The 918530-nt window shown below is 32.1% G+C and overlaps 10 protein-coding genes and 2 long non-coding RNA genes across 16 annotated transcripts; 8 read left to right on the top strand and 4 right to left on the bottom strand.

The window, feature by feature from the left end:
- Nucleotides 1-517: 517 nt before the first annotated feature.
- Nucleotides 518-381037, bottom strand: LOC139502487 (dnaJ homolog subfamily C member 10-like). 3 transcript variants are annotated; one of them, XM_071291969.1, is made up of 22 exons: nucleotides 380963-381037; nucleotides 38607-38845; nucleotides 36545-36713; nucleotides 35795-35845; nucleotides 35012-35097; nucleotides 32155-32280; nucleotides 29662-29812; nucleotides 26391-26434; nucleotides 25632-25754; nucleotides 21488-21577; nucleotides 16950-17069; nucleotides 15630-15741; nucleotides 14431-14573; nucleotides 11458-11577; nucleotides 10181-10282; nucleotides 9505-9660; nucleotides 8517-8659; nucleotides 7696-7897; nucleotides 7271-7402; nucleotides 6684-6758; nucleotides 1332-5201; nucleotides 518-940 (listed from the first exon to the last, which is right to left on the bottom strand). In XM_071291969.1, the coding sequence occupies exons 2-21, from the start codon at nucleotides 38805-38807 to the stop codon at nucleotides 5178-5180; spliced, it is 2370 nt and encodes a 789-aa protein (XP_071148070.1). In that variant the 5' UTR covers nucleotides 38808-38845; nucleotides 380963-381037; the 3' UTR covers nucleotides 518-940; nucleotides 1332-5177. The 3 variants fall into 3 exon arrangements, with proteins under 3 accessions (XP_071148070.1, XP_071148069.1, XP_071148071.1); XM_071291968.1 differs by lacking the exon at nucleotides 380963-381037 and adding an exon at nucleotides 48107-48187; XM_071291970.1 differs by lacking the exon at nucleotides 380963-381037 and adding an exon at nucleotides 48098-48182.
- Nucleotides 90818-120634, top strand: LOC139503280 (uncharacterized). Its single transcript, XM_071293042.1, has 12 exons — nucleotides 90818-90889; nucleotides 91198-91360; nucleotides 92157-92468; nucleotides 94122-94188; nucleotides 95570-95637; nucleotides 98690-98737; nucleotides 102024-102065; nucleotides 104366-104575; nucleotides 108441-108512; nucleotides 111864-112178; nucleotides 119857-119907; nucleotides 120570-120634. Exons 1-12 carry the CDS (start codon nucleotides 90866-90868, stop codon nucleotides 120632-120634), a joined length of 1437 nt encoding a protein of 478 aa, XP_071149143.1. The 5' UTR covers nucleotides 90818-90865.
- On the top strand, nucleotides 222887-309903 carry LOC139503279 (uncharacterized). Its single transcript, XM_071293041.1, has 8 exons — nucleotides 222887-222895; nucleotides 223746-224933; nucleotides 226186-226231; nucleotides 232922-233182; nucleotides 285136-285399; nucleotides 291897-292160; nucleotides 304331-304582; nucleotides 309713-309903. The coding sequence occupies exons 1-8, from the start codon at nucleotides 222887-222889 to the stop codon at nucleotides 309901-309903; spliced, it is 2475 nt and encodes an 824-aa protein (XP_071149142.1).
- On the bottom strand, nucleotides 333334-845761 carry LOC139502486 (serine/threonine-protein phosphatase 6 regulatory ankyrin repeat subunit B-like). Of its 3 annotated transcripts, none has more exons than XM_071291966.1 (24): nucleotides 845539-845761; nucleotides 843512-844427; nucleotides 842412-842534; nucleotides 841410-841597; nucleotides 840489-840561; nucleotides 839723-839850; nucleotides 838157-838260; nucleotides 836697-836862; nucleotides 835433-835527; nucleotides 833951-834014; nucleotides 832456-832550; nucleotides 831574-831694; nucleotides 830895-830965; nucleotides 829829-829934; nucleotides 829213-829287; nucleotides 826427-826649; nucleotides 825663-825868; nucleotides 824613-824755; nucleotides 824264-824331; nucleotides 823905-823956; nucleotides 822588-822667; nucleotides 821589-821803; nucleotides 817868-817986; nucleotides 333334-333703 (listed from the first exon to the last, which is right to left on the bottom strand). In XM_071291966.1, exons 2-24 carry the CDS (start codon nucleotides 844287-844289, stop codon nucleotides 333532-333534), a joined length of 3465 nt encoding a protein of 1154 aa, XP_071148067.1. In that variant the 5' UTR covers nucleotides 844290-844427; nucleotides 845539-845761; the 3' UTR covers nucleotides 333334-333531. The 3 variants fall into 3 exon arrangements, with proteins under 3 accessions (XP_071148067.1, XP_071148065.1, XP_071148066.1); XM_071291964.1 differs by lacking the exon at nucleotides 333334-333703 and adding an exon at nucleotides 816022-816297; XM_071291965.1 differs by lacking the exon at nucleotides 333334-333703 and adding an exon at nucleotides 816022-816297 and having other exon boundaries at nucleotides 845418-845540.
- LOC139503650 (uncharacterized) lies at nucleotides 390825-397585 on the top strand. The gene is made up of 4 exons (XR_011659155.1): nucleotides 390825-390942; nucleotides 395599-395660; nucleotides 396180-396342; nucleotides 397400-397585. It is a non-coding gene; the product is annotated as an uncharacterized lncRNA (long non-coding RNA).
- LOC139503277 (uncharacterized) lies at nucleotides 478051-500836 on the top strand. The gene is made up of 7 exons (XM_071293038.1): nucleotides 478051-478279; nucleotides 481954-482217; nucleotides 489098-489361; nucleotides 492656-492907; nucleotides 495280-495522; nucleotides 498513-498649; nucleotides 499563-500836. The coding sequence occupies exons 1-7, from the start codon at nucleotides 478051-478053 to the stop codon at nucleotides 500754-500756; spliced, it is 2583 nt and encodes an 860-aa protein (XP_071149139.1). The 3' UTR covers nucleotides 500757-500836.
- LOC139502488 (SMC5-SMC6 complex localization factor protein 1-like) lies at nucleotides 538690-540799 on the bottom strand. Its single transcript, XM_071291971.1, has 3 exons — nucleotides 540590-540799; nucleotides 539835-539953; nucleotides 538690-538970 (listed from the first exon to the last, which is right to left on the bottom strand). Exons 1-3 carry the CDS (start codon nucleotides 540767-540769, stop codon nucleotides 538835-538837), a joined length of 435 nt encoding a protein of 144 aa, XP_071148072.1. The 5' UTR covers nucleotides 540770-540799; the 3' UTR covers nucleotides 538690-538834.
- On the top strand, nucleotides 572239-578151 carry LOC139502489 (uncharacterized). Its single transcript, XR_011658861.1, has 3 exons — nucleotides 572239-572307; nucleotides 577282-577444; nucleotides 577992-578151. It is a non-coding gene; the product is annotated as an uncharacterized lncRNA (long non-coding RNA).
- On the top strand, nucleotides 589451-630461 carry LOC139503275 (uncharacterized). The gene is made up of 9 exons (XM_071293036.1): nucleotides 589451-589709; nucleotides 591417-591680; nucleotides 593267-593518; nucleotides 597121-597330; nucleotides 611508-611644; nucleotides 624840-626012; nucleotides 627353-627377; nucleotides 629120-629138; nucleotides 629558-630461. Exons 1-9 carry the CDS (start codon nucleotides 589451-589453, stop codon nucleotides 630459-630461), a joined length of 3243 nt encoding a protein of 1080 aa, XP_071149137.1.
- LOC139503046 (uncharacterized) lies at nucleotides 733082-736124 on the bottom strand. Its single transcript, XM_071292720.1, has 3 exons — nucleotides 735165-736124; nucleotides 734391-734477; nucleotides 733082-733325 (listed from the first exon to the last, which is right to left on the bottom strand). The coding sequence occupies exons 1-3, from the start codon at nucleotides 735595-735597 to the stop codon at nucleotides 733204-733206; spliced, it is 642 nt and encodes a 213-aa protein (XP_071148821.1). The 5' UTR covers nucleotides 735598-736124; the 3' UTR covers nucleotides 733082-733203.
- A 154-nt stretch (nucleotides 845762-845915) lies between the features above and the next one.
- LOC139502484 (krev interaction trapped protein 1-like) lies at nucleotides 845916-884405 on the top strand. The gene is made up of 17 exons (XM_071291963.1): nucleotides 845916-846027; nucleotides 849069-849661; nucleotides 850921-851013; nucleotides 854039-854177; nucleotides 855724-855967; nucleotides 856412-856503; nucleotides 858829-858981; nucleotides 859665-859818; nucleotides 860271-860378; nucleotides 863627-863728; nucleotides 872932-872998; nucleotides 873359-873513; nucleotides 877370-877536; nucleotides 878681-878816; nucleotides 880177-880269; nucleotides 881478-881540; nucleotides 882641-884405. Exons 2-17 carry the CDS (start codon nucleotides 849406-849408, stop codon nucleotides 882872-882874), a joined length of 2256 nt encoding a protein of 751 aa, XP_071148064.1. The 5' UTR covers nucleotides 845916-846027; nucleotides 849069-849405; the 3' UTR covers nucleotides 882875-884405.
- A 15991-nt stretch (nucleotides 884406-900396) lies between these two features.
- Nucleotides 900397-906849, top strand: LOC139504264 (uncharacterized). Its single transcript, XM_071294331.1, has one exon. The coding sequence runs from the start codon at nucleotides 900397-900399 to the stop codon at nucleotides 906847-906849; it is 6453 nt and encodes a 2150-aa protein (XP_071150432.1).
- The last annotated feature ends 11681 nt before the right edge of the window (nucleotides 906850-918530 follow it).

Below are 918530 nucleotides of genomic sequence, written 5' to 3'. Positions count from 1 at the left end.
AAAATTTTGTCCTGCATTTTTTTTTAGCTGTAATCTCTGTCCTGCCTTTTTATTTTTCACTCTGTTCGGTCCCTGCCTTTTTTTTTTTTTTTTAGTTTATCCTGACTTTTTTTACCTAAATTGTCGTCCTGACTTTTTTTTTTTTTGTAAGTGTCTCATCCTGCCTTTTTTTTTTTTACTCAAAACTCCTGTCCTGCCTATTTTTTTCAAATTTCATCCTAGCCCCCCCCCCCCCCCCCCCCCCCCCCCCCCCATAAAAATCAAAAAGGTAGCTCCCTAAAGATAAATGCACAAGATATCTGAATGTCAGTTCTTATTATTGCGATATCCACTTAGTCGCATTATTCACATAAAATAAAAATTTTGCAAATATTCCTGAATTTACAGTATTATATTCTGTAATCCAAAAGTGACGAGATAACTGAATCAGGCTTTTCTATTCTTACAAATGGTTTTATTAGGTTTTATTTTTAAAATCCTTTTTGTATCAGTAAGAGACATTATCAGTAAAACAGTAAATGATTGATTGGTTTTTAAAACATACATTGACAGATATTTCTCTTTGCATAATGTATACAGAACTTATTACCTTGGATTCCTCTTCAAGGTTACCAATTTTAATATATTGGGGAAAAATTTTGTGTGTTCATGGACATTTGATGATGTCATGGATTTAATGAAGTCTTGCACATAAGCTACAACCTATTTACACTTTACAAAACATTCAAACTTATGGTTTAATTATATTCAAGAAATCCATAAAAATTGGTATCCAATGAATAAAATTGAATCCACTAAATAATAAAATAATAAGTAGCTCTGCATAATGAGATGTACAACATGAAGGAAATGAAGGAAAGAACAGTTTGGATTGCCACTGGAATAAAACATAAAAGCAAAAGAAGAGAGATTCTCAATATGTTCTTCGGTTAAGGATGTACTTAGGTGAGGTTTTGAAATTTGTGTCAAATGTTCGGACTTCTTGGTGTTTTTCCATACAATACAATGTTAAATATTTTGCCCCATAACACCCATTATTTTTTCATACAAGACTTAACAGGACATGAAAGGTCATTTACCAAAATTTTAGACGATTCTTGATTTTCTTTCTTTTGTTTTTAGACCTAAATAATACCAATGCAGATATAAGGTAAAAGTCTGAGTCAGCCTTTTCCGCCATATTTTAAATCTCAAATATCTCGAAAAGGAGGTCCATGACCTATCAATATTTTTAGCTTATCTTTATCCTTAATTGATGCTCTACAAGCTTATAGTATCAATTTTAATTTCTTAATTTTTACCTAACCTCACCTAAGTACATCCTTAAAAACCAATTGTAACAACTTATATAGCCATACTCCTACCACCTTAATGACAGGGTATATTATGATTTGTACAACCTGTTTATCTTCAACAAAAAATATTACATTTTGTATTTAGACAATACCCAACAATCATTCACATAATAAATATTTAACATCATAGAGCATTTTTACTATGTGACAAATTAGAAATAAATATTCTTAAAGCTTTAAAAATATGGCAAGCATAAAATGCACTCAACACAGTAAAATGATTTAACAAATAAAATGTGTAATGCAAAGACTAAATGTCTGTCGAAATATCTGATACTGGCACAAGTTACAACTTTTAAAATGACTATATGACTAGAAAATTCTATATGTACTTCATTACTTCTACCCAATCATGTACAGTCTATGTAGACATATTGGATAGGGGACAGATTTTTATAATGATGGTGAAAAATGCATTGAAACATTCGAAAACTTTAATAAAACTGAACATTTGCTTGGAAACATGCATAGGTTTTCCCTATTTTCTTACTTTTTCCACTTCCATCCAAAAAATCTGCCCCTTATTCAATATGTTTGGAATAACTATGAAGTGGCTTTTTACAACTATACAACCATGTGATTAGATAATACTCTGATTCTAAGGTCTTCAGTTCATTTAAACTCTATTTAAGTATTTGCCATTTTATGAAATATTATTTATCATAATCTTTACAAAAAAAAAAATGAAAACAACATGTTTAAGATCTGAATGAGAATGTCCTTAAAAGTTAAATATGAAGCTGTTTCAGGTGAGCCAGATCAGGTGAAATCTTTACAAAATTATACAACCTTTTAAGTATAAAATAATTCAACAAAATAAATGTATTTAAATGTGCAATTACACTATCTACTTCCACCTGTATTTGAAAAAAAAATAATTTGCAACACAATTATTTTTAAATGATTTTTATTCAATCTGAATGGGAAATAAATCTCAATCAATTTAATCAACCAAATCATTATGACTTTCCAACTCAAGACTCAGTAATCAACAACTCTGGATTTGATGTTGCACAAATACTGTACTCTGAGTTATATGGCCGATGGTCCAAGTACAAACATCAATTGACACATTTGATGGAATATTACATTTAACATTTCTGTAAATGCTTCCAAAAAAAATTTATTGCAAAAAAGTTGCACATTTTTAAACTTATGGACGTGAACATTAATTACCTTTCTTGACTCATAATCAAATACTTCCGTACATTTACATGCATAACAGTTCTAAACAAATACCACAATTCATTGAAATTAATAATTAAGTACAAATAACATACTATGGATTCATTATTTTGTGGGGACAAATTTTCCTAGATTTAGAAAAACTTGCATTTCTTGGATATTTGTTTCGTGGTTTTGCTTTAGTTAGCATACATTTTTATTAATAACATGCAATTTGTTGTACATTAAAATACCTAGTTCTCATGTAACCACGAAAAATTAATATCTAACAAATAATAATGAATCCACAGTATTCAATATACACATGATTGCCTACATGTTAATTGGATTTCAAGTGCACATGAAACAACATTTAAGCTGAGTATAACGTGAGCTATGGACTCTTACCATAGGGACATATATTATATAAAAACACAAAGACGTGATACCCTGCTTCACTGATGAAATGGTTGATTTCAGTGGGACCAATTTTCATGGTGCTTCAGTTTGGATTTGGAAAGTTTAAGCATCAAGCTCTACCAAGGATAGTTATTCTAGAATCCTGTATTGTATATTTCAAGTTAAATAATAATGTGTTGTCTAATGTTGAAGTAAAAAAACTGTAATTATTTCTTCTTTAAAATACATGAAAATTGATATCCCACCTATATTAATGAATCTACATTATATATTCAACCCCACAACCAATCTTGATATTTAATTTCTAAGATGACGATCTACATCATATGATATTAATGCTGAATAAATGTCCTTTTACAATCTATAGACATACAAAACTTTAGGAATCCAAACATAATTTACAGCAATTCTTTTGTAAATTTTATATTACCACAGCAAACATTTAAAAATGTAATTCATTTACAGTTATATATCAATTGCTGATGATGATTTGTCAACATAGCCTTAATTATGATAACTAATCAATATCAATATGGAATGAATACCCTTATACTTAAAATTTAGGGCTAAACCATTAAAACAAATTTGGTAGGGTAGCAAGGGGTTTTATTTTTGGACATGGGTTTTGGGTCATTCAAGTTGTATGTCTTTTAAATGAATAAAAAATTACTCAATGTATATTGGTTGTAGAAGATTTTGAAATTCCTTTACTACCCTCTCATATCCATTTCTAATGGAATGACCCTTACCATAAAAGAGAACAAATTCATATTATATTGTTTAAATACAACCTTAAGGGTTTCGCGGGTATAAATCAATTTTTTTTTAAATATAGGACTTTGCTATTTTTTCCTATAAATAATTTAAGCTCACAATCTGCCTTCTAAAGAAGCATGCATTTTTGTTAAGGTACTTTTTTTCTGTTGAACTAATAGGAGAAAAAGAATTAGTATTGAAATAAAAAAAGAACTTAATTACAGACCGCTTAAATTTTACAATTGTTAAGTATAAGTACAGCTTATTTGAAAAAAATCATAAAAAATATAGGTCAACCTTAACTTACAATGTATACAAAATGTAAACTAGAAAATTGCATAAAAAGTAAAAATATAAGTAGGCAGTGAAATAAAAATATACCATATTTACACTCAAGGTCAATTAGTTCTTTTATCATACAATTTGCATATCTTTGAAGTTTATAAATTTTACAAACTTATGTGTACAAATGAAAATACCAGCACTGTGGTTTTTTCAGAAATTGAATAATATAAGGATTATCAAGATTCCTTCCAAGTAGTTAGTTCTATATGAGCTATTTAAAATAACAGGTACTGAAGCCGTAACCCGTCATATGTAATTCAGTTTAATATAAAATATGTAAATTACCCTGAAATAAACACTCAATCACATAGATCTAGGGAAAATTATATTAGAAATTAGATTAAAGTAAATTAAGAAATTAATGCAAGCATTTATCATACTTAATTTGAAATGACAAATTAAAATCTGAGATTAATTATTGCAATTTATTACATTGGTTGCAATGAATTACATTGATTTCCCAGTTAAATAAAAACCAACAATTTCGAATCATCTGACATCTTACAACAATAGGCATTGTCAAGACGTCGATAACTTTGGATCAAAACAAATTGTGGATGCGTAGAAGATATAGTTCTTTACATTTTCTACATAATTGTTGATTAAAAATTAAAAAAGTTATGTAATAAAAAGAAAAACTAATCAACAAATTCAAATATCAAAAAAATATTTAATTCATGACCAAAAAAAAACTGATAATTAACGTATTCATGAATTAATGTGTTGTTTGGTCACACGTTTAATATTTTTCTTTATTTGAATTCTTCAATTACTAATTCTATTATTCATAGAACATTGCAAACAAAAATATGTATCACATATATAAATCAGGGTAAACAGACAATTTTTTGCTGAATCAGTAAAATAGGAATAAAATATGTCATGCTCTTTCTTCAGCTGGATTTCAAAATCAGATAATCATAAAAAAAAATTAGGCTTGTCTTCCTTTATTCTGTTTTTTTTCTAAATGAAGCAGATCTTAATGGCCAAAGGAGCCTCATGAACTATTTTACAAGAGATACAACAAGATAAAAAAAGTACAATGCTTGGATAAATTAACATAAAGTTGAAATAAGGCACTGAGCATTATTCTTCTTCTTATTTTTCTTGTAACTTCTTTTCTATGTTCAAGCTTCATCACAATTCATCATGCTGCTGTTGCTGAAAAAATAAAAAAAGTCAAGTATTTTAAGGTGGTACCTAACACTACAGGGAGATAACTCTGTAAAATCAGCAGAATGTTTTAATTACTTTGTGTTCATAAGGGAATATTAAGCTTCTCAATGATCAAAGTCTGTGTTTGTCAAACTGCTATGTAACCAGTGTATTTTTTCTGATAAAACGGTTGGTTCAAATTTTTTGAAATTTTTTATATTTTTGTCAAAGGGTCAAAGTAAATACTTTGTCAAAATTTCAAGAAAATTAAACGAGCCAAATTAATTTTAGTTAAAGTGTTAGGTACCACCTTATTACACAAAAGAAGATTGTGGAAAACTTACAAAAATTGAAAAAAACAATAATAAACATATATTTAGGTCATTATATAACCTTCCATGCAAGTGTTAAAAGGAAAATAGGAGGCTTTTATAGCTGACCATATTGTATGGGTTTTTCTCATTGTTGAAGTTCATACAGTTGCCTAAAATTGCTTACATCCACTTCATTTGAACTTTGATGAATAGTTGTCTCATTGGCAATCATAACACATCTCCATAATTTCTATTGAAGCATAATTTGTCGCTGGGCTTCTAAAATGTTGTATATGACTTTTTTGGCTAAAATTACTTTTTGACACCAATGGTCTGGGTGGGAGGAAATCTTTGGTATTACAAAAAAGCATACAGTTAGACCAATCAAAATGTGTGAAATAAGACATATTACAAAATTGCCAATGTCAGTTGTTTGAAAAGTTTGCTTCCAAAATGTTGTATGAAAACTTGAAAATCGTTGTAGAATGGCTTTGGAAAAGAAAATTGTACATTTCTTTATTTCTGTGAAAATAATTTAAGTTCTTGGATAATCCAGAAATGTCAACGTTTTAATTTCACTGCTATTTACAAAAATGTTTGAGTTCACATACGACATTTTGGAAGCATGCATTTTGCCAAAATTTTCAAAGCCTGCTTGCGAGATATTTTTTTCTTGAAAAATTTGTAATTTACAACATTTTAGAAGTCCTGCGATGAATTATTTTGAGCAAAAGACAAAGAATTCTTCAGATAAATCAATTGTGGATTGTCCCCTTAATTTGCATTAAATTTAAAGTGAAAGTTTATAGTCTCCTGGTTTCTTGCTTCTGTTGAGAGTAACTGTTAACATGATAGTTCAATTTTGGGTCCTCACCTCCTTTTGCCTTTCAATGACATCCATTTCATGCAAAACAAATTAAAAAATTCAATTTTAAATTGCAGGATAAAAACAAATTCGTAAAGTGTAGAAAATATAATATTTATTTTTGTTGTTGCTTTAGTGCTAAGAAACATGAGAAAGGCTTGGCGAGCCCTAACTTTCTTTTTGTTTTAAAAGCATGTCAAATAAATGTTTCCAGAGCCCTGCTTTTCTCTGTTTCTGAAGCTAATGAAATAAATTCTGAATTTCACTACACTAGGTTTTATATATCTCCACCTATAATAAACAACTTACCTTTTGTACTTGACTTTTTAAGAAGTTTGTTATATATGTTGCATCTAAATTTTCTAAATCATGTCCATATGTATCCTACAAAAAAAATAAAGTTTAACTGACTTTTGGAAGTCTATAAATTGTTAATTACAAATGCTTTTTACATGCTCATTTTTACTTCTGAGGATTAGCAACTTATTTGGATCCTAAGAACTAAGATCTTTTCAGGGAATAGTTTCAAACCAAAATTTTCCCAAAACAGATAAAGTTTTACTGTTATTAATTGTTGTTTAAGGAGCTAGACCTAGGCTAAGGGAAATAACTCTTGAAATCATCAGTACCTTTGTGGAAACCATTTTCATAATAGATTCTCAACTTCTAGGTTACATGGACTGTTTCCAATCTGTTTTAAGGAAAACTTAAAATACATTGATAAAATTTGAATTTTACAAATGCAAAACTTTATCTAAGAGTTATCTCCTTGAACTAATGTATATTCCCTTAATGCTTAATGCCATTTCAGCAAGCTAGGATAAATCTGTGTCCAATAATATAAGATCAGTTGAAAGCACCAACTCACATCTACAACACAAGAAACTAGAACTTACCTGTGACATGCCTTCTTTACGTGCCCCTTTATAGAATTTAACTGTAGGATAAGCTCTGACACCAGCTTGATTACATAAGGCTTGTTCTTCATCACAGTTTACTGTTCCTGCCTTTACTAGACCATCTAGTTCCTAAAAAAAAACACCAAAAAAATAGAACATTGCTGTCACATCTATGTAAGCAAAGAGGAAAATAGCAGACCCACACACACATGCTATGACTTGAATAAAAAATTGTCTTAAAGGCAATCATATCACATCATTCTAATTCTATCTACAGAATCTGTATTTTAATGAGATTGGCATATGTAATAATTTTTGGCAGGAATCACTTCACGTTCTAAAAACAATGCTCCTTTAAATAAAAACAGAATTACAACTGACAAAGAAATTAGATTAAACTAAAAGATATCTTGCATATTTACCTCTGCAATTTTTACAAATTCTGGTTTAAACACTTGACAATGGCCGCACCATGGAGCATAATAGTCAATCACCCATGGTGTTTTACTATTTATAATATTATTGAAGAAATCTCTGTGTTTTATTTTCTTTACTTTAGATGGTAAAAATTCAAATGCCCAAGCTTGCAACGACTGAGCATCTCTATTCCAACCATTGTATGCACTGTAAAGAGAAAGATATAATGTTAGAAAATTTATCGAGGGGGTTGGAGGGGTCCTGATCCATAAATCCCGGGCTTAAAAACATGAAATCCTGAGGTTCTGAAATTAAAATAATCTAAATACCGACATCCCTAAATTAGAAAAAAGAATTCCCAGATACGTCTGATCCCGACGTCCCGAAAAAGGTCCTGCCCCCTCTTTATACTAATAATTTCACAAAAAACGGAAGAAAAGAAATCTGTTCAGAGTAATTGCCTCTCATATTCACTTTGATTTTAATGTTTTAAAGCTCCTCAGACTTCCCATGCTTGCATCAAGAAGTTGTGTCTAGCAACTGTATTTCTCTATCTTTGTCATTTCCATTTTGTATTAAAATAATATTAAAATTATTTTATTTGTATGAAAAGCTATGGACCAAGTCTGAGAACATATGGTTGTCATTGCATGGCAGTGGGGTAGAATTTACAATTGTTGCAAAAAACAATAGTAGTACATTAATTTTTATCTAAAGTAATATATGAGGAGCATATATTTTATTTCTTATGCAACACTGTGTGTAATGTTCCCTAGCTGTTTGCTATGAATAAAGAATTAAATTAAAAAATATTCTATCAACTTACAAAAAGCTGCCTGTTCCTGAGCCAGAAGAGTATAATCTAACAGTAGGATAGGAATGTACTTTGTTATTCTGACAGAACCATTGATTATTAGGATCAGCACAGTCGACCTGACCAACATATATATTCTTTGTTTCCTTGAACATCTGAAAAGGGAGAACTTGTTATCAGTTATTGTATATTAAATTTTTTAAGCTTGTTATCAGTTATTGTATATTAAATTTTCTAAGCGATACTATTCCAATAATTTGAAAGTATTTTTGAATTCCTTGTATTAGCTCTTCCAGGAAAGGGATATATGAGGGGTGGGACATTTCATTTCTATGTGAAATAGAATTGTATTTTCTTCAATCCCTTTAACCCACAAAAAACAAAAAATAAAATCCTGTGGTGTCAAAAAACTCCCATACATTTTCCCCAGGAATAGCCCAAAATGAATTCAGATGTTTTACTTTGTTACCAAAGTTTTTCAAATTCAATTTTTTTACTAGAAATTTGTTGTTTGTATGGAATTATTCACATAGAAATCAATTTCCAAGAAAGAAAACTCTTACAAAACAAAACAAAAAGTTTGACAAATATTTTTAAATAATTTAGTATTCATAAAAGATGGAATGATAATGTATAATCTAAGCTGGGTAGAAATAGACCTTATTTAAATGCACGCTTACATGGAGCAATCAACTCTACGAAATTATAAGATCAGTGTTGATCTGTTTAAAACAACACAATTTTCAAACAGTAACAGACTTGCTTTTAAATTTTTTTTTAAACCTGAAATAATTTAACAGATGTATTGATATTCATTTGTATAAGATTGGTTCCTATCCGACGCAGATCATAAATAAGATTTCCAAGTTGAGAAAAAAGATTTTTTGTGCCATTTAAAATGTGTGTTTGACCAAGTCCAGAAAATAATGAAATATTGCCTCTAGATGTAAAGCAAACAAAAATAAAAAGTTTCTATCAATTAATATAATCCATATATCACCTTAGCCAATCTCCTCCATTCAGGAGCTAGTTGTTGACAAGGTCCACACCAGTTAGCAAACCAATCTATCAGCCATATCTCATCAGGTTTCTTATTGACAACACGTTCTTCAAACATTGCTTCAGTTACTATAATTACAGGTGGATTTAAAGTATCCTGAAATAAAGCAATTAAAATTCATTACTTCCACATGAAAACATATAACAATATATTTGTCCACAAACTTATATTCAATTTCATTTATACATCACACAGTAATAAAATTAGAAAATACCCATAAAGAAAATACTTATGAAACCCTTTCCTCAATCCTCAGTTTCAAACTTGATATCCATTCTGTCATCAGTTACAACAAATTAAAATTTGAAAAGCTTTGGTTGAACAGTTCATGACTTAAAGCAAAGATATTACTGGATAGAATTTATTTCAAAAAGTTTTAAATGGATGATATCCTATTTTCATTTAATTTTAACTTGAAAGATATCTAACTTGGATAAACTACATTTCAATAAGTGAACAATTTGATAAGAAATGTACAAAAAATATATGAACAGCTAGTTTTGAATACAAAACATAAATTATTCACTTTGAAGATGTTTTTGGTTCATTCTTCTCCATTATAAAATCTTCTTGTTTTTTTTAAGAGTTCTGATTTAAGAAATTTTCTTCCACATACCTGTATAAACTCCAATATATGTTCTGCTGAATGATGTCCACTGTACTGATGAGGCTTTGTGCTATTGTACAGGATTGTAGTGGGGTATGATCTTATGTTATACTAAAATATAAAATACAGATTGTTTATGGTCAGCCATTATCAAAAAGAAAATGTTTTAACAATCTTTACTCATGTTACAGCACAATTGAAAAAAATTTCACTCACAATTTAAAATGATTTTTCATCAAAAATTGTCAGGTTTACTTTAATTGTTCCTTTTCAGAATCTGAATTAGTCTAATTAAAGAAACTTTACAATTTACACAATGTAGATATAATAAATTTTGAGATTAAAATTGGTAAATGGACTGTTAACAATGACTATTAAACATGCTTTTGAAATTAATTTCTGTATTGGTGAAAAATTGATAAATAAAATAAATAAACATGGACTTGTTAATTTTTCAGAATTTCAATACATGTTGAATTTTAGAATTGGCCCACATATCTGAGTTCCCAATGGTAACTAAATATGAAATTTATTCAAAAGAGCACCAAACTTTTATTTAAACTTGAAAGCAAATTCTTATTCATGAAATTGTAAAATTCAAATAAATATTTTTTGAGTTACTTCCCTTTAGCTGTAAATTGCATTAAGTTTGCATGCCTAAATACTATACAACAAATACTGGCCATAAAATAGTAGGTATGGCACATGAAAAGAACCATGTAAAATAATAAACAAGAGTGCCAATTAAGAGTATTAATCTATTAAAAGAATCAGATACAAATCAACAGAGAGCAGAAATCTAGTGAATATGAAGAAAAATGTTAAATAAGTTAAAACAATGATGCATTTTGAACAGATATATCATGTTAAGGAGGGGTATTTGCGAAAAATACCAGTCAAGAGAATGTTAAATTTCACGAGCCGTAAGGCGAGGGAAATTCATTCTCAAGACTGGTATTTTTCACAAATACCCCTCAATAACATGATATATCTGTTTAATTACACCGAATGTTAATGTACTAAAACGCATTGATGATCGTGACGTTACAAGCGTCCAGTCGGATAGAGTATTTTTTGGCAAATACCACGGCAGAGAGGGTAAAAAAGGCATATCCTTTTAGCAAATACCCCGGCGGCGTTAAAAATGAACGATATCCATTTGATAACAGTAAATTGGTGAAAAATACACTGGCTATTAACCAATCAAAACCCAGGATTCTTACATAAGGTGTAATTATATATCCAAATGACATATCTGAGTCCACAATCAATAAATACGAGTTTACCATTTGACAAAGTTGGTTATGTACAGTACAATCAACAGTGCCAAATCCAATATCATCCCCCTCATAATTCCTAGCAGCTTTTCTGAATTCTGGTAATAATCTCATGCAAGGAGGGCACCACTGTAAGATAAAACATTAACATGAGATTACAAAACAAGAGGCTCTCAAGAGCCTGAATCGCTCACCTTAATTCTTTTGGTTAAATCTCTCATCAATGATTATTTTGGCTTTTCAATTTATTTAAATGTTTTTTGGATCGTCCTATTTTCTTTAAAAGCCAAAAAAAATAATCATTTTCTCCTATGTTCTATTTTAGCCATAGGAGCTATGTTTCTTGACATACAAGGAAATAAAATATAAAATTTATACTAGATACTCTGAAACTCATTTAGCCTAAGTTTGGCTGAAATTGATACAGCAGTTTCAAAGGAGAAGATTTTTTATAGTAAGTCAACATGATGAACAAATTGTGAAAAAAGTCTTTAAAGGGCAATAACTCCTTAAGGGGTCAATTGACAATTTTGGTCAAATTGACTTAATTGAAGATCTTACTTTGCTGAACATTATTGCTGTTTACAGTTTATTTCTATCAATAATTATATTCAAGATAATAAACAAAAACAGCAAAATTTCCTTAAAATTATCAATTCAGGGGCAGCAACCCAACAACAGGTTGTCTGATTCATCTGAAAATTTCAGGGCAGATAGATCTTGACCTGATAAACAATATTACCCAACGTCAGATTTGCTCTAAATGCTTTGGTTTTTGAGTTATAAGCCAAAAACTGCATTTGACCCCTATGTTCTATTTTTAGCAATGGCGACCATGTTTGTTGATAGATCATAACTTCGGATATAATTTACAAACTAGATACCCTAAGGAACATTCAGTTAAAGTTTGGAAGTATTTGGCCCAGTAGTTTCAGAGGAGAAGATTTTTGTAAAAGATTACTAAGATTTACGAAAAATGGTTAAAAATTGACTATAAAGGGCAATAACTCCTAAAGGGGTCAACTGACCATTTCCGTCATGTTGACTTATTTGTAAATCTTATTTTGCTGAACATTATTGCTGTTTACAGTTTATCTCTATCTATAATAATATTCAAGATAATAACCAAAAACAGCAAAATTTCTTTAAAATTACCAATTCAGGGGCAGTAACCCAACAACAGGTTGTCTGATTCATCTGAAAATTTCAGGGCAGATAGATCTTGACCTGATAAACAATATTATCCCATGTCAGATTTGCTCTAAATGCTTTGGTTTTTGAGTTATAAGCCAAAAACTGCATTTGACCCCTATGTTCTATTTTTAGCAATGGCGACCATGTTTGTTGATAGATCACAACTTCGGATACAATTTACAAACTAGATACCCTAAGGAACATTCAGTTAAAGTTTGGAAGTATTTGGCCCAGTAGTTTCAGAGGAGAAGATTTTTGTAAAAGATTACTAAGATTTACGAAAAATGGTTAAAAATTGACTATAAAGGGCAATAACTCCTAAAGGGGTCAACTGACCATTTCCGTCATGTTGACTTATTTGTAAATCTTACTTTGCTGAACATTATTCCTGTTTACAGTTTATCTCTATCTATAATAATATTCAAGATAATAACCAAAAACAGCAAAATTTCCTTAAAATTACCAATTCAGGGGCAGCAACCCAACAACAGGTTGTCTGATTCATCTGAAAATTTCAGGGCAGATAGATCTTGACCTGATAAACAATATTACCCCATGTCAGATTTGCTCTAAATGCTTTGGTTTTTGAGTTATAAGCCAAAAACTGCATTTGACCCCTATGTTCTATTTTTAGCAATGGTGACCATGTTTGTTGATAGATCATAACTTCGGATACAATTTACAAACTAGATACCCTAAGGAACATTCAATTAAAGTTTGGAAGTATTTGGCCCAGTAGTTTCAGAGGAGAAGATTTTTGTAAAAGATTACTAAGATTTACGAAAAATGGTTAAAAATTGACTATAAAGGGCAATAACTCCTAAGGGGTTAACTGACCATTTTCGTCATGTTGACTTATTTGTAAATCTTACTTTGCTGAACATTATTGCTGTTTACAGTTTATCTCTATCTATAATAATATTCAAGATAATAACCAAAAACAGCAAAATTTCCTTAAAATTACCAATTCAGGGGCAGCAACCCAACAACGGGTTGTCTGATTCATCTGAAAATTTCAGGGCAGATAGATCTTGACCTGATAAACAATATTACCCCAGTCAGATTTGCTCTAAATGCTTTGGTTTTTGAGTTATAAGCCAAAAACTGCATTTGACCCCTATGTTCTATTTTTAGCAATATCGACCATGTTTGTTGATAGATCAAAACTTCGGATACAATTTATAAATTAGATACCCTAAGGAACATTCAGTTAAAGTTTGAAAGTATTTGGCCCAGTAGTTTCAGAGGAGAAGATTCTTGAAATAGTTTACGACGACAGACGACGGACGACGACGGACGCCAAGTGATGGCATAAGCTCACTTGTCCCTTAGGGACAGGTGAGCTAAAAAAGGTATTAATTCTTACAACTATGATTCTACTGTGACAGGCCTTGGATGGTATAAATAATAAATTGATAACACAAGTACAAAATTTGGTTCGATAACATAATGCATATCATTTTCAAATATTGTTAAAAAATTTCATCAATTCATAATTATATGAACTGGGTTAGTTTTCTAGTTTTCTAGAAAAACTATGAAAACTATGTTACTGCAGCAAAAATACAAATTTCAGGAAACAAGTTAAATATCATTACAATTACGTTTGTATTAATTGGAATTATAATTGCAATAAGTGCATCACTACCACCAATTAGTTCTAGAATTTTTATTTCCGATTTTAGAATTGTAGGGGTTTTAAGACATTCAACTGTCCACCATGACTTTTATCATGAGACAACGTGAATTTGAATCTCTGCATCTTAAGTACATTACACAAATACTTACTGGAGCAAAGAAATCAATGAACCACATAGACTGACTAGATGGTCCTACTCTCTGTGACTGAAAATCATCTAGTGTCAGGGACTCTAATTTAGTAGTCATACTGTCCTTAGCAAAAGCACTCACATCATGGGCTGTGGCTCTTCCTACAATAAGTAATTCAATACTAAATATAGACTAAACTTTTTCTTAGTTCATTCAGAGGCAAGCAAATGTGATGTCGTTATTTTTTTATCTTGGAAAAAAGTTACTTTAAGAAAATAGTCTATGGTAGAAATTCGATTACATCATTTTATTTAAACGGGTAAGTGATGATTCAGAGCTTAGACACAATCCATTTTAGAAGGTTGTATGTTGTCTTCTAAACATCTGTTATTTATGTTATTTGATTGTTATCTTGTTTGGTGTGTACCCCACATCTCCACATCTTCATGAATAAGATGTCATTTAAATCTCAATGAAATCTTTGTTTTCTGCATAATTCAGGGCTCACACTACTTCAGAATCATAGTGATTTCTCTTTTTGAAACTGCGCAGGAGAAGTGGTGAGATTTGAAAGAGAAGTGGTTGTTCACTTGCGGCATTACAATGTTTGGATTTTGGGAAAAGATTGCATATCTAACAGATTATAGCAGTATTTTCTTTTCATTGGATTTCTTTCCTGTAAGTTCACAAATTATTGCATATTTTTTTTTTTAAAGGAAATAATGTGACTGGATGCAATTCACAATGATCAGAACTTGCATTTTAATATAAGATGGATATATCTGTATGCAGATCTTCCTGAAATCACAATAATTAGATGTTTTTGTCCGTTCTCTGATAATTGCAATGATAAATGCACGCAATAATTTCTGAATTAACATATATTAAGAATGCACATATATAAAACAAATCAAGATGCAGAAAAGAGATTGGTTCATCTAATACTATACGCTGCAACGTTTAAAACATAAAGTTCAGCATACCATAATACAGCTCAAAACCACCAGTCTGCTTGTAAACAAAAGAAGGGAACTTCTCAAAACATAAAGTTGAGCATACCATAATACAGCTCAAAACCACCAGTCTGCTTGTAAACAACAAAAGAAGGGAACTTCTCAAAACATAAAGTTCAGCATACCATAATACAGCTCAAAACCACCAGTCTGCTTGTAAACAACAAAAGAAGGAAACTTCTCAAAACATAAAGTTAATCATACCATAATACAGCTCAAAACCACCAGTCTGCTTGTAAACAACAAAAGAAGGGAACTTCATAACATGCAGTTCATTGCATTCTGATCTTAACTTCTTGCAGTCTACTCTTCCAATCTGAAATATTTATCATTCATTGACATATTTTGCAACATTGAGAATTTCAAAATCAATCAGTTCGTTTCTTGTTAAATATTTGTTTTTGTTCATCATGTACCAAAGTTATATAATTAAGTACTGGTTCAGCAGCATGCTCAAATGTCCACTAAGTTTTAAGCTTATACCATTTACATGCTGGACCCTTAATAGATACAGAAATAAGAAAATGTGGTATGATTGCCAATGGACAACTTTATTTTCATGCTGTATAATTTCATAAATAAAATTGATTGTATCAGACAAAATAAAAACTTTAAAAAAATTATTGGAAAAGATGTAAGTAATGGAAAGCCTAAAAGTTCAGTACAACTACATATTTTAATGAACAAAGTCACAATTTTTAAATTCAAATTAAGACAAAAAAACTTTAAGCATACCTATAGATCACCTATAGTATGTCATGGCTAATTCTAACTGTTTTTCATACTTTTTTTTGTGATAGAAAACAAGTTTTATAGTCTGGTAATGAAGGAATGTATCAAAAATGTATCCATTAATAATATTCAAGGGGTACATTTTTTTTAAAGAATAATTTGGCTATGAATGGAACCCTAGTCAAAGATTGCTCACATGTACAATTACAATGAGATGAGAACTATATAGCACATATATATGGAAATACCTGACTTGCTACAAGTTTCAATTTAAAAATAGCATTTTTGATACAGCATGGAATTATATATCATTCATAAAAATTAACATCTTCCTTTTAAGTGAAAGAATTATTTAACTAATTTATTTTTATAAAAGTCGATAACGAAAAATCTCAAAACAAAAATCCAGGTTATGTTTATTTCAGCACTGTGTGAAGGTTGTCATGTTTGCAATGTAGTTAAAAAGAAGCTTTTTTTTTTGGCTTTGTGTTGAAAGCCTCACTACATTTATGAGATGATGAACAGCATTGAAAGCACTGTTTCATTTTTTTTGTGCTTTTGTTGTGCATGAACTGGTTTTGTGTCATGGATGCATGGATACTCCATTTCCTTTGTTTTTCTATTTCGTAGTGATTGGGACCAGAGTGAAGGAAATTATTGACATGCGGCAAGTTCTTTCTAAAAGTTATTCTACAAAAAAAAAAGCTATCAGGAAAATTGGAAGATTATTTCAAGGTAAAAGCATTCCAACACCAATATTTGTATTCTACAGTTGTTTCCCTTAGATGGTACCTTAATACCTTCCAGCATGGCTGGTAGTTTTCTGAATTCTATGTCCTGGCTACCGTCCCCTTCCACAAAATGTATCAACCAGGTATGATGTTGACCTGACTTCAGTCGGTTTATAATTTTCTGTAAAATAGAAAAAGAATTTTCTTTTAGAGAGATTTGTATCAATCTTACACATGTAGGGAAAGAGAAGATATACGTAAGGAATCCAGATGACAAAACTTATATGAAAAACAATGAAATAGCAAATAAATCTAATAGTGTAGATATTCATTGAACAAGGAGTCTGAAAGGACATATAATACATCATCTTTCAAATTTAGTCAATTCTATTTTTCCCTAGTAATATACTCAACTGAGGAAATAAATTGTATTGATTCACAACAAATTTTGACATAATAGCTAAATATGGAATAAAATATTGGTTTCTTTTTTTTTCATAATATGTTCAAATATTTGAATTCAAATTGCAGAATACTATCTATGGATGTTCCTGATATGGCTGGGTCCAAAGGTGCCATTTGGATGCATGAAGCTTTAATGTGTATACCCTTGTCAGTTGAACGGCAAACGATTTAATGGCTTCTAAGTTCAAGACATTGGTCACGTGATAAAAGGTCAGAGTTTACGATTTTTTTGAAAACGTGCATGCCTCGTGGTTTTTGGACTCGTATCGTCTTATTTAAACTCGTACATTAATAAAAACCAAAGTGTTCAATTCTAGATTGAATAAGCTTTCTTATTTTATATAATTATAATAAAAAAGTATTGTTAAAATGTTATAAATTCACGAGTGAAGTGAAACTTTTTTTCTGAAAATTTGCGTAGGTCCACGGAAAATCCGTAATAAATCCTTAAATAGGTTTGGTAACGTGTTGAGGGGTATAAAATATGAAGTAAAACCATTTTTTGCTCCTACTATTTCAATATCAGATCACAAAAACCCCGGATACGCAATTGTGTCAGTTTATTCGTGGCGAAGCGGAGATCAAAGGGAGATAACTCGGTACGCGCATCGTATGATATTGCAAGTTCACAACAGTAAATTTGAGTAAAGTTAATGATTGCAGATCTATTTCGACGAGTTCTTGAATACCTTTCAATATTCTATGGTCCTCTACTGTTGTAACATTAAAATAGCCATGGAAAGGTTGAATATGACATTTTTTTTCAAGTTCTTACAGGTTTTTGAACACTTCCATAGAAGACAATTACCTACATTTTATAACAGACTGACTTTTTCTTGACAAAATACTTGAACTTATTGTATATATATATTCTCAAACACCCTTTTGGTAGATAGAAGGATACAAGATGGGTTTATCAGTCATTTGTCAGAAGAACCTGTGTTACAATAGATGCAGAAGCAGAAGATTACATTTAAACAAAAATATGGAAAAAGGGAAATAGTCTTCAAAATTGTGAGCATTTAATACCATAGATTGAAAATAAAATCAATCTGCAGTGGCCAGAGGTATATGTACAATTTTTTTTTATTATAGCTGCTTTAAGATACAGTTGCAGATCTCAGGGAGTCTGGTGATTGGAACCTCATCTTTTTATGGAAGATTAATGCATTTGAATGGGATCATGCATATAGTTGGAACCACCTTTTTATCCTTGTTATTATGGTTGAGAATACCACCACTTATGTTTTAAATTTTCTGGATTCACCCTGAGATAAGAAACTACATAAGTTGTACAAGTTCTGTTGCTTGTCTTAATCTGACAAGAGAAAAAAATCTGAACATTCAAATCAAATTCAAAGACCCAGAAAGGGATTTAAAACATAATAATTAACACAAAGATAACTGAACAAAAGCAGCATTGCAATCTGCTATCCTGCAGTTATCATAAATCCTATTATATGTAATATTTGAAGTTTTGCTTTAAATTTTTGCTTCTTTCTTATATTTGAATTCAAAAGTCCTGCAACCAACTAACCAACTGTAAGTCCTTTCAATTAAATTATTGATTGGATAATAACCTAAGCTGACCAGTAAATAAAATTTGAAAATGCATTGATGAAATAAAATAGTGGTATGATGTCATTAGATATACTGAATGACTTTAAATTTAATCCAAATTCACATTTACCTGCTCTAAAATGCAGTCAATTGGACTACAAAAACCTGAGACTATACTTCAATGTATAACATAGAGATTGTGGTCACCTCCCATGTTATAGTAGTCTCAGACAAAAACAAAACTGACTTAAAAACAGTATGTTTAGAATTTTATTGAAAAAGGACAACAAAGGGAAATTTATTATTCTGATATATCAGAAATAATCTCATAGTATCAAAGCAGAATGTCAGTTCTTTTAATTGAGATCATAACCAGTTTAATCTTATTATTTTTTTTTTATAAAAAAAACTCATATTATCTGGATTTACAATCATTGACTGAGCTTGTCATCAACTCACTGACTTTAAATGCTTTTAAAAGTTAACCTGTCAATACTAAAATAAAGAAATGTGGTTAAGACAAGATACTTTATTCCAATTAAACACTGTTATAGGGCATATGAAGAGCAAAGTAATGAACATGTATTACAATGATTTATATATATGTATATATAATGGAACAATTATGTTGATATAAATCAGATAAATATGAAGATAACCAACTTCATTCTTAGATTTTTAACCACAGCCAGTGCAGAGCCACACATGTATTTGAAAAGGCATATAACAATTATATCTTCAATTAACAGGCAAATATTCCCAAAGGCCCAATTAAAACAATATCTGTACTCTATATATTGATAGTTTTCTGAGTTCAAACCATTTATTTTAAATTGAAACACTTTTCAATGCCTCTAGGTTTTCTTGAATGAAAAGCCAATAAGATTGTGCTGAACATTTCAATTTTTTTACAACTTGTTATTATATTATTATTAAATTCTTTTCTTAAAAAATTTAACTTATAAAGGGGAAATTGACATTTATGATATAGTTGCCAATGAGATAACAGTCTGGACACTTATCATCAGAGTCCAAGTTTCTTTTAGCAGTGACAGTTAAATTACAAGTCACTTTACATACATCAACAATCAATACATTCCATTGTTTTAAGGCAAATGAGGAAAATAAGAGTAACAATAGCTTTTGCCTTACTACATGCACAAGAGAATATTAGAAATTAAAATATAAATAAGTAAATATCAGAGGCAAAAAAGACAGGACTTAGCCACTGGACTCTTAGTAAAGTATGACTTATCCTTAGGGGAGTTGATGTATACTAGAGAAAATGATGTTGATGATTTGACCCCATCAATATAAGCATTTTAGCATTACATTATTGTCAATTGCTATCTGCTCTATTTGTTCCAACCTGTTATGAGAGTCAAAACGTATACCTAGGGTGGGAATTAAACCCATGTACGTTCTTTTACTTTATTGTTCTTTGTGTACACAAAATGTACATGTACATGAAATATATCAAATGCAAAAAAATGCTGTAATGTATCATTACACTCATTAGTTAAGGACCAAGAAAAGGAAGTCCCTGCGCCTACCTAGACGTATTTCTTGAGTAAGATTTATTATATTACTCTTGAAAGTATAACACGATAAAGGTTATTGGTAAGTATATAGTAACATCAACGTGTAATTCAGGTAAACAAACTGTCAAACATAAACAATCTACCACGTGTTTGTCTGCTGTGCTGGAATTCAAAACGACCCATCAGGCTTATTTACACGAATTGTTGCTCAATCAGACAGTTAAATATGTCCGTTTACCTTATGGGGTCTGTTAAGAATGGATTTGCTGTTATAAATTGTGTATGCATGGAAATATAAGGAAGATAACATTGATTTTTACCGTAACTTTTGAATACACAACATTCCCAAGGTATCCCCACAAAACACATGGCTACTTTGTAACGACGGCTGGTAACGTGTAGCCACTTTCTAACGGCAAATGTAATTGGATGATATTTAAAGATCAATAATAAAATTGCTAATAAATGATTGGATACGAATTTGTGTCAGATTATAAATAGGTGAAAAAATGTAAACATTGAAATCCGCCATCTTGACGTAGGAAACAAACTAATTTTCAGTCTTGGATTAAAGGACATTGCGCACATTGCCAGCGTATCATGCATAAACAGTCATCTGCAAATATATCTTTTAATTTGTGTTTTACACTTACTTTTCTATGTTTTAGTTAATTTAATGTTTTAATTTACTACAGAATGGGACATCATTCTCAAAGATGCCGTAGAAAAAATTATAGGTGGCGCTGTTTGTGGGCGTAAACATTTTACATACGGGTTCTTTTTTTGTCGACAAATTGACCTCTATCTGTCAGATTCAGGCGTTTGCCTTCCAACTGTTGTATTTATATTTTACTTAATTTGTATTGTATTTGTATCAGGAAATGTGTATATGGTCTAATATTTTACTTTATTGATCTGTGAACTGCAAAACCCTTTTTTGTTGGTGTCTATTCTAGATTTATTTTCACCTATCAACAGACAATAAGCCCTTTATTTTGTGACTCAAAGTAACATTTGATAAACAATACCATACCTTTAAAGTTTTTGAATCCAGGTTATCAACATCAGGTAACCATGACAACACTTGGTGAGCTATTTCTTGTGCATTTAAACTGGATATTTTCTGAAATATAAAGTCCTCAAATAAGTTTTATATAAACTCATTTATTTGGCACAAGTCTAATTATCAAACATGATAAATTTTGTAGGATTTTTTCTCTTTGTAGAAGACCTATTGAGGTTTTTGTCTCTTTGACACATTTCAATTCCCAATTCTATGTAAACATTACATGTACAGGCCTCAACAATAACGCTTGTCCGATACCAAAGGGAAAAAAGGTCAGACAAGTAAAAGCTGTGTCAAGCTTGTCCGTAGGGACAAGTACAATTATTCTGCAGAAAATAAATTTCATCCAACTTTGATGAACAAAGTATAATTATAAACAAAAAACAAAAAAACAAATATTAATTTGACATGTTTCTGTATTCCTTTTATTCAAATGCAAAACCTTTTTCTTCAACATGTTTACTTGCAATCGATAATTTTTAACTGGTTCTTTGTCAGGTACTTTTTAAAAGGTAAAAGGTAAACTATTCTCGGAAACCAGTCTTACTGATCCGAATTAATGCTTCTCTTTGTAGATAAGGTAACTTTACAGGACAGTTCTTCACCTCGACAGGTTAAGCTCAAAGTTTAATAGACAGTTTGGCACCGTAGGAGACATATTTAGTAGACATGATTGATAGACAGTTTGGCAAGGCAGGAGAGATTTCGGGACCAAGACAAATCAGTACCTCATTTTCTAACCTTATTCTGTTCTTTATAATAAATACAATACCGGTAATTTTTTCACAACAATATTTTTTTTGTATTTACCAAAATTTCATAAAATTCACAAAATCATATTTGATCATAAGTAGAAAAAAATAATACTATTACTTGCAATATGGTGACCTATAGTTGTTAATTTCTGTGTCATTTGGTCTCTTGTAGAGAGTTGTCTCATTGGCGATCAGACCTTATCTTCTTTTTATTGATTGCATTTGAATAAATTTTTTTCAACTTAAAAAAACAAGAGGCTCTCAAGAGCCTGAATCGCTCACCTTAATATTTTGGTTAAATCTCTCATCAATGATTATTTTGGCTTTTCAATTTATTTAAATGTTCTTTGAATCGTCCTATTTTCTTCAAAAGCAAAAAAAAAATCATTTTCTCCTATGTTCTATTTTAGCCATAGGAGCTATGTTTCTGACATACAAGGAAATGAAATATAAAATTTATACTAGATACTCTGAAACTCATTTAGCCTAAGTTTGGCTGAAATTGATACAGCAGTTTCAAAGGAGAAGATTTTTTAAAGTAAGTCAACATGATGAACAAATTGTGAAAAAAGTCTTTAAAGGGCAATAACTCCTTAAGGGGTCAATTGACAATTTTGGTCAAATTGACTTATTTGTAGATCTTACTTTGCTTAACATTTTTGCTATTAACAGTTTATCTGTATCTATAATAATATTCAAGATAATAACCAAAAACTGCAAAATTTCTTTAAAATCATCAATTCAGGGGCATTATACCTGAAAAACCAGTTACCCAATTCGGCTGAAAATTTCAGGACAGGTAGACCTTGACCTAATAAATACTTTAACTTCTTGTCTTATTTGCTCTAAATGCTGGAGTTTTTGAGATATAAGCCAAAAACTGCATTTTACCCTGTGTTCTATTTTAAGCCATGACGGCCATGTTTTTTGACGAAATAAAAAATAAAGCACAAACTTTATTTTATTCTACCTACTGATCATTCAGTTGAAGTTTGGTTGAATTTGGTTTAGTAGTTTTAGAGGAGAAGATTTTTTAAACTTAGCAAATATGATGAACAAATTGTGAAAAATTGTCATTAAAGGACAATAACCCCTTAAGGGGTCAATTGACAATTTTGGTCATATTAACTTATTTGTAGATCTTACTTTGCTGATCATTTTTGCTGTTTACAGTTTATCTTTATCTATAATAATATTCAAGATAATGACCAAAAACTGCAAAATTTCCTTAAAATTACCAATTAAGTGGCAGCAACCCAACAATGGTTTGTTTGATTCATCTGAAAATTTCAGGGCTGATAGATCTTCCTAATGAAAATTTTTACCCCATGTCAGATTTGCTCTAAATGCCTTCGTTTTTGAGATATAAGCCAAAAACTGCATTTGACCCCTATGTTCTATTTTAAGTAACGGCGGCCATGTTTTTTGACGGATCAAAAATCAAAGCACACACTTTGTGCAGGATAATCTAAGGAACAATCATGCTAAGTTTCATCCAAATCCATTCAGTAGTTTCAGAGGAGAAGATTTTTTAAAGTTAGCAAATGTGATGAACAAATTGTGAAAAATTGTCATTAAAGGACAATAACCCCTTAAGGGGTCAATTGACAATTTTGGTCATATTAACTTATTTGTAGATCTTACTTTGCTGATCATTTTTGCTGTTTACAGTTTATCTTTATCTATAATAATATTCAAGATAATGACCAAAAACTGCAAAATTTCCTTAAAATTACCAATTAAGTGGCAGCAACCCAACAATGGTTTGTTTGATTCATCTGAAAATTTCAGGGCTGATAGATCTTGACCTAATGAACATTTTTACGCCATGTCAGATTTGCTCTAAATGCTTTCGTTTTTGAGATATAAGCCAAAAACTGCATTTGACCCCTATGTTCTATTTTAAGTAACGGCGGCCATGTTTTTTGACTGATCAAAAATCGAAGCACACACTTTGTGCAGGATAATCTAAGGAACAATCATGCTAAGTTTCATTCAAATCCATTCAGTAGTTTCAGAGGAGAAGATGTTTGAAAAATTGTTAACGACGACAGACGACGACGAACGGCAAGTGATGAGAAAAGCTCACATGGCCTTTTAGGCCAGGTGAGCTAAAAAAGGATACAAATCCAATGAGTGTACAGGCCTATCAGATGGTGCCTCATTTTTAGAGTCTGATGAGACTGGCATTGATGAAAACTAGAACCTAAGTTCTGTGACATGACTAGATTCAGTTGTACTTGACTCATATTTTTGAAAAGTATCTCAAAAGAAATACATCAAATTCTGTTCTATTGTTTAAATTCGTTTTGTTCCTTTAATCAACTTAAAATGTAAAAAGGTTATTTCTAATTTAAAAAATTTGGACAAGTAACAATTTTATTCGGACAAGTAAGTTTCGATATCTACTTGTTCTACTTTAATATTTTTGCAAAAATAAAACCTCTTATTTTGAATTTGGATAGGATTATTTATATGAGGCTTTTTTTAAATCGCCAAATTAACTAAGTACAATGTATTTGTGCGGTTTCCTTCAGCAGCCTCAATAATTAATGGATGAACAATTGTTGAATTTACTGTATTCATATGTGTGGATGTGAACAACTACAAGAACACACCTGCGAAATTGCGGGCATTTAGAGCTTGGTTGAAACAGAGACATATAATAAATATTATATATTATATGTCTCTGGTTGAAAGAATGTAAACTGTTGTAGGATGATTTTTTTGTGAAAAATTTTAGGTCTGGAGAATTTCAGAAAAAGTATCAAAGTCATTGGTACATTGTATTGGAGACAGGACAATTATTTTAAGCCCTCTCCCTTTTTTCCAAAGTCTGTTTTTTTTGGTTATTGTTTTGAATTAAATTCCATGATTTTCGTATTACTGTATACTATAAACACACGTATATAATAAATAAAGTGTATTTGCTTTTAACTTATCAATTCCAAGTTTCTTCTCCACGGCGACCACTGTTATATTCTATAAAAAAGTCTTTATATATTATAGGTGCATCATCATAGTATACATGCATAATAACGGTAAAAATAATTGTCCTGTCCCCGAGTGATAGTTAAAAGTTTAAAATCGGAAGTCTTGTCTATGACTTAAAAGTCTGACTGATGAGGGAAACAATGTCTGGATGCCTTTTTTTCTTCGTTTTCTCTCAAAATAATCCATATGGAATAATCATAAGAATGGATGACAAATGGGACTATGCATGGTACCTATAGGAAACAGAGACTTGATGATTTATTTATTGCAAAAGGAAGAGAAGCAACACACAAAATGAGGTCTTCTCCTTTAATAATATAGATAGGACATTGTGATTTTCTGTTTAAATTATATACTCATACCTTTCCTTCATCTTTGGCAACTTCTGAAGTAGGATAATAATACGTGCCATGTTCTATTCCAAGTTTCTCACAGAATTTTTCATCCTTATGACAATCTACTGAAGCAACATTAACCAAATCAGTCTGAAATTAAAAAGTTTCAAATACTGTGGATTCATATATTTTTCTTGGATATCACTTAATGTAGAAACAGAAAAGATATTTTCATAGATATTTGATTCTTGGATTTACCAGTCTGTATGCAGATGTATATACAAGGCTATAGAAAATGTGAACTTCTTTAGACATTTAAATTGATGATCATCCTTTACCCACAAAATCCACAAAATGTATTCCACAAATATTGAATCCACAGTAGTATAAAAGTTAAACAGTATGTTTAATTATGCCAAAAAGATACCATTATTGGAAACTACAAGTTAAGAACTAGTCTGACAGAATATTTTGGCAAATTGCTTGCCTTCAAGTAAGATCTATTTTAAAAGTCTTTCTTTTTTTCGCTTTGAGTAAATTGAATTGCTATATCATTGATAAAATGTCAACTAATCTTATTGATTTTTAAGATATTTTAATTTTAAATAATTCAGATATTTAGATAAAAATTCCTGTGTAAGAAACTCAATTTCTTATGTTCAGAAAATTAAGTGTATAACATGTAAACCATATCATCAGAAGTTCAAAAAATCAATTGTGTAACATACACCTAAGATGAAAAAAACCTTTTAAACTAAAAAAAAAAATAAAACAGTAAAATATTACCAGTATTGCTGATAACTTGGTTGTTGCTGTTGATGACAGACAATCTGCAAAGAAAAGACGAGGCAAATTATATAATGACATATGATGTCAACATTGAAATATACATAATATATAAGTGAGACAAAAGTCACTTGCATTATCGTAATAAGATAACAAATGACATACAAAGTGAGCTTGGATTTCAATTTGTGGGGAAAAACCTTCCCAGATTTTAACCAAATGATAAATAGGTTAATCAGTCGCTGTAGACTTAATATCAAGTGGCAATTATCACAAGTACAGTGTAAGTATTTGTGTCACAATTTTTTTATTTTGACATAATTAAAGTCATATGAAACCTCAAATTAAAACTAGAGGCTCTAAAGAGCCTGTGTCGCTCACCTTGGTCTATGTGCATATTAAACAAAGGACACAAATGGATTCATGACAAAATTGTATTTTAGTGATGGTGATGTGTTTGAAGTTCTTACTTTACTGAACATTCTTGCTTCTTACAATTATATCTATAATGAACTTTGCCCATTAGTAACAGAGAAAAAAAAATTGACTATAAAGGGCAATAACTCCTTAAGGGGTCAATTGACCATTTAGGTCATGTGGACTTATTCATAGATCTTACTTTGATGAACATTATCGCTGTTTACAGTTTATGGCTATCTATAATAGTATTCAAGATAATAACCAAAAACAGCAAAATTTCTTTAAAAATTACCAATTGGAGGGCAGCAACCCAACAACCCGTTGTCCAATTCATTTGAATATTTCAGGGCAGATATATATTGACTTGATTAACAATTTAACTCCTTGTCAGATTTCCTCTAAATGATTTGGTTTCAGAGTTATAAGCAAAAAACTACATTTTACCCCTGTTCTATTTTTAGCCATGGTGGCCATCTTGGTTGGATGGCCAGGTCATCGGACACATTTTTCAAACAAGGTACCTCAAAGATGATTGTGGTTAAGTTTGAATTAATTTGGCCCCGTAGTTTCAGAGGAGAAGATTTTTGTAAAAGATATATAAGATTTACGAAAAATGGTTAAAAATTGACTATAAAGGGCAATAACTCCTAAAGGGGTCAACTGACCATTTCGGTCATGTTGACTTATTTGTAAATCTTACTATGATGAACATTATTGCTGTTTACAGTTTATCTCTATCTATAATAATATTCAAGATAATAACCAAAAACAGCAAAATTTCCTCAAAATGACCAATTCAGGGGCAGCAACCCAACAACGGGTTGACCGATTCATCTGAAAATTTCAGGGCAGATAGATCTTGACCTGATAAACATATTTACCCCATGTCAGATTTCCTCTAAATGCTTTGGTTTTTGAGTTAGAAGCCAAAAACTGCATGTTCTATTTTTAGCTGTGGCGGCCATCTTGGTTGGTTGACCGGGTCACGCCACACATTTTTAAAACTAGATACCCCAAAGATGATTGTGGCCAACTTTGTATTAATTTGGCCCATTAGTTTCAGAGGAGAAGATTTTTGTAAAAGATTACTTAGATTTATGAAAAATGGTTAAAAATTGACTATAAAGGGAAATAACTCCTTAAGGGGTCAACTGACCATTTCGGTCATGTTGACTTATTTGTAAATCTAACTTTGCTGAACATTATTGCTGTTTACAGTTTATCTCTATCTATAATAATATTCAAGATAATAACCAAAAACGGCAAAATTTCCTCAAAATTACCAATTCAGGGTCAGCAACCCAACAACAGGTTGACCGATTCATCTGAAAATTTCAGGGCAGATAGATCTTGACCTGATGAACATTTTTACCCCACATCAGATTTCCTCTAAATGCTTTGGTTTTTGAGTTATAAGCCAAAAACTGCATTTTACCCCTATGTTCTATTTTTAGCCGTGGCGACCATCTTGGTTGGTTGACCGGGTCATGCCACACATTTTTTAAACTAGATACCCCAAAGATGATTGTGGCCAAGTTTGGATTAATTTGGCCCAGTAGTTTCAGAGGAGAAGATTTTTTTAAAAGATTACTTAGATTTATGAAAAATGGTTAAAAATTGACTATAAAGGGCAATAACTCCTAAAGGGGTCAACTGACCATTTCGGTCATGTTGACTTATTTGTAAATCTAACTTTGCCGAACATTATTGCTGTTTACAGTTTATCTCTATCTATAATAATATTCAAGATAATAACCAAAAACAGCAAAATTTCCTCAAAATGACCAATTCAGGGGCAGCAACCCAACAGCAGGTTGACCGATTCATCTGAAAATTTCAGGGCAGATAGATCTTGACCTGATAAACATATTTACCCCATGTCAGATTTCCTCTAAATGCTTTGGTTTTTGAGTTATAAGCCAAAAACTGCATTTTACCCCTATGTTCTATTTTTAGCCGTGGCGGCCATCTTGGTTGGTTGACCGGGTCACGCCACACATTTTTTGAACTAGATACCCCAATGATGATTGTGGCCAAGTTTGGTTCAATTTGGCCCAGTAGTTTCAGAGGAGAAGATTTTTGTAAAAGTTAACGACGACGGACGACGACGGACGACGGACGACGACGACGACGGACGCCGGACGCAAAGTGATGGGAAAAGCTCACTTGGCCCTTCGGGCCAGGTGAGCTAAAAAAATGATGCATATTTTTTTTTAACAAAACTGATAGTAGTCATCATTAAACTTATGTACATATACTTTTTTCTGAAGAAAATTCTTTAATTTGTCCACATTTAGAAAAAGTTAACCTTTTTTTAATTGCTTGCTTCCAGGAAGCAATTCGTCAACATATTTGCCGTATTCAGTGACCTTAGTCTGACCTTCTCGTAAACATCTGGTGATATCAATATGCATGGATCTGTCACTGAAATAAACTTTTATTTGATTTGTACATGGTATACATGTGCTCAATATCCATGCTTTCTTTGTTGATTGTTTACTATCAGATGACATTTCGGAATACTGCAGCTTCAAAACAAGACAATTAATGAGCTGCCATATTTTCACTTCATAACAGACAGAGAGAACAAAAATTACGATTATATGATACATGCATTGAATCAAGAATTGGATAAATATTATTTTTCACCAGTCAATCGTTTCATATGACTTTAAAATCAATTTTCATTATTATTTTGTAAGGACAGGATGGTCACAAAGTTCAAATTGTGTTGTTATGCATGCAAATAATAATGTTACAGTATGGATTATGGCCATGATAAAAAGTGCATTCCTGACCAATCACCCAAAAATTATTTTTCTGAAATAGTCCTAATCAAATGTCATAATACCTCCACTATCTCCACAGAATGATATCAACCATGGTAGCCCATTATCTTCAATCTCTTCCTCTGACCTCAGTGTGTATGCATCAGATTGTATACTTTTCAGGGCAAACTTTACCATCTTTCGTGTTGTTCTATCTCCATGATATTTCTCAGCCTAAAAAAAAATAATGCAATTTCATCTACCCTACTACATCTTATTTAAAAAAAATTGTTTATAAGCTCTGGAAAATAAAGTTCTAATCTTAATTCTGTGAAAAGTACAGTTAAAAATCTTAAATCTATTAACATTAACTATCCTGCATTCTATTGATACCTATAGTTTTGGCACTGCACAAAATCTTGTTTTTCTCTGAATGTGTAAGGATTGTTATTCAATGATTTTTTATTTGATGTTTCTTGCTTTCCGTTTATACATGCCAGTATTCTAAGGTCTGCACTTTGTGTCTGAAATCTTTTTTGGTTTATTTATGTTCAGATCTTACACCATAAGCTTTTTCAACTGGTTTTCATATTTTGTTCTTATTTTGTGTTTATGATCAGTAGCCAGGTTAGAAAGAGGAGGGTTTTGTGCCAAAAACATGTTTAGCCCCACAACATTCTGTAAGCGCCTGTCCAAATTCAGGAGCCTCTAATTCAGTGGTTGTCAATTATTGCTGTGTATCATGATTTTATTCATTTATTGTTATGTTCATAAACTAGGCCATTAGTTTTCTAGTTTGAATAGTTTTACATTTGTCATTGCAGTGCATTTTATAGCTTACTTAGCAGTATGGGTTTTTCTAATTGTTGAAGGCAGTATGGAGACCTTTAGTCATACCTGCCAACTTTCACGATTTAGGCGTGTACTACACGATTTTGACCCTTTGTCACGATTGCACGATCGTGATCGTGAAAAAAGCTATAAAACACAATTTTGTGAAAATTTACACGAAAAATTTCATTGTTCCCGATTTTGAACTGTGTTCAAGGGAGACAATCGTGTTAGCCAATCAAATTCAGTGTTTCTTGTGATCAAATTAATGAGCCAATCAAAAACGTTTTCTCTCAAGATTATTCTAACATGCTAGATTTTGAACTTGTGTTGTAGAATTTTAAAATCTTGAACATGGGTGATTTTTCACCTTCAATGAGGTTCTTACACAGATTAAGAATAAAAGCATGGCTGATTGACAAAATTCAATGATGCAGTACTACCATAAAGATAATAAATAGTAGTTTATTCACTAATTTATTGACATTACACTTGCTTTAACATATGTTATTTATCTATTCAATTACATTACCAAATCATTAAAGTACAATGTTCTATTCTTTATTTTTCACAAGGACCAAACAAACAGGTAAATGGGGGACTGTCCCTAAGACAAGGGTCATTTGACTATAATAAAAAATAAATTAGAATTTTTTTTTAACTTGAAAATGGGAAAATTCATTATATTTGGAAAAACTTTTCTAAATGAGGATTAGGATTCCAATTTTTTTTAGGTCTCAGAACATTTCAAAATTATTGTACATGTGTTGACCATATGATATCAGATAGATCATAAGATGTATACATTTGTAGTTCTTTGGGAAAATTTCTTCAGATAGTATGAATATGTGCTCATTTGTTAAAAAGTGGGTTTTAATGGCCTTACATTGAGGGGTTACCCCTAGCATGTCACCCCTAGGTGTTATTCCCAACTTTATAAAGGTCCTTCTTTGTGCATAATTTTGAATTGGAAAAGCCAACAATCATTTAATATCTTTACACATAAAAATAAATCCTGGTCTTATAGCTACATGTTCATCTTTTCTATTGATATAATAACTAGAATCCTGCAAATATCCTTAAGAAAAAGGCTTGTAAGCTCATCATACAAATATGACACCTTTTCTAGACCACAAAACACCATGCGCAAAATACGTCGCAAAGAACTTAACCTTTGAAATTGTTGTCGTGCACTAAAACCCCCATGGGCACTTTCAAAAGTTGGCAGGTATGCCTTTAGTTGCTTTTAAACTCATTTAGTCTCTAGTGGATTATCATCTTATTGGCAATCATACCACACCATCTTATTGTTATATACATTAGATTCATATAATTATGTGTGTACCAATTTTTATTTTTTGAGGAAAACAGACACTTTCATGGATTCATATGGCAAATAAGTAATTCAGTCTACATTTGAATTTGTGGTTCCCTGTTTCAACGGTAATTGGTATCCAACAAATAATTATGAATCCCCAGTAATTTGAAAACCTATCTCTGTCAAGCATAGTATGAAATCTCAATTGTATCAAGCATAATTACTGTGGATTCATTTATTTTGCGTGGGTATCAATTTTCGTGGATTGCTGTAAACTTGCATATTCATGGATATTTGATTTCGTGGTTTTGCAGATCTCTGTATGTAAAGCCTATTGAAAATATGATATTCATTGAAACATTTGAGTTCGTGGTTCACGAAAATTGGTATCAAACGAATAATAATAAATCCACATTAGAAATCTTACGGTAGGATACATGACCAGTGTAGGATACGATCGTATTCCCTGCATTCTACAAAGATTCCAGTCATCGCCACAATTAACAGCTCCTATACGTATCACACCTGCAAGCTCCTGTGCTACTTCTCTCCACTGAAAGGTAGAAACAAAATTTGTGAATTTTCTTTCAGTAGTTTTAAATTGGATCAAAGTACAAATCCACTTTCCACCATGTACACGCTTACTTACAAGGATGTGACAATCCTTCATTCTAATTTCATTTTGGAAGACCTTCTTTATATAGATTTTCTGTTTTGTCGTATAGATACACACCATACAAATTTTTTAAGACAATTCCTTGCTCAATGTAATATAACATGCAAGAACAGGAAATTAAATACATTAAAGTCAGATCCTTTTAAACTATTTACACAGGGTTGTCATTTATCGAATTTGATTGTGTATACAACTGACCTTCAACATGATGTTTTAAAGTGTTAGGTTTCATAAAATTACACCATGGGTACTACACATTTTCTTATCATAAGTGTAAAAAAAAACACAAAAAAAATGATTTCTGCTTCAGTTTGTCTTAGAAACATGTTTTGCCAGTTGTAATTGGTATCTTATGGAGAGTTGTCTCATTGGCAATCATACCAAATTTTCATATTAATCATTTCCAGTACGAATTGCCTGACAAAAAATATGTTGCTTCAGACAAGTCATCATAGGGTGTACTACCTGTATGAAATTAGGACAATTAGGGAGTATTTTACTTCCAAGGTTCTCATCCTAAACTTTGAATGGTGTAAATATGATGTCTTAAAATTGCAAATTATGATTCAGCAATTATTTTTCAATCATTATGCATATGCAGAATATGGTCAAATATGAGTACAAACTATGCAAACTGTAAAAACAAGGTTAAACCTACAGGGGTGTTTAAAATCAGAATTGTCAAAAAATGTCAAACAAGAGGCTCTCAAGAGCCTGAATCGCTCACCTGAATTTTTTTGGTTTAATCTCTCATCAATGATTATTTTGGCTTTTCAATTTATTTAAATGTTCTTTGAATCGTCCTATTTTCTTCAAAAGCAAAAAAAAATCATTTTCTCCTATGTTCTATTTTAGCCATAGGAGCTATGTTTCTTGAAATACAAGGAAATGAAATATAAAATTTATACTAGATACTCTGAAACTCTGAAACTCATTTAGCCTAAGTTTGGCTGAAATTGATACAGCAGTTTCATAAGAGAAGATTTTTTAAAGTAAGTCAACATGATGAACAAATTGTGAAAAAAGTCTTTAAAGGGCAATAACTCCTAAAGAGGTCAATTGACAATTTTGGTCAAATTGACTTATTTGTAGATCTTACTTTGCTGATCATATTTGCTGTTTACAGTTTATCTTTATCTATAATAATATTCAAGATAATGACCAAAAACTGCAAAATTTCCTTAAAATTACCAATTAAGTGGCAGCAACCCAACAATTGGATGTTTGATTCATCTGAAAATTTGAGGGCTGATAGATATTGACCTAATGAACATTTTTACTCCATGTCAGATTTGCTCTTTATGCTTTCGTTTTTGAGATATAAGCCAAAAACTGCATTTGACCCCTATGTTCTATTTTAAGTAACGGCGGCCATGTTTTTTGACGGATCCAAAATCAAAGCACACACTTTGTGCAGGATAATCTAAGGAACAACCATGCTAAGTTTTAACCAAATCCATTCAGTAGTTTCAGAGGAGAAGAATTTTTAAAGTTAGCAAATATGATGAACAAATTGTGAAAAATTGTCATTAAAGGACAATAACCCCTTAAGGGGTCAATTGACAATTTTGGTCATATTAACTTATTTGTAGATCTTACTTTGCTGATCTTTTTTGCTGTTTACAGTTTATCTTTATCTATAATAATATTCAAGATAATGACCAAAAACTGCAAAATTTCCTTAAAATTACCAATTAAGTGGCAGCCACCCAACAATGGTTTGTTTGATTCATCTGAAAATTTCAGGGCTGATAGATCTTGACCTAATGAACATTTTTACTCCATGTCAGATTTGCTCTAAATGCTTTCGTTTTTGAGATATAAGCCAAAAACTGCATTTGACCCCTATGTTCTATTTTAAGTAACGGCGGCCATGTTTTTTGACGGATCAAAAATCAAAGCACACACTTTGTGCAGGATAATCTAAGGAACAATCATGCTAAGTTTTAACCAAATCCATTCAGTAGTTTCAGAGGAGAAGATTTTTTAAAGTTAGCATATATGATGAACAAATTGTGAAAAATTGTCATTAAAGGACAATAACCCCTTAAGGGGTCAATTGACAATTTTGGTCATATTAACTTATTTGTAGATCTTACTTTGCTGATCTTTTTTGCTGTTTACAGTTTATCTTTATCTATAATAATATTCAAGATAATGACCAAAAACTGCAAAATTTCCTTAAAATTACCATTTAAGTGGCAGCAACCCAACAATGGTTTGTTTGATTCATCTGAAAATTTCAGGGCTGAAAGATCTTGACCTAATGAACATTTTTACCCCATGTCAGATTTGCTCTAAATGCTTTCGTTTTTGAGATATAAGCCAAAAACTGCATTTGACCCCTATGTTCTATTTTAAGTAACGGCGGCCATGTTTTTTGACGGATCAAAAATCGAAGCGCACATTTTGTGCAGGATATACTAAGGAACAATCATGTTAAGTTTCATTCAAATCCATTCAGTAGTTTCAGAGGAGAAGATGTTTGAAAAATTGTTAACGACGACAGACGACGACGACGACGGACGCCAAGTGATGAGAAAAGCTCACATGGCCTTTTAGGCCAGGTGAGCTAAAAAGGGAGATAGCTCTAACTAAATTTACTTACAGCTGGTGCCAAGTCATGACAATGTCCACAATGTGCTGAGTAATAATTGATAAACCAGGTATCTCCTGATTCTTCTACCGATTGTTCTGTAAAATATAAAGTAGGAATTAAGAATCAAATTTCAGAAATTGTTATATATAATATGCCACTAACAAAACAACAATTTACTTCATGAAGGTGTGTATTGCAAGGACAATAAATTTAAAGGTGTTGTTGGTTAAAGAGTTTCATATTATTCTTATTTCAATATTAAAATCAGTTGTTATATATAACCATAGAAGTCAATTCTCCAAATATGTGTATCAAATGTTCTCCTTTAAAAGCGATCTAGATAGCAAGATCATGGAGTCAGGCATTCAGTTACTGTTTTGCACCATACAGGTCTCCGTCACACATATGATAAAATTTTAAAAATTTATTTTACTTTTTTAAATGTTTAATAATCAAATATATGTTGTACGAGTATATTTCATGTAAGTATTAACATGATTAAGTTAAGTTCACAAATACCTAACAGACCTTTAAAGACAAACCTGTTTAATAAACAGCAAATCTGATAATAAACTAAAACAATATCTCTTCAAACATTTAAAAAAAAAATCATTATCGATCAATATTGTGCAACACAAATGTCAACCATGCAAGCAAAATGCTGTGTCCTTTATTTTCTTTGCTGTTTTTGTTTCTATAAATAGAATACAATCACTGCTCTAACATGGTTATTAAATAAACAGTATACAAGTATACTTTCTTGTTTACATGCATTTCTATAAAAGCACTCACCAAAGTCTGACTTGCTTAATGTTATAATCTCCTTATCATCATCATATAAACCTGCAAAAAGATATTAAAATATTACTTTTTTGAAAGAATAAGTAAAACAAACCTGCTAGTAAAATCAAGATTGACAATGATAGAGGATTGTTCAATGTCCAGGCAAATATTACATTCATATTCAGAGTGGTATCAAGTTAATGTAATTACAGATATATGAAAGTAGCTACTTTCTAGTCTCACATGCTGATTTGTGATATAATTTGTAAGCATAAAACAATGCAAAAGTGAGCAGTCTAAAGGCATTATTCTGACCCAAAGAAGACAAGGTTTTGCTCTGCCGAGAAGCAAATATCAATAACTTTTGTTTTGACCAGAAATCAAACTATATATTTTCTGTACTAGAAACAAGCATGCTGCCAAGAGACCTCCTAGGCTGTCAGATAATTTAGGATTAAAAATATTTGGTATGTTTTCTCAAACAATTCCCTTTGGAAGATTTGCATCAGTGTTATTGTTTGCTTTTTTGACAAATTTTGAAGTACTTCTTGTACAGTGGCAAATAATTTAAACAACTGGAATAAAAGACAACATAATGTTTTTTTTCATTAGCTAGGACCAAACTAAAGTAATATATATTCATGTACATTTATAATATTAAAAATATAAATTTACATACAAACTACATACATGTACATGACATATATCATGTATCATGATGTATATCATGTACATCTGATGAAATAAATGAAAATTTACCAAATTCTTCTTGATAAAATTTCCAACTTTCATATCTGTTTCCGCCATGGAAATCGTCTTTTAAGCCTTCTTCTCCATGCATGTCAAACTTTTTACGCATATCTTCATCTTTTAAAACTTCATAAGCTCTGTTTATCTTTAAAAAATTATCATGAGCTTCTGGATCATCCTAAAACATGTCAAGAAAAATAATCAAACTTTGGAATATGATAATTAATAACTACATTATATTGTAATAACTTCATGTGAAAAAGACAGATTTTGAATGGTTAATACAATTAAAGCAGACAGTTTACTCTATCCCATATTACCCTTCCAAAGATGCTTGATCAAGTGTGCACTTTAATAACAATAATATGAATTTGAAATTTCAAAGACAGTTATAACAAAACATTTCATATTCATATAATATATAAAATAACATATATCTGAGAGGGTGATAGAGCAGATTGTTACTCCTGAAGAAAACATTGTCAACCTTGTGTTCGTTTGGTAACAATCAGCTATGTGTTACATGTATTTATGTACACTGTAATCATGGTAATGTCCTATTTCAGAACATATAAATAATTATAAAAATGGAGATATTACTATACAACGATGAGATATCTACGCAATAACACAGAATCAGACTACATCTTTGACACTTAAAATGCTTAATAATCATGATAATAGACAGTGTTCTCCCCAGGCCCTTAAAGGACCACGGGCCCGCGATGTATAATTTTCTACCGCGGTGGTATCGTTCTTGCCGCGATGTATAATTTTTCTCCGTGGTGCTAAAGTTTTTGGTAAAAAAATCGTAAATCGGTAAAGTTTGAGATGACTTGTTTAACTTTCCGTGAGGTTTAAAATTTTACATGAAAATTGACCAGTTCTAACCAGTTTAATCCAGATCTGACAGGTAGATTGTTTACACCACGTGATCGATTTACCTTTTGAGGTTAACCTTGATGATTGGATTTAATCGATGTACATGATTTTTTTGTGTTTTAATTAATTAAGAGATCATAATTTTAATAACAGACTTGTGAGGGACAAGCAGACATTTGTTAATGAACTCTATTACGCCAGTCTTGAGTCAAAATAATTTGCCTGTTGGAAATTAATTGTGAAGTTACTTCCCCTGATTTTGCTTATCACAAATAAATGCTCCTCAAATATAATTTGTCATTGCATTGAAAATAAAAATAAATTACAAATTGAATGCAAAATTATATTAGAATGTTACATTGAGGATAAAAACTTTCTTAGAACATACCAACAAAAATGTTTTGAAAATTATTTTTGAGAATCATACTTTCATTGATGCACAGACATATTATATTAAATTAGTAGATTTTTCCATTATTGATATGTATGTAATATAATCCAAAACAGGACTATAGCTAAGTATGAACTAGTGGATAGATATATTTATATAAGTACTCTTCATGTCTGGAACAAAGTATTAACTATAAAAATAATTTGTTGTTGTATGAAAGAATCAGGTCTAAAACTATGGAAAATAGTTTTTAATCTACTGAAGGTTCTGTATCAAAATTTAATCTTGTTCAAAGTTAATTGTTATGGTGAAATCTAACATGGGGAATGTGTAGTGTAACTACAAGTATCAGGACAAAATGGCTTGATCAAAATATAAGAAGTGACTTTAGTTTAAAGACTAATTGTGCTTTCTTTTATTTATTCTTCAAATATATTAAAGTATACAAACTGTTTATTGATTTACTTTTTCTACCAATAATTTTCTGACCCTAAGTCCATACAACACAGTACCACAGTTAACAAAACAAAGGCAAAAAGGTAATGACAAAAACTAACAAGAAAAAAATAAGCGACGCAACGTGACACAAAATATTGTAAAATTCATTTCGTCACACGTTACCCTGGTGCTATCCAAAAATCCTGGGGAGAACACTGAATAGAAATTAAATGTATCTGACATCATTTTTTCAAATACCATGAATACATGTATATGTATCAGTATGCATCCCCATGTTAACATGGCATGCATTATAATTACAATCTTATGGAAAACACTCTTAAAACATGGTAAACAAACCGGGTTTTTATCTGGATGCATGGTAACAGCTAGCTTTTTAAAAGCTTGTCGTATTTCTTTTGTGGTAGCACTTCTTTGAATTCCTAAGAGTTTATAATAGTCCTCTGCACCAGTCATTGTCAATACACAAATAAATAATATAAACACACTTGTAAATATTTGTTTGATCCTTAACATGTCAGTACATAATAAAATCTGCATGATGGTTGATTAGCCGTTGTTCACTATAGTATCTTGTCCTGAAAAGACAAAAGTTATGTTAAAATGTAAATGTAAATTTAACACTTTTTATTACCAAACTTTTTACATGTTTTTAACAAGACAACAACATTACCAATGCAAGATTTGAAAACAAAATTTTGTTAAAAACCCAAATTTTTGTTTCATGACAATGCATGAATGTCCACTGAAAGTAAGCGAAATTGTGAACTAGATTTCTAGATCCTTGATATAATCTTCATATTTAAGCAACAAATCACTCATACAATTTAGCATGCTTCAGTCCTTCAAAGATGTATACATGTAGCTGGTAATGTATGGACTTACTAATTCTGATGTTATTACCAAAAATAAGGTTGTTTTATTATCTGTCACAAAAGTAAAACCTTGGATCTTGGTGTTTGTTTTGATCTTCGAACATTTAATGTCAAATACTATTTTCATTTTCCAGTTAAATGACAATGTTTTTGTTATTTTCCTTTTTCTATACACTTGTAGATCAATAATGCCTTTCTCATGACAAGTCATGTCAGTGTGCTTTCATCAAAACTTAAAAAGTACGCTTTGGAATTTTTCAGTCATTAAATATTCATTAACTACTCTTAAATAAAAAGACATCTACATATGTACATGTACATGTATACATTGTAGTATATAGTCATTAATTAAAGGTCAACAATTTTAAGTTTCTTGATTGGCTTTCTTTCATGTCTTTACACTTAGACTGATCAACTTCAGGTTTTTGTCATGATCTACAAATTACATTCATTTTACATGTTTTATGCAAATTTCAATTAAACAAACGATTTTTGTTAATCAAATATTTTTAACAAAATACCTCAATATACTATAATTTCGGAAACATTTACTATAACTACATGTATGCATGTACTGAAAAGCAAACATCAGTATGCTATTGGTTTTCTGAAATTTTAGAAGAGGACTAACAACATGAACAATGGACATTGCTCTGACTGCTGTTGTTTGTTTTGTAATGGTTTGTTCGTTATTTATCAGAGAAGTTGTTGGGCTTGAGATTTGATGTGGCAGACTGAACTGTCAAATATTGAAATAATTTACCATGTTTACTTTATTAAATGATACGAGCAAATCAGCCTTAGTACAGATAGATTAGCATGGGCAATACTGATGACTCACCACGTTGATATAAATCAAGGAATTATAGTTATCCTGTACCATTGTTAACTTGTACCACTAAAAATCAAAGAGCTGAAAGCTCTGAAGAAAAATGACGCCACTGTCTCTAATATTGGGATAGTTTTTATGCAAGTCTTGATTTTCACATACCGTAATTAGTTTAACAATGCAACATGTCTCGTAAGCATATAATTGATATTCGTATATATGTGTGTGTGTGAAGTGAAGGTGACAACTGGCTGTTTTTTTTAGACAAATGAATAGGTCAAGACTACCTGAATTGTACAAATAAATACCGTAGAAAGGCTTGTATATTTCTCACTGGTACAGTCTGAATCCGGGTCCGTTCGCGCCCACTCATGTTCGCCCCCTTTCACTTTCACACCCTAAATGTTCGCACCCAATCTTAATTGGTTTTGTGTTTAATAACTCTGTAAGCAAGTGTTTTCTTATATATAATTGTTGTCATTGTCTCAAAATAAAGTGAGACAGCATTTTTATTTGTGTTGAATAAATCTTAATCATGTTTTGGATAGCGTATTGTTAAAAATAATAATAATCCTTTCTAATTAAAGTGGCATTTTGTCAACGTTTTATTTTGTGTTGAATAACTCTTAATCATGTTTTGGTTAGTGTATTGCTATAACTTTGTTTCATTGACTTCTTTCAAAATGAAGTGAGATTCTGACTATGTTTTTTTCTGTGTGTTGAATAGATTTTATCATGTTTTGGTTATAATAGTGGATTGCTATATTTTGGTTCCTATATTTTATTGTTTCGTTGTTTCAGATCAAAGGGACCAAGCTGTTAAAAACAATTATCTTTTGTGTTTTTCCTTTAAAATCTTCAATGTTTTACTCATACCAAGCATTAAATACATTCAGTATTTACACCAAAGCAATTTAAAACAACAATCATGATTTTCCAATTATTCAACTTGAATTTGAATTAAAATTGAGCGCGAATGAGTAGAGTGCGAACGTGCGAGGTGCGAACCTGCAAGGTGCGAAAGTGTATTGGGCGCGAACAGACCTGATACCACAAAATATTAAGTAAATAATCTTTTTGTTACTGTTATCAAAGGTCTAATGAAACTCAGGTAATTTCAAACATTTGTCAAAGAATTCTAGTCAAACAGGCACCTGGTTAAATTGGCACCTGGACAAATCAGCACCTTGTTAAATCGACACCTTTTATAGTCAATTCGTCACCCATGTTAAATATATATTTTAACAGTATTTTAAGCAAAAAGAGTAAAAATAAGTAAGGGGTTGCCAGAATTTTTTTCAGTATTTAAGCAAAAAGAGTTAAATACTAACTTTCACATTTTTGGGTGTTCATTGTACATTTTGTATATATTTATTTTTCTCAACTAAATGACATTTTTGGTGTATTTTTAATGATATATATATGAGTAGTCAAAATAATCATTACGTCTGGCAAGGCTTTTTAAATTTTATTCTGGGACACCTTTCTATGACTGCAAGGCTATGTTAATTTTTTCTGGGACGCCTTCCTAAGAAAGCCTTCCTACGAACTTCGTAGGAAGACGTCACAGAAAAAAAATAAAATAGCCTTGCCAGACGTCATAATTATTTGGACTAATACATGAGATATTGGATATTTTTATGCATTAAAAAATGTATTTAAACCAGTTGAGCATTTTACAGGATTGTTTGTTTAATGCTTTTTAAACTTTACTGAAAAAAACCACCTTAAATTTGCTTATTATTTGGCATGAAAGTTTGATTTATTGAAAGGGACTCATAGTTTTCCATTTTTTTTTTTAATAATTGTCTAATGGTTAAAACAACAGCTTGGGTAAGGGCTTCGTTGTTTACCTTTATACACAACAACATAATTTCACTTTGGTTTCGTTGTTTACCTAAATACACAGCAACATATTCACTATGTACTTGGTAACAGTTATTAATTAATTGAATAGAAAATATTATAACAAATATTATTGGATGCCGATTTGACTAGATGCCAATTTAACCAGGTGCCGACTTGACTTGTACGTTTCAATTCCTCTGCGATCGTTTGCGGTATTTTCTTGAGAAAAACCTATTTTTCATCATCAAAGAGAAGAAGAAACTGCTTGAAAATGATTCTGGAACGCTTCATGATTGTTAAAATAAGTTAAATTCACTCAAAAAACAATTTTAAAACTTGCGATGTTTAAACAGGAAGTTTCAAAAGCACGTGTAAAAAAAGAAATAAACCGGTGAGAGTGGAAATCCGTACATAACAGATGTCACTATAGTACGACTTTGAAAGCAAAACAGTTCCATCCTTTTGTAAAACAGTCTTTAATATACCTATCACATTAATGTTTGAAGGGTCTTAAGCTTATTCAAACCATAAAAGTCGGTATGAAACACCAAAACGGAATGAACAATAACCTATTACGTTTTGTAGTTTACAAATTCTAAACTGGTTCCCGTCAAACTACAACACTTTGTCCGAGTGTAGTGGAATACAAGCAGAAACCAGTTAGTTTGTAAACTGGTTCCTTGCTGATTACTACACAATGACCTCTCATGCATAATTAATGATAACACAAGCAGATTCCAGTTTGTATAGAAAATAGTAAATACGAAACCAAGCGCGGTAGGCAGAGAAATGTAATGAAGTTCAGGTCGCCAGTAATGGAACAATGACTGCGTCATTTTCCAAAAAACCTTGTACAAATGCAAACTCGTACCACTGCTAACTCGTACCAACTTATTTAACTGCAATTAAATGGTGTTTAATAATTGAATATATATACTTTACTTTCACTCAATACCTCTTAAGTCTGTAAAATGTATATAATTTGAAAGTACAATGACCAATTTGTAGCTAATGTTCCTTGTCTATTGGATAGAAAATACCGTGGCAGATATAGATTATTAAAGTATTATCAGTTTTACCTCAAGAAAATATTAATGTTTTTACTTTTTTCTGGATTAAAACTATAGTTTGAAAGATCAGTTTAAAAAATAAAGATTAAAAAAATAATGCTATTGTTGTCTAAGTTTTCATTAAAATCCAGTATAAATTCAAGTAATTCAACTTCATTTTTATTAAGTTTACAAAAAAAAAAAACATAGAACATTCATATCTTTTTTAAATATTTTTTTAATGGTACAAGTTTACAGTGGTACAAGTTCTGAATGGTACGACTTCACAGTGGTCAGGTGGTATGAGTTAACTTTTTTGGTACGAGTTAACATATAACGAGTTTTCGTTGGTACGTGTTTACTTGCTTCCTAAATCAAGAGTTTGAACATGGACAAAACTGAAAGGGAGACGGGCATGCAGTCTGTGGTTTGTCTGACTGAAAGAGAAACATAGAAATTTGAACTTTTCTAAGTACTATATATATTTAAACAAAAATGCAACAGACTGAATAAAAGTCTTTTGATCGTTCTTGCTTAGGCATGTTATGCGTCCCATGCCCTTGTGTCTATTGTAAAAGACCACTACAGTTATGGCACAGGAGTTAGAAATCCTATCAAAAAGGAGATTTACTTTTAGTCGAGTAGCAAGTATCAAGTTGCAAAAAGCGAGTATCAATTTATGAAAGGTGAGTATCGAGTTATAAAAAGTGAGTAGCAAGTATCAAAAAGTAAGTAGCGAGTTATAAAAAGTGAGTAGCGAGTAACAAAATGCGAGTATCGAGTTATAAAAGTGAGTAGCGAGTAACAAAAAGCAAGCATCGAGTTATAAAAAGTGAGTATCTAGTTAAAAAAGTGAGTAGCGAGTAACAAAAAGCGAGTATCGAGTTATAAAAAGTGAGTAGCGAGTTACAAAAAGCGAGTATCGAGTTATAAAAAGTGAGTATCGAGTTATAAAAAGTGAGTATCGAGTAACAAAAAGCAAGTATCTAGTTATAAAAAGTGAGTATCGAGTAACAAAAGCTATCATTTATATTTTTGTAAAGATTATTATTTCAACGAATGATCATCTCATGGTTTGTTTCCCTTTTCATTACTTACTAATTCTGAAGGCTTTCAATTAACTTCTTAAAATATTTCAATACAATTTGATACCTTGCTATTTTATATGAATTCATTGCAAAGGATAGTCGTTTTACTTTATTTATAAATTACTCTAAATCAGGATAAATATCAGTGAGGTCCAGGACAATTCCAGTATAATTCATGATGATTATCCTTTGTAATAAAATTCATCTTTTATGAACATGTAGCTTGCTGTTCGGTGTGAGCCAAGGCTCTGTGTTGAAGGCTGTTTTTTTTTTTACCTACAATGATTTACTTTTATAAATTGTTACTTGGATAATGAGTCTGTCTCATTGCACTCATACCACATTTTCCTATATCTATGTATTTAGAATCATTTTTTTTGTTTGGGGATAGTCTTCCTTGTTTCCTTGTTACATATTAAATTCGAGCATTTCTTAATATGACAAAAAGGAAAATATATGGCCATGGGATATCTGATGAGGATCTCAATTAAGAACTACATGTAGGTCCTTACTACCAGTTAGCATTTTATATAATAAAGTACATAGACTCAGATCTGTGATTCTTTTCAAAGCAGAACCAAATACATTGTACAATAAAAGTTCAAACCATGTACTGGATTCCTAAGCTGCATATAACTCATTTCAAACAAAGATTTATTTCGTCCTTAAGCCATTGTTCCACTACTAAACTATGTATACTTACATTTGTAGTAGTACACTTGGTACACTCAAAAACCTGATAATAAGTTGTTCAAATGAGGCCTTTGAAAATAGTGGAATAATTGGAGTGTCAAAATTATTTTGAAGTACTTGATAAATTGCATGCTTATTATTTGTGCTTTTAATTCTACCCTTTATACCACTGTGCCTCGTAGTCTTATTAAGAAAAAAATCACACACATCACGCATTGAACGTGCATTTAAAAAAAATTCAGAATACAAATATATATATTCAAACTCTTTCAGGTCATTTTTTAGTAATAACAAACAAAAGAACTGTGTCAATTGGACCTGCTTTGATACCATAACTGCCCTTAAATTTTTTACTAGATATCACTTTGTCTGCTATGGAGTTTCCGTATATTGTCAAGCTATCAGAATTCCAATGGGGACTAACTGTGCATCACTTATTGGGGACCTGTTTCTGTATTGTTATGAGTTACAATTAATGAAAAAATTCAGCAACGGAAGGGATTGTGCTTGATTTTCATATGATGGAGACATGATCTTTCAATCAGTCCAGGACCTGACTTATTTTAATATTTCATTTACTGTTATCTGTTTTTGTCCATTTTAATTCCTTGTTATCTGTTATAAGCCAAATCAATTTGCTGTTATGCTGTTATTGGGAACCCCTGCCCCCCCCCCCCCCCCCCCCCCCTCATCAAACCACATCTTATTCTTATACTTAACGAATAATTATCACATTGAACAAAATTGAATTGAATAATTTAAAATAGTAATTATAAGAATAACACTAAATTATCTCGGAGCTGTCTTTAGGATTCATGATCTAAGTAAAGATGACCGGAAAGTGTTGCAAATCCAATATTAATATATGCATTTTTTAACAAAACTAATACAGATATAGTGTATGTTTCCTGAATTATTGCTAAACGTTTTGATAAATATTCCCATAATTAGCTAATTTGTAAATTTATTCATTAAAATACAAAGTGTACTTATGAAAAATCTTTTATTCAAACACCAATATACAAATTAAAATTAAAGCCCCAGTCCTCCCCGGAGTTATGTTGTTTAGTTTTCCAATACAAAACACTAGCATGTCAAGAAGAATACTAATGAGACTTGTATTATTTTTAATTTTTGTTTCTTGTGTACAATTTGGAGTTGAGTATGGTGTTCATTAGCACTGAACTAGTACATGTAGTATATAGATATTTGTTTAGGGGCCAGCTGAAGGACGCCTCCGGGTGTGGGAATGTCTCTCTGCATTGAAGACCTGTTTGTGACCTTCTGCTGTTGTCTGTTCTTTGGTCGGGTTGTTGTCTTATTGACACATTCCCCATTTCCATTCTCAATTTTAATTCATCTCCAAACAAGCGTTATGGTATGGTAATAAAAATATTCTTTTACAATGGAACAAGTAATGAAATTCATCACCTATATCATTACTAGAGCAAAAATTACAGTCATAGGTTTTGAATCCAAAAATTACTATTTAAAGTTCCAATTGAGGATAACATATTATTAACTTTGTCATAAGTTTACAAATTCAAAATTTAATTTGAAAAGTAAAATTCTTTCCTTGTATCTATTTTCAGATCCTTAATTGTAAAGAAAAGGTGTATTTTACAGATAGGTTTTCACTATTATTTTCATTATGTTTTTATACAAATTGGAAATTTCAAGCTTACGTACTATTTTAATAAAGATGTCTCTATTTATAGTTTAATATAGACACATGATCATCTAGGGATAAGGTAGTTGGCTGTGACACAACGAGATGGGCGTAAGCAAACTTAAATACCGATGGAGGTCTTGCACAGTCGTACTCCATTTATAAGAATGATATGTATTTTAGTATATTACTTTAACATTAGTTCTTTCAAAATGGCAAACAAAATATATCAATTTAAATTAATGAATTAAAATGAATATCCTTTGCAATGGACTATGATGCGCTCATATAAAATAGATAAGTACCTTTTGTTACTACTCACTTTTTGTTACTCGCTACTCACTTTTTGTTACTCGCTACTCACTTTTTGTATGTTACTACTCACTTTTTGTTACTCGCTACTCACTTTTTGTTACTCGCTACTCACTTTTTGTAAATCGCTACTCGCTTTTTGTAACTCGATACTCACTTTATATAGCTCGATACTCACTTTTTGTTACTCGATACTTGATACTCGACAAAAAGAAATCCTCATCAATAAGGGGGTAAAAATATAAAAAGTCGACTATCACAGTAGACATGGTAGAGCTTCTCTCGAAGAGAGAGTTTGAAATCCTATCAATAAGGGGGTAAAAATATACCAAAGTCGACTATCTCTTTGAGAGAAGCTCTACTGTGATAGTCGACTTTGGTATATTTTTACCCCCTTATTCAGTCAGAGATATAACTCTATAGGGTTATTACAGAAAATAACTTGCGTGTGTTATTACAGATTTTCTTCCTAAAATTTTCTAAATCTGTAATAACATATGTTTGTTATTTGTAAAATTATTTCATTTATAGTGGGCTCTAGGGAACTCTTGAGACTTTGCCAGAAACTAAATGCATAGCCTTGATAACTAATTTCTTAATTAAATTAATACATTTTTGATTAACCAAGGTAAATCAAATGACATGAGGCTATTAAAAGATAAACTTAGCTGTAATAACAAGGCTTAGTTATTAAAGAAATGTAACTCATTATATAAGACACTTGGGAATTACTGAGAACTTGCGCAGAACCTCATTACATGCTTTGGTCATTATTTCTTACAATAAATTAAAATACATTCTAATTAAGCATGATCTATGTCTGAGCAAATCCTTTGAAGTGATATAGAGAAGCTGTGATAACACCCTTTAGTTATTACAGGCATATTTTTTCTGTGATAACATACATGTACATACATTTGTATATTGTCCCTTTGAAACATGTAACATACATATTTTTTCACAGTTCTTTGATTTTTTAGTCTACAATAACAAATGTATGTTATTTTCCTGTAATAACCCTATAGAGTTATATCCCTGACTGTTATTGATGGGATTTCAAACTCAGTAGGAAAATGTGTTACATTCCTGTCGTTCTCTCTCTTCGAGAGCAGCTCTACTGTGATAGTCGACTTTGGTATATTTTTACCCCCTTATTGATAGGATTTCAAACTCCTGTGCCATAACTGTAGTGGTCTTTTACAATAGACACAAGGGCATGGGAAGCTTAAGTAAGAACGATCAAAAGACTTTCGCTTCTCTCTTCGAGAGAATCCCCTCTCTTCGAGAGAAGCTCTACTGTGATAGTCGATTGATAGGATTTCAAACTCCTGTGGTAATGGTAACATGATAATTCTTGTAATTTGTGCCAAAATTTGCGGCAAAAATAAATGCTCCTTCTTCTTCTTCTTGTTGATGACGTGTAAAGACATATGAGTTGTGCAGGCAAATGATTCTCATTGAAAATACCTTATATACCGTTTTAATTTGGTTTATCACTGTTTATAGTCCACGGCACAAAAAACGTCTGCATGTGGAAGTACCGGATGTTGTCAACGTGTATTTACGCACGCGTACTCTTTGTCTATTTTATTGGGTTATAAATATACTCGTACCTTCTCCATCTCGTACCTTTGTCACTTCGTACTCAACCAATTCGTGTGTTAATGAGAGAATCAATCGAGATGATTGTGTCCTTTTTTCACCAATGAAAGAAACCATGACTTATTTTTTTATCATTTTTATATTTTCAATAGAATTAAAAATAAAAAAATATCGGAAATGATAATGATAATGATAATGATAATAATATAGGGTTATTGTATGAATATTGGGGAATATTGTCCCGAGTAGAATTTAATATTGCACGAGCTTGCTATAGTTTAAACCAATTTTTACTTTCAAATATTGTATTGCTATATTCCAAATAAACCTGCGGATTTATTAATATTAAGGTGTTTTAGTTGTGAACACACCTCTCCAACAGAAATGAGTTTTGATCTAAAATTTTCGTTTTCCTTTAATTTTAACTAGTGAAATTTTGTAGCATAGAAAAATCCATATTCTGAAGTATTATTTCGAATATGTATTTCAGCTACAGAAGAAAAAATAATATTTAGTGTATCAACAATATCTTGGGTGTTATATAAACAGTTTGATTAGCTAACGGTCACTCTATTATTCTAGTAACCCAGAAAAGATCAGAAAAACTCTTCGTACGCAACACGCTTAAGAAATTATTTCTATTTTCTACCACTGGATCAATACGGCTGATGTTGAACTAGTAATAGTCTAACATTAACACATGATGATCAGGTTATTCAATTGTTGTCCCTTAAAGGGGCACTAGCTACGAGATAGAATGAAATTCAAAACAGTGTGGCTGTGGCCATTGATTGACACATTTAATTCATCCATTGACTGGGACAATTTAGGTGAATGTTTGTATGTAACGACCACTGCTCACTATGTACTTTTTAAAGACACTTAAACTATGGGGTCACCAAAGGTTCTCAACACCTTAATAAAGTAATTCGAAAAATTAATCAGAAATAACACGATGTTTTGATTTATATCAATTATATAAATCAAAACATAAAGGTTATTCCTGATTAATTTTTCGAATTATCTTATAATTAAAGGCGTTAAGAAACCTTTGGTGACCCCACAGTTTAAATGTCTATCGTAGGTACGTCGTGAACAGTGGTCGTTACAGACAAACGTTCACGTAAATTGTCCCAATCAATGGATGAATTTAATGTGTCAATCAATGGCCACAGCCACACTGTTTTGAATTTCATTCTATATAGAAAAAACTACTATATTATTTTTTTTCTCTCAATCAGCAATGAAATACAAATAGTGAAATAATAATTCATGTTTAACCAATAAGGTTCGATTGTGTCAAAATAAGCAAAAACAACTTGATTATGAATTAGTCACTTGCAAAGTGGATAACTCGACCTGATTGAATCCGTATTCATGTGAACTTTAATTAAACTCCTTAGTTTGAGATGGATAGCAGGTGAATTGTATGTGTAAAGTTATTTAAAGCAGAGACATAATATATACACATATGTCTCTGTTTAAAGGAAGTTACATCCCAGCTCCTTTGTTCTAACAGGGACCTTTATTCAGTGGGGTTTAAACCTTTTTCGTTAATAACATGAATAAGTGATTTTCAGACTGGTTGTTCAATTTGATTTTACACTTTTTCAAAAGTGGGGCGATTTTTTATAAAGTGGCGATATAGTGTGGACCGATTGGCAAGTGGGGTGAGTTGACATTATTTGATATCTACTCATCGGAGTGATCTGGTAGGGGTGATCCGGCTTAGATCACCCCTACCAGATCACTACAGTTTGAGGTTCTTTGTTATGCATGCTTTCCTTTGTTCTGTAACATTTTGGCGGGAATGTCAAATCCACTATAAAACTTATAATCAATTATACGGAAAAGACTATATATCTATCAAAATTCACGTAAAAAAAATCCAGTGTATATGCTGGGATTCGAACTCAAGAACTTTAGCATATCAAGCCACGACACATAATTAATAGTAATTTGACATACTTAAAGGAAGCAAGATCTTTTTATAAGTGGGACGAGTTGTCAAACCTTTATTCAGTGGGGTTTAAACCTTTATCGTTAATAACATGAATAAGTGATTTTCAGACTGGTTGTTCAATTTGATTTTACACTTTTTCAAAAGTGGGGCGAATTTTTTTTATAAAGTGGCGATATAGTGTGGACCGATTGGCAATTTTAAGTGGGATGAGTTGACATTATTTGATATCTACTCATCGTGTTTGAGGGTCATTAAGGGTATACATCATATAGTAATATATAAAGTATCTCTGATTTATGAAGGTGAGTATTTAATTTACAAAACTAAATTTTAATTCAAAAAATTTGATTTTTATTACATTAAATACCTCACCTTCATAAATTTAGATAACAGAATTTAACGAAGCGCTAAATCCCCATCACTAGGAGGAGGAAAAACAACCTGTTGAACAGCGACTAAAGGCCCTAAAGAATAGAGGTTGTCACAATGAAGAGGCATGGACCGTAAATAATGGTTATAAAAGGCACTATCAGACCTCCAAAAACCAGCTGACATGATTTCCGACATAGAGGAGGAATTAAAAATGTTCCAAGAAGAGGCTAAAGCTCTTACTTCATGTGCTTTAACTTGATGTTTAACTAAAACTTCAGAAGAAGCAGACTTATAAGCCAAAATGACAGTATCATGAGTATTGCAAATCCAGGTAGAAATGGTTTTAGCAGAAATGTCGGAAATTTCTTTTTTTAATAGGAATGAACAACCTAGAAGAACCCGCATATCTTAATTTAGCTGAAGAAGCTAGGGAAACAAGCAAGGCTCTCACTGGACACAAAACCTGATTATTCGCCGTGGGAGGTAACGCAGGAATAGTAATTAAACCAGAACCTTTATCAGGTAACTGGTTCTTTGCTAAAAAAAAAGATAGATCAGTGAGAAGAGTAACTGAAGTCTTATCAGCCACAAAAAGGAGACAAGACTCAGAAATTGACAAGGCACGATTATCACTCCTTCAGCGACCAGTAGTCAAAGCTATCAGAAAACAACATTTATAGGATAACAATTTCAAGGAGGCTGAATGTAAAGGTTTAAAAGGCGGGAACTGAAAAACCTTCAAAACTAAACCTAAGTCCCAAGAAGGAACCAAACGCCTTTGACGAGGTCTATTAAGGCAAAAGATTTTATCAACAAAGACAAAAACTCATTGTCACCAAAATCAAAGCCTCCTGAAAGTGATATTGTTCTGGCTATGGCAGATCTATATCCCTTTATAGTAGAACGATTAACCCTTTTCTTCAAAAAGATGAAGGAAAAAATCCGCAAACTGTTGGACATTAACTGTGATAGGATCAATCTGTTTCGACAGACACCAAGTACAGAAAATTGACCATTTGGAGTCATACACTGCTCCTGTAGATTGTCTGACTGGTCCTGAGATACGCTTGAATGCTCCCTCAGAAAAGCCTCCCTTTCTGAGGGAATTCCTGACAGCAACCAAGCGTGCAGATGGAGATTCTCTAGACCCCGATGAAGTTTTCTTCCTTTGAGTTGATACAGTAGATCCTCTCTTAGAGGAAGACGAAGAGGCTTCGCACAACACAGAAGAAGTAGTTCAGGGAACCAAGACTATCTTGGCCAAGGCGGAGCAATAAGAATGGTCTTGCAAAGATCCCTCTGAATCTTGTGCAAGATCTTTGGAAGAAGACGAAAAGGAGGGAACATGTAACTGAACATCCCCTTCCAAGATAGGGTCATAGCATCTACTGCCCAGGCTTTCTCGTCTGGAATGGGAGAAACGTAAGTCTCCAACTTGTGATTCAGACTGGTGGCAAAAAGATCTATATGGGGACGATCCCAACAAAGAATGATCTCCTGAAACACTGATGGATGAATTTCCCATTCTGTGTTCACTGGAACACGGGAACGGGAGAGAGCATTCCCCAGAAGATTTTGACTGCCTGGAACATGTCTCACTGACAGAATTATATCGAGACTGTGACACAGAAGAAGAATTTCCTTGCTCAGATGATACAGAGAAAAGGAATGGGTCCCCGTGATTCTGAAAATAAGCCACTACTGTGGAGTTGTCCGTGGCAACCAGTAGTGACTGACCCTGAATCACAGCCTGAAACTGACGCAGAGAAAGGAACACAGCTCTCATCTCTAGCAGATTGATGTGTTCCTCCAACTGATCACCTGACCAAAGTCCTGATGCTGTCCTGCCCTCCAGATAAGCTCCCCAACCCATCAGACTCGCATCTGTGAACAAAGTTAGGCTGGGATCTGGAGGATCCAACAAAACTCCCCTCCGTAATGTTTTTCCTGAAGCCACCATTGAAGATGAGGTAACAACCGAGAAAGAATTGGAACAGGGGCCTCCCACAACTGTGAAATTGGGTGCCAAAACTCCGACAGATACCACTGGATTGGACGAATGTGTAGACGTCCTAGTGGAATGACGTCCATGATCGAAACCAAGAAACCCACCAGCTGAAGTAATTGACGAGCTGGGACAGATGAAAACTGAGTCAGAGCATTGACTAACTGACGCACCTTGACTACCTTTTCTTCTGGAGGAAACACTAGACCCAAATCTGTCCGAAAATGTTCTCCCAGGTAATTGAAACTCTGACTGGGAATTATCTCTGATTTTTCCCATGAAATAAAAAAAAAAAACAGTCTCAGGAGTAAAAGGATAGACAAATTGGTGTGTTCCTCCAAAAGAGATCGGCAATGATTCTTGATAAGAGAATCGTCTAGGTAGCAGTGAATGAGTACTGCCTGAGTATGAAGATAAGACACTACCGTCTGAAAAATCCTGGTAAAAACTAGGGGTGCAATAGCCAGGCCAAAAGGCATAGCCTTGAAACTGTAAACTGTGTCTGCCCAAACCAGTCTCAGGAAATGACGAAACTTGTGAGAAATTGGGATGTGAAAATAGGCATCCATCAAATCTAGAGAGGTTGTCCAAGTTCCTAGCTGAATAGTCGACCTGATAGACCTGTTGGTCTCCATTTTGAAATGTGGGACCACTAGATACTGATTGAGAACAGAAAGATCTAGAACTGGTCTCATTTTCCCGTTCTTCTTGGGAACCAAGAATAGCTGGGAATAAAACCCTAAATGAAAAGGAGGATTGACCTCCTCCAAAACACCCTCCTGAATAAGAATGTTCACTTCGTCTTGTAACAACTGATTCTTTGAGAATCCTTTGTCACTGACAGATTGATTGGAACAAGAGAAAGAGGAGGCTGTTCCAGAAACTGAAATTCCAATCCCCTCCGTAAAATCGAAAGTACCCACTTGTCAGAAGTTATCAGAGCCCATTGATCTAGAAAGTGGGACAGCCTGCCCCCCATTGGAAGATGAGGAAGAGAAGAAGTATAATTTTCCTCTTCCAGTGGGGAACGATTAAACGGAGGGGACAACACATCACTTACCTTGCTTCTTTCCCTTAACAACTTTAGCTTTGTTCCCACTAGAATAGTTGGGACGAGAAAAAGCTGGTCTCTTCGTAGGCTGTGAAGAAGAGATAGAAGCCTTGGGTTGGTGAAAAGAGGAAGAAGGATTGTTAACCTGTGTAGTAATTGACAAATCTTTTCCCATCAGTGACCTTCACATCCACCTTGACCACAGGAGGAGCCTTATTCACCTTCTCCTGTAACTGCTCTAAGGACACAGAGAACAACTTGTCCTTAGACAAAGAAGAACTGACAAGTCTCTGCTGAAGCGCTTCAGAGACAGTCGATTTATCAAGAATCTCCTGTCTCTTAGCAAGAGTAAAGTTGGCCACAGTACCAAGAAGAAGGAATTGAGACATTCCAAGACTCTTGTCTACCTGAAGCAGCATAGACCTCAAGTCTGAAAATTCCTCCCCTTTGTCCTTTAAAAGAGACCCAGCTGCTGACAAAAAGTGCTCAGCTGTCTCAAGAACAAAAGTCAAACACCTCAGATTATTCTCTGACTTGACATAAGAAGCTTGAGAAAGTCTGAGGCCATCCACAGGTTTCGAACGAAGTAAACTAGAAAAAGCCCTGTCACAAGTAGGAGCCGACATACCCAAGGAAGATCCATGGACCTCAAAGTCCTTAGATCTACATCTCCATGGGTAAGAGGCTGGTCCGAAACCAGAGAACTTACTACCACAAGTTTTGCTAGTGTTAGCAAGATTCTAGGCCAGAGAAGAGTTTACAAAAGACAAAGCAGTTGTAAAGTGCCCCGACTCTGGGAAAGAATAATACCCCTTAGACTCTGGCTTGACTTTACCTGAGCAAGCCATGAAATCTGAAGGAGTAGAAGAAACCCTAGGTGGAGACGACATGGGCATATCTGACATATCCCTGCGAATCGAGTAGACCAGATTCCTAAGCCAATCTGAGTTGCCTAAAGAAGTCTCCTTAGGAATGAAAGCATCTCCCTCTGTGCTTACTACACTGTCAACATCTGAAATACCAACTTAGTCATCCAAAAAGTTACCTTCCTGACTTCTAGGAGCCAAAGAAACCGAGTCGTCTTCCAACAACTGTCTAGGAGGTCTGGGAGGGTCCTGTGCAGGATCCTGAGACAGACCCCTAGACTCCATCAGATCAAGCCTGTTACCAAACTCCAAGAACTTAGCATTAACAGTAGCTTGAATCTTGTGTATGGAAGTGGTAAGACTACTCATCTCATCCTTAAAGGAGGATGACTCTGAAGAGGGTCTACCACTAAACCCTTGACCAAACCAAACTGATTGCGCCGAATACGGATCAAAGGGCTGGGGATAAGGCGGCAAGTTGAGCATACCCATAGGCATTGGAGGGTAGGCAAAATTCATGGGCCACCTAGTCCTGGAAAAGGGGTCACTCCTGATGCCAGCTGGTAGATTCTCCTGCCTGCTTGTCGTGCAAGACACAGGAGACGTTGGTATCTCTGCAGGCCTAGTAACGGTATGTGATACCCTGCTAGGCCTAGATAGCCTCAACTGACTAGCACCAGGGGTGAACGGCAAAGTCCTGACAGGAACAGGTTCTGAGTCCTGTTCCATACCAACACCTGAAACACCTGGAATAAATTCCAAACTTCTATCCCAAAAGTCATCAGAATGGGTGGCCGAACACCAAGGGGACAACAAATTACTAGTGGAAGTGTGTATTTGGCTGTCACTTACCTCTTGGGTAGCCGAAGCTGAAATTTTATCCATAATATTCAGATAAAATGATAATAAATTTATCTAAAAACTTATAATAAACAAAAAATATAAATTTAAATTTTTATATGTATAAATAAACCACTTGTTTGCAAAAGCGTGCAGCATGCGTTGATGAACCGGAAAAAATGATGAAGGTTTAGGACGCACATGTGTCAGGTGGGAGAGGTTGTCACGGGGTCATGGTTCTTTTTCTGGCTGGTTTCCGGTTGAATAATGCAGCGAGTGGACTGATATCTAAATGTATGAAGGTGAGGTATTTAATATAATAAAAATAGTTATCCCATTCGGACTTGGTGTGTCAGTGTTAGATCAACCTCTGGCCTCCTGCCATCGGTGTGATCTTACACTGACACACTGTGTCCTTGTGGGATAACTATTCATAGGCGGATCCAGGGGGGCCCTGGGGGCCCGGTCCCCCCTTTCGTGGGACAAAATTTGGTTGATTATATAGGGAATCATTGAAGCATGACTGGAGTGCCCCCCCTTTAGGAACAGTTCTGGATCCGCCACTGCTATTTAAAAGAATGTCAACATTGCAAGTGAAACAAAGGTAAATCATTTGATTGACTGATACGATCCACAAATAAACATTCTAGTACAGGTAAAACGATGATAAACATTTATTATATTTTATCTGTAATATGAATTTAAATAGACCTAGAATAATTCAACATCACGTGTTTGCTTAATATATTTATATATATTTATGTTTACATCGCTTATATGTTCATCAAATGACTACTAGTATATAGAAGTCAACTCGATAAATAATTAGATGACGTCTAGACTCCAATACACACGAAACGAAACTACGTATTTTCATGCCTGTGCCTTGTTTATTGTTTTATTTAGACTTTTAATAGTTTGGATAAATGTTTTTCATTAATTGTTATAAATCAAATATGAGAATTTGATTAGAATCGGTGAACATGAATTTGACAGCTAGTGCTGTATAATAATATATTTGTTTTTCGTTTATTGTTTTGTACATAAATTAGGCTGTAAGTTTTATATTTGTCAATTCGGGGCCTTTTATAGGTTACATGTAATTACTCGTATGCATAGGTTTTGCTCATTGTTATTGGTACTTTTATACAGTAGGTGTTTCGGTACTGATATAATTTATACATGTTATAACACCCTTTTGTTATTCAAATCTCCGTTGGTGAGTTGAGAAATAATAAAGCGAAAGTTCTAAACCCTTCATTTACCTTCCGGAAAACTGAATAGATTAGGCAATTATTTTTGGGTCCCTTTTGATAATGCCGGCCAGTTTAGGTAGTTATACATCCGTGGATTTCAATATTTTAAGTTTGAGCGTTCGGATTTTAGGTAAATCCATAAAAGTTCAATGGGCACATCAAACATAAAGTGTTGAATTCATTTTTCATTTAATGTAACATTCACTTGGTTCAACTAGAATGAAATTCAAAACAGTGTGGCTAAATTCATCCATTGACTGGGACAATTTACGTGAACGTTTGTCTGTAACGACCACTGTTCACGACGTACCTACGATAGACATTTAAACTGTGAGGCAACCAAAGGTTTCTTAACGCCTTTAATTATAAAATAATTCGAAAAATTAATCAGGAATAACCTTTATGTTTTGATTTATATAATTGATATAAAATAAAACATCGTGTTATTTCTGATTAATTTTTCGAATTACTTTATTAAGGTGTTGAGAACCTTTGGTGACCCCATAGTTTAAGTGTCTTTAAAAGTACATAGTGAGCAGTGGTCGTTACATACAAACGTTCACCTAAATTGTCCCAGTCAATGGATGAATTTAATGTGTCAATCAATGGCCACAACCACACTGTTTTGAATTTCATTCTATATGTAATTGTTCTGTGTCAACATATATGTGAGTGTAAATAGTGACCGAACCGAACGTATAGAAAACTTAAGTTCTCGCTTAAGTTGTTTTTGCTCATTTAATTTATATATTTATATCTTTATTGCAAAATTACACGCATAAGCTGATAAGGGTCAGGCAATACAAACAAAAAATTATACATTTTTTAAAAATACAATGCAATACAATGAAATACAATACAATATACTTGAACATATTTTAAGAGTGATTTATACTACAAAGGAAAACCATATTACACTTCCTTTTACAGTTAAAGGTACAATATGGGAGTTATAATTAAAACAAAAATAAGTGTGTCAAATGTTATTCATCTTGTATATATTGTATTTAGATATATTGTATTGAAAAAAGCTTGTGAACTGCTATTATATTTATGTCGGAAACATGTTTCTTGAAAACCAAAGGCATTCAGTACATTTCACAAAGCTGAAATAAACTTTCTTTACTTTAAATGCAATATCCACATAAAAGACGACATTTTAAAGATAAAGGTTCACTTTGAAAAGTACAGGTGTATTTAATATTTCTTAAACTTCTGCATGGAAGGTGTTGATTGATTCTATGACCGACTAAAGTAAATAAGTTTTTTTTTAGATTCTTGAAAATTGTATATGATATTAGATGGTAGAATTGAAAAATAACCTAATCGTTAACAGATTGAAATTGAAATTTTAGGAACACTTGGTCATGCACTGAATGAATTTATTTTAGGAAAACTTGTCATGTGTGGTGTATTGAATTTATGGGCAATTCTATTGCTGATTTTTAAACATTATTTTGTTTTTCAGCAAACAAAAAGGGTTGATAAGAGTTATTGAAATAAGATGCTGACACTAAAATATTATGTTTTGCTCTAAGGAATATACAAGAACGCTGCCACTATACCAATAGAAATAGATTTTTTTTTTACTTTACCTAGCCATTAAAGTTCCATGTAAATCAAAGACATTACATAAACCTTTTTAAAAGGTCATCTGGTCGCCCGTTGGAAGGTTTAATGTATACCTCTATCCAAAATCGAAGCTTTCAATGACATTATTTGTGCTGCGCCTTATTCATGTTATTATGAAAATCTAGTTAATTAATCAGTTAATTGTTAAAAAATATCTTTAACCCGAACCGAATTTAAAAAGAATACAAAATGATATAATCTGGGTTTACATTTTGACGGGTACAATAGTATTTAAAAAACAGTTATTTATAAAGGAGTAGGTCCAGTAAGACCCCTTTTTGGCCCCAAAATATAGCAGTTTTACAAATTTTTTTAAATGTAAACCTTTAGTTATTTATTGTACAGTAGAATGCTTCTGCTACATAAATATGGGCTGTTTTTGACAATACTATGTACATATATCAGGTACTAGCACCATTAAGTCATGCTAAATTACTGAAATCTTCGCAATTCTATCATTTTAGTTAAATTTTAGACGCTTTTCGTGTGAAACGAAAGTGGCCGCATTCGTGTTCATCCTTAATATTGAAATGTAAGTTGTATTTTATGATAATACATAACTTATATAAAGGTTGAGGAGGAACACGGATGCGGCCACTTTCATTTTTGACGAAAACCATTTGAAAAGTGACATTTTGCGGCATATTTGGTAGATTTTTCATATTTGAGCTTGAATCGGGTCGTTTTTAATGACAAAATCAGTTAAAATCTTTCACAAAAACTAATTGATTCAAATGAAATAGACACTTAAGTGTTTAAAAAGTGGTCAAAATATTTCGTCAGATGAACCTGAAATTTGAGGCCAAAATCGGTCCTTACCGGACCTACTCCTTTGATAGCAGTTTTTATGAAGAAAATATATATATACTCACAGGGTTAAATATAGTGTTCCAATTCGGATTTGTTTTGTAAATAATGGAAGAAAACAACATTTGAATTCTTATTACAATCTAAGGTACTGTAAGGGGACACTTTAAAAGGATCGATTTGGTTGTTTTCCCCATTTAATGAGAAACTACTTGTCTTTTAACGAAATTCATCCCATAATGAAGCATAATTTATCTAAAATGTATATGGATATACCGAAATGTGAAAGCACTAAAGCATCGACTATCAGTACGCTAAAATTAATAGAAGTCATTATTGAAATTAGTAAACAATCATAGTTTACACATTAATTCATTTCTGTGATTAAAAACAAAATAAAAATTTGTTGACAGATGAATCGTTTATAATATCTCGAACTGAAAGAAATATAGAAAAAAAAATCTGAAAAAAACCAACATTTTGTCATCTTGGTATACATCATTGTACATTGTGATGAAAAAGATAGTATAATGCTGAGTTTACACGTAATTCGAATTAAAGAAGAACGTGATTAGTGATTTTGATTCGCATTCAATTCGAATTTATTAAATGTACGTGTGAACGAGGCATCAATTTGAAAGCAAATTATTTTTTTGATGCAATAAACGAGGGTCAAGATATGGTTTACAGAAAAATGTAAATTATTGTTAGAATAGTAACGAATACAAAAAACTGAGCAAATCATTTAAAGAATAAAAAACTAAGGGATGCACAAATATATGCATGGTTACTTTGAAAAATAAAAGAATCAGCTTAAATATCAATTACAAAAATGAACAATTAACCACGTGAACAGAATTACAATGTATCATCGGTAAACAGATATAGCTATATAGGTATTTTGAAGCATGAAAAGCTATATACCGTACATCCATTTAATTATGCACCGTACAGAAGAATTTATGTGGTCAGCTATACACCGTACACGACGCTTCTTTTCGGAATGAAATATCGAAAAATAAAATATGTATGAAAGATTGCAATGCCAATTATTGAAACAGCTATACTTATTGCGCACACACAGTGGTCTTCTATCAGAAAAAGAGTTGCAATGAATATAGAATCATATCGGATGAGACGAGCGTTAACTTCTTTGACAAGTATTTGCACATGTATGTTTTAAGGAAGCGTTCTTGTTTTGGGGAAATACTGAGACTTCTCTAATCACCAACCTACGACAAAATAATTTCTTAAAACAACAATCATTTTTATATACAAAGTTATTATATGTTTTTGTCATATGTTTTGTTTAATAAATTTAAAATGTACAATTATATTATAAAAACTATTTATTACCTTTAATTTTAAACTTATAATTATTAATCTTTTTTTAAATTATAGTAATTGGTAAAATTTGATAAAATATTTTCATTTTTTATTTAACTTTTATTTTGCTATTTTCTTCTCCGTCAATACTTAAAACAGTAATTAGAACGTCCTAGCTAAGATAATCCTAAGATAGCTTCGTTGTGTATGCTGAGACGTGTCGTAAGTCGATCCTAACTTTATCCTAACTTCTGTCCTAAGAAATTCTTAGGACCGATCTTAGGACAGTTTCGATAAACAGACCCATCATAAGTCATGTCGCGAGGGGTCTTAAGTTTTCGACAAAAGTTATGACAAATCATAACTTGGGACACTTTGAAAACATATCTTACGACTATGATATGCCATAAGACCATCATAAGACATGTCTTAGTCATAAGATACTTTCGAAAAAAGGTGTCTTAAGATGGTCTTTTGATGGTCCTAACTTTAGGATATATTTATAATTATAGTTATTTTATAAACAAATATGGCTTGTAATGGTTCTATTCGATTTTTTTTGGCGGGGTAAAGGGGGAGGGTGCTAGAATGAACACATTGTGATACTTTTTTGTTGTTGTAATCTCTATCCTTCCTTTCTATAAGTCTCACCCTTTTCAGTTCTGCCTTTTTATTAGTTTACTTAATTCACATAAATTGTCATCCGCCATTTTGGTTTGCTTAGTTTCTCATCCTGGGGTGGTGTTCTCGAAAGTATCCTAAGATTCGTCTGAAGTCATAGATAAGACCAATTTTAGGATGGACTTAGGATCGACTTAGGACACTCTTAAGTTGTGTCTCGAAGATATCTCAGACAAATCTTATGTAAACCAAGAGTTCCAAATGGTGAAGTTGAAATCATCCCTTCGTAAATTTTACGGACGCCATCACGAGTTGGTTGACCGTTATGGAATAACCGTTTCACAAATGATATCGGATATGTTCCTTACGTCGTAACTACAATCCCCTTCCCTTTCATGAATGTGACCTACCGAATTAGACTATTTACCGGATTTGATATCACATAAGCAACACGACGGGTGCCGCATGTGGAGCAGGATCTGCTTACCCTTCCGGAGCACCTGAGATCACCCCTAGTTTTTTGGTGGGGTTCGTGTTGTTTATTCTTTAGTTTTCTATGTTGTGTTGTGTGTGCTGTTGTTTGTTTGTCTTTTTCATTTTTAGCCATGGCGTTGTCAGTTTGTTTTAGATTTATGAGTTTGACTGTCCCTTTGGTATCTTTTGTCCCTCTTTTAAGACGTCCTAAACATAGCCTATGTGCGAAATTCTAAATAGTTAAAGAAATTGTTTGATAAATATTTATTAAAGACGAAACTATATGAAACAATTGTTTACGAAATTTTGTAATAACATGTATTTAATAAAATGCATGATTTCAAATGTAATTATAAAATAATATCAAAAAGGATCGTGATTTAAACTGGAAAACAATTTGTTTTGAAATGCGAATAATGAATTCGTATAGTGCCTAACAAGATTGTGTGAGGTAGACAAAATTGACCTTAAAACGATCGTATTGTCTTTTGATGTCCAAAAATAGGCAAATCGTACATATAAGGACTTTATCTAATGACTACATAAATTTGGGGTTTATTATTGTTATAATATTCGAATGAAACTGAAAAATGTATTTTTTTGTTAGGATAAACAACAATTTTACCTGGCGTAGCCGTGCGTAAAATGTTTGTCTGCATTTATCTTAATTCGAAAAAATGGCGTTTTTAATGGAATAGAACGTAAAAACAGTAAACTTTTCCTTTTTTCTTCGCAATAGGCTTTCAAAAATATTTTATATAATGTGAATTCGGAAAATTATGTGAAAATATAAAAAAGTGGCAATTGTTACCTTTTATACCTTAAGTTTCATTGATAAAACGTATTATCATATACTTAGAATAAATAACATATGATTTTTACTGTATGATAATAGCATTAAATTAAAGTAAATTCCATATTTTTCGAATTGGTGCTTAGCGGGCTGATATGAAAAGTTTATCACATGCTTCGAACGTTATCACATGCCTTTCCGTAACGTTATCACATGGCATTCCGGTGATACTCGGCAAATTCCGGAAAATACACCTCAATGCTACGTTTTTAGTGAAACACTGAGGTGAAACATTACCAGGAAGTGTACAAAACAATTATTTGGATACTGGAAAGTATATTATGTAAAATAATTAAAAAAAAATTATTAAGTAAATGCATTTTTTAACAGTTTCAAACATAATTTAGAAAGTTACTTTAAAAAAAAGTTGACTTTCCAAACAGTGTTCATTATGTATGAGTCATGTATATTGTTGATTTTTTTTGTTGTTGTTCGATTCGTCTATATTAAAATGTTTTTCTTCTCTGTTGAGGCATATGATTTCATATCGAATGTACTAAATTTGGGGTCCAACGTCCGTGAACTTTCAGTCTTTGAACTTCTGCTTAATAAATTACCATACTTAAGTATAAAGGATCAATGTACAATGTATGAATCTGTTATTTTTCTCCATTGTTGAAGCATATGATAAAAAGATCATAACATGTCATTTTTCATATCGCATGTATTATCAGCCCTCGGTCAACATCAGCCCTCGAGCCATGCGGCTCTTGGGCTGATATTGAACCTAGGGCTGATAATACATGCGATATGAAAAATGCCATGTAATAATCTGATATTATCATATACTTAGACTAAATAACATATGATTTTTACTGTATGATAATAGCATGAAATTAACGTAAATTTCATATTTTTCGAATTGGTGCTTAGCGGGCTGATAAGAAAAGTTTATCACATGCTTCGAACATTATCACATGCCTTTCCGTAACGTTATCGCATGGCATTCCGGTGATACTCGGCAAATTCCGGAAAATACACCTCAATGCTACGTTTTCAGTGAAAAACATCACAAAGTAGTGTACAAAACAATTATTTGGATAGTGGAAAGTATATTGTGTAAAAAAAAAAAAAAATGCATTTTTAAAAGTTTCAAACATAATTTAGAAAGTAACTTTTATAAAATTTGACTTTTCCAAACAGTGTTCATTATGTAGATTGTTAAATTATTTTTTTTTTGTCGATTCGTCCATATTAAAATGTTTTTCTTCTCTTTTGATGCATATGATAGAAATATTTCATATCCAATGTACTAAATTTGAGGTCCGACGTTCGTGAATGTTAACTCTTTAACTTCTATTCGGGAACCACATGAACGGATCTGTATTCACTATATGAATCGGTTATTTTTCTCCATTGTTGAAGCATATGATAAAAAGATCATAACATGTCATTTTTCATATCGCATGTATTATCAGCCCTCGGTCAATATCAGCCCTCGAGCCATGCGGGTCTTGGGCTGATATTGAACCTAGGGCTGATAATACATGCGATATGAAAAATGCCATGTAATAATCTGATAATATGGACTGGTCCAGTGTCCATATGCAGGTCATTTAATTTACTGTACACATTCACGCACGGTCTGATTTAATCAATATACTCGTACGAAAAGCATGAACAGTTTGAAGGTAATCAAAATTACACCCCAGCTCCTTTGTTCTAACAGGGGTGATCTGAGCCGGATCACCCCTACCAGATCACCCTAGTTTGAGTTTCTTTGTTATGCATGCTTTCCTTTGTTCTGTAACATTTTGGCGGGAATGTCAAATCCACTATAAAACTTATAATTAATTATAAAGAAAAGACTATCTATCAAAATCCACGTAGAAAAATCCAGTGTATACACGGGTATCATTCGGTTTAACGAAAGAAATGGTCGTGAAAGAATATCTAACGGCGGTCAAGTATTGAGAGACGATCGTGAAAGCTCTGGTAACGGATCGTGAAAGACATTTAATGAAAATTCTAGGTCAGAATCTTTGAAAAAATCGCTTAATTTTCAAAACGCGGAACAAATCCGAACAAAAAAATATGTCTGTCAAAATGATTTAACTTCCTTAACATAACTGTGAAATAAGATAGAGAAAATATGCAGTACTTTATGAAAAAACACAAAAGGCGCAATGCATGTCTATGAAATTAATTACAAATAACAAGCTTTTTGTACCTATAATGGTTATATTTCAGTTTATCGTGATATATTTGAAATTTAATCTTTAGTGTATCTGATAGTACAGTAAAATTAAGGTATGATCTTCTCTTAAAAGCATTAATTTGTATATTAAAACCTTGAATTTGTTGAATATCCATCAAACTTGATCGTGAAAGATCAGGCAACGCATTATTTTGATCGTGAAAGATAATGCGTGACCAGACTTATTACTAGTAATCAGAAATCAGTATTTCTTTTACCATTTGATAAACCTGCAACTGGTTGAAGCCTGTAATTATTTTGATAAGGATGAACATTAAAGATATTTTTTTTATTCAACAGTTTACCTCGTTAGTTAAAAAAACAACAACTAAAAACATCTCTGAATAAGTTTGAAAGATTCAGCTCTGAGAATCGGTCAAGTGCAATTCAGGCAGACCGACACTATTTAGCCAATAATATGGATATGCAACGTTTAAACCAAAATGATATCCATCAAACAAAAAGTTACAGCAAAACTGCATCTTTCATGAGTAATTTGAGATTGAACGATAACCAACACTTTGTGCAACAGTACTTTCTTAAGCTCTGTATATACAACGCAGATGTGGATTGATTTAACTATATACAGACTATAGAATACCAGAGCGCAATTGCTGTAATGTCTCGTCTGCTTTACTTATGATATTTAATTTTTGGAATGTCTATAATATCAAGGGTTTTACTAAAAGTGTCAAATGTGCTTAATGCGCTTAATGTATTTTTGTCCATCAGATGAGTTAAGCCTTTTCAATTGATTTTTATAGTTCGTTCTTATGTTGTACTGTTATACCACTGTCTCAGGTTAGGGGGAGGTTGGAATCCCGCTAAAATATGTCTAACCCCGCCAAATTATTTATGTATGTGCCTGTCCAAAGTCAGGAGCCTGTAATTCAGTGGTTGTCGTTTGTTTATGTGTTACATATTCGTTCATTTGTTTTTATATACAAATAAGCCCGTTAGTTTTCTCGTTTGAATTGTTTGACATTGTCATATCGGGGCCGTTTATAGCCGACTATGCGGTATGGGCTTTGCTCATTGTTGAAGGCCGTACGGTGACCTATAGTTGTTAATGTCTGTGTCATTTTGGTCTCTTGTGGATAGTTGTCTCATTGGCAATCATACCACATCTTCTTTTTTTAAAATTATGATTGTCATAAAAAGAGTGCAAGGTCAGATGGACCATGACATACAGATCTCTACAAATATCCCGTAGACCAAATAAATGTGTTCCGATCCTTAGAAACTGACAAATGTAAAAGTTATGCTTGGCCAATTAATTCGAAACATAAGGTCAAAAGTATATGAACCCTGACCGACATAAACATCTTACTATCATTCAATATATCAAATACAATTGACGTCATTATGGTCATATATGAAACATGCAGACAGACCTGTACACCATACACGAAATACCATAGCGCTTTAACATACAGGTATATATCCAAAAGGCTAGACAACATAAAACGAGCATTGCCGACTGATGCATGATAATGAGTTCGATGTTATTTGAAATCTTGCAGAGGTCGAAAATGTCACAATCACAACAACAGACAGTTATCCTAAAGCTTAACGAATCCGCGATACGGAATTGTCCACAAAAATGAATCTTCATTCATGAAATAAGGCAGAATCGGGGTCAGGTGAATCTTGTCTGACGGACATGTAGTTTATAGGATCCAATATACAAAATGTGGGTATCCTATAACTCGTGATAAGTGAGTATTTCACATGACAATAAAAAGCTGCATCCTACAATCATCCAACTATTTTACATTTCATTTTCTGAAAATATTAATACTTCGAAAAGCTTAAAACTATTGAGGATGTTGACCTATATGGCTTTTCTCAATACCAATAGCAAATATTAATTATGATAAAATTGAAGAATAATTTGAACGTCTTCGTAGCATCAGATCTTTCACGATCTTTAAAAATGTGATACGTGATCTTTCACGATCCGAAAAATCAATTTTTGGGTAAATAGTTCTTTATTTACCCAGTTTCAGATTATGTTTATACAAAATAACTATGAGAACCATTTGATTAATTCAAATAGAACGCCCTTAATCGTATTAGAGTAGTTTTTCTAGTCGAATTTGTGAAAAAAATCATGTTTGTTTACATTTTTTATGTCATTGAAATGTCGAGAAGCCATCTGCCTTTTGTTGTTTTGTAATAACTATGTACTTTTAAAACTGGATATTCTCACATACTGATCATGATGTTGAACCATTTTGACAGACAGTTTTATTTTGTCGTAAATTTGTCTGTGTAATTAATTAAATTAGAATATGTATTGACCTTTCATATGTCTTCTCGATTAAATGTCTTTCACGATCCGTTACCAGAACTTTCACGATCGTCTCTCAATACTTGACTGCCGTTAGATATTCTTTCACGATCATTTCTCTCGTTAAACCGAATGACACCCGTGGTATATGCTGGGATTCGAACTCAAGACCTTTAGCATATCAAGCCACGACACATACCACCACACCACCACACCAGGACGAGTGAATACGAATGAATAGTAATTTGACATACTTAAAGGAAGCAAGATCTTTTTATAAGTTGTCAAACTTTATTCAGTGGGGTTTAAACCTTTTTCGTTAATAACATGAATACGTGAGTTTTCAGACTGATTGTTCAATTTGATTTTACACTTTTTCAAAAGTGGGGCAAGTAGGTAAACAAGAGAGGGGCGATTTTTTTATAAAGTGGCGATATAGTGTGGGCCGATTGGCAAGTGGGGCGAGTTGACATTATTTGATATCTACTCATCGTGTTTGAGGGTCATTAAGGGTATACATTATATAGTAATATATAAAGTATATTATAATGGTTGTGTGGCATTCTAAAGTAGATTTTATGAACTGTAAATGGTTTTCCGTCTAATCTAAAACAGCTGGGATGTAAAATAGTTATCCCATTCGGCCATCGGGGTGATCTTACACTGACACACCGCGTCCTTGTGGGATAACTGTTAAAGAACTTAATCCAATCAAATTGCATAAGATTCAATAACAATGTCCAGTCCAAATTATAATAAGTAATAGGGGTAAACTGGGTAGGGAGAAAATGACAGATATTTCAAGTTGATATTTATGCAATAACGAATTAGAATTTGTCGACCAAAAGTTTTGCTACAATTTCAAAAATATATCGTTCTGTATTGGTATTGTTTTCTGACCTTTCATTGGCGTATTTAAAGCTATAAAAAGTTTGAGCTTTAAAAGTTCACACAATTATTGACTTTATACAGAAAATTCGTCCTTATAAAATATTTGATAGTTCACAAATGGTACGTGATTTTAAAGTAAAATTATTTCTTAAAACACGGCAAAAAAAAATCATTCATATTGATAAAGTGGTATCGTCATAAAGTGCGTTGAAATGAACAGTGGTATAGCAAACATCGAATTCCCTCACAAAATGTTAGCACATACTTTGTATAGATGTATGTTTCATTATGATACTTTATTCTGATTGGCTAACTGCACATCACGTGTTATTCCGTAAGCATTCATATCTTTAATTCCTCATAAATGAGATTCAATGAACATACAATTAATGAATATAAGCAAACGTTACAACATAATTACACACAAATTATTAGTATAAGAGCAAAGTATAAGGTAAATACACAAAAGATGATATATAAATAGTCTATAAACGCAGTGACACATCATGTATTGACACATCTAATAACACTGTCTAAGAGATCGACTATATTCTGCTACACACTGGATAACAGCTTGAGAAATTAAACCGATTAATCTATGCTTGAAAAAATTGTCAGTGGTTTTCGACCGAGTAATATTTGAAACAGGATTTCGTCGTCATACATGCTTAATTCACAGTAAAGCTGCGCAGGAAAATTGTCACTTAAAATGTCCGACCAGACTTCGCGCTGTGCATTAGTACTTGGACAATTGCAACACGCGTGTACATAAACATCTTTAAAATTCCTTGTACATATATCACATGTATTACTTGTTGTATTTGGTATTTTAGTTAGTATTTTGGTGATTAAAAAGGAAGTTTTAATCTCATTAAAAGAATTTGAGTGTTTCCAAAATTCCGTAATTGTCACTGACGTATGAATATTCCTGAAACGTGCGAAGCTGTCATCAGAAATAACACGGTTTAACCAATTGTTTAACTGTATATTATCAACTGCGCTATACACGATAGACTTCCAAATTTGTTTTGATGGAAATGTTCCATCTTCAATATAGTCAAGAAGGTAACTCATAAGTCCATACTGTTTTAAAATGTCAATGATATCAGGAATAAATCCGTAGTGTTTTCTTTGAGAGTCTATAAAGAAAGTAAACAATCTGGTGAGAAATATTGTCTTAGAAAGAGAGGAAATGTCTAAGGTACACAGTTTTTGTAGGAATATAAGTTTTCTTTTGTCAATATATCCTGTTATTGGATGAATACCAAGAATACTTTCGCACATATCAGATCGAGTCGACGTTTTCAAGTTGAGAATATGTTTCACTATAAAATGTTGAAACCGGTTTAAAGTAGCTTTATCATAAGATTTCATGTTATTCCACATCTCACACCCGTATAAAACACTGGGTAGTATCACAGTTTTATATAGTTTGAGTAATACACACGGGTTCGTTGCATTTTTCTTTATACTATTCAACGCAAAGTATGCGTTTCTGCCTTTTCTGCATGAACTTTCAGTTCTTTGATTTGATTTAAATCGAGAATTTAGCTCTATACTTAAGTGTAGATAGTTATTTGCTATCAAGATACATTCATTTCCAATAAACCATGGAAAATTGACATTGATCTCTCTTGTGTTCACAGAAAATTGAATGATACACGACTTATTTGCATTGAAACGAAAACGCCATTTCTTTGAATATTGGTTACACACATTAAGCATACGTTGTAAAGATGCTGGAGATGTGGCAATACATGATATGTCATCTGCAAGAGCAGGTGCACAACAATTGATATTGAAAATACCTGTATTTGGATTAAATTTTTCCAGATCACAAATTAAATCATTTATAAATACTAAATACAATAAACCTGAGAGCACAGCTCCTTGTCGTACACCTTCTAATATTAGGAAAAAATCTGATTGACACTGATTGACAATAACTGCACTTTTTGTATTATAATGACAGTCATTAATTATTAACCATAGCTTACCATTTACACCAAGTTTAAACAGTTTGTACATTAAACCTATCCTCCATACCGTATCAAATGCTTTCCTGCTATCCAGGAAGGCTACAAACATTTTACTAAATAATTCAATATTATGAAATATAGTTTCATGTAAATGAAAGGATGCAGTAAGACATCCGAGATATTTCTGAAAACCTTGCTGCTGAGGGTTCGGAAAGACACTTCCATCAAAGACATATAACAACAATCTTGACTTAATGATATGCTCAAACACTTTGAGAATACATGGAAGTAAAGTGATTGCATGGTCGGTAACTGTCCGGTGAAGTCTTAGGTTTATTGTTGCCTTTAAATAATGGAACAAGGAGACCTAGTTTCCATCCATTAGGGATACGACCTTTACTCATAATTAGATTGAATAACGATGTTAAGCATCGGACTAAAGTATTTCCACCATACAGCAGATGTTCATGTTGAATTTTATCATGGCCACTAGCTTTTCTACGCTTCAAGAGTTTAATTATACCATCGACTTCACTTTCTTTGATAATACCACCTGGTAAATACACGTTTTGTTCATAACAAAATTTTAATATTTTATTGTAATCAATTTCAATCTGTTGTCTCGTGTCATTATCATACATTTCGTCACTGTCCGGCTGGTAGAGTTTCGAAAAGTAGTCCATAAATGCATTAGCGATGCTTTCAGGAGTGTTGGATATATTATCATCTTGGATTATTTCAGGATAAATTTTGGACGAGATAGTTTTATTACGTTTAATAAGTTTCCAAAAAAGACGGATATAGCATTCAGCTGCCTTATTAATGTCATCGTTAGTTTATTGTATATATTGTTCATACGCAGCCTGTTGTATATTTCGGAATTCATGTTTTGCTCTCTTGTATAACTTATATGAATCGTGATGCATACCTCTAGGGCGACCATCAAGAACCCAGGCTTTTCGTAATGTTCGTTCCTTTTCGTGGGCAATCTTAACACCAGGGGTGGTGTTCTCGAAAGTATCCTAAGATTCGTCGTAAGTCATAGATAAGACCGATTTTAGGATGGATTAAGGATCGACTTAGGACACTCTTAAGTTGCGTTTCGAAGCTATCTCAGACGTATCTTATGTTAGGACGTCCTAAACATATCCTATGTGCGAAATTTTAAATAGTTAAAGTAATTGTTTGATAAAACATTTATTAGAGACGAAACTAATTAATAAAATTGTTTACAAAATTTTGTGATAACATGTATTTAATTAAATTCATGATTTCAAATGCAATAATAAAATAATATCAAATATGATTTTGATATAAACTGTAAAACAATTTGTTTTGAAATGAGAATATTGAATTCGTAGTGTCATCGTATCGTAAAAGCAAAATTAAAGTTTAAAATCATGCACAATTTCTTTATACGAGTTAATAACCAATGGTGCGTTTCTTTTGACGTTCATCTTCACGTAAAGAAATGAGAAAAAAGCATGCACAAAGTTAGGATGAAAATATGATGATCTTAAGACACCTTATTAGGTGTCCTAAAGTTAGGACTAAACATGTGATATATCCTAAGTTAAGAGAGCTTCGAGAACACGACTTAGGACAAAGACTTGTCATAAGATGGTCTTAGGACACGTCCTAATCCAAGATAGCTTCGAGAACACCACCCCAGATGTCCAAAACGGTTTAGTAAAGATTAAAACCGCACTTCGAGACTGTTTTATCCGATGTAGCATGTAAAATAGTCAGCATATCGTTGTATAAAGTATCAATATCTGCATTATCCGAGTCCATTTCCTTTGACAGAATTTGTAACAGTTCGTGCAAGAATTGTTTATACAGTTCGATTTGATCGTCCGTTATTTTATGCCATGCTGGTAGCTTACTAAATGAATTTAATATTTGATGAGGATTATGTTGCAACACTATTTCGGCTAAAATTGGTAAATGATCGGATGTACTACTAACCGAACCCTCGCTAAGTATTTCATAAGACTTAAGCTGCCTATATATACTATCATTCATAAGAATATAATCAATCATTGATGTCTTATTAATAAATGTATAATCTGGTCCCTTGTGTTTAATCTTTCCACCTGAAAACAGCAATTGATATCTTTTAACAAATTTTATTAGCTCGGCAGATTTGTACCTGTTTGAACATAGTTTATCTCTCTCAATACAACTAGCATTTAAATCTCCTGCGATTATAACATTGCCATAATTACTATAATGAGTATATAATGTATCTAATATATTAAGTTCAGTTCTATAGTTATCTACAGATTCATCAGATGGTAAATATGCACCAAAAATAAATAATGACCCTTTAGATGGGGTTTTGATCAAGTGTTATTCCATAAGCAATTGCATTGCTCAATAAAAAATTTTATTCATGATAACACGTGGTCCCACAATAAAGTGCACTGGTGAATTAAATAAAACTTTTGAGATCAAATACAGAAACTTCAAAACATTTAATGATGAAATGTTTTTACAAGATTTGTCAAATCAACCATTCGATATAATACAGGAAATCAATGATCCAAACGAAGCAATGGACATGTGGTATTACTTACTTGTCAATGTATTAGATAAACATGCACCTGTTGTTACTAGACGTGTAAAAAATAAATATCAACCTGAATGGTATACTAATGAAATTGGTAAATCAAAATTCCAAAGAGATTATTTTCACAAAAAGAAAGACACTGAAAATTATAAAAAATATAGGAATAAAACTAGTGAACAAATCCGTTCTGCAAAAGCAAAATATTTTATGGATGCAATAGATAACGATAAAAACTGTAAAATTCTTTGGAGGCATTTGAAGGATATGAATTCAACAACTAAACAGGAAATTGACATTTTAACACACGAAGGAAAAGTACTTATAAACAAAAATGATATTGCTAACTGCTTAAATGATCATTTTAGCACAGTAGGTGAGAAGCTTATTTCAAATCCTCACCAAAGTTTTAAATCTGAGAAAATTAATAACTATGTCAATTCAAAAATAATTGATGATACTAAATTCTCATTATATACTGTCACAAATGACGAGGTTCTACAAGGTCTAAAAAATCTAGACACAACTAAATCAACTGGAACTGATGGAGTTGGACCAAGAATTTTAAAACTATCAAGGTCGATTGTAGCAAGCCCCCTTGCTCACATAATAAACCTTAGTTTATGTACAGGATTATTTCCTAACATATTAAAATCTGCTAAAGTTGCTCCCATATTTAAAGGAGGGGATAAAACAGACCCAAACAATTATCGACCCATTTCGATTTTACCCACTGTGTCCAAGTTATTTGAAAAGACTGTCTTTAAACAACTATATCTATTCTTAACCACACACAAATTATTAATACAACAGCAGTCTGGATTTAGAGAAAAACATTCTTGCCATACAGCACTCATTAAAATAATTGATAAATGGTTAGAAGAATTGGACAATGGAAATTTTACCGCCATTCTCTTTTTAGATTTTAAGAAGGCTTTTGATACGGTAAATCACAATATACTTTTATCAAAACTCAAATTATACAAATGTGATGACCACTCTGTAAAATGGTTTTCATCGTACCTTTCTCAGAGAATGCAAAAAGTTAAGTTAGGAACCACTGAATCAGAATATCAAACTGTGACTTTTGGAGTTCCTCAAGGTTCTATACTTGGACCTTTATTGTTCCTGATTTATATAAATGACTTACCATTAACCTTAGAATATACAGAATCTGATCTATATGCTGATGATACAACTTTACATTTGTCATCTAAATCTATTGTAAATTTAAATATGTGTTTGAATAAAGACTTAGACAATGTTATTAAATGGTGTAAAGAAAATGATATGACGATAAATAGCAAGAAATCAAAATGTATGCTTGTTGGATCAGACAGAAAACTGGTAAACTGTAATGAATGTTTATGTGTTTTATCACAAGATAACATCGCTTTAGATAATGTTGAAGTTGAAAAACTTCTCGGAATTCATATTGATAAAAACCTATCATGGTCAATTCAAATTGATAAAATATGCGAAACTATTTCAACCAGAATATATTTGTTAAAAAGGTTGAAACGTTATTTACCATTAAAGGGTCTTATTCTTTTTTACAATAGCTATATATTACCCATTATTGACTACTGTTGTACAGTATGGGGTCTCACCACACACATTAATCTGGAGAGGATACATAAGCTCCAAAAACGTGCTGCAAGATTAGTTTTATCTGTTCCTTTTGATTTTCCATCAACAGTAATGTTTAAAAAACTTGCATGGATGACTATATTTACGAGGATACACTATTTTCAAGCTGTGTTAATGTTTAAGTGTATGAATGGTCTAGCACCTGATTATCTATCTATTAAATTTACTGCTTGTGCTGATCTTTATAATTATTGTCTGAGGTCGACAACATCAGGACTTCTCCATGTACCAAGACCTAATTCTGATTTTTTAAAAAGAACATTTAAATATTCTGGTCTTATTACCTGGAATAATTTACCAAATAATATTAAAGAAATAGACAATTTAGATACATTTAAGACCAACTGTTCAAACTATTTTCTAACTGAACAGAATAAAGATGCACGAAACTAATGTATATTTTTTCTTCTTCTACTGAATGCATATATGTGCTTATTCAATATTTAAGCTGCTATATTTAACTGTATTATGTATTTTATTTTGTATGTATTTTTGTCCGTTTTCTATTTGTATTAATAGTTTTTGAAGGCCTCATGGAAGATTAACATGTAATTGTTAAATGTGTTACCTTCGTTAAATAAAGAATTTTATTATTATTTATTTAAACAATAATAAAATTCGTGTTTTCATGATGATTGCTAAAAAAATGTAATTATAAGTATTGAATGCTTCTTTTTGTAACTTCACATATTCAATTTGTATATCTTTAATTTCTTAAATCTATTTTTTTTCTTTCTTTTATTATTAACATTCTAAATTCTTTTTATATTATAATTCTTTAATGTATCAATATGGTTACTACTCGTTGTCATTTTTCTTCAGGTGCAATAATTTAGTAAAAATTATGTACATGATATCAAACATGTTGTTTTAAAAATGAGTTATTAAATCTATTACATGTATTTTAGATAGCTGACTGGAGACCATTTAATTTAATGTGAGACCTCTAAATCTATGTTGGAGTATACAACCTAGAATACTTAAACTTTTTTTTTCATAATTTATTTTTTCATAATTTTTCTGAGTTAACATTTCAAACATTTTAAAATAGTCATACTTTTGATCTGAGTTAACTATTTGATATATCATTCCAGTCAGCTAAGAGGTATTTTTGAAAAATTAATTCTGTTTTGTCTTTATGTTTGTGTATGTGTTGCTTTGTTTGAATGTAATATATTGTACCTTGTTTTGTGGAGAGGGCTTACATAGGCTATGCCTGTTGCCCAATCCAATTCAATTTATTTGAATAAAATATTGTTTAAACTAAAATTAAACTAATTAAACTTCATAGGGTTGTAAAAGCGTTGACCGTGCGCACATTTTTAGTATGAAGCGCTTCCGCGCTTCATACAAAATGTACTTTTGTCAACGCTTTTACACCCCAATGAAGTTACAAAAAAAAGCATTCAATTCTTAAATAACCGATGGTGCGTTTCATTTCATGTTCATCTTCACGTAAAAAATTGAGAAAAAAGCATGCAAAAAGTTAGGATGAAGATATGATGATCTTAAGACACCTAATTAGGTGTCCTAAAGTTAGGACGAAAAATGTGATATACTAGTATCATAAGTTAAGAGAGCTTCGAGAACACGACTTAGGACAAAAACTTGTCATAAGATGGTCTTAGGACACGTACTTATCCTAAGATAGCTTCGAGAACACCACCCCTTATTTTTTTATTTCATCCATAGCTCCCACGCTTCCCCTAAAAGATGCACATGGTAGCTCCCTTAATGCATAATTAATCCCTATCCGTCTTTTCAGCAGCACCATTGGTTGCATCATTTTCCAATTTAAGAAAACGCAGATGTACTGTTTTCCACGTCGTCCATGATAGTCTGTAGTTTTGCATCTGTAAAATTCTAATTTAGTATCTTGCTCATTTACACACGTGATAAATAGTTGAATTTTTCAGTATTTATATGAATTACATCCCAGCTCCTTTGTTCTAACAGGGGTGATTCGGCTAGGGTGATCTGAGCCGGATCACCCCTACCAGATCACCCCAGTTTGAGTTTCTTTGTTATGCATGCTTTCCTTTGTTCTGTAACATTTTGGCGGGAATGTCAAATCCACTATAAAACTTATAATTAATTATACGGAAAAGACTATATATCAAAATTCACATAGAAAAACTCCAGTGTATATGCTGGGATTTGAACTCAAGACTTTTAGCATATCAAGCCACGACGCACACCACTACACTAGGATGACTGGTTACGAATTATCATTAATTTAACATACTCAAAGGAAGCAAGATAATTTAATAACTGGGGCGAGTTGGCAGACCTTTATTCAGTGGGATTTAAACTTTGTTCGTTAATAAATAAGTTGTCCGACTGATAGTTCAATTTGATTTTACACTTTTTCAAAAGTTGGGCGAGTCTAAACAAGAGTGGGTGATTTTTTTTATAAGTGGCGATATAGTGTGGGGCGAGTTGGCATTAATTGATATCTACTCATCGTGTTCGGGGGTCATAAAGGGTATACATCATATAGTAATATATAAAGTATATTATAATGGTTTTGTGGCGTTCTAAACCAGATTTTATGAATTGGAAATGGTTTTTCGTCTAAACAGCTGGGATGTAAAATAGTTATCCCATTCGGACTTGGTGTGTCAGTGTTAGATCACCCTCTGGCCACTGGCCATCGGGGTGATATTACACTGACACACCGCGTCCTTATGCACTGTGTCTAAACCACACCGGCAAAATTTGTTCGGACTCGATGGTATCTAACATCCGGCACAATGACGGAACATTAATAGACAGAAGAAAGCTAGGTTTCTCCTTATTTTCTTATTTTTTTATGATATCGAAGAATATATATATACATATACAACTATTTTCTATTGTGATATGCAATATTTTCTACAACCGTTCTATATTAACGGAGAAATAAGTCAAAATGCATGTCAAAATGACGAATTGAGTGAACCTTGCCTCGAAATTGTTTAATTTCTCGTTAAATTGTTCACATTGTACGGAAAGAAAGGTACGGGAAGATAGATATTGACACGGAGATTGCAAATTTAGTTATTATGAGCATCTCCATAATTGTATCTCTGTGTATGGAACGAAAGAAATGGGTCATGTCAAAATGGAACTGGCCGGTTTCGTCTATGTATACAACCCGGTTTCGTCATAGATTTCAAAATGCATAACCCGGTTTGGTCAAATAAAAAAAATTATAATCGCATTACATTATAATTGATTATTTAACTTCAGCGTTCAAAAGGAGTTTTGTGGGTCGTTGGAAAACAAGTTCGTTCACCGGACAACGGCTTATTATTTATATGAGTCTCAGATTCAAATAAATAATAAGCAAACACTTGAATTCCTACTCTTATAGAACACAAATATTTTAATTTACTTTGCATTCCGAAATTTTTTAACAGCATATTGAGATTAAAGCTCTCTAAATATGCGTTTTCTATATGAGTTATGGGAAAATATGTTGAACATGTTTAAACTTGAAATTAAAGTTTACGGTCTTAAAAATCGAAACACACAATTGATATGTGATTTTCTCGCACAAAAGGATGGACACCTTTATAAGTAATCTAATCATTCTATGTATGTAATCTTTTCTACAATTGTTAAAAATAAATCTTCTTAAGGATAAACGTTGATAATAAGACAACTGTATATGCATGCATAATCGACATAGAAAATGAATGTAGGATTACAACTACCATGCATTAAAATAATTTTTTTATCCCTTATTGTAACTATACTGCTATGTCCAAATTAGTTATAATTGTCTCAGGTCATCGACAAAATTCAATAATAATTATTTTGTTAACATTACTATAAAAAAACGAGTCTGTACTGTCGCCGTTGTGTTATGATGATCGTACACTGACGTTGGTCAATATATTTTGACAATATATACGGACTGACGGATTCAGTTTTATTTCAAAGTGGACGTAATTCGAACAACTTTTACATACCGCCGAGCGTAGCGAGTCGAACAATATTTTGATTATTTTTTGCTTTACAAAATCGTTAAATACAGGAATCAATATAGTTTTGGCAACCAAAGGTGGGGTCGGGGCGTGCAACCTATACGTCATCTAGATTCGCCACTTATCTTATAAAGTGTATACCGAATTAAAATATTGTAAGAAATGAGAAAACAGGGACACCCGGGAAATCGGATTATGTGAGTTGGATTATGTTTATTATAATAAATGCCGAATATCAAGTTCTTTTTTATCGATTTCTATACATTTTTTTCAAATATATATAAAAGTTATATAGCAAAAATGATAAGGCAGACAAATATACAAATAAATCGACTTGGCCGATATCCTAATAAAACTTATTCACCTTTAATAACGAGTTATTTTTTTCAAATTTATGCGTTTTACACGCCCGTCCCAATTTTGACAGGACGTATTATTGTATACACCCGTCTGTCCGTCCGTCCGTCTGTCCTTCCTTCCGTCTGTCCTTCCTTCCGTCCGTCTGTACGTCTATCTATCCGTCTGTCCAGCATAAACATGTCGCACCGTAACTTCAGGACAGCTTATCTTAATAAAAAAAACAACAGATTATTTAAAAATGTCTATCAACATTAAAAGTTCATACAAATTCCAAGCGACAACAACCCGACCATAGAGCAGAAAACAGCCGAAGGCCACAATGGGTCTTCAATGAAGCGAGAAACTTCCGCATCCGGTGGCGTCCTTTAGCTGGCCCCTTAATAAATATGTATACTAGTTCAGTGATAGTGGACTTCATATCAAACTGCGAATACATGTATATTTATTGTATTGAAGGGATAATTTTAACTATCATACAAGTTTTGGCACACATCGCGCATTTACTATACAGGCTCTGTCATCGGATGAGTTAAGGTTTTTTCATCATTTTTTATTATTTGTACTTTTGTTTTACTGTTTGTGTCAGCGATAACACTTTGACTCAGTCCATTCCGGAATCACACGTTTGTAATTCCATGGTTGTCTTTGGTTGCTTTATACCATATGCGTTTTGAACATAAAATCGGCAGGTAGTTTTCTTGCCAAGTTTGAATTGTTTTACATTTATAATTTAGGGCCCTGTTATAGCTTGCTTTCATGCAGTTTGTGTGTTTTTCTCATTGTTTAAGGCATACGCTGACCTAAACTTGATTAATTCAACATAATTTTTGTGTCTAAAAGAAAGTTGTCTCATTGGCAATGTTTATGGGATAAGTGGTTACCGTCACTTCTTCTTAATAAGACCTAGATATAAATGACGGTCATGTTTCGCAAACCAATTTTTATTCACATTGAAAATACAAAACTGCCAGATATTGTTTTCGAAAGTTATCTTGAAGTTTCAATTGAATTTGAACTGTACAAAAAATGAATTTGAACTGTACAAAAAATGAATTTGAACTGTACAAAAAATGAATTTGAACTGTAAAAATAATGTGAAAAACATGCCTATGAAAATAAATGTGCCTACCAGAAACGGGGAGAAAGTTACAAATCTCACTGCTATGTTATGGATGCTTAAGTGTGAAAACTCTCTTTAGTGCGCAAGTAACACAGTATATATAGTACCAGAAAATCTGGCAGGACTGCATGCATGATTAATTTGTGCAGAACAGTATAGACTATAGTCGGTTTGGGACTTTTCGTCAATGATTGAATGCATAAATGTATTAATAATTGATAGTAAATATTGTAAACTAAGTGTATATAATATAGTATAGTAAATTAAAATTATGGCACAATCAAAACACATCCTTTTATTTTTCATCTTTACATACTAATATTATAAACAAAGAAAATATAATAATGTTACAAAATAATTAAATACCAGTGTTTGCTATTCAGTATTTATATTCCATTTAAAATTAGTTTGAAGTTAAGTGAAATTTGGGATACGCCTTTCATTAGGAAAATGTGTATTATCATAATTATAAACTTTGTCAAAAAGTGCCCGTTTAAAATAGATTTTAACACGCCAAGTTTTTACTTTACAATAAGTATATATTTAAATTCTCGAAAGACAATGTTCAGATCCGTGCCAAAGTTTCTTTTCATAAATTGTTTGTTAAAAAAAAGCGGGTGATATATATAGACGAAACCGGGTGATTGTGTAGTAACAACATTGACGAAACGGGTTTATTTTAATTTGACATGACCCTTTTCTTTCGTTCCATACACAGAAATACAATTATTGAGATGCTCATAATAACTAAATTTGCAATCTCCGTGTCAATATCTATCTTCCCGTACCTTTCTTTCCGTACAATGTGAACAATTTAACGAGAAATTAAACAATTTCGAGGCAAGGTTCACTCAATTCGTCATTTTGACATGCATTTTGACTTATTTCTCCGTTAATATAGAACGGTTGTAGAAAATATTGCATATCACAATAGAAAATAGTTGTATATGTATATATATTCTTCGATATCATAAAAAAAAAAAGAAAATAAGGAGAAACCTAGCTTTCTTCTGACTATTAATGTTCCGTCATTGTGCCGGATGTTAGATACCATCGAGTCCGAACAAATTTTGCCGGTGTGGTTTAGACGCAGTGTTATGGCATAACTATTAAAGATGCACGAGATTTGCCTTTGAGCTTTTTTAAGTATTACATCCCAGATCATTTGTTCGAACAGGGTGATCCGGTTCAGATGACCCCTGTTAGAGATATAATTCTACCAGATCACCCCAGTTTGAGTTTATTTGTTATGCATGTTTTCCTTTGTTCTGTAACATTTTGGCAGGAATGTCAAATCCACTATAAAACTTATAATCAATCATACGGAAAAGACTATCTATCAAAATTCCCGTAGAAAAACTCCAGTGTATCAGTGTATATAAAGTGCGAATCCAGCTAGTTCATTTTTACTGTTATATGCGGGTATGTCTATTGTAGAATAAAGGATCATGGGAAAACTGTATTTGTTTACGTTTTGAAAATATCAAGTTAAAGGATTTTAAGTTAAGTTTTAACATATTTTCATTGTGGTATGTCTTTATAATATACAAACATAGCATTAAAGTTCAAATAAGTGTTATAAAAGCATCATAATATAGCATATCGATTATTGAAAGCGATCCATTTTAACTATAGATGCGATGAATTATCACTGTTAGTGCAGTCATTATTAATGTAGAATTTTCAAAGATGCGAGGAATTTTTATTGTAGAATTATGTGATAAATGCACTTGCAACAAATGAACAAAAACTTAGTTGATGACTTTAGGATTAATGATACATGTATTTTCAAATTGAAATACAAACTCCTCATTCCTTCTTCATCAAATATATAGCTTTTCAAACTTGTAAATAAAGCGAGTCTCAAAATGGGCACCTACTTATGAAAAATTCTAGATCCGCGAATGGATACTACCGCAGAGGTAAAACCATGCACATTTGGGTTATTGTACACGAAATGCATGCTACAATTCATTTTTGTTGATTTTAGACCCTTTGGAACTCTATGTGGGCTATTTCAGCAACTAGGCAAAAAATCACCAAACTAGATACACGGTTAGATTCAGCATGTCAACGAATTCCAAATATCTATATTAAAGGACTTTTGTCTAAAAATTTGGACCCCACAAAATTGAAAAAAGGACCAAAAATATAAAAAAAAAAGCATGCATCGGATACATTTGTTATTGAAGGCATGACTGTAACAATAGGATGAATATACAAAAATATCTTATTCTGGGGTCTCATTGGGGGTTCTGATCCCGGATCCCGCTTACTGTTTTGGTAGATTCCCGTATTCCGCTTATTGTTTTATCAGATTCCCGTATCCCGCTTATACTATGCAGTTCTAATTTTTTGTAATTATCCGTGTCCCGCTAGACTTCGTTTCCCGTTTTTCACTACACAATAATTTGACTTTCACCTGTCACGCTTGCAAAAAATCGGCAATCCGGCGTGACGCTTATACCCAAATGCGACCCACTATTTTACTCTATTTTGACTCATATTAAGCCCATTATAAATATATTAAAAAAGTAGCGTAGATTTTTTTTATCCCTTTTTATCCCGTCTCGTTTCGTTTTTGAGCCATATATAGATGTCGTTTGTGACAATGAGACAATTCTCCATCCGAGTCACAATTTATAAAAGTAGACCATTATACGTCAAAATACGGTCTTCAACATGGAGTCTTGGCTCACACCGAACAGCAAGTTATAAAGGGCTCCAGTGTAAAACTTTTTAAACGGTAAAACAAAGGTGCAATCTATATCAAGATGTACGTAATTAGTGGTGAAGTGTCATGGAAATGGATAAAAAAAAATAAGGATAAAGATCCCTATACGCTTTATAAGAAACTCAATGGAATACATTTGAAATAAATGTTATTTCTATTGAATTTATTAGTGGTTTAAAACCAAACTTTCCTCCGTAGGTTAAATTTTATCAAATCTTTCTCTTACTTTATCTATTGTTTGAGCAAGTCGGCTAAATTAAGGCTTTACAGCTAATTTCCTAATGCATGTAAAGCAAAACTTTGGTTGGCTTGCTTGCTTTGTTTGTATAATTGTTTATACAAACTTTCAAAATAAGATTGACATTTTAAACAATATGAATAGGCATAGTTTAACCTGTATGTTTAATATTTGAATTAAATTGGGTGTTATCATAATGATTATCCAATAAAAAAAACGCAAGCAAATCAACTAAAGTCTTGCTCTACATGCTTAAAGAAATGAGCTGTAATAGATAAAAAAATTAAATTATACAGTGAAAATGCACCGCATATACAATACTAATGATTCGCTCCACAGTGAAAATGAAAGAATAGTATCATTATTCGACAGTAAACATGACTAGCATTACGAAATCATCATAGTGGAATTTAGTTAAATATGAAGAAACTGAATGACAAAACATATTCTACGTTATACAACTTTAATAATTGTATTAAAATGAATATTTTTTACTGCAACAACATCTCACCTGTTAGTTATAAAGCACCTGCACGATCTGTTCGTGAAATCTCCTAAATATTCACCTATTTTGGTATATATTTCACAGCTCGATGGCTTTAGGCGCGATAAAACCCCGCTCGCATCTCTTACTTTGTTTTATTAGTATTATGTATTTCTGAACATATACATTTTAACTAATTTTCTTCATTTTCTTCAAAAATTAAAAAAAGTTCGTCTGTTTATTTATCATTCTACATTAGACATTTATGGCATATACAGTAAAAATGATATTTTAGGATTCGCACTTTACATACACTGTGTATATGCTGGGATTCGAATTCAAGACCTTAAGCATATCAAGCCACGACACATACCACTACACCAGGACGACTGGATAAAGTTGTTTGCTATGTCCAATTAAGTTATCTCGTTCGTGAAATTTAAAATTTTCAGTTGTTACACAATTTTTTTTTAAATTCAAGAACAGTGCAATTTTGTTTTTAGCTTGACCCAACAGGAATTAAAGTCATTTTTTTTTCATCACTTGGCACCGGTCGACCGTCGTTCATTATCTTTCAATACAATGTTTTACATAAATTTTACATGTAAAATTACTAGGCTGCATTCAACAAACCTTATCTAAAATCATATGTCTTTTTATGCCGTAGACAGAAAATTCGGAAGGGCCTGATGATTATCTTCAAAATGTTGTGCTCTACTATTTGTCCATTTACTGCAAAATTTTCACATTTCTTCTTAAAGGAGTTATTGCATTGTCCTTAAATGACGAATTTGAAGTTCTTTTTATCAATTTCTATCTATTATTTTCAAACATATGAAAGTAATATAGCAAAAATGATATAGGAAGACAAGATATACAAATAAGTCGACTTGCCCGATATCCTTATAAAACTTATCGACCTTTAATTTAGAGTTTTTTTCATTTCTTTGCGTTTTTACACGCCCGTCACAATTTTGACAGGACGTATTATTGTATACATCCGTCCGTCTGTCTGTCTGTCCTTCCTGTCATCCGTCCGTTCATCCATCTCTCAATCATTCTGTCCGTCCGTCCGTCTATCCTTCTGTCCAGCGTAAACATGTCACACCATAACTAGAGAACAGCTTATCAAATTTTCATGAAACTTAACAAAGATATTTCTTATAATGGTCAAACGATCTGTAAACCTTTGAGTGAAAATCAAATTAAATCTTTTTGAGTTACTGGACTTTGTAAGTAAATCAGGAGACACGGTGATTTATTTAACATGTCGCGCCATATCTCAAAAACGATTGATCATTATTGCATCAAACTTTACACACTTCTTAGTTATATAAATCTTAACTTTTGTATACTTTTTGGAGATGTTTTAAATTTTGTTTAAACGTTATTTAGTTTTTTTGTAAAAAAAAAAGGGGGGGTCACATATTGCGATGCATCTCAAAACCTTTACAAAAAATATCAGGATGTTATAAACTAATTAGATATCAGTGTTTGCTATATTGAGGATTTATATTCCATTTAAAATTAGTTTGAAGATAAGTAAAATAAGGGATACGCCTTTCATTAGGAAAATGTGTATTACTATAATTACCTACATTGTATGCCCAAAGGTGCCCGTTTAAAATAAATTTAAACACGACAAGTGAACTTTACAATAAATATATATTCAAATTCTTTTGAAAGACAATGTTCAGATCCGTGTAAACGTTGCTTTTCATAAATTGTTGGTTTTAAAATATTAAAAAAACGGGTGATATATATAGACAAAACCGGGTGATTGTGTAGTAAACAACATTGACAAAACCGGTGTATTTTAAGAGGGTGGTAAAGGGTTATTTTCGTGAAACGTGATCGCCGTCTTTTATTTCACGTTCAACGTGTTTTTACTTTTTTATTTGACGTTCAGTCGTGCAAGATGAGTGCCTCGTTCAACGTGTTCTGCTTATTTAAATTTTACGTGCATCGTGATTTTCAAAGTCTTATTTTGCGTGCTCGGTATTTTTCAAATAAAATTCAAACACTTGGCAGAGATCGTCAAGAAATACTTTTTTAAAAGCCGTAAACCAATTATATCATAAATGTGGATACTAAATCGGGAATATCAAGTAAAACAAAGAGTTAATATATACAAGAAGACAGTGACTCAGTCACAAAAGGTTCAAATAAAAGTATTTATTTTTCGTGCAACGTTCATTTCAGAAATTATTTCACGTTCAACGTGAAATTATGTCTTATTTCACGTTTTTTTGTGCAAGCACCCCCCTTTACAACCCTCTTCTAATTTGACATGACCCATTTCTTTCGTTCCATACTCAGACGTACAAGTATTGAGATGTTCCTAATGATAAGTTTTGCAATCTCCGTGTCAGTATCTATCTTCCCGTACATTTCTTTCCGTACAATGTGAACAATTTAACGAGAAATTAAACAAGTTCGAGGCAAGGTTAACTGAATTCGTCATTTTGACGTGCATTTTTACTTATTTCTCCGCTAATATAGAACGGTTGTAGAAAATATTGCATTTCACAATAGAAAATAGTTGTATATGTATATGTATTCTTCGATATCACAAAAAAATAAAGAAAATAAGGAGAAACCTATCTTTCTTTTGTCTATTGATGTTCCGTCATTGTGCCGGATGTTAGATACCATGGAGTCCGAACACACAATTTTTGCCGGTGTGGTTTAGACACAGTGAGACTGTACGGAGTCCCTTAAGTGCCAATGATGAAATTAAAAATATTTGTGCTCTCGACTTTAAATCTTTTCCGCACAACTTTTAAACTTGTGCGCACAACTTTAAATCTTGTGCGCACAACTTTAAATCTTGAGCGCACAACTTTTTAAAACTTGTGCGCACATTTTTTTTAACCTGTGCGCACAACTTTTATAATTTTGTGCGCACAACTTTTAAACTTGTGCGCACAACTTTAAATCTTGTGCGCACAACTTTTGTAAACTTGTGCGCATAACTTTTTGAAACTTGTGCAAACAACTTTTTTTTACTTGTTCGCACAACTTTTTTAATCTTGTCCGCACAACTTTAAAACTTTAAAACAAGAATGTAATTAGCGATGAAAACTAACTATGGCATCAATATTTAATTTTTACGTAATATTCGAATTATAAAATAATACATTGTCATGTGATTGGTTTGTTAGATAAAGTTTTTGTATTATTGAAACTTTTATAATGTAATTTAAAAAAAAAATACATATATGGTCCAAATACTCATATGGTCCGGCCCGTTAATAACCAAACGAGTTTTATACTCATATGGTCCGACCATATAAGTATACGCATATGGTCATGACCATACGCGTATAGTCCAAATACTCATATGGTCTGGAACATATACATTGTTTGAACTAACAAATAATTTTAATATTGTAACAAGCATTCTTTTTAATATCTTTAAACATGTTAAAGTAAAAAAATATTTTTTAATTTCTTTATTTATATTATGTTTAATTTAAATTAATTCATTTCTGAGATGTCAAAATACCCCTTTTAAATGAATTGACAAGTTAATGGGAACAAATTATCTCTCCTATCAACAAATCTTCTGATCATGGAAGTATTATATTTCCATTATCTTATCAAGCAATATCAGCCACGATAGCTCCTGTCGAAAGACTATTTAGAATTGCTGTCAAAGTGTTCAGACCAGAGAGATGCAGACTAAATGACAAAACATTAAAATTACTATAGATTATCAAATGCAATGCTTAAACTATGCTTACATGAATATTTTACACATGCATTATATATACATGTATAATACTTGTAAAAAATATTATGATGAAATGTAATGTGTAATTTAATTAATTACTTTTGTAAAGTAATTGTAATTTAATTAATTACATTTCAAAAACTGTGTAATGTGTAATTGGTGTAATTGGTGTAATTGATCTTTTTTGCAATGTAATGTGTAATTTAATTAATTACATTCCAATGTAATTGACCCCAAGTCTGATAGAGAGAGATAAACCGAGGAAGATGTTATATTACCTAAATTTTAAATGTTGAATAAACAGAAAATACGTTTCTCTTTCCAATCTTTTACTCCCCCAAATTTTGTTTGCATCAACTGTGTTAATTTTTAAGACACGGGCATCTAAATGAAGTCTGATTGATCTTCAGCTAATCTCCCTGTTTAAAACAAACTTAAATATGACCCACTTTAAATTCGATCCAAAAATGTGGGGAATAGATATTCAAAAAGTCGTTATAAATTCCATTGAGTCTAAAACTAATCCAAATCAGATTTCTTTTATTCGGATATTTTTAGATACATTTCTTTTTTGGCAGAAATTACCAAAAATTGTTTTAACTATCTTTCTGTGTAAAACACTGATTTAAGATTTATGTTGTAACCAAAATATAAATAAAACCATTTTTTGTTCAAGCTAAGATGAAAAAAAAAAGGAATGAGAAAGCTTTCTTTTTTTCCTATTTGAAACTACGATGTTTGTAAAATGTTCTACTTTGTCGTAATTTCAAGGCAGATGGCGGATTCGGGGGTGGGTTCCAACATGTCGTTCACCCTGGGATTGGACAAATTATCGTGTTTTAGCTTAAAATCGTCAATATTGTTTTTAGTCTCGCTACACTCGGTGATATTTTTTTTTAATTTGATAGAATAACGCCCCTTTCAACATCTAGTTACCGCCCCTAAAGGTAAACATATATTTGAACTGTGCAGTATAGTATATCTGAGTTATAGTTATTGACCAAGCAAGTCGGTATATCGGATTTAATCTGCACAGCTTGTGTGACCCTGATTAACCCGAACGACGTAGGAGTTCGGGTTAAAGGGTCACACGAGCGTGCAGATTAAGTCCAATATACCGATTTGATTGGCCAATAACTGTTTTAACACATGACGCCATCAATTTACGTGAACGTTTTAGCAATATGCAAACGATGTTCCGCAATCCACGGCTCCTAAATATAGTTTCTTGTAGAGTAAAGAAAGGGCGAAATGAACCTTTATGTGGTAAGAGTTTGGTAAGTTTTAAATTATTTATTCTTTTTTATATTTAGGCTTCTCCCTCAATTTTTACATTATTTGCGATTTAATTGTAAATTTTTTCTATCGTTTCTGTTAAAAATTTTTCGTATTTTTTTTTCTTTCTTGCAATCAGTGACGATTAATACTTTGACATATTGTACTTTCAAATCGGTGTTATGGAGTAAAGATTAATTGCGTTTCTTTCCTTAATGATATGCTTAGAGAAAGATGAAACGAGGAAGATTTTAGTACATACATTTAAAATGTTAAATAAACAGAAACAACGATTCGCTATCCCCATCTTTAACCCCCTTCCCCGACCCCAAATTTAAATTCGAAACCCAAATAGTCCCTTTATAGGAATAAATATGCCAAAAATCGTAATGAAATTCATTGAGTCTAAAACTTATTCAAATCAGATTTCATTTATTTGAATATTAATTCTTAAGTACATGATTTCTTTTTTGGCAGAAACTACAAAAAATCGTTATTATCTGTTGACTTTGAAACACGTATTTAAGATTTACACTGTGTACACAAAATAAAATTAAATATTTCATGTCCCAGTTAAGATAATAAAAAAGGAAGGAGAAATTTTTTTTTTCATCAGGGCCCTCGTTTGCCAAGAAGTCTAAGTAGTTCTTTTACAGTAATCACTAGACAGTCAACACTGAGGGTTTGAGGGCAAACTCTGCCCGTGCTGGGGTTTTCGACTCCAATATTATTGATTAGGACTGTCAGTTTTCCTATCAAATGTGTGTGGTTTTCTCCGGGCACTCCGGCTCCCTCTACCAATAAAAACTGGGTGCCACGAAATAGCCGAAATGTGGCGCTTAAAAGTGACGTTAAAACATCAACAATCAATCCATCATTTTTTTCTCATTTTGAAACTACGATGTTTGTACAAAGTGTTTAATTTATCAACTTTTTTGTAACTTCAAGTCAGATGGCGGATTCGTTTTTTTGGGGGGGGGGGGGAGGGGAGGTGTCGAATAGGCTGTTCATCCTTGAATTGGAGAACGAAACGTTTTAGTCTCGCTACAATCGTTGATAATTTTTAGTTCTATAGAATACATGTCACACCCCTTTCAGAATCCAGGAAACGCCCCTAATGGTAAAAATAGATTTGAACTGTGCAGTATATCTGAGGGTGCTATAAACAGTTTCGTACTAAAAACTAGGGGTATTTCCCCAGTGAGATTTACATACTGATGGAATTCCCTGCTATTTATATACCACTAAATGAAAAAGTTGATTGTTTTTTATGTTCAATGTGAAAAACATATATTGAAGTTCAATTAAAATGCCACTTTTGTCAAGATTTAAAAAAAAAAAATGTTTTTGTGACTTCCTACTATATGGGAGGCAACTCCATAAACAGCTGATTTTCACCTGTTGCAAAAAGCACTTTGATTTGTCAGGTAAGATAGCTCCTTTCGGAGCAGGCGAACGTAGGCTGAAACTACATTTTCTTATATCAGCCGGATAAGCTCTTCGAAATGCATATTATAAGAAATCTCAAATATATGCACAGGTTACTGATCCGTGTGTCCAAAGGTGGTCTGTTTTTAAGGTTTTTTAGGGGGAAAATGCCTAATTTCCAGCTGATAACTTGTACCAATTTGCATGTTTAAACAAGAGATGTTGGATTTTTTTTTATTTATTCAGAAAGTTCATAGAATTATCTTTCCATTGATGTATAGATATCTATATAACTATGAATATCTGACTTCTGCATGATGGGTCCACTATTACATGCCCTGTTACAGAATGACGTCACGTAAAAAACTGTTGATTGCACCCTGAGGTAGTTAATGCACACTTTAGCTGTGCATTATTCAGATTATAGCACAGTAAGAACAAAGAAAATTTACCCATGTCATGTGTTAAGGTGTAGTTAATGCACAGCGTTGCTATGTATTATCCAGATTATAGCACAGTAAGAAGAAAGAGATTTTACCCATGCCATGTGATTAAAGTTCGACTTTCAACATCTAAATCGACATAGAAATAAATTATTATGAACCAAATCTACCTGTTTCTAAAATAAATCTTTGTACAACCTTTAACATATTTTCGTTTGCCTCATTACTGATGAGGATAACCTGATAATAATGTTTGTATATTATATCTTGGTAGTGTGGAAATGTTTATGTTCTGATGAGTCTATAATAATGACATTCTAGCAGGTAGTGTTGTTTGTTGCTCTCAAATTGCCCACATATACAGAGGCTGGAAAGATTAATATTTTTCTGGAAATGGTGTTCATTCAAGCCACTGCAGTTCAACCGGAGTCTGGCGTGAAGTATTTGCCAATGGCCTTTTCTACAACCAGTATTATAATATGTAGGGAGTATTTTAGTGTCTCAATTTATATAATTTTGAGGGATTTCATCTAACATCTTGTTGAAGGCTGTTCCATTCACGAATAACAAATGGTAGGAAGGAACACTTGTATCATTTTACACATGATGGCCTAGTTAAATACAATGGTATCATTTTTCTCAGGGATGTCTGAAATTTGGTTTCAGGGTTTATATAAGTCAGCTATAATACAGTTTGATGCTTTTTCAGATTCATAACTCAGCAACTTCCTGTTTAGCGAAATATTTGGCGGAGTATTATCAGTGATCAGTTGTAGCTCGCACTTTCACTTGTTGTTCTTGATTTATATGCTGTTTATAGACACTGTTATTTGAAAAACGAAATATAATATTCGATTCCATTCCATATAAAGATTTCGAATTTAGTAAATAGAAAGTATTCGAACAACTTGTGTAATATATACGGAGTTATTTCTTAAAATGTGTTATAACATATACGTAATAAATAGACAGACACATTTCATTTCACACCGATACCCTGATACCTGATAGTTATGCTGTTTTGAGCTTTTCCTCTTCTTTTTATACCATTACTATATTTAAATGCATGACATACATGCGCGACATATCTCTCTGTCAAACTAACTTTCAGATACAGTCCGGAAAGGTTCGCCTATGTGATTTTTTTTTAATTTTGCAGATGCTGTTTGTTAAGGAAGAACCGATGATTTAACACAGTCATGTTCTTTAGATTTCTGATCCTGGTAAGAGAGAGTATTTTTTATTTCTTATATTTTTATATTTTACCTGCCCCGTTTATAATTTGGTGTACAAGATAAAGGTAATATGTTAATAAGAAACAACGTTTGTAGTACTTTTAATATGTTCCTTTGAAGTCTTATTTACATTTCAGATATAAAAAAAATAAAAGTCTTCCGCTGCTGTGTAGGAAGAAAACTATTCAAAATTAAGAAAGATTTAGTATTAATCATGGCGAATAGGAAATCCAATCGCAAATATTAAAATACTTAACTTATTATTTGCAGAGTATATTTTTGAATCCAATTTGTAGATTCATGTTTGTGTGGCTTTCCCATTGAAATGCCCTAAACCTGCACAGTGGTCAATCCGTGCAAGAAGTCATTGTCCAGACCCTTCAAAGTATTTCTGCCTCAAGAATGATCTTATCAATGGATATTCTGAAAACTGCACAGTATTCGATTTTCTTCAGCCAGGTAAATTCATTTCATATTTTACTTTACTCCACTTTGTTCGTAAAGTGACGGACAATCTTTATTTTAAAAATCTCGGAAAATTGAACACAATTCTTCGGCAAAAAAAAAACATTTATTTTTGAAGATTCAAATTGATTTGTTATTTTAAAAAAAAAATATTTTGGAAATTCATCAAATACTAGTACTTTCCATGAATATTGGCACAAAAAGAGATTCGACTTTGGAAAATTGAAATTTCTCACCCTTTTAAGATTTTCCAAACTCAAATGTTTAGAAATGTAAACCCTAAGTTAAATTCCAAGTTTTTCCCAAGCCGGATTTGATATTTATATTTCACCTGTTACAATCTTGTTAAATTCTATTTTACCTAATGTTTTATTGTGAAGTGTCTGAGATGTCACTTTTACATTATTTTTATATGAGTCTACTTTCGTTTTGATGTCGGGATACATACTTTTAAAGGGTGAGTCAGCATGCTAATGTAATAGAAAAATTTAAAAATCAAAATTTTAACGACAATCGCTTCCAAAAAATGAAATACAGAGCAAAAATAATCATTGTGCCCTTAAGCATTTTGTGTGTTTTAAAAACGACTACATGTAAAAGTTTGTTCTATTTAGATGGGTAATAGTGCGAATTTATTAATTGTAACATAGTCTTTTTATTTGGAGTCGCATATATAAGTCATCTGTAACACAATTAGCATCAACGTAAACCTTGAATTTTCATTATCATGATATTTTCTATCTCCCAAGACATATTCAATTCTCTTTATTTATAATATATTTCAATACAGGTAGGAAACATGTTCTTCGTGGAGGATTAGATGCTGACGTTTGTTCGTCAAATCGCTACCAGCCATGGCCGATAACATTCTACAGCAATGCTAGTACCAACTGTATCTTTCTCAAGTCTAGATGTAATGAGGAAGGTCAAATTGTCTATGATGAAGGAAGTCGAAACATGGATAATACCTGTGTCTGTGACTACACAAGCGGTTACGATTTCCTTGTAAAACCTCGACATCCATGCTTCTGTGTTCCGTCAGAAGAAGATTGTTCATGTTATCTAAAGACGTGCCCTGATTCTTCTGTCAATCTAGCACCAGGTAAATCCAAGTCGGCATTTACATCAGATAGAAAACCCGGGAATAGCAAGACAAGCAGACATTATTAACAGATCAAAACAACTAAGAACATCCGACCCCAAATAAAAAGTATACATAAAAAAAACCACTTCCCTACAACGTATTTTAATCTATTTAACGAAAGAAATCTCTGTATGACTGAAATATTATTACACCAGGGTTTTTGATATCACAACTCTTCAAAACATTTACTTAATTTTATCATTGGTACACGGACATCATTCGTAAATATAAATCAACATTCAGACATCTCATACGTTCAGGTATTTCACATCTGATCTCTTTTGGTAACATTCTATACAAAGCAAACGAATGTCGTCATTCACTTCAAAAGCTAACCAAACCTTTTAATATACTTATTCAAAAGGGATATAGTTACGATACTGTTGTCAGGTCATTAAAGATGGCATATTTTGTAATTAATATTGAGTCACTCATAGGGTCTCTCCATCGGTAATAAACACATTTATTCTAAAACCAATCGTTGGGTGATGTTCTTCTCGTATATTGTATGATGATTTGATACTAAACCCCTGCAGGAGGGATTGTGCTTGATTTTCATATGATGAAGACATACTCTTTCAATCCATCTAATTAAGGTCTGGATCTGGCATGTCAGTAACTGCTAGAGGTCCGTTGTTCTATTATGTATCATTGTCATTTTGCTTATTTTTTTCTGTTACCTATTCTGACATAGGACTTCTTTAAGAATTGGATTTAATGTAAGTATTGCTGTGTGTTTGCTTATTTACATTGGCTAGAGGAATAGGGGGAGGGTTGAGATCTCACAAATTTAAAAAAAAGATGTGTTATGATTGTCAATTGGACAACTCTCCACAAGAGACCAAAATGACACAGAAATTAACAACTATAGGTCACCGTACGACCTTCAACAATGAGCAAAGCCCATACCGCATAGTCAGCTATAAAAGGCCCCGAAATGATAATGTAAAACATTTCAAACGTGAAAACTAACGGCCTAATGTATGTACAAAATATGAACGAAAAACAAATATGGAACATATAAACAAGCGGCAACCACGGAATTACAGGCTTTGAAACACATTTAATTTTATGTATGTTATTTTTTTAGCTATCTATCTTTCAAATAAACAGTCGAGATACAAAATAACATACACAATGCTTCTCTTTTCAAATAGACGATAGAGTCACACAATAAAATACAAACAACACTTCTCTTTTACAAAAAATAGAGTTATTAAATAACGTTCCATTAAATGACAGAGTTGCAAAATAACGTACAAAATATACTTCTTTTTTCCAATTGTCGGTAGAGTCATCCAATAACGTAGAAACAACACTTTACTTTTGCAATAAACGATAGAGTTATTAAATAAAGTACAACAAACACTGCATTTCAAGAAGACAAAATAGATACAAAATAACGTCCAAACAGCAACGTACAAACAACACGAAAGACACAAGAGTTACAAAATAATGAATACATTACACTTATTTTTTCCAAAAGACGATAGAGTCACAAAGTAATTTACAAACATGTTTCTTCATGCAACCGTAAATATGACAAATAATTATGTTAAACACATCTTAAGGTGTACTAATTTTTGATAATTTGTAAGATTCTTGTTTCAGATTACGAATGCAGTGAATCAAGAATAAACACACCGAAGAACCAATGCAGACCAGTTATGAACGGGAGGTAAAATACCTTGAAATTAAAATTATAAAAAGGCATAAATGCAAAAAGCACTTTGGACTACTAGTAACTGAAATTGCTTGATATAAATAGAAAAAAAGTAAAATATCTGAAATACAGAATTCCGAGGACAATTCTAAACGTAAAGTTATGGTAAAATCAAAAGCTCAAACACATCAAACGAATGGATAACAATTGTCATATTCCTAACTTTGTACAGGCGTTTTCTGATGTAGAAAACAGTGGATTAAACCTGGTTTTATAGGTAGTTAAATTTATCACTTGTAAATCAGCCGCATAAAATTCCATTATACTGACAACGTTGTGTGAACAAATCAAACAGACATAATAGGTAAAAATGTAAAAAAAAATAGGGGTACAGCTGTCAAGATTGTGTTACAATCGTAATCACTACAAAGCAAGCAAATATGCCAACAACGACAAACAAAAGGCATATTGATAAAGCACATTAAAAAAAACAAAAGACAAGAATATAAAAGTTTACCATATAGAACAACAGCACAATTACGGAATGTACAAGTACCGAGCCATGTCAAATTGATACTGCCAAAAATAGGTTAAACAGTAAAAGTAATAAATTACAAAGACAAATAAAAGAATACTATTAACACATTATTAAGATGATAAACAAAGACAGTACATATAATCTATGCTTCAAGACCATCGTGTATTATTTGTGAAGTTGATACGGAATATTTATCAACAAGGTCTTGGTATCTTCCGATGATATATTTTAAGAAAAAAGACAAGACATTCTTTGACATATTTTTTGTTCATCAACTGTCTGCTTAGACTCTGATGACATTTTAGCCAAGTCTGAGTAGCAGCTTTAAGCGCTTGAATACCGAATGAGTTGGGAGATGTTTTTTCCATATGCAGTTGTTATATTGCTACTAAGGTGGGGGAAATGGATAATCTTAAAATTAAAATCATCTCGTTTGATATATATTGGAACTGAGATGACCACTTATGTTAAATTCGAGGTATAAGTATTGAAATGAAATAGAGCAAATTTCTTGTTTTAGAGGATATATATTAATGGGGCCAAATCAGAAATGTTTGAATTTTTAATGGAAAGAGCATCATCAATATAACTTAATGTGAAATTAAATGATAAAATGATGGGTTAACTTCTCAAATGTACAGTGATTTCCGTATGCAACGTTACAGCAAATTTATTTTGGTTTTGTTTTTCTGAATACGTATTGCAGTAGATTTTATAATCTCTTATCTGTTTTGTTGGTCTTTTCGGGTAGATTTATGTTCTATTCATTCCATTCAATTTCGTTTTTGTATTTTGATTATTACACAAAAAGCAAACAGTGCGCTTGTACTCATTAATATTTGTTTTCATATATTCCAGTGTCAATAAAGATCATAACCAGACTCGCATACAGTATATACCAAGACAAGACAATATCTCAAATCCAAGTATATATCTCATGTTAAACCTTAAGTTTTTTATGACTTTTCTACACTTTACACAAGTATTCTACATTCCAAACTAAAAGACAAATTGAAAGAATTTGTATTGATTTGTTTCATAAAAAAAGAAAGGCCAACGTAGATAAAAGCATCTTGTCTTAGGGAGGGATAAATCCTACTTTGTAAAAGATCACTCTGATTAAAAAAAAACATTCTCTGAAATTGACATTATCAAGATGCTTGATTTCTTGATTGACAACATATATTTTACGTTCGGAGTACGTGTTTTCAACAGACTGTCGGAATTCCAATGGGAATCGGCCTCATATCTTGACTTACATCTTGCAATTGACAATGAGTGTCGGTTGAACACAAAACTTTACGACAAAAGAAATGATTTCAGCTTTCCAATTGTGAACTTTCCATTTCTAAGTAGCAACATTCCAGCAGCACCTGCATACGGGGTATATATCTCCCAATTAATACGATATTCCCGTGCTTGTATTTCCTTATGGAATAATCGTTTCACAGATGATATCGGATATGTTCCTTAAGTCGTAACAATAATCCCATTCCCTTTCATGAATTTGACATAGCGAATTAGACTATTTACCTTATTTTTTATAACATGAGCAACACGAAGGGTGACACATGTGGAGCAGGATCTCCTTACTCTTCCGGATCACCTGAGATCACCCCTTGTTTTTGGTGGGGTTCGTGTTGCTTATTCTTTATTTTTCTATGTTGTGTCATGTGTACTATTGTTTGTCTGTTTGTCTTTGTCATGTTTAGCCATGGCGTTGTCAGTTTATTTTCAATTTTTTGGTTTGATTGTCCCTCTGGTATCTTTCGTCCCTTTTTTTTATTCATATCCTTTTGGCGTGGCTCGGTTTTTATACATCCCGCCATTGTGTTATTGTGCTATAGTCTGTCTTTGTAATATTGTCTTTCATTTTTGCTTATTTGCTTAATATATTGAGTGCTGATATCCAATTTGGGGTTTCTTTGTTGAGTTAGTTGATTTTTTTAAACGTGACATTTGACAAGGGACTCTACATTTTGAATTGTCGGCATTTATTTTTGTTAGTTCACATCATATTTTTATTAAATTCGAGTTATTTAATTTTGAAATAATGATAAACGTGCTTTAGTCGTGGTTATCGTTACTATTTAAATGGAATAACGAAAGTTGATATCAAGCGATATCCAATTCACAGACAAATTTTTGTATTCTTCAAAACGTAATAAAATTTGATACACATAAGATTTTCAAGCTACAAGTTTGAGTGTGTGTATATTATCGAAGAAATGAAGAAATCCCATATCTTTGTTGTCACTAACAGAGGACATGAAGAACGTTTTGAATTTTGAAAGGCATCAATGACCTTACAATTAGCTAATGGTAATGTCACAATATAGCTTCATTAAGGTGAAAAGGATAATCATATAAACGATTTTTTTGTTGTATCAACTTATTGCATTAGACTCCGTACAGTTTTGTGCGAGAAATACATAACAGAGGGTTTTGATGGGGTTAAATGATTAAAGAATAATGCCCTTAAAAAATGAAGATTAGAGAATAACGGGCAAAACAAATGAAAATTAGAGAAAAAAGGGGTTAATGTTTTGAAGATTAGAGAAAAAAGGGGTTAGTTTTTTAAAGATTAGAGAAAAAAGGGGTGAAAAATAAATGTTTACAGAATAACAGACCCCCCCCCATCCAGACCCTCATAACAAACAGTTCACAATCACAATAGAAGCCCTCTTTCATAGGGAATTAATAGATTGATTTCGATTCATTTTGAATGTAACCGTGGATTCATTTTTATTCGTAGAACACCATTTTTGTGTATTTCCATGAATTTAAATGTTGAACGAAGTACACATTACAATAGGCTAGTATTCAGACTTTAGCAAAACAAAGAATTCAGATATCCACGAAAATAAAAGTTCTTAATCAATGAAATTTGGTTCTATGAAATGAAACCATAGTATGTTACTTTAATTACAGTTCGGCAATATACATGTTGCTCATAACGTTATGTTACGTTTTAACCATTGTCGTGACATGGATTCTTTTTATAGAATAAACGCTGCATTAATCTGTCGATTAAATGGACTCACCGAATAATATTCAATTGTTTCCATATGTGTTTCCATGGTGTGCAAGTTTAAATTGGAAAATTTACTGAATTCTGTTCACTAATGGAATAAATTAAAAAACTTGCTTTTGATTTTTGTAATTTTTATATGTCTTCGTTTGGAATCGAATCCCTAGTTGAAATCTGTTATGCGTGACTGACATCAACACATTGACTTACCGGCCTCCAATGGGTTGCAATGTAAATGTCTAGTTTATATATATATAAATGCACATATGATAAACATTGCAACAACGGGCACACAGTGTTTAGGTTCGAATCCCCGTATTCTCTTTTGTGTCCTATTCTTTATTTTTACCGTTTTTCTTATTTTGTATGTTACTGTGGAGATTTAAGCAACATTAAGGAGTTTTTTAGTTTATTTTTGGATTATTATTGGCGAACTCACACAATTGAAAAGAAAATGATAACATGCAATTTTTCAATATGTGTTTTGTAGATATAGTATGCTTTCATCTGTTTTCCTACTTATCTTTACAAATGTTCATTCGCAAATCCATATGCGAGTAAACCGTTATGTGTCTATAATAAGAATTATTGGTAGCATACTTATTATATGTACTTAGAAATAAGTTCGAATCTGTCTTATTTTTTAAGTTACGGATGATATTCAGATAGGCATCTTATTCAAAAGCAGACGTGTTATGTAATATTTGTATCTCTCTTACTTCTACAAATTCTGAACTTAGCTTTATAAATGCATCGTTGATCATAATATCATGATAATTTAAACTACTCACTAACAATACCTTCTAAATAAGGCTTTAATTTGTATTAGACATCAACACACTAGTTTATTAGAGACTTCGGGCTCATGGTTTCTTTATCAAGAATCAACGCTTATTCATTGTATCTATAATACATAGCCTAATGATTTAAAACTATTATTTTCGCAGTTACATGGAAAAAAATCGGAGGGATATTTGTCTTTGTTGTTTGTATTGGTAAGTATCCCATAATGTTGTTGGTTTCAAAATAACCGTGTAAATTCCATTGCATGGACACAATATGTCAATTCTGTTAAAAAAACAGATAACAATCAATAACAAATTTAATGGGATACTATATAAAACACATGTTTTTATATTCTTTTATCAATAATCCCTCATAGTTTGAGAACATTTCCTTACTGCTTGCCTATGGATCAAATTTAAATTGTAGCAGCAAACTAAGACTATTTTCGATCTATGAGTTTGACTGTACCTCTGGTATCTTTCGCTCCTTTTCAATTTTGATTATGTGAATTTTGTAAAATTGAAACAGCTTATAATACTTTTCTAACTTTAGTTTGTTTTAATAAAAATAAAATGAACTCGTCCAAGTTCTAGTTTGATGATCAATTGAATTACTGTACATTAATTTGTTAAGAAAGAACAATCTAACCTTTTTCAGACAACATGTTTAATGATATTATAATATATTAGGAGACTTCAACAAAGTTAAAATAAGACACAATCAGTATTGTTTTTATTATATATATTGAGTAAATTAATGAGGAAATGTTTTCGACGAGTACATTTATTAAAAAAGGAGAACAGAAACAGATAATCGCACAAAAGTAATTTTACAATGTATTACTTCTGAAATATTTTAAAACTTCACTTTACCTTTCCTGTATTTTTAACAATATTAAGAAAAATTTTCCGTTCTGACATAAAACATGATTTGATTTCATTTTTTGGTATTTTAACACAACTTTTTAGCACCGTATTTCGTGGCGGCCTATTTTTATTGGTGGACGAAGCCGACCTTTAATATGAAAATTGGGTACGGATTTTTTTATTAGTTTTTAAGAAAGTTTCTTGTCATTACGACCAAATATTTTATAAACTAAATTAGGTTGCTAGAATTAAAACAAAACACTGTGTGTGACAATGCCTGCATTTCATATGTATCCTATATTTTTTCATTGGCTTATGTAAGGCATTTGAAAATTTATGCTTCAGCATGCAACAGAGCTATTCATATAATACAGCAAACTCGCCTGATACAGCATTACAAATCAACAATTCATGCACATAACAAAATCATGCTTCTATCTATTACTACAAAAGATATTATTCTGATCAATTTAGTTGTATTGCGATAAAGTGGGTTAAGTGAATCATTGAATAGCGAATATCAAATTTCTTTATTATATCTTATCACACATTTCAAGAATTTTTTTTAGAGCTAAAATATACAATACCTTCACACTAAGTTAACTGTATGCAAGATGGTGACAATTGAGAAATAACAATGTAATATGTTTGCAGTTACGATTATTATCTGTCATTTTTCTGATCCGTTTTTTCTGATTGTTTGGAAAGCGATTGGTTGTTTGTATTCTCTGATAGCTGTCTTTTTTTGTCGGACAATTACTTTTATATTTGACTTAGGCCGTGTTCACATTGACCTAAACTCGGTGTTGTGTAAGGTTAACTCACGCGTAAACTTAACAGAATTAGTCTCATTGATGAAACTCAATGTTTACATGTAGTTTAAATCATGTTTTGTCTACATGCAGTCGATAGTCAGTGAAGGCCTTGTGTAGTTTTACGTGTACACAAAACTAGACATGTAGAACATTAATTTTACCATGTATATTTAAGGCAGAAACGAATTTTTGGATACAAACTTACATTTATAACAAATACTCATAAAGTTCTTTACAGAAATATTTGTCTTATCGTAGCTTTATTAACCCGTTATCAAGACTCAAAACATCATCAGAACACATAATTCCTTTAAAAAGGTCTTCTCGAATCGACTGGACGTACACAGAGATATTTGCCACTAGTCTTTACTAAAAAAACGATTCACTCATAAATGCATTAATTTTTACTAAAAAAAGTGTGAGGTGAACTGTATTGTTTGTCTAGTATATCAGATCCATTAAAATACAATTAGAAATGAATAAAAACATTACCCCCTCCCTTTGCCAAATATTCTTTGGAGAAGAACTACCATTTGAAACAAACAGAAAAGATAGAAATATAGTTATCCTTAACATCTCAATCCTTTTCTTCGTCTGTAAGCGCTCTGCTGAAGCCTTCGTTTTCTAATGCGTAATGCGTCTTCAGTATCTTCAAACTACTGCAATTATCAAAATGGCTTTCAGAAAGGAGCAACCACTTAACTTCAAAGAGGGGGTGGGGGTAGGTGGGGGTTATGTGTTTTTTCTGAGTCAATTTTTTTTAGTCTTTTCTGATGCTGGCAATCACATATTTTTTAATATATAGCACTATAATGAGACGTCCTAATCCTTAAATCCGGGCTTAAAACATGAAATCCCGAGGTCCCGAACTTAAAGAAATTTAAATACCGACATCCGAAATTTGAAAAAAGAATTCCCAGGTCCCGAAAGGACCAATCCCGAAATCCCGAGCTTAAAAACACCCGATCCCGGAGTCCCGATAAAGGCCCTATAATTTTTGGGAAACTCTGGTTTCAGAATATTTTCTTTTACCATCTGTATGATGTATGTTTTATTATTTTTATTTCAAGGAACACCCTCTCTCCTTTTTGAAGCCAGAAGGTCGTCCCTAACTGCTAGGAAGATTGTCCAAAAACTTTGCGTTTGGTTCTACGTAATAAACATTTAAATGACATATAGTTTACAAGTGTGAACAAACCTTATGTACTGGTAATTAAACAAGGTGTATATTTGTGAACAAATTTAATGTAAAACCAGTGTACATTACATTAAACTAATTGTAAACATGTTTATTGTACCTGGCTTTTGGTGTGAACACGGCCTAGGAAGACTTTTCCTGAGGTAAACAAATGGAACTATGTATTATTGTAATTCCTTAATACAATAGATAGGATTTGAAATGTGTAAATATTAACAAATATGACAATTGGTCAACAGAAAAAGGATAACTGTCCACTTTTATCTATTTTATGTTTTCAAATACTTGACACCGACTTAAATAAAATATGCAATGTTTATGAGTGTGATACAGATCTTACAAAATCATTTGTTTTTACATATATTTTGCCGTTCGATGTCAAGACTATAACATCATACATACAATGCAGTCATTTCCATTCCAAATTTTAAGTTCATAAGTTTGTTTATAACCCTTAATGACTTCATGATAGCAATATTGTTTATGGATACGTTAGTAATTTTGTATTTTCATGAGAGTTTAACATATTTTTTCAATCACAAATCCATAAGATGAGTAATTATGTATTAAATATTTTTTTCTAAATGGTAATATAACATATTGTTTTCTTTTACAGGTATGATACTTGTCTTTTTTATACCAAAATACCATTGGAAAGGTTAGAACATTTTGGCTTATTCTCCAATAACCATATTTCGACACTTATTTTATATTCAATTGTAAGATAACATGATGTTTGACCCTGATCATAATATTAATATTTTTGAGCGTCCGAATCAATTTTATAGGTTGACTTTCACTATTAACGCTAAAACCAAAACATGTATAAGCCAATGATACATAAACCTGCACTCGTAAAGAGCTATTTGACAAAAAAAGCCTTAAATTAGCAAACATTCATTTAGGACAAACTTAACATGAGGGAAGTGAATCCTTCGTTGTTTTTTTAATTTCTAAATGTTTTAACGGAGGATTGAAATTATGCCAATAACGAAGAACCGAGTACTGCGTTGTTAATAACAGTTCACCAGCATTTCGAGTTCTCATGTTTAACATTTTTTAGTCAATTTCAAAGTTTCATCAATATAATGCATACTGTCGTCATGCTTTTCTATTTACTAAATACTAAAATCGCTTTTGTATACTGTAAATTCAGAAATTATTGCGTGCATTTATTATTGCGATTTTGTCATTTTAGACTTCAATGGGATTTTAATTTTTACGATTTTGAGACAAATCCTGTTTAATTCATATAAAATATTTCAAAATGCGAGTTTAAATTATTGCGTTCACAACTCTGTCGTATTTATTGCAATACTAAAAACCTCGCAATTATTTCTGAATTTAAGGTATATCAACTATAATTATGGGCAATATTTTATCCAAAATATGTTAAAATACTAAACATAAAATTTATAAAATGTTTGGGTCAATATTAACTCTTCACAAACCTTTTCTTTTAGCTATTCATTTATCTACTATTTTTTTCAACGCATACAAGTAATGTGTAAAACAGGGGCATAGATACCAGTGAAACAAGCAAACTCAAATATCGAAAATAAACTGAAAACGCCATGGCTAAAAATGAAAAAGACAAACAGACAAATAATAATACCCCAGAAATAACATTGAAAGCTAAAGACTGAGCAACACAAACCCCACCCAAAACTTAGGGTGATCTCAGGTGATCCGGAAGGGTTATCAGACCCTAAATGCTCAACATATGGCACCCGCCGTGTTGCTCATGTTATTACAAATCCGGTAAATAGTCTAATTCGGTAGGTCTCATTCATGAAGTGGGAATGGGATTGTAGTTACGACGTAATAAACATATCCGATATCATCTGTGAAATGGTTATTTTATTACGGCCTACCAACTAGTGATGGCGATCGTCAAATTAACAAAGGGATGATTTCAACTTCACCTTTTGGTTTAATAGCTTACTTGTGGGCAGCAACCCTCTATTAAGGAAATCATGATATATGTTTATTCTGCTGTAATATTCTTGCATTTTGGATAAGTGAATTATTAATAAAGGCAACAGTAGTATACCGCTGTTCAAAAGTCATAAATCGATTAAGTCAAAAGCAAACCTTGGATACAAACTAAAACCGAGGGAAACACATCAACTATAAGAGGAATACAATAAAAAAACAGAAACCCTGAGGTGAATAAAAAAAACGACAATGCAACACACAGAGAAACGAACTACAAGATAACAACTGCCATTTTTCTTACTTGGTACAGGACATTTTAAGAACAACATGGCTGGTTAAACCTGGTCTGTGGCAATGCTAGCCAAACTTCACACTTTTATGGCAATGTTAAATATTAAACTAAAATCACACCATTAAATGACAGGAATACAATTGAAATAAATGCAAGAACATTCAGGACAGAAAAAGGCACACATATATAATACAATTGTTAATTTCGACATTCTTACTACAGAATAAAAACGTATAGCACATGCTTATTAGTTATATATTGTCCAGTTGATTTTCTAGATGGTACTAGTAACTGCTTACAATAAAGCAATTTAACCAAGAGTTCTTAGTAGTGTTTTATACCTGACTATGCGGTATGGGCTTTGCTCATTGTCGAAGGCCATATGGTGACCTATAGTTGTTTTCGACTATTTTTGAATACTATGAAAACATTTTTTTTGTTGGTATCAATTTTTCGTAGATTGTGGAAAACTTACACTTTCGTGGATATCTGATTTCATAGTTTTGCCAATCTGTGGAATCAAGCCTATAGACAATTTGTAATTCGTTAAACAATTGCATTCGAAATTTACTTATACCAACGAAACCCACAAAAATTGGTATCCAACAAATGATAATGATTCCACATGTTGAATAATAATACCAACAACGGTAAGATGGATAAATTTTATAAAGAAATATTTCACAATCCAGTCTTTCAGATGTTGATAACATTCTTCCTTCATTTAGAAACAATATGTCAATGTCAGACAGAAAAAACAAGTCCTGTTAGTTTGTTAGAAGAAGACAACAAGGTGACTAATAAAATCAACAACAGTAAGATGGAAACATCAGGATATTTATATAAAGAAACCATTTCACGATCAAGTCTTTCAGATGATGGAAAAAGCAGCATAAACAAGTACGGAATTGATAGCGAATCTTGTGCAGATGTGAAAGGTAATACATTGCAGTGTTTTTGTCCTTTTTTAAATCAGTACGACAGCATATTGATAGTATTAAATGTATTTAATTTCACTGAAAGCATGAATACGTTAAAATGAATGGGATCTTTTTTACAGCGCTTTTTGTGAGGAGGTCTATTAATATAAAAGCCTTATTCCCTTTAATTAAAAGTCTTAAATGGCTTAAACCTATATAACAGTACTGAGACTGATATATACAAATACAATACATAATTGCATCGAAAACAGAAGGATTAGCTGACAATTACATGACTTGATTATTAACTCATTACAGTTTAACACTTGTTCATTATTTTTTTGGGTGAAACTTAAGTATCATCAATACTTTTAGATTATACTTCGACTATCAAAAAGAATATGCAATAGCGAACTAATCTTTACCTTTTAACGGTTTTTACTAGACAATTGTAGATAAAGAGAAATGTAAACAGCAGTACAAATAAGATCAGAAAGAACAAACAAGAAATTAGTACATATTTTAAACAAAATAGTTCCTACTCATAGCTGCTATTGTGTCAATAAAAAAAATATTTGGGTAATTTCGGTATCAAATGAAATCTTTAGAACTTGGGATTACTGCATAATAAACCAATATATGATATTTAAAAAGGAGGGCACATTTTACCTTGTTGTTCATATCATAAACGCCTTTTTTTAAACTCACAGGAACCAGTTCGTTCTAATATGCAATTAAAGTATGTTGGATTTTTCAGCACAAATCAAGATAATATATAGTTTTGATATTAAATGTCTGCTACTTCATTTGAACTTAAGACAAAGTAGCCATTAATGCTTGAAATTGCAGAATATAATATAGAAAGCAATCGGACTACGAATTTTTGGTTTTATTTCATTGTGAAAACTGTAACAGAAAAAAAGAGAAAATTAAGAAGTAAAAATATTCACATAGACACAATCAGCATACATTCAACATATCTGTGATGTAATTATTCTATTTTATGTACGCCATGTAAGAGATATCCTTCAATGACGATATTTTTAGTTCTACTTCACTGATACCAAAATTATCCAAATATTTTACTTATTGTCAAAGCTTATGCTATGAGTAGGAACTATTTTGTTCTTCAACGTTATGGAATTTTGGGTCCTCAATGCTCTTCAACTTTGTACTTGTTTGACTTTATAAATATTTTGATATGGGCGTCACTGATGAGTCTTGTGTAGACGAAACGCGCGTCTGGCGTACTAAATTATAATCCTAGTACCTTTGATAACTATTGCATTTGATATGTACTTTCTTGTATGTTTTTATATATTTATATTATTTGAAAACAACCTATGTATAGTATAAGTTGGTGGCCGCTAAATTAGGATAATTTGACCAGTAAACATTGAGAGTAACACCTGGAGACATGTTGCAAATTTCAGTTTCAGTCGTTTTTTTATGTTATAAGTGATATGTTAGCAAGTAGAAAATATCACAACCTGTTTTTATTTCTGTATTACTGACCATTACATGTAATGCATAGGAAAATAAGAACGAGTGACCAAACCAACAAACTTTATACTTTGATGGAGCCCCTACCTGCAGGCTTCATCATGACTTTTTGTTAAAACCTTAATTCTTGCCTTGTCCGATACAATCGTAAAATAAGCAGATTGTGTTGATTTGTTACTCCAATATAAATGTTGTAGCTCACGACAGATTGTAGTTGTATAATATAAATGACAACAACATTGGTATACAACTACCACCTTGTGGGTATTTTCCGGACCATATGAGTATTTGGACCATACGCGTATGGTATGACCATATGGGTATATACTCATATGGTCGGGGTAATTTATAATCTGTTACAGTTTACTTGTAATACTTCTAAACTCTTCATATGGTATGCCCGTTCATTGAAAAGACACTATCATATTTGAGATCTAGAGCTTCTTAATTAAAACAACATAGACATATCGGAATTGCCCACGACCTCGGTATCACTGTACGCAGCTACAAAAAGGCTAGCTTTTCACTCGCAAACAAAAGGTGTAAATGAAAAGGATCGTGCACATCCAAGACTTGCAAATGCAAAAAATCTACGATAGCATGTGGAAGTAAATGTTTCCCCAATCCTGCATACAAACGAACTATGGCATAAATGTTTTATTTTTTACGTAGTATTTGAATTATAAAAATAATACATTGTCATGTAACCATCATTGTTTTTTAGATAAAGTTTTTGTATTATTGAAACTTTAAGAATGTAATTTAAAAAAAAATCCTATATGGTCCAAATTCTCATATGGTCCGGTCCATTGATAACCAAACTAGTATTATACTCATATGGTCCATTGGGAACTTACTGTCCTGTTCTTATTGACCTGTTCCTTTTTTTCACATGAAGCAGTCTTCCGTATATGGATGATATCCTCTCATAGAATGATTGAAAGATTGAGGATTATATTGAACACATCTATCCCATCAGACTGAAAAAGGATACACCAAATACAGTTTATTTACATCATATGTAAAACAATTGACAATGATCATGATGAGGGAAATTAATAACAATACTTTACAAAGAGAGAGATGATTTCCTAATTTGTGAACTTTCTATTTCTATATACCAAAATTCCTGCCGCGCCTGAATTTTAGTATTTGATCATTTAATCCGGAAGTATTTCCTATCCTTATTTTCTTGATGGAGGTTTGCTGCTCATAAGAAAGCGATTAACCCAAACCAGGAATTACTAGTAGTGATGTTAGAGTAATACTTGCGAACATTTTACGAATAAGCGGGTTGACTATTATAACGATGGATATGTTTCCATTTTCGTAACCACAATCCCGTCCTTTTTCCTCGAAATTAATGTGATTTCAAGAATTAAATTGATCCCTGGAAATGTAATTGCATGAGGAGCACGATCAATTTACCATTTCAAACTACATGAGATAACCCGCGGTATGGTTGCGTTCGTGTTGCTCAGGGTTGAGTTGTCTACGTTGTAGACTGTTGTTTGCATTGTGGATGTTTTCTGTGTTTTTCGTTTTGTACTGGCAATCGTAATTATTTTAGATTGATAATTTTGAAAACTTTGATTGTATCTTCCGGCTCTCTGTTCAACAGGTATCACAGTCATTTGCAGACGTGACAAATAAAGAAATAAAAAATATACTGATAATTTCAATTGATTTCGTTGGCGTCAAACTATTAAACATAAAAAGTATATAAGGAAAGCATAGGATATACATGTGACAGTTAAAGCATAAAACAAAAAAATACAAAAACGAAAAATTAAAGTAATTCTAAAAAGTGTTTTAAAATGAAAGATATTAATACATTTTAGTGCTTACATCTACTCTCTTTCTTAGATTTTGCTCAATTCTTTCACATGTTATATTAATTTGTCCTTGTATAATTAAAGTGTCTGAACACGTCACTCATAGATATCAGTTGGGATAGGTCTACTTTACAAATTAATGAAATGTTCCGGAGGTAAGGGATCGATCTATCTAAAAGGACTGCTGATTTATATTATATGTATTATATGTAATAATAATGATTTAACTTTTCAAAAACAAAAACAAAAGATGACATCATTTATGCAAGATGATCCTTGCTTAATAAGTATTTTTATTCTGTAATCTTTAAAAATGTTCAAGTATGAACTGATTTGATATCATCCCTATTGCTGGAAGTTTTAGTCGATTTGATGTCTAAAATTCAGTTATTGGTTTAAATCAAACAAATATAGAAAGTATAAAGCACATTATTTGCACTAGGAGAGTGCATATAAAAGCATTTAGAAGGATTTAAAGCAGCTTAAAACAAAACAAAAAGTTATCTAACAAAATTTGTTTTAATATAATTTTTGCTTTTATACAGTTTACTTGGATGAAACATCTCAAAGCCATCTTACGACATTGCAACAAATGTTAAAGGATAAAACAATAAACGGTAAGATTCTGCAAATAGTTTAAGGTCATTGTGTATCAAGTTTTGTCATTGTTTAATGTATCAAACTATGCGACATAAAATGTGAAAATCTGGAGTGTATGTCATACTTACTTACTCTCCAATTATTTTTCCTAGTTGAATTTGGAGCATTTTCTTCTTGTTTCCCTAGCTCCTGAAACTGACTTGACTTGCAGTATACAACGAATGAAATTATAAGCTATTAAATATATCATATCACAATATGTATCAACACATTAACTATTGATAAGAGGGAAAACAGATTATCAAACTGTGCATATCCATTCGGAACATGCAAGTTACGATTTTTTTAATTACTTGTAATTAACGATAATATTATATATTTCTCGAATGACGCTTTGAAACATGTAGATACATAAAAGAAATATGGTAAAAACCGATGATATCGATGTTTTTCTTTTATTTTTCTCATTCCATCAATATTTGAATTTAAACTTAAAACTTTTCCTTTTTCATACTTGGATTGTATTATTACTTGTTTTAATTCGAATTAAACTGGAAACAAGTTATATTAAATATTATATAAAGATAAAGTGAAAACCCGAGCATGACACTAATACCATTTTGCTGACGTTGTGACATAACGACTATACTTTTTTAAAACGATCTAAAAATCTTTTTGCCTGACGAAAAATCATTTACCTGTAAGAAACCATTATGTTACCTTTAACTATTCAAATAGCACTCCTCTTTCTTAATATTGAACATCTTAAGGTAGCTTAACTGCTTCTTACAGGTAAATGATAGTTCAATCACAAAAAAAATAAATAGAATAAAATATTAATTCCCCCCAACGTGTAAACAAAAATACAACCTAAAACAAATGACAATTAAAAAAACAAAAACATTTTATTAAAGTCACCTTCCAATACAATAATTTTGTCACTTATCAAAACGGGTTCTTTAGAAGAAAAACAATCACTTTCAAATTGATTTTAACACTACCATTACTTATATCACAGACGTTTTTCTCATGTTCTCATGTTTTTTGGTTGTCTCTTTCAGCACTAATTCAATTGGTTGATTATGCTATTTGTAAGTCTTGTTTTTGTTGCTCTGATGGATTATTTTTTCAAAAGATTTATCCTCGTCCATTATTAATAAACAAAATTGACCTCTGGTGTTGCTCTTATTCTTCCTAATATCATTTTCAACTAAAATTAAACTGAAAAAGCAACACAGTAATGCTTTTAAACGTTGATAGGTCATGCTGCAATGCAAGGACCATGAATAACCTGTACAAAGTGCAAATCTAGAACTTGCTTCATGAACTAGGGGACTACAATAATTTTTTTATAATTTTCAGGTTTTGGCATTGTTAATTTTTTAGCTCGATATTATTGCTTAAATATGAATATAATGCAACACTTCGCATATGAACGACGATGAATATGGGAGCAAAATAAAGGAAGACATTATCGCATGTTATCTATCAAACAATTCAATCGTGTTTATAGATAGCGACACGACCTTGCAGAAAAAAACCACCAAAAAATGTGAGCCAAGAGGGAGGGTGGGGTGGTATGTAACTCAGGATGTACCGTTTGGGTAACAATAACAGCCTCTTGAAAATTCCGATGACAAAACAAAATATAACTGATTGCACGTTGTTATCCCTTCATTTGTTCATATTCATTTTATATTTGAAATAAATCGACTGCCGTGCACTCGATATGATCTTCATATGCTAAAATATATTTGTTACTCAGCAAAACGGTTTCTTGAGACGGAAAAAAATCACTTTCGAATTGATTTTAACACTACCATTACTTATATCACTTAATTGGTTGAGTATGCTCGTTGTATCAATATATTCTTTTTTCTCATTCACCTTTTACAAAATACAACCCGAGAAGAAACAAAAAGCTGATAGGAGAGACCTACATTTTGAAATATAATATATTTTAAAACTTGCCATTATTAGCTGCTATAGCTATATCCTCTTTTATCACTTACATTTAATATATCCAAGTGAACTTGAAATTAAAGGTATTACCGACACAGTTAAATCTGCTTCATATTTAGACCTTTTTCTCGAAATGACTACTGATGGTAGGTTAAGTACCAATGACAAACGCGATGAATTTAATTTTCCTATAGTCAACTAGAGCTAGCTCAAAGTACGTTGATTTTGTTAAACGAGGAATACTGCTTTCTCAAAAGTTGCTAAGAAAGGGCTTTGAATCAATCAAATTTTAAAGTCATCACTCAAGAAATTTTACGGTCGCCATCATGAGCTTATTGGCCATTATGACAAAAGTTTGACAGAAATCATATCTGATATTCTTCCTCAGTCATAATAATCTTCCATCATTACCGCACTGAAGAAAGAAATAACACGACGGGTGCCGTATATGGTGAAGGAAATGCTTACCCTTCCGGAGCACCTGATTTCCCTTCCGGTTTTTAGTGGAGTTCGTGTTGTTTCTTATTTATTATTTATAACTGTTGATGTAAATGTCCTTTGGTTTCGTTAGTCTTTGTTTACTCCTTGGTTTTGATTTTTATTGTCTTTGTAATCCACATATGTTGATATATCACAACTCGTTTGCTATGCCTATGTATTTATTGACGTTTGGATTTCAATGAGCGTAATCTAAATTAACTGGTAAATTATTAAGTCAGGTTCCGTTGCCACAAGTTACTTAAAATCTTTACTAAATTTTTCTATAGATACAAATATTTGGTTTCAGGTTTGGCTGTAACTGTCTCTTTGACACATTCCCCATTTTCACTCTCAATTTTATAGCTTTTTTTGTCTTAAGTTTTTGAAAAAAAAGTGATAATTATTTCATGCCAAAACTTTACCGTATCATAACATGTGCTAAACAAGATAAACATATCTTTAATTGGACATCAGAGCGAACTGGTTCTTCAAAGTTATAGGCAATACAAATGTACAAAACCAGTTACTCTTGATCTGAGCGACAAGGCGGATATGCCGTCTTATCTTAATTTCATATACTTTTTTATTATTCAAAAGAAACCTATATGAAAGATTCTTGTACAGTGATGTCAAGTCCTTAAGCTTACATTTGAAACCAAAGTTACCCAAACATTTTACTTATTTACAAAGTTACAGCGATGCATAGGAACTATTTTGTTAAAACAAATTGTACTTCATTGTTGTATCTACTTTTGGACCAAGCCAAATTAGTGGTTTTATACCACAAAAACAAGCGCATTATGAGGAAGTAATAATTACATGTTTTGGGTGTCAATTCCTGTACAAACGCAGAGTGTTATTTTTTGTTAAATATTTGTTAAAACACTGTACATCAAAATATTTCTTTTTAAAATTGTCTTTTCAAGGAGAGAAGAGATGCCCTTTCAAAATAGTTATGATGCGCAACCAAGATGGGAGTGGAGACGAGGAGATAGTCAACACTCTGAACTCATATGTTGACAAAGTTAACCAGAAACTAGATATACACGGGATAGGAATACAATTTATATGTGCCATTCTTGGAAGTATAGTCCTATACGTAGACATATTGGTTGAAAAAATGGAAACGGATGAAAAATTCAACTTTGTGCTATATTCGTATATGCAAATCATAATTCAGACTGGCGTTATTGATGTTTCCTCAGCTGGGTATGTGGATGTTGCCCTCATATTTCATGAAGGTTTGTTTGTCTTATAATTGTTTTATATTTTATTTCCAGATATTTTCTTTTTATTTACACCCTTAATTTTGCAAGTATAAGGTATTTTCCACTTTTACTGGTGAAAGACATTTCGATTTTTTCTCTATTAATTAGGTATTTTCACGTTTCCACTTTTTCTTGGAAAGACCTACTGATTTTTTTCTGGCAATTAGGTCTTTCCACATTACCTAGAAAACAAACTTTTGATTTTTATTTGATTATTTAATATTTGCCATTTTTCTGCGGAACGACCTTTTGATTTTGGTTCTAATTAGTATTTTTCGTCTACCCATTTTTTGTTTCTTGTCAATATGTTGTTGAAATATTTAATATTTGACTTGACAACAGTTTATTCCAGTTTATTCCATTTTAAAGCTAAACACTTTACCATCTCAAAATTATATCAATTTTTATACAATTGATATAAGTGATATGCTCGGACTTCTCTTCAACTGAATTTTTATGTGTGTATTGTTATACGTTTACTTTTCTTCATTGGCTAGAGGTATATGGGGAGGGTTGAGATCTCATAAACATGTTTAACCCCGCCGCAATTTTTTTCAGGAGCCTCTGGCCTTTTTTTTTCTTGTATGATTTATAATTTTAGTTTCTTGTGTATAGTTTGGAGTTTAGTATGACGTCCATTATCACTGAACAAGTATACATATTTTTTAAGGGGCCAGCTGAAGGACGCCTCCGAATGCGGGAGTTTATCGCTACATTGAAGACCCATTGGTGGCCCTCGGCTGTTGTCTGTTCTATCGTCAGGTTATTGTCGCTTTGACACATTTCCCATTTCTTTTCTCAATTTTATTTGTACTTGGTAAATTTTCAATTTAAGGTCCTGGGTCCACTATAAAAAAAATGTCAAATATATCGTCATGTTCTTAATTTTTACATTTACTTCAATTCACCTCTACTCTGGCTGTATCTAGGCAGTTATACTTGATGTGTCTTGAAAAAAAACACCCAAAATGAATCTCCCTGCGATGAAGCCTGTCTTATCAGAATTAATAAGTTTGTTATTCTATCTATTATATTATCCTCTCTTCTGGTATTGTCGATCACCTTTTGTATTCGATCTATTTTAATTTACGGCAATGAAATGCGAGTCGGGTGCAGTGCATTATAACTTTAATGCTGGTATTGGCACCTGTGTTAGATTGTGATCAATAGTTAAACATGTGTTACACTATTATTCCAACTATTCTATGAAAAACACTTCATCTTGATGTATCAAATGCACTGAACTGTAATACTGGTACATCATGTTGAAGAATAACATGAATAAGAAACAGTACTTCTAAATTACACATGTTGCCAAAACAGCAATTATTATCTTAAATTGCTCCCATATAAAAAAAAGAACCAATACATTCTGAGGTTATCAAGGTGCTGAGGTAAAATACCAGCAAATAATTGTAAAGAAAAAACATGCACAATTATTTTATCCCCGACAAGAGTTAAGTAACCACAGGCTTATATAGTTCAATGTATGCGCGAACATTTCCAAATTGAGGTAATAAAAGTAATAACTCACATTAGCAACACGACGGGATCCACATGTGGAGCATGCTCTCGTTACCCGTACGGAGACCCTGAGAGCACTTCCATTTTTTGGTCTTCAGGTTTCTGTGCTGTGTTTAGTGTACTGTTTTTTTTTTCTTCCGTCTTTTGTTATTGCGTTATTTTTTTTTCGACTTTTGAGTTTGAAGACCCCTTTGGTATTTGACTCCTATCTTTTAAAGAAACTGAATAAAATATAGGACTTTAACCGATAGTTAACAACACTGTTTAACCTCATTAGTGACACACTGTCGTGGTCTTCGAACTTTGTATTCCAGTACGATATCTATTGTTTTGTACAGTCCCATTTGGCATTGCTAAACAAAACGTATACTTCAATGATGTGGACTGACAGAAAAACATTAGAAAATGTTCGGACATACATTCTAAACTTGCTTCTGATTACGACTAAGAAAGACTCCAATTATACAGCAAATGTTATAACACATTAGAAATTAGTCGAACTCTAAGCATTTGATTTTAAGTCAGCCCTCTTCAGAAACACTCAAATTCCATGAATTGCGCGCTGATAACACATAAATACGTATACATGTAATCTTATTCATTTTTTTATATTGTGGCCACCGTTTTTGAACAGCAGTAAATTATCGTTGCCTTAATTTAAAACATCATTGTTTTTTTTAAGATTTAGCAGGCAATGAACCGTAAGAAGTTCAAACAGGCCTTGTTGAAACTGATAAAGCGAATAAATCAGATTTGTTTCATTTCTACTTAAGTAATTAAACAAGCGTATACCAATTATGACGATTATACTAAGTCTTACTTTAATTCAAGCACTTATAACAGTGATATAAATATGTGTTTATTTTTAAATTCTAAACAAATAAGTAGATTCTATTAAATAAAAATTTGAAAAAATCAAAGTAGACTTACCTTATTAAAAGTAAAAATATCTGTCGAGTCTCAATCTACTCAGAATGTTTCATTTTTTGTAATATTTCACTTAAATAGCTTGACTTTTTAACAAATGAGAGTACACACAAGGTTAAAGGGGGATGGGGGCACTTAGAATATTTGGTTTAATACCACTACTGATTCCCCTTTTAGTCTTTGTTAAACTTGAACCTTTCCAAAAATTTTGCAGAATTTATCTTTGTTTCAAATAAAGAAATACTTGGCATGAGTAAAGTATTATCCTTTCAAGTACTGTAGACAAAACTTCATATAACATTTCGTTGCTAAGAAAATAATCATCACGGGAAGTTTAACAATCAAATGATCACCTCTTTTTTTTATGGCCCCGCCACTAAGTGATCGGGGACATATAGTTTTACCCTTGTCCGTCATTCCGAAATTCCGTAATTCCGTCATTCCGTCATTCCGCAACAAACCATTATACGGAGTTTTTTTTCAAAACCGCTTCAGATTATGGGCTGATATTTGGAATGTAAGTTTTATATGATGAGTTACAGATCAAGTTTAAGTTTCGTTCCGCTCTGGTATTTTTTGTCAAAATTACGGGCTTTGGACTTTGAAAAATTGTTGAAAATCATAGTTATACGGACTTTTTTTCTATAAACACTTTCAGATATTGAGATGATTTTTGGCATGTGAGTTATCAAGATGAGTTACATATCAAGTTTAAGTTTTGTTTTGCTCCGCAACTTTTTGACGAAATTACGGGCTTTGGACTTTGATAAATTGTCGGAAATCACAATTATACAGCCTTTTTTTCTAAACGCATTCAGATATTGGGCTGATTTTTGGTTTGTGAGCTATTCATGATGAGTAACAGATTAAGTTTAAGTTTCGTTCCGCTCGGCTAATTTTTACTGTAATGTCGGACTTTGGACTTTGATAAATTTTTGTAAATTACAGTTATACGGACCTTTTTTCTAAATGCTTTCAGATATTGGGCTGATTTTTTGTATGTTAGCTATCCATGATGAGCTATAGATCAAGTTTAAGTTTCGTTCCTCTCCGTCAATATTTTCTAAAAATAATAGGTTTACAATTTTGAAAATTGTTGAAATGACAGTTATACGGACATTTTTCTATACACATATCCATATTTTGAGCTGATTTTTAGCTCACCTGGACCAAAGGGTATTATCTTGAATATTATTATAGATAGAGATAAACTGTAACAGCAATAATGTACAGCAAAGTAAGACCTAAAAATTAGTCAACATGATCAAAATGGTCAATTGACCCCCTAAGGATTTATTGCCCTTTGTAGTCAATTGTTAAAATTTTTCATAAAATTTGGAAATTTTCACTAACATTTTCCACTGAAACTACTGGGCAAAGTTCATTATAGAGAGAGATAATTGTAATCAGCAAGAATTATTAGTAAAGTAAGATCTACAAGCACATCACCATCACCAAAACACAATTTTGGCATAAATCCATCTGTGTCCTTTGTTGAATATTCACATATACCAAGGTGAGCGACACAAGCTCTTTAGAGTCTATAGTTTTTATATATGAGACTACCATCATGTTTGTGTCCACATGTGTCATTGAAATTGCCGATTTTTTAACTTTTGGAGACGGGGCCATTCGTGTCGCTTTGACACATCTAGTTTTAACTGTGTACAAGCTTTAGTACCAACATAACATCAAGCTTCGAAAATATTCTATAGAAACACCAAATAAGAAAAAAAAAATCTTTGAAACACCCAGTATGTTTGTTTATGACTCAGAATTCTTACTGTAATAATATATATGACTAATTTCTACCTGTCAAACTCAAAAGAACATTTTTTCGACACTTTGTCACCGAATGTGACGTACTATGATTTGGTTGTACTACACCTACAGTGACCTCCATGACTAACACAATTGCTACTTCTAAAAACGTTGATGATTTTAACAGGTTGCATGGTATAATGGAAGAAGTATACTGTATTAATCATTGATCAATTGATCAATACTTAGAAAGTGGTCGTAGTCAATATTGTCGATTAGATAGGTTTCAATGTCTTATATTGTATGCATTGCCTCAGCTTTGTATTGCACCCCTTTTTGGAATCGTCGGTTTTTAAATATCCCCAACTTCGTATTTGATTTGGCCTTCTAACTGTTTTGATTCGAATTTCCCGGTTCATTTATGCGCCTCCAATTGGAGAACTCAACTATATATAGAATTTAGAAAAACTGTTGAGTTGTTAAATGTTTGTTAAAATGAATATCGATATAACTAGGAAAATAGGACAGTTTTACTGCCTGAGATCGCATCACATTGGTGTTTCGTGGTTTTTATTCTTGTAAAAGATGTAATCTCACTTCGTACTCTGAAAATTTAAGTACATTAATTTTTTATAAAACATTTTCTTGGGCAGAGGAAAAGAAGAAAAGGCTATCATTGTCGTCTATCTGAAATAAATTGTGTCTTCTTGCATCTGGCGAACAAAATAAAAACAGCTTGATTAGTTAAACGGGTTTCTGATTCCTTCATATGTCCGAAACATTGAACGCTAAAATCATTCTTTCATGATAAATATGCAGTTGTTCCAGAAGACAAAACCTATAACAATATTGTTTTCATGTGCAAACAGTTCACTTGGAATGTCACAGTAAAGAACTTGACCTTACAGCAAAATAATTAATCAAACATATACCTGAACATTATTCACGGGGGAGGAGATTTTAGGAAATCATCAATCCGTCCTTTCTTCGGTGTTAACTTAAACTTTTAAAAGTTTATAATCATCTACCATATTTTTAATAAATACCTTAACCTAAAAAAAAAATCCTGACAAAGAATGACACATAACCAGGTATCGAGATGTTCTTACCATAATTCTTTCTACTGTATGTGATGAGGTTTATTCAACCAGCGGTGTAAATCAGATATGCTTTCTTCAGAACGCGAGTGATAATTTAAAAAAATCCCGCTTAGTTAACGACTTTAATGCACCCATCTAATGTACGGCTATAAAATAAATCATTCGAAAGCTTATTATCTTTACTGTCTTTTTTGCCCGGTCTTCAATAATTCGTACGATGTAATTTTCGTTAAATCAAGGTCAAAGGTCAAACTGAACATTCCTCCAAAAGTTAGAATTACACAAAATGCCACTTTCTGGTTCTTGTATTGTATTTGTTCCCTACAAATGATCTTGTCCTTTTATAACGTAATTACCATGATTTCAAATCAAGTGCAAACTGCTGACTATGCGGTATGGGCTTTGCTCATTGTTGAAGGCCGTACGGTGAACCTTTAGTTGTTAATGTCTGTGTCATTTTGGTCTCGTGTGGACAGTTGTCTCATTGGCAATCATACCACATTTTCATGCATTTCTTTAAAATTACTAAAAATGATAAAATTTCAATCAAATCTAAATGTTTTTTTTCAATTTGAATATTTGTATGTAAAAAATAAAAGTAGATTTATTGTTTATAGACCCAGTGATTTTTTTCATCATTTTCAACTGCAATTTATATGATGTAGGTCCAGATGCAACTTAGAAATGAAGCTTTTGTATATATGCAAAAAAGAAAACCCCACCACCATCTGTTAATTGGGATCATTTTGTGTTTTTTTTTTGCTTGATACTATTTCTAATTTAGGCAGATAATGATCAATCATATTTAAAACAGATAATAAAGGAACTTTAAGGAACAAAAGAGGAATAGTTTATAAAACAGAGTTTTCCGAAGTGGAAAGACATGTTACGAAGATTATTCTCGATCAATTTTCAAATGAAAACTGTCTGTACATTGCGCTTTTCAATATCAAATCCGGCGAATTCCTTTTAATGTTAGCCTATTGTTATATACTAGTATTTTGTTAGTTGTTTTATTAAATATGACTATAAATTAATATTTCAGATTAATTAAGATTGAATACCTTTCACGAACAACTGTAATCATCATACTGGTTTATGTACTGTTAACACAGTTTTGTATAATGTTTTAAGAATATTTGTTTGTCTGTTCTACTTTTTCGCATTAGTCATTCTGTCATCTGTTTTTCTTCGACTAGGGTTTGAGACTGATTCCTTATTATAGTATCTCTACTTTCAATCAAAGAAAAGAAACCATGAATTTCAAAGATAAGCGAGAAAAGACAAGAGAACTTAAAACTCATATATTTTTACAAAAAATAAACATGAATTACCGAAGTCCAAGTGAAAATTCAAAACAGAAAGTCTATTATCAAATGACAAATCCAAAAGCTGATACACATCAAACGATTGGAAAATAGTTGTCATAGACCTCGTTGCTCTCTCTCTCCCTCTCTCTCTCTCTCTCTCTCTCTCTCTCTCTTTCTTTATATGATATAGCAAAAATGTAGGAATCATCTTGTCCCAAAATTATAATGAGCAATTTCGATTTCCACATTTGGAGGTTATACGTGAAGGGATTTGTTGCATAATAGACATATTCAAATAGCGCTAAAATGGAAATCTCTCTCTCTCTCTCTCTCTCTCTCTCTCTCTCTCTCTCTCTCTCTCTCTCTCTCTCTCTCTCTCTCTCTCTCTCTCTCTCTCTCTCTTTCTTTATATGATATAGCAAAAATGTAGGAATCATCTTGTCCCAAAATTATAATGAGCAATTTCGATTTCCACATTTGGAGGTTATACGTGAAGGGATTTGTTGCATAATAGACATATTCAAATAGCGCTAAAAATAGAAATCGCTTTAAATTTACCAGAATATACCTATTTCATTACGTTAACAATAACATGTAAATCTCTGATTTCGTTATTCTCATGCATATGCATATGAGCAGATTAGTCGAGATCATGGAGATTGATCTGAATTTTAGTCACATTATTTTAACCCATGTTTTTAACACTTGTTCATAACATTTTGTACGGTCTATTTTTCATATCAACTTATATCACTTATTATAGTATATGATTTAGCCGTATGTTAGATTGTTGCATTAGAACAACATTTATAGTTAATGTCACTCGTCTACTATAATTATCTACTCAAAAATATTTTAATCTTCAACACTTTGATTTTCCATCGCTTAACATTGCTATTCCGAAGCTCAATTGGAAAATGGACTTCATCGTCTCATTAAACAAAGATTTGCTTATTTATTTTTCTCCAATTTAAAGACACTTTCTGCTTTTATTTATCAATATATCAACTATCTTTACAATGTTTGTAGCTTTGTGTGATCACGGAGCACAAGTTGTTACAGACGCAAAACAATTTCTTGGTAAGTTGAACATTATAGCAGATGACACAATTAACATATGAAGAACATGAACAGTTTGTACAATACAAGTGATATGTGTAGGTGTGTACTATTTGCTGGTTGGTGTGATCATGTTATACATAAAATTGAGCATTTGCATGTGTATGAAAAGTTTAACATGTGTTTATTTTTATAAATATGATATAGCGTATGCGTTTTTAAGAAATAGCGCTAGTTCGAATACCTAACCAATTTGATGAATCAGTGTTTAAACACATTATAAATGATATACGTCCGCAGCAATATTCTTGTTAAAAGTTATCAGGAATACTCAAATCTCAAATTTAAAAGTTGAGGTTATGTAACTTTTTGATTACTGAAAGAGCTAATGTGCAAAAGTGAATAATCTATCTCCAAAATCAATGAAGATATACTTTCATGGAGGTAGTGGGTATTAAGTCATCACCTGATATTGCTGTCATCTTTATATATCTGGATTTTACTTTTGAGGAAAAATCATTTTCAAGCTAAAAACAGGTCTACTCGATTTAGATTGTACAATATATTATAAAAAGACTAAAAAGTAAATCAACATAAATATCGAACTTCAAGAAAAATTCAAAGGGAAACCATGGAAAAGAACTGTCATATTTCTGCTTTGGTATAGACATTTCCTTATGTAGAATATGGTGGATTAAATCTGGTTTTAGAGTTAGCTAAACCTCTCACTTGTATGACAGTCGCTTAAAATTCATGATATTGACAAGAAATATATAGCACATTCTTCGAAAACAAGGAATAATACTCAAAAGACGAAGGAACTTTGGAAAGAGTAAAACTTAAAAAAAAATGGCAGAATTTTATATAAGAAATGCCTTTTTATGCCTCATGAAATACTTTGGGATCATAAAATCAGCGTTTTATTTGTCAATATGTCCTTATATCCGTCTGTGTGTCAGAAACACATGATGTCAGGATGAGTATTTGCTTATTCGTTTCTTGATTCAAACGAAATATATACAGATGGAAATTATATATTTAAGAAGCGCATAATTTTTGGGTCAATAGTTCAATGTTCAAGGTCACTGTAAACTAACAAAAATTCTGGTTTGTAACTTAAGTTTCAATTTTATTTCAAATTGCGCAATTCCATTCACTTTTGCTCGGATTTGCTTCCCCAAAATAAATCTCTCCACCTAACTTGGATATATATGAGCAACACAATGGGCACAATTCGAAATTATGTTCCGTTTTTTGGCTTAATTCGTGAAGCTCTGTATTTGTTTTCTGCGTTGTGTTTTAAACTCTTTTTTTGTCTTTGGTCGGTTTCCTTTTTTGCCTTGGCGTTGCTGGTTTGATTACGACTTATGTTCGAATACGCCTTTTGTTTTATCTGTCTCTCACACTTTGATATACTTGTCTCTCACATAGTTTCTCACATATATATGTTGCTTCGGACGCAATAAATTATTAAACGTGTTGTTTTATATTTTTACTTACAGTATGAGTCTGACTATTTAAGTGAACTAAGTCAGTGTCCACTCGTTTTTTTTTAAATGGCATCATACATGCATCTCTCACACATAAAGTAATTTTCCTTCTATATCAGATTGAAAAATTAGATAAATGTATGTCTATTGTTTTTTTTATTTCATTCATGTGTACATCTTGTTAAGATGACGAAGGAAAATTAATATTGATATCAAAAGATGTCCAAATGCTCTTTGAACTTAGGACGTGTTAATTAACTTATTGTTATTGCTTTTTTCCGGTTAAAAAGTATTTTCACCATTTTAGATTTATATAATTCTTACAGCCTTTTTTACCATCTCGAGATTATAGTTTAATATTGTTTTTTATTCGATTATAAACGTCATCTAAGAGTTATTTACTTCTATACTACCAAAGATGCACTAAAAATTTGTGGAGCAGCCCAATATGTAGAATTCAATATTCTTTAGTTATACGCTCTTAAACACACAAATAGATAATTGAACATTTTTTAAAAAGTCAAAAAAATATTATAATTAGCAAGTGACGTATATTTTTATAATATGTTCACAGTATATAGGATTAAATGCCTTTTTAAATGAACGTAGAATGTATTGGTGTATCAACTAGACCAATTAACTAGAAAACTAATAAAAGTCCATATGACTTTTATGATATGTTTGTGAGTTACTTGGTCCAGTTTTTACACCAATAAATTCCTTTTGAAAGGCGTTTAATCCTTATAATTCTTTAAAAATGGAGATAAGGATTATTTTTTCAACACTCGTAACCTCTATCACACGTAAATTGTATATTTGTGTCATTTAATAGGCCTGGCGCATGAATATATTTGTTAGTTAACTCAAAAATATTTACTCATTTTAATTTGCTATCTGATAAAACATAAACTGCAAAAACTCGTATTATCATTCAAACGAATGTTTTTGTGTTTATTATTTGATTTAACGATTAACTTGCAGTGAAAATAAATTTTGTCCGCGTCGGTGTAATTATCGCCGCCATCTTGTTTCCATTGGTTACGAAAAGAAGTTCGGTCAACGTCGTCTATTGAAATATAAACAACGTCAAGATCACCTACCGGAAGTCCTCTCGATCAATCATATCAACGTATTCACTAATATGCAAATCATACAAGAATTATTTTGTAATAAACATGTTACTATTTGTATGAAGACAACTTAGTGGTGTTTGAAGAACTATATTAAATTGATATAAAGACAGTTTAGATAAAAAAAAACAATTTTGTTAAACATATTTATCGGTAGACCTTTTCAAAAAGCCAGGTGCGTATATCTACACAATAATATTAACGATCCCAATTTTCCTTAACCAGATGTGCATTTCGACAATACATGTGTCTTCAGTGATGCATGTGGCCATTATTTGAAATCCAAAGTTTATATAAAACATGAAGAGCTATAATCCAAAAGGTCCAAAAGGTATAGCCAAATCCGTGAAAGGAATCAGAGCTTTGCACGAGGGAGATAATTCCTTAATTTATAATAATTTCTAACATTTTGTAACAGCAAATTTTAATAACACAAAAAAACCAGTATTTTCATGCCAGTACCGAAGTACTGGCTACTGGGCTTGTGATACCCTCGGAACAGTCCACAAGCAGAAGCATCGACCCAGTGGTAGTAATAACATTAACGGTCCCAAATTCCCTGCCCCAGATGCGCATTTCGACAATACATGTCTCTTCAGTGATGCTGGTGGCCAAACTATTTGAAATCCAAAGCTTATATAAAAGATGAAGAGCTATAATCCAAAAGCTCCAAAAAGTATAGCCAATATGTCGTTCGTTTATGTAGTTTATACATGTTTCTCGTTTCTCGTTTTTATTATATAGAGTAGACCGTTGGTTTTACCGTTTGAATGGTTTTACACTTGTTATTTTGGGGCCCTTTATAGCTTTTTGTTCGGTGTGAGCCAAGGCTCCGTGTTTAAAGCCGTACCTGACCTATAATTTTTTACTTTTATAAATTGTTATTATTGACCGGATTCACTTGGCCAAGATTGATTTGAGACCGGATAGACATGCAAGTAAATCTACTATAATACAGGCACAGCAATACTAAACATTATCGTGTCAAAGATCACGGGTATGTCAAGCACAATTCAAAGTATTCAGCCTCTTAAATTGACTTGTTACTACTAGAAAAAGAGAAACCTTAGGTTTGATTATTGACTAATAAATATATAGACGGGGAATCATTTGCAAATGATTTTGTAGACCTCAAAATTGAAAAACAAGTATCAAGTTAAGTAGGAGTATTTGTAAAAATACCACTTGCGGGAAGGTATACATATCTGAACTGTCAGAAGGGGAACATAAGGAATTTTTTTCACAGTTCTTTAATTATATTTCTATACGTGTTTGACTTATTCACATGTAGTAGGGTGCCCAGTATCGAAAAAGACGTTTAGTTAACGAGTTTAAGTTAACGGAGAACATAGGGCTAAATTTAGATGCAAACTGTTGAAAAATCATTATATTTTCCAATCATGAATGTCGTCGTATGCTGCCGTGGTCACGTTTTTCAAAATTTCGTTGTTTCCTATTGTACCCAAAGATACTGTACAGTACAGGTCATCTTCAACACAAAAAATAAAATTATTCCTCTTAGTTTTTTTTGTTCAAATTGTACTTATCATTTAGCTTAAATATCAAATTATTCATATAAAGAAAGCTAAAAAATATTTATATAATTTAAGTATAAGTATTTCATGATTTTAGTAGGTCTATTTTTATAGCTGAAATTAACAACATTTTCAACGAAAGCAATTTTATTACGTGTTACTATCACTTTTATTCGGATTGAAGCAATAAGACAGGGTTCACATTTGCGCCAAATATCTTTCGTGTAATGTTAATCGATGCAAAGAAAATAGAAATTTAAAACATAAATTTAGTCCAAATTTCTGCCTTGATTCAAACACGCATTACCTCGTGTCGTGAATCGTTTTGTAGTTCACACAACCAGGTCATTAATTAGGACAATTGTCACTCACTTCGTTTCACATTTATGCTTGTTGTATGATTAATTTTTATGTTTTGAATAGTCCAATAAATTTGAAGTTCGTTGTTTTGTTTGATGAAATATTTTTTTTGTTGGTTTTTATAACTTTAATTTATTTATTGAAGTGATAGTTTTGTTATAATTGTAATACACAAATCAAATCCATCGGTCACGTTTCAGACCCGGAATATGGCTGAAGTTTTTTGTTTTATTTGAGGAAATATTTTTTGTTGGAAAACTTTAGTTGTTGTATTGAATTCATAGTTTTGTTATAATTGTAACATACAAATTAAATCCTTTGGTCACGTTTCAGACCCGGAATATGGTTGAAGTTCGTTGTTTATTTGAGGAAAAACACTTTAGTTGTTTTATTGAATTCATAGTTTTGTTAGAATTGTATAATATGGCACACATTCACAGTCCTGTTAAACTATGTCCATCAAGTCCGAAACGTAGTAGGAATGAAATACAATGGGATCAGTGTATTATATGTCAGGGTTCTGCTTCTGAATTGCTCATTAACATGCGAGGAATTAGCAAAAATAGCTTTATTGATACTATGGGTGCACGGAAAGATCATGTATATTTTAGGATATTGCATGATGTTTCAGACCTAGATCATCTTCGTGCTGATAATTACAAAATATTATACCACCGTTCGTGCTATAAATCCTACACTAGCAGACACAACTGCAGTTATTTTAAAGCTGAATCGTCATTAGGTACGCCCGAGCAAACCCCTGCAGCAGTTCAAACATATATGCCAAACATGCAGGTTCAATCTATTTGCCAAGTTTTAAATTGGGATGTTTTTTTTTTGGTGAAAATAAAACATTCAAAAAAGACAGGAAGCTCCGCAAAGTAGAGTCAAATGACAAAAAGGATAATTTAAGAAGATCAGCATTTGAAAAGAATGACCTAAGAATGCTTCAAATGATGGATGACAAAGCATTTTTTGACAATGCAGTCTATCATAAAGGTTGTATTACCAAATATTTGTTAAGTAAAGCTAAGTCTGAAAGCTCAAACATTGCTAGTTCTATACTAGACCACGACACCACTTTTCGGTTGCTAATTTCAGATGTACACGAAGATTTATTTGTTAGTAAAAAGGCATTCCCCATGTCGCAAATATTGCAAATATATATTTCTCATCTTTTTGATCAACTGCCAAAGACATACCCTGTAACCAAACTACAAGATAAACTGGAAAGGTATTACGACAAGGCAATTATTGCGCAACCACAGCGCGGTCAAGGGAAGTCAAACTTTGTATTTAGCAGCAACGTATCAATAGGCAACGTTGTTGCAGCCGCGGGAAAGTTGAAATCAAAGTTAAACACATCTGAAATTGAACAGGAAGTATTGCAAGTGTTCGACAATATCAGCGATGATCAAATATTACATTCTGCGGCTAAAATCCTTAGACGTGACATCGAAAATTTAACCGTTCCTACCGATGACTACCCAACTCCAAACGAGGCGTCCATAGCCGTATCTATGGAGCGGATGCCTTCATCGCTTACAAAATTTGTCTGTCGGCTGATGGACAACAAGTCATTTAAGGACGCGTCTGAACCATATGTTGTTCCGTTTGACAAAATAAGAAAGGTGATGGGTATAACTGAGTGTATTGTGTCGGTTTCCAAGGATACTTTTACTCCGTTCCACCTTGGTCTTGCTGTGCAGTTACACCACGATTTTGGATCGAAACATCTCATAGAGACCTTATATTCTCATGGTTTCTGTGCTTCATACGGAGAGATCAGACGATACCTAACCAGCACTGCCAATCATGAAATAGAAAAAATCACTAACGGTGTTTACGTTCCGGATGGAATAATTCCTATTCCAGATGGCGGAGGTTTGATTCAGGAAGGTGCTGATAATATCGATATTAACACGGAAACCATAGATGGAAAAGACACATTCCATTCAATGGCAAGGGCTGTTTTCAAAATTCGACATTATAACGAAGAACCAAACATAGATCAGTCAAAAATAAAAAGAACCAAAGAAAGGTCAATACAGATCGATGACAGTGCTTTCTCTCTGTCCGCTTGTATTCCGTTTGTTAAACCAAAAACAAGAGAAACGCCTCGTAGAAATAAAAATGTATACGGCAACATAACTGACTGTGCAAGCAAACTATCCAATCAGAAATGCTTTGGGTTCAAATACGGTCGATCTCTAGAAAGAATTTAGACATTCCTGTTTTATTCCCAACAGATCTAGACGTGCCTCAGAAAATACCGTTTTGGACCGGCTATAACAGCTGTTTGTCGAATGTCAAACCCCATTTCTCGATAGTGTCCTATACACCCATTATCGATTCTAAGCCAAATGATATGGCAACGGTATACACTACCATGCGAAAGTGTGTTGATCTGACAGTAGCCATGGGCCAAAAGTATTCAGTTCAAACATTTGACCAACAACTATACTCCATAGCAAAGTAAGTCGCATGGACTATGCCAGAGACATTCCGAAATCACATAATACGCCTAGGTGGTTTCCATACACTATCCTGCTTCATTGCAGCTATTGGAAAGTTATGGGGTGATGGAGGTTTAAAAGATTTGTTAGTTGATTCTTCGATTTATGCTTCTGGAACAGAAGACCAGATGTTGAATGGAAAAGAGTTTAATCAAGCCGTAAGAGCTTTGACTTTGGCATTTGAAGCTTTGTATGTATCATTATTGTCTGCTTTCTTCAAATGGTGCGTCGAAAAAGACGTTATTAAGTCATTTCCTATCACTTTTTGGTCTTCATTGTCGTACATAGCTTCTAACTTCAATTCAAATCCAGAAGTCTTATCATCGGTTAATTCTGCAATGGCTGACATTGAACGTCACATGCTTCCTCTCTTGAAAGACTTTAGACAATGGGGTTGCAATGTATCATCAACATTTAAATTTTGGACATGTTTCTAACGACAGTCGAAATAATGTTGAAAACATTCGATCCGAAAGAGAAGGACAAGGGAGTTTACATTTGTCGTCAGTGTCGGCTATGGTGCCTTTCATTTTTGTCACAAACAGGGTGAACTATTCTAGATGGTTGCCAGTTTATATACAAGATATGTTCAATTTACCTCCAGATGTTTTGCCAGCGTTTACATCGATAGCTTTTTCTATTCGACAGAAGCCAAGTGCCTTCAATGGGATATGGAGTGACATGGCAACAGAAAAGACTGTCATAAAGGACTCCAAAGGATGTGGTGATATTGTTAATATCACAAGACAGAAACCTGCTTTGATAAGGTGGTCCCTTACACGCCACATTCTAGCCGATTTCAGTTCTGAAATGAGAAAAAGATCTGATTTCACTGCTGTTGCGGAGCAACTGTCCCATGAAGAGGCAAAACCAACATCTATGAAAAGAGACGATGATCATCTAAAACTTCTCTTAGATCATTTGCAGCAAAGAATGACAGATCCCTTTGACGTCGCACTGCATCCAAAACCCCTAATCAACATCTCGACAGGAATGCATGCACCAAGAGATATCGAATCATCATTAATCAATGCAGCACAAGAGGGTGCGAAAATGGCAAAATCATTTATTGACGGCGCTCTTGCAGACGACCAACATGGTAATTTTTATGGTCCAATTACTCGTTCAAAGTTAAAGACGTTCGAAGATCTTACCAAAAAGACAAAACTGAAATGTAGGTCAGGTGAAATTATTGAAGGTCACATCAATTCTGAGTTGGTCTTTCGTCGGGCATTAGTGCTTGCAAATAGTCGGGATGACGTCACTGTGGAAAAAGCCTTGTCATTTCCTATCGGGCCAATACCAACATCACTTTTTTATGATGATGGAACTATGAGGAAAACATGCTAAGCCGATCTTGGCCATCAACTTGAAGCTTTAGTTTCAAGTGTGAAGTCTTTGGAACATTCCGATAAATTTTCTACTGTATTAATACGAGACGGTATGGCTTTGATTCAATCTCTGCAAGTGAAAAAATTAAAAACCTTTGGTGATTTGGCACTAGACTTTATGATCCAATCCCAATTGTTTTGTTTGAAAAGTACAGGTTGTCTCGTCGACGTTTTCGATAGATATGATTTAGAACAGTCAATAAAATCAGCGGAACGTGACCGAAGATCAAGTTCTTGTTCGTCATTTAAAGTGTTTCAGGTCATAGACGGTCGTCAAATTCCCGACTGGAAAAAGTTTCTTGGAGTAGGTGAAAACAAGCAGGCCTTAATTAGATTTCTTGGCGAATCGATTGTTCAGCATCACGATAGACCAACCGTTTTAATGACACACGGGGAAGTCATTTATCTAGAGGTGGCACTTCCACTGACCCTATTTCTGTTACTAAAATATGCTCAGAAGGAGGTTTCAGATTTGATGAATTGCTTTGTACACACGAGGAAGCGGATACTCGCATGATTTTACATTCTATTCATGCAGACAAAGTGTTTGGTGTAAAAGGAATCAAGGGAAGGATAATAATGAAGTCACCAGATACAGATGTACTGATTTTATGCGTTCATTACTTCCCCTCCATGCAGCATACACATGAGGTATGGTTTCAAACAGGCACTATAACTTGCACACAAGATTTGCGCCGCTATATACCTGTCCATGAAATATGTAAAAGTCTTGGGTCTATCATGTGTAACATTCTACCAGCTGCACATGCTGTAACAGGATGCGATACAACGGGATCAGTAAGCGCACTGTTTTTAAAGTCTTGAAGGACAACCCAGATGATTTCTCCGATTTGTCAAACCTTTCGAATTGTGACATCGATGAATCTATAGTTGCAGCTCGAAATCTTGTTGTTAGGTTGTATGATATCAAGTCAAAACTCAAAACTGATTATAGTGACCTAAACAAATTGAGGGTAAAATCCTCCCTTGCCAAACTTCCTCCTTGTGAAACTACCTTTAAACAACATGTACTAAGAGCTTCACTACAGACATATATTTGGATGTCTTCCCATATAGCAAAATTACCCCATCATTCTCCTCTGGAGTTCGGATGGGAAAAGAAGAACGGACTTGTTCCTGTCTATTTCAAAGGTCAGATGTCATCCGAATTTCTGCAAGATTTAGTTTGCACTTGTTAGGGGAAATCAGTGTGTTAAAAGGGCTGCATTTGCTTCGAACAAAATCTATCGTGTACAGATTTATGCCCATGTCAGGCAAATGACATTTGTCATAATGTAAATACTCATCTGGTTACAGTTAGAAACATTGATGACGACGAAGATGACGATGTATAAGATTTCAATTATCTGTTGTTACCTTACCAATCATTGGAACATATAGAATAAAAAGTGTAAGCAGTCCGTAATGTTTTAATCTATCTTGTGGAGAAAGACATGTAATAATAAAAAAAAACACCCTGCCATTTGGTCTCTGACCTTGACGTGGTTGGAAGGCTTTCAAACTAACAGGAGACCGTATATCATTGTAGCTAATATAACCTTCGATCATAATTTTCTTTATGTGCTTGTTCTTTCTCTCGTCTTTCTTGTTTGTCTTCTGTCATACTTATGTCACCATGTCTTCAAGATTTTAATGTCCCCATGGTATTTCACGCATTTTGTGTTTGCATCTTTTTGTAATATACATCGATGTTGTACATGACACTGTTCCTTAATAATTTTTTGAAAACTTGTAAACATTATGGTCAATTTCTGCTCATTTAGTCATCTGTATGTGTAGGATGCCGTAGTTTACCTGTTTCTAATAGACGTTTTGTTTTCATAACTTTAACCCCCCTTTTTCTCTGTTTGCAATAAATTTGACTTTTGTAAAGCAAAGCTATACACAGAGCTTTATATTCAACCAAGTTTAACGTTGATCTTACACATATTTCGAAACAAATGATAATATATACTATTTTATACCCAATAACTGAAATTTGATATTTACCTAGAAATTGACGAACACCTTACTATTTAAAGACGTAATAAACACATTTTGTTTTCGACAAATTATTAAAGTTAAGATTTAAAAAACATCTTTAGATGTTACTTGTATCGAATTGAAAAAAAAAATTGAAATTTCGAAATAAAAATAGGTCAAGGTCACTGTTATTTAGCACCTGTTTGAAAATTTCAAATTTGCACCCTATATGCAAAAGTCAATCTAAAGTCATTTTTGGGGATAAAAATATAAAAATAAGTTCTAAATCTAGATACAAAAGATATTTTTCTATAAATAAGTCGTTTTTATTTTGCTTCAAACGCATGTATGTAGGAGAAACAAGCTATCTAAAAGTGACTGTGCATATTTCTTGAATTTTGGCTTTGACCTTTGACCCCAATTAAAAAAAAACGTGACCACGGCAGACAACGACGACAACGCTATTTCGATGAGGATTGTTCTCCTCTTTCCAATGATATAAAATATAGCCGTATGTTATTCTGTGAAGGCAAATCGATAATATTTGTTGATTGGGCACCCTACTAATGCTGATAAGGCTTGCAAATGGATGAACAGATTTATGTTTTATTTCTTAACATGAGGTTTCGTAATAACATGTAATTTACAGTTCAGCTTTATTAATTTGCCATTGTAAAAATAAATCGTATGTACAGTTTAAGTACTGCTTGAATTGAATGTTATGTGTAACAGTAACAACGACTATAAAGCGAAATTTAATGACATAATTGCGTCGAATTTGAAGGGTTAAAAACGGTTATAAAAGGCCCCCTACATAATCTCATATACAGTGCTTACATGAGAGACTTTGCTACTTTATTAATTTGTATATGATTTTATACATACATAACATATTATCTTAATATGTATTTTTTAAACTTTAGTTACATACTTTTGTAGGTCTTAGAAGGTAAGTTATGTTTTACTTCTTTTGATAATCACGATATAGATGTATGTTTTTGTGTTGTTTTCTTATCACTTCAAATGTACCACAAAAAATAATATGAGCTTAATGAAATCATACTTTTTATGCTGATATAAAAGACTGAGGTTTTATTTTGAAAAGTATGTTGACAAAGTAAACAATTGATGGTGTACAGCTTTAATGAATTTAATTATATTTCTCACGTTCAATTACCAGAAGAACAGGTACTTATTTTTTTTTTTAATAACAACCAGAATGAAACTTCATCGCATTTTATTTTATAAATTCAAAACACTCAATGCAATATATTTTGATAATTTTCAACTAATAAACAAAACTTTTTCATGGACGAAAAAGTATAATCTGTATGAAAAACAGTATATTTTTCACCTTTGAAAGAAAACAGTTTCAGGTAGAAAGTTTGGAGAGGAACGTGCAATTCATAAATATTTAACTTTTTCGTTTTTATTAACGATTATAGAGTTTCTGGTTCATCAGGGCTATGTAATACGACCTATATCATTCAACAAATTCAGCTTCAGTAAAGTACGCACTTATCAGTATTTTTAATTTAAATTTAATACAATTGTTTGTAAAAAATATATTGTATTGGAATATCAAATTTGAGTTTTTACCTGTCAAACCCTCTTTTATATTTGTTTTGTTTAGGTGCAGTAACTGTGAAAACATGGCCGTGTACAAGTGCTATGATTGCAATATACGTTTATGTAAAGAATGTTCCAGAAAACATAATGACGAGAACAAGTATCAAAGACACGTCATGCAATATATCAGCGATAGTTTCATTTTAAACTGTAAATTCAGTGTGGAAGACGATTTGCCTGGTGAAAGTTTTATACGTGACATAACATGTTTACCCAATGGGATGGTTATTGTAGCTGTTTACCGACCCTTATCTACAGTATTAGTATGTTCTATCAGTGGGGAGCAAAGACAAATCAAACAACTAAAATCACATCCGCAGAAAATGGATGTAATGGACAAAACTACTGTTGCAGTGTTACTGGAAAACAACAGTATGGCTATAATTGACACTCAACAATTCATTTTTCGATATATACGGCATAATGATACTTGTAGGAATGTGCGGTCATCATTTATATGCATAGAAAAACTATTTTATTTTGCTGATAAAATAGGTATTAAGGTAGTTGATAGCTCAGGAACTGAACAAAGAGGTATCAAACTTAGTTTTACACCTTATGATATGTGTTACGATGTTCATTCACAACGTATATATTGTATTGATTATGACAATAGAAAGCTGACCTGTATTGATAGAGATGGAAATATCATATTTACATTTTCTGATACGAATGTAAAAAATTTACATCGTATTACCATAGATAACGATGGAAATGTGCTTGTGCTGTGTATAAAAAGAGGCGATTCTTTGGATTGTGTAATCAAGGTTAATTCAAATGGCAGATTAAGTGAAGTAGTTATAACAAATATCGCAATGCCAGATATGTTCTCTTGTATAGGTTTCCATCATTTAACTAACTCAGTAGTTATTGGAGTAGATACTGATGTTTACATTTATAAGGGAGATAAAAAAAGTTTGAATATAGGATGAGTACAAATATGTGCTTTTGGCAGTTACGTTTTTTATGAACCATTATGTTGTGTTGTCAATTTTGTGTCCAGGACAATTGGTTCTAGTTAGAATGCAAGTTGCTTAAATTTCAAGTTAGAACATTTTTTTTAACAAGTATCTATAAGCCTTTAATATAGTAATGTTTTACCCTGCATTTTTAAAAAGTAAATTTTTCATTTTTATTTTATTTTAGTCAATCAACTAATCTTGCTTTCTTTCGTGTTATTCTTCTTTCACATCAAAGGATATGTTATATGTAATGTACATATGTGTACATGTATATCATTTTTGATTTTGATGCTTTGCTTGACATTGATTGATTTTAAATGATCTTTTCTGTATTTTGTGTGTGATACTGAATAACAATATTAGTTATAACTGTTTTCCATTAAATCATAAATCATCCAAAATTCAGGATCATTATGTAAGTCATGATACTTTAAATGCTTAATGATTAGTACATACGATGTTGTATAAAAAGGATTGTGTGGTTGGTGTTAATCTCAGAAGATATGTGGTTTATATTAATGAATCATTGAAACTGCACCCCCCAGAAACAAACGATGCACGGATTTGTGGGATCATTGGGTGGATAAATGAATAAATATTAACTGTTTGAAAGATATAGCCAATATAGTCAACACTTTCACTACCCTTACAAGAAATATCATAAGGGTGGTCCAAGATCATTCAGTATTTAGGAGAAGTCAAGGATTATAGATATATAACGAACAAACATGATTGACAAATATAAAGTAGATCAGTAATGTTATATGTCACAAGCTATCCCTAAAAGGGGTGACATTTTTTTTTTTATAAATGAATCAACTACATGACAGCAAATAATTATATGTCAAACTGATTCTTCTAGATTGTGAAATAATTTGTAACAGGAAGAACCCTGAGAGGTTGTTTTTTTTATAAGCGATATATAATTAATCTTTCCAAATGAAAGATGCATGTCAAGGAAATATATCAACTCGTTAATTACTATATCTAAAGAACGGAAAAAGGGATATGTCGTATATATCCATGACACAAAATCTGTTTACGTACGTGATAAAATTAAAGCAATTGAAGATAGGTTGTGTTGCTGTTTTTCATTTAAAAGTCACAGTGAGGCTTTCATCATGGACAGAAAACTCACACTTCACTGCAAGTTTAAATTGATCACACAAAACTATCTTATTTCAGCGTTTAACAGTCTGAATTAAGGTACATAAATTCAATCATTTTATTTTTTTAGTAATTTAAAAAATCAAGGCGAATAATACTTGAAAGTAAAACTTTATACACAAACAGCATATTTGCTCATATAAGTATATATAAGCATCGAAATAGCACAGGCACTGGTGATGACAGATTTGAAATACTAGTTAGGGAATTTTTAAATCGTAATTCTTTTTGTTAAAAGATCATCTTTGCAAAATGATAAATTAGCGTTACACTGGGTTGTCTAATCAAGAAGAATGCATGTTAAGTTGAAATGTATATGGTCACAAGATCATAATAATTCCTTCCTATGCTACAGAAACCTCATGAATGTCAGCAATTTCCATTTCTGCAATGGTGTGTTGCCTAATATTTATCATGTCCAACTAGTATCTGTCGTATTTCCTCGACATTCGATTTTCATTGAAGAAGACTTTCCTGGGTCTGTGGTCTCAAGTTTGACAAAGTGTACACATTTAACCTATATATGAAATGTGGTTAACCACACTTAAGTGTTAAATTTATTCATATAATGTACAAATTAGTTTATCCTACTTTTTAACGTACAAAAGAACCTTGAAAGTTCATCCTTCAATAATAAAAGTTAAATTAGACTATAGAAAAATCTTTATTCTGGTGAATAAAAGCTTCACATATCTCACCCAACAGATGTTTCAGTTTGTAAAAAAAATGTAAAAAAAGCATGCACCCATCAGGAACCCTCAAAGCCGAATATTTAAAAGCCAAGGATGTAGAAGAACCAAAACAATATAAGAGCTACATAACAACAATATACCCCGAAAATAGTCAAATCCTTTAAGATCAACCTTCCTGAGAGAGTTAAAACCTTAGTTTCTTTATAAATTCATAATGTTTCTGCGGATATAACTATTTTCTTTGCTGTCATTCACATGCATGTCTATGCTTAAGTTATAGAGCTACTAATTCAGGCCCAGTCGGAAAGAACATACAAGAAGGTAGTATACAATGTAAGCAAAATAGTGTATATATATAGCTTTATCTTTGTTAATAGGTGACATGTTTGATGTAGTTTTGGTATCAAATGAAAGCTTGGGGACTTGTGATTACTGTAGAACCCTTGTTGAATGTTTCTTTTTAATAATAGAGAAATATATCAAATTATAATAGAAAGAAACATTTGCTCTGTTGTTCAAATCAGAAGTATTGTTTTTTTTACTATCAAACTTCCGGGACCCAGTACGCTCTTATATGCAATTAAAGGTATATTAACTTTTTCAACCCAAGTCAGGATAAGGTATAGTTTTGTCATGACATGACTGCCAATTTATTTGAACTTAATGCAGAGTAACAATAAATGCTTGAAATTGCTGAATTAACTAAGAACGCAATGGGGCTTTGAATTAGTGGCTTTATACCTAATATCGGATATGTACCTTACGTCGTAACTACAATCTCTTTCCCTTTCATGAATGTGACCTACCGAATTAAACTATTTACCGGATTTGTTATAACATGAGCAACACAACGGGTGCCACATGTAGCGCAGGATCTGCTTCCCTTCCAGAGCACCTGAGATCACCCCTTGTTTTTGGTGGGGTTCGTGTTGATTACTCTTTAGTTTTCTATGTGGTGTCATATGTTCTATTGTTTATCTGTTTCTCATTTTCATTTTTAGACATGTCGTTGTCAGTTTATTTTCGTCCTTCATATAAACCCGAGGGAAAATATAATACAAACCCAAACGAAAAAATATAAACAGGTCTTAATTGAAAACAACGTTCTAACCTATAAATATATTAAGGCAACAGTAGTTTTCCGTTGCTCAGTAGTCGTTGATTGTTTCATCTAAACAAATAATCTCTATAACTATTCATAAATTAGAAAAGCAACAGGCGTATCCAGTAGAACATGGTAAACTAAGGTAATTTATATGACTTTTGAGAAAATGCATGTTATGTTGCTCTAATGGTACACTAAGTGTCTTTTTGTTGTTGTTGTTAGTTTCTCAACAAATAAAAATGACAGACCACCAATTTGCAAGGTATTCCTAGATACACGTGTGACGGTTTATCATATATCTCTTTTAATGGGAGTTTACTGATACATTTTCAATTATGTTCTTAACTGTCAAATAAATAAACCTTACCATGTTACAGAAACATCAAGGTTATTGCTCATCATGTTTGAAATGGTTTCAAACCTTGTTTAACTGTCCAATGTATATTTTAACTTTTCCACATACTATAATTTAAAATGAATTTAATTTCAATTTCGTACCCGATGTGCATTTTTATCAAACTGAATGACATTGATTCTTACTTATTTACGCTTTAGTAGTACTTTGTCATGTAAACTTAAATGTTGGTGAACTATATAAACTATTTGATGTCTATAAAACTTTATTATTTTACTTCCAGTACATACTTAGAAGTCGTCTTCTAAAAACTGCATATGACAGTGCGACATCTTTTCAAACTTCTACCGAACACTTTAAACATATATTGACAATGTGGTATCTCCTTTGTGCATTTTTTACCTTCTTTCAAACGTGTATACATGCTTGATGAATTTAGCAAGCCGTGTCAGTTATGTTTTTTTATTATTGGCAAAGCATTAAACTGGACACAATAAGCTTAAGGTAAGGTTTGCATGATACCTTGGTTTTTAATTAATACTATATCAATATGATACAATATTTTGTTCAGAGTGGAATACCAAACCATTTAATGAAAATGTAAAAGAGCATCGCCAGTCCCGTTCTTTAAGGTGAAAATCTTAAAAATGCGATTTTTTTGGGAAAATTGTATTTGAATTCTTTTGAAATAATAATATATGAAAGTGACTATAAAAAAAACAAAACTGAATAAAACATATATTAATGATTGTTGTCTTTTTATTAATAATATTTTTAATTAAAAAAAATCCTAAAAACAAGATTTTTAATTTTAGTTAAAAAAAACAACGTTGCCATGGCAACAAAAAGTCAAAAATATTCCTTTTCCGGTCAACAATTTAAAAAAAAACCCAATGAACTTAAGGATTTAAATATTTGCATTATTTGCATATATTCAGCATGTCATTTCTGTAAAACACAAACATACGTTTTTTGTGGATCGGCAAAGAAGATTTCCAATTGAAAGAAATCTTTAATAGCATTTGTTTTACAAAATATTATTTTGTCTGGTAAAACTTTAGGATTGATCAAAGTCAATGAGAGAAAATAGTGATAAACTTAACTTTTATGCCTTCACCTGTTTACCTGTTTACCTGTACTGCAACTCCCTCTTATGTCAGGAGAACCACCAATCCTAGAATCGGTGTAAAATTACTCACACGATAAAACTCCTCTGAATTATATTTCAAAGATAAAACTTTTAAAACTACAAAAGAAATATCAAATGTCTCCTCTGGGGATGTGACCCTACCGCCATTATTTACACTATTCTGGTACACACTAAAAATTGTCCATGATTCACATATCTATACTATTAAACGAGAAGACCTCAATGTTTGTGTCGCTTCTCCAATGGAGAACAAACTGTGCCCCTCTACTCGCCGACTTGTTTCTTTATTATTATGAGGCTGACTTCATGCAGGAACTTCTTAGGAAGAAAGATAAGAAGTTAGCAATATCCTTTAACTCTACTTTCCGCTATATAGATGATGTTCTTTCACTAAACAATTCAAAATTTGGTGACTATGTGGAACGCATCTATCCAATCGAACTAGAGATAAAGGATACTACAGATACAGTTAAGTCGGCTTCATATCTTGACTTACATCTAGAAATTGACAATGAGGGTCGGTTGAAAACAAAACTTTACGACAAAAGAGATGATTTCAGCTTTCCAATTGTGAACTTTCCATTTCTAAGTAGCAACATTCCAGCAGCACCTGCATACGGGGTATATATCTCCCAATTGATACGATATTCCCGTGCTTGCATTTCCTATCATGATTTTCTTGATAGAGGTTTGCTGCTCACAAGGAAGCTATTAAACCAAGAGTTCCAAATGGTGAAGTTGAAATCATCCCTTCGTAAATTTTACGGACGCCATCACGAGTTGGTTGACCGTTATGGAATAACCGTTTCACAAATGATATCGGATATGTTCCTTACGTCGTAACTACAATCCCCTTCCCTTTCATGAATATGACCTACCGAATTAGACTATTTACCGGATTTGTAATCACTTAAGCAACACGACGGGTGCCACATGTGGAGCAGGATCTGCTTACCCTTCCGGAGCACCTGAGATCACCCCTAGTTTTTGGTGGGGTTCGTGTTGTTTATTCTTTAGTTTTCTATGTTGTGTCGTGTGAACTATTGTTTTTCTGTTTGTCTTATTATTTGTAGCCATGGCGTTGTCAGTTTGTTTTAGATTTATGAGTTTGACTGTCCCTTTGGTATCTTTCGTCCCTCTTCTCTTCATTCCATGATAAATTAATCATCATGTCTCTGTGTTCGATAGGTAACATGCATAGTCGTATTTGTCATCCGTTCTTATGATTATTTAGATTGGGTTATTTTTGGAGAAAAACCACAAAAAAGAAGTCCGGATATTGATTCCGTCATAAGACTGATATTAAGTCACAGATAAGACTTCCCGTTTGAAATATTCACAAGTACAACCAATCGTATGATGGATAACAAAAAATGAAAAATAAATAAGCCAATCAGACCGTTCTCCATATCATGGTGTTTAGATCGCAAGATCCACAACTATTATACCTCCTAAGAGAGGACAATTATTTTTCGCGTTTATCTGCATGTAAACTACGATTATACTACTTTAATATATAGAGACTCTCTGTATTCTGTCGACTGTTTTCTTTGAAATGTTTACTATTCAAGGGGTCATACCAGTTGCATATATATTAAAATAAGTAAAACGTGTGGAAACAAGAATATGTCCATAGTACACGGATGCCACATCGGCACTATATTTATTAAGTTTCGAGTTAATTGGACTTCAACTTCATCAAAACACTACCTGACTAAAAACTTTAGCCTGAAGCGGGACAGACGGACGGACAAACGAACGAACGAACGCATGGATGCACAGACTAGAAAACATAATGCCCATAAATGGGGTATAAACAATTATTGGTGAAAGTGAAAGTAGGATAGAGATTGGAGGGAAGCAGGATCTTTTTCCGGACGTCGGGATCTGGTGTTTTTAAGCTCCGGATTTGGAAATTGATCCTTACGGGATTTGGGAATATATTTTTCGATTTTGGGATGAATTTCTTTAAATTCTGCATCTCGGCATGCTCGGGATAACGTGGTTTAAAGCCCGGGATTTCGGGATCAGGACCCCTCCGACCACCCCTTAAATTAGCCTTAGTCGGTCTTAGTCATTTATACAATATTCATATCCTACAATTGGCATGTTAATAAGGCTCTCAAAAGAAAGAGCACAGATGGATTGACCTAGAAGCATATTTTATTAGACTAATTATGGTCTATATATAAGCAGTTACATTAAAATGATAAAATGTAAATATACTATATACAAAAACTTTACTATCTTATCTTATGCCCATAACTATTAGTCGGAAGGGAGGTGTTTAACTTTGGTCATAATTGTTAATTAGTTAATGAACAAGTTTCTGATTTTGAAAAGAAACGGAGCTTCAAACTGTAATCTTTTGAATCAGAGGATAGCATTCTGATTGCCATTAAAAGTAATGAATTTTGCTTTACTGCCCCATGTTTGGTAAATTGTTTGTATGCAACAATTTGATGAAAAGACATCAGTTTTGACTTCTAGAGTCATTTACAGCAGCCGTATTTATTCCATTCATTTAAATCTGGACACCAACAAATATTAGTCAAAGGTCTAATTATTACACTTGATGTTCAGATTTAGAGTCTTGTACTAAACAAAAAAATTACATGGTCCTATACATGAGGATAGACGAAACAAAAGATGGCCCTGGATGACCAGCCGTATTTGTATTTAAAATTTAGTTACGTACACCTGTGTTATGAAAATCGTTCGAATACATTCAAAAATTAAAATCAGTTCAATGGAGTTCTCATGAATTTTGGTACTGTAGTTGAGGAGTCCCCATCGTTTATTGGCGATTTGATGTTCGCAAGTGTAGATTTACTGTCAACGCGTAGTGGTGACATCAAAACGGAAACTTGCGAACATCAAATCAAAATTGAGTGTGGCTACTCTTTTAACCATAGTAATGTAGTTCCGATTATCATGCATTACAAAAAGAAATAATACGTAATAGCTTGAAAAACATGGGGAATGTGTCCATGGGACACAGATGATGCACCCTCTTGCAAAAACATAAAACATTGTAAAGCATTACGTATAGGTTTTATAAAATTAAGTAGTAGAACAGAAGCGAAAAATGTTGAAAAAGACCTCATGAAAATACTCTGAGTGTCGTCACTACTTCAATATGATCTCTTATACACAGATAAAGACTTAACACTAATAATGTTAAGGATTTTATAGTGAGTCCGTGCATGTGTAGAGACACATGTTACCATCCTTGGTTTTTGAAAAATTGCTCCAAAGTCGACTGATATGCATAGAATTTGGCAGAAAAGTGATGAATATAGAGTGTTAGAGGTATAAAAAATATGTAACGGGATCAAAATGGTGTTTGTATTTTGTTTTCTTTTCCCCTGTCTTGTAAATTTTCTAATAATTCTAATGATTTAATTTATCTTCAACTAACTAGGTCTTCATTCAGCTTAGAAAAAACAAATATCTTCAACTTAACCATACGAAACTATACAAAGGTAATGCCATCGCTACTTCAATGCATTGATAAAGTGTTTCAAAAATGCTATTAAGCAAACAGTGATTTTCAATTACAATTTTTATTTTTTGATAAGAGGTTGTAAAATGTCCAATATCATTAAAAACCGATGTTCTGATATGCTACCCTCCTGGAGGGTCACGTATCAGAACATCGGATAAACCTCCTGGAGGGTAGAGTATCAGAACATCGGATTTATTTTTATGAGATTGTAAAATGTCCAGTGGCAAATATTTAAGGCATGTAGAGGAGGAAACAATACAATTTAAAATAGTTTTGTCTGAGAAAGACACATTTTAATGCATCCATAAACAAAACAATAACTGTTAAAACATTCCGTCAGTTGTAAAAGTAATTGATAGAATAATATATATTTTGATTGATGTAAACATGTGGGTTGTATTCGTATTTGTGTACAAACTTTGCAAACTGTACATTTGAAAAGACTAAGTTCAACATTCTGTCACTCGTAAAAGTAACCAAATAAAAATAACCTGAGAATATATATGCTTCCTCTATAAGTTAACACTCGGCATATTATTGACTAAAAGTGTCATAAAAATGTGCCGTATCTTTACCCGATCTTTTCGATAATTTGTATTCATTATGATACTTTATATAAAAAAATCATTGGAAAACCACGATCATTAGACTGACAAATTCAATGTAAGAGACAGCTTTACAGTCAGTAAAACAGTTATTGATATTCTTGAAGCAGAATAAAGACCACTTCCATCTTGTGAAAGAACAAGACGGAGACAAGCCATTGAAACAAGACAAAACATTTCAATTGAAATGAGCATCTCACACATATGTTTTTGTATATTTTACGGCTGCAAGAGAGACAAGAGAAAAGGAACGGGAAAATGGAGAAATGTACCCCCTGTCCGACACCTCATAACTCTATAACGCTAAAACTCAAATTTATTCTGTTTTCTGTGATAATAAGCATTATGCATAAGTTTCATATCAGTTGGTAGGGGAAAACTTAAGTAAGAGAACGGAAACCCGGAAACAAATTTTGGACAATGGAAGTACACTATGATATGTTTGTACGGATGGACGTACAAACTGACAAGGATAAAATTCAATGCCCCCTTTGCCACGGTAGGGCATAAAAATGTATAAATTTGAAATTAAATAGAATTCCGCGAAAAATGAATGGTTTTTGCACAAAGGCGTGTTGGCTAAACGTGACGCAATATAATTGAAAAATAACAAACGAAGGGTATTATGTACTTCTACAACTTAAATTTTGATAAAATCACATCAAAACGGCGACGTTTAGATAGGCGTTGTTTTCGATAATATTGTATTGTTTGCCACTATTATTTATAAATATATTTAAAAAGATAATGGTTTGTTATTGAAACAATTTTTTTATTATATAATTTTATAAATCAAAAGTTTTTTTTTAATCAAAAGTGCAAATATAAATGTCAGCTGGAGGTTAAAAAAGATTACCATATTTTAATATGGAAAAGTAAAATCATAAAAATATTGAACTCAATGGCAAAATTAAAAGCTCAACCACAAAAAAAAAAAAAACGGTAAGATGCACTTTATTTGTAGCATTCGAAACAATAATTCGCCAAACAATGTCATGTTATATTAAGATGACTTACAAAAATGTATAAAATATCAGATAATCAATAACATGTTATTGTTAATCGATAACCTGCGTAAATCATTACCGAGATACACATACTTGGTTTCATCCTTAGCTGCAAGATAGCTGCTATAGGATACCATAATAGTCTGATATATAAATTCACCCTTCGTGTTATGTTTCAGATGAAAACATTTTGATAGAAGTATTGATTCACATTGTGGATGTAACACGTGAACGAGCTCGAAATAACATAATTTGTATTACATTTATGTAATTAGAAAGGTGTTAATTTCTAATTATAGTTATTGCGCATATTGTTCTATGTACATTGCAAGAGATCAACTGCCTAGTAAAACATGATAACAGAGAAGATATTGCTCAATTTAAAAGACAAAACATTGATTTTAATTGACAAATGAAAAAATTATAAAAGACAGTAAGGACGTGAACAACATTGTGACCTGTGAACAATAATAGCATAAAAACGGATCAAAGTGAAGAAAAAATGTATATACCAAAGACGGTCGTCAAAGCAATACAGCATTGTGTTATTTCGTTCTATAGCTATTGAAACGAGTAAAAACAAACATTAGAGACAGCTAGACAAAAGGTTTATTTTGATTCATTTTGAAATCCGAACCAACAGTTTAGAATTTCTGAATAAAACTCAAATCTAAAATAAGTAATGACATCGTCGAGGTATAAATGTTCAGTTTAAATGAATTTGCATCTTACTAAATGTTGTAATATTACACTTTCAAGGTAATACATATTGTGAAAATGAATATTTTTGTAAAGATCAAAACCTCATTATTTCGATATCTTTTTACAATGCAAGGTACTTAAAGGTAATTACAATTTGCACTACACTGTAATAGATATAATCGCTTTGATTTATAAAATTAAATTACCTTTTTTTTGATAAAATGCTATAATATGTAAAATAAAAGATACACTTGTGACGATGGCAGATTAATGCCTACTTATAACTTTGATAGCCCTGCGCCCGCCTTTTTGCTTTTAAATTAGTAGACATAAAATTCACTGAATTGTTAAAATGTGGTCAGATACTTTTAAAGACTGTATGACATGGCTGAGGTAAGTTTGAATATTTTACGATTGTTAGTTAACATTAGTGTGATCCAGCAAAACTAAATGATTAAAGAGTAGTTTGTTAAATTACTTCATTTTAGTAGTTTATTTTTGTTAGGATTTCAATTCATTAAGTTTGTCAGAATAATTGTCTAATTGAATATAACATGAAGACAATAAAAATTCGGAAATAATTAAGACCATCTTGAAATTAGTAACTACAGGTGTTATCCGAGATGTAATTATTCCTAATAAAAGAAAAATTATCTAGTTTCAAGTGTTCTCCGTGTAAATGACTTGTCGCTTTATTAGAGATAAATGTCAAGTCTCAAAATATTGTTAAATAACGATGCGTGAAAATGATTAAATACAAACTGGAATTGAAAAGATAGTACAAAATTTTATACTGTCGCATTGTGTATTTTGGCAGAAAAGATCTTATAAAACTCACTAAGTTTCCATATTACCAATGTGTGCCTGTATATATTGTATGAGTTATGAAAGTATTATTATGTCTGGTTTTGTCTAAGATTACTTCTACATAATTATTTTGATAAATCTCCTTAACATCATGAACTCATTATTAATTTTGTCTTCATAGATTCTTGCCATTCTTTTTTTTTTTTTTTTTTTACATAATTGTCATTTGATAATAAAACAATGAAAGTCAAAATTGAGAACTTGACCTTTGACCTTGACCTCAAATTAATTTTTTGTACCAAGGACATTAAATCCAAATAATCTTTGTCGTTATTAGTTACCAATAATACGATATTTTTTTTTATTCAAATTGCAAAATAGAGAAACGTCATTTTGTGTTAAAAAATAACATGCAAGAAACAAATTTATCAGAAGTAGAAATAAAAAAAAATAAAAAAGTAATCAGAACAATAACAATCGGTTGTTTCCATAGAAAAGTTGAAAGACTTATTTAAAACCAGATTTTGAACAATGGAAGGTCCATTCGTATCAATTTTCTTAATAATACTTTTGGTTTACTCAAAGTAACTATTGGCGTCAGATTGAATGAATATCATGGTTACTAGACTATATTGTGGAAGATATAAGCATGCAAAACTGCTGGCCATAAGAAAATTTCATTTATTCAAAATGGCCACCACCTTTTCTAAAATGGCTGTTTTTTTCAGATTGGAATCCTTTTTTTTCTTGAAAACGTTTTGTTTAATTTTCTTGGAGTAAAGAATACCATCAGGTTTGGTGGATACCTTCTTTACATGTGACGTATATACTAGAAATGAATATTTGACATGTTATGGGTTTGCGTGACAATGTTACAAAATTCACACAAAAATATTCGAACTATTTACTACATGCTGAGCGCTTTTGAATTTTTGATGATGTTTTGAATTTGTTTGATGACATTTCTTAAGGTTATGCGTTTAACAATTTCATGCATGCGCAAACTTTTTATTACTAAAGAATGAATTACACGCACTACAAGCGCACAATGATGGAAAACGTTATTAATCTAACAGATGAGGATTTGATTGTTTTAAACATCTTTGTCGTCATTCATTCCTCTAAGCATCTAGGCTCTTCTGTTTGAGAATAAAATTGCTTCTTTGATGTCACTGTTTGAAAACACGCCCTTTCAGTTACAATGATCAAGCATTCGATGGATAAGGTGAAAAAGTGGGTTAACTTTCTAAATATCGGGCAAATATCAATTATAGCTGCAGTTTAACCCTTTGGTATTGGCTAAGCAATTTCAAATGGCTTGTTTTAAAATTCTGAGTGATATATTGCGTGACAGTGGATGGACATGTGCCCCACCGAAGCCAATATTGCAACACCTAGAATGGCAGATGCTTTTTATGTATGTTCAAATGTAGTTAGAAATAGACACGCGCATCAGATAACTGCATGTGGTTTGTTTGAATTGATAATGCCAGCCGTTATGAAAGCGTAAACACAGAAAATATAGTTCATGACTCTGTGACGTTCAAGTATGTGATCAACGGGTGAAAGGAAAGAGAGTCATATTGACTACAGTTTCATTTCTGGCGTTCAATTATGAACTAAGAACTTTATGTACCTTCAGTAGTGCGCTAATTTCCTGAGTCAGATATCGTACTTTACAAACAATCAATGTCAAGCATAATACCAATATTGGTCTTGATTGTGTAAATTATGCCCGATGGTTACCGATCCATTTCCAAGATATGGTCTCCCTTCACAAACATCACCCACGGGTGGCAATGAAATTTGAAAATGGTAATTTTTACTGTACGTAAGATGGTAGATGGACCAAAATTTCAAATTTGCACATAATGTTTAGTAATGCATCGGGTCAAGAAAAATAAATGAAAAACATAAAGATTTTTATCTGATGACGTCACAATTACGTCATAATATGTACTGTTTTCACAAAAACGATGAAAAAATACAGAATTTATGCAGTTTTCTATCTTTATTTCCGTTGTGGAAACATCCTGCGCAGCCAAGAAACAACAAAATAATTTAACAGAAGCTTTATTAGAACTATTGGCATAATCTCACCAAATATAAAGTTGTTTCTTGGGTGCGCACATACTTTTTTAATCTAAAATATACTTAAAATTTGATGAAAAAACAAGGAAAATCACGAAATTTAACATAATATGCAAATTAAGTCATGATTTGTTGCCATGATAACTTGTTCGATGTCAAATTTGTTTTGTTTTTCATAGTACCTTATACCTTAGTCAAGTTTTCAGTTTTTTAAGAATATGTATGATAACTTTTAAATTTGCAGTAATTTTTGAGCCAAATAAGATTAAGTGGTTTGAGTCATTCTACAACAAGTGAACGACGTCATGAAGACTCTACGAAAACACAAAAGGATTTCTTCAAAAACTTTAAAGGCTTTCTAAAAGGATGAACGAGTTTGGAAATCCATTTAAAGATGAGTCGTTAGATTTATACAAAATTTACTCTTTTAAGGAAATTGTTGATTCATGGTAGTAGGTGAGATATGTATATAAACTCCAAGATATTTGGTCCAAACAGTACGATCTTTTGATGCAAATGCAAAACGAAGGAGAATCTGTTTCCTAAATTAATTATTTAAAGGCTTAAAGTCGAAAACAAAAAACAAAGTACTGGTGCTAGACGGAAAGTTGTTGATTCTGGTAGAATGCAAGGGTTTGGAGTAGTTTTCTCTGTGGAGATGACAACAAAACGGAATTATCAAATTTCTTGCCGACACAATTGCTTCTTTAGAGATTAATGAAAATGTTTATGCTTCTTAAGGAAGCTGGCTTGTCATGTTTTATTTTTTCGTCAGATTTTCGGAATCCTCTGGTTTTATCCATTTAACTGCCTTGAAACATTTTTGCCGGTGACCCCCATTTTTTATTTTGTAAATCTTTTACATGTGTAATGATAAGCCATCTGTAAAAGTCTTATAAATCGTTAATCACTTTTTATCAGTTTTTTAAAACTTTAACTTGTCAATGATAGAGCTATGAAAAGTCAAGAGAAAATATTTTCCCGCCAAAATTTCAATGGCTAATATCTCGAAAACAAGCACGGTGACCTATATATTTTTTTCGCTCTTTGGATTCCTTATTAATCCCCCATCTATATAAACTAGTGTTTTGAAAAGTTGATTACTTTGAAACTGAGAAGTGAACTCCCTTAAGGTGAAAATATTCTTTGCAATTTCAATACGGACACTTACTAGCTATCCCCTTGTAACCACGAATATGGCTTCCTGTACATTTCATATCAAATGCGTTTGTTCCTCGTGTAGCAGCTTTTCTTTTCTTCCATGCATTAAGTGGGTGTGACACTGTGTCAGCATTTTCACTGCAAGGTGACGGGGTCAATTTTGCAGACATTGGATGTATTCTCAAATGTTACCGAAGTTGCCACTTTCTGTCTCATATGATAGATCTATTTATACTGATTCCAATGATGGTTTATATATACTTTTGCCTATAATGAAGGATATAATATGATACTTTCTGTTGATACAATGTAACTTCCGCTCTCAAATGGAGGTTAATGGATGCCCATTTAAAAGACTATATATTTTCTAAGTAGTTTTCATGAAATTAGTACAAACATTACTACTTCTGATCCACTCAATATCACTTCGAATTGATATTTTTCAAGGTCATGTGTCACATTTTATGAAAGATCTGATGGCTTCATTGTGTACCAATTTGATACATTTCATATATACATATCTTACAAAGTGTGTGCAAAAGCAATTAAATATCAAGATTGATAACACGACCTTTACTTTGACCTTGTCCGTACTTGCATGGGTACAAGGACATCACATAAACAGACTCTAGGTTTATACGACGTACGGTTTATAGGTTAAACAAATTTATTTGGTAAAGAAAAATTAATATAACTCCTATAAGATTTAACCTAATCGCTGTAATCGAAAGAAGTCAAAAATGCTTGAAGATGTAACGAACAAAGAGGGAGAATAGTGTTGTTATCTTTTCCGGTTACAGAAGAGATACACTCACAAAAAATAGTTTTTTCTAACTCTCACAATTACAAAGTCTATGACTAAAAAAATACGTTTTAAAAGCGCAATAATTGTTCGATATAATATCCCAAATATCAAAGCGGCATCTTTCGAAATAATTTTATACCAACAGGAAAAGTCTTTGGTGGGAGAAGAAAATAATAACAAAAATAATTTTGTCTTTATCGTACATTTCAATTAAAACAAGCGTATTCTTTGTAATTATTTCAACGGGAAACATGATTCATAACATGACAAACAGATTCACATCTGAAAAAAAAATTGGTGTTAAAATGGCTACTGAAATTTAAAATAGTCATAGGACATCTGCAAGTGAAGACACCGGCCCGATTACAAAAGATACAATGTTAAAGAACTCAATATTGTACAACATACTTCCTACAACGAGCTTCATTTTGATAAGTTTTGAATCACGAGATAGTAGTTTAAAATATCTCAAGGTATTTATATGAATAGAAACTGGATTTGAAAAGAAAATATAATGATGTCAACAGGGATAATATATTAGGTGTTTAACAATTTTATGCAACACACTATTGTTAATATATTCGTTCAAGGTTATTGAAGTTTTGATTATAAAGTTTGTTGTAAACAAACATATCATCTTACTTTTTAAATACAATGTACTGAAATTGTGTCGGTATGAAGACGACAGTGTTCACAATGTTAAACGACGTCTGTCTAACTGAATTATAAATATTGGTTTAATAATATCTTATAACAAGATAATATACATCGAAAAAAATATAATTTTCAACATGGTTAATATGGATTTCATTGCCCCCTTTTTCACTGTTTTTGTATCTAACGAATAAACGCTGAGTGTATTGTATCGTTTGAATGTCGAATGAATGTTGACAAACTGTATAACATAACTTCAGTAACTTTGAAAGTATTTATGTTCAGACATGATAGATAGTTAACGACTTAAAAAGAATCCTTTAAAACCGACAATTTTAGAATATTATTATTAAAAACAATTCAAAACCCTTCATATTCAGGATTACCTATTTGAATGGAAACAGTTGGACAAATATTAATCGATTTTTAACACTGAAACATGCAACAAAAACCCCAAAAAAAACAGGAATTTGTGTTGATTAGTTTACAACATGCATTTTTTTTTTATTGAATATTTGTTCTTTTGCCAAATATACAAGTGGAAACAATTTCACTTTGTAATTATAGTTCATTCTAATGTTGCGTTGTTATAACATGGGATTTGACTTAATATGTATTGTTTTTCAGTTAGTATATATTCTCCTTCTGTCAATCAAATGAGTTGAAATATTTTCTCTTTGTTTGTATAGTTCACTCTTATCCTAGAACGTCACAGTATTGCATAATAACCGGAATTTGTAGGTTATGAGATCACAATCTTTTTTAATCTCGCCATATTGCATATGTTCCTGTCTTATCAATTCGTTGTTAGAGATAGCTGTCTAGAATATTTGTTTGCCGTTAATTGTTTTGTTTATAAATGATGCTGTAAGTTTTGCCGTCTGAACTGTTTTACATTTTATCAATAGCTTACTCTACCGTTCAGCTCGCCTGTTGTGTGTTATGGGTACCTAAATATAGTTGTAATATGAGCTGTCAAATCGGAACTATATGTGTTTTGATGAATTTCTAAGTAATTATACCAAAATATTGTGGTAACTTAAATCAATATATATAAAATGTATCACAAGAACTTAATCTTACAATGAAACGTATGCAAATGAACAATTCTTTAGTAAACTGTTTACAAAATATGTCACCTATTTTCACTATACATCCCCTACTTGGTTAAGCATTCTGAACATTGATTCATCATACTAGTTTGACATTTTCACATTAATGCTTCACATCTTCTTATTTCTATATTGTCTATCGTAAACTATTTTCATATATAAAAAACTGTAATCTTAAAGAAATATTATAACAATCATGATTACATCGATGTTCCCACTTTAGTCGATTACATTACGATTACTTGTTATCAGAAAGATCGTGATTACTAACTACACTGGGTTACAATTTAAAACAGATTACGATACAGATTACGATTAATCCATACCCTACGAATACACTTTGATTTGAACTTTTTTTAGCTAAGATAAATCGTTTTACCTAGACAGGTATAATATTTCCGGAGATAAAACATTGGTATCAAAGGAATAAGGTTTTACCGGATGTTAAGTACTATCGCCGTACACTGTCAATTCATTCCCATCTGCATTACTTCCGTTTTCACCGGTATAAATCGATGATGCATATTGCTAAATCTCTGCTGTGTTACTAACTTTAAAATTATTGCGACATATCTCAGGATAATCACTGTATGATCACAACTATAAAATAGACATATGTTTTGAATTTGTGGAAATCGTTTTTCCATTTTGACAAAGAGACAGTCATACAACACGTTTCAGTTGTGCTTCTTATACTTCTGGTTATTTTAATACACCCTTGTCTGGTTGCATACTTTCTTATACTTTGTCATCTTTTGACCATGGTTTGTAATATTTGATATGAAGGTATATCACTGCAAGGAGGTTGTATGCATCACTATGATCTGCATAAGACTTTTGACCTTAGTGAAAAAGAAATCACATTCTATATCCTCAAACTTACTGTTCATCCTTTGATATAGCCGTTTGAGAACTGCCATATGAGAGAAGCACCAAAAAAGCATGTATTGCATAACATTGAAGGCCACCTGTGGTTTTGATCATTTAAATTTCAATGTATTTTTGTCTTAACTAAAAACCATATAAAGTCCGTCTTTCCATGTCAAAACCTCTTCTTTGTATCTTTTAGTTTACCTTCTCCAGTAGGAAATGCAGCGTACACTATTTTCAAATTATGTATATAGCCACACCTTAACAATATGTATTCTTAACCGTGATGCGAAGACTTTCAAATGTATCAAAGAATGTAAGTGCCCTGGTGACAAGTTTCGGATGCTCTATAAAAATAACAAGGTTTTTTTTGTCCGTTGACACTTTTATGTTTTACGATACGTCTCGAAATGGTGATCACAATGAAGAACTGCTTGGGAATTTTATATTAATATGTTTGTATATAGTTTTTGAAAGTGTTGTGATTAAAATATTTTTTTTATTTCGTCCATATAATATTGAGAATAGAACCCTATAATACCAAGTAAAATAAATGTAACCTAATGATGGAAATGATGGAAAATTGTTCAATTGCATAGTGATATCTAACACTTATAATTTCAATTTAAAAATTAGTTATTTTGACTTCACCTCATGTTATCCAGATCATAAAATATCTTTACAATTCGGAAAATATGATGGAAAAAAGATTTCATTTTCTTATTTAGGTGTCATAAACGGATTTATTTCTAATCAATTGAATTTTGTCACGTACATTTGACGAGTGAAAAATACAAATCCAAAAAATATGAAACGTCTGTGTCTTTCGTCGTTATAAGTGACATATTGGGGACAAATATTCACATTTTATTAACGTTTACAATAACATGAGTATTTTGTTTTCTGAATTCACAAAACAATTTAAATGCCTTTTAACAAGCTTAATATATTTTCTCCCATTCATCATTTAAGCAAAGTAGATATATGATCAGTTTAATGACGTTAATGTTAACATGATTTGAAAAGAATACACGATAAACATATCTGGTGTCAATTGTGATGTAAATAAACTCATCAACAATACCAGGACTAAATTAATGACTGTTTGAAGATTTACACAGCAGTTTCAATACAGACAGTGACAACTTTAAAATTTTGCCATTTGATTAGGGGCTTTCCGTTCTGATTTGTTTTTCATAAACAAAATATTACCTCCCCTGTTAATACTGAAAACAAGATCTTTTCAATGTTCTTCTCAATTTAGACGCTTTCACTTATAAGTTCTAGGAAAAACGTTCTGGTAAAATTTAAATTGAAAAACATTGAAATATAAAAACGTTTTTATTTCCATCCTTTAAAAGAAAACGACGAATACAGCAGACTTTAAGAAGTAGGTGTCAAATTACGTGAAGTGTCACTATGCGAATAAATACTATGAGTACCAACTTCAATGTATGTTTTTCCTGGGTGTTCACCCTTCCAGAACATGCTAATTATCCGTATATAGATACAGTTAGATGAGAGAACATAGGTTACCAGTACATAGTCCATGTAGTCGAGACATTCAAAAGTTCGGTACAGACTTTAACTTGTAGTGGCAGTTATATGCTTTCTAACAACATGACTATATGTTGCGCGTACGGACCTGAATGTAGACAAAAATAATTATTTCGTTTTGGAGAACTTCCGTGTTGTAAATGTTTCACATTACCACAATATTTTCGGCTAATATATTTGACTAACGAAAACTACCCGCTTTGCGAGTTCTAAGAGTGTTTTATTATATTCCAGAAATGGGTTTCTCATGATCCCTTATATTAATTTCATGATTGTTCTCCAAATAAAACACAATGTATATCAATAGTATTCAGAATGCCTGGATATTTCCTGTAAGATTTTTCATGTTTGCAGAACGTATTTCATGACCTGATAACCCTTGTTTTCAATCTTTAACAGATGGAGAACGATATTAAGGTCATTTTGTAAGAATGGTTTGAACTAGATAGCCTTTAAAGAGGTTGTGGTCTCCAAATATGTAACCTTCGGCCTCCATTCAAATTTATTTTGGAACTTCATTGTTTTTTTAACCAGTATATTTATTATAACCCTTAGAATACAAATCAGATGTAAGTTCTTCAGTTTTCCATGTTATTGTTTACTGACTCATTATGGGGTAATTTTAACATCATTGAGTTAATTCCTGTGATAAACAATGAGCTATATATTTTACACAACCATTGACATAACCTGTCATTTAGTATAATTGAAAGTCAGATGATTTTAGATTAAACTTTCTCAACAAGTTTGTCTACATTTTAGAGTTAAATCAAGGTTGCTTTGAAAGTCGATTATCATAACAAAAACAACGAAGGTTATTCTTTCGTATAAAAAACATTTTAAATGTCGAAATTAAAAGTAGAGAAATATCAGTGAAATCTGCAGAAATTTAGGATAATTTTACTTTGAGTGAATAATACTTACTATACCGAACGGACATGTGTAATAAACTTTAATAAGTTTCGTATTTATAAGGAGTAAAAAATATTTAAAGCTATGTAAAACTATGTTGTTCAGAAAAGGCAGAATAAACATGTTACATGTCAAATTTTAGAACTTTGCTGTTTACCACTGGGAGTTGTGGTGTCCAGTAATGACAAGTCCATAGGGAACAGATCTAAAACTGGATGTTTCGCAGTCTTAAGTAGAAGGTTATTTTTTTCTATATTGACGTTTGCCTTTACTGACGGATAATTAAAAGTCGACCTTTTCCTTTTTAATTCACCTGGCCCAAAGGGCCAAGTGAGCTTTTCTCATAAATTGGCGTCCGTCGTCCGTCGTCCGTCGTCGTCGTCGTCCGTCGTTAGCTTTTACAAAAATCTTCTCCTCTGAAACTACTGGGCCAAATTAAACCAAACTTGACCAAAATAATCATTGGGGTATTTAGTTAAAAAAATTGTGTCCGGTGACCTGGCCAACCAACCAAGATGGCCGCCATGGCTAAACATAGAACATAGGGGTAAAATGCAGTTTTTGGCTTATCACTCAAAAACCAAAGCATTTAGAGCAAATCTGACATCGCATAAAATTGTTTATCAGGTCAAGATCTATCTGCCCTGGAATTTTGAGATGAATTGGATAACGCGTTGATAGGTTGCTGCACCTGAATTGGTAATTTTAAGGACATTTTGCTGTTTTTGGTTATTATCTTGAATATTATTATAGATAAAGATAAACTGTAAACAGCAAAAATGTTCAGCAAAGTAAGATCTACAAATAAGTCAAGAAGACCAAAATGATCTGTTGATTTCTTTAGGATTTATTGCCCTTTATAGTCAATTTTTAACCATTTTTCGTAAATCTTAGTTATCTTTTACAAAAATCTTCTCCTCTGAAACTACTGGGCCAAATTTAACCAAACTTAGCCACAATAATCATTAGGGGTATCTAGTTTAAAAATTGTGTCCCGTGACCTGGCCAACCAACCAAGAAAGCTGCCATGGCTAAAAATAGAACATAGGGGTGAAATGTAGATTTTGGCTTATAACTCTGAAACCGCAGCCTTTAGAGCAAATCTGACAGGAGTAAAATTGTTTATCAGGTCAAGATCTATGTGCCCTGAAATTTTCAGATGAATCTGACAACCTGTTGGGTTGCTGCCCCTGAATTGGTAATTTTAAGGAAATTTTGCTGTTTTTGGTTATTATCTTGAATATTATTATAGATAGAGATAAACTGTAAACATCAATAATGTTAGACAAAGTAAGATTTACAAATAAGTCAACATGACAGAAATGGTCAATTGACCCCTAAGGAATTATTGTCCTTTATAGTAAATTTTTAACAATTTTCATAAAATTTGTAAATTTTAACGAACATTTTCCACTGAAACTACTGGGCCAAGTTCATTATAGATAGAGATAATTGTAAGCAGCAAGTATGTTCAGTAAACTAAGATGTACAAACACATCACCATCACCAAAACACAATTTTGTCATGAATCCATCTTCTTCCTTTGTTTAATATTCACATAGACCAAGGTGAGAGACAGATGCTCTTTAGAGCCTCTAGTTTTTTTAAGACTACGACATAATAGGTGGTTAGGTATTATCAAATCAAAATTGCGGTACTATTTAGTTTATTATATATAATTGAATTTTCCCTCCTTCTAATAACGAGAGATTACAATTAAAGGGGTATTAAACAATTTAAACCAACATGAACGAGGTACATTGTATAATTTTTGAACTACTGAAAATCCATAAAAAAAGTTCAATAACTCTTGAAAAATATTGTCATATTAAATCAACTGAGACCATAACTATATTCCGTTCCAAGGTACGTACTATTGGGAACAAGAAATAACTAACAGATGTGAAAATGTAAATTTAAGTCCACTGAAAGCCATCACTAATAAACAAACTAACGAAAAATTAAATACACATTGTGCTAAAATGACATATTTTTGATTTTTGATATGAAGAATAATATATATAAATGATTAATCTCAAAGATGATCACTACTTATAAGTGAATGCCAGAGGTACGTTTTTGTTGATATTGTATCAAAAATGCATTACTAAAATAAGTTTCTTTATTCATGGAATTTGACTACTACGAATAACAAATATATTGTTCTCACGCCATTATGGCGACAATGTGAAACCGCTACCTAATTGTAATTTTACCTGCTACGTTTCTTTAGCTCAAATTGTGACATTTTTTATTGACTATAAATGATAAAGAATGATGATGAATGAATGGCAGGTCAAGTGTATCTTATCGACGTATCCGAATAGGTGGTTTTGTTGGGTTTTTTTTTTTATCCTAAAGAGAAATAATTCTTATCAATTTTTTCAAGAAACTATGCTTTTATTAAATAGATACAGGATAAAACAATATTTCAACTAATTTTTTTTTTTTTTTTTAACAAATGTCTTTTGAAAAAGTGGAAATATTTCTAAGATTGACTCCTTCAAAAATTATGAAATAAAAAGAATTCCATTCAATATCGTGTATATATTCAAATAATTTACTCTTGTGCAAAATTATCACGTTCATTTAATAAAAACGAACGAAAATTATGTAAGCAATTCAACGTGAATACAGAAAAACAAAAAAAAATGTTAAAAGAACTCAATATTGTACAACACACTTCATATAACGAGCTTCGTTTTTATTCAGTTTTGAATCACGAGATAGAAGTATAAATATGAGGTAGAATTCATATGACTTAAAACAGGATTTAAAAAGAAAATATTATGATCTCAATATGGATAATGTATTCGGTGTTTGACAATTTTATGCAAAATAATATTGTAAATATATACGTTCAAAGTTATTGATGTGTTGATGATAAAGTGTGTTGTAAACAAACCTATCATCTTACTTTTTAAATACAATGTACTGAAATTGTGTCTGTATAGACACGATAGTGTTCTCAATGTAGAACGACGTCTATCTAACTGGATTAAAAGATTGGTTTAATAATATGTTTTAACAAGTTAATATACATCGGGTTATTATGGATTTCATTGCCCACTTTTTTTCAATTTTTTCGCATCTAACTTATTCACGTCGAGTGTATTTCATAGTTTCAACGACAAATAAATGTAAACAAGCTGTATAACATAATCTCAGGAACTTTTAAAGTATTGACATGCCGTACAAAGATAATAGATATTCACGAATGGAAAAGAATCGCTTCACCGGACAATTTTAAAATACCCTTATGAAAAAAAAATCAAAGTCCTGAATTTTTTTATTCTTTATTATTTTTCCAAAAACTATGCTTTTGTTCATAACATACAGAAAAGATAAATATTTCTTAAAACTCAAATTTTTTTTCTTGTTTTTTTTATAATGGGAACAAACTATGTTTTTACTAAAAAGCAAGAACCCCGCCCCGATTATGTTAAAATGTTTAAAATAAGAAATAATATTTTTTTAGCCATGGCGTTGCCAGTTTATCGTGAATGTTAACACGGTAACATAAAGTCAAAATAGCCAAAAGACGTCTACAAGTCAATTAACCGGCCCGATTAAAAACCAAAAATAAGGTTTAAAAAACTCGATATTGCTGAACACACTACGTATTATGAGACTCATTTTTATACATTTTGATATACCAGATAGTGGTTTAGAATATGAACAATCATTTATATATGAATTAAACTGGTCTTGAATAGAAAACATGTTGATGTCAGCATGGATAATATATTCGGTGTTTGATAATTGTATGCAACACATTATTGTCAGTAAATAATGTTCTAATTATTGTGTTGATAAAGTTTGTTGTAAACAAACCGCTATCATTTCACCTTTTTTTTTAATACAATGTACTGAAATTATTTCGTTATAAAGACGACAGTGTTCTCAATGTAGAACGATGTCTATCTAACTTGATCACAATATCGTTTAAATAATATTTTATTACTAGATAATATTCATCGAAAAAATAGGTCATATTGCTTCTTCTTTAGTTTTCTATGTTATGTCTGGTGTCCTATTATTTGTTTATCTGTCTTTTTCTTTTTTAGCCATTGCGTTGTCAGTTTATTTACCATCTATGAGTTTGAATGTCCTTTTGGTATCTTTAACCCATCAATAACAAGCTGTATAACATACCTTCAAGAACTTAATTCACGACATGAAAAGAATTCCTTCCCCGGATAATGTTAAAACAACAATTCTGAGAAAAAACAATTCAGTGCCCTAAAAAGTAAGTATGACCTTTTTGATCGAAAACAGTTTGAAAAGTATTATTCGTTTTTGACCACTGAAACCTTCAAAATGCGTGGAATTTGTGTTGAATAAATTAAGACATGTATTTCATTTTTTTCGTGGATATTTGCCTTTTTGTCAATCATACGAGTTGAAACATTTTCACTTTGTTTTAATATTTCATTATATTGTTGCGGTTTTACAGCAATGTATGTGTGCAAGGAGGATTTAAATAAAAAAACAGTTTGAATTGTTTTGATCTATTTCTACCTACGAAATATATGGGACTTCTGTTGATAAACTTAAGTCTTGAAAACATGATGTTTTTAATTTTTTTCAGTTATTATACATTTGTCCTTCTGTCAATAAAATAGTGGAATACTTTTTACTTGGTTTGTATAGTTTACTCTTATGTATTTTCATTGCTTACTATACCGTTCAGCTCGCTAATTTTGTGTAATGTGTAATTAAATATAGCTGAAATATGAGCAGTTCAAAAAGCTTAAAAAAAAGTACTTATTACATTTTGTATTATGCTTTCTCCTTTGTGTCGACAATCAAAGTCAAATTTTAACTATATATGTTATGCTATTGAACTTCTAAGTCATTATACATATATTTGTTGTAAACCTAAATCAAAATGCCTCACAGCATAATCTTGTATCCGAAAAACTCAATCTCACCATAAGACATTTGCAAATGTAAATTTCTTGAGTATATTTTCTACTTATAAACTGTTTACAAAATATGTTACTCATTTTCTCTCTACCGTCCCTATTTGTTAATCATACTGAACATTGATTCATCATAGTTGATACCATTTTACTTTTGTAATCATATAAAAATAAGCATAAACTAATCTTATCATAATCATGATAACACCGGTGTTCACACATTAATCGATTACATTATAATTGGATAATTACTAAAAACAATGGATTACATTGAAAATGTAATCGATTACATCTGATTACGAGTACATCTTACGATTAATATATGTCTGCTGAATACACTCTGATTTGACTAAGGTAAAACATATATCACAAATAAGACATATTATTTTACCTAAACAGTAAAAATAGCTAAGGAGGTAAAACGGGTGTATCAAAGAATATTTTTTTACCGGATGTAAAGTACTACCAGCGTTCAACGTCAATATGTTGCCATCTGCATACCGTTAATATTCAACAGTTAAAATCATTAAATTAAATGCAGTTTGCTAAATTTCGTCTGTTTTGGAGACGGTTAAGTAATAGTGACATATATCAAGATAACCACTGTATGAATCAAAAATATATTAGACATAGTGTTTGAGTTTGTTTAATTAGTTTTTTTCCATTTAGACTAACAGAGAGTCATACAATATGTTTAATTTTAAAAAGAAGATGTGGTATGATTGCCAACGAGACAAATCACCACAAGAGACCAAAATGACACAGAAATTAACAACTATAGGTCACCATACGGCCTCAAACAATGAAATTGTGCTTCTAATTCCTGTGGATATTATAATACATCCTAGTCCGCTTGAACACTGTGTCATCTTTTGACCATGGTTTGTAATACATGTAGTATGTGATGTGAAGGTATATAATTACAAGATGGTTTCTACAATCACATAATCTGCATCTGACTTACACTTTTGACCTTAGTGAAAAAGTAGTAATTTCGTTTTACATTTTCGGACCGTAAACTAACCGTTCAACCTTTTTGAGAACTGCCACATGACGAAAACAACAACATATAATGTCATGCATAACATTGAAGGTCATTAGTGACTTTGATCTTTAAAATCTATAATGTATATTTGTCCTCACTAAGAACCATATATAGTCATTCTTGCCATTGCAGGACCTCTTCTTTGTATCTTAGAGTTTACCTTCTACAGCAGGAAATACATTTGACAATATTTTAAAGTTATGCATATACCCACCGTTAAACAGTATGCATTCTAAACCGTGAATGAAGACTTTTAATGCACCAAAGTATTATAGGCCCCGGTGACTAGATAAGAGTGCTCCATAGTATTAAGAATGCTTTTCTGTCCGTAAACACTTCTATGTCGACCGATAGGTTATAATGAAGAACTTCTTGGGAATTTTATATAAATATGTCTGTATAAAGTTTATGAAAGTGTTGGGATTAAAATACTTTTTATGTTCGTCAAAATTGTAAGGAGGATAGGGCCCTGTAATACTAAGTAAAACAAATGTTGCTAATGGTGGAAATAATGAAAATTTGTATTGTTTGTTTGGAAAGTGAGATCTTACACTGATAATTTCAATTTGAAAAAATCGTAATGAGATTTGTTCACCTCACCTCACGTCATTCAGAGCATGAACAATCTTAACAAATCGAGCAAGATGATGGAAAAGACATTTTCTTAATCAGGTGTCATCAATGGATTTATTTCTAATCAATTAAGTGCATTTGACGAGTGTACAATACAAATACAAAAATTATAAAATGTCTGTGTCTTTCTTCGTTATAAGTGACACCTTCGGGACAAATTTGAAAATTTTATAAACGTTTACAGTAACATGAGTAATAATTGTTCTGAATTCACAAAACAATTTCAATGCCTTTTAACAAGCTTAATACATTTTTCTCATTCATCATGTAAGCAAAGTAGATAAATGATCATTTTAATGGCTATAATATTAACGTTTTGAAAAGAATACACAATATACATATCTGGTTTCAATTGTGATGTAAATGACTGTTTTAAGAATTAAACAGCAGTTTCAATACAGACAGTGATAACTTTATAAACAAAATATCACCTCCCCTGTAAACACTGAAAACTAAACCTTTTCAAAGTTTCCTTATTCGTGTCGACCATCAACGTCAAATTGGAACTATATGTGCTATGCTAATGAATTATTGAGTAGTTATTATATCAAAATATTGTGCAAACTTAAATCAATATACATAAAAACTTTGAAAGCATATTCTTGTATCACAAAAACTCAATTTCACAATGAAACATTTGCAAATGTAAATTTCTTTAGTAAAACTGTTTACACAACATATCATTAATTTTCACTCTGCATGATCTACTTGGCTAATCATACTGTACATTGATCTAGCATAGTCAATATCAGTTTGAAAATGTGACATGCATGCTTCAAATCTTCTTATTTATATTGTCTAACGGAAATTATTTTCACAGGAAACGTTCTGGAAAAAAAAAATTGGAAATAAGTTGAAATAAAAAATGTTCTCATTTCCCTGCTGAAATAGAACACGACGATTACAGCAGACTGAAAGAGGTTGGTGTAAAATCAATTAAAGTGTCACTATGTGAATAGATACCCTGAGTACCAACTTCAATTTATGTTTTTCCTGGCTGTTTACCTTTCGGGAACATACTAAGTATCCGTATATATATATACAATTAGATAAGAGAACACCAGGACAAAAGTCAAAAGGAAGTGAATGATATGCAGCACAGACAGGCTCTTTTGAAATTAAGTTACTCAAATTCTTTAATGATGGTAATGTACCGGAGGTCGTTAAAATCACTGACATATTAGTAGTAGAGCATTTACTACCAGTGGAGATAAAACGAAATTTAGATGGTTGTTTGTAGAATGTATGTTACCAGTACATAGTCGAGACATTCAAAAGTTCGGCAGATAACTTAAGGTTGGTCGTGGCAGTTAAATTGAGGTCATTTTGTAAGAAAGGTTTAAACCACATGGCCTTTAACGGCGTTGAGGTCTCCTGTAATGACCTAACCACAGGGAACACATCTAAAACTAGCTGTTTCGCAGTCTCAAGTGGAAGGAGCATTATTTTCTATTTTGACGTCTGCTGTTACTGACGGATAATCAACAGTCGAACTTCTGCTTTTTTTTAAGTATATGAAATAATAGATGGTTGGGTATTATCAAAATATGGAGAGACCGTAAATCGAAAACAAGTCGCTAAACAAAGTAACACAATTTTTGCTTTTCAACATATCATTAACATAAAAAAGAATTGCTTGCAAATTTCTTATATTAATTCTTTTTCCTTGGCTATCTATCAATATGGCAATTCTGCCTAGTATGGGAAATTACTGTTAGATGGTGCCAAATCAGTTGATTATAAAATGGGCAATATTTCAATAATTTCAAATCCAATATAAAAATGGTTGAATCAAAATGGCGGTGCTATTTAGTCCATTATATATAATTGATCTTTGCCTCCTTCTAATAATGAAAAATAAGATTAAAGGGGGTAACTGAGGTGTTTTAATACAAACATGAACAAGGTACATATTATAATTGTTAAAATACTGAAAATACATCAATAAAGTTTCATAACTCCTGAATAAAATTGTCAAATCAAAATAAATAAGACCATCACCATAATCTTTTCCAAGGTACGTACTATTGGGATCAATAAGGAATTAACAGGTTTAAAAAATGTAAACTTTAGTCAACTGAAAACGATCACTGATAAACAAACTACCGAAAACTTTAAATCAAAATGTGGTAAAATGACATATGCTTGACTTGTCGTATGAAGAATAATATAAATAAATAATGTATCTCAAAGAAGATCACTACTTATAGATGTATGCCATAGGTACGTTTTTATGGATATTGTCTCAAAACTGCATTACTTAAATTATTTTCTTCATGTCATAAAAATCCGACTACTACGTATAAGAAATGTATTCTTCTCACGCCATTATGGCGACAAAGCGAAACCACTATCTAATTGTAATCTTACCTGCAACGTTTCTTAAGCCCAAATTGTGACATTTTTATGGCATGATTTTTTTTTATTCCAGAAGTTATGCTTTTATTCAAAACATACAGGAGGATACTTCGACAATATACGTATAGTGTCTTGAAATATGAAATTTATTTGTATGAGGCTTAGAAACGGGGGAAATGCGAGAATCTACCGAGCATTTCCCCTGTTTCGTGCCGAATACAAATAAATTTCATATTTCAAGACACTATACGTACAGTATATTGTTTTTATACTAAAATCGATAAAAAATTAAAAATTAAAAAAGTATGTAACAAATATTGTAAAAAAAGTGTTTGGAATTTCCCTCTCGGGGTACCATTTTGGGGTATTTCCCTATGACCGTTCGTTCGTTCGACTTATGGAAACAAACATTTTTTTTTCACTTCTCATCTTAAACTTTGAAAAATGTCTTAAACATGTTAAAAAGTTGGAAATAATTTTAATCGACTACAAAAAATATTAAAAAAACAAGATAAATTGTGTTGGCGCCTAAATGTTATTTAATTTGCCAGAGAATGACATGCAATGTTATGTGTTCTATAATATTCAAATAGTTTACTCTTGTTCAAAATTGTCACAGTCATTTAAGTAATACGGGCGAAAACGTTGTAATTAATTCAACAGGAATACATAGTTCATTTCATCACAGACAGGTTCACATTTAAAAACAATGTTTGGTGTTTTCACGGCTACAGAATTTCAAAATAGACATAGGACATCTACAAGTCAATTAACCGGCCCGATTACAAACAAAAATGTTAAAAAATACTCGATATTATACAACATACTACCTATAACGAGCTTAATTTTGATTACGTTTAAATCACGAGATAGTAGAATAAAATATCACATGGTATTGATATGAATAGAAACTGGATTTGAAAAGAATATATGTCATATATAATGATGTCAACATGGATTATATATTCGGTGTTTGACAATTTTGTAAATATATACGTTCAAGGTTATTGATGGTTTGATGATAAAGTTAACGCAATGCCAGTTCAAGTAAATTTTCGGATTTGATTGAAAAATGTATAAGCGTCCGATTGAATAAATATCATGGTTACTATATATACTATATATTTTGCTTGAAAAAAGGGATATAATTGCCAACTTTTGGTTTAGACATTTTCTAAACCAAAAGTTGGCAATTATATCCCTTTTTTCAGGCAAAATATATAGTATATATAGTAACCATGATATTTATTCAATTGGTCACTTTCTGTCTCCTATGACAACTTTATTTATACTGATTCAAATAGTGGTTTATAAAGTGGGAGATTATATGCTTCTTCATATTAATAAAATGTAACCTCCGGTCTCAAATGGAAGGTGAATGGATGCCCATTCAAAAACTATGTATTTTCTAGGTATTTTTACATGAAATAAGTGCAAATATTACTACTTCTGGTACACTCAATATCACTTCCACATTTTTCCAGGTCAGGCGTCACATTATACGAATATATCTTATTGCTTGACTGTGTACCAATTTGAAAACATTTCATATAGATCATTAAAAGCGTCAAAGAATGTGCAAAAAAAGCAAATGTCAAAATTGAGAACACGACCTCATTCTTATGTATTTTACTAGTTTATTAAACCGTTCATTTAGCTAATTTTGTGTTATGTGTAAGTGTATATAGTTGTAAAATGAGTAATTAGAAAAAGTTTTAAATAGAAAAGGATTTGAATAAAACAAATAACACCATTATTTGTGCTAAATTGTTTTTGAAATGATGATTCAGAGAACTGATCTGTACTCTCTGAGGACTGTATGACAAGACAAACTACAGTAACTGCGATTCATTAAACATTCCGTTGAATTTCATCAACGATGTTTCAAAAAGGGGAGTTTAACTTTATTTTGTATAAATGAATAATGTACACATCTATGCAGTACAAACGTTAAAAAGTATGAAAAGACCATTTTTTGGTCTGAATTTGCAAACATTTTTGCTGTATATTCTTTCTATGTCTGAAATATTTTTCAAAATTCTTGACAAATTCTTAAATTGTCCAATGAAGGTCTTGGATGTTTTTCAAATATGTCTGGACAGTGTTTACATTGTCTAAAAAGGTTCGACGTTTTCTTTATCATCTAAAACGTATCTTGATCAGTCTCGACCGATTCTTGACTGTCTTATATTTGTCGCGATCAGTCTTGATATATTTACATTCTTAATTATGTCTGAATATGTCTTTACACATTCGTGACTGTCTTAAAGCTATCTTATATATCTCGACACATTTTAGACGTCGAATAAAAATCCCTACAAATTCAGCTAGAAATTGGTCTTTTCATACTTTTCTTACTTGTGTAGTGATGATTCTTGGATTGTTTTGATTAGTCAATTAGCTAATACTAAGCCCATTTTGAGTTTTCCAGAATGGTTTTCCTCGATATGTATCTATCGATGTAAGATCAATAGTTTTCATTGGATATTGAAAAGCGTTAGGAAGGATAAAAATGAAAGGCATATTAATTCTTGCTTCACATCTGATAGTAAAACTGAAAAGCATAATCAGCATTATAGATAGCTATTGTAATATATCCTGCTTGATATTGGGAATAAGATGTAAATACCAGGAATTATGTTGATTACTGTAAAACGAATCAATTGAATTACAATTACTTCTCTAATTTAATGTGAAAGGCTACGTTACAACGGCAATTTAATTTTGTTTTAAAAATCTTGGAAAATAAACTCATCATAGATACCAGGACTAAATTTTATATATACGCCAGACGCGCGTTTCGTCTACAAAAGACTCATCAGTGACGCTCGAAAAAGTATTAGTGTTTATCCTCTCGAAAACGCGAATTTCGTTGTTTTTTTTATATACTTTATTTATATATCCTATTGAAATTTAGACGAGCCGGAGCAATGTTACAAATGTTCAAGTGTTGGTACCATTTACAAGTGTAATTTTCTTTGTAAAAGAAATAGCATTGGGTTTCTTTAAAAAAAATAAGTCGAATGTACATTTTATAAAAATACCCAAAACAAACAATGAACTAATTAAATAAGAATAGCTGTATTGTCTGTGGGAATATAAATGACACAAAATGCTTTCAAAACATACTGTTGTATCACATGAACTCAATCTCACAATTAAAAATGTCAATTTCTTTAGTAAAATTGAGAATGGAAATGGGGAATGTGTCAAAGAGACAACAACCCGACCAAATAAAAAACAACAGCTGAGGGTCACCAACAGGTCTTCAATGTAGCGAGAAATTCCAGCACCCGGAGGCGTCCTTCAGCTGGCCCCTAAACAAATATATACTAGTCCAGTGATAATGAACGCCATACTAATTTCCAAATTGTACACAAGAAACTAAAATTAAAATAATACAAGACTAACAAAGGCCAGAGGCTCCTGACTTGGGACAGGCGCAAAAATGCGGCGGGGTTAAACATGTTTCTGAGATCTCAACCCTCCCCCTATACCTTTAACCAATGTAGAAAAGTAAACGCATAACAATACGCACATTCAAATTCCGTTTAAGAGAAGTCCGAGTCTGATGTCAGAAGATGTAACCAAAGAAAATAAACAAAATGACAATAATACATAAATAACAACAGACTACTAGCAGTTAACTGACATGCCAGCTCCAGACTTCAATTAAACTGACTGAAAGATTATGATTTCATCATATGAACATCAGGCACAATCCTTCCCGTTAGTGGTTTAGTATCATACCATCATAACATATATGAGAAGAACATAACCCGTGTCATGCCAACAACTGTTTTTAGAATAAATGTGTTTAGTTCCGATGCAAAGACCTTATCAGTGACTCAATATAAACGCCAAAATATTTCCAAAATGTATCACTCATTTTCACTCTACCTTCCCTATTGGTTTATCATACTGAACATTGATCCATCAATACAAGTTTGAACATTTTACATTAATGCTTCACATCTTCTTATTTGTATATTGTCTATCGGAAACTGTTTTATATACAAAATTTGTAATCAGCAAAATGTAATTTTAAATAATCTAATAATAATTACGATTACACAGGTGTTCACGGTATTATACAATATATTACGGTAACTTATAATCATTAATTGAATAATAACTGATAACATGGGATTATATTGAAAAATGTAATCGATTACATCTGAAATCGATTACATTTTACGATCAATCCATGTCTTCTGAATGCACTTTGATGTGACTTTCATGTAGGTAAAACCATATATCACAAATAAGACATATTATTTTACCTAAACAGTTAAAATAGCTAAGGAGGTAAAACGGGTGTATCAAAGAATATTTTTTACCAGATGTTAAGTACTAAAACCGTAGAAAGTCAATATATTGCCATCTGCATTCCGTTCATATTAACTAGTTAAAACCAACAACCAGTGTGCTAAATTTCGTCTGTTTTTGGAGACTGTTAAGTTATTGTGACATATATCAGGATAACCACTGTATGAATAAAAAATATGATATAGACATAGTATTTGAATTCGTGTAATTAGTTTTTCCTTTTAGATTAACAGAGAGTAATACAATATGTTTTAGTTGTGCTTCTTATTCCTCTTGTTAACTGTGTCCTATTTTGACCATTTGAGAAGGTATATCACTACTACACAGTTGTTTGAACCACTATGATCTTCATCTGACCTAGACTTTTGACCTAAGAGAAAAAATTATATGTTTTTCACATTTTCTGTCCTAAACCTAACTGTTCAACCCTTTGAAAACTGCCACATGGGAGAAATACAAAAATATTATGTTCCGCATAATGTTGAAGTTTACTAGTGGCTTTGATCTTTAAAATTAAAAATGTTTATGTGTCCTCATTAAAAAGCAAATATAGTCCTTCTTGCTATGGCAACACCTCTTCTGTGTAACTCACAGTTTACCTTCTCCAGAAGGAAATGCAGCGCACACTATTTTAAAATTATGCATATACCCACCCCTAAACAGTTTGCATTCTTAACCTCGAGTCAAGACTGTTACTGCACCAAAGTATTATGGGCCCCGGTGACTAGTTGCTGGTGCTCCATAGTACATTGTAGTAATAACAATGCTTTTCTGTCCGTTAACACTTCTATGTTGCATGATACGTCTCGAAATGGTGATCATAATTAAGAACTCCTTGGGAATTGTATATTGATGTGTCCGTATAGATCTTTTTTAAATGATGTGATTAAAATATCATTGATATTCGTCCAAATAATATTGAGGATATGGTCCTGTCATACCATGTAAAATAAATGTAACCTAATGGTTGAAATTATGGAAACCCGCATTGCATTGCATTGTGATATCTAACACTTATAATTTGAATCTACAAAAAAAAGAGATTTTTATTTCATCTCACGTTATCCAGATCATAAAATATCTTTACAAATCGGGAAATAAGATGGAAAAAAGTTTTCATTTTCTAATTTACGTGTCATATATGGATTTATTTCAAATCAATTACGTTTTGTCTCGAACGTTTGACGAGTGAACAATACAAATAAAACAAAATGAAATGTTTGAGTCTCTCTTCTCTATGAACATGATGAATGACTCATTTGGGACAAATATTCGAATATTACAAACGTTTACAGTAATATGAGTAATAATTTTATTCTGAATTCACAAAACAATTTTGATGCCTTTTAACAAGCTTAGTATATTTTCTCTCATTCATCATTTAAGCAAAGTAGATATATGATTAGTTTAATGGCTTTAATGTTAACATGATTTGAAAAGAATACACGTTATACATAGACAACATATTGCCTCCCCTGTAAGCACTGAAAACTTGATCTTTTCATTGTTTTTCCCAATTCAGCAAGACGCTTTCAATTATATGTTCTCGGGAAAAAGTTCTGGTAAAATAAAAACTGAACTACGTTGAAATAAAAAAAAGTTATCATTTCATTCCTTAAAAAGAAAACGACAAATACAACAGACTAAAGAAATGTAAACTTGATTAAAATGTCACTATGTTAATAAATACCCTTACTACCAACTTTCATTTATGTTTTTACTGGATACATACCTCTCTGGATCATGTTAATTGTCCGTATACATTTGACATCGGTTTCGGACTTCCTTTAAACTGAGTTTTACTGTGCGTATTGCTATGAGTTTCTTTATTCTTCATTAGCTAGCGGTATTGGGGGATGGTTGAGATCTCACAAAACATGTATAACCCCGCACCTGTTGGCGCCTGTCCCAAGTCAGGAGCATCTGGCCTTTGTTAGTCTTGTGAGTAATTTTTCAAATTTAGTTCACTTACATGTTTTGGAGTTTAATCTGACGTCCATTTTAACTGAACTAGCACACAATTTTTATTTAGGGGTTAGATGGGTACCATCCCCGAATGTATAATTTTCTCGCTGCGTTGAAGACCAATTATTGGTCTTCCGCTCTTGTATCCTCTTTGGTTAGGTATGTCTCTTTGAAATACTAACATATATCAGAATATATGATAAATGAAGATATACTTGTACAAAATGAAAAATCAACACTCTTGGTATGGTGCACCCCCTTTTTTTTCAAAATTATAAAATTTGTGGAAAGAAATGTGTAATGTCATTGTGTTTACTTGTGAACTAAGTATCTTAAGAATTTATAAGCATAACACAACTTCTAAAGTTGAGGGCAGCATACCCCTCCTTTCAATCTTAAATGTAAGATTTCTCAGAAGTTTAAAAAAAAATGGTAATACGCATAACTCGTTGTCGTGTCTACGACTGATGCTGTCAGTGAAAAAGAATAATGTTGAATCCAAAACTTAATTACTAGTAAGTCTATGTATAAGAGGATGTGTTGTAATTGTCAATGAGACAATTAACTCTCCACCAGAGAGCAAATACATAGAAATAAACAACAACAGGTCACCGTATATCCTTCAACAATGAGCATAACATGATTATCTATAAAACAAATCTTAATGAACATTTAAAAAAGAATAGCTCAGTATACTTTCTCTTTCAAAATGGCTATAAAGAAGTTACAGTAACAATTTAATATCTTTTATATATGAGCCTGCACCTAAAAATTGAGGTTTTTCAATGAAGGGGGGCTTTACATGAAAATGTAATATTTTCCAGCAATTTTAAATTTGTGAAGCTTTTTGGTTAAAAATAATCCTTACATATGTATTGAAAGTACTTTAAATGGAAAGAAAATTTACAATTAACATATCATATTAGTTTAAAAGGTCTTAGGCCAAGTAAGACTGGAAAAAAGTTAGGGTCAATTTAGGCCGTGCCACATATTTACATTAAAAAATGCATATTGAGGCTATAAGAAATAACAATTTGTGTCTTATTTATCATTTATATTCTCATGTGATATGATACAACAAATCTGAGCACTAAAAGACTTGCAATTAACTTTTCTTACAAACAGTATGGTTAACAGTTAGGGAAAAACTTGCATGCAATTTATTCTCAACAGGCTTATATTTAAACCACTTGCTATCCTACAGAAGAAAAGAAAGATATTATGTGAAATGGAACAGGTACAATAGACATTGTAAAGTGCTTTTGATACAAATTTAGTGAGGTCTTTATTATGGACTTTAAATTTTATGTACCAAGCTCCCCACTTTTGACTTCATCCTAACAGGGCGTTAGACAAGGGTCATTTATACAACACATTTTGCACATATTGTCTAAGATAATCTTCTTTTCTGCAGATTCAGAGTTCATAAATAAGTAAAAGAACTGAATAAAGGCATAGAAACACAAATATTGACACATGAAAACCTGTCAGATAGAAAGTCAGGATGCCATTTATGCATCAAATTGGTCATTTTTGCAGAAATTCTATAAAATAAAAGTTTAAATTCTTTAGTTTCATGCTATTTGACAAATTGACACCATCAAATCATTTAGGGAAGTTGCCAAAGTACCGATTTTATATTTACAGATTTCACCTCTTAGGTCCGAGACCACAATTATTTCGTAGTGCATTTCTTTTAGAACATAAATGAAAATAAAAAAAATCCTACCTGCGCTTTCTCAAAGAAACTTTTACAGTGTGTTGTACTACTTTTGGGACAAAGTATATCAAAATTATAGAAAACTTCATCGGCTCTAACTCAAAATATGGACAATTTGATGTTTAGGGCGTCTTGAAATCTTTTCACAGCTTCCAAAGTGCTAATTTTTAACCTTTTTCAGCTGGACCAAATCACTACTTTCTTTAAAATTCTGGACCCAAATTTTTTTACAGTGTAATTTCACCCCCTACTTGCAATTTGAGGCATTAAACATGGAGAAATAAATTTGGAAGGGGTATACAAATTAATGGCAAGTAACCAACTGTTAACACTAGGGACTATATTTGTGACCAACGAAAATGAAGGGACGACAATTGTGGTCTCGGACCTAATAGGACAGAAAGAGTTGACAAATCTTAAAAAATCTTGGTATGACCAAAGCTCAATGAATTATAACACTGCTTACAAAGTTTAATGACAATAGTATGTGTATTATAGACAATAAGTTAAGTTCTATATTCATCTTTGCGTGTAAAATTTTGACGTTAAAATTAAAATTGAAAAAATTCAACTAACAACATTTGGGGCTTTAAAAATTAAAATATTGCAAAATAATACTTTTTAAATGCATTTTTTTTTGTTTTAAAATTTATCTTTAGACTTTTAAACCCTATATTGTACTTTTAGTCATGGCGGGCATTTGGTTTCAACAGGACCATCGGATACATTTTTCAATCAAGATACTTATTGAAAATCATGACTTAGTTTAATCTATTTGGCCCAGTAGATTAAGTGCAGAAGATTTTTGTAAAAGATTACAAAAGTTTATGAAAAATCAATTGAAATTATTTGTAGGGCTTACTTTGCTGAACATTTTTGATGTTTACTGTTTATCTCTATCTGATATAATATTCAATATAATAACCACACAAAAAATGCAATGTTTCCTTGCAATTACCTATTCTGGGACAGAAACCCAACAATTGGTTGTCTGATGTGTCAGATACATCTTGACTTGATGAACATTTTCACCCCTGTCAGATTGCTCTAAATGCTTAAGCTTCAGAGATATAAGGTAATAACTGCATTTTATCTACATGTAATGTTCACTTTTTAGAAGTAATGGCCATCCTGGTTGATGAGCGGGGTCATCGTATACATTTGATTAACTAAATACCATAAGAATGGTTCAAACCAAGTTCAGTTATAGTTAGGCAAGTAGATACAGAGGAGAAGATTGTTATAATAGTTAACGGATGACGACGACGGACGCCAATTGATGAGAATAGCTCACTTGGCCCTATGTGGCCACATGAACTTAAAATTAAATTCTCATTTGACAGTGCATGGATTACAAGATATTTTTTTTGCCGATCGTTTGTGGAATTGTTTATCTTTTTCATGTTTTTATGTCCTTCTTTATTACCCTGATGTTGTCAATTCTTCTTTCACTTATGAATTTGAATTTCCCCTTAGTATCACCCGCTTCTCTCTTTAACTCGGTCGTTTACGTAGAAAAATATACGTTAGTCAGTGATTACAATGTCATTTAAATTTAATTGAAATAGTCGACCGTTTTTAAAAATAGCTTTATCTTTAACCGGTTTTAGATATACACAGAACAGAACATATATGATATCGTGTTAGTTTTATTGTATTATTCAACAGTTAAAGGTACTATAAGGGAGATTTGATAAAAACAAACATTATGTTAAAGGTTTGTTTTGTATTTATAATGTACTTTCAAGACTTGTCAATTTACTAATTTTTTTGATAAACATTGATCTACAAAATAGTATCCATACATTTGATAATATGTTTTAAAGTTTTATTTTGATTGTAACCTTTAAATGCCCTTTTCCAAGTACAAAGACCACTTTTTGAAATACCTACTCACACTAATAGTTGTATTATTTTTTAAACTTCTGAAATGCCTTAAATACGTCTTGAAAAAACTGTTTGACATGACAAACTACGGTAAGTTAGAATTTTCTATATCTACATATCAATGAGAAGGTTTAATTTTTAAAATTTTTGGCTCTTCACTCATTGTATCAAAAATCTAGAGACAAAAAAGGAACTCGGTCGTTTGTTGTTTTGAATTTGACTTTTTTTTTAACGTAAATTATTTCCTTTTCAGTAAACCCATATGAGTAACTGAAGTATATACATATATAGCCCTGAACTTCACACATCTACCAATACAACTCACGCTTTGGCAGTGATTAACGTTTTAATACACTACAAATTCCTAGTATTCCTCTGAAAGTTAAAGACTTCGATGAAATATTTCAAGGGTGAAAGGGTTGCCTGTTCCAAGGTTTAAGATCTGGTCCGACAAAATAATAATCTACTATTTCAATAGACAATCCAAAATGTCGTTTTATTTTCTAAAAAATAGCTGTACCTTTGATTTGATATACATATCTAAAATATTTAATTTTCAATGTTATCCATAAATCGATTGCTGTCCGTTTATAATATGTTTATGCCATATATTTTGAATTAAGTTGAAATATGAACAAAGATAGGTTAAACATAAACTGAAAATTATACAAGATCGTATTACCTTTGATGGAATTGTGATTAAATCAACAAATATAAAGTAAAAGCGGTTATTTGCCTTAAATTGCAGTTAGGTGGTTTAAAAGTACGGAAAATGTATGCATTAACTTTTGAAAAGAGTGCAATACTTTTTTTCGTAAGTGACATTAAAGGTCACTTCTCTTTATATTTTCAAATACTGTAAGGGATAATATTTGAAACATATATGAATTGAAACTTTATCTGTCCTTTTCAATTGTTTACGAAGCTACGCCAGACGCGATTTCGTCTACAAAAGACTCATCAGTGACGCTCGAATCAAAATGTTTAAAAGGCCAAATAAAGTCCAATCAATTGAGTTTGTTTGGGTACTTTTAGTCATGGCGGCCATTTTGGTTCAACATGACCATCGGATACATTTTTCAATCAAGATACTTATTCTGGGATAGAAACCCAACAAAGGGTTGTCTGATGTGTCAGATACATCTTGACTTGATGAACATTTCCACCCCTGTCAGATTGCTCTAAATGCTTAAGTTTCAGAGATATAAGGTAATAACTGCATTTTATCCAATGTTCACTTTTTAAAAATAGTGGCCACCTTGTTTGATGAGCGGGGTCATCGGTTTCCTTCTTTTTTTTTTTTTACCTCAGGCATAGATTACCTTAGCTGTATTTGGCAAAACTTTTAGGAATTTTGGTCCTCAATGCTCTTCAACTTCGTACTTTATTTGGCCTTTTAAACTTTTTGGATTCGAGTGTCTGGCGTATATATTAAATTTAGTCCTGGTATCTATGATGAGTTTTTTTTTATTAACTAAATACCATAAGGATGATTTAAGCAAAGTTCAGTTATATTTAGCCAAGTAGTTACAGAGGAGAAGATTGTCAAAATAGTTAACGGACGACGACGACGTGCGCCAATTGATGAGAATAGCTCACTTGGCCCTATGTGGCCACATGAGCTTAACATTAATTTTTCATTTGACAGTGCATGGATTACAAGATATTTTATGTGCCGATTGTTTGTGGAATTGTCTATCTTTTTCATGTTTTTATGTCCTTCTTTATTACCCTGATGTTGTCAATTTTTCCCCTTAGTATCACCCGCTTCTCTCTTTAAAACATTTTCCCCATTAACTCGGTCGTTTACGTAGAAAAATATACGTTAGTCAGTGATTACAATGTCATTTAAATTTGATTGAAATAGTCGACCGTTTTTAAAAATAGCTTTAACTTTAACCGGTTTTGAATAGACACAGAACAGAACATATAGCATATGATATCGTGTTAGTTTTATTGTATTATTCAACAGTTAAAGGTACTATAAGGGAGATTTGATAAAAACAAACATTATGTTAAAGGTTTGTTTTGTATTTATAATGTACTTTCAAGACTTGTCAATTTACTAATTTTTTTGATAAACATTGATCTACAAAATAGTATCCATACATTTGATAATATGTTTTAAAGTTTTATTTTGATTGTAACCTTTAAATGCCTTTTTCCAAGTACAAAGACCACTTTTTGAAATACCTACTCACACTAATAGTTGTATTATTTTTTAAACTTCTGAAATGCCTTAAATACGTCTTGAAAAACTGTTTGACATGACAAACTACGGTAAGTTAGAATTTTCTTTATCTACATATCAATGAGAAGGTTTAATTTTTAAAATTTTTGGCTCTACACTCATTGTATCAAAAATCTAGAGACAAAAAAGGAACTCGGTCGTTTGTTTTGAATTTGATTTTTTTTTAACGTAAATTATTTCCTTTTCAGTAAACCCATATGAGTAACTGAAGTATATACATATATAGCCCTGAACTTCACACATCTACCAATACAACTCACGCTTTGGCAGTGATTAACGTTTTAATACACTACAAATTCCTAGTATTCCTCTGAAAGTTAAAGACTTCGATGAAATATTTCAAGGGTGAAAGGGTTGCCTGTTCCAAGGTTTAAGATCTGGTCCGACAAAATAATAATCTACTATTTCAATAGACAATCCAAAATGTCGTTTTATTTTCTAAAAAATAGCTGTACCTTTGATTTGATATACATATCTAAAATATTTAATTTTCAATGTTATCCATAAATCGATTGCAGTCCGTTTATAATATGTTTATGCCATATATTTTGAATTAAGTTGAAATATGAACAAAGATAGGTTAAACATAAACTGAAAATTATACAAGATCGTATTACCTTTGATGGAATTGTGATTAAATCAACAAATATAAAGTAAAAGCGGTTATTTGCCTTAAATTGCAGTTAGGTGGTTTAAAAGTACGGAAAATGTATGCATTAACTTTTGAAAAGAGTGCAATACTTTTTTTCGTAAGTGACATTAAAGGTCACTTCTCTTTATATTTTCAAATACTGTAAGGGATAATATTTGAAACATATATGAATTGAAACTTTATCTGTCCTTTTAAATTGTTTACGAAGCTACTTTTTTTTATTCCAAACATGGTTTTTATGTTCTAATACATGCCATTGTCGTTAAATTTGAAATGCCTATTCAGCTCATTCAATATATAAAATCAATTTCTGTTTATGAACAGTATAAGCTATGTTTATCAAAAAATATTACCAGGGCGCAATGAATGGAGGCGACAGTAGTTTAAGAATGTTGATATCACTGTAAGCGATAACAAAGAGACAATCCCAACCCCAAAAGAACAGATTCTGCAGAAACAATAAAGATAATGAACTAGAACAGCTGCGTCGAGCCGTCGACATGCTAAAAGTCTTTTCCTTTGCGTGCAGTTTTACATTTTGAACAAATCAGTAATTCTGCCAATCTTTTATGATACCTTTTATTTTTCAAACTTTGCCAGACTTACAATCTCTATTTTTTTTTATTGTTCCTGCAAAAATATATTTTGCTGCAGAAAACATGTTCAAACACTTATTTGTGCATGTGCTAACAATCCTTGACAATCACAAACTTTTATGAAATTTGACAGTTTATAATATACAAAATCTTCAAAAAGTAAAATAACATAACTACTGAACTCCGAGGAAAATTCGAAAATTGGTACAGACATTTTTGATGTAGAAAATGGTGGATTAAACCTGGTTGTATAGCTAATAATACCTCTCACTTGTATTTCAATCGCATAAAATTCAATTATGTTGACAACAATGTGTGAACAAAACAGACAGACATAATAGGTAAAAATGTCAAAAACAGTGAAACAGCAGTCAACATTGCGTTATATTCTTAAACACTGTAAAAATAAACAAATATGTGAACAAAGAACAACTTAAATGAATATAGACAAATCACATATTAAGCAAAAATTAGAAGACAATAATACAAAAAATATCATAGCACAATAACTCAATGACACAATGACAGGACGGATAAGTACCGAGCCTCTTCAAATGAATATTACCAAAAAATAGACTAAAGAGTAAAAGCAATAATTTACAGATGCAACTGCAAGAAAACTATAACACGTCAGTTGTTGATGAACAATTTGGCTTACATACAAAAGAAAAACAAATGTTGTTGAAACAAATTCATATATTGATTTCTATTGTACCTTCTGCTGTCTTTTTTTGCTTTATTTGAAAATTGCTTGTGTGAAAATTGCATTGTCGACATATATTTTCTTTAAATTTTCACGTATTTTAAAAGAGAACTCGTTCAGTAATATTTCAGAAAATACAAGAGATATGCATTACTGTTTTAGAATTTGAAATCCAATTGTGACATCGAAATGCAATATTTGACAAACATGTCCTGTCAATAATGTATAATGGCATGCGTTATTACTTGATTTATTTCACTTGACTGGGCGGGGTTAAACCGGTTCGCTTATTTAAAACAAGGCCATCTACAGACAGGTCTGTCGGGATAAACTCATGAATGAAGTGTCCAGTTTTTCGTCCATTATCATACACTCAGTTCATTTGTATATCCGTTTGGGACACTGACAGGCGATTAGAAATCAGTTATGATTATAACGGTAATTCCTTATGCAAATTAAAACGTTAGCTCCGCCCAATCAGTTGAAATAACATTGGTAATACCAGACTGGTAATGACGTAATCAACAATAAATCCATTGGATTTGTACGAATACATATTAAAGCCACGGAAATTAAAATTTATAAAATTATTTTTGTAGTTCAAATTTGCGATCAGCAAATACAAGTTTTCTTCGATTTTTACTTTTTGTGTATTATTTTTTTGTACGATGCTGTGTGTAAGTTTCTTGCTTATTCTATGATGAAAAAAGTTTTCCTAGCAAGAGTTTCCTTATGATGAGCATTTACACCATTGTCCCAGATAAGGATGCATGTTTATGAGGGCTCGGAGACATGTGTTGGGTGCCGTCTGTAATATTAGATTTTTTTTATATTTTGTTTTAGCATCAATCAAGTCGTTCATTATCTGGTTTGCTTTGTTTAACATTTGTCATTTCGGGGCCTTTTAAATTACTATACGGTATTGGTTTTGGTCATTGTTGAAGATGATGCTTACATCCATGTCATTTCGTCTCTTGTGAATAATTGTCTCAATCATCAGGTCTTCATATAATTATTAATAACATTTGAACTGCAAATCAATATCAAATACTTATATCGAAAATAGATATGCATGAAATTCATTTTCATGGTTACTGGAATATTATCTGCTTATTTGAAATATGTTATTGATAATATTTACTTTGAAGGTATTATCATATTTTAAGTCCATGAAACAGCCAAAAACTAGGAAAATGAATAAAGCCTTTTCAAGGGATAATAGCTGTCAAAATCTCGTATTTGAATCAAATTCTTATATTTGATTTACAACATACTAAAACGTATAAACAATTTAGAGAAGGACTAAAATACACAGTTTACGATGCATAAGCACGATGATATGTATCAGCAGTTCGTGAAAATTTTAGTCTAGACGTCATCTAATAAACCATGACGGTGACATCCAAAGACTACCGACGGTCATATAACCCGATATAAACATAAATTTAGACATAAATAGATAGCGCTTTCGTACAATCGAATAATTCTAGGCGTTAAATTGAAGTTCCCACGTAAACGGATTCAATGAGGTCGAACCATTCACTTGCTAGTGATTAATCCTTCAGCGATGTTTCTTTGACAATAAAATTGAGAATGGAAATGGGGAATGTGCCAAAGAGACAACAACCCGACCATAGAGCAGACAACAGCAGAATTGAACCAAAATAGCTTCTAAAAGCGACTTATCATTTCACTATTAGAATGTCATTAATGATTGAACAAAAAATAATCCAATTTTAATTCTTTTTTATATCTCGAAGCTAATGTCCCTTTAATATCATGTTAATATTATTGATAAATAAAAATGTTGATTTAATCCTGACACTTCAGTACAGAAAGGCACTTCCCAGGACTGAAACATGTCGAAAATGACAAATGCAATTTCACAAATAATGAAACAAAAAGCATATTAATTACTTTTCGACACAAATATTGTGAGCAAAGACAAAGGGTATGACTGTGGAAACGAAAAATGGAACAAATCTGTAGTCATCTGTGACACTGATATTAAAAAAAGTAAGCAACTAACTCGTGATGTTGATAATAAATAGCTCACCAGGTAATAACTGCAAAAAATACCTCTAAAACAGATTTTAATTAATAAGTTGTCCGACAAAATTAAGGACATGCAGGAAATGGTTGTGTTCAGGAGTTAAAAAATGCAGACTTTTTAGCTACATTTGATCCGCCAAAAAACTACTACCCCAAGAAAATCAAATGGTCGTCTCCATACCCTAAGAAAGTCGAAGAGCAATGGAAAAAACAATTTCAAAAAGTTGTGCCTCATCGAAGGCCATCTATATTTGAGTTTAGAGATACCATCGTATTTCGAATGATTTGATACATGTAATAGTATGTTAAAAAAAATCATAACAACGATTTAACTACGACTAGATTAGCAGGCAGAACATATAATTGCTATGAAAGTAAACGGTCTCCAATTCGCACTTACTTTGTCTTCCAACTGATTTGATTCCAGCGGCAATGCTGAGTTTGACGTTGAAGAAACGTGCTTGAGGCGTAGCAAAAAATAAAGCTGGTATTGTTTATCAGATTGTACAACGACTCGGTGCATACAATTGCTGGGGAATTTTTCGTCCTCCAGGAATCACAAGCAAAGCAGTTGGTTCTTTTGTATTTTCATGAAATATCATTAATCATTAAGTTTGTTTTAGCCTCAGTCATTAATGGTTTGACATATACTATTTTCATTTTATTTTCGGAATTATTGTTCACAATGCAACGTTTTGAAACTGCGAAATTGATATGATGTTCTGACGACAGTTTTTACTACAGCAACACTGAAGAATCTTTAGTAGTCTAAACACGTGTTTACAACTGGCAAGTTGTGTCTGCTCTTTTTTTTATCAACGCTAACATTTATAGAAAAGCTTTACTAAATTGTAATATACCAATGTTTTGTGTTGTATAATTACATGTTTTACAGATGACGTTTTTAAATGTTTTAACAGATGAAGTATCATCGTGAAGGACAAGCGGTATAGAAACTATCAATGTTGTTTAGATTCCTGAGTTTGGTGAGTACCGAGTTTAAAAAGTTATATCAATAGAAAGGCAATACATTAATAATGAACTCCATGACCAAAAAGAGAATTTAATAAATCGTAGTCATGAAACAAGACACGGAATCCTCAGGACAACTACTCCATACAAAACAGATTATGTCGCACTCATATATTGCACACGTGTCAAAAGAGGTTGTTTAGTAACTGGTTTCATACTGTTTATAGTCTGCCTGATGGTTGTAGCTGTATTTATTTCTGAGCTGTATTTTTATCATGTAATTATTTTATTATAAAGATTGAAACATTCACATACAAAGAGGACCTTTTGTAATGTAATGGTTGAACTCGTAAAGTCTCGAAACTTTTCAACGTTTTATATGTTTTGGCCTTAGCTTTCCGAAAAATGTTTAGAGATTATTACAGGATTGTAATTGCTTGCACATAATAAATTCTGAATTCGTTTTATTGTCGTAAGAAATTGAAATATGCAACCCTCAAACTAACTTGAGGCATCAATGCACATTTTGAAATGTATGTTGTTTGGTCGAAATTGAATGCTAAATAAACATCAGATGCTTAGAAAGAAGTTCATCTACTCAATTAAAATATTTTTCATATATACATTATCTTCTACAAATAGTCAGATGACAATATATATATATTTCAGATTCACGTTTGTGCGGCGTTTCCATTAAAATGTCCCGAGCCAGCACAATGGTCACTCCGTGCAAGAAGTCATTGTCCTGATGCATCTAAGTATTTCTGCCTTAGAAATGATCTCATAAATGGATATTCTGAAAACTGCACAGTGTACGATTTTCTACAGCCAGGTAAAATGCTTTTATTATGGAGATAGTGACAACGAAATGTTACATTGAAAGATTTTCAATTGATGAAAATAAATCTCAAATGAATGCGTTATAAATAGGACGGCAATCCTAGCAAAGAAAATGTATTATGAATACAAACTGCTTTCGTTATTTAAATGACAAAAATTAGTTGTTAAAAAATTTAATAAATATTAATATTATACGTTTATAATTCCATTAGGTGACTGAATGAGGGCAAATTGAAGTTTTTTTTATTATGTATTTTTCAACAGGAAGAAAAAATGTTCTTCGTGGAGGATTAGATGCTGATGTTTGTTCGGCAGAGCGATACCAGCCATGGCCACTAACATTCCACACAAATGTCAGTACCAACTGTATCTTTCTTAAGTCTACATGTAACGAGAAAGGACAAGTTGTTTATGGTATTGGGACTCGAAATACAGATACTACTTGCATATGTGACTACACGAACGGTTATGATTTCATTGTCAAACCTCGAAATCCATGTTTTTGTGTACCATCAGTAGAAGATTGTTCGTGTTATTCAAAGACGTGCCCTGATTCAACCCTCATACTTTCATCGGGTAATTATAATTCTTAATCATATATTAACTACTAAGTGCAGAAATTTTGAATATCTAATAAAGATGTTTTACTCCAGTCTGTATCATCTTCCCTGTATCATATACGCCGAATATCATAACTAAAACTGTATCACATAGCCACATATCACTACCCTTTTTGAAACATCCACTTAAATTACTTATTCATTTACCGCGTCTCTTTCAAAACAAGACCACACATTCTATAATTTAATCTTTTGCGCAAGGGCGCCAATGATACGTCATCAAGGCGTGACGTCATATACCCAAATGAAGTAAAATCTGGACACGTGCCGTTTTTCGTGGCATGATACGAAATGTAACCACCGGCGCATTAAATAATCGGACCTGGTGACTAATATTGGTTTCTCGATACAGCATGCAATACGGATTTTGCGATGTATTATTCTATATTTATCATCAGATCAAGATACATTAATTTTGTTTATTAAGGTAGCACAATACAAAGATTCTTTACTTCCAATCACTAACCTTTGAAATGCTGTAACTTTCCTATGAATGCATAACAAATAATAAAAGAGGTATATATAGATTGATAAAAGATTAATCTTTTAAATGAATGCAATATATTTATTATGCAATCAATATGTAATCAATTATTATGTAATTAGTGGCACAATCTGGGTAAGTTCACTTGAATGAATTTAGCTCTATCATCTCTTTAACTATACAGACAATTTTAAATAAATCTTAATTAACACACCATGGGCTTCAAAAGAGTGTCTCAGATTGTCTCTATTGCATTCCATTCTCTTAGAAATCTCTAATTAGTGTAAACATCCTTACCACATAAAAGAAGATAATGTTTAATTAGGTTTAAAATTTGTTCTATACATTCTATCTGAAATCTGAGACACCCTTTTGTAGGTATGGCCATAGGAACAACATATAATAAAATCAACCCTCTAGGGAGACCTATGCAGAAGCTAATTTGATTTGAAAGTAGAAATTTGGTGAAAAATATTTTAGACACAGTTAACATTATAATTGGTTACATAATTGTTGCATAATACTAACAATTGCATTTATTTGAAAGAGTAATATGTTAGCTATCCAAAACTACCACTTTATAAATTTTCAAGCATTGTTAAGAAAGTTACAGCATTAAAAAAACCTTGGGAGTTGGAGTTATAAAATCTTTGTAGTGTGCTACCTTAAATAAAGGTTCTTTTCTCCTTCCTATCATTTCCCCTGTATTGCATAACCCGTAAAGCATAGCTAAACCCGTATCAAATACTCCGTATTTCATAGTTATACCCGTATCGCATACATGGCGTCACGTCGTATATCAAAAACATGTAACGTCAAGGTGGGAAAATGATGTCAAGTTTCTGAATTTCCTGGTTAAACGAAATGTTACCAAATTTAATCAGAATAAGAGAAAAATATTAAAGTTGCAAGAGAAAATTGGTCATTTATGATACTGGTTTAAACCAGCAATTTCTTTTCTGGAAATTGACCAAAATTCGAATTCTCTCTTCACTTTTATTTTGTTTGAAAGTACATGTACATGACTTGTGTAATAGCTTTGATAACTAAGATAAAACGAGAATGCAGTCAATACATTTATATTTTACAATATTTGTATCGATTAGCAGTTCTTCATATATGTGCAATGATACTTTTCCTTGATCAAAGGTTTGAGCAGCAATGCTATTTTGTATAACTCAAAATAAAAAGTGGTTTTCAAACAAATTACATGTGAATGTATCATTATAAGAATCCATTACGGAAAAAAGGAAACAAGGAAGTATAAAAATATCCGTCAGTAAGAAAAGTATAGGACAATCATAATTTTCTTCACCCTCTTATATGTATAGACTTTCAAAACATGAATGTCTCATGAATCAAATTCTATTCAAACATGTTAAATATTTGATAAACCGATCAATACATGTTAAAATCCTTATTGCATACTGTATCATAACTCGAGAAATATCAGCCCGCAGAACTTTTGGCCCTCGGGACTGATATTGGTTCCTCGTGGTGATACTGCATGTGTTGTGAATTTCATCATGTATTATTTTATATGTATTTATAAACAAAGAAAACAGAAAATGGCAACATTATTGAATATACTTTAGACCACACCCATTAGCAAAACCTACGAGATAGACTAGTCTCAAAGAACAAAATATGCTTTATTTTGCTTAGTTATTCGTCATGAAATGTTTACTTGGTCTGAGATTTAAGTTTTCGACATTTCTTGATACATCCAAATATTTCATGCAGTTTTGAACGGAAATAGATTAACAATCAATACTATAGGTATATCTTGTAATATATGCTGTGCAGGATTTAGTTCGTTAAAATGTTGAATGCTACTGAAAAATGAAGGTATATTGGACATGGACGACAGTTTTGGACTTGAAAGAATTATTGCAAGGATATGTATCGTGCAGAATGTGAAGCACTCTCTACACGAGGCACCAGATGTATCGTTCATTATGACTAAACGTGGATTCGTACTTGTATCCTTAAGTGAACTTAAAAATATTCCGCTTACATGAATAAATCATTATATAAACGGACAGACTTTGAGGGTACAACACTTGACTATTTTGGTGTAAAACAAATGTTAAAGCATAATTTTCATTAATTATCCAATAGTATGAAAAGTTTGCAGTTCGAAGGTTAAATTGATAACGTCATGATTAATGTCCACTTCATATGGTACCATATGAGCTGCGTCAGATAAAAATCGACCTTATGCGAACGAATATCAAAACATCTGTTAACCTTTTTCGGGTTGGAAAACCCCCTCCATGCAAAGTCTGCAATAATACTTGCTTGAAAATTGTGTTGATATATGAACCCTACAAAAAAGACCTGCATTCTTCCCTAATTTCATATTGGAATGTTCGAAAATCAATAAAATTGAGAATGGAAATGGGGAATGTATCAAAAAGACAACAACCCGACCATAGAACAAACAACAGCAGAAGGTCACCAACAGGTCTTCAATGCAGCGAGAAATTCCCGCAACCGGAAACGTCCTTGAGCTGGTCCTCAAACACATATATATATAAACTAGTTCAGTGATAATGAACGCCATACTAAACTCCAATTTTTACACCAGAAACTAAAATTAAAAATAATACAAAACTAACAAAGGCCAGAGGCTCCTGACTTGGGACAGGCGCAAAAATGCGTCGGGGTTAAACATGTTTATGATATATCAACCATACCCCTATACCTGTAGCCAATTTAGAAAAGTAAACGAATAACAATACGCATAAAACAACATCATTTCAAGAGAAGCCCGAGTCTGATGTCAGAAGATGTAACCAAAGAAAATAAACAAAACGACGATAATACATAAATAACGAGAGACTACTATCAGTTAACTTACATGCAAACTACAATGGTCTTGTACATAGATACGTGTACTTGCATAAGGTTGATTTCTTTCTGACGGAGCTCATATGACAAATACTGAAACCCTGGTTTTCCCCTTGTCAATGGATGTCCAACAGCCAAAGACAAAGAACATCTGTAACCAACACAAAAATAATTCAGAGAAAAGTCCAGCAGGTTGTTTGGGAATGAGTGTAGTTTTGTTTTGTGCCTTCTTTTTTGTTATCTGTTCCACCAAGTACAGTGCGTTTTTTGGCAATAATGTGTTTAACATGTTTTTCTGTAGTCGATTGTTTAGTATTTCAGTATGTAGGAAGATTTTATGGTGTGAATCCGTCTGCAATTGCATTCGCATGTTGATTTACATTTGACGTTGCAGTTGTAACCATGCCTTGCAAATAACGTTACGTTATCAAATAGCATAGACTTGTCGTTGTTACTACCTCTTGATTCGGTCATGGTGAGCATCGATAATTCACATCTGCCTGAACCACTGTTGTAAGGACTGTGATTATTCTCACATGAAATTATCAAGCAATTTCACGTTGACGTATATACTGCAATATGACTTATTGTCTGAAACTTATTAAAATTTAGTAAGTGTCGGCAATATGGAAATGCAAGATGTTTTCACTGATTAAGTGTTAGTTTGGTTTGATAGAATTATTTAACGAATAAAAATGACTCCTCTTAAAATAATCATTTATGAAATTCGTGAAACTTATCCGATATGTTTAAATACCTCAGATTAGTCAAGTTTTGGGTTTTTTTTCTAAAAAAAAAAGCAGTGTGGTTAGTATAAGTAGTTGTTTGATGAGGATGCAGCAAAATTTGGTATATAAAAAAAACACTAATTCGTACATTATGTTGTCGTTTGAAAATTCGTCAGTTAATGAAATATTATTTACTAATTGTGAACACTTACAACATGTCACTTGTTTTCTATAAATATGTATTTGTGATTTTTGTTGTTGTCTTTTTTGTATTTTCAGATTATAAATGCAGTAATTTAACCATGAACAAATCAATAAGCCAATGTAGAACGATTGCCAAAAGAAGGTAAACGTTTTAGATTTCCTCTCATCAACAATATATATTAAAAACAATAAAGAAATATAGTTTCATAGTTTTCTTCTTCGTGGTATGATTTGTTAAAAACAAGTTTCCTAAGAATAATGTTGAATTTGAGTGTAAATTCATAAAGATTTGAAACAGTTTTTGATAACTGAAAACTTACGACTCTATCCTAAATTTGACTGCAATCGAAATTAATTGTCATAGATCAAACTTATTCGTTCAGTGTATATATATAAAACATGAGGGGGTATGATTGCTAATGAGACAACTGTCAACAAGAAACCAAAATGACACAAACATTAACAACTATAGGTCACGGTACGTATGTTTACTTATTTTTATCTATAAATATGTTTACGTGGTGTTTGTATCATGTATATATGTCCATTTGGTCTAGTTAAGCTATTGCAATTGATATTTTATAGTGTGCTTTTTTGTGTGATGTAATATTACACACTTGCTTCAGGCAGGGTTGAAGGTTGACTCCTGTTGGTGTTGCTTAGTCTTTAGTGTCCTATGTCGTGTCACCTGTACTATTATTTGTCTGTTTGTCTTTTTATTTTTAGCCAAGGCAATGTCAGTTTATTTTCTAACTATGAATTTAATTCTCCTTCTGGTATCTTTTGACCCTATTCTATAAAACGTTTAAAGGTGATGCATTTGTATTCAAATGTCTTAAGCCAGGCACATGATCAGTTGTTGTCGTTTGTTGATATGGTTCATAATGTGTTTCTAGTTTCTAGTTATTGATATAGAGTATATAAAAAAAGTTAAATGTATTTACTCTAGTCATTTTGGTAACCTTCTTATGCGTTTGTTTTTGTTGTATTTCTGTTTTTCTGTTTATTCGTTGTTTCTCTCTTATAGTTGATGTGTTTATCTAGGCTTTATGTTTTAAACCGGATGTGTTTTCTCTAAATCTATTTATAACTTTTGAACAGCGGTATACTACTGTTGTCGTTTTTTTAGCTTGATGTAGGGTGTGAGTCAAGGCGCCGTGTTCAATACCGTACTATGACTTTTTTGTTGACTTTTAACACATTATGACATGAATGCAACTGCGCATATTTTTCAGGAACAAAGAACTTGACCATCCAAAAGAAAAACATTACATATCAAGAAATGACAATATCATAATGCCAGGTATATATTGAGGGGTTAATTTGATATTGTTTTGTCATATCAATTCACCTTATTAGGATTTTATATCAGTAGTCAAAACATCAGCTCTTAGAGACAATATGAAAATAACATTTATAACATGTTAACAACTTTCATATCACTCTCATCGAGCATAGCAGCTTTATTATCATACTTCTATCATTTTTATTTCATATATTATAGCTTGCTTATTTTCTTCATTTAGTTTTTGTCCTTTTTTGCATTACTATTAAAGTGTTGAAATAGTGCTATTTATTATCAATTGCATGGATACATTCGCAAATCGAAATGCGGCAAGCATCTTTACATCATTATAACAATGGAAAGTAGTTAAGATGGAACTGTAATTATATCATATATTATTCAGTTTTATGAAATATATTCTATTTTGTTTACAGTTCATTGGAAAACATATGCAAGAATAACAGTCAACATTGCGTGTATTGGTAAGCGCTTTTTAAAGTTATAAGGTCTTTGATCAACTGTATTTCAATATTATGTCAACGAATTCCTGGAAAAAAAGACACCTTAATTTTACGGGTTTTTTTTTTTTTTAATTTGTAAGTTGTGTGTTGAAAGTGTTGGTTATTCGATCGAAATTACTCAATTTATTCGACCCTTTTATAGCTGACTATGCGGTATGGGCTTTGCTCATTGTTAAAGGCTGTACGGTGACCTATAGTTGTTAATGTCTGTGTCATTTTGGTCTCATGTGGACAGTTGTCTCATTGGCAATCATATCACATTCCTTTTTTATACTACGTGTAACCTGACAAAATGCATCAAATTGGATGAAAGGCAACATGTTATGCATATAGTGTTTACTAGAATAACAATGTTTGCTAGCGTAGACTGCATTAAGCTCCAAAGAATTTGACATTTGTTTTCATTGGTTTGAAAAAACTTTCAATTTTGAAGTTTGGTATTTGTGTAATTTACTTTCTTAGCTCACCTAGCCCACAGGGCCATGTTAGCTTATCGAATTGCATGGCGTCTGGCGTCGTCGTCCGTCGTCGTTAACTTTTACATAAAACTTCTCCTCTGAAACTACTGGGCCAAACTTAACCAAACCTGACCACAATCATCATTGGGGTATATATTTTGAAAAATGTGTCCGGTGATCTGGCCAACCAACCAAGACGGCCACCATGGCTAAAAATAGAACAAAGGAGAAAAAGTAGATTTTTGCGTATATCTCTGACAGAGAACAAATTGTTTAACAGGTCAAGATCTATCTGCTATGAAAGTTTCAGATGAACCGGACAACCCGTTGTTGGGTCTCTGCCCCTGAATTGGTATTTTTGGGAAACTTTGCCATTTTTGTTATTTGTTTTAATGTATAATATATATGGATAAACTGTAAACAACAATAGTGTTCGGGAAAGTAAGATCTACAAATAATTCAACATGACCAAAAATTATCAGTTGACACCTTAAAGAGTTATTACCCTTTTACCATGTTTACATGTTATGTATAGTCAATTTTTAACAATTTTTAACAATTTTTCGTAAAATTTTGTAATCTTTTACAAAAATCTTCTTCTCTAAAACTACTGAGACATTTTTAACCAAACTTGTCCACAATCAACAATAGGGTATCTAGTTTTTAAACATGTGTCATATGACCCCGCCCACGAACCAAGTTTGCCGATATAGCTAAAAATAGTACATAGAATAGAATACAGTTTTAACTCATATCTCTGAAACGAAACCATTGAGGGCTTCTGATGAGGTTAAATTGTTCATTAGGTCACGCTCTATCTGCCCTGAAAGTTTAAGATGAAGCAGACAATATGTTGTTGAATTTCTGCCCCTGAATTGGTAATTTTAATGAAATTTTGCCATTTTTGTCATTTTTGTTTATAGATAGAGATAAACTGTAAACAGCAATAGTGTTCAGCAAAGTATGATCTACAAATAAGTCAACATGATAAAAAATGATCAGTTGACTCCTTATAGAGTTAATACCCTTTTATATGTTATTTATATTCAATTTTAACAACTGTTCGTAAAATTTTGTAAATTTTTACAAAAAAACATCATCTCTTAAACTACTGAGACAAATTAAACCAAACTTGTCCACAATCGTAAATAGGGTATCTAGTCTAAACATGTGTTATATGACCACGAACCAAGTTGGCCGATATGGCTAAAATAGTACATAGAATAGAATACAGGTTTTTACTCATATCTCCGAAACCAAAGTATTGAGGGCATCTGATGGGGTTTAATTGTTCGTTAGGTCAAGAAATATCTGTCCTGGAAGTTTCAGATGAATCAGACAACCTGAAGTGGTAATTTTAAGATTTTTTTTCAACTTTTGGTTATTATATTGAATAGTATTTTAAATAGATACAAACTGTAAACAGCAATAATGTACAACAAAGAAAAACCTACAAATAAGTCAACATCACTGAAATGTTCAATTGATACCTTATGGAGTAATTGCCCTTTATAGTTAATTTTTAACAATTTTCATAAATTTTGTAAATGTTTGTAAATATTAACAAAATATTTGCCTCTGTTACTACTGGGCCAAGTTCAATACAGATAGATATAATTGTAAGCAGCAAAAATTTTCAGTAAAGTAAGATCAACAAGCACATCGCCATCAACAAAACACAATTTGGCATGCTTCAATCTGTGTCCTTTGTTTATATATACACATAGACCACGGTGAGCGACAAAGGCTTTTCGGAGCCTCTATTTTCTCAGCCAAGTCTGTTACTTTTAATTTTAGCATATATTCTTATAAAATGTGTGTGCATTAAAAAAGTGAGGTTTTCCTTTTTACCTATGTCTGTCAATCCATATGTCAGTCGATTAATCCATCCATACGTCAGTCCGTCAGTCCATCAGTCCGATCGTCCCATTAATATTTTTCGTCGCATTTTTTTCAAGGAAATAGGTGACAAGGATTTCCGAAATTTAGTTTTAGGGTTTATATAAGTCAGCTATACCGTGTGATGCGTTATCAGATTCATCATTCTACAACTTCCTGTTTACCGAACACTTTTATCATTTTACACTAAATAGCTAAGTTGAACATTTTCGTCACATTTTTCTGAAAAACCACAATTCAGGGATTTTTGAAATTTATTTTCATGGTGTATATAGGTCAGCTATACCGTGTAAAGGGTTTTTAGATTCATCACTTAACAACTTCCTGTTTATTCAAATATTTCGGCGGGGGTATCATCATTGAGCTATGGACTGCAGTTTTACTTGTTTAGTTACCTGTAATCGAGTGTACGATCTTGACTCCTTTACTTTGTGCATCTTAAAGTTTAAAAAAAAAATACATCTTGAAATCAAAAGCGAGAAAATAATGTGTTTGTTCATTATAAGTCTTTACGTCAATTCAGTTGTTTGGACCAGTCCAAAATGAAAGATAGTTTAAAGATACAATTGCCTAGCGCTGCGACTCATTTTAATATATGTGTTTCTTTTTTTATCTCTTCGTAAAATATATTTTTTAACAAAAGTCTTATTTATGGCATTCTATATGTTGGAATAAGTATGCAAACGTTTTAATAAGAAGATGACAACCGCAAAGAACCTAATGAATAGAAATGCAGTTTTTAACATTTTATTTTACCACAAAATTCTTGACGAACATTTAAACGTTTGCATTTCAGAGCCTTGACAGACTTATTTGTATTCAATTAAATTTGATATTTGGGTTTAAACGTACATGAATAATGAAAAATTCTATTACCATGCATTTTAAACATATTACAAAAGAGATGGGTGCATTTAAAAAGTCTTGTTATACTAATTAATCATGCTGTAAGTTAATGCAGGTATCTTTGGGAGTGTTTAATGTATGACAAAATCAAAGTTTAATTTGATATCAAAACTTATATAAGAAACCAGGCTAATTATTTGACATAACTGACGTACGATAAATGTCATGCCGAAACCAGGGTACCATTATCATGCTAATGTCAAAATTCATTTTTTAATACGTTTTGTGCTCGTTTAACATCTTTCCTACATCTGTTTTATTACTTTTATGTAACATCTATGTTATATAGGCACCTATGTTTTTATAATGTATTAATATTGTGTCACAGATCAAAGTTTTTGGTTCAGTTTATGCTTACTTGTTTTTGTTTAAATGTTTTTGTGACCACTTAGGCAGTTTATATTGTTAAATTACAGTGTGTATTATTATGTTGCACTGCTACTGCATGTGATACTAAAGGATGGCGCATGTTAAATTACTTACCACAACTGCATGTTATGCATCTGTCCTAATTTAGGAGACTATTGTTCAGTGGTTGTTGTTTGTTGGTGTGGTTCATAAGTGTTTCTTTTTTCTTTTTTTTGTATAGATTGACCGTTATTTTTCCTGTTTGAATAGTTTTACACTTGTCATTTAGGGGCCCTTTATAGCTTGCTCTTCAGTGTGAACCAAGGATTCTTATTGCAGACATGTTGACATCTTAAACGGAAATACGTACTATATGATAAACGAGGAGATCAATTAAAGTACTTTAAATAAGTGTAATAAGCACACAAACACAAAACATACCTCAACATTAATAAAATAATACGTATACATCATTTTGATCAAGGATGATATCGTCGTAAAACCCATATCCTCAGTGATTGATATCATCTTGCATCCAGTTCATTTTAAGTTATGGGCATATACAACTCTAGAGGAGAGAACCGAATACAAGATAAGATCTAAACGTTTCAGAAACCAAAATGTGGACTACTTTTTAGAATGTTATAAACAAGAGCCCACTTGATAAAGCTTTGAGTACATAGCAACATAACTACTCTGCAGATAAAAAATGAAAAAATGGAGCATTATAATCAACAATGTTGTCATCCGAGATCTATAATCTTATTTTTTACTATTGTTATGAAATAACGAACACAAATATACAAATCCACTTGCCCTCATTGACAATCCATGAACATCGCACCATCAGACGATAAAGTCCGAGTGTTCTGTCAACAGTTGATCACATGGTAATTATTGTGTTCTTCTGAAGTTGTTCATGCATCGTTGTAAACGACAATGTTAGATCTGTAAATTTGCTTACAGATCTAACATTGTTGGGTTGATGTTTAGACGAGTTGTTACATTATGTACACAGCCATGTATCACCATCATTGCTGGTGATCCGATGGATAAATCTGTTGTAGAGTTGTCACTGACTCAGACGTACTTATAAATATAATTATTTTCTGTGACTGTATCTTGCATTAATTTGAAGGATCCTTTCCTATAGATAATAGAGCTGATTTGTAACAATAACATATCCATGCCTTATATATCATGTACGACGCTAGATTAAAACTGACGAGGAAAGGTAACACACGGCCACCAAAAGTTTTATTTTTGTTAAGCCCAGGTGCTCGTGTGGTCTAGCGGGACGGCTACACTGCAGGCGATTAGGTGTCACAATATCTCAGGAGCATGGGATCCAATTGCCTGCATTATTTCCATTGGTGACGATGATTTACCTTTTATTGTATATGTTTTACAAATTCAGCTATTTATTCATCTTTTTTTTTAATGTAAAAACAATATTATCTTTTTGTAGGTTTGATTCTCATATTGTGTGTAGATGGATTATTAGACAAGTACTATCGTAAAGGTGAGCCAGTCTTGCTTTTAATTTATGAGATTACTTCAATATGCAAACTTGTTGCAATAAAAAATGAAGATATTTAAAATATATTATATAGAATTGAATCATTAAGGTTTGATATAACAGTAAGGTAAAATATTGAAGTAAAATATACACATGTAGTTTTAAGTTTTTACACTATTAACAATTATAGATTATTTCGAAATATAATCTGCAATTGTTTGAACGCTTATGCAGTAGTACAACACTATATGCAGTGGTCACAACATAATATGCAGTGGTCATAACATCATAAACAGGGATCACAACATTATATGCAGTGGTTACAACATCCTATGCAGTGGTCACAACAGTATATGCCGCAGTGGTCACAACATTATATGCAGTAGTTACAATATTATATGCAGTGGTAACAACATTATATGAAGTGCTCACGACATTATATGCAGTGCTCACAACATTATATGAAGTGGTCAAAACATTATATGAAGTGCTCACAACATTATATGCAGTGGTCACAACATTATATGAAGTGCTTAAAACATTATATGCAGTGGTCAAAACATTATATGAAGTGCTCACAACATTTTATGCAGTGGTCACAACGTTATATGAAGTGGTCACAACATTATATGCAGTGGTCACAACATTATATGAAGTGCTCACAACATTATATGCAATGGTCACAACATTATATGAAGTGCTCACAACACTTTACGTGTTTTGTTGATGAAGGTGATGATCAGTGATGATGATGATTGTTGAATGTGATGGTTTAGATTCGTTAAACTTCGTAAATTCTTTATCGGAAAATGCCGAATTGAGCCATCATTGATAATACAATGTTACAAATATTGAAGTCATGTAACTTTGACAATTCGATTGAAAACTTTATCAAAAGAAAAAATAACGCCAGCTATTGTTCCTCAAAATTGGACAGACATTACTTTTTCTATTTAGGGTTAAAACATTGTTGTGACGTCATTCTATTGTTTTATCTGTTCTTTATTTCAGTAATTGGACTATTATCTACATGTAATAAACCATTATGTTACCTTCAGCTGTCCAATATTTTTAAGAATGGCCCTCTTCTTTCTTGAAACAATTAGACAGCTAAAGGTAGCATAACTGATTCTTACAGGTAAATGATAGTTCAATTACTGAAATAAAAAAAATCTATTATTTACCCAATTGTTTTCATCCTGTAAACAAAAATACAACTAAAGAACAAATGAAAATTACGGTTCATCATAAGGAATTGAAAAATATGGCCGTATTTACACCTCAAAAGGTATCATGAATACAGACAAACTGGAACATCTAGGAAAGTTGTAAGGCATGACAGGAACTAGATATATAAAAGTTATATGTAGTATACGTTTCAGAAAATTCAAACCTACCTGGTTTTTGATGTCCAGTCTTTTTCAGTCTGCAGAAGATAGCATAATAAACAAACACCCGAGTTTCATTTGATAAAGTTCACTCAGTTACACAGATCAAATCACTTATTGTCTGCAGATCTTTGTCAGGTCCAACTATTGTCCATTTAAATCAATACTACTCACAAAATGTATAGTATGAGGGGAGATTCTCAAACCCCTTTCCCATTTTTGTTTATTTTGGCACTCTCTCTGCAGGGACGGAAAAAAAACTGAATAGCAAAATCTAGTAAAGTTTATAATTTTCTAAATCATTAAATGCATTTAAAATTGATGTATCTAGTTCCTTCCATGCCTTAAAACTTTTGACGGTGCATAGGTTTGTCTGTACTCTGAGTAAAATTTGTAGTTTAAATAAGGCCATATTAGCCAAAAGGTTATGATGAACCTTAAAGAAACATTTTATTAATGTCACCTTCGATTGCAATAATTTTGTAACTCAACAAAACGGTTTCTTAAGGAAAAAAATCACATTCAAATTGATTTTTAACACTACCAATATTTATATCGCAGCAATTTTTCTAGTGTTTTTGGGTTGTCTCTTTTAGCAATAATTCAATAAGTTGATTATGCTCGTCGCAAGTCTTGTCTTCGTTGCCTTTATGAATTTCTTTTTTCAAAAGGTTAAACCTCATCCGTCTTTAACTAATCAAAATTGCCCTCTTGTGTTGCTGTTATTCTTTCTAAGACCATTTTCAACTACAATTAAAATGAAAAAAGCAATACATTAACGCTTCTAACATTTGATAGATAATGCCGCAATTCAAGGGCCATGAACAACATAACTTTATCCTATGTACAAAGTGCGAATCAAAAAAATTCCGTCTTGAACTAGGGGACTATAATAGTTTTAATAATTTTCAGGTTTCGCCTTTGATTTACAAGTTGTTGTTTTTTAAGTGTTTGCTTAAATATGAATCTCATGCAACACTTAGCTTATGAACGACGATAAATATGGAAGCATAATAAAGGAAGACATAACTGCATTTAATCTGTCAAACAAAACCAATCGTGTGTCTGATTCACACTTTGTTCGCAGTGATCGTTTTATAAAAATTAATAAGAAAAACATCGAGACAAAATGACGTTTTAGTAACAATTTAAAAACAAAGGGAACTTAATACACAAATAAACGAAACAAAAGTGACACGACCTTGTGGAAAAAAGCCAACAGAAAGGATTTTTTTTGGGGGGAGTGGTATTCAGGTGTTACCGATTGCGTAAACAATAACAGTCTCTTGAAAATTTCAACAACATAATATAACTGCTTGCATGCTGTTATCTTTTCGTTTGTTCATATTAATTATATATTTAAAATAAAATCAATATGGTTCAACAAGAACCTGTTTTCATATGCTATTTTTTTTTCTCATTCACCTACTTGAAAAATTAAACCCGAGAAGAAACAAGATAAAAAAAGCAGAGGACTACATTTTGAAATATAATATATATATAAAACTTATATTATAAGCTGCTTTGACTATATCCTTTTTGTAATCCACTATTAAATAATGTATCTGAATAGATTCGGAATTCACATTTGATTTTCTAATTCAAAGTTTGAAACAATACAATCACATAAAACGACATCTCTTCTTCGGTGTTGACATGAATATCAATTATATTGTCTTTTTTTTTTTAATAAATTTTCTGTTTACAAAACTAAGGATTTTCTTACGCCCAGGAGTAGATTACCTTAGCCGTATTTGGCACAACTTTTTGGAATTTTCGGTCCTCAATGCTCTTCAACTTTGTATTGGTTTAGCTTTTTAAATGTTTTGATCTGAGCGTCACTGATGAGTCTTATGTAGACGAAACGCGCGTCTGGCGTATTAAATTATAATCCTGGTACCTTTGATAACTATTTACACCACTGGGTCGATGCCACTGCTGGTGGACGTTTCGTCCCCGAGGGTATCACCAGCCCAGTAGTCAGCACTTCGGTGTTGACATGAGTATCAATTATATTGTCTTTTTTTTTTTTATAAATTTTCTGTTTACAAAACTTTGAATTTTTCAAAAATCTAAGGATTTTCTTACGCCCAGGAGTAGATTACCTTAGCCGTATTTGGCACAACTTTTTGGAATTTTGGGTACTCAATGCTCTTCAACTTTGTATTGGTTTGGCTTTTTAAATGTTTTGATCTGAGCGTCACTGATGGGTCTTATGTAGACGAAACGCGCGTCTGGCGTATTAAATTATAATCCTGGTACCTTTGATAACTATTTTTCGTTTGTGAAATAAGTAAAAACATTCATCACTTTATCCATTTTGAAACACAAAACGCATGTAAAGGTATTCACGGAAACTATAAGCGGAAACTATGAGTAGTCCTTGCGCCCACAGAAATCATGATACGCATACCCTTGTCTTATTCTACATGTATTGCTACATGTTGTTTAATCCAGCTGTACTTTCTTTTTGTCTATTTTATTTATAATTATATTATAATCCTGGTACTTTTGATAACTATTTACACCACTGGGTCGATGCCACTGCTGGTGGACGTTTCGTCCCCGAGGGTATCACCAGCCCAGTAGTCAGCACTTCGGTGTTGACATGAATATCAATTATATGGTCATTTTTATAAATTTTGTTTACAAAACTTTGAATTATTCGAAAAACTAAGGATTTTCTTACCCCAGGAGTAGATTACCTTAGCCGTATTTGGCACAACTTTTTGGAATTTTGGGTCCTCAATGCTCTTCAACTTTGTATTTGTTTGGCTTTTTAACTATTTTGATCTGAGCGTCACTGATGAGTCTTATGTAGACGAAACGCGCGTCTGGCGTATAAAATTATAATCCTGGTACTTTTGATAACTATTTACACCACTGGGTCGATGCCACTGCTGGTGGACGTTTCGTCCCCGAGGGTATCACCAGCCCAGTAGTCAGCACTTCGGTGTTGACATGAATATCAATTATATGGTCATTTTTATAAATTTTGTTTACAAAACTTTGAATTATTCGAAAAACTAAGGATTTTCTTACCCCAGGAGTAGATTACCTTAGCCGTATTTGGCACAACTTTTTGGAATTTTGGGTCCTCAATGCTCTTCAACTTTGTATTTGTTTGGCTTTTTAACTATTTTGATCTGAGCGTCACTGATGAGTCTTATGTAGACGAAACGCGCGTCTGGCGTATAAAATTATAATCCTGGTACTTTTGATAACTATTTACACCACTGGGTCGATGCCACTGCTGGTGGACGTTTCGTCCCCGAGGGTATCACCAGCCCAGTAGTCAGCACTTCGGTGTTGACATGAATATCAATTATATGGTCATTTTTATAAATTTTGTTTACAAAACTTTGAATTATTCGAAAAACTAAGGATTTTCTTACCCCAGGAGTAGATTACCTTAGCCGTATTTGGCACAACTTTTTGGAATTTTGGGTCCTCAATGCTCTTCAACTTTGTATTTGTTTGGCTTTTTAACTATTTTGATCTGAGCGTCACTGATGAGTCTTATGTAGACGAAACGCGCGTCTGGCGTATAAAATTATAATCCTGGTACTTTTGATAACTATTTACACCACTGGGTCGATGCCACTGCTGGTGGACGTTTCGTCCCCGAGGGTATCACCAGCCCAGTAGTCAGCACTTCGGTGTTGACATGAATATCAATTATATGGTCATTTTTATAAATTTTGTTTACAAAACTTTGAATTATTCGAAAAACTAAGGATGTTCTTACCCCAGGAGTAGATTACCTTAGCCGTATTTGGCACAACTTTTTGGAATTTTGGGTCCTCAATGCTCTTCAACTTTGTATTTGTTTGGCTTTTTAACTATTTTGATCTGAGCGTCACTGATGAGTCTTATGTAGACGAAACGCGCGTCTGGCGTATAAAATTATAATCCTGGTACTTTTGATAACTATTATCAAGTTGACCTACTGTTTAAAGGGATCATCCCAACATATGGGATATATTTTAAAGTTTATTCACAAAATAATGTTCATACATGATGAAATTAAACTTTGCTCGTTTTTTTCTTTTGTTTTAACTTTTGGACGTGTTAAACAATGTTTAAAGTAATATATAAGCCTCTAACAGTCTATTCTGTAACATATTGAACAGTTCTTTAGCCTGCAGCCTCAGACATGTCCAATATTTAATAGAATGGACTGTTATCCGCTTATGGATGTATTCTTCTGACTTTTCAGTCTCGTTCAGTCTCGTTGAAATCTCGTTCTTGAATTATTTCCAAAAAATGTGATAAAAGTGGAAAATATCAACGAATTTTAAGAATATTATAATCAAACATAACTCTGTGAAAAAAAATTAGTATTTACAATGAATGGATTTTGAGTAATCAAGTTTTTAAATTGTACGACCAATCAAGTCAGTATTTTTAGCCAAAGTTTTGAGAAAATTGGTGAGGGATACAAAAATATTATTTTACAAAAATCATGTACATCCCATATAATTTTGGTCTTTTCAAATTTCTAAGATATGTATTTTTTCAATCATTTATAACAAAAAAATGGAAGTAATATGCATTTTGTTCTTGAAACTGAGAAAACTCACAAAAATTCAAAATTGACAGCATCATGAGCATGGTAAATTTTGCACAACAAAGCGTCAAAATATGATAAAACTTTCTTATATTAACACCTACCTATAGTTTTTTTTTAAGTAAACTTATTTAGATTGGTCCACTTTATCTTTATAGCAAGTATGAAAAAAAAGTTTGATTGTGGAACTGTGATTTTTTTCACGATAACAGCCCAAAAATAGGTAAAAATCGATGAAAAATGGGAAAATCATTAAATTGGGCATTTTCAAAGGGCCGCAGCAAAAAAAGAAGAACACCACTATATGATTTTTTCTTCACCAATTATTTTATTACAGTCTTATAAACCCAAAAAAATCAGGTTAAGAAAAAAGGTTTAATTCTAGAAATGTTCGGCTCCTCAGAGGTGTACATATCCCATCCATTACGTGGTTCATTCCGAGGTAATTTCGAAACTAAGAGTTGAATGCAGTAATTATAGTTAAAATCTTGAGAAATACGCATGGAATAATGTAATAAGAAAGTATGAATGGTAAATATGAAACATTAAATGGCATTTGTAAACTTTTTATCTCGAGTTGATTTCTTATTGAACACACAAAAATTAAAAAAGCCACATAAAAGTCTTTGATCAATATTCAGTGCCATATTTCATATATGTAAGACTCATATCGACCACCACCGGTAACCTTAATTGAGGTCCGTTCCTCAAATCATGTGGTGGCATGACTGTACACCAAAGTTATTACTGGAATTCTCCTCTATTTAATTAATTTGTTCTATTTTTTTAATTATTTTCTCTGAAGTGAGCATTTTGCTTTCGTTTAATGTGGTTGGAATATACAAATAAAACATTTTGTATGGTTTTTTCAGGAAAAAACATCATTATGTGAGATAAAAAGCTAAACTAATGAATGAAAATGTAAAATAGAATACTAGAAGATAGCTTTTAGATAAATGCTTTCATAAAGGGATGATTTCGATGCTGTTTTCAACGATAAAAAGTTCAAACAGGAAATTTCATAGAGAAATCAGGAAATCAGGAAATACGTAATTGTTGAAATATTATAACATTCTTAAACTGTAAATTCGTAATATATCTATGACGTTAAGCTGGTCAGATTGTATATCTTAATGCAGAATGTATTCAGGATTAAATAAGGTCGAGATGACCCATTTTTTTCATAGACATTCTTTACTTTTCACAATGTGCTGCACTAATAGTAAATCATTGTTTCCACCTTGACCTTAAAACAAAACTTAACCATGGCAGGCTTAACCAACGTAGTAACACACAATTCACTCCCAAACTCCGTTTCCGAAGGGATGATAAAAAGATGATCACTTAAAATAAAAACCCTTAATAATCATATTCCTCGGAATGAACTTCCCCTACATTTATAAAATTATGTTTGTCCTATTTGCAGACAAACGCAGGGTTGTTTTTTTTTTCTCTAAGAAAATTTTAATCGAATTGCCTAAATTACACGTTTTCAATATCAATCATGACTGGATTCGTCAATTTCCGAAATAATATTTACGAAGATTCCCGAATCTGAACCACCATCATCACATACATCAATCATCATCATCACCATCACTGATCATCCCCATCATCAACAAAACACTTAAAGTGTTGTGACCACTGCTTTTAATCTTGTGAGCACTTCATATAATGTTGTGACCCCTGAATATAATGTTCCGACAACTGCATATAATGTTGTGACTACCGCATATAACGTTGACACAACTATATATAATGTAAGCACGACTGCATACAATGTTGTGACCATTGCATACAATTTTTTAACCACTGCATATAATTGTTCAAAAACTGAATAATATGTTAGCACGAATGCATTCTATGTTGTATTTACTGCATATAATGTTGTGACCAATGCATTTAATTTTGTGACCACTGTATATTATATTCCGCCAACTGCCAATAATGTTATCATGACTGCATATAATGTTGTGACCACTGCATATAATTTTGTGACCATTGTATATAGTTATCAAAGGTACCCGGATTATAATTTAGTACGCCAGACGCGCGTTTCGTCTTCATAAGACTCTTCAGTGACGCTCATATCAAAATAGTTATAAACCAAACAAATACAAAGTTGAAGAGCATTAAGGACCCAAATTCCAAAAGTTGTGCCAAATACGGCTAAGGTAATCTATGCCTGGGATAAGAAAATCCTTAGTTTTTCGAAAAATTCAAAATTTTGTAAACAGGAAATTTATAAAAATGACCACATAATTAATATTCATGTCAACACCGAAGTGCTGACTACTGGGCTGGTGATACCCTCGGGGACGAAACGTCCACCAGCAGAGGCATCGACCCAGTGGTGTAAATAGTTATCAAAGGTACCAGGATTATAATTTAGAACGCCAGACGCGTGTTTCGTCTTCATAAGACTCATCAGTGACGCTCATATCAAAATAGTTATAAACCAAACAAATAAAAAGTTGAAGATCGTTGAGGACCCAAAATTCCAAAAAGTTGTGCCAAATACGGCTAAGGTAATCTATGCCTGGGATAAGAACATCCTTAGTTTTTTGAAAATTCAAGGTTTTGTAAACAGGAAATTTATGTAAATGACCACATAATTGATATTCATGTCAACACCGAAGTGCTGACTACTGTGCTGGTGATACACTCGGGGACGAAACGTCCACCAGCAGAGGCATCGACCCAGTGGTGTAAATAGTTATCGAAGGTACCAGATTTATAATTTAGAGCGCCAGACGCGCGTTTCGTCTTCATAAGACTCACCAGTGACGCTCATATCAAAATAGTTATAAACCAAACAAATACAAAGTTGAAGAGCATAGAGGACCCGAAATTCTAAAATGTTGTGCCAAATACGACTAAGGTAATCTATGCCTGGGATAAGAAAATCCTTAGTTTTTCGAAAAATTCAAATTTATTTAATTTTATGATATTCCGCCAACTGCATATAATGCTATCATCACTGCACTTTATGTGTCGACTACTGCATAAAATGTTCAGATTATTGCTTATAATGTTCTGATAACTGCATATAACGCTATCACGACTGCATTTCATGTTGTGACCCCTGCATATAATGTTCAAACAACTGCATAAAATGTTAGCACGACTGCATACAATGTTGTGTCTATTGCATATAATGTTATAACCATTGAATATAATGTTGTGAGCACTGCAAATAATGGTGTGACAACTGAATTTATTGGTGTGACCACTTCATATAATATTGAGACCACTGCATATAAAGGTGTAAACACAAAATTTAATCCTGGTTTCTATGATGAGTTTATTTCGAATAAGCAAATAGTCTCAACGTCGTAACTCCACTACTAACCGTGTATTAAAATGAGCCCCGCCTCCCTTTTAACCTGTTATGGAATTATACGGTATCCACGCGTACGGTATCAACCAATCATATTCCTAGAAATGTAAAGGAGGTAACATCATGTTTAAAACACAACAAGTAAACCCATTGATGTAGATTAATATTCAATTTATTCTGTATGCATTCTATAAGTACGATCTAATGAATGTTAGGGATCTATGAAATAATATGTTTTTTTTATAAGATGAACGGTTTAAGAACATGTCTTTGTTAGAATCGTGCAGATGGTGGTTCATAAGTCATGACATAACAGCATTTTGTGGCCCTTTGTCAATAAAACTTAGGTATATGACTAAAGTTCTGTCTTTATTTTACTTGCTTAATAAGCGTTGCTATGAAAACAGTCAAAACAACAAATCTCATAAATTTTATTTCTGTTTATCTTTCAAGACCAACAAAACCATAAGATATCTTCGATTTATATGTGTATTTCTGAAACAAATTTGTTAACTTAAAATGGGAATATAATAGTTATGGAGATATATTGGTAGAGAATAAAAAACAACCACTCTTGAAATGAATCACCCCCTATTTTTCGAAAAAACAATCCAAATTATACAATGTATCGAAAAATAAAAAAGGTGGAATGTAATTGCGAACATTTTTCTTCAATGGTTGAGGGCAATTATATGTACCCCCCACCCCTATTTTTATATACTTGATTTCTCAGAAATATACAAAAAGATGTTAATAATTACGCACAACCCTTTGTCTTGCCTGACACTGGTGCTGTCATTGTAAAAGGGGAATGTGGAATTCTAAATAAAACAATTAAGTCTATATATAAAATCAGAAGATGTTTTTGTATTGCCAATGAGACAACTCTACACCAGAGACCAAATTACATAGACAATTTTAATAAACATTTTACGTTAGATCACTGTATGGTCTTTAACAATGATAATTCCATGTTAATCCTGCAGTAAAGCAAAACATAATCATGATAATGAACACTTTTTGTAAAGGAAATATTTTTTCAGGAAATTATCACCTTCAAAAAGCTTCTTTCCAAGGTTTGAGCTAATTATCTAAATTTTAAATATGTGCCTACATCGTTGTGTGGGGAAAAAAATATAAAAGTATATTTATCATGTTTTTTTTAAATCTAAATTGCTACGAAAAAGCTTCAATAAAAGATTAATAAAACTCAAGGAAAGTTTGAAACGACATATTGATATTGATTTTTTTATATTTTTATTATAGATATAGGAAGAAGTGGTATGAGTCAATTCTCAGTCCAAGTCACAATTTATTAAAGTAAACCATTATAGGTCAAGGTACGGTCTTCAACACGGAGCTTTGGCTCACATGGAACAGCAAGCTACAAAGGGCCCCAAAATATTACTAGTGTAAAACCTTTCAAAACGAAAAACCATCGGTCTAATCTATAAAAAAAAACGAGAATAAGAGAAACACTCATAAACCACATTAGCGATAACTACTAAGCATCAGATGGTCCGAGACCACAATTGTCGTCCCTTGATTTTGCGACCTACATCTCACAAACTCGACAAGGATAAAACAGTAATTTTCTAAACTTATAAACATTGCTTCAAATGTTGCTTAATAAAGTCTCGTAGTTCTTGAATAACATCCCTGTAAATTTTCAAAATTCAGAGCAAGTCTACAGTCAACAATCCTAACAACTCTTTATAATTTTGTAGTTGTTTGATATAAGCTTACTAAAGATCAAGCGTAAATTAGACCTTTTATTTTGTTAAAATCTTGAAAGACAAATTTGTATAATTTTCAAATCAGATGACCCCTTATGTTTACCAAAATATTTGATAAAAGGAACTTTTATTTTATCCTTCCCTTAAATCTGACATTTGATGTTCAGAAGCTCTTGCAAAACACCAAAAGTTTAAAATTCTAAAGGGAGTTATGTTCTATCAATCCTCATGTTGTGTTTAATCTTCATAAAATAACCTATAACTATTGCAAACACAAAACATTGCTACACTTAAACCACATAGGGATTGTTAATTTGTAAGTTTTCGTTTTTTGGTGGGGTAGTCATCTGTCATATCAAATGACTTTCAAATGTAACCGTTAGAGCGCTAACTAGACAATGTTTTCCATAAATTCAATATTTCAAGTCATAACTCTCTTAAAAAAGTCGATCGTCCACCATTATAGAATATTTCCGAGATATTGCTGACATAAAGGTTGGCTTTGTTTTTTTGGCATTGCACCTGCACATGATGTTTTCAGATTCAAATAACGTCGCTGTGCTAAATCAATTACAGCATAGTGATCAAGATTTAGGTCTTGCAGAATATTTTCATATGGTAGTTGACGATACAAAATAGAAATCAAATAAACTAGCGAATCCAGTATAACTGCGATTGATATGCTAAACGTTTTACTAGTACTTTTGTACATTATAATAACTGATCAAATTGGGTTAAGGGGGTTCATTCTTCTTTTTCAAAATAACAAGCTGTTTAAAAGACTTTTCTGAACTGAAACTATATTAATAAAAGAAGTTAAAAGAAGAAAACAATTGTGGATCTGCGAGCTTGTTTTTGAGATATAATCAATAGGGCATATTCTTGTTGGAGTTCATACATTTAATTACCGTCTTCTTTCAAAAACTATGAAAAAAATAACTAGGGTATTATAAGATTTTTCAACTCTATGTATTTTCCTATAAAATTAAGAAAAGAAAGTACGAGAATTCCAAATATCTGAAAATCATGAGTAGCGAATATCCGTAAACGGTGAGGTTCAATCAAATTATTAACGACGTGTGGCAATATTATTGATGAACATGACGACAAAATAAAATCATGTAATAAAAAGAAGATGTGGTATGATTTCAAATGAGACAACTTTCCATAAGAGACCACAATAACTTAGAAATTAACAATTATAGGTCACCGTACAGCTTTCAGCAATGAGCAAAGCCCATACTGCATATTCAGCTGTTAAAAAACCCAAAATGACGGGGTAAAACAATTCAAACGAGAAGCCAAATTTGTGCAAAAATTGAACAAAGAACAAATATGCAACACTTTAGCAAACGACAATTGATAAATTACATGAACAGCTCCTGACTTTGGACAGGCACACATATACCTATATATGGCGGGGTTAAACATGTTAGCGGGGTCCAAACCTCTCCTAGCCTGGGACAGTGGTTTAACTAACTGGCGTATATACTAAATTTAGTCCTGGTATCTATGATGAGTTTATTAACAGTACACCATAAGAAGGAACTATAAAATCAGTTGAAAAAGGCATAACTCATCAGATGGACAAAAAATAAAAGTGGACAAGTGGACATGCCTCCTGTGTGATAATGCAGACTCAGTCCAATGATATGAATCCTCTACATCAATAGATATGCACATACATTTCAAAATACTTTGATGGGTATATTTGATTAGAATTTCAAACTAGCAATGTATTTGAAGTATATTTATCTAGGTGCAAGAAATATCTCTTCGGAAACCTCTTTGATTTTTCATATTAGCCATGGGTTTTATAATTCACATAGGACAAATTTGCAAGATATTATACTTCAACTTAATATTCTGTTATCTACATGATGTATTCTACATTAAGTGACGTTGAATTAAAGACAAAAATAATTCAACGTCTATAAAAACTAGGAGAAGTGTTATGATTGAAATGAGACAACTACCCCTCCCCGAAGCCCTAACAACTTAGATAAAAGATTATATAGGACATCGCACGGCCATCAACGATTATCAAAGCCATACTATATGGTCAGTTATGAAAGGTTATTTGCAAAATCAGAAACATTGTCAATTATAAAGTGAAAACAACAGCCTGATTAATGACAGTCCAATAAACCAAAATCAAATAAAACAGACAACAAACAAAAAGTACAACTGAGTAACGAAAGATATACCATAAGAATGTTGCAAGGTTCAACCATCCAATAATCGGAGAGAGTATAATGACTGATAAAAAGTAATGTATGTACCTGTCCCAAAAATGAACCTCTAGCCTTTGCTTATATTGTGTGTTTCTTTTTAAATTCCGGTTCATATGTTATCGGAATTTAGTGTATAGTCCATACATAACTAAACTTATATACAATGTTGCTTAGGAGCCAGCAGAAGCCCACCTCTTGTTATGAGATTTTATCATTGCATTGATGGTGGCCTTTGGCTGTTTTATGCTTTATGGTCCGGTTGTTATCTCTTTGACACATTTCTCGTTTCCATTTTCAATTATTATATAATAAGACAAACACTTGGTTATAACAAACGCTAATAAAAAAAAGAAATTACACGTCATAAATGTATCATGTTGTCTCAGACTAAATAATCACCCGTTAAATGCTAGAAACTGAATCAAAATATGTTAAAAACAATGGGAACATTTCCAGGACTCATCTACAATTTCTTATTATCATTATTATTATTATGTCCTCTAATTCTTACAAAAGGACAATAAGAAAAGCAAGGAACTTAAAAAAAAATTGAGCTCTGCATTTAAATAAATTGTAGATTTTTTAAACTTTTTTTGATTCGAGCGTCACTGATGAGTCTTGTAGGCGAAACGCACGTCTGGCGTATATACAAAATGTAGTCCTGATTTCTATGATGAGTTTATTTACTGCAAACTCCACAAGATTCCATTTAATGAAAGATATACAAAAAACGACTGATTTGTCTTAAACATATATTTGAGATATTTATCACTAAATATGTGAAGTTATCTTGATTTTTAACATTTATAAACGCTAGAATTGAAAGTTTATAAGATATTTTGAATGCAACACTTTCAAGTTACTGGATAAAAGGTCTATCAGCTCATAGATATACGTTTGGCATGTTGACGTCACGTCATAAACAAGTTGTATCATGATTTACTCCTTAAAAATGAAATATAAAATTAATTATTCAAGAATGACTGCAATATTGTTACTGTGTATTTGAAAAAAATCTTAAACAATGTGATGCACACTTTTAAATAACACGCTATATATATGCAGTGTGCACCATATTTTTGATTTTATATCTTCATAGATGTAAAAATTATTACAGTCATTCCTTCAAAATAAATTATCTGAGAACTAACATTTTCTGTATACAACTTTATATGACAGAACAATGATATGAATCACATAACAAATGTTACAAGTTTTCTATGTTGTGTCATGTGTTCTATTGTTTGTCTGTTTGTCTTTTTCATTTTTAGCCTTGGCGTTGTCAGTTTGATTTAGATTTATGAGTTTGACTATCCCTCTGGTATCTTTTGTTCCACTTTTCTTTTAAAGACTTGAATCATGTTATTTTTAACAGCAAAATTCAAACGATTATTAGCGAATGTAACAACTGTGGAAGGTTCGGAAACAGTGTTTGAGTGCGAAACAGAAGAAGAAAACAGCCCTGTTAAATGGTTTAAAGATGGTGTTAGAATAACTGATAATACAGAAGGAATAAAAATGGAATATCTACCAGGTTATATCTACAGATTAACAATTTTACATACAAGTCTTCAAGACAAGGGAATATATAGGATAAAAAAGAAGGGCCCTTGCAGCGAAGCTGTCTTAGAAGTTAAAGGTAAGCATTCAACGTTTATTTCCTGGTACTAAACATAATTTTCTAAAGATACTACGCAAGAAAAAACACTTGTCATAATCATAATGCACGCCTTTTTTGATAAACACATATATAAACTAACTTATGTATCGTCACGATTGTTGCCAACCGTATTTTCATGTTGAAGTGTCGCCTGAAGATAGAAAAAAAAAAGCAATGTACATATTGTCTATGACAACAGGGTGTTTGCAGGAAGAAAATACCGCTTATTTGTTTAAGTCCGTTTATATGTTGTCGTAGTCGAATAACCTACCTTTTGTCAAATAAAGCTCATGTTGCTTCCAATTATTCGCTTACATGGGTTATTATGAAGAAATTATTTAAATATATGCTATTTAAGTGTTACTGTCATTTCCACAAAGTCAGTATAGATGTGCTTGGCAATGGCGTCATGCAGTGACGGAAACACTTATTAATGTTTAAAGTTGAGAAAAACTGATGCAGAAACTTCCCGAAAAGCTTTTTAGTCAACGGAAAACATTAAATAACAAAAAAAATGGTTTTCGAGGGACTCCAATTTCATCTGATTTTGTTTCAAATTTACTAGCTCTAGTTCCAATCACAACTCCATGAACGTATGTTTAGCCTATTTGTCAGTGCTCCGTTTTTAGCATATTTCTAACGTAGATTATTAAAATTCCAAGTAGTGAATAATTGAATTTGATGCGACTGTCATACAAGTGAGAGATTTAGCGCTAAACAACCAGGTTCGTTCCAAAATTTTCCACAAAAGATAATGCGAGTCCTAAGTCAGAAATATGATAGTTGTTATCCATTCGATTGATGTGTTTGAGCGTTTGATTTTGTCATGTGAGTAGGACTTATATCTCAAAATTGACTATGAGTGGCGGTTGAAAACAAAACTTTGCGACAAAACTGATGATTTTAACTTCCCAATTGTGACATGTCCAGTTTAAATAAAGAGTTCCCAATGATGAAGTTAAAATCATCACTTCGTACATTTTACGGACGCCACCACGAGTTGGTTGACCGTCATGTAATATACGTTATACAGATGTTTTTGGACATGTTCCGTATGTCGTAACTACAATCCCGTTCCCTTTTCACGAATATGACTAAACGGTTTGACTATTTACCTGCTTTGTAATAACATGAGAAACACGTTTGGGGCCACCCGTGGAGCAAGATCTGCTTAGCCTTCCATTAGCACCTGAAATCATTCCCCCAGTTTACGGTGGGATTAGTGTTGTTGTTGTACCTCTATTTGTTACATTTTGTTCACACATCGTTGTCAATTTACAGGAATGTTATCCTACTGTCCTTTAATTGAGAGGTTTAGCGCTATAAAACCAGGTTCAATGACCATTTTCTACATTTGATAATTCCGATACCAAGTCAGAAGTATAACAGTTGTTGTCCGTTCGTTTGGTGTGTTTTATCATTTGATTTTGCTGTTTGATTAAAGACTCTTCGTTTTGAGTTTGCCTAGGAGCTCAGTATTGTTGTGATTTTATTTTTAGAAATCTGTCAGAAACTAAAGATTTAACTGCTGCAGTCAATTTGATCGTCGTTTTGACTATTTGTTTGTATGTTCATTTTAGTTATATAGCTTCTAATGCTCAAATATATTTACACACATCTTATTCTTTCAAATGTTTAGGTTAGATCGTTTACTGTTGTTACACTTATTATGAGTACGTTCAGACGAGTGAGATTTTAATTAATCGGTTTAATCTTTTGGTTTTGTTCGAAATGTCACATCTTGTTGATTCCAGTTAATGTAAAACTTTTTTTGTTTTTTTTTAACTTGAAATGTTTAATTTTCTTAACCTCAATCATCTTTCATTTGTTTATCTTTTTTCATAGCAATGTTTAAAACACAATTGACAAATGTTATAATCATGGAAGGATTAGACACAATATTTGAATGTGAGCTAGAAGCAGGAGACAGTTCTGTAGAGTGGTTTAAAGATGATGTTCAGTTAACTCAATATACTGAAAACATTAAACAGGAAGTATTATCGGGTGACAAATATAAAATTACCATTGCACATACACGTCTACAAGATGGTGGACAGTACAGCGTAAGACGGAATGACATTAAAAGCGACGCTGAGCTTATTGTTAAAGGTAAAATATTTCTTAATAACTAATAGAACTGCTACTAAAAACTAATATTCTCTTTGTATGTATTGATTTCAGTTCTCATAAAAATCAAACCTGGGGTAGTAGTACAACAGACAGAGTTTCATTTCAAACATTTCTTCAACGAAGAAGAAATGTAATATGTTATATATCATAAGCAATGCATAAGACACATATTTGGAACATCGTTTTGCAGATTATTGCTTGAAATAATGAGTTTTTTCCTCTTGTTATGTTTCATTCATTAACCACTGGTTGCATTTTACAACTTTTACAGTTGGTTGCAGTATTACACAAAGTAAACGCATGTTAACGCAGGGTGTATTATTTTGTAAGTAAACTTCAATTTTTGCGTTTAATGTTCTTACGTTAACGCAATCAAAATGGAAATTTTAAATGCCTACTCTGTTTTGAAAGTAGTTCAGAGGAGGATTTATGCGGGGGCGTAACGAGCGTGTACCCTCTCTTAAGAAATTTGCAAAGCATGTGTTGACTTCAACATATGTAAGTTGTAAGTATCAGAGGAGACCATTCAATCTTTTTTAACATTCAAAGTTTACAAAACAGCCAGTTCCACAGAATCAAGGGGATTACTTATCAACTGACCTACGATTTATTTAGGTTCTGCGTTTGATGACAAATATAATAAGTTTTCAGCAGTTAAAGTAAAAACAATTTTTACATTGTATTTGCGGTTTTTATAATCAGTTTCTTTGATAATGGAAGTTCTTTTACAATTTCATCATGGCATGGCCAAGAAAAGAGTCGGCAAAAGAGATTTTTTTCAGAATATCCGTAATGAAAGATAGAAAAACTAATTCAAGCGCTAGGTTCGTTTATTAATTTGTATATCTCTGTCTATATACATTTCTCACTTGCAACTTACAAATTATGTACCGTATTGCATGCCTGGGACCCAACAAAATAAACATAACTTCGTAAGTGCATCTTATTTTGATTTTATTGGGTTGTGGCGAACACAGTAAAGTCAAAAAGTAAAAACAGATATTATGAATGAATAATTAAAAATCGCTGTTAAAAACAAACATTTTCTTTTGCAAAAGTATTGGTTAGGTGAACTATAGTGATCTCTGTTTTGTCTCACTTTGCGCCAATCGGTCCGCCAGCCTTTCTGTCAACTCTTCACATTTCCGTCGTCTTAACCAAGTTTGGCAGGGCTTGTGTTATGAAGTGTTTAAGAAATTCTAAAGTTTACCAGTTTCATTTCATATTATTGAAACCATGTGCAACTGGCTTAAACACATTGACGACGTGCAAAACAAAGGTAAATTATTTCTGTGATGTTTCTGTATTTCTTTATGTCACAACTACCAGCATTATGTCTTTCAAGGTTAAGTTAAGATATTACCTGATATTGCTATATAAATAATTTTACAACAAGTGCTGGTGTCTTGATAGTAGATTGTTTTGCATATAATCAAAATAAAATGTTTGCATGATCTTCAGTTTTTGTTTTTGGGGTTGCAGCTTTATAACTTTAGCTTTATAAACTTATATATGCAAAATGAATGCCTTAGTGCGTAAATTAGGGGTGTTAGAAGATTGTTGTAGATTTTATCAATTTGTAGGAGACCTTACTATTACAATTTTGAGGTTTTTTCGCGGAACAAGGACATGTTGTGTTACTCCTGTCAGTCAATCCATTAGTCAGTCATTTGATATTAGGTCCGGAAAATCCACTAGGAGTCATACAAATCTAAAACGTCGCTATTGCATTTTCTCCCTGAAGATATTGGATTGACAAATATGAATGTAACACCAGTTTTCCCAGCAACCTTTGACAAACCATTCGCTAGATTTTTTTTATATAGAGGGTCAGTTTGCGACTCCGGGTAGAGGTCTGTCTCTACCCTTATTGTCTTCAGTCCCGTTTTCTGGGAAATATATGATGGTAGTGTCATTGAATAGAAGCTCACAGATTTCTTGAAAATTATGATGATTGTAGATTGTTGTCATGTGTGGATTAAGGCGGTTTTAGCTTGAAACTTTAATTCTAGCTAATTTTACCATACAATAATTCAAGATATCTACATGGCAACAACCTTAGAAGAAGATATCAATAATTTTACCTCAAAAACTTTTTATTCTCGCTCAGCTCGGCGAAAAATACAAATTTCCGCCCCCTAACCTGAAATTCTCGATTTACAACCTGTGACTAACACTTACTAATGATCAACAGCGGCTATGTCACCATCTAATGGTGAACATTTATTAGGGGTCATAAAACCTGAGTTTTTGGCCATTAATCTGAGTCGAAACCATGGACTGGTGGTCAAGCTAATAATTTACTTGGCAGTTGCATTTAATTTTTTTTAGAAGGTAGTGTGTAAATGATATCCTGCATCAATACTTACCTGCACAAATAAATTGGTTTATTTTGTCCTATTAAAATTGCCAACAAGTAAACAAGTTTTGTTAAAATATTGAAATAGATAAACATATATTTTTTTCTTTATTTCAAAAGGTTGGAAATCATCTACATATATAGAAAACAATCATGTAAAAATATCATTGTTTACATGTGTTTCTTATTTTCTTATTACTCTGTATTTTATGGGGGATGACAATAAATTCCCCCTCTCAATCAGTTTCATGTGTTTCAGTTGAATCTTTATCGCATTGCTTAAAACGACAATTCAGTTGATGATATTTTTTAAAATACTTGCTTCGATTTAATGTTTGTTCTCAAAATGTTAAGCAACTTATAAACAAAAGTACTATTAAGAATATAATAATGAATTTTAAATATAAATTCAAGCTATAGCTTTCGGTCAATACTAAATGGTTTTAAGAAATTAAGAAAAAATAGACAGAAAGTCATTATTTTACATTAGTCCACAAAGTAGAAAAGACAAAAAGTCAAGATAAGATACTGACAAGCATTTAAAAAGTAAAACGACTTCTTCAAATAAAGTAATTTTAAGGGAAAAATTATTGTACATTATGTAAATTGAGGTCAGTTGTTCATTTGTGTTATTCATGTTATCGAATGAATTATTTTCAAATTATATTATTGAACATGATATGTTTATAGGCATCATGAAGATACTTCAACAATATGTATAAAAAGATGTGGTATGAGTGCCAATGCTACAACTCTCCATCCAAATAACAATTTATAAAATAAACCATTATATGTCAATGTACGGCCCTCAACAAGTAGCATTGGCTCACGCCGACCAACGAGCTATAAAGGGCCCCATAAATACTAGTGTAAAACCATTCAACCGGGTTTAAACATTTTAATAGGTACTAACCTTATCCCTTATCTAACACAATAGAGTTACATCGAAACATTAAACAAATACACAATAGAATATCAATTGAAATGGCTGAACTCAATCAAAAGACACATTATCAAAATTGAACACACACTGAACGAATACATTTGATATGCGATTTTATATTTTTCTTTGTTGATATGTTTGTTTGTTTTTATAGTGATTTAGATTAAAACATGATGTTGATTGTTGTATGCCTATTTTCGACATGTTTACCAAGTTTGTATTGTTCGTACATTGTTGTCAATAAACGACTGTCATACAAGAGAGAAAATAAACTAGCTAATTAGATATGATACCAGATTTTATCAACCATTCTGCATAAGGAAATGCATGTACCAAGTCACTATTATGACAGGTGTTTTCCATTCGTTTAATATGATTTAGCCATTTGATAAGGGACTTTCCGATTTTAATATTCTATTGAGTTCGGTATTTTTATTATTTTTCTTTTTATAACTATAATCAGTGTTAGTATATTATGCTTTATTTCAGAATTGAGTACTTTTTACGATTTTATTTTCATGTTAAAGCATTAACCGAATCATTTTAATATGATGCGTGACGCAGCTTCATATTAAAATTTGCACTCAAACTAAAGCTTTTACAGCTGAATATATTATAGGAAATAGCTTTCAATTATTATAATAACAAATGTATGCTACAACCAGGGTTGGACACGATTACCGACAAATATAATCGATTAATAATGAATGATTGCTGTTTAATCGATTACTCTTTCTTTTTGTAAATGTTGTATGAAATCGATTGCAATTCATTACTTTATAAAACAATTATACATTATTTTTCGATGACTTATAATTACATGCAACAAAATTAGAAATAGATAAAAGAAAGGCACAATACATGTTGCTCAACGAATTTATAACGGAAATTGATAACTTTACAAACACAGCATATCAAGCATTGATTCCTGATAGTATGTTTACAATCGATTTCTAGATTGAAGCCCATAACAATGATCTGACATGTTTGCAAATCTTATAAATTTTGGTTTTCAACGTGAGTGAGTGGTGATAAAGTTCTTGCAATGGCGTTGAACTGATTTACTCCTTTTTTAATTGGTATTAGCTTTTTTTATTTACTTGTTATTCACAGTTATATTCGAGATTATTTCATTACAATGCTGTAAGTTTCCTCTGAAAAAATATATAAATTATGTAATTAGTTCAGCTTATATCAAAAATTTATAATTACATGCCTGCATTAATCATTTTGTTTTAATAATGTCCAAACATTAATAAACTTTCAATGGAGTAAAATTTATGAAAATTAACCAATATGATATGAATCTCACACATAACTAGACTATACTGAAAAATTGATTAGAAGTCTTTGATAATCTGATTAGTAAAGACAATGTGACAGTTAAAATTTTTTAATTATCTATTCAAAATAATACCTATTTTTATACATGTTTCTGTTTCTGAACAATAATCTAAATTCATTTGTTCATTATAAAATTATGATGAAATTAAATGTCTATCTTATTCTTTTTCTAATCTGAGTATTTTATTTTTATGCCTTACCTACGATAGTAGAGGGGCATTATGTTTTCTGGTCTGTGGCTCCGTTCGTTCGTCTATGCGTCCGTTCGTTCAGGTTAAAGTTTTTGGTCAAGGTAGTTTTTGATGAAGCTGAAATCCAATCAACTTGACACTTAGTACACTTGTTGCTTATGATATGATCTTTCTAATTTAAAAGCCAAATTAGACTTTTGACTTCAATTTCACAGTCTACTGAACATAGAAAATGAAAGTGGAAGTTTCAGGTTAAAGTTTTTGGTCAAGGTAGTTTTTGATGAAATTGAAGTCCAATCAACTTGAAAATTAGTACATATTATCCCTATAGTATAATATTTTTAATTTTAATGCCAAATTAGATTATTACCCAATTTCACGGTCCATGGAACATGCAAAAGGATAGTGTGAGTGGGGCATCCGTGTACCTTGGACACATTATTGTTAATATAAAAGTCTTAATGTATTGACAAGATTTGAGTTAAATTAAGACGACATGTACTCGTAGATCTTGTCGATTACTTTCGACCACTTAAAAAAAACAACCAATTACAATCGATTACGATTACAGATTACAATTACCCCACCCTAGGCTACAATTCTGAATTAAGAGTTCTATCAACCGTTTCATTTGGTTTTTAATACATTTATTGAGCAGTGTCACGGATGGCATGTTTAGCCATAGCTGTTGTATTTGATACGAACATAAGATATGATATAGAATACCTCACGATTGTTGTCATCAGCCAATCAAAATTTTGTATTGTAACAACATATTTATTTACTGTTACTTTTGAATTAGTTGACATGTACATTGTCCTTGACAGAAATGCCAGAGACTATTAAACAAATGTCGGAGGTAGACAGACAACAGTTTCTTGAAGCAACAAAGTCTGGTACAACAAAACGATATTATATAAGAGTAATGATAATTGGAGAAGGTTCAGCTGGGAAGACATGCTTATTAAGGAGGTTGATGAATCAAAGCTTAGACGGTGTTAGCAGTACAGATGGAATAGATATTGAAAGACAAAAATGTCAGATCGATGTTAAAACTGGTGAATGGTTTTTTTCGACAGGTATACAATAAATCATTATTCCATTTAGATAACTTTTTTTAGGTGTCCTATAATTGTCTTTATAACATGCTAATACTAGTATACAGTTCACAATACACGTACATGTAAATACATATCTGTAGCGAATACAAGTCTCATAGTGTCGAATATTGTTAGTTATATAGTGTGCTAGTGACCTAATACGGTATATATGGGGTCAGTAAATTCCATATGGGTGAGAGCGAAACTCAACTCCCCATATGGAATTTACTGACCCCATATATACCGTATTTCGTCACTAGCACACTATGTAACGAATTTATCTGACCGACTATCTTAACGTGTAAAATGTAGACTTGTGATCTATCAAAATAAGCAAGTCAGTTTTCAATACTGTTAGAATTAAGAAACTACTTCTCTTGATCCTACAAGAATAGCCAACGATAACAACTTGTTAGGTTTAAAATGTGTTTTATGAATTTACTTCAATCTTAATCATGATTTTCTTCGTCTGTTGAAACATTTAAGATGTTTCTCAGTTCCGTTTTGTTTTTATAAAGGGACATAACACCACTACTAACCGTGTATGAAATAAGCCCCGCCTCCCTACTTCCTAATATGGAATATAAAGGGACGTAAATCCACTACTAACCGTGTATGAAATGAGCCTCGCCTCCCTACTAACAAAATATCAAATATACACGGTCTTCACGCGGACGCTTTTAACCAATCATGTTCCTATGTATAGGAGGTAGGATAAAGAAATATCTTTTTTATCGCTCTTTAGTTGGAAATCATATACCTATTATTTATCATTATATTACTTGAATAACAAAAATAAAAATCCATTATCATATTTCAAATAAATACAGCTATCAATAACAAGGGGAAAACATCAAAGCAACGCAATTGTCGACTAGCGTTCATAAATTATATCAGAAATATGATCTCCGATCTTTTCTTTTGTTGTTTTAATAGGAATCAGTCGAAGACATAAATGCGATAAAAGGGTATTCATTGTAATGGCATAATTTCAAATTGCTGGTAATGATAGATTTAAACCTGATACATTAGAGAGGTTTTACTGTAAAAACACATTTGTTTTGGTTCGGTTAATTTGAAATAATGCACTTTGATTTTTAAACTCGGACCAGAGACGTCGCTTGATTCCTACACAATATTAGGATTTCGAATTCCTACATCAATGAGAAGCAATGGTAAAACGGCAATTGTAATTTAATTTTGGATTGTACAGTTAAGTAAGTTTTCTTAATAAACAAAAACCAATGTAACGGAACTATATTAACAGAATTTTAACATACGAGTCGTTCTGCTTATAGACCAATTGAATACACAAAAAAGAAGTAAAACATCCGATCATATGAACGTACATGTTTCTTCAAAAATAGGGAATCAGGTCTGTTAAGATACGTTTAGATAGAAGTAAGATACGGGAAAATGAATGTTCTCTATGGTAGGCATTATAGCAGACAGTTTAGTTTTATGTACACACTTTACTTATATATAACAATAAATATATCAAACACCATGTATTATTGCCGATCGCCCACAAGACTAGAAGGACACCAGACTTTATTATAATCTATCATCAAAACAAAATATTTTATGCAATAATATATATATATACATGTAAACAATGCTTTCAATACGAAATGAAAACATTGACTCCGGCATAAACGAACCCGCCGGCCAGGAAAAACCAACAACCAAGTTACCTTAGTCGATATGGAAACCTGTGTCCGAACCCTAATGCTCGGAAGATCGTCTCGAGAGGTGTACTTGGACAATACTGAAAGTTAGCTTATGTTTACATAAACAAAATATCATCAACATGTGTAATAGCAAACAAAAATACCAATATATAGTACAAAAACGAGAAAATATCAAACCATAATGAACCAACATTGAATCTGAACTTGACAAGTTCGAACTTGGCGAGAGAATGGTCTGATAGGGAAATTAACCCGCGAAAAATGACCATTCACGTGATACTACATTTAATATCACGTGTCCATACATATATCGAAAGAACCGTTAGTACAATAATTTTCCTCTATATTTGAAATGCGGAAAATTATAATTCACAGTAACCGCATCTTTCTTTCAATTTTTATACATAAAATATATACCAAGTGGGCAATGTTAAACCATTACTAAGATAAAAGGCTTCAAAAAGGCATACAATTGTAAATAAAACACTAAAGCAAATGTTTGATTGATTGATTGGTAGGTAACGCCAATTTCAGTAGAATTGGTTTTTCCTGGTAATCAATTTGTAATTGTTTGGGAAAGTAGGAATACCCGAGGAGAACCACCAACTCTCGGAAGGAAATCGACAATCCTACTCAATGAAGTTTGTGTCAAGTACATTTTCCACGGATTGAGTAACAAAGAAACTGTCAAAGCATAAAAATGAAAGCGGGTACCGTTATAGGGTGAGAAGTTTATGTTCGATTACTGACAATCGTTGTGGTACTCAATTTGAACCCTTTGATAACCAATATAAGGTGAAATGTATCATACACTTTCAGATTTGTCAAAGCCCTCGGCGTCATCAAAGTCATCAACGACAGGTGAGTGTAAATTCTCTCTAGAAACGAGAGAGACATTAATCATCAATTTGGAAAACACATAATACTAAACTCAAACAAAAAGCAACAATTGTAATACTCATAATGTTCATGCTGTCTACGGTAAATACGTTTCCTTTATATTTTGAACAATTGTCATCTTTTTTATGCAGCAGTAGATGACTAAAGTTAAAATCCCATAAGCTTATAAAAAAATACAAATTAAAATGTCATAATCGACAATATTACACATTCAATAGTTTAACCGATCAGGCAACTGTCTAGTTTAAAAGCTCAATGAATGAGAAAACATGTCGTTGGTGTGTAGTATCGGTCAATAATTGGTGATGGCGACCGTAAACATATCGAGTGCATCCCAGTAACTCAGTTTTTAATTCGCGTAAGTTGCAAACTCCTGTTAACGAAATCCATAAAGTGTGAGTGAAGCAACCTCTACTGATGTTGTATTATTGTTTTGTTGGCATACATTATTGATTTATTTCATTGTTAAACTTATATATCATTATTTTATTGAAAAATGTAGCCAGGCACACATATCTAGTACTTTACAGAAGATATATATCACTTCTTTTTTTCCAGTCGACGACAAACAGTATACTTCTTGGTCAATTGATAATGAACAATTTGCTAACTGTGGATTTTGGGATTTTGCTGGACAGAAGGAATTTTATGCAACACATCAAACATTCCTTAGTGCTAATGCTGTTTACCTTTTAGCTGTAGACATATCTAAAGATTTTACAACGAAAACATACAATGGAATGATTGAGACAGATTTTAATAGCATTGGAGGTAACTGATACTATAATTATAACTAATATAATGTATAATTGGATGTACCAGATATGCATTGCGTTTTTTTATGGGCACTTCCAACCAAATGTTTATAATCATAACAGCCGTTAACACCGGAGAGGTAGCAAAACTCAAACAATAGAACTCCGATATGATGACCCTAGTATTTGACGATTTACATGAGTCATGGTTGTCAATTGAAACGAACTGTTGAATCGATTTTTCCGAAAATTAAGCGTGTATTGCTCTACACTTAGATAATGAATATCATATTGAAAACTCTGGAAAAGGCTGATCCCGACTTAATGATGTGCAAATAGATTATACTCAGTCTCCTAGTATTGACTTTACAAAGTGTATAGAAATAGATATGCCTTAAAATTACTTGAAAGGCTGAACTAGCTTAACTTTTTTTTTAATCAGTCATTGGTCTTATCTGAATACCTTTTGTTATGAAAAAAGCTTTGGTTCAGTTGTGAAACAGATTTCGAATAATAGTATGATTAGCTTATCTCTATGACTTTGACTTCAAATAATTAGGGAAAAACAGAAAAGAAAAAATGGAGATATATTACTTCAATTGAGGTTTTTAATTGTTAGAGACACACGCAAAGCATATTAAAAAACGTTAAAAAAATGGAAGTCCATTTTGAAATCATCGGGCCAATAGGGCCAAGTGACCTGTTTTTGTCAATTGATGTTTTTTTTAAAAAGATCCCGAATGCCAACCGACAAAGCATTAATGACTAAAAATTGAACATGGAGTGCATTGAAAAGCAAGTTTTTTTTATTTTATCTTTAGAACCGAAAAAAAGGGAAAATCTGACAAGGTGAAATGTTTAAAATGGTAAACCTACCTTCTTTTTATTTTTGTCAAAACTGCCAGGCGACATCTTGTCGATTTGTTTTTCTGCCTATTATTAAGACCTATAATAGATAGTTTAAAAAGGTTTTTACAATTTGATCAGCAAGATCTACAAATCAGTTTGATATCCAAAATTTTCAGACAATTTTTTATTGGATTCATTGCCATTCAACATGTTCAATGACGATTTCTAATTACCTTTTTACCTTTGCGTTATTGTCTCGTATCTTGGAAAATATCATAGAAACGTTAAAAACAAACATGACGTATAAAGCAAGAGCTACAAATAAGTCCACGGAGCTGATATCGTTAGACAAAAATTTGTTGCAGTTATTGCCTTTTTATCCATTTGTGAGGTTTGTGTTATATCCTTAACACTATTATAATATTTGAACACTTTAAAATGCAAAAAAAATCAGCCAGACTAGCAGGTTTAAAAACGAAAACGTCAGTTGAGTCCACATTGAAGTTGTTGTTTTTAAGGATGATTTTTACTATTGTTTAATCTTTTGAAATCATCTTAAAACAAATAGTACGTATAATTACACTTTAAGGTGGTACCCAACACCTTAACTAAAATTAATTTGGCTCGTTTAATTTTCATAAAATTTTGAGAAAGTATTTACTTTGACCCTTTGACAAAAATGTAAAAATTTCAAAAAATTTGAACTAACCGTTTTATCAGAAAAATTACACTGGTTATATAGCAGTTTGACAAACACTTATTTTGATCATTGAGAAGCTTAATCTTTCCTTACCAACACAACGTAATTAAAGCGTTTAGCTGATTTTACAGAGTTATCTCCCTGTAGTGTTAGGTACCACCTTAAACAAAAAAAATATCAGCAGGACAAGATCTACACAAATAAAATGTTTCGACTTTATTTACGAGTGATTGACTAAATCTAAAATAATTAAACTACAAAACTTCTAGGAAAATTCCAAACAGAAAGTCCCGTATGAAATGACAAAATCTAAAGCTCAAATACATCAAACAGATGGAAAACAACTGTAATATTCCTGACATTGTAGAGTCATTTTCTTATATAGAACATTTTAATTGTGTTTACTCTGTTTAACTTTTTGGCGAACACTAATTACGATGATAAAAATAAACTGTATACAGAAAAAAGTGATCACTAATACAAAATCAACAAAAAAGATAATTTTCCTAAAGTCTACAATACTGGCGAATGTGTATTGTTAAAGATGCACATATAACCTGATGTGGGACAGCGGCTCTTCGGGGCCTCTTGTTTTTAAATATCAAAGGCAATCATAATGTAAAATAGAATGTACTGTTTCTTATCTTTAATTATTGATAAGTGTAAAATAATTTAAATTTATCCTGCAATTGGGTGTCCTACTAAACAGATACAGACATACATATATTGCTATGCTGTATCCGTATACTATACAGATATCGCTTTAAAGCTCCGTCCACTGCTGGACTAGTGTTGAATGAACCTGTATGACCTTAGATTGTGTATTGCAGTCGCATTCCGATTCGAACTAACGATTACTTTTGTACATTCTGTTTGTTTTCAAACATTTTTTTTAGCAACAAGAATTAAACCAATTTTCTGACAACAGACTAACCTGAACATCAGTATTTTTTACAACAATCATCGATTTCAAAACTTGAATGTTTACATGCGTCACAAAATCAATCATGTCGATTTTAGCATGCGTGTTAAGTGAATGTCAAATTTTGTATAAAATTCTGAAGCGTAGGACAAATCGTACACTTCTGTTTCAAATTGGACAATGTTTTCTTATTTGTTAAAGCTTGCATTACACATATTTCTTAGCCTCGTACAAATACAGCTGATATATAAAGACACTAACCAGTTATTGTCTATGTCATTTGGCATAATTAAAACTGGTGTTATTGGTATTTTTCAATAAGCACTTCGTGCAATACATCGAAACATAATTTTCAGTGATGCCGTCTTGTTTAATGCATATTAAATCTATATTTTGTTTTGTATTTCTAAATGTACATTTGCAATCTTTCCTGGACAAGTCCTAAAAATTTTCATGGTAATATTAGAACATAACAGTACTTGCCTATTTCAGAATACATTGACTTCTAGCTTGATAATATACATTCCCGATGTTTTTTTGCCTATTATTAAGACCTATAATAGATAAATTAAAAACTTTTTTTACAATTTGATCAACAAGATCTACAAATCAGTTTGATATCAAAAATTTTCAGACAATTTTTTATTGGATTCATAGCCATTCAACATGTTCAATGACGATTTCTAATTACCTTTTTACCTTTGCGTTATTGTCTCGTGTCTTGGAAAATATCATAGAAACGTTAAAATCAAACATGACGTATAAAACAAGAGCTACAAATAAGTCCACGGAGCTGATATCGTTAGACAAAAATTTGTTGCAGTTATTGCCCATTTTTGCGGTTCGTGTTATATCATTAACACTATTATAGATATTTTAACTCTTTAAAATGCACCAATATGACCCAGACTAGATCTACTAGCAGTTTTAAAAAAAGAAAACGTCAGTTGACTCCATATTGAAGTTGGTTTTTTTTGTAGGATGATTTTTTACTATTTTTTAGTCTTTTGAAATCATCATATAACAAATAGAATGTATATCTACACTTTAAACAAAACAAAAATCAGCAAGACAAGATCTACACACAATGTTTCGACTTTTTTTAAGAGTGATTGACCTTAAAATCTAAAATAATTAAACCTTCAAAGAAAATTCCGAACGGAAAGTCCCGTATGAAATGACAAAATCAAAAGCTCAAATACATCAAACAGACGGAAACCAACTGTTATACTCCTGACATGGTAGAGTCATTTCCTTATGTAGAACACTTTAATTTTGTTTACTCTATTTTACGTATTTGGCAAACACTAATTAAGGTGATCAGAATAAACTGTATACAGAAAAATTGATCAATAATACAAAATCAACAAAAAAGATAATTTTCCTAAAGTCTACAATACTGGAGAATGTGTATTGTTAAAGCTGCACATATACCCCGATGAGCGACAGCGGCTCTTCGGGGCCTCTTGTTTTTAAATATCAAAGGCAATCATAATACAAAATAGAACGTACTGTTTCTTATCTTTAATTATTGATAAATGTAAAATAATTTAAATGTCATTTGGAATAATAAAAACTGATGTTATTGGTATTTTCCAATAAGCACTTCGTGCAATACATCAAAACATAATTTTCAGTGATGCCTTCTTGTTTCAGTGCAAATTAAATCTATATTTTGTGTTATATTTCTAAATGAAAAAGTGCAATCTTTCCTTGAAAATTTTTCATGGTAATATTAGAATATAACAGTACTTGTCTATTTCAGAATATATTGACTTCTGGCTTGATAATATACATTGCTATAGCAAAGACGTTCCTGATATATTAAGCCAACAGAGAGATAAATCCAAACTGAACCCACCTGTTGTAATAGTGGGTACAAAGATCGAACAATATCAATCGGTATGATTTTAATGTTATGATAAAACTTTGATATTTTTTACTAGATGGTTATATCGTAGTATCTAGCAGAGAGAATGAGTCTGGGAAATCAAAAATGAATTTTTAAATGGAATTAAGCTAAAAAAAACACCTTAATGCTGTATATTCCTTATCGTTATTGATGTGATGTGACTCTCATGTAGCTGGTGTTACGGTGTGTACATTTTTAAGCTGGTCCATTAAGATTTCATTACTAAAACTAAGCACAGGGTACTCATAACACACGTATATTACAATAATGCAAGTTGTATGTTTTGTTATGCTAGAGGACTTGTGTATGATGTAATTGGTATTGATGTAGGAAAATTTTATTTTCTTCAGCTGTAGTTTTTTATACGTTGATAACATACTGGTTATATTGACTTTATACGATTTTGTATTTTCCTTTTGGGTTGCTTTTATTCTTAACGGTCCACACATACGTATACCAAAAACAACAATACTGGTGCATGTTGTAAAAGTGTCGATTGCACTGCTACTTTATTCTTAGGAAGTCATCATCTCATTATGTATAACAATTATATACAACCAAACAGTTGATAAATAAAGAAATTATTCCTTTTTGGGGTCCGACTGATAAGGCTGCATATAATACTAATATTATTTGAGGTAAGTTTTAAATTGAGGTTCTGCAAGGGGATATCTCGATTTAAACACCATTCTAACTGACTAAATTTTCGTTAACAAGTTTAAAATTTAAACTACCTCTTCACAAACAGAACTGAATAACCTAAATGTTCCAATGATTGAAGCTTTAAGATAGGAGGTTAATATCTATGAAATATATAGTATTGCATTGCGATACAAAGTCATTAACAGCAACATAATGAATATTTGAAAAAATAACTGAATTTAATAAATTTTCCATTGACCCTTTTTAAAGTATTGATTACCGTGATAATGTATCTGAATATTTAACAGAACAAAATTGTCGGTTATTACATGAAACTCAAAGACGAAAAAATGAAACTATTATCACCTGAATGGTAGAGGCAAACAACATCAAAATCTTTATAAACATCAATACATTCACGAAAAACAAAGCGTTCATTCTTAAAGGTTCCATTAATGGCTGTGTATTTATTTTTTTTTTATAGTCCGAAAGAGAAGAAAGAATAAAGTGTTTTAAAAATCATCTGGAGACGATTCTCTGCAATCATGAAAAACGTAGACATATTCGAAAAACCCATTTTTTGTCAAATACGCATCCTTCAGATAACCAACAGGAATTCATAAGTTTGAGAGAAGATATATTTGAGAGAGCTCAGTCCTTGAAAAATTGGGGGGACAATCTTCCCACGCGATGGTTAGTACTTGAAAAAGAAATACACCAAAAAATAGCTAATAATGAATTCACTTTGACATATAGTGAAGCTATAGATTTAGCGATAACTTGTTCATTTTCGTGTGACAAAGAAGAAACTTCTGAACTGGACTCTTTTCTTAGATATGAACATGATATTGGGAATATCTTATTCTTTGATGACGTGAAACAGTTTATAATTTTAGAACCTAAATGGTTGGTTGACGTATTCAAATGTTTTGTATCCCATCAGTATAAAGATGACCTTATACATATGCCGGAATGGTCAGAACTTACGAGCACGGGCAAACTATTGGATAACTTGATTACGGAATTACTTAAAAAAGTACCACATCTTTCTTTAACGAAACATAAGGATTTTGTTTTAAAGATAATGGCAAAATTTGATATAATCGTCAAACCAAAAAATGCTGACACAACAGAAAGCTTTTACATGCCTTGCATGATAACAGCTGCGAATCTTGAAAATATCACTAGGGATCTTGGCACTGGAGTTCGCAAAAAAACCTCATGGTTCTGCTTGGAGTTCGATTTTTTACCACCGTCATATTTCAATCATATATTAGTTTGCTTTATGAGAGATAAAAAACTGCAGACCAGAAAGGATAATCAACTGTACATATATCGAAATATAGGAGTATTCAACATAAATGATCAAGGTACCCAAGTACTAATAATTTGTCTTTCAAAAAACGTTATTGGAATGCAGGTTTTGCAGTGGAATGATGAACAAATGTGTTGCACAAGTTTTAAGAACAAACTTATAAAATTTGTTATTTCAACGACGGAACGTTATCGAATAAATATAGAATATAAGCAAAAATTTAAATGTTCATATGGGTGTTTCTATGAAGAAAAGGGGAGAGTTGACCATGATATAGTTACGGAATGTGGCAATTACCGCTGTACAGAACACAATATCACACATTCCAGTAAAGAAATATACGACATTTGGTTAAAGGTATGTGTCACTCACATAAATATATGCGAATTTTCAACATTGATGACTAACATATAACTCTTGATGAAAATCCCATCTTTAATAGTTTATTGTAGACATTTTGTTTTTGTTTTTAGTTTTTGCTTTTTAATATAGTTTTTCTTATCACTTAAAAAAATGGGAAACATCGATATTCAGGGGCAATTTATTCCACATGAAAATGACTTCCAACTTTAGGTTAAATTGACTTGTTTGAATAAAGATGTTGTTCCAATAATCATGCTACCTATTCAAAGCACCTCTTTACCTGTTGTAGTTTTTAAACAATAAGCAAACATGCACATAGGTTGAGCATATTTTCATAAAGGAGTCGACCTACAAAGAAGCAATGCTAAAACTGTTTATCTTTTTATGATGTTTTTTTAACCATGTCGCTCTGTAGTTTATACTGTTTAAACGGCTCAACAATCTGGGCTCGAAGTTTGCATATATCTCCGTACTTTGCTTCTCTACTCGGACCAGCTCAGCTATGACTGCCACACAAGGGCTGTTGTGTAGAAATAAGAGGATTTAGCCTCTCTTTGTAACTGATAATACGACTCCAGTAATTTCCGCTGTTCCTTTCCAAACTTGTTTTTCTCCGCCTTAGACGCCTCAATTTTCTTAAATGCTCGATCCCCTCCCCCCTGCTCTAATTACTTGCACAAAACAACTGAAAAATATTCGTAAGCCGTGATTTTGTCACACTCGACGTGTCGGATATCAATATCAGCTTGTAATACTACTTTCATGTTTGTAACGCCTCCCAAGAAGCTACTGGGTGAATACATTAATTTTATGAAGTCACAAGCCCCTTCTTTATTTTCTACTGTGACACATTTAATTCAAATTGTATCAAGTTACCTTTGACACAGAACATTATCTTTACTTGCTTTACCTGCTTAGCAATACTGTGAAGTTTTTTTCAAACATGTTATCAGCCAATTTTCCGATTATACTGGTCTTGATAGCACATAGTGACGTCTTTTTCTGAATTTTTGTCCGATTCAACTGACTGCTTGTGGACCTTTTTATTTATCAGACACATAAATCATTTCCTAAACACAAACAATAACTTACTCTATAGATGTACTCCTCCCTTGTGTCCACCTGTTTCTTGATAAGGTCTTTGGGGAAAAAAGTGTTTGATGTCTTTTACTCATGATGTATAAATGGTCACAGTTTAGAAAACTAAATGAAAAAAACTGAATTATGCTTCTCAATTGATTAACAGGAAGAACATGTTAAAGAAGGAAAAGATAATATGAAAGGAGAAAAGGGTAAGTAGTATTTTTTAGTTGTTCCAGTTTGAAATAAACTTTTCTCTTTCTATTTTAGATAGTTTTTTATTTATGTCTCAAAGATGAGGTAATCTAAAAAAGAACACAAACATGAACTTTATGGTTCGTTACGTCGTATTTAATCTTGAGATGACGTCATAGCTGGCATGTCAGTAACTGCTAGTAGTCCTTTGTTGATTGATGTACCATTGTTATTTTGTTTGTTTCCTTTGCTACTGTTCTTACATCGGAAATTCTTTTGAACTGAGTTTTACTGTGAGTATTGTTGTGTGTTTACTTTGTCTATTTTGGCTAGAGGTATAGGGAAGGTATGAGATATCTAAAAACATGTTAAACCCAGCCGCATGTTTGCGCTTGTACCAAATCAGTAGCCTCTGGCCCTTGTTAGTCTTCATTTTTTTTATTTTAGTTTCTTGTGAATATTTCGGAGTTTAGTATGACGTCAATTATCACTGAACTAGTTAACATTTCTGTTAAGGGGCGAGCTGTATCTCGCTGCATTGAAGACCCATTTGTTGCCTTTGGCTGTTGTCTGCTCTTTGGTTGGGTTGTTGTCTGACACATTCCCCATTTCCATTCTCAATTTTATTTCATAGATCCCACTTCCAATTGTTTCTGTAAAAAAGCACAGTTTAATCCTCTTCTAACTTGTATCTGCATCAGGGAATATAAAGCACGCGCAAATCCATACTAAAAGAAATGAACACAATATTTGTACATCATTCTTTTTTATTATGCACATTTCCGGCTAAACAACATGTGTTAAAATATGTTTTAGAATTTTTCTAGAAGCATGAAATGAATCATTCGACCCCAAAACCTGGAGTAGGGGCAATAAGGCTATTAGTTGGCCCAAAAATTACTGTCAATTTAAAAGTTATCATACATATTCTTAAATTACTGAAAACTTGAGTAAGGTATAAGGTACTTAAAAAAACAAAACAAATTTGACATCGGACAATGCAAGTTACCATGGCAACAAATCATGACATAATTTGCATATTGTGTTAAATTTCGTGATTTTCCTTGTTTTTTCATCAAATTTTAAGTAAATTTTAGATTGAAAAAGTATGTGCGCACCCAAGAAGCAACTTTATATTTGGTGAGATTATGCCAATAGTTATAATAAAGCTTCTGTTAAATTATTCTGTTGTTTCTCGGCTGCGCAGGATGTTTTCACAATGGAAATAAAGATAAAAAACTGAATAAATTTTGTATTTTTCATCGTTTTTGTGAAAACAGAACATATTATGACGTAATTGTGACGTCATCAGATAAAAATCATTTTGTTATTCATTTATATTGCTTGACCCTATGCATTTCTAAATATTATGTGCCAATTTGAAATGGTTATCAAACATTTTATTTTCTTGGGCCTAAACTAGGCATTGATTCCCCTACTCCTTAGTTTGATTACAATCTTTTCACAAATAATTCTTCGTCATATTTTTACATGTAATTTAAGGTTAACGAATGAATTTAAAGTAAACCACAAAGATGGAGTTTGATTTTTAGTGGCGGTTAATGAAAATTTAAAAATGAAATACAAGATTAAACATTGATTCGAAATATGTATAGACAATTAGATTAACTATGGTGATGTCCAATAACAGTGTAAAGCAATTTTTTTCTAAGAAAAGAAAAGCGGCTAATAAAGAGACCAATGTCTTAGAAGTGGTTTAAATACACATTCGCTGTTTTCAAATAAAGTTTCAACCGTATATCAGAAATGGAAAAGTTTCGTCCATTTAATTTTAAAAATAGAGGACGTCAATACTACGCCTGATTTTCACGAAATGTAATATGTTCTTTATAAATCTGATGTAGGCTGTACGTCTTATTTGTCAATTTATCTATTGATGTTGCTATTATGATTCTTTTTCTTTCTTTTTCAAACATAAAATTTTCTTCTCCGAATACAAATACGAAAGATTTATTTTGATTCGATTCACATTTAACAATACAAACAGAAGCTCTGAAGAGCTTTTCTACCGATTATAAAATGACATAAACACAACATGCAGACAACGTATATAACAACAGAGACATATCAAAATACATGCAAAGCTCTACTTAAATAACTCGTCTAAACATCAACCCAACAATGTTAGATCTGTAAATTTGCTTTCGCAAATTTTTTGTTCTTCCCTCGCCGGGATTCGAACCCATGCCTACAAAAAAATTGCGAAAGCAAATTTACAGATCTAACATTGTTGGGTTGATGTTTAGACGAGTTGTATAAACATAATGTGTACACAGCCATGTATCACCATCACTGCTGGTGGTCCGATGGATAAATCTGTTGTAGAGTTGTCACTGGCTCAGACGTACTTATATATAAATGATCGGTCCATAACATCACTGAAGAGACATACATGTATATTGTCGAAATCTAGATCTGGTGTATCAAAAAATATTGACACCTTATTTTTGTGGCATAACATCTGGGCCACAAGTTTATTGTTTTCTGTTTAGTATTAAATTTATATTAAGATCCATTTTGTTTCATCTCGTGATCAATTTTATTTGGCAATTACAATCGCCAATTGCAATAACAGTCAGCAGGGTTAAAGAACATCAGTTGTTCAACCTGTTAGTTAAATGCGTTTTGTTTAGATATACTATTTCACTTTGTTTGTCTTTTGAAAAATGTTGTTTGTGCTGTATTTAGAGCCTTCTACAACGAAATTTGTTTTACATGCACACGTATAAAAATTGCGGTTTTTATCCAACGCAGTCATAGGTTTGAACGTAGTTTTCAATTTAGACTCGTTTATATTTTTTCGTTTGGGCTTTTATCATATTTTCCCTCCGATTTATATGATTCGTTCATCCTTTATTGACTCTTAAAATTGAGGGTAAATTATATGGCCTTCCAAATACCGTTTCGATCCCTAACATCACTGAAGAGACATATATCTGTATATTGTCGAAATCTAGATCTGGTGTACAAAAAAATATTGACAACTTATGTTTGTGGCATAACATCTGGGGCCCAAGTTTATAATTTTCTGCTTAGTATCAAATTTATATTAAGATCCATTTTGTTACATTTCGTGATCAATTTTATTTGGCAATCAGCAATAATAGTCGGCAGGGTTAAAGAACATCAGTTGTTCAACCTGTTAGTCAAATGCGTTTTGTTTAAATATACTTTTTCACTTTTTTGGTCTTTTGGAAAATGTTGTGTGTGCTGTATTTAGACCTTTCTACAACGAAGTTTTTGTCCAACGCAATTATAGGTTTGACGTAGTTTTCAATTTAGACTCGTTTATATTTTTTCGTTTGGGCTTGTATTATATTTCCCTCCGGTTTATATGAACCGTTTATCCTTTATTGACTCTTAAAATTCTGAGTCTATCTTGAATTCATGTACACCGAATTGACTCAAATTCTCAAATTTGATATATAACAATGTAAAACATTCATCCAAACTATTTAGTCTCTAAAAAGACAAATTGCAGGGAATGAGGACAATAAAGCTTCGTTTCGTGTGTATTTTAGTCTTATTAACTATCGAGTTGACTCCCGATAATCTCATAAGGGCACATAAGTGATATAAACAAAAATATAGATATAAATATATTTAGCGAATTCATGTAATTGGATTTTCATAGGTCTGTTTAATTTCATATTGTTGATTTAAAATATATGTAAATCATCGTTTTTACCTGTACACGGCCGACACCCGGCTAACCGAGAGATTGGTCGGTTAATCTATATTGAGTATGCGGCTATATAGGCGATTGGTCTGTTAATCGGGTTGGCTAAAGTCTGTTAATCAGGTGTTATCGAGAAAGTCATTGAAAGTTCAGCATGTTTCATTGTATAACTTTCTAAATATATTTTCATCATAAAAAGTATTCATGTCTAACAAAACAATTTAATGTACTGAATTCAGTGGTGTAATTATTATTTTTCTAGCTTCGATGTACGATCTATAAAATGAAAAGGCGGGTTACTTATCAATAAATTTATACACATTTTACACACACAAAATGTACACAAAATGACACATTGGTTAAATTTACTTGCATTCAATATTTTGAACATCGAAAAAAGAAAGGCATTATGTTTGTTAACCATATTGATATCATTGTGTGAAAAATCTACACGAAAATCTGTATTTTGGTGACATAAATCAATCTTTATTTAAAACCTGGTCTGTTAATGGGTCGGATGTATAAAACCCGGTCTGTTAATTGGTCTGTTAAGAGTTATGAATGGCAATAAAAGTATAATTCTATTGCTATATGATGTGTTATCGGATCAAATGAGTAGGCTCAAGACGAGCGGCTAAAATATACGAAAACAACACATGAGCAATGAAACATTACATATACGGAAACAACCCATGAAACTGAAAATTGATAAAAATGGTTTCAAAAAGTGTAATATTAAAGTAATATTAATTTCATCCAAGAATGATCGCATATATCATGTTGATTCTGTTTAATTGTCATGAATGACACGAATTTGTCATCTACATTGGTAACCAGTATATAAATCAGAGATAAACGTCGTAATGTAACTAAACATCAGTAAGTAAAATATATTGGGATTACAAAATATGAAAAATAAAGAAAGAATAATGAGTAAGATAAATAAAATGTAGAAAAAAAATCACATCACAATTTAAAGAATACAGAAATAAACAATACCCCCAATCCGGACCCTCATGGGATACACGAGAATCTGGATGGAAACGCAGAATATAGAATAATATATAAGGACAGTAGAGAGTGATACATTGCTAGAAACGAGAGAAAAATAGTACTTGTTTAAGAATACACACATGAAACGCCGATGGCTGTTGAAACAGTAACGGATGGCGATGTACTTATATTGGTGACAAATTCTAGAAGTTTACATGCGGACAACTATGGTGGCAGGTTAATGCCATTTTGAGTTTAATCGCTTTAGCGTTTTCGCCTTACATATTCTATATGGCGAAATTGCGAAGTCGAAAACGCGTAAACGCAAAACCGATTTCTGGTTTTCGACTTCGCGTTTTCGCGTTTTCGACTTCGCGATTTCGCCTTTTCGCGATTTCGCGTTTTCGCCCTATAGAATATGAAAGGCGAAATCGCGAAAACACGAAATGGACTTCACCGGCCACCATAGACAACATTAGTTCTCCTCTGCACTTATTTAAAAAGGAACTAAACGGAATAAAATGAATTGAAACTTAAAATAACCAAATGTAGCTGCATTCGCTCCTTTCCGTTTACTTCTTTATAGTGATTTGTAAACAACATATGATTAAGTAATAGAAGAAAAGAACCAATTGGATGATGCTGACGAATTAGGGTTTAACGTCCAGTGACAAATGTTATGTTCATATGTGAACGAGAACACGTTATATGTACCCTGTGTTGTATTAGAAAGATACTTTCAGTCGGAAATGAGAACGTTCTTCTTCGAACAGACACAAAAATTAAGGCTGATTGAAAACGTCAATAAAAAGTTCATGTATATTTCAGAGGTCAATCCATATCACGCTATATTGAAGTGACACACCCTTCAATAAAATGCAAAGAAAGTCAAAATAAAAAATGCTCTTTCTAGGATACTGTGGCACCGTATTGTCATTTTTGTTTACTCAGGAACATCTCATTCTTAAATTTTTCAAGGGGAAAATATAAAAGTAACAAAATTATTGTCGTGGCTAAATAACTCTTAACTGACACAATTTCAATTGTCCAACCCATTAACAGACTTTATTCCCATAATTTTCACTAAAACGTGGTATTATTCACGTTTTTTTACAATTATGAAATATTTATTAATGTCAATTTATTTTTTAGAACCACAGTACTATTTTTTGTCCTTTAAATGATATCTAGATTTGTTTGTTTCGCCTTTTATTAAAAAAATTACTATGCGTATAAGCATAAATACTACATACTTGCGCGACGCCTTTTAGTTTTACTGAAAACTGCGCAGACTAAGAAATGTTTTTACAAGTGCAAAATGTTCTATGATAGATATCATTTTGTCCGACACTTTTCTTTTTTTTTTGATTTGGTTCTTATAACATGCCAAAAATCTGTATATTTAATAGAGTTTAACATTAAATTAAGCGTTTTACTCTTAACAGACGTATAACCAACCCGATTAACAGACCAATCGCCCATATAGCCGCATACTCAATATAGATTAACCAACCAATCTCTCGGTTAGCCGAGTGTCGGCCGTGTGTATAAGAATTATATTTTTGTGTTGATCGAATCAGGCCATCAAATAAATTACCTTTGTTTCACTTTCAATGCTGATATTATTTTCCTTACATAGCTTATATCGGACAATGCATACGTTATTCATTTCTTACAAAGGGGTTAATTGAAGTCATATGAAAACGGATTAAATGAGGTCGAATTATTCACTTGCTAGTGAATAATGGAACATCAATATTTCTTAGCTTATTTTGACAAAATTGATACATACTGGCTGCATACACGGATTTACCGTTCACAATTTCACTTTCATTAATGATTGAACAAAACAAATCATATTTCAGAGTTTTTATAATAGCTTTTACACGTTACTTAAATGCTAAAACACATCACTAATTAAGTAACTTTTATCAATAAATTGTTCCTTTTGTAAGATAAAAATAAACGTGGTATAAACTTTGTCTTTTTAATGTTTGCATTATTCTAATTGCAGATTTTATTAAGGAGCCACCCAGTTATATAGCGTTAATAGAAGGGGGCAACGTTGAACTTAACTATACGTTGTCGTCTAGCAAACTTGTAGTTTCATTTTTGAAGGACAATCTTGTTCTTCCTGAGACAACAGGAATATTACAGAGTGTAGTTGGTCGTTACAGAACATTAAAGTTCACCAATGTAATGCCACATGATACTGGACAATACTGTTTAGCGCTGGCTGAGAAGAAAAGTAGCATTACAGAGTTAATTGTTCACGGTATGGTATCTTTACTTGTTACAGTATTTTGAATGTTCACAACGTTAGGAATCCTTTCCTCTAGATCTATTGTGTTACAATATTCGAATTTAAAGTCAGACTTTGGAGAAGGTTTTGGCTAGCAAATTAACATAAGTTTATCAAATGGTGTATGAGGACATGTAAAATTTCGTTAGCTGTAATATTGAAATGGTATGAAATGTATTGACTGCTATCAAGAATCTTGAAAAATCAGAATCTTCAAATATGAAACCTTAAAATTAGTTAACATCTAACGGCATTTTAAAAGGATTAGAACTTCTTTCGTAGAATAAATGTTCAAACACCATAAAAAAAGACAGCCAATCGAAATTAATGTCTAACTAATTACAAATTCCGCATATTGTTCGGATTAAGTATGTAACCTTTTTAAACGTTTGTTACTCTTATCCGATAGTTTAATAGTGATTTATTTAGCCCGTGCTATATGTTTATCATTGTCAATAAACTAGGAGCACATCAATCAGACAATCTTTCAAAACGGTGGCGTCCGAGAGTTAGAAATGTGCTTTTTTTCTCGAATTAAGTGTATTTAATCCATCAATACGAAAACCAATGGTTGAACAAAAACAACTAATATACGACATTCGAAAGACAATAACAATCAAAACCTAGGAGTAAACAAAGACTCACAAAACCAAAGGACATTTATATCAACCGTTATAAATAATAAATAAGAAACAACACGAACTCTACTAAAAACCGCGAATGAAATCATGTGCTCCGGAAGGATAAGCATTTCCTGCACCGTATACGGCACCCGTTTGTTATTTATTTGTTTAGTTCGGTAATGATGATAGGGTATTATGACTGTAGAAGAATATCAGATATGATTCTTGACACACTTTTGTCATAATGGCCAATCAGCTCATGATGGCGACCGTAAAATTTCGTGAGTGATGACCATAATTTGATTGATTCATAGCCCTGTCTTAGCAACTTTTGAGAAAGCAGTATTCCTCGTTCAACAAAATCAACGTACTTTGAGCTAGCTCTAGAGTAACGTGTCAATTGGGACACATATACCCCATATACTGGTTCCGCTCGGATGTTGCTACACAGAAATGGTAAGTTAAATATAAGGAAAATTATAATCATCGCGTTTGTCATACAGTTTGGTATTTCACCTACCATCAGTAGTCATTTCGAGAAACAGGTCTAAATATGAAGCAGATTTATCTGTGTTGGTAGTATCTTTAATTTCAAGTTCACTTGGATATATTAAATGTAAGTGATCACTGAATCGATTATTATTAAGAGACTGTACATCATCAATATACCGGAAGGTGAAATTAAAAGACTGGGCTAATTTCTTTTCTCCTTTCTGTAAAAGCCCTTGGATACAATTTGCTTCATAGTAATACAAATAAAATCTGCAAGAAGGGGAGCGAAATTGGTACACATGGGGATGACAATAGTCTGTTGGAAGACCATACCTCCAAATTCAACAAATATAATGTCAATTAAAAAGTCCAGCATGGCAGTGATATCTTCTTCGGTGTATTTTTTGCTTGATTCTGTATATTTTGTCACAAAGTAACCTGAATTCCAGCCCAAAACTAGATATTTAAAACGTCTAGTGCCCTTTTTGTTAAAGAAACATAAGTTGTGTGTTCTTTCAGTCGAGCTTTAAGCTTTGTAAGTGTAATAGTGGTATAAAGAGTTTAAAAATCAAAGGTTTTAATGTTGGAACAATGTTTTAATGACTGAGATTGTAAATTCACCAATAACTCTTTTGAAATTTTCAGTATCCACATCTGATTAACACCACTTCTTGAATGTGCCGTTTCGGAATATTTATGAAGTCCTTCTTTAACTTATTGATGGATATGATAATCAAAATTCGTACGATACAATTTTTTTTTTTTCATCAAAATCTGATTTATTGCACTATTGCTCTTATAATGAATACCATGTCTACAACATTTGACAGGACACCCCTGAAGTGTTAGTTTTACTGAACAAACAGGGAGATTGTTCAGTAAATTAATAATAATAATAATAAATGGTTAGATTTACATGTAACAATATAGTCCAGTCAATCTAGCATAAATTTGACCCTAACCCGAAAGTAATTGCAACAGAAGATTTCTAAGTTCAAATCTTTAGAACTATACCCCAACTATACACAGAAAAAAAGTCCCATAAAATCTAACTTGAGGAAGACGAAAAAAAATCACCATTTAAAATTCCCATGGGGATTTGCATTGAAAATTACATTTGCATTACAATTTCTTTTACTTAAAAGTCAAGGACCACAAATGAAAATTCCACAAACTATACAAGAACAAATGCAATGCCCTTTCTGGTTCTTGTTTGATGTATATTTCTGCAACAAAGGATGCGATCGGTACTGAATATTTTCATTTTTCAAGGGTTTTTTGTGCTTTTTCTGATGAGTTAAACTATTACATGTAGGTCTTTTTTAATTATTTATTATATTCTGCTGTTAAAAAGAAAAAACGATGTAAAACTGCTCTTTAACAGTTTTTTCGTATGTTGATCTGTCATACCACTGAATTAGATAGAGGAAACTGTGGTGTGAGTGCCAATGAGACAACTCGTCATCCAAATAACAATTTAAAAAAGTTAACCATTATAGGTCAATATACGGCCTTCAACACGGAGGAATTGGGTTAAGGGGGCTCGCGGGTCTAAATCAACTTTTTTTCCTAACATAGGATTTTGCTATTTTTTTTTCTATGATTAAAATTTATCTTATACCTAATAGTAATATAAAATAAAAATATGGGGTCACCGTTCATTTAAGCTCACAATCTGCCTCCGAAAGAAGCATATATTTTTGTTAATGTTTTTTCTCTTTTGAAGTTATAGGAGAAATATTGGTAATATCGAAATAAAAAAAGAACTAAATTGCAGAAATCGCTTAAATTTCACAATTATTTAGTTTATGTACAGCTTGTTTAAAAACAATTATAAAAAATATAGGTCACCGATGAGTTAAAAAAAGATATTTCGATTTAAATTTCAAAAAATGACACTTTTGCACCAAAGGGAGATAATTTGGAAATTTTTCAAAGATACAAACATTTTTTAAAGTCATCTGTGGCCAAACCAAATCGATGTGTCCGGGTGATTTTTGTACCCTGTTTTAAAGTAATAACTAATAGTGTAACAAATAAAATTTGTAATGAAAAAAACAAGTGTTTAATTTTTTGCTGATTTTTTTTATACCCGCGAGCCTTCTTAAGCGCCCTAAATCATATTTAAATCCTCTACATTCTTAAAATGCCTTTCCCACATCAGGAGCCAGTAATTTATTGATGGTTTAATTCTGTCATTGTCAATTTTGTTTTAGTAAAACAAAATATTAAAAAGTAGGCCGCGTGTTTTCTTGTTAAGGTAATGGGTTAAGCTTATTCTTAAAGGCCATATTTCTACAAAGGTTGATAGTTGTCTTATTGACATTCATATCAAATCTCCTTTTTTTATATTATCTTCATTGTTTCGTCATGTTTGAAATGCAAATTAACTTTGCTCCTTAATCAGTGGCAACATACAAATATAAAACGTGATCGATTGTGCATGTTATACAAGATCCAGAAATAGATATGCTTCTTTTATATTAAAAATTTACGGGCATGGTCAGGAATTTATTATCTTTATAATCGTACTAATACTACTCGCATCTTGAGACTTAAAAGCAAACATGTATGGTATTTCTATTATAACATTCAATTTTATCATATGTGATTAAAGACAAGTATTGTGCCAGGGTAATGCCCAACTATATCACTGCTTCAGATTATTCTGTTCACCGTTCGTACCTGCCTGCTATATCTTTTGTTTTATGTGAAAAGTAAAATCATAAAAATACTGATCTCCGAGGAAAATTCAAAACAGAAAGTCCCCAATCAAATGACAAAATCAAAAGCTAAAACACATCAAACGAATGGATGACAACTGCTATATTCCTGACTTGGTACAGGCATTTTCTCATGTCGAAAATGGTTGATTGTTTTGCAGCTTGTTGTTCGTTTGTAGACGTTTTCCGTTTGTATACCATGTTTTTTTTTACGTTTTCAACAATACTTTATCATCCTCCCTCTCCTTTGTTTATATTCATATTGGCAAATTATCACTTTTTGATGTAAATTTATATCAACCACATATTACTGTAATAGCTCCTATGCATTATAAGAAACCCGAAATAATATACTCGAGCATTTAAAGTACTAGTATCATAATTTTAAAAAGTAATAGAAATTTTATACATTTGTTAATTGAAATATAAAATGCACATGTTATACTCAGTTTAATCAAAATAGTGTAACATTTTATGGTATTGTCTTGTTTATGAAGTTTGTTTATAATTTATTATGAAAAGTCATCAAGTGAGAGTGTAGAACGCCATATGTTTAGGTTCTCTGGGTTTTCTTTCAATAAATGCAAGCATTCTATGAAATAGTATTCTTTCTTATTTTCTTCTGGCATTTGTGGATTTATTTTAGTGTATAAACGAGATTATCCCCGCCATATGTTTATGTGACTTCCCAGAAAAAGATGACCAAGATATAAAAGGGTAGTCAAACTAGTTAACCGAAGACAGACTGACAATGTCAAAACAAAAAACGATCAAGAGATAAAACAGCAATTTCAAAACTTACATAGAAAATAAACAATAACACAACAAAAAACCCAACTTATACCGGGTTTAATATAAGGTATTATGGTAGGGTAAGAAATCCTGGTCCAAAAATGGCTGCCGTCGTGATATTCCTCGAAATACTTTGTTCATGGTATTGTGAAATTTTAGTAGATAGAAATAAACTATGAACAGCAGAATAAGCAAAAATAATAAATAGTCAGGTTTTTTTAAACTACAATAGTTGAATAGAAAATGTTATCCATCTGTTCAATATCTACATATAAGAAAACCATGACCGACATCATACATCAAGAAGACAATGTGAAAGAAAAGTTAATTGATTTTATATAGGCATTATTGCCCTCAAATGAATGTCCATCTATTTTGTTCTCGTTATAAAAAACTATCTGTTATTCTATAGAAGGCAAATATAAATGTTAAAGTAACGCAGAGATCAAGAAACGTTTAATGTAACAAAACCATTAGTTGACTCCTCAAAGGAGTTTTTCGATTTTTGGTTGCGATTAGATTTGTTGTTATTAGTTATACAAGTTATATAGACATTTGGAATAAATATTATATGGTTTAAGTATTCCTTAGAGTCTAAGGGGAGCGATTGCCTTTTATTAGAGACCCAAGTTTCCTAATACTATTACATGTAGGTATTTTTTAGTTATTTATTATATTCATTTAACATTTTAATACGATAAATGCATTACTTGACTACCAAGTATTCAGTCATACTCACTTAATTATAAAAATCATAAAAATGACCCAAGTTTGCCGTCTATGATATAAGGCTCGCTTCATGGAGCTCAAAAATTTAATTTTCCTAGGTTTTCTGTCTCTGAATTGAAAATGTCTTTTTTTATTATACATATTTGGGAATTATTTGATAATATTGTCATTTCATATAGGTATGAATTTAACTAGCAAGTATTTCAATATGATTTACTTGTCTTCAACGGTGCGATTATGTTTACTGTGATTCTATATAGGGTGAAAAAGGGGAACATTCAGAATTTAACCAAATTTGCTTTATTTCACAGATTTTAAAGAAATCAACTCAAATAAGAAGTTTTATAAATATTTAATGAAGATTGATAGAATCCTGGGCCTTAAATATGATGACTCAGCATAAATTCACAGTTTACAGTATGCATAGTTTACTTAAAGTCCTGGATACAAAATTAAATCATAATATTTGCACATTTGTAAGTTAAATTGTTAAGAAGTGCTTATATTTACTCTTCGCAGTCATTGAAACTCATCGATCCTTCCTGAATATTATTTATGGGGTATTTGTGTCCTTTTGATACCCCAAAAGTAAGCCGCGACACCTAAATCTGCTTTTTTGTCACCACGGCATAATAAATACAAGCTAGAAAAACAAAAATATCTCAAGAAAACTTACAATAGTGTGTTCTATCCTGAATATGTACTAAATATTCCAAATTGCTAGAAACAGCAGAATTATTTAGGAAATTTGAGGCCCCAGGGGCAAGAAACATAGAAAATTGCCTAACCCCTGGGTCATAAAACAAATAATTTAACTTGTAAATGCTATGATTTTATGATTTTAAAGTTCTTGATATAGAAAACAATAACTATGCTTGGAAGTTATGCAAAAATCAAATGTTAGCAGTCATCTCTACAACATTTTAAGTGAATTTATATCTCAGACTGGTATCTGCATACATACAACTATTGCAAATATGGCTTTGTTTGAACACTTCTAGTATATATAGTAGCTAAATTGTGTCAGATATATGGTTAAAGATGATACTGTTGTGACAAGAATTCTAAATTGACCATTTGAGGCAGAAAATGTGTTCTTTAATTGACAAATAGGCATACAGTAAGATGTGGACTGGAGATAGAGGCTGGATTGGATACTTTATATAATCTTGAATGTTGTAATGATTGACTGCTAAACATTACATTTATGATATTCTGATATGCTTTCAATATGTTATCAACAGTTTTTAACAGGTTCTAGGCATTTTTTATCAGAAAATATGCAAATAGGGTAAGCTGGCAATAATTAAAGTCTTGTTTTCAAATTCTTTAAAAAATTGAAACAGGGGAGGGGGTATAAAATGTTAGTAAAGAAAAACTTAGAGTATACACAGTGATTTCTTTAAGACTTTAATTCTGATAAATGAGTATTAATGTGAGAAAAACTGATTTTAGAGAGTTTTCTATTTGAATAAATGTCTGTATAGGTTGCACTTTGTAAATACAGCTGTTTCTCAAAACACGCCTCTTTTGGGGAGTAATTGAATATTCATAGAAAATTCATTTTGTTTACATACTGGTTCCCAGTTATGCTCTCTGTGTTCCATATCGCAGAGACAGAACTTGGGAATGTTACCAGTAAATAAACACGTGCATATTGTTTACATTGAAATCTGTGGTAACCTTTCATTCGAGGTAGGGGTAGTTAAGAAAATTAGTGTAAGTTTAAACTCTGAGAAGTTCAGGGCATATAAACGTTGAAAATATGCCGCACAGCCCTATATTTTGACCTTTAAAAAAAATTGTGGTGCATATGAACTTTCAATTCTAGGATAAGATTTTTTTCAAAACTTCATAGTAAAAGTGGTACAGTTTTAGCCGTAAAAGGAGTTCCTATGGGAAATTGCATTGTCAATATTTACAGAAATGCAACCTATAAGGATGAGTATATGCACTCAACAGGAAATCTGAATACTTGACATATATTAGTCTGTAAATTGGAAACACTTAATATATAACCTGACATTTATATATAAACAAATTTATTAATATCCCTATTAGGCTGGAAGTTCTGTCATGATGAACATGAGGCATGATGATTACTTTTTTGAGAAAGGTATAGAAGCGACACAAAAAATAGGATCTTATTTATGTGTCGTTTTTCTTTCAATCAAAATTATGAACGAACAATGACCTTCCCCAAGTTGATTTAAGATTTAATGTATGTTGGAAGCATCTCCATGCATGGTATTTATCAAACCTGTTATGTAAAAAAACCTAGAACGACTGATGAAGTAAATTCAATTAAGATAAAAATAATGATAATAATAATAATAATAATAATAATCAGAGAACAATTGAAAGTCATTTAACATCAAAGAAATTTTGATAAGAAGATAGTTTCTTCATACTGATGCGATAAATAATTGTTTAATTATATTTTTGAGTGACATAAGGGAGATATTATGCTACTTCCGGTTAAATGAATGTCACTTCCGGTCTCATATAATAGAACACTGATTCCAAAAATATATAGTTTCTATATACTTTTGTATGTAGAATGGGAGATAATTGGCCACTTCCGGTTTGTTGGAAGTCATTTTTAGTCTACAGTCATCAGTTTGTGTATCTATATGACACAATATATGGATTCTGAGTAATTTTATATGAAAAAATTGCAAAAAAAACTACTTCCGGTTTTCTCAAGGTCACTTCCGATAGCTATTTTTCAAGGTCATTAGTCACCTAACCTTTTGTACAAGGTCAAATGCCTTCATAATGAACTAAGTTGAAGTTATAATCAAATAACCTCATATCAAGACATTTCAGGGGCACCAACTCCTATAAGAAGCCATTAAATTGTATCAGACTAAATGTAGCATATCTTCATTACAATAAAGCAGACATTTTGCACTTGTTCTTTTATATATATCTTTCAAAGTGTCTGAGAAAATGCAAAAACAAACAAAAGTCACAATTGAGAATTTGACCTTGACCTTTGATCTTGACCTAATTTTCTAATTTAGGACCTATGGGACACAAATAAAAACATTCCAGGGTTATATGATTAACGGTTTATGAGTTAAAAAGACATGCCAACAAATTTATTACGTAAAGGTAGATAGAATGAAATTCATAACAGTGTGGTCGACAGTAATACGTTTATTAGTAATTGTACTGAAAAGTTTACCTATAACTTGTTTGTCGTGGGCGATGATTTTATGCTCACGCAGTCTATCGGAGGCCTTCAAGTGGGGATTTAAATAATCATTTGTTACACATTTTGATACATAAAATGAAACTTTCTTTTCAAAAATCATTTAAGGAATTTATTTTAAATAATTGTTATACCATCACTTACAACAGTTTCACTTTTAAGAATATTAATGTCCAGAGCTGATATCAATAAATAATAATAATAAAAAAAAAGTTTATTCATGGAAAAAAAACCAAAAAACTTTTAAGTTAATGGGGACCCGCGTTATTTCAGAAAATATCTTCTTGATTGAGAGAACAAAAACTTCTACGTTGTCATCATTTAAGAGTGGCCTCCTATTTATTCAATGCTAACCATGAGGGCTTTGTTTTTTTTTATATACCATAAATCGATTCGTTCATTCAGATATTTGTCAGTTTGCCTTCGCTCTTCAAGTCCAACACACAACTTCTCACGAAATTGGTATTTTTCTTACAAAAATTACATCCATGTGATGTATTCTTTTCATGGAGAATGAATGTTGCACCTTATTTTATTTGTTATCGTTTTTTTTGTGTGTATCATTGACGTATAAAACAACCTGAATCTTCTTTATTCAAATTTAAAACATACGAGATGGCAATTATGACACAAAATAACTAAATTAAACTTACAGCAGAAGAAAGATAATGAACATCGCTTTTATAGTCTTCTAAATATCGAAGACACAAAGTCAGTGGTCTTTTTAAAAATGATGTAAATTTATAAAGGAAACAACAAACAAAATAGTTCGAATATTTATATTGGAAAAAATAAAGGTGTGTAAATCATAACAATTATTTTATTTCAATGAAAATCAAACTGTTGAATTTTTCCGCTGCGAGCAAATTTTTAATTTGGGCGCATTTTTAAAATCAATAAATCTTGTATTCTTGTTGGAAGCTGCACTGTGTAGTTTATACTCGTTTTTTTAATGCCACACAAATCCAACACAGACAAAATGGTAGGTTCAAGAAATAATTGATGCAAACTATACTTTATTGTAGTTTTAACATGGGTAGGCATTATATTCGTGATTATTTTTGCCCGAGCGATATCGCAAAACTATTATAAAAAGTGTCCTAGTTCAGTGAAAATGTACGTCATACTTATTTCCTAAACAAATAAATAAACAAACATTAATTAACATACAACACTACCAAAGGCCAGAGACTCCTTACTTATATGATTTTGTAAAAAAAAATGCATCTTTTTAAAATAGTCGAAAACAAAATTGTCTGTCCAATGGAAAAGTCGAAGCCCAAAAAAGATGAACAGTGCATTATAGAAACTTTACATAAAAGCTGGTTGCAAAAGTTGACGACAAGATCTATTTTATAACTTGAGTATGGCCTAATACTATTAACCTGAAATAAATATATTTATAGCAATTCCCTTGATACGAAAGATCTACATGTTGCCTTGGGCTTTTTTTTTTCTTTTTTTTTTGCTCTTTGGTTGGGTTTTTGTCTCAATGAAAATTCAATTTTCATTCTTATCATAGATATAACTACATGTTAAAATAAGAATATGTAGTGTGATAGACAATCAGACACATTATTTCCAGGGACCAACAGGCGTTATCAAGCTATAGGTCCCCGTATGGCCTTCGACCATTAGCAAAATACACACTTTATAGAATGAAAGCTCCAAGAGGTCTTGGCATGAAAAAAAAACAAACATAAAAGATGAGCGAGAAAAAAATAGGGATACCGCATGGAAATTGGAAAATGGTCCGCAACATTAATTTAGTCAACTCACTTAGTTGAAATTAAAGACCTGGCGAATTTTAGCCTTTTGCAATGGATGTGATGTATGTTTAAAAAAAATCATGGTTTGTTTGGACATTTTTATAAATCATGTCTTGGTTTTAAATTATTTGCAAGTAAGTTTTAAGTCATGAACAAATAATCACTCACAGAAAGACGTCAAATCCATCAACAAAAGAAAAAAATTAATAGACGACCGACAACGCACAGAATATCATGTATGTGTTCCGGACCATATGAGTATTTGGACCATACGCATATATCATGACCATAAGGGTATACTAATATGGTCCAACCATACACGTATGGTCCGACCGTACGCAAATGACGGGTATGGTCATGCGCGTATGGTCCAAATACTCATAAGGTCCGGAAACATATTTTATTTGCGATCACAAATGCACGAAGACGTCCATTTCTATGTAAATTGGGTCGATTTTTTTATATAGATAAGATGAATGCGTTTCTGTTGCCAAGTGTTTTTCACAAGTATAGTAGCAGTATAGCAGAACGGTTTAAGTTTCCTATATACACCAAATGATACATTTTGCCAATACAATAACGTAAATGCATGCAAATTCCACAAGGTTTAATCCAAATAGCTTTCTTACTATCCAATAACTTTCAAGTACGAAAAAGACAGGGCAGAAGTATATTTTGTCTTTATGTTTCGTATTTACACAACTTTTGAAAGTGGATTATGCATTCGTTCTAAAATAAAATTAGACCAGGTAAAAGTTAAAAGATTACATAACTCGACAATCGCAATTGTTAAATCGCTTTGACATCCGAAAAAGATAATCAATCAATACACGCATTGCAACTTTTGAAACCCTGAATGTTCACCTAATCTGTCCCAGTCAATGGGATATTAAAGTGCGCCAATCAATGTCCACAGCCACACTGTTATGAATTCTATACTAAAGAGCATGTACTCATGAAACTAATATTCTTTTTTCTGAAAGAACATGGATTTGCGATATCTTATTATGAAAATTGATTGTCGAAACATAACAAAAACACAAGTAAAGGACGTTTAATTAATCAATATAAATCAAAACACAAATTCCTGATTAGTATTTTGAATTATTTTATATAGGCGTTGAGAACCTTTGGTGACCCCACGGTTTAAATGTTTATATTAAGGACGTCGTGAGCAATGGGCGTTATAGACGAACGTTCACCTAATCTGTCCCAGTCAATGGAATATTAAAGTGCGCCAATCAATGTCCACAGCCACACTGTTATGAATTCTATACTAACTCCGATAAAATTTCATCCAATCACTTCCATCCAAATTAGCCAAAAATTCCTGAGGATGTAACGAACAATTTGTAAAAAGAATTTGGTTGATATCTTTTTTTTTTTTGTTACGAAGGAGATGCACTCTGATGATAAACAGTGAATAGGGAGAGTACTCTTACAAAGAAAATGTTTCGCCTTAGCAGGGTGAAATTTAAAAGCGCATAAACTATAGGATACCATATGAGAAATATCTAAACGACATATTGCGAAATAAACATTTATCGCAAGAACAAAATTTCGGCGGAAGAAGAACAATTGAAAGTCTTTCCACATCAAAGAAATTTTGATAAGATAGTTTTTTCATACTGATGCGATAAACAATGGTTTAATTACATTTTTGAGTGATATGAGGGAGATAATATGCTACTTCCGGTTAAATAAATGTCACTTGCGGTCTCATATGATAGTTTCTTTCACACTGATTCCAAAAATATATAGTTTCTATATACTTTTGTGTGTAGAATGGGAGATAATTGGCCACTTCCGGTTTGTTGGAAGTCATTTATAGTCTTCAGTAATCAGTTTATGTATCTAAATGACAAAATATATGGATTCTGAGTACTTTTATATGAAAAAATTGCAAAAAAGGCTACTTCCGGTTTTCTCAAGGTCATTTCCGGTTATCATTTTTCAAGGTCATTTGTCACGTAACCTTTTGTACAAGGTCAAATGCCTTTATAATAAACTTAGTTAAAGTTATAATCAAATAACCTCATATCAAGACATTTCAGGGGCACCAACTCCTATAAGATGCCATTTAATTGAATAAGACTAAATGTAGCATATCTTCATTACAATAAAGCAAACATCTTGCACTTGTTCTTATATATGTATCTTTCAAAGTGTCGGAGAAAAGGCAAAAACAAGCAGAAGTCACAATTGAGAACTTGACCTTGATCTTTGACCTTGACCTTATTTTCTAAGTTAGGACCCATGGGACTCAAATAAAAACATTCCAGGGTTATATGATTAACGGTTTATGAGTTAAAAAAACATACAGACAAATTTATTCTGTAAAGGTAGATAACTCCTATAAAATTTCATCGAATCGCTTCGATCCAAATTAACCAAAAATTCCTGAGGCTGTAAAGAACAATTTGTTAAAAGAATTTTGTCGATATCTTTTTTTGTTACGAAGGAGATGCACTCTGATGATAAACAGTGAATAGGGAGATAACTCTTACAAAGAAAATGGTTTGCCTTAGCAGGGTAAAATTTAAAAGCGCATAAACTATACGATACCATATGAGAAATATCTAAGCGACATATTGCGAAACAAACATTTATCGCAAGAACAAAGTTTGGCGGAAGAAAAAAAAATAAAAAATAATTAAAAGCCAATTGTTCAGAGAACAATTGAAGTTCTTTCCACTGGTTAAGATCTATTTTGATATAAAAATATTAAAAAATCAGTCTAAAATGTCACTTCCTATAGCTTTATGATGTATAAATATGAATTTAAAGCAAAGGTCAAAATTTAGAACGTCCTATTAACCAATGACCTTGAGCTCATTTTCAAGGTCACAAACCAAGGAACTCAAATCAAAAGCTGCAAAGTCTTATAATATGTATGGATAATGAGTTATATTACTTTATGCATAATTCTAAATATAAGATGGGCGAAAACTCCCATTTATTGTTTACACACCCTTTCAACCATGTAGTAACTATCAATTTAGTAAAAATAACATGTCGATATGTTATACGGTTTTTAAAGAAAGGTGAAAAAAGCCAAAATCAAAATTTATAATATGACCTTGACCTGTGACCTTGACCTAATTTTTATTTTTTTTGACCAAGGACCTTAAATCAAAAGACCCTAGGTCTCTATTACCTATGGTTTACCAGTAAGAAATGCATATTACTAATATCAAATGCAAAAGGGGGAATAACTCTCATATGGAGTGTTCATATCACTTCGGTTAAAATAGGACAAATCATGCGAAGGATATAACGAGCAATTTTATAAAATAAATTTGTCGCATTTTTCTACGGTTATGGAGGAGATGCACTCTGATGATAAACAGTGAATAGGGAGATAACTCTTACAAAGAAAATGGTTCGGCTTAGCAGGGTGAAATTCAAAAGCACATATTAAAACTATACGATACAATATAAGAAATATTTAAGCGACATATTGCAAAACAAACATTTATCACAAGAACAAAATTTGGCGGAAGAAAAAAAAATTAAAATTAAAAACCAATTGTTCAGAGAACAATTGAAGGTCTTTCCATATCAAAGAAATTTTGATAAGAAGATAGTTGTTCATACTGATACGATAAATAATGGTTTAATCATATTTTTAAGTGATATAAAGGAGATAATATGCTACATCCGGTGAAATGAATGTCACTTCCGGTCTAATATGATAGCTTCTTTCACACTGATTCCAAAAATATATAGTTTCTATATACTTTTGTATTTAGAATGGGAGATACATGGTCACTTCCGGTTTGTTGGAAGTCATTTTTAGTCTTCAGTAATCAGTTTATGTATCTATATGACAAAATATATGGATTCTGAGTACTTTTATACGAAAAAATTGCAAAAAAAGGTTACTTCCGGTTTTCTCAAGGTCACTTCCGGTAGTCATTTTTCAAGGTCATTTGTCATCCAACCTTTTGCACAAGGTCAAATGCCATTAAAATGCACTTAGTTGAAGTTATAATCAAATAACCTCATATCAAGACATTTCAGGGGCACTAACTCCTATTAGATGCTATTTAATTGTATCAGACCAAATGTAACATATCTTCATAACTATATAGCAATAATTTTGCACTTGTTCTTTAATATGTACCTTTTCAAGGGTTGGAGAAAATGCAAAAACATGGAAAATTCCGAATTTAGAACTTGACCTTGACCTTTGACCTTGACCCCATTTTCTAATAAAGGGCCTAGGGATCTCAAATAAATACATTCCAGGGTTATACGGTTGACGGTTTATTAGTTAATAACACATATTGAGAAAATAATTTTGGAAAGGTAGATAACTCCTATAAAATTTCATCGAATCGCTTCGATCCAAATAAGCCAAATTTTCCTTAGGATGTAACGGACAATTTGTAAAAAGAATTTTGTCGCTATCTTTTTTTGTTACAAAGGAGATGCACTCTGATGATAAACAGTGAATAGGGAGATAACTCTTACAAAGAAAAGTGTTCGGCTTAGCAGGGTTAAATGTAAAAGCGCATAAACTGTACGATACAATATGAGAAATATCTAAGCGACATATTGCGAAACAAACATTTGTCGCAATATCAAAATTAGGCGGAAGAAAAAAAAAAAAAAAAAAAAAATAATAATAATAATTAAAAACCAATTGTTCAGAGAACAATTGAAGGTCTTTCCATATCAAAGAAATTTTGATAAGAAGATAGTTGTTCATACTGATACGATAAATAATGGTTTAATCATATTTTTAAGTGATATAAAGGAGATAATATGCTACTTCCGGTGAAATGAATGTCACTTCCGGTCTAATATGATAGCTTCTTTCACACTGATTCCAAAAATATATAGTTTCTATATACTTTTGTATTTAGAATGGGAGATACATGGTCACTTCCGGTTTGTTGGAAGTCATTTTAGTCTTCAGTAATCAGTTTATGTATCTATATGACAAAATATATGGATTCTGAGTACTTTTATACGAAAAAATTGCAAAAAAGGTAACTTCCGGTTTTCTCAAGGTCACTTCCGGTAGTCATTTTTCAAGGTCATTTGTCATCCAACCTTTTGCACAAGGTCAAATGCCATTAAAATGCACTTAGTTGAAGTTATAATCAAATAACCTCATATCAAGACATTTCAGGGGCACTAACTCCTATTAGATGCTATTTAATTGTATCAGACCAAATGTACCATATCTTCATAACTATATAGCAATCATTTTGCACTTGTTCTTTAATATGTACCTTTTCAAGGGTTGGAGAAAATGCAAAAACATGGAAAATTCCGAATTTAGAACTTGACCTTGACCTTTGACCTTGACCCCATTTTCTAATAAAGGGCCTAGGGATCTCAAATAAATACATTCCAGGGTTATACGGTTGACGGTTTATTAGTTAATAACACATATTGAGAAAATAATTTTGTAAAGGTAGATAACTCCTATAAAATTTCATCGAATCGCTTCGCTCCAAATAAGCCAAATTTTCCTTAGGATGTAACGAACAATTTGTAAAAAGATTTTTGTCGCTATCTTTTTTTGTTACAAAGGATATGCACTCTGATGATAAACAGTGAATAGGGAGATAACTCTTACATAGAAAAGTGTTCGGCTTAGCAGGGTTAAATGTAAAAGCGCATAAACTGTACGATACAATATGAGAAATATCTAAGCGACATATTGCGAAACAAACATTTGTCGCAATATCAAAATTAGGCGGAAGAAAAAAAAAAAAAAAAAAAAAATAATAATAATAATAATCAGAAGAAATACAATAGGTCTTTCCACAGAAAAGTGGAAAGACCTAATTATCAGAAGAAATACAATAGGTCTTTCCACAGAAAAGTGGAAAGACCTAATTAAAAACCAATTGTTCAGAGAACAATTGAAAGTCTTTCCAAACCAAAGTAATTTTGATAAGGAGGTAGTTTCTTTATACTGATGCGATTATTGATGGATTAATTATCTTTTTGAGTGATATAAGGGAGATAATATGCTACTTCCGGTGAAATGAATGTCACATCCCGTCTAATATGATAGCTTCTTTCACATTGATTCCAAAAATATATAGTTTCTATATACTTTTTTATGTAGAATTGGAGATAATTGGCCACTTCCGGTTTGTTGGAAGTCATTTTTAGTCTTCAGTAATCTGTTCATGTATCTATATGACAAATAATATGGATTCTGACTACTTTTGTGTGAAAAAATTGCAAAAAAAGCTACTTCCGGTTTTCTAAAGGTCACTTCCGGTAGACATTTTTCAAGGTCATTTGTCACTTAACCCTTTGTATAAGGTCAAATGTCTTTATAATGAACTTAATTGAAGTTATAATCAAATAACTTCAAATCAAGACATTTCAGGGGCACCAACTCCTATAAGATGCCATTTAATTGTATAAGACTAAACGTAGCATATCTTCATTACAATAAAGCAGACATTTTGCACTTGTTCTTTTATATGTATCTCTCAAAGTGTCGGAGAAAATGCAAAAACAAGCAAAAGTCATTATTGAGAACTTGACCTTGACCTTTGACCTTGACCTATATTTCTAAGTTAGGACCCAGGGACCTCAAATAAAAACTTTCCTGGGTTACACGGTTAACGGTTTATGAGTTAAAAAAACATACCGACAAATTTATTTGGTAAAGGTAGATAACTCCTATAAAATTTCATCGAATCGCTTCGATCCAAATTAGCCAAAAATTCCTGAGGATGTAACGAACAATTTGTAAAAGGAATTTTGTCGCTTTCTTTTTTTGTTACAAAGGAGATGCACACACATGATAAACAGTGAATAGGGAGATAACACTTACAAAGAAAATGGTGCGCCTTAGCAGGGTGAAATTTAAAAGCGCATAAACTTTACGATACCATATGAGAAATATCTAAGCGACATATTGCGAAACAAACATTTATCGCAAGAACAAAATTTGGCGGAAGAAAAAAAAAAAAATAATAATAATCAGAAGAAATACAATAAGTCTTTCCACAGAAAAGTGGAAAGACTTAATTAAAAACCAATTGTTCAGAGAACAATTGAAAGTCTTTCCACACCAATGAAATTTTGATAAGAAGATAGTTTCTTCATACTGATGGGATAAATAATGGTTTAATTATATTTTTGAGTGATATAAGGGAGATAATATGCTACTTCCGGTGAAATGTATGTCACCTCCGGTCTCATCTGATAGCTTCTTTCACACTGATTCCAATAATATATAGTTTCTATATACTTTTGTATATAGAAGGTGAAATAATTGGCCACTTCCGGTTTGTTGGAAGTCATGTATAGTCTTCAGTAATCAGTTTATGTAGCTATATGACAAAATATATGGATTCTGAGTACTTTTAGATGAAAAAATTGCAAAAAAGGCCACTTCCGGTTTTCTCAAGGTCACTTCCGGTATTCATTTTTCAAGGTCATTTGTCACCTAACCTTTTGTACAAGGTCAAATGCCTTTATAATGAACTTAGTTGAAGTTATAATCAAATAACCTCATATCAAGACATTTCAGGGGCAACAAATCCTATTAGATGCCATTAAATTGTATAAGACTAAATGTAGTATCTTCATTACAATTAAGCTGACATTTTGCACTTATTCTCTAATATGTATCTTTCAAAGTGTTGGAGAAAATGCAAAAACAAGCAAAAGTCACAATTGAGAACTTGACCTTGACCTTTGACCTTGACCTCATTTTCTAAGTAAGGACCTAGGGGCCTCATATAAAAACATTACAGGGTGCTACGGTTAACTGTTTATGAGTTAAATAAACAGACCGACAAATTCATTTGTAAAGGTAGATAACTCCTATAAAATTTCATCGAATCGCTTCGATCCAAATTAGCCAAAAATTCCTGAGGATGTAACGAACAATTTGTAAAAAGAATTTTGTCGTTATCTTTTTTTGTTACGAAGAAGATACACTCTGATGATAAACAGTGAATAGGGAGATAACTCTTACAAAGAAAATGGTTCGCCTTAGCAGGGTGAAATTTAAAAGCGCATAAACTATACGATACCATATGAGAAATATCTAAGCGACATATTGCGAAACAAACATTTATCGCAAGAACAAAATTTGGCGGAAGAAAAAAAAAAAAATAATAATAATCAGAAGAAAAACAATAAGTCTTTCCACAGAAAAGTGGAAAGACTTAATAATCAGAAGAAATACAATAGGTCTTTCCACAGAAAGGTGGAAAGACCTAATAATAATAATAATTAAAAACCAATTGTTCAGAGAACTATTGAAAGTCTTTCCACATCAAAGAAATTTTGATAAGAAGATAGTTTCTTCACACTGATGCGATAAATAATGGTTTAATGATACTTTTGAGTGAAATAAGGGAGATAATATGCTACTTCCGGTGAAATGAATGTCACTTCCGGCCTCATATGATAGCTTCTCTCACACTGATTCCAAAAATATATAGTTTCTATATACTTTTGTATGTAGAATTGGAGATAATTGGCCACTTCCGGTTTGTTGGAAGTCATTTTTAGTCTTCAGTTATCAGTTTTTGTTTCTATATGACAAAATATATGAATTCTGAGTAATTTTATATGAAAAAATTGCAAAAATACAGCAGACATTTTGCACTTGTTCTTTTATACGTATCTTTCAAAGTGTCAGAGAAAATGCAAAAACAAGCAAAAGACACAATTGAGAACTTGACCTAGACCTTTCACCTTGACCTCATTTTCTAATATAGGACCCATGGGACTCAAATAAAAACAAACCAGGGTTATATGATTAAAGGTTGATGAGTTAAAAAAACATACCGACAAATTTATTCTATAAAGGTAGATAACTCCTAAAAAATTTCATCGAATCGCTTCGATCCAAATTAGCCAAAAATTCCTGAGGATGTAACGAACAATTTGTAAAAAGAATTTTGTCGATATCTTTTTTTGTTACAAAGGAGATGCACTCTGATGATAAACAGTGAAAAGGGAGATAACTCTTACAAAGAAAACGGTCGCCTTAGCAGGGTGAAATCTAAAAGCGCATAAACTATACGACACCATATGAGAAAAATCTAAGCGACATATTGCGAAACAAACATTTATCGCAAGAACAAAATTTGGCGGAAAAAAAAAAAATAATAATAATTAAAAACCAATTGTTCAGAGAACAATTGAAAGTCTTTCCACACCACAGAAATTTGGATAAGAAGGTAGTTTCTTCATACTGATGCGATAAATAATGGTTTAATTATCTTTTTGAGTGATATAAGGGAGATAATATGCTACTTCCGGTGAAATGAATGTCACATCTGGTCTCATATGATAGCTTCTTTCACACTGATTGCAAAAATATATGGTTTCTATATACTTTTGTATGTAGAATTGGAGATAATTGGCCACTTCCGGTTTGTTGGAAGTCATTTTTAGTCTTCAGTAATTTGTTCATGTATCTATATGAAAAAATATATGGATTCTGAGTACTTTTATGTGAAAAAATTGCAAAAAAAGCTACTTCCGGTTTTCTCAAGGTCACTTCCGGTAGCCATTTTTCAAGGTCATTTGTCACTTAACCTTTTGTATCAGGTCAAATGTCTTTATAATGAACTTACTTGAAGTTATAATCAAATAACCTCATATCAAGACATTTCAGGGGCAACAACTCCTATAAGATGCCATCTAATGGTATAAGACTAAATGTAGCATATCTTCATAACAATTAAGCAGACATTTTGCACTTGTTCTTTTATATGTATCTCTCAAAGTGAGTGAGAAAATGCAAAAACAAGCAAAAGTCACAATTGAGAACTTGACCTTGACCTTTGACCTTGACCTCATTTTCTAGGTTAGGACCTAGGGGACTCAAATAAAAACATCCCAGGGTTATACGGTTATCTGTTAATGAGTTTAATAAACATACCGACAAATTTATTTTGTAAAGGTAGATAACTCCTATAAAATTTCATCGAATCGCTTCGATCCAAATACGCCAAAAATTACTGAGGATGTAACGAACAATTTGTAAAAAGAATTTTGTCGCTATCTTTTTTTGTTACGAAGGAGATACGCTTTGATGATAAACAGTGAAAAGGGAGATAACTCTTACAAAGAAAATGGTTCGGCTTAGCAGGGTGAAATTTAAAAGCGCATAAACTATACGATACAATATGAGAAATATCTAAGCGACATATTGCGAAACAAACATTTATCGCAAGAACAAAAGTTGGCGGAAAAAAAAAAAAATAATAATAATAATAATAATTAAAAACCAATTGTTCAGAGAACAATTGAAAGTCTTTCCACACCAAAGAAATTTTGATAAGAAGTTATTCTTCATACTGATACGATAAATAATGGTTTAATTATATTTTTGAGTGATATAAGGGAGATAATATGCTACTTCCGGTCTCATATGATAGCTTCTTTCACACTGATTCCAAAAATATATAGTTTCTATATACTTTTGTATGTAGAATCAGTTTATGTATCTATATGACAAAATATATGGATTCTGAGTACTTTTAGATGAAAAAAATTGCAAAAAAGGCTACTTCCGGTTTTCTCAAGGTCACTTCCGGTATTCATTTTTCAAGGTCATTTGTCACCTAACCTTTTGTACAAGGTCAAATGCCTTTATAATGAACTTAGTTGAAGTAATAATCAAATAACCTCATATCAAGACATTTCAGGGGCAACAACTCCTATAAGATGCTATGTAATAGTATAAGACTAAATGTAGCATATCTTCATTACAATAAAGCTGACATTTTGCACTTGTTCTTTAATATGTATCTTTCAAAGTGTCGGAGAAAATGCAAAAACAAGCAAAAGTCACAATTGAGACCTTGACCTTGACCTTTGACCATGACCTCATTTTCTAAGTTAGTACCTAGGGGACTCAAATAAAAACATTCCAGGGTTATACGGTTAACTGTTTATGAGTTAAATAAACATACCGACAAATTTATTTTGTAAAGGTAGATAACTCCTATAAAATTTCATCGAATCGCTTCGATCCAAATACGCCAAAAATTACTGAGGATGTAACGAACAATTTGTCAAAAGAATTTTGTCGCCATCTTTTTTTGTTACGAAGGAGATGCACTCTGATGGTAAACAGTGAATAGGGAGATAACTCTTACAAAGAAAATGGTTCTCCTTAGCAGGGTGAAATTAAAAAGCGCATAAACTATACGATACCATATAAGAAATATCTAAGCGACATATTGCGAAACAAACATTTATCGCAAGAACAAAATTTGGCGGAAAAAAAAAAAAAATAATAATAATAATCAGAAGAAAAACAATAAGTCTTTCCACAGAAAAGTGGAAAGACTTAATAATAATTAAAAACCAATTGTTCAGAGAACAATTGAAGGTCTTTCCACCAGTAAATATCTATTTTGATATTAAAATATTAAAAATCAGTCTAAAATGTCAGTTCCTATGGCTTTATGATGTATAGATATGAATTTTAAGCAAAGGTCATAATCTAGAACGTCAAATTTATCTATGACCTTGACTTCATTTTCAAGGTCACAAACCAAGGACCTCAAATCAAAAGACCCTAGGTCTCTAATATGTACGGATAATGAGTTATATCACTTTACGCATAATTTTAGATATGAAAGGGGCTAAAACTCCCATTTATTGACTACGCACCCTTTCAACCAAAATTATGAAGTTACGACATGTCGTAACTAACAATTTAGTAAACATAACATGTCGATATGTTATATGGTTTTTGAAGAAAAGTGAAAATAAGCCAAAATCAAAATTTATAATATGACCTTGACCTTTGACCTTGACCTAATTTTTTTTTTTTTGGACCAAGGACCTTAAATCAAAAGACCCTAGGTCTCTATTATCTATGGTTTACCAGTTAGAAATGCATATTACTAATATCAAATGCAAAAGGGGGAATAACTCTCATATGGAGTGTTCATATCGCTTCAGTTAAAATAGGACAAATCATGTGAAGGATATAACGAGCAATTTTATAAAATAAATTTATCTCATTTTTCTACGGTTACGGAGGAGATGCACTCTGATGATACACAGTGAAAGGGGAGATAACTCTTACAAAGAAAATGGTTCGCCTTAGCAGGGTGAAATTTAAAAGCGCATAAACTATACGATACCATATGAGAAATATCTAAGCGACCTATTGCGAAACAAACATTTATCGCAAGAACAAAATTTGGCGGAAGAAAAAAAAAATAATAATAATAATCAGAACAAATACAATAGGTCTTTCCACAGAAAAGTGGAAAGACCTAATAATAATAATTAAAAACCAATTGTTCAGAGAACAATTCAAAGTTTTTCCACACCACAGAAATTTGGATAAGAAGGTAGTTTCTTCATACTGATACGATAAATAATGGTTTAATTATCTTTTTGAGTGATATAAGGGCGATAATATGCTACTTCCGGTGAAATGAATGTCACATCTGGTCTCATATGATAGGTTCTTTCACACTGATTGCAAAAATATATAGTTTCTATATACTTTTGTATGTAGAATGGGAGATAATTGGCCACTTCCGGTTTGTTGGAAGTCATTTTAAGTCTTCAGTACTTTGTTCATGTATCTATATGAAAAAATATATGGATTCTGAGTACTTTTATGTGAAGAAATTGCAAAAAAAGCTACTTCCGGTTTTCTCAAGGTCACTTCCGGTGGCCATTTTTGAAGGTCATTTGTCATTTAACCTTTTGTATCAGGTCAAATGTCTTTATAATGAACTTACTTGAAGTTATAAGCAAATATTCTCATATCAAGACATTTCAGGGGCGACAACTCCTATAAGATGCCATCTAATTGTATAAGACTAAATGTAGCATATCTTCATTACAATTAAGCAGACATTTTGCACTTGTTCTTTTATATGAATCTCTCAAAGTGAGTGAGAAAATGCAAAAACAAGCAAAAGTCACAATTGGGAACTTGACCTTGACCTTTGACCTTGACCTCATTTTCTAAGTTAGGACATAGGGGACTCAAATAAAAACATCCCAGGGTTATACGGTTATCTGTTAATGAGTTAAATAAACATACCGACAAATTTATTTTGTAAAGGTAGATAACTCCTATAAAATTTCATGGAATCGCTTCAATCCAAATACGCCAAAAATTACTGAGGATGTAACGAACAATTTGTAAAAAGAATTTTGTCGCTATCTTTTTTTGTTACGAAGGAGATACGCTTTGATGATAAACAGTGAATAGGGAGATAACTCTTACAAAGAAAATGGTTCGGCTTAGCAGGGTGAAATTTAAAAGCGCATAAACTATACGATACAATATGAGAAATATCTAAGCGACATATTGCGAAAAAAACATTTATCGCAAGAACAAAAGTTGGCGGAAAAAAAAAAATAATAATAATAATAATAATAATCAGAACAAATACAATAAGTCTTTCCACAGAAAAGTGGAAAGACTTAATTAAAAACCAATTGTTCAGAGAACAATTGAAAGTCTTTCCACACCACAGAAATTTGGATAAGAAGGTAGTTTCTTCATACTGATGCGATAAATAATGGTTTAATTATCTTTTTGAGTGATATAAGGGAGATAATATGCTACTTCCGGTGAAATGAATGTCACATCTGGTCTCATATGATAGCTTCTTTCACACTGATTGCAAAAATATATAGTTTCTATATACTTTTGTATGTAGAATGGGAGATAATTGGCCACTTCCGGTTTGTTGGAAGTCATTTTTAGTCTTCAGTAATTTGTTCATGTATCTATATGAAAAAATATATGGATTCTGAGTACTTTTATGTGAAAAAATTGCAAAAAAAGCTACTTCCGGTTTTCCCAAGGTCACTTCCGGTAGCCATTTTTCAAGGTCATTTGTCACTTAACCTTTTGTATCAGGTAAAATGTCTTTATAATGAACTTACTTGAAGTTATAATCAAATAACCTCATATCAAGACATTTCAGGGGCGACAACTCCTATAAGATGCCATCTAATTGTATAAGACTAAATGTAGCATATCTTCATAACAATTAAGCAGACATTTTGCATTTGTTCTTTTATATGTATCTCTCAAAGTGAGTGAGAAAATGCAAAAACAAGCAAAAGTCACAATTGAGAACTTGACCTTGACCTTTGACCTTGACCTCATTTTCTAAGTTAGGACCTAGGGGACTCAAATAAAAACATCCCAGGGTTATACGGTTATCTGTTAATGAGTTAAATAAACATACCGACAAATTTATTTTGTAAAGGTAGATAACTCCTATAAAATTTCATCGAATCGCTTCGATCCATATACGCTAAAAATTACTGAGGATGTAACGAACAATTTGTAAAAAGAATTTTGTCGCTATCTTTTTTTGTTACAAAGGAGATACGCTTTGATGATAAACAGTGAAAAGGGAGATAACTCTTACAAAGAAAATGGTTCGGCTTAGCAGGGTGAAATTTAAAAGCGCATAAACTATACGATACAATATGAGAAATATCTAAGCGACATATTGCGAAACAAACATTTGTCGTAAGAACAAAAGTTGGCGGAAAAAAAAAAAAATAATAATAATTAAAAACCAATTGTTCAGAGAACAATTGAAAGTCTTTCCAAACTAAAGTAATTTGGATAAGAAGGTAGTTTCTTCATACTGATGCGATAAATGATGGTTTAATTATCTTTTTGAGTGATATATGGGAGATAATATGCTACTTCCGGTGAAATTAATGTCACATCCGGTCTCATATGATAGCTTCTTTCACACTGATTCCAAAAATATATAGTTTCTATATACTTTTGTATGTAGAATGGGAGATAATTGGCCACTTCCGGTTTATTGGAAGTCATTTTTAGTCTTCAGTAATCTGTTCATGTATCTATATGACAAAATATATGGATTCTGGGTACTTTTAGGTGAAACAAATTGCAAAAATAGCTACTTCCGGTTTTCTAAAGGTCACTTCCGGTAGCCATTTTTCAAGGTCATTAGTCACTTAACCTTTTGTATGAGGTCAAATGTCTTTATAATGAACTTAATTGAAGTTTTAATCAAATTACTTCATATCAAGACATTTCAGGGGCACCAACTCCTATAAGATGCCATTTAATTGTATAAGACTAAATGTAACATATCTTCATTACAATAAAGCTGACATTTTGCACTTGTTCTTTTATGTGTATCTCTCAAAGTGTCGGAGAAAATGCAAAAACAAGCAAAAGTCACAATTTAGAACTTGACCTTGACCTTTGACCTTGACCTCATTTTCTTAGTTGGGACCCATTGGACTCAAATAAAAACATTCCAGGGTTACACGGTTAACTGTTTATGAGTTAAATAAACAAACCGACAAATTTATTTTGTAAAGGTAGATAACTCCTATAAAATTTCATCGAATCGCTTCGATCCAAATGCGCCAAAAATTACTGAGGATGTAACGAACAATTTGTAAAAAGAATTTTGTCGATATCTTTTTTTGTTACGGAGGAGATGCACTCTGATTGTAAACAGTGAATAGGGAGATAACTCTTATAAAAAAAAAGGTTCGCCTTAGCAGGGTGAAATTTAAAAGCGCATAACCTATACGATACAATATGAGAAATATCTAAGCGACATATTGCGAAACAAACATTTATCGCAAGAACAAAAGTTGGCGGAAAAAAAAAAAAAATAATAATAATAATTAAAAACCAATTGTTCAGAGAACAATTGAAGGTCTTTCCACCAAAACAATGTATTTTAATATGAAAGGTGTAAAAATAGGTTTAAAATGTCATTTCAATCGTCAAATGATAGCTTATTGTACGCTGATTCCAAAAATATATGGTTTCTAAACAATATTTTTTTAGATAAGGGAGATAATTTTTTACTTCCGGTTTGAAAAACTCTATTTCCGATAATATTTGACTATTTACTTGACACTGATTCCAAAAATATCTTGTTTTTTATACTTTTATGTAATAAAGTACAATAAATAGCTACTTCCGGTTTACACAAGGTCACTTCCGGTTGTTTTTTTTAAGTTTAAATGGTTTGATACCGTTTGTCAAAAAGTCTCATGACTTTATTATGTATACAGATGGGGTAAAAGCAAAGGTCAAAATCTAGAACGTCAAATTAAGCTATGACCTTGTGATCAATTTCAAGGTCATTAACCAAGAACCTATAATCAAAAGACCGTAGGTCTTAATTATGTTTAGTTAATGAGTTATATCACCATACGCGTATTTTTAAATACCAAAGGGGAGAAAACTCCCTTTCACATTCAACGTACCCTTGCAATCAAAATTTACGTGTTACGACATGTCACAACAAACGATTTAGAAAAAATAATTTGTCGATATCTTAAACGTTTTTTGGAAATGAGTGGAAATGAGCCATATTCAAAAATTAGAATATGACCTTGACCTTTGACCTTGACCTAATTTTCATTTTTTTGGACCAAGGACCTCAAATCAAAAGATCCTAGGTCTCTATCAATTATGGTTTACCAGTTAGAAATGCAATTCACTTATATCAAATGAATAAGGGGAAATAACTCTCGTATGGAGCATTCATATCACTTCGGTCAAAATAGGACAAATCATGCAAAGGATATAAGGAGCAATTTTGTAAAATAAATTTGTCATAATATTTTACGTTTGCGAAGGAGTTGCGCTCACAAGGAAAACAGTGTTTGGGGAGATTACTCCTTCAAAGAAAAGTTTTCGGTTACGCAGGGTAAATTTCAAAAGCGCATCAATTGTTCGATATCATATACCAAATATCTAAGCGACATATTGCAAAACAAATGTTTATCGCAAGAATAAAATTAGGCGGAAGAAAAAAAAAAAAAAAATTCAGAGAACAATTGAAGGTCTTTCCATCCTTTTTGATATGAAAAGTTGTGAAACTAAGTTTAAAATGTCATTTCAATTGTCAAATGATAGCTCCTAGTAAGCTGATTCCAAAAATATATTGTTTCCATACATTTTTTTTTAAATAAGGGAGATAATTTGTTACTTCCGGTTTGAAAAATGTTACTTCCGATTATATTTAAATATTTACTTGAAACCGATTCCAAAAATATCTGGTTCTATATACTTTTATATTAATAAAGTACAAAAAATAGCTACTTCCGGTTTACAAAAGGTCACTTCCGGTTGTTTTTTTTCAAGGTTAAATAGCTTGATACCTTTTTCTAAAAGTTGTATATCTTTATCATGTATACATATAGAATAAAAGCAAAGGTCAAAATATAGAACGTCAAATTAAGCTATGACCTTGAGATCAATTTCAAGGTCATAAACCAAGGACCTCAAATCAAAAGACCATAGGTCTTAATTATATTTAGTTAATGAGTTATATCACCAAACGCGTATTTTTTAATACAAGAGGGGAGAAAACTCCCTTTCACATTCAACGTACGCTTGCAATCAAAATTTACATCTTACGACATGTCGCAACTAACAATTTAGTAAAAATAATTTGTTGATATCTTATACAGTCTTTGGATATAAGTGAAAATAAGCCAAATTCAAATATTAAAATATGACCTTGACCTTTGACCTTGACCTAATTTTCATTTTTTGGGACCAAGGACCTCAAATCAAAAGATCCTAGGTCTCTATCACTTATGGTTTATAAGATAGAAATTCATATCACTTATATCAGATGCATAAGGGGAAATAACTCTCATATGGAGCGGTCATATCGCTTCGGTCAAAATAGGACAAATCATGCGAAGGATATAACGAGCAATTTTGTAAAATAAATTTGTCATAATCTTTTACGGTTGCGAAGGAGATGCGCTAACAAGGAAAACAGTGTTTGGGGAGATAACTCCTACAAAGAAAAGTATTTGTTTACGCAGGGTAAATTTCAAAAGCGCATAAACTGTTCAATATCATATACAAAATATCTAAGCGACATATTGCGAAACAAATGTTTATCGCAAGAACAAAATTAGGCGGAAGAAAAAAAAAAAAAAAAAAATAATCAGAAGAAAAACAATAGGTCTTTCCACAGAAAAGTGGAAAGACCTAATAATAATCAGAACAAATACAATAAGTCTTTCCACAGAAAAGTGGAAAGACTTAATAATAAATATAAATCAATTGCTTTAAAAAAGCAATTGTAGGGGGTCTTTCCCCCTTTAAAATTAATTGAATTGGGGGGGGGGGGGGTGTTTGTTTGTTTGTTTGTTTGTTTGTTTGTTTGTTTGTTTGTTTTTTTCTGTATGGGGTCTATATTATTGTTACCGGAGAAGTTTCATGTTTAGTTTGGAAAGTTTTTCTTTTATTTTAGGTACAGCGCGCGCGCCACATCACGTGACACGGGTTTATAATAACGAAAAGATAGTCTTTTTATTCCTTTTTAGGTGGGGACTTTGAACAGACAACATGTATAGAGACGGAATGCACACAATGTAATTTCTTTTGTCATTGTAGGAAATTGACATTTTGATGACAGTTCACAAACAGTGCATGATTTTGGATTTATTTGATCCGGTGTAACTTTAAAACACATTTATTGATTATTTTCTGATAATGTACATTTTTCAGCACCTGTTTGTAACACAGATTAGTATTTCAATCTCGGAGCGGACATTTTATTGTAGGCTTTTACTGAAATTTACGGACCTAGCAAGCAATTTTCACGGCATTGCAATTTTTTTTCTCTAGGAAAAGCTTTGAGAGATATCTGCACCAAGTTTTTTTATAAACTTTTAGTACATGTATGCCCTGCTGACTGCAAATTTTGAGGTCGATTGTATTTGTAGTTTCAGAGTACATGTGGATTTTTTTTTCAGAAGTGACGCAAGAACAATATTAAATTTCAATTTTTCATGAAACATGATTGATTGATCATGATCATGATTGATTGATCATGATCATGATTGATTGATCATGATTGATTGATCATGATTGATCATGATTGATTGATTGATTGATTGATTGATTGATTGATTGATTGATTAGTTGGTTGGTTGGTTGGTTGGTTGGTTGGTAAAACACGTTGGATAGGGCCAATTGAAACAGCGAAAAAGAAACAAAAGATCTTGGACCCTATATTAAACACACGAGACGGAAACATGATTGATTGATTGATTGATTGATTAATTGATTGATTGATTGATTGGTTGTTTGGTTGGTTGGTTGGTTGGTTGGTTGGTTGGTTAAACACGTTGGATAGGGCCAATTGAAACAGCGAAAAAGAAACAAAGAAGATCTTGGACCCTATATTAAACACACGAGACGAGGCGGAAACATGATTGATTGATCATGATTGATTGATTGAAGGATTGATTGATTGATTGATTGATTAATTGATTGATTGATTGATTGATTGATTGATTGATTGGTTGGTTGGTTGGTTGGTTGGTTGGTTGGTTGGTTGGTTAAACACGTTGGAAAGGGTCAATTGAAACAGCGAAAAAGAAAGAAAGGAAATCTTGAACCCTATATTAAACACATGAGACGGAAACATGATTGATTGATTGATTAATCATGATAATGATTGGTTGATTGATCATGATTGGTTGATTGATCATGATCATGATTTGTTGATTGATCATTATTGATTGATCATGATTGGTTGGTTGTTTGGCAAACACACATAAAATTCTTCAAGTCGTGCCCCAAATCACATATGTACATGACCTTGACCTTTGACCTTGTGACCTTTGTCAAGGTCATTGCTTCACAATGTCATTGCAAAAGACCCTATGGGTCAAGGACCTTTTGTTTAAGAGTTTTGCCTAATAATGGCTTTTTATAAACCATCAATGGGGGTTATGTCCCTTACATAATGGTAAAACCAATACAGTCATAATGTAACAAAGTTGCCCCTTGAAGTACTGAACATTTTTCACTGCTTAAATTTTCTGTATCTATAACCATTCAAGAATTATAGGGAAATCAAAGACATATGAAAATCTAAAATATGACCTTGACCTTTGACCTTGACCTAATTTTCTAAGTTAGGACCCAGGGGACTCAAATAAAAGCATTCCAGGGTTATACGGTTAACGGTTTATGAGCTAAAAAAACATACCGACAAATTTATTCCGTAAAGGTACATAACTCCTATAAAATTTCATCGAATCGCTTCGATCCAAATTAGCCAAAAATTCCTGAGGATGTAACGAACAATTTGTAAAAAGAATTTTGTCGCTTTCTTATTTTGTTACGAAGGAGATGCACACACATGACAAACAGTGAATAGGGAGATAACTCTTACAAAGAAAATGGTTCGGCTTAGCAGGGTGAAATTTAAAAGCGCATAAACTATACGATACAATATGAAAAAAATCTAAGCGACATATTGCGAAACAAACATTTATCGCAAGAACAAAATTTGGCGGAAAAAAAAATAAAATAATAATAATAATTAAAAACCAATTGTTCAGAGAACAATTGAAAGTCTTTCCACACCAAAGAAATTTTGATAAGATAGTTTCTTCATACTGATGCGATAAATAATGGTTTAATTATATTAATGACTGATGTAAGGGAGATAATAAGCTACTTCCGGTGAAATGAATATCACTTCCGGTCTCATATGATATCTTCTTTGACACTGATTCCAAAAATATATAGTTTTTATATACTTTTATATGTAGAATGGCAGATAATTGGCCACTTCCGGTGTGTTGGAAGTCATTTTTAGTCTTCAGTAATCAGTTTATGTATCTATATAACAAAATATATGGATTCTGAGTACTTTTATACGAAAAAATTGCAAAAAAGGCTACTTCCGGTTTTCTCGAGGTCACTTCCGGTAGTCATTTTTCAAGGTCATTTGTCACCTTACCTTTTGTACAAGGTCAAATGCCTTTATAATGAACTTAGTTGAAGTTATAATCAAATAACTTCATATCAAGACATATTAGGGGCACCAACTCCTATAAGATGCCATTAAATTGTATCAAACTTAATGTATCATATCTTCATAACAATAAAGCAGACATTTTGCAATTGTTTTTCTTTATGTATCTTTCAAAGCGTCAGAGAAAATGCAAAAACAAGCAAAAGTCACAATTGAGAACTTGACCTTGACCTTTGACCTTGACCTCATTTTCTAAGTTAGGACCTAGGGGCCTCAAATAAAAACATTCCAGGGTTATACGGTTGACTGTTTATGAGTTAAAAAAACATACCGACAAATTTATTTTGTAAAGGTAGATAACTCCTATAAAATTTCATCGAATCGCTTCGATCCAAATTAGCCAAAAATTCCTGAGGATGTAACGAAGAATTTGTAAAAGGAATTTTGTCGCTATCTTTTTTTGTTACGAAGAAGATGCACACAGATGATAAACAGTGAATAGGGAGATAACTCTTACAAAGAAAATGGTTCGCCTTAGCAGGGTGAAATTTAAAAGCGCATAAACTATACGATACCATATGAGAAATATCTAAGCGACATATTGCGAAACAAACATTTATCGCAAGAACAAAATTTGGCGGAAAAAAAAAATAATAATAATTAAAAACCAATTGTTCAGAGAACAATTGAAAGTCTTTCCACACCAAAGAAATTTGGATAAGAAGGTAGTTTCTTCATACTGATGCGATAAATAATGGTTTAATGATCTTTTTCAGTGATATAAGGGAGATAATATGCTACTTCCGGTGAAATGAATGTCACATCCGGTCTCATATGATAGCTTCTTTCACACTGATTCCAAAAATATATAGTTTCTATATACTTTTGAATGTAGAATGGGAGATAATTGGCCACTTCCGGTTTGTTGGAAGTCATTTTTAGTCTTCAGTTATCTGTTCATGTATCTTTATGACAAAATATCTGGATTCTGAGTACTTTTATGTGAAAACATTGCAAAAAAAGCTACTTCCGGTTTTCCCAAGGTCACTTCCGGTAGCCATTTTTCAAGGTCATTAGTCACTTAACCTTTTGTATAAGGTCAAATGTCTTTATAATGAACTTAATTGAAGTTATTATCAAATAACCTCATATCAAGACATTTCAGGGGCATCAACTCCTATAAGATGCCATTTAATTGTATAAGGCTAAATGTAGCATATCTTCACTACAATAAAGCTGACATTTTGCACTTGTTCTTTTATATGTATCTCTCAAAGTGTCAGAGAAAATGCAAAAACAAGCAAAAGTCACAATTGAGAACTTGACCTTGACCTTTGACCTTGACCTCATTTTCTAAGTAAGGACCTAGGGGACTCAAATAAAAACATTCCAGGGTTATACGGTTAACTCTTTATGAGTTAAATAAACATACCGACAAATTTATTTTGTAAAGGTAGATAACTCCTATAAAATTTCATCGAATCGCTTCGATCCAAATACGCCAAAAATTACTGAGGATGTAACGAACAATTTGTAAAAAGAATTTTGTCGCTATCTTGTTTTGTTACGAAGGAGATGCACACAGAGGATAAACAGTGAAAAGGGAGATAACTCTTACATAGAAAATGGTTCGCCTTAGCAGGGTGAAATTTAAAAGCGCATAAACTATACAATACCATATGAGAAATATCTAAGCGACATATTGCGAAACAAACATTTTGCGAAAGAACAAAATTTGGCGGAAGAAAAAAAAAAAAAAAATAATAATCAGAACAAAAACAATAAGTCTTTCCACAGAAAAGTGGAAAGACTTAATAATAATAATTTAAAACCAATTGTTCAGAGAACAATTGAAAGTCTTTCCAAACTAAAGTAATTTGGATAAGAAGGTAGTTTCTTTATACTGATGCGATAAATGATGGTTTAATTATATTTTTGAGTGATATAAGGGAGATAATATGCTACTTCCGGTGAAATTAATGTCACATCCGGTCTCATATGATAGCTTCTTTCACACTGATTCCAAAAATATATAGTTTCTATATACTTTTGTATGTAGAATGGGAGATAATTGGCCACTTCCGGTTTGTTGGAAGTCATTTTTAGTCTTCAGTTATCTGTTCATGTATCTATATGACAAAATATATGGATTCTGGGTACTTTTAGGTGAAAGAAATTGCAAAAATAGCTACTTCCGGTTTTCTAAAGGTCACTTCCGGTAGCCATTTACAAGGTCATTAGTCACTTAACCTTTTGTATGAGGTCAAATGTCTTTATAATGAACTTAATTGAAGTTATAATCAAATAACTTCATATCAAGACATTTCAGGGGCACCAACTCCTATAAGATGCCATTTAATTGTATAAGACTAAATGTAACATATCTTCATTACAATAAAGCTGACATTTTGCACTTGTTCTTTTATGTGTATCTCTCAAAGTGTCGGAGAAAATGCAAAAACAAGCAAAAGTCACAATTTAGAACTTGACCTTGACCTTTGACCTTGACCTCATTTTCTAAGTTGGGACCCATTGGACTCAAATAAAAACATTCCAGGGTTATACGGTTAACGGTTTATGAGTTAACTAAACATACCGACAAATTTATTTTGTAAAGGTAGATAACTCCTATAAAATTTCATCGAATCGCTTCGATCCAAATGCGCCAAAAATTACTGAGGATGTAACGAACAATTTGTAAAAAGAATTTTGTCGCTATCTTTTTTTGTTACGAAGGAGATGCACACAGATGATAAACAGTGAATAGGGAGATAACTCTTACAAAGAAAATGGTTCGGCTTAGCAGGGTAAAATTTAAAAGCGCATAAACTATACGATACCATATGAGAAATATCTAAGCGACATATTGCGAAACAAACATTTATCGCAAGAACAAAATTTGGCGGAAAAAAAAAAAAAATAATAATAATTAAAAACCAATTGTTCAGAGAACAATTGAAAGTCTTTCCACAGCAAAGAAATTTGGATAAGAAGGTAGTTTCTTCATACCGATGCGATGTATAATGGTTTAATTATATTAATGAGTGATATAAGGGAGATAACATGCTACTTCCGGTGAAATGAATGTCACTTCCGGTCTTATATGACAGCTTCTTTCACACTGATTCCGAAAATATATAGTTTCTATATACTTTTGTATGTAAAATGGGAGATAATTGACCACTTCCGGTTTGTTGGAAGTCATTTTTGGTCTTCAGTAATCAGTTTCTGTATCCATATGACAAAATATATGGATTCTGAGTTCTTTTATGTGAAAAAATTGCAAAAAAAACTACTTCCGGTTTTCTCAAGGTCACTTCCGGTAGCCATTTTTCAAGGTCATTTGTCACTTAACCTTTTGTATAAGGTCAAATGTCTTTATAATGAACTTAATTGAAGTTATAATCAAATAACCTCATATCAAGACATTTCAGGGGCACCAACTCCTTTAAGATGCCATTTAATTGTATAAGACTAAATGTAGCATATCTTCATTACAATTAAGCAGACATTTTGAACTTGTTCTTTTATATGTATCTCTCACAGTGTTGGAGAAAATGCAAAAACAAGCAAAAGTCACAATTGAGAACTTGACCTTGACCTTTGACCTTGACCTCATTTTCTAAGTTAGGACCTAGGGGCCTCAAATAAAAACATTCCAGGGTTATACGGTTAACTGTTTATGAGTTAAAAAAACATACCGACAAATTTATTTTGTAAAGGTAGATAACTCCTATAAAATTTCAACGAATCGCTTCAATCCAAATGAGCCAAAAATTCCTGAGGATGTAACGAACAATTTATAAAAAGAATTTTGTCGCTATCTTTTTTTGTTACGAAGGAGATGCACACAGATCATAAACAGTGAATAGGGAGATAACTCTTACAAAGAAAATGGTTCGACTTAGCAGGGTGAAATTTAAAAGCGCATAAACTATACGATACCATATGAGAAATATCTAAGCGACACATTGCGAAACAAACATTTATCGCAAGAACAAAATTTGGCGGAAAAAAAAAAAAATAATAATAATCAGAAGAAAAACAATAAGTCTTTCCACAGAAAAGTGGAAAGACTTAATAATAACAATAAGTCTTTCCACAGAAAAGTGGAAAGACTTAATAATCAGAACAAATACAATAGGCTTTCCACAGAAAAGTGGAAAGACCTAATAATCAGAACAAATACAATAAGGTCTTTCCACAGAAAAGTGGAAAGACCTAATTAAAAACAAATTGTTCAGAGAACAATTGAAGGTCTTTCCACATCAAAGACATTTTGAAAAGAAGCTAGTTTCTTTAGACTGATTCGATAAATAATTGTTTTGATATGCTTGAAAGTGAACTAAAGGAGATCATATGCTACTTCCGGTTAAGTAAATGTTACTTTTGGTCTCATATGATAGCTTCTTTCCCACTGATTCCAAAAATATATAGTTTCTATCTACTTTTGCCTGTAAACCAGGATATAATTGACCACTTCCGGTTTACAGAAAGTTACTTCTAGTCTTAAGTGATAAGTAAATGTATTTAAATTACAAAATATATGAAATCTGAATAATTTGATGTGAAAAAAGTGCAAAAAAAGCTACTTTCGGTTTTCTATAGGTCACTTCCGGTTGTCATTTTTCAAGGTCATATGTCAACTAACCTTTTGTACAAGGTCATATGCCTTTATAATGTAGTTGAAGTTATAATCAAATAACCTTATATTAAGACATTTCAGGGGCACTAACTCCTATAAGATGTCATTTAATTGTATCAGACCAAATGTAACATATCTTCATGACACTAAAGCAAACATTTTGCACTTGTTCTTTAATGGATATCTTTAAAAGTGTAAGAGAAAATCTCAAAACAAGGAAAAGTCAAAATTTAGAACTTGACCTTGACCGTTGACCTTGACCTAATTTTCTAAGTTACAACCCAGGGGCCTCAAATAAAAACATTCCATGGTTATATGGTTAATGGTTGATGAGTTGAAAACGCATACCGACAAATTTATTTTGTAAAGGTAGATAACTCCTATAAAATTTCATCGAATCGCTTCGATCCAAATTAGCCAAAAATTACTGGGGATGTAACGAAAAATTTGTAAAAAGAATTTTGTCGATATCTTTTTTTGTTACAAAGGAGATGCACTCTGATAATAAACAGTTAAAAGGGAGATAACTCTTACAAAGAAAAGAGGAAAGACTTAATAATGAAAAACCAATTGTCCAGAGAACGATAGAAAGTCTTTCCACATCAACGAAATTTTGATAAGATAGTTTCTTCATACTGATGCGATAAATAATGGTTTAATTATATTGATGAGTGATGGAAGGGAGATAATATGCTACTTCCGGTGAAATGAATGTCACTTAGGGTCTCATATGTTAGCTTCTTTTACACTGATTCCATAAATATATAGTTTCTATATACTTTTGTATGTAGAATGGAAGATAATTTGCCACTTCCGGTTTGTTGGAAGTCATTTTTAGTCTCAGTATAAATCAGTTTATGTATCTATATGACAAAATATATGGATTCTGAGTACTTTTATATGAAAAATTTGCAAAAAAGGCTATATCCAGTTTTCTCAAGGTCACTTCCGGTAGTCATGTTTCAAGGTCATATGTCACCTAACCTTTGTACAAGGTCAAATGGCTTTATAATGAAGTTAGTTGAAGTTATATTCAAATGACCTCATATCAAGACATTTCAGGGGCACTAACTCCTATAAGATGCCATTAAATTGTATAAGACTAAATGTAGCATATCTTCATTACAATACAGCAGACATTTTGCACTTATTATTTTATATGTATCTTTCAAAGTGTCTGAGAAAATGCAAAAACAACCAAAAGTCACAATTGCTAAGCTAGGACAAAGGGGCCTCAAATAAAAATATCCCAGGCTTATACGGTTAATGGTTGATGAGTTGAAAACACATACCGACAAATTTATTGTGTAGGGGTAGATAACTCCTATCAAATATCATCGAATCGCTTCGATCCAAATTAGCCAAAAATTCCTGAGGATGTAACGAACAATTTGAAAAAAGAATTTTGTCGCTATCCTTTTTTGTTTTAAAGGAGATGCACACACACGATAAACAGTGAATAGGGAGATTACTCTTACAAAGGAAATGGTTTGCCTTAGCAGGGTGAAATTTAAAAGCGCATAAACTATACGATATCATATGAGAAATATCTAAGCGACATATTGCGAAACAAACATTTATCGCAAGAACATAATTTGGCGGAAGAAAAAAAAATTATAATCAGAAGAAAAACAATAAGTCTTTCCACAGAAAAGTGGAAAGACTTAATAATAATAATAATCAGAACAAAAACAATAAGTCTTTCCACAGAAAAGTGGAAAGACTTAATAATCAGAAGAAAAACAATAAGTTTTTCCACAGAAAAGTGGAAAGACTTAATAATAATAATCAAAACAAATACAATAGGTCTTTCCAGAGAAAAGTGGAAAGACCTAATAATGAAAAGGAAAATGAAAATGAAAATGAAAATAAATCAAAAATGAAAAATATTTAATAAATATATATACAACTCGTCTAAACATCAACCCAACAATGTTAGAACTTTAAATTTGCTTTCGCAAATTTTTTGTTCTTCCTTCGCCAGGATTCGAACCCATGCTACTGAGGTATACAGATTCTACCACTGCATCGAGTGTGATACGATATTTATCCACTCGAGACAGTTAAATTTTAAAATTTGAAACGCGAGAGTGGATAAATAGCGTATAACACGATTTTGGTGGTGGAATCTGTTTCTCTAATGATTATCAAACAATATGCATCCTTCTTTACGAATGATCTGCAAAAAGATGTGTTCTTTCTATGTGGCGTCATCAGGCATGGTCGCTTTTTTCATGCCGCAACAATAGGAAATTCAGAAGATAGCAAGAAAATTTGACGTCATAATCGGATTTTAACCAATGATGAACTTAGATCAAACTAACCACACGTTGATTATTTTTTTTATACAATGGGTGCACAAAGGGATAAATTCACGAACAATTAAAGAAATTGTGATACCAAATCACCGGCAATGTAACAGGCGCGCTACACCACACGACCACCTGGGCTTCATAAAAATTAAGCTTTCGGTGGCCGGTTGTTACCTTTCCACGTCAGTTTTAATCTAGCGTCGTTCTACAGTACATGATATATAAGGCACGAAGATGTTATTTGTAAAGATAGCTAAATTATCTATAGTAAAGGATCCTACAAATTAATATAAGATAGTCACAGAAATAATTATATTTTATAAGTACGTCTGAACCAGTGACAACTCTACAACAGATTTATCCATCGGATCACCAGCAGTGATGGTGATACATGGTTGTGTACATTCTGTATATACAACTCGTCTTTACATGAACCAAACAATGTTAAATCTGTAAATTTGCTTTCGGAAATTTTTTGTTCTTCCCTCGCCGGGATTCGAACCCATGCTACTGAGATATCGTGATACCAAATCACCTGCACTGTAACCGGCGCCTTAGACCACACGACCACCAGAAAACACAGAGAGACAATACAGATGATTTTTCATAAGCTAGAACTATCAACATTTATTCACCATATTTATTCGTCGTAGATCTGTACTCCTTAACCTTTCCCCATCTGTAATGCAATATGTAATTGTCCAAAACAAAATTAAATGGAAAAGGTCAATTGCATGTGTTGAGAAATGATGACGCTGTAGCTTTGTTTGTCTTTATCACTCACTCTTCACTATATACTTACATGTCTATTATACCCTTCTCTATAGTTGTGATGATTGAGGTTAATAATGTTGTGTGTGTCATCGGGAAGAAAGTATAAAAAATAATTGTGAATGGTCATGCGTATATGAACCATTAATCATACAGCAAATATTTATAAAATGAGCTGTACATAATAAATGCATACGTGAAAATGAGTTAAATAGTAGCCAAGATCCGAACATATGCTGTGGAGTGTTATTCCAAGCCATAGAATATTAGATAAGAACTTAATGAACGTTAAGGGTAAATGCATCTTAATAGTGTGTGACTACAGGATAAACTTTTTATATGGTAAAGGGCTTTAAGAAACAGGGAACAAAACTATTGTATAAAACCTGATGAAACTTCTCTGTTTCATAGTTCGATATCTCACCTCGTATACAATTGCCCTGAAACTTGCTGATTCTTGAAATCAATAATTGTCATATCCACAATATATTCCGCGATTTAACAGCGAACAAAAAATTGTAATATAATCGTAATAAGTATTGTTGTGCAGCTAGTGTACATATGCATAGGTTCCAGTTAAAATGTTGAATATATATATAAACTTTTGAAATTAACGTAAAAGATCAATAAAGTGCGTGTAACTAAGTCATTTTATAAATGATAGTACTTGTAACATGTATAGTGGAGTGAAAGATCAAGAAAAATGTGTTTATTTTACGACTTTAATGGACCGGCATACCTGCAGGCTAAAAATGATTTTTTTGCAAAGCCAATACCTTAAGCTAATTTTTTTGTCCGGTCGTAGACATTTCATGCGGTGCAGTTTTTTAATAAAATGGAAAGATAAAAGACTTTTGGATTTTTTTTTCAAATTTCAAGACTGGAAAAATTTGAATTTTGTTACTTTTTTTGGGTCTTTTAACATATGATTTTGCATTTTGTATAGAGTTTAATTGTTCATTCATAATTTTAAACTAGAATTCCTTATATTTTTCAAAATTTTGTCCATTTTCACTCAGTTTAGCGAAAGCACACTAGGTATTATTTTAGCTTCCTCTCGACAAACGGTGAAAAGTCCTGGCAATAACAGAATGCATAGTTGTTTTAAACATAAACCTGTTAACCCCATTTCATCTTGCTTTGGCATTAAAATTACAACACAAGTTTGGCTCAAATTTTTATTGAAAATCCAAACTTTTATGGTATTTGTGCATCCTATTCTGAAGTACGTAGATATCGGACTCGTTTAGCAAATTTTGAAAATAGACAGAATCCAAGACATGTCCTAATGGTATTGCTGTATTTAGAAAATGTGGTCATATTGTACAGGAGGGAGCAGAAAATCTTTGCTTAAATGCTGAAACCATCGATGGTAAAAAATACATTTAACTCCATGGCTAGAGTTGTATTTCAGTATCAAAACGAATCATCAAACGCCCTTATGAGTTCCATAAAGGTTAAACGGGTACTTGAAAGATCTTTGATTTTGAATGATTCAATTACCAATTTTATTATTCAATATTTACAACTATGAAACAATGTTTAGATATGTCAAAACGTGCTGGTCAACAATATGCTGTGCAAACATTTGACAATTAATTGTATGAGGTTGCCTTCATGTAAAATGGTCTATTCCAGACTTGTTCAAGGATGAACTTTGGTATATGAGGCTAGCTCTCATGGCTCTTGTTTAATTTAAAGGCATTTTTCAATTGGTGTTAAGTCGAAAATCGTTAACTAATATTGAACCAAATGTATGTCACAGTTCATTTGCCGAAACACCCAAAAAGCGCTGAAGGTATTGTACAGTTTTTTTCTAATTTTAAACAACATAAATGTCATTGTGTGACGAATTCAGAAACCACTCTTGTAAACTATCACCAACCTTCGCATTTTGGGATATGTTTCTTCGTGCAGTTGACGAGATATTATTACAGAACATTAGGGCTGAACTGAATGGGTAGTGGCTTAATAGGGTTTATTAAACAAAGAGTAATAAATATAATGTAAGAAGAATAACTGTGGAAAACAAAATAATAAGGTAATACAATATAGATTATTGATCACAGAATGAAGGACAAACATTAAAAAGAAATCAAATTATTACAGAAATCTAAATTCTAATTATAAAACCATTTTCCTTAGAATTGTACAGAATAAGTATTTGTTTCAAAATATAGAAAATGTGTAAAAAGTAAATAATACATAAAAATTAGAGGACCCCAATTCTTATACTCATGAAAGAATTAACATCTGTTTTGAAACTAATTAATTTAATACATGTAAAGTGCTCTTTTTTCCTTAAAAGACATGTTTGCATTGTCTTAGTAATTGAGAATGTTTAACAAATAATCAACATGATCAATGATGAATGGTGATAATGAAAATTTAAATATTACATAAACAAATCAAAACTATAAAAGGGGGAAGTTCTATTTTTCCAATACTCACATTCTGTCTTGTTAATAAGATGAATAAAATCCTTTTCCTTTGGTCCACTACTTGCTAGTTTATGGCTAGTTCTGTTAGGTAAAATGAGTTCTCAACTAAAATTTGTAATTCTCATATGCTAAAAGAGACAATATTTTAACTTTTAAGGTAAAAGTATGTTGTATTCTACTAAATATTTCAATGTCCAAAGAAAATGTTATGGCCATGTTCCATATTTGGAATATTTCTACTATATTGCATTTGTTTTAGTATCAACATATGCTCATTTTACGAAAATCATACTGATTCATTTATTTCTATAAATAGTAGATGCTGCATTATGATTTTATTGGTTCTCAAAGATTATGGATGCTCTCTCGATTATATTAATAACTTTTGTAGTTGTGAAATTGTTTTGTATAAAAAGCACTTCTTATTTCTGTGTGTATTACATTAAAACGTTGTGTCGTTTGTTTTCTCTTATTTTTTAGTGTAAATTCACATTGCGATAAGACGTGTCACGGTACTTATCTATCCCAAATTCATGTATTTGGTTTTGATGTTATATATATATGTTATATTTGTTATTCTCGTAGGATTTTGTCTATGTGTGTTACATTTTAGTGTTATGTCGTTGTTCTCCTCTTATATTTAATGCGTTTCCCTCGGTTTTAGTTTGTTACCCCGATTTTGTTTTTTGTCCATGGATTTATGAGTTTTGAACAGCGGTATACTACTGTTGCCTTTATTCTGTATATAGCATATTTGAAAAAGTGTCTGAGAATAATGAAGAACAAAATTAAAACTGCATCTTCACCTTTGATAGATGCTGATGTAATTCTTTTAATTTCATATTGAATACCTCAACAATTAGATTCTGGCTTCCAATATTTTTAGATGCTGACATCCCATCACATTGGCATGATGACATCATATCAGTTTTGATGCTAGTATGCCAAAATATTGGGATTCTGGCATCCAAAAATATCTTGATTCTGGCATTCCAATATATCTGGATGCTGGTATCTCAAAATATCTGGATGCTGGCATCCAAAAATATCCGGATACTGGCATTTTAAAATATTCGGATGCTGGCATCCCAAAATATCCGGATGTTGGCATCCCAAAATATCTGGATGATGGCATCCCAATATATCTGGATGCTTGCATCCTACTATATCTGGATGCTGGCATCCCAATATATCTGGATGCTGGCATTCCACTATATCTGGATGCTGGCAATCTAAATTATCCGGATGCTGGCATCCCGAAATATCTGGATGCTAGCATCCCATAATATCCGGATGCTGGCATCCCAATATATCCGGATGCTGGCATTCCAAAATATGGAGATTCTGGTATCACAACCATTCAGACATTCTTTTTTTCATTATGTCATACGAATTAAAATGCTGCTTCCTAATGAATTGGATTTTAGTATTAATCCACCAATGTAACACCCAGTACGTTTCCTAAGGTTATGAAGTGTGTTGAATGCACATAAAAACAATCCAGAAAAAATACTGATGAATGACTGGAAGATGATATTTTTTTCTTGGTTCATGTCCAGTGGCCAGTTTAGTGCATATTGAGAATATGAAATCATGGGTCAGAGTGTGAAAGGTATACTTGACCAACATACTGAATTTAATTTGTAAAGTGCTAGTTCTCCATGTGAATGTTATGTCAACCATTTGATATTTATAAAACTATGTCAATGTTCTAAGTTTTCAATAATTGGTTAATTTTAATGTTATTTTTCTGACTTTGATTACCATTATGTAAGACATGTATACATGTTATTGACAATTGTAGTCTCGAGAAAATACATTTATATATGATGACATACAATTTTCAAGTCTGATAATTATGCTCATGTTTCGAATGTTCATAGAATACGTTTTTGAAAATAAGCTTAATGCAATAGCCTACTGAAATGAAATCAAGTTAAGTAGTTCCCAAGGCTTTCAGAAATCAACTGGACATTACTTTTTACTGAACTAGATTCTTTTTTACAGGACAATTACACATATGATTTGGACATTAAAAATAATTACTGCTTATTTTGTAAGGCATATTATCAATCAAATGAATTTTATTAAACCAATTTTTACTTGTCTTTGCCCAATGACCATCAACATTGGGAATGTCGGATTAACTAATTCATCCAGGACATACACTCTACAAAACAGATTCATTGGTGACTGTACCTTTATGAAGATGCTAAATATGAGGTGCATTCAATGTATAAAGTAAGGAGATTTGTTTTCCGCACTAATGCCTGTATACAATAAAACATGTACCACAATGCAATATTTAAAAAAAATAAAATATTATCGATACTGGTGCAGTATCTTTGATCTGTACGTACTGGATATTGTCAGTATCTCTGGACTTGCTGTATACATCGTCCAATGTGTCAGTACATCATGTCAGCATCTTCTAGTATTGGAGTCTTTCATTCCATTAACACAACTTACAACTTCTTTATTACAATCATTATTAGGTCTTTCCACTTTTCCGCGGAAAGACCTATTGGATTTCTTCTGATTATTATTTTTTTTTTCTTCCGCCTAATTTTTTTCCTTCGCTGTTTTTTTGTTTCGCAAGATGTCGCTTTGATATTTGGAATATGATATCGAACAGGTAATACGCTTTTGAAACCAACTCTGCTTAACTGAATACTTTCCCATATAAGAGTTATCTCCCCGAACACTGTTTTTCTTGTGGTCACTTCACAAAAGATTACGACAAATTTATTTTACCAAGTTGCTCGTTATATCCTCAGGATGTTCTGTTTCATTTTGACCGAAGCCGTATAGAGATTCCATATGAGAGTTAGTTCCCCTTTTGTATTTGAAATTTTGAAATGTATTTTAAACTGGAAAACCATAAGTGATAGAGACCTAGGGTCTTTTGATTTGAGATCCTTGGTCCAAAAAAATGAAAATTAGGTCAAGGTCAATGGTCAAGGTCATATTCTAAATTTTGATTTTGGCTTATTTTCACTCATTTTCATTAACCTTATAAGATATCGACAAATCATTTTTACTAAATTGTTAGTTGCGACATGTCGTAACATAATACTTTTGGTTGAAAGGGTGCGTAGACAATAAATGGGAGTTTTAGCCCCTATCACATCTAAAATTATGCGTAAAGTGATAGAACTTATTAACCATACATATTAGAGACCTAGGGTCTTTTGATTTGAAATCCTTGGTCCAAAAAAATGAAAATTAGGTCAAGGTCAAAGGTCAAGATCATATTCTAAATTTTTGATTTTGGCTTATTTTCACTAATTTTCATTAACCTTATAAGATATCAACAAATTATTTTCACTAAATTGTTAGTTGCGACATGTCGTTACTTAATAATTTTGATTGAAAGAGTGCGTAGTCAATAAACAGGAGTTTTAGCCCCTATCATATCTAAAATTATGCGTAAAGTGATATAACTTATTTACCATACATATTAGAGACCTAGGGTCTTTTGATTTGAGATCCTCAGTTTGTGACCTTGAAATTGAGGTCAAGGTCAGAGGTAAATTTGACGTTCTAGATTATGACCTTTGCTTAAAATTCATATCTATACATCATAAAGCCATAGGAACTGACATTTTAGACTGATTTTTAATATTTTAATATCAAAATAGATATTTACTGAAGGAAAGACCTTCAATTGTTCTTGGAACAATTGGTTTTTAGTTAAACTTGTATTTTTTTCTGTATTTTGCTAATTTTTATATTTGTTAATCATTTAATCAAATCAGTCACACGAACTGGAACTTTCTAACTTTCTATTATCATTTGTTCCTAGTAATCTGAAATCAGCTCGAATCACAAATGATCTGGTGCTGTTTGGATGTTTCGTCATCTGATTTTAACCTGTCAAATAACTATAAAGTGTTACGATACATTAATACACAACACATGAATAGTAATCAGAAAGATGTAGCCACTTCATTTCAAATGCTGGAACGAGAAATAATATATGAAAGATTATCAACAATAATGTTTTGTTAAAACATCACAACACTAGGGAACAGAAAGTAAATATTCATGTATGATGTCATAATGATGTAGTATTAAATTAAATCAAATTTAAAGATTGGTTTCTAGCTCACTCGTGGTTTAAAAAAAAAAACTTGCACACCCCCTTCCCCACGAGAAAACGCATTATTATTCGTAGAAAACCTTCATTTTAACTTCTTTTAACTTTTTTAACAAAACTCATACCGCATAGTCATATATGAATCAGAATGAATGTTAAATTTGAAATACTATGTTTTAAAGAAAGAATGATATGCATTTCTTTCTTTTAAAACATAGTATTTCAAATTTCACATTCACTCTGATTCATATATGACTATGCGGTATGAGTTTTGTTCATTGTTGAAGGCCCTTTGCTGACCTTTTATTGGAAACTGCTTAGTGCTATATTATTTGGTGTCAGTTCGGTGGAGAGTTGTCTCATTATAAGCAAAAAATCATACCATTACTCAGAGATTACTCGGACTTCAAACGGCTGGTTTGCAATAAGCTAGGCCCATGAGCGTAGGACGTCAGAGTAATCTCGGACGGGCACAAATCAGCTGGTTTTAGATCCTTGCAAAAAAGAGGCAAACTACACATTCAATTTTCTAGACCGAAAATCAATCTTAAATCAAGTTTTTCGTACTTTATATTTCTTGAACTCAAAGGCCTCTTATCAGTGATGCAATGCAATGGGTTTCCTATAGGTCGTAGTGCTAGGGGTAAACATATTAATTTTGTGGATATTTTTACTGGCAATGGCCATATGGATGGTTGTTGCTCGTCTCGGTGCCAGGGGTTCACGTCGATCATAATTTTGTCAAAACTATTCAAATCACGCATTACGTCATAATAGTGTAAACAGTCATTGGACAAAAGTGAGTTCCCAGTTAAAAAAAGTCTAATCATTTCAACTAAAATCGATATTTTTCAAAAAATTATTACAAAGTAACTGTATGAGCGCTTTTCATAATTATATAGATACCAAAAGATGAAGAAATGTCGGAAGTTTTATTATTTATTTGGTTATAATATTATTTATGCTCATTTTAATTTTCTGACGAGATGAACACAAAGAAAAATATTTCTTGAACAGTTTGCTTTTGTTCTAACCAAATTAAAATCGTAAAAATTTGCATTTGTGTTTAACTCATCAGATGATGAAAACGACACTCCAGAAGTTATGTCTAAATAAACAATTAAACTTCGGACATTTTTACATCTTTTGGTATCTTTTTTTACAAAAATCGCTCATACAGTTACATGTACTTGAGTCTTTTGTAGACGAAACGTGCGTCTGGATTATATAATAAATTTAGTCCTGGTATCTATGATGAGTTTATTTGGTAATATTTTTTTGAAAAATATAGATTTTAGTTGAAATGATAGACATTTTTTAGTGAGAACTCACTTTTGTACATATTTCCAAAAGGCAAAATAAAAAAAATGTGTATTTCCTATTTCCAAAGGTGGACCCAGCCTTTCCCCCTCCTTTTACGTGTGAAAAGATTTGGTTGATTATATAGGTAATTACAAAAAGATGACTTGAGCGGGACCCTCTTTTATGGCAGTCAGTGCCCCCCATCTCATTTATAGAAAGTTCTGGATTCATCATATTGGCTTCACTTTACAAACGAATCGAATGCATCCCTTCACGAGGACATGGAAGTACCAGTCCGAAATAACTCGGACTTCAAACGCCAAACCAGCTGTTTTGCAAGACACATTAGGCCCATGAGCGTAGGACGACAGATACAGAGTAATCTCGGACGGGCACAAGTCAAATCGTCTCCTACAGAAAAAACCGACATCCGATAAATTTGATATATATATCATATATGAAACCACTACAGTTGGGTAGAATTCCTTATATGTAATGATTATGAATGGCTAAATCTGAGACATGTCGGACTACTGTCTGCAGTGCATGTAAACAACAATCTACTTACTTACTGACCTGTACAAATAGCATTCTATTGCGTACATGCTTTTGTTATATTAAAGTCATAAGAAACCTCAAATCAAAAAAAAAAAAAATGCATACGTTTTTTTATAACTCAATGGATAGTTTTCATTATAACACTTATGTACATATACTTTTTTTCTTGGGAATTTTTTTTAATTTATTCATATTTAGAAGAAGTTTACTTTATTTTAATTGCTTCCTTCCAGGAAGCAATTCCCCCGACATATTTTCCGTATGCAAAGTGACATCAGTGTGACCCATCTCGTAAAACTCCGGTGATTACAATACGCATGGATGTCCTTAAAATGAACTATTATCTGGATTTACATGTTAAACACGTGCTCAATATCCATGTTTTTTGTTGATTTTGTGTCGATTGTTGACAAAAAGGTGACAGTCGTTAAACTTCGGATTCAAAACAAATACTTTAATTACCTGCCATATATTCACAACAACACTGACCGATTGAAAAAAAAATAACGATTACACGAACTTTACACGAAAAAATTATAAATTCGTGCACAGAAGACTAAGTTTATGATGTTTGTATGCGTTAGTTCAAGAACTGGAAGAACATTATTTTTCACCGGTCACTCGTTTGTTATGACTTTAAAATGATAATAAATTGCGGCATACTGGCCACAGAAGTGTCTTTCATCCTTCCCCTTTCAACCATGTCCGCCGATTTTAAAAAAAAAATATTTGTACATGACGTCATGCGGGTGTGAATTGCCGCAATAAGCGCAGAAAAAAGTGCAAGCGCTTTCAGTATTAAACATTAGAAAAACTAATAAATAAGAGAATATAAAAGGGTTATCTCTTTTCAATACTTTTAAAAAATTATTGATATCGGTAAAAGTGATTCTTATGAATTGATTTCTTATCATGTTTACAGTCTGCATGAATCTCTACGCATGATGGTAAATCACATCTAACGGCATAATGTCGCTGACGTTATTAAATGAAGTGTTAGGAGGAAAACAACAAACATGTTTTTGTTGTTGTTTGAATATTTTGCATTACACAAATTATGCATTGCCATTAGAGTACGTGTATAGAAATGCGGCCAACAGTATCAAGCAGAACTTGTAGGATTACTGCATTCGGATATTTTGCAATGTCTGCATCCAGCTTTTTTGGGATGCCACCATCCTAAAATAACGGGATGCCAACGGGATCCCAATATGAAGGGATGCCAGCATCCCAATATAACGGGATGCCAGCATCCAAATGTATAGGATATGCAGCATCCAAAAAAAATTAGAAATGTTAAAAATAATAATATGCAAAACTAGCATCCCAGTAAAAGTAAGATGCTCCAGTATATTGTTATTTTAACAACAGCATCTACATCAAATTTTAATGCTGAAAGCATATAAAATCAAACAGACAGCATACGTAGTACAAAGATATGCTACCTTTTACAAAATATGAAAGCAATTAAAAAATTGAGAAATACTTTGACAAATTATTCAAAATTAGCCTCTTTTCATTGAAATATGCTATTTCCTAGTTATTTCACGGAATGTTTGAAAAACACTGTACATGAGAATTTGAAATTTTAGTTGAGAACCCATTGTAACGACTTGAGTACAGAATTCTTGATGTGATCAATATCTGAATGAAAACTTAGCAAACGCGGAATTTGGCATAACATGCGACGTGTACATTTTGAATTATTTTTTCTTCTTTCATTTAATTGAAGCGGCTGGAAAATAATAAAATATTGATGTGAAGATCTAGAACTACTAGTGGTTTTAGACCATTTTCAGACAAAATAGCAAATATTTGGAATGTACCGTCTGTGTTTCACTGTTTAAGCGTTTGGCGAGAGGTTAAATGAGTTCATCACAATCCACAAACTTTGGAAAGAAACTACACACCATAGTATCTACCTTGATATCTTATTTTTACCAACATTATGATGGTTTTATCAGTGTCTGCATTTTTTTTTAATCTTTACTCTGCATTTCGTCTGCACTTTAATGTACTTGTACTTCCTGTTGTTCCTTTATGTTTACAATGAAGAAGAACCATAAGGGGAGATAATTCATAGAAACATAGTTGATTTTTTTTAGTTTTCAATCCCCATTTTTTTCTTAAATAAAAAAACACATCCCTGAATTCTTTTTTCTTTTTAAATGGGGCATCTTCATGATTTTGGCAATATTTTCTATAAACTATCTCGGAAATTTTGTCAAAGCTTCAATGAATTTTGGTGAAATTTGGTTTTTATTTAGATGTCAAAATCACCCCCTTCTGACCGAATATTTGTGTGAAATAATGGCCGTGTCTATTGTGTTTGGGGTCCCAATTTTAACTTCAGTTTATAAAGTGTTCTATTCATTTTTAGATCACCTGGCCCGAAGGGCTAAGTGAGCTTTTCTCATCACTTTGCCTCCGGCGTCCGTCGTCGTCCGTCGTCGTTAGCTTTTACAAAAATCTTCTCCTCTGAAACTACTGGGCCAAATTAAACCAAACTTGGCCATAATTATCATTGAGGTAACTAGTTTGAAAATGTGTGGCGTGACCCGGCCAACCAACCAAGATGGCCGCCATGGCTAAACATAGATCATAGGTGTAAAATGTAGATTTTGGCTTATAACTCTGAAACCAAAGCATTTAGAGAAAATCTGACTGTGGTAAAATGGTTTATCAGGTAAAGATCAGTTCAGACGAATTGGACAACCGGTTGTTTGGTTGCTGCCCCTGAATTGGCAATTTTAAGGAAATTATACCGTTTTTTGGCTATTATCTTGAATATTATTATAGATAGAGATAAACTGTGAATAGCAATAATGTTCAGCAAAGTAAGATCCACAAATAAGTCAACATGACCAAAAAGGTCATTTGATCCTTTAAGAAGTTATTGCCCTTTATAATCAATTTTTAATAATTTTGTAAATTTTGAAAAAAAAAATTTAAAATTTTAACAAAATATTTTACTCTGTAACTAAAGAGCCAAGTTAATTATACATTGAGATAATTGTAAGAAGCAAGAATGTTCAGTAAAGTACTACAAACACATCACCATCACCAAAACACAATTTTTTCATGAATCCATCTATGCCCTTTGTTTAATATGCACATAGACTTAGATGAACGACGCAGGCTCTTAAGAGCCTTTAGTTTCTTATTAGACTTACGGACCACTGATAAGAATGATTTTCTTGAGCGGCAGGTGACAACCAACAGATGTAGCTAACTTGACAAGCTGAATGTAGTAGTGAGCACATTTTGATAGTCTATTGAGTAATCTTCCCTGATATATGTTCTTGTTCAAGTTAGTGGTCATTCTGATGATAGCTCTACTGTACAGAATTTTACTGCATATTTTTGAAACGTAGGATGTGTATGCGAACAAATGCATGATTTATCTTCACCATATGTTGCTGCTATAAAAATCATAAAATATATATACAGTATATTATTGTGTATCAATTATTTCAATATTGATCAATAAAGTGAGAATTTTATTTAAGAGAGAATGTGAGAAGAGAAGAGAAAATAATAAATAATTAAAACACAAATGTAAAACAAAAAAATAAAATAAAAACAAAAAATAGAAAGTCCTTGAAATTTGGAATTTGGCAACAGTATTTTTTTCTTAAGATACAACATTAAATAAATTTGGCAAAGTTGGTTTTCTATTGTAAATAATTCATACAAACACAAAACAGATATTAGAGAATGTATATGCATTTTAGGCACAAAACAAGAACAAAAGACAATAAACAATAAACAACATATAACAGTATATTATATAAAAACATATATGTTGGTGTGAGAAGGCTAAAATAAAAAGCACAATAACATTACATAGGGTAATGCTAATTAAGTTGCTTAAGTGTAAATTATTCTTATAATGGAATCCAGGGGTCCCAGTAGTGGTTGGCAATGTGAAGAGGCTTTGTTTTAAAAAATATATTCTTTTCTAGTATTAGATTTTCTTTTAGATAGTTTTTCAGCCCTGCAAAATTTACTTGATTTTCACACAGTTTTGTTCTATAGATATAGAATTTTGATAAAAGTATTATTAAGTTTTTTATTTTATTATTTTCTGTTTTTTTCTAAATTTCCGAATAAAATAGTATCCATGTTAAATGGAATAATTATTTGTGTTTGGTTATAAATCCATATATGTTATATGTTCTTGTTCAAGTTAGTGGTCATTCTGATGATAGTTCTACTGTACAGAATTTTACTACATATTTTTGAAACGTAGGATGTGTATGCGAACAAATGTATGATTTATCTTCCCCATATGTTGCTGCTATTACAAGCCCAGCTATCTCGTATATTTGTTGTTGGTTTTATTTGTATGCATGTCCTGGTTTTTTTTATAGAATAGGGAGTTATTGTTTTATGTGGTTAGTTGTGAAATCCGGATTGTTATGGGATTGTTTTTCTGTTTATTTGAATAGTTGTTACTTGTTTGCAAATATTTGAAAAGACAAAAGTTGTTGTAATGGAAATGAATTTTAAAAAAAGCTGAGTTTTCACAGTAGCTATTTGTCTAGTTTTATTTATAGAAATAAGATTTGAATTATCGGAAGTGAAAAAAAGGATTCTATTTTTTTATATTTATTTATAAAAAAAGGAAAGTATCATCTTCTAAAATTGTAATTACATATTTTATTTAGTATCGTTCTTTTTTCTTTCAAAAGCACTGTTTAAACGTCCACTGGAAAATCTAACAATTATGGAAGGTTTAGACATACAATTTGACTGTGAAACAGAAGACGACAATGGTTATGTTGAATGGTATAAAGATGGTGTTTTAATCATGATGTATACTGGAAATATAAAGCAGGAGACATTGCCAGGAAATATCTACAAACTTATAATTTCTCCTGCAACACTTCATGATAGTGGCAGATACCGGATAGAAAAAAATGGAATAAGTAGTGAAGCTGTTTTAGATGTTAAAGGTAATCAAGTAAAATAATTCAGATTCAAGAAATGATTGCTTTTATTAAAATAGTAGTTGAATTATAAAATCACTCATTTTGATAATATATGCACTCTAAATTGTGGTCTTCTGCTGAGAAAATGTTTTTTATTTACATGAAAAAAGATACAAAAATACTATAAGAATTAGACGTACAGTGATATTTACTAAATATATATTTTTTTAAATTTCCGTGGTTGGATTTTTGATATTTTTTTAATCTATTATAGAAGTTCATTTTGATATATTCATTTTTTTTAATTACAGCTTCACCTTTTCTATATTTAAGCATGTCTTCTGGTCCTAAATTGGTGTAAAACAGCCAATCCCCCCCAAAAACCAGTTTAATGAATATAGAGGCCTTACTATAACAAAATTTAATATATATTTATTACTTACCTATTTTTATTTCTTTAATAATTCTTTATCACATAAATTGGTCAAGAAAGATATTTATATTTATAAAGGCTATAACTGATTACTAAATGGATTAAAAAGCTTTAAACAAAATGAATTAGGCTATTTTTCCGGATAAAACGGGTGCAAATAGATGGCACTGCAAAAATCTGCTATCCGATAAAATTTAAGCAAAACATTTTACTAATGATATTGGCATTGCCTTAGTGTTGTGTGCACCAAATTTCAAGAGATTCTACAGAATTCACTGCTGGACACTTTCGCATAGTTTTCTGTGAGACAAGCTCTTAAGCCCATATCACACTTGACCAATATGTCATAGATCTCCCTTTAGTACCATGACCTTGCTGTGATGTTGATAAGATCCTGCCACAATTCCGTTACGATAATAACCCACTCTAGTTGTGATCTTGTTACGCTCTAAGTCTTGCTAGGTCTAATAGAGGTATTTCTATTTGCTACGTATCACGATAAATTTGATATATATATCATATATGAAACCATTACAGTTGGGTAGAATTCCTTATATGTTATGATTATGAATGGCTAAATCTGAGACATGTCGGACTACTGTCTGAAGTGCATGTAAAAAACAATCTACTTACTTACTTACCTGTACAAATAGCATTCTATTGCGTACATGCTTTTGTTATACTAAAGTCATAACAAACCTCAAATCAAAAAATTAAAATGCATACGTTTTTTTATAACTCAATGGATAGTTTTCATTATAAAACTTATGTACATATACTTTTTTTCTGAGGAAATTTTTTTAATTTATTCATATTTAGAAGAAGTTTACTTTATTTTAATTGCTTCCTTCCAGCAATTCCCACGACATATTTTCCGTATGCACAGTGACCTCAGTGTGACCCATCTCGTAAAAATCCGGTGATTACAATACGCATGGATGTCCTTAAAATGAACTATTATCTGAATTTACATGTTAAACACGTTGTCAATATCCATGCTTTTTTGTTGATTTTGTGTCGATTGTTGACAAAAAGATGACAGTCGTTACACTTCGGTTTCAAAACACGTACTTTAATTACCTGCCATATTTACTACAAAAATATGCTACCTTTTACAAAATATGAAAGCAATTAAAAAATTGAGAAATACTTTGACAAATTATTCAAAATTAGCCTCTTTTCATTGAAATATGCTATTTCCTAGTTATTTCACGGAATGTTTGAAAAACACTGTACATGAGAATTTGAAATTTTAGTTGAGAACCCATTGTAACGACTTGAGTACAGAATTCTTGATGTGATCAATATCTGAATGAAAACTTAGCAAACGCGGAATTTGGCATAACATGCGACGTGTACATTTTGAATTATTTTTTCTTCTTTCATTTAATTGAAGCGGCTGGAAAATAATAAAATATTGATGTGAAGATCTAGAACTACTAGTGGTTTTAGACCATTTTCAGACAAAATAGCAAATATTTGGAATGTACTGTCTGTGTTTCACTGTTTAAGCGTTTGGCAAGAGGTTAAAAAAGTTCATCACAATCCACAAACTTTGGAGAGAAACTACACACCATAGTATCTACCTTGATATCTTATTTTTACCAACATTATGATGGTTTTATCAGTGTCTGTATTTTTTTTAATCTTTACTCTGCATTTCGTCTGCACTTTAATGTACTTGCACTTCTTGTTGTTCCTTTATGTTTTCAATGAAGAAGAACCATAAGGGGAGATAGTTCATAGAAACATAGTTGATTTTTTTTCCAGTTTTCAATCCCCATTTTTTTCTTAAATAAAAAAACACATCCCTGAATTCTTTTTTCTTTTTAAATGGGGCATCTTCATGATTTTGGCAATATTTTCTATAAACTATCTCGGAAATTTTGTCAAAGCTTCACTGAATTTTGGTGAAATTTGGTTTTTATTTAGATGTCATAATCACCCCCTTCTAACCGAATATTTGCCCTTTATGTGAAATAATGGCCGTGTCTATTGTGTTTGGGGTCCCAATTTTAACTTCAGTTTATAAAGTGTTCTATTTATTTTTAGCTCACCTGGCCCGAAGGGCTAAGTGAGCTTTTCTCATCACTTTGCCTCCGGCGTCCGTCGTCGTCCGTCGTCGTTAGCTTTTACAAAAATCTTCTCCTCTGAAACTACTGGGCCAAATTAAACCAAACTTGGCCACAATTATCATTGAGGTAACTAGTTTGAAAATGTGTGGCGTGACCCGGCCAACCGACCAAGATGGCCGCCATGGCTAAACACAGATCATAGGTGTAAAATGTAGATTTTGGCTTATAACTCTGAAACCAAAGCATTTAGAGCAAATCTGACTGTGGTAAAATGGTTTATCAGGTAAAGATCAGTTCAGACGAATTGGACAACCGGTTGTTTGGTTGCTGCCCCTGAATTGGCAATTTTAAGGAAATTCTACCGTTTTTTTGGCTATTATCTTGAATATTATTATAGATAGAGATAAACTGTAAACAGCAATAATGTTCAGCAAAGTAAGATCCACAAATAAGTCAACATGACCAAAAAGGTCATTTGATCCCTTAAGAAGTTATTGCCCTTTATGATCTATTTTTAATAATTTTGTAAATCCATCTGTGGGCTTTGGTTAATATGCGCATAGACTTCGATGAACGACACAGGCTCTTAAGAGCCTCTAGTTTCTTATTAGACTTACGGACCACTGATAAGTATGATTTTCTTGAGCGGCAGGTGACAACCAACAGATGTAGCTAACTTGACAAGCTGAATGTAGTAGTGAACACATTTTGATAGTCTATTGAGTAATCTTCCCTGTTATATGTTCTTGTTCAAGTTAGTGGTCATTCTGATGATAGCTCTACTGTACAGAATTTTACTGCATATTTTTGAAACGTAGGATGTGTATGCGAACAAATGCATGATTTATCTTCACCATATGTTGCTGCTATAACAAGCCCAGCTATCTCGTATATTTGTTGTTGGGTTTTTTTTTTTTGTATGCATGTCTTGGTTTTTTTTATAGAATAGGGAGTTATTGTTTTATGTGGTTAGTTGTGAAATCCGGAATGCTATGGGATTGTTTTTCTGTTTATTTGAATAGTTGTTACTTGTTTGCAAACATTTGGAAAGACAAAAGTTGTTGTAATGGAAATGAATTTTAAAAAGAGTTAAGTATTCGCATCAGCTATTTGTCTAGTTTTTTTTTGTAATTATTTTATTTTTCAAGATGAAACATGTGAAATTACATAATATATACAGTATTAGACACAAGTATAAAAAGTTAAATAACACTTGTAAGATCAATTAAATCATAATGGTATAATAAGATATAAATATTACAATTGATTTTGTTAATTTAATGCTGCTTCTAACAATTGCCACTTCTGATCTATTTTTATTTTTTGTGTAGGGGTTAAGAAACATACAGAGTATTTTTCTATTTTGATCCAATACTTTAAATATTCTATCCCACCATATTTTGTGGGCAATACGCTCTTACATCTACATTTGTATATATAGTATTTAAGTAACAACAAAATATTACTAACTGTTTTACTGTTGACAAAATCCTCAGACACACCTAAACTGACCTCTTTTACACTAAAAGGCATGAATATGTCATAATTTCTAATCCAATCTATAATGGAAAACCAGAAGTTTTGTGTTACATTACATTCCCAAAAAATGTGAAAAATATTTTCTCTAACTTCTGAACAAAATGTACAAAGTTCAGTTTCTTTTAATTTACATTTATATAAAAAGGAATTACATGGTAAAATCATATGAACAATCTTAAATTGAAAATTTTGTAAAAACGAATTTCTTGTTATAATGAAGGGCATGGAATAAATAGCATTCCAATCTTCGATCTGTATATTTAAGTCTATTTCCCATTTGTTACGGGAAGATAGTGATAATACTTTATTATCCTCCAGAAATAAATTATGGAAAATTTACAAGATTTTGGTTCTTTTTTAACTTTATCTACTAATTTATTTTCAGTATTATCAAGTTTAGAACTACCTTCTATCCTACTTTTCCATCTTTTTGGAATAGCACTTAAAATACCATAAAACTCTACAAAATTAGTCTTGATATTATACTTTTTCTCAAATTCTTCATATGAGAATAATGTATTATTATCTGACACCAGATCATTGATAAAAAATATACAATTTTCAATATATTTACCCTTCAAAATCATCTTGCCATCCATTTTGATGTTTGGCTTTGGCCGTATGGACTGGACCAGAATATCGGTATTGTTTTCAACTTTCAACTTATTTTTCAATTTTGAAAAATTTACCAGGATATCATGCCAAAAGGGATTGACTTTTTTGGATAAAAAAGCAATCCTTCCTTACTTAAATGTAAAATTTTGTCCCCCCCCCCCCAAATTTTTGTATATAACTAAGCAGCAAAACTTTCCAAGGAGGATAATCTTGGGGGTCTAGTAATTTATACAGCCAAGACATTTTTACACTATAACAAAAATAGTAAATATTAGGCATCTTAAGACCGCCATCACAATGTTCGGACATAACCACTGTTCTTTTCACTTTATCTGGTTTTCCTTTCCATAAAAAATTGAAAAATATGTTTTGAATCTCCTTCAAAACCCCATCTGTGGGGTTAGGAAGGACAGTCAGAACTTGAACCAAAATGGGAAGTGCTAAAGTTTTAATAACAACCACCCTCCCAATATATGTTAGTTCTCTATAAGCCCAAGTATTAAGAAGTGACTTGATACTGTTTATCTTGGCTGTAGAATTACATAGAGTCTTATCCCTTTTAGCAAGCTCAAACCATATACCTAATAGTTTGAACCTCCCAGAAAGGTTCCAAACAAGATTTTTTTCTGGCAAAAGTTTTTCCTTACTACCCTTTTTTGACCCAATCCATATGGCCTCAGTTTTGTCAACATTACACCTAAGTCCAGCACATTCTGAAAATTTATCAAACAAATTGAGATATTCATTTAGAGACTTTTGATCACCATCCAGGACTAGGGAAGAATCATCATCATATTGACTCAATAAAAATTCAGAGTCATTAATTGATACCCCAGCAACATCAGGGTCATTTTTAATAGCTGCACTGAGTAGTTCCAAAACTAAAATAAATAGATAAGGAGACAAAGGATCCGTTTGACACAGTAGCATGCCTTTATCCAACTTATAAATGTATGGTCAAAGCAATAAAACTGCAAAGCCTCTAGTATAAAAGACCATTCGACCGTGTCGAAAGCTTTTTCAAATTCGACTAAAAGGAAAAGCTCAGGAATGTCGTCTTCCTCCATCTTTTCCATCAGATCATAAATAAATCTAGTACATTCGCCTATCTACCTACCTTTAAGAAATCCTTTTAATGTTTGACTAATTATATTTACAAGCAACCTTTTTAGTCTATTTGCTAAACTTGCTGTAGCTATCTTATAGTCTACACACAAAAGTGTGATAGGTCGCCAGGTCTTTAAATAAAATTTTGACTACCCTCCTTTGGTATACAAGTAATGAGTCCCTGCCTTTGTGTGATTGAGAACTTTCCATATTCTAAAGCCTCATTTAAACATCTTACCAGTGGTATTTTAATATCATTCCTAAAGAATTTATAAAACTCAACAGTAAATCCATCTATACTAGGTGATTTGGAGTTCTTCAAAAGTTTAAGAGAAGACAAACATTCCTGCATTGTTAAAGGTCCCTCACAGGAACCCACCTCTTCCTCATTCGGTTTTGTAATAAAAGGATTATCATGTTGAAGAAATGTGTCCCTGTGAGTTTTCAGTAACAATGGTTTACAACTAGTATATAATTTTTTATAAAACTGTTTTTTGTTCATTTTTAATAGTACTGGGATCTGTTATCTCAGTCTCGTCCTCCAAAATAAGTTTAGGAATAATTTTTTCTGTGTAATGTTTTTTTTTCCAAATTTATTTGTCTAGTTTTATTCATAGAAATAAAATTAGATTTTTCAGATGTGAAAAAAGGATTCTATTTTTTTCATATTTATTTAAATAAAAAGAAAAGAATCATCTTCTAAAATTGCAATTACATATTTTATTCAGTATCGTTGTGTTTTCTTTTAAAAGCACTGTTTAAACGTCCACTGACAAGTCTAACAATTATGGAAGGTTTAGACATACAATTTGACTGTGAAACAGAAGAAGACAATGGCTATGTTAAATGGTATAAAGATGGTGTTCTAATCATGATGGATACTGGAAACATAAAGCAGGAGACATTGCCAGGAAATATCTACAAACTTACAATTTCACCTGCAACACTTCATGATAGTGGCAGATACCGAATAGAAAAGAATGGGATAAGTAGTGAAGCTGTCTTAGATGTTAAAGGTAATAAAGCAAATTGTTTAAGCTTGCAGAATAAAAGACAAAAAAAGAAGTAAGTTGCCAAAATTCTATTCAAAATAGGGTAAAAATGAACGACGACTAAATTGTGTGTGTTTAAACATGTTAAAGCGCTGTTTTGCATTTACCTTCATCAGGAATGCTTACTTCCACATTTGAAAATGCCTGTACCAAGTCAGGAATATGATAGTTATTGTCCATTCGTTTGATGTGTTTTGTCATTTGCCATGTGACTAGGGACTTTCCGATTGAATTTTCCTCGGAGTTCAGTATTTTTTTGTGATTTTACTTCTTAAACACATCTAAAAGTCGGCCGGTCTTCACATTATTTGGGTCTAAATAAAGCACAAACAACATTTTCCAAAAAGACCAAAAGAGTGATTTTTTTTCACAAAACGCATTTGACTAACAGGTCGAACAACTGATGTTAATCAAATATTAGTATATTTATATATATTATAAATGTATGTATTTATATCATTTTAACGCCAAGTAGAAAACAATTAACTTGCGGCAAAGATGGTAATCCACAACATGAGATGCTATTTTTTTACACCGGATTTCAGTAGTGTTAGGGATTGAAAAGTATTTGGAAGGCCATTTAAAATGTATTTCAATTTAGGATAGACACTAACATTTTACAGAGTCAAAATAGAATGAACAGATTTTTTAAACTTGAGGGAAAATATAATAAAAGCCTCAACTAAATAAATATAAACAGGTCTATATATACACAAAGAAAAAAATAAGCACCCCCTGCCATATTGCATTATAGTGTTTTACCAGAAATGTTGATTTCCGTATAAATGTTGATTTTAACAAGACCAATGCTCTTTTAAAAAGATTTGACCATACAAGTTTGACTGGTAATTAAGATATTAATGTATCGTGAAGGAGAACCATGCCTACTATGCAACTTACAAAATGCAATTTCCCCGCGCTTAACATTTGAGACTTTTAGTCCGGCGATTTGAAAATTTTATTCACATTCTGTGAACATGGTACGAAGACGAATATCGGAGGCTCAAAGATGGCAGATTATCGGCATGTGGTCAACAGATTTATCTTATAAAGCTATTGAACTTCAGACGGGCTACCCTTATACTGTAGTCAGCAGGATTGAACGGGAACACATCCAAACCGATAATGTAAAAGACTTGCCAAGATCCGGGAGACCACTGGTGACATCGTAGTGTGAAGACAGGGCACTGCATTGCCTGGTTAGACGAATGCAATTCGCAAAAATTCATGTTTTGCAAAGACGATGGTTACCTTATAGACATCTATCAACCAGCACCTTCGGGAACCGGTTGAAATCAGAAGGACTGAAGTTAAGAAGGGTAATAAGACGTCCTATTTTACCTGACCGACATCAACAACTGCGTTTGGCATTGTGCTTAGCACGTCGTGGTTGGAACTTGAGGATGTGGCGCAAGATCCATTGGTCAGACGGGAGCCGGTTTCTTCTGCAAGTTACCGATGGAAGATTGAGAGTTTGGAGACATAAAAGTACAGTATATACCCTAAGGAACATCAAAGCAACTGTCCCTCGCAGTGGAAGCTCTGTGATGGTATGGGTGCATCTCTAATGACTGTTAATTTGACTTGGTCACTATACGAGGAAACTTTAATGGTGATCAATATATCATGGACGTTCTTCTTCCAATAGTTCATTAGTTGTACCTCATTTTGATAACCACCCATTTGCTGTAAGACCTGTGTTTATGGATGACAATGCTAGACCGCATCGTTCAACGGCGGTTATCGCATTTCTTCAATGCAAAGCAGTAATTGCTATTCCATTGCCTGCCATGAGCCCGGATTCGAATCCAAAAGAGCATATTTAGGCCGTCGAGTACAGGCAGTCGAACCACCTGTACAAAATTTACGTCAGTTAGAAGCAGCATTGCCCCGGGAATGGTGGGGAAATCGACGACTAACTGGAGTGATGAGACGCAAGGTTAAGGCCTGCATCCGATCAAGTGGTGGTCTCACCCAATATTGAATATTGAACTATGGATTTTTTTTGACAGACTTTCATTGAAGGTTTTCGAAGTGAAATGACAATAGTATCATGCAAAACAAACTCAGAATGTTCAAACGTACAATGGACATGTTTTAGTGTTTTTAACTGGGCTTTTGAGAAAATCTATTAATAAAATTATAATTGTTGTTGCCATTTGTTGTGATTTAAAATTTCTTATAGCTAATGTTGTTTCCTAACAGGCTGCATAACTATTTTTGCCACCAATTGTTCCGGGATCTTACGAACATTTTCGTAATATTTGTCAATTCGAATCGAAAACATGTGGGGTGCTTTACTTTTTTCTTAGTGTATTATGTACCATTCTGTTTACAACGTTCGTAAACATTGCAATGTTAACAACATCGTGTTTATATTGTATATCGAGTCTTTACCTGTGTTCTTACATCGTTCTCATCGTATACATCGTGATGTTTACATTGTTTATATCGTAAACATCATGTTTTTGACAATATCGGGTCAACTTCTTGTTTATGTTGTATGTATAGTCTATACCTTTCTGTTTAAATCGTTCACATCGTTTACATCGTGATGTTGACAATATTGTTTTAACATCGTGTTTATATTGTATTTAAAGTCTATATATTTTTGTTGACATCTTTCACATCGTATTAAGACTAAGCCGGGGAATGGTTACATCATATACCCCGTCTGAAAACCTAATAACACATATATAAATAATTAGCCCTGCCTTTTGTTTTTTACCAGAACAAGGTATTTGTTAAACATTCATCACGCATTTTATATATTCAGTACATGTTTTAAAAAAATGTAAGTTTAACCATCTTTTAAAATATTTTTTTCAGATTTAATGTTCACGTTTTTTTAAGTATTCTATTTAACAACAACAAATACTTTTTGTTGATATGTTCTGCGTATTTGGAAGATTTTATCATTTGCTGAGAAAATATTTCTATCAGATATGCAATAATTAGTATTAGCACTTTCAAACATACCTTAAGTATTGCATGTGTGGTTTCATTGACGGATACATGTCAGTATATTATCTTTTTAAGTGTTCTGCATAGCATAAGAATGTGTCACTTAGTAACGTTTGCTATGTTGACATTGTTTATGTTGCAATTGAGGGAATCTTGTTGTATATACCCCAACAGTTTTCTGAATATATACTGACATCTCCGTTTTGCTATTCAATTACAAAAATTGTCTCATTTGTAATAAATCATATGTCGATGTAAACGATGTAAACACTTAATTACAATTCCAACATTAAGAATAATGTTGACACCATATATCCACACTTCAATGCAACCGATTTAAATACGATACTTACTATACATTGTACATGTTGTATACATCGCTGTTAATGATGTAAACTGTATGTAAGAGTTGTTACAGTGGAAATGGTATTGACAATTGTCCTTGTTAGCATTGTTAATATTGCAATGTAAACGATGTAAATACTACAATGCAAAAGATGCTGACCCGATATAGTGCAAAAAGTGTTGATATTGCGATGAAAACGATGTAAACACGATAATTTTACAACATTGTATACATCTTAACGATAACGATGACAAAAAAAAGTGAACAATATATCAAAGTTCATACCATGTAAACGATGTTGACACAATATTGTACTCACATTGTAAATATCAAGATGTCGACAATATTGTTAACACATTTTGCAATTTAACATGTATGAATAGATAAGCATGGAATTCCTAGTGAATCTGTCTTAGAAGTTATATGAAATTACTTAAACTGTTTTTAACTAAAAGATGACAGACAAAAAGAGTGAAAAATAGTGACTTCTTTTCGGACAATTTGTTAAAGTGTATCCTTATTCATAACGGATGTACATACTTTATTTATCTATATATATATTCAACATATATACGTCACTATAACGTTTTGAATAAAAAAAAAAAGGATTATCAAATAAGGAAGGATAATGATATTATAGCCTTTACGACTTGAACGTTTTTTTCCCTCACAATACGATATACATGTAGATACTCAATACTTATCATGTGTATTAGGAGTGGCTGAAGGGTTGTTTGTTGCTTATCAATAGAAACCCATTCTTTCTCTACTTTTAGCACTATTATGACATTTCTTGGTCGGTGTGAGAAAAATATTTCTCCTCTCTAGTGAAACATCTGTTCTCGGCAAATAATTGGTCGAAATTTAAATGTAAGATTGTAACGTTAAATTTTATTGGTTTCTTCTGAATTTTCCTATTGTGACGTCATGAAAAAATGCGACCATGCTGGGTGACGTCACATACAAGTTCACAGCTTTCTTTGAAAAAGAAGGATACAGTTATTAGAGAATCAGATTCCACCACTATAACTCGTGTATTACGACATTTCTCAACTCTCGACATTTAAATTTGAATAATTTACAGCGGATTCCATTGAGTGTGTAGCCAAATGTAATATCTTTGGTTAGCTAGCTTGTTAGCTGAACCATGAAGTCATTACTAGGTCAGGTATACTACCCTCCTTTCAAAGTAGCATAGTCCAACAGACAGATTGGTTTTCTGTCGGAATATTCTATTCTTAAAGTAGGGTAGTTTACCTAACACAACAATGACTTCACGGTTCAGCTAACAAGCAAGCTAACCAAAGACATTACCTTTGGCTACACACTCAATGTAATCCGCTGTAAAAAGCTCAGCAAGCCTCGCGCTTTAGATATTAAAATTTAACTTTCTTCAGTGGAGAAATATTTTGACACACTTGTTGCAGTTGTGGAATCTATATTCATCAACTTTAAGAATATATAATCAAATACCAATACAATCATTAGGTTGGAGATTATTAATTCATACCTTTTACTGTCAGAACAGTTGATGTCTCCTTATAATACTAACAATAAAATTGAGAATGGAAATGGGGAATGTGTCAACACTAACACTAACAAGTCTTATATACCATACCACAGAGAAACAGTATATGTAAAACCTAATAAGTCTCATATACCACAGTGAAACAGTAGATGTGTCTTTAAAGACAATAACTAGTCACATAAATCATACCCCATTTATCTATACTAATATAGCTACTAAGAGTAGAAAAGGAAATGTTCTAATTGAATGAAAAACTTATTCTGCCTAATGAATATTTTGATATTATACGCAAAACTTTTTAATAACAATTCTAATTTTATTTACAAACTAATATACTAAGACACAATTGTATACATAGTATACTAGTATCATATTCACAAACAATTCTAAAACTATAACATTGAAAAAGAGGGACGAAAGATACCAAAGGGACAGTTTAAATATATATGCAAATAATAATAAATGTCTCATTTTTGGTTTCTAGGGGGCTACTCATAGAAACTTACAATTATACTACTCAAAATAACCAAGTAAAAAAACACTACATAAAATCAACATAATTATAATCCTTTTTAAATAAATTGCCTAAAATGATGCAATTTTAAGAACCTACAGTAGAGCCCTGACAGGTGAAAAATTTATGAGAACATGACTGGAAGAACCCAGACGGGTATACATTTTGCAAAAAGAGAATTCTCTTTATAGATCCCAATAGGTACAGAACCTGACCGGTAGAATTTAGTTATCAAAGGTACAAGGCTTATAATTTAATACGTCAGACGCGCGTTTCGTCCGCATAAGACTAATCAGTGACGCTCAAATCAAACAAGTTATAGAACCAAACAAGTACAAAGTTGAAGAGCATTGAGGACCCAAAGTTCCAAAAAGTTGTGTCAAATACGGCTAAGGTAACTCATGCCTGGTATAAGAAAATCCTTAGTATTTAAAACCCCAGACCGGTATACATTTTAAAAAATGAGAATTCCTACGGTAGATCTTTACAGGTACACTTAGAACCTGACTGGTAGAACCGAGACAAGTATAAATTTTGAAAAATGAGAATTCATGCAGTAGATCCCCACAGGTACTTTTAGAAGCTGATTGGTAGAACCCAGTAAAGTATACATTTTGAAAAATGAGAATTCCAGGTGGTAGATTCCAACAGGTATTATTAGAACATGACTGGTAGGACCCAGACAGGTATAAATTCATAAAAATGAGAATTCATGCGGTAAATCCCAACAGGTGCAAAAACTAAATAAATTATAACCCTGGAATAAAAAAAGCCTTAATTATTTATAAGATGTATTAATAAATTGTGGGAGAGTAATTTCCATCAAATTAAGTTGGCAATACAAACACAAAACAAACAAAATAAAAAAAAAAAAAATTCAAAAAGTACAAATTGTTATGAATGGCCCCTTTTGTTAAAAAAAATTAAAAAAATAAACATTAAAATCATGACTATTTATTTTTTTAATGTGCAGCTGTGGAACGATGGGTGGGCTAAATTTATTTTCCACGAGTAAAACTATGACAACTTAAAATGCAATGCTCAAACGACAACTGACCAGCCTATCAAAATTATATACAGATGTTTCTCTGATAACATCCATTCTGTCATCATGCTGTTTCCTATCTATGATCTAATACCTATCCCTTAATCTCTTAATTAAAACAATCTGACAAGCTGACCTTAACATTAAATGAAAACAAAAGCCTGGGAAAGTACAGACCCTAGGAATTTATCAAAATATGACATGATAATTATGTTTAAACTCTTATCTAATTCCAAATATCTCAAATGTTGTCTTTTGGAACGGTAATTCTGTCATAACTAAGTGTCTGTTTTTTTAACTTGCTGATAAGACTTAAAATATCATAAAATTTCTTGATAATGTAATTCAAAATAATAAGGGTTGTTCAAGTTGTCGTTTATTTCATCAATATGTTTAAAATGCTAAAACTGTGGTCAAGTTTGATCCATGTCGTGAAGGTGTATACAATTTCAAGCATACGATAAAATATATCCAACATGTTAAAATTAGTTTGAGCTCGAACTGAGACGTTTTAAAGGTTTTCATTACCCGTAAAGTGGTTTTAGTAGTGATCAGCTATACGAGCAGTTCAAATTTTAAAGAATTTCATATCTCTGCAGTAATATTCCCTCTGCTTCACCGAATGGCGTTTTACGGTCACAATAACGAATTGGTGGACGGTAACAGTGTGTCAGTGTCTCTTCTAATGTGTTCATGGTCTTGGTTTCTTTAAATAAAATTCGTCAGAAAAAAGACCAGAGGCTCTTTGAAAAAATTATGTATCTTTATGTTTGTTCTCAGACACCGATGATGTTCTACGCAAACTGTAAGCTCCTGAATAATATATGAAATGATAAATGTATACTCCATAAAATACAATTCAATACGATTGAAGTTGAAGAAAAATTAATGATTTTAAATAAAAAATCGTCTCATTTGTCTTGAATTCTGGTATTGATTTGACCGCTGGACTTTTATTTCAGGTTTGTTTATAACAATGTGGGTGCAGTCGGGTTGTCGGTTTCTTTAATCTTTAGTGCAGGTTGATATATGAATGAGATCCAATTGGAAAGTTTGAATTGTTCATAAAAGGGATGTCTTCAGTTGTGGGTCGACAGAAGTGTAAGAAGTCGTCTAGATTTCGAGTTTTATCTCCCCAAATAACACACGACTAAAAATAGTCTTAATTTAAAGACACATATATCTTCTTTATTTTCAGCCCTGTCGTAAGATTTTCGTATGGTCATATTTTCCTAAAAAGTCGTTTTAATGACCTAATAGTATATTAGAAAGTTTTCAACACCCTTTTTCAAAACGGAAATTGGAATATATTTTGGCCACGAGCATCACTGAAGAGACATTATTTGTCGAAATGCGCATCTGGTGCAGAAATATTGATACCGTTAATGTTATTAACTGATATTTAATTAATATGTTTTTCCTTATCTTTCATCACATGTCAAAATACTCTATTCGGTATTCTATTTTCTTCTAAACTATAAAGATTACTAAGTTTTGACTGCTTAAAAAACATAAACTGTAGTTTCTTCTTCAAAGCAGTAGTAAAAATTATCCCAAAATATGTTTAGCATATAGCACTTGATCAAACTAGTTACTAATAAAAATTTCAGAACCTAAATATGAAAAAAACCTTAAAAAGTCAACGGACAAAGTATAAAGTAAAAACCTTCAATTTAATCACAGAACTTAATCACTTCCCTTCTTATACATTTTGTGTTTTATTCAACCTTATATATTCACTGAACTGATATTTGAAATTACTACTGTATTCGCCATTATATACAAATAATTTAAATTATGTGCACTGATAATATACAATATGTGATACAAATAGCTTTCAAAGGTAGCAGGATTATAATTTAATTGATACGCCAGACGCGCGTTTCGTTTACATAAGACTCATCAGTGACGCTCATATCAAAATAGTTAAAAAGTCAAAAAAGTACAAATTTGAAGAACATTGAATATCCAAAATTCCCAAAAGTACCAAATACGGCTAAGGTAACCTATAATAAACATGGTATAAGAAAATCCTTAGTTTTTCGAAAAATTCAAAGTTTTGTAAAAAGGAAATTTTTAAAAATAATCACATAATTGATAGTCATATCAACACCGAAGTGTTGATTACTGGGCTGGTAATACCCTCGGGGACGAAACGTCCACTAGCAGTGGCATCGACCCAGTGGTGTAAATAGTTATCAAAAGTAACAAAGTTTGTTATAGTCCGTGAAAATGTGACCATATCAGGTCTTTACAACAGGCATATTATTATAGTACAAGGTTTCCTCTTTCGAATGATACATTACATAGGTGTGTGTTCGGTGGGAGATTAAATTTAAAAAAAATCTCCGTTCAATCACCGCACTATTTGTAGTAGTTTAAGTTCAATATATCATATTTAAATGACCCAGTGTTGTACAAACGGGGAACTGATAAATTAATTTGAACTGGCATAGCCTATAATAAAATATTTCTATCTTTAAAATGTGTTGTGTTTCCGTCGACCGGCGTCAGTTAATATTTCAAATTATGTTTTCTTCGAAAAACTACTGTAGTAGCTTGAACCGAGTTTAATTTAATACTATAAGTCAAAAGTATCCTTCAGTTAAATAACAATGACAAAATCTTCTGCTAGGTAACATGTCCGCGACATTTGAAGCCTAAGACCTGGTGTATTTAAAAAGTTGGTGAATATAATTCTAATAGACAGTTGCATAAAAGAGACCATTTAAACTGTCACGTGGTATACAAGATCAACATAGCCCATATCCTCAGATATTGATGTTAAAGACGATATTATCTATAAATTACGTATTTGATGGGAAGTATAGTAGACACTAACAAGAATTAATCAGCCAAATAAGCTCTTCGTTTCATGTTTGTTTTGCAGTTATCTATAAAACATGTAGTTATCAATAAAAAAAATCCACACTTATTTTAACATGTGTCCAATTTTGAGACACCTTATATAGTATATTGCCCTGAAACACCAAATGAACCTGTGTTCTGTCATCGAACTCTCCTCAATATCATTTATTGACCCATTCTTAAGTTTTTTATCGCCTACATGGTCTAATGAAACTTCAAATTTAAAAAAAAAAGCATTGAATGTTTTATATACTCGAATGGCTTTGACTCTTAAATAAGTGAACATAAACTTTTTTAAAAGAAACTCCTTTATTTTTCCCAAATTTTCATAAATGTACCGATATTGAATTATTGACTTCCTTGACACTTATTCGCCGATATTTTCGCGCATACAGTGACCTTAATTTCGAGACCTCTCGACCACCTTACATCGCAAGTGCGAGGGTAAAAAAAGAAACAGTCAAACTCATATATCGAACATAAACTGACAAAGCCAGGGCTATAAAAGAAAAGACAAACAGAAAAAATAATAGTACAAAAGACACAACATAGAAACTAAAGACTAAGCAACACGAATCCCACTCAGAACTAGGGGTGATCTCAGGTACTCCGGAAGGTTAAGCAGATCCTGCTCCACATGTGGCACCCGTCGTGTTGCTTATGTTATTACAAACCCGGTAAATAGTCTATTTCGGTAGGTCACATTTGTGGTGAAAAGGGAGTTGGATTGTAGTTACGACATAAGGAACATCATATCATCTGTGAACCGTGATAAAACTTGCTTTTAAAGGTAAATAGAAATAGTCTTAAAGAACTAATTTAATACAACAAATCATTTAACAACTGTTTAGAAATTGTTTGATTAACAAATATGAACGCATAGAAAATAGAAAAAAAGAAATTTGTTATGGCTCTTTCGATTCATGCATATGTCATACTTTCCACGTGCTCTGCTTCTATTGTTAATCAATGTCACGATCCAGTAAACCTCCAAAGTTAATAAACAACTGATGAATGGAATATTATTTGTCGATAAAACATTTTAGATGTGTAATAAATATATTATCGTACATAGTGTAGTATAAATGCATGCATTGGTTCAATAATTTCGATAACATTAAAATTTAAAGAAACTCGTTTCATATGACTTTTAAAAAAGAAATATTTGCTTGAATTCTTATAAATTTTACCTCAAGTAATTTCGAGTTTTTAAATATCAACATTAAGCCAAACCGGTAAATAAATCAATAGTAATTCAAGATCTATGAACTGTTTCTATTATATCAAAAAAATAAATAGTTTTGTTTCATGGAAGCTTTCTAGGTCGCTTGTTAGTACACAGTATCGAATATCAAAATGATATTCGACTTATCGGTCTCCTGTTAGAATGTTGTTGCTTTTTTAAGCTTAAACAAAAAATGTTTTTTGCGAGCGCCTCCCAGGAAATTAATTATTAATAAAAATTGATAAAAATTAAAATACAATTCGAATGTTTGTGTTTTACTATCATTCAAAATCCTCTCAAACAGAGGAAGGCAATGAAAAAGAGCACTTTTCCAAATCTTCCACTTTGAGCTATTCTTAGTCATTCCCCCATTCTATACCGTCAGAGCATACATTTTCATCAGCAGAACTGTAAGTTATCTCACATGTTGATAAATCGCCTCGTCCCAGAAAAAGTTGTCAAGATAATATTTTTACAAATAAATACGTTTTCGATTTCAATTCCTGTGTCGACCCTCAGAAATTGATTAAAGTCAAAAGTAAGTTCTAAATCATTCCCTCTTTGTTATTTATAAAAATATTTTGTTTTACGGTAACCAAAATACAGTTGTAAAAGTAATAACTTTCTATGGATATTAATTGATTCTGTGATTAAATTATTGTCAGTTTACATAATTACTACATGTAGTTAAAAGTTAAATAACCAACAACAAAAAAGAACCCAGAGGAAAATTTTTAACGGGAAGTAGCTACGCAAAAGGAAAAATCAAAAGCTAAAAAACATCTAAACGAATGTATAACAACTGTCATATTCCTAACTTGGTTCAGGCAATAGTAAAAGCTTTAATTATGGTATAAAATATCTCAAACTAGTAACTAGTCCTTGGTAATAATATTGATGGCTTTACGTTCATAAGACAACGACCAACAATACATAAAATTTGTATAATTTTGTGTTTCCATTTTGTAAATGTTTTACCGAGTATCGCTCGGTAAATCTAACGAGTACTCGATTAGTTTATTTACACTAAGTTCACTTCTATACTGAAAAGAAATGAACTTTCTGAAAAAGATCGAAATGTTGTCCTCTATGAAAAATATTTAAAAGCAAGATCTTAACTCGTTTTTCCTCTTCCAAAATAAGGTTGAGGTGTGACCTGGTAAAATCTATAAAAAGATCTCTTGTTTATCCTTTTAACACATAAATGCATTTTGTGTATACTTGTAATATCTAATTTGAAAATATTCAGACATAGAAAAAGGAAAATAAGCCGCATAAGTCCAAGTTTTTGCAATTAGCTTTGCGGCCGTATCGACCAACAAAACAGCAAACCCTGGTATGATGTAAATACTAAACAGAATGATGTACACATCCAAGAATGTGCTATTAACAGAGAGTGTTTGAAGGTCTATTCATTTATTTGCTGCAGAATAAAAACCTGACATATATCTCGGTTTATAGTAAGTGTTGTACAATTTATTGTTCGGTTTTAAACTAGATTATTTGCATTCAAGATGTTGTCAAAAAGCGTAAGGACAAAGTGGAAATATTTTCTGAAAGTGTTTTGTATATTGTATTTATAGCAAATAACATTTGTTGGTATTTCTATTGACAGTTTTAACCATGTGAATCTCTACATTACAGAAATGCCAGAGACTCTAAAACAAATGTCCAAACACGACAGAGACGAATTTCTCAAAGCAACAAAATCTGGTACAATACGACGATATTATATAAGAGTTATGATCATTGGAGAAAGTTCAGCTGGAAAAACAAGCTTATTAAGACGTTTAATGAATGAACCAATTGATGATGTCATCAGTACCGATGGATTGAATATTGAACGACGAAAATGTCAGGTAGATGTCAAGACTGGTGAATGGCATTTTCCTACAAGTAAGTAATGTCGTATTTGTTCGTTTTTATTATTATTCTGTCCCCTTTCATCAATGACAATTAGTAAATATCTAGTGGATGTGCATACATACAGTTTCTAGATTATTTAATACTAGGGCCATTTTCAAAGTAAAAAAAAACCTTTTCGGACACAGTTTAATTGAAACTAAATTAAAAATTGATAATGATCAAATGTAAACGTTAGAACTACATGTATACGTTATAGCTAGGGTTAAACGGGTTATCTATTATACTTTAGTGAAGGTATCAGGTATGAGCATAACTGTGTATTAAATAGTGTCCGGATAGGCTGATTATTTACATTAATTAATAACAAGAAAAAAATCTGATGATTCTTTATAAAATAAACTTTAAACGACAAGTTTATTATTACAATTTGAACAAAAGCAAATGAAATTTAACCAATGAATTACAATTCAGCACTTATACACGATGCTTGGTATAAATTGAACAACATCAAAGTAGTCCACGGGCTTGTATTAGAATTAATAATTTAAGATATAAAACCGAAATGCAATTGACCAAAATTTATGACAAACGCGATGATTTTTAATTTTTCTAAAGTCCACTTTCCATTTCTGTGTAGCAACATCTTATCGGCACCAGCATATGGAATATATGTGTCTCAATTGATACGTTACTTTAAAGCTAGCTCAAAGTACGTTGACTTTGTTGAACGAGGACAAATGGAGGAATACTGCTTTCTCAAAAGTTGCTAAGACAGGGCTATGAATCAAACAAATAAAAGTCATCACTCAAGATTTTACGGTCGCTATCATGAGCTGATTAGCCATTATGACAAAAGTGTGTCCAAAATCATATCTGATATTCTTCCTCAATCATAATAAATTCCATCATTACCGAACTGAACAATGAAATAAACGACGGGTGCCGTATACTGTGCAGGAAATGCTTACCCTGCCGGAGCACCTGATTACACTCCCGGTTTTTAGAAGAGTTTGTGTGGTTTCTTATTTATTATTCATAACCGTTGATGTAAATGACCTTTGGTTTTCTGAGTCTTTGTTTACTCCTTGGTTTTGATTGTTATTGTCTTAATAGGAACAATCATTAATTAAATTTCATAAATGATATGAACAATGGCTATTATAAATATTCTATTGTGTATACTAACTGTTTTTGAGTGCCTTCAAAACCACCATAGAGAGCACGATAACAAATAAACACTCCTTGAATGTGTATTTGAATACTTATAAGAAGTTAAATTGATTGCAAAATGTCAACTAGAACCGTTTATCTGTAACCAGTTCATATATAAGGAGATTTGATATGATTTCGATTGAAACAATGAATGTCATGAGCCTTTTCTGGATTATTGACACTTGTTTTGAATTCTTTATCGTAGGAAATATTTCCCATGAGTGCCACATGTGGAGCAGTATTTGCTTACCCTTTCGGAGCACCTGGAACCACCCCTAGTTTTAAGTGGGGTTCGTGTTGCTGTTGAGACATTTTTACCTATTGTGTCTGTTTTTTTGTTTTGTTCAAACATTGTTGTCAATATATTGGAAATTGATGAGACTGTTTACCTAGCTTTAAACCAAGTTTTAAACCGCCATATTCTACACAAGTAAATGCCTGGACCAAGTCAGAAATATGACAGTTTTTGTCCATTTGTTTGAGCTTTTATTTTGTCATTTGATTATAGACTTTTCGTTTTAAATTTAATCGAAGTTCAGTCTTTTTGTGATTTTACTTATTTTTATACATACAGCAGTATCATTAGAAAATATTGCTTATCTTTATCATACAGCTTTCATCATTTGTTGGCAATTTATGATGAATTCACCATAACCAAATAAAAAGATTGCAGAACTCTTTTCTGAAAATTCCGTGTTTGATGTTCAGAACCTTCAACGATGTGTATGTTTTACTATTTTTTCAGGTTTTGTCTTCTTTTTTTTACCTAACTTTTTTTGATAAATTACTTCATCATTTTTTAATTAAAAATATTTTTTCAATTAAACTCAGAAAATTAATACTTTGAATTTCGTCGGATATTTTTGTGATCAACCAAAGATGCCAGTATTGTTAAGAATAGATAGTTATCATACCATTTTAGATTATTTATGGCTTCCTCATAGATATCCACATAGAGCTGTTTGGCAGGCAAATATTTGATTTAAAAATCTGAACTATTTCTTACATTTTTCCCTTTTTTTCCCTTGTATATTTCATTTTACCGATGTACTACTTCTGAAAATGTCATTTTTATCTATTGTCATAAAACATCATAATATCTAATATCTAATAAAATTAGTAGATTCAGCTAACAAACTCCTTATATTTGAATAGAGTGACATTCATTTATAGTGGAAAATTGTTTTTATGTTAATTCAGCTATAATTCAAAATTGTTTGCTAACCACTCTCTGTGATTAATGTCAGATAACTCTGGTTAATTCTACCATCATTCTATCATTATGTGGATATAATATAATTCGGTTTTCATTAACGGTTTTTTTTTTAAAGGAAAAAAAGTTTTATGTAGGTTCCAATTATAATATTTCTCTAAACCAGGTTTAAAGTTTCAGGAATCCAGTGATGGCTATGGTGTTCTGTGTTGTTTTTTTTTTTGTTCGTATGTGTGTTTTTGTTAGGTTTTATTTGTTTTACTTCTTTCATGTATGTGTCTATATATAGGGGTCGAGTATTGCACATAAGTTATGACAGCATGTCTGCTTCCTTAAGAGTTCTGACTTAATGTTTTACACCATATTCAAGTAGCACATAATTTTATAAGTAGCAGGATCAATGCTGTTGGAGATTGTTAGATGCATACTTGAAACATTGTACTCTTGACAGCAGAATTCAAAATGTGTAATCCACCTGCATATTGTACCTCTAATTAATTTACTAATTAAACATTACAAAACAAATAAATGAAATTATAGAATATATAATCATAAATGTCTTTAATAAACCAATAACAAATACAAAGATCTAAATATATATAGGAAGATGTTGTATGAGTGCCAATGAGACAACTCTTCATCCAAATAACAATTTATAAAAGTAAACCAATATAGGTCAAGGTACGGCCTTCAATACGGAGCCTTGACTCACACCGAACAGAAGATAAAAAGGGTCCCAAAATAACTAAAACCATTCAAACGGGAAAACCAACGGTATTATCTATATAAAAACGAGAAACACGTATGAACTACATAAACGGACGACAACTACTGTTCATCAGATTCCTGAATTAGGACAGATGCAAACATTTGCAGCGGGATTAAACGTTTAAATGGTACCAAACCTTCTCCCCTTTTCTCAAACAATAGTATAACATCACAACAAAGAAAATACACTATAAAATATCAATTAGAAGGTTTAACTCAATCAAAAAACGTAAATTAACACACAATGAACGAATAAATTTGATCTGCGATACCTGATAGCAAATACATAATTAATAAAATTATAAGGGATAAATAATTAAGGTCAAAAATAAATAAACAGGTTTAAACAAAGTTAAAGTATGATACCACTGTGCAATATTTAACAATTTTTAGAAAATCATCACTTTTGAAAAAAAAACTGCGTCATATTCTACACAGGTAAATGAAAATAATTTTGTCGTTAAGTATACTTCGTCGTCTATGTGTATTAAATCTTTCGTTTGGGAATACCAAGAAATTCTTAAATATCAATATAAACTTATCTAGCACTTGGTACATATGGGGTGAATATCAACAATAAAACTATACAATTAGTGCTAGATAAAACTTCGTTTACAGGTGCAAGAACAGTATTTAAGGAGAAATAAATAATTTGAAGTTCATAGTACGAAGAAGTGAAAAATTGTAGTAATTCCAAATAATCAAAGCTGGTATACAGACAAGATCCATATTAACATTAGATAACAAAAAAACATTGAAAATAGTATAAACAGGTCAAATCAACAAGAAAGTACAATTTGAGAGTACTCGCAGTTACTGACAGCTAGTTAAAAGCCAAAACAATTAATAATAAAAAATCATGCATCAGAGACAAAAATCAACTAAAACACATCCCAGGGATGTAGTATTGTAACGTAATGAACAGTCAAAGAAGACATGACATGTGCAATGCCACAAACAAATGTATCGACAGGTTGTAGGATAGTTAGGAGTGATTTTTTTATAGATAAAAATTAACGTGTGTGTGTCTCTATACATCCCGTTTGAAAAAAAATACACTTAAGTAAAGTTTTAATTTGCTAATGACAAAATCGATATTAGTGTCAATGTAAACTATATTCAGAGATCTAATTACAATATTGATACGATAACCCTTACTTATAAGTTTGTTTAAACGGTTCGATGAGTTTTCACGGATTACATAGTGATTTTCGCGCTTTAAGTACAATATAACCGTAAAGTTAAGTACATTTATAAATTTTGTAACGATATAAAATTCAATAAAATAACTAGACGTAAAGATGAAATTATGACCATGTTCAAGGTAGACAATCAATACAATGACCTTTTGAGAATTGAACATAGTACAAAGGGATGAAACACTTGCATACAAATGACACATCAAAAGAAAAAATTAACACGAATTCGTGCTCTACCTCCAATGACGATTCCATATTAGCATTGTAACCAACAGTTGTAAACCTATAGGATAGTGACAGCGAATGAATGCTATTCCACAGTGAAATATATTTGTTTAATATTTTTTTAAACTGCTCGGGAAAGTGCACGAACTACTTAATTTTTTTCTATCTCATAATTAACGTGTTTACACATGGGTATAATGTGATTGTTAAACATTATAAACCTCCAACAGTATGAGACACAATATGACCTTGTTTGCTTGCATCAACGTACCCAAATGTGTATTTATTAAATACCTAAACATTTTGACTTTGTTTACATTAAATCCATGTTGGAAATTTTAAAATTATCACTAGTCCCAGTTTTAAAGAATTGACTAAATACCAATTTCCAGATATTGTCAGGTAAATATGCTATTAATATTACTATATTTGTAGACAAAAATACCACAGAGTAACGTGTGAAATAGAATATCTCTGTATAATTTGTTCTTATATTTAAACATCCTGTAGTAAAGACCTATTATGTGATTTGTCTACTTACAGTCGAGAACGATTCTTATTCCGTTTGGTCTCCGGAAAATGAACAATTAGCAGATTGCGGATTTTGGGATTTTGCAGGACAGAAGGAATTTTATGCAACACATCAGACCTTTCTTAGTTCAAATGCTGTTTACCTCCTTGTTGTAGATACATCGACAGATTTTTCGAAGATCCATAGCTTAGGAGGTTTCTAATCTATAGTGGTGATACACAAATCAAAGATACCATATACACTTCAAAAGAATGGTCATGATAAAGAATGTTTTATTATGACTCAAAACCGCACTTTTTAGTGTTTTGTTTTCCATCTATTTATCGGTATTGTTACACAATCTTTTAGACTCATATATTTTTTCCTGTTTGTGTAGTATTGTCAATTTTGATGATCCAACACCTATTAAGTTTACTGGTTGGTAGATATATATATATAGACAACTTTTAAGTGAAACCGTCCACCTACGAAAAAACATGAATTATTCATCTCAACAGTATTGTTAAGTGCATACATGTTATCAGATCATGGTTTCTATGAAATGTGTTAACCAAGTAATATTTTAAACTGTAGACTCAAATCCTTTGAACATTGGCTCGGTTTTTGAGATAAAAATCCATGGGAGAATCCAAGTCGTCTTTTATTTTTAATTCAATAAATATAAACAGAAAAGAACTTCATTTACTACAATACATTTTGTTTACAAGATGTCAAAAAACAAAGACCCAACAGAATTGTTGGAAAGCGAAATGTAATATTCATATATACTGAAATGACTTAACTTAAGGGAAATTTTCTTGTTAAATAGAAAGTAACGTATTTCTACTATAACCATAACGTCATGACTTTTGTGCAAATATGATTGTTCCGCTTTAATTTACTAAAGAAAAAGCCAGAAGGTAAAAGTATGAATCAATTTGATTTAGCCATTTTTAATATAAAAACAAAACAATTGGAATCACTGAGATGTAATCATTTATACATTGAGACCATATTTTTTTCATTAAAAATACTACCATCAAAACAAAAATGGCATCAATGTATTAATCATATACGTATATCATGTTTTATAAATGTCCAGGAATACCATTCTAGAAAAAGTACTAGCAGTTTACGCTTTTATTTTAGAAAATAATTGTCTCTATCACGTAGATGACATTGACTTTTGGCTTGATAATGTACATTGCTATAGGGAAGAAGTTCATAATGCATCAGGTCAATGCAGTGTAGACCTAAACCCACCTGTTGTAATCGTTGGTACAGGGATTGACAAAATTGCATTGGTATGTATTAATATAGTGGTAAGCCAACAACCTCTAGATAATATAAGCTGCCATTAAAGTGAACGCGGTATATAGTTAAAACGATGATCAGACTAAAGTCAGTAAAACTGCCAGTGAGGTTAAAATGTCATTGCCTGATATATTTATTTTTGCCTGGTCTAAAAAGAGATTACAATATAAAATTGTCACTGTTTTATTTTATTTTGTTTATAGAAAATCACATGATAATTACAAACAAAACATTTTTAGCAACAACAAGGTCCTTTTTAATATTATGCAATGTTCTATGCACTCCTTCTTACCATGTGTTCTTGTCCAAGCTTGTCGAATATTTGTACTTTTATAGGAATTATAATTAGATTTGAAAGTATTTGTAAAAAATCGAAATTAATTTTGTGCCAAATCTCAATTATAAGCAACACTATAAAATTGGTTTCACAATTTAACACTTTCATGTTCACGTATTTGAATTGTTTCATGAATCTGTTCTCCTTCCCATTATCATACAAAGGATTTAATTTCTGAATCAACAATTCCTTTGGCAGTACTATATGTGTGCGTGCCTTTCAAAAGTTTTTAAATTACGAAACAGGATAATGTCTCTTTTCCTCTAGGGAATTTGATAACTTGATAGGTTTTTGATAGCTTTATTCAAAATATTAACAACATTCATAGACTCATACATTCTGATATAATCTATTCCACCACATTATCAGCAAAATACCAACCTCCCCTTCATATGGGATTGAAACATGTTCTAACTTATTTGATATTCAAGAGGATGCAGCTGCTACCAGAATTATAGAACGCCACTAGTCTCTTTACAGAAAGTTGGCGAACAAAGGTTATGTCAAAGAACGTCTCGTCCTTTTTTCTAAATAAGTTCAGCGGAAGATACCAAGTCCTTGCTAACTTTACAAATAATATACCCCTATGGACAAGTCAAGAGATGTTCCGAAAACTGTAAATATTACCTTTTTGCACTTGGCCTAATCAATCATTTCCATATTAAAATCAGTTAAAATACATTCAACAAAAAATTTATTTCACCTCTCTTCTTTCATTTCCACCCCCTAAAAACTAAGAAATGAATGTAAAAGGCAAAGAAAAAAAATAAAGAAAAAATACACTGTAATTAAAGGGAACTATATTCGTGAACAACGAAAAGTAGGGTCATTAATTGTGGTCTTGGGCCTATTAGACCCTTTATCTTCAATATAATACCCCAAAAAATGGCACGCATTAAGCTTATTCTATATCGAACTAGCATACCATATATCAAATCAATCCGACAAGTTATATGGCAGTTCTGATAGTTTTAATAACACTACCCTCATGTTGATATTTCTAGGTATTTTCTGGCATTAAATTTTTAAAACATGTAACTACTAGGAAAAGGAAAAGTTTAATAACTTTCTTGTTAAACATGATATCTTAAAAAAGTAAACTGTATATAGTAGCTAAATGGTTACATTTCTAGATTCTGAAAGAAAATTTTTCAAAAATTCTGTTTTTCTAATTAAAATAAATTTTTATCTTATTTTTTTTTTAATTTAGTTAATATACCAAGACTGAACATGAATTAAATTCCATTAAACATATTTATAAAGAGAATTTACTTTCAAAACTTATCTTAAAAAATTGCTTATCTTATCTGTAATAAGTAAAATATAACATAAACACTCATTAGACAAATTTTACAGGTACTTGGCCTGTTTACCTGAGGTACCAATATTCACATGTAACATCAGGTCAGATTACATGTAAAGAAAATTTCAAACTAGTGTAATTTCTTTATTACTTGAAATATCAGACTGAAATAAACTTTTTAGTGAAGCTTTCCTTGCTGTTTAATTTTATCAATAAAGAATTTTTATTATTTTTAATTCTATAAAAGATTTCTGTAAGAAAAGTATTTATTTAAAAGATATATAAGATATGTGACATTTTGACATTTTGACAACAAAAGTTATTTAAAAAAATTAATAAAAAAATCCATATGCTTTTTGTTAAATTGATTACTCAAATATTGTAAAGTAACATATTTTCAAAGATTTTTATCAAACAATCTTAATCTGGACCCCTGATAATCAACTGGATATTGCTAAGAAAACACTGTTAATTCAGAGTTGCCTCTGAAGGTGGTCTCTGTAACACCACACCACAGATTGCCTCAAAGGAAAAAAATATACATCAAAGCAGATACTTGATTATAAATAACAAGATGTCCAAAGTTTATGCCATTAGTCCAAGTTGCGATATTACTGATACAGTTTAACTTTTCAAAATGTTCACTATTGGTAATACCCCATATTCCCAAGGCAGGAAAAGGTCAAAGAAAGACAACTCTCCCAGAAATCCTGCATGGTTCCAACCTGGCACAAATGTTAAAAGTGGAGGCCTGACGTCAATACAGATGCCCGATTCAGCTGGTGCAAGTACTTCCTATGTGCGGCAAACTTTACTATCTCCTGACAACAAAGAGGCGACTGGTCACATCTGTACTCTTCGACCACAAGCTAATGCTGACCTGGAAAGAGAAGAAAATAAAACATTACATTCTGGTATGAGGTGGATAGACAGTCAACTAACACTAAGCTTGTTCAACACTACTAATAATAAGCACCAAGTGGACTCACCATCCTGTCCTAAGTTTATTGCTGAATATTATGAACAGAAAAAGTGGGGAACTTGCTGGCAGTTTACCTTGAAATGCATAAATTGTGGTTTTATTGGAGACAGAATGAAGATGTACAAGGAAATAGCTAATGGCAAACCAGGACCCAACCCAGGACAACCAAATGTAGCCCTAGCATCTGCTTTTCAGGACTGCCCAATTGGAAATACAACAGTGCAGCAACTACTTGCAGGAATGGACACACCACCACCATGTAGAAGCAGTATGCAACGCACATCCAGCAGAATAGCAGCTGAAATGGTCAAGCTGAACAATTCAGACATGGCACAGAAACTGGAACTAGTAAAAGAAGAGAACAGGAGGCGAGGTGTCCCAGAAAATGAGATTAACATAACTGTGGATGCTCGATACAACAGCAACACAATAGTTAGTAAAAAGAAGCCTGGTCAGAATGCGACTCAAGTTTTTGCACTGGGAATAGAAACAATAACAGATAGAAAGTTTATTGTAGCTGCTGTTGTACAGAATAAGATGTGTTGGAAAGGGGCTTGGCTTAGAGGGAAAGGCTTTCCAAAACAATGGCCTGATCATGAAGAATGTACAGCAAATTTATATGGAGCTGCTGCCCTGTCAGAGTACGAGCTGGGAAAAAAGATTGGAGACCAGATAGGACTCCAGAAATGTCTGGTACGGTATGTGACCACAGATGGAAATGGACGTTCAGCAAAAGGTATTGAAGACGCCCTTACAGCTGTGGAACCAATGTGGAAAGTAGAAAGACTGGCAGACCATGTACATTTGGGACAGTCTCAATTCAATGCCTCTTTGCGAGCTCAATACAGCCCGGGAATGTTCCATGGTAAAACCAAAGAGGAAAATAAACAACTTAGGACGGTGTTTAGCAAAGATCTAAAGTGCAGATGCTCCATGATATTAAAGACACTGATGAAGAAATATGACAAAAATATTAATGAAATAAGCAATGACTTACCAAAAGTGCTTGATGCTACCCTCCGCTGCTATGATGGTGATTGCACCCAGTGTCCTGAATATTCCATTGTCTGCAAAGGTGATGATGCACTTAACTGGTGGAGTCGTTCACATTATTTGTCAACATACCAGATCACTGCCCTGCAAATGGATAAAACAGACACATTTTTACTTCAAGAAATCCTGAAAATGAAATTAACTACAGCAGCTATTGAAAGCATGAAACTTTATGACAATACCAACAAAAATGAAGGAGTTCATAGAGCACTGAGTGTTAATTTGCCCAAAAATGTAATTTACTCCAAAAATATGGAAGGACGACTTGCTTCAGGAGTACATAGAAACAACAACATGCCGGGAACCTCGACACAACTTAAATGTACAAATCTAGGAGTAGAACTTTCAGAACGAAGTAAACGTCACCTCAAGAAAATGGACACTGACTTTAAATACAACCAAGATTACATACTAAGACCAGCAGTTCAAAAAAGGAAATTACAGCAGAATGCAGAAAAGCTTGCAGAGCACAAGACATGGAGAGAAATGAACAAAAAGCATGACTATTACTGCAAAGGTCAACTAGATACACAGCCTGCCTTACAGTTCCAGGACCATGACAGCTACTGCAAACCAAAGCTTCCAAGATCTGCTGCAGATTGAGATGCCAGATCCACCAGCAAAGAAAATTCACAAAAGGTCCTTTTTAGGACCACACAATTATTAAAAAAAAGAATCTGAAGTTGTTGTACATTAGCTTTCAAATTTTCTTTTCTTTTTTCCTCCCATTATAAAAATAAATTTTTGCCTGCCCCACCCATAAAAAAATAAATAAGTAAAATGAAAATAAAGAAGTTCCCTATAATTATTTTACCCAACTTATTGTTGTCCATTTTCAACTCCACCCTGCAGGGAGGGAGGAGATCTGGGTGTCCCAAGCATGAACTGGTTGAAACGCATGACTGTCGGCTGTTGTTGAAACGATGAGGTTCCAACGACAGATGTTCGACAGTAATGCATTTCGAGTTGTGGCACAGGTGCGAAACATCATCAGTTTTATCAATTAAAATATTCTGATGATGCACCATTTAGGCAAGTCTGTGCACATGCATTTGTCTCCACCCTCTGGCATCTGGAAATTTACAATTAATAACTCCATATTTGCCATTAGGTGTACATAAACCTGTCCAAATATGACACTGCCCATTATAGCCAGGTGCAGAGCTATCTATTAATTTTTGATTATATTTGTGATAAAATGCATCCATTTTGAGAATTTGATGTTTTGTAAGACAATAGAGTAGTAATATATGTTAAAATATCAAAAGGGGCCAACATTATTGACAGAAAGGGCTGAAACTGGGGTCAAAGGGCTTTCAGTCTCAGAACATCAAAATGACCAAAAATGGCCAAAAATGCCTAAAATTGCATATTTTGACAGGTTTAAAGATTTATACTGATTAAAACTACAATAAACCATTACTATTTATCATTTGAAGTAACTTTCTGCCAAAAAAGTTGGTCCTTTCTTCATTTTCAAGATTTTGGGTATCAGCCTCTTAGGCCACAGACCACAATTAATTCCTCTATTAGTTCTTTATAACTTTTTGTCTTATTAAAAAAATTGCACCGAATCTTTTTGTCAAATTTTTTGTGTGTGTAATGTATAGTACTAGTCCAAAAATATATCCAAAATTCAGAAAGATTGCTTTCACACAACTTACAAATTTAGCCAATACACATCCATACCCCTATGGACAAGTCAAGAGATGTTCCGAAAACTGTAAATATTACCTTTTTGCACTTGGCCTAATCACTCTTTCCATATTAAAATCAGTTAAAATACATTCAACAAAAAATTATTTCACCTCTCTTCTTTCATTTCCACCCCCTAAAAACTAAGAAATGAATGTAAAGGGCAAAGAAAAAAAATAAAGAAAAAATACACTGTAATTAAAGGGAACTATATTCGTGAACAACGAAAAGTAGGGTCATTAATTGTGGTCTTGGGCCTAATATGCGACGGTCTTGAACGTGTTGTTGTGTTCTTTTGATTGTCTTTGTTAAATATCAATAGTCTCTGCTTGGTCAATTGGTTTTTAAAGTGAATAAGATTATAATACGATGTTGACTGTTGAACGAAGACATTTTTACATATTATGTCTGTTTGTCTTGTTCAATTTTATGGAATTGAATGCAACCGGCATACGAGTGAGAGGCTAAAAACCCAGGTTAAATTAACTATTTTCTACATAAGAAAATTCCTGTACCAAGTCACGAATATGACTGTTGTTATCCATTCCATTGATGTGTTTGAGCTTTTGATTTGCCAATTGATCAGGGACTTTCCGATATGAATTTTCCTAGTAGTATTATTTTATTTTACTTTTTCATGCAATTCAAGTATTTTTCACAATGTAACACTGACAAATCACGAAGTCAAACTATCAAAATTGTTTAACAATTAATACTTAAATTGTTACTACATATTGTGATTGATCTTTTATTTGGATACATCCTATAGCGGCTTAATTTTTTTTAGAATCAAAGAGAAGACAAGCAGCAGAAATTTCAAGATCATTTGCGCAAAACTCTTTTTGGTCTTGAGAAACGCAGACACCTCCAGAAAACCCTTTTTTTGTCAACTAAATTTCCATCAGATAATAGAGAGGAATTTAAAAAGCTGCGAGAAGAAATTTTTATTAACGCTAAGTCCCTAAAAAATTGGGGTGAAAATCTTCCATCGCGATGGATAGTTCTTGAAAAAGTAATTTACAGTAAAATATCCGAAGCCAACTATATTATGTCGTATGCTGAAGCTAGAGTATTAGCAGTGACTTGTTCATTTCCATATCGAAAACAGACTACGTCTGAACTCGACTCTTTTCTTAAGTATGAACACGAAATTGGTAATATCATATTTTTTGACGACGTGAAAGACTTTATTGTATTAGATCCTAAATGGCTCGCTGACGTATTTAAATGTTTTGTTTCCCATCAATATGGAAATGAACTTATAAACATGAAAGAATGGTCAGAACTTGAGAATACAGGCATATTGTCAAATATCTTAATCGTGAAATTACTAGAAAAAGTTCCGCGTTTAAGTTTAACTAAACATAAACAATTTGTTTTACAAATTATGGAAAAATTTGACATTATCGTCAAACCAATAAATGATGAGGCCTCCGGAATCTTTTATATGCCCTGCATGATGAAAAATGCGACACTCAATGACATTTTAAAAGATATTGATGCCGAAAACTGCAAAAAGAAAACATCGTGGTTTATGCTGGAGTTTGATTTTTTACCTCCATCTTATTTTAATCATATAATAGTTAGCTTTGTCAAAGAGATAAGTCTATTTACCAAAAAAAATAACCAACTTTGTATTTATCGCAATATAGGACTTTTCGATATAGATGACTCACGAACTCGTGTTCTCATTATTTGCCTCTCAGAAAATGCTATTGCTATGCAAGTCTTGCAGTGGAATTCTGAACGTCATTGTTACTCTGACATTAAGAGCAAACTACTTGATCTTGTCCGTACAATTACACTACGATACCATATGAATGTTACTTTTTCAAAGAAATTCAAATGTTCTGGTGGAAATTGCTTTAAGACCAAGGGGAGAGTTGACGTCGTTACTGTAATGGCAGATAGTGAATACCACTGTACAGAGCATAAGGATATGCACCTAAGCAAAGATATTTTCAACAGTTGGTTGACGGTATGTTAACAAAAAATCGAATACTATATAGCACCCCAATAACCAACATTAGTATAATCCTATATCCTTCTTAAATAGAACAACTTAAGAGATTTTTTTTTTGGTTCCATACTCGACCAAGTCAATCGAACACTTGACTACCTTGTGTTTGCTACAGCATTGGTTATGAATATTGCGTCTCGAATCCTGTCTGCAATTAAGTCATGTCTTAATCTTAGCGAAATGGCATGCTGAAAATACTCATATTATTTGCATAATTCGCAAACGAATGTATCATATCTTTCAACATATCAGGTACTTTATAATTCATTTTTATAAAGTTGGCAAACTAAAAGATTTTAAAAAGTAACGTAAACGCTTTTTGCTAGAAGTTTACAAAGTAAACTTATAAAATGGTAGGAGCAGCAGTTATCATCATTTGAATAGACCTAATATATAACTGGTTTCTCTATTATTATCATATGTTTGTAAAATATATTTTTGTTTATTCTTGTGATTGTACTCGTAAACAGACGTTTATGTCATGACTCAGACGACCCAAAGTCGTACCAAATTATAAGCCTGGTATCTTTGAGACAAGGATCCCTAAATGTTCTCGCCATTAATAAACTGTTTCTTCTCTACTCTTTTTTTTTACTTTCTTAAATACAATGTAGTATAACATCACTATTTAAAGTAATAGAAGTGTCTTTCACCATCTTACATTGTAAATAACAGGGAACCCAAGGTCCAGATTTTCAATCAAATTAGCAAAATTTGATTCAGGAATGCAGATATCTAATGTGAATTTTCATTTAAAAGAACAAATTCGTAAGATTTGAACTTATAAGTATTGATATTTTTAAAGCTTAGATTATTTTTGCTTGATTTTTTTTTAAATGTTGAAAAATTGTTATTCTAAGGGGAGGAAACTCTGAAATGGTACATTTTCTGAAGGAATCTATATGAAACTTTGCTAACTTAAATTTTAGCCTGAAAAAAACGTATGGTCATCCTAAATTTACTTTTGAAATTCTCAAAGCATTTTCTAAAAGCTATCTTCTGGTATTTTATTTTCCAATTCTACCATTTAGTTTACTTTATTTCCTGTATAATCCATACAAAATGTATCATTTTGTCACAACCTTCTCAGTGACCTATCATTTTTATATATTTTTGAACATATCACATTATATACAACGTGTTTTTTTTCATTTCTAATGTATACTCCCATCCCAACTTTAGTCAACGTATCTTGAACGACATTTCAAAAGCAATATCTATAACAATAACGGGAAGCCTAATACAAAATATGATGGTAAAATACTAAACCCCTAACGGGAGGGATTGTGCTTGATATTCATATAATGAAGACATACTCTTTCAATTAGTGTAATTGATGTCTGGAGCTGGCATGTTAGTAGCTGCTAGTAGTCCTTTGCTAATTTATATAGTATTGTCATTTTGCTTAGTTTCTTTTTTACCTATTCTGACATTTGTTCTTAGAAAAAGAGAACGATAACACAGTCGTGAAAAAAAAGATTGATTTCTACCCTTTCTATCTGTTGTGTTTAAAACAATTTTCATGAGAAAATAATGAGCATGACTTACAACTATTTATTGGATAGACGACTACATGTATCAAACCAAAAAAAATAAAAACTGTATCATCACCTGTTTACGTGTATCTATATATTAACGATGTTTTACTTATATATATATATATATATATTTCTAACGACAAAACATTTTCATATCACTAATTTATATTCTAAAAAAAATATGTTTCGAAGTATCCATTGGAAAATGAATTCATAACAAGCGATATGGAATGTTAATTTGCACTCGATAATGACTGCGTATTTAACATGTTTATAGATCGGTCACAATTCTAACACAAAAGTTACGAAATGGGAATCTCACGGTCATCCGATGTAAACAAAAAAATATATCGCATATATGTTTTTGATTAAGAAATATTATTGTAACAGAAAAGAAAAGTTGGATGATTTGTTTATAAATTTTTAAACTTCTTTTTTAATGTCCAGTTCCTTTTTTGTGTTTATAGTAATATGGATTTCCATCTTACTATAATGAAAGTTTTGGGTTTCCTTCCCTCCACATTTCGCTAAATAAGTTTCGCTTTAAACTCATCTTACTTCTCCTAAATTTTAAAAGTTATTTGTGAGTAATTGAAATAATATTGACATCATTATTATTTCACAGGAAGAAGAGATTAGAGAAGAAAGAGGTTAAGTATGATATTTAGAACTAGTTTGTGAATTTTAGTCTTAAACGTTCATTTGATCTTACATGTCTTAACATCATCTGAAAAGCCTGAAATTAAAAACGTTATGTTTAAGTTATTTTTCAGATATATTATTGATGTAAAACCATTTATATTCACACATTGTACTCACAGTCAATCCGGTACTGTTATATACCCTTTCAGACTGACTGCAAGCGACTTGACTGAAGATGAATGAATTCACTGCGTTCAATTACTTTGAGAATTGCCTGAAAACTTGACATGTCTCGACATTCAAAATGTATTTACCTGTGAATGTGATTAAAATTGTTTCTAACTGGTTTATTTGTTGTATGTTCTCTTTTGTTTAAGGTTATTATAGTCATACGTTTCATTTCTCTTTTCAATATCTTACTTATTATGTTTTTACATTTGATATAAAAAGACAGTTATAGATATTCTGTTTTCTATATTATAATAGTCTGTCTCAATTACAGAACCAAATTCGCCATTTTATCCTTAAAAAATGATCAAGTGTGGCTGTCTGATAGGATATAATCAATAAAATATACCAAATAAATACTTGAAACTAATTAAATTCAATATCTTCTTACTTCATTTTATAAAGAAAATGGTTAAATATAAAAATGGGAGTTGAAATGAACACTGCGTCTAATTATAGAATAATTAGAGGCCAATTACGTATAAAAAACAATCGTAGATCTTTAAGAAAATCAAAAATGTATAGTGTTTCAATTTTAAAACAATTAAACAGTTTAATCAATTTTGTTGTTTGATTTTTTTTTATGCGACGTTTGATATATTACAAGAGCGGCACATAGTTACAAATTTATGGAATGACGATTGACACAAAGTAGAATAACGAACAATCTATATCAAATGGAAAGTTTTCTTAAACGCTGGAAATTTTTTTTAACATTGATTGTCTCTGCAGCGTCTGTTATCTTCGTATATCCTAATGTACTTCAATGTCAGATTAGGCTTATTCAGTTCAAATATTCTATTTTTTCGTATTGTTGCAGAAAAAAGGCAAGAGAAAGTAATTAATATTCTTACTATTCTGACCTTTTGAGAACACATTATATACTATATATATGATATATTACATTATTATTTTATAGCTTCATTATTCATTGTTATTTTCTTTTAAATATCTTAATTTATCCAAATTATTGATTATCCTGTTATTCATATGACATGACAATTTACATTTCATATAAACATACAAAATAAGAACTGCAATTGTGGGTCTGTTTTAATATACTTCCATACAATCGAAGTTTTAAGTACAATGGCAAATTTTGATGTGCCTCTTGTGTAATTTTAGATAAATTTGTACTCCAATATCAGATTGTTCTAATTCAGTTTTATCTATAAATTGTTTGCATCGAACGTTTTAGTTTTTGAAAGATTTGTTAGTAAATATATTTGCATTCTTTTGCAGAAAATAGAGAATGGATGAGGTAAGCAATAGTTTGGCTTCTTTTGAAATTTGAGATCATATTACGTATAGAGCATTTATAACCAATTCTAATCTGTCATTCAAATTATCTAAACTGTTATAACGAACAGCTCTAGAAAAACAACTGTCCAAATCAGGTATAGGATATAGTTATCAAAATTGATCTACCTCAAACTTCAAAGATCACGCCCAGGATAGAACAAATGATATTAATTAAGGCTGCCTTCTGGTCATATTTTAGAAAAATTCTAATTGACGAGAGGGTGCGGGAAGTTAACGAGATGATATAGGCCGACGACCATTTTGTTGGTGCTACTTGTTCTTAAAATTGCACTTTGTTCATTGTACTTTTACTTCTCATAACGTGTAATGCATATATTCAAGACACCGGCTTACCTCGGCTCTCTGACTATGTGTGTAATTGAGTTAAAATAAGAATATTTTTTGCTAAATCACAAATAGATATTTAACTATTTTAGAGTGTAAATAAATGCGTAATTTACAGACGATAACAGTTATTTCTACACTTAAGGAATTCAAATTGATCGTTTCAGGGAATACAGATTTTGAAACCCCATAGAAATGGAATTATGATAAAACAAAACTAAAACCAAAATACTGAACTCCGCAGCAATTATTTCGTTCACTGGGAAGAATGCTGTGGACTGTTGCTTTTCGGTTTGCTTTTTTTCTAATGATTTATACTGTTATGTCTGCGATGTTGTATTTCAATGACCTTTTAATGAGCATAGAAGTTGGAATTCCAAAAAAAAAACATGAACATTTCTACTGACGCTAATTCTTTTTCATTTTATTCTAAAAAGCTGAATGCAGGAATGGAATCGCTGCACTTTTGAAATACACAGTAAACGATTGATAACTTACATTGGATACAGTTGATATTCACAAAAAAATATATGTCAGCATAGATATACAGAAAACATTTCAACCTTTTATAAACAAAGAAAAATTAACTTTATATGGTCATTTATTTGTTGCAATTAACATGTTATGGAATGTATATACAAGTATAGTTTGTATATGTAAACTATTGAATATATGCTACAGTGTTTATACAAAGTGTATCAATTTAAGATTGAAATTTATTTTGTGGTGTTGATTACTAGTGTTTTAATGTATTTGTATATGTCACAGTACTAGTTTGTGTTTGTATATACATTTACTGCCTAGATTGTAAATACAAGTATTAATCTAAGGTGTATACCGTGAACTATATCTACTCTTTTTTAATGCATTTTGTTAAGTCTTTGTTCTGTTTTTGTAGTGATTGCTACAATATATGTTTATTTAGGTGTCAGACCACCAATTCAAAATCTCTTTTTATTTAACCAAATTTTCAATTTTTACAACTTTCTTAATAAACTTCAACTTCATAGAAACCAGGTATACCTCATTGTATCCTGAATTGTACATGTGATACCGTTCTACATTGCAATTTCAATCCATATGTAAAGTTATTCGGAAACCAAGTACTACTAAAATAACCCCCTGGTGTTCATGAAATCTTAAATTGGTATGCAATGGAGTACATTAATCCTCAATTTTTACTGCAAACTCATAGACAAGTAAATATTAATTGAAAGTGGTGTTAATATTTCTCTTTATGAAAGGTTTTATTTCTGCAAATTTGGTGGTTAGTTGAAGTAAACCATCACATCAGAGGAAGGCTACTTTCAACATGCGTTCGAAACTTGATTGATCGAATTAGTGGAAGGACACCTTTACTGACCCGAATTATAAATATTAATCTTAGATGTATCTATTGGTGTTGATTCACAGCATTTTGATGTTTCTTATGTCAGTTCTGCGGAGAGATTGCAACAATATATGTATACATGTACTAACCGAAGTTGTAAATACAAGTATGAATCTCAGATGTATGCCGTGAAGTATATATGTTATAGTGGTGACTCACGACATTTTTATTTTATTTTTATATGTCTTAGTTATGTGCTTGTAACGATTACACCAATGTATATACATTTACAGACCCGAATTGTAAAAACTTATAGAATAACCAAACGAAGAATAAAGATAGAGACAAAAATTCAACGAGTGACCAAACCACACATTAATTCACGAATGCGCGTAGCGCTTTACTTAGTTATCAGAGTTGTTCAGTAAGGAGTTATTTTTTTTCCGTTATTTTAATTATTAGAGTAGCTATTCTTTTTATTACATTGACAAATGTCTATTTTATGAAATTAAAGTAGAAAATTTAAGGACCTATATCTTTTTCTACGCATTCACAATTTGTTTTGGTCCGACGTAATCGACGTCTTGGAAGCGCCTATTGTTGTATGACTGCAAATGAGTGAAATAACCACGTTGATTTCACATGTGAAATTATCGGTTTTTATTGCACATTGAAATCAATGTAGTGCATTGCAAACAATGTATTTGAAGATTTTAACCGTGAAATGTATATATTGGTTTTCACAGCGTTTTAAAGTATTTTTATATGTTTTCTTTATATTTTCTTTTTTGTAAACTGCAACAATATATATATATACACTTAATGACCTGAATTGTAAATAAGTATTAATACTAGATATTAACCGAGAGGTCTATTCAATAGTGTTACTCACTATGTACATGTAGGTAATGAATTTGTAAATACCTTGTATATACCTTTGTTCTGTTTGTTGGAATTGCAAATATGTTTGTACAAAAACTCACCCTAAATAAAAATAAAAATAAGCAATTGTACCATAGAAGTTGAAGGAAGGTTGCGCTACAATGTTTGTAAAATCGTTATGGCAAGTCAATCAAACGTTTTATAGCAAATATAGAACTGCAGAGGCCTTATTATAGTTATAGTGTTTGTTTTAGTGATTGGATAGGTTTCCGATCAAAACAAATGATAGACTTATCCAGTTTTATCAGCTTCTAAAGCCGCCACAATTTCAAAAAAGCTTGCTAGAAATCTAACAAACTTGTATCGATAATTCTATTTCTGGACAAAGATTGTGCACTTGCTTTTTGTCATACTCTTGACTATACTGAAAATGGAACATTTCCATCCAAACAAATTTGGAAATCTTATCGCAGTTGATAGTATACAGTTAAACAATTGGTTAAACCGTGTTATTTCTGATGACAGTTTCACACGTTTCAGGAATATTCATAAGTCAGTGACAATTAAGGAATTTTGGAAACACTCAAATTCTTTTAAGGAAATTAAAAATTCCTTTTTAATCACTAAATTACTAACGGAAATACCAAATACAACAAGTGATACATGTGATATATGTACAAGGAATTTTAATGATTTTTATGTATACGCTTGTTGCAATTGCCCAAGTACTAATGCACAGCGTGAAGTCTGGTGGGGCATTTTAAGTGACAATTTTCCAGTGCAGCTTTACTGTGAATTAAGTGAGTATGACGACGAAATCCTGTTTCAAATGTTACTTGGTCGAAAACCACTGGCAATTTTTTTAAGAATAGATGAATCGGTTCAATTTCTCAAGCTGTGTCATGCACATGTTATTCAGTGTGTAGCAGAATATAGTCGATCTCTTAGGCCGTGTTCACACCAAACGCCATGTACAGTAAACATGTTTACATTTGGTTTAATGTAATGAACACTAGTTTCACATTAAATTTGTTCACATCTATACACCTTGTTTAGTTACCTGTACATAAGATTTGTTCACACTTGTAAACTATATGTCATTTAAATGTTTATTACGTAGAACCGAATTCAAATTTTCGAACAACTATTCTAGCAGTTAGGGAACGACCATTTGACTTTAAAAAAAGGGGGATGGATTTTTCTACGATTTGATTAGTTTAAAGATGTCTCGATTACGCAGGGTCGCCATCAGCGTGCTTACAGACGAAGAACAAGAATTGCGATGTTAAGGATCACTACATTTCTATCTTTTCTGTTTGTTTCAAATGGTATTTTTTCTCCAAGGAGTATTTGGCAAAGGGAGGGGGTAATGTTGATTTTTTTATTTCTAATTGTATTTCAATGAATCTGAGATACTACACAAACAAACAAATACATCATCCTTTTTTCAGTAATGCATTTATGAGTGAATCGTTGCTTGAGTATAAAGACCAGTGGCAAATATTTCTGTCAGTGTGTACGTCCAATCGATTCAGGAAGACCTTTTCAAATGAATTGTGTGTTCGGCAATGATGATGGAAGAGTCTTGATTAAGGGTTAATAAGGCTACGTAAAGTGTTTTTATAACAAATAAATATATCAAGTTTAGACAAATATTTCTTTAAAGAACTTTAGTAATAAGTGTTAAAAGTGTCAATTTTATATAAAAAATGGTGTTTTTTTTAAATATACATGGGAAAAATAAAGTTCTGAATGCCTAGTTTTGTGTACGCTTAACCTACACAAGGCCTATATCGATTATCGACTTAATGTAGACAAAACAAGATTTAAACTACATGTAAACATTGCGTTTTATCAATGGGAACGTAATTATGTTTAGTTTATGTGTGAATTACACTTACACAACACCGAGTTTAGGTCAATGTGAACACGGCCTAAGACAGTGTTATTAGATGTTTCAATACATAATGTGTCACTGCATTCATACTTGAAATATTGCTTGTATGAACTATTTATATATTATAATATGTTGTGTATTTACCTTATATTTTGCTCTTAAACTAATATTTTGTGTGTAATTGTGTTGTAACGTTTACTTATATTCACTTATTGTATGTTCATTGAATCTCATTTATGAGGAATTAAAGATATAAATGAATGAATGAATATTTTATGTGTGTGATATTTCGGAGTTTAGTGTATAAAATATAAACTCCATAATATCTGTTGGTAATTTATGGAGAAGACAGGAAACTTTTGAACGCTGGCCGTGCTTTTTAATAAATAACTAAAAAAAAAACATAAGTGACACCCGAATCAAATATTTATAAAACCAAATAAAGTGCAAAGTTAAAGAGGATTTAGGACCCCATATTCCAAATAAAGCTAAGATAATCTTTTTTTCTGGATTAGAACATCCTTAGTTATTCAAAGTATTCAAAGCTTTGTAAATAGTTCAGTTCTAATTATGACCATATTTTAGTTGAAATTAATTTTAAGCTGTATTCGGTAAGAAACTGTTTATTAAATTTATGAATAATTGTTTGAATATTGCTACAAGAAATGTACAGATGTATTTGTTTGGTAGTTGAGGGTTATTTTTTATCAGGTAGTGATTGAAGTTTTTGAACATTGTGTGACTTTGTCATGCGATTGAGAAAGGGGCGGATATTCATGTTTCTTTACATTTGTAAAATGTTCGCATTTGGCAGTTTATGTCGATAATTTATAAACTTTAGGAATATGATGTAGTGCAGAATAAAATTATATCTAAGTTAATCTAATGATAACATAATTATATCATAATGAACTTCAGATTATTTTTTTTAATTTTTCGAAAGATAGGATAATTATAAGGGATTCAATTGTGACACACGTTGGTAACTGTGTTTTATATGATTGCTAATCTAAGTGGTTTGTATTTTATGATAATTAGATTTGTGAACTTGTGGTTAGAAGTGTTCTGAAAAGTGATATCAAAAGGTGATATGTATGTTGTCAGTTTATTATGGGAAACACTTTACTGCTGGATATTTGAGAAGTCATAAATAGAACTTACTTTAAATATAGATTTGGTTATATTTGGTATTCTTACAAAAACTGATAAAAATGACAAAAGTAAATGATTAATTCTTTTAAAAAATTCTTTATTTGTATAACTAAACTATCATTGGAATAAACCAATATGATGGCACTAAAACATATCTAAAAGAAAACTTATTAATAGAAAAAATATATTTAAAAAAAAGACTCAGTAAGGCAGAGAACTGCTGGAACCATAGACTCCTTTTGATATCAGTAAAACAAAAATAAACACCAACATCATATACTGTTTAAATTTTTGAAATATGTACTATCTATCCAAGCAGCCTTTGCCAGGCAATCATACTCTGTGATGTATTAAACTAATGAAGTTATGTTCATTAAATATGTTGTATATATTGTGCCTATATTGTGCATAAAATGTATAACGTACTATTATATCCATGTGGAAATAAAAAGAAATTTCATATAAAAAATATAGATGCACGTTATAATTGAGCATATCAAGGAATCTCAATATTTCATATTGAATAGGTTATTCAAACAATGTTTTTAAAATTGCTTGTTTACCTCCTTTTAGGCCTAAGCGGATATAGACAACTATCAAATACATAATTACATTTAGCCCATAATTTTTAAACAGAGTTCAATACAATTATACTCAGGCTATTGTCCGGAAACTAAATGTCTTTGAACGACACTGACATCGCCATTCTCGTATTCGACCGAAAAAATGGCGTTGGTATAAAACACACATTTTCCTTCAGTAGATCAATTGTCATCTACTTTTATCTTAACTCTAGTATAAATTTGAACCCTTTTGATATTATGTTTTCATGAAATGGTATGTAGATCCAATTATGTGTTTAGACTATTCTTGATAGTTCATTTTGTTTATAAATCAACAAAGGCATTTATCCATCTTTTACCTTTGAAATGATTGCTCATCGTGCGTGATTAGAGGCGAAAATTCACATATTACCTATTAATGTGACACATCTTACTTCTATAAACAACATATAATTATTTTATTAGATTGTATTGTAGGACAGTTGTTTATAATGCATTGTACTGTTTTATATCAAGATTTTGTTATACTTGCTTTGTTTTGAATTGTATTGGTCCTCTTTGGTGTGTGATACTAATAAATATACAGTATAAACTATTGGTATTTCATTTATTTTTGTTTGGTATAGACATGTTTTAAATTGAAAACGTCAAGATATGTGTATTGACATAAACATATGGTCATGCGAATTGGGATCATGCAAGGACAAGCAAATACAAACTTGAGGAAAAACAAGCATTTGAAATATCTTAGTGATCTCAAACCATTTGCAAAAGTCTATACATAGATACTTTAAAAGATCAAATATTAGATGCTAGATTTGCGATCATAATAAAATGAAATCAGTTTGATCACAAAAAAAATGGTAACACATTCACTTCACCATCCCAATCATTATTATAAAAATAAAAAAAGCTTTGTTCACAACATTGTTGGTAAAGTTGTTATAAACGATACATGACTGTGTATATAACTTGAAATCATAGTGCACATGCAGCTTATTTAATCTTTGTATTCAACCTTATCCCTTTTATAAGGCATACAATATATTAACAGTTTACATTAGTTCAAATAAAAGTATTTAAATCAAAACTCTTTTACGAAGCTTGGCTTATAATTGAATATACCAGACGTACGTTCCTCTTATCAACAACCTTTCAAAAACAGTTGAGTCAAATCAATTACAAAGGTAATCAAAGGAATCAACCGAAGTTATAAAGAGGTGTGCTGGCTTTGTCTAAGGTCTTTTATGTCTGGTTGAAATGTCGCGAATATAATTTGTTAAAGAAATTCGAGATGAGAGATGACAGATTCCAAAAGTATCAACACAGTAATAAAGTCAAGACAACTTGACAAAGCTACGGCAAACAAGACAAAAATGGCGAAAGGCAAAACAATCTACAAAACACAATACATAACTTATGACAAGGCAACAAGAAATAAACCGTAAATGATATGCCAAGGCAGCAAAATATTCTTTATCACGTGACACGTCTTGGAATAAAAAGATCATCAACAGTGACATCAATATATCCATGTGGTGTATACTGTTAACTCGCCAAAATGGGTTTGATAACTACGGACAAAAAATGGTACAGGTAACAAAATAATACAAACATGATGGTAATCACTTACAACTGCTCCAAGGTACTACATCCTATGATACACACAATATAAGACAAGAGACTAATGGGCATATTTCAATTCAATTAACAGGAAAAAAGTCTTTTTTTATAATTGTTTTTTTTCACTAGTTCTGTGTTTATAGTTGATGTGTTTCACTTTTTCCTCTTATAGTTGATGTGTTTCACTTTTTCCTCTTATAGTTGATTTGTTTCCCTCGGTTTTAGATTGAAACAAAAATATTTGTTCTCTCAGTTGAGTTTTTACTATTTAACTGTTCAACTGTTCCTATGTGATGAAGAAATATTAATATGGGCAAATACACAAGGTATGATTGCTAATGAGACTTATATCTTATCAGAGAAAAAAGCACATCGATGAACACAGCTATAGGTTAACATACGGTCATAAATGACTAAGCTCTATGCATTGTAGTAAATTATTAAAGGCTTCGACAATTCAATAGAGAAGCATAGCGGATTGACTTATGAAAATAACCAGTACAATGACTATGAAGAGGTATCCAGGTTAGCCACATTATATAATACAGGTATCATATCTATCAAGTATACTACTGATGTATTCAAATAGCCAGTGAAAGAAATAAAGAAAGAACTGTCAAACAATAAGAATAACCCATTGAACATGTTATTGATTGATTGTTTGATGAATTGATTGATTGATTGCTTTGTGTCGCATCAGCACAAACAGGCTACGCCATGTCAGGTACATGTTTATGCATTGTACACATATGTATATATTTAATTAACCAATGCTACTAATATGTGAATTTCATGATATAAACGTAGTTTTTGCGAACCAATGATCGAGATGCAAACTCATAATTAGGCATATTTGTCATTTGTTATACAAAATACGTCATATATGACATGCAAAATATCATAAATGTCTGTCCAATCAATATAACTCATTTTTATCAAAACTAATTTTATTGCTAAAGTGGGCATTATTAGTTTTCATGACTTGGTCTTTTATTTAGAATGAATGCAACATACAAGTGTTAACAATGAATATGTATCACAGCTGAAAGTCGACAAGAGCAGATCAATACATATATGAATATATTTTATGTGTTTACTTTTTTTACCAATTGTATCAACTAAACTAAAACAAACGTTAAGACAGTCAGCATTGCATTCAAAAGCAAAACAAAGTTTCACGAAAGTCATACAAATGCAAATAACTAAAAATAAACATTACATATACTTTTAAACGTATGGTCAGCAGTAAGTGGATTCCTTCATTTCAATTTGTCTTTAAGAGCCGCTGTTGCAGAACTTTGTTATCAAATTAATGTTAGATAACAGCTAGCAATGGTTCATTAAACAAAAAGAAATATGATAGCTTTGTTAACCTGTGATGTGTGCTAATTCAACGAATCTCTCTTTCTCTCTGTATGCTTTAAGAAAATTCCACAAACGATTTCATTATTATAGGTGCAATATTCAAGCTGCAAGGAACTGTTTGAGGAATTGATTACCCATACTGATACCATATTTTGTTAACTTTGCTTAAAATGGACTATGCTGTACCTAAATGGGGGGAAACAACTTTAACATCTTCCTTTAAAATGGAATCTGGGGCTAAAACTGTAATAATTTAATTACGCAAATTAAAGAACCTTAGTGAGCACGCTCACATACCCCACGTCCCCACATTGTCATTGGAGAAATTAAATAAGTATAAGAAAAAAAAATTGTATAAAAAAAAATATTGAATAATAATTTCCTGTCAATATACATAGTATGTCCTTATTATCTACAATATTTCATGAAATTCTGTTGTGTGTTTTCAGAGGAGTTGAGATGACAAACTGTTGCAGAAGTACATTGAAGCAAATAAGTTCAAAGGGGCATAACTCCTAGAAAAAAAATTGAACCGTAATTTCCTGTTGGTATGCACATCTACATAGTATGTCCTTATTATCTACAAAGTTTCATGAAATTCTGTTGTGTGGTTTGAGAGGAGTTGCGATGACAAACTGTTGCAGTAGTACATTAAAGTAAATAAGTTCAAAGGGGTGTAACTCCTAGAAAAAAAATTGTATTGCAATTTCCCGTCGATATGCACAACTCCATAGTATGTCCTTATTATCTGAAAAGGTTTCGTGAAATTCTGTTGTATGGTTTGAGAGTAGTTGCGATGACAAACTGTTGCAGTAGTACATTAAAGTAAATAAGTTCAAAGGGGCGTAACTCCTAGAAAAAAAATTGAATCGCAATTTCCCGTCGATATGCACAACTACATAGTATGTCCTTATTATCTGAAAAGGTTTCGTGAAATTCTGTTGTGTGGTTTGAGAGGAGTTGCGATGACAAACTGTTGCAGTAGTACATTAAAGTAAATAAGTTCAAAGGGGCGTAACTCCTAGAAAAAAAATTGAATCGCAATTTCCCGTCGATATGCACAACTACATAGTATGTCCTTATTATCTGAAAAGGTTTCGTGAAATTCTGTTGTGTGGTTTGAGAGGAGTTGCGATGACAAACTGTTGAAGTAGTACATTAAAGTTAATAAGTTCAAAGGGGCGTAACTCCTAGAAAAAAAATTGAATCGCAATTTCCCGTCGATATGCACAACTACATAGTATGTCCTTATTATCTGAAAAGGTTTCGTGAAATACTGTTGTGTGGTTTGAGAGGAGTTGCGATGACAAACTGTTGCAGTAGTACATTAAAGTAAATAAGTTCAAAGGGGCTTAACTCCTAGAAAAAAAATTGAATTGCAATTTCCCGTCGATATGCACAACTACATAGTATGTCCTTATTATCTGAAAAGGTTTCGTGAAATTCTGTTGTGTGGTTTGAGAGGAGTTGCGATGACAAGAAACAGGACTGACGGACTGACTGACGGACGGACGGACGGGTCAAAAACATTATACCCTCCGCAACTTTGTTGCGTGGGGTATAATAAGGCACCTACTTTTCCATGCTTTGTCCTATCCAACGAAAACTGCAGTATATTTATAAGTCTGTTTCATATATTGGTATAGTGAGCAAGGTAAGGGAAGCATGTAAACTCTTTAAAAAAGAAGATGAAAAACAAATAACTGAGAATTTTAGACATTCCATAGAATATGCTTAATTTTATAATTCATTTAAATGGTCATAGAAGAGGAGATATATTTATGGAATTGAAGTCTCAGTTTTTTCCTACCTAGTTGACAATGAAGAATTCGTGTCAACTGATAGATTGTGGATTGTTATACTACCAGTGACAAATGGCTATTTAGCATAACTAGAGAATGCATTTACATACATATTTCATGCAAAGCATCTTCTTCATCAAAATCCTATAATTGTTTAAATTATCATGTAATCAACCTTCAATTTAGCCGTAATGCCTGTTGATAATAGTCATTCTGATACATTTGGTTACCCTTTTTTAAAGAATGTATAGAACAAAAAGTTAAATTTATGAGACAAAAGAAAGGTTTAATAGTTTTATTTAGGATATGTATATGTGCATCAACTGATAACAAATGCAGGTATAATAACATAAAAAACAAATTCTATATAAACTTAAACAATTTGCATGAATAATCACTTGAACCAATTGTACACTACTGATATCTAAAAAACAATCTTACAAGAAAATATGCAATAAATGAACTCTAGATCAAATAGTTATGAAGCTTGTTCCTGTTGTGAATGTTTATGTAAATTAAGTTTCATGGTTTCAAAGCGGGAGTGGACTTTCTCCAAATTGATGGTAGATGGAGCTTCTGAATGGAATGGCTGTGAACATATTGAAGCATTTGTGACTGAAGAAGAACGAGACTTTGAAGATGGCTTAGATCTGAAACATAAAAACATAAATATATAAGACACTTTAAATCTGAAAAATATGAACTTGCATGCAATGTCATGTTAAAGAGAGGCGCAAGATACCAAATGAATATTCAAACTCAAAGATTTATGATAAACTGATTATCCCATGTCAAAATACGAAAATCACTTAAATACGAAAGGACAGAGGAAAGTCTACCTAAAAACCTGTAGAGCAACAAGAACACTTAAAGTATACCCATTTTTCTTTATCGATCGAACTTGATAATGTTAACCACAAGACAAACTATGAAATCTTTCTTGTCATTAAAAGCCAGGAAAACTAACAAAATCTGCTAACCTCAGTGGCACTGAACAAACATTTGGAGGTGACTGCCTGGCAGATACTAAAATTGATAACATAGTATAAATGAACTTAATTACCGAATTCCCAGGATAACATTAAAGCAGTTAATAATTATAAAAAATACCTTGCAAGGGATCACTCTTCATTGAACTATTTACATGTACAAAACATATATTCTTATTGTGTTTCTGCCAATCAATTGCATAAAATAAAATTCCTTTAAATATCCACTAAGACCTCTGTTTTTGCAAAAAGGGTTCCCCTGTTGGCAAACTTTATAGAAAGTAATACTTCAGGTACCTCTGTTCTGCATCAAAAAATTTTGAGCAAAAATAGATGTCTGGAAAATTCTGATACTTTATTTTGATCATGATAAAGTTTCTGCACAAGTTTCCATTAATATTTAACAAAGTTAATGACTGGACCTTTATTTCATTAATGGCATAGACAGATTGTGAAACTGCATGTCTTGCTTGATTTTTTAGCAGGCATAAACATGGTATCATTGTTTAGTAGTATGATTGCTCACCTGACAGGATGTCCCCGTCTGCCCCTCTGAACTATTTTGATAATGTTTTTGTTATTGGTCATTTCTTCAGCCAGTTTGCCATCCAATGTTGGAATATTTAAATCAGTCTCAGGACAATTCTGCAGCAAAGGATAATACATTATTGTATGCATCAAATCATAATTACAAAATACTTGGTTTTTTCTTAAGTTTGTTTGTATCTTTTTGTTTTTGTTTAAAGATCTTTTCTGTTAATCAAATATATGAAAACCCTAATTTGTATTAGACCTAAAGTATGCTTTGGTATTTGAACTTGCTAGCTCAAAGGGAAAGTCTGTTGGACAACATATTAGTGCCTAAGATATAGATGTGGTTTTATAAAGAAACAATTGTTTTCATTGCATTAAAATCAATCATTCGATGTTTACAAACTTTTCAAAGAATAACATCACTCATAGTCTTGGTGTCCAAGTGATCTAAGTAGTAGAACTACTGCATCACTAGCCTATCAACACTGAGGTTGTGAGTTCAAATCCCACACAGGGGCACTGAATTCCATTCTTAATAGTCTAGGATTTTTATATTTCCTACTGAAGGTCAGTGGTTCTCTCTGGGCATGCCGACTTCATCCACCAATAACAACTGATTGCCATAAAATAGCACGTGTTGAAAGTGGCGTTAAACACCAATCAATTAATCAGTAAATCATAGATCCCTATTTCATAAATACAGTAGTGAAATGTCCATCCAAACTTTGTTGAAATCAAATGTAATGTTGTGTCAACGTATTAAATACAAAGAGTATACTTACAATAAGAATTTCTGTACATTTCCTTCTTTCTAACTGGCAGGCTAAATGTAAAGGGGTCAACCCTGAACTGTTTTGAATGTTGACAGTCATATCATTAGGATCTATTTTTAGTAACAACTCCATTATTTTGCAGTTATCTCCCTTGAGCAGACAAGTATGCAGTGAAGTTGAACCATCCATGGAATTAACAGCACATATATGATTGATGAACCCATCTGTTATTAAACAACAACAAAAATATAGTTTATTAAATCTTGATTAGCATGGCAGGTGATATTGAACCTATTGAGGCATACTAATTTTAAAGTTCAATCGATTCAGTACACATGTTAATTTGAAACAATTAACACATGAAGGAAATATAGAATAAGCAATTTATTCTATATTCAATTGTATAGCAAAATTAAGTTAAATGCATAAAGTAAAAGAAAAGTCTACCAAAAAATTGGTTATGTCAATGAAATCTAGTTACATGTTATTAAATAGTTGAGAATATAGGAATAAACAAACAAAGAGACACAACAATTTCTAATTAAGGTGGTACCCAACACCTTCGCTAAAATTAATTTGGCTCGTTTAATTTTCATAAAATTTTGACAAAGTATTTACTTTGACCCTTTGACAAAAATAATAAAAATTTCAAAAAATTTGAACCAACCAATTTATCAGAAAAATTACACTGGTTATATAGCAGTTTGAAAAACACTAATTTTGATCATTGAGAAGCTTAAAATTGCATTCACAACGCAACGTTATTAAAACGTTTAGCTGATTTTACAGAGTTATCTCCCTGTAGTGTTAGGTACCACCTTAAGGGACCTAAAAAAATATGGTATGAGAAGCATTTTTCCTTATTCCTTTTACAAAAATCAGCCTCTGGTTTTCTCAATTGAATTGTTTTAAATGCTGCCAGGTTGGATCTTTTGATTATTCACTCTATATGTTGCATGAGTTTTGCTTATGTCTGTGTCATTCGATCTCTGGTGTCCTATTGGCTATCATACAACATCAACTTTTATTTTAAGACATAACTTCCGATGGTTATCTTCAGCTCAGTAACCAATTTGTTTAGGTACAGACATGATTTTCAACATTATTTTCTAGTTCTAACTTATAGTTTTTTTTAATACTGATATAGATTTTCTTAAAAGCTTTATTAAATTCTTAAACCTCAAAGACTTATAAATAAATAATGCAAATTGATCATGTGACTGGTTACAGCCAGTTACATGTAGGAGGCAATGGTATTTTTAAACTCTGTGCCATACCATGATATATGGATAGTCCTGATGGGCGTCTAATATCTTGAAGCAAGGACTCAACTTTTCTGTTTTCTGTCACCTCAGATCTACAACATGTAAGTTAGAAAAGATTAGATAAAGTGTAGCCATAGCAGCCATTGAAAATGAGCAGTGCAAAAGCAGATCAACCTATACTGAAGTAAAAAAGACAGTGGAATTTCAAAACAAATATTTTCACTGAAGCATCTGTTGGAAGATAAACTTAATAGGAGTACATAATTGAAGTGCTTGTTAGCACTGAAGGGTAAAAATTGTTATAATTTATCAGTGGGAAGTAGTATCAAATACTGAACTGAGCTTTTGTTCAACAAAGGAAGATAACTCTATTTTCATAAAAGATGACTGTAACAATGACATCATTGATATTTTTAGAACATATATTAAATTCCTGCACCTTGCAAAAGTTAAGTAATTTTCTTGAAATGGGTAACATCATTTTGTAACTTTAATATCTCAGCAGAAATTTCATTGATAAATTTCTGGAAATCTTAATGAATAGGATGTATAGATTGTGATCAATGTTCTATATTTTGTGTATCTCAAAAGTGGCGATAAACCTTGGAAGATTTAGATATCACTTCAGCACCATAGGGTTATGATTTCATTTTATGCAATCGTTAACCTAAAGTAAGTGAGTAATGAGTATGTTTTGGCATGGTCATCTTCATCTGATATAACATGCATCTGCCACACTTCACATTATATACATAAGGTTTTTTTTTGTTTTTTTTCTAGGTTTTGTTTTAACATGTTTAAGGTTACTTTATATTCAGGTTTTTGTGTAAGAAAGTTAATGTATCCTTGGTTAAAAACAAAAACAATAATTAAATATTTGATATATATGTTTAATGTCGCTTTCAGCAAAACATGGCTATATCATAGTGGCCAACTTTTATTGTTGATTGTCCAAAACAATTTCCACAAATGCATATTTCTTGCTTTGATATAGATTAGACCGTTGGTTTTCCAGTTTGAATGGTTTTACACTAGCATTTTTTTCGGGCCTTTTATAGCTTGCTGTTTGGTTTGAGCCAATACTATGTGTTGAAGGACGTACCTTGACCTATAATGGTTTACTTTTATGAATTGTGACTTGGATTGAGAGTTGTCTCATTGGCACTCATACCACATCTTCCTATATCTATATATACATAATATGAAGAAGAATGGTCAATATTGAAAGAAGATTCTCAATTCATATAACTGACAGTAAAGCTAACCCCATCTACACCAAAGAGATAAATCTATATTCAACCTCATTGGAAGAGAAACTTTCTTACCTCATTAATGGGGATTTTCTCACAACTGGATAATAATTACATTGAGGTTCGCCTACAACAAATAAGACAAAGTACTTTATATTATGAAACTATAAAGTTAACAACTAGAGGCTCTCAAGAGCCTGTGTCGCTCACCTTGGTCTATGTGCATATTAAACAATGGACACAGATAAATTCATGACAAAATTGTGTTTTGGTGATCATGATGTGTTTGTAGATCTTACTTTACTGGACATTCTTCTTGCTACAATTATCTCTATCTATAATAAACTTGGCCCAGTAATTACAGTGGAAAATATATTCTAAAAATTTAGAAAAATTTAGAAAAAAAAATGAAAATTGTTAAAAAAATGACTATAAAGGCCAATAACTCCTTAAGGGGTAAACTGAAAATATTGGTCATGTGACTTATTTGTAGATCTTACTTTGCTGAACATTATTGCTGTTTACAGTTTATCTGTATCTATTATAATATTCAAGATAATAACCAAAAACTGCAAAATTTCCTTAAAATTACTAATTCTGGGGCAGCAACCCAACAACAGGTTGTCTGTTTTGTCTGAAAATTTCAGGGCAGATAGATCTTGACCTGATAAACAATTTATCCCCTTTCAGATTTACTCTAAATGCTTTGGTTTCAGAGATATAAGCCAAAATCTACATTTCATCCCTATGTACTATTTTTAGCCATGGTGGCCATCTTGGTTGGGTGGCAGGGTCACGCCACACATTCTTAAAACTAGATACCCAAATGATGTTTGTGGCTAAGTTTGGTTAAATTTGGCCCAGTAGTTTCAGAGGAGAATATTTTTTAAAAGATTACTAAAATTTTAGAAAAATGGTTAAAAATTGACTATAAAGGGCAATAATTCCTTAATGGGTTAACTGACAATTTTGATCATCTTGACTAATTTGTAGATCTTACTCTGCTGAAAATTATTGCTGTTTACAGTTTATCTCTATCTATAATAATATTCAAGATAATAAGCAAAAACTGCAAAATTTCCTTGAAATTACTAATTCAGGGGCAGCAACCCAACAACGGGTTGTCCAATTTGTCTGAAAATTTCAGGGCAGATAGATCTTGACATAATAGATTATTTTACCTCGTGTCAGATTTGCTCTAAATGCTTTGGTTTTTGAGTTATAAGCCAAAATCTACATTTTACCCCTATGTTCTATTTTTAGCCATGGCGGCCATCTTGGTTGGTTGGCAGGGTCACGCCACACATTTTTTAAACTAGATACCCCAATGATGATTGTAGCCAAGTTTGGATTAATTTGGCCCAGTAGTTTCAGAGGAGAAGATTTTTGTAAAAGATTATTAAGATTTACGAAAAATGGTTAAAAATTGACTATAAAGGGCAATTACTCCTAAAGGGGTCAACTGACCATTTAGGTCATGTTGACTTATTTGTAAATCTTACTTTGCTGAACATTATTGCTGTTTACAGTTTATCTCCATCTAAAATAATATTCAAGATAATAACCAAAAACAGTAAAATGTCCTTAAAATTACCAATTTAGGGGCAGCAACCCAACAATGGGTTGTCAGATTCATCTAAAAATTTCAGGGCAGATAGATCTTGACCTGATAAACAATTTTACTCCCATGTCAGATTTGCTCTAAATGCTTTGATTTTTGAGTTATAAGCCAAAAACTGCATTTTACCCCTATGTTCTATTTTTAGCCATGGAGGCCATCTTGGTTGGTTGGCCAGGTCATCGGACATTTTCTAAACTAGATACCCCAATGATGATTGTGGCCAAGTTTGGTAAACTTTGGCCCAGTAGTTTCAGAGGAAAAGATTTTTGTAAAAGTTAACGACGACGACGGACAATGACGACGGACACCGCCGGACGCCGGACGACGCCGGACGCAAAGTGATAAGAAAAGCTCACTTGGCCCTTCGGGCCAGGTGAGCTAATAATACATGCTTCAAACAATATTTATATTCTATTCTTATTTTGTTCATTAATTTGGAATACCAAAATTTTCTTACATTAGATACTTTTTACCTTCAAAGTTCTATTAATCTGAGTCATTGATAGCAAAATATTAGGCTTTATGTTGAAAGCTCTCTGGTCCAGACTTTTTCTGGAACTTTCTTTTTGTAATTTTTTTAAAACATGAAATTGAATGAAAAGGTCTGTTACAATTGTAGTTTTATTACCTACCTTCCTGGCTATCAGTTTTCACTGAGTCATTATCCAGAACTCCAGAATCATTATCTGAGTTGTCCTCTCTGGAAAAAAAAAGTCAGTTTCAGTAATTTTTGATATATTTGGTTTTCCCCTATTTTAAGTTTTCCTCAGTTTAAAGTGATTGCAAGTTCCATTAATTCTTGAAAATGACAAACAAAGGTTTTTGTTTATAACAAAACTGTGAATTTCCCTATAACTAGACCATTTAACTGAGAATATATTGTTAATTTGATCGAATGCTTTTTTTATACTACAACAAGTAGACAATTGTTTTTCTACAGTGAATGATTATTTCTTTAATGAAGAAAATACAAAAATATTACATGAGGCTATCATCTTCAGCAAAAGATTGTGGGTAAACAGCAGATTGTAACAGGAACAGAACTACATCAACATTACCAACTTTACATGCTAACATTAGTGGAGTGTTACCATGGTGATCTCTAAGGTTATGATCAAACCCTGGCTGTAAATAAAAGTTACGACAACATTATTGTTTCAAAATATTTGATTACCTAAATATCATATAACAGGTAAAAAAAAAAAATACAGTGAAACCTGTCTTAAAAGAATTTTGCATAAACCATAAATCTGTCTTTGCCGAGCATGTTCTTTTAAGTCCAGTCGTCTCAAATGTAATGCGTTGTGAACCTGATTAAACAGAATTAAAACATTGAAAACCAAACATAATCATAATAAGTCCCAAAGAGATTGGATTTAGACAGGTTTCACTGTACAGCCACTAAGTTACGTCCTAATAAAAATATTTTGACAAATGGAGGAATTATAATAAACTGTCTTCTGCGATCTTTCCATTATAGATATTTGTTTCTCAAAAAAAGTAAATACACAATACTTTTTTACATTTGATCTTATTATTTGTTTACAAGTTCAGTTTAAAACTACCAGTAATTAGAACTTGAATGAGTTTTATAATTTTACGCCAATCAATTGAAAACTTCTTAATTAGACTATGATTTCACAGACATGATGTATATCACTTTTTAAAAATTGTGACTTGAATGGAGAGTTGTCTCAATGGCACTCATACCACATCTTCTTATACCTCTGTACAAGCTGTTAAATGAATATAGCCTTAGTCAACTATGGTAAGTTGTTTTTCAAAATTTGTGATTCACTACTTATATGAATATAAAATCGTCATACAAATAGTTTGTTCTTATTCAATACTCACCACCCAAGCCTTTTTCAGTTTTTCAAAATTTGGTTTTGAATCTTTTTCTATCAAATTCATGATCAGATCTGTATGTCTCTGTCTGTGTGATAATATTTCACTCCAGACACCTTCATATTCTGGTACAGAGAATAAGTTACCATTGGCATCCAGAAGAGCTGTTGTTGATCTGTGATTCAATAAACATTTGACAGGTTTCAAAAAACCTAGAGAGAGGGACAAAAATTGTAATTTTTTTTTTTTCATAATAGTTATATAATCACTTGAAAAAATATCCACATATTGTGGATTCATTAATATTCGTTGGATACTAATTTTTCGTTGATTTCGTGGGTACATGAGAACCATGAATTTAAATGTTCAACGAATTATTAATTTTCAATAGAAATGTATGCAGACTTTGCCAAAACCACAAAATTAAATATCCACGAACATACAAGTTAATCTAAATCCACGAAAATTGGTGCCCACAAAAATAACTGAATCCACAGTAGTATTGCGATCAAAATGAAACATTTTCATAGAATCATCTCCTTCTTGTCAAGCTATCTAAACTTTAGTCAGTTCTATTGTCTCATTGAATGAATACAAAAGCTATTGTTCTCTGCGTCGTTTATTCAATGGCACCTTTAAATTTCTTCTTCGAGAAATCCATCATTGATTATTTTTGGCCATTAGGAAACGACTCTGTGGAAATGTTTCATTCGCTTCACAATAAGCATCCATGACTACTAAACTCATCGATGACCTATTCATTTACCCTTGTCTGCTGCTAACTGTAGAGCTGTTTTATCAGATCCATTTAAAGCATTGACACTGAGCCTCTTTTTGGAACTCCCTGAGAATCTTCCCACATCAACACCATACTGAGGCTTACAAAATTTAAACAGGAATTCTAAAACATCTAAACGACCTAGACTTGCAGCTAAATGCAAAACAGTATTTCCTGTAGCTAGGTGGCGCTTTCTTAGATCAGCTCCTTTCTGAAATTACAAATTAGTATATATTTTTGTACTGAACTTTAAAAGAATAAGCAACAATAGTAATTCATTTAAAGTTGAATACAATGTCCATGTGGCAGTAGAAAGTTTCAATTTATATTTTCTATAATACAAAAGCTGAATGATATATGATCAGCGTCAGATAGAAATGTTCCTTATACATGTACATGTAGAAGACTTTGATTGATTTTTGATATACATGTACATGTAGAAGACTTTGATTGATTTTAGATATACATGTACATGTTGAAGACTTTGATGGATTTTAGATATACATGTACATGTTGAAGACTTTGATTGATTTTAGATATACATGTACATGTTGAAGACTTTGATTGATTTTAGATATACATGTACATGTTGAAGACTTTGATTGATTTTAGGGAACATTCAAATACGAAATAAAAGATGAATTTTGATCTATTTTGTATCAACTGAATTTTCAAACAGTTACAGTCTTTACATAGAAAATTTTAAACCAGTAATTATAAAGTATATTGATATTCATTTGCATAGGTCGATTTCTATCTGACGTAGCTTGTATTATGAAAATGTCAATGTTCAGTAAGTATTAAGAAATTTGATAATAGTAAACTAGGATATGACTGTATTGCAGATTTAAAATTCACATAATTATATTGTACATCTCATTATATAAAAGTTCCAGACCTAAAACTCAAATATTTCATGATATAGAAGCTGTGATATTATGTAATAAATATTATTGAACAGATATATTGTAGGCTAAATTGACCAAAGGTATTTACCAATGGGGTATTTTATCATTTTCAAATCCTTTATTCATTTTCAGCAGTTATGAATAAAGGAAGAAAACAAGTACAACATTTATAGGACAACAATAAAAAGTCATAAAAAGGAGGACAGCATATCCTCCTCAACAAAAGTTAAGTCCAAGACTCCATGAACAATATTTCAAGGTATAAATTGACTACAGTCTAGGCCAGTTGTCAATAGACTTAACAGTCACTAAATTAAAAAGATAAGTCTTTGATGACAAAAACACACAATATAGTAAAACAAAACCCATTGACATGGTTCCTGACTAAGGAAAGGTTTATATAAACTCATTTAATACACCAATTTTAAATTATGTCCTTCACAGAAAATGTTACTGTTGATTAATTATTATTCGTTAGATACCAATTTTCGTGGATTTCGTTAATATAGGTTAATCACGAAATTAAATGTTCAACAAATGACAAATGTTCTAAAGGCTTGTATAAAGACCTCGGCAAAACCATGAAATTAAATGTCCACGAATATGCAAGTTTGTCTTTATCCACGAAAATTGGTACCCACAAAAATAAATGAATCCACAGTAGTCATTTGTGTGTGCCTTTGTAATGTGATGTACCAGATCGAGTGGATTGCCTGTATTCCTGTTCTTTTAAAGTTCATCAAGTGTCTTTGTTATCGTCATTATGCAGGATAAACTAGAAACAATATTTGTTCCATAAGTACTTCATCATAATTCCCAAATGATAGCAGTGCTGAAAATCTGTTATAAGAATCTAATTTGCCGAATAATTCATGCAACATAGCAATATCATTTTTTCAACCAATTGCTCAATGAATGATGTTTACTTAAACCAAAGTTTTTGACGGAAATGCAACTCTAAATTTGTCAATTCTTTTCAGTTCTGACATACATGTATTGTCTTCAAAGATGGTCAAAGGTAACATTTAATGCCCCCTTTTTCTACAGCAGGTGCTAAAAACATACCTCACACAGTAGTGTAACCACATCATAATATCCATTTTATATTGCTAAGTACAACATGTACAATGGCCAACTTCCAAATGCACTTTGAAATGATAAATTAAAAATACATCTATATACAAAAAACAAAATTTTAACCCAGAATATATTTGCAACATTGTCTTGTGGTGCAAAATTCCAATACAAATTTAACAGGAAATCAATTATCTATCATGTCAAGTCTATATTCAAATATTCTCTATCAAAAACAAATTACAGATACAGAGAATAATGGCATTTTATATTTTTGATACCAACTTCATCAGCTCGTATATGAGCTCACCATAGTGGGCTGGCTTGATATTCTTTCTTATGAAATCAATATAAAAAAAATGCCATAATTCCATATCTACTTAAATTTGTAAAAATCATGATGTGTCATTAACTTTTTTGTTCTTACCTTTGTATCTACCATATTTCCTTCCTCTAATAAACAGTATAGCTTGTCAGCATTGCCTTCCATAGTAAACTCAAGCAATCCAGGGGAGATAATTTAATCCTGTCTCCTAAAGTTATAAAGAGAAAGAAGATAAGGCAACCATCATTCCTCTCTTATGAAGGGGTATTGATTTCTTTAATCAAATGTGTTATTTTTAATTTTTCAAAATAATTCATTTCAAAAGTGAAAAACATAGTTTGATTCTTCTAACAACTGGAAAAAATTGTTACTAAATGTATATCTTATAGAATAAAATAGATTGTATTTTTACCTAAAATACTTTTGTGAAAATTTAATCAGATCTCAAAATGTGTATCATTTTACAAAAAAATCCAGGGAGCAACCTTTACCCCATACAAACTTTCCAAAAAACAATAAGTGGATTCATTTATTTTAATGTGGCTCAATTTGAGTAGATTTAGGAAACAATATTTTTGTGGACACTTAATTTCTTAGTTTTGAAAAGTCTACATATAAATCTACTGTGGATTAGTTTATATTCATGGATAATTTATTTGGTGGTTTTTCCAATCTCTGCATTCAAAGCCATAGAAAATTTGTAATTTATTGACATTTGAATGTGTGGTTCATCTGTTCCCATAACACCCATGAAAATAAGTATCCGAAGAATTATTATGAATCTACAGTATATGGAATTTGTACTTCTTGAAACACTTGTAGTTTTTTCCTCAATCAATGAAAAATTGATATCAACGAAAATAAATGAATCCACAGTATACATGTATATGAGGTCATTAAAATGATTTTTTGTTTTCCCTAACCATTTGGGATGAAATTACACAAAAACTGGTCCCCCATAAATACTAATGAATCCACAGTATATATGAGGCCATTTAAATGATTGTTTGTTTGCCCTAACCATTTAGGATGAAATTAAACAAAAACTGGTCCCCCATCAATACTAATGACTCCTGCATGCACAGTAGTCTGTACTCTTGTAACTTACCTCTGATGAGCTTGCTTTAATTTTCTTTGTAAAGCAGGACTGTTGCATAAACCTAGAGCTTTCTTTAGTCCCTACAAAATAAATGTTCAAATGAAGTACTTCTGGTGAAAAAGTTATTTGTGTCCATAAAAACGTATAACTGATTTTTCCAGAAATTTCTACTTGAGATGACATATTATCGCTACATGATGGATGTGCAGTGTAATAATGTCTGTCAGACGTGTCACTGTACCATATAATGATGAGGTTCAAGATTGAATATTGAAAATCATCATGCAAAACCTTTAAAAAAGTTGACTCTATAACAACATGCCAATTTAAGAGAAATAAATTGTTGAAAATTTTACTTTTCAAAGAATATCATATGTCTGCTACACAGCAACCCTTCAGCATAAATATCCATACAAATCAGTTCCTTTGAAAGATGCCTTTGCAGTAGTTTTAAAAGTTTATGCTGGACTTCAAATGATGAGAGAAAAAAAAACCAATGGCACTTCGGGAAGGGTGAACTTATATTTTCATGGCAATCATACCTTATAAGTCAAAGGAAAGAAGTCAAGAATGACATCAACAATATCATCATGACTGTATCACAGCATGGTGTAAGGGGAGATAACCATTGATGTCAGCAATTCAAGGATTAGCTCCCTTACTAAAAGTAGAACATAGTTCATTCATACACTGACATTTATTTATAATACAAACAAATATATGTAATTTTGTATTATTAATTTTTATAATACAAACAAAATAAGTTGCATTAAAAGTTATAACATAGAATATCATTCAATTATTACAAAGTTACCAAAATTAATATGTGTTCTCATGTAATTTCCAGTGTCATTTACTTGGCATAATATTAATGCCCATTTCATTATTAAGCATCTAATCTTGTATTTATCAACAAGGGTCATGTGTCATGCAAAATGAATATTGGCAAGATTTTGTAAGGTGCAACAAAAAAATGCAATATGTGACAAAAGAGCATTAAAAGTTATGTCCGATCATCATAAATTTGCATTTGAAAAAAAGATTTTGACCTTAATCCCAAAATATAATTCTGTCAAGCCCCTTTTAGAACAGGTCATGTACTATTTCCAGACCCTCACTATTGATGCATATTAGTTTGATTGATGGCCTTGTCTATTGTATGGTGTGCCATTCTTGATATGTTCAATCCCTTTTATTAAAATTAACAAAAGTAACACTAACTTTATGACCCACACTGGCTGCCATAGATAAAGATGTCATTCCAGTCTCTGCCAACTTTAAATTATTATCTATCTTTAAGGAAAACCTCATTTGTTAAAGAAACATACAATACTGAAAAAATACTGAGTTTTTACTTTTCAGGATAGAAAACCTGAAGAAACTGTTAAACTTCAGTCTAAAGTCTGTAGTTGCACAGTACTCTAATGTAAGTTTTTATTTTGTTGCAGATTTTGTATGTGCAGCGTTTATTTTCATTGGTTATGTTTTTAAATATTTTCACTCATTTTTAAACTTAATATTGATAATAGATATTTGGAAATTTGATCTATTAAAGCAATGTAAAATGTGTTTTAAATCTTGGAAAATCATTGAAAGAGTCTAAAAAATTGCACTAATACACAGGTATAATAGCTACGGACGTTTTACATCCGTAAAAAATCTGTAATACGTCCGTATTATACGGCACATCTACGGACGAATAGTACCACGGACGTAGAACGTCCGTTGCTTCCCATCCGTAAAACGTCCGTAATACGGATGTTTAGTACCACGTCCGTAATACGGACATTTAGTACCACCTCCGTTATACGGATGTTTTGTACCACGGACGTATAACGTCTATTATTATTATGCATTATAATATGTATATATATTATAGTATATAACACACTTATTTTGGTATATATAACAGACTTATTATAGTATATAGTAGTTTGATTTTTATGTAACAGTGGCATTGTATTGCTGAAACTTTTGATGGAACTGTCAATGATAAAATGCTATACTTTTTTTTATGGTGATGATACTTTTTATTTGCATTTCCTTATATCATGTATATAGTCTCCTAGTGTTCTATCTAAAAAAAATTCTGATGCAATACACATACAAGGATTTTGTCATAGAACTTTCTGTCATACAGTGACTTGTTGTTTAACAAGTTGAATATTGATGATATCTTTTTAAACATTTTACATGATATTTCAAGAGTAAATCAACAATAATCAGAAGTATTTTAGTGGTGGTATTTGGTTCATATTTTGCTTTCATGTATTAACTTGATAAAAGGCTCTTAGTTTTCTCTATGTGTCATGTCCAAACCTTTTCACAGCACACTATATAATAGTTCATTTTTTTCATTGTTGGAGGACATATTGTGACCTATAATTGCTCACTATCACATCATGTGAACTCTGGTGGATATTTTTCTCATTGGCAATTCAACCAAATGTCCTTACTTTTATAAGTCCTTTTAATTATATATCAAGAGTAATTGATCTCAAGAGTATAAATTAAGAATACAGTAATGTTTCCTTTTTACTGTTTTGAATGTATCCTGTTTCTTCAAACTTTCTTAGAACAAACATCATCTTCAATCTTCTTCAAAGTTCAAAATTTTATTTCCAAGAATTTATATTCACATTCTAATTTCTTTACTTTCCAAGTCTATGAATGTCAAAATAAATGTCTTCTTTGTAAATTATCTATTTTTTGTAAAATTCCCAAGTTTGTGAGGTATTCTTCTATGTCTGTATTCATGGTATTGGTTATTCTTCACTATGTTCACTGTGAATGGTAACTGAAATAAAATATTCATTAAGAATATAAATCTAACTTCAATAAATTACATATTAAGCTAATTGCTATATGTTTGCAAATTCATTCTGTTAATGCAAAATCATTTACTGGTCGTTTTTTTTTTTTGCTTATTTAAATGTCCAGTGGCAAATATTTTATGTTTTCTAAATGATAACAACGTTAACTTATCAATACATAATATAGGCCAGTCTGACTAGGTAAGTTTGTAATGTAAATGCTATGATAGTCTGAATTTCTGACATCTCAAGTGTGTGTGTGTGGAGCAGTAGGAGGCAAGCAAAGTAAGGCTTGATGCATGCATTGAATCAGAAAGTGAAAAAAATAAGCAACAGTGTACATGTATAATTAAACATAAAACAGTTTTAGGTAGATAACATCAAATTATTTAAATTAACTGCAATTCTACAGATGAACTTACTTTGATATCAGTTCTGTTTTGCAGGGCATTACATACATGTTCACCAGTGATATCAATCCTTGCCAATAATGTCCTTTCCTTTCATTTGGTAACAAGCTAAAATTGTATATATAAATGTATATATAAATTAATCAAGAAGTCCAGACAAAAACTACATGTAGTATGAACCGATGCTCACTAATTTATACCTTTACTATATAATTTTACTTTTTAGTAAATTGAAACAAAATGTAAGCAAACAACAGAAAGAAGATCAAGTTTAAGCTTATAAAAAAATCCTATATACATGTATGTGCAGATTTTAATAAAATAACAACCTTTCAATGTACCTTGGCAATTGATAAACTTCAATTGAATCATAATTTCCTGTCAATATACACATCTACATAGTATGTCCTTATTATCTACAAAGTTTCATGAAATTCTGTTGTGTGGATTCAGAGGAGTTGCAATGACAAACTGTTGAAGTAGTAATAAAGCAAATAAGTTCAAAGGGGCATACCTCCTAGAAAAAAATTTCAATTGTAATTTCCTGTCGATATGCACATCTACATAGTATGTCCTTATTATCTAAAAAGATTTCATGAAATTCTGTAGTGTGGTTTGAGAACAGGTGTGATGACAAGAAACAGGACTTGACGTCAGACAGACAGGTCAAAAACATTATACCCCGCAAAACTTCGTTGAGTGGGACATAAAAATGCTGAATATCATGAAACTTAGTTAAATTGTTCATATTTTTTGTTGTAAGCTCCCATTTGATTTTTATAAATTTAAGTTTGTCAGTTTCTGAGTTATAAGATTTTCTTCATACATGTCGTAAGAAAAGGGGTGACTTGCAAGTTTTTGGAAATACATGTATCCTTAAAATTTCGTTAAACTTTGATGACTGATTTATAGCTATTAAGAAAACCTCCTTTTAGTTTTCTTTTTATAAATTTTTGTACATGTAAAATACATGTAACATTGAGAAATTATTGTTTGTTTGCAGTCTGACAACAGATTAACCAATTATTGCACAACAGCCCAGTGTATTGCACAACAGCAAGAAATCTTTAATTGAATATAAATTCAGTTCTTCAATTCATATACACTGCTACTTTTGCATAGGTAATGTTTCTGTACTTAAAATCTGTAGTACTGGACATTTACTTTTGATATTTAGTATCATAACTTTCTTTACTTAAAAATTATTGTAAAATTAAGGTACGGTAAATGTATTGTACAGTACATGTACTTGTTTTGTACTATAATTTTTTGTACAAATAATACCCACAGTGATCATATTATTCCATGTTTGAAAATCATAACTTTAAGAGATTTGAAAATGTAACGGTGTAATAACAGGCCTCTACAATAACTTTTTTTTCAACTTGTCCATTAGGACAAGTACATACCAAAACTTACTTGTCCGAATGAAATTGTAACTTGTCCAAAAAAAATCTTAAGAATAACCTTTTTTGCATTTCAAGTTGATTCAAGGAACAAAATGAATTAAAAAAAATGAACAGAATTTGATTTATATCCTTTGAAATACTTTTAAAAGATATGAGCCATGAACAACTGAATTTAGTTGTGTCACAGGACTTAGGTTCTAGTTTTTATCAATGCTAAAGTCTCATGATACTTTGCACATGAGGCACCATCTGATTGGCCTCTAAATGTACACTCATTGGATTTTTATCCTATTTTTTTTTTAAGTTGAAAAAAGTTTATTCAAATGCAATCAATAAAAAGAATATGAGGTATGATTGTCAATGAGACAAAAGACCAAATGAAATAGAAATTAACAACTATAGGTCACTGCATTGCAAGTATTGTTTTTTCTACATAAAGATCAAACATGATTTGATGATTTTTATGGTAAATAATTTCCTCATTCTTATTTAAAAAATAGCGTATGGACATTGGTATTAATTATTATAAAGCAAAAAAATAAGGTAGGAAAAGAGGTTCTGATTTGTTTTGGTCCAGAGATGTCTACTGCTTTGCCAAACTGTCTATTAATCATGTCTATGAAATATGTCTCCTACGGTGCCCAACTGTCTATTAAACTTGGAGCCGAATCATTTCCGAGCTGGTGACGAACTGTCTTGTAAAGTTACCTTATCTAGAAAGCGCATGGTTGAATGGGATCGGTAAGACTGGTTTCTGAGAAAAGTGTGCTTTTTACCTGTTAAAAGTACTTGACAAAGAACCAGTTTTAAATTATCGATTGCAAGTCTGAGGGGTCTTGAGAAATAAAATGTTTCAATTAGTTTCAGTTTAAAAAGGAAAGATGTCAAACAAATCTTTTCTTTTTTTTGTTTTTAATAATTATACTTTGTTCATCAAAGTTGGATTAAAATTTATTTTCAGCAGAATGATTCTACTTGTCCCATCGGACAAGCTTGGTATAGCTTTTACTTGTCCAACCTTTTTTACCTCTGATACCGGACAATCGGACAAGCGTTATTGTCGAGGCCTGAATAACATGAATAAACTGTTATCACAGAGATATGTCTCGCCTTTTTTGGTAATTTTGATTATGCAAATGTTGAAATCAAAGTAGCAATACTTTAATATCTTACACAAGTTATGCAAATATTCAAAGTCAATGAACCATGACTGAGTTACATGGCTAAACAATCTCCATGTAAATGAGATGTGCCAATGCTAATACAACTGCATACCAAATACCATTACCTAATTATAAGTTGTTCCCAAACCTAATTACAAGCATTAACGTGTAAACTATGTAAAAGTTTCAAAGTCAATGAACCATGATGAGGGGGTGGGGCTATATAGTCTCCATGGAAACAATACTTGCATATGTCAATAAATTTGCATACCAAATATTATTGACTAAACATAAGCAGTTCATCTTAAACTGATCTAATCACAAACTAATACATTCCCCATTTCCATTCTCAATTTTATGTAAACTAAGATAAGTTTCAAAGTCATTAGACTGTGACTGAGGGGGCGAGGCCAAATATTCTCTATGGAAATGAGATGTGTCAATGCTTATACAACTGAATGCCAATTAACATTGCCCAACCACTAATGGTTCCCCTTGAACTGACCTAATCACAAACTAATACATGATAACTTAGAAAAAATTTCAAAGTCGATAGATCATGACTAAGGGGGCGGAGCCAAATAATCTCCATGGAAATGAGATGTGCCAATGCTTATACAACTGCATACCAAATATCATTGACCTACCACTTGTGGTTCCCCATAAACTGACCTAATCACAAACTAATACATTGTTGTTGTCGCCGCCGCCGAAGCTACAGTACTACATATTTTTTGGTTCAGAAATAGTACCTATGCAAAAGTAGCTGTGTAACCAATTTCAAGTTCTTTGACTACATTTATTCAGAAACATATAATATGTCAAATATTTATTTACAATCCAAATTAAGACCTGTATCAAGGAGTTAGAAACTTGTCAACATTTAAGTTAAGCACGTATTATAAGAAGAATTTTTGCATGGCAATATAATATTTCCCACAAAAAGTAACTAAAAGTTAGCGTGCAATAAATTCTAATATTGCACTAGTGCAATAAATCTTCAAAAAATCATGATGTCATCAATGACAAACTCTTAGTTTAAACCAATTTTTACTTTTAAATATTATATTGCTATACAATAAAAGGGTTATTGCATGAATATTGTACCTCGTAGAACATATATTGCACTCGCAAGCTCGTGCAATATAAAATTCTACTCGGGACAATATTCCCCAATATTCATGCAATAACCCTATAATATTGCACCAGTGCAATACATCTTCAAAATTACTGCATGAATATTGGGAAATATTGTCCCTTGTAGAACAAAAATTGCACTTGCAAGCTCGTGCAATATAAAATTCTACTCAAGACAATATTCATGCAATAACCCTATATTATTACTACAATTGCACAATATTAATCACTTTACCATAAGTAATTATAAAAAAGAAGATGTGGTATGATTGCCAATGAGACAACTATCCACAAAAGACCAAAATGACACAGACATTAACAACTATAGGTCACCGTACGGCCTTCAACAATGAGCAAAGCCCATACCTATTGCTTGGTGTCAAGGTAAAGAGTCTCAAATTTGATAAAAATAATTAAGCATGTATTCTTCATTTTGTGGTTTAAAGTTTCTTTAGACAAGTAAGATGCTGAAAGAATATAATATACAGATATAAACAATACCAAATTTTCACATTATCTTTTCAAAATGGTCTCAAAGCTTCAAATTTGCAATTTCTTTAATGAAAAATGCACAAAAAAAACACTACCCATAACACTTCGGTTTTGTACATTTCATGAGCAGAAGATTTTATAATTTAGTCAAATACAAACTTATAACTCCATAAAAGTATCTTGCTTTACATAAATTTCAAGAAAATCAGCCAAAAACTGACCAAAAAAGAACTCATTTTTGCGGAGTTATCTCCCCTTCCAATGTTAATTTCCAAAGGAAATTTAAAATGCCACTTTTGAGTTTTCCTCAAGTTAGATTTTATGGGACTTTTTTCTGTGAATATAAAGGGCATAATGCTATAGATTAGAACTAAAACATTTTCTGTTTCAATTAGTTTGAGGTTAAATCTTAGTTTGACTGGACTACAAATTGTTTATGGTTTTGTAAAAAAAAAAAATTGTCACTTCTAACTGTTAACATGGATAATTTTCAAACTTGCCAACAACAAGAATCAAAACTTGAAACTCTACAGTGATATTGTTGTCTTTTTTCAAAACTACCCGTTTTTTATTGGGAAAAATGAATACTTTTTATTGAAATTGGGAAATTTGTATATTTTATTCTAAACACATCTCCGATTTTTTGCTCACCTTTGCTGTCTTTTTTGCAGTTTTTTTTTATGTATATTTCGGTTGTCAGACATTTCCAACCTGAAAGGTACTTTTTGGAGAGGGGAAAAAACAGAAGCAATGATGGTACTTAATGCATTGAAGACCACATCTGTTACAAACACCATGATGATTCTGATCAGAAAACAGGATCTCAAAAGTGCTTTCTAATATCAAAATAATAACATGATATTCATAAACATTACTACCAATGCCATCACTGTTTGGGGAAAATGTAAAACTTTTTGGGAGGAATTTTAAGCCATTTTTTTTTTTAGTAATTGGGAATTTTCTCTAGGGGAAAAAGCCGACTTTCGGCTGTAATTTGAGGCAAACAATATCACTGCTCTATGACCTCAAATTTTAAAATAAATCTTGGAAACTACATGTACATGATTTACAGAGTTTGACAAGAGAGCAAAATTATCAAATAAAGGCATCATTTTAATATAAACATACCTCTCATCACAAAATTATTCATTGACTACTGCTCCTCTGTGCTCATATGCACATAAATCAATATGACAATCTATGAATCCACTATATAATCTAGACAGCAATGACCCAAATGAATTATGTTCTGTTGCTTAGCTTCTCCTACTTCTCAAAGTACTTGTACATTCATTGAAAATGCTAAAAGAAATAATGTTTAATGAAATGACGTTATAATATCTGCCAAAATTGCATTTAATATTTGATCTTGCAAAATTGGCTTAGTTTTGATCTTTTAAAATGTGTCAAAAATTCTTACATGTTTAGCTAAATAACAGATTTTCTCTATCCAATGCAGTAGTAAATACTATTCAAACATTTCCTTCTTTTCATCAGTTTTTTTCTGCCAAAGTTGTACCAAATACGGCTAAGGTAATCTATGTCTGGGATAACAAAATCCTTAGTTTTTCAAAAGGTTCAAAGTTTTGTATACAGGAAATTTATAAAAATGACCAGATTATTGATATTCATGTCAACACCGAAGTGTTGACTACTGGGCTGGTGATGCCCTCGGGGACGAAACGTCCACCAGTAGTGGCATCGACCCAGTGGTGTAAATAGTTATCAAATGTACCAGGATTATAATTTAGTACCCCAGACGCGCATTTCGTCTACATAAGACTCATCAGTGACGCTCAAATCAAAAATATTTATAAACCCAAACAAGTACAAAGTTGAAGAGCATTGAGGATTCAAAATTCCAAAAAGTTGTGCCAAATACGGCTAAGGTAATCTATGCCTGGGATAAGAAAATCCTTAGTTTTTCAAAAGGTTCAAAGTTTTGTATACAGGAAATTTATAAAAATGACCACATTATTGATATTCATGTCAACACCGAAGTGTTGACTACTGGGCTGGTGATGCCCTCGGGGACGAAACGTCCACCAGCAGTGGCATCGACCCAGTGGTGTAAATAGTTATCAAAGGTACCAGGATTATAATTTAGCTAACATGATAATTGTACAACCCTCGTCATCAACACAACATAAATCACTTTAGACAAGTTCATCTGTAGTTATCTGCCCCTGAAAAAAACCCATGATAATTGTATAACCCTCATCCTCGACACAGCATCAATCACTTTCAACAAGGTCATCTACATGTCGCATGCTTAGCAAAGAAGCAGCAAATATCAATTTTAAAGTCATTGGTTTGACACGGGTGGGGTTTTAACGTTTAGACAGTTGACTGTTATACATGCATAGGTGATCCAGGCTGTTACAATCATACCCTTTTGGAGTATATTATCAGTAAAAGAATTTTAGTCTTCAAATTATTAAGTCATCTTCAGTCTTTTTAATTTGTCAATTTTCAAACTTATCAACTGCATTTTCATTCAATACTGTATAGACAATTTGCTTGCTGACAATAATGTTTACCTATCCCAAAAATATTGTAAACATGCAAGTAGGTGGATAGGAGCATATTTAAGATAGTGTGTGACATGTTAAAAATTGACTTCAATTTAACTGTAAGTTGTATAGCTCTGGAAAGATAAAAGGAACACCTTCAGAATCAAATGGGGCTTTATTCACTTGATACAAGTATTCAATACAAGTTTAATAAACTTTGATCAAAGCATTTTCTAGCTTTTTTAATGTGAGGGCTGACAGTAAGATGACCAGACCATTCATACCAAAAATATTTTCTGTGTATGACGACTAGCTTACGGAAACAATATAGCTCTGCATAGGGAGACTAATACAACTCATACATGCAATTAGGTAGCTGAAGTGAAATTTAGTATTGAGACAATGATAGATATAGATTTGTGGCTAACAACATAAGAATTCAAGAGTCAAGGTCAAGGTCAGTCTAACCTGATTTTGGTATATTACACATTTCAATCCCATGATGATTTTGCATTAAAGTTTGTCAATTCAAGTGTTACGGTACAAAGGTTGTGCACCGTAAATGATTCAGACAATTTGTGGCTATCATAGGGATAAAAGGTCAAAATCAATGTCAGGATTCTTCTGTTTACATATTTTTGACAATCATAAGTGCTATGGTACCAAAGTTCTGCAATTGAAACTAACGAGACAATGTTTTAGTATCATAGGAGTCAAAGGTCAAAGTCATTGTCAGAATGACCTGACTGTGATATATGACACACCTCATCCCAAGATGCATCAGCGTACCAACTTTGGTCAACCTTAATTCTACAGTACAACAGTAATGTGTAGGACACAAATCAAACAAGGTTTTACTATCATATGGGAAAAGGCCAGAGACAAGCTCAGAGTGACCTCAGTCCTGCCTGTGAAATAAGATTCACCCTAGCACAAGGTGAAATTGCATACCAATAAAATTGAGAATGGAAACGGGGAGTGTATTAAAGAGACAACATCCCAACCAAAGAGCAGAAAACAGCACAAGGCCACCAATGGTTCTCAAGTTTGTTTGCCTTAGTTTTACAGAACGAAAGTTATTAACTGGACATGAATTGCACCAACATTTAATTTTAATAGGGGAGAAAGGTTGAAGTTAAGAGTGGCCTGACTTTGGTATATGACACTGTCAGACAATAATGCATCTGCAAATCAAGTTATTAAATCTCTAATTGGCAATGCGAAAATCATTGGAGACAATGATCTACTACTCTCCATGAAGTCATACATTTCATTTAGTATTACATTTCATTTCATGATATTCACAAACATCAAAATTCAAACAGTTCGTGTAGTTTTTGTCGGTCATCTAATTCAAATAAGCCATAGTTAAATAAGGAGATGTGGTATGATTGCCAAATGAGACAACTATCCACCAGATCAAATGATAGGTCATGGTAAGGCCTTCAACAATGAGCAAATCCCATACATCGTTTTCGTGCAGCCCAGAAAAAAAAGAGATGCGGGGTTGGTGGCTTAACAGGGAAGGCTTAGACAAGAAAAAAAGGGAGAAAGACACCCAAAGACAGGATTTAGATGCTGGGACTATATATGTGCCCCCTTACTTATCCCTAGAGGGGCTGCTTTAGACTTAGAAAAAAAAAGTTGGGGTCTTAGCAAGGGAAAGCTGAATTTTATGACATAGGAACAACAGAGTAGACGCGGGGCCACTAGGCTAATCTGCCCACTTTGCACCAGCCTATTAAATGAAAGCCTAGGGTGGGAATTGAACCCACGTACACCTACTCCATTGTCCTCTATATACATATATGCATGTTCAATATATATCAAAATGCAAAAATACAACTATCATGTGAATATAACATTTTGTATCAACATACAGACACCTAACCTTGTTTTTTAGGCATAATGAAGTGTATTATTAAATTCTAAAGAGCAACAAAAATGTGATCTATAAATACAATAATTCATTTTAACTGTTACACAATAACTACAACAAATAGGATATTGCTGGTGTGCAGGGACAACAAGTTACATTTGAAGTAAAAAGATCAATGAACGACAACGTGTTGATCAACTGAACATAAATTATAAAAAGACCAATCAGTGAAATTTAAAACAGACAATTAATCACCTCTGTATACTTTGTAAATTATATAAAGTTTGAATTTGTTGTGATTATTTGTGTATGTATGGAAATATAAGGAAGATAACATTGATGTTTACTGTAAAAAATTGCTTACACCAATTTCCATAGATATCCTCTTCAAACACAGCCTAATTTTGTAACGATGGACGGTAATATATAGCAACTTGTATAACAGTAAATGCCACTAGGTAATCTACCAAAAACAATTAATAATTTACATATTCAGGAATGGACACAAAATTGTGTCCAAAGCTTTTGGTTTGATGAAAAAAAGCAAACATTCAAAACCGCCATTTTGAAATATGAAACAAATTAATTTACAATCTTGAATTAATAAACAGTGCAGTGCGCACATTGCCAGCGTATCAGGCATAGCTAGTCATGTAAAAATATATCTTTGAATTTGTTTTCTATACTTCCAATTCTAGTTTTCACTTAAATTAATGATTTAATTTCCTGTCTTTCCTTTTCTAAAACTGGAGCATTTTTACTACAGAATCGATAACATAAACACAATGAGATTGTAATAAACTACGAGATTATAATTGGTAAACATAACTTTAAACAATGACTATTTTACATGCATATGTTTGAATGTTATTTTCATTTTTGTGTACAATCAATTAAATAAAATAGTCAATCAGATTCTTAAATAAAGAATTGTGTATTTTTAGCATTCCATAACAGTGGATTTTATCTTAATCAGCTGACACATATTATATATATCTTTATTCTCATAAACCAAAGTACAATGGTACATATATATATATATCTTTATTCTCATAAACCAAAGTACAATGGTATAGAGACACATACAAATAAATTAGCATACATAATATAAAATGTAAGTACAAATGTAAAGTAGACACATTAAGTGGTTACCCAGGAGATTCTAGGCATTTAATAATTATTCGTAAAAATTTGCAATTTGTTTAGTTCATACAAGTTGTTGCTATTTATAAGATCTTGAAATTTCAAGATACATATGATTGGCAACTGGCAACAGAATATGAAATTCATTTGAAAGTGACCAGAATTTTTATTGTGTATAACCCTAGTTACTATGCTAACAATGAAAACAAATTCATTTTTATGAAATTGTAACACTCAAATCAAGGAAGTTTGAGTTACTCCCCTTTAGCTTAAAATATAAATACTGATATATAAAGCAACAGAAAACTGACAGTATGCTTTTAAAAGAGAGAAACAGCTCAAAAACATACTTGTGTACATAGAATAAAATTTCACTAAGGTTTAGATTTCTATATTTGGTAATTATTTAATGCACAGATATAACTGAATCAAGATACAACATAGAGAACAGCTCATCTAGGTTGCAATTCTGTAAATAAAGACAATGCAATTTCCCTTTGCAACTAAAACTGTGACACTTTTACTGTGAAGTTTTGTGAAAAATTATATCCTAGAATGGAAAGTTGATATGCACTGCTATTTTATTCATAGGTCAAAACATAGGGCTGTGTGGCATATTATCAACATTTTTATTTAAAAAGACCTGAACTTGTTTGAGTCTAAACTTTTACTTAAATTCTACACTACCCGTATCTAAAATTTGTTTGCCTACTTCAGAATTCATTTTTCAACGCAATAGTATGTTTTTATACTGGTAACAGTTATGTCTCTATGACATAGAGATCATATCTCGGAACCAGTATGTCAAAAAATCAAATTATCTATGAATATTATATATCTACCCAAAAGAGAAGTGGTTTGAGAAACAGCTGTATTTTCAAAGTGCAACCTCTAGTACTGTACACTGCAATATTTCTAAAATGGAATGTTTACTGACAAAAACTTCCGTAAACATGTAGTTTTATGTACCATTAAAAAAGCTCAAAACCACCAGTCTGCTTGTAAACAACAAAGGATGGGAACTTCTCAAAACATAAAGTTAATCATACCATAATACAGCTCAAAACCACCAGTCTGCTTGTAAACAACAAAGGAAGGGAACTTCTCAAAACATAAAGTTAATCATACAATAATACAACTCAAAACCACCAGTTTGCTTGTAAACAAAAAAGGAAGGGAACTTCTCAAAACATAAAGTTTTACGTACCATAATACAGCTCAAAACCAACAGTTTGTTGTAAACAACAAAGGAAGGGAACTTCATAACATGCAGATTATTGCATTCTGATCTCAATTTCTTCCAATCTGAAATATACATCATTCATTGACATACTTTGCAACATTGAGATTTTTAAAATCTAAAATATTTGTTTATGTTCATCATGTACCAAAGTTATATCATTAAGTGCAGGTTCAGCAGCATTTTCAAATGTCCTCTTGTAAGTCTGTGATTAAGTTTTATTTACAGAAAAGCTTACACATTTACATGTATGACCTTTTTTAGATGTAGAAATATAAAAAATGGTATCATTTCCGATGAGACAAAAGGTTGCTTTCTCAATCTTGATGGCATTAGCAAAAATGTTTTAAAATCTGGTAATGAATTATTATATTAAACATGTTTCCATTACTGTGGATTGAATAATATTCAAGGAGTAAGTCTTAAACACTTTATTTTTTGAAAAAAAAAGGGTACGCAGGGAACCCTAGTCATAGATTGCTCTAACATACAATCACAATTTTGAGGGTGGCAATTGGGACCATGAGATGCTAGAGTTGAGCACATATATAAAATTGTAGACCCTGACTTTCCACCAGTTTTGTTCTCAAAATAACATTGTTCCTACAGCCTGGAACCATATATAATATTCATAAAAATCTTCCTTGTAAGTGAAGGAATAAATTAACTAATCTATTTTGTTATAAAAGTCTACAAAGAAAAATCTGACAACTATTTTCAAGTTAAACTCATTTTAACACTGTTTTGTGATGTTATTGAAGTTGTTGTTGTTCTTTTTTTTTTTGCTCTATGTTGAAGGCCTCACTACTACTTTGAGATGACATACAGCAATAACAGTGCTGTTCCTTTTCTTTTTGTGTGTCTTTTTGCTGTTGCACATGAACAGTTTTTTTGTCATAGATGGATACTCCAAATCCTTTGTTTTACAATTCCATAGTAGTTGGGTCTAGAGTGAAGGAATTTGTTGACATGTGACAAGTTTTTTTCTGTAAGTTATTCTATGAAAAAGCTATTAAGAAAATTGGAAGATTATTTCAAGGATAATCTAATTCTAACACTGTTTTGTGATATTAAATTTGTATTCTAGAGTTGTTTCCCTTAGATGATACCTTAATACCTTCCAGCATGGCTGGTAGTTTTCTGAATTCTATATCCTGACTGCCATCCCCTTCCACAAAATGTATCAACCAGGTATGATGTTGACCTGTTTTCAGTCTGTTTATAATTTTCTGTAAAAAAGAAAAGACATTTCTATCAATCTTAAACTAAGAAGGTATATATGTCAGATATCCCAGAGACAAAAATTGCATGAAATACAATGGAATAGCAAATTAATCTACAAAACATCATTTTAATTGTGTAGATTTTCATTAAACAAGTTTGGAAGGACATACAAGACATTACTTTCAATAATATTTTCCCCAAGTAACAATTTAGCAACTGACGAAATATGGAATATGAAAAAACATATTATTTTATCTTATATGTTTAACCAAATTTTATCCTTATCAAAATAATTAACTTAATATCTAATAAAATGTTTCATAAAATGTACAACCATTTTGACGAAAACAATTGAATAAAATCTTTGAGGTTGTATGACTCGTGAAATGTTTTAGAGCATTCAGCTATTGAATATTTAATTTTAAGCTTTCATGGTGCGGTTGGGTCTAGAGTGTGATTCCTGATTTTCAGTCAGTATTGTTTTTATTTTGCATACCCTTGTATATTTTACATCATGTGTACGTGATCATCAAAGTCTGAACGTCATTATAATAAAATTCCCCCAAAAAATATTACCCTCTTTGTTAGATTTTGTGAAGTAAAGTAACATTTTATGAACTATACCATACCTTTAACGTTTTTGAATCCAGTTTGTCAACATCAGGTAACCATGACAACACTTGGTGAGCAATTTCTTGAGCATTTAAACTGGATATTTTCTGAAATGTAAAGTCCTCAAATAAGATTTTCTATAATCATACATCTGGCTCAATTTAAATCATAACACATGACATGCATGAGGATTGATTTATTGTTGCTGTTATAACACCACTTTTTCAGCTCCACTTTTGGGCTATTTGTGTCCATTGATCAACAATCACATTAAAAAAAAGAATGCAAATAATTCTGAAAATATCCACCCGAGACTAAATGATGTACATGTAGACAACTATAGGTCACTCTATTATATTACAGGTTTATACCTCTGTCCCAGGTTAGGGGGAGGGTTCGGATCCCACTAACATGTTTAACCCTGCCACATTATTTATGTATGTGCCTGTCCCAAGTCAGGAGCCTGTAATTCAGTAGTTGTCGTTTGTTTATGTGTTACATATTTGTTTTTCGTTATTTTTACATAAATGAGGCCGTTAGTTTTCTCGTTTGAATTGTTTTACATTGTCTTATCGGGGCCTTTTATAGCTGACTATGAGGTATGGGCTTTGCTTATTGTTGAAGGCTGTACGGTGACCTATAGTTGTTAATGTCTGTGTCATTTTGTCTTTTGTGGATAGTTGTCTCATTGGCAATCATATCACATCTTCGTTTTTATATTGTATCAATATTGTTCTTTAAATCTTTTTTATTTCCAAGACCAGCTGTCATCTATAACTTTTTAAAATTATATACACATACCTTCCCTTCATCTTTGGTAACTTCTGCAGTAGAATAATAATACGTTCCATGTTCTATTCCAAGTTTCTCACAGAACTTTTCGTCTTTATGACAATCTACTGATGCAACATTAACCAAATCAGTCTGAAATTAAAAGTTATCAAATACTGTGGATTCTTGTATTTTCTTTGATATCGATTTAAGTCCATGGTGGAAAATGTATTTTCATGGATATTTGAACTTTATTACCTAATTCGGTATGTATACGACGGGTGCCACATGTGGAGCAGGATCTGCTTACCCTTCCGGAGCACCTGAGATCACCCCTAGTTTTTGGTGGGGTTCGTGTTGTTTATTCTTTAGTTTTCTATGTTGTGTCATGTGTACTATTGTTTTTCTATTTGTCTATTTCATTTTTTGCCATGGCGTTGTCAGTTTGTTTTAGATTTATGAGTTTGACTGTCCCTTTGGTATCTTTCGTCCCTCTTTTATAGAAAACTTCAACATTAGATTCACCACTGAACTTTACCTACCAAAAATTTCCCATGAATAATGAATCCTGTATTTCCATCAAGTAAGATTTGTTTAAAGTTTTCTTTTTTTTTTGCTTTCAGTAAATAAGGTAGATATCTCATTGACATAATGTTAACTAATATCATTTTTTTTATATTAAGATATTTCAGTTTTAAATAATGCAGATATTAAGATAGAAATTGGCATATGTTTAGAAAATTAACTGTTAAACATAATCATATAAACCATTTTGACAGAAGTTGTACCTTAACTAAGGGCTATTCCAGAAAAAAATGTATGGATTTGGAAGGCAGTTTTTGTCAGCACCCGCCACCCAGACAATTGTAATTGAAAACTATAGTGCATTATAGTGTGAAAAGTTGCACTGATACCCATCACCCATGTATTATTAATATAATGTGCCTTCCAACCTCCCCTCCCCCCCCCATACATTTTTTTCTGGAATAGCCCTAAAGAAAATCAAACTTATATAACATACATCCAAGAAGAAAACTTCAACCCTAGAAAATAACCTATTTAAAAAAAAAGAGTAAAATATTACCAGTATTGCTGATAACTTGGTCGTTGCTGTTGATGACAAACAATCTGCATAGGAAAGATAAGTCAAATTATATAATTTCATATATAAATCTAATAAAAAATAATAAATGATGTCAACATTGAAATACATAATATATGACCATTGTCCTGTGTCAAAAAATGTTTTAAATTACAGTAAATTAGAGTACAAATGACATACAAAGAGAGGTCAGATCTCAATTTGTGGGGTAAAAAACCTAAAATTCTCCAATCTTTTCTCCTGTTTCTCAAAATATCACCAAATGTGTCTCACTGTCTGTTTGTATTTGTATTGCTGACAAAAAATTTGATTGGTTTTTGTTGACTTGATATCAATTGTGAGTACAGTATAAGTATTTGTGTCGCAATTTTTTAATTTTGATACCAAAATACAATTAAAATCAATCCATTTGAGATACTGAAAGAGATATCAATTATTTTTCATTCAGAATTGTCTGCCAAATCAATTTTTCAAATTTTTGACAGTAAAGCTTACTGTAGATTCATTTATTTTCTTGCCTTAGGTACCAACTTTTTGTGGATAGAGCAAAATTTATTGAACATTGGATTTGTGGTTCCCTGGTTACCACAAAATCCATATTGATACTGAATGGGTAGTTGCCATGAAAAAAGGGGCCTTTCAACCACCATTTTTAATTTTTTTTTTTTTTAAATAGTTCTAATCAAATGTCATAGTACCTCCACTATCTCCACAGAATGATATCAACCATGGTAGCCCATTATCTTCGATCTCTTCCTCTGACCTCAGTGTATATTCAATTCTATCAAGTCTAATTATAAATCTTATGTTAGGATACATGACCAGTGCAGGATACGATCGTATTCCCTGCATTCTACAAAGACTCCAAATGAAATCTCAATTCTATCAAGTATAATTAAATATCTTACGGTAGGATACATGACCAGTGTGGGATACGACCGTATTCCCTGCATTCTACAAAGATTCCAATCATCTCCACAATTAACAGCTCCTATACGTATCACACCTGCAAGCTCCTGGGCTAATTCTCTCCACTGAAAGAAGAAATAAAATTTGTGAATTTTCATTTAGTTGTTTTTCTACGTTAGCTAGAGGTATAAGGGAAGGTTGTGATCTCAAAAACATGTTTAACCCCACCGCATCTTTGCGCCTGTCTGGCCTTTGTTAGTCTTGTATGATTTTAAATTCTAGTTTCTTGTGTATAATTCAGAGTTTAGTATGATGTCCATTATCACTGAATTAGTAACATATTAGTTTAGGGGCCAGCTGAAGGACTCCTATGGGTGCGGGAGTTTCTCGCTGCATTGAAGAGCTAGACCCATTGGTGGCCTTCGGCTGTTGTCTGCTCTATGGACACATTCCCCATTTCCAGTCTCAATTTTATTAAATTGGATTAAAATACAAATCCACTTTCCACACTCCACTTACCAGGATCTTTCATTTTGGAAGACCTTCTTAGTATCTTTCTGTTTTGTTGTAAAGATACACACCATACAAATTTTTGAAGACATTTCATTACTCAATGTTATATAATAAGAACAGGAAATAGAATAATAGCAAGAGGCATTAGGGGTGATTAAAATAAGGATTGTCCAAAAAAAATAAAATAAGGGGGAGATTACTCTCTCTACATTTGCTTACAGCTGGTGCCAAGTCATGACAATGTCCACAATGTGCTGAGTAATAATTGATAAACCAGGTATCTCCAGATTCTTCTACGGACTGTTCTGTAAAATATAAGAATCCAATTTCAGAAATTGTAATAGATAATATGACATGAACAGGACAAAAAAATTAATTTGTGAAGGTGTGTATTTCAAGGACAACTTAAAGGTGTTGTTGGTCCAAAAGTTTCATATTTTTTATATTTCAATATCAAATGTGCTGTCAAAGTATACAATGTATTGGCATAAATTCAAAAATTTATTTGGTCATTAAGGGTTTTACCTACCTGACCTTCAAAAGACATACTTGTATAATAAACAGCAAATCTGACAATAAATTCTAATAATTCTTATATGATTTGCATATGGGCAGGAATTCGCTAGTGAAATTTTAGGGTCAATAGTGTTTATCCAATTAAAAATAAAGAAATCATGCAAATATGGACAATAAACATTGTTTAAATATCAAAGTGGGTTAGTCTTTATTGCCAAATGCAAAAAAAATGGATCCAATTAAAACAAGAGGCTCTCAAGAGCCTGAATCGCTCACCTTAATTCTTTTGGTTAAATCTCTCATCAATGATTATTTTGGCTTTTCAATTTATTTAAATGTTTTTTGGATCGTCCTATTTTCTTCAAAAGCCAAAAAAAATAATCATTTTCTCCTATGTTCTATTTTAGCCATAGGAGCTATGTTTCTTGACATACAAGGAAATAAAATATAAAATTTATACTAGATACTCTGAAACTCATTTAGCCTAAGTTTGGCTGAAATTGATACAGCAGTTTCAAAGGAGAAGATTTTTTAAAGTAAGTCAACATGATGAACAAATTGTGAAAAAAGTCTTTAAAGGGCAATAACTCCTTAAGTAGTCAATTGACAATTTTGGTCAATTTGACTTAATTGAAGATCTTACTTTGCTGAACATTATTGCTGTCTACAGTTTATTTCTATCTATAATTATATTCAAGATAATAAACAAAAACAGCAAAATTTCCTTAAAATTATCAATTCAGGGGCAGCAACCCAACAACAGGTTGTCTGATTCATCTGAAAATTTCAGGGCAGATAGATCTTGACCTGATAAACAATTTTACCCGACATCAGATTTGCTCTAAATGCTTTGGTTTTTGAGTTATAAGCCAAAAACTGCATTTGACCCCTATGTTCTATTTTTAGCAATGGCGACCATGTTTGTTGATAGATCATAACCTTGGATACAATTTACAAACTAGATACCCTAAGGCACATTCAGTTAAAGTTTGGAAGTATTTGGCCCAGTAGTTTCAGAGGAGAAGATTTTTGTAAAAGATTACTAAGATTTACGAAAAAATGGTTAAAAATTGACTATAAAGGGCAATAACTCCTAAAGGGGTCAACTGACCATTTCCGTCATGTTGACTTATTTGTAAATCTTACTTTGCTGAACATTATTGCTGTTTACAGTTTATCTCTATCTATAATAATATTCAAGATAATAACCAAAAACAGCAAAATTTCTTTAAAATTACCAATTCAGGGGCAGTAACCCAACAACAGGTTGTCTGATTCATCTGAAAATTTATGGGCAGATAGATCTTGACCTGATAAACAATTTTACCCGACGTCAGATTTGCTCTAAATGCTTTGGTTTTTGAGTTATAAGCCAAAAACTGCATTTGACCCCTATGTTCTATTTTTAGCAATGGCGACCATGTTTGTTGATAGATCATAACTTTGGATACAATTTACAAACTAGATACCCTAAGGAACATTCAATTAAAGTTTGGAAGTATTTGGCCCAGTAGTTTCAGAGGAGAAGATTTTTGTAAAAGATTACTAAGATTTACGAAAAATGGTTAAAAATTGACTATAAAGGGCAATAACTCCTAAAGGGGTCAACTGACCATTTCCGTCATGTTGACTTATTTGTAAATCTTACTTCGCTGAACATTATTCCTGTTTACAGTTTATCTCTATCTATAATAATATTCAAGATAATAACCAAAAACAGCAAAATTTCCTTAAAATTACCAATTCAGGGGCAGCAACCCAACAACGGGTTGTCTGATTCATCTGAAAATTTCAGGGCAGATAGATCTTGACCTGATAAACAATATTACCCCATGTCAGATTTGCTCTAAATGCTTTGGTTTTTGAGTTATAAGCCAAAAACTGCATTTGACCCCTATGTTCTATTTTTAGCAATGGCGACCATGTTTGTTGATGGATCACAACTTCGGATACAATTTATAAATTAGATACCCTAAGGAACATTCAGTTAAAGTTTGAAAGTATTTGGCCCAGTAGTTTCAGAGGAGAAGATTCTTGAAATAGTTTACGACGACAGACGACGACAGACGACGACGGACGCCAAGTGATGGCATAAGCTCACTTGTCCCTTCGGGACAGGTGAGCTAAAAATCAAAAAAAAATCAGCACTTGTTATGTGCTGATAGTTGAAAACTGTAGACAAAAAGTGTGACATTTCTGCAGTGGCAAAACCCCTAGTCATATTTAAAATATGCCTGAAGAATTGTTCTACTATGATAGTTGAAAATCAACTGCAAAATGATCGGTCTATCATTTAGAAACCCCATTTTGTACAGAATCCGATTATTGCTGCAAATAAAATACGTTTGAAAATGGACAAGTGCATGTAACTTTTCCCGTCAACAAATGTTACATGCACCTTTTCATTAGCTGATTAGCTTTGGAAACAAGTTATTGGTCCAGCATGGCAGATTTTGAAAGGTGTCAACAATGGGTACAATTTGGATTTCATGATTTTTATCAATCAACTGAAGTTTGAAAAATATAGAAGGTAAGAAAATTTATTTCATTTTCGTGTCAATACTGCCCAATAATACTCATCTTTTTATAACAGTTGTATACTTTTTATAGTAAGCATTACCCTAATTATTTTTTTCACATTTCAACCCACTGACAATTACATTAAAATGTGTCTTTGTCATCTTTCACACTAGGCATCTACCAGTGATCAAGCAGATGATAAGAGAGTGGGACCAGGTTACTTTAACCTCACAATGAAGTGTTACATGCACTTTCTGTGTAAATTAGGTTCTTTGATAATGATGTGTGACTTGCTTTGCAATTTTGTCAAAAAATATAAGTTTATCTTGTATTTAAACAGGTTTGACCCTTACGATATTCATTTTATTGCTGGAGAGATTTCTGTACATAACATTGACACGAAAATATTTACCAAGGAAAGGTGTCTATGATACATGCAAAAGCTTTTTTTTGTACGGTTTGCCTTATCAATCTAATTTTTTACATGAAATACCACAGATTAATTGCCAATTTGATTAACTAGTACTTGTATTCATTCTCAGCATTATAAAGATAACTGGCCACTTAATTTGAAAACATAAAATGTAACATTGACACCAGAATAAAAACAATATTACTTTATTACACTTAAAGCATAATTGGCCAGTGCATAATATTAAATCCAATGTAAATTTATGCTGAATTCTTAACAGAGAAGGTGTTGATCTTTCTTGATTTCTAGACTTTACAATATTTACTTGTAATTCTTATCGTTTAAAGGCATGTAACATTGACACATCTTCTGCGTCCAGGTTACATGCTACAACCTAATAAATGTGCATACAATTATTCAATCAATAAAATCTTGTTGAAATTTAAATTTGCTTCATAAAAATGATATTAAAGAAATAAATGAGTTTTTATTATTTGTGTTTATTTTTTTCCTTGATTGACTAGCAATTTTTCCTCATCATTTGTTGGTGTTCCTGTCAATGTTACATACATAACCCAGAATTATAATGTTTTAAAAGCATTGATTTCCAAACCTCTGTTATGAGCTTTAAAATGAGTTTATCTGAGTTTATAAATGACTAACATCTGAAATATTGTCATCACACAATTTCTTTGATGCTCCTATGATAACTTTATGAGTAACATGGACTATGATTTTTGTATCAGGTCTTTTTTGTGTTACATGAGAAGATTTTACTGTGTTGAAATCAACAGAATATTCAAAGTTATTATTATGATACCTTTATATTTTAAAAAATAATGTATAAAGTAAACCCAAATTAAACTTTTTTTTCATTAAGAAATTGTGTATGTAACATTGACAGAGTCTATTATTTAGACTTTTACATGTTCAGGCCAGTGTTACATGCCTAAACAAAAATTACTGCCATATGGAGCTATTATCTTATTTTTATTTTACAAAATTAAAGCGTTTTCATGTTTTCCTGTTTAATTTGTCTTTTAACACTAGTTAGTAACATTGACAACAATATTTTGTGTCAAGATTTTTTTATGTTACATGCAAAGGTATTACTTCCTTAAAGTCAGACATTTATATAACATTTTATAACCTAAATGATTAATTAGATATTACTGGGCAGCAATTATATTATTTCTCCAAAGTTAACTATTAAGCACACTACTTTCATCTTCTGGTCTTCATGTACGTAACATTGACATACAACCTTTTACTTTTCTGTCAATGTTACACGCATGAACAGAACTGATAACATTTACTTACTCCTTTGCTCTATAAAGAGATTATTGATAATTTAACTTGTTTTACCACCATCAAACTTCATCTTTATTTCTAAATATAGATATTCTTTTTAGAAGTGTATTTTCTTCATTGACAATAAAATTGGTGTCAGTCTTGAAAATTTACATGCAATTTTTAACATGTTTAATTAAAAAATCTACAGGCAATATAAACCTAAGAAAGAAAAAGATGATCAGCAATAAATGTGATGAAGAAAACTCTCAGGAAGATGCTGCAAAAAGATACTGTCCCTGTCAACCAGTCAGATGGTGATGTCCCTGGCAGCCAGACAGATGGTGATGTCCCTGTCAGCCTGGAAGATGGTGATGTACATATCAGTGAATCAGTAAGTTGGTGATGTTCCTGTCAGTCAGTCAGTCTGTGATGTTCTTGTAAACCAATCAGAGGGTAATGTCCCTGTCAGCCAACAGATGGTGATGTCCTAGTCAGCCTGGCAGATGGTGATGTTCATATTAGTCTGTCAGTTGGTGATGTTCCTGTCATTCAGTCATATGGTGATGTTCCCGTCAGCCAGTCAGATGGTGATGTCCCTGTCAGCCAGTCAGATGGTGATGTCCCTGTCAGCCAGTCAGATGGTGATAACCCTATCAGCCTGGCAGATTATGATGTCTGTGTTAGCCAGTCTGATAAGGTCCCTATTAGTGAGTTGGGTGGTGACGGTCCTTTCAGCCAGTCAGATAGTAGTTCTGTGTCAGAAAACCAGATGATGGTGACTGTGTATGCAGACATACTAGTGATCTCCAATTTGACCATTCGACAGCAGTGTAGAAGATAGTTATTTCAAAATCTTGTTTATTTATCCCTTTTCATTCACCAGTCAACACATGTATCATGTGTATTTACTGATGCTCATTATAGAAATCATGAGGAATTCAATTTGTAACATTTTTTTTTTAATTGTTATGCCAATAATTGACATTCCAGAATATCTTTTGCATTATAAGAGGTTCAGACTCCTTCTGATTTCAAAATAATAATAATAAACCAGTCTACACGGTTAGCCACTAGTCCGATGCCCCAGACTAGTAAAATTTCATTCGGACTAGTAAGTTTTGCAAAAACTTTGTTTGGACCAATAAGAAAAATGTCTGAATATTGGTCTCCGGACTAGTAGTTGAAAAAACTTTTGGTGCAGACTGATAAACTCATCATGGATACCAAAATTGAGATTTTGTAGGCCAGTTTTTCGCTTTTCGTTTACAAAAGACTATTCAGTGACGCTAATGAAACAAAAAAGTAAAAGAAGGCCAAATAAAGTTGAAAACATGACTATGGTCTAATGGGTGTTGGTTTTCTCTTCTGAATTGTTTTACACTGGTCATTATGGGGCCCTTTAAATTGTGGCTTCCTGTAGTTTAGGTAACAAGTTTTCAAGATGAAATGGCATTGAAAAATCGAAACAAGATATTTGAGAGTTTCTATATGATTGTAAATTTTATAATCTATGCATGGATTTTGGTTCTGATTGAGGGTAGATTAATTGTTGTTTTGGTTTTTTTTCTTTTTTCAGATAGATAGTTGAAGATGTTGGAGACAGAAAACAAGAAACAAGAAACTTGTTTTGAATGTTTGAAATAAAATTTATTGTTTAAACCTTAAAAAGTTATCATAAATGTAAGATTAACCAGCTGAAATAAAACGAGATATAGGGTAATATGTCTATCAGACAACAACCTCAAAGATGACACCCAAATTGTTCTTTATAGAAGTTATGTAAACGATTGAAAATAAGATTCTCAATAAATGCAGCTGTATCAACCTCTCGTAGATTTGTCCATATTTTGTCTTGGTTTTTCATACTATTAGTTTTAAGTGTAACTGTGTCACATGAATGAGAGATACATGTAATCATGTTGTACCCTTACTTTGTCAGTATTAGTTATTGAGTGAGAAACTTTGTGGATGCTGATGGTTGTGTGGTTGTCTTCTTATCAATCTCATCCCTGTGCATAAAAAAACGGGTTGCTTACTTACTGATATAAAAATGTTTCATGTTGTGGAAATTTTGGATGACTCCTTCATCAATTGATCTATCTTTGGTCTTAATTTTATTTTTCTGGTTATTTTGACATTTGAATGAAAACTTTCAAGCGAAAGATTATTTCGTTACATGTACAATTCAAATTTGGATAATATCTCATTAAAATGAAGTTTTTGAGGTAGGTGCTATTTCATTTTAGATTTTGCTGCATTTATCGAACATTTAGGGATTTTAGAAAGTCAATATGGCGGCTAACTCCTTTGTTACAACAAGTCAATTGTGCATTTGATGGTAAAAATTGTAAATTGTGAATATTTGGCTAAGGAATAATAAGGATTACACACATTTTTTTCTTTGGACTTTTATTCAGTTTGTGAGTTAATTGCCCCAGTTTACACATCAATAACCTCTAGAAAAAATGTGTTTAATCCTACAATATCTATACCAACATTTTTTTAATCATAATTGACCAAAACAAATGTCAATCATGCAATCAAAATTTTGTGTTCTTGTTTTTTTTTGTTACTTTTGTTTCTAGAAATACAATCACTGCTCTGGAAAGGTATACTTATTTATATTTTCTACACAATTTTTTTTGATTTAAGAAACAGTATACAAGTTTCCTTCTTGTTTAATTCTGTAAAATGCACTCACCAAAGTCTGACTTGCTTAATGTTATTATCTCCTTATCATCATCATATAAACCTGTAAAAAGAAACTAAAATAAAATTTTGTATGAGGAATAAATAAACCAAACCTGCTTAGTAAAAATAAGATTGACATTTGATAAATGATTGCTCAATGTCCAGTGGCAAATATTTCAATCATATTCAGAGTGGTATCACCTTTATGTAATCACAGTAATATGAAAATACCTTCTTTCTAGCCCCACATGCTGATTTGTATTTTATTCATTGTGTTATTTGGAAATAATTCGAAACATTATTCTGAACCATATTAGACCAGTCTTTTATGTGTTACATATTTGTTTTTCGTTCATTTTTTTATATAAATAAGGCCGTTAGTTTTCTCGTTTGAATTCTTTTACATTGTCATAACAGGGCCTTTTATAGCTGACTATGCGGTATGGGCTTTGCTCTTTGTTGAAGGCCATACGGTGACCTATAGTTGTTAATGTCTGTGTCATTTTGGTCTCTTGTGGACATTTGTCTCATTGGCAATCATACCACATCTTCTTTTTCATATTTGTTTGGCAGAGAAACAAATATCGGCATTATTTATATAGATTAGACCGTTGGTTTTCCCGTTTGAATGGTTTTACACTAGTAATTTTGGGGCCCTTTATAGCTTGTTGTTCGGTGCGAGCCAAGGCTCCGTGTTGAAGGCCGTACTTTAACCTATAATGGTTTACTTTTTAAATTGTTATTTGTATGGAGAGTTGTCTCATTGGCACTCACACCACATCTTCCTATATCTAATTATGCTTTCTGGTCTGTGCTTCTGTTCGTCCATCTGTCCTGCTTCAGGTTAAAGTTTTTGGTCAAGGTTGGCTTTTTGATGCAATTGAAGTTCAATCCACTTGATACTTAGTACACACGATCCCTATAATCATTGATAATATGATCTTTCAAATTTTAATGCCAAATTAGAGATTTTACCCCATTTTTACAGTCCACTAAACATAGAAAATGATAGTGTGGATGGGGAATCCGTGTACTATGGGCACATTCTTGTTTATTTTTACTATTTGCATACTTGTCTGCAAACAAATAGTAAAAAAACAACATCAGGACCTAAGAGCTACGGTTAAGCAGCTAACTAAAAGTAGTAGGTGAAGAAATTGTTATAATCTTAATATCAGTCATAGCATGCCTAAGTCCTTCAAAGATGTATAGCTAGAAATACATGTATATGGACTTACTAATTCCCATGATGTTACCGACCAGATGCTCCGCAGGGCGCAGCTTTAAACGACCGCAGAGGTTGAACTCTGAACGGTTGGGGCAAGTATGGTCACAACATTCAAGCTGGATTCAGCTCTAAATTTGGATTGTGATTAAATAGTTGACACAGCATAAGTTTCTGACACAGAATGAATGTGGTCTAATGAACTCAAAATATTTTTTTTGCCTTTGAGCAATTCACTATGCTGTTGAATATTAATCCTCTCAAAAAAATGTTTGAAGAAATTTTCTTTTTATTTAGGCCAGAATTTTTTAATTTGTTGGTTTACGGATCCGCCGATCCGATTTTGCCGATTTCCAGAATAAAAATAAAATTCACTTTTCATGCTTTTTTATTCCCGCCGACCGTAACAAATGCATTATCCCTAAAAAATAATTAAAATACTCATACTCAAAATATGCATTAATCACTATCAAAATTGATAACACTTTCTGTAGTGAAAAAAATAAAACTTCCAGTTTACGTTTCTAAAAATAGACAAATCAATTATATCTGACCTTGAATTGTGGTTTGCGCAAATAATTTTGCGAAACGAAACCTGTGTTTAAAACCAATTACAAAATCAATTCGTTTACCGTATTTGTCATAAGTCCGTAAGATGCATAGATAGATCTGATAGAAATAGACTTGTCCAAATGTGGACAGGTAGAAGACGTCAAGTTAAAGTACTAAATATTAACAAATCATTTGAAATTTTCTTGCTTCATAGATCACTAGAACACACCCGCGAAATCGCGGGCATTCAGAGCGTAGTTTAAAGTATGTAAAGTGTTGTTGGAAGAATTTTGTGAAATATTGAATGACTGGAGAATTTCAGCAAAATTATCATAAATCATAGGTTATTGGGGACAGGAAAATGTTTTTTTAATCCCTCCTCCTTTATTTCCCAAATTCCCAATGTGTGGTTTTCTATCAATTTCAATATGAATATACATTTAGTATGTTATGAAGTTCGAACATTTAAGTAAGGAGCCTGTACTTCAGTGGTTGTCGTTTGTTTATGTGTTACATATTTGTTTTTCGTTCATTTTTTGTACATAAATAAGGCCGCTAGTTTTCTCGTTTGAATTGTTTTACATTTTCATTTCGGTGCCTTTTAACGCTGAGTATGCGGTAGGGTCTTTGCTCGTTGTTGAAGGCCGTACGATGACCTATAGTTGTTAACTTCTGTGTCATTTTGGTCTCTTGTGGAGAGTTGTCAACATGGCAATCATACCACATCTTCTTTTTTTTTGTAATCAATGAATTTTGTAAAAGATTTAATGACTGGAGAATGTCAGAAAAGGTATCAAAAGTGCATATGAATAATTTTAGCGCTTATCTGTATATTATGAACGTTCACTATATAAATAAAGTGTATTTACTTTCAATTCTAAGTTTTCTAATCGATCCATGGTGGTCATTGATATAGTATACAGACCCTCTCTGTTTAATAAACTCTGTGACCACCGTGGATAGTAAACTTGAAAATGATAGCAGATAGAATTCTGAAAATACACTTTATTCGTAGTACATGTATGTTCAAAGTATATACAGAAAAACGCAAACCGGAAGTATAACCTGACTTAAAATTTTGTCCAATGACGGGACAATATCCGGATGCCCTTTTTCTCGATTTTCTCCCAAAATAACTCAATCTGAATAATCATATGAATGGATGACAAATGCGACTATGCACTGTACCTATAGGACACAGAGTCGCGTTGATTAATTTATTGTGGAAAGAAGAGAAGCGACACCCAAATTGAGTTCTTCTCGTTTAATAGTATAGATAACAAAATATCGTCCATTTGGCCAAAAAAACGGGAATGCATGACAACAGATTAATCCGATATTCTCGTTTTTCCAGTGGACGAGTCCATTACGTTTGTTGACATGTGTGTTTAAACTTATTTTCGTACAACGTTTTTACATTTTTTCTTCTTTATCAGTTTTCGTGCTTGAAGATCGTAATTCACCAAGCCCACCAAAGTATCGGGAATTGATTAAGAGCTACGCGAATCTGTTTTTCATGTTTGTGAAATGACGATATCCCTGCAGTCCCCGTCCCCTTTTTGTTTACGGGAAATTATTAGAATGTCATGCGATGTTTATGACAGCTGATTTCATCGAACTAAAATCTAAGAAATGATGACAAAATAGCATATTTTTTTTATTTTTTTTGCCGACCGACCGACCCGACTTTTTCATTGGTAAAATCCGTAAACCAACAAATCAAAAAACCCTGGCCTTATGAAATCTGAAATGAGAAAAATTTAACCCCACTTTTTTTTCACATCCCCATTTCCCTTTTTCCAAAACAGATCTCAATTCAAATTTCTAATGGAGTTTGCAACAATAACTACATTTAAATACATCATAAAATATAAAGTGCTTGTTATCATTGAATGGTAAAGATTGTTTTAATTCATCAGTTGGTAGTAAAAGTGAATATACATTGTATATATATATATTGTATAAAACAATAATTTAAGTTGATTCAACTACTATTCTGGACAAAAAAAGATAACTACAATTGAAAATTTCTTGCTATTGCACAATATTGTGTAATTAGATATTTCTTGCTATTGCGCATTACTGTGCAATTGAAAATATTTGCTATTGCATAATACTGTGCAATTGAAGATTTCTTGCTACTGCGTAATACTGTGCAATTGAAAATTTCTTGCTATTGCACAATACTGTGCAATTGAAGATTTCTTGCTACATGTATTGCTGAATACTATGCAATTGAAAATTTCTTGCTGTTGCACAATACTTAATATAATAATTTTGGATCCTGATTTGAACCAACTTGAAAACTGGGCCCATAATCAAAAATCTAAGTACATGTTTAGATTCAGCAGATCAAAAAAGCCCAAGAATTCAATTTTTGTTAAAATCAAACTTAGTTTAATTTTGGACCCTTTGGACTTTAATGTAGACCAATTTGAAAACGGGACCAAAAATTAAGAATCTACATACACAGTTACAATGTAGATTTGGCATATCAAAGAACCCCAATTATTCAATTTTTGATGAAATCAAACAAAGTTTAATTTTGGACCCTGATTTGGACCAACTTGAAAACTGGGCCAATGATCAAAAATCAAAGTACATTTTTAGATTCAGGATTCAATTTTTGATGAAATCAAACAAAGTTTAATTTTGGACCCTGATTTGGACCAACTTGAAAACTGGGCCAATGATCAAAAATCAAAGTACATTTTTAGATTCAGCATATCAAAGAACCCCAAGGATTCAATTTTTGTTAAAATCAAACTAAGTTTAATTTTGGACCCTTTGAAACCTAATGAAGACCAATTTGAAAACGGGACCAAAAATTAAGAATCTACATACACAGTTAGATTTGGCATATCAAAGAACCCCAATTATTCAATTTTTGATGAACTCAAACAAAGTTCAATTGTGGACCCTTTGGGCCCCTTTTTCCTAAACTGTTGGGACCAAAACTCCCAAAATCAAACCCAACCTTCCTTTTATGGTCATAAACCTTGTGTTTAAATTTCATAGATTTCTATTTACTTATACTAAAGTTATGGTGTGAAAACCAAGAATAATGCTTATTTGGGCCTTTTTTTGGCCCCTAATTCCTAAACTGTTGGGACCTCAACTCCCAAAATCAATCCCAACCTTCCTTTTGTGGTCATAAACCTTGTGTTTAAATTTCATTGATTTCTATTTACTAAATACTAAAGTTATTATGCGAAACCCAAGAATAATGCTTATTTGGGCCCTTTTTTGGCCCCTAATTCCTAAACTGTTGGAATCAAAACTCCCAAAATCAATCCCAACCTTCCTTTTGTGGTCATAAACCTTGTGTTTAAATTTCATGTATTTCTATTTACTTATACTAAAGTTATTGTGTGAAACCCAAGAAAATGCTTATTTGGGCCCTTTTTGGCCCCTAATTCCTAAAATGTTGGGACCAAAACTCCCAAAATCAATCCCAACCTTCCTTTTGTGTCATAAACCATGTGTTAAAATTTCATAGATTTCTATTCACTTTTACTAAAGTTAGAGTGCGAAAACTAAAAGTATTCGGACGACGACGACGCAGCCAACGTGATACCAATATACGACCAAAAATTTTTCAATTTTTGCGCTCGTATAAAAATAGAAAGCACCAGGACCAAAACGTATTCAAATTATTATACAAAGTTTACAAATGTATCTTGCCATGTTGGTAAGTTGTTCATCTACATGTATGGACATTTCTTTATTATTTTTTATTTAGACTTACATTTGTAGCTTTGATTTTTTATTACCATGTATTGTCAAGCTTGGTTACTCATAATTGTTTCTCAGTCACTCAATGTACAATGTTGTTCCATACTATAGCTGCTGACCTTGTTTGTTTACATTAAAATTCCAATGGCGTCAAAATCACATGATGCTTTGAATTGTTCTACCCAATAAATTGCTCTAGATTGTAAAATAGGTGGGTTTTTTTAGCATGTTTAGTCTAAGGCAATTATATTATTTGTTTTTGTGATATTGCTTTGAAATAGTTTGCAATAATTTGGGGCTTTATTCAACAGGAAACCTCATTTTTAGCCATGAAATTTTACATCAATGAAATTTTGTATGAATATTTACCTACAGTCAGAATATTATTTTTTTATATTGAATCATTTTTTTTTCCATGAAAAATAAATGTAAATAGTTTATTATTAACTTACTCTATATTCCTGAACAAAATTATGGCATGAACAGTTTTTTCATAGTTTTCCTTTCATTTTGGATGGGTTTATTTTGGGGGGGGGGGGGGGTGGAAATCGTGTAAGACGTACAAGGATCAGGAATTTTTTTCACCTAATTTCGGTCATTTTCATATAATTTAAAAGTTGGTGCCCCTTTTGAAAAAAATTGTCAAAATCTCATAACTGCATGAGTATGCTCATACTCGTAGCATCAACAAACTTGTTTCACTGTTGCATCACATTTACTTCATGATTTATCCTACCATTTTCCTAAAATCGATCAAGAGCAATTAAGGGAAGACAACAGTTTAAAAATAAATTGATTTTAATGACTCAAAATGATAGTTTTCTCAGTTAACATTGTTATGGCTTACGTTTCTTTCGATTCTGAAGTCGAAATTAAAATGGGATGTAATGCGATAATACTAAAACGAACAATTCCGGACTCATTTCCGGGATTAGTTTTGTTGATCAAATTCACAGGAAAACATTGGCTTTTTGATGTTTTAATGTAAGAATATTAATGAAAATAGTTGCACTTGCTTTATTTAGCATGAAATCATTTTAAATTTATGATTTAGTGCCAAATCTGCGGAAGAGAATTTCAGGCATGTGTATTACATAGTAAACAAAGCAAGTGTGTTTACTGTTAGTAGACGTAGTGAAAAAAATCTTTTTTCTACATAAATTAAATCAAGTTAAATTTTAATCATAATTGATAATTGTCTTAGCTGAAAAGTAATTAAATAATGAAGACAGTTGGTATAATTTTAATTTCTTTATAGTTTGGAGCTTGTGATTAATAGTCCGGTGTGAATTAAACACAGGTAAAGAGATTACAATCATTAACCAAAAGCTTTTAGAGGCATTAATAAAGTTATTAGGAGGGCCCTCATGATTATAACACTTTACTGGAGTGGCAGTTTAATTACATATAATCGATAAGAAAACAAAAACATGTTCAATATGGCGATTTTGAAACTCGATCTCAACAAAATGACCGAAATTATTTCTGTTGAAAAATAAAATTTGACCTAAATCTTAATAAATGATTTAGGACTTTTGAGTTTCCGAATCGGTCATGTCTGGCAATAAAAAGGTATATGACCGTTTCAGGACCCTTGAAGATGTACATGTATGGTGCTTGTCATTTTGAAGTTCATAAAAATATGATTTGCTTGACCTGTTTCGTCTGCCACAAGATTGATGACCCTGAATGGAATGTACACAAAGCAATGGAGGCCAGAAGTGGGATTTTGTGTAGTTCTGTAATCTGTTTAGGCATTCTGAAGTCAGGTATGAGACGATCATTAGAAAATTAGCATTTTTGAGCAACAATTTAGAATAACAAAAATGCAATGAAAACATATCTTTAGAAATGTTTTTATATTCAAATTCAAAAGGGTGAAAAAACGTATTCTGCACTAATTTAGTACACTAGTAGTAGTGTAGTGACTTCAATGTGTACATGTAGTTTCCCAGACTTCCCTTTGTGATAAGTTCAAACACAAATAAAGAACAAACCAACAAGATGATTTTAGACTACCATGACTACGGTAGGATACAAATGTAAAATGTATAAGAACTTCAAAACCTTACAAAACAATTATAAAGACTTACATACCTGCCAACTGTCACTATTTGCGGGGGATTTCCCCGATGGAGGCTCCCAAATGGAAATTTTGAAAGAGCAAAATTTGTGTCCACAATTTGAAACAATACAACTGACAAAATGACTTATTAACAATAGCTGAACATGCTGAAGGCTTGTAAAAGTATGGAGAAGCCAACAATCAACATTGAATACATTTGAGGGCCCTCTTAAAGGTTTTGTAGGACTATGTATGTACTTCGAGATTCCGCCAGTTGAGAAGCACCCCTTGATTGACTGCAAGGGTACAGCAGATCAATGTACATGTACACTCCCTAAGGATTAATGGAGATGTGTCTTTTACAATATTATCCCACCACCAGACCATCCAACACCGCGCAAGGGAGCGTGTAGGACACCAGGAAGACTGTTATTATGGTGGAGGAAGATGAAGTAGCTCTGAGAGAACCACCTGGCTTCTAGGCGGGAACAGACAAACCGAAGAGATTTCAGAAGATTGATCTCCAGGTCAAGCTCGGAATAACTTTGACCTACAGAGGCTCCTGAAGTATCCAATCAAGTTTTAACTCCGTCTGGATACCACAGATGTGTATGAGAGTTATAAACGTACTTACACTTTTGGTATTTAGCTGTATTTTGCCTCCGAATAACCTTTTGACGTCAAGCAACAATCACTTTTTAGTTGCGACGTCAAATATTTTGAATTATGAAGTCAAAGTTTACCAAACCTGTGTGATGTTATGTAATGGCGGACAAATTTGCATACAAGTGTAAATACGTCTATTGTGCATATAAAATCACCATTATGGAGAACATATCAGTTGCCAGCTAAACGTTTAAAATCAGTTATTCCAAAGGAGGAAGATTGTTAAAATCTGAAATAGTTTAGGACCATATCACATCTCAAGACGTATTCTAAGACGTCATACATGTCATTACTATGTCTATGGACCGGTGCCGAAATTGCGAAAATAACGTAAACACTAGAAACTGAATGCTTTTAAAGTTTTGAATAGCTTGTTGATGACATGGAAAGACATATGAGATGTACAGGCAACTGATTATCATTGAAAATAACTTATATACCGGTTTAATTTGGTTTATAGTCCACGGCACAAAAAACGTCTGCATGTGGAGTACCGGATATTGTCAACGTGTATTTCCGCATGCGTACTCTTTCTCTACAGTTTGTTTGGATATGTATACATCAACTCGTACCTTCGAAATCTCGTACCTTTGTCAGCTCGTACTCGTGCGTTAATGAGATGATTGTGTCTTTTTTACATTGACATTCATCAGAAATATTTTCGCAGGAAAAGAAAATATCTATAAAAAAAAATGTGATGCAGCGTCCCCTTATGATAGCGATAGAATACACATTTTCTCCTTCCAAAACAACAATTTTTTTTTATCATAGAGTTATAGCAAAACCAATTTTACATGTTGTGCTATGTATATAATAAAGGCAGTGTCTGCGCGTACCCGCAAGCGGGTACGAATAGTGAAATTGTCGGTCTTGGCTGCACGTACCCACATCCGGTTTTCTATTAAAATGCCATCAGATCTAGAATGAAACGTGAAATATATACGGAAATTATCGATAATATGGGGATTTCGTGTAGAACGAGTGAAGAGTATGAAAAATAATATTTTCAAATTGTATTTATTAAATAATGATACATAATAAACATTGCAAAATTAAATGCACAATGATGGAAAATGAAACTGTACAGTCTCTGTAAAAGAAAAACATGATAGAAATTAAAAACCAATTGTTTAGAGAACCATTGATGGTCTTTCCACCAGTAAGGATTTTTTTTATATGAAAATATTAAAATTCGGTTTTAAATGTCAATTTTAGCGTCAAATGACAGCTTATTGGACGCTGATTCCAAAAATATATGGTTTCTATACAAAAAGATATACATAAGGGAGATAATTTTTTACTTCCGGTTTAAAAGATGTTATTTCCGGTATGTTTTGATAGTTTACTTGACACTGATTCCAAAAATAGATGGTTTTATATACTTTTACATTAAATTAGTACAAAAAATGGCTACTTCCGGTTTACAAAAGGTCACTTCCGGTTGGCTTTTTCAAGGTCACATTGCTTGCAACCTTTTGCCAAAAGTCCCATGGCTTTATCATGTATATATAAGAGGAAAAAGCAAAGGTCAAAATCTAGAACGTTAAATTTACCTATGACCTTGAGCTCAATTTCAAGGTCATCAACCAAGGACCTCAAATCAAAAGACTCTAGGCCTCTACTTTATATTGTTAATGAGTTATCTTATCATACAACTAATATTAGATATAAAAGGGGGCAAAACTCGCATTAAATGTTACGTACCCTTTTAAGTAAAATTTACATGTTACGACATGTCGCAACTAACAATTGTGTGAAAATATTTTGTCGATATCTTGTATTATTTCTGAAAATAAGAGATAACAAGCCAAAATAAAAAATTTGAACATGACCTTGACCTTTGACATTGACCTCATTTTCATACTTTTTTAGCAAGGGCCTCAAATCAAAAGACTCTAGGCCTCTATCACTTATGGTTTTCCAGTTACAAATTTATTTCACTTATTTCAATACAAAAGGGGAAATTACTCTCATATGGGGTCTTCGTAAAGCTTCGGTCAAAATAAAACGTAACATCCTGAGGATATAACGAGCAATTTGGAAAAATAAATTTGTCGCTTTCTTTTACGGTTGCGGAGGAGATCTGATAACAAGAAAAACAGTGTTTGGGGAGATAACTCTTACAAAGAAAAGTGTTCGGTTAAACAGGGTGAGTTTCAAAAGCGTATAGACTGTATGATCTCATATACAAAAAAACTAAGCGACATCTTTTGAAACATTTTTACACCGCAAGAAAAAAATTAGGCGGAAGAAAAAAAAAATAATCAGAACAAAATCAATAGGTCTTTCCACACGAAAGGTGGAAAGACCTAATTAATACTATTGTAGCAGGAACAATTCTGCATAAGATTCGGGGATGCGGACCACAGCTAATTCTAGTTTGTAAACTGATGTGTGCGGAAAACGACTGATGTCAAAAGTGATGCGCTATAATATATCTAAGTAAATGAAAACCAAAAACTGAAAACAATATATAATTTAATCAACAAAGTACAACTTTCATTATCATATGCCAAAAAAAATTAAAAGTGGAGCATTCAATATCTTCAAATTAACTCGTACTATGAAGGCACGTAGCAAATGCATTAACCTAAACTCTGGTTGGGAAGCGTAGCTTTCCTAGGTTTTTTTTTCATCTTTATTATCTTTCCTAGGTTGGACTGATTGACAGTCCTGAAGGGATTTTAAGTAAGAATCTAAATCTAGTTATATAAAATATATAAATTTCTCCCAGAAGGTAACCAAAGAATTTGCAACGATGCAAATATTAAACTTTACAATATAAATAAATATCTTTAACCAATGAATTAACATAGCAAAAGATATGTAATTTAACAAATATATCCTTAATAAGGTTCATGTAAATTAATTAACAATACAATACATCAAATATGAAATTTAGAGTTTTACCATTAAAGGGAGCTAAAAATTAACTAATAACATTGTCTGCCACACTATTATATAAAATTAAAAGACCCTTTCATTGATGCTTCATATAAGTTATATGGTTCGCTACCGACCTCCTATGGATCCATAGAAGATCATAGAAGGTTAGTAAAATCCATAGGGGGTGAGGCCGGAGGCCGAGTCCCCTATGGATTTTATTCACCCTCTATGGATCCGCGTAGGGGTCATGCAGTAGTTAAACTTATAACGATTTTATCGCACGCTAGACTTTTTCTGCAGCGTTTTGTTGAAAAATAAACAATGAAACACAACTACATTAATAGATGACGTCACCATTAACGCGTCATGAACCCCCTATGAAATTTACTATTTTAACCCCCTACGATCTCATATAAAATCAAAACTAAAGTTAAACTAACGAAAAAGAAACCACGCAAAACATTCCTATACTCCAAAGGGAATATACCAGCTATAAAGACCAGACTGAAGGATGAATTTCCTGAATACATCAAGAAGACAAATGATCAATCTATAGAAATTTGTTGGGAAACATTTAAGACCCTACTTACATCACTCATGGACGAGCATATACCACAGAAAACATGCACCAGTAGATGGAACATCCCCTGGCTCACGAGAGATATTAAAAGAGCAATACGTAAGAAACAACGACTATATAACAGAGCTAAAAAGACCAAAAAAGATAAAGACTGGGTAAAATTCAAAAATATTAGAAGAAACATAAAAAACCTACTAGAAGTTGAACACAAAAATTACTTGTCCAATTTATTAGAAATTAAGGATGAAACCAATACTGAGTCGCCTAAGCAGGGAATCACCAAGCAGTTTTGGAGATATGTAAAGTCAAGAAAACAGGAGAGTAGTGGTGTATCAACACTCAATGTAGATGGACAAATTAAGGAAGACAATACATCCAAAGCAGAAGCACTTAACAACCAATTCCAGTCTGTTTTTACAGAGGAAGACATGGCTTCTTTTCCAAACATGGGACCTAGTACCATCAATAAGATTAACGACATCAAAATTGAAGAAAAGGGAATAGCAAAACTACTAAAACAACTAAATATCAATAAAGCTAGTGGTCCAGATAAAATATCTTGCAGAATATTAAAGGAAACAGCTGATGAAATATCACCTTATCTGAAACATATATTTGAAAGATCATTATGTCTAAAACAAGTCCCTCACGATTGGACTACTGCAAACATAACAGCACTTTTCAAGAAAGGAGATAGATCAAAACCAGTAAATTATAGACCGGTATCGCTTACATCAGTACCGTGTAAAGTAATGGAGCACATAATCTTTAAACACATCATGGAACACTTAGAATGTTATAAGATCCTTGCAGACTTCCAACATGGATTTCGGCAAAAGAGATCATGTGAAACACAGCTTATTATTACAGTTGAAGAAATAAGCAGGTATTTAGATTCCAAACAACAAACTGACTTATTGATACTCGACTTCAGTAAAGCTTTTGACACCGTACCCCACACCAGACTCCTCCATAAACTAGACCACTATGGAGTCAGAGGAGACATCCACGGGTGGCTGAAGTCTCGGTTAACAACTAGACAGCAGAAAGTACTAGTAGACGGCGATGAATCATCATCTGTAAATGTAAAATCTGGTGTACCACAGGGCACAGTAATTGGGCCGTTAATGTTCCTCTTGTATATCAACGACATAGGTATTGACATTAAATCATCAATTAGATTATTTGCAGATGATAGCCTAATCTACGTAGCTGTTCAATCAATGAGCCATTGTCTTCAACTCCAGCAGGACCTGACCACTGTGGTTAACTGGACTAAAAAATGGCAAATGATTTTTAACCCAACGAAATGTTTTGTATTACGTATAACAACAGGACGACAACCAATAATCTACCCATATGATATGGAGGGACACATCCTTGGAACAGTCAACCACAATCCGTACCTAGGAGTGGAGCTATCTAGCACTTTATCATGGAATGACCACATCGGAAATATCACTACAAAGGCAAATAAAACTTTAGGCTTTATACGGCGGAATCTTAGTAAATGCCCAATGAATATAAAGCGTCAGGCATACATAACACTTGTACGACCAACACTAGAATATGCTAGCAGTGTCTGGGACCCGCATCTCCAAAAACACATACAACAGCTAGAAATGGTCCAAAGGAGAGCAGCCAGATTCATCAGGCATGAGTATTCTCGAGACCCGGGCATAGTAACATCTTTATTAGAGGACCTTAAACTGCCACAATTACAGGAGAGACGAAAAACATCACGTTTACTCCTGTTTCACAAAGTAATCCACCAACTTATTGCTATTCCAATTCCAGAATACTTGATGACACCAGCAAGAATGACACGTCAGTTCCATCAACGACGATTTGTCAGATTAGGATCAAGTTCTGAACAAAGAAAACATAGCTTCTTCGTAAGAACCAAAACAAACTGGAATGAACTACCGCCTAGCTTATTGGACATTGATGACTATGAGGCATTCAAAACCAACCTCATAGCACACAGATATCCGTAAATCAGCACACACATGTTTTTATCTGCACTGGCACCTGTACATATGATTTTAAAAGAGCACATTTTGGATGACACAACTTTAATTTTAATACATTCGTGTGATGAGTCAACCGACTCTTTACGGATTACCCATGTAGATGTAGATATATGGGGTCACCACGTGACGGCGTTAAACCAATCACAGCGTGATAATTTACCCGCAGTGCGATAAGATAAGTTATATGGTTCGCTACTGACCCCCTACGGATCCATAGAGGGTTTATAGTAAAATCCATAGTGGGTGAGGCCGGAGGCCGAGTCCCATATGAATTTTATTCACCCTCTATGGATCCGTAGGGGGTCAGTAGTTAACCGTATAACGAATTTATCGGACGCTGGACTTTTTCTGCGGCGTTTTGTTAAAAAAACCCAATGAAACACAACAACATTAGAAGATGACGTCGCCATTAACGCGTCATGAACCCCATATGAAACTTACCAACCCCATACGGTCTCATAGGGGGTCACCACGTGACGGCGTTTAACCAATCACGACGTGATAATTCATGATCTGTGGTCCGATAAATTATGACAGCTTTGCCGCCATCCAATTCACTTATTCGCAAAAAAAATACTATTTTTCCGGTCCAAAGCGCATATATGGTAACTTATCGCACCGCGTTAATGATGACGTAATCTATTAATGTTGTTGTGTTTCATTGTTTATTTTTCGGCCTCACCCACTATGGATTTTACTTACCCTCTATGGATCCGTAGGAGGTCAGTATATAGCGAACCATATAACTTATGATGGCCTTGAAAATTTACCATATTTACAAAGTCTCTTTGAAGGAGTTAATTATATCTTAATTAACGGAGTTCAGCTAGTCACGAAAAACAGTATATAATATTAATTGTTTTTGTGTTTCATTCAGTGTTATAAATATAAGAATATGTGGTATATGAGTGCAAAGGAGACAACTCTTCATCTAAATGAATGTTCTTGTGTGTGTTTGTGCTGTATTTCTGTCACGTTACTGTGTTTTAGCCGCGAATATATATGTTTTTAACATTGTAATAAAGTGGGAGCCGGTTTGGCATGCCATTAACAGGTTCAACCAACCATTTTGTAATAAAAGGTACTGTACCAAGTCAGGAATATGTCAGTTGTTATCGAATAGCTCGTTTCTATGTGTGTTGGAATTTGTCTTCGTTGCACTTCGATGTTCCTGATGTTCGATTGTTTTCCTCGGTTTTAGTTTGTCATCCGGATCTGCAACCGAGATTATGACGTTAGAACACCTGCATACTATTTTTGCCTTTATTTATCGATTGTGTTTGGCTTCGTAAAATGCAATGCTCTCTTGTAAGCTATTGGACACAGCGTTTTGTCTTTGCATAAACCATATAAACATATAATAGATTTTTAGTTTGTTGTCAGAACCTCACCTACTTTGAGGACTTTATTGTATTTTTTTTATTACACGAATTACACGCATACACGCTGTTATAACATGTATAAGACCATGTGCAATTTTAATTTGATCTTAAGCATCAATGAAATTTGCTGGACTAGTCTATGTGGTATAGGTTCGATTTAACTGATTTTTATGTATACGCATAATCAAGGAAACACATATATGAGAAGATACCCAGAACAAAGAACATTTGAAATGAAATATTAGATCGTAATAACATGGTTTTGATTTACCTACATGTAGCTTCTGAACAGTAAAATCTGGGAATAGTATTATCGTGTTGAATTAAATGTCGTCTGCTCATTATCAATCAAGATGACAGTAGTTTATCGATGTTCAAATCTTGCATATCGATGAGGAATAGACAAACTAAAGAAACAATATAAAAACTGAGAGGATCGCTTTGCATGAGAGTTCTCAATAAGTCAAACTATCACAATCACGGTTAAATAAAAAATTACACGACTTTTCCGGTATCCAAAGATCTAAGATCGTAATAACATGTCACTAGTGACTTGAGACACCGGCAAATTGTATCAGTCAACCCATTTGTGATGGTCACCGAAGAGCGTATTTGGGGTTGATTTTAGTCGTTTTCCCGCTTACCGCCGTTTGAGAAGGCGTTGTCAAAAGAGCTGTTTATTCGTACGTGAGCGTCTTTCAAACTAAACTGATGTCACACTGTAATTGTTCCTTTTTAAAATTGATACACGATGATGAATGCTGTACCCATATTTTGACTATTTCATTTATTATGTCTGTTTAGTTCGCGCATCATTGTAAATTTAACGGAATATGATGAGACTGTCATCAAAGTGAGAAGTTTTAAGTTTAGCGCTTTAAAACCAGGTTTAATCCACGTATTGATTTACAGTATTACTGGATACCAGATACTAACTGTAGAGATCAGATGAAAAGAAATATAAATGTTGTATATGCTTCTATATATATATATATGATATACAGATGAACTAAGTAACATATATTTCCGTGAACATACATAGAACCATTCATTAGTGACATTCAATCTGGCTTGTTATTCAAAGGCTGCCCTCAAATATCTTTCTGGTTTTTTTTTTTTTCAAACATCACACACAATGTTCTTTGCATTAGGCAAAACAGATAATACTAGAAGCCTTTGATGACAAATTATAAAAGTAACAATTACTGTGAACGGCGTTTTGTGTTTCACCGGATTCCAACATCATAACGCGCTGACGAATGGATTATATTGTTACTACTGTGATGTAATAAAACTGCAATTTTTCTTTTCATGTACTCCGAGTTTTTATGGGGTAAGATAGTTTGAACCGATATTTTTAAAAATATTTCGTGGTTTCATGTGAAAAGATTCCGTCAGTATGATATTGTTCTATTATATGTCATTATGATATATTTCTATTATGAAATAGAAAATACGTTAAACCACAAACGTCAAAATTATTCAATCGCGTAGTGGAATGAACTATTTGTGGATTCTTATAAATTCTATATAACTTTTGGACTATTTTAAATCTAGGTCTTTTTTTAAATTAATTCTTACATTCTTTTGTTTTTTTAACCCTGTATTCTAGCATTGCCCATGTGAAATTTTAAAATTGTTTGTATAAACATTAAACAAATATATGTGACGTTTGCAATTTTCAGACGTCAGACACGCGAATCAATGAATGTGTTTGTAGATAGATGTTTTTGAGTTCTGTTAAATTGTTCTTTTTAAAATTGATACACGATGATGAATGCTGTACCCATATTTTGACTATTTTATTTAGTATGTCTGATAAGTTCACGCATCATTGTAAATATAACGGAATATGATGAAACTGTCATCAAAGTGAGAAGTTTTAAGTTTAGCGCTTTAAAACAAGGTTTAATCCACCATTTTGTACATTTGAAAATGCCTGTACCAAGTCAGGAATATAACAGTTCTTGTCCATTCGTTTGTCATGTGTTTTGTCATTTCATTTTGCTATGTGATTATGGAATTTCCGATTTGATTATCCTCTGAGTTCGGTATTTTTCTGATTTTACTTTTTGTTTTGCATGCATCACCCGCCATGCAAATTCACTCAGTCAAAAGTTTCTAATCTGTAATAGGACGCACTTGGTAAATGACAGATAAGACGAATCGTGTCATTAGTGATTTTAGGACACATTATATCGGTCAATCCATTCGTGATGGTGACTGTAGAACACATGTTTTAGGTTTTTAATTTGTCACCAGCCTAGTAGTCAGCTGTTCTGTATTGTGATAATTTATCATTGATAAGGTCATACTTATGGATTGACTAATTTCAAAATTTAGAACTTTTCGAAAAACAGAGGGGTTTATAACCCAGGAATAGATTACATCAGCTCATTTGGCAAAACTGTTTCAGTGGTATTTGAGGTCCTCAATGCTCTGCAAGTTTGGAAATTATTTAGTCTTCTTAACATTTTTGATTCGATCGTCACTGATGAGTTTTTACGAAGACGACACGTGCGTCCAGCGTAAATAATTTTAATCCTGCTAGCTGGTATCTATGATGAATTAAATTTCCGTCATTTATCCTAATATATATATACCACTTTCTCTGTTGGAGTAGGTCCGAGCTATATATCTTTTATATAAATAATGTAATAATAAAAAATGATAATTGTATATAAATGTTGTATATAGTTTTTGGAGAAACGTAATAACATTTCCCCGTAAAACAGACACCGAATCGGTGCTTAGTTTGTATGTATGTGTTTGACAACGTTAGGTAGACCTAAAATGTCAACTTAATTCTGCAAATTTCAACAACCCAAATTTAAAAAATCATAAACAGTATTTCATATAATTTATTATGACAAAAGAAAAGTTTAATGTTTTGACCAGTCCATTGATTTGTTTCGGGTGTCCGTCGTTTGTGCATTAGTATGATTTTTGCAATTATCTTGTTAGTAGTTTCTCTTCGACATATATACAATGTTTGCGTGTTTATTATTGTTTCATTTGCATCTTCCGCGTCTCTTTCCAAACAGTCCCCCATGTTAACTCGCTGGTTTAACTTGTAAAGGACACGTACGGCCTTGATAATAATGTCATTTAAATTTAAATATCTGTTTTACAGATAGTTTAAAAATAATTCTCGATTTAAATCAATTGTAAACATCGTTGTGTAGTGTACATTTAATTTTGTTGGTTTTTTTCTTAAGAATATGTTTTATAGTTCAAGGTACATTAAGGGAGTATTAAAATTATTATCAAATTATCTTTTACAATGTATTAAAATGACCAGTCAATTGCGCTAAAATCTTGCTTTGCGTTTATTCAAACAATGGTAATCATTCAGTTTACAACCCTGTTGTAAGGTTCCCTTTCAATTTAAATTTTAAAATGCCCCTTACACGCTTATCCAAGGACAAGACGCCATATTTGAAATAAGGGTACAACACATAGTTGTATTCAAAATTTCTTAAACGTTTGGAATGCTTTCCAGCTGATTCTTTAAAGATAATATGACACGAGTAACTCTGGTAAGTTTAATTGAGAAATCCCATATGAAACGAGAGGGTTTGGTGATAGAAAGTTGTGATTCTTCCCAGAATGTTTGAAATCTTTAAAAAGTAGGGAAAAAATCTAGGTCATTCGTTGCATTCCGTTCATATGTGGGTTTCATTTTTCTTTTGTCGCGTTTGAATCTTCATTATTTCTTTCCAAGTAAACTCATAGAAGTGAACATTATAGATTAATATCTTGCTATTAAATCTTAGTTCACACGTCTAGCAGCAAAACTATCAATGAGGGGATAGGGGAGGGCGCGCGTTTAGTTAAGTTGAATGTATATATGTTACAGTGAATTTGTATAATCAGGGATTATGTAGAATCCCTGATTTTTCAGGGAATATGCAGAATTACTTAAATCATTAGTAATTATAAATAATCCCTGAAAATGACCAGTGATTTTACATAATCACTGAACATTTGAAGAATTATTCTACGATTTCAGGGATTATCAATAATTTAAGGATCCTTTGTTTGATCAAAAAATTAATATAGACAAATTATAATTTTTGACTTTCATATTCCTTGCCAAATGAAATAACTTTGCTTTTAAAAACAGAGGATGATCTTAAAGGTATAACTCACACAGGGTTTTGAGACAAAGTTGAAGACTTCAAAATAATAATATCAACATTCCCTTTATAGCGATAGCTTTGTTTATTAAAAGCCAGCGTCAAATGAATATTCATGCTGTATTTGGAATCCAAAGATCATGTTATTTGTGATACATGTAAAGCAAATGATGAAGAAGATTATGGAACATCTCTTTTGTGGTTTTTTTTGTTCAAATGAACAAGAAATTCAAACTGTGAGAACTCAGGCATCTAAATGTATAGAAAAATAGGCGGAGCTTAGGATTGACAAATAGAACAAAATTTTAGAGGAAACTTGCATTTGGTGTAATATTATCATAACAATTCTACAGGATAAAAGGAAAGAGGAACGCACAAAAATATAATGGCAATTGTTCACAAAAAGTCTGAAAAAGGATATCGCATGGCCAGAAAACATGGTATCTTTCTTGTTCGAACCAGTTCAAGGTTGCAAATTTCCCTTTTTGGGGTACCTTCAGATGTTTTTACTGAACACTTTATTTCTTCAGGCGTGTCGTTAAAATCGGATTCGATATGTGCAGGAAAAGTGGTTTTTTTAAATGGATTTTGTGGTAAAAACAGATGTGAAGTATATTATTTGTTTGATATAGTGTGCCTTACATTTAAAAAAAAAATGGGGGTATCATTTTGATATATTGTGCTAACATTTAACAATTTATGTTTATAATGATGTTTTTATTTGATTTTATAGAATACATTATTTAACTTTATTCATTTTCTTTATAAATAAAACTATTTCTTCATTTCAGTTATTATATATAATCCCTGAACTAGCCAGTGGTTCTACAGAATCACTGATTATACAAATTCACTGTAACATATAAACGCTTCCGATTGAAGAAGTAATGTTTAATAATTTGTATCATGTAAGGACAACGCCTACATTAACCAGAAACTTTGAAAAAACTATTTAAAGCGCAAAAGGATTTCTGTCCAGTAGACAACACTGGGTCGATGCCGCTGTTAGTGGACGTTTCGTCCCCGATGGTATCACCAGCTCAGTAGTCAGCACTTCGGTGATGAAATGAAAATCAATTACAATGTATATGGTAATTGTTATAAATTTCCGATTTATAAAACTATGAATTTTTCGAAAATCTAAGGATTTTCTAACCCCAGGAATAGATTACCTTAGCTATTTGGCACAACCTTTTTGGAATTTTGGGTCCTCAATGGTCTTCAACTTTGTACTTGTTTGGCTTTATAACTATTTTGATCTGAGCTTCACTGATGAGTCTTTAGTTATGTAGACGAAACGCCCTTCTTGCGTATTATATTATAATCCTTGTACCGTTGATAACTATTTACACCACTGGGTCGATGCCACTGCTGGTTGACGTTTCGTCCCCGAGGTTTTCACAACACCAGTAGTCAGCACTTTGGTGTTGACATGAACATGAATTATATGGTCATTTATATAAATTTCCTGTTTATAAACTATGTTTTTTTTCGTAAAACTAAGGATTTTCTTATCCCAAGAATAGAATACCTGCGCAACGTTTTTTGGAATTTTGGGTCCTCAATGCTCTTCAACTTTGTACTTGTTTGGCTTTATAACTAGTTTGATCTGAGTGTCACTGATGAGTCTTATGTAGACGAAACGCGCGTCTGGCGTATTAAATTATAATCCTGGTACCTTTGATAACTATTGATATCTACCCCGATCAATTTAATACCCCATTTTTCATGGCCAGTCTTAGATTTCTCAACCAAAATGCTACCTAGTAGATCGGTTGTCATCCTTTAAAAAGATATGTTTAAAATAAAACAGTTCAAAGAAAATTAAACTACAGTATTTAATAAAGTGGAGTAGAAAAAGTTGCAATATGTTTTGTTTGAGTTGTATTTGAATCAATACATTCAACACAAATACGAAAAGCTATAAACAGAATTTGATTACAGTTGTGTAGAAAAGACATTTTATTTTATTGCATTATAAAACCTACTTTTTAATTCATAACCCAAAATATTCCCTTTGCCGTAGATGTGCCAATTTTGCTCAAATGTGTTCAAATCGAATGTCATCCAAACATATCTAACTTCCTCGAAATGTGCTCGATATATATGTAATTTTACCACTGTGATCACCAGTAATAATAAATTTATCCGAAGCTACAAATGTGTCGTATCTATATTGACGCGCTATGTAAACCATCACCGTAAAAACTAGGAGTTGATATCCCTTTTATGATTAGAAATCTACAGGTTTAGCCAAAATCTACAAACCAAATCTATGAAATATTTTGGAAAGATTTTGTTTAATTTATGGTGACGAAATCCCTGACTTTTAATTCATAAATAATTCATTGATATCTAAACACGACTACAGCCAAAGACATACCGAACAAGTTGTAAAATATACACACCGTCATAAGGACCAAAAAACTTCACCGTCTAAAAAGGGACAATTAACCAATGAGAACGAAAAACCGTCTCATTTGTGGTAAATTGTTATTTTGAGTTCCTCGTGTGAAACTGAAATATAAAAACCTTGAAAAGAACACTTATAGGTGCCTGTATTAGATTTATTTAGAGAAAGTACCATAAGAAAAATATCCACAGTAACATTAGAAAATTTTTGATTAATTGAAGCACAATTATCATCAAGGTAACGTTAAGTATTTTTTACATCTGTCCTTCAATTAAATGTAATTTAGACGTATATTGACTGTGATATATCGAAGTTCAGGAACAAGTCTATTATTTAAGGAGTTGAATTGGTCACCATAAGAATACTTACAACCTGCTTGAAATGAGTTGCAGCAAACAAACCTGTAACAGACCGTTCAAGGGATAATTTAATTTGATAAGATAACTTCTGTGCGATAGTGCAGAGTACAAACAAATCACATGTGTCAACCAAACCCAACATACCATCAAAAGCATAAAAAACATCAAAAACTTACAAAGAGTTTTCTATATTCCAAAAATGCCAATTCTTCTACCCTCATGATGTTTTTGTTTCTTCAATTTTGTTGTCTATTTTCGCTAGCTACCTTTAAAGAGAAGGTATCCGTTTGCACCCTTGTCTAGCGAAAACAGTTTTTAACAGCATATTTTTAAAGTTGAGTGAAACTTGTTGAAGGCCGTACGGAGACACCTATAAGTGTTAATTTCTGTGTCATTTGATCTTTTATACAGAATTGTCTCGTTGGCAATCATACCACATCTTCTTTTTTTTTTATTTCGTAATTTGTCTTTCTGATTTAATTTTCCACATGTCTCACGTTATAATGGTATAAACAAGCCTTTTTGTGTGTGCATTGAAAGGCATTAAAAGTCAATGGTCGGATCCATACGTTTCTTCTCGGATTTACTTCTGGTTCAAGGGAGACAAATCAAACTCAAATATTTTAATTAAAATTTTTAATGTAAACAATTTCAATGATGTTAAGGTTCATGTGGCCCCAACGGTTAAAATGGCCGTATTTTCACCTCAAAATTTACTCTGAGTACAAACAAACCTGCGCATCTCAGGCATAGCATGCCCTAGATAAAATAATTTCAAATATGTTTTATGTTTTAGAAAAATAAAAACTTACCAGGATTTTGCTGTGCACTTTTTTTCATTCCTCCAGAAGGTGCCAAAAGAAACTAAGTTGGGAAACAGGTTTTAGAACTTCCCCACAGGTATTAATTGAAGTGAGCAGTATTGATTGACATGGACATTAGATGGACAATAGATACATGACAATAATTGGTTATTTAAACTGTGTACCTGAGTGGACCATATCAAGGTAAACTCAACTGTTTGTTAATTTTATCATCTTCTGCAGGGACGAAAAAAAGTGTACGGCAAAATCCAGTTAAGTTATGAATTTTCTAAATCATACAATGCATTTGAATTTTATTTATCTAGGGCATGCTATGTCTTAAAACGTTTCCAGATGCACAGGTTTGCCTGTACTCATAGTAAATTTTGAGGTGAAAATACGGCCATTTTAGCCATAGGGTCCACATGAACCTTAAGACATTTTTATGTCAACTTTTCTATAATTACGAAATGTTTTGTAGATGTAGTGTTTCAAAGGAGACAAAGATCAAACACAGTAATGTTGTTCAGATTCCTAATCCTGGTAAGTGTAACTGGTATCTATAATAGGCAGAAAGAGAAAACGATCATGATGCATTTCAAATAAATACATAACAGAAAATTATCATCCTATAAATTTTGCATGCATAAGAGGATTATTAAAAGTGAAGTTAAAAAAATGTATTTAAACTACGCTTTATACCATTAAAACAGGGATTTATGCACCTACAACTAAGTGTGAAGAACTTTGCATAGATAAAGTAATGGTCAATCATGGAGTCTTTTGTCAGCATGAACAGATATGTTATCGAACCCACGTATTCTTTATCGAGTCTCACACTTTACCACGAGACATATGAGTACGTTCTTTAGGATTTTAAATTATCACCATAGCTCCATATAAGCAAATTTCATAGTAATTTTATTTTCAATACCTCTAATAAGCTTGATTTTTGGCTTATTTTAATCTCAACACTAGAGCTAGAGCTTTCGTTAACCTAGCAACGATTCACAAATAACCAATACTGATTAATAAATATAAGGATTACTCAATACATTTCAGGTTCATGTGTGTACAGCTTTCCCGGTAAAATGCCCCGAACCAGCGCAGTGGTCAACCCGTGCAAGAGGTTTTTGTCCGGATCCGTCCAAATATTTTTGCCTCAAGAATGACCTTATAAACGGATATTCCGAAAACTGCACGATATTTGATTTTCTACAGCCAGGTAAATTACTTTAATTTTGAAAGTATTTTATATACTTAGACGCACTTTAATTGTTTCCAAATTATGTCAATATAAATAATAAGTTGTGATTAGAGTGCCCATGAGACAACTGTCTATCACATTCACAATTGTAAATAATTGAATACAATATTACCACAAAATCTTTTTTTTAAAACAAATCCGAGGATTTCATCTGTTTATATATTTAAAAAGCTGTTTTGTTGGAACATTCAATGCATATCAGTATTAAATACATTGTTCTGAACTATCGAATAGAGGCAATATCTAAAAGGACTTAATAAAGTTTCAAATTATACTGACTTAATTTTGTTTTATAAATTTCAGATATATTTTCGATCGAAAAAAAAACCATCTTTGTCAATAATATAATAAAACAAAGGTTATCGCTTGTGTTTGAGAAATATAATTGTTATATTGTCAGTTTTAGTTGTTTTTCTATTTTTATTAACTCGTTTAAATTTTTCCATTTTTTTTAATTTTAAGCATTGAAATTTCAAAATAGGTTTTCTTCAAAGGAAAACAGATAGAGCATAAGGGGAACACTAAATGACATGTTTTTGAAATGATGAGCAATATGTTCCGACATTTATAAGGCAGTTTAACATGTTTCTTGAAATGTGGTTTTGTAATACTAGTATGTTTTTTGAGTAGGGTTATCATGACTTCTGAAATGTGAAGATTAATATTATGTGATTTTGGGTTCAGTTTAGAAAAAAAAAGAATTCATTTGTACCAGACGATAGTTTCTCAAGTTGTTGCTTTATATTAGGCTTGAAAAGCAAAGGAATTAACAACTATCTTGAAAAACAACTAATGGTTGTCTTTTGTTTTTAATCAAATTAAAAACTACAAAATATTTCATTTGTAACTCATTCGATATGTACATTTGAGAAATTAATACTTTTGGCCAAATCAAAATGCTGTTAGATATTACAATGTATACACAACGGAACGCTAAACGTTCATTATCTCGCTATAAATTGATCTAATCTGAAACTGTATGGATTGTGTTTGAGTTACAAATCTTTCCCAACAGGTAGAAAACACGTTCTCCGTGGAGGATTGGATGCAGACATTTGTTCGTCAGAGCGTTACCAGCCATGGCCAATCACATTCTACACCAATGTCAGTACCAACTGTATCTTTCTTAAATCAGCATGTAATGAAGAAGGATTAGTTGTCTATAATAATGGGAATCGAAACACTGATATTGCATGCAGGTGCGACTACACAAGAGGTTATGATTTTATCGTTAAACCTCGATACCGATGTTTTTGTGTTCCATCAGAAGAAGATTGTTCCTGTTACCTAAAGATATGTCATAAAGCAACTGACAAGTTATCACCAGGTAACACTAAAGTTCCATTTGTGAAAAAGTAAACATTACCACTGCAAAAAAACATTTATTCCTTTCGATTCATAAGAATACATTAATAGTTTTTATGGTATAACCCTTATGTTTTAAATCAAATTTTTATATTGTTTTTGTCTATTTCTTCTTTACAAAAAAATAAATTATACATAGTATTGTCTCTTTCTATCATCGACAATTTTGTATAAAGATATAGCTCTATATACATTAAATTGTTAATACTATGGTTCTCTGGATTTGCGTTTTTGATGTTTACATGGAAAGTCGAACGATGAAATTATAATTTTCACATCTTATTTCTATTTACTAGTACGTGGATATGTGTTTCTCTGGCAATTATACAGCATCTTTGTTTTACAAATTATTAAATATATATTTCCCGACGAAGACGGACATGTATTAATTGTCGTGCACCAAATTCATTGTTGTCGAATGTGACATCAGGGAATAATGTTTATTGATAAAATTGTATTTACATAAGCAAAACTAATGATGTCACTATTTCAATCCTGGTATACATGATGAGTTTACAACCACTGGGTCGATGCAACTGCTGGTGAAGTTTTGATTCTCCGAGGGTATCACCAGCCCAGTAGTCAGCACTTTTGTGCTGACTTGAGTTATCATTGATATGTTCATATTTATAAATTAACTGTTAACAAAACTGATGTCTTTTGTAGACGAAACGCGCGTATTGCGTTAATATAAAATTTAAATCCTGGTATCTATGATAATTTTACTTGTAGATATCTTCCAACTTTTTGGGGGGTTTTATCAGTCGTTATAGTGGTTAGAATGTTGTTCTGTTCATCTGCTTGTTGTTTTCGTTTTTGGTCGTTACGGTGATCACTTAACTTCGACGTATGAGATTGACTTTCCCTATGATATCTTAAACATTCTTTTAAAAAGACGTAAACGTTGCACTTACCTTAAAATATGCAGTTTTGGGTGGATAATCCAGAGTATACTCAACACAGATGCATGTCCCTCTAGTATCCGTTTCCTGTATTTTATAACCAATTCAGATTATATATGTTTTAGTCCGTTTTCATATGAATATCTTTTCATTAACAAGGCTGACTTTAATCATGTAAGTTACGTTTATCTATCACATGTGCCACCCATAAGTATAATCCTATTTTATAAAAACATATTGATGACTACTTTATACAATCCGAATTGTTACCACATTATTATTACGTGTCAACTTTATTATCTCATCGGCCAAACTTTATTTGTTTACGAAATAGATGTTTTGAGTTGATAGGGTTATATTGTGACATTTCAAATGAGCACTGGAATCTAACATCTTTGTCTTTTGTTGGAATTGGTCCTTTTGTATGGTGGTTGTGTTTTTTCAGTATGACGTGTAAACTCTATTACAGATTACGAATGCCTTGAAGGAGAGAAGAACTTGACTGTATCTAAATGCAAGACAATTATCTCCGTAAGGTAAATAGTATTCATATACAATAACCATCATTCATATAACTTTATCTTTGATGGCTGTGTGAAGCTGAAAATATATCGGACATTCGTTGGTATTAATAATAATTTTATATTGGTATATCAAAGGATTATGTGTTAATTAAGTGTTTATTTCAATTGCAATTGAACTTTTTTGAATAAATCTAAAGGACAAGGTATGATAAGGGGCATTTAATAATGCTAATCTGCAATATTCATTTGTACATTTGTATCTACTAATCTTGACCAACTCCTTAGAACTAGACGAACCGTACGCGTACAATCCGACTGTATGTGTATTTTGAAAAAAGTAAGCATACAGTCCAGACCGTACGCGTACGCGTATGGTCTAAATCCTTTTATGGGCTGGAACATAAATACAAGTATATTGTCTTAGGGAGGGATAAATCCTACTTAAAAATCACTCTGATTCATAAAAAATATTCTCTGAACTGACATTATCATGATACTTGATGTCTTGATTGACAACATATTTGGTACTTTTGGGTGACATGTTTTTCAACACAAGAATCGGCATTCTCATTGGAACCAACTGTGACCCTCTTTCTGCGACTTGTTCCTTTATCCTTATGAGGCTGGCTTCATGCAAACATGTTAAAGAAGAAAGGAAAGAGGTTAGTAATATCCTTTTACTTTATTTTCCGCTATATATATTTTCTCTCACCAAATAATTGAGAAAATTATGATTATGTTGAACACTTCTATCCCATGGAATTAGAGATAAAGGATACACCATATACATTTATGTCTGCCTCATATCTTGACTTACATCTACAAATTGACAATAAAGGTAGGTTGAAAACAAAACTTTACGCAAGCAGAGATGATTTCAGGTTCACAATTGTGAACTTTCATTTCAATGTAGTGACATTCAAGCAGCGGCTGAATATATCTACCAATTGATACGATAATCCCAGGCTAGCATTTCTTATCTTGATTCATTGAAAGAGGATTACTGCTTATAAGGAAGCTATTTAATCAAAAGATCCTAAACGGTGAAGTTGCAATCATCCTTTCGTAAATTTTACGGACGCCATAACGAGTTGGTAAGCCATTATGGAATATCCGTGTCACAGATGATATATGACATCTTCCTAAATACAATCCCGTTCCCTTTACACGAACGTAACCTATCGCATTAGACTATTTCATGGGTTTTAAATAACACTAGCAACACGACGGGTGCCACATGTGAAACAGGATCAGCTTACCTTTCTGGAGCACCTAAAATCACCTTCAGTTTTTGGTGGGGTTCGTTTTGCTAAGTCTTTAGTTTTCTATGTTGTGTCTTGTGTACTATTCTTTGTCTGTGTGTCTTTCTTTTTTTTAAACATGCTGTTTTCAGTTTATTGCTGATCTATCAGTTCGAATGTCCCTCTGGTATCTTTTGCCACTCTTTTAAACCTATACCCTACAAATTGCAACTAAAATGTTCACTTACAAATAAACTCATCATAGATACCAGGACTAAATTCAGTATATACGCCAGGCACGCGTTTCGCCTACAAAAGACTCATCAGTGACGCTCGAATCCAAAAAGTTAAAAAGGTCAAATAAAGTACGACGTTGAAGAGCATTGAGAACCGAAATTCCTAAAAGTTTTGCCAAATACAGCTAAGGTGATCTATGCCTGAGGTAGAAAAGACTTAGTATTTCAAAAAATTCGAAGATTTGTAAACAGTAAATTTTTAAGTATAACCATATCAATGACAATTCATGTCAGCACAAAAAGTGCTGACTACTGGGCTTGTGATACCCTCGGGGAAATAAATCTCCACCAGCAGTGAAGACAAGTGTTGCAGGATATCGATATTGACGTCGTTAAGTATAAATCTCATGATTGCACCTGCGCTTGTTGCCCATTTATACATTATCCGGCTTAACTTTGTCAATAACACTTCTTTACGAAATGTATTATCCAAGGGTTTTATAGATATATCGTGAGCTTTAATCCATCATCAAGTCCTTCTATATGTAAATAAATGACCAAGAATAGAGCACTGCTTTTTCCAAAAAGAATGGCCACACAACTTCAAAAATGCTGATGGATTCAGTCGCGGATTATTCAAAAGAATGGATTGAAAGGAAGAAAGAAGACTTATATACTCTTTCCGAATGGATTTAGGTTGGGAGGTCGTTAATATAAATTAGAATCAAGAAACGGTTTTTGTCTAATAATACCCAGGCTACATCAATCATTAAAGACCCAAATGTAGCAACAGAAGTGTCCTACCACCATGACAAATATGTTGTTGTCCCTGCGGGTAAATCTCCAAACAAATTGGTTTAATTTGTAAATCACATAACACATCTGCTTTATAAATGAATTAGCTTATGGCGATTCAATTGGAAACTAAATATTATTCTAATTATTATTATGATATTAACTATATTTTTCTAAATAATAAGGATGTTCTCATCCTAGGCAGGAAACGTTTTTTCATCACCGATCAAAACTGAGCATCAAAAATATTGTGAAACTTCCTATCCCAGAAGTGGCATGAATCAAATGTTGATACTAACAAATCGCAAAGTTCTTTTACAATTAAAACAATCTAAGACTTTTTCTTCAAGTTATAGAAAATAAAACATTTGAGTTTTCTACCCTTTACACATGTATTCCCTATTAAAAACTAAAAGATAATAGAAACACTGGGTCCTGCTTTTTCTTATCAAAAAGAATGCATTAAGTTACAAGGAAACACTTCAAGGAAATATTTCTTATATTAATTCGTTTCAGCCTAGCAATGCAGCAACATAATAATATCTATTATTGTTTAATTATTCATGGCATGGTGACTTAAGTTAAACGCGGTTATATTTATACTTTAAACTAATGTATATTTTTATAAAGAGTATTTTGTCAAATATACACATTTTAAGAACGAAGTCTGATACTGATAAAAGATGTTTATTTAAATCTAATATTAATCGAACCTTTAACAATTTTTATAATGATACGAAGATTCCAATGTAAAACTTAATTTCAAGTATTGTAGACATGCTATTTAGAAAAATCAGATTCAAGAAGATATATTAACATATTTCAGAACAAACACAACTAGAGACGATGATACGAAGAAGTATATTTCAGATAGAGAGAATATGTCAAATGAAGGTACGCATATATAGTAATAATTTGTGTTCGTAAAATATATTTTAATCAACGCTTTACGATTATTAGATATGAGGTGTCTGACACAACACGAAGCTCGTTTGATTAAGCACGAATCGCAAATAAATGTCTCATCTAAACTTTATACCAATGTATATATAGTTTTTTTTTCGCATACAAAGGTAATAGCTATATATTTTTCATCATTTTGAAATTAACAAACAAATTAAAGTTGGACTTTGTGAAGACTTAACACAAGCTTAACTTAATTTTTACCGGATCCAATACTAAGGTTAACAATATATTGTTTACATACAATCATCTCATTTTTTATAAACATACACATATGTACAAATTAGTTGAAGAATAATTTTGAATATGCAATTATAAGCTTTAATAGATATCGACAGGGTGTTGAATGTAGGGGTTAAATGAGATTAAGTACAGGTATAATACAGATATTGAGATAACACTCAAATAACATTAAAAAAACGCCAATTTCACGGAACATACTGCTAAAATATAAGGCTAAAAAATGGATGAATCATAGAACCGAACAGATACAAAAGCGGGTCGAAATAAAAAGCAAAATATATCATAGTCACAATTCAATGACTAATAAATAAATGTAATATTCGTGAAAACATTATGAGCATTTATCTTTAACCACAAGGAAAGTGTATTCGGTATCCATACAACATTATAGACAAGTTTTGATTATACCATATTCCTCAGATAAAAGTAATATCACGGGCTTCAACATGAAGTGAAAGGTCCCATTTTCTGCATATAAGTAGAGTCCAATTGGAAAAAGAAATGTCTTGCCAATTTCAAATTTAGCTTATCTTCACTAAAAAGGCCAAGTGAGCTTATCTCATGACTTCGGGTCGTCCTCGTCCGTTAACTTTTACAAAATCTTCTACTCTGACACTACTGACCCAAATTCAACCAAGCTAGTTTAAGAAAATGTGTCCGCCCACTCCCCTTGCCAACCAACACGGGCAAATGGTTATAAATAGAACATAAAGGTAAAATGCAGTTTTTGTCTTATATGTTTGATACTAAAGCATTCAGAGTAAATCTGACATGGGTTAAAAATGTTCATGAGGTTTAAAAACTATATGCACTGGTATTTTCAGACGAATCAGACAACCTACTATTGGGTTGCTGACCCTGAATTCGAAATTTCAAGGAAATTTTGCAGTTTTTAGTTATTATCTTAAATATTATCTAAGATATATAAAACATGTACAGCAAAGTAATCTTCTAATGTGTCAACATAATCGAAATTGTCAATTGACCCCTGTAGGACATGTAGGAGTTATTGCCCTTTATAGTAAATTGTTTTGAGTTTTTCTTAAATTTTTGTGATCTTTCATAAAAATGTTATCCTCTGTAACTTCTGAGACAAATTTGACCAAACATTGGCCAAAATCATCATTAGGGTATCTAGATTAACAATAAATGTCCTATGACCCTACGTGCCAATCAACAGCGACGACATAGCTCAAAATAGAACATAGGAGTGTAATGCAATTTTTGGCTTATATTTCTGAAACTAAAGCATTTAGAGCAAATCTGACATGCGGGAAAATGTTCATCAGGTTAAGATTTATCAGCCCTGAAATGTTCAGAATCAGACCTGTTGATTGGCTACTGCCCGTGAATTGGTAATTTTAAGGAAATTTTGCAGTTTCTGGTTATTATCTTGAAAATTATTATAGATGGAGATAAATTGTATACAGAATAATATTCAGCAGTTGTCATATTATAAGGTATCTTGTTTAAAAAAATGTGTCCGATGACCCTGCCTGCCAACCAGCATGGCAGACACGACTAAAAACATATGAGTACAATGCAGTTTTTGGCTTATATTTTGAAACTAAAGCAAAAGTATATTGGTTGCATTATTTCATGCAGCAATTGTAAACAAATATCAGGTGAGCGACACAGGCTCCTTTGAGCCTCTAGTTAATAATGCAAAATTGCTTTGATTAACAACAATTAATAAACTGGTTCAACAATTATCGTGCTTGTAAAAATGAACACAATTGGGATTGCATTACCTCATTTCAAAATTTGTGGCTCGGTAGATTTATGCTTTAATAAAAGCAGGATGGTGTCCGTTAACCTTTTGAAATTTTATGCTAAGAAATGACACTTTCATGAATATTTCTTCGCCAACAAGAACCATTTTTGATGCATGTACCATGTCAGGAATATGACAGTTGTTGTCCATTCGTTTGATGTGTTTTGTCATTTAATTTTGCCATTTGATTAGGGACTTGAATTTTCCTCGGAGTTCAGTATTTTTGTGATTTTCCTTTTTTTTTCTAGGTCATTCATGATAAGGTATACAAGATATTTAATGTTGTAAAACTTCAAAGGTCAAGCGCTGCTGGAATTATTTTATACCCATAAAGGCAATTCGCAATAGGACAATTGAAATCACGAAAAAGACATCGCTATTGACATGACTGGGGTTTAAAGTAATTCATTATAATTTGTATTGAACTTATGTTTTTCGAATGCCGTCTTAGTAACTCATCTCTGGTTTTAAGTTGATGATACCTTATGTATTAGAATAAATGATAATTACTTTTTTCAGTGATAAACAAGATAATATTAACTGCAATCAGCATTGGTAAGTACCATAGAAAAAAAGGGACACGAAAGTTATGTACTATAAGGTTAATTTTGGATGTCATCTTTCCAAAATTAACTGCAATGCACATGTACAGATATGTGATTGAAAAAGAGGGACGAAAGATACCAAAGGGACAGTCAAACTCATAAATCTAAAACAAACTGACAACGCTATGGCTAAAAACGAAAAAGACAATCAAACAACAGCACACACGACACAACATAGAAAACTAAAGAATAAACAACACGAACCCCATGTTTTCGATACATGCCATCGTCATTTCAATTTAATACGCTTCTTTGGATAAAAAGAAAGGTAATTTAGAATTCATTTTTGTCCAAAGGAGTAGGGGCAATAAGGCGTTTATTTGGCGCAAAATTACTGCAAATTTAAAAGTTATCATACATATTCTTAAATCACTGAAAACTTTACTATGGTACACACTATTCGTAAAAACAAAACAAATTTGACATTGAACAAGTTACCATGGCAACAAATCATGACTTAATTTGAATATTTTGAACAATTTCGTGATGTTCCATGTTTTTCATCAAATTTCAAGTATACTTTAGATAAGAAAAGTATGTGCACATACATATTATTTTGTTGTTTCCACAATGGAAATAAAGATAGAAAACTGCATAAATGCTGTATTTTTCATTGCTTTTGTAAAAACAGTACATATTATGACGTAATAAACAAACATTTTTAAGTACTACTTTTAGGGACACATTCACCTACATTTTCACGATATAAGTGAGGTGATATTATAACTATTTGTAATAAACCAATAACTTATTTATTTGCTGAATTGAGAACATATTTGGATTTCATCAAATCGTGGGATGATTTTGAAAGTTGTGAATACAAGATACTATAGAAATCACCACCCATACCATAGAAGACCATTGCAATCATTTCTGCATGAGTATGATAAAAACGTGGCTAAGGATCGTTCTAGGAAAATTTACTTTTACATTTTTAATTTTCTTCTAAGAGATGAAATGGAATACCAACCAATCAACAATATAGATTCCGAAGCATACCTTATATCGGAATGGGATGACTCATTTTCATTTTACAGTAATTATGATCTTACAGTTTTATTCGCAGTTATATATTAATCTCCTACTAGTATACATAATGTTTATATCAACGACGTCACACAAATGTTTTCATTTTATATCCGAATGCAAATGGAAACTATAACATTCAATATGATATGAATTTTAGCAAGTTATTTTATCCACTGCACACTTCTTATAAAGTATTTGTTTTCTTTACAGGCTCGATTCTCTTCTTTTGTATAGTATTTCTCTTTGATGAATTATTAGATAGGTACTATCGAGAAGGTAAGAATCTTTTTAAATTCCATATCACAGGTATTTGATCAGACTAGATTATAGATATCTTTTTAAGCCTGGTATCTGTGATGGATTATTTTAGACTAACATTGACAATTTGAATAACAGACATGAACGTTTAAATTTTACTGGACAATTGAGAAACCATGTTTCAATTGTTATGATAGACTTTCAAAATTTGTAACAAATTTAGAAAGTTCTCATAAGTTACAATTTCATAAAACACATCTTACACATTCTACCGAAATACAAAAAGGAGGCAGAGATCTATATTTAGTAAACAGATAATGGGTTGTCCCTACCCTTTAACATGAAGTGTTTTGTTTTGCGAACTGATTTCGTTGTATTTAAACGTAAATTCTTCAATTTTTAGCTCACCTGGCCTAAAAGGCCATGTGAGCTTTTCTCATCACTTGGCGTCCGTCGTCGTCGTCGACGTCGTCGTCTGTCGTCGTTAACAATTTTTCAAACATCTTCTCCTCTGAAACTACTGAATGGATTTGAATGAAACTTAGCATGATTGTTCCTTAGATTATCCTGCACAAAGTGTGTGTTTCGATTTTTGATCCGTCAAAAAACATGGCCGCCGTTACTTAAAATAGAACATAGGGGTCAAATGCAGTTTTTGGCTTATATCTCAAAAACGAAAGCATTTAGAGCAAATCTGACTGGGATAAAAATGTTCATTAGGTCAAGATCTATCAGCCCTGAAATTTTCAGATGAATCAAACAAACCATTGTTGGGTTGCTGCCACTTAATTGGTAATTTTAAGGAATTTTGCAGTTTTTGGTCATTATCTTGAATATTATTATAGATAAAGATAAACTGTAAACAGCAAAAATGATCAGCAAAGTAAGATCTACAAATAAGTTAATATGACCAAAATTGTCAATTGACCCCTTAAGGGGTTATTGTCCTTTAATGACAATTTTTCACAATTTGTTCATCATATTTGCTAACTTTAAAAAATCTTCTCCTCTAAAACTACTAAACCAAATTCAACCAAACTTCAACTGAATGATCAGTAGGGTGTATAAAATAAAGTTTGTGCTTTATTTTTTATTTCGTCAAAAAACATGGCCGTCATGGCTAAAAATAGAACACAGGGTAAAATGCAGTTTTTGGCTTATATCTCAAAAACTCCAGCATTTAGAGCAAATAAGACAAGAAGTTAAAGTATTTATTAGGTCAAGGTCTACCTGTCCTGAAATTTTCAGCCGAATTGGGTAACTGGTTTTTCAGGTATAATGCCCCTGAATTGATGATTTTAAAGAAATTTTGCAGTTTTTGGTTATTATCTTGAATATTATTATTGATACAGATAAACTGTTAATAGCAAAAATGTTAAGCAAAGTAAGATCTACAAATAAGTCAGTTTGACCAAAATTGTCAATTGACCCCTTAAGGAGTTATTGCCCTTTAAAGACTTTTTTTCACAATTTGTTCATCATGTTGACTTACTTTAAAAAATCTTCTCCTTTGAAACTGCTGTATCAATTTCAGCCAAACTTAGGCTAAATGAGTTTCAGAGTATCTAGTATAAATTTTATATTTCATTTCCTTGTATGTCAGAAACATAGCTCCTATGGCTAAAATAGAACATAGGAGAAAATGATTTTTTTTTTTGCTTTTGAAGAAAATAGGACGATTCAAAGAACATTTAAATAAATTGAAAAGCCAAAATAATCATTGATGAGAGATTTAACCAAAAAAATTAAGGTGAGCGATTCAGGCTCTTGAGAGCCTCTTGTTTGTTTATATTTGTCTTAGATTTGCAACTAGCTTAAAATGGACATACTACACATTTTGGAATAACGCCAACACTACTTTAAATAAAAATTCAATGGAACGACACTAATCCAAAAAAAAGTAATGATAGAAAAAAATAACATAAGCACAACATTGTTTTTGATGGAATACATTTTATGATAATGAACAAATAGTAGATTATTAATGCGAAATATATCAATGATATTTTCTAAAAATCATATATAAATGATCGTAGCAAGACAGAACACATACGACAAACACGTTTAAACATATGTTAGGTTATATTTTTGACCATCAGGTATCCTTTCTTTGGTGTGTCAAAGAATTTAGGTCACGTATTCAATATTTAAAATGTTTGGTATAAATCTGTTTTGTTCAGTTTATTCAATTTTATTTCAGTTTACTTTATTCACCAACCACTCAGTAATATAGAGCTAATAGAGGGACAAACTGCTAGATTAAAATACAAGTTGTCGACTAAAAGATTTCCAGTTATATTTTTGAAAGACAATCAATTCATACCAGAGTCAACCTGTGTTATAAAGAGTATAGCTGGTCGCTCCAAAAAAATAAAGTTTAGTTATGTTGATCCAAATGATACAGGAACATACTGTTTAAAAGTGGCAGGAATGAAAAGTAACCAGATCAAAATGATTGTAAACCGTATGTTACATGTCTTCTGTATTACTTAAGTTCAAATTTTATGCGACTGTCATACAATGTTTAGCTAGTTATAAAACCAGGTTCAATCCATCATTTTCTACAAAAGAAAATGCACTGTACTAAGTGTGGAATAGAACAGTTGTTATCCACTGGTTTCATGTGTTTGAGCTTTTGATTTTGCCATTTAAATGGGGAATTTTTTTTTTGAATTTAGATTGATTCTTTAATGAGAAGATGTATGGCCTATAGTCAGGTCAAAAAGCCTACGTAAAAAGGTTCTTCCAGGTATGATAACTCTGCATGCAAAGTTGTAAAGACCTAATAACGGTTGAAATTTTCTATGTGCGATACTGAGTTTACATTTATATTTACTCAATAATTGCATTTTTTTTCCATTTTTTTCCAAAGGTGAACGAGCTCCTCAACTTGTACGATTCGCTCGTGTATGTAACAATGTTTTAGATTTTAACGAGAGAAATTTATGTATTACTGAAAAATGATTACATCAGGGTTTTCGATATCACAAACTAGTCAAAACATTTACTAAATTTCATCATCGGTATAAGGACATCATTCGTAAATATAGCTCAACATGCAGACTTCTTATACGTTCAGGTATTTCACATACAATTTTTTATGGAAATATTCTTTATAAAGCACAAAGGTGTCAGTATTCACCTCAAAAACTAACAAAACCTTTGAATAGACTTATTAAGAAGGGATATAGTTACGATACTGTTGTCAGGTCATTAAAGATTGCATATTTTGGCGTTAATATTGATTCACTTATAAGGTCTTTGCATCGGCACTTCAAAAACCAGTTGTTGGCATGACACGGGTTATGTTCTTCTCATATATGTAATGATGGTATGATACTAAACCCCTAACGGGAAGAATTGTGCCTGATGTTCATATGATGAAATCATAATCTTTCAGTCAGTTTAATTGAAGTCTGGAGCTGGCATGTCAGTTAACTGCTAGTAGTCTGTTGTTATTGATGTATTATTGTCATTTTGTTTATTTTCTTTGGTTACATCTTCTGACATCAGACTCGGACTTCTCTTGAACTGAATTTTAATGTACGTATTGTTATGCGTTTACTTTTCTACATTGACTAGAGGTATAGCGGGAGGGTTAAGATCTCACAAACATGTTTAACCCCGCCGCATTTTTGCGCCTGTCCCAAGTCAGGAGCCTCTGGCCTTTGTTAGTCTTGTATTATTTTAATTTTAGTTTCTTGTGTACAATTTGGAAATTAGTATGGCGTTCATTATCACTGAACTAGTATATATTTGTTCAGGGGCCAGCTGAAGGACGCCTCCGGGTGCGAGAATTTTTCGCTACATTGAAGACCTGTTGGTGACCTTCTGCTGTTGTTTTTTTGTTTTTTTTTTTCTATGGTCGGGTTGTTGTCTCTTTGGCACATTCCTCATTTCCATTCTCATCGAGTGGAGTGATGTAGAAAGAAAGACTTATTCCGGTGACGCGAGGAAGAGGCTCCCATAGGGAGGGGAGACATCATAATTAAATTGTTTGTCCCAATGAAAACCAAATAGATGATAATCTTTTTAAGCAATTTGGATTAAGCGAAATGAATGGTCAATATCTGTTTTGTACATTAGACAATTTGATGTATAAGTTTGGATTAAATAGATGCTTGACAAATTGCCCCATTGGCAAATTGCCCACTTGTTCACCAATTCGCCCAACTTTCTAAAAAAAAAAACCACCTCACCTTTGTTAACCAAATCGCCCATCTAAGGAAAAAGGGTAAAATTCTATTGAAAATACATGTAGATTGGATAACGTGCTCCATTTATGAAGGGCAAAAATGAAGTCTGACAATTGTACCTTTTTTTTTATTGAGTAGGGCGAGTTGGCAGGAGAAAAAAATTAACGGGATTTAACCCTTTTCACTAGTGGGCGATTTTTTTAAAAAGTGGGTCGAGTTTGTAAACCATGTATAAGTTTGGATTAAATAGATGCTTGACAAATTGCCCCATTGGCAATTTTGGGCGATTTTTTAAAAGTGAGGCGAGTTGGTCAAAAAGTGGGACAATTTGGTGTGGGGCGATGTGCCAGTATGTCGGTTTGCCAGTGGGGCTATTTGTCCTGCTTTCGATCAGATCTATAACTGTCTCAATTTTTTGATATTGTAGAGCCAGAAATTATTAGGAAGTACCAGATATACAGAGGTACCCTTAGGATACGACAAATATAGTAATAATTGATAAACACTGGGTTCATTTAAGAGCTAAACCCACATGAGAGCATACAAAAAAGAGTGAAAGGGGGGTTTGTAAATGGACCCTTAACTCTACATGCTTCAATCTCTTTTTCAGATTTGATTGCACAATATGATAATTCTCCTTATTTTGCACTGAAAGAATATATTTATTTAGGGATGTAGAAAAACAAGAATTATTGAAAATCCAAAACAAACAAAAAATGAATCATTTTATCTTTCATTTGTGATTCAAAACCTGTTAAAGAATATTTAATATTTAAAATTTTCAACTGTTATTTCTGTTGGAAGTTTTGACAAAGGTTGCTTGTTTTCCTTTTTTTGCTCTGGACATGTACGGGTACAATATTTCTTGCTGCACTGTACACATTGGTGTTAAAGTTTATAAAACTAAGCTGTACATTCCCTTGATTTACGGAAGCTCAGCAATAGCCGTTTGGGAATTGATACTGATGATGGGCCATCCTTTGAAAATAATTAAGGCCTGAGTTTGCTGTTTTTGCAAATGACTTCTTATTGTGACCTGCAAATTCAGTTTTTCTGTCAAATAAAGCTGCAACCCTTAAATTTTACTTATCTTTCTTAATTTTTCGTTACATAATTTACCGGCTTGGAAACCCGAGGACTCGTATAATGACCGTACATTAAAACCATAATTGATCAATGCTTTAGCAGATCTCCAATTATTATCAAGATATATTGACATAAATATATCAAAAGCATTTGTCCATTGGTAAATGGACAAAAGCTCTTTGTTAGGTTTGTCTTTTTCGTTTTTAGCCATGGCGCTGTCATTTTACTTTCGGTCTATGAGTTTTTTTCATTTTAGTTGTTTTATTTTTCTAATTATTCCGGATCTTTTATAGCTTACTGTGTTGCATGGATTTTGCTTTTTGTTGATGACAGTACGATGACCTAAACTTGTTAACTTCATTTGTCAATTGTTCTCTAATGGATAGTTGCCTCATTGGAAATCACACCACATCTTGGTTCTTTCATGTGAAATGTTAGGAGTTCAGTATTTTTTTAATTTTAGGTTTTACGAAGATTTGATTCTTTCAAGAAATGAAATATTTAGACATTTGCATTGAAATAGTCTATATCACAATACTATTACTATTTATTTAAGCACCAGTCCCACTAGACCACGATCGCAACACGCTCACCACGATCTACAATAAATTCAGATCGTGGTGAGGTCGCGGTATGAGCGGCGTGAAAATGTAAATGTTCGTTGCTTTCACGATGCTACTACGCTTCTACAACGATCCCGCTACGATTATACCACGTTCTCACCGCGCTCATTCTGCGACCTCACTATGCTTATCAAGATCTTTCTACGCTTATTACGTTCTCACTACGACCATACCACGAGTTATCCCATTTCAACACGATCTTACCTCGCTTTTACTGCGATTATAGCACGTTCTTATCACGATTATACTACGTTCATACCGCGATCTTACTACGTTCTCAGCAATAATGTTAACACCGTGTTCCATATCAATGCAGTTACATTCCTTCTATTTCTGATTAATAGAAAAGATTTCCCGGAAACAATACAGTCATGTCACCAAAATCTACTAGAACACGTGGGCGTGGTGGTAGGGGTGGATATAGAAGAGAGGGAGCTCTGATAGTAATGAATCATGATCAAGCAGAGATTTCGGACCGACCAATCCAATATAAATTACAACCTTTTGCTGGTGCATAAAGCTCAAATGACGATATTTTAGTGAACGATTGTAGAGATGACACAGTTGTGTCAAAAAATATAGGAAGATCTGGTATGAGTGCCAATGAGACAACTCTCCATCCAAGTAACAATTTATAAAAGTAAACCATTATAGGCCAAGGTACACCTTCAACACGAAGCCTTGGCTCACACTGAACAGCAAGCTATTAAGGGCTCAAAAATTACTATCCTAAAACCATTCAAACGGGAAAACCAAAGGTCTAATCAATATAAAAACGAGAAGGATGTTGAATGGTTTACGAGTAAATGCAAAAACATGACTGGATTCACTGGAAACACAATTTTTCAATCTTTCAAGAACTATAACTCCTGAACAGTTCATGAGTAAATGCACCGACACGACTGGAAACGCCATTTTTCAATCTTTCAAGAACTATAAATCCTGAACAGTAAAAGTCAAAATCTTCATTATTGAACTTGGCATCCATTTTGTTGTCAGTAACAACATATTAAAATTTTAAAAAGCTTTGGTTGAACGGTTCATGGGTAAATGCACAGACTACATTCCCAACCGCCCGCTTGCTCGCCCATCCGCCGTACCGACCGACCGCTGTACATCACCAAATCAATAATGGACATTTTTGAAACAAAATTCCAGTTAAAAACTTAACATTGAGCAATGAATCGTGAAATGGGTCCTAGGGTAAAATAAAACTGCCAAACTGAGTCGCACATCCTTAAAAAATTTAAATACACCAAACAGTTGACATATTGCATATAGTATGTGGAAAAATACTTAACCTTAACCACTGAACCATGAAAATGAGGTCAAGGTCAGATGGCATCTACCAGTTAGATATGTTAACCTTTCAATCCTTTCATAGACCAATGTTCATTTTTCCATGAATTGTATAGTTATAGGATTCAAAAGGAAACCAGTCAGAATCATTGATGGTCTATGCTGATACTGTTTCCTTTTTAAATAAAATTGAGAAAGGAAATGAGGAATGTGGCAAAGCGACAACAACATGACCATAGAGCAGATAACAGCCGAAGGCTACCAATGGGTCTTCAATGTAGCGATAAACTCCCACACCTGGGAGGCGTCCTTCAGCTGGCCCCTTAAAAATATGTATACTAGTACAGTGATAATGGACGTCATACTAAACTCTGAATCAAAGTGCTTGTCAGCACTAAAGGGGAAATATTGCTAAACTATATCAATAAGAAAGTAAAATTAAATATTGTATTGAGCTTTGGTTGTAGTTGATACAATTCTTTACAATGGAAAAAAAATTCAATTTTTAGAGATGACTTTAACAATGACATCATTGATATAATTATAAGAACATATATTAGATTCCTGCACCTTGCAAAAGTTACGTGATTTTCTTGACAAGTGTAACATCATTTAGTAACTTGAATATCTAAGCTGATATTTCATTAATAAATTTCTGGGAATGTTCATGGATAGGATGTTATGATCATTGCACTATATTCAGTGTATCTCAAAAAAAGAGATAAACCTTGAAATATTTAGATATCAAGCCAGTACCATGCATAAGGTTTTGATTGCAAAAAGAATGTGAGTAATGACTATGTTTTGGCATGGTCATCTTTTTTTTATGTAACATGATGTTATTCAAAACATGGATCTGTCATACTTGTCATTATATACATAAGTTTTTTCTTCTCTCTTTTTTAGGTATTTTTAAATGTCACTTTCTATTCATATTTTTTGTGCAAGAAAATTGATGTATCCTTGGTTAAGAAAAAACACACTGATTAAATGATTTATGTTTAATGCCACTTTCATCAACACTTGGCTATATCATAGCTGCCAGCTTTACTGTTGGTTGTCCAAAACAGTTTCCACAAATGCATAATATATAATATGAAGAAGAATAGTCCATATTGAAAGAAGATTCTTAAGTCTTATAACTGACAGCAAAGCTAAACCCACTTTATCATGTTTATAGCAAAGAGATAAATCTATTTATCAGTGGAAGAGAAACTTTCTTACCTCATTACTGGAGGTTTTCTCACAACTGAATAATACGTACAATGAGGTTCACCTACAACAAATAAAACAAAGTACTTTATGTTGTATATTTAACAATAAAATATATTTCAAACATTTTTTTTTTATTCCTACTTTAATAATGTGTTCATAAATTCAGCAAACCACCATTTTCTTACATAATATACTTTTTAACCAATACCTTCAAAGCTGAATAAGAAAATTATTCATGATCATTGATAGCAAAATAATAGGCTTTATGTTGAAAGCTATATGTGGTGCAGACTTTTTCTGGAAAATTATTTTCATTTTTTTCCAAACATAAACTTGAAGGAAAACATAATATAATGAACTACCTTCTTGACTATCAGTTCTCACTGAGTCTGTATCCAGGACTCCAGAATCATTATCCGAGTTGTCCTCTCTGACAAAATAAATGTGTCATTCATTATTGATATATTTGATTTACCCTTTTTACATTTCCCCACATAAGGAAGACTATCTTCAGTGTAAACATGGTAAAGTGATCTCAAGTTCCATTAATTCGTGAAAATGACAAACAAGTTTTCTGTTTATAACAAAACTATGAGTTTTTCTTTAAGTAGACTAGTATTTTTTTCATAATTTGAACAGATACTGAGGTTTCAAAATCCTCAACGAAATTTAACTTAGAATAAATTTGTTTGTTTGAAAAAATGCTCTTTCCTATTACAACAAATTGTCCAGTTTTTTTGAATTATTAGCTTATTACATTTAAAAAATACAAAACACAAAACACAAAATACAAAACTATTACAAGAGTCTATCATCTTCTGCAAAGGATTGTGGGTAAACAGCAGACTGTAACAGGAACAGAACTACATCAACATTACCAACTTTAAAAGCTACCATTAGTGGAGTGTTACCATGGTGATCTTTTAGGTTATGATCAAACCCTGGCATAAATAAAAGTTAAGAAAACATTAGCATTTCCAAATAATTTACTTTTATCTGAACCATATTAAAAATGGCAAGTAAAATGAGTCACTATCGCCATTAAGTACAGTCCTAATAATAATATGTCGACAAATGTAAGAATTATAACTTTCTTCTGCTATCTTTGTTATAAATACAATGTACATACATCTCAGAAATAAAGTAAAGACAGGTGATCATGTTTTTTGTTTACAAGTTCAATTTCAAACTGTATACCAACCAATTCAAAACTGCATAATCTACAATTTCACATACATCATGTTCATCATATTTTACAAATTGTGACTTGGATAAATAGTTGTCTCATTGGTTCTCATACCACACCTTCTTATATCTATATATGCAAGCAGTGTAATGAATGAAGCCTTAGTCAGGTTTTACTAAAAAATTGCAATTCACCAATTATATGAATGTAAACTCACTATAAAAATAAGTTGTTCTTATTCAATACTCACCACCCAAGCCTTTTTTATTTTTTTAGTTTTGAATTTTTTTCTATCAAATTTATGATCAGATCTGTATGTCCCTGTCTTTGTGATAGTATTTCACTCCAAACACCTTCATTTTCGAGAACAGAAAATAGGTTTCCATTGGAATCCAGAAGAGCTGTTGTTGCTCCTTTATTTAATAAACATTTGACAGGTTTCAAAAAACCTAGAGAGAGCGACACAAATTATATATAAAATTCTAACTTGAATAAGAAAAAGCAAATTCCAGATGACTAATTTGAAGGAGGTACTGCTATCACTTGCATATAGAGTATGACATAGTTGAAGTTTGATTATCTTGGAATTATGAAATTGTGGGAAGTCTGTAAAAGAAAATAATATTTGGCATACTATTAAAGGTTTGTTTGATTTCCATATTGCGATACTGAGGTTCTACCAGTTTCTGATTCTCTGCTACATTTTTAATCTAAACATAATCATACAATCGACTGCAAAAAAAGAAATTATTATTGAAAAATATCCACATAGTATTGCAATTCTAATGAAACATTTTCAGAGAATCATCATCTCCAGGCCATCTAAACTTTAGTTAGTTCTATTGTCCCATTGAATGAGTACAAATTTAAATGTACAATAAATTCAGAAATTATTGCGACGTTTTTATTATTGCGAAAAAATGCAACAGGGTTAGAATGGCAATAATTAAAGCTTGTATTCACATTTTTTCATATTTGAATTGAACAGGATTTTGCTCAATGTCCAAAAATTTAAATCGCATTTAATGACAAAATCACAAAATCACAATAATAAATGCACACAATAATCTTTGAATTTACATTAGCTATGGTTCTTCGGCGTTTGTTCACTGGCAACATTAAATTTCTTCTAAGAGAAATCTATCATTGATTAATTTTGGTCAATAAGAGATTACTCTGTGGAAATGTTTCATTTGGTTCCCAATAAGAATCAATACCTACTAGATTCATTGATGGCATTGACACAGAGCCTCCTTTTGGAACTCCCTAAGAATCTTCCCACATCAACTCCATATTGAGGCTTAAAGAAGTTTAACAGGAACTCTAAAACATCTCTACGACCTAGACTTGCAGCTAAATGCAGAACAGTATTTCCTGTAGCTAGGTGGCGCTTTCTCAGATCAGCTTCTTTCTGAAATTACAAATCAGTATCTGTGTTTGTACTGAATTTAAACAGTACAAGAATAAGCAACAATAGTAATTCGGTTAAAGTTGAATACAATGTGGCAGTATAAAGAATCAATTTATATTTTCTATAATACAAAAGCTGAGTGACATATGTACTGCATCAGATAGAAATTGACCATGGTGCACATATAAATGATCATGTATAAGACTTTGATTGATTTTGTATTCGAATAGGAAAATAAAAGATGAATTTTGGTTTATTTTGAAGGTTTCTTATAAGAACTCAATGTTCAAACAATATCAAACTTTCCATAGAGATATTTCGACCAGTAATAAGTAAACAAATGTTATTGATACGCATTTGCATCAGGTCGATTTCTATCTGACACAGCTCATTATAGAAATATCAAAGTATTACAACATTTGATAATTGTCAAATAGGGCGTGAATGTCTGGCAGATCTAAAAATCACATACATTATACACTTCATTATATAAAAGTTCCAAACCCTAAAGTCAAATAATTTCAGAATGTAGAATCTATGATATTATGTAGCCCAAACAATTGAACAGATACATGGGAAGCTACAAGATTCAATATAGTATTTAAAAACAGAGTAATATATAATATTCAAATCCCAAATCAATTTTCTTCCGTTATAAGTAAAAGAAGATAACAATTAAACATTCACAGGGCAGCAACCAAAAGTCATTAAAAGGAAGGAAGCACATGGTCTTCAACAAGAAACAAGTCAAAGAGACTCCATGTACAATATATTTCAAGGTATAAATTGACTATAGTCCAAGGGCAGTTATCAAAAGACGTTACAGACACTTAATCGTAAAGACTAGCCATTGATACCCCAGATGACAAAAAGAATCTAATAAAGAAAAACATAATCATTGACATGGTTCCTGACTTGGACAGATATATGAACTTAATGTCTGGAGCCTTTTATATACTATTTGGTATAGGCTTTACTCATTGTTGAAGGTGGTCTCTTGTGGAGAATTGTCTTATTGGCAATCATACCACATCATCCTTTTTTATATCTTTAAACATAACAAGTTTTGACTTACACATATTGCCTACAAAGATGTTCAACAGTGACATTTAATGCCCTTTCTTTCTAAGGCTGGGGCACACAGTAGTGTGACCACATTATAATATTCAGTTTCCATTGCTAGGTATAATGGCTCATTTCCAAATGCACTCTGAAATGGTAATCTCAATAAAGGTATATATGTATATACTTAACATATTTAGGAGGAATACTTTTTCCCCGGAATATAGTTGCAATTGTGTCATTTTGGATGTTATCGAGGCAACAATTTCTATCAAACTTCATGGTAAATGAATTATCTGTGTTCCATCTAACACAGACCTGTTTTAGATTAACAATTAAAAAGGAAAAAAATCTCTATAAGTTGTCTTCTTGTATTTATTCTTACAAATTTTTTAAATACTGTGAAAGTACTTTTATTCATGGGGAACCAATTTTCGTGGTTTTCGTGGATGACTTATTCCGCAATTTAAGTGTCAAACAAAATAAAACAACTGTTGTCCAAATCAAACATGTAGGTTTGACTACTGACCTGATCTAGAGAATACATAGCTGCGGAACCGTAGCTCTAAGGTCCTTTTGTTATTTTTTGACTATTTGCGTACCATAGAGCTACGGATTTTTCCTATTTCAAAACGTTCGGAATTGCGACCCAGGTTCAGGTCGCACTTATTTCTCAAAAAAATATTGTTTATAATCCATGCAAAACTTGTCAATATATATAGTTCGTTTCGTTAGATATTTTTCTATGATATGACGTACCTATTTATGTTTGAATATTCATTTCCTTAACACTATTATCTAATGATTTCCATTTGTATACATTCTCCACCTATTTTATTCGGCCATATTGAATCTCGTCGTGACGTCATGAGAATTGTCTTCCATAGTCAACTCAAGTAATCCAGGGGAGACAATCTCATCATGTCTTCTTAAAATAGAAACAGAAAAGTAGAACATAGCTCTTTTTCACATTGACATTAATTTATAATACAAACAAATACATTTTTTTTTTGTATTATTGATTTGTAATTCAAACAAAATAAGTTGAGTAAAAGGTTAAACGATAGAATATCATTCAATTATAACAAAGTTACCAAAACATGTGTTCTTAATTTCCTGTGTAATTTATTTGGCATAATATCAATGTACATTACATGCGACAAAAGGACGGTGATAATTATGTGGCAACTTTATGATAAAAAATATATTTTGCCCTTTCTCCCAAAATTTGGTCAATAACTATTTAGAATCGGACATGTCTTGGAAATAGATGACCATTTCAAGACTCTTAGTTTTTTGTACAGTAGTTGTACTGATGTCTAATGTGTGGTATACCATTCTTGACATTTTTAATTCCTCTTATAAACACTAAAAATAACAAAAAAGTAACAGTGTATCACTATCTTTTAAACCCATACTGGCTGCCATATACAAATCAGTCATTCCAATCACTTCCATACTGTAATTCCAATAGATCTAAAAAAAAAAAAAAAGCATGTAAATACTGCTAATTTGAAGTTTATATACTGATACCTGTTTTGTTTTTGAATTACCTGAATCTGGTACTTGTACACGGCCGACACTCGGCTAACCGCGAGATTGATCGGTTAATCTATATTGAGTATGCGGCTATATCAACGGTTGGTCTGTTAATCGGGTTGGCTAAAGTCTGTTAGGTGTTATCGGAAAAATCATTGAAATTTCAGCATGTTTCATTGTAAAACTTTTAAAATGTATTTTTATCATAAAAATTATTCATGTCTAACAAAACCATTCAATGTACTGAACCCAGTGGTGTAATTTTTATTTTTCTAGCTTCGATGTACGTCATGCTTGTTATCAATATTGATATCATTGTGTGAAAAATCTACACGAAAATATGTATTTTGGTAAAATAAATCTATCTTTATTTAAAACCTGGTCTGTTAATGGGTCAAATGTATAAAACCCGGTCTGTTAATTGGTCTGTTAAGAGTTATGAATGGCACTAAAGGTATAATTTTATTGCTACATGGGGTGTTATCGGATCAATTTGGTAGGCTCAAGACGAGCGGCTAAAATACACGGAAACAACACATGAGCAAAATGAACATTAAATATACAGAAACAATACACGAACAATGAACAATTTAGACAATGGAAATTGAAAATCTATAAAAATGGTTTCAAAAAGTGTTATATTAAAGTAATATTAATTTCATCTAAGAATGGTCGTATATATCATGTGGATTCTGTTTAATTGTCATGAATGACACCAATTTGTCATCTACATTGATAACCAGTATATAAATCAGAGATAAACGTCGTAACTAAACATCAGTTAGTAAAATATATAGGGGTGCTAAAATATAAAGAATAGAGAAAGACTAATTAGCAAGATAAATAATATGTAGAGAAAAGTGACATAACAATTTCAGGAATCAACCCCAAAACCGGACCATGATGGTATACACGAGAATCTGGATGGAGACGCAGAATATAGAATAATATATAGGGACAGTAGATCGCGATGCATTGCTAAAAAAGAGATAGAAAAAAATAATTGTTTATTAATACAGACATGAAACACCTCTTAGTGTTGAACAGTAACGGACTGCGATGTACTCATATTGGGGACACTATGCTAGAAGTTATCATGCAGAAAACTGCAGTTCTCCTCTGCACTTATGTCGAAAGCAACTAAACGGAATAAAATGAATTTAAACTTAAGATAACCATTTACTACTTTAGAATGATTTGTAAACAACATATGATTAATTAATTTAAACATAGAAAATCAATTGGATGATGCTGACGAATAAGGGATTAACGTCCAGTGACAAATATCATGTGCATATGAGAACGACAACACTTTATATGTACCCTGTGTCGTATTAGAAAGACACTACCAGTCGGATTTGATAACGTGATACTTTGAAAAGACACAAAAAATAATGCTGATTGAAAACGTTAATAATAAATTCATGCATATTTCAACGGCCAATACATATCACGCTATATTGAAGTGACACACCCTTCAACAAAAGAAAGTCAAAATCAAAATACTCTCATTAGAATGATATTGTTGCATTGTCACGGAATAGAAGTTCCTTTATAATATAAATTCCAAAAGGAAAAAATATTCTGGAATATTATTTCCACAAGAATAAATATTACAGTATATATTCCTAAGGAATAAATGGTATATAATATTTGTTCCAACAGGAATAGATATTATGACAATGTTTATAACACAGTTTCCTTTGGAACTTCTATTAGTTGGAACAAATACTACGTTGACGGCACCGTATTGTCATTTTTTTTACTCAAAAACATTTCATTCTTAACTTTTTCAATGGGAAAATATAAAGGTAGTAAAACTCTTGTCGTGGCTACATAACTCTTAATTGACACAATTTCAATTGTCAAACCCATAAACAGACTTTATTCCCATAATTTTCACTAAAACGTGGTAATATTCACGTTATATTACAATTATGAAATATTCACTAAAGTCAATTTATTTCTTAGAACCAAAGTACTATTTTGTGTCCTTTAAATGATACCTCAAATTGTTTGCTTCGGCTTTTATTAAAATAATTGCTAGGCGTATAAGCATAAATACTACATACTTGCACGACGCCATCTCCCAATGAAAACAAACATGATACTTGTATAGCTCTCATCAAACAACATGAATCCTTTTAGCAAGGTCAGTTATAGTTATCTGCCCTGATGATGATGATGATGATGATGATGATGATGATGATGATGATGATGATGATGATGATGATGATGATGATGATGATGATGATGATGATGATGATGATGATGATGATGATGATGATGATGATGATGATGATGATGATGATGATGATGATGATGATGATGATGAGGAGGAGGAGGAGGAGGAGGAGGAGGAGGAGGAGGAGGAGGAGGAGGAGGAGGAGGAGGATGTTTTACGTCCAACTGCATATTAATATGCATATCCATGACGAAAATAAATTAATGGAATATGAATATTTACCTTTTAGTGTAGTGGACCGACACGCTGATTTGGTTTTTTAACGTGCTAGTTTACGGGGTGCAGTAAGACATGTCACCTTAACCAGACACACTTTTCTGACTCCCAGCCAACCAGTTTTTGTTCTCACTCCCTAATGGCACGTGCTTAACGTAGATGCAGCTGTTGTTATAGGTGATCAATGCTGTTATAAGTATGTTCATATAGATTAGATTGAAGCTAAGTTTGAGTATCTTATCAGAAAAGAACTTTAGTCTCCGAATTATTGATTACGTTCAGTTGTTTTAATTTTCAATGTTCAAACTTATGACATTCATTAATTAATCCAATTTCCGTAGTAACATAGTGTATTTCATTGTTAGTCACTTATGCCAATTTACGCACACGGTACAATTGTTATTGTATCTTTTGGCCAATGTAGTTGGACGTTACAAGTTTTTTGTTCGTAATAAACAAGCATACAATTATGAATTGAACAAATGCTATACCTGACTGCAGATCATTGTAATAACAGTGTGATTGTGTTTCGTCAAAAGTGGGTGATTTAAAACAGACAAATACATTGTGCACCAATCATTTAGTCATAAGGCACACAGTAGTGTAACTTGGATTTTAAAACTTCAGTGTTGATATGTAGTTGAAACAATTGGTATTGTACTTACATAATCATGTTTGTAGAGGATTCTATAGATCTTCAAGTAAGTGTTTTATCTTTTTTTTCTTGACATTATACATGCAAATATATGTGAAAAAAAGGTTAAGTTATCTTTTATTACGTACGCTGGAAGCACACACACAAGAGAAAACTTATTACTCTTCGCAAAATTGATAAAACCATAGGTAGTACTGATAGCATAAGTGGGATACTTTACACAAATTATATTAGCATATTAAAGGAGGGACGAAAGAAACATATTGCAGCAGTTGCCATTGAGGGTGGATGAGCAAAAGAAGCATTGCACCCTTATCATTTAGATCTTTACATCAACAATTTCTCTTGTTAACAATTTTCTAATTTGATATTTTTGTATGTTCCCTACTCTTTCCTTATAAGCATATACTGCGTTTGGGTTTTTATCCTTTCTCTTGTGCGTGTACTACTCTGTGCTGCTTTATTTGGTGTTTATCTCCAACATCATTGCCACTATCTTTACAGAAATGGCAATTTTAAATATGCACTAATTAATTATAGTTCCTCCTGATAAAAATAATTTTATCCTACTAAAGTATTGAAGATTACATTTTGCAGATCGCAACTTCTTAAAGAAAACATATTTCAAAACAATTTGCCTGTTCTGTTCATGATTTCATTGATTTTGATTAGGCAAACTTTTGTCTCAACATATAATGTTCTCTCACCTTTTAAAAACCGCTTTTCGAGACCATTGTACCCCATATCAAACGTTGACAGTTGTATTTTCACTGTAATCTGGTTTTTTAAAATCCATTTTGAACCTAAACACTAAGTCACGTTATTGTGTTGCGTCCTATACTATTATTGACTCATAGGAGATCAAAATAAGGAACAACAGCTCTCAATACCTTTGAAGAGTTATTACTGTTAGTTGTTGATTTAACATTTAACAGGGGTTTATCGTGACGTGCAGACGAGTCAATAGGAATATTATAATAGAAAATTGACGGTATCAACTCTTCAAACACGGCTCTACCATGTTTAATAATTGAAAAAATGTCATAAAGGCTTTTAAAATATTACGGAAACGTTTAAAGCGATGGTCCAATATTGTTGCAAATTACTTCGAGCATCAACAGTTGAAATAACAGATAATTTCATTTGAACAACCATAAGTGGTGTTACATATTATAATGATAATTGATATCTAGTTAGGCTTTGTTCACATGTTTGGTTTTTTTTTCATTTTCTTTTGCTTGTGTTGTTCATTGTGAAGTCATTATAGTTGAATTGGTACTTAGCACTGTATAATAAGTAAAGGGTTTCATAAAAAAAAAAAAAACTTTAAAGTACTTAAGTACGGCTTATTTAGAAATTCATATTGTATCGATTCAACGTCACTTACAACTAAGTATAGTGCACGTTGGTTGTCTGTCTCAGTTTAAAGCATATGAATATTGTCTCTTTCACCACTCAGACTGTATCTATTGAAATAATAAAGGCTATAAATTTGGTTTGTGAAAATATATTACCCAAGGCGAATTGGAGATGTCTCATTAATAATGACGCTATAAGGAAAGATCTTACTGTATTTCTTCTGATTATTATTATTCTTCTTTCCGCCTAACTTTGAGGACATTTCCCCAAAAAAGTAAGCGACATGTTAAAATGATATTAGGTATCCAGTATAGGTTGACTAAAAGCTGTATTGTGGTAAGGGCACAACCCGATAACATTTCCTTTATATCGGTTATCTCCCCTAACACCGAAAATGTGTTATCATTCCGACTCCTTCACCATAATAGAAGGAAAAAAAACGAAGGGTGAAATTTGTTCAGAAACAGACCCTGGTTCTTCGTTACATTTGAATTGAAAAGATTAAACGACCTATTGGAAGGGTTATGCCCGTTTGAAAATAAACCAATGTCGGTTGGCCACTCAAACTCAGAAACCGTCAGTTGTAGCCACCTACTATCTTCATCAATGATCATCAATTCACATGGCCATGAAAATTGACATAAGGTCAGTGGTCAAGATCATGACCTAGATTTTGACCTTAGCTTGTTATTGGATATACTCATTAACCGTAAAAGATGTGTATCTTGTTCAGATCTACATTTGTTATATGAGTCCAAATTTATTGGACCCTTTATAATTGACCTTGGGCACCCAAACTGTTTCTCGGGTTCAAAATGATGAGTGTTTGCTTGTAACTCAAAAGAGGTTGGAGATACTAGTAGTAAGAAACTTTGAAATGCAAAATTGTTCAGCATAATAAGTTCTATAAAGTTAGATCAAGGTTAGAGGTTGAAGTCCCAGGCAATGTCACAAAACACCTTGTCAGTCATATATTTTGAACAATGAAGGCTATGAATAATATAAATATGAATTTTGTAATACTGGAAACAACATATAAGTCCTTAGCAATCACTTTTTTTTTTAAATTAAAGACTATGAATAATACATTTTTATTACTGGAAGTAATATGTTTATCTTTAGGAATGATGTTTGTCCTCAAGCACTTGTTATGAACCAAAAAGTACTTAGTAACCATGTTTTTTTGAAGAAAGAAGGCTATCAAAAAATGAAAACAAAGGAAAGCCCTTTAATTATCAATATCATTTTAATTTCGCTACTCTTATTTTTTGCATAGTATTTTGCTTAGCGCAATGTTTCGCTATTAGGTATATGATGTCGAAAAACCATTATATTTTTGGGAGTCACTTTTGTTTGTAAAAATTATCTCCCAAAATATTGTTTTTCGTGTTATTGATACTTCCTCGCAACTGTAAAATATATCTTCAATGATATTTTTTCCAAACTGCTTGTTAGATCCTCAGCATATTATAACAAAAATAGTCCAAGCTATCGCGAAATCCATTCGAGAGCTATTTACTCTTGTGTAGTTAATTTAAGTGAAATGTATATTAACTGACAAACCATAAGTGAAAGAAACCTAAGTTCGTTTGATTTGGTCCACAAGCAAGACAATGACATCAAGATCACATGTCACTTTCATTTTCTAAATTTTGATTATTGTTTCATTCAGAAACCATATAAGATATTGACAAAATATTTGTTAGCTGTGACACCGTGTTGCATATACATTTCAGTTGAAAGGGTACGCTAAAATTTACCCGCAGTTTTCTCCCCCTCATATTTCAAATTAGTTATGTATAGTAGACCTAAGGTCTTTTGATTGTAGGTCTCTGTTGTATGCCCCCCCTTTATTACTTTTAAATTGAGATCTTTTATGGCCTTTTAACTTTTTTGGATTCAAGCGTCACTGATGAGTCTTTTGTAGACGAAACGCGCGTCTGGCGTATATACTAAATTTAGTCCTGGTATCTATGATGAGTTTAATTATAATATATATAATAATAGAACTTTTAATTAACATAACGAAGTCAATGGGTTCTTTTAATTGTATTGCAGACATTTGACCCTAAAAAGGGTCAAATCGAAGGAACCTTTTGTGAAATAATTTTTTGTACTTTCCTGAAGTTGAAGTTACCAGAACATATAAAATCAAAAGTGATACTTTTTAAACCGGAAATAGAAACTGATCTCCATTTTTTCATTCTAAAGTATGAAGAAACTATATTTTTTTCGAATCAGCATTAAGTGAGCTATCATTTGAAACCAGCAATGTCATTTTAAAAATATCCTATCTGTACTTTTGAGGTGGAAAGACCTTTCATTGTTCTCTGAACATACGTGTTTAAATGAGTTATATTTTTATTTTATCAAAAGCCTCTTCAAATACCTTTGTGAAATATTAAACTTATTGTTTCTCATATACCGAAGCTTGGAATGCTTGAATGGCTATATAAATTTAAACAAAAGATGTCAAAGATAAGTTTCGTGTTGTATAATGGCTTACGGATTTATATCTTCCTTAATGAAATAACTATATTAATTCAATTAAACATCTAATCATTGATATGGTGCGTTTGTAAGATTTAAAGGTAAACATCATTTAAAGCGATTCGGATCGACGTCACAACATCTATTCAAAAGAAATATCTGCAAATCATTATTCGTTCCGTTGGTATGTTTTATATCAAATAAAATTTGTGAAGCGTTTGATCTAACTATGCAAAAGATAAATACGTTTCATGTTGCTACGTTATCTCCAGAATTTAACCTTGACAAAATGTCTCTCGACTTGCATTTTATAATCATCTTCCTTAGCAAATTTCTTTGTCTGTGTCAAGTTTAAGAAGCGAATATTTTACAAAAACGTTTTTAATTTCTTAAAACTTGAGATTTCTATAAAAGAAATATATGAAAGTTGTTCAAACATTAAATATTTATATAAGTGATAAACAAACAGACAATGTGAAGAACATATCGAGGGTAAATCTTCGATTTATTACATTGATTTGTTCAATTAAGAGTCTACTTTAATTTCGAAGTCAAGTTCGATTTTAAAAATTAAAAAATAACAAAATCAATTGCATACGTCCACATCGCTCTTCTCGATTAACCGTCGTCAAGAATGCTCAAAGTAAAAAAATAAAGCATTATGAATAAATATCAAACCCCTCGAAAAAAAAAAGCTATACGATGAACAAAGTGGCCTAAAGATAATCGCTGAAGCTAAACTTCATCAAGTGTAAAATTCAATATATAAGTTAATATAATATGTTAGTGTGTTGTACATTGATCAAGGTAACAGAAGGGTACACATTTATCTAATAGTTCCCTTTTCATCAAATGTGAAGTTTGTGATTTTTGTATTGTATTGTCACTTAATGTTAAGAACAAAAGTTTCGTTTACTCTTTCCTTAACGGAAATAATCGAAATAATAGTTTGAACAGGATTGCCTTTTGAAAAGAATCTAATCATCGATGATTATTTACTTTATACTGTTTTTGAAGACCTTTAATTGAGTTACTACTGTAAGTTGTTTACTAAACAGTAGTTAAACGTAGAACAAATTAGTAGGACTGTAATATGAGACTGTCAACTCCAGAATTAACGGTTGCAACTCTTTAAAAACGGCCTTGTTAATTTTAATACCGTTGAATAAACAAATAATGTCATTCGATCACCAATAAGAGATTCATCATATCATATTTCATTACTGGTTTATATGTTTTAAATTGCACCCTGACAAACAATTTTCTTTGTAAGAGTTATCACCATAAACACTGTTTTCCTTGTGACTACATCTCCTCCGTAACCGCAGAAAAAAGCGACAAATTTATTTTATAAAATTGCTCGTTAAATCCCTCGCATGATTTGTAATAATTTGACGGAAGCGATATGAACACTCCATACGAAAGTTATTTCCCCTTATGCATGCGATATACGTAATATGCATTTCTTACTGATAAACCATAAGTGATAGAGACCTAGGGTCTTTTGATTAATTTGATTTGAGGTCCTTGGTTAAAAAAAATTAAATCAAGGTCAAAGGTCGAGGTCATATTTTAAATTTTGATTTCGGTTTATTTTAACATACTTTCAAAAACCATATAAGATATCGACAACATATGTTTTATAAATTGTAAGTTTCGACATGTCGTAACACATGAATTTTGGTTGAAAATCAACTCATCATAGATACCAGGATTCAAATTTTCTATATACGCCAGACGCGGGTTTCGTCTAAAAAAGACTCATCAGTGACGCTCGATTCCAAATATGTTTTAATGGTCAAATAAAGTACGAAGTTTAACAGCATTGAGGACCAAAAGTTCTTAAAATTTTGCAAAATACAGCTAAGGTAATCTATTCCTGAAGTAAAAAACCCGAAGTATTTCAAAATTCAAAGTTTTGTTATCAGTTTATTTACAATTATGAACATATATCAATGATAACTCAAGTCAACACAAAAGTGCTGACTACTGTGCTGGTGATACTCTCGGAAAAATAAATCTCCACCAGCAGTGGCATCGACCAAGTGGTTGTAAATAAACTCATCAAAGATACCAGGATTAAAATTTTATATATACTCCAGACGCGCGTTGCATCTACAAAAGACTCATCAGTGACGCTCGAATCAAATATGTTTTAAAGGCCAAATATAGTACGAAGTTGAAGAGCATTGAGAACCAACAATTCCTAAAAGTTTTGTCAAATATAATCTATTCCTGAGGTATTAAATCCTTAGTATTGCAAAAATTCAAAGTTTTGTTAACAGTTAATTTATTATTATGAACATATCAAGGATAACTCAAGTCAACACAAAACTGCTGACTACTGGGCTGATGATAAGACAAAATCTGAAAGGGTATACGTTGACCGTAAAAGGGAGTTTTCTCCCTTTTTATATTTATATTTACATGTATGGTGGTGTAACTCATTTACCAAGTATAATAAAACCAGGTTAATTTGATTAAAGGTCTTTGGTGTATGACTTTGAAATTGAGCTCAAAGTCAACGTTAAGTTTGATGATCTAGATTTTTCCCTTTGCTTTAATTTCATATTTTAACATGATAAAGCCATAGGACTTTTTTGTTTAGGTTGCAATTTTCATGACCTTGTAATTCCAACCGAAAAGGACTATGTGTAAACCGGAAGTAGTTTTGTTTTGTACTTTTTTGACAATGTTTTATGTCAAAGTATAAATGACCATACGTTTTTTGATTGAGTTAAGTCTGCCAATTGATATTTTATCGTATGTTTTTCTTTGTTGTGATGTTATGCTATTGTTTCAGAAAAAGGGAGAAGGTTTGGATCCATTAAAACGTTTAATCCCGCTGCAAATGTTTGCACCTGTCCTAAGTCAGGAATCTGATGTACAGTAGTTGTCGTTTGTTTATGTAATATATACGTGTTTCTCGTTTCTCGTTTAGTTTATATAGATTAGACCGTTGGTTTTCCCGTTTGAATGGTTTTACACTAGTAATTTTGGGGCCCTTTATAGCTTGTTGTTCGGTGTGAGCTAAGGCTCCGTGTTGAAGGCTGTACTTTAACCTATAATGGTTTACTTTTTAAATTGTTATTTGTATGGAGAGTTGTCTCATTGGCACTCACACCACATCTTCCTATATCTATATATTTTTGGAATCAGTGTCAAGAAAACTATCAAATAATACCGGTAGTGACGTTTTTCAGATCGGAAGTAACAAATTTTCTTCCTTATTTCAAGAAAATTGTTTAGAAACCATATATTTTGGGAATCAGCGTACATTATATTTTCATTTGAACCAGTATATGACATTTTTAATATTTGCATATCAATATGAATCGTAAGAAGTGGAAAGACCTTCAATTGTTGTTCTCTGAACAATTGATTTTTAATTCTATTGATTTTCTGTTCTGTTCTTTTGTTTTGGTTTTGTTTGATTTATTTACTGCTGTTTTTCATTGTACAGTCACTATAGTTAATAGGTATTCCAATACAAAATTACCACTAATTTTTTTTTAATAAGAATGAACTAAACATGCTAAAAGGACTATATTACGGAAAAAGCAGCAACCAGTTATAAGGTCATGAGCGTACAAATATATATATACCTCTGATTTGTTGCATACTTAGCTTCAGTCTTTTCCATGTGAATATCGTGTTTCCCTTCTTTGAACGCTTATAGTCAAGATGGAAAAGGCTGAAACATTGATTTGTTAAATTTTTGATTTCCTAATGCAAAAAAGAGATGTATCATTGAAAATGACTACAGTTATAAATATATTCATATATATTTTCAAGAATTCAACGTTTTCCATGTAATGTTCAATAATTTAACATCTCACAAATTTTTTTTTCATACCTAAAATCTTGAATTTACGAAAATATCAATTTATTTCGGGTAATTTAAAATAACTAAAAATATTTATATATCGATCACTGAATTATGTGGGTTTATACGTTTTAATTATCTGCTATTACTTACGCTGAATCACAAGAGTATTCTTAGTATATTATACACAATTGATTAAAGCATACGACGCAATATTGATGGCATTAGTTGGACACTATACAAAAACGCATAGCAAAATAATAAAAATTATATGAAGGTAGCTTAAAACAGGATGAAAATTTCAGTAATTGGAATTACGGAGGAATGGGTACAATAAGTTCTCCTTCACTCCCATTCAGATATTTACACCCACACTTCTCAAGTCTCATATAATAAATTCCCAATGACATGAAATTCCTTCGTAACTCGACGTACGAACCTAGTTAGGCTACTTTTTGCCAAAATTAAACATGATAAGATACGTCACGTAGGTTCAAATTCAATATTTCAAGACTATTATGTTGGATTTTGGTCTATATTGATTAATTTTATCATAAAGAAAAATGAGAAAAATCATGCATTTTTCGTTCATTTCGTGGTTCTCTATAATCCAGTCTTATATAATTTTCACTGACATCAATTCACGTAATATAAAACGTACCCTCACCTGTCATACGGTCGAGTTAAGTTATATTTCATCGTTGTGATAATTGGAAAGATAATTTTCTGACAATTTTAGAAATATGAAAATCAGAGTCTTTTTACGTATTTTATCCATTTAAAAAAAATACAATTGGGATCACTTACTTTTTTTTATTGCATCAATCATTGAATTGAATGTGTTGGGTCAGAAACATAGAACACCTGATTATAAGATTTCGTTACAAAATATGTCTGTAACGGAAAATTAAACAATTAACAAACAGTTTGATTGAAATCTATGGATTAACTGTGCATTGGAAACATTGTAAAATATTCTTATTTCATGATCAAATCACATATATGGAAGTGCATATGGTACACCCCTTGTAAAGTTATTTTGTTGCTAATAAGTCGGAATTATTAGTTATGTTGTGTGTTATAAGCTGGAATCTTATCATCATGTGTAGTCTACTTGTCGGAATGATGAAGAAATAATTGCATTACAATGTCGACTTGCTTATATAAATGTAATTACATAGTAATAAGAAGCCGACATTATGATTTTAACTTTTTAATTGATTAAGTCTACAACTTGTTTATTTGAAGATGACATAAAACCACGTGACTATTTTGGTAAAATATATATAGGTATATTTTTAAATCGATTTCCATATTTCATTTGCTTAATGTGTTTCGGTTGTGCGAGCTATTTTGTATGAAAAGGGGGAACGGCAGTCAAATATAAGAAAAAAGTACTAAACAAATAACAATATTTTGGACATAAAGTGGATATACCCCCACCATTTGGTCAGGTATTTTATTTTCATCAGGACTATAGTTAATTCGTGAAGGAATCCACGGAACCTTCTGTCTCGCATGAGATAATGCATGCTGTTGACTATAGAAAAATCATTTTTTCTGTAACATAGAAGAATTAAAGAATAGATTTTTTTCTGTAGATGCTTTATTTTGATCTAAAAGATTTACTCCATTACAACGATACACGGTTTAAAACATAAATAAAGATTTACAAATTTTTCAGGACCAAAAAGTGTTATTCACTGCAAATCAAAACTCTAAAAATTGTACTTCGTGTCATGTTGTTGTTGGGATATACAAGATACCGGCCATGTCCACTCTGTATTATTTTATTTGTATCCATCTGATGAGTTAAGCCTTTTTGATTGATTTTTATAGTTTATTCTTATGTTGTAATGTTACACCACTGTCCCAGGTTAGAGGAGGGTTAGGATCCCGCTAGCTTGTTTAACCCCTCCACATTATGTATGTATGTGGCTGCCCACTGTCTGGAGCCTATAATTCAATGGTTGTCGTTTGTTGATGTGTTGCATATTTGTTTTTCGTTCACGTTTTGTTCATTAATACGTTCGTTAGTTTTCTCGTTTGAATTGTTTTACATTTATCATTTCGGGGTCTTTTATAGTGGACTATCCAGTATGGGCTTTGCTCATTGTTTAATGTCGTACGGTAACCTATAATTGTAACTTTCTGTGTCATTTGGTCTCTTATGGAGAGTTGACTCATTGACAATTATACCACGTCTTCTTTTTTATACTTATATAAAAAAAAGAAGATGTGGTATGATAGCCAATAAGACATCTCTTCAATACATACCAAATCATTGAGAAGTAAACAGCTATATGTCACTATTTGGTCTTCAAAAATGAGAAAAAAAACTACCGCGCATAGTAAGCTATGAAAGATCCCGGAATGTTAAATGATAAATGTGAAGAAAAAAATGAGAAACATAATCTAAAAGACGAAGACGACGACGCTGTTAATACCGACGCCTGATAAAAGATTTGCTTTAATCACGTGTCACAGGCTCGACACAAAACAAATGACTATTACTTTATTGTCAACAAATGGAACACTTTTAATCATCTCACACTCAATTACAGGGAAACAACGGATAATATATGTCCCAATTGTCATTACCATAATTTCTTCCGCATTCGACCAAATCACTGAGTTGCCTTTTTAACTTTTTTGAATTCGAGCGTCACTGATGAGTCTTTTGTAGACGAAAGGCGCGTCTTGCGTATATACAAAATTTAGTCCTGGTATCTATGATGAGTTTATTTGTAATTTCACGAATAACACGACATGTGACTCACGCTGAGCATGATCAGATCTCACTCTTCGAGATCTTCGCCGGATTGTGATGAATATATATTGACTAGTTATACCGATCTATTGAGTTATCCAGCTACAACTGATTTTTTATGGTTTATATTGTGCTGTGACACGGCGGTCCCAGGTTTGGGTTAGGGTTGATCGCTCACAGACATGTTTAACTCCGCCACATTCTTCATATGCCAGTCACAAGTCAAGAGCCTGCAGTTCAATTGTTGCTGTTGGTTCATGTGTTTCATATTTGTTTTTTGTAAATTGTTTTGTTATAAATAAGGCCGATATATTTTTCGTTTGAATTGTTTCACATTTCAACGTTGTTGTCTTTCATAGCCGACTTTCCGATTTGTTAAAGGCCGTACGGCTGTTTTTTTATTGCTGACGTCCTCTTCATTTAAACTCTGGTAGGTAGTTGCCTCATTGGCAGTCACACCACATATCACCACTTTATTGGGACAGAGTAGTGGCGTCGGTATCTTCGTCATTTAGAATGTTAGGTTTCTCGCTTGTGTAGTTTTACATGTCATGTCGGATTCCTCCATCGCTTACTATTCGGTAAAGGTTTTGCTGATCTTCTTATTTTTATTAAGCTAGCGGATCCCTCTCCGTGCGCTTACTTTGATATAATTCACTGCGATTCTTTATAGATACTAGGGAATAGGACATTTTTTTTTTGCAGTACGTAAAACTGTTTTGTTAATCTTTGTTAATATTTGAGATCATACAAGAATTTGAAAACATGTTTTGTTTTGTAGATGCTTTGATTTAATACATCAAAATAAAACATCTACAGAAAATACTATTTTTTAAAATCTTGTATGTTACAGACAAATTGGCTTTTACTAACAATTTTCCACTAATAGCAGCAATCTCAAACAACAGAATGTTCCGTTGAATCATTCACGTATTTATCCTTATACTGATTCCATTTGAGAACTAAGGAAAATAAACGGCCTGACTAATTTGTGGGGGTATATCCACTTTTTATCCGAAATATTGTTATTTTTTTAGTACTTTTTTCTGATATTTGAATTAAAAACTGGAGTTTCAGAGTTTCATATATGTGTTTCCATCGCTCAACAAATTCAGCAGTTATTGGAGTTGATAAGGAACTTTACATTTATAAGGGACAATGAAAAGTGCAATAACAAGGTTCTAAATTAAACAGGAAATAAACACCCTGCATTACTCCTAACTGCTTTATTTCAAGATTTGAGTTCGATTACTTGATGTTACTATTTCTTTTCTCGTTAGTTAAATTTATGATTTAAAAGCATATTGTGTTTTATAAGTTACCTTATCAAATAAATTACAAAAACCTGATAGTATGACTGAACCTTTTCATATTATGTAAACATTAAAACTTGAGAACTAAGCTTATTTCATATAGGCATTGACTAAGGCAACTGACTTTGGCTTAGTCTACTTGCATGGACTACGTCTGCATGCACAATATTATAATTTCAAATGTAAAGTTAGTTAAATACATTTGAACATAATTTAAGTTCAAATGATGTTCAGTTTTTGTTAACATTCGGAAACGGAAAAATATCACACCCTTCTAGACAATGACTAACAATTATTATCACTGTATCATTTCCGTTGATGAATAACCAAAACACAGACGATTCAAGAGTAAGAAAAGTTAAATTGTTTTTATTTTTTCTTTCCGGCAAATTCAAATTTGCTAGATAAAATGAAATGGAATAGCATACGATTAAGTAAATCGAAAAGAAATCAGAAATTGCATCTGAAAAGATGCAAAAATGTTCTTCACAGTAAGTTTCTTCGTTCAATCGAATTACTAAAATCATTGAATAAAATTGTTATTAACTGACAATTGTATTTGTCCTATTATAGATTCACAATCAGCTGTATTGGCCTTCGACTCTTCTGATCTCGGTTCAAAGACAGTTAACTCCGACTTACACGGATTTATAGATAATAATTGAAAACAGTATTGACAAAATATGTCCTGCATGTTATCTCTAGATTCTGAAAGTACATCTCGTTCATACATATCTTGGTGAAAATAATCAAAAACTATGTCTACATACAAAGAACATGGGTATTTAATTCATTTCTTAAAGATAATGGATTTTTTTTTCATCACTTGATGATCGTTAGAGGTTAAGAAAAAAACCGACATAGTCTTATGTTGGAATAATGGTTCATTTCTTGTGATGACATTTATTTTTGTTGATTGATTTCGTGCTTTGTGAAGGTGAAATCGAAGACTGCAATCTGTTATTGTATACTAGTATTTTTGGATACTTTTGAATTAGTTCATGTCTGAAGTTACCTTATTGATATTTCAATGAGTTCATTAAGGTGCTATACCTATTAGTATTTGTTAAATTAATCACCTTTCAAAATTGTGCAGAATTTACCTTTGTTTCAAATAAAGAAATACTTGGCATAAGTTAAGTTTTAACATGTCCCGTATTATAGACAAAATTTCACATAACATTGTATTGCATATAAGAAACAAACGATCACTGGAATTTAACAATTCAAGTGTCTGTATTCCCTGTGTACAACTCTTTAGCCCCAAGATTCCACAAAATCGTTAGAAACATAAAATACAACAAATGGTGCTTTGAAACACTCTAAAAATATGTTTATAACTCGGACATGTTTACTGTAATTAAATGTAGGATTAATATCCTAAAACTGTCCAAATCAAGGGAAAAGTTTTATACTTTTTTCGTATGCCACCTGATGTAACGTTCTATGATTTGGTCGTATTACACCTTTAAACCAATGTTGGTTAGTTAGCAAAAAAATTTTGTGTTGTAAAAGGAAAATCACAAACATACCAAACTCCGGGTAAAATTCAAAACAAAAAGTCCTTAATCAAATGGCAGAATCAAAAGCTTAAACACATCAAATAAATGAATAACAACTGTCATATTGCTGACTTGATACAGGCATTTTCTTATGTTTGAAATGGCGGATTCAACCTGGTTTTATAGGTAGCTAAAACTCTCACTGGTATAACAGTCGAATAAACTTTCATTTTAGGTACAATGATGGGTAAACAAAACAAACAGACACAAAAATAAAAATGTCAAAAACTGGGGTACAGCAGTCAACATTTTGTTAAAATACTAATCCCTATAAAAACAATCAGACATGTAAAAAAGAAACACAAAAAGACAAAGCACTTTGGCCAAAATGAAAAAAAAAACAAAAAAAAAACAGAACTTTACCATTCAGCTTCCTAATAGAGAAATTTCCATTTCTATGTAGCAACATTCCAGCAGCGCCTGCATACGGAGTATAACCGATTCACAGATGATATCGCATATGTTCCTTCCGTCGTAACGACAATCCCTTTCCCTTTTCATGAATATGACCTACATTATTAAACTATTTACCGGGTTTGTAATAACATTAGCAACACGATGGGTGCCACATGTGGAGCATGATCTGCTTACCCTTCCGGAGCACATGAGATCAGCCCCAGTTTTTGGTGGGGTTCATGTTACTCAGTTTTTAATTTTCGATGCTGTTTCTATTGTACTATTATTTATCTGTTTGTCTTTTTCATTTTAGCCATGGCGTTGCCAGTTTATTTTCGATTTATGAGTTTGACTTTTCCTCTGGTATCTTTCGCCCCTCTTTTACGGGTTGTAGAAATACAGAGTCAGCCACGTCATATATAAAACACAAAAAAGCATATAGAATAAGCATATAATCAGTTGGTTTATATCAGAACAAGAAGTGCTTGAACAAAACCATATTTGCAAAAATTGTAGCTATGAAGGTACCAGTCTGGTAATTTAATTCATGAACAAATTGAAAACAGCACGTTTAATAATTTCAATGCGTCTGGAGCGCTTTAACCTTCGTCAGGAACGCTCAAAGCCAAACATTTGAAGTCCAAGGATGTATAAGAACAAAAACCGTTGAAGAGCTATATGACAAAAAATACCTAAAATTGATAGCCAAATTCATCTAAAGTCAACTGTGTCTGCGGGAGTTGAAACCTTAGTTTCTTTAAAATAATTTCAAAATTTATAAAGGAAAAATTGAGACTAGTTTGTTAAATCATGTCAGTACCGAAGTACTGACTACTGTGCTTATGATACCCTCGGGTACTGATAGTCCACCAGCAGAGGTATCGACCAAGTGATATTAAAAGTTTTTAATTGTAGTTTTAATATTGCCCGGCATGAATTTATATGTCCACTTGACACTTCTTCGCCGTAAATTATGTCCACAGACATACTGTGATAGTGTAATATCCTCATACCTCCGTTTGAGTAGGCTATGTCAAAAGAGAAGTTTATTCGTAAGTGAGCGTCTTTTAAATAAAATGTCACTCAATCTAAGACTTCCATGCATACGTAGGTGTTGCAACTGATTTACAGTATCCTTTCTAAGAGATACCAATTATATAACTGTCAGTGATCCGACGAATAGAACTATAAATGTTCCAACTTTTTGGAATTTTGGATCCTCAATGCTCTTCAACTTTTTACTTGTTTGGCTATATAAATACTTTGATATGAGCGTCACTGATGAGTCTTAAGTAGACAAAACGCGCGTCTGGCGTACTCAATTATAATCCTTGTACCTTTGATAACTATTTTCACCACTGGGTCGATGCCACTGCTGGTGGACGTTTCGTCCCCGAGGGTATCACCAATCATAATTTGAATCCTCCTGTTTATAGAAGAACATATTTGACCTCCCAAAAAATTTGACCACTTCCTCTAGATCTCAGGTATATACTTAATAGAAACTTCACTAAAATTTATTTTTAAAGTGTAACCCCCCCCCCCCCTTTCTTAATGTTAACCAGAAGATCAATGTATGTATTTGAAATATTCCTAATGTACAAGTTTGCCTGTTTAAAACTGAAAAAATAGCAAATCTTGCTACAAAAAAAAACATTTTTTTATGAAATTGAGATTAAACATTTTGTATGTGTCTCTTTAATTATTCAATTATTCAAAACCAACTGCAATGAAAAGGGATGCAAAGAGTGTATACGATCTAATTGTTTATATAACATAAAGAATGACTAATCCATTTGACGTTGATAATCACTCTCCTCAGCTTCTTAACATTTCAACTCGTCCCGACATTGAATATTCACTGTTAAAATCAGTTGAAACTGGAAAAACTAAAATGAAGATATTTGTTGAGTCATCTCTATCTACAGAAAAGGCAGGTAGCTTTTACCATCCCATCCAAAGATCAGGACTGAAGATCTTCAAATATATGACCCCCAAAGTACAACTAAAAAGAAAATCTGGTCAATTAGTAAAAGGTCATTTGAATCCCGAGCTTGTATTAAGACGTTCACTATCTCTAACTAAATGTAGAGTTGACGTATCTGTGGAAATTTGTTCCATTCCCACTGCATTGTTTCATGACGATGAGGAAGAGAAATAAGTCTGATCTTGACCATGAATTGGAACATTTAGTAGGGTCAGTCCCTAACATTCCTTCATTCAACCACAGTGCTACCGTACTAATAAGAGATGGCATGAGCTTAGTTCGGTCATTTGATGTTAAAAGGATGTCCACATTTTGAGACTTGGCCAAATGTAACATTATGCAGGTACAATCATGCTTCCGATACACAGACAAGGTTGTTGCTGTTTTTGATCGCTATGACACTGAACATTTTATAAAATCAACAGAGCGTCATACACGATCGGAAACAACAACTACGCAAAAAAATTATCATATCGCTGAAGGCCGAACTGTTCCAGACTGGAAAAAAAATATATCAAGCAACAAAAACAAGCAAGCTCTGATTACTTTCCTTGGTGGTTATCTGAGCAGCGATTTGTCTGATATGTTCCAGGAGGAAAATAAATAATTAGTTCTTGTCGGTGCATCTCCAATCCATAAATAGTGCGACAACTATCTTCCAGACCCTTTCTGTTCGCACGAAGAAGCAGACAGAAGAATCTTGCCTCATGTTATACACCCTGATAAAATATTTCAGCAGTTGAATATAAGGGGATGAATCATAGTCAAGAGTTCAAATACAGATGTTCTTGTGCTCTGTGTTCATTATTTCAAGGTACTTGTGTCGACTGAACAAATGTGGTTTCTGACGGGGTCAACTAATTCTCTTAGGGACTGTAGAAGGTACATACCAATCGATGAGTTTAGTAAATATCTTTCACTTTTACTAGGTAGCATTCTCACTGCAGTTCATGCTTCAACTGGTTGTGATACCACTTCCACTATATTTGGGTTTTGCCAAAAAACTGTATTCAAGTTGATTATATGGATAAGAAAATCTCCGAGTAAGTTTACAAATCTCCAAAAACTTTGACTAGATTGATCAGTTTCAGCTGCAAGAGAGCTTAACTCAAGCTTGTATGATCCAAAAGACAAATTCCCTTCATTACATGTTGACTGAAACAAGTTATGTGTTAAACTTGCAACATGCAAAGACACAAGTTTGTTGCGATTGCCACCAAGCGAACCTAAATTCAAAGAACATGCTTTGCGGTCATGTCTTCATACGAAAATTTAGATGTCCTCACATCTCGATCATCCTTTGTCTCCTTATGACTACAGATGGAAAAGGAGTTCACATGGCCCGGATCCAGTTTACTTTTTAGGCATGATGACGTCAGCCACGATTTAATATGTTCTTGCAAGGGGAAATATATATGTAGCAAGTCATGTATTTGCCGAGAGCAGCAGATGTCTTGCACTAAGCTTTGTCCATGTCAGGGTAGTGATGCCTTCCAAAATATATATTTTAAAAAAGGACATCGACCTCGAAGATCAAATGAATGACAATGATGATGATAAAGATGAAAACGATACCATTGACATATAGCGAAATCTTGAGCATTTGAGCAAAGGGGCAACATAAAGTTTAATTTGCCTTACTGTTATTCAATGTAAATATGTATATTATTATTAATTTTGTGTTTTTGTAATAACTCTACCAGCTGAAATAAATGGTTTTGTACTTAAGTTCCGTATGCGATGATAGTGATAGTGAAAAATAATTTAATAAAAAAAAAAAAAAAAAAAAACCTTGCTAGTGATCTTCGACCTTGACGTAGTTGGCAATCTTAAGACAATTAAATCATAATGTATTTATAACTGGCGAACTAATAGGAGACCAAAATAACATATATTTCTTACTTTGTTGTAAACATGGTTAATATGCCCTTTAAAGCAATTTTACGATATGTTTTAATACAGTTTTATCGATAGGTTTTCAGTATAAAAACATGCTTGGAGAGACATTATAACCATTAAAAAAACTAGTTACATATGATATTAATATAAAACCAAACGAGTTTGTGTGTTTTCGACGCAAAATTGAATATTACCGAGCGTTTTGCGTCATTTCCCGTAAAAATATGATTTTCACAAAAATACGAGATTCTTTCATTTTAAACACTTTTTTTTTAATTTTATTTCAGAAACAAAAATTATATAAACTATAGTTTATCAAATGATATATTTCATATTATATATTGCAGATGAATTTGTTTTTAAACTGCTTTTTCGAACAATATCGTCAAATATTGACTTTTATTTTTACCCCCTTTTTTTGCGTTTTTAGAACAATGTGGACATTTCCCAATTTGACGACCAGGCAATTCTGAATATACGATAAAAGACCTTTCAAATGATGTATCATATAGCCGTGTTTTAGATAGATGCACTATAAACTCCGAATCCTTGTTTTGGCGCTCACCTTTTAAAAAACCAGTGCTCAGGTGTACTATGTTATGACTTCCGGAAAGATAAACGAGATCAGTTTTCACAGGACGCTTTAAAGACACGTTTTGATTACATAATATCTGATCAAGATAAGCTATGTTCACCAACAGTGTTAGATAAATATCGCCGAGGCACAACCAATCAAGTCGACACTAGTCTATCGATGTTCAAATATCGCAAATTGATTAGAAAAAAAGAAATAAAGGCAACAAGAAAACGAAAGAATTGAATTCATGATTTCAAAAATGAATAAGAAAAGTGCATCGGTATGGTATGTATCTCCTGATTTGCACGGGTATTAACACCATTGATTTTTCCATATTAGTCTTTGTTACATTTGCACTTGTCTTTCGACAATTTTTCATATGCAACCGGTTGTGATGTAATATGATTTCGTGGTTATACACCTACGTACATAATCTGCCATTAGAATCCATCAAAATGTCAAAAAAAGGAATAAGACAAAATCGACATATCACAGATAAGACGACTATACTATAGGTGTATTTGAAGATATAAGACTGTAAAACATGTCAGCAGTGAGTTGATACACTGACACATATCGGCCAAACCATTTGTGATGATCGTTTAACGTATGCAGTGTTTATTATTGTTGCCCCCATGTTAACTCGCAGGTTTAACTTATATAGGACACGTCATGCCTTGATAACAATGTCATTTAAATTCAATTGTCAAACTAGCTGTTATGCAGATAGCTTAAAAATTTCATAAGAATATCAATTGTAAACATGCAATTTATTGTGTATATTTAAAATTGTATTGTTTTTCCTATAGAATAGTTTTTACACTTCAAAGTACATTAAAAGAGTATTAAATGAGACACACATTATAAAAATATATTTTGTGTTTGATAGTTTATTGAAAAGACCAGTTAAATGTGTAATTATTTTGCTTTACAATTATTCAAACAATAATAATCATTCAGTTTACAACCCTGTTGTAACGTTCCCTTTTAATTTCAAACTTGAAATTTTCTTACCCATGCACGAAACGCAATATTTGAAATCAGTATACAAACACATAGTTTTATGCACAATTTCTCCTCAAATATTTGGAATGCTTTCCTTCCATTCATACAAAAGTCGTCAGGTATTTATTACATTCGCACCAAATTTTATTCATTATCCCTTTCAAAACTTCATTCTCTGTTCAATTTATGTTTGGAAACCACTGTTACGAACCATCATTCAAACCAATACATACTTACAGCTATCATTTCGGATAACGCAAGTCACAAACCATTTCGCATTGGAAATGATGAAAAAGAGAAAAGATCTTGTCTTAAACTTTCCTTTGCAAACAAAGGTCTCGATGGCGTCAACTTGGGCAATATCCGTCATAATAACTTAGTTCAATCGTAAATATCTCCTTTTTTTACAGATCAGTCTGTACCTTTCATTTCTTATACCTATACCAAACCAATTACAACTTAAATTTTCAATTAGAAACACGTTTTGCAGGATCTCAGTATTGACGGTTTCAAGTCTAAAACCTCCTGATTGCATCAGTGCTAGTTACCAATTCTTATACAAACCGACTGGCCACGTTATTTCTGGTTACCTCCAAATACCAACACTGCCCTGTAAAATGTGTTTTCCAAAGCTCCGAAATATCGTGAGCCGAAATCCATCAATTGGAAAAACAACTTCAAAGTACTGATGGATTCAGTCGAGGATTTTATATCCGTATTGGATATCTAAATTACATAAGTATCCTTACAAACAACGATATATTGCTGAGTTTTCCTAGTGCTCCTCTAAACCTTTTAATTATTAACATTTATTTTTATCAGCAATCATAGCCGGGCTTCAAAGTTATTGTGAAATTACCTTTTCTAGAGGTGACTAATTCCCCATTACAAACTAAAAGACAAATTGAAAGTGTTGGTATTGCTACATAAAAAAGAATGAACAACGTAGATACAAGTATATTGTCTTAGGGAGGGATAAATCCTACTTTATAAAGAATCATTTTTATTCAAACAAAAATTTCTCTGAAACTGACATTATCAAGATGCTTATTACCAACATATTTGTTACGTTTGGAGGACATGATTTTCATCAGACTTGCAGCAATCCAATGGGAATCAATTGTGCCCCTCTTCTTGGCGACTTATTAATTTATTATTATGAGTCTGACTTCATACTGGAACTTCGTAGGAAGAAAGATAAGAAGTTACCAATATCCTTTAACTTTACTTTCCGCTATATATATAGATGATGTTCTCTAATTAAATAATTCAAAACTTGGTGACTGTGTTGAACGTATCCATCCCGTCGAATTAGAGATAAAAGACACAATAGATACAGTTAAGTGTTCCTCATATCTTGACTTTCATCTAGAAATTGACAATGAGGGTCGGCTGAAAACCAAGCTTTACGACAAATGAGATGATTTCAGCTTCCCAATTGTGAACTTCCCATTCCTGTATCAACATTACAGTAGCGCCTGCATACGGAGTATATATATCCCAATTGATACGATATATCACAGCATGTATTTTCTATCATGATTTCATTAAGAGAGGGTTGCTGCTAACAAGGAAGCTATTAAACCAAGAGTTCCAAATGGTGAAGTTGAAATCATCTCTTCGTAAATTTTACGGACGCCATCACGAGTTGGTTGATCGTCATTGAATAACCGTTTCTGAGATGATATCGGATATGTTCCTTATGTCGTTGCTACAATCCCCTTTACCTACAAAATTAGACTATTTACCGGGTTTGTAATAACCTGAGCAACACGACGGGTGCCACATGTGGAGCAGGATCTGCTCACTCTTCCGGAGCACCTGCGATCACCCCGATTTTTTCGTAGGGTTCGTATTGCTTAGTCTTTAGTTGTCTATGTTGTATCTTTTGTAATACTAGTATTATTTGTGCGTTTGTCTTTTTCTTTGTTATCCATGGCGTTGTCAGTTTAGTTTCGATCTATGAGTTTGACTGTCCCTATGATATCTTTCGCCCCTCGATCAGATCAATATTAAATGTGGGAAGAATTGTACAACTTGAATATAGTTTAGGGTATTGTCAGTTTACCTGGGAGAAATTGTAATTGTGTGTGAAGGGTAAAATGTTTTTAAATGAAGTAGAAACATCATATAGTAACATTTGAGTTTATCAAATTTTCCATACTGTGGATTCATTTATTTTCGTGGGTACAAATTTTCGTGGATTGAGGAAATCGTACATGTTCGTGGATATTTGATTTCGTGGTTTTGCCGAAGTGTGCATACAAGCCTTAAGAAATTTTGTCATTCGTTGAACATTTAATTTCGTGGTTCAACTGTTCCCACGAAATCCACGAAAATTGGTATCCAACGAAAAATAATGAATCCACAGTATATGAACTTGTTATTTTTCGAATGTCGGAGCCCCACCTGACAGTCTCCCTAATGACATAAAATCTAAAAACCGTGCAGTTCCGTTCCCACACTGTGCTTAGTATTTTCTCCTTATTATCTTGCTTGTTTACGTAGAAAAAAGACACGTAATTCAGTGACAAAATTTCATTTAAATTTAATTGAAATGGTAGATGTTTTAGGATAGCTTTAACTTAACATGTTAAACTGGTTTTGAATAGACGTGGTATTATCGATTGTGATAGAACCGAACACATAACGTATTTGTGTGATTTAAATCATATAGTTTTTATTCTTCTAATAAATGACCAGACATTCTTTCTAATTATCTTAACAATTGAAGGTACTATAAGGAGTATTTATAAAAACAAACATTACCTATTTGTTTTTTTGTCTTTTATAATGAATTTACAAGACACGTCAAATGCTCAATTTATCAAGTAATTTTTTAACAAGAAAATAATATCCATACATTTGGTAAGCCTGTTATAAAGTTCTCTTTTAATTAAAACCTCTAAAATGCCTTTTTCCAAGTCCGAGACGACTTTTTGATATACACATACACACAAATAGTGGTAATCAAATTAAAAACTTTGGCAGGCCTTTAATGCTTCTTTAATTATATGACATGACAGACGGTGGTAAGTTCTTTTTGTCAGATATAGAAATTGGTTTAATCAAAAGACAAACATTTAAAGACACAGAGGAATTCTGTCATATTTGCCGAAATGGACGCGTTTAATTTACTGATTGTTTAACCTTCATTATTTGCTTTTTATTAAACCGATATATGATTGACTGAAGCCCTAATACCATGTATTTCCTACAAATTTAAACAAAAAATATTTACAAATGTTTTCCGAGTATTTTTTTACTGTCTACTAGTAATACAATTTGGCTCATCACGGTAATGTCTTACTCAATTGAATGTTTGAAGACTTTGTAACTTCCGAGTGTACCTGTTAAAGTAAAAGACATTGAACAAATATTGTACAGATTTCAATGGTTGACTGTCGCAAAGCTAATGTTTGTGATATCCAATCAATAATCTTTATTTCACTAGTCAATTTTAGATAATTATATTAGATCTATATATTTCCTAAAAATTAAAACACACATTATTTTCAGATGTTTTCCTTTTAATGACTTGCTATCCGTCAATAAGACATTTAAGCCATGTCTTTTAAATTGAGTAATAATATAAAGATTTTAAGAACAGTTTACGCGAAATTTAGATTTGAAAATGTTACAAAATAGTATAACCTTTATTGGAAGCCAATTAAAAAATACACTTGATGTACTGTTAAATAACGGAAAATGCATGTATAATTTTTGTATTTCTTTTTTTTTTCATATTTTGAATTTATTATAAACATAGTGCATGACTATTTATGACACATCTAAAGCATTATCGTTTAAAATTGTTGGGCTTATGAGATGTATACCGGGTTTATTTGGATTTGGAACTTGTCAATTCAAAAAACGGAGTTTAGAAAGTGAGATGTATCTCAACACTGCTTAGCTGCATAACAGAATTTGAAAAACTAAAATATGATAAAACATAAGTTGTAAGTTTAAACTTAGAGATTAGATGCACGAATTTGAATCAATTTATTCTGATATCTAGGGACTTCTGATAAATGAACTAAATACAAGTAAAATCAAGTGTTTTATTTCATTAGGAGTACAAAATTTTGGGATGGACGGATAATGATTTGTGAATGGAATGTTTTATACGAAAATGGCAAAGTAAAGGTAGGTGCATTTTACTGTTTTTTTAAATAATTAACACATATGCAAATCATTATAATTTATAAGCACTCATTGGTATTTCCGCATATGTTGTTTAAGTATCCCTGCCTAGTTTTTTAAAAAATCAATCCAATCAATAGATCGTTCTTGACAGTGAAACCATTAGTCTAATAGTAATAGAATGCACCATCATGACGATGACCGGAAAGGAAAACTACGAACAGAAGGACCTCAACACATCAGAAAAACTCAAGACTATGCAAAACATGAACCCGACTAAAGCAGGATGAGCAAAGGTGCTACTCAAAGGGAATATTGTCTTGCCCCTACAGTTGCACCCGTCATGCTCGTATCTAACTATTCGTACTAATGTTGTGATGTGTAGTATTCAGGGATGTCAAAATAAAAAAAGAAGTACACGTTTGTTGTTATTTAAGTTGAAAATAAGGGTGGGCATCTGTGTTGGGCACCTTTGGCAAAAAAATCATGAAGGCGTCTTTGAAACCTTCAAAATTATATTAACTTAAACGTTTGAAATCGTAAGTTCAACATCTTCTTTGAAATCAACACCACTTGATCAATAGTATCGATATGAAGCTGATACTGACATTTTGATACACAGAAATTAACATAAGTCAAAAAGCAGACCAAATGTTAGTGACTTCTAAACTAGATTTTTAAGGTATGTTTATTCTCTCACTTTAATTTCTATCTAAAGATGTATGTATTTAAAATTATCTAAATGTATTTTCCAAATTGTACAAGATTTACCAAATCTTTACATTGTATTGTTCAACAGTTAGTGGTACTATAAGGGAGTTTAATAGAAACAAACACTTTTTAAATAAGTTTCTTAAGTCTGTTCTGCTGTATTTAGAATACTTGTCAAATGTTCAATTTATTTGGTAGACATTCATCCAAGAAATAATTTCTATAAGCTTGTCAAACCTGTTGTAAAATCACGTCTAATTTAACCTTAAAAATGCCCTTTTCCGCACTATACAGAAAAATATTATTGTTTTAGATGTATACACACAAAAATCTGTAATCACAATTATAAAACCTTAGGAATGTCTTAAATGCTTCGTTAAAAACTAGTAAACACATATGCTTGAATGAAGTATAAACATATATTGCCCCGGACTTCTCTCGTCTTTTATTTAGATTTCTGCTCAGGACACGTGTGATTTCTTCAGTTGAATGGTTTAAGGCGTTAAAACTTCCGAGTGTTTCTCTCTTTGTAACAAGGGTCATAAGCTGCCAAATTCATGTTCGCCGATTTGACTCAAATTCTCATATTATATCAATAACATGCTTATATCCAAATAATAAGAAAGTCTAAAATAATCAATTTACAAGGCATTAATATGTATCACTGTTTCTTGTGTATATTAGTGTATACGCCAACTAATATAAGCGATATTACCCAAAATATAGATATAAATAGATAGCGAACTCGAGCAATAGTGTTTTTCCTGGTCTGTTTTATTTTATATTATTGGTTATTAATATCTGTTAACCATCGCTTTCACCTGTATAAGAAGTAGTTTTTTGTGAATCGAATAAGTCAATCAAATGATTAACCTTTGCTTCAGTGTTTCACTTTCAATATTTACATTTTTTTCCTTGTGATAACTGAACATGCATAATTCATGTGTAAACCATCTCTAGCTAATGGGTCACACGAATGACCATGAAGTAAGTATTCGTTGTAAGTGAATAATCCATTATAAATATTTCTTAGCTTTCTTTGAGAAAATTGATCCATACTAACTGCTTAAAGCAAATGATTATTTCATTATTTCACTTTCAATAATGATTGAAAAAAACAACAGATTTCAGTTTTTCATATATACATCTCGTAGCTAATACTCATTTAAAGACTTTGAACAAATAATTCACAGAGCCTGATGGTTGCTTGTTGCATAATTAAGGACAGGACGTGTCCAATTAAAAGTCAATTTCTTAATTATGTTTAGGTTGCACTTTGTAAATAAAGCTGTTTTTCAAAACACGCCTCTTTTGGGGAGATCTTGAATATTCATAGAAAATTAATTTTGTTTACATACTGGTTCCCAGTTATGCTCTTGTGTTCCATCTCACAACTACAATAACTTAGGAATTTTACCAGTAAATAAATATAAAAAAAATGTGCATATTATGGTTTACATTGAAATCTGTGGTAACCTTTCATTCGAGGTAGGGGTAGTTGAGAAAATAAGTATTAGTTTAAACTCTGAGAAGTTCAGGGCATATAAACGTTGAAAATATGCCTCGTAGCCCTATATTTTGACCTTTGAAAAAAATGATGGTGCATATTAACTTTCAATTCTAGGATAAGATTTTTTTCAAAACTTCATAATAAAAGTGGTATAATTTTAGCCGTAAAAGGAGTTCCTATGGGAAATTGCATTGTCAATATTTACAGAAATGCAACCTATAGAATATGAATTTCTGAATTTTAACACATATTATTTTCAAATGTTTTCCTGGTAATTCGCTGCTCTCTGTTCATAAGACATATATGCCATGTATTATAAATCAAGTTTTTATATAAACCTTTTTAGAACAGATTATGCGTTATTTTGATTTGAAATATTGCAATATAATTATTACCTTTAATTGAACTGTGATTGTTCGATGACATAAATTTGGTTATTCGTTTTTTATTGCAGGTTAGTGTAACAAAAGTACGCATCATGTATGCATTAACTTTAAAAAGTGTTACAATACACGTTTTTGGAAACCAGTTAAAAAATATGTTTCGACCTTTTTTTAATTGTATGTACGGTAAAATAATGACCCAAAATGCGAGGATTGACATTTTATATTTCTTTTTGTCATTGTTGATCATATTTTTTATCTATCCTGAACTGGGTTTTTATGTTCTTATTATCGTAGCCACAAACCCATTCTCGTTTCTTCGAAATTGATATTACTTGATTATATTTATCCCATTTCTACCAACCCATCCTTGGTAGGTGAAATTTCCCGAAAAAAAGTTTTTAAGGTATATTTACCTTTTTCGTGTAATGTCGATCTGAAATTGTAAACATATTTATGTATATTATATGCAAGTTTCGCCTTTTGTCTAAATGTATGCTAAATATATTTGGGGTACACTGATTAAAATCAATGTCAGTGTCATGCGTATGTAGTTTTAAACTGGTTGGAATTTTGACAGGTAGATTTTGCTAAAAAGTGAATATTTCCGTAGTGATTTTATTTAATTAGAAGGTGCAAGCTAGGACGATTATGTTAATAAAAACTTAAAAATAGCCATAATGTAATGATATTGATAAAATTGAGGTACAATTCAACATTTCAGTTACTTAATTTTAATAGAAGATGAATAGTAGATATTACAGCTGATAGTTGAGGAAATTAGACGATATGACAATACGGTAAAGTCAATGTATTCAAATAAACGATAACATTGACAAACCACTTACCATGTGCGCTTACAATTAAAGAACCAACGCATCCAAGATTTACATTTGGAGTCTAAGATCTTTATGAAATGTGGAAATTATAAACGATGAAGAGGATCATACGAAACCTCGATTTATCTTTGAAGTTTGTGCCGTCATAAAATCTTATACATTTATGTATTCAAATGTACTACATTTAAGTTGTACAAATTTCAGAAAACAAAACTGTTCGCAACTTCGAATGAAAGGGGTTAACATTAAGAGTTACAATTTTTGAAAATGCTTTAACATGGTGTAATTTAACAAGTCATACAACGCACACAACTGTCTGTAACGTAGGGATGAACATAATGACATAATTGATTACATACATATATAAATAATTTTTTTTTTAGCAAATGTATGTAATATATGTTTCTTAAAGTTCTGTGTATGCTAAATAACATGTTCCGGTTAAACTGATACTGATTTGTTGTTTTGTAACGTGTATTCGAATTCGAAATCTTGACGTAGATTTAAAGAGTAATTTTGATTCTATCCATTTCAACAATTCGAACTTCAAGGTGAAAAACAATTAATAAACCAATATGACGACAATTCAAAAGCGACAGTTTCATGAATAATTGCGATATTTCCAGTACTGACTGACCATTTATGGACAAGTTTGTGTTTTGGACCCCATTTTATATGCCCCACCTACGATAGTTCGTCCATTCGTCCGTCCATCCGTCTGTCCAACTTCAGGTTAAATATTTTGGTCATGATAGATTTTCATGAAGTTGAAGTCCAATCAACTTCAAAGTTAGTACACATGTTTCCTGTGATATGATCTTCGTCCTTTTAATGTCAAATTATAGTCTTTACCCCGATTTCACGTCCAATGAACATAGAAAATGAAAGGGCGAGTGGGGCATCCGTGTACTATGGGGACATTCTTGTTTTGTGGTGTTTTCTTTTTCTCTTCGAAAAGATTATTTACGCTCCTATATCTCATTATTTCCCCCCTGTTAACTCGCGTGTTTACATAGTAAAGAACATGCATGTCAATAACCTCACCCTAGATACCGGGATTAAAATTTGAAATTTGCTCAAGACGCGCGTTTCGTCTTCAAATGACTTCTTAATTAGCCCTTTAATTTAAACAGGATTTCAAAAGACTACTAGTATATGATATTATCAATTGTGACAGACTGTGTTATTTTTTTTATTGTTTTATTTCATATAGACGATACAGTTCTTTGGAAATGTCTTTATGGTTTATGGTACAACAAGCAAGTTACAATTGAAACAAATATCAACAAAAGCTTTTTGTATTTTATGCTGTTTTGAAAGGACTTTCTTACCGCGCAATTAACTCGCTTAAAATTAATATATTTATAGAGAGAATAGAATTCATCTTTTTAAAAAACCTGTTTTAAAATTTCTTTTAATTTTTAACTTTACAACACCCTTTACCAAGTATAAGACGCCATTTTTAAAACACAGAGTTGTACAAATAATCTTTTGGAATGCATGCAAAGTTTCGTTTAAAAACCATGTATTTCGCATTGCATAAGTTTGTGCTGTTTTAAATACTGTTTATAACGTTCATACACTTAATCTGTTGGAAATGTGTGCTATTACATATGTAAGTCTGATAAAAAGTAGAAGGAATAAGGTTTCAGGAACTGCGAGTACTCTTAGATCGATATTTTGGGTTATTGCTTTTTTTTGTTAATTGTGTTGTTTGTGCTTCGTGCCTATCTGTTATTTTGTCAGTATGTTGTGTTGTTACACCCTCTTCCAGATTAAGGGATAGTTGGGTGCTTACAATCAAGTCAACAATATTTATTGTCTGCCGTTTTAGTTTTTCGTTTATTTTGATAAAGCATCCATCAGGCAGATAATTTTTCATTTGAATTATTTTCACATTTTGCTATGTCGGGATTTTATAGATTTAACTACACGGTATGATTTTTATAGGCCGTACATAGACATATAGTTGCTTACATCTATGTCGTGTGGTCTCTTGTCTTATTGATAATCGCATTGGGTCTCTCTACTTTTTTTGTTAATGGAGTTTAAACTCCTATTTTCTTTTTCATATCGTCAAAGTATAGGTCTCAACTTTTTTGTGGTAATTTAATTATTTTCTTTTTCTTTAAAGAAATATATCATTTATATCCTTAACGTTGAAAGAATTAGAAAAGTGATTTTTTTGGAAAATGTTGAAAGCATTTATAAATTCTGTTAAAAGTATTGATTTAATCTGGACACTTGATTGCAGAAAAGCACTCGCACGACTACTAGTGACTTACGATATTTGACCAAAAATGATAACTCAGCATATTACTTTTCAACAAAATATATATAAGCAAAATGAAAAAATTTAAATATATTTAATACACATTAACCTCTTTCTAAAATGCACTATATATAACAACATATGTTTTGGTTAAAGAGTTTGATTATGTCCAAAAATCAAAGATCATATCTCTAAATGTTGCTAAGGTGACATAACAGACTAAATGCAAAATATGTAACATTTCAACTTCACTGATGTTTGACAGAATAATGTTTTTAGATTATCTGAAGGTCGTTATTTTGTAGACTAATCAGGCATTTTTCATTTTTTAATTTAACAGGCCAAAGTTAGTCTTATCATATCATCTCTTTCAGCTTTAATATGTTTAGTTTTTTAACAACTTAAGCATAAACCGGGACTGAATGGAATACAAAGAGTTGTTACCTAAGTGCTAGAAGATGGGAGAAATATATCAGAGGAACAGTCAAACTTCTAAATCGAAAATAAACTGACAACGCCATGGCTAAATGAAAAAGTAAAACAGATAAACAACAGTAAATAAGAAGCAACATAGAAAACTAAAGACTGAGCAACACTAACCCCAACACAAACTTGGGTGATTTCAGGTGCTCCAGGAGGGTTAGCCGATCCTGCTCCTCATGTGATACCCGTCGTTTTCATGCTCATTTTCATGAAAACATATCTTACAAAATATTTGACGCAGAAAGCTTATTAGAAAAGAGTCGGTACTTACCACGAGGACTTTCAAAACATAGAAGTTCACGAGAAAGTGACCACGTCGGGGAAGGTAAAACGAATGATGACAGAATTTTTTTTTTACAAAACAGTCAACTTAACACTAAAAGTTGAACAATACTAACTGCAAGAATAGCTAGAGATGATATGAAAAAAGGTTTTGAAGGGTAATCACATCATGTTTAACTGATGACTCTATGTATGTTACAATTTCGATGAAAGGGATCATTATCTGATGCCAAAATTGAAGAAAAGAGAACATAACTGTAGCTACGAAAATATATCTGCGGTCATCTGTCACACTGGTATTCGATAGTAAGTAACCTACTCATAGCATTTTCGAGGGGATAACATCGTTTTTTTTTCAATTGGAACATGTTGTTCAGTAAATTCATTGTAAGCAGCAACCCTCTTTCAAGGACACCATAATATGTAACGTTAGATCTGGAATGCCATAAACTCTTGGAGATATATACTTAATATGCAAGTGCTGCTTTAATGTAAATGTTCCAACATCGAAATACATGGCATTTCCGAAAACAATGCTTGCTATTCGGATGTGTAAAATTCTATTCCTGACACAGGGTACTTAGGAGGGGGTACTTGAAAGGAGTGTACTTCAACACATGTGACAAATGGTAAAATATACACATGAATGATATTAGACCTTTAATTTTGTACGACAGACATTTGACATAAGGTTCAAAATAATTGGAAGGCTATCATCAAAATAAGGGGGTGGAGGATTTCGATTGAATATTCTGGCAGGTACAATGTAATTACAGAAAAAAGAAAAATGCATAAAGACAGGAATAACATTGATGGCGGAGTTTGTAATCGTAGATTGTAGCTGCATAGTAAATAGCACTTCGTTGCTGATATTGTTATTTAATGTACAGTAGCTGTATTATTTTAGCATAACCCTTTTTTTTACAACGCAATGTCGTTTTTGCTTTTCGTAAACGATAATACTTTAACAAAAGCTTTACATAGTTGTTATATTCCAAAGTTTTATTTGTATAATGAAATGTTTTACAGATCAAAGTTCTTCGTGAAGGACAAGTGCAAGAGACAGACAACCATGTTGTTTAGATTCCTTATCATGGTAAGTGTTGACTAAAAAAACCTATGTCAAGTGGACAGACACAATCAGAAATTAATAACGAAATAAATCACTCTGACTAAAACGATAAATCTATAGATCGAAGCCCTGAGACACATACTGAAACTTTATGATTGGGCAAGACCACTTAAAATACAAAATAAAGATCTTTTATTACATTGTACTTAAATCAAGTCACACCCTTCTCTTTATGCATGTCATGAAGATTATAACAAAGAGGTGTACATTGTAATTGGTTTCATACTTTTTATTCTCTACTTAGAGGTCGTTGCTGTTGGTTTTTTTTTTACTTACAGTCATGAATTTTAATCATGTAATTGTTCTGGCATGAATATTTAACCATACACAAGCCAGGTATACCTTTCAGAGTAATATTCTCAAACTCTTAGGGTCTTGAAACTTTCAAGTGTTTTATGATTTTGGCGTCTGAACGTTTTTGAAGATAATTCCAGGATTATCTTGCCTATTGAAAGTTTCACACATATTTTGAATCTTCTCGTGTTGTTTTTTCTGTCGTAAGAAATTGCAATATTTCAACTTCAAACTAACTTTATGCGAACATGAGCATTTACAAATTTTGTGTAGTTGAAACTTAATACTACCATGCAAAAATTACCAAGTTCTTAAACAATAGTTCATCCACCCAGTTCAAATATTTTGTATATACATTATCATCAATAAATAGTCAGGACACAAAAATTATATTTCAGGTTCACGTTTGTGCAGCGTTCCCATTAAAATGTCCTGAACCAGCGCAGTGGTCACTACGTGCAAGGAGTCATTGTCCTGATCCGTCAAAGTATTTTTGCCTTAGAAACGATCTTATAAATGGATATTCCGAAAACTGTACAATATTCGATTTTCTACAGCCAGGTAAATAAACTCATCATAGATACCAGGATTAAAATTTTATATTTACGCCAGACGCGCGTTTCGTCTACAAAAGACTCATCAGTGACGCTCGAATCAAAAAAAAAAATTAAAAGGCCAAATAGAGTACGAAGTTGAAGAGCATCGATGACTAAACATTCCTAAAAGTTTTGCCAAAATACAGCTAAGGTAATCTATTCTTAAGGTATAAAATCCTTAGTTTTTTAAAAATTCGTTAACAGTTAATTTATAATTATGAAAACATCAATGATAACTCAAATCAACACAGACGTGCTGACTATTGGGCTGATGATGCCTTCGGGGAAATAAATCTCCACCAGCAGTGGCATCGACCCAGTGGTTGCAAATAAACTCATCATAGATACCAGGATTAAAATTTTATATTTACTCCAAACACGCGGTTCGTCTACAAAAGACTAAACAGTGACGCTAAATTACTTTGTATTTGGTGACCTCAATAACGAAATGTTTGCTTGACATGCTTTCAATTGATGTACATGTAAAAAAAAAAAAATGTAAGTATACCTCAAATCAATTTGTTATAATTTCAACGACAGTTCTAGCACAAAATCATTATTTTGAGTACAATTGTTTTTGGTGGATATTGCAACGATAAAAATGTCAAAATCAGTATTAAACTATCTGACTTCCATGAATGACTGAAATAGGTCCCATTCAAGTTTTTAGATATTTCTCAACAGGTAGAAAAAATGTTCTTCGTGGAGGATTAGATGCGGACGTTTGTTCGTCAGTTCGTTACCAGCCATGGCCAATAACTTTCTACACAAATGTCAGTACCAACTGTATCTTTCTTAAGTCTATGTGTAACGAGGAAGGACAAGTTGTTAATGATAATGGAAATCGAAACACAGATTCTACCTGCAAATGTGACTACACGAAAGGTTATGATTTTCTTGTCAAACCTCGAAATCCATGTTTTTGTGTACCATCAGAAGAAGATTGTTCATGCGTTTTAAAAACATGCCATAATTCAACTTTTAAACTCTCACCAGGTAATTCTAAGTCTGCATTACAATATGAAAAAGATGACATGAATTATTAATGATTAAAACATGAGATGCCACAAAAGACTACAGCGTCCGACACAACTTACACACAGCACCTTTAAAAACTAGACGTGCAAAGAACGCAATGACAACGTTCAAACATAGAAAGTACAACACGAAATATATGCATCATGTGCAACAAATCGTACGTGAATATTTAAATAAATCGTTTAATAATGCAATCTGCCTATTACTTTTTTATGCATTTTAATACAAATACATGTAACTATTTTAACAGAATTGCAAGTCGGCTGAATTTTGATGTTTATTGCTACCTGTAATAATTATTTTATTTTTTTTGGTTTGTTTGCAGATTACGAATGCGTTTATCTAAAAATTAACATATCGATGAGCCAATGCAGATCAATCATTAATGGAAGGTAATACAAAATTATAAGGCATTGATAAACGCTTACAAGTCTGATAAGTAACACACATTGTTTTAGATAAACATACATGTAGTAATATTATGGAAAATTGTTAAATAAATTGAACATGCCTGTACTAAGTCAGGAAAATGACAGTTGTTGTCTATTCGTTTGATGTGTTTATCGTTTGATTTTGCCATTTGATTAGAAATCTTCCCTTTGAATGTTCCTCGGAGTTCAGTATGTTTCTGATTTTAGTTTTTGCAAAAGCCATTTGTTTTACCTATTTGTACAGTTTTTATCTTTGATTTGTGTTGATGTATTTGAATTGATTTAGATGTTTTAAATTTCATATGGTTCATTTTCGCAAAGAAGTATTTTTTGTTCTTTATGGTTTTTATTTTTGTATTGCAAATACCAAACATGAACACACATTCATGACAGTAATCGTAGATGAGTCTATACTGTTTTTTGTTTTGTTTTTTTTTTTGCCAGTGGAATCAAAGATGAAATGCAAAGTCAAACACAGCGAATACCAAGAAAGGAAAGTAAAGCAGCTCCAGGTATACATCAATTTTATGGCCTTGATTTCGTTTTCCGACATATTTATAATTTGTACGCTTTTTGCATATCAATATTCAAAGATACATTGTGTTTTTTATATCAAATATCCAATTTATCATGTAAATAGTGCAGTCATAAGTCGATAAGGTCAGATAAATTTTGATGTGTTAAAATACTTGATACAGATCGTGCATATCAATTTATTATAATATAACTTTGTGTCCTAAATTTCATGTTGACTTTATCATCAAATTATACAAAACAAATGTAGGAATACTTATTTTCGAAAATGTGTTAAACAATTGAAAACAAGTTCAAAAAAATTTATTATCAAATTCGATACAACAGAAATATTTTTATACCATATATCATGTATATTGTTAAAAAAGCAAGGTATAAGATCATGTTTTTTTTAATACATTTTTGTTTACAGTTCTTTGGAATAAATTAGCATGGATGTCTACCTTCGTTACCTGTATCGTATATATTGGTAAGAGCTTAATATATAATTTGAGTCCTTATTTTCATCTGTTTTGTCTGCTTGACATACACATTCTTATTGATGACACGTATTGAATGGAATACTATGATACATCATAAACATGAGGTATATTTTAGAAAGTTTAAGCACACACGGTCTAGTAATATCAATGATAGAGTAATACATATTTACTGTTAACAAAAGAATTATCCACAACATCTGCTAGTTGACTCCTCTGACTTTATTCAAAATATTGCTTTCCTAATGAATATTTTGTTGAACTTTGAAATCATTCAGTCTTGTTCTATGCTAAATTTCTCCACAATTTCAGATCTTTGCAGGTCTGTAATACAATGCTATATTTTTTTTAACTTTGAGATAGCATACAGCATTTTTTTGTTAATAGAGAACAAAACGGTAAAACATAAAAAGAGAAACAAGTGATCAGTACGCAAGAGTTTCTAATTGGCAACACATTTGTTGAATTTTGAGGTTGACTTTTTGTCGGCATTCATATAAAAACGAACTGTGCTCCGCTCCTTGTCGTATCTTCATATTTTTATACGAGTTTTAGTTCAGACAGAAACCTTTTTCAAACAAGAAAATCAAAGAGGCCAGATCATTAATTGTCATATTCAGATATACTGATAATGATGTTCTTTCCATTAACAATCCAAATTTTTGGATTAGGTTCGATTAATATATCCCTCGAACACGAATTTAAAAAAGCTGTAGTCTTGGCTTCCTCCACCTCATTTTTGGACTTGCAGCTGCTACTCAGACATTATAAAACGTCATCAGTGTCTGAACAGAAAGTTGATAAACCAGAGTTATGTCCAAGACAGACATTCCCAGGTTAGACAAAGGATTGGAAGCCCGATATCATGCCGAACCAGCCCGCTTTTTCTTTGCCTGTTAAAAGTAAGGAACATGTAATTCAGTGGTTTTCGTTTGATACTGTATTTCATATTTGTTTTTCGTTCATTATTTTGTTAAACCAATCAGGCCGTTAGTGTTCTCGTTTGAATCGATTTACATTTGTCATTTCTGGGCCTTTTACAGCTTACTCTGTGGTATGAGCTTTGTTCATTGTTGAAGGTCGTACGATGATCACTATAGTTTTTAGTTTCTGTGTCATTTGTTCTCTTGTGAGGGGATTTTTATTAGCAATCTTTCCATACCTTCCTTTTTATATTGATACATTGTTGAAGGCATACAATAACCTAAAGTTGTAAATTTCTGTGTCATTTGGTCTGTTTTAGACAGTCGTTTTAATTGGCAATCATACCACATCTTTTTATTTTTTATATTAAAAAATAAATTATAGCTACTTACCTTGGTTATCATTTTAGTAACGTGTTTTGAAGTTCTTTTTATTTGGTTTTGTATATTTTTAACCTATATGCCATTTTTTTCTCATTTTAAATGATGATCAACATTATTGCACACTGATGCCTCCTGTACCCAAATAATTGACTTGTATACCTATTATAAAATTGATAATGGAAATGGGGAATACGCCAAAGAGACAACAACCCGACCATAGAAAAAAAAACAACAGCAGAAGGTCACCAACAGGTCTTCAATGTAGCGAGAAATTCCCGCACCCGGAGGCGTCCTTCAGCTGGCCCCTAAACAAATATATGCTAGGTTTATTTTGCTCATATATTGTTGACAACATAATTCAATAAAATGCGACCGTCATACGAGTGAAAGATTAAGCTAGCTATGAGTGCATTTATTTCTAACACAAACGGTTCAAACGGCTTAGCGCGCACATGTTTTAATCATTTCTTTCTAACATAAGTTTGCAAAGTTTCCGCAAACTTTGACAAACTATGCACTCGCTAGAAATGCGTCTACAGTTTGTTAGTATAAATGCTACATTTGTTTGTAAGTTCAACATTATTAAATGATTTGTTTTTACTTTAGTAGCGTTTAGAAAACAACAACAAACACCAAACGTTGTGTGGCGTTTGTTGTTGTTTTCTAAACGCTACAAAAGTAGAAAAAAATACATCGTTTAATGACCTTGACCTTGTTTGAACTTTCAATAATGCGTGCACATGTTGTTTGTAAACAGACGTTTTACAAACGAAGAAAAACAATACATCGTTTAATCAGGTTGAAGTTAGAAACAAACGAAGCGTTTGTACTAACAAACGATGAACGAAAAACTGTACAAGCATCTTTAGCGAGCGCATAGTTTGTCAATGTTTACGTAAACTTTGCAAACGTATGTTAAAAACAAATGATCAAAACATGTGCGAGCGTAGCCGTTTGCATCGTTTGTGTTAGAAAGAAATGCACTCTAAATCCACCATTTTCTATTTATGGAAATACCTTTATATTTCAGGAATACGGCAGTTGTTTTCCATTTGTTTGATCTAATGATTTTACCATTTGATAAGGGACTTTCCATTTTGAAATTTTTCTTGGAATTAGATGATTTTATTTTTTTCTCAAACACTTTAAAAAAAATTTGTTTGACGTATAATAAAAAATCTTTCGAACGAGAACAACCCTTTGCTACTATTCTCAAATTATTGATTAGAGTCTGTTCGGTAATTGTTAGAGTTGTCATTCGGCAAGTGTATGTTTTCGCTAACCTATGTTTAGTATTTTCCATTTTGAAAATAATGTTAAACGAATTAAAGAGAATGACCAGAAAGACACAATTAGGTACATGAACAAGGATGGTGTAATATAATATATAGATATTATGACTTGTGATATGAAATATAGAATTAGAAAATGATTCCTCTGTTTACCATGTTTAATGTTTGTTTTGAAAATTGTATTAGCTTAAACATTCACATATATTTCAGAGAAAAAAGTCAGTTTAACTTTGTCAAAAACTTTTACTACACAGTAAAATTGTTCAAAAGATGAATATGAGAGAGATACACTTTATTATAACTTGTGTTGCTCCGTTCATGTGATCTAATCGTATACAGACAAATACTATCAAAAGTGTAGAACTATAATTTGAAGTTTCATTAATATGAGGAATAATGTAAGGTATTGTTTACTTCTGAATTGTCCTTAACAAAATCTTATTATTGTAAAAATTATTCTCAAACGTTTTAATAATCAATATCTATTTTTGTTTTCTGATTGAGTTTTTCTTTTTTTGTAAGCCGACTCTTTTCGATATTTAATAATCAACGTATTTATCAGTTCTCATAATTTTTATATGTTGATTATGCCTTTTTTTCTAGGTTTCTTATGCGTATGCAGTGGAAAACCATTATTAGACAAATACTGCTGTAAAGGTGAGGCTATTCTTTTTTTAATTTACCAATGAGCAAATTTCTCCACACGTTTAGTATCCACACGGATTATTATATAACTTCTGACCTCGATTGAATACATTTTGAGCTATCTGTATTATTGTTCTTTGAAAACTAGTAATAGTTTGCATTTGCGCAAAAACTCTTAAGTTCTCATTTTAAAATATTTGTTGTGTTCGATTAGTCTATACGTTATAAAGCTTTGGTTTTGTGAGTCTTTGTTTACTCCTTGGTATTGATTGTTATTGTCTAATAAGCATTGACGAATTTTAGTTCAAATTACGATTTTTCACATTGGAGTCCACAATTGTATATATATATATATGAAAATTGTAAATGCACAGCTCGAGTTAAAGGTTTTCAAATAAAATATTCACCTTTTGTAAATTTCTCTCTTTGGCTATTTTTTTCGTTATTCATTCATTTTTAGCTTACCTGGCCCGAAGGGCCAAGTAAGCTTTTCTCAACACTTTGCGTACGTCGGCGTTAACTTTTACAAAAATATTCTCCTCTGAAACTACTGAGCCAAATTAAACCAAACTTGGCCACAATCCTCATTGGGATATCTAGTTTAAAAAATGTGTCCGTTGACTGGGCCAACCAACTAAGATGGCCGCCATGGCTAAAATAGAGCATAGGGGTGAAATGTAGATTTTGGCTTATATAACTGAAACCAAAGCATTTAGAGTAAATCTGACATGGGGGTAAAATTCTTTATCAGGTCAAGATCTATCTGCCCTGAAATTTTCAGATGAATCGGAAAACCTGTTGTTGGGTTGCCGCCCAGAAATTGGTAATTTTAAGGGAATTTTGCCGTTTTTGGTTATTATCTTGAATATTATTATAGACAAATGATAGATAGAGAAAAACTGTAAACAGCAATAATGTTCATCAAAGTAACAAATAACAAATAAATCAACATGACCCCTTTAGGAGTTATTAATTTCCCTTTATAGTCAATGTCTAACAATTTTTTGCAAATTTTGTAATTTTTTACAATTTTTTTTTTTTTTTTTAAATCTTCTCATCTGAAGATACTAACACAAATTTAACCAAAGTTTTCCACAATCATCATTAGGGTATCTAGTTGAAAGAATGTGTCCGATGACCCTACCCGTGAACCAAGGTGTCCGACATGACTAAAAGTAAAACATAGGGTAAAATGCAGTTTTTGGCTGATATCTTTGTAACCAAAGCATTCAGAGAAAATCTGCTTGGTATAGAATTGTTTATTTGGTCAAGATCTATCTGCCCTGAAATTTTCAGACCAATCGGGCAATCTATTAATGGGCTGCTGCTCCTGAATTGGTAATTTTAAGAAAATTTTGTAGCTTTTGGTTATTATCTTGAATATTATTATAGATAGAGATAAACTGTAATAACAAAACTGTACATCAAAGTAAGAGCTACAACTAAGTCAACTTGACCAAAGTGGTCAATTGACCCCTTAATGAGTTATTGCCCATTATAGTCATGGGCCAATTTCATTATAGATAGAGATAATTGTAAGCAGCAAAGTTGTTCAATAAAGTAAGATCTACAAACACATCACCAACACCAAAACACAATTTTGTCATGAATCCATCTGTGTCTTTTGTTTGATATGCACATAGACCAAGGTGAGCGATATAGGCTCTTTAGAGCCTCTAGTCTAATAAACAATCTATACACAGAGGGAAGATATCAAAATAAGCTCTTGTGGTGATTTCAAATTCCTAATGTCAACTGAACTCCAAATTTATATCCTAGTATATGCTTTTTATGATTCACATGTGCATGTATGTAGTCCTATCACCCCAATATGATGTAGTCATATCACACCATATGATGTAGTCATATCACACCAATATGATGTAGTCCTATCACACCAATATGATGTAGTCATATCACACCATTATGATGTAGTCCTATCACACCATTATGATGTAGTCATATCACACCAATATGATGTAGTCCTATCACACCAATATGATGTAGTCATATCACACCAATATGATGTAGTCCTATCACACCAATATGATGTAGTCCTATCACACCAATATGATGTAGTCCTATCACACCATTATGATGTAGTCCTATCACACCAATATGATGTAGTCCTATCACACCAATATGATGTAGTCCTATCACACCAATATGATGTAGTCATATCACGCCAATATGATGTAGTCCTATCACACCAATATGATGTAGTCCTATCACACCAATATGATGTAGTCATATCACACAAATATGATGTAGTCCTATCACACCAATATGATGTAGTCCTATCACACAAATATGATGTAGTCCTATCACACAAATATGATGTAGTCCTATCACACCAATATGATGTAGTCCTATCACACCATTATGATGTAGTCCTATCACACCATTATGATGTAGTCATATCACACCAATATGATGTAGTCCTATCACACCATTATGATGTAGTCCTATCACACCATTATGATGTAGTCCTATCACACCATTATGATGTAGTCATATCACACCAATATGATGTAGTCCTATCACACCAATATGATGTAGTCATATCACACCAATATGATGTAGTCCTATCACACCAATATGATGTAGTCCTATCACACCATTATGATGTAGTCCTATCACACCAATATGATGTAGTCCTATCACACCAATATGATGTAGTCATATCACACCAATATGATGTAGTCCTATCACACCAATATGATGTAGTCCTATCACACCAATATGATGTAGTCCTATCACACCATTATGATGTAGTCCTAGTCCTATCACACCAATATGATGTAGTCCTATCACACAAATATGATGTAGTCCTATCACACCAATATGATGTAGTCCTATCACACAAATATGATGTAGTCCTATCACACCAATATGATGTAGTCATATCACACCATATGATGTAGTCCTATCACACCAACCATACAACAATATTATTTGAAAGTACAACTGGATTAGAATCAAAAATAGTTTAATGGTTAAAACGCATGAGAGACATGGTGTTTTGAAGTTTTAGTTGATCAAGAACATCGTTTTATTATAACTTCATTAAACTGTGTCAGTGTTCAGTAGTAGTATAAAAAGTCTTAATAAGATCTCGCATATTAAATGTCATGTGAGTTTCAAAACATGATTGGGTTTTGCTCGTTTCTCGGAGATGTACTGTCTATGTCATATCAAATACCCTCAAAATCGTTGTTGCATATTTTAAAATCATTAAATAAACCTATACTATTTCGAAATTGTAGAAGTAAAACATATATTGTTTTGTTATGAAGTGACATTTGTGATGAATGCATTTTATATTTTTACAGCCTATCTCATTGGCAAACCACCTGAGTCCATTGCATTTGTAGAGGGTCAAACCATTTATCTGACATACACGTTTTTAATAAACCGGTTTGCAGTTGTTTTTAAGAGAAACGATGTCGTTATTAGAACGGATCACCATATGAGTGAAATAGATTCAATATGTTCAAAGACATTGGAGATCAGACGTATCACTCCAAATGATGAAGGAGAATATTGTTTGGAAGCATCAGGCCTCAAAAGTAAACCAACAATGGTGATAGTTAAACGTATGTTAGTTTACAATTTACAATTTACAAGGAAACGATCCAGTTCAATTATCAATAACTTGATAGTTTATTTTAATCATGTCTGATGAATGAATTCTTTAAAACGTAAGAAAAAATAATGTTTAGATTAAAAGTATAATGCGTGTTTCATTATAAAAAATAACTATACCGATTTCAATAACATTTACTTCATTAACGATCTCCATATTGTAGCAAGCATTACAAGACATAGTGATAGGCGTCAATTTCACTCTTAATATATCTCTTTATGCATGATACTTCTATTTTATGAACAAATACGTTAACAGGGTAAAATGTTTATCCGTCACTATACCGACAATATATCGAAAGTACTGACTGATCACTAAGGATTTAATACTGATCTACGACTGACTGTTGATGACCAATGGATCCCTAAACCCCATACATATTCCAATGCAAAAACTTGAAAACAATTATCTCATTAAACGAAAAGTTTGCATGCTTCTTTCTAGTTCTATTGCTGATATTGACCAATTATGACAATACTAAATAATCAACACAAAACTAGTGAACACGTGCATAGTAAGGAAAATAATCGAAAGCATTGTTACGATTTTCAGTTTTTTCTTATATTTTCCATGCGTGTAAATATATTTGTTAAAGTTCTGAAGTCTAGAAGTATTATTTCCTGTCTTACAGAATCGATATCACTATATATAACCTCCAGGTTTGTTTATCTTGTCTTTCTTCACAGTTTTTTTTATTGCACTTTGCGTCGCACGGTTGCAAAATTCTTCTAAGAAGTCTCGTATATAAGGGCATTGGATACAGAAACAATATCGTAGAATATGAGTACTAGAATACATTATTGGAATATCAGTACATGTCTGAAGTCCTTGTACATGTATTTTGTAGTACAACTTCGGTACTGGCATGAAAATACGGATTGTTTGTGTTATTAAAATTTACTGTTACAAAATGATAGAAATTATTATAAATTAAGGAATGTATTTCCCTCATGCAAAGCTCTGATTCCTTTCACGGATTTGGCTATACTTTTTGGACTTTTTAGATTATAGCTCTTAATCTTTTATATAAGCTTTGGATTTCAAATATTTTGGCCACGAGCATCACTGAAGAGACATGTATTGTCGAAATGCGTATCTGGTGCAAGAAAATTGGTACCGTTAATTTTATTAACCATTCAAGTATAAAGCATATTCTTTTTTTTATTTTAGAATTATCATATCTGGTTTAAATTCTCATAACTAAATAAAATAAAATTTTCATGTGAAATACCATTGAAATATCACACGTAGTAGGTGTATGAAAAATAAAATTCCTAGGTTTCAATTCTATGCAATAAGGGCACTTGTTACCATTATATATTTGTTTCCTTCACAAATTTTATACAATTCAATTAATGATAAATATTGCCATTAACTTAAAATCTTCAAAACGAAATTCTTCAGAAAATAAAATGTTTGTGTGTGTTATCTAGAGTCATTTGTCTTCAACTTAAGTTTATGGAAACTTTAAAAGTATGTGAAATGTTGGGGTTTTTTTTCAAAATTGTTAAGTGAATAATTCATCTTACACATTTTAATCACATTCACCTCTAATAAAAAACATGTGGATGAAAAAAGTAGCTATAAAGGATAAATAATCTAACAATGATTCAAAACATTATTTGTTTGTAATTTTTTATGCAATAAATAAGACTATATGCTACTTCCCGTTAAATCACAGTCACTTCCGATGTCAAATAAAAATATAATCGTTTCTTTATACTTAGCTTCACATAAGGAAAATAAATGCTACTCCGGTTCACAAATGTCAATTCCGGTTTGAAATGATAGAATACTTCAAAATCGTTCCCAATGTTACTTCCGGTTTGAAATGATAGAATACTTCAAAATCGTTCCCAATGTTACTTCCGGTTGATGTTTTTATAGTCATGTGTCTTCCAACCAAATTCGAAAGAACCAATTGATTCGTCATGTATCAACAAAAATTTGAAACAAAGGTCAAAACCTACAACGTCACATTTAATTCAATATTTTAATAGAAAGACCTCAAATCGAAATACTCTGTGTATTTCATGTTTACAGTAACATTTTCATATCACTACACATCTTATGATAATCTTACCGAGGAGATAAATCCATAAAAATGACACAGTAACATTATGATCAAAATACAGAACCGTTTATACATCGTGTATGTCATGTTTTATGCCCGCGTCACACTGTCCCGATTTTTATATACGATGGACACCCGAATGCGAAAATTGTAAGTTCGTACGAAGTTGGTCCCGATCTCGTTAAAATACCAAAAAGTGACCGAAGCAAGTACGATGAAAAACGAAGTCTATACGATGGTGCCGAAATTATATACGATAGCAAAAGATGGACATACGAAGGTTAACCGAAGACGGATATTTAAGCTTCATATCTCAGCCGAAGCCTACACGATGGATCAAGAAGGCTACACGATGGATTACGAAGGCTACACGATGGATTACGATGATGGCGCGATGGCCATACGATGTCTAAAAGACGTTGTGTCCAGCTTACGATGCGTTTAAATTATATGCCGAAGGCATCACGCCTTTTGAACTTTTTTATGATACGAACAGAATTTCGACAACATATCGTTTCTGTACAAGTCTGCCATGCATGGCGGGAAATCGATCTTTTTGTCTAATTCTTATAAAACTTAGTTTATTATCCCCTCGCCTACTACATGTAAGTTGCGTGTAGATAAAATTGTTATGGACACTCTAGAACCAAAATGCTCAAAACTTGGTATGGTGTTACTCGTTAAGAATATCTTAAGCGCTATTGACTTTAAAGTTCAAAGGTCAAGGTCACAGTGGCAGTTGTACATGTAATACAAGGCAATATCACCCTTGTGGACACTCTAAAACCAATATGCTTCAAAAGATTTTAACCACATTTGGTATATTGTTCCTCCTTGTAATGATCTGACATTTTTTACGTTCAAGGCCGAAGGTCAAGGTCATGCAGACGGACTTGTTTTTTTCCCTTGAAATAGCATAATACACAGGAAATTGGTTGCTAATTTTTTTACCTGCTGGTTCTAAAGACAATATTAAAGGTATCTCCAGTTACTGAATGTTTTGGTTGATTTCTAAAAAAAATAGTTTATGTATCAAATATGCATATTCAATTTACCATTTTTTGCATGTGTCATATACAAATATAGTGTCCATATTTGTCCCCAAAATGTTACATACGAGGGGATACCACGCTCGGCATTGCCTTGTTTGAACTGTAAAATGTGTGCACTAGTCTGAATAATCACCCATAATTATGCCCATGTTTACTGATCTATCTTAAAGGTAAGGTAATGGGTTCGTTGATCCCTTTTATTCAAAAAGAGCTCTTTCCAGAAGAATATCATAATAATATAGACAAAAGGAAGGATGTGGGGAAAGCAACAAATGCGGAAAAATATGACATATAGAAAACAAAATGGTTCTAGAGTAAACATTCGTGTGACAACAACTCAGACGATACATGAAAAATTAGAATAATGAGGACAAAGTTGGTTTCCCTATATACGTGTACCTGCAGTGTTGGTGTACGAGGCGCGTTTATGTTTTTCATTATGTTACTTGATATGAAAAATTGACAAAAAAATAATATTTTACTTGTAAAAGTAAATCCTGAGCCTGTAATAGCTGCTCTTCTTTTTCCATTTGAATTAATAGAAACAACGCTGTCGCCTTTCTTGTTCTCATAGAATTATATGATATGAGCTCCATGTTTTGTGAACGTCTTTCTTAACTGTCGTATTAGACTGAACAGTGCATATCGCGCATGGCACTTTAAAAGTATTTTAGCACGAAAATTAACTTACATTTAGCTGGATTTATTGCCGTCGTAGCTCCATCTTGTCGCCTTCGTACTGTTATTCGATGGCAACACGACGGGATTACGAGGTCTTCACGAAGTCGTGTTGCCATCGTAAGACATTCGGGTAGTTTCTTGATTCATTCGTGTAGACATCGTAATGTCAAAACTGCCCGATGGAAACGATGGAAACACGAATGCAATACGATGTTCAAAGATGCATTCCCGGTGACATTACGATGGTGAGGATGGTGATACGACCTCAATACGAACCCTCAACATCGGACGTACCTTCGGGGATTTTTTAACATGTTAAAAAATTTAGAACCCTTCCCGAAGTTGTCCCCGAAGGCTAGAAAAAGTGGCCGATGGTTCTACGATGGTTAAAGATGGCACTACGAATAGCCCGATCTCGATACGATCAGTACCGATTTTGAAAATTTCCAAAATCGTGTTGCCATCGGCGTAAAAATCGGGACAGTGTGACGCGGGCATTACATGTTTACTCAACAATTTATATAGTAACGAGTAACAATTTCATTAGACATATTTGAAATACATAAAGGTTAATACCTTACATATGGAAACATCATGTATGTCATGTTCTACATGTTTACTCAACAATTTATATAGTAACGAGTAACAATGTCATTGGACATATTTGAAATACATAAAGGTTAATACATGCCATATAGAGTGAATATTCTAGACATCCTAAGGAGGTAACGATAATTTGTTGACAATAATTTTGTGGGTATCTTTTACGGAGGCGTTTTTGGTAACCAAAACGATTATCAGAACTAAGTCTATAGATCTTCTACAAAAAACTGTAATCGCTTAGTAGTACTTAGTAGCGCAAAATCAAACAAGGAAATACCTTATCGATAAATGGTGGTAAATGATGCAGATATCTCCCTGTCAAACTGTTCACCCATATATTGAAGTAAAATAATTAAAAGACTTTAGAAAAAAAGACTGTTATATCTGAATAACTATAAATGCAATGTACATCCCATTATTTTGTTATTGTGCTATGTTAATGTTTTGTATGTTTGTCTTTCAGTTTTGCTAATGTGCTATGTCTATAAGCCATGTTGTTTATCTTTGTTGACATATTGGTTTGTGTAATAGTAATACAGGCCGTGTTCACGTTGACCTAAACTCGGTGTTGTGTTAGTGTAACTCACACGTAAGCTAAACACACTATCGTTCTAACTGATAAAAATCAATGTTTACATGCAGTTTAAATCATGTTTTGTCTGCATGCAGTCGATAGTCAATCTAGGCCTTGTGTAGGTTAAGTGTACACAAAACTAGACATTTAAGAGCATTCAACATTACTATTTATTCACCTATTACAGAAACTACAAATGAATGTTTGATTGGTTATTCGGTCAAATATATATCAATGCATGAATCATGTTAATATGTGAAATCTGATGATGACTGTTATCTAGGTATTATCACTTGAAGACTGTAATTAATCAGATCGATTGCATTCGTAGTAGAAAATGAAATTACAAAAAATAAACGAACATTAAGTGAATATCAGAACGGTAAGTTCATTACAGGTCACATGTTTATCAGTATTTAATATTAGTATACACTACATATCTGTCGACGGCACCATAATCGACTAGATATTCACACTTTTACACGTGTAGAAGCCTATTTACGATATAAGGATTAAATCTACATTACAGATACATTGTGATAGTACTAACCCTATCACTGAGTCTAAACCACACCGGCAAAAATAGTTCGGACTCGATGGTATCTAACATCCGACACAATGACGGAACATCAATAGACAGAAGAAAGATAGGTTTCTCCTTATTTTCTTATTTTTTTATGATATCAAAAAATATATATACATATACAACTATTTTCTATTGTGAGATGCAATATTTTCTACAACCGTTCTATATTAACGGAGAAATAAGTAAAAATGCACTTGAAAATGACGAATTGATTGAACCTTGCCTCGAAATTGTTTAATTTCTTGTTAAATGGTTGGCATTATACGGAAAGAAAGGTACGGGAAGATTTAAAGGTGTCAGACCACCAATTAAAAATCCCTATCTGTTCAACCAAATTTTGCAATTTTCACAGCTTTCTAAATATTTTGCCTTAAGTTTAATTTCATAGAAACCAGGTATATCCTTAAATGTACATGTATCAGCTTTCTACATGCCAATTTTCACCATACCTTTAAAGCCTTCTAACAAAATAACTGACCATCAAACAGAGGTACTCCAAAACAAAAACCTGATTTTCTGGAAATCTAAAATTAGTATACTATGGAGCGCATTAATCCTCAATTTTTAATGCAAACTCAGAGACAAGTAAATTTTGGCTCAAAATGGTCTAGATATATTTTTCTTTCACCAAAAGTTTCATTTCTGCAAATTTGTTGGTTAGTTTAAGTAAACAAGGACATCAAAAGCACTATTTTGTGTCAGAGTAGGGCTACTTTTACATACATTCTAAATTGGAGGGAGTAATTGGTGGTCTGACACCTAGATAATGACACGGAGATTGCAAAACTTGTCATTATGAACATCTCAATACTTATATTTCTGAGTATGGAACGAAAGAAATGGGTAATGTCAAAATGGAACTGGCCGGTTTTGTCAATGTTTATCACCCGGTTTTGTCATTGATTTCACAATGCATAACCCGGTTTGGTAAAATAAAAAAAAAATCATAATCACATTACATAATATAATTGATTATTTAACTTCAGCGTTAAAAAGGAGTTTTGTGGGTCGTTGGAAAACAAGTTCTTTCAAAGGACAACGGCTTATTATTTATATAAGTCTCAGATTCAAATAAATAATAAGCAAACACTTAAAATCCCTACTCTTATAGAACTCAAACAATTTTAATGTTACTTTGCATTCTAAATGTTTTAACAGCAGAATAGATAGAGATGAAGGTTATAACTCAAATTGAGGTTAAAGCTCTCAAATATTCGTTTTCTATATGAATTATGGAAAATATCTTTAAACTTGAAATTAGAGTTTAGGTCTAAACACTCAATTTATTGTGATTTTCTCGTACAATAGGATGGGCACCTTTATAAGTAAGCTAATCATTCTATGTATGTAATCTTTTCTATGATCGTTAAAAATAAATCTTCTTAAGGATAAACGTTGATAATAAGACAAATGAATATGCATGCATCATCGACATAGAAAATGAATGTTTATAGGAAGAACAGGATTACAACTACCATGCATTAAAAATAAAATTGTTTTATCACTAATTGTAACTATGCTACTATGTATAAATTAGTATAATAGTCTCAAGTCATCGACAAAATTCAAAAATAATTATTTTGTTAACCCATGGAAGTAATATTTAAATATTTAAATATTACTTCCATGGTTAACCTTACTATAAAAAAAAAACGAATATGTACTGTCGCCATTGTGTTATGATGATCATACACTGACGTTGGTCAATATATTTTGACAATATTTACGGACAGGCGGACTCAGTTAATTTCAAAGTAGTCGTAATTCGAACAGGTTTTACATACCGCCGAGCGTAGTGAGTCGAACAATATTTTCACTATGTTTTTGCCTTAAAAAATCGTTAAATACATGAATCAATATAGTTTTGGCAATCAAATGTGGGGTCGGGGGCGTACAACCTATACTTCTTCTAGATTCGCCACTTATCTTATAAAGTGTATACCGAATTGAAATATTGTAAGAAATAAGAAAACAGGGACTCCCGCGAAATCGGATTATTTGGATTATGTGAGTTTGATTATGTTTATTATACACATTCTCATTGATATTTTTAAACAAGCGAGACCAAGTGATTCGAATTCATACCGTTTTGAACTATTTGTATAAAGCTGTATATGTCAAAAGTTAGAGTGTTTGACTGCAACATATGCAAGTATGGAACACAGATTTAACAATTTTTTTTCTATTTGCCATATGTCCTTTGCCCTTGCCCTTGATCTCATTTCTATATTATTTTTTCCTTTGGCCACATGACAATTCATGTGACAGTGAACTTATTTCCTTGATTAATTGGTAAATTTTAAGGGTTTGTGTTGTTGGTTTTGATAATTAGAATGTGTTCATGTCCGTCTGGCAGGATTTATTAGACCTCGACTTAAATGGTTCCATAAACAATCGGACAGACCTTCAAAATAAATTGAACTGCGATCATTTAAGCATTTGTGACATGTCAGTGCATACATTTAAGTATAAATAATATGCCTTATTTTTTTTATTTTTTTTTTTGAAGAAAAACTACAGTGAAATTGTTTGCTATGTCCGATCAAGTTATCTCGTTCGTGAAATTTTAAATTTTCCAGTTGTTACACAATTGTTTTTTTAAATTGAAAAACAGTGCAATTTTGTTTGGAATTCTTGGTTGTTTTTAGCTCACTTGACCCAACAGGAAAAGTTTTTTTTTCATCACTTGGCACCGGTCGACCGTCGTTCATTATCTTTCAAAACAATTTTTTACATAAATGTTCACATCTAAAATTACTAGGCTGCATTTCACAAACCTTATCTAAAATCATATGTCTTTTTTAATTATTATTAGGGTATCTAGTTTTAAAAAGTTTAATTGGATCCCGCTTGTCAACCAAGATGACCGTCATGACTAAAAAAATAACAAAGGGGGACATGCAAGTGCATGATATCAATTATTTAAAAACAGCCGTAGACATAGAAAATTCATAAGGGCCATAATGATTATCTTCAAAATGTTGAGCTCTACCATTTGTCCATATACTTCAAAATTCTCACATTACTTCTTAAAAGAGTTATTGCATTGCCCTTTAAGACAAATTTGAAGTTTTTTTTTTATCAATTTCTATCTATTATTTTCAAACATATAAAAGTAATATAGCAAAAATGATATGCAAATAAGTCGACTTGGCCGATATCCTTATAAAACTTATTGACCTTTAATTAAGAAGTTTTTTTCATTTCTTTGCATTTTTACACGCCCGTCACAATTTTGACAGGACGTATTATTATGGATACATCCGTCTATCCGTCTGTGCTTCCTTCTATCCGTCCTTTCCTCCATCTATCAGTCATTCTGTCCGTCCGTCTATCTACTCGTCTATCCTTCTGTCCAGCGTAAACATGTTGTACCGTAACTTGAGAACAGTTTATTTAATTTTCATGAAACTTAACAAAGTTATTTTTTATAATGGTCAAACGATCTGTAAACCTTTTAGTGAAAATCAAATTAAATCTTTTTGAGCTACAGGACTTCGTTAAGTAAAACAGGAGTGTGTTTTTTTTTTAAATGTCGCGCCATATGTCAAAAACGATTTATCATTATTGCATCAAACTTTACACACTTCTTAGTTATATAAAACTTAACTTCTGTATACTTTTTGGTGACGTCTTAAATTTTATTTAAGCGTTATTTAGTTGCGATGTATCTCAAAACCTATATTAAAAAAATATCATAATGTTATAAAATAATTTGATATCCGTGTTTGCTATTGAGTATTTATATTCAATTTACAATAAGTTTGAAGATAAGTGAAATAAGGGACACGCCTTTCATCAGGGAAATGTGTGTCACTATAATTACTTCTGTCCAAAAGTGCCCGTTTAAAATAAATTTAAACACGCCAAGTTTACTTTACAATAAATATATATTCAAATCCTTTCGAAAGACAATGTTCAGATCCGTGTTAACGTTGCTTTTCATAAATTGTTGGTTTTAAAATATAAAAAACCGGGTGATATATATAGCCGACACCGGGTGATTATGTAGTAAACAACATTGACAAAACCGGTGTATTTTAATTTGGCATGATCCATTTCTTTCGTTCCATACACAGAAATATAAGTATCGAGATGCTCATAATGACAAGTTTTGCCATCTCCGTGTCAGTATCTATCTTCCCGTACCTTTCTTTTCGTACAATGTGAAACATTTAACGAGAAATTAAACAATTTCGAGGCAAGGTTTACTCAATTTGTCATTTTGACGTGCATTTTTACTTATTTCTCCGTTAATATAGAACGTTTGTAGAACATATTGCATCTCACAATAGAAAACAGTTGTGTATGTATATATATTCTTCGATATCATAAAAAAATAAGAAAATAAGGAGAAACCTATCTTATTTCTGTCTATTGATGTTCCGTCATTATGCCGGATGTTAGATACCATCGAGTCCGAACAATTGTTGCCGGTGTGGTTTAGACACAGTGTCCATATGTTTATAAAAACTTCACCTTAATACCAATTTAAGGTTCATCCTGACTTCGAATGATTTTTATAGGTTTTAGTGGATAATATTTCCCAATGATATTATGGTATCAATTTTACCTCACCAGATGCGATCTTATTGGAAAATTGACAAGCTAACACTACAAACTCCTCAGAGTCTGAATTGACCAGTTTTTGTGCTCGACCAGTAAAATCGAGCACACATTTTACTCGACTAGTCTCGACATTGTCTCGACTGTACTTAACTGTACTTAAGTGTACTCGACTAGGTCTCGACTTTACTTAATTAGTCTGATTCAGTACTTGATGATCTTTGTGTAGTCTGAAATGGTCTTGACCAAGGCTCGACCTGTCTCGACTAGTCTCGACCTGTCTCGACTAGTCTCGACTCAGTCTCAACCAGTCTCGACCTGTCTCGACTAGTCTTGACCTGTCTCGACTAGTCTTGACCTTCAAATTTAGTTTTGACTGGTGTAAATCAGCCCATCTAACTAAATTAAATATTGATCTTAAAAAATTCAAGCTTATTAGGTAGTTTGATTTATTGCTGTGAAATGAAAGAATTTAATTTTACAATATGTAAAAAAAGAATTATTATATAAAAATTCAGATAGGCATCTTTAATTTTTTTTATAACTTTTTCAAATCAACTTGGATTTTCATCAAACTATGCAGATATCTTAGATATATATCAAGCTTACTGAATCCCATTTCATTTAGTTTTTTGTTGTATTGCTGTAAAATTTAAGAATTAAAGTAATTTTGGTAAAAAAAGCTAGGATTTGCAATTTGGACAAAATAGAGATAGTACACTTTAATTTTTTAAATAACTTTTTCAAATCAACTTGGATATTCATCAAACTATGCAGCTATCTTACATATATATCAAGCTTACTGAATCCCACTTCATTTAGTTTTTTGTTGTATTGCTGTAAAATTTAAGAATTAAAGTAATCTTAGTATAAAAAGCTAGGATTTGCAATTCGGACAAAATAGAGATAGTACACTTTAATTTTTTTTATAACTTTTTTAAATCAACTTGGATTTGCATCAAACTATGCAGCTATCTTACATATATATCAAGCTTACTGAATCCCATTTCATTTAGTTTTTTGTTGCATTGCTGTAAAATTTAAGAATTAAAGTAATCTTGGTAAAAAAAAGCTAGGATTTGCAATTCGGACAAAATAGAGATAGTACACTTTAATTTTTTTAATAACTTTTTCAAATCAACTTGGATTTTCATCAAACTATGCAGCTATCTTAAATGTATACTAAGCTTACTAAATCCCAGGTCATTTTGTTTTTTGTTGTATTGCTGTCAAATTTAAGAATTAAATTAATCTAGGTCAAAAAAGCTAGAATTTGCAGTTCGAACAAAATAGAGATAGTACACTTTAATTTTTTTTATAACTTTTTAAATTCAACTTGAATTTTATTGAAACTATATAGCTACCTTGGTGATGTATTCTTCTTACTGAATCCCAGGTTGTTATAAAGTTTGTTGTATTGCTGTCAAATTTAAGAATTAATTTAATCTAGGTAAAAAAAGCTAGGATTTGCAGTTTTGACAAAATAGAGATGGTACACTTTAATTTTTTTCATAACTTTTTCAAATCAATTTAGATTTTCATCAAACTCTACAAACATCTTTGCAATATATTAATCTTACTGAAACATAGGTTGTTATTTTGTTTGGTGTATTTCTGTCAAATTTAAGAATTTAATTAACCTAGGTCAAAAAGCTACAATATTAGAAATATATCTTTTCTCATAATTTGGGAAAAAGTATACATAAAATATTAATATAATTCCTTTAATGTTTTATTCCTTTTGATATACACTATATAAATATATCAAAAAGGGATGAGACATTAGAAATTATTAAAATAGTTCTTCTGATTTGTGGTGATTTATAAAGCAATACCTTCTGCTTGGGGCAAACTTATTAAAAAAATCACATCTTCCAGAGAGTTTTAAATTCTAAATAACATTTATTCAAAGTTGCAACATCCTGTTAAATCTAAATCGCAGGGCTTTTAATTCACTAGATAAGTAATACACGAGTTTAAGAAAAGTAGGGCTTTCTTTTTACCTGTAAAACTCATGTGTACTGATGTAATTAAATCATGTATAGTGTCATGTCATTAAATTTGACAAAAATATATTTTAAAACTTCATAACAACCTGGGATTTAGTAAGATCACCAAGGTAGCTATATAGTTTTGATAAAATCCAAGTTGATTTGAAAAAGTTATTAAAAAACTTAAAGTGTACTATCTCTATTTTGTTCGAACTGCAAATTCTAGCTTTTTTGACCTAGATTAATTTAATTCTTAAATTTTACAGCAATACAACAAAAAACTAAATGAAATGGGATTCAGTAAGCTTGATATATATGTAAGATAGCTGCATAGTTTGATGCTAATCCAAATTGATTTGAAAAAGTTATTAAAAAAATTAAAGTGTACTATCTCTATTTTGTCCGAATTGCAAATCCTAGCTTTTTATACCAAGATTACTTTAATTCTTAAATTTTACAGCAATACAACAAAAAACTAAATGAAATGGGATTCAGTAAGCTTGATATATATGTAAGATAGCTGCATAGTTTGATGCAAATCCAAGTTGATTTGAAAAAGTTATTAAAAAAATTAAAGTGTACTATCTCTATTTTGTCCGAATTGCAAATCCTAGCTTTTTACACCAAGATTACTTTAATTCTTAAATTTTACAGCAATACAACAAAAAACTAAATGAAATGGGATTCAGTAAGCTTGATATATATGTAAGATAGCTGCATAGTTTGATGCAAATCCAAGTTGATTTGAAAAAGTTATTAAAAAAATTAAAGTGTACTATCTCTATTTTGTCCGAATTGCAAATCCTAGCTTTTTATACCAAGATTACTTTAATTCTTAAATTTTACAGCAATACAACAAAAAACTAAATGAAATGGGATTCAGTAAGCTTGATATATATGTAAGATAGCTGCATAGTTTGATGAAAATCCAAGTTGATTTGAAAAAGTTATAAAAAAAATTAAAGATGCCTATCTGAATTTTTATATAATAATTTTTTTTTAAATATTGTAAAATTAAATTCTTTCATTTCACAGCAATAAATCAAACTACCTAATAAGCTTAAATTTTTTAAGATCAATATTTAATTTAGTTAGATGGGCTGATTTACACCAGTCAAAACTAAATTTGAAGGTCAAGACTAGTCGAGACAGGTCGAGACTGGTTGAGACTGAGTCGAGACTAGTCGAGACAGGTCGAGACTAGTCAAGACAGGTCGAGACAGGTCGAGCCTTGGTCAAGACCATTTCAGACTATACAAAGATCATCAAGTACTGAATCAGACTAATTAAGTAAAGTCGAGACCTAGTCGAGTACACTTAAGTACAGTTAAGTACAGTCGAGACAATGTCGAGACTAGTCGAGTAAAATGTGTGCTCGATTTTACTGGTCGAGCACAAAAACTGGTCAATTCAGATTCTGAGGAGTTTGTAGTGTAATAAAGCCAAAAAATATCAGAGCTTCACATGATGAAGATATGTTCCGAACCTTTTGTAACAGACAATTTAAATAACACAATGTTTTATTTAACATTTGTATTTGGTTGCCGGAGAAATTAAATCAATCGGGGACACTCTTTTTATCACCTCCAGAATTTAATTTCAATGTATCTATCATCTTTTTCTACTTTAATTAAGCAATGTTCAAAACACCATTGATAACAGTCTCCATTATGGAAGGTTCAGAAGCAATGTTTGAATGTGAAACAGAAGAAGAAAACAGTCCGGTAAAATGGTCAAAAGATGGTAAACCTATAAATGACAAAGCAAAAAACATAAGGATCGAGACATTACGACGAAATTGCCATAGACTTACGATTTCATCTACAAGTCTTCAAGATATAGGAACATACAGCATACTTAAGAATGGCATTTGTAGCAAAGCAGTATTAGAGGTTAAAGGTAATCGATTATTATGACGTTTTCTGTATGAAAAAAAATTTCCTGCAACAACTAATCCCCTTATAGTGTTCAATAATCAGTGTAAATACTAGATAGAAAAAAAATGTGCTTTACAAGTATTTAGAATAACAAAACACGCGTGTGTTTTGTCTTTAGAAGTACTGGGTACATGTTATATTAAAATCACATTCGTCCATTTGAACTGAACTGTCTGTTAAACTTTTTTTTTTGTTTTATTAGAATAATACATTGCTAATTCTGCGTCGTTTATACATAAATATATATATACGTTTTTATTACCAATTAATCGTTTTACATCCACTTGTTTTACATTGTCTTCAATTCATAATTTTACTTATAAAAATCACAATATTTTGAAGCTTGTTTCACTGAATATGGTTGTGTCCAATAGTTCCATGTCATCAAATTTCAGTTTACCTCAGTATTAGCACTCAGCAGTTTTTTAAATACTTTTCTATCACTCCTAAATGGACATCTTATTAAAACGATGCATGTGTTGTGTATCCTGTAGATAAAAGTGTAAAATATTCACCCAGAGAAAATATCACACCACTCTGTGGTTTTTAGAATAATTTCTATTTTTATCCATCTCATGAGTTAGCCCCTTTTTAACTAATTTTTATAATTCGTTCTTATGTTGTACTGTTACAGGGGAGGGTTGGGATCACGCTAACATGTTTAACCCCGCTACATTTTGTATGTATGTGCCTGGCCAAAGTCAATTCTAATTCAGTGATTGTCGTTGGCTAATGTGTTACATATTTGTTTTCCTTTCATTTTTTTGGTACATAAATTAGGCCGTTAGTTTTCTCGTTTGGATTGTTTTACATTTGCTTACGGAGCCTTTTATAGCTGACTATGCGGTATGTGGTTTTCTCATTGTTGAAGGCCGAACAGTGACCTATACAGGCAAATTTTACTCACATTAATTTCACGTGAATTTAAGTTCATGTGAATTTCACCTCAAACGAGCTTATACAAGAATCTCATGTGAAACTCATGTACATTTCACATCAAAATCACGTGAATTTTGTAAATTGAGTAATTCAAACAATAACATCTTAAATTTCAAATTTAATTAAAATCATCAAAAATATCATTTTTTTTTTGGTAAATTTCACGTGAAGTTCATGTAACAGATTCATCAGATACATCACACTTTACATCCGATTCATGTGAATCTCATTTTACGTGAAATTTACATAATATTTTCACGTGAGATTCATGTATAAGATCGTTTGAGGTGAATCTCACGTGAAATTGTTCATATGAGATTCATGTGAAAATCATGTGAGCAAATTTTGCCTGTGTATAGGTATTTATTGTATTGTGACATCACATGTAATTTGTCTATAGAACAGTACCATCCTTTAGCCATTAAGTCGGTTTTTTTTCAGTTTTTACGGAAAACTTTGAACATAATTTTGCAACAAAAAAGACGATTGTACATTCCCTATTGTAATTTTTTCTTTTTTGGACGTTGGTGTTCATTTTGCACCATCTTACGGTGTTAATTTATTCCAACTCCTTCGATTTGCTCATTTCTCACACTCGGAACTCTTAATCCTTGTGAGCAGCAACCCCTATAGAAAGGAAATCATGATAAGAAATACACGCCCTGGATTATCGTTTGAACAGATATATACTCCGTATGCAGTCGCTGCTGAAATGTTGCTACATAAAAATTTAAAGTGCATAATTGGGACTCAAAATCAATTCTTTTGTCTTAAAGTTTTGTTTTCGACCGATCGTTGATGTTCATAACTAGATATAAATATAGATATGAGGCAGACTGAACTTTATCCATCTGTTGCTTTCTTTATCTCAAGTTCGATGGGATAGATGCGTTCCACATAGTCATCAATTTTTGTCGAGCCTGCAACTTTTGTTGCAGAAAGCTCGACATAGGGATAGTGATACGTCGGCGGCTACGGCGGCTACGGCGGCGGCGGCGTAAGCTCACTTCTTAAAAGCTTTATATTTTAGAAGGTGGACGACTTGGATGCTTCATACTTTGAATATAGATGCTTCATGTTACGAAGTTTCCGTCAGTCACATGTCCAATGTCCTTGACCTCATTTTTATGGTTCAGTGACCACTTGAAAAAAAAGTTCAGATTTTTGTAATGTTGAATTCTCTCTTATTATAAGTAATAAGATAACTATATTTGGTATGTGCGTACCTTGCAAGGTCTTCATGTCTGTCAGACAGTTTTCACTTGACCTCGACCTCATTTCATGGATCAGTGAAGAAGGTTAAGTTTTGGTGGTCAAGTCCATATCTCAGATACTATAAGCAATAGGGCTTGTATATTCGGTGTATGGAAGGACTGTTAGGTGTACATGTCCAACTGGTAGGTGTCATCTGACCTTGACCTCGTTTTCATGGTTCAGTGGTTATAGTTAAGTTTTTGTGTTTTTGGTGTGTTTTTCTCATACTAAATGCAACAGGTCTACTATATTTTTTGTATGGAATGATTGTAAGGTGTACATGTCTAGCAGGCAGATGTCATGTGACCTTGACCTCATTTTCATGGTTCAGTGATAAAAGTTAAGTTTTTGAGTTTTGGTCTTTTTATCTAATACTATATGCCATAGGTCAACTATATTTGGTGTATGGAAATATTTTATGATCTTTGTATCAGTCGTGCAGGTTTTATTTGACCGTGACCTCATTTTCACGGTTCATTGCACAGTGTTAAGTTTTTGTGTTTTTGTCTATTTTTCTTCAACTATAAGTAATAGGTCAACTTTATATGTTGTATAGAAGTATTGTTAGCTGTACATGTCTGCCTGTTATGGTTCATCTGACCTTGACCTCATTTTCAAGGTTCATTGGTCTTTGTTAAGTTATCTTGATTAATGGTAAGTTAATGTGACAGTTGTAATAAAGCTTTATACTTAGGACTATCAACATAATATCAATGATTAGTACAGAAGGCGAGACATTTCAGTGTGTGCACTCTTGTTTAATTATTTAGTGATACAACATCATCTATGCAGCGGAAAGTAGTTAAACGATACTGCATACCTTTTCCTTCAAGCTCCAAGTACAGTCCAAAGCAACCCCGATTTTTCAAAGACAGAAGGTACAAAAAGCATGTCCGAATTACTAAGAGAAGTAGGTCAATGAATATGTAATCAATCCCAAGTCAAAATAAAACGTTTCTCAAAGGATCCCAAAACATTAAAATGGGAATTATAGCATTGTTTTTGCACATTTCTGTGCAAATGAGGAAGTCATAGGTAGTTTTGTGCATTTGAAAACTATGAAAAAATCTTTGAGGTACAAAAAATGTATCTCTAAGATTTTGTTTGACAATGGTATTAAATTTAACGTCAAAATTGAATTGCAAGAATTGCGTTTCTTTGTAGTGATATTAAATCGTTGATTTCTTTTTTTAAGTTAATGTAATTATCGCAAACCTGTATTATTAATTGTTCCTAATTTTAGAACTAGTCTTTCATAATCTTTAACCTTTATCTCAATCTTATGATATTATGTAAAAACCGTATAAAAAGTAAGGTACATTAGTTTTAGTCTGTAAACAGCTTATACTCTATCAGCTTACTAAACCCTAAAACTGTAATCTTCGCCAAACATAGCAATGAACAACTTGCATTAATTGTTGTTATTTCTTTCTTTAAAAACAGCACTATTCAAGCGACCACTAGAACAAGTATCAATTGTGGAAGGTTCAGACGTACAGTTTGAATGTGAAACAGAAGATGAAAGCAGTTCTGTAAAATGGTTTAAAGACAATTGTCCAATCAAGCATGATACAGACAACCTAAAGATTGAAACATTACCAGGACATATATATAAACTTATTATTTCACCGGCAAGTCTTCAGGATAGTGGAAGATACAAAATAGAAAAGAATGGGATTCGTAGCGAAGCTGTCTTAAATGTTAAAGGTAATAAAGTAGACTGTATTATTTTTTAACAATTTATATTACATGTATAATAGTAAGCGAAAATTACTTGATTAAAGAACTGTTCAAAACTAAACATACACCGAAGGCCTTTGCACAGTACCAACTCTTGCAATGAACAAGCTATATATTTCCGTATACAGATTGTTACAAAACATATAGCACCTTAATAGGTAGTGTCATAAAAAAAATACTTGTGCAAAAAGCCTATAACATAACTTAATACAAAATTAATAGCAAATTTGGGCATTTTAAGACCAAAAATCATTGCTTTTTAACTAAATCCTTTCTTTAACCTAATCAATTACTTGTCTTTATTAAAAACATCGTTAATGGGGATTGTGACTCTGTAACATCATTGTAGACACAAGATGATCAAAAATGTGATTGTGTGTTTATTTAAGTGCAAAATATTAGAATTATTTTCCTTGTGGAGTTTCTTTCTTTACTCTTATGATGGAGCTGGGAACAAGCACACGTTGATGCGTTAGACCTTTGGTAATCATACCACAGTTTTGAAGTTACATGTGAACGATTTTAGTTTCAGATTTGTCAGATGGCTATTGTTTTAATTAGCGTTTAAACTTACTTATTTTAATTTACTTGTGCGTATAAGGTAGAAAGTCTCTTGTAATTGCAGTCTCGAATCGTATCAACATTATGTTTAACTTAATGAAAAAAAAAAATAACCGACGGAATAATACACACAAAATAATTAGTCAAGAACAATTGTCAAAGTAATCCTAATACACTTTCATTTCCTCTGCATACATTAAAAAATATATATATATCACGGTGTATATTCATAACGCTTCCTTTCCGATAGAATCAGCGTTTTTGCTTCCTTTCCGAGAAGGAAAACGCGTCCTTTCCGATACTGTACACAGAAAAAGATTACAACGTTGAATGGTAGGTGTCCTTTTATGCCAATTTATCAATGAAATACTAATATTCTTGAAAGAATGATAGGTGACGGAACAAAGTACATAAACAAGAACCAAAAATAAGATTTTCTGATGTCAACAATAGATTACAGAAAGCATACGGGTTTACACAACAACAGCGTCGACAAGTACAACAAGTTTATCAAAAATAAAAGTAACAAATGCAAGAATATTTGACAGTTTAACACAATATACAATTAATAGGACTATAATATAAAGTTTGGAGATTTCATTTTATATATATTATATGATTTCTAACGCTTTCATTCATGCATAAAATGTTGTTTTTGTTAACATCGACCAAAACTCTTCCTTTCAGAGTTTGGAAACGCTTCCTTTGAGATAAAAGTTACTAGGAAACGCATCCTTTCAGATAAATTAAAAAAAATAAAAATACAAACGGTCAAACTATGGATTTATGCAACTCTGTTAAAACTTTTTGCTGTCCCGGGGCTTATAAAATTCAAAACGATAGATCTCGTATAATTAAGCATTGATCATCATGTTGCAAAAATATTTTGAACTTATGCAACACAATTAGATCTGTGTAAATTTTAATTGATAACTTTTGATTTTCCCCGACTTCATTGCTTAATAAATTATATAAACAAACCTCATGTGAATTGTCTTCTCTTTCAACTCAGGATTTACATTATTGCGTCTAATCAATATTCAATTTGTACAAAAGCAACGTTATAACACCGCGCTGAAGTACAATGTACGTCCATTATTCAAAGTTCATTATTCAAAATTCAATAATGAACAATGAAATAGTTTGCTTTTCACTATTCAATGTTTTAAAAATGAATAATGAATAATGAAATAGTTTTTTATGTTTCATTATTCAACTTGAAACGGTGAAAAGTGAAATAAAAATTAAAAACAATTGACTGTGATCCCGTATTTCTTAATTCCTCTTTTTGGTGTTATCTAACAAATATTCAAGTTAGTAAAAGGAAAAAAATAAATAAAGACACTCTTTAAATTTTAATTTGATATATTTATCTAGAACCTAATTTCGGAGGATAAACTAGTGGATGTTCCTAACTATTTTTAACAGAAATTCCTTGGTTCAATGTATGGACGACCTGAATACCAAAACATATTTTTTTCAAAATTGAAATACTCTACGTGGTCTTTCTTTTTTAATTTTCACTGGAACCTTCCTATTCTTCATACTCTAATAAATTATAGCGAAAAACAAGTCGATTTTGCCGCAATGACCATTAGAGGAGTAACGAAGGACCCAAATATCGAAATACGCTTGAACATTAAGAAATATCTTTCTTTGAATAATGGAATGAACTGCTGCAACCCTTCAGTCCTTAATCAAGGCAAAATGTATACACCAAATTAAAGCTTATTGATAGAGGAATAAACTGAGTGTAAACGATATGTGCCGTACTGACCATTAGAGGGGTTACTACCTTATACCTCATTCGAATGATTGATACGAGAGGAAAAAAATGTGTATAGTCAATATGTTCCGCAACGAATATTAGAGGAGTAAAGAAGGATTTAAATATCAAAATACGCTTGAACATTGAGAAATAGCTTATTTTGAATAATGAAATGGACTACTGCAACCCTTCAGTCCCTAATCAAGGCAAAATTTATACACCAAATTAAAGCTTTTTGATAGAGGAATAAACTGAGTATAAATGATATGTGCTGCAATGACCATTAGAGGGGTTACGGAGGACCTAAATGCAAAAATACGCGTGAAAATTAAGAAATAGCTAATTTTGAATAATGAAATAGATATTTTGAAGAAATAATATATATATATATAAATATAATATTTAAAAAAAATAATAATGGAATGGACTCCTGCGACCCTTTAGTCCCTAATTATAGATAACCTCATACCTCATTCGAAAGCTTATTACGAGAATAACAAAAGGTATATAGTCAACATGTTCCACAACGCATATTAGAGGAGTAACGAAAAACCTAAATATCGAAATACGCTTGAACATTAAGAAAAAGCTTATTTTGAATAATGGAATGGACTGCTGCAACCCTTCAATCCTTAATCAAGGCAAAATTTATACACCAAATTAAAACTTATTGATAGAGGAATAAACTGAGTGTAAACGATATGTGCCGCAATGACCTATAGAGGGATTACGGAGGACCTAAATGCCAAAATACGCATGAAAATTAAGAAATAGCCAATTTTGAATAATGAAATGGATATTTTGAATAATGGAATGGACTGCTTCGACCCTTTAGCCCCTAATTATAGATATACCTCATATCCCATTCGAAAGATTATTACGAGAGGAAAAAAATGTTTATAGTCAATATGTTCCGCAACGAACATTAGAGGAGTAACGAAAGATTTAAATATCGAAATACGCTTGAACATTGAGAAAAAACTAATTTGAATAATGAAATGGACTGCTGTAACCCTTCAGTCCCTAATCAAAGCAAAATTTATACACTAAATTAATGCTTTTTGATAGAGAAATAAACAGAGTATAAATGATATGTGCGGCAATGACCATTAGAGGGGTTACGGAGGATCTAAATGCCAAAATACGCGTGAAAAGAAATAGTCAATTTTGAATAATGAAATAGATATTTTGAATAAAGGAATGGACTGCTGCGACCCATTAGCCCCTAATTATAGATATACCTCATACCTCATTCGAAAGATTATTACGAAAGTAAAAATGTTTATAGTCAATATGTTCCGCAACGAATATTAGAGGAGTAACGGAGGATTTAAATATCGAAATATTCTTGAACATATTGAGAAATAGCTTATTTTGAATAATGAAATGGACTGCTGCAGTCCTTCAGTCTCTAATCAAGGCAAATTGTTGAATAATGAACTATAGATAATGGACGTACTTCAGCGCGGTCGTGATAACACCCACGCAAACATTCTAAGATAATTACAAATCCTGAGACATTGATGGTATTGAAATTCCGTATATTATATATTTTTTTTTAACTCACGATTAAATAATCAGTGCATCCCTGTTAATAACCAACCCCTTAATGTTGATAACACACATTATTGAAAATTTATCAACATGAAGTAATACAACATGAGCTCCATAATAAATTCTTTTTTCAAGTTGTAATAATTGATATCGAATTTTTTTTCTACTTTTACTTACACTGATGCATATCATTTTAGAGAGATCTAGAGATACGGTTTAAGATAAATTATATAGGAAAACAAATCTACATTGACCGATACATTCCAGTAGATGCTTTGGATGCTCAGGGGAATGGTACTTGCAATAATTATGAGTGCACTTGAGCCGACAGCGTTTTAAAGGCTAGAAATTTCCATTTTCTTAATAAAGTAATAATAAAAATATGCTTCGCCGAGCGCAGCTGAATACGACCATAGAGGTCAAACTCTGAACAGTTGCGACAAATATGTTCAATATTCAAACTTGAAACAGGTCTGAATTTGGACTGTAATTAAATATTTGGCACATTATAAGATCTGACACAGAATAAATGTAGGTAGTCAACGAACATGAAATTGATTGGAATTTATTTTCAAGTTAAGATTTCTTGCTGTTGTGCAATACACTGTGTTGTTGCGCAGTACTTGGTAAATCTGTTCTCATACTATATACCGGAACACAGAATTAGCCAAATAAATTGTGAAAAATAGATTCCAAATATAAAGTCAATATAAAAGTAATCAAGCACAAAATTGAGAATTTGAAATGGGGAATGTGTCAAAGAGACAACAACCCGACCATAGAACAGACAACAGCAGAGGGTCACCAATAGGTCTTCTCCTTGTATTCCACTTCTCCTATTAAACACCAAAATGGCTCAGCCTGGATTCCAGGCTGAGCGATTTTGGCGTTTAATAGGAGCTTTGACAATTTCAGACGTAAACTGTCTTGAGTGTGTCTGGTGTTTTCTGGGTTTCTTCGAACATTAAATTTATCTTTGCTCTTTTCGGTGCATGAAGCCAGAGTCCTCTCTTTTTTTCTTTTAAATTGATTTTTTTGAAAGTAACAGATATATATATATATGTTCCAGACCATATGAGTATTTGGACCGTACGCGTACGGTCCGGACCGTATACGTATACTCGTACGGTCCGACCATACGCGTACGGTCGGACCGTATGCGTATACGCGTATGATCCAGTATGAGCTGACCATACATGCCATTGGATCATATGGGTTACATCTATACAAACATTTATCACAATATTTATTTTTAGTTTTACAAATTGTTATTATTACAATAAGATGAATAAAACGAACTACCTAACAATTTAAATTAGATATTTGTTTAATTGTATATATGAATCCTATTTTGAAACTCTCGCCAAAAGTGACACTCACTACCAAAAGTACATTTTTCATATTTACATTTTTTCAGTTAATGCATGTTCCTTTCGATTAGCATTTTTTTGAAAAGTTGCTAAATATTCTAAAGCAATTGTCCTCCCTCATTATACACATTCAATTTCAGTGAGGCTAATTGTCATAATTCAATTAGTGTATTATGTATTACTGATCTACATACTAAAAACTAGAGATTTACAGATTTAATTAGCGTGAATTTTTTAAATAGTTAAAATATAAAGTTTTTATTTCAATAACAATTGATTTTTTTTGTATTTATTTGAGAGTTAATTTATGTCGATCTGTTATATGTATTTGTATCTAGTACAATTGACCAACTCCTTGATATTAGTCAGACCGTACGCGTACGGTCCGACCGTATAAGTATTTCGAAAAAGTACGCATATGGTCCAGACCGTACGAGTACGGTCCAAATTCTCATACGGTCTGGAACATATATATATATATGCATTTCATTAAGATTCTGTCCTTTGTTCTTAAAATAATGCCAAAATACAAAGTTCTGCCTTACAATTTTGCTTATGTATAAAAGAGGATATAGAAGATGCATCCTTGACCAAAAATATGGTCATTCACGGTGACATTTTTATCATGTTCTATATTAATAAAATGTTGTCTCATTGTCACAAAGTCCATATCTTATACTTTTTATATCGTATACGTAAAAGCAATAGCTTTAAGTCGTATTTACTTCCTAGGATTCACGTACGGCTACATTTTATTTAGAAATAACATTACTTAAACGTGAATCTGGAAGGAGTCGTTTCCTTAGACTCCGAAAGTAAGCGTTTCCAAACTTGACGCTGGGACTGGTTTATCGGAAAGGAAGTGTTTCCTGGATTTTTTTTTTAAAAGGAGTTTTACGGATGTTTCAGGTTAGCGGCAAAATGTAAAATCATTTGATAAGTTAAAATATAATGAAAAGTTTGCGAATCAATATGCTTCATGCTTTTTAATATAATTTCTGAGAAAAGAAATGTATTTTTTATCTGTAATCGTCAACGACGCTGAGATTGTGGAACTGTTTAAACTGATTTATACTATGTTTTAATGAAATCAACTTGGTATAAACTAAGACAACACATTCAAATATTCCATGAGCTACACATTTTTATTTAACTTACCTCTTGACCGCTGCATTATTCATGTTTAGCTCGTGCTCCTGTGAGGTGTCGTCATCGGAACTCCGAAAGGAAGCGTTAAAGTATCGGAAAGGAAGCAGAAACGCCGATTCTATCGGAAAGGAAGCGTTATGAATATACACCGTGTATATGTACTACTGAAAGGGTTTTATGTACCCCAACACCGATCCCATTTACTAAATTGAAAAATTGAGAATTCATCAATGTTCATGTCGTCTCTGCCTTTGTGAATAATTTAAGACAGAGTTTTGTCTTTTATTTTAATCAATTTAATCTAAATAATAACATTCATTTTGAACAGTAAAACATATTTAATAATCTATCAAACTTATTCAACCCTAAAAAGTTGCAATCCTCTTTTAACACTTCAATACTAGTTTTAAAATAAGTAGTGTTAAATTGCTCTTTTTTATGAAAGCACTCTTCAAACGACCACTGACAACTGAAACAGTAATGGAAGGTTTAAACGTACTGTTCAAGTGCGAAACAGAAGAAGACAACAGTTCAGTTCAATGGTTTAAAGATAATATGCCAATCACATGTGATACTGGAAATTTAAAGATGGAAACATTACCAGGACATATACATAAGCTAATAATTTCACCGGCAAGTCTTCAGGATAGTGGAAGATACAGAATAGAAAAGAATGGAATTCGTAGCGAAGCTGTCTTAAATGTTAAAGGTAATAAAGTAGACTGCATTATTTTTAACCAAGTAAACTAAAAATACTTGCTTGAATATGCAATGACAGTTTTCTAACAACTTTTACATGCTACTCGTGTTATAAAGCTGTTGTTCTAAATGAATACACATTAGTCATGTACTATTTAAGTTTTTTTTCTTCAATTTCGTGATAAGTTCAAGCAATTTTTGAAACTACTTCAGTTTTACTGAAAGTGCCTTCATAAATATAATGTTAATATGGGCTTTTAATTTGTAATATATAGTAGTTTTCAATTTAGACTCGTTTATATATTTTCGTTTGAGCTTGTATCATATTTTCCCTCCGGTTAATATGATCCGTTCATCCTATATTGACTCTTAAAATTCAAGAGTCTATCTAAAAATGAGATTACATTTTATATGGCCTTCCAAATACCGTTTCGATCCCTAACATTACTGAAGAGACATTTAAATCCGGATCTGGTGTAAAAAAATATTAACACCTTATGTTTGTGGCATAACATCGTGGCTACAAGTAAATGTTTTCTGTTTAGTATTAAATTTATATGAAGATCCATTTTGTTACATCTTGTGATCAATTTTATTTGGCAATCGCCAATGGCGGTCAGCAGGGTTAAAAAACATCAATTGTTCGATCTGTTAGTCAAATGCGTTTTGTTTAAATTTACTTCTTCACTTTTTGGGTCTTGTGGAAACTGTTGTTAGTGCGGTATTTAGACCCTTCTACAACGAAATTTGTTTTACATGCACACGTATAAAAATTGCGGTTTTTATCCAACGCAATCATCGGTTTGAACGTAGTTTTCAATTTAGACTCGTTTATATATATATTACATTTCTACTGTCTTTTGCTTTCATTGATCTAAGGACTTGTTAAAATTTTGATAACGTCGTTTAAGCGGCTATGTGTTTAAGTTGAACGTCATTGTTGTCACAGGATCATCAGACATTTTTTGTGTGTTTTACTTGGCATCAAATATATGAAAATTGTTTTTCTTTAGCAATTTCAATACTCCTGGAATGGAACTGGACTTTTGAAAAGGGCATTCAGTGCAAGTTTCAAACAGTTTACCTCAATTTTTCATTACTCGTTATTTAAAGAAGTGTATATGTTACAGTGAATTTGTATAATCAGTGATTATGTAGAATCCCTGAAATTTTCAGGGATTATATAGAATCACTGGCTAGTTTAGGGATTATATATAATCACTAAAATTTTCAGGGATTATGTATAATCACTAGAAAATACGTCAGGGATTCTACATAATAACTGAAATGAAGAAATAGTTTTATTTATAAAGAAAATAAATAAAATTGAAATTATTTATTCTATAAAATCACATCAAAACATCATTATAAAGTAACATAAATTGTAAAATGTTAAGCACAATATATCAAAATGATTACCTAAATTTTTTAAAATGTTTATTACCACAATATCCACATTTTAGAAAACCTTTTCCTGTACATATCGAATCAGATTTTAACGACACGCCTAAGTGAAATAAAGTGTTCAGTAAAACATCTGAAGGTACCCCCCCCCCCCAACAAAAGATGGGAATTTGCAACCTTGAACTGGTTCGAACAAGAAAGATACCATATTTTGTAGTCAGGCGATATCCTTTTTCAGACTTTTTAAAAACAATTGTCATTATGTTTTTCGGGTTTCCCTTTCCTTTTTTAACATGTGGAATTGCTATGAGAATATTACACCAAATGCAAGCTTCCTCTAAAATTTGTTTCTATGTGTCAATCCAAAGTTCTACCTGTTTTTCCTACATTTAGATACCTAAGTTCTCACAGTTTGAATGTCTTGTTCATTTAAACAAAAACAAAACCACTTAAAACAGATGTTTCATAAGCTTCTTCACCATTTGTTTTACATGTATCACAAATAACATGCTTTGTGGATTTAAAAATAGAGTAGAAATAAGGCATTTAGTTTTCTCGTTTGAATTGTTTTACATTGTCATTTCGGGGCCTTTTATAGCTGACTATGCGGTATGGGCTTTGCTCATTGTTGAAGGCCGTACGGTGATCTATAGATGTTAATTTCTCTGTCATTTTGGTCTCTTGTGGACAGTTGTCTCATTGGCAATAACACCACATCTTCTTTTTACCTGAATATTAATTTGACGCTGGCTTTTAATAAACAAACAATACATGTAAAGCTATTGCTATAAAGGGAATGTTGATATTATTAATTTTGAAGTCTTGGTTATATCTTTTAGATCATCCTCTGTGTTTAAAAGACAAATTATTTCATCTGGCAAGGAATTAAAGGCATCAAACAAAGGATCATTAAATTATTCATAATCCCTGAAATCATATTAGGGAATTTGTAGAATAATTATTAAAATGTTCAGTGATTATGTAAAATCACTGGTTATTTTCAGGGATTATATATAATTACTAATGATTTTAGTGATTCTACATATTCCCTGAAAAATCAGGGATTCTACATAATCCCTGATTATACAAATTCACTGTAACATATATAAGCACAAACAGAAGTCAACCACCAATGATGAGTATACCATGAAAAAGAAACTTCATGAAAAAAAAACAAAAAATCTTAGATTACAAGGTGCAATATCTTTACCTGCCACTGCATTTGAACGAATGCAGTGAAACAAACTCCAGTCCATTTTTCAGAACTTTTTTTCTGGAATCAATGTAATCTGTTTGAGTTTGATTTGTGCTAAATTGAATCATCTATTAATGTTGCAAAATGTAAAATAAACATGTTCACTTGACATTCGTCTTTAATGTTGATTAAAGAAATTATATACAAACCGAAAAAGAAGTCAACTACCTATATTTTTACGCTTTGAAAAGTATTTGAAAAATCATAAAAGAGACATGCAGATCAACAAAACAAGATATATGAGGTGGTTAATAACAGTGACGTTTTCAGTGATTCTTTTTATGAGTTTTTTTTCCCATAAAAGACCTTATTTCTTAAACAGTATAGACAAAAAAGAACATTATAAAATATAATTGATCAGCAGACAATATATACACTATTTAGTTATTGATTCACAAAAGTCATGAAACATTTTTCATGATTTGTTTCTTAAAACACAAACACAGATCTGATATGAAAAAAAAAGATTTCTATTGATAAAATGAGTTTTGATTATGATTTTATGCATACTTTGATTTAGTTACATTGAATACCCGCCAAAGGATATTCCTATAGCATTTGCATTCTTATCTATATTATCCTTGTATTGTACGAAAGTGGAAATGGTTATCTTTGTATATTAATTATGTGTGATATTTTTAACAGAAATGCCAGAGACAATAAAACAAATGTCAGACCACGATAGAGAAGAGTTTCTAAAGGCAACACAATCTGGCACATCAAAACGATACAATGTAAGGGTTATGATTGTTGGAAAAGGTCAAGTTGGAAAAACATCTTTATTAAGACGTTTGATGAAGGAACAAATAGATGATGTTAAAAGTACCGACGGACTGGATATTGTAAGGAAAAAATGCAAGATTAATGTTGATACTGGTGAATGGAACTTATCTACACGTAAATATTTACTTATTATTCTTGGAAACCCAAAGTTGTCCTTCTGTTGATTTTCTGTTATATTTACACCATTGAAAAGATAGCGGTTCATGTATATTTCGTAAAAGTCTTGTTGAAACAAACCGTTGCTTTTTATGTAGAGGGACAATTGAGTACGACCAGAAGTTAGGAGCACTCAAGAACAGATGAAAACACAAGTATGCATTTCTGATTGAGTTTTTGCACATGCTATCAATAGAAATATCCATAACATTACATTGCATAGTAGATATATATTTTAAAGTAAATTTAAAATGCCAAAATATTATGTAGAGCCCAAATGCAATAAATGGTTTTCAAATTATTGAACACGTCCAAAATTCTGTCACTTCCAAAATGCTGTCACTTCCAAATTACACATTTAACTTTATCTAGCATTGTCAGAAAATAAATTGACTAGTTCCTACCAAATAATGCTCAAGTAAATATTGTGATCAACCATATTTATAATCACAGACTTATATTATTTTTGACAATTTCGACGTTTGAAATTTACATAATCCATAAATCGTGTGCCTTACACATATTCAGAAACATCTGTATTAGGAAAACAAAAACGTTTTTGACAAAATTCAGATTTTGTTTTTCTAATACCTCTATGTATTGAATTTATAACAAGGAATGAAAATGAGAATGGTTTCGTCTCAATAATAGTTGTTGTCAATTTTAAAGAAAAAATCAGTTACATGGATATATAGTTAGGGAACATTTCCTTTTGTACAAATTGGCATATCGACATTACAATACGTAAGGTTGGTTACCTTCCCAAGACTACCGATTCCCTGTTTTTTCGACAACAAACGTCAGAAAAAATAAAAAATAAAATCTATCAATATCTAATAACTATTTTTGAGTATCTTTTATAAGATGGTTCAGCAGACCATTTCTTATTACATATTGCCATTTGCTTTTTAAAAAAAATGCAAGTAAGCTATGTACAGCCAATCGCTTAGCACTGGAACATTATGACTTCATTATTTAATTCAACTTTTAAAGTTAAATTGTTGCCCAAATCTGCCAAGATCATAGCTAATATTCTTTTATTTTTCAAACTATTAAAAGCAAACTATTGAAAACACTTAATTACTTAATCTAAATTTTAGTGAAATCAAACTTGTTCAACTTCCTTAATACTGCTGCATCATTATATTAATCAATGCAAACAATAAAAATAAGTGTAAAAATCACTCAGTAACTATTGATTACATGTATTTCAAATTGAGTTTTCGTGATGCTAAAGAGATATTTTACAACAACAAAAAAATCAATTTGTCATGAAAAATGAATTATTTCAATCATTGAGTATAACGTGCATCCAAATTATTACTAGCTTCTGCTTACATCTTTTCTGCAAACTTTTGCACAAAAAATTTGGTTGCGGCCGTGTTTCTCATTTCGCACTATTCTATAATATGTGTGGTCGACTTGTTAATCGTGTCGTCTTTTTTTTTTAATGTATCATATTATACGAAAGAGACGATGCTCACCAGAAAGCAATTTATTTATAGCAGGATTACCAAAAGGAAAAATATTTTTTAAATGCCAAGAAGACAACTATTTAGTGAGTCATTAGGTTGATAGTTGAAGTTGGATTCCATAACTTATACATCGATTGAACATTAAAATGTCTCACTTTGCATCCATTGTCCATCTGTCAAGGTTGGACCTTGCAAACTAGCTTTTTTGGTAACCTCTTATTTTGATCACTTGAGAGCATCTCAGGTTTTTGTTATTTCAAGTCTTTTTCTACGTTGTGATTTGAAGACTATTGTATTATCGCCGTTTTTCTTTTCTTGTCTGTTTATTTTGAGTATCTTCCGCTTCTCTTTAAACTCTGATCAATTAACCTTCAATATTTTCAGTGACACAACAACGAAATATGTGTTTTGAAATGTAACAGTGTTAACAATCTTTATGGAAATTTGCACAAAATCCTACACAGATATTACCAGATGTAAAACATTTTACCAAATACGTTGGCAAATAGTTTTCTTTCAACTTTTAAGCCTATAATATCCCACACAACGCATTTCAAAATATTGTTTTACACTTTCAGTCTGTCACTTATTTGATGTTACCACAACAGCGCCTGCACCTCTTACAACCACATTAAGCACAAATTTTGTACAGGTGATTCGCATTTGGTTCCAAATGGAGAATAGTATGGCTGTAAAAGTATTTGGTTTGTCCTAAATCTGTTCATTTACATAGCAGGTAAAAAGTCAATGGAACAACCATCCAATAATTTATATGGAGGTATTCAATAGAGCGACAAATGCAATACAATGATTATTTTTGCAGCGGTTATTATTCTCAGAAGTCTTGTATTTCAGCTAAATTATTTGTGATATCTTTATTTAAAGCCGGAAAAGATCCGTATTGTGGTTGGTCTGGTCAAAATGAGCAATTTGCTTACTGCGGATTTTGGGATTTTGCTGGACAGAAGGAATTTTATGCAACTCACCAAACCTTCCTCAGCTCAAGTGCTGTTTACCTCTTAGTAGTAGACATATCGGAAGAGTTTAAAGAGAAAACACATAACAAAATGATTGAAGAATCATATGATAGCATTGGAGGTAACCAACTATTTTTTAAACTGCATAAATAAAAAAGATTTCTTGATACATTCGGCGTATAAGATTTGAATTTTCGAATCCTATTTCTAGTTCTTTAATGAAATTTGGAAAAACTAGGGGTAAATAACGCCTTTTTGGTGAATGTGAAAAGCGTTTTAAACGCACCAAAGTAATAAAATATAAAAAAAAGAAGATGTGGTATGATTGTTAATGAGACAACTATCCACAAAAGACCAAAATGACACAGACATTAACAATTATAGGTCACCGTACGACCTTCAACAATGAGCAAAGCCCATACTGCAGCTATAAAAGGCCCCGATAAGACAATGTAAAACAATTCAAAAGAGAAATTTAACGGCCTTATTTATGTAAAAATATGAACGAAAAACAAATATGTAACACATAAACAAACGACAACCACTGAATTACAGGCAGTTTGTTTTTGTTTTTCAATGAACTGAATACGTCAACTTCCACTGATCTGATTCGCACAAATCTCATTTTAAATACTTCTGGACGACCAGTCTTTAAATTTACAGAACCATATCATTATATGAATTCTTGTACTTAAGGGTTTTAATTTTTCTGATAATTACAGTCACAAAATTAAAAATGCCATAAGATTACACAAAACGTCGGTTTTTACAATTTTTGTCAAAGTTTAGTTTAGAGTAAAATATTTCCCTCGTTTAAAAGTATTTCCAACGTCCTCAATTAATTAACAGATTTGAATGTTGAATCTATGTACTTTAATAAAAAGACATTCCAGTTTTATTTTACGATGAACATTTTCCATTGGTTCAGCTGCCATATAATGCCAAAAATTGAATAAAATTGGTAACATAACGCAAACTTTGCCATGCTCCAGCACATAATGATATAGACCACAACTGTCGGCTGCCAAAAAAATCGTTATCTTTATCATACCACTGTCAAAACATAATTTATGGCGACTGTTTGTATATGTATTCTTTATCTACAATGCTTTCTTTTTCAAATGTCCTCATAACCTTTTTCTTAAATAAAACAGACATCTCTTTAATGCCAACAAGGATTGGCAAATATTTGCATGTCTAAACGCCTCTTATTTGGAATTTTAACGATTTAGTTGTAGCTTTCGGAGAGTTCAGCGATGAAAATATGATCAAAACCTTTACCTTATTCTTTCAAACACTGTCCATAAAAACAAATAAATGCGCTGAGAAAAATAGTTGTTATGCGAGAATGTGTACAATCGTTGGTTACAGGTGTAAAATTAGACACCTATATATTACCACAAAGCATTTTATATTTTAACTTACATCTTGATTTTTGTAATGAGGGTCGGTTGAAATACAAACATTATAACTAAAAGAATGATTTTAAGTTGTTCTCAATCATAAAACTGTTCATCTCTGTGCAGCAACTTTTCAGCCGATTATGAAATGGTTCCTTTTGTCGCTTTGGTGGACAGTTAGGATAATCTGAGTCAAATGACCACTTATATGTTCAACTTATCGGAACGTAGTCCTGTCCTTCTTTCCATGATTGTGACGTCACCGAATGAGAGTTAATTCCGTATTTGTACTTACCACGTGTAACATTACAGGTGCAACCAGTGGATCAGTGTCTGTTCACTCTTCCAGGACACAGGATATGATCCCGTGATTTTGGTAATGTTCGTGATGCTCAGTATTTAGTTGTTTATGTAGTGTTTTTATACTTGTTTGTCTTTTCGTCGTATCTTTGTTCATCGCGTTGACAGTTTAGTTTCATCATTTGTGTTTTAAATGTCTTTTTTGTTTCTTTCACCTCTTTTTATATGACATACACGTCAAACATCGGAACGACGCTGGTTAAAGACGAAGTGATAATTTGAAGATAATTCGGAGTACGGAATTATCTGAGATAATTCATCTCATTTTACCAATACAAAAACTACTGTAATAATGATAATGGTATTCGCCAAAATGTAACCCCAAAGATATTTATAGATTATTAATGTTTTTTTTTAAATGAGTATCTCAGCTACAATATAAAAAAATAAAGGGAAATACACAAAATAACTTTAACCATTGATACAAATTTGCCAAGATCTCGCCAGAATACATTTAACTTATTACTAAACTATTTTCATTCAAAAAGAAGTTTGGATAATTCATGAAACCATGGGTGTTGAGCTACTAATTTGAGGTTGTGCCAACAGCCTATTGTTATAAATCACGATCAGATAGCTGTTCTAATTAGATTTTTTTAAGATCCACCCTATATCAGTTTTGAACAGTTCCATATTAGGACATATCCTAGAAGTTAAATCAAAGAGTTGTTTTGAACAGCTTCATCTGTTGATATAATAGTTATTAACTTTTCAAATTATTTTATCAATATGGTCTATTCCTTTAAATTAATTTAATTTCTTTCTTTCTTTTTAAGAACATGTAGAAAAACAAAAATAACAGATCGAGCGTAGACTGTAAATATGTTTCTATTTTCAAATTCGTTAAATTCAAAATACTATTTTCAGAGAAAATTTGGCTTACTGCCTCTTTTGACGATCTGCTCCGCTGCTATACTTATATTTAATTGAGAACAACGTGAACAATATACACAAATATAACTTAAACCAGATGCTGACGGTTTTATGACAATTTTATACAATTTTTATTCTCACATTGATTTTACTAGGCTGTAAAATATTGTACCCAAAACTATAGGACATCTCTGCAAGTATTAAAAAAATATCGAAAGCTGGTGTGTCAATATCTTATTTTGTAGCAGTAAGTAGTCTATGAAAATCAATGTTAACTGGAAGTGCACTGAGTGAAATTTTCATGAGCCTATTGAAATCATTTCGCCGGAACGAATTTATTATTCAATGCACCTTCAGGTCTCAACATGATAATACTATGGTTATATCATATATATTAATGTGGAAGCACGTCAAATCTAAACAAGTATATCAACGTTTCTTTCTTCTTATAACACATAACAGTACTTGTCTATTTCAGAATACATTGAATTTTGGCTTGACAATATTCATTGCTATAGCACAGAAGTTGACGATGGATCTATTCAATACAATACAAATCTTGACCTTAACCCACCTGTTATTATAGTTTGTACAGGAATCGATAAAATTCAATCGGTATGTTTTTTATTCGGTAGTAAGCTTATGTTTTGTACTCCTTCAAGATCACGATATTAAGCAGTTAGTGGCGTGACTCGGACATGTTGTAGAGTTTCATCTTATAAAAAGACTCAGAATGGAGTATAATATGTATTTAATGTGTCAGAATCTACTATATACCATTTATCTGGCGGTCGCCCAGTCAATACAAACTTGACTATATTGTAGAATGTTATATTTGATGGGTAATACATTTTTTTTTTGTATTCAAGAGGCATGGGAATATCTTTTTATGTTCAAATTTTTGAAAGATGGTTAAGTTTACTTCAGATACAACCATTTAATGAATTTATTTGACTTTTTGTTTATTTGTTGCCAAAATAAATTCACTGCAGAAATACCAAAATACCAATTATTAGGGGCAGGGAAAGAATGAGAGAGAGAGAGAATGTTTTTTTTTTTTATGAAAATAATAACAGAGGAGGGCCTTATGTTTTAGTCATTATAACAGAAAGGGACTTATGCTTTATTAAGTTGGAACGTAACGTTTGCATGTAGATTATGTTAAACAAATCCACAATTCCATTGACGGGGGATTGTTGTAAATTAAAATACACAAAATATGAACTTTACAGTTATCAGGTATTATTGTTTAGTTAGCAAACCGTCAAAAGGATATCAGGTAATTTTCATATGTTCAATGCTATTTATTACCAGATATTGCTATGAGCGAAAGTTATGTAAGAATTATGTAATAAATGCATGCTTATACTGTTTTCTTTTGTCACCTAAAAATGTGTTTACATTTTGAAAGAAATTCAAGTCTCTTTCATATTGGAACAATGACATTTAATCAAACCTGAAAACGCCAAATTAAATATTAAGATATTTTTTTATTGAATTGGACTGACAAAAGCTGTATTTTTTCTAGGCTGCGATAGAAGAGAGAAAGCAGGATTTTTACGATTATCTAGGCAAAACTCTCTCTTTGAGTGCAAAACGCCGCCATCTTCGAGAGGTTCATATTTTGTCGAATGAAATTCCATCAGATTATGGAGAGGAATTTGAAAGACTACGGAAAGATATTTTTAATAAGGCTCGGACTTTAAAAAATTGGGGTGATAATCTTCCAACTAGATGGTTAGTTCTAGAAAAAGAAATTTACACGAAAATATCTGTAGGAATATATACTTTATCGTATAATGAGGCTATAAAATTAGCGATGGATTGTTCATTTCCTAACCTGAAACAGACAACTTCGGAACTCGACTCTTTTCTTAAGTATGAGCACGATATTGGTAATATAATATTTTTTGAGGACGTGAAAGATTTAATTGTGTTAGATCCTAAATGGCTAGTTGACGTTTTCAAATGTTTCGTCTCCCATCAGTATAAACGTGAACTTATAAATATGCCAGAATGGTCTAAACTTGAGAAAAATGGGAAACTGTTAGATAGTTTGATTGTGAGGTTACTAGAAAAGGTTCCACATCTAACTTTGAAGAAACATAAAGATTTTGTTTTAAAAATTATGGAAAAATTTGACATTATTGTCCGACCAATAAATGATCCCAATACAGATGTCGTTTATATGCCTTGCATGATAGAAGCTGTGACAATCGACAAAATCATTGAAGATATTGGTGCTAAAGATTGGAAAAAAACCTCTTGGTTCTACCTGGAGTTTGACTTTTTACCACCGTCATACTTCAACCATATATTAGCCTGCTTTGTTAAAGAGATGAAACTATGGACAAAAAAGGATAATCAACTGTGCATATATCGCAATATAGGACTTTTCGACATAAATGAAGAATTTACAAAAGTACTCATTGTTTGCCTCTCAACAAATTCTATTGGAATGCAGGTCAGGCAGTGGAAAGGTGAAGATTGTTACAGTGTTATTAAAGACAAACTGATAGATCTTGTTCATTCAATGAAGCTACGATATCGTATGAATATTCTTTATAAGAAAAAATTCAAATGCTCTAATGGAATTTACTATAAGACTGAGGGAAGAGTTGACTATGATACTTTACTGCGTTCTAGTGAATACAACTGCCTGGAACATGCGATGATACATTCCACTACAGAAATTTACAGAAGTTGGATAACGGTATGTTAAAAAGTACTTTGGATTAACTTAAATTTTTGAGAACGTTATTTATTCAAATTATTATTAGAATTGCAGGGAAATTTCGGAAAGTAAATAGATATCAAATAAAAGGATATGCGGAGCATATTGAATGATAAAAGATCTCGATATTAAAATTTTATTTTAAGATTTTTTTCTTGCAATGCGTGTCACAAGGAAGCTGTATTGAAACATTGGTTTCTAGTGGTAAAGTGTAGGACATCCCTTTTAATGTGTTATGATAAATCATTGATATGTTTAGAAGTTTATGTTGAAATTGGTGATACTGTGTGTTGTTAGATATCTTAGATATTGGACAACCTTACATCATAGCAACCAGATTTTTCCTTTATAATAACTTAAAAAGCAGTAAACTAAGGTATATTTCAAAAGGTATTTCAATATCGCTGAGCATAGTCTTTTACTAAAAATGTTGACATCCCAATGACAGTACCTACTCCTTATGTTAATTTTGTACACCATAGGTTATGGGGTTCATGGAAACACACGTACTAAACCATTCACAAAAAAGGGAAAACTTTCATCGAAATTTATTTTTCATAGTGTTTAAATAATATGATAAAAAAAAGTTGAACCCATTGATAATATAGTCCAACATTTTCAATATACCTTCAATGTAATAGAACATTTAAGTATATGTGGTATCCATTCATGATAGCAAAAGTATTGTTTGATAATTTAGAATAATACAAACGTGTATGAATGAATTCTAAAACTAAAGGCTTATAGTGCCTGTTTTCCTTCGGTGTGCAGTACCTGGTTTGATGTATTCAAAGTTCCGGTAAATAGTACGGTTTGATGTGTTTTAGATAACAGTATATCAAAAATGACCTCAATAAATATTTGAAAGTGGAAAATTTAACGAAGAAATCAATTGGGGCTATTTATACTACTAAATATTGAAATATATTTTTAGTAAAAATATCCTTAAACGTACCTGGTTTGATGTATCCAAAGTTCTAAACATATCAATGATTTTAATAAGACAAACACTACTTTATTTTATTAAGACAAACACTACTTTATACCTGGTTTGATGTATCCAAAGTTTTTGATAAAAGACTATGCTCAGCGATATTGAAATACATATGATGTAAGGTTGTCCAATATCTAAGATATCTAACAACACACAGTATCACCAATTTCAACATAAACTTCTAAACATATCAAAGATTTTAATAAGACAAACACTACTTTATTTTAATAAGACAAACACTACTTTATACCTGGTTTGATGTATCCAAAGTTCTAAACATATCAATGATTTTAATAAGACAAACACTACTTTATATTTAATAAGACAAACACTACTTTATATTTAATAAGACAAACACTACTTTATACCTGGTTTGATGTATCCAAAGTTTTTGATATACTGTTATCTAAAATACATCAAACCAGGTATAAAGTAGTGTTTGTCTTATTAAATATAAAGTAGTGTTTGTCTTATTAAAATCGGATTACAAAAAACTGGCCTTAAATTTAGAGAATTTTTTGTAACACATCAGATAAGTTATCTTCAAGATAAATATCCAATATCATTATACAAAACATAAGAGCATACACATCAAACTTTCTACGTGAAGTAGATATTCAGTATTCATGTAGATTAGAAAATGCAAGTTTCATCCAGTTTTTTTTATACTCAGCTTATTTGTAAAACATTGGACTTTGGGTGTAGATATTTTTATTTTTTAAATGGAGCGGGAAGTAGAAGCAATAAATAGCAAAAATAAAACATTTGTTTCCAAAGCATACAAACATCGTCGTGGAACTTGTATTCGTTCGTACGATATTATAATATATTGATTATTTCGTTTAAAGATTATAGTGTAGAGCGAAACACATATTTCAATATTTTATAAAAGGAATGTTAATGTTTTCAAATTTGCCAGATTGAATAAAAATACTTTGCTTTTGTTATCGGAGAATACATCTGTTATCATAATTAAGTACCTTACTCTATATTAATTGAATGAAAACGGATTCAGAAATATTGGAAAAAGGATTATGATTTGAATAATATTAAATGCACATATCAAGTTGTCTGTTGGTCTCTGTCTCATTGGGAATGATACAACATCTAGTTTGATTAACTATCAGGATTTTTTTATGATCGCAGTGTAACTCCTGATTAAAAAAACAGTGTTATTATACAAATTAAAATGTGGTTAATAAATTTTGTGTATTCTTACATGTTTAATTTTTGTTTCCTTTTGTTATTATTTTGTCATTTCTTTGTAACAAATCATTGTTAATCAAAGATCTTAATTTTGTGTAAAGTATTTATTTTGTTTTGTTAGGAATAATTACTTCTACCTCAGTCATAGATTACCTTAGCTGTATTTGGCAAAACTTTAAGGAATTTTGGTCCTCAATGCTCTTCAACTTCGTACTTTGTTTGGCATTTTTAACTTTTTTTGGATTCGAGCGTCACTGATGAGTCTTTTGTAGACGAAACGCCCGTCTGGCGTATATAGAAAATTAAGTTCTAGTAACTATGATGAGTTTATTTACTAAGCTAAGCAATGGGTTCCATAATCATGATAATTGGCACATAAAAAGTTATCTAGTATCCTGAATCTTGTCCAGAGGGTTTAAGTCTATATATAAGTGTCTATGTTTGAATGAGTACAATGTCGTTATTCGCCTTAAACAATAATATGGAACGCCGTAACTGTCTTATAGTGTAAATATTTTATGTGTGATGTCGCTTTGCCGTTACGTCCTGCCATGTCTTCTTTATATTATGTGGAAGTGCCTTTATTTCATGACACATCATGTCTGTGCTATGTCAAATTAATTATTTGTTTGGTCAAACAATTGTATGACATGTCATCGCTAATCTGTGTTGTGTGCAATAGGAATTACATTATGCTGTAACTACTATATATTTTGCGAATAATTTCAATGTTGTACTGTTACAAAACTGTCCAAGGTTAACGGGAGAGCTCGGCTCCCATTAACATGTTTAACTCTGCCACATTCTGCAATAACCTGTCCCAAATAAGGAGCGTGTAAATCAGAGGTTGTCGTTTGTTGCTGTGTTAATACATATCTGACTATGCGGTATGGGATTTGCTCATTGCCGAAGGCCGTACAGTGACCTATCGTTTTTAATCAATGTGTCATGTCGTCTCTTGTGAAGAAATGTCACATTGGCATTCATACCACATCTTTGTTTTTATATTGTATTTTTTTCTTTAGGCAAAATTGGGACCTCTATTCATATAATTTATCAAGATATGCATTAATTTCATAATTATATGACGGAAGACACAAGGTGAACAACATGGTGAAATTTCTAAATAATATCAGGAATTCAAAATATAACTTTCCATTTCAATGGGAACTATCAACTGTATTTGGTCGTGGTTTTTTTTTTTTTTTTGACTTGGTTTTCTATTTTATTTGAAATTATTTTTGGTTGTTTTTTGTATGTTGATTTTTTTTAACTTATATTATAAAGTAACACTAGTCGACCTGTCCTTCATAGTGCATATTATTACTCGCCAAATTTTCCTGGAGAGTGTGGGGAGCAGAGCAGGCCCATTTAGCAGGCTCTTCTTTTAAAAGGTGTATACATTTGAGCCGCTGGAATGGGTCATTTGTATACGTCATATATAACAATGGGTTGTGATTACACCAAAATAATCTCCGATCTCTTCAAAAAATTGTTGGAAAGGTTCTTAACATTTAAAGAGCGTGGCACTCTCTTTATAGTACGGTGACCGAGTAAGGAAAAGTTGCTTATTTAAGACCTGTTGGTGACCTTCTGTTGTTGTTTTTGTCTATGGTCGGGTTGTTGTCTCTTTGGCACATTCCCCATTTCCATTCTTAATTTTATTTAATTGTCATTCGTTCTAGAAGCTATAAATCACGGTATTAGTAGTTCAAAGGTTAAACTTTACATTTTGACTTGTCGTCAAAAAATCATACGGTGCAATTATTGTAAAATTGACTTTAAAGAAAAATCTACTTTGAAAAGTGTTCAGGTCCTCATTCTAAAAGAACATTCGTGATATGCTTTCTGTGATTATATATATTGTTGTTACACATTTTTTTAACGATTTAAAATAAAGTTTACCAAAATTATTCCGTCATTGAAAAGCTTTTGTAAAAGTATAACACTACGAATATTTTGCATTTAATAGAGTACGTTTCAATTCCATTTCATAATTTGTTTTCACGCAAAATTCAAATAATCAACATTTATATGATATTTCAAACCTTTATTTAACATCAATATCAAATTCATTTATCTCATAAGCATTATTTTGAGATGTGCATTGAAACAAAATATACAATGAATAATCGAAGATACAGGTTTACCTCCGGAAATTAAACTTGTACCGGGACAATATTGTTATTTTAATCTATAAATTATATTTCGTATTAAGTGCATCGCACACAACGATGTTTCATTGCTAAAATTTGTTCAAATCGATCTATTTTGTTAGTTCATATTCCCATTTCGTGTTGGTTATCGTGTTTTTAGAGGTGTTTGAAAAGATTACTTATGTTCGTTACTGTCATAAACAAAAGTTAAGGTTTTTGATATGATTTCTTTTTTTATTTATTTTTGAAAATTAAGAACCAAATCTAGATTTAGACCTGCAATTATCCAGAAAATGTCTGAATTAGGAAGTCCTTTACGACTTGGTCCTAGTAGTTCAAAAAGGTCAAGAGTGTGTTTTGATTTTGAAAAGTGTATCGTTTGCCAGAGAAGCAGCAATGAATCAGTCTCTTCATTTACTGTTAAGAGTAAATGTAGCTTCTTTAGTTCAGTTGAAAGACGTAATGATGGAATATGCCAGCAATTTGTTGAAGAGTATGGCTCGTTTGCTGAAATTCCTATGGACTCTTTGAATATGATGTCCCACAGAAGTTGCTATAAATCATATATAAGTAAAGCACAACGTTTCTGTATCTGTTGGTTGTGGAGACAAAAAAATAGAGTCCCTAGTGCACTTTCTCGTTCACAATCAATTCTAATCGATTGGAACGCGTGCATTATTTGTAACATCAAAAGTTACAAAAAAGATAAGACACTCACCAAAATCGAGTCAGATGACAGAGTAGGTTGTATACTGAGTGCAGCCCACCACTACTCTGATTTTCATTTGATTAGTAAAATCAGTCAGGTAGACTTTAAAGAAAAGGCGTTTTACCACAACCAGTGTATTACTAAATATCTAGTAGGGTTAAAAGAGGTTGATTAGGAACTATGTTCAGAAAACATTTCTGACTACCAAACTGCTTTTCAAACCTCATTTCACAAATAGGAAAGATTTAATGGAGAACAAGAAAGCTTTTCTATTATCATCATTATTGAAAATGTTCTTCTCTTATTTCTGAAAATGTGGCTAAATTTTTTTACATTTCGCAGACTTCAACGCTGGTTGAAAAATCATTCTGGTAGTTCTGTCGTCATTCAAACAATTATGTTTAGCAGCTCGATCACAATTGGAGACGCTGTTAAAGCAGCTGCTAATCTTAAAGTTGAATAAAAATGGTCCCAAGAACAAAATTCCTTGAGTGAACAAAAAGAGTCAACAAAAGGGCAACTTATTCGTTCTGTTGCCAAAATCATTCGTAGTAAAATTGAAAATGTTGAACTTTCAATTAAACAGTATCCTACTTCAATTGAGGCCTCTCTTGCTCATTCATACGGGTCAATGCCTCATTCTTTCGTGCAGCTTCTCTGCTGGCTTGTTATTGAATAGAGTTTTAAAAATTGGGTTAATCCGTCTGATATACAAACTGACAGCTTGAAAAAATGTTTGGCATTAACAGAATGCATTGTTGCTATTAATAGGAATACGTTTACACGTTTTCATCTTGGATTAGCTGTACAAGTATATCATGAGTTTGGCTCAAAGCGTCTTGTTGAAATTCTTAACGCTCATGGATTTTTTGCCACTTTCACTGAACTGCGCAGATATCTTACAAGTGTGGCAAATCAATGGTGACCGCTACATTCCTGTAGGCATTCGTTCTATTTGCAGTGAGGTGGTCTGATTCAGGAGGGCACAAATAACATCGACATGAACACAGAAACTAAAAATGGTAACAACACTTTCCACTCTTTAGCTAGAGCCGTGTTTCAAACAAAGTCCTTTAATGATCCTCTTGAAAATTTGACTCCAATCAAACGCGGTCAAGACAGATCTCTTTCTATGGATGATACTTCAGCCTATCTGACAAATAGTTTATCCTTCTATAAACCAAAGGTAAGAGCAGAACCGCCTCGTGGATAACCCTATTTTACCAACTTCAGACGTGTGTTAATGGCAAAGTCAATAATGTCGATGATATTTGGGTGCTTTTAAGACCTCTGTCGAGAGATATTATAGACTTTCAAGTCCATAACCGGGGAACAGGACAAACAGTTTCTTTCTTGACAGGTTTTAATTCTTTGTTGTCTTAAAATAGTACAGACATTGCAGTTGTATGATATCCACCAATAATAGATGATAAACCCACAGATATGTCTACAGTATTTACTGCTATGAAGAAGTGTCTTGATATGTCGGATGAAGCAATTCAAACATTTGATCAGCAGCTCTATGCGATTGCACAGCAGGTAAAATGGTCAAGATAGGATATTTTTGAATCTCATATTCTAAGACTAGGTGGTTTTCATACACTATCGTGTTTTATAACATAATTAGGGAAGTTATGGGCTGATGGAGGTCTTCGAGATTTGTTGGTTGATTCGGGTGTTTATGCTGGTAGAACAGCTGAACAAATGTTGACTGGGAAGCAATTTAACAGGGCTGTCAGGGGTTTCACAATAGTACTTGAAGCTTTAAAAATGTTGTTTTTACTTAATTTATACACTAGTGTAGGAACGCTGATCACTTTGATAAAATTCCTGATGTTTTTTGGAATGCTTTGTTGGAGTTGTACAGGGGTATTTCAAAAAACTCAAGCCAGTCACAGGGCATAATGCATAATATGACAGAGCTATTCGAAGCTCATATACAGCCTCTTATAGATACATATAAGCAATGGGGATGTGCTTCATCACTCACATTCAAGTACTGGCATATGTTTCTGGAAGCTGTAGAAATTATGCTGTCAAATGTAAGGGCAGAACGAGAGGGTAATTGGTCACTTCATTTGAGATCGTCATCTCAAATGTTACCTTATTTTTTTGTAACCAACCGTACCAATTACTCCAGGTGAATGCCAGTTTACATTCTCGATATGCTTCAGCTTCCTGAGAATATTCGATCAGATTTTATAGATGGTGACTTTGCTATTAGATAGACTCCTATGCATTGTAACGGTATATGGACCGACATGGCAACAGAAAATACCGTAATAAAAGACTCAAAGGGATCAGATGGCATTGTAGGCGTAACAAATCAAAAGTCTGCTCTTGTTAGATGGACACTTACTAGACATTTTCTATCATCTTTTAGTCGTGTAATACTGGAAAGAGTTGGAATTGCTACAAATAATGCAAATTCACACGAGAAAACAAGACCAACAGCAATGAAGAGAGACGAAGAACATGTAATTGCCATTGTGAACCATCTGAATGAAACAATGACTGATCCCTTTGATGTGGAATCCCATCCTCCATTTCTAATCAATATATCTTCTGGAATGCATGCGACAAGAGATATTCAAGATTCTTTGCTCACAGCTGTCGAGGAAGGCTTGGATATCACATTTCATCACCAGTGCTCTTTCTGTAGGTCAGTCGAGGAGTTTTTATTGTCCAATAGCAAAGTCAAAACTAAAAACGTTTGAAAACATGACCTCAAAAACAAACTTAAATGTAAATCGGGTAAAATAATTTCTGGTCACATAAATCCAGAAATTGTACAATGTATTTAGACGTGCACTGATTTTGGCAAACTTTGGGGATGATGTTACAAAAGCAAATGTGTTGTCGCACCCAGTAGGTCCCATTCCAGTTTCCCTTTTTCATAATGACGGCACCATGAGAAAGTCATGTAACTGATTTGGTGAAGCAATTCGAATCTGAAGTCGCTTGTGCACTTTCCCTCACTTCCTTTGACACATCACTCACAACTTACATAAGAGATGGTATGGCATTGGTTCAATGTTTTGATGTAAAGAAAAGTAAAACATTCGGACAGTGTAGCTGACTGTTATAAACAAATGCTTTTCTCTAGCGCATACAGTTGCAGATATTTTTGATCGCTACGACATGAACAACTCTATAAAGTCTGCTAAAATGGAACGCCGCACAAAGACTACAGCTTCCACCAAAGTGTATCAGATTATTGAAAGGAGAAGTATTCCTGACTGGAAGAAGTTTCTTTCAGTAAAAGAAAACAAACAGGCTCTCCTTAATTGCTTTGGCTCTTTTATTCTTCAAAACTTTAACAAATCCCCTTTGATTCCACCTGATTGTAAACTTTATTTATCCGAAGCGTTTGTAAATCCCGAATTTGTCAAAGTTATTTCAATGAACACTGTTAATGACTGTCGTAATTTGTTTAGCACTCAAGAGGAGGCCGATACTCGCACGATACTCCATGCCTTATACTTTACCACGAAGTTTAGAGAAATGGGAAAGAGAGACAGAACAATCATACTGACCTCTGATACGAATGTGATTGTTCTGTGTGTTCACTTCTACCAACAGATGACACATACAAGCGAGTTGTGGGTGCAAATGGGGAACACTAGCAGTGTGAAGGATGGGCGAAAATTTTTACCCATACACCAACTATGTGCCTACCTTCCCCAACAATTTGTAAACTAGTGCCTACTATACATGCTCTTACCGGATGCGACACAACTTCGTCTCTGTTTGGAGTAGGTACGAAAACTCTCTACAACACTTTGAAGTACAAGCACGACTATTTCAGAGTTGTGCAGAGAATCGGTAGTACTGATAAAGACGATGCCCTAGTTTTGGCAAAAAAGTTAGTGTCAAATCTTTATGATCAGAAAACTATCTTTAAATCATTCCATCATGATATGAATAAAATGCGCGCCAAGCTTGCCACCAGTAAAGATGTCAGTTTAGTCAGGTTACCTCCATGTTAAGCGGCATTGAAACAGTATGTTTTACGTGCTTTGTTTCAAACTAACTACAATTTGGACATCGTCACATATTGCTAAACCCCCTTTTCTGTCACCTTTGGAATACGGCTGGCGAGAGTCAAATAATTCATTACACCCCGTGTATTTTGAAGGGCATATGTCAGCAGAATTCTTGCAGGATCTTATGTGTTCAAGTAAGGGAAAATCTCTATGTAAAAAGTCATGTGTTTGTTTACAACAAAACCTTACATGTACGGAGCTTTGTTCCTGTCAATGGTCAGAATTGTGTAGAAATTCCCAATCATGTTTTTGACAGATGAACCAGAAGATACTCCTGCCTGAATTCTATTGTGTAGATCTCTTTGATTGTGTAATTTATTCAATTGTTATTGTTTCGAGGCATTGAGTGATTTTTTGTTTAACTTGAAGAATTACTTGAATGAGCTTTTGCAAAATACGCATTCAGGATAGTAGGCTTCAAGTAAAAACACTCTTTTTTTATATATTGCTAAGGTGGAATATCACCCGGCAAGGTAAATGCTGTAACTTTGACGGAATATGTGTTGAACTTATGTAATAGAAAAGTGTTTGAAAAACGCCAATTTTCATGATAAATCGACTACCGAATTTATTTATTCTTTATATTTTCGAGATAATGCATTGTTAAGTGATTTATACATATGTCTGTATCTAAAATTTTACAATAAATTGCTGCATATATCTTCAAATATGAAAATTAAGAAGAAAAAAATTAAATTAGAATTTGATCTTTGACCTCATTTTATGCAAAATTGTTACCACATTTCTTTTTGACGACATCGGTATTTCAACAGTAGTCATTTTCTGAATCCAATGATTTATTATATAGCCATATAGTATGTTTGACGATGATATCTAAAAAAGATTGTGTCTGGTCACCGTACTATTACACGAGGAGTCGGATTTAACGTCCCCATTCTGACCGGACGTGGCTGCAAACTTGATACACCCCGCACAGCCAAACAGACGCCTTACTTTGACAAGCGTTTTACAGCTGGTTGGAAGAAGACCAAGTTGACCATATTTCTATTCCCCAGTCACCCTTGGGTTTTTTATGAATAAAAGGCGCAGTTAAAATATTTATATATATAATAAGCCGTGGGACCACCCCCTGGATCCGCCACTGATAAGTAATCCATGGCGACGTATATAATGACCCGGTTGGCGAAGGGGAAAGCAAGCATAAATTTGTTGTCTGTTCACTTTATCGGTTGGATTTAGTTTTTATCTTATTACAGTCTTTTGATTTCCTTAAAAATCGATATTCTGTAAACATATACATCATTGATGTGTTTTGTTTTGATCTGTGTTAAAAAAACGTTTACCATAACCATGATAACGTAATAGGTGTTTGCACATAATTAAAATCATTATGGTGTTTGTCATTAACGTAATAGGTGTTTGCATATAGTGTGACAGGTGTTTGCACATAATGTAATAGGTACTTGTACTTTACGTAATATGTGATTGCATGTTACGTAAAAGGTGTGTACACATACCGTAAAAGGTGTTTGTACACAATGTAATAGGCATTTGTACATAACGTAATAGGTGTTTACACATAATGTAATACGTGTTTCCACATAACATACCAGTAGATTCACATGACATCCTGAATAGAGAGTATCAATTGTTCGGCAAAACGCAGATAAGTTATACAATGATATATAATGCTTTTCACAGAAGATACATATGTTAAAACACAACATAAAGCCAATAGACTATAACATCACGAGGTTTTAACAGAACAAAGATGTATCAAAACAAAACGTTTGGAATATTTACAATAACAAACACATTTGAACAGGACGCAATTATTAATTGACTTACTGACAGGAAGAAAAAACACAACACAGAGGGAATATGCAAGAACGTAAAGGGGGTTCATCATCAGGTATTTAAAGAATATACAATAGATACAACATTATGTAATGCATATTGGACAAAACAAAGAATAGCAGTGATATATCATATAACTGTTTGAGCAAACAAACAATTAATTTGACAAAACACAGAAATGCAGTGTCAGGAAATAAAGGAACTTACATATAACATTAAGAAGAAATGACATGACGTAAAGACAAAGCGAAACACACATTAAATTTTTACACTATAAGACAGTTACGGCGTTCCATACATTACGCTAAAAATTCGGCAAGTAGGTGTGTCAGTTTTGAATCTTTTTACTTGTATTCGGTAATATTTCTTTGGCTAAGGCATTTTGTTTATATAGATGGGCAAGTGATATCATTCATGCCAAGTCTGCTAAGTCAACCCATCTCCAACATATTTCTTCAGTCTCTTTTTATGTTTTTGCTACATCACTGTGATCAGTTAATATGTTGATCGCGCACGCATATGCTACACCCCGCTATCTAGAACAACAATTATGAAATCCAGTGGTTGTTGTTGATTTTTGTCTGTTTTTAGTTAATTTTTTATCATGAATGAGCCTTTCTTTGTCTTTTATCATGTAAGATCGTTTTATAGTTGACAATAGAGTATGGGCTTTGTTCATTGCTGAAGGACTACAATGACAAATTGCTACTTGAACACGTCATTTGAACTCTGTTGGATGGTATTTATGTATATATGACAATTATACCACATCTTCTTGTGTATTCTTGATTTGAAATGTACCTGTTATCAGTCTTACTGAAATATATTAATATTTTCGAACTCTAAGGGACCGGATAATATTTATCAGGCAGGTTGGGCCGGTACAAATTATGGTTATGACCCCAAAAAAGTGAATGTCCTATACTGATTTGGGCTGTAAAAACTCAATGTCCAATGACTTGAATGCAGAAACAGAAAAATGTGTCATATTACATAACAAACTGTAAAGTCTGAAAATATCATATTTTGACTGGTCGATCACAGATTTGATTTGACTCAACGTAATCTCTAGTTGACAACAGCATTCTTTGGTTTCAACTTTACTTAATAAGTCTGATTGAGGACTTAATAATGTTGGTATAATCTGAATATGGTCTTAACAAATTGGTAGCTTGGTTCATGTCTGTCACTTTTAACGTAGTCACCTTTAAAAAATTTCATAACATTTTCAAATCAACTTGGATTTTCATATAACTCTTCAGGTATCTCATTTATATATTGATCTTACAGAATGCCAGATTGTTTGGTAGTTTGGTGTATTGCTATCAAATTTATGGATTTAATTAAAGGTGAAAAAAGCTAAAAAATTTAGCATAGCTAAATTCAGATAGTCACCTTTAAAAAATTTCATAACTTTTTCAAATCAACTTGGATTTTCATATAACTCTACAGCTATCTCATTTATATATTGATCTTACAGAATGACAGGTTGTTTGGTAGTTTGGTGTATTGCTGTCATTTTTATGGATTTCGTTAATAGATAACAAAGCTAACATTTTAGTTTAGGCTAAATTCAAATACAGTCAACATTAAAAAAAAATTATAACTTTTTCAAATCAACTTTGATTTTCATATAACTCTACAGCTATCTCATTTATATATTGATCCAAAGAATGCCAGGTTTTTTTTGGTAGTTTTGTGTATTGCTGTCATTTTTATAAATTTAATTTATAGGTAAAAAAAATCTATTTTTTTCAGTTTAAGCTAAAACTAGATATTCATCTTTAAAAATTGGTTTGACGTTTTCAAATCAACCATGATTTTCATAAAACTCTACAGCTATCTCAATTTTAAATTGATTTTACAAAATGCCAGGTTATTTGGTAGTTAGCTTTATTTTTGTCAGATTTATTATTTAATAAGAAGGTAAAAAAATTTGCGTCAAAGTCAAAAATATGTTTGCCTTTGCTTTAAAAAGACCATATTTTCTTTCTTGAAAAGTAGAATAAAGTGACATTATATATTTGAAATTTATCAACATGCTTTGTTATTAAGAGAATGATTTGTAGTTCAACATAACATATTATGCTTAGTAGTCTAAGAGTTATTGTCCCTTAATTTAGATTATTCCCTTTATTGTAAATTAATGGTGAATTTTGAAAATTGTATACAAATTGGATAATAAGTTAATAATCTTTTTTTGATTTTAACAATAGTTTGAATAAGTGTTCATGTCCTATGGTCACAAAAGGGGAAAATAGCGGTGCCCATATGCCTAAAGTGGATGGAAAATGTGTTTGTCCTACTATAGTTTTCACCGGTCCCAACTGCCTATTAAATATTGCATGGTCCCTAAGTTCAAAGGAAAAAATCGACATAAAGTGCTCTGAAAAAATCCAGGTCTTCCACTATATTAATAATATTATTATTTCCTTCCGCAGAATTGAGTAAACAGTATGTATCCTCCATTATGTTTACAAGACGATGTCCTGAAGCGTATATTGCGTTTTATGGAAGATAAGTTTAGTCTTTTATAATTAATTTTGTTACATAGTGACAGCCCTTTACTATTTGATGAGTCTAGGTAGATAGTATTAAATCAAAAACTTTTATGAATATTGCTAAACGTATTAAGAGTCATTCTCTGTAAGCATCAAAGAATTTCAAAGAAAATGATAAATACATACTCCTGGATTTCCTTTGTTTTCATATCATGGCTTTTGTCCAGGTGCACTGACATCAACAATAATAATCGTTTCACAAGTTGAAGTGTTGGTCGCCATGGAAACAAGTTACTTTGAATTTGCATGAAAAACGTCAAAGATGCTCGATGAAAAGTCCATTTTTTCCTGTTTTTTGCCACTTTTCTCGTAACAGAATGGAAACATATATCCCCAGTTGTACTTTTGTTATCAAACTATTATATATTAGTGTTTCAAAATACATTTGAAAGCTTGGAAAGTGTAGTAGGCAATGATAATTAGGTATAAATATCATGTTTAAGTACGAAAAATGATAAAATAAAAAAAAAAATCTTCTTCGAATCATCTTGGTCGGTTGACTTTTCGCATTTTCCCTGATTAGACAACTACATATACATTTTACATGCAAGTTATTGGAAACTGGTAACATTAGAGTCAATGAGTGAATTTCAAGGTTTCAATTAGCTCCCTTTTGTTTTTAGATAGGTGTCGCAATTGGTTTCATAACCATATACACCATTTCTATCAAAACTTATGTTTCGATGACTTTATTACATGTATATGACATTCTACAAATAGTTAAACTGTATATCAAACTATGTAAGCATTATATTATATAAGTATATATAAACAGTTTGGTACTCATGAATAATTTGGTTAATAATTTGGCTATCTACTTACTGTTGCATTATTATTTTCAGTGTAGGGGTAACCAACTAATTGAGCTATTGACCACTGATCTCTGTCAAATAATGTATACATTTATCGTCCTGATAAATCCAACAGAGTAAGAATAAGATATTGCAGTTTTAATTAAGAACAATACTTTTTAAGTTCTACAAAGTTAATACTGCAATGATCATAATAAGATAACACATAAATCAGGCAAAGAAATGAATATGGGTAACTTTTTGATGTAAATCAATAAAACAACTTTTATTAGATATGACTGTAATATGAGGCAGGCATTAACTGTAAATGGGGACGAAGTCTGTATGAATTATTTTTTTGTAACTTAAATATTTGTTTAAAAAAAAGGAACGGAAATACCGTAACGTTTCCGATGTTGGTTCTGTTGTTAGGGATTTAGTTGTGACGTTATTTAAATTATGACGTCATATGCAATGTAAACAAAGAAACGCTATCATCAGGTAACGTTTTTTTTATATCAAGGAATTATTAAAAATGAAATTGGTATTGCACGTTCCTTCCTATTTTATACTAGACTGATAAATATATATTTTACTCAAAGTTTCATACAAACGAGACCGGAAAAAGGAAGTACATTGTACATTTCTGCGCAGGTCCGGGATTTCAAAACACGACAAAAAAATTTGAACGATTTTCAGTTCATTAGTACAATGACAAATTCGGGAAATTTTCCCGTATTTTTTTTTTTATTGAATTTTCTACTGTTATTGGGGACTCCGTCCCCATATTATTATTAGGGAGTTAAGTGGAAAGACTAACATTGGCAACATTCTATATATCTATTTTTTTTATTTCATTCTTTTTTTATTTGGGCAGAAGGGATTTTCTGTTTATATCATAGAATGCCAGACAGTTTGTTGATTAAATTACTTGACACAAATATTATCAATATATAATAATTATAAAAAAAATAGGATGTGGTGTGATTGCCAATTAGACTACTCCTTACAAGAGACAAAAGGAAGCATAAATTAAAAACTATAAGTCACCGTATGGCCTTCAACAATGATCAAAGCTAATACTGCATAGTAAGCTATTAAATTATTGTAATATATTGCTCTGTAGCCACACCACATTGTTCTTGCATGACGGAAAACAGGATTATTATTTGTTGAAATGTTTTAAACTCTTCCATATCAAATATTATATGGCTATCAGGCTTTGTCGAATATATCAAGTACAATGTACTTTCATAAACTTTTATGGTCTTCTTGATCTTCTTGGTATCTACACAATATTCCATTGGTAAATTTTGGATTAAGAAATTCACTTTTTTTGGTTAGCATATATCACATTTGTGTCTACCTTTCTTCAATTCCAAGTCCATCGGTAATATGTTGATAAACAAATGGTGCACTAGTAGAGGCAATTGCTATTTTTTTTTTTCTCAAGCTGAAGTTGACAGTTATATACATAGTTCTGTTCTGGCATTTTTCATTTAATGTTTCGAGAAAAAAGTCATGGAATGATCGTTGGAGCAAACAGAAACATCTTTACACAATATTTGTTTGTTGCTATAGTGACACTGTCATCATATTATGAATGTTCAACTACTTGGACTTGAAACGAGGGAGCATGCACACTAAAATCAATAGGCTTCTGGGTTACATTTCATGAAAAATATGCATATTTCAATACAAGATAGTATTCCCTTGTATGTAATTTAATTTAAAAAAGTTAAAAAAATATATAGACATTTGTTTTCATTGCCTGATGGTGATATAAAGATTTGTTCACCCTAAAAACGTCATATTTTCATCAGGCATTGACCTCGGTGAAACATCAACCTTATCAGGTGAACAAATCAACATATCTCCCTCTAGCATGGGAAACAAATGTATAATATTCAATGTTGTTTCTGATTGGTTGACATCTGATATTCTGGGCACCTAAATGCATTCAAAAACGCCTCGAAATATCATTATATTGTTGGAAGTGGCATACTGTTTATTGTATACTGCCTTGAATGAAAAAAAAATGATGCCCCCACTTGCATATCATATATACTTATAATGGGAGATAACTGATTGATGAACGTTAAAAGTGAGGCTACCCAAAGTTGTACTTGATCTGAGTTTTGTGGTTAAGTATTGAGTATAATTTCACAACATTTGGATGAGGCAAACTTAAGTTAAAGAACTGGAAGGAAAAATTCTGCAATTCTTCTGTTTGTAAAGGGTATACATAACTCTCAGTCTTCACGCTTAACCAAAAAATTCCATATTGTTTTCGTGTCACAAGTATGTCTTTCTCATGTTTCTGACAGGTATTTATAACATTTCCCTTTGTCATCAGGTACACAGCAAGTCCTGTTCGACCCGACCTCTTCTTTTAATGGTTTACATTTTGGGTGTGTTCCAATTGCCCTGAATACCATGCACAGAGTCCTCCTTTGCCTTTCTCCATTTTGCGTGAGTTATCGTTGGGAATGTGTTAAACATTACGAAAAATGCAGGTATTTCTAAAATATCAACAGATCCGATGGATCTAATTATTTCATTTTCAAAAGTTAAGTCATGTCAGTAGAGCACTGGGAATGTTTCCAACAGTCTTATTTATGGTAAAACCTCGAGCGGTAAACAAAGCACATTAAATTTGAAAGTAGATCTTTACAATCTACGTTGTGTTAAAAATTAAACAATTAAACAATTATAAGTCATAATCAGTTTTACATAAAAAAAAAAAAAACCAACAGTTATACGTTTCTGTAAAGTGTGCATAGAAAATATCAAACAGCATGACTAATATAATTTCTTCAATATAAAACCACGGTAAGAAAAAAAAATTAGTTACAATATAATATTTTAATGATGAAAGTGCGATTTTGTATGCAGACATTTTATTTTTAAAATTGATATCATAAACACGCGACAACAATTAGAAAAGCAAAAAATACGTCGGGTTTGTTATAACGATAAATGCAATTAAACACATACCTAAATTATCGCAATTGGATGTTTTAATGATGTATACAGCTTTTGGATAAAACTTAAATTAGATAAAAAAAATATTTAAATTTACAAACTCTTACTCAAAATATTCAAAAATTGTAATAGAGTCAGTTTAGCGGCGTCAGTTTAGCGGCGTCAGTTGCATTCAATTGTTACTTTAAAAAAAGAAAATAAGGAGATGTGGTACAAAAAAAATTATGGATTTTTCTGTCCATCGCTTTTTAAATTTTCTATTAAACTTTCTCATCTGTTCTTGAATTTATAATTTCAGTTGTAATTTAGTCTTTTATAAATTCGACAAATGTTGTCCTTTTAAGGTTTTTTCATTTTAAACCTTAGATTCTCCTTACAAAATCTTTCTGAGTTTATTACGTTTTTAAAAATGAAGCATTTCATATTGATTTTTTTTCTTTTTCTGTGAATGCTGTGCCTTTAATAAGTTGATTATTGACATTTTATTGAATCTCTTAATTATTTTCTGAAACAAATTTTCTCTGTGTTATATACGCTAGTTAAACATATTATTCTTTTAGCTTTGTATAACGTCACGGTACCCAAATTGTACCTTTTCAACATAAAAACCTGAAAAATTCTTTAAAGTTTTTTTTGAGATAAATCAATTTGTATTTTGATTATTGGCATTATACACATCTTACAAAGTATGTGAATATATTCAATTACACAATAAACGTTCACAGTTTATATCAAGAGATGAAGCTTTCGGTGGGAATAAATATGTACGAAACTACCGCCATATGACGTTCACAAAAACCATGCTTCAAAAAAATGAACAAACAAATATATTTTACAAGCATCCATTTAAGAAAAAAATTGACTAGTAAGCATGAACTAACTTCAAATTATTATAAATATTTTGGAAAAAAAAAACAAAAAAACCTGTAATTTGATTTTTATTGATGTTAATTTAAGCATGTATGCAATTTGGGTACTCCTCATTACGGAATTATGGAGGTTGATTCAAACCCATTTATGTATGACTCAATATGGATTAAAAAAATAAAATTGGTGCACCAATATACTAAAGAAGGATACGACTACAAAATAAACACAGAATGAAAAGTTTTGTCTTGATTATAAAAAAAACGTAGGTGAAAATAATGTCAAATATGTGCAATTTGAGTTCCGTCACGTTAGTATCTTAAACAAAAGAACGTTCATTAGCATGTAGCATTAAATTATAAAATGACTATAGTCCTCCTCCAATTATGAAATACTCATCCGCAAATGTTATTTTATTTGAGAGTTTTTACATTGTATATCTACAACTGTTCATAATATGTACATCTAGTTACTTTTCAATTTCTTAATGAATTTCTCATATAGGGATCATACATTTTTATTAATTAATATGTTTTTTTTTTTTGCTTTTGAGTGATAATGTGTATTAATATTTCGGTTTGGAACCGAATAAAGCCTAAGTCCCACTAGACCACGATCACACCACGCTCACCGCGATCTCAAATAATTTCAGATCGCGGTGATGATGTCGCGGTATGAGCGGCATGAAAATGTAAATGTTCGTTGCTTTCACGATGCTACTACGTCCTCATTACGCTTCTACAACGATCCCGCTATGATTATACCACGTTCTCATCGCGCTTATTCTGCGACCTCACTACGCTTATCAAGATCTTTCTACGCTCGTCACGTTGTCACTACGACATTACCACGAGTTATCCGATTGCAACACGATCTTACCACGCTTCTACTGCGATTATAGCACGTTCTAACCACGATTGTACTACGTTCATACCGCGATCTTACTACGTTCTCAGCAATTACGTGAACATTGTCTTCCATATCAATACAGTTCCATTCCTTCTAAAAAAAATTATTATGCAACCAAAATCTACTAGATGACGGGCATGGGTGTGGTTGTGAGGGTTGATTTAGATGCAGAGGGATCTCTGATAGTAACGAATCCTGATCAAGAAGAGATGTCGAAACGACCAATCCAACCTTTCAGTGAACAATAACAGAGATGACACAGATGTGTCGATAGATATAGGAAGATGTGGTATGATTGCCAATGAGACAACTCTCCATCCAAATAACAATTTATAAAAGTAAACCATATAGTTCGAGGTACGCCCTTCAACCCGGAGCTTTGGCTCACACCGAACAGCAAGCTACAAAGGGCCTCAAAAATTAGTAATGTAAAACCATTCAAACGGGAAAAACAACGGTTTAATCTATATAAAAACGAGAAACACGTATGAACTACATAAACAAACGACAACTACTGTACATCAGATTACTTAAATCTATATAAAAACGGAAAGCATGGTTGAGCCGTTAGAGAAAACGGACAAGAGGTCCTAATTACATACTGACAAACAAAACTCGGAGAGGTTTAATATATTTTATGTGAAAATGGCAATGAGAATGATGGTCGTAGTCGAAGCGTAGTTGGGTCGCGATTAGAACGTGGTGGTCGTAGTGAGGTCGTAAAAACGTCGCTGTGAGATCGCAGCGAAGTCTCTCCGAATAGAATCACGCTTTCGCTACGCTCTTGCTACGATGGCACAGGGACCTTTGCGATCTTACTACGATCTTAGTGCGCTCTCACTACGCTTCTGCTACGACCTGATTTCGCCACGACCGCACCACGATTGTTTTGAACATGTCCAAAGTTGGCCACTCTCATCATGATCATGAAGACCTTACCACGACCGTGATACGAACTTACTGCGATCTACACGATTATAATGAATGATTGGTTGTTCAAGTTTTCTATCATATCAATAACATGTCTTACAATTCTGGAGAATCTTCAATTGGCCTGCCTTATTTAAATTATTGTTTTTCCTTCGATCACAGTTATCAATCATAAGAAGTCCCATCAATCGTCTTTTTTTTTGTGTAGTTTGTATTCAAAGATTTTTATTAAAAAAAACATATTTATATTCTTTTTGGTTAATTATCAAAGAATTGAAAAACAGTTTTCTCCCTTATAGATTGTTTTTTATATTTCCTATTCCAGGAAATGTGTATTTTGAAAATTGTCATTACATGAATTCAATCTAATATTACCGCATTCTTATGATTTAAGTTGGAGTTTTGTTTACTTGAATTTTAAATAGTCAAACCAAAGATGACTGCGATTTTAATTTCTTTTTTTTTTTGTCAACTTTTTTTAAAAACACGACTGTCGTATAGTTTTAACGTTTACCTTTAGATATACAATGTTGGGTATAGTCTCCGATCTTTTAAAAAAAATACTTCCGGTTAAAATAAATCATTTCATAAGAGTACATATTCGGCTTCAAAATCAGCACATTTTTGATATTTTGTATTATGCATTTTATGGACTTTCAAGATTATTGAAACCCTTTGACTCAACTAAGATCCAAAAAAAATTCTGTAACCAAGAGTTGGTAGTATTGAATAACTAGACACAAACGTTTATTGATTTTTGTTGGCGGTTAATATTGATTATGCTAGAAACTGATCGGAATTTTTGAAAAGTTAACCCAAACGGACTTTACCACCCAAATAATGCATACTTAAAGAGTCAATACTTCGTCCTGTTATATGATATCCCAACACGAAGTTATTTTGTATAAATTGTAACATCATAACTTTTTCTATATGAAATTTGTTGTATTAAGGCCTGTTTAAAAAGAACTCAAAATATTAGGGCAAATTTAAACCCTTCGTAAAGTTTGATTTTAAATGATTGAGTGTTGGTTGCTTAACATTCAGTGGTAATTTTTCCAGGCATGTTCAAATTGAGAACCAATTAACATTCAATCCAATATATAGGTCCTGGAACAGAGGATATTCGGAGTGAACATTGGAAAATATAGGTTAGCCACTGAGATTACGGCACAAACGTATATTGGACATGTTGGATATTGACAGAATTTTTTTCTTGCAACAAATTACCTATGGAATCCTCAAAGAGCTATTGAAGGGGTTATAAACATAAAGTGAGCGTCGCATTCTTTACACGCCCTTTTTTAACCGCACGTGGCTGCATTCATATACATCCTTGCACGCACAGCCCCATTTTCGCAAGGTTTTGTTGCCGGTCGGAAGAGGACCTTAGTGACCAAATTTCTATTCACTGGTCCCCAATGGACATGATGGAGTTATTTAATTTTAAAGGTCTGTTAAAAATCATGTCATAACCGTAGTACTATTGAGCTAATGATATACTATAGGTCTTGTAAATGTATGTAATAAACAACGAAATAAATAATCTGTAAGCGTTAATATGATCCTTTTGAAATAATAAAAAAAACAAATTAAAATGTCTATATATCATGCCTACATCTCACAACTATAATTCTTTTGATTTCTGATTCATTTTATTGTTTCATACTTTGAAAAGTGCTTTATTTGAACCTTTGCATTTTAAACGCTCATACTCTGACATATTAAACTTTTTACATTTTAAGCCATGGGATTGTTTTTACTCGATAAAACACTCGCGAAAAATCGCGGAAATATAAAAACGAATTTGTTTTTCCAAAATGTTTTCTCAATGAAAAAAAAAAAAGAACAACGATTTATTTTGTAAAATGTCCAGGTCTGTGTGTTTACATTTTTTTTTTTGCATATTCACGCGCAAAAACGTGGTCACACTTAAAAAAACACGATACAATCACTCGATAAAACATTCCATCCGGACACTATGTCTACCGTGTATATGTGGTTCAGTTAGATAAAGTGGGTCAATCTTTGCAATCTCTGATTTCTTTTCTATATTGTTCATAAAATGTCACAATTTAGACAATCTACAGGTGTTGTTTTTCGAAAGTAATCAAAACACACTTAGTAATCGTAAAACTACTAGCAAACACATATATATATATTAAAATATAAACAGTTATTCAAAAAACTTTGCAACGCACCACTCTAAAATATAAGATAAGCATGAAAAGTCCCCTAAACATGTTAAAGCTTCACAAACATTTAAATGAAAAGACATTTATTCAAATCTCATTTTTTTTTCACAGCAGTAACTTACTCTCATTATATTCTAATTGATACGTTATACTCGTGCATGTTCAGACTTGAGGAAAGATCGAAAATGACACTTAGTACATTTAATGGATACCATCACGAATTGGTTGATCTACACGATGTGTCTGTGTCGTAACTAACTAATGACATTTTAGCACGTCTTAGAATGTGGTCTAACACCTTTGTCGTCTATCTGTGACCTGTGACATGTTCCCGAATATGACTGCTTTACCGAGTGTGAATTTGTATTTCTGTTCAAAGTGTCTCTGTATTTTATACATCCAATATTAATCACGTATTCATTTTTGATATTTCTGTTGAGGTTTCGGTTGGATAATGTTTTATGTTCATCTATTTATATAAAATAACCTTTCAATACTGTCATTTTCATGACAATTGTAAGGACTGGATTTGTGAAAATAATTGTATGTATTTCAAGATTATATATTCATTACATGAGTGCGTCACTAATTGTGATGTCCTGTGCTGTCTGTCGTTGATGGAAGGTGTTCGTTGTTGTTCTGCGATTTGCATGTTGTGTCGACTATTGTATGATTTGTTCGTGCATTTCTCTGTGATGAGTGTTCTTGCTTTGTTTTTCTGTATATTTCTGTCACGTGGTGTTGTCATTTTTGCTATATGTATTTACATTGCCATATCAGCAGGAAGTTTGGCTAGCCATAAAACCAGGTTCAAACCATCATTTTTTTCTTAAAAATGTCTTGTAACAAGTCCGAAATATGGCAGTTGTTATCAAATAGTTCGTTTCTATCTATGTTGACGTTTGTTTTCATTGAAGTTCAGTGTGCCTGTTATTCCTTACTTTCCCTCTTATAGTTGACATGTTTCCTCTGTTTTAGTTTGTAACCCGGATATATTTTATCTCAATCGATTATTGACTTTTGAACAACGGTATACTACTGTTGCCCTTATATCAGAGCACTACTATATCATTGTTTTTCATGACTTAATTGTTGTAATGTTTTGGTCATGTTATTATGTTAAGATAAGATGACAGCATTTAAGGGCCAGTTGTTTAAGGATAAAGGATTTTTATGAGGATTTGTTTCATCTGATTTAGTTTCAATTTTTTAAAACTTACGTTCACATAGTTTCGTGCTGACAACCCATACATAACTTGTAATACGCACATGCATTAATTGCAAAGGTCAAGTCCACTCTGAACTAGGCAATTACGTGTATGAAGATATGTTTTGATAATGACTTAATTATAGATGTAATTAATCAGAATTTAGTGTAAAAAATATTTCATTTAAGAAATTCAAAAAAATCTTAAAATTGATAGTATACGTCAGAAGAGCGTTAGGTAAAATGGAAGAAAAAAGCTAAAATATTTATTTGATATGGAACTCCTTTTCGAAATATTTAATCGGACAAAATGGCTGTAAAATATACTCGGACGTTGACTTTTACAGTTTTATTTAGCATTGGCATTACATGAATCTCAAATCGTACGAAAAGCAATATAGAATCAGCTTATATTTAAGGTGGTACATAACACATTCACTAAAATTAATTTTGCTCCTTTAATTTTCATACACTTTTGACATATTATTGACTTTGACCATTCGACAAAAAGATTGAACCAACCGTGTTATCAGAAAATTTACACTGGTTATATAGCATTTTGATAAACACTAATTTTGAGATCATTGAAAAGCTTATTATTCCCTTAACGATACAACGTAATTAAAACGTTTAGCTGATTTTAAAGAGTTATCTCCCTGTAGTGTTAGGTACCACCTTAATAACACTTTTATGGACTATTGAATTATTTTATGAAATGTAGGTGATATGGGGCAAACTATTGTATCCTTCAAAAGGAGTCCGAACATCTGACAAAAAATCCTCATCCTGACATTACAACATCCTTACAATGATTAAATTCTAATTCTGTAAACCCTATGGAATTAGATATATTTATAAATTTCAAAAACACAATGCATTCTTCAGAATTATATTTTTACTTGTCTGTGTTATAAGATAATGCGCGCAATAGAAACTTGTTGATTTTACGAATGTTGCCAAATGTAATGTACCCGTTTTACAATTCACCCGGCCGTTTATTGAAGTATTTAGACATTGTAATTAAATTTCGACGTTTTGTTTCAATTTTCACGATGTTATAACTTTTAACTTCCGATGAAATTTATTAGAGAACCATTACATTTCAACCAGTACGAATCATGTGACTGTCAGGGTTGTCTAATCAAAGATGTCCCTCACCAATACCTATACTGTATTCTGTTTCATATGTTTTATGTTTGGATAAGATTCTATGTTAAAAAGGTTTGACTTAGTTTCTAGTAATATATTCTACAATTCTACTGTAATATAATGCGAACTCTGATCATTGATTTGACTGTTTAGATAAGCTACCAAACCATGATTACTTAAATAATATGGTCTATTATTGCGAGCCCAATTATTCCTTTCCATAAATCCACATGATAGTTACCTTTCCATTTAAACTTTTGGCTGTTATATTGTCCCATCTAACAAATATAACAGGTATTGTTCTCTGTTTATTTTATTCACTGGGACCTTTAAATTTCTTCTAAGAGAAATCTATCACTCATTGATTAATTTACCTGAGTAAAAATTGTATCTGTTAAATTGATGGAAATAACATGTTTACTATTTATAAAAAAAAGTGCATATGAGTTTCAATGTATGATATTTACAATCTGTTGAATGTAAACACTGATTCAAACATTAATTAAAGTTGATTTCTGAAAAAAATCAACATTATTCCTATTTCAAATTTTTTTTTGACAAAAAAAAACCCTAAAAATGGTGATGCTTATACAATAAGGCCTTCTTAAAAGTATTCTATAACTAAACAAAAACTTAAAAATGCAAATTTTGATAGGAACAATACTTATTTGTTTGTAAAAACAAACTTTTTATGATTAAATTAGTATTTATTTTGAACAGATTGAGAAAAATATTATTAATGTTGAATAAACACAAAATCACATGCAGTTTTTTTAATGTCAATAAACATGTTATTTCTATCAATATAGGAGATACTTTTTTACTGAGGTAGATTTATCAATGAGTGATAGATTTCTCTTAGAAGAAATTTAAAGGTCCAAGTGAATAAACTAAACAGAGAACAATATCTATCAGGTGAATCTATGGAAAGGTATTACAGGGTTCGCAATAAATATAAAAAAATATAACCAATAAAATGCATACGCATACTTGGACACTTAATGCATTAAATCAGATTGATGTTTCTGTTACCGAAATCGAAATCGAAAAACAATTAAGATCTTTTTTTTTTTGACACTTAATGCATTAAATCAGATTGATGTTTCTGTTACCGAAATCGAAATCGGAAAGCAATTAAGATTTTTTTTTTGGACACTTAATGCATTAAATCAGATTGATGTTTCTGTTACCGAAATCGAAATCGAAAAGCAATTAAGATCTTTTTTTCCGTAGGAAGAAGAGGTTGAAGATGAACTCAGTAAGTATATATTTGTCTCTTTTTTCAAATTTTGAAATAACTCAATGTAATTTAAGGTGTTTCCCATTGAACACTAATGTTATACTCCTTTCAATATTAGGTCATTAAATAAGAGGAGCATCTTAATTGAGTTATAATTATATTCAGTTGCCTCGGTCCGTATGGATGATTCTTATAACTAGTTACTTCTTTGTATATGGTATTTAGAGTTTTAACGGGATTTTAAATGTTGATTGGACATTGTTAGTGTTTGTCTTCTCCTCCTGTCGGTAAAACTTTCTCACCCAACCTCTGCATACAGCCTTTCTCTTTCTGTGAATATAGGTTATAGTAATCAAAGGTACCACACTTATAAACGAGTAAATATTCTAGCAACTTCCAGCTATAAATGTTCAATTGTATAATCAAAGCCTATCCCAGAATTATTACAAACCTAGTTGCATATTCAGAAGTTGACCTGTGGAATTCTTAAAAATGTTTTTTCGAAATTGTCCCTGCAAAGCCGTTTTTTTAGTTTTATCAGTAAATTTCAATTGTTGAAAGCACTGGTATTCAAATTATATGCATGGCTATTGAACTGAGCATAGCAGGAAAACGCTACCCAAATTTGTTACAGCAATAAGTAAAAAAAACCCAGAAAACAACACATTTAAATTTACAGCACTTTTCTGGATTTATCTTCAGCAAGAACGCTAAAAGCCAAATACTTGAAAGCAGAAGGAGGTAACAATTGTAACCTAAGTTTTCTTATAATTTCAAAATTTATAGATTTTAGAAAGGTTTGTCTCTCATAAATCATGTCAGTAACGAAGTTCTGACTACTGAGCAGATGATATCCCCGGGGACTGAAAGTCTACCAGCAGAGGTATCGACCGATTGCTTTCAAAAATTGAAAACAACACGTTTTATAATTTTTTGCATTCAAAGTGCTTATCTGGATTTAACTTCATCAGGAACACTCAAAGACAAATACTTGAAAAAACAAATGATAGAGACAATTTTAGAAAGATTTGTTATAAATCATGTCAGTGCCAATGTACTGAATACTGAGCCGATGATACCCTCGGGAGCTGATAGTCCATCAGCAGAGGTATCGACCCAGTGCTGTGAAAAATTGAAAACAACACTTTTAATAATTGTATGCGTCCGAAGCGCTTCTTTAGATTTACCTTCATATGGAAAGCTCAAAGCCAATTACTTAAAAGCCGAAAGATAGATAGGTACCGAAACAGTTCAAGATCGATATCATTAATATGACAAAAAATACATAAAAAAGCCAAATCCAGCTAAGGTCAACTTTGCACGAGGGAGTTGTAACCTCAGTTTCAAAATTTATACGGAATATTTGAGAAAGGTTTGTTATAAATCATGTCAGTACCGAATTACTGACTCCTGATTAGGTGATGATACCCTCGGGTGCTGATAGTCTACCAACAGAGGTATCTACCAAGTGCTTTGGAAAATTGAAACAAAAAACACATATATAATTGTATGCGTCCGCAGCGCTTTTCTGGATTTACCTTCATCAAGAATGCTCAAAGCCAAATATTTGAAAGCCGAAGGATAGATAGGTACCGAAACAGTTCAAGATCTATATCATTAATACTAGTATGACAACTAAATATAATACATAAAAAAGCCAAATCCATCGAAGGTCAACTTTGCACGAGGGATTGTATGTACTTTTGAGAAAAATTAAAGAATCAGGTGCGTCCTCATTTAAATAAAAAAAACGTTTTGTTTTATCTGGAATCAAAACACTATTTTATAAGCCGTACAGATTCAACAATGTTTTTATGGATATTCAGCTGCCATGTAACTACTATGTTATGATACAGCTTGGATTTCAAATTTTCGGCTTTAAGCGTTCCTGATGAAGGTCAATCCAGAAATAAAGCTTGGGACGCTTTAAATTTACAACGCTTTTTCATTTAATATACATCTTTTATTCTGCCCAGAGTGACTAAACGAAGTTTTATACGCATAACGTCTGGTCAATTTTTTTCTGCGATGTCATGTAAATTGTTAGTAAGTAAACTACTGTTATATTCCTGACGGATTCCAGAAATGTCTGAACCCGTCAACCATCTAAGATCTACAGAAATAAATATTTCGGTGGGCGAGTGTTACCTTTACGCGTCGGTCTTTATCTATTGTCGTAACACAGTACATGGTATATAAGGCATGAAGATGAATTTTACAGATCAGATGAATTATCTATCGTAGAGGATCTTACAAATTAATAAAGGATGCAGTCAGAACCAATGACAACTCCACGATATATTTTATCTATCGGAAAACCAGTGATGGTGATATAAGGCTGAAAACACGTTCTGTATATATAATGTGTCTAAATATCAGCCCAACAATGTTAGATCTTTAAATTTGCGCAATCAAATTTTTGACTATTAAAATACTTGTTTGGAATTCTGCTTCTAGGGTTAATTTACCCTTGTACAAGTTTAACGACGTGCAATTCTTATCCACTTAAGAATAAGGTCTTTTCAGGTTAAGGAAAATTTGTCAGATGGACTCCTGTTTTTTTTTTCTCAATACAGTGTAAAATATTTTGCCTCACATAATATTTTAGCTTATTTTGTTCCTTGAGTAATGATTTTCTGATTTATAATATCACTTCTAAATTCAAGATTGTTAAACTTCACCTGATTGCATCCTTAATTATATTGTTATTTCGTTTTTTACATGTGTCACCACATGTGAATGTTTTAAGTACAACGATATAGATCTCCTTCTCCTTAGTCTTGTACATGTTATAAGACATAGATAACGAGATATTGATGTATATTGTTTTTTTGTTTGTTTTTGATCATATACATATTGATCAGTTTTTAAAAAGGTAAATATTCATTCCTTTAAGTTCTATTGTATTCTTTTGTAGATAAAAAAGGCCACCGAAAGTAAGTTAATTTTCGGTACTTTTGATTATAACGGTATATATTCATCTTTTTTTTTTGTTAACAGTAAAATATTTAAAAAAAGAAGACACAGAATGAATCAAATTCATCGCATTATATAGATCTATCGATGCACGATGAAAATTGCAATTTGCATCATTATTTACCATATAAATAAAACACATATTTCATAGATAAAATTGTATTATCTTATTTATATAATTTTGAAAGAAAACGGTCTCTGTTGGAAAATGTAAGTCGCAAAAAGTTAACTTTTTTCTTTTTCCATCGTTTCATTTCTTGTTAAAAATTGAATGCTAACACGCGAGGATTAAGACATATATTGTGTTTTTTTTTCTTTTTAAATATATCAAGTTCAATTCAGTTATTTTTAAACTTAATGTACTTGAAGATATAGATATATTTGATACAAGTATTCATGTTTTTTCTGTTAAGGTGCAACAACTGTGAAAACATGTCCGTGTACAATTGCTATGATTGCAATACAGTTTTATGTAAGGACTGTTCCAGAAAACATAATGACGAGAACAAGAAGCAAATCCACTCAATGCAACTTATCAGTAATAGTTTCAAATTGAACTGTAAATTCAGAGTGACACATAATATTTATAATGGGTTAATAAGTGATTTAAAATGTTTATCCAATGGGGAGGTTATTGTATCACTTACCTTAGAAAATGTAGTAAAGACATTTTCTGTCCTTGGTATACAAAGACATAATATACATTTAGAAGACAGTCCTTTAAATGTGTCTATAGTGGACAAAAATACTGTCGCTGTGCTCCTTCAAAACTGTAGTATTGCTTTAGTTGACGTTAAACAAAACCATGTTCGATACATTCGATATATTGCAATGTTAGATATTGCAGTTACATTTATATACATAGAACACGAATTCTTCATAAGTGATAAACAAGGTATTGTGGTAATTGATATGTCAGGAAGTGTACAAAGACGTTTGACACTTAGTTTTAAGCCATATGCCATGTGTTACGATGTTAATTCCCAACATATCTACTGTATCAATAAAGAACATAGTCAGCTGCTCTGTATTGAAAGAAATGGTAATGCTATATTCACATTTACTGATCCAAGTATGACATATCTAACAGATCTTACTGTAGATAACGAAGGAAATTTGCTAGTGCTTTGTGAAACGGAAGATAATGATTCGAGATATGTTATCAAGATAAATTCTTCTAATGGCGGGAAAAGTGAAGTAGTAATTACAAATATCAAATCGTTATATTTTGACCCTCGTATTTGTTACGATCACTCAACAAATTCAGTAGTTATTGGAGGGTATAATAAAGTTTACATTTATAAGGAAAAATGAAATTGTAAATATACAATGAATACTCTACATGCAAGGTGTTGTTAAATATAACTTTTATTGTTCTGATATGTTGTATATATTCTACTTAATTTAATGAGTAGTCGTTAATTCAAATATATCCTTTTAATGAGTGGTGTCACCGCATACAATATACGTACTAATTTGACAACACTGTGTTTTGCTTTTGTTACTCGTTTATCCTTGTACCTTTGATAACTATTATGTCCCTTTTGGATAAAAATTTCAAAAAGTATCTGTTCGTTATTGTCATATTAACTTTTCTTGACAATTTCAAAACAGTGTAGTTTTGTTAACTCTGTTATCAATCACTTGTTGTTGGATTTATTTTTATTTTACATTAGAGTAAATGTTAATTATTGTGTCAATTTGTGTGTGTGTGTGTGTGTGTGTGTGTGATATCTTGGGTTTTTTTTCATTACATGGATTGAAAAATATTGTGCATATGAAATTTTCTTTTGTCTTTTTAGTGTGTGATCATAATTAAAAAATATTTCCTAAAACTTGTTCCTATTTCATTCATGCCAGATCTTCAAACAATTCGAAATCAACGTGTAAAGTTATCATACTGTAAACTTTCAATGATTTATACATACGCGTGTCATGTAAAACGGATAGTGCGATAAATATAGATCCAAGAATGTATTTTGCGTTTGTGTCAATGAATCTGCAACCCTACGACAAGAAGCAACAAAAACGATCGATGGATTGATTTATTGGTTTGTTTGATTAGTTGAATGAAAAAATGAATGAAGGAAAGAAGGAAGAAAGGAAGGAGTAAGGAAGTAGGATAAGAAAGGAAGTATTTATTGGCTGAGTTATCTATTGATAATTTTGTGCTTAACGTCAAATGGCAGCTAGTTCATTCGAAAGACTAAGGATTTTCTTATCCCAGGCATAGATAACCTTATACGTATTTGACACAACTTTTTGGAAGTTTGAGTCATCAATGCTCTTCCACGTTGTATTTGTTTGACTTTCTTACTTTTTTTATCTGAGCGTCACTGATGAGTCTTATGTAGACGAAACGCGCGTCTGGAGTATTGAATTATAAGCCTGTTGCCTTGGATAACTTGTCATGAATAACTAGGACATATTACAAAAGAAAATTCAGTAAAGGATGTCGTCGGCCAGTCTGAAGACAGTTGATTATGGCTACTGTTTAAATGTATAGGCCAGTATTTACGATATGGATAGACTTATGGGTTGCTAGGCAACATGCAGAAAAGTTTGATGTGGATGCTTAACTTTTTTATAGAGCCTGTCACTTTAACTATAGCGTGCGTTCTATTTAATGACATCATTACCATTTAAACTAATGTCTCTGCTTAAGCTAGCGTTTTATATACGCACTAACAATTCAAAAAAAGGTTGATGCGATCAGTGTACAATTGTCATGTCGAATGCAAAAGTATGTTCATGTATCTTGAGTTTGGCATATTAAGGTACAGAATTGTTTTTTAAATCACACTTTTTTCTATAGATATTATTTCTAGAGCATGAAGGTCAACTTCTGTCCTAAGTTCATATCAATCCACGAAGGTTTACAAATATATCAGGTCAACGCATGTAATCAAAGTGTCTATGAATGTAAGCCAACAAAAAAAATTATCTAAAAAATACTGAAATAAAATACATAATAGTTAAGACGGATTTGGCGCCATCAAACATGATTAACCCCGCCACATTCTGCATGTGCCTGTTCCAATTCAGTAGCCTGTAGTTCATTGATTGTCATTTGGTGCTATGTATCATAGATCAGACATCAACCTGACTGCAAGCGACATAGTTTACCAGAATTTTAATCAGCCTGATAATTAAATCGTTTCTCAAACCCCAGTAGTCAGCACTTCGGTGTTGACATGAAAATTATTTATATGGTCATTTTTTATAAATTTCCTTTTTACAAAACTTTCAATTTTCCTAAAAACTTAGGATTTTCTCATCCTAGAAAAAGATTACCTTAGCGGTATTTGGCACAACTTTTTGGAAGTTTGGGACATCAATGTTTTTCAACTTTGTACTTGTTTGACTTTATAACTATTTTGATCTGAGTGTCATTAATGAGTCTTATGTAGACGAAACGCGCGTCTGGCGTATTAAATTATTATCTTGGTACCCTTTTAAGGTTTTTAAAATGCGACATGGTTGAAAAATATTTACCGGTGCTTTTATCCTAAGCTTGTATATAATTCTGTGTGTTCGCTTTTAATAAATTTTTTCTATGACAGTCCGCATTATCGAAAAAATATATAACAGGACTAACAATACTCATCTTGAAACGTCTCTCCGTAGACAAAAAAAGACGACTGGATTCGAAAATTGGGAACTGCGACACAATATGGTTGCAATGATAAAATCATGGTATAGGTTTTCTATCTAGTCCTTCCAGTAGCTCGGTGAATGTAATAAATATTTTCAACTCTACTTCTCGAGGTAGACGCAGTCATGGTCATATCAATTATACATCACCAGTGACCTACTCTACATGATGTCTCTATTAATTACTTGCTGCCATTAGTACAAAAGCCGATTCATCGCATTCTCACAAACTTTATTCATTAACCCTTTCAAAACGTCATTATCTGTTCAATTTATGTTTGGAAACCACTGCCTATACCAAACCAATTGCTTAAACTAAAATTGGCAAACCTAAAATTTTCAATTACTAACATGTTTTGCATGATCTCAATATTGACGACTTCAAGTCTAAACTTCCTCATTGCACGTTCCCAATTCATAAATAATCCGGCTGGCCACGTTATTAGCGGTGACCTGAACATTGTCAATAATACTTAGCTGCGAAATGTGTTATCCAAAGGTCCGAAATATCGTAACCCTAAATCCATCAATTGGAAATACAACTTCAAAATACTGATGGATTTAGTCGAAGATTGTGCTCCGCAATCGGCTTAACGCGAGAAAGAAGACGTATATACCCTTTCCGAATGGCTAAAGACTGTGAGGTCGTTGATACAAATCAGATCTTACAGAGGGATAAATCCTCCTTTATAAAGAATCATTCTGATTCAAAAAAAAAAATCTGTCAAACTGGCATTATCAAGATTGATTTCTTGATTGATAACATATTTGTAACGTTTGGAGGATCTGTTTTTCAACAGACTGTCGGTATTCCAATTGGAACCAATGAGTTTCTATTCTATTATTATGAGGCTGACTTCATATATGAACCTCTGTGGAAGAAAGATAATAAATTAGCAATATCCTTTACTTTACGACAAAATAGATGATATCAGCTTCTCAATTGTGAACTTTTCATTTCTATGTAGCAACATTCCAGCAGCGCCTGAAGACGAAGTATATATCTTCCAATTTGATACGATATTCCCAGGCTTGTATTTCCTATCATGATTTCCTTGATAGATGGTTGCTGCTCACAGGGAAGCTATTAAACCAAGAGTTTCAAATGGTGAAATTAAAATCACCCCTTTGCGAATTTTACGGACGTTATCACGAGTTGTTTGACCGTTATGGAATAGCCTTGTCACAGATGATATCGGTGGTTCGTTTTGTCGTTACTACAATCCAATTCCCTTTTTAAGAATGTGATCTACCGAATTAGACTATTTCCAGTATTCGTAATAACATTAGCAACGCATCATGTGGAGCAGGATCTGCTTACCCTTCCAGAGCACATGAAATCACTTCCTGTTTTTGGTGGGGTTCGTGTTGCTTAGTCTAAAGTTTTCTATGTTGTGTTTTGTGTAAATTCATTTGTCTGCTTTCTTTTTCTTTTTTAGCTATGGTGTGTATTTTTAGTCTATGAATATGACTTTTCTTTTGGTTGCTTTCGCCCCTCGTTTGTACACAAATCATACCGGTTTTTTTAAGAGTATTTAAGAAAATAAATTAACTGAGAAAACATAATTTTCAACAATTAACCTTGAAAATGAGGTCATGATCAGATGAGACATATCACAAAGATATATACACTGTACAATCATTTTATACACCAAATGTATTTGACCTACTGCTTATAGTTTAAGACCGACCGACTAAAACACAAAAACATTGAACAATGGAACGTGAAAATAAAGCCAAGGTAAAATAAAACCTGCCAGACTTACACATACATCGTAAAACATTTCCATACACCAAACACTATTTACCTATTGCATACAGTATAACAAAAAAATCTTAAAGTTTTCGCGGAACCCAGTGTCTCGCCTTCTTTTGCTGTTTATCGCAGGCTCAACAAAAATGAAGAAAAAGAAAATCAATAAAAATATTCCTCATGATACTTTCTTTTGATTTTAAGAAGCTTCTGTCCAAGTTTGGTAAAATCCAGGATAGTTTATGAAAAATGTTTTAAAAAACTTTAACTGCAGACTGTATGTAATATAACTGGAATAAAAACTAAGTCCTTTGATAAGTAAAATACAGATACACAGGTACAAAATTTTGACAAAACTTCCTTCTAGATACTAGCTTTTGATCATAAACAAGTTTCTGTAAAAGATTGGTACAAATTCAAAATACTATAAGAAAGTTATTAACATTTTAAAAACTTTAACCACAGAGTGAATTTGTTGTTTCCTGGCAGAAAAACTAAGTCCATTTATAAATAAAATACGGAAAAATGGACTTTATTTTTACAATATTTACTTCTGGATACTATTTTATGATTATAAACATGCTTCTGTCTAAATTGGGTAGAAATACAGTATATTTCAAGAAAGTTATTAAAATTTCAAAAACTTAACCACAGAGTGAATATTTGTGAACGTCAACGCCGAGGATGACGCCGAAGGAATGTAGGATTGCTTTGTCTCGCTTTTTCGACTTTAGTCGAAGGCTCGACAAAAAAGAAGAAAAACCCTTAACTGTAACCACTGAATCATTAAAATGAGGTCAAGATCATATGACAACTGCCAGTAAGACATGTGCATTTTACAATCATTCTGTACATCCAATATAGTAATCCTATTGCTTAAAGTATCTGATATGTGGACTTGTGGCTCATGGCAGATGTGTTACAATATCAATACTTAGAAAACCCTGAAAATCTACTTAAAAGTCATGAGTGTGCTTCAACTATTACTAAAATATACTAGCTCAAATATTGAATGATGAAACACTCATCAATTTTATATGTATCTGTTTTCCTAAAACAAAAGTACCAATGTTGCTGCTCCATGTTATATTGTCCCCCCACATGTATTCTAGAGTGTCTGATTAGAGAGTTATTAAAGACAAGTTTTTGTTATAGATTAAATAATAAAATTATGTGGTATCATTGCTGTTGTGTATAACATCCATCAATTATGAAATAAGGGACCCTTTTAAAGTGTATTCCATAGCACATCCATGTTTCAGAACAGAAGACCGTGTATGTATGACCCCAAAATAAGCACCAAAGATGCACTCAATAAATAGAATAGTTATAGGATTCAAAAGGTAAACAGTCAGAATCAATGATTATCTCTGCTGATCCCGTTTACTTTTAAAACACGATTAAATATGGAAAAGTAAAAGATAATACAAGGCAATCTTTTTGATCCATTGAATTGGACATCAGTAATTATATTTTTGAATTTAGTTTTTAAAGCTAAGTAAACTTTTTACTTTTATTGCAGAACACAAAAAAAAAACAGACAAAATATTTTGAGATTTATTTTTTAGATAACTTTATATGTGACACAAGTTTTCTCCTACAAGATATGTTGTTACAAAAAGTTAATAAAAGCACATTAAGATTACTATATTTGCCAAGTCAAGTGCTAAATTATGGCACTTCTGACAAATCTGTTTTCATTCAGCTCTATGGGAGATATTGAAAATGTGAAAAGTTACAAGAGGAAAGATAGACAAAATTAAAAAGTAGTTTACAATAGCCATTTTCATTATGTTAACATTCTCTTACATCTAATCTGATTTGTTCTAGCAGTGTTACCAGGATAAAGCGGGTATTCTTGATTATAAAGTCGTTTTCAACCAACCAGTGGAAGCTGTCCTTAAACAATAATCTGTCAAATTTAAAATTTTCCTTTTTAAAGTTCCTTAAAAAATATACATGTAATGCACTTTCTCCTACCAGAGAAACTATTTTAGCTTCATATTTTTCAATAGGGATCTTCTCATACTTGATAATGCTTCAAGACCAGAAATTTAGTAATTAAATTTATTATTATATCTATAAAGCATTAATCAATATAGTATATATTTTCCAGACCATATGAGTATTTGGACGGTACGCGTACGGTCCAACCATACGCGTACGGTCCAGCTGATTAAACATGTTTTGGAATCATGTGGGTTAAATTTAAACAAAAATTTAACAAAATCTTTATTTTTAGTTATACAAATTGTTATTATTACAAAATAGATGGATAAAGTGAATAAGCGATCAATTGACATTAAATATTTGTTTAATTGTATATCTGTGAATTCTATTTTGTAACTCTGGCCGAAGGTGACACTTGCTTCTAATAAGAACGTCGCATGTTTCTTTGCGTATGCATTTTATTTTTGTGAAGTTCATAAATATTCTAAAACAAATGTCCTCCCACATTATGTTTACTTCCGATAACTTCAATTTCAATGAGCATACTGAGCTGCAATTAATGAATTACTGGTCAGTCTGCAAAATACAGGAGATTAACAGATTAAAAAGCGTGATCTTTTTAAATAGTTAAAATACTAAGTTGTTATGTCAAATGCTGTTGGACTTTTTATATTAATTGGAGATATAAGTTATGTTGATCTGTTATATACATTTGTATCTAATAAACTTGACCAACTTCTTTATATAAGTCAGACCGTACGCGTACGGTCCGACCGTATGCGTATTTTAAAAAAGTACGCGTACGGTCCAAATACTCATACGGTCTGGAACATATATATAGATATAACGAGTCTAAATTGAAAACTACGTTCAAACGTATGATTGCTTTGGATAAAAACCGCAATTTTTATATGTGTGCATGTTAAACAAATTTCGTTAGAAGGGTCTAAAAACAGCACAAACAACATTTTCCAAAAGACCAAAAAAGTGAAAAAGTATATTTAAACAAAACGCATTTGACTAACAGGTCGAACAACTGATGTTCTTTAACCCTGCTGACTGCCATTGGTGATTGCTAAATAAAATTGATCACAAGATGTAACAAAATGGATCTTAATATAAAATTTAGTACTAAACAGAAAAAAATAATAACTTGTGGCTACGATGTTATGCCACAAACATACGGTGTCAATATTTTTTTAGTACACCAGATCCTGATTTCGACAATATATGTCTCTTCAGTGATGTTAGGGATCGAAACGGTAGTTGGAAGGCCATATAAAAAGTACCCTCATTTTTAGAAATAGCACCCTATTAGTTACACAGTGTACAATTGTCCTAATACGAGAATTTATCGGGTCAATAAAATTCATATCGGGTGAGGCGAAGCCAAACACGATATGAATTTTATTGACCCGATAAATTCGGTATTAGGACAATTGAACACTGTGTAATGAATTTATCCTGATTTTGTTGTATTACATATTATTATATTCAAATTCAATTTTAGGACAATATCAACAAATATATTTTAGATATTAAATCTAAAACTGTGAAAAATAAAAAATATTATGACTACAAAGCAACTCAATTGTTTTTTGTTTTTTTATTAGGTCAATGATATAAGTGAGATAATTCTAATTGACGTAATAAATAAGGGAGATAATTCCAATTGACCTGACAAAAAATTGTACTGAAATTTATTAGGACAATATCAGCCAATCAAATTGCGAGAAATTACTCTAAATCAGGATAATCTTATATACATGTATGTGCATTAACTGATAAAAATGCAATTACGATAACAAATAAACATAAAAAAATATTTCTTTATTATCATAAATAATATGCATGAATAAACAATTACTGATATCTAACAAAACAATTTCACAATAGATGAATAAAAAATACATAATAAATGCACTCATGATAATTATGAAGTTTGTTCCTGGTTTGAATTTTTATGTAAATTAAGCTTCATAGCTTCGAAGCGGGAATGAACTTTCTCCAAATTGATGGTAGATTTGGGCTTCTGACTGGAATGGCTGTGTATATATTGAAGCATTTGTGACCGAAGATGAACGAGACTTTGAGGATGGCTTATATCTGAAAAAAAAGAATAAACATTAAATCTGAAAAAAATAATGTGCATGCAATGAATGTCATGTAAAAGAGAGGAGCAAGATACCATATGAATATTCAAACTCATCAATTTAAGATAAACTGATCACGCCAAGAAAAAATAGGAAAATCAACAAAATGATAAACAATAGTCTACAAAACACAACATAGAAACCTGAAGAGCAGCAAGAACACATAAAGTATACCAACATCCTTAATCAGTATAACTTGATAATGTTAACCACCAGACAAACTGTGAAATCTCGCTTGTTATTATGATTCAGGAAATCTAACAAAATCTGCTAATCTCAGGAGCAATGTACAAAAAGTTGGTGATGTCACACAGGAGGTGACTCCCTGACAGATAAAAGTATCAATAGCATAATATAAACAAGCATACTGAATTCCAGGTTGATATTTCAGCAGTTATAAAAATTACCCTGCAAGGGGTCACTCTTCATTGAACTATTTACATGTACCAAACATATATTCTTATTGTGTTTCTGCCAATCAATTGCATGAAATAGAAATCCCTTGTTTAATATCCACTAAGACCTCTGTTTTTGCAAAATGTGTTCCCCTGTTGGCAAACTTAATAGAAAGTAATGCTTCTTGTATCTCTTATCTGGATCAAGAATTTTGAGCAAAAAAAATATGTCTGAAAAATTCTGATACTTTATATTGATCATGATAACGTTTCTGTACAAGATTCCATTAATATTTAACAAAGTTAATGACTGAACCTTTATTTCATTAATGGCATAGACAGAATGTAGAAACTGAATGCCTTGCTTGATGTTCATTGCAGGCAGAACAATAACTTCATTGATTTAGAGTATACTATCTTACCTGACAGGATGTCCCCGTCTGCCCCTCTGAACTATTTTGATAATGTTTTTGTTATTGGTCATCTCTTCAGCCAGTTTTCCATCCAACGTCGGAATATTTAAATCAGTCTCAGGACAGTTCTGCAACACAGAATAATAAATGCATGTACAAAATAACTACTAAAAAGTAGGGTTTCTTATTTCTTTTGGTCTAATTTTTTGGGTTTTAATTATCATGTGCATATTATATGAGAAAACCATGCTTTGTCCTAGACAGAAGGACTGCTTTAGAATTTCTACTTGCTTACCAATTTTCTTGTGTAAAAGCAATAAGCACCAATCCCAAAGTCTTTTCTTTGCCCTAGCTGAGGGTCAAACTTGTAACTTCCCTTATTCTAGACAAAATGCTATTACAAGATTTTGTGCTGGTTCTAATAAGATAAAATGATTTTACTTGCATTAAAATTAATCGTTTGATATTTATAAACTCTTTTTTTAGTAGCAACAAATCACTTATATATCCTGAATTCATACAACGGGTTAGGAAAGGTTAAAATACACATTGATGAAATCAAATACAGTGAAACCTGTTTAAACCAAACCTTTGTGGTACTTCATAGATTTTTAGTTTGATCAGGATCACAATGTATAACATTTGATTGGACTGGACTTAAGAACATGTAGGTTTAGACAGGTTTTCAGTTTAAGGTAGATCTGGTTGATACAGGTTTCACTGTATCATGTTGTCAACTTATCAAATACAAGCAGTATACTTACAACAAGAATTTCTGTACATTTCCTACTTACTAACTGGCAGGCTAAATGTAAAGGGGTTAACCCTGAGATATTTTGAATGTTGACAGTCATATCATTGGGATCTATTTTTAGTAGCAACTCCATTATTCTGAAGTTGTCTCCCTTGAGTAGACAAGTATGCAGTGAAGTTGAACCATCCATGGAATTAACAGCACAAATATGATTAATGAATCCATCTGTTTCAAACAAAAATAATATACTGTAAATTCAGAAATTATTGTGTGCATTTATTATTGCAATGTTATAAGAACAAAAATGGGAGTTTGATTATTATGATTTAAAGAATTAAAGTGTGTGTAAGCACTGAACGGTAAAGATTGCTTCTTTTTTGTTAGTGGGAAGTAAAATCAAATATTGTATTAATTATAGTTGATTTTATAGCTATTCTAGACAAAGGAAGATAACTCCAATTTTTAAATTGAGATGACTTTAGCAATGACATCATTTATAGTTTTGGAGCAGATATTAGATTCCTGCACCTTGCAAAAGATATGTAATTTCTTGACAAATCTAACATTATTTTGTGCCTTGAATATCTGAGCATATATTACATCAATAAAATTCATGGATAGGATGTATAGAATGTTATGAGCAATGCACTATATTTTGTGTATCAAAAAGGTAGTGATAAGTCTTGGAAGATTTAGATATCAAGTCTGTCCCATAAGGTTTTGATTGCATTTCATGCAATCTTTACCTAAAAACTACATACAGATATATATGTATTGGATATCAGAATGCAATTTCCTATTATTGCGGTACCCAAATTGTCTTTTATTTTTTTTATTTTACCAAAATGGACATTTACAATCATAGCTTTACCACACTCTAAAACCTCAAAGAATTGTAAATAAATCATGCAAATTAACTGACTGATTTCTGCAACAGCTTGTTACAAATAAATGACATTTGTATTTTAAAACTTGGTGTGCCATACCATGATATATGAATAGTCCTGATGGGCGACTGATATCTTGTAGTAAAGACTCAACTTTTTTGTTTTCTGTCATCTCAAATCTACAATTTTAAGTCAGAAATGATTAGATGAAGTGTAGCCATAGCAACCATTCAAAATGAGCAGTGGAAACGCAGATCAACCCATACGGAAGTAAAATAGACAACAGTGATTTTCATTCACTGAAGCATCTGTTGGAAGATAAAACTGAATAAAGTGCATAATCAAAGTACTTGTAAGTTCTGAATGGGAAAGATTTCTATAACTCATCAGTGGGAAGTAAAATAAAATATTGCATTGAGCTTTGGTTGTAATTGATACAATTCTTGGCAAAGAAATTATTTAATTTTTTTTTAAAGATGACCTTAACATTGACATCATTGAAATTTTTATGTTTTCTTTACCACAAAATAAATATATGGGAGTTATGATTATGTTTTGGCAAGTGTAACATCATTTTGTAACTGAATTATCTGAGCTAATATTTCACTGATCAATGTCTTGAAATGTTCATTGATATGATGTTATGATCAATGCACTATATTTTGTGTATCTCAGAAACAGTGCTCAATCTTGGAAGATTTATATATCAAGTCAGTGCAATAGGGTTTTAATTGCATTTTATGCAATCTTTATCCAAAAATTAAGTGATTTTTTTATTATAATTTGGCAAAGTCACCTTTATCTTATATAGCATAATTGTACTTAAAACATGCATCTGTCATATTTCTCATTTTATACAGAAGATTTTTTTGTTTTTTTGTTTTTTGTTTTTTTGGTTGGCCACTTTATATTCAGATTGAAGAAGAATGGTCAATATTGAAAGAAGATTCTCAATTCATATAACTGACAGTAAAGCTAACCCCACTTTACAGCAAACAGATAAATCAAGCTCAGTGGAAGAGAAACTTTCTTACCTCATTACTGGAGATTTTCTAATAACTAGATAATAGATACAATGAGGTTCACCTACAACAAATAAAACAATGTGTAATGCTATGTAAGATTATCAAAAATATATTCTTTAAACAACACTTAAATTCTATTCTGATTTAGTTCATCAATTCGGCATACCACTATTTTCTTAAACAAGCCATTTTCACCTTCAAAATTGAACATGACATTAATAAGTCATTGATAGCAAAATATTAGGCTTTATGTTGAAGGCTGTCACATGTATGGTCAAGAACTTTTCTAGAAAAAATATTTCCATTTTTTTATTTTAAACATGAAATTGAATGAAAAGGTTTGTTAAGTATGATTGTAGTTTTATTGCCTACCTTCCTGACTATCAGTTCTCACAGAGTCAGTATCCAGGACTCCAGAATCATTATCTGAGTTGTCCTCTCTGGAAAGATAAGTCAGTTTCAATTATTTTTCTGATATATTTGGTTTTCTCTTATTTTCACTTTTCCAGTTAAGGACAAGTTTTTCATCAGTGCAAAGTGATTTCAAGTTACATTTTTCTTGAAAATGACCAAAAAAAATCTGTTTATAACAAAACTTTGAGTTTCTCTATAATAGACCAGTATATTTTTCATAATTTGAACAGATACTGAGGTTTCAAAATCCTCAACGAAATTTAACTTAGAATACATTTTTTGGTTTGAAAAAATGCTCTTTCCTATTACAACAAGTTGTCCAGCTTTTCTGAAATATTAGCTTATTTCATTTACAAAGAAAAATACAAAATACAAAACTATTACAAGAGTCTATCATCTTCTGCAAAGGATTGTGGATAAACAGCAGACTGCAACAGGAACAGAACAACATCAACATTACCAACTTTACATGCTACCATTAGTGGTGATCTCTAAGGTTATGATCAAACCCTGGCTGTAAATAAAAGTTACAACAACATGAGCATTTCCAAATATTTAACTTTTATCTTACCCATATATTATATAAATGTAAAATATAAAGTTACCATAATACAACGAAACCTTGTAAACCAAAGCTTGCATAAATTGAAAACCTGTCTTTTGCTGTTTTCTGTTATAACAGAACCAAATAAGCACTGTTAAAGTCAACGTTCTGTTCAAAATTGTGACTGTTAAAGTCGAATTCATGAGTCCAAATAACCCCCCCCCCCCTTGGAAATTCCTGGCTACGGGCCTGTATGATTTCTTTGAGCATTGTGCCAATCAATCTTTTAGTCTATATTTATACATACTAGAACACACCCGTGATATCGCGGGTCCGTGACTGAACTACCGTATATAACTATGCGCAAGCCTTATTTTAGTATTAGTATTGTCATCTGATAAAGTCATGCCGATTATAAGATGTGCAAGCCTTATTTTAGTATTAGTATTGTCATCTGATAAAGTCATGCCGATTATAAGATGTGCAAGCCTTATTTTAGTATTAGTATTGTCATCTGATAAAGTCATGCCGATTATAAGATACACAGTTTTCTCTGCTTTCAAATCTTTCTGTTTGAACCCGTCGAATTAACTGGAACTTATCAATTATTGGTAATATTAATAATTTGGAAAACAAAAGGTCCTAGAATGGAGTATTTTTTAACAGGATTGTCCTACATTAGTTATAAATAAAATTGAATTCTTCGATTCGCTATTTTACGTCACGCCCGCTAACAAATTGAAAACTGTACCTATACGCCTTATTTTAAGTCCAGATTTTTAGTATTCGTATTGTTATCTTAGAAAGTCTTACTGATTAAAATACTACAATAGGTAACAATTTGACAATTTAGTAGGGTCAACCCTGTGATTATGAGACAATTTAGTAGTGTCAACCCTGTGATTATGACCCGTGTATATAGCATATTAATCCTTAATACACCTTTTGGTGGTACGCCTGTGAGATGCGGAACGTACAGATAAGGTAATAGGTAACAGGTGAATTTTGTACTATTGGTATCGGTATCGGACTCGACCCGGAACTTCTTAATTATTGGTCATATCAATTTCGTGGAAAACAAAAGGGCCTGGAGTGGTGTAATTTTTAATCTACACCTTTGTTCTATATTAGTTAAATGTAAAGTTGAATTCTTTGATTCGTCGTTTTTACGTGATGACGGCTGACAAATTGTACCTCGTAATTTTAGTATTATAGATATCATGTATATCAAGCTGTATAATGAATACTATGAGCCTTCATCAAAACAAGTCAGTTGGTTTTTTTTTAAATTGCAATTCACCACTTATTTAAAAATAAACACACCATAAAAATAATGTTCTTATTCAATACTCACCACCCAAGTCTTTTTCAGTTTTTCAAAATTTGGTTTTGAATCTTTTTCTATTAAATTCATGATCAGATCTGTATGTCTCTGTCTGTGTGATAGTATTTCACTCCACACACCTTCATATTCTGGTACTGAAAAAAGGTAACCATTGGCATCCAGAAGAGCTGTTGTTGATCCATGATTTAGTAAACATTTGACAGGTTTCAGAAAACCTAGAGAGAGGGACACAAATTGAATATGTTGTGGTTTCATTTATTTTTATGGACACAAATTTTCATGGTTGAAGGAAATTTTGCATGTTCATGCCACGTGGACATTGAATTTCGTGGTTTTGCTGAAGTCTTTATACAAGCCTTAAGAAAATTTGGCATTGTTGATTATTTAACTTCATGATCACCTATACCAACAAAATCGAGAAAAATTGGTATCCAAGGAATAAAAATGAATCCACAATAAAAAAGAATGTGTCCATAGTACACAGATGCTCCACTGGCACTATTGTTTTCTATGTTCTGTGGACCGTGAAATTGGGGGTACAAACTCTAATATATGGCATCAAAATTAGAAAGACCATATCATAGGAACATATGTACTAAGTTTCAATTTAACCTGAAGCGGGGCAATCAGATGAACAGACAAACCGACCCACAGACAAGAAAACACAAATCCCCTCTACTATGGTAGGTGGGGCATAAAAATTATGTTTTTTGTGTATTCGCGATCAAAATGAAACATTTTCAGAGAATCATTTCCTCTTTGATGATGTATCTAAACTTTAGTCAGTCCTATTTTCCCATTGAATGATGTTACGGCCAGAAATCGCCTTTAAATTGTAGCCAACAAAAGACACAAATCAATAGTAAAATTTAACAATATTTATTATACAAAAGTTTACAAGAAGTATTACACAACTATTACTGTCAACTTAACTGTCAAAATATGAGTCCAATCTTTATCTTTATCTGTATCCGGATATCTTTCGGAATCCAATTTGAATATTACGTTCACTACTACGGTCACAATCCAGTATGATGTTGTTTGTAGAATAAAAGTGTCAATCCAAATGCTGTGAATACTAATGTCTATCGATGTCTAAGTCCAAATCCAAGAGTGAGCGTTTAACTTTAGTGTCTGTATATATATAATTGTCAAGGAAAATTCTAGAACAATATATACTGGAACATTCTAGAAAGTTACAATAGAAGTTTCTAGTAAAATGTAGAAGTTTATATAACGCATCTTTTATTAGGATCATTCTGGAAAGTTCCAAACATTCTGTAATTGTTCCAGTAATTTCTAAACTGCACAGTTCTAAGATTATTCTGTAAACAACTATCAGGCCATACAACACAAATTAGGCCAACATAAATAAATACAATAATTACAATATCATAACACCTCCCCCCTTAAAAGAAGTTTTAGTTTAACAAAAACTTATCATGAATAATATGAACAAAAATACATAGTATATACAAAGTGTTTTAATAAGCTCTAGATAAAGCATCTGCTATTACATTATCTTTACCCTTAATGTGTTTTACAATTACATCATATTCCTGTAACAATAAACTCCACCTAGTCAACCTCTGATTCTTGTTTCTCATTTTATGTATGAAGGTGAGAGGATTATGATCAGTACAAACAAGAATAGGATATACAGTGGGATTCAAATATACATCAAAATGTTGAAGTGCTGACAACATTGCAAAACACTCTTTTTCAATAGTTGAATAATTTTTCTGATGTTTATCTAATTTCTTAGAAAAATATGATATAGGTTTCTCAACATTATCATCTGTCTCTTGATATAAAACAGCTCCAATTCCTACATCGCTTGCATCAACGGCAAGTTTAAATTGTTTTTCAAAGCCTGGAGTAATCAGAACTGGACTATTAATTAAAAGTGATTTGCTATTTTCAAAAGCGTTTTGACAATTTTCACTCACTATTTGTAGGAGGAGGAAATTTGGAAATGGCTTCCACTTTAGCCATAATAGGTTTCACTTGACCTTGGCCAACTGTATGCCCTAAATAATCAACAGTGGCCTGACAAAATTCACTTTTACCAAGGTTAATAGTCAAATTTGATTGTGACAATCTATCAAAAGTATCATACAAATGTGTTAAATGCTGTTCCCAGCTATCACTACATACAATTAGATCATCAATATAAGCATAACAACAGTTTAAATCTTTTATAACATTATTGATCATTCTTTGAAATGTAGCTGGTGCACTTTTCATGCCAAACGGCATTACAGTATATTGAAATAAGCCATCTGGTGTAACAAAAGCTGATATTTCACGAGCTCTCTGTGTCAATGGAACTTCCCAATAACCTTTCAACAAATCAAATTTGCTCACAAATTTTGCTTGACCAATGTTGTCAATACAATCGTCTATCCTTGGAATCGGATAGGAATCAGATTTTGAGACTGAATTTACTTTCCTGAAATCAGTCACGAAACGAAAGGTTTTATCTGGTTTTGGCACAAGGAGACAAGGAGAGCTCCATTCACTGTTACTCGGCTCAATAATATTATTGTCAAGCATATATTTAATTTCTTTTCTCATAGCTTCAAGTTTGAGTGGATTGAGCCGGTAAGGATGTTGCTTAATTGGAAAAGCATCTCCTACATCAACATCATGACAAACATCAGTGGTTTTGTTTGGCACATCTGGAAAAAGATTTTTAAAAGAAAATACCAAAGTTTTTATTTCTTCTCTACGATCAAAAGACAGATGTGCAAGTTTTGAGTCTAAATTTGACAAAATTTCTGAATTTTTCAATCTAACTGTCTCTTCCATAGTTTTAGAACTAAAAGGTGGTTCAATGACATCTGGTTTGTCATGATTGTTCTCTTATTTAACCATGCCTAAAGTGGCAACTGGTTTACTCTCACATTCATTAGTACGCTCAAAATATGGTTTTAACATATTAATATGACACACTCTGTTTTGTTTACGCCGACCTGGAGTTTTTACAATATAATTCAAATCATTGATTTTATTCTCTATTGTATAAGGACCACAATATTTAGTCTGTAAAGGATGTCCAGGGACTGGCAAAAATACCTTATCACCAGGCTCAAAAACTCTGTCCCTGGCATCTTTATCATACCATATTTTCATCTTGTTCTGTACATTTTTTAAGTTTTTCTGAGCAATTTGACAAGCAGTGTACAATTTTTCTTTAAATCTATATACATAGTCTAAAAGATTCAAGTCATTATGTTCAGTAAGCCACTTTTCCTTAATCAATTTTAACGGTCCCCTTACAGTATGGCCAAATACCAACTCAAAGGGACTAAATCCAAGGGATTCTTGAACAGCCTCTCGGACTGCAAAAAGTAGAAAGTGAACTCCATCATCCCAGTCTCTGTCAAATTGAAGACAAAAGGTTCTAATCATGTTCTTCAATGTTTGATGAAAACGTTCTAAGGCACCTTGAGATTCTGGATGGTACGCACTTGATCTATACTGAGCAATCCCTAACTGGTACACGACTTGCTGAAATTTGATCCCTGGTCGGACTGTATAGACTTAGGAAGTCCTACTAACGTGAAAAATTTGATAAGAGCTTTGACAATAGTAGGTGTCTTGATATTTCTTAGCGGAATAGCCTCAGGAAAGCGTGTGGATGTACACATGATTGTCAATAAATACGCATTTCCAGTTTTGGTCTTTGGTAAAGGTCCAACGCAGTCAATTAGAACTCTGCTGAAGGGTTCGTCAAAGGCTGGAATAGGCAGAAGTGGTGCTGGTGGTATTTTCTGGTTAGGCTTACCAACAACCTGACATATATGGCATGATTTGCAGTATTCTGCGACATCATTTCGAAGTCTGGGCCAGTAGAAATGCTCAAGATCTTAAGGCAAGTCTTCCTTATACAGAAGTGTCCAGCCAAGGGGGTGTCATGGGCAAGACCAATAATTTCTTGCCTATAAACTTTAGGAACCACCACTTGGTATACCACTCTCCATTCCTCCTCTGGGGTAGCATCAGGAGGCCTCCACTTCCTCATTAAAATGCCGTCCTGATGGAAATAGCATTCAGCCACTTTGTCTGCTTCCTCCTGTGGTTGAGCCCGCTGGTTGAGCTGAAGAACCTCAGGGTCTTTATGTTGTTCTTCGAATAAATTCTTTCGGTCTAATGAATGGCTGTTTACGTTTGGCCATGCCATAATAACATTCTTGTTAACACTAGGTGGTCTTATTATGGCCTTTTCTGAGCTACCAGGACCTTCAATGTCAGCTAGGAAAGTGTCAGAAAGGTCCATGTAATCAAACTGGTTTTCTTGCAAATCCTCATCTTGTTGTTTCCCAGCCATCGCCCTAGTGAAAACACAAGCTGGATACAATTCAGCATCATCTTCAGGTAATTTAACATCCACCACCGGTTCACTGGTAACAATTGGTTCAGCAACCACTTTGTTCCTAGCTAGATCATTTCCTAGCAATAATGTAACACCCTCAACAGGGAGATTAGGACGAACACCCACAATAACTGGTCCAGTTATCAAATCTGACTTCAGATAAATACGATGGAGAGGAACATCTATACAACCTAACTCTACACCTTGTAACAAAACGGAGGCACCAACAGAAGTCTTCTCGGACAAAGGCAACACACCTTCTAACAATAAAGACTGAGAAGCCCCAGTGTCCCGTAAAATCTTAATAGGCTGAAGAGTGGTATCATCAACAATAGAAACAAACCCATCAGACATAAAGGGTTTATATTCCTCCATGTAATCACAAAAACTGGACTTAAAAGCCTGACTCGCAGGACATTCCAACGTACTGGTAATATAAGGTGTCGTACAAGCACTGGACTTCGGCTTATTATCTCGTTCATTCTTCTTCTGGAGTCTAAAACAATCAGCCATCAGGTGACCATTTTTCTTACAATAAGCACAAATCAGTGACTTCTTCTCAAAAGTATCAAATTTTGGACTAGACATATTATAACTGGACTGACTCTTATTCTGTGCAACAGGCTTACTATCAGTATGCTCAGTGCTTTGCTTTTTGTAATTTCCACTTGGAGTATTAACATTTTGACTCTTGAAACTTCTTTTATGTGAAAGGGTATAATTATCTGAAATTACAGCTGCATCATGAATTGTCCCAACAGTTTTGTCGTCTAAATGTGTTTTTAAGTCTAAATGAACACATTGTTTGAACTCTTCTAATAACATCAATTGTCTAAGGTTATCAAAATTGTTATCTGTTTTCTTTGAAGTAAGCCATTTATCAAATAGATCTTCTTTTTCCCGAGCAAATTCCACATAGGTTTGCGAATCAAACTTTTTATAAGATCTAAATTTCTGTCTATATGCTTCTGGTACTAGCTCATAAGCTTTCAAAACTTCCTGTTTCACCGTGTCATAATCAGAACTTTTTTCTGATGGAAGTGCGGAGTATATTTCAGCGGCCTTGCCCTCCAGAACACTTTGTAGCATTGTAGTCCAATATGGCTTTGGCCAATTCAAATTATGAGCAATTTTCTCAAACTGTGGAAAATATTTATCGACTGTTTTTTCACAAAATCTGGGAACCAAACGTATATTTTTTGCTGCATCAAAATATTCTGATTTTGACTGGACTTTAGTGTTGCTTTCTTCTTTGACCATTTCAAGTTTTAGTTTCTCCATCTCTAGTCTTTCCCTCATTTCAAGTACTGCCTGTTTTAACTTTAATTCATCTTGTTTTAATTTAAGTTCATCTTCTTTTAATTTAAGTTCATCTTCTTTTCTTATCTCCAGTTCTTTTAATTTGAGTTCATGTTCTAATTCAAGCTGTTTTAATTTAAAAGCGTCAACATTTTCGACCTTAAGTTCAAGAGCCTCTTCACCTAAAATTTCTGCGTCAACTAATTTGTCTATAACCAAATTTTTTATAATTTGTTTTCTCATAGATACTTTAAAATCTAATTTCAGATGTTTAGCAAGCAACACTAATTCCTCTTTCTTTAAATTATCAAACCCCTCCAGGTCTGGCGTTTTCAAAAATTTACCGGCATCAAATGCCATTTTGTAGAATTTTGTTGGCTAGTTATAATTAAAATATTGAATAAATTTTGAATAAGATATTTTCGTAATCCCGGACGAGCCCCCAATTTCTGTTACGGCCAGAAATCGCCTTTAAATTGTAGCCAACAAAAGACACAAATCAATAGTAAAATTTAACAATATTTATTATACAAAAGTTTACAAGAAGTATTACACAACTATTACTGTCAACTTAACTGTCAAAATATGAGTCCAATCTTTATCTTTATCTGTATCCGGATATCTTTCGGAATCCAATTTGAATATTACGTTCACTACTACGGTCACAATCCAGTATGATGTTGTTTGTAGAATAAAAGTGTCAATCCAAATGCTGTGAATACTAATGTCTATCGATGTCTAAGTCCAAATCCAAGAGTGAGCGTTTAACTTTAGTGTCTGTATATATATAATTGTCAAGGAAAATTCTAGAACAATCTATACCGGAACATCCTAGAAAGTTACAATAGAAGTTTCTAGTAAAATGTAGAAGTTTATATAACGCATCTTTTATTAGGATCATTCTGGAAAGTTCCAAACATTCTGTAATTGTTCCAGTAATTTCTAAACTGCACAGTTCTAAGATTATTCTGTAAACAACTATCAGGCCATACAACACAAATTAGGCCAACATAAATAAATACAATAATTACAATATCATAACAATGAATGCAATAGCTATTGTCCTCTGTGTAGTTAATTCACTGGCACCTTCAAATTTCTTCTAAGAAAAATCCATCATTGATTAATTTTGGCAATTTGAAGATGACTTTGTGGAAATGTTTCATTTGGTTTGCAATAAGCATTCATAACTACAAAAATCTTTGATGACTTATTTATTCACCTTTGTCTGCTGCTAACTGTAGGACTGTCTTATCAGATCCATTTAAAGCATTGACACTGAGCCTCTTTTTGGAACTTCCTGAGAATATTCCCACATCAACTCCATATTGAGGCTTACAAAAGTTTAACAGGAATTCTAAAACTTCTAAACGACATAGACTTGCAGCTAAATGCAAAACAGTATTTCCTGTGGCGCTTTCTCAGGTCAGCTCCGTTCTGAAATTACAAATTAGTATCCCTATTTTCAAACAGTAACAGACTTTCCATAGAGATTTTTCAACCAGTAAAAAGTAGATTGATTTTCATTGCATAAGGTAGATTTCTATCAGATGTACATGTAGCTCTTATTACGAAAAATTCATTGTTTAGTAAGAATCATAATATAAAATTTAATTATCATCAGATACTGTCTGGCAAATCCAAATAATCATATATATTGTGGACCTCATTATAAAAAATATTTTATAACAAATAAATGCAGATTGTTGTCATGGATACACCCAAAATAAATTATATTTTATCATTTTATATACTGGATATAAAATCTATGAAAGATTCTGATTCATGATATACATATGCATATACATGACACAAACAGTAAGCTTAATATTGCAAGAAAGAAATGAAAAGGGAATGGTAAAATTTATGAGAAGTTTTTCCTAACTGTTTATTGCTACCTTAAGCTTGTGGTTCATGTTTTTCATGGAATCTGTAACCCATGAATAATGAAGAAGTCTGTACTCTTGTAACTAACCTTTTTCCAAGCAACTTTTAATTTTCTTTGTAAAGCAGGACTGTTGCATAAATCAAGAGCTTTCTTTAGTCCCTACAAAATCAATGTTCAACTAAAGTTATTTCTGTTTAAAAAAATGTAGAACCGATTTACCCTAAAATATCTTCTTGTCATGGAATTATGATTTATCTTAACAATATCTTTAAAAATAATGCTGACTCTATCAATTAAAGAGACGTTATTTGTTGAAATTTTTACATTTTAAGTAAAGGAAATGAGTGGCATAATAATCTACTGCACAGCTACCCGACAGCAAAAAAAAAACTAAGAGCCTGTGTCGCTCACCTTGGTCTATGTGAATATTAAACAAAGGAAGGACACAGATGGATTTATGACAAAATTGTGTTTTGATGATGGTGATGTGTTTGCAGATTTTACTTTACTGAACATTCTTGCTGCTTACAATTATCTCTCTCTCTACGATGAACTTGGCCCAGTAGTTACAGTAGAAAAAGTAAGTAAAAATTTACAAATTTTTTGAAAATTGTTAAAAATTGACTATAAAGGGCAATAACTCCTTAGGGGGTCAATTGATCATTTTGGTCATGTTATCTTATTTTTAGGTCTTACTTTGCTGTACATTATTGCTGTTTACAGTTTATCTCTTTCTATAATAATATTCAAGATAATAACCAAAAAGACAAAATTTCCTTAAAATTACAAATTTAGGGGCAGCAACCTAATAACAATTGTCCGATTCATCTGAAAATTTCAGGGCAGATAGATCTTGACCTAATAAACAATTTTACCCCACATCAGATTTGCTCTAAATGCTTTGTTTTTTGCGATATTAGACAAAAACTGCATTTTACGCCTATGTTCTATTTTTAGCCATGGCGGCCATCTTGGTTGGTTGGCCGGGTCACCGGACACATGTTTTAAACTAGATACCCCAATGATGATTGTAGCTAAGTTTGGTTTAATTTGGCACAGTAGTTTCAGAGGAGAAGATTTTTGTAAAAGATTACTAAGATTTACGAAAAATGGTTAAAAATTGACTATAAAGGGCAATAACTCCTTAAGGGGTCAACAGACCATTTTGGTAATATTGACATTTTTGTAAATCTTATTTTGCTGAACATTATTGCTCAAACAGTTTATCTCTATCTATAATGATATTCAAGATAATAACCAAAAACAGAAAAAAATCCTTAAAATTACCAATTCAGGGGTAGCAACCTAACAATGGGTTATCGGATTCATATGAAAATTTCAGGGCAGTTAGATCTTGACCTGATTAATAATTTTACCCATGTCAGATTTGCTCTAAATGCTTTGGTTTTTGAGATATATGCCAAAAACTGCATTTTAACCCTTTGTTCTATTTTTAGCCATGGTGGCCATCTTGGTTGGTTGGCCGGGTCAAGGGACACATTTTTTAACAAGATACCCCAATGATGATTGTGGCCAAGTTTGGTTTAATTTGGCCCAGTAGTTTCAGAGGAGAAAATTTTTGTAAAAGTTAACGACGACAGACGACGACGGACGACGGACGCAAAGTGATGGGAAAAGCTCACTTGGCCCTTCGGGCCAGGTGAGCTAAAAACCAATAAAAATATGTTCCTTTGATAGATATATAGATGCTTCTTGAATTTACGCAAGCCTGCAAAATAGAAAAAAAAGTTTAATGCACTTTTGAAAGGGTGACCTAATATTTACTTGGAATTCTTACCTTATAAGTCAAAGGAAAAAGTCTAGAATAACATCAACAACATCAGCATGATTCTGTCTCACAGCATGGTGTAAGAGGAGATAACCATTGATGTCAGCAATGCATGGATTAGCTCCCTTTCTAAAAGTAGAACATAGTTCATTCATACACTGACAATTATTCATAATTCAAACAAATATGTGTAATTTTGTAATATTACTTTTTATAATACAAACAAAATAAGTTGAGTAAAAGATTATACCATAGAACATCATTCAAATACATGCATAACAATGTTACCCAAACAACTGTTCTCTATTTCCAGTCTCCCTTCAAATCAAAAGGGAACAGGTCATTTTAACTACTGTGAGTTCATTATTATTCATGACACAACAATTTTCATGTATTTCTTGGATATAGGCGAACCACAAATTAGAATGTTCAACGAAGTACAAATTTTCTATTGGCTTGTATGCAGACCTTAGCCAAGCAATGAAATCAAATATCCACAAAAAATATGATTTTTCCTCAAATCAGGAAAATTGGTACCCTGGTGACAAAAATAAATGAATCTACAGTATAAAGATAAATTTCAAATATATATGTAATATCAAAATTTGAAAAAAAAGTTGAATAAAAAAATGAAAAACAATCTTAAATTTATACTTCATCAACTTATTTCATAACTTGATAAACTTGACACAGAGCTGTATTTAAGGAACGACTGTAATACTGCGCAATGAATAACCCGTGTTACTAGTTATTTCTTATAATTTAATTCTAAATTCCATTTTGAACCAGGGTAAGCCATAAAAAAACGTTGATGACGTCACGGTAACATGACTAAAATATGTCTATGTGCTGATAAACAAAACAATGTCAGCCAATCAGAAGATGTGTTACATTGGAAATTAAATTATGTAATTTTGATAGTTAAAATAATATAATGCAAATGTTAAAATTAAAATGCCAATACTTTTACTTCTAAACTTATACAAAATCTTCAAAATTAAAAGAACCATAATTGGATATTGCATGATTATTGAACTTATGTATTTATTTTCATAAAGTGTTATTTACAACATATATACCAGTCCGGAATGCGGTTCGATAAAATTGCTCCCCTTGTTTATTTCGCTCTCCTGTCATGTAATTTCGCTACCTCCAATGGTAGACGCTACAACGATGGGTGTCGTCAAGAAAGGTACGATTAAAGGAATCAGTTAGGAATTAGACGATCACCATTGGTATAGGTGAGTTGTTTAATAGTTGTTGCTTTGGGATAAATGTATGTTTTTGATTTATTCATAATCAGGAATAGCTGGAAAGGAAAGAAACGTGTTGCTACGTGAACCCGGAAAGGCCGGGACGAATTTAAAAAAAAAATCTAGAGACAATCATTATGAGTGTGCCACCTACACATTCAAACGTGTACACAAGCACAGTATTCCCTATCTATGTAATGTGTTTTCATAATCATGCGATAAAGGGCAAAAAAAGGTAGCAGCTTTTTGTATCTTGTTGCTAAGCATTTCCAGGGGAGATAATGTTATTTTTCACGGTGTGTTCGATAGGTTTGTTACATTGTAACATTATATAATACACACTCATAAAGTGGATTAGAATAGCCTCCCACACTCAATTAACTGAATTTCAATTATTCTATTAACCGTAGTGCTATTACATAAGACTTCGGAGGTTCATATATATCACTTATATTCAACGTTTTTATATCGGATTTTATTTACTATTGATGTTGAACGGTTCAAAGTAATAAAAAAAATTCCGATAAAACCGTTGAATGTAAATGATATGAATCTCAGAAGTCTTATATATTGTCCTCTAATATAAGACCGGAGGTTCATATCATTTACATTCAACATTTTTTATCGAACTTTTGTTTACTATCAATGTTGAACGGTTCAACGGTTCGACATTGGTAGTTAAAAAAAAATCCGATAAAAAATAACGGTTCAACATTGATCTAAAAAAAATCTGATAAACATGTTGAATGTAAATGAAATGAAACTCTGAAGCCTTACATTATAGGACTATCGTTTATTAGTTCTTTATCCTAACTAAATGATTTTTGTGGTGTACATTACAAAAAGGGGGGGGGGGGTCAAAAACACCAAAATACCTTAACAATCCTACAATATCTGTTTACAGAATGAGAGAGATATTTCGTATTCTAAAACTAATTTTTCTCACATGTTTGTTAGATATGTTGAAAATACAGACAAAATTAATGTTTAGTACGTATATCCATCCCCTCTTTTTCAATTCATTAGTTGAAGATACAGCTCTGAAGAATATGCAATAACCTACATTATTCTAACATGTGAAGACCAATGAAAACATTTGATATGATTTGAAAACAAGGCCAATTAAGTAGGAACTTTGGGTTTCGTAGACATAAATTATAATTCAACATTTTCGATTAATATTTTAAATTTTCTTTATTTCATATTCTAGTATATTTAATAACATGTTTATATTTTGTGATGCATCTGATGTATAAATCCAGTGTCAGATCCGGGAAAGAGCTCTTAGTTCCGATCCGTTTGTACGGGGGACATGTGGTTGCAACCCCCTCTTTAATTGCCTGTTCGATTTTTATGTTTGCAGTGTCGAAAAGGGAGATAGACAGCAGTTTTATCAAGAAGTTATGTGAAAGTTCTGCTATACATCCGACAGTTAGGAATTATTCTGAAGTACACATGTCAACCAGAGGCATAGAACAGAGAGGAGAGGTTTTAAAGTACCAGATGCTTATCTGAGATTCCAATTTGAACTAAAGAAAGCAATATATAAAGATATGTAGGAGAAATAATCTATATGAATAAAGTTATGCCACAAAAGGAACTTGTTTTTTTTTATATACATAATTTGTCAAATGTATCCATAACAGAAGAGATGTGAATGCATCCTTCATAGCCTTGTAATACTGATGGTAATAATTTATATAATTTCTGAGATGATATAGCAGTGCCATTGGTTTCCTCTTTCTCCTTCTTCATAGAACTTGATCAGCTGAACCCTTCTTTTTTCTTTTTTTTTTCTAAATTAGAGCCCTTATCAAGAACAGAATAAAGAGCATATGCTTAATTTTCGTTATCTTTTAGAATCATCATTTTTTTTTTAAATAAAACAGGTTGTACATTCTACTAAAATATGCTAGTCAACCGTAAATGTTAACACCCCAAAAAAGGTCTTTAAATTAGTATAGTCATATTTCAACTTACTAAATATGTCAAAGGTTTTAAAAGCATCCCAAACATTACCATGTGACTTGAATTTTTAATTTGTCAATATCAAGCAAACTCGATATTTCCCAGAACATCATAATAGTTCCGTTTTTATTATTAAAACAACAAAGGACTAACTCTTGTACAAAACTGTCAAAGATTATCAAAAACTGTCTAGTAAGTACAATTTTAACCCAACCGCTGCTCTTTTAAGCACCGTCTTAGCAACGGCTTGGTTGATTGTAAGTGTTTAGTGCAAAGACTGAAGACTGAAAACAATAACATGGAGGTAAGTATGTATAAGAACAACGTTTTAAAGAATAAAGGCGGATTCGGGGGGGGGGGGGGCTTTCGTCGGGAAAATATGATTAAAAATATTGTTGTCAGGCAAAATTTAAAACCATAAAAAATATTATGAATTCTGATCTTCTTAAACCTTAAAGTGTTAAGTTTTGAAAGAAAAAAATATGTTATTGGTGGAGGCGGACAATAAATGGTCGCGCTCAGACAAAAAAACCATACCCCCTTTAAAGTTAAATGAATAACTTAATTCCTTGTTGATGGATTGTTTCCTGGCTTGCTTTGGTAGATTATTGTTGCATGTTTCACATTCGAGTAATATATATACGCATGTGTAGTACATGAAATATGAAGACACCGGTGTACTACTATAGTACTTGATTTGTAATAGTGAGCATGTATGAGAAAAATAGAGTGAGCCAATTGTAAGATGCTATAAGATAGACTAACAAGAATGTGTCCATAGTACACGGATGCCCCACTCGCACTATCATTTTACATGTTCAGTGGACCATGAAATTGGGGTCGATACTTTAATTTGGCGTTAAAATTAGAAAGATCATATCATAGGGAACATGTTTACTAAGTTTCAAGTTGATCATGTTGATTGGACTTCAACTTCATAAAAAACTACCTTGACCAAAAACTTTAACCTGAAACGGGATGAACGAACGAACGAACGATCGGATGCACAGACCAGAAAACGTAATGCCTCTCTACTATCGTAGGTGGGGCAATAAAAATGTATCGAAAATATAGCACAAAAGAAATCATGAAATAACTCAATGCAATCCCAATCTAAGATGCAAACACATCAAAAGAAAAACAAAATCACACCATATCTCCACATGACACAAAACAAAAACCAACTGCAATCAACAAATAAGACGCAAAGAGTCACAAGAAATTTAAAAAAATCCATTCGCGGGCAACTACCGACTTATTATATATTATACTGTATGATCGAACACAAACATAGCCAAAATATGACACCAAAGAAATAAGACGCAAACTAAATTACAAGATCAATAAATGATGTATAAAAAATAATTCCGAGCGACAATTGGTTAACACAAACAAAAGGAATACAACGATATAAATATATGCAACTTCGCAATGATCAACCAATCCGGGTTACTGTATAACTAAGATGTAATAAAATGTGCAACAAAACTTTTTAAAATATGATACAGAAATTATGACTGTCGGTGTAAATGTAATTGTTTAAGAAAAAAACATGTCAAACATGCAAATATTATTTAAAATAAAATTAGTTTTAATCACTTAAAAGTCAAGTGATGTTACATATATAGGACGGGTGTGTTCGATGCGTAAATTTATTAACAAAACCCTGTCATATAACATCCAACTTTGAAAATGCGTCCAAATGTCAATTTGAGGTGTGCCACTTTGGGAATGGTCTTAAACGATTGACAATTCATTTCTCAATTTTTGAAATTTTTCCCAGATTTTTTCTATGTCGGGCAAAAAAAAGTAGCAGTTTTTAAGGAGACCCCCTAAATGACGTAACAGCTTGACTTATGGTCATTTTAAAAACGATTGTTTGCAGGTTGCATTGTTAACAATTGTACAATATGAAAATTAAACAACGTGAATGCAAATATTTATAATGACTTTACGGAAAGTAACTTTTGTGACATCTTGACAACCGTATACAAAGTTTGTTTCACTTTTCTACCTTCTAAACACAAGAGGTCGAATTCTTTTGTTCTAATTAAACCGCATATCGGACTGATACATGATGAATAATGAATACCATAAAACTGGTTTCTGGAATCATTATTGTGTTTCTACTAAATCTATTCTGATTGTTTTGTTGTTCATTGTTTTTCTGTTACATACTTTAGTATTGATGCACTGTAGTCCAACTGTATAGTGTGCCATTCATATCATTTTCAATTCATCTTATTAAAACTTACAAAAGTAACAGACTAACACTATCTTTTTGCCCCATACTGGCTGCCATAGATAAAGCTGTCATCCCAATCTCTTTCATGCTGTTGTTTTTAGAGGTCTGAGAAAAGAAAGAAAATAATGAAAAAAATTCAAATTGATGTATTGTTTTTTTTTAATTACAAACTTGTTTGTCACATGTAAAATTTTAACTATTTGTATTGCATTTTTTAAATGTTGTCATTTTATTAAACACATTAAAGTGTAAAGTTCCATAACTGAAAGTTTGAAAATAAAACATTTAATTTGTCTGTCAAAATTTTAAAGGTCATCTAAAATTGTCACCAAGTTTCCAAACAATGCATAACATAAAAGAATTCCAAACACCCCTCATCCCTTCATCACATTCACACACACTTAATAGTAGTGTGCATTAATCTTTTCCAATAGAATAAACTCTACTAAATCAAAGTACTTCTTAGCACTGAAGTGTAAATATTGCTTTATTTTATCAGTCTGGAGCGAAATTAAATATTGCATTGTAGAAATCATTGGTTGCAGGAGATTCAAGTACAATTCTGGACAATGGGTGATAGCACCAATTTTCAAATATGTCTTTACCAATGACTTCATTTATATGTTACGAACATATATCAGATTCCTACAACATTTCAACCAATCTTTACCCAAAAACAATAACCTGGATTTTTAAATAAAAAGAATGTGCCGGAGGACACATAGGCCAACACTCAAGCTTCAAACAAAAGATTGAATGGATGGACAATAAGACAGAAAGAAGGGAAGATATATGGTCAAAGGTAACACTAACTGCCCTATTGTTATGGTGTGGCATAAATAAGGAATCAAAATTATTGTTAATGAGTTTTCCTACGTTCCCACACACAAGGGCATATAATATCAAGAGAGCCAGTTAATGAAATCATCTCAGTTCTATGGAGCAATAAGTTTTATACTTAATAAAAAAACTTTTCAGTGATTTTTTTTGATAGACGTTTTAAATGTTTTACAGATTCACATCAGTTTTATCTTGCTTTACCAAATTAATTTCCAAATATCAATAATAAACCCAAAGTTCCAAGGCAAATTACAAAAAACATGAACAAATATCACCAATGAAAAGTTGATGTAGAAAATGCAAAAAAAAACACAACAAAATAAAACTTACATTAGAGTACAGTGCATCTACAGACTTTAGACTGAGGTCTAACAGTTTCTTTAAATTTTCTATCCTGAAAAGTAAAAATTTAGTATTTTGTTTAGATATTGTATGGTTCTTAAATAACAGATAATAATATTATTTATTTAATATCGGTTAAGAAAAAGATTATCTTATTGGATAAAAAAGGCCACATGACAGTCTTCAGTTCCAGCGGTCATTAACAGAACAAAACGGACCGGAAAACCGGTCGTTAACAGACTTTGACATGATAATGACCGGTGGGGCTGGTTTGTCTGTTTGAGTGACGTTCCGTAATAAAACGCAACGCGATTCAGACGTGTTTGCAGTTTACATTTAGGAAAATTAAAGACACGTCTGCACTAGCAGACAACTGTAATGACCATTTTGCTACTGATGAAATTATATTAATCTTTATTTTCTATTTCATATACTGAAGTGACTTACATTTACTTAAAACTATGAACGGTCTTTACCCTTTCCCAAAGAAATCGTACAGTATCTCGAGGTTACTTTCAACAATTTGAGTTTATGAATTCTTTTTAAAACCTGGTTTCTCAATGACATTAACATAATAGTTATTGAAAACTGGTCATTATCGTGATATATGGACAGCCCGTAGGACAATAATATTGACTTGAACAGCCATAATGATCTCGCATTCGATATAGCTAGAAAACTAGCACGGTTGCTAGGGACTTTTTCTGCACTAATGGATTTGTCTTTAATTTTTTAATAGATTTTGATTTAAAAAAAAAACTCTTTGGACCCTCCTCAAGTAAAAATATATATATGATTTTCCCTATATATCCTTTGTATTTTTGGCGAACCGATACATGCTTATGATGTCAACAGCTGGTATCTGAAAAACGAACACGGGTACATTTTTTTTTATTTTATAAGCTGGTGTATGTTAACAAGCAAAATCTACATGTAAAATGTAAACAAAATCTTTGGAGAAATTAATTAAGTACACTTCGTTTTAACTTTTGTTTTGTAGGTTTGGTATGCTTATCTTCAACCGAAATAATGAATACATAAACTATTTTCTGCATATTCAGCAATAATTATGTAGGTAGAAAATTCATAAGAAGTAGTGGATTCGTAAACGATAATCAACGAGCGGCTTTAGTCGCGAGTTGATTATCGTTTTCGAATCCAGTATTTCTTATCAATTTCTAGCTTAACCCATTTCTAGTAAAACGACTATCTGTTTCATGATCTGACAATGAATCAACGGTATTTCATGAAAATAATTTCGTATTTTGTCTTTTTTATTCTCTGATAGCTGGAATCGATTAGATCCACACGGTTCACATTTATATTTAAATTAATATAAGTTAAATTTAACTTAAATGTGTTATTATCTACCCTTTTATTACCAGATTTTATATTTGTCAATAATTATTTCATTCTATGTTTAATCATTACAAATGATTTATATTAATTAGATTATAGTATTTATAATCCATTCAAAAAGACATATAATTGATATACAAAATTTTTAAAATCTTTTTTTGAAAGTTAAAAAAAATTAATTTACATATATAGTATTTAGCAACCAAATATAATCGAGTTAATGTCGTCAATATCTCCAAATGGATTGAGTTTACAACACACAGTCAAAATGATTATAACATTTTATATCTAAGTGAAAATGTCAAAGTAACACCATTTATCTAGACAACAGTTGATGATAAGATAGATACAATGATTAGTCTTATTTGAAATATTATACATAAATTTTGTGTAAACTGGTCCCCTTTCACTATCTTTTGATTACTGTAACGTTATTACAGTTGGCATCCATCGACAACCAGTTAATGAACTAGTATTAATTGTGGTACTCATTCTGAAACCCAATCAGAATTGCTCTTCCTACAAATGTACAATATATAAAGTATGTCAATTTTGCAAAGTATCATGTAAGCTGTTCATAGCCATGATCGTCTATTCGTTGGCATGGTAAGAAATAATTGTGATGTTAACAGTGCCAAGTTCAAGCCTAGTATCCGAAATGATTTTTTTTGTAATGTTTTTCTCTACTTAAATAATGTTTTTAATCTTACTTACTTGACTTAATCCTCTTCGTTCCTTGTGGAACATAGGGCTGCTACAGTCGCTTTCCATCTTACTCTATTTTGGGCTATCCTTTTTGCTTCGGTCCAGGTATATCCAATTTCATCCAGCTCTTTGTGCCTTGATCTTCTCCAGCTGTGAAATGGTCTTCCCGGTCTCTGATGTCCTTGGGGATTCCATTCTAATGCCTGTCTAGTGATGGTACCTACAGGTTTCCTCAAAGTATGCCCAATCCATTGCCAAGTTCTCCTCTTTAGCTGTTTAGTTGCTGGTTCCTGGTTGGTTCTTTCCCATAGGCATTTGTTACTAATGGGTTCTGGCCACCAAAATTTGCAAATTTGGCGCAGGCATTTGTTGATAAAAACCTGGATTTGATGTTGTACCCCTGCTGTAAGTCTCCAGGTCTCTGCACCATAAAAAAGGACTGATTTGACATTTGTGTTAGAAATACGAATTTTGGTGTTTTCTGTGAATGCTGTTGATTTCCAAACTGGCTTCAGCATAGCAAAGGCTTGTCGAGCTTTACTTATTCTTGTCCTGATGTCTGCATCTGTCCCACCAGTTCTATCCATGATGCTTCCTAAATAAGTAAACTGATCTACTTCTTCAATATTTTCTCCTTCAATTGACACTGTTCCTCCTTTTCTGGTCTTTACTTTCATAATTTTTGTCTTCTTGATGTTGATTTTTAGCCCTAGTTTCTTTCCTGTTTCATGGAGTTCGGTGGTTTTGTCTCTCATGTCTTTCAAACGGTGAGATAACAGAGCCAGATCATCTGCAAAATCTAGGTCTTCTAGCCTTTGTGCGAAGTTCCACTGTATACTTCTTGGTGTAGCGTCTAGTGCTTGCTTTGTTACCCAGTCTATAGCTATCAAGAATAGTGTAGGGGAGAGTAGGCAGCCTTGTTTCACACCAGTATTTACATGGAAAGGATTGGTGAATGATGATTCATGTATCACCTGTACTGTGTAATCCTCATACAACGCCTTGATCATGTTCACAATTTTTGTTGGTATACCATAATGCCTTAGCAGTTGCCACAGCCCTTCTCTGTTGACACTATCGAATGCCCTTTCAAAATCGACAAAGTTGATGTAGAGGGATGATTGCCATTCTACCGATTGTTCAATGATGGTACGTAGTGTTGATATTTGGTCAGTGCAGCTTCTGTTTGATCTGAAACCTGCTTGTTCGTCTCTCAGTACCTGATCAATTGCATCTTTAATTCGGCTGAGTATAATTCTGCACAGTATTTTACTAGCTACTGATAGAAGTGTTATGCCTCTCCAATTCTCACATAGCCCTAAATCACCTTTCTTTGGCAGCTTCACTAACAAACCCTTTAACCATTCTGTTGGTATCTTTTCTTCCTGCCAGATCTTATTCAGGAGTTTGTACATGTATTCGATTATGTCATTGCCTCCAGATTTGAAAACTTCAGGTGGTATTTCATCTATGCCTGCAGATTTTCCATTTTTTAGTGATTTGATGGCCTTTTTCACTTCATATTTCTTGATGTTATCTATTTTGATATTCAAATCTACCCCAGCTGGCTCTACTATTACTGGTTGGTCTGGTTCTGGTCTATTCAGGACATTGACAAAGTATTCATTCCATCTTTCCATCTGTTCATTAAGATTGGTTAGGACTTTTCCATCTTTATCCTTTACTGGTTTAGACTTAGCTGTTTTACGTCTACTAAGGGTTTTGGTGATATTGTACAAGGTTTTGATGTCGCCCTTATATGCAGCAAATTCTGCTTCAGTTGCTAGATCATTTACATAATCTCTCTTGTCTTTCCTACAACATTTTTTCACTTCTTTGTTGAGAAACTGGTGTTTATTTTGTGCTTCTTGTTTCTTAGCCCTTGTTCTTGCATTGTTTAAATTTTCCTTCATTTTCCTCCTCTCTTCTACTTTATCCCACGTTCCATGTGACATCCAATCTTTCTTTTTGTTAGTTTTTCTACCAAGTACATCTTCACACACTTCCTTGATGATATCTCTTCCCACTTCCCATTCGTTATTTATGTCCAGGTCTGGCCCATCTTTAAGTACTTCAAATCTGTTTCTGAGCTCGATTTGGAATTGATCTTTGAGATGTAGGTCTTTCAGCTTCTCCACATTATACTTAATACGTTTTTGTTCTACTTTGGTCCCTTTTGCAAGTTTTAATTTTACTTTGGCTATGATAAGTTGGTGGTCTGAGCTGACATCTGCTCCTCTCATAACTCCAACGTCTTGTAGTGAGCTTCTCCATCTCTGACTTATCATGATGTGGTCAATCTGATTTTTTGTTTTTCCATCAGGTGATTCCCATGTCTCTTTGTGTATGTTCTTATGTGGAAATAAACTGCCTCCTATCACAAGCTCATTCATCTCACAGAATTCAACTAGCTTTTCTCCATTCTCATTTATTTCTCCTAGACCATGTTTTCCTAGTGTTTTCTCTCTGTCCTTGTTCTCTTTTCCAATCTTAGCATTCATATCACCCATGACTATTTTGATGTCTCTTTTGGGGATGTTGTCCCAAACATGTTGTAGTTGTTTTTAATCTTAGAGGTATCTTTATTTCATTTTTACTATAAAGTGACGATTTTGTTTCTAGTTTTACCATCAAAGAAGTAGTTTTACAGTCGTAGCTTATCACTCTTTATTCACATTAGAGTAAGTTAAATGTTGATGTAAATAATCAAACAAAGAAAAACTAAGTGATCATGGTATGATATCATTTTAATACTAAAACCAAAAGTAAGCATTTGCTATGATGAAAAGGGAAAGGCCTTGTACGTTAAAAGTGATAAGTGTAATGTGTACATGGATGTTTATTTTATCAAGGAATTGTACTAATAAAGTAATATTTACAGTTTCTTGATTTTACAATCACCTGTGTATATATTTTATTAGATAACAAAAAAGACTGAAATACAGTTTTTTTTACATGCATTGACAGATATAAGATATAAGATTGATATCTAATTATAAATCTATATCAGTACTCGTGGTCTAGTGGTACCATGCATAGACTACAGACTTATCTGAAGAAAATACGCGCGAGTTCGAACCTTTCATTAGTCACTCGTTTTTGAGAAGATAACATATCGTAAGTTAAAAGTTTAAAGCTATAATATAAGTTATTTTAAGTTAACATGGTGGTCAATGGATTCTTGAAACATAATCCACTATTAGAATAATAGACTGACGTCAGAGAAATGGGTTAACATTAAATCTTTAACCGTTCCCGTGTAAACGTAGTCAGCTGTTTCATTTTTTTTCTAGAATGAACCCTTCCTAAGTCTGTGGATTAAATGTACTTTTGTAATTTGTAAACGCCTAAATTTGAATTCAAACATCTCCATTGAAGTATATTATAAGTTACTGAAATCAACTTACAAACGATACATCTGGTTTAACAATGGGTTGCAATTCCGACATCTAATTCATATAAACAAATTAACATAGTAAAAAAAACTATACAAATCAGTTAAACGGACACACATGGCTGGTACCTTTGTAATCGTATAGTATAAGTTTGTAGATGCGATATTTAAATCATTGAGCTGTAGGGTCAGGTTAGAAGTAAAAAGTTGTCGGTATAGGGTCGAATGTTGTTTTATTTTCATGTTGTCTCTATTCTTTATTAAAATCGGGAACGGGTGTTATCCAAATTGATTATAGATTGCACTTCTGAATATTTTGAATGTGTATACGTAGAAACATTTGCAACTCAATAGGATCAAACATTGAGGTCGGCTTAAATTTGACTCCATAAAATACAAGACTCTTTAGATTAGATATATGAGTTGAATTTAATGTATGTTTCATTTACTTACACATTACATCTTAAAATAAACAATCACGAGACTAAATCTAAATAAAGCTGACAAAACCATTCAGTATGTATTTCCGTATTGACTGGCTGATGTAAAATTGATTTTATGGTTAATCTGAATCAACCAATTTTAAGGATGTCGTCAAAGCAAATATTAAAATTGTTTATAAGGGTTTATATATTTTAGATACGTGCATTTTCAAAAGTAATATTCAATCAACCGGGTTCAATCAACCATTTCCAAGTCAGAATATGATAGTTATTTCCATTCGTTTGACATGATTTAGCTTTTGATTTTTCCATATGATTAAGGACTTTCCGTTCTGAATTTTCCTCGGAGTTCGGTATTTTGGGGATTTTACTTTCTACTTATCTATGGTTTGCGATTGTTACAGGTGTTGACAGAGAAAACTTTGCTATTTCAGATAATAAAGTTATCTACGTTATACAGTACAGGTGTAACTAACGGCCGAAGTACATCCAGTTTGCAATATGAATTGTTTATATCATTTTAAAATAAAGGAATGCCAATCCGGTTCACGAGCTGTGTAATTTCAACAAACAATTTTGCGACATCTCACAATTTAGTTAAAACAGTATACACTAACAATACGCAAAGTAGTAATGCCCATGTATAGAGTATGTCAATCTTGATTTCCATTATAATTTATGATTGCAATATACATTTGTGACACAGTTTAATCTTTCTATAAATAATTTAATTTTGTCAAAAGCTAAAAATTCACAGTTCAAATATTCATACCACAACTATTTATATGTACAAACATTTAAAAGCAACTTGTTTTTTTTTCGTTTTAATAACTCATTTTAAACCTTAATTGTCACCCTTATTGGAATTCATGTTGAACCATCTTATTCGTGTTATTGATGGTGACCATATTTTCAGTGTTGTTGAATCCAAATAATGAACTTTTTAAATTAAAATTAAATCGGCAATATTGTCCAAAGAAACAAAACAAGTGTTGACTGTATCACAATCATTTATGGGGATGTTGGTTATAGAGCCACGTAAATGTAATTACAAAGCTTAATCTTGAAGATTATCAATTAATTAAGTAGACAAATATCTTTATTGTGGTTTTAGAAATGAATTGAAACATAAGTATTATGTATTGGTATAAAGTATCAACAATTATGGTCAATAATCTAACTATTCCTTATTCCTACTTTGGCATTGCATTAGGCTTAGCCTTTCCAAACTACTAATGAAGTCTTTAGAATTAAAATTTTGGAAGTGTTTTGGTTGATATATTTGTCGAGAAAATTTTGATTAATGTATTTGTTGAATATTGCTTTGAACAATTCTTTAATGACTGCAAGATCGCTTATATCTATATTCGTGTCTGGTGTCTTTCTTTGATATGTCATGTTTGTTCAGATGTCGTGAGGTAACCTTTCAATCCGGTTGTTACAGTGTGTGCTGTAACATGATGTTCCAGATTAGATGAGTATTGATTCTTTGCAAATATGTTAAATATATTGAATCATATTGTTGTATGGTATATTGCCAAAAACCCAATCTAGCTGTCTACGGACTAAAATAAATGCATCGTTATAAAAAATTATGTACCTTTGTTTAGTCAATAGACAGCTAGTTTGTTTTGATGCAATATATCATACAACAAGGTTCTTTATTTTGATGTTGAAATGTTGAATATCATGTGCAAATCAACATAAAAAAGTAATTGTTGAACAATGAGATTCGTAGATCTATGCGATATCAAACCATTTAAAACCTTAGTACGTGGACCTTTGTCTTTTAAATAGGCTGAATTACAAATACTCGGATTTTTTTGCCTTTTCTACTGTGCCTTGTTCATTCGTGAAATTTGAAGAAAATAGATTCTTGTAAAGTTGATCGATAGAAGTTAAACATTATGCTGTTAGAAAATAAAAAAAAATAAACAAGAACTTTTCAATGGCAAAGAAAAAGAAAGTTTTAGATATTGAAATGTATAAAAACGTTGCATCGCTGCATTATATGATTTGAACAACTAAAATATAGTAAACATGTATTGTTAGTATGTATTTAGAGATTAGATACACACATTTGAATCCATTCATTCAGTTATCTATTAACTTGTGATAAATACTCTTTATGATAGTTTTGTCAAGTGCTTTATCTGATATTCGCTGTGCATAATTTGGGGGCGGATAAATGATTGATGAATCGACTTTGCGTTATATGAAGTATACTAACATAAAGGTAGGTGCATTTTAATGTCAGCTTTAAAGTTGAACCATTTAAATAACATACTACAAATACTCATACTGGTGTTTTTACATAGGCCAGTAAATGGCTTTTAGACGATGTTCTGTTCCTGTATTTAACATACCTAAATCTTTCTTTGGCTATTGATATTATATTCAATTTGAATTGTACTTCATATCATAATAAAAGGCCGAAGTAATGAAACATTTCATTTATGAGATATTGTTGGGTCAAAAGCAAAAACAACTTTTTCCTTTTCTACTTCACCTTTTCTCATGATCAGTATTCTTCAAATTATCAAATGCATGCCATAACAACAAAGCGTATTTAAATTACAAAATGGAGCACCTGATATCACAACTTTGTTTATTTTTGTTTAGCTGGCTCTTACATTCGGTTTAAAACCTTCATTTTGTACATAACGAAATACGTGCGCCAAGACAGGAAAATGTCATAATAAAATAGAAGATGTGGTATGATTGTTAATGATACAACTCTCCTCGATAGACCAGATGATACAGAAACTAACCAGCATAGGTCAGCATACGGCCTTCAAAAATGAGCAAAGCTCTTACCGCAGAGTCAGCTATTTAAGGCACTGAAATGGCAAAAGTATAAAATATTTCAAACGAGAAAACTAACGGCAAAATTAATGTACAAAAATGAACGAAAAACAAATATGGAACACATCAAGAAACGATAAACACTAAATTGCACGCTCCTGATTTAGAACAGGCTCATACATACAGAATATTACGGGGTTATACATGTGAGCGGGATCCCATTTATCCCCCTAACCTGGGACAGTAGTTTAACAGTACAACATAAGAACGAACTATAGCAATCAGTTAAAAAGGCTTATCACCTATCTTTTATCATACCACATCTTTTTTTTTATATTAACTCATTTGTTTTCCGTTCGTTACGTTGGGCTTTTGATTTTTCTTTTTGATGAGGGACTTTCCTTTTTGGAATGTTCCTTGCAGTTTTGTAGAATCAAATATTTTGGTACAATAGCAAAAACAAAAGATGATACTAAAGGGAGTAATCGTAAATCCAACATAGTTTTGAACAGACGATAACCTGGCAGAAATTATTAACGACTTGATATCAACGTTTTTGCAAAGAATATGTAAGTTATCTAGCACTATCCTTTAACTCTACGTTTCGCTATATATATGATGTTCTTTCACTAAATAATTCAAAATTTGGTGACTATGTGGAACGCATCTATCCAATCGAGCTAGTGATAAAGGATACTACAGATACAGTTAAGTCGGCCTCATATCTTGACTTACATCTAGAAATTGACAATGAGGGTCGGTTGAAAACAAAACTTTACGACAAAAGAGATGATTTCAGCTTTCCAATTGTGAACTTTCCATTTCTAAGTAGCAACATTCCAGCAGCACCTGCATACGGGGTATATATCTCCCAATTGATACGATATTCCCGTGCTTGCATTTTCTATCATGATTTTCTTGATAGAGGGTTGCTGCTCACAAGGAAGCTATTAAACCAAGAGTTCCAAATGGTGAAGTTGAAATCATCCCTTCGTAAATTTTACGGACGCCATCACGAGTTGGTTGACCGTTATGGAATAACCGTATCACAAATGATATCGGATATGTTCCTTACGTCGTAACTACAATCCCCTTCCCTTTCCTGAATGTGACCTACCGAATTAGACTATTTACCGGATTTGTTATCACATAAGCAACACGACGGGTGCCGCATGTGGAGCAGGATCTGCTTACCCTTCCGGAGCACCTGAGATCACCCCTAGTTTTTGGTGGGGTTCGTGTTGTTTATTCTTTAGTTTTCTATGTTGTGTCATGTGTACTATTGTTTTTCTGTTTGTCTTTTTCATTTTTAGCCATGACGTTGTCAGTTTGTTTTAGATTTATGAGTTTGACTGTCCCTTTGGTATCTTTCGTCCCTCTAATATCTAAGCATGAGTCATTAGCACTTTTAACATGGGTAATTGCTAAAATATTTCGTCAAATTGTCGATTTTTATCTCCACCATGTCAACTCACGACTTAAGAATTATTGGCAACTTGTTTAAAGTCGAGATGATTTCTATCATTTGTTGTGATGTTGTCGTGTTGTTGAGATAATTAGGTCGACTTGTTGTGATGATAATCTTGGCAAGTCGACATAACATGTGTATAAGCTGTTTTCACACAAAACGTTCGTTTCCTACAAAGTGTACCAACTTTCAAGCCTCGTAACTTTTTGGTTTTTACCATGGAGATGTGTATGTTAACCTCTTCTTTAAAAACTGGAAACAATCAGACACAATCGACCCTCACGCGTATGGTTGTTTTGGCTGGTTTCTATTCATCAATAGCAGTCGACCGTTTTATATTTGTGTAAACCTTAAGTAACGTTGACATATCAACCGGTATATATTATTGTTTGTTTTTTTGTCTTTAAGATGATAGTATTACATCTAATAAATTCTTATCATCAACGAAGTTAAATAACAAAATTGAAGTTCAGATCTAGTTTCTTACAGTAATTGATAGACTGAAGACTTTGTTCAGGCTACAAGCATAAAATAATGGTGCATTTAGTAATTGTCGGAAGCATTTCGTTTAATTCTTTGCAAAAGTGTATCTCATACAGGTATTTAAATGTTGTAAATTTTTTTTTATCTTCTACATATGCCATTTTGTATCTGTTTTGACTTAATTAATAGCGAAGTAATGCGAACCTTAACCTTTCAAACTGATTATTATTATTTTCAACGGAACTCACAAAATAGAACATACGATAAAGGTTTAATAACATTTATGGCTAATGTCTAATTGCGAACCTGTGACCGAAATACATATAATTCATTCCACGAAAACTAGAAACAATTAATTGCAAGGGTATTAGTTGGGGGGTTGAAATGGTAGTAACTGTTTGTTTGTTATTTCTACATTGGCGAAATGTATAGGAACAGGGTTGTGATGTCATTTCACATGATTAACGAACTGTATTTTTGCACCTGTTTCAACATGTTCAAGTCAAAAGTTATTCTTGTATGATTTTGATTTTTAGTTCATTTGTTTGTTGTTTTAGTTTAGTATGATGTTCATTCCACATTTTACTTGTTGTGGGGTTTTCTCACGGTGTTGAAAACTTTTCTACTCTTGTTGTTTCTTTGACACATTCCTCATTTCCAGTCTCTATTTTACGACTTCATTACCACGTGTATGTTTTCTTTTAAATATTTCTCGACTGTTGTATTCACATTTTTATATATATATATATATATATATATATATATATATTTATTACATATTTTCTAGATGAGGTTTCTTCTTGAATGTCAAGTTTATGAGACATACAGCAATGTTGTTTAGATTCTTGATTTTGGTAAGTATCACTGTAAAAAAAAAACTATACCAAAATATATTGTATCCTAAATCTTGGATGCCAATAGTGTATCTAAAGAAATATACAATTGGAAATGAATTTTAATCCAGGGCTTTTATAGGGTGGCAGGGTTTCCGCTGGCAGTCGCCATTTTCGCAATTTGCGAAAAAATAATAATTGTGGCGATAAAAATTCGTCATTTGCGAAAGAATTTGGCGAAAGAAATATATAAACCGATTTATTTTCCTCCATCTTGTTTATTTACTTTTTTTCGAGTTTCTCAGACATTACCCGATCAGACAATACTCGGAATTCAGCTTGACCTCATTAAGATTTAGACAGAAAATCAATAATCAGCTGATTGCATTTTATAGCTATCGACAACAAAGGACTAATTAATAAAGGTGTTGATTGAATTGTTTCACAAAATGATATGGTCAAATGGCTTCCGCTATAAATGTCACATACAGAATTTATTTACATCTTTGCGACGCACGTGTTTGAAGCAAACTTTTGACATCTCTTCCTTTAAAGATAGTTATGAAAAGAAAGCTGTTGTTGTGACGAAAATTGTTCAAAAGCAAGAAAAATCTCCGATTTAAAACTTTAATTCTTTTATCCTTTGACTTTTATAAAGTCGTTTGAGTGACACATGCACGTGTTTCAAGCATAGTTGTACGTCTCAACTTTTTCATTTACGATGGTCAAGAAAAAAAAACTGTCGTTATGAAAAAATCTATCCAAAAGGCTGGGAACAACCTCTCGAGTGAGAGTAACCCTTCAATGTAATGACTACACATGAAATGAGGGATCAATTTCATGTGATAAAAGCTTTTGTTTTGTTGTAAAAATTACTTCTTAGTACAAAAGGGCACAACAGGAAAAATATATTTATGTTACTTGGCGAAAAAAATAATAAAGTGGCGAAAAATATATTGTTTTGGCGAAAGAGGTGGCGAAAAAAATAATTGACCCAGGGGAAACCCTGTAGGGTGGGATATAAGTTTGTAAGAACTTTACATTTTCGTAATCATTATTGATACATATGTTTCAATAATTGTTTGTTCGTTAAAAGCTGCAATCTCTTGTAGAAATCTGAGTAGTAAATCTAAGCTTTGACATAAAGTGTTTAATATCATTTAGGAGATTCACATTTGTATTTCATATTTCAAATGCCGGTTTTGCTTCAATGGTGTGCGTATGCAAACATACACTCGTTTGATAAACAAAGGTTATGATGTTTATGTGGATGACTTCTTTATTGTGCAGTGATATCTATTTCAACTTTTTAAGACGTTTATTTTAAAGAAGTATTAAGGTGAGAGGTACGTAAATGAACGCCTCTAGCGGAAAACGGGAAAATCGGGGTTTGTTGCTATGGGAGTTATCTCCCGTACACCAGAAAAAATATTTTCAAGATGTCGGAATATATTCCTCTTCGTCGGAATAATGGTCAATTTGGTGGAAGAGTAGTGAATGCATCTCATCAAAATATAGCTAAAATTAAAGAATGTAAAATGAAATATCTTGTAACATTCAAACATTGCTTTCCTCCCATGAAAATGAAAGAAACTTGGCATGTCGTGATGGCCGAAGAGCGACTGAGTTGGGTTTACTGTCCTTTACTAATACTAGCTGACCAACTTAAAGCTTGCATATAAACTATGTTTCTACAAAACTGTTTAAAGTACATAGAATGGATCTCGGAACTGTTTTGTTTCTACCTTGGGGTAACTTTCCATACATGAACTTAATATATGCCGGTAATCGGCAAAGATCAGAGACTTAACAAATCGGGAATGTTGATATGTGACGTGAAAACGAAATGTAGTATATATTGATAAGAATATCATAAACACGTACATGCATTACACACGTAAACTCCCACAATAACAAATTGAAGCTTACACTATATATTGTCATTTTATTTATTGACATTCCATAGCAAACTTTGTCACGGGCATTCATTTGCATTCAAAGAAATGATTTTTCCCAAAACAACTGTCAACGTGAGTGAAAACGGCTAGGACGTATTCAATCCTCGACACAAAAAAAAGGTTAAATAATACTAATATTTTTTAATTTGATATTCCTGTTATAACTGTTATATAACCATTTTCTCATATAAATATAAACATAAATCTTTCTTTACAGGGCTTTCTTTCACGTCCGCGATATGGTCTATAAATAGAATTTGAAAATGAAAGTACTAGTGCTATTTTAAAACAAATAATTTATAGTAAAAAAAATATTGAAAAGCAAATGAGTTTAATTGCTTTCTGTGTGAAATAAAATTTGTAAAATATAATGTCGGAAATTACTTCAGACGGGTAAGCAAGAGAAAGTGACAATAAACTTAAACGAGAATCGTAATGACTAATGGTGATGGGGCCTTCCGCATGAACAAACGGGAGCTCCGAAGTAAAACTGTCTTTCAAAATGAACGAAAATTTAAAAGAAATGAATACACGTTGCTTTTCAGTCAATTTGAATTGAATGGAACATTGTGAATTACAAGCTTCCAGCATGAGAAAGCGGCAGGGAAAAATATAGATCCGCTGATTGAAAATTACGGCTTTACCGCCACTTCAAAAATAAAATAATTAGCAAAGTATATATATTATACTGAAGATATAGAAATTTCTGCTTGTGTCAATCGATTCATTTTAAATTGCGCAAAATTTCGGAATTACAGTTATTTCGATTTCAGTTGATACTGTTTATATACATGTGCAAATGCTGCTATAAAAATTTAGAATTAGAGTTTTTATTTTTGCTTTACGTATTTCTTCTCAATTTTCGCAAAACTTGCAAAAAATTCTAAAGTACTAACAGGAATAGTGTTGGCATAAATTACAAGGTCCTAAAGCTGTTGGCGATTTCCAATCTCTGCAACATCTAATACATACGTTAAAATCCCTCGAAGACAGTTCTTCAAAATCACACGCAGCATTTCTATTCAGTACATTGTTAGCTTGATCATTACAGCTAACAAAATCTAGATTGGATACATTTATCTGAACGTCATATAAAGTGTGTTCAAAGTCTATGTTGAACAATTTATAACAACACATAGCTGAGTGGGGGATAGAGCAGATTGGTATCCCGAGAAAACATTGTCAACCGCGGCGAAGCCGAATAACTAAAAAACCAAATGATAAATAAGTTGGAATTTATATACATTTGTTTTTAGATATTTACATCTATGCACTGTCCGCACTATAATAACGGAACAAAACCAACGATGGAGAAAAAAGTAGGGATAATATGCAACAAACTTTTAAATATTCTTTTTGTTGATCTTTTGCCTATAACTTACATTTATTCCACATCTCCTTTCATGTCATGTTAAACACACTCCTTAAGTTTGCAAATGACCAGTACTATTTGGATCGAAGTATGTGTTTATGTTGAGTTCTCTTGTCATTGAACCATAATTTTATATATTTTATATGCATAACCTCCTGCAACTATTGGAGGATTATAAGTTAAATGTTGTGATTTTTTTACTTAACACTTGTCCGTCTGTCCGTCCGTCGTACCGTCCAAAATTTGTTTCCGCTCTCTAACTTTAGTTTGCCTCAACTAAATGTTAGAAGACTTATACACAATGCTGATTACTAAAGAAAATCACATATCTAGTTTAAATTTTGGTGGCGTCACTTTTAAAGTTTTTTAGTAATATCACTTTATTACATAATATGCAAGCGGGCGCATCTGTGTCCCATGGACACATTTCCCCATTTATTTACTATTGTTTGTCTTTTGGCCGTTTTTCGTTTTTTCACAATACATTGTCAGTATGTTTTCGGCTTATAAGTTTCACTTTCTCGTTGCGCGGTATATTTCGCCTTCAATATTGTGAAGCAGCAATATCGTGGTCGAATATGTGAACATTGAATGTATCTCGTCATTCGGAGAATCTATTTTAATGATAGATCTTTTATCGTTTCTGTTCAATACGTTTATAAAAATATGTCCTTAAACATTGTGTTTTTAATCTTTTCAGAAAATGTGTTATAAACACTTAGGACCTCGTATAATCACTGAAAAAAACAATAATAGGTAATCAATACTTTTTCCAGGCAGGATAATATGCTCTATAGCGCATTTGAATAGCCAAACAAATTATAATGAGACAGTCGTTGTCTTTACAACTTGGCTGAAATAGCCTTGACGTTGCGTAATCCTTTCGGCGACGTCATGATTTTTCTCTCTTTTCCCGTCAACAACACCCTTTCAACGGCTGATATATGAAAAAGGAGTTCGGTTACCCCATGACAATTATATATCAAAAGAAAGGAAAATAGTACCTTAAAAACATTTGATTTTTATAGAAAAATCGTAGGATTGGTTTAAACTGCAGCATAAATAAAGCTTGAAATTTCTTATTTTTGGTTCAAATTTGACGTTATGTGTATGTACTTTATGTTGTTTCATTACCATTTTCAAATGCCCGGAACTCGGAAATTAGATCGGTGACCAACTTAAATTTTTCTATTTTTCATTATCTTTCAATAAGTTCTACGTGCATACAATTTCTTTTAAAAATCACAGGACAAGCCATTTACGTACCTGTTACCTTAACATGAATTTCATAATGACATTTTCATGGTTTTCTGTTTACTGCAAGTGACTGTATTATTTAATGATTTAAATGATGTATTTGTTCTTGTATGCAATTTAAATTGTACACATCCATTGAAAATGCATTGACACTTGTTTTCTGTTATTGTGACTTTCCGAAAATGTTAGATACATGTTTGGTAGTGGTAAATTATGAATTGTAAGTTAATTCTACTTATAAAATGAACAACCGTATACTTATTTTTAACATGAGAAGTTTTGTGCTCGACACATTTTATGCTAGTAATTAGATTGTATCCCATGCTTCAGAAAGTAATGCAGTTATAGTATATGTTAATCAGTAGATAATCATCCACATGTAGTAAAACAGCAGACTATATATTTCAGATTCACGTGTGTGCGGCCTTCCCATTAAAATGTCCTGAACCAGCGCAGTGGTCACTCCGTGCAAGCAGTCATTGTCCAGATTCGTCTAAGTATTTTTGCCTGAAGAATGATCTTATAAACGGATATTCTGAAAACTGCACAGTATTCGATTTTCTACAACCAGGTAACTTCAAAATAAGGAAATATGATATGAATGCAAATTTAATCATAACCCACCAGATATCACATGGCGGGGTCATACACATACTGTATAGACAAATATAATATCAAAACCCCGATACGACAATATATATATCCTAGCGCCTATTTTCACCCTAATCTGGTACGTAAATGTGACACAATCACCATAACTATAAAACTGAAGAGGCATCTCATTAGATCGTCAAAAATAACTGACAAAAAAAAACATACAGTATCGTTAGTCCATTATGAATTAAGAAGAACCCATTTTATATATTTAAAATCACATCAACATCAACATATACAAGGTAAACACACATTAAAATCAATGTATGTATATATATCAAAAAAAAATTGCAGCGAAAAACAAGTTTTCTTTAAATAAATCATATCTTTCCAATTAATAGTTTTGTTAAAAAAACAAACTTTATTGGATCATTCAATCATATAGATATGTTTTACATGTTTTATATTGATTTTTCTGACCTACTGTCTTGAAGGACAATTTTGAAATGAGATATTTGTTACAGGTAGAAAACATGTTCTTCGTGGAGGATTAGATGCTGATGTATGTTCGTCAAAGCGCTACCAGCCATGGCCAATAAACTTTTACACAAATGTCAGTACCAAATGTATCTTTGTAAAGTCTACATGTAATGAAGAAGGACAAGTGATCTATGATAAAGGAAACCGTAATATTGATGTTACCTGCAGATGTGACTACACGAGAGGTTATGATTTCATTGTCAAAACTCTTAATCCATGTTTTTGTGTACCATCAAAGGAAGACTGTTCATGTTACCTTAAGAAATGTACAAAATCAACTGACATGTTATCACCAGGTAATTACCTTTTCAATATGAACTTAATCTGTTTATTCTTTGAATACATGTCATAGATTTTTCTTTAAATATCTTACAAAAAACCTTTTTAAATAGTTCGATAAATTTAATATTTGGTATTTCGGCATACAAAGTCCAGACCAAATGATCATGTCATCTTTCGAAAACATGTTGCCTTCTTGTGTTGTACTTATCTACAGAAATGACCCCTGTCTTCACTATTGCAAGGAGACTGTTATGCAATTGAATGTCTAGTTCGATTCATTCAATGATACTAGTTACAATTTATGATAATGACATCATTATTTATTTAAATTTGATAGTGAATGCCATTATTTAACCACTTAAATCGGATTGAACTATGTTAGGTTGATTTCTGACTCGATCAATTAGGAGTATTCTTATTTTTTACAGATTATACATGCATTCGTGATGACGAGAAAATAACTGTTTCTGAATGTAAACCAATTCTCTACCAAAGGTAAAAAACAAATAATATCCCAAAAAACTTCACGGTCAGTTTAAATGTTTATGACAATAAAAGAGAGAGAGATAGAGAGAATATAGCAAGAGGGCATTATAAAGTCCTATGAAATCATACAATACCATGACAAAAAAAGCCAAAGGACAAACATGAAATAAAAAACAATAATTTGATCCACATAAACACTACACAAACACATGGATTAAACGCAGGAGCTCCAAAAGGGCAAGCAAATCTTGCTGTACATAAACACTCATTGCGTTGTCCAAGCAAGTACAAAACTAGTAAGAAGTCGTTTTTTGTAATTCCACAATCGAGAAAATGGGAACGGAATAGCGCTAACAAGTAGAAATATCAATAGTCTTATGACACACAGCTGTTCAATAACTGAATAAATGCATGTTGTTGTATAAAAAAGAAAAGTGTTATGCGTATATCACAATTTGACGAAATGAAATTTCGTAACGCTGAATCGGCAACTGTCAAATTTGTTGGGAACGGTATTACGTTTACTGACACTCCACATGTGAACATATTTCACAACACCTTCCTTCAAATCAGTAGCATCTGTTCAAAATAAGAGACAAAAGCCCTTTGATAACGAATCAACAGGCATACATATCCTTCGCATACAGGTACCAAAAAAAAGCAGAAGAAAACATTTGGTTTGAACGAAAAGCTCTTTGAACAGTATAAAGTTAAATTATATGAACATGATGAATACACATAACATTGGTTCGAATAGAAATGTTTTTCTGTTCTGTTTTTATTTATTTTTTTGTATCTGCTTTTCGTTGTTGCTATATCTTTGCTTCCGGATTAAAGCTGCTAGATGTATGTTCTGAAGTATGTTGCTTTTGTTGCAACTGTAAAAGAAATATGTCATTATTGCAAGCATTGTCTTGTTTTGAAATGCCCAATTAAAATATAAGGCAATACAATCAATTCCTACAACAACAGTTTACCAGTAGACAACCTTTTACATATGTTGTATTTTTTAAATACTTGGAATACTGACTGATTATAAAAACAACTGATCAAAAATAAATATATGCAAGTGTTCGTTCGTTACATACCGGTTGTCGTGATGCTTATCAATAACATTTCTTATTTAACCATTTCAAAAACACTAACCGAACTATAAGTATTATTATTTTCCGTCCATACTCAATATAACGCCTTGTTCCGTGAAGTAGATAACTATATATACCAAAAGTGTGACAGGGGTAGTTCTTTTCAATACTTCACAAAGAGGACTGGTCTTGCCTTATTATTTATTCTACGTGTATCATCTTAGTATTTTTAATATTCTACTCTCCATTTTCATCACTACTCAATTAACGTAGATTCGAAAATATTATGGTTCTTGATTTTTTTTTTATTAAATCTGATATGAGAATTGCAATAAATATTTTTTAACCGATTGGGGCTTGTTATTGAGTATATCCAGCATTCCTGGAGCGCCTGCATACGGAGTATATATCTCCCAATTAACACGACATTATGTCTTATTATGATTTCTTGATAGAAAGTTGCTCTCACAAGAAAGCTACTGAACCTTTAATTCCAACTGGTGAAGTTGAAATCATCCCTTTATTAATTTTACTTTTTTCGGATGGGTTTTTGTCTAATCTTTTGTTTTCTATGTTTTGTTTTTTGTACTATCATTTGTCTGTTTGTCTTTTCCTTTTTAGCCATGGCGTTGTCAGCTTATTTTCCTAGAGTCTGAATGTTCCTCTGGTATCTTTCATCCCTCTTTCATTGCCAACTTTCATGAATGATTGGCGGTTCCAACTCGAAAGTAGATGTGACATGCATTTGAAGAACATTGATCTAAGGTGTAGATATTTTCGTGATAATATCTGCTAGGTTAAAAACTTACGTTAAAAATGCACAAAATTACACATTTACAATTGTACACCGTTAGATAATTGTCGACTTCTTCGATACATAATTAAACTAATATCCTCTATAATAGAACTATACCTGCTAATATCTGCACTGCAAATTAAACTATCAAATTGGTTTATCAATTGTTAATATTTCTGTCGGGATTTTAATTCATTGTAAAGTGGTATCTGTGTCTTTCACCATCTTGAAAAAAAAAGACCGAAAACCTTTTGTCCAGACATTCATCAATTTAGAAAAATTGGATGCAGGAATGCAAAAACTATTTTGAATTTTCATTTAAAAGAATAAAGTTTCCTTTTAGAATTTTCCTCGTAGTTAAGTATTTTTGTGATGTTTCTTTTTAAAAGATATTAACTTATATTTACAAGTGTAGATTATTTTTTTGCTTGATTTTTTTTTTTTTTTTTTTTTGGTTTACTTTATTGGCATTTTAAAGAGACGGTTATTCTTATCCATATGGAATTTTCTATTTAGTATTTTAGCTGTAAAAGCATACGGTGACCTTACATGCCTTATCTTTTCTTATGATATTCTATAAGCATTTTCTGTAAGCTTTTTTCTCGTAATTTATTTTACAATTCTATCATTTAGTTTAGCTTTGAATCACATAATGATGTTTTTTCATGTATAATCCATACAAAATGGGTCATTTTGACATAACCTGAAGCTTGAGAAAATACTAGTGATATTTGAGAGTTGTTATCCGTTCATTTTGGTGTGTTTGAGCTTATGGTTTTGCCATTTGATTAGGAAAATTTCGTTATAAAGTTTCCTCGGAGTTCAGTATTTTTGTGATTTTTCTTTTTCGGTAACCTATCATTTTTATAATATTTTTGAACATTTATCAATATATACTATGTGATGGCAACATGAACATATTTTATCATTTTTCATTTATATTCCCATACCTTGACTTGTATAAATAACTGTAACTGTATTTCATAATAATAATGCTAAACCAGAACAGTTTGTCAATTGAATTACATTTGCATCATTTATATATCTCCTTACTTTGTTTATTCAGTGTTGCCGTTTCAAATTTACAATTGAACTAGATCAGATATCCCAAATATATTTTCCTTTAAATTTTCCGCTTGAAAAACTAGATAAACTTGAACAATGAAATTCCGAAATTAAATATACCTGAATTCAAAATGCATTCTATAGAGTCATAAACAAAATCTTTTAAATGATTGCAAAAAGAAAACACAAAATGTTGTGCAAATTGCAGTTGAAGCAACCTTTATTGGGGGTACACCGACCGTGCAAGGGCTGTATAGCCAGTCAAGGTCGTTAAAAACTTACATTTGTTGTTTAAAACCCTTAGTATTTCGAATAATTTCATTTTAATATACATTATTTTTGGCTTACACCTACCAAAAACCTATGAGGAGCCCCAAAAATGCCCAAATATATTTTATGATATTCCATGTCGACACAAAATGCTGTGTTTCCACATGGGACGAAACCACCACAAGAAGTGGTATTGACCCATTGGTTGTGAAAACTCACCAAGAGGCACGACTTGTCTTCATACGCCCGAAATAAAAAGGAGGAAGGCAATAATCAAATTAAAGAGCATTGCTTCAACCAACTCCTTGCACCATGAAAAGGGATATTAGTTCAACATGCAAGTACAAATGTATTAATTGCTACGATATAAAATATATTCATATATTTCAGGAGTCGCTTAGCTGTAAATACAAGTAGCACAGAAAATATTTCAACAACACGAATTTTGTCATATGAAGGTACGCATTAGACGTAATGTTAGTTATAAACTTTTAAACCTAAAATATGTTTAATTATATTTTAGTTTCATAGAACTCGTATTGAGAAGTACAATTCGATAGATAGCGCATAAATACAGCACGCATTTCTCTACTTTTTTATGAAATAATATTTTTTGTGTTCCCCTTTAAACGCTTGACATAATATAAAATGGTTTATTGTAATAACTATGATTAATATTTTATATGATTTTCAAACCATCCCAGATGTCATGTAGAGAGTAATGAATTATCAGAATAAACACTATTTGATTGAACAAACTACACAAGCACCATAAACATTTGAATAACAATGGAGCGTGCTCTATAATTTAATAAGTAAGATAACTGGAAAATTTATGATATATAAAAAAGAAGATGTGGTATAATTTCCAATAAGACAACTGTCCACAAGAGACCAAAAAGACACAAACATGAATAAATATAGGTCACGGTACGGCCTTCAACAATGAGCAAAGCCCATACCGCACAGTCAGCTATAAAAGCCCCGATATGACCATGTAAAAAAATTCACACGAGAAAACTAACGGCCTTAGTTATATAAAAAAAAAATGAACAAAAAACAAATATGTAACAAATAAACAAGGACAACCCCTGAATTGCAGGCTCCTGACTTGGGACAGGCACATACATAAATAATGTGGCGGGGTTAAACATGTCTACACATGATATACATTGTAAAGAGAGCGTAAACAAACTATTGGCGAACTGATAAAAAAACATACTAGAAGAAGATAAATCGAAGATTGACACATATGCTGCCTCATTAATTAATACTCCATAACTTTAATAACACACTTTATATGCACATCAAAGGTCTTTTTATAGTCTATGCACCTCATATTTGAAAAAAAATGTATCAATGAAACTAATCCCTAAACGCACTTGACATACCCGACAAACAGCGAAACAGTCCTAAATGGCAGTTCTGTTAATCAAAGTCATAGATGAATCAAAGCTTAAATTTTACTGATTAATCTAGTGTGTGCAATCTATATTTATGTTCTAATTGTGTTATCGTTGTAAGACTGTATCAATACTTTTCTTACTTGAAATTAATTATTTGAATACAAAGATTCCTTCTTTCTTATTTTTATACGTTGCTAGTTTTTTTTCAATAATTGTATGCATAGTTTGTTCAATAATTAGTTTAACTTGATTTAATGAAAAAGCTGCGGTCATTTTTCAATGTTCTTTTATGAAAGAAAAACACACGATTGCGTGTACTGACAATAAATGCAAGCAATATTTTCCTCTTACAAACACATCAATCATGATGACCATCAAAACTTAGTTTTTTTTTTTTATTGTTTTCGTTTAAAGGCTTTGTATCGGGCTTTTATTCAAATATTATGATGTGTCTATTAAAATAGATATCCTGTGTCCTAAATAAAGGAAAATATATTTAAACTGCATTTTTGTCGATGTAAATTAACAATTACAACAAGGCACAATTGTTACACATACATAATTGACAAAACATTATCAACACATAGAAATACATAACGGCAACAAATGTATACATATCTTTGTCCATATAATGGAAGTTTATGTGACTGAAAAACAAATGAAAGGTTTAGTTAGCTATAAACAAGATTCAATCCACCCTTCGATACATAGGACAACGCCTGTACCGAATCAGGAATATTTCAGTTGTTATTCAGTCGTTAAATGTGTTTCAGCTATAGGTAGATTTTGCAACTTTATTATTATCTTTCTGTTTTGAATTTTATTAGATTCAGTTTTTTTTTTACCTTTATTAAATAGTCATACATTCGATTAAGCAGAAACAAATCTAGGTATCAGACTAAAACGAATGGAAATTTATCAACTGTATGAGGAAAACCGCGGAACAACAGATATACGGAACTACAGCTGTTAGAAAAGAAAACGCTAACAAACATAAAAACGGACTGTAGATAACAACTGCCACATTCCTGACTTGGTATATGATAGTTTATGACGAAATTGTGGGTTGCACCTGGTGTTATGGCTAACCGAATCTCTCGCTTCTATGGAAAGTCTAAATACCGCTAAAAATTACAATACGACGTGACTGAACAGTACAAACAAACACAAGAACACTCAGCACAGAAGAATACATTAATAAACCATATCATAGTAACATTGAACACCTCCTATTTACATCGGCACACCAGGACACCACAAACGGTAAAATAAACTGCGTTTCACATTATAATTTTGCCTTTTTTTACATTTTTTCTTTCAAGTGTCACTGATATCTTTTATATACGAAATTCGCGTCTGGTGCAAATATAACACTTCAACACCGACAATAAATGCAAGCAATATTTTCCTCTGACTATTACAAACTAATCAATCATGATGACCAGCAAAACTTAGTTGCTTTTTATTGTTTTCGTTTAAAGGCTTTGTATCGGGCTTTTATTCAAATATTATGATGTGTCTATTAAAATAGACTGGTATCTATGATGAGTTTATTAATGTGCAGAAACATGAAAAAGGGACCTGCATTGTTTTATGTGTATACTATCAGAGGTAAACATGTAAAATAAAATAGCATTATTTACAGACTAGTACAGGAGTATTAAATTGGGATTGAGTTTGTAATGGTATTATTTTATATACTTATAACCATGATATGAATATCTAAATGAAATGAAAATAAGAAAAATATCCTTATTTATTCCACACTTAAAATTTTAAAAACAAAAGTGATACATTATCTTTCCACATGCTGAGCATTAACCATATATTTATCAAAAGTGGGACACTGCACTAAAAAAGAAACTCTTGACCATCATGTTAAAAAAATATGATATGTTCAGTAGTCGTGGTTAGACATTGAATAAAATGATACCATTCTTGCGTCAATACCAATTTGATATCCTTGTACGTGTCAATAGATCTGACTCCTTTTTTTCTATCTTATTAATGCTCAGTAATGGTAAATTCCTTTCACATCAGATTACTCGATATGTGTATGTGTGAACATGTGTTCGATGAGAATAGGTTAGCTTCTATTTTATGATACATTCGTTTCGCCTTATCTTCATTTAAGGCTAATTTTTGTCACATATGGTGTACCGTTTTGTTCTTGATCCGGATGTGTTCTGAAGTCTTCCCTAACTTATGAGGTATTCATGATGTGTGTTGTGGTATCCTTTTATCTCCACATATTGCTGATCAATTGGGCTAGAGAACCAATTCAGTTAATAAAACGAAACGTAGATTGTGTGTCATGGTTGTATTCAATATTCCCTATATAATCTATTTTGATTAAGTATACTTGTGATGCACTTTTTCAGTTCAACAGAATATAGCAATATGCTCTATCTGTATTGGTAAGTGTTTTATAGTAAATACGACAGGAAATAATACGTCTTTAAAAAAATCGTTCTTTACAAGAAAGAAAATTGGTGCAGTTTGGTATCGGTATATAAATGAGAGGGCGTAATCAGACATGTATCCAATGTCAAAAAGATACCGGTGGGACATTCAAACTCATAAATCGAAAATAAACTGACAACGCCTTGGCTAAGAAAGAAAAAGACAAACAGACAAATAATCGAACACAAGACACAACATATAAACTAAAGACTACACCAAAACAAGGTTGATCTCAGGTGGTTAACAATGGTAAACAGCTCCTGCTCCACATGTGACGAATGTTGAAGCAAATGTTTTAACATGAGTATGCGTGCATTGATTAATTTTCATAAGAGGTAGTAGTAGGACTTACAGTCATTTTTTATTATTAAATAAAAGTATTAATCAATACATTTACTTTGTTTTCCCCCTATTTCAGTTTTAAGACCTGCTTAACAAGATTTATTGAATGATGCGTGTAGTAAAACACAAATATCATTGCATTATATTGTGTAATGGCGTATTTTTTGTCAATTAAACTAATGTATTATACCGTCACAGAGAAAATCATATTGTCTACTTGTTACCTTAATAATTTCATAAACAAGTATATGTAACATTTTCATTAAACACATAGAAGAGCAACATATATAATCATAAACCTATTATACAATGTATAACATAGAAAGTGTCTTTAAAAAAAATTAACACTTAGTTTTTATTCTACTAGTATTTCTACAGAATTTGATACTGGGAAGGGGAATTAAATCCCCTGACTTCCAATCGAGTTGGTTTGAATCATAATTAGGGAGTTGCTATATTCTATATCGTTTTGAACTGTTCTGATTCTGATGGTTTTTACTTTGAACAGATTTAAACGATTTATCATAAAACTGTTTTCGACACGAAGTTAGTACATTAGAACTGATCTGGAACATTTCGAGACTATTTTATGTAAGACTTATCTGAAACTTGGTAAGACATTTTTGACTTAGCTCGTATGCGATTTTCTTATAGGTTTAACCATTGCCTACTGTATTGGAGTTATGATATTTGAATTGTGTTGGAAAGGTAATAACCATATTTATAAAGTTTGACAATGAAAATATGTAAATGTACAGAAAAAGCGGTCTTTTTTTCGACAATTCGTTGATTTGATAAACCGAATGTCATCAATTATCGCATGTACTATCCTCCTTACAATTGTTATAGTAAACATATGTGAATAAGATATCAATGTTTGTTTTATCAAAAAACGCCTGTTTTTATTTTTTTTTTTAAATAAGTGTTTGTCGAAAGGATAGAAACTTCCACGATTTTGAGTAAATGTCTCAAATGATGACCCCATTAACTTAAAAAGTATTACATGCAGGTATATTTTTACATTATGTCTTTGAATCATTCCAAATTGACATAAGAACAACCGTGAAGTAAGTGCAATTAATGAAAACAGTAGTGTTATTGCCACCTTCAATGGGGGATGTCACGGACGCAAATTCGCTTTTCTGGAAATGAGTAGCGGATATTTGCACCCGTCTTATACTACAAATAGATATAGGAAGATGTGGTGTGAGTGCCAACGAGACAACTCTCCATCCAAAAACCAATTTATAAAAGTAAACCAGTATAGGTCAATGAACGGCCTTCAACACGGAGCCTAGGCTCACACCAAACAACAAGCTATAAAGGGCTCAAAAATGTCTACTGTAAAACCATTCAAACGGGAAAACCAACGGTTTTAAATTTTCGTGTTGTTTTAATTTGTTAATGACACAAACTCTTTTCATATATCATAGCTTATAGAAATATATAATTATAAGATAAGACAAAATTCTTTGAAATTAAATAACGATTTAGGCAAATATACGTCATAATAAAACGTGAAGTGATGCATGTAAAAATGAAAGCTTTCAAACTGAGATAATTCCATTTGAATTACAATGCAATTTAGAATAATGTGGCATTTGAACAACCTTTATGAGTGTTTTTCTTACATACATGATGAATTAAAGATAAAAGATATCGTGATAGTTGTTCTTATTTCTAATTATGATGAAGTATAGAATATTTGTTGATTCCGGTTAGCCAATAGTCTTCCTAAGACAATCATGGATTTTACGTTAGATTTTGTCAAATTAAGAAAATTTCAACTATAAGATTAAATTATAATAGCAAATCAGTGTCTAACTACGTCTGCAAGTATGTTTTTATACCTACCGGACAATGGAAGAACCTTTATCCCGATGTTTCCATTTAAAAACAATGGTTAAGAAATAATTTAAAGCATCAACACTATGGTTCTAACTCCCGCCAGACATATTAATATCATTATATAAATCTTAAACTATGTGTACTATTCTTTTTATGACTTTCATTTTCTTGTCTTATTTACGTTTATTGACATCGGTCGTATACGTGCCTGGTGCATCGTATTCAAAAACCACGTATCACGTATACAGATGTAATATTTGTCTTTTAAAAACGGCTATTGATATATTACATGACTTCCCAGGATGTTTCAAATGTTTTAATGCGTCAATATTATAACTGGCCAAAAACTGTAATTGAATGCCACTGTTGAAATTGGCACAAATATTTTAGAACAAACAGACGTAACTCATATTTTGCATTGTAGCAACTGTTGTTGTGGAACCTAACTAAAAGTGACACCGTTGCATTTGGTGTAGCCATTTTAAATTAAGTTACGCATATAAAGTTATACGAATTTTATCCTTTTCATTTTAATTCATTCGTTCTTTTACTTGAAGTTTTAGTAATCTACGAACCTCCCAGTGACATACAGCTAATTGAGGGACAAACTGTTGAACTTAAGTATAAGTTGTTTATAAACAGGCGTCCGAGTTCCTTTTTGAAAAACCATCATTTTTTACCAGTGTCGAAAAATATTGAAAAAAATGTAGATGGTCTCTGGAAAATATTAAAGATCACTAATGTTACTCCAGATGATGTTGGGGAGTACTGTTTGGAGGTTGCAGGATACAGAAGTAGGATTACAAACTTATTTATCCAACGTATGTTTAATATATTAAAAGTATATACCTTATCTCATACCTAGGGTATACATTAATTTTTATATACAAAAAATCAATAGTTGTAATACAAGAAGACTTCCTTTTATTGTTAACATTATAAATATTCTTAGTGTTAGTATCATATTGTGTAAAAAAAATGAAATTGATTCTGTGCTACGAATTCAGCATTAGCTACATGATCAGAACGAAACATGCTTCAGATTCACAAAAATAATAAACTGTTATCTTTTTTCAACCTGTGAAACAAAACAAAAATCATATCAACAACATGAACAAATGATTCGTCGAACAGACCTATACGTTTTCAATAGATGACAAATCAATAAATCATAAAAATATCTTTTAGAAATTCCTGTTTTGAGACACAATTGTATTTTGTTTGCATTTATGCACTTGGAAACCATTTCCTGAATATTTGTTTTGAAATTTCAAACCAAAAGTGTTTCAAACAATCAACATTATAAATGTTTTGTTATATCACTATAGATATCAAAACAATGGTGCTTGCGTATAAGAACGCCTTCGATATAACATTTTTTTAAATTTTTTTTAACAGCGATGTTTACTTCGAAAACTCAAATAGAGCATCATTGTACAGAAGGTGACAGTATTAAACTGACATGCTCAGTTTATACAGATAACATCAAAGTTAAGTGGTACAAAGACGATAAGGAACTAAACGAGTGTACACATATTTCGATAACCAGCAATGGTAATCATCGTATGCTAACAATCGTAGAAACAGAGGTCATTGATTCTGGGACATACTTTGTCAAGGCACAAAGTGTGGTATTGGAAATGACATTAACAGTGAAAGGTAACTTTGTTACAAAAGTATTAACTTTACGCCTACTTATCTCATAGTGTTTTGTTTACATTTTTTTTTAAACGTGACGACAAATAAAAGTTGTTAATATTTGGTCATATGGTGTATAGCTCTTCTGGATCGTTATCCCAAATATCTTATTGGAGTACTATATGTTTTGTTCGTATTGATATATTAATATATTCTAAAGAGATACGTAAGACTTAATTCCAAACAATTTACATAAACTTAATTAGCAAGCATAGTCGGTCCTCAGAAGTTACTGTTGGTGGACATACAATCTATGTCCCGTTTGCTATGATCTTATAAAATACGATTCCTTATTCTAAACATTCAATTTGTTTTTGTCATTTTTTAAATGGCGATGGCAGTTTGTCTTTACGTTATGAGGCTGAATATCTTTTTAGTAACCTTTGTCTCTCTAAACAAGACCAATTGACATAATTTGTGCATCTCTGTTTAATAAAAAAAAATAACCAAAGTTAAAAACAGTTTTTTTTGTCAGGAAAAACTAATTTATACTTAAAAAAAAAACAATCCCAGAAACTGACACAATCAAGTTGCTTGATTTGATTGACAGAACATTAATACGTTTGGAGGACTTTATTTTAATAGATAATCGGCATTTTTATAAGAACCAACCTTGTCGATTTGTTCTTTTCGACTTGTTCTTTTATTCATATGAGACAATTAATAAGAAACAATTTTAGTATTATCCGCTGACTTCATGTTCCACAATACAGATGATGACCTCTCACTAAATAAATCATCGACTACGTTGAACGCATCTATCCCTTCGAATTTGTAAATAAGGTATACCACAAAAAGATATATATATCTATAATTGAGATTGGAAATGGGGAATGTGTCAAAGAGACAACAACCCGACCATAGAACAGACAACAGCAGAAGGTCACCAATAGGTCTTCAATGCAGGAAGAGAAATTCTCGCACCCGGAGGTGTCTATCAGCTGGCCCCTTAACAAATATATATACTAGTTCAGTGATAATGGACGTCATACTAAACTCCAAATTATACACAAGAAACTAAAATAAAAAGTAATATGAGACTAACAAAGGCCAGAGGCTCCTGACTTGGGACAAGCGCAAAAAAGCGATGTAAATAATTCGTCTCAATAACAGCTCACCAATATGTTACATAATTTGTGTTCTTTCATGTCCGAAATAGGAACTAAAGCTACTGAAATATCGTCTTGCACTATGCCAGGTGTGCTAGATCACTCAACCACCTAGGCTCAATAAAAACAAGCTTTCAGTGGACATGTGATACCTTTTCTCGACAGTTTTCATCAAGCGTCGAAACACAGTATATGACGTATAAGATATGCAGAGTGAATATCACAGATCAGCTGAATTATCTGTCGTAAAGGATCTTCCAAATAAATATAGGATAATAGTTATATGACAAGTATGTTTGACCCAATGACAACTTTACGACAATTTTATCCGCCGCATCACCAATGATTGTGATACAAGGCTGAAAACACATTCTGTATATATAATTTCGTCATTTATATTTTATCATATGGTCTATTTTGCTGCTTTTGAAGTTCCTTTACAGTGTTTTATACATTTTTTGTGTCTTTTTTGTTTTGAAATGCATTATTCACATTTTTCATAATGTTGTCGGCTTCCCATATATATGTATTAATTGCACTTTTTTTCACTTTCAAATAGCTATATTTGAACGGCGATTGGTAGACATGACAAATATGGAAGGCTTAGATACAATCCTTGAGTGTGAAACAGTAGAAAGAAATTGCAATGTCCAGTGGTTTAAGGATAATGTAGAGATAATTAATCAACTCGACAAGGTGAAAATCAAAAAGACAAAAGAACGATTACATACTCTTTTCATATCAAAAACGAGTCTTGAAGACAGTGGAACATATAGCATTCAAATTAAAGGAGTAAAGAGTATCGCTAAATTAGACGTTAAAGGTACCAAATGTAAAAGTTCATTTTAAATTTTCAATGATAAAATAGGTCAATACAATATGCAATATTGTTTTATCTTTTATTTTGCAGTTAACTAAGGGACTCTTCACTCCGAGTTTATCTTGAAGTTTGGTGTTTTTGATATTTGTCTTTTTAAAGGAAGCTAATTAAGAGCTGAAATTAAAATTCGAGAAGCTGCCGTACGAATGTGGATCAATATACTCTTCTTGTTTATAAACAACTAGTAAAATGGCCGACATATGAGTTGTAAGATATTAAGGTCTTTCTGATCATAGTTTGTTTTTTTTGGTTGAAACTACGTATAATTGTTTGTTTTGTGTCATTTTCGTTGTTTAAAATAGTTAATCAGTCGATGCCGAATAAAATTATTAGTTCTTGAAAAGTGTATTGCAAAAGTTGTTTTAATTTAGTAATTAATGGAGTTATCTCTGGCGATCTTCTTCTTAGCTAACTTTCTACATAAAAAAGAAAATCGACGACATTTGCTTTTCTGTGAAAAGATCTATTGTATTAGTTCCGATAAATATTGTTCTCTTTTTTTGTTATCGCAAAATTTGTTCTTGTGAAAAAAAAATGTTTAGTAATATGTCGCTTTGATATTTCTGATAATGTATCGTACAATTATTGCGTTTTTAAATTTACTCTACTTTGTCGAACAGTTTGCCTTTGAAAGTTATCCCCCTATATTGTGTGTGCATCTCTTTCTTTACAAAAAAAAAATATCGACAATATTGTTTAACTGAATTGTTCGTTATATCCAGTTGTTTTTGGCTATTTTTGATCGAGGCGATTTGATAAAATTTTATTAGAGTTATCTACCTTTAATCATTAACCGTAATCCCTAGAATCTTTTTATTTGAAGACCCTGGGTCCTAACTTAGCAAATAAGGTCAAGGTCATTTTCTTACTTTTGACTTATACTTTTTTTATATTTTCTCTGACACTTTTAAAGATATATTTATAAGAACAAATGTTTGCACTATTCTTATGAAGATATGTTACATTCGCTCTGAAATAATATAATGGCATCTTATAGGAGTAGGTGCCCCTGAAACTTCTAACTATAAAGTTTACTGATTATTACTTTAACTTTGTTTATTATAAAGCCATACGATTTTTTGCAAAATTTTGAGTGTCATCTAAACTTGAAAAATGTCACCCGGAAATGTCCTTGGGAAGACCGGAAGGCGTCCTTTATACACTTTTTTTTAGTAAAAATTATTTGGAATCCATATATAACTATATTATGTAATATTGATATATAAACTTTTCCCTAAAGAACAGAATTGACCGTCAAAAAACCAGAAGTGGCCAATTGTCACCTTTATTGCAGGAAAAAGTATACATTTTTGGAATCAGTATGAAAGAAACTTTTATTGAATGCTAATGTAACTTTCAGTAAACCGGAAGAAGTTTCTTATTATTGATTTAAAAAAATTGACGTAGAAAGACCTCCAATTATTCTCTGAATTTTGTTTTTTCCATTATATTATGACAATTTTACGTGCGTGTTTATATAAAAAAAAAAGTGTTTTTCCTGTTTTTACTGTATATAATTGTATTGACAGAAATGCCAGAAACAATAAAACTGATGTCAATCCACGACAGAGAGGAGTTTCTGAAGGCAGCAAAGTCTGGTTTAACAAAACGGTATGCTGTCAGAGTTATGATTGTTGGAGAAAAATCAGTTGGAAAGACATGCTTATTAAGACGATTGATAAATGAACAGATAAGTGATGTAAATAGCACTGATGGGATTAATATTGAAAGAAGAAAATGTCAAATTGATATAGAGACTGGAGAATGGCATTTCCTTTCAGGTAAATGAATATTTGCATCATTAGAATTGATAAATGTCTTCAAAATACCCTTTTCTAGATACATTTGACAAGTTTCTATAAGTGGACTCATAAACAAAAGAGATGGCTATTAAGAGATTTAAAGGTAAATTGTTAATTTGTTGAAGCTAAAGCAAAAACATGTTTATATATATATACATTTCTATCAATGTGTCAACCACACTTCAATTGCCAAAAGCTGGCATATCTATGTCCGGTATTTTTGGAAATCCTTGTCTTTATTTTCAACCGCTGGTTAGTCAGACACTTGGTTAAAATATCCTGTAGATGGCCGACATTAACCCATAGGTTCTACAACAACAGTAGTAGTTGTCAACGTCCTCAAATAAGCTTCTGGGTCAAAAATGCATATTTAATTGCAAAGAATATGAAGATGGGAGCTGACTTCAAACTATTTCTTCTCACGAAATTTTCTTTTCTTCTGTACAGCATTTTTTTTTTAACTTCCTCCGATTTTTTCGAACAGTTATATGCAAACAAATAAATCTGCGAAAGCTATTTTATTTTTATTTTTATTACCTGCTCCAACCCCATTTTTTCACAGTAGTTGTCAGATTATCAACTAATTAAAAAAAGGCCTGATTAATCTTGCTCAATGTCACATTGTGACATTTCAGTCGGCTCAGGCAGTATCTGACAAACGGCAGTACAGATTGGTTTTGTACTAACCTGTAAAAAAGTGTACTTTGTGACAGCTTTCCAAGTTAAGTTAAGACATTTTAACCAGACAAACAAGTTAACTTCAGCGGAAGTAGGCCAAACATAATTCTGCTTTTTATGACTGCTACACAAGGACAGTTCTGATTGTGACAAATTGCCGTGTTTAAGACTTTGCATATAAGACCAAATCTTTTATTATGTAAAAAGTAATATGCCAGTACACACATTACTTTTCTTGTAATCAACTCTTTATCTATATATATATCGGATCTACTTTTTTTTTCATTTTATATATTTATAAGCATATGGTATTGGCTGTACAATTAAAACTTTTTGATCGACGTATCTATATCTTGTCATTTTAAAGGCAGTTAAGATAAAGAGGTTATACAATGCATCAAACAAATATTTTCAATGCTAGGATGTTCACAACACTGTAATATTGCTAACATTGCTTCTTTCTCAAATTTGGTCTTTAGGTTTCTAGTTATAATTGTTTTACATTTGTTATTTCGAGGCCTTTTATAGTCAACTATGCGGTATTGGCTATGATCACTGTCGTAGGCTGTACGATTAACTACAGTTGTTAATTTCGATGTAATTTGGTCTCTTTTGAATAAAGTATACAAATAAACGCAAGAACACTCAGAACAGAGAAATACATAAAGAAATAAAACAAAAGTACATTACAACATGTAAATCAAAGAAACACGTAGGACACCTCCGATGATTTTTACGACTTTCTATCAGTGCAGCACGATATAAATACAAATTAAGCGTCATACGAGTATATTAACGCCCAAAAAGTACATATTTTTGTGTAATGAGTATTTTTACATTTTAATTTTTAAAATATTAATACTTTATTGGGATTGAGTTTATAATGTATATGTGAAGTTAGAGGCCGTCTTCTTATTCGATATTCAACAAGGCTGCCATCCTTCTGTTCAATTTCTCAAATTTTATGAGCTAAATACGATGAAAATTCAAACATTCAAAACACAAAAAGCAGAATAGTAATAGTTAAAAAGGATTTAAAAAAAGAGATGTACGAAATCTGTTTGTGTCCTATTCTAGTTATTGTAAATTTTTCGTTATCCTCAAATATAACCCTAATGTAAATCAAATATTTCTCTTATGAAAGACAAATGTTATCTTTAAAATACAATCAAAGGTAAACATTTCTCAAATTTAATCGAAAATAAATGGCAACTCTAGTAAGACTATGGAAAGCGGAAGAAACGATATTTTCGATTGAATAAATATTCAAACTATATACTAGTAAAGAAAACAGGGCCGAGAGCACAAGGTGTAATCAAGATCTTCATCAATCAAAAAGTAAAATCACAAAAATACTGAACTCCGAGAAAAATTCAAAACGGACAGTCCCTTATCAAATGGAAAAATCAAATGAAAAAAAAACCACATCAAACAAATGGACAAGAACAACTGTCATATTCCTAACTTTGTACAGGCATTTTCAAATGTATAAAATTGTGGATTAAATCTGGTTTTATAGCGCTAAACCTCGCATTTGTATAACAGTCCCATCAAGTTCCATTATATTAAAACGATGCGTGAACAAAACAGACGTAATGGGTAAAATTGTCAAAATCGGGTGAGTAGTCATCACTGTGTCAAATTTAACAACCACATTCAAGCTTACTTATATCTGTTTTTTTTTAATCAATCCCTAAAGGATTGTAATATTTGAAAAACTGTGACCTCATTCATATCAACTCTCAGTGAACAGTCGCGTGTTTGACGTCAAAATGTGAACATCACACAGGAAGAAATATGAAATAATTTTGTTTTCAAAGTATTTCTAAGATTATAATTTCACGTGGGAAATGTTTAATTTACAGGGTTAAAACAATCTTAGGTTTTGTAAAAACTAATTTCAGAAAAAGACCTAGATTTAAATTATCCATAATTTTCTTTAGAATTTTTTAGGAATCTACATAGATGGATAATACCACTACGCGAGTAATATATTGTTGTCGTCCAAAGTATTTTTAAAATTATAATAGAACAATACCATACTAGTGGGATCTTTAAAAGTACAGGGCCAATTTTAAACACAAAAAGTAACACGTTCAAACAAACCTGGAAACAATGACAGATGATAAAACCAACACCTTAACGCGATGTACAAGTACCGAACCATATAAAATTGATATCACAGAAAAAAGACCAAACAGTCAAGGTAGTTTTAATAATAGAACAAAGACAAATAAAAGAACAATATCACACGTTATTCAGATAATAAACAACGTCAATACACAGAATTTATACATCAAGACCATCATGTATTATTTGTGAAGTTGATACGGAATATTTATCAACAACGTCTTGGTACTTGCCGATGAACCTTTTTACACTGGTTCATCTACTTTTCTCAGACACTGGTGACGTTTTACAAATTCTTAGTAGGAGCTACAAGCTCTTGAGTATCGAATAAATTAGGAAATGTGACAAAAACAGATGAGGCAATTCATGCCTAGGGTAAACAAACTTAAAATATCGAGTTATTCAGCATATTACATTCACAGTAAATTTACAGAAATAAACATATCAATAATAGTTCATGCTGACAAAAAAGTGCTGAGTATTTGACTGAAAAGCATCATCAAAATAGAATTCAGAAGTTGAACGCTACCATAGAGCCAACTTAAACATGGAAAAGGTCATTCGAAAAACAGGGAATTTAAAATGGAAGTATTTTAGTTATCAAAGTAGTCGTTTTATAAAATGTTAGAATATATATTTTTTTTCAAACAAGCCGTATTGTCGGTATTTATTCTACCTCTAGTGATTTTACAATAACTGACCACAATTCGATGTTGTCACTAGTTCCATATCTTGTTAAATGTTAATCGAATTAATTTTGTTTCCACTTATAGACGACAGAGAACCCCAGGCATCTTCTGATCACATTAAACAATTTGCAGACTGTGGATTTTGGGATTTTGCTGGACAGAAAGAATTCTATGCAACACACCAGACCTTTCTGAGTGCAAATGCTGTTTACCTTTTAGTTGTAGACATATCTAAAGATTTAACTATGAAAACATACAATAACATGATTGAAAAAGAATTCGATGCTATTGGAGGTATGAACATTAATCCATAATTAGGTAGTAATTGCTTGTAAAATACCTGGTCAAATCATATTATTACAAGGTATTGCTTTATCATGCACAACTTGAGTAAACGATTGCTAGCATTGCAGTTCTTTTTATCTTCTCCATCTTGAAATCGTTTGAATTCAGGTGCCGTTTTGTCGATTCTCCAAAAAATATTGAACAACCACTGAAATATTCTTCATTAAAAAAAAGGCTAGTATGATTAATAATGGGACTGCTATCGACTAAAATTCAATGAAGTGAATGCATAAAGCAATGAATAATGAAAAAACACTTTATGATAGAGTCGCCTCGCCTCATTATGAAAAAATATCAAATAATTCAATAAAAAAATAAGGCCTTATTTATACCAAAACTACTACAAAAAAACACAAATGTGACCAAAATGAACCATATTTAGGACCACCACTGATTAAAATTCCTTGGGACTGGTATATACAGAATATTGCAGGGTTTAGCATGTGTATGAGTGCTCATACACATGTGAATTTCCGTTACATCAGTGTCCCCTTACCGGGGACACTAATGTAACGGAAATTCACATAATAAGTTGAAAAGGATTTACTCATCAGATCGATATAAAGCAGAAAAAACAAGAATGTGTCACCAGTACACGGATGCTCCTCCTGCACTATCAATCTCTATGTTCAGTGGACCATGAACATGGGATACAATCTCTAATTTGGCATTAAAATTAGAAAGATCGTATCATAGGCAATATGTTTATTAAGTTTCAATTTGATTGGACTTCAACTTCATCAAAAACTATCTCGACCAAAATAATTAACCTGAAGCGGGACGACCAGACAGAGGGACGGCCGAACAGACACACAAACCAGAAAGCATAACGCTCATAAATAGGGCATTAAAACAAACAAACACATAGACCGGACTTTGCAGGCAGTTCAAAGCCATTTACAAGTAATTAAAAAATCATATATCTAAGAATATCAAAGAGAGGCGAAGGATACCATTGCAACATTTCAACTCATAAATGAGAACAAACTAAAAGATGACAAAGATCAATAATGAAAAGTACACAAAACATAACATTAAAAACTAAAGACTGATTAACACGAACATTACCATCTTTGGTGCTCATCTTTGGTGCTCCGGAAGGATATGTATATGCAAGCCCGTTAATATGTATATTTCGATAGGTCAAATTCTTGAATAATGGACGAGATTGTATTCATGACATAAGGAAACTCTCCTTTATCATCTGTGAAACGGATATCCGAATCGTTGAACCGACTCGTGATGGCGTCCATATAATTTACGAAAGGGTGATTTCAACTTCACCACTTGGAACTCTTGGTTTATAGCTTACGTTAGCTCTATTATTAAAATCATGACCAGAAATACAATCCCTGGACTATTGTATCAACCGGGTGAAATATACTCCGTATGCAGGCTCTTCTGGAATGCTGCTGCATAGAAATGGAAAGTTGAAATCATCCCTTTTGTCATAAAGATTTGTGTTCAACCGTACCTCATTGTCCATGTCTAAATGTTAATGTCAATATATGAGGCAGACTTAACTGTATATGTTATACCCAAGTTCGATGGGATAGATGCGTTCAACATATCAAAATAACATATCAACAAGTACACATCCACAACCTAACGAAATTCAGTTTAAAAACGTCATCACAAGTCCGAAAAAATTACCTTGTACAATATAGGTATCGTGAAAGTACATATCTATATGTGTAACAATGATATTTTGTGTTGTTTAAATTGACTGATAATAACATCGATAACTTACCTAGCTCGGTTAACCTATTACTGTATAATTAAAGATGTGCTTTTTATAAATTTCCTGTTTACAAAACTTTGATTTTTTCGAAAAACTAAGGATTTTCTTATTCCAGGCATAGATTACCTTAGCTGTATTTGGCACAACTTTTTGGAATTTTTGGATCCTCAATGCTCTTCAACTTTGTATTTGTTTGGCTTTTTAATATTTCGATATGAGCGTCACTGATGAGTCTAATGTAGACGAAACACGCGTATGGCGTACTAAATTATAATCCTGGTACCTTTGATAACTGTTTTACGATCGAAATATTATCTTTTTTAAATGTAAAGCTAACCTTGTAAACTTATCTTTTTTTTAAATTATGTGGAATTAGTCAAATTTCCTGACTTATTAATCATGATAATGATAACTAATAACGTTCCTTTTAATCAAACATATCACTATAGACACGGGCACAGTAATCAAATTTGAAATGTCAACACAGCAAGATGGTTCCAAAAAGAATCATACCACATATTCTTTTTTCATATCACAGTCCAAAAATGAAAGACAGCAATACAGATAGAAAAATCATTCTTTTTGGGGCTAAATTTTCGTTTTGAATTTCTGATGTAACAATGAAATATCTTAATCTCTTGCTGTTACTCTTTGATGTAATCATAGTAAGTTTCTTTATGTAAATTTCTGCAGTAAATTCAGAGAATTATTTATTATTTAATAAAAACATATCTTCAATTTATCAGTTAGCGTTTTGGAATTTGTCAATAAAACGGAGTTTTGACTGTTCGAATTCTTTAGGTGTAATATCACTAATCATAAAAACTTTTTAAATGCGAAGTATTTTTTTATTTGAAACAAAGATAAATTCTGCATTAGTTTTTAAAAAGTGCAAAATAACTGAAACTATAATGAGGGGGGCAAGGGGTTTAACTGTTATGCTGTTATGGGGCATTTTAATTCTTTGTAATCTGTTATTCTGAAAATATATTTGCTGTTAGCTGTTATTGTCTTATTCTTTGTTAATTGTTATTGGGTTTTTAGTTTTTTTTTGTTATCTGTTATTGCGATAATGTATTTGCTGTTAACTGTTATTGAAAAATGAAATGTTAGCAAATTTTTTGACAGCCAATATTCGGTAGAAATTGAAGATCATTGGACATTGGGGTATATCTCTACTAATATGTTGGTTCTGTATTCTGAGAAGGATTCCATTAAAATATCCATCACAGAAGTCAGGTCCAGGACAATTCCAGTATATCTTATGATTATTCATTGTAATAAATTCCATTTTTTTTTTGGAACATATATTTAGAATTATCTTATTTTTTTGGCACAAGGGAAATGTTCATTGTTTCCCGTATACACATATAAATTAGAACAATTCTGAATATGACAAAAAGGAAAACATATTTGGTCAGGAATATCTGACAGAGATCTCAATTAAGGACTAGTTGCTAACAACCAGTTAACCTTTTATATTACAGGGTACATAGACTCAGTTCAGAACCAAAAACATTGTACAATGAAAGTTCCAATCAATGTACTTGGTTCCGAAGCTGTACATAGCTCATTACAAACACAGATTTATTTCTTCTGCAAGCCATTGTTCCCCTATTAAACTATGTGTTCTACTTACTAGACCTCTTGGTACAATAAAAAACCTGATAAACAATTGTTCAAATAAGGCCTTTGAAAATAAATTATAAATACTTTTAGAGTATCAAAATTGGTTCGAGGTACTTGATAAATTGCATGCTTATAAGTAGTGCTTTTGATTTTTCTACCCTATATACCACTTTGCCCCATAGTCTTACTAAGAAAAAATCACACACCTCATTTAATTTTATGCTGAAAAGCGTATTCTGAAACAAATAAACAGCTACGCCATGAGCGCATGATACGCCCTTTGTCTTTTTGAAATATTCGATGACTTCTCAATATCATATCAGATATTTATAAAAATCTAAAGGGAGCTTCAGCTTTACTTTTCTACATTGGCTAGATAGGGGGAGGGTTGAGATCTCACAAACATGTTCAACCCCGCAACATTTTGCGCCTGTCCAAGTCAGGAGCCTCTGGCCTTTGTATTATTTTGATTTTAGTTTCTTGTGTACAATTTGGAAATTAGTATGGCGTTCATTATCACTGAACAAGTATATATTTGTTAAGGGGCCAGCTGAAGGACGCCTCCATTTCTCGCTACATTGAAGACCTGCTGGTGACCTTCTGCTGATGTTTTTTTTCTATGGCGGGATAATTGTCTCTTTGACACATTCCCCATTTCCATTCCCGATTTCATTCAGTCAAAATATATAAACAATACACCAAAGTTTCAAAACTCATTTTTGAGTCATTGTCCGAAAACTGGAAAATACAACCTTTTTTAATGAATAAAAACCCTTAACTCATTAACATAAGATCTAAAATTAATAAAAATCGAAAGGGCGTTTACAACAATAGATCAAAACAATTCGGCAAAGTTTCATGAGAACTGCTGAAAACGTATTTGTGTAAATGTACGAAAACTGGAAAATCCCCCCTTTTTAATTAATAAAACCCCTTAACTCGGAAACGAAAAAATCAAAAATTTATAAAAATTGAAAGGGAGCTCATGTGAATAGATATGAACAATTCACCAAAATTCCCTGCAAATTTGTGAAAGAATTTTTGAGATATTATCAGAAAACTGAAAGAAAAAAAAAACACCCTTTTTATTGAATAAAACCCCATTACTCAGAAACTTAAAATCTAAAATAAAAAAAAAAAAGAGAAGGAGCTCAGGTAAATAGATATAAACAAGTTTATAAAGTTTGATTCAAATTGCTTAAAAAGTGTTTGAGTAAATGTTGACGACGTACGGACAACAGTATACCATAATATGTCCCATAAACGAGCGTATAAAATATTATTATATATTTAGTAGTAAACACATTGTAGATACATAATTTTAAAACCCATGTTCATAGAAATTGGAATTCATTGCAAAGGATTATACCCGTAATGAGAAATACTAGATTTGTCCTGGGCCCGACTTATTTTGATATTTCATTTACTGTTATCTGTGTTTGTCCATTTTAATTCCTTGTTATCTGTTATAAGCCAAATCAATTTGCTGTTTTGCTGTTATTGGGACCCCCTTGCCCCTATATAATATTGGTAAAACAACGTTGGTTATACACCTGTTAACGGAAGCTGAACATGCACCTTTGACCTTACAAGTACACTTGTTTATTAAAAATATATGATATATAGGTGAACAATAATACATCTAAGCGAGTGGCTAATTTCTTAAAGACGCTTAGTTAACGACGTTAATGCAACCACCTAACACACGGCTGTATTATATATAATTCAAAAGCTAATAATCTGTACTTTCTGTTTTGCACGGTCGTAAAAGAATCGTATGGTGCAGTTTCTGTTAAATCAAGCTCAAAGGTCATGAAAAATTATTCCAATTTTTGCGATTACTAAACAAAAAGCCAATTTTTAATTCTTGTACCATAAAATTTTCCAAAAGATCATAATTTTTTATGAACTTTATATAAAATGATACATAATTTCCAAATCAAACAAAAAATATAAGATTAGATGCGCAAAATTTCCCGAAAATTGAAATTCATCACAAATAATAAAAAAAAATCATAAAAATTGTTCCAAAAGTAAAACATGTATTTGGGAATCGATATTTGTATGCTAAAAAAAGAGATTAACGTAAATGTTTAGGTAAATGAATATTTCTTTTGTAATTTTAAGATGCAATTATCATATTGTTCATAGAACAGCCTTCTATTTAAGTGTTTGCAGTTGCCTAAAAAGTATGCCATCTGCAAAAAGCGATCGTTTTGTTATTCTATGTTAAGATAGCACATCGCTTATTGTCAATGTCTGGGAGGAGAACTATTTTCCATCTTAAAAGAAGGTGTATTTAAAGTTTGAAAAGAATATATATGAGCTAATTGAGGTAAACATATGTTTTTTTCGAAATCAAACTTATTTACTTTTTGTCATCTTGTTTAGATGCAAACATGACTTTGCGACTAAATCATAGGCAACATTGAACTAAGTTACCTTGTTTAGAAACAATTGGTTCTCTAAAGCCGGATGTAAACGAACTGAATATAATGCTGCTGCTTCTTATTTAGTTTAAAATCGTGTTAGACATATTAAATGTGTTTAGAAGTTTAATTTCTTTAATTATTTGAATAAAAGATGCTTTGAGTATTTTCAACATAAGCTTTAAAATACAAATGCAGGTCATTGTGTATGTAAAACACTATAAGCAGTTAATAAAAATAAAAATGAATAATTTGAATAACCTTCCTGACCTCATTATATCATTCGCTGTTTAATGCAGGGGGTGCCAGCATGTCCTCTTTTTACCCAAAATACTGATACGTAACAAAATTTCAGTAGTTTTGATACCTCATGCTGACTTGTACAACAAAAGTATTAGACCGCATTGACCAAAACTGACCATGTGTGCACTTTAATTTGTAAATCTATTTACCCGCATAGTAAATCAGCCATATTTTTTATGTCAGGATTCAATGTATAATACAATGGACAGCAATATTCCAATACAATAAGAACAAATTTTTGTTCACATAAATTTAGGATATCAGCATGTCCTCCTTTTATTCAAAATACTGATACGTAACAAAATTTTAGAAGTTTTCATACCTCAAGCTGACTTGTACAACAAAATCATTTGACTGCATTGACCAAAACTGACCATATGTGAACTTTAAATTGTAAATCTATATACCTGCATAGTTAAACAGCCATATTTTTAATGTTGGGATTCAATGTATAATTATAATCGACAGCAATATTGCAATATAATAATAACAAAGTTTTGTTAGCATAAATTTAGGATACCAGCATGTCCTCCTTTTATTCAAAATATTGATACGTAACAAAAAATTTCAGTAGTTTTCACCGCATCGACCAAAACTGACCATATGTGAACTTTAAATTGTAAATCTTTATACCTTCATAGTTAATCAGCCATGTTTTTAATGTCAGGAGTTTTTAGTAGGACCATAAATGTACATGTAATCAATAATATTGGGAAACTATATAAATGCAAAAAAAATTCCGAATAAAATGAGAGTGTCAGCATTTCATCTCTTTATTCAAAATAACAGTCACTACATATATCATGTATATAGTAGTTCATGATGGTGTGTAAATCAAAACTATTATGCCGCATCATCAAAGTACCAACACTGACATGTCTGAATAAAACTTGTAGCTAATCCCGGCTGGCGCAACCGATTGAACTTTTGACACATACAACAATCACTTTTCAATTGTGGCGTCAGATATTTTGTTTGATGACATCCAAATTTTACGGGAACCTGTGTGGTATTTAGCAATGGCGGACAAATAGCGATATTAAGGTGTATTCATTTGTAAATACTACCCTAGTTACAATGATTTAATAAAAAAGGTTCTCTTCTGGGAATAGTATACTGTGTATCTATTATGTCGGTTGATTGATTTTGCTTATAGTTAAACCTCAAGTGGCAACTATTTCATTAAAGTGCGCATTGAGTATAATTCTGGGACGTCCCATATCTCAATCGGCAAAGACAAATCTCTTGACCAATCTGACGAATTTGACGAGATTGTTGATAGTTTTACCACACCGTATGCTTACGGACACTGTACAATTTCTGTTAGAATATTCGGCGGAAAATAGAATAGTTAATCCAATGCAAACAAGTTGAATGACAATGAAATATCCATGCATGTACAAATTTATGCATAAAGTAAAATTAAGGAAGGGACAGGTAAAAAACGGGGAACGAAGCAACGTCGACAATGTTGTTGATATCCCGTGAATATTGCTCCGAAGCGTTGGACAACCTTTCTATCCGCATTCTTATAAAAAAAAAAACACTATGTGATTGGATAGGCATTTTTTTTATTTATTTAAGAATACATGTATATCAAATTAAAAAAAAGAGAATTTGTATAATATCTAGTAGAGTCTAGCGAGTAAATAATAAATGATATATGTGGAAAAACAATGCGAATGTTGTTTACGTAAAGTTCAAGTCTGATATGAAAACTCTTATAACGATATACTGTCATAAGCAGACCTGTCCTCAGGTCTGGTCAATAGCAGACTTGTCCACAGGTCTGGTCAAAAGCAGACCTGTCCTCCAGTCTGGTCAAGAGCAGACCTGTCCACAGGTCTGGTCTGAGGCAGACCTGTCTTCAGGACTGGTCAAAAGCAGACTTGTCCACAGGTCTGGTCTGGGGCAGACCTGTCCTCAGGACTGGTAAAAGCAGACTTGTCCACAGGTCTGGTCTGGAGCAGACCTGTTGATAGGTCTGCAGCAGTCCTAAAAAAGCAGACCGTAGGTCTGGTCCACCAACGACGAAGTTAACTTGCTTGACTGCTTAAAAATTCTCAAGTTAACTTAGAAAGCAGTCAACAAGTTAACTATAAGTTAACTTTTGTCAAGGTTAGGACCGCACCCATCTGTATGCATGCTGTGCTGTGTTTTGTAGACTGTTGGTAGTCTCTTGGATTTTAATTTATTATGTTCAAGGTTTTAATTAAGTTAATTTGATTCATGGTTTGTGATGTTGATTGTCCCTTTGGTATAATTTTACTTTAAAGACATTAACTTGCAGTAATGAAAATCGGCAAAAAATCACCTAAAAGTAAAGTGAAGAAGATTAACGCAATAAGACCAATATCCGCGAACATAACTTAATTTGGTCACGGTGATATATATATAATATATCAAATTTAGGAAATACAAAACCCTACATTTATACATCATATCATAAATATTTCCGACTTGTTATTGTTTCAGAAGAGTTGAGGCTCAATAAAATCGGTCTCCTCTTTTGGTCACAAATTTGGCACCATTTAGTGAGATGATTTACGCACATATTTTTTTACTTTATTTTTTTGAGATTCATAAGACTTTGTTTATTACATGGAAATCGTATATTGTTGTTTATTCTTTAGTTTTCTATATTGTGTCATGGGTACTATTGTTTGTCTGTTTGTCCTTTTTAGCCATGGCGTTGTCAGTTTATTTTCGATTTATGAGTTTGACTGTCCCTCTGGTATCTGTTGTCCCTCTTTTGATCACATACAATTTTTAAATAGGAAGGAATGCTTTAAAGTGGTCTTTTCGCAAAAGGCGGTATTTCGGGCAACTGAATGAGTTGTAATGATTTGCTGTTTGATTAAAAGTAAGCATAATTTTAGGAAATTTAGGATGTCAGAAACTTCTTTGATAGTTATTTCAGGGTTTTACTTAGTTTTAAATGATTAGCAGTTGTATCTAAAAGACAAATTTGGTTATTTACACATTTTCTTAACTTTAACTCAAATTTCAGAAAACATGTGTTGCTTTTCAAAAACACGCTTTATATTTTTAAAATGCATTTATTTAAAGTTTAAATTGTTTGCATATGTGAATTTAGTATTATTAAAGTCATATTATGCAATCAAGCTGAAATCTAAGAATTATGCACTTATTCGTTCTTGGTCTTTGATCTTGACTTGACAGAAATGGTACCGTACGATTTTTTTACGACCGGGCAAAACAGGTAGTACCAGTGAGTAGCTTTCAAATGATATATAATTTAGCCGTATATCAGGTGGGTGCATTAAACATTTAATTTTATGGTTAAAGTCACTCACCTAATACACTCGTTTGTTAACAATTAAGGATGTATAATGGAAATATAACACATACGTTTGTTTACAATTTATGATGTATAAGTGAAAAATAACACAAATTAAAAAGTTCGAGTGGATTGAATCTCAAAAACACAATTTAAGAAAAAATTGCTTTGTAATAAAACTATATCATGATTATCAGTAAACAGATCAAGCCATACACAGTGTTTTAGTGCCCCTTGTTTTCCGTATTTCTTATATTTGTCCATAATGGGAAAAAAATGATGAGTGATACTTTGATAAATATACAGATATAACATGATATAAGTAAATGAAATTATTTTTGTAATAATATTATTCATTAAAAGAAGCTTTTTTTGTCCCTATCTGGAGCGCGGAGTAAATTAAAGTTTAACATTTAACACCACTGGGTCGATGCCACTCCTATGGACGTTTCGAATCCGAGAGTTTCACCAGCCCAGTAGTCAGAACTTCGGTGTTGACATGCATATCAGTTATATGGTCAATTTTATAAATTAACTATTTGCAAAAGTATGCAATACTCGAAATACTAAGGATTTTCTAATCTCATGCATAGATAGCATTAGTTGTATGTGTCACAATATTTTGGAATTTTGGGTCCCTAATGCTCTTCCTGCTTTATACTTGTTTGGCTTTCTAATATTGATATTTTGAACTGAGTGTCTCGGATAAGGTGTATGTAGACGAAACGTGCGTTTGGTGTATCAAGTTGTAAGACTGATAACTATTTTCGTAAGGATTTATTTAAACCTCCACGAAGTCAGTAAACTGTCATTCCTTTGTTATCATTTGTCTTGCTTAAATGTGAAAGTTTCCCATAAATCTTGATTTATTGGCCTCAATTTTGAGGAAATGAAAGATATGAAAGGACCAAATTGATGCAGCTTGATTTGGATTTTCGGAGAAATTTTGATCGAATAGCTGGAGATCGTCTTACATTACCATGATTATACAAGAACTATTGAACTGATTATAACAGCAATGCTTGAAATAACTAGTATTACAAAGGAAAAAATCCCATTTAGATTAAAAAAGTATAATTTAGAGGATGAGAAGTTAGCTGCCGGTTCGTTATTCGAAATTCAATATTCAATATCCAAACAGCTGCTAGCAGTCAGTTCGATATTCAAAATTAAGTTGAAAATAATTTCAAAATTAAGTTGAAAATAATTTCAAAATTAAGTTGAAAATCATATCAAAATTAAATACATTAAAAAAAGCATAATTTTCATAGTTAAAAAGACTGATAAGATACGAAGGGAATCGTTTAATGACTCATTCAAGCTGTCGTACATTCTCGTTCTCCTCAAATTCAAACTCTTTTGTAAGTTGCATATTTGTGTTTATGTAATATAGATGTTTATCAATAAAACGACTTCAAAGATGTAATTTTTATATATAATAGTTCTTAATAGAAAAAGAAAAACAGATAACTCTAGAAACATTTTGAAATACCACTAGAAATATTTATGGAAAGCCCCTTAAAAAAAATTATAGTTAAAACCTACCTTAAAAAAATCTAAATGTTAGGACAAAGGCATAGGGCAATGGTGAGAGCCCCCTTGCTATCTCTATCTTTCTAATAGTATGCATACATTTAGTTAATAGATAGGAAACTAACGGTGTAAAACATCTTGGGTTTGGTCATATATTGGTATTGTTAACAGCATAGGGACAAGTTTGCTATATTAGGGACGCTAGTGGTGCCAATAGAAATACCTACTAAACGTTAATAAACTTGTTTTGCCAAAAAGTATGTCAAAAACAATGATTTAAGGTAGATCAAAGATATATATTTGTAGATATACATGTTCTTTTACTTTGCAAAAATCAAGATCTTACTATGCTTTTTTTTTTTAATTATGATAAAAAGTATGGGTCACCGTGCTATTTTCCAAGCTACGAGTCTTTGAAAATTGTCTACAATTGGTTAGATTGTTCATGAAAAACACATTTGTTTGCATAAAAAAAAATCTATGAGATAAAATTTTGAAAATTGTGAGAAGATAGTTTTTATAAATAAAAAAAATGGTGTCACTGAATTTGTTTTCTAGCTTGTTAAAAGTACAAATTTAAGATTTTCCTATCAGTCCAGTATTTTTTTTACTAAAATAGTACTTCGACATATTATCTTTTATATTCAGACAAGACAATACATTAATTAAGTTAATGATGTGGACAATGTGCTTAATTCAAGCATACAATGGAGTTAACAGTTTTACTGATCTGCAAAATGTTTGACAAAGAAGATGGTATAATACTTTTTAAATCATTACTATTTTGCATTATTCAAAGGGTTTGTAAATGATAAATTAATATTACATTTTTACTCAAATACGTATACAAAACATTAACCTGAGCAATAATATAAGATTCAAGGAGAATGAGGAGAATAAAAAAGTAAAGATGGCATTTTAAAGAATTATTCCCATTGTAAATTTGACCATTGTGGAATTTGAAGTCATTTGCACTTTTCTACATATTACGCAATATTTGCTGTGAATTTCATTGTTTTAATCTAGTTATTTGTTAAATAAAAAAAATATTTATCCAAGGCATAGATTACCTAAGCCGTATTTGGCACTTCGTTTTGGAATTTTGGATGCTCAATGCTCTTCAACTTTGTACCTGTTTGGCTTTATACATATTTTGATATGAGCGTCACTGATGAGTCTTATGTAGTCGAAACGCGCGTCTGTCGTACTAAGTTGTAATCCTGGTACCTTTGATAACTATTTACACCACTGGGTCGATGCCACTGCTAGTGGACGATTCGTTCACGAGAGTATCACCCGCCTAGTAGTCAACATTTCGGTGTTGACATGAATATCAATAATATGGTCATTTAATAAATTTCATGTTTACAAACTTTGAATTTTTCGAAAAACCAATGATTATCTTATCCCAGGCAAATATTATCTTAGCCGTAATTGGCATTACTTTTTTGGAATTGTGGATCCTCAATGATCTTCAGCTTTGTACGTGTTTGGCTTTATAAATATTTTGATCCGAGCGTGACTGATGAGTCTTATGTAGACCACACGCGCGGCTGGCGTAATAAATTATAATCCTGGTACCTTTGATAACTATTGTTAAATAAAAAATAGTAACAATAAAGAAAGTAGAACAACATATTAATAGCTACTATTTGAAAATTTTAAAAAAAATATCACAGCTTTTGGTCTGGGTGACATAATTAAAACTCTTTCTTATCAATCAAACAATGAGTCAATCAATCAAACAATAAAATTGGCGATTTTACTTACATGCACAAGACATTTTGCATATTATCGTTTTCAATATGATAGTTATATTTTTGGTTGAATGTGAGTCATCAGTTCTAATCGTCATAGGTTTCCTACCTTTTGAAAGTTAGTTGATTTTTTTCTCGCCCTTTATCTCTGAACTTAACAATGTTGATCTGGTATTTGTTCTGATTGCTTTTTTTATTTACATAATGTTGATCTGGTATTTGTTCTGATTGCTTTCTCTTATTTACATAATGTCTACTTTGTTTGTCAGAACTTACAACCGTTTAAATGTTTATGAATGCAATATAAACAAGATATTCACATGTTTACCATATTCATTATTTAAAAAAAAAAAATTCGGTGGAAAACATTTTTATTTTGTTCTGATTATTTTTTTTCTTCTGTCATTTCCGTCTTATGAAATATCGCCGTTGTTTCGCAGTGTGTCGATGCAAAATATTTCGTATAATATATTGAACATGAATCGCGCTTTTGAAACTGAAGCTGTTCAACCAAAACACTTTTTGAGGTATTATCCCGTATAATGTTTGTCTTGCAATAGCTCTTTGTAGAAATTGTTAAAAACATCGCTTTAGGTTTGTCAACACATCATCAAGATGTTTTTTTTTTCAATTTGGAGTTTAGCGGCCTAGTAACATATAACAAGGTTTTTTTTCTTGTTCAGATGGTATACTTTGAGCGAATAAGCTTTCTATAACAATGTTCCATTCTTTATTTTTTTTACATTTAACTGAATCAGGAAAGTTTTTTGTCGGCCCCTTGTGAGTTCTTCTCGATTAGTTTGGTTTTCTTGACCTTTTTATTAACCAATTGTTGATGGACTTTCCCTTAGTTCGGTATCTTTGTTATCTATTTATTTATCTATCTACCATCAACTAAAAACATTTCGTCTTAGTTTTTTTTTTAAGGCTCTGTTGAAATTTGTAATCAGTTTTGTTGTACAACTGATTTATTTTGTTCACAAAGTTTTGACTGCTAAATCTCAATTACTTGTATGGTCAAACAAACTTGTTATGTCTGTTAGGTTGATAAACCAGTGTTGTCAATAATAACGGAACTATTACTTTTTTTTACTAGTTTCTTTGTTTGATAACGTTAGAATTTAATAATTAAAATTGCTCTTTATTTTTAGAGGCTTTTTTTAGTTACACTTTTTGTTTGTGTGACATATTGCTATGACACTTACATAGTTATTCATAATGACAAGGTCGTAAGTCATAGTCAAGTGTTATATTTTGACGTTTGCCGAAGATACGTGTATCGATTCGAAATTTAATAATTAAATGAAAAAGTATTTTAGTACTCTTAGTGATCAATAAAACGTATCTCATTGACGTAGGAATATTCAAAACTCAATTTAACCTCAAAACATTGATGCATCTTCTGGCACTCAATCATTATTTTTATATTTCAGAGTATATTGACTTCTGGTTAGATAATATACACAGTTATAGCAGAGACGAAATGAATACACCAAAAGACCACAAGGAAGATCACTTTATAAATCCACCGGTTATAATAGTGGGTACTCGGATCGACAAACTTGAAGAGGTATGTTTCATTCTCCTGATGAAAGCACATATCCCGTAAAGATTACAAAAAGTGGATTTTCAACCATACACACATATTTTTTAAAGGGCAACGATTGTTCTACTCCGACGAAAACAGGTCGGGAACACTACCTTATATTGCTCTGCATGAATTAGTATACTGATGTCCTCGATCATATTTTTGTTTATTTACGAATGATGCAATGTTTTAACCTGGGTTTTTTATCAATCCATTAATTGAGTAACAAAGTAAAAACAACCATGATCAACCGCGATAACACTTGTTCTTTACAGTAATACAGCACATTTGTTCATACATTGCGGGATTAGCAGTTTGGTTTCGTTTTCATTTCTAGTATCGAAATTAATAGTCCGTGATAAAGTATTCGTTTCATGCTCAGATTAACGAAGAATTGTTTCTATTCGACGAAGCGAATGTTTGAATGACCCAAAATACAGACATTAATATGATTGCGGACTTCACAAACATGTCTGGTTACCGTTCTCAAGACAGTAGCGAATCAACAGTGAAAACCACAATTACCAAGAAGACAAACTTGCATTCAGATAGTTAAGAAAATAAGGGATCCTTGAATTTTTGGTAGGTAAAAAGTAAAATCACAAAAATACTGAACTTAGAAGAAAATCAATTCGGAAAGTCCATAATCACATGGTAAAAAAGTAGAAAAGAGCATTTAGACATATTGGGTGTGACAAATGGGTGTTGTGGTCACCCACATTTTTCACCTTTTAACAAAATTGACTTAACAGTCATACAAATTGACAAAAGGTATGTACTTTCTTCAAGAAACAATCATGGGCCTTTTATAGCCGACCATACGATATGTTGGTTTCTCGTTGTTTAAGGCTTTACGGTTGCCTATAATTGCTTATATCCACTTTAATAAAAAAAAAATGGTGGACAGTTGTCCCATTAGCAATCATACCACATCTCCTTAGTGTTGTATACAAACACCTTTCAAATAAATCAGCTTCCATAATCTTGAAAAGAGATACATATATTTACTATAGGATACTTTGTTTAGTATTTGACAGGTTCAGAACATATATAAAACCTATATATATTTATATAACTAAAAACCAATTGTTCAGAGAACAATTGAAGGTCTTTTTTAAAACAAATCCAAGTATTTTGAAATGAAAAAAGAAAAAAAATTGGTTTAAATATCATTAACAGCTTCACATGATAGCTTATAGTACGCTGATTCAAAAAAATATATAGTTTCTATGCATATTGTTAAAAATAAGGTAGATAATTTGTTACTTCCGATTGAACAATATTTCTTCAGGTATTACTTAAATGTTTAGTTGACAGATTCCAAACGTATATTGTTCTATACAGTTTTACTTTCAAAAAGTACAAACAAATAGTTACTTCCGGTTAAAACAAGGTCACGTCCAGATCATTTTTCAAGGTCAAATGGCTTGTAAGTTAATGCAAAAATCGCATAGCTTTATCATGCATACATATGAGGTAAAAGCAAAGGTCAAAATCTAAAACGTCAAATTAACATATGACCTTGAGCTCAATTTCAAGGTCATAAACCATGGAACTCAATTCAAAAGACCCCAAGTCTTAATCATATTTGGTTAATGAGTTATGTCACCATACGCATATTTAAATAAAAGAGAGAAGGAAACTCGAATGTAATGTTAGAGTACCTTATAAACCAATATGTATGTGTTACGACATGTCGCAACTAACAATTAAGTAAAACTATGTTGTCGATATCTAATAAAGTGTATGAAAAGAGGTGATAATAAGCCTAAATTCAAATAAAGAAATGACTTTGACCTTCGAAGTTGACCCTATTTTCTTTTGTTTTGACCAAGGATTTCAAATCAGAAGACCTAGGTCTCTATCAATTATGGTTTACCAATTACATTAACATTTATCCTATTTTGAATACAGAAGGGGAAATAGTTCTCAAATGGAGTGTCCAGACCGCTTTGCTCAAAATTATTATTAAGATCCTTAGGATATAACGAGCAAATGAACTCATCATAGATACCAGGAATAAAATTTTATATTTACGCCAGACGCGCATTTCGACTCATCAGCGACGCTCGAATCAAACATGTTATAAAAAGGCCAAATAAAGTACGAAATCAGTGTACTTTTGCATTAAAAAAGGGCAGAAAAAGCAACTCCAGGTTTTCAAAAGGTCACTTCCGGTTGTAATTTTTAAGGTCATATTTCACCCGACCTTTTGTTATACGTCATCTGGCTTTATAGTGACCCAAGTTGAAGTAATAATCAATTAACCTAATAATTAGACATTTCAGAGGCACTAACTCCTATAAAATGCCATTATATTGTATCAGACCAAATGTAACATATCTTCATTACAATAAAGCAAACATTTTGCACTTGTTCTTATATATGTATCTTTTAAATTGTCGGAGAAAATGCAAAAACAAGCAAAAGTCAAAACTTAGAACTTGACTTTGACCTCATTTTCTAAGTAAGGATCTAAGGGCCTTATATAAAAACAGTCCAGGGTCATACGGTTAAAGGTTTATGAGTTAAAAAAACGTAACGACAACTTTATTTGGTAAAGGTAGATAACTCCTACAAAATTTCATATAATCGCTTTGATTCATATTAGCCAAAAATTCCTGAGGATGTAACGAACAATTTCGAAAAAGAATTTTGTCGATATCTTTTTTTGTTACGAAGGAGATGCACACATTCGTTAAAGAGTTTATAGGGAAAATTGTTCGTCTTAGCAGGGTGATATTCAAAAGTGCATAAACTGTACAATACAATATTAGAAATATCTAAACAACATATTGCGAAACAAAAACTTCAACAGTTGGCGGAAAAAATAAATAATAATAATTAAAAACCAATTGTTAAGAGAACAAATGAAGGTCTTTCCACCAGGATAGATCTGTCTTGATATTGAAATATTAAAAATTCAGTCTAAAATGTCAGTTCATATGGCTTTATGATGTATTAATATGAATTTGAAGCAAAGGTCAAAATATAGAACGTCCTATGAACCAATGACCTTGACCTCAATTTCAATGTCACAACCAAGGACCTCCAGTCAAAAGACGTGAAGTCTTTAATACGTATGGTTAATGAGTTATATCACTTTACGCATAATTCTAAATATCAGAAGGGCGAAAACGCCCATTTATTGTTTACGCACCCTTTCAATCAAAGTTATAACATGTCGCAACTAACAATTTCGAAAAAATAATTTGTCGATTTGTATTTGGCAAAACTTTTAGGAATTTGGGTCCTCAATGCTCTTCAACTTCGTACTTTATTTTGCATTTTAAACTTTTTTGGATTTGATCGTCACTGATGAGTCTTTTTTTAAACGGAACGCTCGTCTGGCGTCTATACTAAATTTAGTCCTGGTCTCTATGATGAGTTTTTTTTACTACCACTGGGTCGATGCCAATGCTGGTGAAGATTTATTTCCCCGAGGGTATCACAAGCCCAGTAGTTAGCACTTTTGTGCTGACATGAATTATCATTGATATGGTTATATTTATAAGTTAACTGTTTACAAAATTGTGAATTTTTTAAATGGTAATATATAAAAAAGAAGATATGGTATGATTGCCAATGAGACAACTATCCACAAAAGACCAAAATGACACACACATTAACAGCTATAAGTCTTTTCTACCTCAGGCATAGATTACTTTAGCTGTTTTTGGCAAAACTTTTAGGAACTTTGGTCTTCAATGCTCTTCAACTTCGTACTTTATTTGGTATTTTAAACTTTTTGGATTCGATCGTCACTGATGAGTCTTTTTTTAGACGAAACGCGCGTCTGGAGTATATACTAAATTTAGCCCTGATATTTATGTCGAGTTTATTTATACGGTTTTTGAAGATAAATGAAAAGATACGAACATCAAAATTTATATGACATTGACCTTTGACCTGGACCTAGTTTTCATTTTTTTGGACCTAAGACCTTATATCGAAAGACCTTAAGTATCTATCACTTATGGTTTACCAGTTAGAAATGAAAATTACTAATATCAAATGCATAAGGGGAAATAACTCTCACATGGAGTTTTCATACCGCTTCGGTTAACATAGGAAAAATCATGCGAAGGATATAATGAGCAATTTTATGAATTACATTTGTCGCTTTTTTCTACGGTTACGGAGGAGATGTAGTCACAAGAAATACAGTGCTTGGGGTGATAACCCTTATAAACAAAATTGTGAAATTTAAAAGCGCATGAACTATACAATACCATATGGGACATATTGCGAAACAAATATTTATCGCAAGAACAAAATCATGCGGAAGAAAAAAAAAATACTTATCAGAAGAAATACAATAAGTCTTTCAACAGTTTATGGAAATAATATTTATAAAGCACAAAGGTGTCAGTATTCACCTCAGAAACTAACAAAACCTTTGAATAGACTTATTAAGAAGGGATATATTTACGATACTGTTGGCAGGTCATTAAAGATTGCATATTTTGGCGTTAATATTGATTCATTTATAGGGTCTTTGCGTCGGAACTAAACACATTTATTCAAAAACCAGTTGGTGGCATGACACGGGTTGTGTTCTTCTCATATATCTTATGATGGTATGATACTAAACCCCTAACAGGAAGGATTGTGCCTGATGTTCATATGATAAAATCATAATCTTTCAGTCAGTTTATTTGAAGTCTGGAGCTGGCATGTCAGTTAACTGCTGGTAGTCTGTTGTTATTTATGTATTATTGTCATTTTGTTTATTTTCTTTGGTTACATCTTCTGACATCAGACTCGGATTTCTCTTGAACTGAATTTTGATGTGCGTATTGTTATGCGTTTACTTTTCTACATTGGCTAGAGGTATTAGGGGGGGTTGAGATCTCACAAACATGTTAAACCCCGCCGCATTTTTGCGCCTGGCCCAAGTCAGGAGCATCTGGCCTTTGTTAGTCTTGTATTATTTTAATTTTAGTTTCTTGAGAACAATTTGGAAATTAGTATGGCGTTCATTATCACTGAACTAGTATTTATTTGTTAAGGGGCCAGCTGAAGGACGCCTCCGGGTGCGGGAATTTATCGCTACATTGAAGACCTGTTGATGACCTTCTGTTGTTGTTTTTTTTTCTACGGTCGGGTTGTTGTCTCTTTAACACATTCCCCATCTCCATTCTCAATTTTATTGTAAGTCTTTCCACAGAAAAGTGGAAGAACTTTATAATCAGAACAAATACAACAGGTCTTTCCACAGAAAAGTTGAAAGACCCAAAAATTAGAACAAATATAATAGGTCTTTCCACAGAAAAGTGGAAAGACCTAATAATCAGAAAAGAACACAATAGGTCTTTCCTCAAAAAGTGGATGGACCTAATAATTGATTTTTGGCAGATCACACATTATATTTGTTTCAATTTTAACCTGTCCCCTATGTTCTGAAGATTATGAAGAAATGTTGTCTCAGTCATTGCAAGCAGATGTACTTTCGTTTTGTTTTCGTCTAAGCAAAGTTCGAGTTCTTCTAATGTGGATATTGATTTATTTTGGTAATTTTAACGGAGTCAGATATTTGCCAACCTTGATAAAATCTTTAATAATACTATTCATGATTATGTGCGACGTGAACTTTGATATGTTTTTCGAAAAATGCCGCGCTTGATGTCTAATCTTATAATATTTCTCTTATTTATAAGATAATTTCTCTTCTCGTTTTGAATATAAATAATTGGCCGTTTTCTATGTTTGAATTGTTTTACGCTAGTAATTTTGTACATACCTCATTTTCCTATTTATATATACAAATTACATTTTACGAAACCTAAATGGACAAAATCGCATCAACTATGATCCGGAAAATGTAAATAAATAAAGACATTACAAATAAGTATAAAGGATAGCAACCGAACGACACATATATATTATAGCTATCTTTTGGGATCAACTGAGTAACAGACGAACCTCATCAATGGGCAAACATATGTTAAGCTTTAACTTAAATCCGGATTTTTACAACCAATTGTGTTAGTATACTGAATATGATGTTCTTAAGTCCTGATAAAAAGTTTACAAATATAGTGCAGATAAGTCTGCGTCTACTGTTACATCCAAATTGCTGGGCAGCCTGTAACAACACAACGAGGACATGATTGAAATTCAGTAGTGGTTTCATTGACATGATCTTTGTATTTTTCAAAGCAGCAAAGTTTTTGGTATGACATACAGATTTGAAGAGCTCAAATGATTTTTATACTAGACAGTGGTCACTTCATTGCAAATTTCAATGTTACACGTGAAATGAAGACATATGTAAAATGCTTATACATGGACAAAACATGTTCAACTACTTTGACAAGGCAAAACGGAAAGTTAGATAAGCCAGTAAACAATATGTGTTTCTTATCTGAGCATGAAAATTGAAGATAATATTTTACACTAAGCACATTCGCTGAAAAAAACAACAAATGTATGATAATAATCCGTATACGCTAACAAATATCCTACTAATTCCACGTGTTTTTAAGTTGTAAACTCGGAGTAGCAAAACAATGCATATTACTTCTTTGATTCGATTGGTAATTTTTTGTAAGGTCATCTTTAACTTCTATTTGGGAAATAAGACTACAAATATTTGCTGAGGTCAGGAAATATAGTGTTCCCGACCTGATAAAGATATCTGGACAATGTGACGTTATCATGAGAATTTGTGGATAGCAAAAGTCTAGTATAAAACAAGTTAGGGTGCGCTTAAAATCCACTAACATGTCTTACCCCGTCACACTTTTTGTGTGCCTGTTCCAAGTCAAAAGCCGGTAATTCAGCTATTTTCTGTGTTTCATATTTGTTTTTGATTTGTTATTTTTTACACAAATTAGGCCTTTAGATTCTCGTTTGAAATGTTTGTAGTTGATATGAAATCGAAAATTGTTTCGTTTGTGATAATACCACATCTTCACTTTTATAGACAGTTTTTAATGAATCTTTGTAGAAATATGTATGCATTTTGTGCCTTTCAAATTTAACTGTTGAAGAGATGTATTTGCAGATTAAAGTTTAACATGTTTACATCGACAGCACATTACAATTATGAACAATCACTTTCTCTTTTATCAAAAAAAAAACTTCTTTACAAGTCAAAATAGATACTAGACAACATTGGATCATGTTGAAAGACGTTCTTTTAAAATATTTAATTGAGTTTCAGAAAATATTATTTAATAACTAGTTACAAAGTACTCTTGTCTTAAGTTTAAGCTAGCACTGTTTATTTATGTTACCAATTGGACATATACGGCAGGACGACTGGATTTTCCCTGTTTGGTTTACATATTTATATATTGACTGTTCTAGTTGAAACATAATATATAAAAAAGAAGATGTGGTATGATTGCCAATGAGACAACTGTCAACAAGAGACCAAAATGACACAGCCATCAACAACTTTAGGTCATCGTACGGCCTTCATAGCCAGCTATAAAAGGTCCCGATAAGACAATGTAAAACAAATCAAACGAGAAAACTAACGGCCTTATTTATGTAAAAAAAAGAACGAAAATCAAATATATAACATAAAACAAACGACAACCACTGAATTACAGGCTCCTGACTTGGGACAGGTACATACATAAATATTGTGGAGAGTTTAAACATGTTAGCGGGATCCCAACCCTCCCCATAACCTGGGGCAGTGGTATAACAGTACAACATAAGAACGAACTACAATGTATAAAAATCGGTTGAAAAAGGCTTAACTCATCAGATGGACACAAATACAAATGGACGTGTCCGGGTACTTATACATCCCGACACAAAAAGACACAATCAACAGATCTGAGAGTACTCGCAGTTATCTGACAGCTGGTTCAAAGCCACTAACAACTAATAAAAAAATCATGCATCTAAGACTAAACTATCAATCCGTACACATCCAACATCCAATGGATTTATTGTAAAAACGTCATAAACAACAAGAGAAAAACATGACCTTGTGCAATACCAAGTTACAGGTATCGACAGATTGTAGATCCATGAATATGTATATGTATATAACATACTAGTAATATTTAGTTAGCTTTTATTTACTGATAACAAAATCAATATTTAAATCAATAAAAACAATATTCAATGATCGTATTACAGTGTTGAATGGGTAACCTTTTAGAATAAGTTTATTTAAAGGAGCGACAAGTTTACATGGATCATTTCTAAATTTCCGGGCACGGTTAACAACATTTCCGTAAAAATGAGGATGTGCTATCCCGTTTGAAATAAATTTTCTACAGGTCGAACCAAACTTCAAATCTAAATCTTTATATCTATGGAAAAATTAAGTAAAGGTTTTAAATAATTTATGGTAACGATATCCCTGGTTTAATAATTTACCAGTAATACATAGATTGCAGGTTATTAAGAACATGTAGAATTAATTTGATATAGGACATTCCTATATGAATTGTCCTTGAAGTTCGGTAATATTGTTGTTTTGTATACTTTTAAGTTTTTGACAGGTATTCCTGTAGTGCACATATTGAGTAATTTTGCAGTGATGAATTCTGTATTCAATATTACACTTATTCAAAGTTTAAAACTTCTCTGTCTTAGCCGTTCAACCTATATGTGAAGACACTATACTTTAACAAATGATATCGGATATGTTCGTTACGTCGTAACTACAATACACTTCCCTTTATGAATGTGACCTACCGAATTATTTACCTGACTTGTAATAACATGAGCAATACGACGGGTGCAACATGTGGAGCAGGATATTCTTAGTCTTACGGAGCATCTGAGATCAGTCCTATGTTTTGTTGGGGTTCGTGTTGCTCAGTCTTTCAGTGTATGTTGGGTCATGTGTACTATTGTTTGTCTGTTTGTTTTAATCATTTTTAGCCATGACGTTGTCAGTTTGTTTTCGATTTATAAGTTTAACTGTTCCTCTAAAAATGTTCGCCCCTCTTTTAAAGCACTGATGAATTGTTCAGAAAGTGGTTTCATTTATATTATATGTTATTCAAGTCTCAGTCCCTAAGCCGGGAATGTGACAGTATATCCCCTGTTTTAGACCTGAGTTACACATATTTTGCGCGAATTACCCCTGTCTAAATGGGGTTATTTTCAGTGCCAGGTAATTGTTAAACAACCACATTGCAGTATATATGTTTATTGCATGCTTATTTGTATCTTTATATTTTGAGTATCGATTAAGATGTACCTTTTTTATCTTGACATTTCTTTCCGTTTAGAAAATATGTCAATAAAGTTTTTATATCTTATGTTTTGTGTTTGTATGTGTGTATGGTCTTTGTTTTTTACAACACATATTTTGTAAACCCCAACCTGATATGTTCTGCAAACGTGAAGGATTCTGTAATTTGCGGTGAAAATAATAATTAATGATAACACGTTTAACAATCAATTTTAAGTGGACAAAGTGTAAATTGCATCATTTTATATTGAAAATGTATTATTGACCAATGCACGTCATTGTTTGTCCTCTGTGAGCCTCATACATTTTAAAGTGATCTGTACAGCTTTAGACCACGCAACACAATAACAGATTTTATGATGACGTCATTCAGGTTCCAATTGGGGACCAAAACGTCATTTATACCACGGAAGTTTCCTTAATAATACTTAATAAATACTAACATCTCTGTGTTGTTGTTCAATCACAAAGCTCGACTTTTAATCCGTTATATAATTATCATAAAATGCTAAATAATTCCTTTATTATCATGATTATGTTAAGGCAACAAGTCCGTTCGGCCAATCAGGTTTTTAATTACTTTAAATTCAGTGACAAGTACATCACCTATAACATAATGTAATAAGTATTGTTAATCCGAATTCTTACTTTCTGTAGTATGTTCCATGTAAAGACACATTTATCATGATCTGACCCAAAACATGTGCGCTGCCATTAATCCGTCAGTCAAATCAGTAGTGAAAGATACTGCACGTGCATTAATAACAAAATTACCATCTTTTGTTTACATTTTCATTTGAACCGTTTTTCATCCGTTTAATCTTTGACTAAATAATAGATATTGGGAAACAATATACATGATATAAAAAAGGTGGTAGAAATTCGGGTTCAGTTTATGATTATTCTAATTACCGTCGAAAATTAATTCATGGAAAAAATCAATGTGAGAAATACACGGACAATTTCCCGACGACGGTGCATATTTAATTCAATATAAACCTTATATAATAACGTCGGATGATCCAATTAGAGCAGAATGGACTTAGGCAATCAATAAAAAAACTCTGTTTCCAAAACTTAAAAATCGGTTATGAAGTTACTGACCAATCTTTACCCGAAGCCGTCTATAGTTTTAACGTTGTAAACCCATAAACTACATGTGCGTCAACCCAATATGAAGAAACTTATTTCTAACTTCACAAAGACCATTCATATGCACACGCATGGACTTACTCACAGAAAAAATTTGCTCAAGCAAAACTTACATTAACTTTGGAGAAAGGATTGCTAATAAATTTAGATGTAGGTACAATGTCAGCTATCAAATTGTGACTTATAGTGACTTATTGCCTTATACTGGTGTGACTTATACAGTTTTTTTTCGCTTTGTCGAGTGCGCGTCCCAGTTAAACACTTTCAGCTTTCAACTCGATATTGCCAATCAAATTATGTTAGTTTTAACGAGGTAAACACTGAATAAATAGTTAAGGATCTACGCCGTAAGTTTGGAATTTGTGATGCAAAATGTTCAACACTTGGATCTCATTGTTGGCAGATAAGCTGTAATATCTTATAATTTGGCTTCCAAGGGAAACATTAAGAGACTGCTGCCCAGAATCTTTCAGAGAAAACTACCGTCGAAAAACGTTCAAAATAGATTGTGCTGAGACATTAGCCCAAAGACCTCCTCATTGGAAAAGTCGGGGCGAGACATATAGCAACTGTAAAACGCACAATACGGCTAAGTACATGGACAAATTATGTTCATTTCCAAAGCGTTTGCTGAACGTGCAAGTGTAAAATTTAGAGTTGAAAAAGGTGGTTTATCTATTACCTGGTGATTAAAATACGGCCTATAGAAACTTTGTGGAATCATTGTGTATCATTTGATCTCCATGATAAACGTTATTGATCTGCATTTATATTCTTACAACTGAAAAATAAAAAGCCATGATTTTTAAATTGCAACTTGTTTGAAGACAAATAGAAGAATAGGCATCTATTCACTCAAAAGTTGCAAATTTGGCATTGCTAAAGAATTGAAGATCCAATGAATAAACTAGTGTTTAGTTGATTGATTGAAAGTTAGTTGCTAAACGTCCAGTGACAAACATTTCGTGCATATTCAGAACGATAGCCTGATTTGTATCTTGTGTTGTGTTAACTGAGTGCATTTCACAGGAGAAACTTGACTACTTTAATATCAGATTTTAATTTAAGTGATGCAATTTTTAAGATACATATACATATGTATTTGATATTGAAATTTGCCAGACAATAATAAATGCCCTAACTAATTTCTGAATAAACAGTATTAAAATTAATTTCCTGATTAGCAACAATAACATTTTGAATGGGTTCATATATTTCTTTTATTTCTGACGATTTTCAATATGAGCAGATCTTTTTATTGAAATAATTAACGATCATATAAAATAAAAATTATGTAAAAAAATATGAATTGTGTATGTTCATTATACATGTACATGTATATATAATTCAAGCAAAATGAAGAAAAGAATGAAGGTTCTACTTGATAAGTAAACATAATGAAAATATTAAAATCACAATCGCATACATTTTTTAAAAGCTTTGCTGGAAACAAGTCTATCATTTTCAATATCATCAATAATGATATTCATCATTTTTCTGAAATAAAATGTGTGCAGTCTAGCAACATGTTTTATTAACACACATTTTGTTCATCATACGGTACTTCAATGAACTGAAATTCGTCAAGATTTAGCCAAATTAAAAGTTTACATTGATTTAGTCCAGTGCAAAATATAGTTAATTAAAATCCTCGATTCCATTTCACTTTTAGAACTAAAATATCATTTTTATTCATATGAACGTCATATGTTTAACCTGTGAAAAGTTCGCTTAATGTTGTACACTTGACAGAAGGTACAGGACTTTTAATTTCCAGCAATGTGTCGTCATTTAAAATGCCACCCGGACTTGCAGATAACCAGCTCTTTTTTTTATGATACGTACGTTCTCTTTTCAACGACACGGTATCCATTTGTCAGTAATACTCATTATCAACAATTTCACCTTCTTGGCTGTGCTTTGTAAATTTATTACCTACAAACTTGGGATGAAGATGTTAACAAATAGAGTTAGTACAGTCTGTATTTTCCTTACTCGGAACATTGCTTCTTGCAGTGATTCTTATTTTTCTTGCATTTTTCCATAGAACGTTCTTGATCTGGTTAAAAGTGTCAGTTTGTATTTTATAGAACGGGCAAAGTCGACAGAAAGAAATTTAGAATAAAAGGATAAGCACTTTTGACATTAAGTTAATGAATCATGCTCACCATGGTCTTTATGAATGTTTTCCTTAACGGTTGTTTAACTTTTAATAATTGTTGTTCCTCAGGACGAACAATAAATTGGTGTGTCACGAACACCTGGTCAATTTACATTGAAATCTTCTAGTAAATCTTCATCCTATTATTGCTTTTGAAACACTATGTTTAACAAAGGCATTGGTTCAATGTTTCTCCTGGTACATCTGTTCCACATGACATTGTCATCTGTACAGCTAGTACCAGTTATGTTATTCCTGACTGCATGTTCATCTTCCACAGTACTGCACCTACATATCTACAATCCACTCCGTTCAGTTATTAATTTCTAAGGGCATTAATCTTTTCATCTGAATAATCCATGTAATCATAATAGAGGTAATCATCTAAGCATTTTTAGGCACTGATTCACTTTGTTTAACAATTCTTCCACTATTGAAATGGTGGACAGCTATCGTGACACACAAGCGGCAGTTATAATATCAAAGAGCGATAATTGAATGAATACGACTATAACAAAGAAATACAATTTAGATGTTACAATTTGATAATTAAAAAGTTAAAAAAATGTTATGGAAATCTTTAGCATATATAACGATTCTGGTGTTCGTACAAAATATTTATTTACCATTGACCAATAGTCTTAACCTATTTAAATGCATCCGGCATATGCTGTCTTTTCCTTCATTTTCAGGTGGAGGAAAAGAAGAAGAATTTTCAACATTATCTGAGTAGAATTCTCTCTACACATGTAAAACGGAGACATCTTCGAAAAGTACATTTTGTATCAAATACTCGTCCATCAGATGATAAACAAGAATTTAAAAGTCTGCGAGAAGATATCTTTCGCCACGCTAAAGTATTAACAACTTGGGGAGAAAATATTCCAACAAGATGGATAGTTCTTGAAAAAGTTATTAACACGAAGCCATCGGAACATGTAATTTCATATACTGATGCAGAAAATTTAGCAATGAAGTCTTCTTTCCACAATGACAGTCAGATGACATTAGAACTAGACTCGTTCCTTAAGTTTGAACACAATATTGGCAACATTATATTTTTTGAGGATGTGAGAAGTTTTATTGTATTAGATCCTAAATGGTTGATGGACATATTTAGATGTTTTGTCTCGCATCAGTATGACGATGATACTATCGGTATGCCAGAATGGAGTGAACTTGAACAAACAGGCAAATTGGCATATAAGCTAATTGAAAAATTACTAGAAAAAGTTCCGGATCTGAGCACGCCAGAACTTAAAAAATACATTCTGCAAATAATGGAAAAATTTGATATCATTGTAAGACCAATGAATGATGACGCTAAAAACGACTTTTATATGCCCTGCATGATCAAAGTGGAGCCATTTCTTAACATCATTGAAAGATCAGAATCTAAAAATTACAGAAGAACCTCATGGTTTTGCCTCAAATTTAATTTTTTACCACCATCATATTTCAATCATATTTTAGTAAGTTTTGTGAAACGCAAAGAACTGTTTGTTGAAAAAAACAGACGGCTGCGCATATATCGCAACATTGGAGAATTTCAACTCAATGAATCTGGTAGTCAAACACTTGTAGTTTGTCTCTCAAAAAATGCAATCGGTATGCAAGTCAGGCAGTTGAATTGTACCGAAGATATTTGTTTTAGTGATGTTAAAAACATACTGATGGACATTGTAAATTCAGTTAAACAACGCTATGGTATAAACATAGCACATACAATAAAATTTAAATGTTCAGAGGGAATTTACAGCTGTAAGAGAGTTGATTTGGAGACTTTAATGGATATTGATGAATATCTCTATAAAGAGCATGAAACAATGCATACAAGCAAGGGAATATACAGCAGTTGGTTAACAGTATGTACATATAATATTGATAAAAAAATATACTGTTTATATGTGAAATTTTTGTAAGAGAATATGCCAACTTGACAACAAAAGATTAAAACGACTCATATACTTAACCAAAAATGCTTTAGTGTTTGGTTAGAACATTTAGAATCATTCAGAATTACACTCTGGTAACCTTCATATTTATTGTGGTTTTTACAAGTAATTTTATATTGTTGTGTCTGCTGCTAGGTTTAATTGTTTTTTGAGAAATCAGAATTCGAAGAAAAATAACGATAATGAATGTTTTTCAAAAGTCTTATGTAGATATAGGAAGATGTGGTGTGAGTGCCAATGAGACAACTCTCCATCCAAATAACAATTTAAAAAGTAAACCATTATAGGTTAAAGTACGGCCTTCAACACGGAGCCTTAGCTCACACCGAACAACAAGCTATAAAGGGCCCCAAAATTACTAGTGTAAAACCATTCAAACGGGAAAACCAACGGTCTAATCTATATAAACAAAACGAGAAACGAGAAACACGTATATATTACATAAACAAACGACAACTACTGTACATCAGATTCCTGACTTAGGACAGGTGCAAACATTTGCAGCGGGATTAAACGTTTTAATGTATCCAAACCTTCTCCCTTTTTCTGAAACAATAGCATAACATCACAACATAGAAAAACACACGATAAAATATCAATTGGCAGACTTAACTCAATCAAAAAACGTATGATTACACAATGAACGATAAATTTGATCTGCGATATCTGAATACAAATGCACAGTTAATTAAATATAAGAGACAAACATTCATGACCAAAAAGCTAACAAACAAATTCAAACAAAGCCATGGCAGGACATCACTGAGAAATATTTAACCAATCAATATTCACTTTAGAAAAAAAACGGTTTTAAAAAAATAATTATAAACTTGAAGTTTATACAAATGTTGTAAGACTAAGTGAAAAATTGAAGATATTACAAATAATCAAAGCTAGTGTACAGACAAGATCCATATAAATAAAAAATAACAAAAAAGCATTATAAATAGTATCAACAGGTCGAACTAACAAGAAAATACGATTTGAGAGTACTCGCAGTTACTGACAGCTAGTTAAAAGCCAAAACCAATTAATAATAAAAAATTATGCATCAGAGACTAAAATCAGCTAAAACACATCCCAGGGATTTAGTATTTTAACGTCATTAATAGTCAAAGAAGACATGACTTGTGCAATTGAAAATGTGAAAGATATCTTCATGTTATTTTGTCTGAGGAAAAAAACATCTGACGCAGGCTAATATAATTTGAGAATTGGCTTATATGAATGACACTATGATTATTTTACAGGAAGAAGAAGTTGATTTAGAAAGCAGTGAGTTCAATTTTAGCTCTCGTATATATTTCCCCTCTTAAACTGGTAACAAAAGTGAAGTTCTATTTCTTTCTACGGTGTGAAGAAAGTGTTTCTTTCGATATTAAACTTCATACTTTAGTTTTTATATTTGAAGGTATTTTTTATAGGCTGTAAAATATCTGACAACACCAAGTTCACGTAAGCACCAAAACTGTCATAGACATCAAACAAATACCACTGACGCAAACCCTTACCTCTGACATACTCGTTAACCATTATGTAATTTTCTACCTATTTTTTTATCGACGTATTTTTCAACTAAAAATTGATAGAATGACAAACTACAGAAAATAACAGGACAAGTATGATTCTCTTGAATTGATTCGTTACCAATAGTAAAATAAAAACAGATATAAACATAAAACTTAACGTTGAGTATTGGACAATGAACATATCATCAGCTAGCCATTGGCAAACAGATATACATACGTCATTTTTCAAAAAAAACATTTCATATTCATAATTACCATTTGAGAGTGGATTATATTTTTGTGCTGTAAGGCGAAAGAGATTTCGTCTGAAGATTAATATTTCTTTCATTTCTCTATCAGGCCTTCACCTACCCTCTAGAACCAGAAAATAAAATAACAATAGACACGACCTTCCTGTCTGATTTTTATACTTATATATCGAATTTGACATCAATGCACAGTGCATCAATGCTCACCCAGTACCAGAATTAATAACAAAGAAGATGGTTTTAATTTTAAAATTATCAATTTATCCCAATATACCGACTTTACCTGCATATCGGATATACATTTCTCAAGTCATTCTTTTTTCAAATCTTGTAGATGCCACTAGGACTTTTGAAAACGTCATCAGTAACTGATAAGAAGGTTGATGAACCGGTGTTATGTCATATAACGTCTCATCCTTTTTCCAAAAAAAAATCCATCGGAAGATACCAAGATTTTGTCGATTATCATTCCGTATCGACTTCACTTGTTATTTATTACTCGTTTAATTGTTAAATTAAACTTTATTGTTTAGTCCAATTTTGGTAATATCCTTTTGATATTGGTCGATACTTATGCATTCCGTCATTGTGTTGTTGTGTTGTGGCCATTTTGTTATATTCTTGTTTTCCATGTTAACTTTACTTTTGTGCTTTGTCTATTTTTTTGTGTTTGTTGGTTTTTATAGTGATTGAGTAAATAGCACAATCTTGACGGCTGTAACCCTTATTTTTACATTTTTACCTATTATATCTGGCTGTTTTGTTCACACATTCTGTCATTCAAGAGAGAGGTTCATTTTCTACAGAAGGAAAGGTTTGTACATAGTCAGAAATATGATAATGTAAATTTTCCTTAGATTTTGTTTGGTTATTTTATTTTTTTTACAAACAGTTGGCATCGGAAGAGATTAAACAGATTGATGTTTAGTTGTCAAAAGTGTGTTAAGTATGACTATTAAGATAGTGTGTATTATACTGCTTCTTCTATTACTCTTTTACAAGTATAACTTCCGCACAATTTAACTCTGCTTAAATTGATGTCAGCGGTCACATAATTTTACGTGAAATTTGTAAGGCCGTTTGTAACTTGCTTTCCTCTCCTTAAACTTATATGAAATATTGCTTACATGCGAGATATTGCTGACAAATTATTTAAGTTATTGAATTTATGCACATTTTGTAATATATGTAAATCTGCATTTCAATAACATGAATCCGAATTATTGCATCTTTTTTGCAGAAAAAAAAAGTCATAGAAGGTAAGTTATGTTTTTGATATCTTCAATTATAACGGTATACATGTGTTTGAAAACATACACTATTTTAAAAAAACACAGCCACAAAAACAATCACTTCATCGTATTGTATAAATTCATCGACGCTCATGCATCAGTTCATTATGTTATCATTATTTTTAACAAATAACTCAAACTAGATTCATGGATGAAAATTTATTATTATGTTTATATAATTTGGGGAAAAAAATAATCTCTTGTAAAAAAACCCGTTGTCCGCAAATATTCTTTTTCTTGTTTTTTTATGTACGATTATTTTATTTCTTGTTTTTTGTCATATTTTAAGACATTTTCTTCAAAATTTCTTTTTTTCTATTAATGTATTTGAATATAAAATTAGCCTTGATACTACATTGTACTAATATTCATTTTTCCTTTTTTAGGTGCAACTACTGTAAAAACATGTCTGTGCACAAGTGCTATGATTGCAATCAGGTTTTATGTGAGGACTGTTTAAGAAGACATGAGTCCATGTATCAGAGTCACTCAATGCAACCCATCAGTGATAGTTTCATATTGAACTGTATATTCCCTTTGGAAGACGTGAATCATGGAAACAGGTTAATTACGGATATAAAATGTTTACCCGATGGTGAGGTAGTTGCAGCTGTTGAAAATAAAGATCTTACAGAATTAATGGTATTTTCTATCAGTGGGAAACGACGACATGTGATACAATTAGACAAAATTCCAAGGACAATCGATGTAGTGGACAAAAATACTGTTTCGGTGCTCATAGAAAACGATAGTGTGGCTATAGTTGACATTCAACAAAACCATGTTCAATACATTTGGGATTTTGCAATACCATACAGTTCAGATGCATTTATATACATAGAAAACGAATTCTACATTGGTGATAAATATGGTATTGTGGTAATTGATATGTCAGGAAGTGTAAAAAGACATATTAAACTTAGTTTTACACCATATGATATGTGTTACGATGTAGATTCTCAACATATCTACTGTATCGGTATAGACAGAAGTAAGCTGATCTGTATTGATAGAGATGGTAATGATATATTCACATTTACTAATCCGAATATGACAGATCTAACAGATCTTACCATAGATAATGATGGAAATGTGCTAGTGCTATGTGAAAAGGAAGATGATAATTCGAGATATAGTGTTGTCAAGGTAGATTTTAATGGCGGGAAAAGTGAAGTAGTAATTACACATATCAACACGTCATCATCTTACCCTTGTATTTGTTACGACCACTTAACCAATTCAGTAGTTATTGGATTGGATAATAAAGTTTACATTTATAAGAACAAATGAAAGTGTGAATACATAATGAATACAATTACGTTTTTCTGAAAAATAACAATTTGAATGAACTAATATGTTGAGTGGACTATAATGTGTGCAAAACAGAACACATTACTTTACATGCAAGCTGTGGTTAAATATAACTTGTATTGTTCTGATATGTTGTATATATTCTTCTTAGTTTAGTGAATAATCTTTACTGAAATATTTCCTTTTAATGAGTTTTATCACGGTATACCATATACATATTAGTTTGACAACCCTGTGTATTGTTTTTGTAACTACTCTTTTATGTCCCTTTTGGTTACATTTTCAAAAAGTTTCTATACGTCATTGTCATAGTATGGACTATTTTAAAAACAGTTTAGTTTTGTTAACGCTCTTCTCAATCAATCAATTGTTGTTGGGTTTTTCTATTTTACGTTAGAGTAAATGTTAAATGTTGTGTCATTTTTTTGTGTGTGTGATGTCTTGTTATTTTCATTGCATGGATTAAAATACATTGTGTATATGAAATTTTATTTTGTCTTTTTAGTGTGATATTTTCTAAAACTTGTTCCTATTTCATTCATGATAGATCTTCAAACAATTTGGAATCTTCGTGTAAAGTTATCATACTGTAAACTTTCAGTGTATTATACATATGCGTGTCATGTAAAACGGATAGTGCGATAAATATAGATCCAAGAATATTTATGCTTTTTTGTCAATGAACCTGCAACCCACAACAAGAACAAGTGAAAACGATCGATGGATTAATTTATGGGTTCATTGATTAGTTGAATGAATGCATGAATGAAGAGAGGGAGGAAGGAATGAAGAATTAAATGGTTGAGTCATTGATTGATAATTTTGTGCTTAACGTCAAATGGCAACTAGTTCATGCATATCTAGGAAACATTACAAAAGAAAATTTAGTAAAGGATGTCGTCGGCCAGTCAGAAGAGAGTTGATTATGACTACCATTTAAATGTATAGGCCAGTGTGTACGATATGGATAGACGTTATGGGTTGCTAGGCAACATTCAGACTCATCAGAATAGATGTTTAACTTTTTTTAGAGACTATCACTTTCTCTATAGCGTGCATTATATTTAATGACATCAGGAATACCACAAAAACACTTACTACTTAAGCTAGCGTTTTATATACGCTCTAACATTTCAAAAAAGGGTTGATGCGATCAGTGTACAATTGTCATGTCGAATGTAAAAGTATGTTCATGTATCTTGAATTTGGCATACTAAGGTACAGAATTGTTTTTAAAATCACAAATTTTTCTATAGATATTATTTCTAGAGCATGAAGATTAGCTTCTTTCTAAGTGAATATCAATCGACGAAGGTTTACAAATATTTCAACGTCACAGACTTTTTAAACCAGTTCGCGTTTAAAAGATGAAAAAGAGAAAACATCTTTTCTCAAACTTTTCGTTGCCAACAAAGGTCTCTACGGCGTCAAATTCGGCATTAGCCTCCATCATTAATCAGTTCAGTTGATAAAATCTCCTTGGTTTAACGTCTGTTACAATCATTTCTTATACCTATAGCAAACCAATTGCAACTACAATTTTTATTTACAAACACGTTTGTTTTAAATTTCCTGTACAAAACTTTGAATTTAACGAAAAACTAAGGATGTTCTTATAGTTACCAAAAGTACCAGGATTATAATTTAGTACGTCAGACGCGCGTTTCGTCTACATAAGGCTCATCAGTGACGCTCATTTCAAAATATTTATAAAGCCAAACAAGTACAAAGTTGAAGAACATTGAGGATCCAAAATTCCAAAAAGTTGTGCCAAATACAGCTAAGGTATAAGACTCATCAGTGACGCTCATATCAAAATATTTATAAAGCCAAACAGGCTTCATACAGGAACTTCTTATGAAGAAAAATAAGCAGTTAGCAATATCCATTAATTTTACGTTCCGCTATATAGATGATGTTTTCTAACTAAATAATTCATTATTTGGTGACTATGTTCAACGAATCTATCCCATCGACTAGAGACAAATGATACAACAGATACAGTTAAATCTGCCAAATATTTTGACTTACATCTAGAAATTGAGAATGAGGGTCGGTTGAAAACAAAACTTTGCGACAAAAAGATGATTTTAGCTTCCCAATTGTGAACTTTCCATTTCTATGTAGTAGCATTCCATCAGCGCCTGCATAAGAAGTATAAGGTGGTAGGGGTTGATGTAGAAGAGAGGGAGCTCTGAATGTAATGAATTATGATCAAGCACAGATTTCGGACCGACCAATCCAATATAAATTACAACCTTTTGCTGGTACATAAAGCTCAAATGACGATATTTTAGTGAACGATTGCAAAGATGACACAGTTGTGTCAAAAAATATAGGCAGATATGAGTGCCAATGAGACAACTCTCCATCCAAGTAACAATTTGTAAAAGTAAACCATTATAGGCCAATGTACGGCCTTCAGCACGGAGCCATTGGCTCACACTGAACAGCAAGCTATAAAGGGCTCAAAAAGTACTATTCTAAAACCATTAAAACGGGAAAACCAAAGGTCGAATCTATATAAAAACGAGAAGGATGGTTGAGCCGTAAAAGAAAACAGACAAGAAGTCCTAATTACATACAGACAAACACAACCTGGAAAAATATAATATATTTTATGTGAAATGACAATGACAATGAGAATGATGGTAGTATGAACGTACACTCGTACGAAGAGCGTGATGGGGACGGAAAGGGCGTGCTAGAATCGTACTATGGTCTTGAACAGCGTGGTGTAAACGTGGTATAGTCGTAGTGGAAGCGTAGTTGGGTCGCGGTGATACGTGATGGTCGTAGTGAGGTCGTAATAACGTAGCTGTGAGATCGTAGCGCAGTATCTCCGAATAGAATCACGCTTCCGCTACGCTCTCGTTACGATGGTTCAGCGACCTTTGCGATCTTACTACGACCTCAGTGCGCTCTGACTACGCTTCTACTACGACCTGATTTCGCCACGACCGCACCACGATTATTTGAACATGTTCAAAGTTGGCCTAGCTCATCACGATCTTGAAGACCTCACCACGACCGTGATACACGTGTGTAAACACTGAAAAGTCAGAGTCACGCTTCCTTAACCGACCATTGATTTTTGGTTGATAGTCAGAAATATAACGTTTTACTGCAAGTTTACTGAACATATTGCAGGGAAATGAGGTCAAAGTCAGAAAAAATAAGCCAGAAACATGTATTTACAACAATTCCACATTGAATAGTTGACTTCTAAACAAAAAACAGACAAAACCCTGAAAACATTATATTGACCAAGGAACCACTAAGATACGGATATATGAAACCTGCTAGACAGATATGTACACCATGCATCATATATAGTTGAACTATTGCATAGAGTATTAAAGAAAACATACTAACTACGAAAATTTAATTTTGAACAGTGAACCATGAAAATGAGGTCAAAGTCAGATGATACAAGCCACTCAATACAACATATCAGCGATAGTTTCATATTGAACTGTACATTCCGTTTGGACAACATTGCTGATAGATATAGGTTCGTGGGTGATGTAAAATTTTTACCCAATGGTGATATAGTTGTAGCTGTTTGTAGAACTGGAGAATTAATGATATTTCCCATCAATGGGAAACAAAAACACGTTATACAATTTGACACCAGATCTAGAATAATGACTGTAGTCGACAAAAATACTGTTGCAGTGCTCCAAATAAAATTGAGAATGTCTATCGATACATGTACGTCGTTCCAAATAATACGTAAGAAAAACATTCCAACAGCTCAATAATCGTCCAAATCTAGAACATTTTTTTGGCAAATTAAAATCATTGAGAACCTATTTTTCTAGGTAATGCTATGCATTGACACTTTTCATTATACAAAGGTTTTTACACCTCCTGAGAAAAAAAAACCACCTTCAAGCCAAATTGATCAGGCCTCCATTTTCTTTTCTTTTATGTCCATTTTTGACTTACTGTTTATTCTTATTTAAACATTGCTTATTCTTTAGATTTCTATGTTGCGTCATATGTACTATTGTTTGTCTGTTTTTCTTTTTTTCATTTTTAGCCATGCGTTGTCAGTTTATTATCGATTTATGAGTTTGACTGTCCCTGTAGTATCTTTTCTCCCTCTTTTTCAAATATTTGAGTTGTAAAAAAAAAAAATATCACGAAAAGCACTTCGGACGCACTAAACGTATAAAATAATTTCGTTGTAATGAACTTTAGACAGGAATCTGATGTTTTGTAGTTGTAGGATGTTGATGTGGTTCATACGTTTTTCTCGCTTCTCGTTTATATATTAGACCGCTTGTTTTCATGTTTGAATTTTTCACACTAGTCATTTTTGGGGCCCTTTATAGCTAACTGTTCAGTGTGAGTATAGGCCGTATTTTGACCTATAATGGTAAAACATTCATAAAAAATGAAGTTCTTCAAATTAAGAGAAGCTAATCCAGTAGAACGGCATTATTTATTAACAAGAAATACTAATGTATTAGCAAATTGTACAAATAACATATTGACCAGAATAACTGCAAAAATAAACCAAATAAGCTTAAACCAGTTGAAAGGGGGTCGAGGGTATAAACCATTTTTTTTAAATATAGGATTTCGCTATATTCTGTAAATGAACTCTATCTTGTACTAAAGAGAACTAGAGGCTCTAAAGAGCCTGTGTCGCTCACCTTGGTCTTGTGCATATTAAACAATGGACACGGATAAATTCATGACATAATTGTGTTTTGGTGATAGTGATGTGTGTGTAGATCTTACTTTACTGAACATTCTTGTTGCTACAATTATCTCTATCTATAATGAACTTGGCCCAGTAATTACAGTGGAAAATATTTTCTAAAAATTTACAAAAAATTATGAAAAATGTTAAAAATTAACTATAAAGGGCAATTACTCCTTAAGGGGTCAATTGACTATTTTGGTCATGTAAACTTATTTGTAGATCTTATTTTGCTGAACGTTATTGATGTATACAGTTTATCTCTATCTATAATAATATTCAAGATAATAACAAAAAACGGCAAAATTTCCTTAAAATTACCAATTCAGGACAGTAACCTAACAACGGGTTGTCCGATCCATGTGAAAACATCAGGGCAGATAGATCTTGACCTGATGAACAATTAAATCCTGTCAGATTTTCTCTTAATGCTTCGGTTTTTGAGTTATAAGCCAAAAACTGCATTTTACCCCTATGTTCTATTATTAGCTGTGGCAGCCATTTTGGTTGATTGGCCAGGTCAAGCCACACATTTTATAAACAAGTTACCCCAATGATGATTGTGGCCAAGTTTAGTTTAATTTGGCCCAGTAGTGTCAGAGAAGAAGATTTTTTGTAAAAGATTACTAAGATTTACGAAAAAATGGTTAAAAATTGACTATAAAGGGCAATAACTCCTTCAGGGGTCAACTGACCATTTTGGTCATGTTGACTTATTTGTAAATCTTACTTTGCTGAACATTATTGCTGTCTACAGTTTATCTCTATCTATAATAATATTCAAGATAATAACCAAAAACAGCAAAATTTCCTTAAAATTACCAATTCAGGGGCAGCAACCCAACAACAGGTTTTCCGATTCATCTGAAAATATCAGGACAGATAGATCTTGACCTGATAAACACTTTTACTGCGTCAGATTTGCTATAAATGCTTTGGTTTTTGAGTTATAAGCCAAAAACTGCATTTTACCCCATTGTTCTATTTTTAGCCATGGCGGCCATCTTGGTTAGTTGGCCGGGTCACGCCACACATTTTTTAAACTAGATATCCCAAAGATGATTGTGGCCAAATTTGGATTAATTTGGCCCAGTAGTTTCAGAGGAGAAGATTTTTGTAAAAGATTACTAAGATTTACGAAAAATGGTTAAAAATTGACTATAAAGGTCAATAACTCCTAAAGGGGTCAACTGACCATTTTGGTCATGTTGACTTATTTGTAAATCTTACTTTGCTGAACATTATTGCTGTTTACAGTTTATCTCTATCTATAATAATATTCAAGATAATAGCCAAAAACAGCAAAAATTCCCTAAAATTACCAGTTCAGGGGCAGCAACCCAATAACGGGTTGTCGGTTTCATCTGAAAATTAGAGATTTGCTCTAAATGCTTTGGTTTTTGAGTTATAAGCCAAAAACTGCATTTTACCCCTATGTTCTATTTTTAGCCATGGCGGCCATCTTGGTTGGTTGGCCGGGTCACGCCACACATTTTTTAAAACTAGATATCCCAATGATGATTGTGGCCAAGTTTGGTTTAATTTGGCTCACTAGTTTCAGAGGAGAAGATTTTTGTAAAAGTTAACGACGACGGACGACGTCGGACGACGGACGCCGACGCCGACGCCGACGCCGGACGCCAAGTGATGGGAAAAGCTCACTTGGTCCTTCGGGCCAGGTGAGCTAAAAATGAAATAAAAAATATGGTGTCACCGTTCATTTACGCTCACAATCTGCTTTCGAAAGAAGCATACATTTTTGTAAAAGTTCTTTTTTTTCTTTTAAACTAATAGGAGAAATAGAGGTAATATCGAAGTAAAAAAAAACTACATTACAGAAATCGCTCAAATTTTACAATAGTTCAGTTTGAGTTCAGCTTATTTGAAAATAATAATAAAAAATATAGGTCACCGATAAGTTAAAATAGATATTTCAATTTTAATGCCAAAAAATGGCAAAGGGAGATGATTTGGAGCTTTTTCCAATGATATTCACATTTATAAAGTCATTCGGGCCAAAATTAATTGATTGTTTTGAATAATTTCTGTACTATATGAAAAAATAACAACTAGTGGAGTAATAAAAAAATTTGAATGAAAAAAAGAAGAAATTTTTATACATTTGAGCCTCCTTAGATACATACTTAGTTGTCACTGTAACACAAAATGAAGAACAAACTTTTAACGGTTTGTTTTATCACTTATGACCACACCATTTAACGTGAAATATGTAAGGTCATGAAAACTTGTATATATTTCCCTCTCCTTTATCTTATATAAAATAGCACCGAGATGTGATATATTGCAAGTAAATCTTTGTTGCTGATGTAATGCATGCATAATAGTTTCAACTACATGTATACATGTATGTTCATTTCTGTAAGTTATATTGCATACTTTTGTAGAAAACAAAGGCCACAGAAAGTACGTTTTATTTGTTGTTACTTTCAATTATAACGATATCCATGTATGTTTGGTAACATGAACTATTTTTAGAACACAGCTAGAAAGAAATGCGTTATATAAATTTGTTTAAGCTTAATGTAATGTGGGAAAACGGCTCTGGTGGAAAACATAGGTCGCAAGTATCTTTTTTTTCTTGTTCTTTTACGATATTGTCATTTCTTGTTTTTTTATTATATACTTAACTAGAGAATTAAGACACAAATATTTGTTTTTTTTATATCAAGTTTAAATCAATTATTTGTAAAAAAAAAATGTTTGTAAAGATGTAAATCGATTTTATGCCAGTATTCATTTTTTCTTTCTTTAGGTGCAATTATTGCAAACACATGTCCGTGTACAAGTGCTATGATTGCAATCAAGTTTTATGTAGGGACTGCTCTAGAAAACATAGTAACGCGGGAAAGTATAGTACACACTTAATGCAACTTATCAGCGATAGTTTCATATTGAACTGTAAATTCCCTTTAGGAGACGATATTTATGGAAGGAAGTTCATTAATGATATAAAATGTTAACCCGATGGTGGGGTAGTTGCAGCTGTTTATAATAAACCAGAATTATTGTTATTTTCTATCAGTGGGAAACAAAGACATGTCATACAATTAGACACCATTCCAAGTAATATGGATGTAGTAGACAAAAAAACTGTTGCTGTTTTACTTGAGGAAGACAATATGGCTATAATAGACATTCAACAAAACCATGTTCAATACATTCCTAATATTACAATGCTACCCGGTTCAGGTAGATCATTCATATACATAGAAAACGAACTTTACATAGGTTATAAGTATAGTATTGTCGTATGTGATATGTCAGAATATTTTAAAAGAAGTATTGCACTTAGTTTTTCACTATATGCCATGTGTTACGATGTTGATTCACCACATATTTACTGTATCGTTAGCGAACATAGTAAGCTGATCTGTATTGATAAAGATGGTAATGATATATTCACATTTACTAATCAAAATATGACAAATCTAACAGATCTTACCATAGATAATGAAGGAAATGTGTTAGTGCTATGTAGAAGTAGCGAGGGTAATTCGAGATATAATGTTGTCAAGGTAGATTCAAATGGCGAGAAAAGTGAAGTAGTAATTACAAATATTAAACTGTTATTATATGACTCTTGCATTTGTTACGATTTCTTAACAAATTCAGTAGTTATTGGATCGTCCAATGAAGTTTACATTTATAAGAAAAAATGAAATTGTGAATATATAATGAAAACAATTACGTTCTTCTGAGAAAAAAAAATTCTTATGAACTAATATGTACTGTGTACTATAATGTGTGCAAGACAGAAGATTTTACTTTGTAGGCAAGGTGTTGTTAAATATATTTTTTATTGTTCTGATATGTTGTATATATTCTGCTTAATTTAACATGTTTAATGAGTAGTCCTTAGTGAAATAGTTCCTTTTAGGGAATGGTCATTATTTATCAGCTGAGGGGGTCGGTTCAAATTTTTGATATAAAATTTTATGTTGGGACCCCCCCCCCCATTATTTTATAAAACCACATAATGAACCCCCCTAAGTTTGACCCCCCCCCCCCCAAAAAAAAAGAATTCCCAGTTGTGTTGAGGAGATGATGACCAGCTATATAGTAACCGGCTTTGAGAAGCTCTGAGTACAACAAACAGCTTTTCTTCTTGTTTTTTTTTCAAAAAGGAATATCTGACACGTACATGTAAAAATAGAAAAAAAATATACAGAAAATTGTATGTTCCAATTTATTAATTTATTTTACTGCAACCTATAATTCTACAAATTTTATCAGTATACTGGTAGATAAACTTTCAATACTGACTGTTATTTCAATCCCAATCACAGGCCCTTGTATTTTTTTTTTAACCTTTGAACTTTAAAATATCTAGTTATGAATGGGGAGGAGGGGGAGTCCAGGATTCAAATGTACAAATGATTTAGGAAGGGCAAATAAAATAACACCGATTAAATGGTTCTTGTCCTTTCTTGATTAAATATATAAATGATTTATTTGAGATAAAGAAATATACAACCAAGTCAGGAACCTTTGGCCTTTCTTTGTTTTGTACAGATGTATGTTTTAAGAGTTTAGTGTGTTATCAATTTTCTCTGAACAAGTACACATTTTTGTTTAGGGGCCCCAGCTGAATATATTTGTTCTTTTTCTAAATCATATAGTGTATTAGTTAGTGTGTGTGAATACTATTGTGCCCATCAAGTATTTTTTTTATTAAGGTCTGAAATGTGGATAGGAAAGAATATCGGAGAATAGATAACATTTACAGAAAAATGGACCAAAAAAATAAATAAAAAAAGAAGAGAGAACACTGGTGTTCAAATATGAATAAAAGGAGAAAAGGGCAAACAACACTAATGAATAGAAAATATTACCTTAAAATTTAAAGAATACAGAAGAGATATACCTATAATATCGAGATCATCTTTTATTCTTAATCGATATCTTTGTAATAATTTCATAAAATAAGTATACCTATTACCACGTGACGGACATATAACTAACATGCATCCTTGCTTTCATCAAAATAATTATATATACACACCTATGTCATCCCAAGAATCACATCAAAATGATTTAAACACTATCATGACTATAGAAAGTTCATTATGCATGTCCAGAAACCTTTCCAACTCACTGTTTCCTGTGGTCAAAACTAGGGAGAAACGTTTTATAGAGTTGTTAATCTATTGATTGTAAATTTACACAACTGTGATAAGGAGTGATCAGATTCACAGCCCTTGAGATATTAGGCATATCCTGCTGCATGGTGCTTTACAGTAAACACTATCAAAGATTTAATAAACAGACATTATTTCACAGATAGCACACTTACTTCAATTTTGTAAACAATTTTTATACAAGTCAGACATAAAAACCTTTATTGTGTGACCCCCCCCCCCTAATTAAAATATTTTTTTATGGTAACCCCCCCCCCCCAGTGGTATGATATTTTTGGCAATGACCCCCCTAAAATGCACCGACCCCCTCAGCTGATAAATAATGACTGTTCCCTTAATGAGTGGTGTCACGGTATGCAATATACATATTAGTTTGACAACTCCGTGTAGTGTTTTTGTTACTCTTTTAAGTCCCTTTTGGTTAAAACATTTCCAAAGTATCTATGCGTCATTGTCATAATATATTTTCTGGACTATTTAAAAAAAAATAGTGTTATCAATCAATTGTTTTTTTTTTTTCTTTCTTAAACATTAGAGTAAATGTTAAATATTGTGTCATATTTTTTGTGTTTGTGATGTCTTGTTTTTTTTTTTCATTGCATGGATTGAAATACATTATGTATATGACATTTTCTTTTGTCTTTTTAGTGTGTAGTCTAACCCTAAATTAAAAATATTTCCTAAGACTTGTCCCTTGTTCATTCATGATAGATCTTCAAACGATTCGGAATCTTCGTGTAGTGTTATCACACTGTAATCGTTCAATGATTTATACATACGCGTGTCATGTAAAACGGATAGTGCGATAAATATAGATCCAAGAATGTATTTTGAGTTTGTGTCAAGGAATCTGCAACCCTACGACAAGAAGAAACAAAAACGATCGATGGACTAATTTATGGAATCATTATTTATTTGAATGAAAAAATAAATGAATATATGAAAGAATAAATGAATTAATGAATGAATAAATGAAGCAAGGAAGGAATGAAAGAAGGAAGAAATGAAGGAAGGAAGGAAGTAGGATAAACAAGGAAGGATTAATTGGCTGAGTTATTGATTTAATTTTGTGCTTAACGTCAAATGGCAGCTAGTTCGTTGGAAAGACTAAGGATTTTCTTATCCCAGGGATAGATAACCTTATACGTATTTGGCACAACTTTTTTGAAGTTTGAGTCATCAATGCTCTTCCACGTTGTATGTGTTTGGCTTTCTTATTTTTTTTTATCTGAGCGTCACTGATGAGTCTTATGTAGACGAAAAGCGAGTCTGAATAATTGAATTATAAGCCTGGTACCTTGGATAACTAGTCATGAATAACTAGGACACATTACAAAAGAAAATTAAGTATCTTTTATTCTTAATCGATATCTTTGTAATAATTTCATAAAATAAGTATACCTATTACCACGTGACGGACATATAACTAACATGCATCCTTGCTTTCATCAAAATAATTATATATACACACCTATTTCATCTCAAGAATCACATCAAAATGATTTAAACACTATCATGACTATAGAAAGTTAATTATGCATGTCCAGAAACCTTTCCAACTCACTGTTTCCTGTGGTCAAAACTAGGGAGAAACGTTTTATAGAGTTGTTAATCTATTGATTGTAAATTTACACAACTGTGATAAGGAGTGATCAGATTCACTGCCCTTGAGAAATTAGGCATATCCTGCTGCATGGTGCTTTACAGTAAACACTATCAAAGATTTAATAAACAGACATTATTTCACAGATAGCACACTTACTTTAATTTTGTAAACAATTTTTATACAAGTCAGACATAAAAACCTTTATTGTGTGACCCCCCCCCCCTAATTAAAATATTTTTTGATGGTAACCCCCCCCCCCCCCCACAGTGGTATGATATTTTTGGCAATGACCCCCCCTAAAATGCACCGACCCCCTCAGCTGATAAATAATGACTGTTCCCTTAATGAATGGTGTCACGGTATACAATATACATATTAGTTTGACAACTCTGTGTAGTATTTTTGTTACTCTTTTAAGTCCCTTTTGGTTAAAACATTTCCAAAGTATCTATGCGTCATTGTCATAATAAATTTTCTGGACTATTTTAAAAAAAAACAGGGTTATCATTTTTTTTTAAACATTAGAGTAAATGTTAAACACTGTGTCCTATTTTTTGTGTTTGTGATGTCTGGGTTTTTTTTTCATTGCATGGATTGAAATACATTATGTAGATGACATTTTTTTTTTGTTTTTTCAGTGTGTAGTGTAACCCTAAATTAAAAATATTTTCTAAGACTTGTTCCTATTTCATTCATGATAGATCTTCAAACGATTCGGAATCTTCGTGTAGTGTTATCATACTGTAAACTTTCAATGATTTATACATACGCGTGTCATGTAAAAATTGATAGTGCGATAAATATAGATCCAAGAAAATATAAGCAATTGTGCCAAGGAACCTGCGACCTACGACAAGAACATAAAAAACGATTGATGGATTAATTTATTGGTTTATTGACTAGTTGAATGAAAAAAAATAATGAATAAATGAAGGAAGGAAGGAAGGAAGGAAGGAAGGAAGGAAGGACGGAAGGAAAAAGGATGGAAGGATTTATTGGTTAAGTTAATTATTGATTGATAATTTTGTGCTTAACGTCACATAGCAACTAGTTCGTGTATATCTATGACACACTACAAAATACAATTTAGTTGAGGATGTCGTCGGACAGTCTAAAGAGAGGTTATTATGACTACCGTTTAAATGTATAGGCCAGTATGCATGATATGGATAGAGGTTATTGTTTGCTAGGCAACATTCGTACTCATCAGAAAGGTTTAGTATGGACGTTTAACTTTTTTTGAAGCCTGTCACTTTCTCTAACCGTGCATTATATATAATGAAATCATGACACTTAAACAAGACTCTCTACTTACGCTAGCGTTTTATATACGCACTAACATTTCCATAAAGGTTGATGCGTTCAGTGGACAAATGTCATGACGACGAAAAGTATGTTTTTTTTAACTTGGCATGTTGAGGTACATAATTGTTTTTCAATCAAACTTTTTTCTATAGATATTATTTATAGCGCATGAAGGTTAACTTATTTTCTTAGGTCATATTAATCCATGAAGGTTTACAAATATATCATGTCAATACATGTAATCTCACACTGTCTGTGAATGTAAGCCACAAAAAAGATGTATATAAAATACTGAAAAACCCATAGTTAAGAGCGCCACCAAACATGATTAAGCCCTCCACATTCTGTATGTACCTGTTCCAATTCAGTAGCCCTTTAGTTCAGTGGTTTTCATTTGGTGCTATGTATCCTATCTTGGTTTTTTTTAATCGTTTTGTAGGCCATAGATCAGACATCAATCTGAACGCAAGCGACATTTTTTACCAGCATTTTAATCAGCCTGATCAGTCCATCGTTTCAATGACAGTCTACAATTTCGAAAAAAACTAAACTTCAGGACTAACCATCCTCATCTTGCAACGCCTCTCCGTAGACAAAAAGAGGACTACTGGATTCGACAATTGGGAACTGCGACACCAAATGGCTGCAATGATAACATTGATGATAAAGGTAATCTATCCAGTCCGTCCTGTAGCTCGGTGAATGTGGTGAATATTTTCAACTCTACTCCTCGAAGTAGACGCAGTAATGGTCATATCAAGTATACCAGTGACCTACTCTACATGATGTCTCTATTAATCACTTGCTGCCATTAGTACAAAAGCCGATTCATCACATTCGCACAAAACTTTATTAACTAACCCTTTCAAAACGTCATTATATGTTCAATTTATGTTTGGAAACTACGGTTACAAACACTCATTCAATCCAATAAAAACCTACAGCTATAATTTCGGATATTGCATGTCACAGACTTTTTCAAGCAGTTCGCACTGGAAAAGATGAAAAAGAGAAAAGATCCCTTTTCAAACTTGCATTTGTAAACAAAGGTCTCGACGGCGTCAACTTAGGCAATAACCTTCATCATAAATTAGTTCAGTCAAAAATACCTCCTATTTAAAAGATCAGTTTGTACCTATCATTTCTTATACCTATATATATATACAAAACCAATTGCAGCTAAAATTTTCAATTACAAACACGTTTTGCAGAATCTCAATATTGACGACTTCAAGTCTAAACCTTCTGATGCATATGTGCTAGTTCCCAATTTATATATAATCCGGCTGGTCACGTTATTACCGGTGACCTCAACATTGCCAATAACACTTTCCTGCGAAATGTGTTATCCAAAGGTCCGAAATATCATCAGACTTAATCAATCAATTGGAAATACAACTTCAAAATACTGATGGATACAGTCGTGGATTAAGCCAGGTAATGCGCTAAATTGATTAAGGCTGTAAGGTCGTTGATACAAATCAGAATTGAGAAATAGAATGAGTCTATCAATACCCATGCTTCGAATCTTTAAAGATCATAATTTTGAAAAAAACATTTGTCCTGCTTCCATAACACTTATGTTGTTGACCCCGCAGATAAAGCCCCATACAACCTTGTTTATGTGTGTAAATCTCATTTCATAAAATACTTGATAATGAATGAGGCATTAGTAACTCACTTCGAAACACAACATATAAGCCTCACGACACTTATCAAAGAAGAAATATTGGATATTCCTAGGTCTGTTCTATTTTCATTTGGAATTTTAACCAAAGATGAAGAGCCAGATCTTCCATCACAGGATTATTTAGCTTAATACCAGGCTAATCCACCATTATCAAAATAAGAAAATGCCTATACCAAGTCAGGGATATGACAGTTGTTCTCCGTTCGTTTGATTTGTTTGAGCTTTTGATATGCATTTGATTAGGGACTTTTCGTTGTGAATTTTCCTCAGAGTTCAGTATTTTCGTTATTTTACTTTTTTGGATACCTAATCTACATAAATAAACTCATCATAGATATCAGGACTAAATTTGTATATAAGCCAGACGCGCGTTTCGTCTACATAAGACTCATCAGTGACGCTCGAATCCAACAAAGTGAAAAAGGTCTTAAGTGTCCTTATAAACAACGGCATATTGCTGGGTTTTCTCAATTATGCTCCGCGAAACCTGTTGTCAAATTATTAACAACTTTGTTATCAGCAATCAAAGCCGAGCTTCAACGTTATTCTAGAGTTGGAGTGAATCAGATTTTGATACTAAAATATTCCAAAGATCTTTCAGAGCATAAATAATCTAAGACTCTTTTCAACACATTTGACTTATCTACACGTTACACAAATATTCCCCATTCCAAACTAGTAGACAAATTGAAAGAGTTTGTATTACTTTGTTTCATAAAAAAGAATGGCCAACGTAGATACAAGTATCTTATCTTAGGAAAAGATTAATCCTACTGTGTCAAGAATCACTCTGATTCAAACCAAAAATTCTCTGAACTGAATTTAGCAAGATGCTTCATTTCTTACATTGATTGACAAAATATTTATTACGTTTGGAGGACGTTATTTTCAACAGACTATCTACATTCCAATGGGGACCAATTGAGTCCCCTCTTTTTGTAGACTTGTTTCTTTATTATTATGAGGCTGACTTCATTCAGGAACTTCTAAGGTTAAGAAGTGAGCAATATCCGCTATTAGTGGGAGATATTATGGAAATAATTGTGCAAATCGTGATACAAGCATGAAATTTGGTACAAAGGTTGACTAAACAATACTTTAAAAAAAATCAGCTACTGGCAATAAAACATTTCCATTTTTTCAAGATGGCCACCGCTCATTTAGCATAAGGCGTCATATACAATAGACTGCATTACAACATATTTGTTGAGTTTGGAGGTAGACTTTTCCAACAAATTGTCGGCATTCCTAGAGGAACTAACTGTGCGCCTCTTCTTGCCGACCTCTTCTTATTTTCATATGAATCGGAGTTCCTCCAGACACTTGTCAAAAACAAGAGGATCCAAGAAGCCAGATTATTAAATTTCACTTTCAGATATATTGATGATGTTCTTTCCATAAACAATCCGAACTTTTCAGATTGGGTTCCATTAATATATCCCCCAAAACTAGAGATTAAAGAAACAACAGACACGGCTTCCTCCGCCTCATTTTAGACTTATATCTCGAATTTGACTTACACAGTCATCTCAGTACCAGAATCTATGACAAACGAGAAGATTTTAATTTTGAAATTATAAATTTCCCCCACCTTTGTAGCAATATACCAATTTCACCTGCATATGGGATATATATTTCCCAATTTATTTGATATTCAAGAGCTTAAGCTTTCAGCTCCTACTCAGACTTTGTAAAACGTCATCACTTACTGAATAGAAAGTTGATGAACCAGGAATATGTCAAAGAACGTCTCGTCCTTTTTCTAAAAAAGTTCATCGGAAGGTACCAAGACCTTGATAAATATTCCGTATCAACTTCACAAATAATACATGATGGTCTTAGTGTATAGATTCTGCGTACTGATGTTGTTTATCATCTTAACAACGTGTTTTATTGTTTCTTCATGTGTCTTTGTTCTATTATTTCTATTACTTTTACTGTTGGATTGTTTAATGCGATATCCGTTTAACGTGGCTCGGTACTTATACATCCCGTCAATGTGTTTGTATTGTCTTTTTTTTTTTTTGGTAGTGTGTTTTGTATATGCGACTTTTTGTATTTCTTTGGTTCTTATAACGTGACTCTGTACTTTGAAAGATCCCGTCAGTATGCTATTGTTCTTTTTTATGTCATTATGATATATTTCCATTATGAATTACAAAATACTTTGAACGACAAACGTCAAAATTATTCAATCGCGTAGTGGAATTAACTATTTGTGGATTCTTATAAATTCTATATAACTTTTGGACTATTTATGAAATTTATTCTTACATACTTTTGATTTTTAACCCTGTATGCTAACATTGCATATGTGACATTTTAAAATTGTTTGCATGTACATTGAACGACAAATATATGTGACGCATACAATTTTCTGACGTCAGACACGCAAATCAATGAATGTGTTTTTAGATAGATGTTTTTGTGTTCTGTTAAATTGTTCATTAAAATTGTAACACGATGGTGACTGCTGTATTCTTATTTTGACTATTTTGTTTATTGTGTCTGTTTAGTTAACGCATCATTGTAAATATAACAGATTTTGATGAGACTGTCATCAAAGTGAGAGGGTTAGCGCTATAAAACCAGGTTTAATCCACCATTTTCTACATTTGAAAATGCCTGTACCAAGTCAGCAATATGACAGTTCTTGTCCATTCGTTTTTGATGCGTTTTGTTATTTGATTTTGCCATGTGATTATGGACTTTCCGAATTGATTTTACTCTAAGTTCAGTATTTTTGTGATTTTACTTTTTACGTAAACCCTTTGAAAGCTGTGTTATAGGTACACTCCAAATTAAGTTGTAATCAAACGTAAATTGCAGTTCCTAAGGTACGATAAAAAAATACATAAATGACGAAAAAGTGACTTCCGGTCCCAAAATGGCGGCAAAAACGTTGAAAATGGCTACATTTCGTAAATCATTTGAAAGCGGTATTGTTGGTATAATTCAAAGTAAGTATTGATAAAACATGAATTACAGTTCCTAAATTACGATGACACAATACATAAATGACGAAAAATTTACTTCCGGTTCCAAAATGGTGGCATACACGTTGAAAGTGGCTACATTTCATAAATCCTTTGAAAGCTGTGTCTTAGGTAAAATCCAATATAAGCTTTGATAAAACGTAGATTAATGTTCCTAAAGTAGGATGAAACAATACATACATGACGAAAAAGTGACTTCCGGTTCCAAAATGGCTGCAAAATCGTTGAAAACTTCATATTTGTTTTCTTTCATTTTCTTCTAATTTACAAAAGATATCACTTTCTTTGTTAAGTTCAAATACCTAGTTTGGTTAGGAAAGACAGGTTGCATTTCTTATACTTAACTGACAGTTACACAAACCTGTACATAGAAGGCCAGAACGGTAGTGTTTAGAGTTACCAACACCGCTGGAATTTTTGCATCCGCATTTCCAAAGTGCCTGATATGATATCGATGGTGCAACAGCAGCCAAAGAAGTCCATTTTAGTTTCCAACTGTCAATGTTTTTTTTCTTTCATCCAAACCCAGTGTTCATGACTTGGTACGTGTACCTGTTGAATGCATAAATCCAGATGAGTCCACCTTAATATGATTCTCTTTTGATGTGCTCCGGAAGAGAACCTCTGGTAGGCGGAATAGCATCACTAGGGAGCTGCTTCCTGACAAATAATTCAAATCGTGCCTTGTTAACAGAAAATGTTGATGTTGTCGTACATGATGCAGGCAAATGTTTCAATGATGTCCATGTCTGTGTCTTCATTCAAAATTAAAGCGACCTTCTGCATAAGGACTACTCGATACCCTTGACGTTCTACCAGATCCAACAACTTTCCGTCTAGTACTAGCACCTTGCCAGTTCTCGGTCCAGCCTTTAAATTAATAATTTAGTAAATATCAAATACAATGTCTACTCCTAATACTTATCGGTGCAAAATTTTACGTAAGGCAATATGACATCATTTGCAAAATCATCACGTGGTGGCCTGAAATCAACCATTTCTGGCCAACCAACGCATTTATTTAGCGTCAGAATTTGGATCAGTTGATGGCAAATCGCACAATGTTTCTAATATATCAATTTGAAGCGATCTATCAACATTGTTTAAAGTGACATCCTTAGACAAAGCAGAGGAGTAATTTGGTTTTCGTGGATAAAGAAATCTTCCATGTCAAACTGTCTACTTTGACAAGAAATGAAAAGTCTAGAAAAGATATTGCATTGCAATCACTTGTCATGTTCTTCAGCTTTGTTCTTTGACAAAGACATTCCCAGTTTCATTTTACGGCTAACATAGGAAATAGTTCTTTTTTATCTGGTTATAAAGAGCAGATTCCCTGTCGTTTTGCATTTGCTTCAAAAGATCTTCGTACTGTTCGGACCCAATATCTTTGAGTTTATATACATATTTCACCTGCCTCCGATTCAACAATTTCCTTTAAAGATTCAACAAATCTGACGACTGTTCTAGAAAAGAAAAAATGGATTTCCAAACTCGTTCATCACTTATGATACTTTTCACAGAAATCCTTTTGTGTTTCGTAGAGTCTTCATGATGTCGTTCATCTATTTTAAAATGACTCAAACCACTAGATCTTTCAAATTAATCTACCAGTCTACTGATTTCCTTCAATCTATCGTCTCAAAGGGATCTTCGATGGCACCAACATCGCCCTTCACAATTGCATTATTCTGTTTTTGTGCCCGATCAATTGCGATATAAGACAACAACTTGCTGGTCTTACGTACTGTGCAATACCATTTGCAGATTCCCTTGCCACCTTGTGGGTGATGTTCGTGAATGGAAGCCATTGAGCATAAGTAATACGATCTGAACAAAAAAATACGGTATCATGCTTGATATGCACTGATTTTGAGGTACGATATCTGACTCATAAAATGTGCGTACGACCGACAGCGCACGAAGTTCGTATAGATTCATAATTGAACGCCAAAAAATAAACTATGGGCTAGATGACTCTATTTCCTTACACCAGTCTATCAAAAAATCGAATTACACAGAGTCGTGAGCTATATTTTCTGCGTTAAACGTTAATGATTCGCTCATGTCTAGTCCAAGGTACATTTGAATATACAAAAAAATGATATGACGTTCTAGGTGTTACAATATCGACTTCAGTGAGGGCACAAGTATATCCACTTTCATGCAATAAATCACCAATTTGTTTTTGAAAACAAGACATTTCAATGTATTATCCACTACACATAATAATAAACTTATCTTCTCCATACAAATCTGGCCGTTCCCACTGAATTTGCTTAACCAATACCAAAAGTGGATGATCTGCAGCTATAATTGTACATGGTTTGGATTTTGAAAGTTAACCACTTTTTCACCTTATCCATCACATATTTGATCAATTCAACTGAATGGGCGTGTTTATAATCAGTGGACTCATAGAAGTTGCACTTACTTGAATAGAAGGGCATAAATTTTTAGAGGAATTACATGACGACCAAGATATGTTTTCAAAATTCAAATCCTCATCTCTAAGATGAACTACGATTTACATCATTGTGATCTGGTAGTGGGTGAAAAACCCTCTGTATGTCTATTAATAGATTGCCCATTCGCAAAATTGATAAACGCATTTGTTTCATAACATTAAAAACCAATTCATAATATCATTTAAAATCCAAAAGCACCAATAAATAGTAAATAGTTCAAATGATAATGTATGAATTTTGTTACATTTTCGCGCATGCGCACACACAGAAGAGTCAAATATTTATTTCTATTAAATACGCCACATGCAAGGAATATAGCTACCAAATTTGAAACCTGATAATATTTTTCTCTTAAAGAAGGTCAATGAAAACGTTTTCCAGAAAAATAAGTATATTTTATTAGGAAAAACAGCCATTTTTTAAAATGCCGTGGCCATCTTGAAAAAATGATTTTTTTTCATGGCCAGCAGTTTTTTTCTTAATAGGTATATAATAATGATGATGATTCGTGCTAATTTTCATGCTTGTATCATCATTTGCACAATTCTTTCGAATTTGCTTGCTAAAATCTTCCAGTATATATAGAAAATGCATAATTCATAATTAAGTGACTACATGTATGTTGAACGAATCTATCACATCGAAATAGATATAAAGGATACACCAGATACAGTTACGTCTAACTCATATCTAGACTTACATCTAGAAATTGACAATGAGCGTCGGTTAAAAACAAAACTTTACCATAAAAGAAATGATTTCAGCTTCCCAATTGTGAACTTTCCATTTCTATGTAGCAACATTACAGCAGCACCTGTATACAAATGAATATCTCCAAATTGATACGATATTCCGGAGTTTGTATTTCCTACTCACAAGGAAGCTATTAGACCAAAAGTTCCAAATAGTGAAGTTGAAATCATCCCTTCGTAAATGTTACGGGCGCCATCACGAGTTGTTTGACCGTTATAGAATAGCCGTTTCACAGTTGATATCGAATATAAAAAAAAAAGATGTGATATGATTGCCAATGAGACAAAATACAAAATGGCACAGCGATTAACAACTATAGGTCAGTGTATTGCCTTTAACAATGAGCACAGCCCATATACCGCATATAAAACTATAAAAGGCCACGAATTGACAATGTAAAACAATTCAAACGAGAAAACTAACGGCCTAATTTATGTATAAAAAATGAACGAAAAAGAAATGTGTAACACATAAACAAACGACAACCACTGAATAACAGGCTCCTGACTTGGGACAGGCACATACATAGAGCATGTGGCAGGGTTAAACATGTTAGCGGGATCCCAACCCTCCCCTAACCTGGAACAGTGGTATAACAGTACAACATAAGCACGAACTATAAACATCAGTTGAAAAAGGCATAACTCATCAAATAGATAAACATACAAGTGGACGTTGATAATATGTCGTAATGTCGTAACTACAATCTGCTTCCCTTTTCACGAATGTGATTCACCGAATTAGACTATTTACCGGATTTGTAGTATCATGAGCAATAGGATAAGTGCTACACGTGGAGCAGGATCTGCTCACTCTTCCGGATCACCTGAGATCGCTCCAAGATTTTATTGGTGTTCGTTTTGCTTAGTCTTTAGTGATATATGTTGTGTTTTACACGTACTTTTATTCGTCTGTTTGTCTTTTACTTTTTTAGCCATTGAGTTGTCAGTTTATTTTTCGGTCTATGAGTTTGACTGTTCCTTTAGTATATTTCGCCCCTCTTTTGAACACAAATCATACCGTTTTTTTTTCATTTCAAATTATTTACATTTTGTTATAATTTCGGACCTTTTGTAGCTTACTATGTGGTATGGATTTTGCATTTTTTTGAAGGCAGTACGACGACTGTTAACTTCTTTTTCAATTGATCTATGGTGGATAGTTGCCTCATTGGAAATCACACCACATCTTTGTATTTTTATGTGTACATCTTGTCATGTAAGAGATTTGATTCTTTCAAGAAAAACTTTTATAATACAAGTATGCAAACTCTGACATGCCCGACTCTCTTAACTGACCATCTATTCTAAGTTGATAGTCAGATATATAACGTGTTACTGCAAGTTTACTTTACATATGACAAGGAAATAAGGTCAAAGTCAGTAAAACTAAGCCAGAAACATGTATTTACAACCATTCCACATTGACTAGTTGACTTCTGAACAAAAAACAGACAAAACCCTGAAAACTTAAAATTTACCAAGGAACCATGAGGATATCTGCAAGAAAGACAAGTACACCTTACAAGCAATCAATGCATCACATATAGTTGAACTATTGCATAGAGTATTTAAGAAAACAGATTAACTATGGAAACCTAAATTTGAACAATGAACCATGAAAATGAGGTCAGGTCAGATGGTCCGAGACCACGATTGATACGTAGTGCATTTCTTTTAGAAGATGAATGAAAATTAAAAAATTCCAACCTGCGCTTTCTCAATGAAATTTTTACAGTGTGTTGTACTACTTTTGGGACAAATTATATCAAAATTATAGAAAACTTCATCGGCTCTAACTCAAATTATGGACAATTTTGTGTTTAGAGCGTCTTGAAATCTTTTGACAGCTTCAGAAGTGCTAATATTTAACCTTTTTCAGCTGGACCAAATCACTACTTTCCTTTAAAATTCTGGATCCAATTTTTTTTTACAGTGTAACTTCACTCCCCTTATCGAATTTCAGGCATTAAACCTGAAGAAATAAATTTGGAAGGGGTATAAAAATTAATGGCAAGTAACCCATTTTCAACACTAGGGACTATATTCGTGAACAACGAAAATCAAGGGACGACAATTGAGGTGATACCTCTGTACAATCATTTCATACACCAAATGTATGAATTAAAACAGACCGACTAAAACACAAAAACATTTAGCAACGGACCGTGACAATGAAACCTGCCAGACTGACACGTACATCGTTAAAGATTTCAATACTCCAAACACAATTTACCAATTGCATACAGTATAAGAAAAAAAGAAGGAAAAACCTCAACTTTAACCACTGAATTATGAAACTGGGGTCAAGGTCAGATGACAACTGCCAGTAAGACATGTACATTTTACAATCATTCCATATCCAATGTTATAGTAATGCTATTGGTTATAATATCTGAGATGTGGACAAGTGGTTCATCGCTGATGTGTTACAATATCAATCTATAGAAAACCATGATAATCTACTTGAAAGTGTGCCTCAACTTAATATGATCGGTACAATAATGAATAATGAAACACTCATCAATTTTTAATTTATATTTTCTTAATTAAAATGTACCCATAACAGCCATATTGCTGCTCCATGTTTCATTGCCGTGAAATTTAATCAGAGTGTCTCTTTAAAGAGTAATGAAAGTTTTCAGAAATCATTTATGAAATAAGGGACGCTTTTTAAGTGTATCCCATAGCATAATCATGTTTGAGAACAGACTACTGTGTTTGTACGCCCCAAAAATAAGCACAACAGATTTACTGCAGAAAGCACCAGATGGTCCATGAGTAGTTTATTATAAAATCAAAAGGAAGTAGTCAGAATCAATTATTGTCTTTGCTGATCCTGTTTCATTTTAAAACACAATAAAATAGGAAAAAGTTAAAGAAAAAGAAAGGTAACCAATCGAAAATATAAGAATAGTACACATTTACCAAACATTGGTAAGATTTAAAATCTCGGACATCAGTGTTTATTGAATCTAATTTTAAAACTTGGTAAACTTTTTACATTCATTGCAAAACACAAATCAAAGTGATTGAAATCACTCAAGGAAAAATTGGAAGAGTAGTGTGAATAATTAAAAATCATTGGTCTTTGTGCATATTAAACAAATGACACAGATTTATTCATAACAAAAGTATGTTTTGGTGATGGTAATGTGTAGATATTACTTTACTGAACATTCTTGCTGCTTACAATTATCTCTATCTACAATGAACTTGGCCCAGTAGTAACAGTGAAAAAGACTTTGTAAAAATTTACAAAGTTTATGAAAATTGTTAAAAAATGACTACAAAGAGCAATAACTCCTTCAGGGGTCAATTGACCATTTTGATCATGTTTACTAGCTTGTAATTCTTGCTTTGCTGTACATTACTGCTGTTTACAGTTTATCTAAAGATAATAACTAAAAGCTGCAAAATTTTCTTAAAATTACCAATTCAGGGGCAGCAACCCAACAACAGGTTGTATGATTTGTCTGCAAAAATATCAGGGCAAATATATCTTGACCTAATGAACACTAAGATTTGCTTTAAATTCTTTGGGTTAAGAGATATTAGTCAAAAACTGCATTTTATCCTATGTATTATTTTTATCCATGTCGGCCATTTTGGTTCGCAGGGGGGGTCACGAGACACATTTTTTAAACTAGATATCCAAATGATGATGATTATGGATAAGTTTGGTTAAATTTGTCTTAGTAGTTTCAGAGGAGAAGATTTTTGTTAATATAGTTACTGTAGTCTTATCAAAATAGATAATATTACATGACAAGAAATTCATTAAATGACTTCATAATTATATTTATAAAGTCTTAATCAATATAGTATTGTATGCATTTATTTATGATATATATATGTGCGTTAACAGATAATATTTGCAATCATAACAAAAAAAAAAAAAAACTGAATTAACATAAATAATTTGCAGAAATAATTACTTGCACGAATTGTCCAAGTATTAATATGAACCAATCTTACAAATGTCGAATGGAATGTCCTGTTTCCAAATTAATAGTAGATTGGGCTTCTGACTGGAATGGCTGTGTATATATCGAAGCATTTGTGACTGAAGAGGAACGAGACTTTGAGGATGGCTTAGATTTGCAAACAAAAAAATACATAAGACAATTTAAGTATGGAAAGAAAAATGTGTCCAGAGTACATGAATGCCTAACTCCCAATATTATTTTTCTATGTTCAGTGGACAGTGTAATTGCAGAAATAAATCGTATTTGTCATTAGAATAAGAATGATCATATCATTAGGAACATGTGCACTACGTTTCAATTTGATTGAACATCAACTTCATCAAAAACTACCTTGAAAAAAATCTTTAACATGAGACAGGACAGACAGAAGAACGGACAGACAGACAAATGAACAAATGGACTTATATTCCAAAAAACATTTAGTCCATAAATGGGGCATAAAAAGAACGTGCATGCAATGTCATGTATAAAAGAGGCACAAGATAACAAAGTGATATTCAAACTCATACATTGATGATAAACAGATTAGTCCATGACAAAATACGAAAAACAACAAAAGGACACACAACAGTATGCATAAAACAACATCATAACTGCCAACATTTCAAAATGCCCATGGGAGTTTTACGTGCAAGATGGTTGTCATAGTCCTATAAAATCTTTAAAGGGGCCTTAAAATTTATTTTAATTTTGTTTATTAGCTTCTTCATGTCTTTACAATGCTATACCCATGGTTGAATTGATTGTTTTGCTTTAAATTATGGACAAAATTGCTCTTTCAAAATTTTCATTTTGGAGCTTTCATGGGGAAATTCCCACTCAAAGTGACAGTTGACAGGTATGCAACATATATATACACTCGGAGAACAACAAGAACACATAAAGTATACCAAAGCAAGAAAAGTTTCAAAATGAGAAATATGTGTTTGAAAAAATGTTACCCTAATCTGGAACTAGATACAAAAAAAACTACGATGACATGATGATGATGGTTCTGTTCAAGTTTCATAAAATGCCATTTATTATTGACAATTTTTTTTTACTGAAACTGAATTTCCTTTGCAGGTTTGAAAATAATATCATTGGTCAGTAATATGTTAATTTACCTGACAGAATGTCCCCGTCTGCCCTTCTGACTTATTTTAAGAATGTTTTTGTTATTGGTCATTTCTTCAGCCAAAATTTTGAAAACTGAGTTGTCATTAGAACCCTACAGAGACCAAAACTCACCTTTCATTTTGTATTTGAATGTTCTAAAAACATTACAAGTCTTTTTCATGTATATGTGCACTTGCATAAGATCGCTTTCTATTCGACGCAGCTTTAGTATTGACAAATGTAGTTATAATAAATTGTTGTCTAGTCTTTCGGTCATGAATATTATTTGTTTACAGGGTTAGTTTAAAACTAACGATAGGTAGAATAAGAAAAATTTCTTTTAAACTTTACGATAAACAATTCTAAACTTCTTAGTAAACCGTTACAAATAAATCAAGCTGTATAAAGAATAAAGCCTAAACAAAACCAAGTCAGTTGTTTTACAAAAATTGCAATTCACCACTTATATAAAATTAACTCGTCATAAAAATAAGTTGTTCTACGTCGATACTCATCATCCAACCTTATTTTTTGTTTCTCAAAATTTTGTTTTGAATGTTTTCATGATCAGATCTGTATCTTTCTGTCTGTGTAATAAAATTCCAACCCAAACACCTTCATATTCCGGGACAAGCAATAGGTCTACAGTGGAATCCAGAAGGTCTGTTGTTGATGCATGAATCAATTAAACATTTGACAGATTTCAAAAATCTTTGAGAAACATAAACAAATAGTACAAAAACACGTTGATTTGGAATAATCTTTATCATTTAGGGAGATTTGAATCTATTAAGTAAAAACTTAGTCGTGAGCATTGAAATTGATATCACACATTTGCACCGGACACTTTATTGTGAAATGTGCAAGACTATACTGCTAATTTACATATGATAAAACAATAATATGTCTTACCAAATTAACGTTACTGTTCAGAAATTTAAAATACAGGGATTTAATGCTATTTAAAACTGACAAAAGCAACCAGCATATTAATGAATGTTTCTTGTTTATTAACGTACAATGACAAGTATTTCTTACATATTTAAGATGAGAACACATTACACAAGAATGTAATAGGTAGGTTCAACGAAAAAAGTCGAGAGGAATAAAGAAATGGAATAACAACTGCCACTGGACCATGACGGTATAAAGTCTATTGATCAGACCTTCATGATGCTAGTTATCTTGCTTGCCAATCAGAGCGGTTTGTATAGATTTTTGAATGTACATACAGCATTACATTTTATCTATACGAAACCTGCATACCTTTATTGTATCATATGGGGTTCGTTTCAATCTTTTAGTACGTTTGACCTTGACTACAAGTATCGTATACTTTCCTTTTAATAAACAACCTTTCTGATTGCCTCGACGATTTCAAATCCTTCATAATTTCTTTATTGTTGAACTCAAAAGCCGGAAAATCATATGCATCTGTGTTGCATCTAAGTGGAATCGAATATCTAAAAAGTAAAATCACAAAAATACTAAACTCCGAGGAAAATTCAAAATGGAAAGTCCTATATTATTACCTGACTTGGTACAGGCATTTTATTATGTAGAAAATGATGGATTGAACCTGGTTTCAAAGCTAGCTGAACCTCTCACGTGTATGAAAGTCGCATTAAATCATTATATTGACAACCCAGACAAGTAACTCTACACAATTAGGTAATGTATAAGTTATTTCATACAGAAATTACAAAGGGTAGCAGAATAAAAAGTAAAATCACAAAAATACTGAACTTAGAGGAAAATAAAATAGAGGAAAATAATATTATAAAATTGTGGGTAAATTAAGGAATATTATTTAATCTACACAATAAGTGAAAATGCAGTCATTTTTGTCAAATCTGTAGTAACTCAATATTGTTAGACAATGTTTATTACATTTTTTCTTGTTAATAAATTATCTATTCTATCGTTAAAAAGTATTTATAGTATATATTTTAATAACACTCGTTTTTCAAGATTTTGTTAGTTAGAACCTAGTGTACACAAAAAGATGAAACATACAAAACTCTTCAATTTTGTTGAAAATTATTAGGAAAGTTAATTTCGAAATTGAAATGTTTTACGCGTATTATAAAGTGTTACTTATTCTAATATCAAATTTTATTTGTTTAGAAACTAAACAAACATTTGCGGTTCATTTAAGTATAATAAAATACATCCTTCTGTTACGAGGATTTACTATTTACTACTGCATGTATAACTATATGATATGTCATGCAAACTGTAGGTGATATTGGTTTATGTTAACCGTATTAAAAGTTCACAATACTGATTTTGATAATACCGAAATCATTGTTTATGTAGTTTGCTGTTGTTCGTGTGAAAACATTGTTAGTATCAGTGACGATACTATTAAATATTTAAATAGTTAAAACTACCAAAAAATCATTTCCTTATTTTTACCTGTACATTTTAAATTATCTTTGGTTTGTTAAAAGTTCTTTTAAAGTTCAAAACAAACAAATGATACTTGAAATCGATCGGGACTGACTAAGGTACCATAAAGGATACTGTTTTCTTTGTGTTAATGATATTCCTTTTGAAGCGAAAAGAATATATTGACTGTTCTGAAAACACTTTTTACCATATAAAACATAATGACTTACTGTATGTTTATATTTGAAAAAAAAACGCTATCAATGTTAAATGTTATCCTTCCCTTTCCTTGAAAATACATCAAATTATTTGAAAAAGTGATAATACTTGTGAAGTTCATTAAAATATTCATGCAAGCTACACTACACGATACTTCAGACGGTAAGTTGAAATATTTTCCTTAAACATTTATTTCCAATTTTCATTATAGACCGTTAAAACTGTAACTGTATTGACGTTTTTTGCTTTTTGCCTGGCTTTCCCTCTACATACAAATAGTACATTAAAGTCGGATTAAATGTAAATTACTTTCAAAACAGAGACTTCGACAGCTCTTGAATGTTAGGACAAAAATATATAATAACACATAAAAACTGAGGTTACCAAATGTTCGACTCAATCTGTCGACGGAACCACTTGAAAAATATTGACATATTCCTGACCTGTACAATAACATATTTGTTGTTCACCAGTGACACATATCAACATATACGAGATTTATACCTTTTCAGTACTTGTTCCTAATAACTATTTTAATTTGAATAAAAAAGGACGTCAAGTATGCGTATTAAAGGCAGTCAACCGACTTATATCTAACAAGGAGACAGGCAGAATGCAAGATATATTACTTTAATGTTGTTAAGATTAAAAATGTTGTCCAACAGGTCTTCAATGTAGCGAGAAATTCCCGCACCCGGAGGCGTCCTTCAGCTGGCCCCTAAACAAATATATACTAGTTCAGTGATAATGAACGCCATACTAATTTCCAAATTGTACACAAGAAACTAAAATTAAAATAATACAAGACTAACAAAGGTAACACTATATATATACATGTACCTTTAGCGCAAACGCAGTAATACACAAAAATGGCTGTTCCGCGTTACGACCAACTTATTTATACTGCCAGATATACTCAATTTTCGACATCAAAATCCCCAGTTTACGAAAGCCAGATACTATATATTTATCTCTGTTCTACAGCAAAATAAACAAATCAGTCCATTTCAATGTATTTTTCATTGTTAAATTTCATAAAACAAAAATTTAGCGAAATGATGTTATTGTCTTGGCATGGCAACGAAACAATGTGACGTCACAACTATGTTTTCGTAAACAAAAAAATCAAATGTAAATACCGTGCGTTTAAAGCTTCATGTACGCCTCAGAACGAATAGAATTACATTGGAAGAAAATATCTAAGAGAAAAAGGCGATTAAAAAAAAATTATGAATTATATAATATTACTAATTTTATCAAAATTGGGTAAAACGGACCAACCAAAACAGCATCGGATGTATAGGTCTTTCATGGTTAACTAAATTACGGAATTTGTCCTATTAGAATCCAAATAATTCATGGCAGCCGTAGATTTGTTTTCATTTAACCATGGGTGGGGCATTTATATGCGTTTTATATTATAATCGAATATGAATGCCCAACCCATGGTTAAATGAAAACAAATATACGGCTGCCATGAATTATTTCTTAATTTAACCAGCTAATAAAACAATTTACCAATCATACTGTTGGACAATTACAACCGTATCTACTAGACCTTTTTAATGGCAAGGAAAGAAAGTTTAAATATTGAAATGTATTAAAACATTGCATCGCTAAATTATATAATTAAAAAATTTTAAGTATAGAAACATGAGAAATACATTATTGTTAAATGTACCTGGAGATTAGACACACATATTTGAATCAAATAATTCGGTTATCTAGTGAGTTCTAATAAATACACCATATAATAAAAGTCAAATCGAGTGTTTAATCTCATATTAGCAGTACATAATTTAAGGGCGGATTATTAGTTGATGATCGACAATGTTTAGAATGAAAATTACAACGTAAAGGTATGTTTTTGTTAGTTTTAATAGCTAAACCATTTGCATATACATGTACATAAACTAAACAAACGCATATTGGCGTTTCCGCAAAGATCAATTAATGGCTTCCTGCATAGTTAAAGCTGCACTTGTTAAGGTCTTTACTTTTTTCTATAAAGAAAGACCTTACTGTATTTCTTCTGATTGTTAAGGCTTTTCCTTTTCCTATAAGGAAAGACCTTACTGTATTTCTTCTGATTATTATTATTCTTTTTTTTCCGCCAAACTTTGACAAAATTTTCCTCCGTAACCGTAAACCATGTCGCTTTCATGTTCACACTTTGTATCGGTGTCATGAATACATATCTGGAACTCACCCTGTGAGTCGAAATATTTTGTCCGTTCGGAGTAATCCATCCGAAACCCAAAAACCTTGTTATCGTTCCAACACCGTAACCGTAATAGGTAGAAAAAAAAACGAAGGGTGAAATTTGTTCAGGACCAGACCCTGGTTCTTCGTTACATTTGGATCGAAAAGAATCAATTCTCATTGGTAGGGTTATGCCCTATTAAAATTAACCGGTGTCTGTTGGCCACCAAAAATCAGAAACCATAAGTCGTAGACACCTAGGATCTTCACTATTCATCAACAATTCATGTGACTTTGAAAAATACCTTAAGGTCAAATGTGTATGTTGACATTGACCTTTGACCTAACACCTTGTTATGGGATAATCTCAGCAACCCTAATACTTTTAGAAATGTTGTATAGTGGAAAATGTTTGGGTCATTAATGCGCAAATTTGTTACATTTTGACCGAAGAGATTTGACCTTTCTGTAAGGGGCATAACCCCTGCTTTAGGTTTCTGAAAAGAGAAAATCAGCTTTTACTATATAACCAAAGGTCCCAGCCCCAAGGGGTCTCCAGCAATGACAAAGGTCAAAAGGTCAAAGGTCAAGGTCATGTCCCATATAGCGAATTATGTGTTTTGACCTTATTTAAAGGATTTTCACTGTGTTTTAAAGCTTTTTAAGGTTGACCTTGACCTTTGACCTTACAACTTTTTAGTCGATATCTCAAAAACGATTGTACTTACAGAAATAGTAAATAGTGAAAAACGTTGAGGTGGATGAGGCGCAACTTTTTTTATGTTTGACCGAAGAGATTTGACCTTTCTATAAAGGGCCTAACCTGTGTAAGAACTTTTCAATACATTCTACGTCTTTTGGAACATGTATTTTACATTACAAAAGGAAAGACCTCTCAATTGTTCATAAACAATTGACATTTTAATCATTATTATTATTCTTTCCGCCAAACTTTAACGAAATTTCCCCCAAAAAGTCTGCGACATGTTGAATTGATATTAGGTATGCAGTATCGGTTGACCAAAAGCTATCTTGTGGTGAAGGCACGACCCCGTAACATTTCCTTTATAGCGGTTATCTCCCCTAACACCGAAAACCTTGTTATCATTCTAACTCCATAACCATAATAGGTAGAAAAAAAACAAAGGGTGGAATTTGTTCAGGAACATATCCTGGTGCTTCATTACATATGGATCGAAAAGGTTCAACGACTCATTGGTAGGGTTGTGCCCTTCGAAAATTAACTGATGTAGGTTGGCCACTAAAACTCAGAAACTGCAAGTTGTAGCCACCTAGGATCTTCACCAATGATCATCAATTTACGTGATTTAGAAAATTGACCTGAGGTCAAAGGTCAAGGTCATGACCTAGATTTTTACCTTAGCTTGTTATCAAATTTAATCAATAACCGTAAAAGATGGCTGATAAAATGTAATGTAGAAAATGTGTGTTTTGTCGAGATCTACATTTGTTATGAAGGTTTAAAATTATTGGACCAACTGTTATGGAACTAGGGCACCAAAACTGTTTTTGGGGTCCGAAATTATGATTGTTCGCTTATAACTCAAAAGTGGTTAGAGATAGAAAGAAACTTTGAATTACAAAAATGTTCAGCATAATAAAATCTACAAAGTTAGGTCAAGGTCAGAGGTCAAGTCTCTAGCAACGACATAAAACACCTTAGCAACCATATATGTTTGAACTTAGAAGGCTATGAATAATATAAATATGAAATTTTTAATACTGGAAATGACATTTTTGTCCCTAACAACGACATATAAGTCGTCCTTAGCAATAACTTATTTTTTTTACTTGAAATACTTTGAATAGTACATATGACATTTTTAAGTCTGGTAGTAATATTTTTATCCTTAGGAATGATTTTTGTCCTTAGCAACCACTTGTTATGAACATAAAAGTCCTTATAAACCATATATTTTTTTTTAACTAAGAAGGCAATTAATAAAAGAAAAAAGAAAAGACCTTTCAATTGTTCATGAACAATTGACTTTTTAATATTCATTATATTTCATATCTTGATCTTCTTCTGTGAAGAGTGAAACTTATGTAAATATGTTTAACCCTACAACATTATAGAATCAACGTCAGTCGAAAGTCTGTATGTTTTTTTTTTTCAATATATCAACAAACGTGTTTTTATTTAGATTTAAAAAAGAACAATGAAATTCGTAGATATTTGTACTTTTAGTACGATTAAACACTTAACAATCATATTAGGTACATCTCTGTCGTTTTTACCAAGTCAGGAATATGACAGTTGTTACATTTATCCATTTTTGCATGTGTTTTGTCGTTTGATTTTGCCATTTGATTAGACACTTTTCGTTTTGAATTTTCCTCGGAGTTCATTATTTTTGTGATTTTACTTTTTACTTTTTTGTTTCAATCATTAAAACATTTGCATATCATTAATACTTTACAAGCACATATTGGTGTTTCCCCATGTGTCTATCAATTTACAATATACAGATATTTCCCTATCCTATTTGTAAGGCAATACCTTTTTTTTTTAAAGAAAGGATACCAAAAACAGCGAAAGGTAAAACAAACGGTCTTTTGAAAATACATCAATACAAGAACATCCAAATAATGCAAAACGTTAACCCGATGAAAACACTTTCTTCGGAAGGCTTTTCTTGCCTTGCGTATTCAGTGTCATGTATAAATACATTTTGGTGATTTTTATCATTCGAGGTTGTCACAATTAAGATAAAAGGAACATGGTTGTTGCTATTACTAGAAGAAAACATAATTGATCATATGTTAAAGACACCTGTGTCAACAAAATCCAGACGGCGTTCTTAAAACAATCACTAATAATCACATTTGAAACCGTGGGCATGAAAGCTTAATTAAAAGAGAGGCAAAAGATACCAGGAGTCGGTTTCACAAAATAACTTACGACTAATATTTATCGTAGGTATACTGAATTGTTCATGACTTACGATCAATCTTAATCGTAAGTTGTTTTGTGAAACCGACTCCAGAGGGACATTCCAACTCACAGGTCGAAAACAAACCGACAACTCCATGGCTAAAATTAAAAAGACAAACAAACAACAGCACTTGAACACACACCATAGAAAACTTAATAATAAGCAACACGAACCCCACCAAAAACTGGGGGTGATCTCAGATGCTCGGGAAGAGTAAGCAGATCCTGTTCCACATTTGGCACCTGTCGTGTTGCTCATGTTATTACAAACCCGGTAAATATTCTAATTCGATAGGTCTCATTCGTTGAAAAGGAACGGGATTGTTGTTACGACATAAAGAACATATCCGATATCATTTGTGAAACAGATATATCTCGTAACGGTCAACTAACTCGTGATGGCGTCCGTAAAATGTACGAAGGGGTATTTGCAACTCCATCATTTGGAACCCCTGGTTTTTATAGCTTCCTTGTGAGCAGCAACACTATATCAAGGAAAAAAATAACCCGTCATTAGAGGAATACCTTTCCAAGATCTCGTCTATTCTCCTCAATTATAGAATTTTACTACGTAAAGTTACCAATTTTAAAAATGACAAAACTACCTTAACAAAATATAGTGCATAAGCTTTAAACGGGGCTTTAAACGAAAATATTTACCATATATTCTTTGAACAAATATCAAAAATACTTTTCGATAAATACATTATTTTGGACCACACATATAACATGTATCAGACAATTAAAGGATTATAAGCTATAGCGGTAACCTAAAGACTACAACAATTAAATGTCCAAACGGTTGTGTTTTTAAATATAACGGGATTAACGCTTACTATCTAAGTATTTTATTAAGAATATAATAAACGACACACTACAATGCAGTAATAAAACAAATTGTATAGCTTAAGACGTTTGTATAAGTCAGAAATATATGACGATGAACTAGCAGATTATTTACATTTATTGAATTTTCTATGGCTATTGATGCTTGATATAAAATTAATTAGTTGAGTATAACTAAACGTATGCATATGCTTTGTATCTAAGTATTTTATCAAATTTCGAAAAGATGAAGTATTGCATATGACATGGTGCAATACCGTATTAAATCAAATAATACAACTTAATAAGATTTTTATGACGTAATGTTATTACATTGAACTTGCATTTTATTTACTTTTATTCTATCTACAATGTGTTATCGATGCTTAACATTAAATATAGTTATATTCTAATTCGTTACCTCAAACGAATCCAGACGGCGTCTTAAGGGGGTACAGAGCACCTAAGAAAAGATAACTCTTACTCATGGTCTGATTCATTGCTACGTTTTAAAATCATGTGCAATACATGCAATATGCAAGCTTTTAAAAGATCATGATTAGAATGTTTACATTATTGCTAAGAGCAGCTGGACACTTTTTGTTATTCATTTAATCTTTTAATCTATTTAAAGTAACTCATTTTCCACGAATGAATCTTCAAAGAGACATAATAGGGACATTTCAGAGGGAAATAAATTTACCAACAGAAAACCAGGACGTTAGAAAAGGAGGGAAACAGAAAGGTCAAAGGGCGCCATGATAACTGTTTTCGTTTTTTACTTGCCAATGCCTAGGTCTTACATAAAATGAAATAAAGTACAAAAAGTCTAAACTCTAAGGATGCTATCATTTGATTTTGGGGAAGGGGAGGGCTAGAATTAATAATGTTGTCCTGCATTTTTCTAGTTGTAATCATTGGGGGAGGAAGGATTGGACCGGGATACTTTTTTTTTAAGCTCAGCTAGATTTCGGGATCCAGGAATTGTTTTTTTCGAATTTCGGGATGTCGGGATTTAAATTTATTTGAACTCGGGATTTCGTGTTTTTAAGTCCTGGATTTCGGGATTAGGACCCCTCCTACCGGCCTTCCTTATCTGACATCATTTTCCTGCATTTTTATTTTTTATTCTTTAGGGACCTTCAGTTTTCATTAGTTTATCCTGATATTGTTTACATAAATTGTAATCTGCTTGTTATTCCAAATTACTGTTCCTGTCTTTGTTTGATCAAAAGCCTAGGCCTGTCTTGCCTTTTTAACCGGATTTTTGTGACAAAAATGTCGGTTATTGATTTTGGGATGTAGGGCGGGCGGGCGGGTGGGCGGGCGGCAATCAAATGTTGTCCGTGCATTAACTCATGAACCATTCAACAAAAGCTTTTAAAATTTTTATATGTTGTTACTGACAACTAAATGAAGGTCAAGTTCAATAATGGCGATTTTGACTTTTACAGTTCAGGAGTTATGGTTCTTGAAAGATTGAAAAATGGAGTTTCCAGTCGTGTCCGTGCATTTACGCATGAACTGTTCTACCTAAGCTTCCCAAATTCTAATATGTTGTTACTGATGACAAAATTGAGGTCAAGTTCAATAATGGCGATTTTGACTTTTACCGTTCAGGAGTTATGGTTCTTGAAAGATTGAAAAATGGAGTTTCCAGTCTTGTCCGTGCATTTACGCATAAACTGTTCTACCTAAGCTTCCCAAATTTTAATATGTTGTTACTGATGACAAAATGGAGGTCAAGTTCAATAATGACAATTTTGACTTTTACCGTTCAGGAGTTATGGTTCTTGAAAGATTGAAAAATTGTGTTTCCAGTCGTGTCCGTTCATTTACGCATGAACTGTTTTACCAAAGCTTCCCAAATTTTAATATGTTGTTACTGACAACTAAATGAAGGTCAAGTTCAATAATGGCGATTTTGACTTTTACCGTTCAGGAGTTATGGTTCTTGAAAGATTGAAAAATGGAGTTTCCAGTCGTGTCCGTGCATTTACGCATGAACTGTTCTACCTAAGCTTCCCAAATTTTAATATGTTGTTACTGATGACAAAATGGAGGTCAAGTTCAATAATGACAATTTTGACTTTTACCGTTCAGGAGTTATGGTTCTTGAAAGATTGAAAAATGGTGTTTCCAGTCGTGTCCGTGCATTTACGCATGAACTGTTTTACCACAGCTTCCCAAATTTTAATATGTTGTTGCTGATGACAAAATAGAGGTCAAGTTTAATAATGACGATTTTGACTTTTACCGTTCAGGAGTTATGGTTCTTGAAAGATTGAAAATTGGTGTTTCCAGTCGTGTTCGTGCATTTTCTCATGAACCATTCAACCAAAGCTTTTGATATTTTTATATATTGTTACTGATGGCAAATTAGAGGTCAAGTTCAATAATGACGATTTTGACTTTTACCGTTCAGGAGTTATGGTTCTTGAAAGATTGTGAAATGGCGTTTCCATTCACGTTGTTGCATTTACTCATGAACCATTCAATCTAAGCTTTTCAAATTCTAAGATGTTGATACTGATGAGGTCAAATTTGATATTGACGATTTTCACTTTCACCATTCATCAGTAATGGTTCTTGTGATATTGCCAGGACACAAATAAATATTAATAAATCCGGTTTGCTGTCGTTGTGACAGCCTCTTGTTTCAAATTTCATCCAAGCCCGCCCTTCCTCAAATGGTAGTTCCCTCTGACAATACAATTTCAACCAAATAAATAAATAAACCATGGACAATTATACAATGCTTCTGTTCGTAGATCTTCGTACCAAATTGATTAAAATCAAAACTGAATTGACTCCACAATACTTATTTTTTAAAAACCATACATGTAGTTTTTAATGAAATACACTATGGGCTTAGTAATACACATATATATAGTAATGTTAAATAGGTTATGAATAATTTAAAATTTTAAAATTTCTGGCAATTTATTTTTAAAAAGTGCAATTGAATATTGTATTACATGATTTATATTCATGTAAAAAGTTAGAAGATACCGAGTAGTAGGGTGACAAGTATCGAAAAAGACGTCTAGTTAACAAGTTTAAGTTAACGGATAACACACGGCTATATTTATATGCAAACGATTGGAAAATCATTATATTTTTTAATTATGAATGTCGTCGTATGCTCCCGTGGTCACGTTTTTCAAAATTTTGTGGTTTCTTAAGGTACCCACAGATACCTCATCATACAGACCATCTTCAACACGAAAAATAAAATTATTTCTTTCCGTGTTATTTGTTCAAATGATACTTATCATTTAGCTTAAAAATTAAATTTATCATATAACGAAAGCTGAAAAGATTTATATAATTTAAGTATAAGTATTTCATGATTTTAGTTAGACTATATTTTTAGCTGAAATTTACCACATTTTGAACGAAAGAAAATTTATTTCGTGTTACTTTCACGGGATTTTTACTCTGATTACATCAATAACACATGGTTCATATGTGTGCCAAATATCTTTCGTGTAATGTTAATCGGTGAGAAGAAAATAGCAATTTAAAGCACAAATTTAGAGATAATTCTGCCTTGTTTCAAACACGCCTTTTCTCGTGCCGTTAATCGTTTTGTAGCTTACACTACCAGGTCATTAACTAGGACAATTGTCACTAACTTTATTTCTTTTTTTTTTTTTGCTTGTTGTATGGTCAAATTGTATATTTGGAATAGTCAAGTTAGTTTGAAGATCGTTGTTTTGTAATTGGAAATATTTTTTGTCGGTTTTTATAAATTTAATTGTTATTTTTTTATTGATAGTTTTGATATAATTGTAATATACAAATCAAATCCTTCGGTCACGTTTCAGACCCGGAAAATGGCACACATGTACAGTCCTGTTAAACTATGCCCATCAAGCCCGAAACGAAACATGAGATACAATGGGATAAATGTGTTATATGTCATGGTTCTTCTACTGAATCGAGGAATAAGCACAAACAAAGGCTTTATCAAGGCAATGGGAGCACGGAGAGATTTGAGTTTATTGCATGATGCTTCAGACTTAGATCATCTTCGTACTGATGATTACAAAATGTTGTAGCATCATTTTGCTACAAATCTTACACTAGCAGACACAACTGAAGTCTTTTTTTAAAGCTGAATTAAGTTCTTGTTCGTCTGTTAAAGTGTTTCAGGTCATATATCGAAGGTCGTCAAATTCCTGACTGGAAAAATTTTCTTTGAGTCAGTGAGAACCAGCAGGCCTTAATCAGATTTCTTGGGGAATCGATTGTTCAGCATCATGGTAGATCAACAGTTACCATGATACACGAGGAAGTCATATTCTAGCTAGCACTTCCAAGGACCCTAAATCAGCTCAGAAATTGTATTTTAATAGGTTTTAAGAATTATTTTGTACGCCCGATGAAGAAGATACTCGCATCATTTTACATATCCATGCTATTCATGTAGACAAAGAGATAGGTGTAAAAGGAATCAAGGATAGGATAATAACAAAGTCACAAGATACAGATGTCCTAATCTGATGCTTTCCTTACATCCACTCCATGCAGCATACACATGAGGTATGGTTTCAAACAGACACTACAACTTGTATTTAAGATTTTCGCATCTCTACCTGTCCACGAAATATGTAAAAGTCTCCAGTTTGCCATCTGTAACTTTTTACCAGCCGCACATGCTGTAACATGATGCAATACAACGTATTCGACCCTGTTTAGGATCAGTAAGCGCACTGTTTTTTTAGTCTTGAAGGACAGCCTAGATGATTTTACCGATTTATCAAACCTTTCTAATTGTGACATCGATGAAGCTATAGATGCAGCTCGAGATCTTGTTGTCAGGTTGAATGATCTCAAGTCAAAACTAAAAGTAGATCACTGTGACCTAAACAATTTGAGCGTAAAATTGGCTACAATTTAAATTTTCTCCCTAGTCAAACTTCCTCCTTGTGAATCTACTTTTAAACAATATGTAATAAGAGCTTCACTCCAGACATAAATTTGATGTCTTCCCATATATCAGGACTACCTTAATATTCTCCTCTTCAGAATGGGCAAAGAAGAATAAGTTGTACCTATTCTATCTCGAAGGTCATATGTCACCCGAATTTCTGCACGATTTAGTTTGTACTTGTAAGGGGAATTCTGTGTTTACAAAGGGTTGCATTTGCCTCGAACAAAATCTATCATGTATAGATGTATGTCCATGTCAGGCAAATGACATATGTCAATATGTAAATACTCGTGTTGTTGTAGTTACAAACATTGATGACGACGAAGATGACGATGTATAAGATTTCATTTTTCTGTGTGCATCTTAAAAATCATTGTTAGCTATCGAATGAAAATAACGCAGTCCATAATATTTTCTAAACAATAAATAAAGCATCTACTCAATTTTGAAATCGTGGGAAATATAGTAATAATCTATCTAGTAGGGAAAGATATGCAAAAATAATAATAAAAAAACCTGCTATATGTTCTCTGACCTTGGTCGGGGAACTACGGGAGACCATAGAATGTAGTGTAGGTAATACTAGCCTCGATCATAATTTTCTATTTGTTTTTCTTTTTCGTGTTTTTGCCATGTTGAAGTCGCTTGTCTTCATTTTATAAGTTTTTAATGTTCCTTTGGTTTCTCACGCCTATTTTGTTTGCAATTGTTTGTAAAAAACATCGGTGCTGTATATAACCCTCTCTCTTATTATATTTTTGGAATACTTGTAAACATTATAGCCAATTGTTACTCATTTTGTCATCTGTATATGTAGGATAGGGTGTTTTACCTGTTTCTAATACATGTTTTGTTTTCAAAACTTTTACCCCCCCCCCCTTTTCTCTGTTTGCAGTAATGTTTACTTCTGTAAAGCAAAGCTATACATAGAGCTTTATATTCAACCAAATTCGAAGTTAATTTCGAAACAAATCATTTATATATACTCTTTCACACCCAATAACAGAAATTTGATTTTAACCTAGAAATTGACAAAACACCTTACTATCAAAAGACGTGAAAATCACATTTTTTTTTCGACAAATGATTAAAGTTAATATCTTAAAAACATCTTAAGATCGTACTTGTACCGAATTGAATACAAAAAATTCAAATTTAGAAATTGAAATAGGTCAAGGTCACTGTTATTTAACAGCTGTTTGAAAATTTCAAATTTGCACCCGATATGCAAAAAAGTCAATCTGAAATAATTTTTGCGATAAAAATATAAAATAAGTTCTAAATGTAGATACAAAAGATATGTTCCTATAAATTGGTTGTTTTTATTTTACTCAAAACAAATATATGTAGGAGAAACAAGCTATTTAAATGTTACTGTGCATTTTTCTTGATTTTTTGCTTTGACCTTTGACCCTGATTTAAAAAAAAACGTGACCACGGCAGACAACGACGACAACGCTATTTCGATGAGGCTTGTTCTCCTCTTTCCAACGATATAAAATATGGCCGTGTGTTATTCCGTTAAGGCAAATCGATAAAATTTGTTGATTGGGCACCCTACTAGAGGGGGGTAATCAACCACCAGTGCATTAATTACATGTCACGGAACAACGACAAAAAGAAGAAAAAAAACATCCGATTCAGTCCACAAAACACTACACATTTTTATGCACTCTCACTTTCATCTGAATAAAAAAAAAATACTTAGTCTACATCTTTCTAGTATCTTTTTTCAACCTTTATCCTGACAGGTGTAGAAATTCCGTCCGCAATTTTAGGGAAAGTGAAGTCTATATTTAGAATCATGGTTAAAACTGAAACTACACATGTATGATATAAATAGAACATGTTATTTTTGCTTTATTAAATTTTAATTTCGAAGGAATAGCAAAATTTGTTATTTTTCTTTTGCTGTGCTTTTGTCATGTTTGTGTATCTTTCCGAATTTTCAAATCAAATGCAATTTTGAAATAAATATAAAAAAGAAAGTGTGGTGTTTTTGCAAGTGACAAGTGAAAATGTTTCTTCTCAAGTTTCAATTCAAGATTATTACTGAATAGAGTAATCATTCTCTATAATAATAAGGGCCCAAAACTTGTTACTGCCGTGCTTTTTTACTAAAAAAACAGTTGTATTTAATTTTCATAACCTCTGCAGAAATACTAAAAGAGTTCTATGTTTAACGAACTAGATTTCACAGTATAAGGATTTTGCACAGTCAGCTCTATTTCATCTCTCATGAACCGTGGTTCTTTGCACAAATAGTTTTGTACTTAAATTTTGAATTGTATATTTTTGAATATGTGGACCAATAAAGTGAAAATCTTGATCATGTAAAGCAACTGCCATTTTTAAAGCTTCTCCTTATGTATCATATGTATTTTTGGCGTGTCATGCTTTTAATTTCAACAGCTCGTATCTCAAATCAAAACTCAGTTACATCCTTTTTTTTTGGGGGGGGGGGGGGTAATTGTTTTACCCCTGTCCGTCTGTCCCATTATTGGTATATAGTTATTTGGCATAACTCCTCCTTTCTGTTTGATTCCTAGGAAGTTTTCACTTTGCTGTCTGTTGAGTAGTTAAGTATGTACATTGCGCTTCAATAGAAACTGTTCCTTTTTCAAACAATTTCATGTGACTACATGTCCATTTTGTATTCCCTGTGCATGGAATGGGTTGACATGTCATAAAATGTGTCAATATTGTTATATGGTCGATTGAAGCCTGAGTAATATGATTTTTTTAAATAAACATGAATTCATAACTACGTAAAAGTCATGGCCAGTACAAGTGTTTCTTACCAAAAAACACAATTATCATCCTAAAGGTCAAAGTTCAAGGTCACATGAAGGTCAAAATTTTAAGGAGGCACACCACCTCATGATGATACATGCACATGCCAAAGATGTAAGGCCTAGGTCAAAAGGCGAAGAATTTATGGCCTACATGGTTGTGTTTTTCACGAAAAAAAAACAACATAAAGTTGACCTTGAGGTCACATTTGAAGGTCACAAAAAGGCCATCATGATGCAAGACACTCAACCACGTGATGATACATCCACATGCAAAATATCTAAGGCCTAGTTCAAAAGACGAAAAAAAATATGGCCATTATGCACTTTTTGAATAGATTTTGCTCTTATTTAATGAATTAATTTGAGGGTGGGGCCTATTTTAAACTTAAATACCAAAAAATCTAACGGTTGAATTTTAAAAAGATTTTGCAAGGACAACCGAATAGTATAGCACTCCAAATGCTTAGTTCTTTGAAAAAATTAAACGACACATTTTTTTTTTCAAAAAAAAACTTCTTCAAATACTAGAAGCACAGCATTCACTTTTCGGGGCTGATTCTGATACTCCCTTTTAAAGTTCGTGCAAAATTTTAAATCCGGAATAAAAAACTTACAAGAAAAGGGTATAAATGACCTAATATTCACCTCAGCTATCATTATTAGCTATGCTATTGTCAATTTAGGATTAAATTTTTATTTTTTTTAAATATCTAACCCGATACCCATATTTCAGAAACTTCCAATTTTGGCCGATACTAGTATGTAAAAGATGCCATGTTTGAGTTGCCAAATCTTTTAAACCTATGGTTCAAATATTTTAAATTTTTTACAAGATGATTAGGTTGGCCTAGTTTATCAAGAAAAAAAATTAAGAAAAATTAAACGACAGGATTTTTTGGGGGTATAGTGTTGGGTACCCCCTTAAAACAATCACTAATAATCACATTTGAAACCGTGGGCATGAAAGCTTAATTAAAAGAGAGGCAAAAGTTACCAGGAGTCGGTTTCACAAAATAACTTACGACTAAGATTTATCGTAAGTATACTGAATTGTTTATGACTTACGATCAATCTTACTCGTAAGTTGTTTTGTGAAACCGACTCCAGAGAGACATTCCAACTCACAGGTCGAAAACAAACCGACAACGCCATGGCTAAAATTAAAAAGACAGACAAACAACAGCCCTTGATACACAACATAGAAAACTAAATAATAAGCAACACGAACCCCACCAAAAAATGGGGGTGATCTCAGATGCTCGGGAAGAGTAAGCAGAAACTGTTCCACATTTGGCACCCGTCGTGTTGCTCATGTTATTACAAACCCGGTAAATATTCTAATTCGATAGAAAATATTTACCATATATTCTTTGAACAAATATCAAACATACTTTTCGATAAAAACATTATTTGGACCACACAGATAACATGTATCAGACAATTGAAGGATTATAAGCTATAACGGTAACCTAAAGACAACAACAATTAAATGTCTAAACGGTTGTGTTTTTAAATATAATGGGATTAACGCTTACTATCTAAAAATTTCATTAAGAATATAATAAACGACACACTACAATGCAGTAATAAAACAAATTGTATAGCTTAAGACGTTTGTATAAGTCAGAAATATATGACGATGAACTAGGAGATTATTTACATTTATTGAATTTTCTATGTTTATTAATGCTTGATATACAATTAATTAGTTTAGTATAACTGAACGTATGCATATGCTTTGTATCTAAGTATTTTATCAAATTTCGAAAAGATGAAGTATTGCATATGACATGGTGCAATACCGTAATAAATCAAATTATACAACTTTATAAGTTTTTTATGACGTAATTTTATTACATTGAACTTGCATTTTATTTACTTTTATTCTATCTACAATGTTTTATCGATGCTTAACATAAAATATAGTTATATTCTAATTCGTTACCTCAAACGAATATAAAGTATTTATAGAATAAAAACAAACACTTGTTTCATAGGAATAGCTCGCCAGCATGTGCAGCTTACTGTTATAATTTTATTAAAAAGAAATTTTGAGTCCCGATGTCATCAGATACCGGATCACCGCTGCGTAGTACACAACAGCCTACAGAATAAAAAATCAAAATGAGAAATCATATATACATATACATATATATTATAGGTCTTCATGATCAACCGAACAATGTCATACTGGTAGTATTAATATCTATCTATCTATGCGTAAAATCATTTCATAAATACAAGCATTTGGTGGGGGACGGGGGTCTTTACCTAAACTAAACTGCACAACTAAGGATGGTCTTATTCAAGGAATACATTACCTTAGCCGTATTTGGCACATTTTTTTGGAATTTTGGATCATCAATGCTCTTCAACTTTTAAATTGTTTGGCTTTATAATCATTTTGATCTGAGCGTCACTGATGAGTCTCAAGTAGACGAAACGCGCGTCTGCGGTATTAAATTATAATCCTGGTACCTTTGATAACTATTACATCACTGGGTCGATGCCACTGCTGATGGACGTTTCATTCCCGAGGGTATCACCAGCCCAGTAGTCAGCACTTCGGTGTTGACACATGTGACATGAATATCAATTATATTGTCATTTTTTATAAATTTCCTGTTACAACAATTTGAATAGTTCAAACAACTAAGGATTTTCTTATTCCAGGAAAGGATTACCTTAGCCGTATTTGACACAACTTTTTGGAATTTTGAGTCCTCAATGCTGTTCAACTTTTAAGTTGTTTGGCTTTATAACCATTTTGATCTGAGCGTCACTGATTAGTCTTATGTAGACGAAAAGCACGTCTGAGGTATTAAATTATGAACCTGGTACCTTTGATAACTATTTACCCAAAATTGAGTTAAACATGTGTATGACTTCAAAGTGAGATCACATGTTACTATAGTGTCCAGATTATACCAGCCTAATAAGTTATCAATAAAATGATTCCAATTTTGAAAGGTTTCATTTATTTAACATTTGTGTTGACAATATTAATCGCAAAACAATGACACCTCGGCCATTGTAAAAAGTCATCTGTGACATACCAGATTGCTAATGACATCATAATGATGTAATGACAAAATAAAGACAAAATAGTTACAGATATTTTTTATATAGTATAACACTCATGAAGACAATACGATTTCAAAGAACATTTGTTTTTTAACATGAGTTGTAAAGGTCAATATAACTGAACGAAACAAGTGAGGGGACAAGTGCTTAATGAAATAAATAGCAAACAAACAATAACAGAGTACTTATATATCAATGGAGTCCAAAACAAATCTGTTTAAGACGCCCCTGTAAAAGGAAATCAATCCATGGGATCACAAAACAACTTGTACTGTAAAAGTTGAGATACTTTATATATAGATTTAGCTTCAACTCATTCGCTTGGTCGAAGCATTTCCCAAAATATAGTGTTGATTGTTAAAAACCTGACTGCACATATATACTTTTTATATCAGAAGTCTAATTAAAATAAATTTGCAGTATTTTAATTTTTAAGATATTTGCAGTTTTCATGTTTAAAATGGCCATTTTGATTTTTTTTTTAGAATGCATGATATCGCAGTTAAGAATGATTATGTTTATTGAGTATGGCTCAAGATCGCTTTATTATCTAAATGATAATATATTTACTCCAGTCAGCTATGTATCAAACCTATTGTCATACGAGCTCAGTTGATATAACTGTAAATAATAAAAGAGCATAATTCAACTCGGTCAACGAATCAATTGAAACGTCAATGATTTAATAAATACATTAGGTAACACATCAGATGTCTAAGCGGAAGTTCCATCAATGTTTTAATTATTTGAATTCAAACAAGTAAATTATTTACTTAATGAATGTCTTCAATATTTTTTTCTAAAATAACATAAAAAAAATGTGGTGTAAACTGAAAATGACACTCATTCTTTATAAATTAATTCTAAACTTCATTTTTAAGGAATAAACCATAAAAAAAACACCGATGACATCACGACCACATAACAAATTAAATATATATATGTGCTGATATTCAGAGTAATTTTGAATATATACTATGTGCTTTCAGCCGTGAATCACCTTCACTATTGATCTGATGGATGGATCTGTCGTAGAGTTGTCACAATATCCCTATAGAATGTGCAATTTTCAACCGCAAATTTTGGAGATTTAACATTGTTGTGCTGACATTTAGAGTAATTAAAAATATAATATGTGTTTTCAGCCGTGTATCACTTTCACTATTGATCAAATGGATGAATCTGTCGTAGAGTTGACACTTGTTTAGACTGAACTTTTTTTACTGCATCTTTCGATCCTTTACAATAGATAATTTAGCTAATTTGCAATCAATTCATTATTCATGCCTAATATATCATGTACTGTGTTACAACTCTAGATTCTACTGACTAGGCAATGTAACACTATACTACCGAAAGTTTAATTTTTAGTTCCGTCTAGGTGGTCGAGTGATCAAGAGTGCTGGACACTGGTGTCGGTGTTGTCACTATATATCTAATGCATCCTACATTAGTTAAGGTCCATTTAGATAGATAATTTAGCTGATCAATACAAATTCCATCTTAAAGCCTTATTTAACATATACTATATTACAACGCTAGATTGAAATTGATGGGGAAAGGTAACACCCGGCCACCGAAAGGTTTATTATTTTAGAGCATAGGTGGTAGAAAAGTCTAGCACGTCGGGCTATATATAAATATATATACTGTTTCGATCCTTAACATCACAGAAGATACATTTATTGTCGAAATCCGGATATGGTGTACACATTTTTTTCATGTTTGTGGTATACCATCTTTGCCACAGGTTTATTGTTTTTTGTTTGGTATCATATCAATATAAATATCCATTTTGTTACTTCTTGTGATCAATTTATTTGGCAATCGGCAGTGGCAGTCAGCAGGGTTTAAGAACATCAGTTGATCGACCTGATAGTCAAATGCGCTTTGTTAAAATATAATTTTCACATGTTTGGTCTTTTTCAAAATGTTTTGTTGCTGTATTTAGACAACGAAATTTGTTTTACATGCACACGTTTAAAAATGGCGGTTTTTAACCAACGCAATCATAGGTTTCAGCTTTCTTTTTAATTTAGACTTGTTTATAAATGTATATGTATGTTATTGTTATTTGAAACATGAAAGTAGTAGTGAATTAAAACTATTCATACCGGAAATGTTGGATTTATTACTAATCTATATATATTTCTATACACAAGAAAATTTATTATAGTGATTTTTATATTAGGGATGGCAAAGAGTACTCGAGTACACGGGTACTCGCTCGGAAGACCGAGTACTCGAGTACAGTTTTAGTACTCGGATACTCGTTTGCTTTTTATACATCTTGAGATAGTTCTCTTCACATTTCCACTCAATTTTAGTTCTGTTGAAATTTCTCCTTCGTAATACTCAATAAAATAAATTAATAACATAACTATGTTTATCCTGAGGATACTATCTGTTATAGTAGTATCAGCAACGTCCTTTCCTTTGGAGGGAATATTTTCATGTGCACTCCTTGTAACAAAAAAATAGAGAGTTTAACAGTCTTTCGTCTGAAATTGTTGACCAGATCATATTTTTAAACGAACACAAAATCAAAGTAACCTGCGAGGAACCCTACACAACTGATTGAGACATTTTTAACGGTGTTTGTACACGGATCAACACTTTCATGGATAAATAATTAACTCATCACAAGCCGTAAAAACTTACCTTTGTTTGTTAATCAAGACTTCTGATTGGTATGAGATGTATATTTAAATTAATTTAATTACTCTTTTTTTTTAAAGCTTAACTATAATTGTTTAATTTACAATTTAGAGATATGCGAAAGTATGAGAGCGACATTCAACCACAAAAGTTGAAAATAAACTAACAACGTCATGGCTAAAGAAAAAAAAAGAAAATCAGACAAACGATAGTGCAAAAAAAAAAACCACAGAAAAAGTAATACTGAGCAACACGAAAAAGCACAAGTAATTTGAAGTCCAATATCATAATTGTTGTTGACAAATTTTAGATAGACAAGTCGTGTTATAAAAAATACCAACTCCTCAGGAACAGATGATTAATATATTGTCTACTTTGTCGGACTTAAAATGCAAATGTTTTTGATTTTTGCTTATAAAATATTTTGATTTTATTGAAATTTGGTTCATAAACACGTAAACAAACAATAATTGCTATTATGATAGGTTATTTGTAAAAACGGCAGTCGTTTATTTATTGTTTCATTGACACAAAAAAAAAACAGAGGAGCAAGCTATGTTTGTAGTACGTTTGTATTTCGTCAATGTGTTTATGAAAGGTAATAACAAAAGCACTGCATCCCACCTAAAATCTAACTTAAACTTTTCAATAGACGTTTAATATTCATCCGAGTACTTGCGAGTACTCGAGTATTATGACCGAGTATCCGAGTATTAAATTTCAGATCTTTTGACATCCCTACTTTATATATATATATATATATATTATATTCTTTTGAAATCTCTTTTGATGAAAATACGGATTTTTTTGTGTTATTAAATTTGTTGTTACAAAATATTTTTTTATAAATTAAGGAATGTATCTCCCTCATGCAAAGCTCTGATTCCTTTCACGGATTTGGCTATACTTTTTGGAACTTTTAGATTATAGCTCTTCATCTTTTATATAAGCTTTGGATTTTACATATTTTGGCCACGAGCATCACTGAAGAGACATGTATTGTCGAAATGCGCATCTGGTGCAGAAAAATTGGTACCGTTAATGTTATATTGAAACACATATCAAGTTTTATAAGAGATGACTTAGATATGTTGAACCATTTCCCTAACAACATAGAAGAGAACACTATAATAGTTTCGTTTGATGTTGTCAGTCAAATATTCCACCAAAATACAGAATAGAAGCCATTAACTATTGGATAGAAAAATACAAACCCGAACTACCTTACCGAATAAATGAGGAAATTATAATTGAAGGTCTTCGGTTTATTCTTCAGAACAATTATTTCATGTTCGACAACCAAATGTATCGCCAAAAACCAGGCACTGCAATGGAAACCAACGTTGCACCTACGTATGTCAATCTAGTGATGGAATACCTCGAGATCCAGATGTATCGGCGATCACAATGAAAATTTGGACATGAGCGTCACTGATGAATCTTATGTAGACGAAACGCGCGTCTGGCGTACTAAATTATAATCCTGGTACCTTTGATAACTATTGGACATTAATTTTACAAATTTTTGATGGAAAATTGGAAAAGATATTTAGATGACAGTTTTTTTTATGGAATCACAGCTTAGACATGTTAATGGAATTCAAAGATTTACTCAATGCAATTAACGAGAACATTCAATTTACTATGGAATACAACAAAAAAATAATAAACTAAATACAATATTTAAACATTATTACCATAAAAAACGGATTCAACATAGAAACCGATATTTTCTATAAACCGACGGAGAAATATCGTAACACATCCGTTATAGTAGTGGAATCTTTGTCTTTAATGATTTTTTGACGATATCGATTTTCATAAAAATTGTGTTCTAGATATGTGACGTCATCAGACACGTAGGGTGTATACAATTTTAACTCGTGTATATTTTCAATCGTTTATCCTCATGTATAATGGTACCTCTGTTCGAGTGTGTTATGTCTAAAGAACATTTTATGTATAACTTAAATGACACATTATACTAATCATACGTCAGTATAGATTTTGAATAACAGTAAAGGCTTCCGACAGCAGATGTGAATTAAAGAGATCAATGTTGTATGTGCTTTTGGAGGACCTTTGTATTATTTGTCCGTAAAACAGACACCAAATCGTTGTTTACCCATTTTTTGTAATCGACAGCGCAACGTACATTTAAAGGGTAAATTTTTTTCTGCTAATTATGACAATACAAAATCTTAAATAATAAACAATATTTCAGAATCTATCAAATTAGAAAAGACAATTAAAAAAAAAGAATTTTATGTTTTGACGAGTTCATAGATTACAAATTGTTTCAAGTGCCGGCAGTGTGTTACTAATTTGATTTAATGACGTTTAACTTTTATTTATTTGTTTGCCAAAACGTTATCAGTTTCTCTTCGACATATAAGGGTTTTTTTCTCACTTCATTAGTATCTTCCACTTCTCTAATACATCAGTCCTCCATATTTACTCGCTGGTTTACCTAGTATAGGACACGTAAAGCCTAGATTACTATTTCATTTAAATTTAAGATAGCTTTAAAAATTCAACCGGATTTCATATGAATATTCATTAAAATCAATTGTAAACATACAGTTTATTGTGTTTTTTTAAATTTATTGGTTTTTCTCTAGAATAATATTAACAGTTCAAGTTACATTAAGATCAACATTAATAACATCTTCATATCATTTATAGTGTATGGAAAACTGCGCTATTATCTTGATTAATATGTATCAAGACAATAGTATCAATTAAGTTAACAACCCTATTTTATAGTTTCCTTTAAATTTAAAATTCAGAATGCCCTCAGGCTCAACGAAATGCAAGACGCCATATTGAAAATAATTAAAGAACACATTTGTGTTCATAATTTCTTCTTAAACCTTTGGAACGCTTTTTAAAGACTAATCGACACGAATAACCCAGATAAGTTTGACTTAGAAACTGTATATAAAAAGAGGGTTAAATATAAACAAAAAAATGGGAATCAAAAACAGATTGCTTTCTGAAATTACATTAAAAAAAACAAGAATGATAGATTGCCCTTTACTTATCCCGTCTAACAGTACAATTCAAAAGGAGGGGGTGCGTCAAGCCCAGTTGAATGTATAAATACTCTTCCGGTTGAAGAAGGTATTTTCAACACTTTACTTCATGTAGTGACAGTGACTACCTGTCAAGATTTAAAAACAATTAAAGCTCCCAATGGTTGTTTGTTAATTCTAGATCATTTTTGTTTATGCCCTCCTTTTTCATTTGAAGATATCTTAAATGTGAAAGTGTATTTTAACTCTAATGATAAGTAAATAAGTTAATGATAAGTAACTTCCAAACATGTTGTTTGTGTTATACACATGCCACATAACGAACGAGGGCTATAGCGGAAACAACAACAAATTGATCTAAACCTATAGTATTTTATGTAACAATGCAGAGAGCAGTTAAATCGCCAATCCACCAACTAGTAATGAAATTGTTACCACCGTCCCTACACCGGTACCTAAGTCATTAGATAATAAAACAACACAACAGAACAAATCAATTACACTACCAAACGTGACAGTAGGTAAAACATCCAGACAATGGTTGCATCTGTATCACAACAAAGGGTTCATTTGGTACAATGTAAGAAAAGGCCTGATTACAAGTGTTTGTAACACAAGGTGTTCTAAACTCTTACCTTTGACCTCGCTACTTTTTTAAAAGTTTTTGGTGTACAATATCATTCATAAAAATTTAATTTGTCTAGAACCTTGGTCTAATATTTATTTCCGATAATTTTGAGAACTTTTCAGAAACCGTTAACAGGGTAATGCCCCTTACGGCAAGTTTAAATTCATAAGGTCTAAATGTAAAAACATTGCGCCTTAATTATCTAAAATTTTAACACTATTCAAGATTATTTTGAAAATCTGATTGACCCCTCCCTGAGAATCGATTTTTCCAAAGCTACAAACAAAAATAAAGCAGTATGCTTGGCGAATGTTTTAAATTGTTACGACAAGTCTAATGTAACTTCCTAATGTGTTATATTTTTAAAACAGATGCATCTCCGTATTTGTATTCGTGGATTAAAACAACCTTCTGATTCTAATAATGTGAATAATGCTACAAATTTCAGTAAATATTATTTAACATGATGGTGTTTCTCCTACAGTTTTGTGTACTATTTTGACATGTTTTACAGATTCCACAGGAAGACCAGGACGAAAAAAATTATGATGTTTAGATTCTTGATCCTGGTGAGTAGTGTCTTTATATGAAATTGAATAAATAAAGAGAACAGCTGTCATAAGCAGTACATTAAACACTTCTTGGACGAATGAAGAGTAGGCAAGTATTTTCGATGAAAATGAATAGTATTTGAGTTTTAATACATGTAATACTAAACGTTGTTATTATACTAGTTTTTTTTTTTTTGTAAAGATTGTACTCATCAGGAACCTTCATAGGTAAGGGAACTTAGAAAAACAGCAAAAACGACTCACTGAACATTTATATGGACATCTGAGATACAGAAAGATTTATTGTGAAAATGATTAGAATTATTTCAATACTCTCTTGCATCAGCCTGAATCTACAACAAACGAATAAATATGAAAGAAAGGATGAAATATAATTCTACTTAAAAAATGTTCAAATATAAAAAAGAAATGCAGGTTTTATTGCAATGATGCGATGTTCAAATCTCAAAAATCGATAAGAAATATAATATAGATAATTTGAAACAAAAACGCGCGTGTCGAAGAAGAGACAAAACAACCTAACAAACAGTCCCTCAATAATGACCGCATGTGTCGGCTGGATATGCTTCTTTTATATACGCAGGAACCGACAGACGAATTCATACTCAGTCAAAAGGGTATGAAACCGAAGTGATCACGGACGTCTGTATCATCTAACGGAACAACTGAAAATGACTTCTGAATCCAGTTATGGGTCAAATTTGATATCATAGGCAGATAAATCTCCCTTCTGTTCATACAGTTGTTTCTAGTTACATTATTTTGACAAAATGTAACAATCGGAAATAGGACACAACGCATAAAGCTATGAATATATTTGTATTTTATGTTCAAATATGTCAAAACATGTTGCGAGTGAGATTCGGCGTATCATATCGGTCAACTAAATATTCAATATGATAAATTTTCGAAAATGTGTTCATCATGGGATACACATTGACATCAGCATCCCACCTTTGTGTCTGCTAGTCACCATTGATGTAATTAAAATTGAAATTGTGATTAAAGTAATTGAAAGCAATGTGTAGTGGATCATATTTATTATCTGATGGATAAATCGTTTTTTTGTCATGTATTTAAATTTGAATATATTGAAGAATTAGCTGAGAAATTGAAAAACAAATGTCTGTGTACCTGATAAATTCACACATATAAATTTTATTTCTATTTCCTATCATATCAATTTCGTTATATAAAGGTAACAGTGCTATACCGGTGTTCAAATCATAAAAGAGGGGCGGAAGATACTAGAGGGACATTCAAACTCATAGATCAAAAATAAACTGAAACGCCATGGCTAAAAAATACAACATGGAAATCATAAGACTTAGCAACTAGAACCCCACCTTAAACTGAATGTGATCTCAGGTGTAAGGATCCTGCTTCACATGCAGCACCTGTCGTGTTGCTCATGTTATAACAAACCCTATAAATAGTATAATTCGGTAGGTCACATCCAGGATAGGGAACGGGATTGTAGTTACGACATTAGGAACATATCCAATATCATCTGTGAATCAGATAATCCGTAACGGTCAACCAACTCATGATGGCGTCGGTAAATTTAACGGAGGGATGATTTAAGCCTCACCATTTTGAACTCTTGGTTTAATAGCTTCCTTGTGATGAGAAATCCTCTAATAAGGAAATCATGATAGGATAAACAATCCCGGAAACATTGTATTAATTTGGAGATATGTACTACGTATGCAGGCGCTGTTAGATTGATGCTACATAGAAATTGAAAGTTCATAATTGGGAAGCTGAAATCATCTCTTTTGTCATAAAGCTTTGTTTTCAACCGACCCTCACTGATTTTTTTAGATGTAAGTCAAGATATGAGGAAGACTTTACTGTATCTGTGTATTCTTTATCTCTAGTTCGATGTGATAGATCAGTTCAATATATTCACAGAATTTTGAATTATTAAGTGAGAGAACATAATCTTCATAGCGGAAGTAAAGTTGAAGGATATTAGTTATTCCTTTTCTTTCTTACTAAGAGGTTTTTGTATGAAGTCAGCCTCATAAGAATAAGGAACAAGTCGAAAGAAGTGGGACACAGTTGGTTCCCATGGGAATACCGATTATTTGTTGAAAACTCCGTCCTTCAAACGTAACAAATGTGTCCATTAAGCAATCAAGCATCTTGATCTAATTAGTTCCAGCGAATCTTTGTTTGAATCAGGGAATTTTTTACAAAATAGGATTTATCCCTCCCTAAGACAAGATACTTGTTTCTACGTTAAACATTTCTTTATATAAAACTAAGCAATACCAACTCTTTGAATTTGTCTTTTAGAAGGGAATACTTGTGTAAAGTGTAGAAAAGTCAAATCTTGTAATACTATTGCAAAATGAAACAGTTATTGATTGTATTTACTCTAAAATATCTTTGGATTTTTTTAGTATTCACAGCTGACACACGCAACCTCTAGAATAGACAGTTTCCCAATAACTTTGAAGCCCAGCTTTGATTGCTAATAACATTAAAGTAAAGACTTTAGAAGGAGGTTTCGTGTAGCATTTGAAGGACCCAGTAAAATACTGTTGTTTGTAAGGGCACTCAAGGTTAAGGTATCAAATACAGTGATGGTAGATCCAGTTCTTCATCTTTGGTTAAAATTCGAAAAGAAACATAGAACAGACCTATGATTATCCAGGATTTCCTCTTTATAAATCGATTGAGAGAAAACAAATATGGGTTGCAAACTAAAACAGCGGACTACAAATCAAGTATGAGGGAAACCAACGTACACTGAAGTGGAAAACAAACCAACGCTAACATACATAGAAACGAAACTTTTGACAGTTTACAATTTCATATTCCTGACTGAATACAGGACATGGTGGGTTGAACCTGGTTAAATGACTACCCAAACCTCCGGCTTTATGACAATGTTGAAAATTTTCGCTGAAATTACAACACTACTTGACAGAAATACACCACAAACACACGCAAGAACATTCATCACAAAGAAATGCACAAACAAATATAATAGTCTGCACAACATGCACACTGCAGAACAACAACGACACAGACCACAGGATATAAAAAACACAGTGACGCGCTTACGTAACTAATCAAGTAATCACAAACTTCATACTATCATATTGACAATACTCGTCCAAAAAATGTTCAAGACAGTGATGTTATGGAAATGCCATTTTAAATTTATTTGGACTGCAAACGATAAAACATCGCAGATTATCCAACCGAAACAATAACACAAACATCAAGAATTAATACATAAATGTTAGATGTAAAAAATACCGAGAGAAGTTATATACTAGTACTCAGACATGGAAGTCGTTTTCCAATAGTCGGTTTCTATTTATGTTGATGTTTGTTTTTGTTGTAGTTTCGTGTTACTGTTGTACCGGCGTTTTTCTTTTATAAATGATTTTTCCCCTCAGTTTTGGTTTGGGAAATGGATTAGTTTTTGCGTAATCGATTTATGACCATCGGTATACTGTTGTTGCCTGTATTTGACTGACCTAAACAAAAATGCGAGCCAATTACATTAATTTATGTTACCTACCTTTACCAAATTCAATTTGCCGGTATTATTTTGTTAGTCACATTATGTACTAGACCGTGGGTATTTTAATTTGAAGTTTGCCCGCCTTAACGTACTTATATTGAGCTTAGCTTGTTTGTTTCTGTATAGTTCTTAAACTTTAACGATAGACGTAAAAGAACTAGTGAAAAATATTTGCATTAATTTGGTGAAGACATAAAACATTTATTCGAAACAATCCTATGGCATCTAATTGGAGTTATTGCCGTTAAATGTTTTAATTTAGGTTTAATTTATTATAACTTCAACAAAACACGATAATATCAGATTAAGATGAAAACTTGCAAAATCACGTGAATAACACGTTATGAAAAAAACACTTTTCAGAACAATTATATATGGTCGCTATGGAAGACGGGCCATTTGATTTTTCCAAAGCAACCTTTAATGGAGGTTAAAACCCTCAGTTGTTTACTATCTCAGTCTCATGAAATCTGCTGTTTATGTAAAATATAGAATTTCTCCATTGTACTGTAACTTTATCAACTAACAAATATTTATGATAAAAATCCATTTCATTCTTGAAATGTTAGGACACAGATAGTCTCCAGAGATCAATATCTCCCCCCCAAACAAAAATTCCTGAAATCAAGTTACAATATTTACTTTACCACAACAGAGCATATATAAGGTGATACTTATCCCCTATAAACTAATAGTTGATAAACAGTCGTATGCAAACATACTAATAAAGATTGATATTTTCAAAAAATTAAATTTTTGGTGCAATCTTACTGTTTACACCAGATTCATATTGGTTTGACGCCTATCAATACGGCATCTGATACTGTCATGCTTTTTTTTATATGAATACCCGGTGGGTTTTTTTTTACAAGCAATCTGCATAACGACCATAAATACTTCATAGCAACAGTAAATTATTCATATTTCATTTTCGTAATTATTCAAAACTGTTCATACAAATTCTATGTTAAATGCATCAATATGGCAATATGGATCCTTTTCTATTTTTATATATAATTTAGCTATCCCTAGTTATATTCTTCCTAGCAATGGATAGTGACTATTCGAAATAACAGACAATCCATACTTTTACCATTTTTCTATTAAAATTACTCATGTTAGCATAAATATTCTTGTAAATACAGAAAATAAGCATGCGTAAAAAATGTAAAAGTTGGTGACTCCATAACATCAGCTTTATATCGGAGTAACCACTACTTTAAATATGCGAAGTTCACAGTTTTTCATTTAAATTTGACTTTGAAGAAATTTTAATCTGGCCAGGTTGATATCTTCCTCTTACATTTTATGTAACTTTAGCCTTGATAACTTGTCAATGAGGTCAAAGTCAGATAAACCATGTCTGGCAAAAATGTAGACACTGCAAGGAACCCATATACCAAATATAGTTATAATATAACTTGTAATAAGCGAGAAATTCAAATGTCAAAAATAAATGAATGAGTAGTCACTTTATTGTTAAAGGGGGTCAAGGACAATATACATATGACAGACGGAAAGTTCGTAACATAAGGTATTATATGATGCATCCTTGTTTCTACCTTCTGATATATAAAGCTATAAACAATAGTTTTTGCTGCCGCTAGATGGTTAACCCTATGTCTCACATACTGTTTCTTCCATCGCAAGCGAGGCAAAAATTAGATGTTGTGTGATCATGAATATTGCCAATTAGACAATTATCCACCAAAATCAAAATGAAGTGGTAGTTAAAAATAATAGTGTTCATTATCAATGTAACAAACAATTTTGTGTCAACATTTTGGAACTGAAACCAAATTTTGTTTTCAGGTAAAATAGTTTTACCCTATTGATTATCATAGTTGGAATAATTAATCAAATTTATAGAATTTATCATAATTTGTTTTTTGCGGTATATATGACAAATGTTGTTGGTTGCTGTCTGTCTTACATTTTTCGTTTATGATTTTGTAATAAAACAGGTCACAGTTTTTTTTCATTTGATAAATTTCATATTTTAGTCTTTTAAAGCTGACTTTACATTATCGGATTTGGTAATTGTTAAATTTTGTACAGTGATCTATATATATTGTTACGATACGTGACTGTTAGATAGACACATGCATCTCAGTGAGAATAATACCAAATCTCCTTATCTGATAATGTGTTACGCTATTGTATGCTCTGATTACGTGAAAAAATATACTTTAAAGGAACTGATTTATGTGCAGTGAAAACGCACAACATTCTGGTCATAACGCAGTTAGGTATATAATTTTTAAAATGTATGTTATGATAGACACGAGATTTTCTCGCTGTATTGAAAACCAGTTTGTAGCCTTCGGCTGTTTTCTGCTCTTTGGTCAGGTTGTTGTCTTTTTGACACATTTCCCTTTTTTCATTCTCAATTCTCTTTACAACATTCAAAAATAACAATGAATAGACAAATTATTGCACTGATTTATCAAAGTGCATTTATAAATGACTGACCAAAGTTAGAGATAAAATTCTGCTACATTTAAATTCAGAAAAAGTTACATACAATTCTTTCGAATAAATTTGAAACAAAATTGACTGAAGAAATCCAAAGAATCCGTATGAGAGTTCCCCCTTTATGTATAGAAATAAGTGATAAGCAAACCATTATTGATAGATGCCTAATCCTATTGTACCGAAATTGCACCTTCTTTTTTTAAATACTGCAGAAATCGTACAAGTTACCTTTGAGACAAAACATTTTTTATTTTCATGATTTCACATTTTACTCATATTACAAGATAGGTTAACACATCTAAATATACACATAACGGTCAGAGGATATATCTAATGATAACGCATCCACTACAAAGGTAAAATCTACGGAAACGTCAGAATGCAACGTTCACAGAAAGTAATCTTTCAACAATGAGTAAATACAATATGTTACAAGTATTCATTTCTTAGAAAAATGTGATGTAAAGTATGGACTCATGTCAAATTGTTCTAAATATTCGAAGAAATAAAACAAAGCATCTGTTATTCGACGTGAATTTTCTGTGTAATAGTTATCTCCCGTAAACTATGTGTCTTGAGTGTGCATATCCTTCGTTTTTTTCATACTTTATAACTAATGTCATCATGATATGGTAAGAGCAGGTATTGAATATGTTTTGGGTTATCCGAGATCAACGTAGCTCATTTAAAGTTTTAGTTCCTGTAAAAAGCAAACCTCCGATTTTTTTGCTCATTCCCCGAACAATTCAATTTGAGAAAATAGTTTCCGTTCAAGCAGTTTGTCAAATTAATATCATAAGGCTTTATAGCACATCTGTTGTCCGTTAAGCGCATTGGAATCGTGAACATTGATACCGGACAAAAAAAATCACCAAAGTATATGCTTGAAATATTTATGACGAGAAAGTATTTTATGATAAAAAAGAAGTTTGTTAACAAATTATCATTTTGTTTCTAGTTCATTATCATCTTCAAATTGTAAGATAAATAAATAACTATTTTAGGCTAAAGTTTGCATGGCGTTCCCATTAAAATGCCCAGAAACGGCACAGTGGTCACGCCGTGCAAGTGGTCACTGTCCTGATCCGTCTAAGTATTCCTGCCTCAAGAATGATCTAATTAACGGATATTCAGAAAACTGCACAGTTTTCGATTTTCTACAGCCAGGTAAATTAACTAGATTAAGTTAACTGAACTTATAAAATGTACCTGAATGATATTGAAATGTTCACTTTAAAGGACAAACAAAAAATACAAGAAGGACATTCAAAATAAGTCGAAAACAAACTGACAACGCCGTGGCGAAAAAAAGAAAAAGACCAACACAGACAAACGCAACTACACAAAAGACAACATATAGCCTAAAGACTGCGCAACAGAAACCCCACCAATATTTTGGGCGATCTCGCGTGCTCCGGAAAGGTAAGCTCCACTGCCAATATGGCACCATTCTGTTGGTCATGTTAATATAAACCTGGCGATTAGTCTTATTTGGTAGACCACGTTGAGGAGGAGACTGGATTGTAGCTACAACTTAAAGAATATATCCGTTATCATTTGTGTAACTGATTTTCAATAAAGGTCAACCAATTCGTGATGGCGTCCGTAAAACTTCCTAAGAGATGATTTCACCATCACCACCTGGAACTCTTGGTTTAAATGCATCCTTGTGAGGAGCATGAAAAGCTTTAGCATATCGTATCACCTGGAAGATATGTACTCCGTATACTGGAAGGTTGCTACATGGAAATGGAAAGTTCACAATTTGGAAGCTGAAATGATCTGTCTTGTCATAAAGTTTTCTTTTCAACTGACCTTCATTGTCCATTTCTAGATGTAAGTCAAATTATGACGTAGACTTATGTATATCTGTTGTATTCTTTATCTGAATTTCTATGGGACATATGCGTTCAACATAGTCAGCCACCAAATTTTAAATTATTTAATTAGATAACATCATTTATATATACAGGAACTTCTTAGGAAGAAAGATAAGACGTTAGCAATATCCTTTAACTCTACTTTCCGCTATATAGATGATGTTCTTTCACTAATTAATTAAAAATTTGTTGACTATGTTGAACGCATCTATCCCATTGAACTAGAGATAAAGAATACTACAGATACAGTTAAGTCGGCCTCATATCCTGACTTACATCTAGAAATTGACAATGAGGGTCGGTTGAAAACAAAACTTTACGACAAAAGAGATGATTTCAGCTTTCCCATTGTGAACTTTCCATTTCTAAGTAGCAACATTCCAGCAGCACCTGCATACGGAATATATATCTCCCAATTGATACGATATTCCCGTGCTTGCATTTCTTATCATGATTTTTTTGATAGAGGGTTGCTGCTCACAAGGAAGCTATTAAACCAAGAGTTCCAAACGGTGAAGTTGAAATCATCCCTTCGTATATTTCACGGACGCCATCACGAGTTGGTTGACCGTTATGGAATAACCGTTTCACAAATGATATTGGATATGTTCCTTACGTCGTAACTACAATCCCTTTCCCTTTCATGAATGTGAACTACCGAATTAGACTATTTACCGGATTTGTTATCACATAGGCAACACGACGGGAACCACATGTGGAGCAGGATCTGCTTACCCTTCCGAAGCACCTGAGATCACCCCTAGTTTTTGGTGGGGTTCGTGTTGTTTATTCTTTAGGTTTCTATGTTGTGTCGTGTGTGCTGTTGTTTGTCTGTTTGTCTTTTTCATTTCTGACCATGGCGTTGTCAGTTTATTTTCGATTTGTGAGTTTGACTGTCCCTCTTTTATATAGCGGACAGTAAAGTTAAAAATTGCAAATTATTAACTGTTACCTTTAAATAATTAGATACATTAAATCTATTTTTTGGCATATTTTGACTTCACTATTGACAGGTGTTTTCAATCAGTAAGATGTGTTTAAGCTTTTGATTTTGCAATTTTGAGTTCGGTATGTTTGATATTAAAATAAACAAGCAACTTACTTATACAAATCATGATGTTTTGTTGTAAATATATATTATCCGCAAAAAAGTATTTTGTCGTACTTTTCAAGCCATATCAAAATCAAAATTCTTTTGTAAATAAATAACTAGACTGGGTGTAGTAATAAGTTACAGATTGTCCATACAGGTAGAAAACATGTTCTTCGAGGAGGTTTAGATGCAGACATTTGTTCGTTAGAGCGCTATCAGCCATGGCCACTGAATTTCTACACAAATATCAGTACTAACTGTATCTTTCTGAAGTCTTCGTGTAATGCGGAAGGACAAGTTGTTGATGCATTCGGAAATAAAAACAAAGATTCTACCTGCAGATGTGACTACACGCAAGGTTTTGATTTCCTAATTAAACCGCAAAATCCATGTTTTTGTGTACCATCAGAAGAAGATTGCTCATGTTATTTAAAAACATGCACTGAGTCAACTTTTAAACTGTCTCCAGGTAATACTAAGTTTGTTTGCCACATTAATAAACAAAAAACTAAAAATATGTTACAGACAACACCAACTACCGATACCTGCATAAAATATTAAAATTAAATCATGAATTACCAAAATGCCACACATGAAATTAAGCAATAAATTTTATATACATGTAAAACTATGTTAATCACCAGGGATAAAACATGTTCATCCGCGTGTTGATGTTTTGCTTGTGATAAACATTCGTAAAGCATGAATAAATGAATGCTTATTACGGGAAGAGCGTTACAATTAAGATACAATTGTAATGTTCTTTTTCAAATTACGGTTTTAAGCTCTTCACAGATGTTTCAATGTATACAGGTTAACATCCCAACGTAATGAGGTCGAAATCTTTAGTTGTACTTTGCTTTTGCTATAGCTGAATAGCTGAATCCTCAGTTTTTAAATAATTTCAAAATTCATAAACGGGGAATTTAAGAAATGATTGTTATAAATCATGTCAGTTCCGAAGTACTGACTACTGATAAATAAATAAATTGTAACTCATAACATAACAGAAACAGGTCAGCAATAAGTGGTGCACAGTTAGTCCCCAAGGGAAATTCGATAATTTGACGATATACGGAACAAAAATGTCATCTAGTAAAAATTCGAGGCTAATTACAATATCAAAGCAAGTCAATTTGACATAGTTCTTTTGTTTGTTGTTACAACAAATGACCTTAAAGAGTTTGAACATATATATTCGAATTCTGACTTTTAAATTGCCCACTGAATCAGATGTTTGATTTTTTCTTTATAAGATTATGATCAAAGTGGTATATAGGGTAGAAAAATCAAAACTGCGAGCAGATTCGAAATCACCAATATAAGCATGCAATTTATCAAGTACTTTCAACGAATTTTTGAAACTTCAAAAGTAATTATGTCCACTATTTTCAAAGACTTTATTTGAACAATTTATTATCTACTACATTTCTATATTTTCGGATAAATAGATACGAAGCCACGTCTTTACTGCATTCATATTTTGTTGGGTTTATTTTGTCAATCAATAGGTCAAAATGTACCTGTAATACTGAGCTATTTTTAAGAATAAACGCCCAGTTTTATTTTAATGTGATAGAGACACTAACAATGCCTTTTTGTTTCAACCAGATTTAATGGGTTTCTCTTCGTATATCACAATGTTATATCAGAATTGTTATACAAATCCTAAGACATTTGTAATTTAGATTTTTTTAACATGCGCATTATCGACCTTTTCTTGACGATCTTGATCATATTGCTGATATAATTTTATAAACTTATATATGTGTGCCAACAATTCATTACATACATTCCTGAAAGTAGTAAAATACAGTCCTTAACAAATGTTGAAGACTTCTAAAACAATAGAAACTATAAAAATAGGTACTTAAAGTTGTATACTATACACACATTTCAATTTCGATATTTGAAATAAACTCATCATAGATACCAGGATTAAGTTTAGTTTTTACGCCAGATTCGCGTTTCGTCTACAAAAGACTCATCAGTGACGATCGAATCCAAAAAAGTTAAAAAGGCCAAATAAAATATGAAGTTGAAGAGCATTGAGGACCAAAATTCCTAAAATTCCTAAAAGTTTTGCCAAAGCTATTTCTGACGTAGAAAAGCCTTAGTATTTCCTAAATTCAAAAGTTTTAACTTATAGATATGACCTGATATTAATGCTAATTCATGTCAGCACATAAGTGCTGACTACTGGGCTGGTGATACCCTAGGGGATTTAAAACTCCATCAGCAGTGGTTGTAAATAAACTATTCTTCATATGGGATCTAACAAGGTGATATCTGAATAATCGATATTTGTTGATAACTTTTAAATATAGATAGAAATGTTTTATCATGTCAGAATGTCTTTGAGACTTATATTACTTTGACTGATTTAGCTAATTCAGATTTGGTTTTTCATAATGTTAAAGGAACTAAGGAATTTTGTTTGTGCTGACACATTGACTATGTAATTGTTATATCTTCGCAGAATAGAAAAGGTTATTAGTAGAATCTTCTCTAATACGAGATGACTTAAAATGAGAAGCATGAGCGTGATTCTATTAATCACACTTTATGCTTAATAAAGATGTTACGACTTAACCATTTTCTTTGGGGCGCATTATTTATCTCATGATTGTGTTGCACAAACAAACTTTGTATTTTATATTGGCACAGTTAATGCAGTGCATGTATCATTGGCTACTAACTAGTTCATTAAGTAAGATTTCATAATTCGTATCTGGTGCATTAAAATTGGTACATGTGCCGTCAATTTTATTAACGTACTTTAAACACAAAAAAAACGGATTAAAAGTACATATAATATCTACAAACATTAAACACAATTATACATATCCAATTATTTGAAAAGTTGCTGTCAAGGTAAAAATTATCATTCATACCTAGACCACAGTCGAAGGAATTAAAGTTCACCATTTTTAAATACATATTAACTACAAATAATGATTGAAAAACATTAATATAATCACAAATTTCTGCAACGCCTGTTGAATAAAGATAATTAATAATAACAAACTGGAAGATAGATTTGATGACAAGAAAAAGGCATTGTTCCAATAAGATAATGATTGCTGGAGTATCATGTGTGCATTGGATACTAGGTATTACTTTTCTTGTAAAATAACAAATTATTATGAACAAAAATCAAAATCAGTCAAAATTGTACCTTTTCTCTGTTCTCTGTTTCAGATTATGAATGTATGAATTCAAGCATGAACATATCTTTGGCAAAGTGCAAACCGATTACAAGAGAAAGGTATTTTAATTAATGAAGCAGAAATATTAGTAAATCGGATAAATAGCAAAATTTACAAAATGCAGATAGTTTTGTTTGTAACACTTATATACATAATGAGGTATATCCCAGCGATTTCTTTGTTTATTCTTGTTTTCAATTCAACAAAAAAAAACAAGATGTGGTATGATTGCCAAATGGACAACTCTTCGGAAGAGACCAATTGACATAGACATTAATGTTTATAGGTCACCATACGGCCTCCAACAATGAGCAAAGCCAACACCGCATAGTCAGATATTAATTGCCTCGAAATCAAAAATGTGAAAAATTTCAACGAGAAAACTAATGGCCTATTATATGTACAAAAGAATGAAAAAAACACAAAAATGTTACACGGCAACAAACGACAATCACTGATATAGGCTCCTGATCTGGGACAGGCTCCTGATCTGGGACAGGCACATGCATACAAAATCTGGCGGTATTAAACATGTTATCGGGATCCCAACACTCTCAATAGCCTGGGACAATGTTACAAAAGGCCCCGACATTGGAACGAACTATAAAAATCAGTTGAAAAAGGCTCAAATCATCATATTGATACATATAGAATACATCTAACAAAACACAGACTGTACGTATACGTGGCCGGGTACGTGTACATCCCAACAACTACGACTCAAGGTGCAGATATGAGACTACTCACAGTTACTGACAGCAAGTTCAAAGCAAAAAAAACAACTTGTAAAATGCATCGCAGTTAGGTCTTATTTTATTTATTTTTTTCATTTCGGAAATGTTTATTCGTTAACCAAATTGTATACATATTAGGGCCAGGGAAGACGAAAAGGAACGCCAAAAGCTAAGAAAAGACAATTTTTTAACTGCAGGTATATTTTTAACGATTATAGTGTAATTGTTGTATAATATACATCTGAGCAAAAACATAATATTCTCTCTGTTATTGTTAATTTCATTTGCTATCACATTGTAAATACAACTGCTGGTTTGCATAAGTTGCGGAGCATAAGTTCTCAAGGTTGTTATCGTGTCAGATTTAAGTGCTTTTCATACAGACCGGATTTATAAATTGATAAAATTGAGAATGGAAATGGGGAATGTGTCAAAGCGACAACAACCCGACCATATATAGAGCAGACAACAGCCGAAGGCCATCAATGGGTCTTCAATGTAGCGAGAAACTCCCGCAACCGTAGGCGTCCTTCAGCTGGCCCCTAAACAAACATGCATACTAGTTCAGTGACAATTGACGTCATACTAAATTCCGAATTATACACAAGAAACTAAAATTAAAAATCATACTAGAGTGAGAATGGAAATGGGAAATGTGTCAAAGAGACAACAACCGGACCAAAGAAAAGACATCGGCCGAAGGCCACCGATGTGTCTGAAATACAGCGATAAACCCGCACCCGGAGGTGTGCTGCAGCTGGCCCCTAAACAAAAATGAATACTAGTTCAGTGATAATGCACGACATACAAAACTCCGATTTATACTCAAGAAACTAAAATTTAAAATTAATCAAGACTGACACAGGCGCAAAAATGCAGAAGGGTTCAACATGTTTTGTGAGATCTCAGCACTCCCCTATACCTCTAGCCAATGTAGAAAAAACACACAACAATACCCACAGTAAATCTCAGTTCAAAAGACGTCCGAGTCCGAAGACCTGACTTATAAAATATATTCTTTTTAAATTCTTCAATGATGAAATAAAAAAACAACATTGAAAAAACTCGAGCTTTATCAAACTTCAAGCACGAAGCATCAAAGCCTTTTATATTCGGTAAACAAATTTCATTTTCATGTTTGTAACTACAAATATTATCAATTGTGATGAAAACAAACATGTATCGGAAAACGAGGTTTTCCCTTATAAATTATCCTACAGAAACATGTAAAGTGAATTGTATTTTATTTTGTTCACAGTTTCTATGAAAATATCTGCAAGCATACCTATCACCACAGTCTGTATTGGTAAGTATTTGCTAATTGTCCGAATGTACACCGACATGATAACAGGAAAATTTGTTACGTACAATTGATCAGGAGGGTAATATTTCTGTCTCTTTCTTTACAACTTTGATGCAGCCACTGAACATCAGATATATATCTAAACCATATACCATTCAAACGTTAATAACGGTATTTTAGTCTTCCCTTTTGTCTTCCCTGGTCGAAATAATGTGTACGCTGCAATCTTTTTATTCAAGGTCAAAAGTAATAAAACAATATTTCTCAATTTTGGAAAATAGAACAATATTCACTAGCCTAGATTGTTTTCGGATATAAAACAGACGCATTAAACCGTTATAAACTAAATTGATTAATTATTGTTTATGACATCATATTTACAGAAATTTAAAACTTTTTAAACAGATCCAACAAAATGGTAAAATTGCTGTAAAAGCAAATATATTTGAATGATCAATACATTTATGCGTATAATAAAATATGTTCTTTGTTTATATATAGTACATGTACAATAAAAAGGTGACATTAGTAATTACACGTAATTACTTATCAATTCAATAAATACCTGTAATTCTAATTAAATAAGTTATTACATGTATTTTCCCCGATTGTTTCAGTGATTACAGGTAATCACTACATTTTATTTTGTCATTTTACAGGTATTAACTGACTTGATTTATTTGCTTCACGATTTAGATATATTTAACTAAGTAAAGAGTAATGGACTGTAGGGGTTACCTAATGAGTAATGAAAAAATCTAAGTTTCATCAATACTTTATTTATTTGCATTTTGTGTATCCAAACTTGAAAATAAATAAACTCACAACAAATTATTTTTAACATGCGAACAATGATATAAATCCATGCAATGACAATGTTTAATTAAAAAGTTAGCTCAACCAAACATGCATGTTGTCACCAATTAACATAGTATGTATGGTTATTTACACAATGAATGAAAATTATTTATTATGACAATACAAATGTTTACACAAAGCGTTTAATACTTTTGCATGTCTTTCGCACACAACCTGTTGTGCATGCACGGTTGCCCATCGCCTGTCCATCTCCAACTGACTATAGAAGGGCTTCTTCATTAACATTGGTCTCAACCTGGGTATGCATGATATTTGCATCTTTCAAACTCAACAATTGAATTTCTGAGAAAGTGAATTGATTTCAAGAGAAAGATCCATTTGAAATTATATATTTTCAACAGAGTTTGATATGGTAATTTGTTAAATCATGTTCAACAAATAGACACAAAAGATTTCATGGAACCCTATGTCTTCTTTTGACATTAGGAATTTAGGTATGGGAACTGTATCGATAATATTATCGACATGACCAGTTGCAAAATGTGGTTGAAGCAACTATCTTTTTGATCAGCTTTGATAAGATTGAGTGATTTGCATGACGTAGCCGTTACATGCATTCTGAATGATTACAAATGTCGTAACAGACCTGTAAAGTTCAATCCGTTTAGAATATGTAGAACACGTTCTTATTGTTAGCTGGTTATAATAGTGTGCAGCGTCTCTTTTTGCATTAAGACTCAATCACATTTGTTGGAATAAGATTTGAACAGCTCTTTTGTAAATATAATTTCTTTTTCATCGTCCATTTTGAACAAATATGTTAAACTAACAGTTAGTCTATGAACAATTATATACTTTGAAATTTAAAGAGAGAGGCTTGTCAAGAGCTCCTTATTTCATAGTACAAAATATATATACCTTTTCATATATAGCAAATATTCACAACTCAAGTGATCCTACAACTGATGTAATTGATGGTCAGTTGATCGTGTGGTCTGTTATCTTCTAACAAGGTAAGATCTGATCTGGCGTTTCCATCGTTTACCGTCACCAGTTCCTTGACGATTGCTAGTTTCTATTTGCGTCTTGGTGACATGTCTTCCTAATTATGAACAATATAACCAGTGCTGATTACTATCTCGTTGTTTCCTGTAGATCGATGGATTTCTCTTAAAGACTTGAGATATTCCTTTTTGTAATGGTTTCAAATATTATCCAGTATGTTTCTCTGTAGTTGTGCAAGTTTAACGATCTCAGATTTTCCACTGCAAATGATCGTTGTATCTTTAACGTCTGTTTGTAGATACGGAATTGTTGTTAAATTCCCCCCGTTTAGCAGACTTCGATGTATAAAGTAACATATGTCAGGGATCGGTCATTTATAATCGATTCGATTATTGTGATGATAGTTTTAAGTGTCTTAATATTGACGTACGACCTACCAAGTGTCCTTCCCAAACAAGTTTTTGTCAAACCAAGCAGACGCTCCCAAAACCTCTCTTTCAAGGTGCGAGTCATGGTATGAACTTCCATGTAGATCCATGTTATGCAAGCCTGTACTTCAAAATTTCTCTATTGTGTCGGCTGCTGCTGGGTATGTAGACGCATTATCCAAAATCTTTGTACGATAAATAGATTTACGGCTAGTAAATCTTCAAAATGATTGTAGACATTATTCTTCTGTTAGGTCAGATACTACTTTCAGACGAACGGCACGTGTTGAAGCACATATACACAGACAGATAAATACTTTCGCTTCATTTACATTTCTTTCACTAAACTACAGGGGTCCCGCAAAGTCGCCTCCAGTGACTGTAAATGGCGGAGCTATTGACAATCAGATTTTTGATAATGTCGGCGGATCAGGTGCTTTTTATGGTTTTTCGATGACTGTTTAGCAAAAGTTTATATTGGTGTAGAACTTTCTTTACATACTGGCAAATGCAAGGAGTCTAATATGTTTGTCTTTTCTGAGGTACTGTTGCTTGTTCTTCAGAATGTGTAATTGTTTCATGTTTATCCAGTTCAACCAATCGAGTAATTTGGTGATTATAAGATAATGAATAAAGGAATCCAGCAGTATATGTCAATGGTCCATTGTGAATCCTGCAGCGCAACTAATAGTTACAGTTGTATCAAGAAATAACGAGTGACAATCTTGTGCTAGTCTGTGACTTCAGGTTTGCAATTTTCTCTGACTATTGCCTCCTCTGACAGTTCATTATTCAGAGTTCCATGGCTTGTTGTAATTGATTAGTTGTAAGCTGGTGGGGTTTTCCCTGTGCTTTTGGAATTCAACGATCAGAATGAAGACGGTCACTCGGATATTTCTGTATAAAGTGCTATACCGAGTAATGTTCAAATTAATGTCAATTCCTGCTTCATTTAGACTATTACTTTATTTATCTGTTGTTGTGTCGTCGTGATTTTCGTGTTTTATTAAGAATGATAATAAGATACTATCTTTGAGTGTTGACTTTCTTGTGGGTAATTTTTACTCATCTGTTAGCCAGTCGGGTCCGTTAAACCAAAGTGCGTTCTGAAAATCTGTTCCACAGTCAGTCCTCGAGTCAGTAAATATGCTGGATTCTCTTTAGTTGGACAATAGATCCATTCATCCTGTGCAGACAAATTCCTCATCTCATTAATTCTGTTCTGAAAAAAATCGTTGTAACTGTCTTGACGTATTCAACAATTGTAAAACAATTTGGCTGTCTAACAAAAATACCACTTTGTTGCTAGGTAGGGTAGTCCGGATGTGGCTAGCAAGGCAAGCGCCGATACATGCGGTAATAAGTTCTAGAAGAGTCAACTTCTTTAATGATACTACACGATTCTTCGCCATTGCTATTACTGTATGGCTTCAATTACAAATATATGATATTGCTCCATATGCGTCCATACTTGCATCGACAAAAACATGTAATTCACGGTGGTCCATATTTAGTGACGAGCTTGTTAAATAGTGCCATTTCTACAGTTATTGTGATTTTTTAACCTTGTCCCAGTCCAATTTCCGTCTCCAGAAATCTTGCATTAAAAGTTTAGCTCTCACAGTAATGGAGCTTAAAAGTCTTAACGGATCGTAAATCCTTGAAGATTGTCATAGAATCTCCCGCTTTGTGATATTCCCTATTTCGTGGTTCAATTTACTTCCGAAAAGGAAAGTGTGTCTGTAATTGTATTCCAACGATATCCACGTATCCTTGTTTTGGTGTCTTTGTCAAGTATAATTTCAGTTTGTGAAAATTCTCGAAGACGGCTTCTATCTGTTGTCCATAAAAGTAGATTAAACCTTGCTTCTTACATTATCGATCTTGCTTCACGAAAATATGTAAGATCTTTCTTCTCATTTTCAAGGCTTGACAAAATGTTATCAACATACAAATTCTTTGTATCACTGTCACTGTTGTCTAGGCATACATGTAGAAAGGCTTTCACAATAACTCTGCTCACTTTAACTTTTATGTATTAAAATCTCGTCACCAGTTTTGTTAGATCATTAACTACTGGTGGTATTGGCATTACGTAGTCGTTTAAGCTGGTATGGCGATTGTCTTCAGTTGCAAAGTATAACGTAAGTCTTCTTATTGTGCTCTATGTTCTCGATTTAGTGATATAAAAGTTTGATGGCAAGTTATGGTTGTACAGTTTCCTTGGTCATTTGGTCCATTTTCAATCTCAATAAAGTTTGTTGATGAATCTGGATGAACTGGCAATGATATTCAAAAGGACGGGAAACATTGATGAAGTCCTGTTATAATTAACTAGTCCTGACAATAAATAGCCAATTTTTAAGCTTACTGTTCCATAACAACGTATCACTTTATCCTCCACTATCTTCCACATAAAGTCTGATCCTATCAGCGACGAAATTTCAAACTGTTTATGTGAACTCAGTGGATGCGCAAGTTTAAAACATCTAAAATACGGCAAATTTCTTACGTTACGAGTCATGTTGTTCTGCATAGTAACAGATACGGTCGGAACAATCATTGCGTGAATTGGTATTTTCTCTCAAGAATCCGTCTGTATATCAATAGTTGTAGATTCAAATTGCTGTACATAATTACTCATGTCTCCAAATGCAGCCAGCTAAACTTTTCTGGCTTTGTAATCTGTTGCTAGGAGTCCGCATTTTCGCTAACGCTTTCATGTAGGCATGCATTATCTTGGGGAGCGATCCGAAAACGCTATTTGAATAAATTGATGGCTGTGATGCAATTGGCAAGTGTTAGTGCGAAACCTTCAATGGTTTGGGAGCCAAGACCACGGATTGGGGCCCTCAAGTAACAAAATGTCTGTATCTCGGTCAAATTACTGTTGAAATAAATAGTTAATTCATAGGGGTCACAAAAAAATTTGCCATGTAAAGCTTTCCCATCACAATGCGGTAAATCTAGTTAAGGTAATCTGAGGTTTTTATTGCTATTTGAGACCGAAGAAAAGCCTTGATTGTACAAATTATTTGTAGACTGCAAGTCAATTTGACTATTTTTTATTGAGCGGAAATTTTTAAAACGCTGTGTATAACATTGGCATTGGTAAGCGATGGATTTTTTCGGTAAGTTGGCGTAGAACTGTTTGCATTTGGATCTACAGACGTTGATGTGACTCTTAAGGGGGCTCGCGGGTCTAAATGATTTTTTTTTTATTTAATATAGGATTTCGCTATATTTTTCTATAAATGAACTTAATCTTATACTAAATGGAAAAATGAAATAAAAAAATGGGGTCACCGTTTATTTACGCTCACAATCTGCCTTCGAAAGAAGCATACATTTTGGTTAATGTCCTTTGTTTCTGTTGAACTAATATCGAAATAAAAAAAGATCTAAATTACAGAAATCGCTTAAATTTTAGATTTATTTAGTTTATGTACAGCTTATTCGAAAACAACAATAAAAAATATAGGTCACCGATGATTGAAAAAAGATATTTCAATTTTAATGCCAAAAAAGGGCATTTTTGCACCAAAGGGAGATAATTTGGAGCTTTTTTAATGATATCTACATTTTAAAAGTCACCTGGGATCAACACGAATTGGTTTTTTTGAATGATTTTTGTACCATATGATAAAGTAGTAACTACTAAAGGTAATTAATAAAATTTGTAATGAAAAATAAATGTTTAATTTTTTTCTAAAAATCTTATACCCGCGAGCCTCTTTAAATTTTGACAAAGGGATTCGGAGTGTGATAATATTCTAATTTCCCGAAGCTTGGAAATTAAATATTTACTCATCAGATTCTTGAATTTCCTCAGCTACATTCCCTCCGACGTCAAATCCAGTATATTTTCATTTAAATAGTCTATAGTCCTTTGCTTCTGTTCAATTGCATCTGCTTTAAGTTTCACATTGTCTTTGTCTTATTCCGAATAATTCTAATATTTGTCCTCTGTGATAAAAAAAATTAATTTTTTTTCGGATTATTTTCTGTATCAACCACAACAAACGATGATCTGATTATTTTTTTCTTTTAATACACAGACTATAATTTGCCTTCCAATGAAAAAACAAACAAAAGACGTTTGAGTCTTTATTGTAAGTCCAACTATCTACATTTTAATTGTTGTCTTAAAGAAAATAACGCAGAATAAATAAATATCGAAATTAATATGGTTTGAGTAAGAAATTTAAATGTCTAGAAAATCGTCATGGTTTTGATCAATTTGTCATGTTTTAGATTTAAAACAAATACATATGCTTTTCACCTTAATTTTAAATGAGCTTGTGAAAATACGAAGTTCCACAACTTACCAATTGAAGAAAAGGTATTTTTAACCAAACAAGTTTCTAAGTATTTCCATACAGAACTTTGACGGGGATATCGTAAGCAGCGTCACTAGTAAAACGGTTAAAGACATCTACATATAGCTCCAAAGCAAAGCAGCTAGAAATAAATAATTGCAGCAAGACATACATCTGTGGTTTTTATTTCGAACACTATTATTATGTCTATAATGAATAAAAGGAGATGTGGTGGTTGTACGTCCATAATACAGTAACTCAATTACACAAGTAAGCAAACGATATTGAGAGTGCACCATACAGTATTCAATTCCTCTTTACGGGACAAAATGTTTACATGAACAACAGTTTCTTTTAACTAAAAATGTAATAATTATAAAAACTACTTCCGAAGTTCCGAATCTAAATATATGAAAGATTACAATTTCGAATGAGAATAAGGTCGATGTAATTTCCATTTTATACATTGATAAAATTGATCATGTTTTTGTTATATTTTAAACATGTATTGTCTGTTATCCCCTAACCACTTTAAGCTTTTTTTTATGCAAAAGAGATTCGATAATATCATAAAAAAGGCTGTTGATCTCGTAATAGGTATGTGAACTTGTACATAACACAATTTTTCAATAAATTATGAGATATACGTGTTCTTTTGGTTGGTAAATGTACAGTTAAACTAATTGACCCGACAAGACCAGAAGAAGTCATCGATCTAAATAGCAGAAAATAATATGGATGCAGATGAATATTGGCAGCACAATACCATTCTCACATTTAAAAATAATAGCATTGTCGTCGATTTTGTTTATGTTACTTGATTATTTTGCTTTTTATCAATCTGATGAGTCAATTTCTTTGTAACTAATTTTTATATTTCTTTTTTTATCTTGTGCAATTACACCACTGTCCAGGTTATCGGAGGAAAGTGTTGTTAAGTGCGCATACATGTTTTCCCGTTTGAATTGTTTTACACTAGTCATTTTAGTGCCCTTTATAGCTTGTCGTTCGATGCGATTCAAGACTCCGTGTTGAAGACCGTACTTTGACCTATAATGGTTTACTTTTTCAAATTGTGATTTGAATGAAGAGTTGTCCCATTGGCACTCAAACCATATCCTCTAATATCTATTTACCCCGCCACATTCGGCATGTGCCTGTCTCAAGTGGTAATTCAGTGGCTGTCGTTTTAGTTATGTCATGTTTATTTTCGCTTATTAGTTTCATCATAAATCAGGTTGTTAGTTTTCTCAGTTGAATTGCTTTACATTTAAATTTTTGAAGCCTTTATTACTTTCTAAGATTTGAGTTTTTGTTGAATGATGTACGGTGACCTATATATGCTTACATCTATATAATTTGGTCTTTGATGGATAGTTGTCACATTTGCTATCATACAGCATCTTCTTATTAAACATTACTATGTTGTTGTTTTTTTAAATCATAATAGTTATATTGTGTCATTATTTGTCAATAAGCACACCTGACATAATTATTGCACAAGGTCATGTTTTCTCTGGCTGTTTATGACGTCTTTACCCTTAATCCATTGGATGTTTGATGTATACGGATTGATAATTTAGTCTTAGATGCATAATTTTTTTATTAGTTGTTAGTGGCTTTGAACTAGCAGTCAGTTAACTGCGAGTACTCTCAGATCTGTACCTAGTTTTCTCGTCTGAATTGTTTTACATTGTCATGTCGGGGCCTTTTATAGCTATGCGGTAAGGGCTTTGCTCATTGTTGAAGGCCGTACGGTGACCTATAATTGTTAATTTCTGTGTCATTTTGGTCTCTTGTGGAGAATTGTCTCATTGGCAATCATACCACATCTTCTTTTTTTTTTATATAAGATAACCAATCTACGACAAAATCACTGTCATAAACGGTCATCGATATTACAATGCGACTACCCGTGGTTATATTCATTTCAAATTCCTTGAAGTGTTGTCTTTATAAATAGATCGGTATACAAAGCATACAAATAATGATCATCATTAAAATATCAAATAAAGTACACTTCACAAACAATGTACATATTCAATGACTTGAATAAGAATTCAATTACTTGAGTAAGACTGAAAAGCACATACATTACAAGCATACTACTAGTTTTTACACATATAACACAATGCTCTACGTGTATATGGTACATATTTGAGTGTATTAGTTTTGAAATATCACAGTGCTGTGTATATTATCTGAGCACTGCCCAAGGAAGTCCCTATCTTGAATTAATAAACATATGAATGAATTTTTCGACATTGAAATACAATATAAAACTACATCAGAATATGTCGTTTGGAAGCTCTCTATTAATCTAGTACCAAATATAGCTTTTTATCACATTAAATATCGTTTTATAATGTTTATAAGTCTTAAGAATGTTTTATATCAAATGGTTAAATATGACTCTGTGTTATTTTTTGATGATTTAATCTTTTACTGTTTTATACTTCTGATCTTTCTCCTTCCAATACACAAATTCAATCATTTCATAGAGCATAAACAGTTCATTTTGATATGCCAATACCAAATTAGCTTTGTTTGAACACATTTGAATGAAATAGAAAATTCTTATGCTTATAGTTTTATCTTAATTTGTTTTGTTTATTTCTTTTAATTCGAACTTTAAATTTGTTAATAACTTACACTCCTTTACTGACTTATTGTCCAAACTTCTTCTATTAGTTATAATCCCAACTTTAAATATGTTTAATCAATGTTAAAGGTTTATTAGCTATTGAATTAATTTTTACCGATTTGACATATATTCACATATGTGATTCATACAATACCAAAAATTTTATTTAAAGAATGAAAATGAAACATTTGAAAACAGTCCGTTTTATTCAAAACTACGTTTGATAAATTGTTTTCCTTAAATTCATTATTTGTCATGATTTGGACCGTATGGATATTCGACAACAGATATAAAAAAAAAACGATAAAACCACAAATATGCGTTTGAACAAATAATCATTTAGCTCAATGTTAGGTACATTAAAATATACATGTCTCTTCACATATACAATTAAACGTACATGCGTTCATATGTCGACGAATGAACCTAGTTGGAATGGTTATTACCAATCTTTGAATACGTAGTCTAAGTTATAAGTAAGACTGTCGAGACTCTCATAATCAATATATTGAATCTCTCATCATTAGAAATAAGTTTGCAGGTGATAAACAATGAAAGAAATCATATATGTTCATCTGTGACTCCCCAAATCCTGTCTTAATTGTTACCCCTTTCTGATTACGTACGCGTCACTTCATATATTTTAACATTTAGGTCAGAACGCTTAACATGTATTTCTATTAAAAGCGCATAACCTGCAAATATGAATTACGTAAAAACAAGGAATAATTGTATGCAAATAAGTCTTCATATATGGGCAATTGGGTAGTTCAGATGGGCCCAAACAAATCTATCGTATTAGATTTATGTTACTTTTAAAGTTCTTTCATTCTTTGAACACTTCAAACTAACATAGAGATCATTATTCATTTAAACTGTTTCAAGCTGACTTGCCCAGCCATCTATTTCCTACAACTCATGCCAGCTGTAGACTTCAATCAAATTGATTGAAAGATTATAATTTAATCATATTCAATCAAACTTAGGGGTTTATTATCACAATATGTATCATATCATCATATAATGTTCGAGAAGAACATAACCCGTATCACGCCAACAACTGGTTTTAGAATAAATGTTTTGATTTCCAATGCAAAGACCCTTTCAGTGAATTAAATTAATACCACAATATGCCTGTTTGTGATAACCCGACATCAGTAGCGTAACTATATTCCCTCTGATAAGTCCAATTTTGTTTGTGCTTTGTGAAGAATGTTATCATCAAAGATTGGATGTGAAAAAATGTATAAGATGTATGCATGTTGATTTATATTTACGAATGATGTCCTTCACTAAAAAAGTCTAAAAGTCTGAAAAGTTGGGCTTGTAAAATAATTGAAACTTTGGTATATAAATATTTTAACAAATACAAATATGGCTATGAAATCTAAAGTATTAACAATACAAATGTGGGTATGTTGATATAAACAATTTAAATGTGGGTTTTTAAATAATTACAAATATTGATTCCGAAATCTTATAAATAATTACTAAATGACTAAAACCAATTATACTGTAGACATATTTCATTCTACATTCATACTATTCAATGTTAATATGGTAAATAATTATTGTACCAAAATGTGATTTTTATAAATAGCTAAGTATGATGGTACCTTTATTCTTCCAATGATTTGTATAGTCTCACTATACAAATTCTTTATTTTACAGAAACAAAATTGTGGAATGTCATCTGTTGGAATATATATTAAGTATTACTCGTAAACAGGTTGTGCCCCATAAAATTAAGGTATTCCACACCCAAGGGTACACGCAACTGTCATATGAAAAATTACTGCTTTACCTGTAATCAGCCATACAACTTATCAGTTGACCGACCATGCTACTACAATTTAAAAAGTTTTTTGATAGATGAAAAAGAAAATCCTCATTTTCATTAAAAAAAAAAATGGATTTTCTTCATCATAATTATGAAGTTAATTATTTTAACCAGAGCCATGTATGTCTCTATTTTAACATAAAAACAATTTGAATAATTTCCCAAAGATTTAAAGAAAATTATTATCTACTCCGGGAATAATAAAAAAAAATGTATTTATAATTGGTCCCATCAATGATTTCTATAGAAATCATTGGTCTCATGAAATGGATCCCAAACAGATATGCATAATATATTATAGGTCTAAACATTTTTTTTCAGGAGGGAGTTACGGCAAATATTTATTTTGATAAAGAATAATGAAATTCAGCACTCAATTTTGAATAAAAAATGTTTTTGGTTGTTCTAAAAAATGAATAAGGTTTTTGAATCTAGATGGGAACAAATTATTTGACCTAAACAAAAGCCCCCCCCCCCCCTTTTTTTTTTTTAGCCACACAAACGCAAAACATGAATGATGGGATCCAAAAGAGACACATGGTCAAATTTTAAAACTGCCTCAAGTCACCTATTTTAGTAAAGCAAATTTGACTGACACTTTTGCGAACGGCAAAAATCTAAATGCCGTTTGTCAGAAACTTTGACATATATTCCAAGTGAAAACAATTAATTAAACGTTAAATAAAAATAAATCAAATTAAACTGCATGGGGGACCGGGGTTATTCAGGGTATTCCACCCAAATGGTATCTTACAATACAAAATTAATCCTTGATTCTTCAAAGTTTAGTTTAGCCATAATAACAAGGAGTATATATACCAGCAATAGAAAGTCATAAAACGTGCAGAATGGGTCTGTACACATTACAGGCGAAATTTATACTGTTGCAATAGTGTCAAAACATGTCTTAGACTGTCAAGAATGTGTCGAAATATATTCAGACAGCTTTAAGACTATCAAGAATTTGTCAAGACATATTCAGACATTATTAAGAATGTGAAGAATCTGTCAAGACTGATCGAGATAAATTTAAGACAGTCAAGAATTGGTCGAAACTAATCCAGGCTCTTATTAGATGATACAGGAAGTGTCGAGAAATGTTAAGACAATGTTCATACTGTCAAGACACTTGTCAAGAAAAATCAAGAACCTTATTACACAAATTCATACTATGTTAAGATTATTTTTTAAATATTCAGACAAATAAAGAATGTCAAGTAAAAATTCTTGCAAATTCAGACAAAAACTGTTTTTTTTTCAGACTTTTTGACTATAATAAAATTTAGTAAACGTGATATCGAAAACCCTTGTGTTATAATTTTTCAGTAATATATAAAGAATTATTTTGTTAAAATCAAACACGTTGTTAAATTCATCACAAATAAAAGCAACAGTAGTATACAACTGTTCGAAATTCATAAATCGATTGAGAAAAAACAAATCCGGTTACAAACTAAAACTGAGGGAAACACATCAAATATAAGAGGAGAACTACGACACAACAGAAACACAACATGAAAATGTAACACAAACAGAAACGAACTATAATATAACAATGGCCATTTTCCTGACTTGGTACAGGAAATTTTAAGAAAAAACATGGTGGGTTGAACCTGTTTTTGTGGCATGGCAAACCTCCCGCATTTATGGCGATGTTAAATAAAACATTAAAATGACAATATTACATGACAGGATTACAATACATGTAAATGGGAGAACATATAGGACAGAGAAATACTAGAATAATAGCTAACAAAAGGTACCAGGTTTAAAATTGTATACCCCAGACGCGCGTTTCGTCCACACAAGACTAACCAGCGACGCTCAGATGAAAAAAGTTCATTAGCCAAACAAGTAGAAAGCTGAAGAGCATGAAGGACCAAACGTTCCAAAAAGTTGTGACTAATACGGCTAGGGTTTTCTGTTTGGGATAAGAACATCCTTATTATTTGGAAGAATTCATACTTTTGCAAACAGTAAATATTTTAAAAAAAATTACTTTATAACATGTATAATAGATATACAAGATCAAACTGAAGTTTTAACACAAGACGGTGACAAGGTAACGTCACCATATTAAAATAGGTAATTAACAACAATAGGAAAAGAAAAATCATATCTTTTATCATTTTAAGTATCAAGCTTCCCGTTAATGATATAAAGATCCAGTAACAGACAGATCTCATAGTTAGTATTATCTAAATTTAAAGTAAGTTCAGCAGGATTTATTTTTAGTGTACTTACTAAAGTCGTCAACATTAAGATTCAATATGTCATCAAAATATCTAAAAGTGTCATTAAATGTTTGTATCAGATGCTGCTTCGATGGGTATTTACTGATTTAAGTCATAAATTATAACTCATACCAATACTGAAACAGATCCACTAGAAGTGGTGCAAAGACCTTCCCAATTTGAAATTCCGATAAATTGACGATATACAGAAGCTCCATATACAGCAAAAATTCAAGCGCAGATATTGTATCAAAGCAGGTCCAATAGACAAAATTATTTTGTTTGTTGTTATTAGAAAATTATCTAAAAGAGTTTAAATATATGTGTTCACACTTTGACTTTTAAAATGTCCATTTAATGAATTATAGGATTTTTATGCCCCACCTACGATAGTAGAGGGGCATTATGTTTTCTGGTCTGTGCGTCCGTTCGTCCGTCTGTCTGTCTGTCCGTTCGTCCGTCTGTCCCGCTCCAGGTTAAAGTTTTTGGTCAAGGTAGTTTTTGATGAAGTTGAAGTCCAATCGACTTCAAACTTAGTACACATGTTCCCTATGATATGATCTTTCTAATTTTAATGCCACATTAGAGTTTTTACCCCAATTTCACGGTCCACTGAACATGGAAAATGATAGTGCGAGTGGGGCATTCGTGTACTGAGGACACATTCTTGTTTTCTTTATAAGATTATTAGGCAAGGTGGAATATAGGATAGACATTGAACAGGTTCGAAATCACCAATATAGGTGCAATTTATCAAGTACTTCCAACGAGTTTTTGACATTACAAAAGTAATTATTTCTAATATTTTCAAAGACCTTATTTGAACAATTTATTTCCAGGTTTTTTGTTATTGTACTAAGTTTGCTAGTAAGATGAATAGATAGTTTAGTAATCGAATAATTGCCTGAAGAAAATATACATCTTTACTTTAAGGTGTTTTGTGCAGCTTACAAAACCAATACATAGTTGGAACTTTCATTGTTGTTTGTTCTGCTTGTAAAGAGGTAGCTAAAACTTTATGTCTATTACAAACGTCATCTTCTGAAACTTGAGTCAGTTGGTATACGCGGGTAGATTAATGCTGTATTTTCTAAAAAAAATGAAAATATGATACTAAAATTTCAACTTTTAATAAAAAGACTTTTTGATTCATTTATAGTGTAATTTGCTATATTTTTTAGTTTTGCTAGTATGTTGACAATATGAATTTTCGTTTTAAAAAAATAACATTCTCAAATTATCATGTGGTTATCACGTGACACTCAAAATCTATTTATAACCGTGAAAACAGAAAACTCGAAAGTGCTAGCGTGTAGACAGTGTTGTTTTTCTAAGTATTGTTATCTGTGGATAGCTTATGTACCAAAGTAATAGAAAAGTGCTACTCGCCTCATTGAATAAAAAGATAAAGTAAATAAACTGAGATTTTCGACTGAACTGCGCCAAAATACTTTGACTTTCAGATATTATAACGTCTGATTCTTAAACGGTATAAACAACATGAACCGAGTAGCAGTTTTCGTAAAATATTAATATTCAGCTTTCTGTACGTTAATTTGACTCGAAAATTCATCATTTCTACACGCTAGCACTTTCGGGTCCGACATTGTTTACAAACGCACAAGCGACTTTCAAAGGGAAGTAATTCTGTGAACAGAAAAATTTCACACATCGGGAAATTGTTGCTGATCTTTATTTAAATGTTCTTTTTGTTGCATCTTCTCCATAATCAATTGATTCAATTAAAGAAACAACTGTCGAAATATTTTACTCGGAGAATTGATCAGAATGGTTATTACACATCGGCTTGGGGTATGAATTAACCCCCTTTTCTTTCTGCTTAGTGTTTATTTTCTATTTTGTCAGATGGGGTGCCTCTCATGTTTGTGTTTTGCTCATTGTTTAAAAATCATACAGAGCCATACATTGTACATCATTCGGTCGTTGGTCACAGTGGCAATCACACCATATAAAATGACAGCTTGGAATATTCAATTCCCTGCTCATTTTTCTCTCAATTCATTTACCACATTCTGATAAAGAAAAAAAAACATACGGTTTAACATGTCTAAGAAAAATAGATACTGATCTCATAAAAATAACGTATGATGGTCAGTAAGTATGGGACTATTAAAGCAATTTATACCACATATGATAGTCCAAGATTATATTTCAAATCCTGGAACCTTAACAATTTTTTTCACACATATCCTTAAACCATGTACACATTCAATGAACATTCTGTGTCACATTAAAGCACACTTAAAGTCCAGAATATTTTCTTTTATGAATCTGTGCCTTTTTTATAAGGCACAGAAGACTGTGCCTTCTTATCAAGGCACAGGAGACATGTATATATATAGGGTGTGGAGGGTTTTTTAAAGAATATATAATAATAATTTTGCAGATTAAAGGGTAAAGAAAAGATGCTATTTAAATGAAAAGAATAGAGAAATATTATCTTAACAATTAATTGGCCTTTTCCCAGTTCCGACCCTCATTTATGTATCTGAGGTCTAAATTCATATAAATTAGAAAAATCATGAACTTGGACAACTGTTTTGATTATCTATATTTTATTTATATCAATAATATATTATCTTTTATAATTGCAATAATAACCATTCATGAGGTGTTTATTTTTAAGGATAAACAGCATAAAATTAGCAGACATCAGTTTGAACACATGTTGAATTGAAAAAGAAAAGTGATAATATTTCTCATCTTTGTAAGCTTCATATAATTTGATAATTAAATTATTAGTAATTGCTCTTCAATAAGCATTACTTGGTACTTTCTGAAAAGGGGGAGTGAATGTTTTTTTAGGGAACATATGATCAGTGTCTGACAGAAAAAAAAACTACCTGGCAATCTCAAAGTTGTTTCATGTATCCAAGTAATTAAAAGTACACATTCACTGATTGATAGATTTGAAATTGTGTATTAAATGCAGCAAAACTGACTTCTTTTCCTTCATGTGGTATGATTTCCAATGAGTAAGACTCACAACTGTCCATCAGAACCAAATAACATAGAATTTTTTATTTTTGTTACACAAATATGTTTCCCAATCATTGAAATTATGGAATGGGTGATCCTATTGATGAATCTATTTGCTACTTTTTACTTTGTGAAAATATTTCATCATTCCTGACACTTTTGCTTTTGTTTCACGTTTATATTAATAAACAATATTAATAATTTTATATTCCATGGAGCACAGCTATAAATACTTTATCAGACTGATGAAATCACAATTTTTATACACATTTATGAAGGAAAAGTTCTATGAAACATCCTCTTTTCAGTGATCACAATTAGGACACAATATCATATATCATATATATATTCCCCTTTCTTATAAACTTTTCCTATGTTTGATCATGAATCATTACTAACACATGTTCCAGATTCATTGCAGTTAGTTATTCATTCATTTCAACAGATTTTATTTGGTTGAACCTGATTTTGCATGCAGTAAATTTGGTTTCTCACTTTTTTTTTAATACAATAAGCTTAAATTTGTATTCCATTTAGCACAGTTAAAACAGCCTTGATTCCATTCATTTTGTCACACATATATCTATAAGTTGTCTTTTCAGGAAAATCACTTTTCTCTTATATCTCATGTACAGGAATCTGATATGACAATTATCTTGTTTGGGTTTCATTTGTTGATCTTCCTAAGAAAGATAAGTGCAGTCCTTGTGTCTTATTCATTCTATTTAATGTGCCATTCTATTTGAAGTAGCCATTGTTTCTCATTCATCTTATAATCCTGCAATTTTTTTTTTTATTATATACATTATAATTATTAGCTCCATTGCTATATATATCTATAATACTAAAATTACGAGGTCCAATTTGTCAGCCGTCATCACGTAAAAACGACGAATAAAAAAATTCAACTTTATATATAACTAATATAGTACAAAGGTGTAGATTAAAAATTACACCACTCCAGGCCCTTTTGTTTTCCAGGTAATTAATATTGCCAATAATTAAGAAGTTCCGGGTCGAGTCCGATACCGATACCAATAGTATATTCACCTGTTACCAATTACCTTATCTGTACGTTCCGCATCTGACAGGCGCACCACTAAACGGTGTATTCAGGATTAATATGCTATATAGTATTACACGGGTCATAATCACAGGGTTTACACTACTTAATTGTCAAATTGTTACCTATTGTAGTATTTCAATCAGTTAGACTTTCTAAGATAACAATACGAATACTAAAAATCTGGACTAGAGTAAGGCGTATGGGTACAGTTTGAAATTGTTTGCCGGCATGACGTAAAACAGCGAATCAAAGAATTCAATATTTATAACTAATATACAATGCTGTTGATTAAAAAATACTCCATTCCAGGACCTTTTGTTTTCCAAATAATTAATATTATCAATAATTGATAAGTTCCAGTTCGACGGGTTCAAACAGAAAGATTTGAAAGCAGAGAAAACTGTGTATCTTATAATCAGCATGACTTTATCAGATGACAATACTAATACTAAAATAAGGCTTGCGCATAGTTATATACTTTAATTCAGTCACGGACCCGCGATATACGGGTGTGTTCTAGTATGTATAATAACTATTACTTCAATCATTGTACTTGATTTATATGCTCTATGAGCCCTGGTATTAATATTTGGAAAATAAAATATTCTTATTCTTATTCTGATACAAAAAGAGAACTTCAATATAATCAAATTTGAGTAAACTTAATAGCCTATTAGCAGTGATTAGTAAAACCAATAGTAAACTTACATGTTTGTAAGAAAATAATTGCCATGTTTGGTTACTTTCTTAACAAATAGTTTAATCTAAAATCATTAGCAATTAACCTTTAATTAGCTTTAATATCACTACATGTGACTATAAAGTAAGTGTTCAACAATATTATAATATTTGAATACTTATATTATGCAGACTTCCTACATGTCAAGTCACTGGGAAGCAGAAGAAAAATCCAGTGAATAAAAATTCTGCAAAAGACAAATATAAATGAATAATCAAATCTTTAAAAGCAATAAACACATCAATAGTTTGTGTAAAACATGTAAGAAATATGCAATGAAGGAGATACTGTTTTAAAAAAATACTATTAGGTATTTAATCTGTATGATATTGAAATATTTACATCAATGTAGATTGACAACTTTTTATGTAAATTTAATAATTAGATATTTTGATTATAACATTTTAATAGTTATCAAGCAAATCCTATAAATAACCAATAGTCTTTATGTCATTTGAATGAAAATGGTGATCAATTTAAAGTATTCATATCTAAAATGGATAATATATTAACTAAGATGAGCAAATTCTCTCCTTTATATGAAATCTCAGTAGCCTGTTAACTAAAATATGACTTAGTATATTTGATTTGTTTGTACATGCATTTATAAATTCTTCGTCTTTGTGTGACTTGTATTTTTCTCATAAACTTAGAAAATAACTATGGAAATAATACAATTTGTGTAACAATTCCAAGTTCTATATTCATAAAATTCATGCTCAAATCAAAATGAAAAAAACATATTTCTGAATTGAAACAATGTCTTTCTCCATTGTTTTCTGTTTAAAAAACACCAACACAGTTCATTTGTCTAGGTAAAAAATGACTAAGCATATAAGGAGAGGCAGACTGGGGTGGATTTATAGGGGGTGCACCCCTTACTTAGTTACTACCCAAGTTATGGAGCTATACATTAATGGATAGTTTTAGTTTATTGTATACACTACACACAGGGAGAATTAAGGGGGCGGGGGATTTTATTATTATTTAACAGTAAGCTTGGAAAAAATCAAGTCTTTTATTATAACGATCTTTCTTCTAGCTTTGTTTTCATTTAGCTAAATTTATTGATTGATTCATATAATGATCAACGGTTTCTGTCGTTGTTTATCGAAAAAAATGAAGAAATATGAATGTTTTGATTCGCTTTCAACAAATTCAATAAGAAGAAATGGGTACCGGTGGTAAAGAATTACAATTTACAACGTATTTCCCTCAAAATGTATGCAAAGTCCATTTTTCCATTGTGATTTCCATTTGCCGACTTCTGTGACAAGGTGCTCAACAGCTGATGATAATGAGTGTGACATGACAAGCTAAAAATTGATGTTGATGAATCTTAGTTTTTGGCGATTTTCTTACTTAAAACTATAAGTGTTCAAGGGAACAATGGTCATGGATGAAGATATTCTTCACGTCGCAATGCCGTTGTCGAAAAACAACAAGTTGATAAATACTTGACCTCTGTGTAGCCAAAAAATCACCACTCCATAACAAATTCTACCAACTTCCGATTTAGCCAATCAGAATTCGCATAGTTTCAAAAATGACGTAACAGATGAGATTCCGATGCAATCACCCAAAATCGATTTGAAACCGCATTAACCTACCCGCGTATTTTGGTGAATTGGTGATTACCTTTTGCGGAATATCAATGTAAAATTAACGTCAAACAATAATCATATTATTTGCAAACTTATCAGCCGGGACAAAAACAACTTCCATGGCGAGTTCTTCTCTCTTATGTTTGATTCGGGAAATAGGGCTTTATGTATTATGGTTGTTGTAACGAGTAAACAAATCGTTGAAATATTGAATACGTATATTAACTATGTTCATTACTGAATTAATAAAAGAATCTAAAGATTTATTATCAGTTTTTGTGTGTTTCATTCACTTCAAACAGTAAGTACAGGGTGCGTCGTGAATGATGTTACGACACTCATTCCAATAAATAATAATTGACAGGTACAATATTTAGATCCTTAACGCAGAAATGAGTTCAACTCTCATTCACACACGATGTTAAGGTCTCTTGTTATAATTGGCAATGAGACAACTCTCCACAAGAGACATAATGACACAGAAATTAAACACTATATTAACGTTCAGAACTTTCAAATGGAGACTTTACGAACAAAACATTTGATGACCAATTTTTTATCCAAAAGGATTCAATTTGTGTGTCTCTAACCAACCATATGAACATGATTGAAGCCACTAGTTACCAGTACTTTGTTGGTTTTTGTTTCTGCAATTGATTTAAACTGTTATATCAAATATACATATTGTATTGTAACGATTGCAATACCGTGTCAAAATACTAATTATTCAGCCTTACTATATGTTTACTTTTTCAAAGTTGTGATTATAGTTTGTTGATTTTGTATGTTAATCTTATTGGTTTAAGATTTAGCTGTTGTCTTTTGTGTTGTGTTGTGTTTTGTTGTGTTGTTTTGTTTTGTTTCGTTTTGTTTGGTATGTTTTTTTATTTAGTTCAGAGGATTGGTTAATTATGAATGATTAAGGTATGTTTTTCTGTACTTTTTCTGTTTTTCTTTTGTAGGTCTCATTCTAGCCTTGAATATATATGGAATAGTCAAATACTATCGAAAAGGTGAGACGTTTTTGATAATATATTGATAATATTTAAACAAAATATTTTGAATCAAATGAAATATTAGATAATTCTGTTCAAAGTCACAAACGAAGGATGTTTTACTTTTTCAAACTCTTCTAAGATGGATCCACATGTGAATGAACAGCTTTTGTAGGTCAAGTGCCGTTAACAAATGTATCAAGCAAGAACTGAAGCAGGTTTGTAACTGTTAGAAATAGATATCCCAACATTAACGTACTAAATGTACTGCATAAGACTGAAAGTTATCTTTTTTGCGTATTTGATTAAATCCGGTTCATATTTTATTCGTACGCTTCAACTTTTTTCTAAATATGTTTCATTCAAATTAACTTCTGAATTTCAACTAAAAAATCGATAATTAAACATAATTCCTTTCTGAGCTGCATTCAAAAAACTCTAAAGAACTTCTGAACAATATTAAATCTCGAGCTTTATCTAAAATTAGTTCTATCAAATCTTTAGATTTTTCAGTCCTGTATACCACCATTCCCCATGTGAAATTAAAAAAATGTCAAAATGAAATAATCCACAATGGTTTTCAACATAAAAATGGTAGCATACGCTATAAATTTATTACTTTGGGATACCATACGGCATATTTTGTTACTAGTAAACAAAAAGGTAAAACATGCTACACAGAGGAACAAGTGATCAGTATGCTGATGTTTCTCCCTGACAACATATTTGTTGACTTTAGAGGTATAACATTTCAGCACGTTGTGGGCATTCCTATTGGAACGAAATGTGCGTCTCTCTTTGCCGACCTTTTCTTATTTTCACATGTTTCATATGGATCGGAGTTCCTTCAGAGATTTGTGAAAACAAAACGGATCAAGAAAGCCAGGTGATTTAATTTCACATTCAGATATATTGATTATGTTCTTTCCATTAACAATCTGATTGGGTTCCATTAATATATCCCTGAACTGGAAATTAAAAAAAACAACAGACACGGCTTCCTCCGCCTCAATTTGAGACTTATATCTCGAAACTTGACATACACAGTCATCACAGTACCATAATCTTTGACAAACGAGATGCTTTTAATTTTGAAATTATAAATTTCCCCAACCTTAGTAGCAATATTCCAAAGAGGGGCGAAATATACCAGAGGGACGTTCAAACTCATATACCAAAAATAAACTGAACACGCCATGGGATATATATTTACCAACTCATTCGATGTTCAAAAGCTAGCAGGTCTTACTCAGACTTAGTAAAACGTCACCATTGTCAGAGCAGTAAGTAGATAAACCAGCTAGAGCTTTGTCAAAGAACGTCACGTCCTTTAATTAAAAACGTTCATCGAAAGGTATATTCTTGTCTTTAATTTTTTGTTAATGAGATTTGTCTATATGCCTTTTAGTGCTTCTTTGTTGCATATTAATTTTGTTTGATTTAAATTGATAGTGATTAAGATTATAACCACATGTTTAGTACGGCGGCTTCATGAGAAATTGTGCACATCCTGCTTCAAGCATGTAACTTGGCACAAAGCTTCAACTAGTATTACTCTTTAATTTCAGATAGGGAGGCAATCTGAAAAAATGCACCACTTCCGGAAAAATTCAATATGGAAGGCTGATATGTGAAAAGGTGTTAATATCATTCTACTGTCATTATATTTGTCACAAATCTTTATAATTAACTACTTTTGGATATATTTAATAGATTACATAACTTTAAAAACCTTATTTCCGGTTAAATTCAATATGACGGACATTGTACTAAAAACAGCGTATTTTTAGGGAGGGTAATTGAAATGGTTTTTAACGTATTGCTACTCTCATCATATTGTGCCGAAACTTTTCTTTGATGCTTCTAATGGATGCAATATATAGGACATATGTCTTTAAAACCCCTACTTCTTTTAATATCCAATATGGGGGACATAGAAATATCAACTTTTAATTTGAATATTCATCTTTTTTCATAATGTAAAAAAAAAAATTGTGCCGGTAACTAAACTTTTGGCTTGAAGTTATCTTCAAACTATGATTTCACGATTATTTTTTAAATGTTTTAATACAAAGTTTACACTTTCGATTAAAAAATGATATGGCAATAAAGTCCTCAATCTGTATTCTCGGTGTAAAGTTGTGGATAGATTGTTTAAACAAAAAAAGGTCACTAAAGTATTAAATACTTTTAGAAATACTATTTTATGGTCACAGATACATGTTTATTTACAGTCGCCACCACGAGCACATAAAGTAGTGTACGAGATCTGATTTTCCACATTTACAAATACCGTGGCATCCTTTCTTACATCCATAATGTACAAGCTTCTGACAAGATGCAGAGGCTTCACAAAGAGTTGTCCAAAAGGGTTTCCATGGATCATATTTGTCCCTTCGCCTCTATAACCGTCTGGACTAGTTAAAACATAGGAACTCATTCACACCCGCCATGGTATAGTGCACATTTGACATGATGGAAAAGACTAGACCGTGTCGTGGGAATACTCTCAATTAGTCTTTACTCTTCCAAAAGCAGATGTTTTTTTGCTTCATTAACCCAATCTGATAAGTTTGTTCGATCTTACAGTAAAACTACGTATCGTTCTATCAATGAGATTATCAAATCCATATCTGGTGATTTTGGCTGATTAATCATCATTCTAAATGCTAAAGTTACATCTTCAAACGCCATCCATGTCACCAACGCAGTCTTTCTTTCCTTTTTTAGCAAATGTGTAATCGCTCAATGCCTAGTGCATTTCAAAGCTTTTTCACTCCCAAACGCAAGCCAAAGTTTGTCTGATCCTATTTCACGGAATAGTGAAACAAAATGATAGCAACATCAGTATCGACTGTTCGAATCATGACTCATTAAAGTCCGTGTTTCACTGCATCAGTCACCTGCCTCATTTTCTAGTGTCAGCCTCTTCGTGTGAACTTGATGCTAAACTTGAAACTTCATCGTTTGGTGGATAACACCGAACATCTTGAGCATTGTTTGCTATTACTACCTTTTCCTCACATTTTTTGAATGAATACTATAAGGTTCTTTCTATTGTCGTCATCTCTCAGAAAACTTTTCCAATTTTGTTTTGACCCTTGACTCGTCTGTGTATTCCCTTTCTCTTAGCTCTTGTTCCTTGTAGCAGCCTTTAAACTATTGGTGCATGTGTCTGTTGAACTGAAACAAGTGCTTTAACGAATCATGATTAAAACATTCGTTACTGATGATGCTGTCGTTACTGTTTCACTTTTTCGTGTCTTAGGGGTAGACGAACTAAGGCTTGTGTTAGGGAGGGCAATAAGCTTTGGATACATATCTATCCATGACCTTTCAAATGCAGTATGCAATGGGTGATCACACACACACATCATATGATCCATGCCTTTACCGGTTGTGATACGGTTCTATTTGCTTGAAAAGGAAAAAAGACCGCGTGGGAGTCAATTAATGGCATTTGAAGACTTCAATATTAAGAGTTATGATTGGTCAGCCTTAATCAACGGGGTTTGACTGTAAGATCACACAAACTTACAAGATGGAGTTAATCAAGCAAGAGAATAATTATTTGCGCAAGGGAAGGCTGATTGAGGCTATTCAATCAACTTGGTCTAGTATTTTCCAGCATGTCAAAAGTGCAATATACTAATAGTTATCAAAGGTACCAGGATTATAATTTAGTGCGCCAGACGCGCGTTTCGTCTACATAAGACTCATCAGTGACGCTCATATCAAAATGTTTATAAATCCAAACAAGTACAAAGTTGAAGAGCATTGGGGGTCAAAAATTCCAAAAAAGTGGCGGGTGTTTAGGGGAACCCGCTTGGAATTGGCTCTTATGGCTTATGGATGGCGAAGTGACAAAGAGGATCTATGGACAGCCTTTTAATGAACTCTTTATGATGCCTCATCAGCTTGTACATTATGGATGTAAGAAAGGATGCCGCGGTCGTTGTAAATGTGGAAAATCGGGTCTTCCGTGCACTGCTTTGTGTGCTTGTGCTGATGATTGAGAATAAACATGCATTTGTGGCCAAATAGTAGTACTAAGTAATTTAAAACTTTTTTTAGTACTTTATTGACTTTAATTTTTGTTTTAATATTTCTCTTCAAAACTCTATATCAAGGATATGGATTGAGGACTCATCTTTGAAATTTACGCCACATTGTTTTTTACCGGAAGTGGTTAACTTTGTATTACAACATTTAAAATACTTAAATGAGTGGTTTTGAGGATAACTTTAACATGTGTTAGCCAATAGGTTAATGACCAGCACAACAAAATATTTTTTTTTTACATTTAGAAAAAAGTTTAATATTAAAAATGATTTTTGCACTATTTAATGATAGTAGCAATACGTACAAACACATTTCAATTACTCCCCCTTAAAAATAAGCTTATTTTAGTACAATGTCCGTCATATTGAATTTTACCGGAAGTAGGTTTTTGAAGCCATGTAATCTATATAGTATATCCAAAAGTAGTACATAACAAAGGTTTGTACCAAATATTATGATAGTAGCATGGTAACAACATGTTTTCACATACTAGCCTTCGATATTTGGCTAATTTAAGTATGATGTCTGCCATTTTGGATTTTACCGGAAGTGAGACATTTATTTTTCTAATGCCTCCCTATCTGAATTAGAAGAGTAATAGTTGAGGAAGGTATATGCCAAATGTCATGCTTGATGTGCACAAGTCGTCTAAAATATGCTATTCTCAATTTTAATGTAGCCGCTGCACTATTACCTGCTGAACCCCTAATTTTAACATGTTTACCTGTCTGTATCAGTACTTGAAACCTTATAAGGCATAACTGTTTAACCTGAACTTGACTGATCGGTGAATGATCAGTGACGGATTTTTGACTGATCGATGACTTATCGGTGATCCATGACCCATAGAATACGTCAGATACGTCAAAAAAGCTATGTGAGAGCTACCGTGATAACGTTAGAACAGTAGATTGGCGTGTACTTTCAAAGTCTGGTAGCTGAGGAAGTTGAATTCCTCTACTGGCAAACCACGTTCTTTGCAATAGAAATCAATCTCTTCTTCATGTTTTACAAGCTTCAACTTCATTTTCACTTCTATGCAAAAGCATAATTGATAATGTGCTCAACTAAAAAAGAGTTAAAATTGAAAAATGTTGAAAGCGTATATTATAGTTCGCATGCCGATGATTAATTGATCATTAACAGAAAATCGACACTTATTAACACCCGAAGCGTGTTGTTAACTAATTTATCAACACAACTTCACACCAGATCTAATCAGACTGCGTTCAATTTTGCACAGTAATTCAAAATTTATTTTACAATACAATACTATATAAATTTATCAACGTATTGCTATCAATAATACAGTATACACATTTCACATTGTAAAAGAAAAGCTTAAAAAAAAACATTAAATAATGCCATTCTAAAAAGAATTATGAGAGACGAATTAAAATGGAAGTGGTTTAACTAGTACTTATACATATCTTAAAAAGCTATTATAAAAAACAAAAGTTTAATCATAAAACATACAATTGTATGGTAGCAGGTAGCTATATATAGCAGCAACACTGTATCAATACAATCATGATAGGAAACGCAAACCCTGGAATATCGTATAAAAAAAATTGAAAACAACACGTTTAATAATTTCTTGCGTCAGAAGCGCTTTTCTGGATTTACCTTCATCAGGAACGCTCAAAGCCAAACATTTGAAATCCGAAGATGTATAAGTAACGAAACCGTTGAAGAGCTATATGTCAAAAATACCTAACTGGTAGATCTATATCCATATAAAGGCACAAGGTTGCTACATAGAAAAAGAAATTTCCCAATTGGGAAAATAAAAATATCTCTTTTGGTGTAAATAAATGTTTTCTCCCGACCTTCATTGTCAATTTATTGATGTCAGTCCAGATATGAGACAAACTTTACTATATTTAAGGCAAAAAGTTAAGTTTAATGGTAAGACTAGCCATTCTTTATTTATTTTTCTTTAGAAATGTATGAAGTTGGTCCCATATGACAGTCAGGGGCATTACTTAAACAAGTAATTTTTTTAGTTACTTATATAGGTAATTTTTGTTTAAAAAAATTATAAAATTACTCAATAGAGTTATTTTAAATTTCAAAAGAAGCATGAATTTTTACAGCATTTTATATCATAAAATGAAGAATTTATTAGATTTAAGAGGAGTATAGAGATAAAGGGTTACTTGAAAAATAATGACAAAAATATTACTTGAATAAGTTATTTTATACATCTTTGAAAGAATACGTAATAACACTTATTATTTAATGAACATATGTAATTGTTTTGGGTTACAAATTATAAATAACTTCAGGTCTTAATTAATTCACAAGTTTCTATCTATTTATATCTGTCTACCTTTTTTTAAGGTTTTTGAGGAAAATGATATTTTAATAGTCCCAAGGAACCAGTCTTTGACCCAAAAGCGTCGATATGAAAGATAAGTGCGTCAGAAAGGCAATTAGTGTTTCAGAAAGGTTAAATTTTATATTTCATGGGAAAAATAACCAGGTGACCGTGAAAATTTGTTAAAGCTAGTAAAATCTGTGTAGTTGGACATCTATAAAAATAATATTTAGAAAAGTTACTTATATAAGTTATATTTAAAATAGCCTCGTTTTCAACATTACTTGTATAGGTAATTTTAAATGTTACTTGTTTAAGTAATGCCCCGGACTGTATGAATAAATTAACAAGTCGGCATGAAGGGAACCACAGTAAATTCCAAAGAGAAAAGCCGCTCAGATTTTAAAAAAAAATACTTCGAACGGAACAAATAATTTGCTTAAATTAGAATTAGAATTATTTATTTTATCTAAAGACACGATACGCGTATATAAGTTTACCATTCTTATTTTACGAAACAAAGAATAACCTTCTTGGGAGTTGTATCAAATGAGTCAAATAAAGATTATTGAAAGCGAACTGACTAGGTTCAATCCCAGTGTGCGTACACTGATAACATCAAAAATAACAAAATCACTGTCGATTACAAAGAATTTTAACAAAAAGACTCATTCACAGATAACCATCTTTCAGATGACGAGTTTTCCCCATAGAACTGTCAAGATCTTTATATAAAGTATTATAAATAAATATAAATGAATAATTTAGTCGATTAAACATTGACTTAATATATAGTTACTAAAACAAACCTATAGTTGTTAATTTCGGTGTTATTTTGGTCTCTTGTGAAGAGTGGTCTCATTGACAATCACACAACCCTTTTCTTTTTTTATTTACACCAGAGAAGTGTTTTTTTTGTGAATTTTTATAGGGTGAGACATAAGCTAGTATATACTTTTTTGACAAGGTATTTGGGATGACGTCCAATCAAACTTGTCATAGTCAGTCTTTCAGCCATTCACTTGTCACAGATATTTACAACGCAGTGAAATTAAATATAATGCAAATTTAAAGATGTTTCCTGTGGTTTGACAAACATTCGGAGGAAGTCTTTATTATGCAGTTATGGGCAATTCTGATTCCCAAGACGTGTTACACGAGACGATAAACATTAAATAGCAAATATTTACTGAAAATTATATTTCATTTTACAGATCAAATAAAAGTGTGGTATTCTTTTCTGTTTCGATTAGGCATAAGCACGCACAACGGGCCGTAATTAGTTGTTGTATACAGTACTTCTTAAAGGAGCCGCTCATGACTGATGATTAACTATGAGACGTTACATTCATTTTAAGGCACATGCGTTCTATACCTTAAGATTAGATATGAAAAATATTCTTTGTCAAAACATTACATTTTAGTGACCATTGCTGGCAATACTTGCACATTAAATAGTAATGTTCCCAGAAAATCAGAGTATCAAACAGGTACTTCAATTTTTAAAAAGTATGCAAATTATCTTTGTTCTTTAAATTCCGCTTAGAAATTAAAGATAATGCCCCTTATGTATTGATACAAAGTTTTCTTAATTGGTTTACCGATGCCATGCGTATTAAACTTATTTGATATATATAAATCTTCAGAAATACTCAGTTTGCTGAATATCTTCATAAACGTGAATAGGCTGTTAGCCATATTTGGTTAAGAGCTAAAATTTTCGAACCAATGAATAATTTCAATTTATCCATTGTGAACGTTTCACGTTTGGCAAGGAACATTCCTTCAAGATTTGCACATCACTTATACTTTAGAAGGTCGTCAGTTCAACATATTATTTGGTGAAACCTGCGCATTCTTTTATCATAATAATGATTTTAAATGTCAAATGCATGATTCCTCAAGAAATAAGACTTTTTAAAATGTACTGAATATGTCTCGAAAAAGTATCCACAAGCAGACTATATTTACCTGGCAATTAATATTTCCCTATTAAACATTATATTGAAATGATATTGATTAGAAGAGTAGTTTTTTACAGAAAAAGGAACATTTATTCTTTTACATAAACATTTACATTCAGTAGTATGTTGTATCAAAAGAACCTTGTTACTGATGTTCTATTTTATTTGTATTAATCTTTAAAGATCAGTAATTTCAGTTATACATTCATCATATACATTCAAGTTTCCTTATTATAAAAGTAAAAATATTCTTGATAATTATTATACTAATTAAACGATAACAATGACGTGATTAAACAATTAGTTATGTTTACAACTCATTCACTTACAGCTCACTTCATCTACCAACCACCCGATGCCGAGGTGGTAGAGGGTCAACATGTGGTCCTACAGTACAAACTACTGAATAATAGATTTCCAGTTTACTTCTTCAGAGACGAGGAAATTATAGAAGAATCAAGCCATTTCATACAAAAAAGATATATATTTTCATGGACATTAGAGATCTTGAATGCTACTCCACGTGATAACGGATATTATCATTTAGAAGTTACAGGAACAAAAAGTAAACCAGCATGTCTAAAGGTTAAACGTATGTTATATCTAACCATTTTAGGGTGTTGTTATGATGGAAGAAAGCTTTTACCTGTGCAATGGATTGGATATTATTTTATCAAAACTCAAATCTAAATACGATTTTATAGCATTCAAATCATTTGTTTTACGTAAATTATTACTCAAAACTAACATTTCAAAAACGTATCTTGACATTTAACTGATTATAGCGTAAGCAAGAATTTGTTTTATATATCAATATCAAAATGCTTTTATATTGTAAAACTAACAATACGTCAAAAGAGGAAAAATATTAAAAGTGGGTTTTTTTTATTTCCTTTGAACATACTTTGGTAGTCGTATAACCGGTTTAAAATTAATGTTTCATATTGCATCTTAAATCAGATATATAATTGTTCACTGATCACAGTTAAACAATTAAATGAGTAGAAAAAATAATGCCTTGATTTTATTCAAAAAGCAATGCTTATTTTTTTTCATTTAATATAACCATGACATAACGAAATTCAAGTCAGTTGGCATGTCGACAAACCCACGCTTTAATTTTGCCGTACGCATCACGGACAAACAGAACACGCTTTTTTTTGTATAACAAAATAATGTATTTACTAAATTAGAAACTAAGGTTCCTCCTCCCTCAGTAAAATGTGACCTTAGATTAATTTGGATATTTTCTTAAGGTCATTTTTGGTCCTATAGTTTTCCAAAGTTTCGGTTCTTGTTCATCATTGGCTTTCAAATATTCGGCATTAATCGTTCATGGTTAAGATAATTCCAGAAAAGCGTTTCACATGTTTGATTTTTATGCTCCCGCCGCGGCAGACAGGGTATTACGTTTTGTCTTATCCTTCCTTTCATCTTAAAATTAGTTTCTGTTCTCGGTCGAATTTCTTTTTAATTAACAAAATGATATGACAAAATACCACAAACAAAGGTTTTGTTGGCGTGACTTATATCTTTCCAGAGTAATTTCCAATTGATAACGTTAAATGCAGGTCGGGGCAACAACAGAGTCCTATGGACACGTTCTCCATTTATTTTTCTTGGTATCAACGTAACTTGCCAGATACTGCAATAAAGACAATAACAATCTAAACCAAGGAGTAAACAAAGACTCACAAAACCAAAGGACATTTACATCAACGGTTATAAATAATAAATAAGAAACAACACGAACTCCACTAAAAACCGGGAGTGAAATCAGGTGCTCCGGAAGGGTAAGCATTTCCTGCACCGTATACGGCATCCGTCGTGTAATTTCTTTGTTCAGTTCGGTAATGATGGAAGGTTGTTATGACTGAGGAAGAATATCAGATATGATTTCTGACACACTTTTGTCGTAATGGCCAGTCAGCTCATGATGGCGACCGTAAAATGTCTTGAAAGATGACCTTAATTTGATTGATCCATAGCCCTGTCTTAGCAGCTTTTGAGAAAGCAATATTCCTCGTTCAACAAAATCAACGTACTTTGAGCTAGCGACGATGTCCATGGCTCCTCGGCCGACGAAGAGACCTATTGAACAAATCCATCACATTCACTGAACTACAGATAGGGCTACTCAAGTTACCTACAATATCTATTTTATCGTTGCATCCATAAGGTGTTGCAGTACCTAATTTTCTGATCCAGTACTCTTCTCTTTGTCTGCGAAACGGTGTACTTAATGTTGGATTATTGGTGTGGTGATAATTTTTTTCTAAAATGCGAACTTTAATGGAATTTCCTTAATGGTCAATTTGGTTGAAATGTTGGTAAACGATTTGTTGGTTATGAATATCGTTCACACTTGACCTATGTCCATTCATTCGGGTGTTTAATCTGCTCTTTGTTTCGCCTGCATAAATCAAACCACACAAAGTACACTCGATTCCGTAAACAAGATTAGAAAAAAGTGTCACATAAGACTTTTTTTATCACGCAACTTTACCTGAGACGAATATATGCAATTTTATATTCTAACATGACGTCCTTCAAACGCTTTGAGTACACACCCGTGGTAAAATATGAATATATTGCATTGGCTGTTCCGATCGTACTCCCACGTCATATGTTTTTTTATGAATGAAGTACCCGACGTTATAGAATGATGACGTAATAATTTAAGCATTTTACGGGAAAATACACACTTCTGATACCAACATATCACAACAAGGAAACGTAAACAAACGATGCTAAAATGTGGTATAGCCTATTCTTTTATACATAGAAGACATATAAGTAAATTATCATTAAAATTCATCCAAATCTATCCAAATACGTTATTGTAAATAGTTTGATCATGTCACTTATTCTGTTTGCTCCGTTCTTTTACGCCAATCTAAAAGTGCGTTAATTTATGGGAACGGCACACATTTGCCTCCACCTAGAGCGCTTCGATCCAAAAGAATTGCCGTATTTGTCCTATAATCGAAATAATTCATGGGGGCTTGAATATATTTAGATTTTACCACGGGTTGTCCCTTTATGCCGATATTTTACCCCTCGCTATCGCTCAGGGTAAAATATTTGTCATAAAGGGCAAACCCGTGGTAAAATCACGATATATTCAAGCCCCCATGAATTATTTTTTAATTATTTTATGGATCGAGTATACAGTCAAATATTAGCCAGACAAAAATAAAATTGATTTAACAATTCATATGAAGTGTTGTTACATCTTTTTAATAAATTTTATCATTACTTCTGGTCTTGAACCCTGATCTGTATTTGAAATAAAAGCTAAGAAATGTTTGCACTTCTTATTAAAACACAGTCTTAAGATATTTAGTGACAAATACCAATTGTAGTGTTATTTGTTAATGATAACAGCACAGAATTTAAATTATCATCTAATGCAAAAAATAAATATTGTCATTAAATAATTCATATGCTGGTTCCTAAATACTGAATTTAGCTACTAAATAAAATGATAAATGACACCGTCATTAGGTAAATAGTATTTGACAATTTTTGTATGCTATTTATTCGCAGGACGTTTCTTCTTTTTAATCTATATACTGGATCGGTATCGAAAATCAGTCTTGATGTCTGAGGAAAGTTTGTTTATAAAAATGTTTTCATTGGTTTAAATTAGCTATGTTTGAATTTGTAATTTGAAAACGATTTGCCGTATCTTAAGACTGTTCAACTTCAACATTTATTTGTCGTCTTACTGTCTATATCACTCTGCTTAGCTCTTAATAAAATTCATTATCATGGCTTTGTTACGTCAAAGTCTTTGACCCGGCCTTATAACTTTGACCCGGAAATATCATCGACGTCATAATGTTTGAACCGACGTTGATAAATTTGACCCGAACTTATTAAGTCATCTTTCGGTTGCTGGTGAAACTAAGAAAACGCTTCTAAAAGACGCAAATACAGCCCGATAAATCGATTATCAGGTCATCTGCATAATGATATTGTAAAATATCAGCTGCTCGACACACTTTGAAAAAAAGCTTCCTATTGTGACTTGCAGCTGATATTTTACAATATCAACATGCAGACGACCTGATAATCGGTACACATCTAACAGACTTATCAAACCAAACGGCATGCTTTGTTGTAAACGTATGATTCTTATCATTCTGCAACAAGAAACTTTTCCCAATGTTTATAAGTGTTGGTTGCTTTCTTTCCAGTATTTTATGCATATCCGGGACCGGCTTGGTACACTGCAGCTGCCTCTCGTATAAACTATAAAATTGAATATGTGAATGATTTGAAGAAAGGATTGTCTTACTGCTGAGGAATTTGTGCTCAACATTGAGAAAATGAAAATCGAGTTGACACCAGTAGTAAACCGAAAGTGGCTCCTAAAATGATTAAGATATTTGATGTTGGAAAGACCTTTTTTATTTTTTTTCCCTCCACTTAATTTAATTTTGGCAAATTTGGGTTAACAATATGTCAATCAGATATTTTGCATATGAAGGATCGATCACATAATGTGCCTTTGAGTTTGAACACGTATATCCACACAATGTTGTGACTCGTTGTTTTATGTTTGAATCTCTTCAGTAAGAAAAATTATACAGTCAAAATGTTCGTGAAATCAATAGGATGGTTTGGTGTATGGTTTGAAAAATTTCATATAAGGGTTAATTGCCATTTTGTATTTTCCATCAAAGATATATATACAATTAAAGAACAGTTAGTTAAAGTGACAAGGGGTATCTAGATTTGATTTCATTGGTCCATCAAAAAGAAAATGAGATTAATAGCAACATGAGCAACCAAACGTATTTTACAAATCAGAAAAGAATATCCTTTCAATGGACATTTGGATTGATATTTTTTAAACCAGAACAAATTATCTATTTAAAGTGAAAGTACATTTAAACCATATATTTTTAAATCAGTTTTAAGGGTATCTGTTTTCTTTTAACATTTGCAGTTGATGTTCTTCCCTTTTATCTTTTTCTTATCACAACCTCTTATAATCATTTCATGCTTATTCAAGCCTTTTTGTTGAAATCATACATCACAAAATTAAATTTTGGACCATTTTGCATCATGTCAAGATTGTGGACTAATTCAAAATGAGGACAATATCTAAATTTAAATCTGAATCTAAAATCTTAGATTTAGCAGATTAAAAAACAACCAGTTGCTTCGCAGGGCGCAGCATTATATGACCGCAGATGTAGAACCCTGAACAGATGGGACAAGTATGGACACAACTTTTAAGTTTGATACAGCTATAAATGTGGATTGTGATTAAATAGTTGACACAACATAGGTTTATGTCACATTATGATTTTGGACCCTTTGGACCTTAATGTAGACCAATTTGAAAACTGGACCAAAAATCAAGAATCTACATACACAGTTAGATTTGGCATATCAAAGAACCCCGTTTATTCAATTTTTGATGAAATCAAACAAAGTTTAATTTTGGACCCCGATTTCGACCAACTTGAAAACTGGGCCAATAATTAAAAATCTAAGTACATTTTTAGATTCAGCATATCAAAGAACCCCAAGGATTCAATTTTTGTCAAAATCAAACAAAGTTTAAGTTTGGATCCTTTGGACCTTAATGTAAACCAATTTGAAAATGGGACCAAAAATTAAGAATCTACATACACAGTTAGATTTGACATATCAAAGAACCCCATTTATTCAATTTTTGATGAAATCAAACAAAGTTTAATTTTGGACCCCGATTTGGACCAACTTGAAAACTGGGCCAATAATTAAAAATCTAAGTACATTTTTAGATTCAGCATATCAAAGAACCCCAACGATTCAATTTTTGTCAAAATCAAACAAAGTTTAAGTGTGGACCCTTTGGACCTTAATGTAAACCAATTTGAAAACGGGACCAAAAATTAAGAATCTACATACACAGTTAGATTCGGCATATCAAAGAACCCCAATTATTCAATTTTTGATGAAATCAAACAGAGTTTAATTTTGGACCCTTTGGGCCCCAAATTCCTAAACTGTTGGGACCAAAACTCCCAAAATCAATACCAACTTCCTTTTATGGTCATAAACCTTGTGTTTAAATTTCATAGATTTCTATTCACTTGTACTAAAGTTATAATGTGAAAACCAAGAAAAATGCTTATTTGGGCCTCTTTTTGATCCCCAAATTCCTAAACTGTTGGGATCTCAACTCCCCAAATCAATACCAACCTTCCTTTTGTAATCATAAACCTTGTGTTTAAATATCATAGATTTCTATTTACTTAAACTAAAGTTATTGTGCAAAAACCAAGAATAATGCTTATTTTGGCCCTTTTTTGGCCCCTAATTCCTAAACTGTTAGAACCAAAACTCCCAAAATCAATCCCAACCTTTCTTTTGTGGTCATAAACCTTGTGTCAAAATTTCATAGATTTCTATTTACTTAAACTTAAGTTATTGTGCGAAAACCAAGAAAATGCTTATTTGGGCCCTTTTTGGCCCCTAATTCCTGAAATGTTGGGATCAAAACTCCCAAAATCAATCCCAACCTTCCTTTTGTGGTCATAAACCTTGTGTTAAAATTTCATAGATTTCTATTCACTTTTACTAAAGTTAGAGTGCGAAAACTAAAAGTATTCGGACGACGACGACGCAGACGACGACGCCAACGTGATAGCAATATACGACGAAAATTAAAATTTTTGCGGTCGTATAAAAATTTTAGACATCAAATTAAAACTGATTAAAAGTATAAGAAGATTTTATTTGCCCTAGTTTTAAACTGTAGGGGCCATAACCCAAACCTTCTTTTTCTATTATAGAACCTTGTCATTCGTGTGGTATTATTTCATAGCATTCCACTTATAATCAAATTTGGAAGGATTGAAAAAATCAATAATTGTTTCATTAGCCTGCCTTTCTTATTTATCTTTATTTTGAGTCATCAGTATTTCTTGAGTTGTCATTATGTGTGTGTGACTTTGTTTCAGGATTCCTCTTGTTCTTGAACTTTTTGATTGTTTGTGCTTGAAATACTGCATACATTACTGTTCAATTTGTTAATTGAGAGAAATGTGATAAAAAGAATGATGAACTCTGTCATGCCATCATCATTTAGCAGTGACTTGGAAGCAGTGACAGTCATTTTGAAAAGATAGTTTATACTGTCCTTTTTACACTACAGCGGCTGATGAAGAAATTTTCATAAGTGGGGGCCCACTGGGTGCCTAAGATGGGGCCCCACTGGGTGCCTAAGATGGGGCCCGCTTCCATCATGCTTCAGTGATTCCCTATATAATCAACCAAATTTTTTTCTCAAAAGGGGGGGACCAGGGGCCTGCCCCCCTCCCCCCTTCCATCTAAAATCCACCTCTGCACTAAGTTCAGTTTAACATGTGGAAGTCATTTTTAGAAAACACCCTTTCAACTTAAAATATAGTTTTCCTAAATCTGTATCTTCCTTATCTTCATGGATACTTGAAATGTGCCCACACAATCTCTCAAACAATTCTGAAAAATTCAAATTTATACAAAAGTGTAAAAATATTCATCCCTATATTTTTCCTAATATAAGTCTATTAGTAGCCATCTAACAAATTTTAAAATTTCTCATTGGCTGGGGAATAAAATATGATACTTTATATATATTTCCAGCAGGCAGTAAAACCTTTCAAATTTTGGGCATGTATTGGAGCTGCCAACTAAAGTACCACAAATTAGGTTTAAGCCTAAATTTGGTTTAATATTGGCTTTATAATTTTGGCATGATCAATATTTTTGAATGGGGACATACAGTTGGACCCCTCCCCCTTTATCTTCGGATGGAACCTCTTTTAAAAATAGTTGGATCTGCCCCTGGTATGTGCCCATAGGTGGTTTAGTTGATAGTTTACATGCATGAAATATTAGTTTAAATGCATGAAATATCTGTCACTGGTCATTAAGTAACCAAAAATCAATCAATTCATGACAAAATAGATCAAATTGCTTTAACTTTCTTTCACAAGGTTTCATGGTTCACTCTTTTTTGGGGTACACAGAAATTGCAAGGAAAATAAATGATTACAATTTTAGATGGCATTGTTCTCTAATCAAGGTATAAAGTGCCATATTTGTTACGCTTTATATAAATGAAAGAATTTTATAATCGTCAAAAATATTTTTAAATCCAAAGATTAAATTAAAATGTTCAAAAAATAATTTGAAAACTAATTACAAACTATTTAGTTTAATTTGGAACACAACTTTTTCTTCAAAATAGTCAGTAGCAATTTTTATTTCAATATCTTGATTACGATAAAATGAAATCTTACCCTTGTGGTCATTGATGCGTAGTTACTTAGTACACAGAAAAAGTATGTACTATGAAAATAAAAAGACAAATTCAAGCAATTTGATCGGAAGAAAGTTGTAAGTATGCGCTAATGACATTTATTCCTTAGAATCCAATGTACATACATTTTTGTACATGTAATCAGGTAATTTAATGTAAGTTATTTCATTTATTTGTATGGTTATCGTGGTTATCATATATGTAACGAACCGTTAAATAGGAAAGTTTAAAATATATCTTACCAACATCTTCTTCTATATTTAGTTTGACCTGTGTCTTGTCACTTTTAACAAAATTCTTCATCTTTATTGAGCATTGCTTGCAAAGTCCTACAAACAAAATATGTATAACTATGAAAGAAAAAAAATCTGTGTCCCTTGTTTATGAAATGAAATATACATGTATAAGACATAAGTCAAAGCAAAGTCAACGAAGCAGGAAATGTAGGGTATTTTCTCTAACTTGTTTTTTTATATAGATTAGACCATTGGTTTTCCTGTTTGAATGGTTTTACACTAGTAATTTTGGGACCCTTTATAGCTTGTTGTTCGGTGTGAACCAAGGATCCGTGTTGAAGGCCGTACATTGACCTATAATGGTTTACTTTTTTTAAATTGTTATTTGGATGTAGAGTTGTCTCATTGGCACTCACACCACATCCTCCTATATCTAGGATATCAGTACAGTACAGTACATCATGTATGTTGAAATGAGGTAATAGCTGACTATGCTGTATGGGCTGTGCTCATTGTTGAAGGCTGTATGGTTTACAGTACTAGTTGTAACCTTGTTAAGCTTGAAAAAGAGTATTCTGTGCTTAGCTGGTGTGATATATAACCATGATAAATATTTTGACTATTCTAATCCCCCTTCCCTTTTTCGGAATCAAATGGTTGTCCCCTTTCTGCCTACACTGACCAAGACAGATGAAATTATTTCAAAGTGATATTTTAAATATTGGTCCCCTAATTTCAGATTGACTTACAGACTATGAGAAAATAAATAAATATTTGTACCTGTTCCTACGGGAATAATTTGTCGAGTATACAGCCAGTTCTGCTTGCACAACAAAGGTGAAGATCCTCGGTCAGCCTTGGCTTTGCTGGAAGAGGGGTGGTCTGGATGTTGACATCGGGCACTCTTATTTATCCAATGGATACCATAGAAGTCCCTGTGCTTAGGACATATGCTAAGCTGAGTTGTTGTTGCATCAATTGAAAAAATACCAGTCCTATACAGGATAAGTAGCCCTTCTGGAAAATCACAGCTCTCACTACTATTCAGACGTTTAAGATGAATAGTAGTAGGTTTGGTGCATTCATATACTTTAAAAAGTATATTAGGTGTAGATGAATAGTGATGGGATATCCCACATCCTCCACCAAGATAGGAAAAGTCACAAACTTCACTGTAAATGTCGTCTGTCAAACCATCACTGGAAGCTGACATTTTGGAGTGGAGATTTTACCCAAGGGAGATAAGTCCACGGAAAAGCATAAAAGATGACTCACTAGTTCCAGACAATTTAGTGACTTTTGCACTTGCGGTACAAACACTTCTTATTTCATGTTTTAGTTACTTTATTTGACTTTTCCAAATGATTAAATGTGCCATTTTATTTCCAATTGTGTTTAGAATTCAATTAAAATGAAATCAAAATTTGTCAATAGGGGACTAAAATTACCAATCTTCCAAGGTATAAATTAACATATAATAGTCATTTGCCAAGCTTAATATTTTGTTTTGATATAAACCATACCCCATAGTTCAAACTGATATACGTTGCAAACATATCTGGAATGGGTCTTGCAAGTTACAAGCAAATGAAAACCATGTAAATTCAGGTATGAAAAAACCCGCCTTTGTGTCCGTGCTCCTGGCAATGTGCCAAATCGTTTAAATTTTTTTTTGTATTGACCATTACATAGGAAAATGGAAGGGTTCCACCTGACATTACTCTAAAAACTCAACTACCCCATTTAATATGCTTTTCGGTAGTTCTTAAAAGGCATTAAAAGTTGGATTTTTCCTTGGTTTTATAATGAATTTACATAATTATGCAAATGAGGCTGTTACTAAAAATAGATACGATTCTGGCGAAAATTAAGTGGCCAATTTTTTTAATTTTATGTCAAGGATTGATATGATATATAAAAATTTGTCAAGTTGTGATTGTCGATTTGGACGATTTTCTGAATATTGCATGGTTTTCTGGCGGATTGGCTCTTTAAAAGCAAAATCAGAGTTACATTTATCAATACACAAATAACGTGATAGCCATATACTACTATAATAGTATATTTACATGTGCCATTTTTTTTTTTGCCTTTTATTCATTATGTTTTTTTTTCAGCTGAGGATGTGCGTATAGATGAAAGGGCATATCGTATGATGTTCTGGTGACAATTGAAATATATCTTTTTCAGAAAGTATTTGACAAAAGGATTAATAATCATAAAATCTACAAGTTCAACATGTTCAATACTTATCAACGTCATATCTTCTTTTTTTTGCAAATAGCAATGTTCAAACTGGCCTTGGTAAATTCCACCGTTCTGGAAGGATCTTCGACTGTATTTGAATGTGAAACAGAAGACGAAAGCAGTGCTATTGAGTGGTTTAAAAATGACGCAAAATTAGCTGAAATACAGAAAAACATAATTATGGAAACTTTACCGGATCATATCTATAAACTTAAAATTGCTTCTACACGTCTTGGTGATAAAGGCACATATAGCATCAAAAAGAATGGTGTATGTAGCAAAGCAGTGTTGAACGTTAAAGGTAAATATATGTCATGATTATTGATAAACACTTGTTATATGGTATATATACTTATTTTCTGAATAAGTGAATATTTTGTTTTTAATTTAACCTCTGACACTCTAGATTAGATTGACCCGAATCAAATCAACTCTGTCAAAGACCAACTGTGCCAGAGCGAGGTGAAACAAAAGAGTTATTAATACTTTTTTTAATTTTTCAACAAACAGTTTAAGAAATCATGTCAGATCTGAAGTCTAAACATCAGTCAAAACCATAGCTTATTCGTCGAGATCAGTTAAAAACGGAGATTTTATTAAATAGATACGTATACTGATCATTATAAATTCTGGATATCTTCTTCACACGTTTGACAGGCTGAAATCCCCAAATTAAAATATTTTTAATGAGAACGAGGGATGACTTTTGTATATATAATCATGCCTTTAGATTATCCATATAACTTCCTTAAGTAAGCAAGAAGCACTAGGAATAAATCAGGTAGTGGAAGGGGAATTTGGGAGGGGCCTTTAATTTATGATGGCATGTATTCATTAAACAGAATATCATTTTAATTTAAAAAAAATTCTGAGTAAAATACACAAAGCTGCATCTCATGAACTAGAAGATGCAGACGAAAAATAAATCTTTTTGAGGAAACTAAAGTTCCTGAGGAATTCAAATTATGATCTAGAGAAGATAAAAATTGCAGATAGGGAAAAATGAAAAAACTTTTAGTTCTTAAGCAACCTGCAGATTAAACTTCCTCTGAAGAAGCCTTATTGAACATTGCACAGGAGGTAAAAATAGCTCTAAAACCATGTGCTTTAACGTACAGAAGACCTGCATAGAAAGAATCGTAAGGTAATTAAATAGTTTTACAGATGCAAGTTGGAATGGTTTTAGCAGAAACAATGTTTTTCCTTTGTTAATAGAACAAATTAACCTGGAATTTAAAGAGGCATAACGACTCCGTGTTCTCTGAAAATATAATATTAAGACTCCGATTGAATAAAATACTTGCGTCATCAATAAAGGATGGAATAACTATCGGTTCTGAACTTCGGCCAGGAGTTTGAGTTATTGCTTAATAAAGCTGTATCGACAACGAGAATAGCAGAGGACTGATCCCTACTAAAACAAATGCAGTAATTGGCAGTGGAAAATTCATGAGTTTCACATTTCCTTTTACCAGAGGCTTGATTATTACATTTTCAGTAGGTTCAAAAGGATAGGCTTTTTTAAACTGAAAAAATATACTCAAAATCAGAATTAAACCTCTCTGTCTAGGACGTTCAATAGTTAAATTCTTGATAGAAGAACTCATTATTACCAAAATCCTGACCTCCAGACATTTGAAACTTCTTAGAAATATCCGATCTATAGCCTTTTATAGTAAAGGGAGATACACCTCTCTTTTCAAAAAGGTTGATAAGGAAGGTGGTCAGTTGCTGAACAGAAGAGACTTCTCACTACATCAACTTCTGAAGATTGTCCACTTTGCATCATAGAAGAGGAAAGTGGAATCTCTAACTGCTCGAGAGATGTCTGCTTGCACATTCAGAAAAAAAACTTATCTCCTTGAACTATCCATGAGAGAAGCCACGCGAACAGATGTAGCATCTCTAGATTTGGATGAAGAATCTTCCCATTGAATTGGACTGAAGATTGTGTCGTACTGGTAGAACCAGTGGACTAGCAAAAGACAGACGAAGAGAAAGACTTGTCTAGACTAAGCTGGGACAATAAGAATGATCAGCTTTTTGTCTGCTGTGAATGAAGGGCAGGTGTTAGCAACATTCCGTCCCAAAGGAACACTCATGATGTATACTTCGTAGGCTTTCGGATCTGATACAAGAAACATGAACACTTGCACTTTGTAACTGAGGTTTTTTGCAAATAGGTCTACATGAGAGGACTTCCATTGAAGGGTCATTGCCTGAAATAATGATTGGATCAGTTTCCACTCTGTATTGACTGTGGTAAGTGTTCTGGACAGAGCATCTGCTAATGCATTGAGTTTCCCTGGGTGATGACGCACTACGATTTGTAGATAAAGGTGATTGCAAAGAAAAAGAGTTTCTCTTTTTAAAAGGAATAGCTCGTATGAGTTCCTCCTTGGTTTTGGTAAAAGCAACCAATGTGGTGTTGTTCGATGCTAGATAAAGACACCATTAGTATACCGCTGTTCTTAGAGCTAAAGATTTGTTCTGCAGTAGGGACATAATCTAAGACTGAGCGAGAAGAAATGCCTTCATTTCTATTATGCTGATGAGTTCCTTCAAATGATCAGGGGTCCGCACTCCCGAGACTAAAAGACTTTCCAGATAAGCTCCCCGAGGTTTGAGGCATCTGTGAACAGAATCTGATTTGGAACTGCAGAAGACAGAAGTCGGCCTTTCAAAGAGTTTGCTTGAAAATCCACCAGACAAGATGAGGATACAATTCCTGATGAATGATTGGAACTTGAAATTCGCAATCATGCTGAGCTGGGAGCGTACATCTCTGGATTGGGTTCTGACAGTAACGAATGAGGGAGCAACTGTCTAGGAAAAAGGATTGACTTTCTTGTCGCCTCTGTGAAAACTTCTAAAATTAGACATAGGGAATGAAGAATTCGTAGGACCACACTTATTACCGCCATCATAAGTAACTTTCCTCCTATTCTCTCGGGAAATTAAAGATGAACCTCCAACGGAAAAAAAACTATCTCGTTTGGTAATATTTCCGGAAAGAGAAACATTCACCTTCACTCGAGCTGGGGTTTGACTGAGATGCTTCTTAATCTCATTTCAAAGTGGTGAGCCCTAAATCTTATCATCTAAAGGAGACTTATAAGAACATCCTTGAGATTATCGAAAACTTTTGCTTCATCAAAAAATTCAGCTCTTTTCGATCAAGTGCAGGTGACTATCATGAATATGGAACCCAAAGCTTTGTCCGCCTCAGGTGGAAAGTCTCCAGGTACTAGAGGAACTTAGTTTAAAAAAAGTGTCAGCAGTGTCTAAAATATTCCTAGGACGATTCTGAACAGATTTCGACATATTGTTGTATTGAGGAAAACAAGTATGTGACGTTGCATTGTCTCAAGACAGACAACAAGAAGCCTCGAAAGTAGAGGTTGGTCCCTTTGGTCTAGGTGTAGACGGAAAAGGTCATTGTTGACATCTCTCAAAACCGAATTTTTAAGATCCTTCAAAGAAGAAGGAGTATTCTTAGCCTCAGGATCCTTACTGGAATTGGTAGAAAAAACGGGAAATCACAGAAGAAGGGAAAGACACATGAACAGAGTGTTGAGAAACATTCTGAGAGTTCTGAACTGGATCATCATAAGTAAATCTTTATTCCTGACTACTTGGGGACACTGAAAAAACTTCCTTATCCTGTCCTCCTGATCACTTTCAATATTATTATCTGGAGGGTGTTAATCACTGGAGAATTGAACTTATTGATGTTGTTCTCTAGCGTACTCAGGCGGGTAGAGAAACACATGAGTTCAGAAATAGATTGACGAAAGTAGCTTGATTAACCTGATGCCTAACAAGAGAGATAGGCGGAGCAGCAGGCACAGATACACAACTACAAGATGATACTGCTAAAGGAGGAACAGGAACAGACGAGATATAGTAATCTGCGGACAAACAACTAGAGTAGTAGCTGATCCACAATAAGGTCAGAAACCTGGAAAAGACTGACCAGGAAAACTCTGACTAGGAAAACACTGACTTGGAAAACCAAGACCAGGAAGCCCTGACCAGTAAATTCCTGACCGGGATAAACTGAATAAGTATATACAAGAGGCCAAAGAGGTCTAGACCAAGACACAGCGTTGCAAGCATAGTATGAAGCTTGGAGTCTAGATCCAGGTCAGTTCTAACCCATAGAGATAACCGGATAACGATCCATCTATAAATAAATCTTGGCCTCGAACGAACTGGAAGCATAAAACTTCATAATCAAATAATTTAAAAGATAATTAGTTAAAAACAGAATTATAGAATAGTGTCCAGGGCCTACTTGGATTCGCCAAACTCGGGTAGCAAAACAAGTGTTAATGCGCATGTGCGTACCTCTACCGAATCGAAGTGAAAACTCTCATTGAGTTAACTCTCAAAATGGATGCTAAATAATAATTTTCGTTGTAGTAACGACTATGTACATATATAATTATAAACCAACTCAGGAACCAATTAAAATTTACCCTTTTTAAATTGTTCCTGAATTAAATTTCACAGAAACTCAGTGAACCGGTCCATAGATTTTCGATTTTTATCAAGCGTTTAATCTAAAGTAGCAACATATTTCATGTACGGTAGTAATAAATTCACGAAAAGCCTATCCATTAGTTTTCGTATATATGACTTTTCGTAATAAATTTTCATTTCATTCTTAGAAAACTAAACGAAGTAACCAAATTTAGTTTTTTGTTATATTAATAAACAAAATCATCACTGACAGTCTTTACACATGAAAAATGTTTATATATGACAAAATACTGTTAAAAAATAAATTTCTTTTATCACATATTTGTTACGAATACGTCTGGTTTTGCATATGCAATAACCTCAAAATTGCCCGGGGCAAAAAAGACCATATTGATATTGTGCCCTGATTCTAAATGACGTGACGTCACTGTGTCCTTAACGACACGTTTGTGATAAAATGTTTAAGATTTTACCTTTTATCTTTCATTAAATTGTTATAATTGACCTTTGTTTCTCTTTTCTGCAGAAATTAAATATGTGATAAAAAGATTGTAACATGTCTTTTCCATATTGGCCCTGGTATCATCCCTCGACCCATATCGGACCTCGGCTAAAGCCTCGAGGCCGATATGGGAGTCTCGGGATGATACCAGGGCCAATATGGAAAAGGGCATGTTATAATCTATACTTACTAACCCTTTTTTTATGCTGCATTTAAAAACAAAATCTGTCATTGTAGCATGATCTTCTTTGTTTTATTTTTTATCACTCTTTTGAAAGTCTACTAAACCTGCCCCAACCCAGGGTTGATGTCGAAATTTACTCGGGTAGGTTCAAACGGTAAACCTCGAGGGGTTCGATTATCAGTCGAGAAAATTCAACAGACTCTACTAACCCCAGTTGGACGATAAGTAGGCCGCGATGAAATTGAAAATAAAACATACACAAATTACCTCAAATAAAATATCATCTGACTGTTGAGGATGAACTGCAGTTGAACTTTTGATTTTTTTTTTTTTGGTTTTGTTGCTTTTTTTGTCTGTACTTTCTGACAATGTCCTTTTATTATTGTTTATTGGAACTTTTTTCCTTGGTGTTTACAAAGGCAGTTACACTACTTTTAAGCTGAAATAATCAAAAAGCTTTTTTTTTACAAAAATAAAGAAAAAGTGTTCCTGCACTTAACACCCCTTTTACGAGATCACCCCCCACTTTTTGGTAGGGTTCGTTTAGTTTTCTATGTTGTGTTTAGTGTACTCTTTGTCTGTCTTATGAGTTTGAATGTCCCTTTGGTATCTTTCGCCCCTCTTTCACTTTCAGGTGACATCATTGGGTCCTCCACATATGTGTTCATGTGTCCTGTGTGCAATATAGTCCTTCCCCTATAATGCTATATTTTATCCGTAGGACCATAAGCATGTGAAGAAAAAAGACTGACAGAAAAACAAGTAAATTCTTAAAATTACCTGTGCCTTCCGTCTCTTCTCCTGAAATATTTTGGTAGATGTCCTTTCCTTTTGACGATCAGCTACACCAGGGCCAGGTTTAAGTATGGCTGGTACTGCTCCTGGCTTCAGTGTGAGTCTTCCAGATTTAAACCCCAGGGATTCAGCCATTAGATTCCTTTCAAAACAATCTTGTTCAAAATGTTCTTCACAAACAACTCTGCCTTTACTCCACACAAAAGTTTCAATTTTCAGATTATCATTGTGCAAATGATCTATCCAAAGTTTGCAGAGTTTACGTTTCTCGCTAGATTTTAAAGGACCTGGTATTTCAAAAAAAGCTCTTCCCACACTTTCCTCTTTCATTTACACAATTGATAGCTTGACAAGATGGCATAATATCGTATTGGTGAAAGAAAATTTTAATGAATATGGTTGCTTTTCCTTAGACCGGAACAGTAGGGATGACGTGGCAAATTACACCTTCTGTACTCTCCAATACAGAAGAGCTCCTCAAAATGTCGATATCCAGTAATTGGTGGGAAATTTAAAAATTTTATATTTAAACTAACGGGTTTTACATTTCTGAGCATAATGTTTAATAACTTTAACATGTTTAAACAGTAAACCTTATTAATTACAATAATTCTTTCAACTTTCAACAAAAATGGGTTTCCTTCTCCTTTAACTATGCAATACGTATTGCGGATAAAAAAAATTATTGTATTTGGAGTATAATATTATCAAAATATGCACTAACGGCAAAATGATATATGATCTAGGTTGATTGTTCATGCATCATTAATTTAATTGTTCACTTTTTTTTTAATTTATAAACAAGTATAAACGAAAGTGTAAAATGGTTGACAGACACGTCTACGAGATTAAACAATGTATTAGTATTATAACACAAGTATTTATTAATACTGACTTTAAAAAAAAATACTAACGAAAGTAAACACTGTATTTATTTTCTAACACAAGTCTTCATAAATACTGACTTAAAAAAATTTACTGAATAAGCAGAATAACTGATGTAATAACATAAACAGGGCCAGCGGTGCTGCACCAGATCTACATTTCAACCATCAAATGAATAATCGAAGCCTAACACAAACCTTGGAAAATCATAAAAACTAACATAAAAAAGATAACGGCCACGAAATCACAGCTATGAATAAGGATATGTATTTCTTCATTTCAAATGATTGCTTAAATTTCATAACAGCAAATATCAATAGCACAGCATGAATCTATTCATGTCAGAGCGTAGATGATGTCTACTAGTCAGATACATACCGGTTGAACAGATAGTTCACCACAGATGTATGGACCCAGTGGTAGTTATTACATTATCGGAACACTTTTTACTGACCCAGTCGCCGGTTCCATAAAACACGTATCTTCAATGATACGGTCGACAAATTAGTTGTTATTCAAATGCCCAATAGCAACACTTAAGAGCTAATATATTCAATACATGATGTCTTCACAATACTCGAGAGAAAAAAACAACGACATGATTAATTGAACGAAAAATTTATCATCTTAGATTTTTACTTTTAAACAGCACTGTTTAGACAGCCGTTAACAGATAAAGCAAGCGTAGAAGGTTTTCAAACGGTATTACAATGTAAAACAGAAGAAGAGCACAGTCCTGTTGAATGGTTTCACGACGACCATAGGATAACTGATGACACCAATAATATAACGATAAAATCATCACCAGATAATATCTATCAACTCATTATTACACCTACAAGTCTAAAAGATAAAGGAAAATACACAATAAAAAAGAAGAGTGTTTGCAGCGAAGCTGTGTTACATGTTAAAGGTAATTAATTATAGTATTTTTTTAGAAGAAACACCCTTGACTGTTACAATTTTGCCGAACAATAGAATATCTGAATTTAAAATACCGGATATTTATTATATGCTTTAACTTGTTTATCTAGTAATAGTACGCAGTCTTCTGACAAATTCATTTATAAACTCTTATCAAATATTATTACAGTTGTTTCATATATATGTGTTTAACTTTTTTTCGTAAATAGTTGTGTATTGGAGTTACATAGAAGAATGCACAGAAAAGTCGGCAAAAACTTATACGAAGTCGGATCCATTTTCCCATAATTTGATATACATCGGATAGTCCATTTTGATGCAGCTTCTCCGACCCCGACCCCTCCCTACAAAAAGACCCAATCAAAACGATAAAACTAGCGGCTTTATTGTTAACAATAAAAATCACGATAAAGACTGACATGAACCTACGACAGCCACTGATCATGAACTACAGGTTCATGACTTGGGACAGGCTTACAAAGTAATGTAGCGGGGGTAAATCATGTTTGGTTTTTGAGTGGGCAACCCTTTATCGTACTTAGGACAATGATGAAACTTAACAACATAGAACAAGCTGTAAAATCATTAGCACATAATTACACTTTTCAAAATTGTTTGTGTATTATTATGAAATGAATTAAAGATCAAGCATCACTTTCAAAGATATACGTAAAATCAAATTATAGAAATCGTCAGATGACTTTTAATAAAATTATTGAAACTTTAATGACGAATTTTAACATTTTTGTCAACAAATTGAAAACAAGTTATGCCATTTTTATTAGCTGGGTACTTTAAAAAAAAGATCAATGACGCCACCTACAAACCAACATTGCTGACATAGGTAATAATAGAACATAAGAGTAAACTTCAAGTTTTGTTTTTTTTTATTTTTACAAAAAGACCTTGCCCTTAAATGCAAAATTTTAAATAAAAAAAAACATGATATAGTTAGTAAACGTTTCTCAGCAAAAAAAATGATAAAAAAAACATCAATTAACTATAACCGTCATAGCACTCGAAGTTTAAGTAGTTCATGTTTTATTTTCACAAATATTTGGGCATTTTTGTCAATATTATTTTAAAAATAGATATATAGAAATCGCAGCAATGACCAGAAGGACAAGTTCCTAAAAAAACATCACGACATTAACTTAAAAAGTGACCCGTTAATGAAGTTATTGCACCTAATATTTTTACAATTTTATTTGAAAGGAGTAGGTTCGATAAGACCCTAAAATGGTCCTCTTTTTTACCTCAAATTTCAAATTAGGATTTATTGACCAATATCACAGTGATTCATAGCTAATACATTGACTAGAAAGGAAATAAACCTATTTGTTGAAAATTTACGTTCCTGCGTTTTACTGATGACGTCACAAAAAGTACTCATTTTGATTTTCCACGAAAAATCAATGAAAATTGGTAAATTTTGCATTGATTATGGGACAGGAAACATAGAGCGAATACGTCGACAAAATAGATTTTTGAACACGATGTTTGTAATGACATTTTACATGTTTAACTGGAATATTTAGTTTGTCGACGCCTGCGCTTTATGTTTCTGGGTCCTAAATTTAGTTCAAATCTGGCCAATTTTGTCAAATTTCGTCAAAATCACTTATTTTGACCTTTTTTGGATGTAGAAATCAACGCTTTATAATAAAAACTTTTATTCAAATAGTTAAAAAGTAAAGTAGGAACACATGTAGTTAGATACTTTTAGAATCAAACATGATCATCATGACTAAAATTGTCAGTTAACTCTTTTAAAGAAAAAACCCTTGCATGGTGAATTTTACACACAATGGTCATTTGTGAAGGTGCAGGTGAACGGTACACGCTCTAAAAAGTCTCAAAGTAAAAATTATCCTTGGAACTATACATTCATATATGTAATAATGTTGTTCTATATATGCCCGTGTATACCAAATCTATTTGGCAATTGGAATAATAACAAGTTAGAGGTTTCATACACGACAATTGAGTGGGTCTAATATGGGAAAGTTTAAATTTTATAGTTTGTCGTTAATTTTTATCAGGCTTTGAAAAAAAACCAAGATAACATTTCGTGTAATCTAAAGCATCCTTCATTTCAATTTTTAATTACGACCTTTAACTTAATTGAATAATAGCAAATCAATTATATTGGTGTTCAAATTGTTGATCAGATGTATGATGATATGTCAAAAAGTTTATCATATCTTGTAAAACATGCTGTCATTCGATATCAAATACAAGTTAAGCTCCCTTGCATTACTGCTTTATTTACTCACTAACATAACAAAAGTCTATATCTATGTTTTTAAAACGGACACATATGTTATTGTATAGGAAAAGTTTTCCGTTCAAATTTGACAGTTTAAAAAGAGGTTAGAAATGTTATTTTAAACTGCAATATATTTTTTTTAGTTTTAGGTATACAATCCGGTGGATACTTAAAAAAATAGGCTTGTTATAATTTGAATTGTTGCTAATATTTCTTTGAATAACTGTTCTGTTATATTATTATGAATATGGTATTTATTATTGTTGACCTGAGAAAATTTTTATTGTGTAGTTTAATGTAATTTCATAAAATAAGATAGTATCTCGAAAATTTAAGCAAAAATTAAAGTCATTAAGGTACATGATTCTTTTAATTAACATTAATCTTGATTACCTATCGTCGTGTTTTTTACTTGAACAGCATTTTACAAACGACCATTGACTTATGAAACGTGTGTCGAAGGTCTAGACACATACCTAGTATGTGAAACAGAAAAAGAATACAGCCCTGTTGAATGGTTTAAAAACGAGGACGGGATAGCTGATAACACCAAAAATATAAAAATGAAATCATTACCTGGTCACATCTATCAACTCATTATATCACCTACAAGTATGGCAGATGAAGGAACATACAAAATTAAAAAGAATAATGTTTGCAGCGAAGTTGTGTTAAATGTTACAGGTAAGTGAATTAAACTCTGTAAAGGAACACCATTACGTTATTACAAAATTTGCAAATAGAAAGTTTTAATTATAACAAAACTATTATATTTTTACTTATTACTTAAGTAAATACCTCATTTAGGCCTTATTTAGGCGTAATTTCTTGGACATTTATAAAAAAGAAGCTTTGTGTATTTAAACAGCACAATTTTTGTATGACCAATTAATAATATTTTGACTAGATTAGTAATGTAGTCCAAATATTTGGGCAGTTTTGAACCCGTCGTGTACTTATTTCATTGTAAATTAATGAACAAATATGTATTTACTCGTTTAAGTATGTAGTTATACTTATGGTTTTGTGATGGTTGTTTTGTAAATGTGAAGCTATCGGTTTGAAATAAATTAGTTTTTAAGAAAGCTAAACATTGGTACATTGGTAATTAGTTTTAGATAGGAAAAAATTATCAGTCCTGATGCAAGAAATTGTCAAAATATCAATTTCAAAGTTTTACTTAATGTGCACGTGTATACAATAATGAGCATACGGTGAATGTGGTTTAATTAATGGTCCTTGCCTGTGTTTTAAACACCTCTATATTCTGCATTAATTCATTTTTAAGTCGATTTACTGATTGTGATCCAGCAGCCTCAGCCTCATATTAGCCTCCGAAAGTACAATTAATATCATAGATAAGACAGTAAAATAAAACACAAAAATTAAAGTTTCAAACATTTCGGAGGAAGATATAGATTCATCTATAAAGATATATTTAGTTGAAGAATGTTTCCGCTGCGGCGAAAATATGATAAAATAGCTTTTTTTAGTGTAAAAGACAGCAATATTAGTATCTTGTTCACTCTCTTTGGATTGCCGCTTTATATCCATTATTCCCTATAATACTTATGTACCTGTCTTTGTAAAAATCATGCAGAAGGTGATTCATGACATGTCACAGAAGTAATTTTTTTTGCCCTTTATCATAAGAACTTTGGTAGATGAGTAAAATTCTGTCTTTATTTTCCCTGTATTATGCCCGTTGCCATGGTAACCATCAAATCAACATTTTGCTTGAATATGTGAAAAAAGACCCTTTTTGAAAATATAAAATAACGGAATTTAAAGTCCCATAGAAATATTGTTAATCAATACAAACAATATGTATATTTACAGTATTGACAAACAAAACCCCAAACTATACAAAAACATTAAAATTGTGAATTTACTAAATAGTTTGTTTCCATAGCAACCATTTAAAAATATGTTAAATTTCGAAAATGAAAAATTTCAAAAACTCCTAAATTTTAAATCTGTTTATCTCCCAAGACCAACAATACCATGAAATGTCATTGACAAATTTTGAAAGACCACATTCTATATATTCATAAAATAAAAAGAAAGTCGTGCGTTTTTTTTTCTTTAAAAAAAAAATTTTAGTCAAAAATTGTCAATTTTCACCAAACTTCAGATTAACAATCAGATGAATAATCAAACACTTAGTAACTTAAAAAGCTAAAATATTCCATTTATATGTGCAATTCTGACACGCATTTGTTAATTTCAAACAAAAATATATAGTAAATGAAGATAGACTTGTACAAAATGAAAAATCATCACTCTGGGTATGGTCCACCCCCCTTTTTTTCGATTTTTTTTTTTTTTTTTTCAAAATTATAAAATTTGTTGAAAAAAAACGTGGTATCTCATTTAGTTTACTTGTGAACTAAGTATTTTAAGAATTTAAGCATAACACAACTTCTAAAGTTGAGGGCATCATATGTACCCCCTCCCTTCAATCTTATATGTAAGATTTCTCAGAAGTTTAAAAAAAATTGGTAATACGCATAACCCGTTGTCGTATCTAAGACTGATGCTGTCAGTGAAAAAGAATAATGTTGAATCCAAAACTTAATAATTACTAGTAAGTCTATGTATAAAAATAAGACGATGTGTTGTAATTGTCAATGAGACAATTAACTCTCCACCAGAGAGCAAAGACATAGAAATAAACAACCACAGGTCACCGTCTATCCTTCAACAATGAGCATAACATGATTATCTAGAAAAACAAATCTTAATGAACATTTTAAAAAAAATAGCTCAGGATACTTTGTCTTTCAAAATGGCTATAAAAAGGTTACAGGAACAATTTAATGCAACTCATTGTTGGTTTTTGAAACAGATTAATGCTTTAAAAACTTTAAACCTAGACTAAGATCTGTTAAGCAAGAAGGTTCACCCTGAAATGTCTGGTTGGTTTTATTTATCATTGAATTACTTTTGAAACTCTGTAAGTGTTATGTAAAGATTTTAATACAAGTATCATATTAACTTAACATTATCAATGTTCTAAGAAAATGAGGTCAGTGTAAGATGAACTATGTCAGACAGACGAAAAAGAGAGAACGGAAACGGAAAATTCAGCATTTTTTCCAATTTATAAGGGGCATAACTTATTGACAGTACATGTTAAACCAATAACATTCTAACTGTTCTGAATTTTATGGAAATAAGCATTGTGTATAAGTTTCAAAACATTTGGTTGTGGCAAACTTCATGAACTTAAGTTAGAGAACGGAAACAAAAAAGTCAGCACTTTTTTCCATTTATAGAATGGTATAACTCTGGAACGGACGTACTTACGGACAAGGGTACAACTTAATGCCCCCTTTGCTACGGTGGGGGCATACAAATTCTACATGTTCTATCTGAGGAAAAATATACCAACGATCTACATTAAATTGTGCAAGAATTTGTCAATGTTTCTATTGTATATGGTGGAAAAGGACAGCTTGTCTATTATTATTATTTTTAAAAACCTAACTGAATATTATTTGTATACGGCAGAATAATCGATTTTTTTTATGGTTCTCAAAACATATTTTCCTTGTGGCCTTGAGGACAATTTGCTGGTCCTAACTATTATATACTGTTTTGATTCTCAAACCTTTATGACAACCATGTGCAATGACCATTCATTGAATTTTGCCAAATTTAATCAATTGTTATATTTACACATTTTTATGCCCCCGCAGTGGCGGGGGGGGGGGGCATTAAGGTTTACCCTTGTCCGTCCTTCAGTACGTCCCAAAGTTGGTTTCTGTTCTCTATCTTTAGTTTGCCTCAACCAAATGTAATGAAACTTAATCACATTGCTTATTACCATAAAACACAGACTTAGTTTGAATTTTTGTGGTGTCACTTAAACCGTCCAAGAGTTATGCCCCTTTACAGATAGAAAAATTGCTGAATTTTCCGTTTATGTTCTCTAACTTTAGTTTGTCTTTACCAGATGTTATTAAAATTATACACAATGCTTAATTATATAAAACCACCAAATACAGATCAACTTTGAATTTTGGTGGTGTCACTTTCACTGTTCTATGCAATCCCTCTTTATAGAGGAAAAAAGTTTTTGTATTTCTTTCTTTAGTTTACCTCAACAAAATGTTATGAAACTTTTACACAATACTTATCACCATAAAAGTTAGTACACAATTGGTAAGTGTCACTTTTACTGTTCTTCAGTTATGTCCGTTTATAACTTTTATGATTTGCAAGCGCGAGCATCATCTGTGTCCAATGGACACATTCCGCATGTATTTCAAATCTTTTACATAAGTTAGATTAATTTATTATATATTAGAATAGAAAGAAAGGTTCTGTAGTTCTTTTTTCAATTTCAATTTTAACCCAGTTAAATTGACATAGTGACAAATAAGTGTTTGCATAAAGGTTTTGATGTACATGTCGATTTACATTGGAGGTAAATAGTAACAGCCATTATGTGTACATAATCTGACTCTGCGCAATAGTATACTAGTCCACAAAAGAAACGATACAAGGCAATGTATTTTCCATAGATAATGAAATTGGATACACTGTACCAAGCTTAAAACTGTCCATTGGTCTAATCTTTACAGAGTGTTATTTTCTTATCAAAACCACTGTTTTAAGACAAAAAAAATAAAATATTTTTTTATTTTTGTTATATCAAAAATAGTATTTTTATAAATAAAAAATTCGAAATTAAGTTCTATAATGATGGACAATGGACTTTTTTTAAAGAGTTATGACCCTTAAAAATATTAAAATTTATGGAAAGTGGCCTCGTTTGCGCTCTCGATGGTACAAGTTTTTAATTTTTTATTTTCAGTTTATTTCTAATAGGACTGACGTAGTTTTTTTTAGCTCACCGTTTCAAAGGAACTGTGAAATTTGCCATCACTTGGCGTCCGTCGTTGTCTGTTCGGTGTTAAATATTTGAAACATTTCCACTGAAACTACTGAACCAATTCCAGTAAAAGTTAAACTGAATGATCCTTAGGATATCTAGAATAAAGTTTGTGTTTTATTTTTAATATTGTAAAAAAACATGGCCGCCATGGGTAAAAATAGAACATAGGGGTAACATGCAGTGTGTAGCTTATATCTCAAACACTAAAGCCTTGAGAGCAAATTTTCAGATAAATCTAACAACCCATTGTTGGGTTGCGGCCACTAAATTGTTAATTGTACGGAAATTTTGCAGTTTTTGGTTATTATCTTGAATATTATTAATGACAAAGATAAACTGTAAACAGCACAACTTTCAGCAAAGTAAGATCTACAAATAAGTTTATATGACCAAAATTGTCAATTGAATCCTTCTGGTGTTATAGCCCTTTAAAGAATTTTTTCACAATTTGTTCATCTAGTTTGCTTACTTTAAAAAAAGTCTTCTTCTGAATATGCTAAATCGATTTCGGCCCAACTTGGGAGTATCTTGTATAAACTTTGTATTTTATTTCCTTGTACTTCAAGAAACTTAGCCACTATGGCTAAAATGGAACATAGGGGTAAAATGCATTTTTTTGCTTTTGAAGAAAAAAAGACAGATACAAAGAACATTTAAATGGAATTTTTAAGCCACTCATTGATATATATTGAAAGACACAAATAATCATTGATGCAAAATTTATGAAACTAGGACAGAGTCAATTTTAAAGACCATGAAATAGCACTTAAAGATTTAAAATTTCAATTTGCACAAAACAAGTGTAATTAGGGACGCAGCTACCCTTCATTCAGTTTTCAGCCTTTCGGCTATTTTCTGTTGATTGCTTGGGTTGTTGTCTCTTTGACACATTCCCCATTTCTAAAAAAAGATCTTAATATATAACCAGGTGCTCCGCAGGGCGCAACTTTATACGACCCCAGTGGTTGAACCCTGAACAGTTAGGGCAAATTTGGTCACAATATTCAAGCTTGATTCTGTCTGAATTTGGATTGTGATCAAATTTTTGAAATAATATAGGTTTTTGTCACAAAATTAATGTGGTCAAAGATCTAACAAATCTATTGCACAATACTGTGCAATTGAAGATTTCTTCTTGAAACTTTTCAAAATTCGAAATTTGAAAAATTTTGAAAAAAAAGGAAGCCCTTCAAAAATCGTAAACAAAAAATCCCCCCCCCCCAATTTTTTTAAACCCCCTTGGAGCAATAACCATTAAACTCAATCCCATGCTTTCCATTGCAGTTTTGAACATTGTAGTACAATTTCAGAGAGATCCATACAATTACACATAAGTTATTGTCTTGAAACTAGAAAAATGCTTGTTTTGACCCCTTTTTGGCCCTTAATTCCTAAACTTTGACCCCATTACCCCTAAAATGAATCCAAACCTTCTACTTGTGGTTTTAAACATTGCGATATGATTTCAGAGCAATTGAAATACTTCTACACAAGTTATTATCCTGAAACTAAAAAAATGCTTGTTTTGGGCCCCTTTGGGCCCCTAATTCCTAATCGGTTGGGACCATCATCCCTAAAATGAATCCAAACCTTCTACTTGTGGTTTTAAACATTGCGATATGATTTCAGAGCAGTTGAAATACTTCTACACAAGTTATTATCCTGAAACTAAAAAAATGCTTGTTTTGGGCCCCTTTGGGCCCCTAATTCCTAATCGGTTGAGATCATCATCCCCAAAATCAATCCCAACCTTCCTTTTGTGGTATTGAACCTTCTGAAAAAGTTTCATGAAGATCTATTCACTTAAACTAAAGTTATTATCCGGAAACCAATGTGTCTTCGGGCGACGACGACGCAGACGACGTAGACGACGCAGACGACGTAGACGACGCAGACGACGTAGACGACGCAGACGACGACATCATACCATTATACGATCCCAAAATTTTTTTGGGGTCGTATAAAAATGGTGTAGGGGATTTCTATTATTGCGCTCACCCTTTGAAGAAATTTCATGTTTTAATGCTCAAAATGTTCACAATTGAATTCCATCTTTTAAATTTTTAATAATTTTTTGAATTTTGAAAAAAAAAGGGGGGGTGGCACCATGCCCAGAGAGAAAAAAATTCCTTCTATACCAAAATATCTCTATCAATCATATATTCTCATTTATAATTACCAAATTTGTGTCAGAAATGCACGTATAAATGAAATGTTTTAGCTTTTTCAGTTCAAAATGTTTCAGTATTCATCTGTTTGGTAATCTGAATTTTGGTGAAAATTGACAATTTTTGACTAAAATTATTTTTTTAAAGAAAAAAAAAACACACGACTTTCTTTTTATTTTATCAATATATAGAATGTGGTCTTTCAAAATTTGTCAATGACATTTCATGGTATTGTTGGTCTTGGGAGATAAACAGATTTAAAATTAAAGATTTTTTGAAATTTTTCATTTTCGAATTTTAACACATTTTTAAATGGTTGCTATGGAAACAAACTATTAAGTAAATTCAAAATTTTAACGTTTTTGTATAGTTAGGGGTTTTGTTTGTCAATACTGTAAATATACATATTTTTTGTATTGATTAACTTTATTTCTATGGGACTTTAAAACCCCTTATATTTCAATTTTCAAAGGCTACTTATGAACGTATTTAGGCAAAATTTTGTAAGGATGGTTTCCATGGCAACCAAGGTTCAAAAGAAAAAAATTAATACATGAAACTTATTTTCATACCATACCTTCCTCATAAACAAAATATAAAGCCATTTGAAGATGGGTCATGAATCGCCTATCAACAGGAACCTGCATGATTCTTACAAAGACCGGTACTTATATTGCGGTCATTTGTTTAGAGTATTTCATAACACTAAATGTTCCTACTAATGTATACTATTTCCGATATTGAAAAAAGGAGATATGTTATGAACTTCAATTCGATTCATTACATTTGCGAGTAAAAATTAATACGTATGAACACAGCTTTGTACACATTACCTTAACAGCTTTAATTGAAAAGGTAAAACTCAACATGAAAAGTTCTAGGGAAGCCGTTCATATATACACATCCAGACTGAAGTCTTCGGACTGTTAAGAGAGCTAAGGTACTGACCATTTTGTTCTTTTTTTGAGGGGAGGCTTTTTGTATATTTTGGATTCCAAATTTCTAGAAAAATATATGTTGAAAATGTCAGTCTGTAGCTGCGGCTTTTATTTCAATTTCGTTTATCTTGAACAACATTAGATTAAACGAAATGTGTTATGAAACAGTCTGAATATGTTTCATATATTTTCAATTTCATTTTTGAGGGGTCTAAGTAGTTACTACTGTATTCACTAGCCAGTAAATACACTGAGATTGTGAGTTCAACCCCCCTCTTGAGAGTGCACTCGACTCCAATCTTAATTGACTAGGATTGTCAGTTTTCCTACTGAAGGTCGATGATTTTCTCTGGGCACTCCGGCTTCCTCCACCAATAAAATCTGGCCGCAATGAAATAGCATAAATGCGGTGCTTAAAAGTTGCGTTAAAACACCACAAAATCAAAATCAAATCAATTTCAATTTCAAACTGTTATTTCCATAACACTACAAATCCATAGTATGTAACACAACATAATAAATAAAAAAAAGTGAAGAATAATAACAAGATCATTAATATAGTACATGTAGTAATGGTCCAATTAAGGCAATTTGAGCTATTAGGAGATTTTTTAATGTCTATTAATTTGTTAACTTATTCATAATAATAGTCTTTTATTCAGAAGCAATACAGCTAATAGAATTTACATATACAAATATAATATCATCTAGAGAAACCATTCCTTACAAAATGATATGCTAGAACAGAACAAAAAACAGTTTTTTTTACCAACACACACATTACTGTACTTTTGCTCGTTATAAAAAAACATATATAGGCCTACGATATCTGAATATATTCTAAGTATAAAATATCAGTTGTCGATCTAGAACTCTAAGATTGCAAATTGTTTTCGACTTCAGGAAATCTTTATTTGGATATGCTTGTTATGTTCTCATTGATATCTAACAGACCTTCATTCAGTTTATGCTTCAGGTAAAAACTATCACCTGGAAGAACATGTTGGTACCTATTTCTTGAATTGAATAATTTAGGCGAGCATAGAAGGCTGAATTAGCTAAAACAATAATTCAATTTGCAATAAACTGTTCTATTCATAATCATTATTTTTTTTCACTTTCAATCAGCAATGTTTAAAGAAAAATTGAAAAATACCACCATCGTAGAAGGTTCAAAGACAATATTTGAATGTCAAACAGAAGAAAGAAACGGTTTTGTTGTGTGGTTCAAAAACGAATTGGAGATTACTAAAGACACGGAAAACATGAAAATGGAAGCATTTAGTGGATGTGTCTATAAACTGACCATTTCTAAAACAAGTATTGAAAATGGAGGAAATTACAAGATAAATAAGAAAGCCATTTGTAGCGAAGCTGTATTAGATGTTAAAGGTAATATAACAAAGTGTAAAATTTTTAAAAAACTAATAAACTAGGTTTAAGTCAACAGTTTCTTCAATAGAAAATGACTATATCAAGAAAGGTATATGATTGTTTGTGTTGTTTGCAAGACCTTCCACGTTTTTATGAGGTTTGGACTACAAATAATTAGGTTTCGAGCTTCACAAGATATAATGAATGCGAATGCACCTCTGATGAAAAATGTGATCTTGTCTATGTTATAAATACCATATCTAAATAAGCATAAAGCTGCACAGAAGACCGTTTCAAATTAGTTTTACTCTTATTTATTAACAAAGTTTTTATTTAAGGTAGGTGTATACGTCTTACCAGCTCTGTTATAACATCAATATTAAACAGAACGTAATGATTTACCATCTATTTTGAAAACGCTTTTGAGCCAAAATTATAGAATTTTAAAGAAAAACAGTATAGTTTTTTGGAATTTATAGAATCTTTTACATAAAAATTAAGTATTATATTTTTCGTTACTGTGGTGACTTTTTGGAAAATAAGTTAGAAATATAACTGTTTAACGATATTGAGGAAATTACAATATATATTTTTCATAAATGCAGACAACCATTCTAAAAAATCTAATTGCTACACCAGAATATCTGGATGCAGCTGTCCGCTAAATCGCTTAAGCGATCGGTTTTCATGTGAAATGAACATGATATACAATTCAAAGAGGTGTAAACAGGGAAAAGGCAAAGACACTATGCATTTAAGGATGTACTTAGGTGAGGTTTTGGAATGTATGTCAAATGTTCAGACTCCTTGGTGTTTTTCCATGCAATACAATGCAAAATATTTTGCCCCATAACACCCATTTATTTTTCCTTACAAGACTTAATAGCTCATGAAAGGTCATTTACCAAAATTTTAGAAGATTCTTAATTTTCTTTCTTTTGTTTTGAGACCTAATAATACCAATGCAAATATAAGGTAAAAGTCCGAGTAAGCCTTTTCCCGCCATATTTTAAATCTTAAATATCTCGAAAAAGAGGTCCATGACCTATCAATATTTTTAGCTTATTTTTATCCTTAATTGATGCTCTACCAGCTTATAGTATCAATTTTAACTTCTTAATTTATTAATTTTCACCTAACCTCACCTAAGTACATCCTTAAGTACGGTTTGAAGAAGGGATTGGCATGTTGAAACTACAAGTCACACAATTTCGACCAGTTTCAAAGTGATTTTTTTTAAAAGTCGGGAACATGGCAGTAAACTACTGTTACTTGTAGTTGTCTCATAATGTAGATATCAAGGTCGAACCATTTGAATAATAATATGTGAATCGCCAATCATATCCGAAAACAGGTAATAAAGATAATTAACTTTATTTTGAAAGAGGCGAACCCAATACGTATTAACTCGGCAGACCATCCTAGCCTCATATATATACATTTCGCCAAAAGTTAAGCACCACCAAAATATCATTGGCAATATTTTTTAAACTATTGCGAAAAAATATTTATGTTTGGTGTTATGAATTGCCTTTAACATACACTAAGAAAATTCATTACGACCAAAAAGATTGAACTACGATAACCCAGTCGTGCAACTTTTTTATTAAAGGGCATCTGCGCGTTTACAAATACACTGTTTCTCCAGTTAGTGTTCGAACATTGGTCCGTCGACTTCATTGAGACAACCGAAGAGCAAGTCGTGTTGTCAAGAGACCTGCCCTAACATGCAGGCACCGTACAGTCAGGTATCAATGGGATTATGACTATCGATGCTTGAACATGAGAAGCTGGCAAAACACTCATTGGTCAGACGAGGGTCGGTTTCTGTTACGACCAGTAGACGCCATAATACGAATTTCGCGGGAAAATAAAACGGCCTATGACCAAAACAACATTTGCCCAATGACTGCATTCAGTGCTGGTGGTGTTACAGTACGGGGTTGCTTCTTATACCGTTTTCAGCTGGGTATGCATATTATGCAGGGTAACAAAAACGGATAGAAATACAGAGATTTTGGTGCCTAGAATCATTGTAGTCCCTTATTTTTATAATCCCCCACTAGCGTCAACATGGTCACTACCCATCTACATGGACGACAACGCTAGACCACACAGGGTAAGGATTGTAACCGAGTCCAAAGAGCAAAAAGCCATTTACACTATCTTTTGGCCTTTCGTGTTACCATACATAAACCCTATCGAACATGTCTTGTATGTCATTGGCAGAAATCTCAATCGCAGTGATCCACCTTCACAAATCTTTTCTTTTTAAAAGTGGCAATTGTTGATAAATGGAATAGATGTCCTCAACTAAAGTTTTGAAGGCTTGTACCGAGTATGAAACGTCGTGTTATGGAACTGTACCGGAAAAGAGGTTGTTGCACATGCTACTGACTCAAATATTGACATTAAACTTGCCGAACATACCAAAGATTATTTGTAGAAAATTATAATGATATTGAGTGATTAATTGTTTTGAACAAAAAATCACAGTGAAACTTATATTTTGTTTCTGATTGGTGTTATTTACACCATTTCTATGAACGCAAAACCTAATTGCATAGAACCTTCATAAGTGACCAAAATTATATTTATGGTTTGTTTATGTTATATGTTAGCAAAATTGCTACATGCATGTTTTTCTTTTTTTCAAGGAATAACTTTTTTTTTCCTTGCAAAAAAAAATGATCCAAAAAAATAGGTGGTGCTTAACTTTCGGGGGGCTGTATATATTCTGATTATCCGCCATCTTTCTAATACATGTACAGCTAAGCCAGAGACAGAGATTGTTTAAACTTTCGATATTTTTTTTTAGGGTTTATTTTAGTATACCTTGTTGTTTGTATGTCATTTTTTTTACAACTTAAAGCTTGCTATACAGTGTGGACAATATAACATGCATTTTGAACTGTTTATGCATTGTTGTTCATGATCATCTATTTGTTGGAAATCATAGTCATTTCGGTTGGTCGTTATCTTCTGGTATATCAGTATTAATTCAAGTTCTACTTTTAACTACTGTCTACAGAAATTTTTTGTGAATAATAAATTTTGTCAGTTTAATGACGTCCCTTTTTGGTGAATATGGTTGTAGTTCGGTATTTTTGTTATACATGTGTTTTCGTTTTTTCTAAATAATACTAGGTGTTATGCCAAAACTTGATATCTCTTGAACCAACAAAATTATTTATTGCATATATTTCAAATAGCGAAATGAGAGGCAAATATATACTCATAAGGCGATGACAAAGTGACAACGTCATTACGAATACCATTTGAAGACCACAAGGCAAACAACAGTATACAAACACTACATAGAAAAGTAAAGAACCCCACCAAAAACCAATTGTAATCTCATGGGCTTAAAAGCGAAATCGGATCATGCTTTACATGGAGCTTCTGCCACGTTGCTCGTGTGAATACACGCTCTATGGTAGGTCGAAAAAACTCCTATAAATTTTCCCCAGGGTCAAATTGAAAATTGAAAATTTTCAGTTGTTCAGTACCATCAGACAATGAGGAATATGAATGATTGAAGTATGCATAGGGTTGATGTTGTGGACAAAATTAGTCAACAAAAAGTATGCTACATGCAATATTCAAGATGTCTTATCTCATTTTTGATACAGAAATGTTCATACAGAAACTGGCAAATGTCAACGCGTTAGAAGGTTCAAAGACAACATTGTATTGTGAAACTGAAGAACAAGACGCTCCTGTCGAATGGTTTAAAAATGGATTCCTGATGACTGAATGCACAACAGATATAACTATGGAAGCAAAAAACGGACGTTTCTATAAACTTATTTTTGCGCGTGCAAATCTTCAGGATAGAGGAACATACAGCATAAGAAAGAATGGTATTATTAACAAAGCAGTTTTAAATGTTACAGGTAACTTAATACCGTGTATATTAAGGTTTGGAAATTACTTTCCCTTCATTTAGAAAAGAAAAACTGAACGTTAGATATTATATAATGTACATATCATATGAACATCAGAAGATGAGGTATGATTGCCTACGAGACAATTCTCATCCAGAGACTAAATGTGGTAAAAATTAGCACGTAAAAGGACACACGAAAAGCGTAGGAAACATGTTCTTTGCACACAATTTAAGTACATACACGTTCATATTTATGACGTTTACAATTTTATCTGTTGATCTTTATTTGTAATCTTACAAAATAACAGATCTTTTTTCTATGTAAATTCAGTTGGGTTTTTTTTAATTTACCAGGCAAAAAAGACATCATTTAAAAGTAGAGAGACAAAGTGCAACTATATAAGAGTTTGTTAGTTGAGTCTCAATGAATATTAAATTAAAATATACCTTACTGAACTTGTTTTTGGAATAATCAGGAGTATTAAAGATACAGAATTCCCTTACAGATAATAATTGAAAGCATATTACTTTTGTATGCTAAACACTGCAGAATGTCGTTAATAAAACTAGTATTTGTGGCATGCTAAATTATCATACTGAATAACACTAGGCTAAACATAACACACAAAAAAAAAGAAACTTCTATTTGTTTTTGCCGATTTTCCTATTAATTTTTATATAAACAGTGAATGAGGTAGAGTTTCTTTCAACACTAGGGCATAAACTTACATGATACTGCATCTATCGATAATGGAATTACATTCAATTCCGATAGTGTTCATTTATTTAAAACGATGGTTTACGTAATAGATAATTTTGCGTTAAGGAACTTCCAAATAGTTTTATGACCTCTTAAAAACGCTTTTAAAAAATCCAAAATACAGATATTACTTCAAAACTTGCTCTGGAAATTTTGCATAATGCGAACCTTTGTTGCAACAACGTAATTTACAAACAGGCAAAATAAGGTTGATAACACAGTGCGCTTATGCATTTATTTACATTGATTAGTAACAAATCCAACACACGACCTTCATTTTCTTTACCGTCTAACTGATGATGCTTACATTTTAGTAAACATTTGTCAAATTAAATTGGTGTCTGTTTTTAATCTGTTTTAAAATAATTTAATAAAATACTAAAATAAGAACCCTCGTCCTAGTTTAAGTTACTTTTTGTTATAAAAAGAAAGAAAAAAGTTAATGAAAACAAACGTAAGTTGATGTATCTAAATGACAGTAAAATAACGTATAATTTCATATCTCTTCCAAGTTGACTGAATTAACAAATCACATGACTCGACCCTTTACTGAAAATAAAATGCATAACATGACTTATAAATATAATTCTAAATACAATTGAGATAAAGGTTTTTTTCGCTACTTCGAACGTACGTTACTAAATAAATGCAATACAATACTTCATGCGGATGTTGAAGAAGAAGAGTGAGACTACATTAACCCTACATATCTCGCTCATGCTTTCTTTCAAACAGAACTGTTCAAGCGAAAGTTGGAAAATGTTACGATTTTGGAAGGTTCAGACTTACTTTTGGAATGTGAAACGGAAGCAGAAGACAGTCCTGTTGAATGGTTTAAAGATGACAACCCGATTCTAAATGGTTCTGAACACTTGAAAATAGGAATATTACAACGACATATTCATAGACTTTTCATTACAAATACAAGTCTTCAAGATGGCGGAAAATACAGCATTAGAAAAAACAGCATTTGCAGTGAAGCATTGTTAACTGTTAAAGGTACCTAATATTGACAAAATTATTTAACAAATATAGTGTGTATATTAAAAGATATTCATAAATAGATAATGAAGATATAAATCATGTACGTATATGCATTGCATACCATCATTAATACATTGAACTTGTATGTATAAATTGGTGACTTGAAAATCAACATTGGTTTGAGTATTTTGGCATCCAGGTTTATCTATGTCCAAAAACGATTATATTCAGGTAAAACGTTTACTTGGATAACGTTTGAAAGCAAAAAAGGTGTCTTCCATGTTGTAGAAATGTTGTATACATCAAAATGTCAACTTCATCATGTTCATATCGTCACAGATTTTTTTTTTACAAAATAGGTGAACACTATAATAACATGATACAGTCTGAAAAGAAACATTATTTGGCGACAAAACAAAGCCTCATGGTTTTTTTTAAATCTTATTTTTTTTAAGTTTTGCGTTAAAATAAATGCAAATACAATTTATTTGCATTAGTTTACAATAATTACACCCAAATAACAAGTTATTGACCTGTTTTGTAAAAGTTATTTCCTTTTGAAATATCAGAGTTGCTTGTATTCAAAAGAAATGAAATCATGAATAAAAAAAATAGGATAAAAACGGACATTTCACTAATTTAAAGAATATTACATTTTACGCGAATTTCACTCTCGAACTAGCTTAAACGTGAAACTTATATTAAGATCACTCAAATTTCACGTTGAAATTGTATTCATGTTTTTATCTTGAAATTCACGTAAATGTTTAGAATGAAGTTAAATAAAATTGAGAAAGGAAATGGGGAATGTGTCAAAGCGACAACAACCCGACCATAGAGCAGACAACAGCCGAAGGCCACCAATGGGTCTTCAATGTAGCGAGAAACTCCCGCACCCGGAGGCGTCCTTCAGCATTACATTAGATGTATGTTTCATGTTTATACTTTATTTTGATTGGCTAACTGCAATCTTGAGTCATTCCTCATTTCATAATGAATTGCATTAATTGAAACATACATGACGACACATGTTTCCACGATAAAAATAAATTGATAGGAATCGTGTTTTCGTGATCATAGCGAAAAAAGTAATTATAAATATTGAATGCTTCTTTTAATAATTTTAATAAAGGGCTGTAAAATCGTTTACCGTGCGTATATATTTCGAATGAAGCGGCTTTATACCAAATGTACCTCAGTCAACACTTTTACACCCACAAGGAATTTACAAAAAGGAGCACTCAATTCTTAATTGACTAATGTCTTAAATTGAATAAAAACAAATCTCAATCTTTTTTTTAATTTGACATCAGATTATGTGAATCTAAATTCGAAATTCACATTTAAATGTTCACAAGAGTTTCACGTATAAGCTCATTTCAGGAGATAACCAAAAAAAATAACCAGAGAATAACACAGCGAAAACTAAATCGACCAAACGAAAAAAACATAATACAAAGAATTAACCGATCACTGAAGACAACACAAACTCGTTGTTTTATGTCCAGTTTTCTTATGTTTCTGTTTTCTGGACAAAAAGTTGCTTTGATTGTTTTACTAAAGAATCGTATTTTTCATTTTATTTGATTGACTCAACGAAGACAAAAAAAGCGCATCAGCACTTTAAAGTGTGTTAAACGAACAAGTTGAAATGTTCGCTGTAATGCGTTTAACCAACCTGATGTAAAATAATGGCGTTAGCTATGCTGATTTTCAGGACTTGATTATCAAACAAATGAAATACCAAATATCGTTTGTAGAAAATCTGAATTATAGAGGTTTTTTTCACAACAATGTAAAATCTGCAAATTTGAGGATGCAAATGTTTGCTCTTCCCTCGACGGGATTCGAACTTATGCTATTGTGATATCGAATCAATACCGCCTGAACTGTATCCAGCCCTTTAAACCACTTGGCTAGCTAGACTGAACTAATAATTCAGCTTTCAGTGGCCTTGTGTCATCTTTTAAAATCATCAAAACATCAAAATCTTTTCAGTTTTTAAAAGGGATGTCAACTCGGTGAAGGTGTACTTATCAAGTACTTAACCAAGCGAAACTTGAGTACTCGCTCAAACAAAATAGACACATATAAATTCTATGTACTGTGGGTCGTTGTCTTATGAACGTAAACCCTCAACATTATTACCTAGAACTAGATAATGGTCAAATGAATTATATGCCATAATTAATAATTCATTTACTTCTTGTGATAATTATCTAAACTGGCAATAAGTTAATCGAGTATTTAATTAATATCTATAGGAAATTGATTACTCAAACAGTAGTATTTGGGAAGGGAACCGTAAAACACACCTTTAATGATCAATAAAGGGGTGATGATTTTAACCTACAAAAGACACGGTGGGTATGGTTGTCCTGCGAGATAACGTTCTGTGCTGGTGATTCGGTCCTGACGGGTGCTGGTGATCAATGAAAAAATGTAAACAAAGACGAAAATGATGATTTTTGACGTTTTCACTCATAAAAAATTGAAGAAAACAGTTGAGATTTTTCAATTTTGTTTCTTATGGGTTCATATGTAAACCATTAAAAAGTTGACCCTCTAAACTGTTTCAGTAAGCGTAACACAAAAATGCTCATTTTCAGAAAAAACTGAAAAAATAAAACAAAAATGCTCATAGAGTCCGCTTTCTATACCGCAATCCACACGACAAAACTATTTTGTAAAAAAACATTGCAATTTATTAAAATTTAGCATTTTCTCAATTTATTCATATTCTGATACTGTGCTGGTGGGTCCTGTCATTGTGCTGGTGGGTCCTGATACGGTGCTGGTGATTTTAGATAAGAAGTTGGTCATATTTGAAACAAATGTTTAAAAATCAATAAAATTGGGCAGATAATTGTTGTCAATAGGATCTATGACTCCTATTTTAGCTCTTGTTCATCTATTTGACTGTTTAATATGTGTTTTCAAATGATCGTAACTTGTATTACATAATTACATAAAAGGGCAACATCTTTCGTCCAATATCAGATAACAAGATATAGTATCTAAACTAAGAATAGTTTTATTAAGATATTAAATGCCCCTTACATTGATGCTTCAACAATGATCAAAGCCCATGCCGCATAGACATGTTTGTTAGCGTTCCGCATACCCCTCCCCACTTCCACTCAATCAACCCTCCTCATTTCCTCCTTCATTGTTACAGTGGTGTACCAACACAACAATTTATCACATAAAATAATAACACAAAGACACACATTATTGAACAACGAATGTTTGCAGGTACTGAAAGCTAGTTCAAAGCCGCATTTACAACTAATAGATAAACCGTGTTCTCATATACAAAAATCCCAATCGTGTCGATTAAAAAAGTCTCAAAACTTAAGTTCACATTTTAATGTTTGATGAAGCAGAACTTTAAAAGTGTGCAGTGAATCTTGTGCTCACAACAGTTATTGTCATTATTATGTTTACATAAGACTTATAAAGGAATTAAGAAGGTACCAAGAAATATTTTACAGTTCAATTTAATGATCATGAATGGAAGGAAATGGTACGGAAGTTTACATAGGACAAAAAGAAATTGATAGTATTTTTTGGCGAAAGACTTAAACGCTTCTTTGTATTATATAGTACAGCTCTTCTATAAAAGCATGCAAAAAAAAACTTTGATTGAGTGACTTGCTTGCTATGTTTGCTTGGATGTTTTCAAACAATAGGTAGGCGGAGTTTCAATACATACTGGGATTTGATTGGACAAACACAAACTGACAGGAATTGAAGTTAATGTTTATTGTCCAAACAAATTTTCGTATATAGTAAACAGACTACTTACCTGTCGTTTACAAACATCCAAATAATCATAGCAAGCAATTTGATCAATGGTTTGCTTTGCATATATTTATAGAAGAGCTGTAAATTCTAAAAAAAAAATTCTTGTTGTCGTAGATGGTTAAATCCTCAACAAAATCTCGATAACTTTGTTGGAACGAATAAAGGTTTTAAATCAAATTTTCGTGGACTTTTTAGCTTCCACCCTGACGAGGCATGTTAGCTGTTCGTATGATCTTGCACCTGACGCACGGAAACTTTCACATTTCCATCTTCTTTTCTGAAATATTTTACCCAGCTCATACTTGACAGGATTGTTATCCTAGTAAAAGGTGTAACCAATGAATTTAACAGAAGTTAAAAATTCCACAATATTATATAATTCATTTTATGTGTCAATTTGTTTGAAAAAAGTCGAAAAGAAGAGAGTTTTGTTAATGTCATGATTATCTGACGCTTTCTAGATCTATGCTTACTAGCATTTATTTCAGATGACATGGACTCCTCACTCTGACGACCCTGCTGCCTTTCATAGCTTTATCCGTGTACATATATTAATAGATAAACAAAAGGCTGCAACTGGTATTTTTGTATTTAAAATGATTCGTTGTAACGAGAATACTTGTGGTGAATGGAAACTGTGAGGGTCAAAATCTTAAATTGCTTATAAATGTTGCTGGACCCAGTTTCGCTATCTGATCTGAATTTTCTGAAATGTGCAAGGTAGATAGACATTAGCCTTTTGATTTTTTTTACTCGGTAAGTTTTGCCCTAATTGGTTGAACTTTTTCAATATTAAAGCCGATTTCAATGAGTGTGTAGACAAAGGGAATATCCTTGGTTATCTTGCTTGCAGAACAGAAAAGACATTGTTAGGTTATGTAAACTACCCTACTTTAAGAGTAGACTAGTCCGACAAATGACACATCTTTCTGTCTGTCGGACCAGGCTACTTCGAAAGGAGGGTAGTATACCTTACCTAACAATGACTTCACGGTTTAGCTAACAAGCAAGCTAACCAAAGATATAACCCCTGCCTACATACTCAATGGAATCGGCTGTAACTAAAAACTCGAATACATTTTAACAGACAGTGTTCATGTTTGTTAATGAATATTGTTTTTCCTATAGATTCACTCTTGAAAAATCATTTGGTTACATTTGGTCAAGTAATTTCAGATTACATCTTTTTGTAATTGCGGACGCCAAGACAATACATGAACCTCATACGACCCCTCGACACAGGTGAGCTTATATATTATCTTATAGCGATTCGGGTTGATAACCAGTTGAAATTAAGCCAGTTTTGTGTGTGTGTAGATTTGTATTGTTTTAAACTGTTATGACCTTTTAAAGTTAAGTGTAGGTGTTTAATCTAAGAATTTCTTTTTTACACTTATATACTTGTTTTATACTCAATTGGTAGTATGAAGCTACGAGGTATTTTAATTTTTTGAAATTGACATATTCTAGTCTGCCCTTTCATTGAATAGTGATTTTTTTTAGTGTTCTATCGAACTTTCGAAAAAAAATACCTGATAACCGTTCAGACAAAAAAATTATGATGAAAAAATCTTACAGATACAGCAAGTGGTTCTTAATAGCTATAAGATACATTTTTCTTTTAAAATACAACTATTAAATCTTACGGGAAACTATTCCAAGCTTAAAACTTTCACTGTAACCTCGCTCTAACTTATCCCCCATCCCCCCCCAAAAAAAAAAAAACGCAATATTATTGTCATTCTTATAGTCAGCACTAAATTGTTCACAAACAAATGTGTTTTAAGCTGCTAAAGACATATGATTCAAATGCTCAGAAAGTCTTTTGTTCTATATTTTTGCTCTCCATTTTTATCCAAAACCTTTTACATTTTTATTTTATAGGTTATTGTTGAAGGTCGTACGATGACGTATGGTTGTTAACACATACTTCCTTTGGTTTCTTATGGAAGTCCATTGACAACAAACATACCACATCATCTACATCTAGTATTGTATAAATTACAACGTATTTTGGTGATCTTGCAAAATGATCGTAATCCCGAAAATCGTAAACATATTTTCTTATCTTAAAAGGGGGCAAGAAGGGTTCCATTAACAGGCCAATAAATAAGATTACAGTTAATTTAAAAAAAAAATAAAAAAAATAGGGGTATTTTTTCTCTCATAATAACAGTAAACAGATTCACAACAATGTCAATTTCAAGAAAGGAGACAACAGTTAATTAGTCAATAACAGTACAGCATCAATGATCTTGAATATATGCCACTTTTAACTAAAATATAAAGGCACAGAACCAGGACATAGGAGCACAGAACCAGGACCATTTTTCTTATCACCAGCACAGCGTCAGGACAATTCCGTTTAACGAACTTGCACGACTTTTGCAATATAATATTGTTGTAATATACTTTGCATGGTACTTATGACGCATCAGAGAAAAATTAAGCAACAAAACTGTCGTTTTATTGCCGTTCTGATACAATGTAAACAAACCCACCAGCATCTGACAGGACCAAATCACCAGCACAGAACGTTCTCTCGCAGGACAACCATACCCACCGTGAAAGATATTAATCATTTTTGCAGGATCTACACAGGCCACAACGATTTTGTTCTTATTTAAAAATATTATCGTGTCAACTTTTTCTGGGACCAGGTCTCTCGACTGTGTTTGATAATTAATTAACAGTCCTGCTGATGAAAATATATGCTCTGACGTTACATGATGGGAAATGACTAAGATTAAATAGTTCAACGTGTATTCCTTGAAAAGTGTCTTTGGAGAAATTTTAATAACATTCGAATCGTATTTTAAATTCATAAATAGTTTTGATTTACATTTAATGTCCCTCTCAATAAACATATTCTTTTTTGTTTAAGCTTCAAAAAGAAACAACGTTATTACAGGAAACAAAAAGGCGAGTAACATTTTGGTATACGATACTCTGTACTACAGAGCGATACTCGAGTACTCGAGTACTCGTTGACATCCCTAGTTTTTAACGATTCTCCAATTGTAATTGTATCTTTTTTTTTATAGTAATTCAGAGTTTTTGCAGAGGTTTCTAAACTTGAGACCAAAGTTTGAGTACAATTCGCCTAAGCCAATTTATATTCTAATAGGTTTGATATGTCCATACAAAGAAAGTGCATCTGATAATAACCTTCAATAACAATAAATAGACGTTTTAGGAAGAATTAAGTAAAATCCACGATGTGCATGTGCAATAAAAGTTCTTTTTGATTGAGTAATTATGCACCGATATAGTTTTAAAATATGAATTGAAAATACTTAATGACTGTTATCGCTGATATTTTCAATCTTAGAAACCATTCCAAACTGCTGTGTTTGTAAAATATATCATGTAAATAAAACGCAATAAAGTGCATATTTTCAAAACTTGTCCTTTCTCATTATTGTTCTTAAATTTTTTTTCGATTGAATAACTACCTACCATTAATGAAAATTTAAAGCTTGAATACAAAATTATATGCTGACCAGTAATTAATAATGTTTTAACCTTATGTTATTTCTTTTCTGACTCTTAGTTTGAAATATCCGTCTGCATCATTAAGTTAGACAAAACTGTTTTAACATTGTAATAAAAATGTTCCGAATTCCAAGGCAAATTTTAAAGTTGGAAGTCGATAGAAAGACCTAACAAAACCAATCGAACCATTTGAACGACTGGAAAACTTTTGTCATATTCCCGACTTGGTAAAAGCATTCATAATAATACGTTAGTTTTTTCTGGTTTATTTGCTAGCTACAGTAACAAACCTCCTAGTTGTAAATAGTTCCGTTGTATTAAAATATTGTTTGAGCAGCTCAAACAGACATAATTGTAAATGTGACAATAATTGTGCCGAATTGTAAACCATTGTTTACACATACATCATAAATACAATACAAAAGACGAACATTAAATCCCATAAACATACGATTAAATTGATTCTTAGAAAGACGCCAACTAAAAAAACAATGTTTGTAGTTGATGTATAATGGGTTTTTTTAATAAGACATTTACCTTAATCACATTTCATCAATTCCAATAGCAATGTTCAAAAGACCATTGGTGAATGTTACAATTATGGAAGGTTTAGACACACAATTTGAATGTGAAACAGAAGAAGAAAATAGTCCTGTTGAATGGTTGAAAAATGGACTTGAACTAACTAGAAAAAGCAACAATATAAAGATGGAATCATTACCAAACCATATATATACACTTACGATTACATCTACAAGTATGAACGATGAAGGAACGTACATGCTTAAAAAAAAAGGATTTTTCAGTGAAGCAAAATTAGACGTTAAAGGTATTCAACTTTAAAATATTACTTCTGTTATTTGAATAATATTTGATGACAAAAATGCATGTTTCGGAAATATACTTAAGAAGTAAATCCTTCATGTTATGCTCTATGTTCATTTTAACCTGGGTAGGCATTATATTTGTCGATATTTTACACTGAGCGTTAACGAGTTGTAAAATATGGCCAAATATAATGCCTACCCATGTTAAAATTACCATAGAGCATGACATGAAGGAATAATTTCGATTCTAATAGGACAAATACATGTTTTTATAGTTCGATGAGTACGAAAATTCCTTAAAAATGGTTGGCTGTTCTCGTTTCCTCCCCTTGTAGTCTGTATATTACATTTTCATATTTGATAACTTTAAAAAACTAAAAGCAGGATCAGTATATTTTGCTTGATAAACAATATATAATAAAAGTTTATGTAAGCTGCTAAAATGTATATATTTTGTTAGAATAACAAAGAAAATAACGCGAATATAAACAGTTAATTTGTGCGCATGTGTCAAATATATGTTGTGCTAATTAGAACATGGCTTTGTTTACAAAGCGTTATAAGGACGTCATATTAGAATTAATATTTTTGTACAGAATTAATAAATTTCGATATATCTCTGACGAATAGAAAATTTTCAGTTGCAGATTACTTTCCATTTTTTGTATTATTATTATTTTGAATAAAAAGATGTGATGAATTAAAAAAAACATCCACAAACAACCGTTTTGTGTCAAAGGCTGTACCACAGCTTCTTATATCTTTTATTTATAGAAAAACTGATGGAAATGTAAGAGCGAAAATATTTGAGTTTTCTCATATTCAAATATATACAGTACTTAACAGAAGTGTGTTGTTCTTTATGTGGCTTACACAAATTTTTGCCGATAATTTAAGGCCTCCAAAGCATATAAGTATCAAATTAAACATTGACAATGTTCTGCTTAAATTTTCTAATTCTAAACTTTGACCTCTATTGTACATTTTGATGATATGTATAAAATTACAATATGTTGATCACTCTATTTGTCTGGGACGTATTTTCCTTATTTACATTTTCTCAAAACAAGTGTTAAACATTTTTGATCTTTGAAACGTATAAAATGTATTGGAGTATAGCAACCAATAATAGTTCTTTTTTATATAGAAAGTGTAAACAAAACAATTATATTAAAGTGTAGGATTGATTCTCCTCCATGACTTAATATGCTAAATGATAATTTTTTTCGTCAAACGACCGTTGCGTCAGGGCACAGAAACAGAAACAGAAAAGGCAATATCGAGCGCAACTTTGAAGAGCATTGATACTTAAATGAAAATGGCAAAAGTTGTTTCAAATCCCGCTTAACAAACAATTCCATTATATGTATCATTTGTACTCGTATCATTATTATTAGTTATCTACATAATAGTGGGAGATATTATGGAAATAATTGTGCAAATCGTGATACAAGCATGAAATTTGGTATAAAGGTTGACTAAATGATAGTTAAAAAAAATCAGCTGCTGGCCATAAAAAAAATCCATTTTTTCAAGATGGCCACCTCTCATTTTGCAAAGAGCGTCATATCCAATTGGCTTCATTTCATAAAGCTGTGTTATAGGTATAATCCAATGTAAGTTTTGATAAAACAGTTCATAAAGTACGACAAAACAACACAGAAATGAAGAAAAAGAGTGACTTCCGGTTCCAAAAATGGCGGCAAAAACGTTTAAAATGTTTTTGTTTTTTTTTAATTTCCATCCACTAAAACGATATTACTTTCTTTGTTAAGTTTAAATGTCTAGTTTGGTTAGAAAAACAGGTTGCTTATCTTATAATTATCTGACAGTTGCCAATACAAAAACCCGTACAAGGAAGGCCAAAACGGGATCATTTACAATTACCAACACAGCTGGATTGTTTGCCTCCGCATTTCAAAAGTTCCTGACACGAGGATGCAACGGCAGCCAAAGAAGTTCATTTTGGTTTCCAACTGTCATTGATTTTTTCTTTCATCCAACCCCCGTGTTGATGACTTGGTACATGTACCTGTCGAATACATGAATCAGGCCAAACTTGTCCTCCTTGGCATGCTTCTCTTTTGATGTGCTCCGTAAAAGAACTTCTTGTAAGCAGAATTGCATCACAATGTCACTGATTTCTGTCAAATAATTCACATCGTGCCTCGTTAACAGCAAATGTTGATGGTGTTCTGTCATACATGATGAAAACAAATGCTTATATGATGTCCATGTCTGTGTCTTCATACATTGTACTTAAGCGAGAGAAAAAACTCTTCTCTTTCCCACGAAAATCTGACAAAGTGTCACATCCACTGAATGCATGGAAGTAAGAGCAGCTACACGAGGACCAAACGCATTTGATATGTCACGTACAAGAAGCCGTCAAAAGTTTTTATTCCTTCCAAAACCGATCCACAATTTGTTCCACCTAATTTTGCGAATGCTGCAATATTTAATACTACTACATCTGTGTCATTACTACCTAAAATAACTTTTTACCACAATTTTCATAATCAAGCCGATCATGGACAAACCTTTGTGTATCTGCTTCTTCATGATTACAAGAGGATACATGTAACTGGGAAGTATCCTTATTGAAATTTCAAAGAATAGTTTCACCATGAGTATCATACACATTTTTATTAATCTCTAAAGAAGCAATTCTGTAGGCATGAAACTAGAAAATTTTCATTTCGTTGTCATCTTCACAGAGAAAACTATTCAAAACCCTTTGTGTTCTACCAGAACCAACACCTTTCCGTCTAGCACAAGAACCTTGCCTTTGTCTGTTTTTTTATGGATAAAGAAATACTCCAAGTCAACCCATTTACTGTGACAAGAAATGAAAAGTCTAGAACAGATATCGCAATCACTTTTAAGGTTCTCGAGCTTTGTTTTTGACAAAGACGTTTTCAGTTTCATTTTACGGCCATAGTAGGAAGTTGTTCTTCTTGATTTTGTTATAAAAAGCAGGTTCACCTTCGTTTTGCATTTGCTTCAAAAGATCTTCGTATTGTGTGGACCAATATCTTGGAGTTTATACATCTTACATGTACCTGCTTCCGAATCAACAAATTGAATTTCCTAAATAGAGTAATTATTCTACAAATCTGACGACTCTTCTAGAAATAGAAATTAACAATTCAAGCAAACACAAGCCGTTATCTGATGCGCGTGTCTAGTCCTTGGTACATTTGAACATACATAAACAGAATCTGCCGTTCGAGGTGTTGCAATATCGGCTTCAGTGAGGGCACATGACACAATATATCATCCAGAATTTTAAAACAAGTCATTTCAATGTGCAATCCACCAAACATGACGAAAATCATCTTCTCCGTACAAATCAGGCCATTCCCACTGAATTTGCTTAGCCATTACCAAAAGTGTCTGATCTACAGTTACAATTGATGTTTATCCGGGATTAACCACATTTTTCGCCTTATCGATCGAATACCTGATCATTGCAAATGAATGGACGTGTTTTCAAACAGTGGCTCAAAGAAGCTACACTTACTTGAACAGCTCTAGAAGAGCCTCAATTTTTAGAGAAATGAGATGAACTACGATTTATACCAGTGTGTTCTGGTAGTGCATGCAAATCGCTCTTTTTGTCTATAAATAAGTTGCGCATGCGCTAAATTATTAAACGCATGTGTATCATAACCTTAAAACATGTTATCATACAAATTCATAATATCATTAAAAATACATAAACACTAAATATATAGTAAATAGTTCAAATGTTATTGAATGAATTTTGTTACATTTTCGCGCATGCGCAAACCCTGGATATGTCAAATATTCATTTCTATTAAATACGACACATGTCAGGAAGGTAGCCACCAAACTTGGTAATTGTTTTTTTACTAAAAGAAGGTCAAAGAAAATTTTTCCAGAAAACATCAGTATTTTCAAACTGAAAAAAAACAGCCATCTTGAAAAAATGATTTTTTTTAATAGCCAGCCGTTTTTTCTTAAAAAGTATATAATAATGATGCTTTGTGCTAATTTTTATGCTTGTATCATCATTTGCACAATTCCCTCGATTTTGCTTGTAAATATCTTCCACTATTTTGCTTAAAATATTGAAAACAACACGTTATTAATTTCTTGCGTCCGAAGCGCTTTTCTGGATTTACCTTCATCAGGAACGCTCAAAGCCAAATATTTGAAATCCGAAGATGTATAAGTACCGAAACCGTTGAAGAGCTGTATGTCAAAAAATACCTAAAATAATAGCCAAATTCATCTAAAGCCAACTTTGCCTGAGGGAGTTGAAACCTTAGTTTCTTAATAATTTATAAATTTATAAACGGACAATTTTAGTAAAGTTTGTTAAATCATGTCAGTACCGAAATACTGACTACCGAGCTGATGATACCCTCGGGGACTGATAGTCCACCAGCAGAGGTATCGACCCAGTGATGTAAAATATTGAAAACAACACGTTATTAATTTCTTGCGTCCGAAGCGCTTTTCTGGATTTACCTTCATCAGGAACGCTCAAAGCCAAATATTTGAAATCCGAAGATTGCTTAAATGTACTCTTCGCAGTTATGCCTTTGTTTTACTAGGTCAAAAAAGAAAACCCTTTCAACATTCAAAACAGCCGATATCAATTTAACCTTTTCTTAATATGGAACTAAACACTACAAGGAGATAACTCCGTACAATTAGCTAAACATTTTAATCACGTTGTATTGTTTAGGAAATATTAGGCTTTTAAATAATCAAAATTATTGTTTTTTAAACTGCTATATTTTCAATGATCTTTTCCGAGAAAGTGTGTGGTTCAAGTTTTTTGATTTTTTTATATTTTTGTCAAAGTGAATATTTTGTCAAAAGTTTCTAAAAAATAAACGAGCCAAATGAATTTGGGTCATGGTGCTTGGTATTACCGTAAATTCCTTTGCCCATATCGTAACTTGAAAATTGCGTGATGACTCTTGACGAATATGACAAATTTTCAAATATGTGATTAAAGTTTTGGGGCACAAAATGAGATTCATTATTGAGCACGTGCCCAAAAGCCTTTTGTAATGCGGCATTTCAAGGCAAAAAAAAATACACGTTTACACAATAAGTTCTTGAGAATAGGTTTTTACTTACATTTAACGAGTCCATTGTCTCAACCTTTATTCCATGGTCCTGTGCTCTCAAGGTCTAAAGGTTGATTTCAGTCATTTAATAAAAATTGAAACCAGATAAATATCACTTCACAGAGAGCTATTGTTACGAACCACCTTTGATTTCCCATATTTGAGGCTCTTGGGGATATTGACCTAATAGGGTTTTTTTCTTATAAATCACTAGGGTCGTGTGTTGCAGTATTCTAAATATTACAAATATCGAATACTTTTCGGGAAGGTTGATTTGGTCTACGAGTTTTACAAAACAGCAGTGGTCAAATATGTCGATTAAATATTTGTTCATTCGGATCAGTGTCACTATTTTACTTTTGTGCATAGTTCATTCATGTGCAAAACAATTTTGTTGAATTATCAATTACCAGAATATTTTTTTGTTAATATTTAAACATGTTAAACTCGTCTGAATCATTTTCAACATTTTGAAATTTGATTTTACTAAAGCAAGCAATACATTCCTGAAAAAATACTTACACCATATGATGTAAGTGTAATTATAATCAAATGATTAACGTGATAGTATTTTAACTCCTATATATCAAATCTTATTATTTATACATAACCATTGCTCAGAATGTTTTACTCATTATTATTGAAGTTTCGCATTTGTCAACTTGTAATTTGTTTGTTTGTTGTGTTTAATTTTAGCGCGTCTATATAAGGCGTCAAATAAATCATAATATAGCCACTTACAAAATACTCCATGACCGTGAATTAGTCATAGCCGGATATAATTATTTACTACTGCACTCCATAAAACTCAATTTTCATGTCATCCAATTTCCTAGCTATATAGCTTCAACTCATTTTATCTTTGTAAATATGTTCAAAATTATTTTTGAAGGTGGGTAAACTTGTTTCTATTACTATTTAATGAACATGTATATAATCCGTTTTCGTCATGGATATGTGTTCTTCATTCGTTAGAAATGCCAGAGACTATTAAACAAATGTCCGAACACGACAGACAAGAGTTTCTGAAGGCAGCGAAGTCGGGTACAACAAAACGATACTATATTAGAGTTATGATTGTTGGAGAGGAATCAGTTGGAAAGACATGTTTATTGAGACGTTTGATGAATGAAAATATAGATGATGTCACAAGTACTGTTGGAATCGATATTGAAAGAAGAAAATGTCAGGTAGAAATAGATACTGGTAAATGGAATTTCGCTTCAGGTAAATAATTACGTTTTTTCCCTCTAAAATGGACACAATAACTTTATTCCTTTTCCATCTTTGCGCTAAAGTTATTGAAAAGTTCATTTCTTGTATGAAATTCTACTCGTCATCCATTCAGAAAGTGACCAGATATCTTCAGATGACTTATTTGCAATAGCGCTTCAGCTTCGCATCTGGTCTAAAACAAATCTAACAAAAATCGTTCGATACAGATGGGGAAATCAGAAACCTTCTGACGTTTTAACTTGTCGTAATACAGACGGATGGCGGACAAGTCGTCAGTCTTTTATCTCGTTCTTGATTGTGGCAAAATAAATGTGATTTAGGAAAAACTTGTAAGTATAAATTACTCTCGGTGAAAAAAGTGGTGATCTCTTTGACAGTTTGACGGACGCCAACGTGTTTTCGTTCACTCTTATGAAATGTATGTGACAATAATTATTGTAAATTTGACAATACATTTATAAAGACGATATTTTCACTGAATAATAGCCATTTTGTTTATGGGCAAGCTGAATCACGCCTCCGGGTGCGGGATATTCTTTCTGTACTGAAGACCCATTGGTGGGCTTCGGCGGTTTTCTGCTCATTGGTCGATTTGTTGTCTCTTTGACACATTCCCCATATCCATTCTCAATTTGTTTTGTTTGAAAACAAGAAATGTGATATTTTTTCCTATAAAAACTGGTTATTTCAAGCATTACTGTCAAGTCTGTTTTGAATAGTCATAAAAAAAATTGTGCACTGTTAGATCACATAAACAACGCGTTGAGCATAACTTCTTTTAAAAAAAAACATCCAAATTAACCCCCTCATAATCACATGATATAATATGGACCAATAAATAATCGAATATTCATCGCAACTGCATAAAAAAACATTTGAATAATATTCCAAAGTTGATTCTAAGATATCAAACACCACTAATGTACTTATTATTATAAGGGCCGTTTTGGTCTATTTATAACTCTTGTTCTTGTTTGTTTTTATAGTGATTAAGAAAATAACACAATGTTGACTGCTGTACCGATTTGTTGACAATTTTACCTATTATGTCTGTTTGTTTTATTCACACATCGTTGTCAATATAATGGATTTTTTTGCAACTGTGTTAAAGTGAAAGTTTAGCTAGCTATAACCCCAGATGTAATCCACCATTTACTACATAGGAAAATGTATGTATCAAGTCAGAAAAGTGACAGTTGGTGTCCATTCGTATGACGTGTTTGAGCTTTTGATTTAGCCATTTAGTTAGGGACTTTCCGTTTTGAATTTTCCTTGAAGTTCAGTATTTTTGTGATTTTACTCCTCAAACGTTCTTTTAGACTCAATCCACTCAGAATATTTCGGTGAAAATCATGAAATGAAATCAAAAATGAGTATACATATATGGTCAAAGGTGCATAAATAGAAGCATTACAACCATTGTATTTTTCCTATTTGTATTTGTTTTATTGGCATTTTTGTTTTACATTTGTCAGACATTGTGTTTGTGTTCAACAAAGAAATACTTGGCATTTGTAACGGCACTACAGTGAAAATACCCATTACATTTTATTCATAAAAGATAGTTATCATCACTGAAAATAAACCAAACAAATTATCAACCATATGTTCTTGAAAATATTTGATAGCAACAACAAGAAGTAAATAGTGTTTTACACCCACTATGTTAGTTATTGACTGAATTTAATTTCCTACAACTGTCAATTCAAGGGAATATTTTTGTCCCACCGTCTTTTTAAAAGTGTCTGTCATACCAATAAAATAAAGAAAAAGTCATAACTCCCTGTATACTATTACATATCATGTATCACAAAACAACGAGCTACAAAATCTGAATACAAACACGTTGGTACAGTTGCATAGAAGTACGTAATACAATATGCACATTATTTAGCATATACGTGGTCTATTTTCATCTACTTTTATAATCCTTTTATAATATCTTTCTTTTCGTGCAGGAAATGAGGAATCTTATTCCGTTTGGTCTCAGAGCAGTAACGAATTTGCAGACTGTGGATTTTGGGATTTTGCTGGACAAAAGGAATTTTATGCAACGCATCAAGCTTTTTTAGGTAGAAATGCTGTGTATCTGCTGACCACAAATATATCAAAGGACTTCATTAAAAAAACAGTTAACAATATGATTGAGAAAGAATTTGATAATATTGGAGGTATGATACTTTAATTCTTCTTTAATGTAACTCAATATATTTGTTGTAATGTGTTACTCGTTTTTCGCCGTAATACAAATATAGTTCTGTCTGGTGCTTGTCAATTCTTAAATCCTACCTTGATAGTTAGTGTTTGTTGATTATTCACTTACGAAAAAATAAAAAAATTGTAATTTTTGCATCTGGACCTTTTTTTCTATAATCAAATTCTGAAACTTTGGTAACAAAACGCGGGTTCGGTGTATTAAATCAAGCCTGCAATCACCCCTGAAGATTAAACCACTTAATCAGTTAGCGTTAATGATTTCCCTTCTTGATTACATTCTGAAGAGATTGTTATCTGCATTTACAATGAATTTATCAAAACGAAAGTTCTTTATTGATTCTACATACATGTTTACAAAAGTGTTTTGGCACCATCATGCTTTAATTGATTTCTATAACACATGTATCTCTATGTGTACAGACTTACAGCATGGGTATCAATATATATTTGTTAAACTGATAGCCAAAGCTCCGTGTTGAAGGACGTACGTTGACCTATAGCGGTTCACAAATTGTGACTTGAATGAAAAGTTGTCTTTTGGGCACTCATACGACATCTCTTTATGTCTATTCCATCTATCTACATGTATATTCCATCTATCTACATGTATAGGCATTTTTTTACTATTTGAGGGAATATTTGAAATTATGAAATACCTTTATTTGTGATTAATTATGACGTTTAGTCATACTTTGTTCTAGTAGCTAAGTATATTTTTCTTTGTAGAATACATCGACTTCTGGCTTGATAACATACATTGTTATTGCATCGACGATGAGAGTACAAGGCGCCCATCAGATCAGTTAGACCCTCCTGTCTTTGTAATTTGTACAGGGATTGACAAATATACAAATGTATGTTTTTATATTATTTTCAAGGAGTGTGATATAAATTCAGTTTTCTCTGAATCAATGTTGAGTTCAGTAATCTCCTATTTCATTTACTCTAATGTGTTTTAATTTTCATTTTGATTTTCCCCTGCCTTAACAGACTTATCATCGATAATTTATTGACTTACATATATTCAAATGATGTCTAATTTCATAGTTTATATATATCATTGTTGCCTTTATCTATTACCGATAAAACATATAACCTTACTTTTCTCCTCAACACGCATTGTTAATTTAGAATGTTGAATAAAAAACAGAGTTGGGAAGACAAAAATTGACCATTTCTTTTAATTTTAGATAGTTTTTTCACCTAATCATATCGTGGTTTATATCATTATATAGTATTTGGTTGAAATTATCTTTAAAAGAAATGAAAATGGAAAATAATATCGGGTGAATATTAAACCATACACCCGGAAAAAAAATACATTTATTTCTACATAGTTGACAAGATGGAGACACGAAACTACTATATCTTTCTGCTTAACTATTTAATGGTTCAGATAATTGTTTTTGAAATCAATTTATCATTTGTTGACTTAATCTTAAAAAGCCAAATTACGTACCCATATAACTCTAAAAAGTAAAACCACAAAAAACACTGAACTCAAAACTGGAAAATTCAAAACAGAAAGTCCCTAATTAAATGGCAAAATCAAGTAGCTTTGCAAATGAATGAGTTAGCATTTTCTTGTATAGACTTTTTTGTTTACTTTAGGATAAAGAGAGAGACGAAAGAATTGAAACATTTACAAACTATCTTAAAAATGTTCTCTCTGCTCATGAAAAAGGCAGACATTATCGGAAAGCACTTTTCTTGTCAAATAAGTGTCCATCAAATGAAAAATTTGAGTCTTTGCGAGAAGATATCTTTCGTACGGCAAAGGCATTACCAAACTGGGGAGACAATCTTCCGACGCGATGGCTAGTTCTGGAAAAGCAAATTTATTGGAAAATGACTAAAAAGGAATTTAAATCATTGGTAATTTCATATGATGATGTGAAAGATCTAGCGGCGGAATGTTCATTTCCTGATGTCATGCAGAATTCTTCGGAACTTGACTCATTTCTTAAGTACGAACATGATATTGGTAATATTATATTTTTTGAGGACGTGAAGAGCTACATTATCTTAGACGCAAAATGGTTAGTCGAAGTCTTTAACTGTTTTGTTTCTCATAAAAATGAAGTTGAACTTATAGGCAGGCCGGAATGGTCACTTCTTGTTGACAGGGGTATATTGTCAAATACATTAATTAAGAAATTGCTGGGGAAAAAACGCAATCTAAGTGCAACAGAACAACAAGATTTTGTGCTTAACATAATGAAAAAGTTTGATATCATTGTATGTCCAAAAAATGACCAGGCTGAAAATGACATTTATATGCCATGCATGATGAAAGTTGAGCCGTTTAACAATGTTATGGAAAAGTTCGAATTGCAGAAAATAAAATGCAACAGAAGCTCGTGGTTCTGTCTTGAGTTTGATTTTCTACCACCAGCATATTTCAATAATATTCTTATAAGTTTTGTGAAAAGCGACTTATTGTGTATCGAAAGAGATGAGAGACTATCCATTTATCGTAACTTTGGAATTTTTGACATAACAATCGATGGCAGTCAAAAACTAGTCATATGTCTTTCTAACAATTTAATAGCAATGCAAGTCTGGCAGTGGCGTGTCAATGAACACGATTGTTATAGCAATTATAAAAACAGACTGATAGAATTAGTCGATTCAATCAAGCATCGATATCGTATGAACATACATTATAAAAGAAAATTCAAGTGTTCATTGGCAATTTATTATGAGAATAAAGGAGGAGTAGATTATGACAATGTTTTAGAAAATCCAGAAAATTTTTGTTCAGTACATAACCAGATGCATCCAAGCAATGAAGTCGTCAGAAGCTGGTTAACGGTAAGTGAAAAAAAATTACTAAACAGATCAATATGGGAACAACTTTTGTACTGTTTTAGAATTGTTCATGTTATGTTGTAACCATGTTTTTCCTCCTAAGAATATGCTTTGAAATAGTTTTCTGAGCATCATATATATTTTTCAATTATTTCGAAGGCTGACATTCAAACGAACTCCGTCATTTTTAAATTGTTGTCTTTGTTTGCAACGCAGAATTTCACTCTGTTTTCAAAACGTCGTTGCTGTACCATTTTCCAACAAAGCACAACTCATCTAACTTTTGCAATACTGGCATCCCAAATGATCATCCATTTTTTTTAAAGACTTTGTTATCAGACAATATCTTTCTATTTTACGGGTTACTTTTATTTGTAGCCGTTTTGAGATTTTTATTTGGTATGTACTTTTTTTAACCAATCAGTTGATGTAATTTATTAACTGATATATAGTGTACAAATGCTATTTTTATAACATTCGTCTATATTTTATTATAATTATAATAGCATAGTTACCGTTGCTATGGCAACAGTAAATTATTAAAAATAATAAAACATTAATACGCGCTTTCAGATGGCAAGGATCTTGGACGAAAGATTTTTCTTTGAACGACTATTGGATCAATATACTTTCAATTTTCAATATAAAAAAATGGGGATCATAGACTTGTTTGTTGTTTTTTTTTTTTTTTTGTAAAATACATTGAAATTTACAAAATAACAGTTATTTTAAATGAGATAGAAAGGGAAAATCTCTTTTTTACTTATTGAGCAAACATTTTAGATTAGAATTGGTTAAAATTAAATGACAGTATTGCTTTTTATAAATACTTCTGTAATATGAAAAAAATAGACGGTTACAAACCTTATTTTCTTGAAAAATTAGACATAAAAATCAAATTGTCCTATAAAATTCAGTGTAATTATCTGTCCGTGATTTTAAAAAGACCTGTTGGTGAAAATTTCAAGTACACCTAAAGACACTTTTAAGAGTCATTCTCTGTAAGCATCAAAGGATTTCAAAGAAAATGAGAAATGCATACTCTTGGATATCCTTTATTTTCATATCATGGGTTAGAAATGGTGCACTGACAACAAAAATAATAATCATTTCAAAATTTGAAGTGTTGGTTGTCATGGAAACTAGTTACTCTGATTTTGGTTGAAAAACGCCAAAAATGCTCGATGAAAATTCCATTTTTACCCTTTTTTACCGTTTTTTTTGTAATAGAATTGACACATTTATCCCCAGTTTTTCTTTTGCTATCAAACTATTATATATTAGTGTTTCAAAATATATTTGAAAGTTTGAAAAGTTCTTTCATCTAAAGTAAAAATTTTGAAATTTAAAATATGATGTTTTTCCAAAAATCAAGATTTGCAAAAAAACACAAAATAACCCATTTTTATGGCTCCAAAATTTTTTCCTTGGCCAAACCCCCACATCAATAATTTCAGGAAAAATATTTTTTACTTACCACGTTCATACTGTTAAAGATTTGATATTGTTTTCGTGTCACAAGTATGTCTCTTTCTGGCAGAACATTTGCTCTTGTAATCAGGTTCACAGCAAGTACTTCTCGACCCAACCTCTTCTTTTAATTGTCTACATAATGGGTGTGTTCCAATTTCGCTCAACACCAGGCACAAAGTTTACCTTTTCCTTTCTCCATTAAATGGCATTTTGCATGAGCAATTGTTGGGAATGTGTTAAACATTACAAAAAAATCATTTGTAAAATTTCAACTAAAAAAATTTATCACAATGACCAATTGGTGGAATAATTTCATTTTCACAAGTTCAGTAGAGCACTGGGGATGTTTTCAACAGTCTTATTTGTGATTAAACCTCGAGCGGTAAACAAAACACATTATATTGTGTTTATAGTACTTTGAAATACATTTGTCATGGAATTGTTTTCTGTAGATAAACAAAACCGTTTGTGTCTTCTTGTTTGAAGAGTCATTCAGGGGAAGCTACTCCTGCTACACAGGGGTAACTAAAATGGGCTTTAAATTGAGATTTTAGAGTTCATCAGTTGTTATATTTAATTTTGATAACATTTATTTTTTCTGAGATCAAGATTAAGTATTTGCAGACAAATAAAGCATTCTTGTCAATTTCAATGTTCTTTTTGTAACAATACCAAAAACAGTAATTCCGAAAAACCATGTTTTAGAAAAATTGAATTTTGCAAAATTTTTAAATATACCCTTCCCAATTTTTTGTATTTTGATTTAGCAATGGTTAAACTATTTAAAAATTATTTTAGCCATATTAGAAAAATCTGGGTTGAAAATTTTCGAAGCTTTCAAAACAGGGTAAAATTGGTTTTTTAATACACATGGAATTTGACCCTTTTTGGAGCTAGGTTCCTGACATCACTGTTATATAATATATTTTTTTAAATGCAATTTTTAAATATGTCGTAACCATACTTATTCATAATAACAAACACAATTTTCTTTTTTATTCTCATAAAGGCTGTATTCATCTAACTGAAATTGCACATTTTTAGCCTTTTTTCGTTACCAAAATTGACCAAAAAGTGTTCAAGTCGTTACCATAGCAACCACATAATTTTACATGAAACTGGTTGTATTTTTCAGTATATCTCAACTGTTAGAACATTTTTACAAATTTTGAACTGATTATGTGACATGTCATTTCCACATGACTTTGATACTTACAGAGAATGACTCTTTAAAATGTTTTGATAGTAAAATCTGTGAATGTCTGTTCATATATGTTTCTTTGGTATACTAATGATTTTTTTCTATATATAATTTATGAATTAAAATGAGAGAACGGAAACGCAAAATTAAGCAATTTCTTCATTTGTAAAGGAGAATAACTCTAGAATGATAACAGTGATGATATCAAATTCAAACTTGATCTTTGTGTTGTTGTTATAAGTATTATGTATAAGTTTCATAACTCTAGAATGATAAAGTGATGATATCATATTCAAATTTGATCTTTGTTTTGTTGTTATAAGTATTATGTTTAATTTTCAAAACATTTGGTTCAGACGAAAAAAATTAGAGAACGGAAACAAAATTTCAGCAAGTTTCTATTCGAAAGGACCATAAGTCTAGAATGGTCTACAGAGAACGGAAACGAAAAATTCAGCATTTTTTCGATTTGTGAAAAGGCATACATTTTTATGTTACTCTAAAACAGTTGAAGTGACGCCACCAAAATTCAAATTTGATCTGTGTTTGTTGGCAATAAGCATTGTGTATAGATTTCATAACAACTGGTTGAAACAAACTAAATGTTTAATTTAGAGAACGGAAACTAATTTTGGGACTTACGATAGTTTTAGATATTGCATAGAACGTTTGATAAAACGCACAGACATGGTGCAATTTCCCACGTTTATGAGATAAGCAATGCTGAATATCTTTTCGTGCATAAATTTTCGCGTATTGATACTTTAAGCAATAAAAATAAATTATACGCTGAATTACTACGAGCCTTCAAATGTTCAATAGAACTTAGAATAAATGCAATATCATACTAAATAATTTTTCTCTTACTGAAGAGTTCGTTCCACCAAATATGTCAAGTTCATTGTTCGTTTTTAAATAATCACTGTACAGTTCGTTGACAAAAACCCTCACAAATCACTTTCTTATTAAGGTATTCGAGATGGCATCTGTGACCCTCCTTCTGCATTTTATTGTTAATGTTTATCTGTAAACTTCGTCAAAATATATGAACTTAAAATATCAGACATCCTAAGCCAAAATTGCGATATTTAACAAGCGTACATCTGACAGGATTTTTTCTATTGAAAATTGGGACTTTCAGCATTATTCTAGATGCAATAATCTGTTAATAAATATATTCCAGATGAAATAAAGTTTTAAAAAATATACAGTACAGCTAATAAAACTTCAATGACTCTTACTTTTCACAATTTGAGGCTCTTCCAAATGCCGATGTTGGCCCAAGTTCGTCTTAACGAAAGCAGCCATATGAGCTCGCTGAACTTAGTTTGCCTAATGCCTTAGATGGCATTCCAACTGGTATTTTGTTGGGTTTTTTATTTACATACTTTTTTATAAAAAAAATTGTAGATGTGACGTGATGGCCAATGACACCAAAGTTTAAATGAAGTTCGTGTAAAAAGCAATTATTTATAGTCCAACATATGACATTCAACAATGAGGAAAACCTATACCTTATAGTCGGCTATGAAAGGCCCCGATATAAAAAAAAATGTGAAAAATTTAAAACGAGAAAGCTAACGGCTTTATTCAAAACTAATGAATTATTTATTACCGAAAAACAAATATGACAGATTTATGTAACCAATGTACTACGTATGTACATAAAGAATGCGGCGGGATTAAACAGGTGAGCCCTCAACCCTCTCCCTAATATCAATAACTCAAAATATAGGTACAAGACAAAAACAATGTATATAATCGAAATAAGAGTAATTGAAGTAACTGATAGTAATTACAAAGTAAATTACAACTAAAAGTTAAATCATGATTTTCAAGACTAAAGTATCACTAAGTAAATATCAAACGGATTTAGATAAAGACGTCAAAAAAATACGCATAAATTTGAACAATGTGAAATTTAAGTAAACAGTATTGATCAAGTAAGTGTGCATATATTGTAATAATGCTTATTATTATACTTCATGTTAAAATGCCATATTTTAAATTGGCTAATACGAGAGTGTGAATTTACTCTATCACATGACTGAGCGGTGGACAATTTGTTTTTTAATGTCACCATCTGTTTAAGACCAATCAAAAATCAACAATTTAAAGGACAATGAATTGAATATAGATCGAGTAATTAAAGACAAAGCTTAAGTTTTACGTTTTTGCACAGTACTTTTGGTTGAATGTCAAAATAAAGAAAAAAACATCTTGCTTCACTTCTGTTGATATTTTGAATACCCGTAACGTTGTTATGTACGTGACGTCAAGGTAAAATGCTTTGAATTTAAAATTCAATTGTGAAAAGAAATAACAAAAGGACATTCAGTTAATGAATTAAATAGCACATAGCTGAGAGGGTGATAGAGCAGATTGATACCCCTCGAAAAAGCATTGTCAACCTTGGCTTCGCCGCGTTTGACAATGTTTTCTCTTGGTAACAATCTGCTCTATCACCCTCTTGGCTATGTGTCATTTATAAAGATATGTTTTGATTTTTCAAAAACAAATTCAATGGCTATTTAAACAACTTTCCGTCAAAATTAAGATATGATATATCCTTTAAATAAGAATTCAACAGGTACAGCAAAATTTTCTACATTATGGCCAAATCTTTTTTTTTTATCTATGAAAGATTTTTGTAAAGGTTGTCTGTGAAATATAATTATGGTCACTTTGGTCTTTGTCCGGCCGGCAGTAAAACCCTCGCCGAATTGGGTCACCCGTTTAGTTGTGTCGGATGTACAAGTAATTAAGCAGTCACGTCCAGTCAGAAAACTCTTCAGAAGAGACCAAACGACACAGATATTAATAACTATAGGTCACCGCACGGCCTTCAACAATGAGCAAAGTCCATACCGCATAGTCAGGTCTAAAAGGCTTTATACTTTCGTATAGATAAGGAAATTTGTTTACATGTACAAAGCCCATAATACTTCCAAGAGTGTTTCGACAATACAACGGATATTATAGGTTGCTGCCTGCATGTTATGTTGGTTAATATTTTTTTAAACATGTATATCGGTTAAAATCATATCAAAACATAATTTAATACTTGCAAAATTCATTGACAAATACAATACTGTCGCATGGATGTGAAGTTAGCGGCCAGTTCGTTATTCGATATTCGATATTTAATATCCAACCGGCTGCTAGTAGATAGACACAACTATTGATACACATCTACATTCTTATAAAACTAAAGAAAACGCATATTAAATTCATTGTGAAAAACTTAGCACTTCATATGACAGGGGAAATAGGAAAAGGGAGCGTCACATGACTTATTAAGGTGAAAATTGAGTAGTAATTCTGCTATGTGATGAGTATTAAAAAAAGTGTTTTAAAAGTTGATTTGTATGTTCACTCAAACTTGTATTCATCAAAACTTCTAAAGTATTAGTTGTTCAACTATTTTTTTGTGAAAATTTACTGTTGGTGATATATAATAAGAAATGTAATATACTTTGACAGACGGCAAGATCGAAAAATTCGGACATACATGTATACATTTGAAAATCGTCCAATTCACTCAATCTTATAAAATGTTCATATGATATTAAAGTTTGGTGTCAATTAAAAGCTGATACATCACTCTTTCATCTGATGCCAATTTTTTTATGATATCTTCATTCGGGAATTCATTTGAAGCGTTTCCGTGTTGGAAAATGAAAAAGAAAAAAATCCGTAAATCACACTTTAACGCAACTTTACAAAAAACACCTGAACCATGGGAAAATTCTACGATAGGACTGAGATGAAAGTATAATGTTTACTCTTGTTGCATGTGGATTTTACGCTGTGAGGTATTTCGGTCCATTAAACTCTTTTAACCACAATTTTATCAGAAAATTATAAATACTTGGTCAGGTTTCATTCAAAATATTGATACGCCGTAAAAAACTATTAAAGTGATATTTTAGATACGAGAATATTTGGAAACTCTTCTATTCTTTTACAAATAAAAAAAAAACACATTGATACACCCTTTTTTAAAAGCGAAGTCATAACTATCAAGAACATTTGAAATTCAGAATCTACAGAAGAAATTGTATTTCCGAATTTTCTGAAATTAAACAGGCAATTCAAAACATTTTAGTGCAAATTTTTAAATCTTGCGGAAACCAAAATTTGCATAATCAAATGAAATTAAAGATATCAAATGACCTTGAGATTATGAATTTAAGCAACATAACAATAAAACCATCAAGGTATAGATATAGTCCTGTTTTTACTATTAAAGAAAGATGTATCTCTAAAATATCAAATTAAGTGGGAGGAAATATAAGGAAACAATATATTTTAAATATATTAGAATAGTTGAAAATTGAAAATAAAGTAATCGAATTTCAATGGAGAACCATGCACAATATTTTATATACTGACGAAAGATAAAACAAATATACAGATCTAAAATGAAAAATGAAAAATGACACATTTTTCAAATTGACAACACAATTGAAACCCTGCAAAACAAATCAAGCATAGGAATAAATAATACTAATATTGAAAAGGAAATGCTGTTAGGTAAAACACAGGAATACTAAAATATGATAATTTTCTAAACTTAATCATCATATATATGTATTATAAATGGACTCTATGGAAAATGAGGACTTCAATAAATATTACAAAAATCATAAAGCACCTCAGGATATATATAATATCTGGAAACATAACTTGAAAAATGATCTCTAATTTAAAAACAATAGAACTGTTAGATGCTTCTAACATTATGTGGATAAATTTTAAAAACTAATTGTAAATCCAAGGTGTAAAGTAGACTACATTTTTAGCCTTCTATTACTTTGGATAGATGATTAATTTTGTAAACAGGGACCCTTAGTCTGTTACCTGGACGACTAAGATAACTATCTACAGGAAATAATTAGGAATAAAACGTTTATATGTTTTAAAAAACACCAACAACAAAAAACTGCATTGAATTTCCTTTCTGTAAGTTCTAAAAACGGTGTTTTTTTTTGTACTATACACTTATACATAAAACCGGATTGTTTGATGATTTATTGTTGATGTTTTAACGCCACGTTTAAGTGCCACTTTTTGGCTATTACGCATTGGCCAGGTTTCATTGGTGGAGGAGTCCTTATTTATTCCACATGTTATATGTAATAAACCAATTTAAAAGAAACAATATATCAAACATTTGTTTATATCACTGGTTCAGCTGATAACTAACTCACAGAGTTGACCCTAAATCATGGGGTAGATCAATGGTGTATTATTGAAAATACAATGAAAAGTGCTACAAACGATTAAAGTTTGGTCAAAGGCAAACACAAAAATTGCAAGTAATCATTGCAGACTCGGTTGTTTTTGTTATATCACAGTTTATATACCTCTTTGCTTTTCAAGTGTTTTGGTTTGAGCATTCAAGATTATGTTCAAATCGGAAAAATGCGTCGAACGCATGAAATATAGACAGCATTATTTACTACCACCGGATCGATAACCCTGTTGATGAAATATTGGTCTTCGAATTGATCAGCTCAGTAGTCCGTTTAAATCCCGCTCTGATGAAAATTTTTAAAAAATACGTATAAAAACCGATGTGTTCACTAGTAGTATTTTTATATACTCTTTATGTTTGTACTTGTTTCTACACCTCTACTTTTTAGATTTGAGGATTGGGCTTTTCTTATGCAAACACACAAAAAAAGATTAAAAAAAACACTCAAAAACAAAATAAAAGAATACCGAACTCAACGAAATGATCAAAACGGAAAGTTCCTTAACAAATGGCAAAATCAAAAGCTCAAAAACTTCAAAGGAATGGAAAATGGAAATCAACTGTCATATTCTTGACTTGGTACATGTATTTCCCTATATATAATATGGTGGCTTAAACCTGTTTTTACACCTAGCCAATCCTCTCACGTGTATTACAGTCTAACACAGTTGGGATACAGCAGTCAATGTTCTGTTATATTCTTAATCACCATAAAACAAACAAATATGCCAAGAAATAAATCAAAAGGCATGTAGACACTAAATAGACAAAGCACGCATTAAAAAAGGTAAAGGCAAGAATACAAAAAAATATGATATTACTAAAAGTGGACGAAACACTAAAACTTAAAAATATACAGTCAAATTAAAATTACAATATAACACGTAAACTAGATGACTAACAACGTCAGTACCTAGAATTTATACTTCACGACCATTAGGTATTATTTATAAAATTGATACGAAATATTTATCAACAAGGACATGGTATCTTCCAATGTTTTTACAAAGTCTGAGTTGCAGCTGCAAGCTCTTGAATACTGAATGGAATTGGGAAATGTATAGTCCATACGTGTATGAAGATGAAGTTCGTATATTTTTCCTAAGGCAAAGTAAATATATTGCTGCTAAAGTGGTGTGAAATAATTAGATAGGACTTTTTGTCGACAATGGTTAGAGTTGCTCATTTCGTATTAGTGTGGGTCATTTTGAATGTTGTATTTCTTCAATCTTTTACAGGAAGAAGAAATTAAAAAAGAATACAGTAAGTAGTATGCTGAACTGAGTAAAATATGATTAATACGACTTGTATAGGCATTCAGGGACTGCTGAAGTGGCGTTAGCAATTACTTCAATATGATAAAAAAAAACATTTGAAAAAGGAGTTACTATCAATCATGTCCGTAAATCGCATATATTTTTTAATATTATAAAAAAGTACGAGCTGATCCGAAAATCACATATTCTTTTTATTTTTTTTCAAAAAAGAACCAAATTATATCAAACCTTTATCTAATATTTAAATTGGTTAAACACACATTGCAGGGGTAGCATTCATTTCATGACACAATAACTACGAAATTTGTTTTGTTGTGACATAATATATAACATTTACGGTGCATGATTTTCAAACTAAAAGAAACAATAATTAGATTATGGAGGGACCTCAAACTTTATAAAACCGTAATCCTAATGGATAGTGAAGTAAGTCATGTCCTATTTTGCTGATAATGTATTGTTAAAACATTTATCTAATTCTTCCTCAATTTATCCCTTTCTGCACCCATTGTACACAAACATTTAATCAACGTGTGTTCGTTTGCACTCAGCTCTTCATTAGTTAAAATCCGATTATGACGTCGATTTTTCTTGTTTTCCTCTGAATTTCCTATTGTGACGACATGAAAAAAGGCGACCATGTCTGATGACGTCACACAGAAAGAACACATCATTTTGCAGATAATTCGAAAAGGAGGAATAATTTAACACGTTCTAAAGAAAATAAACAACGTCAGTATCTATGATATACACTTCAAGAACATCGTGTATTATTTGTGAAGTTGATGCGGAATATTTTTTCAAAAAGGTCTTGGTATCTTCTGATGACTAGAAAAAGGCGAGACGTTCTTTGACATACCCCCGGGTATTCAACTTTCTGCTCAGACAATGGTGACGTTCACGTAGCAGCTGGAAGCTCTCAAATACCAAATGATTTGGAAAACGTATACCCCATATGCAGGTGAAGGCGGTATATCACTTCTAACGTTGGGATAATTGATTATTTCAAAATTGAAATCGTTTCGTTTGTCACAGATTCTGGAACTGTGATGACTGCTTATGGTTTTATATAAAGAATACAGACTTAAACATGTTGTGCTTATGTTTCATGTTGTAGAGGCTCATCGAGATGAAGAAAACTTTACAATATGTACAAACCTTCATCATTGTTCATTTTGCGGAATAATAATGAGGAGGCCTCGGTGGCCGAGTGGTCCAAGTAGTTACTACTGTAATCACTAGCCAGTCAACACTGAGGTTGTGAGTTCGAAACCCGCTCGTGCGGGTGCACTCGAATCCAATCTTAATTGACTAGGATTGTCAGTTTACCTATCGCAGGTTGCTGGTGTTCTCCGGGCACACCGGCTTCCTCCACCAATAAAAACTGACCGCCACGAAATATCCTAAACGCGGTGATTTAGAGTGGCCTAAAAACACCAAAAATCAAATCAAAATCGGAATAATAAAATTAATTCTAAATAATTACCGAAAATCTTATTAAAACATTTTATAAGTGATTCTGAACAGTATCCTTACTCTAAAATTTGAAATCTCTGGATATAGAAATACAAACGTATGTCCAATTTGACTTTATTTTGTTAGTTAACGACGTTTTACTCACTCAGCCATTTTACAGCCATATGCCGGGAAATGTCATAGCTCGTCACATATATGGAATTGAGTGGATGTGGACTTATATATAGATATGTGCATGCTGATATTCCGTAAAGGAAATGATTTTCCTTTTAAAGTATTTCTCTTTATATAATAATTTTCAAAAGTGAGACAGCAAATACTCATAACAAGTTGAAAATCAATAATTTCAAAAAAGGAGTCTACTTTTTGTTCCGCTCATCATGACTGATGTATATCTTTTTTGAAGTTTTTGCTATCTTCTAGGGTTTTCGATAATATTAAGTCGTTTACATGTCTTGTATATCTGACTATGAGTATTTTGATTTTTTTCTCTTTATTTATTTGTTTTGCTGAGACATTTTATATAGTTTGACATTTAAAGGGCTGACATTTCAAACAAGGCCCGGGTTCTATGATGTTTTAAATATTTCACGGTTACTTCATCTTTACAGGTAATTATCTTAACCCAGGTGTTTATACATAAGCCATAAAACCACTGTGTAACAAATACTGTTATTGTTTTCAACTTCGGGGATCATTTTTTTTAATAAATCAAAATTTCCGCTACAATTTAATCATGTTAATAGTTACAAATGTCATAGAACATTTATAAAGTTAAGTGTGTTGTTTGGTTCGGAGAAGACAGACATTTTTGTTTCAAATGACACCAACGGCTATTGCTATAGCTCGCATAGACATTGTTTTCATGGTGGACAAAAAGGAGGTCAAATGCATGTTATAATTGTCAAAATCTTTTGCAAATGTTATATACTTCATTAAAGCTGTCCTTAGATTCAGGTAACTGAATGTTCGATATAAGTAAAAAAAAAACTAAACGTTCGTACTTAAATGATTAGAATTAATGTAAGGTCTGATGACAATAGTTCTGATTACCAAACACCATTGGAATTAAAGTCCTAACTTTGGTACTTGTCGATATATAGGAAATACGGAATTAATTTTATGTCGCATCGTCAGGTTGCTTCTGATACAAAATAGTATTTAAATGTTGGATTTGGTAGTATTTTTAGGTATTTTGTTAACACATTCTTGTTTAATATCCATAGTGATTTTCTACTGTACTTTTGCAGAAAAAAAAGGACGGAGCATGTAAGTAATATATTATATTATATTTTCAGATTTATATTACATATCAGTCAGGGGGATACACTAAAAAAAATGTTCAGGAACAATCCGGTCACACCTAATTTGAGAGAACAACATTGTAACTCGTTGGTTTTATTTGTTTGATACTCTATTGTCATGAATTTTTTTTCAACGAATGAGTAGAAAAGAGAAACGACATTTTCTCATTTTAGAGTTAAGAATATAATTTGATAATTTGACAACGCATTGTTAGTCGCATTCGTCGGGAATAATTTTTCAACTTTATCTAATAATCAACACAAATATTCTACAAAACAGGCGGAAACCCAGTTGAAGTAGAACAAAAGAATCGAAGTTCTGTGTTAGAGAAGGCGATAAATGCTTACTGTAATGTTTTCTATAGTCACAAAATTTTTAAAAGTTAATAGAAACAAATGAAATGACAGTTTTCCGCTAAATTACGGAGTATTAAATTATAAAAACACCATTTGCATAACTTTTCAATTTATCTATTGAATAATTAAGCAGAACAATTAGATATCAAGTCGGCGACATGGATGTCTATTCAGTTGGATCTTAAAAATACATAACTTCCGATTTTTTAAATTAAAAAACCACGGACGGAGAACATATCAATCTTTTTGTTCCTTAATTTTCGTTTCTGCCCTTCCATTATGTGACTCAAGAAAAATTCGAAAAATGGGTAACAAATGCATCGAAATATGAAAATCGAGTGCACCTTTTTATGTTCGGCCCTGTTTTAGGTGATTATTTTGTCTTGAAAACGTATAAAGCAAGAATGTTTGATACATCATCTCGCTTAATTCAGATTCTATCATATTTATATATCAAGGCTACAGGTTGACTTTATAACATCAACAATTCACAGTACTAAAAAATGAAATATATCGGTCAAGTGAAATACCTTTCTAATGAATCACAAAAACAGAGTAGGTGTGTTCGAATTGCAAATTTTTACTTAAAGTACTTGATGACAGACTTTTAAGTTGGATCTTAAAAATGTATATCTTCGAAAATATAAACTTCATTCTTTGTGTGTGATAACTAGGGTTTATAGTCTTCAACCACTGAAAAGTTTTAGTCTGCCCTTCCACGAAATTTTTAATTAGATTTTTTTTAAATGTTTATGGATTTTCGAAAATTCCACCTGACAACCGATCAGACAATAGTTTTAAGTTGACTGAATGCTGACGTACCTTAACTGATGCTCATTAGCTAGTAGATACATTCATCTTTTAGAATACAACTAGTATGTAAGGATCGTAATGGTGTTATGTGGATAAATTTATTGGTTTTCAAGAGATAAATTGGCACGTCATCCCTACAATGGCTTCCATTTTTACGATTTTAAAAATGAACTGGCGTAATTGGGAGATACGTTTGACGAAGTAGAACACTGTCTGAAAAGTCTATGCATTTCTTAAAAGTCTCTTTTATTGATTTTAATCTTGTGTGTTAATCATGGTTCCCCGTTGGTTAATGGATAATGTCATTAACGGTTATGCGATGAGGTTTCAATTGCACTAAAAATAAGGATGTACTGAAATCAGTTCGAATAATGCAGAAGAAAAAGAGACCAAATGATGCAGACATTTTTTTTATACTTTATAGATCATTGTTTTGTATTTTCAGTTAACAAATTTTTAACGTCTTTATGTTGCTGATCTGTTGTTTTTTTCAAACATATGTTTGATCAGTAACCTCCAAGCCAATCCTTTCTTATTCACGACTCAATGCAATGAGAGTTGTCTTTTAAGCCGTTCACAGTTTCGTTCTACAATGAACTTTTGACTAAATTTATTAAAAAAAAAAAGGTAAATAGACTATCAAATTAAAGTTGGAAAGAGTGATACTACATGAACCTCAACAGTCTTACGTTGCTCCAAGATGTGTTAATAGAGTTAGGTACACACTGTAAATGACAGTTAATGCCTACTTTAACAGTATTGGTCATACCAAAATTTCTTCATTTGTAAGTATTCGACTCATAATGGTCTTAACATGCTCAAGTCTTTACTCATAAATTGTCATAATAAAATAGTGACTTAAAGATATTTAAGCAACTTTTCTAAGCAATGTACATTACTTTGTTCATGCAATCAAAAATACAAAGGATAGGGTCTTAGAAAAAATTTAACTTCTTGCGCACACATTTTGACTACTTTCAAAGTAAACTTTTTAGAATTGTTCCTGACCTTTTAATCTTTTAACAGCTTTTGACCAGATAGAATGACATGTCTGTTTTCTGTTCCAGTCTTGATACAATGTATGAGATTACGCGGGTCATCAATAATTTTTTCTCTTATTACAAAAATTATTGAAAACAATTTTACTTCCTTCTTGCAAGTTGCCCCAGGTCCCTAAAAGTAAACCCTCTATCTTCAGCTTTCATAGGTAGTTTGTGCGTTTTGAAGATTGTGATAAGGATCGTGAAGATGTTATGTTTCAAAAACGTTCCAATCAATATTAGTATCTAATTATAGAATAATTTATGTTCAGTATTAATATAGAAAATACTGGATTTGTATAACTCGGTTTGGATCTTTTTTGTTTGTGAAAAGGGCTATAATCGTTCAAATCCAGTAGATCTGATTATCTTAAAACACTTCTAACTATGTGCTTTTTCTATGTAGCAATAGTAGTCTATGTGTCCGTCCTTCATAAGTTTTGATTTCTTAAATACGTTTAAGATTGCGAATTGAACCTACATTACAAACTGAGCCTCATGCACAATCGATTCGAGTTATGTTGTTTAATAAATTATTCACTAAGTTGGTACAATGGCGTATAGCTATTGTGAATAGAATGATAAAACACAATAAATCACGTTATCTTGGTACATTTTTAGTTTATGTCAGCGCAGCCACAAAACAAGCAACACATTAGCTGATATTGTTATACGATGTTCGAATTCCATATAACTGAAGGTAACAACCCTTACACACAAAAACAAATAAATGGGTAAACATGCATATTTCTAGGGCTGATGCATTAAGTATTATAGATAAATTAACTACAATTTTTAACACGTTTAAAAGACAAAGTTTGCAAGTTAGAACTATAGGTTGCATTTCTGTAAATATTGACAATGCAATTTCCCATAGGAACTCCTTTTACGACTAAAACTGTACCACTTTTACTATGAAGTTTTGAAAAAAATCTTATCCTAGAATTGAAAGTTCATATGCACCACAATTTTTTTCAAAGGTCAAAATATAGGGCTATGCGGCATATTTTCGACGTTTATATGCCCTGAACTTCTCAGAGTTTAAACTTCCACTAAATTTCTTTACTACCCCTACCTCGAATGAAAGGTTACCATAGATTTCAATGTAAACAATATGCACGTGTTTATTTACTGGTAACATTCCTAAGTTCTGTCTCTGCGATATGGAACACAGAGAGCATAACTGGGAACCAGTATGTAAACAAAATTAATTTTCTATGAATATTCAATTTCTCCCCAAAAGAGGCGTGTTTTGAGAAACAGCTGTATTTACAAATTGTAACCTATATATCCAAACAAACAATCTGTCAAATGCGAGTAGCATGCAACTCTTAAATGACCGCATGTGCGCATACAACATGATCAGTTAGTAGATAAAATGCAGGACATCGGATAAGAAATTTTAAATGTAAATACAAATTTCGCTAAGAAAATTAACATGTTACAAGGAAACACACAGAGCATAAGTGATAAAATAAAACTGTACGAAGTGGAAACAGTTTAATTTCAAAGCAGGTGGAGCAACTAAGTAACGAAGGTACATGTGCACATGATCAATGGTTGATGAAAATCAAACGAATCCGAAAACAACGTTTGATAACATATTAGCAGAACCTATATATGAACAAGAAAGCTCATCTTTAACACATAACAGCCAATATATGAATATGTAATTCACAAACCAGCAAATGATTTACAACTAAATGGCCCTAATCGGCAAGTAGAGTTTTAATAGCAGAAATTTCTGTTTTAAGAGGCATTAACCCATCAAATTTAATATACATAATTATTTATACCAACAAAGCAGCAAATTGTTACATTTATAGATTTCAAAGTTCTGGTTCTCAAAATTACACAAACAACTTCAGACAGAGCTATTTATTTCTTTGTTTTAGTTGTGGATATGGTACCTGTGTGTACATGTCTCTGTACAGGTGCTGTGAATGTAGGCAATATTTATGTAAAGATTGTCTCGGAAAACATAACGACGAGATACAGAATAGAATTGAGAAACGAACAGGGAAACGACGTAAACGGAAAAGGAATACACAACATTTTATGCAATCTAGCAGCGATTGTTACATTTTGGAAAGATATTTCAGTTGGAATGACAGTCAATCATGGATAAAGGATATGAAATATTTACCAACAGGGAAGTTAGTTGTTGTACAAAGAGCAAACAAAAATCAAATAATGACATATTCTATGGATGAGCAGAAGAAACATTTTATAACTTTGAAGGAATGTCCCCGTCGTTTAACTGTTCTAAACAACGAAATTGTTGCAATATTATTGGACAAGTATGATAAATTAGCCGTGTATATATTTGATATTAAAAACGAAAGTGGTATTGGAAGCATAATCACCACAAATATTCCGTCCAATGGGTTTTCACCTTTCACATTTATTGATAATCAATTTTATATTGCCAATAATTCAGAAATTGTAGTTCTTGATATAAATGGAACAGAACAAACTTGTATAGAACTGGGTTTTATACCGTTTGATATATGTTACGATGTTGCTTCAGGACAAATTTTCTGTATTGATAGAAGCAGTAATCAGCTATTTTGTATTGATAGGGAAGGAAAAACTGTATTTACATATTCGGATCAGAAGATGAAAACTCCTTGTAGTTTGGCCATAGGCAATGATAAAAATGTCTTCGTGCTATGTGAAGAAAGTAATAATGCGTTCAATGTGATAAAAGTACATTGTGAAAAAACGTCGTGTGAGCTTGTTATTACCGATATCAAGACAAACGATTTTCCTTTAATCTGTTTTCATGATAAAACAGATTCATTGGTTATTGGATATCATAATAACGTTCATATTTACCACGAGAAAAATGAGAACTACAGATGGTCGCAGTCCTAGCCTGTACAACAAGTTAACTTGATAACCAAACATTTTGATTGGTCTAAGTAACCTGCGACAGAATTTAGGACTGCTCTGACCAGTCCAAGGAAAACAATCAAGTTAACTTAAAAAGCTGGCTTGGTCCTAGGACTGCTTTTATGACAGCTGAAAAGTAAAATTTTACTATTATTAGTAAACTTCGAACCAGTTCTCCCATAATTTACCTTCGATTTTGACAAATCCGATCGCACCAGAACAAATCCGATCGAACTAGACCAAATCTCTAGTTATCTTTTTGGCTTGTCTGCTCAACACTAAGTTAACTTGTAACCAGGATCGCTCTACATCGATTGTATTATGAAATGATTTTTATGTCTTTTGTTTCTTGATTTAGAAAAACCAATACAAATTAAATACATATATTTGTATATGATTATGTATTAAACTTTGCTTGTTATACAACTTTCGGCGCGATCTGTCATAAAATTATTATTGAAAACAATATTGGTTACAATTCTAACGTGCATCAGATACCTTCTATTTTATGCATTCGTGCATTAAATATATATTTCCATAATTATCATTTTTTTTAAAAGTCGTATATAAAAATAAAATTGAGAATGGAAATGAGGAATATGTCAAAGAGACAACAACCCAAACAAAGAGCATACAACAGCCGAAGGCCACCAATGTGTTTTCAACGTAGTGAGAAAAGTCCAGTAAACCGGAGGTGGTTTCTCAGCTGACCCTAAATGAAATTGTGTACTAGTTCAGTAAAGATGGACGCCATACTAAATTCCAAAACATATAGATGAACTCAAATTAAATATCATACAAGACTAATAAAGGACAGAGACTCCAGACACAATTAGGCAAACATTTTTCACTAGTTTTATATATATATCTCAAAAAGTGACAGTGGAGATCAAATAACAAGACAAAGTAAAAATTTAGAATTTGACATTGACATTTGACTCTGGACTCAATTTCATTTAAATGAACCAAGGACCTCAAATCCATATATCTTAGGTCTTTATTGCTAACCATTCATGCTATATATTTTTATCACTAATGTCAAATACAGAATCGATTAGGTCAAAATTGGACAAAAGATTATGAGGATATAACGAGCTGTTTGGTTAAATAAATTTGTCGCTTTCTGTTGCGGAGGAGATTCACTCACAAAAAAAACTGTTCGGGGAGATAACTCCTACAAAGAAAAGTATTTGATTAAGCAGGTTAATTTTCAAGGCGCATAAACTGTTCGGTATCACATACCAAACATCTAAGCGACATCTTACGAATAGAAATGTATACGCAAGAAATAAAAGTGCCTGAAGAAGAAAATAAATTAAAAACCAATTGTTCAGAGAACAATTGAAGGTCTTTCCACCTATAAAAATCAATTTTGATATAGAACTATGAAAAATCAGTTTGAAAAATCATATCCAGCGTCAAATGATAACTTATTGTATTCTGATTCCAAAAATATATGGTTTCTTTACATTTGTTTCTAAATAAGGGAGATAAATTGTTACTTGCAGTTTGTAATATGTCACTTCCGGTTTTATTTGATAGTTTACTTGATACTGATTCCAAAAATATATTGTTCAATATACTTTTACATTAAATAATTTCAAAAAATAGCTACTTCCGGTTTACACCAGTCACTTCAGGTTGGCTTTTCCATGGTCAAGTGGCTTGCAACGTTATGCAAAAAGTCCCATGGCTTTATTATGTAAACATATGTGGTAAAAGCAAAGATCAAAATCTAGAACGTCAATTTTAACAAGATCATAAACCAAGAGCTTCAAATAAAAATACCATAGGTCCTAACCTGTACAACAGTTTTTGGAAAAAAATTGAAAATAAGCCAAAATCCAAAATTTTAAATATGACCATGACGTCAAACCTTGACCTTATTTTCTTATTTTTGAATCAAGGACCTCAAATCAAAAGATCCTAGTCCTCTATCACTTATGGTTTACAAGATAGAAATGCATATCACTTATATCAAATGCATAAGGGGAAATAACTCTCATATGGAGTGTTCATAAATAGTCAAAATAGGATAAATCATGCAATGGATATAACGAGCAATTTTAGAAAAAAATTTGTCACTTTCTTTTACGGTTACGGATGAGATGCAGTCACAAGGAAAACAGTGTTTGGGGAGATAGCTCGTACAAAGAAAAGTATTTGGTTACGCTTACGTTGAAGAAATAAGCAATTAACCTTATAATTAGACATTTTAGCGACACTAACTCCCATAAGATGCAATTAGATTGTTTCAGACCAAATGTAAGATACTTTCATTACAATAAAGCAACCATTTTACACTTGTTCTTTTATATATATCTTTTAAAGTGTTGGAGAAAATACAAAAACAAGGAAAGGTCAAAATTGAGTACTTGGCCTTGACCTTTGAACTTGACTTCATTTTCTTAGTTAGGACCTATGGGCCTTAAATAAAAAGATTCCAGGGTTATACAGTTAACGGTTGATGAGTTAAAAAAACATACATACAAATTTATTTAATAAAGGTAGATAACTCCTATAAAATTTCAGCGAATCGCTTCGATCCAAACTAGCCGAAAAATCCTGAGGATGTAACGAACAATTTAGAAGAAAAATTTTGTCAATATCTTTTTTTGTTACCAAGGAGATGAACACATTTGATAAACAGTGAATAGGGACCTAACTCTTACAAAGAAAATTGTTCGTCTTAGCAGGGTGAAATTCAAAAGCGCATAAACTCTACAATACAATATGAAAAATATCTAAGCGACATATTGCGAAACAAAAATTTCAAAATTTTGCGGAAAAAAAAATAATATTTAAAAGCCAATTGTTCAGAGAACAATTGAAGGTCTTCCCACATCAATTGTTAAAGATGTTGAAAATAATCTAGTTCTGGTTTACTCAATCTTAAAATTGACATCCAATCATAAGTTTCTTTATATTGATAGGATAAATACATGGTTTCTTTTTACTTTTGATTGAAATAAGGGAGATAACGTTCTACCTCCGGTGAAGTAAATGTCACTTCCAGTCTTTTATGAAAGCTTGTTTCACACTGATTCCAAAAATATATAGTTTCTACATACTTTCGCATGTAGAATAGGAGATAATTTGCAACTTCCGGTTTATCGAAAGTTGTAAAGGTTTAAAATGTTATTAACAGCTTCAAATGATAGCTTATAGTACGCTGATTCCAAAAATATATGGTTTCTTTGCAATACTTTTTAAATAAGGTAAATAATCAGATACTTCCGGTTTGAAAAATGTTACTTCCGGTATGATTTAACTGTTTTATTGACACTGTTTCCAAAAATATATTGTTCTAAATACTTTTACATTCAAAAATTAGAAAAAATAGTTATTTCCAGTTTACACAAGGTCACTTCCGGTTCCTTTATCAAGATCATATAGCTTGCAACTAAATGCAAAAAATCCCATGGCTTTTATCATGCATATATATGAGGTAAAAGCAAAGGTCAAAATCTAGAACGTCAATTGACATATGACCTTGAGCTCAATTGCAAGGTCATAAACCAGGGACCGTAAATCAAAAGACCCTAAGTCTTAATTATATTTGGTTAATGAGTTATATCACCATACGCATATTTCTAATTAAAAGAGGGGAGGAAACTCTAATTTAATGTTAGTGTACCATTTAAACCAATATGTATGTGTTACGACATGTCGCAACTAACAATTAAGTAAAAATATATGGTCGATATCTTATATGGTGTTTGAAAAGAGGTGAAAATAAGCCAAAATCAAAATTAAGAAATGACCTTGACCTTAGACCTTGAACCTTTTTTCTTTAGTTTGGACCAAGGACCTCAAATCAAAATACCCTTGGTTTATATCAATTATGGTTTACCAATTACATTTACATTTTGCTTATTTTAAATACAGAGGGAAAATAATTCTCATATGTAGTGTCCGGACCGCTTCGCTCAAAATTATTTATACGATCCGTAGGATATAACGAGCAAATTGGTGAAATAATTTTGTCGTAATCTTTAACGGTTGCGAAGGATATTTGTACACAAGAAAAACAGTGTTTGGGGAGATAACTTTTACAATAAAAAGTGTTCGGCTTAACAGGGTCAGTTTCAAAATCGTAATAACTGTTTGATATCATACGCAAAAAATCTAAGCGACATCTTGTGAAACAAAAAAGCACTGTCAGAAAAAAGTGGCGGAAGAAGAAAATAATAATAATAATAATAATAATTAAAAGCCGATTGTTCAGAGAACAATTGAAGTTCTTTCCACCACAAACAATATTTTTTGATAGGAAAACATCAAAATTAAGTTAAAAAAGTTAGTTCCTATTGCTTTATGATGTATAAATATGAATTTAAAGCAAAGGTCAAAATCTAGAACGTCCAATCAACCAATTACCTTGACCTCAATTTCAAAGTCATAAACCAATGACCTCAAATCCAAAGTCCATTGGTCTTTAATATGTATTGTTAATGAGTTATATCACTTTACGCATAATTCTAAATATGAAATGGGCGAAAACTCCCATTTATTGTCTACGCACCCTCTCAACCAAAATTACCTTTTACAATATGTCGCAACTAACAATTTAGTAAACATAATTTGTCGATATCTTATAAGATTTTTGAAAATAAGTCAAACTAAGTCAAAATCTAAATTTAGAATATGACCTTGACCTTTGACCTTGACCTTATTTTCAGTTTTTGGACCAAGAACCTTAAATCAAAAGACCCTAGGTCTCTATCACTTATGGTTTATAAGATAGAAATGCATATCCCTTATATCAAATGCATAAGGGGAAATAACCTTCATATCGCTTTGGTCAAGATAGGATAAATCATGTGAAGGATATAACGAGCAATTTTATAAAATAAATTTGTCGCTTTCTTTTACGGTTACGGAGGAGATGTAGTCACAAGGAAAATAGTGTTCGTGGAGATAACTCTTACAAAGAAAAATATTTGGTTGAGAATGGGTGAAAATAAAAAGCGCATAAGCTGTATGATACTATATAAGAAATATCTAAGCGACATATTGCGAAACAAAAATTTTACGAGAGAACAAAATTTGGCGGAAGAAAATAATAATAATAATAATAAATATAAATCAATTGCTTTTAAAAAGCAATTGTAAACGGTCTTTCACCCCCTCAGAAACATGATTGATTGTGTGTGTGTGTGTGTGTGTGTGTGTGTGTGTGTGTGTGTGTGTGTGTGTGTGTGTGTGTGTGTGTGTGTGTGTGTGTGTGTGTGTGTGTGTGTGTGTGTGTGTGTGTGTGTGTGTGTGTGTGTGTGTGTGTGTGTGTGTGTGTGTGTGTGTGTGTGTGTGTGTGTTTGTTTGTGTGTGTAAGGGGTCTATATTATTGTTTTACCGGAGAAGTTAAGTTTGGAAAGATTTTATTTTATTTCAGGTCCAGCGCGCGACTCTCGCGCCAGATTGAGGAGACATCACGTGACGCGGGTTTATGATAACGAAAACTTAGTCTTTTTATTTCTCTTTAGGTGGGGACGTTGAACAGACAACATGTATAAAGACGGAATGCACACAATGTAATTTCTTTTGTCATTGTAGGAAATTGACAGTTTGATCACAGTTCACGGGCAGTGCATGCTTTGGATTTAATCGATCCGTTGTAACTTTAAAACACATTTAATGATTATTTTCCGATAATGTGCATTTTTCAGCACCTTTTTGTAACCCAGATTAGTATTTCAATCGCGGAGCGGACATTTTATTGTAGGATTTTACTGAGATTTACGGACCTAGCAAGCAATCTTTACGGCATTGCGATTTCTTTTCTCTAGGCAAATTCTTAAAAGGTAAGTACCCCACGTTGTTTCATGAAGTTTTAGTACTTGTATGCCCTGCTGACTACAAATTATCAGCTCGATCGGACTTGTAGTTTCAGAGAACATTTGGATTTTTTTTTCAGAAGAGATGTAAGAACAATTAAAAACCAATTCTTCAGAGAACAATTGAAGGTCTTTCCACCTCGATAATAAGAATTAAAATTTAAAAAACGATGTTAGAAAATGTCACTCCTTGTTGATGTAATTTGGTACCTCAAACGGACATAAAATAAATAAGATTAATAGGTATATGCAGAAGACTTAATTGTTTTATAATGAACAAGAAAGAAGTTTTAGCAAAGGTCAAAATCTAGAACGTCATATTGACCTTTGACCTTGACCTCAAATTCAAGGTCATAGGTCAGTGATCTCAAATCAAAAGACCCCAGGTCAATCACTTGTATAGGTGTGGAGAAATACCGATTTCAAATACAAAAAGGGAGAAAACTCCTATAAGGGTTGACCAAAACACTTCGACTTAAATGGGTTGAAGTTGCGCCTTATTGTAAACAGTTATTTGGCAAACACATCATGTAACAGTTTATTCTTTTGAATAACGATAACAAGCAAAATTCAAATTTAGAATATGACCTTGACCTTCGACCTTGATCTCAATTTCAAGGTCATAGGTCAGTGAACTCAAAACGGAAGACCGGAGGTCAATCATTTGTATGGTTGTGGAGAAATACTTATTTGAAATACATAAGGGGAGAAAACTCCTAAAAGGGTTAACCAAAACACTTTGACTGAAAAAGGTTGAAGTTGCGCCTTATTGTAAACAGTTATTTGGCAAACACATCATATCATTTACTGCCACAGTTTCTGTGGAATAACGATAACAAGCAAAATTCAAAATTTAGAACATGACCTTGACCTTTGACCTTGACCTCAATTTCCTTCAAATGGACCTAGGACTTCATATCAAAAGACTGTAGGCCTCCACGACTTATAACGTATGAATTTATCCAACAATCGCCTATCTTAAATTTACAAAGGGAAATAACTCCCATTAGATGTCTTTCGATCACTTAAGTCAAAATAAACCAAATCATTCTCAAGAGTAGACAAACAATTTGGTGAAAACAGTTTGCTAAAATCTTTTAGGGTTTTAGAGATATATTGATAACAATAAAAAGGGGACGCGGGGAGATAACTCCTATAAGAATAAGTGTTCGGTCACACAGGGTGAGTTTTGAAACCCTCATTACTGTACAACATCACTGACCAAAAAATCCATTCGATATGTTGTAAGACAAAAAAGCATCTCAGACGGCAGAAGAAAAAAAAATTAAAAACCAATTCTTAAGAGAACAATTGAAGGTCTTTCTACCTCGATAATAAGAATGAAATTTAAAAAACGATGTTAGAAAATGTCACTCCTTGTTGATGTAATTTGGTTCTTCGAATTGATACAAAAAAATAAAAGTTATAGGTATATGCAGAAGACTTAATTGTTTTAGTATGAACAGAAAATAATTTTTAGCAAAGGTCAAAATCTAGAACGTCACATTGACCTTGACCTCAATTTCAAGGTCATAGGTCAGTGATCTCAAATCAAAAGACCCCAGGTCAATCATTTGTATGGTTGTGGAGAAATACTGATTTCAAATACATAAGGGGAGAAAACTCCTATAAGGGTTAACCAAAACACTTCGACTGAAATAGGTTGAAGTTGCGCCTTTTTGTAAACAGTCATTTGGCAAACACATCATATCATTTACTGTCATAGTTTCTGTGGAATAACGATAACAAACAAAATTCAAAATTTAGAACATGACCTTGACCTTTGACCTTGACCTCAATTTCCTTCAAATGGACCAAGGATTTCATATCAAAAGACTGTAGGCCTCTATGTCTTATAACGTATGAATTTATCCAACAAATCGCCTATCTTAAATTTTCAAAGGGAAATAACTCCCATAAGATGTCTTCCGATCACTCAAGTCAAAATAAACCAAATCATTCTCAAGAGTAGACGAACAGTTTGGTGAAAACAGTTTGCTAAAATCTTGTACAGTTTTAGAGATATAGCGATAACAAGAAAAAAAGGGACACGGGGAGATAACTCCTATAAGAAAATAATCAGAAGAAAAACAAAAGGTCTTTCCACGAAAAGTGGAAAGACCTAATAATCAGAAGAAAAACAAAAGGTCTTTCAACGAAAAGTGGAAAGACCTAATTATAAAAATGAATAATTGAGTTTTTCCCTCCATATTGTTTTAATTATACTGTCATACATATTGATTGATTGATTTATTGATTGATTGATTGGTTGGTTGATTGGTTGATTGGTTGGTTAATTGGTTGATTGGTTGATTGGTTGGTTGGTTGGTTGGTTGGTTGGTTGGTTGGTTGGTTTATTAAACACGTTGGAGAGGGTCAATTGAAACAGCGAAAAAGAAACAAAGAAGATATTGGACCCTATATTAAAAACATAGACGGAAACATGCATGCACTAAATGATTGATTGGTTGGTTGGTTGGTTGGTTGGTTGGTTGGCATTCAAACACACATAAAACTCTTCATGTAGTGCCAAAATCACATATGTACATGACCTTGACCTTTGACCTTGTGACCTTTGTCAAGGTCCTTGCTCCACAATGTCATTGCAAAAAACTCTATGGTTCAAGGACATTTTGTTAAAGAGTTTGCCTAATAATGGCTTTATATAAACCATCAATGGGGATTATGTCCCTTACACAATGGTAAAACCAATACAGACATAATGTAACAAAGTTGCCCCTTCCAGTACCAAGCATTTTTCACTATGTAAATTTTCTGTATCTATAACCATTGCATGGTTATAGGGAAATCAAAGACAAATAAAAATCTAAAATACGACCTTGACCTTTGACCTTGACCTAATTTTCATTTTTTTTACCAAGGATCTCAAATCAAAAGACCCTTGGTCTCTATCACTTATGGTTTTCCAGTTAAAAATACATTTCAAAATTTCATATACAAAAGGGGAACTAACTCTCATATGGAATCTCTATACGGCTTCGGTCAAAATAAAACAGAACATCCTGAGGATATAAAGAGCAATTTGGTAAAATAGATTTGTCGCAATCTTTTGCGGTTGGGAAGGAGTAGTGGCCACAAGAAAAACAGTGTTTGGGGAGATGACTCGTAAAGTATTTGGTTACGTAGTTGTCAGTTTTTAAAGCGTATAAACTATACGATATCATATTCCAAATATCTAAGCAACATCTTTTGAAACATAAATACTACGCAAGAAAAAAATTAGGCGGAAGAAAAAAAAATAATAATAATCAGAACAAAACCAATAGGTCTTTCAACCGAAAAGGTTGAAAGACCTAATTAAAAACCAATTGTTCACAGAACAATTGAAGGTCTTTCCACCCATAAAGATCAATTTTGATATAGAACTATGAAAATTCAGTTTGAAATATCATATCCAGCGTCAGATGATAGCTTATTGTAAACTGATTCCAAAAATATATGGTTTCTATACATTTTTTCTAAATAAGGGAGATAAATTGTTACTTCCGGTTTGAAATATGGCACTTCTGGTTTATTTGATAGTTTACTTGACACTGATTCCAAAATATATTGTTCAATACACTTTACATCAAATAAGTACAAAACAAAGCTATTTCCGGTTTACACAAGGTCACTTCCGGTTGGCTTTTCAAGGTCATGTAAATTGCTACCAAATAAAGTCCCATGGCTTTATCGTGTTTAAATATGAAGTTAAAGCAAAGGTCAAAATCTAGAACATCATATTTTACTTTGACCTTGAGCTCAATTTCAAGGTCATACAATAAGGACCTTTAATCATATTCCCTAGGTCTTTATTATACTTGGTAAATGAGTTATACTACCCTACATTTAATTCGAAATATAAAATGGGAGAAAACTCCCTTTTCCGGTCACCGTACCCTTTCAACCAAAATGCATGTGTTACGACATGTTGCAACTTACAATTTAGTAAAAATATTTTGTCGATATTTTGTACGGTTTTTGGAAGTAAGTGAAAATAAGCCAAAATCAAAATTTAGAATATGACCTTGACCTTTGACCTTGACCTAATTTTCATTTTTTAGGACCAAGGACCTCAAATCAAAAGACTCTAGGTCTCTATCACTTAAGGTTTACCAGTTAGAAATGCATATTACGTATACCACATGCATAAGTGGAAATAACTCTCATATGGAGTTTTCATATCGCTTTTGTCAAAACAGGACAAATCATGCAAAGGATAAAACGAGCAATTTTATAAAATAAATTCTTCACTTTCTTTTGCGGTTAAGGAGTAGATGTAGTCACAAGGAAAACAGTGTTCGAGGAGATAACTCTTACAAAGAAAATTGTTCGGCTTAGAATGGGTGAAAATAAAAAGCGCAAAAACTGTAAGATACTATATAAGAAATATCTAAGCGACATATTGCGAAACAAAAATGTTATGCGAGAACAAAATTTGGCGGAAGAAAATAATAATAATAATAATTAAAAACCAATTGTTCAGAGAACAATTGAAGGTCTTTCCACCAGTAAGGATTTATTTCGATATGAAAATATTGAAATTTTGTTTTAAATGTAAATTTCATCGTTAAATGACAGCTTATCGTACACTGATTCCAAAAATATGATTTCTATACAAAAAGATATAAATAAGATGTTACTTACGGTAATTTTTGATAGTTTACTTGCCACTGATTCCAAAAATATATGGTTCTATATACTTTTACATTAATTAAGTACAATAAAAAGCTACTTCCGGTTTACAAAAGGTCACTTCCGGTTGGCCTTTTCAAGGTCATATTGCTTGCAACCTAATGCAAAAAGTCCCATGGCTTTATCATGTATAATTATAAAGTAAAAGCAAGGGTCAAAATCTAGAATGTCAAATTAACATATGACCAGCTCAATTTCAAGGTCATAGACCAAGGACCTCAAATCAAACGACTATAGGCCTCTACTTTATACTGTTAATGAGTTATATTAGCATACAACTGAAATTGGATATAAAAGGGGGGAAAACTCGCATCAAATGTCTACGTACCCTTTCAACTAAAATTTATGTCTTACTACATGTCGCAACTAACAATTGTGTGAAAATATTTTGTCAATATCTTATATGATTTCTAAAAATAAGAGATCACAAGCCAAAATCAAAAAAATTTGAACATGACCTTGACCTTTGACCTTGACCTCATTTAAATTTTTTGGGACCAAGGACCTCAAATCAAAAGACCCTAGGTCTCTATCACTTATGGTTTACTAGTTAGAAATGCATATTACTTATATCAAACATAAAAGGGGGAAAAACTCTCAAATGGAATCTCTATACGGCTTCAGTCAAAATAAAACAGAACATCCGGAGGATATAACGAGCAATTTGGAAAAATAAATTTGTCGATTTCTTATACGGTTGGGAAGCCTTAGGAATCACAAGAAAAACAGGATATAACTCTTATATGGGAAAGTGTCAGTTATAAAAGCGTATAAGCTGATATCATATTCCAAAGATCTAAGCGACACATTGCGAAACAAAAAAACAACGAAGGAAAAAAAATTAGGCGGAAGAAAACAAAAAATAATAAGAATCAGAAGAAAAGCAATAGGTCTTTCCACGGAAAAGGGGAAAGACTTAATAATCAGAACAAATACAATAGGTCTTACCACAGAAAAGTGGAAAGACCTTATTAAAGGTCCTCAGAATGAATTTTTTTTTTAAAAGAAACTAGTAACTTTATATGACGCGATAGATAAGTGGTTTCGATATACTTGAAATAATGGAGATAATCTGCTACTTCCGATGCAGTAAATGTTCTTCCCGGTCTCATATGATAGCTTCTTTTACACTGATTCTAAAAATATATAGTTTCTATATACTTTTGCCTGTAAATCAGGCGATAGTTGGCCACTTCCGGTTTATGGAAAGTCACTTCTAGTCTTTAGTGATAAGTAAATGTATTTAAATTACAATACATATGAATTTCAAGTACTTTTTCATTAAAAAAGTTCAAAATGGCTACTTCTGGTTTTCTCAAGGTCACTTCAGGTTGTCATTTTTCAAGGTCATATGTCACCCAAAATTTTGTTAAAGGTCACATGGCATTATAATGAACCAAGTAATAATCAATTAATCTTATAATTAAACATGTCAGGGACAGTATCTACTATAAGATGCCATTGGATTGTTTCAGACCAAATATAACATATCTTCATTACAATAAAGCAAAAATTTCGCATTTGTACTTTTATATATATTTTTTAACGTGTTTGAGTAATATGCAAAAATAAGCAAAGTCAAAATTTAGAACTTGACCTTGTCCTTCGACCTTTACGTCATTTTCTAAGTTAGGACCTAGGGAACTTAAAAAAAAGGTTCCAGGGTTATACAGTTAAAGGTTTATGAGTTTAAAAAAACATACCGACAAAATTTGATAAAGGTAGATAACTCCTATAACATTTCATCGAATCACTACGATCCAAATTAGTCAAATATTTCTGAGGCTGTAAAATCAAAAAATTTTGAACATGACCTTGACCTTTGACCTTGACCTCATTTTAATTTTTTGGGACCAAGGACCTCAAATCAAAAGACCCTAGGTCTCTATCACTTATGGTTTACTAGTTAGAAATGCATATTACTTATATCAAACATAAAAGGGGGAAAAACTCTCATATGGAATCTCTATACGGCTTCAGTCAAAATAAAACAGAACATCCGGAGGATATAACGAGCAAGTTGGAAACAGAAATTTGTCGATATCTTTTTTTGTTACCAAGGAGATGCACACATTCAATAAACAGTGAATATGGAGATTACTCCTACAAAGAAATGTTTTTTGCTTAGCAGGGTAAAATTTAAAAGCGCATACACTGTACGATACAATATATGAAATATCTAAGCGACATATTGCGAAACAAGTATTTATTTCCACACCAACTTTCAAAGTTGTTGAAAAGAAACTAGTTCTTGTTTACTCAAAGTTGAAATTGGCATCAAATCATAAGTTTCTATATACTGATGCGAAGAATAAGTGGTTTCTATATACTTTTGAGTGAAATAAGTGAAATAATTAGCTACTTCTGGTGAAATAAATCTCACTTCCGGCCTCAAATGATAGCTTCCTTTACTCTAATTCCAAAAATATATAGTTTTATATACTTTTGCCTGTAAACCGGGGGGATAATTGGCCACTTCCGGTTTATCAAAAGTCCCTTCTAGTCTTAAGTTAATGTATTCAAATTACATAATATATGGATTTTGAGTACTTTTTTATGAAAAAATTGCAAAAATGGCTAATTCCGGTTTTCTCAAGGTCACTTCCGGTATGCAAAACATTTGTCCTACCTCCATGACATATAGGTTTTTGTCCCCGCAGATAAAGCTCCAAACAACATCGTTTTTGTGTGTCAATCTCATTAGTTTACATAAACTGCTTGATAAATGAATTAGGTATTGAAAATTCACTTAGAAACACACAAATACCCTCACGACATTTACCAAAGAGGAAATCCTGAATATTCGTAGGTCTGTTCTATGTTCCTTTGGAGATGAAGACCTGAATCGTCCATCACTATATTGGTATAGCTTTAAAACCAGGTTTAGTACTAGTACACCTTTTTCTACATTAGAAAATGTCTATACCAAGTCAGGACAATGACAGTTGTTATCCATTCGTTTGATGTGTTTGCGCTTTAAATTTGACATTTGATTAGAGACGTTCCGTTATGAATTTTCCTCAGAGTTCAGTATTTTCGTGATTTTACTTTTTTTTTCCCTTACAAACAACGGTATATTGCTGGGTCTTCCAAATGCTCTACGAAACCTCTATTCTAAATTATTAACAGCTATTATATAGGTGGCATGAATCAGATGTGGATACTAAAATATTCCAAAGATCTTTTAGAGTACATACAATCTAAGACTCTTTCATCTTGCGATACTATTAAAACATTTGACTTTTCTCCACTTTACACAAATATTCCCCATTCCAAACTAAAAGACAAATTGAAAGAGTTGGTATTGATTTGTTTCATAAAAAATAATGGCCAACGTAGATACAAGTATCTTGTTTTAGGGAGGGATGAATCCTACTTTGTAAAGAATCATTTTGATTCAAACGAAAAATTCTCTGAAACTGACATTATCAAGATGCTTGATTTCTTGATTGACACCATACCGGTATTTTTTACGTTTGACGGACGTGTATTTCAACAGACTGCCGATATTCAAATTGGAACCAATTTTGCCCCTCCTCTTGCCGACTTGTGTCTTTATTATTTTGCGGCTGACTTCATACAGGAACTTCTTACGAAGAAAGATAAGAAGTTAGCAATATCCTTCAACTTTACATTCCGTTATAAAAATGATGTTTTCTTACTAAATAATTCATAATTTGGCGACTATGTTGAACGAATCTATCCCATCGAACTAGAGATAAAGGATACAAAAGATACAGTTAAGTCTGCCTCATATCTTGACTTACATCTAGAAATTGACAATGAGGGTCGGTTGAAAACAAAACTTTACGACAAAAGAGATGATTTCAACTTCCCAATTGTGAACTTTCCATTTCTATGTATCAACAGTTCATCAGCGCTTGTGTTGCTTAGTCTTTAGTGTTCTATGTTGTGTTTTGTGTACTTTTATTTGTCTGTTTGTCTTTTTCTATTTCAGCCATGACGTTGCCAGTTTATATTCGGTCTATGAGTTTGAATGTGCCTTTGGTATCTTTTGCCCCTCTTTTGTACAAAAATCATACCGTTTTTTTTTCATTTCAATTGTTTTATGTTTGTAATTATTTCGGACCTTTTATAGCCTACTTTGTGGTATGGATTTTCCTTTTTGTCGATGGCAGTTCCATGACCTAAAGTTCTTTGGGTTTTTTTATGTGTACATCTAGACATTTAAGGAGTTCAGTGTCTTTGTGATTAAACATTCTAAGGAGATTTGATTCTTTCAAGAAAAAAAAATAACAAGAAATTTGCATTGAAATTGATATCACAATACTAAAACTATTTATTTAGTATAATACAAGTGTGTAAACACTGAAATATCACGCTCCCTTAACCGACCATTGATTCTATGTTGATAGTCAGAAATATAATGTTTTACTGCAAGTTTACTAAACATTACAAGGAAATGAGGTCAAAGTCAGAAAAACTAAGTCACAAACACATGTTTTTACAATAAATAAATAAATAAAATAAATAATCTTTATTTCAAGAGGATGATCCCATTAGTTAAAACTAATCTTCCTGAGAGTCCTCAAAATAATAATAACATATTTATAAGTACATAGAGTATTATAAAGTTATATTATACACAATATACAATTGTATTTAAATAATAATGAAAAAGCATATTAATTTGCACAAGTGATGAAAAATTTGTAACATTTTGTTTTAAAAGATACAAGTGTATTACTCATTTTTATTTCATTTGGTAAACTGTTCCATATTTGAGAACCTGAATATGTAAATGTTTTCTTTAAAAAATTTGTTTTTGGTTTTGGAAGATTTAATAGTTTTTCATCAGCTGAATGTAAGTTATAATTTTGATTATCAGTAAAATGAAAATTTTCTTGTAAATAGTTAGGAACCATACCATTTAATGATTTAAATACAAGTATTGCCTTTTGGTATTGAATGCGTTTTTCCACATTTAACCAGCGTAAACTATTAAACAATAAACTGGATGATGTCATTATGTCAGCTTCTACTATAACCCTAGCAGATTTCTTTAATAACTTATTAAGTTTTTTTTATTCCACTTTCACAACAGCTTCCCCATATATTGCAACAACAATCAAATAATGGCAAAATATAAGCATTAAAATAGATAATACGTATATGCATAGGTAAATATTTTCTGAAGTGGAACTTTTCATTCCACGTTGAAAAGTTGACATATATATACAAGAAACAGATCAAACTCTGATTGACTAAGGAAACAAGAAAAGTACAGATGAACCCTGCAAGACAGACATGTACACCTTACAAGCATTTCATGCATCACATATAATTGAATTATTGCATAATGTATCTAAGAAAACAAATTAACTAAGAAAACTAAATTTGAACATTGACCCATGAAAATGAGGTCAGGGTTAGATGATACCTATCACAGAGACATACACACTGTACAATCATTTCATACACCAAATGTAGTTGACCTACTGCTTATAGTTTAGGAAAAACAGACCGACCAAAACATAAAAACTTTACATAATAACATTGAGCAATGAATCAAGTGAAATGTGCCCTAGGTAAAGTAAAACGGCTAGACTGACACGCACATCGTAAAAAGTTTAAATACACCAAACAGTTGACCTATTGCATATAGTATGTAACAAGAATGTGTCCCAAGTACATGGATGCCCCATCCGCACTATCATTTTCTATGTTCAGTGGACCATGAAAATGGGATAAAATCTCTAATTTGGCATTAAAAATAAAAGATCATATCATAGGGAACATATTTACTAAGTTTCAAGTTGATTGGACTTCAACTTCATCAAAAACTACCTCGACCAAACAATTTAACCTGAGGCGGGGCGAACGGATGGACGAACGGAAGAACGAATGAAAGGACGGACAAACGAAGGAACAGAGGCACAGACCAGAAAACATAATGCCCATTAATGGGGCATAAAAAAGAAAACTTAACTTTAACCACTGTAGCATGAAAATGAGGTCAAGTTCAGATGACAACTGCCAGTTAGATATGTTAACCTTACAATCCTTTCATACACCAAATATAGGAAACCTATCTGAGATGTGAACTTATAGCTCATGGCTGATTTTTTACAATATCAATCGGTAGAAACCCCTGATAATCTACTTAAAAGTCTAAGGTGTGCCTCAATTTAATAAACTAGCTCAAATATTGAATGATGAAACGCTCATGAATTTAATATGTATCTACTTTCCTAAAACAAAATTTCCCATAACAGCCATGTTGCTGCTCCATGTTTTATTGTCACCACATTTAATACAGAGTGTCTGTCTAGGGAGTAATGACAGAAAAGTTTTCGCAATGGATTCAATAATAAAATTATTTGGTATCATTGCTGTTATGTATATACGTCCCCAAAATAAGTACCAAAGATGCACTGCAGAAAGCACCAAATGTTCCATGAATTGTATAGTTATAAGATTCAAAAGAAAACCAGTCAGAATCAATGATGGTCTCTGCTGATACTGTTTCCTTTTAAAACTCAATTACATACATAACATAGGGAAAAGTAAAAGTTAAAATAAGGCAACCTTTTTGGTCCATTGAATTTGAACATCAAAAAATAGTACAAATTTACCAAACATTGGTAAGATTTAAAATTTCAGACATCAGTATTTATATTTTTGAATTTAGTTTATAAAGCTTGGTAAACTTTTTACATTCATTGCAAAAAACAAAAATTGACAAAATATTTTCAGATTTGTTTTTTAGATAACTATGTATGTGACACAAGTTTTCTCCAACAAGATATTTTCTTACAAAATGTTAATAAAAGCACATTAAGATTACTATTTTTGCCAAGTCAGGTTCTAAATTATGGCACTTCTGACAAATCTTTTCTCATTCAGCTCTATGGGAGATATTGAAAAAAGCAAAAATTCTGGGTGTGAGACAGACAGAATTTTCTTTTTTAAAGTTCCTTAAAAAATATACATGTAATGCATTTTCTCCTACCAGAGAAACTATTTTACCTTCATATTTTTCAATAGTGGTCTTGTCAAAATGGATAATGCTACATGACAAGAAATTCATTAAATAAATTCATAATTATATTTATAAAGTCTTACTCTTAGTATATTATGCAATTATTTAAAGACATGTATATGTGCATTATAAACTGATGAAAAAATGCAATTATTAACTGATAAAAAAATGCAATTATAAAAACATAAAAAAATCAAAGTCTTTATTTACATAAATAATATGCATGAATAAACAAGTACTGATATCTAACAAAACAGTTTCACAACAGTTGAATAAAAAATGAATAATAAATGCACTCATGATAATTATGAAGTTTGTTCCTGGTTCGAATGTTTATGTAAATTAAGCTTCATGGCTTCAAATCGGGAATGTACTTTCTCCAAATTGATGATAGATTGGGCCTCTGACTGGAATGGCTGTGTATATATTGAAGCATTTGTGACCGAAGAAGAACGAGACTTTGAGGATGGCTTATATCTGATAAAAAAGAATAAACATTAAATCTGAAAAAAATAATGTGCATGCAATGAATGTCATGTAAAAGAGAGGAGCAAGATACCAAATGAATATTCAAACTCATAACTTGAAGATAAACTGATTACGCCATGGCAAAATATGAGAAACAACAAAACCACAGTCTACAAAACATAACACAACATTGAAACATGAACAAATAAATAATACAAACTTTCTTTATCAGTAGAACTTGATAATGTCAAATACTAGTCCAACTATGCAATCTTTTATGCCATTCAAAACCAGGAAAACTAACAAAATCTTTGAACATCAGTTGCACTGAACAAATACTTGGATAAATATGTTTATAAATATATACTACCTCTGAATTGTTAAGTTTTAAAGCAAGAAATGTATGTTTAAAAAATTTAACCCAAGACTGAATCAAAATAATAACTAGCCTAGAAAGGTCCATTACCAATTAAAACAGACAATTTATATAAAATATTTAACTATTTTTTGTTCTAGATACTGTCTTTTGATCATGATGAAGTGTCTGTCCAAGTTTCATTAATTCATTGAATGTACATGATGGCCTTCATGTATAGATTCTGCGTACTGATGTTGTTTATCATCTAAACAAGGTGTTATATTGTTCTTTCATTTGTCTTTGTTCAATTATTAATATTACTTTTACTGTTGGATTGTTTTATGTGGTACATTCATTTAACGTGGCTCAGTACTTAAACATCCCGTCAATGTGTTTGTATTATCTTTCATTTTTTGCTGGTGTGTTTTGTATATGCGACTTTTGTGTTTCTTTGGTTCTTATAACTTGACTCTGTACTTTAAAATATCCCATCAGTATGATATTGTTCTATAATATGTCATTATGAGATATTTTTATCATGAATTAGAAAATACGTTGAACCACAAATGTCAAAATTATTCAATCACGTAGTGGAATGATCTATTTGTGGATTCTTGTAAATTCTATAGAACTTTTTGACTTTTTTGAATCTCGGTCTATTTCTGAAATTAATTCTTACATACTTTTGATCTTTTAACCCTGTATGCTAAAATTGTTTGTATAAATATTGCACGACAAAAATATGTGATGTATAAAAAAATTTGAAGTCAGACATGCGTATCAGTGAATGTGTTTGTAGATAGATGTTTTTGTGTTCTGTTAAATTGTTCCTTTTAAAATTGTTACACGATGATGACTGCTGTACCCATATTTTGACTATTTTATTTATTGTGTCTGTTTAGTTCAGGCATCATTGTAAACATAAATGAATTTGATGAGACTGTCAACAAAGTGAGAGGTTTAGCACTATAAAACCAGGTTTAATCCACCATTTTCTACATTTGAAAATGAATGTACCAAGTCAGGAATATGACAGTTCTTGTCCATTAGTTTTTAATGTGTTTTGTCATTTTATTTTGCCATGTGAATATGGACTTTCTGTTTTGATTTTCTTCTGAGTTCAGTATTTTTGTGATTTTACTTTTGACAGTTATGGATAGAACCTTCATTTCCTTTGCAGGTATGACAATAATATCATTGGACATTAGTATGCTATCTTACCTTACTGGATGTCCCCGTCTGCCCCTCTGAACTATTTTAATAATGGTTTTGTTATTGGTCATCTCTTCAGCCAGTTTTCCTTCCAATGTTGGAATATTCAAATCAGTCTCAGGACAATTCTACAATAAAACATAAAACACGTGTGTATAAAATAATGATCACAAAATCTTTGTTTTCGTAGCATTTAAATGAATCATTTGATGATTACTAACATTTTTAAAGTTTAACATCACTCATAGATCCCTAGCCTTGATGGCCATGTGGTCTGAAAAGTCAAACTACTGTATGACTCGCCTGTCAACAATGAGGTTGAGAGTTGTGAATCCAACACATGACAAGTGCACTCAACTTTAATGGACTAGGATTTTATTTTTCCTACAGAAGGTTGGTGGTTCTCTCGGAGCATTCTGGTTTCATCCATCAATAAAAACTGATTGCCAACAACACCAATCAATCAATCAATCAATCAAACAATCAATCAATCAGTTAATCATAGATCCCAAATTCATAAATACAAAAGTGAAAGGTCCATCCAAACTTTGTTGAAATCAAATGTAATATTGTCAACTTATCAACCAGATGCTCCGCAGGGCGCAGCTTTATACGACCACAGAGGTTGAACCCTGAACGGTTGGGGCAAGTATGGACACAACATTCAAGCTGGATTCAGCTCTAAATTTGGATTGTGATTAAATAGTTGACACAGCATAGGTTTCTGACACAGAATGAATGTGGTCTAATGAACTTAAATTTTTTTTTGCCTTTGAGCAATTCACTATGCTGTTGAATATTAATCCTCTCAAAAAAATGTTTGAAGAAATTTTCTTTTTATTTACGAAATCTGAAATGAAAAAAATTGAACCCCCCCCCCCCCCCCCAATTTTTTTTTCACATCCCCCTTTCCCTTATTCCAAAACTGATCTCAATTCAAATTTCTAATGGAGTTTGCAACAATAACTACTCATTTAAATACATATTAAAATGTAAAAAAAGTGCTTGTAATGGTAAAGATTGTTTTAATTTATCAGTTGGTAGTAAAAGTGAATATACATTGTATCTATACTATTAAACGAGAAGACCTCATTTTGGGTGTCGCTTCTCTTCTTTCCACAATAAATTAATCAACACGCCTCTATGTCCTATAGGTACAGTGCATAGTCGCATTTGTCATCCATTCATATGATTATTCAGATTGAGTTATTTTGGGAGAAAAACGAGAAAAAGGGCATCCGGATATTGTCCCGTCATTGGACAAAATTTTAAGTCAGATTATACTTCCAGTTTGCGTTTTTCTGTATACTTTGAACATACATATACTACGAATAAAGTGTATTTTCAGAATTCTATCTGCTATCATTTTCAAGTTTACTACCCACTGTGGTCACAGAGTTTAGTAAATAGAGACAGTCTGTATACTATATCAATGACCACCATGGATCGATTAGAAAACTTAGAATTGAAAGTAAATACACTTTATTTATATAGTGAATGTTCATAATATACAGATAAGCGCTAAAATTATTCATGTGCACTTTTGATACCTTTTCTGACATTCTCCAGTCATTAAATCTTTTACAAAATTCATTGATTACAAAAAAAAAGAAGATGTGGTATGATTGCCATGTTGACAACTCTCCACAAGAGACCAAAATGACACAGAAATTAACAACTATAGGTCATCGTACGGCCTTCAACAACGAGCAAAGATCATACCGCATACTCAGCTTTAAAAGGCACCGAAATGACAATGTAAAACAATTCAAACGAGAAAACTAGGGTCCTTATTTATGTGCAAACAAGAATGTGTCCAAAGTACACGGATGCCCCACTCGCACTATCATTTTCCATGTTCAATGGACCGTGAAATTGGATAAAAAATATAATAAGCCATTAAAATTATAAAGATAATATCATAGAGAACATGTGTACTAAGTTTCAAGATGATTGGACTTCAACATCATCAAAAACTACCTTGACCAAAAACTTTAACCTGAAGCGGGACAGACGGACGAACGAACAGACGGACGGACGAACGGACGAACGAACGGACGCACAGACCAGAAAACATAATGCCCCTCTACTATCGTAGTGGGGCATAAAAATGAACGTAAAACAAATATGTAACACATAAACAAACGACAACCACTGAATTACAGGCTCCTTACGTAAATGTTCATATCATACTAAATGTATATTCATATTGAAATTGATAGAAAACCACAAATTGGGAATTTTGGAAATAAGGAGGAGGGATTAAAAAAAAACATTTTCCTGTCCCCAATAACCTATGATTCATGATACATTTGCTGAAATTCTCCAGTCATTTAATATAGTTCACAAAATTCTTCCAACAACACTTTACATACTTTAAACTACGCTCTGAATGCCCGCGATTTCGCGGGTGTGTTCTAGTATTGTATAAAACAATGATTTAAGTTGATTCAACTACTATTCTGGACAAAGAAAGATAACTCCAATTGAAAATATGAAAATTTCTTGCTATTGCACAATATTGTGCAATTAGATATTTCTTGCTATTGCGCAATACTGTGCAATTGAAAATATTTGCTATTGCACAATACTGTGCAATTGAAGATTTCTTGCTATTGCACAATACTGTGCAATTGAAAATTTCTTGCTATTGCACAATACTGTGCAATTGAAGATTTCTTGCTATTGCTGCATACTGTCCAATTGAAAATTTCTTGCTATTGCACAATACCTAATATAATAATTTTGGATCCTGATTTGGACCAACTTGAAATCTAGGCCCATAATCAAAAATCTAAGTACATGTTTGGATTCAGAATTTCAAAGAAGCCCAAGAATTCAATTTTTGTTAAAATCAAACTTAGTTTAATTTTGGACCCTTTGGACTTTAATGTAGACCAATTTGAAAACGGGACCAAAAATTAAGAATCTACATACACAGTTAGATTTGGCATATCAAAGAACCCCAATTATTCAATTTTTGATGAAATCAAACAAAGTTCAATTTTGGACCCTTTGGGCCCCTTATTCCTAAACTGTTGGGACCAAAACTTCCAAAATCAATCCCAAGCTTCCTTTTATGGTCATAAACCTTGTGTTTAAATTTCATAGATTTCTATTTACTTATACTTAAGTTATGGTGCGAAAACCAAGAAAAATGCTTATTTGGGCCCCTTTTTGGCCCCTAATTCCTAAACTGTTCGGACCTCAACTCCCAAAATCAATCCCAACCTTCCTTTTGTGGTCATAAACCTTGTGTTTAAATTTCATTGATTTCTATTTACTTATACTAAAGTTATTGTGCGAAAATCAAGAATAATGCTTATTTGGGCCCTTTTTTGGCCCCTAATTCCTACACTGTTGAAACCAAAACTCCCAAAATCAATCCCAACCTTCCTTTTGTGGTCATAAACCTTGTGTCAAAATTTCATAGATTTCTATTTACTTAAACTAAAGTTATTGTGCGAAAACCAAGAAAATGCTTATTTGGGCCCTTTTTGGCCCCTAATTCCTAAAATGTTGAAACCAAAACTTCCAAAATCAATCCCAACCTCCCTTTTGTGGTAATAAACCTTGTATTAAAATTTCATAGATTTCTATTCACGTTTACTAAAGTTAGAGTGTGAAAACTAAAAGTATTGGGACGACGACGACGACGACACCAACATCATACCAATATACGACCAAAAAATTTTCAATTTTTGTGGTCGTATAAAAACAGTTTACTTACAACAAGAATTTCTGTACATTTCCTTCTTTCTAACTGGCAGGCTAAATGTAAAGGAGTTAATCCTGAACTGTTTTGAATGTTGACAGTCATATCATTTGGATCTATTTTAAGCAACAACTCCATTATCCTGAAGTTGTCTCCCTTGAGTAAACAAGTGTGTAGTGTAGTTGAACCATCCATGGAATTAACAGCACATATATGATTGATGAACCCATCTGTTATTAAACAACAACAAAAATATAGTTTATTAAATCTTGATTTGCATGGCAGGTGATATTAAACCTATTGAGGCATACAGTCTCACTAATTTCAGAGTTCAATCGATTCAGTACACATGTTACTTTGAAACAATTAACACATGAAGGAAATATCGAATAAGCAATTTATTCTATATTGTATAGCAAAATTAAGTTAAATGCATCAAGTAAAAGAAAAGTTCTACCAAAAAATTGGTTATGTCAATGAAATCTAGTTACTTGTTATGAAATAGTTGAGAATATAGGAATAAACAAACAAAGAGACACAACAATTTCTAATTAAGGGACATAAAAAATATGGTATGAGAGGCATTTTTCCTTATTCCTTTTACAAAAATCAGCCTCTGGTTTTCTCAATTAATTTGTTTTAAATGCTGTCAGGTTGGATCTTTTGATTATTCACTCTATATGTTGCATGAATTTGCTTATGTCTGTGTCATTCGATCTCTTGTGCCCTATTAGCTATCATACAACATCAACTTTTATTTTAAGACAAAGTTGCCATAATTTCCGATGGTTATCTTCAGCTCAGTAACCAATTTGTTTAGGTACAGACATGATTTCAACATTATTTTCTAGTTCTAAATTATAGTTTTTTTTAATACTGATATAGAGTTTCTTAAAAGCTTTATTAAATTCTTAAACCTCAAAGACTTATAAATAAATCACACAAATTGATCATGTGACTGGTTTCAGTCAGTTACATGTAGGAGGCAATGGTATTTTTAACTCTGTGCCATACCATGATATATGGATAGTCCTGATGGGCGACTAATATCTTGAAGCAAGGACTCAACTTTTCTGTTTTCTGTCACCTCAGATCTACAACATGTAAGTTAGAAAAGATTAGATAAAGTGTAGCCATAGCAGCCATTGAAAATGAGCAGTGCAAAAGCAGATCAACCTATACTTAAGTAAAAAAAGACAGTGGAATTTCAAAACAAATATTTTCACTGAAGCATCTGTTGGAAGATAAAACTTAATAGGAGTACATAATCGAAGTGCTTGTTAGCACTGAAGGGTAAAAATTGTTTTACTAATTTATCAGTGGGAAGCAGTATCAAATACTGCACTGAGCTTTTGTTCAACAAAGGAAGATAACTCTATTTTCATAAAAGATGACTGTAACAATGACATCATTGATATTTTAGAACATATATTAAACTCCTGCACTTTGCAAAAGTTAAGTAATTTTCTTGAAAAGGGTAACATCATTTTGTAACTTTAATATCTCAGCAGAAATTTTATTGATAAATTTCTAGAAATCTTAATGAATAGGATGTATAGATTGTGATCAATGTTCTATATTTTGTGTATCTCAAAAGTGGCGATAAACCTTGGAAGATTTAGATATCAAGTCAGTACCATAGGGTTATGATTTCATTTTATGCAATCTTTAACCTAAAGTAAGTGAGTAATGATTATGTTTTGGCATGGTCATCTTCATCTGATATAACATGCATCTGTCACACTTCACATTATATACATAAGGTTTTTTTGTTTTTTTTTCTAGGTTTTGTTTTAACATGTTTAAGGTTACTTTATATTCAGATTTTTTGTATAAGAAAGTTAATGTATCCTTGGTTAAGAATAAAATCAATGATTAAATATTTGATATATATGTTTAATGTCGCTTTCAGCAAAACTTGGCTATATCATAGTGGCCAGCTTTTATTGTTGATTGTCCAAAACAATTTCCACAAATGTATATTTCTTGTTTTGATATAGATTATACCGTTGGTTTTCCAGTTTGAATGGTTTTACACTAGCATTTTTTTGGGGCCTTTTATAGCTTGCTGTTTGGTTTGAGCCAAGGCTATGTGTTGAAGGACGTACCTTGACCTATAATGGTTTACTTTTATAAATTGTGACTTGGATTGAGAGTTGTCTCATTGGCACTCATACCACATCTTCCTATATCTATATATACATAATATGAAGAAGAATGGTCAATATTGAAAGAAGATTCTCAATTCATATAACTGACAGTAAAACTAACCCCACCTTCACCGAAGAGATAAATCTATATTCAAGCTCATTGGAAGAGAAACTTTCTTACCTCATTACTGGGGATTTTCTCACAACTGGATAATAATTACAATGAGGTTCGCCTACAACAAATAAGACAAAGTACTTTATATTGTGAAACTATAAAGTTAACAATAATACATGCTTCAAACAATATTTATATTCTATTCTTATTTTGTTCATTAATTTGGAATACCAAAATTTTCTTACATTAGATACCTTTTACCTTCAAAGTTGAACAAGAAATTAATCTGAGTCATTGATAGCAAAATATTAGGCTTTATGTTGAAAGCTCTCTGGTCCAGACATTCTGGAACTTTCTTTTTGTAACTTTTTTAAAACATGAAATTGAATAAAAAGGTCTGTTACAATTGTAGTTTTATTACCTACCTTCCTGACTACCAGTTCTCACAGAGTCAGTATCCAGAACTCCAGAATCATTATCTGAGTTGTCCTCTCTGGAAAGATAAGTCAGTTTCAGTTATTTTTGATATATTTGGTTTTCCCCTAATTTAAGTTATCCTCAGTTTAAAGTGATTGCAAGTTCCATTAATTCTTGAAAATGACAAACAAATGTTTTTGTTTATAACAAAACTGTGAATTTCCCTATAACTAGACCATTTAACTGAGAATATATATTGTTCATTTCATCAAATGCATTTTTATACTACAACAAGAAGTCAATTGTTTTCTACTGTGAATGATTATTTCTTTAATGAAGAAAATACAAAAATATTACATGAAGCTATCATCTTCAGCAAAGGATTGTGGGTAAACAGCAGATTGTAACAGGAACAGAACAACATCAACATTACCAACTTTACATGCTACCATTAGTGGAGTGTTACCATGGTGATCTCTAAGGTTATGATCAAACCCTGGCTGTAAATAAAAGTTACGACAACATTATTGTTTCAAAATATTTGACTACCTAAATATCATATAACAGGTAAAAACAAAAATACAGTGAAACCTGTCTTAAAAGAATTTTGCATAAACCCTAAATCTGTCTTCGCCAAGAATGTTCTTTTGAGTCCAGTCATCTCAAATGTAATGCGTTGTGAACCTGATTAAACAGAATTAAAACATTGAAAACCATACATAATCTTAAGTCCCAAAGAGATTGGATTTAGACAGGTTTCACTGTACAGCCACTAAGTTACGTCTTTATAAAAAAATTTGACAAATGGAGGAATTATCATAAACTGTCTTCTACGATCTATTATAAATATTTGTTTCTCAAAAAAAGTAAATACACAATACTTTTTTACATGTGATCTTATTATTTGTTTACAAGTACAGTTTAAAACTACCAGTAATTAGAACATGAATGAGTTTTATAATTTTACGCCAATCAATTGAAAACTTCTTAATTAGACTATGATTTCACAGACATGATGTATATCACTTTTTAAAAATTGTGACTTGAATGGAGAGTTGTCTCAATGGCACTCATACCACATCTTCTTATATCTATGTACAAGCTGTTAAATGAATATAGCCTTAGTCAACTATGGTAATATAAAAAAGAAGATGTGGTATGATTGCCAATGAGACAACTATCCACAAAAGACCAAAATATACAGTATAAGAAATAGATCATTAATCATGATAATAGAATAGGTAGACAGCTCTCTCACAAGCAAAAAACCCTAACTGTAAAAATATAAGGGCATACACTACAGGCACGGGGACACATTCTACTGAATCGTTTTTCAAAATTTGTGATTCACCACTTATATGAATATAAAATCGTCATACAAATAGTTTTTTCTTATTCAATACTCACCACCCAAGCCTTTTTCAGTTTTTCAAAATTTGGTTTTGAATCTTTTTCTATCAAATTCATGATCAGATCTGTATGTCTCTGTCTGTGTGATAAGATTTCACTCCACACACCTTCATATTCTGGTACAGAGAATAAGTTTCCATTGGAATCCAGAAGAGCTGTTGTTGATCCGTGATTCAATAAACATTTGACAGGTTTCAAAAAACCTAGAGAGAGGGACACAAATTGTAATTATTTTTTTTTTTCATAATAGTAATTACATAATCACTTGAAAAAAAAATTATGGTTGAAAAAATATCCACATACTGTGGATTCATTAATATTCGTTGGATACTAATTTTTCGTTGATTTCGCGGGTACAATGTTCAACCAATTATTAATTTTGAATAGAAATGTATGCAGACTTTGCCAAAACCACAAAATTAAATATTCACGAACATACAAGTTAATCTAAATCAACGAAAATTGGTGCCCACGAAAATAAATGAATTAACAGTAGTATTGCAATCAAAATGAAACATTTTCATAGAAACATCTCCTTCTTGTCAAGCTATCTAAACTTTAGTCAGTTCTATTGTCTCATTGAATGAATACAAAAGCTATTGTTCTCTGCGTCATTTATTCAATGGCACCTTTAATTTCTTCTTCAAGAAATCCATCATTGATTATTTTTGGCCATTAGGAAATGACTCTGTGGAAATGTTTCATTCACTTCACAATAAGCATCCATGACTACCAAACTCATCGATGACCTATTCATTTACCCTTGTCTGCTGCTAGCTGTAGAGCTGTCTTATCAGATCCATTCAAAGCATTGACACTAAGCCTCTTTTTGGAACTCCCTGAGAATCTCCCCACATCAACACCATACTGAGGCTTACAAAATTTAAACAGGAATTCTAAAACATCTAAACGACCTAGACTTGCAGCTAAATGCAAAACAGTATTTCCTGTAGCTAGGTGGCGCTTTCTCAGATCAGCTCCTTTCTGAAATTACAAATTACAATCTGTTTTTGTGTTGATTTATAAATAAATTACTAACAATATTATACATGAAAAGTTGAATACAATAGTTATCAAAGGTACACAATGCATACAACGTGGCACTATGATGTTTCAGTCTAAATTTTCCATAATACAAAAGCTGAGTGACATATGAGGGGGGATAGGACCTTTATCGGGACTCCGGGATCGGGTGTTTTTAAGCTCGGGACTTCGGGATTGACCCTTTCGGGATCCGGGAATCCTTTTTTTCTGATTTCGGGACGTCAGGATTTACTTTATTTAAATTCGGGACCTCAGGATTTCATTTTTTTAAGTCCGGGATTTCGGGATCAGGACCCCTCCTATCCCCCCTCACATATGTGCTGCATCAGAAAGAAATTGACTATATGCAAGTGCACATATACATGTTCATGCATAAGACTTTGATGGATTTTGTAACATTGGAATAAGAAATGAAAGATTAATTTTGGTTTAGTTTTTGTAGATGAAACGCGCGTCTGGCATATATACTAAATTTAGTCCTGGCCTTGCGGTCATAAAACTTTTGAGTCAGTTTTTTGTACTCGTACTCGAAAATGAACCAATCAAAATGCTGGATTTCATGTTTCGAGCATGATTTTTGTGCTCCAAGCACTGAGCAAAGTTTTATGACTTCAACCCCTGGTATCTATGATGAGTTTATTTATTGTGACGGTTTCTTATAAGAACTCAATTTTCAAACAATAACAGACTTGTTATAGAGATATGTCAACCAGTAATAAACAGATTTATCATATTCATTTTTCATAAGGTTGATTTCAATCAGACGGAGCTCATATTATGAAAATTTATGTGTTTAGTATGTCCTCAGAATATAAAATTTGATTATCATCAAATAGGACACAACTGTCTGGCAAATCTTAAATTATCTCATATACAAACAAATGGAAGTTTTTAACGACCTTGACTGGCTATACAGCCCTTGCACGGTAAGAAATATCTCATATATTGTACACCTCACTATATAATAGACCCAACAAGAATGTGTCCAAAGTACATGGATGTCCCACTCACACTATCATTTTCCATGTTCCATGGACCGTAAAATTGGGTAAAAATGTAATTCAGCATTAAATTTAGAAAGATTTTACTATAGGAAACATGGGTACTATGTTTAAAGTTGATTGGACTTCAATTTCATCAAAAACTTCCTTGACCAAAAACTTTAACCTGAAACTCCCACTTTCATTTTCTATGTTCAGTGGACCATGAAACTGGGGTCAAAAGTCTAATTTGACTTTAAAATTAAAAAGATCATATCATAAGCAACAAGTGTACTAATTTTCAAGTTGATTGGACTTCAGCTTCATCAAAAACTACATTGACTAAAAACTTTAACCTGAAGTGGGATGAACGGACGCACGGATGGACAAACAGAGCAACAGACCAGAAAACATAATGCCCTCTACTCACGTAGGAACATAATGCCCCTGTACTATCGTAGGTGGGCATAAAAATAAAATAATTTCATATTACAGAATCTGTGATTTTATGTAACAAATATTTTTGAAGAGTTATCTGGGAGGTTAAATTGACCAAAGGTATTAACAAATGGAGTAATATATCATTTTCAAATCCTTTATACGTTTTCTTCACAAAAGTAAAAGAAGAAAATGAGTTAACTATTAAGGTGGTACCTAACACTTTAACTAAATTTAATTTGGCTCGTTTAATTTTCTTAATATTTTGACAAATTATTTACTTTGACCCTTTGACAAAAATATAAAAATTCCCAAAAATTTGAACCAACCGTTTAATCAGAAAAATTACACTGGTTATATAGCAGTTTGACAAACATCAATTTAGATCATTGAGAAGCTTAATATTCCTATTACAACACAACGTAATTAAAACGTTTAGCTGACTTTACAGAGTTATCTCCCTGTAGTGTTAGGTACTACCTTAACAGGATAACAACCAAAAGTTATAAAAATGAGGGCAACATATGGTCTTCAACAATAGACAAGTCAATGACTACATGTGCAATATTTAAAGATCTAAATTGACTATATAGCTCAGAACAGTTGTTAATATACTTTTAAGCAACACGACGGGTGCCACATGTGGAGCAGGATCTGCTTACCCTTCCAGAGCACCTGAGATCACCCCTAGTTTTTTGGTGGGGTTTGTGTTGTTTATTCTTTAGTTTTCTATGTTGTGTAATGTGTTCTGTTGTTTGTTTGTCTTTTTCATTTTTAGCCATGGTGTTGTCAGTTTGTTTAAGATTTATGAGTTTGACTGTCTCTTTGGTATCTTTCGTCCCTCTTTTACAGCCATTAAATCCAAAGAGCCTGTGTCGCTCACCTTGGTCTATGTGCATATTAAACAAAGGACACAGATGAATTCATGACAAAATTGTGTTTTGGTGTTGGTGATGTGTTTGTAGATCTTACTTTATTGAACATTCTTGCTGCTTACAATTATCTTTATCTATAATGAACTTGACCCAAAAGTAACAGCAGAAAATATTTTGTATTTTGTTTACAGCTGGGGCAAGAAAACATACCTCACACAGTAATGTGACAACGTCATGATATCCATTTTCTATTGCTAAGTACAAGGGCCAACTTCCAAATGCACTCTGAAATGATAGATGTAATAGGCATATTTTCTAAAATTATAAGAATACATTTTTAACCAGAGTATGTCTGCAATATTGTATTTTGATGCAAAATTCCTATAAAATTTCAAAGGAAATAAATTGTCTATCTTTCACCTTATAATGTTGTCTTAGATCTGACAAAATATTCTTGTACACTTATGCAGATTACTTTTTCCTTACTGTGAGATATAAAAGAAAATAATTTCAGTTCTTGCAATTATAATAATATTGCATTTTTTTTTCACTTGCTTCTTATTTTTCTGTTTTTTTTTATTACTTTGTTTCTTTTTTTATGGGGAAGGGAATATGTGTCTGGCAAGTTCATTAAAAAGTTATGATCCAGATCAAATGTGATGTGCCAAAAATCTCCTTGTATCATTCAGACTATCAAAGTTGCTTTAAAAAATTGTGAAATCTCAGCATTATGTGTCATTAAATACTACATGGTGTGTTTAACAACCCTGCTTACCCATGAGGGTCTCACAAGGTCCGTCTAAGAAGCCATTACTTTTGTTTTTACCTTTGTATCAACCATATCTCCTTCCTCCAATAAACAGTACAGCTTATCAGCATTACCTTCCATAGTAAACTCTAGTAATCCAGGGGAGACAATCTCATCCTGTCTTCTAAAATAGAAACAGAAAGGAAATTAGGTGATAACCACTACTCTACTCTTGAGTGGTATTGATTTCTTAAGGTGGTACCTAACACTACAGGGAGATAACTCTGTAAAATCAGCTTAACATTTTAATTACGTTGCGTTGTTAAGGGAATATTAAGCTTCTCAATGATCAAAATAAGTGTTTGTCAAAGTTCTATATAACCAGTGTAATTTTTCTGATAAAACGGTTGGTTCAAATTTTTTGAAATTTTTATATTTTTGTATACGGGTCAAAGTAAATACTTTGTCAAAATTTTAAGAAAATCAAACGAGCCAAATTAATTTTAGTTAAAGTGTTGGGTACCACCTTAAATCCAATGTTTTGTTTTCAACTTTCTCCCCCAAAAAAAATCATTTCAAAAGGGAGTTGACAAACAAATTAAAACAAGAATGTGTCCATAGTACACTGATGCCCCAATCACACTATCAATTGTTATGTTTAGTGGACCTTGAAATTGGGATCCAAACTATTATTTGACATCAAAATTAGAAAGAATGTATCATAGGGAACATGTGTACTAAGTTTCAAGCTGATTCTACTTCATTAAAAACTACCTTGACCAAAAACTTTAACCTGAAGGGGGACTGACGAACAGACAGACAAACAGATGAATGGATGACTGGACAAATGGACGTAGAGCCAGAAAACATAATGCCCATAAATGGGGCATAAAAAATGTTCTGCCATTCTGGAGGGATATTGACTTCTTTAATCCACTTTTTTAATTATGAATGTACAGTATATGGAATTTGTACTTCATGAAACTACAGTATATTAAATTTGTACTTCATGAAACTACAGTATATTAAATTTGTACTTCATGAAACACTTGTGGTTCAAATTTTTAATGATATTCCACAAAAACTGGTTCCCCACAAATAATAATGAATTCCCAGTTGTCTGAACAGAACTGTTGCAACTTACCTCTGTTGAGCTTGCTTTAATTTTCTTTGTAAAGCAGGACTGTTGCATAAATCTAGAGCTTTCTTTAGTCCCTACAAAACAAATGTTTAACTGAAGTAATTTCTTTTAAAAATAATGTAGAACTGATTTTCCCTGAAAAATCTTCTTGTCAAATAATTATCATTTTACTTGACAATATGTTTTAAAAATGCGGACTCTATCAAAAAAGGTGGTACCAAACACCTTGACTAAAACTAATTTGGCTGCTAAGTATTCATAAAACATTGTGAAATATTAACTTTGACCCTTTGATGAAAATATAAAAAATTCAAAAGACTTGAACCACACACTGGATCTAAAAAAAAATCATTGGCTTATTATAGTAGTTTGAAAAACACTAATTTTGATCATTGACAAGCTTAATATTTCTTTTACAATATAATGGGATTAAAACATTCAGCTGATTTTTACCGAGTTATCTCCCTGTTGTGTTATGTACAACCTTAAAGTTGAAAATTTTACATATGAAGTAAAGAAAATGAGTGGCATAATAATATCTACTGCCCAGCTACCCGACAGCAAAACATAAACATTAAAAATATGTTCCTTTGATAGATGCTTATTGAATTTAGGCTGGACCCCAAAACAGAAAACAATATAGCTTCTTTAAGAGAAGGAGGACATACTATTTACTTCTTACCTTATAAGTCAAAGGAAAAAAGTCTAGAATGACATCAACAACATCATCATGACTCTGTAGGACAGCATGGTGCAAGGGGAGATAACCATTGATGTCAACAATGCATGCATTAGCTCCCTTCCTAAAAGTAGGACATAGCTCATTCACACAGTGACAACTATTTTTAATACAAACAAATATATGTATTTTTTGTCATATCAACTTTAAAATACAAACAAAATAATTTTGAGTAAAAGGTTATACCATAGAATATCATTCAATTATTACAAAGTTACCAAAAATACATGCTCTCAAATTCCAGTGTCATTTACTTGGCACTATATTAATGCAGTTTATTTTAAAGCATCTTATCTTGTACTTATCAACAAATGGGGGAGCATGTGTCATGCAAAAGGAATATGCAAGATTTTGTAAGTTGCAACTGATAAATCACTATTTGTTTTTTGTTCATTTTTTTTTATATAAATAAGGCTGTTAGTTTTCTCGTTTGAATTGTTTTACATTGTTTTATCGGGGCCTGTTATAGCTGACTATGCGGTATGGGCTTTGCTCATTGTTGAAGGCCATACGGTGACCTATAGTTGTTAATGTCTGTGTCATTTTGGTCTCTTGTGGACAGTTGTCTCATTGGCAATCATACCACATCTTCTTTTTTATAATATTTGCCAAAAAGGCATTAAAAATTATGTCCGATCTTCACAACTTTTCATTAATAAAAAACTATTTTGACCTTAATCCCAAAATACAATTCTTACAAGGTCAATTTATAATTGGTCATGTCTGGGTTGTGTTACCATTTCCAGACCCTCAGTAGTTTGATTGATGGTCTATTGTGAGGTATGCCATTTTTGACATTTTTAATTCCTCTTTTTAAATACTTACAAAAGTAACAGTCTAACACTATCTTTATGCCCCATACTGGCTGCCATAGATAAAGCTGTCATCCCAATCTCTTTCATACTGTCATTTTTAGAGGTCTGAGAAAAGCATGTTAACAAAATACTGTAAATTTGATATTTAAATATTAATATATTTTGTGTTTTAATTAACTTGTACTTGTTTCTTGCTTTCAAATTCACTTTAGCTACAACAATAATCATTTTAAATTTACAGAACTTTAATAATGTATATTTTTTTAGAAGCTTTATGAGCTATTTTCCCAATGCATGTAGATAAAGGAATTAGTTGGATTGGTTGCTTTGTTTGTATGAACATTTGCCCAACCAATGTAATTAAGATTGACATCTGAAAATAATATATCACTAAGCAGAGTCGAACTTGCATACATTACTGTAAATTCAGAAATTAATGCAAGGTTTTTATTATTGAGAAAAAATCTGACAGAGTTGTTAACGCAATAATTTAACCTCGTATTTTGAAATATTTTATATGAACTAAACAGGATTTTTCAAAAAATCGTAAAAATTAAAATCGCATTTAAGTCTAAAATGACAAAATCGCAATAATAAATGCACGCAATAATTTCTGAATTTACAGTATATTAAGATTTGAATGGACATTATTATAGGATTAAACACATTTTTTCTAGAGGTTATTGATGTGTAAACCGGGGCGATTAACTCAAAAACTGAATAAAAGTTCGAAGGATAATTCATGAATAGATTATGAAAGTAGTTTCGGAAACATAGTTTATCGAAGTGTAAATTTTGAAAAAAAATCCAATTGACCAATCCAATTCGAGTATTTATAGATATGCAAATCATATAAGAATTATCAAACAATCACATTCAACTAAATACAAATAAAGCAAGCAAGTCAATCCAAAAAGTTTAAATCTAGATGCATTGGGAAATAAGCTCTAATAATTTTCTAAGATTCATACAAATTTTACCTTGCTTTAATATATCAAACATCCAAATATTTATAATAAAAGTTTTAAAATAAGTAAAAAAACATAACCAATGAATTAAGGATGTACTTAGGTGAGGTTTTGGAATTCGGGTCAAATGTTTTCGGACTCCTTGGTGTTTTTCCATACAACACAAGGTAAAATATTTTGCCCCATAACACCCATTTATTTTTTCATATAAGACTTAATAGCCCATGAAAGGTCATTTACCAAAATTTTAGTAGATTCTTGATTTTCTTTCTAATTTTTTGAGACCCACATAATATCAATGCAAATATAAGGTAAAAGTCCGAGTCAGCCTTTTCCCGCCATATTTTAAATCCAAAATATCTTGAAAAGAAGGTCCATGACCTATCAATATTTTTAGCTAATCTTTATCCTTAATTGATGCTCTACCAGTTTATAGCATCAATTCTAAATTCTTGATTTATTAATTTTCACCTAACATCACCTAAGTACATCCTTAAATGCTGAACATACAAAATCTGCAACAAAATAAAAACTTACATTACAGTACTGTGCATCTACAGACTTTAGACTGAAATCTAACAGTTGCTTTAGGTTTTCTATTCTAAAAAAAGAAAAAAATCACTATTTGTTTCAGTATTGTATCTTTCTTAAATAACAAATAAAGTGATCCTAAGATAGATAGATCCATGCTACCTCAGATTAAGATTTAAGATCTTAAATAACAAATCAAGTGATCCTAATATAGATAGATCCATGCTACCTCAGATTAAGATTTAAGATCTTAAATAACAAATAAATTGATCCTAAGATAGATAGATCCATGCTACCTCAGATTAAGATTTAAGATCTTAAATAACAAATAAATTGATCCTAAGATAGATAGATCCATGCTACCTCAGATTAAGATTTAAGATCTTAAATAACAAATAAATTGATCCTAAGATAGATAGATCCATGCTACCTCAGATTAAGATTTAAGATCTTAAATAACAAATAAAGTGATCCTAAGATAGATAGATCAATGCTACCTCAGATTAAGATTTAAGATCTTAAATAACAAATAAAGTGATCCTAAGATAGATAGATCCATGCTACCTCAGATTAAGATTTAAGATCTTAAATAACAAATAAAGTGATCCTAAGATAGATAGATCAATGCTACCTCAGATTAAGATTTAAGATCTTAAATAACAAATAAAGTGATCCTAAGATAGATAGATCAATGCTACCTCAGATTAAGATTTTCTGTTCTTTTTCAAAATTATTATTATTTATATTATACGTTTATAGAATGATTCAAAATATCAACTTAATGTACTTGTCTCTATTTTGCTGATGTACTATGAACTTACTTACTATTATTATATATATATGTAATTTTTTGCCAATAAACACATTACAAAAAAAAGATAGATAGAAATCTATAGTTTGCATAATGATAAATAGTTCAAACTGAAACTGAAACATGTACTAGACTGTTAGGCTTAACCAGATTTTTTTTCAGATGCTAGTTTGAAAGGTCAGACACTTTATTCTGACTCTGGGACTAAATGCTGTGGCCTCAATTGAGAAATAGCAAAAACCGATTTTCAAATTATTAGCAGGTAATCAACCCCACAACCTCCCTCAATCCAGACAAGCATTGTATTATAAGGGAGCTACCATTTGATTTTTATGGGGGGGGCTAGGATGAAATTTGAAAAAAATAGGCAGGACAGGAGTTTTGAGTAAAAAAAAAAGGCAGGATGTGACACTTGCAAAAAAAAAAAGTCAGGACGACAATTTAGGTAAAAAAAAGTCAGGATAAACTAAAAAAAAAAGGCAGGAACGATTAGAGTGAAAAATAAAAAGGCAGGACAGAGATTACAGCTAAAAAAAAAATGCAGGACAAAATTTTTCATCCTTTTGACCATAAATGAGGCATAAAAAAATCAACACTAAAATAAACTGTAAAATTTAATTACATATATATATTGGTATCTACTATCATTTATATTTATAACTTATCATATCTTTTACCTATTATGTCTAGATGCTAACATGATAATTGTATAACCCTCATCATCAACACAACATAAATCACTTTCTGCAAGGTCATCTGTAGTTATCTGCCCCTGAAAAATAACATGACAATTGTACAACCCTCATCACCAACACAACATAAATCACTTTCAATTAGATCATCTGTAGTTATCTGCCCCTGAAAAAAATGACAATTGTAAAACCTCATCATCAACACAACATAAATCACTTTCAACAAGGTAGTTATCTGCCCCTGAAAAAAACATGACAATTGTACAATCCTCATCATCAGCACAACATAAATCACTTTCTACAAGGTCACAGGGTTTCCGCTGGCAGTGGCCATTTTTCGGAATTTGCAAAAAAATTATTATTAAAATGAGATGTGCCAATGCTAATACAATTGCATACCAAATACCATTGACTTATCATAAGTAGTTCCCTTAACCAAACCTAAACAAACACTAATACATGTAAACTTAGCAAAGTTTCAAAGTCAATAAACCATAACTGAGGGGGCAGGGCCAAATAATCTCCGTGGAAATGAGATGTATCAATGCTAATACAACTGCATACCAATTATCTTTGACCTTACACTAGTGATTCCCCATGAGCTGACCTAATCACAAATTAATGCACGAAAACTAAGCAAAGGTTTCAAAGTGAATAGATCATGACTGACGGGGCAGGGCCAATTAATCTCCATGGAAATGAGATATGTCAAAGCTTATTTAACTGCATACCAATTATCATAAACTTACAATTAGTGGTTTCTAAAAACACAAAGTAATATATTTTTGACACCGAGGTCGCCACTGTTGCCGCCGAAAACAGCATACCTATGTCCCGCTTTTTGACTCCGTCAAGCGTGACAAAAACTGCCTCAGTCAGAAAAAAAATGTTTGGGTAAGGTGACATATCTTCCTACTGATTTTAACATTGAAAAAATCCAGCACAGCAAGTCAATCTCCCAAGGTCAATCTAGTACAAAGCAGGGTTTATTTTCATATTAGCTGACACTTGTTGAAAAGGTAAATAAAGCATGTGACCTCCCAAAATATTGAAAGAGAGCTTTTTAATAGTGGATGATGTTTTTATGCGATAGCAGTTGAGCAATTTCAGTTAATGTTTTGCTTAAATCTGGAAAATCTTTCTTATTCACTTTAATAGCAACCAAGTTAATTTGTGTGTGTTTTAAAACAAGTCTGAGCTAATACTTTCAATCGTGAATATATATAAACATTTTTTTCTTAATGCTTACATTTATAACAATGTCAACCAATGTTTCCTGTCTTTGCTTTCGGCGCTGACAAATTATTTCATTGCAATCAGCAGATGTGTAGTACTGGTGCATTGTGGGTAGGTTGTCAGGGAGACAGCCATGGTAGTCTTCTTGGTTTATGTCAGCTCCTCTCTTAATCAGACAGCTTAAAAACACAAGAAACTTACTGTTTACACAAGTATTATGAAAAGATTGTCTTAAGGATGTACTTAGGTGAGGTTTTGGAATTTGTGTCAAATGTTCGGACTCCTTAGTGTTTTTCCATACAATACAATGTAAAATATTTTGGCCCATAACACCCATTAATTTGTTAATATAAGACTTAATAGATTATGAAAGGTCATTTACTAAAATTTTAGAAGATTCTTAATTTTCTTTCGTTTGTTTTGAAACTTAATACTGCCAATGCAAATATAAGGTAAAAGTATGAGTCAGCCTTTTCCCGCCATATTTTAAATCTCAAATATCTCGAAAAGGAGGTCCATGACCTATCAATATTTTTAGCTTATTTTTATCCTTTATTGATGCTCTACCAGCTTATAGTATCAATTTTAAGTTCTTAATTCATTAATTTTCACCTAACCTCACCTAAGTACATCCTTAATATTGACCACAAAAATACTTCATTAATGTATCAAAAAGACAGAAACACAAACAGGATTATTTGTACAATATAGGTATAAAATTGAGAAAAGGAATAGGGAATGTGTCAAAGAGACAACAAACCGACCAAACAACAACAAGCAACCAAAGGTCGCCAATGAGTGTTGAACACAGCAAGAAAATCCTGCATCCAAAGGCTTGATTTAGCTGGCCCCTAAACAAAAATATTTACTAGTTCAGAGTTAATGGAAGCAAAGGCATTCAAAACTTTAAGCAGACTATGTTTAAGTTTAAAGTTTTTAAAAGTTGTAATATTGATTTTTGTAGTTTTGGGTGAAGTATAAAAAATCCACCCCCAATATTTTTTTATTACCCTTAATCAAAGGTTATCATAGGAAAATAACAATCTGTAAATATCAGATCGCTAGACCAACCGTGCAATTATTTACCTTGGTACAATGTATCCGATTTCATTAAATAGGGAAAATACACTACCTTGCACCGTTTCTTTTATAAAAACAAGACATATATAAAATCGTACTTTGCATTTCACATTCTCCTTAATCATATAATTTTATATGGCTTAAGGGGGTAGACCTTGGTTCAGGGAGATAACTCTTTAAATCAGTAATGTGTTTGTCAAAGCCAAGTTTTTTCAATAAATTTTAAGCATTTACCTGAAACAGATTGGAAATAATCTATGTATCCTAGAAGCTTAGAACATATTTATGAAAATGGCTGACACAAACATACTGAGGATTTTCAGAGTTATTTCCCTTAACCTAGGTCTGCCTCCTTAAAGGTTCAGATGCTTCTGCTTAAAATACTCCTGTTACCTGACAACATCTTCATGACAATTCTGTGCAGCGTAATGGAGAGCACTTCTACCATTTTCTACATTAACTTTGTTAGGATCAGCTCCTAGTACACAAATCAATAACTGAAATAAATATCAAGACAAATCATCATAAAATAGTTTTTTTTCATGTTACTGTCTTTTCACTGAGTATATAATTGTCGACAGGTTATACATACTCAGTTGTAATACATTTAGGTAAATTTCCAATAAATGTAATTAATAGAAGTAAAATCATGCTTAAAATCAGTGAAATTTGGAAAAAAATAACAGTTTTCTGTTGATTTTGTTAATAAAAGCATAAAAATGGTTTATAAGGTTTGAACACAAAGCAAAAGAGAATTTTAACTTCACTCTGAGTCTGTATTTGCTTTTTGTCGAGCCTTCGACTTTAGTCGAAAAAGTGAGACTAGGCGATCCTACATTCCATCGTCGTCGGCGGCATCCACAAATATTCACTCTGTGGTTAAAGTTTTTGAAATTTTAATAACTTTCTTAAACTATACTGAATTTCTACCAAACTTGGACAGAAGCTTGTTTATGATCATAAGAAAGTATCCAGAAGTAAATTTTGTAAAAATAAAATTCCATTTTTTCCGTATTTTACTTATAAATGGACTTAGTTTTTCTGCGAGGAAACATTACATTCACTCTGTGGTTAAAGTTTTTAAAATTTTAATAACTTTCATAAACTATCCTTGATTTGTACCAAACTTGGACAGAAGCTTGTTTATGATCATAAGATAGTATCAAGAAGAAAATTTTGTAAAAATAAATTTCCACTTATCCGTATTTTACTTATAAATGGACTTAGCTTTTTTGCCAGAAACAAAACATTCACTCTGTGGTTTAAGTTTTTAAAATTTTTATAATGTTCTTAAACTATCCTGGATTTCTACCAAACTTAGACAAAAGCTTGTTTCTGATCATAAGATATTATTCAGAAGTAAATTTTGTAAAAATAAAATTCACTTTTTCCGTATTTTACTTATAAATGGACTTAGTTTTTCTTCCAGTTAACATTACATACAGTCTGCAGTTATTAGATTCATAAACTATCCTGGATTTTTTTACCAAACTTGGAAGCTTCTTTCAATCAAAAGACAGTATCGAGAGGGAAATTTTTATTGATGTTTTTCCTCATTTTTGTTGAGTCTGCGATTAACAGCAAAAGTAGGCGAGACACTGGGTTCGGTGGAACCCTTACGAATTTTTATATTAGTTTACAGTTGTTTTGTTCTCATGATTTATTGTAACCATATATGTACATGCGTTTGTAAAATAGAACTTTATTAATTTGAAAAGCAGTTTTATTATTTAGGCCAAATAAAAAGCATGAAATGGTGGATGACCAGAAACTAAAATGGATTATTGCTTTTCTTTTACCAATTATGGCCTGAATGGAGAGTTGTCTCATTGGCACTCATACTACATCTTCTTATATCTATTACTGATATTTTAGTATCCAAAGAAAAGTCTGCTATGTAGGCAAGTTTTTAAAAAAAAATTCATATAATAATGATGTGTACAGATTGTCCACACTTACATCACACAGTATGCTGTTCCCAGACTGAGCTGCAATCATCAATGGGGTCATTCCCTTTGAATTACAGAGTTCAATATCTGCATGCTGTATCCTTACTAGAGTCATTATCAGTGGTAGTTGACATAGTCCTATAATAGATACATGAAACTGCAAACAAGGTCATGCTTATTATACCCTAATAGTTCAAACTATCAATTACAATGTGCTAAGCATAAATGAGTTGATAATTGTTTCATTTTCTGTGTGATAGTAAAATTTAAACTTTAAACAAACAGGGAATAGCTGATCAGGTGATCTGAATATTCATAATACATGCAAACTAATGAATATGCATAGGCAAACTAATGAATATGCATACATTTTTCAATATTATGGAAGTGAAGCCTCATAATTAATTAAATACATCTATATAGTTAATGTGATATATGTATTGACAAGTGGAGGGATGAGAGTTCAAAAAACATGTTAAACCCTGTCATGCAGATTTTTTTGGAAATGGCAATAATTAAACATGCATTTTTGTTCATTCTGAATCTTGAAACGTTGCATTAATAAATGCATGCAATTAATTTCAAAATTTACAGAAAACAGTGAGTTTGTTTTTTCATTTGATTGTTGATGAGTGTATTGGGACCTATAATTGCTTACTTTTTTGTCATTTGAACTTTTGTATCGTTTACCTTTCAAATAGGTATTTTCATGATAAATTAGGTCATTACATAATAAACTCAGTTATTTCAAACATTAGTTCTGGGAATGATATTACCTCCCCTTACAGCTACATGGATCAAGAAATCTCCATCTGTACTACATTCTGTATTCACATTAAAGTTTAAAGTCTACAAGTAAAATTACATGGTTAGAAAGATCAAGTTCAATTTGATAGCATTCAGGCAGTAAGCTATCTCATTCAAATTTGTATAAGTAAAAGATTTTTGTTGTATATTAATGAGAAGGCAATCATACAACACAATAAGTACAAAACAAGAATGTGTCCCCAGTACACGGATGCCCCATCCTCACTATCATTTTCTATGTTCAGTGGACCGTGAAAATTGGGAAAAATCTCTAATTTGGCATTAACATTAGAAAGATCATATCATAGCTAGGGAACATGTGTACTAGATGCACAGACCAGAAAACATAATGCTCATAAATGGGGCATAAAAATATCTTTCACTCATACAGTAAGGTCTTGAAAAGTGCATAAAAATAGTCTCTGTGCAAATTTATTTTTTACGGCGCAAAATGTAATATTCTGGTCAGCACATGAGTTTTCTCATTGAAATTACCTTCAAACTATTCAATAAATAAAACTTTTAGATTAAAGTTTTAAAAAAAAATTATCTAGTAAAAAACAATTCTCTTTAAAAGTATTACAACTTTTATTTTTCTGTTGTATCTAAAATTTATCTTATCAACTGTTTTTACAAAAAATATAAAATTATTTTCATAATAAATGTACAAGATATTATCCAATACATTTGTATTTTCATTGTTATAAGTAAATCTTAATCCGTGAGTGTTACAAGATTTCAGAATTTAACTCTCTTTTCCTTTAACTTAAATGTTGGTATGAAATTTATCAATCAATCTTTATGAGTGGTGCCACCAGTTTTTCTATTTTCAGATACCTCAGTTTACAAGGGTTATGAGTCTTATGACTGGAAAGCCCTATAATCAATACCTGGAGATTCATTTGTATTTCGTAAACATTCCCTGTCGTTTGAGCCATTCTAAACAGCACTGATTTATCATGGAAACTGGGAACAATTAAAGTCTCGTAAGATGGACAAACACTTGTGTTGATGTGGTATTTTTTTGGTAGGTGCCTCCAAATCTTTGGACAAAAGCATGTCTCATCAGCTGTATATCCTAAAATAAAGTACAATTCTCCGTTTCAGAAACTAATGCATCCTGGGTAATATTTTCAAAAGTGTACACCACAACGTCCTGATTGGTTAAAAATGTCATAAACAATGGAAATTTAACCAATGACGTGGCGCTATTTTCACTTTGGGGTACGAACAATGAAATTACCCATGATGCTTTAGATTCTGAAAAGTACAATTGACGTAATTATTATATGGATATCTATAACAGCCATATCATGTTTACCTTAATCATGTGCACTGCATAGAATAAACAAACAAAAACAATCTGATAGAAGTACTATCCTTGTGTGTCCACAATAAGCTTACAAGGATTTGACAAGGCTCTGTTCAACTTTGTGTTTTACAAATTCAATGTTTTATATACCTTTTGGAATCCTCTGGTTTAATCCTTTTAATTCATACATTTGTACCTTTAAAAAAATTTGATAGGATAATGTCATTATTATCAGAACAGAGAGTAGAACTGAGTGTAAGGCAGAAATAGTACAAAGCAAAGTAAGCCTTGACACAGTCTGTCTTTTTATAAGATTGAAAAAAAGAATTATCTGTGCTGAGAACTCATGAATTAGTTAGATTTAAGAAAAATTACAAATTACAATGTATTTTCAGAAAATTTTCATTGAACAAAAGTTAAAAGTTACAGCAAATTAAAATATTTTAATCATGTTAATATCTTGGATTTGTGAGTTTTTTTCATTCTTGATACACAACGTACAATGAATTTACATAGTTATCGTGGTTATAAAAAATAAATTTATGTAGTTCAAAGTCCAAATGTTAAAGTTACAATGTACCTCTCCTATCGGGGAGTTCAGGCATTACTCCAGATTTGGTTAGATAGGTAATCAACTGTGGTCTCCTCATTAAACAGGCATAGTGAAGTAGTCCTTGTCCATCTTCTAAATGACAATCCAGTCCTTTAATACAGAAATTAAAAGAGAGATGTAAGTCAGTTTATATAGAATTAATTTTATAAGTGGTAAGCAATCGAGAAGAAGCCTTGAAATGAATAGTGCAACAATCAAAACTTTCCTGCAATATGATGAATACAAAAATCACAAAATCAAGTATCTAGACTTGACATTAAAGTATTACCAATATCTGTAATAATTAAGGTAAAGTATACTTAAAATTTGGGATTATTTGAGAATTTTTGTGTATGCATTTAGAGCTAATAGCTTCCATCTTAATATAGAAAAATCAAAAACTATCTACATGTAGGTTGGCAAGAAGGCAACATCAAACAATTTAAATTTTATATAGTTTTGGCCAAAACAAAATTATTTTTATTGATAATTGCAATTATTCACCAGTATTCACTTTAAAAATTTACCAATAAGTTTAATTGTTAGTTTAAACAATATTTATTCAGATAAATCAACATTAAACGTATTATACATGTACAATGAAATAATATTAAGGATTCAGAAACAAGCAATTTGCTTTTACAAATCTGTCTCCTTTTACAAAAATAATACACTTATTGAACAATACATAAATATAAATACTGGCATGCTCTGTAATAAATATATGAATATGAAAAAGGTGAAAAAAGAAGAAAAAAAATTAATGAGAAAAATAAAATAAAAATAATAATAAATAAACGTGAATTATTGTAATGTATACAGTGTGAAATGCTTGGGTTCCTATTGAGTGATGAGGCATTAACATCAAGGGTTAAAACGTTTACTTTTAATAATATATTTTTGCACCAAACTAAATAAAATACTATTTTGCTCATCTGAGAGTACCGTTGATCCATAAAGCAAGGTTTTTGTGTTTACTTGGACAGGAAGAACTGAAATAGAATCTAATAGTTCATGTCTTTAATTGTTAACTGAATCTCCTTACTTTTATTGTATCTAATACACTGAATAAATACATTTGTACTTACTAACAAGAGACAAACTTATAAGAGATTCTAGTAGTTGGACAGGACCACAAACAACTGCCAGCAAAGCTAACTCAGATATGGCATCACTTAAAGCTGTATTCTGTAATCCATCTGTTAACAAAGATTTCAGACTGGACTCTTCCGGCCATAGAGATTCAAATTCAACAAGATTTCTGATACTAGTTTTACGATTTGAAAATCGTTGTTGGTTTAACGATAACGCGGGACGCCAAAACGTATTGCAGACATTTAAATATCTTTGGTTTGCTTCAACGAATTCCACTTTAGAAGCAAAATGTTTTTCAGCTTTTTCCGATATTTCTACTGGCAAGAAAAAAGTTCGATTTTGAAACGTGTGGTAATGAAACTTTGAGCATGTACACTGGCCTCCAGTTTCCAAATTTCCACCAATTACTAATGAACAACTAGCATTAGTTTCATCACAATTTGCATGCTCTTGATTTGTTTTTAGTTTCTTTTTATCTTTTGACAATTTCACTCCTTTTAACCATTGAAAATACTGTCTTAGTGAAGTCTTAACAGATTTGCTGTGAGTGTTTTTATCAACAAGAGGTTTCTGATTGTTGTGAATTTTGTATTTTCCATCGTTTTGTCTTAGAACATGAACAGATTTACTAAAGTCATCAATATCTTCCCGATCTTGTGGACCTCCACAGTCAATAGACTGTACACCACCAAGATCTAGCGATTTTGTAAAATTTGATCTCTTCCTGTCTACCAAACTTTTTTCTGGAATGATATTTCCTAACGTAGACATATAGATTATCTATGTTTGAAACACTGGCTTTTCCGTAAAATGTCTCTCTTGTATACAATACCAGCACTACACGATTTGTTTCTTAATTCTTATTTGTTTTTCCATGACTTCAAACTTCCAACATGGTAAATGGTTTACCTGAAAGAGACAAATGAAATCAATGTCATCTCCTAAAGTTTTAAAAAATATTGAACAAATTACACATATACTAGTAATCTTTAGTTGTTTGGGTTTTTTTTTTTAAAAGACATTTAATTAATAAAAAAAATTCTTCAATTAATACTTCTTTAAATTGACCAGATTTATAATTGTTATGTCACTACAAATTGTCACCACAAGTCTGGAGGTGTCATAGTATATATGTCCATCCCAAAGACAAATTTTCATTTTCATGCACTTTTCTGTTAATTTCCTATGCCACAAATGATAAATGTGCCTGTCACAATTCAGGATCGATACTGAAGCCTGTTGTTCATTGGTTGTTGTTGGTTCTTGTCTGTCATATAATTTGTATTTCATAAATTGTTTTTTTTATTAATTATTGACATTACTGAGGGGGGATAGGACCTTTTGATAGATCCGTGTTTTACTCGCTTGGCTTTATAATAATTAATAACTATATTTTTGTATCTATTCTATATTCTCAAAACTACATCTAAACATTTATACTACAAATCTACAACTCTCAGTTTAGGCTACACGTGCTGATCTTATCTATATTCATGCATATCCATTAGCTATGCCGGTAGGCGTGTCAAAATCGTATCATACGCGATAATGACCAGCCAGTATACACTGTAATGATTTCATTAACCAGTATTAAAAAGATAAACATAAGTGGATGATAACACTTTATCGGGACTCCGGGATCGGGTGTTTTTAAGCTCGGGATTTCAGGATTGTCACCATTTCGGGATCCGGGAATTTTTTTTTTGAATTTTGGGACCTCAGGATTTTGTGTTTTTAACCCAGGGATTTTGGGATCAGGTGTATTTTAGCCCGGGATTTCGGAATCAGAACCCCTCTTACCCCCTCTCATTACTAATCCAGTTTCCCAAATTAGACTGTTCAACAATTTAGTGCATTTAGCATATATATAAAATGTGCTGAAAAACTTGAAAAACTTACAAAGCAATTTTTTTTACTTACTGCAAGGATTTGCATAGTACAAATCCTTGATTACAGATTGCTTGATGAATGTCATATGATTTTAATTAAACATGTTAACAGGTAAAAGGAAGTACATCACCTGATCATGATGAGCACTTGATTTTGTGAAGCCTGATTGATTCTTTGCAGAACTCTATGTTTCATTGGCTTAAACTATTGATTTCGTCGATTAAATATGTGGTCAATGACAATTTGTTGATTTTCATTAGATGGAATTTTTCTGACAGCTTCAAAAATCATGTGTTTTTGTTTTTACCGGAAGTTATCCAAGGACCTATCATTTCATAATATTGCTAACACAAATAACAAATGGACCAAAGTAATAATTACATCCATAATTAATCAAACATATTTAATAATCATTAGTATTGCAATTTTCTCAGGTTGTTTCCTGATTCTTTAAATAGTACGAGAAAGTATAGATTGGTATTGTAATGTTTTGAGAAGATCCCTTTTGTTAGACTCACTTCCTGTTTAGAAAATTTGTTGTTTTATATTTTTATCTAACTTACATTTGTCATTTCTTGATAGGATCTCGTTCAGAAATAAGTATATAATGCGAAAACAGGTAATTGTTATGATCTGATGAAGCTTACGGCATAATATCAAATAATTCACGATTCTTCAAAATACACAAATTAGAAAAATGAGGTGGGATCTACATGTCAACGAGACAGTAACCCAACAACACAAAAATGTCCTTATGCCAATGTTGACTTTTTTATGTGTATGTAAACAGTGTGTTACCTGTCCTACAGCATGGCCTTATAGTACCTTACAGTGTTGTTAAAATTGAAACAGTAGCCCAACAAAATTTATGGTTGCCAGTGTTACTAAACTTTAAGTCTTGTCCAAATAATAAATTGAGACAAGCAGGAGGGACACATATGTCCAAGTTTTATTGTATGCAAGCTCTTCGTCATTGCTGTATCTCTTTCAAATAAAAGGCCGAGGATTAAACAATGTAATATTTTTCTTCAATAATAATCCCTCATGTACATTTAACAGTCATTTATATTAGTGTCGGTATCAGGTTCGTTCGCCCTAATAACATGTTCGCCCTGAGTGCGTTCGCCCTAATTATAAAAAATATATATTGATATTCAGACCATTGAAGTTGAATAAAATTATTCAGATATGTATATATATGGTAAATATATACTTGAATTTTATGAAAACATGGAAATATTTAAAAGTTGGTGGCTTGTTAAGGATTATTAAGTGTTAAATGACGTAATAATTCTTGTTGTAATACTTGTCTTTTGATGGTTTAATGATAAAAACAAACGTTTTGTTTTGATGAACTAGTCAGGTTGGAATTAATAAAAACAATGAATAGATATGTACGAACTGTAATGCATGAAAAGCTAGGATTTACAAGTTCATTTATTATTAGTCTCAGTTAGGGAGCTACCATTTGATTTTTATGGGGGGGGGCTAGGATGAAATTTGAAAAAAATAGGCAGGACAGGAGTTTTGAGTAAAAAAAAAAGGCTGGATGAGACACTTGCAAAAAAAAAAAAGTCAGGACTACAATTTAGGTAATAAAAAGTCAGGATAAACTAAAAAAAAAAAGCAGGACCGAACAGAGTGAAAAATAAAAAAGGCAGGACAGAGATTACAGCTAAAAAAAATGCAGGACAAAATTTTTCATCCTAGCCCCCATAAAAATCAAATGGTAGCTCCCTTATACTATGCATAAATTGACTGAATACAATTATTTTGTTAAAAAATGTCAATAAAGATAAATACATTGTATTCCAGTATGCTACAGACTACTATGCAAATCAAAAGAAGAATAATAAATTGGGTTTCGGCAATACAAATATTCAGGCAAATTTTCAACAAACTTTAACATTATCTGTTCAAATAATAAACATTATGCAACTAGATAACAATTAGAAACAAAATAATAATCAGGGTGAATGGACCCTGGGTGAACAGGTACTAGGGCGAACATGAATCAGGTTGAACGGACCCAGATTCTACATATTTAGGTAAAATTACCATCAGGTGTCAAACATTAGTGTTAAATTGGTTAAGATTTTACTAATGTTCTTCAAATTATCTTATATTTGGTTTATATAAGTCTGAGGTCTCAAATAATTATTGTTATCATTGAAATAAAATTTGAATTTCAAATTCAGTCTATTGTTATACAATGTATTGTCTTAAAGGCAGTGTATATTTTGTCATCATGCACAAAAAATTACCATACACATCATTCAACAAGAATTTTTACCATAATTTGTAATGAAGGTACCCCCATTACCACCCTCATATATTGAATGACAGTTTTCTGGTTTGCATTGTTTTACACTGGTGATTTTGTGGCTTGTTATAGCTGACTATGCAATATGGGCTTTCTCATTGTTGAAGGCTGTACGTTTACCTATAGCTTTAATTTCTGTGTCTTTTAGTCGTTTGTGGAGAGTTGTCTGAATTGCACATACATGTACAAATGTACCACATCTTCTTATTTCATTAAAGTCTATACTCAATGCATATTCAGCTATAAAGGCCACAAAATGACAGATGTAAAACAATTCAAACAAGAAGACTGACAGCCTGATTTATGTCCAAAAAAAGAAAGAAAACACACATACATGTATGATAAATATAGTGCTCAACTAACATCAACCACTAAATTATAGGCACTTGACTTGTGACAGACACACACTGAATGTGACATGGTTAAACATGCTTGCAAGAGCCGAAACCCTCCCCTAACATCACATTCAGATAGTGGTCATGTGTAATAGCACAAAATTTTATCCAACTATAAAAGTCAGTTGAGAAGGGCTTAACTCATTAGATCTATACAAAGCGGGAAAAATACTAACAAATACACAGATCAGACTTGTTACATTAATTTTACATCCCTACTACTAAAACAAGACTACTTACAGACCTGAGAGTACTGACAGTTACTGGCAAATAACAGCTTGCATTGTTCAAAACCATTAACATGATTAACCACTTATAAAAAATTCATGTATTTATTTTAAGACTGAGGTCAACATTCATAAGTTTACAACAAGATTCAATGCATATATGAATGTAATTATTACATTGGTTGCAATGAATTACATTGATTTCCCAGTGAAATAAAAACTGATAATTTCACATGTGAAATAAACGTGGTTATTTCACTCTCTGACGTCTTACAACAATAGGCGTTGTCAAGATGTCGATAACAGCGGATCAAAACAAATTGTGAATGCGTAGAAAAAAGATCTAGTTCCTTATATGTACATGTTTTACATTAATTTCTTTAAAAAAGCCATTTGCCAATGTAATAAAAAGAATAACTAATAAAAGAATTCAAATATCAAAAAATATTCAACTAGTGACCGAACAACACTGATAATTAACTGATGCGCTACAGGCATTCGTGAATTAATGTGTTGTCCGTCACTCGTTGAATATTTTTCTTTATTTAAACGCTTCGATTAGTTATTCTATAAATATCTTTTCATTCTGTGTAAATAACAATAAACAGTTATATATATCGTGTATAACTTGGCTTTGACCAATCAATTCAGTTGATTTAAAAAAACATCCTGATTATTCATGCACATTTTTTGTATTCAAATTTATATTTTGTAGGTTTAACAGAAAAGACTAAGATTCAAATTACAAGAGTTTTAAAGCTCTGGATTTGGAACAACAAAAGTCAACACCAGGATTCTTATGTTGTGAACAGTCTTTGTTACCATGGTTACAGCATGAATATATTTTGAAAGTTTTTCTTGCATTTTTAAATCAATGCTAAATTTACAAAACATTTTTTTTTATAATTGCTTATTCTTAAAAAATAAAAAATGTGAAAATGTAATGTCTTAAAGTGGAAGAGAAGGCAACTTCATACTAATGAATAGTTGTGAATATTGAAAATACATGGAAGTAATAGAACCTGTGACCAGTCAGAGTCACTTATTATTTCATGGAAGTAATACTTGCTGTCTTACGTCCCCGACACAATGTCGGGAGTCATGATTTTAAGCTTAAAGGAGGCATTCTTGAGTATAAACCAAAACTGTATGATATTCTGTTGTTTGATAGTACAAAAAATCATGAACCACGACCAACAAAATATCTCCCAGCATTTCCATTAACCAACTCAGAGGAGGAGCCTAGGGATGAAGTTTTAACTAATTTGTACCAGTTGACAGGGGGAGATAAGCATGGTGGAATCAAAGGTTTGTACATGTATTTAAAATTCTTTGTTATTGTTAGAACTTAATTTTGAAATGGAAACGGGAAAGAAAAAGTAAGGTGTTTTAATTCGAATGCTTTTGAATAAATTAAAAGAAAAGAAACATGGTTCGCATGCTGTTCATGATCTCAAAGTCCCAGTCAGGCCATCTTCATGGAGTAAGCCTCAACCTCACAGCAAATTCAAAGTTGTTGTGTGATTTACAGTAAGACAATCACATAGAGAGCCGTGGTGTAGTGGTTAGCGCATCGGACTACTAACACAAAGGTTCCTGGTTCGATTCCCGTTTGGGATGAAAATTTCAGGAACTCAATTTTCGGCCCTCCCTTGACACCATCTGCGAGTATGGTCTTGAGGAAACGATGATAGTCCGTCGGAAGGGGACGATAAATGGCTGACCCGTGTTAAGAGAGAGCCATATCTCTTGCACGTTAAAGACACCCTTGTAGATTTCGAAAAAGAGTAGGCTAATGCCGCTACAAGGCAGCACTCGCACCCGCAAAGTGGAAAGGGATTAATAATAAGTTGCAAAACTTGTTTCCCAATCCACTATAAATAAATATGTTTAAATTAATCACATAAATAACTATGCCAATTTTGACAATAAATGTCTCTCCAGTGACACTTGAGGCCAACATACATAAAAATCCAAAACTAATGCTGCAAATCAGCTTATCAAATAAAAAGTCCAGAGGATGTAAATATGTAACGGGATATTTCTGGACAAATACAACGATCTAATATATGGTTCTGTTTTCTTTTAATACACAATATTTAAGACCCTACAACATATAATAACAAATAATAAATATTCACATGACAAGACAGTGCATATAACATATGGGCAAAGGGGAATAACTACAATTCATATTTATTCCTTTAGATATCTATATACTGAAATAAGTCCTAAAAGCACACAAATCTAACTCTTTGGTTAACTTTCCAATACAATATTCATATGTATCTCATAATAATAAATGATCATATACATCTAACAACTATTGGTCACTGTAATTCCTGTATAATGTACATGTATTGCCTGCAAAAGGGGACATAACTTATGATGTTTTTTCTTGATATTTAACTTTACTGATATTTAATTAAAGTTACATTGTAGATGAGAGGTGGCTACTTATTTCATGGATGTGACAAACAGAAATCGATTCCTTGTCCTATTCACTCAAGGGAGATAACTTATTTTATAATATTTATTTCTTGATTTTTATAAAATTTACATTTTAGGTGAGAGGGGATTGCTGATCCCATGGAAAAGACAAGCAGAAAGAGATTCTTTGTCAAGTTTTTATGTGTATTGTATTCCTGTTAACTATAGAGGTAAATATAAATAAGAAAATGTGGTATGAGTACCAATGAGACAACTCTCCCTCCAAGTGACAAGTCACAAAATATAAAAAGTTAAACAATTATAGGTCAGAGTACAGCCTTCAACACTGAGCCTTGGATTACGATGAACAGCAAGCTATAAAGGACCCCAAAATTACTAGTGTAAATCAATTCAAACAGGAAAAAAGGGTCTAATCATGGAAGTAATATTTAGAAGGAATAACAACGACTAATAAGCATGTATTTATAGCATGCTGAGCTCTGTACTAAAGTCATACGATTTCATCCAATTATAGTCTCAGCGGTAAGACGCCTTTGGTTACTATCTGCGTTACCGCGGTTGTAAAAGGCATCTGGAATTTCTTATCAGTCACGTGGTTTTATCGAGTCCGGTTATTATAGCGCACCTGTGGGAAATCCCTAGTTTATTAATAACAAGGTAGCGCTGTATCACATAGAATATCTACCTTTAGAAAGAAATCGAATGGTGAAAAAAACTTGAAAAACGGACGAGAATTGTTCAAACTACAGCAGTTTAACATGGAAAATTGTATTTAATTTAGCATATTTTTGCTTTTTATCGTTTGTTTTAAACTGTTCTAAAAGTATTTTCCGGTTAAAAGCGGATCCCGAGTTAAACAGTTAAATACCGATGAATCTATCAGGTTTCACATGATGTTTAACAAAATAATGTAGGCAAATGTAGGCATAGATTTTTTTACTGTTGAAATGTGCAAAGTTTATCGAGATTGAATGAAATAATATTTACTTTCAAGTATTCTAAATTTATGTATATGTCATAAATGTCATTGATTGCATTATTGAAACTGGACAACTAATACGGGGATAACATTTTCGTAAATATATATTTAAAAAGTGTTTATTGTGGAATGCTTGTATTAATATAATAAGCTATACAGCAAAAAATATAACAAACCGACGAAATGGGCTTGCATCTATCTGTCTTACGGTAAATTCATTTTTACACAAATTAGTTTATGTATCAAGAACTTAAATTGAAGGATAGAACCGTTTAGAATTGTTAATAATTTAATTGACTATAAATACACGAGAGATTTAGATTTTTCGTATTTAATAAAGGGTGTCCAAACGTATTTTTTGTACAGTCATCTTTTTAACTTTATACGGAAATGGTTTTTTAATTGTCTGTAAATTTTAAAATTGAAATGACACAACGTTGTTCTCCAATTTCGTATGTGATAGCTGTCGGTTTTAACTATTAAGTTCAAACTAACCAAAAATAGGAAAAAATTGGACTAAAATAAAAATTGAACGAATGACTCTTTTCGGCAGCGTACATCAACGGAATGTAACGAATGGACTTTTCGGGTTACTTCGCATGTATATTCGACAAAAACTTGTCTGTTCGTAGTGCTCTGTGAACACGAAAATGACCGATAAGTGTCAGTGATTTGATCGATCACATGCGGAGAATAAACTTCCATGCCAGATATTGAACCAATTAACGAGTTATTGAAAGATGGGCGGTAACGCAGATGAAACCTTTGAAGTGACGACGATGTTATTCCTTCCAATATTACTTCCATGGTCTAATCTACATGAGAAATGAGAAACAATAAACACTAATGAACCGCAGCAACATATATAAAAATTGTTTTTGCACTATAAATTTTATCAGTTTACTTTTACACTACAGCTTGTCTTATTCTATATGCATAGGTTGCTGTACGAATGGTAAGGCTAGGATTAAAAATCAAGGTTGGGCGGTAAATACCACCCCCTGGTATTTACCAGTGGTATTTACCGGTATTTACCGCCCAGAACAATACTCCCCAAGTGGTCAATACTGGCAAATACTGGTCAATTGAAATTTTCATGGTTGTTTCTACTATTAATTGAAGTGAAATCTTGATAAAAGTCAAATATAATGTGCCAGCTTATAAAATTAATGAATTTGATATGTTTTATTCATTTATAACACTTATTCTTACTGATTTAACATTTAGTTTTTATGGATTATGATATTGCATACTTAAGATATATATATATACAAATTTATATTTTATTTCAACATGTTTAAATCAATATATTTTTATTCAAAATGTATGATTTTACACATGTGTTACAGGTAATTAAAATTAAAGGTAAATAAGACTACAGGTAAATGAAGTTACATGGGTCTTTTACCTATCACCTGGCATTGCTAGGTGTGAACATTTAATTACTCAAACAACAGCCTCCAATAAAAGTTGACAGAAGATGGGTTGAAAGTAATAAAATTGATATATGAAGACTCCCTTAAACAATAAATTATTTCCTGTCTATAGCTATTTAACTGTGAGATAAAAACCTTCTTCATGCTGGAAATGGAAATTTTGAAGCAGGGACAAAAAGTTTTTATCTATTACTATAATATTATGTACACATTAATCATGTTAATCAATGTGGATCCCTGTTTGAATTTACAATAGAAGTAGAAGTGAAAGCATTAAAAATGATTTGAACACTTTCTATATAAATTAATTATTAATTGTAATTATAATTGACCAAGTAGATAGTAGTTTTTATAGTAATGACCACTCAAAATTTCAATCGACCAGTATTTGCCGGTATTTCCCAGTATTTGCCAGTATTTCCCAGTAAATACTGGTATTTACCACTGGCATGGTCAATACCAGTATTGACCGCTTTTTTGCCAACCTTGTTAAAAATGTAATTATTTCTATTTGAACTTTGATTAGAAAAACAAATATATTGTCCAGCTGAAGGACGACTCCGGGTGCGGGAATTTCTTGCTACATTGAAGACCTGTTGGAGGCCTTCTGCTGTTGTTTTTTCTATGGTCGGGTTGTTGTCTCTTTGACACATTCCCCATTTCCATTCTCAATTTTATTTTTTCAGTTTATACATATTTTATTCAAAAGGACAACTCGATCAGACACATGTTCTTTTAAAATCAAATTGTTGCAAGATTCTATGATTTGATTCTAATTAAATACAGTAAAGATAATTTTTTTCTCTGTCTATATTGTAGATAAATTGAATGCTGTTTTTGTGGACAAGTCACCTGATAAACCAGGTTTTTATTCCCTAGAAAATGTGATAGACTCTATCAACAATAGAAGTATCAGTTTCCCTCCACCTACTAGGAAATTTATATCACACTTAGAGAGGTTTGTAATTTGTATACTTTACAGTCAGTCAGGTTTTATTTAAATATTGAATTCTATTTTTTGTAAATTCATTGGGGTTTAAAGTGTTGACAGAAGTACATTTTGTATGAAGTGTGCGAGTGCTTGAATACAAATGTGTGCACAGTCAACACTTTTACAACCCTATGAAATTACTAAATGAAGTGTTCAATAAATTGTTATGATTATGAAAACATGATAACCTGTGCACTTTATCATAGAAACGTGTGTCATCTACAATTATGAAAACATGATAACCTGTGCACTTTATCATAGAAACGTGTGTCATCTACAATTATGAAAACATGATAACCTGTGCACTTTATCATAGAAACGTGTGTCATCTACAATTATGAAAACATGATAACCTGTGCACTTTATCATAGAAACGTGTGTCATCTACAATTATGAAAACATGATAACCTGTGCACTTTATCATAGAAACGTGTGTCATCTACAATTATGAAAACATGATAACCTGTGCACTTTATCATAGAAATGTGTGTCATCTACAATTATGAAAACATGATAACCTGTGCACTTTATCATAGAAACGTGTGTCATCTACAATTATGAAAACATGATAACCTGTGCACTTTATCATAGAAACGTGTGTCATCTACAATTATGAAAACATGATAACCTGTGCACTTTATCATAGAAACGTGTGTCATCTACAATTATGAAAACATGATAACCTGTGCACTTTATCATAGAAACGTGTGTCATCTACAATTATGAAAACATGATAACCTGTGCACTTTATCATAGAAACGTGTGTCATCTACAATTATGAAAACATGATAACCTGTGCACTTTATCATAGAAACGTGTGTCATCTACAATTATGAAAACATGATAACCTGTGCACTTTATTGTAGAAACGTGTGTCATCATTGTCATCATGAAGGTTACAACTCATTTTGAAATTAAATTTAAATTTCAGAATTATTTGAGATTACTGTGTGCAATCAAAATAAAAAATAATGAATCATACAATTTATATAATTATTCTGTATTTTAAAAAGTAAAATAACAAAAATACTGAATGCCAAGAAAATTCAAAACAGAAAGTCCATTAACAATAACAAATAGCAAAATTAAAAGCTCAAACACATCAAACAAATAGATAACAACTGGCAAATTACTGACTTCGTACAGGCATTTCTTAAATGTATGTAGATTGATTAAACCTGGTTTTATAGCTAGCTAAACTTCAATTTTTTATGACAATCATCAATTAATCATTCTGAACATCATGCATGAAATATTGTCACTGGAAATTAAGCAAGCAAACAATACATTGTTCTACATTGCTTGAAAATGCAAGTTTAATTTATTTGTATAATTTACATGTTCTTTTCAAAATTTGAATTAGAACCCATTTTGCTTTTTCCTATTATTATTTTTTAAACATTAAAAAAAAACATTCTTGTAAATTTGAAAATTAAAGAAGTCTTGCTATTTCTTGTATTTTTTTTTAATTTTTGCATGTTTTTAATAAAAACAAAATATTTTTTTAATTCAGCTGGTTAAAAGAAAAGCATGCAAGGCCAGAGACTCTGGACATATTATTCCATAGCAGAGCTGACTACCGCATTAAATTTAGTGTCAGCAACCCAGCATTTTTACCAACAAGACTTCCACTCTCAGACAACCAAGAACTACAAAACACTGCACACGAAGCTCTCGCCAAAATGTTGGCCATAGAGAAATGTGAAATAGTTGTGATCAATCCATTATTTAACTCTGGTCTGCCATATAAAACAAAGGTAAGCTTAAGAAAGAACACAGAATGTGAATTTATTGATAAATTGAAGGGTAAGTTCAATATTTGGTTCATTTAAATTTTGTGCCTCCAAATTTGGTGGCATCACTATAACAGTTCTAGAGTTAAACCCCTCTATAAACATATAAATTGCTGAATTTTTCGTTTCTGTTCTCTCACCCAAATGGTATGAAACTTGTACCCAATACTTATTACCACATTATACAGATCAAGTACAAATTTGGATAGCATCCCTTTCCCGTTCCTCAGTTACATTCCTTTATAACTATATGATATGCAAGCAGGGGCATCTTCTGTGTCACATGGACACATTCCCCATTTATTTGTAAATAAACCTTCAGTATTTTTTAGATGAACAACATTGATGTTGATGAATAGCCTCCTATTCACAACAAGGTCTTTGTTTATATATATTTCTATTTTGCAGGTTGATAAAATGAAAAATTTATATTGGGGTTCACAAGAGGATCAGAGTGTGTCTTCACGGAGAACAAGTTCCAGTACAAATTCTAGTGATGTGTGAGTATAACGGGAATGTTTTATTTCTCCTCATGTTGCCATGGAAATTATGTTTATATCAAGAACTGTTTGTTTCTATTAATCAGCATACACAGTTATCCTTTAGGAGTCCTTTTGTGAACATTAAAATTCCCTACCATTGCTGCATCTTTTGAAGGAACATTTTCTATTTTGTGTTGTTTAATATTTTTATGCCCCACCTACGATAGTGGCATTATGTTTTCTGGACTGTGGGTCCATTTGTTCATCCGTTTGTTCATTCGTCCATCCATCCGTTCATCTGTTTGTCTTGCTTCAGGTTAAAGTTTTTGGTCAAGCTAGTTTTTGATGAAGTTGAATTCTTATCAACTTGAAACTTAGTACACATGTTCCCTATGATATGATCTTTCCAATTTTAATGCCAAAAAAGAATATTTACCCCAATTTCACAGTCCACTGAACATAGAAAATAATAGTGTGAGTGGGGCATCTGTATACTATGGACACATTCTTGTTCTTTATTATTTTTGAAAATTTCGTAAACCAAAAAAATCGATCATTTTTTATTTTTCTCACAAATAGAAATTGGATAATAAGTTTTTGTTCAGGTTTAACTACTGGGTAAATTAACATTCTATTCCCTCAATGAGAGGCCATGGGGCATATAGTTTGATGTCATGAATATCCTTACATCTTGTAAAGTCGTTTAAAAATTTGTTAGGGACCACTAAATTTAAATTCTTTTCTAATTCATCTGATTTACTTAAAAAACGTCTTTCTGAGGTAAAACCCCTTGATGAATGGCAGGGGTTGAATTTAAGCTTTTTTGTGTACTGGCCAGCCGGACCAGTGGACTGAAAACTCTACTGGTCCAGCTCCAAATCTACTGGTCCTGCAAAAATGACATTCATTTGACAAACACTAATATAAATATAATTCAACCATTCGCCATCTTTTTCCCATGATTTTTGGTATTTGCGTTTCCACTTGTCAATTTCATATACTTTATTTCGATCTTCCATTTGATTTTCACTTATTTTAATTATTTTGTCCGGCAGTTTAACTCCTTCCTAAAATTTCCACATTTTATATTGTTGTGAAGGACGCTCACGGACCACTGGACCACCGGACCAGCGCTAATTTCGACCCCTGATGAAGGGGTAAAGAGCCACATTTTGTGTTTCCAGACAATAGCTTGTGAATTCCAAATTTAATTAATAGAAATTTAAAAATGTCGTCACGGGCCACTAAACTCAGATTCAAATTGAATGTCACCATGTATTTACTTTATTCACTTTTGTTATTTAAGAATCACACCACTGACGACCTTGAAAATAGGGATATAAATTACCCTTAGGTCTCCAATAAAAACTGCAAGAAGCAGTCAAATTCAGGTTTTTTAAAAAGAGTTTAGTGAACACAATTCTTTCAATTTGATTATTAATCTATTTATTTAATTTACTTTAATTTAACTGATTTCATTATTCATTGATTACTTGTTCATATGAATTTTCTTGTTTACCTCACTATACATGCTATAAGGAAGTACACCACTAATTAATGGCCCCATTGCTTTCTATGTTAAATTCCTCAATTTCGAGTGGTCACAGCTCTTTTATCTTTAGTTCAAATAAAGTGACAATCATTGCATGTCAAAGCAACACCTTCTGGTGCCCTGTACTGAAAAAATCAACATACCTTACATTGCATATAAGAAAGAACTGGTTCCCGGAACTTCGGATGTACCAAAACAGGTACTTCCGATCTGACAAAAAGGCAAAATGTACCCTCCTTTTTAAATTTCATGCCATTTTTTTATTATTCAAATTTATCAGTCAAAAATTGTTCTACAATGATCACCAGTCATGCAGCTTTCATTTGATACCAAAATTAATAAAATACTCTAAATATTTTGAAAGTTATGTCCATGCGTAGGAACTATTTTGTGTTAAATATGTACTACTTTCTGGTATGTGCTTTCTGGCCGGGCCCGAATTAGTGGTGTTACACCATAAGGTGGTACACAATGCTACAGGGAGATAACTTTGTAAAATTCAGCTGAATGTTTTAATCACGTATTATTGTTAAGAAAATATAAAGCTTCTGAATGATCAAATTTAGTGTTTGCCTAAATGTTATATATATATCCAATGAAATTTTTCCGATTAAGTATGTTGTTCAAATTTTTTAATTTTTAAATATTCTGTTTTTGTCAAATGTTCAAAATGAATATTTTTTTGTCAAAATTTTATGAAAATTAAAGAGCAAAATAAATTTTAGGTGAGATGTTTAGAACCAACTTAAAGGAGGAAAAATATATTTATATTAGAAATAATTCCTTTTCAGAATGTATCCCTCTCCGTCACGATCGATGTCTGGATATCTACTTCACAAATATGCTAAAGAAGGTAACCTGATTGGATTAAAAGAGTACATCCACCATCGGGACTTTACAGATAAAGATGATCGGGGTTTTGCTCCTATCCATTGGGCAGCTGAGTAAGTATACCGTAAAATCAGAAATTATTGCGAAAAATGTGGCAGGGTTATATTCGCAAAATTTCAAACTTACATTTTGAAATTTTTGTATGAATTAAAACAGGATTTTCTCAATATCGCAAAAATTGAAATCCTATTTTGGTCTTAAATGACGAAATCGCAATAATAAATTCCCCCCAATAATTTCTGAATTTACAGTATACATTAATAGATATAAGAAGATGTGGTATGAGTGCTAAAAAGACAACTCTCCATCTAAGACACAATTTATTAAAGTAAACCATTATATGTCAAAGCACGGTCTTCAACACGGAGCCTTTGCTCACACTGAACAGCAAGTTATAAAAAGCCCCAAAAATACTAGTGTGAAACGACAGTGAACGTCAGGTGTTTTTTCAAGTATTTTCAAATAGCACCACAGAGTTCAGAATATCCAAAATATATAGTATCAGAATGAAAAATTTTGAAGAAAAAAACATTTTATTCAGATAGTATCATTGTTCTCAAGGTGCTAAGAGCATACAAAGGCCCCTTGTGGAGATCACTGCATGATTAATTTGAATCAAATTTTGTTTCCTAATATACTGACGAATATAAATGAGATGAAATGTTTAGACAGAAACAATTATTAATGCCAAAAAGTAAAATGTCCAAACTTCTTTGAGTTTAAATTTCATTTCTAGGTGTGGTTTTGGAGATGTTGTTAAATTTTTACTGGAGTATGGCTGCTCACCGAACTTAGAGACTCATCAACATTCCACACCACTGCACTTAGCAGTAGAGAAAGGTCATGTACAGGTTGTTGAAGTGTTGTTAAGTTACCCAGATACTAATGTGGTAAGTTACCGTGACAACAAAAAAGTTCATGTACAGGTTGTAGTAGTGTTACTTAGTTACCCAGATACTAATGTGGTAAGTTACTGTGACAACAAAAAACATGTGCAAGTTGTTGTAGTGTTACTTAGTTACCCAGATACTAATGTGGTAAGTTACTGTGACAACAGAGGTCATGGACACAGAGGTGCACCTAAATAGTTGTATTAAATTCAAAAATTGATTTATTTCTTTTTCTTTACCTTGGCATTCTTCAACAAGTATCCACTCTATTATATTGCTGTTATATCAACTGGCAAAACAGGTCATAAAAATATTATGTTCTCTAAAATAAATTATTTTAGTTTATAGCAATTAACATATATCAAATAATAGATTCTCATACATTGAATGTAAAATTTCTGTTTCAGAATACTCTAGATAGTAGGGGTCAGATTGTTATATTTCTTTTTCAGAATGCTTTAGACAGTAGTGGTCAAACAGCCTTTGATAAATGTGATCCATACAGCTACAACGAACATAAAAATATATCTGTAATGTTAAAGACAGCCATTAATAAACTGGTAAGTTGTCATGACAACCAGTCATTGAGCATATACATATAACTGTAATGTTAAAGACGGCCATTAATAAACTGGTAAGTTGTCATGACAACCATTCATTGAACATCGAAATATATCTGTAATGTTAAAGACGGCCATTCATAAACTGGTAAGTTGTCATGACAACCATTCATTGAACATCGAAATATATCTGTAATGTTAAAGACGGCCATTCATAAACTGGTAAGTTGTCATGACAACCAGTCATTGAACATCAAAATATATCTGTAATGTAAAAGACGACCATTAATAAACTGGTAAGTTGTCATGACAACCAGTCATTGAACATAAAAATATATCTGTAATGTTAAAGACGGCCATTAATAGACTGGTAAGTTGTCACGACAACCAGTCATTGAGAACAAAAAATATATTATTAAATGAGACAATACTTCTATGAAATATTTTAGATTTATATTTTGCATATTGAGTATAAAATTTTACAATAATTTGCTTTAATACATGTAGTGGTAAATAAATGTTCTATATAATATTATATTATAATGATATTATGAATTATATTTCTGCTTGAAAGATGCTTTTGTACCTTCAAATTTCCTTACAAATGTAATATAGAAATAAATACAATATTTCTGAACCGTTATTTGGTTTCAATAATCATAATTATCTTGCAAAAGACTTGTTGCGGGGGACATAGAAATGCCAGAAGTCCGGCTGGCAGGCCTTGTTTAAGTTCTCTCAAGTGTACAATTCTTGCCAGATTTTTATCAAACTTATATAATAGGTTTATATCAGCAATGTCTTGGTCGAGTTTAAAAATCAGTGTCGACCAATTATTTTTAAAGAGTTTTGCCCATAAGATGTAGCAATTATATGGAAAATCACATCATTATCGATCTTGTTTGTTCATTTTTTGCCAGATTTTTATGAAACTTGTATCATATGTTTATATTAAAAGCAATGTCTTGTATGAAAACAACCCATGTCATATGAAAGCATTCCATGCCAAATGAAAGCATTGAACCAACATCATATTAATTCCAATCAAGATTTAAAAATTTATAATCTCTGACTAATCAACGCTTTATTTTGCCATTGTTCATTGCTTCATTCAAATAATATTCTTTTAAAAAAATCATAAGTTGTATCCATTTAATAAATGAAATTGATGATATATATTTTAGGGTTATTGCATGAATATTGCGGAATATTGTCGAGAGTAGAACTTTATATTGCACGAGCTTGCAAGTGCAATATATGATCAACGAGGGACAATATTCCCCAATATTCATGCAATAACCCTTTTATTGTATAGCAATATAATATTTGAAAGTAAAAATTGGTTTAAACTAAGATTTAAACGTTGATGACGTCATGAATTTTGAAGAATTATTGCACTAGTGCAATATTAGAATTTATTGCACGCTAACTTTTGGTTACGTTCTGTGGGAAATATTATATTGATATACAATAATACAATGTATTTGAAATAATGGCATATATGTACAATAATGATTGAGATTTGCTTACAACTATATGAGCTACTGTAAATTCATTAATATTCGTTGGATACCAAATTTCGTGGACTTGGTGGGTACAGGGGAGCAACAAATGTAAATGTTTAACGAGTTTCAAGAGTTTTTAACGGAATGTATGCAGACTTCTTTGGCAAAACATGAAATTTAATATCCACAAATATACAAGTTTTCCTCAAACCATGAAAAAAAAGTAATAGCACAAAAATACTGAACTCCAAGGAAAATTGAAAACAGAAGGTCCCAAATCAAAAGGCAAAATCAAATGATAAAACTCATCAAACGAAAGGACAAGAACTGTCATATTCCTGACTTGGTACAGGCGTTTTCAAATGTAAAAAAAATGGTAGATTGAACCTGGTTTTATAGCGCTAAATGTCTCACTTGTATGACAGTTGCATCAAATTCCATAATATTTACAACGATGCATGAACAAAACAGACATACTAGGTAAGATAGACAAAATATAGGTACAGCAATAATCACTGTGTCACAATCTCAAAACAAACAAATATTTAACAAAAACATTGAATTTTGGTACCCACAAAAATAACTGAATCCACAGTTTCAGCTTTCAAATGGATGTTGTTATAACTGATTTCATTTTGAATTTGATGCTACCTCCATATTACTAGACAATTTTAACTGAAGTTTGTGTTTTTTAAGTTTTACTTTCTGTGAATAACATATATTTCTTTTAATTTCAAAAATCTATTAAAATAAATATTGAATGCTGTACATGTGTTTTTAAAAATTTATTAAAAAAAACGAAACCAAGTGACCATCACATTTGAGCAAGAAGCGCTTTCGCATTTCATGCTAAAAGGGATATATACTTGCTTTCATTTTATATATTACAAAAATGATATTGAAGTCTGTTTTTAAGATTTTTTTGCGCTCATCTTACTTCTTAAGGATGTACTTAGGTGAGGTTTTGGAATTTGTGTCAAATGTTCGGACTCCTTGGTGTTTTTCCATACAATACAATGTAAAATATTTTGCCCCATAACACCCATTTTTTTTTTCATATAAGACTTAATAGCTCATGAAAGGTCATTTACCAAAATTTTAGAAGATTCTTAATTTTCTTTCTTTTGTTTTGAGACCTAATAATACCAATGCAAATATAAGGTAAAAGTCCGAGTCATCCTTTACCCGCCATATTTTAAATCTCAAATATCTCGAAAAGGAGGTCCATGACCTATCAATATTTTTAGTTTATTTTGATCCATAATTGATGCTCTACCAGCTTATAGTATCAATTTTAACTTCTTAATTTATTAATTTTCACCTAACCTCACCTAAGTACATCCTTAAAGACATGATTTGAAATTCCTCATATAACGCTTTTCATCAGTGATTACAATTACTATTGTTTTTGTATGGGGACCAAGTTTTGTGGATTGAGGAAAACTTGCATTTTCATGAATATTTGATTTCATGGTTTTAGTAAAAGTCTGTGTTTAATCATACAGCAAATTTGCTATTCATTGAACATTTAAATTCATGGTTTTCCCGTACCCACTTAATCCACGAAAATTGGTGTCTAACGATTAATAAAGAATCCACAGTATTTGTTTTGATTTTGTTTGTTATTTTTTTGGGGGGGAGGGGGGTGTAGATCTAATTAATTGAGATATCACAGATTTGGTTAATTGTTCTATAATTATGACAAACAATTTGATTTTTGATTTTTTTTTATTTTTTATACAGAGTCAGATAACAATATATATCATGGATGGTACAAAAAAAATTCTAAAATTACCAAGTGGGAGTGAAACGACAGTTGAACAGCTAAACAGACAGCTTCTAAGGGTAAGTAAAATGATTTAAACAGCTTTGCAGTCATATTTTTGTGAGGGTAAGTAAGGTAATTAGAACAGCTGAATATACAGACAAGAAGGAGTGAACTACTGAGAGTAAGTAAAATGATTGGAACAGCTAAACAGTTGATTTTAACCTCACCTGGCACAAAGGGCCAAGTGAGCTTATCTCATCACTTGGGGTGCTTCGTTGTCCATGGTTGTTGTCCATTTACTTTTATTCTGACATTACTAGGCCAAATTTAACCAAACTTGGCCACAATCATCATTGGGGTTTGTAGTGTAAAAAATGTGTCTGATGACCCAACTTGCTAACCAACATGGCCGCCATGGCTAAAAATAGAATATTTGGGTAAAATGCAAGTACTGTCTATTATCTTGAAAACTACTATAGATAGAGAAAATGTGATAGGGAAAGAATTATATACAATATTGAGATCTACCTATTGTCTTTTAAATCAAAACTGTCAGACAACTTATATAGGAGTTATTGTCCTTAAAATGATGATTTTACCAGTTGTTTGCATTATTGCATAATACCTTAATAACTAAAATAGAGAACGAGAAATACAAGATCTACTATAAACAAATTTTACCAATTTTTGGGTTTTTGCCTTTAATCTCAAAACTTGTAATAAAAAGTTAGAAACTTTAAAAATTAGCAAACAATAATTTGAGGTAAACAGTAAGGGATTCTGAGCCATTATAAATGATTATAGTAGCGTTGCGATCAACTGATACCTGGCTGAGAACAACAGTTGCATAATGCTTTTAAAAATTGTTTCCATGAGGATCGATTTGAAAAAACGTATATAATAGGATTAAAACAAGCATCTAAAAGTTCTAGGAATATTAATATTTCTGTGAAAAAAACGTACATGCTAGTTCTTATGCACATAAAGAAAGGCACAAACAGAGGAAAGAGAGCAGGAATGAAATTGATAGCATATGTCACTATTAAGACAAATGCAGTTTTTGTCATTTTTATGTTTTTCATGGTTTCCAGGGCCAAGAATTCTTTATAAATTTTATTCCTTTTGATTAGACCAATTACCATGGCAACACTTGTGGAAACAACAATTGTAAAAGGTATCAACTGCAAACTATTCCGAATACTGATATTCCACATGCAATGTAGTTAAAAATAGATGTAACATAGCTGACTGGTTCTACTGATATTCTCAGCTCTACTATGTGCCTGAATGTAAAGACACTGATGCAAATGTCTGTCTGGGTTACATTCCATATTCCAATATCATCCAGAAGGATGTGGTTAGTTTTTATACGACCCCAAAAATTTTTTGGGATTGTATAATGGAATGATGTCATCTTCTGCGTCGTCGTCGTCCGAAGACACATTGGTTTCTGGATAATAACTTTAGTTTAAGTGAATAGATCTTCATGAAATTTTTTCAGAAGGTTCAATACCACAAAAGGAAGGTTGGGATTGATTTTGGGGATGATGGTCTCAACCGATTAGGAATTAGGGGCCCAAAAGGGGCCCAAAACAAGTATTTTTCTAGTTTCAGGATAATAACTTGTGTAGAAGTATTTCAATTGCTCTGAAATCATACCGCAATGTTTAAAACCACAAGTAGAAGGTTGGGATTCATTTTAGGGGTTATGGGGCCAAAGTTTAGGAATTAAGGGCCAAAAAGGGGTCAACACACGCATTTTTCTAGTTTTAAGACAAAAGCTAAATGTGTAATTGTATGGATCTCTCTGAAATTGTAACACAATGTACAATATAACAAAGGGGAGGCTGGGATTAAGTTTTGGGTTAATTGCCTAAAATATGTAGGAATTAGGGGCCAAAAAAGGGCCAAAAAGAAGCATGTTTCTAGTTTCCAAACAATCATGACAATAACTTGTGTTTAAGTGTATGGATCTCTCTGAAATTGTACTACAAGGTTCAATACTGCAATGGAAAGCATGAGATTGAGTTAAAGGGTTATTGCTCCAAGGGGGTTTCAAAAAGTTTTGGGGGGGGGGATTTTTTGTTTACCATTTTTTGAAGGGCTTCCTTTTTAGCTCACCTGGCCCGAAGGGCCAAGTGAGCTTTTCTCATCACTTGGCGTCCGGCGTCTGTCGTCCGCCGTCCGTCGTCGTTAACTTTTACAAAAATCTTCTCCTCTGAAACTACTTGGCCAAATTTAACCAAACTTGGCCACAATCATCATTGGGGTATCTAGTTTAAAAAATGTGTCCGATGACCCAGTCAATCAACCAAGATGGCCGCCACAGCTAAAAAAAGAACATAGGGGTAAAATTCAGTTTTTGGCTTATAACTCAAAAACCAAAGCATTAAGAGCAAAACTGACGGCGTAAAATTGTTCATCAGGTCAAGATCTATCTGCCCTGAAATTTTCAGATGAATCTGACAACCTGTTGTTGGGTGGCTGCCCCTGAATTGGTAATTTTAAGGCAATTTTGCTGTTTTTGGTTATAATTATCTTGAATATTATTATAGATAGAGATAAACTGTAAACAGCAATAATGTTCAGCAAAGTAAGATTTACAAATAAGTCAACATGACCGAAATGGTCAGTTGACCCCTTTAGGAGTTATTGCCCTTTATAGTCAATTTTTAACCATTTTTCGTAAATCTTAGTAATCTTTTACAAAAATCTTCTCCTCTGAAACTACTTGGCCAAATTAAACCAAACTTGGCCACAATCATTATTTGGGTATCTAGTTTAAAAAATGTGTGGCGTGACCCGGCCAACCAACCAAGATGGCCGCCACAGCTAAAAATAGAACATAGGGGTAAAATGCAGTTTTTTGCTTATAACTCAAAAACCAAAACATTTAGAGCAAATCTGACATGGGGTAAAATTGTTTATCAGGTCAAGATCTATCTGCCCTGAAATGCTCAGATGAATCGGACAACCTGTTGTTGGGTTGCTGCACCTGAATTGATAATTTTAAGGAATTTTTGCTGTTTTGCGGTATTATCTTGAATATTATTATAGATAAAGATAAACTTTAAACAGCAATAATGTTCAGCAAAGTAAGATTAACAAATAAGTCTACATGACTGAAATGGTCTGTTGACCCCCTTAGGAGTTATTGCCCTATTAGGTCCGAGACCACAATTGTCGTCCCTTGATTTTCGTTGTTCACGAATATAGTCCCTAGTGTTAACAGTGGGTTACTTGCCAATAATTTTTATACCCCTTCCAAATTTATTTCTCCATGTTTAATGCCTCAAATTGTAAGTAGGGGGTAAAATTACACTGTAAAAAAATTTGGGTCCAGAATTTTACAGGAAAGTAGTGATTTGGTCCAGCTGAAAAAGGTTAAAAATTAGCACTTCGGAAGCTGTCAAAAGATTTCAAGACACCCTAAACACAAAATTGTCCATATTTTGAGTTAGAGGCGATGAAGTTTTCTATAATTTTGATATAATTTGTCCCAAAAGTAGTACAACACACTGTAAAAATTTCATTGAGAAAGCGCAGGTGGGATTTTTTTAATTTTCATTTATGTTCTAAAAGAAATGCACTACGAATTAATTGTGTTCTCGGACCTAAGAGGTGAAGTCTGTAAATATAGAATCTGTACTTTGGCAACTTCCCTAAATGATTTGGTGGTGTCAATTAGTCAAATATCTTGAAACTAAAGGATTAAAACTTTTATTTTATAGAATTTCTGCAAAAATGACCAATTTTGGCATTTTATGGTCAAAATAGGCATTTTACAGCTTTTTCAATATTTATGCATACATGGCATCCTGACTTTCTATCTGACAGGTTTTCATGTGTCAATACTTGTGTTTCTATGCCTTTATCTAGTTCTTTTACTTGTATATGAACTCAGAATCTACAGAAAAGAAGATTATCTCAGACAATATGTACAAAATGTGTTGTATAAATGACCCTTGTCTAACGCCCCGTTTGGATGAAGTCAAAAGTGGGGTTCTTGGTACATAACATTTGAAGTCCACAATAAAGACCTCACTAAATTTGTATCAAAAGCACTTTACAATGTCTATTGTACCTGTTCCATCTCACATGATATCTTTCTTTTCTTCTGTAGGATAGCAAGTGGTTTAAATATAAGCCTGTTGAGACTAAAATTGCATTCAAGTTTTTCATTAAAAAGGCAAAAATCTTTGTATCAGACTATACTGTCTGTAAGAAAAGTTAATTGCAAGAGCCTGTTTGTGCTCAGATTTGTTGTATCATGTTACATGAGTATAGAAATGATAAAAAAAGACACATTTTTTTTATTTCTTATAGCCTCAATATGCATTTTTAATGTAAATATGTGGCACGGCCTAAATTTACCCTTATTTTTTTCCAGTCTTACTTGGCTTAAGACCCTTTTAAACTAATATGATATGTTATTTGTGACTTTTCTATCCATTTTAAGTACATTCAATACATATGTAAGGATTATTTATAACCAAAAAGCTTCACAAATTTAAAATTGCTGGAAAATATTACATCTTCATGTAAGGCCCCCTTTCATTGAAAAACCTCAATTTTTAGGCCCAGGCTGATATAAATTTGACTTTTGAATAATTATGCTAAGTCTGATAAATCAAATGAGTACTCTATTGCTTTTAGTACATAATAAATGATATATTAGAGCATTTGAAAAGTATTTTTTTGCAATATTTTAATTTTCAAAGCCCAAAATGTTGATAGTTGAAATTATTCAATTTTAACTTCAAAATTTAACACGCAAAGATGAATATAGAATTTAACATATTGTCTATAATATATATCCTATTGTTATGAAACTTTGCAAGCAGTGTTATAATTTATTAAGCTTTGGTCATACCAAGTTTTTTTAAGATTTGTCAACTCTTTCTATCCTATTAGGTCCGAGACCACAATTGTCGTCCCTTGATTTTCGTTGTTCACGAATATAGTCCCTAGTGTTAACAGTGGGTTACTTGCCAATAATTTTTATACCCCTTCCAAATTTATTTCTCCATGTTTAATGCCTCAAATTGTAAGTAGGGGGGTAAAATTACACTGTAAAAAAATTTGGGTCCAGAATTTTACAGGAAAGTAGTGATTTGGTCCAGCTGAAAAAGGTTAAAAATTAGCACTTCGGAAGCTGTCAAAAGATTTCAAGACACCCTAAACACAAAATTGTCCATATTTTGAGTTAGAGGCGATGAAGTTTTCTATAATTTTGATATAATTTGTCCCAAAAGTAGTACAACACACTGTAAAAATTTCATTGAGAAAGCGCAGGTGGGATTTTTTTAATTTTCATTTATGTTCTAAAAGAAATGCACTACGAATTAATTGTGTTCTCGGACCTTATAGTCAACTTTTAACCATTTTTCGTATATCTTAGTAATCTTTTACAAAAATCTTCTCCTCTGAAACTACTGGGCCAAATTAAACCAAACTTGGCCACAATCATCATTTGGGTATCTAGTTTTAAAAATGTGTGGCATGACCAAGCCAACCAACCAAGATGGCCGCCACGCCTAAAAATAGAACATAGGAGTAAAATTCAGTTTTTGGCTTATAACTCAAAAACCAAAGCATTTAAAGCAAATCTGACATGGAGTAAAATTGTTTATCAGGTCAAGATCTATCTGCCCTGAAATTTTCAGATGAATCGGAGAACCTGTTGTTGGGTTGCTGCCCCTGAATTGGTAATTTTAAGGAAATTTTGCTGTTTTTGGTTATTATCTTGAATATTATTATAGATAGAGATAAACTGTAAAAAGCAATAAATGTCAGCAAAATAAGATCTACGAATAAGTCAACATGACCGAAATGGTTAGTTGACCCTTTAGGAGTTATTGCCCTTTATAGTCAATTTTTAACCATTTTTCGTAAATCTTAGTAATCCTTTACAAAAATCTTCTTCTCTGAAACTACGTGGCCAAGTTAATTGTAGATAGAAATAATTGTAAGCAGCAAGAATGTTCAGTAAAGTAAGATGTACAAGCACATCACCATCACATAATTTTGTCATGAATCCATCTGCGTCCTGTGTTTAATATTCACATAGACCAAGGTGAGCGACACAGGCTCTTTAGAGCCTCTAGTTTTTCAAAATTTTTCAAATTTCAAATTTTGAAAAGTTTCAAGAAGAAATATTCAATTGCACAGTATTGTACAATAGATTTGTTAGATCTTTGACCACATACATTTTGTGACAAAAACCTATATTATGTCAAAATTTTTATCACAAACCAAATTCAGACAGAATCAAGCTTGAATATTGTGACCAAATTTGCCCCAACTTTTCAGGGTTCAACCACCGGGGTTGTATAATGCTGCGCCCTGCGGTGCACCTGGTTGAAAAGTTAGTCTGGTCCTGGGAATGGTCTTGGCGATTGGTATTGCCTGATTGATTGAAGGTGAAGTTGCCATTAGGAAAAGTTGACTGATCTTTGAAGTTGTTGTTATGATCAATGTTGCCTGTTTGATTGAAGGTGAAGTTGTTGTTATAATCAATTTTGCCTGTTTGATTAAAGGTGAAGTTGTTGTTATGATCAATGTTGCCTGTTTGATTAAAGGTGAAGTTGTTGTTATGATCAATGTTGCCTGTTTGATTGAAGGTGAAGTTGTTGTTATGATCAATGTTGCCTGTTTGATTGAAGGTGAAGTTGTTGTTATGATCAATGTTGCCTGTTTGATTAGAGGTGAAGTTGTTGTTATGATCAATGTTGCCTGTTTGATTGAAGGTGAAGTTGTTGTTATGATCAATGTTGCCTGTTTGATTAAAGGTGAAGTTGTTGTTATGATCAATGTTGCCTGTTTGATTAAAGGTGAAGTTGTTGTTATGATCAATGTTGCCTGTTTGATTAAAGGTGAAGTTGTTGTTATGATCAATGTTGCCTGTTTGATTGAAGGTGAAGTTGTTGTTATGATCAATAATGCCTGTTTGATTGAAGGTGAAGTTGTTGTTATGATCAATGTTGCCTGTTTGATTAAAGGTGAAGTTGTTGTTATGATCAATGTTGCCTGTTTGATTAAAGGTGAAGTTGTTGTTATGATCAATGTTGCCTGTTTGATTAAAGGTGAAGTTGTTGTTATGATCAATAATGCCTGTTTGATTGAAGGTGAAGTTGTTGTTATGATCAATGTTGCCTGTTTGATTAGAGGTGAAGTTGTTGTTATGATCAATGTTGCCTGTTTGATTAAAGGTGAAGTTGTTGTTATGATCAATGTTGCCTGTTTGATTAAAGGTGAAGTTGTTGTTATGATCAATGTTGCCTGTTTGATTAAAGGTGAAGTTGTTGTTATGATCAATGTTGCCTGTTTGATTAAAGGTGAAGTTGTTGTTATGATCAATGTTGCCTGTTTGATTAAAGGTGAAGTTGTTGTTTTGATCATTGTTGCCTGTTTGATTGAAGGTGAAGTTGTTGTTATGATCAATGTTGCCTGTTTGATTAAAGGTGAAGTTGTTGTTATGATTAATGTTGCCTGTTTGATTAAAGGTGAAGTTGTTGTTATGATCAATGTTGCCTGTTTGATTGAAGGTGAAGTTGTTGTTATGATCAATGTTGCCTGTTTGATTGAAGGTGAAGTTGTTGTTATGATCAATAATGCCTGTTTGATTGAAGGTGAAGTTGTTGTTATGATCAATGTTGCCTGTTTGATTAAAGGTGAAGTTGTTGTTATGATCAATGTTGCCTGTTTGATTAAAGGTGAAGTTGTTGTTATGATCAATGTTGCCTGTTTGATTAAAGGTGAAGTTGTTGTTATGATCAATAATGCCTGTTTGATTGAAGGTGAAGTTGTTGTTATGATCAATGTTGCCTGTTTGATTAGAGGTGAAGTTGTTGTTATAATCAATGTTGCCTGTTTGATTAAAGGTGAAGTTGTTGTTATGATCAATGTCGCCTGTTTGATTAAAGGTGAAGTTGTTGTTATGATCAATGTCGCCTGTTTGATTAAAGGTGAAGTTGTTGTTATGATCAATGTTGCCTGTTTGATTAAAGGTGAAGTTGTTGTTATGATCATTGTTGCCTGTTTGATTGAAGGTGAAGTTGTTGTTATGATCAATGTTGCCTGTTTAATTAAAGGTGAAGTTGTTGTTATGATTAATGTTGCCTGTTTGATTAAAGGTGAAGTTGTTGTTATGATCAATGTTGCCTGTTTTACAGTAAAAATAATTGGGGCCCTTTATAGCTTGTTGTTCAGTGCGCTAAAGCTCTGTGTTGAAGGCTGTACCTAATGACCTATAATGGTTTACTTTTATAAATTGATGTTTGGATGGAGAGTTGTCTCATTGGCACTCATACCACATCTTCCTATATCTATACAACAGAATCTTCCACAAAATGCACTTCTTTTAAACTGAGTTTTACTGTGTGTTTTTATATTCTACATTGTCTATAGAAACTAGAGGAGGGTTGAGTTCTCAGACAACATGTTTTACCCCAGCTGCATTTGTGCACCTATCCCAAGTCAGGAACCTCCATTTTTTGTTTGTCTTGTGTCTGTGGTTTTTTTTTTATATATACAAGTAATTATGATTCATTTGTATGTATTAGAGTTTTAAGGGTGGTGTCCATTTCAATGAACTAATGTACACAATGATTAAGGGATCAGCTGAAGCCCTCCTTTGTGTGCAGGGTTTACTTCCTATGTTAAAGCCCCATTATAGTGGCCTTGTTTTCTCTTTGACACATTCCCTGTTTCCATTCTCCAGGTGTTGTCTGTATTTGATAAACATGGTTTTTTCCTTACCCTTGTCAAAGTCACAGAAGGGAGAATAAACCATGCTGTTTCCAGCAGCAGCATCAACAATGTTATTAAGGTCAGTTTAAAGGAAACCACTAGTGGTAGGTAGGTCAATAATATTTGGTATAAAGTAGTTTTGAGATGAGCAGATTAAGGCATGCTGTTTCCAGCAGCAGTGTCAGCAATGTTAATAAGGTCAGTTTAAAGGAAACCATTAGTGGTAGGTAGGTCAATAATATTTGGTATGAAGTGGTTCTGACATGAGCACAGAAATTAACAATTACAGGTCACTGTATGGCCTTCAATAATAAGCAAAGTCCATACCCCATAGTAGTTGGTCAATGATATTTGATATACAGCTGTATGAACATTGATATGTCTCATGTCCATTCCCTAACCTGGGACAGTGGTGCAATATAACATACATGTACAAAAAGTTCATATTTATATAATAGTCCCATGCATATGATGCATGTAGTAATTGACACTGGTGATTCATCAATCAATCATTTTATTTTCATTGTAGGAATGTAACATGCCAGAGAAACCGTATGGAGATATTTTTACGATTTGGATCTGTTCAGAAAGCTTAGGTTTGTATTTCTTTACACAATTCTTTGTTGATTAAATTTTCTCCCAGAAACACCAAAGGCCCAAACTGCAAATAAAACCTTAAACATGTAAGGACCAAACTGCAAATAAAACTTGAAACATGTAAGGCCCAAACTGCAAATAAAACCTGAAACATGTAAGGCCCAAACTGCAAACAGAACTAACATATCAAATGCCCAAACAAAAAATAAGACCTGACACATCTAAGGCCAAAACTGCAAATAAAACATTAAACATGTAAGGCCCAAACTGAACCTGAATAATTTGAGGCCCATACTGCAACAAAACCCACATTAAAATAACCTTGTATTCAGTATTTTGATTTAGTATTCTATTGACAGAACTCCAGTTGAAGCCAGATCACAAGCCAGTGGAACAAATGGAGAACTGGAGACATAAGATTCTGAGACAGCTGACTGAGGGTGACCCTACAAAGGAGGATCCTAAATTAAAATGGAGAAGAAATGCTAAAACTGGCATTATGGATGAAAGAACTGTAAGTAGATGAAATAAAAAAAAATGAAAGACTGAAATGACCAGGAGAATAATGATATGAATTGAATTGAGTTCAGACATTGCATATTAGCATTAAAGTCCACATTGAAACCTTCATTTTAATTGGATAACGCCACCAATTTTCATGGTATCAATTAATAATTATTGCTAAGAAAACTTACCCACGAGTACAAACAACATATAACAGTTTAAAAATGTATGATTTAGAGTGATTTCTGTCAGTTTCATTAGAATGGAAATAATAATATTGCATTTTAAGCTCCAACAAAAATATTATACAGTATAAATCTCCTAATTAGCATTTAAGTCACATCACTGAAAAGTTTATAATTTATATTTATTGTCTTTTTTTCAGAGCATTAGTCATGTATAAATAAAAATTCATTTAAACAGCTTAATGCTCATGTATATGAGAAAAGAAGATCTGGTAAACATCATTGAAATAAACAAAAAATGCCCATCAAAATATATCATTGTAAATGATCCTTCATAAAAGAGAGAAAATACAGGGGCTTTTTTTTTTTAACTTACAGGATACTGTAGATTTATTTATTTTCGTATAACCAATTTTAATGGATTGAGATTTTCTTGTATATTTGAATTCATGGCTTTCCAAATCTCTGTATACAAACCCTATAGAACTTTTTTAATTAGTTGAACATTTGAATTCGTGGTTTTCCCATGAAACCCACAGAAATTGGTCCAAACGAATATTAATGAATCCACACTGATTCCACAGTATCTTAATATGACTTTTAGAATGTAAGAATCAAGAAACCTCATGAAATATTTTCTGCTGGACATTCAGTAAACATCAATACAGAAGTTACCATGGTTACTTGATTATAAATGAGGGATGAAAGATACTAGAAGGAAAGTCAAACTCATAGATAGAAAATAAACTGACAAGGCCATGGCTAAAAATAAAAAGACAAACAGACAAATAATAGTACAGCATAGACACAACATAGAAAACTAAAGAATAAGCAACAATATATAACCTCACCAAAAACTTGGGGTGATCTCACGTGCTCCGGAAGGGTAAGCAGATCTGGCTCCACATGTGGCACCCGTTGTGTTGCTTATGTTATTACAAATCCAGAAAATAGTCTAGTTCTGTAGGTCGATCACATTCGTGAAAAGGGAAGGGTATTAAACATACTATGATGATGGTTTTATTGTCGAGCCTGCAACTTTTGTTGCAGAAAGCTCGACATAGGGATAGTGATCCGGCGGAACTACGGCGGTGGCGGCGGCGGTGTTAGCTCACTTCTTAAAAGCTTTATATTTTAGAAGGTGGAAGACCTGGATGCTTCATACTTTGTATATAGATGCTTCATGTTACGAAGTTTCCGTCAGTCACATGTCCAATAACCTTGACCTCATTTTTATGGTTCAGTGACTACTTGAAAAAAAAGTTCAAATTTTTTGTAATGTTGAATTCTCTCTTATTATAAGTACTAGAACACACCCGCGAAATCGCAGGCATATACAGCTTGTAGACTGTTGTAGGATGATTTTTTGTAAAAGATATTATGTATGGAGAATTTCATAAAAGGTATCAAAAGCCCTCTCCCTTTTTCCAAAGTCCGATATTTGTTTCCTTTCTGTTAAATTCAATTATTTTCGTGTGTCTGGCCACAATTATTCTTCTCCTTTGCTACAATGCTTCTTTTGGTAAAAGTCAAATCAAATTAACAATTTGCCCTGTTTCAAACATGAAATAAATGTAACTGCTCATATATAGACCATTATTAGTCTAATAAGATATGCTTCTAGGACAATCCATCAGTGTTTTCTTTTTCTTTTGAGAGCCTTATTAACATGCCAATGGTAGGATATGATTTTTTGTAAAAGATCAAATCCTCAAATCCCAAGCTTAAAAACACCCGATCCCGACGCCCCGAAAAAGGTCCTGCCTACTTTTAATCTCTACCTCACCAAATTACTATTTTCCCTTTCAACAATAAATTGTTATGCCCCATTTATGGGCATTATGTTTTCTAGTCTGTACATCTGTTCGTTCGTTCGTTCGTCTGTCCGTGTCTGTCCCGCTTCAGGTTAAAGTTTTTGGTCGAGGTAGTTTTAGATGAAGTTGAGCATGATTTACTTATTTTAATATATATGCAAGTGGTATGACCCCTGAAATAGTAAAAATTTCAAAGAAAACAGTAGACAGAATCAGGAAAGTCCCTGACAGAATACAGACAGTCTCTATATATTAGTAGTATAATCGTAGTTTACATGTAGATAAACGCGAAAAATAATTGTCTTCTCTAAGGAGGTATAATAGTTGTGGTTCTTGCGATCTAAACACCATGATATGAAACGCTAAAAATTATTGTCCTCTCTAAGGAGATATAATAGTTGATATTCTTGCGATGTAAACACCATGCATGATATGGAGAACACTCTGAATGGCTTATTTTTTTCCATTTTTGTTATCCTTCATACAAATGGTTGTACTTGTGTCAAATGTTTTACTTATTTTAATATATATACAACTGGTATGACCCCTTAAATAGAAAACATTTAAAAAAATAACAGTAGACAGAATACAGAGAGTCTCTATATATTAAAGTAGTTTAATCGTAGTTTACATGTAGATAAACGCGAAAACTAATTGTCCTTTATAAGGAGGTATAATAGTTGTGGTTCTTGCACCATGATCTAAACACCATGATATGGAGAACGCTCTGATTGGCTTATTTATTTTTCATTTTTGTTATCTATCATACGATTGGTTGTATTTGTGCATCTTTAAACCCGGAAGTCTTATCTATGACTAAAAGTCAGTCCGATGACGGAATCATATCCGGACTCCTTTTTTGTCGTTTTTCTCCCAAAATAACTCAATCTGAATAATGATAAGAATGGATGACAAATGCGAATATGCATGTTACCTATAGGACACAGAGGCATGATGATTGATTTATTGTGGAAGGAAGAGAAGCGACACCCAAAATGAGGTCTTCTCGTTTAATAGTATAGAATAGGATAACTATATTTGATATGTGCGTACCTTGCAAGGTCCTCATGTCTGTCAGACAGTTTTCACTTGACCTTGACCTCATTTCATGGATCAGCGAACAAGGTTAAGTTTTGGTGGTCAAGTCCATATCTCAGATACTATAAGCAATAGGACTAGCATATTCAGTCTATGGAAGGACTGTTAGGTGTACATGTCTATCTGGCAGGTGTCATCTGACCTTGACCTCATTTTCATGGTTCAGTGGTTATAGTTAAATTTTTGTGTTTTGGTCTGTTTTTCTCATACTATATGCAATAGGTCTACTATATTTGTTGTATGGAATGATTGTAAGCTATACATGTCTAGCGGGCAGATGTCATGTGACCTTGACCTCATTTTCATGGTTCAGTGGTCAAAGTTAAGTTTTTGAGTTTTGGTTTTTTTATCTAATACTATATCATGTATATGCCATAGGTCAACTATATTTGGTGTATGGAAATGTTTTATGATCTTTATGTCAGTCGCGCAGATTTTATTTGACCGTGACCTCATTTTCACGGTTCATTGCACAGTGTTAGTATTTGTGTTTTGGTCTATTTTTCTTAAACTATCAATAATGGGTCAACTATATATGTTGTATTGAAGCATTGTTAGCTGTACTTGTCTGCCTGGCATGGTTCATCTGACCTTGACCTCATTTTCAAGGTTCATTGGTCTTTGTTTAGTTATCTTGGTTAATGTTAAGTTTAAATGTGACAGTTGTAATAAAGCTTAACTTTATACTTAGGACTATCAACATAATATCAATGATTAGTATAGAAGGCGAGACATTTCAGCGTGTGCACTCTTGTATTTTTATTTATAGATTACACACCCAGCAGCCATCCATTTATTGTTCCACGAAGCATATAAAAACTACATCACTGCCCTCTATCCATGTAAAGACCAGGATGTTCTAAACTTTGCTGTGATCATTATTCTGATGAAACAAGATGGCGTCTACAACACATCAACTGCCAAAGCATTTCTCAGGTAAAGGGATGGATAAAAACATGAAAATTTCTACTTTTCTAGAAACTTTTGATTATGATGTTCAGTTGTAAAATGTAAGCAATTTATTGAGAAAAAATGTATTCTCTCTGAATTTTTGTTGAATAGTTATAAGCTTCTGTATTCAGGAATGATTTGATATTTGATCAGGAACTTATAGTGTTGACTTGTACAAATTTTCAGATCTTTCAGGTTATCACTTCCATAACATTTAATTTTACCCATTGAGCAAAGATTTCATCAATGTCTATTAAACAGCAAGGATATGCTTTGCAAGGCAATGCTTGCACTGCGTTGCAGCTACCAGATGTGCTAAGAAATATGTGTTTTTGACTTTGGACATTTTTTTTTATTTTTTTTACTTTTTATGCCCCAGCTGTAGCGGAGGTGGCATTAAGTTTTACCCTTGTCTGTCTGTATGTCCGTACGTTGTCCATATGTTGTATGTACGTCCCAAAATTGGTTTCCGTTCTATCTAACTTTTGTTTGCCTCAACCAAATGATATGAAACTTATACCATTACCACAAAACACAGATGGAGTTTGAATCTTGGTTGGACTTATTTTAACTGTTCTAGAGTTATGCCCCTTTTCAAATGGAAAAATGCTGAATTTTTTGTTTCCCTTTTTTTAACATTAGTTTGCTTCAACCAAATGTTATAAAATTGATACACAATGCCCATTACCACAAAACACAGATTGAGTATAAATTTGGATGGTGTCACGTTTACCGTTCTAGAGTTATGCCCATTAGTAATGGAAAATTGATGAATTTGTTTTCGTTCTCTACTGAGTATTTGTCTCAACTCAATGTTATGAAATGTGTGTACAAGTCTTATTGTCGCAGTTCAAATTTTTATAGCAACACTTTTACAGTTTTTTAGTTATATGTCCCTTTATAACGTTATATATGCTAGCTTGGACATCATCTGTGTCTCTATGGACATATTTCCCATTTATTTATAGTATATTTTTATACGATTATCATAATAATTGATGAAAATCTCTTTTCAAAAATAAATAGGAAAAGGTGAAAATTTTTAAAAACTACTAACAGAATTTAGAATTTGAACAGATTCTATTTTTCATATTTTGTATTAAAACTGGTTTATAATTTCTATTTTCAGTAAAAACTTGCAGTCAATGGTACCAGAACAAATGATGAAAGGAAAGAGTCATGCATGGTCTAACAATGTATTTCGACATTATAAGGACGTAGGGAAAAGCATGCTTGAAGGTCCTTCTCATGTTCAAGTGGATATGGTATGTTTTCAGACATTCCAAAGGTCGCCTGACATTGTGCAAAGGCCATTAAAAATAATTTGGTCCAGTCAAGAAAAATATGAACTACTGGACCAAATTACCAATAAAAAAAATTATTTTGTGCAAAACATTTTGAAATGACCTGTGATAAAGAGTCTGGTCCAGTTAAGAAGAATGGTTTACTAGACGAAATGTGCAGTTTATTTCTCAAAGCCTTAGAAACCACTGTGTTTGATATAAGTTGAAGACCTTAGTTCTAAAGCCAAATTTATCCCACTCAAATTTATAGGAAGCTTTACTTGGCCAGTTCTACACAGCGACCAAGGTGCAAACTTTGAGAGCCGTCTAGTCTTCTAATTTTTGTGTCCATATTTCTCTATTCTTGATATTTTTTATGCCCCTGCCCCACCTACAATAGTAGAGGGACATTATGTTTTCTGGTCTGTGCATCTGTTCGTTCGTCCGTCCCTTCGTCCGTCCCTTCGTCCGTCCCTTCGTCCCTCTGTCCTGCTTCAAGTTAAAGTTTTGGTAAAATTTTTGGTCAAGGTAGTTTTTGATGAAGTTTAAGTTGAAGTCCAATCGACTTAAAACTTAGTACACATGTTCCCTATGATATGATCTAGTTAATTCAAGTTAGAGTGTTTACCCCAATTTCACGGTACACTGAACATAGAAAATGATAGTGTGTGCTGGGGACACATTCTTGTTTCCTTTTATTTTCTATTCTGTAAACCCCCATCTACCTCATCTACCATAGCTCATTAAATCACTTATAAGAAATGGTGAGCAGTGTTTCTATGCCTATCAATGAATATTTGTTCCCTTTAATGTGGAAACAATATTTGTACTTTAAATATAAAAAAAATAATCCTTTGAAATATGAACAGATTTTATTAACTATAGAGTTGTCTCCCATTGAGTAGTAAATAATATCTTTTGTACATTAACATCTATTAAAGAAAATACAGAACAAATGATATTCCTTGTAAGGCCTGCACTAACAAGAGAGTCCATCTTTTAACAAATATCTTTTACATTATGAAAAATGATATACAATCTTCATCTTATTATAAAAATAAGATGTGGTATGATATATTGCCAATGAGACAACACTCATAAGAGACTAAATGACATAGACATCAACAAGTATAGGTCACTGAAAGGTCCTTCAACAATGAGAAAAACCAATACCACATATTCAGCAATAAAGGCCCTGAAATGAAAAATGTAAATTTAATGGTCTGATTTATGTACAATTTAATGAATGAAAAACAAATATGATATGAATCAACAAATGACAATCGCTGAATTACTAGAATGGTTGATAACGATAATTCAGACTTTGTTTATTTTTCTTCAGATTTTAAAACAGCAGTTCCTGAAGTTCTGCAGAAACCTGACTGTTTATGGATCTGCTTTCTTCACTGGTACACTACTGGTACCCCAGGTCAAGGTAACAAATAGTTAAAATAGTATAAAGTTTAATTTTTCCATAATTGTAGACCATGAGTTAACATTTTTATGCCCCATTTATGGGCGTTGTGTTTTCTGGTCTGTGCGTTCGTTTGTCCATATGTCCCGCTTTAGGTTAAAGTTTTTGATGAAATCCAATCAACTTGAAACTAAGTATACATGTTCCCTATGATATGATCTTTCTAATTTTAATGCCAAATTCGAGATTTCCCCCATTTTAACTGTCCACTGAACATAGAAATTGATAGTGCCGATGAGGCATTCGTGTAATGGGGACATGTTCTTGTTTAAAAGTTAAATGAATTATTGATTATAGCAAAACCACAATATTGAGCTTTTAGCCCAGATTGTTTTCAAAATTGTAATTTGCTTAGATATCAAAAAAATATCTTGATGTGCGGCATCATTCTCTTAATGTTTGTATTTTTTATGGCCCCGCAACAAAGTTGTTGGTGCCTTTTACGAAATGCGGAAATTCTGAAATTCTGTAATTCAGTTATTCCGTAATTCTGTAATTCTGTAATTCCGAAATTCCGAAATTCTGTCATTCCGTCATTCCTCAACAAACCATTATACGAAATTTTTTTCTAAACGCCTTCAGATATTGGGCTGATTTTTGGTATTTGAGTTAACCATGATGAGTTTCAGATCAAGTTTAAGTTTCGTTTCGCTCCACTAATTTTTGCTTTAATTACAGGCTTTGGACTTTGATAAATTGTTGAAAATCACAATTATACAGACTTATTTTTAAACACTTTCAGATATTGGGCTGATTTTTGTGTATATGAGTTAACCAGGATGAGTTACAGATCAAGTTTAAGTTTCGTTCTGGTCCGCTAATTTTTGCTTTAATTACAGGCTATGGACTTTGATAAATTATTGAAAATCACAATTATACAGACTTTTTTTCTAAACGCTTTCAGATATAGGGCTGATTTTTGGTATGTGAGTTACAGATCAAGTTTAAGTTTCATTCCGCTCCGCTAATTTTTCCTGAAATTACAAGCTTTGGACTTTGATAAATTATTGAAAATCACAGTTATACAGATTTTGTGTCCACATGTGTTATTGAAATTGCAGATTTTTCAACTTTTTGGGACAGGGCCATTCGTGTCGCTTTGACACATCCAGTTCTAGTTAGCAACCTTTTCTTACAGCACTTTCAAGCACTTTGATTTGTCATTTTAGGGTAGTATGTGCCATATTGGTGTCAATGATGTTGGTATCCATGTCATTAACTCTCAAACAAGGGTGAGTTACTTTTAAAGAAAACTACACTGTGGATTCATTATTGTTTTGTTAAAAACCAATTTTCATGGTTTCTAGGGAACCATTAACTGCAATTTACAAAGAGTTACAAATTTTCTATAAGAATGTTCGCAGACTGTGACAAAACCATAAAATCAAATATCCACAGAAATGCAAGTTTTTATCAATCCATGAAAATTGGTACCCACTAAAAAAAAAATGGATCCACAGTATACAGCTTTGAAGATATTTTTATTAGGGAATATTTCCATTTTGAAAAAAATCAGTAAAAGTTGCTGCCTGGTTACAGTGAGGACTTCTTGAGTGCTGGGTGATGCTGGGTCAAAAGTAAAATAACAAAAATACAGAACCACAAGAAAAATTCAAAACAGAAAATACCTTATCAAATGGCAAAATTAAACTCAAACACATTGAACAAATGGAAAACATAACTGTCATATTCCTGACTTGGTACAGACGTTTCATTATGTAAACACCTGGTTGTATAGCTAGCTTAACCTCTAACTTGTATGACTGCTGTGTAAAATTCCATCATATTTAAGCAGGGTGTATTCAAATGACAATAACTTATAACTGAACTGCCCGTTTGAATGGTTTTACACAAGTAATTTTGGGGCCCTTTATAGCTTGTTGTTCGGTGTGAGCCAAGGCTCCATGTTGAAGGCCGTACATTGACCTATAATGGTTTACTTTTATAAATTGTTATTTGGATGGAGAGTTGTCTCATTGGCACTCACACCACATCTTCCTATATCTATGAATATACATGTGTTGAATACTGCAAAAAAAAGTTCTGGTTTGAATATGGATTGGGGTGTCACTTTTACCGTTGTAGAGTTATGTCCATTTTCTAAAATGGAAAATCTGCTGAATTTTTCATAACCATTATCTAACTTGAGTCTGCCTCAACCAAATGTTATCAAACTTATACACAATGCTCATTACCATAAAACACAGATGGTCTTAATTTAGATAGTGTTTCTTTAACAGCTCTCTAGTAATGTCCCGTTATAATGTAATATGCAAGTGGGGGGGAATCATGAGACACATTCTCCATTTATTATTACTGTTTCTGTTTTCAGGTAATGCTACATAGTTTCAAATATTCAGAAATCAGCTGCAAACTTCCAGAAGCCAATCGGTTGGAAGTAAATGTGATACGATTTGAAAGTCGAACAGACAGAAATATTCCACGACAATTAACAATACGGACTAAACAGGCTGGGTTAATTGAGAGACTAATTGAAAAATTATCAGAAATTCATGCTGTAAAGGACAGACAAGTTGAAATTCGATATGGCGGGATGAATTCGTAGCACAGGATGTTGTAGGAAGTTATTTATAGAAATGAATGGCTGATAACATATTTGTACATTACATTTGGTGGCAGTGCTTACTGGATATAGTTTTTGCTCAATGGTCATCAAAACTAAGAAATCATGATTTTGTTATCCATGTACCATGATCTCTAGATCTGATAAAGCACATCTACACAGCTACTTTTGCATAGGTACTATTTATGTACCACAAATCTGTAGTACTGGAAATCTACTTTTGATATTCAGTACTATTGTGTTACTTACAAATTATTGTAATATTTAAGTACATGTATTTTACAGTACTTGAAATTTTTGGTTGCACGGTTACATTTTCAGTCTTTTTAAAATCTCATGAAGTTATGATGTTCAAACATGGAATACTGTGATCATTGTTGGTATCATTTTTGTACCAATATTTTGAGTACAAATCAAGTACTCGAAAATACAAGTACCTAAATATTACAATAATTTTAAAGTAACGAAATAGTACTAAATATTACAAGTAAATTTCCAGTACTACAGATTTTAAGTACAGAAATAGTACCTATGCAAAAGTAGCTGTGTACCTAGTATTTTTAAATTATATATGACTTTGGATTGCACATCCACATCTACTGTGGAATCATTTTTATTCGTTGAATACCAATTTTCCTGAGTTTTGTGGGTACAGGTAAACCATGAATTCACAAATGTTCAACAAATAACAAATTTTCTATAGACTTTGTATGTTGAGATTGGCAAAACCACGAAATCAGATACCAGGGGCGGATCCAGCCATTTTAAAAATTTAAAAAGGGGGGGTTCCCAACTCAGGATAAAGGGGGTTCCAACTATATGTCCCCATTCAAATGCCTTGATCGGGGTTCCAACCCACAGAACACCCCCCTATGGATCCGCCACTGGATACCCACGAAAATGCAAATTTTCCTCATACCACGAAAATAAATGAATCCACAGTATGTAAAAAGATGATTTTTTTACTGCGAATAAAGGAAAATATTGCAAAATTCCTATTGTTGTAAAAAATGTGACTTAGTGAGTGTCGCAATGATAAGAACTTACATTCTGATATCTGATACATATACCTGTAGAGTGGGGTGCGGATATTTGCCGGGGACACAATTTCACCATTTTGAATACTTCAAAAGATGGCTGAAATGGAAGAAACATGCCGGTAACTAAGATTTTTATAACAAATATGATTTTATTCGAAACTACGACAAAACATCAGGCAATTTCAAACACCCTTAAATCTAACTTTTCAGATGATTATTTTCAAAAAAACACATTTTCAAGCTTAAGAATATTTTGCATTTGAAGTTATCTTCATATAGAAATATCAGTATACTTCAAAAACATATAGACCTGAACATAAACTGTGGAAAACATGGAAAGATATGGCGAAAATGAGCACCCCACTCTATGTAGATTTTCATCAAATAGCAATAATTAATTTTGTTCTTTTGTCCTTGGAGTTGTGTCTCATTGGCACTCACACCACATATTCTTATTTATATTTAAAAAAAAATGCTATGATTAATGCACACAATAATTTTTGAGTTTACAGAAAAAGTAATGCTACTTTTTAAGCTATTTTTCCATGCTTCTAAAATATTTTACGTTGAATTATATGATTTACACTTAAAACTTATGGTTTTCTTTTTTAGAAAAATTGAATAACAAAATATTAATGTATATGGCCTTTCATGAATGTGTAGTGCCTTCAGGGATATTGTTTAGTGGAAGCTTGATTTTTAAAGGAATTCATATTTGCTTACTTTTAGAATATCTTTTTTTAACTGGAGAAATTGTCTTTATTACATGCGGTTTTTTTTGCCAAATAAGTTCAAAAAGTTGCATATTTGTTGTTTTAAACATTGTATGAAAGTTTATCAGTTTAAATGGAAGCAAGAGGGTTGAAAGAAACTTTCAAAATGCCCCCCAACCAAAATATTTTCTGAAGTACTGTGGATTCATTATTAATCGTTGGGTACCAATTGTTGTGGGTTTTGTGGATAATTTCGCCCTCTGCTCTGTGGTGCCAAAAGGATAATTTCGGCTAGCGCCTGAGGGTGACAAAAGGATAATTTCTGCTAGCACCCGAGGGTGCCAAAAGGATAATTTTGGTACGAAAGGGTTAATTGCAAGTTTACCTCAAAACACGAAAATTGGTACATTTTGTATCAACAAAAATAAATAGAACCACAGTTACAAACTTTGATTCTGAGATTGTCTCAACAACTCTTGAATTTATAAAATTAATGTTAAAAAATGTCACTATTTATTTAATAATTTTTATGAGAAATGAGAAAAATGGTTTTTCTTGTGTATCATACTGTAATTTTGACAAGACTTTTTATTCTCGGTCTATAGATATACTTTTTCACTTTTAGGGCTGCCTCTGTGTTCAAACCTAGTCATCAGATTTATTGTAGGAATCTTATTTTTGATATTCATTGCTTACACTAGGCTTTTTTTATTTTTTATTTCAGATATGGAAAAAACTGTTTGTCTTCCTGTTTTTTTGTTTTGTTTTGCTTGTTTTTTTACCTCATTTTGACTGTTCCTCTGGTATCTTTTGCCCCTCTTTTGTTTTGGGGTAGAGAGTTCACCTCAAGTGTGGGAAGTCATTAGTTTAATTCTGTCTGGACCAGACCATTAACTTCAATATAGGTATGTGTTGCTTCTGTTCCTTGCACACTTCATTTAAGTGTTAGAGCAATGATTAGTCGGCTGGGAGTCAGTGCTACCTGTCTGAGTAGTGTGATGACTTATTGTGGGAGTAGCACAGGAGCATCCACACTGTTTATGTGCCTGACCCGAGTCAGAAGCCTGTGATCAAGTGATTTTTCTCGTTTGAATTGTACATTTGTCATTTAGGTGTAATACCACCAAATCATGGTACGTCACATCCGGTTGCATACGAAAGTAGGTCTAAAAAAATATTCCCTTGAATTTGACCATTGTAGGTAATTAATCCTACATTTTATTGCAGTAAAACTATTTCTGTGTCATAAACATATGTCTTGGGTATTTCAAAACACCATTATTTTTTATTTGTGATTTCTATAGAAAATTTTGTAATCTTGAGGTTACATGGTGACCAGACATGGGGTCAATTACATTTGAAAGTAATTAATTACATTCAATTACAATTACAAAATCTTCAATTAAATTACACATTACATTTGACTTTTTTTACCAATGTAATTAATTACATTCCAATTACTTGGCAAATGTAATTAATTACTTCAATTACATTTGAAAGGAAATTTAAGATAAAACATTGAAAACATGCATTTATTCTATGATATGTACATAAGTATTATACATTGCTCTATAGTTATAACAATTAGACAGTGTTCAACTAGTATATACATTTTTGTATTGTGTCATATAACTTATTTAAGCATTTTCCCATTACATTTGACCATCATCAGCTTTTCAAATGTTCCATCAGCCAGTCTGCACCTTTCCGGCCTAAATGTTTTTCCAGCAGTGCTAAATAAGCGTTCAACTGGTGCAGATGTGGCTGGAATAGCTAAATATTGCACTGCTAACTTAGCTAGACGTGGTAAACGTTGACAGTTACTATGCCAATACAAAAGAGGGTCTTTTGACATATCAATACAATTATCTGACAAGTAATCATCCATTTCTGAACTTACAGAAATCCCTGAAGGGTTTCTTTTTCTTTCCACTGATGGGGCTGGCATGAAACTGAAAAGATCATCATTTTTTGCTCGCTTACATGGGGGAGAATTTTGATCACAAAGTGACTAAACCTTGTACACAGATAGAATAAGGGGAGAAATTTGATTGGTTAACTTACAATGATGGTTATTTTCTTATATGCAATGAAATGTTATGTGAAACTTTTTCTATAGAACTGGACAGGATAAAACTTTACTCATGCCAAGTATTTCTTTATTGGAAACAAAGATAAATTCTGCACAATTTTTTGAAAAGTGCAAATTTAACAAAGACTAATAGGGGAAAATCAATGGTGGTATTACACCTTTAGGGCCTTTAATAGCTGACTATGCAGTATGTGTTTTGCTCATTGTTGAAGTCTGTACAAAGACTTATAGTTGTTAACTTCTACCGGTATGTCATTTGGTCTCTGGTGGAGAGTTGTCTCATTGATGATAATACCACATCTTCTGATTTTCATATAAGAATTTAAAGTTTAAACAAATTGTTTGTATGGAGATAGCATATCCCCATAATCTTCCACCCAATTGGAAAAAACACCACAACTTACAATGACTTAAATCAAAGATCATTGCTTGATGACTAAATCAATTTTTTTCATATGAAGATGAAAAAAAGTGTACCGGTACTTCTGTAAATTCAGAAATTATTGCTAGCATTTATTATTGAGATCTAAGTCATTTAAGACTTAAACGTGATTTTTATCTTTGGGATATTGAGAAAAATCCTGTTTAACAATGTTAATTCATATAAATAATTTCAAAATGTTAGTTTTAATTATTGCGATTAGGCCACGGTTTTTTAATTTGTTGGTTTACGGATTTTTTCCATGAAAAAGTCGGGTCGGTCGGTCGGAAAAAAAAGAAAAAAAAAGATCTTTCAAGACATAAAACTGATATGCAAAATAAATATATATATATTTCACCTTTCTAATAATATGTTTGTCATACTATCTTGTTATCATTCTTAAATTTTAGTTCGATGAAATAGTATTTCTCAGCTGTAATAAACATCGCATGACATTGTCTAATAATTTCCCGTAAAAAAGGGGTGCATGGACATAGACGAAATTAAATCATCATTTCACAAACAAGAAAAAGAGATTCATGTCGGTAGCTCTTAATTAAAACTTGGTGAATAGTAATTAGCACAAAAACTGATAAAGATAAAAATGTAAAAACGTCGTACGAAAATAAGTTTCAACACGCGTGTCAAAAACGTAATAGACTCGTCCTCTGGAAAAACGAGAATATCGGGTTAAATAATAGTTGTCATGCATTCCCGTTTTTTTATCCAAATGGAACATATTTTTTTATTATCTATGAAAATTTCAAATGATTTGTTAAAATTCAGAACTTTTACTCGGTGTCTTGAACTTCCACCTGTCCACATTTGGACAAGTCTATTTCTATGAGAACAGGCATCTTACGGACTGGTGACAAACAAAGGAAACGAACTTATTGTGTAACTAGTTTTAAACACAGATTTCGTTCCGCAAACTTATTTGCGCAAACAATATTTCAAGGTCATTAATAATTGATTTGTCTATTTTTAGAAACGTAAACTGAAAGTTTCATTTTTTCACAACAGAAAGTGTCATCACTTCTGTATTAAGTGATTTATGCATTTCCTTTCATAAAAAAAGGACATTTAATTATTTTTCATGGATAATGCATTTGTTAGGGTCGGCGGGAATAAAAAAAGCATGAAAAGTCAATTTTATTTTTATTCTGGAAATCAGCAAAATCGGGTCGGCGGATCCGTAAACCAACAAATTAAAAAATCCTGGCCTTATTACCCTGTCCACAATTTCTGAATTTATCGCATTTTCGCAATAATTTCTGAATTTACAGTATTTCAACTTTAAAATCCAATTATATATTAAGTGAACAATTACAGTCAGTTTAATGACTAAAAATAACAGAGGGTAAAATATTTGTATATTTTTTTAGATGTACTTGTAGTGCTCCATATTATTTTCAGTCACTGGTGTAAAATCTCATATACATGTTTAGTAATTGATACTTCAGAAATAAACCAGTCTAGATTGAAACATAATCCAGTTAGTGACGGTGTATTGTATTACATAAGAATGCAAGTTATGTAATACAGTGAAACCTGGCTAAACCGAATCCTGCTTAAACCGAAAACCTGTATGAACCAAACATTTTTTAAAGCACCGTCATATCAGTTTGTATGCGTTGTGAACCTGATAAAACCGAACATCAGCCAAAATCGAACACAATCTTAAGTCCCCAAGAGGTTCGGTTTAAACAGGTTTCACTGTAATAGGTATTTTAATGGCAGACTAATTTATGTTTCAACTTTTATGTATTTCTGCATTATTTATTTAATATAAAATATATTTAATAGTCATACAAGTAGGATAGAATTTTATTTGATGATATTTTTTTGGTGTTTTGTCTACATTAGGAGGGCAAACTATGTGAAATCTTAATCTCGTTACAATGTTGTTTAGTTTAGGAAAAAAACATCGTAAATTTCATTCAGGAATGTGTTTCCTGTGTAAAAAGCTAATCTAATTTTGCAGCCCAACAAATGTTACAGAAGGTCAATATATTAAGAATCAAATGCCTTTCTTTTTAACAGTACCTTTTACTATGTCACTGATCTTGATTTTCAGTGTTCCCATAGATAATCATAGACTTTGATATATAAGGGTCTTGAGTTTGGGTACCTTCTTTTATTTGCAATTTTTCTCAATCTTTAATTTGTTATGCTTATTTTTTTTTCAAATATGGTTAAAAAGGTCTGAAAACTTACATTTTGAAATAAAGATATTATGAAGAGGGGCGTAAAAGGGGGGGGGGGTATCTACACGGAAGAACGCGAAATAAAATTGCCATTTCACGATGAGCGAACAATTAAAAATTTCTTGCACATTGATCTTTTTACTGATTTCACAAAACACGGTGAATAACGAACCTTTTTCACGGCTGCACGTGAAATAAAAATGGCAAAACACGTTGCACGAAAATAACCCTTTACCACCCTCTATGAACAATGAAAGTAAAATATAAAAAAAAAAATCCATAAGTTTACTGAAAGTAAGAGGCGTTCAGACTTTTATTATTTTGACTTTGCTTTTGATTTTGCAATTACATGTATTATGCATGAATGATTTTGTTAATGAAATATTGCATTCTTGTTGTTATGTTTGAGATGTCAAGTTGAAAATTTGTACATTTTCAATAGAAGGTACATTCTAATGCTACAACGTTTGTAACGTTCATTTTGATTGGATAACATCACTTTTTTACATGGCATCAATTGACAATTGATGCTATGGGACGTACGCGCAAGCGCAGACAGCATATGACAGATTTTAATTACATGTTTTAACGTTGTTTTCTGTCAGTTTCATTAGAATGGAGATAACAATATTGTATTTAAAGCTCCGACAGCATCAATTGGGGATTTGATGGTCGCAAATATCTGTTTACTGTCTCCTCTAACACGTTGCCAGTAAACTTAATTTGCGACCATCAAATCCCCAATTGATGCTGTCGGAGCTTAAAATACAATAGAGTTATCTCCTAATTACATCACAAAATTTCACCTTGTCCCCAAACGATGATATTATATCTTTTGCTAAAACAATAAAGTGTGTATCTTCAACACAGTTTACTAAGACATAAAGAAGAAAACAAATGTTTTGTAATTTCTCTAGACTATGTCAACAATTGTGATATAAATATGCCACTAAAATAAATTCATTGAATGTGATTTGTCTGTCATGTGATCAGATCATGTGACTGAATCTCATAACTTTTTTTAACACAAAAGTTTGTTTAATTGTTTGTTTAATTGTTATGTTTTGTCATGTTTCATATGATGAGTATGAATAGTGTCATGATTGGAATAATTATGAATAAATTATGCAACTTTTCTATCATGTGATCAGTCACATGATTAAAATAAACCAATTGTAAGAGTGTATATTTTGATTGATGTGATATTGCCTTCCATGTGATTTCTGTGATTTGTTGATCAGAGGTTGTTCTTTTTCAATTAAATATTTTATAAATCTTCTTGTTAATTTATTAGTCTCTTAGTGTCCTTCTGTACGTCCATACAACCTTAAATTTGTTTCCCTTCTCTAACTTTAGTTTGCCTCAACCAATTGTTATGAAAATTATACACAACAATGCTTATTACCACAAAACACAGATAAAATTTTAAGGGCTTAACATTTACCTGTCTATAGTTATGCCCCTTTTCAAATTGTTTCTGTTGAGTGTTCTCTAACTTAATTTCATCAATTAAAAGTGATGAAACATATACACAATGCTTATTACCACAAAATTCATATCAAGTACAAATTTGGGTAGTGTCACTTTTACAAATTTTGAGTTATGTCCCTTTTTAACATTTAATGCAAGCGGCATCTTCTGTATCCCATAGACACTTTCCCCATTTATTTTACATATATATATAATAGGCATAAATAAAACTGTTGGGTAAACATTAAGCAGATAAGTACATCAATAAAACAGCAACCAATCTACAAACTAAGAAAACAAAACCTTTTGTGTTACAGTGAGGGAAAGTCTAGGGAAGAGATAGAATGTCTGTAACAGAAAGCCGGGACAGTGTATACTAGCAGAAAGTAACATTTTGATTACAATATGGTGGCAGTGGTGATTGCATAATCTATTTGCACAAAAGTGTATATTTCAAAAGATCTGGATGCTTCTTACCTTGTGTGCAGATACCTGATGTTACTTAGTTTCCATCTTCATTTGTCCATTGTCCATGATTTAAATGATTTATTTGGTTAAATTTGGTATATGGCTTTCTTTGCTGGTCTATATGTCTTTCAAACAGGGTTCATCTGACCTTGACCTCATTTTCATGGTTCAGCAGAAAATGCTTAGTTTTTGTGGTTTGGTCTTTTTCCTAGATACTCGAAGCAATAGTGCATCGATTTAGGGATTGTGGGATGATTTTCATGTGTAAATGTCTGACTGACAGATTTCATCTACCTGACCTCAATTTCATGTATCATACTATTTTTTTGTGGTTTTGTCTATTTCACAAATATTATTACCAAGATGGCAACTATATTTTTTTACGACCAAATTTTGTGGTCCTATATTTGTATCACCTCGTCATCGTCAGTGTCTTCAAACATAAGGTTTCCTGACAATAACTTTAGTATATAAGTAAATAGAAATCTATGAAATTTAAATACAAGGTTTATAACCACAAAAGGAAGGTTGGGATTGATTAATAGGGGCCAAAATAAGCATTTTTGTCAAGCCTTCGAATTTTGTCGAAAAAGTAAGACATAGCGATCCTACATTTCGTCAGCAGCGGCTGCGTCTACAAATATTCATCTGTGGTTATACTTTTTTTAAAATTTTAACTTCTTTCTTAAACTATCCTGGATTTCTACTAAACTTGGACAGAAGCTTGTTTATGATCATAAAATAGTATCCAGAGGTCAATTTTGTAAATAAAAAACAAAATTGTTTTCCGTAATTTACTTATAAATGGACTTAGTTTTTCTGCTGGGAAACATTACATTCACTCTGTGGTTAAAGTTTTTAAAATTATAACAACTTTCTTAAACTATCCTGGATTTCTACCAAACTTGGACAGAAGCTTGTTTATGAACACAAAATAGTATCCAGAAGTAAATTTTGTAAAAAAAATATTATTTTTTCCGTATTCTACTTATAAATGGACTAGTTAACATTACATACAGTCTGCAGTTAAAAAATTTTAAAACGTTTATCAGTTTCTTAAACTATCCTTGATTTGTACTTAACTTGGACAGAAGCTTCTTACAATCAAAAGATAGAGTATCGAGAGGAACTTTTCATTATTTCTGTTGAGCCTACGATTTATAGCAAAAATAGGCAAGACACTGGGTTCCGCTGAACCCTTACAATTTTTTCTAGTTTCCAGACAATAACTTGTGGAACAGTGTTTGGATCTCTCTGAAACTGTACCACAAGTTTCCATATCACAAAGGGATGGTTAGGATTGGCTTTGATGTTATTTGATGTCAAACTGTTTATGAATTAGGGGGGGGAAGAAGGTTTCCTGGTTAATGGCCAATTACTTAAGAACAATATGTTGGAATTACCTTCCTTACACTGCTTTTAAATTAGGTAGGAAAATATGTTGTATTGTCTTGAGGTAACTAGCTGTCAATTTATTTATAGACCTTACTATTAAAATGCTGATGAAGGTATAATTATTTTAGCCATGATTATGTATGACATTTTCTATTCTAAGACTTTTATGATGTATTTAAATTGGTAATTATGGTTGCAAACTCTATAGTAAACTTCAATTGAGATTATGATCATATCTTGAAAGAAAGTGGAAAAATGGGGGGTGAAGAAAAAAAATTGGGGGGATAAAAAAAAAGATATGGTGGACAATTTTTCTCCTCAAGATTTCAGAAATAAAAAAATTAATTTTCTTAAAAACAATTATTTTGCTAAAAAAAAAAAGGAGGGGGGAGGGGGATTTATTTATTATTTTTGTTTTGAGGGGGTCAATTTGCAGCATAGTGTATTGCACAAAAGCAAAAAAACAAATATAAATTCAAATCATATATACTAACCAATTCTAAGTTCTTTGACTACAGTTATTCTGTGTCATAAACCTATTATGTGTCAAATATTTAATTACAATCTAAATTCAGACCTTTAATATCAAGCGCGAATATCGTGTCCATTTTTGCCCGAATGTTCATGGTTGGACCTCTGCAGTCGTATCCAGCTGTGCTCTGCGAAGCAATTTATTTTGTATGAAATGATTGTAAGGTGTACATGGCTTTCTGTCAGGGTTCATATGACCAAACCTCATTTTCACTAAATATACTTTTTTGTATGTAATGATTGTAATGTGTACATAGATATAGGAAGATGTGGTATGAGTGCCAATGAGACAACTCTCCATCCAAACAATTTATAAAAGTAAACCATTATAAGTCAAGGTACGGTCTTCAACACGGAGCCTAGGCTCACGTCAAACAGCAAGCTATAAAGGGCCCCAGAAATTACTAGTGTAAAACCATTCAAACGGGAAACCCAACGGTCTAATATATATAAAAAACGAGAAACAAGAAACACTCATGAACCACATAAAAAGACAACAATTGCAGCTGGATTAAACGTTTAAATGATACAAAACCTCATCCCTTTTTCTGAAACAGTAGTATAACATCACAGCATAGTCTGTCTGTCTGGCAGGATTCATATGACCTTGACCTCATTTTCATGGTTCTTTGGGCAATGTTACGTTTTGTGACTTGGTCTGTTTTCCAGATACTGTAAGCAGTATAACCACTATATGTTGTGTATTGTATAGTGTGCATGGTGTGTCTGACCTTGACCTCATTTTCATGGATCATTACGAATGTTGAGTTTATGTGATACTTGTGGTAAAACCTTTATTTTACAAACATAAATTCAATCATTAGTAAAGCTGGTTTTACTAAATTAGGGGTCATTGGGTACTCCAACTTAGGAGGCACTCAAAAGGTATCTTGTCCTCAATTACAAATACATGTGGTACATGTCCGTCAGACAATGTTCTCCTGACCTTGACCTTGTTTCTGGTTTTGTGCTCAACGTTTAGTGTTCGTAATTAGGTCTATTTCTTACATACTACAAGTGATAAGTCAACTTTCTTTTGTCTTTATTATGGTTGTCACAGACTGGAAAATGACCAATTTTAGATCAATTGACCCTTGCTTTTTTCATCACTTGGGGTTCGTCGTCATCGTCTGTAAATTTTTACAAAAATCTTTAAATTTCATAGTACCAAATTTAATCAAACTTGGCCACAAACATCATTGGGGTATCCGACGACCCCGCCTACAAACCAACAAAGATGGCCAGCATGGCTAAAAATAGAACATAGGGGGTAAAATGCAAGTTTTGTGTATTAATTTTCAAAACTGTTATAAATAGTGAAAATCTGACAGGGCAGTAATCACGGTTCAGTATTTTCAGCTCTACCAAATGGTTGTATGCATCAAAACTGTCAGACGACTTCTTATAGCAGTTGTTGGCCTTAATGATATTACAATTAGTGTAAGTGAAAATCTTACTTTTGCCTCATAATGTATCTTAAAAATTGTAGTAGATATTTAGAAACTTGTATGAGCAAAACGATCAGAAAGACAAGATCTGTAATCAAGATAATGAAGGAATTTTCCGCCAACTCATTATTTGAAATTTATCTTAAATGGCGATTTTTACTATTTTGTTACAATTTTGTCTTTTATGATAGATAATTATAATAGATAAATATACACTTTAAATCTCAAAAATTATCAACAAGGCAAAATCTACTAAAAATTGCCCTAACATAAGGATTTTTTTACCCTCTTTTGTTTTGAGCAAAAACTAAAGAAGATAGAGAGGATGCCTTATGTTTGCATCTGCAATGTTGGAAATAATCCTTTGTTGAATATGAACATAAACCAAAATGAGCGACACATGCTCTTTAGAGCCTCCTGCTTTTGGATAAAGTACAAATTCTCCAAAACGTAAAACACATCGTTTTTTTAATCGAAAGGAAACTCGTTTCAAAATATATAAACAATTACCAAAGTTTCATGACAAATTGCTCAAAGCAAATTTGAGTTATTATAGTCAGAAATCTGGAAAATCCCCAATTTTATGAATGAAAGCCCATATTTCCGAATAAGATATCCAAAATTTATAAATTTATACGAAAGGGAGATATAAATGGATAACGGTATACCATACATAAGTCCCGTGAACGGACATGTAAAAACCTTCATCAACATTTACCATGCGCTGGGAGAAAATGTCAATCCCTAAATCATTGAAATTGACCGACCTCTTTGCTCTTAAAGGGTAATTTAAGTATAAGTATGAGTATATCGTTAACTTATTTGATTTATATCACCAACACGTTGTTTAATATATGTTATTTCTGTTGCTGAATAACTCCTTGTGTTCCCTACTCTTTAATAACTTCAAACTACGCAAAACGCACCCACTTTAATAAAGACTGCTTAATTTTTCACGCTGTTTGCGTCAGTTTCGTCTCCATTGCTTCTATATAGTCTTTTGTTTGTTTGTTTTGTTTGTTTTTTTATTTTTATTTTCTTTAAAAGATCAACTTTGTCGGGTATCATATATACATATATATAATATGATATTTTGTTACATAATGTTTTATTCATTAATATATCCCCTGTCTATCCTAGGCCTCTAGTTTGACAGTATGTATACTATTCCCAAGTCCTCCTAGTTTTAGTACAACAATAACGCACTATTCAGGACAAGTACTCTATATGAAAAAAAAAGTCGCGGTATTGAAATTCAATATTAAAATCATATTTCTTAATATTTAATTTGAAAAGCTTTTTATGTATTTTATCCATTATTGTCACAGTCTGTTATGTAACTGAGCGTAAAGCTCGAATGGCTGCCCGAATTGTCCTATGACATGCACGCGGTGAGACGCCATTTTTTTGCCTGCATTATTTACATTTTGAATTATGATACAACAAGATACAATGAATAAATTGATATAAAACTGTCTTCATTTTTAGTGTTCATTAATCAAGAAAATTGAAAATTACGTAACACGACAAAAATATTCATATTTATGCAGAAAGTACACTGCGCCTGCATCGACCGTTAATAATTGTATTATGGAGATTTACAGCGTGATATAAAGTATGATACACATTTTCTATTCTTAAAAACCGTAAGGTTTGGTTTGGTTTAGTGGTTGAATATTCATTGATTTGCAACCCTGTATCTCCATCAATTATATTGACAGAGCGGATTGAAGAAAAAAGCCGAGCGTAGCGATGTGACTTTTTGACGATTTTACGTTAAAACATATATGACCAAAGAAGACTGTGTTATACAATGCATTTTAAAAATATAATTATCAGACCAGAACTCACTGATATTCTAGTTATTTGTCTGAATAATCTAAACTGAATGTTGGTTAATAAAGAAAAAGTAGAAAACATACATAATTGCGCCGGCATACGGTGATATGAGACGATGTCCTCCTACAGTCGTATTGTGTTTTGATCACAATTGTATTGACCCTCGGCTATGCAACGGTCCTATATAGCTGACAACTACCCAATACTACTGCTTCTCTGTTTGTGAAAGCACCTATTTTATAGCATTGCTAACGTTGAGAGTCTGTTATTTGAGTAAGGACTAGTCGAGTGGTAATTTATAATTGGTGCTCGCTTTCGTGACTGCATGTTTAACGTATGTTCCATGAGAAATTGGGATTGCTTGACTATCTAACAAACGATCGCACACAAAAAAGAAGCTCATCATGTTCAGCTCAGTTCGTGTCTGGTTTTTTTTCTATGTTTTAATGTAAGATTATCAAAATATACCAGAAAAAACAGTAAAACACAAAATATGAACCAAACATTCAGTTTGGTTCAATTACTTAACATCAAATATGTTCTTGCTTATTTTTTCCAACAAATAGACATTTGTTAATTCTTAATAAAATTAAGATTTTCTGATATATTTTGTCTTTTTGTTACCGACGTGACTACATAGAAAGTAATCATGAATAAACATTCATTGGTATTTTTCAACGTGTTGTATTTCAATTGTTATATATTGCTTATAGTGTCAACCATTAAGGTATAGTGAAGCTCTAGCAATGTTTCTAGTATATGGTTGACCGAAACAATATTTTGGGGATGTTTCCATACCCTAGGCCATTTGGTAGCTTACTTACTATATATATATATCCTACAGAACATACATGTAAATAAGGGATACGCCAACTGAAGATTAAGCAATTTTTTAATCGCGATATAACAGGGTGTAGATGAGTTTTTTTGGAATAAAGAATGATGGAAAAAATAAATGAAGAATAGAGAAAAAATAATGCATAGGCAAAAATGATAAAGAATAGAGAATAAAGGGTGCTAAAAATAAATAATAATAGATTCTAAAACATAAAGAATAACTGCAAACATTACAGAACTGGGTAACGTATACTGATAACAGAAAAGAACACTGTCCAGAATACAATTATCAAGTAATTACAGAATCGCCTTAATTTTTAAAGATAAAGAATAATAAGAAATGAAGACCCCCCTCCCCCTCTTTCCATATCCTACAAATATAGAAATAGGAGATAGGATAACAGAGAGACAACCACGATGATATAAGAAAAAGATAGACAGAAAACAACAACACCAACAGAAAAAGGAAGAACAGACAAACAAGAAATCAATAAAACAGTACAAAGAAAAGATTGAAAAAAATAATAAAACCCACAAAAAAACTCCGAGGTGCTCCGGAAGGTCAGCAGAACTGTTGATGTCCCACTCTTGCAACCGTCGTGTTACTCCTGTCTATAGCTATGTAAGGAAGAGAAGTGGTATGAATACCAATGAGACAAATATTACAACATATACCTATTCTTTAGGGAACGACCACTTAACTTCCAGAGTGTGGGGGGGGAGGGGTACAGTTTTGTTCCAAACAAAATATTATGATCCCCAATTTGATGAAAACAAATATTCTTATCAAGCAGATGATAAAAAAATGTTTTCTGATTGCAAATTCCCCCATACCTTATAGTGTAAAATTTTGAAGAAAAACAAATCTTATTGATCGCGTTGAAAAAGTAAATAAGTTTGTTTGCACCACCTTGCGGGGAAAAAAACTTTTCTGACTAAGAAAAAAACCCATAACCCCCCTTCAAGTTAAATGGTTGCTCCCTTATATGTTTAGCTCTGACAGATAAGGGTGACTCAGACATCCGTATGATGCAAGGGAGAGAGGAACCAACAGTCTTCTATCCTACATAGTCCAAGTAAATCGTTCCCAATGGTGACTAAGGAGAGATATGATCACTTTGGTCATCTGTTCCTATCGATATATACCCTCATTTTCTAATGGCATTCAAAATTTCACCGACCTTCGTCCAAAATTGCCTCCATCATATGACCTACCTAATTGTATTTATTGGTATTTTTTCTCGTCCCGATCATGCAAGAAATATTGGCAACTGCACGTTAAGCGAATATCAAACAATTACTCAACACAATGAACAGGATTTAAATATAAAAAAAGAATATGTTGTTATTATTGCCAATGAGACAACTCTCCAAGAGACCAAAATGACACAGAAATTTAAAACAACTATAAGTCACCGTGCGGCCTTCAACAATAGACAACGCACATAACGCATAGTTAGCCATAAAAGGGCAAATGACAAATTTAAAACAATTCAAACGAGAAAACTAACGGCATAATTTATGTAAAAAAAGATGAAAGAAAAACAAATATGTAACACAGCAACGAACGACAGCCACTGCATTACAGGCTTCTTTCTGACTTATTACAGGCTCCTGACTTGGCAGGACATGTTTGTTTGTGAGCACTCATTCCTTCACATAATGTTGAACAGTGTCGTAACAGCACAACATATATAAGAACAAACTCAATTGGAAATGGCTTGATTCATCAGATTGACACGAAATACAAACATGGCTAGCATAAATACGTTCCAGACTGCGTTTTTCAAAAGCATGCAGACAGCGTTTTCCAAAACAAACGTTTCAAAATTTTACATCTGTCATTGTTAGGGAGCTACCATTTGATTTTTATGGGGGGGGCTAGGATGAAAAATTTTGTCCTGCATTTTTTTTTTAGCTGTAATCTCTGTCCTGCCATTTTATTTTTCACTCTGTTCGGTCCTGCCTTTTTTTTGTTTAGTTTATCCTGACTTTTTTTTACCTAAATTGTCGGGGTTTTTTTTGCAAAGTGTCTCATCCTGCCTTTTTTTTTTACTCAAAACTCCTGTCCTGCCTATTTCTTTCAAACCCCCCATAAAAATCAAATGGTAGCTCCCTTATGCATGTAAACATACTTTTGGTGCACAGCTTACGCATATAAAAATTGTGAAAAGTCGATTGCTCACGAATGTACAAAATATAATCTGGTATATTCATGTGTTATCGGAACAAAAATGTCCTGTACCAAAACTGAAAAATGGCAGTTGTTATCTTATAGTTTGTTTCTGTGTATTTTGCATTGTATTTTTTTTTTTGGTTGCACTTCAGTGTTTCTGTTGTTTCGTTGTTATTCTGGATCACATCCGCAATTATATTCATTGTATAGTTTATTTGATTGGATTTTTAGACATCCGTATTTTCCGGAAATACTCTGAACTTCTCCGTAGTTTCACTAGTGCTTACTTTCTCTTCCTCACCGGTCTATTGCAAATGGATGCCACGACAAAACTGCTCCTGCGGATATTGTGACAAATCACCGTCAAGTACGTTTCAAATCAATTATAAACTGTTAAATATATATACCGTTAATTCCGTTAACTTGGATTCCACGTTTATTCAACAATACGAACTGTAATTGTTTATTTCTATGAATTGAACTGAGAATTCTACTTTCGTTTTTGACTTGATATTATTATTGCATTGAACATTCATATATTTCTTTCGTACATATTGTAAAATATTGTATTTTTATTTCTTTCAGTTTACCAAACATTTCACACTCTGTAAACTCCTGTATTCTTTCTGGTGGAATTATAATCTACAAGCTTCACTCACAAGTTGTTATTCTTTATAATTTGCCGAGATTGCGATACAATCCCATGGTTATACTAGCTGAGTCAGGCTCAGCATAGTAAATTGACGACAACCTGTCTTTACATATCCAGACAAGGAACGACAACGTAGCAACTTACATACCTTTACACTGACAGTGGACTACATAGCTTGTGTATACTCGACAGCAAACTAACAACGTTGAGTCAACATGGATCCCAGTCATGAGGAACAACAAGAAGAGATACAGACCCCAGAGGGAAAGGTTCCAGATTTAGAACTATTACAAAATCCATCTAATACAATCCAGTCAGATGAAAATCCCGAGGCTAGGCGAGTTCGTGACCTCACGGAAAAAGGACAAGGAGCTTTCACCGAAAAACGTGACAAGTTCTGTCAGGAACTAGAGGCTCTCTGGGCAGACATTGAATCCCAGTTATTGGAAGTAACAGCGCCCCCTAACGATCTCCAGCAACTCCTAACAGTCCAGGACAAACTTGTTAAAGCCTGCAATAATTATCGTAGGCTCACAGATGAATACCTAGAATTTCTGAAAAGGACCAGAACATTGGAGAGTCAAAAAGAAATTGATGCATGTAAACTCTCTTTGGATTTACGTCTGTCCAAAGTTGAACTTGTTATGGAAAAACTACACGAGCATCGCCTCGCCCTAACAAAGGCCAAATCCACTAAAACAAAGACCTCAAAAGGTAAGAAAACCTCACGCAGTGGTAGCTCTAACGTGTCAGACATGTCAAGCCTAGCACGGAGAAAGCGTGCCAAGGCAGAGGCTGCCAAGTCTAAAATAGCCTTTGTAGAAAAACATGCCATTATCCTACAACAGGAAGCAATGTTAGAGGAACAAGCCCTGTTCAGACAAATTGAAATGGAACAGGAAGCAGCACACAAAAAGGCAAAAATGGAACAAGAAGTCGCTCAGGAGGCCGCACAGAGAACAGTTCAGTTAGAACAAGAAGCTATGCGCAGGAAGGCTCAAATGCAACAAGAAGCCGCACGAGTAAGCCGAGAAAAGGCCCAACTTAAAGCCAAATTTAACCTTCTCGAAGCACAGAGAGAAGCTGCAGCCGCAGAAGCCGAGGCTCGTATCCTGGAATACGATGATAGCCAAGCGTATAGCGATCTCCCTGACGAAAAGGAAGACCCGCTCCAGCGCGTGCAAGATTTCGTCAATAAACTTCCTGTATCAACTGTTGTAAAGGAAGTAACAGAACCTCAAAGGAAAAAACAAATTCCTGTTAAGATCGAGCTGAGTCACGACGCACCAGCGTTCGTGCCATCCGTGGCACAGAACTTGCTGTCACAGACATCTGCTGTCTTGCCTTCCAATTATAAGTCACCGGAAGTTACCTTTATCCCAGATCTGGGATTAGTAACCGGCATACAAAAACTAGGCCTTTCAGATGAGAGCCCTACTGAACATCAAAAACAGGGTGTTAAAGAAGCGATCCCTGTCTTACGCATAAAACAAGACTTTATAGAAGAGATCCCTGTTTCACACCAAAAACAAGGCGTAATAGAAGAGATCCCTGTTGCAAACCAGCAACAAATCAACCTTACATCAGAGATAACTAGATTCCTTTTACGCAAGGACTTGCTTTTCTCCCGATTAACAAGCTTTAACGATCGGGCAGAGTCCTTTCATACTTGGAAAGCAAGCTTCAAGAACGTGACTGATGAGTTACAAGTCTCTGACTCAGAACAGATCGATTTACTGATCAAGTGGCTCGGTCCAGAGTCTGCTAAACACGCCATTAGCATAAGAGCGTCGAACGCTAATAATCCTACCATAGGTATACAGAGATTATGGAAGAGGCTTGACGAGCGGTATGGCGCTCCAGAAATGTTGGAAGCCTCTCTCAAGAGTAAACTTGCAAAATTCCCTACCTTAACGAATAAGGACAACGCACGTCTCTACGAACTGTCTGACATTCTATCAGAAATAGAATATCACAAGGAAAATCCCAAGCTGGGATGTTTGCTAGCATATTTTGACTCCTCGTCCGGGATAAATCCTATTGTTGAAAAATTACCGTACGGACTCCAAGAAAAGTGGACCACAAGGGCTACAAGATACAAGGCCAAATATGACGTTGCCTTTCCACCTTTCACAGAATTCTCTGCCTACATCAGGGAAATAAGCAAAACAAAGAACGATCCTGGGTTCATCTTTGGGTCAAAAGCTACACCAAATACTAAAGGTGCTGCGCCAAGGTCTACGCCTTACCCTAGGACTAAAGTTGGTGCTCATAAAACAGCAGTTGGGCAGCAATCTGGAGACGCCAGCAAACAAGGTCTTTGTATTCTGCACAATACAAAGCATTCCTTAAATGAATGTCGAGCGTTCCGAGCCAAGTCAATAGAGGAGCGCAAAGGTCTTTTAAAAGAAAACAATGTATGTTACAAGTGTTGTGATTCTACCACACATAGAAGCCGGGATTGCAATGCAAGCATAAGTTGTAAAGATTGTGGAAGTAAACAACACACTACCGCACTTCACATCACTAGACCACAGCAACCAGCAAGTTCACAGTCTAGCTCGCCTAAGCAAGCCTACGGCGGGGAGCCTATAGAATCGGCTGAAACTAAGGCAACCTCAGTTAACTCTACCTGTACTGAGATCTGCAAAGATACATATAGTGGGAAATCTTGTGCTAAAATACTTCCTGTAAATGTTTATCACAAAGATAACCAGTACAAAGTTATTCGCATGTACGCCATCATTGATGACCAAAGCAACCGGTCACTAGCATCGCCCGAATTCTTTAATCTTTTCGACGTCAAAGATAAACCGGAAAACTATACTTTATCAACATGCTCCGGCAAAGTAGTCACTTCCGGCAAAAGAGGAAGAGGTTTCGTCATGGAATCAATCAATGGTAATGACAAGTTTGACCTTCCTGTACTGATTGAATGTGATCATATTCCCAATAATAGGGACGAAATACCTACTCCTGAAGTAACAATGCATCACCCTCATTTAAAAGAACTTAGAGGTAGCATTCCACAAATAGAGGAAAATTGCCAAATTCTTCTCTTAATTGGCAGAGACCTTATAGAGGCACACCATGTCCTCGATCAGCGCATAGGACCACCCAGAACTCCATATGCACAACAATTGAAACTTGGTTGGGTAGTGATAGGAGAGACCTGCATTAACAAGCAGCATGTTCCTCTTGAGTTAAATGTCAAAATAACCAACATTTTGCCTACAGGACAACCTTCAACCTTTCAACCATGCACAAGCAAGTTTGACATCCGGGAAAACTACACAGACCCTGTAACGAAAGACCTACAATCGCCACTCTTTGAAAAAACAAGGGACGATGACAAGCCTGGACAGTCATATGAGGATAAAATGTTCATGAAGCAGATGGACAACGAATTTGTAAGAGACTCGGAAGGAAGTTGGGTAGCACCGTTGCCGTTCCGAGTGCCAAGACAGCCATTACCCAGCAACAGACAACAAGCTCTTCATCGTGCTAATATGTTAGACATCAGTTTGAATAGAAACCCAGTTAAGCGGGAACACTTTCTTACCTTTATGAGTAAGATCCTAGACAATAATCATGCAGAGCTCGCTCCACCATTGCGCAAACATGAGGAGTGCTGGTATTTGCCATTGTTTGGAGTTTATCATCCGAAGAAACCCGATCAGATAAGAGGTGTGTTTGATTCTTCCGCCAAATGTAACGGAGTCTCACTCAACAGCGTCCTGCTTACAGGTCCAGACTTGACCAATGATCTCTTGGGAGTACTGCTGCGTTTCAGGAAAGAAATGATCGCAGTAACTGCAGACGTTCAACACATGTTTCACTGCTTTGTTGTCAGAAAAGACCACCGTAATTACCTGAGATTTTTATGGCATAAAGACAATGACCTACAGGAGAACCTTGTCGAATACCGCATGAGAGTTCATGTTTTCGGGAATAGTCCGTCACCTGCTGTTGCTACGCTTGGACTCAGAAAAGCAGCTCAAGCATCAGAAATAGAGTTTGGCAGTCATGTGACTAACTTTGTTACAAGAGACTTCTATGTTGACGACGGTCTAACGTCATGTCCTACTAAGGAGGAAGCTGTTAAGCTCATGAAGGACACACAGCAAGCATTAGCAAAATATGGAAACTTACGTCTTCACAAGTTTGCCTCTAATTGCGCGGAAGTTATGTCTGCATTTCATGCCAGTGATTTGGCTTCAAATCTTAAAGATTTAGACTTAGAATGCGACAGCAAACCCCTACAACGTAGTCTTGGTCTCAGCTGGGACGTAAACACTGATAACTTCTTATTTCAATTATCATCAGAAAACAAACCGATCACTCGGAGAGGAATTTTATCAACGATAAACAGTCTCTACGATCCTCTGGGATTTTTGGCTCCGGTGATTATACAAGGGAAACTCCTATTGAGGAAAATAGTATCAGAAACCGTCGATTGGGACCAACCTCTCACTGATGAGACAGCCGATGAGTGGAAATCTTGGAGAGATACTTTAATAGCTATCGAAACACTGCGCATTCCACGTACCTATGTGCCGTATCTCAGTAAAACTGCCGCAAAGGAGTTACATGTATTCTCCGATGCATCAGAAAAAGCTATAGCAGCTGTTGCATATCTACGCACGACCGACAGTAGTGGTGAGCCAAACATAGGTTTCATTCTTGGGAAAGCTAAAGTTGCACCAACAAGTGGTCATACTATTCCACGTCTTGAACTATCTGCTGCAGTATTAGCAGTCGAGATAACACAGACCATCATGGATAATTTAGATTTACATATAGATACCGTAAAATTCTACACAGACAGTAAAGTAGTCCTAGGCTACATAAGTAACGAGACAAGAAGGTTCTTCATCTATGTCGCCAATCGAGTGGAGAAAATAAGAAAATTTAGCTCTCCAAGTCAATGGAATTATGTACCAACTCACCGTAATCCCGCAGACTCGGGAACAAGGTCCGTACAAGCCCATGAAATTCACAGCAGCGAATGGTTATTAGGACCAAAACAACTTCTTTCCTCAGAACAGAAGAATTCTGAGGATATATACCAGCTAATAGATCCAGAAGAAGATGGAGAAATCCGTGCAACTGTTAATGTTGCAAAAACATTTTCCACACCTGAGCATAAAGGTATCGGAACTGATAGATTCAATCGATTCTCCAACTGGACATCACTTGTGCGAGCGATAGCCTTTTTGGAACGTTTCTCTCGTTTACACGGGTCAAAACAGGCATCATCAGTGACTTCTGTGGATAGTTTTTCAAATGCCGAAAATTTCATCTTAATATCTGCACAACAGGAAGTTTATGGAGATGAAATAGATTGTATAAAACGTCAGGAACAAATTAATAAGCGGAGCCCGATAGCTAACCTCAATCCGTTTTTGGATGAACGAGGACTATTACGAGTTGGAGGCCGTATTGTAAAATCGGACTTGAACCTCCGTGAAAAGAAACCATTGATCGTCCCTGGACGCAATCATGTAGCAACATTATTAGTTCGACACTACCACAACAAGATAAAACATCAAGGTCGCCATTTCACAGATGGAGCGATTCGATCCGCAGGATTTTGGATCGTAGGAGCAAAACGCTTAATCTCATCTATTATTCACAAATGTGTGACATGCCGCAAACTCAGAGGAAAAACTGAGTATCAAATCATGTCTGATTTGCCAGAGGACCGTCTTGAACCTTCACCTCCGTTTACTAACGTTGGAATAGACACCTTTGGACCCTGGACAATTGTTTCACGTAAAACACGTGGTGGATACGCCAACTCCAAACGTTGGGCAATTTTATTCACATGCTTAGTGACAAGAGCTATTCACATCGAATTAATCGAGGAAATGAGTTCTTCGGCCTTCATAAACGCCGTCAGGAGATTCGCCGCTATAAGAGGCCCAGTAAAGATTTTCCGATCTGACCGTGGAACAAACTTTATTGGAGCAATCGACGATTTAAAGATTGATTCAATCAACGTTGAAGATGGACCCTTCAAGAACTTTCTGTACAGTTCTGGTACAACTTGGATCTTCAATGCGCCGCATTCGTCCCACATGGGTGGAGCCTGGGAAAGAATGATTGGTATCACCAGAAGAATTCTTGATTCTATGCTTCTAAATGCAGCCGGAAGAAGCCTTACGCATGACGTGCTTAACACACTAATGGCAGAAGTTTCAGCAATAGTGAACTCTAGACCTCTGGTACCGGTATCAACAGATCCAGAGAATCCGTTAATATTAACTCCGGCTATGTTATTGACACAGAAAACTGACTACGTTTTCACTTCAGACCATCTTGGGGAATTCGACAAACGAGATCTCTGTCTTGCCGAATGGAGACGAGTACAGGCTCTGGCCAGTGTTTTCTGGTCCCGTTGGAGGAAGGAATACCTGCCGTTACTACAACAACGACGAAAATGGACCGAAGATCGCCGTGATCTCATCGAAGGAGACGTCATTCTTCTTAAGGACAAAAACATTTGCCGTACCCAATGGCCCGTTGGAATTATAGTGAACTCATTTAAAAGTTCAGACGAACATGTCCGAAAAGCAGAAGTGCGAGTTATCGTTAATGGAAAAGCCACAACCTACACACGCCCTATCGTGGACATGATTCTTCTCATAGAGAACACTCCTGTGTAAATATATGTATATATCTCTGGATTTATATAGTGACATTCATATGTGTTATATCTTATGGAATAATAGTGATATCAGGTAGATTTCAGACGGGGAGTATTCTGGATCACATCCGCAATTATATTCATTGTATAGTTTATTTGATTGGATTTTTAGACATCCGTATTTTCCGGAAATACTCTGAACTTCTCCGTAGTTTCACTAGCATAGTATTTACCTACCAAAACGTAGGAACCAATCATATCATATATTACAAAAAAGTCTGGTGCTGTACGTCCCATTGGTTGCTTGAATCATGTGATATAGCTACTGCTGCAGAGCATCTTTGTCGGCCATTGTTGCTTCACAAAGGGGTCACAACAATTCTATAGTTGATTTTATTTAATTATTAGAATATTTTTAGCAGGATTATGAGTAATTTAGTGAAAGTAAGTTAGCTTGCCAACTGAATGCAGCAAAAAGTGCTTTAACAGTGTGTCTTGCGGGTTTTCAACTCCATAACATCGACCCTCCCCCTTTAAAAAAAACATCGATGCCCAACCGAAGATGTGCGTACAATACTCGTCAATAGCTAGTCATACCTATTACAAAAGTAATTACTAATTATTAACCTTTGGAGGTTTCATATATACCCAGGTTTAATAAGGTCCCACGCTCCGCACGTGCATTCATATATGACAAACTATTTTTTTATAAAGTTACAAAAAAGTCGTTCTGGGCATAAACGAAAGCATACACTGGCATGACCTGATAACTTTAATCTTAGTCTTGAGTTGTGTACTTGACAAGAACTTGGGAACACTACATTAAAAAAACAACAAACAATGGAAATTTATTACAAATTAGGATTGGGGGGGGGGGGGGGGGGGGGGGGATTACTGATAAAAGAGAATAACCTAGATTCGGTAAGAGCTAAAAATTAATGAGCTTTCACAGTACAAGATGAATAATCTGCTACAACATGCAGTAAACAATTGTGGAAAATGTTTAAACATATTAAATTGAATATGATTTTTCAATTTGCAAAGAAATCCAGAATTTATCCTTCTAGCTAGTCCAGATTAAAAAATTCTTTCATACATTGGCAAAATACAACTTGACAACTTGTTACACTGACCGCTAACTTCTCAAACTATTGGTTCAAACATCTTCAGGAATAATATTCTGCAGAATAGTCTAGAAATAACTAATGTTCTGTAAGTACCAATTCTCGATACATTAGAATGGTTTAATGGTTGTATTTATTTACATGTATAAACAAGGCCATTGCCGCCAATGTGTGTTTTTTTAGACCCAACTTTAATATCATATATGTTTTATGCAAGCATGACAGGTGACAAAAAGTTTGTTTTTTTTAGTTTGTAAATAATTTATAAAAAAACATTTTTTTATTATTAGGCCAAAAAATATATATATTATGTCTGTTAAGGTTACATGCTTTAAAAAAAATTTAGGGTAGGTAAGTCGGTATTTCCATATTATTTTATATTTTCATTTTATTTTTTGTGACATGATTTTGAGTGTGCTGTTTTGTCTTGTCGTGGTTCGAGTTGGTCCTGGGCCGAGTTAACCCGTAATTTTGATGATTTGGATTATTTCCCTTTGTTATTGGATGTAAAAAAAATTGAGGAAAATGTTTACTTGGCAAGGCAGGGAAATACCTCCTAAGCAGTTGTCACACACAAATGCTTTTAAAAGAAATAAATAGATATAGATAGGTGTAAGAAGATATGGTATGAGTGCCAATGAGACAACTTTCCATCAAAGTCACAATTTGTAAAAGTAAACAATTACAGATTAAAGGTAGTTTCGACACAGAGACCTGGCTAACACTGAACAGCAAGCTATAAAGACATTCAAACTTGGAAACCTAATTATAAAAAACCAGAATCACTACTAAACCACATCAACAAACGACAACCAACCAACTAACATCAGGTTCCTGATTTGGAAAATAGAGTTTAAAAAAACATGACACGACCCTCCACTTCTCCCTATGGTGTATATAAAAAAGAAGATGTGTTATGATGGCCATAAATGAGACACCTTCCACAAGAGACATAGAAATTAACAGCTATAGGTCCTTGTATGGCTTTCAACAATGAGCAAGCCCATACCGTATATTCAGCTATAAAAGGATCAGAAATGACAAATGTAAAACCATTTAAACGAGAAAACAAACAGTCTAATTTATGTTTAAAAAAATGTTGAATGAAAAGAAAATATGTAACCCATTAACAAACGACAGCTCCTGCCTTGGTACTGGCACATACATAGTTACATACATAACATACATTTTGTCTCTATTTTTGGCTTTTATTCTGAAGTGCGGTTATCCTCTCGAAGTTATTGTCTTATATTTTATTAAACTAATACACAATGCTTACACATGACATCTATGTTGGGCATCACATATATGTACTAAATACTACTATCGACATATTGTCATTTTTTTTTAAAGTTTACATATTTTTACTGAAATTTTCTGAAGAAATCATAACATTCATTGACATTGAAATTTTATAAAATATTTTATCAATATTATTTTTTATATATATACTGCAACTGTGCTATTTGAGCAGTCAAATTGCATTGACCGTATATTCATATGTGGTATACAGTCAGTGCCTTTTTTATGACGTTGACAATGCGTTTCCGTAGAGTTTTATTTATGACGTCAATAAAACATACAGGTTCGCGGAAATTTGATGTCTTCTGCTCAAAATAAAGAAATGATGGTTTTTACCCTTAATACTTCATTTAGAACAGTTATAAGAGTTGCAGTATAAAGAATAACCATACATTGTCTCTAAATATAAAAGTTATTTGTATTGGCTCGAAACAGCTAGAAATGCTCGGCACAGCCTCGCTTTCTACCTGTTTCTAAGCCTTTTACAAATAACATTGATATTTCAAGACAATGTATGGTTATTCTATATATATTAACTAAAGTGGGAAGTGGGAAAAGGCAACAGTCAGGATTGAATACCTGCTTCTCAGCTTCATCTAATAAGCTTAAAATGAGTGCTACATTCCCCTTCCTTTTAAGATCATTTGTTTATTTGCATACACATGATAGTTGGGAAAATAGCAAATCTGGTTGAAATATTGTTTTTTTGTTAAAATGGGGTTTTTAACAATACTAAACATATAGACATTAGAGGAATTATAACACCACCATATCTATCTTTCCGCAATCATATCTTTTAATTTATTATAATCATGATAATGAAGTTTAAATATTTTGCATCAATCTGACTGAAAAAAGGGAACACTAAATTTCCAATGGGGTCCTGTCTAAATTCTAGTAATTCCTAACCCTTTGCTTAGGAGAAACAATTAACTGTGGTTTTCAAAGTTTTCTTAAAGTTTCATCAAGATCTAATGGGTTCTTTCTTGAATTCCTATCAGTTGAACAATAAAATGATGTACAGGTGCGTGTGCAGAGGAACATTTTCTGTATTTCATCTAAAAAAAACTTGTGCTTCTGTTTGATTAATTTTAATTTTATCTAAAGATCAGTTACTTGCATGTGTCCATGTATAATCAGTAATCAATTAAAAATTTAAACCCAAGTGCCTTTCTAAAAATATTATGAATCACACCTTACTAAGGCTTCATTCTAGTTCTTTATTTAGTAGATAGTGAAAAATGTCAGCAGCTTGGCTATGATAAGTTATTATGTGGCATATAACAAATGCTTAGTACCTTTTGGGGCGTAAGCTGAAATTATACACAGTAACATGTAGTAAGAAAATTTTCATTTTTAAATTTATTTTTTGTTTATTTGATAGGAAACTTTTGGAGTACACTCAACTAGACCAGAATTAGCATGTCCATCATCTTCAGTTTTGCAACAGTTGGAAGACAGAGGTAATTCATGAATAACATAAATTGTAGAAATATATGTCATGTATGTGCAGTATTTTTAATTGTTTTTTTTTATATTGATAGCATTACTATATATTTATTAAACTTGAAACAAAAAAGATAAACAATACATTTTCTGAGTAAAATCAGCACAAAAACTTATCTAACTGATACATGATATAAGGTTAACAAACATATCATCTTTCATTTATTTTAAATGGTTTTATTATTGCAAAAATCTTTACATTTTTTAAATGAAATTCATGTTGCTTCTAGGTAAAAAATATATTGTTAAAATGAATAAGTAAACTGTATAAATCAAAATTCATTGTAGAATGGAAAGTCAGCTTAAAGAAGAATCTAGAAATTGCCTCAAGAGCTGTGTATCTAGAAGGAAAATGTTCTGAATCTTTGGCCGCTGCTGACTTCACTTCACCAGAAACACCGTTTTTATTTCAGTTAGAGAAAACCATGTTAGATCTGTCATCACCCTCCCTTACTGATGGAGAGTTTTACTGCTCCTTCTTCAAGCTTGATGATGTTTACTACTGTAGATTTTTTGAAAGTGGAGTTCTTCAGGGATATTTCTTATCTGAGGGTATGCTTCATTATTGTTCATATCTACATGTACCATGTAAATTCATACACAGTGATCTACACAATCATGACAATTGTCCTTAGTTTTTTCCCATTGAGTTTTTTTTTACTTTGTTACATTGTTTTCATATTTGTAATAAGTCTATGTTATAACATTATTTGAGTAAGGTGTGCAATTAATCTAAAAAAATAAGGAATTAAACATTCCTTAAAGTATAAACTATTTATCATATGATTAATCATGGTTCTTAGCCATACAACTCATGATTATCATATTTTTCAGGTATTTATATTTTTGAAGGAAACTCAATTATATCAATTCTAGAGCAGTTTTCACTATCAACATTATACAATTAAATGCCTCTAAAAATGTTAACACATCATGCAGTTTTATAACAGGTCCTGTTAACATACCATGATTGTGAATAAGGAAATCTAGAAAAAAAACTAAATGGTGAATAAAACTTATGAATATCTTCTTTTTTTTTTACAAATTCTGCATAGCGTTAAGATAAATGTTTAATTAAAAGTCATCCAAACCCACCCAAGCAGAAAGTATTGATCTATTTTCTATATTAATATGCTCATATGCGCTGGTTATTTTAAAAGTATTTGTTTTGCTTTCCATATATATGTATGCTCATTAGCATTGATAATATTTTTTGAAAAGATCATGGAATACATATTATTGACATTGGTTTTATTTATATTGATGTTTTATATGATTACGGGATTTTTAATTAAAAGTCATCCAAACCCACCCAAGCAGAAAGTATTGATCTATTTTCTATATTAATATGCTCATATGCGCTGGTTATTTTAAAAGTATTTGTTTTGCTTTCCATATATATGTATGCTCATTAGCATTGATAATATTTTTTGAAAAGATCATGGAATACATATTATTGACATTGGTTTTATTTATATTGATGTTTTATATGATTACGGGATTTTTTATGGTGTTTCACCTCTTATTTTTTACGTGGCGAGGATCTTCAGCGGCCTCCACGTTTCACAGATTGTGATAGATTATGGACCATGTTTAATTAAAAGTCATCCAAACCCACCCAAGCAGAAAGTATTGATCTATTTTCTATATTAATATGCTCATATGCGCTGGTTATTTTAAAAGTATTTGTTTTGCTTTCCATATATATGTATGCTCATTAGCATTGATAATATTTTTTGAAAAGATCATGGAATACATATTATTGACATTGGTTTTATTTATATTGATGTTTTATATGATTACGGGATTTTTTATGGTGTTTCACCTCTTATTTTTTACGTGGCGAGGATCTTCAGCGGCCTCCACGTTTCACAGATTGTGATAGATTATGGACCATACACCGGATATTTAATACGTTGCTAAATATTAATCAGTTACAAGAAATGATCTGTAACAAGTATATTTATTTGTACTTGATTAGGGTTTATAACTTTCAGCTCGATTGTCTTGAACGTTTACAAGCTATTCTATTATTTTCCTTAACCATGATTCTCATTGGTTGTTTCCAACAGTCAGAAATCAATGTTTTATGATAGATCGTTCCAATTGCTTCACTGTTTGATAGAATATAGTAACACGCCTTTTTTCTTTTTCTAACCTGTGGTGAACTCTTTGTCTCGTTTCAGGCTTTATCTATGTCATCATTTCTATTATGTATGTATACAAGTTTGTGTATCTTTATTGTTTTGATATGCGTATTACTCGTATTTCTTATAAAAAGTTTTAGATACATTTTCATGATTTATCACGCCTTGTTAACTTTTCTTGTAAATTTTTGTGTCTTTTATACGCTATGACTGGTTTCCTTCTTAAAATGATTGAGAGTTCAGGGTCATTTTCTATCAAATTCCAATGTTTTATAATTGATCTTTTTAACTGTTTCACTGCTGGGTTATATTTAGTGATAAAGATTGTCGTTTTAACATCTGGTTTTTCAGTGTTAGTCAATAAATCATTTCGTTCTAAGTTTGAGGTAGATATAATCGCTTCATCGATTTCTGTTTGCTTATAATTTCTTTGTAATAATTTTTCTCTAAATGAATTAATGATCTTGGTACGTTCATATATATCGTTTGTGTTTCTTATATTACGGATAATCTCTCCTTTAATGAAGCCTTTGAATACGCTTTTAGGATGACAACTGTTTCTATCTAAGTATTGAAAAGTTTCTGTTGGTTTTCTGAAAGTCTTAAGATCTAGGATCCCAGAGTCCAAAAATCTTTTGCCTTTATATACTTCAGTATCTAAAAATGTAATTCTTTCCGACGATATTTCGTAGGTGAACTTCAAATATTTGTGTGCCTTGTTTGCCGTTATGAAAAGTTCTTGGAGTTCGTTTTTATTACCGTTAAATAAGATGAATCCATCATCTCTATATCTACCGCAGAAAGCTATTTTGTCTCTATGTGAATACTTTGATAATATATGCTCTAAAATTTCGAACATTCTTATGTCAGCTAATTCTGCTGATGCAGCGCCTCCCATTGGGACACCTGTTCTCTGTCTGTATGTTTTACTGTTAAATGTGAATTCATTATTCTTCAATATGATTTCAAGAGATTTTATTATATCTTCAATAGGAGGGATTTGAAATGGATAATTATTGCATATTAAATTCTTTGTTACTCTTTTGACAGCTTCAATTATCTCAGAATGTTTAATTAAAAGTCATCCAAACCCACCCAAGCAGAAAGTATTGATCTATTTTCTATATTAATATGCTCATATGCGCTGGTTATTTTAAAAGTATTTGTTTTGCTTTCCATATATATGTATGCTCATTAGCATTGATAATATTTTTTGAAAAGATCATGGAATACATATTATTGACATTGGTTTTATTTATATTGATGTTTTATATGATTACGGGATTTTTTATGGTGTTTCACCTCTTATTTTTTACGTGGCGAGGATCTTCAGCGGCCTCCACGTTTCACAGATTGTGATAGATTATGGACCATACACCGGATATTTAATACGTTGCTAAATATTAATCAGTTACAAGAAATGATCTGTAACAAGTATATTTATTTGTACTTGATTAGGGTTTATAACTTTCAGCTCGATTGTCTTGAACGTTTACAAGCTATTCTATTATTTTCCTTAACCATGATTCTCATTGGTTGTTTCCAACAGTCAGAAATCAATGTTTTATGATAGATCGTTCCAATTGCTTCACTGTTTGATAGAATATAGTAACACGCCTTTTTTCTTTTTCTAACCTGTGGTGAACTCTACCTAGGGCAGACCAAATAGACAAGATAACATATAAATTTTTATTACAGAATTTATTCAACAAAAAAATAGGAAAATTTTTCCTGTTGCCAAAAATACACAAAATTCCACCAGAAATCTTACTTGAAATAGAAAACAATCCAGCAAAAATCATTGAATATAGGTTCTTAGGCAGACCTATAGTATCTTTATGTGGTACACCTTTCCATAATCTATCACATTTTATCGATCGTATTTTATTACCATTAGTGCAAAGTCAGAATACATATATCAAAGATACCAAAGATTTTATTCAGAAACTTGAGAATCTAAACCTAAACAACAATATTTTATTAGCTACATTTGATGCAAGCAACATGTATACAAACTTAGAATATTCTGAGATAATTGAAGCTGTCAAAAGAGTAACAAAGAATTTAATATGCAATAATTATCCATTTCAAATCCCTCCTATTGAAGATATAATAAAATCTCTTGAAATCATATTGAAGAATAATGAATTCACATTTAACAGTAAAACATACAGACAGAGAACAGGTGTCCCAATGGGAGGCGCTGCATCAGCAGAATTAGCTGACATAAGAATGTTCGAAATTTTAGAGCATATATTATCAAAGTATTCACATAGAGACAAAATAGCTTTCTGCGGTAGATATAGAGATGATGGATTCATCTTATTTAACGGTAATAAAAACGAACTCCAAGAACTTTTCATAACGGCAAACAAGGCACACAAATATTTGAAGTTCACCTACGAAATATCGTCGGAAAGAATTACATTTTTAGATACTGAAGTATATAAAGGCAAAAGATTTTTGGACTCTGGGATCCTAGATCTTAAGACTTTCAGAAAACCAACAGAAACTTTTCAATACTTAGATAGAAACAGTTGTCATCCTAAAAGCGTATTCAAAGGCTTCATTAAAGGAGAGATTATCCGTAATATAAGAAACACAAACGATATGGCATACTGTAAAACATGGTATGGTATGATGGTATGGTATGTGTTATGGTATGATGGTATGGTACCAATACCATCATACCATGGTATGCATGACTGGTACCATGGTATGGTATGATGGTATGGTACAAATTCGTATACCATGGTACGAATTCGTATACCATGGTACAAATTATTATACAATGGTATAACTTGATGGTATGAAGCATGGAAGTAGGAAATTTTTAAAAATTAATTTAGGTAATATGAAATATGATTTTTTTTTTTAATTTGTTGACATTATGTATCTGTTTTAGTTATGAAAATAATATTTTACAAAATAGATGTAGACAAACCAGATAGACTATCACTTACATGTATAAAGCTGTGAACAGAAAACAAGAGAAAATTCAATTTAAACATCTCAGATAACTATTAAGTTAAGATAAGATAGATATAATGTCCTGTTCTAACACATTGTAAATGGCTGTCAATTATTCTTTAAAATTTTGGGAAGTACTGCATATCTTTAGATTATAATCTAGATAATGCAGTTAAAGTTTTATTGCATAACCTTCTGTCAATGGTCAACTTTTATATTGTTTTGAAATATGACACTTTAAACAGTTGCATATTCTGTCTACATCTATGGCCACGATATTCCACTAAAAATGTGAATAAAAGGTGAATGCATCTCCTGTGTGGATTAGAAAACACCATACTTTCAAATTAAACTGTCACTAATATAATACTATGTTAGTTGATAGATACCACATGTTGTAGAGTGTATTTTGTTTTCTTCATTTATATGTAAAAACAATGTGCATTATGGAAGTTAATACACAATATCAACCAACGAATGATTCTTTTTTTTTATTATGTGTGATTTTATTAAACAACTTTATTTCATTTTTTTTAATACAAGCTGAGAGTGACAGCTATTTCTGTGCAGATAGAGATAAGAATAGGTTTCTTTAAAATGGATTTCAAGGTCAATTATAATGACGGCGGAGCTTGATTTTTCAAAACTGTCTGGCTCGTTTAACAGGACGTTTGAGGAAGATTAGTAAACATCTTTGTTATATTATACGAAACCAAAAGGCTAATTAGGTTCTAATTTCTCAATAATATTAATGAATGATGTAGTATCTTTTATATGTTAGACTGATTTTGAACTATAAGTATAAGAAAATGATCAACATACTGACCTACAAGGAAGGAGGGGGGAGGGGGGCAATACCTTTTTGTGTTAATTTGTTTTTGCCTTTGTGTTTTAACTGTTATTTTAGACAAAATTAAACTGTTAACTGTTTTCAACCCACTGGCTGTTATCTGTTCTGTTAAAATTTGTAATGTTGTTAACTGTTTTTATGAAAATGGGATTCCTGTAATCTGTTCCTAGACACTTAAAGTGTTTTTTGACATAATTTGTCTCTGAGAACTGATCTTACATGTACCTGTTGTTTACAAGAATCTTAAGATTCACACTAATCACATTGAATTTGCAGTCCATTTCTTTCTTTACGGTGCTTCCTCAAAGAAGAAACATAAACAGCATATATGTAACTGCCTTTAAGTATAGTAAATCCTTCATAAAATTTAGAATGGAAACGGGTAATGTGTCAAAGAAACAACCCGACTAAAGAGTAGAAAACAGCCAAAGGCAAAACAAAAAAGTCTTTTACACAGCGAAAAAATCTTGCACCAGGAGGCGGGCTGAAGCTGACTCCAAAGGAGCAATAATTTAACTTCAAAAAGGGGGGTGGGGGTAGAAGTTATATGGCCATTTTCTGAACAAAAATGTGTACTAGTTTATATAAAATAAACGTTCCAATAAACTCCGAAACATGTAAATGAACCAAAAAAAAAAAAAAAAAAAAAAAGACCAGAACAGAGGTTCCAGACTTGGTACAGGTGCAACACATGTGATAGTGTTAAGCATGTTTTGTGAGATCTCAACCCTCGCCCTATACCTCTAACCAATGTAGTTCATTTCTGTCTCCTATTTATAGTGTATCCCAAAGTTAACAGGAGTGGCCACTCCTCAACCAGATAAATTCCTGGTCAGTCCCAAGATAAAAACAATTAACTGTAGATATAGAAATTTTGATAAGTTACATTAACCCAGAGCACCTTAATGTAGTTGTGAAAAATAAAGTACCATTTCAATTTGCAAAAAAAGTTTTGTTTTGAAATAGGTCAAAAAAGAAAGAAAAGAAAACAGATAATTTATAAAATCCTGTTTAAGAATAGGTTTATTAATTTTTCAAAATTTCCTCTTTTGAAAAACCATACCATGCTTTATTCCATGGTATAATAATTTGTACCATGGTATAGTAATTTGTACCATACCATCATACCATACCATGGTACCATTCATGCGTACCATGGTATGATGGTATTCGTACCATACCATCATACCATAACACATACCATACCATCGTACCATACCATGTTTTACAGTATGCCAAACGATATATATGAACGTACCAAGATCATTAATTCATTTAGAGAAAAATTATTACAAAGAAATTATAAGCAAACAGAAATCGATGAAGCGATTATATCTACCTCAAACTTAGAACGAAATGATTTATTGACTAACACTGAAAAACCAGATGTTAAAACGACAATCTTTATCACTAAATATAACCCAGCAGTGAAACAGTTAAAAAGATCAATTATAAAACATTGGAATTTGATAGAAAATGACCCTGAACTCTCAATCATTTTAAGAAGGAAACCAGTCATAGCGTATAAAAGACACAAAAATTTACAAGAAAAGTTAACAAGGCGTGATAAATCATGAAAATGTATCTAAAACTTTTTATAAGAAATACGAGTAATACGCATATCAAAACAATAAAGATACACAAACTTGTATACATACATAATAGAAATGATGACATAGATAAAGCCTGAAACGAGACAAAGAGTTCACCACAGGTTAGAAAAAGAAAAAAGGCGTGTTACTATATTCTATCAAACAGTGAAGCAATTGGAACGATCTATCATAAAACATTGATTTCTGAC

Source organism: Mytilus edulis, chromosome 14, assembly GCF_963676685.1.
Source record: "Mytilus edulis chromosome 14, xbMytEdul2.2, whole genome shotgun sequence".
Taxonomy (NCBI): domain Eukaryota; kingdom Metazoa; phylum Mollusca; class Bivalvia; order Mytilida; family Mytilidae; genus Mytilus; species Mytilus edulis.
This window is presented reverse-complemented; position numbering and strand designations above follow the sequence as displayed.

Bases quoted from the DNA above. Each gene is read 5' to 3' on its own strand.
- LOC139502487 (XM_071291969.1), bottom strand. From the start codon at position 38,807: ATGCAGATTTTATTATGTACTGACATGTTAAGGATCAAACAAATATTT. The intron at 29,813-32,154 runs GTAAGATTTCTA...ATTTTTTTTTAG, and splicing joins CACTGGTCATGTATCCTACC to GCTGAGAAATATCATGGAGA. The intron at 5,202-6,683 runs GTAAGTTGTTTA...TTATTTTTTCAG, and splicing joins TAAAAAGTCAAGTACAAAAG to CAACAGCAGCATGATGAATT.
- LOC139503280 (XM_071293042.1), top strand. From the start codon at position 90,866: ATGTTCTTTAGATTTCTGATCCTG. The intron at 98,738-102,023 runs GTAAGTATCCCA...TTTCTTTTACAG, and splicing joins TGTCTTTGTTGTTTGTATTG to GTATGATACTTGTCTTTTTT. The intron at 112,179-119,856 runs GTTTGTTTGTCT...CAATGTTTGTAG, and splicing joins TGCCCTCATATTTCATGAAG to CTTTGTGTGATCACGGAGCA.
- LOC139503279 (XM_071293041.1), top strand. The intron at 233,183-285,135 runs GTATGGTATCTT...TTCTTTCAAAAG, and splicing joins TACAGAGTTAATTGTTCACG to CACTGTTTAAACGTCCACTG. The intron at 292,161-304,330 runs GTAATAAAGCAA...TCTACATTACAG, and splicing joins AGCTGTCTTAGATGTTAAAG to AAATGCCAGAGACTCTAAAA.
- LOC139503277 (XM_071293038.1), top strand. From the start codon at position 478,051: ATGGAAGGTTCAGAAGCAATGTTTGAATGTGAAACAGAAGAAGAAAAC. The intron at 482,218-489,097 runs GTAATAAAGTAG...TTTTTATGAAAG, and splicing joins AGCTGTCTTAAATGTTAAAG to CACTCTTCAAACGACCACTG. The intron at 498,650-499,562 runs GTATGTTTTTTA...TATTTTTTCTAG, and splicing joins GAATCGATAAAATTCAATCG to GCTGCGATAGAAGAGAGAAA.
- LOC139502488 (XM_071291971.1), bottom strand. From the start codon at position 540,769: ATGGATGGTTCAACTTCACTGCATACTTGTCTACTCAAGGGAGACAAC. The intron at 539,954-540,589 runs GTAAGTATACTG...TCTGTGTTGCAG, and splicing joins AATGTACAGAAATTCTTGTT to AACTGTCCTGAGACTGATTT. The intron at 538,971-539,834 runs GTAAGATAGTAT...CTTTTTTTTCAG, and splicing joins AGACGGGGACATCCTGTCAG to ATATAAGCCATCCTCAAAGT.
- LOC139503275 (XM_071293036.1), top strand. From the start codon at position 589,451: ATGTTTACTTCGAAAACTCAAATAGAGCATCATTGTACAGAAGGTGAC. The intron at 591,681-593,266 runs GTACCAAATGTA...TTGTATTGACAG, and splicing joins CGCTAAATTAGACGTTAAAG to AAATGCCAGAAACAATAAAA. The intron at 611,645-624,839 runs GTATGTTTCATT...CTTCATTTTCAG, and splicing joins GGATCGACAAACTTGAAGAG to GTGGAGGAAAAGAAGAAGAA.
- LOC139503046 (XM_071292720.1), bottom strand. From the start codon at position 735,597: ATGTCAGCTTCCAGTGATGGTTTGACAGACGACATTTACAGTGAAGTT. The intron at 734,478-735,164 runs GTACAAATATTT...TTTTGTTTGTAG, and splicing joins AATTATTCCCGTAGGAACAG to GACTTTGCAAGCAATGCTCA. The intron at 733,326-734,390 runs GTAAGATATATT...TGAATTTTTCAG, and splicing joins AAATATAGAAGAAGATGTTG to AATTGTTTGAGAGATTGTGT.
- LOC139502486 (XM_071291966.1), bottom strand. From the start codon at position 844,289: ATGTCTACGTTAGGAAATATCATTCCAGAAAAAAGTTTGGTAGACAGG. The intron at 840,562-841,409 runs GTATTGATTATA...TTTTACTTGTAG, and splicing joins AAATACAAATGAATCTCCAG to ACTTTAAACTTTAATGTGAA. The intron at 832,551-833,950 runs GTAAGTTTTTAT...TGCTTTTCTCAG, and splicing joins TAGATGCACAGTACTGTAAT to ACCTCTAAAAATGACAGTAT.
- LOC139502484 (XM_071291963.1), top strand. From the start codon at position 849,406: ATGGAAGTAATACTTGCTGTCTTACGTCCCCGACACAATGTCGGGAGT. The intron at 859,819-860,270 runs GTAAGTTACCGT...TTTCTTTTTCAG, and splicing joins GTTACCCAGATACTAATGTG to AATGCTTTAGACAGTAGTGG. The intron at 877,537-878,680 runs GTAAAGGGATGG...TTCTATTTTCAG, and splicing joins ACTGCCAAAGCATTTCTCAG to TAAAAACTTGCAGTCAATGG.
- LOC139504264 (XM_071294331.1), top strand. From the start codon at position 900,397: ATGGATCCCAGTCATGAGGAACAACAAGAAGAGATACAGACCCCAGAG.